Below are 864,469 nucleotides of genomic sequence, written 5' to 3'. Positions count from 1 at the left end.
ATTCAGATCAGGATTTCTTTTTTTTTTTTTTAATTTATTTATTTATTTTTGGCTGTGTTGGGTCTTCGTTTCTGTGCGAGGGCTTTCTCTGGTTGTGGCAAGCGGGGGCCACTCTTCATCGCGGTGCGTGGGCCTCTCACTATCGCGGCCTCTCTTGTTGCGGAGCACAGGCTCCAGATGCGCAGGCTCAGTAGTTGTGGCTCACGGGCTTAGTTGCTCCGCGGCATGTGGGATCTTCCCAGACCAGGGCTCGAACCCGTGTTCCCTGCATTGGCAGACGGATTCTTAACCACTGCGCCACGAGGGAAGCCCCAGGTCAGGGTTTCTTAACTTCAGCCTTGTTGACATGGTGGGTGGGATAATTCTTTGTTGGCAGCACCCATCCTGTGAATGTAGGATGTGCAGCAGTATCCTTGGCATCTATCCACTATACCAGTTACACACCCTCAACCTCACTTATGGAAAAAAAAAAAAGTGTTTCTAGACATGGTCAGTGTCACCTGGGTAGGGGACAGGGGAATCACCACTGTTTGAGAACCATTGCTTTAGATGAATTACTCATTTAATCCTCAGAACAAACACATGACATAGGAATTATCATTACATCTTTTTTACAGATGAAGAAAAGGAGGCACCAAGGTTTATAGCTGCAGTCAAACAAACAAACAGCTAATATCAGGAGAGCTGGGATTCAAACCTAGGCAGTCCAACATTAGAATTTTTCTTCACATTATTTGTCAGTTGTACCCAAAATGGTTGGGCTCAAGGGTTAGTTGAATTCAAGGGTTTATTGAATTCATTTAAATATATGATTCATTTAAAAAATACAGTCTCCTAATGTCTTCTGATGTTTCATTTGCAGAAACCCACTTAGGTATTCAGTGCCAGGGAAAGGTTCACAATACCTAAGCTTACACTTAAGTCATCATTCCTGGATTTTAGATACACTTAAAAAAAGGCTTGGTGGGTAAAAAAATGTAGAGATATGACTTTTAAAAGTCAGCATTAGTATCTTCTAAAGTGAAATTAATAGCACATAGACAATTTCAACACCCCCTCCTTTAAATGCATTATAGAGCTGAGCTATGAGCAGACTCGGTCCCACCCCAGTACAGACACACTTCACATGTAAGACCACGACTGCCTTGTGAAACCAAAATAGCAAGTCAGGTTTTGGCTTAAATCTCTCTAAACTGGAGCACATGCAGTGCTTATATGAGAACTTTGAATATGTGGTGTTTCAGTCAATTTTTCTATATTTCAAAGGTTTTGGGGTTTTTTTTCCCCTCCAAAGCAGAGAGTAGGTAAAAGAGGGGAATGAAATATGGACAAAAAGGGAATGCGGAAAGGGAAAGTTTGTGAGAAAAAGGAAACGGGAACTGAATGTTTTACTTGAAAGCAATTTTCCCCCTTTAGAACATTTTTAAAATTTATAATTTTAAATATTAAAATTTATAATTCTTGAAAATTAAATTTTAAATATCATCTGTAACTTGAGTTGGCAAAGTAATTAGATATATCCTGCCAGAAACTCTACTTCTAGTAAACAAATAAACAAATCTACAGAATGTCCCTTTTTTCCCTAGACTCACAAAAATTTTACAATTGGTTATCTTAATATGTTGAAGCATACAATTTTCAAACCTACTGTGTAAGTTTTTGTTTCTTTCTAACTTGGCTAGAACATAAGGATCAGGTGGGATGGAAATTGAAATGTTCTTGCAAATTTAGGAGAAATGGTTCATCAAAGATGAAAATTCCAAACAGCATGCTAAAGCTAATAGAACTTAGTGCCTATGGATTCAGCGCCAGCCATAATTGAGTTTTATTTGCCCTTTTAAGGACTTCGGCAAAGCTTTATTCCCTTAGCATAGTACATACAAGGTGCATTTTTCAGCAGTCTGACTTCAATTATGGATCTTTTGGAAGGCTAATGATGTCTGTATTGTTAATACTGCCAACATTGTGTCAGTACATAGAAGAACCTGTGATATTAAACATGCTGATGTAAAAATATATGTTATTTCTGTTCAGCTGTGTGCAAACAATCTGGCTGAAGTGTTAGAATTATAGGGAAATCCTCTCCAGAGATAAAAGTAGAATGGAATTCTGTTGAAAGCCAGTAAAACGCTCTCTTCTTTTAAGTGGTTTCTTGGAGTGTCGAAGCCAAAATTTTAGAAGTTAATTACATGAGGTCTGTCACTCAAGACTTTTGGTTAAAGTTATAAATCCTTACTATAATATTCTTATTTTGCGGGGTGGGGAGGGCATCATTAGATATCATTTAGACAATCATTTAGAAATTTTAAAAATCTATACAAATTGAGTTTTGAATAAAATAATGATGATGTTTAAATTTTAAAGAGAGTGGCAATAACAGTTCTTCAAGCAGCAAGATATAAGGATCTGAGGCTCAATATTTTCCATCACCTAATTACTGCAACAAAGCTAAGATCATATTCTTAATGTTTATCCTTCACAGTAAACTTCATTGATTGGTTATGAGTGTTGGCCATTGTGATGGGTTCCAGATGTTTAAATACAGTGACAGCTCATTGATAAAATGAATTATAGTGACCAAAGTAACAAATGAAAAGCACATTCTTCTAAAAAGTAAAAGGAATAATAAATGTGATATTTAGTCACATATTTAAGATATCATCCTTCCAGATTAGTTTTTAAATATTTTTATTACTTAGTTCCAAATCTCTTGCCTAATATATCTCCTTTAGACAATAAATTCCCAGTGATATTATTTCCCATGTATAAAAATGTCTGGTATTTTCAGAGAATAAACCTTATTTGGCATGAAATTAAAATATATGCTATACATTAAAATTTTCTTTCATTTGCTGGTAATGACCAAAAGCAACAAAGTATTTGGTGCAGAATAGAAATGATCTTATCATAACAAAAAAACGGTGAGGAGGAAAGGTTTTATTATAAAGGAAACCCAAGAAATAGCATATTTTAAAAATCTTCTGCTACCTTAGAATAGTATGGTATGTTAATTTAGAGGTAGTCAAGAAAATTATGTGTCAATAAAAAGATAAATATTATGCCATAGACCGTCACTGCAATATAAATATTAGAATATATTCTTAGAGGCTATTATTTAATAGAATTTTTGTAAAGTTTTAGTAAATAGCTTCATTTATATTACAAAACAGAAATAATACTGGTTTTCATCTATATAAACTGTGATGGTGTTTTGTATATAACTTCCATATAATAATAAATATTAAATATTTATAAAACAATAAAATAAATATAAGTAGAGATTAGGAAAAGTAATCTTTCTCTAGAGGTCAAAATCTGTGGTGTTTGTGTTTATTGACCCTGTTTTGCTTATATTTCCAGTGGAAATGAGTTTGATGATGGTGGAAAAGTGAAGATTTGGCACCCATCTAAGATTAAAGACTCAAGTTTATCATTACATAGCAACATTTAAAATGAGTATTACCTTTCAAAGTAAATTTGTAATGACAGGAAGACTTTCTGGAAAAATCTTTTCATATAAGGGAAAAACAAAGATTATCTTGTTTAACTAAAAAATGATAATGGTGATAAGTAATCCAGGTTCTTGGGCAAGATGTCATCAAAATTTTGATAAAGTTAGAAACATTTTTGCAGGGAGGGGAGTTTTAGGGGGGAGAATGGCAGACGCACAAGAGATGATTATTAAAAACTTTGATAATCCTTAGTATTAAAGGTGATTCAATTATAGAAATAACTCCAAATATAGTAAGTCATTGAGCCACCTAACTGAGTACATTTTTGTCTTGTTTTATTTCATTTTTATGGGTGCTTTGACTAATTTTTGCATGATAAACTGTTGCTGAAGATAATTCTAAATGGCCCTGTGGAGTATTTTAAGTTATAATATAAATTGATTTTCTTCTTTGAATGATGCATCTCCTTTGTCTTAGTTTTCTGTTGCTGCATAGAAAATTGAACAAATTTAGTATTGTTAAACAATACCCATTTATTAGCTGTAGGTCAGAGGTATGGGCACAGCATGCCTGGGTTTTCTGCTGAGAATCTCACAAGGCTAAAATCAGAGTGTCATTTTGGCTGCAGTCTCATTCTAGAGGTTGGGATCCTCCCCTAAGCACACATAGTTTGGGCAGGATTCAGTTCCTTGCAGTTGTGGGACTGAGGTCTCTGTTTCTTTGCTGGCTGTCACCCAGAGGCCATTCTTAGTTTCTAGAAGCCACCCACATTCCTAGCCATGAGGTTCCCTCCATCTTCAAAACCAACAACAGAGTATTTCCCTCTCATTAAATCACTCTCACACTTTGAATCTCTTTTGCAAGAGCTCGGTCAAGCCCACTCAGGATAAATTCCCTATTTTAAGGTCCAATTATTTGGAAACTTAACTACATCTGCAAAATCCCTTTGTGATAGGAATTCTGCCTACCACATCTCTCCTAACTGAACTCTCCATTTCCTTCAAGCTCTAATCAGCTGCCAGATAGCTCACATTTTTTTTCTAAATCCAAATATAATTATGTTGATCAACACCATCACCAACGTCGTTCCACATGTAAATGCTTAAAATATTTTGCTGGGTTTCATTTGTTTATTCTTATGATAACACACTTAGCTATTGTTTCGTCAAATATTTTCTGCCTATCATATCTTCATATTTAGTCCTCAAGTTTCATTTACCTAATTTTAGTAACTTTTTAGACCTTTCTTACTTCCAGGGTCCCTCATGCTTTGGATGCTTATTTCTCCAAACATATTAGCTAGCTCTCCACTATACAAGTGTATTATAATTTTAGGTTCATTAAGATTCCAGCTTGGCCATCATACCCAAGAACCTTTCCTATCACCTTGCCACCATCCTTTGGTCTGGGACAGATGTCTCATCTCTGTGATCCCATAGGACTTGTGTGAATCTCCTAACATCATTCTGCACTTTAGTTGCCTGTTATTCTCTCCACCTCACTGGACTGAACTCTCTCGAGGAAGAACCTTACTGAACTTTCTCCCATATCTCAATTGTTGTATTCCTGGTGTCAGACATAGTGCCTGTGACCAAAATTCATCGAATTCATGAAATTTTAACACTTTCCAATTGTTTACATCATGTGTATAAAACACAAATAAATGGACTATTCTGTATTCTGGTTATTTCAATTGCCTTATGGATTAGATAAGATCACTTCCACAGAGCTAATTCAATAGTTGGCTAGATAAATGTTTATTATGTTTGTACAACTGGAAACAGGGTATTAATTGCACCTTTATTTTGTCCAGTTAGTAGAAGAGATAATGTTGGAACCTGGATCAAAAAGGACCCCATAAGTTCAACCAAAAGGACACCACAAATGCATAATTAATGAGGCAAAAAGATAAAGTTTTAATAAAGTTAAAAACTCAAATAGATGTTATCTTTGTTTTTAAAATATTGGATTTATCTTTGCTGCACTTTATATCCTAGGTTGTAGTTTTTTTTTCTTTTAATCCATTACTTTAAGAAAGTTTCCAGGGTGAGATAATTCCTTTAAGAATTGATTCTCCTAGGTCTGCCAGGCACACGAAAGCATTTGTATAGTTTCTTTTACCAACACTGATTAAATACTAACCTTTTTTTTTTCTTTTTAATGAATGGCAAATAAATAAGCTCTAATTTCTTCATATGTTATGCACTGATTGTACCATTTTATAGGCATTTTATCATGCATGTGTAGACATTGAGGAGTTAGCATTAGTTTTGCTAACAAAATAGCTATCCTACAATGCAGATAGTAGAATTATAGAAACAATTCTTAAGAAAAGTAATCTGTTGAGAGAAATGAAGTCCCCATCATCAAATACAACACACACACACAAACACACATACACACACATCACCTAAATTAAAAATATATGTATATTTTTAGGGCAAATTTTCCTGTTGATACTGAAGAGTGAGAACATGCCCCTTTCTGCTGAATTATTTCAAGTATAAGCAATTGTATTTGTTTTTTGGGGGGAAATACTTTAAGTATTAGCATGTATAAATTTAGTAATAAGAAGTAACTCATCCGGTGTTTACACAACACTTCAGCAAGCTATAGTAACAGAATCATATAAACCCATTGCACAAGTGTGGAAAAACTGTTTACACCTGGCTTCTCTCTGAATGTGTTATCAAGTCTTTCATTAAATGAAAAAAGTCAACACTGTACTTTTTCATTCAGAAGCATGCTTTAAATAGCCATTCCTTTCTACATTCCACTTTTAAGCAATTGACAGTTTACATTAGTTATCAAAAGCTTGTGTTCTTAGGAAAATTCTAAGTAAAATAAACATTTATAGGTGACTTTCACACATCTGAAAATATTTATTTGAGAATTGATCATGCCTTTTAAAAGTGGTGAATCTGACAAAAAAATTCTTTTCTCTTCTGTATCTCATTTTTACTTATAAGTATTAAAGTTCTCCCAAAGATTATCTTAATTGTCATACTTGCTTTAAAAATAACTTCTTTGAATTATACTTTTTATAATTTTCTTTCTTCAAATAGTAATAACTTTGCCCTTGAGTCTTACACTATTACAACGAGGACAAGATTTTTCTTCCAGGATATCTTCACATGTAATTATCAGTTATTCCTTGCCTTGATTTGTTAAATTGCATTCAAATAAAGTCTATTTTAAAACTCAAATTTTAAAAATTCCATGTGAGAAACTTTAGAAATGTGAAATTTATATTGATCTTCTTCTGACCCAACAAAAAGTGAAATGCTAATGCTAGTTCTTAGTCTTGACCATTTACTAGAAATACCTGGGCAGCAGGGTTGCAGGAGACTCCTTATATTCTGGCTTCACCTCAGGACAATTGCATCACACTGAAGTGTGGGAACTTGGCACCAATATTTTTAAGAATTTCTAGAAGTTTCCATTGTGCAAGCAGGATGGGGAACCACTACTCTAATCTGGTGGTTCTCACTTTTTTGCACAGTAGAATTATCTATGGAGCTTTCAAAACTTCTTTTAAAAAATCCAAACCATACTCCATACCAATCAAATCAGGTAGAGTGGACATGAGGATCAGCAGTTTTTAAGTGTTCCAGATAATTCCAATGTGTAGCCAAGTTTGAGAACTAGTGCTTTGGATTGAAAATCAGTTTAGATATATTGGTCTTTTGTATTATGTGTTTTATGAGATAGGGAGGTGGTGGGAAAGATGGCAGGAAGGGAAAGAATGATCACTGCAATTTTAAGAAATGCTCTTTTGTAGATTCTGTCCATTTCAGAGCAATTTAATTAAAACTTAACTTGTACTGAAGCTGAAACACATGTAACAGAGACTTTTGCATGAAAACAAAATAAAAGTGTTTAATGAAGATCTGAAAAGTTTAGGAGAGGAGCATGTAAACCACTATGTAAATCATCCTTTATATTTTTCACAGATGAAATACATAATAAAGGGGACAGACATATGCTAAATAAAGCAACAGTTCTAGAACTTTAATTTTCTTTCCTTATACATTGTGCCCTTTGTTGAAAAACTAAGTGATAGATGGTTTATTTTTTTATATTCTTAGGTTGTATGAGATGTACCATTTTCAAAAACTGTTCTGACATTTTAGTCTGAATTGAGCTTGGATTCTTCCAAGTTCTATTACCATATAGATTAAGTTTCAATCCAAGTTTTAAACTTTCAGTTATGCTTTTTCAATAAGCATTCCAAAGAAAAGTTACAGTCAGGTCAATTTCTTAAAATGTGCTAGAAAAAAAAGCCAAAATAATCATGAACTTTCCCCCATAATCATTATGTTTGTTCCTACATATGTCCAAATAATATTTTATGTAGTTCATAGTCAACTGTAGACATGCCCAATAGTTTCTTTGTGCAATTCCTTCTGTAGCAAGTAAACTGCCAATTCAATACAATTTAAAAGATATATAAATTCTAAAATATGGAACAAATTAAATTTTGAATAAGATTTCTTATTCCTTGGTGAGAAGGGCTGTGAAAAATATATATTGAAATTTGGAACAAAAGTAAGAGTTTTACTAAATAGCTCCTTCATGTTCTTAAACTCCTGTTTCTACATGTGTCATCAAAATCACCATCTAGCCCTCAAGGGGTGTTATATTTTATTGAAGTGAAGATACTCTCTGCAAGGCTCCTACACCACACACACACACTCACACAAACACACAAACACATACACACACTCCCCACATAAAGTTTTCCTAACAATCATTTCTCTACTGGCTTTTTGAAATTATGGGAGTAATTATATTTCTACTCCCTGATTTTGACCATATTTCAATGATCAAACGTTGTAGAAACAGGGTTGAAACACATCCATGTTTTAATCAACATCATTCTCCCTGCTGGAGCTATCATTTGCATCAAGGTCAAACGTATGAACTCAGATTGAAAATCATTCAAAAAGCTAGAATAACTGTGGCAAGGCATTTAACCAAGATTCTACATGATCAGCCAAAAACAACTTGTGTCCTTCACTCTTTTTGGTGATTTTACTCACACACTCCTGGGTTTAAATTGGATTAGTTTTTTGGAGATAAGAGTCTGTACCAGATGACTTCCTAAAGCCCTGTTGCGCACATGACTCAATGAATTGGGAGGAGTCCTCTATGTTAGAAAACCTATGCTTTCATGTCAATGGAAACTCTTGCTATGACCTTAAACCTTCTGTTTGATCTGCTGTGGAGCCCTAGCTGAATCCCTGTCTCAGCCATGAGGCGTACTGAATAAAAATTATTGAAATGCCATGCTTGTGGAACAGTGTGTAGATCTTTGAGCTACTGGATGAACCAACCTTAAATTTAATGTCTCTGCTTCCTGATCTTTGAAAAAAAAATAACTATCAGAGATGAAACTATTTATATTGCCCTTGAATATATACTTTAGGAATTAGCCTGACTCAATCCAGTCATTTTGGAAATGTTTTTATCAGTAGATAGACCATGAGTTTTGACATTAGCCAGGCATAAGTACGAGCTTCATCACTCACCGGCTCTCTGACAATGGGTAAATCATGTAATTTCTTAAAGCTTTAGTTTCTTCATTACAAAATGGAAATAATAAAACTACCTAGGAGTTTGTGAGATACAGTTAAATAGGACAAAGTTTGTAATTACCTAACGTAGTAAATTGCACACATTAGGCACCAAATTAATATCAGCTTTCCTGCTTTATAAGTGTAAAGAAAGAGAAGTCTGGATCTGAGAGTAGGCTGATTTGAAGTGATAAAATAAACAATATCAGAGAGGTAAAAATAAAAACTATATGAAACTAATATATTTTTCAACTGTTCTATGTAATTGCATTCCCTTTCCTTCTTTGACCCACTTTCTACTTGTTTGTCTCACTCCTCTGGAAGATTGTATGCACTTCTCTTCAGCCTAACCATCCCATAGGCACAGATGCATACTCTGGCTTTCATGCCTAAAAATATTTTAAAACAAATATATGCAGTTTAGATCAAAATATATACATAATTGTTTATAGATATTTTGAGAAATATATTTTCTCAAATATCTATAAGAATATCTCTGAACAATGTACCTTTACACTCAGTAGCAATGGCAAAAAAGTGATAAATCAAGAAAATTAGGAACCACCCTCACATTCCTGACTTATCAAAAAGCACATACACTCATGCTTCTGATGTGCTGACATAAACACATCATCACAATGTTTCAAAGACGAAGGTGTGTGGTATGGCAGTCTTAGTGGAAAACTTAAATGATTATCAGTGCACTTATTAAGAAACCCTATTAGGGACATTTCAATATAGCTACTATTTTACTTATTATTTTTGAAAGATTTATTTACTTATTTGGCTGCTCTGGGTCTTAGTTGCAGCACATGAGATCTTTGCTGCAGCATGAATGACATAGTTCCCTGACCAGGGATGGAACACAGGCCCCCTGCATTGGGAGCACGGAGTCTTAAACATTGGACCATCAAGGAAGTCCCTATTTTACTTACTGATAAATAAAAACTAATATTCATTTTTTTCTTGGAAAAATTTGACTCAAGAATATTGTTAGATTTATCTAGTTTTTATTATAGACATTGGTGTGCACCATTCACCTTTTTGGAAATTTTTGCTCAGAATAAGGTGAAAATAGCTGCATTAAAAGAAAGTTTGTTGACACCTTCAAGATGGCGGAGGAGTAAGACGTGGAGATCACCTTCCCCCACACAAATACATCAGAAATATATCTACATGTGGAACAACTCCTACAGAACACCTACTGAATGCTGGCAGAAGACCTCAGACCTCCCAAAAGGCAAGAAACTCTCCACGTACCTGGGTAGGGCAAAAGAAAAAAGAAAAAACAGAGACAAAAGAATAGGGACAGGACCTGCACCTCTGGGAGGGAGCTGTGAAGGAGGAAAAGTTTCCACACACTAGGAAGCCCCTTCACTGGTGGAGACGGGGTGGCAGGGGGGAAGCATCGGAGCCACGGAGGAGAGCGCAGCCACAGGGGTGTGGAGGGCAAAGCAGAGAGATTCCCACACGGAGGATCAGGGCCGAGCAGCACTCACCAGCCCGAGAGGCTTGTCTGCTCACCCGCCGGGGCGGGCGGGGGCTGGGAGCTGAGGCTCGGGCTTCTGTCGGATCGCAGGGAGAGGACTGGGGTTGGCTGGGTGAACACAGCCTGAAGGGGGCTAGTGCGCCACAGCTAGCCAGGAGGGAGTCTGGGAAAAATTCTGGAACTGCCTAGGAGGCAAGAGACCATTGTTTTGGGGTGCATGAGAAGAGGGGATTCAGAGCATCGCCTAAACGAGCTCCAGAGATGGGTGCAAGCCGCGGCTATCACTGGAGACCCCGGAGACGGGCATGAAACCCTAGCACTGCTGCTGCAGCCACCAAGAAGCCTGTGTGCGAGCACAGGTCACTATCCACACCTCCCTTCCCGGGAGCCTGTGCAGCCCGCCACTGCCAGGGTCCTGTGATCCAGGGACCAGTTCCCTGGGAGAACACACGGCGCACCTCAAGCTGGTGCAACGTCATGCTGGCCTCTGCTGCTGCAGGCTCACCCCGCATTCCATACCCCTCACTCCCTCATGGCCTGAGTGAGCCAGAGTCCCCTAATCAGCTGCTACTTTAACCCTGTCCTGTCTGAGAGAAGAACAGACGCCATTAGGGGACCTACATGCAGAGGCGGTGCCAAATCCAAAGCTGAAATGCAGGAGCTTTGCGAACAAAGAAGAGAAAGGGAAATTTCTCCCAGCAGCCTCAGGAGCAGCTGATTAAATCTCCACGATCAACTTGATGTACCCTGCATCTGTGGAATACCTGAACAGACAACGAATCAACCCAAAATTGAGGTGGGTGGTGGAGTTTGGGAGCAATTGTTGACTTGGGGTTGGCTTTCTGAATCTAACTTGTTTCTGGTCTTATGTTTATCTTAGTTTAGTATTTAGAGTTTATTATCATTGGTAGATTTGTTTATTGATTTCGTTTCTCTCTTCCTTCTACATATATATATATATATATATATATATATATATATATATATTCCCCCCATTTTCTCTTTTTGTGAGTGTGTACGTGTTTGATTCTTTGTGTGATTTTGTCTGCATAGCTTTGCTTTTACCATTTTACCATTTGTCCTAGGGTTCTGTTTGTCCTTTTTTTTTTTTTTTTTCAGTATAGTTTTTAGCACTTGTTATTATTGGTGGATTTGTTTTTTGGTTTCATTGCTCTCTTCTTTCTTTCATTTTTTAAATTACTTTTTAATATTTAATTTTTATTTTAATTATTTTATTTTATTTTTTCTGTCTTTCTTTTTTTCTCCCTTTTGTTCTGAGCCATATGGCTGACAGGGTCTTCATGCTCCGGCCAGGTTTCAGGCCTGTGCTTCTGAGTTGGGAGAGCCGAGTTCAGGACATTGGTTGACCAGAGACCTCCCAGCTCCACGTAATATCAAAAGGCAAAAGCTCTCCCAGACATCTCCATCACAAAGCTAAGACCCAGCTCCACTCATCGACCAGCAAGCTACAGTGCTGGACACCCTATGCCAAACAACTAGCAAGACAGGAACACAACCCCATCCATTAGCTGAGAGGATGCCTAAAATCATAACAACGTCACAGACACCCCAAAACACACCACCAGATGTGATCCTGCCCACCAGAAAGACAAGATCCAGCCTCACCCACCAGAAAACAGACAACAGTACCCTCCACCAGGAAGCCTACACAACCCACTGAACCAACCTTAGCCACTGGGGACAGACACCAAAAGCAACGGGAACTATGAACCTGCAGCCTGCAAAAAGGAGACCCAAAACACAGCAAGATAAGCAAAATGAGAAGACAGAGAAACACACAGCAGATGAAGGAGCAAAGTAAAAACACACCAGACCAAACAAATGAAGAAGAAATAGGCAATGTACCTGAAGAAGAATTCAGAATAATGGTAGTAAAGATGATCCAAAATCTTGGAAATATAATGCAGAAAATACAAGAAACGTTTAACAAGGACCTAGAAAAACTAAAGAACAAACAAACAATAATGAACTACACAATAACTGAAATTAAAAATTCTCTAGAAGGAATCAATAACAGAATAACTGAGGCAGAAGAACGGATAAGTGACCTGGAAGATAAAATTGTGGAAATAACTATTGCAGAGAAGAATAAAGAAAAAAATAATGAAAAGAATTGAGGACAGTCTTAGAGACTTCTGGACCAATATTAAACACACGAACATTCTAATTATAGGGGTCCAAGAAAAAGAAGAGAAAAAAGAAAGGGACTCGGAAAATATTTGAAGAGATTATAGTTGAAAACTCCTCTAATATGGGTAAAGAAATAATCAAGTCCAGGAAGCGCAGAGTCCCATACAGGATAAATCCAAGGAGAAACACGACAAGACACATAGTAATCAAGCTATCAAAAATTAAATACAAAGAGAAAATATTAAAAGCAGCAAGGGAAAACCAACAAATAACATACAAGGGAATCCACATAAGGTTAACAGCTGATCTTTCAGCAGAAAATCTGCAAGCCAGAAGACAGTGGCAGGACATATTTAAAGTGATAAAAGGGGAAAACCTACAACCAAGATTACTCTACCCAGCAAGGATCTCTTTCAGATTTGACGGAGAAATTAAAACCTTTACAGACAAGCAAAGCTAAGAGAATTCAGCACCACCAAACCAGCTTTACAACAAATGCTAAAGGAATTCTCTAGGCAGGAAACACAAGAGAAGGAAAAGACCTACAATAACAAAACCAAAACAATTAAGAAAATGGTAATTGGAACATGCATGCTGATAATGACATTAAAAGTAAATGGATTAAATGCTCCAATCAAAAGACACAGACTGGCTGAAAGGATACAAAAACAAGATACATATATATGCTGCCTACAAGAGAAAACTTCAGACCAAGGACACATACAGATTGAAAGTGAGGGGATGGAAAAATATATTCCATGCCAATGGATATTAAAAGAAAGCTGGAGTAGCAATTCTCATATCAGACAAAATAGACGTTAAAATAAAGAGTATTACAAGAGACAAAGAAGGACACTACATAATGATCAAGGGGTCAATCCAAGAAGAAGATATAACAACATATAACAAGATATATAATGTTTAAATAATTTATAAATATTTATGCAGTCAACATAGGAACACCTCAATACATAAGGCAAATGCTAACAGCCATAAAAGGGGAAATTGACAGTACACAATCATAGTAGGGGATTTTAACATCCCACTTTAACCAATGGACAGATCATCCAAAATGAAAATAAATAATGAAACACAAGCTTTAATGATACATTAAACAAGATGGACTTAATTGATATTTATAGGACATTCCATCCAAAAACAACAGAATACACATTCTTCTCAAGTGTTCATGGAACATTCTCCAGGATAGATCATATCTTGGGCTACAAATCAAGCCTTGCTAAATATAAGAAAATTGAAATTGTATCAAGTATTTTTTCAACACCAATTTTTGATAAACACCCTCCAGGAAGTAGGCATAGAGGGAACTTAACTCAACATAATACAGGCCACATATGACGAACGTACAGCCAACATTGTTCTCAATGGTGAAAAACTGAAACCACTTCCTCTAAGATCAGGAACAAGACAAGGCTGTCCTCTCTCACCACTATTATTCAACATAGTTTTGGAAGTTTTAGCCACAACAATCAGAGAAGAAAAAGAAATAAAAGGAATCCAAATCAGAAAAGAAGAAGTAAAGCTGTCACTGTCTGCAGATGACATGATACTATGCATAGAGAATCCTACCAGAAAACCACTAGAGCTAATCATTGAAATTGGTAATGTAGCAGGATACAAAATTAATGCACAGAAATCACTTGCATTCCTATACACTAGTGATGAAAAATCTGAAAGACAAATGAAGGAAACACTCCCATTTACCACTGCAACCAAGAGAATAAAATTCCTAGGAATAAACCTACCTAAGGAGACAAAAGATCTGCATGCAGAAAACTATAACACATGGATGAAAGAGATTAAAGATGATACAAACAGATAGAGAGATATACCATGTTCTTGGATAGGAAGAATCAACATTGTGAAAATGAGTTTACTACCCAAAGCAATCTACAGATTCAATGCAATCGCTATCAAACTACCAATGGCATTATTCACAGAACTAGAACAAAAAATTTCACAATTTGTATGGAAACACAAAAGACCCCAAATAGCTAAAAGAATCATGAGAAAGAAAAACGGAGCTAGAAGAATCAGGCTCCTGGACTTCAGACTATACTACAAAGCTACAGTAATCAAGACAGTATGGTACTGGCACAAAAACAGAAATATACATCAATGGAACAGGATAGAAAGCCCAGAGATAAACCCACGCACATATGGTCACCTTATCTTTGATAAAGGAGGCAAGAATATACAATGGAGAAAAGACAGCCTCTTCAATAAGTGGTGTTGGGAAAACTGGACAGCTACATGTAAACAAATGAAATTAGAACACTCCCTAACACCATACACAAATATAAACTCAAAATGGATTAAAGACCTAAATCTAAGGCCATATACTATAAAATTCTTAGAGGGAAACATACGTAGAACACTCTATGACATAAATCACAGCAAGATCCTTTTTGACCCACCTCCTAGAGGAATGGAAATAAAAACAAAAATAAACAAATGGGACTTAATGAAACTTAAAAGCTTTTACACAGCAAAGGAAAACATAAACAAGGTGAAAAGGCAACCCTCAGAATGGGAAAAAATATTTTCAAATGAAGCAACTGACAAAGGATTAATCTCCAAAATTTACAAGCATCTTCTGCAGCTCAATATCAGAAAAATAAACAACCCAATCCAAAAATGGGAGGAAAACTTAAATAGAAATTTCTCCAGAAAAGATATACAGATTGCCAAAAAACACATGAAACGATCCTCAACATCATTAATCATTAGGGAAATGCAAATCAAAACTACAATGAGGTATCACCTCACTCCAGCTGGAATGGCCATCATCAAAAAGTCTACAAACAATAATTGCTGGAAAGGGTGTGGAGAAAAGGCAACCCTCTTGCACTGTTGGTGGGAATGTAAATTGATACAGCCACTATGGAGAACAGTATGGAAGTTCCTTAAAAAACTAAAATAGAACTACCATAAGCAAGCAATCCCACTACCAGGCATATACCCTGAGAAAACCGTAATTCAAAAAGAGTCATGTACCACAATGTCCATTGTAGCTCTTTTTACAATAGCAAGGACATGGAAGCAACATAAATGCCCATCAACAGATGAATGGATAAAGTAGATGTGGCACATATATACAATGGAATATTACTCAGCCATAAAAAAACAGAATTGACTTATTTGTAGTGAGGTGGATGGTCCTAGAATCTGTCATACAGAGTGAAGTAAGTCAGAATGAGAAAAACAAATACCGTATGCTAACGCATATATATGGAATCTAAAAAAAAAAAAAAAAAAAGAGTAGTTTTGAAGAACCTAGGGGCAGGACAGCAATAAAGATGCAGATGTAGAGAGTGGACTTGAGGACACAGGGAGGGGGAAGGTTAAGCTGGGACGAAGTGAGAGAGTGGCATGGACATATATACACTGCCAAATGTAAAATAGCTAGTGGGAAGCAGCCCCATAGTACAGGGAGATCAGCTTGGTGCTTTGTGACCACCTAGAGGGGTGATATAGGGAGGAGATATGGGGTATATGTATATGTATAGCTGATTCAGTTTTTTATAAAGCAGAAACTCACACACCATTGTAAAACAATTATACTCTAATAAACATGTTAAAAAATAATAATAATAACCTAAAAGCTTTTGTATGGCAAAGGAAAAATATTCAATCGAATTAAAGGACAACCTCAAAGAATTAGAGAAAATATTTGCAAACCAAAAACAAAAAATAAGAAAGTTTGTTGAAATAGAAGATTTGGGTATCTATTTTTCCCATCTCATATTTATAATGTTCCCTGTATAAAGACTTCTGACCACTCTTCATCCCTAGCCTTTGAGGACTTCAGTTAGAACTATGTATGTAACTGTTCAGCTCTATTACCTGTATAAATAGTTTTGTGACACCACAAAACTATTCTATGTACCAATTATAACTGTAATGCTTTTTGGTCTCAATCCTTAGATTTCTGCTCTTTTCTTTCACTTTAATTTTATTTTGAAAAGTATTGAATATCAGCTTTCAAATGGTCATATTAAAATGCTTCATTCTAATCATGGGAAAAACATCAGATGAATCCCAGCTGAGGGACATCCTATGAAATACCGGACCAGTACTCCTAAAATGATGAAGTTCGTTAAAGAAAAGAAATTCTGAGAAATTGTCACAGTCAAGGTAACATGGCTACTTAATATAATGCAGTATCCTGGATGGGAATCTGGAACAGAAAAAAGAAGATTAGATTAAAAATGGAATAAAGGTATGGATTTTAGTTGATAATAATGTATCAACATCATTTGATTGTAACAAATACACTATACTAGTATAATATGTTAGTAATAGGGGAAACTAGATGTGGGGTATATGGGGAGTTTATGTACCACCTTTCCAATTCTTCTATGAATCTAAAACTATTCTAAAATAAAAATTTAATTTAATGCTGCCTTTTTGCAATTCATATGGGTATTTGGTGTCAATTTGAAATCTTAAAATACTGTTCAAATTCAAAGCAACAAGTGGTTATTCATCATTCAGCATGGAAAATTTCCTTGCCCTTGAAATTTACTATCTTGTGCAGATAATATGTATATGAAAGAAATATTTAAAAGAACAACCCAAGGGCAATGTACAATTAAGGGATAAAATGAGGAAATAAGACCAAAAAAATCTTAGCATTGAGAGGTAATTGTGCTAAAAAGTGTGCATTCTCAGAAAGTACTTTAGGGAGGTAGAGCAGCACTGTCCAATAGAACTTTCTGTGATGATGGAAATAATTCTGTGTGTAGCCACAATAATAATATGTAGCCACAAAACATAGGTGGCCGCCAAGCACTTAAAACATGGCTAGTGTGATTGAAGAACTAAATGTTTTATTTTGCTCAATTTAAATTAGTTAATGCAGGTTAGCATATCAACTGAACACAAAAGTCTTCAGTGCAAAGATACATTATAGTTAAGTGAAAGACACTACAGTTGTAGAACAGTAAGTAGATCTTTGAGTTACTGGATCAACCAATGCTAAACCCTGGCTCACATCTGTGCTTCTGATTTGAGCCAACTCATTTTCTATGTAACCCAGATTTAACTGGCATTTCTACTATATGTAGCCAAAAGTACCGAAACTTATCCATGAGGATTAAATGAGAAAGTAATATGTGAAGTACCAGTCGTTACCTAGTAGATCCTAGATGCTCAGCAAATGACACTCCTTCCCTTGCTCTCCTCTTTAATCAAACCACCTTCCTTGTATCCCTTGCGTTTGTGCTTCCATGATTTTGCTCCCAGCATGTTCCCTTCTCATCCACGTCACCTATTTGAATCCTTCTCACCTTTTCAGTCCCAGCTCAACTGGAGTCTTTTACAAAGCTAATCAGCTCATGAGGAAGTCTCATCTTAGCCTCTACATCACTTGCACCCAATATGCCTCATCTGAGTCAATTCCTGTCCTGTATTCCCTGCCAACAAAGTCCTTTCGAGCAGAAGCTAGAGGGTCAGTTGGAGTCCCTGGATGTTCTGAATTGGAGTTGAAGATGAATTTCTTTTTACTTTCTCTTCTTGGACTTGGAAGGAGGGACTCCTAGGGCATCTGCTGGTTATGAGAGAATGAGACTTCCCTGTAGATGAAAAAAGATGAAGGAAGGAGTGACAAAAGCAGCGGTGAGAGCATGCAAGACCCAGGTTCTAAAAACTGCAGATTTTTCCCCTACTTATTCAATAAGCCCTCTTTTATCTTAAATTATTTAACATTAGATTTCTGTCCAGCTACTCAACTTGTGTGTTTCTCTTCATGCCAAAATATTTAGAAAATGTGTTTATTTTTAGTTTCTCTACTTCCTTATCTTACCTTCCTTTTTATCTTTTACCCACTGAAATCAGGTTTTTATCTCACCATACTTCTGAAGTCACTTATATAAAATTTAGGTATAATGTCTATCTTCAAAATCCAATGTTAAATTCTCAGTCCTTCTCTTAACCTCTTAGCAATATTTGAAACATGTTTTTCACTTGGCTTTCAGGATATTATACACATCTGTCTTCCTTCTTACACACTTGCTTCTCCTTTCCAGCTCTTTGCACACTCTTTTTTTCCTTTCCAACTTCAAGTGTTGAAGTGCTTCAGAGTTTGGTCCTTGCCATCTTCTCTTCTGTATCTTCATTCATGACCTAATGACTTAGTTCAGTACAACCCCAACTAAGCGCAGATGACTCCCAAATTTATGTCTCAGTTCACATCTGTAGTCCTTCTTCTGACCCCTAGACTCACATCAGCCTACTGGATAGCTCCACCTTGATGCCAAATAATCTCTCATATTTAACACGTTCAACACCAACCCTTTGTATCTCTGCCTCCAAACCTACCAATTAAATGGCACAACTGTACCACCATTCACCAGCTGTTCAAGTAAAAACCTGGATATCATCTTAGACTTTTATTTTTCCACCACTCTCACATCTAATATATCATCAAGCCCCACTAGTACTATCTTCAAGAATATACCCTACGTGGCGCAGTGGTTGAGAATCTGCCTGCCAATGCAGGGGACACGGGTTCGAGCCCTGGCCTGGGAAGATCCCACATGCTGTGGAGCAACTAGGCCCGTGAGCCACAATTACTGAGCCTGCGCGTCTGGAGCCTGTGCTCCGCAACAAGAGAGGCTGCGATAGTGAGAGGCCCGCGCACCGCAATGAAGAGTGGCCCCCGCTTGCCGCAACTAGAGAAAGCCCTCACACAGAAACGAAGACCCAACACAGCCAAAAATAAATAAATAAATAAATTAAAAAAAAAAAAAAAGAATATACCCTACAGCTGGCCTTCCCATCCCCTCTATCACCAACACTTTTCAAGCCTCCAACCTTCATTTCTTAGCCAATTACTACAGTGTAGTCTCCTGGCAAATTTTCCTACTATCCTCAGACTCCAGCACCCTTAATTCTTCACACAGCAGACACTGGTAGAAGAATCTCTTCAGAGAATATGTATTATCATTCCCTTGTTCAAAACCCTTCAGTTAATTCTTATCAAACTTAGATTTAAATGTTCTAGTTTTTCCTACTCTTTCTAAAATCAGATTCTATATTCTTCTCTGACACAGTCCTGCCACTGGAGTCTGTCTCATTGTTCCCTCGGGGATGTTAATCTGCTTTTTCTCTGCTTGGAACATTTTCCAGCAGACTATCACACAGTTTCCTCTTTCACATCATTCAGGCATTTGCTCCAAAATCTCCTCCACAGAGAAGCCTCCCCTGACCATTGTATCTAAAATACAGCACCTACATTCCTCATTATCTCTTCCTCTAAGCTGTTTTATTTCCCTCCATAGTTCCAGTGATTACCGGAAATTATAGTGCATATTTGCTCATGTATGAATTTATTACAATCTCCTCTAAGAGAATGAAAGCTGCATAAGGATATGAAACTTATGTGGCTCATGACTTTTCCTCATTTCTAAGGACAGTGCCGAACACCTAGTAGATGATGATGATGATAAATATTTGCTGAATAAATGGTTAAATTCTGATGTTAAGCAGACTTAAGAATAAAAAAGTGTTAGTTTGTGATCCATCAAATGACGACTGGAGGTTTCCTTCATGCAAACAAATTTGTCTGGTGATTTTACAACATTGGTGGTTTAGATGGTTGACTCAATTCTTAAAGGCTGGGGTCAAGGTTATTACATATTGGCATAGCTATCGTCTCATTCATGGTCTGGTTCTCAGTAGGTGCTCAGTGAATTTTGATAATTGAGAGAAAGCAAGCAAAAGCTCAAATTAATTGACTGAACTTAGGCTTAAACAACTGACTAGATATAATTCTACATTTTATGTTGCTATTGTTAGTGTCTGGAGAAATGGTAGCCCAGAAGAGAAGAGCATGCATGACGGGTAAGAGTCTTTGATGCTAAGGGTAGAATGGAAGTTAGTGGGATGTGACAGAAAGGGAGAGAAACCTTCTTTTCCCCATCTGAGTCTAAGCCAAATGAGAGAGTAATGAAGATGCGCAAATGGAACTCTAAAGTTATTTTTATTAAGCCAGTTTGCTTACATGAATCGCAACGAGTTTTCAAATAGTCAAACTCAGAATTACCTAGTCTTTCCACTCACACTCAGAGTAAATAAATACAGAATCTCAAATTGCAGCTCTACCCTGCCAGAACTTAGGCAAAGAAGCATATCATATGCTCCCTGCAGGCAACTGACTCTATAACCAGTTTTTGCCAAAAGATTTCCCAGTTGGAATTCAGTTCTCTTCTTCAAAGGAAAAGTGAGTGAAGGAATGGATAAAGGCTATGGGTTTTATGCTAATGAATGTCTCTCCATATGGAAATACAATGAAAGGGGTACAAAGGTTTCCCTAAGGATAAGCCCCAAATAATGGAAGACAGAATGATATTCTGGCCTATAGAATTTAGAGATAAAAATAGAGGTTCACGTGATTTTCCTGTAGTGAACCGACTAGGATACAGAAATGTTTTACTATCAGTGGGAGGAAAGGAAATCAGAGATCCCCTCTGGAATTGTTGATGACTCTGTGATCTGAACACTGTCTTTTGAAAAATTCTATGTACCAATTATTGATGTCACAATACTATAGTGGTAACGCCACAAAACAAACAACCACAAAACTTCAGGGGTAATCAACAATAATTGTTCATTGTGCACATATCTGTAATTAAGTGGGGGTCAGCTAAGGGGCTCTGCTAACCTTGGCTGTGCTTGCTCAGATACCTGGAGCTCAGCTGACTGTTTGGCTGACGTAGCCTGGCTTCGGCTGGGGTGACCAGGGAAACTTCGCATTTGTCATGTGCCACTTAAGTCTAGTAGGCTGACCCAGACTATCTTCTGGCAAAGGCAAAGACTTAAGAAAGAGTGTACTGGAACATGTAAGACCTCCTAATGTCTAGGTTCAAAACAGGAACACCTTCACTTCTGAATCATTCCATGGACAGAAGCAAGACACATGGCCAAATTCAGAATAAAGAGGTGGGGAAACATATCCTTTCCCTTTTTCAAAGGGACTGCATGGTCACAAGGCAAAGGGCACAGACATAGGAGGAGGTGGTGTGGGGGGGGAGTATTGGGGCCATGAATACAGTCTACCACAATGTAGGTTTGAAGCAGTGACTGGATTTCTAAAATCTAAATAATTCCAGAAGAAAGATACACAAATAGCTAGACTACAGCTGACTTTTCCTTACCCCTAACATTTATAACATATCCAGTATACTCTCATCATTATCTCCTGGATAATTACTGATGTATGAGCAGAGCATCAGATATATTGTTTAGGAACAACTTCTTTTAATTATAAAGAATTTGTCACCATATGGCCATTCACTATAAGATGTTGAAAATACCTCTTAGAACAACGGGAACTCAACATTCCTGATGATGTCTAATGGAGAGGTCATCATACTCAGGGTCAGCTTATTTAGAAGAGTATAAACCAAACCCAGTGAGTTAGGAAACTACCTACAGGTCCAAAAGAAGGGGTTGCCATTGAAACACAGGCTGTACAGGAGTGAGACACATTGTATGGTCTGTTTGGCAGTCCCATCAGAAGTTCAGTGGCTCAGCTGCAGGAAAGATAAGTCGTGTCCAAAGGGTTCAGATTCACATATGTGAAGCCAGGGAACCAGAATATCTATGCCAAAGAGAAACTGAAGAATCTTCAACAGCAAGCATTGGTATCTCCGGTACCCCCAGACCTCAGCTCACATGTTATTAATCCCTTCACCTTCCAGGTGACCTGTTTCCTAAAAAGTCTCAACACAAACTTTTTAGTTAGATTTTACTTAGAGATACAGAAAAAGGGGTGCTGGACAAGAATATTAACATAAGAAGCTTCAGTTTATATGCTAAAATTAAAAATGCACTCATTATAGATGAGACAAGAGTACAGAAAAGAATGTGAAGAGTTAATAAAAGGAGACCTGGGGAGGGGGCGGGGGGGAGAGAGAAAAGGAAGGAAGGAAGGAGTATGGATTAAAAAGAACGAAGAACAAATAATAGGTAGAAGAGTCATATTAAACTAGGGCATGAATTCCTTTCTTTACAAATATAAAAAGTAGGGTCATACATCAGCCTTCTTATTGCTTGAATTTTTCTTATTCACCATGGTAGAGAGGAAAAGTGATGGCAAAAGTTTTAGGGAAGTGGGTATCAGGGGAACTTAAGCCACCATTTCGTCTGAGACTGATTCTGAACTTGAGTGTGCATTTTACAAAACCAATACACTATATATATATATATCCATTGGGTCAATATGTTTAATTCCAGTGAATGTGTTTTATATCAATGAGTGTGTAGAGCTAGTGTATAATGAAAATGTGTTGTGCTCATGAGTATATATTTTGGATATGCATTGCAGTAAGGTTTACGGCATCAATGGGTTAAATTACAACTTGCTTACTTTGTTTAAATGAAATCCAGCTAAAACTATCAAAAGTCAGGGCCAAGCTACTTGAATAGATAAGTGATAGACAAAAACTGCAGCTTTTCCATTGTATCAGCAATATTTACTCTGAAAACCTATTTAAATAATTTAACCGTTGCTTATGTTGTAAGTAGAAAAAAGCTAGATTTATAATATTTTTTAGACCAGAGAATGCAATTGAAATTCTTTAATGATATCTGTCTAGGCTGCCCCATCCAATTCACTTTCATCTTAGAAAAAAATTACTTGGGTCAAAAGTCATTGGTTTAAGTCCCAAGGTATATTATGACACACAGAATGATAAACTCAAAAGCCATTATCAAGTTTCTGATAAAGGCTTTTGTGACAGAAATTCTAATTTGGTAGTCAGAGTTATTAATGAATATTGTGGAGATTTAGGACCTCGCTGCTACACTTGGACTGCTGATTCAGTAGAAATATGTTACAACCCAGTTCCTCTGGTAAGTTGCCCGCATTCTTTCTCTGTAGCGTTACTTTGGCTTAGTTCTACCTAGAGAAATTATTCTTAAATGTAGCTCCCCAAGAACGTCAATGTACTTTCTCTTTCATGTATTTTCTTGGAAACGCAGCCTGTTGAAAGAAACAAGTGCCAACTTTTAACTTAAACTTATTTCACATAAAATCTATAAAGCATCCATCACTTTGAAGATTGTTACGGGTTTTATATTTCACTTTAGTAAACCATGTCCTTCCAGTAAGTTTGATACTATTTGCAAATTAATCCTAGACCTATAAAATACAAGTAGACGTTGACAGGACCTTAAACAGAATCAATTTTCTCTTTAATAGATGTGTAGATCAATTGTGATGATAGATGTATCCTGACATTTTTTAAACAGAATTTATATTACCATTCGGGCAATTCTTGAGAATTCATATGCAAATTTTCCACTTCATAGATTTTGTAAACTAAATGTTTCATACCAGGTTGATTTGGATGAGCATACAGGGAAGCAGAGCTTTTCAAGTAGTGGAATGTATGTTTAAGTGAAAAACAATTGCGCATGTAAAGCTGTGATGGATTGTCCAAGGAAGTATCAATATCTCATCTTTGCAATATTCCCCAGCCAACATAACTGTATGGTTCTGTGGAAAATGAGACATATATTGGTTTTATCACATTTATTTATTCCACAGGCGATACTGAGTAATTGACATGTGTCAGATATTGTGCTAATCACTAAACTTAAGGTGATATGTCTTTTTACTCCCAATGTCCTTCACGGAGCCCTATCATGGAGGATGTTTAAAGTGTTTCTTGTTAATATCGTCTCCTCTTCTGAGAAGTTTAGTTGCTCTATGCTTTATATCACAATATTATTATGGAAAATTGAATTTTTGGAAAAAAATCTGCTGAAAATCATATGATACGTTATAAAGCCAAATAGAAATTTTCTCAGGACTTGAGGCCATTGTGGAATGTTAGTGCCACTGTATTTCTTCATTAAAACAAATTATTGAGAAGTGGCTGAATTGCCATAACTTGAGTTTCTTCTCTCTATGATTGCCTGAACTGATATTTTAAATATGAACCATTTTTTTGTGTGCAGGACTGCATCTATTTGGCTAGTCCTATGGTGAGATTTGATAAGTGCTAGCAAATCTATCCTGTTCCCAAATACTTTCATCACAGCACTCAAAATGACTATCATGAAAAGTTCTGTCTTTGAGGTTAAAACCTTCACTCCAAAATTTGTTTTGAGATGTAAGTACCCTAAAAAAGAAGTTTATTTATCTTTTATTTGTCCTTAATACAATTATAACTTGTCAAATAAATATAGAATAGAACATAACAAGCAAGCCTTTTTGAATAATCAGTTTATTGAAGAAAAATTTGCATAAAATTATTTCACTCACTTTACTAAATAGTTTGATGAGGTTTTTAAAATGCATAACTGTGTAATAATCACTTATAGAACTTTTCCCTGAACTGTGTCTTTGTATGTGATTCTTTGCGTGGGAGCCATTTCCCTGGCTTCTCTTTATTTCTTTTTATCACTGGTTTTCAGTAAATTGATTATAATGTGTCATGGTGTGGTTTCGCTTGTATTTATTCAGCTTCAGTGTTTTTTTCGAATGTGACAATTTTTCAAATTTGAAATATTTTTATTATTCTTTCTTCAGATATCCCTCCCCCCTCAGACTCCAACTTCCTTGGTATAAGACAGCTTGATATTATCTCACAGCTCCCTGATAAACCAATCCCTGTTTTCATTCTTTTCTTGCTTTGTTCTTTATTCTGCATATTTTCTATTTGTATGCCTTCAAGTCCACTATGTTTTCTTCTGCAATTTCTCATCTGAAATTAATTGCATCTAATGTATTTTTCATTCAGATATTATATTTTTAATCTTTAGAAGTTCTAAAGATTTCACTTTTATATCTTCCTTTTCTTATGTTTTCTTAACATCTTTAAATCTGTTTTTAAGGTTTATATTAGATGCTTAAGGCATTTCTGTCTGATCACACCATCATTTCTGTCAGATCTGGCTCTGCTTCTATTGATTTCTTTTCTACTGGCACTGAGGCATATAGTCCTGTTCTTTTACATGCTGGTTATTTTTTATTAGATGCAAGAAATTGTGAATTGTGAGGTTTTGAGTGGTGATTCTTTTCTTTAAATTGTTTTGAACTATTTTCTGGCCTAGAATAAATTTGATACTTTCAAGGTATGATTTTCAACTTTTTTATTGAAGTTTAAAAACAGCCTTTACGCTTCCGAAGACTCTACCCAGTGCTGCACGTATCATGAAGTTTATTACCCCTGGCTGGTGGGAACACACATTCTTCCAAGCCATAGCTCCAGAGAATTTCCAGCTTACTACTTTCAGTTGGTGTTTTCCTTGGCTTCGTGAAATTTTACTTCATGCTTTATAAATTTCTATTCAATCAAAGACTCAAGAAGACACTTTTGCAGACCTCCAAAACTCTGTGTGTATATGTGTGGGACCCCTTCTTTTTGGATATTCTGCCCTACAGATTTTAGCCAATTTCCTCTCTCAGCTCTAATCTCAGTCATCAATGCAGCTAGATGCTAAACCCTGCCTGAATTCCCCCTGGATGCACTGTAATCTCCTAATTGCCCTCCTCCCCTGCAGTGTAAGTTGGGGAAATGTTAGGGTTCACCTCATTTACTTTCTAACCTCAGAGATCAGAGTTGTGCACTACCTCTTGTTCAGTGTGTGAAATTGTTTGTCTTTTGTCCAATTTTATAAATGTATTTGGCAGAAAGGTAATTCCCATAGGAGTTAATCTTTCATGGATAGCAGTGGAATTTCAGGTGAGTCTTGATGAAAGTGAAGGAAAAACTTCTCAATGAAGGAACTTGATCCTAAGGGATTAAACTGAGTAGAGAATTGAAGCAGAGAATCCTGGGAAACCATAGTATAACAATAAAAGGCACTTATGGATGAAAGAAACAGAGAAAAATTTTACTAACTGCCCAGTTTTTCTTATAAGAATATTCTATTTTAGTTATGTCCATCTCCACGGAAAATCCTATGAAGCATTCAGTAAAGCTCCATAAGAAATCATTACCCCAAATTCCTCTTTCCAATTTCTGAACTTCTGCAGGGCAGGGAGTCTAGGTTTGATCTTAAGAAAACCTAAGATTGGGTTCTAGTCTTTTCTTCCACTCCTTTCCTGCTGCTTTTTCTTGAGCTATGTTTTTCACCCAGTTTGCTATATCATCTCTTTGTTGTCTTGTCTCTAGTTACTTGCAGTCAAGATGTACAACTGTCTGCCAAGGTATATTACTACTAAGCTTCCTATTACCACACTTAAACCTATTTATTCTCTAAGAATACACTATCTTTATATTATACTTTTGCAAATGGCCCTTCTACACATATTTGAAAAAGCAAAATAGATATTATTTTTATAGCTTCAAATACCACCCATATATTGAGAATTCCCAAAGCAATATGTGTATCCAAGATTTCTCTCCTAAATTTCAATCCCATATATCCAACAATTTTCTGGACACTTCCACTTAGACAAATTTAATATGTGCTCAAGTGAATTCATCACCTTTCTTTGCCAGATGTACTGTTGAAGGCAACTGCTTTTGTGGATCAAGACTAGAAAATAAGGACAGGAAAGGCAGGAGATTGATGGATCTCATTACAAACATTTTAATATTTTTTTAAAAACTATATGTTGATTACTTTTATAGAACTTTTTAAAAGTTAGAAATAAAAAATGAAAAAGGAAATCTTACCTCCTGTCTTGAAAAGCAAGCACATGTCAAGTGAAATTAGCATCCTGACCCTAAGAGGAAAGAGGAAGTACTCTGTAAAGTGTTGAACCCCAAACACAAGACAGCACAGAGGGAGGGGATATTTTCTCCTGCACTTCATGTCTGCTCTTTCTCCTTCCATAATAGTGTAGCATCAAATAAATCTCCTGGTTGTTTTTCTGTTTAAATGATAAACTAAGTTTCACAGTGAGGAGACAAATCTTACTATTTTTTACATAGTCTATTTAGTAATAAACTTGGACAAAAAAGAAAATGTTCTAGATTCTTCAGTAATAAATCATACAGCATGATTCCTAATGAATGATGGGCAATGATGGAAACATTTCCTAATGTATGATGAGGTTGATTGTTTTCTCTCCTTTGGCTTATATAATTAAATTTAAAACATCCCTGCAAGGTGAAGGGAATTATACTTTTAATTTTTTAATCTAATGTTTAGCATATTCAATTAAGGCTGTCAACATAGCAGAGCTGATTTGGTACCTGATATTTGGAGACCTGTGATTACAGGCCTCAAAGAAAAATTATGCTCTGGTTTAAGAGGAAGATTTGTATTAGAGACGCAAGGGAAAGGTTGAAGATTAAGCTGAGGAACTTAACTGTTCACTCTCAATTTACCTGCTTCCAAAGACCCAAATTAAGCAACTAAGTATATTTTAAACCACATGTGGTAATTGATTCTGTTTAGTTTAAATGGAACAACATTTCCACTATCTGATTTATGACTTCACTTCGAGATATTTCTGGTGTTATATTGCTTCAAATAGTCTAAGGAGAATGGATAGTTCATCCTGAACCATTTTCTCCCTGTAATTCTAAGTTATAGCAAATGGTACATCTTAGTGGTCAGACCTTATGACTTGATTTAGTGATACTGTGCCTTCTCCTTTAACTAGTTTTTCACAAGCTCACATACTTGTGGTCACTCTACTTCTGCCCCTGAGACTTGACTTCCACATAGTGAATACTTCTGAACTAGTTATATTTTCTTAAAGTTTATTCTTACCAATACATATTCTTTTATCTTTATTCCTCTGAAGCCAATACAAGCAAATCAGTGTAAATGGAACCAAACATTTGCCATCTTCTTTTAAAAGGGCCTGGCCTATTATGACAAAGGTTTTATGCTGATCTTTGTAGTTTCCATTGGTACATTCCTGTTTTTACAGTGGATTATAGTGAAAACCAACCATATGTTTGATATTTATCTATTACATTTGAGAGTCAAGACCAGTTCTTTTATTTTATTTCAGCCTACAAATAAATGACAGTAGAAATTCATTTTCAGGATTCTAAAGATTAGAAGAAGCCAAATACTGGATTTTTAAAAAAATATCTTTAACAAATTATCATCTATTTAAAAAATCACCATGGCATTGTAATAATTGAAGAATTAATTATAAAAATACAGAACTGAAATGTTTGCTATAGGGAGCTGGAAGGGTAGATGAGGAACAAGGTGGGTGTAGAGAGGGGAAGGAGCAAGGCTTGCTTTTATGACATTGTGATTTGTGAACCCTATGATGCAGTACCTATTTTAAATAAACTGAAAGCCTTGTGGTGGTGGCTTTATCCATGGTCAAAAGGGCTAAAAAGGCATAGTATAAGTGTTCACTCAGTGGCCCAATCTGTGTGACTCAGGCAGGGTGTTGTCTATTTTAATGATGATTGAGAGTGTTGTACAAATTGCACAGATTTCATGAAACAAAGATAATTTACTACAGAACAGGAGATTCCCCAGATGCACAGGCTGAGGAAATATTTGAAAAGGAAAGACATAACAAGAGGAAGAAGATGACTCTGACGGATGTTTTCAAAAGAGCTGTCACATCACAGCTCTCCTTTGGTTTCTGCAGATGCTGTTAGAACTAATCCTGATGATGAGTGATTTTACTTCACATTATCTGCAGATCAACAAGGATTCTCTGGTAAATAAAGTTTCTTTCTTTCTCTTTCTTTCTTTCTTTCTTTCTTTCTTTCTTTCTTTCTTTCTTTTTGCATTTTCATTGAGCACAATGCCTTTTGCCATTTTTGAGGGAAAAGAAGTAATACTGCAAATTCAGCTCTACAGTAAAGGACTTTCAATGCAATTATTTTTTGCTTTTGGTTTATTAAATATTTAGGATTTATTTTTGCTCCATTTTTAGTTAAAGCCTGATATTTTAAGATATGTAAAATGATAGACATTTAATATATTCTTCAATTGACTTTCATGATATATTTTTAGATAATAAAAATTTGTTTGGAACAATAATATTCATAAACTTTTAGACTACTTATCATATACCTATATTATGTAAATATATTAAATGCCACAATATCTTCTCTCTTCTTTATTTTTGTGCCATCAGAATTTAAGCCATCAAACCATAGAAATATTAAACTAGAGCAGCAATATTAATCCTAAACACTCAGATAAAGTATTGGTTTAATGCAACGTAACACCCTGCCAAAATATATTAAATTCTAATTTAGATTTATACAGAACATTAGAGAACATCAAGTTGGAAATCACTCATTTTTCAAATAAGGAAATTTAGTTTGACAAAAATCTAGTAACTTTCTCAATATCACAGAACTAATCAGTAGACTGAGCAGCAGAATGAGATAAATTTAATATTATTTATATAAATTACTTAAATATTTTGGAACCAATATTTTTAACATGGTAGACTAGACATAAGTACAATACCTTAGATTGTCCTTACCCTTCATTCACGTTTAAATCATGTCATTTGGTGCCAGACTGGAGTAATGAACTCTACATTTGTTGAAGTGTTTGCCATTATTTCTGGCAATGAATTGGAAGGAGGACATGAGTGGGCAAGGCCAAACTCTACTTCAGAAATTTTCAAATTATAATGAACAATTTTTCATTCTTTCTCAGAATGTACACAGCATTCATGCGAATTTGTGGACTAACCAGATTCTTTACAAAGAAGGTTTTCAAAATATGTAACTAGAGGTAAGATTGCCAAATAATTCTAAATGGGGGCATTAACAGTATTCTTTTAGCTCTAAAAAATCTTTGTGCTTCAGTTTTAATTTTTCCTCATGTTAATTAGATGAGATTTTAGAAACAACCCTACTATGTTCTATTTCTCATTTAATTGACACCTCAGATCTTTATTCATGCTTTCATGAGGCAAAGAATGGCCATTACAGCTATTACAATGACACCTCACTGCTGGGGTCCATGCCACAGGGCCATTAGACATAAATCAGTTTATGAGTCATAATATGCTTGTGGTAATTAAACTCCTCTTCAACTGTGTCCCATATGTACCTTGTTCTGCGTCAGGAAAAACTTATCAAGAAAAACTTCCACAAAGCAAATGTCATCCACATTAGAAGGCTAATCTGACTGGAACATACACATTTTTATCCTGAGGAAATAGCTTTCCACAATATGGATGATTGTCATGATAAAATTCCCATTATTATGGGCCACACCCTCGCACTAATGAGTGTACTACTGGATTTAGAAATATTAATAAATTGATAGATTTAATGTCTCCAAAAAATATATTCCTACATAGAACTTTACTGTCAAAGTATGTGTTTGAGTACATAATCCAAGTATAAGTAAACTTATTGTGAGTTTCTCTCAGAATCAGAACTTTCTAATTAATACATTGAACTTATCCCAATGCAGCTAAGAAATAAAAAAAAAATTCCCAATCAAAAATCTAAAATATATATCTCCACTATGTTTGAAGAAAGTGAACAGTGATATAATTTGATAGTCTTAGGCAGAGACAATTTTTTATTGGAATATACAATTTGGGGAATTTTATAAAAATAATTCTTTTTAAAAAACAGATTGCTCAAAAAAAAAAAAAAACAAAACAAACAGATTGCTCAGTTATAACATTGTTCGTTTAAAAAAAAATTACACACACACACATATACATGCATTCACTTTCAAATAGTTCCACATACCTCCACACAATGAAACTTGTTTTGATATAAAATTATTAAGGATCTAGCTTCTAAAGAGACTTAGAATTTTTAAATTGCAAAAGTCTGAATCTTGTAGGGTAAATCAGGCTTGGCAGACGGGTGGAAAGAGAAGAACAACACACAAAGCCAAAAGAAATGCCTGGAATGTAATTGACATTTGGACTTTGTGCAAACACGTAGGGTGATGCCTGCAGAGGAGGCTACAGAAGGAGAGAGTATAATAACAAATCAAATTTTGCTGTTTTAAATTAAAAAAGCAATTTTATAACAATGTGAAATCATCGTGAATTTAGTTTACAGTTTGGTCAAGAAAGTTCACTGTTAAGTGTTCTCAGATACTTCTCTTGCCCTTATCACCTTAAGTAGTCCTTCGCCCAGAATGGGTTGTGTTTATAAGTCATGAGATGCTTCTTCCATGACTTTAGTGGCCTCTAAACTCATGTGAAATTTATATGTTTAAGTCCTGTCCAAAATGAATCACATCTGTTTTTTTTAGAAACTGTGGCCAATTTAAAGTATTCAATACAAAATGAGAACTAAAAATGCTTTAGCTGGCTTACTGATGCAGAAGAGAAAGATATGAAAGGATATACAATTTGACATTATGGACATTATCCCATTATTTCTGCAGTTTTAATGTAGGAAAAAAGTACTAAAACTGAAATTTGAATACATGTCACCAAGTGGCAGAGCTGTTTCAATCATAACTGAAGTGGAGAAAAACATTTTTTCTCTCTTATAACAAAAATAAAATTCTTCATTCTAACAAGCAAAGTTTTCAGAGACCTGATATTATGGAAGCTGTCCTTAATTGTAAGAAAGCTTATTATACAAATAAGATTGTAATAAATCAGGCAAAGTCAAACAGCCTTGAAAAGCTAAGATATTTACCTGAGTATTTTCCTTTTTTCTCTTCTGTTTATTCCATATAATTCTTTGGAACATTTTTGTTACTTCCTGATTCTTTCTTGTTCATAGCATTTCATTGCACAGGAATTGAAGACTGAAGAAATATTGGATAGGATAGTCTGTGTTAAGAAATATACCCCAACATATATAAAGGATAAGAAACAATAGACATTTATTTCTTATACGTTTAGTAGTTGAAGTAAGGGACTACTTTTCAGCTGGCAGCTCTCCTCTTGCGATAGTTCAAGGAGCCACACTCTTTTCATCTTATGACTCTGCCAATCCAGAGGCAGCCCAAACAAAACCTGTTGTAATGACAAGGAGGAAGAGAATGACTGTGCTTGGAAATCAGAAAAAAATTCTAAGTGGAGGTCTTGGGTTGTGATTTGAGGAGTGGATGCTATTTCAACAGAAAGGGACACAAGGAAATGGCACCCCAGAAATCACTGTGAACCAAGGAAAAAAAAAAAGCATGTTCTGGAAAAGATGAATGTCCTGGGTTGACAGTAATACAGGGTTCATGAAGGAGAATAAAATGAGGGTCAAGTCTAGAAAAAGTTGTAAATGTCAAATCATGGATGACCTTGATGTTCTGCCAAGCTTTTGGTACTTACACACACACACACACACACACACTACTGGGAGAAAAATAACTTGATGGTAGCGTGAGGAAAAGAGAGGTGGGAGAGAAACCAGTTAGATCACTACTGTGAAATCCAGGAACTTATTAAGTTCCTGAATAAGGTATTGGCTAAGGCATTGGCTACAGAAAGGGAAATGGGTGGATTTATTTGAGAAAAAAATTGAGATTTAGAAATACCAGGTCATAATAGCCAAATTGTTTTCGGGAATAAATGAAGAGAGAGGAAATTGAGGAAGTGGCTTCTGGTTGATTAACCTGAGGGTAGTGGCGCTGCATAAACCATGGTGGAAAACAAAGGCCGTGGGGCTGACTGAGGGAAAGAAGACGATAGGTGCAGTTTGAGATATTTTAGGTTTGCTGTATGAGCAAGACACGTCTTTTACACTCAGAGAAGCAGATGAGGGTGTAAGTCTGAAACTTAAGAGGGAGCCAGGGTTTGAGACATAGGTCTCCTGGGGACTATTTGGGAAGTGTGAGTAAAATCAGTTAGGAAAGAACTGTCAAATAGGACATCAATCAATTTTAAATCACCTAGGGAAGCAGTTCCACTGAGCAATCATGACCTTCTCATACCAGCTGTAATTTTTTTTATTTAACTCAGTAAGAGATGAGAAAAAAGAAACATCAACAGGCTTGTTAGAGTGAGGTTTTTAAAATATGCCCTGCTATAATTTCGGGGACAAGATTAAAGTAGGGTCTTATTTTATTTTTTATGTATTCATTTTTCTTTTTAAATAATGAAAAGTGGATCACTGTCAATAGTTTCACTTAAATATTGAAGAACAATTTGGAGCCTTCATGAATAAATGCTAATGAATCATAATAGGGTCACATGTCCATTACTGAAACTATCACAGGCAAGGGGAATAAGATTACCCCTTGGACCATCATTCTCTTCCTGGGGGAAGAGCGGAATTCACCTCATCAAGATACCTAGCTGTGTGTGTGTTGGGGGTGGGATAGTATTTACCTAAAAAAATCAGGGTGCTCTTGGGGAAAAAAAAGAAGAGTGGATATTGGGAAGGCAAATGTAGTGTTAATTATATCATGATTATCTGGTTAAGTGAATGAATAACAACAATAACAAGTTTGCATATCAACCCTTATTATTGAATATTCTAAAATGTATTAGTTCTTACTCAAGTGAATAGACTTTATAGAAGATTTTTGTTCCCAGGGTTATCATTTTGGATTGGCAAGAATCATCATTACAAAAAAATACACATATAAAAAGTGTAGAGAATTGACCAGGTATATATTGGATTTTAATGAATTTTTACGATGTATTTTAATATTTTAATGAATTTTTATGATGTATTTATAATATTTTAAGAATATAAGTCCACAAGGGAGGAATGTAGTTTGTTGTGTTCACTGGTGAATGTCCAGTGTCTAAAACAATACCCGACACACAGTAGGCTCTCAATAAATATCTGTGGGATGAATAAATGGGGAAAATATTTATATCACCTTAGTTGTATTTTTTATCTTTCTCTGAAAAAAGAAAATTCTCTCCAAATATTTTATATTTGATTATTTGGTATTTAATTGGCTCTGATTTTGCTATTCCCTTTTGCAATGTTCTTTCTAAATTTAACTATATGTGACCTTCTCATTTGCCCTTCAACTTCATCCAAAGTTCTGGGTTTAGTCATATAGGCTGTTTTCTCTTCTTGGCTTTCAAATATCCTGGTACAGTTTGTTTTGAATGGGTAGAACCATATTCTTTTTGATAGCCAACTTCCTTGAACTACACTTCCTAAGAGAAGCCCAAGGATTCATTGTACTAGTTTTCAAGTTTGATACAATTAGCTCCTAAAGTTAATCTTCTTAATCTTGCTGACATTTCCATTCCCTTCCCTTAGGGAAAGGAATTCAATTTCATCTACTTGTGATTGTTTCCTCAAGGTTCCCTTATACTATTAGAAGCCCATCTAATTTTTTTCCCTGTGAGTAAGTATCAGATCTGATGTCTGCCTTGGGAAATGTTACCTTTGTCACCGAAGACCATGCTATGAGATCTCATTGCTTCCGAACTTCTCGGTCATCAATGTTCTCATTTTAATGTGTGCCTGTCAACACTTATCTTTATTTAAAATTTCTTTAAGTTGACTAAAAACCTTATTAATCTGCTGTTTCTTAGTTTACTGATTTACATGATTTATATTAGATTTAGAATATAGTTATTTTGTGTGTTCTTACCATATTAACTTTAATCCAATTATTCATCCCAAATAATCCCATTACTATATTTTTATTCTGGATTTATGAAGGCATTAATTTCACAAATAATAATGTAATTCTCTCTCTTTCCTAAGCCCGTCCTCCAGTTCCAAGTACTATCCTACTAGTTGTCAGGTATTTTAATAGTATCTCAACTCCAAATACTCTTGATTAATTCTATCATTCAAAAGTTACATCAGAGCATTTTGCATAATTGTATGATTATTTCCTCACAATGGAATGCGATAATATTATAAAGAGATATTTTAAATGTTGTGTGATAGTCATTGAAGCACATAAATGTCACTGTTCACAGTGAACATTACCTAAAAAGAAATACACCAAAGACAGTGAACAAATAATGATACAAAATCTTCAATTTATTTGTATTAGAAAGAAAAAAATAAGTGATAAAAGATTTGGTGCAAGCCTAGGGAGGAGTTAAATGAATGGCTACATCTGTTTAATGGATTAAACAAGAAGCTATTAGATGACTAAACAAGATAAGAAAATAATCATTTTATAAAAACTTAAAAGCACCTCAAATGATTTTTCATTAATTCTTTATATTTTTTCAGCTAGTATATTTTGAGTGTTATTATGTGTGAGTTCAGAGAACACAGAGATAAATAACATGTAGTCCTTGCCAAGAAGGAGATGACAGTCTTGGAATGAGAGAGAGTTATATTAAAAGGCTTTGTTTTCTCTCTTTTATTGCACATCTATGATAAAAATCATAATGAGTACAATGAGAATGCAAAGAAAGTTTGGTAGAGGAGTCAGTTATCCTTAGGAATATGAGGAAATGATTCAGGGGTAAGAATATCTATTTTTACGTATAAGTCACCTCGAGTAAGATAGTGCTGACTGCACAAAGGCCAGGGTACTCCATTGCTGTATAGCACATCTCAAGCTTAGAGTGTGAGAGTAGAGGGTTAGAGAGATAACCACAGGCTACACTGTGAATATTTCCATTGGAATTTGAGTCTCTGAAGCACAGAAACCTTTGGTTCTTTATATAGGGATACCCATGCAAATCACTAGGGCATAGGATTGGAGGATGATTAGCATATTATTGGGTCTTCAGACTATGAGAGGGTGAAAGATAGATTTAAGGTGAGACGTTTGGGGTTAGAAAGCCACTGGGTTGATACCTCTGCCAACTTGAAGGGACAGAGATTATAGCATGGATTTAGCATGTGGGAAACAGTCAAATGATAATTTCCTTTGGGGATCATTTCTCTGTGTATCATGCTCATCAAGATACTTCCCCATCTACTCCAGTATGTCCTAAATGTTCTATTGGGTGTCTTCAAGTTAACTTCAATGAAATGTTCTATTTGTTTTTAACAGTGCATATTAAATTCCTCAAAGAAGAATTATGATAACTCTTATTTGCTCTGGTAATTTTTTAAAAAGTATGTGTTTGACTTTTATGGAAGGTCACAAGGAGAAACCATCTTATGATATCCATATTCACACGAACACACTTTAGTATTTCCCAAATTAAAAATGAATTATAGGTGCCCCTAGACTCCATATTTTGTCTATTTTAGTTATATTCCCATCTCGCTCTAACCCTGTTCAAAGCAAACCTTCTCAAAAGCGTTATCAATGCTTGCTATCTCTCCTTTCTCAGCAACTATTCACTCTTCAATCTATACCAATCTGGCTTCATCCCCAAGCATGACCCTTAAGATGTCATTTAACCTACTTTTGCCAAGGTCGCTTACAATCTTCAGGATGCCTACTCCAAGGAACATGTCTATGTCCTCATCTCACTAGACTCCCCCAGCAGGATTTGACGAGGTTTGCCATCCCTTTCTTCCTGAAACACTTTTTCTTCTTGGCTTTATTGACATCACACTGGTCGTAACACCCATCCTAATCAATAGGGTAGTAGATTTATATTCTTCTTTTTCCCACGGTTCTAATTTTCTTTTTCCACTTCCGTTTATACCTAAGCCTTGTTTGTGAAGTATCTTAAATCCTTGTGGGAAAATGAATGTATATAATTAAAATAAAAATTAAATATGTAAGTAATAATATTGGCTATCTTATAGTTAAAGGATGCCATAAAGGAATTAGAAGAACTCATAGCCATGGACATAGTCAAGTAAAAGTTGCATGTCTAAGTATGTTATCTAAAAAGATATGAACTGTCAACACTGTCAAATAAAGGACATTTGTGTTTATGTACACACTACTTAAAGATGCACATAATTCTTACAAAATAAGAAACTAGAGCTATGAGGGCAACAATAAAAATAAAGCTCGAGAAAGCCTAAGAGACTATATAGTGTTGAATTCTCGCTCAAGTAAAATGAGTCAATTTTCTTAGGGAAAGGCCCTCATTAACCTTGAGATCCAGTAGCATCTGCTGTAAAACATTCCTAACCAGAAGACATAGAACAGCTTATCACTATGGGCCTGTGATGTAATCACAGAAACACTGGATGTGAGCCAGAGCAGGTGGATTAAAAATTATGGTGTTGCACCATAGCTGTCCAGGGGATGATTAGGTTAGACCTCCACAGGCAAAGGAAACACAGCACTTACAGAGTTATTCGAATACATATCTTGCTTTTGAATACATTTCACAGGGAGATTATAATATAAAACAAATAGCAAATGATTGAGAATTGGCAAATGGAAAATTCTACATAAAAATATATCTAAGTAAACGTGAATTCTACTGATTTTCTAAAAGAGTAGAACTGCAATGCTGAAAGCTTTTATTGTGGCATTTTATTCTTTCTGAGAAGATTACAGTTGCTGGAGTCAATGGTGAGATCCAGATCATAGTGGTGGGACATCAGAGGCATTTGAGACCCTTATTATGGTGGTTATTTTAAAATAATGTTCATAAATTGTGAAATGCCAAATAAATCAAATACACACAAAAATGGAATTTGGTTATTACAGTGGATAGCCTATATGGCAAAATATTTTGCAGCCACTTAAGTATATTTTAGGAGAATTTTTAATGCTTTAGGAAATTGTTTATAATATTAAGTGAACAAAATAGGTAATAAAAGATATTTACAGGTCTTAATCATTTGTGTATACACACAAAATAACTTGAAAATATATACTAACATATCAACAGTGGTTATTTGTGGGTAGTAGGATTATGGGTTATCTTCATTTTCTCTTTTGTTCTTTACCATATTTTCTAAATGTTTTACAAAGAGCATGTAGCATTTTAGTAACAAAAAAGTCAAAGCAAAAAAATAAAATGAAAAAATTCTTATTAGAATTTCTTCTATTTCTCACTGTCTGAAGTCTCTCCAGGTTTAGTAACCTATGGATTCACTGTAAAATCTTTTTCTCAACCAAATATTCAATGTATGCCTGAAAGGCCTATTACAAATTTGACTGTCTTTGACTTGGTGATATAGCCTCAGCTCAACCCTCTCCATTTCTCATTGATGACCCTACAAAGCAACACTGTGTGCTTGGAGACCATCAGAAGTTTCAGTGCAGACTGAGCATATTCACTTACTTAATTGAATTATTTCTTCTTGATATAACCAGTAGAAACAGAAGAGCCAGGAATAAGAAAAGAGAGAGTGCTGAGAAAAATTAAGCAATCATTCCGCACATTTCATATGGAAAAAAAAGAAGAATGATTTGTTTCCTGAGAAAGGAGCAGCGTCCTGTACTGGAAGACTGTAAAGGAAACTTTGTGATTACAGATACTACGTAATCACTCAACAAGATCCGGAACCTGTTGTCACCTGTCATATGTCCAAAGCATATGCTATCCTCTCTGTTTCCATTTCTGCTTCTTTTTTCAAAAGGGTCTCACATAATAAAGAACTGAGCATCGAGAACATACACAGTTTACCTCAACAGTTTATATTTAAGGTGTGAAAAATAGTAGAAAACCAAGCAGGTAGCCATGGTTAAGAGAGTGAGAACAACTTGTTTGGGAAGCAGACAACTTACATCACAGTTGAAAGCAACAAAATGCCAGTTGTAACCTGCTGACAAAATAACAATGGCAGAAAAGAAAAAGCAAAACAAAACAAAAAAAGAATCTGGCTGTGTTAGTTAGAAATAGAGTAGCTTTTCTTGAGCAGAATTTATATTGATGGTGAACTTAAGGAAAAGAGTTAGTATACGTGCCAGACTGAAAATATAACTCAAAATATTATCTTCAATAATTGATAAATAAAAAATAGTCCTTATTTCACAATTGAACTTTTTCTTCTGCCACATTGTACTAGTTTTACAGAAAGTTAATCATCAGTAAATTGCCATTGCATATGATAGAAATTTTGAAAAGTTTCAAGAATCAGTACTTTATCTTGATAGTATTATCATATTCTCAAACTTTACTTCCTTACAGAAACCTTAAAAACTATGTACCTTTGACAAGGATTCCCCTTCCAGTCAGTTATTAATTCATTTATTCAACAAATATTTTTGTATACTTACAAGGTAATGGATATCATAATTGGCTCTGAAGACAAAGATGAAAAAATGGAAGTTTTTGTTGTGAACCCCAGTGTGGAAGAGGAGATCATGAAGTAAAAGATAATATTATGTTACCATATGCAAATACAAGGGTCAGAAAGAGGCGGTGGATTGTAGTGGCTAAGCACGTTGATTCAGAAGCCATCCTCCTGTGGTCAGGCCCTTTTTTTTATCACCCACTTCCAATTTGGGTACCTCTGGACTTAAACCACCTTTTGGTTTCCTCACCTATAAAATAGGAATAAAAATAATGCATCTGCCTATTATAATCTAAATGAGGCTTAAATTAATAAATATGATTCACGTATATGTAAACCAAGATATGTAAAGAACAGTGTCTGATATGGATTAAGCATTATGTGTATATTAGTTAATGCTATAAAACAAAACAAAACAAACCAAAAAAGAACAAAGTAGTAGTGGATGAAGAAAGGAGAGAATGCTTTTGGGAAGAATTTGTCAGGAAAAGATTAACATAGGAAGACTCTAAAGATGATTAGGGGAAGGAGCTTCAAGATGGCGGAAGAGAAAGATGCGAAGATCACCTTCTTCTCCACAAATACATCAGAAATACATCTAAATGTGGAACAACTCCTACAGAACACCTACTGAATGCCAGCAGAAGACCTCAGACCTCCCAAAAGGCAAGGAACTCCCCATGTACCTGGGTAGGGCAAAAGAAAAAAGAAAAAACAGAGACAAAAGAATAGGGACAGGACCTGCACCACTGGGAGGGAGCTGTGAAGGAGGAAATGTTTCCACACACTAGGAAGGCCCTTTGTGGGCAAAGACTGCGGGTGGTGGGGGGTGCTTCGGAGCCACGGAGGAGAACACAGCCACAGGGGTGCAGAGGGCAAAGCGGAGAGATTTCTGCACAGTGGATTGGTGCTGACCAGCACTCACCAGCCTGAGAGGCTTGTCTGCTCACCTGCCGGGGTGGGCAGGGGCTGGGAGCTGAGGCTCGGGCCTCGGAGGCCAGATACCAGGGAGAGGACTGGGGTTGGCTGCGTGAACACAGCCTGAAGGCCCTAGTGCGCCACAGCTATCCGGGAGGGAGTCTGGGAAAAAGTCTGGAACTGCCTAGGAGGCAAGAGACTATTGTTTCGGGGTGCACGAGGAGAGGGGATTCAGAGCACCGCCTAAACGAGTTCCAGAGACGGGCGCAAGCCGCGGCTATCAGTGCGGAACCCAGAGACTGGCATGAGATGCTAAGGCTGCCCGCCACTGCCATGGTCCTGTGATCCAGGGACAAGTTCCCCGGAAGAACACACGGTGCGACTCAGGCTGGTGCAATGTCATGCTGGCCTCTGCTGCTGCAGGTTTGCCCCGCATTCCATACCCCTTGCTCCCCCACGGCCTGAGTGAGCCAGAGACCCCTAATCACCTGCTACTTTAACCCTGTCCTGTCTGAGCGAAGAACAGACGCCATCAGGTGACCTACATGCAGAGGCGGGGCCAAATCCAAAGGTGACCCCCAGGAGCTGTGGGAACAAGGAAGAGAAAGGGAAATTTCTCCCAGCAGCCTCAAGAGCAGCCGATTAAATCTCCACAATCAACTTGATGTACCCTGCATCTGTGGAAAACCTGAATACACAACAAATCATCTCAAATTGAGGAGGTAGACTTTGGGAGCAAGACATATATATATTCTTTCCCTTTTTCTCTTTGTGTGAGTGTGTATGTGTATGCTTCTGTGTGTGATTTTCTCTGTATAGCTTTGCTTTTACCATTTGTCCTAGGGTTCTGTCCATCCGTTTTTTTTTTATTATTATTACTTTTTAAAAATCTTTTCTTAGTAATTATTTTTTATTTTAATAACTTTATTTATTCTATTTTACTTTACTTTATTTTATTTTATCTTCTTTCTTCTTTCTTTCTTTCTTTCTTTCTTTCTTTCTTTCTTTCTTTCTTTCTTTCTTTTTTTTCTCCCTTTTATTCTGAGCCATGCGGATGAAAGGCTCTTAGAGCTCCAGCCAAGCGTCATGGCTGTGCCTCTGAGGTGGGAGAGCCAAGTTCAGGACACTGGTTCACAAGAGACCTCCGAGCTCCATGTAATATCAACCGGTGAAAATCTCCCAGAGATCTCCATCTCAATGCCAAGACCCAGCTTCACTCAATGACCAGTAAGCTACAGTGCTAAACACCTTATGCCAAACAACTACCAAGACAGGAACACAATCCCATCCATTAGCAGAGAGGCTGCCTAAAATCATAAGGCCACAGACACCCCAAAACACACCACCAGACGTGGACCTGCCCACCAGAAAGACAAGATCCAGCCTCATCCACCAGAACACAGGTACTAGTCCCCTCCACCAGGAAGCCTACACAATCCACTGAACCAACCTTAGACACTGGGGACAGACACCAAAAACAACAGGAACTATGAACCTGCAGCCTGTGAAAAAGAGACCCCAAACGCAGTAAGTTAAGCAAAATGAGAAGACAGAGAAAGACACAGCAGATGAAGGAGCAAGGTAAAAACCCAGCAGACCAAACAAATGAAGAGGAAATAGGCAGTCTACCTGAAAAAGAATTCAGAATAATGATAGTAAAGATGATCCAAAATCTTGGAAACAGAATAGAGAAAATACAAGAAACGTTTAACAAGGGCGTAGAAGAACTAAAGAGCAAACAGTGATGAACAACACAATAAATGAAATTAAAAATTCTCTAGAAGGGAACAACAGCAGAATAACTGAGGTAGAAGAACGGATAAGTGACCTGGAAGATAAAATAGTGGAAATAACTACTGCAGAGCAGAATAAAGAAAAAGAATAAAAAGAACTGAGGACAGTCTCAGAGACATCTGAGGCAACATTAAACGCACCAACATTCGAACTATAGGGGTCCCTGGAAGAAATGGACACATTCTTAGAAAAGCACAACCTTCTGAGACTGAACCAGGAAGAAATAGAAAATATGAACACACCAATCACAAGCACTGAAATTGAGACTGTGATTAAAAACCTTCCAACAAACAAAAGCCCAGGACCAGATGGCTTCACAGGGGAATTCTATCAAACATTTAGAGAAGAGCTAACACCTATCCTTCTCAAACTCTTCCAAAATATAGCAGAGGTAGGAACACTCTCAAACTCATTCTACGAGGCCACCATCACCTTGCTACCAAAACCAGACAAAGATGTCACAAAGAAAGAAAACTACAGGCCAATATCACTGATGAACATAGATGCAAAAATCCTCAACAAAATACTAGCAAACAGAATCCAACAGCACATTAAAAGGATCATACACCATGATCAAGTGGGGTTTATTCCAGGAATGGAAGGATTCTTGAATATACACAAATCAATCAATGTGATACACCATATTAACAAATTGAAGGAGAAAAACCATATGATCATCTCAATAGATGCAGAGAAAGCTTTCGACAAAATTCAACCCATCTATGATAAAAACCCTCCCAAAAGTAGGCATAGAGGGAAGTTTCCTCAGTATAATAAAGGCCATATATGACAAACCCACAGCCAATAGCATCCTCAATGGTGAAAAACTGAAACCATTTCCACTAAGATCATGAACAAGGCAAGGTTGCCAACTCTCACCACTATTATTCAACATAGTTTTGGAAGTTTTAGCCACAGCAATCAGAGAAGAAAAAGAAATAAAAGGAATCCAAATTGGAAAGGAAGAAGTAAAGCTGTCACTGTTTGCAGATGACATGACACTATATAGAGAGAATCCTAAAGATGCTACCAGAAAACTACTAGAGCTAATCAATGAATTTGGTAAAGTAGCAGGATACAAAATTAATGCACAGAAATCTCTTGCATTCCTATACACTAATGATGAAAAATCTGAAAGTGAAAATAAGAAAACACTCCCATTTACCATTGCAACACAAAGAATAAAATATCTAGGAATAAACCTACCTAAGGAGACAAAAGACCTGTATGCAGAAAATTATAAGACACTGATGAAATAAATTAAAGATGATACAAATAGATGGAGAGATATACCATGTTCTTGGATTGGAAGAATCAACATTGTGAAAATGACTCTACTACCACAAGCAATCTACAGATTCAATGCAATCCCTATCAAACTACCACTGGCATTTTTCACAGAACTAGAACAAAAAATTTCACAATTTGTATGGAAACACAAAAGACCCCGAATACCCAAAGCAAACTTGAGAAAGAAAAACGGAGCTGGAGGAATCAGCCTCCCTGACTTCAGACTATACTGCAAAGCTACAGTAATCAAGACAGTATGGTACTGGCACAAAAACAGAAATATACATCAATGGAACAGGATAGAAAGCCCAGAGATAAACCCACGCACATATGGTCACCTTATCTTTGATAAAGGATGCAAGAATATACAGTGGAGAAAAGACAACCTCTTCAATAAGTAGTGCTGAGAAAACTGGACAGCTACATGTAAAAGTATGAAATTAGAACACTCCCTAACACCATACACAAAATAAACTCAAAATGGATTAAAGACCTAAATGTAAGTTCAGACACTATCAAATTCTTAGAGGAAAACATAGGTAGAACACTCTATGACATAAATCACAGCAAGATCCTTTCTGACCCACCTCCAGAGAAATGGAAATAAAAACAAAAATAAACAAATGGGACCTAATGAAACTTAAAAGCTTTTGCACAGCAAAGGAAACCATAAACAAGACGAAAAGACAACCCTCAGAATGGGAGAAAATATTTGCAAATGAAGCAACTGACAAAGGATTAATCTCCAAAATTTACAAGCAGCTCATGCAGTTCAATATCAAAAAATCAAACAACCCAATCCAAAACTGGGCAGAAGACCTAAATAGACATTTCTCCAAAGAAGATATACAGATTGCCAAGAAACACATGAAACGATCCTCAACATCATTAATCATTAGAGAAATGCAAATCAAAACTACAATGAGATATTATCTCACACCGGTCAGAATGGCCATCATCAAAAAATCTACAAACAATAAATGTAGAGAGGGTGTGGAGAAAAGGGAATGCTCTTGCACTGTTGGTGGGAATGTAAATTGATACAGCCACTTTGGAGAACAGTATGGAGTTCCTTAAAAAACTAAAAGTAGAACTACCATATGACCCAGCAATCCCACTACTGGGCATATACCCTGAGAAAACCATAATTCAAAAAGAGTCATGTACCAAAATGTTCATTGCAGCTCTATTTACAATAGCCAGGACATGGAAGCAACCTAAGTGTGCATCAACAGATGAATGGAGAAAGAAGATGTGGCACATATATACAATGGAATATTACTCAGCCATAAAAAGAAATGAAACTGAGTTATTTGTAGTGAGGTGGATGGACCTAGAGTCTGTCGTACAGAGTGAAGTAAGTCAGAAAGAGAAAAACAAATACCATATGCTAACACATATATATGGAATCTAAAAAATAAAAAAAGAAAGAAAGAAAATGGTCAGAAGAACCTAGGGGCAAGACGGGAATAAAGATGCAGACCTACTAGAGAATGGACTTGAGGATACGGGTAGGGGGAAGGGTAAGCTGGGACAAAGTGAGAGAGTGGCATGGACATATATACACTACCAAACATAAAATAGATATCTAGTGGGAAGCTGCCGCATAGCACAGGGAGATCAGCTTGGTGCTTTGTGACCACCTAGAGGGGTGGGATCAGGAGGGTGGGAAGGAGGGAGACGCAAGAGGGAAGAGAATTGGGAACATATGTATATGTATAACTGACTCATTTTGTTATAAAGCAGAAACTAACACACCATTGTAAAGCAATTATACTCCAATAAAGATGTTAAAAAATAAAAAATAAAGATGATTGGGAATGTTTAAGAATGAGAATCTGATCTAAAATTATTATATGTCATAGAAGTCATTTTTAAGCAACAACAAGAAAAAATACTAAATGCATACAAATTTTAAAGAAGTTTTAGTGGGTGGGGTGGATGTTTGTGTGGAGATCAAGCTTTTTTTACAGTATAATAAATGATAAATGCTAGAGAGCATGTGAAGAAAAGGGAACACTCTTACACTGTTGATAGGAATGTAAATTGGTGCAACCACTATGGAAAACAATATGGATGTTCCTCAAAAAACTAAAAATAAAGTTGCCATATGATCCAGCAATCCCACTCCTGGGCATATATCCATACAAAACTATAATACAAAAAGATACATGCACCCCCTGTGTTCATCGCAACACTATTTACAATAGCCAAGACATGGAAACAACCTAAATGTCCATCGACAGACGAATGGATAAAAAAGATGTGGTATATATATATATATATATATATATATATATATATATATATATATAAATATATATATATATATATATATATATACACACACCATGGGATATTACTTAGCCATTGAAAAGAATGAAATAATGCCATTTGCAGCAACATGGATGGACCTAGAGATTGTCATACTAAGCGAAGTAAGTCAGAAAGTGAAAGACAAATACCATATGATATCAATTATATGTGGAATCTAAAATATGACACAAATGAACATATCTACAAAACAAAAACAGACTCACAAATAGAGATAACAGACTTGTGGTTGCCAAGGAGGAGGTGAGGGAGGGAAGGATTGGGAATCTGGGATTAGCAGATGCAAACTATTATATATAAGATGGATAAACAACAAGGTCCTGCTGTATAGCACAGGGAACTATATTCAGTATCCTGTGATAAACCATAATGGAAAAGAATATGAGAAAGAATATATATGTATAACTGAGTCACTTTGCTGTACAGCAGAAATTAAACACAACATCGTAATTCAACTGTACTTCAATAAAATTAAAAATAAATTATTCTAGGCCATAAAAGTCAGTTTTAAGTAACAATGAGAAAAAAATACTAAAATGCATAAAAACTTTAAATTAGTTTTGGTGGGTGGGGTGGATATTTGAGTGAATATCAATTATTTTTTACAGCATACACAGCAGTGTATATTACAGCCGACTCTCATACTGGGAAAATCTAAGGCACAGGTTAATTAATTTTCACTACCCCTATCTTTATAATGAATTTCTACCCCGCCTCCAAACTTCAACTTTCTTAATTAATTTAATCAAATATTTTCAATGTTTCAGACACTTGACCAGTATCTAAGTAAATATACTCACTTTGCTTCTAAGTATGTCTGTGACTACTAATGAGTCCTCAAAAGAGTAGCCTACTGTTAGTAAATTGATAAGAATTGGCCCCAAAACGTCAAATGAAGATTATTACATTGAAAGTCCTTTGAGGGCTACTATTGTGTGTTTTTCATCTTAATAGTCCACTCCACAAACACAATGTGCTAGGTACTGTATTATGTGCATGTTAAGACAATAGTTGCTGGGTGAAACTGGAGCCAGACGTGGAATAGGTGTTAGAAAGAATAGTATAGGTTATAGTGTACTGCTCTTTGGAGTTATGTTGATAAGTTCCTTATATGTGTTTTACTACTGTTATCTTTGTTCAATTATTTCCAGTTATTTCATTGATTGTGGGATGGGGCATAGAAAACTAAAAGAGAATAGACCTTAATTTCGACCAACAGCTGGTGGTTACACATGTAATTAATGGGGAAGACTGTTTACTGGTATTTATTTTAGAACAGATCCCATCCCTGCCAAAGAAAATGGCAGTGCTGAAACTTCACATTTTCAAACAGCCAGTTCAATTGGCTCCCATGAACTTGTGGCGGTAATAAATTTACTTAATTTTTTATACTGCATATGTAAGAGTTGGAATTTATACAGGGAACAGAGTTTTATTTTCATTTGATAATAGTCCTCTGGTTTCGATACAGATTAAATGAAATCCATGGCATATACTCTGGGCTATGAAATTATATGTCTTTATATATATATTTAACATGTTTTTCCATACTGTTGAGGCATTTCAGTAGCCTAATAGATACCACAAGCTAGTCTAATGAACTCCGTGGGTGACTTCATGCCATAGTCTATGAAACTCTGACATTTTCATAATTAACCAAAGTCTGGGATCCAGTTCTAAGTTGGTCTTTTGCCCAAGCATGCAATTTGTGAATGTGATTAAGAAGCTGAATTTTATTTTTGAGCACTTGGCTTCAGTTCCTAGAAGCCATGCTACTGAAATCATTTTGTTTCTAAGCATTTCCTTGTGGAGGGTATAATTTCCATAAAACAGTATGTTTTTAGAGATATTTCAGTACAATAGTCTATATAATATGATTCTCTCTGTACAACATTCCCTTGCCTTTGCAGGGCTGGTTCTTCTTCATCTTCCAGATTTCAGCTTAAATATCACTTCCTAAGAGTCCTTTCCTGAGGGATCTATGTAGCTTCCACCAGAACATTATCTACCTCAAATTTTTTTAAACCATTGTAACATACCTACCATCTATGATGTCTATCATTAACATATTTTAAAGGCCCCAAATATATGGAAACTGTCAACTCCTATTATTGTTTTTCCTGTGTAATTCAGATAATTGTTTATTAACATTTTGAAGTTGTTTCTTTTTCCTGACTTTGTGGAAAATTATAAAAGAGTAATGAAAACAAAGCAAATTTGTTCCGATATTCTTGCCTGAATATATAAGGTCAAAGAACTTAAACAGCTAGCCATTTATTTACACTTAGTTATATATTGAAGTTTATAAGAAGATTTTCAACATAATAAATCTTCTTCAAAGTCCCTGATAGTATTTTTTTAAGTACTACTCTCTTCCCTAATGACTCGTCCCTTGAGACTCCTTAAATTGATTATTGATACCATCTTCTACCACTTCTGAGCATGGTGTGGAATTCTTTCTGTCTCAATCCACCACTCTGTAAGTCACCATACATATCTGTATATATTTATGTGTACATAAACATCTATCATATCTGTGATACCTGTGATAAGTACTTATTTATACCTATTTATTTGTAATTATCTATCTATCATATATTTGTCTACCTATGTGTCCATTTTCCTTTACATTTAAAATAGATAACCAACAAGGACCTACTGTATAGCACAAGGTATATTCTGCTCAATATTCTGTAATAATCTACATGGAAAATAATCTGAAAAAAGAATGGATATATGTATATGTATAACTGAATCACTTTGCTGTATACCTGAAACTAACACAACATTGTTAATCAACTATGTTCCAATATAAAATAAAAATTTTAAATAAAATAAAATAAAATTCTAATCAGTTCCTTCCTTTCCATCTTTACCATCTTTGCCACTTCTTGGATTCAGGTCAATTTTTTGGTCCAAGATACTGAATTCAACCTCTTGTGTTGCCCCCTCCATTTCATTCTACCATTACAGAGGGATTTTTTTCTAAAAGTGTATCTCTTCTGCCTAAATTCCCTCTATGGCTCCTGAATGTCTTTAAGATAAAAACTAACATCTTAGGACCATGTATACACAATTCTTCATGATGTTGCCTTTGCTACTTTTCAGTTTTATCTTTTCCTTCTCCCCACTCTGAGCTTAAATATAAAAATGTAGAACTGCTTGTAATACCTGAAAGTACTCTTCTTTTCTGTGTCTCTGGAATATTTGTGCATTTGTTGTGCACTTTCTCTCTGAAATAATCTCAGTGCTTTACTTATCCCAGTTAACTACTGTGTGACCTTCAAAATTTGGCTGAGCTATAGTTTCATCTAAAATGAGTTTTCAGTCCTCTCATTTCAGGTAACTGCTTCCTATTTCCATAGTGTTGTGACTATCTCTGTCAGTATTTATTACTGTATATTTATTGCTTTTTTTTCTGCCTCTTACACAAGGCTATGAGCTTAAGAGAAGGATTATGTTTTTATATAAATCTCTGGTATATAGCATAGTGTGTAGCCTAAAATTTATGCTCAACATTGTATATGAATGAAGAAAATAGTTATGGAACCAAGAACATTGGCTTCTATTTGAAAAAAAATTCTGCAACTGGGAAAAGGAGATATAAAAGTGATTAATACATAAAATTTTGCCTCAGGTTCTACTTACTGTGTTTCAGGAAATGATCTAAGTGTTTTTCATTGTGGCTGCATTTGGGCAGTGCAATTATCCCAAGAGATGAATACTATTATTACCCATTTTCATATCAGGACATTGAGACACAGAGGAGTTTATTTACCTAAGGTCATACATTTTCTTAGCCTGGGTTCCTCTGAAAGCACAGTCTGAGGCAAAGAGTTATGTGCTAAAATTTTATTAGATAATGCAAAACCAGGAACACAGGAATTAGGAAAAAGGGACTGAGACTGGGAAAGAGAGAATCAATATAAGAATATAAGGTAGCATTACTGAGTTGATTGGCTGGGTTTCTCAGGACATCTTCTGAGAGGCTTTATATTGAATGCATCTCAGGACTGTCTATGCATTGAAGAAGAGGAAGGGGGAGAATTATTCACGGGTTCATGTGTCCCATCGGTCAAATGTTTTTCCCACATTTATTTCTGGATGGGGCAAGCACAGGATCCCCTGGCACTGTAGGTCTTTTCATAAACAGGAATGCACCAGAGGAGGGCACTGCAGGGGAGAGACTCTAAGTAGAGTTGATTTGCTTCCCTCTGAAGCCATTTGAAGCCCACGTGTAGACTGTTACAGCAACAATGGTTAGGATGGAGTGGCAGCCAAAGGCCCTGTAGAAGGTATGGCTGGAAGGATCTGCAAAGGTATGTAAGAAAAATCTGATATGTCTCTATGGTAAATGGTGAAACCCTAATTCAAGTACTGGCAGTCTGAATCTAGATCCTATTGTCAGTGTTACCCTTCAGCCTGGGCAACAGTGGCCCTTGCCCAGTGCTTTGGCAGGACGTATGTCACAGAGACACACACAAAATAAAATTATTAAAGAAAATGTGGATGCCTCTGTTTCTGAAACAGCACTACCACAATCCAAAACACCTGCTCTCTTGACTGTATACTGCTTAGGCTGCAGGAAAATGCTTCTGCACATTTTTTGCTCTGTATCCTATATCCAAACCCATTATTGTCAGTGACTGGGCTGCTGACATAGAAGACAGACACTGACTCAAAGTACGGGAAGGATGTGATCAGCTGAAACACGTAGGTGAAGGGAAAAGACAAAAAATTGCCAAATGCTTCTCTCAGATAGCATGATTGCAACAAATTCTTACCTAAAAAAATATCATTTTTCAGTGTTCCAATTTGTAGTATGGGGGTTTTCAAGAAGGAGCATGATATTTGCAATAGTTGTATGTGATACGTAAAGTTATTCTCTATGTGGCCATCTGGATTGCTACTGAATGTTAGAATAATGAATGGTTTTATTTTTATAAAATAATTTAGTAGGACTCAATTCATTTTTGTAATCAAAGTATATTTGACTTACAATATTACATTAGTTTAAGGTGTATGACATAGTAATTCAATATTTTTATAAATTATACTCCAAAGTTACTAAAAATATAGACTGTATAAAAGTTTAAAAATTCAGTTGTATATAAAATCTAGATTTTAAATTATATTTGTCCAGTATAATTTGTTTTGCCTATAACTTTAGTAGATAATACTGAATGTTTTAGAGGAAAATATAACTTTCTGAGGCCTGTATGAAGGACAATTTAATTAATTTAATTTAATTTTTACATTTGTTTCAATGTATATTTCTTGATGAAAATAACTCAAGTATTATGAACTCTGAATATAATTAAATGTAATTATTTTAGTTCTTTACATCATTAGATGTCATTAGAACACAAATCATGTAAAAATCTTGGTAATAATAGCATAATTCATGATTTTTCTGAAAGGCACAAATAAATTTATGGGATACAATTATAATAAATTATGAATTATATATGTTTACTTTATACTTACCCAGATATCCTTAGTCAATCAACAGACCCAATCATACAAAAACCAAATATAACTTTCAAATATTTAGATATAGTGTATGTGTGCCCTTATTTGCACTCATGCCCCAGACTTCACAAATAGTAGGGGTGGTTTTGCCCATGTTTATAATAAATGCCTATACTCTGCTCTACCATACTTCTCTCCACTCCACTCAGGTAAAGTACATTACTCCACTCTACTCCTTCACTACACAGCCTCTGTATTGTTTCAGGGATTGGGCCAATTGAGCAATTCATTCCAGTTAAACAGTGGTTACTAAATTGACAAACCGAAGACATCATTTTAGCCCTGTTAAACTATTGGTAGTGTGTTTAACTAGATAATGTTTAACCATCCATATGCAAATATGAAAACAATTATAGATGACAAGGACTAAATATTCCAACTCATAGTACAGTACACCATAAAGCTTTTAGCTATTGAGAAAAGTCTTATTCAAATAACAGCCATCTCCTAGACTCCACACAGAATTTTATTTGTCTTCTTAATTCCTCCTGCTAGAGAAACCCTGCTTTTCCTCTTGCCTAACTGAGTGAATAACTCAGGTAAATTGCCTGATGCTATAAATTTCATAGAGCATTTGCTTATTATCTTATTTCTGTATAAGACAAAATGCTTTGTGGACTTGTAGAAATTTTATTGGGTAGTGCTAAAAACATTCTTAAAAGATTGTAGTTTTACTGCTTTTTACATATTCTCTTTTGAATGGATTTCCAATAAGGGGCTTCTGAGGAGACAGAGGTAATAAAATATTATACCATTTTTACCTCAAATGCTACCCCATCTCTGCTTTTCCCTGTTGAAGTCATAGGCTCTGGGCAGTACTTTTCAAAGCCACACTGTTGATTTGTTACTTAGCTGTTGTTTTTATGTCTGTTTCCTCCATAATTATAATTTTGGCATGTTGTGTTCAATAAAAATTGGAAGATTATAAAATATTTCATTCTTCATCTCCCTGTAAAGTCCAAAGGAGAAGATATAGCTGCTATACAACTAACTTGAGACAGCACTCTTACAGTTATAAGCCCATCTTAAACCACAAAGTAACTTAAATGTGTTTTTGTTTTTCTCAACAACTATATTTTCATCTCTTGAATGTCTCATAGAAATCTCCCATGACGTAAATGTAGATGTTTTGTATTTCAATATGGTAAAGATCTTTTTGTTTTTCATCTTTTATATGTAAAAATAAAACAAAACCTCCCCATTTCATCTTGGTTCTTGCAAAACAATTGATTATTCAAAAACTCTATCTTCACTTACAGGTTATCAATTTCTTGTAACATGTTCTAAGTTAAATTCAGAAATATAGATTACAGGTTTTAATATAGTCTCTGAGGTTTTCTACCAGAAATTTAGTATAGTTAGCTCCATTTCCATGAGATAGCAAAGCCACTCATAGGTCACAGTACTTTAAGAGTAATCCAAATATTCAATCTCAAGTATTCATACAAATGAGACAAAGTATTGGCATCATAATTAAATATTTATAAAAAATCTGCTCTGCTTTTTGTGGGGCACAGATGTATTCTCAGTGTTAAATGCTGACATGGGAGGGAATCAGTTGTCTAGGCATGACAGATTTCTCAATGCCAAGCAGCTCCATGGTCCCAGAAGATGTTCTTATGAACTTGACCTGAGTCAAATGACATAAGCAGGACAGCTGGGAGGACAAAGCACACTGGTGAAGGCAGGGAATCCCTCACCCTTCTGGCCGAGTTAGTTCTATAACTTGTATTTGCTACTACAATTATTTGAAATTGATTACGAAGTCATGACATCCAGACAACATATTTCTTACAAAATCATGTTTGGTGCCAGAGACCTAGACAAATTTCCTGTTTCGAGACATATTAAAGCTCATAATCATGATGATTTGTGACACTCATTTCCCTCCCCAAGCTACAAATAATCAGGATATTTGGCCTAGAATAAGAACTTTTCAAAGTAAATTAAATAATTTCTTTGGAAAATTTTAGAGCAGTGAAAGTTGTGTGTGTGTGTGTGTGTGTGTGTGTATTGTTGTTGCTGAGGCTGCTTCTCTATATATCTCATTTATTTTTAGGTTATAAAACAGCTTAACCTCTAAGATTAATATTTACCTAAAATAGCTATTATTGGAATTATCTAAAGTAACCTCTTTATCCATGGGGAAAATACTGCTTACAAACAGGTTGTAGTTATATGTCTTAGAAATGGATTTTTCTTCACAGAACACATTTTATTTTGAGAGCTGAACTTCTCCTACTAAGGTCAGACAGCTTTTAATATCAAGTGATGGAATTAAATGGATGTGAAATATTTGGAATGCAAGTTGATATTTTAAAAATTGCAAATGAAAATATTGTAGAAGATACAGCTAAAATCAGAATGTTTTACTGAACTCAGAAGTAAAGGGTAGGCAATGTAGAGTGTGAAAACTTGAAACAATATGTTTCTAGGGCTAAAGAGCAGTTTTATTTAAAGGAGTTTGTGGAATATGGCAATTTACTCAACTGTGGTAGATTATTCCTGTTGTGGTTTTTAATGTATGAGAAATGTAAACTGTTTCATAATCCAGACTACATGGAACATCCCAGAATCTCTATCCATTCCATCAAACATCATGAGTACTTGCTACACTGAAAACATCCACCAAATAACCGCTTCTCTCCCTCTGAGACTTGCATACAGTAAATCCTTCTGCTTTTAGGGCCTTTTCCTCATTCTTTTTTCAGTCTAGAAAACTCCTTCTCATCCAGCAACAGCCAACTCCAAAATCACCATTATCTGAAGCCTGCCTTGACTTATCTAGGGAAAGTAAATTCATACTTCCATTAATCAACTATTTACAATTATTTACTTACAGATATGAGTTTAATTATTGGAAACCCCAAACCTCAATGTCAAACCATGTATTCCATAACTGCAGAGAGTTTGTGTTCTTTTCTATATCCTCAAAACTTTCACACTATATTTCTATGTAATAGGTAATTGAACCACATTTGTTGACTCATTGCTGTGCCTCTATACACATTCTGTCTCTCCATCATGTATTTCTTGGTCTGTGTCTCCCACTCTCCTCTCTCCTTCTCTAGATTTCCATCCACACCTTCATCCATGCTACCACAGGATGTGACTTTTAGTTCACCAACTCATATTAAGATATTCACTTGAAAGACTTTTTTGAAAATCAGTTACAAAATTCTGTTATCTAGTTTACTTTTTGAGGTTGCAAATGAGACAGTTAAAAAAGACAAGTGATAAACTTATTCTTTAAGATGATATCATCTAAACCACACCGAGATAAATATTTTGCAATATTTATTCTAGGGGGCAGAAGGTGCATCAATCTAAAGGTGCCATGGAGCTGCTGAACTTCCACTCTCTTCCTCTAAAATATCCAGAATGCCATCAATTGATGCCTGAGACCCTCAGACCCCCCCAAAGACAACTGAGAGTACACATGTCAATTTGTACATTAAATTTCTGTAAAACTAGACTTCCTTCTTTTTAATTTTAATATAAAATAAATATAAAGGAAAGTTTTATTTTATTTGTTATATCACATTGAAGACTGTTAGTTGAAAAAATTTCTCTTTTAATATCTATATTATGCTCTACAAAGAATTGTATAGGGCTTGTGTTGAAAACACCCTATACTAAAATATGGAAGAGCATTCAGAGCAAACACAAATTTTCCCAGTGATTTTTTTTTTTTTTTACTCTCTTGTGGTTACTATTTTTTAAACAGCTTTATTTGAGATATTCATCTACCATACAACTCATCAAAGTGTACAATTTGATGGTTTTTAGTATATTCGCAGTTGTTCGACCATCATCATAATCAATTTCAGAACATTATCTTCATTCCACAAATATCCTGTACCTACTAACATCCACTCCCCATTTTCCCTCAACTCCTCCTCTCCCCTGTCCCAGCCCTAGGCAACCACTAATCTATAGTCTCTTTCTAGTTGCCTGTTCTGGATATTCCATATAAATGGAATCATAAACCATGTGGTCTTTAGTGAGCTTCTTTCAGTTAACATGTTTTCAAGGTTCATCCATATTGTAACACGTATCTGTACTCCATTTCTTTTTATAGCCTAAGAGTATTCCATTGTATGGATATATCCCATGTTATTTTTGCATCAGTTGATAGACATTTGGGTCCCTTAAACTTTTTAGCAATTATAAATAATGTTTTTATGAACATTCATGTACAGGTATTTGTATGGACATATGTTTTCATTTCTTTTGGGTATATACCTGAGTGGAATTACTGGGTTATATGGTAACTATGTTTAACCTTTGGAGGAACTGTCAAACTACCATTTTTTTTTTTACATTTTTTTCCCACCAGCAATCTATAAAAGTTTCTTCAGATCCTCACCAACAATTGTTATTATTTTCTTTTTGATTATAGTCATCCTCGTGAGTGTGAAGTGATAGCTCATCTTGTTTTGATTTGTGTTTTCTTGATGGCTAATGATGTTGAGTATCGTTTCATTTGCTAATTGCCCATTAGTGTATCTTCTTTAGAAAAATCTCTATTTAGACACTTCGCTCACTTTTAATTTTGGTTATCTTTTTATTATTGAGTTGTAAGCATTCTTTGTGTATCATAGTTGAGTACCTTAACATATATATGATTTGCAAAATTTCTCCTATTCTATGGATTGTCATCTTTCTTCTTTGATAATGTCCTTCAAAGCACAAAAGTTTTTACTTTTGATGATATCCAATTTATCAATATTTTTCTTTTGATGCTTGTGCTTTTGGTATCATATTTAAGAAACCATTTTCTAATCCAAAGTCAAAAATTTCTATGCCTAGGTTTTCTTCTAAGAGTTTTACAGTGTTAGTTTTGATAGTTAGGTCTTTGATACATTTTGAATTAATTTTTTATATATGGGGTGAGTTCTATTTGTTTTAAAATGTGCAGAATGATAAAAAAAAAATGTATTTGGTCTTTGTTCCTGGTTTCTGACACATAGCTCCTAAAATTCTTGAAATCTCCTGAGTGACAGGAGTGTCTTTTGTATGCTAATAATATCACTGATGACTAGGGCTCCTGGATATCTTCAGGATTGGGCTGGTCTCCAGAAAGACCAAAGCATGATTAGAGACTTGGAACTTTCAGCCTCACTTCACAACTTTCAGGAAAGGGAAGGGGTTAGAGATTGAGTTCAATCACTAATGATTGATGATTTATTCAATCATGCCTACATTATGAAACCTCACGGGGTTCAGAGAATTTGGGGGTTGGTGACACATTGATGTGCTTTGGAATGTCATGTGCCTTCAGAGAACATGGAAGTTCCATGCACCCACCTTACTCACCTGTACGTTGCCTAATGCATCTCTTCCATTTAGCTATTTCTGAGTTGCATCCTTTATAACATACCAGTGAACATAAGTAAAGTGTTTTCCTGAGTTATGTGAGTTGTTCTAGCAAATTACCAAACTTAAGGATGGGGCTTAAGTTTATTTATTTATTTACTTATTTATTTATTTATTGCTGGTTGGTGAGACGTACAAGTGGGCCCTGGAATTTGTGTCTGGTGTCTGAAGTGGGGGCAGTCTTGTAGGCTTAAGCCCTTAAGTAGTGGGGACTGTGCTAATTCCAGATAGTGAGTGTCAGAATTAAATTGAATTGTTGGCTACTCAGCTATGTTGGCAAATCAAAGATTCACAGAATTGCAATGCTGTTTTGACTGTTATTAGAAACCTTCCTCCCTTCTCTCTCTTTCTCACTAACATAAACTAAGTACCATGGTAGAAACAGTAATGCTTAACAAAATCCATTTGCTCTCCTATGCTTCCTAGCCCCAATGCAATTAAGGGTTAATGGATCATTGAGCAGCTCAGGCAGTGAAAATCTCACCTACGATTCTCCAGTCTCTCTTTCCTGCTGCTGAGACTTCAGAAGATATTTTTGAGATGTCATACTGGCCATCAGGTCAGTCCCTGAGTTATTATGTGGCATAGAGGCCTCTGCTGATCTATGTTAGATATATAGCATGAACAATGAATACACTTCTATTGTGTTAAACCATAGTTTTTGTTTTGTTTGTTTTGGCTACCACAGAATATCATAGCCTATCCTAACATAGGTCCTTCTATTAATAATTTTCCATTAGCTCTTCAACTCTTAAGAGGTAGAATAATTTTCATGGAGTAATTTGGTGAAACTGCTTGCCTCTGCTTATTTAACAGAATGACCTTAAGAGTATAATTTTTAGATTACAAAATGTCTTACATGAGTTAGCATAATTTTTCTTCATAGTATTCCTGAGTTAAGCGGAGTTGTATTAATAGTCACACTTTAAAGATAAGGATACCAGGGTTTAAAATGGTTAAGGAAATTAATCACTTAACATTGCATGCCTAGCCAGCAGCAGATTTGTCTTTTTCCTTCTGGTCAGTACACTTTCTGCAATCCTGAGCTTTCAAGACTTCTAGGGCCTTTCTTTCTATTGTTTACTCATAATTGTCTATGTTTCTGGATAAAATGAATATTTCATGCTGTTTGACAATTTAGCATATTTCAAATAAATAATACATTCAATAACAATATCAGTCCAACAGATAATGATTAGATTTTTCCTCAAGCTTTTTTTCAAAGGTTATGTATACATAAAACATTAAAGAATCAAGTGTGATCACGGGCCATAGCTTGGCTACCATCATTCAAGGTAGCTTTATAGAAATTTTATTTTTTGTAATTTTATTTCTTGTAGTGTTCTTATCTGGCTTTGGTATCAGGGTAATGATGGCCTTGTAAAATGAGTTTGGAAGTGTTCCCTCCTCTTTGGTTTTTTGGAAGAATTTGAGGATTGGGTTAATTCTTCTTTAAATATTTCAAAGAATTCACCACTGAAGCGATCTGTTCCTGGGCTTTTTGTTGTTGTTGTTAGGAGGTGTTTGATTACTCATTCAATCTCCTTATTATTGGTCTGTTCGGATTTTCTACTTCTTCATGATTCAGTCTTGGTAGGTTGTATGTTTTTAGAAATTAATCCATCCTTTTCTTATCCAATTTGTTGGCATATAATTGTTCATAATAGTCTCATATAGTCCTTTGTATTTCTGTGATCTTCAGTTGTAAGATCTCCTTTTTCATTTCTAATTTTATTTATTTGCGTTTTCTCTCTTTTCTTCTTAGTCTCTTTTGACAAAGGTTTGTCAATTTTACTGATCTTTTCAAAAAACCAACTCTTAGTTTCATTGATTTTTTTCTATTGTTTTCTAGTCTCTATTTCATTTATTTTTGCTCTAACATTCATTATTTTCTTCCTTCTTCTCACTTGGGGCTTTATTTGTTTTTTTCCAGTTTCTTGAGGTGTAATCTTAGGTTGTTTATTTGAGATCTTTCTTTTTTCTTAATGTGGGTATTTATCACTATAAAATTCCTTCTTAGAACTGCTTTTGCTGCATCCCACAAGTTTTGGTGGGATCCTGTGTTTCCAAGAAATAAAAGGCATTCAAATTGTAAAGGGAGAAATAAAATTGTCTCTGTTTGCAGATGACATAATCTTATATATAGAAAACTCTAAAGACTGCACCCCAAAGCTGATAAAACTAATAAACAAATTCAGTAAATTTACAGGATACAAAATCAACATGCAAAAAACAGTTGTGTTTCCACACACACAAACAACGAACTATCTGGAAAACAAATGAAGAAGACAATCCCATCTACAATGAGGAAGTGATGATCAAGGGGTACAAAGTTTCAGTCATGCAAGATAAATATGTCCTGGAGACATACTAAATAGCCTAGTGCCTATAGCTAACAGTACTGTGTTGTATACTTAAAATTTGCTAAGAGAGTAGGTCTTATGTTGTGTTCTTATCACACACACACACACACACACAAAATAATAATAATAAAGGAGGTGGGAGGAAACTTTGGGAGATGATGGGTATGTTTATGGCCTTGATAGTGGTGATGGCTTCGCAGGTGTATACTTATCTCCAAATCCACCAAGTTGTAAACCTTAAATATGTACAGCTTTTTACATGTTGATCATACCTCAATAAAGTGGTTTAAAAAATAAATTATGCAGTTTAATAATTCTAGTAAATATTACATTACACTTAAACTTTGCTACAGCAAAGCTCATTGGGTATGGCGCCTTATCATCTCCAGGCAAAACTGTGACATAAATTATCAAGACTGTGTTCTTTTATAAAGATTGCATGACAGCAACATTGAGATGAATTTATGGAAAAAAGTTTTGTATGGTAACGCCTTACTATAGCACTACTGCGTAAGACATGGGTTTTTCTTACCCATCCATTGACCCAAATGGTGAAGAAAACAAAATGTAATTAGTTTGAGGCATTCCTTTCTAGAAGGTTGAGTATTCATGGTGTGGTTGTAAAATTTTGTGTCATCATACAATATCTGAAGGACTGAACTCCTTATAAAATATTAAATATTGATAATATTAAATCTAATTTGTAAAGTCTTTTTCTTCCTTTCCAAAGATACATATGCACAATAGTTTATATACTTCACTGTTCTGAGATTTATTCAATACTGAGGTGCCACGTGATGGCAATCAGTGCTCCTCTGGCAAAGGGATTTCCAGGCAAGGAGGTGAATGGGTTTGACAATTCTCTTACTTAATGGACTAAGAAAATGCAATCACAAGCCTAACACTTGAAAACATAAGTGTGATGTATTGTGTCCAAAAACTATGTACAGTGAGATGTTAATAGTTTGGGACTCAGTGAATTAAATAATGCATCTCTACTGAACTGCTTCTCAGAATGTTTAATGTGCTAATGTGTGTTTTGAATTTATCCAAAGAAGATGAAATGTCTTTAATGCCAAAAATGTCTTTAATGTTGTTTAGCAATAAAAACTTATCTTTGTGGAATTTATTTTGAAGGAATGTGATTTGAGGAATATAAGTATATTTAATATAACTCTGAGCTAGGAGTAAGAATGCTTTAGATCCTTATTAGCTCTGAAGCCTGGGCAAGCTATTTGATTTCTGGACTTCAGTTAATAATACTCCTGCCTGTGTCATGAGGAGGGCTAAGGAGACCACAAGATCCAGGGAGTTAGGACTGTCCATAGCCATCATTATATGCCTATCACCAAACAGTACAATAAATATTTATTGAACATTTCAATAAAACAGCATATTTATATGCATAATACACATACATAACTGGATAATTATCAAGCACTTGACAAATATAAAATATTATTTCATAATATTAGAATGACTCATCTTAACCAAACATAATTTCTAAAGTTTTATGTCTGCCATTGTAATTTTGGGTGACTCAGGATTTTTTTTCCTATTGTGTAGAGTCATATAATTAGCCATGTATAATGAATATTATTAGTATCAAACATTGCCTCAGTAATAATCTTGGAAGGAGAACAGTAGTAGTATGTAAAAAAAATGAAGGAAATGAATGATAGGAGGAGAATTATATTATAGAATGCTATTAGCATTGATCCTGTTTAGTTTTTACATAATTTCTGTTTGGCTCAAGAATAATTACTACAGAAAATGAGATGAAACATTTCTGTGGCATAACATGTTACTGACAGTGACATAACTATTTTAAGTTACTAAAAATGAATTGAGATGGTGACAGTAACAAAGCTTAGAGTAAAAAGAGTGTCAGGCCTGGGATTTTTTCTCATATGGCTTTTCATTAGAATAACTCTTCATGCTTTTATCACTTCCTTCACTGCTACTCTGTCCTCTTCTACTAGTGACTTATGAATTTATTTGCACTGTTAGATATCTCACACAATATTTATTTTAATAATCTTGACTTGAAATCTTGTTTCAATTTTTTAAAAAAGAAAAATTTATGAAAAAAATGACCTCTAAGGCCCTACATTTTGAACAAAGCATTTGAACCAGTTAGAAGATTTTCGTAGATTCATCACTTCAACCTCAGTAGAACTGCCAGCCAGGTAGTGTATATGATGTTCCCAAGAAATTTTTTATTTTAACCAAATCATTGACTGTATCTATTACCAATTCAGAAGCAGGTTTGTGAGGGCAGCATGTATTTATTCCAGATATAAATCCCTGAAGAAATCGGCCATATGTGCATTATACCCACAGGGATGTAATTGACTGATAATTTGTACAGAAAGAAACAAAAAAAGTGTTTTTGAAAGTGAGAACACAAATTAACACCTGATTTCAAAGATACACTTACATTTCTTTACTTCACATAAATTATAATTCATGAGAACGGAAACTGAATATTCCAGAGAAGAGGAAAAATAATATCACATTGTTTTTTTCTGGTCCAAAGCCGAAGTAGACTTGTGCAGCTGTGGAAAAAAAAAAAAAAGGCGTTCAAAGACTCTCAACAGGCATGCTTCAATAAGATATCCTACTGTTCCAGAAAATGTCTCAACAGAAAGGTCAATTTTTAAGAAATCATTCAAAGGAATAAACCAAACTTAAAAGAAATTTGTCTGGGATCCTAGGTAACCTTCCTTCACCCCTTCTGAGTTGATTCTGTTTCATGTCAGAGACACACCAGACAAGTGGATGTGAAAGGAAAGGGCGATTCGAGCCTTATTGGCTGATCCATGACAGCCATTCTTAGTAATGTTTCCTCCATTGTCAACACTTCAAATAGAAACTATAATATGGATATTGCCAGTGAGAGATTTGGAAAATGTACCACAGCAATAATTTACCCCCTCTCACCGACCACTCTTCCCCCGCCCCCCCCCCCACCGAAAGTACATCAGAGCTTATCAAGAGACTGTAAGAGAATTTTTAGGCAAATTAAGAGTCCCCTCCCTGCCTCAAGAAGGAGGGGGTATGGGGATATATGTATACGTATAGCTGATTCACTTTGTTATACAGCAGAAACTAACACAACATTGTAAAGCAATTATACTACAACAAAGATGTTAAAAAACAAAAAGAGTCTCCTCCCTGCCTCATTGTTACCTTATTCAGTGGCATCCTGGCATTTCACAACAAAGCCTTTGATGATAAGTTTTGATGGATAAGTTTTGATGATGAATTTTGATGGAGCATTCCAACTCCAGAAAGTATGTTAGGGAATTTTAAACAGAAGCTATTTACTCTTAAGTTTTCAGTAGATTCAGGATTTTCTTTGAATATTCTACCGTCGACAGGTGCCACAGGTAACAAACTAGAATTGTGTGTTGGTTTTAAAATGTTAAGAGAAAAGGAAAGACAATTTTTCTCCATATAGCAATAGTGTGCCTCAAAAGAAAATGCATAATTTCGACTCTTAAGTCACTGCTATTTCTGCCACATCATGCTTCCCAGTACCACCGTGATGATTTTTCTCTACACTATTATAAATACTGGAAATTTGCCATATTCTTTGCTCTTTTGGTTCATTGAACTATGAGCTTTAAATGCACTATTTAATATACAGTGATAAAAATTTCCCACATTGTTTCAGGACTACAGCTCTTGGAGTATGCAGATATATACATATCTGGAATATACATATCTACATACCTATATTCCAGATATTTCTACTCCCACCCCCATTCCTTTCTACTGTCATTCAAGAAAGAAAGCCCACTCTGCAAAGGCTAAATTGAGGTGCCATATTGTACCTGGGCAACTCTAACCAATTTCTAGTCACTCCCACTGACTCTATTCTCTTTTTCAATCTCAGACAAATACCACTCCCAGACAAATATTTTGAAAACATAACTTTCATTGCTTAATCCCTTGATGAAGAAACTGCCGTGGCCTCTCATTTCCCACCATATCATGTTCACATCCATCAGCCTGACTGCAGCTCTCTGCATAAATAATGGAGCCACAACATATGGCCCACTCTTCTAGAACAAATAGATTTTTTTGGGGGAAAAAAAAAAAGTTTTCCCTGCTTTCTCCTTTTGTTGGTTATATTTATTCCCAGTCCTGTGATTTTGCTATTGCTGTCACTCCCCAACCTGGATGTTTTTTGTTGCTGTTGTTCTTGAATTGTTTAAATAAAACTATTATTAATGACTCACCTTTTCCATGAAGACTTCTCTGGATATTCCTGGAAACAGGACAGAGCATCCCTCTCTCTAATGTTACAGTTTCACTCAGAGTGAGTCATGCAGAGTCGGTCACTTCATTATGGGCTAAGGTTGCCATGACTGTTAGTTTTCTCTTTCTGTATTTATGGTACCTCTTCATGGGACCATAGCTAATAATTATCTTGGTTTTTTGGTGACTACTACTGGCTATATACTTAGGAGGACCTCCATATGTATTTTATTTTAGCAAAGATGTGACTTATTTGAGAAGAAAAGTAGGGAGAAATTAATCTCTCTCTCTCTCCCTCTCAATCTCCTTCTGTTTCTTAATGAACTACACAAATTTTGGGTCAGGCAGACAAGAGCTCCCCATGTAATTTCAAACTAATTACTAACTAGTTACTAAAACCCTCTATGTCTCAGTTTCCTCTGATAGATAACAAGAAGAGCATCTGACTTATGCTTTACGTAAGGAGTAAATAATATAATCATATATGTAAGGCCATTAGCACTATTCCTGGCATATAGTAGGTACTTAATAGATGGTGTTTTTTTTTTCTAATTTAGGAGAGAGAGTCTAATGATTAAAGGAATAAGCCTTAAGAAACACAAATCAGGCTTTAAATTCTAGCTCTATCATTTATTAATCTGCTAAGGTCTCTTAACCTCTGTGTTTCTTATTTTTCTCCTTTCCAACATTTGGATAGTACTTTCTGTAAAACATTGAGGTGATTGCATAGGTAATAAAGATGTGAACGATATGTCAGCAAGCATGATGTGTGTGCATTGTGATCACTGAATAAAGTTTAACGGGACAGTGGGAGAAAATATAACCTCCTCGTGTCCCTGGAGGGAACACTCAGACAGCTTTCTCTGCCTTTCCTCTCATTATTAGGTAAAAGGAGATCCGACTATTACTTTCAGTTGAAACACAGGCTCAATTCAGTCACCAGAATGTTTAGTCTGATAGAGCAGTGAAAATTCCAAACCTGATTTAACATGCAACTTAACCCCTCAACCAGCTGGCACCTGTTACAGGCTGGGACTTACAGTGGTGCAAGGGCTCTGGTGCTTCTCCCTTCCAGCTCATCATCTCTCCCAGTCCTAGCTTCATTTTGGGATCAAAGATGGAGAGAGGGAGAAGAAGTAATACCTGGGTGGCTTTGTGCTTTCTGTTCATCAGATAGTTAAAGCTGGCAGCTCTTAGAGAAAAGTCACATAAATGATTACAGCCGACTCTTGTCCTTATGGTTGCTTTAGGGGGCTTTTTGAATGTTTTCTTTAGTCAGTCTTTCTCATGGTTCTCTTAGTCCCAGCAGATGCATTTTTACTCTAGGCCCTTGACTCCTGTTTCAGCTACTACTCACCAGCTGAACATCCTTCCCCTGGGGTCTTCTCATGCCTCCAGAAGCCCCAAGACAGACCTTGGAAGACCTAAGATAATTCTACACCAAGGCTCTCTTCCAGATGGCCCACAGCCAACTCTCATGCATCATCCCTTGTTCTAGCAAACTAGATCATGTCCCTTTGATTGCCTATTTAGCCTCTCAGCTTGTAGATTTCCAAGTATGTGTTGTATCTAAGCCATAGTCCATTGTAACTTTCTTAGGCACGAATAAGATATCAGTCCTTTGTGTCCCCCTTAAGTCCTTGTCTTCCCAACCACAAAAAGGAGGGGGGACTCACAGCAAGGGAATTGCTCTCTCTGAAGAGATACCTGCACACATCTTTTCTCTCAAACTCTTTTTTAGACCCTTGATCTGGATGAAGGTTCCAAGACAGATGGAACAGGTTCTTATGGCCACTTCCAACATCATGTTTTATATGGAGTGGGCAGGCTGCCTCACGCTCACTTTGGTGTCCTAACATCTATGCTGCTATCTGTCTTGTTGTACCTCAGTCAAAACTGAGAAGGAAGGAAAACCGAGGAGGAATCCTGTTATTAGTAACAAAGCATAGAGCGGTGCCTGGCACCAGGAGTGGCTGTATAATCTGCTGAGCCAGTACAAAATGAATCTTCAGGTCTTCTTGCTCACAAATTATTAAGTTTCAAGATCACACTAGTAGGGCATTAAGCTGCCCATCTAAGTGTCTGGCCCTGTGTGACAGCACAAGGTACCTGCCCATGAAGTTGGCCCTAGAAAACAGATGGTAGAAATAGTCACTGTCGTTAGTCCTTTGGCTCCAATCCCACATAATCCCACTTTGCTCAGATGTGCCCGCACGGTCCTAGCAGCACTGAAATCTTACTGATAATCCATTACCAAAGACCTCACTGCGGCACATTTGTGCATGGTTCAGAGCTGATTTCATGCTGAAACAAAAGCCAGTCAATTTAGATCAGGACCAAAAGTAACCAGAATTAACTGGTTACTTCCCGGATAAGGAAATAGGGGCTCATTAATATCCTTTGTTATTTATTTTTTCTGATTCCATGCAGTTGAAGAAAGCAAAGATGTGTGAAATGCTTATAAAGAACTACCACCTAGACTAGTAGCCTCTTTGTTTTAGCTTTGAAAAAATAATAGCAGAGCAATGAGACAAAAACAGAGTCCTATAATCAGGAATACTGAGGATGAAAGGACAACGTGCTATCCATCAACGTACCTAATGCGTGTCATTATTTCCATTAAAGTATTTTGTGTTGGGAGAAAATAAGACATTTCTTGGAAGGGGGCAGTTTGCCTTTCTGATTCAATGGCACAGAACTGAGCATCCCCGAGGTAAGGTTCAGCAGGAGCTCACACAGTCAGCACCGAAATGCAGACACTGCAGATACCATCCATCTCTCTGACACATGCAGGGACTCATTGTGTGGCTGCCAGACACGGTGGCTGAGATGAGAATGTTACAGAATACAGAAAAGGAAACCGTGTTGTTGAGCTCATTATTGCTCTTATCTGTGAATAGCTCCATAAAGCAGCTCTGAGGAGCGTTATTCCAAGATGAAGAAATAGAGATTCAGTCTGTGGCCATCGTAACCCAGGCAGGCAGTCAAGGAGTTAAGTGAATGATGCCCGGGGAAGGTAGAAACTCTAGGTGTTTGCAGTGAGGAGGGGATTGCATCTTTTTAGAGCAATAGTTTTGATGCAGACACTGAGTCAGATCAGCCACCTCTGGAGATTGATGATATTCCAGCCTCTCCCATTCCTTGAATTCCAAACCAAAATAACAAAGAGTGCCCGATAGGAAAGACATCACTGTCATCATTGGAAAAGGCAATTACAATGGTAGCGTGTGTGTGTGTGTGACTGTGTGTGTGTGTGTACATGTGTGTGTCTATAGTGGGGGGTGGAGTACAGAGTGAGAAACTCCAGTTGCAGTTCATGTCTGGGGCTCCTTCACTGATTGGAAGAGAAAACAGCAAGGAGAAAAATGTAACAGTCATCTGGAAAAGGCAGACAAGGACAAAGCGCTTTGCAGAAACAAAGCAAAACAAACATAGAAAAAAAGGGACAGTGTAGGGTCATTTGGGGTTCTATGACAAGGAAATGGTTTAAGCCAGTCTCAGAAGAGGAGCATCGGGGACTGGGTCCTAACTGCACCTTATCACAGCTCACTGCCATTTACAAGGATTGTAAGGTTTCCTGCTGTGCTTTGGGATACATGATTTGATCGATGACTTCTAAATCTGCATGATATTGATTCTTGATAAAGGGATAGCGTACTGTGTAAGGATCCCTACCTCCTCCTGCCCACCCCTCCACCTTTTATTTTAAGCAAGACTTGTTTCAGGAAAGAGGGCAGTTAGTACAAAAATCTATCAGAAGGCGTCTCAACCTGTCCTCCAGTCTCCAGCCAGGAACTCCCTGGAATGAGGCCATGCAACTCTTCTTACTTGTTAGGCCATGGCCTATTTTTCCAGGCTGTTGTATAAGACAAATCCATTGCCTCATTTCTCATAGCCTCTATACAAAGGAAAAAAGCAGACAGATCTTCCCAAACTCAGACAGAATATTGTGCACAGCCAAGTGGGCTGAAAAAAGCACGCTGCCAAATTGGCTAGCACAGCTCCATGCCCTGCTCTCTTTCCAGAGTTTCAGCAACAACAACAAAGATGCTGGACACCCCTCCTCCCCATACATGAAAGAGAGAGCTCAGATGCTTCTGTTTGGATAGAATCAGGACTCTGAAAAGCAAGCAAGAGATGTTGCCGTCAAGCCTCAATGCTCTTCAGAAGTATCGGAGCGAGGTCTGGTAACCAATGTTTCTTAAAAATCAAATCTGAAGCAGAAAAACTTCAGGTCAGAGAGATGAACGCTGAAATGACCTAAATCATCGCCACATACAGGACAAGGCATTTACACACACAGAAGGGTCCTGGGTCAAGTTCAGCCTCTAAAGGATTGTCAACATTCCTAACAGGCATGCTACGATCATTATAATCCTAATAAAGAGTTAATAATAACCCTGCTTTATGAGTTGACTTAGTTTCAGGCACCATGACAAGCTCTTTGCATAGTTTATTTTATCTCATTTGCACCACAACCCTGAAATGAATCCAACTTTACAGATGAGAATGCTGAAGCTCAGAGACATCTCGTTCATATACTTGCTCCAGCTAACAGCGGCAGTCAGTACTGTGTCAGGACAGGCTGATGTGAAGGTTTCCTACTGTGAAACCACTTCCCATATACTTCAGCCGCTCTTAAAATGAACAATGATGGGCTTTTCATTCTCAATGGCTTCATCAGTACTTATGGTGTGTAGAGTAATAAACTTCCATGACAGATGATATTTTTACCCTTAGAGAATTAAAAATCCCAAAAAGGATCTTCTTTACATGAACTTAGTTTTGAGGGAAAAATATCTTTGAGATTATCAACAACTAAGGAAGAATTGGAACAACTGGAACAGATCTTTCCTTGCCTATCCAAGTGATGGATCTCTCTTTCTCTGTCTCTGTCTCTCTGTCTCTGTCACTGTCTCTCTGTCTTTGTCTCTGTCTCTCTCTCTCTTTCTCATTCATTCATTTGATCACAGAACTCCTTATGCCCATGCTATACATCGTGAAGGCCAACTCCCATCTGCCCTCTTTTCTCATAGCCCAGTAATGAGGCAATCAGACTGTAGGTACCACATTCCCAGTGTCTGCAGGGCCTCTGGTGGTGGCCAGAAGATTGGAAACTCTACAGCTTCAAAACACTCCATCAAGCCATTCAGCTGGTGGCATTTCACATAATGCTACATGATTAAAGACCATGAAGGTTAAACATTCTAACCAGACACATATGTCTAGCAATGGTCTTTTGAAAACCTTCATTCTAAGGAACCATCTGGACATTCCAGGTGATCTCCATGCCTACTGATGGGGGTCCACTCTATCATACATAATAGTGTGTGTAATCCAGCAGAGAGTGTATTTGATGGCCTCTTTTGTTTTAGCTTCTTTAAGAAGAGAGCCAAAGACTGACTTCACTTTCATCAAAAGAATATTGTTACACATAAATAAGAATGCCCTGGCTCTTAAAGAGTGTTAGAATTTAGAACTTGTTCCTGAGCTGTGTAAGGATTCAGTTTCTAATTGTGACTCTGAAGACGAAGAGAGAGGATTCTGAGAATGGATACTGAAAGTGCAAAGGGATAAGTTTCAGCTGGACCCAAGGAATACCCTCTAACTTCAAGAGCAGTTCAGGATTTGATTAGATTCCTTGGCTCTCAGAGAGCAAGGTATTCATAAAAGCTGAGAGTCAGATGAGATCTTAGTAGTTGTCTCTCCAGTACACTATTTATACAAAGGAAGAAAAGGTCAGAAGCCTGGGAGCTTGAAGAATGAACCTCACTCAGACTCTTGGACTTCAGATTCACAGGACAGACCATTTTCCTCAAAAATAAACTGGATATGTTCAAACAGAGACTGGATTAAAATCTGTTTGGAAGGTTGCAGTGATTCAATGTTTAGATAGGCAAAAATGGGTCAAGGATTATTTTCAATTCTAATAGTCTATGATATTGTAGCGATTGTACCTGGGATAAATGGTATAATCCTGGTAGGTGATAATATACTAGATAACCTTCTTAAGACTCCTCCCAATTCTAAGAGTATACACAGTCAGAAACAACATCCATGATTACAAAAAAAAAATTAGGATACATTCAACAAAAATTATTCAACATATATATATATACATATATATGTATACATTGCATATATGTAATTTTACCCAGATCATTTTAATAAAATATCTAAAGAAGCATTGTGCTAATACGGTGCTCCCCCATCTCTCTTTCAGGAAGTGATTTCTTAACACATATTTTTTACTATGTAGTATAAAGTCTTCCAAAGAATGTTGAATTTGATTGGAAACTGATTTGTGAGACACAAAATGGAATTTATAAAATGTCTCTGAAATGTAATGCTTTGTGGTGGACCACAGCATTCATCAATTTAATATTTGCAGTTTGGAATCTTCAAAACAAACTCTAGAGGCTGCTGCCATTTTGTGATGTGCATTTTGCTAAGTAATGAACATAAAGCTCAGCATGCAGAAAAGAGTCACTTAAGCAGATAAATGAGATTGCTCAACTAACACTTTTGCTATGATTAAATTGAATTCAGCCAAGAATTTTCAAACTTCTATTCTTTGACATTATCAGCTAAGCAGTATTTCTCATTAAGTGTCTGAAATGTCACTTAAACATTTCTGTCATGCTTTGTTCCATTTTATGTGGACAATTTTATGCTGTATTAACAGTCATGAATTTGAGGTTTCTTGAACAAATACAAACAGTCCTTGTGGAAGTCCAGGGCCTTATATTAATTTTGTAAAAGAAGAAGAAAGAATTTAGAATCAAAGAATATAATCTTGTCAGAGTTTAGGTGTTTTATATAAACATACATATCACATTTTTCATTCTCCTTTCCTTGAAAAGTTATTTATATGACTCTGTTTGTACGTAAATTTGAAAGGATGACAAAATCTTGCCAGTACTTCTAATGTTTACTAGAGTCCAATATCCTGACACTAGAATGCTGACTAAACTTAATATGTAATGTTAATTTCTACTTAAATATCTTTTTTTCCCACTATGCTATGTCTTTGAGATTTTACCGATTTTTTTCATAAACTGAGCACAAACTTATGTTCTATATATTTTTAAAAATCTTGATTTTGCTAGCTCAGGTCAGATTTAATTATACTTAAATGAGGAGCTACCCTAACCCTGGCTAGACGCATGGTATCAAGCATAGGGAGAAGGACCAGCGTCATAGACTTGGAGCCTGAAATGTCTGATCTCAACTGTTTTACACCCCACTCCTAGTTCTTTTTCTGAAATGCTATTGGTTGTCAATATCACCAACATCTCCATTTATATTCTTACTTGTCTCTTTACCTTAACTCCCTTCCCTGCTTCCATTTCATCATGCAATGCCCAGAGAAAGTGTGGCTACATCGTTCAAAAACAAACTCATATCACTGCCCTCTCCATTCCCTCCAGCTGAGAAATAGAACCTAGACCCAAATGTATTTGATATTTTGGAACCTATCCAAAACACAATGTAAGCTCCAGAATGTCTGTTGTCACTGAAAAAGTTTACTCTGTAAGTGATAAATACAGAAGCTATGGCCATTCATTCTATAGTTTTACAATTTTAAGGAGGAAAAAGTCATCATTATTTAGTGGCTGTAATGACACAATTAGTGCAAGACAGCAACATGTTTTTATGCATTTGACTCTGCTTGTATCTTCTATTATGACTTTCTGTTGGTATATTAAAGTGAGAAGTAAGGATGAAATCATTTGGAGTTTTTTTTTTTTTTTCCCTTATGTCTAGTATCAGATGACATTATATCTGATTAGAGCTGGACCCTGGTTGTTATTTAACTAATGATCCAAAGGATGTTGATAGCATAGAAATGTCCCCCTTTGGTTTCTTTGTTTTTAAAGTAAAAGGGTGATTTAAAATAAAACTTTAAGGTTTTGATATTTCAAATAATTACTATGTAAAATAGGACTCAAAATGGTTAATTTAATTGAAATGTCTAAGCCTAACACTACTAGACCTTTCAAAAGTGGATGGCTTAAGCAAATACACAGATAATGGTTTAATTATATGTATTCTCTCCCTCGACATTGGTTCCCCTAGGTAAACAATGGCTCAAAAGCCATCAGCCAAACAGAAAGTGAACTAGTTTAGAAAGTGCTGAATGCTTCTATTATGCATTATTTTAGCTGGGGTAATGAATATTGTATGATCCCTTAATGTCGAGGTAGTTCTGTACTATTTTGGTGTCTATTATTCTTAGAGAATCCTTAAGTAATGCAATGGAGCTAAGCTTAAATGCTATTTTGCTGTTTAGGTCATTATTTTTCCTTTTTTGTCAGCACCTTGGATTATATGAAACCCTGCAGAGGCACTTTAAAGATACAATAGAAGCAATGCTAACTTTAAAGTGAATCTTTCCTGGGAAGAACACAAAGCATTTTCAGTCATGATTTCTAATTACAGTATAGATGACTCAAAAATTGCCAAACATTTGATTCCTCAAAAAGGCACCACAAATAAGTATCATTTTATAGATGAGGAAATTTAGGAATCATAAGGTTAGATGACTTGCCTAGAACTAAATAAATATATATAACAAAATATATATTTATTATATATATACATACACTTATATACCTATATATAGCTAAATATATATATAAAACTAAATATATACTACAACTAAATATATATACACATAACTAAATATATATATATATATATATATATATATATATATATATATACACATAACTAAAATATATACATGTATAAAAGGAAAGAGAACCAAAGAGTAATTGTCTATTTTGTTCTAGGAATTGAGGTATGTAGGTAAATGTTTCATAAATGATACCTCATTGACCCTCCTCCTATTGATATCTTTTTCCAAGCACTAAACCCTTACAAAATTTCAAGCCACTTTTACCAAATCGGTTCTACCATAAAGACCATTTCCCATCCCTACCTCAGAGTCAGCCATCTTCCCTACTAACCAGAAAAAGCATGGAAGCTGCAATCACATTTACTTCTCTCCATGAGTCATTTGGGAGCCTAAAACCTTTCTGAGGCCCCTGAGCTAGTAAGAATTCCACTTACATAGCCTCTTTTTTCCCTATCTCTGCTCTTGGCTCTTTCCTGATGTCTCCTTTTGTCACTGCCACATCTATTAACAGCTGCTTAAATGATACCCTCTTCAGTTTATTATTTATTTAACCCCCTTAACATCTCCCTGTAACAGCCACATTAATTCAGGAGTTTCATCTTTGAGGACAGTGGACTAGTTAGTGTCTACATAGCCACCTTCTTCCTACAACAGCTAATTCATCATCTTGCTACATATGGTTGGAACTTTTCCCCCCTGATTATTGTATGTGGGTACCAGTGGTGATCATTCTTTCCTGACTTGATTTTCTATGTTTTCTGGAACTCGTTTGCTTGTTTACTTTTCCCAATATCCATCCTTACTTACACAGATGCAGATAAAATTATATCTATATTTCAGAGACAGATATGAATACAATTTTATGAAAACTCCTTTATAGTTCAACACCCCCAATTATTTTGAAATTAATAGAATATGTACACATCTTACTATAGTCATTTTTCCCTTATATTACAAAACTGTTTTATGTGTTTAATGTTAACCAGAGCACTATTTGAATTTAACTATCAAATCAAAGTTTTTAAACATTTATTTCCTTTTGACCAAAATCAAACTTTTGATATTTAACTTGTCACCGTTAGCTCTCTACTATGTTTGGAAATCTAGTTTAGACTGATCTCTTTTTCTGTTTTCAGAAGATAATTGTTTAAAGAAAAATTGTCCCTTTCAGGGGAGTGGTGTGCAACAGATCACCATCCTGATGCTAAATTGGTAGGTGAGTAATTCTAGAAGCAGTGTGCTTTATTTGATGACAGTTTTTAAAGTCATAGACTGCTGTTTCTCTATGTCATTTGCTTTCTTTTTCTTAATGAGATTTAAAACTTCATTCTCATCTTCTTTTTGATCTCAGTGATTTTTCTCTCTCTATCCCCCATGTTATATATTGTCACTCTAAGCCATGTGTTTAAATGACAGTATTCCCCAAAGATAGAGAAACTTTAATTTTTTTGTTGTAAAATTAGATTTTATTTAAATAAACTATAAAGGAACTTTTATGGTTCATTAGTCATCCTCTTCTCCTTTCTCTGTTTCTTATTCCATTCTAGCTTTGGGGAAAAGTGGTATGCTAATAAGGATTATAATTAGACAAGAATACATGGGTAGAGTATGCTATTACCAAATGATGTTTACACATTATTTCTTTTTGACTGGTAGCTAAAGCAGCATAGAGTGATTCCTAGTAAAGGACCAGATGAATCTGCTAGTTATCTTTATTTTAGTAGAAACAAGCTCCCTGAAAAAACACTTTCATCCACTTCCCATCACAAAATAGCACAGTGAATATAAAGAAACTTACTGCTGTAAATCAAGTCCTGTATTTCTTTTACATTTTGCTTTTCCCATTGTAGTTGTTGTTGTTACTATTGTTTTATCACAGCAAGTTTCAGTACTAAATTTTAATCCTTTAGAGGAGCTTCAATATTATGCACACAGATATTTAATACCTCTGCTTTGAATAATCTTATAACTAGAGCTGACATGCAACAAGTTTAATAAGAAGAATAATCAAGAAGAAACATAACAGACAATTGGAAACATCCCCCCTGAAGATCACTTACAACAATGTTTTATACATTCTATAAAAAGTTTACAATATTGCTTACAATTTCAAGTACCAATAGAGAGAAGATCCGGGTACAATTGAGCTATAACTTATTCAAATTACAGTGTCATAGTTCCATTACATTTTTTAGCCCTTTCATATCACTCCAAATAATCCTCACACCTTTAACAAGGTCTCAGATTTTTTTTTTTCAAATAAAGTAAATCCAGGAAATTCAGAAAGTTCCAGTTAGCTTAGTTTGATTACAAATATCTGTCGTTGGCATGCACTAGGGTACTGCTTACCTATGTCCCGATTTAGCACACTGTGGTAGCTATAAATTGCTCCACTAAGCAATCAGATAAAACTCGATCATCTTGAAACATTTTTCAAGTTTTGCTTTTAAATTTTAGTGTAAGTTAGCCAACCATATCTTTTTAAATAACTTGACAATTTAAGCTTAGCAGAAGCTCTGTTTGGGGAAATGTTACCATCTAAGGAAACTCCCATTCTGATGTTAGCCATTAAATTTTTACTAAGGTGTTGTCAGTTCCAGTTCAGTAAAATAACTTCAAGTTTATATAACTTAAACTCAGAGTTAGTAATATAAGACATGTTGCTCAGAATTTGTTTTATTGCTGTAATATAATATTCACAGTCACCCTGAGAAATGTGTTCTTTGATCCCCACTAAAGAGGTATGAGGCTTAGAGAAGTTAAGTAACAGGCCCCAAGGCAATGCCAGCTGCTATGGGGTTTACCCAGGATTTGATTTCAGGCTATTCTGACTCCAAAGACATTAGTCCAGGTTAAATGCAATTGATGTCTCTGCTTTCCTCTACTCATTTCTGTTTTTGAGAGAACTGGTCAACCATGCAAAACTTCTCCTATGTACTGTCAACTACAGAGATTTCTCTCTTCTATATATATATATCAAGGGCAGAGATTATTCTTAGGCTTTTTTTGTTTTTTTTTCTTGCTCCCACAGTTTCAAAGCCTAGGCTTTGCACAGTGGGAATGAGGTTTGTTTTGCTACTTGACCAAAATACCTTAAGCAACTAATACTAATTTTTCTTAAGCAGACACAGAGGGGGTTAAATGCTATCTAGGAATTGTAAATGAATTTCAATAGAACAACATTCCCAGGCTTACCTACATTTACTCTCTATTGTTTTTGTTGTTTTTAGCAAAAACAGCTGAATTAGAATTAAACTAGGTATGCTTTTTTTCTTTATCCTAGTTCATGAATGTGCCCCTCACTTGTGAAAGGAGATAAAATATTACCAGAAACCTACAAGAAGAAGGAAGTCAGCTGCCTGCCTATTGAAAATGGGATGTAACTGACTCATTTGGAAGCTTACTAGGAGGTTTCTTTTGTTTTTTTTTTTGGATTTTTTTAATCACATAAATTAGGTGGGTGACTATTTTTGCTATAGGTGCTGTCCTGGTGCTTTCCAGATATTTTGTTAGAAGGCAAGCAGGGATCTACAATTATGGGGTGACCCATATCTGTCTTTTATGAGGGACATTTGGAGAGAAAACCTGCTAGCACTTGCTGTTGGTTGGGAATCACCACAGACCTTTCAGTGTGGTTTCTAACTGTGGGATACCTCAACAGGATACCAGCTATTTGGTTCCTGGAAAATGTACTATAAGTTTAATGTTTTCATTCTGCAATATATATATATATGAAATTTATTATTTGGGAACCACAAGAAAGAATTGCATTTTATAACTGTCCAGATACATAAAATTGAAACAAAAACTTTACCCCAAAAAACTGAAACTCTTTCTTAGCCAATGAATTCTTTCAGCAGTTTTCTTTAGAGGGAACAGGATAATGTTTAACCCATAATCATGCTTTGAAATTTGCCAACTGCCCTGTCCCTTTGATCACTACAAAGAAAAATGTGTTCTTGTCTGGTTGAAAGAGAACCAGATACCCTCTACTTTGGTTAGAGATGCTATGCTTGGTCACCAGATTCATAAGTGAAGTTGTTTAAAATGTAAAGAAATGATGAAAAAAAAAAGCTGTTGGAAATTCAGGAACTCGTACCTGAAGTAGACATAAAAAGAGTACCTTTTCATAGCACATTTTTTTATGGGTACTGTAAGACAAGGGTTAACAATATACTTGTGAGTCAGAGAAATTAGTTTGTCCTTAGAAATATTAAATGTTAGATTCTTTCATGCCACTGAAGAAGAAATTGACCACAGCAGTTCAGGGGATAACTTTGGTGATTATGAGGAAAAAAAATTAAACTTTCAAGGAAAAATTAAGAAGGAAAGTTCTATATATGCTTATGTTTTCAGAGATTCTGAAATGATCAATCTGTTTGGATGAGCATCAGAGAATTTTTAAGGGCACCAGAGCATCTTGTCAGCAAAGTGAAATACAAAGACTTAGATATTGTGAAGAATCTCTTTGATTTGATATCTCACTTCCTGGATAAAACTCCATGAAGAATGTTTGACTTGACTAGTTTTTCAACCTCTAACACTTTGGTGTCCTCCAAGTAGAACTCAGCTCTTCATGGGAAAAATGTTTAAAAAATTCAAGTTTTAAAATAATTCATTTTTCCTCACAAATTTTAAAAATACTTATTCATATAATGAAATTAGTTAAACTTTGGACATTGGAGCAAATAGAAGCCAGTATAAGGGCCTAAAATAGCATAAAGCAGTCTAGAAGTAAACTGTTAGATGTCTAATATCTCTCTAGTTTTTATTTCTTTTTCTCGATCTTTCTCTGAACCTCATCTGGATGGATATTTTTAGATATTTTTACTAGTTGTTCACTCAGATGTGTATTCAAAATACAGTTGATCCTTGAACAACACAAGTTTAGACTGCGTGGGTCCACCTATATGAGGGTTTTTTCAATAGATGCGAACTACAGTACTACATGATGCCCACATGTAGTTCCATGGATATGAAACCATGGCTATGAGGGCCAACTGTAAATTTATACATGAATTTTTTACTTCAGGGAGGGTCCGTGCCCATAACCCTTGCATTGTTCAAGGGTAAGCTGTACAAATATATTGAATTTGGAAACAAAGAGAAAAACCTGTAGCATTATTGGCAAAAATGTAGTTATAACTAAACTAGCTATCAACATACTCCAGAATAAAAGTTTGGGAGAGGCCTTTTTTTTAGAGGGGGAAAAAATGGCAGAGCTAAATTATTATATGCTTGTATTATATTAGTGGGTTCTACTAAAAATTTTAGTAAATTTTAGGTGAATTATGACCTACTCTTTTTATACAAGGATTAGAAGTTTCAGCACAGTTCTGAGAAAAGTGGATTTCTTGTTAGGCTCCTGTTAGCTACTGTTACTCAACAAATAACCCTGAAACTTTGCAGCTTAAAACAACAATCATTTTATAACACCTCATAATTTGTGAGTCAAGGATTTAGTCAGAGCTCAGCTGGATGATTCTTCAGATACATATGGTAGTGACGAAGGTTACCCAGTGCTATTCATCTGGCAGATGGGCTTGTCTGCAGGGTACAAGACAGCTTCATACGCATGTCTGGTGCTATAGATTGAATCTTTATGTCCTCTCAAAATTCACATGTTGAAATCCTAAACCCAGTATAATGGCCTTTGGAAGTGAGGCATTTGGGAAATGATTAGGTTATGAGGATGGATTCCTCATAAATGGGAATTGTGCTCTTATAAAAGAGACCTCAGAGAGCCCCTTCTGCCATGTGGGGACACAGTGAGAAGATGGTCATCTATAAACCAGGAAGTGGACCCTCACCAGAGACCAAAGTTGCTGGTGATTGGACTTGGACTTCCAGCTTCCAGAACTGTGAGAAATAAACTTCTGTTGTTTCTAAGCCACCCAGTCTATGGTATTTTGTTATAGTAGCTCTACTGGTCTAAGACATCTGGCATCTTGATTGAGATGAGTGGAATGCTGCATTCAGCTGGAACTCCACCACCTGTTATGACCTCTCCAAAATGGTAGTTTCAGGGGAATCAGATTTCTTCCATGGTAGCTCAAAGTTTGCAAAGAGAGTGTTCTGAGAGAAAAAAGTAGGAACCTTCCAGTTTCTTAAGACTTAGGCCCCCTAACTGGCACAACAGCATTTCTGTCATATCTGTCAAAGATTCAAGTGGAGAGGACATAGGTACCACTTTTTAGTGGGAGGCATTTCAAAAATTCGTAGCCATCTTAATTTTGCCATGCTGTGGTTACTAAAATCAAGTAAATATGCCTTTTCAAAATCTACATATTCTTAGCAATCTGATATGGAATCCCAAATAGTGACATATATTATTGAACATATACTTTTTATTTTTCATTTTTAAATGTTCCTAATTCTATAATAACTAAATACAGTGACTAGATCTTGTCTGGATCCTGAGTTGAGAAAATCAACTGTAAAAAGAAATTTAGACAAAAGAGGAAATTTGAATATTAACTGGGTATTGGATATGGACTGAGTCTAAATAGTTTCTTTAGATGTGATAATGTCACTGGGATTGTGGAAGAAAATGTCCTTATTGTTATTTTAAAGAAATATACTAAATTATTTAGCAATTACATGAAATTCTTTTGAGGATTTGTAAAAATATGTCATTAACAAAGGTGCACAGATAGATGAAATTAATATGGCAAAATATTGATGATTGTTGATGCTGCTAATGAGTATATGAAGGCTCATTGTACTCTATTCTTGTGTATGTTTATAAATTTTCTAACAATAAAAAGTAAAAAGAATTGTTTTGTTATTTTAATAAGAGTATGTTTTACTCTTATTAAATAAGCATAATTAGCACTGATTCATTGCTTAATGGAAAAATGTTTTAAAAGCCACAGCACAATTTTGAAGATAAAGTTCTTGTTGAGTAATTCTTAATTTATTATGCATGTTTTGTCTTAGTGTATAGTTCTGGATTTTGTCTACTAACAGACACCCCTGAGTCTGTTCTCAGCAGCTTATTTGTATTAGTTTTTATCATTAACATAAAATAATTTTCTTCATAGATATTCATGTCTTCCAAGTATTTATTCTTTTAAAAATTGTATTAGAGTTGATGTACAAGGTTGTGTTAGTTTCAGGTGTACAGCAAAGTGATTCAGTTATACATATACATATATTCATTCTTTTTCAGATTCTTTTCTCATATAGGTTATCAAAGAATATTGAGTAGAGTTCCCTGTGCTATACAGTAGGTCCTTGTTGGTTATCTATCTTATATATAGTACTATGTGTATGTTAACCCCAAGCTCCTGATTTATCCCTCCCTTACAACGTTTCCCCTTTGGTAACCATAAGTTTGTTTTCAATATCTGTAAGTCTGTTTCTGTTTTGTAAATAAGTTCATTTGTGTCATTTTAAAATTAGATTCCATATATGAGTGATATATGATATTTGTCTCTCTCTGACTTACTTCACTTAGTATGATAATCTCTAGGTCCATCCATGTTGCTGGAAATGACATTATTTCATTGTTTTTAATGCTGAGTAGTATTCCATTGTATATATGTACCACATTTTCTTTATTCATTCCTCTGTCAATGGACATTTAGGTTGTTTCCATGTCTTGGCTATTGTAAGTAGTGCTGCAATGAACTTTGGGGTGCATGTATCTTTTTGAATTATGATTTTCTCTGGATATATGGCCAGGAGTGGGATTACTGAATCAAATGGTAGTCCTATTTCTATATTTTTTAAGGAACCTCCATACTGTTCTCCATAGTGGTTGTACCAATTTATGTTCCAACTGAGAGTAGAAGGGTTCCCTTTTCTCCACCTTCTCTCCAGCATTTATTGTTTGTAGATTTTTTGATGATGGCCATTCTGACTGGTGTGAGGTGATACCTCATTGTAGTTTTGATTTGCATTTCTCTGATAATTAGGGATGTTGAGCATCTTTTCATATGCTTTTTGGCCATTTGTATACCTTCTTTGGAGAAATATCTAGATCTTCTGCCCATTTTTTGATTGATTGTTTTTTTGATATAGAGCTGCATGAGCTATTTGTATATTTTGGAGATTAATCCCTTGTCAGTCACTTCATTTGCAAATATTTTCTCCCATTCTGTGGGTTGTCCTTTTATTTTGTTTATGGTTTCCTTTGTTGTGAAGAAGTTTTTAAGTTTAATTAGGTCCCATTTGTTTATTTTTGTTTTTATTTTCATTACTCTAGGAGGTGGATCAAAGAAGATATTTCTGCGACTTGTGTTAAAGAATGTTCTGCCTATGTTTTCCTCTAACAATTTTATAGTGTCTCGCCTTACATTTAGGTCTTTGATCCATTTTGAGTTTATTTTTGTATATGGTGTTAGGGAAAGTTCTAATTTCATTCTTTTACATGTAGCTATCCAGTTTTCCCAGCACCACTTATTGAAGAAACTGCCTTTTCTCTATTGTATATACCTGCCTCCTTTGTCATAGATTAATTGCCCATATGTGTGTGGGTTTATTTCTGGGCTTTCTATCCTGTTCCACTGATCTATATTTCTGTCCTTGCACCAGTATCATACTGTTTTGATTACTGTAGATTTGTAGTATACACAACTATTTTTTGAATACCTACTCTGGGCCAGGCATGTGCTAGGATCTAGAAATGGAATTTTGAATAGTAACAATAATAAAACAGACCTAATCACTACCTTTAAAAAGTTTATAATATAGTGGAAAAGGCCAATATTTAAGGGAAAAAACCCAACAATAAAATTGCATTATCAGAAACTATGATGCATGTTTTATAGAAAAGATTATATTACTTTAAGAGTAAATAACAGGGGACATGGCCTTACATAGGTGGTTACTAAGACTTGACAAGGAAGTGATTATTAATTTAAATCTCAAAAAAAGAATAGCAGTCAACTGAAAAAGGAGTTGGTATATTCCATACAAGGGGAAGAATGTGTGCAAGAACATTGGGACCAGAGGAAGCCTGGTATATCTACAAAGTAAACTGAAATAAAGAATATTCACCTAGAGTGTTGAGAGACTGGGGAAGAGGAAGCAAAAAGCATAGGCAGATTGGAGGTGTATGGAGCCTTGTAATGCTCCCTCCCTCCATCCCTCCCTTCCTTCTTCCCATCCTTCCTTCTAAAAACCATGAGAAGCTTTGAGAAACCATGGAGAATGATGGATGGAGAATGAAATGATCATGGTTTCAGTTTTAAAAGAACCTTCTCAAAGTGTAGAGAGCAGATTTTAGGGTGAAGTGAAGTAAGAGTAGATTCAAGGAGGTTAGAGTAGACATGGAGACAGTTTAAGAAGAAAAATCAACAAAATTTGGTGATAGATTAAATATGGAGAATAAATGAAAGGAACTGAAATTTCAGTGCTTGCTGTCCACCAATATCTATTATCTCCTGCTTAATAATACTCATTTTAACTGAAAAAGACTTAAGTGTACCAGGCACAATTCTGAATACTTTATAAATATTTTTCTGCGAAGTAGATGAGATTATGTACATTTTCCATATGAGGAATCTGGTACAGAGAGAAACAAAATTCCTTGCCAAAGAGCACACAGTTTGGTCAGTGGTAGACCAGGGATTTGAAGCCAGGCTGTCTGTCATTAAGAGTCTGTAATCTTCATCCTAAACCATGTTAACCCATTTGGATTTTAGCTAGGCTCATGGTCAATCATTTCTCAGCTGACAACTCTCTTACAGTTTGATGTGTTCTTGTGATTAAGCTCTGGTCAGTGGCATGTGAGCAAGAGCTATACATGCTACTGTTTGATCACACGTTTTACTCCCCTGCCTTTCCTCTTTTCCCACTGAGAGATGGTCAGCATTTGAAAAATTGTTTTGAACCCAAAAATGGAAGTCATATACTGATGATAGCAAGGCTTCCCCAACAACTTATTTATTCATACCACTTATTTAGAAACCATGTAAAAGAGAAATGTGCTTCTATGTTAGTTAACCTATGATAAATTACATATTCTTTGTTGGAGCAAATTAACCTGTCCCCCTACTTACTATAAAGACTGCCGTAGATAACGCCTCACTTTCTGAAGTGTAGAAATGGAGACACAAATAGGCTATACACTAAGAGAGGAAACACAGAAGAGAGGGTTTGGAAGAGGAAACGATCATATTATAGTTATGTAAGTTACAAACGTGTTAAATTTGAGATAACTTTAAAGCATTCAAGTAGAAACGTTGAGTAGGTAGCTGTAGGTATGGATCTGGAGCTTAAAAAAGAGCTGAAGATAAACTATTTCATTGATACAATTCTGAAACCAGCTGGGCATTGAATGAAAAAAAAAAATATATATATATATATATATATTTTTGTAATGGCTCATAATAACTTCAAGGGCTAAAAGATAGGCTTTTTTCCTCTCATTTTATTAATTTCTGAATTTATCTGTATAAAATTAAAATGTATGAAATACATTTTAAAATTATGAATGTTTAGAATAAATGATGCATTCAGTCATATTTATGAAGAAACACTTGTCCATAGCCTCTGAAAAGTTAGCTTAGTAACCTTGTGTCAGAAAAATTACCAGGTTTAGGGAGGTTAGGTTATTGGTAATTGTAGCAGTTGTCTACTGCTTCATAACAAATTATCCCCAAAACTAGCAGCTTAAAACAACAAACATTTGTTATCTCATACTTTCTGGGGTCAAGAGTCTGGGCATAATTTAGCTGGGTGCCTCTAGGTCAAGGTCTCTCATGAGGCTGCTGTCAAGCTGTATGTCAGAGCTACATCTCAGAATTCAACTGGGGCTCAAACATCTGTTTCTAAGGTCTCTCAAGTGGTTATAGGAGAGCTTCAACACTTTGCAGCCTGTTGAATTGAGGGCTTCATTTCTTCAGCATTCCACACGAGCCTCTCCAAAGGGCTGCCAACAACATGGTAGCTTGTTTCCCCCAGCTCAAGTAATATGAGAGAGCAGAGAGAGAATATTACAGGTGGAAGATACAGTCTTTTAAAACCTGATCTTGAAAGTGCCATCCTATCACTTCTAAAATAGACAGATTCATAAAAGCAGAGAGTAGAATGGTGGTTACCAGGGGGTGGGAGGAGAGGGAAATGAGAAGACATTGATCAGTGAATACAAAGTTTCATTTATGGAAGATGAATAAGCTCTGGAGATTTAATGTACAACAACGTGACTATAGTTAAAAATACCATATTATATATTTGAAATTTGTTGACAGTAGATCTTAAGCATTCTCACCACCCAAAAGGTAACTATGTGAAATGATAGATATATTAATTAGCTTGATTGTGGCAATTATTTCACAATACATACATATATCAAAACATCAAGTTGTATACCATAAATGTATACAATTTTCATTTCTCAGTTATACTTTAATAAAGATCAAAAAAGAGATAAGAATTTTAAAAAGTGAATCAGTAAACCCAGCCTACTCAAGGGGAAGGGTTATACAAATCTATGAATACTAGGAGGCAGGGATTATTGGGGGCCAATTTAGAGGCTGTCTGCCACAGTAATCAAGATATAGAAAACAAACTTTTGGTTACCAAAGGGGATAGGAAAGGATGGAGGGACAAATTAGGGGTATGTGATTAACAGATACAAAGTAATATATATAAATAGATAAGAAACACAGGGAATTATACCCATTATCTTGTAATAACCTATAATGGAATGTAATCTGCAAAAGACTGAATCACTATGTTGTATACCTGAAACTAACATAATATTGTAAATCAGCTACACTTCAATAAAAAAAAAAAAATTGGGAGTTTGGGATTGACATATACACACTACTCTGTTTAAAACAGATAACCAACAGGAATCTACTGTATAGCATAGGGAACTCTCCTCAGTATTCTATAACAACCTAAATGGGAAAAGAATATGAAAAAGAATAGATACATGTATATGTACAACTGAATCACTTTGCTGTATACCTGAAATTAACACAACATTGCTAATCAACTATACTCCAATATAAAATAAAATTTTTTTAAAAAGAGTCCCTAAAAATACTAATATACAATTTATGAGAATATATAAAGAATATTATATTCTTTATATTATATTTAGAATATAGTTTCTAATATAACATGTGGGTTATTTACTCCTTAATTGGAAACTTATATTACTTTGGGAGTTCAGCTAAATATATATGTATGCATACACTCCCCATATGACAAAATGGGGTATGAGAAAATACTATATTTTTTCTTACATGGAAATAAGTCAAATAATGCCTTTGTATTTGACACTGTAAATATTCTAGGAATAATAAATATTAATAATATCATATTTAAGAATTGATGTCTTAGCTTTCACCAACAAAACACTTTTATTCTTAAGAAATGGGAATTGAAATATTTTTTAAAAATATGCATCAGTGAAGAATGTAAAATGCTTCTACATCTCATATTTGTTATAATAAAATTCAAAAGGGGGTTGCGATGATAAACCTCTACAAAGCTTCTTGAAAAATTCATTGCAGATATGATCCCATTTGTTAAGTATTAAGATAAAAAAGCAATTAAATTAAGATAATTAACACAAAATACAGTGTTCATGCTCGGTAGGGTTACTTTACACTGTATTATAATTGAAAACTGACATCTTCTTACCCAGCATACTAACCAAGGGCTTTTATTTCATCTTGAGAAGATAACATATCGGTATAAATCCAGGGATTAGAAAACTCTTTGCAATTACACAAATTGCTTTTCTAATATCATGTCAATTTAAATGTTACATAAAGATAGAGCAAGAAAACTAAAAAGTCAAAATAAATAATCATTCAACTGCTAGGGAAAGTCCATATAAAGGGCATTGTATTACTCTATCAAGAAAATATCAAAGATTTTCAATACTTTATTGATCAGCTCATTTCCATAGTGTGAAACCTTGTAAACTATTGAAATAGGTGAAAAGGAACAGCTACAATTGAAAGTTGCAAATAAATATTGTTTTAATTCTTGGGTCAAGATACAAATATAAAACATTTGCTGTACCATTGTTTTGAATGTGGATCAGCACATCAAATTAAATTTATACAGTGAGGTAAAATGCACTTCTCACAGATGCAAAGAAGTTATTCCTATAAGTCAGCACGACTGCTGTCTAAATTTGTAGTCTATCAATGGTCATATTTAAAATTATTGCTGTACAATTTAAACAAAAATCAATTAAGAAATATTTGAGAAGATAAAGTATTGACTGGTTAGGTAGAGGTAATTGACTAGCCAAAAGATTCTTGGGTCAGTAGAGAATTTCTCATATTTTGTGTAAGATGAGAATCAGTTTGATATATAATATCCACTAGTCACTCATCTATTAGATTCCAACAAACATTGGTTAAGCACTTAGTATGTAACAGATATTGTAATAAGCACTCTGGCATACAGTGATAAAAAAAGATAAATAAAAGATAATATTAGAAGTGATCCAAGAAACACACTACAGATAATGTCAGGAATCTAACCTCAAGTGCTGTATAATACAATATGAAGGTTATTTATTTCCCAGTTTGAAACTTATATGACTTTCTGGAGCTAAGAAACTGCTAAGAGAATTTCCCTACATGAGTCAGGACACAAGTTCTCTTTCTCCTCCTAGAAATCTTGCAACAACTCCAATGATAATAAAAACCTCTCTAACTGCATTTTCAAGGAAATTAGGAAGCAGAATTGAAAAGTATGTACTGAGGAGAAGGTATATAGAAGAAATTGCAGGGAATAATATGTGAGTTATAGACTTGGTCAGTGGCAGCATATTTCAGAAAGCACAGCAAAAGTATCTTTCCTGAAGGTGAGTGGCTCATTGTGAATTGTGAAACTGTATCCCTTCTTTGCAGTAATCATGAAGGGAGCAAGTATGAACAGTACTGATGGCAAACCTGCTCTCCACCTTGACCTGAATGGTTTGGATGAAAGGAGAAGAGAGAGGGCTAAAAAAAAAAAAATTCCAGAAGAGAAGTTTTAGCAAAAAGTAGTCTGGAGAGATAATTGTCAGCAGAGGAGAGATCATTTGGATTCTGAAAATTTTAAGACTACTCTGAAATATCTAACCCTACAGAAAATTCCTGAAAATAGCTTGTCCAGGAAAACTCCAACACATTCAGTGGTGAGTAACACAAAAGGAGCTAGAACAGCATCTATACAAAGATAATATACAAAATGAAGAATAAAACATAAAGGTTTACACCACAGAGTAAACTCATTGCCATGGTGCCTAAGAAAAATGTGAACAAATATTATATTTCAAACAAATGAAAAATGTGAACAAATATTATATATTATATGAATTGAAAAAAAAAAAAAAAACACCTCATGAAACAAGAGTCTCTATAACATTATAACATTAGACCAGAAACAGATAATGAACTCAGGTAAGACATGTCAAGAAACTATGTGGACTGAAACATGAACTGTCTTATCTTAGAAAAGAAGTAGAAAAAAATAATTGCAGAAATAAAAGAAAACATGAAGGCTGCAAAGAAGAATGGTTACTAAAAAACACTACTAAGTAAGATAGACAATAGAAAACAGGAAAATGAAAGACAAAGACTTTAAAATAAAGTATTAGCTATTTAGATTTGATGGAAGTGTCCTCACTATATGCATAATTGGAGTCCCTGATGAAGAAAGCAAAACAAAACAAAAACAGAAAAATATATTTAGAGGTATAATTTTAAAAAATTCATGAAAGATCACAAAAGGACAAACACCATATGATTTCACTTATGTGATGTGTCTAAGGTAGTCAAATTCATAGAGACAGAAAGTAGGATGGTGTATGGTGGTTGCCGGACGTTGTGGAGAGGAGGGAATGGGGAGTTTTTGTTTAATGGGTACAGAATTTCATTTTAAGAGGATAAAAATATTCTGGAGATGAAGAGTGGTGATGATTGCACAACAATGTGAATGTACTTAATGCTACTGAACTGTACGCTTAAAAATGGTTAAAGTGGTTTATGTTACATATAATTTACTACAGTGAAAAAAATCATGAAAGAGGAATTATCTTTTCATAACAAAGGGGAACATCTTGTGTTGTAAAAAACTGACCTAGAACAGGCCAAGACATGGTCCATTAAAAACTTAGGAAACTAAAGATAAAGAGACAGGCAACAGCCTCACAATACTTATAAAGGGAAAAACAGATCAAACTAGTCTCAAATTTCTCCATAGAACCTGCCAATACCAGAAGTCAGTGGAGCAATATCTAAAAGATACTTAAGGAGAGAAAGCATAAATCATGGATTTTATATTCAGACAGCCATACTAAAGTATAAAAGTTACAGATAATTGTTTAAATGTGCAAGAGACATGGAATTTTATTCCCAAGAGACCTTTTTAAGAAAACTACTAGAGGAAGAGACTTCAGCTAATTAAGGAAAGATTAGTGAAAACATGACAAGAGAACTGGAATGAAGCATTGAATGTATTTAACTGCAAAGCAAATGTGAAGATTAGGGTTAAGTCAACAGGCAAAGGTATATTCCTTGTCAATAAAAAAATTATAAAAGAAAAAGTAGGAAAGAGATGACAGGGAAAAGACTGGAAGAAGAATTTCCTGATTGTCTCTTCTAAGATATTTAGGAACCAAAGAATATCATTTACAGATGACAAATAAAATACAAATATGTAAAACATAATACTTGTAATACTATATATATTTTTTTTTTTTCACCCATTACCAAAATAATACAAAAAAAAAAAAAATCAGTGGTTAAGACAATAACCTTTAATTCTCTGAAGTTCTCCAGAATCTGCTGCTTGGCCGGGGCAACTCTGCTTCAAGAAGCGTGTCTGTGGGTCCAAGTCTTCTCCACATGGTTATCATTTTGGGGACAGTGGACTAGGTAGCCAGGCATGATTTTATGATTATGGCAAAGGCTTAAGAAGCACACAGACCTCTTGAGTCTTAACACTGAAAAACGTCCTCCCAAAATAGGTGAAGGTGAAGGGAGTCAAAAGGAACAAACTTCCATTTATAAAATAACTAAGTTATGGTGATATAATGTACAGCATGGTGACTACAGTTAATAGTACTGTATTGCATATTGGAAGATTGCTAAGAGAATAAATCTTAAAAATTCTCATCACGAGAAAAAAATTTTTGTAAACTATGTATGGTGATACATGTTAACTAGACTTATTGTAGCAATCATTTCACAATATATGCGAATATTGAATCATTATGTTGTACATTTGAAGCTAATATACCTCAATTTTTTTAAAAAGGTAAAATAATTTTTAAAAAGCCCTCACTTTTCTGAGCTCATCTCTTTACGGTAGTACCTTAGATGTAGCTAAAAGCAACCAAACTATGCTTCTGACATTATGCCTGGAAATACCTTGCCCAACCTTGCATTCTACCTGAGTTCACAGATCCTTGGGTACGTTTAAATTTTTTCAACTTATAGTAAGTGACTGTTTTACCAAATGTTTTGTCACCGTGTAACTTAGTATGTTAGGCTGAAAATGCCCTCTCAAAGATGTTCACATCCTAATCCCAGGACCTGTGACTATTTTACCTTGTATAACAAAAGGGTCTTTGCACATGTAATTAAATTAGGGATCTTGAGATGAGAAGATTATCCTGGGTCATCTAGGTGTGACCAAAACAATCTCAAGGGTCTGCATAAAATAAAGGCAGGAGGATCAGAGTCAGAGAAGGTGGTATGATGACAGAAGTAGCAGAGAGAGATTTGAAGATACTATTCTGTTGGCTTTGAAAATGGAGAAAGGAGTCCTGGTGCCAGGAATGAAGACAGACTCCAGAAACTGGAAAAGGCAAGGAAAGAGATTTTCCCAAAGAACTGCTCTTAGGAACCAACCCTACCAAAATCTTGACTTTACACTAGTGAGACTGATTTTGGACTCCAGAACTGTAAGATAATAAATTTGGGTTAAGTCATTAAATGTGTGGTAATTTGTTATAGCAGCAATAGGAAATCAATATACATAGGTTATCAATTTCCCAAATTTGTAAAATTATTTTCTCAATTTTCCAACCTCTTGTAATAAATATGACACAAACATTCACTGAAGAATAGAGAAAATTAAACGGGTGCCCAGCAAGTTTTGCTGATTGTCTCATCTAAAATACCTGAAAGCTAAATATACTATTTAAATTTGGCAAGTCAAGTGATATAAGTTTATGCATATTTAACAGTACAAAGGTAAGGAGTAAGAAAAATAATCAAATGTTGGAAGAGAGAGAGAGTGGAGGGAAGCGAGAGAAAAATGTACCAATTTTCTTATTATAGGAAACTAATAAACACTGTTTAAATCAATAAAAAAGGGTGTTAACGTTATAATTATAGCAATGGGAAAAAAATATTCTTAAACATTAAATGCATGTGCACACACACACACACACACACACACACACACACACTATACATAAACCAAAATCAAAGAGATCCATAGTGAAAATGTACAAATAACACTGGGGAAAAAAACCCCAAAAAACATAACAAGATAATGTGAAAATAAAAAAATAAGAGTACACTAAGCAAATGCAAATCAAAAGAAGCAGAGGCATAATTTCATTATCAACTAAGGTAGAACTCATGGTGAAAACAAAAAGTGGTACAAGAGGGGGAACTTTACAATTATATAAGGTACAGTTCACATGAAGATATAATAGTTATGAATATCCATGTACCAAATAACATAACATCATTATTCAGAAAGCAGAAATTATAGAATATTCAAGCAGAAGTATACTAAACACACTAGCAGGTAGACACACAGTCACTCAATTTAACTCAATCCAGCAAATATTTATTGAGCTCCCATTAAGCACTCGGAATTTAGCAGCTAAAGAAATAGACAAAGACTCCTTCCTCTGTGTATCTTTTATCCTACCATGGAGAGATGAACAATATGTGAAAAAAAGTAAAATACACAATTTGGTAGAACATGATCAATTCTATGGAGAAATTAGAGTACTGGGGACATGGGTTTCAATTTGAGTAGAGTGGGCAAGAAAAACCTCAATGAGATGGTGATTTTGAACAATGTTTTGAAGGAGCAATATTTTGTTTGGATAAGAGAATGTGGAGAGAAGGGTTGATGGGAAGTAGGTAAAAGAGGCAAGGAGCGAAAAGTGTACTTTTCACTCTACATCTTCTATAAATTTTGAACAATGTGGCTATAATACCTTTTCAAAAACATTAAAAATTTAAAATATACTATTTAGAGAACTAGGACAATTTGGGGAAACAAACTGAACATGAGACAGAATATTGGGTTTTGGTTCAGGTTCAGTTACTAACTTGCTTGTGACTGTGGATGAGCCACTTAATCCCCTGGGCTTAGTTTCTGGATCTGCAAAACTGGTGGGCCTGGATTAGACGATCTTCAAATTCCTTCCCCCTTTAATATTCTGTGGGTCTGTGATTTAATACAGTGTTCACCAAACTGTGGCTTAGGAAAATAGTTTTGGAGTCTAGCCATTATTCATCCTTTTTATCAGTACCCAGTTCTCTGCTTCCCTGCAACAGACAAATAATGAATAATTGTTTTTCCAATTCTAAAATTATATAATTCAAATTGCATGAAGAATAAATATTAGAAAATTCATGAAACAGCACCTTTTCAAAAGGATTCAAAACTAAATGACAACAGAAAAAAATCCCTAAAAATATAATACCAGACTATCCTTTTAGGCCTCATCATCATCATTATAAAATCACAAATATATTTTAATATATATTTGATATAACTCTACAAAAATTACCTTTTTATTCTTTTGTAGATTGCCATAGCCTTTGGGTAAGCCCCAGGAAATTTTCTGTTCATCATGAGATTAAGCTCAATTAGATCTGTGGGTGAAATATGCCTTTCTCTATGTAATTTGGCAATTCATAATGTTATATGATTTATGTTAGTCTTATAGTTATGTACCTAAATTCTGACTCCTGTCTCTGAATTTTATGGAATTAATTTCTTAGAGCAAGATCTTACTTGCTTGGTAACTTCCACAGCATATTTTACAGAACTCTGTACAAATATGTGCTCAAATATGGTTCTATCTTGGCAGATTCATGATATAAGGAAAGATATGAAGTGGAAGGTCATGACTAGACATTTTAGAGGATGACTTCTAAATTCTCCTACCTTGATGTAAATGAGCACATGATAAAATGAGGCCAAGTATGCAAAGTCTCTCCTGTCCACTAGGTCAACACCTTTTCCCAAAGAGAATAAATGTTCCAAGTATGAGACCTTACCATTCACACAATGAAAATATTTGCATGTTCACAAAATAAAATAATGGTATTTTTTTGCTCTCTGATCCAAGGGGGATTTGATACCCAGATATTTCCCTTAACAGCAAGGGAAGGATGACTACAGTTTTTATAAATAGACTGTCTCAAAATGCAGATTAAATGAAGTTCCTTGAAAGCAAGACTGCAACATTCACTACAATCTCCATATATCCTCTGGAAACATGAAATATGTCTGGTGTGCCATTTTGGTAGAGTATCTTACTACATTTCTTTTTTTCATTAATCTAAATGTACTCTTTGGTTTCTATGGAGACTTTTTGAAACTGTCTTTCTCGTCTAAGAATTAATAAAACCATTTCAAATCTTGCACTGCACTTGGAATCAGCATCTCTTAAATAAATGGTCCCCCATATCTGATTACAAGTTTATACACTATCTTTTGTCCCCATACATGAAAATATATGTTTTGAGGATTTTTTTTCATCAGTACCACCTAATAAAACTGTATAACTCCCTAAAATCAGACTGACAGCAGTGAACATTTTTTAGCCGGAGACGGATCATGTTATAAAAATGTTTCAGTCAGACCAATAAAACTGCATCTTACTTGTTTGTAGGTCCAAAACAGCTGTTGCAGCATGTGTGCCAACAGAAGTTTGGGAGGCTCTACTCAGAAGAATTCTGTCCTAATTATCCTCAATTATCATGGCTATCACCTGGCTTGAGTTTCTTACTGTTACTCCTTAACTAATTTTCCATTATAGATGTGTGTTTACACGTAGCACATCACTGATAATGTAGAATGTATCTAAATATTCTCTTTATATTTGTCTTCTCTATTCTTTTTTATTGTGTTAAATTACCATACTATTGCTGTGTAAAAACCTATTATGGCTATATCCAAACTAGAATAATGTTGTATAATGTTAGTACAAACAATTTTTTAAAAATATGATACTGCAATAATGATTTCACAAAATATTCATTTTTCTCAGAAATTTATATAAGATTTTCGCTAAAACTAAATGAAAGAAGTGCCTCAATTTGTTTATTTTCTTTTTCTTGCTCCCAGCATACAGACATTTCAGAAAATTGAACCAGTAATATCTTTATTTGAATAAGTAGCTTTGTAGGGAAAATGCTTTAAAAATTGTAATTTGGATTAGTTGTTCTCAGGAAATTGAAATCCCAGTTAGAAAACTATTGTTTTTTCAGAAATAGCTGAAACTAAAATGTTATTTTGCAGTGATACTAAAACTGGGCAAGAATTGATATAAGAAACAAAATCAGTCATTTTCCAAAGTAGACAAAAAGCAAACAAGAAAAATTTAACTAAGTTTAAAAATATTAAATATTATGTTAGATCCATAAATGAATCATGACATTAGTACAAGATGGACACAAGCTGAAAAACATATTGTGGTAGATACACCCCTAAAATGCTTCCTTATTTTCCACCTCAATAGAAAATTGCCATAGTTTTGTTGCTCAAATGATATTTATGTGGGAAATCTTTATGATATATATTTCCAGGCATTTTTTAATCTAAACCTCAATACCCTGTTGTTTCCAGAGGTGATATATATAACCTTTGGGATATTGGTACATTAATAGCTTTGTTTTTTTTTTTTTTAATTGGGGTATAGTTGTTTTACAATGTTGTGTTAGTTCCTACTGTACAGCGAAGTGGAGTTCCCTGTGCTATACAGCAGGTTCTCATTAGTTACCTGTTTTATGCATATTAGTTAGTGTGTATATGTCAATCCCAATCTCCCAATTCATCCCACTCCCCCCCTTTCCCCCCTTTGTGTCCATATGTTTGTTCTCTATGTCTGTGTCTCTATTTCTGCCTTGCAAACAGGTACAGATGAACATTAATAGTTTTTATCACTTAAAACCACTCAGTACTTCCTGGGATCTTAGATCCAAAAATTGATGAGCTATCTTAGCTAAATCATAGCTGATCACCATCCACTGGTTTTGTTTCACAGGACACATGAATTAGCAAAAGACTTCAGGGGACTTTGTCTAAAAGAGAACATAGTTTGTCTGGAACATCTTCGTGCCAATCATCGAGTTCACCTGAAACCCGTAGGGCAGAAGGGAATACGTTCTTGAACGTTCCTTGCCTCTCAAGTTGCAGAGGTGGTCTGTTGTTGACTGAGGGCTTCTAAGTAGCCAGATCAGAACAGTTTCTGAGACCTACAGGAACTTCTTCCAGCCTACTTATTCCCAATTCAACTGCTAAGTGCAAGAGTCTGGATTATGTGCAGTGGAAATATGTAGACAAAAAGCTACAGATCCTGCCCTGAAGGACCTAATAGTCTAAGAGCAAAGTTAATAATTCTATACAAATATCTGGATAAATGGTGAAAACTAAACTCACCCAATTTAGAGCCATCCTCATTCTACTTGGACTAAACCCTGGGCTTCTCTCTCACATCTCTTGTTTTAGTAATGGTACCTCCCAAGGCAGATACGTGGCAACCTTCCTAACTCTTTCTTCCATCTTTCCCTCTCTATCCCTGATACCCATGTTTTAGGTTGAAAAATAGCTTCATTCCCCTCCCCCAAATAACTATCTGACCAGTTCCCCTCATCCCATAGCTTTCTTCAAAATGCACATCTGATCATATTCCTTCTCAGCAACCTACAAGCTGAGCTCCAAACTCTTGTGTGTAAAAGATAAGGTTTTGGCCATCTCACTCCTCACTGCCTCTCTTGTCTTACTTCTTACCAGTTTCCTCTGTGCAACTGAAGTTTCAGTCATTTGGAATTGTTTAGTTGTCCTCAAATAAGTTACTGGACATGTGCCTTTGCACATGTTCATCTGTCTGGAATGTCCTATGCCACCCCATTGTATACCTGATGTGATTTGCTGTGAACTCTCCTTCATCCTTTATTCTCAGTCCAAGCAGTTTTCCTCCTGTAATATACTTCCTAGTGCCCTAAATAATAATATAGACATTTATTCATATAATAGCATCTGTTGTTCTCTACGTCCAGAGTCTTTTCAACATGATGTTATATTTTTTCTCATGTTTGCCTCACCACTAGATTGTGAACATCTTGAGTGTAGAGAGAGCATGAGTTTTTTTCATTTTCATATCCCAGCTCTTACTGCAATACTGGACACACAGTAAATTCTCAACAAACATTGAATTGAAAATACAATTATAAAGTAATAACTCAGGGACTTCCCTGGTGGCGCAGTGGTTAAGAATCCGCCTGCCAATGCAGGGGACATGGGTTCGATCCCTGGTCCAGGAAGATCCCACATGCCACGGAGCAACTAAGCCCGTGAGCCACAACTACTGAGCCTGTGCTCTAGGGCCTGCGAGCCACAACTACTGAAGCCTGCATGCCTAGAGCCCGTGCTCTGCAACAAGAGAAGCCCACGCAATGGGAATCCTGCGCACCGCAAAGAAGAGTAGCCCCCGCTTGCTGCAACTAGAGAAAGCCTGTGTGCAGCAACGAAGACCCAATGCAGCCAAAAATAAATAAAAACAAATAAATAATAAAAATTTTAAAAAAGTAATAACCTAAAACTGCATGCAAAAAATGCTATAATAGTTACATCTAAGTTGAGAGAGTACATCAAGCTGAGAAAATCAGGAAAGGCTTCCTGGTATGTTATATTTGAGTCAAACAAAAGAATGAATAGAATTTATAGACATGGAAATGGAAGGGTGAAAATGCTTAGCTTGGGGAATTGCATGATCAATAAGCAGAAAATGGAAAAATATTTCCTGTCAACAAGGAAATGGACTCTACAGAGAATGGGTGCAGGATAAAGAACTATAATAAATAAGGTGGAAAAGTCTGCTTGGAGAATAGATGGTTACAGATTATGAATATCTGGCTAAAAAGTATTAGTTCATGTTTTTTCTCTAGGAAATAAAATATGGATGTATTGAAGGAGTGCTGTCTTACGCACAAAAAACAAACACATATATTCTGTCAGGAAAAGGAATGATAACTTACGTAGGAAAGTTAGCTTAGGAAAAATATTACAGAAGTTCACATACAGCATTTTTCTCAAGAAAATATGGATGTATTTCAGGATAAATAGATGATACTGCTATAGCCATAGCCATAGACACAGATACAAATATAGAAGGATATAGATATAGATCCTGACATCGACATTGACCTAGATATTCCAGCAAATTTAAGACATGAAATAGTAGGGTTTGACATGGTGTAGAACTTGGATAATTGCAATTCAAAGTATATAAGATTCTAGGAGAGACAATCTACATAATTCAGTATCTGTTGGCAGAAATGGTAGTGGGGGAAAGGGAGGAGAGAGGGCAGAGAGAAATGAATCAAAGAACCCACTGATTTGGCATCTTTTATCTATTAAATTATGCTATTAATTTGCTTTATTTGCATAAAGCCAGACAAGTTTACTGAAGGTAGGGCCCTTCATTATCTTTTTTGAAACCCTACCACTCACCCTAGGGTGTGGTCAATTTGGGGTACTCAACAAAATCAAATTGATCTGACCACAGCTGAATAGTTAATGCAACCTCCTGTCTACAGCTGCTGTCATCTATGGCATTTGACTGTTTTTTTGAAATTTGGATTCCCTGGGCCATGGCAAGGGCATATCTATATTAGATTTACCTGTCAGTGGTATATCCTACAAATTCTGGTCACATATCAAATCCATATACTGTTTTCCGAAGACCTGTTCTTATATAGTTCAATGACCCCTGTTGTTTAATCTTACTACAAATGGAAAAAAAACCTGCCAGCTTGAGGAAGCACTGTTTTATTGTAACAGTAAATACACTGTTTTTTGCTAAACTTAGTGAGATATACCATGTTTGCCAACAAATTACTCTTAGGAAAAATAGTAACAATTGTGTATCCATCTAAAGCTCAAAAAAATACTGTATTTATCTTTCAATAGTGAAATGTAAATTTAGAAAACCAAGGGAATTAAGACACTTAATCTTTTATGTGCTCTTTATTAAGTTTTCTTTGTGAAAAGCAAGCTGTGTTGTGTAAAGTATCACCTCGAGAAAAAAGGAATTCCAAAAATATGTGTGGCTACCACTTTTAAAACTTCTATTAGCTATTTTTATTTATAAGCTTGTTCCCTTTTCTTTATAAATGGTTTTTATTATAATTTAGACACCAATAAATTACCTCCTGATATATACCAATCTTGAATACTGCCTGTTGTCTAGAATAGCTATTACAAAGCTTTCTAAAAATCCTTATAACTTCTAGAGAGATATGGGGACTGTCTTTTAAAGCTGATGATTTTGGCTTTTCTTCCTTTCTTTCCTTGGCAAATTCTAAAGTAGTTGAAGTACATTTGGCCAATAATGATCTAGTTTGAATTTTTTTTAGTCAATTAATTTATTTTTATTTTTGGCTGCATTGGTTCTTCATTGCTGCGTGTGGGCTTTCTCTAGTTGTGGCAAGCGGGGGCTACTCTTCGTTGCAGTGCACAGGCTTCTCATTGAGGTGGCTTCTCTTGTTGCAGTGCAGGGGATCTAGGTGAGCCGGCTTCAGCAGTTGTTGTGTGCAGGCTCAGTAGTTGTGGTGCACGGGCTTAGTTGCTCCGCGGCATGTGGGATCTTCCTGGACCAGGGATTGAACCCGTGTCCCCTGCACTGGCAGGCGGATTCTTCCCAGGCCACCAGGGAAGTCCCTAAAATTTTTTAAATATCATAGTTTTTAGGGAATTGTCTTTCAGCTATGTGGGGCATTGAAAAGAAACTTGTGAACTACTGTTCACAGTGTCTATATGTGACAGGATCTATTGTTTCTACAGTTAATTCAGTCAAAGAAACCATTTGATCTGAATGTTTGACCAAATGAGCAGCTGTTTGACTGAGCTGACAGCCATCATGGCTGCTCTGGTCGTGCATGTCCACCCAGGCTTTGTCTGTAAGCTGGCAGTCTCTGCACAGAGAATACACAGCATATGCCAGGTGGCCATTTGTCTGAGGCAGAGGGAAGGGAGAACAAAGCAAAAAAAGCTTCTTGGACAGAGATGCTTTAAGCCACCCGACTGCCAGTAATATATTAAAGAGAGAAGAAAATGCAATGATGCCTGACTATACTCAACAGTAAACAACTCCAAGCCTGAGATTCAGATCACAAATCTTCCTCTGCTGCTGACAAGCTCAGCCTGAGCATGGCTGCAGGAGACAAAGAAACCTGCTCCAAGAAGAAAACAGGAAAGAAGATCCTCACACTGATTTTAATCTACCCCAGATGCATGTTTTAGAAGCCTCTTATATTATATCCACTGTATTTTTTTTTTTTTTTAAACAACAACATTTATTTCTCACAGTTCTGGAGGCTGGAAGTCTGAGATCAGGGTGGAGGTCCCTTCAGTTCCTGGTGAGGGCTCTCTTCCTGGCTTGCAGACAGCCACCTTCTCGCTGTGTCCTCATGTGGCCTTTGCTCAGTGTGTGCCTCTCCATTGTACTCTTATATCACAAACCTGTTCTGTTGAAGGTGAGGATGGGGGGAAAAAAGTTCTAGAATGGCAAAAATAAGAACTTCCTGTTTATCTCTTTCCTCTTTATCTCTACCCTCTATTTGGCATTTGCCTTACTTCTCACCACCATCTTCCCCACAAACTTCGGAATACAGGGGGCAGATGCTAAATGCCATCTCAGAAGTGTTTCAAAATATTATTTTGGAAAGGAAGTAGGATGGAATGGGTTCCCTACAAAGTGGAATGAATAATTTATCATATAAATACAGTATTGCCCTTATTCCCTGCATTATGCTTTAGGATAAATAAAATGTTTTCTCTTCTGCATCATTTTCCCTTCGCTCATTTATTGAGCAACGGCTATGGGCTAGACAGTGTGCCAGAAGCCTGACCTTCAGTATTTCTAGTCTTCTCAACAGTGCCACTAAGCCCCACTGTGTTCACCTTACAGATAAAAACACTGACATTCAGAGCAGTTGGTTAACTTGCTCAGGCTCACTCAGCTAATTAGTGTGAGAGAGATTTAGAAACCAAGGTTATATGACTTCAAAACTGTTCAAATCAGCTTCATTCACAAATAAGTCAGTTTGCAAGGGTCTCTCAGGTGCCCTATACTTCTACAAGTTGTATCATTTAATCAACACCAAATGAGTGCTCTAACGGAATATTGTTCTATTTCTGACATTAGAACGATAAAACTCTCAGCTCTAGCGACCCAAGGTCACACTTTCAGGTGACCCAAGGCCGGATCAAATTCAAACATGGGTCAAACTCAATGTATATTTCACTCCTAGCCAGAAAGTTCTGTTGACCTGAACTCAAGTGAGTTTAAAGAGCTAGTTCCACTCTTCTTGAAGGTATTATGCCATTTTGAAATTAACAAAATGGATGCAAATTTGAATGGATGTTATCATCGTAGGACTTTGTGGTTTTGAATATTTTGTGCGCTCTGCCAGGAAAGTATTTATCTCTATCATATCTGACAAATTCCTTCACAGTTTAGTTCTGATGTATGTTTTTTTGAACACACTCTTTAATTCAGAAAGGCAGAACTAGTTGCTCCCTTGCTGGTGCTCCAACAAACACTGTATCAAACCTGTATTAGAGTATTTTGCTGTGTTGTACTGAATTGTTTGTCTCTGTGTAGGGCTCCTCCAGGCAACCTGTGATCTCTCAGAAAAGACGTTTTTTTATCATGTTGACCTTTGAGCTTCCAGTACTCAGGTTAGTGTGCTACCGCAGCAGATATTTAAAACATTGGCTATGAGAGTATATAATTAAACAATATAAGAATGAAAAACCATCAGAAAAATATAGGTGTAGATGTGTTTAAAAGGCAGCATGGAAAAAGAAGAAATGCCATTTATATTGAAGGGACAGAATTATATTACCCTGTATCTGGCTTTTAAGGCGATTTGGCTGAGTTAAAAATCCTATTTTCTGTAGAAAAGCCTTACCTGAGCTGCCAATGTCATCTAAGATTATTAAAAGAAGGATTTTAAAGATCTAATTTACTTTTTGTCATGCACTGCTTGCTATTTGCATTCCACTCTGGTTGAACATTGAAACGAGACAAGCCTTTATCACCTTTGTGTCTGGTCACGTCTGCTTCCCAGTCTCCCTTGCTAGCCCAGTGCCGCAGTACCAGGCTGTAAACATAGCAGCAAAATGGTTCAGGAAAAGAAAAAGAAAAAAAAAAAAGCTGCTTTGGTTCACAATTGGATGAAGATATATTTAATGAAAACATTTCTATCAGTAGTAGGCTTTTTATAAACTCTTTTCCTTATAATTAAATTTTCTAAAATGCAGACATTTGGCCTTAAGTATCTCATGGATGTAATATTGGCACCAGATCAGTACAGCTTGCTTGCCAAGCTTAAAAGGGAAAATATAATGGGAAAATACTGTAATTTTATAGTTCTTGTAAAAATGAGGAAATCACAGCCTGCACAAAAACCCCAAGTAGTATGTCCCTAAATCTGCCCACAGAGAGACCGAGATATATGTTTTCTTCTTTGAGGATGACCCTAGAAACCTACTTGGGGTTTATTTTAGTTTACCCTAACATAACTATAGATCCATCTCAGCAAACAGATGTGCAGAACATGAACTTTATGTTCATTGGCTCAGGAAATGTAGCTGAGAATTTAAACTGATTTCCATTTTTATTATGTAGTATGACTCTTGCTTCTTTGTTCTCCCATAACAAACTTCAATCCCCCTGAAAATACCCTAACTGATAGCTTCTAACAGGGTTAGATTGTGTGAGCTGAATGTAGACTTGTTTATGGCTGCCTTATCCACACATGCACCTGACATATTTTCTCTCAGTGGATCAACAAATTGGATTTTTCAAGAGCAGGAGAAAGGTACAAGCTCCTTCTAATAAAATAAATATGATACCACTTGTGTATAGAAAAATCTTTTGAACCAAATTAAAAGTACATTTTTGAGGCATTAAGCATAGGAAATTCAGCATTTACAGCCTTGCTAAAGAATAAACTGCACCAAGCTCCCCAGTGATGGTAAAGAAACCTATATCTGAGCATGTGCCCTGGCTCTTCTTTCTTTTCCCATAGAACCCATTTACCTCCCCCCTCAGACCTCTCTGTGCTTGTGATGGTTAATTTTATGTGTCCACTTGACAGAGTGAAGGGATGCCTAGGTAGCTGGTTACATTATTTCTAGGTGTGTCTCTGAGGGTATTTTAGGAAGAGATTAGCATCTGAATCAGTAGACTGAGTAAAGCAGATAGATGGCCCTCCCCAATGCAGGTGGACATTATCCACTCCACTGAGAGCCCAAAGAAAACAAAAAGGTGGAGGAAGGGTGATTTCACTCCTCTGCTTGAGCTGAGACATGTGTCTCCTCCTGTCCTGAGACACTGGCACTCCTGGGTTTTGGGGCTTTCAGACTTAGACTGGGACATATACCATCAGGCCTTCCAGCTCCTTCCAATTTCAGGCCTGTTTAGACTCCAGCGGAATTATACCACCAGCTTTCCTGGGTCTCCAGCTTGCAGATGGCAGACTATGAGACTTCTGGGCCTCCATAACCATGTCAGCCAATCTCTATAATAACTCTCTTTATATAGCTATATATTTTATTGGTCCTGTTTGACTGGAGACCCCTAATACAGCGCTTCTATAGGTGATTGCTATGACTGCCATGTCCTTGCAGCTCTCCTCGGCTGCAAGGACATGGCAGCCTCTCTGTGTCCTTGGCTTTCCTGCAGGCATACCTTTAGTTAGGTTTGGCCAATAAGAGCATCAGAGGAGAAGAGGGTGGGAAGAAAGAAAATCTGTATATACTTTTTTTTTCCCTTCCTGCTTTGGTGCCACAAGTGTGGCTGTGGCTGTTTCCCTCTACAACTAATGTTTTCATCAGAGAATCTCCCTCTATGGTCCTCACTCCAGTGGTCCGCCATAATTCTGTGTCCTTCTTGTATTCATTGGTCCTTGGAGTGACTAAGCTTCCCTAATATTACTAGAATTTGGGTGCCTCACCAACACGTGTTTGCTCTCCTATCCCTGCTCACAACTTTATATATTGTACTTTTATTAAAAACTCTTCTGTGTCTGGACAGCAACATGTAAATCAATGAAGTTAGAACACTCCCTCACATCATACACAAAAATAAACTCAAAATGGCATAAAGACTTGAATATAAGACATGAAACCATAAAATTCCTAGAAGAGAACAGAAGCAAAAGATTCTCTGACATAAATCGTAGTGATATTTTCTTAGATCAGTCTCTCAAGGCAAAAGAAATAAAAGCAAAAGTAAACAAATGGAACCTAATCAAACTTATAAGCTTTTGCACAGCAAAGGAAACCATAAACAAAATGAAAAAACAACCTACGGACTGGGAGAAAATACTCACGAACGATGCGACTGACAAGGGATTAATTTCCAAAACATACAAACAGCTCATGCAACTCAATATCAAAAAAAACACAAACAACCTAATCAAAAAATGGGCAGAAGACCTAAATAGACATTTCTCCAAAGAAGACATGCATATGGCCAACAGGCACATGAAAAGATTCTCAACATCACTAATTATCAGAGAAATGCAAATCAAAACTACAATGAGGTATCACCTCATACCAGTCAGAATGGCCATCATCAAAAAGTCTACAAGTAACAAATGCTGGAGAGGGTGTGGAGAAAACAGAACCCTCCTAGACTGTTGGTGGGAATGTAAATTGGTACAGCCACTATGGAGAACAGTATAGCAGTTCCTTAAAAAACTGAACATATAGTTACCATATGATCCAGCAATCCCACTCCTGGGCATATATCCAAAGAAAACTCTAATTTGAAAAGATATATGCACCCCAAAGTTCATTGCAACACTATTTACAACAGTCAAGACATGGAAGCAACCTGAATGTCCATCAACAGATGAATGGATAAAGAAGATGTGGTATATATATATACAATGGAATTATTGCTCAACCATAAAAAAATTATTGTCATTCGCAGCAACATGTATGGACTTAGAGATTATCATACTAAGTGAAGTAAGTCAGACAGAAAAAGACAAATATCATATGATATCACTTACATGTGGAATATAAAAAAATAATACAAATGAACTTATTTACAAAACAGAAACAGACTCACAGACATAGAAAACAAATTTATGGTTACCAAAATGGAAAGGGAGGGGGCGATAAATTAAGAGTATGGGATTAACATATACACACCACTATATATAAAATAGATAAACAACAGTGATTTACTGTATAGCAGAGGGAACTACATTAAATATCTTGTAATAACCTATAATGGAAAAGAATCTGAAAAATCTAAAAAAATCATATATATATATATATCTGAATCACTTTGCTGTATACCTGAAACTAACAAAATATTGTAAATCAACTATATGTCAATTTTAAAAAAATTAAAAAAAACTTTTCATGTGAACTGTCTAAGACAAATCCAATGTCTTGGTAGGATCCTAAATAATAAAGACAGCAACATTTTTTAAGTTAGTGGTCATTTGAATGAAATAACCCACTGGATAGCCATGGAGTGATTAATGGGCTTCCAGTAGGAGGGTCTTTGTGAGCAAGGTTTTCCAACTGCCTTCACCCTTAACATCCAGCAAAGACTGAGAGAACATGAAGTGACTGAAGTCTGCATCCTCTAAGGAAAGAAAAGAGCTGTCAAAAACTTCCCAGGTTCTTTAAGGAAACTGGTAGATTGAGTAGAAATTATTTCAAATCGGTGGATGCATAAGGGGCTGATTTGTGAATCTCCTGGCTGGGACACAGCATCAACTCAAGGAGGAAGAGGATAGAGAAGACCCAACAGAACCTAACCCTCTGTAACTCAAAATGGCAACGACAAACTGGACTGCAGAGCATCTTAGCAAAAGAGAAAGTAAATTTTCCAAGGACATCTTTGTGCCCAGAAAATAAGGAAGTGCTCAAAACTGATCTGAACATATCAGAGTAATAAAGGACTTAGAGAAGCTCCCACTGGCCAAACCTGGTCATTTTGAGCACAAAATACGTAATGATAATTAACTCATTGAATACAATATTGAAATAATAAAGGGGTCAGAGGTGGGGAAGGAAGGAAATAAAGAAGGAAAGAAGGAAGACAACTCTTCCTTATACTAGAATACCAATTAATAAACATATAATAATGAAGTTAATAATCGATCTTTAATAATTATGGATGCTGAAATAGTGTGTGAAAATGGATTAAAAAAAGAGGACATTTCAGAGGCTCAAAGAAACTCACCATAAGTTACTTCTTGATTGCTAAGGGGAAAAAAAAGCAATTTCACCTTGGAGAAACCTAGCAAATACTACCTTAGTCAAAGGATCAAAGTTAGCATCTTCAGTATAGGAGAAAACACCATCACGTGCCTCCTGATATGATGTGTTAAGAAGAACTTAACATCATTTTTGTGATATTCTTGCCAAGGCTGAATGAATGATTCCTCTATTAACTCAGTGATCTTCATGTAAAGAAATCATCCTCGCTTTTATGTTGCTCATCTCACAGGAATGTCAATCTCATGTTTTAGAAAATACATACCTGCTGAAATGTTATGAGATGAAGCAGTGAGAGAGGACTCTTCAAAGACTGGTGGAATTCCAAGAGGCTGTGCCTGAGGGCACAGCCACAATACTTAAGACTTCCAGAAGAGTGTAACTAGAAGAGGGGGCTTGAGATATGACAATTAAGAAAGAGAACAGAAGTAGAAGGCAGGGTGGACTGACAGAAGACCAGAGTTCTACTCAAATCTTTTTTCTACTTGCTTTCACTATTAATGTTTGAGATCTTCGGCTTAGATATAATATTTGATTTCATTTAAAATCTATGGCAAGTCCACTAAGCATTTTTTTCCTATTTTTCTTCTTTTAACCCCTCTGTCAGGCACATTCCAGGACTCCATTTATTCTATCAGATATTCAACCTATCCACATTTTTAACTTACTCTTGATTTCTTTATTATTATTTGAACGGTAATGTCTCATTCAATTCTAGATCCTAGATTTTGGTGAAATTCCTTATTACATCAGTATTGATATTGTCAAGAGGCTTCTGCATTATTTTCTCACTGCAAATGTTTGAACATGTTGTATATTATTCCTTTAGTTTGAATGTCTATTTTTGAGTATGGACACCAACTTGGCTACTACAGATTCTGGAATTCTTTAGCTTAATCCCACACAAACCAGAAATACGTTTTAAATAAAACTAGAGGGAGTAGGATCATTCAGACGTCTTTTTTTAAAATAATGAAATCATATAAGACATTGCTTTATTTCCACCTTTGGACTTAGAATAAGAGGTACAGTCATATATTAGAGGGCTTTCTTAAAAATACTGAAACATTTATAAAAATATAATGGTACATACAGTTTTTGAATTACTACTTGATGCTTATGCTTAAAGTGAGGTTATGAGATGTTTTTTAAACATGATTCTTTGATGTAAAATAGATATATTTAAGTAAGTTAAATATATTTACATAAATACAAGCATACCCTTGTTTAGTAAAGACTACAATCAAGGAAGATTTCAAATCAAAAAATTTGGAAATACAGTAACAGAAGCAGACATCATGAGCTTGTTAATTGTATTCTAATATAGAGGTTATTCAGGATTCCTTTATTTTTATTATTCTTTTTTTTGAAACTGAGAAACACTGAAGGACTCAGGGACTTCTCCATGGTGGCATTTGTATGCCCTCATCCCTGCAGATGTCCTTGCCCACTCCCTTTCGCACACAATGTTAATCCCTAACTCTTCCTCCCCAAGAAAAATTCTTGCCTTTTCTGAGAACCATTCTTGACTAACTTTCCTCTGAAGTTAGCTGAACTTCACCTGATCCTCTCTTGGTAAACCTTATAAAGCCTTCCATCCTCCTTCTCAAGCTAGATTTTTCCTTGAAATCCTCCTCATGCCCAGCATTTTTAAAATTTGCCTGTACTAATGAATGGTATTCTGGTTACTTTTCTTCCACTAGATATATTATGTGTGTCTGTATATTGGTATATGCACGTGTGTGTATTTATAATAAAAGAGTTTGTCACAATGCTTTAAAGTGAATGAAGTGTTTAACCTTAATTTTCTATTTAATCATTACAAGGAAGGATAATCTCTCCGTGTCACAGAAAGGAATGTGGGTTCAGGCAGGATAAGGTGGGAATGTGGCAAAGGAGAGAAGGACGTTCTGCAAGTAATGGGAAGATGGCCATCGAAGTCCCTAAGATAGGGACTTTGGGAGTAGGACAAGGTTTAGATAAAATGTGAGTTCAATTTGGACATCATGCATCTGGAGTCACTCCTCTGAGATATCTAAATGCAGAGGTTAATAGTTTGATGTATGGTCTGAGGCTCAATAGTCAGATCCCAAAGATCGGAAATCATCAAAAAGATGGAAATTGAAAATCTTGGCCTAGGGTAATCTTACTATGCAGATTAGTTTTAAAAAATGAATCAGTGCTTCCCTGGTGGCGCAGTGGTTAAGAATCCGCCTGCCAATGCAGGGGACACCGGTTGGAGCCCTGGTCCGGGAAGATCCCACATGCCAGGGAGCAACTAAGCCCGTGAGCCACAACTACTGAACCTGCACTCTAGAGCCCATGAGCCACAACTACTGAGCCCGTGTGCCACAACTTCTGAAGCCCGCATGCCTAGAGCCCATTCTCCACAACAAGAAAATCCACCTCAATGGGAAGCCTGCGTACCGCAACGAAGAGTAGTCCCCACTCGCCGCAACTAGAGAAAGCCCGCGTGCAGCAACGAAGATCCAATGCAGCCAAAAATAAACAAACATAAACATAGCCCAAGAAATTTTAGATCATGTAACACTCCACAGATATATATAAGATTTCAAACCTGGTATCAGTGTTCTACTAAATCCTCTTGCAATGGACACAGTAAAGGGGCAACAATAAAAAGCTTGGAATCATGCTTATATGAGCACGTCTACAACATGATTAATCATCATAATTAACTTTCCTACAAGTTATAAAGATTCTCTGAGTTGTTACATTTCCTCAATAAAGTTATGATATTTAACTTCAGAATTTGTGAAATGGCAATAAGTATACTTGTTTAAGTTATGGACTCAGAACCACTAAAATTACATATGATTATATCAATTATTTTTCCTTTCCTGTTCCAGTATCTCAGCCCACTTCAAAAATTTGGCTGAGGATTGAATTTGCTAATCATCCCTTAAGAGACTAAGCTTCCGTTTTGGGGAAGTCCGAATCCCTGACAAATAATCTAATTAACTGATTAATCAATTTCATAATTCCACCAATTCCCAAGCCAGGATTTAGATGGCCCATTTGAAAAGAGGTCTTCTTAATATTGGAATTGTTCTACTGACACCTCTATCCACTTACTATATCCTTTATTTAACCCTGCAATTCCCCAGTTGCTTACTGTTGAGATATTGGGTCTTTTGTTTTATTTCCATTTTCCATCAGATAGATTGAGGTAACTTTTCTCAGACTCTATGGCGAATTTTGTTCTCGTCCAGCAAGTCAACATAAAAAGACAGCAAATATTCCCTATAAATAACTAGTCATACTATTTGCAGAGTATACCTCAACCAGCAGTTAGTAATCACGATCTCCCTCAGATGCCTAAGGCTAAAGGTTATATCCTGATAGAGGACAGTTTCCATATAGGAGACCTACCAAAGAATAAGATTCCTCCTCCAGAATGCAACAAAATGAATTTTTATAAGAACTTTTCTTTTAGGCTATAGCATTATTTCAACATCTCATTGATTTTTTTCTTTAATGTTCATTAATTTCAACAAATCACTCATTTGCAAGATTTTAAACTCCTTTCTTTTCAGATTGTAAAGGCAAAACAGTTTCACAGAATTGTGTGCTTTTTCTACAGAATCCTTTTACCGCATTTCATTTTGCAAAGCCTCATGAAGTCTGTGTGCTAATTTTGCCAATGGTTTCCATCCAGACCCAATCAGACAAGGTCACTCAGATAATGGTCAAGGTATTTCTCTAACCCTTATTACAGTAGAGTTTCTAGCTCTTTGTTAATATGTATATGTACTTTCTCCAAAATTCTGCTTGCTTAACAGGTTCGTGTTTATTCTGTATGGCCAACCTAAGGGAGTAGAAAAGCCAGAATTATATTTCAGACTTTCCCAACTGTCAGTTTTGTACTCAAACAAACTAGTCATTGCTGTCCCTCAGAAGGAAAGCTGCGTCTCACATATAAAGAGCCTTCCTCTTGGAAGATTCTGTATCTTAAAAGGTTGTTTTGAAATGTTGATGTACCATATAAGTAAAAAAATCCTCCAGGCAGATTAAATGCATATATAAATTTATAATAGCCCACTAACTCCAGTTGGCAGAGTTATAGCTGTAGGATAAGTGGCAAAACACTTTCCAAAGAAGTTTGGAGACTCTTTTGTCTTTCTGCCAAGTCCTCCCCACTGAATCTCGCGCCCTGACTAATGCATATGCTTGTTTGTGTAAGGTTCCAGGAAATGGTCTTTATTGAGGCTGGTAGGTGAGAAGAATTTCAGCTGCAGCCTATTTGAAGTCTTGACTTGGACGGCTTTTGGCTTCTGCTATATTTTTAATGGCTGTCCTGTTGTATCTACATCAACAGTAGCTCAATGGGAGTCCTGCAACTTTTAATTCATATTCAGTAAGCTCAAATATGAAATATGTTTTACAAATTTACAATGTTCATCATGAAACAATACATACATATTGTTTAAAAATAAGAAATCAAGGAATAAAATTCCCACTTAATCAGTTGCTTTTAATCTTTGCTAGTAATTACTCTAAATAATATCCTTACATCTAAACTTTTTAAAACTGATCCATCAATATTAGAAAATATCTATTTGCTCTCTACTATGTAAATGAAAAATTAGAGTTCCAGAATTCCTTCTAACTCTTCCTACTGACCCTCCCACTTCTATCAAGCAATTTCTTTCCTTCTACATTATCAGTGTTACTATGTGTCGTTCATGGATGCTAAATATTCCACTACATAAATAAACCATAACGTATTTATTTATTTTCCTGCTTATGGATAATTGGGTTGTTTCCTGTTTGGGGCTACTATGAATAAAGTTAGAAAATATTACCGTACCTGCTTTGTGTTGCCATAAGCATTTATTTCTATTGTATATGTCACTTGGCAGAATTGGTTATGTGTATACTTAGCTCTGGTAAATACTACCAAACAATTTTCTGACAAAGTGATTACCAGTTGGAATATTAGTTATTAATTAATTCTTAATTAAGTCAATAATATTCTTAATTAATATTGAGAGTTCTATTTGATTCATATCCTCACTAACACAATATTTTCAATCTTTTAAAATTTTAGTCATTCTGTTTGAGATAATGTTATTTCATTGTCACTAAAATTTGCATTTAGCTGATGACTAATGATTCTGACTACTTTTTCATATGCTTACTTGTCATTTGGATATCCTCTCTTATCCTCTCCTGTTTAAGTAACTGTTCAAGTATTTTGTTCATTAAAAATTGTTTTTCTCAATGATTTGTTGGCATTCTTTATATGTCTTGCGTATGAGTCCTTTGATTTTGTGTGTGTGTGTGTGTGTGTGTGTGTGTGTGTGTGTGTATATATATATATATATATAAAATAAATTATTTTCTCCTATTTGTTAGTTTGACTTTTGACACTATTAATATTATATTTTAATGAAAAGAATTAACTAATTTAAAGGAAGTCCAACTTATTAATCTTTTCTCTTATTGCTAATAATTTTGTCCAATTTAAGAAATCCTTCTACCACAACATCATAAAGGTGGTCTCCTATGATTTCTTCTAGAAGTGCTTTTATTTGGCTTTTCACATTTATGTATAAAATCTACTGCAAATTCAACTTTGTGAATGGTATGAGGGAGGGTACAGCGTAATTATTTTGTTCAAATAGATATCCAGTTGATTCAGTTCTTTATCAAAACAGCTATCTTGTCCACACTGAATTGCTTTGTCATCTTTGTGATAAATCAAGTGACCATATGTGTGGGTCAGTTTCTGGATACCCTATTTTGGTCTATTGATTGTTTATTTTTATATCAACACCACACTGTTTTAATCATTGCAACTTTATAATAAGACTTGACCTCTGTTAGTATAATTCAGCCAGTTTGTTCTCTTTTACAGATTGCTTTGCTATTCTAGGTCCTCTGCATTTCCATACATTTTAGAATTAGTAGGCCAATCACCCCCCCCATTTAAAAAAAATAGAAAATATCCCTCTGTTATTTTGTTTGAGATAATATTGAATATATAGATCAATATCAGAAGAACTTACATCTTAATATTGAGTCCTCCAATGCAAGAACATGTTCTATCTCCCCATTTATTGGATTAAATACTTTTTCTCAGCACTGTTTGGCTGTTTACAATGTAGAAAACGTGGATATATTTCATAGGAATTATTTATGAATATCTGGGGGTTTATTTGGGCAATAGTAAATGGTATTTATTCATTTCTTCTTAATATTTGCTGCTAATTTATAGAAAGGTAATTACTTTTTGTATATTGATTCTATGTCCAGTGAATTACTAAATTGACATTCTTTCTTTCCATACATACCTTTAAATACATACTTGAATTTCCGTGTAATATCTATAAAAATTTTATATTTTTTCATATAAAACTACGCTTCAAAGGAACAAATACACTCTCACCCTCTTCCCATAAAGGGGAGACAGAAAATACCATCAACCATTGATTTCCAATCTGAGCAACAGTCAGAATATCTACCTCTGGGAAATGTTGTCTACTCCTCACAGTCCAGCTGGAACATCCTGTAATCTAAACACTAAATTGTGAAGTAAACCACCATCAAAAATCTTAATAACATACAATAAAGGAAAAGGAAGAGAGAGAAAAGCGATTGATTAATATTTACAAATGTGTACATATAAGTGATATACACAACCGTATATTACACGTACATATACAGCAAGCAAGAAAGATAACATGCAAAGCTGCTAGAGTTCTCTTTATCATAACTGGTCATGAAATCTTAGTTGATATATGTAATTTCTTTATTTCACTATCAATTCCATGTACCCTTTGTCCTCACCTCACTCTTCACTTGGTTACCTGAAGGACCTTAAATCATTTGTTCCTCAACAGACCCACAGACATAGAAAACAAACTTATGGCGAACAAAGAGGGGAGGGTGGGATAAATTAGGAGGTCAGAATGAACATATACACACTACTATTGGAAATAAAATAGATAACCAGCAAGGGCCTACTGTATAGCATAGGGAACTATACTCAATATTTCGTGATAATCTGTACGGGAAAAGATTCTGAAAAAGAATATATATAATATATATGTATACAACTGAATAACTGTGTTAGACATCTGAAACTAACATGACATTGTTAATCAACTATACTTCAAAAAAAATAATAAAAAAATAAAAGCAACAACTAAAAAAATGCATATTATAAACCCTAGAAGACCAGTAAAAAATAAGAGATATAACAAGAAGCCTATAGTAGAGATAAAATAGAATCATTATAAAAACTAAGCTGATCCAAAAGAAAGTAGGAAAAAAGAACAAAGAACAGATGAGACAAATAGAATATAAGATAGTAGATTTAAATCCAATCAATAATTACATTACTATAGATGGGCTAAAGAAATGAACATTCATAGTGGGGAAAGCTGAGGTGTGAGAGGCTGGGGATGCAGAAGGTATAGGGGAACTAACACTCTGTAATTTCCACTCAGTTTTGCTGTGCACCTGAAACTGGTCTCAAAGATAAGTTGATCAAAAAAAAATTCACCCCTCAAAAAAAGAAAGAAAGAAAGAAAGATCTAGCAATGGGCTCACACTTATAAAATTCTCTGCCCTTTCCATATATCCTATCACTGCAAAATCACCTGGCTTGACACACATGGCATGGGCCCTAAAGGTCCCGTTCCAGTGGTAATCATAAGACATGATTCCGGAGGATGCAGGATATAGTTTGAATCAGCCATCAGTATATGGCTCTACTTCTCCAAGAGCCAGAAACATGGACCTAGGAATGAAATGGGAGAAGGGGAAGTGACCACTTTCACTGTTTGCTATATTTTTTGATACCTCTTCTTACAGCTTTGAGCTCTTCTGAAAATGCTTCCAACAAGGGACTAGGTTGGAAGCTGAGACTGTCCCCTGACCATTTTAAACTCCAGATGTCACCAAACCAGTAGATCAAGTACTGGCTGGGAATGACTGACTTTGTTTACCAAGGAGGGATTGATTTTTTTGTTATCTAATTAGGGTAAGAAAGACCTTGGTGAGAAGCTGAGGTTTCCTTGGTGTGCCTCTTAGTACTCCCATATATAAAGGTAAAATTAATGAAAAATTACAAAAACTCCCAAATCAGGACCATTGTGATTTAAGACATTAATTCTAATAATTTTTGCAGATTCTTTTGGATTTTCTAAGTACATAGTCATGCTTTCTTCAAATAATGACAGTTTAAAGCTTTCTTTCCAATCTCTATCTCCTTATTTTCTTGCCTTATTGCATTTGGTAGGCCTTCCAGTACAATGCTGCATAAAATTTAAAATGGTGATAATTGCTTTCCACCTTTAGAGAAAAGGTAACAATACTCGCTATTAAGTAATATGTTCACTGTAAGTTCTTTTTTGGAGATATTTTATTAGATTAATGAAATTCCATTCCACTTCTAATTTGCTCAGGAGTTTTTGTCATGAATGGATATTGAATTTTATTGAATGTTTTTTCTACATGTATTTAGATGATCATATTGTTTTTCTCCTTTATGGTGTTAGTGTGGTGAATTATACTGATTGTTTTTTTTTTTAATATTAAAAATCAACTTTGCAATCCTCTGATAAACCACACTATGTTATTATTTACCAGATAGATAGATAGATAGATTCAGTTTGCTAATATTTTGCCTAGGACCTTTTGCAAAATTTTACATAGGAGATTTTACTTGTACTGACAATTTTCTTTTATTGTAATGTCCTAATCAAGGTTTGCTATTAAAGATATGCTGGCTCCATGTAATTTTTGAAGCATTCTTCATGGAACATGGAGATTTAACAGCACAGTCTCTGATGGCCTGGGTTCTAATTTCAGCTCCTTTATTTACTGGCTGTGTAAAAAAAAATTATTGACTATATTAATTTAATTGACTGTATTAAAATTTACCTTCATATGTTACATAAACATAATAATAGTACTTACTTTATAGGGTAGTTGTGAGAATTAAATGGAATGATCTATGTATTGTATTCAATACAGCACCTGGCACAGTAAGCCCTCAAATGTTAGCTTTTATATAGATGATAAATAGGCAGTAGATAGGTAGACAGATGAGAGGTAACACACACACACATACACACACACATACAGTTGACTGTGTCAGTTGGACTGTAAGAATACGTTTAATCTGTAATTTCGATTACCAAATCTGAACTTTGGTATCATGACCTATTTTTATTATCTGCCAACACAATATTTAAAACCTTTTCTTAAGTTTAGTGGAAAAAAGAACTCTCACTTTAAATGTAACTTACACTGTGCATGTTTAAGATGGCTACTAACTCTGCTTTGATCTGTCCATTGTTTTAGCCAAGGTTCTTCAGAGAAAGAACCAATAGGATGTGTGTGTGTGTGTGTGTGTATAAATATATTTATTATAAGGAACTGACTCCTGCAATTATGGATTCTGGCCAGTCCAAAATCTACTGGGGGCACAGCAGGTAGAAGTCAAGGAAAGGTGATGTCTCAGTTCAAGTCCAAAGCCTCTTGCTGCAGAATTTTCTCTTACCTGGGGGGAGGAAGGTCTTTTTGTTCTATTTAAGCCCTCAACGGATGGATGAGGCTCACCCACATTATAGAGGACAATTTACTTTATTCAAAGTCCACCAATTTAAATGTTAAACTCATCCAAAAATGTAGAAATACCTAGAATAATGTTTGACCAAATATCTGGGCACCCCATGGCCCAGCCAGTTTGACACCTAAAATTAACCATCACATCTATCAGCATAAAACCATGCAATTCTGATTTCAGAAAGAATCTGGTTCTGGATTCTAGTTTCTGATTTCCAGGCTATAAAATATATTTAAGGGTTTTGAATATTTATTTCTTATTTTAATGGGATTTAGAAACATAGGGGAGTTAGATATGTATACTGAGTATACCATCCTGAATTGGAAGCTTCTATTTTATAATCTTGGTTAGGGAAGAAAATGGTTTAGAAGTATAGCATCTGAATTATTATTATAATTTGAGGGTGACTGATAGACTCCAGGGGACAGAGTAATTGTGTCTTTTTATTTAGGTAACGGAAGTGAGATTTTAATTATATTAAAGCAGTTGCACATATAGCTAGAGGTTCGGCTACATTCTTCATGTTGGAAATACAAGTTCCCCTGCCCATAAGATTCTCTTCTGTGGATGATGGTGACTGAGCTAGATGAGAACGGTGACGATCATTTTTGATCATAGAAAGGCCAACTGAGGTCCTGCTCAGGGTGAGAGGGAAGTGTTCTTTATTCCTTGTGGCCCAGAATTGACTGCCACAAACTAAAACTCAAATGTGTCAGAGTTTTAGTGTTTCTTTTTCTTGAATAATTCTATCTCTTTTAGCAATCTGTGATCTAACATGGACATTCATCTGCAAATATATCAGACTTACATGAATCAAATGTCAGTTCCAGTCATCTCTGGGATCTGACCATCCCAAGTAAGATAGAAATTCAGGACTGCCTAAAGTCTTATCTTCACAGCTTCCAATATTGATAAGAGAATAAAACACAGATAATAATATTAAGTTAAATTTTGTTTCAACTTATGTGAAAAGTGGGAGGCAATAAACATATATATGCATATCAGTGATCGTCCCTTGGGATAAAATATTGGGAATCTACAATGGGAGAAAGGTTTATCTTTCATTAAATACCCTTTTACACATTTGATTTAAATTTTGCCATGTACATATATTTTTTAATTAAAAGTTCCAATTAAACAAGTCATCTTCTTATAGAGTTAATATGTTTAAAAAATAAATTGAGATGGTTATTCCTTCTGTGAATATAGCTGTGGCCAGATGAGATAAGCCCCTAAACTTTCTACCCAGAGAAGCAAGAAATAGCAAAAGGAACATATATGAGTAGGCAATACAAGATCCTGATTGTTGATACCATTTGTTTCCAACCAGTAACTTTTTCTTAAGTATCAAGTAGACATGTAGGTAAGTTTCATGACTCTTGAATAAAATTGAAATCATAGAGGTTTTAATTCCTGGAAAGGATTTCAGAATACATATGCTTCTTTTATACAATTGAGTTCTTGTGGTTTAAAAGGAAAAGTACCTACTGCAAGGTCTACTTCACATCTCAAGTAGCTAATTTATTCATCTGGGTGGATCTGGCTTAAGTTATTGAGAAATCATCAAAACTTAGTACTTGGGGCTTCCAAGTAAGCAGAACTTTGCAATTGAATTCACGTCTAAACTTTAGTAGCTTTGCTTTACTGAAGACAATTAAGTTGTTTATATTTCAGTATCGTTTTATACGTATTTATTTTTTCTATCTAGCCTACTGGAATAAATGACTCTCAAGATAACCAATGAAATTTCAAAGCTAGAACATTTGTCTTGCTGTAGGAATTTCACTTAACAAAAATTGTCCCTAAAATTTTATTGAAATCCTTCCAGGACCAATAGAAAGAGATGCCTCTTTTTGCCTATGCTTCCAGGATTCCGGTGTAAAACCGCTGCCATTTGCACTGTACGCTAATGACAAGCTGGATGTTTGCATGAAAGCCAATATGTTCTTACACTGTTTTTTGAGACAAGTAATAATCAGTCTGTCATCAATGTCATGCTGCAATCAAGCTCTGACAAGGTTTGCAAATAACTTGAAAGGAATTGCTCATCCCTGAACACTGCAGATCAAAACCAGACCTGAACAAAAACTAAAAGTCTTCTGTGTGTCAGCTGCAGTCTCCGGGAACGTGCCGTGCATAAGCAGTAGCAGCAGCAGAGGAAACAACGAATCCACCACCCCACCTTCCGTGTCAAATTTTTTATTGACAAGAACTTTTCTCAGCTACCGATCCTGGGAACGCACTATTCAAAACCATGATGTAGCCACTTGAAATGCCCAGCCCAACTGGAAGTACTAGTTATCTTATTCCTGAAAATTAATGGAAACGCAAATAACACATCCATCCTAGGGGTGGTGTGTATTCTTAACTCATGGGCTGGAGCAGGTAGGATGGCTGATCAAACTTGGCACTGCCATCAGTGAGAAGACTGTGTGCACATGGGACTGAGGCACTAATTGCTTTCTTTTCCTCTCCTCCCCTCCTCAATCCTTCCCACCCGAGAAAGGGGTGAGATGTGTGTTATTTATTCACTGCTGTCCTGACACTTGTTAATCTATAAGCTTTCACAGTCATAAGAAACAAGTTCAACTTATATAACTGAGAATACATACATAAGTTAAACTTATACAACTTTGGATGAAAGAACCTTTGATGGAAAAAAGGGGTTGTTTTTTTTAGAAGTATCAGCTGGTCACAGGTCTGCTCAGAGCTTCAAAACTTGTTTGTACTTCTTGTTTGTATAAATAGCTGGACAACCACATGACATATGGATGTACGCATTCATGAATTATGCCGAAAATATGAGTAGGGATTTGAGATGTGAATTAACTGTTGATTTTATTTTAGCATAAGAGAAGAATTTGGTTCAGTTATCTTGTTCTTTACAAGGAACCTTAAAAATAAGGTGCTACTGAGGGAGCATAAGACATTCAAAGTTAAGCGAAGATGGTAATGAAAGGAAAAAAAGCAAATGCATCATAAGTAAAAAAGTCCACATCCCAAAAAGAAAGGATATATAAAACATATTTAAGATTCTATTTTATGGGATTATAATCATTTGACACTATAGGCTATATAGTCCTCAAAAGAATTGTCTAATAAAGTTTTCATTTAATAATTATATGCTGAGCACCACAACAATGGCTCAGTACCATGTTAGATATTATGAGAGATAAGCATGATGTATATGAATGAATCCCTATATTTTCAAGGAGTTTACAATCTTGTTAGGGAGAAGACACTAATGTACACCACTGTGTAGCCATGAATCTTTGAAAGTGCATAATATAAGCACTGAAATATGAGACAAGAACCACTCTTGAACTATGCTGAGGACTTGTAACAAATATCCATAGGCAATTTCTCTAAGTCATTGGTATATCCCGAACTTTTACAGTCTTCTGAGCTTACTTGTTACCATTTGACTATAATCCAAGCCCCGCCCTCATGAACACAGGAAGTCCAGGCCATTTCAGCTGTTTCTGAGGTCCCCGCAACGTGGACTGCACTTATATACCTAGGCTCTCACCTGTCACCTCTCAATTTTGACTGCTCAGCTGGGATTCTTCAGCTATTGCTTCTGTCCATCCCGTTATTGGATCTCTTTGTTGAGCTCGTTTTGTCTGTTCAATTTCACCCAAAGACTTGGATGTATGCTCATGGATACATACTTTGGCTTCCCTACAACAGTTTACCTGGGATTGTGTTGGTTTAACAAATTGAACAGAAGTCTTAAGGATTGCATCAAGGATTTACAATGCAGAAAAATAAACTTAAATTGCTATAAAGTAACTCGTCTCCTGGAGGTATTACCTATGCCTGCTCTTTTTTGCCCAAGTCATATTGCAAGACCCTTCTATCTTCCCCTGGAATCAGAGACCCTTCTCTCCCAACTACCTAGATCTCCAGCATCCTTCCTCTGGTTTCCTCACTGCAAATCCCAAAATCAGTTAACATGACAATACCTCAGTGGTGTGGCCTGTGCTAAATAAAGCCAGATTTTTATACAATTGGTAAGGTCTTTTAAACCCTCTCATCTCAAACATGTCTTATAGAGTAAGCTTTGGGTCTTGTTAAGATTAGTAACTCTCATGCACTGCAGAGGAAAACAAAGACTTATTTCTAGGCTTCTAGTAATTTAATATGATTGGCAAGACTAGATAGACCCTGAAACTACCTGTTCTTTACACTAGTCATTAATATTCAAATGAGGAAAAAACCTAGACACTATTTGCTGAATTCTGCTTAAAAATGCAGTACTGTTTATCCATTTTTTGGTATCAGTCACTCAAATACACTACAAATCCACCTTACATTTCAACAATTGCTATGTATCTGTAATTGCTGAAAGAATTCACACAGCACAGGGTATGGTACTTCCTGTGGAAAGAAAGAGTTTTAAATCATTATCCATGTTATGATTGGAACCCCATATTTTAATACATAGTTAATTTTTAAAATAATAACATTCCTGAAAACTCTACATTCTTATGCAATGACAAAGTTCAGTGTAGCAAAGTTTGTGTACCATTTAACAGAAAAGTTTTGCAGCTCCCAATATGTAACATTGGGGTCTGTAAATAAATATATTTATTCTTTCTCTGTTTCCTAGACTCACCTTTGTTTCCCTTTCCATGATAGCATTGAAAAGTTAAGTTAACCTAGAATTCTCACTAGAGAACTCTCTCCCTGATGGAAAACTAAACCCTGATTGTAATTAGATATTTTGGAGAATCCATAGGGAGGTCCTAAAGTATTACTTATGAGTCTCTTTAATTTAAGTGTTGTGCTTTTCAATTCCATTTCAAATAGCTCAGCAAACTTTCAAAAAATAGTAAAGAATACCAATTGTTTTAGGACACTCAGAGGTAATTGGGCACAGAATCAAGTACAGAGTTCTGTGGCAACATCCTTGAGATGTCCTGGTGGACTCACATTACTTCACTAACTCCCTTGTTCAACCAATATTTACTAAATGTCTGCTAAAGAAGGTGTTGTGCTGGGAGCTAATGAGTCAGTGATGAACAAGAAAGCCAAATACTGACCTTCAAGGAGCCTATAAAATAATCGAAGAGACAAATGATGACCAAGGACACAAATACATGAATAAAATAATGACACACTGTATTGAATGCAAGGAAGGAGATAAAAACAACGTATGATAAAGTGAAAAGAAATTCAAATGTTCTTAAACATATGGAAAAAGTCTAAACTCAAAAAATAAGAAAATAAATATAAACGAAAACTACAGTGACAGCGTTTTTTTACCTTCCTTATTGACAAAGATTGAAAAGTTCGATAGCACATTCTATAAGTAAGAATGAAAAACAAAAGGGTATTTTGATCATTACTGTAAATCAATTCATGTTGTATGAAAAATAATCTGGCAATATCTGTCAATATAAAAACACATAACTTTTGAGCCTTATTTCAGAAATAGCAATACGGCCTATACATATTTTCTCATTTATGCCAAATTGTGTCATGTACAAAGCTATTTATTGTAATGTGTTTTTAGTAAGCAAGATTGGAAAATATCTAAACATCTATCAACGAAATACCAGTTTAATAAATTATACTACATATATATATATATATATTAGAATGCAATGTAGCCATAAAACAGAATGAGAACACAGTTTTTTGTTTGTTTGCAGATATGGGCCAACTATAAAAGTGTTAAATAAAAATAATTAAGAGTTACAGTTTGCACACTATGCTAAAAAGAATGTGTATGTTTTTGTTTGTATATGCCTAAAATAGCTCTGAAAGAGGAGAGGGAGAGTTTTTTCAATGTACATATTTCCTTTTGTACCTTTAAAATTTTGAATTATTTGAATATATTATGTTTTAAAATATTTAAATATTGTTATAAAAATTCCTAGTAGTGTCTACTGTGGGATTCAGATTATTAGCTCTATAAAATATAGGGTCCAAGAGCAAAGTTCATGAAAAATGTATTATGTCAAACTTAATCTCCCAATTCATCCCTTAGGTTTGACATAAATGCACTACTACGTGTAAAATGGATAGCTAGTGGGAACCTGCTGTATAGCACAGGGAGCTCAGCTTGGTGCTCTGTGATGACCTAGATGGGTGGGATGTGGTGGGAGGGAGGTCCAAGAGGGAGGGGATATAGGTATACATATAGCTGATTCACTTCACTGTACAGCAGAAACTAACACAACATTGTTAAGCAATTATACTCCAACTTAAAAAAACTATTATGTCAGATCAACTAAAATAATACACAGTAGAATCTATTAGATTTAAGGTGCTGTGATCTTGGGATATAAAATTGAAATATAAACCTTCAAGAGAATACACCTCAATGGAGGAACTGGATATTTCTGTAAAAGGTAAATGGTGATAAATGTGATTAGTAGGAGTACAAAGACTTTTCACTATACTTTTCAAAATTCTTCCAGAGTTACCATGAAGTATTGGGCTTAAATAATTACTAAAAGTTTCTAGTGTATTATTTATAAAATACTGTTTATTTAACTAAACGCCTAAGGTATTGTGGGGCATACCCTTCAAATATTATTGGCATACATGTGGTGAAAACTATTCATTCAAATCGAAAAGGAATCCTAAAAAAAACCTGCATTAAGCGCTTATTTAATTATATCTATTGTTAAGATTATACAAAAACTTCTTCCAGTCAGAAATCTGTTTCCCACAGGAATTACACAGAATACACTCCAAATAACATGGTTAGTGGATAAATTAACTATTTTTAAATAACTCGATCTGTTCTATTTCTTTTCTACTATTGACCATTTCATTTTCTACTCATAATTTTACTAAATGGTTTTGAAAGTACAATGATGCAACTTATATGTGTAATCTAAAATAGGACACAAATGAACTTATCTACAAAACAGACACAGACTCACAGACATAGAGAATTTACTAGTGGTTGCCAAGGGGGAGGGGGATGGTGGAGGGGATGGGGTGGGAGTTTGGGGTTAGCAGATGCAAACTAACATATAGAATGGATAAACAGCAAGGTCTTATTGAATAGCACAGGGAACTATATTCAATATCCTGTGATTAAACCATAATGGAAAATAATATGAAAAAGAATGTATATATATATAGGTATAACTGAATCACCTTGCTGTACAACAAAAATTAATACAACACTGTAAATCAGCTATATTTCAATAAAAAATTAAAAAATTAGAGTACAATGATACATACAAACCACATTTTTGTTATTATTTTTTAAACATGTGCGAGCTTGGGATTACTTAAAGATCTATAGTATCCCCTAAAGCAAGATGAAAAAAAGTAAAACCAGACATGAGTATTCAAAACAGAACTACAAGATTAGAAATCTGAATGTCATGAAAAGTGATACAATAGCAATAATATGTAATCAAATTAATCACTTATATTTCCCCTTCTCCTGAGGAGTGGATCCAGAATTTGCGTATCTTCAAGTGTATAAAATCAGGGAGTGGATTTTTAAGAATAAAAGTAATATATGTACAAATGTAAATTGAGATACAAAGCCTTGAAAGGAGGCCTTGCAAGTGAGAAACGCTGAAGCTTCAGCTTCTTTTGCTTCATAGAAATCCCCTCTGCTTTTCTTAGCAAATAGAATTTTCCTTAAACTTTATTGTCTGGTTTAATCTGAATATTTATATGGGGGAGGAGATGTAAATAACAATAAAGTCATAGGTAATTGAAAAAAGTTTTGCTTCCTGCTGTCTAGATTACACTTCCATTTTTTTAGGTTTTCTTCATTTGACAAAGAAAGTAAAATCAAATCTGCTATATCAGATTCAGACCAGACCAGAAATTTCCACTCACAGAACATAGCATCTTGCAATCCAATTTACATACTGTTCTTTTAGCCCACGTGTGGAAATTCAACAATGATTTTTTTCACTCCTCACAAGTGGTTTGTGGTAACAGTTCTGACAGTTAATTCTCCCACCATCAAGCATTTATTAGTATGAGAGCACATAGCTCTTTTCTAAGAGTGCCCCTCCTTTCAGTCTTGACTGCAAAGATATGCTGAATTTCCCCTGATAGTAAGAAAAAAACAGATATTTCTAAGCTTTCTCTCTTTCTCTATGCTGGGTCCAGGAGTGGGAACCAGATTCAACTAATTCTGGTAACCACGTTATCTAACTCTCATAACAGGGAAAATGATGGTGGAAGAGAGGAGGCAGAAGTTCTGAGAAGCATCCCCTGGTTATTGTTGCTAGGGCAACTGCTACTTGGCATCCTCCAGATAGTCATCGTCTGTCACACTTGGGGTATAATTCACAGGCATGCAACACATCTAAGTGAATTGGGGGGAAAAGGGTGAGGGAGGGGATGAGGATTCAAGAAAATAAATAATGAATTTTAAATAGGCACATAAACAAATATGCATGCCTAATATTTAGAAAGAAGAGAAAGGGTGGGCATAACAGGAACACAGTTTTGAAAATATGAGTGTCACTGCTAAATATTAATGGTTTTCTTATTACACAAATTAGTTGGCCTCTACTCCTTCACAATAATTGTCTACCCATCTGCCTCCTTTTATAAAAATCTTTCTTGCTCCAAATACTAGTCTTCTGTAGTATGACTTCAAACTGAATATATGCAAAGATTTATATATCATTTTCCTTTTTACAATCATCAAGAGAGCAAAGAACAAAATAGTTTTTTATTGTTTACCAGAGTGTCTGACTCAGAAGCTGGCCTGGCTTTGTTATAGGAGAAGATACAGTGTTTATTACCTAAATAATCATTAACAAAAACAGACATGGGCCCTGAAATATGCTTGCTAAAGCTAATTTGTGCATTTGTTTTTCTTGTGTCTTCATTTCTTACAGCCAGGTTATCTGCTTAATCTTTCTAATCACTGTTCCTTTTCTTAACATTAGAGGAAAGTTATTTTATACATTGTGGAAAGAAAGAGCTACACTGCTCCAGTTTATATAGCAGAAAAGAAAGCCTTAAAAATATCTGTCATCAAAGTCACATAAAGCCCCAGCAGTTTCAACCTCCTCTTAGCTTTTGCTGGTGTCAGCATCATAAAAATGTGAAAGGAACTCATATCAATGTACCACATGTACAAAATGAGTTTAATAGCAAATGCATTTTTGGAAGCAAGTGGGAAGAAGGAGAAAGAATTTTAACCAAATTGTGATTAATAAATTTTTTTTAAAGCGTAGTGGATTAAAAAGTAAGGGATAAAAATCAGAAAAAGCAACTGTTGGTAATGGCATCACCAAAAGCTTTTCTTTTCCCTTTAGAGAGAATTGTTAAAGTCCTCCTATGAAAGTCAAATATATACTTTCATATAACCAAAATAATAAAACTAGAAACCAAAGCAAATAAAGAAAAAATAATTTAATTACTAGGCTTAACACTGCATGTTGGTTCAAACAAAACCAGCCAGGCTTCAGTATTATTTTACATGTTTATTTTTAATGGAATCACCCAAATTTTGTGAACCAATACACTCACTGCATGGAACTCCAGGGAAAGGATAATCACCTAATGGTAGCCATAATAAAAAAAAAAACGATAGTTTACTTTTGCTAAGCATTTAGTGATTCAATATTTTATAGGTTATACTCTATATGAGGTTATTATAAAATATTGACTATATTCATTGTGCTGTACATTACATCCTTGAATCTTATTTATTTTATACTTAGTAGTTTGTACCTTTTAATGCCCTTCACCTATTTTGCTCCTCCCCCAACCCTCTCCTCACTGGTAATTACTAGTTTGTTCTCTGTATCTGTGAGTCTACTGTTTTTTTATATTCATTCATTTGTTTTATTTTGTAGATTCCACATATAATGAAAACATGCAGTATTTGTCTTTGTCTGTCTGACTTATTCCACTAAGCATAATAGCGTCCAGGTCCATCCATGTTGTTGCAAATGGCAAAATTTCATTCTTTTTTATAGCTGAGTAATATTCCTTTGAACATATATATACCACAAATTCTTAATGCATTCATCTGTTGATGGACACTTAAGTTGCTTCCATATCTTGGCTATTGTAAATAATGCTGCTATGAACATTGGGGTGCATGTATCTTTTTAAGTTAACGTTTTCTTTTTCTTTGAACATATACCCAGGAGTAGAGTTGCTGGATCATATATTAGTTCTATTTTTAATTTTTTGAGGAACCTCCAAACTGTCTTCTGTAGTGGCTGTATCAATTTACACTCCCCAAACTGTATACTAGGGTTCCCTTTTCACCACATCCTCACCAACACTTATTCCTTGTTTTTTTGATGACAGCCATTCTGAGAGGTGTGAGTTGATATCTCATTGTGGTTTTGAATTGCATTTCCCTGATTATTAGTGATGTTGAGTATCTTCTCATGTACTAAACATTCATTATCTGCCAGACACTATCATGTAAACTTGATAGGGTTAACTCATTTAACGCTCACATACAGTTATGAGGAAGTCACAATTAAATTATTCTTATAGTACATATTATGGAATTAAAGCTCAGAGAAGCTCTATGACAGGCTCAAGTTTGCATAACAAGGAAATGGCAGTACCAAGACAGAACCTTTGTTTTTTACATCAGTGTTACATACTATAGGGATCTGATTGGATGCCCAATCTCCACGTGGGCCTGTGATCTCTTTTCACCTGGAGTAGTGTTTCTGTGATTTTAAGATGCAGCTTCCCTAAGTAACCACCCACCTGTTTATGGTGGATGCTTCTGATTGTCCTTTTTTCTGGATCGCTGGTTCCCACCCCAGATCTCTTTTTACACTTACATTTGCACAGAAACAATATTGCAGGTGGAAGCAACTGAGGGTCTCACCTATGTATCCTCAGCCTTTCCCTTCCCCCGGGATTCCCTACTGGCAACATGTTGCTTAGGTAGGTATCTAATCCTTGGTAATATCTTCTACTACTTCCCACCGTGTTGCTTTGATTTAAACACCTTGGATATTTGACCACTTGAATTTGCATTTCTTATACTTTGTACTTAGGGAGTTGATTTCTAGAAAGACACTACCTCCCTCCCCAAAACACACACACACATACAAGCGAACACTCTACCTCTTGATAATTCTTATGCTTATTTCTCCATCATGCAGAATAGAATTGTCCAGTATAACATGACCTGTACCCTGCTATTAAAGATAAACCTCTCATGAGAATAAATTCTGAGAGAGCAATGAGTCTTGCTAATTTCTACATCTGCATCCCAGATAAATACCTAGTGCTATTCCTTATGCATAGAGAATTTAAATAAGTGATTGTAATTTAAATGGGATCATATGCCAAGAAACTAGCTTTTTAATTTACATTAATGAGTATACTAATCAGTATAGGCTGGGCTGTGCACTAACAAGCACACCCAAACCTCAGTGGCTTTTCCTAATAAAAGTTTATTTTCTACTCACCTTGTTCATGCCTTGTCGGTTAGCGTGGGGACTGTGCTCATCATAATTATTCATGTTCCAGGGAGAGAAAAAGAGAGAGACAGAGAAAGAGACTGGATGGATCCAAACTATAATTTCACTCATAAAATCCCCCAATAATGAATACAAGTTTTACTTCCTTTAAAAAGGGTGTTATCAAGATGCAGTACGTTCAGATTTTACTGAAAATCACTTAGTGGAAGATCAGATTCCTATCTAGTGCCACAATTCACACATGGTGTAGGGAGTCAATGGTTCCAAGATTATCTTCCCAAAGAATGAGCAGATTACAAGAGTCACAAAGGATAGGAGACAGCTCTTTCTTCACCCAATTATTACTTGCTTTAGAAAGTAATGAGAAGACACTGGGACTTCCCTGGTGGTCCAGTGGTTAGGACTTCGCCTTCCAGTGTAGGGTGTGCAGGTTTGATCCCTGGTTTTGGAGCTAGGGTCCCACATGCCTTGTGACCAAAAAGCCAAAACATACCACAGAAGCAATATTGTAACAAATCCAATAAAGACTTTAAAAATAGTCCACATCAAAAAAAATCTTTAAAAAAAAAGTAATGAGAAAATACTGCAGATATTCTAGAAAGAAGAAAAAAATGTAAGATCAGCCTATGGTTATTTTCATATAGTCAGTCCTGGCTATTTGACTTTCCCGCAGCATGAGATTTATCTTTCCTTGGAGCTTCACTTCTGCTCTATAGATTATTTCTGAAATGTGGACCAGGAAATTCAAGTACTCTAGCAATGGTTTCCCAACTTCAGAGATTCTTCCAAAAGCATTCCTCTGTCCTGTATCCTGCATTACAGTGTACATCTATATTGTGTTTACTCCTGGACATTCAGACATAATTGAGCATTTGGGGGAATATAAATGGGACAAAACTGCATCTATTTGCATGGAGAGTGAGAATACTCCTAGGAAAGAGTTATTCTTGAAGTACCGTGGATCCTGGAACTACAACTTTGACCTAGTTATGAGACCTTAGTTATCGGAAGAGAATAGAAATTCTGAGCACAGTGCGATGGCTCTTGTAAAACTCTGATGTTGGCCCACACCCTTGCACGCACATCCCTATGTTTGCGAGAGAAGCCTAAAAGTGTACTAAAAGGGTAGATCTGCTGAACTCTGTCACACACCAGTGCCCAAGAAACACTGTTTGAACCTCACAAAAAGGAGAGAGTTTTTTCTAAAATCTCCCATAATTCCCACACAGTGTTTGGATCCCACTGGCCTCAAGGGACCACTAAAAGAGACCCTCTCTGCCCAGCAGAGCAATGAAAGAGGCCACCACATTCTGAAGTGGAAAACAAGTCACGCCAGTGCCTGCTACATCAAAAAGAAGGATAGTGGCTGCTTTGCTGGCAGAGGAGAGGCAGCCATCAGAAAGAAGATTCTGGATCTGCTGGTTCATAGCAATGAAGGTGCCCACCACACTCAGGGAGCAGCAAGTACACTCTCCATGACTGGTGGGATCGGAGCAGTCATCAGAGGATAAACTGCTCTGCCTAAAATAGGGGCAAGGAGAAGTGGCAGAGCATTCTAGATCTGAGGACCTCCAGTCTTGGACAGTGGTCATAGCAGCAAGGAATGGCTATGCCACATAGAGCAGTTTTGGGCATTTTTCCAGTTAGTTCCCCACATGTGTGCTTACTTCACAACATTTGACAGATCTTCTGAGACTAACATATACGAGCCCAGAGTCTTTGCAGGAAGGCAAAGTATATGCATTATTAGTAGATGAAGGTAATCATCTTTCTTATTAATTGAAACATGTATATGACCTCATGTATACTCAGCAGTTGGTGAGGCTGAGAAAGTTCAAATTTCTTAGTGTCACTGTTTTCAAACATACAGGTAATTTTGTATTAAATTATGCTACATATTTGTTAATGGCAATTCCAGGAGCAATTTGATTTCCCCATAAATTGTTTGCAAAGCATACCAGAGGATGGAAAACTTCTATAAAGATTATCATTTGAAAAACTGATCCAAAACATACTATGTAAATTGTTCTTAGCTTAAGTCACTAGAAGCAATCCTTCCCTACCTAAATGTTTTGTGCCTTCCATGATCTCTCTTTCAATTATTTTTTGCCCTAATAATTTATTTTCTGAAATGTTGACAATGCTTTAAAAGTATAATTACTCTAATTTTCTGCAAAGAACATGACAGATCAAAAGTTGTTCTTGAGTTTTCTTTGTTCTTTTTTTTCCTATGTGTGTCTTTTTTTTTTTTTAATTTTATTTATTTATTCATTTATTTATGGCTGTGTTGGGTCTTCGTTTCTGTGCCAGGGCTTTCTCTAGTTGCGGCGAGCAGGGGCCACTCTTCATCGCGGTGCACGGGCCTCTCACTGTCGTGGCCTCTCTTGTTACGGAGCACAGGCTCCAGATGCGCAGGCTCAGTAATTGTGGCTCACGGGCTTAGTTGCTCCACGGCATGTGGGATCTTCCCAGACCAGGGCCCGAACCCCCGTCCCCTACATTGGCAGGCAGACTCTCAACCACTGCGCCACCAGGGAAGCCCCCTTATGTGTGTCTTTGTGTGTGTGTGTGTGTGTATATGTTCATGTGCTTGCTTGCATCGAACACTTCTAGTAACATCTCTTAAAGAAAGCCACAATTCCAAATAAGGGGGTGTGAAAAGAATTTCTGAATTCTTTGTGAAGTAGAGTTTGAAAATAAGCCCTCTCTACAGTGTAAATTACATCCTGAGGATTTGTACATACCGGGAGCTCAATAAACAGTTGTTGAGCAATGGAATCACATTTTTATAAATTTAATTAGGGATTAAATTGAAAGCTCAACTGATCTGTTATCCAAGATGGTGCAAAAATTGTTTCTGTGGTTCCCCAACTTGACAAATTCAGTCTCTAGAACCAAGAAAAAGGATGGGTCCCACTATACCCTTAAGGCCTTGATTCCAATTGTATATCTTTATCTGGAGAATTCCTACTTATATTGAGTTGAAAACTTGCCTCCCTGAAACATCACCCATTACGCCCAGTGATTTTCTATGAAGTATCACAGAGAAAATCTACTACTTAACCTATATAAGATAACCTCAAATATTTTAAAGCAGTCATTATTTGCCCTCTCAGGGACTGCTTTTCAGTTTAATATCTCCAATTTCAACCACTATTTCTATACCCTTCACCACCTAGGCCATTCTTCCCTCTATTTCATCCAATGGGTCATAACCTTGTTAAATTTTAATCCTTAGAATTAAATGCAAAGCTTCTGATAAGAACTAATCAGTATTCATGATTCACTCTTTCAATAAATATTTTATGAGCACCTATTATAAGCCAGCTATTACAGTAAGGACTAGTGGTTAAACAAGACTGCTAGCCTTTACCAGTCTTAGGAGTCTTGGAGTCAAAGATCGTGTTGGGATTGTGGCAGAGATAACCATATTAATACCAAATTACAACTGTGGTAAGCTCACAATCAGAATCGGGATGAAATGTCTTTTTCTGGACATTATATTACAGAAATCTAAAATGACATTGGTGTTTTTAACATCCACATAGAAATTGTAATTAAACTAGCGGTCATTCACGTTTTTGTATAATTTTCTAATAAGGTCAGCCATAAAAATACACACATCTGGTGTTGAATTTCTGAGTGTGTGAAAGAAGCAAAACCAGAAAAGGAAAAGCCTAAGGGAAAACATGATAAAACATCTCTAGATTTCTGATAAATTGTAATTTGTAAAAAGAAACATATGCTTAAACAGAAAACAAAAATAAAACCTCAGAAAACATATACTTCAAAGCAAAGAATTTTGTTTTCCCTTGAGACAACACAGCTCAGTAGACAGAGAACTGAAATTAGAAAACTGGATATCAATCTATATAGTTTAGGCTAAAATCACTTACACTCCTTGCGGCTTAATATCCTTATCAGAAATATGGAGCTTAAAATTTCCCTTCTTTCCTGATTATCATCAGGAGTGCTAATTCATTTGATAATGTTTGAGAATAAGATGAGATAATGTATGAAAGTGTTCTTAAAATAATGAGCCACAATGCAAAGGTAACTATTTGTTTTTACAGAGGAAGGGGAGAAATTGCGATTACAGCCAATACAGAATAGCAGGTGTTGACTTATTCTCTTACCATAAACAGCAATAAAATGGTGTTGTCATGCACAGATAATGCAGAGCTGTGATCCTTAAAAAGAGGAACACATGCCAGGTAAACTTCATATTTACCTCAGCTTCTCATCTGGGGACAATTTCCAAACTGAACCAGAGAGAACAGAGACAAATATAGAGCAACAGTATTGCTGAGCAGAGAAACAGAGATCAGAAGAATTTGGGGCTGCTAAGGTAGCGGAAATTTATGAGAAAGAGTCTGAGGAGGAGAGACATAGGTAGAGAAGGACATCCAGAAATCTACATGGGGTCTCTCTTGATTCTTTTATGAAGTACTAAGTTGCATTTGCACAGGGTGTGACATCATGGGGTCTGAAAGAGATATAAATAGAAGCTGAATAAAAATTCTAGAGGTTTCTCAGTTCTGAGAGTACTGGAGTTCTAACCAGTCAGAGTAGATAATCATCACTAAAAAGCCATTGACTTTCAGACTTCAGAAAGACCAAGTTTCAGGAGTAAGACTGTTCTAGACATGACTAATCCTTGACAGGATCAAGCTGATCTGTTAGTAAGTCAATCATGCCATAAAAAAATGTAATATTGTTTAAAAGAGACTACATAATTTGGATTTAAGCAATCTAACATCCACAGTGTCCAATATACAAATAAAAATACTAGACATGTTAATAAACAGAAAAATAAAGAATAGGCAATCAGTAGACACAAGATGAAACAGAAAACAAAAATCACAGATAGGGCACTGATGAAGAATATATCAGTGAATTAAAGACAGGCCATAAAAACTGTGCGAACTGAAGCAAAAACTAAAAAAAATGTAAACACAAAAGACCTCACTGATGCGTAGGTCAATATGGAGCACAGGTAAATATATGTAAAAATGTTTTAAAAAATTAGCCCAGGTATCCAACAAACATAAAAAAAAAAAAAAAAACACAATTTGGGTAAACACAAAGGAAAGCACACTTAGGCATATTATTGTGAAATGGCTAAAGCTCAAAGATAAATAGAAAAGCCTTAAATGGAGCCAAATAAAAGACACATTATATACAGGAAAAATATAACAAGAGAAATCATGACTTGTATAGGAAACTGTACATTTCAGAAGACAATTGAACATTTTTAAATGCCGAAAGTTGTTTTAAAAAATATGTCACTCTAGAATTCAATACATTGTACAAAAAATTCCTTCAAAAAAAAAAAAAAGAAAAAAAGAAACATTTTTGCTAAACAAATGCTGAGAGAAGTTTTCACCAGTAGATTTAAAATTCAATATTGAGGACTTCCCTGGTGGCGCAGTGGTTGAGAATCCTCCTGCAAATGCAGGGGACACGGGTTTGAGCCCTGGTCCGGGAAGACCCCACATGCCGCAGAGCAACTAAGCCTGTGCACCACAACTACTGAACCTGCGCTCTAGAGCCCATGAACCACAACTACGGAGCCTGCGTGCTGCAACTACTGAAGCCCATGCGCCTAGAGCCCGTGCTCTGCAGCAAGAGAAGCCATGGCAATGAGAAGCCCAAGCACCGCAACAAAGAGTAGCCCCCGCTCTCCACAGCTAGAGAAAGCCCGCGTGCAGCAATGAAGACCCAACACAGCAAAAAATAAATAAATTAAATAAATAAATTAAAAAAAAAAAAAATCAACGTTGAAGAAAATTCTTTTGAAGGAACAGGTACCATATAAAAACTCAGTTTGAAGGAATGAAGAGAAGGAATGATTAATATGTGGTTAAACATGAAATATGTTTTTATAGTTTTTCTTAACTTTTAAAAGACAATTGACTGTTTAAAATAAATATTAATAACAATGTATTTTGAGGTTTATAACCTCAAAATACGTAAATGGTATGAAACAATAGCACAAAAATAGAAGTATAAGGAGAAATATATTGTCATCCGATTCTTACATTAAGAGGTGATAGAATACTACTTTGAGGCAGATAGTAAGTTAAAGATGTATCTGTCCTTGAAAATAAAAATAAATGATGGAGGTGTATTTAAATATGTAACATAGGAGATAAAGTGAATTTCTAAAGGTCCATTTTAGAATAATCTAACAGAGGACAGTTTATTTAATGAGCCAGGAACCTCCTGATACCAAACAATAGGGAAAAAAGAAATAAAGAACAAATGGCACCATAGAAGACAAATAACAAGATGAAAACTTAAACCCAGTCACAGTCATAATTATATTAAATGCAAATAGACTAGACACTCCAATTAACAGGTAGATAATATCCAACTTGCCAGAAACACAAACAATGCTCAGCTCCCAATACAGCACCACTCCAGGAGACCATCCACTTAGTGTCAGTTTGACAACTTTAGACCTCTTTCACCCTGAATGATTCATCTTGACTGGAATTGCCATATTCGGTATACCTTTGCCTTTTCTGCTTCACAGAACCTCAGCCAGCACCAATATGTACGTGCTTACAGAGTATTATCTACAAGCATAATCACTGCGTGAAACCAAGGGACTTATGTTATAGCAAGAGGTATGGCTATGGGTATACAACAATGGGATCTACTGGTTCTGATGCATACAATACTTCCCAGAAGTTGCCAGAATGACCTTGCAATAGAATGGCTTAATGAAGTTGCCGATGAGGCACCAGCTCAGATATGTTACTATGTGTGAATGAGTACCACCCTCAAGGATGCAATATATATGCTTAATTCATGACCAATGTATGGGGCTGTATCTTCAATTAATAGATATCATGGGTCCAAAAAGCAAGATGTGAAAGTGAAAGTGTTTACCTGTTTACCATCACTTTTCTTAATCCATTCTCCTGGTCCTTGCAACACTGAACTCTGCAAAGGTCTTTGGAGATCCTGTTTATCCAAATGGTTAACTCCTCCAATTGTGCCAACAACAGTCTCAATAGATTTTATTCTCTGGCTACTGCCTGGGCACTCTGAACTCATGCCAAGAAACCAGCAGAAACACAGAAGAGTGCCTGACCTGAAGGGGTTAGTCCCTGGTTATCACCAGGATAGAGAGCTGCTGTTACACAATGGAGAATAAGTTTGGCACTCAGATGACATACTTGAACATTTTTGGTGCCTCCTTTGCACAATTTTATCAGTTAATGAATAAATGTAGCAGCCACATCCAAACAATGGCATGGTGACAGGCTTTCGGTACCCTCATATAAGAGGTTCTTTATTATGCTACCAAGTAAACCTCTTAAAAGATTTGAGTTGTTAGCCAAAGATGAGAGGAATCTTGAATGGCTAGTGGAGGATGGAGATGATGAATATCAGTTGTGGCCAAAAGACTCATTTCAGTGATAGAGGCTATAGTTCATCCCACTAAACTTTCTTTTACACATTTCCTCTGGGAAATGAGGCCCACCAGAGTCCTGACGGATCTGTTCTCAGGAGTTTTATGAATTAAGTGGATCCAAGTGGAACAAAGGATGAAATATAGTAAATGCAGTCCTGTGCAACCCAGCACCTCAGCCCTTTAATACTAAAGGAATTATTCTCCTAGCTGCTGGAAATGTTGTTGGCAGATAGCTCTCAGATGTGAGCTCTTCAGCAAATTGCTCTCAACTAAAGAGAACCACCTCATCTAAGGCTATACCTCCTCCTCCTGTGACCTAAAACCAACAACTGATTGAAACGGGGTCATAAAAGTCCAGTCACTTTGCTCTACTTCAGAACTTTTAAGGTCTGTCCTAGATTTTGATATGTATTCCCATCAGATCAGTTGAAGCCTTTGTTGTGACTGCATTTTTAGACCAACTTCTAACTAATCCCACTTTCATGGCTTTCACCATAGGTTTATCCCAAGAGAACATGCTGCAATAAACTTCCTGCAAGTTAATCTGTCTCAGAGTCTGACCTGTGACACCTATAAACAGAAAACTGTAAAAACTTTGCTGAAAATAAATTAAAGAATATTTAAATAAATGTAAAGGTACATTAATAATTTACAAGGCTTAATATTGCTAAGGTGTCAAATATTCCAAGGTGTCCTTTGAATTCAATATAATCCCATTAAAATTTTTGTAATATTTTTGGTAGAATTTCACAAGGTGATTCTAAATTGTGTATGTAAATAAAAAGTATTTAGATGATCTAAAACAATCTTGGTAAAGATAGATTTAGAGGATTTACATTTCCTGACTTCAAGACTTAGAATAAAGTACATTAATCAAAACAATTTATATTGGTATAAGTATGAACAAATAGATTTGATGAAACTAAAGAGAGAGTTGACAAACAGACCCAATTTGTACACTCAATCAATTAATTTTCAACAAAAACACTAAATGCAATTTAATGGAGAATGAAAAGCTTCCCACCAAATGATGCTAAAACAGACATTCATATGAAAAAAGTGAACACCACTATCTTATTTCATACAAAAGAATTAATTTGAGATGGATCATAGATTTAAAAGTACACACCAAAATCATAAAGCTTGTAGAAGAAATTATTGAAGAATTTCCCAAAACACTTTGTTTCTTAGGTAGGAAACAAAATGCATTAACCACAAAAAGAACAAAAAGATAAATTGGATTCCATCAATATTAAATATATATATATTAAAACAGTTGCTCATATAAAACACTTTAAAAAGTGAAAAGCCTTGGGGGAAATATTTAGAACACTTGTGTCTGGCCAAGGAATTCTATCCAGTATATACAAAAACCTCTTACAATTTAATAACAATAAAGAGCCAAAATTTTAAAAATGAGCATAACACTTGAATAAACACCTCACAAAGGAACCTAAGGAAGATACACAAAAGGCAAATAAGCATGTAAAAAGGTGCTCTGCATCATTAGTGATCAAGAAAATGCAAAGTCAAACCATAATGAGATATCACTTCACACAAATTAGAAAGGTTGCAATTAAAATATTTGACAGCCTAAAATATTGGCTCTTGGAGCAACCAAAATTCCCATACACTGCTGGTGGAAAACTATTTGGCTATTTCTTACAACGTTAAACATATACTTGTCCTTTCATTTAGCAATTCAATTCCTTGGTATTTACCCAAGTAAATGAAAACATGTCAAACAAAATATTCCTAGAAGAATGTTCATAGAAAGTGTATTCATAATAGCTCAGAGCTAGAAACAATATAGATGTTCAACAGTAAAATGGATAAACAAATAGTAGTGTATTCACACAATGGAATACTACTCAGTAATAAAAAGAATGAACTACTGATACACTCAAGAACTTGGACGATTCCAAAAAATATCCCACTTACATGAATTTCTAGAACAGACAAAACTAATGCATCATGATAGAAATAAGAAAATAACCACCTCTGAGGGATTAATTGGCTAAGAAGGGCAAGGAAAAAAAATCCTGAGGTGATGGAAATGTTCTATCTTGATAGGGGTGTGGGTAACACAGGTGTATTTTTCATATACTCTACACTCAAGATTAGTGTATCCCACTATATAAAAACTATACCTCAAAAAATTTAAAAATAGGAAGTAAAATTATATGTCAAGAAAGTACTAAGGGGCAACACATTGCAACATTTCTGGGAAGGTCAAGACCAAATTATAAATTGGTCGTTTTTAGTGACCACATAATTCAATTTTATCTTCTCTTCCTCCTTGTAAAATGTCCTTCTTTTTCTCATCAGTCAGCAGATAAATATTTGGTGAGCATCCATTATAGATGAGGCACTGTAATCTCAGGTTTCCTGTACCTGATACGTCATGGCAGAAAGCTAACCAGTTAATTAAGTTACAAGTTGTTTGAAAGTAATATGTTTCCTTTTCTTTACCATTTGCAAGAAGATTGGAAAAATTAATAGGGAAGAAAAAAATCAACAGTTGGTAATTTTTCAGTCAGTGATAAAATGGTTGGGAAGATATTTTTTTGGTTGGAATATTCCTAGCCCTGGTGAAAGGACTGAAGTCTTATATTCTTCATGTTGAATCCTTTCCAGCTCTCAAAGAGTTTGATGGAAATGCAAAAACAAAACAGATTCATTTCACAGTAGTTTTACTTCACTGTGTCATGTAGAGCATGCTTCCCGGCAGTTGAAGTGTCATTGGAAAAGCTTGATAAATATGCAGATTTTGAGCCCTAATCTTGGAGATTCTATTTTAGCAAGACTCTGCAGTCAAGTTCTTAAAATAGTATTACAGAGAGTTAGATTTTAGAAATAAATATACAAAGGCTCTTTGAAGAAAAGAGAAAGTTTTATATGAGAAATTGCTATAGACTGTTTGTGCCACCCCCAAACTTCATATATTGAAAATTAACCCCCAACCTGATGACACTTGGAGGTGGAGACTTTGGGAGGTGATAGATCATGAGGGTGGACCCCTCATAAATGAGAATTTGTATCCTTATAAAAGAGACCCCAGGGAGATCCCTTGCCCCTTTCTACCATGTGAAAACACAGATGGGCATCTATGAACCAGGAAGTGGGCCCTCATCAGAAAATGAATCTGCCAGCACCTTGACCTCGGACTTCCCAGCCTCCAGAACTATGGGAAATAAATTTCTGTTGTTTATAAGCCACCCTGTCTATGGTATTTTGTTACAGAAGCCCAAATAGACTAAGACAAAGATCATCATAGGCAAAAAAGTATAGCTGTATGAATGATTTCTCTCTTCCAAGGATTTACACCTCTCTCTTGGTTCTTTTGTGTTACTTCAGTCTCCATGGACACATGGTTGTCTCCTTACTGCAAAACCCAGACGTGGACAAAAGTTCCTTTCCCATCTTGCTCCTTGCTTAACAAAGAAAAGCTAAAAATTTGAAAATAACTTTACTAAGAACTAAGGAGCAAGTAAAGGAAAATAAAGAAAATACAAAGTTAGAAAAGGCTTAGCCTAATAAGACACAGATTTCCGATCCAAACATAGCTGAATCGAAGCCACAAGTTAATTGAAGCCACGGTCCAATTTACCAACATTCAGGCCACGGTTTTACTTCCTACAACACATTCTACTGATTAGAGATTTGCTTAGGTTTGAAATAAAAACAAAACAAGAGCACTCCTTTTAAACTTACAAATGACTCCTCAGGGAGGTCGAACCTATCGTAAATTTTAATCAGATAATCTTGTGTTGTTTTGCTTTTTTTCCTAATACAAAGCTGAGATAATTGGAGAGGAGCAGGGTTAAGTAGTCAATTTTGGAGCAAGAAACACAGCAGGGTAACAGGTCAGAGTGTGATCTTTTAGCAACTCCTTGTATGCCCATGCTAGAGACCCAAAGTGTTCTTTACAAAGGAACTTATCCTTCTTTTTTCAATCAGAGTCTCTCTTTGAGTCCTCCACCTTGAAAGATGCTTCCTCTAATCTCCTGGATTTTTAATTCTCTTTGCATGGCCCCCTTCTGACCAGTAACCCAGTTGGCCAGTCTGTGACTTGGCTGTAAGTTACTCCCCTGGAAGGTTCCTCTCATTTGATTGGCTTTAATCTCTACATTCTGGCCTCTCCCCTGATCTTGGCCTAGACTCTAAAAGCACTGTACCACAGCCTAGTGTGTGCCCAGGGATCCTCCTTGTCTGGAAGTTGACTCAGATGCATGAGGGCATAAACTATAGAACTCTGGATGAGGAGAAGCGCTCTCAGGGCACTCAGTATGTGAGTAAGGATCGTGTGTGGGGATTCTAAGTTGAAAAGGAGCAAAGGAAGTGAAGGAGGAGACTGATAGAATTTTGTTTGACCCTGTGAATTACATTAGCTTGCAACACGTATCAAATCATTTTGCTTTGTCTAATGACGTGAATGCCAGAGGTTCTGACCCCAGGGATATTTAAAGTAATACTTAAAGATAATTAAAAGATTCTCTCTGCTTTTCCTCTGTCACCTTGAACAGACCTTCTTTTTCTCATTCTCAAGATACAATCCTCGGCTTTTTGCTCTTTCCTCTCTCTGCTCTATATAAATCATTCTTCCATTTACACATTTTCAAATTCTGTCTCTATGCTTCTGATTTCTCACTGCGTAATGTATATTCATGTAATGAATGTAATGTATTCCTTCTACACTCTATTTTCCTTAAAAATAAATGTTACTTGACCTGTGGCTTCCAATAGCTACTTTCCTCCTGCTGATAGAATTATTTGCTGACAAATTTATTTGAAAGTCTAGAATTATTTGCTGATGAAATTATTTAAAGGACTTTACATCCAAAGCACATGTTTTCTTTTCCCCGGTTTCTTACATACTGCTATCTGGTTTCTGTTCCTGCTCTATTTCCATCTACAATCTCTCTTAGACCTCTTTGCTACATTAAAAACTATGAAGGCTGCTTCATTAAAAACCATGACAAAATTTTGGTAAACTTCCCTCCTTCCTAAGTTGCTGAGACCAAGTGGAGCAGGGGTATACATTGAAGAAAAATAGTACTAGCAAGACTAAGTATAAATTGGAAAGCTGCTCCACTCCCAATTAAAATTAACACACCTTTATTGAGGCTCTACTCTCTCCAAGACACTTTATTTAAATGCTAGAGAAATAAAGGTGGAAGAAAAAGGATGGGTTGTTGAGTTCTTGGGTGATTGATGAGTTATTGAAAAGAATTCAAGAAATTATAATGTGAGTTTTTTCTGAGTGAACGTGAGTTCTAAAACTCCACTTGCAAAGGCCTAATAGACGTTTCATACACTAACATGCGTGTTGAAATGCATGTTGAGCAAGTCCATTCTTACAGTACATGTACCTGCTCTTTTCTACCAATGAAGAGAGATTACATGTGTGACTTACGGCAATAACAAACAAGGTATGAACATCCTAGGAGATACTTGATAGATTTCTCTTTGCGTTTATAACAAAGTACAGGTATTATTTTAGAGAGTCAAGTTGACACTTTCTGACATTTCCAAATAGTCATTGAATTACATTATTGATTAAAATATCAATAATTACTGGCTTTTTATTAATTAAACTGTGTATGTTTTGTTTTATAAAATCCAATTATAAAATTGAACAAAAGTGTTAAAAATTATTATTGAAAGAGAAAAGATATAATGTAAAAAATTACTAAATAAACGTAACTGCTGCTCAAAAAACAAACAAAAACAAAAACAAAGAAAATATAAAGCTTCGAGCAAGTTAGTTTAAAACAATTAAGCCTCAACACTATTGTCACTTTGGGCCAGACCATTCTTTCCTGTGAGAGGCCGCCCATATTGCAGGGTATTTAACAGCACATCTGGCGTCTACCTACTAAATGCTGGTAGCACCCCTCTTCTTTCTGGAGTGATAACCAGAACTGTCTCTAGATATTGCCAAATGTCCCCTGGAGGGAGCACAAACTTGTCCCCAATTTTGTACCACTGGTGTAGATGGGATCACATAAGATGGAGAAGTCCAAATCCTGTTTTTAACATATAAAAACAAAAACTAACATTCAGAATACATAATTTTTATCTTATGATAGTTTTCTATTTTTAAATTTTAGAAATACATTTTCCAATTTTAGGTTTTTAGAAAATGTTTACAATGAGGACACTTGTCACTAAGCAAACTACTTCAATAGTTATTAACACCTCTTTGTACATTTACTGCTTTAAACCACGTAGTTTTTCCACATTATGTGGTCCTTCGACATACTGAGGTAAATTTTAAATAATCTTAATTAATCATATAGGACTTTATGAATCTGAACTGTGGGCTGTACCATTATCTATATATTTTAAAATAGCATAATTTCTGCTTCTGTTTATGCTTTAAATTCATTACAATATTTTTCATTTATATCAATTTCAATAGTGGTATTATGATAACCTCAAGAAATTAAAATTTTCAGTTACTTGTAAAGGTACCACATTCTCACAAAAATAAATCTGGATATAAAAATAAAATAGTGAAATAATTATCCTACCTCTGACAAATGGGGGAGAAGTAGTTATTCATTAATATTGCTTTTGTAATAATAGTGGTAATGATATACATTATATTTTTAATTTCATTTTCTGGTCATCACCATGCTAGCTCTAAGTCAGGCTCTTACCCCATCCTTAAAGAAACAGCAGGAGTGATGGTTCTCAGATTTTTCTGCCTCAACTTTTTACAATTAGTAATAATAGCTCAAAATGGCTAGGATTTTCACTGGGATGAGGGGGGGTGGATTAAACACATGCTCTGCCAGGAAGGGGTTCTCAAATTCTCACCTGTGGTTGCACATGAGTACCTCTTTGATACTGAATACTGATATCTAGATCTCATCCCTGGGGAATTTAATTTAATTTGTCTGGGGAGGGGCCTGGCCGTAAGTGTTATTTACTGAACTCTCTGAATGAGTCTAATATATAGCCAGGATTGAGAAACATTATTGGAAGAGAATAGAGCTCAACTATGAAAAAACTATGTGTAGTTTAAAAAAGTCCTTTGGTTAATTTTCATGGACCTTCTTTTTTTTTTTTTTGATTAATAGCTCTTTATTAAACTATATTTATAACATGCCATTTAGAAACTAGCACAATGCAAGAGTACATTCAGCCATTTCTATAAGATGTATTATTAGTAGGAGGTGACCTCATATTGTCTTCTGACAAAGTCCACGGTGGAAGGATGAGATGCACTGTAGGATATAACTGGCGTAGCGCTGCTTCTTTCTTTTTTAAAATTAATTTTTATTGGAGTATAGTTGGTTTACAATGTTGTGTTAGTTTCTCCTGTACAGCAAAGTGAATCAGCTACACATATACATATATCCCCTCTTTTTTGGATTTCCTTCCCATTTAGATCACCACAGAGTTTCATGGACCTTCTTTAAGGGAACATCCCAAGAATGAATTGTCCATGAACCAAAGATGTCTCCTCTCCTCTCCTCTCCTCTCCTCTCTCTCCTTCTCTCTCTTTCTCCCACTCCCACCCCAAAGATGGAACCCCAATTAAAAAGGTATTTCCTAATGCAGCATTGGAAAGATTCGCATGGAATAGGATGCTTTCTTTAACATTAGGATTTAATCTGGGAAGATGAGGCCCGGGGTCATTACCAAAAAGAAATTTCTCAAAAGAGTGGGGACAAACACAAAAGCCTCTGTCCCTGAGGATGGATTTGGGGAACTTCTCTGGCCCATAGATCTATCCAAGACACTGAACAGTTCCTGCCTTTGTGAGCTATGTATTCTAGAGACCAAAAGTCACTCTGAGAGCCTGACTGTACAAGCTGCCATGTCAGCTCCCAATCCTATTCTATGTATGCTCCAAACTACAAAACACCTTCCTTGTAGGGTTGTGTGGCTGCAATAAATTTGGTTAATATTTCTACATCTCTTTTCTCATCTGTAAAGTGAAGTAAATAGACTAGATAATTACCGAAATCGATTCCTGCTCCAATAATTTACATTCTTTCTTTGCAAGATTTTTTGCAAAGTGATTAATTATTGTTATGAGCTTTGAAATCCCAATGACACATATTAAGTTAAATTAAAAGGTCTTGGGTATTTCTCTGCCTTCAAAGTTAATCATGGACCCTCATATTCTCCTCCTCCTCTTCTTCCAGTTCTGTTTTGCTTTGGCATTTCCTTTTCTGAGATAGTTAAGGCAGGGCAATAGACTACTATACTACCTTTCTATAGAGGGAAATTAATGGGCTTAGTGTGAAACACAGAAGATAGGGAGTAACAACTGAAGTAACAAAAAAGAGAGGAGGAAGTGAGATCATAGACACCAAATGCACATAATTCTTAAAGATGGGAACTTGCACTAATGAGGTGTCAGCAAGGTCAAGTAGATAAGTACTAAACTTAGAGGTTTCTGGTTACATGGGCATTTGAGTTTGTAAATGGATTACACACTCTCCTCCAGCCCCCGACCTCAGAAAGCTGCCACACTCTCTCCTGCTGCTTTGACAACTCCCCTTAGCCCTTCTCCTCCTGCAGAGAGTCATGAGTAATAACCCCAAGGCCCTGCAAAGATTCTCCTCACCCTCACTCTGGGCAGGTGCCATCATTCAAAATATACCCAAATTCCGTGGAGAAGAAGACATTATCATAGCATTGCAATCGATCTCCTCACTGCTAAAGAAGTTAAATCCACGTGACCTATACTCATGTACAGATTAGCTCAGATGGAAAAATGAAGACTAGTGACAGTGAATCATGCTGTAAATACAGGAGTTCATAAATAAATAAAATCCCTCTGGGCAGAAAGCTCAGAGTTGAAATTAAAATGATAAAATGAAAAAAAAGAAAAATATAAAAACATAAAACTTTTGGAGAACTGGTATAACAATTTTTTCCAATACCTGTAAATATATTTTTGCCCTGGATGGACCACCTGAGGGAGGTTGCACCAGTAGCTGAGCGACAGATACAACCTGAATTGGGGGACTTAGATAATTCTGTTTTGGTCAACTCCTTGAAAAAATAAAATAAGCTAATTGTAAAAAAGTTTCAAAAATTAATGACTAAAAAAAAAAAAGTCCCTTATTTTAGCCCCCCAATCCTAGTCTCTAATAGTAACCACTGTTACAAACTGTGACACTGTGTGTGCCAAAGTCACACACACACACGTGTGCAGTTGTCCCTTGAACAACATAGACTTAAACTGCATGGGTCCACTTACACGCGGATTTTTTTCAGTGGTAAATACTACAGTACTATACAATTACTGTGCAGAAGGTTGACGCCCCAACTCCCCCCATTGTTCAAGGGTCAAATGTATACACATGTGTATGTATATATACACACGCATATATTTCAAATATGCTTATATTTCACATATAGCTACTAATATAAATGTGTATTTACATCTTTACATTCACATATGCTTTTGATGTAAATGCAATCATATTTTCTACCTTGATGAACATTTCTCCTTTTTTTAATTCAATATAGTCCCACTTCCTTGGGTTAGATCCTGGCTCCGTCACTTAGTACCTGTGTAACTTTAAGATATGTTCAAATTCTCTGTGCCTCAGTTTTTCCACCAAGAAACAGATGTAATAGTGGTACCTACTTCTTAAAGTTGTTATGAGGATTAAATGAAGGACCATATAACAGGATCTTAGGATAGTGTTTACACATCAAAGTGCTGTAAGAGTGTTAGCTATTCTTTTGATAATCATCATCAACATCATCATAATCATCTTCATCATTACACATATGGATGGTGTGGTACTCTGCCCAGATCCCCTCTTCTGATGACTCACGACCATGCCCCTTACTGGTAGTTACCCTTGGCCACACAGAACAGTTATGAACAAAGTTATACTCACATTCCGGGGTATAATCCACAGCTAATGACTGGCTGATATGAGGACACAAATGCTCAGCCTCTTAGCCTTAATTGGACAATTCTAAAGGGCCATCCCAGATTCAGAGCTCTCTGTAAGCTTATGTGACAACTTCTCCCTTTGCTCAATCCTGTTTTCCTCACTCACTTTATGCTTATAGATGTAAGTCCTGAGATCACTCACAAACTAATGTGCTGCATACAATTTCCTATCTCAGAATTTGAAGTGTAGATCAACTGCTTCTTTGAGGACTGCAATTCATCCTGCTAACCCTTCTTCTGTAAGTTTGTCTAGGAAACTTGATGAGTCATAATCTTGAAGAAGCACTTCCCAAATGGAGTGAACTCAACCATAAAGTGTAAGGAGATCTGAGTAGTGCAAAGAGAGGACTGCAGTGTATAGTATGGGAAATGGCCCAGAACCCTCATCAGGGCCATAGAACTCACTCTTGGAAGCTCAGAATATCAGCTGTTGACAGTTTTAGCTCAACTCCAAACTAAGAATTACCCTCAGTCACAAAGAATTCCCTTGCTCAGTGTTCCGTCTCAAGGTAGACCATGACCAATGACTGTATGGTGTGGGAATACAATCCCCCTTCTCCACTTTACCACATTCTGTAGAACTCTGAAGGACCACCCAAGGTCAGGGTTTTTGGTAATATCAATTACAGCCTTAGTTATACTTACATTGCAGGTCAGATTCTCCTGTACCTAATCCTGCATTTCTCACTCCTTCACTCCCCAGTAAATATTCTGGACATGTCTCTCCATCTCAGAATATGTTTCCAGGGAACCTAAACTAAGATATCATATCATGAGTATCTTTCTATGCCAGTAGATAAATATCTGTCTCATTAAAATGCCTGCACAATTTTCCATTGTATTTATAATTTATAGTGGCATAATTTACTTAACCAGTGAGTTAGGTCAGTCTTTTTTTTTTTTTTATAAGCTAACCTGCTGATACCCAAAGTTGATAATAATACAAAGACTTGCAGGCCAATTTTATTTTAAAATATTAATACAAAATTCAGAAATCAACATTGGCAGAAATAATCTACACACAGTAAAGTCATGGATTAAGTTCTGATGTCATCTAATAAAGCAAAAATAAAAGATAATAAAAATTACTCTTTAAAAGTCTCTATATTGCTTTTAAAGTACAGTGTACATGGATTCGTGCCTATAACTTTGTGCAGTAATATGTGTTTATAAATGTTTAATGTATACAGCGTTTCCTCCAACATTGGAATAATTTACTGCTTCTTTGGGTGAACAACAGATAAAGTCATTGGCTTGGTATAAGAAATATGTCATATGATAAATACTTTAAACATTAGAGTCACATGCAGCATGTTGAGAGGTTGTCATTCGAGAGAAGTACAGGGGAATTGGAACCTACTGAAGGAAGAGAAAATTAATGTTTCTTATCCCATGTTTATTCTTGACCATGCTCTTATGTATAATGGTAAGATGAATCACTTGCAATGTCTAAAACAATATTTTATCTTTACTCTCTTTTTTTGCTTTAACTCTTAGGATTTGTCTGTCTCTTTTCAACAACTTCTCTCTATACATATAGTTGAATTTATGTAAGTTCAATGCAATCGTGAAATACCCTTATTGCACTTCATAAGAATACACCTTCACTGCCTAGTGTAAATTATTCTAGGAATGCAAGGGTAGGTCAATATTTTAAAATTTATTAATATATTGAATATGGTGAATATATCTATTGACCATGATATTACATCATAGATTATTAAAAGGTAGTTTAAAATATATGACATAAAGCCACATAACAAAATCAAAGTTCCATTCCTGACCTTAAAAATTGATAATAAAATTGCCAACAGATGTGATGGATTTATGAGTAATATTTATTTATTTATTTATTTATTTATTTTCACATCTTTATTGGGAGTATAATTGCTTTACAATGGTGTATTAGTTTCTGCTTTATAACAAAGTGAATCAGCCATACATATAAATATATCCCTGTATCTCCTCCCTCTTGCGTCTACCTCCCACCCTCCCTATCCCACCCCTCTAGTTGGTCACAAAGCACCGAGCTGATCTCCCTGTGCTATGTGGCTGCTTCCCACGAGTTATTTTACATTTGGTACTGTATATATGTCCATGCCACTCTCTCACTTCGTCCCAGCTTACCCTTCCCCTTCCCCATGTCCTCGAGTCCATTCTCTACTTCTGCATATTTATTCCTGTCCTGCCCCTAGGTTTTTCAAACCTTTTTTTTTTTTTTTACATTCCATATATATATGTGTTAGCATATGATATTTGTTTTTCTCTTTCTGCCTTACTTCACTCTGTATGACAGACTCTAGGTCCATCCACCTCACTACAAACAACTCAGTTTCGTTTCTTTTTATGGCTGAGTAATATTCCATTGTATATATGTGCCACATCTTCTTTATACATTCACCTGTTGATGGACACTTAGGTTGCTTCCATGTCCTGGCTACTGTAAATAGAGCTGCAATGACCATTGTGGTACATGACTCTTTTTGAATTATGGTTTTCTCAGGGTATATGCCCAGTAGTGGGATTGCTGGGTCGTATGGTAGTTCTATTTGTAGTTTTTTAAGGAACCTCCATACTGTTCTCCATAGTGGCTGTATCAATTTACATTCCCACCAACAGTGCAAGAGGGTTCCCTTTTCTCCACACTCTCTCGAGCATTTATTGTTTGTAGATTTTTTGATGATAGCCATTCTGACTGGTGTGAGGTGATGCCTCATTGTAGTTTTGATTTGCATTTCTCTAATGATTAGTGATGTTGAGCATCCTTTCATATGTTTATTGGCAGTCTGTATATCTTCTCTGGAGAAATGTCTATTTAGGTCTTCTGCCCATTTTTGGATTCGGTTGTTTGTTTCTTTGATATTGAGCTGGATGAGCTATTGTAAATTTTGGAGATTAATCCTTTGTCAGTTGCTTCATTTGCAAATATTTTCTCTGATTCTGAGGGTTGTCTTTTCGTCTGGTTTATGGTTTCCTTTGCTGTGCAAAAGCTTTTAAGTTTCATTAGGTCCCATTTGTTTATTTTTGTTTTTATTTCCATTTCATTAGGAGGTGGGTCAAAAAGGACCTTGCTGTGATTTATGTCATAGAGTGTTCTGCCTATCTTTTCCTCTAAGAGTGATAATGTCTGGCCTTATACGTAGGTCTTCAATCCATTTTCAGTTTATTTTTGTGTATGGTGTTAGGGAGTGTCCTAATTTCATTCTTTTACATGTAGCTGTCCAGTTTTCCCAGCACCACTTATTGAAGAGGTTGACTTTTCTCCATTGTATATTCTTGCCTCCTTTATCAAAAATAAGGTGACCATATGTGCGTGGTTTTATCTCTGGGCTTCCTATCTTGTTCCATTGACCTATATTTCTGTTTTTGTGCCAGTACCATACTGTCTTGATTACTGTAGCTTTGTAGTATAGTCCGAAGTCCAGGAGCCTGATTCCTCCAGATCCATTTTTCTTTCCCAAGATTTCTTTGGCTATTTGGGGTCTTTTGTGTTTCCATACAAATTTTTTGTTCTAGTTCTGTGAAAAATGTCATTGGTAGTTTGATAGGGATTGCATTGAATCTGTAGATTGCTTTGGGTAGTAGAGTCATTTTCACCATGTTGATTCTTCCTATCCAAGAACATGGTATATCTCTCCATTTGTTTGTATCATCTTTAATTTCTTTCATCAGTGTCTTATAGTTTTCTGCATACACTTTTTTTGTCTCCTTAGGTATTTTTATTCCTAGGTATTTTATTCTTTTTGTTGCAGTGGTAAACGGGAGTGTTTCCTTAATTTCTCTTTCAGGTTTTTCATCATTAGTGTATAGGAATGCAAGAGATTTCTGTGCACTAATTTCGTATCCTGCTACTTTACCAAATTCATTGATTAGCTCTAGTAGTTTTCTGGTAGCATCTTTAGGATTCTCTATGTATAATATCATGTCATCTGCAAACAGTGACAGTTTTCTTCTTCTTTTTGGATTTGGATTCTTTTCACTTCTTTTTCTTCTGTGATTGCTGTGGCTGAAACTTCCATAACTATGCTGAATAATAATGGTGAGAGTGGACAACCTTGTCTTGTTCCTGATCTTAGAGGAAAGGATTTCAGTTTTCCACCATTGAGAACGATGTTGGCTATGGGCTTGTCATATATGGTGTTTATTATGTTAAGTTTCTTCTATACCTACTTTCTGGAGGGATTTTATCAATAATGGGTATCGAATTCTGTCAAAACCTTTTTCTGCATCTATTGAGATGATCATATGGTTTTTCCCCTTCAGTTTTTTTAATATGGTTTATCACATTGATTGATTTGCGTGTATTGAAGGATCCTTGCATTCCTGGGAATAACCCCACTTGATCATGGTGTATAATCCTTTTAATGTGCTGTTGGACTCTGTTTGCTAGTATTTTGTTGAGGATTTTTTTATCTATGCTCATAGATGGCCTGTAGTTTTCTTTCTTTCTGACATCTTTGTCTGGTTCTGGTATCAGGGTGATGGTGGCCTCATAGATTGAGTTTGGGAGTCTTCCTCCCTCTGCTCTGTTTTGGAGGAGTCTGAGAAGGATAGGTGTTAGCTCTTCTCTAAATGTTTGATAGAATTTGCCAGTGAAGCCATCTAGTCCTGAGCTTTTGTTTGTTGGAATGTTTTTAATCACAGTCTCAATTTTAGTGCTTGTGCTTTGTCTGTTTATATTTTCTATTTCTTCCTGGTTCAGTCTCGGAAGGCTGTGCTATTCTAAGAATTTGTCCATTTCTTCCAGGTTGTCCATTTTATTGGCATATAGTTGCTTGTAGTAATCTCTCATGATTCTTTGTATTTCTGCAGTGTCAGTTGTTATTTCTCGTTTTTCATTTCTAATTCTATTGATTTGTGTCTTCTCTCTTATTTTCCTGATGAGTCTGGCTAATGGTTTATCAATTTTCTTTATCTTCTCAAAGAACCAGCTTTTAATTTTCTTCATCTTTGCTACTGTTTCCTTCATCTGTTTTTCTTTTATTTCTGATCAGATCTTTATGATTTCTTTCCCTCTGCTAAATTTTGGGTTTTTTTGTTGTTCTTTCTCTAATTGCTTTAGGTGTAAGGTTAGGTTGTTTCTTTGAGATGTTTCTTGTTTCTTGAGGTAGGATTGTATTGCTATAAACTTCCCTCTTAGAACTGCTTTTGCTGCATCCCATAGGTTTTGGGTCATCTTTTTTTCATTGTCATTTGTTTCTAGGTATTTTCTGATTTCCTCTTTGATTTCTTCAGTGATCTCTTGGTTATTAAGTAGTGTATTGTTCAGCCTCCATGTGTTTGTATGTTTTACACATTTTTTCCTGTAATTGATATCTAGTCTCATAGCATAGTGGTCAGAAAAGACACTTTTCAATTTTCCTAAATTTACCAAGGCTTGATTTGTGACCCAAGATATGCTCTATCCTGGAGAATGTTCCATGAGCACTTGAGAAGAAAGTGTATTCTGTTATTTTTGGATGGAATGTCCTATAAATATCAAGTAAGTCCATCTTGTTTAATGTATCATTTAAAGCTTGTGTTTCCTTACTTATTTTCATTTTGGATGATCTGTCTATTGGTGAAAGTGGAGTGTTAAAGTCCCCAACTATGATTGTTTTTCTGTTGATTTCCCCTTTTATGGCTGTTAGTATTTGCCTTATGTATTTAGGTATTCCTATGTTGGGTGCATAAATATTTACAACTGTTATATCTTCTTCTTGGATTTATCCCTTGATCATTATTTAGTGTCCTTCTTTGTCCCTTGTAATAGTTTTTATTTTAAAGTCTATTTTTTCTGATATGAGAATTGCTACTCCAGCTTTCTTTTGATTTCCACTTGCATGGAATATCTTTTTCCATCCCCTCACTTTCAGTCTGTATGTGTCCCTAAGTCTGAAGTGGGTCTCTTGTAGACAGCATATGTACGGGTCTGTTTTTATATCCATTCAGCCAGTCTGTGTCTTTTGGTTGGAGCATTTAATCCATTTACATTTAAGGTACATATCAATCTGTATGTTCCTATTCCCATTTTCTTAATTTTTTTTGGTTTATTATTGTAGGTCTTTTCCTTGTCTCATGTTTCCTGCCTAGAGAAGTTCCTTTAGCATTTGTTGTAAAGCTGGTGTGGTGGTGCTGAATTCTCTTAGCTTTTGCTTGTTTGTAAAGCTTTTAATTTCTCTGTTGAATCTGAATGAGATCCTTGCTGGGTAGAGTAATCTTGGTTGTAGGTTTTCCCTTTCATCACTTTAAATATGTCCTGCCACTGCCTTCTGGCTTGCAGAGCTTCTGCTGAAAGATCATCTGTTAACCTGATGGGGATTCCCTTGTATGTTATTTGTTGTTTTTCCCTTGCTGCTTTTAATATTTTTTTCTTTGTATTTAATTTTTGATAGCTTGATTAATATGTGTCTTGGTGTGTTTCTCCTTGGATTTATCCTGTATGGGACTCTCTGAGCTTCCTGGACTTGACTGAGTATTTCCTTTCCCATATTTGGGAACTTCTCAACTATAATCTCTTCAAATATTTTCTCAGTCCATTTCTTTTTCTCTTCTTCTTCTGGGACCCCTATAATTCGAATGTTGGTGTATTTAATGTTGTCCCAGAGGTCTCTAAGACTATCCTCAATTCTTTTCATTCGTTTTTCTTTATTTTGCTCTGCAATAGTTATTTCCACTCTTTTATCTTCCAAGTCACTTATCCGCTCTTCTCCCTCAGTTATTCTGTTATTGATTCCTTCTGGAGAATTGTTAATTTCATTTATTGTGTTGTTCATTGTTGTTTGTTTGCTCTTTAGTTCTTCTAGGTCCTTGTTAAATGTTTCTTGTATTTTCTCCATTCTATTTCCAAGATTTTGGATCATCTTTACTATCATTACTCTGAATTCTTTTTTAGGTAGACTGCCTATTTCCTCTTCATTTGTTTGGTCTGGTGGGTTTTTACCTTGCTCCTTCTTCTGCTGTGTGTTTCTCTGTCTTCTCATTTTGCTTAACATACTGTGTTTGGGATCTCATTTTCACAGGCTGCAAGGTCATAGTTCCCAGTGTTTTTGGTGTCTGCTCTCAGTGGGTAATGTTGGTTCAGTGGGTTGTGTAGGCTTCCTGGTGGAGAGCACTGGTGCCTGTGTTCTGGTGGATGAGGGTGGATCTTGTCTTTCTGGTAGGTAGGACCACGTCTGGTTCTGTGTTTTGCAGTGTCTGTGACCTTATGATTTTAGGCAGCCTCTCTGCTAATGGGTGGGTTTTTGTTCCTGTCTTGCTAGTTGTTTGGCATAGGGTGTCCAACAGCGTAGCTTGCTCATCATTGAGTGGAGCTGGGTCTTAGCATTGAGATGGAGATCTCTGGGAGAGCCTTCACTGTTTGATATTATGTGCAGCCGTGAGGTCTCTTGTGGACCAATGACCTGAACTCGGCTCTCCCACCTCAGAGGCAGAGGTCTGACACCTGGCCAGAGCACCAAGACCCTGTCAGCCACACGGTTCAGAGGAAAAGGGATAAAAAAAGAAAGAAAGAAAGAGAGCAACCAAACTAAAAAACAAATCCACCAATGATAACCAGTGCTAAAAACTATTAAAAAAAAAAAAAGGACAGACAGAACCCTATGACAAATGGTAAAAGCAAAGCTACAGACAAAATCACACAAAGAAGCATACACATACACATTCACAAAAGGAGAAAAAGGAAAAAAATAACAATATCTATATATAAAAAAAGGAAGAGAGAACCAAATCAGTAAACAAATCTACCAATGATAACAAACTCTAAATAGTAAACTAAGATAAACATAAAACCAAAAACGAATTAGATGCAGAAAGCAAACTGAAATCTACAGTTGCTTTCAAAGTCCACTGCCTCAATTTTGGGATGATTCGTTGTCTATTCAGTTATTCCACAGATGCAGGGTACATCAAGTTGATTGTGGAGATTTAATCTGCTGCTCCTGAGGCTGCTGGGAGAGATTTCCCTTTCTCTTCTTTGTCTGCACAGCTCCTGGGGTTCAGCTTTGGATTTGGCCCCACCTCTGTGCATAGGTCACCTGAGGGTATCTGCTCCCTCCCAGAGAGGACAGTGTTAAAATAGCAGCTGATTACATGGCTCTGGCTCACTCAGGCCGGGGTGGGGGGAGGCAGCAGGGGGGAGGTGTACAGAATGTGGGGTGAGCCTGCGGTGGCAGAGGCCAGCATGATGTTACAGCAGCCTGCGGCACACTGTATGTTCTCCCTGGGAAGTTGTCCCTGGATCACAGGACCCTGGCAGTGGCGGGCTGCACAGGCTCCTGGAATGGGAGGTGTGGATAGTGACCTGTGCTTGCACACAGGCTTCTTGGTGGCTGCAGCAGCAGCCGTAGCTTCTCATGCCCATCTCTGGTGTCCGCGCTGATAGCCGCGGCTTGCGCCCATCCCTGGAGTTCGTTTAGGCAGTGCTCTGAATCCCCTCTCCTTGTGCACCCCAAAACAATGGTCTCTTGCCTCTTAGGCAGTTCCAGACTTTTTCCCGGACTCCCTCCCAGCTACCTGTGGTGCACTAGCCTTCTTCAGGCTGTGTTCACGCAGCCAACCTCAGTCCTCTCCCTGGGTTCTGACCTCCGAAGCCTGAGCCTCAGCTTGCAGCCCCCGCCCGCCCAGGCGGGTGAGCAGACAAGCTTCTCAGGCTGATGAGTGCTGGTCAGCACCGATCCTCTGTGCGGGAATCTCTCCGCTTTGCCCTCAGCACCCCTGTTGCTGCGCTCTCCTCCATGGCTCCAAAGCTTCCCCCCCACCACCCCCCATCTCCACCAGTGAAGGGGCTTCGTAGTGTGTGGAAACTTTTCCTCCTTCACAGCTCCCTCCCAGAGGTGCAGGTCCCACCCCTATTCTTTTGTCTCTGTTTTTTCTTTTTTCTTTTGCCCTACCCAGGTACATGGGGAATTTCTTGCCTTTTGGGAAGTCTGAGGTCTTCTGCTAGCATTCAGTAGGTGTTCTGAAGGAGTTTTTCCACATGTATATGTATTTCTGATGTATTTGTGGGGAGGAAAGTGACCTCTGCGTCTTACTCCTCCACCATTTTGAAGGTCTCTAGTTAGGTCGTTCTTAAGGCAATTTAGAGTACACCCCACGATGATAACAAGTATAGATCTTAATAGCAAATAGTGAGCCAAAAATGTAGTCTCTCTGTTAAACATTTAAGATGACTTACTGTCATTTACAACACTTATGGTTTATTTAGTATTTACTGATTTTAAAAACAGGCTTGCTTTATTTTTTTGCTTACAGGATTACATGGGAAAATCCCTGATCCTATATGGTAATGTATTTCTTTGACACTACTTTATCACATTGATGGTAAGTGTATGTGAGTGAATGAATATGAACACAGCAGAACTTGTGGTCTGAAGAAAGTGTAAAGCTATTTGAAAGAACTGAGTTAAGGTAGTAAAGAGAAATGCAGGTTGCTATGTATCAAGGATTTTTATTTGTAGCTTTTATTTAAAATCTGTTCTTTAGTTATTTTCCCACTCCTGAAAGGTCAGTGATGCTGTGTTTTAATTAAAGGCATTAGGGAGACACCATCTATCTTTGGAAGTCTTTATTGCTGCTCAAAACTTTCTTTATCCACAGACAAATTTGTTCGTATTCCCTTTCCTTCCACATCTAAGGTTGAAGTGCATTTTTAAAAAGAGCAAGAAACACAAGAGGAAATACCTGTAGTTGCTGCAAACTGTATTTTCCATTCAGTCACATGCAAGTGCAATGCTGCAACTGTCCCATATTAAGTATTTATGTCTTTAGTAGGTAACACTAATCTGGAGTTTTCAGGCCTAATTCATAAAAGTTGGTAGATACTAGACAAAATGTAAAATGATAGACTTTATGCCACTATAGGTTTTTATGACTATGAAGTTCGTTCATTCCTAGCAAAGAAATCAGGTAGAGCATGTTTGGGATGTCCTTTTGCTCTGCTCCTCATTCTTGATGGCCCATCCTCACATTAATTCTGAACAGATATTTGTCTTAACTATGCCTTGATTTCCTGGAGACATTCTTCCTGTTTCTCCAGTTCAGAAACCACATATATGATTGTCTCTTCAACATCTCCATTTAGATAGCTCAATATAGCAAAATTTTTGCAAATTATATATCTGATTAAAGATTAATATCCAGAATATAGAAAGAACTTCTAAAATTCAACAACAACAAAAATCAAATAACCCAATTCAAAATGGGCAAAAGACATGAATAGACATCTCTTCAAACAAGTTACACAAATGGCCAATAACACATACAAAGATGTTCAACATCACTAATTATTAGAGAAATCCAAGTCAAAACTACAATGAAATACCAGATCACACCCATCTGAATAGCCACTATCAAAAAAACAGAAAGTAAAAAGTGCTGGCAATGATGTGGAGAAACTGGAACACTTGTGCACTGTTAATAGGAATGTAAAATGGTACAGCCACTGTAGAAAAGAATATGGTGATTCCTCAAAAAAATAAAAATAAAACTGCCATATGATCCAGCAATTCCACCTTTGCTATATACCCAAAAGAATTTAAAGCAGAGTCTCAAAGAGAGAGTTGCATACCCATGTTCACAGCAGCGTTATTCACAAGCTAAAATGTGGAAGCAACTCCAAGTATCCATCACTGGTTGAATAAAGAAGGAAAATGCACTATATACACACAATGGAATATTATTCAGCTTTAAAAAGAAACAAAATTCTGACACACGCTACAACGTGGGTGAATCTGGAAGACATTATGCTAGGTGAAATAAGCCAGTCACAAAAAGACAAATACTGTATGATTTCACTTACATGAGGTACTTAGTCAAAATCATAAAGACAGAAAGTAGAATGGTGGTTGCCTGAAGATCTGGGAAGGGAAGAATGGGGAGTTATTGTTTAATAGGTACAGAGTCTCCGTTTCACAAGATAAGAAGAGTTATAGAGATGGATGGTGGTGATTATTGTACGTTATGAATGTATTTCAATACTATTGAACTGTATGCTTAAAAATGGTTAAGGTGTTAAATTTTATGTTCTGTGTATTTTACCAGAATAAAAAAATTGAAAAAATATCAAATACAAGTAAAAATATAGCAATATTTGATATTCATGATTTACCATTTTCTCTGCCCTCAATCTGGTCTTCTGTATTTCTCTGATCTCTGAATGATGTCACCATGTACCCACTTACAAAGAGAAATCCAATATTCATCCTTGAAATTTCCCTTTTTTTCACCTTTCATATGTAATCCACTACAATGTTTTAAATTATACATTCTTGTTTCTTTGGAACACCTGCCATCTCTCCCTACTGTTGCAGTTTATGTGAAATCATCAAAATATTAGTGTGCTGTAACTCAGTGCGGTATTAATGAATTGTTACATCATAAAATTAAGCATGAGCACTTTTCAGCTCCTCAGGTAACACCTTTCAGAATAATTTGGAGCAATGAATCATTTTTGGATGGAAACAAGCCATATTATAAAAACAAAATAACCATTTGATATGACATATGATTCCCACTGAAATTGTTTTAGTTATGGCTTAAAAGATAGTTGAAGAAAAAGGCAATAAACAATGAAGACTGAGCTTTGATCATATCTTTAAAAAATTATCTTTCTATACATCTTTATACAGATATAAAACTTTTTTTATAGAGGTGAATGCTACCTCCAGTATTTTCCAGGAATGATAGGCTACAAAATAAATACCTCATGAAAGGGGTTTGGTCAAAGATGCACATGGAATCACAGACACAGTTACCTCTAAAGGACCCCAAAATGGAAAGTGAAAGTGTGAGTGGTATATGTGGCTGCAATTTTGGTGTATGTAATATTAACCACAGTAAAGGTTGGAAAAAATATTTGTCTCTGACCCTGTCAAAATTCACTTTTTAGAGGCTTTCCATTTTCATATTTTAAATTTTGAATGACTGACTCCTTTACTGCTGTTAATGTATGTGATGCTTTTGTAAGTATCTTATTTATTCTATAGACTTCTAACTGCCCACGTGACACACGTTTTTAGATTTAAGATGTTGACTTTTTTTTCTTTTTTAATTTGAGAAAAGAAAAACAAGAGCTGGATTTAATCCCTGCTTCAACATTTTTTGGATGTACAACCTTGGTAATGTAGCTAATGAATGCACTTCTCTGAGCCTTGGTTTCCAACAATATAGCTGGAACAATGGGACTACTAATACCTACCTCAAACTGGTTATTGTGAGTGTGAAAATATAAAAGTCACTTCACACTCCTTACCACTTAGGCAATCAATAAATAGTAGCTCTTAATAGCATTAATATTGAGCTTTCAATCACAATTTGCTTACAATCACAGGAAAAATTATCCTGTTTAATTTTGCAAAGCCAATTAAATATATAGAAACAAAATGAAATACAGGCTGAGGTAATTTATTATTATTATTATCATTATTATTATTATCAAAATTATCATAATTTATTATTATCATCATCATTATAATAATAATAATAATTATTATTATTATTATTATCATTATTATCTATAGAAGACAGTAGTTTCTAAGGTCATGATAAGGTTTAGTTGTCAAAGAAAAGTGGTTGGGACATAAATTATCTATTGTGATGAAGTGGTGAGAACTCAAATGCAACAGTTTATGGAAGATAACTAATAAATTAAATTTGAATCTGACATGTTGAAATTGAACAGGTCCATGGAGACAACATCAACCAACCTTCTCCTTTTCCAGTCTGTAAGGGCTAAGTCTGCAAAAGTTTGCTGATTTCCGACAGCAACATAGCAGTTAACAAAAGGGAAAGTAGAAACTACATTTTTTAAACTCCCAGCCCAATGCTCCTTCTAATACTGCGCCATGCAAATGAAGAGAAAGTTAATTCCCAAGTTATTTGCTTATCTTACATAAGAGTACATTGGATAGAAGATGTCTAGATTATTTCGGAAATATCATCATGGAGACATAAATGGTTGGTTATGCTTACAAACGTCTTGGAGAAACTTAAGTGGTTAAATTTCTGGGATAAAACTTATCATTTAATTGCATGTCCTTACTGAGTTAGGTATCTGGAAGGAAACATAAGCCTCATCCAGCACACTGTTTCAGTGAGCATAGTGACTCCATAACTTAAATTCAGTTTTTTGTGCTTAGTGTGAAAAGCTAACTGACCATGAACCTTGCCCTCTAAGAGCACATGGTCTAATGAGGAGGAAATCCATAAATAGATCAATGCAATTCAACAAGGAAGGTGCTGAGATGTGGGTATGCAGAAGATGTTACAAAAGTATACGGCAGCAATATTTACCTGTGGTCAAATGATCACTTATAACCTAGACTTTCAGGTCAAGAAATTAACTTTTAAAAATAACCAGATGCTTATTCAGATAATAATAAAACTACCATCACCTTAAATTGTTTCTATCAGCAAAAAAGGCCGTTGGGAAGTAGTACTCTGTTATCAAAGAAACAAAAATGTGTTGATATCATTACCATAACCTTTCATTATTCTATATTCCTTGGAGAAAACAGAGTAAGAATCTGTTTCCTAAACTTCCAGGTAATATGATTTATATTCCTACCTTCAGAAAACACACAACTTCAATCAAAAAGGTTATTTTCCACACTTTCCCTCTTTGAAAATATGAAAAGAAATTCCAAGCAAGTACAAAAAAAGGAAGTCAGGCAGCTGTCTGGGCTATTACTGAATAATTATGATGCACATCACTATCATTTCCCTTTAATGTTAATTTAAAATATGCTAGGCACCGTAAAGCACACTGGTAAATACAACATTTTAAAGAAACTTTGGACTGAAATGCATAATACTTTATTTGCAAGAAACAAAAGGAAAGAAAGCAGATGCCACAGCATAATTTCCTCTTGTTCTGAGGGGAGTAGCAATCAATTATTCTGAAGTAGAAAAAGTGGTGAATGGAATGGATGTTCTGGAGCCATACTGAATCAGTTATATCTCATGAAATCACTGCAATAACAAATTTAATTATTTTTCCCCAAAGCCAACATTCTAGCCTTCTTGTAGGTTTCATGCTCTTTATGAATCTCTACTTTTATTACAAAGAAATAACTGTTAATGACACTACATAATAGCTAATAATATTGCTACATCCCCTTACTGTATTTCAGGTCAATGAAATGTAACAAAATATTAACATTCATTCATATCAAAAGAGATTTTATATGAGCATTTTTAAAACTTCTGTTTTTTTATACTTTCTCTTAATTGAAGCTTTCAGAATCCATCAAAACATTAGAGAACCTACAGCAAAATCAACATGTGAGGGTCTAAACTCTTGAGTCTAAATATTTTTACAAGGAAATTCATTTTATTTTATACTCTTAATACTCACCATGTACATTCTTATAAAAAGTCTTGGTGAAGGAATTGAATATAAAGAAAAAAAAACTGATTAAGGAGGATTTCCACCAGAAAAAATCCAGGAGATGTTTTCATAGATACAGACATTGCTAACCCTGTATTATCAGGATGAAGGGAAGATTGGACAAAAAGGAACGCACCTTAAATTCAAAGGGGAGGAAAAAAACAGGAGGGTAGAAGACAGCACATAGGCCAATTTGCAAATTGAGTTCTGTTTTGAAATTAAGATTTGAATAAAGAGGAAAATAATACTTTTTCTCAGAGAATTCATTCATTAATTCAACAATGTTTGTGAAGCACCAACAGGTGCTACACACTGTTATAATTTATGTAAGTACAGGAAAGAATAAAAACAAAATCCTTGTTTTATGGACTTTATATTACAGTGGATGGAAAGAAACAATAAACAAAACAATCCAATATATCAGGGAAGAAAAATAAAGCAAAGTCTAAGAACAGAGTGTGACCAGGAGTTATGTAAATGTTACTTTTCATAGTGTGAACTGAGAAGGCCTCTCTAAGCAGATACTTAAATGAATGGAGGGAGTGGAGCTCATTGATTTATGGAGCAAATGGAGATTAAGAGCTTCCCTTATGGGAACCAAAATAATATAGAAGTATGTATATAATAATTTTCAAATTAGAATACAAATAAGGGACAAGTAAGAGGAAATTTCAGTATTTGATAAGAAATGGAAATACTCATATATATTTGTATATGGGAAATACCCATATACCTGTACTTATACAGAGATTTAAAAATTAGGTCATGGATAACAATTAGATTGTGGATAAAGCAAATTTTTATAGAAGTAATAGTAGAATTAATATACACATAGATACATAAAAGCAATATAAAATTAAATAAAAATTGTATTTCCTGATATAAGTGGATATATGTATATAAGTTTATATATATAAATAAAAATAAGGGATATGTATTAGATATAAATGGATATAAAGGGTACATTTTCATGCTTTCAGAACCAATGATTATCTTCCTAATAGGGATATGAAGATTAATTCTTGAAGGGTGTGTGTGCTGATCTGTTTTTAGACCAATTTTCTCCTATCCTCTCGACAAAATTTAAAATATATGTTATGCTTTCATCTTGAAAAAAACATGCAGTGTGAGGCTGAGAGACAGAGAAGCATGTTCTCAGCAGCTGTGCAATGCTAGCATGTTGTGAATATTCAACAAATATTAAGTGACATTGAAATATGAATTGACGGATAATGAATCACTTTAGGGAATTATCCTGCCAAAATGTTTTGGAAGATCCATGAAACATTTGACAAATCCAAAGAATCCCAAGATTTGCTTTTGCTGAGATTTATTTGTTTATTTGGGGGGATGGGGAGACAGGTTCTGAATTTTCATCTGACTCATTAGGTCCTTCTGTTAGAGTGCAATTCATGTTCAAATCATATTACTTTAACTTTTGTTAAGCAATTGATTTCTTAGTGGTTATGTAATTGGAAAAACAGAACATCCAGAAAAAAACTGCCTCTTTTTATTAAGTACAGAAATAAAATTAATTAAGCAGAAACTTAATTATAGTAATGGGATTGACCCTGAAGTGGAGAATGAGTACCAGGATGGGACACAAATATTGCATTTACAGAGTTTATAAATAACAACATTATCTTATTTAGCATTTACTTAAATAAGGGGGGAAAATGCACAACGTATAATATATTTTGCTTCTATTTTCTTCTGATTACATTCAAATTAACTGTTAGGATCTTTGCTTAAGACCTATATGGTGATTTTAACATAATACTTTGAAAATGATCTCATTTTAAATGCTAAGAAATTTTAACTCATTTCTTAGCCTCTTAACATCCCCTGACACATTTGTTCTGTGCTTACCCATCACTACCATTATATAAACGTTTTCACAATGCCTGTAATGTAGAAAGTGTATGGATTAGTCAGGATTTTTAAAGTTGCAAATTATGAAAGCCAGCTGAAGAAAAAAGAAGGAACTTCTCATTAGAATACAGGGATCACTAATAGCAGTTAAAGAAAATAATGCAGCCAGATACCAGGTAGGACTATTAGAAGATAATTGGCAACTGGGATGATTTTCTCACCGCTTCTTGATTCTACTTCTCTCCGTGCATTTACTTTACCTCTCTGTTTTTGGGCATACTGCTATTCTTTTCCTATTCAATTCACATGATGGCAGAAAAAGAACTGAGACACAATATATGGTAGAATTCAAGCCATATTGGAGAGATGGACTCTCTTGATCCTAAGTCCTAATTCTCAAGGAAGTGACTTGGACCCAGACCAGGTGGGGTCTCCAATTATTTCTCAATTAACTCTGGGCAGGGATTCTAGGTGCCATCGTATAAATATGGCTGTTAAGTGCCACTAGTATGGAATGAGGAGGTCTGAAGTAGGTGGGAGTAATTAAGTGGTTCATTTTAAGTTGAGAGACACCCAAAGGAGTCTGTTATGTTATACAAGTGATATTTTATTTAAAAGTCTCCTTCTCTAGTACTTTACTCTTGATATCTACCATAATTTTTAAGACAACATCTTTTCACCATTCAAAATCCAGTACCCAACCCACCTCTTAAGTCCTCAAGTTAATGGAGAAATGATTATCCAATAAAGCAATCCTCTTAGAAAAAAAATACCTATACGCTGGAAAAATTATAGTCATAACTACCTGAGAGTTCTGAAGACTGAAGTACCATAGGGAGATTTCGGAGCAGAGCCAAAACTTGGGGAAAGCCATCAGACAGATTGAGTTCCTCATTTATTTTGCAGTTCTGTCCTGAGGCAGCCTCAGTCACAGTGGCGGTATTGTAGGGATGATTCGAACACTGATAGAGAGCCCACTGGCTTACTGGCTGAGGAAATAGGGCAAGAAATACAGAGCAACCAGAGTTACCAGAGAGTGAAATGGGAATCAGAAAGGAGAGAGCCAAAGAAAGAGTATTTCAATTTCTATGTGTAAACTCAGCCTAAGTCTCTGGCTGAGCACTGAACCACATACTGAACTGAAAAAATGGAAAGCTACACGTAGCTATGGTTTAGGAAACTGATCTGAGATCTAAGCAGCCACCCACCACAGGCATGCCTGTTTGCACTTTGAGTCTAACCAAGTTAATTGCTGCTAAAACAAAAGCATCAACACTTTTTGGAGCAATCTAACAGAATCCAGATTCTCCACAGCCTAATATTCAGAATGTCCAGGATACAGTCCAATATTATTCACATATAACTAGCCAAGAAAATGTGATCCAGTCTCAAGGGAAAAAAACTACAAACAGACGCCAACCCTGAGGTTAACAGATGTTGGAATTGTTAAACAAGTACTTCAAAGAAGCAGTTATAATTATGGCCAGTGACATAAAGAAAATGAGACTTGCAATGAATGAAAACATAAGGTATCTTTGCATATACTGAGAATCGGAAACTTTAGAACTGAAAATTTCAATATTTAAAATAAAAAATCCACTGGATAGGCTTAAAAGAAATAGAGATAAAAGGGTCAGTAACTTTGAAAACATATTAATAGAATGCATCTAATCTGAAGAAAGCTATCCCCTACTACATACTTATTAATTTAAAGGAAAAAAAAGAGTAAATTTATAGTGCAGAAAATGGGAGACACCACTTTTACCAAGTGATAGAGTTAATATCACCAGTAAAGAGACAGAGTGATAACTTCCACCTCTTGATATGATACACTGAGAAGAATACAGCATCACATCTAAGGTTTTCTTTCTGAAAAAGAATAATCTGAATTTAATCACAAGGAAACATCAGGACAAACCAAAAATGGGAGGTGCTCTACAAAATAACTGGCCAATGCTCTTCAAATGTGTCAAGGACGTGAACAACAAAGAAAGACTGAGACGCTTCCAGAATAAGAGAGACTTAGGATACAGGACAACTAACAACTGCAATGTGTGACCCTGGATTGATCGAGGTCCAGAAAGAGAACATTAATAGAGCAATTGATAAAATTTGAATAAGGTCTGTAAATTAGTTAAATAGTATTGTACCAACATTAATATTGTGATTTTGCTAATTGTATCTGGCTATGTTTGTATTGTTAAGAAATCTCTTTTCTCCAAATTTATAATTTCAATCCAATCCCAACCAAAATCCCAGAGTGTGTTTGCAGAAGTTGACAAGCTTATTCTAAAATTTTTATGGATATGCAAATAAACAAGAATAGCTAAAGCAATATTTAAAAAGAAGGAAAACAATTTGAGAATTTCAATGTTCTGATTTCATGACTTACTATAAATATACAGTAATCAAGAGAATGTAGTATTGCAGAAAAAAATAGACAGATAGATAAATGGAAGAGAAAGAGTCCAAAACTAGATCCAAACATAACTGGCCAAATGATTTTCCAAAAAAAAAAGTACAAAGGCTTCTCAATGAGGGAATAAAATGCCTTTTCCAGAATAACATTGCAATGACTGGATATTTATTTGGGGACGTGAACACTGATCTTTACCAACACTATATTCAACACAATCCAAAAGGATTTCTATAACTAAGTATCAAAACTAAAAAACTCCTAAAAGAAATAAGGGAAAAGTCCTTGTGTCCGTGAGATAGGTAAATATATCTTCAATAGGATGTAAAATGCTCGATTCATTTTTAAAAAGGGATAAATCAAACTTGATCAAAATGAAAACATGAAACTCCAAAATGGGCCTCAAGTATATGTTTACGTAACCAGGGAACTACCCCACCCCAGACTTTCTTAGTAATTCTTTCCATCCTGGAGACCTATTTTTCCAAAAACCCAACTTGGTAAATGCTGCCAAAGCATTTTTTGCTTGTTCCTGACAAGAAGTAATTTTTTTAACTAGCTTTATCTGTACATTATGGTGCTTTACATTAACTTCCTTCTAAGTGTAATGTTTAGAAAGGATTCTTCCTACTCGATACACATAACATGGTCACTAAGGTTAAACCATATGGGAGTCATTTGGACTGAACATGCAGAGACGGGAGGGAGACAGAGAAGGATAGATGTTCTATAGGATTTTTTGTTTGTTTGTTTGTTTGACCACTTAGCATAACCCATGTGCCTGTTTTGTGGTACAGATGAAAGTTCAATAGTGAGGACTAGAAAAAATTTTCAGAAAAGGAGAGAAGGTTGTTCTCCTCACTGAAAAACCTAGGAATACAGCAATCAATGATTTCAGGACAGTCTGTTAGGAGAGTAAAAACCTGAATTAGGTCTTTACACAGTTACCATGTACTCTTAAAGGAAAATTTCTAGCAAACGGCAGCGTGTTGACCAGAATCCTCATTACACCCCTGACACTCTAAAGGTATCTCTCAATTATTCGGCAACTCACAAAGCCTTGTAATTCTTGTGGCTATGTATGTAATTTTGACTCTCTTTATGTTGACATCAGAACATAGGAGTTTCTGTTTTTAAATAAACATAATTTGAATGTCACAGAATCCTGCTGACTATTTCTTATAAGGTTTCCCCTACCCCTTGCTTAAAAGCTTTACACTGTTTTCCTAAGAGCAAACCTATTCCAACGTTAAAAGTTTCCAATTAGATATGAAACTCCAAACCCATGAATTTTGAGAGGGTTCTTAACTTGCCAAAACAATTTCTCGTAGACTTGATACTTGGATTACACACTCCCACTGCATATTTAAAAGCCTTTACTATAAAGGTTTCCTATAACAAAAGGGAGATGAAAAGATACAGTAATTATTCACGGAACATATTCAAGCCATCATTGCTGATGAAATATGATATCTATGACATTCCTCCACTGTAAATGAGGCAGTGATTCTGAGGAGTGCTGTTAGCTGCAGAAAATCCATTCTTATCTTTATTAACACGTAAAACAATAGCTTTCATCTCAGAGTACTCTGCCGCTCCGTCTAAAACAAAACATACTAAATTTAAACTCTTTGGGAATAAAATTTAAATCACAAGTCGGTTTCAGCTTTGCAGACTTTTAACTCAAGTGGAAATTTTGGGTGCCTTTCTCCTAATGATATGGCCAAGGCAATATCTTTCCCACCTGGTAAAGAAAAGTCAATATTCTAGCAGCCAGATGCCCTTCAGTAGGTGGACCTGGACAGGGGAACTGGGCTAGAGGAAAGGCTGATTTCTAAGTGAGGGCTGACCTCGTCAGTCTGGAAACTATGCTAGCAGTTTCTTGTGAGGACTCTGAGGCATTGCTTGCTGTGTTGTAAGCAGTCACATCAGCTCTGAACTGGACACAGAGCACTGAAATTAGAGTGAAGCACGCACAATACCTCAATGCAGTTTGCAGCCTGCAGAGTGAGTGCTACCCTTGCGTTCATTCTGATAAGCCATCCTTGAGATGGCATGTAAATATATTCTGATAACCACAGAAATGCTGGTAAATGGACAAACACTTGATCAGAGGAGTTTCACCGCTCACTGTGTGATGCTGTCCAGAGAATCTGTCTTTGCCACTGGCACTCCTTTAGAAAAGGAGTCAAGCGGCATTGAATCTATCGGTTTAATAGGGCTCTAAGCTGCCAGTGCAATTATTAAGGCTTTCGAAAGTGGCATGGGCAGCTTCAGTGCCCAGGATCTTCCCTCCAATTTTATTACAATGAAGCTAATGTAAAAAAGTTGTGGGGTTAGATGACAAGTTGACACACATGCCATTTCTTGTGTACCATCTCGACCTGATGCTAATGTGATTTTTCTTGCAAGCTATGGTGCTGTTAGTCTTGACCTCAACAAACTTAGAAAGGCTGCATCCATTCTAGCCACTTGCTGAAAGCACACAGAACTGCTGAAGATAAAATTTCCAGGAATATATTAAAAACAAAACTGCTAATTCAGCCAAATTTCCTGCACACTTGGAAAGCCTATAAAACAGCAGGCCAATGGTAATACACAGAGAGAGAAGATAGTACAACTAAGTAAAATCTGTTGTTTAAAAGTCAAGGTTTTGAAAATTAAGGCAATGTTTACATGATCGCCAACTATCTTTTAGTGGCCACAGTGAGTTTTTCAACTTACCTTGGAGTTATTTTAACATTGAAAATTGAGATCGCAATTTGCTGAATATATCAGTTTTATTTTTTTTTCTAAGCGGAAGAAATAATGTTGTAAATAAGGTTAGGATTTCTGAGAAACCACCATGTGTTCCAGTTTTAGAAAAAAAGCCATTCCAAATATTCCCCCAAACTATTACTGATATCAACAAGTAATGTGTGGATTGTTCAATACCTTTACGTCTTGTTTTAGGCACTGAGTTTATATAAACCATTTCTACCTACTCCTTGCTCATTTCGAAATATCCTCATGGCTCAAAAATATCTTGCTCAATTATCCGCATACAGTATGAGGAATCCAGCTCTTAGCTTTTCATCCCAATCACGTTTACGACTGTAGGTTGTAGTTTCTTAATAAACTCACTGTGTTTTATTCACCTGATACTGTTCTTGGCAAATAGTGGTCACAGAAAAAAGTGTTTATTTAGCAGAACCAGAAACTACATTCTTCACACAATTTATTTTGGTATTCAGTCTGAAAAAATCATTTAAAATGTAAAATATATTCAATTATTCCACGGATAAGAAAATACCAGTTTAACACCTGTTGTTACTAGCACAGCGCATTTAACCACTTTCATTTCTATCTTGTACCTTTCTTGAATGTTCTTGAATGTTGTACCTTTCACTTCTATCTTGTACTTTTCTTGAATGTTTTGTGTATGTATATGAATTGCTCAACTAGTTTGAAATAAGTAACTCCATCAAATATATTTTTTTTTCCTATAAACCCATACCAGAACTAGACACTAATTCTGTTGAGTTGACCTAAAATCAAATTAAGGAATTTGGGGTATCCTTCATGACAGATAGCCTTTGCCATTTAAGTAAGCATCAACAAAATACGTTGGTCACTTGACTTGATACTCCATTTTTTTAAAGAAGAATTATTGTAATGAGATACTGAGCCTGAACCAAAGGAAAATTACCTATTAACTAGCCATTCTTTGTGAGTTAAGGGTTTAACATCTTCACTTGCCTAAATAGTACTTCTATGTGATTAAGAAGTTTTCAAAAACTGTACTCAAGAAACATGGGAAGAAAATGCTGGAAATAAAGAGAAGTATCTTTCTGTGAATTGATTAACAAACAACATAGATTAAGAAAAGGGATTATTGGTGAATTCAAATTCTGAAGAATATTAACAGCAATGTATCAATGTTCTTTATGTTTAAGGAGTTGATGTAAATGAGGATATTTTAGAAAGTAAGAACCTAGATTTGTAAAATTTGGCTTTTCTGCAAAAAATAAGTAAAATTGTCCGAATCATGAATGGATTTACTATTCTAGATATCAGATTGTTTGTTGAACTGACAACATTCCATCCAGGAATATTGAAATAACCAACAATACCACATAGAATTAGTATTCCGCTGGGAGCCCACAGATCTGTTTTATAATCCTGGTCCCTGTCACTAACTAGTTGTTGAGTTTGCATAGTCATTAATCCCTGGCCCATAATCTCTTTTGCTGTTACTGAGTTATCAGATCAAGTGATCTATCAGTTCTTTTCTATCTTTAAAATTCTCTGATCTTTCAGAAGACTTCAATTCTGCTCCGTAACTAAGGGTTCCCTTTAAGTATGGTTAAAGGTTATGTTTAGGATTGTGTTTTTCTTTCTTTATAACTATTATATTAGCTGATTTAGCAAAGATGTTTGTGGATAATTTTGTCTAAAAGTAGATAATGGAAAAAAAAGATATGAGAAATAGATTTGTTTTGGGATCACCCATGTTTATGAATAAGAGTACATGGGTTACGTATGTGCATTTTGTGTGTTCTTTTGTTTGTTTTCTTTGTTTCCTGCCTTTTGGCTCTTTAGCATTTCTTACTTTCAGAAACTTTAAAACGCCCCCCAAACCACATTTATATGAAAAGATTTTTGGAGCATTATTGCTAACCTTGATTTGAAGCTGCAGTTTACAAAATCTTCACAGAGCCTATTTTAATGAGGTTTCCAGCTTTAATAAAAAGAGTGTGGTTGCTTAACTGAAATGACCTGCCAAAACTTTCTTAGGTTCATCCATGGTTACACTGAATATTAAAAATATTGAATAGATTGAAGCAAGAGGATAAGCTTTCATCTAAAAGGCAGAGCGGTTGCTCCAAGCCTTTATATTAAGAAGAAGCCCTCTCAGGGCTTATGTACAAACAACTCGTAATTCTTATTAAGTAACCTTATTTACTACAGGTATAATTTGTGGTAGTTAACATTTTGCAAAATTGAATTTGCTTTGGTTTTGATTAAAAGCATTTCAGACTCCGTGAATAAAAGAGTTCCAGTAAAAATGATGAAGATTTTGCAACTTGCTAAAAGAAACTAGCTTTTTCTCTTAAATTCTTAAAAAATATGAAAGCATATTTATTTCCAGATGGAAGATAATTAACACAAAAAAATTACTTTATCCATAAATATGTTTCCTTCTTAAATTTCAATAAGTTCACCAAAATATATAAATTCCCTTGGAACAAATCAAACTGGTACTGCAGAAAAATTAAGTATTGAACCAGCTATTTTTCTTCCTAAATCCTGGGAAAGATGGGTATTATAAGTTGAGAAATATGTCTTTGTTATTCTCATTTCTTTGTGCAAGATGTTTGTTAGAATGAGAATCAGGCTGTCTATTGACAAAATTATGTGACAATTTGCATAGTTATGTTGCATATATGTGAGACTAGTTATGAATGATTAGATTGTCATTCAAATTTAGAATGTCTTTATTTTAGAGAAGCCAGTGACTATGAAATGAATGGAATTGTTTGTGGCAGTGAAAATATTTTCAAATTGCAGAACTAGACTGCCAATATCAAAAGGACTTAGGCTGAGTAACATTATTTACCTCTATCCATTAATGATAGGAGCTAAATAAAATAATCTGCATAAACACAACAGTATAAGTCACCACTAAGTATGGTGTAACTTAAATTATTTCTGTTCAAGGGCATTTAAAGTGTCAATTAATTGCCTCCATTTCAAATGCACACCTTTTCCCCAATTATCAAATTAAAATTTGAGCTGAATCGGTGAGCACAATGATAGTTTAATTATATTAATCCACATGAAATAAACAGTGAGGGAGTGTTTGTGCAGATGGGCACCTGAGTCTGTCACCTCCAGGCAAAGCCAATGACAAGTATCATTCTCTTGGTAAATAAAATTGCTTTATTTTACTGTCACTGCAGCATCCCTACTTTTTAAGATAGGACAATAGGTTGAGATAGAGATTTAAGGGAATTACAGAAGGAGAAATTGCAGACGCAGATGTATTTTTTTTTTTTTCCTAAGGGCACCAGGTGTTTTAAATGCCACCAGAAGGGTGCTCCAGGCAATTCCGTGCTGTCCAAGATAGCTTGGCATAGATTATCTGAAAGCTTTTGTGTCTTTTCAGCTTTTGATTAAAGGCCAGTGTCAGGACTCCTCTGGGCTTTTGCTTGGTACAGTAAAGCCGAGGGATTTTTTTTAAGCTGCTGCCAAAAAGATGCCAGTTAGGATAATTACATTTCAATTTAAATTGGTAATTTTATGAAAATTTAAACTAGAATATGTGTCGCCCAAATCTCCTCACTTTCATTCCTCCCAAACATGCACACACACACCCCTCTTGTTTTGGGGGAGACAATGACAGCAGCCCACCAGAACCTTCCCATGACCCAGAGCTATGTGCCAGGAATTAAACAGTTGAGAGAAAATTGAACAGAGCCTGTTTTCTCGGTCCAAATTTATTTTCTAGCTTGGATTTATCACTAGTGTACATTGGAACCATCCCAGGGCATCCTAGCTTCCAGTATCTTTTTCCCGTGGACGCCAGCAAAAGAAGCTTTAGACCATAACCGTCGTATTTAAGACATTGTTTTCCATTCACAGTCAAGCTTTGTATTTGTGAACAGGATGTAGAAAAGGAATCAAACCTACTTAGAGTCTCTCACCCTCTTGGTGAAAGGAGTGGGGACACAAGTGGCTAGATGAACCCTGAATTTTCTGTCTGCCACTTTCTTTTTCCAGGACACATACGCCAGCTTGGCGGCACCAGCAAAGTGGAAGTAATGTTCCTTTGTTTAGAATGCAGTGTGTACGAACATTTACATAATAAAATACACACATAAATAACAGATGGTGAAGAGCACTCATATCGCCACATGTTGTAAGCACGATACCGTTCCTTGATGATCTCATTTCTCTTATTTCTGCCTACAGATGTCTACCAGCTATTTAACCTCAGGGGTTATTCAGATGGTGAAAAGTTTGAAGACAGGCACAAATCTGTCTGTAGAATTTGCCTCTTCCATCAGGTGTAAATTCCCTTTCTTCCGGGTAGAGTTATCAAGCCACAAAAATGTTTCTTTGATCTAAAGGGCTGAATAATAAACTCCTTTCTCCTGACACTTGTTGGGCAGATACTGTCTACCAAAGAGAACAATAAATACTGTCAATATGCTGACTTTGAAAGAGGTCTTTTCCCGCTAACCTTTTGTTCTGAGCTGAAAGTGGCTTATTAATAATCTTGGTTATTAAAAGAATAGCCTGCTTTTATAAATGTGGAGAAGGGCCTTCCGAAATGAGTGGAAGTGTCCCAGATGCTGTTTGCTCACATGTCCAATCTGTAATTAGAGTTAAGCCTTGAATGTGTGGTAATAGATACGTTGTATAGAATTAACTTCCACTTCCCTCCCTAATTTACACTTCGATAACACTTTTCCTCCCAAAAGCACAAATTACATTCCTTTTAATTAACTCCCAATGTCCTTTATTAAAGTACATTGAGAATGTGCGTTATTAACCTATTAATATATGAACACACATTATGCAAAAGCATATAATCATTAATTAAATATTGCAACACATAAGGAGACAGCATTATCATGCCCATTTTACAGAAATGGATGCATGTTAAATTATTTGGGCAGTGATTTATCCAGAAAAAGAACCCACGTTGATCTGTCTAGGATTTATGTCCTTCCAAGAGGACATATTTTTTACTAAATTCTTTTATTGCTTCTTAAAGTGAATTACAATCTTTTAAGCAACAATTGTAAAAAAAAAAAAAAAAAAAAAAAAAAAAGTGATGCACTTAAACCAATTAGGACTTTTGATAGAGCTTTTCCTTTTTTAAAAAAAATTCGAAGAATGTCATAACTTTACACAACTTTACGTGTTTTTTGGCTTAATTGGTCTCTCATTTTATTTCCAGGATTCAAAGAAGATAAAAATGACCGGGACTAAGAGATTGATATTTTTCCACTTAGAAGTTATTCATTCACAGAAAGAGAGGGAGAAAAAAGCCTCTTTAAAAAATCTGTAATGGGGACTTCCCTGGTGGCGCAGTGGATAAGAATCCGCCTGCCAATGCAGAGAACACGGGTTCGATCCCTGGTTGGGGAAGATCCCACATGCCGCGGAGCAGCTAAGCCTGTGTGCCACAACTACTGAGCCTGCGCTCTAGAGCCTGCGAGCCACAAGTGCTGGAGCCCGTGCTCTGCAACAAGAGAAGCCACCTTCAATGAGAAGCCCATGCACAACGAAGAGCAGCCCCAGCTCACCACAACTAGAGAAAGCCCGTGCGCAGCAACGAATACCCAACGCAGCCAAAAATAAATAAATAAACTTATTTTTTTTTAAATAAATAAAAATCTCTAATGAAGAATTCAGATGATGTTGTTCAAGAAAAGGGCATATCTTACTATGTTACCTTTAGGGAAATCTCATGTTTTAACTAGTGCATATATCTCACATTTTATATGGGGGGTGTATAATAAGAATTTAATGTTGGCACTAGTATAAGGCAACAAATATGGATATTAAAAATAATTTGCCTAATATTAATATCTTAAGAAAAGGACAATGGACACTGATCAAAATGGCTGCAAACAATCTTATCTTTCAGTGAATATCTAGAAAATAATATTCAGAAATAGGTTTGGTGACTGGCTGGAATGTGGATGAAAATAATTTAAAGATCAGAATGCTTTTTGGAAAAGGAAAATAAACAAACAAGAGCGTTCATTTAGCCATATTCCTGAGGGCTGATTAAGGGTACTTGATGACAATTGAACATAGGCATATTCCAGAATTAGCAGATGATCCATTCACAACCAGAAGGAAAAGTAGGGGTTACAGAATAAGGAAAAGGACGGGAGAGTAAAGAGAGCAGAAAAGAACAGATTGTTGGATTGTTGGACAAGGTGATAAAAGGGCCTTCTCCTTTACAAGGAACTTCAGGCAAAGGAAGAAAAATGAAAGCGCAATAAAAAGCTTGTAAGAGCAAAAAAAGAAAAAACGTTGATAATCTGACAGAATTTACCATCAAGCACTACATTTGAGAAGCGTTATAATTCCCAAGAATACACCATGCACTTATGCAATCGCAGATGTTATGGGGAAAAAATAAATCTGTGTTTCTGAGGATAGGTATCAGGTAAATGATTTCACCTGTTTTATTTTAGTCACCTCATGGTGGCTTTTCCTGTGTGTTAAGTAGCAGAAGACTCTTCCCTAACCCGGCTCTTCCTCCATCTTCTGCACTCCCCTCGTTTTGTATATTTCCACATGCTTCTGTCACCAATGCCTCAGTGTACCATCCTTCTTTCATCTTGTATAGCCAACAACTGGGATAAAACAGTCATGGTAGACTGTTGCTTTTGGTGTATACCTAAGGCAAACCATCACCAGCCATTGATCGATACAAGAGATGAAAGAAACCATGGGCTGGGACGCTGATGTGCCAAATGCTAGATAAAATGTCAGCTCTCAGTTTCTGCATCCTTCTTCTATGGCACCTTCTGAAAAAATAAGCAAGGAGAGCTAGACTACTAAGGGATGTATATGAAACTCAGCAGGAATTACATACATTCCAAACCACACACTGGGGTCCTCCATTAAATTTGGAGTTGTTCCAAGTTACAAATGAAGCCAATCATCTTTTCCCTCTCCTCAGAGTTTATAGGGGTGCCTAGAAGGAACAGAAATTTGCCCATTAGTCTCTTCTCAAACATTTGACTGCAAGTACCCTTTACCCCAGTCTGCAGTTTCTCTTTTACCACCCTCTTTTCTCATCGTCTAGTCCATCCTCTCGACCTCAGTCTCAAAGAAAGGAGGTTCCATAACTAACATGTGCTGGTTGAGAGGCCAAGCACTGTGCTAATTGCTTGCATGTGTGTTAATTTATTTACTCCTTTCAACCATGTCCTGGAACAGGCCTCCTTATTCCCGATTAGAAGGAAATTGTAATAATCTGTAAAAGCTTGAGTTCAAGCACAGGCCTGGGAACGATCATATTACCTCCACCTTCCTGCTGCAGACTACCCTTCCTACACCAGTGCTTCTAGCATGGTCACTCCCTATGAGAAATCCTCAGTAACTCTTCCGTTTCCTTAAGATTGTTGTATGTAGGCATCCTCCTGGAATGCTTTGAACTCCTGGATACCCACACCCATCGCACTCCAAACTTTCACACAACTGAATATCTGGGTCATGATCTGCTGCCTCTCTAACTCTTTCCCAGGCTCTCCTCTTCACTTTAATCTTCCCTGCTTCTTCTGGATTCCAAAAGCATTTATTATAAACATTTTCTGTACTTCGAAAATTAGTCTATTCTTACTGCCTTGCCTTTGCCACAAATACTAGCAGTAAATCCCATTCTGCGATATATCCTCACGCAGAGACTTTAACTCCAGCAGTGTTATCAGCACCGTAGAGTTCCTTTGCTTCTAAGCATGCACCTTGTGCTGTATATTTCAGATTTGCTCCCTCCAGATCAATTCTCTACACTATCCCAGCTTTATCTACCCTTTTCTGTACCTAAGATGAACTCTACAGATCACATTCTTCTGCCTTTCTTCCTCTGTACTTCCATTTGGTTCAGCTATGGAAGACAAGGGAGGGGAAAGGAGAGAGAATCAAGAGTATTTATTCTCCTGACTCCCTCCCTGCTTGACTGAGGGTTAGCAGAGGCTGGGTTCCTCTAATCAAAAGATATTGTTTGGTAGAGGTACCTCTCCCAGAGTTACTGCTCTCATAGGCTTTCAGTAACTGCTTCCTATCCTCAGCCCTTTAGTCTCAGGAGTGATGATAAAGGCTTTCCAATATTGCTAACAGTTAGATCCTTCACTGGATCTCATCAGTTACTCTAGATGCTCCTTCTCCATACCATGCTAAAAAAATCTGTCCATAAACTCATTTCTATCACCCCATTTCTACTGTACTATCTGCTTCCTTCTGGAACATTGATTGATACTTGCGCCTTTTCTTTAACATACTCAGTTTTCTGTCTCACAGGCCTAATTCAATAACTGAGCATTTATGGAACTAATTAGTAATATAATAAAAATTTAAAAATATAAGTATAACTGTAATAAAAAAAAAATCACCTAACCTAAGCCACAAGACCTATACCTATCACTCCCTCATTTCCTCCTCCTGAGACTCTACTAAGAATCCTTCAGTGTTGTGTTCTCTCTTGTTTTAGTCAAATAAATTGTTCTGCTTATGGCAAAAAAAAAGCAAGAATAATCTTAAAGCTTGAAGATGTAAGCTGAAATTTTAAGTTTATATTTTATATTCATTTAAATAACCAAGCATTACATTTTTTCTGCAAAAACTTCTATTAAAAATGCCACACACATACCTAAAAGAATGTGAAAGCAATAAAGCATTTCATAATTGCTATAAAGTGGCTGAAGTATTTTCCACATTAGTAGCTTTAAAACTGGGCACGGGGAGGAAGGGGAGGGTGGGATGAATTGCGAGATTAGGTTTGACATAAATACACTACTATGTATAAAATAGATAGCTAGTGGGAACCTGCTATATAGCACAGGGAGCTCAACTCAGTGCTCTGTGATGACCTAGATGGATGGGATGGTGGGAGAGGGAAGCCCAGGAGGGAGGGGATATATGTAAACACATAGCTGATTCACTTCACAGATTAATCTGTGATGCCATCAGTATTCAGTCTATGAAAAAGTTTTCAAGGGCTGAAAGTATGTCTTCAAGAAAATAACCACACAGTGTATTTAGTTCCAACTGTTTACAACTAAAGTATGCAGAGATTTGTTTAGAAACCTGATTCTCTTTAGACATTCTCCCTTTAAAGTTTAAGAGCAATCATATAGTTATTAAGAGGATATTCATGATGACGGGAGAGAATCACTCATCTCTCTTGAGGAGGAATATTTTGTGTTTGATTCTTCTGAACAAAAGGGGAGAATGTAGGTGAGATATTTTCGAGAAAGCTAAATTGCAGATGTCAAACATGATTCTACTCCTTTTTTTGTTTAACATGAATGTATTTTGGGATTTGGAATTTTTCACATTTTATTTATTTATTTATTTATTTATTCATTTATTTATTCTGCTTTGCAGAAGCTTTCAAGTTTGATGTAGTCCAGTTTGTCTATATTTTGCTTTTGTTGCTTGTGCTTTTGATGACATGTCCAAGAAATTATTGCCAAGAGCAATGCCATGAATTTTTCCCCTTTCTTCTAGCAATTTTACAATTTCAATTATACCTCTTTCAACCATTTCACCTTACTTGTCCCAGGTACTAATAAGTTCATAGTACCTGGTCACTATTCACAGTATGCTGTAATGGAATGATGTGTTTTTTTCTGCCTAGAAGTATGGAAATATAAAGGTGGAAGTACAGTGGGTGATCAACTACTCAGGTAGCAACAAGAATTCGATTATTTTTTGCCAAGATGGATCTCCTGATATTCTTAAATTTTCAATATATGCTACTACCTATTCACTTCCCCATCAGGTTCCCTAGCTCTTATTGCCTTAATTTATTGCTATGGTTAAGTACTTAAAAGGATGAACTGCTTTATATAGCCTGAATATCTAACAGCTGCCAAAATGAATAAGGCAGCACTGCAATAGATCCATAAAAGTTCCAGTGTCTGGAGAGTAGGTGTCCACAGTAGAATTTCAAAGTAGATAGAATCTGTCTCTTACCCTCTCTTCTGTTCCTTTCTCATTGTCTCCCAACCCCATTTCCAAGAAATCTGTATGTGAAATATAAGAAAGTAAACAATCTCACTTGAAAAGAAAATACATTGATGAGAAAATATGGCAAAGCCATATTTTGGGAGGAGGAGAGGTAGATCACCATGGGACTAGAGAGATTGCATTCTAAGTTAGTCTTTACTATTTGTTTTCAAATATGCTTTGTCCTTTTGATAAACTTTGGTAGGAAAATGGAGTCTACTAGGACTAGAGTCATACAAATCTTTCTGGTCTCCTTTTTATCTCTAAACACAGTGAGGTCACAGGAGCCTAAGGGCTTACTGTTACTGCTGTGAGTCCAATGTAGACTTGCCATATATACCATTAGACCAGTGATGGTGAGCAAATTCTCTTCCTCTTCAGCTTGGCTCAGAGCTCCTAGCCAAGTAACAAAGACAAGACCTAAACTGAAGATATCTGGAACCAGCAGACTGGTAAATCAAGATACTGGTCAGGCCAGAACATACTGCAAGTAAAAGGAAAGGCAGATCCCTAATATGACTTTCCTAGAAAATAAAATTATTCTCCATATTATTAGCATACGATATTTTCCTCTTTCTTGCTCCTTGCCTGTGCAATATGCTGAGGCCCCTAAGCTCTTCTACTTAATATTTTCTCACTCATTGATGTTTGCATTATCACTTACAATGTGTTCTGTTTTCTGTGCAGCATCTACAACATTATTGATCTGTCAACTTTGAAAACACAATAACACAACTTTTTTTCCATAGATTCACATAAGGCTAACTAAGCTCTCCAAAGTATGAGAAGGTTATAAACTGAAAATATAGTATATCAACATCTATTATTAGAGGAAGCAACATGTAATATTTAAGAGCCCATATTCTGGAATCATGTTGCCTCTGTTTGAATCCTGGCACTACTACTTAGTAGGTTTGTGACTTAGAGCAAACTACTTAACCTTTGTGTGCATCAGTTTCATAATCTATAAAATGAAAGTAATGTTAATACTTGTCTCAGTGTGTCATTTTAAGTATTAAATTGGTTAAAACAGGGCCTGATAATTGTAAGCAGAGGGGGAAAAAATGATATAGAAGACCTTGGACCAACCCACAACACTAACATTATGATTGGCTTCTTCAGAATAAAGACGGAAGCCTTAGCCTAATTTTGTCTGATGGCACCCCCAACTTCTAACTTTAGGGAAAATGTCTTGAATATGTTTGTGCTACCTGAGAATACCTGCCAGTGCAACCCTAGATCAGGGAACATAGGAAGAGTGAAGTTGGGGAGCTCACAGCCATGAAGTATATTCTGGCATCTTTCCTGATTTCCTATACCCATTATCAAGATCCTTATAAAATATTTATAAATATTTACAATGCATTTTTAAAATATACTTTAAATTAACATCCTATACATGACATATTTATAAGTATATATTTAAGAATTTATATATAAAATATTTATGTACTTAAAGGCATTTGACCCCTGAACAATTGGGGTTGACATTTCCTGGTGTGGCATGCTTACTCCTGAGAGAATCAAGGAACAGCAGACCCAAGTTAAGAACTCATTATACAAGTTGAGGTAGTACTTCTCATTTTCCTCCCTCTTCTCCTCCAGCCCCACCAAGTTATAAAAAAGAATTGGGGCCATTGTACACTCTTCTTATTCTAATACTGCCTGATCTTGAGAAGGGATCAATTGCAAAGGATCATGTGAATTAAGTTTGGAATAGTGAGGTGAGCTCATAGAATCTGTCTTGGGAAGGATTCAATTTCATAGTCCCTGTTGATTTGCTTAGGAGATATGAAACATGGGAACCTATGAATGGCTAGAAAATACAGAGTAGCAGATCCAAATTGGGAGAAATAATTTTTCCCAAGGAATAATGTCTTAAAAACTGAGAAGCTGGAGATCATTTGTAAAGATTGAAAGTAAGCTCCATAGCCTCAACAAGGACATTTAAGAGCAATACATAGAATACTTTGGGTGTATCAGCTCAGAGAATAATTTAGTTTCATTGTGTATTTCTGGAAGAGACTATAGACAAAAGTTTTAATATTATGAGATTTGTAGATTAGCCTGCATCACAGAAGACAAAGTAAATGAGGTGGGGCGGGGGGGGAGGGGAGAGAGAGATCTATGTTGGATAAAATTAAAATGCATGGGATAACATTCAAATTTAAATTGGGGTATAAGCTGGAGGTATTACATTTGTGTACACGTGTGTGTGTGTAGCTTGATTTCTTTTACATTGAGCATAATTGCCTTTTTAATAATAATTCTTTTTAAAATGTCTAATAAAACGTAAGAACATTTTCCAAACCAAGTGGGAATAACAGAAAAAGTAAAATATAAGGAAAATGTATGAGTCCTAGAGTTCACTCGATTTCACTGTGTTCTTAGCAAGCACTCAAATATCAACAATAATGGCCAGGGCTCAGTTTCACTGACCCTTGCAAGGATAGTATCAAGATTATTACCTGGTATAAATTGAGAAGACCACTTGATCTATCAAAACAATGTCCTACCTAAATTACTTGCAGATTATTCTGGAGCAACCAGCTGGAAAGTGCCCTGAAATAAATATAATTTAGACTCATTTACACTGGAACTTAATGCCAAACCAAGATAGCATGTTAGCAAAATGCAATCACTTTTCTAAAATATGAGGAAATATATTGAAGCTTGAATATTGTGAAAGGTGCTTTGTGGAGGTATGGCTACATATCCCTCCAAACCATATAAAATAGCAAACCAAATGTCTGATCAAAATATAGGACTTTTGGAAGACATACAGACGGACAATAGGCACATGAAAAGATGCTCAACATTACTAATTATTAGAGAAATGCAAATCAAAACTGCAATGAGGTACCACCTCATACCAGTCAGAATGGCCATCATTAAAGTCTACAAATAAAAAATGGAAAGGATGTGGAGGAAAGGGAACCCTCCTACACTGTTCGTGGGAATGTAAGTTGATGCAGTCACTGTGGAAAACAGTGTGGAGGTTCCTCAGAAAACTAAAAATAGAATTACCATATGATCCAGCAATCCCACTCCTGGGCATATATCTGGACAAAACCATAATTCAAAAAGATACATGCACCCCAACGTTCATTGCAGCACTGTTTACAATAGCCAAGACGTGGAAGCAACCTAAATGTACAGTGACAGATGAATGGTTAAGGAAGATGTGGTACATATATACAATGGAATACTACTCAGCCATAAAAAAGAATGAATAATGTCATTTGCAGCAACATGGATGCAACTAGGGCTTATCATACTAAGTAAAGTAAGTGAGAAAGAGAAAGACAAATACCAATGATAGCACTTATATGTGGAGTCTAAAATATGACACAAATGAACCTATCTATGAAACAGAACCATGGACATAGAGAACAGACTGGTGGTGGCCCAGGGGGAGGGGGTTGGGGGAGGGATGGGGTGGGAGGTTGGGGTTAGCTGATGTAGGCTTTTACATATAGAATGGATAAGCAGCAAGGTCTTACTGTATGGCACAGAGAACTATATTGAATATCTTATGATAAACCACAATGGAAAAGAATATAAAAAAAGAATGTGTACATATATGTGTGTGTGAGTGTGTGTGTGTGTATAAGTGAATCACTTTGCTGTATAGCAGTAATTAACACAACACTGTAAATCAACTATACTTAAATTAAAAAATAAAAGTCAAGCTGGGTCTCAGATTTTGATATGGCACACCTCAAAGCCATGAAGGAATGAAGCACTCTCTTCTAAGGGCTGAAAGAAAGAGTCCCAAGAACACTGTATCCAGCCAAGTTATCACTCAGTCATAAAGCAAAGCAACAGACATTTTCAAAGACCAAAAAGCTCAGAAAATACAGCACCTTTAAGTTCCTTGTAGAAAAATCTACTTGATCATGAACCCAGCCCACCAAGAAATGAATGAAAATTAAGAAACAAAACTAAATAAAATAAACCTCAGGATTAGATAAGCCATGGTAAATATATATATATATTTTGAAGTTCCATCACACCAAGAGACAACCTCTACTCCTTTGGTCTGCATAGTTCCTTTCTCCTTGTACAGAGCTACATAAATTGCTAGTGTAACCCTGACATTACTTCTCAAAACCCTATTCCAAGTTTGAATTCCCTTGTTGTGTCCTTTGTGTTACATTAATAATAGGCCTAACAGAGAAAGGAAAGAAAAGGAAAGGAAAGGAAAGGAAAGGAAAGGAAAGGAAAGGAAAGGAAAGGAAAGGAAAGGAAAGGAAAGGAAAAGACAGGGGAAAAAGAAAAAAGAAAAGAAAAGGAAAGATATTTCAGCTACTATCATTGAGAGGTAAAAATTACACACTGGGATTTCTAGGTAAAATAATGATTTGCTTGGAATTCAGAAACAGAAAAACATGAACTCTAGATTATATCTGGTCACTACTAGCTGTGTAACCTCTTTGATTGTCATTTTCTTTTGGAGGGTGATACACTTTATGGAGATTTTGTGTGACTTAAGTAAGTAAAATTTGAATAATGTGTCCTTCTTATAGTAGGCACTCAATGAGCACTAGTTCTCTTGCCTAGAACCAATTAGAAGACACCGGCTGGATGCATGCTATTCATGTCCACTACTTTAGACCATAATGAAAGGAAATGTATAATGTCTAGCTGGGAAACCATATAAATTTTAAACAGAAAACAGATTTAGGCAGTTTGATAAAGATCTTATATTTAAAAATGAATAGACTGCTAGTGCACATATATTAAATTATGCCATTAAAACTTAAAATTCTCTCTTATTTTCTAATTATATTTACATCTGGCATTATAAATTTTCATTATATGTACTGTGAAATTGGGAGTTTTCATTTAAGTATCGACATTTATTTCCTATGTAACATAAAAGTGAACATATTACAGGAGAGGAGGAAAACGTTTCTAGTTTTCTAAAAGAAACATGACAGTCTAAAAAATATATATGATCAGGGCCACCCTGAGAACATGTAAAAGCAGCGAGATTACTGCAGGGTTCATTCTTTAGGAATCCTTTGCTAGTAGTGCTTGGCAGTGACTCAGACAATGCAAGTGAAGAGGGAAGAGTACACGGCTTCATCAAACGATGCAAGAAAAATGAAGACGCTCATATACATCCAGATATGCCACAGTCCCCCACTCCCATACCACCAAAACTGCTAAAGTGAAAGAGTAGAAACTTCCATTTCTTCCTTGGCCATACGTGTGGTTTGTTTTTGTTATTTTGCTTTGTCATATATTTTTTAAGTATCTCTTTATATTCAAATATGTAAAGATAAATTTTAATATGTTGAGCTTCCAAACACAATCATTCTTGGCACTAAGCTATAAGGCTTGGAAAAAAAAAAAAAGAAGAACTTTACTTTGTAGCCAATTACTCAGGTATGCCCAGAAACAGAGGGCATGGTCAGCACCTGTCTACATGCACATCATACCTCTGAGAATTATCTTGTTATTGGAAGTGATAATATAAAGATAAAAACCAAATTAAGAGATTATTACTTTCATTTATCCACAATTCCCAGATATTTTAATTTCTGTAACAAAATAAAATTTATGACATAAATTGATTATTATTTAGATTGCTAAGGAGTAATTTTTTAGGATGAAAATAATAAGTTACAGCTGAAACTTTATATTCTTCTTTCCTGTTTGTGTTGTATACCAAATACTCACTTGCTCAACAGGGTAACTCAATAGGAAAGATCTAAGAAATGGTTTATATCCATATAACATAGTATCACAAGTACTAAGTTGTGGAATGGGGTGTAGTAAAAAGTGGATATCTGCTAAATCTATGATGATCGAACACTATCTAATGTTGACATTAGCTACCTGAGTCATTTGAAGTCTTCTCACAGTGAGTAAAATTGTTATCTCTCCAGTAAAGCACGAAAATACTTCTTCAAAAATAAACAGAGAAGTTATGTAGAACATTAAAAAAACAAAACAAAAAACTCTCAGGAAAGCACCAATAAGAAACAATTGAGAACTAATCAGTGACTGAGTACAAGCAGGAAACAAACTGAATGAAGAAATCATGTTATGTCAACCTGAAAAACAAAATAGTCAGTTATTTTACCAGCAAAATGAGTTTATTCAGGAATAGCAGAGGAATTGCAATTTGAAAAATGTAAACTATGGTGAACCATAGGCAAGTCCAAAGAGACAAAGGGAAGGTCAGCTTTTACTAAGGATTAGGAGAAAATTGGGGAGGGTTGTTTGAATACAATTTATTGGAGAAAAACGAGTTCAAAGTTGTGGTGGTTTCTTATTGGCTGCAAGAGGTGGTGAGTGCTTTGTTGCTAGGCTAGGGAAGGATCCTCCTTCCTTTTCTTAAAAACAGGAGATGAAATTCTTATGTGAAAAATGCGCCCCCCGCCCCGACTTGTACCAGAAGAAAAGCAACATCCTTATCACCATAGATAAGAAGTTGAGAGTGAAAGAATTTTATACAAAGAATGCTACACAAACAGACCTTGCTAAAATAATTCTTATCTTCCTTCTTCCTGCTGGTTATGCAGGCTGTAACAAGTGATATATATGTGAGAGATGCCCTTTCAGGGCTTCCTGACTCCATTTTAAATGAGGTTCCCTTTATTTATTTTCACAGTTATTATAATAGAAATTTCCAAATTGTGTAAGAAATATTGGAAAAATGAAAAGCCCCATGAGTGAGTCATATAGATTCAGTGAGCCACTAAGCCACTCTGTGATTCTTTCCTCATCTATAAAGGAAGATACAGATACCTACTCTTTTGCTATGTGACAGTTCTGTGATGTTCAAAGGAGATAATGTGTAAAAGTACTTGATAAATTATGATATTGTTTTCAAAGTTTTTCTGCACCTTCACCTCTTTCTCTGTTAAATACAAAGTAGGGCAACGAAATTCTCCAGTCTTTTCCTTCACTTACCTTCTTCATATTTGATTTTGAAAAATTCTACATTTTGGAAAAATTCTACATTCAGAAGCCAGTGCTTTCTGCTCACCTACTCTGTGGCAAGAATTTTTCTGCTGCTTACATGAGGCATTTAGTTTCAGATATCCTATAGGTCTTTAGGGAGGTTGTAGAACTCAACTTTTTATGGCTCTAAGCCTGGGACTATTCCCAAATGTCAACTTCAGTTTGAAAAGCATTTTAGACAGGTGAGCTACAAGCATAATTTGATATTATTTGGCACTGTGGGATAAATTGCAATTAGATCCTATAAGACTCTACCCACTGCTATATGTGCCAGTGAGGGGCACCAGATATTCATATCAGATACACCTAACCTGGAGTAACCATAAGTAAAGGAAATGGAATGAAAAGCTCAAAATTGCTGAGGACATTCTTTAGAGCAGACCCTAAGAGAAGTCCTAAAGCTAGGTACTTACTTATTATAGCCATTTTATGATGCAGGCATTCCATCCCCATATTACTAAAGATGAAACCAAGACTAGGAAAGGTAAAATAATTTACCTAAAGTTTGTAAAGATGGTGAACAGGAAAAGGGGATTTGAACTTTTGTGTAAATGTGTCAAGTAAATGTATCCAGTTTAAAAAATGTAAATGTATATAACTGAATTTTATAAATTACATAATATTTCCTATTAAAAATGGAGATTTGGAGATAATTCAACAGATAGAAGATTTTTAAAATAAATTATAAAAGTTATACTTAGGAAAAAAAGTAATGAAAATCATATATGACAAAGTTGTGATAGCCAATTAGAGACATTCAATTGAATAAAATGTTATAAAGAAAATTCCTACTGTAAATACTAGAAATTGTGGTGATTATCTGTAAGATCCAGGAAGGAAAAAGTTTTAAATCAAGACATTTTACCTGGGTTCCATAGACTTTGTCACACTTGTAATGGCACTAAAATTTTATACAAAAGTTTGTGTTTAGATATCTTTTGTTCTGAAGAGAGTTTGTAGCTTTAGTCTCAAAATGTTCATCATCCAAATAGGGGCAATACTTACTTTTGCAAAAGGAAAAAAAATAAAACTACTTTTAGCAAAACACTTAGCAGCCCCTCTTTCCTTTTCTAGTCTCCTCTTAAATATTTTAAAGTAGGCAGTCAAGCCATAGAGAAAATGGGAAGTTTATGCTTTTTAATGAAACAATTAAGTATGTTACCCATTTAAAATTAAGCCTGGTTTTCTCCCATGGGGTAGAAAGTTTACTTAACAACAGAACCGAGTGGAAACTCATTCATTTAACAATGTAAAAAGTCTGTCTAGATGGTTTCAAATACGAGCCTAATATGAAAATTCAGTAATAATTAAATCTAAGGAGTAAAAAATATCTGGCTTTTCAGTCTGTCACATAAGGAGCTTGGAACTTGGCACTCCATTTAATAAAAAGTAAAAATCTGAACAAACTGAAAAATCAACAACTCTTCTTAGATCCTCTAGAGATGTGAGGTCACAGGGCAAACTGCTGTGCCCAAAAGAGAGACAGACGGCAGATCTAGAGACTCACAACTTACTGGAATAGAAACCCACCAGTAGAAACCTCCACAGAAACTAGTACCGGGGCAGAAAAACCTGAACTGTGACTGAATTGCTGGAGGCTCAGTGTGGGCACGTCTGAAAGTTCAAAACTCCAGGGTGGATCAGTCTTAGGGAAGCATCACATTTTGTGAGTTTTACCTTCAGTGGATCTATCTGGTTTTCCCATTAAATATCATAGACAAGTCCCCTCATATTTCAGGCAGGAGGAGGGAAAAAGTAACCATTTTGAAATAAGCCAGAGCATTCTGTTCTTTTCAACAAAGCCTGTTCTCAAGAGAAGGTATTTTACCAGAGCTAAACCTATTGGAGTTTTATCACTGCCTAACCGACCTGGAAGAAAGCCAATAACCAACTACAGATCCTTCTAGACACCCTGTTCCATCTAAAGGATGGGAGATAGAGGATGGAGGGAACTGAGAAGCACTCATGAAGTTCACATCCCAGAGACTCATGCTCACCAAAAGATTGAGACCTACTCATAGTAAGTACTATAATACTATAGAATGATTCCCCTCCCTCGTGCCTTATCACCATGTCACTAAAGGCCTTTTTACCAGAGCTCCTTTTACTCAGTACATCATGTCCAGCTTTCAACAAAAAATTACAAGGCATACAAAAAGGCAAAAATCACAATTTGAATTTTAAATAATTATAATTAATATGCTAAGGGCTCTAACAGAAAAAGTAGACAACATGCCAGAACAGATGGTTAATGTATTTTTGATTCTAAGATAGAATCAAACATAAATGTTATATATCAAAACCATTATAACAGAAGTGAAGAATGACTTTGAAAGTTCTCATTGGTAGACTAGACACTGCTCAAGAAAGAACCTCTGATCTTGAGAATATGTCAACAGAAATTTTCAAAACTGAAAACAAAAAAGAAAAAGATTTTTTAAAAAAAGGTCTTTTTTGCAAGAACTATGGGACAACTCCAAAAGGTATGACACATGGGTGTAGCAATACCAGAAGGAGAAGAAGGAAGGAAGGAAGGGAGGAAGGGAGGAAGGAAATGAAGGAAGGAAGGAATAGAAGAAAACTTCCTTGATTTGATAAAGAATATCTAAAAAAACTTCTAGCTCACATCATACTTAAAGGTGAGAAACTAAATGCTTTCCCACTAAGATCAGAAATAAGGCAAGAATGTCACATTTCACCACTCCTTTTCAACATTGAACTGGAAGTCCTATGTAATGCAATAAGACAAGAAAAGGAAATCAAAGGTGTACAGATTTGGAAGAAATATCACTGTCTTTGTTTGCAAATGATATTATTGTGTATGTAGAAAATTCAGACAAATCAATAACAAAAAACTTCTGGAACTAAGAAGTGATTATAGCAAGGTTGTAGGATGCAGGTTTAATATACAAAAATCACTCACTTTCCTATATACCATCAATGAACAAGTGGAATTTGAAATTAAAAACACTACCATTTACATTAACATCCCCCCAAATGAAATACTTAGGTTTAAATCTAACAAAATATGTACAAGATATACATGAGGAAAACTGCAAAATTCTAATGAAATAAATTCAATAAGCACTAAATAAATGGAGAGATATTCATGGTCATGGAAAGGAAGATTCAATATTGTCAAGATGTCATTTTTTCCCAAGTTGACCTTTAGATTCAGCATGATCCCAACCAAAATCTCAGCAAGTTGCTTTGTGGGTATCAACAAACTGATCTAAAATTTATAAAGGGAGGCAGATGACCCAGAATAGCCAACACAATAAAGAAGAAGAATAACAATCAGAGGACTGGCACTACCTAACTTCAAAACCTACTGTAAAGCTCAGATAATCAAGACAGTGCTGTCTTGGTGAAAGAATAGAGATATTGATCAATAGAACAGAACAGAAACTCACATAAATATAGTAAACTTATCTTTGATAAATGAGCAAAGTTAATACAGTAGACCAAAGACAGTCCTTTTCACAAATGGTGCTGGAACAACTAAACATTCATATGCAAAAAGTGAATCTAGACACAGACCTTACAAACTTTACAAAAGTTGACTCAAAGTGGATCAAAGACCTAAATGTAAAATGTAAAACTGTAAAACTCTGGGTTTCAGGATGACTCTTTAGATACAACACCAAAGACATGAGTCATGAAAGAAATAATTGATAAGCTGGACTTCATTAAAATTAAAAACTTCTGCCCTGCAAAAGACACTGTCAAGAGAATGAGAAGACAAGCCTCAGAATGGAAGAAAATATTTGTAAAAGACATATCCGATAAAGGACTGTTAATCTAAAATATACAAAGAACTCTTAAGCTCAACGAAAAGAAAATGATTTAAAAGTGGGCAAAGGACCTGAAGAGACACCTCACCAAAGAAGATATACAGATGGCAAAATAAGCATATGAGAGGATGTTCAACATCATATGCTATTAGGAAATCATAAATTAAAATAAAAATGATTAAAAAAAACAATGATATACCACTATTAGAATGACCAAAATCCAGAACATTGACAACACCAGATGTCCTTCAGTAGGTAAATAAATAAATTGTGGTAGATCCAGACAATGAAATATCATTCAGTGCTAAAAAAAACATGAAAGAACCTTAAACTCACATTATTAATTGAAAGAAGCCAATCTGAAAAGGCTACATACACTATGATTCCAATGATAAGGCATTCTGGAAAAGGCAAAGCTATGGAGAGAGTAAAAAGTTCAGTGGTTTCCAGGGTTAGAGGGAAGGAGAGATGAATAGGAAGAGCACAGAGGATTTTTAGGGCAGCGACACTATTCTACAGGATGCTGCAATGAGGGATACATTTGTCAAAACCCGTAAAATATACAACACCAGAAGTAAACCCTAATGTAAACTAGAGACTTGTGGCTGATAATAGTGTGTCATTGTAGGTTAATCAATTGTCACAAATGAACCTCTTTGGTGTGGGGTGTAGATCGGGATAAGGGGTATGCAGTTGTGAGAACAGAAGGTTTTAGGAATTCTCTGTATTTTCTACTCAGTTCTGCTGTGAATCTAAAACTGCTCTAAAAAATAAAGTCTATTTAAAAAAAAAATGTACAAAGTGACTCTGCTAAGTAAGGTAAAATGTAAGTCTAGGGACAACATTACGAAGAGGCACTGAAGTGGATCCTGAGCAGCAGGGCTATGCTTGGAACACTGGGGGAAAACGGGGAAGAGACTAAACTTGATGTGCAGCAAACACAGAGGCGATTCTCTTCAAAACGAAAGAATCTGACAAGACCATCAGACTCTGTAAATAACTGTAATAGTTGTAAACCAAAAGATGTGTTTTCATAGTCTTGGTGTAGAAAAAACAGATCAATCAATCTTTTACACTACGATTATAAAATCCCAGCAAATTCATAAATGGTGGAATGACTATAAGGGAAATCAATGAAACTATGACCATACATAGACCTAAATGTGTATGAACAGCCCTGTTATTGTACTTTGATTCATCCTCTATAATTGTTTCTCAGTTGTTTCTCTGTTCCTCTGACATCTGTGGCTTTGATGTCCTGTCTATTCTTAATGAAAGTTTGCATAAGATTTCACAGTAGAAAGCTATCTTGAAAATAAGGAAGGGGTTTGTCATCAAATAATCCCATGTAAAAATATTGTTTAACCTTATCATATATTTGTAAAAAATGACTTGTTTTTTCAAATAATTTCCAATATTGTAACAGCAGAAAGCTAAGTTTTCAAATATCAAAGTAGTCTCACTATGTTACTCTCTCAGTAAGAAGAGAGGATGACAATATTTATAAGGTGATATACACCTTTATTGTCTATAATGAGAACTCTGAAGATATGTAAAAATTAAACTGGCAATAAAAGGCAGAAATTTAGTTTAAGTCAAGAAAAGGGGAAACTGTAAGTAGGCTTTGTAAAGTTGTAATGAGCCATATATAAATATAACTGAAAATAATCTTTAGAAAGACTCAGGATAAATTTCATAGCCATAAGTATACCAGTGCATTTTAAAAATCACAACTATATTGATGTCCCATTGAACTAATTCCATTTTCTTATTCTCGCTTCAAAGTTTGCTACAACTTTTGCATTTTCTTCCTATTAATGACTTTGCCATCTCCTTTTCTGGGTTGTCCACTTTCATTTATCTTTTTCTATGTTATTCCTCCCACAAAACATGACTCAAAATTTAACAGCTCAATGAATAATTTTCTTCTCATTGTCTTCTGACATTAACCACTCTTTTACTTTGCATTTCACTCTGCAATTTACTCTTTTTACAGATGTTTGTCAATAAGTTGCTCTGTGTGTGTGCATACATTCACAAGCATGTTTTTACATCATTGTTGCCAGATAACTTATCAGAGGACTGTTTCTACCCTATCACTCACACCACCTATAACAGGGCTACAATACAAAGGAAAAACTCAACAAATGTTGCTGAACCATTGACTGTTGTAACATTATTTTAATTACTAGGAAAAAAAATAATTAGCACTTGTAGATCACATTAAGTCTTAACAAAAGCTTTCAGATACACCAGCTCGTATGTCTATTATTTTATAATATATAGTTTGCTCTAGTTTATCCATTGACAAAGTGTATAATAACAATGATTTGTACTCACCTTTGAAGCGTGTGGGGTTTTCTGCATTTATGTATGAAGATATCCTGAGAATTTATAACATTTCAAACTGAGAATTCATCATTTGGAAGGTTGCTCAACAACCCCATTGTTCTCTGCTTTAAATGTATCTACTATGTATACTATCTACGCCCATTCTATTTTCTAGTTCGAGTCAGTCTTTTCTTCCATCCTTGGGTGACTATAATGAAAGATTTCAGTGTTTAAAAGCCTAAACTGGAGGTGTATTGTAAATCTTCGCATCCCTTCTCTTTTACTTCTACTAGGCTTCAGATAGTAAGCAAGCAGAAGAGTCAAGAGAGAAGGTAAGAAAATCAACACATTTGCCTAGATCACAAAAGTGGTTATCAAAATACAAGATGGATGGTAGACTTACCTAATGGCAAGAGCTGACATTTGATGAAGAAACATGAACAGATTAGGTACAGTTGGAGAAAATATTTTCTAAAATTAGCCTAAAGGTATTCTATGATTACTAATAAGTGTCACAGAATCCGGGTCTAAAAGTAATATAATGGAAACTCTTTTTAATGGCGTCCTGTTCAATGGGATAGAAAATTCATACAAAGCACTTATTTGACCCAAATTAAGAACAACTATAATTTTTTAGACTTTTCTTTAAAAAAAATTACCAAGGGAGATAAAAGGAGTAACGTTTACATACAGTTTAACATATTACCTTAATAAATGTTTTGTTGATGCACAAAGGTAGATTCAGAGGCTAGTTTATAATGTTGATTTAGAGTTGAACTTATCATAAGAAAGTAAATGAGATGTTGTGTCATACTATATCTTTTAATCCCACTCCCCCTCAGCTGGTAAAGACTGGGTTTGGAAGAGGAAGGGAGAGCTGAGGGGAAAGTTGGGTCTCAGAAGAAGAAAGGCTGAAGTTTTTGAAAGAATAGTAATGTCTAATATTCACATATTTCTTAAAATTATATTTTGTTATTAGTTTGAATAGTTAATACATTCACATGTTTCAAAATTCAAAAGATATTGCTATCTTTTTATTTGCTTTTTTATACAAATAATAGAACACTATATTTACATTGAACATGATTATTATTTAATAGCAAATATTGGAGTTCATATATCAGTATAACAAAATTTTTCTTATTCTTTTAAATGGCTTTTTGAATATGTGTAATATATTGACTCCATCCTCTAAGAATGGACTTCTCATTGTTTTAAGTCTTTTGACCCTTGCAAAAAAAGTTATTCACTGAATAGCTGAGTACATATATAATTTTGTCTATAGGCAAATTTAAGTATAGCATAAAGTCCTAGAAGTGGAATTGCTGGGTCAAAATTACATATTTTTAACTTTGGCAGATATTGACAAGTTATCCTTCTAAGAAATTATACGAATTTAAACCTTCACAAATAATACACGAAAGTGCTTTTTTACACATCTTTATCAACATAATGGATAATTAAGACTAAGGGTCTTTTTGCCAAACTTCTAGATGCAAGTAGTACAATAGAATAGTTCTAATTTGTAATTATCATATAAGTGTTACTGAGAAATTTTTCATGCTTTCTAAATCATTTGCAGTTTCTTTTCTGCTCATATTTTTTGCTTATATTTTTTTCTTGGTTGTTGGAATTTTCCTTGATTTGCAAGAGTATATCAATGAGTTCAAAATTGTTGTTTTCAATTTGTAATTTGCCTTTTGATTTTCCTTTAGGTGGTTATTGCTAAGTAGAACTTTTTATAGGAACTGAAATTTATTTGTTTATTTATTTATTTATTTGAGAACCATCCACATTCTGACATTTTTAAGGATCGTTTTTTTCCCATTTTTTCTTAGAATTTTTATTAGTTCCCTTAACAAATTTAAATATTTAACGTTTTGGAGTTTATTTGGTACAAGATATAAGGGCTAGCACCAACTTAATTTTTTTCAAGATTGTTACTTTTACCCAACACCAATTTTTGATAATCTCATCTTTACTAATTAGAAGTGATAGCTGGTTATATATTAAATTCCCAAATGTCTGTAGGCTTATTTTTAAACTTTACATTCCTTTTCATTGGTATATATCTATTTCAACATCATTACTTCAATTTAAATTATTGTAGCTTTTATATTAAGTTAAAAGTGTATGACAGGAGTGTTCATACTGCATTGGTCTTCTTTCTCTCAATTTTCCAATTTCTTTTTCTCTTCTGTTTTGCCATATAAACTTTACAATTAAATTTTTGAATTTCTAATATTTTTATTGGGATTTCTTTAGATTTATAGATTAATTTAGGGGCACTTACTCCTTTTTATGATGCTGAGGCTTCCTTTACAAGAACATGGTCCATAATTTCATTGATCAAGACATATTTTACATCCCAGAGTTTTCCTTATATACATCTTAGAAATTTCTTGTTATTCCTAGGTATTTTATTTTATTTAGTGGTTAATTTTAGTATGAAATTTTCTTCTGTTATAGATTCTAACTAGTATATTGTTTCTATAAATGATTACTATTGATCTCTCTGTATTAATTTTATATCAGATACATTTCTGAATTCTTTCACTCTATGCTTGTTCAGTTGTTTCTTCAAAATCGTCCAACTATAAAATATAAAGTCAAAAAAATATATAATTTTACATTCCTCTCAAAAATGTTATATTTATATTATTTTCATGGCTTCTATCTGAATTGACTACTACTGCTGAGGTATGGGTGCCTTTTCAAAGGAAAAACAAAATTTTAAAGAAACCCAAGTAAACAAACAAAAAAACACAAAGTCATTAAAAATATAATTGATAAATTCCAATCCCTAAAAAAAAGTTCAGAATAGCAAAATCAACCATAAAGAAAGTCACAAGACAAATTTAAACATAAGAAAAAAAATTTGAACTAATTATCATGTTCTTATAAATCAAGAAAAATGCTTAAAAGTTATAAGGATATAGTTCACAGAAAAGAAAATTATTCTAAACATGAAGAAATGCTCAATATCACTTTTCACATGACAATTACAAATTAAAACTACCTATGATTTTTAACCTAACATTTGGCAAAGTTCAAAAGTTTTAATAAGGATGTAGAAAAACAAGTGTTTTCACATATTGCTAATAAAGTAATAGCCATAACATTGATTTTTCTTCTCTCATTTGTATGGAAGTAATTCCAGATTTTAGGTTGAGATAGATAATATTTTACCACTTTATAATATTCATCTATTACATTTTATTAAGAGTTTCCATCTAAAATGGATATTAAATTGTATCAAATACCTTGTCAGCACACTTGCTGATTATCTGCTATTCATTACTCCATTACCATTACAGTAATGAAGATATCATATATCAAAGACTACAGAATAGAGCTAAAGCAGTGCTCTGAAGAAAAGTTCTAACAGTAAATAATTACATTAATAAATTAGGTAGTAGAACAACTGAAGATAGTGCATAGACTATCCCTTATGTTCAGGCTTGATACTGAATAAAAAATATAAAGAATACCATTATCTTCAATAACCTCAAAGGACATTTTTCCTACAGTTGATATTATGCACCTGTTACTTAGAGTCGCTAAACAAAATTAGTAATTTTTTTATACTCCAAAACTGCCTGGAATTCCTTCCTTTGAGTTTATAAGTTCTTTAGAGTAGATTCCCGATAAATATGATAGAAATAGTATATTAACATGAAATCATTATAATACATCATCTACTGATTCAAGGTTCAAAACTTATCAAGTTGATTTCCTACTTGTTCAGACCCATGAAATTGGAAAACTCATTTTCCTCTGGCTCATCTCAATGAAGTGGCCCTTTGACTTTCCAGACTTAGACCATTTGCCAGCCCCACACTATTCATATAACTGCGTTTTTAGCACAGCCATCTGCCACTACAATCACTCCTGTTCTTTTGCAGCCCAAAGTCCAGGTAGCAAAACCCTTTTGACACAGAAGTTTCTAAGTAAAAAGTAGCTGGTGAAGAGGGTATAGCTTCTCTGGATACATTGATGTTGACATAACATAACCTTATAATATAATATATCCATGTGAAGTGTAATAATCTGGGTTTTACTGTCCCTAAAGGTTTAGCACTCTTATATTCAGATATTTATTATCTTTGTTGGTTTTGGGTTTTTCATTTATTTGTTTTCACCACATAGAATTCCCTCATGCCTCTGGTGTGGAAGGGAAAGTATGAGAATATCAGTCAGCACTTTCTGTTATATAATAATCACCCTGATGATTTATAGCACAGCTTACTAAAGAAGAGAAAAAGCATTCATAGTAGCAGGTTATGAGTAATAAAGACCTAAATTTAGAGTAGACCTAATATTATTGTCTTGCTATGAATGATACTGTTTATGTGCAACATAACTGATCAAAGCTACACCTATTCCTGAATAATTCCTAATTGATGTTCCAAATGATTGAATAGTTGGCTCACTCTCTATTAACAAGATGCTATCGAGCAACCTGTTTTTAGATAAATCTTTTCATCTGTTTAGTTTATGAATGATGCAACAAGTTCAAATGGTAGAAATAGTATATTAACATAAAAATCATTATAATATATCATCTACTGATTTGTTAAGAAGTCTAAGACTCCTCAAACTGAAAGAAAGTAATTTCTTGTGGTTTACCTTGCTTTTAGGTCTGCTTTTGTCTGGATTTAAGCCATCCATCACCATGTCTGGTTTAAAAGTGGAGGCTTTTAAAGGATCTAATGATAAATGACTAATATTGATATTTAGAATAAAACTAGGAATGTAACTTCATTTACCTAGTTCATTTTATATTTGCACAGTGTATGTCATTCAAGTAAAACCTAATTATAACTTCTGTTCTAATTTCCAAAGCCTTTTCTAGCATGAGATATAACCTGTTGATTTATCCAAACCAGGTGATCAAACACATTGAATAGACCAGAATTCCCTTCAGGTGCAGTGCACCCTGTTTTCATACTGATTTCAAAGATCTGTTGTAGATCCTTAACTTGAGAGAGTGGCCAAGATAGCAGAGTAGAATAAACAAACTCACTTGCCCTCATGAGCACACCAAATCACAACAACCTACAGAACAACCATTGTTGAAAAAGACTGAAACCTACCAGCTAAAGGCATAAAGACAGAACCACAATGAGACTGGTAGGAGGGATGGACTCACGATATTATCAAATACCATGACCCCCCTGGTAGGTGAACCACAAACTGGAGAATAACTATATTACAGAAGTTCTCTCACATGAGTGAGAGTTCTGACCCCACATCAGGACCCCCAGCTCGGAGGGTCTGGCACCAGGAAGAGGAGCCTCCAGAGCAATTGGCTTTGAAGACCAATAGGGCTTGATTTCAGGAGTTCCACAGGATTGGGGAAAATAGAGATTTCACTCTTAAAAGGCACACACAAAATCTCATGTGCACGAGAACCAAGGGCAAAGTGGTAATTCGATAGAAGCCTGGGCCAGACCTACCTGGTGGTCTTAGAGGGCCTCCTGGGGAGGCAGAAGGTGACTGTAGCCCACCCTGGGGACATAGATACTGGTGGTGGATATATCCAGGAGCATTCATCTGCATGAGCTCTCCTGGAGGCTGATATTTTGGTGCCAAGACCTGGCTCCACCTAACAGCCTGTAGGCTTCAGTGCTGGGATGCCTCAGCCCTAACAACAAACTGGGTGGGGACACAGCCCCACCCATCAGCAGACAGGCTGCCTAAAGTTTTCCTGAGCCCACAGCCACCTCTAGACACACCCCTAGACTCAGCCCTGCCCACCACAGGATCAAGACCTAGCTCCACCCATGAGGGGGCAGGCACTGGCCCCTCCCACCAGGAAGCGTGCACAAACCTCTAGACCAGCCTCACCCATTAGGGGACAGGCACCAGAAGCAAGAAAACCACAGTCCTGCAACCTGCAGACTGAGTCTGCAAACACAAGCCAGACACTAACCTGAAGCCAACTGGCCACTGGACGTTGGGACACAAGAGGGAAATGCAGTGCTAGGATGCATAGGACGTCTCCTACAGAGGGCCACTTCTCCAAGGCTGAGAAGCATAACCAACCTGCCACATACATAAAAATACAAATAGCAATTTAGACAAAATGAGGTGACAGAGGAATATGTTTCAGACAAAGGAACAAGATAAACCCCCAGAAGAATAAAGTGACATGGAGATAGACAATTTACCCAAGAAAGAGTTCAGAGTAATGATCGTAAAGATGATCAAAGAACTCGGGAGGAGAATGAATGCACAGAGGGAGAAATCAGAAGTTTTTAACAAAGAATTAGAAAATATAATAATAACAACCAAACGGAATTAAAGACTACAATAACTGAAATGAAAAATACACTAGAAGGAAGCAATACTAGACTAAATGAGGCAGAAGAATGGATCAGAGAGGTGGAAGACAGAGTAGTGAAAATCATTGCTACTGAACAGAAAAAAAGAATGAAAAGAAATGAAGACAGAGAAGGAAAAGAAATAAAAGGAATCGAAATTGGAAAAGTAAAACTGTCACTGTCCTCAGATGACATGATACTATACATAGAAAATCTTAAAGACACTACCAGAAAACTACTAGAGCTCATCAATAAATCTGGTAAAGTTGCAGGCTACAAAATTAATACACAGAAATTTGTTGCACTTCTATACACTAACAGTGAAAGATCAGAAGGAGAAATTAAAGAAACAATCCCATTTACCATCACAACAAAAAGAATAAAATACCTAGGAATAAACCTACCTAAGGAGACAAAAGACCTGTACTCCAAAAACTATAAGACACTGATGAAAGAAATTGAAGATGACACAAACAGATGGAAAGATATACCATGTTCTTGGATTGGAAGAAGCAATATTGTCAAAATGACTATACTACCCAAGGCAATCTACTAATTCAATGCAATCCCTATCAAATTACCAATGACATTTTTCACAGAACTAGAACAAAAAATCTTAAAATTTGTATGGAGACACAAAAGACCCTGAATAGCCAAAGCAATCTTGAGAAAGAAAAATGGAGCTGAAGGAATCAGGTTCCCTGACTTCAGACTATACTACAAAGCTACAGTCATCAAAACAGTATGGTACTGCACAAAAACAGACATATAGATCAATGGGAAAAGATAGAAAGGCCAGAAATAAACCCACACACCTCTAGTCAATTAATCTAAGACAAAGGAGGCAAGAATATACAATGAAGAAAAGACAGTCTCTTCGATAAGTGCTGCTGGGAAAACTGGATAGCTACATGTAAAAAATGAAATTAGAACAATCTCTAACACCATATACAAAAAAAAAACTCAAAATGAATTAAAGACCTAAATGTAACACTGTATACTATAAAACTCCTAGAGGAAAACATAGGCAGAACACTCTTTGCCATAAAGTGCAGCAATACTTTTTTGCATCCATTTCCTAGAGTAATGGAAATAAAAACAAAATAAACAAATGGGACCTAATTAAACTTAAAAGTTTTTGCACAGCAAAGGAAACCATAAACAAAATGAAAAGACAACATATGGAGTGGGAGAAAATATTCGTAAACAATGTGACTGACAGGGGATTAATTTCCAAAATATACAAACAGCTCATACAACTAAATATCAAAAAAAAAGAAACAACACAATCAAAAAATGGGCAGAAGACCTAAAAAGACATTTCTCCAAAGAAGACATACAGATGGTCAACAAGCACATGAAAAAATGCTCAACATCACTAATTATTAGAGAAATGCAAATCAAAACTACAATGAGGTATCACCTCACACCAGTCAGAATGGCCATCATTAAATAGTCTACAAATAATAAATGCTGGAGAGGATGTCAAGAAAAAGGAATGCTCCTACACCACTGGTGGGAATGTAAATTGGTATAGCCACTATGGAGAACAGTATGGAGGTTCCTTAAAAAACTAAATATAGAGTTACCATATGATCCAGCGATCCCACTCCTGGGCACATATCTAGAGAAAACTATAATTTGAAAACATACATACATCCCAATGTTCATTGCAGCACTATTTAAAATAGCCAAGACACAGAAGAAACCTATACATCCATTGACAGATGAATGGATAAAGAAGATATGGTATATATATACAATGGAATATTACTCAGCCATAAAATAGAATGAAATAATGCCATTTCCAGTAACATGGATGGACCTAGAGATTATCATACTAAGTGAAGTAAATCAGACAAAGACAAATATCATATGATATCACTTACATGTGGAATCTAAAAAAATCATATAAATGAACTTATTTACAAAACAGAGAGAGACTCACAGACATAGAAAACAAACTTATGGTTACCAAAGGGGATAGAGGTGATAGGGGTGGGGAGATAAATTAGGAGTTTAGGATTGACATAACACACTACTGTGTATAAAATAGGTCAACAAGAACCTACTGTATAGCACAGGGAACTATACTCTATATCTTGTAATAACCTAGAATGCAAAAGAATCTGAAAAAGAATATATATATATGTGTGTACATATATACATATATGTATACTTATATGTATATAAATGAATCACTTTACTGTACACTTGAAATTAACACAGTATTGTCAATTAATTATACTTCAATTTAAAAAAAGGTCTGTAGCTATGTTCACAAAGATCTAGTATTTGAGGACACTAATCATGGTGTCTATGATTAAGAACTGCAGAATTACAAACCAACTCCCTAAATACGCAGAACCCTGAAAATATAATAACTCCTTTATATGAATTTTTCAATACCTACTTATTAGATTTATATAATATTATTTGATCCATGATATTTCTATATTGTAATAAAAATCACAAATAATGTTCTATATGAACTCAAATGATTAAATAGTAATTTCCTAATTAAAGTGGTGGAATTTAGGAAAGGTTCTCATGGCTTTAGAGGGTGATCCTTTAAGAAGAGAATCTAAATCGCAGAATATGACAAAAACACAGCTAGCTTTCATACCATCTCTGTGTTTCCTAAGACTCAATAGTGAAGAAAAGTAAGGAATTGATATATCTCAAGAATAGAGTTAAGGGCCACAATAATATTTCACCACCCCAGGCAGGGGAATGCAGACTCTGTTAGAGGACACTGGTAGATGTTGTCTCCAAAGCCATAGCTTCAGACAGTTCAATCATTTTATGCACAGACGTAGATGAGACAGAACTTCATTTCCCAATGGGGATTTAGCTCCTTAGAATGAGGGTATAGAAATAAGTACCCAAGTAAAAATAACACCCAATCTTAAAATAAGATTTTTGTCTTTATTTCAAGTATAAAATAAGCAAAACTGTACTTTTTAGTGTCAACATCAATATAGATAACTTGATTTGAGGAATCTTCCTCACTGGCTGTTAGATTTTCAGATTCAGGGGGGAATAAAAACCCTCACTGAGCAGATACGGCACTTAACAATATTGGGGGATGAATTATGGCAGAAGAATTGCCAATGGAGCAAAGCATGAAGAACAGAAAAATGATACGCTCCTCAAACATTATTCTTCCATTTGACTTATCCTTTTAGCTTGCCTTTTGCTACAGTTTGCTGCAAAATTCAAATCTATATCTTAAATCCATAATTGTTTTTATGAGAAACAAGTATATCAAGATCTCTTAAAATAAAATTATAAAATTCTCACCCTTTTATATAGTGCGTCAACTCATGTTTAGTTGCCTTTTATCCTATAGATGATCATGTTGTATACAGAGGGTCATGTTTATTGTGACTGTCCCAAACTAGCTGTCATGTTATCCTGGAATGTCCCATAAATATATTTGTAATGAGTACAGTTTTTCATTCTCGCATGCTTAATTGTACACACCAAATAACTTCTAGTATTTGTCCTAATCTGACCTGGAAATATATAACATCTTGATCCATGTTCTCATTGAGCATTTATTTATACTAGTGGCATGTCAAGGACACAAAAGTTCCTTCTCATAGAAACAAAAACCACATCCAGATGGTCAAAGTCTCTTCCAGGAGAGTATGGTTGACAAAAACACAGACCAATGCACGCCCCCGCCCCAAAAACAGTCCATTCTTTGTCAAAAGAAGTCCTCTAGCAGAGAATCAAAAGAGGTCTGTGGAATCAACACAACCTACCTGATGTGTCTTTTCCCTCTTCCTGGTGTTTAGCCAGCTTTTTGACTGTTGGAAGTACCAGGTCTCTTGTTTCCAAAGAGCCGCCTGTGTTGGCCTGTCTTTCAGACTCTCATGTTGCAAAATCTGAAATTCTGTTGCAATAAACACCAGATTTCAAAGGAAAAGCAATGGAAATTGTGCAAAGATTAAACTTCATTTTTATAGCAACAGTTAGTAGTAGCATGATTATGTGTCTAAACAATGCCTGCTATTCCAATATAATATTAGATTGAGAAAGACCGGCAGTTTATTTGTGTAGAAGCAAGCACTGATTTTGAGGGTGCATTTAGAAAAACATATTTAGGTTTAGGGGAAACAGAAGGTTGCCTTTTGTATAAACACAATAATTGTATACTTTGAATCCCTCCTGAAGGAACCATATGCAAACAGATAACTTTAGATATTGCGTTATTCTACACTAATCCTCAGCCAAATGTAGTTAAAAAGTGATTGGGCATAATGAGGGCAACCTTGACACAAACATGAGCAATATGCTTCACAAGATAAAAATTTTTTAAAATCTAAGTCAAATGAGAGCACAGTATTTCAGGAATACTTTTTTTCTAGTGATGCTTATTTAGCATGAAATTAGGAATGGTGATCTCCAATAACACTACTGATGAATTTGCTTTTCTTGGTCTTCTTTCAAGAGCATCTTCATTAACATTATTGTATCTGTCATTTTCAAGGTGCAAGACACAATGTTTAAAGAAGACATAGGAGTTAAAATATCAAAGAGTCAGAGAAATGCTCGTAAACTGCTGATGAAACTAATAAGAATATGCCCAGGGTACTAAGGAAACTAACACTTTGGTTAGGGTAGAAAGCCCTTAGGGTAGAAAGTCCTTTCAGCTCTTTAATTTTCTTCTAGGCCTCTTTTCATTCTTTCCGGCTTTATAGAGCCAGGGCTGCTACAATCCAATTGCTATGGAAGTAAAAGCTCTCAGATTGATATCTTCATCACAGAATGGCAGGCCATAACGAGTAATCACTTCAGCCAACCTATTTTACAGATGAGGAAGTTGAAGCTTTGAGAGTTTAAGTGATTTGCCCCAAAGGGATGGTTAGCTGTGTCAAAATGGGGAACAAAATCCAGATCTCCTAATTATCAGGTAAGAGCACCCTTTCTAGCATACTACAGTTAAAACCTCCTGAGTGAAGATTTCTTAAAAGGTCTACAATTAGATTGGAGTTGGCAAAACGTAAATTAATTCTATACAAATGGTGCAAATAAATTGGAGACCTGGCTGTGTCGAGGTTGAATAGTACATATGGTGGTTGACAGGATGTTTTCATAGTAAATGTTTATCCTGGGTGGCTGGCTGACATTGACATTCAGCAAAGGTGAATTTATCATGGAACACGATTCCTGTAAAAATGATCTTGAGCCATCTTATAATAGTTGCTCTAGAACCAACCGATTCTCAAACAGTGGTCAGTACAGATGCCATGGGTTAGATATATTTTCCCTCAGAATTCACTCTCCCAATTTTTCTTTCTACACTACCTGACACAAATTAACTATCAATGACCTTTGAGAATGATATTGTTACTTTCATTTTTTCTAGTTTGCTAATCTTCAAGCAACTATCAAAACTTTTTGATATCTTTATTTTTGCTAGACTGTCATCCCAGGGATTGTCCATTGGACTTTCATGCCTTCCCTTTCCCCAGTATAAGAGCAGATGCATGGAAGTGAGTATAATCGTACTGAGGTGTTGGGATGAGCATGGGGACCATCCACAGGACACATGCAGGACACTCTGTGAAAACAGGCCAAACTGTCAATCAACTGTAACAACTCATGGCAGGATGGAGTTTCTATTACTAGTTTTTAAAAATAATAATAAAAGATGCTTTTGGTATCTTTCCCTCTAGAATTTTTAGATAGTTATAAGGTATAAACTATTAAGACTTACTTGGGGAAAAAGAAATGCAGATATTCATAGATTGTGGTAGATCATAACGTACTGAGTTAAAACTGGGACCGAAAAATGCAGAATTCTGGACTATAAACATTTAACCTTGAATTTTCCATCAGAGTGAGTTTAAAATGGTTTATTTATACATAATTTATAAATACAAATTGCATGACGTTTATTAATTTAATTATTAATTTAAAATAAAAAAGAATGTATATTGCTATTCTGTTCATGAAATGAATCCCTGTTAAAAACCGGTCACAAAATATGAATTGGTATTCCAATTAGAGCAAACCAAATCCAATGATCAAACTATTTCACTATTTCAGAGTCAGTGGCCACTCTGAGATGAGGCCCTCCTGGTGGAACCATGGTAAATGATTGCTTTTACAACCCATAGCCCCCATTACCCATTACTCAGATAATGTCATATTTTGTAGTAGGGACTTAGGTTTGCATTGTCAGTCAGGAAGGTTTATAAAGTCACACATAGCTACCAATTAAAATTGGCTACCATCCTGGGATATTCCAAGACAGGGGCTGACATTCTAGCCTGTTGCAGTATAATGTAACTATTATGGTTCTGAAATATTCATCAACTGATTATTTCCCTGATAGAATAATAAATCAATAAGTACAATAATATTACTTATTGATCAGGGCAGAAATAATATGCATTAGTTTTACTTTAAGAAAGGTGCAAATTGTTCTCTTGAATATGTTCATCCAAATAAAGACCCTTTTTTTCAGTTGCTTGCCATGCTTTCCTTGGTTAATCTCATCACACAATTGCCATTAATGACAGAAGGTAAAAGGGGGTGTTCTAGGGATCACCGAGACTCCTCTGTTGCACGATGTTCTTCTGGGAGCCTACAGAGATTATGCAACCTGGAGATTATGAAGACAAGGATGGGTAAATCAGATCTGGCCTTGACCCTGACTTTAATACAAAAAGCTACATATACATTTTCATCTCTGAGCCTTGTTTCCCCACCACTAAACAGGAGATTATAATAGTACCTGCCACATTAGGCTGTTCTAAGTATACCATGGAATAATACATGTAACACAACTGGCAGAGGACCTAGTTCATAGTAAGACTTCAGTGAATGTTAGGTTTTATTTTTTTTTTTAATTAATTAATTAATTAATTAATTGTATTTTGATTATTACAAAAGTGGCCCACGTCTGATCTTCCCCATTTTAAGTCAGAATACTTTTTTATTATTGAGCTGACATGCTTGAGTCTTTCATCAGAGAAGGACAGTTTTCACAGCAAGATGCGAAAACAGCGATTCTGCAAATAACTTTGTGAATTTTAAGTCACGAAAAGGGAATACATTTCAAAAACACTCTTGTGATATTGAAGTGAAATAAGCACCAGACTGGTAGTTAGGGATTTGGAGTCCTAGTCCTGACCCTTTCGCTAAATTTCTGAGTGACTTTGTACAAGTCACTTTGGGACCTTAGTTTCCTAAATTTACTTAACAGTAAATGGATTATATGGTCATTGCCAGCTCTCACATTGTGTGGTTGGGTTGCAAAGGACTATGAAGTTGGAAAACTCTTCTAGCACTTAGTACATTGAGAACTTTGCCAATTTTGGTATATGTGTCTTAGAGAGGGTGCCATGGAAGCAGTTCCTATAATGGGAATTCCTGTGCAAGTGATTTCTCATGGGAATGTTCCCAGGAAAAATGTGCTCATTAGGTAAGAGAGGAGGGCTTATATATCCCGACAATAGTCACCTGGATACCTAAGGTTGGGAGCAAGGTGGCTCCAATCCTATATCTAAGCAGCAGTTCCTGCAGCAGCCAGTAAGAAAAATTCTTGGAGATCCAGAAGTGGCACCAATAGCTTCTAGTATATTACATTTTGATGTACTGCATATTTAAAGCACTTGAACTTATGAAATAGCTTTCTATAAATCAGCCTCTCCAATATAGGGCATCACTGCACATAACTCTGAGTTCCTTCACTTCATCTTTACTGGACAAATGCTATGAACATTCTAAAATTGTCTGCTTGATCTTTGCTAACTTATGATTACCAAGTTCACCTTCCCCTCTATTTTCCCAGGGTCATAAGCCCTTACTCCTCCTACTGATCACAAGGCAATTTGAGGGAATGCTCTTAGAATGTACTCTTTCCTTTTTTTTTAATAGATCTTTATTGGAGTATAATTGCTTCACAATACTGTGTTAGTTTGTGTTATACACCAAAGTGAATCAGCCATATGCATACATATGTCCCCATATCCCCTCCCTCTTGAGCCTCCCTCCCATCCTCCCTATCCCACCCCTCTAGGTCATCGCAAAGCACCGAGCCGATCTTCCTGTACTATGCTGCTGCTTCCCACTAGCTAACTATTTTACATTCGGTAGTGTATGTATGTCAATGCTACTCTCACTTCGCCCCAGCTTCTGCCTCCCACACTGTGTCCTCAAGTCCATTCTCTACGTCTACATCTTTATTCCTACCCTGCAACTAGGTTCATCGTACCTTTTTTTTTTTTAGATTCCATATATATGCGTTAGCATATGGTATTTGTTTTTCTTTCTGACTTAGTTCACTCTGTATGACAGACTCTAGGTCCATCCGCCTCACTACAAATAACTGAATTTCTTTTCTTTCTATGGCTGAGTAATATTCCATTGTATATATGTGCCACATCTTCTTTATCCATTCATCTATCATTGGACATTTAGGTTGGTTCCATGTTCTGGCTATTGTAAATAGTGCTGAAATGAACATTGTGGTACGTGACTCTTTTTGAATTTGGTTTTCTCAGGGTATATGCCCAGTAGTGGGATTGCTGGGTCGTATGGTAGTTCTATTTTTAGTTTTTCAAGGAACCTCCATACTCTTCTCCATAGTGGCTGTATCAATTTACATTCCCACCAACAGTGCAGGAGGATTTCCTTTTCACCACACTCTTTCCAGCATTTATTGTTTCTAGATTTTTTTGGTAATGGCCATTCTGACCAGCGCGAGGTGATACCTCATTGTAGTTTTCATTCGCATTTCTCTACTAATTAGTGATGTTGAGCATCTTTTCATGTGCCTCTTGGCCACCTGTATGTCTTCCTTGGTGAAATGTCTATTTAGGTCTTCCGCCCATTGTTTAATTTGATTGTTTGTTTTTTTGATATTGAAGAGGGAAGCACTCAGCAGTCAGCTGTCCACACCCTGTAATACAAGAGTACATCCTGGATGTAGGGTAGGGTGTGGACAGCCAACAGCTGAGCGCTTCCCTCTTTTCTTCCTGAAAATGCAATTTAAATTCTGCGACACTGTTTCTTTTTCCTCAGCAAGAGTCAACTTCATCAGAAGTATACTAAGAAGTACCTTTCAGAAGAAAATGGGAAACCCAGAGAGCAAGTGCAAGTTTTTCCCTTAAAATAAGAAAAGAAGTCAAGACATAGATGTCCATCTTTGAAATTAAAAAAAAAAAAAAGCTTTTTTGATTCTAAGATTACTATTTATTTTACTGTAACACATTATCTAGTAAGAGGTCATGTGGTGTTACAGTAGCCACTAACTTCTAAGGTTGCTTGTCTAACCACCATGGCCCAGTATAAACTCTGGGAGAATATGACTCACTTTCTTTTTAGGCTTCTAGAATAGTATTTCCCTGGTTTTTACTTCCTTTGAGATAAATCACATTATTTTTTGACACTCTTGCATTGTTTCCATTAGAATGCCTCCCTCTCAGCACTGATTTATTTCTATCATTGAAGCAAGAAAGAGTAGATCACATAAGTTAAGAAGATTTTGTATGTAAAATGAGTAACAGATAGATTTTCTAACAAGAAGGGAAAATTAATCTCAAACTTACATCAGCTTTTAGATATAATATACCCTGGGAAAACCATAATTCAAAAGGACACATGTACCCCAATGTTCATTGCAGCACTATTTACAATAGCCAGGACTTGGAAACAACCTAAATGTCCAATGATAGATGAATGGATAAAGAAGATGTGGTACATATATACAATGGAATATTACTCGGGCATAAAAAGGAATGAAATTGGGCCATTTGTAACATGTGGATGGACCTAAAGTCTGTCATACAGAGTGAAGTAAGCCAGAAAGAGAAAAACAAATATTGTATATTAACGCATATATGTGGAGTCTAGAAAAATGGTACAGATGAATGTATTTGTAGGGCAGGAATAGAGACGTAGACATAGAGAACAGACATGTGGACACAGAGGGGAGGGGGAGGGTGGGATGAATTGGGAGATTAGGTTTGACATAAATACACTACCATGTGTAAAATAGATAGCTAGTGGGAACCTGCTGTATAGCACAGGGAGCTCAGCTCGGTGCTCTGTGATGACCTAGATGCAGGGGTGGAAGGTGGGGAGGGAGGCCAAGAGGGAAGGAATATAGGTATACATATAGCTAATTCACTTCATTGTACAGCAGAAAGTAACTCAACATTGTAAAGCAATTTTACTCCAATAAAAAGAAAAAGATCTAATATACCCTATCAATGAAATTAACATGAAAATTTTAAAGAATTTAAATTCTATCTAAGTGTGTATGATTTAGTTCTGATTTGTTTTAGGGGATAGACTTTAATATGTATTCTTCGACTTATGCAGGTTTTTCTTTTTTGGGGGAAGGGGACATTAATTTACATAAAGGATGTAACCATTATTCAGTTTTGGAGTGTTTTTAAAACTACTCTAAAAGCTTTAGAATATTAGCAATGAATTTCATTTCACAATCTATGAACAAATGTGAATTTCACAGTTACTTTGATGTTTAGGGTTTGTTTTCTGGCTAGGACATTAGTGATAAGTTGAATGTTTGCCATATATGGTTAATTCTTTCTTGACTATGTTATGTTTTTATTATGTCCTCTTATATTAAAACAATGCCACTTTGCAATAGCAGAAAGTACTAATACCACAATATGAATTGTGACAATGATCCTGTGTTAATACTCTATTTTCAGGCACCTGTAAAGCAGTCACGCACATTTGTCCAATATTGAAATGTAGCATAAATCACAATCCAAAAGCAAGTTTTATTTTCATAACCTTCAGTCTCTAAATGAGACAGGAAAAAAAAAAAAGAGGTATTTTTCCCCAGCAGAGCACACTCCAGAAACAAATATGCTACATCTGTTTTAGCTGGCATGGACCAGGCCCTGTAGGATAATGCATTACTTTAGATTTCAAAACTGACAAGTCTCCAGAGTAGTAGGTCTCTGTGCTGTAAAGCAGCAGACATCCATGTGTAGAGATTTTATTTTCCAGTGACATTTTATTTAGGATTTTTCACTGGATGAATTGAGCTTGCGAGTTTATGAACTCTACTGAAGCAATTATCTCCCCAACTCAGAGGGAGCTGTTGGAATTCCTCACGTCATTACCATGTGGCCAGCAGGTTCCCTCATCACAGACAATCACAGAGGGCATTTTTGTGGTTTATTCGGAAGGCATTTTCATGCTAAATCTTATTTTTCAATACTTTGTAACTTCTTCAAAAGCTTTTGTTAGCTTTAATGTGGAATTTAGAGCAATTTATCCATTTTTTGAGAGATTGATGCAAAAGAAAAACTGTTCCGAGGGTATTTGGTGATGGGATAATATGAAATTAGGCCACGATAAAATAGTCAAAGCCCAACATTTTAAACTGAAGAACCATGTGAAAGAATTGAATTCAGATATTTAGATGCTGAAGAATACACTGGGAATATCTTACATTCACAAAGGATTTTCTTCCTAACCTCCTTTCCCTACCTCATCCATTCCCCAAACGCAAACATGCACACATTCTTTTGAAGTATGGGGAGGTGAAATCATAGCAGGCATGACTCTCAGTCTATGCCTGTGGGCATGATTTTAAACAGAAAGCTTGAGGGGGTTTATTTCTGTTAAAAAGCACAGACAGAACCATGTTTTAAAAAATATGCAGCCCAAGAACTCAATAAAAGCAGAGTCAATACATGTATATATACATGTAAAACATATACAAGAGCTTACTAATATAAATATATATTTATGCTACTGGCAGAGATGGGCAATTAAACAATGTGCAATTGGGTGTGTAAAACTGAGGTCCAGTCAACAGATGTGAGTGTATTTGAGGGTAAAACTGCCAACTTGCACTATAACGCAGTATGCTTATATTCAGAAAATACACTGTAAATGAAAGAAACAGAAGAAAAATCTTCTTTCTTTGCTCTATTTCAAAAGGAGGTTGCTTTTTGGTATGTTTTTATTACAGGAGAAAAAGCAATAATGATCTAATTGCCAGAAAACATGCATACAACATGAGACTTGGGAATCTGAGTTCTTGAAAGCCATATCCAGAGCTTTTCTCTAATACCTTTATTTTCAGAGTGTTTTTCCCCAAGGGAACGAAATATTTCTACAGCCTTTATCTCATTAATCCTCACATGATCATTGTTAGGGAGTCAGGCAGGCTAGGACTTCTGTAGATTCCACTACTGAAATAGACAGACAATGGTTGCCAGAGTGACTTGATTGAAATTATAGAACAAGTCGGGAGCACAGCTGGTGAAAGAATCTGGGTCTGCTGTTTGCCAGAGCTTTCTTTTACCCAACAGAACATATTGCCTAAAGCTGAGAATCCCACAGTGTCCTCGATTACGTATTTTCAAATTATAGTTCACTTTAGAGATTCCTATTAAAAATCGGATATGACAGCAGGCCTGGAAATCATTTAGGAAACCCCAGGTTTCAAGCAAGTGGGAGATTTAAGAAGCAGAGCTGGAGGGATGGAAATCTAAAACATAGGTGGGGATGGAATGTCTAAACACTGTCTACTGGCTCTTTTAACGTAGAGGGCATCATGCTAGGTGCTATGCTGGGTAATCAAAAAGATGCAGAAGGTATTCCCTAGACATTCATTCATTCATTTACTTTTACAAGTGGCTTCTTGTTAAAGCTTCATTTCTACTTTTAACTTATGGAGAAGACAAATTAAGAATAGGAAGACATATAGCTATTTTAGAAGCCCATGGGAAGCTTGAAATGAACTACCTCATAAAAGGAAGGGCTTCTCTCCTGGGAAAGACTCATGAGGCTCTCTCTTGTCTTACTAGGATTTTTTTTAAGATATAGTCTAGCAGGGATAGACTTTTCCCTCATGAATTATTGATACTCTAAAGCAGTTTTAATTGTTTTTCCTTTCAGCACTATATAGAAAAACCCAATAATGATTCTCACTGCAATATTAGCATATATTTTAAGCATGCCATAATACCAAGGGAAAGCATCTAATTTTCCTGAAACAATATGCTTCTTTAACTTCAAGAAATATGATTTAAATTAGTAATAAAGATGAGAAGTAATCTAACTTAGGTTATAAAATTGCTTTCTGTGCTGAAATATTTTGTAGGAAAATAAGAAATGGATACATTTATGTAAGATTTAATTTAATCATTGTATAGCATGATTAAACATTGCAATATGGAATTTGTAGATACAAGGTAAATTTCACTACAATATGAAGGTCTTTTTTTGGTCACAAATATAAAAAGTTTAAGGAAAAAAAACTTAGAATATATAAACACGTGAAACACTTAAATGCAATATATATTAAAGTAATACCGTTTTCCTAGTAAGCAGAGTGCTTAAAAATATTTTAAGTAAATGTTCTCTAATACAGCAGTTGTCAAACTTTTGACCTTAAGACCCCTTTAATTTATTAAAAATTACTGAGGATGCCAAGTACATTTATGTAGATTATACCTATTATTATTTACTCTATTAGAAATTAAAACTGAGAAACTTTGGAAATGCTTAATTTACTAAAATATAAATAATAAACAGATTGCATGTTAACATAAACAATACATTTTTATGAAAAAGTGTGCTATTTTCCAAAAATATATATGTAATTGAGAAGAATGGCATTGTTTCACATTTTTATAAATATTTTTATTGACTGGCTTAATTGGCTATATTTGCATATCTGCTTTTGCCTTCAATCTGTTCTGAAGTCATAGACAGTGCAGCTTCTGGAAAACTACTGTAAGCTAGTGAGGGAATGAGAGTAAGCAAGGCAAATATTAATAACATGTGGGTATTACTGTGTAAAGACTCTGGCCTTATGGATCCCTGCAAAGGTCCCATGGACTCCCAGATCACACTTACAGAACAGTTGAAGAAAAGAGCCCCAGATTGGGATGTTGTAGACCTCGTTTCTATTTTTGATGTTATATTGGCCAGATTTTTCACTTTGAGTTGAACATTTCCATCTGCAAAATGAGATTACCAGACTATCTCTGAGGTCACGTCTACGTTCTCATTGTCCTCAAAAACTGTCTTCATTATCATGTTAATCCATACCCACAAATAAATTTTTGTATATGACATTATAATTAGGAGTAAGGTTAAAAAAAAGAAGTTTATAAGTAAATATTGATACATTGCATTATTTCTATGTGGGTGCTTATTTGGACTCTGGTGTAGATACAGCTTGTTTTATTGGAGAAATGAAGACAAATGATTAATCTCTGCTCCCTTCAACCACTGAGGTAGTCATCAGGAAGTGGAAGACTCTCACTCCCACTATACGTGTGTCCTGGATATGAGCAGCGCTGTCTCTGGAATTAAACATGTTTGTGCACAAATCCCAGCTCTTCTAACTTTTTGTTGTGTGATATTGGTCAAGTAATGTAAACTCTCTAATCTTCATGTTTTTCAACTGTTAAAAGGTAATAATAGCTGGTAGGAATGCAAAGTGGCATGGCCACTTTGGAAGACAGTTTGGTACTGTCTTACAAAACCAAGCATACTCTTACCATATGATCCAGCAGTCACGCTCCTTGGTAGTTGAAATCATGCCCACACAAAAACCTACACACAGATGTAGAGCATCTTTACTCATATTGCCAAAACTTGGAAGCAACCAAGATGTCCTTCAGTAGGTGAATGGATAAACAAACTGTGATGCATCTGGACAATGGAATACTATTTGGTACTAAAAAGAAATGAGCTATCAAGCCATGAAAAGACATGGAGACATTGTAAATGCATATTACTAAGTGAAAGAAGTAAAAGGCTACAAAATGCATGATTCCAAATATGTGACACTCTGGAAAAGGCAATACTATAGAAACAGTAAAAAGAGCAGAGGTTTCTGGGGGTTGGGAGCAGTGAGGGATGAATGGGTGAAGCACAGAGTATTTAGGGGGCAGTGAAAATAGTCTGTGTGGTACCATAATGATGGAGATACATGTCATTATAAATTTATCTAAACTCATAGAATGAACAATCCCAAGAGTGAACAATAATGTAAACTGGACTTTGGGTGGTTATGATGTGTAAATGTAGGCTCATCAATAGCAACAAATGTACCACTCTTGCGGGGGATGTGGATAATGGGGGAGGTTATGCAGATATGGAGGCAGGAGGTATATGGAAGATCTCTACCTTCCCCCAAAGTTTGCTCTGAACCTAAAACTGCTCTTAAAAATAGTCTTAATAAAATTTTCTTAAAACTTTAAAAAAGCTAATAATAATAGTCAACCATCTTACATGATTTTTATAAGAATTGCATGAGATAGTCCACATAAAGCACTTAGCATAGCATAGTACCTAGCAAAAATCAAGCACTCAAAAACTCTAATGTCATTTTCACAGACATTTCCTCCTACATCTCCTTTGTTGCAAATGTTTGGTGTATTATTATTATTACTATTATTATTCTTTTCTATTTTAACTCTTCAGAGAATCTTTTTTTAAGCATGGTTGTGCTCAATGCAGTAAACTTTTACCACAAAGCAAAGAAAAAAAAACACAGAAACATCTATATTCACAGTGCCAAGGAATAACCACTCAATATTTCTATGTGTACTTCTAGTCTTTTTTTATATTATGTTTATATTTATTTTCAAATAATATTTTATTCTACATAAAGAATGTACAGTCTATTTCTCCCTCTTATTAATATGTTGTCAACAATTTTCCATGCCAAAAAATTCTACTACAATGAGATTTTTACACTCAATTGAAATATCATAAAGATGTTCATAATTTACTCAATTATTTTCCAGCTTAGGTAAATCATTCCTGGTCTTCTACTATTGTGATAAATGCATCATTATTGACTAATCCTAGTACATATTTCTCACCTCCTGTAGAATTCCTTTGAGTATGTTAGTGTCTTAAATAAAAATATAAAAGCATCCAAATACTTGGCCTTCTGTGAGTTTATGTCAAATGATTTCTCAGGCTTCGGTTTTAAGCCTCATTGTGGTCTCTCCCTAAACTCTCTCTCTCTCTGAGTCATATCATCTATTCCATTAGCTTTATTGTCTCCCAAATTTATATATCCAGCCCTGAAATTTCTTCTGAGATCCAGACTCATATATCCATTTCCCTACCTGATGTCTCTGTTTCGATGTATCACAAGCTCTTAAAATGTAATATATCCAAAACTGACTCTTCATTTTCCTCTTCCCTTAAATCTTTTCCTCCTTCATTTTCCTTCCCATTAATATCAGCAAAACTTTCTTCTAAGTTGCTAACATCAGGAACATGGAAATGATTTGTGGTTCCTACCTTTCTCTCCCTTCCGGTAATCAATCCTTCTTAAGTTGTCTAACACAATCACTCTTCATTGCTTGTGACTCAGAAAAGCCTCTGTCAGTTTTACAGAAGAAAGGGACTTAGCTTCGTACAATCCAAGGTCTGCAATTCTACTTCCTTTTACTAATGTCATTTTTTTTTTTAATTTTATTTATTTATGGCTGTGTTGGGTCTTCGTTTCTGTGTGAGGGCTTTCTCCAGTTGCGGCAAGCGGGGGCCACTCCTCATCGCAGTGCGCGGGCCTCTCACTATCGCTGCCTCTCTTGTTGCGGAGCACAGGCTCCAGACGCGCAGGCTCAGTAATCGTGGCTCACGGGCCCATTTGCTCAGCGGCATGTGGGATCTTCCCAGACCAGGGCTCGAACTCGTGTCCCCTGCATTGGCAGGCAGATTCTCAACCACTGCGCCACCAGGGAAGCCCCACTAATGTCATTTTCATTTGGAAATATCCTTAAAAGTTTATAGATCATAAGACTCTCATTTTCATGAACTATAGGGATACCTAATAAAACAGGTAGATCTATTGTCAAAAGGATGGAAAGATGGGCAAATAAAGAAATAGAAGCAGATTTGGCATGGCTTAGAGAACAAAGGGCCTTGCTTTGACGTCAACATTTATTTGAAGGAGCCTGAAAAGTATATTGATAAAGAAGGTAAATGGAATGATAATGATCTTCTGGTTTGGATGGAGCTTCATGACCTTCTGTTAATTATACTGTTCAAGAAATCTTTAAAAGTCTATAATTTTCTTTTATATGGAAAAAATGGTAGAAATATTCTTTAATGATAAACTCCATACCCCACACTTTCTTAGCTTATACACTCCAATCCAATCTAAATAAATATTCAAGGTTCAACACTAGGAAAAATGGCATATTCCGGAGGCATGAGGCAACACAAAAGTTCTCTAGCCTGACCAAAATTTGATAAGATCCTTTCATTGTATGCATGTTAAATATTTCCTGAGAAAGCAAATTGGTATAGTTTTGCCTTCCTCAGGAAGGGATTAATAAACTATATTATGATTTCTTAAGTTTAAAGGAGATAAGTAAAAAAACTGAATTTTTGTGCTTTAAATGTGTTGTCCCATAAAGAAAAAGAATCTTTCGCTGCATGTTCAGGAAAAGTCAAACTGTGATGCTAAAGGTTGATTTCTAGACATGAAAAAATACTTTTAAATGACCATTAAGCTATTAACAGTCATTAAATGAACTAGTGAAAGCTTCTTTGTTCATATTTGACAAATAAATCTGGAAGAACTATAAGCATTCTCATTTGTGTACTATCCCTTTTAATCAAGATAACTCTTTCAATGAATTACATTGGCTTATTGACTTTTTCTTAAATGAACTATGCATCTTCTATCTTACTGCAGTGAGGAATACAGTATATCAGTTAGCTTTTAATGGATCACAAAACACCTCAAAATTTAGTGGCTTCAAACAATAATACTTTTACTATTTTATATGAGATAATGGATTAGGTGAGCAGTTTCTCTTGTCTGGCTATCTCAGCTGAAGCTGGATGCTCTAGGATGGCCTCAGGCAGTTGGCTCAATGTCACCTGTGGTGATGGAGACGACTTGATTATCATCATCCAACAGGCTAGGACTGTTGATGTGGTCGTAGTTGCAGAGTTCCAAGTGCAGAAAATGGGAACAAGTTCCAGTACGCAAGTCCTTTAGAGTCTGTGCTTGTATCATATTTGATAGTATGTCATTGGCCAAAGCCAGTCACGTGACCAAGCCCAGATTCAAGAAACAGACTTACCTCTTGATGGGAGGAGCTGTAAAATCAGAATGCAAAGAGATATGCTAAACAGATGGAAAATTTGTAGCAATTTTTGCAATCTATCACAGACTACCTTCTGGCCACAAATTATTCTTACTGTGTGTAACATATGCCCACCCTTCCCAGATGCCAAAAGTCTGATTCAGTTATGCCATTTATGGCATCTGGCTTGAAGTTCAAGTTCTCATGATCTGCTTCTTGTCTAAATGTAGATGTGGCTCACTGGGTGCAGCTGCTCTTCATCCAGACAACTGTGAACTAAAAACGTAAGTTATCTGCTGCCAATTAACCTAATCGGGTGAGAAGGGAGCAAGAGAACTGCAATAGTTGCTTCTAATCAAAAAGGAAAGGAATGGGAGGCACAGAGAAGTCCTTGGTCTGAACCAATTCTATAATCCATCCAGGCACATGTTAAAAGGTTCCCCAACTCTGGGTCTGGGGATGTTCCTTGATTACAGTCCATTTCTGCTCCCTGAGAGTAATTTGTTTGTCCACAATCCTCTGAGTCTCTTGGCTCCACCTCTACGGTTTTCATCTCTTCGGGTAAGAAATGTCTGTGATTCTCATTCTGATTTCTATCCACAGAATGTTAGAAGCCCAAAAATCTAACTTCTTTTTGAACTATTGCAATCCCCTTTCATCCAAGCAGGCAGTTCTTTTGTTAGTATATTGGTCTTTAAAACTTCATGGATTGCCTATGAATCTGATGCACATCTACTCCATGTGAGTCCTAAAATTCTCCTCTCCTAAAGTTTGCAACCACATTTTTTCAAGGCAGGGCTCTCTCTACTTTGGATGTGGCAAGCTGCTGTAGAAAAAAAATGTCCTTAAGTTTATTAGGAGCCTATTTGTCTTGCTGAGCGCTCTTATGTTTAACTTAGAACTTTTAGAGGTATTATTATAAAGGGTCTTCTGTCCAAGTTCCTGTAAATGAAAGTTTTGCAAAATGTTCTACTGTGTCATAACATGGTTACCATTTTTTTCAGTCTCTACTAACAGTTGCCTCATTGTTTTCCAACCTCCATCTACAGCCTGAATCCAAAGCCAATATTATATATATGCAAATTGTTATGGAAACAAAACCTAAAGTGGGCAACACTCTCTTTCAGATACCAGTTTTTACATCATTAGCTTTTGCTGTGTTAAAAATTTGCTTTAAACAATAAACATTTATAATTTTTTATGATTCTGTGGTTTGCCTGCTGGTTCTTCTTCTCTGGTCTAGCAGTCTGGTGCTAGAAATTTTTAGATAGCCTAGTTCACATATCTGGCAGTAGGTATGATATCACTTTGAGGAGGGGGGATGATTTTGGCATGAGTCTCTCATCATCCAGCACATTAACATGGACTTATTCAGTCATGGCAAAATACCTAAGAGTCGCAAGAGAAGTTCTCAGTGTGCAGTGTTTCTCTGGCTTCATTTTATGTTACCTTTGATAATATCCATTTTTGCCCAAAGCAAGTCACATAACCAAGTCCACATTCAAGAGGTGGAAAAATGAATTCCACCTCTTGATGGATAGAGCTGCAAAGTCACATTACAAAGAGCAAGATGCATAAAGGGGTAGAATAATCTCTGGCCATTTTTGCATTCTGTCACAGCAAGCATGTTACTTGGTTACAATTTTTTATGGCAAGTCTCATTGTTTAAAATTTGCTAAATTTCCTATGCTAGGTTTATAGGGAAGATCAATTATTACTATTTCCATAAATTATCTAAGGTTATGAGGATATAAACATATGTGTTAAACTAAATTGAATTATAAAAATTGAAGACCTCTTGTGAACTGGAGACAGTGTCTCAAATCATGTGAACACCTACCCTATCTTGATAAAGTTGTAAAAGGTTATCTCCCTGACAAGCATTTGATATTTTCATTGTGTTGCTCTGCCAGACCAATTTAAAAATAATTTCCAAGATTCTTAATTTTAGTAAAATAAATTTGTACAAACTGAAATAAAACACTTTTCTCATTGTAACTGGTTCTGACCACTCAAAATTCAAGAAAGATACTTCACACACAAACTTGTTATAGATTGTAACCCTATAAGTAAAGACTAATAATTATATAGAATAATAATGCATATTGGTAGTTTTTGTCTGAAAAACTGTCTAGAACAATGTTCAATAGCATTCAAATGCTTTTACTGAGCTTCTTTACTTTTCATGGTATAATGTAGTTACTTGCATAACTACAACCTACTTCCCGCCAGTATAGAATCAAATAAACAAAATATGTAAGAAAGAATACACTTAGAAACAAATCTTGTTAATTAGTTATAGCAAGCCCACAATTAAATTAAAAGGATAGTGTGGAAATAACACACACAAAATTCTTTTGAAAAACTCATCTGTACCTATTCTATGACTTATGAGGTCCTACCCTTATATATAGTAAATAATATCACTTCCTGGAAAATCAGGAACATTAGCAAACTTGAGGAACTCAACAAAGGAGAACTTCCCTACAGTTAAATGTACTGCAGGTGAAAGCCAACAGAGGCAAATGGAATGGTTCTTGGTTCCGCTTTTTGGAATTCATAAACCAACAGGAGTAATAAAATTATTTCTAGCAAATAAATATGATTTTTTTTAAATGTCACCATGGGTTTTACAAAGCTAACAGATGGAAGTAAATTCCCTCACCTCAAAATTGCATGGCTCTAGCTAGGTTGAACATTACAACAAGGATGTCTTTAAATATTTATCAATCCTCGAGTCTTGTTACACTTATCAAAATAAGGCAGTTCTATAGAGCAGTAAATAAAATTAATACTATTGAATCCAAAAATTGTAAAGCAGACATTTTTGGTCAAATATGTGCCTCTTAGGAGAAGAATTCTGACCACAGTGAGACCCTGGTCTCACCCCCTTTCTACCAAAATTTCTCAAAAAGAATTTCAATCATTTTGAAGATATGGTTCATGATTTAGAGGTAGGCTTTGAAAAGCTGGAGCTTTCTCTCATCAGCCTATTCTGCAAAGGTAACAGAGTAGCGGAGTCATTCTTAAATCCCTGTTTCCAGAGACAGGCTTCCAACAAGAGAAGATGTTGTTAACGCTAAAATCCAGGAACTGCTAGTTTTGTTTTTTTAATAAAATTGACCCCAAAGTCATCCAATCAGAATTTTTGATGGTCAAATAATAATTTGAACTATACGTTCAGCTTCTATGAGTATTCTGTAAGCCTGGTTGAAAGCTAGATTCCCTTGCATGACTTGGTTACAAAAGCCTTTACTAGGCAATCAGAATTAACTAGGAGGATTTCTTATTTTCAATATTTAAAAATGATTTATTTTAGTAAAATATTAGTCTCTCATTGTAGTTGGATGTGTCTGTATACATAAATATAGATATGGGTACAATTTCTGGTTATATGAAAATCAACCCAGTCTGACATCTCCGCCGTTTCTTCCATGATGACTCCCACTTTGCCAGTCTTTTTGCAGGAAGAATAATGGCCCCCCGAAGATGTCCATATCTTAATCCCCAGAACCTGTGAATATGTTAGGTTATCTGACAAAGGGGAATTCAGGTTGTAGGTGGAATTAAGGTTGCTAATCCGCTGACCTTGAGATGAGGAGATTTTCCTGCATTGTTTGAGTGGGCTCAACGTAATCAAAAGTGGGAGGAAGAAGAGTCAGAGAGAGATTTGAAGATGCTATGCTGTGGACTTCGAAGGTGGAGGAAGCAGCCGTAAGGCAAGGAATGCAGGTGTCCTCTAGAGACTGGAAAAGGCAAGGAAATAGGTACCCCAAAGAGACTCCAGAAAGGATCACAGCTCTGCTGATATCTTAATTTCAGCCCATTGAGAGCCATTTCAGACTTCTGACCTCAAGAACTGTTAAGATAATAAATGTGTATTGTTTTAAGAACTAAATTTGTGGTAATTTGTTACAGCAGTTATAGAAAGCTAATACACTCCCATATTTACAATAGTCATAAGAATAAAAGCCAAATTCCTTCCCATATCCTAAAAAGTATTGCATAAACAAGCCTCTCCTTCCTCTCTTGCCTCATCTTCCCACTCTTCTCTTGGGTTACTCTGCTCAGGAAACACTGACATTCTTTCACTGCTTTAACCTTGCCAACTTCTTCTACCCAAGTCCGTTGCACTTGCCACACCTTTGTCTATAGCATTCATTTCTTTGCTCTTTGTCAGACTGGCTCTTTCTCATTCTTCAAGTTGACTTTAAGTCACATTCTTCAAATGGTCTTTAAAATAAATATCTTAGGAGATTGTGTGTGTGTGTGTGTGTGTGTGTATTATTGATTCTGTTTTTCTGGGGAACCCTGATTTATGCAGGAGGGGAAAGACACTCTTCCACCTCTTGAAGGAAGGAACACCAAATGTCTACAAGGAAGGAAGAAAACGATAGTAGCCATCTTTGGAGATTTTTTAAAATAAATGCCATCTGTGTAAAATGGTTTGCACTTTTCTTTGACAAGCCACAGCACCCAGTGCTCTTCTGTTATGTCTTTAATTACATGCACCTATACTTTGATTACTTGTCTATCTTTTCCACTGGGTTTTTAGTACTTTAAAGGTAGGGATTGTATCTCATGAGTCATTATGTTCCTACCACCTTACTTCAATACCTTAATAATACTTGTGGGATGAATGAATGGCTGAATGAAAAATGTACACTATATTCATGAATATTTTATTGAATTTTTATAAACTTTATTAATTCCCTCTTAATTCCTACTTATTTACCCAATACTCACCCTGACAAATACATGACACTATTTCTCAGGGACAGCATGTCCACCTTCAAGATCACCAAATAATCCGGAACAATATGGAACCAATAATATACAATTATTGCTGTGCAGTGTCTGTCCCTCATTTGAACAAAGGAAGATAACCCAGTTATAATTAACAATATCCCATAGAACATTTGATGAGATAAATTTTAAATTATAAAATTGTTTTAATACTCAGAAATTTAAAGAGTCACAATCTGCTTACAATTTAAAAATCTGCTTATGAAAGAATAACATATTCCTTCATACTGATTTTGTGCTGAATGTGATTCTTTTATATTTGGAAATATTTAAATATTCCAGAGCTCATAACTCCTGCGGTGTAAGGAAAACCTGGGTATGTTCTTCTTATAAAGATTGTCACTAGGTTAAAATTCCTCACTCCAATTTCACTCTCTTCCCTCATCACTGTTTATGAACTCTGCATTTCTAACAAAGAAATGACAATTTCAGAGCTTAGGAAGGGCCTAAACTTTGCTTTATCAAGGACAATACTGGCAAATTTCCAAAAACCTGGAGGCCATGGCTCATCTGCAAATCATGTACATATATTTGCATGAATTTTATTTTGATTAGTAGCCTCAACCCATGATGGTACTTAGGATGAATGAAGCATTTTACATATATGAATAAATGAAGACGATTTAGTAGTCTTACTGCTCATGGCTGTTTTCCCTGTTCCTCTAACTCTGACTCTCCTCATCCATCCCCTTCTTGTTATTTCTTCTCTTTAAATCTAGAGTGGGTGTTGCTTTTCTTTTTTTAACATATTGATTCTATATAAATGGTGAGAACAAAGAAGCCCTGCTTTTGTGTTTTATTGACTCATTCAGCAGATCTACTATGACCAAAATCATTGTGACTTTGTGATTTTTGCAAAGTTCTTCATCTTAACTGGCATAAATTGGCATCTCTTTTGGGCTGAGTCATTGAAGTATACAAACCTTGATAATTGTGCAATTTTCTTTTGAAGAGCTTGTCCCTAAAGACTCCATAAACTAAAATATAAATTTAGGGAAAAATATATTAAAAGTAGTATATGAAAGTGTTAAAAGTAGAGGAAAAGGTGAATTGCTACTCCATTAATAGCTTTTTATTTCCCGTAAACTTTAAAATCCCCCTGAATGTAATTGTGGGTGTGTGAGTGTGTGCTCATGCATGCATGCCTGTCCATGTTTGATGTGAGGTAGAATAAGTTGGTAGAGGACAATAGAGGGTTCTTAGTTGGTCGGGATAAAGAATGCTGATGATGGCATAAGATGGCTACTATCAGAAAAATGAGGGGAAGAAGACCTTGGCTTAGCCAAGTCATAGAAAATTCTAGACAGCAAAGGAGGTAATAAAGTGGTGGTGACTAATTTATAGATCAACCATGTAGGTCTCTAAACTTTATCCAAAAATCCATATTCATTTATTGCAGTAGATGAGTAATAAAGAAAATGATTTCTCTCTATATATATTCCATGTATTTCTTGCCTAGAGAATGGAAGGCAATCAATTCTAGATTTGGGGAAATATTATTTTTTCTTCCTTACCTTGATGCTTCATTCTGTATTCTTTTCTCTTTCCTGTTCTTTTTTCTCTTATTTTATTCTCCTATGATCCAACACATTCAAGTGCTTTCTAGTGTTTCAGTGTAGCCAGGTTTCCTACAATAATATATTCCTTTTTTTTATTAGTTATTATTGAGTAGGGCCTAGTTCTCATTTACTTATGAGAAATAATATTTATGTATTCCTCTTATGTTTGGAGCAATAGAAAACATAGGATATTTCTTCAGAATATGATTAATGTCTTCTATTTATAGCTTATAAGGATGGAAATATGGTTCTAACTATTTAAGATTAAAATCTACAATAGTACAGAGAATTAAATTAATGTTACAAAGTAATAGAAATATTATTAGAAATAATGCCTAAGGAATTCAGCTTAAAGTAAAGTTGGGAGTTGAATCCCTTAGGGTTTGATCAGAGAAGTAGAACCACATGGAATAAGAAATTTATTATAAGGATTAGATTTTATACAACTATGGGAGCTGGTGAGAAGGTCCATGGAAAGGCTTGTCACCTGTGTCGGATGCTGTGTGTAAGTCACTGCTGGTTATCAGGGTCAACAGTTAGGAAGGAAAGCTGCACTGGACAGATTGGGGGTCAACTGGAGCCCATTCAGATAAACTGGAACCCATGAATTTAAACCGGAACTCACACCTAATTTTCTTCTAACCTGACACAGGTGACCCACAGGAAAACTGGTACACTTTGCCACAGAGCCGTTAATATACTTGCTCCCAAACTTGGAAATGCTGATGTGGAAGATCCAGTAGAATCTGGAGGGCTCCTCGGCCTGGCTGCTATGTTATCAACAAGATGAACTAGCAAGTTCACAGCAACATGAAAAAGCTGAAGCGGATCTGGTGCCCTACATTGACTTTCAGAAAGTAGAGCCTGCTGACTCACTTTCACCTTCCAAATCCCATGCAAATTTCTCTTGTGGGACACCCTGACCTAGGACCATAGCAGAAGGACATTTAGAGAAATGCAGTTTCAACTTAACCTAAGTTGACACAATCAACAAGCACCACAATCAACCTCTTGATCAGTTCTCATATATAGGTACCTCTTTGAACCACTTTCAACGTTTAAAGACAATACTTAAATCATGCTTCTAGCAAATGTGATGCAATCTCCCTTGTACAATTAATCACATGACAACCTCTCCCAAGAAGAAGACACAAGTACCTTTATCCATCTTTAGATGATGTTCCTTCTTTGAGTTGAGCCCCTCTTGCCTTTTGGTCATCCTATAACTTAAATATTGAGTTTGGGAAGACGATTCTTCATAAGTCTCAAATGTTTGTGCATGTCTTCAAAGGCCTTAACAGCTAATTTCTTTGGACTGTGTTTTCAAGGATGTTTGGAAGATACAGATATCCATATTCTAGGATAGTAAAGGTAGAAGTATCGCTCTTCCCAGAGGCAGATTGCATTCTAGAGTAAGAAAGATAATGTTTCTCTGCAGAGGGGAATATGATCAGGCTGACCAACAGCTCCTTTTATAAGATCCAGGATTCCTAATATCAGTGTTCCATTCCCATATGTGTGTAATGCAATGAGCAAGCAACACTTATCTCTCATCACATCACCCTGTAGAAATTGGGGCTTGAAGAGCTGGCACAAGGCTGTTATTCTGGCTAGTGTTACTACTGTGAGTGAAAAAAACTGTCTTTTGTCTCTAATCCAAGCATCTTGTGTTTTCTGCCAGGAATTATGAAACCAGCTAGACTATTAGCATGCAAGGAGGGTAAAATCTTAGACCCTGAAGAGTTTCTGATGACACTGAGATATCAAGCTGCAATTTTAAAATATTTATGTTACATAATAGGAAAATAAGAGAGAAGGGAAAATGGTCAATATACACAGGAAATATCAATATGAAAATAATGAATTAATACTCATAATTATTACAATCCTCATTTCTACACTGGACTCATACTTGTAGCTGATATGTATGACTTACTTCTTCCTTTGGCAGTTCTGTATCCCCTTTGCCCTCAGAAAGCACGTCAGTGGTTGTGTTCCCTTGTCTGTTAGGGTGTGTCAAACTTTCATTCTTTAATGATTGGATCTTTAGTCATTGTGCCTGGTTTGGTTGTAATTTTCTGTTGACTTTAATCATAGGACATGAAATTGTAAGAGGACCCTCAGAAGATCTCCTGCGTTTCAGACATAGTCTTCTTTATCTCCGTTGTATAATAGCAACTCAATTTTCCTTTGATAATTATGATCAGTCACTCACCAAGAGAGTCAATCCCTTTTGGCCTATTGATTCGATATCATGAGGAGGTCAAAATGGCCAATTTGCATGTCAGCTTCCAGTTTAATGGAACCATTTCTATGTCCCCATGGAAGCATTCCTTCCCTGGGAACAAAACTAACAGAACCCACAGTTGTGAGTACAAGAAGCAAATATATTCACTATTGGATCACTAGGCATAATAATAAAAGGAGCTACTCACATTTACAACCCTTGATTCCTGGAACCATCAATCCTGCCTTTTGGGGGGGAAAGGCATCATAGAAGAAGCACACAACACATCCTGGAAAACATTAGCCCAGCCCTCACAGGGTGCTGTCACCCAGCTGGTGCCATAACTGAATCATCAAAAGTCCATTTAAGTATTTTACCAGTTAACATGGTAAAGTTAATTAATTCTAAGAGCGTTAGCCTTTTGTCACATTTTACTTGCTGTAAAATGAAAGTCTGCTTCAGTGTAAACAAAGAACTGCTCCTTCCCTGATGGAAGAGTACCTATATTAACAACTTAATCCCAGGTGGTTGGCTGATCGTCTGGAACTGGTGCCATACTGGAGACTCAGTTTTGTCCTCTGCTGCTGGAAGATTAGGCACTCAGAATGGCTGTTGCCGTATTGATCTTGGTAAATGAGAGTCCAAGTTGCTAAGCCCATGCATAACCAGCATCCCTACCGCCATGTTTACTCTCTTCACATCCATTGGGAACCCACATAGGGAAAGAGATGGACTGGCATTCACAGAATAGGTCATCCTACCCACTGGGTCTCCTTGGTGAGTATGCCTGCCCATGGGACACAAATATCTTCATAGTGCATTTCCATTCCCATATGTTTTCCTCAGACATCTTTGTCAACACTTTTCCAATCATGTTCCTTTGAAGTCTCTGAGAATCTCTCCTTCTAGGCAAAAATGACAGCAATTGTCCTACTTGAAGTTCTACCTCCAACGGGTTTTCTTGTACCGCTATTCTTCAAGACCAGGAATAGTGGTACAAGGTTTTCTTGTACCACTATTCTTACTCTCCTTTGCCAGTTTAATGTAATTTACATACTATTTTTCTGGCTACTGGTTAGTTCAATCATCATGAATTTTCATGTAATTACTATTTGGATTTGCTTTCTGTGAATTATGTACTCATGTGCTCTACCCAGGGTTTTATTGATAACACACCTTGTTCTTGTCAATTTTTAAAATATTTTGGATATTATAGACATAATACTTTGTCACCTGTTTACAAATGTCTTTTCTTCCTACCTATGTTTTCTCTAATTACTTTTTCCTAATAGAATTTTATCAGAATTTTACATCTTAATGGAAATGGTTTTGCCTATTTTTTTTCTTATATAGCTTCTGGCTTTTCAGCTAAGAATTTCTCTTCCCTGACTGTATATGTATGATCCTATATTCTTTGGAAATATTTTAACTGTTTAATTTTATTTACATAAGGTTTTAAAATCTAGAATTATTTTGTGTTTATAGTATAGGAAAGGTCCATTTTTATATGATCTTCCACAGGGTATGGAGTGTTGCAGGATTATTTATTAAATAGTTTGTCTTCTTTCAACTATATTGAATTACTACTATAATTATTTAAGAATATGGTATTAAATTTTTGTTGATAGTGGAGACAATTACTAGATTCTTTATTCTGTTGTGATCTATTCATTTATTCCTATATTAATTCCTACTATTTTTATTACAGTGTCATAAGTGTATGATCTGATATCTGGAAAGGCAAGTTTCCCTTTGTTGATCTTCCTTATGATACTTTTCTTGATTAAAGTGTTTAGTCTTCCATATAATCTTTAAGATTATTTTACTCAGTTAAAGTAAATCTATTATAGAGTATTTGTCTTTCTCTGTCTGACTTATTTCATTAAGCATAATACCCACTAAGTCCATCCACATTGTTGCAAATGGCAGAATTTCATTCTTTTTTTGGCTGAGTAATATTTCATTGTGTATATATACCACATCTTCTTTACCCATTCATCTGTTGTTGGACACTAAGGTTGCTTCTATATCTTGGCAATAATAAATAATGCTGCTATGAACATTGAGTACATGTATCTTTTCAAATCAGTGTATTACTTGATTATAAATACTTAATTATAAAGACCATGTTTTGTATTTGTAATATGAAGAGCACCAAGCACAGAATCCTGTGATTACTGACTAATCATAAAGTATTTAATACATTTGGCTAGAGATTTAGGAATATTAGAAGTATGTTTAGATAGGGACAGAGAAAATAATGTTTTATTAGTGATATTATACTAAAGTATATGCTCCTTATATGCTTCTATTTTGTTCACAGCAATATTCCTAGTGTCCAGGGCAGTGATTGGCCCATAGTAAAGACTAAATACATGTCTGTTGAATAAATGATGATGTTGGAGTTCTGAAAAATTTGAGGCATGAATTGGATAATCACACCATGAATAATTAAATCTTTTTGGGGGGGCCAGGGGGGGACTACAAATCCCTGCCCTATCCCTTTTCAATACCAGGTACCAATGTCAGGGAATTGTACAAAAAGATAGAAATCGTAGTTGCTTCCCTCTTCAAGTTTACTACCTTTTCAGATAGACACATACATGTACATACATGCACCCAAAAGCATACATGTGCAGTTACATAACAGCATGTGAGTTATTGAACATGAACATAAAACCTGCACACTGCCACATGAATGAAGAGTGCCCAGAAGTGACTCCAGTCCTGTCTGTGGCACATTGTCTGCTCTGCTTGCTGCTTCTCAGCTGTGTGTCTGCATTCAGGTGTCATATGCACCCAAAGGGCCAAATATACACAGTCAGCAGAACACGCTGGGATGGAGACATATTGTGTCTCCTCATGCACCCAAATTTATTAGAATCCCAGATTGAAGATAACATAAAGATGCAGCAAACATCCCTCCCAGAAAATCAAAACCAGAACAAAATAAAGGACCATGTTGTTAATCCATAGGATGTTTATGAAAGATAGATATGTATTTACTAAAACTCTAAGCCTTTTGGTTAATTTATATACAGTTATTTTTCACTTATTCTTCAAGTCGAACTCATTTCAAAGCAATAGAAAATAAAAAGAGAAAAAAATGTTTCATCCTTTCTTATCTTCTTTCTATATATCGTGCTGCCCATTTAATTCCTGTTTTAAATTCTTTTGTGATGGTCATGAGCAGTGAGGAGTACTTCTCCCTAATATAATGTTCTGTACACTGTGTCCTGCCTATAACATAGACTGTTTCATAATAGTGATCTATTATGATATAAATAATTGTCTGAAATTTCAGTACACAAAGCCTGAATCTGTGAAAGTACAATTAAATTGCCTGGGGACATAGCAAACTTAAATGAGACCTGGTTTGAACCTAAACATCTATTTGAAATTTGGCCAGCAAACAACCAACATTGAATGGAATAGAGGGATGTACAAAAAACACAATCAGCCTGCACTGTCACAGAAAGCTCCTGAGATGGTTCTGAGTTCTCCAGTAAGTGGATATCTACTGTGTAATCTGCCCAATTCTACAGCTTTCCCTCAAAACAGCTTTTTAGATCAAACTGACACAAGGATAACACAAGGATAAATGTCATTTATGTGGGATATTGGTTTATTTATAAATGAAAATAGTAAACATTTAATGACTTTAAGCTGAAGTAAAATGTGTGTTGAAGTAATCATATTTTAGTGTTTCTATTCTATCTAGAATCCATAGGCGTGCAGAAAACATCATCTCAAGTTTTGAAAAATAGCACTTTGATGCATACAGCTTTAAATAGCACGAGGGCATATGTTTCAGTACAGCCAACCTCTGCTTACACAGTGGATATAATTACCAAATCCTGCTTTTAGAATGCTGACTACTGCTAGTATCCCCTCAGGACTTGTAAAGAAATGAGAAACCAGAAGCAAGAAGAAGGCAGAATCTAGAAGAAGTTAGTAATTATCTAGGCTTCATTTTAGAGGTGACCCTAAGAAGTTGAGAGAGTTGCCCTATGTCACACAGGTCATGAGAGGCAAAGGAGGAACAAGACTGGGAATCCCAGGAGAGTGGGTTTTCCAACAGGAATCAGTTTCCTAGAATTAAGGGACCATCAGATTTGGAATAGGCCCTCTTGGTGGCAGTCTTTGGGAGTTAGGCAGTTTGCCAATGCCAGACTAATGACAAAAGTGAGTAGATTTTCAAGAGTAGCTTCTCTTTCTTACTTTCTTTTAATGACCTTTATTTTTTTTTAATAAATATTGTGTCCAATATGACTACAAGTTATCCAAAGGGAAGATCTTCCAGTTCTCTGGGTGAGAAATAATGTCAGGTGCACATACACCCATACTAGCTAGGTTAATATACATTTGGCAACTGATAGATTTTTTTTTAACATCTTTATTGGAGTATAATGCTTTACAATGGTGTGTTAGGTTCTGCTTTATAACAAAGTGAATCAGCTTTACATATACATATATCCCCATATATCCTCCCTCTTGCGTCTCCCTCCCACCCTCCCTATCCCACCCCTCTAGGTGGTCACTAAACACCGAGCTGATCTCCCTGTGCTATGCAGCTGCTTCCCACTAGCTATCTAGTTTACATTTGGTAGTGTATATATGTCAATGCTACTCTCTCACTTCATCCCACCTTCCCCCTTCGCCACCCCATTTCCTCAAATCCATTCTCTATGTCTGCATCTTGATTCCTGTCCTGCCCTAGTTTCACTAGAACCTTTTTTTTTTTAGATTCCATATACATGTGTTAGCTTACGGTATTTATTTTTCTCCTTCTGATTCATTTCACTCTGTATGACAGACTCTAGGTCCATCCACCTCACTACAAATAACTCAATTTCGTTTCTTTTTATGGCTAATATTCCAGTGTATATATGTGCCACATCTTCTTTATACATTCATCTGTCCATGGACACTTAGGTTGCTGCCATGTCCTGGCTATTGTATAGAGCTGAAATGAACATTGCGGTACATGACTCTTTTTGAATTATGGCTTTCTCAGGGTATATGCCAGTAGTGGGATTGATGGGTCGTATGGTAGTTCTATTTTTAGTTTTTAAGGCACCTCCGTACTGTCCTCCATAGTGGCTGTATCAATTGATATTCCCACCAACAGTGCAAGAGGGTTCCCTATTCTCCACACCCTCTCCAGCATTCATTGTTTGTAGAGTTTTTGATGATGGACATTCTGACTGGTGTGAGATGATATCTCATTGTAGTTTTGATTTGCATTTCTCTAATGATTAATGATGTTGAGCATTCTTTCATGTGTTTGTTGGCAATCTGTATATCTTCTTTGGAGAAATGTCTATTTAGGTCTTCTGCCCATTTTTGGCTTGGGTTGTTTGGTTTTTTGATTTTGAGCTGCATGAGCTGCTTGTAAACTTTGGAGATTAATCTTTTGTCAGTTGCTTCATTTCCTAATATTTTCTCCCATTCTGAGGGTTGTCTTTTTGTCTTTTTTATGGTTTCCTTTGCTGTGCAAAAGATTTTAAGTTTCATTAGGTCCCATTTGTTTATTTTTGTTTTTATTTCCATTTCTATAGGAGGTGGTCAAAAAGGATCTTCCTGTGATTTATGTCATAGATGGCAGCTGATAGATTTCTAAGGAAATAAGAAAGCATAGAGAAATTCTCCTGCAATCTAATCCAAACTGTTTCTTTTGCATTGCCGACATTCTGCTCTGTCAAGCTCTCTTATCATAAATGTCTTCACCAAGCAAAAGTGACTAACTAGAAACTTGTGTTGTCTTCTTTAGCTTCTCTTTCCCTTCCTCTATCATTTGGCCTGAAAATATAGTCTAAAAACCATTGAAAATGGTTTCAATCCTTTGTCTTATAAATTATCCTGCATTGCATAACCATTTATAAAGTTCCTGTGTAAGTTTTTCTCAAAACTATATGTTTAAAATGGAGGTGTTGGGTTAAAAGTTAAAATCACTTTAACTATGGTCAAAACATCTATAAAAGGTTCATCTATTTATATTTCTACCAACAATACATGAGAGTACTTGTCAATCCACCAGACATACACATACCCACATTAGCACAGTATATTTTCTCTCATCATGAGTGTTTGACCTATTTTCCTTTATTTAATGACATTGGATTCTTTTTCACATCCTTTGTTCATTTTTTCTAAATGTCTATCATAAAGAACTAGTTAAATTTATTACTGTGTAGCCATTTAATAAGGCAGTCATTACTAAAAGTCGGGCAATTCTACATGACCTAATATGGGAAAACCTCCAATATATGTTGTTAAATTTTTAAAAATATGTCAAATAGTGTGATAACATTCTAACATTAATTTTCTCAGAAAATTACATTCTTGGATGTGCAGAGAACATCTCTGGAATGATATATAGAAAACTGGAAAGCAAGGCTGCCACTGAGAAGTATAATGGACTAAGAGACAGGGCAAGGAGGACAACTTTCTTTTACATAATATGTCACTTGGTAACTTCTGATTTATTTTCATTTTTACCATATGTATGTGTTAGCAATTTAAATAAAAATAGTAAGATCTTAAAACTGAAAAAAATAACATCAAGTGGAAATAGTAAGGAGTAAGGGAGGGTGAAATCAAAGAGCTGTCAGTGAGTCATTCCCTAAACAGTCAGTGGAGGCTGAAAACACACTTGTTGGCTGTAACTGTCAATGAGCAGCCAGAGGGTGACATGATCAGGACCTCCTGTGTTGGCATCCACCCCCTTGGGTGACTGGTAATTCCATTTTCTCCTAGTAGATCTTCCCTCTCCCTTGCAGGTACTCTGAGGCACATAAGTAGTACAAAGAGTTTTTAGAAGGCCCGGTTAGTAGTGAGTCTTCCTCAGGGAGGCAAAGCACAACACAAGAACAAAAACAAAACCTAACTCATGGGCAATAATTTTTACCATCATGAGTTCCTAGGGATCATGTAACACTCTGGAATATATTCTTCCATAAGATGAACATCATAAATATAATATGAGTTATTTACTTATGTACTTTTAGCACAACAGAAATAGTAAGAATTACAAAGTATTTCCAACATGAATGGAAAAGGAAATCATGTGTAATCCCACCTTACAGATAAATCAAATGTTAGTATTTTGGCTTTTCATACATATAAATACATACATTACATACTTTGCATGCTCCATATGCTTTTTAAATTTTTGCATGAATATATATTTTAATTTTTATATGTTTCATGCAGCTATTTTTACATACTCAGGATAATGCTTTTTAAAAACATTTTTACAAATAGTTACACACAGTTATCTCAGGGAATGCTTTCAGAGGAAGTGAAATATATGTTGAGGTCAGAAGTATTTAGGATTATTCTATTCTCTTTAAGTGTGATTATTGAGTTTTCTTACTTTGGACAGGATTTGACAGGCTTTAATATTAGGTTATGCTAGCTTTGTAAAAGCCATTTGAAACCTCTCCATTGTGTGTGTGTGTGTGTGTGTGTATGTTTAAAACAATTTAGAAAGCACTGCAATGAAAGTTTGAATATAATATTCTCCAACACTGTCTAGGCCCAGAAACTTCTAGGAAGGTAGATTTTTGACATAAAGTTTATTGTTATATTTAGTTATCTATTCCTTTTTGGCTTCATGTTAATAATACATATTTATTCATAACCTATCCAATTCAAGGAAATTGTCAAGTGTATATTTTTAATCTCTTCAGTTTTCATACACCCTCTTCATTTTCAAATATTTGAGGAGTAGGGTAGTGAATTGCTTTTGCTCTTTTATACCTGATTGCAAATGTACGTTTAACTGACTTTTTTTTTAGAACCAACTTTTGAACTTCTTCACTTACAATTAAAAATTTACTTAGATTTATAATTATATTCCTTGTTGTTTTCTGATTCTATTGTTATCTTTATTACTCACTTCCTCCTAAGTATTAACTCTCTAAATTTAAAATTTATATGCTTATTTATTTTCTTCTTTTATTTTTAAATAATGAAGACTTTTAGAGATAGATTGAATTATTCATCCATATTGAACTTTATTTCATAAAGCAAGGATATATTATACAAATCTCTAAAGCCTTTAAAATATTTGCAATTTAAAAATTATGCTTGCAGCCACATAAAATGTACTAGCCATATCGATTTTAGAAAAATCTCTAAAGTTCTATAAACATAGCAAGTATAAATCATAGCACTAATATAATAAATTTGATGTAAGATGAATATAACAGTAAAACATAATAAGGTAATAAATTATCAAAGGTGTACCTTCTAAGACTTTAGAAGAACATTTGGAGATAAATTTTACTGTAGCGAGGAGACATTCAAGATGGTGGAGGAGTAAGACATGGAGATACATCAGAAATACATCTACATGTGGAACAACTCCTACAGAACACCTACTGAACTCTGGCAGAAGACCTCAGACTTCCCAAAAGGGAAGAAATTCCCCACATACCTGGGTAGGGCAAAAGAAAAAGAAAAAACGGAGACAAAAGAATAGGGATAGGACCTGTGCCACAGGGAGGGAACTGTGAAGAAGGAAAAGTTCCACACACTAGGAAGCCCCTTCACTGGCGGAGACAGGGGGTGGTGGGAGGGAAGATTCAGAGCCAAGGAGGAGAGTGCAGCAATAGGGGTGCAGAGGGCAAGGCAGAGAGATTCCTGCACAGAGGATTGGTGCCAACCAATGCTCACTAGCCTGAGAGGCTTGTCTGCTCACCCGCCTGGGCGAGTGGAGCTGGGAGCTGAGGCTCGGGCTTTGGAGGTCAGATCCCAGGGACAAGACTGGTGTTGGCTGTGTGAACACAGCCTGAAGGGGGCTAGTGCATCACAGCTAGTGGGAAGGGAGTCCAGGAGAAAGTTGGGAACTACCTAAGAGGCAAGAGACCATTGTTTCGGGGTGTGCGAGGAGAGGGGATTCAGAGCACCACCTAAATGAGCTCCAGAGATGGGTACAAGCTGTGGCTATCAGCGCAGACACCAGAAACGGGCACGAAACCCTAAAACTACTGCTGCAGCCACCAAAAAGCCTGTGTGCAAGCACAGGTCACTATCCACACCTCTCCTCATGGGAGCCTGTGCAGCCCGCCACTGCCAGGGTCCCGTGATCCGGGGACAGCTTCCCCAGGAGAATACATGGCAAGCCTCAGGCTGGTGCAACGTCACTCCGGCCTCTGCCGCCACAAGCTCGCCCTGCATTCCGTACCCTTTTATCTCCCAGGCCTGAGGGAGCCAGAGCCCTGTAATCAGCTGCTCCTTTAACCTCCTCCTGTCTGAGCAAAGAACAGATGCCCTCAGGCGACCTACACACAGAGGCAGGGCCAAATACAAAGCTGAAGCCCAGGAGCTGTGCGAACAAAGAAGAGAAAGGGAAATCTCTCCCAGCAGCCTCAGGAGCAGTGGATTAAATCTCCACAATCAACTTGATGTACCCTGCATCTGTGGAACACCTGAACAGACAACAAATCATCCCAAATTCCACCCACACACAGAGGCGGTGGACTTTGGGAGCAACTGTAGCCTTGGCGTTTGCTTTCTGCATCTAATTTGTTTCTGGTTTTATGTTTATCTTAGTTTAGTATTTAGAGTTTATTATCATTGGTAGATTTGTTTATTGATTTGGTTGCTTTCTTCCTTTTTTTTTATAGTTATATGTATTTTTTTCCTTTTTCTCTTTTTGTGAGTGTGTTTGTGTATGCTTCTTTGTGTGATTTTGTCAGTATAGCTTTGCTTTTACCATTTTTCCTAGGGTTATGTATATCCATGTTTCTTTCTTTATTTATTTATTTTTTAGTGTTGTTCTTAGCACTTGTTATCATTGGTGGATTTGTTTTTTGGTTTGGTTGCTCTCTCCTTTCTCTTTTTTTCTTTTTTTATTACTTTTAATTTTTTATTTTTAGTAACTTTTTATTTTAATAACATTTTTATTTTATCTTTTTTCTTTTTTTCTCCCTTTTCTTCTGAGCTGTGTGGCAGACAGGGTTTTGGTGCTCCAGCCGAGTGTCAGGCCCATGCCTTTGAGGTGGGACTGTAAGGCCCATGCCTTTGAGGCGAGTTCAGGACACTGGTCTAGCAGAGACCTTCCGGTTGCACATACTATCAAATGGCAAAAGCTCTAGCAGAGATCTGCAGCTCAGTGCTAAGACACAGCTCCACTCAATGACTAGCAAGCTACAGTGCTGGACACCCTATGCTAAACAACTAACAAGCCAGGAACATAATCCCAACCATTGGCAGAGAGGCTGCCTAAAATCATAAAAAGGTCACAGACATGCCAAAACACACAACCGGATGTGGTCTTGCCCACCAGAAAGACAAGATCCAGCCTCATCCACAGAACACAGGCACTAGTCCCATCCACCAGGAAGCCTACACAAACCACTGAACCAACCTTAGCAACTGGGGGCAGACACCAAAAACAACAGGATCTACGAACATGCAGCCTGCCAAAAGGAGACACCAAACACAGTAAGATAAGCAAAATGAGAAGACAGAAAAACAGAGAGCAGATGAAGAAGCAAGGTAAAAACCCACCAGACCAAACAAATGAAGAGGAAATAGGCAGTCTACCTGAAAAGAATTCAGAATAGTGATAGTAAAGATGATCCAAAATCTTGGAATTAGAATGGAAAAGATAAAAGAAACGTTTAACAAGGACCTAGAAGAACTAAAGAGCAAACAAACAGTGATGAACAACACAATAAATGAAATTAAAAACTCTCTAGAAGGGGTCAATAGCAGAATAACTGAGGCAGAAGAACAGAGAAGTGACCTGGAAGATAAAATAGTGGAAATAACAACCTCAGAGCAGAATCAAGAAAAAAGAATGAAAAGATTTGAGGACAGTCTCAGAGACTTCTGGGAAAACAATAAATGCAACAACATCCAAATTAAAGAGGTCCCAGAAGAAGAAGACAAAATAAAGGGACTGAAAAAATATTTGAAGTGATTATAGTTGAAAACTTCCCAAATATGGGAAAGGAAATAGTCAATCAAGTCCAGGAAGAACAGAGAGTCCCATACAGGATAAATCCAAGGAGAAACACTCCAAGACACATATTAATCAAACTATCAAAAATTAAATACAAAGAAAACATATTAAAAGCAGCAACAGAAAAACAACAAATAACATACAAGGGAATCCCCATCAGGTTACCAGCTGATCTTTCAGCAGAAAATCTGCAAGCCAGAAGGGAGTGGCAGGACATATTTAAAGTGATGAAAGGGAAAAAACTACAACCAAGATTACTCTACCCAGCAAGGATCTCACTCAGATTTGACAGAGAAATTAAAACTTTACAGACAAGCAAAAGCTAAGGGAATTCAGCACCACCAAACCAGCTTTACAACAAATGCTAAAGGAACTTCTCTAGGCAGGAAACACAAGAGAAGGAAAAGACCTACAATGACAAACCCAAAACAAATAAGAAAATGGTAATAGGAACATACATATCGAAAATTACCTTAAATGTAAATGGATTAAATGCACCAACCGAAAGAAATAGACTGGCTGAATGAATACAGAAACAAGACCTGTATATATGCTGTCTATAAGAGACCCACTTCAGACTTATGGACAAATACAGACTGAAAGTGAGGGGATGGAAAAAATTCCATGCAAATGGAAATCGAAAGAAAGCTGGAGTAGCAATTCTCATATCAGACAAAATAGACTTTAAAATAAAGACTATTATTAGAGACAAAGAAGGAAACTACATAATGATCAAAGGATCTATCTAAGAAAAAGATATAATAATTGTAAATATTTATGCACCCAACATAGGAGCACCTCAATACATAGGCAAATGTTAACAGCCACAAAAGGGGAAAACGAGAGTAATATAATCATAGTAGGGGACCTTAACACCCCACTTTCACCAATGGACAGAGCATCCAAAATGAAAATAAATAAGGAAACACAAGCTTTAAATGATACATTAAACAAGATGGACTTAATTGATATTTATAGGACATTCCATCCAAAATCAACAGAATACGCTTTCTTCTCAAGTGCACATGGAACAGTCTCGAGGACCGATCACATCTTGGGTCACAAATCAAGCCTTGGTAACTTTAAGAAAATTGAAATTGCATCAAGTATCTTTTCTGACAAAAACGCTATGGGACTAGATATCAGTTACAGGAAAAAACCTGTAAAAAATACAAACACATGGAGGCTAAACAATACACTACTAAATAACCAAGAGATAACTGAAGAAATCAAAGAGGAAATAAAAAAATACTTAGAAACAAATAACAATAAAAACATGATGACCCAAAACCTATGGATGCAACAAAAGCAGTTCTAAGAGGGAATTTTATAGCAATACAATCCTGCCTCAAGAAACAAGAAACACCTCAAATAAACAACTTAACCTAACACCTACAGCAATTAGAGAAAGAAGAAAAAAATAACCCCAAAATTAGCAGAAGGAAAGACATCAAAAAGATCAGATCAGAAATAAATGAAGGAAACAATAGCAAAGATCAATAAATCTAAAAACTGGTTCTTTGAGAAGATAAACAAAATTGATTAACCATTAGCCAGACTCATCAAGAAAAAAAGAGAAAACATTTAAATCAATAGAATTAGAAATGAAAAAGAAGCAACAACTGACACTGCAGAAATACAAAGGTTAATGAGAGATTACTACAAGCAATTATATGCCAATAAAATGGACAATATGGAAGAAATGGCCAAATTCTTAGAAATGCACAACCTTCCGAGACTGAACCAGGAAGAAATAGAAAATATAAACACACCAATCACCAGCACTGAAATTCAGACTGTGATTAAAAATCTTCCAACAAACAAAAGCCCAGGACCAGATGGCTTCACAGGTAAATTCTATCAAACATTTACAGAAGAGTTAACACCTATCCTTCTCACACTCTTCCAAAATATAGCACAGTGAGGAATACTCCCAAACTCATTCTACAAGGCCACCATTACCCTGATACCAAAACCAGACAAAGATGTCACAAAGAAAGAAAACTACAGGGCAATATCTCTGATGAACACAGATGTAAAAATCCTCAGCAAACTACTAGCAAACAAAATCCAACAGCACATTAAAATGATCCTGCTCCATGATCAAGTGGGTTTTATCCCAGGAATGCAAAGATTCTTCAATATACGCAAAACAATCAATGTGATACACCATAATAACAAATTGAAGGAGAAAAACCATATGATCATCTGAATAGATGCAGAAAAAGCTTTCAACAAAATTCAAAACCCGTTTATGATAAACTCCCTCCAGAAAGTAGGCACAGAGAAAACTTACCTCAACATATAAAAGGCCATATATGACAAACCCACAGGCAACATCGTTCTCAATGGTGAAAACCTGAAACCATTTCCACTAAGATCAGGAACAAGAAAAGGTTGTCCACTCTCGCCACTATTATTCAACACAGTTTTGGAAGTTTTAGCTACAGCAATCAGAGAAGACAAAGAAATAAAAGGAATATAAGTCAGAAAAGAAGAAGTAAAGCTGTCACTGCAGATGACATGATAGTATACACAGAGAATCCTAAAGATGCTACCAGAAAACTACTAGAGCTAATCAATGAATTTGGTAAAGTAGCAGGATACAAAATTAATGCACAGAAATCTCTTGCATTCCTATACACTAATGATGAAAAATCTGAAAGTGAAATTAAGGAAACACTCCTATTTACCATTGCAACAAAAAGAATAAAATACCTAGAGATAAACCTACCTAAGGAGACAAAAGACCTGTATGCAGAAAAGAATAAGACACTGATGAAAGAAATTAAAGATAATACAAAGAGTTGGAGAGATACACCATGTTCTTGGATTGGAAGAATCAACATTGTGAAAATGACTATACTATCCAAAGCAATCTACAGATTCAACACAATCCCTATCAAACTACCAATGGCATTTTTCACAGAACTAGAACAAAAAATTTCACAATATGTATGGAAACACAAAAGACCCCAAATAGCCAAAGCAATATTGAGAAAGAAAAACGGAGCTGGAGGAATCAGGCTCCCTGACTTCAGACTATACTGTAAAGCTACAGTAATAAAGATAGTAATATAGAAAACAGAAATATAAAAACAGAAATATAGATCAGTGGGACAACACAGAAAGCACAGAGATAAACCCATGCACATATGGTCACTTTACCTTTTGATAAAGGAGGCAAGAATATACAGTGGAGAAAAGAGAGCCTCTTCAATAAGTGGTGCTGGGAAAACTGGACAGCTACATATAAAAGAATGAAATTAGAACACTCCCTAACAGCATACACAAAAATAAACTCAAAATGTATTAAAGACCTAAACGTAAGTCCAGACACTATAAAACTTTTGTAGGAAAACATAGGCAGAACATTCTATGACATAAATCATAGCAAGATCCTTTTTGACCCACCTCCTACGGTAATGGAAATAAAAACAAAAATAAACAAATGGGACCTAATGAAACTTCAAAGCTTTTGCACAGCAAAGGAAACCATAAAAAAGACAACCCTCAGATTTGGAGAAAATATTTGCATATGAAGAAACCGACAAAGGATTAATCTCCAAAATTTACAAGCACCTCATGCAGCTCAATATCAAAATACCAAACAATCCTAGCCAAAAATGGGCAGAAGACCTAAATAGACATTTCTCCAAAGATATACAGATTGCCAACAAACACGTGAAAGGATGCTCAACATCACTAATCATTAGAGAAATGCAAATCAAAACTACAATGAGGTATCACCTCACACCAGTCAGAATGGCCATCATCAAAAAATCTACAAACAATAAATGCTGGAGAGGGTGTGGAGCAACAGGAACCCTCTTGCACTGTTGGTAGGAATGTAAATTGATAGAGTCACAATGGAGAACAGTATGGAGGTTCCTTAAAAAACTAAAGATAGGACTACCATACGACCCAGCAATCCCACTACTGGGCATATACCCTGAGAAACCCATAATTCAAAAAGAGTCAAGTACCACAATGTTCATTGCAGATCAATTTACAATAGCCAGGACATGGAAGCGACCTAAGTGTCTATTGACAGATGAATGGATAAAGAAGATATGGCACATATATACAATGGAATATTACTCAGCCATAAAAGGAAACGAAATTGAGTTATTTGTAGTGAGGTGGATAGACCTAGAGACTGTCGTACAGAGTGAAGTCAGTCAGAAAGAGGAAAACAAATACCGTATGCTAACACATATATATGGAATCTAAAAAAAAAAAAAAAAAAAAAAAAATTGTTCTGAAGAACCTAGGGGCTGGACAGGAATAAAGATGTAGGTGTAGAGAATGTACTCGAGGACACAGGGAGGGGGAAGGGTAAGCTGGGACAAAGTGAGAGAGTGGCATGGACTTATATACACTACCAAATGTAAAATACATAGCTAGTGGGAAGCGGCCGCATAGCACAGGCAGATCAGCTCAGTGCTTTGTGACCACCTAGAGGGGTGGGATAAGGAGTGTGGTAGGGAGATGCAAGAGAGAGGAGATATGGGGATATACGTATATGTATAGCTGATTTACTTTGTTATACAGCAGAAACTAACACAACCTTGTAGAGAAATTATACTCCAATAAAGATGTTAAGAAAAGAAATTTTACTGTTGCAAAGTCCTTTACTATATCCCTTAATAATGGATTTAAGCTTAAAGTTGAGATAATTTCTTTAACAAAAAATACCTCCAGTGAATCTGAACATTAAAATACCTCACAAAGGAACCTTTTAAAGTAATATTTTAGAGAGAATTCTCAATATAATCTATTTCCATTTCTTCATTATTTTACTTTTATCTCCCCGCCTCCACCCAACACACTTCATAATGCCCAATATAAGTATAGCTTGGAAAATAACACAAAGGTGACATGGGAACTGTGATTGATGGGATACATCACAAAAGCTCTCCTTTGTTGAAATATAGCTATGAAAGTATTAATAAAACTACTGGCTGTCAACTGCCGAGTCATCATATAAACTGGTGCCAAGAGCAGCAGTATGAAATGTTGTTTATTTGTTGGAAGGTATTCAACATAATCCACTCCAATCTTTAATGAGCAAACAGATAAAGGTGGCAAGAACTTAACTACAGGATTTTATTAGGTAATATCAAATAATCATATTAACGAAATGGGTCATTATAAGAAATAATTTGTACTGTTGCTATTTATGTACAATTTGTATCTACTTTCTTAATGTAGGTTCTTCATGGATTGGGGTCAATTTGTAAACAACTGAGTTCCTTCTCTGTAAGCAGCCATTTTCAAAACATATTTTGAAGGAGTAGTTTTCTGAGTTTGAAATGGATGGTAAGCAAAATTTAACAAAATGAAAGAACTTCTGATTAAAACATAAAGTTTTAAAGAAAGAATTTATCTTTTCTACTTCAGATTCTTACCTTTTCCTTCTTTTAAACAAGCAAAATTTGCTGGTTGACAGCAAAAATTTGAAGAAATAACCTATTTATCGTCTAAGAATCACTGTTTTATCTTATAATATTCCTGGAATTAGGAAATGTGTGCTCCTAATTACACCTAATATGAGATAGGTGAAATATAAATATTACACCTAATATGAGATAGGTGAAATATAAATATTACACCTAATATGAGATAGGTGAAATATAAATATTAATAGTCTTTTCTTAGCTTTTTCTGTTACTAACCCTCAGGAATTAAAAGGAATTTATTTGAAGGATGTATACATTAATTCTTATGACCTGGGCACTATTACAAAAATGCATATAATAGACAAGCAATCATTAAATGTCAAAGCAGTTTTTTTGGCATTTTTATTCAGTAGAATTTTTAAAACATAAATCTTTAAATGTGAAAGAAGAATGTTATTTAAATCAGGAGGGAGTGTCACTTTTTGGAAATGCCCTTGTCAAACAACCACTCTAAAATAGTACAACATGTAATTCTGAAATGCCATAGATTAATAAAAGACACTCAAATCCTGCAATTCAATTCAGTTTTTACCTCTGGCCATGACCTCCTTTTCCATGGTCTTTGGTTTTGTTTCTTAATTCACATATGTGCATATTGACAAATTTTCTTATGTAGTAGAAATAACAAAGAGGAGATGGAAATGAACAGTAAAATAAGACAATGGGGAAAACTTCTTCATTCACACAGTTATCCATTTACACTTAGTTTATACACAACCCAGTTGAATTATAAATTTTTTTACTAATTTCAGAAAAGTATGGGAGAGGGAAGAGTAAGCTGGATGAAGTGAGAGAGTGACATGGACATATATACACTACCAAATGTAAAATAGATAGCTGGTGGGAAGCAGCCGCATAGCACAGGGAGATCAGCTCGGTGCTTTGTGACCACCTAGAGGGGTGGGATAGGGAGGGTGGGAGGGAGAAGCAAGAGGGAGGAGATATGGGGATATATGTATATGTATAGCTGATTCACTCTGTTATAAAGCAGAAACTAACACACCATTGTAAAGCAATTAGACCCCAATAAAGGTGTTAAAAAAACAAAAGCTGCAACACTCTGCTCCTATGGCTGGTTAAAAGGCCTGAGTTAGTAAACATTGTTGTTTACTTCACAACCTATCCTATGGTCCCCTTACACTCTGCCAGCACCTCAGCTCAGACCACTCTTGACACCTACTGTCACAGATTGGGCACCTTTGGAAACAGATTCCAAGATTTGTGTGCAGGAAATTTATTTGGACATGTTCGAGATCAGAAGCTATGAAGTGAAGAAGCAGAACCAGGCAGAGGGAGAATTTGAAGAGTGATAGAGTCACAACAAAGACCTTAGTTGATTCTATGGCTTTGCAAGTGGGATGGTTCTTCAGAGATATTCTGTATTGAGGCATGGGGGTAGGCCTTACTACCTCTGCATGACTAATTACTGGATTGGGCTGTTCCCAGGTAGAGGGCTTGACTTTAGGTGGGTAGACTTTCTTCAGCTAAGAGCAAGCCTTAGATAGACAAGAACTCAACTGGAAACAGTTGGTTGCCAAGACTCCCAAAAGCAGGAGAAATGAGCACCTCAGTCCCAGAGGAAATAATCTGGAGAGTGCACCATGACATCTACTATAACCACTGTCTTTCAGGGCTTCCTTGAGAGCTTCTGTCCACTTCTAGCTGGTACTGGTATAATAATCAGATTTACCTAAACCACATTCATCCTTTTTCCTTCTCCATGGTGGTAAAACAGTGAAACATGTACTATGTTAAACTAAGTCATCCCTTTGAGCTGTTTACTGTGTCTCCCAGAGCAGCCTGGCTTGGGCTCAATCTACTATATGCCATCTCCATATTATAAAGTAATGCTGCTGTGCATATCCAGGTTTATGATTGGGTCAGTCAGATAACATACAGTTTATCCTGGACTGTTTGATTCCCATGAGCACAGGATTTTACAAATTCAAGCATTCATTTCCCACCAGAGCCCAATAGCCTTAGAAGCTTTTCAAATGGAAATAGCTGATGGAAGAATAGGGAGCACATTGCATCACTCATAAACTAGATGCCTGAGCTGTGATTTCTCTTATTTGAGTTTGGAAGTTTCACACAACATTGTGTCTGTCACAAATACTTTAAAAAAATCACTGGATGTGTTAGGTTATTAGACCCAAGTGGTAAGGTGGCTTGAACAAAAACCAGCCTTGTTGCAGAGCTCTTTATTATTCAAGATCCAAGTCAATATTAGCACCTTTCCAGGTCTGGATAAGTAAATGGACTGAAGAAGGGTGACCAAGTGTAGTGCATATTGCCTCCAAAATTCAAAGAAGCCAACCAAACCATGTGTCCCTTTTATTGTGTTGGGTGGAATAACTTGTCTCATATTTTAGAAGAGTTATCTAACCATGAACCCCTAACCATGATGTGGCATACCACTGAACTTTTTCAGCATTTATCTCCCACTCTCTGGCACACATAAATCTTACTAGGATACTTACGGTGCTTGTTAATTCCTGTTCGCCATTTTCAATTAGCATAATTTTTCAAGGCAAAGAATAAAGATGATTTTTAGGCCATACCTCAGCTCACTCCCCAGAACTATTGAGCCTGAATCTGCATTTTTAATAGAATTCCCAGGTACATTAAAAATTGAGAGGCACTGTCCCAGACTATATTATGTAGAAGAGCAGATTTGACTCTGCATTGAGGTAAAACAGGATAAGTACACTTTTGTCCCTATTATGTAAGTATCACCATTCTATACATAAAAATTCTATTTCTTTTCCACAATGGTCCGTATTTTAGTGTGAGATACTTAGCAAGATTGAGTATTTAATTGATGTTTACAATGAAACCCTGTTAATCTTCAGTCTTACATCCCCTATGAATTCTTGAGATGAAGGATTCCTTCAAAACTGCCAACAGGGCTTCTGGATCTTCACAGGTATTCATAATTGTTTATTGCTCATATTTTTGCTTTTCCTATATTTTTGTTTTTTCCGTCTCTAAGGATAAACCAAATCCAGAGAATCTAACAGTCTCATAATCGCTTGCGTTGCCGTAATTACTAGGTGCCACAGTTCCTTGATCTTCCTCCATCTGTGCTTCATCTAATGATTTGATTTGATCAATTATAATGCGACTCTTTGCTATGAATTACCCATGTCCATTGCCTTTAGCAAGGAGTTGTTATTCCCGTGTTCTTTGCATAGATGAGTGATTCATTCTAGAATTCTGTTTTGAGAATCTGCTTCCTGGAGCTGTTACCTGAACCAATTACTGTATTAGTCAAGACCAAATACGGTAAAGCTAATAACCAATATGGTTCTAGTAAGGCACACTCTAACTAGGATATTTTGAAAAAGACTGAACAAACCGAAGTCACAAGGGGACACTGCAATACCCCAGGCCTAGTAACAATGGGACTATTAACACCTCTGGGCAAATAAAAGGTGGATGGGTAGAGTTCTTATCAGAATCCAGAAGTGAAGAGTGTTATAGGCAAGATCACCTTAAAAGAATTAGTAACTTTCAGTTAAGGGTCATAGTGAGTCATAGGCAGACGGTGGAATAAGTATACTGACTCCTCAGTCATTCCTCCCTCTTATCTAATTTAGGGTTTCCCATTGGCCAAACACAATAAGAAACTAGTGGACAAAAGGACCCATTGATTTGGTACACTTAAGTCAGTCACTTGGGGCAAAGAACTGGATGCAAGGAGTGGAAAATACACTTATAGAGGCAAACATAGCTATCTAGCACATCACGATTCAATATCAAGGAAACAATGAAAAATATAAGTGCCAAGAGTAGGAGAGAATTAAGTTCTCAGCAGACTATTTCCTGCCAGAAGTCAAATTACTACAGGAAGTGAAATTATAATCAGAAATTTGCTTGGTGAAAAGAGAAAAAAAGAGCAAGGATGTTAATTAGATTAATGGTTATTAACACTAATCTGATATACTCATCTTCACTATCGTGACATTCTTCATTCATTTTTTTTAACAACCAGATTTTCAATTTCTATTTACCAGGAACTCCTTAGTCACATATATGTACAGCCTTTCCATGGAGCCAGCTATCTACATTATAGCTTACTTTGTCAATCATCCCAAGACATTTCACAGATTTTATTCCTAGGTAATATCTTTTGGGTTCAGGATTTAATTGCTGTTATTTTCAGGTCTTAATTAAAATTAAAAGAGGAAGAATTCAAAGCACTAGATCAGCTCTTTAGGAAGCTTATCCAAATGGAAGTAAATATTTTAATATTATTATTATTAGATGGTACCATAAAAAAATCAGCATCATGAACATGCACATAATAGTTCAACATTAGATGGGTGGATAGATACATCAATATAAAGAGATTGAGCCTGATTACTTCCAAATGAGAAGGAACTTCTGAAAGACTGAGATTGACTACTGTAAGCAAGAAATTGATTATACAAAGGAAGAGGAAAGACCAAGTGAGGACACAGCAAAAAGGTGGCCATTTCCAAACCAAGAAGAAAGATCTCAGGAGAAACCAAGCCTGTTTAGGTCTTGATCTTGGACTTCTAGCCTCCATAACTGTTAGAGAATAAATCTTTGTTGTTTAAGCTACCCAGTCTATGGTATTTTGTTACAACAGACTTATAACTGAGAAGTGGGGTGCTACTGCAGAAAATATCTAAAAAAGTAGAAGTGACTTTGGAATGGAGTAATGGGTCAAGACTGGAAGAGTTTTGAGGTGCATGTTAGAAAAAGCCAAGACAGTTTGAAGAGATTGTTGGTAGAAATACAGAAGATGCTTCTGGTGAAGCCTCAAGTGGAAATGAGGAACATGTTGTTGGACACTGATGAAAGGGTGATCCTTGTTACAAAGAACTTGCATAAATTGTGCTCTAGTATTTTGTGGAAGGTAATAATCTGTGAGCAATGAAATTGGATATTTAGCTGAGGACATTTCTAAGGAAAATGTTGAAGGTGCTTTATTTCTCCTTACTGCTTACAATAAAATGCAAAAGGAGATGAATTACAGAAAAAATTGTTAAACAAAAAGGAAGCAGAACTTGAAAACTTGGAAAATTCTCAGTCTATCCATAATGCAAAAAAATGAGAAAGTGTGTTCAGGAGAGAACACCAAGGATGTGGCTGTGCAATCATCTGATAAAGAGATTGTGGGGAAAAAGAATATGGAGGTTCCTTAAAAAACTAAAATTAGAGTTACCATATGATCCAACAACACCACTCCTGGGCATATATCTGGAGAAAACCATAATTTGAAAAGAAACATATACCCCTATGTTCATTGCAGCAATATTTACAATAGCCAAGACATGGAAGCAACATAAGTGTCCATCAACAGATGAATGGATAAAGAAGATGTGGTGTATATATACAACAGAATATTACTCAGCCATAAAAAAGAATAAAATGATGACATTTGCAGCAACATGGATGAACAGAGATTATCATACTGAGTGAAGTAAATCATACAAAGAAAGACAAATATCATATGATATCAATTATATGTGGAATCTAAAAAATGACACAAATGAACTTATTTACAAAGCAGAAATAGAGGCACAGACATAGAAAACAAAGTTATGGTTACCAAAGCAGGGGGTAAATTAGGAGTTTGGGATTAAAATTAAGAACTATATACAAAATACTTAACCAAGAACCTACTGTATAGCACAGCAAACCATACTCAATATCTTGTAATAATCTATAATGGAAAAGAAACTAAAAAAGAATATATATATATATATATATATATACACACACACACACATACACAACTGAATCACATTGTTGTACACCTGAAACTAACAAAACATTGTAAATCAACTATATTTCAATGAAAATTAAAAATCAAAGAGATTGTGGGTGTGGCTCATATGTTTGAGTCTTATGTGACTCTATCTGCCTGGATTCAATAGGCCATCTCAGCAGAAGAAAGTAATAGAGATGGGGTTATTCCAGTGGAAACACTGTCAACATGGACTAAAGGGGACAGAGAGGGAATGAAACAAAGGAAGTCTGTCAGACTTCTGGGATTCTAAAGAATAGGACAATAAGGCTATCTGGCTGGGAACATGCATTATCCTCAAGAAAATGGAAGAATGACCATGAAAGTGACACAGAGATCATCAGCAGGGTTGCCACTGCCACCACAGGTGCAAAGGGCACAGGTCCACAAGACGATGCTGTCTCTTCCATGGTTTCAGTGGGGCAGGACTGTCACCCAGGGCTGAGGGGGCAACACTGCCATCCCAATGGGCCCAGAAGATGAGGCTACCACATAGTAAGCCTGGAGGACAGCACATTGAGGCAGAGAGGATTATCTTGAGCCTTAAAATCTAAAGCAATTTCCCTAGCTAGGTTTTGGACTTGCTTGGGACTAGATTCTCCTTTTTAGTTTCTCCCTTTTAAAATGGGAATGTCTATCCTCTGCCTGTCATACTATTATATTTTGTGAGCTCATAACTTGCCTGGTTTCACAGGTTTATAGCTGGAGAAGAATTTTACCTCAGGATGAATCACCCATACTTGATTCAGTCACAGCTTAGAAATCGATCTTAGGAACCTCCAGTTTTTTATAATGGGCTGCAAGAAAGCCTGCTCAACCTTTGCCCTGGAGAAATGCATTATCCTTATTATACTTGACAACAAAGAAACCTGTCATCTGCTCTAGAGAAAAGACTCTTTCTCTATCTTACAAGGCTGTTTGCTATACAAACCTCTTGGAAAAGAAAGTCATGAGAAAAATGTGAATACCTCTGATTCCAAGACGTTCAAAAATGAGAGACCCATGGAAAATTTTCTCTCGACAATAATTATTCAATATTTATAATTGAGAGCACTCAGGTACTTACTGAGCATAAGTAAATAAAGAAGCACATAGACCTAGAAGTTAAATTGCTTGTAAAATTATGTAATCTTTGATGTAAACAGATTGGGACCCTTATCCTACATAAGAAAATTAGTTTAGTTTTAGGCATGGGGAATATGAAGTGCCTATAGGACATATAATAAAACTGTCTAGTGGGAAATTGGAAACTGATCCAGCTGTTGAAGAAAGATTAAAAACTGGTTACACCAACATTGGAATCATTCTTATAAGAAAGTCAACTGAAGCTTTCTTTTCCCCTTTAACAAGGTCTTCTAGCCCAGGGGTCAGGAAACTAGACCTTTGGGTCAAGTCCTTCCCACTACCTGTTTTTTGTATAAACATAAATAAAGTTTCATTGAAACACAGCCACACCAAATTATTTATGTATATCATCTATGGCTGTTTTCACATCACACCACAATGGTAGAATTTGGTAGTGTATAACCTACAAAGGCAAAAATATTCACTATCTGGCTCTTTAGAGAAAAATTTTGCTGAGCCCTGTTCTACACTCTTGAATTTATGCTGTCATGTTTGACTCTTTAGATCCTTTCCTGACAATTTTTCCTCATCAAAGCCATTTGTGAAAGTACACAAAAATCAGTCTTATTTTACAGTCTTATGTCTTGAAACCATACCTACTTTTTCTGTGAAGCTTTGAAGTTTGCCTTCCCATATTTGTGTTTACCCAAGTAATTAGAATCCAGTCAAAGAATGAGTTAAGTGCTATATTTGTGGTACAAAATGCAATGATAGATCCAAGAAAGAAAAAAAAAATTAATTCACATGGAAAGGATCTGGAATGTTCTCTCAAAAAAATATGCTTTGAGGACGGCCTTAAAGGATAGTTGGAACACTGACTATCAAAACTTCAGAGTTGGTGAAGGAATTATGTGAGCAAAGAAAAGGAGATTGTAGGAAACAAAGTGGATACTTAGAATAGCAGGGAACCAATCTGCAAGGTTAGGTCAAGGCAAGAGGATATGAACATACTTTTTCATATTGTTTTGTGATTCTAACTCTGTAACTGCTGAAATGTCTGGGACATATTATGTGTGCATTATGCAGAACAAGAAGGAAAAGGCAGATTTAGCAAAAAGAAGTCCAAGATAACCTGCTGTGACAAGCAAAACAAATGAGAAGCTTGTTTGACAAAAATAGATTCTACAGCCCAGTGCCTGGTCCTGATGTTGACAGAGGCAGAGGAGATGTGCATAATATGGAGCATTTATCAAGGTGATGTCAAAGGATGGTGGGAACTCAATCTAGGATTATGACTTACAAAGGGCAAAGAAAGACTTTTGAATGCAGAGGTCATTGCAAAAAAGAAAATCTACCATTAAAAATTTTTATCAAGTGGACTTTCTTAAATATGTCAAAACTTGAAAAGCTACCATAAAAAGAGGATGTTTGGGAGAATATATTAAAAATGTTAAAGGAATTTGAGGTAAAAATATCTTCCAGTTGCATCAGACTATGACAAGTAATGATTTCATTAACTCTACAGTTTACTGGTATAATCTAGTCACATGATTTTTTTTTAAGTACTTTTTTAAAAAATTAATTAATTAATTAATTAATTTTTGGCTGTGTTGGGTCTTCGCTTCTGTGCGAGGGCTATCTCTAGTTGTGGCAAGTGGGGGCCACTCTTCATCGCGGTGCGCGGGCCTCTCACTATCGCGGCCTCTCTAGTTGCGGAGCACAGGCTCCAGACGCGCAGGCTCAGTAGTTGTGGCTCACGGGCCCAGTCGCTCTGCGGCATGTGGGATCTTCCCAGACCAGGGCTCGAACCTGTGTCCCCTGCATTGGCAGGCGGATTCTCAACCACTGCGCCACCAGGGAAGCCCCTAGTCACATGATTTTTATCAGCATTGCAAGTTATGCATTAATATTTAATTCCCTTACTTTATATTTGTGTAGTTACCTTATACCATTTCCATATGTGGTGGCTATGAATCTCAATCCATAAACTTGAGTGCTCAAGCAATAGTACCTTATTTTCTGTAACTCAATTTTATTTCTAATTCCAAGTCCCTTTCCCTCAGTCACTCAGCTTTTCTCCCATCCCCAAGGCCATTCCATGGTTCCAGTATCTTGATTCAGTACCAAGGCACTGTGGGAGGGGACACCTTCTATTCACCAATCATCTCTCTTCACTGATGTCTCTTATTCCTGACCACATGGTTGCTTCAAGACCATCAACCCTCTCCAGCTTCCATATCTTGATTGGGAGCCAGTTACTTTGAAAGGCTGCCTTTGTTTCTTACTAGAATCACCATGTAGCCAGTTCTCTTTAGAATTCGTGTTTCTCCCTCTAGAGAAGCATTTCTTGAGAAGCAGAAGATACTCTCTACTGTTTTGGGATTCATAGTCCTCTTTTCGTCACTTCATTAATGCCAAGCTAATTTCTTTTATGAGTCTGGGATAGAAATGACTCTTCAGAATGTTCTACCTAGCTCCTTCCCTTTTCCTTTCCTGTGGGAAATCAGTTGCTCAATGGCATGAGTCAGAAGCTTTTGAGCTGGAGAGGAATTTCGTCAGCATAATGGGCATATTTTACAAAGCTGACACCAAGGAGACAGCCCATAGGATTGCAGGATTCGTTAAAGACAAGAGAATTGAACAAATAAATAAATGTATTCAGAATAATAGGAGCTAGGATAATCAGAGTTATCCTTCTTGGACAAAAAAAGGTACAAATATAAAAAAGAAGAAAGCCTAGAGTAAATTTAAGGCATCAGTGTGAACTTAATGGTTTTTACTTATAAATAAACATAGATATGTGTACATGTGAGTTTGTGTACCCAGACATATATTTTTTTAACTGCCCTCCAAGAAGTCTTAAAAGCAATGGCATATATGTGGAATCTAAAAAAAGGGTACAAATGAACTTATCTACAAAACAGAAATAGAGTCACAGATGTAGAAAACAAACTTATGGTTACCAGGGGTTAAGCAGGGGAGAGGGATAAACTGGGAGACTGAGATTGATATATGCACACCACTATATATAAAATAGATAATTAATAAGGACCTACTGTATAGCACAGGGAACTCTACTCAATACTCTGTAATGGCCTATATGGGAAAAGAACCTAAAAAAGAGTGGATATATGTACATGTATAACTGATTCACTTTGCTGTACACCTGAAACTAACACAATATTGTAAACAACTATACTCCAATAAAAAAAAAAAACAATGGTACCCTGGAAGTAATGAATACACACCTGGTTCCCAAGTTGTGGTTTCTAAATCCATTCTCCAATTTAAAAATAAAAAAAAACAACATAGTTTCTTGGGAAAATGGCTGATTCCAGGGTTTGGGCTAGGAAAATATAAGATTAACCTAGAACATTCTGTCATGACAGAAAGTAAGAGAGCTTATTCAAAGGTTGATAGGGACATTTCAAAAGAACAGAGAAGTTGACCTGAAGGTGCCCTACTGACTAAATAAATACAAATAATAATTTGTTATAGAAATGGATGAGAAATCCCTGCCTCACAGTAGAATGCCAACTTACAACAAATAAAGAAGGAATAGTGGAATTGGAAAAATCACCATTTGGCAATCATCATAATAATAACTGATTCAGGAAAGATTCATCAATGGATGTTAAAATTAGTAGATCAAGGTTTGATTAGGAACAGGATATTTACATTTACATGGTCTCAAGGTATCTTCCCACACAATATTTTTATTTACTTGTTAATCAACAAGTTACAAGAAAATTATTAATTAACCTCAGAAGGGAGAAATTTGGCAGATACCATTTTAAACAAGTGGTAAAAGTTAACATCACCAATTGGGGGACAAATTGTTTGCCCCCTAATGGGATGGACTGAGAAGAACACTGCATTACTTCTGTGATATTCCTGCCAAAACATGAACAACTGGAAACAAATTATATGGAAACATCATAAACATCTATATCTTAAAGAAAAAAAAAAGTCAAGGCCATGAAAAATAAAGTTGAAAGAACCTAGAACACACGGCCTCTAAATGCAATGTGTGATTCTGGATTGGTTTATGGACCAGAAAAGAAATGAGGAAAAGGAAAAAAAAAAAAGTTTTATTCTCTAAATGGCTTATCTAGAAAACTGATAAAATTTGAATGTCTGGGGATTGGACTATAGTATTGTATTCGTACTAGAGTTATAAAGGAGAATACCATTGCTTTTAGAAAGCATATTGAAAAATTTGGGAGTTTTGGGCATTGTACCTGCAACTTACAAGTGTCTCACGCCAAAAAGAGAGAGAGAAAATAAAATGTTGTAAAATGCTAAAAATTGTGGAATAAGTTGAAGGTTTGTAATAGTGTTCTCCAGAGAAATAGAGCCAATAGGATATATAAAAGGAGATTTATTATGGTAATTGGTTCACATGATTATGGAGACTGAGATATGCCATGATATACCATCTGCAAGCTGGAGAACCAGGAAAGCCAGTGGTAGAATTCAGTCCAAGTCTGAAGGCCCTAGAATCAGGGTAGCTGATGATGTAACTTCCAGTCTAAGTACAAAGGCCCAAGACTCAAGAGCTCAGATGTTGAAGCACAAGAATAAATGGATGTCCCAGCTCAAGGAGAGAGGGTGAGAGAGAATTCACCCTTCCTCCACCTTTTTGTTTTAGTTGGGCCCTCAATGGCTTGGATGATACCCACCACTTTGGTGAGTGTGGATTTCTTCACTCAGTCTACTGACTCAAATGCTAAAGTCTTCCAGAAACACCTTTATAGACATATCCAGAAATAATGTTTTACCAGCTATCTCAGTATCCCTTGGCCCAGTCAAGCTGACACATAAGGTTAACCATCACAATGTTGTACTGGAGTTCTTTGTGATGTTCTTAAGATACTTCTGAAAATTTTAAATTATTTCAAAATTAAAAGTTAATCCAAAATGAAGCTCTTTTTATATCTTGAAACCCAATCTCTCTTTTACCGCCTCACTGCTCTTCTTAATTTTTTCATAGGGGCTAACAAGTTTGTAAAACAAATGCCAGAAAACCTTGTAGAAAACTGTTACTTTCTAGCCTTCCACATAGCTCTTTTTGAAGTAAGGAAGGAAAATGAAAAATTCAGACACAAACCTCTCACATGATGCATGTTGTCACACAAGAATTATTTCCATTGTCTTAGCCATTATATAAAACAAGTATATAAATCTGTAAAACCTATAAAAACATCAATTACTTGGTTATAATTTTCTGCACTACATAAGTTGTTCCAATTACTCTTAGGAAGTAGAGGTGTAATGAAAACGTAATTTGAAAAAATGCTGAATAAACAAGTATTAAAGTCAGTACAGTTGTCCCATGGTATCTGCAGGGGATTGGTTCCAGGACCCCCCCCATGGATACCAAAATTCATGGATGCTCAAGTCACTTACATAAAATGGCATAATATTTGCATATAACTTACACACATCCTCCAACATACTTTAAATCATCTCTAGATTACTTATAATAGTTAATACAATGTAAACATTATGTAAATAGTTGTTAATACAATCTAAATGCTATGTAAATAGTTGCAACAAATTCAAGCTTTGCCTTTTGGAACTTTTTGGAATCTTTTTTCCAAATATTTTCCATTCACAGTTGGTTGAATTCAAGGATGCAGGACCCCATGAATACAAAGGGTCAAATGTATTTAATTAAATATGAAGCCAAAGCCACATAATAACAACATAGGACAAGCTTCAGGGTAAAAAAAATCAGAAATTGTATTTAAATCAGTTATTATGACAAGTTTATCATTAAAATTTTACTAGTCAGAGTTCTAAATTTTAACATGACCACGCAAGAACAATTATTTTTCAGCGTACTAAACAGCTAGGTTGCTCCTGTGGGCACACTAATGTGCATTATGAAACCAAACATATACCCACTTTCAACTGAGGTCACTGAAGAAACAAGACAGTTTTTGGCTCATCCTGTTACTATATATGTTACTGCTGCTGATGAAGTCACCCCAAGTTATTCAGCATTGTGTCCTCTCTATAGAAAATACTCATCTTCTCTTTCATTTCTGGACTAAAAGATTTGTTTGATGGTGGTGATGCAATTTCATTGAAGCAACCCCACAAATTAAAGCTTTGTGCAATATTGAAGATGCCTTCTGATTATTTTAAGAAGTAGATTTAAAATAATAACCCTCAAAGATAAGCAATTCTGGATCCCAATGTAAAGAACTTCAAAATTTGATTCCTTCACATAAGCAATAAAAACACTGGATGAACTGTCAAAATCAACCTTTTCAGAAATCTAGAAATTAGCCAAAGGTTTCCAATAATCCAAAGGCCATTTAACAAGAAAAAAGCTGAATCTTGGTAAGAACAGTGGTGAGCTTTATGGCACTTTGACTTGCCCTTTTCCCATTCTCTTTTCCCCAGTTCCATGATAACCTTGGAAATCAGCAAGCCACTCAAACAGGGTAGCTGTGAAAAACAGCAGAAAAACAGTCAAATGGGGGAAGGGTGCAGAATGGGTTTGGAGTCTTCTCCAAAACTGCATCACTAGAGAACCTTTCGGTGTTTGACCTGTCAGGTAGCTAGCTCCCTGAAAAGTCCCATTCATAGGGCTTCTCTTCATTTGACTTGACTAAGAGAACCCTCAGTATAAACAGTACTTTCTCTAGGGCATTTACTAAAAAAAAAAAAAAAAAAAAGTTGGGTAATTATTTGGGCAATTACTTAACATCATAACTGCCTGAAGCAGCAAAACTAGTTGGGGCAAACAAAAAGAAGACCAAAAACCATGAAAGAAAAATCCAGGCAATTATGCAATTAAAAGTAATAAAACATCCAGATTGGAAGGAAAGAAGTAAAATTATCTCTGTTCACTGATGATATAATCTTGTGTGAAGAAAATCCTAAGGATTCTATAGACACATGAGCACATACATACATACACACACAAATGCTAGTAGAACTAATAAATGAGTTCAGCAAAGTCACAGGATCAATATACAAAAACCAGTTGCATTTCTATACATTAACAATGAACAATCCAGACATGAAATTTTTTAAAAATTCCATTTACGATAGCAACAAAAAGAACAGAATACTTAGAAATAACTTTAACAAAAAAAGTGTAAAAATTGTACACTGAAAACACAAAACACTGTTGAAATAAAGAAGATCTAAATAAATAGGAAAATATCATTTTCATAAATTGGAAGACTTGACAGCTTTAAAATGACAATATTCCTAAATTGATCTACAGATTCAACACAATCCCTATCAAAATCCCAACTACAAAAACTGACAAGCTAATCTTCAAATTCATATGGAAATGTAAGGGACCTAGAATAGGCAAAACAATCTTGAAAAAATCAAAGTTGGAGCACTCATTTTTCCTAGTTTGAAACTTACTACAAAGTTACAATAAGCAAAACAGCGTAGTATTGACATGAAAAGATAGACATATACATACACATATCTATATGTAATAGGAGTAGAATTGAGAGTAAAGAAAAAATCCCATTTTGTTAGATTTGACAATTTACTGTCAACTGATTTTTAAAATGGGTGCTGCAACAATTTAATGAGGAAAGAATATTTTCAATTATGAATGCTGGGATAACTAGATAGCCACATGTGAAAGAATAATGTTGGATCTTTATCTCATACCATACACAAACATTAACTCAAAGTGGATTATAGAAATAAATGTAAGACTATAAAAGTCTTAGAAGAAAACATAGAAGTAAATCTTTGTTATCTTGTATTAAGCAAAGGTTTCTTAAGTATGACATCAGAAGTACAAGCAACATCATATGGTATTTGTCTTTCTCTTTCTGGCCTATTTCACTCAGCATAATGCCCTTAAGGTCTATCCATTTTGTTGCAAGCAGCAGTATTTCATTATTTTTTATGGTTGAATAATACTCCTTTATATATATATATATATTTATTTATTTATTTATTTATTTATTTATTCATTCCAATAGTGGCTGCACCAATTTATATTCCCACCAGTAGTGCACAGGGGTTCCCTTTTCTTCACATCCTCACCAACACTTCTTATCTCTTGTCTTTTAATAACAGCCATTGTAACAGGTGTGAGGTGATATCTCATTGTAACAGGTGTGAGGTGATAGTGGTCCAGCTTCATTCTTTTGCATGTGTCTGTCCAGCTTTCCCAATACCATTTATTAAAGAGACTTTTTCTTATTGTACATTCTTGATTCCTTTGTCATAAACGAATTGACCATATATGTATGGGTCTATTTCTGGGCTTTCTATATCTGTTCCATTGATTTATGTGTCTGTTTTTATGACAATACTATACTGTTTTGACTACTTTGCAGTAGTTTGAAATCAGGTAGTATGATGCCTCCACTTCTGTTTTTCTTTTTGTTCTCAAGATTGTTTTGGCTATTTGGAGTCTTTTGTGGTTTCATACTAATTTTAGGATTGTTTGCTCTAATTCTATGAAAAATGCCATGGGAATTTTGATAAGGATTGTGTTGATTCTGTAGATTGCTTTGGGTAGTAAAGACATTTTAACAATATTAATTCTTCCAATCCATCAGCATGGACTATTTTGTCATTTATTTGTGAATTCTTCAATTTCTTTCATCAATGTCTTATAGTTTTCCATGTTCAGGGCTTTCACCTCCTCAGTTAAAATTAATCCTAGGTATTTTATTTTTTGATGCAATTGTAAAAGGAGTTGTTTTCTTAATTTCTCTTTCTGATAGTTTGTTATCAGTGTATAGAAATGCAACATATTTCCATATATTAATTCTGTATCCTGTAACTTTACTGAATTCATTAATTAGTTCCAACAGCTTTTTGGTGGAGTCTTTAGAGTTTTCTATATATAATATGTTGTCATCCGCAAATAATGACAGTTTTACTTCTTCCTTTCCAAGTTGGATGCCTTTTATTTCTTATTGTTGTCTAATTGCTCTGGCTAAAACTTCCAATACTACCTTGAATAAAAGTGGTAAGAGTAGGAATCCTTCCCTTGTTCCTGATCTTAGAGGAAAGTTTCCAGATTTTCACCATTGAGTATAATGTTAGCTGTGGGCTTGTCATATATGGCCTTTATTATATTAAGTTAGGTTTCCTCTATACCCATTTTTGCTGAGGGTTTTTTTTTAATCATAAATGGAAGTTGAATTTTGTCAAATGTTTTTTTCTGCATCTATTGAGATAATCAAACGATTTTTATTTTTCATTTTGTTAATATGGTGTATCACATTAAGAGATTTGTAAATATTGAACCATCCTTGCATCCCTAGAATAAATCCTCCTTAAACATGGTGTATGATCCTTTTAATGTCATGTTGAATTTGGTTTGCTAATATTTTGTTGAGGATTTTTGCATCTTTGTTTATCGGTGATGCTGGCCTGTAATTTTCTTTTCTTGTGGTGTGCTATCTGATTTGGTAATGCTGACCTCATAAAATGAATTTGGAAGTGTTCCCTCTTCTTCTAATTTTTGGAATTATTAATTATTAATTCTTCTTTGAATGTTTGGTAGAATTCACCTGTGAAGCCACCTGGTCCTGGAATTTTGTTTGGGGAGTTTTTGATGATGGATTCAATCTCCTTACTTGTAATCAGTCTGTTCAGATTTTCTCTTTCTTCATGATACAGTCTTGGAAGGTTGTATGTTTCTAGAAATGTATCCATTTCTTCTACGTTGTCCAATTTGTTTGTGTATGATTGTAATATGTACAGGGAATCTAAAAAATTATTGAAAAAGTACTAGAATATTTCCTGTATGTCATGTAGCTCATCTTTGGCTTACAGCCAGTGATCTTGTTATATTATGTTGTTATAATTACTCTGTGAACATATAACTGAATGAATGAATATAAAAATCTCCATGCTTGTTACATTGTCAGTGGCAAATTCATGACACTTTCTATAAAGTTTTTCCATTCTGGAAATATATTTACAACATCACTCAGTGTAATATAAGCTATGTAAGACTCAGAAATCCCTAAGCAAAGAATAAGGTAGAAGCATGGAATCAGTCATTATTTCATTCTGCTGTTGAATTTCTTTTTAAAAAAAAAAGCAAGTTCCTTCTCTATGTCCCATATAAAAGGTATAAACATAGAGAAGAAACTTCCTTTAAAAAAAAAAATTCAACAGCAGAAAGAAATAATGACTAATTCCATGCTTCTACCTTATTCACTAATGATTTTGTGCAAAGCAGAATATAATTTTGGAAGACCTTCTCTCTTATGTTTTCTTGTGGAACTTTGTAGCTAATATCCACAGTATAGGTGAATCTCATAAATTCTATATGTCCACCACTGAAAATGCTGAGGATTTTATAAGCAATAATTTTGACAAACCCTTGTTTAAATGTTTAACCTCCATACATTCAAGTCTAGAAAGAATTATATTCTTAAATCATTTGCTTAGAATCTATTGTTTTGAGGTTTAATTAGTAAGAACTAAATATGTTTTGCTTGGACATTCTGCTTACAATTCATTTTCACAAGATGTAAAAAGTTAACAAGTAAGACTTTTTCTTAAAAGACAATTGATATCCTAACAGCAAGTAAATAGTTAAAAATCAAAAATATTTTTGAAAGTAGCTTAATGATATAGATGCTATTTTCTTTAATTACTTGAAGTCCTTAATCACTCCCCAATATAAAATTTTCTTATCATCAATAATTAGTGAAGGTGCTCTCACTCCCTCTTGCGAGAACACCAGAATCACAACTAGCTGCTGGATAATCATCGACAGGAAGACACGGGACTTCACCAAGGAGGATACCCCACATCAAAGGACAGAGGAGAAGCCACAGTGAGACAGTAGGAGGGGCGCAATCAGAGTAAAATCAAATCCCATAACTGCTGGGTGGGTGACTCACAGACTGGCGAACACTTATACCACAGAAGTCCACCCACTGGAGTGAAGGTTCTGAGCCCCACATCAGCCTTCCCAACCTGGGGGTCCGGCAATGGGAGGAGGAATTCCTAGAGAATCAGATTTTGAAGCCTAGTGGGAATTGATTGCAGGACTTCGACAGGACTGGGGGAAACAGAGACCCCACTCTTGGAGGGCACACACAAAGTACTGTGCACATCAGGACCCAGGGGAAGGAGAATTGACCCAGGGGGAGACTGAACCAGACCTACCTGCTGGTCTTCGGGGGTCTCCTGCAGAGGCAGGGGGTGGCTCTGTTTCACCGTAGGGACAAGGACACTGGCAGCAGAGGTTCTGGGAAGTGCTCCTTGGCGTGAGCCATCCCAGAGTCTGCCATTAACCCCACCAAAGAGCCCAGGTAGGCTCCAGTGTTGGGTTGCCTCAGGCCAAACAACCAACAGGGAGGGAACCCAGCCTCACCCATCAACAGTCAAGTGGATTAAAGTTTTACAGAGCTCTGACCAACACAGCAACAGTCAGCTCTACCCACCACCAGAGCCTCCCATCAAGCCTCTTAGATAGCCTCAACCACCAGAGGGCAGACAGCAGAAGCAAGAAAAACTACAATCCTGCAGCCTGTGGAACAAAAACCACAGTTACAGAAAGATAGACAAGATGAAAAGGCAGAGGGCTATGTACCAGATGAAGGAACAAGAAAAAAACCCAGAAAAACAACTAAATGAAGTGGAGATAGGCAACCTTCCAGAAAAAGAATTCAGAATAATGGTAGTGAAGATGATCCAGGACCTCGGAATAAGAATGGAGGCAAAGATTGAGAAGATGCAAGAAATGATTAACAAAGACCTAGAAGAATTAAAGAACAAACAAACAGAGATGACCAATACAATGACTGAAATGAAAACTACACTAGAAGGAATCAATAGCAGAATAACTGAGGCAGAAGAACGGATAAGTGACCTGGAAGACAGAATGGTGGAATTCACTGCTGTGGAACAGACTAAAGAAAAAAGAATGAAAAGAAATGAAGACAGGCTAAGAGACCTCTGGGACAACATTAAACGCAACAACATTCGCATTATAGGGGTCCCAGAAGGAGAAGAGAGAGAGAAAGGACCAGAGAAAATATTTGAAGAGATTATAGTCGAAAACTTCCCTAACATGGAAAAGGAAATAGCCACCCAAGTCCAGGAAGCGCAGAGAGTCCCATACAGGATAAACCCAAGGAGAAACACGCCGAGACACATAGTAATCAAAGTGGCAAAAATTAAAGACAAAGAAAACTTATTGAAAGCAGCAAGGGAAAAATGACAAATAACATACAAGGGAACCCCCATAAGGTTAACAGCTGATTTCTCAGCAGAAACTCTACAAGCCAGAAGGGAGTGGCATGATATACTTAAAGTGATGAAAGGGAAGCACCTACAACCAAGATTACTCTACCCGGCAAGGATCTCATTTAGATTTGATGGAGAAATCAAAAGCTTTACAGACAAGCAAAAGCTAAGAGAATTCAGCACCACCAAACCAGCTCTACAACAAATGCTAAAGGAACTTCTCTAAGTGGGAAACACAAGAGAAGAAAACGACCTACAAAAACAAACCCAAAACAATTAAGAAAATGGTCATAGGAACACACATATTGATAATTACCTTAAACATGAATGGATTAAATGCTCCAACCAAAAGACACAGGCTTGCTGAATGGATACAAAAACAAGACCCCTATATATGCTGTCTACAAGAGACCCACTTCAGACCTAAAGACACATACAGACTGAAAGTGAGGGGATGGAAAAAGATATTCCATGCAAATGGAAATCAAAAGAAAGCTGGAGGAGCTATACTCATATCAGATAAAATAGACTTTAAAATAAAGAATGCTACAAGAGACAAGGAAGGACACTACATAATGATCAAGGGATCAACCCAAGAAGAAGATATAACAATTATAAATATATATGCACCCAACATAGGAGCACCTCAATACATAAGGCAACTGCTAACAGCTATAAAAGAGGAAATTGACAGTAACACAATAATAGTGGGGGACTTTAACACCTCACTTACACCAATGGACAGATCATCCAAAATGAAAATAAATAAGGAAACAGAAGCTTTAAATAACACAATAGACCAGATAGATTTAATTGATATTTATAGGACATTCCATCCAAAAACAGCAGATTACACGTTCTTCTCCAGTGCACACGGAACATTCTCCAGGATAGATCACATCTTGGGTCACAAATCAAGCCTCAGTAAATTTAAGAAAATTGAAATCATATCAAGCATCTTTTCTGACCACAACGCTATGAGATTAGAAATGAATTACAGGGAAAAAAACGTAAAAAGGACAAACACATGGAGGCTAAACAATACGTTACTAAATAACCAAGAGGTCACTGAAGAAATCAAAGAGGAAATCAAAAAATACCTAGAGACAAATGACAATGAAAACACGACGACCCAAAACCTATGGGATGCAGCAAAAGCAGTTCTAAGAGGGAAGTTTATAGCTATACAAGCCTAACTAAAGAAACAAGAAAAATCTCAAGTAAACAATCTAACCTTACACCTAAAGAAACTAGAGTAAGAAGAACAAACAAAACCCAAAGTTAGCAGAAGGAAAGAAATCATAAAGATCAGAGCAGAAATAAATGAAATAGAAACAAAGAAAACAATAGCAAAGATCAATAAAGCTAAAAGCTGGTTCTTTGAGAAGATAAACAAAATTGATAAGCCATTAGCCAGACTCATCAAGAAAAAGAGGGAGAGGACTCAAATCAATAAAATCAGAAATGAAAAAGGAGAAGTTACAACAGACACCGCAGAAATACAAAGCATCCTAAGAGATTACTACAAGCAACTTTATGCCAATAAAATGGACAACCTGGAAGAAATGGACAAATTCTTAGAAAGGTATAACCTTCCAAGATTGAACCAGGAAGAAATAGAATATATGAACAGACCAATCACAAGTAATGAAATTGAAACTGTGATTAAAAATCTTCCCACAAACAAAAGTCCAGGACCAGATGGCTTCACAGGTGAAATCTATCAAACATTTAGAGAAGAGCTAACACCCATTCTTCTCAAACTCTTCCAAAAAATTGCAGAGGAAGGAACACTCCCAAACTGATTCTATGAGGCCACCATCACCCTGATACCAAAACCAGACAAAGACACTACAAAAAAAGAAAATTACAGACCAATATCACTGATGAATATAGATGCAAAAATCCTCAACAAAATACTAGCAAACAGAATCCAACAACACATTAAAAGGATCATACACCACGATCAAGTGGGATTTATCCCAGGGATGCAAGGATTCTTCAATATACGCAAATCAATCAATGTGATACACCATATTATCAAATTGAAGGAGAAAAACCATATGATCATCTCAATAGATGCAGAAAAAGCTTTTGACAAAATTCAACACCCATTTATGATAAAAACTCTCCAGAAAGTGGGCTTAGAGGGAACCTACCTCAACATAATAAAGGCCATATATGACAAACCCACAGCAAACATCATTCTCAACAGTGAAAAACTGAAAGCATTTCCTCTAAGATCAGGAATGAGACAAGGATATCCAGTCTCACCACTATTATTCAACGTAGTTCTGGAAGTCCTAGCGACGGCAATCAGAGAAGAAAAAGAAATAAAAGGAATACAAATTGGAAAAGAAGAAGTAAAACTTTCACTGTTTGTGGATGACATGATACTACACATAGAGAATCCTAAAACTGCCACCAGAAAACTGCTAGAGCTTATTAATGAATATGGTAAAGTTGCAGGATACAAAATTAATGCACAGAAATCTCTTGCATTCCTATACACTAATGATGAAAAATCTGAAAGAGAAATTATGGAAACACTCCCATTTACCATTGCAACAAAAAGAATAAAATACCTAGGAATAAACCTACCTAGGGAGACAAAAGACCTGTATGCAGAAAACTACAAGACACTGATGAAAGAAATTAAAGATGATACCAGCAGATGGAGAGATATACCATGTTCTTGGAATGGAAGAATCAACATTGTGAAAATGACTATACTACCCAAAGCAATCTACAGATTCAATGCAATCCTTATCAAATTGCCAATGGCATTTTTTACGGAGCTAGAACAAATCTTCTTAAAATTTGTATGGAGACACAAAAGACCCCGAATAGCCAAAGCAGTCTTGAGGGAGAAAAACGGAGCTGGAGGAATCAGACTCCCTGACTTCAGACTATACTACAAAGCTACAGTAATCAAGACAATATGGTACTGGCACAAAAACAGAAACATAGATCAATGGAACAAGATAGAAAGCCCAGAGATTAACCCACGCACCTATGGTCAACTAATCTATGACAAAGGAGGCAAAGATATACAATGGAGAAAAGACAGTCTCTTCAATAAGCAGTGCTGGGAAAACTGGACAGCTATATGTAAAAGAATGAAATTAGAATACTCCCTAACACCATACACAAAAATAAACTCAAAATGGATTAGAGACCTAAATGTAAGACTGGACACTATAAAACTCTAAGAGGAAAACATAGGAAGAACACTCTTTGACATAAATCACAGCAAGATCTTTTTTGATCCACCTCCTAGAGTAATGGAAATAAAAACAAAAATAAACAAATGGGACCTAATGAAACTTCAAAGCTTTTGCACAGCAAAGGAAACCATAAACAAGATGAAAAGACAACCCTCAGAATGGGAGAAAATATTTGCAAATGAATCAACGGACAAAGGATTAATCTCCAAAATATATAAACAGCTCATTCAGCTCAATATTAAAGAAACAAACACCTCAATCAAAAATTGGCAGAAGACCTAAATAGACATTTCTCCAAAGAAGACATACAGACGGCCACGAAGCACATGAAAAGAGGCTCAACATCACTAATTATTAGAGAAATGCAAATCAAAACTACAGTGAGGTATCACCTCACACCAGTTAGAATGAGCATCATCAGAAAATCTACAAAGAACAAATGCTGGAGAGGGTGTGGAGAAAAGGGAACCCTCTTGCACTGTTGGTGGGAATATAAATTGATACAACCACTATGGAGAACAATATGGATGTTCCTTAAAAAACTAGAAATAGAATTACCATATGACCCAGCAATCCCACTACTGGGCATATACCCAGAGAAAACCATAATTCAAAAAGACATATGCACCTGAATGTTCATTGAAGCACTATTTACAATAGCCAGGTCATGGAAGCAACCTAAATGCCCATCAACAGACGAATGGATAAAGAAGTTGTGGTACATATATACAATGGAATATTACCCAGCCATAAAAAGGAACGAAATTGAGTCATTTGTTGAGACGTGGATGGATCTAGAGACTGTCATACAGAGTGAAGTAAGTCAGAAAGAGAAAAACAAATATCGTATATTAACGCATGTATGTGGAACCTAGAAAAATGGTACAGATGAGCCGGTTTGCAGGGCAGAAATTGAGACACAGATGTAGAGAACAGACATATGGACACCAAGGGGGGAAAACTGCAGTGGGGTGGGGATGGTGGTGTGCTGAATTGGGCGATTGGGATTGACATGTATACACTGATGTGTATAAAATTGATGCCTAATAAGAACCTGCAGTATAAAAAAACAAAGCAACTAAAAAAAAAATAAAATAAAAAAATAATTAGTTAAGTGTTTTAACTATGAAATTACATCTATACATTTCAACTGATTAATGGATTTTCAACATAAAAAATATTTCAGGTGATTTTCCACTCCAAATTGCATATAGAATGTTCTATTCATCTGTAATGCATATTCAGATCCCCAAAATAAATTCAAATGATAGACTTGTTTGCATTCCTGAAATTGATTGAATGTGATGATAACCTTTGTGAGCAAATAATTACTGATAATATATTAATTGGAGACAAAAAATATTAGGTATTTACTATTTAGTATCACACATGCTGAATCTGAACCTCAGGCTGATGAGGTATCTGTTGCAAATCACCAAAACTAAGGTTGAACTTCGTCCCATACAAAGAAGACACATACAAAGCCAAAGTAAAACATGTCACCCGATATTCTTTGAAAACTTGCCAGGCATTAGCTAGGCCACCTGGACGTTCCAAAGAAGGTGTGAACTTTACAGTTTGCCTGAAACAAATATGCATACACAGAGAGAGGTATTCTTAATGTTCTTTACTTGAGTTAGCCTACATTGTTAAAACTTATTTTCTTGTAAAGTCAAAAACAATTGTGAATAACACCTGCCTTCTCTCACAAATCTGTTTTCAAGAGGTAACAAGCTATTTAAATTGCAACAAAGACTCTTCAGTCTAATCTCTTTCACTTTTTTATTAAGTGAATTTTTTATTGAATTTTATTCCATTATTAAAATTGACTGGTTTACATCAATTGAGCTGTTGAAATAGTCACCTGTGTAAGGCAACTCGGATTCGGTTCTCTGTGTGTATTCACATTAAACACATGAAGAAATTCAGAATTATTAGTTGCTAGGTTTCCAGAAAGAAGGTGGAAAATGTGAATCTATGTGACTTAAATGGTTTTAATATATTTTGCAGAAGATACTTACTCTATGTCTTTTGTTTACCTTAAAACTTTGGAACCTAAATACCCAGTCTTGACAACACTCTCTTTTCCTAACCTTACCCACTTTATGTAACTCTGCAAAATGCAGCATTGTCATTGACATCCAGGCAAGTTCTAAGCCTTGATGCATTCAGCAGTCTGGGGGGGCGGGTGGCGGGGAGCAGGTTTCAAAGAACTCCATTCTCATTGGTTTCATCATAAACATATTTTATTTCCAACTCTGTCAATACTTAAGGCAAGGAGAGAGAAATTCTTCTAGTAAACCACATTTAAAACTATTTCAACCACAAAAGTGAACACACAGGGAATAGATCTATTTAAGTGCTTTGTCAATACCAGCTTTAGTAATACCACTGGGCTTTATAAAATTTTTAGGACTTAGTTTTGTTGTTGCTGTTTTTGTTTTGTTTCTTTACAGAAGATTTGGAGCTAAGTTTAAGTTATTGTTATCGGTCTGAAGGTGGAGATATTTTAAGTCTGAGTTATCATTTGACAAGGGTTTGAGTTATAACTTGCCCCCCATTCAAGAGTGTCCTTTCAGATTTTCCTGTTCTCCCTTTCGACTCCTCCACAGCATATACCCATTGTGTCTTACTGCATACCAAAACTCTTCCTGAGCTGCCATAATCATATTTCCTTTGGCATGGAACAACCCTGAAAAGGATATGGGATGAATAAAAAAACATTCATGAGTTTTTACAAAGTAAACCCAGGGGTTTGTTTAAAAAACAAACACTAAGTGTTGTTTCAGGAAAGTCTTGCCATTTCAGTAGAATTTGTAAAGGAAAAACATTTTCAACATCACTATCACATATTGGGTACTGGGTTTATAGAGTCCTATCCAAACATAACCTTTCTTATTTTCTCTTTTTAAAGAAAAAGATATATCTTCCGTACATACACAAATATATGTATATACACAAAAAAATGAGTGTGTATTTAAAATAATATTCCCTTAACAAAAAGAAGCATGAAACATAAACACTCAGTAAGTATATATGGATTAAATCAGAGTTTAGCAAAATAGTTCCCAGGCATTTCAAGGCTCTAAAAAAAAGTCTTCTTAACCTTATGGAAAACAAGGTTAGCTTCGCACTGGCCAGTTGAGTCTCATAGCAAAGCACAGTGAAATAAGTAACATGGAAAAGTGGTGGGGAAATGGGTGTAGCTATGATTTACAGGAACTATAAATTCATTTATTAGAAAATAAAATCTTACAGTGCAGAACCAACTAAAAGATTCATTGATCAGTTACAATGCTTAGAATGGTCAGGCTGTGGAGTTTAGCAATTTTCTTCACACAAAAGGATTCTTCCAAAATTTGTGTCCTAACTATCTCTTAGCAAATCTGCATGACAGTACTCAAGTTACCTTCTCTTCCAAAACAACATGCTGGATGATTCTGAGCTTCCTCCTCTCTTACCCTCTCCTACCCAGAATATTCATCTTTGCATTTCTCAATGGATAATATAGTTTTTTTAATTTAACTCTGCTTTTTCTACCACACTGCTATCATTTTGAAAGAGTGGGTATGTCTTCTCCATTTTTGTATTTTCAGTGCATAAACTGTAGTAGTCTCTCAAACAGTGTTGGTTGACTGAATGCATGAGTGGCAACATGGGAGAAAGACAAAGCATAAGGAACTACGAAGTAAAGTGGCTATTTTACATATGAAAATACTCAAGTTTAACAAGATTAAATACTATGCTCTGGTCTTCACCACTGTAAGTGATGGAGTTTGTTTAAATGCACCAATTCTTGGTTCCAAAGATCACTGTTCTCTTCCTGAACCCTGCTGTCTCCCAGGGGTAGAGTCAACCTTAAGAAGTAGATTAGAGAATTCAAAACCTCATAACGTTCTACCGAGACTGCCAAGAAACAGCTTTACATCCTTAACCCTCCATGCTGCTGGTTCTCATTTATCCCCATGTCATCAAACACTACCTTTCTAAATATTTTTCACCTTTTGATGTAAGATAATTTTGTTGACTTGAGCCTGGATTCCCTCCTCTTTTGAAAGTTCATCAGAAGTCCATTCTTCTACTAGCTTTGAAACGACTTCTGGTGCAGAGTTGACTAATCATAGCCCTCATTTCATGGTACATTATCAACACCTGCAACGCAAAGCCACACCGGCTTTACTTATCATTCATTATGTTCTCATAACCCATACTCTTCCCTCTCCTCCCACAGGCAGTCTATTGGGTTTAACATAATTTTGTTCATAGATGTTCTCCCAAAATGCATGTTTTGGTACACACGTATTTTTTAATCTATATAAATTATGGTTTTTTTATATATCTTATTCTTTTTTATTTTTTATGAACTCATTTTAAAAATACATCTTTGTTGGGCTTCCCTGGTGGTGCAGTGGTTAATAATCTGCCTGCCAATGCAGGGGACACGGGTTCGAGCCCTGGTCTGGGAAGATCCCACATGCCTCAGAGCAACTAAGCCCACATGCCACAACTACTGAGCCTGTGCTCTAGAGCCAGAGCTCCACAATGAGAGAAGCCACAGCAATGAGAAGCCCGTGGGCACTGCAACGAAGAGTAGCCCCTGCTTGCCCTAAGACCCAATGCAGCCAAAAATAAATAAATAAAATAAATAAGTGTATAAAAAAAATAGGTCTTTGTTGATACATATACATTTAATACATTATTCCATAGCGTGCATCAAATTTTCTATCAAAACCACCCAGAGGGCTTCCCTGGTGGCGCAGTGGTTGAGAGTCTGCCTGCCAATGCAGGAGACACGGGTTCGAGCCCTGGTCCGGGAGGATCCCACATGCCGCGGAGCAACTAGGCCCGTGAGCCACAACTACTGAGCCTGCGCGTCTGGAGCTTGTGCTCCGCAACAAGAGAGGCCGCGACAGTGAGAGGCCCACGCACCGCGATGAAGAGTGGCCCCCGCTCGCCGCAACTAGAGAAAGCCCATGCACAGAAGCGAAGACCCAACACAGCCAAAAAATAAATAAACAAATAAATTAAAAAAAAAAAAAAAAAAAACCACCCAGAAACACGCACCCCTACCATTCTCATCTATCCTATTTGTCAAAGCATATCAAAACCAAATAAATGGGACGGAAAATCAATTTAGTGTCACCTAATTTTTCACCGATGGAGATTAAAGTAAGTTATATATAATATGTTATGTTAATGAAGCACTTTGAGTGTGCTTACACTACACATTCTTAGAACATTCACATGTTCATATTTAGATGATTTGTAGGAATATTGTGTGGTGTGCAACATATAGTATGAGGTGGAGGCATTATTAAAAATCTAGGGTATTAAATAATATGAACTAGAGATGAATTATGAAGAGGTTACAAGGACTAAAAGTATTTTTTAAATCACTGGTGAATAGTAACATTTACTTTAGAGACAAGGAACTATCATCATATAAACAAGTTTTATAGATTCTTTTTTATAATCTCCTTAATTTCATCTTCCTTTTAAAAAGTAAGTTTATGGAGCACTATGATACAGACATTTTCATTCAATTTTGATAACCAGCAAGTTTGAAGTTATTATACTGATTTACTGATCAGGAAACTAATATATTGAGTAATATGCAAAAAGTTGTAGAGCAAAGGCAAGGCAGGAATTGATTCAAACCTAGTGTTGAATAAGCACAGACTTTAATCAGAACTATTTGACTCAAATCTCAACTATGCAACTTACCAATTCTCTGACATTTGGCAAGTTACCTACACTCTCTGTGCCTTAGTTCCTCATCTGTAGAATGAAGTTTTTGTTGTCTACCTAAGAGTTGCTGTGGATATTAGAAATATCTGTAGTGTGAAGCACAGTCTCTGGCACATAATTGGCACTCATGTATTTATTTATTTATTTATTTATTCTTACTAAGCTCACACATTTAATGGAAGAAAAATTGCATTAGAATACATGTTCTGGGGGCATAAATTAAGAACTTTTCCCAGGCAACTAGTTACTTAGTAAAGTAATCAACATAGAATACCCTTAAAATATATTTCCAAAGCATCTGATGTCTAATCAAATACATTTTGTGCCTTTACTTGCCTTGGTCTATCTTCTCAATCCGTACTGTGCAGAGTAATCTTCCTCAACTACTGATCTTCCTTCTGGCTTTTTGCCTTGATCATGTTAATCTTTTTCTCACGAAAGTGCCACACTAAAAACCCTTTACAGATAAGTCAGACAGAGAAAGACAAATATCATATGATATCACTTATATGTGGAATCTAAAAAAATAATACAAATGAACTTATTTACGAAATTGAAATAGACTCACAGACATAGAAAATGAAGTTGTGGTTACCAAAGGGGAAAGGGGAAGGGAGGGATAAATTTGGAATTGGGGAACAACAGATACACACTACTATATATAAAATAGGTAAACAACAAGGACCTACTCTATAGCACAGTCAACTATATTCAATATCTTGAAAAACCTATAATGGAAAAGAATCTGAAAAAGAAAAAAAAATTATATATATATAACTGAATCACTCTGCTGTATACTTGAAACATTGTAAATCAACTATATTTCAATTAAAAAAACAAAACAATGCAAAACAAAAAACTTTACAACCTGAACTCCACCTGCTTTCTAAATCATCTGCTTCTATTGCCTGGGCTCCAGCTTGGGAAAGGTCTGGTGTTTTATCTTGCCTTCACTTTTACTTATTAATTCACTTGCCCCTACATGGCAATATCCCTGCCTCTTCATTTCAATTTCCATCCATTCTTCAAGGCCACAAAAGCCTTTGTCTTCCCTTACCTTTATGTGTGTGGGACAGAGCTCCTTTGAACCTTCAAACTCTGGACAAAGTTTTTTCCTCATCTCATATGGCACTTATATAAAACTTCAAATTGCAGATATTTGGATTTTTAACTCATTCTCCCTAGTTAATTAAAGCTTCATGAAAACAGGAAATGTCTCACTCATTTCTTGTCAGCTATTCCACCTAGTATGCAAGACCTTATACACAGTTGGTGCTTATTTAATATTAGTTGAACATAATTAAATTAAAAGCTTGAAGGTTTTCATCCCTGGTCTTCTGGAACTGTGTTTCTGAAACTTCAACCTTCCAGGTAACTTTTTTGAAAGCGAAATTAACTTTCAAGAAGATGATAAAAGGGACTCCCCTGGTGGTCCAGTGGTTAAGACTCCTCACTTCCATTGCAGGGGGCATGGGTTCTATCCCTGCTTGGGGATCTAAGATCCTGCATGCCACATGGTGCAGTCAATAAATAAATAAATAAATGTACTATTGAAAAGATAACGTAGCAACACTTAAAAAAAAAAAAAAAAGACGATGATAAAAAACAAATTATAAATAAAAGAGTTAAACTTTCAGGAAACAGTGACAGCCTTTGTTTTCTTCACCAGCCAAGACAGACTCAACCATGCAATTAAAAGCAAATGAAGTGAGCTGGGTTCCTTGGTGAAACAACATTGCATAATATCTCACAGTGGCTCTAAGTCACAACAGTGCAGTGGGTTAAAGCATTTTCCACTTGGAATCCAGGGCAACTTAAAAGGATTATTGATTTTTTCCTCTACTTATAAATGAGACTCACATATTAGGAGTGAGAGCTGCAGACACAACTTAATGGCCTTTCTCGTTGGCTTCTTTTTCCTAACATAAACAGAATCACTTTCAGTGGTTAAGAGGATATTAAGCAGTAAATCTTGTAATTGTGTGTATGTGACTGTCTGTACCTTGAGAGCAAAAATTAGCAGCCACGTTTTTAATTCTAAAAAGATCAGTTCTGTTCACTTAGCATTAGAAATCTCAACATCGAATTGTGTGCTTTCTCTTCCTAGCCTGGTGTTGAAAATTCCTATGTTTGTTCATGCCTCAGCACTAATACACAGGTTCAGCTTGAAACAATCACTTTATTGAAGACATAAGAGCTTGCTTGACCTTGTTTTAGACATGAAGTTTAAAATAAACTTACTGATTCCTACCATGTTATCTTAAGGAGAAAGATTCTAAAATATGAAACAGTGGGGGAGCCCATATTAAAGTTGCCCCAAACTAAAGCTATGAGGTTGTTAGTCATTAAAATCAGATTTTCTTTCGTAACTGTTGGATTTTGCCTTCATGATTTAATTAGGGACTTTCTGAAAACAAGTTGAGGCTTGATGGGTTTCCTATTTTTTTGGTGCTAGTTCCTTTCTCAGAGTGTTAAATTATTTGCTCTAGCTTTTCACTCTTTGGGAGTGACCTCTTTCAATTATTTCTTTCTTTGTTTCAGAAAGGTTTTTTATTTCTTCTTTCTTGGCTGTTCACTGAGGTCTATTATCCCCTATAACTCTAGAATAGTCCCACACTTCTCTCCTTTGTGGTCATCCACACCTACAAGCCATCAGGGCCATTTTTATGATTTGAAAGGTACTGAGCAGATACTCTATCTAAACATACAACCTTCTCCAACACACACACACACCACACAAACACACACACACACACAGTTGTTATATCTGAAGTTCTCCCACTGAAAATCTGTTCAGTTTAGTTCAGTTTGTTCAGCAACAAATACGTTGCACAGATTTTGTGAGAATCATTCTATTAGATACCAGAGTTACAAAGATAATATTCTGAGATTTATCCAGCACTGTGTGCCAAGCACAGAGCTAAGTGGTATGTGTATATATATTTATACTCTTTTCATCCTTACAACATCTCTCTGAGGTAAGTATTATAACCCACATTTTTCATATGAAGAAAGTGAGGTTCAGAGACTTAAGTAATTTAGCTGAGGTCACAGAGACTCCAAAATTAGCAGGTTTTTTTTTTTTTTTTTATTCCAAAGGGTGGGGTCTACCTGAAATTATTTCTATGAGTAAGAGAGTTGCTGTCTCAGTGGTTGATGGTCAGGGAGAAAATGGAAATAACTCTTGATTGTTTGAAAAGAGCCCTCAATTTTGGCAAGGATACTATTTTTATAGATAAGAGCTTCAGAGAATTTTTTAACTTTGCAAGCTTACAAACATGACATGTCAGTTATCAATTTGTAATTCTCAGCTTCAAATCCACCCTTCACAGCCAGCTATTCAGTAATAGAGATAGACCCTGTGTATTAGTTTGCTAGGGCTGCCATAACAAAGTACCACAGACTGGGTGGCTTACAAAACAGAAATTTATTTTCTCATGATTCTGGAGGCTAGAAATCTGAGATCAAGATGTCGGCAGGGTTGGTTTCATTCTGAGGCGTTTCTCCTTGGCTTGTAGATAGTTGTCTTCTCCTTTGTCTTCCCATGGTCTGCTCTTTGTGCATGTCTATATCTTAATCGCCTCTTCTCATAAGGGCACAAGAAATATTGGATTAGGGCCATCCTAATGACCTCATTTAACCTTAATTATCTCTTTAAAAACTGCATCTTCAAATACAGTCAATTCTAAGGTACCTAGGGTTACAACTTCAACATATGAATTTGGAGGGACATGATTCTACTCTTAACACCCTGTAAATATTTCTCCTTTTCAGCCTGCATGGTATTAAGCATTGACAGTAGAAGCTGCTGAAGGCACACTGGAGAAGGGGAGGTGTCTCTCTCTCTCCCTGGTTCTGGCGTGCTCCTCTAGCTAGGCTTCTCAACATGGGCAGCACAGCACCTGTGACACCAGTCCCTGCAGCAGGGGTGGTTTCTGTAGCACGTGGTTCCAGCAGCATCCACCAAGCAGCAGCACATGGCAACTCTCCATGGACAGCTCCTCCCAGCTTCCTCTTTGGGGGCTTTTTAGTGAAGAGTCACCAGCATGACACCTACCATGAAGAGCGTCTCCAGGCACCCTCTTGGGTGGCTGTACAACAGAACACGCTGCTAGTCTGGTACTTCCCCATAAAATGCTGCACAGAGCGCTCTGAGATGTAGCGCCTCTCCAGGGCACTTTCTGCCAGCATCCTGGAGAGTGGTTTCCCAGCAAAAGCTGCCAACATGGCACCTCCCTGTGGCTGGCTTCCTCTGAACCCACCCAGGACTCTCTTGGATGATCTTGTAGCCTCAGCAAACATCTCTGCCATCCAGTGAGCTATGGCTGCACGCTCTCTGATAGTCTGGATCTCAGTCCTGGAGAAGAAGGCGTCTCCCAGATTTTTTTCCTTCCTTAAGTATCCTTTTTTATTCCTAGGGGTACTGGTTGTTTCCTTTACCTGCAAGTCCTCTATTCTCTAGAGTATTTTACTCCTCACTAGTCAATCTCCTGTTTCTCCAATCCTCTGTAATAATTCTTTATAATAATTTTTTTTTCTCAAATTACTTTGCTGTTTCTGTCTCCTGGTTATACCTTAACTGATACAACTGGTAAGTGGCAAACCCAGTACTCAGATAATCCTGTAAGAAAGAAAACTGCATAGGTGCTCTAAAGGTGGGAAAAGAAACTGTAAAACTACATTCTTTCCAGAGGATGATGTCATATATCTAGAACACCCAACAGAATCTCCAGAAAAGCTACTAGAACTAACAAGAACATTCAACAGGCTGGCTATCTCATGCAAATCAATAGCATTCTTTATGCCTGCAATAGACATAGAAAATGTAAGAGAAAACAATAACAATCTATTCTTACAGTAAAAAAATTGTAAAGAACCTAAGAATTATTTAGTCAAAGAATGAATAAGATCATTACAAAAAATTTAAATAAAATAAATTAAAATAAATTATATGACATCAATAAAGAGATATATGTATGTTTATAAATGAGATTAATAAACATAAAAAGTCAATCCTCTACAAATTAAATTCAATAAAATTCCATTCAGAAACTCAGAAGAATTTTAGGGGAATTTGAAACTTATATTTAATTTATAAAACAATGATTGTTAAAGTGTTAAATCATCTGTGAAAAACAAAAGCAAAGAGTAAGGACCGATTTTAACATATATTGATAAAACTGAAATCCAAAATAATTAAAATAATGTGGTATTACAGAACAGATAAGTAGGCCACTGAAATTGAATGCAGAGGTCAAAAATAAAACTATGTATATATAGGAACTTGATATGTTAAAAGTAAACAACAGAGCAAGGGGAATAGAATACACTTTTATGTAAATGACTTTGGGAGAGCTGGCACATTCTAAGAAAAAAATAAAACTGAACGCATGTCTTATGTACAAAGAAAATTCAAAATTATTGAACTACACATAAAAGGTAAATTTATAGAATCAGTAGAAGAAAATGTAGTAGAACATTTTTGTGACCTATGTCTGAAGAAAGACTTCAAGAAGCACAAATGGTAAAGAAAACATGATTTGACTGTATTAAAATTTAAATTATCTATTCAAAAAAGGGCACTATAAATCAAGTTAAACACATAGATTATAGACCAAGGAAAATATTTGCAATATCTAATGGGTTCATAGCTGAAAGATACCAAGAGCTCCTGAAAAACAAATAAAAATAATAGAAAATCCAATAGAAATTATAGACAAGGGATGTAAAGGCAATTCATAAAAGAAAATGCCCAAGCATATTACAGGATGCTCAAAATCATGAATAATCAGAAAAATGAATATTAAAATAACACTGACATACCACTTCACATCTATCAAAATGGCAACAATTAGAAACCTACATAATACCAAGTATTGTCAAGGTTGTGAGGAGATGGGAACTTTCATGCACTGCTGGTGGGAATGTAAAATGATTTAATTATTGTCAAAAGCAATCTGGAAGTATTTTTAAATTAATTATGCATTTGACCTATGATACGATGATCCCATTCTTAGGTAACTACATAAGAAAAAGTCTATACGAGGACATATACAAAGATTATCATCCAGACACTGCATTAATAGGAAATTAGAGATAAATTAGTTGTTTATTACTAAGGAAACCATTAATTAAATTGTGGCAGATGCATACTAGAGAATACCATGCAGCATGTAGAAACAACAAATTCAGCAACATGGAGGGATCTTACAATTATAGACTTGAATGAATATAGTAAAAACAGAATGAAGTTATAGCACAGTGCCATTTATGAACATTTATAAACAACTAAGACAAATTTTAGGATAGAAGTCCTGTGAGACTATATATGAAACTTGTGAGAATAAATGCCTTCAAAACACAATAATCAAAACAATACGCTGCTGGCATAAAGACAGACAAATAGACCAATGGAATAGAACAGAGAGCCCAGAAATAAACACTTGGGTATGTAGTCAAATGATCTTCGACAAGGATGCCAAGACCACTCAATAGGGAAAAGCCAGTCAACAAATGGTGTCGGGAAAACTGGAAACATGCAAAAGAATGAAGCTGGACCATTATCTTACACCACATACAAAAATTAACTCAAGATGGAATAAAGACCTAAATGTAAGATCCAAAACTCTAATACTCCTAACAGAAAAATATAGGAGAAAAAATTCATAATATTGGATTTGGCAATGATTTCTTGGATAGGACACCAAAATACAGGTAACAAAAGCAAAAATCGACAAATGGGACTATATCCAACTTAAAAACTTGTATATCAAAGTACACTACCAATAGAGTGAAAAGACAATCTACAGAATGGGAGAATATATTTGGAAATCATATATCTGATAAGGAATTAATATCCAGAATATAAAAGAAGTCCTACAACTCAACAACAAAAAATCAAATAACCCAATTTAAAAATGGGCAAAGGACATTTCTCCAAAGATGATATACAAATGGCCAATAAGCAAATGAAAAGATGCCCAAAACCACAATGATATATCACCTCACACCCATTAGGATGGTTACTGTTAAAATATAAACATTTTTTAAAAGTGTTGGTGAAGACATGAGAAGTTGGAACACTTGTGCACTATTGACGGGATTGTAAAATCATGCAACTGCTGTGGAAAACAATATGGAAATTCCACAAAAAATTAAAAACAGAACTACGATATGATCTAGCAATCCCACTTCTGGGTATATATCCTAAAGAATTAAAAGCAGGTACCAAAGAGGTATTTGCACACCCATGTTCACAGAGGCACTATTCACAATAGCCAAGTGGAGGAAGTGACCCAAATGTTCATCAGTGGATGAATGGATAAACAAAATGTGGTATATACATACAATGGGATATTATTCAACCTTTAAAAGGAAGGAAATTCTGTCACGTGCTGCAACAAGGATGAACCTTGAAGATATTATGCTAAATGAAATAAGCCAGTCAGAAAAGACAAAAACTGTATATGTGAGATAAATAAAAGTAACCAAATTCACAGAAACAGAAGGTAGAATGGTGGTTATCAGGGGAGAGGGGGAAAGGGAAGTTGTTATTTAATGGATACCAAGCTTCAGATTTGCAAGATGAAAAAGTCTTGGAGATCTGTTTCACAACAATGTGAATATACTTAATACTACTGAACTGTACACTTTAAAAATGGCTAAGATGGTAAATTTCAAATAAATTTCTGTATTTACCACAATATCAAAAAAAAAGAATGCCTGAGGGCAGAGGGGAATGGAGATGAAGAACATAAATGACAGAAACACAATAAAAAGAAAGAAATGGGTAATAAAACAAAAAGCAGTTCCTTGCACAAATTAATAATGTTAAATGGCTATAAACTTTTAAGTGTGATTAATTTAACCATCTCTGAAAGTGTAATAAAATTTAATGGAATAAGATAAAGTAAAACAAAACAAAATAAAATAAAGGGCTATAGGAGTAAATGAGATCACCCAAGGAGGATTTATAACTAGAGGGAAGACGGCTGATCACAATGAGAAACATAGTAGAAAAGAAATAGCAAGCGAAGGGACTGAAGAGAAATGAACAAAAGAGTAGAAGGAAAATTGCAGATGTATGATGTTGACTCCTAAAGAACAGGGGTCAGCAAAACTACAGCCTATGAGCCAAATCTGACCCTTCTTCCACTCTCTGCCTCTGAACTCTCACCCCACCTGTTTTTATACAACCTCTGAGTTAAGAATGATTTCGCGCTACAACAGAAAAGTTCGAACATAGACTGTATGGAAGGCAAAATTTGAAATATTTATTATCTGGCTTTTTACCAAAAAAAAAAAACAACTTTGATGACCCCGGCAGAAGCAGAATGATTTTAAGTGGAATTGGCAAACTATGTCAAATGTTATTGTGAGATGGAATAAAATGAGGACAAAAATACAACTACTGGTTTTCTTGGATTCTGTGTGTACTGAATGTGAGTTTTGCATCACTAAATTACAGATATGTAAAAATCTAACCCTTTCTCCCAAATTTGAATTTTACCAACTCTTGAGCTACCATTCTCAAAATTCAAGATATAATCAATCACATTTCCATTGTGTTTTCCACAGATTCTTTTTTTTTTTTTAAACATCTTTATTGAAGTATAATTGCCTTACAATGGTGTGTTAGCTTCTGCTTTATAACAAAGTTAATCAGTTATACATATACAATATGTTCCCATATCTCTTCCCTCTTGCATCTCCCTCCCTCCCACCCTCCCCATCCCACCCCTCTAGGTGGTCACAAAGCACCGAGCTGATCTCCCTGTGCTATGCGGCTGCTTCCCACTAGCTATCTATTTTACATTTGGTAGTGTATATATGTCCATGACACTCTCTCACCCTGTCACATCTCACCCCACCCCCTCCCCATATCCTCAAGTCCATTCTCTAGTAGGTCTGTGTCTTTATTCCCATCTTGCCACTAGGTTCTTCATGGCCTTTTTTTTTTTCCTTAGATTCCGTATATATGTGTTAGAATACTGTATTTGTTTTTCTCTTTCTGACTTACTTCACTCTGTATGACAGACTCTAACTCCATCCACCTCATTACAAATACCTCCATTTCATTTCTTTTTATGGCTGAGTAATATTCCATTGTATATATGTGCCACATCTTCTTTATCCATTCATCTGTCGATGGACATTTAGGTTGCTTCCATGTCCTGGCTATTGTAAATAGAGCTGCAATGAACATTGTGGTACATGACTCTTTTTGAACTATGGTTTTCTCAGGGTATATGCCCAGTAGTGGGATTGCTGGATCGTATGGTAGTTCTATTTGTAGTTTTTTAAGGAACCTCCATACTGTTCTCCATAGTGGCTGTATCAATTTACATTCCCACCAACAGTGCAAGAGAGTTCCCTTTCCTCCACACCCTCTCCAGCATTTATTGTTTCTAGATTTTTTGATGATGGCCATTCTGACCGGTGTGAGATGATATCTCATTGTAGTTTTGATTTGCATTTCTCTAATGATTAATGATGTTGAGCATTCTTTCATGTGTCTGTAGGCCATCTGTATATCTTCTTTGGAGAAATGTCTATTTAGGTCTTCTGCCCATTTTTGGATTGGGTTGTTCGTTTTTTTGTTATTGAGCTGCATGAGCTGCTTGTAAATCTTGGAGATTAATCCTTTGTCAGTTGCTTCATTTGCAAATATTTTCTCCCATTCTGATGGTTGTCTTGGTCTTGTTTATGGTTTCCTTTGCTGTGCAAAAGCTTTTAAGTTTCATTAGGTCCCATTTGTTTATTTGTGTTCTTATTTCCATTTCTCTGGGAGCTGGGTCAAAAAGAATCTTGCTGTGATGTATGTCATAGAGTGTTCTGCCTATGTTTTCCTCTAAGAGTTTGATAGTGTCTGGCCTTACACTTAGGTCTTTAATCCATTTTGAGTTTATTTTTGTGCATGGTGTCAGGGAGTGTTCTAATTTCATACTTTTACATGTACCTGTCCAATTTTCCCAGCACCACTTATTGAAGAGGCTGTCTTTTCTCCACTGTATATGCTTGCCTCCTTTATCAAAGATAAGGTGACCATATGTGTGTGGGTTTATCTCTGGGCTTTCTATCCTGTTCCATTGATCTATATTTCTGTTTTTGTGCCAGTACCAAACTGTCTTGATTACTGAAGCTTTGTAGTATAGTCTGAAGTCAGGGAGCCTGATTCCCCCAGCTCCATTTTTCGTTCTCAAGATTGCTTTGGCTATTCGGGGTCTTTTGTGTTTCCATACAAATTGTGAAATTTTTTGTTCTAGTTCTGTGAAAAATGCCAGTGGTAGTTTGATAGGGATTGCATTGAATCTGTAGATTGCTTTGGGTAGTAGAGTCATTTTCACAATGTTGATTCTTCCAATCCAGGAACATGGTATATCTCTCCATCTATTTGTATCATCTTTAATTTCTTTCATCAGTGTCTTATAATTTTCTGCATACAGGTCTTTTGTCTCCTTAGGTAGGTTTATTCCTAGATATCTTATTCTTTTTGTTGCAATGGTAAACGGGAGTGTTTCCTTAATTTCACTTTCAGATTTTTCGTCATTAGTGTATAGAAATGCAAGCGATTTCTGTGCATTAATTTTGTATCCTGCTACTTTATCAAATTCATTGATTAGCTCTAGGAGTTTTCTGGTAGCCTCTTTAGGATTCTCTATGTATAGTATCATGTCATCTGCAAATAGTGACAGCTTTACTTCTTCTTTTCCGATTTGGATTCCTTTTATTTCTTTGTCTTCTCTGATTGCTGTGGCTAACACTTCCAAAACTATGTTGAATAATAGTGGTGAGAGTGGGCAACCTTGTCTTGTTCCTGATCTTAGTGGAAATGGTTTCAGTTTTTCACCATTGAGGACAATGTTGGCTGTGGGTTTGTCATATATGGCCTTTATTATGTTGAGGAAAGTTCCCTCTATGCCTACTTTCTGCAGGGCTTTTATCATAAATGGGTGTTGAATTTTGTCGAAAGCTTTCTCTGCATCTATTGAGATGATCATATGGTTTTTCTCCTTCAATTTGATAATATGGTGTATCACATTGATTGATTTGCGTATATTGAAGAATCCTTGCATTCCTGGGATAAACCCCACTTGATCATGGTGTATGATCCTTTTAATGTGCTGTTGGATTCTGTTTGCGAGTATTTTGTTGAGGATTTTTGCATCTATGTTCATCAGTGATATTGGCCTGTAGTTTTCTTTCTTTGTGACATCTTTGTCTGGTTTTGGTATCAGGGTGATGGTGGCCTCGTAGAATGAGTTTGGGAGTGTTCCTCCCTCTGCAATATTTTGGAAGAGTTTGAGAAGGATAGGTGTTAGCTCTTCTCTAAATGTTTGATAGAATTCACCTGTGAAGCCATCTGGTCCTGGGCTTTTGTTTGTTGGAAGGTTTTTAATCACAGTTTCAATTTCAGTGCTTGTGATTGGTCTGTTCATATTTTCTATTTCTTCCTGGTTCAGTCTCGGCAGTTTGTGCATTTCTAAGAATCTGTCCATTTCTTCCAGGTTGTCCATTTTATTGGCATAGAGTTGCTTGTAGTAATCTCTCATGATCTTTTGTACTTCTGCAGTGTCAGTGGTTACTTCTCCTTTTTCATTTCTAATTCTATTGATCTGAGTCTTCTCCCTTTTTCTCTTGATGAGTCTGGCTAATGGTTTATCAATTTTGTTTATCTTCTCAAAGAACCAGCTTTTATTTTCATTGATTTTTGCTATTGTTTCCTTCATTTCTTTTTCATTTATTTCTGACCTGATCTTTATAATTTCTTTCCTTCTGCTGGCTTTGGGGTTTTTTTGTTCTTCTTTCTCTAATTGCTTTAGGTGCAAGGTTAGGTTGTTTATTCGAGATGTTTCCTGTTTCTTGAGGTAGGCTTGTATTGCTATAAACTTCCCTCTTAGCACTGCTTTTGCTGCGTCCCATAGGTTTTGGGTCGTCGTATCTCCATTGTCATTTATTTCTAGGTATTTTTTGATTTCCCCTTTGATTTCTTCAGTAATCACTTCATTATTAAGTAATGTATTGTGTAGCCTCCATGTGTTTGTATTTTTTACAGATCTTTTCCTGTAATTGATATCTAGTCTCATAGCGTTGTGGTCGGAAAAGATACTTGATACGATTTCAATTTTCTTAAATTTACCAAGGTTTGATTTGTGACCCAAGATATGATCTATCCTGGAGAATGTTCCATGAGCACTTGAGAAAAATGTGTATTCTGTTGTTTTGGGGTGGAATGTCCTATAAATATCAATTAAGTCCATCTTGTTTAATGTATCATTTAAAGCTTGTGTTTCCTTATTTATTTTCATTTTGGATGATCTGTCCATTGGTGAAAGTGGGGTGTTAAAGTCCCCTACTATGATTGTGTTGCTGTCGATTTCCCCTTTTATGGCTGTTAGTATTTGCCTTATGTATTGAGGTGCTCCTATGTTGGGTGCATAAATATTTACAATTGTTATACCTTCCTCTTGGATCGATCCCTTGATCATTATATAGTGTCCTTCTTTGTCTCTTGTAATAGTCTTTATTTTAAAGTCTATTTTGTCTGATATGAGAATTGCTACTCCAGCTTTCTTTTGATTTCCATTTGCATGGAATATCTTTTTCCATCCCCTCACTTTCAGTCTGTATGTGTCTCTAGGTCTGAAGTGGGTCTCTTGTAGACAGCATATATATGGGTCTTGTTTTTGTATCCATTCAGCCAGCCTGTGTCTTTTGGTGGGAGCATTTAATCCATTTACATTCAAGGTAATTATCGATATGTATGTTCCTATTCCCATTTTCTTAAATGTTTTGGGTTTGTTATTGTAGGTGTTTTCCTTCTCTTGTGTTTCTTGCCTAGAGAAGTTCCTTTAGCATTTGTTGTAAAGCTGGTTTGGTGGTGCTGAACTCTCTCAGCTTTTGCTTGTCTGTAAAGGTTTTAATTTCTCCATCACATCTGAATGAGATCCTTGCTGGGTAGAGTAATCTTGGTTGTAGGTTTTTCTCCTTCATCACTTTAAGTATATCCTGCCACTCCCTTCTGGCTTGCAGAGTTTCTGCTGAAAGATCAGATGTTAACCTTATGGGGATTCCCTTGTGTGTTATTTCTTGTTTTTCCCTTGCTGCCTTTAATATGTTTTCCTTATATTTAATTTTTGACAGTTTGATTAATATGTGTCTTGGCGTGTTTCTCCTTGGGTTTATCCTGTATGGGACTCTCTGTGCTTCCTGGACTTGATTAACTATTTCCTTTCCCATATTAGGGAAGTTTTCAACTATAATCTCTTCAAATATTTTCTCAGTCCCTTTCTTTTTCTCTTCTTCTTCTGGGACCCCTATAATTCGAATGTTGGTGCGTTTAATGTTGTCCCCGAGGTCTCTGAGACTGTCCTCAGTTCTTTTCATTCTTTTTTCTTTATCCTGCTCTGCAGTAGTTATTTCCACCATTTTATCTTCCAGGTCACTTATCCTTTCTTCTGCCTCAGTTATTCTGCTATTGATCCCATCTAGAGTATTTTTAATTTCATTTATTGTGTTTCATCGTTGCTTGGTTCCTCTTTAGTTCTTCTACGTCCTTGTTAAATGTTTCTTGCATTTTGTCTATTCTATTTCCAAGATTTTGGATCATCCTTACTATCATTATTCTGAATTCTTTTTCAGGTAGACTACCTATTTCCTCTTCATTTGTTAGGTCTGGTGTGTTTTGACCCTGCTCCTTCATCTGCTGTGTGTTTTTCTGTCGTCTCATTTTGCTTATCTTACTGTGTTTGGGGTCTCCTTTTCACAGGCTGCAGGTTCGTAGTTCCCATTGTTTTTGGTATCTGTCCCCAGTGGCTAAGGTTGGTTCAGTGGGTTGTGTAGGCTTCCTGGTGGAGGGGACTATTGCTTGTGTTCTGCCTATTGTTCTGTGTTCTGTTCTGAATCTTGTCTTTCTGGTGGGCACATCCACGTCTGGTGGTGTGTTTTGGGGTGTCTGTGGCCTTATGATTTTAGGCAGCCTCCCTGCTAATGGATGGGGCTGTGTTCCTGTCTTGCTAGTTGTTTGGCATAGGGTGTCCAGCACTGTAGCTTGCTGGTCGTTGAGTGAAGCTGGGTCTTGATGTTGAGATGGAGATGTCTGAGAGATTTTTGCCATTTGGTATTACGTGGAGCTGGGAGGTCTCTTGTGGACCAGTGTCCTGAAGTTGGCTCTCCCACCTCAGAGGCACAGCCCTGATGCCTGGCTGGAGCACCAAGAGCCTTTCATCCACACAGCTCAGAATATAAGGGAGAAAAAAATAGAAAGAAAAAAAGAGGACAAAATAAAATAAAATAAAGCTATTATAATAAAAAATAAAAAAAATTATTAAGAGTAAATGTATTCAGAAAAAAAATTTTTTTAATTTTTAAAAATAGATTTATTAATTTTTTATAGTAAAAAATACGAAAAAAATTTTTAAGAAAAAAATCTATTAAGAAAAAATTTTAATTTTTTAAAATAAAAAATATGAAAAAACTTATTAAAAAATTTTTTAATTTCTAAAAATAGAAAATATGGAAAAAATTATTAAGAAAACATATATTAGGGAAAAAAAATTTTTTTAAGTAAAAAAAAAAAAATGGACGGACCTAACCCTAGGACTGATGGTGAAAGCAAAGCTATACAGACAAAATCTCACCCAGAAGCATACACATATACACTCACAAAAAAAGGAAAAGGGGAAATTAATATATCCTGTTCCTAAAGTCCACCTTTTGAATTTGGGATGATTCGTTGTCTATTCAGGTATTCAACAGATGCAGGCACATCAAGTTGTTTGTGGAGCTTTAATCCGCTGCTTCTGAGGCTGCTGGGAGAGATTTCCCTTTCTCTTCTTTGTTCGTACAGCTCCCCGTGTTCAGCTTTGGATTTGGACCCGCCTCTGCATGTACGTCGCCTGAGGGCGTCCGTTCCCCACCCAGACAGAACGGGGTTAAAGGAGCAGCTGCTTCGGGGGCTCTGGCTCACTCAGGCCGGGGGAGGGAGCGGTACGGAGGAGGCAGGGCGAGCCTGCGGTGTCAGAGGCGTCGTGACGTTGCAGCAGCCTGAGGCGCGCTGTGTGTTCTCCCTGGGAAGTTGTCCCCGGATCACGGGAGCCTGGCAGTGGCGAGCTGCACGGGCTCCCGGGAGGGGCAGTGTGGAGAGTGACCTGTGCTCGCACACAGGCTTCTTGGTGGCGGCAGCAGCAGCCTTAGCGTTTCCTACCAGTCTCTGGGGTCCGCGCTGTTAGCCGCGGCCCACGCCCGCCTCTGGAGCTCGTCTAGGCGGCGCTCTGAATCCCCTCTCCTTGCGCGCCGCGAAACAAAAAGGCAAGAAAAAGTCTCTTGCCTCTTCGGCGGCTGCAGACCTCCTCTCCGGCTCCCTCCGGGCTCGCCGCGGCACGCCAACCCCTTCAGGCTGTGTTCACCCAGCCAACCCCAGTCCTCTCCCTGCGATCCGACCGAAGCCCGAGCCTCCGCTCCCAGCCCCGCCCGCCCCGGTGGGTGAGCAGACAAGCCTCTCGGGCTGGTGAGTGCTGCTCGGCACTGAGCCTCTGTGCGGGAATCTCTCCGTTTTTCCCTCTGCGCCCCTGTTGCTGTGGGATCCGCGCTGATAGCCGCGGCTCGCACCCATCTCTGGATTTCGTTTAGGCAGCGCTCTGAATCCCCTCTCCTTGCGCACCACGAAACAAAGAGGCAAGAAAAAGTCTCTTGTCTCTTTGGCAGCTGCAGACTTTTTCCCGGACTCCCTCCCGGCTAGCACCAAAGCCCGAGCCTCAGCTCCCAGCCCCCGCCCGCCCCGGCGGGTGAGCAGACAAGCCTCTCGGGCTGGTGAGTGCTGGTTGGCGCCGAGCCTCTGTGCGGGAGTCTCTCTGCTTTGCCCTCCGCACCCCTGTGGCTGCGCTCTCCTCCGCGGCTCCGAAGCTTCCCCCCTCTGCCACCCGCAGTCTCTGCCCGCAAAGGGGCTTCCTAGTGCCTGGAAACCTTTCCTCCTTCACGGCTCCCTCCCACTGGCGCAGGTCCCGTCCCTATTCTTTTGTCTCTGTTATTTGTTTTCTCTTTTACCCTACCCAAGTACGTGGGGATTTTCTTGCCTTTTGGGAGGTCTGACGTCTTCTGTCAGCGTTCAGTGGGTGTTCTGTAGGAGCAGTTCCACGTGTAGATGTATGTCTACTGTATCTGTGGGAAGGAAGGTGATCTCCACGTCTTACTCTTCTGCCATCTTGCCCCTACCCCCACAGATTCTTTTGAGTAAATACTTAATCCATTTTAGAGTCCAGATTAAACCCCCCTAGGAGTGATCTAAGTTCCAGGCAGTTTACTTATCATTCCAGAACTGAGGAGAAAGACTGCCTGGTCCACAACAAGTCTCTGTTCTCCACTGACCTCTACCAAGATGCACATTCTTTATAGATCTTTGATGGTTAGCTTTCACCTTTAGTACATTATCTATCCTTTAATCACCATGTTTGATACTAGACACACTCTGTCCTCATCACACCAATTATGATGCCAGTTCAAGTCTTCCAGGTCACTCACAGTCCCTTTTTCACCCCTCCCACTTGGGCATTAGGAAACCTTAGTATGTTCCATCATGTACCATACTGAGTAAGCAGAAATCTGTGATCGCTCACCCATCTACTGACATTCTGCTATTCAAAAAGTTTCTCTGAGGACTTGAATTTACACCAGGCTACACCAAGGAAGCAGATAACTAGTCCTTTCTAATTTTGTTCTACCAAAACTTATCAAAAATGTAGAGGAAGTAAGTATCTGGGCTTGAGACTTGCTTAGAGATATTTTCCAAGGTCTGACTCTCGTCCTTTCCTCTGACAATTCTGAAGCTTCCCTCAGTTTTAACACCTCTTCCAGTGGAAGAAAAACTAATCCTTACCAATTTTTAATTTGTTTTAAATTCTATTTAGTATGGCAAAATAAGGAATGGAAGAGGTGACATTAGAGCGTATTCCACAAATATTTAAAAATTAATAAAAGAATATTTCTTTTAAAAAAAGAATATTACTTTAAAAATGTAATGCCCATAAACTCAACAACTTGGATGAAATGACAAGTTCCTTAAAAGGCACAAAATGCTAAAACTCTCCCAAGAAGAAATAGATAACTTTGATAGCCCTGTATATTAAATAAAGTGAATTTTTAGTTAATACTTTTCTCCAAAGAAAAACCCAGTTCCAGATGTCTTCACTGTTGAATTCTATTCTGCATTTAAAAAGGAAATAACACAAATTCTCACAAACTCTTCTAGAAAACTGAAGAGGATGAAATACTTCTGAGCTTATCCTGTAAGGTCAAGATTACTCTGATACCAAACTAGAAAAAGATAGTACACAATTTTAAAAATCAACAGAATATATCCTTCATAAACATAGATACAAATATTCTAAACAAAATTTTAGCAAATGGAATCCAACATAAGCATTTGGTAAATTATAACATTCATTTCTGACTAAAACTATCCATAATAGAGATGGAAGGGCACTTCCTCAAACTGATAAAAGGTATCTATGAAAAACCTACAGTTAATATCATACTTAATGGTAAAGTCAGATTAGGAACATAATGTGAATTGTGTTGATGTCAGGTTAAAAACTAAGACTTTATCCATAGACCAGAGAGATGATAAATTGATTTCCTCTCTAATACCAACTCTGAAAAACTACATTGACAAGGATTCTGAGACCACATTCAGCCTTCATAAGAGAGTCTTGATAATAGAGCGATGTGAGGTGGTATGTATTTACATGTTATTTTTGCTACAAGCAATGGGAAGTCATTGACTGTTAGTGAGTATGGGAGTTGCATCAATAGAGAATAATAGAATCTAAACCTTGAAGGGACATACACATTTAAATTTGTGTTTTAGAAGAGTGTACTGATGAGAGAATGTAGAATAACTCAAAAAAGAGACCAAATACGAAGCTATGAATTATAATATATGCCATAATGAGGTGCCTTCCTAAGAATTTAGAAAGAGGTATATAAGATTGCTTATGCCTATGAGCATCAGAGAAGATGCCAAACCATACTAAAGAACCAGATGGTCCTTAGACTAAGACTTTATAGGAACTCAGTAGAAGATTTTGTCATAGTTCAAGAAATAATTATAATCAAAAGGGGGTAACAATTATTATAATTTTGGAAAGTGGAATGCCAACAAAGAAGGAAGTGTCAATCTATCCATAGTACTCTTCAAGGGAAAGGAGGTTCTGGACCATGAAAGGTATTGCCTGATACTAGTGACCACTATGACTCTAAAGGTGATATGAATCCATTAGACTTTCACAGCTCCGTAACACTAGCCATTCAAATCATCTGACCAGCTCATCTTCTCTGATTCTATTCCTACCACCAACTTGCTAATTATCTTTTGGTTTGCATGTGATTAACCTTTAGAGAGAGTATACTGGCTAGTGAACTCTGATCTCTGGTCTGTTTGATTTTTATTGTAACTTTTAAAACTAGCATTAAGTTCTATATATTCATTTATTATAACTTTAGCCAGTTAAGACCCAGAGCCCTCTAATTTCCACCTGTATTAACTCTCATATTTCTAAAACTACAGAGCTGAGACCCTTAACCTGAACTGCAATGGGTACATGAAGATATTAACACTATAGAAATATATAGCTCTGTCTTACTGCTTACCTTCAAATTGTAACAGAGCATAACACATACTTGTTACATTGTAATATAAAGAAGTTAAAGGCAGAAGATATACCTAAGCAGAGTGAATACCTTAACACTAATTCTGTTGCCATATGCCCCAAACACAGATAAAACTGAGTTACATAGCACTATAAGACTAATGCAGCTATTATGTTTAGAAACAAAAACTCTATCATATACATTTGTATTTTAGAATTTAAATTGACAATTATAGAAGATAAGAAAACATTGTCTAGAAATCTGATGACCTAATGAAATATATTTCACTTCTTTGCCACTCCTGGTATTGAAAAATGACATTTTCAAAAAGATAACTGTCTCACTTTAATATAATTGTCCATTTTGCATTAATTTTTAAATAATTTTGACAGGCAAATATTAACATATTCCCTTACAAAAATATCAAACATTTAAATTATTGTCTCCTTTAATAATTCATATTCTAAAAAAAAATTATTTTTGCAATTCTACCCTACATTGGCTCTTTTATTTCCTGACTCCCATGATATACTTCTTTGAGTATTAATGCCTTCCACATATTAGCCTCGGTTCATTTTTTCTGAAATTAAAAAATATATATGAATAATATCAGGCATGTTTTCGGCATTTGTACATTTTGAAGCTTACAAATATAGTTCAGGATAAGAAACTGCCAGAGACTCCGGGGAAAACAGATAACAAACACTGAATTGTTTGCCATAGGTCATACTGACATCACATACATTCACTAAGAGAGAGATAACAACATCCTGCCAAATCATTCTAGGAAAAAAGGATAAAAGCTTAATAAAACAATTAGTGGAATATTTTTTCACCTATTTAAAGGCTGATTATGAAATAACTACTTATTATCCCCAGAGTTGTTAGTATAATACTTGGAGAAAGAAGTATGAACATTTGTTTAGACAGTGGTTATAACCAGACCAGGGTCGTATTTTATGTGACTTATGAGGTAATCTTGAAATAGTACAAAGACAGTAAATTGATACCTGTTACACTTTTGTATGAAAATATATATTATCCTCAGGAAATTTGGAGATACAATTTTAAAATCACAATTTAAAGAAATCTATGTAGCTTCCCTTTCTTCTCTTTAACAGTAAATCTACATATATGAGCTAATTTATAAGAGTTCCAAGAAATAAGAAAAAGATGAAAACTATACTAAGAAAAAACCTGTGTCATATCTGATTTTGAGGAAAAAAATTCCTCTCAAAGACCTAGTTTAGTAGCGGTAGACAGTACTATTATTTTAGAATTTGCCTGATGAGCTGGAGGAGTTGCAGAGGGGTGTCTACATCATGGGACCAATAAAACTCATGTTCTCAGATTCAATCAGCAATTAGCCCTCGTAGTGTGGAGTACAAGTTTAGGGAAAACAAAAATACATATGCAGAAGTTCCGTCATACCATGCTAAAGTAAAATTTAATAAAAAATAATGGTGTTACATGGCTGGAATTTTCTCCACTTAATTTCCAGACTTATTATTCAAATGCTTAACTGACAGTTTGAAACCAGACAGCTAAAAACTCCATCTAGACGTGTCATGAACTGCAAACCCATCATGCTGAAAATTAGATTCACTACATATTCATTTAAAAATTATTTTGAGAAGCTATTCTGTTCAAGGCAATCTGTCTTTTTCCTCTCCCCATTCTACTCCCTCTTTCAGAACACCAAAATCTCAGGGCAGTGGACTGAAGGCTAAGTATTTCTGTTACACCAAAGTTAGCTACTTTATCAAACACTTTTACATCTTCTTTATAAATATGGACATTATTCAGTAAATAATTGCACAAAATAACCTGCTAACTTGGCCTGGTGTCTTCAGTTCTCTCTACGCCTTCTTGTTTCAGAAGTTTACTGCATTGGTATTGGTAAAATATCCACGGGTCTCTATTTATATAATTGCTACAGTGGCTCTCCATTAGTGCGAGGGTTTTAGTTGACGATAATAGAATCAAAAGACTATAACTATCAAACACAGGAAGAGTAGACTTTTGTTTCAATCATAATAATTTTTTGGGTGATTGAGAAAATCACTGCTTTAGTGAGGGCATTTTAAAACTTTGGTTTATAACCAAAGACAGTAGGAGAATAAAAGATAAGATAATTGATGAATTCAGAGCATAAATTCTAAGTAAGGTTGTTTTGTCCCTTTTTAACTAGCACAACCCACCTGTTATAATTTCCTATCTCTGAACAAGCACATACACACACACACACACACACACACACACACACACACACACACAGAAAATTACATGAATCACTTTTTTTTTATACTGGAACCTGAAAAGGTTTTGCTCTATTTAAGGTCTATGATACTTTACACAATTACATAATAAGCCCTTTTTCTAGCTTAGTTTTCTTCCACTTTACTTCAGGATAAATTGTAACAGTAACTATTTACAATATTCTGACCAAGATTTTAGAAAAAGAAAAAGAAGAAAATATTAGATCTATGACTTCGTCTACTCAGGCTGCTGTAACAAAATACTATAGACTGGGGGGCTTAATCAACAGACATTTCTTTCTCACAGTTTGAGAGTCTGGGAAGTCTAAGATCAGATACCAGCAGATTCAGTTTCTGGTGAGGACCCTCGTCCTGAGTTGTGGGTTATCACCTTCTTCTTTAATTATTTTTTAATTTTTATTGGAGTATAGTTGCTTTACAATGTTGTGTTAGTTTCTACTGTACAGCAAAGTGAATCAGCTATACATATACATATATCCCCTCTTTTTTGGATTTCCTTCCCATTTAGGTCACCACAGAGCACTGAGTACAGTTCCCCATGCTACACAGCAGGTTCTCATTAGTTATCTATTTTATACATAGTAGTGTATACATGTCAATCCCAATTTCCCACTTCATCCCACCCACCCCCCCACCCCCGGTATCCATACGTTTGTTCTCTACGTCTGTGTCTCTATTTCTGCTTTGCAAATGAGACCATCTATACCATTTTTTTTAGATTCCACATATATGCGTTAATGTACGACATTTGTTTTTCTATCTCTGACTTACTTCACTCTGTATGACAGTCTCTAGGTCCATCCACGTCTCTACAAATGACCCAGTTTCATTCCTATCACCTTCTTCTTGTGTCCCTACATGGTGGTGACAGCTCTGATATCTCTTCCTCCTTTATACATGTGCTAATCCCATCATGAGGGCTTCAATAAATGAATTTCGGGAGACACAATTTAGTCCATATCAGTCTGTTTATAGTATTCATTTGATCATCCTCAAAATCACTTCAATGTTATTGAATGATAAGGAAAAAACTGTCATATTTAACAAGGCCAAATTTATTACAACCTATTTTTCCCCTTTATAAATCATTTTTCAGTAGAAGAAGAAATTTATAATACTTGTAAATCCATCAACACAGATCAAAATATTGGCAAAAATAATACCCTGAAAATATTTGTTATATTTACTTATAGTTAGTATGCTTTCTTTTGAAAATATTAAAAAATTAATTTTGTATATTATAAGATTGTTTTTATCCATTTCTAATGATAGTGCTTCTAACTTGTAACTACTTCTATAAGACATGGTGCCACTAGTGAAAGACAAATGCATCAAATATTATATGATTTAGGTAAGCTAGGCTGAAGTAGTAAATGGATGCCAAATTTTAGCAGCTTAAGACAATTGGAGGTTGTTTCTCAGTCATAGGTGTGTGCTCCTGGCTGATGGAGACTCTTCTTCATGCTACAATTTAGGGACTCAGACTCTTTTCACACTGTGATTCTGCTATGCCCTCAGGGCTTCAATATCATTACCTGGCTTTAGGATTCACAAGAAAAATACTCTTACTTCTTAAAAGTTTTACCTGGAACGTGAACACATAATTTCTACTCACAAGGTCATACCCAGATTCAAAGGAGATAGAGAAATACAGTTCCAGACTAGGAACAGCCATCATTCTACATCCTGAAAGGGTGAATACATTTTGCTGAACAGTAAGCTGCCTTTTCCACCATTATGCTCTATAAGCATAGAAGCATTCATTCAAGAAATATAATTTTTGGACAAGAAAGAAAGAAATTATTAAAAGTCATAAAAGCTTCTGGAAAATATATATTTGATATCTACATGTGGCATAGTTGTTTTATTTTGATAGTTCTTAAAATTGTTTCAAATTACTGCTTTGTTGACTAAGGACATAAATTTATTCATTTTAGTGTTTGGCCAAACAGAAATATTGCAGAAACATGTGTAATGATGCAACAATATGACCCTGATTCATTCAGTTCCCTAATCATGATTTCTAAAACATACCTACAGATGGAAAATATAAATGCACATCTGTTTCCTGACTCTTTTTATTTGTATATCAAAAGTCAATAGGTATCTAGGATCCTGACTGTGTAAACACTGACATTAAAAGCTAGGATGGAATACCAATGAATTTCTCACAAGTTTATTTACTAGTTTCAATATCTATGTTTCTAGCTGCAACCACTCACTCAAACTCCAAATGAATTTCCAGTTGATTCAATTCTCTAACAGTGTAATGTACTGTTTACTCAAATTTAATAAGTCTAACACTAAATGTATCTTCTTCCCCTTAAACTTGAAACTTGCTTGTCTTCAAATATCTTGGTAAGTGAGGCAATAATGAATTATTGGCACTCATGTAAGAGGTGTCAGATCCTTGTCAATATGTCCTCAAGGAAAGCATTTTAGGAAAACAGAACCACACAGTGACAAAAAAAAAAAACAAAGAAAAGAAAAGAAAAGCAATGCAGCTACCAATACTGATCAAGATAGTTCTTCAGGCAGGCATGATTATTAAACAAAGAAGGATCACTAAACATTTAAACAGATTCAGCAGCAAGGAAGAGATGAAAGAATAACAAATCAAACTGATTCTATATAAAAGAAGCAATAACTCAAGAAGAGAAAATAGTTTCATGTAAAATCCAATGATTATCCTCAAATAGATCAAGAGACTGTTGAATTCATAAAAAGAAACTGCTTGAGGCATAAAAGAATAAGAAAACAAAGAGTTCATAGAAATTAAAAATACAAGTTCCATTCAATCACCAAATTTTCTGAGTCTAAAGGACCATGCTAGTAGAGTTTCGAGATAAAATACAAGACACTCAGCTAGATTTGAGTTTCAGATGAGCAATGAGCAGGGTTTTTTTAGTGTGAGTATATCCCAAATATTGCATGGGATATCCTTATACAAAAGGTAATTTGTTGTTCTTCTAGAGTTTGAGTTTGACTGGGTGTCCTGTATTTTTACTTGTTAAATCTGACAGTCTTATGTGCTAGAAACTTCAGGAGTGAGGGGTGGATATCATATGCAAAGAGCAACACAAAGAAACTGTAAAGAACATTTGGATTTTTTTGATGTTAAAAATATAATTTCCAGATTAAAAATTAAATTGCTGAGTATAAGAATGACATAGCTCAAGACTTAAGTCTAAAAGACAGGGTCAGGGAATTTTCTTATAAGTTGGATCAAAAAAGATAGAAATGAAAACCATGAGGAAAAATTACAGGATATGGAGATTAGATTTAAAAAGGTAGAGGTAGCAACAAGGAAGATGGAGAGAAAGAGGTTTTTTTTAAAGTACTGTGTTTTCAGAGTTCAAGTCTCCCCACAACTAAGGCACCTGCCAGATGCTAGTGGGGGACCCTGAAGCCCCCGAGAGAAGGGAAGAACCCCCAAGCAAACTGGTAGGACGTGGGGGGGAGACTGATGAGGGAGGAGAAGTGGAGGCCGGACAGGACCAGCACCCCTGAGGGGTGGCTGAGAGGGGGTAGAGTTTCCCATGCCTGGAGGGACCCTCAGGGGCTCCGATCACGGGGGAGTGGGTCAAACGTTTCCCTTACCCAATCAGCCGGGGAAGGCTGCCCAAATCTCTGCCAGATCCTAAACCCTCAGAGGTCCCCTCCGGGCTGCGTTGGTCCTGGCGGCATAGGAGGGAGGCTGGGAGAGAACAGGAGAGGCGGCCCTCCAGGACCAGAGGAGCGGGAAAGGAGCAGAGGGTGTTTGCCTCACCCACTTGGGCACTGGAGGCCTGCTGGGCTCCCAGGTGGGCTCCCCCACCCTCTGAGACCAGAGGTGGGAGGCACACCTGGGGCCCATCTGTTCTGTTAAGCCTAAGACTCACCCCCACACCCCCCAAACCCCCCCACACACCCCCTCCCCACCTTTTCGAGCCCTGTGGGTCCTAAGCATAGGCCCTGCCCACCGAACATGCCTCACCCCTGCTTAGGCCCTGCCCTCCAGAGCCAAGGTTTTTCCACGTTTTTTTTTCTCCTACTCTTTTTTACTACTGTAGTTCTGTTTTTTGTTGTTTCATCTATATTTTTATATTATACTTTTTCTAACATAGCTGTTAGTTTCCTAGCCTAATTTTATTTTTTATTTTGTTATTGTTCTCCTTTTTTTTTTTTTTTGGTACCCCACGTAGCTTACAGGATCTTGGCTCATGAACCAGGGGTCAGGCCAAAGTTCCTGTGGTGAGAGCTCTGAGTCCGAACCACAGGACTAACAGAGAACCTCAGACCCCAGGGAATATTCATCAGAGTGAGGTCTTCCAGAGGTCCTCACCTAAGCACCAAGACCCAGCTCTACCCAACAGCCTACAAACTGTAGTGTTGGAAGCCTCAGGCCAAACAACCAGTAAGACAGGAACACAATCCCACTCACTAAAAAAAGGAAAAAAAAAAAAGAGACAGCAAAAAAAATAGGTCACAGATGAAGGAGTAAGGTAAAAACCTATAAGACCAAATAAATGAAGAGGAAAGAGGCAATCTACCTGAAAAAGAATTCAGAGTAATGACAGTAAAGATGATCCAGAATCTCAGAAATAGAATGGAGGCACAGATTGAGAAAATACAAGAAATGTTTAACAAAGATCTAGAAGAACTAAAGAACAAATAAACAGAGATGAACAACACAAAAACTGAAAAGAAAAATACACTAGAAGAAATCAATAACAGAATAACTGAGGAAAAAGACTGAATAAGTGAGCTGGAAGACAAAATGGTGGAAATAACTGCCGAGGAGCAGATTAAAGAAAAAAGAATGAAAAGAATTTAAGACAATCTCAGAGGCCTCTGGGACAACATTAAATGCACCAAAATTCGAATTATAGGGGTTCCAGAAGAAGAAGAGAAAAAGAAAGGGTCTGAGAAAATATTTGAAAAGATTATAGTGGAAAACTTCCCTAACATGGGAAAGGAAATAGTTACCAAAGTCCAGGAGGCACAGAGACTCCCATATAGGATAAACCCTAGGAGAAACACACCAAGACACATATTAATCAAACTAACAAAAATTAAATTCAAAGAAAAAATATTAAAAGCAACAAGGGAAAATCAACAAAAAACATACAAGGGAATCCCCATAATGTTATCAGCTGATTTTTCAGCAGAAACTCTGCAAGCCAGAAGGGTGTGACACGATATATTTAAAGTGATGGAAGAGAAAAACCTACAACCAAGATTACTCTACCCAGCAAGGATCTCATTCAGATTCAACAGACAAATCAAAAGCTTTGCAGACAAGCAAAAGCTAAGAGAATTCAGAACCACCAAACCAGCTTTACAACAAATTTTAAGGAAACTTCTCTAGGTGGGAAACACAAGAGAAGAAAAAGACTCACAAAAACAAACCCAAAACAATTAAGAAAATGGTACTAGGAACATACATATCGATGATAACCTTGAATGTAAGTGGATTAAATGTCCCAACCAAAAGACACAGATTGGCTGAATGGATACAAAATCAAGACCCATATATATGCTGTCTACAAGAGACCCACTTCAGACCTAGGAACACATACAGACTGAAAGTGAGGGAATGGAAAAAGATATTCCATGCAAATGGAAATCAAAAGAAAGCTGGAGTAGCAAAACTCGTATCAGATAAAATAGACTTTAAAGACTGTGAAAAGAGATAAGGAGGAACACTACATAATGATCAAGGGGTCAACCTAAGGAGAAGATATAACAATTATAAATGTTTATGCACCCAACATAGGAGCACCTCAATACATAAGGAAAATGCTAAAAACCACGAAAGGGGAAATCGACAGTAATACAAAGTAGTTGGGGATTTAACACCTCACTTACACCAATGGACAGATCATCCAAACAGAAAATAATAAGGAAACACAAGCTTTAAATGACACAATAGACCAGACAGATTTAATTGATATTTAAAGAACATTCCACCCAAAAGTGGCAGAATACACTTTCTTTTCAAGTGCACATGGACCACTCTCCAGGATAGATCACATCTTGGGCCACAAATCAAGCCTCAGAAAATTTAAGAAAATTGAAATTGTATCAAGCATTTTTTCTGACCACAATGCTATGAGATTGGAAATCAATTACAGGAAAAAAACTGTAAAAACCACAAATACATGGAGGCTAAACAGTGACATACTAAATAATCAAGGGATCTCTGAAGAAATCAAAGAAGAAATAAAAAACTACATGACATGAAAACACAATGACCCAAAACCTATGGGACACAGCAAAGGAATTTCTAAGAGGGAAGTTTATAGCAATTCAATCTCACCTCAAGAAACAAGAAAAATCTCAAATAAAAAATCTAACCTTACACCTAAAGCAACTAGAGAAAGAAGAATAAAGAAAACCCAAAGTCAGTAGAAGGAAAGAAATCATAATGATCAGACCAGAAATAAATGAAATAGAAATGAAGAAAACAATAGCAAAGATCAATAAAACTAAAAGCTGGTTCTTTGAGAAGATAAACAAAATTCATAAACTCTTAGCCAGACTCATAAAGAAAAGAAGTGAGAGGACCCAAAACAATAACATTAGAAATGAAAAAGGAGAAATCACAACTGACACCACAGAAATACAAAGGATTTTAAGAGACTACTACAAACAACTATATGCCAATAAAATGGACAACCATGAAGAAATGGACAAATTCTTGGAAAGGTACAATTTTCCAAGACTGAACCAGGAAGAATTAGAAACTATAAACAGACCTATAACAAGCAATGAAATTGAAACTGTAATTAAAAATCTTCCAACAAACTAAAGTCCAGGACCAGATTACTTCACAGTAGAATTCTATCAAACATTTAGAGAAGAGCTAACACTGATCCTTCTCAAACTCATCCAACAAACTGCAGAGGGAGGAACACTCCCAAATTCATTCCATGAAGCCACCATCACCCTGATACCAAAACCAAAACAGATATCACAAAAAAATAAAATTATAAACCAGTATCACTGATGAACATAGATGCAAAAATCCTAAAAAATACTAGCAAACAGAACCCAACAACACATTAAAAGGATCATACACCATGATCAAGTGGGATTTATCCCAGGGATGCAAGGATTCTTCAATATACGCAAATCAATCAATGTGATACACCATATTAACAAATTAAGGAATAAAAACCATATGATCATCTCAATAGAATGCAGAAAAGCTTTTGACAAAATTCATCACCCATTTATGATAAGAACTCCAGAAAATGGGCATAGAGGGAACCTACCTCAAGATAATAAACGCCATTATGACAAACCCACAACAAACATCATACTCAATGGTGAAAAACTGAAAGCATTTCCACTAATATCAGGAACAAGACAAGGATGTCCACTCTTGCCACTCTGATTCCACATAGTTTTAGAAGTCCTAGCCATGGCAATCAGAGAAGAAAAAGAAATAAAAGGAATACAAATTGGAAAAGAAGTAAAACTCTCATTGTTTGCAGATGACATGATACTATACATAGAAAATCCTAAAGATGCTACCAGAAAACTACAAGAACTGATCAGTGAATTTGGTAAGGTTGCAGGATACAAAATTAATGCACAGAAATCTCTGGCATTCCTATACACTAACAACAAAAAATCAGAAAGAGAAATTAAGGAAACACTCCCATTTACGATTGAAACAAAAAGAAAAAAATACCTAGGAATAAGCCTACCTAAGGAGGTGAAAGACTTGTACTCAGAAAACTATAAAACACTGATGAAAGAATCAAAGATGACATAAACAGATGCAGAAATATACCATGTTCTTGGATTGGAAGAATCAATATTGTGAAAATGATTATACTACCCAAAGCAATCTACAGAGTCAATGCAATCCCTATCAAACTACCAATGTCATTCTTCACAGATTTAGAACAAAAAATTTTACAATTTGTATGGAAACACAAAAGACCCCGAATAGCCAAAGCATTCTTGAGAAAGAAAAACGGAGCTGGAGGAATCAGGTTTCCTGACTTCAAACTATACTACAAAGCTACAGTAATCAAGACAGTATGGTACTTGCACAGAAACAGAAATATAGATCAATGGTACAAGATAGAAAGCCCAGAGAAAAACTCATGCACATATGGTCACCTAATTTACCACAAAGGTGGCAAGAACATACAATGGAGGAAAGAGAGCCTCATCAATAAGTGGTGCTGTGAAAACTGGACAGCTACATGTAAAAGAATGAAATTAGAACACTCCCTAAGACCATACACAAAAATAAAATCAACATGGATTAAAGACCTAAATGTAAGACCAAACACTTTAAAACTCTTAGAGGAAAACATAGGAAAAACACTCTTTGACATAAACAACAGCAAGATCTTTTTTGACCCACCTCCTAGAGTAATGGAAATAAAAACAAAAATAAACAAATGGGACCTAATTAAACTACAAAGTTTTTGCACAGCAAAGGAAACCATAAACAAGATGAAAAGACAACCCTCAGAATGGGAGAAAATATTTGCAAACAAAGCAACTGGCAAAGGATTAATCTCCAAAATTTATAAGTAGCTCAATATCAACAAAACAAACAACCAAATCCAAAAATGGGCAGAAGACCTAAATAGACATTTCACCAAAGAAGACATACAGATGGCCAAGAGGCACATGAAAAGATGCTCAACATCACTAATTATTAGAGAAATGCAAATCAAAACTACAAAGAGTTATCACCTCACACGGGTCAGAATGGCCATTATCAAAATATCTGGAAACAACAAATGCTGGAAAGGGGTTGGTGAAAAAGGAACCCTCCTGCACTGTTGGTGGGAATGTAAATTGATACAACCACTATGGAGAACAGTATGGAGGTTCCTTACAAAACTAAAAATAGAGTTACCATATGACCCAGCAGTCCCACTACTGGGCATATACCCTGAGAAAACCAAATTCAAAAAGAGTCACGTACCACAATGTTCATTTCAGCACTATTTACAATAGCCAAGACATGGGACCAACCTAAATGTCCATCAACAGATGGACACATATATACAGTGGAATATTACTTTAGCCATATAAAGAAACAAAATTGAGTTATTTGTAGTGAGGTGGATGGACCTAGAGTCTGTCGTACAGAGTGAGGTAAGTCAGAAAGAGAAAAACAAATACCATATGCTAACACATATATATGGAATCCAAAAAAAAAAAAAAAAAAGGTACTGATGAACTTAGTGGCAGGGCAGGAATAAAGATGTAGACATAGAGAATGGACTTGAGAACACGGGGGTCGGGAGGGGGAAGCTGAGGCGAAGTGAGAGTAGCATCAACATATATACACTGCTGAATGTAAAATAGTTAGCTAGTGGTAAGCAGCAGCATAACACAGGGAGATCAGCTCAGTGCTTTGCGATGACCTAGAGACGTGGGATAGGGAGGGTGGGAGGGAGGCTCAAGAGGGAGGGGATGTGGGGATATATGCATGCATACGGCAGATTCACTTTGTTTTACAACAGAAACTAACACAGTATTGTGAAACAATTATACCCCAATAAAGGTCTATTAAAAATAAATAAAGTACTGTTTTCATTTTACGTAGTGAAAGGTTAGTCAAAACTTTCTAAATTTGAAAATCCTTAAGTAAATTATAAATATATTTTAATGTGCTACAAGAAACCAGTGGATGAATTTATAATGATAATATATCTATCAAGGTGGAAGAGAAAAAATGCTAAAATAATTCTCTTTCAAATGGGAAGAATATAATGTCTCAAGATAAAGGTATTTATTATTTAGTCCTGTAGTGAAATATTTAGTCTGGTTTCCTCCAAAGCAGGGCTTCAGACTAAGGCTTTAATAAATGTAGTTTATTCGGGAAGTGATTCCAAGAATGAGCAAAACAGTGAGTGAAACAGAGAAGAAAGAAAAGCAAATATATGAGCAGGTTATTGAGTTGGCTACCATCACAGGTGATTAAAACTCAATTCTAATGCGTTTCTGAGGAACATTAGAAAAATTATTTTACATTAATCTCCCAGGAAATGAAACAGGAAAACATTTATCCATCCACTCCCAGGCCCACTGAAAGCCAACATGTGTTCTATCTAATGTCAACACAATCAAGAATCTCATCAAAAGCAAAAGACCTCAGGCAAGTGAATGTGTACAAACTGTTCTTTCTATGTGAAAACAAGTTGAATTTAATCCTCCACTGATTGGCATTATAAAGATTACATTCACCAAATTAATAGCTATAATATGAAGTACTAGAGGTTGTGTTTATATTTTTTACTGAAGATACCATATCCAATAAAGGAACTGAGAGTACCATTTGTTTAATGCTCTGTTATTGCAACCTAATCTGTCATGATCAGTTTGTGTTTGCAGGGGCCATAGAGGCAAATTAAATGGAGATATGATGTTGCCAACTCCTCTCTCCACAATCCTTTCAATCACAGTAGCACTAATCTATGCAGTTCCTCTGGGGATGTATTGTTGCTTCTGATTTTCTGTTTTTGTTGGGAAACAGGAAACAGATTAAGGGGTATCCACTTGACCCTTCCTACAATGATGGCACTTATTTCACAGGTCAGGAAATAAATTTTAGAGTTCTGCCAGTCATAAAATATATACTCAGTGGCCATGGAAATATCCTCGGAGTAGATACATGGACCACTGAACTCATCAAGAAAGTAACTTGAGCCAGAGTACCATTTATATCCTGGACTCCATCAGCTCTCACTTTATCCAGAGGACCATAATGACATTGTGGGTCCTCTGGTATCAGTGTTATCTCAGATTTTTATCCAAGCAATCCTCATAGAGTCTAGGTATTACCCTTTCCCCAGAATAGTTTACTTGGTAAATAACTATAGCCACCTGGGGAAAAATTAGAATTTCTCTCAGAAATTAATGTGTTGATGTTGCAAAGACTTTTCTCAGTGGAATATGGCCCCTTTTCAATCAATGGATGCTGGGTGTGTGAATTGACTTACATCAGGAAACTGGGTGAGGCACTGTGATTTTTCCATTGCAGTGTCTAACTTCAGACTTCTGCTCACCAGACATTTTGTTCTGTTTTTGTTGTTGTTAATATAAGTCAGATAGTACTATATTTAACTGATGGTCTATTATGCGCTATGAGACACCGTAATCTTTTAGTTTTACCCAGAAATCGTTCTGAGACAAAATATACTGATTGTTTTTCTCTAGCATGCAGACTCTTTTTCTAGCACAGAAAATTTAGGGAAATCTGAGCATTCAGTATTCTCAATTCTGCTGCACATTTTAGTAATTGTATCTAATTTATCTCTGCAAACTATGTGTTTCAAGCTGGATTCCACCATTCTTGAACCCCATTATTCTTGATTCTAGGGAGCCCAGTCTCATAGCATCATCTTCTACTCCTAATCTCAACCTCCAGATGTTAACTACAACTAATTCTCCAAGAAGCTAGTATCGTTCTCACTAGTACATTTCTTATTGTCTAAGCAAACAGAACATCCTCTGGGACCTCCTGGGAAACAGCCAGTAGATAGGTTCTCTGGTCTCACATAATGAAACCATTCAAACATTCCCATTTTCCTGAGCTTTCTGGCCCCTTGCTTATTACTATGTCAAAGCTGTCCCAGTATTTCCATTTTATCATTGAAGATCATTGTTATGTCCAATGTATAAGAAGCCATTCTGAGGTACATTTAAGCAGATTAAACTTGACCCCCAGAACAATAAGTTTTTCCCTACCCAGGCTTATAACTTAGGATGAATTCTAACATCCTCAAGATCCCACACGTTTTCCTCTGGTTCCTGATGGCACATGTTAGCCAAATCTTAAGATTTCTTTAGTTTGTGAGCTCTTTTCTCCCATAGCAAGAACTTTATTTTCTAGCTAAGGCACTTATCATGATGGGGACCGGAGGAAATGGGGAGTGGCAAGGGCAGAAGTTGCAGACTTTACAAAATATCAGGTTTTGAGATGTTGGTCTTTCTTGAGGTTTTTACAGGTTCTCCAAGCAAGAGTAGCTATTTTTTTCCCCTCTAGTATGCAGATTCTTTGCTAGTACAGAGAACTAAGGGCAACCTGGCTGTTCAACAGTGCCAAGTTTGCCAGTCCTAATGTCTTCTTCCTATGATTCTAGCTCACCGTCCCTTCTTATCAAGGCCTTGTCTCTGACACCAGGGAACCATTAAGGCTATGCATTCTTTATTGCTCTGTTACACTTACAATTAGATGCTGGGCCTAATTTTTCAGAAAAATGTTCCCTGCAAATACAGGTGAAAATGTCCTTAGAAGCTGCCATATAGCAACTCTGGTTTTGACAGTATGCCTAGAGTTGATCATTAACTAAAATGCACTAGTCATTTTCTTTTTTCAGTGCATCCAAAGTAGTTTACAGTAACCAGACAGCTCCACAATCCTGAAAATGTCCCTTGTCCCTTTCCATTCAAGTGCAATAGTTTCTGCATAACCCAACACTTTCTCTTCTCCCTACACTTTCATTTAAATCCATCCCAGGTGTGTGACTGTGATGGTTAAGTTTATGTGTCAACCTGACTAGGTAATGATGCCCAGATATGTAGCCAAACATTATTTTAGATGTTTCTGGGAGGATGTTTTTGGATGAGATTAACATTTAAATTTGTGGGCCTTGAGTAAAGCCAGTTGCCCTCCATAATGTGGTTGGACCTCATCAAATCAGAGCAAAGACTGACCTCCCTCAAGCAAAAAAGAAATTCTGCCAGCAGTCTTTGGACTTAACCGCACATTGAATCTTCCTAGCCTGCCAAACTTCGGGCATAAATTGTAGCATCAGTTCTTCCTGGGTCTCCAGTCTGCCAGCCCACCTTACATATTTTGGAATCGCCAGTCTCAATTATGTGAGCAAGACTGAAGAATACGAAGTCCCGGGTCCCAGTCCCCACCCCCAACAGAAACTATATATGAATGAGAGTGAGAGAGAGAATTTGTGAGAATTATGGAACCCAGGGGAAATGTTACAACACACCAGTGGAGCAAAAATAAATGAGAAAAACTGCATCAAAATGTGTAAGAAGAGTACTTTATCCATATCACTTATCCCTCAATCTACCACAGCACAGTGCTGAAAAGGAGGCCCTGGGACCACAGTTTCTGCTATAGGTGAAAGAGAGACCAAGGTAGACATCCAACTTCCTCAGCATTTGACACTGCCTTAGTGGCTCACTTATATACAAGTTCATGTGGAACACTAGGGGAATTGTCATGGCTAGCTTGCCTGAGGGGAGCTAGGAACAAATAAAAGGATGAGAACTTTCAGCTGCCAGCAAGTGTGAATCTTGGCATCAGCCCGTTGACCTCCACCAGTGGCTTTGCCAGCCCTGCCAAACTGCAGTCCCTCCAAGTCCTTGCCAGCTTTACCCAACCATGGAGCCTCCCCTGGCTCTGAAGATGACACCAGGTCAAGAACTCCCAGAGCCACCCCACCCAGTGATGGAGGCTATCAGTAGCCTCTGTCCCACAAGGGAGCCCTGCCAGCAGCCTTGCAACTAAGTGGACCCCTTACTAGGCATACCCAACCACAGAGTCCCATGGAGCCCTTTCAGGAACCTCAGGATCACATAGCCCTGCCTACTGGCTCTGCCCAACCAGGGAGCACCATCAGGAACCTGGCCTCACCACAGAGCCTTGCCAGCAGCTTCGTCTGACAAAGGAATCCCATCAGTACAGTAGCCTTGCCCAACCTTGGAATCCCACCAACATAACTGCAGACCCCTGTCTACTGGTTTTGCCCAACTGGCAAGGCTCCATCAGTAGACTCACCTAACTATGGATCCCTGCCAGTGGCTTGTCTGACTGTGGAGCCTCACTAGCCAGCCCCACCTGACTATGGAGACCTAGCTGCAGGCTCTGACCAACTGGGGAACACTGACAGTGGGTTCCATCTGACCATGAACCCTAGTAACAAGTCCCTCACAACCTTAGAATCTGATCAGCAGGCCCCATTCACTGACCATAGCCCCCAGTAATAGGTTCCACCCAATTATGGAGACTGCCAGCTAACTCATTCAGAATCCTAGGCCAGGTGATAAGTGAATGCCTTCTGCTGCCAAAGCCAGCCTGTAAAGTCCAATGCAAGGACACCAATGCAAGGATACAAGGGTCAGGAAGAAGCAGAGAAACATGACATCACCAAAGGAAACTAATAAAGTTCCAGTAACTGACCCTAAAGAAATGGAGATCCATAAACTACTTGATATCAAAATAATCATTTTAAGGAAGTCCAGTGGACTACAAGAAAACATAAATAAACAATTAGAAATCAGGAAAACAATACATGAACAAAATGAGAAGTTCAACAAATAAATAGACCATAGAAAAGACTGAACAGAAATCTTAGAACTGAAGAATACAATGACTAAACTGAAAATGTCAATATAGAACTTCAGCAGCAGACTCTATCAAGTAGAAGAAATAATTAGTGAATTCAAAGATGTCATTTGAAATTATCCAGTCAGGGAAGCAAAAAGAAAGAAAAACAAAAAAGAGTAAAGATAGCCTATGAGACTAATGAGACACCTTCAAGAGAAACAATACACATATTATGGGAGACCCAAAAGGAGAAGAGAGGGAAAGAGAGGGCAGAAAGATTATTCAAAGCAATAATGGCTAAAAACTTCCCAAATCTGCAGAGGGAAATGTACATCCAGACTTATGAAACCCCAAAGTTTCTAAATAGGTTGAACCTGAAGAAGTCTATACAAAAACCACATTGTAATTAAGTTATCAGAACTCAAAGAACCTAGGGGCAGGACAGGAATAAAGATGCAGATGTAGAGAATGGACTTGAAGACATGGGGAGGGGGATGGGTAAGCTGAGACAAAGTGAGAGAGTGCCAGTGACATGTATACTCTACCAAATGTAAAATAGATAGCTACTGGGAAGCAGCAGCATAGAACAGGGAGATCAGCTCAGTGCTTTGTGACCACCTAGAGGGGTGGGATAGGGAGGGTGGGTGGGAGATGCAAGAGGGAGGAGATATGGGGATATATGTATACGTATAGCTGATTCACTTTGTTATACAGCAGCAACGAACACAACAATGTAAAGCAATTATATCTCAATAAAGATGTTAAAAAAAAAAGTCAAAGATAAAGAGAAAATCCTAAAAACAGCAAGAGAAAAGTGATTTATTAAATTCAAGGGAACCCCATGAGACCATTAGCAGATTTTTCAGGAGAAATTTTGCAGACGAGGCAAGAGTGGGTTGATACATTCAAAGTACTGATTTGAAGGGGAAAAAAAAACCCTGCCAACCAAGAATACTGTACCCAGCAAAACTGTCCTTCAGAATTAGAGAAGAGATAAAGATCTTCCCAGATAAACAAAACCCGAGGGAGTTCATAACCACTAGACGTGCCTTACAAGAAGTGGATTTGCAAGCCTCCATAATTGTGAGACCAATTCCTCAACATAAATCTCTCTATGCATACCCACATCCTATTTGTTGTTTCTCTGAAGAATCCTGACTAAAATAGGTGAGACTCAGTATTTTTATGCTACAACAGGACTGGAGATATCTTCATTTTCTTAAGATCAGGGACAGGATTACTATTCCTTTTTTAACAGCAAATGATCCTGTTCTAAATTCCCATACAGAGTGTGTGCTATTATTCCTAGAACTAGTTGTCTTAGCATGGGTTCACCACAAATCACAGCCTGGGGCAGAGTTGTGTGTGCATGTAATTTATTTGTTAAGTAAGCTCAGGAAGTAGGAGTTAGGCATAGGGGTTGTGAAGGAGGAGAGTAGGAAAAGCTAATACAAGGATGAACAATGAATTTGGCTACCCCTTCAGGCAACTAGTGTCCTTTCCTGCCAGATCATCTAACAATTTTTATGAAATGAGTCAGTTAGGTATTGACTCCCAGCTACTGTTGGCTCATATGGGTCCTATGGGCTTGGAGTCCCCACACATCTGTGTTCCACACATGAGTGCTGAGTAGGTTCTCTGTAGCATCAGTAAGCCTTGGCACAGGGAACAAGTTAGCACAGGGCCAAGATGAGATGCTCTCAGGTTACATCTGCATGAGGCTAGTGGAAACCTGAACAGAACTGATTGTCAGAGCAGAGGCTGGAAAATGTGGGGGATGAGATGTTTTGAAGTGTTATACAAGAGGAGTCTCTACACAGATTGTAAGCTTCCAGAGACCTAAAAGAGAATCAACTAAAAATGTCTGAAAATGGGAAGTTAGACTGAGAGGTATGATAGGAATAAGAAGGAAGATATTTAATTTTCATTTTATTTCCTTTTGAATAATATGATTATTTTTCATCCCAGGAATATGTTACTTTTTAAGTTAAATAGTAATAACAAACTGGCAAATAAAATATGATTCACTTTGTATCATTCTTTCAAAGTTTCTCACTTACTTTGGATATAAAAATCTAAGCTCTGCATTCAGAATCTGAATTGATGTTTCTCTCCAACCTCATTGTTTTCCCATCCCTTCTTCACACCTTACACACTTCACATGTAATACTTGGCATTTTTCAACTGTGCCATGCTATCTCTTATTTTCATACTTTACACATGTGATTTAACCTCAGTAGAATGTCTTTGTCGTCATTACATTTAGATGATGATAATAGTAATAATAATAGTAACAACAATAATAATAATAAAATTAAGGATATGGTTTATTTTTAACATGCCAGGCCAGGCACATTTTTTAAATGTAATTCCTGCATGTTTTTCCAGTTACATTCCAGATAAAGTTTCTTCAGAGCCTTCTCATTTCCAAACTAACCTAGATTTGATAACTTCTTCTGAGACCCCATAAAATCCTTTGCATACCTCTCTCAGAAAAACATATTTATTCCACTTTTTGTAATTAGTTCTTCTCTATTTCTCTCACTAGTTTGTGAATGCTGATATCCTTTAGAATAGAGATGTGTGATCTTGATTTGTCTAGTACATAGCACAATGTTAACACTGAAAGCTGCATACTTTAGCAATGTCAGTTTATAACTGTAATTATAGTTTATAGCCACCTTGATACTAAATTACTTTTCAGGGTACTTAGAGTTTAAATTATTTTCTTTTCCTCCTTATGTCTGTATAGATGGGTCCTTTAATTCAAGAACTATGTAATTACAGTTTCCTTAATACTTACATAAACTTATTTTAACCAATATTTTTATTCCACTTATTTATACATTGTTTGTAGAAGTCTTCTTTGTAATTTCTCTTATGTTGACTTTCAGAATTCTCTTCCCTGACATTCCTCATTATGTTTGATAACAATATATTAGAACTTTGATTATTTCTGCATAATACTTAAAATGCATTCACTTTAGAATCTTATTTTATAAGTATGTTAAGTATTGACTCAAAGAACAGCATTGAAATTTCAACAAAGATTGCACTATCCCAGTGGGAATAAATCTCTACTTTACAACCTAGAGCTATCTGAGTCAAAGTAATTTTCTATATATATCCCTTTATAAGTAATTACATTATTTTTATACTGTTCTACAAATATTAGAGAAAACACTTGAACTCTGATGCCTTAACATTACTTTAGGCATGAAACAAAAGAAAATGGAATCATATTGGCAGCTATATTTAAACCCCATTCAAAGAAGTTTGGATCATGTCTCAAACTGTGTCTGAAAGTAGATATTTATAAATTGCTTTGAATTATATAACACCTTTCTTCTCCCAAGGAGCTTATTCTGATAGTATTTATACTGTGGCATTTCAAATAATTGATTTGTTTCAGTGTGCATGTCCAGAGGCCCCAAGGACATTGCCATGTTTTTCACAGACCTAATAAGTAAAATTAACTTGAGGCAAAAACCAATGAAGGTAAGCTAATGCAATCTAGAGGGGGGAATGAAGACTCAGTATGTTGTATGTCATTCATCTCATGAACTAGTTTTCTGTGTGCTACAAAAATATTGAAGATATATAAGTTATTGAATTTTCTATTTCCATCCCTGGCCTTGTGCTGACTCAGTAACTGACAGTGGGCAAGAAGTCACTTCACTTTTTGCAGCTGCAGTACATTTACTTAGTAGAAAATATGTTCTTGGTCAGTTGTGCTTTAACAGCATTACCTGCCAGACATGACAGTGACTGATGAGATCATATTATGAATAAATTTAACTTCCTTAGATGGTGAGAATTAGCAAATCATAACTCATATCTTCCTTAGTGGAGAAAAGAGACCTCCTGCCACAGCTCCACTGCAGGCAGGCCCACCCTAATGCTACTTGACCAATGAAAATTCCTTAGATTCTCTAATAAACCTTTGTCTCAAGAGAATCTTACAATATTGCCTGAGTCGAGGCACCAATGATCAAAGATCTTATCTGACATAAAAGATTTTGGAAGAGAAAGTGATGTTAAAACTTCTAGTTTTCAGTAAGTACATTTAATAAGACATTAACACTGTTCCTAGAATTTACAGCTTAGCTATTTTCTATTATCTGCCTGAATGTAACTCTAAAATATGGCTGAATTTAGCAAAATTAGGATTGTATGAAACACTGTGACCTAAAAAAAAAGACAAGCACGTTTTTAAGTCACCATTTATGTTGTTTCAGCCTGAATTTAGAGTTTATTTTTACCCTCAACAAAGTATTTGTTTTGTTTAATTTTAAGTAGATGTGAAAAGTTCATACATTTCCTAGGAGTATATGTCTCAGCATTATTGTATGCCCAAGCTGTCAATGTCAGAATTAGAAAAGAAATGAGCAAAGGAGTATGATGTGCATATGCACATTTATTTTATACCAACTTAATGGTGACTCAATCCCACTTGAAATGGAATGCAACTGAAATATTAACATAAAACGCTATCTTCTATTCTTGGTAAAATCTTAGCATGAATAAAAAACAACAGAATTAAATAAAAGGGTTTTTTTTTTAACACAGTCTATTTTCTAAAGACTATTACAAGACACAAAGAAGGACATTACATAATAGTCAAGAGATCAATCCAATAAGAAGATATAACAGTTGTAAATATTTATGCACCCAACATAGGAGCACTTCAATACATAAGGCAAAAGCTAACAGCCATAAAAGGGGAAATCGACAGTAACACAATCATAGTAGGGGACTTTAACACCCCGCTTTCACAAATGGACAGATCATCCAAAATAAAAATAAATAAGGAAACACAAGCTTTAAATGATACATTAAACAAGATGGACTTACTTGATATTTATAGGACATTCCACGCAAAAACAACAGAATACAATTTCTTCTCAAGTGCTCACAGAACATTCTCCAGAACAGATCATATCTTGGGTCACAAATCAAGGCTTGGTAAATTTAAGAAATTTGAAATTGCATCAAGTATCTTTTCCGACCACAACACTATGAGACCAGATATCAATTACAGGGAAAAAAAACCTGTAAAAAATACAAACATATGGAGGCTAAACAATACACTACTAAATAACCAAGAGATCACTGAAGAAATCAATGAAGAAAGCAAAAAATACCTGGAAACAAATGACACTGAAAACACGACTACCCAAAACCTATGAGATGCAGCAAAAGCAGTGCGAAAAGGAAAGGTTATAGCAATACAATCCTACCTCAAGAAACAAGAAACATCTCAAATAAACAACCTAACCTTACACCTAAAGCATTTAGAGAAAGAAGAACAAAAAACCCCCAAAGTTAGCAGAAGGAAAGAAATCATAAAGATCAGCTCAAAAATAAATGAAAAAGAAATGAAGGAAATGATAGCAAAGATCAATAAAACTAAGAGCTGGTTCTTTGAGAAGATAAACAAAATTGATAAACCATTAGCCAGACTCATCAAGAAAAAAAGAGAGAAGATTCAAATCAACAGATTTAGAAATGAAAAAGGAGAAGTAACCACTGATCCTGCAGAAACACAAAGGATCATGAGAGACTACCACAGCAACTATATGCCAATAAAATGGACAACGTGGAAGAAATGGGCACATTCTTAGAAAAGCACAACCTTCCGAGACTGAACCAGGAAGAAATAGAAAAAATAAACAGACCAATCAGAAGAACTGAAATCGAAACTGTGACTAAAACTCTTCCAACAAACAAAAGCCCAGGACCAGACGGCTTCACAGGCGAATTCTATCAAACATTTAGAAAAGAGCCAACACCTATCCTTCTCAAACTCTTCCAAAATATAACAGAGAGAGGAACACTCCAAAACTCATTCTATGAGGCCACCATCACCCTGATACCAAAACCAGACAAAGATACTACAAAAAAAGAAAATTACAGACCAATATCACTGATGAATATAGATGAAAAAATCCCCAACAAAATACTAGCAAACAGGATCCAACAAAACATTAAAAGGATCATAAACCATGATCAAGTGGGATTTATCCCAGGGATGCAAGGATTCTTTCAATATATGCAAATCAGACAATGTGATACACCATATTAACAAATTGAAGAAGAAAAACCATATGATCATCTCAATAGATGCAGAAAAAGATTTTGACAAAATTCAACACCCATTTATGATAAAAACCCTCCAGAAAGTAGGCATAAAGAGAACTTACCTCAACATCGTAAAAGCCATATATGACAAACCCACAGCCAACATCATTCCCAATGGTGAAAAACTGAAACCATTTCCACTAAGATCAGGAACAAGACAAGGTTGCCCACTCTCAACACTATTATTCAACATAGTTTTGGAAGTTTTAGCCACAGCAATCAGAGAAGAAAAAGAAAGAAAAGAAATTTATATTGGAAAAGAAGTGAAATTGTCACTGTTTGCAGATGACATGATACTATACATAGATAATCCTAAAGATGTAACCAGAAAACTACTAGAGCTAATCAATGAATTTGGTAAAGTAGCAGGATACAAAATTAATGCACAGAAATCATTTACATTCCTATATACTAATGATGAAAAATCTGAAAGACAAATTAAGGAAACACTGCCATTTATCACTGCAACAAAAAGAATAAAATACCTAGGAATAAACCTACCTAAGGAGGTGAAAGACTTGTACTCAGAAAACTATAAAACACTGATGAAAGAAATCAAAGATGACATAAACAGATGGAGAAATATACCATGTTCTTGGATTGGAAGAATCAATATTGTGAAAATGATTATACTACCCAAAGCAATCTACAGAGTCAATGCAATCCCTATCAAACTACCAATGTCATCCTTCACAGATTTAGAACAAAAAATTTTACAATTTGTATGGAAACACAAAAGACCCCGAATAGCCAAAGCAATCTTGAGAAAGAAAAACGGAGCTGGAGGAATAAGGCTCCCCAACTTCAAACTATACTACAAAGCTACAGTAATCAAGACAGTATGGTACTTGCACAGAAACAGAAATATAGATCAATGGTACAAGATAGAAAGCCCAGAGAAAAACTCATGCACATATGGTCACCTAATTTACCACAAAGGTGGCAAGAACATACAATGGAGGAAAGAGAGCCTCATCAATAAGTGGTGCTGTGAAAACTGGACAGCTACATGTAAAAGAATGAAATTAGAACACTCCCTAAGACCATACACAAAAATAAAATCAACATGGATTAAAGACCTAAATGTAAGACCAAACACTTTAAAACTCTTAGAGGAAAACATAGGAAAAACACTCTTTGACATAAACAACAGCAAGATCTTTTTTTGTCCCACCTCCTAGAGTAATGGAAATAAAAACAAAAATAAACAAATGGGACCTAATTAAACTACAAAGCTTTTGCACAGCAAAGGAAACCATAAACAAGATGAAAAGACAACCCTCAGAATGGGAGAAAATATTTGCAAACAAAGCAACTGGCAAAGGATTAATCTCCAAAATTTATAAGTAGCTCAATATCAACAAAACAAACAACCAAATCCAAAAATGGGCAGAAGGCCTAAATAGACATTTCTCCAAAGAAGATATACAGATTGCCAGCACACACATGAAAGGATGCTCAACATCACTAATCATTAGAGAAATACAAATCAAAACTACAATGAGGTATCACCTCACACCAGTCAGAATGGCCATCATCAAAAAATCTACAAACAATAAATGCTGGAGAGGTGTAGTGAAAAGGGAACCCTCTTGCACTGTTGGTGGGAATGTAAACTTGTACAGCCACTATGGAGAACAGTATGGAGGTTCCTTAAAAAACTAAAAATAGAACTACCATATGACCCAGCAATCCCACCACTGAGCATATACCCTGAGAAAACCATAATTCAAAATGAATCATGTATCATAGTGTTCATTACAGCTCTATTTACAACAGCCAGGACATGGAAGCAACCTAAGTAGCCATCGACAGAAGAATGGATAAAGGAGATGTGGCACATATATACAATGGAATATTACTCAGCCATAAAAAGAAACAAAATTGAGTTATTTGCAGTGAGGTGGATGGACCTAGAGTCTGTCATACAGAGTGAAGTAAGTCAGAAAGAGAAAAACAAATACTGTATGCTAACACATATATATGGAATCTAAAAAAAAAAAGAAATGGTTCTGAAGAACCTGGGGGCAAGACAGGAATAAAGATGCAGACATAGAGAATGGACTTGTAGACACAGGGAGGGGCAATGGTAAGCTGGGATGAAGTGAAAGAGTGTCATGGACATATATACACTACCAAATGTAAAATAGATAGCTAGTGGGAAGCAGCCGCATAACCCAGGGAGATCAGCTCAGTGCTTTGTGTCCAGATAGAGTGGTGGGATAGGGAAGGTGGGAGGGAGACTCAAGAGGGAGGAGATATGGGGATATACGTATATGTATAGCTGATTCACTTTGTTATACAGCAGAAACTAACACACCATTGGAAAGCAATTATACTCCAATAAAGATGTTAAAAAATAAAAAAATAAAAATCAAATAAATGTACTTTAAAGGGAACAAATAAATTACTATGGATAAGAAGCAGAGACTACATTCAAGGAAAGCATAATTATTCAAATATTTTTTTTTAAAGATTTTGTTGGTCTAAATAACAATCATGTTTTAATTAACATTTCATAAAATTTGTAGCTGTACTTAAAGAAATATATATATAGTCTATTTTCTATTAAAAGCTTTTTTTTTTAACATAGTCCATTTTTTTTTCCCATTAATTAACAGTTCTGTGGGACTTTGCCCTGGGCCAGTAGCTAGGCTCTGATCTCACATGTCTAACAAATATCTGCAAGTGGAGGCAATAGATCTAATGTTACCCACCAGTTCGGTTCAGTCCTAACCTCCACTTCTAATTGCTCTGATGTCCTCAGGATCCCATGTGCCAAAATGAGCTTGTTTCACCACCCCATGTGCCTGAATCAGTTTCCAGAAATAGTTTCTGCACTGAGGCTTTTTGCAAACACATAGGTTTGAAAGGAACTGTGTGTATTAGATTCACTTCTGCAAAGTTACTGTGTCCGGTTATGAAGATAAAGATTCTGTAAGATTCTTCAGCTTGTTCTGTTAACTGTTTTCTTTTCTTTAACAACCTTGGTATTAGTCTTCTACCTTAATAGATATATGTTAATGATTATGGATTTTACGGGGGTACAGTTCTCCTACCTGTGTGTGTTTCTCCTGTGATGTTCAACTGCACAGGTGTAGACACCAAGTATGTCACAAGTTGGATTTAACCTAGGCTGTCTCCTACAATGGGTAGAATAGAAAAAAAGACTTTAAATGTACTGAAGGTATATACAACAGCATTAAAAATAATTGGTCACTTGATGCTTTCTAAATTTGAACCACCTGAAGCAGACTTCTCATTATGTCTAGGGTAAGAATAGCATTTAAAAAGTGATCTGTTTTTACTTCTGCCTCTAGGAATAAGTAAGTAACAGGCCTAAGATTTACCATACTGTCTTAAGCAACTAGAAAAGCCCAGCAAGATATTTTTTAAAAACCAGTGGTTTTCAGATATTGGACAATACGCAGTACAGAACAATGATCCTTGGAGGGAACGGAAACAAAGCAAGGTAAGCCCTATGACTGCCCCACCCTGCTGTCTAGGGAAGTTTCCACAATAGAGTACAGGGAAAGGGAACTGAAAGAGAATCTGCAGGTATTCCTGAGTTGAAAGACAAGTTCAGATTCCAGAAAGGTCAAGATGCCACAAATTTGTAGGGCAGAGAGACAGCTACACAAGAGCAAACCTCAGAAATCTACATCATGGGGCACTGGGTAGAGTCCTTAGAAAGGTATTGTTTTAAGCCACACCTAGAAAAGATCAACTTGTTTCCAAGTAACTTACTGCTTCCCTGAATAAAGTCCAAAAAATATTAAAAGAAATGCAAATACTGTAGCACACCACATATAAAATTCACAATGTGACATCAAGTCAGGAAAATACCAGGAGTGCGAAGAAGCAAAAGAAGAATCTCTCAGTACAAACACATGCAGAAATAACACACATGAAAGAATTAGTAGACAAGAATGTTAAAACAGTCACTACAAATATGCTCTATATGTCTAGGAAAGCGGATGAAAGTGGACATGATAAGGAGAGACATGGAAAATTTTTTTTAATTGTAAAAACCAAAGTCAAATTTCTAGAGATTAAAAAAACAGCAAAATACACATTCTTTTGGAATATTTACCAAAATGGAAAATATTTGGGGCCATAAAACAAGTCTCGGTGAATATAAAAGTTTTCAAAACATTAGAATATGTTGTCTGACCACAGTTAAATTAAACTAGAAATCAATAACAGAAAGTATATGGAAAGTCCACAAATATTTTTTAAACAAAACAACATGCTTGTAAATAATTGATGGGTCAAAGAAGAAATCACAAAGGAAATTAGAAAATATATTAAATAAAAATGAAAGCACATTATATCAAAATTTGTGGGAAGCAGTTCATAGAGGGATAATTATTGCTTTAAATGCTTATATAAGAAAAAACAGAAAAGGCTGAAATCAACATACTAAACTTTCACAATAAGACATTAGAAAAAGAAGAGTGAATAATATTCAAAGTAAGCAAAATTTTAAAAAGAGCATAAATCAATAAGTAAATAAAGTATATATAGATATATATATACAGAGAGAGAGAGAGAAAGGCTGAGAGAGACAGAGAGAGAAACACAGAGAGAAAATCAATAAAAACAAAAGCAGGTTATTTGAGAAGATCAATAAAACTGATAAACTTCTAGCCAAAAAAGAGGAAAGAAGATACCTATTGCCAATATAAATGAAAGAAGGTAACTCACTACAGATGCTACAGACATTAAAAGAATATTATGAAAAATTGCATTGCAATTGTTTCAACAACTTAGATGAAATGAACAAACTTCTTAAAACAATAAAACTACTAAAGTTCATTAAAGAAGAAATAGACAACCTGAATAGCCCTATATCTACTTTTAAAATTGAATTTGTACTTAACAACTTTCCCAAAAATTAAATTCTAGGCATATATAAGACTTCACTGGTGAATTCTACCAAACATTTAAGAAAAAACAACACCAATTAATATTTCTGCTCATTCTGAGACCAGTGTAACTCTGATACCAAAACCAGACAAAGAGATAAAGAGATAAAGAGATGAAAGAAAGAAAGAAAGAAAGAAAGAAAGAAAGAAAGAAAGAAAGAAAGAAAGAAAGAAAGAAAGAGAAAGAAAGAAAGAAAGAAAGAAAGAAAGAAAGAAAGAAAGAAAGAAAGAAAGGGAAAGAAAGAAAGAAAAAGAAAGAAAAAGAAAGAAAGGAAGGAAGAAGAAAGGAAGACAGAAAGGAAGGAAGGAAGGGAGGAAGGAAGGGAGGAAGGGAGGGAGGGAGGGAGGAAGGAAGGGAGGAAGGAAAGAAACTACATACCAACGACCCTCATGAACATAGATGAAAAATTCTTAAAACCTAATTTTAGAAAACGGACTTCAACTGTATATAAAAAGGACTATACCTCATGGCTAAGTGGGGTTTATCTTAGAAATGAAAGTTTTATTTAGATTTTGAAAGTCAAACAATACAATTCATCATAATACTCAAGACTCAATAGAAACATCATATGGTTCTCAGTAAATGCAGGAAAATGACAAAATTCAATATCCATTTATAATTTTAAAACTCAGTAAACTAGGAATAGAATTTGCCGTAAATTGAATAATTGTCTTCTAATCACTGGAACGTGTGAATATTATCTTATGTGATGAGGACTTTGCAGATATGATGTTTAAATGAGATTATCTTGGATTATCTGGTGGGTCATAAATGCGATCACAAATGTCAATGTAAGAGTAAAGCAGTGTGAAGATTTGGCTACAGAAGAGAGAAGGTTTTGTGATGACCTCGGAGATCTGAAGATGCTATATGACAGGCTTTGGAAATGGAGGAAACAGCTGTGAGCCAAAGAATGCAAGGATTGCAGCTCCAGAAGCTGGAAAACACAAGAACATGGATTCTCCCCTAGAGCCTCAGGACACTGAGGAGACATACCCTGGTTTTGGCCCAGTGTAACTGATTTCAAACTTCTGACCTCCATAACTAGAAGAGAATAAATTTGTGTTGTGTAAGCCACCATGTTTGTGACAATTTGTTACAGCAGCTTAAGAAACTAATAGAGAAAGGAACTTCCTACACTTGATAAAAAACATCTAAGAAAAATCAACAGCTAACATATTTAATGATGAAAGGCTGAATCCTTTTCCATTAAGATTGCAAACAAGGCAAGAATGCCCACTCTTACCACTTCTATGCAACATTTTATTATAGTCAGTTAAATAAGGAAAGAAAAAAGAAGTAAAAAGTATAGTGATAGAAAAAGAAGTGACACTATTTACAGAAACAGGTGGGTTTAAGTAGAAAATCCTAAAGAATCTTTAAAAAGCTATTATAACTAATGTGTAATGTTTGCAAAAATCACATGACCCAATCTCAATATTAAAAATTTTAAATATATAGCAAAGAAAAACCTAGAAAATAAAATGGAAAATAAATACCATTTACAAGAGCAACAAAAATATTAAATTCTTAGGAATAAATTTGACAAATGTAGACTATTTGTATGCTAAATTCTACAAAATATTTACAGAATTAAACAAAACAAATAAATGGAGAGATATAGCATGCTCAAAAATCAGAAGATCCAACGTTGTTAAAATACGAATTCTTCAGAGATTGATCTATTGATCAGAATTTGGCAAACTTTTTCTGTAAAGAGCCAAATAGAAAATACTTAAGGCTTTGCAGGCCAAATAATGATGTCTGTTGCATATTCTTTGTTTTTTTTGTTTTGTTTTGTTTGTTACAATCCTTTAAAAATGTGAAAAAAAAATTCTTAGCTTGAGGGCAGTAGAAAAACAGACTATAAACTGGATTTGATACATGGGCTATAGTTTGCAAACTCTCGCAATGAATCCTAATGAAAATCCCAACAGGCTGTCATATGGGAATTTATATGGAAATACAAGAGTCCTAATGTAGCTAAAGTTTGAAAAAGAAGAACAAGGTTGAAAAACGTATACTACCTGATTTGGACACTTATTTTCAATCTCCAATAATCAAGTTAGTGTGGTAGTAATAGTGTGGTTAGTAGTATAAAGCTAGATATACAGATCATTGGAACTGTAAAGGAACTCCTCAAAAAGATGTATGTATACATGGTCAACTGATTTTGATAAGGATGCCAAAGCAATTCCACAGAGAATTGATCATCGTTCTACAAATAGTGCTGAACAATTTGGATTATTCTTTTGGGATAAGAAAGAAAAAAACATCAGTTCTTATCTCAGGAAAAAAAATTAGGAGTAAATCTTGGGCTAGGCAAAGATTCCTAAATAGAGCACAAAAGTCATGAACAATAAAAAAATCAATAAAACATTAGATTTCATCAGAACATAAAACATTTGTTCTTTGTTAAGACACTATTAAGAGAATGGAAAGACAAGCCACTAACAAGAAAAATATACTTGCAAAACATATATCTGACAAAGAACTTCCATCTAGAACAAGAATTATCGAAACAAGGCCCATGGGCTAAGTTTGACCTGCCATCTGTTTTTGTAAATAAAATTTTATTGATACATGGTCGTGCTTATCCATTTGTGTCTTATATGTGACTGTTTTCATGATACAAGGCCAGGTTTAATAGTTGCAACAAAAATAATATGGCCCATAATGCCTAAAATAGTCACTCTCTGGCCCTTTAAAAACAAGTTTGCCAATCCTTGATCTCGAATACATAAAGAACTTGTGTGTCATAATAATAAGACAATCTAATTTTCAAAAATGAGCAAATGATTTGAACAGACACTTCACGAATGCAGATGTATAGATGGCCAATAAACATGAAAAGCTGCTCAACATCGTTAGTTACTAGAGAAATGCAGATTAAAACCACAGTGAGATACCACTCACTATATGACCATGAGAACAGCTAAAATTAAAGACTGTTCATACCAGCCAAGCAAGTGGGGAGGGAGCAGACGGAATCCTCAAGCATTGCTGGTAGGAATGGAAGATGGTGTCATCACTTTTGATAATTTGATAATTTCTTAAATAGGTAAACATGCACCTGCTATATAACTCAGTCATTCTCCTCTTGGGAATGAAATAATACGTCTATACAAAGACATGTTCCTGCATGCTCATAACAGTTTTCTCTGTTAGATCCCCAAACTGAAAGTGATACAATATCTATCAGCAGCTGAATGGATAGACACATTGTGATACATACATTGAATGGAATACTAGTCAGTAATAAAAAGAGTACATGCAACTCAATTATGAAACAAAAAAACAATTTTCAAAAATGAGCAAATGGATGTATCTCATAATATTTATGCTGAGTGAAAGAAGCTGGATAATAAAAAAGTACATATCATATTGAATGATATTTTATATAAAATTCTAGAAAATGGAAAATAATATAAAAAGACAGAAAGTGGATTAGTGGATACACGGGAGGGGGAGGGTGAATAAGGGGAAGATTACAAAGCAGGATAAAGAACTTTTGAGTTGTTTTTTTTTTTTTAATTTGTATTGGGGTATAGCTGATTTACAATTTTGTGTTAGCTTCAGGTGTACAGCAAAGTGTATTAGTTATACATATACATATATCCACTCTTTTTTAGATTCTTTTCCCAAGTAGGCCATTACAAAGTACTGAGTATAGTTCCCTGTGCTATACAGCAGGTCCTTATTAGTTATCCATTTTATAATAGTAGTGTGTATATGTCAATCCCAATCTTCCAATTTATCCCCCCCTGCCCTTACCCCCTGGTAACCATAAGTTTGTTTTCTACATCTGTAACTCTATTTCCGTTTTGTACATAAATTCATTTGTATGCTTTTCTTTAGATCCCACATATAAGTGACACCATATGATATTTATCTTTCTCTGTCTGACTTACTTCACTCAGTATGACAATCTGTAGGTCCATCCATGTTGCTGCAAATGACATTAATTAGTTCTTTTTTATGGCTGAGTAATATTCCATTGTATATATATATATATATATATACACCACATGTTCTTTATCCATTCCTCTGTTGATAGACACTTAGGTTGCTTCCATGTCCTGGCTATTGTAAATAGTGCTGCAATGAACATCGGGGTGCATGTATTTTTTGAAATATGGTTTTCTCCAGATATATGCCCAGGAGTGGGATTGCAGGATCATATGTAGCTCTATTTTTATTTTTTTAAGGAACCTCCATTCTGTTCACCATAGTGGCTGTATCAGTTTACATTCCCACCAACAGTGCAAGAGGGTTCCCTTTTCTCCACACCCTCTCCAGCATGTATTGTTTGTAGATTTTTTGATGATGGCCATGCTGACCTGTGTGAGGTGATACTTCACTGTAGTTTTGATTTACATTTCTCTACTAATTAGTGATGTTGAGCATCTTTTCATGTGCTGTTTAGCTATCTGTATGTCTTCTTTGGAGAAATGTCTATTTAGATCTTCTGCCCATTTTTTGATTGGGTTGTTTGTTTTTTTGGTATTTAGCTTCATGAGTTCTTTTTGATGAAAATGTTTGTTATCTTGACTGTTGTAATGGTTTCATGGTTGTACACATATGTCAAAACTCATCAAATTTTACACTTTAAAATGATACTTTGTTGTACATCAATTTCATCTCAAAGCTATATAAAAAGGGAAACTTTACTTGAATAATATTTCCATAGCCACAATTTCTCCAACATAGATATCATTCCAGGAGTGTTATTTGTAAGCGAAAAATAATTCTAGTGACATTCTGTCTAGCTACTAATATTGTCTGAGAAGCAGCAGCCTTGGCATTGGCTGACAGGTTGTCGGAAACACTGAATCCTTTCACTAGCTCAGCCACCACCCCAGAGACTTTGATCAGAATATAAATTTTGGAAGGGTTTCCAGGTGACTTACATGCACATTAAAGTCTGAGAAACACTGTTCAAGAGACAACAGCTTTGGCTCAAATGAGAAGTAAAAATCAGTACAAATACCTCTTATTAGAGATGCTATTTAAAAGGTTCATTTACCATGCCCTGGATTACTAGATAATTCTAAAATACTCTTTGAGTCTGATTCCACAGTCCCATGTCATTGCCTATTTTTTTTTTACCGGGACTGCCACCACTTTTCACAAATGGATTTTCCTGTAATATCCCCCTCTCATTGTAATCTTTCCATACTTAAGCATAAATGCTCATATTCTCATAGGGAGCACTAAGTTTTTTTAATTGCTTTAAAATCATATTGGGATCTCTTGCCTCCATTCTTATCCAGGATTTCTGTGCATTGTGGTAAAATGGGACAAAGGGTGGTTTCAGAGAGTTAGCATCTGAGTCAAAATCTCTAAAATTAACTCCAGAAATTATTGACAGAAATAAATGAAGAGAAAAAACTCAACCCTGTAAACAACTATCCACTTAATTTAAAAAAAAAAAAAAAAAACTTTTAGTAAAATGAGTAAAACTCCAAGAAATGAGATAGAAATAAAGATTTGAAAAGAAACATAATAGAAAGCAAGTGCATTAAGAAAAGACCACACACCAGGGAAAATAATACCTTACTTTATACAACTTTTTATAAATTTTACTGTTCTTTCACATTCATTATTTCATTTAATCTTTTCTAAAAATGTGTGGATAAGAAGTCAAATGTTATTATCTCCATTTTTCAGAAAGTTATGTCATTTGCCCAGCCTCACTCAGCTGGGGATTCAAATCCAGTTGTTTCAACTTCAAGCCTGGTACTCCCTCTACCATCCCACATCGCATGTATGAAATGTTCTCGCATGATCTCTTGCAAGCTTCACATACAAGCAGTTCAATTAAAGACAGAAACAAATGTCCCGAGGCATTTGCTATCATGATAAGCTGAAATCTGAAAGAGTTTGATGTTAAAATCAAAATTGCCTTTAAGTTACAGAAGCATATAAACGCATCTTTATCTCAAAAACATTTATTGTCTTTTTACCTAAAATGAAATAGCAAACAAGATAAATTTCATTTGGTTAAAAAAATATAACTTCTGGGTAGGAAGATTTTTTTTTTAATCTGGAGAGATTTTTTCCATTAAGTAGTTAATTCTAGTGAATTCCAGATGTCGTCTTTTAACAGGCACTGTTCTCAGACTTATTTCTACTAACTAAAGAAATCTCCCCTCTTCAGGTAAATTTACTGTATTTCTACGACCTTTTGTCCTGGAGTCAACCATCTTTTGTATCTTTTTTTTCTTTTTTTTTTTTTAAATGATGGTTCTCTATCTTATTAAAGGGCTTGACAGAAATAGATAAAAACGACACCTGGAAAAGAACATTTCTACTCCTGGGCGTCATCGAATTTCAAATTTAAACTTGGGGAAGTATCTGAAAAAAGCCCAAACAAGTACAGATCAAGCACAAAGAGAAATGTCCCCCTCCTCCTCCTTCTTTTTTAGTTGGTGGGGAGGAGATTATCTTGTTTTGTTCTGTTTTGTTTTCCATTTGGTCAGCTGGCACACTGCACAGTAAGTTGAGTTTTTTTTTCCCCTTTCTCATTGCAGTTGCTTTTAGATGTGTCCTAAATTAGCTCTTCTTTAAGTTGCAGGGAGTTGGCCTCCATTCCCCAAACCGAACAATAGTTCCCCTCGGGTGAGAGTGCCAGCTACATATATTATCGGTCCTGTTCCCAGCAGGAACATTTCAGTGCCTGCTTAGAAAAATTAGTCACATGGATTTTAGATTGGAGGGGGGATGGCTAGCTTCAGATATCGTATTTAATTTGTGAGAAAATTGAACTGTTTCTTTCTTTTCATGTCTCCCAGTCACCATTTTTGACTTTCATAGATGCTTCACCTTTCTTCATGAGAGTCAAGAATGAGCCCATCTTTGGAATGCTCCAAAAATTAAGGGCACATTTAGTCTGTTAATTCTTCTTAGTTGGCCCAATTCCACTTTAGCTAATTATATTCTGTTCCAAAAAAAAGAAAGAAAAGAAAAGAAAAAATCTCTTCACATTTGGAGATGAAAAACATTGTTTTTCAACCTTCTCTTCTGAGCTAAAGCTCACCCCTCAAAAGCCCAGCATGGATCCATCTGAAGTTGCCCAAGTACAAATGCCTAGAGTGTGGGAGAATCCAAAAGAAGACGCCATTCCCAGAGGATAAAGTGGCCATCTTTGTACCCACCCCAAAATCAGTATACAAAGAAAAATACATGATTATCTGGCTACAGAAGTTGGCACTTTGCTTTATGAGGCACACTTCTTTACCAATGGATAGCGATGTCATACTTGAGGATCCACACTAAATACCATCCAAGAGAAGCAGGAATTCTCTGGAAAAAGAATGTCTGTTTCTTTTTTTTAAATGAAAAGCATTGCAAAGTAATCCAGATAGTCTAAGTCCTGTAGTTTCTAACCTCTTCTTTGATGCACTGTACGTTGCAAGCTCCAAATGTGTCTAGCATGCTTAAGATACTCATTGAAATATATACCTCATACCATGATGTTTCTTTTTTGCCACAATGTTTATAACAAGGGCTCTTAACTTTTATTTCAATTGCATGAAATAATGTGACATTTGCCCTTGTTATTTTAGCTTTATTTCAGAAGTTTCTAAAACATTTGTCTCTGCAAGATTTCCTTGATGTTAAGGCACAGGAAAGTGCTTTAGGCTCTGCTGACTCAACATTTACACATTTTTCTTCTGATGAAATATTTGTTTGCTTTAAAACCAAATGATGTAACGTAACTAAAACAATATAGAATTATACTAATTATGGTGTGACAGATTTAGATGGAATCATACTTTGTCTGCTCTTGTAGTATATATAGTCATTATCTATCAAGTATTCACATGTAGATTGAAAATTTTCACACCAACTATCAAAACTCCAAACCAACTACTTAAAACAAAAAAAAAAAAAAGTAAATTTCAAAAGGCTTACAGGTTTAGTTTGGATAGCATCAGCAGGAAGTGATCTGTGAAAAAATTCATTTTGCCAGTCTTTGTGACTAGAGAGAGTTCCTATGATTAAGCATTTTTAAAGGGTACAGCTTAACTTTAAAATTCATAGGCTAAGGACTTCCCTGGTGGCACAGTGGAAAAGAATCTGCCTGCCAGTGCAGGGGACACGGGTTTGATCCTTGGTCCAGGAAGACCCCACATGCCGTGGAGCAACTAAGCCAGTGCACCACAACTACTGAGCCTGTGCTCTAGAGCCCATGAGCCGCAACTACTGAAACCCACGTACCTAGAGCCTGTGCTCTGCAACAAGAGAAGCCACTGCAATGAGAGCCCGCACACCACAACAAAGACCCAACACAGCCAAAAATAAATACAATTAAAAAAAAAATTCATAGGCTAAAAATAGTTTCATGGGAGGTTTGTGGTTGGTGTCACACTTTTATATGTTCTATTACAAGTTTTGTATAGATGTAAAATTGCATTCATATCTGTCTCATAAATAGCTTTAAGAGAAAGAGATGAACCATAATAGAAGTAGATGTTTCCCCCCAGATATCAGTGATGATAAGGTCTTAGGGAATATAGTTTTAGGTGAGGAGGAAGAGGGGAGACACTGGGAAATCTTTCAATATTCAGTTAACATTAAACTTTCTTATACAAGAAAAAGAAAAAGAAAGACAAGTTACAAAAAAAATCTTAAGCTCAATGAGAGGGCATAAAAGCAGTAGATGAAGAGTTAAAGATGATCAATTTATGAAAAAAAATTACTAATTATATGTGAATCATATAAACTGCTCCTAGAAGATGGCAGCTAAAGAACAGAGGTTTTTTTTGTTTATTTTTTGTTTATTTTTTAAGTTGTTTTGCTTGTGTACCAATATTAAGTCCTTGACTTCAGCAGTTCTAGAATCTATACCTCAGGAAAAAAAATGAACTAAGTTAGGTGTGTTCATAGAAAGGAATTCACAATGAATAAATGATGAGCTTATTTCTATTTAAGGATGAAAATTTTAGATACCTTTATTGGAAAATGTGAGTACCTTTGAAAAATACAGCTAAAATATTTTAAAAATACTTAAAGAATATGGACAGAGTAAAAGCCAAGTCTTAAAATATTGAACTTAGATGTCGCTCTGATATTTGAAGGAAGTAGAGTTAATAAAAGAAGGAGAATTAATAAAAGGAAGAAACATTTTTCTAAGTATGTAGTAAATTTGTGATATTCCTGACTCCAAGAAATAGAAAATATTCTATGCTCTGGATGGGTATGAATTATTACATTAAATACACAATGCAAGCAATAGAGTTTAGTAAAATAGGTTTGTGAAATTCAGTTGTAGTCCTAAGCCTTTTATATCTGTATTATAAAGATCAGTTACCATGCTCAGCTAAAATACCTTAGTTTTATTCTCAAAGAAAAAATTATTTAAAAAAATAAGATTTACAAAACTACAATGAGGTGTCACCTCACACCAGTCAGAATGGCCATCATCAAAAAATCTACAAACAATAAATGCTAGAGAGGGTGTGGAGGAAAGGGAACCCTCTTGCACTGTTGGTAGGAATGTAAAGTGATACAGCTACTATGGAGAACAGTATGGAGGCTCCTTAAAAAACTAAAAATACAACCACCATACAACCCAGCAATCCCACTACTGGGCATATACCCTGAGAAAACCATAATTCAGAAAGAGTCAAGTACCACAATGTTCATTGCAGCTTTATTTATAATAGCCAGGACATGGAAACAACCTAAGTGTCCATCGACAGATGAATGGATAAAGAAGATATGGCACATATATACAATGGAATATTACTCAGCCATATAAAGAAACGAAGTTGAGTTATTTGTAGTGAGGTGGATGGACCTAGAGTCTGTCATACAGAGTGAAGTCAGAAAGAGTAAAACAAATACCATATGGTAACACATATACATGGAATCTAAAAAAAAAAAAAAATGTTTCTGAAAAACCTAGGGGCAGGACAGGAATAAAGATGTAGACGTAGAGAATGGACTTGAGGACACAGGGAGGGGGAAGGTTAAGCTGGGACAAAGTGAGAGAGTGGCATGGCCATATATACACTACCAAATGTAAAATAGATAGCTAGTGGGAAGCAGCCACATAGCACAGGAAAATCAGCTCAGTGCTTTGTGATCACCTAGAGGGGTGGGTTAGGGAGGGTGGGAGGGAGACACAAGAGGGAGGGGATATGGGGATATATGTATACATATACCTGATTCACTTTGTTATACAGCAGAAAATAACACAACATTGTAAAGCAATTATAATCCAATAAAGATGTCAAAAAAAAAAAAAAGATTTAACCTAGTTAGGTTTTTTGCTGTTTTTTGTTTGTTTTTTGTGGTTTTTTTGTGTTTTTTTTTTTGAGGATTCTAGTGCCCTTTTCTATGCGACAAAGTTCTGATGATAATGGGAGAGCTGAAGAACCATAGGTGTTGGAATATAAAGAAATTGAACATACCGAAAAACAGAAATTCCAGAATGCTATATAGACTCCACTGAGTTTTTTATCTCTCTTTTACCACTAGTCCTTAGGGTACTTTTTGAACTTGGAAGAATCCCATATACTTCACAGATATACTTTCTTTTATAATCTTAGCTACTAATCAAATTATAAAAAGTCAAAACTCTCTCAGTAGCCCCCTACATTTTTTAAGTTTCTAAGAATATATAAAATGATAGTCAGACTTCTGTTCCTAATATAAAGTGCCAATCTCCCTCTGAGGGACCAGAGTCTATATAAATTGGTTCTTAATATTTTCTGTTACTTTCTCTCTGAATCTCACTGTATATGACAAAATGAATGTCTAGTAAGACTAAATTTACAGAGGATCCTTGGTGATTTTCTTAGCTATTTTGACCAAGAAATAGATTTTTTTTTTTCCTCTCACGATACTAGAAATTTTGACACAAAAGAACCCTGATTTTTTGGGGTCAAGAAAAAAAAAAAAACTTCAACATGTATTGTAATAACTGTGAAAGAAGTTGCAGGTTATTTGGTGGTTTTCTTAGCTACATGTGACTCATAAAAATGATGTAATTTTGACAGAAGCAACAACTCAAAGGGTACAAAAGAGAATTTATAATGCCAGTGACCTCTGCTGCTAGATGAGTCTACAAATTTAGGAATTAAAATGCCAAAATTCTTTAATAGTATTATAGTCACCCTATTCTTAATTTCACTTACTCGCTTAATTTTAACTGTATCACTTACATGATTTAACACAACAACAAATGGAAATTTAACAGTGCCATTTGGGACATACTAAACTATCTTTCATGAGTGATGCAATTATTCTGAAATCTAACTGTACAGTAAATGATATACTTGCATGAATATTGGCTTGAGTATTTTGGCTTCAATTTTAACTTTTGTAATAGCTATGGCAAAATTTTCCTATCAAAAAATCTTAAAATTGAGAATGTCTTCATAAATGTTCAAAAAGTCAGTATCTGGACACTTCCTGGAAGCAAATGCACCTTCCTCATCTATATGTAGCGGAGTTTGAATATAACAAAATTGTTTAGCTTTTTCTTGATAAAAGATGTGGGTATAATTATTCTAGTTAGGGCTCTATCACTCTACCTGCTTGGCATATAGCATCCTGGGCCAATCCTCCAATATTTGGAGAATCTATGATGGAACATTTATAAAGCAACCCCTGATATCCACATGGGTTGATGTGATTCAATTGTTTCTGGCTTATAACACTCAAGAGAGATTGTAATGAGAAGATGAGGGTAGAAAATCATGGAGAACTCATATATATATACAAGGATAGTGAATTGGCAGACCACAAAATTGGTATTTTAGGCAAAGTGATATCTTGGAAGAATGTATAGACAAGAGAGTAAAAGGTGTAGTCAAATGACAAGCTCAAGCAGAAAAAAGATTAAGAAGAAAAAAATGAACAAAAAAATGTAAATAAGAGGAAGATGCTGGCACTGAGCATCCCAAGAATAGAGGTAGCCAAAACCTAAGTCAGAGCAGTCAGAAGTACACTAGAAAAATGTGAGAAAGCTGAATTAAACGATGATATAAATTAATTCAGGAAGTAGTCACTAATAATTTTCATTACATGTAATTGGTGACATCTTCTGCTCTACATTCCATGGAATAACTCTTTGAAGGAGAAAAGAGAAAGGGAAAACTAACATTTCCTGATGTAATATTATGAGCCTGACAAAGTGCCATATGGACAACATGCAGTCTTGTCCAATCCTCATGGTCATAAAGGGTGAGGATGCTTTGGAGGGTCTGGTGAGGTGGGAGATACACTGTACGCAGATTCATAAGAATGTCAATTCCCCATTAGAAGCAAGAAGTGACCTGGATGCTTCTAATATGATGAGTCAGAATGTCCACTTCATTCCTGGAGTAGAATTAGGGAGAGGAAGGGTATAATCTGATGAACGTTACCTTTAGAAATAAAAGCTGAGAACAGAAGTCTAATACAGACTTCAAGATGGCAGAAAAGAAAATAAGTTGGGATTTCTAGAAGAGGCACAAAAGCTATTAAAAAGTAACATCCCTTAATCTTTCTAATGTTCCCATGGCCTGTTTGATTTGTGATTTTTCATCTACTTTTACAAAATTATTGGCTTTAAAGCAAAAAAGTCCTTATCCTTTCAGTCATAAAATAGATTATTAGTTGGAGAAGCTATGTCTGATTCAGTATTGGTTGGGTAAAGACATTTCCGAAAGCAACGCAACAATACCACCAATCGAAACTTTAGGTTTTGTTTGCTACAATGAGAAAGAAAGGGAAGGAAGGAGGGAGGGAGGGACAGAGAAAAAGGGAAAGAGAGGCAGAAGAAAGAAAGAAGGAAGGAAGGAAGGAAGGAAGGAAGGAAGGAAGGAAGGAAGGCAGGGAGGGGAGGAAAATAGGGCCTAGGACCAGAACCAAAAAGAATGGACCTGGGGTTTAAGACTTTGCCCAAGGTCTGAACAGAACATTCCCTGAACTTGATAACCCATGAAGCAGACATCACATCACGTATCTTTTGAGGAAATCTAAGATCACAGAAATTTTGTGATCTGCCCAAGCTCACACATCTAGCAAATGCTGGAGCTGGAATTTAAGCCCAGCTGTGATGGAGCCTCTAATCATGCTCCATCACAATGACTAGCAGATGAAAATTTTAAGCCAATAATAAGGAAATGGAGCCATAAAAAATAAAGAACAATAGTACTATAAAGCAAAAAGTTACTTAACATATATTAATACAATCGCTGTAATTGAAAAAGAAAAGTATTACAGAATTTAATGAAATATTACAGCATAAATATTTATTAGTCTAACGAAGTATAATTTGTATAAGAACAAAAGTTTGTTTTAAGTGAAACATCTTAATTTAACATGAGAAAGAATGATAAGCATAAAATAAATTAGAAATTCTTTTGAGTAACAAGTTGAGAAGAACTACATTTTATTGTCACTTAGTGGGATCTGTGTTATACCCCTTTTTTTGTTGTATTTGAGCCCTACTCGACATATTCACTGCAGTTTGGGAAATACAAAAGTACAATGAACTAGGGTTCTGATCCTTAGCTTTTATAAGATCTATAATAAATCACTGCAAGGAATGTCTGGACCTAAGTTTTCTAACTTACAACAATTAGGCACTTGGCCTAGACTAGTGGTTATCATATTTTATTTTATTATAGAACTCCTTTTTCCAAATAAGTCCTTCAGTTAATTTCAAATAAGTAATGCTGATAAAATTGCAGCATGACAAATACCAGAAAACAAAGGTTTGGTTTTTTTTCTTTCTTTCCTTGAGCTCCTAGATTTATGTTCTAGAGGAGGCCAAGCCTTAAAACATGTGGGAAAATGATACTAAAATGAAATATATCACAGCATTTCACATATTATATTCCAAAAGTCCTAGTTCTTGGAAGCAGTGTTTTTAAAAGAATTCTCTGGCTAATAATATTGTTGAACGATGAACACTTCGTCTCCCTTTTGGAGAGTTACAATATCTATGCCATGTTAAGAAACCAGTGAAATTCTGCAGGAAACAAACTTGCTTAAATTTGTTTATTCACCTGTAACACAAGTGACCTCAAGTCACTTTTTTTTTCTTCACCTGAAGTGAATGTCTCAAAAACCATGCTTTTTAATATCGATTACAAGCTCATGAACACCAAGAACCTTAGTTTAAACATCTTGACCTACTTACAGATTCTGAAATGGCACCTTACTGTATAATAGCAAGTCAATGGATATTATATCCATGAATTCAAAGTTGAATTCCATAAGCACAGAGTTAACTGGGCACAGACCATATTTAAAGTATCTTTTAAAAGGGAATACAAAGGAAATTCAAAGCTCATCATGGAAACTAAATCTGAGATAATGTAGATAAACATCTAAAATGGGGAAAATACCTTGAAAATACCTCTCTCTCTCATTTTCTCCCTGGCTTCAAGCTAAGACTTTGTCCTATTTATTCCACTTCTCTCCATTTCTCATCATTTCCCTTAGCCAAAGTCAGGGGAAAATCTGAAGAAAGAGGAAATGCTAGAATCTCAGTATCTGCCCCTCACCTCTATCCTGCTCCTCCCCTAGGCCTGGCCATTCCCATCTAGGATACCCTGCTCTTGAGTATCAGCTCTTATCCCAGCTTCCATAACAAGAGCTTCTCTTCGTTCCAAAGCTAGTGCCTTTGGTGGAGCTCCAGTGTGACCCAAGTATGCTTTTCCACTGATATGTGGATTGATATTCTTTAAGCCCTTTCTGTACAGAGATTATCTTCCACTAACCATATGCACCTCTAAAATCACTAAGTGAAAGGAGAAAAGTGACATAGGAAAAACTGTTATTGTCTCATTTCTACAATGGCAAATAAACAATGAGAGGGAGAGTTTTCGTTACTTTTAGAAATGGACAATAAAGAAAAAACTGACACTATTTCCTCTAATATTGAACCATGTTGAACAAAAACTTTACTTGTAAGCCATAGACGGTGCTGTGAAGTAGGCAAACCAAAGATGGGGGAGAGGGGGAGCAGAATGTAAGGACAGGATCCAGTAACAAAAAGTGAGTTTTATCCCCAACACTTCAGCTGTTTAAATCCCTGAACTGGCCCTGGTGGTACCCACCACCATTAGTTTGGTAAGCTGTCCCCGTCCTCTTGTTAAGAGGTAGGAGTGTTGGGGAGACTTCTGTTATTCCATTGCATTGCTGCCAACCCAACCTGAAAATACGTGGTTTTTCAGAGAAACATTTCAGTATGCGGTGTTAAGTTTCATAGCATTCTTGAGATAGTATTCTACTTTTGATATACAATGTGATAGGTGAGCTGGCCTTGGGACTCTAACGCCAGCTGTAATATGATTCCCACCCTTTTGGAACACAACCTGTTCATGAAATAGAGATTGCATTTATTTTCAGGAAAGAAAAGTACTGAGGTTTCTCTAATTCAGAATAGTTTAAATATAGGAAATGTTCCAGAGGACAGCAATCAAAATGATGAGTGAGTTAGATTGTTTTATTCATGTGTAAATATAAATGAAGCATAAATTACCAAAGAGAAATTTGCTGAGGAAAAAATAATAATAATTTGGGAAAATTATGTGATGGTCTATAGAATGTGAAAGGCACAGACTTCAAAGCAAGAGAAATAACTCAGTATGATTCAAGGGTTAGTAGTACCAATAATAGAATGTCCACAGAGTAAAGCAGAAGCTGCCTCCCCTATTGAAAAAGTAGCAAGTCTGAATGTGGTTTAGAAATCTAAACCTGGTAAAGACTTAGGAATAGACTCCAACAGTATGTAATACTCATGTTAAAAGGAGATAAAACCACCTAACTAGGAAGCCAATAACTGTTCCTCTGCATTTTCTAGACATATCATTTGACTCATTGGGGTCATATTCTTTCATAGATACTGTACTCAACCAATTTGTTACCAACTTTTCCCACCACTGGAAAAGGCTGTTGAAAACATTAATGTTTGGTGGCAAGCTGCTTGTGCTTTCCTCTGGGCATCTAAAAAATCAGTAGATGCATGACAAAAATTAAAGATCATAATTAACTTATTTCTAATGACAAACAAATTAACAATCTCACATATCCTTAACAGTCTTCAATGCTGTCAGGTAGAAATATAATGTGAGCAATACATGTAGTAATTTTAAATTTCCAAGTAGCTACATTAAAAAAAAAAAGGTAAAAGAAATAGGTAAAATCCATTTTACTTAACCCAATGTATCCAAAAAATTACAATTTTATCTTGTGACACTAGCCACATTTCAATGCTCAGTAAGCACATGTAGCCAGAATACCATATTGTACAGCTGAGGAGCCAGAGGAAAAGTAGAGGAATAATGCAATGAAGAAAAATTTGTGTGTGGGTCAATGAAGGAACATTCATTTTGACTCAAGGTAATGAACATAATAATTGTATTGAGCACTCTACAGGTAACTTCACTGAGAAGGGGAAGGAGGATCACAGGCACAATGTGTGTGGGGTGGAGTGAGAATATCACCAAAATAAAAATGAACCCCCTTATGTGATTTTGAGATACGTTAATTTTAGAATAAAATAACCTTCTTTATATTCCCTCTAAGTGATCAATTTAAAATATATCAAAACATAATTTAAAAAATCTTTACAATTGGCAACTGTAATGATGTTAGGGTGCTGTGACAAGAAAAGTGTTATAATGAAAATTATAAATAAAATGGTCAAGGATAACACTTAAATTAAGCACTTAAAAACATTTCTAGGACAGTTAAAGATGTAAATTTAGAATACCACTTGCAGGTGTTCATACAGAAATATACACACAATTTATTTTTTTATTCAATAAAAATTCTTTTAGCATTTACTCTATACTAGAAGCTTTCCTAGGCCCTGGTGATGCAGCAGAAACAAAAATAGGTAATATCTATGCTCATTAGGAGCAGATATTCTGGGGTAGATACACAAATACATTTGCCGACCAAAGCTTTGTTAAACTGTTTTTAAAGAACTTCCTTTTTCCATCACAAACTAATATGACCTAGAGTTTGCTACCTTAAGGGAACATACTCAATCTGATTGTCAGACTCAAGAAGTATGGAACCTGTTTTATCTATCATGTACTTCAGTACATACCAGAGTGCCTTATTATTATTTAATGATGGTATTAAATTGAATCAAGCTGAAATAAATAAAATTTAAATAAAATAAATCAAATTTAAATAAATCAAATTTAATTGGATGTAATAAAACAGATGTTATTGCATTGCTAAAAATCCTAACTCAAAAACCGGGAATATCTCCATTAAAAATTAATACCATTTTTGGATTGGGTTGTTTGTTTTTTTGATATTGAGCTGCATGAGCTGCTTGTAAATTTTGGAGATTAATCCTTTGTCAGTTGCTTCATTTGCAAATATTTTCTCCCATTCTGAGGGTTGTCTTTTCGTCTTGTTTATGGTTTCCTTTGCTGTGCAAAAGCTTTTAAGTTTCATTAGGTCTCGTTTGTTTATTTTTGTTTTTATTTCCATTTCTCTAGGAGGTGGGTCAAAAAGGATCTTGCTGTGATTTATGTCATAGAGTGTTCTGCCTATCTTTTCCTCTAAGAGTTTTATAGCGTCTGGCCTTACATTTAGGTCTTTAATAATCCATTTTGAGTTTATTTTTGTGTATGGTGTTAGGGAGTGTTCTAATTTCATTCTTTTACATGTAGCTGTCCAGTTTTCCCAGCACCACTTATGGAAGAGGCTGTTTTTTCTCCATTGTATATTCTTGCCTACTTTATCAAAAATAAGGTGACCACATGTGCATGGGTTTATCTCTGGACTTTCTATCCTGTTCCATAGATCTATATTTCTGTTTTTGTTCCAGTACCATACTGTCTTGATTACTGTAGCTTTGTAGTATAGTCTGAAGTCAGGGAGCCTGATTCCTCCAGCTCCGTTTTTCTTTCTCAAGATTGCTTTGGCTATTCGGGGTCTTTTGTTTTTCCATACAAATTGTGAAATCCAAAAATGAGCAGAAGACCTAAATAGACATTTCTCCAAAGAAGATATACAGATTGCCAACAAACACATGAAAGGATGCTCAACATCATTAATCATTAGAGAAATGCAAATCAAAACTACAATGAGATATCATCTCACACTCGTCAGAATGGCCATCATCAAAAAATCTACAAACAATAAATGCTCGAGAGGGTGTGGAGAAAAGGGAACCCTCTTGCATTGTTGGTGGGAATGTAAATTGATACAGCCACTATGGATAACAGTATGGAGGTTCTTTAAAAAACTAAAAGTAGAACTACCATACGACCCAGCAATCCCACTACTGGGCATATACCCTGAGAAAACCATAATTCAAAAAGAGTCATGTACCACAATGTTCATTGCAGCTCTGTTTACAATAGCCAGGACATGGAAGCAACCTAAATGTCCATCAACAGATGAATGGATAAAGAAGATGTGGCACATGTATACAATGGAATATTACTCAGCCATAAAAAGAAATGAAATTGAGTTATTTGTAGTGAGGTGGATGGAGTTAGAGTCTGTCATACAGAGTGAAGTAAGTCAGAAAGAGAAAAACAAATACTGTATGCTAACACATATATATGGAATCTAAAAAAAAAAAATTGGTCATGAAGAACCTAGGGGCAAGATGGGAATAAAGACACAGACCTACTAGGGAATGGACTTGAGGATACAGGGAGGGGGAAGGGTAAGCTGGGACAAAGTGAGAGAGTGTCATGGACATATATACACTACCAAACATAAAATAGATAGCTAGTGGGAAGCAGCCGCATAGCACAGAGAGATCAGCTCGGTGTTTTGTGACCACCTAGAGGGGTGGGATAGGGATGGTGGGAGGGAGGGAGACTCAAGAGGGAAGAGATATGGGGACATATGTATATGTATAACTGATTCACTTTGTTATAAAGCAGAAACTAACACACCATTGTAAAGCAATTATACTCCAATAAAGATGTAAAAAAAAAAAAAAATTAATACCAAAACCAGATAAAGACATTACAAAAAGGAAAACTATAGACCAATATCTCTCATGAACAGAGATGCAAAAACCCTCAATACTATATTAGCAAACCAAATTCAGCAATATATAAAGAGAATTACATATCATGATTAAATGGGATTTATTCCAGTTATATAACTGGTATATCAACAAGTGATAATCAATTAATGCAATCAATCATATAAACAGGTTAAAGAAGAAAACTGATAAAAAAAAAAAGTATTTGACACATCCTAATGTCCATCTACGATAAAAAAAAAAAAAACAAAAAACCTTTCAGCAAACTAGGGATGAAAGGGAAGGAACATCCTCAGCTTGGTAAGTAGCATCTATAAAAAAAACCTACAGTTAACATCATACTCAATGGTGAGAAACTAGATGCTTTCTCACTAAGACTGGAAACAAGGCAAGGATGTCCTCTCTCATAACTCTTATTCAACATTGTACTAAAAGTTCTAGCAAACATAATAAGACAAAAAATGGAACTAAAATATATACAGTCGCTGAAGTAAGAAATATAAATTATCTTTTTTAGAGATGACATGATTGTCTATGTGGAAAATCCCAAAGAATCAACAGAAGTCTCCTGCAATAAACAAGTGATTATAGCAAAAATCCAGGGTAGAAGGTTAATATACAAAAGTCGATTGCTTTTCTATATACCAACAATGAAAAATTGAAATTTGAAATTTAAAACACAATACTATTTACATTAGCACCAAAAATAATAAAATACTCAGATATATATCTTACAAAATATGTAAAGGATCTATATGAGGAAAACTGTAAAACTCTGATCAAAGAAATTAAGGAATATCTAAATAAATAGATATTTCATGTTCATGGATAGGAAGACTCAAAATTGTTAAGACATTAATTCTTCCCAACTTGATCTATAGTTTCAAGGCAATCCAGATCAAAATCCCTGAAAGTTATTCTGTGGATATCAATAAATTCATTCCAAAATTTATATGGGGAGATATAAGACCCAAAATTGCCAGTGCTATTTAAAGATGAAGAACAAGTTAGAGGACTGACACTGCCTGACTTCAAGACTTAAAGTTATCAAGACAGCATAGATTTGGCAAAAGAATAGATACTTAGATCAATGAAACAGAAATGGAAAAAAAGATAGTCTTTTGAACAAATGGTACTGGACTAATTGGACATTCATATGCAAAATAATGAATCTAGATAAAGGACTTACACCTTTCACAAAAATTCACTCCAAGTAGATCTTGACCTAAATGTAAAATGAAAAACTATAAAATTTCTAGAAGATAACACAGGAAAAATATAAGTGACCTTGGTTTGATGATGAATTTTTAGATACAACATTAAAAGCAAGATTGTTATAGAAAAAAATTAATAAGTTGGCCTTATTAAAATTGAAAACTTTTGCTCTGCAAAAGACATTGTTAAGAAAATTTAAAAATCAGCTGCATGCAGTGAGAAAATACTTGCAAAACACATATCTGATAAAGGACTTGTATCTAAAATATTCAGAGAGGTCTTAAAACTCAACAATAAAAAACAAACAACCCAATAAAAAATGGTAAAAGAATCTGAATATATACTTCATCAAAGAAGATATACAGATGGCAAATAAGCATATGAGAGGTGCTTATTTTTCACTAGGGAGTTGTAAGTTAAAACAACGAGGGTCCTATTAGAATGACTGAAATTTTTTAAAAGTTGACAACAAATGCTGACAATGAAATACAGCAACCAGAACTCTTGTTTATTGCTGGTACGAATGCAAGATGGTACAGCCATTCTGCAAGACACTTTAGTACCTTCTCACAAAGCTAAACATAGTGTTACCATATCATTCAGCCATCATGCTTCTAAGTGTTTACCCAATTGACTAGAAAACTTATGTACACAAAATATCTGCCCTTAAATGTTTATAACTATTTTATTTATAATTACCCAAAATTGAAAGCAACCAAGATGTTCTTCAATAAATGAGTAGGTAAACTGTAGTACATCCAAGCAATGGAATACCACTTAAGGATAAAAAGAAATGATCTACCATACTACAAAAAGACATGGAGGAACCTGAAATGCATATTGCAAGTGAAAGAAGCTAGACTGGAAAATGCTATACAGTATATGATTCCAATTATATCACATTCTGGAAAAGACAAAACTAGAGTGACATAAAAGATCACTAGTTGCCAGGGCTCAGGATGATGGTCGGAGAAACAAATAGGTGAAGTACAGGGTTCATATTAAAACATTTTTTAAATTAATAAAACCCCATTCTTATGGGGCTCAAAATGACGCAGGAGCCAACTAAAAGAGCTCCCAAAGGCCAGAGCTGGAAAAATTGAGGCAATAAAATAAATAAATTAGTATTGGATTATAACTCAAAGGATAAAATAAATATCCATGAGTCCACCTGATATAAATAAATGAATAAATAAATAAACAAGTTCCCATGCAGAAGAATTCCACATAAATTACGTAGATACTCCACCCTAATGGAGGGGAACTTAACTTCCCATCCCTAAGTATAGGCTGCATATAGTGACTTTCTTCCAAAGAGTACAGTATGGAAATAAGGGGGAAAGAGTAACAGTGGAGAAACCTGACAAACATTACTTCTGCCTGGTGACCCAGGTCAATATCAATGGTCATAAATCATGTAGATTTTATGCGCCCTTGATATGATGTAATAAAAATGACATGCTTTACCTCTGTGAACTTCCTTCCTAAAACCCATAACCCCAGTGTAATCATGAGAAAAACATCCAATTCCAATAGAGGGTCATCCTACAATATATCTAATCAATACTCCCCAAAACTGTCAAGGTCATCAAAAACAAGGAAAGTCTGAGAAATTACCAAAGGCAAGAGGAGACTAAGGAGACATGACCCTAGAACAGAAAAGGGATAATAAGTAAAAGCTAAGGAAATCTGAATAAATCATGGACTTCAGTTAATAATAATATATCAATGTTGGTCCATTAATTGTAACAAATAGATGATGCTAATGTAAGATATTAACAATAGGGGAAACCGTGTGTGGGGTTGGGGGGTGGGAGGAGGATTACGGGAACTGCCTGTACTATCTGCTCAATCTTTCTGTAAACCTAACAGTTTTCAAAAAATAGTCTATTAATTAAGATGTTAATATTCTGACTAACGCATTGATGCAAACTTTAATATAAGTAAGATCTTATTTTTGGAACCAACATAACTACTAACCGGACCATGGACCTTAGCGAGGCCCACTAAAATGCAGTGCCAAGAAGATCCATTCTGAAGGAATTTGGCATCTTTACTAATTTATTATGAAAACTACAATACTATAATTCTCTATGAAACCAATTCTAATCAGAATATAAACTACTCAAGTCTCCTCCATAGTCTTGCAACCAGCACTACCTTAGCCCTTCCTTCCCATTCACAGCTAATCTTGGAAGATTTCTCTGTATTCACTGTCTCTATCTCCTTATTTTCCACTCATTCTTTAATCCACAGTCATCTGGCTTCTGCCCCAATTGCTCTCTCAAGGTCAATAATGGTTTACCCAAACTAGTAGGCACCCACCCATTATCTCATTTTATTTTTTGGAGGTATCTGACACATTATCCATTTCTTTCCTTTTAAAATATTTTCTTCCTTTGTGTTCATCACATTTTCCTTTCCTGGTTTTCTTCCTACCTCTCTTGAATTTTCTTGGGGTGTGTGTGTCTGTGTCTTTGTGTGTCTGTGTCTGTGTCTCTGTGTGTCTGTGTTTTATTCCTATTCTGTCCTTAAATGTTATTCTCCTTTAAGTTCAGTTAAGCTAATTTTTTTCACCCTACAATTACTTTCTTTGTGTGTTTACCTTTACTTTGAAGGTTTTAGTAACTACTATAGGTTGATATATACCAAATATCAATTTCCTGTCCAGGGCTCTCCTGAGTTGGGGAAAACATTATCCTACTTATACTGGTATTTCCACTTTGCAGTTCCACTCACAAATCAAAGTTAAGAAGTTCTAGACTAATCTATCATCTCCTTTTACCCCAAACTCTTTATCCTCCTTATAGTCTCTATCTCAGTATACAGTATCACCATTATCTAATCAAGACAATATTGTAGTCATTAAAATCAACTTTATCCTCACTTCCAATATTAAATCATTCTTCAATTTTTCTCAACATACCTCCTAAAAATTTCTCAAATTCATCAACATCTATCCATCCTGAGAACCACCGTCCTAGTTCAAGCCTTCATCATTGTTTACCTCAGGTCCTACAATAGCCTCACACCAGTCTCCATATCTCCAGGCTTTTTCCCTCCAATCCATTCCCCACTCTATCTCATCATTCCCTATTTCAAGACACTTTAATGATTGTCTTTTGCTGTTGGTTTGAGGCCCAAATGATTTAATTTTGTTAAAGGGTCCTTCATAATCAGGACCCTGCTTAAGGCGCATCTCCTTTTCTACTTCTTTCCCTACTCCCCTACTTCCACCACACACCTATGCCAACTGCCTCCAGTTCCTCAAACACCTATGCTGCTCACTCTGCCTTCATCGTTACTCTACATAACTCTCATTTTCACTAACCTTAACTTTAGTCTTAGGCCTAAATAGTTCTTCTTTCAAGAATCCTTCTCTGAATACTCAAATCCCTGATAGTAGCCTCTCCTATATATTGCCACAGAACCTTTTACTTTTGCTCTCAAAACCCTTGAGACACACACAGACACACACACTATTTCAAATTTCCTGATAACTTATCTCTACTGCTAATTAAACTCCAAGCTCTAGGAAGGTAATGAGAATGTCTGTATTATTGATTACTCTCTCCCCAAGAATATCTAGGACAATGGCTGACACTGAGAAAATATTTGATGGATGGATTTATGGATGGATGGTTGAAATAACTCAGAAACAACTTGAAATGTGGAAAATCTATTTAAACGTTGATATAAAAAAAAAAAAAAAAACCTCTCTGGACTGGATTACGGCTTGCCTAGTGCTTTTGATTCTAATACATTTTTTCAGAAATAGCCTTGGTTTCTGTGTGTATGAAAAATTCACAAAGAATACCCACTGTATCCCAGGTTTAAAGTGAGGATTTTCCTATTATTGCTTTAGGTTGCAATAGTCACATTAATCACCTAATACCATGTTTGAACTATACATGAATGGACAAGACCAAAATTCCAAGACATCAAAGGACTCAAGTTTGATAATAACAGCTTGGAAGCAATCAGAGAATGGTGAAGGAAAGAACTGTCAGCAACTGAAGGATAACAGTGGGAATTAACCAGTACATATCATGGGGCTATGACTGCAAATTCAATATGGGCTGTATAAATAGCTATAGAAGCCAGAATGAACCCCTGGCTCAGGTAGCCTTTAGACTTGACAACTGGACAGTCCAGGAAGACTTCAAAGCTTCAAGGAATAGACCTAGAGTAGATTAGGAAAGTTTGAGTATTAGTAACAGCAAATATATATAGAATAATAGGGGCAATATCAAAGATGTTCTATCATGCTTATGCGCAGAAGAGGATTGAGAAACAAAATATGGGGTGAAAAACTTGGGGAGTCAAAGATCCATAAGGTATCTTCTCCAAATCAGCTTTTTTCATTCAAAAGCAACAATAGTTAAATCATTTCAAAATGCTTTATTTTTACTTTTTTTCTCTTGGTTATACTTAAAAGTAAATAAAAATCCTACATAAAAACTACTACTAAATGTTTTACTTTTAAAATGTATAATCATACTGTCTTATGTTACAAAGAAATAGGCACCAAAATGACATTAATGATAAAGTCAATGTTAACACAATTAAAAGTAATAGAGTTTCTTTTGACTTCTAAAGTCTATTATATTACTCATTATTGGGCTTTTTGTAAATGAAGACTATCAAAGAGGAAATGGTTGTTGATATTTTATTAGTTTTGAAATTCTACCACTACATTTTCCTTCACTGATGTTATTTCCACTTAGATTATTCACAAAATAGTTGGGTTAGGAAACAACTGTATTTTATGTTTATCCTAAATGTTTTAGACACTCTAGGTCTAAAGATCCAAATCACCAGGTTGCTGCAAATCCTCCGCTTGATCTTTTCTGTATAGATTTGACCTATCACATGTTCAATATCATTGAAAACCTCTTGAGTCCAGGAGTATGACACTGCTTTTCTTTTTTATCTCCCATGTGTGGCATAGTAATAAGCAAAGGAAATTCTCATAATAAGTGCCCAAAAAGTGCTTGTTTGGTAAATGAGTGAACCAGAAGGAAGAGAAATAAGTCCCTTAATCCTTGTCTCACCTTGTGCCAGGTATTATGCCTACATAAAAAGAATGGATTAGAACATACTTGACCACCTATCTTTACCTATAATATCAAGCCACTGAAATGCTAATTTCTGAAAGGTGTGAGATAACTTGGTACATCTTTTTTTTTTTTAATTCTTTTCTTGATTTACTTCTAGGAGTTTGACATTTTCTCATTATCTTTCTTTTCCTTCAGCCATTTGTGCATATACTTGCTTTTAAACCATAAAGTTGTTACAAACTTTATGGTTTAAAGTTCTCTTTGATGAAGAAGGCTGTACTCAACAGATTAATGATATTAAATTATTTAATAATGCCTTATCTTTAAATAAATTATAAGAAATGCAGTTCATTTGTTTATTTTTAGTCCTCAGACTCTGTACAGGTTGTTAATACATAGGAAGGAATCAGAGCAAACTCATTTCTGCCTCAGGAACTACAGTTGGGCTCTTCTCCCAGTGCTGAATATTTATTTGAATTTCCAAGCAGAGTCAAGTGCCAATTACATTAAAACAATCTAGACATCTTTAAAATCTAAAGGCCCATTCACTAGGTAAGTTGGACTCCAAAATTCATGGAAATAGTGATTTCATAGAAGTCTGTAGTAGCTTGTTCCCTCACTTAGGGTGCTCAGTGAACTAAACAACCAGATACAAAATTTTACAGGAAAAATTATATTAGGTAGTCATAGGTGGAAACATCTAACTTCTCAGCTGGTTTCTCCTAAATAAAGACAATTAAGTATCATGAAACAAAATCTATAATTAGGTTTATGTCCACCAAAGACTAATTTTAGAAAACAGGACTACTTGTTCATTTAAATTTATAAAAAATGACAATTTGCTTTAGTGTTTTAAGTTTACTCCTTTAACTCTTAAATTCCATCAGATCTTATCCTTTGAATTTGAGTCTTGGGCATTTTTCTACAATTTGTTTAACTGAATATTCTCTGAGGGTAGATTGTGTGTGTGTGTGTGTGTATGCTTGTTTGATTTTGTTTTTACTCAATCCAGATACACTTCATCTAACTTCCTCTCCATATTTCCATTTGTTTTGTAAAAATAACTTAAAGCATGTGTATAAAGTTGAATGGAGCTCATTGTGGGAATACATAAGATTTTGGCGAGAAACTTCCCTTGGTTTTTATGAAATATTACATCTTTTTAAAAATTTGTAGACAAGTTTTTGAAGCTACTTATTCTTGGTTTATGGATATACTACCCAATTTTCTAAAATAGATTTATCTAGTTAATTATGCTCTGTTTATATCAGTTGTGACATTCACTGTCACTTCATAACATAATTTTTTAAATTTCAGCACATAAGAGGTCCCACATTAGGTACATTTATTCAAATCTGGGTACTGTGACAAGTTTTTATGATCTTGCTACAGCCCATACAAAAAACCTTGAGTCCTACACTAGTTTTCCTTAAGGTTTCACATGGTGGTGGCTGCTGCTCCTCATTTACATGTGAATGTTCAAAACTGTAACTTTTCCTTATGGCAAACTTGATCAAAAATTTTAAAACCATTATTTTAAAGGTTATATTTTCTCAACAACTTTTAAAAATGAATGCCTTGGGTAAACTTTACCACTGATTCATAACATTTATTCTTAACACATTTTACTTCATGTTTTACATGAGCTTCAGCTCAGGCCTGAAGTCAGTCTCACAAGACTGAAATCAAATGCTGGCAGGGCTGTGCTCTGTTCTGGAGCCTCCAGGGAAGAATCTGTTTCCTATTCACTCAAGGGGTTAAGTGGCTGGCAGAATTCAATTCCTTTGCAGTGTGGATATAAGATCTCTGGTTTTTTGATGCTTACCCTCTGAGGACCGTTATCAGCTTTTAGAGGCTGCCCGCATTCCCTGGGTTTTGGTCCCCTTCCTCTATCTTTAAAAGCCACAGCAGTGAGTCCTCATACTTCAAGTCTCCTCTACCTCCTCTTCCATCATTGCATCACTCTAACTGACTCTTCTGCCTCACTTTTCTGACTTTCAGGACCTATATGATTATATTTGGCTCACATAGATAATCTGGGATAATCTCTATTTTAAGTTCCATAGCCATAATTTCATCTGCCAAGTCCCTTTGCCATGTATCATAACATATACAAGCATAAGACTAAGAGAGGGCAAAGATCATGAGAGTTCAAATTTTGTCTCTCTCAATGACATACATTCAAAACTACTTACAGAAGCATTGTGTGCAATAGTAAAAAAATTAATGAAAACAACCAAAATGCACACCAAAGGGAACTGATTAAATTTATGGAAACTCATACAATGGAATATTGTTCAGTTGTAAATAAAAAGTGAGGAAGAGCTTTATTTTACCATATGGAAAGTTCTCCAAGATTTTTGTTGTTGTTGAATTATAGTTGATGTACAATATTATATGTTACAGGTGTACAATAAAGTGATTCACAATTTTTAAAGGTTATACTCCATTTATAGTTATTATAAAATATTAGCTATATTCCCTGTGTTGTACAATATATCCTTCTTTGTAGCTTATTTTATACATAATAGTTTGTACCCTTAGTCCCCTGTCCCTATTTTGCTCCTCCCTATTCCCTCTCCTCACTGGTAACCACTAGTTTGTTCTCTATATCGTGAGTCTCTTTTTTTGTTATACTTACTGGTTTGTTATTATTAAGTGAAAAAAAAAGGAGTAGAAGTGTAATATTATATATTATGTTATGGGATATTTTTTTCTGTGAAAGAAAACAAAGGAAATAAAGATCATAGTTTTGTTTTTTAAAAAAGTTATTTCAAGTGAAATAAAAAATATATAAAGGGTTTGTAACTTTCATAGATTATGATTTAACTTCAGCAAAATTTTGAAAAGATGGTTAAACAAATTTCAGTACGAATCTTTTTTTTTTTCATAGTTAAAGGGCTTAAGTAAGAGAGGAAAACTGGGCTAAAATTAAAGTTAGACATGAAATTGCCTACAAAGAGAGCTGTATATCTTTTGCAGGTTCTAAACAAGTATCTCACTTTCTCTTTCAGTTCCTTATGCATGCTATACATGAGTGGTTTGCTACTGTCTAAGGATGTGGTAATAACTAAGAAAACTGCAGAATATTACTTTAAATTAGATTATCATGTTATTCTTTGGATCAAACCAATATTTTTGAGGAAAGTATATTATAAAGTTGAATTATAGTTTCAAGCCTCAAATGCAAAATGATAAATTCAAATTCCAGCAAGTGGCATTTTTTGACACCTCCAAAATATAGGAGGAATTTTCTACAATCTCTCTCTAAATAAGACTAAGTTTACTTTTGTTCTATTTATGTATGAAAGTATGTATTATGTATGTATGTATTTTTGGTAACAAATCACGTTTCTTTGTTTCTCTCTTATTGTCTTTTTGTCTGTCTCATCAATATTTCAGGCTCAAAATATCCAAAGTCAGAAAAATATTTCCCTTTTCTACCCTGCCCCAGGCCCCAAGTTTATCTCTTTTTCTGATGTCTCTATTTCTGTTAATACATCAGTCTTAGTTTACTAGGGTTGCCATAACAAAATATCACAAACTGGATGGCTTACACAATAGAAATTCATTTTCTCACAGTTCTGGAAGCTGGACAACTAGGATCAAAATGCTGGCAGTGTTGCTTCCCTATGAGGCCTCTCTCCTTGGCTTGCAGACGGCCGCCCTCTTGCTGCCTTTTCACGTGGTTGTCCCTCTGTGCTCATGTACCCCTGGTCTCTCTCTCTCTCTGTGTCCTAATTTCCTCTTCTTATATGACACCAATTGGATTGGATTAGGGTCCACCCTAATGGCCTCAGTTTAACTTAATTACCTTTATAAAGGCCCTATCTCCAAATACAGTCACATTCTGAGATATTGGGGTCTAGGACCTTGACATATGAATTTTAGAAGAACAAAATCGAGCCCATAACTACCCCAAAATGCTAATCATCCAAAACTCAAATTCTTTCTGACTCCTTTCTCTCTCTTCCTCTTTCCATTCAAATATGATTTGTATAAATCCTTCTGTAACATTTTTTCCTACTCTCCATATCCACTCTGATGGAAATTTCTTATCTAGACTAGTACTATAGGATGCTAACAAACTCTCCAATACTCTCTTACACATTTACTGCTAGATCTGTCTTTCAAAAACTTAGCAGTAATAATGCTACATCAACTCAACATCCTATGGTGACACCTAAATTATTGCCTAATAATAACTTAGACTGCTTTTTAAAGATGACCTTAGACTGCCTTTTAAGGCCTTTTCTGATCTCTTTCCAAAGAAGTCTCCAGTATTATATCCCTTGACTCTCTGCAGAATCTTTAGTCCTTAGAACAATGTATTTTATATTGTGGGTTAAAAAACTATTGGTGAATCATAAAACTAATTTCAACCAGCATTTGAGAAACCAAAGAATAGAATGAAATGAAATGGAATGAAATGGAATGGAATAGATCAGAATAATACTAAAAAGAATACCTAAACATTCATACATGTTATAAAGTTTTAGTTCAGACTCTTATTTTTCTTTCCCATCAAGCTATTCTTTGAGACTTTCCTGAACTTTTTATTCTATGCCTTTCTTTGAATATTTTCAAGAAGATACTATTACTTCATAGGTAATTAGATTGTACAACATATTAATATAAATTACACTGATCTTCCCAAGCAATAATTGTATTTCATGCACACAAGTACCTGCTTTCTGAAATCTTTCCTCTGACTACTGACTGGAAGGTGGGTTCAGAACCTACAAGTGTGCCACATGACAACTGTGTACAGCAGCATGACAGCAGTAAAAGCATTAAGAACACCATATTTCTCAGCATTATTAGATTTCAAAGCCTCTTAAGCGCCCATCACTGGGCAATTTTTAATTTAACACTGAATGAACCTGAGCTATTAGTCATGTACAACTGTTGCTGCAGGTACTTAAAGAGATTTGTGTTGGTTAATCATCAACAGAGCCAAAGTGCTACAAACCAAGGACAAAATGAAGGCCTAGGAATGAAAGCCTCTCTGAATAATGGGAACAGAAGTGAAGTCTGAGTGTTACAGCAAATAGTGGGATCGGAGGCCCTTCTTTAGCAGGATAAGGTAAGAACATAACAAAATCTCAGGTCCAGAGAAAGGAGAGTCATGGAGAACAGGAAGTTATTTCTGGGATGTTTTATTTTTGAAAGGAAAGAAAATTAAAGCAATGCCATATAATTAAAACTAATTTTAAATGATTGTATCTATCCAGTGATGTTGCAAACTAGCCTGTGATTGTTCCAGAAATAAAGTAGATGGAGCTGAGTCATCTCTCCCCTGGCAGTCCTTGCTCTGTCTATATATATATATTTTAACATCTTTATTGGAGTATAATTGCTTTACAATGGTGTGTTAGTTTCTGCTGTATAACAAAGTGAATCAGCTATACATATACATATATCCCCATATCTCCTTTTGAGTGACACTAAAAGAGATTAGCAAGGCAGAGAGAAGTTTGTCTCACACAAATCAAAACATGGGCATATGTTCAAAGACTAATTTTTTTCTTTTTAAAAATACATAGAAACATTGGATGAGGAATTAAATCTAGTTCAAGTCACCCACAGATTGTCATTTGGACTTTGATGGAATTGAAAGGGTTAGCCAGGCAAGATTTGTGCTGGAAAGAAATTACAGAAAAAATATATATGTATTATATTGTGTTCATTATTGTCAACACAATCAAAAGACTCATGCTTAGACATTTAATATTTTTCTCTATTTTAAACATGTCTCTAAGATCTTGCTTTCAATTTCTACTTTGGATCAGTGGTTCTCAAATGCATTAGAATCACCTAGAGAGCTTGTCAAAAATGCATGCTTCAAGGCCATACTCAAGAAAATTCTGAATAAAAGGTCTAAGATGGGACCCTGGAATCTACTTTTTTAAACCTGTTCCCTTGCCCTACATGGATGTTCCTTTCACCAACAAAGAATTTTATATCAAAGGTGGTATATGGACCATATTTTCAGAAATATCACAGTAGATGCTGCTTAATTCCATCCCTTATGTACCTTTCTTAGCTACACAACCAACTTAAGATATTTACCAGACATGGGTATACTCCACCCTGACCAGGAAGAATATCTGCTACCTAAAGTGTGTGACCTAAAAGGCATCAAAATTTCCACTATGGCTAAGAATAATTCTCTCCCTAGCCAGTCAATTCTCTTATTATTTAGTCTGGTTATTCCCTAATAAGAATTATTAGAGGGCTATGCCAAAATATTGCATATTATCTTCAGAAGGTCACAATTTATCTGCCTGTATCGATTTGGAGCTGTCTTCTAATAGTTATGCGATAGTGATTCCTTACTGTATCATTAGTAACTTTTCAAACTATTTGCATCAGAATCACCAGGAAGAATAGTAAAAACTGAAGGGTTTTGGTACCTATTAAGACTTACTCAATCAAAAACTCCTGGTCATGACTTAAATATATTTACTTAGGAATTTTTAACAAACCCCTAGACTTTCTTGTGCACCACTACCAATCACTCTCTATGGAAGATTCAGAAGATAAATAAATTGCAATTTCTATTGAGCTATTCTTTCTACAACTTTGGAGCTAAGTTTCATTCCACTTCCCATTAAGAAAATGGGAAGTGGAATGAAAGGGAATGGGGGAGTGAGGGAAAACAAGTTAAATCTAAGGGAGATTCTGAAAGACAAGCCTAAATGTGAGGAGATTACTAGCAGAAATAGTCTCCTAAATTCACAGCTTTGCTATCACACCCAACTGGGATTTTAGTCCTGCTTTCTTGAGGTGAAGGAAGGTATCAGTTTCCGGGAGAACTTTTGCCTCCCATCATATGTCAACACTGGTAATAAAATCTGCACTGTAGCTGCGGTCACTTGGGATGATATAGAAAGGACAGAGACAAGTCTGTCCTGTAGAATTTGAAAGATTTGATTCACTTGACCTTGAATATATACCATGATTGTCATGAATTTAAGCAAAAAAATAATCTTAAGCAGAATCTAAAGAAATTAACAAAGCGCAGTACAATTTTTGAGAGAGGCAATGAAGGCTGATATTTATGGGCAGCATTGGATGGTATGGCCCCACCCATAAGTGATGACATGCTCCACAGTAAAATAAGTGCTGTGAGGTTATTGCTTCGATACAAACAGGTTCCAAAGAGCCATGACACTGTGAGTAATAACAACATTGCTGACCTTTCCTCATGGTGGGAGAAATAAACTTAGCCAAGAATGATGTACTGACAATAAAGAAACTAAAGAAATGGTTCCTAGACCAGAACATAAAGAGGTGGTGCTTGGACCCTATAATAAATCTTCACATGTACATGTACAATAAACAAATAAATAAGTACCTCTTCCCAACCCTATTATTTCAAGTCATCATTGATAATCGCTATTCTTCATATAGGACCATGAGTTTTGTAACATATTTGTAATCAAATTGATTATATTGACAGGTGCCTATAAAAATATTTACCTGAGGAACCCCAAGCCCTAGTGGTGGCCTTGATTCCCAATTCCTTCCAAGTACATGTCTGTCCCTCTGTCTCTGTCTTTCTCTCTGCCTTCTGCTACCTGTCTCTCCACTCTACTCCAAGTTACATCTTGTAATCAGCACTGAGGCTGGAGTGGAGGACTCCATCTATGGTCTTATCTAGTGACTTTACCAAACCTTGATATGCATTTGTGGTGCACAATACATGGAACTCAAGAAATCATGTCCTGATTTTTTTAAAAAATAACCATTGTTGTGAGGTGGATGGAGTTAGAGTCTGTCATACAGAGTGAAGTAAGTCAGAAAGAGAAAAACAAATACAGTATGCTAACACATATATATGGAATCTAAGGAAAAAAAAAAAAAAAAGCTCATGAAGAACCTAGGGGCAAGACGGGAATAAAGACACAGACCTACTAGAGAATGGACTTGAGGATATGGGGAGGGGGAGGGGTAAGATGTGACAGGGTGAGAGAGTGACATGGACATATATACACTACCAAATGTGAAATAGATAGCTAGTGGGAAGCAGCCGCATAGCACAGGGAGATCAGCTCGGTGCTTTGTGACCACCTAGAGGGGTGGGATAGGGAGGGTGGGAGGGAGGGAGATGCAAGAGGGAAGAGATATGGGAACATATGTATATGTATAACTGATTCACTTTGTTATAAAGCAGAAACTAACACACCATTGTAAAGCAATTATACTCCACTAAAGATGTTAAAAAAAAAAAAAAAAAAAAACCATTGTTGAAGTTTGGAAACTTACCACAAGGCAGCAGGATATACATATCTTCCTGATGAAGTTATTCTTCTCTTTCTGATAAAACTAATCAATTAATAAGTTTGCTGCCTGGATATTCAAAAGTTGGAACCAGGTGGTTGGAATAGAGTGGGCTGAGAGACTATTTTGACATTATTTCAAGTTATTCTTTCATTGGAAAAGTATTGAGGTTGCTTGGAATTGCACATATGCTGGTGATGACTTCTGATTGTAAGATGCTAAAGGCTTCTAAATATTGAAAGTTGAGAGGGATTTAAAGCCATCATAATTTAGCTTTGGAAATAGACTTTGTGGAGAGGAAATTAATCATAATTAACACTGAGATAGCATAGAGAAAGACATCATCAATTTATGCCCTAGTGTATTTCTTGAAATCTTGCTTACGATGGTATTTTCTTCTAAGATAGATAGATAAATAGATTGATAAATAATTTGAGGTTAATAAGTACTCTATTATAGTTTTAATAAATATTTCTATGCATTTTTGTCAAAAATACCTGTTAGGTTGGATAGTTATTTTTACTTCATCACAATATCCTGCACTTGAGGAATAAAGAACTGCTAAGGTTATTGATTTAGTGAGAGCCATTAATTTGGCAAAGTGCTTTGGAGAAATCAATTAGTGAAGGTCGGACCTTTAGATCCAAACTGTTCTTATCAACATATAAATAAAGAAAAAGCTCCCTTCTGAGTCCCATGCTTTCTCAGACATACGCCCAGCCTAATTCCACCACCTAAATTTTGCTCTGGCATCCTCTCTTGTCTCCTGTCTTCGCAATCCTTACCTTTCTGTTCCCATTAAATTCTAATATCTGCCTCTGGTAATAGTAAAAACAAAGGGTGCTCAGCAGAGACCTAGATAGCCAATTAGTCAAGGTCAGGGGTCCCAAAGAAAGCCACTTTATGTTTCTCCTTAGAAGAATAAGGCTGCTGAAAAAGAAAAAAAAAAAAGTAGATTTTACAAAATGGGAAATGGAAAACATATTGCATGTATTTAAAATGAATGATTTGAATATAAAGAAAATCCCTTTCTCCCTCAGTTCACTCTTCCTCCACCATGAAGGCATGAAACTTTAGAAGGAGTCAAGAGGGCTGTAAGACATGAGAAAATTTCCAACTATTCCAAATCATTATCCATATGTGGATTTTAAAAACCATTACTCCTATGAGATTGCTTTTCATTTATAAGGCTCCATGGGGCATTCTTTGGTCTTATATCCTGTATTCCTCCTTTGTCTGGATGTTATAAAGCAGTACAGAAACTCCATAGTTCATTCTGATGAATACCTTTGTTTACTTGGGAATATGATCTTCATCTCAGAAGGACTAGATGTAACATTTGATACAAAGGTCACCACTGCTATACTGCTTACAAATTACGATTTTTAATAGCCTTTCTGCCTTACACTTTACCCCCACCACTCATATATGCCTAGCATGAAAAGATCTGTTCTTCTGACAGGTTGAATATAAAACACTAGAGTTTTTGTTTAAATGAAAATCATTTTCAACGAGGCCTCTCAGTTCAATTAATAAGTATGGAAACTTGATGGAAGCTGTAACTTGTTACTGCTATTATGTTGCTCATCTGGAAATATGGTATTGTCAAATATATTTTCAATTTATCATACCCTATGGTAAAATATTTTAGACTAAAATTTCCTGTCCATCAGAGAGTATGGCCAGTTTTCAAATATGTACTGAGAATAATGTAAGTCAGCAAGATGTGATGGCCACATAGAAGAAAACTATGATCCCTGCTCTGTCCTGTCTAGTAGAACTCTATGAGATGTTATGCTCTCACAAAATAATAATAATAATAATAAATAAATAATTATTTTTAAAATTGTATCTAGACTGGCCCCTAGTTTTACACATTCAAAGGTCTGTAGAAGCCAAGTTGACCAGGAGACTAGAGAGCATGTTCTCCATCCCACTGAGTATCCACTATTGACTCCAGCCAATATTTGCCATGTAGCAATGTGGCCCTTGACTTGCCAATTCTTCTGGGTTTTCCAAAATGTAACATCATATTTCATATGTGAAATCTATCAATTTAGAAATGTTGGCCAGTAACTCAACTAAAAAAAGAAAACATTCTATGAACTAAACCACAAGCATGTGCAGGCCAGATGTGGCTGGCAAGCCATCAGTCTACAAGCCCTAGTCTAGATAAGTGATTTTAATTTTGCTTATTACCAGCAGCACTCAATTATTTGTGGTTTCTGCATTTAACATTCATCCCTCTATCTGTCTGCCTCCCTCTTCCATTTAATTACTGGATGTGATGGGCTCTTCATCATTTTGATTCCCAGAAGATGCCTCCAAACCTATGGAAATGCACTTCCCCAAGCTCATGATCATGATGAAAAGACAAGAAATAAGCCCTGATATAAATCCGTATATACAGAAGGATACAACTTTGTGATGACGAAAAAACATAAATAGACACGTGATTGAAAGAAAACATACTAAAATGTCTCCAGTGTATACCTCTGGGTAGTGAGAGGATGGGTAAATTTTGTTAAATGAATTTCTGTGTTTTGGACAATAAATGTATATTATGTATATAACAATTGAAAGAGTTTTCAGAGCATACTGCTCCTAGAAGTTAAGGAGTGGGGATGTATAGGAAGAAGGAAATTAGGGGAAATCATATTTTTTCCAAAAAAGATTGACTGTGGTCATGCCTTTTCGAATACAATTTATCTCACTCATTTTTTAGAGTTATAAATGTTGTAAGAATAAAAACTAATATTTACCAACAAACAGATGACCAGTTCAGCTTTTTTAAAAGAGGCCAACCCACCTTGGTCACCAAACCTGTCCCATTCAGGTACCATAAAAGGAAGAGATTGCTCTGAGAGTCTGCACAGCACATCCCACACGGATCCATCTTTCATGCTTGTACCATCTGAGTTTTTAAGGCCCCACATATTGCCATGCTTACCTCAAGGACCCGGTTTACTTTTACATGCACAGTTCACTTTGCAAGTGGAGAAAAATATGATTTGTCTGAGAATTCTCAAAAGACAGCATCCATAGAGTGGGCAGACCTATCTTGTGGAAACATGCCTGCATTGGTCATCAGAGTGCCTTCATTCCTTTAAGCTTCATCACATTCTTGCTACAGTCAAATGCCCACATTTTTGCAAAAGAATGTTATCATAGTGTGGCCGACAAGGGATTAATTTCCAAAATATACAAACAGCTCATACAGCTCAATATCAAAAAAATAAACAACCCAATCAAAAAGTGGGCAGAAGACCTAAATAAACATTTCTCCAAAGGAGACATACAGATGGCCAAGAGGCACATGAAAAGATGCTCAACATCGCTAATTACAATATTAGAGAAACGCAAATCAAAACTCCAATGAGATACCATCTCACACCTGTCAGAATGGCTATCATCAAAAGGTCTGCAACTAATAAACTCTGGAAAGGGTGTGAAAAAAGGGAACCCTCCTACACTGTTAGTGAGAATGTAAATTGGTACAGCCACTATGGAAGACAGAATGGAGATTCCTTAAAAAACTAAAGATAGAGCTACATATGATCCAGCAATCCCATTCCTGGACCTATATACATAAAAGATACATGCACCCCAATATTCATAGCAGCACCATTCACAATAGCCAAGACATGGAAGCAACCTAAATGTCCATCAACAGATGAATGGATAAAGAAGATGTGCCATGTGTGTATGTATATATATATATATATATATATATATATATATATATATACACACACACACACACACACACACACAATGGAATATTACTCAGCCATAAACAACAATGAAATAATGCCATTTGCAGCAACATAGATGGACATAGAGATTATCATACTAAGTGAAGTAAGTCAGACAGAGAAAGACAAATATCATATGACATCACTCATATGTGGAATCTGAAAAAGTGATACAAATGAACTTATTTACAAAACAGAAATAGACTCACAGACATAAAAGACAAACTTATCATTACCAAAGGGGGGTAGGGGAGGGGAGGGATAAATTAGGAGTTTGGTATTAACATATATACACTACTATATATAAAATAGATAAACAGTAAGGGCCTACTCTATAGCAAAGGGAACTATATTCAATATCTTGTAATAACCTATTATAGAAAAGAATTTTTTAAAGTATATATATATAGATATATATTGATATATATAATATATACATAGGTATATATGTATGTATAACTGAATCACTTTGCTGTACACCTGAAACTAACACAACACTATAAATCAACTACACTTCAATTAAAAATAAAATTTTTTAAAAGAATGTTATCATAAGCATTTGAAAATATTTTTTAAATAAATTAAGGCACACAGAGACTTATGCAGATAATTAGGCACATAAATTATAGTGCATTTTCAAGTTTACTGTTGTATTATAAATTTGTTTCTTATTAAAATTTACCCCTTATTTTTTTTTATTGGAGTGTAACTGCTTTACAATGTTGTGTTAGTTTCTGCTTTACAACTAAGTGAATCAGCTATATATATATATACATATATCCCCTCCCTCTTGACCTCCCTCCCTCCCTGCATCCCACCCATCTAGGTCATCACAGAGCACCAAGCTGAGCTCCCTGTGCTACACTGCAGGTTCCCACTAGCTATCTATTTTACTACATGGTAGTGTATTTATGTCAAACCTAATCTCCCAATTCATCCCACCTTCCCCTGCCCCCTCTCCCTCTGTGTCCACATATCCGTTCTCTACATCTATGTCTCTATTCCTGGAAGTAGGTTCATCTGTACCATTTTGCTAGATTCCACATACATGCGTTAATATACGATATTTGTTTTTCTGTTTCTGGCTTACTTCACTCTGTATGACAGACTCTAGGTCCATCCACGTCTCTACAAATTAACCAGTTTCATTCCTTTTTATGGCTAAGTAAAATTCCATTGTATATATGTAGCACACCTTCTTTATCCATTCATCTGTCTATGGACACTTAGGTTGTTTCCATGTCCTGGCTATTGTAAATAGTGCAGCAATGAACATTGGGGTACATGCGCCTTTTTGTTTTGTTTTGTTTTGTTTTTTAGCATCTTTATTGAAGTATAATTGCCTTACAATGGTGTGTTAGCTTCTGCTTTATAACAAAGTGAATCAGTTATACATATACAATATGTTCCCATTTCTCTTCCCTCTTGCATCTCCCTCCCTCCCACCCTCCCTATCCCACCCCTCTAGGTGGTCACAAAGCACCGAGCTGATCTCCCTGTGCTATGCGGCTGCTTCCCACTAGCTATCTATTTTACATTTGGTAGTGTATATATGTCCATGACACTCTCTTACCCTGTCACATCTCACCCCACCCCCTCCCCATATCCTCAAGTCCATTCTCTAGTAGGTCTGTGTCTTTATTCCCGTCTTGCCACTAGGTTCTTCATGGCCTTTTTTTTTTTTTCCTTAGATTCCGTATATATGTGTTAGCATACTGTATTTGTTTTTCTCTTTCTGACTTACTTCGCTCTGTATGACAGACTCTAACTCCATCCACCTCATTACAAATACCTCCATTTCATTTCTTTTTATGGCTGAGTAATATTCCATTGTATATATGTGCCACATCTTCTTTATCCATTCATCTGTCGATGGACATTTAGGTTGCTTCCATGTCCTGGCTATTGTAAATAGAGCTGCAATGAACATTTTGGTACATGGCTCTTTTTGAATTATGGTGTTCTCAGGGTATATGCCCAGTAGTGGGATTGCTGGGTCGTATGGTAGTTCTATTTGTAGTTTTTTAAGGAACCTCCATACTGTTCTCCATAGTGGCTGTATCAATTTACATTCCCACCAACAGTGCAGGAGTGTTCCCTTTCCTCCACACCCTCTCCAGCATTTATTGTTTCTAGATTTTTTGATGATGGCCATTCTGACCGGTGTGAGATGATATCTCATTGTAGTTTTGATTTGCATTTCTCTAATGATTAATGATGTTGAGCATTCTTTCATGTGTCTGTAGGCCATCTGTATATCTTCTTTGGAGAAATGTCTATTTAAGGGTCTTCTGCCCATTTTTGGATTGGGTTGTTCGTTTTTTTGTTATTGAGCTGCATGAGCTGCTTGTAAATCTTGGAGATTAATCCTTTGTCAGTTGCTTCATTTGCAAATATTTTCTCCCATTCTGAGGGTTGTCTTTTGGTCTTGTTTATGGTTTCCTTTGCTGTGCAAAAGCTTTTAAGTTTCATTAGGTCCCATTTGTTTATTTGTGTTCTTATTTCCATTTCTCTGGGAGCTGGGTCAAAAAGAATCTTGCTGTGATGTATGTCATAGAGTGTTCTGCCTATGTTTTCCTCTAAGAGTTTGATAGTGTCTGCCCTTACACTTAGGTCTTTAATCCATTTTGAGTTTATTTTTGTGCATGGTGTCAGGGAGTGTTCTGATTTCATACTTTTACATGTATCTGTCCAATTTTCCCAGCACCACTTATTGAAGAGGCTGTCTTTTCTCCACTGTATATGCTTGCCTCCTTTATCAAAGATAAGGTGACCATATGTGTGTGGGTTTATCTCTGGGCTTTCTATCCTGTTCCATTGATCTATATTTCTGTTTTTGTGCCAGTACCAAACTGTCTTGATTACTGTAGCTTTGTAATATAGTCTGAAGTCAGGGAGCCTGATTCCCCCAGCTCCATTTTTCGTTCTCAAGATTGCTTTGGCTATTCGGGGTCTTTTGTGTTTCCATACAAATTGTGAAATTTTTTGTTCTAGTTCTGTGAAAAATGCCAGTGGTAGTTTGATAGGGATTGCATTGAATCTGTAGATTGCTTTGGGTAGTAGAGTCATTTTCACAATGTTGATTCTTCCAATCCAGGAACATGGTATATCTCTCCATCTATTTGTATCATCTTTAATTTCTTTCATCAGTGTCTTATAATTTTCTGCATACAGGTCTTTTGTCTCCTTAGGTAGGTTTATTCCTAGATATTTTATTCTTTTTGTTGCAATGGTAAACGGGAGTGTTTTCTTAATTTCACTTTCAGATTTTTCGTCATTAGTGTATAGAAATGCAAGAGATTTCTGTGCATTAATTTTTTATCCTGAGACTTTACCAAATTCATTGATTAGCTCTAGGAGTTTTCTGGTAGCATCTTTAGGATTCTCTATGTATAGTATCATATCATCTGCAAATAGTGACAGCTTTACTTCTTCTTTTCCGATTTGGATTCCTTTTATTTCTTTGTCTTCTCTGATTGCTGTGGCTAACACTTCCAAAACTATGTTGAATAATAGTGGTGAGAGTGGGCAACCTTGTCTTGTTCCTGATCTTAGTGGAAATGGTGTCAGTTTTTCACCATTGAGGACAATGTTGGCTGTGGGTTTGTCATATATGGCCTTTATTATGTTGAGGAAAGTTCCCTCTATGCCTACTTTCTGCAGGGCTTTTATCATAAATGGGCGTTGAATTTTGTCGAAAGCTTTCTCTGCATCTATTGAGATGATCATATGGTTTTTCTCCTTCAATTTGTTAATATGGTGTATCACATTGATTGATTTGCGTATATTGAAGAATCCTTGCATTCCTGGGATAAACCCCACTTGATCATGGTGTATGATCCTTTTAATGTGCTGTTGGATTCTGTTTGCTAGTATTTTGTTGAGGATTTTTGCATCTATGTTCATCAGTGATATTGGCCTGTAGTTTTCTTTCTTTGTGACATCTTTGTCTGGTTTTGGTATCAGAGTGATGGTGGCCTCGTAGAATGAGTTTGGGAGTGTTCCTCCCTCTGCTATATTTTGGAAGAGTTTGAGAAGGATAGGTGTTAGCTCGTCTCTAAATGTTTGATAGAATTCACCTGTGAAGCCATCTGGTCCTGGGCTTTTGTTTGTTGGAAGGTTTTTAATCACAGTTTCAATTTCAGTGCTTGTGATTGGTCTGTTCATATTTTCTATTTCTTCCTGGTTCAGTCTCGGCAGTTTGTGCATTTCTAAGAATCTGTCCATTTCTTCCAGGTTGTCCATTTTATTGGCGTAGAGTTGCTTGTAGTAATCTCTCATGATCTTTTGTATTTCTGCAGTGTCAGTGGTTACTTCTCCTTTTTCATTTCTAATTCTATTGATTTGAGTCTTCTCCCTTTTTCTCTTGATGAGTCTGGCTAATGGTTTATCAATTTTGTTTATCTTCTCAAAGAACCAGCTTTTAGTTTCATTGATTTTTGCTATTGTTTCCTTCATTTCTTTTTCATTTATTTCTGACCTGATCTTTATAATTTCTTTCCTTCTGCTAGCTTTGGGGTTTTTTTGTTTTTCTTTCTCTAATTGCTTTAGGTGCAAGGTTAGGTTGTTTATTCGAGATGTTTCCTGTTTCTTGAGGTAGGCTTGTATTGCTATAAACTTCCCTCTTAGCACTGCTTTTGCTGCGTCCCATAGGTTTTGGGTCATCGTATCTCCATTGTCATTTGTTTCTAGGTATTTTTTGATTTCCCCTTTGATTTCTTCAGTGATCACTTCGTTATTAAGTAGTGTATTGTGTAGCCTCCATGTGTTTGTATTTTTTACAGATCTTTTCCTGTAATTGATATCTAGTCTCATAGTGTTGTGGTCGGAAAAGATACTTGATACGATTTCAATTTTCTTAAATTTACCAAGGCTTGATTTGTGACCCAAGATATGATCTATCCTGGAGAATGTTCCATGAGCACTTGAGAAAAATGTGTATTCTGTTGTTTTTGGGTGGAATGTCCTATAAATATCAATTAAGTCCATCTTGTTTAATGTATCATTTAAAGCTTGTGTTTCCTTATTTATTTTCATTTTGGATGATCTGTCCATTGGTGAAAGTGGGGTGTTAAAGTCCCCTACTATGATTGTGTTGCTGTCGATTTCCCCTTTTATGGCTGTTAGTACTTGCCTTATGTATTGAGGTGCTCCTATGTTGGGTGCATAAATATTTACAATTGTTATACCTTCCTCTTGGATTGATCCCATGATCATTATATAGTGTCCTTCTTTGTCTCTTGTAATAGTCTTTATTTTAAAGTCTATTTTGTCTGATATGAGAATTGCTACTCCAGCTTTCTTTTGATTTCCATTTGCATGGAATATCTTTTTCCATCCCCTCACTTTCAGTCTGTATGTGTCTCTAGGTCTGAGGTGGGTCTCTTGTAGACAGCATATATATGGGTCTTGTTTTTGTATCCATTCAGCCAGCCTGTGTCTTTTGGTGGGAGCATTTAATCCATTTACATTCAAGGTAATTATCGATATGTATGTTCCTATTCCCATTTTCTTAAATGTTTTGGGTTTGTTATTGTAGGTGTTTTCCTTCTCTTGTGTTTCTTGCCTAGAGAAGTTCCTTTAGCATTTGTTGTAAAGCTGGTTTGGTGGTGCTGAACTCTCTCAGCTTTTGCTTGTCTGTAAAGGTTTTAATTTCTCCATCACATCTGAATGAGATCCTTGCTGGGTAGAGTAATCTTGGTTGTAGGTTTTTCTCCTTCATCACTTTAAGTATATCCTGCCACTCCCTTCTGGCTTGCAGAGTTTCTGCTGAAAGATCAGATGTTAACCTTATGGGGATTCCCTTGTGTGTTATTTGTTGTTTTTCCCTTGCTGCCTTTAATATGTTTTCCTTATATTTAATTTTTGACAGTTTGATTAATATGTGTCTTGGCGTGTTTCTCCTTGGGTTTATCCTGTATGGGACTCTCTGTGCTTCCTGGACTTGATTAACTATTTCCTTTCCCATATTAGGGAAGTTTTCAACTACAATCTCTTCAAATATTTTCTCAGTCCCTTTCTTTTTCTCTTCTTCTTCTGGGACCCCTATAATTCGAATGTTGGTGCGTTTAATGTTGTCCCCGATGTCTCTGAGACTGTCCTCAGTTCTTTTCATTCTTTTTTCTTTATCCTGCTCTGCAGTAGTTATTTCCACCATTTTATCTTCCAGGTCACTTATCCTTTCTTCTGCCTCAGTTATTCTGCTATTGATCCCATCTAGAGTATTTTTAATTTCATTTATTGTGTTTTTCATCATTGCTTGGTTCCTCTTTAGTTCTTCTACATCCTTGTTAAATGTTTCTTGCATTTTGTCTATTCTATTTCCAAGATTTTGGATCATCCCTACTATCATTATTCTGAATTCTTTTTCAGGTAGATTACCTATTTCCTCTTCATTTGTTAAGTCTAGTGTGTTTTGACCCTGCTCCTTCATCTGCTGTGTGTTTTTCTGTCGTCTCATTTTGCTTATCTTACTATGTTTGGGGTCTCCTTATCACAGGTTGCAGGTTTGTAGTTCCCGTTGTTTTTGGTATCTGTCCCCAGTGGCTAAGGTTGGTTCAGTGGGTTGTGTAGGCTTCCTGGTGGAGGGAACTAGTGCCTGAGCTCTGGTGGATGAGGCTGGATCTTGTCTTTCTGGTGGGCACGTCCACGTCTGGTGGTGTATTTTGGGGTGTCTGTGGCCTTATTATGATTTTAGGCAGCCTCTCTGCTAATGGATGGGGCTGTGTTCCTGTCTTGCTAGTTGTTTGGCATAGGGTGTTCAGCGCTGTAGCTTGCTGGTCATTGAGTGATGCTGGGTCTTGATGTTGAGATGGAGATCTCTGAGAGATTTTTGCCGTTTGGTATTACATGGAGCTGGGACGTCTCTTGTGGACCAGTGTCCTGAAGTTGGCTCTCCCACCTCCGAGGTACGGCCCTGATGCCTGACTGAAGCACCAAGAGCCTTTCGTCCACACGGCTCAGAGTAAAAGGGAGAAAAAATAGAAAGAAAGAAAGAAAGAGGCTATAATATAGTGAAGTAAAATAAAGCTATTATAAAGCAAAGCTATACAGACAAAATCTCCCCCAGAAGCATATACATATACACTCACAAAAAAAAAGGAAAAGGGGAAAAATTAATCTATCCTGCTCCCAAAGTCCACCTCCTGAATTTGGGATGATTCGTTGTCTATTCAGGTATTCAACAGATGCAGGCACATCAAGTTGTTTGTGGAGTTTTAATCCGCTGCTTCTGAGGCTGCTGGGAGAGATTTCCCCTCCTCGTCTCTGTTCGCACAGCTCCTGGGGATCAGCTTTGGATTTGGACCCGCCTCTGCGTGTAGGTCGCCTGAGGGCGTCTGTTCCCCGCCCAGACAGGACGGGGTTAAAGGAGCAGCTGCTTCGGGGGTTCTGGCTCACCCAGGCCGCGGGGAGGGAGGGGTACAGAGGAGGCGGGGCGAGCCTGCGGCGTCAGAGGCCGGCGTGACATTGCACCAGCCTGAGGTGCGCCGTGAGCTCTCCCGGGGAAGTTGTCCCTGGATCACGGGACTCTGGCAGTGGCGGGCTGCACGGGCTCCCGGGAGGGGCGGTGTGGAGAGTGACCTGTGCTCGCACACAGGCTTTTTGGAGGCGGCAGCAGCAGCCCCAGCGTCTCACACCCGTCTCTGGGGTCCGCGCTGATAGCCGCGGCTCGCGCCAGTCTCTGGAGTTCGTTTAGGCGGCGCTCTGAATCCCCTCTCCTTGCGCGCCGCGAAACAAAGAGGCAAGAAAAAGTCTCTTGCCTCTTCAGCAGCTGCAGACTTTTTCCCGGTCTCCCTCCCAGCCAGCTGTGGTGCGCTAACCCCTTCAGGCTGTGTTCACGCCGCCAACCCCAGTCCTCTCCCTGCGATCCGACCGAAGCCCGAGCCTCCGCTCCCAGCCCCGCCCGCCCCGGCGGGGGAGCAGACAAGCCTCTCCGGCTGGTGAGCGCTGCTCGGCGCCGATCCTCTGTGCGGGAGTCTCTCTGTTTTTTCCTCTGCGCCCCTGTTGCTGTGGGATCCGCGCTGTTAGCCGCGGCTCGCGCCCGTCTCTGAAGTTCATTTAGGCGGCGCTCTGAATCCCCTCTCCTTGCGCACCAGGAAACAGGGAAGAAAAAGTCTCTTGCCTCTTCGGCAGCTGCAGACTTTTTCCCGGACTCCCTCCCAGCTAGCTGTGGTGCACTAACCCCTTCAGGCTGTGCTCACGCCGCCAACCCCAGTCCTCTCCCTGCGATCCGACCGAAGCCCGAGCCTCAGCTCCCAGCCCCGCCCGCCCCGGCGGCTGAGCAGACAAGCCTCTCGGGCTGGTGAGTGCTGGTCAGCGCCGAGCCTCCGTGCAGGAAGTGAGGGAATCTCTCCGCTTTGCCCTCCACACCCCTGTGGCTGAGCTCTCCTCCGTGGCTCCAAAGCTTCCCCCCTCTGCCACCCGCAGTCTCTGCCCGTGAAGGGGCTTCCTAGTGCGTGGAAATCTTTCCTCCTTCACAGCTCCCTCCCACTGGTGCAGGTGCCGTCCCTATTATTTTGTCTCTGTTATTTCTTTTTTCTTTTGCCCTACCCAAGTACGGGGGGAGTTTCTTGCCTTTTGGGAGGTCTGACGTTTTCTGCCAGCGTTCAGTGGGTGTTCTGTAGGAGCAGTTCCACGTGTAGATGTATTTCTACTGTATCTGTGGGAAGGAAGGTGATCTCCGCGTCTTACTCTTCCGCCATCTTCTCTCCTCTCCGCTCCATGTGCCTTTTTGAATTATGGTTTTCTCAGGGTATATGCCCAGTAGTGGGATTGCTGGGTCACATGGTAGTTCTATTTTTAGGTTTCTAAGGAACCTCCATACTGTTCTCCATAGTGGTTGTATCAATTTACATTCCCACCAACAGTGCAAGAGGGTTCCCTTTTCTCCACACCCTCTCCAGCATATGTTGTTTGTAGATTTTTTAATGATGGCCATTCTGACCAGTGGGAGGTGATACCTCATTGTAGTTTTGATTTGCATTTCTCTAATAATTAGTGATGTTGAGTGTCTTTTCATGTGCCTCTTGGCCATCTGTATGTCTTCTTTGGTGAAATGTCTATTTAGGTCTACCACCCATTTTTTGATTGGGTTGTTTGTTTTTATATATTTTTTTTTAATATATATTTTTTTAATTAATTTATTTATTTATTTTTGCCTGTGTTGGTTCTTCGTTTCTGTGCGAGGGCCTTCTCCAGTTGTGGTGAGCGGGGGCCACTCTTCATCGCGGTGCGTGGGCCTCTCACTGTAGCGGCCTCTCTTTGCGGAGCACGGCTCCGGACGCGCAGGCTCAGTAGTTGTGGCGCACGGGCTTAGTTGCTCCGCGGCATGTGGGATCTTCCCAGACCAGGGCTCGAACCCGTGTCCCCTGCATTGGCAGGCAGACTCTCAACCACTGCGCCACCAGGGAAGCCCGGGTTGTTTGTTTTTTTGATATTGAGTGGCACGAGCTGTCTGTATATTTTGGAAATTAATCCTTTGTCCATTGCTTCGATTGCAAATATTTTCTCCCGTTCTGAGAGTTGTCTTTTCACCTTGTTTATGACTTCCTTTTCTTTCAAGATAACCCCTTCTATCTTCCTTTCCCATAACCTATTCTCGTCTATCTTTTCTCTTTCTCCTTTTCCTTTTCTTTCTCCATTTTTCTCCCTGAAAGCTTCCAAAGGTAGCTGGGTGTAAGAAGAAACCCACATTTATTTATTGAAATACACCTCATCATTCATAATCAACAAGAGATAAGGACAAACTAAAATACATATATATTCATATACACACACACCTCTTAATATTTAATGCATCACTTAAGAGTGGATTTGACTACAAGTAACAAAACACTTGAGAATAACTTAAATAGAACTTATTTTTCTCAAGGAACAAGAAGTCCAAAGGTAGGCATTTTCTAGCATTAAGTTTAGCTTTTCTGAGATGCCACCAGGGACCCAAGCTCTTTCCATTCTTCTCCTCCACCACTTTAACAGTGTTCACTTTCATCTGTTTTCTTGTCACCTCATGGTTACAAGCTCTAGCTTGTAAGCAGACGTCACATCAAGAAAATATGAACAACAGTATCAGCTGCTTCACCCTTTCATCAAGAAAGATACACAGGGAGCTCTACTCAATACACTGTAATGACCTATACGGGAAAAGAATATAAAAAAGAGTGGATATATGTATATATATAACTGGTTCACTTTGCTGTACACCTGAAACTAACACAACATTGTAAATCAACTATACTCCAATAAAAAAAAATTTTTTTTTTAACAATAAAGAAAGAAAGAAAAAGTTTTTCCAGAAACCCTTGCAGACATTCACTTCAATCTCATTGGTTAGATTATAACCTTTCAAACTATTAGAATTGTGTCACATGGTCAAACCTAGCTGCAAAGAAAGTTAGGAAAGGGAATATATACCTAGAGATACTGCTAAATCACACAAAATTCATGTTTTGTTAACAACAAGAAGAAGATGATAGATATCAAATAAGCAAATAATAGTTTTTGCCACAGTGACTTATTTAAAGGGTAGCAAAAGCATTCCCTGATGTCATATACATTAACTCAACTAGGCTAACAGAGGACCCAGTAAGACCCTTAGAAACCTATTTGAAGAATAAATTTAAATAATCTCTAATTAGCATAATGGCTGTGCTTAGTGGAGTGGTACTTTTGAATTGCTTTGGTGCTTTTGAAGAAAATTCTCTTAGTACATAAAATTTTTTCTTTCCAAAATTTTTGTCCCATTGAAACAGGATTTGCTTTGGAAAGGTAAACCTGAGCCCTGGCTACTCATATTTTACCAATTCAAAGCCATTAGAATGTGAATGTTCTATTATTACTACACTGCTTTAAAACAAAGCATGATACTTAATTTAGAGTGCTAAATTCAGGGACTTCCCTGGTGGTGCAGTGGTTAAGAATCCGCCTATCAATGCAGGGGACAAGGGTTTGAGCTCTGGTCCGGGAAGATCCCACATGCTGTGGAGCAACTAAGCCCATGCACCACAACTACTGAGCCTGATCTCTAGAGCTGGCGAGCCACAACTACTGAGCCCACATGCCACAACTACTGAAGCCCACGGACCTAGAGCCTGTGCTCCGCAACGAGAGAAGCCACCGCAATGAGAAGCCTGCGCACCGCAACAGAGTAGCCCCCACTTGCTGCAACTAGAGAAAGGCCTGCGTGAAACAACAGAGACCCAACGCAGCCAAAAATTAATTAATTAATTAACTAATTAAATTTAGAGTGTTGAATTCAGAGACTGAAGTAGAATTTTAAATAATATACAAATAGTACTGAAAAGACCATTGAAATGACAAATAATTTTATTTCAAATCCTTTATACAGGTATACCTTGTTTATTTTGCTTCACTGTATTGTGCTTCACAGATGTTGCATTTTTTACAAATTGAAAGTTTGTGGCAACCCTCCATCAAGCAAGCCTATCGGACCATTTTTCCAACCTATTTGTTCTCTTCATGTCTCTGTCATATTTTAACAATTCTCACAATATTTCACAATTTTTCATTATTGTTATATTTGTTATGGTGATCTGTGACCAGTGATCCTTTATGTTACCATGGTAGTTGTTTTGATGCACCCCAAACCTCGCCCATAAGAGAGTGTACTTACAGGGAGATCAGCTTGGTGCTTTGTGACCACCTAGAGGGGTGGGATGGGGAGGGTGGGAGGGAGGGAGACGCAAGAGGGAAGAGATATGGGAACATATGTATATGTATAACTGATTCACTTTGTTATAAAGCAGAAACTAACACACCATTGTAAAGCAATTATACTTCAATAAAGATGTTAAAAAAAAAAAAAGAGAGTGTACTTAATCAATAAATGTTGTTTGTGTTCTGACTGCCCACTGACTGGCCATTCCCCCATCTCTCTTGCACTCCTCAGGCCTCCTTATTCCCTGAGACATGACAATATTACAATTAGGGCAATTAATAAGCCTACAGTGGCCTCTAAGGGTTCAAGTGAAAGGAAAAGTCGCGCATCTCTCACTTTCAATCAAAAGCTGGAACTGATTAAGCTTAGTGAGAAAGGCATGTCCAAAACCAACATGGGCTGAAAGTGAGGCCTCTTGTGCCAAACAGTTAGCCAAGTTGTGAATGCAAAGAAAAAGCTCTTAAAGGAAATTAACAGTGCTGCTCCAGTGAACACATGGATGATAAGAAAGAGAAATAACCTTATTGCTGATATGGAGAAAGTTTCAGTGGTCTGGATAGAAGATAAAACCAGCCACAATATTCCCTTCAGCCAAAGCCTAATCCAGAGAAAGGCCTTAACTAACTCTCTTTGATTCTTTGAAGGCTGAGAGAGGAGAGGAAGCCGCAGAAGAAAAGTTTGAAACTAGCAGAGTTTGGTTCATGTGGTTTAAGGAAAGAAGCCATCTTTATAACATAAAAAATGCAAGGTGAAGCAGCAAGTGCTGATGTACAAGCCATAGAAGTTATCCAGAAGATCTAGCTCAGATAATTAATGAAGGTCACTACACTAAACAACACATTTTCAATGTAGATGAAACAGCCTTATATTGGAAGAAGATGCCATCTAGGACTTTCATAGCTAGAGAGGAGAAGTCAATGCCTGGCTTCAAAGCGTCAAAGGACAGGCTGACTCTCTTGTTAGGGGATAATGCAGCTGGTGACTTTAAGTTGAAGCCAATGCTCATTTACAATTCTGACAATCCCAAGGCTGTTAAGAATTGTGCCAAATCTACTCTGCCTCTGCTCTATTAATGGAACAACAAAGCCTGGATGGCAGCACATCTGTTTACAGCATGGTTTACTGAATATTTTAAGCTATTAAGACCCACTGCTCAGAAAAAGATTCCTTTCAAAATATGACTGCTCATTAACAACACACCTGGTCACTCAAGAGCTCTGATGGAGATTTACAATGAGATTAATGTTGTTTTCCTGCCTGCTAACACAACATCCATTCTGCAGCCATGCATCAAGGAGTCATTTTGACTTTCATTTCTTATTGTTTAAGAAATGCATTTTGTAAGGCTATAGCTGCCTATAGTGATAGTGATTCCACAGTGGATCTAAGCAAAGTAAATTGAAAACCTTCTGACAAGGATTCATCATTCTGGATGTCATTACGTGTATTTGTGATTCATGGGAAGAGGTCAAAATACCAACATCTACAGGCATTTGGAAGAAATTTATTCCAACTCTCATGAATGACTTTAGAGGGGTTCAAGACTTCAGTGGAGGAAGTAACTGCAGATGTGGTGGAAATAGCAAGAGAACTAGAATGAGAAGTGAAGCCTGAAGATGGAACTGAATTGCTACAATCTCATGATTAAACTTCAATGGATAAGGAGTTGATTTTTATAGATGAGCAGAGAAAGTAGTTTCTTGAGATGGAACCTACTCCTGATGAAGATTGTGTGAAGATTGTTGAAATGACAACAAAGGAGTTAGATGACATAAACTTAGTTGATAAAGCAGAAACAGGGTTTGAGAGGATGACTCTAATTTTGAAAGAAGTCCTACTGTGGGTAAAATGCTATCAAACAGCATTGCGTGCTATAGAGAAATTTTTCCTGAAGGGATCAATGTGGCAAATTTCACTGTTGTCTTATTTTAAGAAATCGCCACAGCCACCTCAACTTTCAGCAAACACCACCCTGATCAGTCAGCAGCCCTCAACATCGAGGCAAGACCCTCCACCAGCAAAAAGATGGCAACTCACCAAAGGCTCAGATAATTGTTAGCATTTTTTAGCAATATAGTTTTTTGTTTTTTGTTTTTCTGATTCCTGGGACCCTATTTGGACTCAGTGGGAATCACTGAGGGCCCAGGAATCTGCTTCTTTTTTTTTTTTTGGCCACGCCACACAGCTTGGGGGATCTTAGTTCCCAGACCAGGGATTGAATTCATGCCCCCTGCAGTGGAAGCGTGGAGTCCTAACCACTGGACCACCAGGGAATTCCCAGCAATATAATATTTTTATTTAAGGTATGTACATTGTGTTTTTAGACATAATGCTACTGCAAGCTTAATAGACTACAGGAGAGTGTAAACATAACTTTTATATGCACTAAGAAACCTAACAATTTGTGTGACTTGCTTTATTGTGATATTCACTTTATTGCAGTGATCTGGAATCAAACCCACAAGATATCATGCCTGTGTTTTACAGTGTTCTAACAACATAATTTTGACTAAATGGAAGTAATCAAAACCTGTGATGTTGAAAATAGTATTTATAGGCCATAAACAAGCTATAGTAGAGTCTCACATTTCCAGAAAAATAATAATGGTGACTTCAACTAAGCCAAATTTCCTAATCTCTAAGATGGTAAATACATTCTAGGAAAAATCTGCATAACTTATAGGCTCCCACTGTTGTTTTCTTTTCTAAATCTTCTGGAATGTACAGATGTTAAGAACCCAAAAGCATCTGAATCACTTTTTCTTTTTTCCAATTATGCCATGCTTCTCAGTTGTTCTCTTTCTCCTTTCAGGTTTTCTCTGCGCTCTGCAGATTTCCTTCACCCACAACCACCACCACCTCCCATCCTTCCTTTTTTCTCCTCATCTTATCACCCCCACCAGCTGTCTTCCTTTGACACTTCCTGAGGTTTGCTCCAGATCTCTCAGAAAGTCAGATCAGAATCAAGGGGAAAATATCTGGTTCCATAACCCTGAGGGTGGGTGCTGTCTGAGTGCACATTATAATTTGGAGCTGGGCTGGTGTGTGAGTGACAACCTAACACACCATCTTAAGAGCTTCATGATTTCAGTTTAGTTTGTTTTAGAAGGGATTTTCAGCTCTTTGACACTTTTTCTTACTCTCCTTTTGTCTTTTTTTTTCCCCTTTTCAATTTAGTTATTGTTTATAGATATTTGGTATCAAATGATTTAAATTAAACTTGTTTATGGTGACAGAAGATTTTCAATTTTAGAAATTGGAAAGCCCTCTGGGTAAATGCCAGCCCCTTCTGTCCTCCCTGCCACCACACAAATCTATTCATCCAGCACAAAGCTGCAATAATAGATTCTGATATGGACTACAAAGAAGTGAGGGATTTTTCCAAATAAAACTCCCTTTTATTATTTGTTCGGCCTCCTTATTTAGCCCAAGTATGCGTCATTAAATTAATCTTTAAAGTGCCTCTTTAAGTGACTAACAATTCTCATTTCAACTGTTATGGCATAAAATTTAAATGCAATTATACACAAAGAAATTGCTTTCTTCCTTTGTACCTGATAATGACAAGGTCATAATCTGCCCTAAATCTATATTCTTTGCTTAGCCATTTGTGATACAGTTTATTGTAGGTATTAAGTGCTATTTAATGAAATAGCTTATAATATTAAGAAAGTGTTCTGTTCTCTAGAGGCAAAATGGTAGCAATTCAGACGTTTACGCAAAAGCTTTTGAAAAATAAGGGTTTCAACTTGGTTTTGGTATGTGAATTAGTTGTGTAGCCATCTGAATACTTCGCTGTTACACATCACTCTCCACATTGCTGGATTATCAAAACAGAGCCTCAAAGCACAGCTTTGTCTTTCTGAGAGAAGGTCTTAATTATGAGTACTACATATTTGGGATTTAGTTTATTCCCATATTTATTCCCTTATGTAACACATGGAATCTGCTTGTTTTGCTTAAGTTAGGAAGAAAAGGTCACAGAGAAGTAGGTTGTCATAACCAAGTCAGCCTGGGCTGAAGAACAGTAATCACTAAGTAAATGGCAATTCCTAAAACATACCAAATAATTAACGGGAAAATGTAAGGCAGCGTCGAATGGTTTGAAAATTAGAATTTATGTGTTTTGAATTTTTCCCCCTGGAACTGGAAATGACCTTGGAGATAATCTAATGGAGAGCCTTCACTTTGCACTGACTGAAATCCAGAGGGCAAAATGAGTCCACTGCGATTCCAAGCCAGTTCATTGCCTGAATCCAGACTCCAGCAAGGTTCGTTTCCCCCCCGCCCCACCGTGACCTCCCCCTGAAGGTGTGGCCTGAGATAATGTCTTAACATTCTTCAGTAGATACTACTTGGACTTGATGATACATTCAATATGGTTTTAAAACTTGGCCCTTTTGTGTCATAGGTGGGAAAGTGAACAGCGGGAACATGAAAATTGTCTTAGGGTAGCTTTTAATTGAAGGAATAGTAATATTAATGTGAATAAATATTCAATGCCAAGATGTTTCTGAAAATGTGTGTAATAAGTGTTCAAAACAAGTAAGAATACTCAAATTAATATTAATGTCTATGTTGGTTTATGACCTGCCAAATGTGAATTCTTTCCTCAAATACTCATGTGAATTGGCTATTATTATTTGACAGGACACATTTAACCTGCAGCAAAATTCAACATTTTACTACCCGTAGCATTATTTGAAAGCTAATCAATATCTTTGCTAAAGCTCCAGGCACTAGAAGCTAATCATTTGCAACACTGCTGGATAGAAAGTATAAAATCACATTTACATGTTTCTGACTCCCTTTAAAATGGTAGTTGGGTTATAATTATCAGGTAAGATTTGCTATTGAATCATGAGGTTTTGGATTAGCTGCTAGGACATGGGAGTTTCAGCAAACATTGATTATGCTTCTGATAATATTTTCCACATTTAATGAGATGGTCAATGTCAGGTTAGGTAAAAGAGTGCCTGAGAACTCTATTTTGGCTCAGAAAGGCAGAAAAAGGTGAAAAATGTAACAATAGAAACCATTCAAGGGACTAAGATCTGGCTTTTGGCTCAACTTAATGAATGAGAACTTGAAGAGGAAACTCATATACTAACAAAAAGATTCGAAATTATTCTGGTATCAGCAGACTTTCAGACCAAGAAAAGAAAGTTTATATGTAATTACTTTGAAAGAGTATGCATTTGCTTTGAGATAGATATTCACCTTCATTCACACACTTTGGACCTGAAATTCACAGGTGCAGGAAACTAGGATAACATTTTATCTTTTCCAAGATGCTTATTCAGTAACTTATATAGAATAGTTGACTGTAAATGCTTGTAAGAAATTGGATCATTTCCCTGATTATGTGTTTTAAAACTTGACTCTTACAAATAGCAAGAAATTATGATCACATTTCACAGAGATGACAAAGACAGGAAGCCAACATGCTAGCATGAAAGATTAATTCTTTAATCATGTTCTTCTATTGCCTGTACACATGAAAGAATGCTCAACATCATTAATCATTAGAGAAATGCAAATCTACAATGAGATATCATCTCACAATGGTCAGAATGGCCATCATCAAAAAATCTACAAACAATAAATGCTGGAGAGGGTGTGGAGAAAAGGGAACCCTCTTGCACTGTTGGTGGGAATGTAAATTGATACAGCCACTATGGAGAACAGTATTGAGGTTCCTTAAAAAACTCAAAATAGAACTACCATATGACCCAGCAATCCCACTACTGGGCATATACCCTGAGAAAACCATAATTCAAAAAGAGTCATGTACCACAATGTTCATTGCAGCTCTATTTACAATAGCCAGGACATGGAAGCAACCTAAGTGCCCATCAACAGATGAATGGATAAAGAAGAGTTGGCACATATATACAATGGAATATTACTCAGCCATAAAAAGGAACGAAACTGAGTTATTTGTAGTGAGGTGGATGGACCTAGAGACTGTCATACAGAGTGAAGTAAGTCAGAAAGAGAAAGACAAATACCGTATGCTAACACATATATATGGAATCTAAAAAAAAAAAAAAAAATTGGTCATGAAGAACCTAAGGGCAAGATGGGAATAAAGACACAGACCTACTAGAGTATGGACTTGAGGATACGGGGAGGGGGAAGGGTAAGCTGGGACAAAGTGAGAGAGTGGCATGGACATATATACACTACCAAATGTAAAATAGTTAGTGGGAAGCAGCCGCATAGCTCGGTGCTTTGTGACCACCTAGAGGGGTGGGATAGGGAGGGTGGGAGGGAGGGAGAGGCAAGAGAGAAGAGATATGGGGACATATGTATATGTATAGCTGATTCACTTTGTTATAAAGCAGAAACTAACACACCATTGTAAAGCAATTATACTCCAATAAAGAGGTTAAAAAATTAAATCAATAAAATAAAAATGTTGATACTCATGTTGCATCTATCATATATCATCCAGACTCATCAATAATTCACCTCTTTAAACTATTAATAATAATCTGAAGCATTTCTTAACATAATGTTGACTTACATCTTAACCCTAATTCCCAATTCAACACTTTAATATAAAACCGAGCACCGGAATAAACAGCATTAGCTTTTCCTTGCTCAAATACCAAGGTTGGCTTTAAGATAAGTCAGTTAACCATTGTAACATATGATAATGTGCCTTATAAATATGCCTTTTTAAGTGATTAATGAAATACTTATAATTGTAAATTAGATTGAGGCAGATGGATAGATAAACGAGTCTATATGAAATGTACTTCCTATTGCATTAAATTCGGCGTTATTTGGGGCTTGGATAATAATAAGTTTTCAGGTAATTTGGAGTGATTTTCTTCCTGAGCACTGATCACACTCTCAATCAGCTTTAGTGACTGAAATGAGCATTGTTCTCTACCCCTACCCTCAACACATTAACTCAAAATTGATTTTTTTACCATTTTTCTAGAATGCTGCAGTCAGCAGGTGATCACTTCAGGAGGAAAACCAATATTTTCATTCCAGTTCTTTGTATTTTTCCAGGCTCCTAACAATGATGGCTGTGATCATATGTGGCCCACAAATTCACTATGGATGTTAGCTGGATTTCATCAGTGCTCCTCCCTCTCGTACCTCTTTTCTTAATAATCCCCTTGAGGCTTCAGCCCTCATCCATTTATTCAGCAAAATTGTAATAAGTGCTGGCTACACAAAACCAGGACATGATGTTTTAGAGGAAAGATGGTCCACCTGGGAAGCAGATAAACATATGATTTAGTTGGATGAAATGTAAAGAGTATTGAATTGGTGGTTTGAACAAAAGGAGTAGAGATTACTTGAGTGGGAAAGAGGAGAAGTCATTTGAATTCGTTTTAAAAATTGAACAAAATTTTGTCAGATTTCTCAGATTGACACAGCATTTCAGGCAAAAGGAAAAGTTTCAGCAAATAACATGGATTTTCATTCCCCTTTCTTAAAATTTAATGTAAGTCAAATTATTATATCACTATGTCTTTTCTGACATTGAGAAGTGCCAATTAAAAAATCACTCATAGGGCTTCCCTGGTGGAGCAGTGGTTAAGAACCTGCCTGCCAACGCAGGGTACACAGGTTTGAGCCCTGGTCCGGGAAGATCCCACATGCCGCGGAGCAACTAAGTGCGTGTGCCACAACTACTAAACCTGCATTCTAGAGCCCGCGAGCCACAACTACTGAAGCCCGCGTGCCTAGAGCCCATGCTCCGCAACAAGAGAAGCCACCACCACAATGAGAAGCCCGCGCACTGCAGCAAAGAGTAGCCCCCACTCACTGCAACTAGAGAAAGCCCGCCCGCAGCAACAAAAACCCAATGCAGCCAAAAATAAATAAATAAAATAAATAAATTTATTTTTAAAAAGCCGCTCATAGACAAGATACTTAGAATTTAAAAAGAATGAAAGTCAGGAAAATAAAAGGGAGATAGAGTAGAAAAAAAATGTTCCTCCTAAAGCAAATCAAGTAGATTAAAAAAAGCACTTTGGCTTTGAAATTGTATGCCTCAATCTGCCAGTGAGAGTAACTTCTCAAATTCATTCTTAAGGAAGAGTTGAATCCAGCTCAGAGTGTGTGGCTATATATTTCTGTGTCTATTGTGAAATTTTTGTAACTCTGGGATTTTTCATAAATAGATCTTGCCCTTCTTGAGATGTGCCTACTATGTATATTTAAGACCATAAAATATTTGGGGAAAGTATATAAAGTGGGAAGGAAGGATGATAACGAGTTATATCTAACTGACAGAGTTTTCTCTGGAATAAATTCAAAACTCAGTTCCAAATGCTAATGGGAAAGATAGTTCTTGAATAAAGACTTGGGTTTGAGTGTGGGCCTTTCCATGTTCTTGTTTCAAGTCCTTGAACAAAGTACTAATTATATTCATTTTTAAAAAAAGGAATGGATAAACAACAAGGTCCTACTATATAGCACAGGGAACTATATTCAATATCCTGTGATAAACCATAATGGAAAAAATATGAAAAAGAATATATGTATGTATGTATAACTGAATCAGTTTGCTGTACAGCAGAAATTAACATAACATTGTAAAATCAAATATATTTCAATAAAATAAATTTTTTAAAAAAGGAAATAATTATACCTGTCATGCCCAACTCACTTGGTTGGTCAATCAGTCAAAGTATTTATTATGCACAACTTAATGCACATGCTAACTGAGCCTTGTTTTCTAATGGATAAGTGTGTTGCCTGTACACAGTCTGATAAAAGAAATGTCTAGTACTCCACAAGTGGCAATAGCCCTCAAATATTCACCAACAACGAGCCTGATAATCCAGTGCACCCTACCCTATCATGCTTTGTACTGTCTTTTGTAACTATCAATCCCTTGATCCGAACTTTGTCAGCGGTACCTCTGCCTTCAAAGACCAAATAGACATATTTCACCATTTCTGCCCTTGCTGTCCATCTCGTCCTCTGGCCAAGCACCCAACACCAAGGAAGGGATTATCATTCCATATTACTCTACACCACATCCTAGTTGGGAAAAATAGGGACTGTGCTGTTGTGGAAACATAAAATGATTGTATACCTGGTATTGCGGGTCTTAAAATGATCATGCCCAGGTGCTCATTTTCTAATGGGTAACATATGAGGAAGTGATCATAATTTATTGACATGATTGTTTTAAAAGTATGTACTTAGGGAGAAAAGAGAATAAACTAATTATAGATGAAGAGTATCTGAGAAGGAGGATAGGCTTTGGTATTCAAGGACAAGGAAGATAAAGTGTCAAAGCACCAGGGAGAAGAAGAAAATTGGTGTGTCTGGGCAGCTGCATGCATTCTTCTGATAAGGACCACATAGGTAATTCCTACAATATTTTTCTCCAAGCAATTATTAATAATTTAGAAAAAATAAGATGGGTTAGGATATGAGTTAGAGGACTAAAATTGCTATGAATAATTATAGTAGCAGCTGAAAAAACTGGAAGAGATTGTTGACAAGATGAAAGATGGCCAAATGACTTTCTTTCAGAACCCTACTGAGATCGAAAATCTAAAGAGTGTTCACAGTTTTGTGATTTTTTTCCAACACTACTTGTCAATAATAGAATCAAAGACTATGACAAGAGACAGGTACAATTAAGTCAAAGGACAGATTTAATAAAGGATAATGATAGAAATGAGTAAAAATATGGGAACTTAGGACAGAGAGCAGTTTCTTTTCTCAAATTAGGTGACTATACATGCAGCTTATAAACTCTAAAGCCTTATGCAGATGGGAGGTATTGTTTTTATTATTAACTGAAATATTGTATATACGTTCCCTTAAACCTCTTGGAAAATGATCATTGATAACAACAAGACAAGGAAAAACATACATAAGACATGTGCTTTCATTTCAATTCACCAAAAAACTGATTATCTAAAATTAGACCTGAAACTTACCCTGAAGAAGCTTCCTGTCAATTATGGGAGAAAAATATGTAATTAGAAATTTGAAAATAATATACTAACAGCTACATTAAAAATGGAGAGAGGCACTTAGCCCTACCTTCCTAGAGGATATGATACTGAGGAAATTTGGAAATATAAATAGAATTTAGTCAGAAAGCTAAAAGGACATTTCAGGCAGAGGGAACTGCATAGAAAGGTCTGAAGCCTAGAAAGAGCATTTAGCTAAATTACCAAATTGAAGAAAACAATAGTTTGCACTAGAATATTTGTATTATCTGTAAAATTGTGAAGCACCTATAAGAAGAAATACCTCGGATTACTGTTCAGGAAATCTTCGCATCCCCACCCCTTCCCACTATGGACTTAATATAGTTATCTCACTGTCCCATTGATTTTAGAATTAGCCATACAATTAACTTTGACCTATGGGATGTTAGAAGAAATGATGCAAGCAAAGACTTGAAATGTGCTTGTCTGACAGCTACATGCTCTCTTGCACAGGTGCCCTTGCAGTGAGAAGATCGTGCCCTAACTTTCCCACTGATCCAAGGAGAACGAGAGACATGTGAAGGAGTGTCATCCATCCAACCCACTGTCTTGAGTTTGGAATCAAGTCCAGTCTGGACCAGCCTAGATCATTTCATCCCAAGCTGGCTGGTAGGCATATGAGTGAATTTAAATGATTCTTGTTTTAAACTTCCTAAGGTTACAGTGGATGTTATGTAGCAAGGGCTGCCTATGCATTGTTAAACATGGCTGTCTCTGTGTTGAAATGCTTTTTAATTTCTTATTTTTGCTTCACATTCTTTAAAAATTTGATGTTTACTATTTTAATGAAGATGATTTTAAAAAGTAAATCATATATGAAAAATATATCATTTATGATGTCAGACTCTCTCAAAGATATATCATTATGACGTGAGTTATAATGTCTGGTATCTTTCTGCTTAAACAATTGTCAGTGATTAACTTAATCTTGCAGGCTGTGTTAGGTTGCAGTACTGTCATTCTCAATTGTATGTGAGGGTCCACATGTAGTAAAGTAAAATTCTTTCACGATCCTAATATATTTCTTCTGAAGAACTGCTCTGGTTACTCCCTCAGGAAAAGACACAGCCCAGATAGGAAATAGAAACAACAAGTTTCTCTTCTCTAATATGGGAAAGAAAATAGTCAATCAAGCCCAGGAAGTGCAGAGACTCCCATACAGGATAAATCCAAGGAGAAACACGCCAAGACACATATTAATCAAACTATCAAAAATTAAATACAAAGAAAAAATACTAAAACTAGCAAGAGAAAAACAACAAATAACATAAAAGGGAATCCCCACCAGGTTAACAGCTGATCTTTCAGCAGAAACTCTGCAAGTCAGAAGACAGTGGCAGGACACATTTAAAGTGATAAAAGGGAAAAACCTACAATCAAGATTGCTCTACCCAGCAAGGATCTCATTCAGATTTGACGGAGAAACTAAAACCTTTACAGACAAGCAAAAGCTAACAGAATTCAGCACCACCAAACCAGCTTTACAACAAATGTTAAAGGAACTTCTCTAGGCAGGAAACACAAGGGAAGAAAAAGACCTACAATAACAAACCCAAAACAATTAAGAAAATGGTAATAGGAACATACATATTAATAATTACCTTAAAAGTAAATGTCCAACCAAAAGACATAGACTGGTTGAATGGATACAAAAACAAGATCCATATATATGCAGTCTACAAGAGACCCACTTCAGACCTAGGGACACATACAGACTGAAAGTGAGGGGATGGAAAAAGATATTCCATGCAAATGGAAATCAAAAGAAAGCTGAAGCAGCAATTCTCATATCAGACAAAATAGACTTTAAAGTAAACATTATTACAAGAGACAAAGAAGGACACTACATAATGATCAAGGGAGCAATCAAAGAAGAAGATATAAAAATTGTAAGTATTTATGCACCCAATATAGGAGCACCTCAATACATAAGGCAAATGCAAACAGCCATAAAAGGGGAAATCGACAGTCACACAGTCATAGTTGGGGACTTTAACACCCTACTTTCACCAAAGGACAGATCATCCAAAATGAAAATAAATAAGGAAACACAAGCTTTAAATGATACATTAAACAAGATGGACTTCATGGATATTTATAGGACATTCCATCTGAAAACAACAGAATACACATTCTTCTTAAGTGCTCATGGAACATTCTCCAGGATAGATCATATCTTGGGTCACAAATCAAGCCTTGGTAAATTTAAGAAAATTGAAATCGTATCAAGTATCTTTTCAGACCACAATGCTATGAGACTAGATATCAATTATGGGAAAAAAAACCTGTAAAAAATACAAACACATGGAGACTAAACAATACACTACTAAATAACCAAGAGATAACTGAAGAAATCAAACAGGAAATCAAAAAGTACCTAGAGGGCTTCCCTGGTGGCGCAGTGGTTGAGAGTCTACCTGCCAATGCAGGGGACACGGGTTCAAGCACTGGTCTGGGAAGATCCCACATGCCGCGGAGCAACTAGGCCCATGAGCCACAACTGCTGAGCCTGCGCGACTGGAGCCTGTGCTCTGCAACAAGAGAGGCCGTGATAGTGAGAGGCCCACGCACCGCGATGAGGAGTGGCCCCCGCTTGCCACAACTGGAGAAAGCCCTCGCACAGAAACGAAGACCCAACACAGCGAAAAAATAAATAAATAAATAAATTTAAAAAGTGTTAAAAAAAAAAAAGAATAAGGAAGTGGTCTCTCCCTCTCTTTGCGAAAGCCTTCCTACCACGCACCATCATCCTACTAAAAGCCCCCTTATCCCTCCCTGTACTGTTCTATAAAAGGGAGTCTCCCTGGTAGCACTTTCTCAGGAATCAGAAAAAGTCTCTTTTTTAAAAAAAAAAGAAGGACCTAGAAACAAATGGCAATGAAAACACAATGAACCAAAACCTATGGGATGCACCAAAAGCAGTTCTAAGAGGGAAGTATATAGCAATGCAATCCTACCTCAAGAAAGAAGAAACATCTCAAATAAACAACCTAACCTTACACCTAAAGCAATTAGAGAAAGAAGAACAAAAAAACCCCAAAGTTAGCAGAAGGAAAGAAATCATAAAGATCAGTTCAGAAATAAATGAAAAAGAAATGAAGGAAATGATAGCAAAGATCAAAAAAACTAAAAGCTGGTTTTGTGAGAAGATAAACAAAATTGATAAACCATTAGCCAGACTCATCAAGAAAAAAAGAGAGAAGACTCAAATCAACAGATTTAGAAATGAAAAGAGAGAAGTAACAATGGACCCTGCAGAAATACAAAGGATCATGAGAGATTACTACAAGCAACTATATGCCAATAAAATGGACAACCTGGAAGAAATGGACAAATTCTTAGAAATGCATAACCTTCCAAGAATAAACCATGAAGAAATTGAAAATATAAACAGACAAAGCACAAGCACTAAAATTGAGACTGTGATTTAAACTATTCCAACAAACAAAAGCCCAGGACTAAATGGCTTCACTGGCAAATTCTATTAAACATTTAGAGAAGAGCTAACACCTTTCATTCTCAGACTCTTTCAAAACATAGAAGAGGCAGGAACACTCCCAAACTCATTCTATGAGGCCACCATCACTCTGATACCAAAACCAGACAAAGATGTCAAAAAGAAAGAAAACTACAGGCCAATATCACTGATGAACATAGATGCAAAAATCCTCAACAAAATACTAGCAAACAGAATCCAACAGCACATTAAAAGGATCATACACCATGATCAAGTGGGTTTTATCACAGGAATGCAAGGATTCTTCAATATACGAAAACCAATCAATGTGATAAACCATATTAGCAAATTGAAGGAGAAAAACCATATGATCCTCTCAATAGATGCAGAAAAAGCTTTTGACAAAATTCAACACCCAATTATAATAAAAATCCTCCAGAAAGTAGGCATAGAGGGAACTTACCTCAACATAATAAAGGCCATATATGACAAACCCATGGCAACATTGTTCTCAATGGTGAAAAACTGAAACCATTTCCACTAAGATCAGGAACAAGACAAGGTTGTCCATTCTCACCATTATTATTCAACATAGTTTTGGAAGTTTTAGCCACAGCAATCAGAGAAGACAAAGAAATAAAAGGAATCCAAATCAGAAAAGAAGAAGTAAAGCTGTCATTTCAGATGACATGATACTCTACATAGAGAATCCTAAAGATGCTACCAGAAAACAACTTGAGCTAATCAATGAATTTGGTAAAGTAGCAGGATACAAAATTAATGCACTTAATTTAATTAAAGTTAATTAAAGTTTATTAAATTAAGTTAATTAAAGTTTATTAATTAAGTGAATTAAATTTTAATTTAATTAAAATTAATTGCTTAATTAAAGCAATTAATTTGCTTTCATTCCTATACACAAATGATGAAAAGTCTGAAAGAGAAATTAAGGAGACACTCCCATTTAACATTGCAACCAAAACAGTAAAATACCTAGGAATAAACCTACTTAAGAAGACCAAAGACCTGTATGCAGAAAACTATAAGACACTGATGAAAGAAATTAAAGGTGATACAAACAGATGGAGAGATATACCATGTTCTTGGTTTGGAAGAATCAACATTGTGAAAATGACTCTACTACCCAAAGCAATCTACAGATTCAATGCAACCCCTATCAAACTACCAATGGCATTTTTCACAAAACTAGAATTAAAATTTTCACAATCTGTATGGAAACACAAAAGACCCCGAATAGCCAAAGCAATCTTGAGGAAGAAAAATGGAGCCAGAGGGATCAGGCTCCCTGACTTCAGACTATCCTAAAAAGCTACAGTAATCAAGACAGTATGGTTTTGGCACAAAAAGAGAAATATAGATCAATGGAACAGGATAGAAACCCCAGAGATAAACCCATGCACATATAGTCACCTTATCTTTTGATAAAGGAGGCAAGAATATACAATGGAGAAAAGACAGCCTCTTCAATAACTGATGCTGGGAAAACTGGACAGCTACATGTAAAAGAAAGAAATTAGAACACTCCCTAACACCCTACACAAAAATAAACTCAAAATGGATTAAAGACCTAAATGTAAGGCCAGACACTATAAAATTCTTAGAGGAAAACATAGGCAGAACATTCTATGACATAAATCACAGCAAGATCCTTTTTGACCCACCTCCTAGGGTAATGGAAATAAAAACAAAAATAAAATAATGGCACTTAATGAAACTTAAAAGCTTTTACACAGCAAAGGAAACCATAAACAAGACGAAAAGACAACCTTCAGAATGGGAGCTAATATTTTCAAATGAAGCAACGGACAAAGGATTAATCTCCAAATTTACAAGCAGCTCATGCTGCTCAATATCAAAAAAACAAACAACCCAAGCCAAAACTGAGCAGAAGACCTAAATAGACATTTCTCCAAAGAAGATGTACAGATCATCAACAAGCACAGGAAAGGATGCCCAACATCACTAATCATAGAGAAAAGCAAATCACAACTGCAATGAGGTATCACCTCACATTGGTCAGAATGGCCATCATCAAAAAATCTACAAACAATAAATGCTGGAGAGGGTGTGCAGAAAAGGGAACCCTCTTGCACTGTTGGTGGGAATGTAAATTGATACAGCCACTATGGAGAACAGTATGGAGGTTCCTTAAAAAACTAAAATAGAACTACCATATGACCCAGCAATCCCACTACTGGGCATATACCCTGAGAAAACCATAATTCAAAAAGAGTCATGTACCACAATGTTCATTGCAGCTCTATTTACAGTAGCCAGGACATGGAAGCAACCTAAGTGTCCATCGAGAGATGAATGGATAAAGAATATGTGGCATATATGTACCATGGAATATTAGCCATAAAAAGAAACGAAACTGAGTTATTTGTAGTGAGGTGGATGGACCTAGAGTCTGTCATACAGAGTGAAGTAAGTCAGAAAGAGAAAAACAAACAGTGTATGCTAACACATGTATATGGAATCTTAAAAAAATGGAAAAAAAATTGGTTCTGAAGAACCTAGGGGCAGGACAGGAATAAAGACGCAGATGTAGAGAATGGACCTGAGGACACAGGGAGGGGGAAGGGTAAGCTGGGACGAAGTGAGAGAGTGGCATGGACATATATACACTACCAAATGTAAAATAGATATCTAGTGGGAAGCAACCACATAGCACAGGGAGATCAGCTAGGTGCTTTGTGACCACCTAGAGGGGTGGGATAGGAAAGGTGAGAGGTATACGCAAGAGGGAGGAGATATGGGGATATATGTATATGTATGGTTGATTCACTTTGTTATAAAGCAGAAACTAACACACCATTGTAGAGCAATTATACTCCAATAAAGATGTTAAAAAGAAAAAACAAGTTTCAGATACAGGGAGATTTGATTTAATAAAACTAGACAGTTCTCTTGAAGTGCACAGGACAATGCCTGGTGCACAGTAATAGATGACCAAGAAGTATTTGATTCATGTTCACAGTCACTCCTAGCATTCCCATTTAGCCAGTTTCAGAAAAGCTTACCTGAGGATTTTCAAGTTCATGCTCATTGGCATTTTAGTGGTGGCCCAGGTTAATCATGCTGTCTCTTCAGTGATGCAGTTAAGAGAACAAAAGTCAGGAAGGTTTTACCCTTTTGGATTTTCATGGAATTTTCAGTGTCTGTTTTGACATTTGAGCCCCTGATGTGCTGTGATCTGTCATTTACGAGCGCTGCAGTGAATAAGTGAGAGCCATTAAACAACTGCACAATTTGGGGGACTTTTCACAGCCCAGTTGTTGGACTCTGCAGGGAATCAGTGAGGATTCAGCACAAGAAAAGAAACAGGTATTTTAATTTGAGTAATATTAACACTCACAAACTGTCATATTGTGGAAATTTTAGCAGTGTGTAAGCTCCGAAACAAAGGAAGGACAAGCCAAACAACCAGAGCTTGGAATTTCCAGGGTGTCTTCCATGGCTGGCAGCGGACGCAGTAGGTGAGCATCCAGTGTGGATTCAGGAGGAACAAGAGCAGGACTGAAGGAGACATCTAGGGGAATCCCCAGTAAGTCCCTGGGCTCTCTGAAGCACATTTATACATTTATCCTATTAAAAGACATTTCTACGAAGAGGCTGCTGTGTTCTGGTCCTGGGCTGTCAGCCAGCAATGTTTCTTTATTGAGGAAAGGACATTAGAGAGACACAGGAAGATATAATAAATCTATGGCACAGTCCTTGACTTCAGGGACACTTGATGAAACTATTTATACACACAGGAACCTTCACTAAAACAATAACTGAAGTACACGTGGGGCGATAACATGTAAGTGAATTTAATACAGCTTAATACAGCTCAAAATTCATTTCTGAATCCTACAGTAATAAAGTTATCAAGAATATCAAGCCAGGCTAACCATGAATAACTCCTTGTAAGAAATTAATTTTGAGATGAGTTTTGACAGAGGTTAAGGATAAAGATTGGTGTGCAAAATGGGAAAACGCATAGATAAGAAAAGCATATTCAGTATTAACTGCATGTCTAAAAGTGCTTAGACAAAATTATAGGGCACAGAGGAAAAAAAGCCTAAAGGACATAAAGTCAACCTGTGCAACCTCACAATTTGTTGATATAATTTCAAGTCTTGTAGTGGCCATTGTGGGTGCAAATCTGGTAATATCTCTGCCAAATGTCACCTCTACACCACCACTCCTGGAATCTAAGACCCATGCACAGTTTCACATGTAGAACTGATTGGGAACAGAATTGAAGATCTCCAGATTATATGGCAGAAGTGGGACGTGGTGGGTGTCAAAATGAAGTAGCTGGAGCTCTCAGACTATTGAGACACCAACTTAACAACACTCCTGTTCCTTAATTATAGTTCACCAGTGACATCATTGAGAAAGGCAAGCTCGTATCTACTGACTAGGATACGGATGAACTGAAAATGCTAAATAACTATCCCTTTAATCCCCCCCTAAAAATCCCTCCTCTCAGGTCCCCACCATGAAAATCAGCCTCAGCCACATGCATGGTAACCGAGGAAGTGAAGCGGGTCTAGAGTAGACAAATGAAATGAGTGTAAAGCTTGTTCCTGAGCTTATTCAGAAGACGTGCTAAAAACCTGTGAATAGATAGAATTTTGGTAAATCATTTCCGTATTTCCAGTTTTATTTTCATTAAAATATCTGTGATTTTTTTTTTATATCTTTTTATTTTTCAACTGGCCTCCAGCATTTTGGTCTCTGCCTCTTAGCCACGTAGTCAGAAAAAAAATCATTTGAATTTTTTTGAACCTGGAGAGAAATCACTAAAAGAATACCTCCACGATGCTGACTCACTTATATACGCATCAAAGCGTGAGTTTTCTAAAAGTTAGACATACCTTTCTTCACTTTTTTTTTTTTTAATTAGTAATTTTATCTTCTTTATGGTTGGGCTTCTCTAATATTAGCATTAGTTTATATTTATTAAAAGCAGATGCTTATATTCTTCAACATTCCTCAGTCAAACAACACATGAAGCAGCAAAGTTGATAAGCATGTTTTTGGATAAGAAAATACTAGCAGAGCCAAAACAATCTTGGAAAACTGAACTAACTTTTTTACAGCCTCATGACTTTTGAAAATTCTATCAATCATTGGAAAAAAGCACCAACTTCTAACATTTTAGAGTAATATATATTCATATGCAAAAAAGGATTTCCAGACAATTGCTTCAGGAAATCCAAATAGTGAGGTTAGAAAGACAGCAGTGTGGGGGAATGAGGGGGAGTCATTATTCAAGAAATTTTGCAACAGTGGATACTGCTTAAAACATGACCACAGAGTAACTGTAGCAAGAAGTCCAGTAGGAAAGGAGACAGAAAGGGAACATGGAAGAATGGAAGAAAGTCAAGAAGAATGAGTGAAGAAGTGAAATAATGAGACAGTAACAATAAGAGTGTCAGATTAAGGTTCTTTTGGAGAGTGGTTTTCCCAGCCAGATGCTCATCACCCGCCAGGATGGTCTCCCTGCAGGTACCTCTGCCGCCAGCTCCCTTGCACGTTGCTGCTGCATTAGATTTCATGCCTCCTGCTCTGATGATGCTACTCTCCTGCTTTATGGTTTAGAGAGCTCTTGCATTATTGATTACTGGGCAGAATTCGTACTCCTCATCTGGCAATCACATGATCCCATATACTCTACAAGCCCTTATTTCTTTCTTCAGTGTCATATAAAATTCTCTGCTTGTCAAGGCAGCCTTTTTGTATCTCTCCTTTTTTTTCCTCTTTCCCTTTGCCCTGGATTTTTGTACTCATTCCATGCTCTACACCTTTGATTCTACCATTTTCCCTCTGAAGAAATATTCTGTTTTCCACAAATGGAAATCTTGTTCTAATTTCAAAGAAATATGGAAAATAACAGTCAAATTTTCTCTCTGCTTCTGGATTCATATTCCTGAGAAAAAGAAAATGATCACCCCAGCTCATTGTGTATACACCCATGGGAGAGAATGATGGCCAGGCTAGGGTCACGTGTCTATTTCAGATCCCATCTGCACTGGCTTGGAGGCAAGGGAGGGTGGTGTGCATTGGCCTATGTATGTGTGTTGACAGAGTGTCCTGTCTCTACATGGGCTGCTATTGAGTGGAAACTCTAACTGTGGGGCTCTCACTTAGACTGAATCTTGCCCATAACTCAAAACCTTTGCTTTTGAAATTTCTGTACTTTGGCACAGGGTGTCAGCCCACTATATGTTGCACGTTTTTAGTCAATAGAGAAGCTCTTTTCTTCCTAATCAGTTTGCCACATCTAGGTAATGATTAACAAACAAATTTAGTTTTTTCTAAGAAGTATCGTATTCAGAATCATATTGAATTTCCATAATTAAAGAAGACATACATATTGTTTCTAGAGATAATAAATTTTGGCTGGATATAAAACAGCCGTCAACCTTAATCTTGAAAAATTCTGATTTGGAGCCAGCAGCCTTATAGTATTGTGCCTGGTTTAATCTGGCCAAGCAATGGGACAGATATATAACCTCTCACTTGATTTTTTCTTATTTTTCTGTGAAGCTCAAGTGCCTTCCAGTGAAAACTGAGCATTACAAAATGATCAATATATATTATTTCCAAAAAATGTACTTGTAAGCATCGTGTGCATCTTTCCTTCAAGAAAAATATTTTCACCTTTCTTTACGATTTTTCTAAAGGCTGGAGTGCTTGTCTGCTTTCATAATAAATAGGAGGTGTTTGTCTGAACTTAATTGTCAAAGCAAGCCTTCCCCACAAACACTTTGAAATACCCAATACTGATACATTAGTTTATGCTTTGCAACGTCTTCACTTTCTTACCAAGCAAGTTATTATCTCAGTAGAATTATGGAAGTTCTACTTAAACTTTCTGTTTTACATTGCTCTTAATGTTTGAATCAATAATATGTTAATTGTCCCCTCTTTTCAAAGCCTACTTTCCTTCATATTTAGTAAATTTATATCAAAGCCAACTTTTACGTTTTAAAGTTAGTTTTTAATGTAATCTTGATAAGCCACACCCTATTTTTAGAGGAAATACCTTTTTCTCTAAGAGTGGTGGGCTATATCTGCAGACTCAGTGGGTCCTGGGGAATCTGAGGATTGAAGATTTCCAAGTGCATCAAACACTTGTCCTCATTTGTGTCCCATTCTTTGCCAATCAGGGCCTTAGTCTTGTCATGGCAAATCTAACTAGTCAAGGTACTTAAGTTTCTCTAGAGCTATGCTAGCCTTACATCCTGAGCTTAGTTCTCCAGCCTTTTCTGCCTTAAGCTGCTGGCAATAAGAATCTCTTCATGTGTTTCCAAGTCAGCCGTTTGTTTTGCACATTTAGCTTTTTATTGATGGTTAACCTTCTTCAGTCTTTCATTTTCTCTTTCCAAAAGCATCAATTGCCCCCAGGAAGCATTATTCAATACCACTGCTCTTATAATCACTGTTTCCCACATGTATCTCAAATGCTTAATACATTGCACCCACCATTGCATTTTCCTTCACCTAGCCTCCCATTTTCCTTCAAAATAACCTCCCATTTTGCCCACGGTAAAAGCTTTATCATTGCTACCTGATGCCTGGAGCTGTTCGTATTCCACCTCATTACTCACTGACCAGTGGGTGATCCAGCTCCAAAATCCCATTTTAGTATCTGTTTTTTCAGACTATTGTCAAACTGTCACAAGTTTGGATCTACATGAAGTATACTCAGATGAAAATTAACAAATTGGAAGTCCATTAAGGAATGCTCTTGGGATCAGTAACAGTGGGAGAAGGGAACAAAAGCAAATTTGGGAGGAGGAAAAATTTGGTCTGTGATGTAGTCACAACAAGCCCTTAGCCAAATTCACATGGAGCTCTGAAGCTGGCATGACTCTTCCGAGTTGTACCAAATTGAAAAGAAGAAGCAAGGCTTTTCTATGCCTTCATTGACCAGTTATCAGATGCAGGTTCCTAGCTCTCTCTTCCCCCGCCCCCCCCACACACACACCCTCACACCAGAAAGGGAATATAATCTTGAAAAAGGCAGCTATCTTCAGCTAAGGACAATTCCCAAAGAGGGCAGACAGCTGAGGGTGTCAGATCTCAATCTTTGGAACAATTGGTAATAAATCCTTTATTCGTAAATTAGGGATCTGGATGATGCAGACTAGCATGATTACTGAAGAATTAAGTATTAATTAGGGACATATCAATAGGGCACGGACCCAGTTGAAAGATATCTCACTGGATAATTTTAGACTAATGTAAATATCAAAATAAATGATAATAGGTTTTAAGGTCTTCAATAAAAAAGAATCCAGGAGTCCATAACTATAGTAAAAGGGTGAGTAAGTAGAAGTTCTTCTTTGTAGAATAATGCCAGTTAATTAATGTAGAATGGCAGAATTAAAAGACTTAGATCATTTTCAAATATCAAAGTAATGGTTTAGTTATCAATAGGTACTAAAACTATTGGCTGATAAATTGTTGAAGATCAGGCTACTAATATAATTTCAAAGTATCAGCATATAGTATGTACATTAATTATCAAGTAGGAAAAGCACCTTTACAACAGCGAGATCTTGTAGATAACCATCTTAAGCAAGTGATCAACTCTAGGATCACCAATAAGAGGAAAAAAAACCAGATATCATTATCCTTTTGATTTGGTGCAGTGGGAAGTACAAAACATTATTTAGGTAATATTCTTTTTTTAAAATTTTTTTAGCTTTATTAAGGTGTAATTGACAAATGAAAGTTGTATATATCTAAGATACACAACTTGATGTATGATTTTTGTATACAATGTGAAATGATCACCACAATCAAGCTAATTAGCATATTATCTAGGTATTACTATTCTTGACAAAATGTTCAACTTGAATCTAATCATAAAGAAGCAATTAGGCAAACCCAGATTGTGAGAGAGTTTACAAGCCCACTAACCTGGGTTCTTCAAAAATATCATAATCATAAAAAACAAAAAGTGTAAAGTGACTGTCTTAAACTAAAGGAATTTAAAGAAATATGACAAACAAATATACTATAAGAACATTAATCAGATACTGAGTTGAAAATTAAAAAAGAACATTTGGGGCTCAATGGGGTAAATATGAGTATGGATTGTGTATTAGCTATTGCTATATTAATATTAAATTTCTTGAGTGTGATCATGTCAGAGTTACCTGCTGTAATACTTAAGGGTCAAGTGTCTTGATATCACCATTGCAGTTTTGAAAGTTATTTTTTTAAAAGGACGTGGAGAGAGAGATATGGCAAAATATTAAAGGTTGGTGAATCAAGGTAAAGGTTATATGGGTATTTGTAATATTATACTGTAAATTTTTGTTTCAATTTTTTCAAAATAATATAGGAGAAAATTCTAAAATTTAAGCCGTCTTGATCCAATTTTCACAAATCCCTTATTAATAAGGTCTATGTCCCTGAAATTTAATTGCTTTGAATTCTGCTTACAACCTTCTCATACCAATCTTTTCTTTCTAGCATTAAAAACGAAGTGATTTTTAAGAGAAAATACATACAATAACCACACTTATTTTAACTACATTTCCATGATTCCTATCCAAGTCATTTCACGCTGATAAATTCCTACAACTGCCAAAATGTAATCTCAACCCTAGTAATTTTCCCTAATGTTTCCTTTTGACATCTTTTCAGGTTTCAAGAGACTACTTCTGTTGACTGAGGTAAAAGAGGAGCCTCTAACTACTTTAGCAATAAATTAACAAAAAATAAATAACTTACTTTTTTAAAAGCTTTGCTTCAACTTCCCCTTTCTGAACCATATTTTCTCCTTTCTCATTATCTCATTCCATCAGGATCACATATCAAACCTGGTTTTGAAGAGAAAGAAAAGAAAAGGAAAGTTCTACATTAACCATCTTCCAAAAGAATTAGGGGAAAATGGAAGTTGAGAATACAGACATGGCTCCAAGTGTACCTATTAGGACCTAAAGAAACTCTTTAATTCCTCATTTTTTTAAAAAGCAGTGACCCTCTGTGCTATCACTTTTTAAGGAGCTATGCTGCAACAATTTAAGGAATATGGCTCTCATTTTCTACATTTACAGGCTTCAATGGAATTCTTACTGGTAAAATATGTCAAAATTATATACACATATTGATAAAGTTTAAACTGTCTAGATATGTATATGGTCTTTGAAACATTCTCTTTTAATTTCAGATTTTCAAATATTTCAGAAGTGAATATTTTCCTCCTCTAGTGCATTTTCTGAAATAATAACGTTTCAGCAGAACTCAAGTAAATTTTAACAAGTATGTATTCCTCTAAGATGTTTTTTTCTTTGCTATTTAAGACCCTCTCCCATCCCACAAATGCCCTAGTAGCTATAGACTCATATATTAAATATACACATATATATAACTATAAACCCTCCTAATGTATTTATATAAAGGCACTCCAACACAATGGGTAAAACAGGTGAGCTACTTTTAATTTTATCATGGGAAATATGTGAAGTTAATGTGAAAGAAGATCAAGCAATCCTAACTCTGTTTTTTATTGGAAAAACACTCTAGATGTTTTGTGAGAAGAGAAAAATCTCTATAGGATAGAATTGTAACAGAACTTTTATGTAAAGCAGTTTTATTTGAAATATATTGTCCCAGACAGCAGTGAAGAGAACAGTTTTAATCCAAAATGCTTCCAGGCTGAGTCCCTTCTGGCCAATTATTTGATTTCAGTAATGCTCTGGTTGCCTCTGCCTAGCACTAGCTATTAAATATAGTGCTGTGCCTTTTAGAAAACTTTTACTTTACATGAGAGCCAAAAGGTAACTCTGTACAAAATCGAACTAGGAGTTAAAATATGATTTTGAAATGGAAAAACATTAGCTCAAATTCTGACAAATGAAAATCTTTTTGAAAAAATTAAGTAACAGAAAATGCTAGTCAGTGTCTATCAACCATCAATCCCATTTAGACAAAGACTGGGCAAAGCTCACAACTACCCAGAGGTTTTCAAATGTTTTTCCTTGATTTAATTCAAGTTTGGGGGGAAATGCCAACATTTTCTAATAACATTAGGATTAAATTCAACAAATATTTATTGGAAAGTCCTGGAATAGTCACTGTATAAAGACGGCTAAGAAAAGACAGTCCCTGCCCTGGGGCAATCTAGTGGATAAAATTAGGCAAGTCTTATAATACAAGAAGGAATAAGAGAGGAGCTTCAAGATGGCGGAAGAGTGAGACACGGAGATCACCTTCCTCCCCACAAATACATCAGAAATACATCTACATGTGGAACCACTCCTATAGAACACCTACTGAATGCTGGCAGAAGACCTCAGACCTCCCAAAAGGCAAGAAACTCCCCACGTACCTGGGTAGGGCAAAAGAAAAAAGAAAAAACAGAGACAAAAGAACACAGATGGGGCCTGCACCAGTGGGAGGGAGCTGTGAAGAAGGAAAGGTTTCCACGCACTAGGAGCCCCTTCGCGGGTGGAGACTGCTGATGGTGGAGCCACGGAGGAGAGCACAGAAACAGGGGTGCGGAGGGCCAAGCAGAGAGATTCCCACACGGAGGCTCGGCGCCGAGCAGCACTCACCAGCCCGAGAGGCTTCTCTGCTCACCTGCCGGGGCGGGCGGGGCTGGGAGCTGAGGCTCGGGCTTCCGTTGGATCCCAGGGAGAGGACTGGGGTTGGCGGCGTGAACACAGCCTGAAGGGGGCTAGTGCGCCACAGCTGGCCGGGAGGGAGTCCGGGAAAAGGTCTGGAGCTGCCGAAGAGGCAAGAGACTTTTTCTTGCCTCTTTATTTTCTGGTGCATGAGGAGAGGGGATTCAGAGTGCCGCTTAAAGGAGCTCCAGAGACGGACGCGAGCCGCGGCGATCAGCACAGACACCAGAGACGGGCATGGGACGCTAAGGCTGCTGCTGCCGCCTCCAAAAAGCCTGTGTGTGAGCACAGGTCACTCTCCACACCGCCCCTCCCGGGAGCCTGTGCAGCCCGCCACTGCCAGGGTCCCGTGATCCAGGGACAACTTCCCCGGGAGAACTCACGGCGCACCTCAGGCTGGTGCAACGTCACGTCGGCCTCTGCCATGCAGGCTCGCCCCACCTCCTCCGTACGCCTCCCTCCCCGCGGCCTGGGTGAGCCAGAGCCCCCGAAGCAGCTGCTCCTTTAACCCCGTCCTGTCTGAGTGAAGAACAGACGCCCTCAGGCGACCTACACGCAGAGGTGGGGCCAAATCAAAGCTGAAATGCAGAAGCTGTGCGAACAAAGAAGAGAAAGGGAAATCACTCCCAGCAGCCTCAGGAGCAGCAGATTAAATCTCCACAATCAACTTGATGTACCTGCATCTGTGGAATACCTGAATAGACAAAGAATCATCCCAAATTGAGGAGGTGGACTTTGGGAACAACGATATATATATTTTTTCCCCTTTTTCTCTTTTTGTGAGTGTGTATGTCTATGCTTCTGTGTGTGATTTTGTCTGTATAGCTTTGCTTTTACCATTTGTCCTAGGGTTCTGTCTGTCCTTTTTTTTTTTTTTTTTACTTTTTAAAATTTTTTTCTTAATAATTATTTTTTATTTTAATTATTTTATTTTATCTTCTTTCCTTCTTTCTTTCTACTTTTTGTCCCTTTTATTCTGAGCTGTGTGGATGAAAGGCTCTTGGTGCTCCAGCCAGGCATCAGGGCTGTGCCTCTGAGGTGGGAGAGCCAAGTTCAGGACACTGATCCACAAGAGATCTCCCAGCTCCACGTAATATCAAACGGCAAAAATCTCCCAGAGATCTCCATCTCAACACCAAGACCCAGCTTCACTCAATGACCAGCAAGCTACAATGCAGGACAACCTATGCCAAACAACTAGCAAGACAGGAACACAACCCCATCCATTAGCAGAGAGGCTGCCTAAAATCATAATAAGGCCACAGACACCCCAAAACACACCACCAGACGTGGACCTGCCCAACAGAAAGACAAGATCCAGCCTCATTCACCAGAACACAGGCACTAGTCCCCTCCACCAGGAAGCCTACACAACCCACTGAACCAACCTTAGCCACTGGGGACAGACACCAAAAACAACGGGAACTACAAACCTGCAACCTGCGAAAACGAGACCCCAAACACGGTAAGTTAAGCAAAATGAGAAGACAGAAAAACACACAGCAGATGAAGGAGCAAGGCAAAAACCCACCAGACCTAACAAATGAAGAGGAAATAGGCAGTCTACCTGAAAAAGATTTCAGAGTAATGATAGTAAAAGTGATCCAAAATCTTCGAAATAGAATAGAGAAAATACAAGAAATGTTTAACAAGGACCTAGAAGAACTAAAGAGCAAATAAACAATGATGAACAACACAATAAATGAAACTAAAAATTCTCTAGATCAATAGCGGAATAACTGAGGCAGAAGAACGGATAAGTGACCTGGAAGATAAAATAGTGTAAATAACTACTACAGAGCAGAATAAAGAAAAAAGAATGAAAAGAACTGAGGACAACCTCAGAGAACTCTGGGACAACATAAACACACCAACATTGGAATTATAGGGGTCCAAGAAGAAGAAGAGAAAAAGAAAGGGACTGAGAAACTATTTGAAGAGAGTATAGTTGAAAACGTCCCTAATATGGGAAAGGAAATAGTTAATCAAGTCCAGGAAGCACAGAGAGTCCCATACAGGATAAATCCAAGGAGAAACACGCCAAGACACATATTAATCAAACTATCAAAAATTAAATACAAAGAAAAAATATTAAAAGCAGCAAGGGAAAAACAACAAGTAACACAGAAGGTAATCCCCATAAGGTTAACAGCTGATCTATCAGCAGAAGCTCTGCAAGCCAGAAGACAGTGGCAGGACATATTTAAAGTGATGAAAGAGAAAAACCTACAGCCACGATTACTCTACCCAGTAAGGATCTCATTCAGATTTGACGGAGAAATTAAAAGCTTTACAGACAAGCAAAAGCTAAGGGAATTCAGCACCACCAACCCAGCTTTAAAACAAATGCTAAAGGAACTTCTCTAGGCAGGAAACACAAGAAAAGGAAAAGACCTACAATAATAAACCCAAAACAATTAAGAAAATGGTAATAGGAACATACATATCGATAGTTACCTTAAATGTAAATGGATTAAATGCTCCCACCAAAAGACATAGACTGGTTGAATGGATACAAAAACAAGACCCATATATATGCTGTCTACAAGAGACCCACTTCAGACCTAGGCACACATACAGAATGAAAGTGGGGGGATGGAAAAAGATATTCCATGCAAATGGAAATGAAAAGAAAGCTGGAGTAGCAATTCTCATATCAGACAAAATAGACTCTAAAACAAAGACTATTAAGAGACAAAGAAGGACACTACATAATGATCAAGGGATCAATCCAAGAAGAAGATATAACAATTGTAAATATTTACGCACCCAACATAGGAGCACCTCAATACATAAGGCAAATACTAACATCCATAATAGGGGAAATCAACAGTAACACAATCATAGTAGGGGACGTTAATGCCCCACTTTCACCAATTGACAGATCATCCAAAATGAAAATAAAAAAGGAAACAAAAGCTTTAAATGATACATTAAACAAGATGGACTTAGTTGATATTTATAGGACGTTACATCCAAAAAGAGAAGAATACACATTCTTCTCAAGTGCTCATGGAACATTCTTCCAGATAGATGATATCTTGGGTCACAAATCAAGCCTTGGTAAACTTAAGAAAATTGAAATCGTATCAAGTATCTTTTCTAACCACAGTGCTATGAGACTAGATATCAATTACAGGAAAAAATCTGTAAGAAATACAAACACATGCAGGTTAAACAACACACTGCTTAATAACCAAGAGATCACTGAAGAAATCAAAGAGAAAATCAAAATATACCTAGAAACAAATGACAATGAAAACACAATGACCCAAAACCTATGGGATGCAGCAAAAGCACTTCTAAGAGGGAAGATTATAGTTATACAAGCCTACATTAAGAAACAAGAAACATCTCAAATAAACAAACTTTACACCTAAAGCAATTAGAGAAAGAAGAACAAAAAAACCCCAAAGTTAGCAGAAGGAAAGAAATCATAAAGATCAGATCAGAAATAAATGAAAAAGAAATGAAGGAAACAATAGCAAAGGTCAATAAAACTAAAAGCTGGTTCTTTGAGAAGATAAACAAAATTGATAAACCATTAGCCAGACTTGTCAAGAAAAAAAGGGAGAAGACTCAAATCAACAGATTTAGAAATGAAAACGGAGAAGTAACAACTGACACTGCAGAAATACAAAGGATCATGAGAGATTACTACAAGCAACTATATGCCAATAAAATGGACAACCTGGAAGAAATGTACAAATTCTTAGAAATGTACAACCTTCTGAGACTGAACCAGGAAGAAATATAAAATATGAACAGACTGATCACAAGCACTGAAATTGAAACTGTGATTAAAAGTCTTCCAACAAACAAAAGCCCAGGACCAGATGGCTTCACAGGTGAATTCTATCAAACATTTAGAGAAGAGCTAACACCTATCCTTCTCAAACTCTTCCAAAATATAGCAGAGGGAGGAACACTCCCAAACTCATTCTACGAGGCCACCATCACTCTGATACCAAAACCAGACAAAGATGTCACAAAGAAAGAAAACTACAGGCCAATATCACTGATGAACACAGATGCAAAAATCCTCAACAAAATACTAGCAAACAGAATCCAACAGCACATTAAAAGGATCATACATTATGATCAAGTGGGGTTTATCCCAGGAATGCAAGGATTCTTCAATATATGCAAATCAATCAACATGATACACCATACTAACAAATTGAAGGAGAAAAACCATATGACCATCTCAATAGATGCAGAGAAAGCTTTTGACAAAATTCAACACCGATTTATGATAAAAACCCTCCAGAAAGTAGGCATAGAGGGAACTTTCCTCAACATAATAAAGCACACACATATGGTCGCCTTATCTTTGGTAAAGGAGGCAAGAATATACAGTGGAGAAAAGACAGCCTCTTCAATAAGTGGTGCTGGGAAAACTGGACAGCTACATGTAGAAGAATGAAATTAGAACACTCCCTAACACCATACACAAAAATAAACTCAAAATGGATTAAAGACCTAAATGTAAGGCCAGACACCATCAAACTCTTAGAGGAAAACATAGGCAGAACACTCTATGACATAAATCACAGCAAAATCCTTTTTGACCCACCTCCTAGAGAAATGGAAATAAAAACAAAAATAAACAAATGGGACCTAATGAAACTTAAAAGCTTTTGCACAGCACAGGAAACCATAAACAAGACGAAAAGACAAGCCTCAGAATGGGAGATAATATTTGCAAATGAAGCAACTGACTAAGGATTAATCTCCAAACATACAAGCAACTCATGCAGCTCAATATCAAAACAACAAACAACCATAAAAAGGAACGAAACTGAGTTATTTGTAGTGAGGTGGATGGACCTAGAGTCTGTCATACAGAGTGAAGTAAGTCAGAAAGAGGAAAACAAATACCACATGCTAACAGATATATATGGAATCTAAAAGAAAGAAAAAGAAAATGGTTAGAAGAACCTAGGGGCAAGACAGGAATAAAGATGCAGACCTACTAGAGAATGGACTTGATGATACGGGGAGGGGGAAGGGTTAGCTGGGACAAAGTGAGAGAGTGGCATGGACATATATACACTACCAAACGTAAAACAGCTAGTGGGAAGCAGCCGCATAGCACAGGGAGATCAGCTTGGTGCTTTGTGACCACCTAGAGGGGTGAGATAGGGAGGGTGTGAGGGAGGGAGATGCAAGAGGGAAGAGATATGGGGTCACATGTATATGTATAACTGATTCACTTTGTTATAAAGCAGAAACTGACACACCATTGTAAAGCAATTATACTTTAAATAGATGTTAAAAAAAGGAATAAGATGACTGTATTAGTTATCTCTTCCAACACTTAGTAGTTTAAACAACAATCAGTTGATTAGCTCACAATTCTGATAGACAGTTGCTGGTCTGGGCCAGGTTTGGTTAATCTGGCCTGAGTTTGACCATATATCTGTGGCATTTGCAAGGTCAGCTAGGACTGCGTATTCCCAGATTGCCTCTTCCACATGTTTTGCCATTTGGCAAAAAATAATAGTAATTCTTACCAAAACTAGGGTGGTTGAGGAGAAAGTGGGGCGGATGTGATAGACACTTTAAAAATAAAAAGAATATGTCTTTTGGATTTAAACTTTACACTATTATCAACTACTGTTAAATTCATTTTTAAATGAGATATTTCAGCACATTTTATCCCATCTTGGTCATTGCACTGTTGCCTCAAACAGCTTTTGTGTGTGTGTGGGCGGGGTGGGGGGGGAAGGGGAGGAATTATGCAAGACATATAAGTTCAGATTAATAGAACCCTTTACCCTTTCAACACATCATAATTTCTATTTCTTCAAATAGCACAGTTTCAAAACATCCAAATATGGTTTCCCTCTTTTTTCTTCTCCATTTTCCGTATGTAATTAGTTGTCTCCAGCATCCTCACCCCATTTCTATTCCCACTGTTTTCACTGTATTGCAGACCCTACTTGTTTCTTGCTTAGACTACTGTACTATGTCCCCTCATAGTCTCATCACACCCAGGTTTACTCTTCACAATCCTGCTGTTGCCTCCAAATTAGTCTTCTTAACTCCTCCTGCACACAGGTTTCTATAGCTCCCCATTTTCACCTGAATTTCTCAGCCTAGCATTAAAAGTTTTCTACACTTAGCCCCATTTATATTTCTAAACTGTTGTTTCTCATTGTTCTATGGCATCAACACTATACATCAGTCAAAATGGAAGACTCAACATTCTTTCAAACTCCAAGATACATTTGGTCTTTCCTCCCACGTGGAATATCTTCCCTGATCTCAAAAATCCCAAATATCCTTCCACATCCAGTTCATAATCTAGCTCCTATTTGAAGCCTTTCCCAATCATCCTAGTTGGAAATTCTCTTTCTCGGAATTACATTAGCAGTTTGTTTCACCATCATGATATTCATTTTTGTTATAGCTATTTAAATACATATTTTATTTTCCTTAAGAGGTTCTAGTTCCTTGAATAAAGTGACATGCCTTATCCAACCTTATCTTCCCCGTAATGTTTTAATACTGCACACGAACATGATTCTGCCAATTAAAGAGCTACCAGTCTAGGGTGAGAGGTGGGCATGTAAACAAATGTCAAAATAACAAGTTAATTTTAGTAATATAAATATACTAGGTACAACTACACAAAGAGTAATCAATTCCACTTTAATAGAACAGAAAGAGTTTCACAGAGGAGAGGTTAATGAGGCAGGTTTTGAGGAATAAGCAGAAGTTTTCTAACTAGTCCAGGGGAAAACCATTCCAAGTAGAATAACTAAACCATTCAAAGACATAGAGGCATGGAATAGCTACATACGCTTAGAGACTCTACTATATAATGATCATTCATGGGAGTGGTGAAAGATCAGATACACAATTTAATTTTATTGGATTTCATGAACCAAAAAACTGTTTTCTTAAATTGGAGTCATCCTTTATATTGCCACATAAGGACACTGAAAACAACAACAATAAAAACAATGAGCAACTACTCTTCTATTTCTTAGAATACTAAAATTACATTCTGAGATTATATCATTTTAAAAGATTGTCCTTTATGCTGAATTTAGTTTTCAGAATAGCGCTCACCTTAATATCCCACATTTCCTCATGCAATTTGTCCACAATATTTGGAAACCATTATTTTAAGTGATAAAAAATGGGGTAGATATTTAAAATTTTTAAGCACAGAAATAAATCTTTATTACATTTAGACAGGAATTCTCAGAGACCAATATGGAGAATATTTTGGTAAGGAGTAAGACAACCCATGTTGAAAAGGTCTTAATGACAAGTGGCAGATGAAGAGGCCGTATAATGTGGTGCTGAGTAGTAACAACCTCACAGAGGCATCCAAACTATGGATGTTAAAATGGCCAGACCTACTGGCTGTCCGTGGAAAGTGAGGACAATGGATGTTCCTGGCTTTAGCATGTAAAAATGAAGGAAAAGAGACAGATGTGTAAAGTGAAAACAATAATGAGTTTGGTTTCAGACACCTTCTGGTTATCTATTATTTCACAACAAATTACTTCAAAACATAGTGACTTAAAACAATAACATTTATTATCTCATGGTGTCTGTGGGTCAGGAACTCAGCAGTTCTTCCCAAGGTGATGCTGGGTCAGAGTCTCTCATTAGGTTGCAATCAAGATGTTGACCAGAGCTACAGGCATCTGAAGGATAGTCCGGAACTGAAAATCTCCTTCCAAACTCACCCATGGAGGTGAGTGGCAGGAGGCCCCAGTTCCTCACCTCCTGGTCCCTCCATCAGTGATTGAGTGTCCTAACAACAGGACAGCTAGCTTGCCCCAAAGCTAGTGATACAAGAGAGAGAACAAGAAGGAAGTGGTTATGTCTGTATGGCCTAGTCTCAGAAGTCACCATGTTCTGTTCATTGGAAGCGAGTTACTAAGTCCAGCCCATATTCCAAGTGTGGGTAATTAAGCCTCAACTCTTGAAGGGAGGAATATCAAAAAATGTGTGAACATGATTTAAAACTATCACAAACATGTTGAGTTTGAGTTTCCTGAGGGATACACAAATGGAGTGATCCAATAGCTAGTATACAATGCAGAATCAAGATCTAGAGTGAGAAGACACATTTGGGGATCGTCAGCTCTCTGTGGAACTAGGAGCTGTGGATGGGGAAAAGAGCAGACAAGATTGAGATTATTCTGTGTGAAGCCTGAAAGAGAAGAGGGCCAAAGGTGGACATATGGGGAAGATCTACATTAATGGCAAAAGCAGGGAAAGAGCCAGCCAGTGGAGCTGAGAAGAAAAAACAAAGAGAATATTTTTCATTTCCTATCATAAAATCCAAGAGAAAAAAAATTTATATTCAGAAAATATTGTGTGCCTCAACATTGGGCAACGATAGTAAATGTTAAAGAAATATCAAGTGAAATAAGGATTTAGGGTTATCCCTGAATTTTTTCTTCAAGTAAGATAAACTTTACTGAATGTCTCATAAGGAGGCAGCAAAGTAGAAATTACGTTTTCCAACACACATAAAAACTTTCTAAAATTCCTCCTCATTCACTTCTCTCCCTAAAGTCCTACATCTCATGCTTACACCTCTTCTTTTCTTTCTCTCTCTCTCACAAAATTAAAAATGAAAACCTCCTTCAAACTCTTCTTCTTCTAAGATATTTTATTCTTACTGGATCTCCATGCATTTTCTTCTTTCTTCCAGTTTTATTATGGTATAATTTCTATAAAAAACTGTACATAATTAATCTACACAATTTGGTGAGTATATATATATATATATACACATACACACTCCTGTTACCATCACTATAATCAAGTTAATAAACATCTATCACCTCCGATATCTTTCTTGTGTCTCCTTGTTTGTTTGTTTGTATTTGTGGTAAGAACATTTAACATGAGACCTACCCTCTTAACAAATTTTTAAGTGCATAATTATCTTATTGCTAATTGTAGGCATGATGTTGTAGAGCAGATCTCTGAAACTTACCTTGTATAACTGTCAATACAGAGTTTATTGTGGGGGGGGGAGGGATAAATTGGGAATTTTGGATTAACAGATACACGCTGCTATATATAAAATAGATATACAACAAGGACCTACTGTATAACACAGGGAACTATATTCAATATCTTGTAATGATCTACAATGGAAAAGAACCTGAAAGGATGCAAAAGAATATATATATATAACTGAATCACTTTGCTCTACACCTGAAACATAAATCAACTATACTTCAATTGAAAAAATACAGAGTTTATTAGTGACCATTTTTCAGTTTCAAAGCTCTGGAGGAGACTGGAGACAGGCTGCAGATATGTGCACAGTGAATGGAGAATGAGGAAGTGATACTGTTGTTCTTGCAAGAAGTTTAGCTGAGAAGCAAAGGAGAGAGATGGATCTATGTACAAAAGTTTTGTTGCCCTTCATGTTTGTTTTATTCTTAACTTTTGATTACAAAGTTTTCAATCATGCAATAAGTAGAGACTAATATAATGAACCTCACATACCCATCACCTAATTTCTTGTCTCCTTTGTAACTGCATTTCCTATAAACTGTAGGCACATCAAGAGACTTGAGAACACATGTGTTTTTCTAATATAGAGTTTTGAGCATAATCACATGAAGTGAAGGCCAATAAAAATTGAGGCTAAAAACTCAGAAAGGAAAATAGATCATGAATATCAGGTCAGTTTTCATGTAATTCTTTTACATTTTTCCTGATGTTATTCTCATGTTCTGTAAGTGATGAGATGCTACTCGGAAGAGGAATAAGCATGGGATTTTGAGTCAGAAGACCTATATGAAGATCCTGGCTACAATATTTATCAGCCATATGACTTTGGCAAAATTGTTTAACATCACCAATTTGAGATTTCTTATTTATAAAATGCTGGTGTCAGTAAAAGGAGAGTGCAGTGTGATAATATTTATGCCAAATAAAGAGTTCTTTGAAGAAATAAATTAAATAATGTAAACAGAAATATTTGAAAAACGTAAAGAACTGTATGGAGCCTACTTACTATTCACATGCATCAAGCAAAACTGGGGTTCAGGATAAGTATGCTCTGTAATATTGTTCAGCTAGCAGTAAGTGAAAGAGTCTGAATGTTGCTCATCCCATCCCAAATTCAGGGCTCTTTCTACTTTACTATGTTGTCTTTCTTGCTTACAGTTGATACTCAACAAATAATTGTTAAATTAAAGCAAAAGATAAGCATGCCTGAAGGAGTAAGAACAAAGATCCACATACCAGGGTTGTTTCATGGTCTAGAAACTTCAGGATTCTCAACACCAAACCCTAAAAAAGTTTTAATATCTCTGTTGGTTAAGGCAACCCTAGCTACTGGAATAAACAAAAGCAAAATGTTAGTGACTTAACACACTAGGTGTTTAATGATAGGAGAGTATCTTCCATGTGATAACTGACAATTTCCTATAGGCTCACATTCTCCTGGCAAAATCTAGTTGCTTGGCTATGGGTGAAGGGAAGTGAGTAAAGTATAATGTAAAGCTTGGCTGAGCAGCAGCTTTACATCAGTAACTCAGGAGGAAGGATCAGACCAAGATTACATGTTAAAACTCAGCAGCTCTGGTTTTCCAAAAACATTGTCACCAGCATCCTTGTCATCAGCATCTTCATTAGAGCACTGGTCCATGATGGAATGGCCAAGTGAGCTGGCATCACTTCACCTCTCACTCTCCATGCTCCAGTCACCCTAAATGTCATTCATTTTCACTCATACATCAGTACTGTCTTCCACAGCAGATCCATTCCATATACTAATTCCTCTGCCTGGATTTAACTGACCTCTTTTTCTCCTGGACCACCAGATCTTCTTCATTCATCAAACATTCCTAATACATCCTGAACTTGTCATGTCATAAATGCCATTATACTTCTTTTTCTTTTGAACAAATTATAGCCTTCTGTAGAAGTTTCAAAAACAGTTCACAGAGTTTCCATATATTCCTCACTTAGTACCCCTAATGTTAACATTTTTAAACATTCTTTAAAGTTCCAAGAAGGGCAATAATTTTCAGGAGAGCCTGTCTGCCTCATTCACTGCTGTATCCCTAATGCCTAGCAAAGTGCCTCACCCACAGCAGATGCTCATCAAATAGTTTTTGATGAATGTATGGTGACTTTACCCCAGCTCCTCCTCATTACTTCTTCTGTATTTTTTTGTATTTGAAAATGACCCTGGGCTACTTGCAAAGGAGAGGAGCTATTTATCCTTTTAATTTTCAAAACTTATAAATACGAAACTATATTTAAGTTTCTGCAACTTGAGTGCAACTGCTGTGTTCCTCAAACACAAACTGTTTTGCATTTCCATTATTTGCAAGCTGCCCCTGAAGCAGGTAAATTAGCGTGTTATTTGTGAAAGATTCCTTAGCCCTTGATTTATGCCATCACTGCTTCTGTGCAGCATGCTATTCTTTATTTCTATGTGTCAGAATCCATTTCCTCGTGGTACATTCCTTAACACTCATCTTTCTCATCTTGAATTTCAAGTCTAAAATTTTTGTAAAAGTTGATCTTATTCGACTAGTTTCATTAACTTTGAGATTCCTGGTCTACAGAAGTTTAGATACAACAAATTAAAAAGAAATGGAGAGTACCAGAAGGTACACTATAGCAGTAAGAAGTAACATCTAATAATGATGACCTGTAACAAGGGGAGAGATAAAAAATGAGGAGCCCATTTAAGGCACTAAGCTTAGGAGCCTGGTCATTTAAATAAGATCAAGAGACCTGCCAGAAGAGAATATCTGAATTCGAGCATAAAAATAACTTAGGATCATATCAATAACTGTAAGTTATCAGTTATCAAGAAGAAATTAAATAATGCCCAATGTACTTCAACATAAAATGTAGGGAGTGCTATTCATTTCAAAAATATTTTGTTTTAAAATGATTAAAATGAGGACTCCCCTGGTGGCACAGTGTTTAAGAATCCGCCTGCCAATACAGGGCACACGGGTTCGATCCCTGGTCTGGGAAGATCCACATGCCGTGGAGCAACTAAGCCCATGCACCACAACTACTGAGACTGTGCTCTAGAGCCCACAAGCCACAACTACTGAAGCCCACGCACCTAGAGCCCATGCTCCACAACAAGAGAAGCCGCCACAATGAGAAGCCCACGCACCTCAGTGAAAAGTAGCCCCCACTTGCTGCAACTAGAGAAAGCCACGCGCAGCACCAAAGACCCAATGCAGCCAAAAGTAAAAAATAGGTAAATAAATAAAAATAAATTTTAAAAATAAAATGATTAAAATGAGACTCACTTAAAAACTTAAAGATAGTTTCAATTATCTTACAAACTAGCTACAATTCATTTTTAACTAATGAGGGATCAAGAATTGTTACTGTGCTTTTAACCTTCTCTTAAATTGGCATTAAAAACATTTATTCCATTTCCTTTTGTGAGATATATGTTATTTCAAGCATTCTTTAGAAACCGTTTTTAAACTTTATGAAAAGTATTTTCACTAGAAAAATCTAACCTTAAAATTAAAATATCAAAGGAATGAATTGGAGAAATATGTTTCATTACCAACTAGAATCAAAATTGTTCTCAAGGGAGGTCCTAAAAATGACCCAAGGAAGGTGTTAGGTGCTAATACAGGTAGAGAATGGGATTCCATTATTTATCCTCCTTTATAATTTTTTGTGATTTCCATGATAGTGAGTGATTCCCTTTCTAAACCTCAATAGCAATGCAAGGACCATTTCATCATTAGGTTTCTGAGATTTATATAGGATGAATTTGGATCTTAGATTTTATACATGAGAAATTGGAAGGCATTAAACAATTAGGCAGCCTGTCCAAAGGCACAGAGCAGTTTATTTGCAAAGAATGGGACTCTAACTCACAATCTCTGCATTTGCCATTCCAAGACATATGGTTTTATTTTTTTTTTCTATAATCTGATTTCCATAAACAGACCTATGAGAGAGAGACTGGTTACAGAATTGCAGAATCCATGATCTTTAAGTTCAACATCATAATCTGTCACCCTAAGTAGATGCCTCCTTATGTGGACACACTTTATGGCCACCCAAAATCCCATCTGAACCATAACTTCACAGATTTAAAGAATAAAATCTGAAATAAGGAAGACTTCCTAAATTCAGGGGAGTTTTTTTGTTCCTCTTGAATGTTAGGAGACATAACTGATGCTGCTGACACTAGATAGTATTTCTTAGGGTATAGTTCTTATATTTATGATGTTTCTTACATGGTAAATTCATTCCCTTTAACCATGAAACTGATTTCCTCCCAGGCTGACCTCCTTCAAATTACTTTTTCTGCATTTCCTCAGAGCCTCTGAACCCAATTAAGTGAAAGAAATTTCCATCTGTTCAGTTCCTGTACCTTACTAGATGGTGCACCTTTGTATCCTTTTCTTGGTTTTGAGAGAGTGACTACTTTCCATACAGAAACAGTTTCAGAGCACTTGATGGTTGTGAATGGAACACACAAAATACGCAGTCTCTGTTCTCCCTCTTACTATGAGATGAAGTGTTCAAATATTCTCCTCTCTCTTTTCCTGACATTTGGTGGATGAATAGAGGTAATGTCAGCTTTACATTGAACTTACTCCTTTTTCTCTTCTCCTACTCACAGGAAAGCCCCAGGAATTAAGGAAGAAGAATGATTTTACCACCTGGAAGAAATAAAATCCCAGAAGATTCAGACTTACGGAATCAGGAGCTAATATGTATATATTATAAAAAATATTTAGCAAGTAAAAAGGGTGAACATGTACCCAATAAGATAGGAAAGGAGGCAATGATCAGCTAGATAGAAGGCTTATCCTGCAAAATTCATAGTTGCTACCGAATAAGATAATGATACCCATGGACCAGAGGAAATATTTAATGTCTACAATTTCTTAGACACTTCGAATGACATTAGATTTGTAGAGCTGTCTTTCTCAATTGCCCTACCAAAAAACCCGTGCTTTCCTTAATTTCTCAGACTGTTCCTTCTTTGGCATTATTAATACATAATGATAAACTCCACAACAAATTAAGGGACAATCATGTCTTATTATACTATGTTCTAAAACTTACACAGCAGCTCCAGAACTTATACATAGGAAGGATTGGGGTGGAAAAGATGATTGCAGGGCAGAAAATTAGGGAGTTTCTTTTGAAGCTGCTTGTATATAACTAGATCATTGTATTTACATAAATTTCATAGAAATTTAACATAGCTTTGAGGAGAAAGACAGCACTCCCTTCACCAAAGTCACCACTGGTGCTGCCACAGCTTTATAAAAACTTTCTGCAACAAGCCTCTTAGATAGCTGCATCAACCAGAGGGCAGACAGCAGAAGCAAGAAGAACTACAATCCTGCAGCCTGTGGAACAAAAACCACATTCACAGAAAGATAGATAAGATGAAAAGGCAGAGGGCTATGTACCAGATGAAGATAAAAGATAAAACCCCAGAAAAACAACTAAATGAAGTGGAGATAGGCAACCTTCCAGAAAAAAATTTCAGAATAATGATAGTGAAGATGATCCAGGACCTCGGAAAAAGAATGGATGCAAAGATGAAGAAGATGCAAGACATGTTTAACAAAGACCAAGAAGAATTAAAGAACAAACAAACAGAGATGAACAATACAATAACTGAAATGACAACTACACTAGAAGGAATCAATAGCAGAATAACTGAAGCAAAAGAACGGATAAGTGACCTGGAAGACAGAATGGTGGAATTCATTGCTGCAGAACAGAATAAAGAAAAAAGAATGAAAAGAAATGAAGACAGCCTAAGAGACCTCTGGGACAACATTAAATGCAACAACATTCACATTATAGGGGTCCCAGAAGGAGAAGACAGAGAGAAAGGACCAGAGAAAATATTTGAAGAGATTATAGATGAAAACTTCCCTAACATGGGAAAGGAAATAGCCACTCAAGCCCAGGAAGTGCAGAGAGTCCCAAACAGGATAAACCCAAGGAGAAACATGCCGAAACACATAATAATCAAATTGGCAAATATTAAAGACAAAGAAAAATTATTGAAAGCAGCAAGGGAAAAATGACAAATAACATACAAGGGAACTCCCATAAGGTAAACAGCTGATTTCTCACCAGAATCTCTACAAGCCAGAAGGGAGTGGCATGATATATTTAAAGTGATGAAAGAGAAGAAACTACAACCAAGATTACTCTACCCGGCAAGGATCTCATTTAGATTTGATGGAGAAATCAAAAGCTTTACAGACAAGCAAAAGCTAAGAGAATTCAGCACCACCAAACCAGCTCTACAACAAATGTTAAAGGAACTTCTCTAAGTGGGAAACACAATGGAAGAAAAGGACCTACAAAAAGAAACCCAAAACAATTAAGAAAATGGTCATAGGAACATACATATCGATAATTACCTTAAACGTGAATGGATTAAATGCTCCAGCCAAAAGATATAGGCTTGCTGAATGGATACAAAAACAAGACCCATATATATGCTGTCTACAAGAGACCCACTTCAGACCTAGGGACACATACAGAATGAAATTGAGGGGATGGAAAAAGATATTCCATGCAAATGGAAATCAAAAGAAAGCTGGAGTAGCAAGACTCATATCAGATAAAATAGACTTTAAAACAAAGAATGTTACAAGAGACAAGGAAGGACACTACATAATGATCAAGGGATCAATCCAAGAAGAAGATATAACAATTATATATATATATGCACCCAACATTGGAGCACCTCAATACATAAGACAACTGCTAACAGCTATAAAAGAGAAAATCGACAGTAACACAATAATAGTGGGGGACTTTAACACGTCACTTACACCAATGGACAGATCATCCAAAATGAAAATAAATAAGGAAACAGAAGCTTTAAATGACACAATAGGCCAGATAGATTTAATTGATATTTATAGGACATTCCATCCAAAAACAGCAGATTACACTTTCTTCTCAACTGCGCACGGAACATTCGCCAGGATAGATTACTCCTTGGGTCACAAATCAGGCCTCAGTTAATTTAAGAAAACTGAAATCATATCAAGCATCATTTCTGACCACAATGCTATGAGATAAGAAATGAATTACAGGGAAAAAAAGTAAAACACACAAACACGTGGAGGCTAAACAATACATCACTAAATAACCAAGAGATCACTGAAGAAATCAAAGGGGAAATCAAAAAATACCTAGAGACAAATGACAATGAAAACACTATGATCCAAAACCTATGGGATGCAGCAAAAGCAGTTCTAAGAGGGAATTTATAGCTATATAAGCCTACCTCAAAAAATAAGAAAAATCTCAAATAAACAATCTAACCTTACACCTAAAGGGCCTAGAGAAAGAAGAACAAACAAAATCCAAAGTTAGCAGAAGGAAAGAAATCATAAAGATCAGGGCAGAAATAAATGAAATAGAAACAAAGAAAACAATAGCAAAGATCAATAAAACTAAAAGCTGGTTCTTAGAGAAGATAAACAAAATTGATAAACTATTAGCCAGACTCATCAAGAAAAAGAGGGAGAGGACTCAAATCAATAAAATTAGAAATGAAAAAGGAGAAGTTACAGCAGACACTGCAGAAATACAAAGCATCCTAAGAGACTACTACAAGCAACTCTATGCCAATAAAATGGGCAACCAGGAAGAAATGGAAAAATTCTTAGAAAGGTATAACCTTCCAAGACTGAACCAGGAAGAAATAGAAAATATGAACAGACCAAACACAAGTAATGAAATTGAAACTGTGATTAAAAATCTTCCAACAAACAAAAGTCCAAGACCAGATGGCTTCACGGATGTAATCTATCAAACATTTAGAGAAGAGCTAACAACAATCCTTCTCAAACTCTTCCAAAAAATTACAGAGGAAGGACCACTCCCAAACTCATTCTATGAGGCCACCATCACCCTGATACGAAAACCAGACAAAGATACTACAAAAAAAGAAAATTACAGACCAATATCCCTGATGAATATAGATGAAAAAATCCTCAACAAAATACTAGCAAACAGGATCCAACAAAACATTAAAAGGATCATAAACCATGATCAAGTGGGATTTATCCCAGGGATGCAAGGATTCTTCAATATACTCAGATCAGTCAATGTGATACACCATATATAAAAAATTGAAGAAGAAAAACCATATGATCTCAATAATTGCAGAAAAAGCTTTTGACAAAATTCAACACCCACTGATGGTAAAAACTCTCCAGAAAGTGGGCATAGAGGGAACCTACCTCAACATAATAAAGGCAATATATGACAAATCTACAGCAAACATCATTCTCAATGGTGAAAAACTGAAAGCATTTCCTCTAAGATCAGGAACAAGACAAGGATGTCCACTCTCACCACTATTATTCAACATAGTTTTGGAAGTCCTAGCCACGGCAATCAGAGAAGAAAAAGAAATAAAAGGAACGCAAATTGGAAAAGAAGAAGTAAAAGTGTCACTGTTTGCAGATGACATGATACTATACATAGAGAATCCTAAAGATGCCACCAGAAAACTACCAGAGCTAATCAATGAATTTGGTAAAGTTGCAGGATACAAAATTAATGCACAGAAATCTCTTGCATTCCTATACACTAATGATGAAAAAGCTGAAAGAGAAATTAAGGAAACACTCCCATTTTTCATTGCCACAAAAAGAATAAAATACATAGGAATAAACCTACCTAGGGAGACAAAAGACCTGTATGCAGAACACTATAAAGACACTGATGAAAGAAATTAAAGATGATAGAAACAGATGGAGAGATATACCATGTTCTTGGATAGGAAGAATTAACATTGTGAAAATGACTATACTACCCAAAGCAATCTACATATTCAGTGCAATCCCTATCAAACTACCAATGGCATTTTTTACAGGACTAGAACAAAAAAATCTTAAAATTTGTGTGGAGCCACAAAAGACCCCGAATAGCCAAAGCAGTCTTGAGGGAAAAAAAACGGAGCAGGAGGAATCAGTCTCCCTGATTTCAGACAATACTACAAAGCTACAGTAATCAAGACAATATGGTACTGGCACATAAACAGAAACATAGATCAGTGGAACAAGATAGAAAGCCCAGAGATAAACCCATGCACCTATGGTCACCTAATCTATGACAAAGGAGGCAAAGATATACAATGGACAAAAGACTGTCTCTTCAATAAGTGGTGCTGGGAAAACTGGACAGCTACATGTAAAAGAATGAAATTAGAACACTCCCTAACACCATACACAAAAATAAACTCAAAATGGATTAGAGACCTAAATGTAAGACCAGACACTATAAAACTCTCAGAGGAAAACACAGGAAGAACACTCTTTGACATAAATCACAGGAAGATCTTTTTTGATCCACCTCCTAGAGTAATGGAAATAAAAACAAAAATCAACAAAGGTGACCTAATGAAACTTCAAAGCTTTTGCACAGCAAAGGAAACCATAAACAAGACGAAAAGACAACCCTCAGAATGGGGGAAGATATTTGCAAACAAATCAATGGACAAAGGATTAATCTCCAAAATATATAAACAGCTCATGCAGCTCAATATTAAAAAAACAAACAACCCAATCCAAAAATGGGCAGAAGACCTAAAGAGACATTTCTCCAAAGAAGACATACAGATGGCCAAGAAGAAGCACATAAAAAGCTGCTCAACATCACTAATTATTAGAGAAATGCAAATCAGAACTACAATGAAGTACCACCTCACACAAGTTAGAATGGGCGTCATCTGAAAATCTACAAACAACAAATGCTGGAGAGGGTGTGGAGAAAAGGGAACCCTCTTGCACTGTTGGTGGCAATGTAAATTGATACAGCCACTATGGAGAACAGTATGGAGGTTCCTTAAAAAACTAAAAATAAAATTACCATATGATCCAGCAATCCCACTACTGGGCATACCCCCTGAGAAAACCATAATTCAAAAAGATACATGCACCCCAATGTTCATGGCAGCACTATTTACAATAGCCAGGTCATGGAAGCAACCTAAATGCCCATCGACAGACAAATGGATAAAGAAGATATGGTACATATATACAATGGAATATTACTCAGCCATAAAAAGGAACAAAATTGAGTCATTTGTTGAGACGGGATGGATCTAGAGACTGTCACACAGAGTGAAGTAAGTCAGAAAGAGAAAAACAAATATCGTATATTAACGCATATATGTGGAACCTAGAAAAATGGTACAGATGAACCGGTTTGCAGGGCAGAAATTGAGACACAGATGTAGAGAACGAACGTATGGACACCAAGGGGGGAAAGCGGCAGGGGGTGGGGGTGGTGGTGTGATGAATTGGGCAATTGGGATTGACATGTGTACACTGATGTGTATAAATTGATGACTAATAAGAACCTGCTGTATAAAAAAAAAACTAAATAAAATTCCAAATTTCAAAAAAAAAAAAAACTTTCTGCAAAATGAAATATAAGGAGGTGGCAGGAGGAATTTATTTGCCAGGCTCTAAACTTTTAATTCTACTTTTCTCTAGGTCAGAACCCAACAAGGTGAATTTCTAAAACATTTGCTTAGACTAGGGTCTACATCTTAAACCAAACCAATTTCCTTCCATCTACTTCATTCTTTGTGAGGTGTGTGCATGTGTGTATACTTCTTTTATTTATTCGCTCCAGATTTCTTTGCCTCTTGACTCTGGTTGTTTGCTTTAACTTCATCACCCCAACTATGACGTTTGATATATGTTTGCAGTTTCCAAATTCTGGCTTTCCTGTACACACCAAATGGTTTTATTTAACAAGCCATTATACAGGTTTTATTATTAGAACAGTGTCAGCCACTATTCTAAGCATATCACACATACTATCTCATTTAATCATTATAACTACCCAGAAGCTAGATAAAACTGCTGTTCCCATTCTCAAGATGTTTACCATCCCGACAAAATATTACCAACCAGTGAAACTCACCAGGGTAATTTACCAGGGGATAGTCACATATGCATGGAGTCTCCACATGACTGACTTGAGCTATTCAGTCTCCAACCCCTCCAGAGTTGAAACGGATACATCCTGGCTCAGGGCCCAAGGCAAACAAAAGCAAACATCCACCATAAATCAGCATTAGCAAGAACAAATTGGTGTGGTCCAAAGCCCGAGGCATACAAAGACACTCTTCTCAGACCATATATTCCAAGGGCTAAGAGGTTATTTCACAGAATCTAATTGGGAACCAGGCCTTTCTCTGGCATGTGGAGGGTTTGAACACCCTAAACCTACTGAGTTAACCTTATTCCATAGATAGCTTCTGGGAGAACTCAATTTTATATTTCCTCTTGACTTTCAGATTTTATATTTGCCCTTTGTCATGTGGCTTTTTAATTTCTCTTGCTAAAGGAGGGGGCACATTTTACTGACTCGTAACTTTGGGTTTCAACATGTGGCTTGCTTTCGCCAATTGAATGAGGTGATTGTGTCAGGATATCTGTTTTCTACTTACTCTCTCTGGCTTCTGTCATTGCCATGAGAAGAAAACCCCTGGTTATCCCACTGGTCCAAGTGGAGGAGAGACATGTGAGCAGAGCACACTCTAAGTCAAAATATGGACGTGTGAACAAGCCCAAATGACATTAGCAGTACAGCCCAGACAACCCATAGGAGAAAGAAATGCTTATTGCTGTTTGTTACTATGCTTTTGTGGGGTGTTTTGTCTTTGTTTTTGTTTTTGTTTTTGTTGTTGTTGTTGTCTTACTATGACAAGAGCAAAGCAATACAACTCTGCTTGGTTAAAGCTAAATAGAAATCAGAAATTGTACTGAGCATGTTGTATCTCCACCTTCATTCTGCTGAATAGCTGAGGCTGCAGCTGAACTGCTGAATAAATGAAGTACTTTAGAATAAAAGAAAGGGAGCCACACTCAGAATATTTATAGCAAAGTATATTTTCTGAAAATGCAATTAAGGAGCTAGAAAATTTCAGAAAACTGTCATTCTGAAAAGAGGGAAAGTAAACATGTTGGCTGAGAATCACATATCCAAAGTCAAGAGGAAAGAACTAGGAAAGATGGAGATGAAATAGATGAGGTAAAATCAAAATAGATGATGTATGCAATATGCAAAAGATTTTCTGAAAAAGCTCCAAAAAAAATTATCTTCTCTCACTGGAAATTGTAAGAGCATAGCTGATGCTGCAGACAATAAAAGCCTGTGAATTTTTATTCTGGTGAATACAAATTTTATTCTGTGAAATACAAAATATGAAAATATAAAACAAAGAGATGAAAATATAAATGAGAAAATGATGGAATTAGAAAGCATAGAATGAAGGACCAACATATAAATAATAGGTGATATTTAAAGACTCAAAAATAATTATGAATAAAATTTATTAAATTTGACAAGTAGACATGACCAAGGAGAGAGGGGTACAGGGCCTGGTAGAGCAAACAGCATGTGCACATTCACAGAGGCAAGAAACAGCATAGCATGTTCAAGAACTGGTAGTTGAACTCTCATTGGATTTAAATACAGAACAGTTGTGTTAATATATCCATAATTTCCTTATAAATAAACCATATGTTAAAGCCACACCAAAAAAAAATACTTCTAGAGGTAAAGAGCAATCTGCAGAGCTCATTTGCCTGGAAACATTTTTTAACTACAAAAGTAAAAAAAAAAGTCCAATGTGTTAGGGGTTTATTATGAGCTTTCTGAGTATAAATAGCATGCACAAGGCATAGAGAAAGGGAAAAGGACCTGTTTATGAGATCATGGGTGAAACAGAAAACTGAAATTGGCAAACATCAACCAAAAATCAAAGAGAATTTTTTAAGGGTCCTGAAGGCCAGACTGAAGATGTTGAACAGATTGGCAAATTAAAGCTACTACAGATTATTTATCAGATATGTGACATGATTGAAATAATATATGAGGCAGAATTTTTTAGTAGATAAATGTAGAATAAATCAACAAGGCAAAACCTTGAGAGAGAAATATGACTTCAAGACTGGGAGGAGATCAGTTTCTATATGACAATATTATTTTACAGTACATGGTAGAGACCTCTGAGAAAAAATAATCAGTACTTAGTAAAGGATTAAACCACTAAGAGAAGAGAACAAATAAGGTAATAAGGATCAAAGATTTGGGGGAAAGTTGTGCTAATTCACTGAATTTGTAGGTATCAGAACATTTACAATTATTCCTATGCTTACATTCTATGGAGTATTTTGCCCTACTAAAATAATAACTATCTCTTTGCATGTATATATGGTTAAAAATGCTTAACGTATAGTGTCTTTCAAAAGATGCTCAGGACATTATCCTTTCAGGGCTACAGTACCACTTATTCTAAGACACAGCTTGATCACATGGCCTATTACAAGAGAGCTGAAGAGAATAAAAGAAACAATCTAGGGACTTCCCTGGTGGCACAGTGGTTAAGAATCCACCTGCCAATACTGGGGACACAGGTTCAATCCCTAGTCCTGGGAATATCCCACATGCCATGGAGCAACTAAGCCTGTGCACCATGACTACTGAGCCTGCACTCTAGAGCCCGTGAGCCACAGCTACTGAGCCCATGCACCACAACTACTGAAGCCTGAATGCCCTAGAGCCCACGTGCTGCAACTACTGAGCCCGCCTGCTGCAACTACTGAAGCCCATGAGCTTAGAGCTCATGCTCCACAACAAGAGAAGCCACCGCAATGAGAAACCCGTGCACCAAAAGGAAGAGTAGCCCCCACTCGTGGCAACTAGAGAAAGCCCACACACAGCAACGAAGACCCAATGCAGCCAAAAATAAATAAAAATTTTAAAAAAAGAGAGAATCTAGAAACCAAATTAAAACATGTAGAGAACTTTAAGTTCTAAGTGTAGAATTGTCTTAAAATATTCTATTATACCAAAATTATTGTTATAAAAATAGCAATGTTAAAAGAACAAACTTTGTTTTTTCAGGGAAGAATTACTCTTTAATTGGGCCTTTCTTTACACTTATCAACACCAATTATTTATAAATGTATTTTCAAAAACATTTTAAAACGTGTGCACAGTTTCAAAATTCAACCAGCATGTACTGTACTGTTATTAAATAAAAACTCCATTTCACCTCCGCTACCCAAGTCCCACACGTCATTGGAAACCCCTTTAAACATTTTGTTTTTAATTCTTCTGATGTTACCACCATAATTCTAAACGATATGCTTAGATCTCAGTTTCTTAATTTACCAGCAGTAGAAATCAAGTCATTTCCATCCTCTTTGATAGACAAGGAATTCAGCTCGCATCTCCACTTGTCTCTCTCTCTCCCCTGAGTTTTGCTACTTATATTAGTGTGTGTGGTTTTTCTATTAGTTGCCTTTATACTTTTAAGTGATGTATACAAAATCCTGTATTTTCGTTCCGTCTTCTTTACATAGTATCTCTTGTATCATCCCAAAGTAAAAAGAGGAAAGTAGCACCCCTACACACACCCTTCCCTCCTGCTTTCAACTTGACTTCTGCCAGCTGGAGCGTTACCTTTACAATGTCTTTTATGACATGAACATTCTATTCTATAACTAAAATTAGGTTTTATGTTTTGATTATAAAAATTGAGACTAGTAAACATCTAATTATAATTATGTAAATGTGATCATTCAACTATTTGTCACTGCAGAAATAGTGTGATTAGGTCCACTGAAAATGAAATATAATGATTTGTCACTGATTCTCTCAAAGGAGAAAGTCCCAAGTGTTAAAGTCAAATGACCTCTCATATTCCTCAAGTGATCAGGCCACAGTTTTGCTCATCTTGTATTTGAATCAAAACTTTCTTCTCTAATTTTTCAATTGTTTTCTTGGCATTTCTAATTTCTTGGGGTTCTTTTTACTTGTTGAGAAGAAAAAAACCTAAGTCTTCTTCCCCACTGAGCTAAGAACTCCCAGCTTCTTAATTGTCTTGCCTGTTAAATCTTCCTCTTTCTATTCTTGGAGGAATGCCGTTTAGGGTCTTTTGATCTGGTGTTTTAATCTGAGCTGTGTTTTTCGGGCTGCTGCAGACGTGTCATCCTTTCCATTTCACACCTAGAATTCCACCACTGTTTCCTGGACCATGAGCTGCTTCTCTCTCTCCTGTACTCTAGATAGAGTACATCCTCAAATACTGTAAAATTTTTAAAAAGAAACGTTGCTTGGTAGATAAGGATTCTGGAATCATTCTGAATCAACATGGATGGAAAAGTGTTTATTTTACATTCATATTTATTATTTTTAATATTTATTTATTTATTTATCTGCCCTGGGTCTTAGTTGTGGCATACAGGCTCTTAGTTGGAGCATGCAGGATCTAGTTCCCTGACCAGGGATCAGACCTGGGCTCCCTGCATTGGGAGAGCAGAGTCTTAACCACTGGACCACAAAGGAAGTCCCTTTCCCTTCATATTTAATTGGTAAGTTTGGCAGGATATTAAATTCTAGATTTAAGATTTTTTTTACACTTCAGAAATTTAAAGACCATTATTTCTGTCCTCCAGTGTTTTGATAAGAAGTCTTATGCCTATAATACTCTTATTCTTTTATTAGTAACACCTCCCTCTCTCTCTCTTTCTCTTGATGCTTCTAGAACAACAATGTACAATAGAAATATAATGTAAGCCATATATGTAATTTAAAATTTTTCTAGCAGCCATTTAAAAGTAAAGAGGAACAGGTGAAATTAATTTTATAGCATATTTTCACTTAATCCAATATATCCAAAATAGAATTTCAACATGTAGTAAATATTTTACATGTTATTATTTATCAATTTTTTTAACATCTTTTTTTTGAGTATAATTGTTTTACGACGGTGTGTGAGTTTCTGCTTTATAACAAAGTAAATCAGCTATATATATACATATATCCCCTTATCTCCTCCCTCTGGTGTCTCCCTCCCACCCTTCCTAACCAACTCCTCTAAGTGGTCACAAAGCACCGAGCTGATCTCCCTGTGCTATGTGGCTGCTTCCCACGAACTATCTATTTTACATTTGGTAGTGTATATATATATATCTATGCCACTCTCTCACTTCATCCCAGGTTACCCTTCCCCCTCCCTGTGTCCTCAAGTCCATTCTCTATGTCTGCATCTTTATTCCTGTCCTGCCCCTAGGTTCATCAGAAGCTTTTTTTTTTTTTTTAGATTCCATATATATGTGTTAGCATATGATATTTGTTTTTCTCTTTCTGACTTACTTCACTCTGTATGACAGACTCTAGGTCCATCCACCTCACTACATATAACTCAATTTTGTTTCTTTTTATGGCTGAGTAATATTCCATTGTATATATGTGCCATATCTTCTTTATCCATTCATCTGTTGATGGACACTTAGGTTGCATCCATGTCCTGGCTATTGTAAATACAGCTGCAATGAACATCGTGGTACATGACACTTTTTGAATTATGCTTTTCTCAGGGTATATGCCAAAGAGTGGGATTGCTGGGTTGTATGGTAGGTTTTTTTTTAGTTTTTTAAGGAACCTCCATACTGTTTTCCATAGTGGCTGTATCACTTTACATTCCCATCAACAGGGCAAGAGGGTTCACTTTTCTCCACATCCTCTCTAGCATTTACTGTTTGAAGATTTTTTAATGATGGCCATTCTGCCTAGTGTGAGGTGATACCTCATTGCACTTTTGATTTGCATTTCTCTAATGATTAGTGATGTTGAGTATCCTTTCATGTGTTTGTTGGCAATCTGTATATCTTCTTTGGAGAAATCTCTATTTAGGTCTTCTGCCCATTTTTGATTTGGGTTGTTTGTTTTTTTGATATTGAGCTGCATGAGCTGCTTGTAAATTTTGGAGATTAATCCTTTGTCAGCTGCTTCATTTGAAAATCTTTTCTCCCATTCTGAGGGTTGTCTTTTCATCTTGTTTATGGTTTCCTTTGCTGTACAAAAGCTTTTAAGTTTCATTAGGTCCCATTTGTTTATTTTTGTTTTTATTTCCATTACCGTAGGAGGTGGGTCAAAAAAGATCTGGCAGTGATTTATGTCATAGAGTGTTCTGCCTATGTTTTCCTATAAGAGTTTTATAGTGTCTGGCCTTATACTTAGGTCTTTAATCCATTAATCCATTTGGAGCTTATTTTCGTGTATGATGTTAGGGAGTGTTCTAATTTCATTCTTTTACATGTAGCTGCCCATTTTCCCAGCACCACTTATTGAAGAGGCTGTGTTTTCTCCATTGTATATTCTTGACTCCTTTATCAAAAATAAGGTGACCATATGTGCGTGGGTTTATCTCTGGGGTTTCTATCCTGTTCCATTGATCTATATTTCTGTTTTTGTGCCAGTACCATACTGTCTTGATTACTGTAGCTTTGTAGTATAATCTGAAGTCCGGGAGCCTGATTCCTCCAGCTCCGTTTTTCTTTCTCAAGATTGCTTTGGCTATTCGGGGTCTTCTGTGCTTCCATACAAACTGAAATTTTTTGTTCTAGTTCTGTGGAAAATGCCATTGGTAGTTTCATAGGGATTGCATTGAATCTGTAGATTGCTTTGGGTAGTATAGTCATTTTCACTATGTTGATTCTTCCTATCCAAGAACATGGTATATATCTCCATCTGTTTCCATCATCTTTAATTTCTTTCATCAGTGTCTTATAGTTTTCTGCATACAGGTCTTTTGTCTCCTTAGGTAGGTTTATTCCTAGGTATTTTATTCTTTTTGTTGCAATGGTAAATGGGAGTGTTTCCTTAAATTGTCTTTCAGATTTTTCATCATTAGTGTATAGGAATGTAAGAGATTTCTGTGCATTAATTTTGTATCCTGCTACTTTACCAAATTCACTGATTAGCTCTAGTAGTTTTCCGGTAGTATCTTTAGGATTCTCTATGTATACTGTCATGTCATCTGCAAACAATGATACATTTACTTATTCTTTTCGATTTGTATTCCTTTTATTTCTTTTTCTTCTCTGATTGCTATGGCTAAAACTTCCAAAACTATGTTGAATAATAGTGGTGAGAGTGGACAACCTTGTCTTGTTCCTGATCTTAGTGGAAATGGCTTCAGTTCTTCACAATTGAGAATGATGTTGGCTGTGGGTTTGTCATATATGGCCATATTATGTTGAGGTAAGTTTCTTCTATGCCTACTTTCAGGAGGCTTTTTATCATAAATGGGTGTTGAATTTTGTCAAAAGCTTTTTCTGCATCTATTGAGATGATCATATGATTTTTCTCCTTCAGTTTGTTAATATGGTGTATCACATTGATTGATTTGCGTACATTGAAGAATCCTTGCATTCCTGGGATAAGCCCGACTTGATCATGGTGTATGATTCTCTTAATGTGATGTTGGTTCTGTTTGCTAGCATTTTGTTGAGGATTTTTCCATCTATGTTCATCAGAGCTATTGGCCTGTAGCTTTTGTTCTTTGTGATGTCTTTGTCTTGTTTTGGTATCAGGGTGATGGTGGCCTCGTAGAATGAGTTTGGGAGTGTTCCTCCCTCTGCTATATTTTAGAAGAGTTTGAGGATAGGTCTTAACTTTTCTCTAAATGTTTGATAGAATTCGCCTGTGAAGCCATCTGGTCCTGGGCTTTTGTTTGTTGGAAGATTTTTAATCACAGTTTTTATTTCAGTGCTTGTGATTGGTCTGTTTATATTTTCTATTTCTTCCTGGTTCAGTCTCGGAAGGTTGTATTTTTCTAAGAATTTGTCCATTTCTTCCAGGTTGTCCATTTTATTGGCATATAGTTGCTTGTAGTAATTTCCTGTGATTCTTTGTATTTCTGCATTGTCAGTTGTTACTTCTCCTTTTTCGTTTCTAATTCTATTGATTTCAGTGTTTTCCCTTTTTTTTTTTTTTTTTTTTGATGAGTCTGGTTAATGGTTTATCAATTTTGTTTATCTTCTCACAAAACCAGCTTTTAGTTCTATTGATCTTTGCTATCATTTCCTTCATTTCTTTTTCATTTATTTCTGAGCTGATCTTTATGATTTCTTTCCTTCTGCTAACTTTGGGGTTTTTTGTTCTTCTTTCTCTAATTGCTTTAGGTGTAAGGTTAGATTGTTTATTTGAGATGTTTCTTGTTTCTTGAGGTAGGATTTTATTTCTATAAACGTCCCTCTTTGAACTGCTTTTGCTGCATCCTATAGGTTTTGGGTCATCATGTTTTCATTGCCATTAGTTTCTAGGTATTTTTTTTATTTCCCCTTTGATTTCTTCAGTGATCTCTTGGTTATTCAATAGGGTATTGTTTAGCCTCCATGTGTTTGTATATTTTACAGATTTTTTTCCTGTAATTAATATCTTGTCTCATAGCATTGTGGTCAGAAAAGATACTTGATATGATTTCAATTTTCTTAAATTTACCAAGGCTTGATTTGTGACCCAAGATATGATCTATCCTGAAGAATTTCCATGAGCACTTGAGAAGAAAGTGTAATCTATTGTTTTTGGATGGAATGTCCTATAAATTTCAGTGAAGTCCATCTTGTTTATCATTTAAAGCTTGTGCTTCCTTATTTATTTTCATTTTGGATGATCTGTCCATTGGTGAAAGTGGGGTGTTAAAGTCCCCTACTATGACTGTGTTATTGTTGATTTCCCCTTATATGGCTGTTAGCATTTGCCTTATGTATTGAGGTTCTCCTATGTTGGGTGCATAAATATTTACAATTGTTAAATCTTCTTCTTAGATTTAACAATTGTAACAATTGATTTAACAATTTAACAATTGATCACTTATAATGATCCCTTGATCATTAGATAGTGTCCTTCCTTGTCTCTTGTAATAGTCTTTATTTTAAAGTCTATTTTGTCTGATATGGGAATTGCTTCTCCAGCTTTCTTTTGATTTTCATTTGCATGGAATATCTTTATCCATCCCCTCCCTTTCAGTCTGTATGTGTCCCTAGGTCTGAAGTGGTTCTCTTGTAGGCATCATATATACGGGTCTCGTTTTTGTATCCATTCAGCCAGTTTATGTCTTTTGGTGGGAGTATTTAATCCATTTACATTTAAGGTAGTTATCGATATGTATGCTCCAATCACCATTTTCTTACTTGTTTTGGGTTTATTATTGTAGGTCTTCTCCTTCTCTTGTGTTTCCTGCGTTAGAGAAATTCTATTAGCATTTGCTGTAAAGCTGGTTTGGTGGTCCTGAATTCTCTTAGCTTTTGCTTGTCTGTAAAGTTTTTAATTTCTCCTTTGAATCTGAATGAGATCCTTGCTAGTCAGAGTAATCTTGGTTGGATGTTTTTCCCTTCCATCACTTTAAATTGTCCTGCCACACCCTTCTAGCTTGCAGAGTTTCTGCTGAAAGATCAGCTGTTAACCTGATGGGGATTCCCTTGTATGTTATTTGTTGTTTTTCCCTTGCTGCTTTTAATATTTTTTCTTTGTATTTAATTTTTGATAGTTTGATTAATATGTGTCTTGGCGTGTTTCTCCTTGGATTTATCGTCTATGGGACTCTCTGTGCTTCCTGGACTTGATTGACTATTGCCTTTCCCATATTAAGGAAGTTTTCAACTATAATCTCTTCAAATATTTTCTCAATCCCTTTCGTTTTCTCTTCTTCTTCTGGGACCCCTATAATTCTAGTGTTTCTGTGTTTAATGTTGTCCCAGAAGTCTCTAAGACTGTCCTCAATTCTTTTCAATCTTTTTTCTTTATTCTGCTCTGCAGTAGTTATTTCCACTGTTTTATCTTCAAGGTCACTTATCTGTTCTTCTCCCTCAGTTATTCTGCTATTGATTCCTTCTAGAGAATTTTAAATTTCATTTATTGTGTTGCTCATCATTGTTTGTTTGCTCTTTAGTTCTTCTAGGTTCTTGTTAAACGTTTCTTGTATTTTCTCCATTCTGTTTCCAAGATTTTAGATCATCCTTACTATCATTACTCTGAATTATTTTTCAGGTAGACTGCCTATTTCCTGTTCATTTGTTTGGTCTGGTGGGTTTTTGCCTTGCTCCTTCATCTGCTGTGTGTTTCCCTGTCTTCTCATTTTGCTTAACTTACCGTGTTTGGGGTCTCCTTTTTGCAGGCTGCAGATTTGTCGTTCCCATTGTTTTTTGTGTCTGCCCGCAGTGGGTAAGGTTGGTTCAGTGGGTTGTGTCAGCTTCCTAGTGGAAGGGACTGGTGTCTGTGTTCTGGTGGATGAGGCTGGATCTTGTCTTTCTGCTGGGAAGGACCAGTCTGGTGGTGTGTTTTGGGTTGTCTGTTACCTTATTTAGGCAGGGTTTCTGCTAATGTGTGGTGTTGTGTTCCTGTCTTCCTAGTTGTTTGGCATAGGGTGTCCAGCATTGTAGCTTGGTAGTCACTGAGTGAAGCTGGATGTTAGTGTTGAGATGGAGATCTCTCGGAGAGCTTTCACTGTTTGATATTACAGGGAGCCAGGTGGTCTCTGGCGGACCAGTATCCTGAACTCAGCTTTCCTACCTCAGAGGCACAGGCCTGACACCTGGCCGGAGCACCAAGACACTGTCAGCAACACGGCTCCAAAGAAAAGGGAGAAAAATAAAAATCAAGAAAAAATAAAATAAAATAAAGTTATTAAAATGGAAAATTATTATAAATAAATAAAAATTAAGAAGTAATATAAAAAGAAAAAAAAAGAAAGAATGAAAGAAGAGAGCAACCAGACCCAAAAACATATCCACCAATGATAGCAAGTGCTAAAAACTATACTAAAAAAAAAAAAAAACGGACAGACACAACCCTAGGACAAATGGTAAATGCAAAGCTATACAGACAAAATCACACAAAGAAGCATGCACATACACCCTCACAAAAAGAGAAAAAGAAAAAAGATATATATATCTATATATAAAATAAAAGAGGAGAGCAACAAAATCAGTAAACAAATCTACCATTGATAATAAACTCTAAATACTAAACTAAGATAAACATAAAACCAGAGACAAATTAGATGCAGAAAGCAAACCCCAAGTCTACAGTTGCTCCCAAAGTCCACCGCCTCAATTTTGGGATGATTCATTGTCTATTCAGGCATTCCACGGATGGAGGGTACATCAAGTTGATTGTGGAGATTTAATCTGCTGCTCCTTAGGCTGCTGAGAGAAATTTCCCTTGTTGCTCTTTGTCCCCACACCGCCTGGGGTTCAGCTTTGGATTTGACCCAGCCTCTGCATGTAGGTCGCCTGAGGGCGTCTGTTATTTGCTCAGACAGGACAGGGTTAAAGTAGCAGCTGATTAGGGGGCTCTGGCTCACTCATGCTGGGGGGAGGGAGGGGTACGTAATGTGGGGTGAGCCAGTGGTGGCAGAGTCTGTAATGACGTTGCAACAGCCTGAGACACACCGTGTGTTCTCCCCCGGGAAGTTGTCCCTGGATTACAGGACCCTGGCAGTGGCACACTGAACAGGCTCCTGGAAGGGGAGGTGTGGATAGTGACTTGTGCTTGCACACAGGCTTCTTTGTGGCTGCAGCAGCAGCCTTAGCATTTCATGCCCATCTCTTGTGTCCGTGCTGATAGCCGTGGCTGACACCCATCTCTGGAGCTAGTTTAGGCAGCGCTCTGAATCCCCTCTCCTCGCACACCCCGAAACAATGGTCTCTTGCCTCTTAGGCAGTTCCAAACTTTTTCCTGGACTCCCTCCTGGCTAGCTGTGGCTCACTAGCCCCCTTCAGGCTGTGTTCACGCAGCCAACCCCAGTCCTCTCCCTGGGATCTGACCTCCGAAACCCGAGCCTCAGCTCCCAGCCCACATCTGCCCCGGCGGGTGAGCAGACAAGCCTCTCAGGCTGGTGAGCACTGATCAGCACCAATTCTCTGTGTGGGACTCTCTCCACCTTGCCCTCTGCACCCCTGTTGCTGCGCTCTCCTCTGTGGCTCCGAAGCTCCCCCCCTCCACCCCCGTCTGTGTCAGTGAAGGGGCTTCCTAGTGTGTGGAAACCTTTCCTCCTTCACAGCTCCCTCCCAGAGGTTCAGGTCCCATCCCTATTCTTTTGTCTCTGTTTATTTCTTTTTGCTATTGCCCTACCCAGGTACGTGGAGAGTTTCTTGCCTTTTGGGAAGTCTGAGGTCTTCTGCCAGTGTTCAGTAGGTGTTCTGTAGGAGTTGTTCCACATGTAGATGTATTTCTGATGTGTTTATGGGGAGGAAGGTGATCTCCACGTCTTATTCCTCCGCCATCTTGAAGGTCTCCCCAAACATATTTAAATACTAGCATCCTTGGTTTAAAAATTGTATAAAAAAAAAAAACAGTAAAGAAAAAAAGTATTGGTAAATATTTGAATCACTGTGTTGTATACTAGGAACAAGCAAACAAACAACCTCATAGAAAAAGAGATCACATTTGTGGTTACCAGAGGTGTGGGTGGAGGAGGGGAAATTGGATGAAGACAGTTAAAAGGTACAAATTTCCAGTTATAAGATAAATATGTACTAGGGATGTCATGTACGACATGATAAATAAATGAACACTGCTGAATGTTACATATAAAAGTTGTTAAGAGAGGAAACCGTAAGGGTTCTCACAAGGAAAAATTTTTTTTTCTATCCCTTTAAATCTGTATCTATATGAGATTATGGATGTTCACTAAACTTATTGTGGTCATCATTTCACAATATATGTAAGTCAAATTATTATGCTGTACACCTTAAACATATGCAATGCTGCATGTCAATTATATTTCAATAAAGCTGGAAAAAATATATATTAAAAAAATTAAAAGATAAAAAAAAATTTTTTAAGTACTGTTGTTTCATTTACTTATTTTTCCCTTACAGAAGATAATGCACAAAAGAGAAAGAAAGTCAAGGTTAAAGGCATCAAATGGAAATTTTTCAGTACCAGGAAAGGTTATGAGCATGAATCAGTTTAAGGTATTTTTGCATTGAGTGATATTCTCTCTGTACTACAATATGAAGATTTTCACCCAATGTATACAACAGTTAAATGAAACATTGAAGCACATAAATGTAATACCTACTATTTCAAATGTCATCTATGGACATCTGGGTTCCAATCCTAAATCTGCCACTAACAAATTTGATGATTTTAGATACATAACAACCTCTCTAGGACCCAGTTCCTACCCCTCTATTATGAAAGAGTTGAATTGACATCTTCCATAGGTCTATTTTAAAATAGACTCATTACATAAGTAATTTCTTCTCCTGAGTGAATCCAAGTTTGCCAAAGGACTTATCTATAGAACAAAGAAAAAGAATAAACCCTCAGCTTCCTCTGAATTTTAGTCAAATCACTTGTGTTAACGTGCAGGAAAGTCAAAGATAAGAGAAGGTTGGAAGATGTTCACTGAATATTGAGACAATATATTAGTACATAGGAAGGTGTAAAAATCCCTGTTATTATCAGCACAGGAAAAAAATTAATAACTAGGGAAAAAATTTCTCTTCAAAAAACAGCTAACAGTTATGTGTCAATTATATCTCGATTAAAGTGAGAGAGTGGTAGTGTATATATGGACATATATACACTACCAAATGTAAAATAGATAGCTAGTGGGAAGCAACCACATAGCACAGGGAGATCAGCTAGGTGTTTTGTGACCACCTAGAGGAGTGGGATAGGGAGTGTGGGAGGGAGGGAGACGCAAGAGGGAAGAGTTATGGGGATATATGTATATGTATAACTGATTCACTTTGTTATAAAGCAGAAACTAACACACCATTGTAAAGCAATTATACTCCAATAAAAATGTTAAAAAAATAAAAATAAAAATAAAATAAAATGCTAAAAAAAATTAAATAAATAAATAAAATTAAGAGCAAAAACAAAACAAACAAAAGCAACAAACATATCTTTGTTTTAGATGTCCTTGAATTGAAAACTGATCAAAATAAGAGGCTTTCCCCCAAAATTTATTTGCTTTGGAAAATGTAAAGAAAATTAGTGTCATCTTTTAACTAAGCATCCATTTATTAGTAATGTCTGTCACCAAGTGTTTATTTAGCATGTACCTTGTATTTATTTCTACTAAGCGTTGTGGGAGCTATAAAAAAGTTTAGGCAAAGTCTGTATTCAGAAACCAACATTTTTTATCCTTTTTTTTATTGAGATATAATTGACATATAACATTATATTAATTTCAGATGTACAACATAATGATTTGATATTTGTATACATTGTGAAATGATCACCACAATAAGTCTAGTTAATATCCATCACCATAGTTACCAAAAACGTTTTTCTTGTGGTAAGAACTTTTAAGATCTACTCTCTTAGCAACTTTCAAATATGCAATACAGTATTGCTAACTATAGTCACCATTTGTACATTACATCCTTATGACTTGTTTATTTTATAACTAGAAATTTGTACCTTTTGACCCCCTTCACCCATTTCACTCACCCATTACCCCCTACCTCTGGAAACCATTAGTCTAGGAACCAAGATTTTGTTTGAGGAGGTGAGAATAATAAAAATCTTAAAAATTATCTAAGTATAAGGAGATAACATTAAATCTAAAATTTAGAGTAGGGACTCAGACTCTTTTAAGAAATTTAGAGAAGAGAGAGACTAATTTAGCCAGGAGTAACCGGGGAAAGTTTAATGAATTAAGAAAACAAGTTTAGAAACGGGGTAGAACCATAGTAGGTAGAAAGAAAAATATCTTCCAAACACGTATTAGAAAAGAAAGAAACATGAGCAAGGACTTAGAGGCAAGATGAAGGTAGTGTGATGAGGACAAGAAGCAAACATAAAATTTCAGATTTCCACCAGAAGCAAATGTTTTTCCTTCTTCTTTAGCTGTTATTTTGGTGCCAAAGTAATCTCGGAGAGTATTCATGTCAATAGAAAGTAAGAACATATGCCCAAAAATCAGTGCATTCATTATTATTATTATTATTATTATTATTATTATTATTTATTGTCTATACTCAGCACCACCCCTAAACCTAGAGGAAACTGGGAAGTCAGGTATTTTCTCCAGGCAAGGGCATCTTGCCATGGAACTCTCAATGCCCAGGACTTTGTATTTATTTAGGCAAAATCTTCACTTGAATCCAAATGAGCTTTTGAACGTTTGGCAGAAAACATGAACCTAGGGCTGAAGTTTCTGTTAGCTCATGCCACCAAAAGTGGCTACAACGCAGTGCCTGGTCCTGTGGTGAGGAGAGACTTAGATGTTCTATCTGAAGGACCTTCGAAGAGAGATGGTACAGAAAGCAGAATGAAAGTCTCCTTAGAAAATCAATGAAGGATTGTAATTAACCCTATATCAGGCAGAAGTGACAGGGAGGGGCTGCTGGGCAGTATACGGCAGGAGAACAGGGAACCATGGCTATGGGAGAGTTTGACTTGGACTTTCTTCTTTAGCAGAGATAATTATCTCTTTAAGTGCTATGATCAATAATGAAATAAAGATACTCAAAATCTAGTTTGGCTATATAAAAATTAGATTAACAACACCTATTAATGATTGTTGTCTTACCATCTTCATTAATTCCTATGTGCACAATAATCATCATGCACATTATAAATATATATCATACTAATGGGATTGTATGCTACATTTAGTAAAAACATTAATTTCTATTTAACATTTTTTATTGTTGCATGGACCTATCTAATGTTGCATACTTTCTTGTTTATCACTTTAAGAAATTAAAGAATACTCAGAAGCTAGGTCTGGACATGCTCCTGATCTAGCCCCATGGCAGGAAAAACCACCTTGGACCTATAGGGATTAAGAGAATGTGTCCCATAACTGACCTTCCCCACAATAATACAAATAAACAAATAAGCCTTTTGAGCAAATTATGAAATGAATCAGAATTCCAGAATCTCCCTGCCTGTCACTTGAGGAAATAAACAAAAAAACAGTAAAATGTAGTAAAATTTACACTGTTTATACTATTTATACTGAACCTCAAAAAGAGGTCACCAAGGGAAAAGTCAGTAGATCTGACATGGTAGGCTCCGCTGTTAATCCCACTATGCCTTCAACACTAAAGGTGTTTGGATGGGCAAATGAGGACCAGTTGAGCCCAGCTGGCTATACCAGGGGCTCTTTGCCTTAAACTCCCCAAACACCTTAAAATTACCTGGAAGAGAACAAACTATGGCCCAGCTATCACCCCCAACCCCTCCTGCTCCCCAACAACCAGATATATCTTTCTAGTGAATGTGGTGGATGGTTCAAAGAAAACATGGAGGAAAGTGTGATAAAATATATTTGCAGAGTATGAGTATGAAGCAAGAAAGACAATGAAGCATTAGAAGCAAAATAAATGGATAAGAGAGATAATGCCTATTTAATAAACTTTTTTCAAGAAAATAAAACTAAGTTGGCAACTCATCAGTATAATCTTGATACTTCAACTAAATACGGAATAGGACATAATACAAAGTTTAATCCAAATCCACAAAATTTTATATACAGAGATATAGATATATGCAAAGAGATATAATGACACTCATGAAGGAATTTTTCCAATAACGCAAGGATGATTTGATCCCATATATGTAATGTAATTGGCCACAAGAAAAAAATAAAGGAGAAAAATGCACAATCTTCTGAATAAATGCAAAAAAAATTATTAAATAACATTCAATGCCTATTTATGATCATGAGAAAAAGAGAAAAACTTTTAGAAAACTGAAACCAGACAACAACCCTGCTTTGACAAAGATTTTCTAAACTACAGTAAATGTTATATTAAATGGAGAAACTTCAGGCAATTCCCTTTACAGTCTGCAATTAGACAAGGATGTTCAGTACTAACTAGTTAAGGCAATACTCTAAGAAAAAATTTTAGTTAAGGCAATAATATAAGAAAAAAGATTTTAAGGATTGGAAAGGAAAAGGTAAAAATATTTTTAGATGTAGTTGGTAAATAACTCTTACATGAAACAACCAAGAGAATCCTCAAACCATTAGAACTATTAAGAGTATTCATCCAGTTTGTTAAATATAAGTGCAATATTAAAAAAAAAATTCATCAACAGCAGTGGTTCTCAAAAGGGGGAGATCTTGCCTGCCAGCAGACATTTGCCAATGCATGGATACATTTTGTTGAGAAGAAGATGCTACTGGCATCTAGTGAGTAGAGGCCAGAGATGATGGTAAACAGCCTATGATGCACAGGACAGCCTCCCATGCAGCCCCGAACGTCACTAGTGAGGCTGCTGAGAAACCCTACCCTTTTTGAGTAGTTGGTAAATTCTTGCAAAAAATGCAGTAAAAAGCAGATGGAAAAACACACTGAAGTTTGGCATTTAGGGGCATTAGTTTCTTAGTCCAGTGAAAACTGTAGCCATCTTCAATATATCGAGTTCAACCTCTTTGAAGATAAACAAAGTTTTTCATCTTGAAGGATAAAATTATATGTCTACACTCATTAGAAAATCAGTTTTTAAAATAATATTAATGATATTTTAACATCATTCTTTAAAGTGTGCATATCTATAGCTGCATACTAAATAAAGACTAAATAATCAGAAAGTTTTGAATGTCGTTTTTCCTCTGTTCTTCCCTAACATGGCATTCTACTAATTTTGGTACATGTTTTATATCAAAACTCCCTAACTCTAATCTCTCAGAAACTCATTAATCTGCATTCATAGCCTTTCTGGGAAGCTGTACGTTGAATCAATTCTTATTTGATAAGGGTCTCTAATGCTTTCAGTGATGGGAGATGTACAGAGCAGCAAACTGATTTAGACCCATCAGCATTTTCTGAAGTCATGTCAGATGCTGATAAAGTGAAATTCCTCGTACAATACAGGAATGTAATTCTCAATTCTTTATCCACTTGGAAGGTTAATAAAATAGAAGGCCCTCAAAATGTTATCTAAATACTCCAAGAGAGATAACTTATTAAAACATAGTATTTCTTCATAATCTGGATACTTTTGTATAAGGATAATATAAGCTGTTTTCTCAATGACTCGACGGAGCTACAGAAGTCACTGTTAGGCTCAGTTTTTAAATGTCTATCCACCACAATGAAGGCAAATAACTGTGATTAAGTGCCATTTTTTGCAGCAAATGCCCTACCTTTGAGCTACACCCTAATTCATTGTATTTATATAGCTTTTTTTTTTTACAATTTACATAATCCTTTACATCAGCCATCTTATTTTATCCTTACAACACTGTGAAGCAGGAGAGAATAGGGATGTTGCTGTTATCAATGGGAAATGGAACTCAGTAACCTTATGTGCAGACATCTAGAGAGGAAAAAAATTGGAATCAGGACCTGGGCCCTTACACCTGAAACTAACACAACATAGTAAATCAACTACACTCCAATAAAATTTTTTAAAAATAATAAAAAAAAATTCTTTAAGTTAAAAACAAAGGACTTTGGTCAGGCTTAAAGGACTTTCTTTATGGTTATTTAATAAAGTAGTTACTCAGCGCTAATGAACTGTTCTTCATATGAAAAGTTGATGTTGTTTCTCAGCCATTAAAATAAGATGCTTACTATTTCATTTCTCCAAAATTGGAGGGGTTTGGTACCAACTCCCATTGCTCTTCTTATCTGAAGGCTCCGTCCAATCTGTCAGGACGCACTGAGGAGCTCGATGTGGGCAGGAGGCACTTGGTGGCTAGCAGCCTGCAGGATTCTTGAGTGTAATGCTCTCTTATTCTTCTCTGTGTCCCAAGTGCCTAATATAATGCCTACTACATACAGAAATATATGCATACATACACCCACACACCCCTACACACACACACACACACACTTATTTATTTATATATACTTTTTAACATCTTTATTGAAGTATAATTGCTTAAAATGTGTTAGTTTCTGCTTTATAACAAAGCGAATCAGCTATACATATACATATATCCCCATATCCCCTCTCTCTCGCATCTCCCTCCCACCCTCGCTATCTCACCCCTCTAGGTGGACACAAAGCACCGAGCTGATCTCACTGTGCTATATGATTCCTTCCCACTAACTATCGATTTTACATTTGGTAGTGTATGTACGTCCATGCCACTCCCCCACTTCCTCCCAGCTAACCCTTCCCCCTCCCCGTGTTCTCAAGTCCATTCTCTACGTCTGCATCTTTATTCCTGCCCTGCCCCTAGGTTCATCAGAACCTTTTTTTCTCTTTAGATTCCATATATATGTGTTAGCATATGGTATTTGTCTTTCTCTTTCTGACTTACTTCACTCTGTATGACAGACCCTAGGTCCATCCACCTCACTACAAATAACTCAATTTCGTTTCTTTTTAATGCTGAGTAATATTCCATTGTATATATGTGCAACATCTTCTTTATCCATTCATCTGTCAATGGACACATAGGTTGCTTCCATGTCCTGGCTATTGTAAATAGAGCTGCAATGAATATTGTGGTACATGACACTTTTTGAATTATGGTTTTCTCAGGGTATATGCCCAGTAGTGGGATTGCTGGGTTGTATGGTAGTTCTATTTTTAGTTTTTTAAGGAACCTCCAAAGTGGCTGTATCACTTTACATTCCCACCAACAGTGCAAGAGGGTTCCCTTTTCTCCACACCCTCTCCAGCATTTATTGTTTGTAGATTTTTTAATGATGGCCATTCTGACTGGTGTGAGGTGATACCTCACTGTAGTTTTGATTTGCATTTCTCTAATGAGTAGTGATGTTGAGCATCCTTTCTTGTGTTTGTTGGCAATCTGTATATCTTCTTTGGAGAAATGTCTATTTAGGTCTTCTGCCCATTTTTGGATTGGGTTATTTGTTTTTTTAATATTGAGCTCCATGAGCTGCTTGTAAATTTTGGAGATTAATCCTTTATCAGTTGCTTCATTTGCAAATATTTTCTCCCATTCTGAGGGTTGTCTTTTCATCTTTTTTATGTTTTCCTTTGCTGTGCAAAAGCTTTGAAGTTTCATTAGGTCCCATTTGTTTATTTTTGTTTTTATTTCCATTTCTCCAGGAGGTGGGTCAAAAGGATCTGGCAGTGATTTATGTCATAGACTGTTCTGCCTATGTTTTCCTCTAAGAGTTTTATAGTGTCTGGCCTTATATTTGGGTCTTTAATCTATTTTTAGTTTATTTTTGTGTAGTGTGTTAGGGAGTGTTCTAATTTCATTCTTTTACATGTAGCTGTCCAGTTTTCCCAGCACCACTTATTGAAGAGGCTGTCTTTTCTCCATTGTATATTCTTGCCTCCTCTATCAAAAATAAAGTGACCAGGAGAATGGTTCAAGATGGCAGAGTAGAAGGACGTGCTCTCACTCACTCCTGTGAGAACACTGGAAGCACAGTTGTTTTTAATTTAAAGAATTTTTTTAAATTATTTTTTAAAAAATTTATTTAAGTGTAGTTGATTTACTATGTTGTGTTAGTTTCAGGTGTAAGGGCCCAGGTCCTGATTCCAATTTTGTTCCTTTCTAGATGTCTGCACATAAGGTTACTGAGTTCCATTTCCCATTGATAACAGCAACATCCCTATTCTCTCCTGCTTCACAGTGTTGTAAGGATAAAACCGGAAGTCGGAAAAAGAATGGAGACAAAGATGGAGAAGATGTAAGAAATGTTTAACAAACGCCTAGAAGAATTAAAGAACAAACAAAGAGAGATGAATAATACAATAACTGAAATGAAAAATACACTAGAAGGAATCAATAGCAGAGTAACTGAGGAAGAAGAACGGATAAGTGACCTGGAAGACAGAATGGTGGAATTCACTTCTGTGGAACAGAATAAAGAAAAAAGAATGAAAAGAAATGAAGACAGCCTAAGAGACCTCTGGGACAACATTAAACGCAAAAAAATTCACATTATAGGGGTCCCAGAAGGAGACGAGAGAGAGAAAGGACCCGAGAAAATATTTGAAGAGATTATACTTGAAAACTTCCCTAACGTGGGAAAGGAAATAGCCACCCAAGTCCAGGAAGCGCAGAGAGTCCCATGCAGAATAAACCAAAGGAGAAACACGCCAAGACACATAATAATCAAATTGGCAAAAATTAAAGACAGAAAAAAATTATTGAAAGCAGCAAGGGAAAAATGACAAATAATATAAAAGGGAACTCCCATAAGGTTAACAGTTGATTTCTCAGCAGAAACTCCACAAGCCAGAAGGGAGTAGCATGATATACTTAAAGTGGTGAAAGGGAAGAACCTACAACCAAGATTACTCTACCCAGCAAGGATCTTATTCAGATTTGACTGAGAAATCAAAAGCTTTACAGACAAGCAAAAGCTAAGAGAATTCAGCACCACCAAACCAGCTCTACAACAAATGCTGAAGGAACTTCTCTAAGTGGGAAACACAAGAGAAGAAAAGGACCAACAAAAACAAATGCAAAACAATTAAGAAAATGGTCATAGGAACATACATATTGATAATTACCTTAAACGTGAATGGATTAAATGCTCCAACCAAAACACACAGGCTTGCTGAATGGATACAAAAACAAGACCCATATATATGCTGTCTACAACAGACCCACTTCAGACTGAGGGACACAAACAGACTGAAAGGGAGGGGATACAAAAAGATATTCCATGCAAAGGGAAATCAAAAGAAAGCTGGAGTAGTAATACTCATACCAGATAAAATAGACTTTAAAGTAAAGAATGTTACAAGACACAAGGAAGGACACTACATGATGATCAAGGGATCAATCCAAGAAGAAGATATAAGAATTATAAATATATATGCACCCAACGTAGGAGCACCTCAATACATAAGGCAACTGATAACAGCTATAAAAGAGGAAATCGACAGTAACACAATAATACTGGGGGACTTCAACACCTCACTTACACCAATGGACAGATCTTCCAAACAGAAAATTAATAAGGAAACACAAGCTTTAAATGACACAATAGACCAGATAGATTTAATTGATATTTATAGGACATTCCATTCAAAACCAGCAGATTACACTTTCTTCTCAAGTGCGCACGGAACATTCTCCAGGATACATCACATCTTGGGTCACAAATCAAGCCTCAGTAAATTTAAGAAAATTGAAATCATATCAAGCGTCTTTTCTGAGCACAACGCTATGAGATTAGAAATGAATTACTGGGGGAAAAAAAGTAAAACACACAAACACATGGAGGCTAAACAATACGTTACTAAATAACCAAGAGATCACTGAAGAAATCAAAGAGGAAATCAAAAGATACACAGAGACAAATGTCAATGAAAACACTATGATCCAAAACCTATGGGATGCAGCAAAAGCAGTTCTAAGGGGAAAGTTTATAGCTATACAAGCCTACCTAAAGAAACAAGAAAAACCTCAAGTAAACAATCTAACCTTACACCTAAAGGAACTAGAGAAAGAAGAACAAACAAAATCCAAAGTTAGCAGAAGGGAAGAAATCATAAAGACCAGAGCAGAAATAAATGAAAAAGAAACAAAGCAAACAATAGCAAAGATCAATAAAACTGAAAGTTGGTTCCTTGAGAAGATAAACAAAATTGATAAACCATTAGCCAGACTCATCAAGAAAAAGAGGGAGAGGACTTAAATCAATAAATTTAGAAATGAAAAAGGAGAAGTTACAACAGACACCACAGAAATACAAAGCATCCTAAGAGACTACTACAAGCAACTCTATGCCAATAAAATGGACAACCTGGAAGAAATGGGCAAATTCTTATAAAGGTATAACCTTCCAAGACTGAACCAGGAAGAAATAGAAAACATGAACAGACCAATCACAAGTAATGAAATTGAAACTGGGATTAAAAAGCTTCCAACAAACAAAAGTCCAGGACCAGATGGCTTCATAGGTGAATTCTATCAAACATTTAGAGAAGAGCTAACAGCCATCCTTCTCAAACTCTTCCAAAAAATTACAGAGGAAGGAAAACTCCCGAACTCATTCTATGAGGCCACCATCACCTCGATACCAAAACCAGACAAAGACACTACAAAAAAAGAAAATTACAGACCAATATCACTGATGAATATAGATGCAAAAATCCTCAACAAAATAGTAGCAAACAGAATCCAACAACACATTAAAAGGATCATACACCATGAGCAAGTGGGATTTATCCCAGGGTTGCAAGGATTCTTCAAGATATTCAAATCAATCAATGTGATACACCATATTAACAAACTGAAGATGAAAAACCATATGATCAACTCAATAGATGCAGAAAAAGCTTTTGACAAATTTCAACACTCATTTATGATAAAAACTCTCCAGAAAGTGGGCACAGAGAGAACCTACCTCAACATAATAAAGGCTATATACGACAAACCCCCAGCAAACATCATTCTCAATGATGAAAACCTGAAAACATTTCCTCTAAGATCAGGAAAAAGACAAGGATGTCCACTCTCACCACTATTATTCAACATAGTTTTGGAAGTCCTAGCCATGGCAATCAGAGAATAGAAAGAAATAAAAGGAATACAATTTGGAAAAGAAGTAAAACTGTCACTGTTGGCATATGACATGATACTATACATAGAGAATTACTAGAGCTAATCAATGAATTTGGTAAAGTCGCAGGATACAAAATTAATGCACAGAAATCGTTTACATTCCTATATACTAATGATGAAAAATCTGAAAGACAAATTAAGGAAACACTCACATTTACGATTGCAACAAAAAGAATAAAATACCTACCTACCTAGGTAGGAATTTACCTAGGAATAAACCTACCTAGGGAGACAAAAGACCTGTATGCAGAAAACTATAAGTCACTGATGAAAGAAATTAAAGATGATACCAATAGATGAAGAGATATACCATGTTCTTGGATTGGAAGAATAAATATTGTGAAAATGACTATACTACTCAAAGCAATCTACAGATTCAATGCAATCCCTATCAAATTACCAAGGGCATTTTTTATAGAACTAGAACAAAAAGTCTTAAAATTTGTATGGAGACACAAAAGACCCCAAATAGCCAAACCGGTCTTGAGGGAAAAAATCGGTGCTGGAGGAATCAGACTCCCTGACTTCAAACTATACTACAAAGCTACAGTTATCAAGACAATATGGTACTGGCACAAAAACAGAAATATAGATCAATGGAACAAGATAGAAAGCCCAGAGATAAACCCACGCACCTATGGTCAACTAATCTATGACAAAGGAGGCAAGGATATACAATGGAGAAAAGATAGTCTCTTCAATAAGTGGTGCTGGGAAAACTGGACAGCTACATGTAAATGAATGAAATTAGAACACTCCCTAACACCATACACAAAAATAAACTCAAAATGGATTAGAGACCTAAATGTAGGACTGGACACTATAAAACTCTCAGAGGAAAACATAGGAAGAACACTCTTTGACATAAATCACAGCCAGATCTTTTTTGATCCACCTCCTGGAGAAATGGAAATAAAAACAAAAATAAACAAATGGGACCTAATGAAACTTCAAAGCTTTTGCACAGCAAAGGAAACCATAAACAAGATGAAAAGAGAACCCTCAGAATGGGAGAAAATATTTGCAAATGAATCGTCGGATAAAGCATTGACCTCCAAAATATATAAACAACTCGTGTAGCTCAATATTAAAAAACAAACAACCCAATCCAAAAATGGGCAGAAGACCTAAATAGACATTTCTCCAAAGAAGACATACAGATGTCCAAGAAGCACATAAAAAGCTACTCAACCTCACTAATGATTAGAGAAATGCAAATCAAAACTACAATGAGGTATCACCTCACACCAGTTAGAATGGGCATCATCAGAAAATCTACAAACAACAAATGCTGGATAGGGTGTGGAGAAAAGGGAACCCTCTTGCACTGTTTGTGGCAATGTAAATTGATACAGCCAGTATGGAGAACAGTATGCAGGTTCCTTAAAAAACTAAAAATAGAACTACCATATGATCCAGCAATCCCACTACTGGGCATATACCCAGAGAAAACCATAATTTAAAAATACACATGCACCCCGATGTTCATTGAAGCACTATTTACAATAGCCAGATCATGGAAGCAACCTAAATGCCCATCGCCAGATGAATGGATAAAGAAGATGTGGTACATATATACAATGGAATATTACTCAGCCATAAAAAGGAATGAAATTGGGTCATTTGTAGAGACGCGGATTGATCTAGAGACTGTCATACTGAGTGAAGTCAGTCAGAAAGAGAAAAACAAGTATCATATATTAACGCATATATGTGGAACTTAGAAAAATGGTACAGATGAACCGGTTTGCAGGGCAAAAATTGAGACACATATGTAGAGAACAAACATATGGACATCAAGGGGAGAAAGTAGCAAGGGGTGGGGGTTGTGGTATGATGTATTGGGAGATTGGGTTTGACATGTATACACTGATGTGTATTAAATGGATGACTAATAAGAACCTGCTGTATAAAAAAATAAATAAAATTAAATTCAAAAAAGAAAAAAATATGGTGACCATAGGTGCATGGGTTTATCTCTGGGCTTTCTATCCTGTTCCATTGATCTATATTTCTGTATTTGTGCCAGTATCATACTGTCTTGATTACTGTAGCTTTATAGTATAGTCTGAAGTCAGGGGTCCTGATTCCTCCAGCTCCGTTTTTCTTTCTCAATATTGCTTTGGCTTTTCAGGATCTTTTGTGTTTCCATACAAATTGCCACACACTTATTTAAATTAAATTCTGAATTCCAATGGACTGCTCCTCTGCTATGACACTGACCCTACAAACCTGCACAAATCTACACACCATATGGACCCACCACTTGTGCCTAGAGCTCATGAAATTTTCTTATTTGGTGATGCAGGACCCCAAACACTCTGCTTTTTCCCATATCCCCATCTTTGTGCCTTGATGTTAGTATTCCTTCCCCCTTTGCCCTCCTGCAGAACTAAGTTCTCCTCTCCTCTGCCTTCAAGACACAGACCAAATGTCACTTTCCTGTAAAGCTTCTCCAACTCCATGACAGGCCAGTTCACAGGAATAAATCCTGCTTTGAACCACCATCACACCTTTCTCTGCCTTCAATTATTGCAGAGTGAGACAAGATCTGTGATGTAAGTGGCTGGTATTAGGAGGGATTATAACACTAAAAGTGCTTGAGAAAAAAGAACAAATCTACTCTGGTTTGACATTATTTGAATAAGCTATTTCAGTGAAGCATCCTTACCCTGTGTTCAATCAGAAAATTTTTGTGCCCAGGGATTCCTTTGTTTAAGAGGTAAAATTAAGAGGTTAAATCTAGCATGGAAGGTGAGAAAAATGTTCCAATGCTATAGAACCATTTTTCAGTATCTTGTAATTTCCATACATAATGTAACCATAAGCCAAACATGGAATAACTGTGGCGGGGAAGACCAATTAGCAAATGTAATGCTTCAAATTCTATATAAAATGCACATTATAATCTTCAAACAATTATTTGGGTCAACTAATGTCTTATCATCAATATTATCAATATTATTAAAAGTAATAGTTTATTTTTATTTATCAAGAACAATTCCACCTGGACTAGATTCAATCATTTTGGATTAAGTTTTTCGTTTTGTTTTCATGAATAAAGCCATGGTATAACTAAAATCAGTTTCCAAAAAAAGCAATTTTATTTTGTGAAGACATTGGATTATTTTTATTAATCATAATGTATAATTAAGGCTTTGGTTCTGATCAGATTTTAGCACTTATAAATATTCAAGAACTCTAACTTATAGCGTGAAGTCAAGGTTTATAAATATAGAATAGTATCTCTTGGCCTCCAACTTCAAATGGTGAAAACACTTACTGAATTAGCTTTGGGAATACAAGCATTAAAAGAAATGAAATTGCTAATAGTCCTCTTCTCTGGACATTTTTCTAATTTTCTGAACACAGAAATCTCTGTATATTAAATTCATGTGAAACAAAACAGTCTATTATTTCTTAACCATGGGCTGGACCTCCCTCCCTGAATGATTTCTTTAAATAATAAATCAAACTGATCAAATGAGAAAATACATATGAAATCACTTGAAAATTAAAAAGTGCTGTAAGTATGTAAGATATTATTATTATTCAACCACACTAAATTAAACCATCTGGAGATTAACAATCTGCCATCTAGCTTTTTCTTTTCATAGTTCCAAGAAGACCACTGACTTACATTGCCTATGTTAGAATCTCTACATAGTCAACTCTAGGAAGAAAAGCAAACAAATCTAAAATATTTTTTTCTCCCCGAGTATTAGAGGCAAATCCTTATGGATACTTCCAAAGAGATACTCAACTCACCTTAAAAAACATTATTATAGCAAGTAATGTGTGCTCCATTTCTTTTTCGGTCCTTGACTGCTCTTTTCTTTTTTTTTTAATTTCACTTTTTCACCTTATACAATGTATATTGGAAATATGTTTCCCATTGTTCTTATTTTCTAGAAACCATGTATACTGACTTGGGTCTCTGGTTTTGCTTATTGAATTTTCTCATGTGGCATGGAAATTTAGCTTCCCCTTTTCTAACAATATAAAAGAACAGCAAGTATCCAAGAAGAAAGCTTGGTCTCTCCCATTATACAGGTTCAACATAAACTTGAATAGGCCAGGCCAGGCGAAGGCAGGCCAACAAATATTCTATCTCTATAAAGGCAGGTCAGGATGCCCGCAGGCTCAGAGAGATGAGACACTCAGGAACAGAGGATGATGATCCAGTTTTCTTGTGGTCTATGAAATTGGAGTTACTACAATATTTGTCTAGGAGGAAAACGCATTTTTATTTTCATCTTTCACTTTATTTAAGCATGTCTATTCCTGCCATGAACTGAATAGTTAGGTCCTGCAGATACAGTAAATATCACAGAAGTCTGAAGCTCTTACTGATGAACTCTTTTCTCTATGACGTAGGAGAAAGAAAGAAAACTGGGTTCATATTTGGCACAGTGAAAGCTGTTCTAGTTTGCCTTCCGAGCTGAACAGGACAATGACCTTTTACAGTCTCTTACACATGGGAGTGTTAAAAATGCTTTCACGAGCAAGGCTTCACTCACCTTTCTTGGGAAGCTTCCCACAATTACATCATTCTCAATTTTAAAGTATCTCATTTTCACTTTCCTGATGTTTAGTCAAAATGTTTTTCTTTCTAGACTTAGTCTTGTTAATTATAGTTTTATTCCTTTGTACCATGTTAAATAATTCTCTTTACCACTTGAATCTTTTAAAAATGAGTAGGTGGTTATTATGTTCCTCTCCTTGTCCTTTTGCTAGGCAATGTATATTTTATACCCTTTATTTTCCCTCATAAGATGAATTCTATTTTTTAAGTATTTCAATTGCTCTTCTCTGATTCCTTGTTCTCCAAGAGTGTTTCCAAATCTGAAGTGATTAGATGTCCGAATATTCGTTAACCCTGTATCGTCATTATTCTGAACTCAACATTTCTTAACCCATTGAATCCTCACAAGGGCTCTGTGAGGCCAAGCCTAGTATTTTAGCAATTCGACTGATGGGCTCAGAAAGGTTAAGTAATTTGTTATCACTTAACAAATTTATTCACCTAATGGTAACAGAACTAGGATTGGAGTTTAGGCCTTCTGGTTCTAGAGCCTTTGTCTTAACCACTATACCATACCATGTCTCAGTAACATCTGGCCTTTTAGATTAAATTTAAACTATTATTTCCTTTATTCACAATATGAACATATTTACGGAAAACCAAGTTAAATCAGAGTTGTAAGAGAGTGTATTTAAATGACTTTTTCTTATGCTGTAATAACACAACTCAGTATACATTCTATCTTCTCTTACTATTTAATCCCAACTCAAAATGAAGGAAACAGCCTGCCATTTTCCCATTGTCATTTTATGGGTTCTTTGAGATATTTTGACTCCAAAAACTGCCTTTTACAATACAAATATTCCCAGGGAGCATTATGTCTTAGTTATTATCAGTTAATAATGTATGTGTGTTTGTGTATGTGTATATACACAAACATAAAACATTATATATATATTCTTCTTATGGTAATATATATTTTTTATTACCATAAAAAGAATAAGGGAAAGTTCAGTGACAACACAAACTGAACATTTACATATATGTTGCTTTTCTGAAAGGGGACACTTCTACTTTCTGATTTTCTATGATTAACATTTATCAGTATGTCATCAAAAGATATTTATTTTTTAAACAGATTACTCTGAATTGTAGAGTATGTACTGGGTTATACAGTATCTGTATATTAAATTATATATATACATATGTGTATATATAATATATTCACTCATTCATTCACCAAATCTCTATGGGGTACTTACGCTATTGTAGGCATTGAAAGAGATGTGACATATTTAGGAGACAGAGAGGTGTCAAATATTTATTTGTGCATTCCACCCTGGAGCATAGAAATGGAGATGAAACAAGAATTGAAAACATATGCCATTAATAAAACCACTATAGGTAGAACATTTTCCCTAATAGAGATGGCAAATTATGCTTTTCATCTTTAAACCTGAGTAAACATATGTATTTACAATAATTAGACCAGTGAAAAGAGCAACCTACAGCCATAATAAATTGTGTACTGAAAAAGTTAACCATGAAAATGTCTTAGGTAACATGACTAATGAATAAAATGACTAGCCCAGTCCCTTATTTATAGCTAGTATCAATAAGTATTTGTAGAAGGAGAAACAATGTACATAATACAACTCCTCTTGTGCAAAATTTTGTTGCTTCTTTGAATTGTATAATGGATCTGACCCTATCATCCATGATCCCACCTTCACTGAGTATCAGGGGAAAATTACATCATCATCGTAATAGTAATAATTAATAATGTAACTTATTATCTTACTCCCTTCCATTATAAAACATTCTCTTTCAGATAAACCCAGCCTCTAAATTCTAGGCTTTCAGGAATTTCTCCAGCCTTACTCTACAAACACCAAATAAAAACAAAACAAATAAATAGTGTATCCAGATAGAGGAGGACCCCCTTGACATTCACTGTCCCCTGAACTTTTACTGTCGTCTGACACTGAGTGGCTGCTCTGGTCAGGGCCCTGGATAGCTGGCCCTCCCTATCTGTAGTTGTAGCTGGTGGAACCCCTGGTCTCCTATCACCTAAATCTTAACTACAGGTGACCTCATACCTAATGTCTAATGTTGGGTCTCGATGAATTCAGCTGACGGCTCTATCTAAGCAGCACATGCAGTGGCATCTGGGTGTCTAGCTGGGTACACTGTGTAACCTCTTAGAGAAGGTGACCCTAAAACCACTCTCTCCTTCTGCCATCTTGTTTCTCTTACCTGAGTCCCATTAACACGTATCAACAGAATTGAATCTGAAAATCTACCAACACAAACACTGAAAACAAAGCAGACGGAATGGCCCAATGCCGTCTTTAAAAGACTAAAAACCACTCAGTTGTCCCTGTTACCTTCCTAATTTATGATTCCCTGTTCCAGTTTCCTAGTGTCTGCTAATAGTTTGAACATTTTGGAATCAGTTCACTTTACTTTTGGTCTTTGTTATGTTTGCTTAATATCTATTATCTTTATGTAAGGCCCATTCAAGTCCTTAACCAAACTTAATAAAGAGAACAACATTTTTTCTTTTCTTCATGAAGTGCAGGATGAATGGCTGCACTAAAATCAGCTTTATTTTCTCCCTACTCAGATTTATGTATAAATTAAAAAGAAGAGAAGAGAAACATACTGAGACAGAGCTATCTCTATAACCACTACAGACTTGCCCTTTCCCTCATCCCCAATTTCAAAAAAAGATAACACAAAGCTTCATGCTGGCATGTTCCACAGTCAGGAAGAGCATGAGCTCAACTGTGTATGCAAAAACTTAGTTGTTTTTCTTTGATTCATCCGATAGCATCACACTGGGTCAGTTTCTTGTTTATGCTATCTTTATTGTTTCTGGTCTTAGAACAATAAACAGCCCTAAGTGGTTTCAATTACAGCAGCAAAACTGTGCAAATGAACTTTGGCTTTGTTTCAGGCTGAATAGAGGGTTTTTATGGTTTTATAAATGGTGATGTTTAGGAATCTTGCCAACGCTGTTCTATAAACAGAGAAGAGTCACATTTGCCAGCTCTAGGCCTTTAATCACCCGAATATTCTTCCCCTGATAAGAATAAAATATTTTTAACCTTGTTCCATGGAGATGAATAGGAATGATCAAATTATCTGTGGATTCAACAATTTTGCATAAACAAGGTATTGGGATGTTTTTTGCTGGTCATATATCCATAAGCTGACACCTGATTTTTTTGTATGTCTTCTTTAATTGCAGGAAAATATTAGTTAGTTGTCATTCATTTTTAATGAATGTAACACACAGTTGTATCAGAAAGGATAAATTAAAGGATAAATTTCTGGTAACAAATAGTGACTCCCCCCGCCCTTCCCAACCTCAGTGGCTTCACAGAATAAAAGTTTATATATAAGATGCATAGTCAGTCAGGGAGAAATCCTACCTCACGTTTTCACAATCACCTGGGCAGAGGGAATTCTGGAGATTCTTGCACCAGCAGTTAAATGCTCTAGAACTAGTAACACAGGCCCTGCATCCACAAGGGGTCCAGGAAAGTCAATCTCCCATTTGCCTTAGAGCAGTGACATAGTAAAGCACTGATTCATTTACAGAACCTGAAGTTTCAATCTCACAGAATGTTCTGGAAAAAAGTCATCTGTTAGTGAATGTATTAGCTAGGACTGCCATAACAAAATTCCACAGACTAGGTGATTTAAACAACAGAAATTTATTTCCCACAGTTTTGAAGGCTGGGAGTCCAGTATCAAGCTATCTTTCTCCTGAAGCCTCTCTCCTTGGCTTGTAAGTGGCTGCCTTCTTATTGTCCCCACAAGCCCTCTTCTCTGTGCACATGCATCCCTAGTGTCTCCTTCTCTTCTTATAAGGATACATGTCACATTGGATTAGGGCTCCACACAATTGACCTCATTTTCACTTATTCACCTTTTCGAAGGCCCAGTCTCCAAATACAGTCACACAGATTAGGGCTCACCAATCTGACCTCATTTAATTTTAATTACCTCTTTAAAGTTTTTATCTCCAAATGCAGTTACATTCTGAGATACTGGGGGTTGGGACTTCAACGTATCAATTTCTGGGGGAGGGGGAGACATAACTTAGTCCATAACGGTGAGCATCACAGTCTGGTCAGTAGGTCTTAGCAATTCAGATTCACAAAATGAAAATTATATGCAAGTGAAAGTAAGATGGATCCATGTTGTAAAGCCTACTTGTTGCATTTGAAGTCTCACTTCCAAACTCCCAATCTATCCCTTAATAATAAAGTAAGGTTTACTAACTGAAAAAAAAAAAATCTAAAAAAAAAGTCTCAAGTATGAGAAAATTTTCTGAATACAGAAAAATATTTTTGATTCAATTTTATTTTGGAATTTTAAAGAAATCTTTGAATAGGGAACTTAGAACATTGCCTATATTTTTCCAAGTAGCTTTTTCAAGTTTTGCAGAATATGCAAAGTCTTAATTATCATTAAATTTAAAAGAGACACAGGCTTGCTGAATGGATACAAAAGCAAGACCCATATATATGCTGTCTACAACAGACCCACTTCAGACCTAGGGACACATACAGACTGAAAGTGAGGGGATGGAAAAAGATATTACATGCAAATGGAAGTCAAAAGAAAGCTGGAGTAGCAATACTCATATCACATAAAATAGACTTTAAAATAAAGAATGTTACGAGAGACAAGGAAGGACACTACATAATGATCAAGGGATCATCCAAGAAGAAAATATAACAATTATAAATGTATATGCACCCAATGTAGGAGCACCTCAATACATAAGGCAACTGTTATCAGCTTTAAAAGAGGAAATGGACAGTAACATAATAATAGTGGGGGACTTTAACACCTCACTTACACCAATGGACAGATCTTCCAAACAGAAAATTAATAAGGAAACACAAGCTTTAAATGACACAATGGACCAGATAGATTTAATTGATATTTATAGGACATTCCATCCAAAAAGAGCAGATTACAATTTCTTCTCAAGTGTGCATGGAATATTCTCCAGGATAGATCACATCTTGGGTCACAAATCAAGCCTCAGTAAATTTAAGAAAATTGAAATCATATCAAGCATCTTTTCTGACCACAACACTATGAGATTAGAAATTAATTACAGGGAAATAAACGTAAAAAACACAAATACATGGAGGCTAAAAAATACGTTACTAAATAACCAAGAGAACACTGAAAAAATCAAAGAGGAAATCAAAAAATACCTAGAGACAAATGACAATGAAAACACGATGATCCAAAACCTACGGGATGCAGCAAAAGCAGTTGTAAGTGGCAAGTTTATAGCTATACAACCCTACTTCGAGAAACAAGAAAAATCTCAAATAAACAATCTAACCTTACACCTAAAGGAACTAGAGAAAGAAGAACAAACAAAACCCAAAGTTAGCAGAAGGAAACAAATCATAAAGATCAGAGCAGAAGCAAATGAAATAGAAACAAAGAAAACAATAGCAAAGATCAATAAAACTAAAAGCTGGTTCTTTGAGAAGATAAACAAAATTGATAAACCATTCACCAGACTTATCAAGAAAAAGGGGGAGAGGACTCAAATCAATAAAATTAGAAATGAAAAAGGAGAAGTTACAACAGACACCACAGAAATACAAAGCATCCTAAGAGACTACTACAAGCAACTCTATGCCAATAAAATGGACAACCGGGAAGAAATGGAAAAATTCTTAGAAAGGTATAACCTTCCAAGACTAAACCAGGAAGATATAGAAAATATGAACAGACCAATCGCAAGTAATGAAATTGAAACTGTGATTAAAAAGCTTCCAACAAACAAAAGTCCAGGACCAGATGGCTTCATAGGTGAATTCTATCAAACATTTAGAGAAGAGCTAACACCCATCCTTCTCAAACTCTTCCAAAAAATTGCAGAGGAAGGAAAACTCCCGAACTCAATCTATGAGGCCACCATCACCTCAATACCAAAACCAGACAAAGACACTACAAAAAAAGAAAATTACAGACCAATATCACTGATAAATATAGATGAAAAAATCCTCAAGAAAATACTAGCAAACAGAATCCAACAACACATTGAAAGGATCATACACCAGGATCAAGTGGGATTTATCCCAGGGATCCAAGGATTCTTCAATATATGCAAATCAATCAATGTGATACACCATATTAACAAATTGAAGTAGAAAAACCATATGATCATCTCAATAGATGCAGACAAAGCTGTTGACAAAATTCAACACCCATTTATGATAAAAACTCTCCAGAAACTGGGCATAGAGGGAACTGACTTCAACATAATAAAGGCCATATATGACAAACCCACAGTAAACATCATTCTCAATGGCAAAAACTTGAAAGCATTTCCTCTAAGATCAGGAACAAGACAAGGATGTCCACTCTCACCACTATTATTCAACAGAGTTTTGGAAGTCCTAGCCACAGCAATCAGAGAAGAAAAAGAAATAAAAGCAATACAAATTGGAAAAGAAGTAAAACTGTCACTTTTGGCAGATGACATGATACTATACATATAGAATCCTAAAGATGCCACCAGAAAACTACTAAGCTAATCAATGAATTTGGTAAAGTTGCAGGATACAAAATTAATGCACAGAAATCTCCTGCATTCCTATACACTAATGATGAAAAATCTGAAAGAGAAATTAAAGAAACACTCCTATTTACCACTGCAACAAAAAGAATAAAATACCTAGGAATAAACCTACCTAGGGAGACAAAAGACCTGTATGCAGAAAACGATAAGACACTGATGAAAGAAATTAAAGATGATACCAACTGATGGAGAGAAATGCCATGTTCTTGGATTGGAAGAATCAATATTGTGAAAATGACTATACTACCCAAAGCAATCTACAGATTCAATGCAATCCCTATCAAATTACCAAAGGCATTTTTTACAGAACTAGAACAAAAAAATCTTAAAATTTGTATGGAGACACAAAAGACCCCGAATAGCCAATGCAGTCTTGAGGGGAAAAAAAAGAAGCTGGAGGAATCAGACTCCCTGACTTCAGGCTATAGTACAAAGCTACAGTAATCAAGACAATATGATACTGGCACATAAACAGAAATATAGATCAATGGAACAAGATAGAAAGCCCAGAGATAAACCCAAGCACCTATGGTCACCTAATCTATGACAAAGGAGGCAAGGATATACAATGGAGAAAAGACAGTCTCTTCAATAAGTGGTGCTGGGAAAACTGGACAGCTACATGTAAAAGAATGAAATTAGAACACTTCCTAACACCATACACAAAAATAAACTCAAAATGGATTAGAGAACTAAATGTAAGACCAGGCACTATAAGACTCTTAGAGGAAAACATAGGAAGAACACTCTTTGACATAAATCACAGCAAGATATTTTTTGATCCACCTCTTAGAGTAATGGAAATAAAAACAAAAATAAACAAATGGGACCTAATGAAACTTAGAAGCTTTTGCACAGCAAAGGAAACCATAAACAAGATGAAAAGACAACCCTCAGAATGGGAGAAAATATTTGCAAATGAATCATCGGACAAAGGATTAATCTCCAAATTATATAAACAGCTCATGCAGCTCAATATTAAAAAAACAAACAACCCAATCCAAAAATGGGCAGAAGACCTAAACAGACATTTCTCCAAAGAAGACATACAGATGGTCAAGAAGCACATGAAAAGCTGCTCAACAACACTAATGATTAGAGAACTGCAAATCAAAACTACAATGAGGTATCACCTCACACCAGTTAGAATGGGTATCATCAGAAAATCTACAAACAACAAATGCTGGAGAGGGTGTGGAGAAAAGAATCTTCTTGCACTGTTGGTGAGAATGTAAATTGATACAGCCACTATGGAGAATAGTATGGAGGTTCCTTAAAGAACTAAAAATAGAATTACCATATGACCCTGCAATCCCACTACTGGACATATACCCAGAGAAAACCATAATTCAAAAAGACACATGCACCCCAATGTTCACTGCAGCACTATTTACAGTAGCCAGGTCATGGAAGCAAACCTAAGTGCCCATTGACAGACAAATGGATAAAGAAGATGTGGTACATATATTCAGTGGAATATTACTCAGCCATATAAAGGAACGAAATTGGGTCATTTGTAGAGATGTGGATGCGTGTAGAGACTATCATACAGAGTGAAGTAAGTCAGAAAGAGAAAAACAAATATCGTATATTAATGCATATATGTGGAACCTAGAAACTGGTACAGATGAACCGGTTTGCAGAGCAGAAATTGAGACACAGATGTAGACAACATACATATGGTCACCAAGGTGGGAAATCGGTGGGGGGTGGGGGTTGTGGTGGGATGAATTGGGAGATTGGGATTGACATGTATACACTGATGTGTATAAAATGGATGACTAATAAGAAAAAGTAAATAAATAAACATTTTTTAAAAAAGTAATATGCATTATGAAAAATTAAAAAAATAAAAGAGAGGAAAATTCTGAGTAAAAACTATCTGATACTAAGAATTAGAATTTACTACTCATCAGACTGAAGGAATTATATTAATAAAATTAGTTGCCTTTAGAGGTTTGTGGCTTATTCTTTATCTGACTTTTCATTAAGCATTATGCTTCAGCAGAATTTTAAAAAGCTATTTTTACATTAATGTGAAAAGCATTTTCAAAATGTGGTTCTGTGGACTGAACCTATGTTGCACTTTTAATTCTCAGCACAACTATTTATAAATTTTTGTGTATCCTTGTTCTATTCAGTTAACCTCGCTGAGTTTCTATTTCATTACATGCATAAAAGAAGACTGACTTTTCGCCTTTAACAGAGTATAATATTTGAAAGTGGGTTGTAATAGGCAATCATATAAAATGTAATGAAAGCCCACTTCAGAAGATAAAGATCCCTAAGATATAAAAATTGAGTTTTACGAGGAATTGGCGGGGATGGTGAACCATCAACAAAAAAAGGTTGTTAATTTTTGTAAGATTCGTTTATACCCTTTCCTACTGTAGATGTATAAACAAATTCAATAATTCAATTCAGATTTCTTTTGGTGGATCTTTTATTAAACCATAGAACTATATTTCAACTAATATAAATCATAGAGGTCACCTAATACAAGGGGTAGTGCTCATCACGTTAAAATTAATCAATTTAAAATACACAGTATGTGTGTCAAAACTGCATTATTTTATTTTTTTAAAAAAACTGCACAGATGTTTCAGCAAAGAAAGCAATATTGCCAATAGCAGTCCAGAAGTAATGTTAAATGATATTGAAGAACTAGGAAATGGGGGGTGGGGAGAGGTAGCATAGTACAATGCAAGGCTAAAGGACAGTTTACAAGTTGTGCAAATGCTGCAAATACAGGGCTTGTGCAATGATTTAAATGTTATTGGCGTCATTACCTTTTAAAATGATTACATCATTGATATTAACGAATAATATATAAAACATAGTATTCCATTTGGTAGCCGCATAGCACAGAGAGGTCAGCTTGGTGCTTTGTGTCCACCTAGAGGGGTGGGATAGGGAGGGTGGGAGGGAGACGCAAGAGGGAGGAGATATGGGGATATATGTATAGGTGATTCACTTTGTTATGACTCTAACACACCATTGTAAAGCAATAATACTCCAATAAAGATGTTAAAAACAAATTAATAAATAAATAATTTTTCTAAATTAGAATGATAAAAAAAAACCCCATAGTGTTCCAATTCTTTACACTTTTAAGAGCATTCTTAGTTTTTTCTTCTAAGAATCTTTTCTCTATATGAAAATATTGGGTGACAATTGCTTACCTTGAACAACTCCAATGACATTCATTTCCAACCTACTTCTACTCTTTACAAGAAACATTTATTCCTTGTAGCTGAATATCACTCTGAATTTTTTAATTCCTGAAGTCCAGAACTCAGAATTTCTCTTATCCTGCCATCAGGTTCATCCTAATGAACGTATTGTCCTTTGTCCTCACAGGCTCCATTTCCTCCACTCCCTGGATCCTCCTAGTCAATTTGTCTTTCTGCACTGTTTTGTCTCCTAGGCAGCCCTGAAACCCACAGATTGTCCCTTTAACCAGTTTCCCACCAGCATCTTAAAAGCCCACACAGCACCTATCCACTTGATTCAGTCCCTAGTATTCAGTATATTTCACAACTTATTTTCCCGCTTTGACTTACAGGATGCCAAAACAGTGCCAAAATATGACTCATTCCACCTCAAATTCTTGCACTCAAAACACCTCCAAATAATTAAAAACTTGTCATTTATCTTTATCGAAATAAAAAATTAGTTTATTCATAGGAATTCCTTTTCTTGAGAAAAATACAAAAAGGATACAAATAAGAACAAAAATGACTAAAATCCGACAATCCAAACAGAAATATAATTAACATTTTGATAAACACATTTCTTATCTCTCTCACTCTCCAACTTTAAAAAAAAAATTTAGAGCCAATCAAATTTAAAAATATTTTCCTTTAAGTATTTTTTGGGGGGGAGGGGCTGTGACATTTATTTCTCCCTTATTCTATAGGCATGTGAAAATGTAAATGGTGCGGGTTTTTTTTCCTTTTTCTTTTTTCTTTTTTTAACAACTTTATTGGAGTATAATTGCTTTACAATGGTGTGCCAATTTCTGCTTTATAACAAAGTGAATCAGCCATACATATACATAAATCCCCATATCTCCTCCCTCTTGCGTCTCCCTGCCACCCTCCCTATCCCACCCCTCTAGGTGGTCACAAAGCACTGAGCTGATCTCCCTGTGCTATGGGGCTGCTTCCCACTAGCTATCTATTTTACGTTTGGTAGTATATATAAGTCCATGCCACTCTCTCACGTCGTCCCAGTTTACCCTTCCCCCTCCCCATGTCCTCAAGTCCATTCTCTACATCTACATCTTTATTCCTGTCCTGCCTCTAGGTTCTTCAGAACCTTTTTTTTTTAGATTCCATATATATGTGTTAGCATAAGGTATTTATTTTTCTCCTTCTGATTCATTTCACTCTGTATGACAGACTCTAGGTCCAAGTACCTCACTACAAATAACTCAGTTTTGTTTCTTTCTATGGCTGAGTAATATTCCATTGTATCTATGTGCCACATCTTCTTTATCCATTCATCTGTCGTTGTACACTTCGGTTGATTACATGTCCTGGCTATTGCAAATAGAGCTGCAATGAACGTTGTGGTACATGACTCTTTCTGAATTATGGTTTTCTCAGGGTATATGCCCAGTGGTGGGATTGCTGCGTCGTATGGTAGTTCTATTTTTAGTTTTTAAAGGAACCCCAGACTGTTCTCCATAGTGGCTGTATCAATTTACATTCCCACCAACAGTGCAAGAGGGTTCCCTTTTCTCCACACCCCCTCCAGCATTTATTGTTTGTAGATGTTTTGATGATGGTCATTCTGACCGGATTGAGGTGATACCTTATGGCAGTTTTGATTTGCATTTCTCTAATGATTAGTGATGTTGTGCATGCTTTCATGTGTTTGTTGGTAATCTGTATATCATCTTTGGAGAAATGTCTACTTAGGTCTTCTGCAAATTTTTGGATTGGGTCTTTTTGGTTTTTTGATATTGAGCTGCATGATCTGCTTGTAAATTTTGGAGATTAACGCTTTGTCATTTGCTTCATGTGCAAATACTTTCTCCCATTCTGAGGGTTGTCTTTTCCTCTTATGTTTGACTTTGCTGTGCAAAAGCTTTTAAGTTTCATTAGGTCCCACTTGTTTATTTTTGTTTTTATTTCCATTTCTCTAGGAGGTGGGTCAAAAGGATCTTGCTGTGATTTATGTCATAGAGTGTTCTGCCTATGTTTTACTCTAAGAGTTTATAGTGTCTGGCCTTACATTTAGGTCTGTAATCCATTTTGAGTTTATTTTTGTGTATGGTGTTAGGGAGTGTTCTAATTTCATTATTTTACATAGAGCTGTCCAGTTTTCCCAGCACCACTTATTGAAGAGGCTGTCTTTTCTCCATTGTATATTCTTCCCTCCTTTCCAAAAATAAGGTGACCATATGTGCATGGGTTTATCTCTGGGCTTTCTATCCTGTTCCATTGATCCATATTTCTGTATTTGTGCCAGTACTATACTGCCTTGATTACTGTAGCTTCGTAGTATAGTCTGAAGTCCAGGAGCCTGATTCCTACAGCTCTGTTTTTCTTTCTCAAGATTGGTTTGGCTATTCAGGGTCTTTTGTGATTCCATACACATTGTGAAATTTTTTGTTCTAGTTCTGTGAAAAATGCCATTGGTAGTTTGATAGGGATTGCACTGAATATGTAGATTGCTTTGGGTAATATAGTCATTTTCACAATGTTGATTCCTCCTATCCAAGACCATGGTATATCTCTCCATCTGTTTCCATCATCTTTAATTTCTTTCATCAGTGTCTTATAGTGTTCTGCATACAGGTCTTTTGTCTCCTTAGGTACGTTATTTTTAGGTATTTTATTCTTTTTTATTTGCAGTGGTAAATGGGAGTGTTTCCTTAATTTCTTTCAGATTTTTCATAGGAATGCAAGAGATTTCTGTGCATTAATTTTGTATCCTGCTACTCTACCAAATTCATTGATTACCTCTAGTAGTTTTCTGGTAGCATATTTAGGATTCTCTATGAAGAGTATCATGTCATCTGCAAACAGTGACAGCTTTACTTCTTCTTTTCCAATTTGGATTCTTTTATTTTTCTTTCTTCTCTGATTGCTGTGGTTAAACTTCCAAAACAATGTTGAATAATAGTGTTGAGAGTGGACAACCTTGTCTTCTTCCTGATCTTAGAGGAAATGGTTTCAATTTTTCACCATTGACAACGATGTTGGTTGTAGGTTTGTCATATATGGCCTTTATTATCTTGAGGTAAGTTCCCTCTATGCCTACTTTCAGGAGGCTTTTTATCATAAATGGATGTTGAATTTTGTCGAAAGCTTTTTCTGCATCGATTGAGATGATCATATGGTTTTTCTCCTTCAATTTGTTAGTATGGTGTATCACGTTGATTGATTTGCATATATTGAACAATCCTTGCATTCCTGGGATAAACCCCACTTGGTCATGGTGTATGATCCTTTTAATGTGCTGTTGGATTGTGTTTGTCAGTATTTTGTTGAGGATTTTTGCGTCTATGTTCATCAGTGATATTGGCCTGTAGTTTTCTTTCTTTGTGACATCTTTGCTGGTTTTGGTATCAGGCTGATTGCCGCCTCGTAGAATGAGTTTGGGAGTGTTCCACCCTCTGCTATATTTTAGAAGAGTTTGAGAAGGATAGGTGTTAGCTCTTCTCTAAATGTTTGATAGAATTCGCCTGTGAAGCCATCTGGTCCTGGGCTTTTGTTTGTTGGAAGATTTTTAATCACAGTTTCAATTTCAGTGCTTGTGATTGGCCTGTTTATATTTTCTATTTCTTCCTGGTTCAGTCTTGGAAGGTTGTGCGTTTCTAAGAATTTGTCCATTGCTTCCAGGTTGCCATTTTATTGGCATATAGTTGCTTGTAGTAATTTCTCATGATCCTTTGTATTTCTGCAGGGTCAGTTGTTACTTCTCCTTTCTCATTTCTAATTCTACTGATTTGAGTCTTCTCCCTTTTCTTCTTGATGAGTCTGGCTAATGGTTTATCAATTTTGTTTATCTTCTCACAAAACCAGCTTTTAGTTTTATTTATTTTTGCTATCATTTCCTTCATTTCTTTTTCACTTATTTCTGATCTGATCTTTATGATTTCTTTCCTTTTGCTAACTTTGGGGTTATTTGGTTCTTCTTTCTCTAATTGCTTTAGGTGTAAGGTTAGGTTGTTTATTTGTGATGTTTCTTGTTTCTTGAGGTAGGATTTTATTCCCATAAACTTCCCTCTTAGAAATGCTTTTGCTGCATCCCATAGGTTTTTGTCGTCGTTTTTTCACTGTCATTTGTTTCTAGGTATTTTTTGATATCCTCTTTGGTTTCTTCAGTGGTCTCTTGGTTATTAAGTAGTGTATTGTTTAGCCTCCATATGTTTGTATTTTTTAAAGATTTCTTCCTTTAATTGATATCTAATCTCATAGCATTGTGGTCAGAAAAGATACTTGATATGATTTCAATTTTCTTAATTTTTAGCTAGACTTGATATGTGACCCAAGATATGATTTATCTTGGAGAATGTTCCATGAGCACTTGAGAGGAGAGTGTATTCCTTTGTTTTTAGAAGGAATGTCCTATAAATATCAATTAAGTCCATCTTCTTTAATGTATCATTTAAAGCTTGTGTTTCCTTATTTATTTTCATTTTGGATGATCTGCCCATTGGTGAAAGTGGGGTGTTAAAGTCCCCAACTATCATTGTGTTACTGTCAATTTCCCTTTTTATGGCTGTTCACATTTGCCTTATGTATTGAGGTGCTCCTATGTTGGGTGCATAAATATTTACAATTGTTAAATCTTCTTCTTGGATTGATCCCATCATCATTATTTAGTGTCCTTCTTTGTCTCTTGTAATAGTCTTTATTTTAAAGTCTATTTTGTCTGATATGAGAATTTCTACTCCAGCTCTCTTGATTTCCATTTGTATGGAATATCTTTTTCCATCCCCTCACTTTAAGTCTGTATTTGTCCCTAGGTCTGAAGTGTGTCTCTTGTAGACAGCATATATACAGGTCTTGTTTTTGTATCCATTCAGCCAGCCTATGTCTTTTGGGGGGCACATATAATCCATTTACATTTAAGGTAATTATCAATATGTATGTTCCTCTTACCATTTTCTTAATTGTTTTGGGTTTGTTATTGTAGGTCTTTTCCTTCTCTTGTGTTTCCTGCCTATAGAAGTTCCTTTAGCATTTGTTGTAGAGCTGGTTTGGTGGTGCTGAATCCTCTTAGCTTTTGCTTGTCTGTAAGGTTTCTAATTTCTCGGTCAAATCTGAATGAGATCATTTCTGGGGAGAGTAATCTTAGTTGTCGGTTTTTCCCTTTCATCACTTTAAATATGTCCTGCCACACCCTTCTAGCTTGCAGAGTTTCTGCTGAAAGATCAGTTGTTAACCTTATGGGGATTCCCGTGTACGTTATTTGTTGCTTTTCCCTTGCTGCTTTTAATATATTTTTCTTTGTATTTAATTTTTGATAGTTTGATTAATATGTGTCTTGGCGTGTTTCTCCTTGGATTTATCCTGTATGGGACTCTCTGTGCTTCCAGGACTTGATTAACTATTTCCTTTCCCATATTAGGGACATTTCAACTATAATCTCTTCAAATATTTTCTTAGTCCCTTTCTTTTTCTCTTCTTCATCTGGGACCCCTATAATTCGAATGTTGGTGTGTATAATGTTGTCCCAGAGGTCTCTAACACTGTCCTCAATTCTTTTCATTCTTTTTTCTTTATTCTACTCTGCAGTAGTTATTTCCATTATTTTATCATCCAGGTCACTTATCCGTTCTTCTACCTCAGTTATTCTGCTATTGATCCCTTCCAGAGAATTTTTAATTTCATTTTATTGTGCTGTTCATCATTGTCCGTTTGCTCTTTAGTTCTTCTAGGTCCTTATTAAATGTTTCTTGTATTTTCTCCATTCCATTTCCAAGATTTTGGATCATCTTTACTATCATGACTATGAATTCTTTTGCAGGTAGACTGCCTCTTTCCTCTTCATTTGTTTGGTCTGGTGGGTTTTTACCTTGCTCCTTCATCTGCTGTGTGTTTCTCTGTCTTCTCATTTTCTTTAACTTGCTGTTTGGTGTCTCCTTTTCACAGGCTGAAGATTCCTAGTTCCCATTGTTTTTGGTGTCTGCCCCCAGTGGGTAAGGTTGGTTCAGTGGGTTGTGTAGGCTTCCTGATGGAGGGGAGTCGTGTCTGTGTTCTGGTGGATGAGACTGAATCTTATCTTTCAGGTGGGCAGGACCGCATCCGGTAGTGTGTTTTGGGTTGTCTGTGACCTTATTGTGATTTTAGTCAGCCTCTCTGCTAATGGGTGGGGTTCTCTTCTTGTCTTGCTAATTGTTTGGCATAGGGTGTCCAGCACTGTAGCTTGCTGGTCATTGAGTGGAGCTGGGTCGTAGAATTGAGATGGAGATCTCTGGGAGAGCTTTTGCTGTTTGATATTACATGGAGCTGGGAGGTGTCTGGTGGACTAATGTTCTGAACTTGGCTCTCCCACCTCAGAGGCACAGGCCTGACACCCTGCCAGAGCCCTAAGACCCTGTCAGCAACACAGCTCGGAAGAAAAGGGAGAAAAAAAGAAAATAAAAAGAAATAAAGTTGTTAAATTAAAAAATAGAAAAAATGATTAAAAATAAAAAATTTAATAGTATTTTAAAAAAAGAAAAAATAAAGAAAGAAAGAAGAGAGCTACCAAACCAAAAAACAAATCCACCAATGTTAACAAGTGCTAAAAACTACATTAAAAGAATTAAAAAAAAAAAAAAGGACAGACAGAACCCTAGGACAAATGGTAAAAGCAAAGCTATACAGACAAAATCACACCAAGAAATATACACTAAACACAAACGGAGAAAAAGGAACTATATATATATATATATATATATATATATATATATATATATATATATTTTAATGATAAGGAGAAAAACCAAATCAATAAACAAAACTACCAATTACAACAAACTCTAAATACTAAACTAAGATAAACATAAAACCAGAAACCAGTCAGTTGCATGCAGCAAACCCCAAGTCTACAGTTCTTCCCAAAGTCCACGGCCTCAGTTTTGGGATGATTCATTGTCTATTCAGGTATTCCACAGATGCAGGGTACATCAAGTTGATTGTGGAGATTTAATCCGCTGCTCCTGAGGCTGCTGGGTGAGATTTCCGTTTCTCTTCTTCGTTCGCACAGCTCCTGGGGTTCAGCTTTGGATTTGGACCCGCCTCTGCCTGTAGGTCACCTGAGTGCGTCTGTTCCCGCCCACACACAGGGTTAAGGTAGCAGCCAGTTAGGGGGCTCTGGCTCACTCAGGCTGGGGGGAGGGAGTGGTATGGTATGGAATGTGGGGTGATCCAGAGGCGGCAGAGGCCATCATGACGTTGTAATAGCCTGAGGCACACCATGTGTTCTCCCAGGGAATTTGTCCCTGGATCACAGGATCCTAGCAGTGGCACGCTGCACAGGCTCCCGGAAGGGGAGATTTGGATAGTGACTTGTGCTTGCACACAGGCTTCTTTGTGTCTGCAGCAGCAGCCTTAGCATTTCATGCCCATCTCTGGTGTCCACGCTGATAGCCGTGGCTGATGCCCATCTCTGGAGCTCATTTAGGCAGCGCTCTGAATCCCCTCTCCTCGTGCACCCTGAAACAATGGTCTCTTGCCTCTTCGGCAGTTCCAGACTTTTTCCCGGACTCCCTCCCAGCTAGCTGTGGCACACTAGCCCCCTTCAGGGTGTGTTCACATGGCCAACCCCAGTCCTCTCCCTGGGATCTGACCTCCGATGCTGGCGCCTCAGCTCCCAGCTCCCACCCACCATGGCGGGTGAGCAGACAAGCCTCTCGGGCTGGTGAACGCTGGTCAGCACCGATCCTCTGTGCGGGAATCTCCACACTTTGCCCTCCGCACCCCTGTGGCTGCACTCTCCTCCATGGCTCCAAAGCTCCCCCCTCCACCACCTGCATTCTCCGCCCGCGAAGGGCCTTCCTAGTGTGTGGAAACTTTTCCTCCTTCACAGCTCCCTCCCACTGATGCAGGTCCCATCCTTATTCTTTTGTCTCTGTTTTTCCTTTTTTCTATTGCCCTACCCAGGTACGTGAGGAGTTTCTTGCCTTTTGGGAAGTCTGAGGTCTTCTGCCAGCATTCAGTAGGTGTTCTGTAGGAGTTGTTCCACATGTAGATGTATTTATGGGGAGGAAGGTGATCTCCACGTCTTACTCCTATGCCGTCTTGAAGGTCTCCTCAGTGGTGTGGTTCTTCAAGAATGGACAGTCAAATCTGTGCTGTGTCTAACCCTTGTACAAGTGAAATAGACATTCTTTCCTTCCCACACCTGAGACTAGGACTTTACTCACTTCAGTTCTTCCTTTAAGTTTTGCATTTGTTTTCATGCTTATAAAGAATCACCTACCTTGAGTTATCAAAATATTCACCATTTTTATTTCCTTCACTTTCATAATTTTGCTTTTACACTTAAGTCTCAGAGTCATTTGCAATTTTTTGGTATGAAGTATAAGGCAAAGTTTGGACCTTATTATTTGTACAAGGTTAGCCTGATTTTTAACAATTGTAAAACGTTAACAATCTAATGTTTGTTCCAATATTATATATTGAAAAATCTATCTCTCCTTCTTATGATCCTTAATATCTTCCTCATCATATGGTAATTTGTTATATTTACTCATATCTATGTCTAGACTATGTATTTTGATCCATTGATCAGTCAGGCTGGTCATGTTATAAACCCATATTGCTGTATTTACTGCAACCTTGTTATATGTTTTAATATTCGATCAAACACATTTTTCCTCATCATTCTCCTTTGAAAACCACTTTTTAAATTTTTATTATTTATTATTTAATTTTATTATTTTAATCTTAATTAAAATTAGTTTTAGTTTATTAGTTCCCTTTTGGACTTGCAGCCATGGTTTTTCAGTTTTCCTCTTCCTTCACGTCCTTTACTATTCAACAACTTTCTTCACTCTCAGCAAATTCAATCACCTCATCATATGAAGAAGGTGAAAGCTGTTCATCCTGAAACTCTTCACCTTCCCAGGCTCCCTCTCAAGGTGTCTCTAAACCCTTACCTTGTCACTTTCTCCTCTTCCGTAACAAAGAAGAGTATCTCCTTCTTTCTATATCTAACTTCCCTGCAGCACCCTTGGTTTTATTTCTTCCATCTCTTGAGAAAATCTTGCCCACCTGACATCTCCTTGCAGCGTATTTTTTAATTTTGAATTTTACCTTTCGGCCCATAAACAAGCTAAAATTCCCCTACCTTTGCCCTTTTTGGCATCTCCTATCTGATGGCTTTCCTGACCCTGAGTTCTCTTCCTTCTCTGATATCTCTTTAGTGCCCTTCTCTGATTCCATCTACTGTACTTCCCACATACCTATATTGTTGGTGCTCTTACTTCTAATTTTACACTTATTCCCTCTGTGGTCTCAACTATTTCCACAATTCAAACTATGACATCTCTGCAATATCCCAAAGTGAAACTCAGTATCACAGAATCACAGATTATTAAACCTATAAGTAATCTCATCCACAAACCATTTCAAAACAATAGCTTTACAAATGAGCAGAAAAAGAAAGGATTTATCCAAGTTTGGAGCATACTCAGAAATAAAATTTAGTTTTTTGACTCTAAACCTCACTTGTCTCCTACTCTTCAGGCACACGTGTTTAAACCCCGCCTGTAAAATCTCTTCCTATGATTCTCCTTGGCTCTGCAAATGCATCAAACTCCTTTGCCTGTAGACCCAAGTCCAAAACTTCTAAACACAACATTTAATGTCCTCTGAACACACTACTCTCTGCCTTTCCATGCTATCTCCTCCTGTTAAGCCCTTTTATATATACTACATTCCAAACAATCCCACCTATTCCTAATCTGGAATATCTTTTCTTAATCTGTTCCTAAATTAAGACCTGTTTTATTTTACTCCTATCATTTAGTTCACATTATTTCTCTCACCTGAAACATCCTTTTCTCTCACTACTTCTTCCATCTTCACCTAATAAATCCCTACCCATTATCTAAAGTTCATACACAAGTAACAACTATATTATGGGTCCAGTCTGATGACCTTCCCATTCTGTCATCCAGAATGTATTATTTTCCTATATTAAGCTCCAATATCACATTATATCTCTCACATGGCACCCATATTTTGACCAGTATTGCAGTTATTTGTGTATTGTTTTATTTCATTAGTAGATCATAAACTCCATGAGGTCAAATATTCCTCTTTGTATCATACACATGCTCTTGGTCATAGTTTACAATCAAATATGTTAACAGACTAAAATGAATTCCTTACTTTCATCATCAACTGTGATCTGCAGTTTTTTAAAGGATTTAGTTGATCTTATTTCATGTAATAAGATTTTATTTCATGAAGTTGATCTTATTTCATGTAATTCCATTAGATTAGGTTAATAAAAGGAGAATCTTCAGACACTTCTATAGATACTGGACCTATACTAAGACCAAAATTCTTCTGTTAATATCATAACACTAGGATTTATTAAGTAGCATAATCCATCCATTGAGGGGAAATATTTTAGTTAACAAAACTATTAAGAAGAGAGGTATATCCACTTTCTATTGCTGTTGCAACATCATACCACAAATTTAGTGGCTTAAAACAACACAAATTTATTATCATACTTCTAAAGGTCAAAAATCCAATATCAGTTTCACTGGTTAAAATCAAGGTATCAGCAAGACAATTTCCCTCTGGAGGCTCTAGGGGAAAATCTGCTTCCTTGTCCTCTACAGCTTCTAGAGGCAACCTACATTCTTTGGCTCATAGTGCCTTCCTTCATTTTCAAAATCAGCAGTGTAGTGTTTTCCCTATTCTCCAACCTCTGCTTCCAACCTCTTCTTCTCTCTTTCACTCTGATACTGCTGCCTCCCTCTTAAAAGAACCTTTCTGATGACATTGGGCCCACCCAGATAATCCAGGATAATTTCCCCATGTCAAGATTCTTAACTTGAACACATTTATGAAGACCCTTTTACCATGTAAAGTAACATATTTACAGGTACCAGGGATTAGGGCATGGACAACTTTGGGGGGACAATTATTCAGCCTACTGTAAGAAGTTAATGCAAAGAATATTAAAATCTAAAGTCTTGAGAAAACAAAACGTCTAATCACAAGTCTTAGAACCACCTTTCTAGAGCATCATGTTCCCTAGGTGATAGAGGAACTCTGAACAGGATGGGAAAACCTAAATATGACTCAGTGGCAAGAGTCACAAAAAGAAAAAAAAATGGGGGGTGGGGAATGGGAGTGGTGTTTCTACGCAAGCTACATCTACCACCTCCCACTGATTCTGTTCTCTTCTTTGACCAATAAGTAAGCCAGGATGAGACGCACTGGACATGGTCAACAAAATGGATAGTGCTAAGCAGAGAAAAAAACAGAACACATGGACATCATGTAAAGTGTTTGAGGACATGACATGGGCAACCCAAAGTGGGGAAATTCTATCACTGATATGGCCTGAATGTTTGTGACCCCCAAAATTCACCTTGAGGGTTGAAATCCTGACCCCCATATTGATGGTGTTAGGAAGTGGGGCCTTTGGGGGGTGATTAGCCTACAAGGGCAGAGCCACAAGCATAAGATTAGTGCCTTTATAAAAGAAAGCAGAGAAAGATCTATTGCCTCTTCCACCAAGAAAGGAAATAGTGAAAAGTGGCCATTTATGAACAAGGAAGCAGGCTGTCACCAGACACCGAATCTGCTAGCACTATGATCTAGAACTCCTAACCTTCAGAACTGTGACAAATAGATGTCTGCTGTTTATAAGCCACCCAGTCTACGGTATTTTGTTATACCAGCCCAAACAGGCTAAAACAATCACCAAGCAATAACAATAATAGTGATAGTAATAGTAATAATAACTACCTTAGGTAGTTAATTATTATTACATAGGTCCCTTGGCCATTTGCGAATAACATTCAAGATGCCCCTGAGCAGAGAATTCTGGTGGAGCCGAGATGTGTGGGAGTTCAACAAGACTCAGAGTCCAAGATAAGCATGTTACCTTTATGACTAAGTGGGAATGTCAACAGCCTTGAGAGGTCATGCTACCCATTCAAACCAGCACTTGTTGAAATGCAGAAAGAAGGCAATAGAATTCTCAGAAACAGAAATGGCAAAGGAACGCCATCATATCCCTTCTTACTCATGTTACCTCCCTGTGTTAACTGACCACTTATGCTGAAAATGATCACATAGAAGGAAAGATAGGACAATCCGTAGTACATTTTCCTTTCAATCCTTTCTTATTTATCAGTAAGCTGAGGGTAGAGGATATTAGTAAAATGTGTGCACATCAAAAAGTGATATAGAAAGAGTTGAACCAGTTTTCAGTAGCATTTCCACTGTTCTGGTAGGAATAAAATAAATATACATATATGAGCTACAAAATATGAACTGTGTGATTTTGGTGGTTCTGTGTTAGAGTTAAATGCCCTAAAATTTGCATTAAAACTGGTATTGCACAAGGTAAAGACGAACAGTAAAATTCATGCTAATGATTTAAATTTTTTATTTTTCTTGACTTATAATGGCATTAAATAGCAAATAAAATTCATCATGATAAGTCAGAGAGAAACCATGAATGGAAGGAAAAAAACTTTATACGTTAGTACCTTTAGCAAGATTTTTTCCTGCTTTTTGAACAAGGGGTGTCTCATTTTCATTTTGCACTGGACCCCACAAATTGTGTATGGTCCTTCACACCTGGTAGCTGATTGGTTTGAGCATAAGATAATTGATTTAGGATTGGGCTGCATGAAGATCAAACCCTTGAAGGAATTCAATCACATTTTTGCTGTCCTCTCCTGAACACAGCTTAGTTCTAAACCTTCACTGCTTCCTGCATCACGCAAGTCTCAAATTTTTCTTTGTTCTGCCTTAAAGCTCTAGGTAATCTGTCTCCTTCATACATAAAAAATTATATTCTCTCTTCCTATGTTACCTTGACTCTGTAACCTTTGGTTCCACATCACTAAGCCACAGATTATCCTCTCCCATATCAAAATAAGAGGCTGGCATGTGTGGCATGCTGAACCCCATGTGCAAGTGTCTGAATAAATCTGTTGTGGCCTTAATTACAGGTAAGACCATGTTAAACTTAACTCCAACAGATGTTCTCTATGAAAATGTGATACCTCCATCATTTTAATGGAAATGTTAAAATTCAAACATTTCCATGGTAGAAATTGTAAACTCCTGAAAACTGACCACAATTTACAAGCTTGCAGTGTTTTAGTGGAGTTGTTTTTACAAGTGTTAATGGTGGGAGGGACAATATATGGATTTACTTCTGAGAGCAATGTTGTGTTGCTTTATGCTTCAAATTCATGGTTAAAACCGGCTTCTCCTGGAGCCCAGATCTCCGGAGTTGCATCAGGGGCCAACAAAGAGAACTGGATCAAGGATGCCAGGTGAACAGAACTCCAAACCGTGTCCTACACCACCTTTCCCCCAGGCATAGCAGCTCCTTGTGATAAACTAGACTCCCGTATAAGCTTTTGTTTGAAGAAACCATTCTGCAACTTAAAGGAAAACACGGCAAATAACGAAACTCTGCCCATCGCTTCACAGAATGACCTGATCTTTATAAGGCAAAAGAATCAAAGATAAAGTGAACATGAAGAATTTTCTAAATAAAACAAGTTTCTTCTTTTAGCAACTATTTTTTATAAGCTCACTACTGAGAGACTAATTGAAATTACACATTTTATACTCCTTTCTTCTTAAATGGAGACTCTTAACTTATCTTAAAAATCAGAGTCATTGGAATGAAGTATAACATATTGATGTTCCAGGAAACATTGTACATTACAGGCCATCTGTCCCTTACACTAAAGGGACCCACAAAAGCATAATCTGTAATATTGACTTAGGGTCTATATTTTGCCTTTTTCCTGTCAATTTAGTAGAATAACATCATACCTACATTTGACTTACTGTAAATTTACTACATATTTAGTTTACTAATTTAAAACTACATTAGATTGATTTGGCATTTAAGAGCAAGAAATAATTTGCAAAGTCTCTGCAATTCCAATTCAAACATTCCACTTAATTACTCTGTGCCCCAGGTATTAGATGTAGTCATTCATTATATGGAATGAATGTGTAAATTAACTTTTAGAGGTCCCTAACTATTGACAAAGCGGTTGAAATTGAAAGTAATTGTTCCTTTTAACACACACCATTTTTAAGGCAGGTGATGGTCTCTTTTACTATAACCTTGCAGAGCTGTCAGCCATCAGTCACAGACATTTGTCTTCAAGGACATAGATCCACTTAGGGCTTCTGACACAGTATATGCAAGATAAAGCTCCTGCTTTCCAACTGCTGATACACCAAAGAGAGGCTTTCTCATCAGCTAGGTATTATAATCCAACTGAATACCAATAAAGCAAAACTATTTTTACATTACCTTTTTCTTCTACTCTTTGGAAAAATAGTCTAGATTGTGAAAATCTAGGACCCAGAATGGCCTAATATTCCTTCCCATATCAAAGGGTGCTGACAGTCTAAACTCTGATGTGGAGGTATTCCAATAGCATGCTTTGAGACATTTTGATTAGTGTTATCCAAATCAGTGCCAAGTGAGAAAAAAAATCACCGATCCATTAACAACATTTTTAAAATATCATAAACTTGGTGTCAAATTTAAGCTGTGCAAACACTGGATGCTCCACATAGCATTATTTATCATACCTTTGTGGTCATAAATTAAAATTTGCATTTCCATATTTTTTTACATCAAAGATCTCCAAGTTCTCACCACTTCTCACATTTTATACTCTTTTATATTGCAAAAGAAACATGTTCTTTTAAGATTTCAGCAAATAACAGTAAATGAAAAGTAGAAAATAAAGTTTACCTACCACACAGAGATATCTTATCTCTATAAATGTTCAACGTGGGTTTCTTACTGGTGTTTTCCCAATACATAGTTATATAAATAATTTTTTCTTAAAAATAAATAAGCTAAAACACTTAAAAATGGTTAAAATGGTAAATATTTTTTGACATCTTTACTGGAATATAATTGCTTTACAATGGTGTGTTAGTTTCTGCTGTAGAACAAAGTGAATCAGCTATACTTATACATACATCCCCATATCCCCTCTCTCTTGCGTCTCCCTCCCACCCTCCCTATTCCACCCCTCTAGGTGGTCACAAAGCACCAAGCTGATCTCCTTGTGCTATGCGGCTGCTTCCCACTACCTATCTATTTTATATTTGGTAGTGTATCTACGTCAGTGCTACTCTCTCACTTCATCCCAGCTTATCCTTCCCCCTCCCTGTGTCCTCAAGTCCATTCTCTATGTCTGAGTCTTTATTCCTGTCTTGCCCCTAGGTTCTTCATAACCATAAAAGGGTAAATTTTATGTTATGTATTTTTTACTACAATTAAAACTTTCTAAAAATGAATAAGCCCTTTGGTATATACTCTCTATATAAACTTTTATCACAATATTGTGAACATTTTTGATATTGTTAAGTGTTCTTCCATAATATACTTTTAATGGATAAATACATTGTATCATAATAATGTATTATAATATATCAGCAAATACCCTATCGATGGGAGTTTCTATTGCATAGGTTGTGATGATCCCCCTCGTAGCTCCATATTTTCAAACATCCTGTTGCTTAGGTTAAATTCCTAGATAGAAAATTAGTAGATCAAAAACTAAGAAAAAATATAAAGCTTTGACACTTTTGCAAAAGTTCCTGGGTAGATTATATTATTTTTCCCAGTTAATTTCCTCCCTTCCGCTAAGAGGATTATTCATCCATTGCCATGTGATTTATAATGCCTTCTGTGGAAGGAGTATTTATTCATGTCCCATTGCCACTGAGCATGGATAAATGCCTTGCTTTGGCCAAGTGCATATAGGAAGGTGTGACCTATACCACATCAGAGTAGAAACTTCAAAGGACATTGCGTTTTTCCTGCAGCTCTTTTACTCCTCTTTCTCTGACATTAGAACTGTATGTTCCAGATGAGGGCTTGTCCCATCAGCTTGGAATAAAATGATCCATGCAACCGAACCATGTAGATAGCAGCTACCAGCCTCCTGTGGTGACATCAGTAGCCATAGCTACAACCATAGCCAACAAGAATAGAACAAAGCCCACCACACACACACACACAAAAAGATGTAACATCAGCAAAAAATACCCCTTGGTCTTGATAAGCTACTGAGATTGGGGCATTGCTTGTGACTAATATACTGTTGCAAATGCTGATTGTAATAGATTACACAAATGGCTGCATTTCTTCACATTTACCAAGTATCCACACTGTTGTGCCACTCAGGATGAACCCCCAAATTTGATTTTGGTATCAAGGTTAATGACGCCATACACATACACCAAGAGGGTATGAAAATGTGTATCACTTAAATAATGAGACTTTTAGGGAAAAGCATAGCACCTCTCCAACACTGACTCAAGTATGGCTTGAGAGAGTAGGAAGAGGACCTGGCTGCTTGGAGTTTTATGATGGTGAAGAGGTGGTGCTCAGGTCAAGGTTCCTGCATGGGCAGGAGCTTAGCGGTTTGAATTCCCCACTGGCTCCAAAGGAGGGTGCACCCAGGCTTTCTTATCAGATTGCCCAGATATGGGGCAGAAGGGGAAGAGGGAGGAGAAAAGATGAAAAGCTGCCAGCAGTCTAACATTAAAAAATGAGTCACTTTTATGACACACACTTTTGCAATGTGATTATGTAGCTCCTCTCATTAAAAATTGAAATCTTTTTTTCCACCCCTTGAATCTGAGTTGAGCTTGTGACTTTTTAAAAAAATTTTATTGGAGTATAGTTGATTTACAGTGTTGTGTTAGTTTCAGGTGTACAGCAAAGTGAATCAGTTATACATATCCATGTATCCACTCTTTTTTAGATTCTTTCCCATATAGGCCATTACAGATTATTGAGTATAGTTCCCTGTGCTATACAGTAGGTCCTTATTAGTTATCTATTTTATATGTGGTAGTGTGTATATGTCAGTCCCAATCTTCCAATTTACCCCTCCCCCCCCTTACCCCCTGGAAACCATAAGTTTGTTTTCTACACCTGTAAGTTTATTTCTGTTTGGTAGAATCACTGTTGTGGGAATGTAAAATGGTACAGCCACTACAGAGAACAGTATGGAGGTGCCATAAAAAACTAAAACTAGAGTTGAGCTTGTGACTTGTTTGGCCAATACAGTTTGGTAGAAGGGACCATAAATTCCAAGCCTAGGTCTCAAGAGGCCTTGTATGCTACTTCTCAGTCTCTTAGAATCCTGATACTGCATGTGAAGAAGCCTGTTCCATCCAGCTGAGTACAAACAGGATCCCATTTATCCCAGGCAAAGCCATCCTAGAAAAGCCTGTAGCTAGCTGATCTCAGACCCTTGAGAGAGCCCAGCCAAGAGGAATAAAGCTACCTACCTAACTAGAGCTGACCACAGATAAATAACTAAGACTAACCCAAACTAGCAGAACTTCCCAGCTGACTTGTAGACTTGTGAAGAATAATAAATGTTTATTATTTTAAGCCATTGAATTTTGGGGTAGTTTTTTATATAGCAATAGCTAAATGATATACCATTTAATATAAATAGCTACACAAATGTTTTTATCAATTTCCACTCACACCAGTAGTACGGTGGGATATTTATAGCTCTATATCCTTGCCAATTCTGGGTAATATCATTTTCTAGGCTATTTGTCATTTTTCATTTTTAGTTTTTCTCTTTTATTACTAACGTAAAGTGATCTCTGATAAGGCAGGTACAGAATACTGGAATGGATTTTCTTTGTTCAGAGACATTATCACCTGAGTGACCTTAGTTAGGCAAGGTTAAGACACAGAGATATAAATTTTATTTGATTTTGTAAGTCTGCTTTAGGCTTTAATACAAAGTTTGGGCTCATACCACCACCCCAATCCCCCTGACACACATATCCCAATAGGAGTTATGGGGCAATTTCCATAGGAGCAGAGAGACATAGAGGAGGAAAGGTACTGAGAACAAAAACTTGGCTTTCCAAGATTCAAAATAAGGAAAAGCTGTTAAAGTGGACAAGAATTGCTCTATCCAACATCAGGTACTGAGAAAGGAAACAGAAGAGGAAAATCCCACATTAGAATTTAAGAAAGGGGAAAGGGAGCTTTGGCTAGGAATCCAGGCTCAATGCAAGGCACTACAAATTGATTATAATAGGAAAGGAGCTGGTCTGGCCTAACTTGTAATGGAGGTCTCCAAGTCCAGGTACCCAGGCAGGATATCTTATTCAAGATCAGAAGCTGAAACTCTGAATTAGAACAGAAATACATATTCTTAAGCAGCTCAAGTGAAGGGCATGATAAACTTAGAATGATGAACTTAGCAGTGAACTTAGCTGTATCCATCACAATGAGCAGAATCAGTCTTCAACAGCAGCTTCAAATGGCAGCCGAAGAAGGAACTGTGTCAGTGGGCAGGGCAGATTACCAATTCCTCCCCACCTGGACCTTAAAAGCAGGATTTATGCCTTTGGGATCAATTAAACCCTCACAGTTCTTGGAAGAGCTGGAGTGAAGAAGCCTCAAGAAAAAAATAATTGACACCAATAAGGGCAGGTTAGGGGTCCCAAGTAGTTAACTAGAAAGAAAGAAAGGAATGGTAGATACTTTATTTTATTTATTTTTTATTAATTTTTATTGGAGTATAGTTGCTTTACAATGTTTTGTTAGTTTCTGCTGTACAGCAAAGTGAATCTGTTATACTATACATATATCCACTCTTTTTTAGATTTCCTTCTCATTTAGGTCACCACAGACCACTGAGTAGAGTTCCCTGTGCCATACAATAGATTCTCATTAGTTACCTATTTTATATATAGTAGTGTATATATGTCAATCCCAATCTCCCAATTAGTCCCACTCCTCCCGTGACTCTATTTCTGCTTTGCAAATAAGTTCACCTGTACCATTTTTCTAGATTCCACATATAAGCGATATTATATGATATTTGTTTTCCTCTTTCTTAGTTCACTCTGTATGACAATCTCTAGGTCCATCCACGTCTCTGCAAATGGCACTATTTTGTTCCTTTATATGACTGAGTAATATTCCATTGTATATATGCACCACATATTCTTTATCCATTCCTCTGTCTATGGACATTTAGGTTGTCTAGTTTTCCATGTCCTGGCTATTGTAAATATTGCTGCAATGAACATCGGGGTGAACGCATCCTTTTGAATTATGTATTTGAATTTGGTTTTCTCCAGACATATGCCTAGGAGTGGGATTCCTGGGACATATGGTAGCTATATTTTTAGTTTTCTAAGGAACCTCCATGCTGTTATCCACAGTGGCTGTACCAATTTACATTCCCACCAACAGTGTAGGAGGTTCTCTTTTCTCCACACCCTCTCCAGCATTTATTGTTTGTATATGTTTTGATGATGGCCGTTCTGACCAGCGTGAGGTGATACCTCATTGTAGTTTTGATTTGAATTTCTCTAATAATTAGTGATGTTGAGCATCTTTTCATGTGTTTGTTGGCCATCTGTATGTCTTCTTTGGTGAAATGTCTACTTAGGTCTACCACCCATTTTTTGATTGGGTTGCTTGTTTATTTGATATTGAGCTGCATGAGCTCTTTGTACATTTTGGAGATTAATCCCTTGTCAGTTGCTTCATTTGCAAATATTTTTTTCCCATTCTGATGGTTGTCTTTTCATTCCCTTTATGATTTCCTTTGCTGTGCAAAAGCTTTTAAATTTAATTAGGTGCCATTTGTTTTTCGTTGTTTTTATTTTCATCACTCTAGGAGGTGGGTCAAAAAGATCTTGCTGCGATTTATGTCAAAGAGAGTTCTGCCTATATTTTCCTCTAAGAGTTTTACAGTACCTGGCCTTCCATTTAGGTCTTTAATCCATTTTGTGTTTATTTTTGTGTATGGTGTTGGGGAGTGTTCTAATTTCATTCTTTTACATGTAGCCGTCCAGTTTTCCCAGCACCACTTATTGAAGAGACTGTCTTTTCTCCATTGTATATTCTTGCCTCCTGTGTCATAGATTAGGTGGCCATAGGTTGGTGGGTTTATCTCTGGGCTTTCTATCTTGTTCCATTGATCTATATTTCTGTTTTTGTGCCAGTACCATACTGTTTTGATTACTGCAGCTTTGTAGTATAGTCTGAAGTCAGGGAGCTTACTTCCTCCAGCTCTGTTCTTCTTTCTCAAGATTGCTTTCACCACTTGGGGTCTTTTGTGTTTCCATTAAAAAATGTAAATTTTTCTGTTCTAATTCTGTGAAAAATGCCCTTGGTAATTTGATAGGGATTTCATTTAATCTGTAGATTGCTTTGGGTAGTATAGTCATTTTCACAATATTGATTCTTCCAATCCAAGAACATGGTATATCTCTCCATCTGTTTGTGTCATCTTTGATTTCTTTCATCTTATATCTTATAGCTTTCTGAGTACAGGTCTTTTGCCTCCTTAGGTAGGTTTATTACTAGGTATTTTATTCCTTTTGATGTGATGGTAAGTGGGATTGTTTCCTTAATCTCTCTTTCTGATATTTTGTTGTTAGTGTATAGGAATGCAAGGGATTTCTGTGGAATAATTTTGTATCTTACAACTTTACCAGATTCACTGATGAGCTCTAGTAGTTTTCTGGTAGCATCTTTAGGATTTTCTATGTATAGTACCATGTCATATGCAAACAGTGACAGTTTTACTTCTTCTTTTCTGATTTGGATTCCTTTTATTTATTTTTCTTCTCTGATTGCCATGGCTAGGACTTCCAAAACTATGTTGAATAAAAGTGGCAAGAGTGGACATCCTTGTCTTGTTCCTGATCTTAGAGGAAATGCTTTCAGCTTTTCATCATTGTGTATGATGTTAGCTGTAGGTTTGTCATATATGGCCTTTATTATGTTGAGGTAGGTTCCCTCTAGGCCCACTTTCTGGAGAGTTCTCATCATAAATGGGTGTTGAATTTTGTCAAAAGCTTTTTCTGCATCTATTGAGATGATCATATGGTTTTTCTCCTTCAATTTGTTAATATGGTGTATCACATTGATTGATTTGCATATATTGAAGAATCCTTGCATCCCTGGTATAAATTCCACTGGATCAGTGTGTATGATCCTTTTACTGTGTTGTTGAATTCGGTTTGCTAGTATTTTGTTGAGGAGTTTTGTGTCTATGTTCATCGGTGACATTGGCCTGTAATTTTTTGTCCGTGTGTTATCTTGGTCTGGTTTTGGTATCAGGGTGATGGTGGTCTCATAGAATGAGCTTGGGAGTATTTCTTTCTCTGCAATTTTTTAGAAGAGTTTCAGAAGGGTAGGTGTTAACTCTTCTCTAAATGTTTGATAGAATTCACCTGTGAAGCCACTGGCCCTGGACTTTTGTTTGTTGGAAGATTTTTAATCACAGTTTCAATTTCAGTGCTTGTGATTGGTCTGTTCATATTTTTTACTTCTTCCTGGTTCAGTCTTGGAGGGTTGTGTCTTTCTAAGAATTTGTTCATTTCTTCTAGGTTGTCCATTTTATTGGCATATATTTGCTTGTAGTAATCTTTTATGATCCTTTGTATTCCTGTGGTGTGTGTTGTAACTTCTCCTTTTTCATTTCTAATTTTATTGATTTGAATCCTCTCCCTTTTTTTCTTGATGAGTCTGACTAAAGGTTTATCAATTTTGTTTATCTTCTCAAAGAACCAGCTTTTCATTTCATTGATCTTTGCTATTGTTTTCTTCATCTGTAATTCATTTATTTCTGCTCTGATCTTTATGACTTCTTTCCTTCTACTAACTTTGGGTTTTGTTTTTTCTTCTTTCTCTAGTTGCTTTTGGTGTAAGGATAGGTTTTTTATTAATGGTAGGTACTTTAAAATGGAGAATCAGTTCATAACAGTTAGAGTAGAGATTATGATCACGTTTTCAGAATTCGCCATTGATAATTCAGCTTTATTGTTTATCCTTATTCATTGTCTATTTTTTATTAGCATACCTCTTTCTTAATTGTTGTGATAGTTCTTCCACATGTACTGCAACTCTTTTCCTGTTTACTTTCTACTTTTTAACTCTTATTTTCCTTCTCTATAAAATTTAATCTATCATTTTCTCTCACCATTTGGGAGAGGGTATCTCCTACTTATTCTTTAATTTGTGGATTTTCACATTTTTCACACACACACACACACACAAAAAGAACAAAACCAAGTTCAGGCAGCAAGCTAAAATTCCATAAATTTTAACTCCCAAAGACATTATTTGACCCTAATGTTGCTAATTAATATTAAGAGACCCAGAAAATGCTCAGCTGGCATGGTTCAAAACTAATGCCTTGATTTGTTTATCTGGTTTCCCAAGGCCCTGAAATTGTGCTAGTTAAGTTCTTAAGGGCATTCCTTTTCCCATTTGGGGTTTTTTTTTTTTTCCTGTCATAGTAAAAATAATAAAAATGAGCATATTAACTTGACTTGTCAGTTACTGGGTCAAGAAAAGCATAACACTCAGAACAAGAGACCTTTTGGCTAGAATCATATGAATTTCTTTTTTTCTATATTTTAAAATATAAAAAATTATTATTTTCATTATTAGAATTTACCTTATTAAGCTGGTTCCCAATGTCTAGTTATAGGTCAAATCTATAAGTTATTTGAAATGACCACAGGTTAAAATCCATGAAAGGATAGAAAATTACACAAAAATGGAATCATTTATATATGCATATTATGCCCTGTTCCTTGGGAAGCCTAGGTTTGAAACAGCTCTTTTCTATTTATTTTCCAGAAAAGAATATGAGAAAGTAAATGAAATAATTAGAGCAAATGTTGAAAAAACATGATGATAAGATGTTCTTTGTTCTGTATTTACCTGTCATTTCCTCCAAGATTCTGAGGCTCAATACAATGTCAGGACTGTACACATGAAAGCACCTTGAAAGACTGGAATTTATCTTGGTCTTTAGGGATTGGAGGACAGACAGTAGATACTGGCAGAAATGTTTGGCCAATTTAACCTACTTTTGTTTTGATGATCTTGAAAATAAAATTAAATTAAAATTAAATTAAATAAAAAATAAAATAAAAGAGGATCTTAGAACCTCAAATAATTGTAGCTGCCTAAAACTGGATTAACTGAGATTTGGAGAAAAAAGAAGGTAAGTTCAAATAACATTTTGATGATGACTACTTTGCCCGTACCCTCCAATTACTCTACCCTTCAGGGAGATGACTTGAAAATAATAGGCACTCAACAAACACTTGTGACCTGGTTAAAGGGGACAGTTCCAAAATCATTAGGTCAGCCTGTTTTTCATGGATTTCTTCTCTTTCTCCATAATCCAACTCCTCTCACAAGTGTAGTTTAAACACCCAGCACAGAACTCTCAGCTCTGATGAATTTTCATCAAAATTGAGAAAAATAGACAAATGAGAACAAATTTATTTTGCCACCACAAAAATCCATCACTTTTCCTGCCATCTATAATAAATATCTTGCTCTCTCGTAGCAACTGATGAGGTCTCCCTTTTGTATCGAAATGTATCCTCAACACTTGTGCTTGCTCCTACCTACACAGACTTCAGCCTTCTTCACCCACATGATCAACTTTTCCCTGTCTCTGAGAACATTCTCAGTGGCATTCCAATATGCCTTACTACAGTCCATCTTTCTTGACCCATGCCTCCTTCAGCTACAGCATCATTTCTCTCTTCTCTTCACATATAAGAGTTGGTAACTCATGACCTCTATTTTCTCAAACCATTCCAGTTGGAATTTTCCCCACCATTTTAGTTAATCTTGCCAAAGTCACCGATGACCACCATCTTACAAAATCTAAGCCACTACCTTTCAGTAATATGTGACATGGGTGATCACTCATCTCTACTCATTTTTAACAAATATATATTGATCTAAATACTGGGGATGCAGAAGTAAAAAAAAAAAAAAATAGACAAATACCCCTGCCCTTATGGAGTTTGCACTCTAATAGGGAACCAAAAATAAGCAATATAAAAATAAGTAAAATATGTGCTAAACTAGATAGTGATGAGAGTTAAGAAGAAATATAAACTAAAAAAGAGAGAAATAAGGAGTATTGGAAGGGGGCTTCAAATTTTAGATAAGAAGATCAGAAAAGGTCTCTCTGAAAGGTGACATTAAAGCAAGGCCTGAAGGAAGAATTTGTCTTATGTAGGGAAAGATAGTTGAAGGCAGAGGGAAAAAATTTTTAAGGCAAGTGTAAAGGCCCTGAAGTATAAATGCGACTGGTATGTTTAAGCAAAAGCAAGAATGCCATTACAAAAATGGTGGAGCTGAGGAGGAGGCACAGTGGGTGAACTATGATGAGGATGAGTTGTGTGTGAAGATGCAGTTAGCTGATGGGATCTTTGAGACCTTGATCAGAGATACTATTGATGTTCTGAATCAGATCAGTGTAAAACAGGGGAGAATGCTACTTGTGTGGCATCTTGCAAATAAATCAAATACTGAGGGCTAAAAAAAAAAAAAAAAAAAAAAAAAAATGGTGGAGCAAGATGGATAGAGGATGTAAGAGATGAGGTCAGTAAAGAAACTGATGGCCAGACCACAGTAAGTACTTGTTGCTTTTTATTCTAAGTGAGATGAGAAGCTACTGGAAGACTTTAAGCAGTAGAGAGACTGGATCTGATCTGTGTTTAACAGAATGACTCCAGCTGCTTTGTTGTGAATAAGTTATAAAAGGGTGAATACAAGAGCAGGGAGACAATGAGGCTACTAGTATAATAACCTAGGAAAGAAATGATGGTGGCATGGAAGCACTGTAGTGTGGAAGTGGGAAGAAGCAGTTGGAGTCCAGCTACATTTTTAGAGGTAGAACTGACAGAATTTACCGAAGGACTGGATTATGGGGCATGAGAGAAAGTGAGAATTAAAGATGACTCCCAAGATTACTGACATGGGAGACAAAGATGATTTACTAAAGTGAAAAGAAATGCAAAAGAGAAGGTTTGGTGGGGAATTATCTGGATCTCCATTTTAGACAGTTAAGTTTAAGATACCTGTTAATTATCCAAGTGGAAATATAGATATGAGCCTGGAATTTGGGAAAGAGATTTGGGCTGAATACAAGTTTGGGAAGATATGGAGGAATGAGCAATGGAGACTGAACAGCCATCAAGGTGGGAGGTGAACAGGTGGGTGTGGTCACCTGAAATCAAAGTGAGGAAAGTGTTTCAGTGGGAAACATTCATCAGCACATCAGATGCTACAGGTACATCAAGACAAATGAGTGAGTACTGAACATGAATTCAACAACATGAACCGGTAGACTGGAGACTTGTGAAAGCCTAACTGGCAAGAAGTCAAAGGAGACTATTAGGTAGGAATTGGACACAGAAAGTGCAAACAAATATTTCAAGCAGTTTTACTGTAAAAAGAGAGAAAAATGGGATAGTACTAGGATGGGGAAGTGGAACTCAAGAGAAATAATAGCTTGTTGTATGCTGATGGGATAGATTAAATAGTCAGGGAGAAACTGCTCTCAAAGAAGTAAGGGTGAGAGTATGAGGGACTAAAGAAATATCTTTGACTGAGGAAAAGGAGATGGTAGAGAGTGGATGGGCTGGCCTTAGCAAGCAGCACAGACATGCGTTTAACAGGAGAGATGATAGAGTATGCGGGCATCGTGACAGGGAGTGGATGGACTTGTGAAAGTCCTCTTTAGATTGCTTTATTTTCTCAGTAAAATTGGTAGCAAGTTCATCAACTGGGATCAAAGCTGGAGAAAAAAGTGTTGGAGGTTAAAGGAGAGAAGAGAAGATATAAAACAGATACTCAGCAGATGTGGAAAGTGACTTGATGAGAAAATATACAATTACTAGCCAACTTGGCCAGGTAGTAAGAGTCCACTTCAGGAGTAATCATGACTTAAAGTGATACCAGTACATCTTGTAGAAGTTCTAGGTACCTTGCATCATATCCCCTTGGCCTGCTTCTAATTCAGCTGCAGTTGTGGTAAACAATTAATACACATCCTCACAGATTTCCACCTCAGGCCCCTACTGAGTCACTCAGATATTCTTCAAGAGGTCTTTCACTGATCCATGGTAATTTGCTGTGCCCTAGCATAAGGTATCCAAGAAGGATGAAAAGGTTAACATCACCAGTTATGGGCTATATTGCATCTGCTCAGAAATTCATATGTTGAAGTCCTAACTTCCAGTATTGCAGAATGTGACTGTATTTGGAAAAAGGGCCTTTAGAGAGGTAATTAAGCTAAAATGAGGTCATTAGGATAGCCTCTAATCCAGTAAGACTGGTGTTCTTACAAAATGAGGAAATTTAACTACCAAGCTTTTAAAGAAAAGTTAACACCTATCCTCAAACAATTCCTAAAAATTAAAGAAGAAGGTACGCTTAAGGTATACTTCCAAACTCATTCTACAAGGCCAGCATCACCCTGATAACAAAACCAGACAAAGAGACCACAAAAAAATAAAATTTCAGGCTAATATCGCTGACAATCATAAATGCAAAAATCATCAACAAAATATAAGCAAATCTAATTCAGCAAAACATTAAAAGGATCAGACACCATGATCAAATAGAATTTATCCCAGGGATGCAAGGATGGTTCAATATCTACAAATCAATCAATATGATACACCACATTAACAAATCGAAGAATGAAAATCATCTGATCATTCAATAGATGCAGAATAAGCTTTTGACAAAATTCAACATCCATTTACAATAAAAACTCTCCACAGAGTGTGTATACAGGGAACACACATATATGACAAACCTATAGCCAACATCATATTCAATAGTAAAAAACTGAAAGCATTTCCTCTAAGATCAGGAATAAGACAAGGATGCCCACTCTCACCACTTTTACTCAATATAGTATTGGAAGTCCTAGCCACAGCAATCAGAAAAGAAAAAGAAATAAAAGGAATCCAAATTGGGAAGAAGTAAACTGTCATTGTTTGCAGATGACAGATACTATATTTGGAAAATCCTAAAGATGCCACCAAAAAACTATTAGAACTCATCAATGAATTCAGTAAAGTTGCAGGATAAAAAATTAATATATAGAAATTTGTTGTGCTTTTACTCACTAACAATGAACTATCAGAAAGAGAAACTAAGAAAATAATCCCATTTACCATTGCATCAAAAAAATAAAATAAAATACCTAGAAATAAATCTAACCAAGGAGGTAAAAGACCTACACTCAGAAAACTACAAGACATTGATGAAAACAATTGAAGATGACACAACTAAATGGAAAGATACACTGTACTCATGGATTGGAAAAATAAATATTGTTAAAATGACCATACCATTCAAGGCAATCTACAGATTCAATACAATTCTTATCAAAATAGCAATGGCATTTTTCACAGAAGTAGAACAAGTAATTCTAAAATTTCTATGGAAACACAAAAGACCCCAAATAGCCAAAACAATATTGAGAAAGAAGAACAAAACTGGAGGCTCCCTGATTTCAAACTATACTACAAAGCTACTGTAATCAAAACAGTATGGTACTGGCTCAAAAACAGACACACAGATCAATGCAACAGAAGACAGAGCCCAGAAATAAACCCATGCTTATGTGGTCAGCTAATCTAAAACAAAAGAGGTGATAATATGCAGTGGGGGAAAAGAGGAGCTCTTCAATAAATAGTGTTGGGAAAACTGGACAGCTACATGCAAAAGAATCAAACTGGACTACTTTCTCTCACCATATACAAAAATAAACTCAAAATCAATTAAAGACTTAAATGTAAGACCTGAAACCATAAAACTCCTAAAAGAAAAAACAGGCAATATGTTTTTTGACATTGGTCTTAGCAATATTTTTTTGGATATGTTTCCTCAGGCCAGAGCAACAAAAGCAAAAATAAACAAATGGGACTATATCAAACTAAAAAGCTTTTGCACAGCAAAAGAAACAACAAAACAAAAGGGCCGTGTGCTGAATCAGAGAAGATATTTGCAAATGATATATATTAAGAAGGGTTAATATCCAAAATATACAAAGAACTCATACAACTCAACATCAAAAAAAACCAACAACAACAACAATAACTCGATTGAAAATGGGCAGAAGGCCTGAATAGACATTTTTCCAAAGAGGACATACAGATGGCTAATAGACACATGAGAAGATGCTCAATGTCACTAATCATCATGGAAACACAAATCAAAACCACAGTAAGATACCACTTCACACCTGTCAAGAATGGCTATTATCAAAAAAACAACAAATAACAAGTGTTAGTGAGGATATGGCATAAAGGGAACCCCTGTGCACTGTTGGTGGGAATGCAAATTGATACAGCCACTATGTAAACCAGTATGGATGTTCCTCAAAAAATTTTAAAAAGAGCTACCATACAATCCAGAAATTCAACTCAAGGTATTTTTTTCTAAGAAAAAAAACCCCACTAACTCAAAAAGACATATGCATCCCTATGTTCATTGTAGTGTTATGTACAATAGCCAAGATACAGAAGCAACGTAAGTGTCCATTGATGGATGAATGGATAAAGAACACACACACACACACACACACACACACACACACAGGAATATTAGTCACAAAAAAAAGAATGAAATCTTGCCATTTGCAACAACATGGATGAAACTAGAGGGTATTGTGCTAAGTGAAATATATCAGGCAGAGAAAGACAAATACCATATGATTTCATACAATCTCTGAAGCTTCCTTGCCAGAAAACCAACTCTGAATTGAATCAAGCCTCTAGATATAAGCACAAATTTTCAAGAATTTATAAGAGATAGAAGAACTTATTACCAATAAATTCACCAATAAGGGTACTATTAACATTAACATTATCTAGAATGTGGCAAACACGAAAAGACAAAGCGATCCAATGTCTTCAAAAAATAAACTCTAAGAGGAAAAGAAAGAGATGAGAGAGAGAAAAATCAAACCTAAAGGTTAAAAGATTTAAGGTACACAGCAATGCACCTCCACAAATACAACAGGCGGATCTTGTCTGAATACTGATTCAAACACAAAAATTAAAAAATTAAAAGACAATTGGGTAAATTTACACATTGAATGGATATTTGATATTCAGCATATAATTAATATTTTAGGTGTGATAATTATATTTTGGTTGCACTTCTAAATAGTCTTTATCTTTTATAGATATATACTGAAATAAATATAAAGTAAAAAATATTATACCTGGTGATTGTTTCAAAATAATCAATAGAGAGAGGTGGAAGGGATGACCACAGATGAAAATATTTGACCATGAGTGAAGAACTTTGAAGATGGGTAATAAGGATTATTCTACTCCTCTCTCTACTTTTGTTTAGGTTTAAATTTTTCGATAATAAAAAGATTTTTAACTCTATTAAAATTTACTATCATGATAACTAAAAAAGACAGTGAAAACATGGTTACAGAGATGGCAGCAAAGCACTGACTTAAAGAACTAATAGTATTTTTGTTGACATTATACTAATAGAAAAACAATACATTCTGAGGAATAGAATAATAAAGTGCTCTTGCCAAAACTTTATTTGAATTTCTTTTAGGGATAGCTTTTTATTTTAAAAAAAAATTGTTAGGACAAACAATTATAATGACTTTTCATTAGTAAAAAATATATAAAATAAAACTATTTTCAGATTCAGCATACAGGTAAAATTGAATTCATAACTTTCTGAAAGCATGTTAGAGTACTTTCCTCTCTCTTTTCTCACTTCATACCACATGATTTCATGCTATTTTTAAAGATACACAATTTGCCAAGTGGAAAATGTTTTGATTTGCTGTAAAAGACAAAGAGCTTTTTTTTTTCCAGGAGTGTTTTACGCATTAACCTGTTTTGCTTTCTGAGTCTTAATCACATGTGCATTTGTTCATATCTTTTGACTTACTTTGCCCTGATGAAGGAAAAACCATGCTTGTGGGGAACTTCAGTGATTGAAGTCCTCCAAAGATGCGGCTCCTATAATCAGCCCATGCTCAATGCCAGTTATTTCCAGAACAGTCCTCCATCATCAGGGCTCTTGACAAGCTTCTGCAAAGCAGACAATTGGCTTGTCTCAATAGCAGCTGCCGATTGTCATCCTCTCAGTTTGAAACTCAAGGTCCTGCTTTGGTGTGGAGGCAGAGCTTTGCTTGGCAGGTGAAAGATTGCTAGGTGGAGACAGCAGTGTCAAATGGAATATGTCAGAAACCTGTGAGAACAAGGTCACCCTGACCCTCAGTGAAGACCACAAAAAACCACCAGAGACACTGTTCTTCAGATGTGGACTTCAAACCAAAAGGAAAGTGGGCCACAATTACCAAAACTTTTCTCAACCTTCAGGTTAGAACCTGGAAAATAGAATCAAAGGTCCTCTTCATTTTCTCCTCACCATCCTCCTTACCCAAGCATTGGTTTGCAATGCAGTCAGAAGGCAACAGTAGAATAGAGTAACACTGATGAACTTAAATGAGGATGCTTTGCAGTCACGGAAGACCAGTGCTGTACACAGTTTACCAAAGATTGTAAATATTCTTTCTGCATAATCCACATCACAATCATATAAATTAGCTATGACTAACGAACCACATTTCATGGGTGACAAAATGAGACATGCCATCTCAGGGACCTGCCCATGAGTAGACCGCACATTGAATAAAGAGGAACATGCTTTCTCAGGCTGGGCTCCTTCAGTCCTTATGCCATGCACTCTTATGGCAGCTGTTCAATGTGGTGAGGACCAATCCATCTGCCTTACTGCAATTCTCTCACCCTCCTCTCCCCTAATGCTACCTAAACCCCCAAAATGTAGAACTTCAAACTATTCTCTAACCACTAACTGCCCTGGTTGAAGCCTCAGTGGAGAAACCTCCACCTCTCAAGGGCAGCCCAGGACCACGCAGTGATTCGGGGCATCCCGAGGTTCACTCTTGTGGTTGGATGGCAAGAACTCTCTATGGGGTAGGAATGTACTACCTACCCCACGAACCAGCACACCGGAAAACTATAGTTTTTACATTTTCCCAATAAAATCCAGACAATAAATTTGGTTCCTTTTATATTTTTAATACTGGAAATGTGTTTGTGATTAAAACAAAATAATGTCTGTCAGAAGGAAATAGAATATACATAGGATTCAAGAGTTTCAGGATCCCTTGTCAAAAAAAACCTGCATAACTTTAACATAATAATTTGGCACTATCTAGGTGTCAAAAAACCCGTAAAATGTAACATGGGTTTTAGTTTATAAGGATGATATCTGAAGACACGTAAGCCAGTATTTATAACCAGATGACTAGGCAGTTCAAAAAGTCATGGGCACCAATACTGCTAAAAGGAGATCAAGGAAAGATGCACATTTTCTTTCAATGGGAGTAGTTCCCAGGTTTGCATAGGAACACAGCCTTGTGGGACTTTGTAGGAGGCCCATAACTGTCCCTAAAAATAGGGACCATTCAAATGTTCTTCCCTCAAGTGTTAAGAGTAATCGTTTACATAATGAATAGTTTGTAAAGATAACACAAAGGAACTTCGTGAAAATGTGGTTAGAATATTAGATTGGATAGTTAGGCCTACTATAAGAAGTTTAAAATGTTATTTAGAAGAGAGAAAGAGGCTACTTGTTATCCCCGATTCACCTGCTCTTTCTCATATTCATGCTTTCACTTGAGGATGGTACTCATCAAATTTGGACTTAAGGAAACACTGACAACCTTTCAAGATTCTGCTGAAATTCAGCTTCTTCCCAGATCATTCTATCAAAACACTCTCCCTTTAATAAAATTCTCATACCTAAGAACTGAACCAGCACTTACTGTATATTCTAATCATCACTGGATAATAAATAGGGCTCATTGAAAGAGATGACAGACATATTTTATGCATCCTGAAAAAAAATCAATGTTATTGCTATTCCTATAATAAGTACTGAAGAAAGAATCTAAATTATTTGATCTGTGTTATAAAGGAAAACACATATATGGTAAATAAATATTCTGGGTGATGATATAGAAAATAATAAAGATTATTGAGAAAGATTAGAACACTCTTGAGGATTAAAGCAGTTCTAAATGCATACTAGTAATTAATTTTTCTAGTTATCAAATGCACTTGAAACCGTGCTTGAGGTAGACTGTGAATTAGGAATTTTATTCTGGAGAAACTTCTACCTTTGCAAGGGCAAGCAAGTTAGAATGTCAGCTAGAACACGACCTTGAGTTTTTAGTAATGTAAGATTCTCCGATTCAGTTTCACACTGTAACATTTGTTCTATAGTATAGTGTCATCATTCCACTGAAGAAATTTTGCCAATTGGTACATTTAAATTTACATTCTCACAGGTGAATTCTATCAAACATTTAGAGAAGAGCTAACACCTTTCCTTCTCAAACTCTTCCAAAATATAGCAGAGGGAGGAACACTCCCAAACTCATTCTACGAGCCCACAATCACCCTGATACTAAAACCAGACAAAGATGTCACAAAGAAAGAAAACTACAGGCCAATATCACTGATGAACATAGATGCAAAAATCCTCAACAAAATACTAGCAAACAGAATCCAACAGGACATTAAAAGGATCGTACACCATGATCAATTGGGGTTTACCCCAGGAATGCAAGGATTCTTCAATATACGCAAATCACACAATGTGATAAACCATATTAACAAACTGAAGGAGAAAAACCATATGATCCTCTCAATAGATGCAGAAAAAGCTTTTGACAAAACTCAACACCAATTTCTGATAAAAACCCTCCAGAAGGTAGGCATAGAGAGAACTTACCTCAATATAATAAAGGCCATATATGACAAACCCAGAGCCAACATCATTCTTAATGGTGAAAAACTGAAACCATTTCCACTAAGATCAGGAACAAGACAAGGTTGCCCACTCTCACCACTATTATTCAACATAGTTTTGGAAGTGTTAGCCACAGCAATCAGAGAAGAAAAAGAAATAAAAGGAATCCAAGTCAGAAAACAAGAAGTAAAACTGTCACTGTTCGCAGATGACATGATACTATACATAGAGGATCCTAAACATGCTACCAGAAAACTACTAGAGCTAATCAGTGAATTTGGTAAAGTAGCAGGATACAAAATTAATGCACAGAAATCTCTTGCATTCCTATACACTAATGATGAAAAATCTGAAAGAGAAATTAAGGAAACACTCCCATTTACCATTGCAACAAAAAACAATAAAATAACTAGGAATAAACCTACCTAAGGAGACAAAAGACCTGTATGCAGAAAATTATAAGACACTGATGAAAGAAATTAAAGATGATACAAATAGATGGGGACATATACCATGTTCTTGGATTGGAAGAATCAGCACTGTGAAAATGACTATACTACCCAAAGCAATCTACAGATTCAATGCAATCCCTATCAAGCTACCAATGGTATTTTGCACAGAACTACAACAAAAAATTTCACAATTTGTATGGAAACACAAAAGACCCCTAATAGCCAAAGCAATCTTGAGAAAGAAAAACAGAGCTGGAGGAATCAGGCTCCCAGACTTCAGACTATACTACAAAGCTACAGTAATCAAGACAGTATGGTACTGGCACAAAAACTAAAATATAGATCAATGGAACAGGATAGAAAGCTCAGATAAACCCACACACATATGGTCACTTTATCTTTGATAAAGAAGGCAAGAATATACAACGGAGAGAACACAGATTCTTCAATAAATGGTGCTAGGAAAACTGGACAGGTACATGTAAAATAATTAAATTAGAACAATCCCTAACACCATACACAAAAATAAACTCAAAATGGAATAAAGGCCACACACTATAAAACTTCTAGAGGAAAACATATGCAGAACACTCTATGACCTAAATCACAGCAAGATCCTTTTTGACCCACCTCCTAGAATAATGGAAATAAAAACAAAAATAAACAAATGGGACCTAATGAAACTTAAAAGCTTTTGCACAGCAAAGGAAACCATAAACAAGACGAAAAGACAACCGTCAGAATGGGAGAAAATATTTGCAAACGAAGAAACGGACAAAGGGTTAATCTCCAAAATATACAGGCAGCTCATGCAGCTCAATATCAAAAAAACAAACAACCCAACTCCAAAATAGGCAGAAGACCTAAATAGACATTTCTCCAAAGAAGATATACAGATTGCCAACAAACACATGAAAGGATGCTCAACATCACTAATCATTAGAGAAATGCAAATCAAAACTACAATGAGGTATCACCTCACACCAGTCAGAATGGCGATCAACAAAAAATCTACAGACAATAAATGCTGGAGAAGGTGTGGAGAAAAGGGAACCCTCTTGCACTGTTGACAGGAATGTAAATTGATACAGTCACTATGGAGAACAATATGGAAGTTCCTTAAAAAACTAAAAATAGAACTACCATACGACCCAGCAATCACACTACTGGGCATATACCCTGAGAAAACCATAATTCAAAAAGAGTCATGTACCACAATGTTCACTGAAGCTCTATTTACAATAGCCAGGACATGGAAGCAACCTAAGTGTCCATCGACAGATGAATGGATAAAGAAGATGGGGCACATATATACAATGGAATATTACTCAGCCATAAAAAGAAACGAAATTGAGTTATTTGTAGAGAAGTGGATGGACCTAGAGTCTGTCATACAGAGTGAAGTAAGTCAGAAAGAGAAAAACAAATACCGTATGCTAAGACATAAATATGGAATCTAAAAAAAAAAAAAAATGGTCGTGAAGAACCTAGGGGCAAGACAAGAATAAAGACGCAGACCTACTAGAGAATGGACTTGAGGATACAGGGAGGGGGAAGGGTAAGCTGGGACAAAGTGAGAGAGTGGCATGTACATATATACACTACCAAACGTAAAACAGATAGCTAGTGGGAAGCAGCCACATATCACAGGGAGATCAGCTCGGTGCTTTGTGACTACCTAGAGGGGTGGGATAGGGAGGGTGGGAGGGAGATGCAAGAGGGAGGAGATATGGGGATATATGGTTATGTATAGCTGATTCACTTTGTTATACAGCAGAAACTAACTTACCATTGTAAAGCAACTATACTCCAATAAAGATGTTTAAAAAAATAAAAAATAAAATAAAATACAGGGGAAAAAATAAAAATAAATTTATGTCCTAATGTTATAAAATGCAAAAAGATTATTGAGCAGAACTGCATGAAGTTTTCATCCCAAGAGCGTTTTAAGAACTAGATAAGCAAATAGGTATAACCAGAGTCTAAGAGAATTCAAAGGAGCAGGAGTATGAGTTTCCTTCCAACTCCTTGATCCTCAATTTAACCCACTTGTGTTACAAAGAGTAGTGTCTATGTTAAGAATTTTTTCATGATTATAATTAACATTATGAAAAACTCATTTACATAAATTGGCAAATAAATTACATAGTCATCAAAGGTCCACCAAACAAAAACTTGCTTAAAGAAAGGCAAACTCAGAACCCTGGAGACTTAAACTTAGTATGTTGTACCCAAATTTGCTGAATGACCTTTAAGCCATTTATCTCCTCTTTATCAATTCTTTCAAGTGAAAAAGTGAGATAATAATTCCTAGCTACCTCACAGAATTGGTGTAAACATCAAATAAAAGAATGAATATTCATGTTCTTCATAAAGCATAAAATGCTTACCTAACATAAATCATTGTTTTTATCGTGTGAGCAGAATGAGAAAGGAAAGTTTGAGGTCTCCAGCTAATTGTCTTTAAAATCTGAAACACATGTTGTAGTAATTATCCTTTTGTGTATCGCTCTCTCTCTTTTTAAGAATTCTTGAGTGATGGATGATACAGATCTGAAAATCATTATGCTGGAATATTTCCAGCCCTCCCAGCCACAAAAATGTGTCTGTGTATTGCTGCAACTCCCTAATGGTATTAATAGAAGCAGAGGTTCTAAAATATTGTTATGAACTTTTTAAAAGTTCCGTTATTTCTAATTGGTTCATGGATGTTTAAGAAAAATAGTGACTTTAGTTTGAAGCAACTCAGAATGACAAAATGAGACTTTACTCAAACCCCCTATGTAATTTCAAGTCAATTCTAGAGTCATCTGATAAGTTATGTCAAGTATTTCAATAGGCAATAAAAAAATTAAAACAGGACATTACATGGGAATTCTCCTTATCATTCTAGACACAGTATTTTGGGAGAAAACTGTTTAACAACTAAACTGTCAGTAGTGAAACTACACCAGCTTATAAATAAATCAGAGATATTTTTTGCCAGTGGGCTCCAAAGTGGGGTACACACACGCCAGAAGATATACAAGAGAAGCTATAGAGGTTTTGGAGAACATACTAGAACTTCCAATATTTATTCAAAAGTCAGTGATCAAGTTCTATTAATATTTTATATTTAAACTTACAAAGTACATGTTACTAACATAAATAAATATACCTGTATTTATGTTGCTGGGTGCAAGTTTGTTCAAATAGTTCTTATTGATGGAGACGCAAATCAAAACTTTTGTAGACGAACAGATTTAGACAATAAGGAAAATTTTACATTAGGTTACATTCTCTCTAGAAGATACTCTAGCAGCTTCTTAGGATAACAGGAGTCTACAAAGAAAAGTCTTTTAACAAAAATCATATTAAATAACAATGTTAAGAGTAGAAAATGACCCATGGATCTAATTCAGCATTACTTAAAATGGGTAAAGGTAACTATGAGGAAAATAAGAAAGAAAACAGAAGAATGAGAGAAAGAGGAAGGAAGGAAGGAAGGAAGGAGGGGAGAGAGGGAGAGAGGAAGGGAGGGAGGGGAGACAGAGAGGATTTAGGGAGGGAGAGAGGAGGAAGGGGAAAAGGATGAAAATTTTCTGGAAGAGGAAGCGGAAATAATGTAGGAGTAAAGGCTAGTGATTTACTATTAAACCATGACAGAAAAGAAAACATTTTAGCAGCTGATATACTGTTTTGAAACTTCCCTGACTTCAGAAAACCATCTTCTATGGTTTCCTCAACTAGAGACAGTCCAGAAAATTCAGGTGCAAACCGGTGTGAAAGCAAGTTTTCTCTAGCGTGAAAATGAAGTGACTAGAGCTGATATCCACATATTTTCTGCCATGTTGTTCTGTCTCTAGTTCTGTACAGTCTCTGGTCTGAAGAAGGAGGCAACAAGCCACTGAGAGTCCTCCTTCTTCCTGGAAACTATGAGTTGTACAACCGGATACAAATCATAGTTTAAGACCATTAAACCAAGAACCAGAGAACTTGGACTCTAGAACTATTCCTGTCAGAGTATAACCTTAACAATGCATTAACTTCAAAAGGTGGGGTTGTGTCTCTTCTGTAGAACCCTAATATTGTCCTCACTGATTTCTAAGCTCGTAGCTCTAATTGATCCTATATTATTTCATCACATTAATTTGAAATGTGACTGTTGAGGAAAACTTGTACAGCATGTAAGTCTCTGTGATTTATTATATTATTTCCTCTATGAACTACCATATGTACCAAATGTGAATATGAAATTCATTCATACATTCATTTAGAAAGTATTTATTGATCCCCTAAGATTTGTCAGGTACTGTGCTAAATTCTTCACCTACGACAGTGATTAGAAATATATTTTTCCTGTACTCACAGAGCTTAGGGGCTGCTGGAAAGCAATTATACAAGTAATATGCTAAGGATTATGATGCGGATTCAGGGTGTGTAGAACCACATAGCAGAATATTTAATCCTGATTTAAAGGGTTAAAAATTTCCTGGAAGAAGCAACTAATAAATCACCCTGAAATATGAATAAGAATTGGCCCAAGAAGGGTGATGAGCAGCACAAGATAAAAAGAAATCATTGGCGCCATACAGAGCAAGAAGAGACACATTTAGAAATCAAAAGTCAGGGCTGTCATGTTTGCATCTCTGGGGAGAACCTCTGAAATCATAGCCCACTTGGCATCCCTTGAGCTGTGCAGTCTACAGTATACATGGTGTAAGACACACCTCTTCCAGACTTAGTTCATTATGGTTGGGTGAGAAGTGTGAATGTGGACATGGAGAGGTAAAAAGGGTCAAATATAAAAGGACATTATAATCGAAGTGTTGGAGTTTGGGTCGAAGTATTTTAAGCAGAGAACGAAAACATAATCATACCACCATTTTGCAGTGACTCTCCCTGTATCTTGTGTCTGAGGCTCTTCCAGATTCCAAGCTACCATGCCAGCCCATGTGCACCTAATAAAAGCCTGGCTGGGTTTTCCTTTCCCCAACAAAGCTTCTCTGCCTATGTCAAGCATGTTCCTCCGACTGCCTGGGTACCCACATGCAGTAAATATGCTCAGGGGTGAAAGTAGCTTCATTATCTGCTAGGATCAGCCTCTCTGTACTTTATCGCGTTTTGACATTTTTACTTCCACAGCTCTTTGATAGCTTTAAGGAAAAAATTGAGTCTTTAGTTTAGACAATGTTGTTTCATTGTTACAGCAAGAGCAATGGTCTTTCCCGATCCATTCTGAGGTACTACAAACTAACTGAGAGTGGAACTCACTACTTCTATTTTTTTCTGTTTGGAGAAGTTCCCTATACGGCATTCTTCACTTAGGAAAGCTCCAAACAATGCCAGATTATTACAGCCCTGATTATCTAACAAACATGCCATCCTAAATTACACATTTACATACATTTATAAATACATTATGTGGGCAAACAGTGTAGTCGACATTTTTCCCTTCAGGGATCATCAACAAGTTACAGTAAAGTAAGTGCTTTCCACGTGTGAATGACAATGGTCAATCTGTTTACTCCTTTGACATTATGAAGATCATGATAATGGCTAAAACCTGTGTAATGGATACCCGATGGGCTCACATTCTCATAACCCATCCTTTTACTTAGGCATTGCTACACAATCAGCTGCAAGCATTTGTAACCTAACAGCTGATGCTTCGGCTGTCTTCTATAGCTCTCATTTGCATCCCTGGGGCTTCTCTGCCACCACCTCATCGGACTCTTTTAAGAACTGGCAGAGATTTTTTAAGGAACCTCCATACTGTTCTCCATAGTGGCTGTATCAATTTACGTTCCCACCAACAGTGCAAGAGGGTTCCCTCTTCTCCACACCCTCTCCAGCATTTATTGTTTGTAGATTTTTTGATGATGGCCATTCTGACCGGTGTGAGATGATATCTCATTGTAGTTTTGATTTGCGTTTCTCTAATGATTAATGATGTTGAGCATTGTTTCATGTGTTTGTTGGCGATCTGTATATCTTCTTTGGAAAAATGTCTATTTAGGTCTTCTGCCCAGTTTTGGATTGGGTTGTTTGTTTTTTTGATATTGAGCAGCATGAGCTGCTTGTAAATTTTGGAGATTAATCCTTTGTGAGTTGCTTCATTTGCAAATATTTTCTCCCATTCTGACAGTTGTCTTTTCGTCTTATTTATGGTTTCCTTTGTTGTGCAAAAGCTTTTAAGTTTCATTAGGTCTCATTTGTTTATTTTTATTTTTATTTCCATTTCTCTAGGAGGTGGGTCAAAAAGGATCTTGCTGTGATTTATGTCATAGAGCGTTCTGCCTATGTTTTCCTCTAAGAGTTTGATAGTGTCTGGCCTTCCATTTAGGTCTTTAATCCATTTTGAGTTTATTTTTGTGTATGGTGTTAGGGAGTGTTCTAATTTCATTCTTTTATATGTAGCTGTCCAGTATTCCCAGCACCACTTATTGAAGAGGCTGTCTTTTCTCCACTGTATATTCTTATCTCCTTTATGAAAGATAAGGTGACCATATGTGCGTGGGTTTATCTCTGGGCTTTCTATCCTGTTCCATTGATCTATATTTCTGTTTTTGTACCAGTACCATACTATCTTGATTATTGTAGCTTTGCAGTATAGTCTGAAGTCAGGAAGCCCGATTCCTCCAGCTCCATTTTTCTTTCTCAAGATTGCTTTGGCTATTCAGGGTCTTTTGTGTTTCCATACAAATTGTGAAGTTTTTTGTTCTAGTTCTGTGAAAAATACTAGTGGTAGTTTGATAGGGATTGCATTGACTCTGTAGATTGCTCTGGGTGGTATGAAGTTTCCTTAAAAAACTCAAAATAGAACTACCATATGACCCAGCAATCCCACTACTGGGCATATACCCTGAGAAAACCATAATTCAAAAAGAGTCATGTACCAAAATGTTCATTGCAACTCTATTTACAATAGCCAGGACATGGAAGCAACCTAAGTGTCCATCATCGGATGAATGGATAAAGAAGATGTGGCACATATATACAATGGAATATTACTCAGCCATAAAAAGAAATGAAATGGAGGTATTTGTAATGAGGTGGATGGAGTTAGAGTCTGTCATACAGAGTGAAGTAAGTCAGAAAGAGAAAAACAAATACAATATGCTAACACATATATATGGAATCTAAAAAAAAAAAAAAGTCATGAAGAACCTAGGGGCAAGACAAGAATAAAGACGCAGACCTACTAGAGAATGGACTTGAGGATACAGGGAGGGGGAAGGGTAAGCTGGGACAAAGTGAGAGAGTGGCATGGACATATACACACTACCAAATGTAAAATAGATAGCTATTTACGGAAGCAATAGGAAGCAGCCACATATCACAGGGAGATCAGCTCGGTGCTTTGTGACCACCTAGAGGGGTGGGATAGGGAGGGTGGGAGGGAGGAAGACGCAAGAGGGAAGAGATATGGGGACATATGTATATGTATAACTGATTCACTTTGTTATAAAGCAGAAACTAACACACCATTGTAAAGCAATTATACTCCAATAAAGATGTTAAAAAAAAAAAAGAACTGGCAGAGACACTCTGACTCATGCACAAAGCTGAGGTGTGGGGAAGCTAATGCCACAGGGCAATCCTTGACCAACTAGGAAAGAAGGGAAGCAGTGGATAAACACTCCCTTCTGTCATGTCTCGCTGACCAGGTCTGAGGCAAAGCTCCTCAAGGGTCTCTAGGAGGATTGCACTCCTGTCACCCATGGAGGTGATTAGCTCAATGAAATACCCTTGGACGGGCTTTCTCTCTTCCCCTGTTTCACTCTTCCCGGGGCCCTAGGACTGTTTCTTGGGATCAGTTCTCAGAATAAACTGCCTGTATGTAAGCTCTCATATGAAGCTCTGCTTTGTGGGGCATCAATGTTAAAACAGCCTGGGAGGGTTGACCAACAATTATAGATGGAAGAAAATAGAGATGGAGACAGTTCATGATTTCAGAGATGTGAAAAGACTAAAACCATCACCACCGTGTCAGGCAACAACATATCGTTACAGAAAAATATCTCTAACAACCTATTTAGTGCATTCATTTCCTACAATGCCACATCCCATGCTGACAGTATCTAAATGAATAGTTTTAAAATTTTAAAATGCCAAATGTTTTTAGAAAAGTTGGGACATACTTTGAAATATTTCCATCTTAAATGTTAACACTTTAACACACATACAAAATGATCAACTGCATAAAATAGTGCTATTCAAAAATATTGTAGAACTCAAAAAATTCACAGAGCACCACAGGTTGTTACATCTGATAAGACACAAATAAGACACAAATGTAGTGTAATGTGTAATGAAGATGTACCTTCACGTATGTGTGTGTGTGTGTGTGTGTGTGTGTGTGTGTGTGTCCCAGGCAAAAGAGCCTTCTTACTCCAATCTACCCTAAACCATCTGCAAGCCCGGAATGGAGGAATGGAGACTGTATGATGAGGGTGAATGTGGTCACTCAAATGGCAGCTGGGAGGCTGGGCAGCCATGGTGACACCGAGGAGTAGCTGATTTCCATCAACCTCTCACTCCCACTATTCTCCTCAAATAAAGCTACTACTACTGTTATCTGTGTTATTATTCATATTCTACTGCTATTACTAATAATAATCTTTTATATGGACAATTGATATTTTATTAGTAAATTTTTAACAAAAACCTTTTTGGAAAACATTTCCATTTTTTTATCTCTAACCTAAAATATAAATAAAAATTTAAGCAAATGCAGCTCTAAGACAAGTCCTCCAGGTATCTCTTCTTTCCTGACAGGTCGTATCTGATTGTTGCTCCCGTAGAGAAGTACCAGGATCAACAAGCAGAGCAGCAACCTCAGTGAGACATGATGGTGGAGTGAAACAAAGCAATTCAATAAGAATGGAGTTAAAGCTAAAGATGTGAAAGATATTTAGGGAACTTGGTGATTGATTAGATGTGAGGGATGACATATAATCTAGCACATACTACAAGACATTAGTTTTATATTCCCTTCCAATCCATTTCTAAGAATAGCTGCTAGTGAACTGCTTTGTGTAGATGACAAGGAGTCTTAATTAGGGTGAAAAAAAACTTGGGTGATCAAGAGAGAGGAAGGACCTGGGAAAAGCACAGAAATGACAATCATTCAATCTGTGTAGAAGATTAAAGACAGAAAAGGCATTTGTAATCAGATAAAGTCTGACTAAGAGAAGTACAGTCAACTCATATCTAACTGGAATAAATACAGCTTCTCTTGGACCAAACCCTCATTAAATGCTGGATTTCACTCATTTTTCATGTAACTCACTGGTTCTCAATGAGGGATGAATCCGCCCAGGGGCATTTGGCACTGTCTGGAAATGTTTTGGGCTGTACTGGAGGGTACTACACAGTGGCCAGGGGGTTGCCAAACATCCTATAATGCACAGGACATCCCTCTACAACAAAGTATTATCCAGCACAAAATATCAATAGTGTCAAGGTTGAAAAACCCTGGAACCCACTGACATCAGAAATATGAAATCCAACATATAGTCACTTGTTATGCTGTGGAAGTCACTAAGAAAAGTAAGTCACAGGCCCTGCCATGAAGAAGAAAATACTTAAATTCATTAATTTTCAATATAAAAGCAGGTATTAAGATAATAGCTCAGATAATAACAGTAAACATGCCATAAATCACTATGTCTATGATTGCTAAATAAATGGTACCAATATAAGTGCTCTGGGCAGTTGGGAGATTTTTCTAGATTGGAGAGCAAAAATCAGCCTAGAAAAGACTACAGTTATCTTGTGAACAAGGCAAAACCTGAGGTATCCTGAGAAGAGAGAAGTTAGGATTTAGCTCCAAAGAACCAGAGGTCATGTGACAGATGCAACAGCACACACCTGAGCCTGATTTTGGGAAAGTTCAAAAGTTGTCCAGAGAATGAAGGATATACTCCATTGCTTAACCGTAGAGCCAATTAGGCTGGTAAGTAGTTTAAGGCCAGATTGTAGAGAGTCCTATTTTGTTTAACTAGAGGTGGAGTTTGGAGCAGTAGACTAACGAAATGAAATCTGTATTTTAGGAAACGGAATTACGTGACAGTTAGTGGAATTGACTATCAGAAGCACTGTGAGCGAAGAGAGAACTCAAGATGGAGACAGTGTTCGTGGTATGATGTAATAGATTCTAGCACCAAAATGGTGGCTCTGAGAAAGAAGAAAGGAGGGAGAAGAAAGGCAACTTGAGGAGTGAGGAATGGACAGGACTATTCAGAATTTATAAGAGCAAAGAAGAGTACATAAATGAAAGCAATTTGTTTTATTAAAAAGATTATTAAAAATTGACCTAAGCCAATCTGATCTTTCATCCACTGTGATTCTTTTTGTAAATAATGGTAGATTCTGGTAATTATAAGTAACGGTGCTTTATATCATGATGATGATGATGACAACAACAACGACGATAATAATTATATCATCTATCTCTTAGGCACTGCAGAGAATTCTCTTGGCCTCACCCTGGGCAGTGCCAGTCCTGCATAAACTCTGTCCAACTTCTTGTAGGTGCCTCCTGATAGTGCCTTGTCCCAGGTCTGTACTGTATGTCTCCTCCCTCCTTACCCAGGGCTTTGCTGAGTGGAATCCCATGGTAATCTACTCGATGCCCATATTTGTACAATCTGAAAGTACATGGGAGTTAATACTCCGTGGGGGCACACATTAACCAATCAAGGATGGAAGTCAGTAGATATATACTCTCTATCCCCTCCCCTGTCTACAGGGGATCCCAGGGCATAGTTTCTACTGCTTCCCAGGTGGTCCTATTAGATCAAGAAACCAATCACCTGCACCTATGAAGTGGCCAACTTAATGAGGCATCCTTACATTGCCTTTTTCTTCCTTTTGCTTCCTTCCACCTGTCACTCTCACCTGGATCTCTGTGGTCACATATTCCAATTAAGCACTTGCCTTTAACTCTTGTTTCAGGTCTGCTTTATGAAGAACCCAGGTAAAGGCAATGCTGATGATGGCAATAATAACTAATATTGTTGATATGGCTAAGTGTCAGTCACTATTACAAGCACTTTCACCCTTGTTACAATCCTATATGGTTGGTATTATTATTCCCGATTTTACAGATGAAGAAACTAAGGCTAAGAGAGGTTCCTGCTTTTCTTCTTTGATAAGTTCTTTGACAGTGACTTGTTGATGAGCCTACAGATACTTAATTCTTTTTCCCTTTCCAAACAAAACAAGAGAAAAAGAGGGGGAAAATAGATGGCTACATTAAATGGATATTTCTAGTTCATTTTGGTAACAGAAGTAACACTGATTCACTGAATACATTACAAAGTAGACTTTGAAATTACCCATTATTCATTATCATCTCATTAATTCTAGTGGTGAAATTATTTATGACTATCCTTCTTTTAAGAAGGTATCATCAATATAAGATTGATTTCTAAAATTTTAGAAATAATGACAATTATGGGGACAGAATAGTAAACACCTTGTTGAGTCACATCTTTCAGGTATACGTTAGCTGTTTCTGGCAGTCTTCGGTATTTTAGGGATATCTCAATGATGAATCTCCAAATTATAATATGAAAAATGAAGTAAATAAATATGCATGGTAGTGTAGGTATGGCGCCCGCGAGGGAACCGAGAGGTGGCGGGAACCCGGGTCGGGGTCTCGCTCTGTGCTGACCGCGACCCAGGGCCGAGTGGGCTATGGGGGATCCTGGCTCCCTGGTCACGGAAGGCCGCGCTGGTGACCAGAGCTGGTGCTTGCGGCGGGTGGGGATGAAAGCCGAGTGGCTGCTGCTGGAGGGTGGAAACAGGACACGGGTTCGGGCCCTGGTCTGGGAAGATCCCACATGCCGCGGAGCAACTGGGCCCGTGAGCCACAACTGCTGAGCCTGCGCGTCTGGAGCCTGTGCTCCGCAACAAGAGAGGCCACAATAGTGAGAGGCCCGCGCCCCGTGATGAAGAGTGGCCCCCGCTCGCCGCAACTAGAGAAAGCCCTCGCACAGAAACGAAGACCCAACACAGCCAAAAATAAATAAATAAATTTAAAAATAAATAAATAAATAAATATGCATGAAACACTGTTTACATTTCTCCCTGAGGTACTTAATTTTGTGCTTGTGCCACAAACAGCACACCCAGACTTGTGCCATAATCTTCATCAAAAAAAAAAAAAAAAAAAAATCCCCTTTCTGGGGAATTCCCTGGTGGTCCAGTGGTTAGGACTCAGAGCTTTCACTGCTGTGGCCGGATTCAGTCCCTGGTCAGGGAACTAAGATCCTGCAAGCCACGTGGCATGGCCAAAAACAAAAAACAAACAAACAAACAAACAAACAAAAACCCTTTCCATAATTGGTGCTTCCTACTGATTTAGCAAATTCTGGGCACCAAAATCCAGGTTCTAATAACAGGTAGGGTCCTCCTAGATATTTATAATGTAACAATACTCAGAGGCATTCTTCAAATCAAGATTAATCAAGATAAAACAATTTGTTAAGAATCACTGGATATTTGTTCTGGAATAAAAATGATATAGTTTATGAACTAGTAAGTATAAACATTATTATAAGCACAGTGGATGTAACATATTCTGTAAGTTGTTTATTTTTTACTCAGGCTCACTTCAAGGAATGGGTGAAACACTGACCAAGAATAGTCAAGTATGATGCTGCTATCCTGCTCCTGTTCAGATCTGTTTTCTTCATCTAATACTCTTCCTTGGTGTGCCACACCTCCTGCATGCTCTGTGATCTCCATTGCAATGATCACTTTCTGGTGTCAGAACTTCTCATTCAAGTGGCATAACATTTTGAGTTTCTCTAGTTATGAATGCTTAGAGTTTACATTTAAGTTTATAGTTTTCATCAACTGACTGATGCTAAACTTTTAAGATTTCTTATCCTTGAAAAGTGTTCTGTAAAATGTCACACCATTACGAAGAAAGGACACCTTTTCCCTGCACACGTTCTCATTTGTACCACTTCTTTGAGCCTCTGGAAGCCAGCATCTTTCTGACTGCTTAATTTGCAAGTTGCATACTCTGCACCATGCTTCAGACTGAGTTTTGGAATGAAGTAGATAGAACTGAGTTTGGAAGTACAGTTGCAAATAATGGAATTTGAAGATAATTGGGAATAGTTGGTAGACTTGAGTATGTGAGTGTTTTTAAATACTGATGACACAAACAATAGAAACAAAGTTTAAAAATAAACATCAATATTTACAATATTTATAAAAGACAAATGGAAAGTAAAGATCTCTTGCAAAATAATAAGAGATTGATGAAAACTACAGTAGAAAAATAAAGTTAAAGCACATTAAAAGGAAATTTACAAAAGAAATATAAATGATCAATACACCTTATTAAGGCTTATAATAAAATTTTAAAAAAATACTAATTTGGGGGACTTCCCTGGTGGCACAGTGGTTAAGAACCCACCTGCGAATGCAGGGGACATGGGTTTGATCCCTGGTCCAGGAAGATCCCACATGCCGCGGAGCAACTAATCCCGTGCACCACAACTACTAATCCTGTGCTCTAGAGCCCGCTAGCCACAACTACTGAGCCCGTGTGCCACAACTACTGAGCCCACATGCCTAGAGCTCTGTAACAAGAGAAGCCACCGCAATAAGAAGCCCGTGCACCACAACGAAAAGTAGCCCCCACTTGCCGCAACTAGAGAAAGCCCGCACGCAGCAAAGAAGACCCAACGCAGCCAAAAATTTTAAAAAGAGTACTAATTTTTAAAAATGAGATGCCAAGCCTATAAAATTGTCCAATGTTTGAAATAATCTCCATCATTTGTGAGGCTATTAAGAAATAGAGACTCTCATATACTACTGTTGGCAGTATACATTGGAACATCCTTTTTCAGGAGCATTTTTGCATTACAAATATTTCAAAAGCACACCTTGCGACTTAGAAATTCAATTTGTTAAACATTTCCTAAGGAAATAATTACTTAATTACATGAAGGTGTAGCCATGTTGATGTCCTTTACAATTCTACTTATAGTTGCAAAAACAACAGAATCACCTAAATAATGGTACTTTATGCAACAAAATATTGTATAGCCACTATAATAAATATATAGATATAGTGCTATGAAAAAATCAATATATACTGTAAAATTTTAAATGTAGTCTACAAGCAATGTTATAATCTTATTTTAGAATGAAAGATATATGCATATATTTTTTAAAAATACAAAAGTATATGTGAATCTGAAAAAGAATATATGTGTGTGTGTGTGTGTGTATATAAACTGAATCACTTTGCTGTACACCTGAAACTAACAGAACATTGTAAATCAATTATACCTCAAGGAAAAAAAGTTTATGTGACAAAATACCAAAATGTTATCGGGACTTGTGCCTAGATAACGAGATTTTGGTTGAATTTTTTTGTTTATCTCTTTTTTCAAATTTTCTACAGTAATAGTGGATAACTTGTGAAATATATTAATATAGAAATATAACTGAAGTATTGAAAGAAATTCCTGTAGGAGAAAAACTTTTTGTATGCCAATCGAATTATTCGGAGAGGTAAATATTAATTCTTTTGAATAACTCCTACTCTACTACAGCTTACAAATAATAACCTCTTGACGCTTTTAAAATATGTATGTGATTTCAATAGAGGTAGATACTTTCTAACATAAATACTGTACTTGGAAGACTTCCAGTTTAAAACAGCATGCAGTTAACAGACCTTGATGCAACATTTCTAAATTTCCCACAAAAATATTTGCAAATACCCTGAAAAATGCAAGAACATATAATGCTACAAATATTTGGTCTGCAAGAAGGTACTTACTTATTTACGTACTTAGGGAACTAGATTGAAGGATGAAATTAGTAGCCCTCTATGCCGTATCTGCCTGAAAATATGCCTTTTGTTCCCCTAAAGGTCAGCCAAGTGCCAGGGAAGGCAGCACAGAGAAACGGCTAAGAGTAAGGACTTTGGAGTGAGGCAGTGCTTGCAAGGTTAGACCAAATGCATTCGAAGTTGACATCCTGGGTTTACGGCAACTTGCTGGAAATACAATTTTAACAGAAGGATAAAGAGGGGAGAAAAGAAAATTCATCAGACCTTGAATATTTTCTACGTACAGAAACAAAGGACAGTCGTTGTCTTGCTAATCAAAAGTTAAAAACCAAATATATATCTATAAGGATTAGAGAAAAGGGCACAGATATGAGTAGCCTTAGGAATTTAAAATTGGTGGAACAATGTAGATAATTATGAGGTGGCTTCCTTTTTGGCAGTTAATTTGGATACATTAATCATAATCAACTCTCTTTAATCAGAAATTGGGATTTCCTGAGGACTTCTCATTAATTGCAAACCAGAGCGGTAGGCAAATTATTCTTCACTGTAGATCAGAGTACTCCTTTGTGGGTTATGTTCATATCCCACAGAATTAAGTTCAAATAGAATTTTTACTGAATTTTGCTATCATATTACTACATATCTCCCATTAATTCATTATTGCTAATAGAAAACATATGTGTCCCTGAACCGGCATCCCATGAAATGACAGCTAATGAGTGAAAGTGAGCTTTAGCAGGTACAGCTGGGGGCATGTAGGTGAGTGGTTGAAGGGCTAATGTTTTATTCAGCACAGAAGCAGTTACGCCAGCTCCATAGTCTCCTCTATTTTGTGCTGTCTTCTAATGACATTAAAACAGATTCTATTTCTTTATGAGATTTAATGTTTAGCTTTTCTAATTTTACTTTTATAATGAAATTGAAGTAGGCTGTGTGCAGTCGTTTGGATAGAACTACAAGTGCCAACAGCTATATTCTTTCAGTTAAAGAGCAGTCCTTTTTGTTTAACTTTAGTAAGTGGTCTGATAGCTTTATGTGAAAATTTTCTACCTCTTTTGTTGGAAATTGACCAAAAGTCTTGAAACTGCAAGTGAAACTGCTTATCGTAAATGGAGAACTCTCAGAAAGAAATGTTTAATCGTAATGCAATTATTTGAGTTAACGTTTGTGTTTGATGATATATATATTATATATAGGTAATTACCCACCCTTTTGATATTTACATTTAGTAATTCATGTTCTTCACTGTGTAAGGCAGTTTCACCAGGGCAGTGGCTTCCAGAATTACTCTTCACTTTCATCTTGAACTTCTTGAAAACTCTGTGTAAGAGGTAGCCTTGTTCCGGCAGAAGCAGCAGCGTAGGACTCAGTGACCAAAATATTTTGCAGGTTTTGAAGCTGCCAAAAGCACACAATTTTGCCCAAGTCCTTTAACTCTCCAAGCCTCTTGTTTCTTCAATCATAACATTAACAAATGGTAATTATTAATTATGTTACTACTGTTATTAAAATAACAGTGGCTAACATTTATTTGGTACTTGCCATATGTCACAGAGCACTCTGTAAGACTTCAGTTAATCACCACAAGGACTCCATGTACAGTAAGAGTTATTTTCCCATTTTACTGATGAGGGCCCTGAGGTACAGAGAGGGTTAGAAACTTGCTCAAGTTCTCATAGCTAGTAGAGGGCAGGACCAGAAAATTAATTAAGGTCTAAATAGTAATAAAAGATATTGAAAGGCCCCTTCAATTCTAAAATTCAGATTAAAATAGGGATCACCTGCTGAATTATAGCTCTGCATAAAGGTAAGACTGGTTTAAAAAAGAAAATCGTATGAAAATTATACTTATGGAACAAACACATTATCCATAGTTCTAAAAAGTATCCTTACTGTAATAACTTTATAATGATAGCTAATATAGTTTATTTATAAACCTTTTTTTTTTAAAGTTACTATTTGAAAGGAGGATGACCTGTAATTTTTATATAAAGTACCAGGCAGTGTAATATTACTTCCTGTTAATTTTCAATTGACCATTTTGCTCTTTTAAGTCATGTCTACTATTACCATCTGTGCCACTTCTGGCTGCGCAATTGGAATCTTTGAAAGGTAATTTCATTATTTGCAAAGGCAGAAACAATGAAACTGTGTTCATATTACTTTTAGTAGGGCATATACTCTAAAATGTTTAGTCAGAGTAACAAAAATCACATCAATTCTAGTTACTATCAGCCTAGAAATCTCTTAAAATTAGACTCACTGAAAGCCAATTCGAGGGTTTGAGTCTCTTGGTAAATCAGGATTGTCTCACTAACTAAAATTCCAGTAATAATGGAATGCTTTTATATTGATAGTTTTCTTCACACCATGTTGGAGCTTACCCCCATGCCTTTGCTCACGCTAAATTTTGACTTGTAATATTTTCTTCTCCTTGGTAAACTCTTACATCTCCTTCTTTTATTCTTTAAGACTGAGCTTTGTTTCACCTTCTTCTAAAACATCTTCCTCATGCCCCGCTAAAACTGACACATACCCAGAAAAAATGGTGCTCTTTTATGGAGCTCACTATTGCTGTATGTACTGCATTACAGTACAATTGTCTGTTTATATATATTTCTTCCCTACAAGATAGTGTATTACTTGTTTCAAGCAGACTTTGTATGTAGAAAAAGAACCATAAATTCTCAAAGGCACACAATAATAACCATGTTTCTCACAGATCTGTGAGTCACCTGGTAGTTGGTTGATCTAAACTGGCTCAACTGGCCAGTTCTGCTTCAAGCTATGGGTCCAGCTGGGCTTGGCTTCTTGCTCAGGTCTGTATGTATACTACTCCTGAGGCCCAGTTTCTACTCGTGGTGATGGAGAAAAAAATAAATCAAGCCCCACTGCACAAGCACATTTTGTGCTACTGCTTTCATCACACCAGCTAACATTCTTTTAGCAAAAGTAAGTCACATGGACAAACCCAAACTCAGAGGGGCAGAGAAATATACTCTACCCCTATGACCCCATGACAAGGCTATGAATGCACAGAATCAATTCAAGGGAGTGAAAATTTGTATCCAATAGGTAAAATACCATGGAATAAATACCCTTTCTAATTCATCTTTATTTGTATATCCAATGCCTGGAATTGTACTTAACCATAGAGAGTACAGAAGACATGTTTGAAGAAGAAACGTCTCTGATATAGCAGTCCCCACACTCATCCATTTTATGAAGCATACTCCAAATCACATAAAACTGCCAAAGATTTGAAACAGAAGATGATGATCTGTTCACTTTAATTTACTGAGACATGAGACTTTCAATAGCTCCCAAACAGAAATACAAAGACTTTCCTACTGTAAACTGCTAGGTTATAATTTTGACAAAGGAGCAGGTAGCAGTAACCTTAGCAATGTAACTCATTCATTTGTGTTTGTGGTGTATTGTTTCCCAAGTGGCAACAACAACCCCTCCTTTCTCATGTGCCTCTTTGCAATGCGACTATGCCACTCCTCCCATCAAGGAATGGAGTCTATTTCTATTCCCCTTGAATCCATGACTTGTTTGACCAATAGAATATGGTGGAAGTGACCCTGCGCAGTTATGAGCCTATGTCTTCAAAGGTCTTGGAACTTCTGCTTTCGTTCCTTCAGAATTCTCTCTTCATGTAAAGAAACTCAGGCAAGGCAACTAAAAATGCAAGACTATGGGAAAAGAGGCAAGACACTTGGTGGAGAAGGCCTGCTGACATTTAGCACCAAGGTCCCAGAAATGTGAGTAAGGCCATCTTGAATCCTTCAGCCCCAGGTGAACCACCCAAGCCAAGACCAGATGAGACAGAGACAAGCCATCCCCACTGAGCTCTGCCTGAATTTCTGATCCACAGAATCATGAGTAATAAAATAGTTATTGTTTTAAGTTACCAAGTTTTAAGGTTTATAGCACAGCAATAGATATCTAAGAGTTTTTAAGACCATCTTGAAAGAAGAGGAAATTGATGCTGCAAAGTCTGAAATAAACCAACTGGAATCATTTTACAAATAACTGTTACAAAATTGCTTCATCTGAAGAAAAGTACATTTTTTATTAACATATAAAGAAAATAAGCACAGAAATGTTCAGACAAAAAGAAAGCAGACCTCCCACTATTTCTTGTCTAAACTTGAATGTATGGATATAAATATTATTCAGTTTAACTTTGTTAGAAAAATCAGCAAGCTGTCAGAGCATTTTAAACATTAAAAATGTGATACAAATGATATACTTGAGTATATTACAATTTTAAATGTTTCTGCCTTTATCTAAATAATCTTTGTACCATTAAAAAATCTCCAGTTTCTATAAACTTAAAAATTAAACACTTAACCTCGTGTAAAAATAGTAATCCATAAGTAAGAAATTAGAAAGACTCAATTCCTAGCAAATATTCAACGGGCTACTTTGGAAAAGGTCCACTGATAATATAAACTTAAAATAAACTGATCTTCTGAAAGGTGTGATTCAAATCAAGAAGAGGTAACATTTTTTAGGAATACTTTTTTCCATCTGAGTGAGATGAAAATGCATTCATGTGGATGCCAAACTTCTTTAAAGCTTGTGTAATGAATGTAAAAGTAAACACATTTCAAGTTTGAATTCAATTCTAACTGAATATATTACAGGGCAAGTATGTCACATCCAATACTGAGGGAAACATGAGGCTTCTTAGGAAGTGTAAACATTTCTACTTTAGCAAGTCTAATCTGATTTATCATCATCAGTAAGTACCAAAAAAAAAAAAAAGGAATAGTTTGGAAAGATTCCAAAGATCATTAAAAGTGACAAAAAATGCTATTAATTTTGCACCTTGACTATAGAATTAGAAACAGGAGATCATGTTAGTTAAGGTTACACTCGTTTTGCATTATATTTCCTAATACTATAGTTATTAGCTCCTGGCAACCTGTTAAAGAGACTCTCTCTCAATTGTGATCCTTCTTTCTGAGGAAAAATGACACTGTTCATGATGACTCTGGAAGGACTGGTGGGGGCATGGAGGGAAGAGGCATAACCAAGAGTCATTCCATGCTCACTACTCTTATAAGAATGATCCTGTGATAGTCCCCTCCATCTGTTTTTTGCAGTGCACGTTGTATCTTAGCTTTTCCCTTTGAGCACTATAAACAGTTCAAAGTTTTGCTCAGAAAGATCCACTCATCTTTGGATATTATGCATAAGCTACCCTATCTGCTACTTATTTCCCATCAACCACAGTTACAGCATGTTATTTGAATGGTGCATCACTGCATCCTTAAACCATTGTTTCAGGTCGCCATTGCTTTCCTTCAGCTTACAAGAAGTTTGTGGCTATTTGTGCCTGATCCTTTATCAGGTCCATTTCAGTCAAGAACGACATGAGTTTTGCCATGATAAGCTTCCATTCAAGACCCTGTCCTGTTGCTGAATTAATTAATAAGACTGGATAAGCTTGAATATGTTGCTTAACCTCACTAAGCCTTATGTCTCTTATCATCTATGAAGGTTATCATTTTTGCTTTGTCTGTTTCTCCCCACTTCTGGACACATGGTGGATCCTGCTTCCATCCCCTTTTATACTGGGTGTGGCCAGGTGACTGGCTTTGGCCAATGAAATGTAAGTAGAAGTGGCATGCGGTACTTTGGGGCAGAAATTTTAAGTGTCAGTGTGCAAGGTGCCATGTTTCCTTTCTAACTTGGCAATTATGAAAGCATATATTGAAATGGAGCCTCTATCTGCCTGTATCTCTAAGTAATTAGAATGAGCAGAGCTCCCAGTCAACAAGGATAGACAAGCACCATCTATTATTTTAAGCCACTGAGATTTGAGGGTTGTTTGCCGTGCAGCATAATCTAGCCTTCAGCATCTTGCTCAATCTGAATACAGCTTTCACAAAGTTTATTAGGAAACATTTTCACAAAAGCCTCTCCTGATCTAATGTATTTATGAGAGACGATGTCTCAAATGTTCAACACACCTCTCCCATGTACAGTGCAGCAAAGAAGGCAGCACATAAAAAGACCACACTCATCAGAGCAGAGAGAAAGAGGGTGTCTTGTGAGCAAGGAGAAGAAATTCACTTTGGGAGGAGCTTCAAGATGGCGGAAGAGTAAGACGTGGAGATCACCTTCCTCCCCACAAATACAACAGAAATACATCTACATGTGGAACAACTCCTACAGAACACCTACTGAATGCTGGCAGAAGACCTCAGACCTCCCAAAAGGCAAGAAACTCCCCACATACCTGGCAGGGCAAAAGAAAAAAGAAAAAACAGAGACAAAAGAATAGGGACGGGACCTGCACCAGTGGGAGGGAGCTGTGAAGGAGGAAAGGTTTCCACACACTAGGAAGCCCCTTCGCGGGTGAGACTGCGGGTGGCAGAGGGGGGAAGCTTCGGAGCCACGGAGGAGAGCGCAGCCACAGGGGTGCGGAGGGCAAAGCGGAGAGATTCCCGCACAGAGGCTCGGCGCCGAGCAGCACTCACCAGCCCGAGAGGCTTGTCTGCTCACCCGCCGGGGCGGGCGGGGCTGGGAGCTGAGGCTCGGGCTTCGGTCGGATTGCAGGGAGAGGACTGGGGTTGGCTGCATGAACACAGCCTGAAGGGGGCTAGTGCGCCACAGCTGGCCGGGAGGGAGTCCGGGAAAAAGTCTGGAGCTGCCGAGTAGGCAAGAGACTTTTTCTTGCCCCTTTGTTTCCTGGTGCGCGAGAAGAGGGGATTAAGAGCGCCGCTTAAAGGAGCTCCAGAGACGGGCGCGAGCCGCGGCTATCAGCACGGACCCCAGAGACAGGCATGAGATGCTAAGGCTGCTGCTGCAGCACCAAGAAGCCTGTGTGCAAGCACAGGTCACTCTCCACACCTCCCCTCCCGGGAGCCTGTGCAGCCCGCCACTGCCAGGGTCCCGTGATCCAGGGACAACTTCCCCGGGAGAACACACAGCACGCCTCAGGCTGCTGCAACGTCACGCGGGCCTCTGCCGCTGCAGGCTCGTCCCACATTCTGTACCCCTCCTTCCCCAGGCCTGAGTGAGCCAGAGCCCCCCGAATCAGCTGCTCCTTTAACCCCGTCCTGTCTGAGCCAAGAACAGATGCCCTCAGGCGACCTACACGCAGAGGCGGGGCCAAATCCAAAGCTGAACCCCAGGAGCTGTGCGAACAAAGAAGAGAAAGGGAAATCTCTCCCAGCAGCCTCAGGAGCAGCGGATTAAATCTCCACAATCAACCTGATGTACTCTGCATCTGTGGAATACCTGAATAGACAACGAATCATCCCAAAATGAGGAGGTTGACTTTGGGAGCAACGATATATTTTTTTTTTCCCTTTTTCTCTTTTTGTGAGTGTGCATGTGTATGTATATGCTTCTGTCTGTGATTTTGTCTGTATAGCTTTACTTTTACATTTGTCCTAGGGTTCTGTCTGTCCTTTTTTTTTTTTTTTTTAACTTTAAAACATTTTTTCTAAAAAAAAATTTTTTTCTTTCTTAGTATAATTATTTTTTATCTTTTATTTTCTTAACTTTTATTTTATTTTACTTTATTTTATTTTATTTTATTTTATCTTTTTCTTTCTTTCCTTCTTTCTTTTTCTCCCTTTTATTCTGAGCCGTAGGGATGACAGGCTCTTGGTGCTCCAGCCAGGCGCCAAGGCTGTGCCTCTGAGGTGGGAGAGCCAAGTTCAGGACACTGGTCCATAAGAGATCTCCCAGCTCCATGTAATATCAAACAGTGAAAATATCCCAGAGATCTCCATCTCAACACCAAGACCCAGTTCCACTCAACGACCAGCAAGCTACAGTGTGGGACACCCCATGGCAAACAACTAGCAGACAGGAACACAACCCCATCCATTAGCAGAGAGGCTGCCTAAAATAATATAAAGGTCAAAGACACCACAAAACACACCATCAGAAATGGACCTGCCCAACAGAAAGACAAGATGCAGCCTTATCCACCAGAACACAGGCACTAGTCCCCTCCACCAGGAAGCCTACACAACCCACTGAACCAACCTTAGCCACTGGGGACACACACCAAAAACAATGGGAACTAAAAACCTGCAGTCTGCGAAAAGGAGACCCCAAACACAGTAAGTTAAGCAAAATGAGAAGACAGAGAAACACAGAGCAGATGAAGGAGCAAGGCAAAAACCCACCAGACCTAACAAATGAATAGGAAAGAGGCAGTCTACCTGAAAAAGAATTCAGAATAATGATAGTAAAGATTATCCAAAATCTTGGAAATAGAATGGAGAATATACAAGAAACGTTTAACAAGGACCTAGAAGAACTAAAGAGCAAACAAACAGCGATGAATAACACAATAAATGAAATTAAAAATTCTCTAGAAGGGATCAATAGCAGAATAACTTAGGCAGAAGAACAGATAAGTGACCTGGAAGATAAAATAGTGGAAATAACTACTGCAGAGCAGAATAAAGAAAAAAGAATGAGAAGAATTGAGGACAGTCTCAGAGACACAGTAACACAATCATAGTAGAGGACTTTAAAATCCCACTTTCACCAATGGACAGACCATCCAAAATGAAAATAAATAAGGAAACACAAGCTTTAAATGATATATTAAACAAGATGGACTTGACTGATATTTATAGGAGATTCCATCCAAAAACAACAGAATACACATTCTTCTCAAGTACTCATGGAACATTCTCCAGGATAGATCATATCCTGGGTCACAAATCAAGCCTTGGTAAATTTAAGAAAATTGAAATTGTATCAAGTATCTTTTCCAACCACAATGCTATGAGACTAAATATCAATTACAGGAAACCATCTGTAAAAAATACAAACACATGAAGGCTAAACAACACACTACTTAATAACCAAGAGATCCCTGAAGAAACCAAAGAGGAAATCAAAAAATACCTAGAAACAAATGACAATGAAAACACGACAACCCAAAACCAATGGGATGCAGCAAAAGCAGTTTTAAGAGGGAAGTTTATAGCAATACAATCCTACAATAAGAAATAAGAAACATCTCAAATAAACAACCTAACCTTACACCTAAAGCAATTAGAGAAAGAAGAACAAAAAAACCCCAAAGTTAGCAGAAGGAAAGAAACCATAAAGATCAGATCAGAAATAAATGAAAAACAAATGAAGCAAATGACAGCAAAGAGCAATAAAACTAAAAGCTGGTTCTTTGTGAAGATAAACAAAATTGATAAACCATTAGCCAGACTTATCAAGAAAAAAAGGGAGAAGACTCAAATCAATAGAATTAGAAATGAAAAAGGAGAAGTAACAACTGACACTGCAGAAATACAAAGGATCATGAGAGATTACTACAAGCAATGATATGCCAATAAATTGGACAACCTGGAAGAAATGGACAAATTCTTAGAAATGTACAACCTTCTGAGACTGAACCAGAAAGAAATAGAAAATACGAACAGACCAATCACAAGCACTGAAATTGAAACTGTGATTAAAAATCTTCCAACAAACAAAAGCCCAGGACCAGATGGCTTCACAGGCGAATTCTATCAAACATTTAGAGAAGAGCTAACACCTATCCTTCTCAAACTCTTCCAAAATATAGCAGAGGGAGGAACACTCCCAAACTCATTCTACGAGGCCACCATCACCCTAATACCAAAACCAGATAAAGATGTCACAAAGAAAGAAAACTACAGGCCCATATCACTGATGAACATAGATGCAAAAATACTCAACAAAATACTAGCAAACAGAATCCAACAGGACATTAAAAGGATCATGCATTATGATCAAGTGGGGTTTATCCCAGGAATGCAAGGATTCTTCAATATATGCAAATCAATCAATGTGATAAACCACATTAACAAACTGAAGGAGAAAAACCATATGATCATCTCAATAGATGCAGAGAAAGCTTTCAACAAAATTCAACACCCATTTATGATAAAAACCCTCCAGAAAGTAGGCATAGAGGGAACTTTCCTCAACCTAATACAGGCCATATATTACAAACCCACAGCCACCATCATCCTCAATGGTGAAAAACTGAAACCATTTCCACTAAGATCAGGAACAAGACAAGGTTGCCCACCCTCACCACTATTATTCAATATAGTTTTGGAAGTTTTAGCCACAGCAATCAGAGAAGAAAAAGAAATAAAAGGAATCCAAATCGGAAAAGAAGAAATAAAGCTGTCACTGTTTGCAGATGACATGATACTATATATAGAGAATCCTAAACATGCTACCCGAAAACTACTAGAGCTAATCAAAGAATTTGGTAAAGTAGCAGAATACAAAATTAATGCACGGAAATCTTTTGCATTCGTATACACTAATTATGAAAAATCTGAAAGTGAAATTAAGAAAACACTCCCATTTACCATTGCAACAAAAAGAATAAAATATCTAGGAATAAACCTACCTAAGGAGATAAAATACCTGTATGCAGAAAATTATAAGACACTGATGAAAAAAATTAAAGATGATACAAATAGATGGAGAGATATACCATGTTTTTGGATTGGAAGAATCAACATTGTGAAAATGACTCTACTACCCAAAGCAATCTACAGATTCAATGCAATCCCTATCAGACCACCACTGGCATTTTTTACAGAACTAGAACAAAAATTTCACAATTTGTATGGAAACACAAAAGACCCCTAATAGCCAAAGCAATCTTGAGAAAGAAAGATGGAGCTGGAGGAATTGGGCTTCCTGACTTCAGACTATACTACAAAGCTACAGTAATCAAGACAATATGGTACTGGCACAAAAACAGAAATATAGATCATTGGAACAGGTTAGAAAGCCCAGAGATAACCCACGCACATATGGCCACCTTATCTTTGATAAAGGAGGCAAGAATATAAAGTGGAGAAAAGACAGCCTCTTCAATAAGTGGTGAGGGGAAAACTGGACAGCTACATGTAAAAGAATGAAATTAGAACACTCCCTAATACCATACACAAAAATAAACTCAAAATGGATTGAAGACCTAAATGTAAGGCCAGACACTATAAAACTCTTAGAAGAAAACATAGGCAGAACACTCTTTGACATAAATCACAGAAAGATTCTTTTTGACCCACCTCCTAGAGAAACGGAAATAAAAACAAAAATAAACAAATGGGACCTAATGAAACTTAAAAGCTTTTGCACAGCAAAGGAAACCATAAACAAGACAAAAAGACAACACTCAGTATGGGAGAAAATATTTGCAAATGAAGCAACTGACAAAGAATTAAACTCCAAAATTTGCAAGCAGTTCATGCTGCTCAATATCAAAAAAGCAAACAACCCAATCCAAAAATGGGCAGAAGACCTAAATAGACATTTCTCCAAAGAAGACATACAGATTGCCAACAAACACATGAAAGAATGCTCAACATCATTAATCATTAGAGAAATGCAAATCAAAACTACAGTGAGGGCTTCCCCAGTGGGGCAGTGGTTGAGAATCTGCCTGCCAATGCAGGGGACATGGGTTCGAGCCTTGGTCTGGGAAGATCCCACATGCTGCAGAGCAACTAGGCCTGTGAGCCACAATTACTGAGCCTGCGCATCTGGAGCCTGTGCTCTGCAACAAGAGAGGCCGCGATAATGAGAGGCCCGTGCACCGCGATGAAGAGTGGCCCCCGCTTGCCGCAACTAGAGAAAGCCCTTGCACAGAAACGAAGACCCAACACAGCCATAAAAAAAAAAAAAAAAAAAAAAAAAAACTACAATGAAATATCATCTCACACCGGTCAGAATGGCCATCATCAAAAAATCTACAAACAATAAATGCTGGAGAGGGTGTGGAGAAAAGGGAACACTCTTGCACTGTTGGTGGGAATGTAAATTGATACAGCCACTATGGAGAACAGTATGGAGGTTCCTTAAAAAACTAAAAATAGAACTACCATACGACCCAGAAATCCCACTACTGGGCATATACCCTGAGAAAACCATAATTCAAAAAGAGTCATGTACCAAAATGTTCATTGCAGCTCTATTTACAATAGCCAGGACATGGAAGCAACCTAAATGTCCATCAACAGATGAATGGATAAAGAAGATGGGGCACATATGTACAATGGAATACTACTCAGCCATAAAAAGAAATGAAATTGAGTTATTTGTAGTGAGGTGGATGGACCTAGAGTCAGTCATACAGAGTGAAGTAAGTCAGAAATAGAAAAACAAATACCGTATGCTAACACATATATATGGAATCTAAAAAAAAAAAAAAAAAAAAGGTTATAAAGGTTATGAAGAACTGGGGGGCAAGATGGGAATAAAGACGCAGACCTACTAGAGAATGGACTTGAGGATACGAGAGGGGGAAGGGTAAGCTGGGACAAAGTGAGAGAGTGGTATGGACATATATACACTACCAAATGTAAAATAGATAGCTAGTGGGAAGCAGCCACATAGCACAGGGAGATCAGCTAGGTGCTTTGTGACCACCTAGAGGGGTGGGATTGGGAGGGTGGGAGGTAGGGAGATGCATAAGGGAAGAAATATGGGGACATATGCATATGTATAACTTATTCACTTTGTCATAAAGCAGAAACTAACACACCATTGTAAAGCAATTATACTCCAATAAAGATGTTAAAAATTAGAAAAAAAAATTCACTTTGATCAATGTAAAATAGCAAGAATTCTAGCAACCTTAGAGGAGAAAGCAATCATCTCTAACAATTCACAAAACTGATAAAGGCTGTAATCTGAGTAAGTCCGTTAGTATAGGCTGAGAATTGGAGCCCAGGTATCCAAATGTGATATCACCGTACAGATGGTTGTAGCACAAGACCACTGTGGAAGGCAGAAGTGAATCAAGAGAATAAAAAGAACAGGTTTTCAAACAAGATCAACATCAAATTTTAGAAAATGATTTTCACATTTCTTAATAAAATAAATTAGAAATTTTATGAGAACCCTAAGGTATATTAATTGTAGTTGTTGTTTACAATCAGACTTCATTCTATCACATAATGTAGGATCTCTTTTACCATCTTTAAACAATCACCAATTAAAGAAACCCTGTAGTTACTATAAATGCTATCAGATACCTACTTTGAATGGGATATATATATATATATATATATATATATATATATATATATACTTTCCAATGATTAAATCAAGGTTATTGTGCCCAGAGTAAACGAATCAGAAAAACAGCATCAGGTACACTGAACTGCTCTACCCATTTTCAGCTGTGTAGTACATTCAACCCGTTTCTGTCTGTATGGTATCCATGGGTTCCACATCCTCGAATTCAACAAACTGTGGACCAAAAATATTCAAAAAATAAATTTCCAGAAAGTTCCAAAAATCAAAATTTGCATTTGCCACACAAAGGCAACTATTTACATAGCTTTTACATTGTATTAGGTATTATAAGTAACCTAGATGTGATTTAAAGAATACAGGAGGATGTGGGTAGGTTATATGAAAATACTACACTTAAGCATCCATGGATTTTGGTATCCACAGGGGTCCTACAACCAATCCTCAGAGAGCACCAAGGGATGACTGTATATTTAACAAAGTAGACAGTCTCTAAAGCACCTATCAAATTTAAAGTAGAATGAAATCTAGATCTCGCTAATCAACTATTCCTGAAGCTAAATATATTAGGAGTCTTACCTCAGAGATAGATATATATAAATATATATTTATTTACCTGTTTATGATTGTTTTAGTTTGGTCTATTGTCTAATATCTATTGGTTACTATGTTCTGTCTGCTAGCCTCAAAGAATACACTCACTTGAAATGCTAGTCTTGTAATTTTAAAAAGCAGTGGTATATTATGACACAAAATGCTTTCAGTCAACTCCGCTTAAGAAATAAATTTGGAATTCTGTTATGTGGGATTTTTAAAATCAAGGACTACCAGTACTTGTCTAGAAGGTGGTCATTATTCCTTTTTATTCATAATAATTGCTATCCCTTACTGAGTGTGTTACTATGTCCATGTTCAAATGGCTAGAAAACAACAAGGCTGAAATTTAAAGACTTTTTAACAACAAAAACTGTATTCTTTATACCACACTCTCTATTTAATTAAGCTCAGGTAGTTAAAAGATTGTCTTGCAATCTTATAAAAGATTATTTCTCATATTCCTTCCCTTATGCTTAGACAGTTCTAACTGTTGCAGTAGATTGAGTTTTTCTGCCCTTGGTTTTATGGTTTTTTACTCATAACCTTTCATTCTTGGTTTAGTCAACAATAATTTTTTAAATAGGCTTTTAGGCCAGACACTTATCTAACCTTGGGAGACTCAAAGGTGGTTACTGGTCTCAATGATTTTAGAATCTGGTGAAAAAATAAATAAAAACACTATCTAGTGAAGAAAAAATACAGGCTTCCTTCAATATTTTCTGAGTGTGTGTGATTGTTAGAGGCATCTACTTTTGTTTTCAAAAAACCATGAGACCAGTGGAGTCTCCGAAAGTTGGGGGATCAGGTGGGGAAATTCACCAATATTGGTTGAATTTCCAGGAATATAGGAATCTCATAAACCATGAAGAAGTTATGGTAGAGAGAGTATAAATAGAAGGTAGGATGTGAAGTTCCACTTATAGGTGAAACTCTATGCATTTTGACTCCTAATACAGAACTGAATATAAACACATTTTCTATTTCTAAAGTGGAGAGCATTGGGAGTTTTTAAATGTGGCTTTCCATGGCTAAAAAGAAAATTGTCTTTAAAGAATTATGCAAGAGAAAAATAATAACTTTCAAACAGGATTAATATGAGTTATGCCTGTGAGGGTAGTGACTAATAAATTTTACACCTCAATGAAACATGTAATCTCCCATTTTTATATGGGTGTCTAGTATATGACTTTCAGGGTCCTCAGAACACATTTTCAATATTCTCTGAGGTCTTTGGAGGTTTTTTTTAAGCTGATGGAATAAAGTGGAGACAGAGAAAATAAGCACATGGAGTTCAAGGGTTACAGAATGAAGCATGCTCTTTCTTTCTTTTTTTTTTTTTTTTGAAATCCAAGAAGGTTTTCTTTCTTTCTTTATTTATTTTAGATGATTTGTTTTACTTATTTTCTAATTTTTCTATAGTAATCACATATTAGTTGCATATTAAACAATTATTTTTAAAAAGAAGAAGAAAGAAAGTATTCTTTGCATTCACAACTTGGCTAACTGGTGCAAGAGGCCTCGCTTTCAACCTATCTTGGATTTTGACAAGCATGCTCTTTCAAGTGTCTATATAGTGATAAATGGGACTAGATGACAATGAAATCTCATAAGCACCTTTGTCCCTGTTTAAACCATATTTATAATAGGACTAGTTTTAAGCTTCATGTTTATAGGAGATATTGAAAATTGTGATCAGTATAGAAAAAAACAATCAGGAAGGGGAGAAGTCCAAGGACTCTGTCCATTGTGGAAGAGCTGATGAATTGAATATCATTCGTATTTAGATAAACCAAATGAAGGCTTGCCAGGTAGAAGGGGCAGGAAAACTTTATCTGTTTTTTCCAGGAGATTAGTCTGATTCAACATGTAGAAGATACAAGGAGACAAGGATCTAAATAAGAATGTGAAAACAAAGCTGTTTAACAATGAGAAAAACTCCCTATTAGGCAGTGAACTTCCCCTCACTTAGTGTATTTTATAAAGTGGCCAACAAAGTGGCCTTTCACTTAGGGTATCTTAAAAAGTGGTGCATACCTCACTAATTTTATAAAACATTTTTGTTACATCCAGACAAGGGACTATGCTATGCTAGCATTACATGGATTGTGTCATTTGGTACTAATTGACACTTTGACATCAAAACTGTTATTATATCTATATAGAAATCTGTTGCATTTCTGTATACTAACAAGAAACTATCAGAAAGAGAAACTAAGGAAATAATCCCATTGACCATCATATCAAAAAGAATTAAAATACCTAGGAATAACCTATCTAAGGAGGCCAAATACCTCTACTCTGAAAACTGTAAGACACTGTTGAAAGAAATTAAAGATGACACAAACAGATGGAAAGATACACTGTGTTCTTGGATTGGAGGAATTCATAGTGTTAAAATGACCATACTAACCAAGGCAATCTACAGATTCAATGCAATCCCTATCAAATTACCAGTGGCATTTTTCACAGAACTAGAAGAAATGATTTTTAAACTTGTATGGAAACAGAAAAGGCCCCAAAGAGCAAAACAATCTTGAGAAAGGACAGAACTGGAGGAATCATGTTCCCTGACTTCAGACTATACCACAAAGCTACAGTAATAAAAACAGTATGCCACTGGCTCAAAAAGAGATGCACAGATCAATGGAAGAGGAGAGCCCAGAAATAAACTCAAGCACTTATGGTCAATTAATCTATGACAAAAGAAATAAGAATATACAATGGAGAAAAGGCAGTCTCTTCAACACGTGGTTCTGGGAAAATTGGACAACTACATGTAAAAGAACGAAATTAGAACATTCTTTAACACCATATACAAAAATAAACTCAAAATGGATCAATGCAGACTAGGAACCAAGATGGCAGAGTAGAAGGACGTGCTCTCACTCCCTCTTGTGAGAACACCAGAATCACAACTAGCTGCTGGGCAATCATTGACAGGAAGACACTGGAACTCACAAAAAGAGATACCCCACATCCAAAGCCAAAGGAGAAGCCACAATGAGATGGTAGGAAGGGCGCAATCACAGTAAAATCAAATCCCATAACTGCTGGGTGGGTGACTCACAGACTGGAGAACACTTATACCACAGAAGTCCACCCACTGGAGTGAAGGTTCTGAGCCCGTCAGGCTTCCCAACATGGGGGTCCGGCAACGGGAGAAGGAATTCCTAGAGAATCAGACTTTGAAAGCTAGTGGGATTTGATTGCAGGACTTCGACAGGACTGGTGGAAACAGAGACTCCACTCTTGGAGGGCACACACAAAGTAGTGTGTGCATCGGGACCCAGGGGAAGGAGCAGTGACCCAAAGGGAGACTTAACCAGACCTACCTGCTAGTGTTGGAGGGTCTCCTGCTGAGACAGGGGGTGGCTGTGGCTCACCGTGGGGACAAGGACACTGGGAGCAGAAGTTCTGGGAGGTACTCTTTGGTGTGAGCCCTCCCAGAGTCTGTCATTAGCCCCACCAAAGAGCCCAGGTAGGCTCTAGTGTTGGGTTGCCTCAGGCCAAACAACCAACAGGGAGGGAACCCAGCCCCACCCATCAGCAGTCAAGTGCATTAAACTTTTACTAAGCTCCGCCCACCAGAGCAACAGTCAGCTCTACCCACCACCAGTCCCTCCCATCAGGAAACTTACACAAGCCTCTTAGATAGCCTCATCCACCAGAGGGCAGACAGAAGAAGCAAGAAGAACTACAATCCTGCAGCCTGTGGAACAAAAACCACCTTCACAGAAAGACAGACAACATGAAAAGACAGAAGGCTATTTACCAGATGAAGAAACAAGATAAAACCCAATAAAAAAACTAAATGAAGTGCAGATAGGCAACCTTACAGAAAAAGAATTCAGAATAATGATAGTGAAGATGATCAAGGACCTTGGAAAAAGAATGGAGGCAAAGATCGAGAAGATGCAAGACATGTTTAATACAGACCTAGAAGAATTAAAGAACAAACAAACAGAGATGACCAATACAATAACTGAAATGAAAACTACACTAGAAGGAATCAATAGCAGAATAACTGAGGCAAAAGAACGGATAAGTGACCTGGAAGACAGAATGGTGTAATTCACTGCTGGGGAACAGAATAAGTAAAAAAGAATGAAAAGAAATAAAGACAGCCTAAGAGACCTCTGGGACAACATTAAACGCAACAACATTTGCATTATAGGGGTCCCAGAAGGAGAACAGAGAGAGAAAGGTCAGAGAAAATATTTGAAGAGATTATAGTCAAAAACTGCCCTAACATGGGAAAGGAAATAGCCACCCAAGTCCAGGAAGTGCAGCGAGTCCCATACAGGATAAACCCAAGGAGAAACATGTCGAGACACATAGTAATCAAATTGGCAAAAATTAAAGACAAAGAAAAATTATTGAAAGCAGCAAGGGAAAAATGACAAGTAACATACAAGGAAACTCCCATAACGTTAACAGCTGATTTCTCAGCAGAAACGCTACAAGCCAGAAGGGAGGGGCATGATATACTTAAAGTGATGAAAGGGAAGAACCTACAAGCAAGATTACTCTACCCAGCAAGGATCTCATTCAGATTCGATGGAGAAATCAAAAGCTTTACAGACAAGTGAAAGCTAAGAGAATTCAGCACCACCAAACCAGCTCTACAACAAATGCTAAAGGAACTTCTCTAAGTGGGAAACACAAGAGAAGAAAAGAACCTACAAAAACAAACCCAAACCAATTCAGGAAATGTTCATAGGAACATACATATCGATAATTACCTTAAACGTGAATGGATTAAATGCTCCAACCAAAAGACACAGGCTTGCTGAATGGATACAAAAACAAGACCCATATATATGCTGTCTACAACAGACCCACTTCAGACCTAGGGACATATACAACTGAAAGTGAGGGGATGGAGAAAGATATGACATGCAAATGGAAATCAAAAGAAAGCTGGAGTAGCAATACTCATATCACATAAAATAGACTTTAAAATAAAGAATGTTACAAGAGACAAGGAAGGACACTACGTAATGATCAAGGGATCATCCAAGAAGAAGATATAACAATTATAAATATATATGCACCCAACATTGGAGCACCTCAATACAAAAGGCAACTGCTAACAACTATAAAAGAGGAAATCGACAGTAACACAATAATAGTGGGGGACTTTAACACCTCACTTACACCAATGGACAGATCATCCAAACAGAAAATTAATAAGGAAACACAAGCTTTAAATGACACCATAGACCAGATAGATTTAATTGATATTTATAGGACATTCCATCCAAAAACAGATTACACTTTCTTCTCAAGTGCACACGTAACATTCTCCAGGATACATCCCATCTTGGGTCACAAATCAAGCCTCAGTAAATTTAAGAAAATTGAAATCATATCAAGCATCTTTTCTGACCACAACGCTATGAGATTAGAAATCAATTACATGGAAAAAAACGTAAAAAACACAAACACATGGAGGCTAAACAGCACGTTACTAAATAACCAAGAGATCACTGAAGAAATCAAAGAGGAAATCAAAAAATACCTAGAGACAAATGACAATGAAAACACGATGATCCAAAACCTATGGGATGCAGCAAAAGCAGTTCTAAGAGGGAAGTTTATAGCTATACAAAGAAAAATCTCAAATGAACAGTCTAACGTTATACCTAAAGGAACTAGAGAAAGAAGAACAAACAAAACCCAAAGTTAGCAGAAGGAAAGAAATCATAAAGATCAGAGCAGAAATAAATGAAATAGAAACAAGGAAACAATAGCAAAGATCAATAAAACTAAAGGCTCGTTTTTGAAAAGGTAAACAAAATAGATAAACCAGTAGCCAGACTCATCAAGAAAAAGAGGGAGAGGACTCAACTTAATAATATTACAAATAAAAAAGGAGAAGTTACCACACACACTGCAGAAATACAAAGCATCCTAAGAGACTACTACAAGCAACTCTATGCCAATAAAATGGACAACCGGGAAGAAATGGACAAATTCTTAGAAAGGTATAACCTTCCAAGACTAAACCAGGAAGAAATAGAAAATATTAACAGACCAATCACAAGTAATGAAATTGAAACTGTGATTAAAAATCGTCCAACAAACAAAAGTCCAGGACCAGATGGCTTCACAGGTGAATTCTATCAAACATTTAGAGAAGAGCTAACACCCATCCTTCTCAAACTCTTCCAAAAAATTGCAGAGGAAGGAAAACTCCCAAACTCAATCTATGAGGCCACCATCACCCTGATACCAAAACCAGACAATGATACTACAAAAAAAGAAAATTACACACCAGTATCACTGATGAATATAGATGTAAAAATCCTCAACAAAATACTAGTAAACAGAATCCAACAACACATTAAAAGGATCATACACCATGATCAAGTGGGATTTATCTCAGGGATGCAAGGATTCTTCAATATACAAAAATCAATCAATGTGATACACCATATTAACAAATTGAAAAATAAAAAACATATGATCATCTCAATAGATGCAGAGAAGTTTTTGACAAAATTCAACACCCATTTATGATAAAAACTCTCCAGAAAATGGGCATAGAGGGAACCTACTTCAACATAATAAAGGTCATATACTACAAACTCACAGCAAACATCATTCTCAATGGCGAAAAACTGAAAGCATTTCCTCTAAGATCAGGAACAAGCCAAGGATGTCCACTCTCACCACTATTATTCAACATAGTTTAGGAAGTCCTAGCCATGGTAATCAGAGAAGAAAAAGAAATAAAAGGAATACAAATTGGAAAAGAATAAGTAAAACTGTCACTGCTTGCAGATGACATGATACTATACATAGACAATCCTAAAGATGCCACCAGAAATCTACTAGAGCTAATCAATGAATCTGGTAAAGTTGCAGGATACAAAATTAATGCACAGAAGTCTCTTGCATTCCTATACACTAATGATGAAAAATCTGAAAGACAATTTAAGGAAACACTCCCATTTACCACTGCAACAAAAAGAATAAAATACCTAGGAATAAACCTACCTAGGGAGACAAAAGGCCTGTATGCAGAAAAGTATAAGACACTGATGAAAAAATTAAAGATGATACCAACATATGGAGAGATATACCATGTTCTTGGATTGGAGGAATCAATATTGTGAAAATGACTATACTACCTAAAGCAATCTACAGATTCAATGCAATTCCGATCAAATTACCAAGGGCATTTTTTACAGAACTAGAACAAAAAATCTTAAAATTTGTATGGAGACACAAAAGACCCCGAATAGCAAAAACAGTCTTGTGGGAAAAACAACTGAGCTCAAGGAATCAGACCTCCTGACTTCAGACTATACTACAAAGCTACAGTAATCAAGACAATATGGTACTGGCACAAAAACAGAAATATAGATCAATGGAACAAGATAGAAAGCCCAGAGATAAACCCACGCACCTATGGTCAACTAATCTAAGACAAACGAGGCAAGGATATGCAATGGAGAAAAGACAGTCTCTTCAATAAGTGGTGCTGGGAAAACTGGACAGCTACATGTAAAAGAATGAAATTAGAACACTCCCTAACACTGTACACAAAAATAAACTCAAAATGGATTTGAGACCTAAATTTAAGACTGGACACTATAAAACTCTTAGAAGAAAACATAGGCAGAACACTCTTTGACATAAATCACACCAAGATATTTTTTGAACCACCTTTTAGAGTAATAGAAATAAAAACAAAAATAAACACATGCGACCTAATGAAACTTCAAAGTTTTTGCACAGCAAAGGAAACCATAAACAAGACGAAAAGACAACCCTCAGAATGGGAGAAAATATGCAAACGAATCATCGGACAAAGGATTAATCTGAAAGATATATAAACAGCTCATGCATCTCAATATTAAAGAAACAAACAACGCAATCTAAAAACGGGCAGAAGACCTAAATAGACATTTCTCCAAAGAAGACATACAGATGGCCAAGAAGCACATGAAAACCTGCTCAACATCAGTAATTATTAGAGAAATGCAAATCAGAACTACAATGAGGTATCACCTCACACCACTTCGAATGGGCATCATCAGAAAATCTACAAACAACAAATGCTGGAGAGGGTGTGGAGAAAAGGGAACCCTCTTGCACTGTTGGTGGCAATGTAAATTGATACAGCCACTATGGAGAACAGTATGGAGGTTCCTTAAAAAACTAAAAATAGAATTACTATATGACCCAGCAATCCCACTACTGGGCATATATCCAGAGAAAACCATAATTCAAAAAGACACCTGCACCCCAATGTTCATCTCAGCACTACTTACAATATCCAGGTCATCGAAGCAACCTAAATGCCCATCGACAGATGAATGGATAAAGAAGTTGTGGTACGTATATACAATGGAATATTACTCAGCCATAAAAAGGAACGAAATTGGGTCATTTGTAGAGACGTGGATGCATCTAGAGACTGTCATACAGAGTGAAGTAAGTCAGAAAGAGAAAACCAAATATCGTATATTAACACATATATGTGGAACCTAGAAAAATGGTACAGATGAACCGGTTTGCAGGGCAGAAATTGAGACACAGATGTAGAGAACAAACGTATGGATACCAAGGGGGGAAGCAGCAGGGGTTAGGGGTGGTGGTGTGATGAATTGGGAGATTCGGATTGACATGCATACACTGATGTGTATAAAATGGATGACTAATAAGAAACTGCTGTATAAAAAAATAAATAAAATAGAATTTTAAAAAAAGAAAATAGTTTCAGATTTTTGTGATGACATATGGCCCTGTAATTCTGGATTCTGTAATAAAGCAGTTTGACTTCTGTCCTATTCATTTGGATAATGCTCTACCATCTAGGAGACTAAAGTGTGTCTTAAAAGTAGAACAGGCTTCAGCTTGTGTATATGTTAGACTTTGGGAAAAAATATATATTATAAAAATATTTTAATAAATAAATAAGTGACAGCTGAGTTCCCCCAAAATAAATGCCCTAAGTTATCAGCTAAGAGGCAAAGAAGCTGGGAAATACAGCTTATTCTATATTTAGAATATTCTTATTCTAAGCCCACATTAATAACCATTTTATTATGCATAGCCATTTCTTTTTTTTTTAATTGGGGTAGAGTTGCTTTACAATGCTGTGTCAGTTTCTGCTGTACAACGAAGCAAATCAGCTATATGTATACATATATCCCCTCCCTCATGGATCTCCGTCCCAACCCCCCATCCCACCCCTCTAGGTTACCACAGAGCACCAAGCTGAGCTCTGTGTGCTGTACAGCAGGTTCCCACTAGCTATCTGTTTTAATTTAGTGCAGGGAGATTTTGTAAGTTTATACCTTATTATTATAGAACAATTTCGTATGAGGAAGAACAGACCCCAGTGACTTTAATGTGAAATCAGAAAAAAAGAGTTAACTCTCCAAACACTCAGCATGAGGATCATGACTCCAGTATGTGTAAGCAAGTAGTTCTCAGCTTAAAATATATGTATAGATATTCCCTTCAGTATGTAAGATTGTCCATTATTGGCCCGGTTTCTCTGTCAGTGCCTTAATTACCCGAGCCCCACTTTTCAATACTCTGCATGTTACCAGCCTTAGCAAACAAAATCCCCATCATCAAACACTTCTACATTCTGCCTCATAAAGGTATCTCCAAGAATCCAAAAGGACTGATCGTGTTCCATAATCAAGTCAATCAACAAGTCAAGAAGTAGAAACTGAGTTATCTAATCAGTGTTTCCCAGATGTTAAATTTGTAAGGCACGGATTTCTACAATTCTACAAAACAGAAAACACAGGTAGGAAAAATAGTGATGAATAGGGCAGGACATTCAAATATTCACAGGCCTTTGCCAGATATTTATTACATACTTATTACACTCAGTATACTGAGGAATCACAGGTGTTTCAGTTCTTAGAATAAAGCAAACCTAGAAACATTAATTTTCAGAGCTTGAAGAGATCTTAGAAATCATTTAAATCAACCTCCTTATTTTATGGGGTAGAATACTGCAGAGTAAGAAGAAAACAGATATGATTACTTCACACAGTGAGCTGCAGATATGGAACTTGAAGGCAGGTTTCTTGATTCATGGACCAGTCGTCCCTTGGCAGATTTAGGTTCACCTCTTCAGAGCAACTGCAAATTGTTTGAAAAAGTTGTCCCATCTTTTTTAACAAGACAAAGTGTGCAACCTATAGGTAAAGTCCATATAAAGATGTTTAAATTACTCCCCTAAGTTTCTCAAAGACAACCCCGGCACCATGAAATCTATTTTCTAGTTAGTCTCAGATTATCCCTTTTGTTTAATACTATGCAGGTAGGTTAACTGTCTCAAAGACTTGACTTATTAGAAGACAGTAAGTGTCACTTAGTAATGTCCTTTACCTAGAAACCAAGAATTCAACCATATAGATGACTCAAGAGAATAGTTTCTTCACCACTATTCCCTCCTACTATTTTCTTCTGCTTCTCTTTGATGTTTTAAATGCCTTTAAATTTCCCTCTTGCCTTATTTCCATCTCTCTGCTCAAACATCCAAATATATAGCAGAAAGGGTAGGACCAAGACAGAGGGTTGAAGACTGAATATTTTGTTCCCTTTGCTCACCACGAAGAATCTCCCTATTCTCAGCATGCAAAATATATAAACAAGCTTCCCTCACTGCCTGCTCTATTAGTTCCATCCTCATTTATTTTAGGCTCTCAGTACATTGTAGAGAGATACAGTCCTCTCACAATTTTTCATGAAATAAAAATCTGGTAATGGTGGTGGGAAGGATTGACATTCTGATCATCTATTATAACAGTAGTATTTTGGGTTTTTTTAAAATTTTAAACAAACTGCAGTTTGGAAAAGCAATGTATTTTGTTTATCATGTCAAGTTCTTATGAACGTATTTGAGTTGGATTTCATCCAAAATCTATAACTCACCATGTAATAATTTTGCTGTCATGTGGCTGCAAATTTTAACACTTATTTTGCCAAAAAAAATAGGTATGAATATGAAAGAGGCCCCATCTGAGATTTATTGCTTAGTACCCCACTAGTTCCCCAGTCTTTCATTGTCAAAGCTCAACCATCCATTATTTACCAAGCAGATTTTGTTGCCCTTTGTTTATGCACGGATTCACTTAAAAATCACCTTCTGAAAGGTGCATAAGTTAATTTATTTATTTTAATTGTTGTTAATTGGTTTTTTAATCCTTTAATATTAAATGCCATAAACTGTCCTGGATAAAAGATTTTCATAGCAAAAATAAACGTAGACAATTTTACAGTTCCCTTAAAATGGCCATAGTTGTAGATATTAACAGTGAAAATTTTTATTGTTATTTCAATTTTAAATTAAAGAAAACTCCTTCCCTTCACATTTTGCTTCAAAATTCTTTGTTTCAGGTATATAAAGGTCATTAGTGAAAATGGGTACTTTTTTAAACCTAAGAACTATTAAATTTTAAATAACTCCAAAATTCAGCATTTTCTGGGTTAAATTAGTACACTACTTCAGTATCTGCAATTCAAATAAGTCCTCTGAGAAATTGGCCTCCATAACCAGTGACGTGCTGCTGAACTGAACAGATATCCAAAATATCCTAACAGATTTCTTTCTTTCATTGTAGAATTGTTTCCATCTGGTGCTTAGATATTAAACCTGGAATATGTAAAGTCTCTCCCCTCTCACCCTGTTTGACTCCCAAATGCTGACAAATAATTTGCATTGTCAATGAATTGAGGATTAAAATTTTGAATTTAACTGCTTAGTTGTAGGATGCACAATTTAAAATGATATAAAGTAGTGGATTTTTCTCATGATTTTGAGAATTAGAGACTTGAAACATTTGTTGTTTGTAAATATTCTGATTCAAACCTGTTTAGCTTGAAAAGAATAAAACTTTTCTTAATTTTTCCCAAGTTCAGGGTATTGAAACATGAATTTATGAACAGTCTTAGAGGTCGGCTTTTGTGAGTATGTATATATTTATAACTGAATGTGAGCATCTAAAAAGACATGTATGTGTATAATTAGGTAGATAAGCAGATAGATATTTAGATGTATACGTGTAGAAGTTTCTAAGATCCTAGGTCATTGACAATGATTTCTTCATAGGAAGTTTAAAGATCCTTCACGGGAATAGAAAATGTCTGACTTTTAAGACTGGCAACATTTTTCATAGCATCTTAATTGGAAAGCAGACAATTACTTCTAAGAAACATAATTGCTTCCAGAAATGTTTAAACCACTAGGGGAATGTTTATATGAAGTGAGCAATAGTGGAAAGGAGTGAATAAACCAATTCTATGCACATTGCAGTGTACAAGTCTGGGAGCACACACATGGAGATTTATAAGGGAGCCATGTGCAGGACACAATCATTACGTTCAATCTTTCTTCTTGTCATGAGTGTTGAAACTTCTACCCACCTCTCTAAGCCTAGCAGTGGATCTCACACACCTTCCAGAGCAAATAGTCATCCAGCAATCTTGTTCAAATCTTCACATATCATGCCTGTCCTCCTCTCACCAGTCTTTTCTTTTTGATGTCTCATCATACTTTCTTCACATTGTCTCTTATTTAATTGCTTCTTTTGATCTCTTTCTCTTAAATTTGCTCTACCTTGATCTTCTGGAATATTCTTTGATGCTCTGAAGTAAAACTATGCATTTTTCCATTTCATGTCCATTTCATGGCTTGTGAAAAATAACTGTAAGGGCTTCCCTGGTGGTGCAGTGGTTAAGAATCCGCCTGCGGGGCTTCCCTGGTGGCGCAGTGGTTAGGAATCCGCCTGCCAATGCAGGGGACATGGGTTCGTGCCCCGGTCCGGGAAGATCCCACATGCCGCGGAGCGGCTAGGCCCGTGAGCCACAACTACTGAGCCTGCGCATCTGGAGCCTGTGCTCCGCAACGGGAGAGGCCGCGACAGTGAGAGGCCCGCGCACCGCAATGAAGAGTGGCCCCCACTCGCCGCAACTGGAGAAAGCCCTTGCACAGAAACTAAGACCCAACACATCCAAAAATAAGTAAATAAATAAATTTTAAAAAAAGAATCCGCCTGCGAATGCAGGGGACACGGGTTCAAGCCCTGGTCCAGGAAGATCCCACATGCCGCAGAACAACTAAGCCCGTGCACCACAACTACTGAGCCCACGTGCCGCCACTACTGAAGCCTGTACGCCTACAGCCCGTGCTCTGCAACAAGTGAAGCCACCGCAATGAGAAGCCCACGCACCACAACGAACAGTAGGCCCCGCTCGCCGCAACTAGAGAAAGCCCGCATGCAGCAACAAAGACCCAACGCAGCTAAAAATAAAATAAATAAAATAAATAAATTTTTAAAAATAATAACTGTGAGTTTCTACATAGCACATGAGACTCCTTACCATCTCTGTTCAGTATACTCACATTTAACTTTTAAAAAAAGAGTTTGAGTGACTCACAGGAAAGGAATTGACACAACTTTCAGGAGGACAGTTAAGAATGTTTTGCTGATAAGCATATAATCACTTAGCTGATCCTAATAAACATCTGTGGGAATCTTTCAAAGCATGTTAGTTCAGCTAGATCTCAGCAGGACCCATCATCTTGACCCCAAAATCTCCAAACAAAAAGATTCATTAAAATCAGTGAGAATTTTCCATAAAGCTTCAAGATGTCACGGAATGAATTTTTATAGTTGCCTGCCATGCAAAATATTATAGTATAAATTTGGAGCTAATATTGGAACTAGACTAATCTTCTAGCACAGGCATTCTCAAAATATTGTATATGCCTTAAACTAAAATCTGAGAAAGACCCAAAACACCCATTGCGGTTGGCAACATGTGACTATTACAGAAAATCACAATGTGTTCTGGCTAAAAGCAGCAAAAGCAAAATATCTGGGCTAGGAGGTGACTGATGTGATTGCTTTGTGTTTTTTCATCCATTCAGAACACAGAAAGAAAGGAAAGTTTAATTTCATCTGATGAAGACCTGCATTTTCTTCTGCCTCCTTTTCCCTTCCTCTCTCCCGTCTGCCCTCCACTCCACACAATCCCCGTGAAGTTCCTGCATTTGTATCATAGCAGCACAAACTCAGAGAAAAGGTGGGGTCTGATATTTCAGGTGGTCTTAGCGAAGCTTGAGTCTTTGGCTAACCTCTCCTTAGATTGGTAAGCAACCAAGAATGTCCAATATTAGTGAGAGTCACCTTGAAAAGCTGTACATGCATGTCAGGTTGCATGTCAATATATTTGCTCTGATTATAACGCCAAAACTGAACAACAGGGTCTCGTCAGCCAAAGCAACATTTCTCCCAAACTAAAACATATCCTTTCATAAGTTATGGTTCTTATTTGGTTTCAGTGTTTGTTTACTTCAGTTTATTGCTTGACATCTCCCACTAGTTGAGCCAGGAAACTCATGGCAGTGCCTTAAAAAAAAAATAAATCCATCCCCACATTTATTTTTCAATTTGTTCTGATTCTTTACTCTCTTACACTCACAAAGTTTCATGGGATAAGTGCTCAAAAAAAGAGAGTATTTGCTCTCTGTAACTAAGTATAGTTTTAGAAACCATACATAAAATCTCCCTTGCAGCTTCTCCTTTTTATTATAAAATTATATTAGATTCAGATTTGTTTTGAAGGGTCAGTTTTATTTTTTTAATTAAAGGGAGACATAAAATATCCTTTTTCCTAAATCAGACTCACAAAGAATGAAGGAGTTATTTCTCCCAATAATGACTTAACAAATGAGATTTAAGTTCCCTGAATTAGGGTGAAGATTAGGGGAAAACATCATTTGCACAGTAAGCATACAGTATCGTGGAATTTGGAAGAACCTATCTTTTTGGTACTTGGCAACACACAGTAAAAATATCCACAAGGAAAAAAAATGCCAACATCATTTCAACGAAAATGGCCAAACTGCTGCCAGATGACAAAATAGCAAATTCATCTAGGCTCATTGATGCATGTCTGGACTTTCCAAATGAAACTTTACATCAAAGGAAAGTTTGAGCACTTTCCTATAAGATCAATCAAAACTAAACTACAGTTGATACAGGTTTTAGGAGTTACAAATTTCCACTATTCTAATCTCTCTATCTCTTAGAAGCAATCTTATTTTGTTTGATTGCAGTTGAGTCAGAAACAAGAAAAGGAATATTTTAAATGGAGAATTTGTAACACATTACTGGTTTCCTTTCTTAAGCGGCTTTCCCTACAAAGACTGCCAAAACTTTGTAAACTTGATTGAACTGGTACTGGAAAATGTAAACAACACTGCAAAATAATGATGGGAACATTTGATCCAGGTTAGCACAAATGGATAAGCTTTGTTTTTGAATGAAAAATTCCATGGAAACTGATGCACAGAGAAGGGAGCATTTCAAGCTCACACTAGAAAGGTCATTGGCAGAAACCAACTACATAGTATTTAGTGTATCTGTCCTGGAACAAAATAGGGCTAAATTGATTGAGCAGGGTTTTGAGCTTACAAAGAATAAATCCAGGTATTACAGATTAATGTTTAAAGAACTATAAGCTATTTATTTTCAACATTCTCCTTATATTCATTGAGTTCTTGAATAGAACAACTCCATAAGCCCAACCATCTTCAAAGTGATAATGCACAGGAAAGCCCCAAATAATCAATCTTTAAATGTGCTTCCATTTCAGGAGAATGTGAGAATTAGGTTTCTCCAGAAAGTGAGAAACCTAATTTCAATGATGATGACTTTTCCTTACTTTCAATTGAGAAAGGGGCAAAGAGCTAACCTTTTATTTGAAGTTTTACAAGTCTATTTTTTGAGAATATCTTTTTATCCTGAGAATATTTGGTATAATGCTAACAGTTAATATTTACTAACATTGACTCTGTCCTAAGATGGCAGATTGAGCACATGCATCTAACTGCAATATTTTCTGAAACCCTACTAAAAATACAATCAAGTATTTTTAAAAAACACTTCATTGAGGTATGATTGACATACAAAAAGCTGCACATATTTAATGTATATAACTTCATGAGTTTGAAGATGAGCATACACCCATGAAATCATCACCATAATCAATCTCATAAACATACCAATTATCTCAGAAAGTTTCCTCCCACCCTATTTATTTATTCATTATTTATTTATTTGTGTTTGTGTGTGTATGTGTGTGTGGTAAGATGACTTAATATCAGAGAAATACAAATCAAAACCAGAATGAGTTATCACCTTACACTCATTAGAATGGCTATTTTCAAAATAAAAGATAACAAGTATTGGTGAGGTTGTGAAGAAAAGGGAACACTTGTACACTGTTGATGGGATTCTAAATTGGTACAGCCTCTATGGAAACCAACATTGAATTTCCTCCGAAAAATTAAAAATAGGACTACTATATGATCCATCAATTTCACTTCTGTGCATATATCCAATGGAAACATAAGCACTATCTCCAAGAGCTATCTGCACTCCCATGTTCATTGCAGCATTATTCACAGTAGCCAAGATATGGAAGCAACCCAAGTATCCATCAATATATGAATGGATAAAGAAAATGTGATATATTTATACAATGGAGTATAATTCTGCATTAAAGCAGAAGGAAATCCTGCGATTTGTGACAACATGGATGAACCTTGAGGACATTATGTTAAGTGAAATAAGCCAGACAGAAGAAGACAAATACTGCATGATCTCACCTATATGTAGAATCTAAAATAGTCAAACTGATAGAAGCAGAGAGTAGAATGCAGTTACGAGGGACTGGGGTTGTAGGGAAATGGGGAGATGTTGGTCAAGGGTACAAACTTTCAGTTATAAGATGAATAATTTCTGGAGACCTAGTGTATAGCATGGAGACTATAGTTAGTAATAGTAATTTAAAATTTGCTGGGAGTTCATACCAAAAAAAATTTTTAGGGTTACTATACAAGGTGATGGATTAATTAATTTCCTTGATTATGGTAATCATTTCACAGTGTATTTGTATATCAAAAACATCACAGTGTATACCTTAACTATATGTATACAATTTGTATGGGTCAATAATACCTCAGTAAAGTTGAAAAATTACCAGGCATGCAAAAAGCAGGAAAATATGATTCAACGAGACAACAGATCATTCAATATAATGAATCTGACCCAAATCAAACTTCTAGAGATTAAAAAAATACATTGTCCAAGGTGAAAAATTCTCTGAATGAGATTAATGGTGATTAGAAATTGAAGAAGAAAAAAATAGTGAACATAAAGATATAATCATAGAAACCATCAAAATGAAACATGGAGAGAAAAAGGAAATGAAGCCCTCCCAAGTCATGAACATAGCACCAGTGAGCTGTGAGACTTCAGGGAACCCAAGATATGTGTACTTACAGACTCTCGTGGAGAGGAGAAAGAAAAACCTCCAAAACTTTCTAAATTTGATGAGAACTATAAACCTCCAGTCCAAAAAGTTCAATAAACCCTAGCACAGGAAACATGAAAAACACTACACCAGGGCACATCATAATAAAATTACTCAAAACCAGTGATAAAGAGAAAGTCTTAAAAGCAGCCTAAGAAAAAAAGACATGCAATATACAGATTAAAAAAACATAAAAATGACAGTAGATTTCCTGTTGGAAACAATGCAAGAGGGAAGGCACTGGAGCAATATGTCCAAAGTACTGAGGGGGAAATAAAACCATCTACCTAGAACACTATACCCAGAGGAAAAGTCTTTGAAAAATAAAGTCAAAATAAAGATTTTTTTCAGACATACAAAGGCCGTAAGAATTCAGTCACAAAAAATTAAATTGAAAAATTCTCCAATATTTGAAAACTAAAAGACATGCTTTTAAATAATCCATGGGTCTAAAAAAAGAAGTCAAAAGACAAATTAGAATGTTTTTTGAACAGAATGAAAATAAAGATACAATTGTTAATTGGTTAAATTGTTCCCCCCACCTCAAAAAAAATTATGTTCAAGTTCTAAACCTCAAGTACCTCAGAATGTGAACTTATTTGAAAATAGGGTCATTACAGGTATAATTAGTTAAGATGAGGTAATACTGGATAAGGTGGGCCCTTAATGCAATATGACTGGTATCCTTACAAGAAGAGAAGAGACACACAGGAAGAACATCACATGATGACAGAGGCAGAGATTGGAGTGATGCACCTGCAAGCGAAGGTATAGTAAGGATTAAGGCCATCACCAGAGGCTAGGAGGGGGCAAGGAAGGATTCTACCCAGAGTCTCAGAGGGAGCATGGCCCTGCTGACACCTTGATTTGAAACTTCTAGCCTCCAGAACTATGAGAGAATAAATTTCTGTTGCTTAGAGCTACCCACTTTATGGTGCTTTTTTATGGCAGCCCCAGGAAATTAATACAACATATCAAAATGTGTGGGATGCCATGAAAATAGTACTTAGGAAGAAATTTAAAGCACTTAATACTTATACTAGAAAATAAGAATAATCTCAATTTGATGACAGCAACTTCCAAAGGAGAAAGGAGAAAGAAATAAAATAAATATCACAGCAGAAATCAATTATCTAGAAATTAGAAAATTTTTTAAATCAATGAAACCAAAAACTGGTTCTTTGAGAATATCAATAAAATTGACATACTTCTCACCAGACTGATGAAAAAAGATAAAAGAAAAGATGACAGTTGCCAATATTAGGAGTGAGAGAGGTAGCATCACTGTAGATTCTATGAATATCTAAAAGATGATAAGAGAACACTGTGAAACATATTTGTGTCAATAAATTCAGAGATTTATATGAAATGGAAAAATTCCTTGAAAGATACAGTTATGAACACCCACTCAAGAAGAAACAGAAATATTATCTACTAAAACGTATAATTGTAGTTAACTTTCCCACAAAAAAAATTCCAGGCACAAATAGTTTTACAGATCATTTCTTCCAGACATTTAATGAAAAAAATTAATTCTATACATATGCTCCTAAAACATTAAAAAGAAATTAATAATCCCCCAATAATTCTATAATACCAGAATTACTCTGACATCAAAGCCAAAGACATTATAAGAAAATAAAACTAACCAGTATCCCTCACTAACCTAGATTTCTTTTAATTCCTAATGAAATTTTAAAAAAAAAAATATGTCAGTATATACAGAGTATAATACACTGTGATCAAGTAGGGTTCATCCAAGAAATTCAAGGTTAGTTTAACATTTGAAAATCAATCAATCAATGTAATTCACCATATTAACAAACTAAGAAAGACAAAGCATATGTTCATTTCAATACATGGAAAAAAGATCATTTGAATTAATCCAACTTCTATTCCTAATAAAAACTTGCAGAAAACAAATAATAGAAAGTAACTTTCTCAACTCAATAAGGAGCATCTATGAAAAATCCACAACTAACATCATACTTAATGGTGGCAAACTGAATGCTATCCCTCTAAAACTAGAAACAAGACAAGGATGTCCACTCTCACCTATTCTAATCAATATTGTACTAGGGCTTCTATGCATGACAATTAGGCAAGAAAAAGAAACAAACCCCTTCCAGATTGGAAAGGAGGAAGAAAAACTATCCTTATTCATAGACAATGTGGTCATCTGTTTAGAAAATCCTTTGGAATACATACATGAAGACTTCTAGAACAAATAAGTGAATTTAGAAAATTATTAGGATACGAGCTTAATATAAAATACCAATTGTATTTCTAAAGACTATCAACAAAAAATCTCCTTTGGAGAAGGATGCAAGATAATAAATATATAATGAATGTGATAATCAGAAAAATTATTATTTTGCAACCCCAATATAATAATTTAATCAGGTGAGGATCAGCAATTGATGCTAAAACATGGTTTACAGTCTTATGTATCAATACATTTCATATATGTCACACTTTATTAAAGCTACTAACCTTCTTCATCTAATAATTTTATGTTTGATGATATTTATCACCATTTCCTTTGCATAAACTCAACCTGGTGAGCTTCTCTTGTAATGAGCAGCAGTTCTGATAAAGGTATGGTGAACTATAAAGTCATGGCAGCATTCTTCAGGGAAGACTTTCTTTGATACCAATGAATAATCCTAGTAATAGTACACAGGTTATTTACAAGTCCTCCTCTAGTCTGTAAAATAACCTAGATCTCTATTTCAAGTCATTCTCACAAACAACAGAGATGCATATTCACGAGTCAATTTTTAAAAAGATGCTTGTTTACTAGGTTTTCTAAGCATTTTGTGGTAACGACAAGGATAAGTATAAAATGTACTTCAATTTCTATACATTTTATGAGATGAGATTGAAGCAAAGAGAGTTGGTTATGTTTATTTTCCTTTCTCCTTGCAATCTGTGACAGCTCGTTTCTCTTTGCTAAAGAAGCAAAAAAAAAAATTAAAAAAAATAAAACAGAAAAAAATCTCAAATGTTACTGACATGTTTTCAGCAGTAAAGTACGCAAGTTGAACATTTCACCTCTGGCAATTTCAGTATTATTTTATTTCAATTAGCTAGGGAACAACTGCTTTATATAGCTGCAGGTGTAAAAAGGAGTAAAATCCCTCCAGTGATTAAAGCTGCTGCAAGTATTCTAGTAGGAATTTTGAATATACATCTTTTGCTTCTCCTGTCTTCTGTCTTCCTTTAAAGCATCAAAATACCAGGGGAAATTAAGTCAATTATGAAGTGTTCTGTTGTACTTAGAATATTGCCTTTGTTTAAAACAAAATTTAAGCTTTACACTACTAGAAAGTTGTACTTGTTCTTATGAAAAGGCTGAAACTATCTGAGAAGCAAAACCAAAAAACAAAGATCATATTAAATATTTCTGAATCTGAAAGTGGTGTGATGATAATTCTTAAGGAAATAAGATAGACTTGAATGATTTTTTAAAGAAAACTATGAAAACAAAAAAAATTTATATTTCTCTTTCCTTTATTTTTCTTAGTTTCACTACGAATATATTTCTCAGTTCCTGCTTCCTATGTCTACCTAAGGCAGCTGAAAATTTCTTCCCACTTATATCTAGGGAAATGTTGATTTATTCAGTGGTGTACTACTCCATTTCCACCCCAAATGGTCTAACACCAATTGGGTGCGCTGCAATCCAATTCTGACACGAAGTTAGCATCAAACTCCACATTTAAAAGCTCAGTCTTCCACAAGACTGCTCGCAATTTAGAGACCAATTGCAAGTCTCAGAGGGTCTCCCAGGCCACCTGCACTTCTGACCAACTGGCTACGAATCCAGGAGGTCCCATGACCCACTTTAGGTTCAATAATTCACTAGAACAACTCACAGAACTCTGAAAACTGCTATACTTAGGAATATAGTTTTATTATAAAGGTACCTCCTGGTCCATTTATGTGTTCATCAACCAGAAAACTCCACAGGGCTCAGTGTCTAGAGTTTTTATTGGGTTTCTTTACATAGGTATGATTGATAAAATATTGACCACATGATTGAACCCAATCTCCAGCCCTTCTTTCCTCCCCCTGAGGACAGGCTGGCCCTAAGTCACAACCTCCTAATCATATGGTTGGTCTTTCTGGTGACCAGCCCCTATCTAGAAGCTATTCAGGGGCCTCCGGTGAATCAATCACCTAGTTAGCATAATAAAGATTCCTGTCGCTCAGGAGATTCCAATGGGTTTAGAGCTCCATGCCAGGAACACAGGACAAAAAACAGGCAAATTATTTATTATGCCACGTATGCCTAGCTGACCCTGGTGCCGTTGAGCAGCCATGCAAGCTACTTCCACATTGCCTGTTGTCTAGGGTTCAATACTGGGAACTCTCCTATATCCCACCTATTCTGGGTTATCCCACCTATTCTGGGTTTGATGCTCACTGCATTTACTCAACTCCTTCCTGTTATTCACTAAATAGGCTGAATATTCTGTCATCATGCCCTAACCTCCACCTCTCCGCCCTTGGCCCATATCTTTGATTCTACCAGATTACACTTCATCTCTCCTATCCACAAATTTTCTTCCATTTAATCAATTAAATAATGTGCTTGGATTAACATATTAATGCCTGGAGAGAACAAACTGCCTACAAGTAAATACCTTAGTGGAACTAAGACTTTACAGACATAGAGGACAGACTTGTGGTTGCCAAGGGTGAAGGGCATGGGGGAAGGAGGGACTGGGGGTTTGGGATTAGCAGATGCAAACTATTACATATATTTTTAACTGAATCTCTTTGCCGTACACAGAAACTAACACAGCACTGTAAATCAACTGTACTTCAATAATATAAATTTTTAAAAAAGAACTAAGACTGTCTATATGAACATGACTACTATTGCAGGAAATGCTTGCCCAATAAGACAAAGTTACAGGAATACTAAAAATCCATTTATCCAAATAATCAACTCTTCAACTAGCCCCCTTTCAAAACAATAGGTTGCTCATCAGAGTAAATAGCTCCTCCTGTGGACAATACATAACACAAAAGGGCAAATTACTTGCTTATCAAATAACTGTTTAATTATCAAAACTTAATTCAACACCCTCACCTTTCTGTGATCACTAATTCTAAACTACTAGAGGATCCTTCAATCCCAATTAGCTCCCTGTTATTGAAAGACTCCCTAAAACCAGACCCTAAATTCTTATAAATATCCACCCTTGATCTCTCCTTTTCTAAGATACTAAAATTCTGTCAAGAAGGTGGTTTCCCTTACTGGAGAATAATAAACTTCATTTTATTTAATCAACATATTATTTCAGTGGTCCTTTTAGGAAGTTGGCCACCAACAGTAGCCACTGAAACTTTTTAAGATTCATATAAGGGTAGCCCTCCATTTAACGAGTTTGACCTAGTCTCACAGAAATGATTCTGATATGGGATGGTGATGACCATCTGGCTACTGCTATTTCTGGGAGTAATAAACTTTGACTCTGACCCAGGAGTCTTGCATCTTCTGACAGCATCCACAAAACTGTGGCAGGCTAACAACTTGCAAGCAGGGTAAAATCTTAGAATCTGCACATTTCTTGACAACCTGTTATATTAGAAAATAGAAATAAAGGATTTCTAGATAATAACATGTAAATGATAATACTCTTAGGTGGCTCTTTTATGTGAAAGAACAAAATGGAAAATGTAATTGACAAAAACCCATTAAGCTTCCTTCTAGTGAAGTTGGATATTTGATTTTAAGCAGTCCACAGAACGTCAAAGAAAGAGTTGGTGGCATAAATCAGATGTTTTAAATGAATTTAAACCATTTGCAAGTGGAGATATAATACAAAAATGAACACAAATGATTTTGTTTTTCTAGAAAATATCTACCCCAATTAAAATAATATTGTTTATTTATTGTCTAGGTAGAAATGCCAGAAGTTTTCTTTTGACTTAATTATTTTAATTCTTAGGAAAGGTACTGGTAAGAAATTTTACCATTCAAGAATATGAGTTGGTTGAGGGCAATAACCCTTCTTATCATATTTGTGTACCTTACAATATACAACAGTGTCCTGAATGTAATACATTTCCAATAAAGAAAAAAGGATGGGAGAAAAAGAAAACAAAACATGAGAAACTGAAGGCGAGATGGTGAAAAATGGAGAAGCATAAAAATAAAGGTAAGCTTATGAATAAATGAGAGACGAAAGAAGAGGAGGTGAAAGAGAAAAAAAACATAAACAAGGGAAGGGTCATGAAGGAGAAGAAAGAGACAAAATAAAAGAATTCTTTTTGAATCTGTTGAATACAACAGTAACATGGCAAGGAATTCTCAAGACTTAGTCAAGTTTTGGCAGAAGCTATAGAGATTACAGAACTTCTGTTTAAAAAGTTAATAAAGTGAGTCAAGTCACACAAAGGGCATAAAGTAGCATTCTTTCATTTTTCTCGTCTGAGGATGATTGCCTAAGGCATTGTTTTCCATGGGCTCCCGAACCATAGCCAAGAGGTGCTGGAGCCAATTCACAGGTCACTGCAGGATCCATAGCTGAGGCGAGATCTATGTGCCTCATACCCAATGCACGGGTGAGCGAGACTCCTCCCAAGTCCTTTGGCACGTGATCCTGATCTCACAGCTCCCACAAAGGCACTTTTCTACATGGATACATTGTTTTTGTTGGGGGAGTGGGAGGAACGTGACAAAGAACATATTCAGCAGCTATATTGGAAATGTCACCCTCGAGAACACACTATTTATTTTTTTATGTTTATTGAAATATAGTTGATTCATAATATTGTGTTTCAGGTGTACAGCAAAGTGATTTAGTTGGTTTTTTTTAGATTACTTTCAATTTTAGGTTATTACAAGATATTGAATATAGTTCCCTGTACTATAGAGTAAATCCTTGTTGCTTATCTATCTTATGTATAGTAGTTTGTGTCTATTAATCCCAAACTCCTAATTTATCCCTCCCTCTCCTTCCCCCTTTGGTAACCATAAGTTTGTTTTCTATGTCTGTGAGTCTGTTTCTGTTTTGTAAATAGATTCATTTGTATTACTTTTTAGATTCCACCTATAAGTGATATCATAATATTTGTCTTTCTCTGTCTGGCTTCACTAAGTATAATATTCTCTGGGTCCATCCGTGTTGCTGCAAATGGCAGAATTTCATTCTTTTTTTATGGCTGAGTAGCATTTCATTGTATATATATTCATATATACCACATCTTAAGCCAGTGGGAACTTGGGTTGCTTCCAAGTCTTAGCTATTGTAAATAGCACTGCTATGCATATTGGGGTGCATGTATCTTTTTCAATTAGATTTCATCTTTTCTGGATATATGCCCAGGAGTGGGAACGCTAGATCATATGGTAGTTCTATTTTTAGCTTTTTAAGGAAACTCCATACTGTTTTCCATAGTGGCTGCACCAATTTACGTTCCCACCAACAAAGAACACATCATTTCTAATGTGATGGTATATCTATATTGGATATTTGTTCAGTTTTTTGTTGTTGTTGTTTGTTTTTTTCTTTGTTTTTTGGCCATGTTGTGTGGTTTGCAGGATCTTAGTTCCCTGACTAAGGACTGAACACAAGCCATGGCAGTGAAAGCACTGAGTCCTAACCACTGGACTACCAGGTAATTCCCTGTTAAATGTTTGTCGAGTGAATAAATTTAAGGTATAATTCTGGTAAATTATACTTCATATTTTTAAGACTTCAGAATTCAAGGCTTCAATAATATGGCTTTCTTTTTGCCCTTAACCTGGTTTGACTGAATTTTTTATATACTTCAAGTGCTTAAAGTCTTACCATCTATAACTTAAAGGAAACGCTTTCCTGTGGAATCTCAGCTTTTTCATTTAACCAAATTTTTTTTTAAACATCTTTATTGAAGTATAATTGCCTTACAATGGTGTGTTAGCTTCTGCTTTATAACAAAGTGAATCAGTTATACATATACAATATGTTCCCATTTCTCTTCCCTCTTGCATCTCCCTCCCTCCCACCCTCCCCATCCCACCCCTCTAGGTGGTCACAAAGCACCAAGCTGATCTCCCTGTGCTATGCGGCTGCTTCCCACTAGCTATCTATTTTACATTTGGTAGTGTATATATGTCCATGACACTCTCTTACCGTGTCACATCTCACCCCACCCCCTCCCCATATCCTCAAGTCCATTCTCTGGTAGGTCTGTGTCTTTATTCCCGTCTTGCCACTATAACCAAATTATTTTTATGCATAGAATATAGTTTTGTTCCTCTGAAGTGTATCTTTATCACTATAGGGATTATTTTTTTCCTTTACTGGTTATCTGATTGGGAAATATGGGCATTATCTTTTCTCTTGAAGTGGTAGATTGAGCCTAAACTTAGAATAAAAAAATAAAACAAACAATCTATCTGGGAATAAGTAGAAAAGAGAATCTACAAACTAACACATCTCCTTCCCTTTTTCTGTGAATGATGTAACTGAGCAGAAATCAAGACAGAACAAGCAGAGTGATTTAATGGATCAAAGTAATTCTCTTGTTTTGTTTAGAATCCAACAAACCATTCATTTTCAATACAGCTATAAATTCTCAATGTGTGCAAAATTAATTGTATACAGGAAGAGATTCGGAAATAAAGGCCCCAACCTCTACAAAGTTCAGCTTGGCTAAGGTTGTACTAGATTTTAACTGTTAAAAACCTCACAAAACTTCATCTAGTTTTATATATGACACACAAATTTTCCACTGTTGAAATTTGCCTCGCAAAATTCTTGCAACTTGAAACTACAGATGAATAGCATGATCAGGGTATAGGATATGTTCACTGTTTTAATGTTGCAGGGGAAGTCTGGGGCTAAGTCAGAATGAGTCTGAATACTGCTTCAGACTGGGGTGGGAGGGGGGAGGAGGTGTAAGATAAGGCCCCAAAGAAACAAGCTCATTGCAGCAAGGCCAGAGCTGGTAGATGACCAGCTGACAGTAAAGCAAACATTCAGAAGCCCATCAGGGTATTGAAGGCATGAGAGTATCTCACTCCTTTTCCCTTTCATACACTATTAATGCATCCATTCACATGTACGGGACCCAGAAGCGGGGAATCCAGGAGTACACGGAGACAGACATTGACAATGATTAGAAATCAGATGAGCTGCAGTCATTGCCAGATATCATTCCATGTTAAGCAGGACCAGCCAGCATCCTATAAGGAAAGGTGGGAAGGACTGGCCTGGGGCAGAGACCCAAAAGATCTAAACAAGTTCCCACCCAATAGATCCAACAGCGATTTACATAGGGCCCTCACTGCAGAAGAGGCAGGGAAGTTACTGAATTGTCTACAATGGTATGTTTATATTAGAGATTCTTTTAAAAGGCCAAGGCTCACTTACGTCAAGAGAGTCTTCCATTCTCACAGATAAGGTTGTGTGCTGCCCAGATCTGACTCAGCACCCTCTCATCTGCCAGCTCCTGGGAGTGTTGATTGCCGAGGGCTTGCAGATGAGTCCCTCTTCAGGAATTGCCCTTGGCCAAAGAAAGCCACTAGCACTATATCATGCTCGCCACATCAGGGGTAGACTGCAACCAATGAGTGATGCAGTGATATAAAGACCCAGTCCCTTTGACTCAATTAGCAATTCTCTGAAGGATCACAGTTCCAGGTCTCCCCATAGGAGAGCTGAGATCCCTTTGCAACTGCACCCCAGTTCAACTTCTCCCCCTAATCCTGCTTCCCTCCCACTTCTACAGTGTTTTTGAAAGCACTTCTGTGAGCTATCAAGTCACTCTTTGAGGAGGTTTACTATAGCATATCCATGTATTTTTCCCTTCCTTCCTAGCTTCCCTCCTACCTTCCTTTCTTGCTTCTAATTCGACAAATCCACAAGGATTTGAGGCAGCTGCAATTTGTCATATAGGAAAATATCAGTAGTTAGCCTTATCTTTCTTCCTTCCTTACAATGTTCAATTTAATTAGCTATAGTTTTATTCTGAAGCAAAAAAAAGAACATAAATTCTATTTAGTTTTGACCATTCAAAAATATTTTATCTGTAATTGATATGCTCTATGGCAGTTGGACTCAGAATTTTAGCTTCAAAAGTTTCTGTTAGCTCAAGAGTGTCAGTCTAATTTCTAAGGAAAATTTGAATTTTCTATTAGAATGTAACTTCTCCTCCATTTTATATTGAGATAAACTGAAGCCTCTAAAGATTTCAAATTCAGAAAACTTTCTAAACTGGATTGTAAAGAAGAAAAACTGAATCATTTCAACAAATCAATTATTATTTACAAATAGTATATTTATAGAAGAGATGGATGCATAGATGATATATATATTCATGAGGGAAAAAATGGTTGATTAAGAAGATAAAAGCAACTAAGCAAATTCATACTCCCAGATGAAAGATGAATTCTTCATAAAAATAATATGATATAGTCACTCGTGGTTTAAAAAACAAATAGATGCTAGTAGTGTAAAGGAAGGTTTATAAACGAACCAAGCACAGTTAAAATTATTCTGACACCTTTGACCATAACCCTTTTTATTGTAAAAAAAAAAATGTAATTGAACACAACTTTGAACTAGAAATTTCATAGCTTGCCATTCATCTTCCAAAATAAATTAGTTAATGGCTGTTTATATGGGGATATGACAGAAGAAATAAATCTATTATCAATGCAGTTATAATTCATGTTTATTAAAAAGACTGTACAGAAGGAGGAGGAACCAAGATGGCGGAGTAGAAGGACGTGCTCTCACTCCCTCTTGCGAGAACACCAGTCACAACTAGCTGCTGGACAATCATCGACAGGAAGACACTGGAACGCACCAAAAAAGACATCCCACATCCAAAGACAAAAGAGAAGCCACAATGAGATGGTAAGAGGGGCGCAATCACAGTAAAATCAAATCCCATAACTGCTGGGTGGGTGACTCACAGACTGGAGAACACTTATACCACAGAAGTCTACCCACTGGCGTGAAGGTTCTGAGCCCCACATCAGGCTTCCCAACCTGGGGGGTCCAGCAACGGGAGGAGGAATTCCTAGAGAATCAGACTTTGAAGCCTAGTGAGAATTGATTGCAGGACTTCGACAGGACTGGAGGAAACAGAGACTCCACTCTTGGAGGGCACACACAAATTAGTGTGTGCGTCAGGACCCAGGGGAATGAGCAGTGACCCCAGGGGAGACTGAACCAGACCAACCTGCTAGTGTTGGAGGGTCTTCTGCAGAGGCCGGGGTGGGGGGTGCTGTGGCTCACCGTGGGGACAAGGACACTGGCAGCAGAAGTTCTGGGAAGTACTCCTTGGCATGATCCATCCCAGAGTCTGTCATTAGCCCCACCAAAGAGCCCAGGTAGGCTCCAGTGTTGGGTTGCCTCAGGCCAAACAACCAACAAGGAGGGAACCAAGCACCACCCATCAACAGTCAAGCGGATTAAAGTTTTACTGAGCTCTGCCCACCAGAGCAACAGTCAGCTCTACCCACCGCAGTCCCTCCCAACAAGCCTCTTAGATAGCTTCATCCACCAGAGGGCAGACAGCTGAAGCAAGAAGAACTACAATCCTGCAGGCTGTGGAAAAAAAACCATATTCACAAAAAGATAGACAAGATGAAAAGGCAGAGGGCTGTGTACCAGATGAAGGAATAAGATAAAACCCCAGAAAAACAACTAAATGAAGTGGAGATAGGCCACCTTCCAGAAAAAGAATTCACAATAATGATAGTGAAGATGATCCAGGACCTCGGAAAAAGAATGGAGGCAAAGATCAAGAAGATGCAAGAAATGTTTAATAAAGACCTAGAAGAATTGAAGAACAAACAAACAGAGATGAACAATACAATAACTGAAATGAAAACTACACTAGAAGGAATCAATAGCAGAATAACTGAGGCAGAAGAATGGATAAGTGACCTGGAAGACAGAATGGTGGAATTCACTGCTGCGGAACAGACTAAAGAAAAAAGAATGAAAAGAAATGAAGACAGCCTAAGACACCTCTGGGACAACATTAAACGCAACAACATTCACATTACAGGGGTCCCAGAAGGAGAAGAGAGAGAGAAAGGACCAGAGAAAATATTTGAAGAGATTATAGTCGAAAACTCCCCTAACATGGGAAAGGAAATAGCCACCCAAGTCCAGGAAGCGCAGTGAGTCCCATACAGGATAAACCCAAGGAGAAACACACCGAGACACATAGTAATCAAATTGGAAAGAATTAAAGACACAGAAAAATTATTGGAAGCAGCAAGGGAAAAACAACAAATAACATATAAGGGAACTCCCATAAGGTTAACAGCTGATTTCTCAGCAGAAACTCTACAAGCCAGAAGGGAGTGGCATGATATACTTAAAGTGATGAAAGGGAAGAACCTACAAGCAAGATTACTCTACCCAGCAAGGATCTCATTCAGATTCGATGGAGAAATCAAAAGCTTTACAGACAAGTGAAAGCTAAGAGAATTCAGCACCACCAAACCAGCTCTACAACAAATGCTAAAGGAACTCCTCTAAGTGGGAAACACAAGAGAAGAAAAGGACCTACAAAAAGAAACCCAAAACAATTAAGAAAATGGTCATAGGAACATACATATCGATAATTACCTTAAACATGAATGGATTAAATGCTCCAACTAAAAGACACAGGCTTGCTTAATGGATACAAAAACAAGACCCATCTATATGCTGTCTACAAGAGACCCACTTCAGACCTAAGGACACATACAGACTGAAAGTGAGGGGATGGAAAAAGATATTCCATGCAAATGGAAATCAAAAGAAAGCTGGAGGAGCTATACTCATATCAGATAAAATAGACTTTAAAATAAAGAATGTTACAAGAGACAAGGAAGGACACTACATAATGATCAAGGGATCAATCCAAGAAGAAGATATAACAATTATAAATATATATGCACCCAACATAGGAGCACTTCAATACATAAGGCAACTGCTAACAGCTATAAAAGAGGAAATCGACAGAAACACAATAATAGTGGGGGACTTTAACACCTCACTTACACCAATGGACAGATCATCCAAAATGAATATAAATAAGGAAACAGAAGCTTTAAATGACATAGTAGGCCAGATAGATTTAATTGATATTTATAGGAAATTCCATGCAAAACCAGCAGATTACACTTTCTTCTCAAGTGCGCACGGAACATTCTCCAGGATACATCATATCTTGGGCCACAAATCAAGCCTCAGTAAATTTAAGAAAATTGAAATCATATCAAGCACCTTTTCTGACCACAACGCTATGAGATTAGAAATGAATTACAGGGGAAAAAAAGCATAAAAAACACAAACACATGGAGGCTAAACAATATGTTACTAAATAACCAAGATATCACTGAAGAAATCAAAGAGGAAATCAAAAAATACCTAGAGACAAATGATAGTGAAAACACAGTGATCCAAAACCTATGGGATGCAGCAAAAGCAGTTCTAAGAGGGAAGTTTATAGCTATACAAGCCTACCTCAAGAAACATGAAAAATCTCAAGTAAACAATCTAACCTTACACCTAAAGGAACTAGAGAAAGAAGAACAAACAAAACCCAAAGTTAGCGGAAGGAAAGAAATCATAAAGATCAGAGCAGAAATAAATGAAATAGAAACAAAGAAAACAATAGCAAAGATCAATAAAACTAAAAGCTGGTTCTTGGAGAAGATTAACAGAATTGATAAACCATTAGCCAGACTCATCAAGAAAAAGAGGGAGAGGACTCAAATCACTAAATTTAGAAATGAAAAAGGAGAAGTTACAAGAGACACCGCAGAAATACAAAGCATCCTAAGAGACTACTACAAGCAACTCTATGCCAATAAAATGGATAACCTGGAAGAAATGGACAAATTCTTAGAAAGGTATAACCTTCCAAGACTGAACCAGGAAGAAACAGAAAATATGAACTGACCAATCACACATAATGAAATTGAAACTGTGATTAAAAATCTCCCAACAAACAAAAGTCCAGGACCAGATGGCTTCACAGGTGAATTCTATCAAACATTTAGAGAAGAGCTAACACCCGTCCTTCTCAAACTCTTCCAAAAAATTGCAGAGGAAGGAACACTCCCAAACTCATTCTTTCAGGCCACCATCACCCTGATACCAAAACCAGACAAAGACACTACAAAAAAAGAAAATTACAGACCAATATCACTGATGGATATAGATGCAAAAATCCTCAACAAAATACTAGCAAACAGAATCCAACAACACATTAAAAGGATCACACACCATGATTAAGTGGGATTTATCCCAGAGATGCAAGGATTCTTCAGTATACGCAAATCAATCAATGTGATACACCATATTAACAAATTGAAGAATAAAAACCATATGATCACTTCAATAGATGCAGAAAAAGCTTTTGACAAAATTCGACACCTATTTAAGATAAAAACTCTCCAGAAAGTGGGCATAGAGGGAACCTACCTCAACATAATAAAGGCCATATATGACAAACCCACAGCAAACATCATTCTCAATGGCGAAAACCTGAAAGCATTTCCTCTAAGATCAGGAATGAGACAAGGATGTCCACTCTCACCACTATCATTCAACATAGTTTTGGAAGTCCTAGCCACGGCAATCAGAGAAGAAAAAGTAATAAAAGGAATACAAATTGGAAAAGAAGAAGTAAAACTGTCACTGTTTGCAGACATGATACTGTATATAGAGAATCCTAAAAATGCCACCAGAAAACTACTAGAGCTAATCAATGAATTTGGTAAAGTTGCAGGATACAAAATTAATGTACAGAAATCTCTTGCATTCCTATACACTAATGATGAAAAATCAGAAAGAGAAATTATGGAAACACTCCCATTTACCACTGCAAAAAAATAAAATAAAATACTTAGGAATAAACCTACCTGGGGAGACAAAAGACCGGTGTGCAGAAAACTATAAGACACTGATGAAAGAAATTAAAGATGATACCAACAGATGGAGAGATAAACCATGTTCTTGGATTGGAAGAATCAATATTGTGAAAATGACAATACTACCCAAAGCAATCTACAGATTCAGTGCAATCCCTATCAAATTACCAATGGCATTTTTTTATGGAACTAAAACAAATCATCTTAAAATTTGTATGGAGACACAAAAGACCCCAAATAGCCAAAGCAGTCTTCAGGGAAAAAAACGGAGCTGGAGGAATCAGACTCCCTGACTTCAGACTATACTACAAAGCTACAGTAATCAAGACAATATGGTACTGGCACAAAAACAGAAACATAGATCAATGGAACAAGATAGAAAGCCCAGAGATAAACTCATGCATCTATGGTCAACTAATCTATTACAAAGGAGGCAAGGATATACAATGGAGAAAAGACAGTCTCTTCAATAAGTGGTGCTGGGAAAACTGGACAGCTACATGTAAAAGAATGAAATTAGAACACTCCATAACACCATACACAAAAATAAACTCAAAATGGATTTGAGATCTGAATGTAAGACCGGGCACTATAAAACTCTTAGAGGAAAACATGGGAAGAACACTCTTTGACATGAATTGCAGCAAGATCTTTTTTGATCCACCTCCTAGAGTAATGGAAATAAAGACAGAAATAAACAAATGGGACCTAATGAAACTTAAAAGCTTTTGCACAGCAAAGGAAACCATAAACAAGACGAAAAGACAACCCTCAGAATGGGAGAAAATATTTGCAAATGAATTAACGGACAAAGGATTAATCTCCAAAATATATAAACAGCTCATTCAGCTCAATATTAAAGAAACAAACAGCCCAATCCAAAAATGGGCACAAGTCCTAAATAGACATTTCTCCAAAGAATACATACAGATGGCCAAGAAGCACATGCAAAACTGCTCAATATTACTAATTATTAGAGAAATGCTGATCAAAACTACAATGAGGGGCTTCCCTGGTGGCGCAGTGGTTGAGAATCTGCCTGCCAATGCAGGGGACACGGGTTCGAGCCCTGGTCTGGGAAGATCCCACATGCCACGGAGCAACTGGGCCCGTGAGCCACAATTACTGAGCCTGCGCGTCTGGAGCCTGTGCTCCGCAACAAGAGAGGCCGCGATGGTGAGAGGCCCGCGCACCGCGATGAAGAGTGGTCCCCACTTGCCGCAACTAGAGAAAGCCCTCGCACAGAAACGAAGACTCAACACAGTCATAAATAAATAAATAAAAGAACGTGAATTTCTAAAAAAAAAAAAAAAGTTTTAAAAAAAATAAATAAATAAAATAAAAAAATAAAAAAAATAAAAAAACTACAATGAGGTATCACCTCACACCAGTTCGAATGGGCATCATCAGAAAATCTACAAACAACAAATGCTGGAGAGGGTGTGGAGAAAAGGGAACCCTCTTGCAGTGTTGGTGGCAATGTAAATTGATACAGCCACTATGGAGAACAGTATGGAGGTTCCTTAAAAAACTAAAAATAGAATTACCATATGATCCAGCAATCCCACTACTGGGCATATACCCAGAGAAAACTATAAATCAGAAAGACACATACACCTCAATGTTCATTGCAGCACTATTTATAATAGCCAGGTCATGGAAGCAACCTAAATGCCCATCGACAGATGAATGGATAAAGAAGTTGTGGTACATATATACAATGGAATATTACTCAGCCATAAAACGGAAGGAAATTGAGTCATATGTTGAGACGTGGATGGATCTAGAGACTGTCATACAGAGTGAAGTAAGTCAGAAAGAGAAAAACAAATATTGTATATTAACGCATGTATGTGGAACCTAGGAAAATGGTACAGATGAACCAGTTTGCAGGGCAGAAGTTGAGACAACAAACGTATGGACACCAAGGGGGGAGAACCACAGTGGGGTGGGGATGGTGGTGTGCTGAATTGGGCGATTGGGATTGACATGTATACACTAATGTGTATAAAATTGATGACTAATAAGGACCTGCAGTATAAAAAAACAAACAAACAAAAAAAACAACTAACACTAAACTTTCTTTGGGTTATTTGTGTGGAAATATGTTAATATAAATGTTTCAGACATTACATGAAATTTCTTAAAAATCTTATATGTTCTGGTATAATGTTATAAGTCATAATTCTAGTTATTACTTTAAAATGTATATCTCAGAAATAACTAAGTTTTCTTGTCAATTGCATTATTATGAGCTTTCATCAAATCTTTAACTGTGGTCATTTTTAAGTCTTTTGTCATTTACAGACAGTTCTGGGTGTACTCTGATGCTTTTGCAAAAATGTTCCTATAAAAGGGTTTCATATTCAAGGAATTCATGGAAAAGACTCTGACAAGTACAGGTTTCTGGTAACTGAGTATACTGCTGAACTGAATGAATAAGCATTTTAAGAACTCTAATGGAAAACTGATGAATTCATAAAAGTGCTAACAAAATATCAAGATAAAAATAATTACATGGGACTGAGTGAACTGATGAGGATGATTATAATTTTTGTGACTTTCTGTTTGAATAAAAAGAAAAACAAATCCCACAAGGACTCAGAGGTAAAAAATATACAAATCAATTTTCACTGCAAAGTAAAGGAGCTGTTACAGTGGAGTATTACTGGACTGAATGTCAATATTATGACATAGTATGAGTGTGTTTCATGTTTGGTAATTGCAATCATTGTTGCTTTTGTTGTGGTCATCCATTTACAATGCTTGGTGTCAATTTATTTATCTCTTGTAAAAATAAAATACAGTGTGTGTGAAAAAAAAAAGAAAAAAAGTTCCTTGTATTCCTAAAGCAATTCACTTTATAAAAGAATTCCTTAAAATAAAATAGCAACTGATTTACTTTTAAAAAAACAAAAAACAAAAACAAAAAATAAAAAATAAAAAAATAAAAAGACTGTACAGACAAAACAATGTGTAGGATTGAGTAACTGCCTGATACGCTACATCAATGTAGGTCAAGGTACTAGGTCCTTCAGATTTCACATAAGCCACATGCCACTCAGTAAAGACAGTTTTACCTAAATTACCTCAATAATCAATTTTTCAATGATTAAACTATGTCAATTCAACATAGTGCCAAAATAACAATTTTGTTCAATTAGTAGTTAAAAAAAAGTTGTCAACTAGGTGTATTTGGAGATATGATCAATCATTTTCACTGCTTTTGCTAACATTTCTGACCCTTTTTGATCAGTCCAAGTATTTTTTGTCGAGTTATCAATAGTTGAACCAAACACGTGGTAGAAGTACTACTTTGCTCTGAAGATAATCAGCAAAATATCTAACCAATTATGGAGACAAATGCAAGTCTATGTGTGCAAGAATGCATCCTGAATATACCAAAATAGTGCACATATTTGCTTTTTTAAAACTTCTTTTATTAGAAAGAAAATTTAATGTGGTTTATAGCACACACTTGAAGTTAAGAGGCATGGTTCTATTTTTAAGCACAACAGAGTAATAAGAGATTTAGGCTCGTGTTAAATCCCTGCTGGGTGGCTTATTTGCTATATGTTACTAAACAAGCTGTTAAACTGTTGGAAAATCTATTATATCCTCTGTACAACGGAAAAATTAACAACCTTGAAGAGTTGTGAAAATGTGGGAGAATATATAGAAAAGGACTAGGATGATACAGGCGCACAGGATGCGCTCTCCACGTTGACTTCCTCCCCTCCCCTGGCCCCAGTCCTGGTACTAGTGTACTAGGAGGTTTTAAGTAAGTCCCTCTTTAGATCTGTTTTACTCTCTATAAAAATACAGAGCTGAACTAGTGCAACAATGCACAACTCCAGCGTCATGACGCAATGTTGTGTCATGAGAGCTGGGCAATGCGTCACAAGTTGTTCAACCTATTAATAGTTAAATTATCAAGATTTACAGATAATTTTCTTCTAAAAATGTACAGCTGTTCCAAGGTTATCGCGTTATAACATCAAAATCAGTCACTGGCACTTACACTTGCTTTTAAGGTGGAGTAAATAGAGTTTCAAAGAACAAAGATGGAATTGCTCACAATGCACAGGCTACTTTATCTCCTATAAAGCCTTTATGTGCCCTTAATACTTTGGTGATTATGAGTTATTACGATCATAAATTATACTATTTTTAACTGAAATTTTCTTAGTGATTTTCATCTGTGCATACGCTTTTAAAAGGAAAAAGATAAAGCTAGTTGGGATAAGAAAAATAAGTCTGTAGTTCTATATGCTTTACTTCCCTGCAAAACAATGGCATTTCTCAAATCAGAGTATACGAGAGTGTTCTGTAGTACAAACATGGTCATCTTTGACATTTGTTCCAGTGGAGAAAATATTGGGAATCATGGGATTACATCGTCTGTGAAAATCTCTTCAGCTGCAAACCTTTGTGATTGTATATTGTCCCAACGTTTTTGCAAGTAAGCACCCATTGGCAAAGAAACACTTTCAGAAACTCTTGGGAAAACTTTGTAATAATAGTAAACATTACAAAGTACTATGTAATCTGTGTGTATTATAGGAGAAATTAAACACAATTAAATTATTTTTCAATTCAATTCAAATGACAAAACCCACTTTAGAAAAGGACATGTCTAAAACACGTCTGAGGCACAATTGGTGGTTCATAAACAAAGGAAAGGATCACCGAGGCATGACTTAGTTTTGCAGTACCTCTGATTAGCTACCCAATCACAACCCTTTAATATCTTATATTTCTTCTAATATGGAAAGTATTGTACTCCTGGTAAAATAAGGCAATATTTTACTTCCATGTTCAACCTACTTGAAATGTCAACTCAAAAATATAATAGTATATACCTTGGGAGCAAACTGTAAGTATTTTATTTTTTGGAATATACATTGTATTAGTTCCCTAGGGTTGGCTTAAAACAACAGAAACGTATTCTCTCGCAATTTTGGAAGCCAGAAGTCAGAAATCGAGGGGTCAGCTGGTTGGTTCCTTCTAGAGACTCTGAGGGAGAATGTGTTTCATGCCCCTCACCCAGCTTCTGGTGGCTGTGGGAGTCCTTGCCGTTCCTTGGCTTGTATACACATTACTCCAATCTTTGCTCCATCTTCACATGATCTTCCCCTCTGTGTGTTCTCGTCTGTGGCTCCGTGTGTCTCAAATTTTCCTCTCCTTTCTCTTATTAGGGCACTTGTCATTTGATTCAGGGCTCACTCTAAATCCAGAAGACCTTATTTCTAAATAAGGTCATACTCAGATATACCAAAGACATATCTTGGACATATCTTTTCGAAGGACACAATTCAACCACTACAGTCTGTCCTATGGCCCCCCAAAATTCATGTCAGTCCCACATGCAAAATACATTAGCCCCAACCCAGCATGCCCCCAATTCTCACCCACTACAGCATCAACTCTAAATCTAAAATCTCATCTAAATATCACCAGCTCAAAAAAGTCCCAAGTCTCATCTTCCAGATCATCTAAATTAGATATGGGTGAGACTCTCTATATGATCCATCCTACAACAAAATTCCTCTCCATCTGTGGATCTGTAAGACTAGAAAACAATTTATCTGCTTCCAAAATACAACAGAGGGGCATACATAAGATAGATATTCTCATTCCGAAAGGGAGAAAGCGAAAAATATAAAGGGAAAATTGGTTCACAAGCTAGTTTGAAACCAAACAGGGAAAATTTCATCGGGTTTCAAGGCCTAAGAAAATCCTCTGTAGCTCAAAACTCTGCCCTCTGGACGCACAGATGCTCCACTGGCCGCTGCATCCGGGTCTATGGAGGTTCTGTCAGTCCCTGTCTCTGCATTTGCAGCACTGCCCTTGGAGTCACCCTTCCTTTCTCTTGAAGAGTGGCCTGTGTTTGCAGTCAACTAGCTGTCAGCCTGTTTCCTGTTTGTAAAATTCTGGGAATACAACATTCTTCCACTTTGTCCAATCTCAGTCCAAGCTAGTAGCGTCTCTGCTGGTATAAAATTCTAAAAACCTTGTCAGTCTCCTGTGTAACTCATAGGGATCCACACAATTAGACAAGAGGGTTTTCAGCATAACCTTCCTGGATAACCCCATCTCTATTCCTAGCTTCTGCTAAAAAGGTTAAACCATAGCAATAGGCATTGCGCTAGACACTTGCTTCATAATAATCCAGAAGGCAAGAATTGTTGTTTCATTCTACGTATGAGGAAACTCAAGGCTCAGCTATGTTAAGTTAATTGCTGCTTATAAAAGTCAAGATCCAAATATGTTCTACTTGGAATCTGCTTGATTTCACAGTCCATTCATTCTCTACTGCTCCCAACAGCCTCTCCTAGGAATGCTCACAATGTTTATGGGAATGGGTATCCAGTGTACACAGAAAGAAACCTCTTCCTGATACCCAGCTCGACACACCACCAAACTGACTTTATCATGATCTAGTTGGCTTTTTAAAAAATAAATAAATAACTTCATAGAAAGTACACACACACACACACACACACACACAGCCCACCACATCATAAGGAAGGCTTTATACACTAAAAAGTGAGCTTTAGTCCCAACCTAGACATATGTTTCACTCCCCATGGATAACTACCACCAACATTTCCTAGGTATCTTTTCAGAAATTCCCCAGGCCCATAAATTCTTCTACATCTTTTTAAAGACAAAAATGAGAACCATTCTTGACACTTTGTTCTGTACATTGTTTTTTTTTCTCTTTTCCTCTCTCTTTTTTCCTAACAAACAGAATATTTTTCCTCAGTACATAAAGATCTACTCACTCATTTTAATGAGTAGTTTCACTTAGTTTATTTCATGTCTGTGCATCAATACATTTAACCAGTTCTCTATCAACTGGCTTTTAGGTTTTTTCACTTTTTAATATTTAAACAAAACTGGCTGCACCTTTTCCACACATGTAAGTTTTGGTTTCTTTTGCTATAATTCTTCTCCAGCCTGGCTACTCACACATGGGTCGTACACAGACCATGGTGTTTGCTGTCTACCACTCCTACGCAGATCAGCTACCTCTTCACATAAGAAAAAGTCTCTGGGGAAAGTCTTGCTTGCTTTTCTCAACAGAGCTTTAAGAACAACGTGAGTAAGCAAGTGTCTTGTTTAGATGTTTCTCTTATTGAAAACAGACTCTTTACACATTAACTTCCAACCCCGACAGCTATACAGTGCTGTAACAAACAGCATGGAAAAGAGACGAGAAGTGCTTACCAAAGTTAAAAGAAAACAATCACCTTTCATTTGACTTCTTAAAATTACAGTTAGCTCCATTTGGAAGCCCCTACCAGCCTGAAGATTCATACATTATTTTCTTAGTGATTTCCTAACCCTTATGCACTTTCTCAGTTATCAGGGAGAAACCTAATTTCATTTTATGGAATGGATATTCAACAATACTCAACAATATCTCTTTTTTATTTGTTTTTTGGAACACTAATTATCTAATAGGATACCACCTGAACTTGCCTTCTAGTAACACCGGGGCACAATTTATTATTGTTTGTAACACTATTGTGTAATCTTTGCAACTACCTTTCATGAGGCTTTACTTATAACAGATGGGGGCCAAGTCGTTTCAAAAGTAATGATTCAATTAAACTTCTTCAATAAAAAGGTACCTAAGTGGTAGAATGAACTGGTAAAGTGCTCAATAAGTGTTTGCTAACAGCAGAACAAGAAGAAAGAAAGAATTAAAGTGGACTACGGTTTGGGCCAGGATTGCCCAAGTATCCCTGGATGACCATAACTTTACAATTTTCAACAACTGCACTGTTACAGGGCAGATCAGCACCTTATAAATCACTGTTCCACAGAACATTGTTCATGGAATGTTAATAGTTATAACAACAAAAATAAGAGGGGGGAAAGGGGCATTTACTGTGTAAATCTGCATTTTGAACCTCCAAAAAGGTACACAGGATGCATCTCTTCGCTTTTTTCCCCTTAGCCCACTAGTTAGCATTTCCTGGTATTCCAGGAAGAAAACAGTATTTAAGCGTAACTATGAATAGCTATGGAACAACAATTCTTTAAAAAAAAAAAAAAAAGAATTCCTTGGAATAACATAACCTAGAATGAACTATCCCCAGCATTATGAGAAATACTTTTCTAATAATTTTACCAACCTTGATTGACATATACACACTACCATATATAAAATAGATAACTAATAAGGACCTACTGTACAGCACAGGGAACTCTACTCAATACTCTCATGGCCTATACGGGAAAAGAATCTAAAAAGAGTGGATATGTGTATATGTATAACTGGTTCACTTTGCTGTACTGCAGAAACTAACACGACACTGTAAACCAACTATACTCCAATAAAAATTTTTTTTAAAAATTTTACCAACCTTAATGGATGTAACAAATGTTTCTAAACATATAAATCTCTTTTTTAAAAAATCACTATTTGACCTGCTGATTTTCAAAATCTGTTTCCTGCCTACCAAACTACTCCTTCCTACATTCTCAAGTCCATACATTTAGTTTTTGAGATTTAAGCAAGAGATTAGCTCTCCTGTTAAGCATTGACTCCTCAACTGTCACCCACCCCCTCGTCTAAGTTCCCAAGCACTCTGGAAACCCACCACTTCAATGCATTAATCACATGTTTCCATAATTAGGCATTTATTCTTCTGCTTGTTTTACTGGATCCAAAGAACCTGAGAGTCAGTGATAAATTCTCAGTACCAGTGTTAGTGTAAGTATTAGTATTTAGAGGCACAGCATTCTAAATAGGTACCTGGAACTCTCCAGCATTCAATAATTGTTAAATGAGTAAATGAGCAAAAGCATCAATAGAGCCTCCATGTTATTAATGTTTTGTCAATGATTTAAAACAGGGACTAAATCAGGCCTCTACCAATTTTTAAATTGATTTTTGCCAGAGCAACATCTTTAAGTTAAATTTTAATACCTTTAGGCAGAGCATGCACTCCTCTTTCCAAAGTACCAACATCACTCTGTTTTCTCATATCTGGCAGCTTCACACATGACTCTTCCCTGACTGACCCTCAGAGTAATTGAGTTTGCTACTCCTGGACTACATGTTACATGAGAAATGATAGTCATGTTTACAGGTGTAAAATAAGTTGTACGTACAGATTGAAACAAGATGTCTTTTAATAGAAATAAAAGAAGATTTGTACACTTAGGTGGGTAAAGAAATGAGAAAAATAGATTAGAAATAATATAACATACTAGATTTTTTAAGGAAGTTCTATAATATGATAGCTACATAGTAGCCATTAGAGTGATAATCAGCCCCACATCCTTAATATCCATCTAGACCAAAATCAGAGGCTGACATTGAAAATGTGGAGAGGGTTCCCAGGATGGCCGCCAGGATGATGACAGTTAGAGGAAAAAGCCTGAAGGTGGAGCTTATCCCCAGGGAAGGGTAGAGAATCACATCACCTGGCTGTTTCTAAAGATGGAATAGGATGAGAAGAAGCAGTGTTACCATTCATTTCAGTCAGCTGGCCAGAGCTCTGGAAACAGGAGAGGAGGAAAACTTTAAAAGGAAAACAAATTTTGTTTTTTTTAAAAAAAAAGAGTTATAAATAGACAAATTCCACTAAAGTAAGAGCAAAGAAAAGGGAAGTTTCAGACATTCTGAGAATACGTGTCTTCTCTGATTAAATAAGCAATCAGGTTCTTTGAGCAAGAATAACCACTGCCAAGAGAGCAGTTCCAATAGTCATCAGCCCAATTTAGAGAATATGTTCAACTAAGGTGTGAGCATTAGAATTCTCCAGGGAAACAGTACCTATAGGATGTAGAGAGATGCACATAAGAGGAGACTTATTGTAGGAACTGACTCGCATGGTTATGGAAGCCTAGAAGTCCTACCATCTGCCATCTGCAAGCTGGAAAAACAAGAACGTCAGTGGTAAAATTCAGTCCAAGGCCAAAAGCCTTGGAAGGGGGTAGGGGGTGGGGATGCTGGTGTGAGTCCCAGAGTCAGAAGGCCTGAGAACCAGAAGCTCCAGTGCCGGAGGGCAGAAGAAGGTGGGCATCCCAGCTTAAGAAGAGAAAGAAAGAGAATTCACCCTTCTTCCACCTTTCTACCCTCAGCTGGTTGCATCCGCACGTTGGTGAGGGCAGATCTTTACTCAGTCTGCTGATTCATATGCTAATTTCTTCCAGAAACACACTCACACACATTCAGAAATAATATTTACTAGTTATTTGGGCATTCCTTAGCCAGTCAAGTTGACACAAAATTAACCATCACACTGTGTAAACACATTCTGACTTCAGGTTTGTTTCCCTAGTACCAAAATAGATCCAAACAACATTAATAAATAAGTACTTATTGAATATTTCCTCTGTGCTAGGTTCCACTATTGGTGCTGAGAAAAAGAATGACGAAGGCAAGCTATAGTCCCTTGTTTTCTTTCATCTTTCAGCCTTTTCTTTCTTAAAACATACAATTTACATGTACAACAACTGTTCCATCAGCAACATGTCTCTTTACGCTCAATGACTTCTGTGAGCATTCCCCTACTCTTCAAGGGTACATATCAGAATCTTTGAGAAATCATAGTATTTGATGTATTTTGAAAACTCTCCACTTTGAGGTATTGACACATGCCCCCAACCAACGACATGCTATTCCTCAGTTGAAGATAGTAGGTTTAGTGGCGCTTGGGAACTGGAAAATAGAGAAAGTAGTGGACAGTAACATAACAACTTTAGACTACATTTATTCATTCTAAAGTCATAGCATAATTCAAAATTGTGCCCTACAAAGTCACCCATAAAAATCCCTAAATTTGCTGTAAAATACAGTGTACAGTTGACCCTTGAACACCACAGGGGTTAGGGGTGCCAAACCTCCACAGGTCGAAAATCCACATATAACTTAGAGCCCAACCTCCATCCTCACGGTTCCTCTATATCCATAGTTCCGCATCCACAGATTCAACCAAGCACGGATCGCATAGTACTGTAGTATTTACTACTGAAAAAATCCACATATAAGTGGACCTGCGCAGTTCAAATCTGTGTTGTTCAAGGGTCAACTGTACATGGTTTTATATATACAACTTTATTCTGTAATGTGTATATAAATGTGCTATATATTCAATCATGTAAAACATCTATTTCCTTAGAAAGATCATATTCAGAAATTATAGCACGTCTTACAACTTGAAAAGCTTTAGCAAAGTTATAATATCAACTTGTTAGCTCTTCCTGTTTCTTATAATCATTTTCATCTTATGGAGACAATTTTTATCTCTTTCTATAACTCTTCTAATCAATGTTTCTGAATTGTTCTTGGTACAATATTCCTACGCCACTCTTAGGAAGCCATCCTCATCCACCTGCTCAACAGCATAAACTACATTACTCTCCTTTGCCAAAGATGGAAGAGAGAAAATCCTCAATATAATTCACAGCTCTTTCTTTAGGTATGTACAGCCTGTTTGAGATTTGAGGACATCCACAGCCTGAGGTGTACACTTTTGCCCCACATTTTAATTTATTCCTCTCATTGGCAAATACTGTACATGTGATTGAATTTGTATAAGTTAAATGTCCATCTGATGTGACTTCACTACTGTTACAAGGCGAATTAATGGTGTCTACAGCAAAGGCATGTAGAATATGCTACAGATGCACTGAGGAAAAAGCCACTAACTCTCTTAGAGGAAACACTGGGAAAAGCATCACCAAGGAGATAATATCTAGAGTCTTGAAGAATGTATGGAAAACTAACAATGAAAGATGGTGGTGGTAGATTGAGCATTCTGGCAAAAATATAAATGAATAAAAAAGACAAAAGAATCTAATATGTTCAAGAAATTATGAAAAGTCCAAATCATTGAAGAAAAAGACATTGGTGAGCATATAAAGAGAGAACTTTTAGCCAAAGGAAAAATAAAAACAAAAACAAAAAAAGTACCAGTAGAACCAATAAGATTATGGTAAGTTCCGTATGCCTTGGAAAGGCATATGGCCTTTATCCTATTATTAAAGGGTAACTAACAAGAGGATTTAAGCAAAGAGTAACATGATAGTCTTTTGCTTGCTCTTTTTTAAACGTAACTCAAATAGAGATAAGGAATATGGATTAGGGACAGAAAAGAAGAAATATGTACATCCATTAGGAGGATTTTGCTTAAGCCCAAGCACGAATTTTAAAAAGGTGACAGAGTCAACATATGGACTTGGCCAACATGGCCAGCTCTACCCTATGCCAGCTCTACCCTATGCCTGAACGTGACTGCCAGAGACATGCAGGACGAGGGCAAGAAGAGGCTGCCCTGGATTCTGGCCAAGAGCTTCATGGCCGCCTGTCCTGTCAGCATGTTCATGTCCAAAGAGAAAGCCCCTAGCCCTCACAGCCTGAAGCTCAGGTTCAAGGTCAATGGTGAGGGTGAGATTCAGGTTGGAGTGTGAGACATTGTCCATGATTCTTTTCTATCCCCTACATCATCAACTCCGTTTCTAAAAATGAAGGAGAAGAAGATATTATCCTTCTCCTAGTAGAAGGAGATATTATCTTGACCAGGATGCCAAAGAGAATAGGACACATTAAAGAAAACTATGAGATACAAGTTGGCATACATGGGGTCATCAGTATGAGATTTAATGTAGAAATGTCAGAATATCAAGTCTACACAAAGCACCCTAACTTCCTAACAAGTTTCTGGAGAGAAGGGAGCAAGAGAGAGCAAGCAAAAGTTATCTAATATAACAGTCCTTTAATACAGAACAAATTTTTTTTAATGATTTGATTGGCTTGCTATGCCTCATCTTAAGGAAGATGGACCCTTCAAGGAAAATGTGATCTAGAAGAGCTGGGCCAGAAATGGAAACAAAAAACAGTGTCTTCTAGGAAACAACCAGAATAAAGTATTTATTTATCAAACCAAATGTTCAGAAAACTTACTTTCCTTTCCTAAAACTGGACTGGATAAGACTTCTCAGTGGGTCATTCTGGGATCAGTAATTTAAGACTGAGTATATGCAAATGAAGCTGAAAAGCATGTTTCAAATTTCCTTGATCAGGATAATCATCTGTAGGTATTTGTAAAACTAAAAATTTCCAAATTACTGGCCCATAAGAGGCCCACTCTGTTAATTAGCAGGATTAACTAATCTCCAGACTCCCAGTGATTCTTATCATGGAATTCTGGGAAAACGTTACTCCACATAATCAGTTAATTTAAAATTTTATTTAATAAGTAAACAATTAATGAAGACCTCCAGTCATTTACTTAGGGTATGTACCCTGGCCCATAGATTCTGGGTTTGAAAGATAATTTTGAAATTATTGTTTCCTATGAAAAACTGGTGGTCCAGTGGTTAGAGGACTCAGCACTTTCAATGCCCTGGGCCTGGGTTCAATACTTGGTCAGGGAACTAGGATCTCACAGGCCGTGTGGTGCGGTCAAAAAAAAAAAAAAAGAAATTACTGTTTGCTAAACAAATATGCTGTCTTTTGGGGGAAAATATGAGATCTCACAGACCACAAAGTTATATTTCTGTTTCCCAGTTTGCGACTATTCAAATTGAACTTCACCATGTACATAGTAATTCAATCTGGGGTAGAATGTGAGAAGCCTGTAGGACATCCTTGCGAAGATGGCTCACTATGTCTAAAGACAGATTTGAAAGTCATTGGTGTAGAGATCATGTCGAAGTTATGAAAGTGGATTAAGCAGCAAAAGCAGAAAGTGGACAGTTACATAAGAGAAGGCAGAACCATAGGTAACACCCATATTTTAAAAATAGAGAGGGAGAAATTACTTGAAGAAACAAAGAAAGAATAAATGGAGAGATTGGAAGGTAATCCAGAGACCAGGGTTGCAGAAAAACTAGGAGAGGAGGAAATACTTCTAAAGAGAAAAACAATCAACACTGCCAAATTCTTCAGAAGTAAGAAAGACAGAATAAGGGCAGAAAAGAGGGTGCTAGGGTGTGCTCCCTAAAGGCAGAAAAAAGAAAGAAAGAGAGAGAGAGAGAGAAAGAAAGAAAGAAAGAAAGAAAGAAAGAAGAGGAGGCAGGGAGGAAAGAAAAGAAAGAGAAAAGAAAAGAAAAATCCTAAGTCTGCAAGTCTTGTGCTGTCAATGATTAGAGACCTTGCCTAATAGTAGCTAATGAAGATGTGTCTAAGCATCTGATGGAAGAAATTTTCACATATTGAGGTATGGGAATGTCATTCTGGCTTACACATAATTTGGCTTGAATTTCATGCTAACTAGAACAGCCTGTTTTGTTGCCTATCAAATATGCATTGTACACCCACTTCAACCATTTTTTTAAAATGCACTTAAAAAATCAAAATGGAGTAACTGTGGTTCAGGTATTCAAAATGAAGGAGAGTGGCCATTGTGAATGTGGTTTCAGACACATTCCTGCATTACTGAGAACTTGGATTTTCTAACTGTATCAGACTCAAGGACACCAGCAGCCATTATCAAAACAATATCTGCTAGCAGCTGCAACCTTATGGTCTCAAGGTCTCCCCTTGTAACTATGCAACCATTTTGGACCCCACCAAACCTTGCTTAACAAATACCCCTCTTAACAGAGCCAATCTAATTCTTGACAAACAACTTATGTAATTTTGTGGTATTTGCCTTTATAAGCCATTTTGTAGTCCAGCAGAACACAATTCATGTGCCTCTTGAATCTGTCCTAAGTTTGGCTCAAATAAAACTCTTTTCTATTCCTATTATAGATTGTTTATTGATTATTTCTGTTGACACACCATAGGAACTTAAAATAGAGATTATTTCTTCTATGTTATGCATATTTGAATAACATCAAATATATTCGTGAGCTATTAAAAAGTATGGGACAAAAAAATAAAATAAAATAAAATAAAAAGTATGGGACAGCTATATAGTAAATTAACATTAGCATTTTATAAACAGAAATATCTCTACCTGGTTTTAAATACGTGACTCTTTGGTGTTCATTTCTTCACTCTAATCAAAAAGTTACAAATAGGACAATTCCCATTTGTGTTACAGTTAATTGTACACTTGTCCATGCTTTCTACAAGCTATTTGCACTCAATAAATGAGGCAGGAATAAAAGACAAAAGAAACTTATGAGAAAAAAATTGAATACTTTGGTACCAAGATTTTTATATCAAATAATTACTTGTTTGCAACATTGAAATTTCTCAGTCAGCAAAGCTTCATCAGAAATTTCAGAATTTGATGGCTGATGTGGCTCAGTGACCAAAAGAAATTGTGATTAAGTAATATAAATGACTAAAGTCTGTGACAGAAGATTGCACCTAAATATACCACAAAATGAGTTAGCAATATTAATCACACAATAAATGGAAATATTTGGTTTCATATTTGACACACTGGCTCATGATCTAATTTTTCTTTGAACTTAAAGAGTCAAAAGTGTTTGTCCAGAGAGATATTATGTTTGCAGGGATAGTCTAATGGGGATGCAATGTATCTGTCTCTGTAAATACACTATATTATGTACAATTATTATACTGAGTGGGGTGCCTGGTGTGGAAGACTTCTCTTTTCTGGGTGATGCTCCCACCATAAATTTTGTACATATGTTGAATATTTAGTCTCCACTGAGATATTTTCATCAGTTACTGAGAGAAATGTATCTATGATTGCCCACCTGCTCAGCAAGAACTATGCCAGCCTTCAAATGTTGTAAGGCAGAAGGCCTTCAGGTCATGAAAGTGTGAATTTGTAGAAATATAACTTGCCCTGTGATTTGAAGAGAATACTATTAATTGTTAGGGAATTTCACCCTTAACATCCAGGTTGGGGAAGGGGGTGAAGACACAAAGTCTGGGACTTAAATCTCCAGATGTTGCTTCCAGGAGTTTCTTCTTGAGAACAAGGGCTGAAAGTGTTGTTCTGTGCACTCTGATGTCTTACATATAAATGTTTTACATAGAAGCTGATCATTCTATGCCTGGGATCTAATGGTGTGAACCAGGGGCATGCCACCCACACGCACCCTTCTGAACCAAGGCACTCACACCCCAGCTTCTGGGAATAGAGGCTGCTGATAGCTCGGAGCTGAGTTTCTCTCCTGGAATCTGAAAGCCACCTAACCCTAGGTTATGCCCCTCCCCTAAGGACAGTCCACATTCAACCACTGGTTACCTGAGGGGGTAAGGACAGTCCCCATGCCTTAATTAAGGACAATTCTAAAGAGCCATATATGCTCCAGAGCCTCTTTATTGCAACTGTGAGACAGTTTCAATCTCTTCCTCTGCTTAATCCTACTTCTTTCAAAGCCTTCAAATCCAATTCCTGAGAGCATTCACCAAAAAAATTTGCACATGCAAATCTCCATCTCAAAGCCCGTTTCCAGGAACACTCACCTAAAGCAGTAGAAGTCAGGAGTGATCTAAAGTGGAATTTTGGAGCTGAATCATCTACTGAAGGCTAGCAGTGAGGACCCCATCACTGATGATGGGTGGAGTGTTAATAGCCCCTGGCGTACTATAGCAATGCAATTTTTAACACTTTCACCTGGAGTGAACCGGATAGGTAGGGAAAGCACTGACTGCAGGCAACATCTCAAGCATCTGAGGGATCTGGGGGAAGCAGTAATTATAGGGACTCTGGAAGGAATGGCTGTTGCTGAGGGCTATCAATTCATTGGAGAAAAACAATGAAAAGCTGGAGGTAATTAATCACCAATTTAAGGTAAAGTGTGAAAGCCAGAGAGATTCCTTGGCAGAACATAAAGAATCTCTGCCCTACTGTAACTAAAAGGCAAAGAAAGCTGAGGTTCGTTCCCAGAACTGAATTATAAAGTTAACCTTCCAGAGAAGGTTAAATTCTAAATCAGGCAATTCTGCAGTGTCAAGACCAGCACCTGGATTACTAAACCTGAAATGGGAATGTCTAGGTCTTTATGCTCAAAAATCTCAAGTATACATATTCTCTTGGCCTTTCTGGCCCCATCAGAAGTGGTCTATTCCTCTTTGTAAAACACCAGCCCCTTATTGAAGACAATGCAGAAACTCCTGCCTTTCAATACAACATATGTTCCTCTCAAGATCTACCCCAGTCTCTTGTATGGGCCTCCAGTAACTAAAGAAGAGGTCAAGAATCCATGAGGAATCACCATGCACTACGAAGGCAATATGATACAGTAATGTTTCGACCAGTCCTTCACAGAAACCTATGACCATTCACTCAGGTAATCATACACTAAAGAAAGAGAATACCCAGAAATTTCAAGGTCACATTTGTTATTCAAGAACTCAAAGTTATCCAGTTATCCATGTCAAAGTGGGAACACATGGTAATAAATAGTTTCACTAGGTCCAGTTTACAAAGCAGGCACGGGACATGGAACAACCCAGTAATCATGTCCTCTATCCTTCTGTTTTATTGGAATAAACATACTTGATAGTTATCAGACTCCATCCCCTACCCCCAGGTTGCTGGCTTGGCCTTTGGAGACAAGTGCCGTCAGTGGGAAAGACCAATTAGATGCCTCTGTTCAGATTTGACATTAAGTAGTTAGGCTGCTGCATGGCCTGAGAAGAACTTGATCAGGATCACCCACTAGATAAGCCACTTAGACTAGCAAAAGTGTTAACCCAGGGTGAAGAGAATCTAGGATGGGTAGAAGAGGAATAGGGCCCTCAAGACCAGCTGCCGCACTGGGGTTGTTTTTCATTACATATTTAAATGATAATACTTTGGAAGTACTACATTAAAGAAAATATATCATTAAGTTTTTTTAAATGTAGCCACTTGAAAATTTAAAATAACGTTTGTGGCTTATATTTGTGGCTTATATTTCTATTGGACAGGTTTGCTTTATAATATCTGCATGCAACAAAAATTTCACCTAAAACCTCTAACCAACAGGAAGCTATCAGTTGCTAAATGCATGTGATTTGGCCAGTTGAGTAAGAGCTATTTGGGTGACTATGGTCTGCAGTGGGGGAAGTTCATAACACAGTCTAATGAGAAACTGTAAAGGGCAAACAGGAGAGACCTTCAAGATGGCGGAGGAGTAAGATGTGGACATCACCTTCCTCCCCACAAATACATCAGAAATACAACTACATGTGAAACAACTCCTACAGAATACGTAATGAACGCTGGCAAAAGAACACAGACTTCCCAAAAGCCATGTGACTGACAGGGTCTTGGTGCTCCAGCCGGGTGTCAGGCCTGTGCCTCTGAGGTCGGAGAGCCGAGTTCAGGACATTGGTACACCAGAGACCCCCCAGCTCCACACAATATCAAACAGCGAAAGCTCTCCCAGAGATCTCCATCTCAATGCTAAGACCCAGCTGAACTCAATGACCAGCAAGCTACAGTGCTAGACACCCCATGCCAAACAACTAGCAAGACAGGAACAGAACCCCATCCATTAGCAGAGAGGCTGCCTAAAATAATAATAAGGTCACAGACACACCAAAACACACCACCAGACATGGTCCTGCCCACCAGAAAGATAAGATCCAGCCTCATCCACCAGAACACAGGCACGAGTCCCCTCCACCAGGAAGCCTACACAACCCATTGAAGCAACCTTAGCCACTGGGTGCAGACACCAAAAACAACAAGAGCTATGAATGTGCAGCCTGTGAAAAGGAGAACCCAAACATAGTAAGTTAAGCTAAATGAGAAGACAGAGAAACACACAGCAGATGAAGGAGCAAGGTAAAAACCCACCAAACCAGACAAATGAAGAGTAAATACGCAGTCTACCTGCAAAAGAATTCATAGTAATGATAGTAAAGATGATCCAAAATCTTGGAAATAGAATGGAGAAAACAAAAGAAACTTTTAACAAGGACTTAGAAGAACTAAAGAACAAAGAAACAATGATGAACAACAGAATAAATGAAATTTAAAATTCTCTAAAAGGAATTAATAGCAGAATAACTGAGACAGAAGATAGGATAAGTGACCTGGAAGATAAAATAGTGGAAATAACTACTGCAGAGCAGAATAAAGAAAAAAGAATGAAAAGAATTGAGGACAGTCTCAGAGACCTCTACGACAACATTAAATGCACCAACATTCGAATTATAGGGGTCCCAGAGGAAGAAGAGAAAAAGAAATGGACTGAGAAAACACTTGAAGAGATTATAGTTGAAAATTTCCTTAATATGGGAAAGGAAATAGTCAATCAAGTCCAGTAAGCACAGAGAGTCCCATATAGGATAAATCCAAGGAGAAACATGTCAAGACACATATTAATCAAACTATCAGAAATTAAACACAAAGAAAAAATATTAAAAGCAGCAAGGGAAAAACAACAAATAACATACAAGGGAATCCCCATAAGGTTAACAGCTGATCTTTCAGCAAAAACTCTGCAAGCCAGAAGGGAGTGGCAAGACATATGTAAAATGATGAAAGGGAAAACCTACAACCAAGATTACTCTAACCAGCAAGGATCTCATTCAGATTTGACGGAGAAATTAAAACCTTGACAGACAAGCAAAAGCTAAGAGAATTCAGCACCACCAAACCAGCTTTACAACAAATGCTAAAGGACCTTCTCTAGGCAGAAAACACAAGAGAAGGAAAAGATCTAAAATAACAAACCCAAAACAATTAAGAAATTGGTAATAGGAACATACATATCGATAATTACCTTACATGTAAATAGATTAAATCTTCCACCAAAAGACATAGACTGGATGAATGGATACAAAAACAAGACCCATATATATGCTGTCTACAAGGGTCCCACTCCAGACCTAGGGACACATACAGACTGAAAATGAGGGGTTGGAAAAAGATATTCCATCCAAAAGGAAATCAAAAGAAAGCTGGAGTAGCAATTTTCATATCAGACAAAATAGACTCTAAAGTAAAGACTATTACAAGAGACAAAGAAGAACACTACATAATGATCAAGGGATCCATCCAAGAAGAAGATATAACAATTGTAAATACTTATGCATGCAACATAGGAACACCTTAATACATAAGGCAAATGCTAACAGCCATAAAAGGGGAAATCGACAGTAACACAATCAGAGTAAGGGACTTTAGCACCTCACTTTCACCAATGGACAGGTCATCCAAAATGAAAATAAATAAGGAAACACAAGCTTTAAATGATACATTAAACAAGATGGACTTCATTGATATTTGTAGGACGTTCCATCCAAAAACAACAGAATACACTTTCTTCTCAAGTGTTCATGGAACATTCTCCAGGATAGATCATATCTTGGGTCACAAATCATGCCTTGCTAAATTTAGGAAAATTGAAATAGTATTAAGTATTGTTTCCGACCACAACACTATGAGACTAGATATCATTTACAGGAAAAAATCTGTAAAAAATACAAACACATGGAGGCTAAACAATACACTACTTAATAACCAAGAGATCACTGAAGAAATCAAAGAGGAAATCAAAAAAAACCTAGAAACAAATGACAATGAAAACACGATGACCCAAAACCTATGGGATGCAGCAAAAGCAGTTCTAAGAGGGAAGATTATGGCAATACAATCCTACCTCAAAAAACATCTCAAATAAACAACCTAACCTTACACCGAAAGCAATTAGAGAAAGAAGAACAAAAAACCCCAAACTCCTCAACGAAATGCTAGCAAACAGCATCCAACAGTCCATTAAAAGGACCATATACCATGATCAAGTGAGGTTTATCTCAGATGCAAGGATTCTTCAATATATGCAAATCAATCAATGTCATAAACCATATTAACAAACTGAAGGAGAAAAACCATACGATCATCTCAATAGATGCAGAAAAAGCTGTGGACAAAATTCAACACCCATTTATGGTAAAAACCCTGCAGAAAGTAGGCATAGAGGGAACTTTCCTCAACATAATAAAGGCAATATATGACAAACCCACAGCCAATATCATTCTCATTGGTGAAAAACTGAAACCATTTCCACTAGGATCAGGAACAAGACAAGACTCTCCACCCTCACCATTATTATTCAACGTAGTTTTGGAAGTTTCAGCCACAGCAATCAGAGAAGAAAAAGAAATGAAAGGAATCCAAATCAGAAAAGAACAAGTAAAGCTGTCACTGTTTGCAGATGACATGATACTATACATAGAGAATCATAAAGATGCTACCAGAAAACTGCTAGAGCTAATCAATGAATTTGGTAAAGTTGCAGGATACACAATTAATGCACAGAAATCTCTTGCATTCCTATACACCAATGATGAAAAATCTGAAAGAGAAATTAAGGAAACACTCACATTTACCATTGCAACAAAAAGAATAAAATACCTAGGAATAAACCTACCTAGGGAGACAAAAGACCTGTATGCACAAAACTATAAGACACTGATGAAAGAAATTAAATATGATACCAATAGATGGAGAGATATACCATGTTCTTTGATTGGAAGAATGAACAATGTGAAAATGACTATACTACCCAAAGCAATCTATAGATTTAATGCAATCCCTATCAAACTACCAATGGCATTTTTCACAGAAGTAGAACAAAAAAGTTCACAATTTGTATGGAAACACAAAAGACCCCGAATAGCCAAAGCAATCTTGAGAAAGAAAAACGGAGCTGGAAGAATCATGTGCCCTGACTTCAGAATATATTACAAAGCTACAGTAATCAAGACAGTATGGTACTGGCACAAAATCAGAAATATAGATCAATGGAACAGGATAGAAAGCCCAAAGATAAACCCACGCACATATGGTCACCTTATCTTTGATAAAGGAGTCAAGAATATACAATGGAGAAAAGGCAGCCTCTTCAATAAGTGGTGTTAGGAAAACTGGACAGCTACATGTAAAAGAGTGAAATTAGAACACTCTCTAACAGCATACACAAAAATAAACTCAAAATGGATTAAAGACCTAAATGTAAGGCCAGACACTATCAAACTCTTAGAGGAAAACATAGGCAGAACACTCTATGACATAAATCACAGCAAGATCCTTTTGGACCCACCTCCTAGAGAAATGGAAATAAAAACAAAAATAAACAAATGAGACCTAATGAAACTTAAAAGCTTTTGCACAGCCAAGGAAACCACAAATAGGATGAAAAGACAACCCTCAGAATGGGAGAAAATATTTGCAAATGAAGCAACTGACAAAGGATTCATCTCCAAAATTTATAAGCAGCTCATGCAACTCAATATCAAAAAAATAAAAAACCCAATCCAAAAATGGGCAGAAGACCTAAACAGACATTTCTCCAAAGAAGATATACAGATTGCCAACAAACACGTGAAAGAATGCTCAACATCACTAATCATTGGAGAAATGCAAATCAAAACTGCAATGAGGTATCACCTCACACCAGTCAGAATGGCCATCATCAAAAAACCTACAAACAATAAATGCTGGAGAGGGTGTGGAGAAAAGGGAACACTCTTGCACTGTTGGTGGGAATGTAAATTGATACAGCCACTATGGAGAACAGTATGGAGGTTTCTTAAAAAACTAAAAATGGAACTACCTTACGACCCAGCAACCCCACTACTGGGCATATACCCTGAGAAAACCATAATTCAAAAAGAGTCATGTACCACAATGTTCATTGCAGCTCTATTTACAATAGCCAGGACATGGAAGCAACCTAAGTGTCCATCGACAGATGAATGGATAAAGAAGATGTGGCACATATATATACAATGGAATATTACTCAGCCATAAAAAGAAACGAAATTGAGTTATTTGTAGTGAGTTGGATGGACCTAGAGTCTGTCATACAGAGTGAGGTAAGTCAGAAAGAGAGAAACAATACTGTATGCTAACACATATAAATGAAATCTAAAAATAAAATAATGTTTCTGAAGAACCTAGGGGCAAGACAGGAATAAAGATGCAGATGTAGAGAATGGACTTGAGCACACGGGGAGGGATAAGGGTAAGCTGGGATGAAGAGAGAGAGTTGCATGGACATATATACACTACCAAATGTAAAGTAGATGGCTAGTGGGAAGCAGCCGCATAGCACAGCGAGATCAGTTCTGTGCTTTGTGTCCACCTAGAGGGGTGGGATAGCGAAGGTGGGAGGGAGAGGCAAGAGAGGGGGGATATGGGGATATATTTATATGTATAGCTGATTCACTTTGTTATAAAGCAGAAACTAACACACCACTATAAAGCAATTATACTCCAATAAAGATGTTAAAAAATAAAAGGCAAACTTCCTTCCACCTGACTCCTTTCTCCCTCTCTACAGGGATAACATAAACACCACCCAAGAAGCAAGATAGGATGCTGCAGAGATCTGAATATTTCATAATTTAAAAACATCACTGGAATCTTCCCTAAATGTTTTGTCTGAACTCAAAATCTGTATCCATATCATTACATCAAACAAATACCTCTGCAGCAGTTTGACCTGTCTAGATTGTAGAAGGTCCTACAGATCTGCATGTATGGAGAAAATGCATCTTAAAAATGAAAGTTCTAAATAAATATAGTCATTGCATTTTAGAAACAAAGTTTTAAATAAGCGGTAACCGTAATACTCAGTCATCCACCATAAAATTATCTGCTGTAATCTCCACTTCTGGACATGAATAGCTAAATAGCAATATATAAACAAATAATAGCAAAGTACCTTTTTTGGCTAACTACCACCCTGCCACTTCTGAACTGAAGCCAATTATAGTGACATCACTCTAGCTTCATGTCCTTTACTGACCTTCCTACTTATGTTGCCAAAATATATTAAATTTCTCCTCTACAATTTGTCTTTTCCCTTTTTCTTTGTTTCTTTAAATAATAACTTGACATACTCGACCTCAACCTACAATTTTGGCTGATAGTATCACTGAGCAATTCACTTACATAAATGGCCTTGCATAATCATCTGCTGTGTCACAGAAAAATTCATGCAAAAAACAAACAATGAATTTTTATGATATGGAATGGAAGAAAATTCTTTTAAATACTCTAAAAACTATACCGCCATTAGGCAGTTAAGATGAAATGTTCTATCAAGTTGTAGGCATCTAGCTTCCATGGTACTATAATTATAAAAATATATACTTAGTAAACCCACCTGCACATGTTTACTTTAGAATTCTTTAAGTAAAAGTCACTCTGACCACTAAATTGAAGTTGAAAGTGGTATCCCATTAGCTGAGGTCTTCAAACATGATTGAAGTCTTGAATATGTTTGAAAACCTACAAACACTAAGAAGGAAAACTAAAATAACTATTTATTTGAAAGAAAATTAACATCTTTGGAATGTTAAAACAGAAAGTTATTTTTCTGGAAAAAATACGGCTCATTTAAGAATATTTACTGATAAGATGATATGTTATAAAATGTATGCTAGTCTATATTATGATATTGACTCATTATCTGTGAATTCGCACATGCTAATTAAATAAAGGTCACTGCAGTTGTTCAGCATGAGGTTTCTAATTTGATTAAAGAAAAAAAATTCTTCACCTGCACAGATGTTTAAAAGACTGTGAATAACCCTGCCTTTTCTTTATTGTACCCTCGGTATTTAGCACAGTGCCTGGCATGTATTTTGTATTAATACATGTGCTCTGAATAATTTAATAGTGTCAACTTGAAAGACTACTAACAGATCATAGTCATTAAGAGCAGGGACTATACTGTCCAATTACCTGGGTTCAAGTCCTGCCCTTTACTGAGAGTGTGACTTTTGACAAGTTGTTTTATCTCTCTTCTATCTGCTCATCTGAAAAATGGGTATAGTAATAGCTCTGGCCTCATAAGAAAGTCATGAGGAATAATGAGTTAGTACATGTGAAACTTTTAGAACAGTATATGCAGCATGGTCAAGAGCACAATCAACTATATATTTTATTAAATAGAAGCACTTCTTTGTACTTTAGAATGTACAAGTTCTTTTTACATATAACTTTCAAACTCTTACAAAATCTTGTGACCTACGTAAGACTCCCTATTATTAGCCTGGTTTACAGTTGAAGTGAAGGCCCAAGGTCACACTATCAGCAAGAAGCAAAGCCAAAACTTGAATCCAAATTCTCTGAATATGAATTCTAAATCTTTTCCATTATACACAGTTAAAAGGGATTCTTTGGATTTTTTTCCCTGATAATATCTGAAATGTGAGTATAGATGTTAAATAATCTTGGTAGAACTGTTGAGATTCATTACTCTCAGTAACCAAGTTGTAGTAGAAAAATTAACATAATGAAAGATCAGTTTCTTTTTTTTAAAAAATTAATTAATTTATTTATTTATTTATTCATTGGCTGCATTGTGTCTTTGTTGCTGCGCATGGGCTTTTTCTCTAGTTGCAGCGAGCGGGGGCTACTCTTTGCTGTGGTGCTCGCACTTCTCATTGCGGTGGCTTCTCTTCTTGCAGAGCATGGGCTCTAGAGCACAGGCTCAGTAGTTGTGGCACACGGGCTTAGTTGCTCCGCGGCATGTGGTATCTTCCCGGACCAGGGCTCAAACCCGTGTCCCCTGCACTGGCAGGCGGATTCTTAACCACTGTGCCACCAGGGAAGTCCAAGATTAGTTTCTTTTTTCAGTGATTTGCTCTTGTGATCATGGGTGATGCTTTTTTTTTTTTTTAACAACTTTATTGGAGTATAATTGCTTTACAATGTTGTGTTAGTTTCTGCTGTATAACAAAGTGAATCAGCTATATGTATACATATATCCCCATATCTCCTCCCTCTTGCATCTCCCTCCCACTCTCCCTATCCCACCCCCTAGGTGGTCACGAAGAACCGAGCTGATCTCCCCATGTGATGCAGCTGCTTCCCACTAGCAATCTATTTTACATTTGGGAGTGTATATATGTCAATACTACTCTCTCACTTCATCCCAGTTTACCCTTCTCCCTCCCCATGTCCTCAAGTCCATTCTCTACATCTGTGTCTTTATTCCTGTCATGGGTAATTCTTAAGCACCAGCCTTACTGAGCACTATAACATAGGTTGACAGGTTCTGCCTGCCCTCAAAGTTCAAAATCTAAAAGAAGAGGTAGAGGAGAGGTGGCCAAATGGCAGAGTAGGAAGACCCTGAAGTCACCTCCTCCCACTGACACACCAAAATTGTAACTACTTACAGAGCAACTATCTATGAGAACAACCTGAAGATGAGCAGAAAATTTTTTCCACAACTAAACACATGAAGAAGGAAACACCACAAGACAGGTAGGAAAGGCAAAGACTCAGTATAGTCTGGATCCACCACCTACCTGGGTTGGTGACCCACAAATGGGAAGACTATCACAAGTGTAGACGTTCTCCCCAGAGAGTGAGGGGTTCAAGCCCCACATCAGGCTCTGCAGCCCAAGGGTCCTAAACTGGGAAGACGAACTCCCAGAACATCTGGCTTTGAAAACCAGCAGGGCTTATGTTCAGGAGGGCCAGAGGACTATAAGAAACTGACTTCTCTCTTGCAGGACATGCACAAAATCTCACATCCTCCAAGTCCCAGCACAGAGGAAGTAGTTTGAATAAAGCCTGGGTCAGACCCACTTGCTGATCTTCGAAAGCCTCCAGTAGATGCAGGAAATCACTGGGACTTCCCCTGAGGATGAAGATGCTGGCAGCAGATATTTTTGAAAGCTTTTTTTACCACAATAATACCACACTGGCAAGGGCCTTTTGGGAATCCTCCCTCTAGCATATTAGTGCTGGGGACACAGCCTGCCCACCAGTAGGCCAGCACCAACCCTGAGCCCACCAAGGCCAAGCAGACATCCATGCAGGGACCCTGCCACAAGTACTCCCAGCTACACAGAAAGCCACACATGGACACAGCCCCACCTACCAGTGTGCCAGCACCAGGCCTGAGCCCCCTGGGCCACACAGCCAACCACACAGGATGCCCACCCCACCCTCTAGAGGACCACAGTCACCACACAAGGCATGGCCTCACAGCCAACCAAGACACACACATACAGAAAGTGAGAAAAGGAAAAACGATTTCCATGCAAATGGAAATGTAAAGAAAGCTGAGGTAGCATACTTTTATCAAACAAAATAGACTTCAAAACAAATACTGTAACAAGAGCTAAAGAAGGATATTACATAATGACAGACAGATCAACAAGAAGATATAGTATTTATAAATACATATGTACCCAACATAGGAGCACCTAAATACATAAAGCAAATAATGACAAACATAAAGGAAGAGATTGACAGTAATACAATAATAATAGGGAAGTTTAACACCCACTTTACATCAATGGACAGATCATCCAGAAAGAAAATCAGTAAGCAAACCTTGACCTTAAATGACACACTGGATCAGTAGAGTTAATAGATACATAAAGAACATATCATCCAAAAATAGCAGAATACACATTCTTTTCAAATGCACATGGAACATTCTCCAGGATAGATCACAGGCTGGACCACAAAACAAGTCTCAATACATTTAAGAAGACTGAAATCATATCAAGCATCTTTTCAGCTGCAATGGTATAAGACTAGAAATCAGCTACAAGAAAAAAACTGCAAAAACACAAGCACATTGAATCTAAACAACATACTACTAAAAAACCCATAGGTCACTGAAGAAACCAAAGAGGAAATCAAAAAAATACCTGGAGACAAAAATGGAAACACAACAATCCAAACTCTATGGGAGGCAGCAAAAGCAGTTCCAAGAGGGAAGTTTAGCGTGATATAAACCTACCTCAAGAAGCAAGCAAACAAAAAATCTCCACTAATTTGACCTTAAGCCTAGAGGAACTAGAAAAAGAACCAAAAGAAAAAAAAAAAAAAAAAGTTAGTAGAAGGAAAAAATAATATGGATCAGAGTGGAACTAAATGAAATAAATACTAAAAAGACAAGAGAATAGCTCAATAAAGCTAAGAGCCAGTTCTCTGAAAAGATAAACAAAATTGACAGATCTTTAGCCAGGCTCATTAAAGAAAAGAAGAGAAAGGGCCCAAATAAAATTAGAAATGAAAAAGAAGTTACAATCAACACCACAAAAATACAAACAATCATAAGAGAGTACTGTGAACAATAATACACCAATAAAATGAACAACCTAGAAGAAATGGATAAATTCCTAGAAATGTACGATCTCTCAAGACTGAATCAGGAAGAAACAGAAAATATGAACAGACTGATTACCAGTAATAAAATTGAATCAGTAATCAAAAAACTCCCAACAGGGCTTCCCTGGTGGCGCAGTGGTTGAGAATCTGCCTGCTAATGCAAGGGACACGGGTTCGAGCCCTGGTCTGGGAAGATCCCACATGCCACGGAGCAGCTGGGCCCGTGAGCCACAACTACTGAGCCTGCGCGTCTGGAGCCTGTGCCCCGCAACGGGAGGGGCCGCGATAGTGAAAGGCCCGCGCACCGCGATGAAGAGTGGTCCCCGCTTGCCGCAACTAGAGAAAGCCCTCGCACGAACCGAAGACCCAACAAAGCCAAAAATAAATAATAAATAAATAAATAAAGTAGCTATAAAAAAAAAAAAAAAATGGCAATCCTTTAAAAAAAAAAAAAAAAAAAAAAACTCCCAACAAACAAAAGCCCAGGACCAGATGTCTTCACAGGTGAATTCTACAAAATGTTTAAAGAAGAATTAACATCTATTATTCTCAAACTATTCCACAAAATTGAAGAAGGAACACTTCTAAACTCATTCTCCTCAAAGACATCACCCTGATACCAAAACCAGACAAAGATATAACACACACACACAAAAAAAATTACAAGCTAATATCACCGATAAACATCAATGCAAAAATCCTCAGCGAAATATTAGGAAATTGAATTCAACACTACATTAAAAGAATCATACCCCATGATCAAGTGGGATTTATCCCAGGAATGCACAGATGATTTAATATCCACAAAACAATCAATGTGATACACTACTTTAACAAATTGAAGAATAAAAATCATATGATCATCTCAACAGATGCAGAATAGGTTTTTGACAAAATTCAACATAGATTTATGATAAAAACTCTCAACATAGTACGTATAGAGGGAATATACCTCAACATAATAAAGGTCATATATGGCAAACCCATAGCCAACATCATAATTAACAGTGAAAAGCTGAAAGCATTTCCTCTAAGATGAGAAACAAGATAAGGATGCCTACTCTCTCCACTTTTATTCAACATGATACTGGAAGTCCTAGACACAGAAACCAGAAAAAAAAAAAGAAAAGAAATAAAAGAAAGCCAAATTGAAGAGGAAGAAGTAAAATTGCCACTGTTTTCAGGTGACATGATACCATATGTAGAAAATCCTAAAGACACTACTAAAAAACTATTAGAACTAATAAATGAATTCAGTGAAGTTGCAGGATACAAGATTAATATATAGAAATCTGCTGCATTTCTATACACTAACTAGGAACTATCAGAAAGAGAAATTAAGAAAATAATCCCTTTTACAATTATATCCAAAAGGATAAAATACCTAGGAACAAATCTAACCAAAGAGGTAAAAGACTTGTACTCAGAAAACTACAGGATATTGATTAAAGAAATTGAAGGTGACACAAACAAATGGAAAGATACACCATGCTCATAAATTGAAAGAATTAAAATTGTTAAAATGACCATGCTACCCAAGATAATCTACAGATTCAATGCACTCCCTATCAAAATGCCAAAGGTATTTTTCATAAAACTAGAACAAGTAATTCTAAAATTTGTAGGGAAACACAAAAGATCCCAAATAGCCAAAGCAATCTTGAGAAAGAAGAACAAAACTGGAGGCATCAAGTTCCCTGATTTCAAATGATACTGCAAAGTTACAGTAATCAAAACATTATGGTACTGACAAAAGGATAGACACATTGATCAATGGAATAGAATAGAGAGCCCAGAAATAAACCCACACTTATATGGTCAATTAATCTTCAACAAAAGAGGCAATAATAAAAACTGGGGGAAAAGCCACCTTTTCAATAAATGGTATAGAAAAAACTAGACAGCTATGCGCAAAAAACTCAAACTGGGCTACTTTCTCATACCATGTACAAAAATACATACAAAATGGATTAAAGACCTAAATATAATACCTGAAACCATAAAATACCTAGAAGAGAACATAGGCAGTACACTCTCTGGCATCAGTCTTAGCAATACTTTTTTGGATCTGTCGCCTCAGGAAAGGGAAACAAAAGCAAAAATAAACAAACAGTACTACATCACACTAAAAAAACTGTTGCACAGCAAAGGAAAATATCAACAAAATGAAAAGGCAGCCTACTGAATGGGAGAAGATATTGGCAAGCAATATATCTGATAAGGGGTAAATTTCCAAAATATACAAAGAACTCATACAACTCAACATCAAACAAACAACCCGACTGAAAAACAGAGGATTCACACCAGTCAGAATGTTCATCATCAAAAAATCTACAAACAGTAAATGCTGGAGAGGGTGTGGAGAAAAGGGAACCCTCTTGCACTGTTGGTGGGAATGTAAATTCATACAGTCACTATGGAGAACAGTATGGAGGTTCCTTAAAAAACTAAAAATAGAATTACCATACGACCCAGCAATCCCACTACTGGGCATATACCCTGAGAAAACCATAATTCAAAGAGTCATGTACCAAAATGTTCATTGCAGCTCTATTTATAATAGCCAGGACATGGAAGCAACCTAAGTGTCCATCAACAGATGAATGGATAAAGAAGATGTGGCACATATATACAATGGAATATTACTCAGCCATAAAAAGAAATGAAAATGAGTTGTTTGTAGTGAGGTGGATGGACCTACAGTCTGTCATACAGAGGGAAGTAAGTCAGAAAGAGAAAAACAAATACCGTATGCTAACACATATATATGGAATCTAAAAAAAAAAAAAAGGTCTGAAGAACCTAGGGGCAGGACAGGAATAAAGACACAGATGTAGAGAATGGACTTGAGGACATGGGGAGGGGGAAGGGTAAGCTGGGACGAAGTGAGAGAGTAACATTGACATATATACACTACCAAATGTAAAATAGATAGCTAGTGGGAAGCAGCCGCATAGCACAGGGAGATCAGCTCAGTGCTTTGAGACCACCTAGAGAGGTGGGATAAGGAGGGTGGGAGGGAGACACAAGAGGGAGGGGATATGGGGATATACATATGCATATAGCTGATTCACTTTGTCATACAGCAGAAACTAACACAACATTATAAAGCAATTTATACTCCAATAAAGATGTTAAAAATGAAAGAAAGAGAAGAAAAAGAAAAACAGAGTATCTAAATAGACATTTTTCCAAAGAAGACGTACAGGTGGCCAACAGACACATGAAAAGATGTTCATCATTAACCATCAGGGAAATGCAAATCAAAACCACAATGAGACATCAGCTTACACCTGTCAGATTGACTGCCATCAAATAAAACAAGAAATAACAAGTGTTGGTGAGGACATTGAGAAAAGGGAACCCTCATGCACTATTAGTGGGAATGCAAATTGGTATAGCCACTATGGAAAACAGTATGGATATTCCTCAAAAAATTTTAAAAAGAACTACCATACAATCCAGCAATTCCACTTCTGGGCATTTTTCCAAGAAAAAAAACCACTAATTCAAAATTATATATGCACCCTTATATTCATTGCAGCATTATTTACAATAGCCAAGATATGGAAGCAACCTAAGTGTCCATCAATGGATGAATGGATAAGAAATAAATGCACAATGGAATATTACTCAGCCATAAAAAATGAAATCTTGCCATTTGCGACCGCATGGATAGACCTAGAGGGTATTATGCTACATGAAATAAGTCAGACAGAGAAAGACAAATACCATATGATCTCACTTACATGTGGAGTCTAAAAAACAAAACAAATAGAATGCAAACAGACTCATAGATACAGAGATCAAACAAGTATTTGCCATAAGGGAGGGAAGTGGCACCAGGGGGCAAAATAGGTAAAGGGGATTGAGAGGTACAAACCTCTAGTTATAAAATAAATAAGCTGTGGAGATATAATATACAGCATAAAGAATATGGTTCCTAATATTGTAATAATTTTGTAGGAGGACAGATGGTTACTAGACTTATAGTGTCATCATTTCATAATGTATGCAATGTCAAATCACTATGTAGTAAACCTGAAACTAACATAATACTGTACATCAACTATATTTCAATAAGAAAATAAATAAATAATAGATCGCTAGATAAATAGCTAGATAGATAAACAGGTAGTTTAAAGAAGAAAGAGAATATATACACATGCATATATAACATGGAGAGTTGCTGCAGAGACATGTCAAACAAAAGAGCATAGAGAAAAATGCTGCAACATTGTGGCGTACAATAAATTGCCAGGACTTGAGACACCTGGGGCTCATTCTTAAAAAAGGAACTTATCTTGAACTAATATTTGTAAGATCATATTTTCATCTCATATAAAACTGAAGTGTGGACAATGTCCACTTTACATTATTATTATATACTCTCATAAACCAATAGAGGAGTACAAATTAGTAAAATCTTTTTTGGGAACAACTTGCAACAACTGAAAAACCACAATCACATTGACTCAGTAATTTCACTGGATCCACTTATTTTCATTACTACTAGCACTGATCGAAGCCACCATCATGTCTTGCCTGGACTTCCACAATGGGCTTCTTCCCATCCCGCTGCTTCCACTCCAGCTCCAATACAACCCTTGCTTCATACAGCGACTGGAGAAATCATCCTAAAGTACAAAGCAACTTGCCCCTCTATGCTCCTTAAAATTCCCCAATGGCTGCTCACCATCCTTGGAAGGAAATCCAAATTCCTTCCATGGCTTATAAAGCCCTAGGGATTTGCCTATGTTTCTGATCTCAATCATACCACTTTCTCACACACCAGACTTTGACCCTTGTGGCCTTCCTTCTGTTCCTGTCTTAGGGTTTTGCATACACTCTTCCATCTGCCTCAAATACTCCTTCTCTGTTCACCCATTCAGATTTCAACTTAAATGTCACCTATTCAAATAGACTGGACCTGACAACCCAATTGAAAGTGACTGCCTAACCAATCTCCAGCACATTACTGTTATTTTAATTCTCTGTACAGCACTATCATGACATGGTGCCTTCTCGCTTACTTATTCAATCTTTTTTGCATGCACATATTTTTGAACATATATATGCATGTCGGTACACATTTAGTATTTATTTTTTCCCTCCCTCCACCCACTGCACACAATTTAAGTTTCTAAGAATAGGGACCTTGCTTGTTCTGTTCATCAGTGTATCTCCAGCTCCAATAACAACGGCTAGCACATAATGGGCATTTAACCAATGAATATTTAATTCAAGTAGTATAACCAATGAGCATTTTGCATGTATTAATACTATGGTTCCAAGCACACACAGAGTAAATTTCCCATTTGCCTTACTCATTCCTTAAGTTCCTACTATCTGCTAGTTAAGGAATGGAGAATAAAATGTGAGTGAGATGAATATCAGATGATCTAGAAGAATATTTGAGTTCACATCCAAGAACATAAAAGGTAAAAAAGGTAAGGAAAAGACATTTAATAAAAAAGAAAATATAAATGTTATATAGGATCAATCATGGACGTCCAACATCCACCTAATAGGATGACAGAAAACAGAGAAGACAAAAATGGAAGAAAAATGTCAAAGAAACACAGAAAAGCAATTCTCAAAGCTGAAAAAGATAAGAGCCTCCAGACTAAAAGGGGCTTACTACATGCTAAGTGGGCAGAATTAAAGAAAAGCAAACAAACAAACAAAAAAGCCCATATACTACATATCTTCATTAAGATTCAGAATACCAAGCATAAATAGAAAATCCCAAACTTAACTTCTTCCACACTTCTGAAAACTGCTTGAAGATCCACTCTGTGAGGGTGTTTCTGGATGAGATTAGCATTTGAATCAGTGAACTCAGTAAGTAGATTGCCCTCCCTAATGTGGGTGGACATCACCCAATCCATTGAGGGCCTGAATAGAAAAAAAGCAAGGAAAAGAAGGACTTGTTCCTTTCCTGCCTTCCTACTTGAGCTGGCATATTGGTCTTCTCCTGCCTTGAACTGGGATTTGTAACATCAGCTACCCTGGGTCTCAGGCTTTCAGACTCTAAGTGAAATTACACCACCAGCAGCTTTCCTGGATCTCCAGCTTGAAGATGGCAGATCATCGGACTTCTTTGCCTCCATAATCACATGATCCAATTCCTCATAATAAATCTCCTTTTTTTATTTCTACATATATTCTGTTTCTCTGAACCCTGACCAATACAAAAAACTAGAAGGAATATGATTAGAAACCGAGAGGTAAAGAACTGGACCTTAGCTAGAAAGAAGGACAGTTCATCCTTTGTAGAGGAGGACTGAAGAGAGGATGAATGCCAATGTATACATGTATGGGTAAATGCATAGATTTGGTGATGAAAAGCTGAGAAAATTCATCTAGTGGTTTCTATATACCATGTCAAGAAATGTAAAAAACTTGCATCCAGAAGTTTTAGGAGAGTAGAAAATTTTTGAAATTGTTTCTGCACCGAGTGGGAGAGAGTTGGCCAGTAAAATGTAGCAGGCTTGCTGAACAGTGTTTAGAGTTCAAGTAAGGAACTAATGAATTTATGTTAGAAGCAATCTGCTGGGCTAATGATTTTCTCTCATAGTGGTCATTTGCTCATGCACATGCTTAGTTAGAGAAAGCAAATATTTGGGTTGGTTCAGGGTTGGTGTTTTGCCAGAAGGATGTGGTAACAGACAAGAGCAAGGCAATTTTGCAGTTTTTAGTGAGGTATTAAAATTGTCATATATATGTTATTTGTGAAAAATAATATAACATTCTATTTTTCTCTAACTGAACTTGATTTCACTCTAGATCTCCATTTAACCCAGAGGCAGAAAAAATTATTTTGAAAAATTATTGATACATAGAATCTAAGCTGGATAGGAAGAAAAGTAGAGACTGGAGAGGCGTAATGATTAGGAAGATGACACAGGACAGACTGGGCTTAAGTAATTCCCACCTATGGATGATTAGAATTGGCTCCAAAACTGGATCATGCTAGACCTGAAGGTTTGGAACTCTCTTATTCCACATGATCAATACTGGGGAAAGCACGGGCTGAGAGTAAGTTACTGCAGCTGCAAAAGCTGACCAGAATATTAAGAAGCTCATGCCTTGGCAATTGTAATACCCAAGGGCTTTCCCATCCATTTTTTTTCCATCCCAGTTTTGTTATATGATTTGTATTTAGATGGAGGATAAAGATACTTGATTGTTGTACTAGCTTTGTTGGCTGCTTTAAAGCTAATGTCATTTTCAATTCTTGTTTTGAAATAAAGTGAAATTACTTCCGACTGCATAAGCAAGGTGCTATTTAGTAATCTAAATCCCTCTCCTATGCTTAAAATGAGTCTCTGTCCCTAGCAATAGTTATACAACTGTCTACCCTTTGCATTTTAAGTGAATCGTAGCCACAAGAGCTTACTCAGCTGAGTTGTTTCTTAATCCTATCAACTCAAGTCATAATCATCCTTTTCCACCCACATACACTTAGCTTTCAAGTCTAAAATCCAAAGAAACATTTAAATTATTAAAGTCAATCTTGTGAGACAGGATTTGTCACACTGAGGGCAAGTAATTTAAAGAAATTCCCATGTAAATTTGAACTTACATTGGCTAGCCAAGGCTCCTTCCCAAATCAAACCAGTAAAATAATACTTGTTATGTTTTGATGCTTTGTTTTAATGACCAATTTTGAGCATTATTTTTATGTCTTAGTATTTTTATTGTTCCTATAATATGGAGTTCGTAATAATAAAACAATTAGTTAAACAAATATCTATTGAGTATCTGCTATGCTTAAGACACTACGCTTCGTGCCCCAGGCTTAAAAAGTAGGAAGTCACAATTTTTGCTATACAGGTTCTAAATCCCCTGATGCAGGAAAATCAAGTGCACAAGTAGATCTTACAGTAGCACTTGAACTAAGAAGGGGAAGCAGTATTAAGCTGTGAACTAAAGCAGTGATAGGCAGAATTTTAAATGGTAAGGAAGAAGGAGATAACTGATTAGGCAGAGATGAAGGACTCCACATTTTTCAGGCTGAGTCAGAGAGAAAAGTATTATATTTGGCAGAGCTTGGAAACTTAGGAATAATGAGTTGTTTTGTGGAGGAAAGTGATAAATCTGGTATGAGAAATTTTTAGTGTAAGGAAACCACAGAACATGCAAATAATGATGTCTAGCAGACAGTTGGAAATGTGTAGCTAGAGCTTTGTAGCAAAGTCAGGGAGAAGAGCTGTCAAACTGGGAGTCATTTTCAAGAAGCAATAAAAAGCTGTTACAATCTTGGATGGTAAGAATTGGATAAAAACAAACTGTGTCTGTTGGTGGGGTGGTGGGGGGAAAAGAAAGAAATTTGTAGTATTGTGGGAAGAATAAAAAGACACAGCAAAAGGAGACAGCAAAGGGAAAAACATAAAATTAGTATTCAGAGATAGCCAAAGAGCCAAGATAACATCAAAGAAATCAGAAGAGAAAAAATTCTCGTTATGAATATAATGTGATCAATCCTGTCAAATGCCACAGAGATTTTGGAAATAAATCATTTCCAAAATCACTCAGTATTGTTCATCTTGGGAATACAGAGCATGTTACTCCTAATAAGAGCTACCAGCATTAATTAACTTTCAAACTAATAATTATAATTTAATTGTCTTTTCTAGCTTGAGACAGGAACATACCCATAAGAATGATGTACCTGAGCTTGTCTGCGTTGAGTCTCTCCTTTACTAAGCAAGCATTTGCAGACATTCCCAGAAGTGATGCCTCCTTTTGCCATGGGAATTACACAGGCTTTTGTAACCACTATTTCCAAATAGATGTCACTGGTCTCGGAGCAGGAAGGCTCCTTCTCTCAACTCAGTGTCCACTAGAACTCTGCCCTGTTCTTCATCTTCAGCCACTAAATGCCCCATAACAGCTGGAGAAAGAGTTGCGGGCCAGTGCTAATGTTCCGAGGAGCATTTGCACTGAACATTCAAATCACTGGAAAAGAAAATTAAAATTCATAGGAATGAGTTTCTAAAGATCACAGCATTTGGTTGAGGAGATATTTAGGGAGAAGTACCCTTTAAAATAACCTCATGTAGGCAACCTCTAAACTTATCCTAAAACTGGCATTGTAAGTGAACAAGTTTGATTAAGATTATTCTGTGAATTTTTTAAAGCCATATGATGATGCTGTTATTTCAGTCCCAGAATCACCTTTCCTAAGAGGGCATCAAAGATTTGGAAAATGAAGGAGTAGCCTCTCCTGGTCTTGTCCTTTTGCATTTGAAAAAGCTTTTCAATTGAGATTGGCAAGGAAATTTCTGTTGCCAGTTTTTTCTAGTATCCACTTTCACTGATCGTAGCAGTCAAAGAGAAATCTTACTACCATGGACACAGCTGGCTGACTTATTTGCCTTTATATATGCATTATATTTTCTTCTTTGGAAGTGCTTGACCATCTTTTCCCTTCTCAAATGCTGTTTTCTTTTTTCTAGAATATGAAGATAGATGTTATTTAAATTGAGCTTTTCAAACATAATATTTTAAAATGCTAGTTAAATAACTAGGGCCTGGAAGAGAAGCCAAGTCAGCCAGGGATATGAGAAGCCTCTTGGGGGAGGTGGGGAGTGGCTGGAGGAGGCCTCAAAAGATGGCCATTTAATAATAGAGAAAAGACAGGTATATCAGTATTTTTTAAACAACTGGTATGGTCATATGAGTTCCTACTAGCTGAATTTCCACCCACAGCAAACTTTTCCTTTAAAAATTATTTCTTGGGGACTTCCCTGGTCGCACAGTGGTTAAGAATCCGCCTGCCAACGCAGGGGACACGGGTTTGAGCCCTGGTCCGGGAAGATCCCACGTGCCGCGGAGCAACTCGGCCCGTGAGCCACAACTACTGAAGCCTGCGTGCCCTAGAGCCCGTGCTCCGCAACAAGAAGCCACCACAATGAGAAGGCCGCACACCTCAACGTAGAGTAGCCCCCACTGGCCACAACTAGAGAAAGCCCGCGTGCAGCAACGAAGAACCCAATGCAGCCAAAAATAAATTTTAAAATAAACAAATTAAATAAAATAATTTTTTAAAAAATGATTTCTCTTATATCCCAATTCTTATCTGTTAAAACATAAGGGAAGCTTTCCATATGCTCTTCTCTACTTGCCAGGTTAAACCTAATAAAGGTGACGTGTCCATAATCCATGAGTCAGCTCTGGCCTGTTAGAAAAAGAAGACTGAAGCAAGCATGTGCTGTTATTTTCCATTACTGATTACTTTGCCATCCCTAAAACTTGTCCCTCCCTCACTGTTCACCTTGAAAATGTACCCACTCAAAAAAAGTCAGCCAGAAAATTTGTTCTCAGAAACTCTTGAGTTAAATAACTCAGAAATTTCTTGTGAACATAAGTTGAAGGTACAGAGGTACAGAGTTGGTATGGAAAGGAAGAACAGTTTATTTTTAATTATGCACAAACATACATTCTAGATATTATAATTTCAAATAGCATGTCATTTTTTTTAACCACGTTCACCACTTTTTCATTTAGTCACTATAGTCCATAACTATAGTGCATATAACAAATCTTATGTAAAGCATTACAGTACTCGTGCTCTGAGAAATCAAATATAAGAATAAATACATGGTGAAGGGTAGAGAGGCATGGTATCTAATGGGTTAAGATACTTCCTTTGTGCTTTGAAAGTTAATCAGGAAAGATTAATTGAAATAAAGGGTTTGGAGACCACCTTTTAGCTTTACACAACCAGTCCTTCAAGTAGACTATGCAAGAGAACATATATTTTTCTGCAGATAAGTCAGTTCAGACAAAGTCAATATATGTGTGACCACTCCTCAGCTGGGTACAGAGTTGCTGAGAAGTTGTCGTCACTTGAAAATACAAAATTTTAATACATTCCCACCCAAATTGCTTCTCTTCACTTGCTGTCTGCAAGCTCAACTTAGTGTTTTTTAAACCCAAATATAATTAGTGGCTTTTTATTAATAATATTTAGACTTACATTTTATTTTTTTTTTCAAGGAAAGCACCCCCCCCCTTGATTTATAAAATCACAAAATATAAGGCTGGAAGTAAGTCTTTTATTCATACAACAAGTATGTTTGCAGGCTCAGCTTTTTATTCCACGCTTTCATTTCACAGATGAGAAAATTAAAACCCAGAGATTTAAAATGTCTTAACCAAGTTCACCAGTCGGAACAAATTTGTTTAAAAGACAGAAGTAGGATGAGTCTATAAAAACTAATTCAGTTTAAATCCAGTTGTTAATATAGTTGGTTTCCTTCTGAGCCTTTCAGGAAATATTAATGTAGAAAAAAAATTCTATTACAGTCAGGCAGTGTGTATCTTGATGCAAAAAAAAAGATCTTTTAAAAAGATCACCCCAAGAATAACTGCACTTAGACAGATGTTTTAGATCCCTGTAATTAAAAGTAGGGCCCTTAGATCAGCAGCACCTGGGGGCATGTTAGAAATGCAGGATCTGAGGCCCCATCCCATAGTATTTATGCATTTTAACAATATCCCCAGGTGATGAGTACACGCATTAAACTTTGAAAAGCGTCATTTTAAATAATCTTGGAAATGACTTCTAGTCTTAAAAATGTATGAGTTAAAATGTGTGTGTTTAAATGATATCAAGAGTATCTTATTATTCAAAGTAATTCTGGTGTGAATATTTTCGTAAAGTGAAGACTCCCTTCTAACACAAAATATCTCCAATTTATCTTAGGTATCAATAGGAAATTTTTGTATATGGACTTCATACTGCATAAGATGAAGTCAGTCTAAGATTCACAGAAGTAGAAGTATGAAGAAATAAAATGCTTTCAAAAGAAAATATCAAACAAGCAACACATAAGTTGCTCTTATTTGAAATGCAGTGGTTCTACAGTTCATTAGTTCAAAGTTGATTTATATAGAATTTATTTTAATTTAATCAGAAGTTGGATGAACTTACTTTTTCACTACTTAACAGACAAGAAGCTAAGTTAATTCCAAAGAAAAAAATTTTTTCTTCATAAAGAAAAAAATTTTTTCTTCCTAAAGAAAAACATTATTTTAAAAATTTACAAGTCTCTATTTTCATGCAAGTAATTGCTATATAAGCAAGGGCATATATGGTTATGTTTGTACATAACTCGACTAATTACAAATGATTCTTAGCTGGTAATTAAAGTAACTTTAAAAAGGCAAAATTTGGTTTACTTGGTTTGCCTGCCTGCACACATAAAAATAATAAAACTGTTTTTAAAGACCGTAGACTATTCATGAATTTAGACAAATCCAAATTAGACTCGGTTACTAAATTTTAATCAATTTCCCTCTTAATATCTGAATCTTTTCTTCCCCTAAGATCCTTTGACAGTGCTTAAGGACAATGTTATCTTTTCTATTTTATGAACTTCTAAATATCTAAACTAAATAGATAGTATGACATATCTATCAAAACTAATCAATCTCCTGCATGTAAATAAGACCAATGTCTTAACCTATAGGTTCAACATTTTGTTTTGTAAAGCAAAAATCTTTATAGGTTTAAACATACAATTTTATTACATTTAGGTACATGTTGTCTTATAAGTGCCTTTCAACAATGATCCCATTTTTAGCAGCTGTTTGCTGTCTGCTTTGGTGACTATTTTGAGAACTTTGCATAAAATAAAAAAGTTGCACTTAAAATAAAAACTAGTTGTAATAGTAAGATGCAGATCTTTTTTGAGCGTAACAACAAAAGGGTTGTATTACGTGCCTGAAACTGCCACAGCTATTTATTTTTACTACACTCCTTTAAAAAAAACATTAATTTAGAAAATGCATGTATACCCTAGCAAATATAATTTTTCCTGACTTTTTAGGCTGTCTCTGAACTTTAAGCTTTTCAAACAGTATGACATACAACTTAGTGGTACATACAGCACATGCTCTTATTGCATTTAAGTCTAAACTTTTATATTTCTTTCATGTGTTTAAAAATCTTTCACTAAATGGAGAATCCTAAGCTCATTAACAACAAACATCTGCTGACCATTTCCTTCTGTCTGTGACATAGCTAATAGAGTATATAGTATCATTCATTTAGTGGTGTTATGTAACATCATCTTTCTAAATTCCTAAAAGAAAGTTATGTCCAGAATTACATACTAAAAAGTGTTAAAGAATATATTACTTGCTTCTGTGAATATGTTGTTTATAATAATCTAAATGAAAATGAGAGCAAAATATTTTCTGACCTTCTCTGAAGTGGTAAGCAATGTTGAGGGGGTGGGTTAATAAGGAAGAGAGTTGAAAGTAAACAGCGCTTATACGTAGTTGTCTCCTAGGACACTATTTTATGAAGATCCTACGGAAAAGAAGTTTTCTTCTGACTGCTTGTGCTGTGTAAATATTACCTCAGATAAATGCCGTATTTTGACTAAATAAGTCTGCATAAACATAAGACTGTTTTATGTTGGTTTCCTTAGTTTTCTGCATTAATTCAAAATTCAAGCCATGAATAAAACACTCTTTAAAATAGTATTCATGACTTCATACAGTGAGGATGATATTTTCCTTTATAAACGCCACGCAAAGTCTGTGGTAAATTTTTAAATAGAAAAATTGTGAAAATCCCAACATAACCACAGATTGCCCTCCATCGCCTGGCCAATAAATTTTAACTTTAGGTTTTTACTATCTGACAGAAATCCTTTACAGTCTTGAGGAAAAAAAAAGTAGCCTTTTGTTTCTTATACATTTGTCTGTGTGACTTTCTCTTTTTCAGTTGAGAATGCATTGAGGATAAACATTATAATTCATATCTGCATAGAAAAAGTTTGAAGAGTATATTTTCTTCAGAAATAATACTAAGAAAACCTAAAAGAGAATTTTACCGTTCAGGAAGAAAAGAAGCAAATGAAGATAATTTTTTTAATGTACATGTAGTTATCCAAAACATACTGGAGCCTAATCTTCTATAAAAAAAGAAATAACAATAATGAATAAAAAATAATATCTACTTTAAATTAATGTTGAATGTTATAGTCATAAATGAGAATTTGTTTATTAAACCTAGAAGGCTAAAGCTCAACATGCTTTATATTAGAATATAAGTGTTTCGATTACCAAAATTAGCAGCTGCTATAAAGCTGTAAGAATTCATTTAAATTAGCTACAAAAATATTGCATATAACTTCATATTAAAGTATTAGAAACAGTAAATATTCATCCTTGGAACTTTTTTAAGAAGTGGAAAACCCTGTTGTTGTCATATATTACATAACTGACAAAAAAATATCAGTGGAAAATTTTCTGCCTAAAAAAAGATAAGGGGAACAGATAGCTAATATTATAACTGTTATCTATTCTGAGTATATACAGGCAGTAGCTCCTTTGACTAACTGAGTAACATACTGGAATACACTCATCTAAGAAAGACCAGCCCCTCTGTTGTATGTAACATGAAATGTTAGTTTCTTCTTTATTAGGTGAAGTGAATTATCACATTTGCATTTCACGATATCATTGCTCCTCACACAGCAGGCTTCTAGATCTTTGACGTTCTACATACTCAGTACTATCTCTCCTTTTTTCTTACTTTTGCAGTTATTTTGGATAAAGATTTTGAGAGGAAGAGATATTTCGTGTACATGCAATATTTCCTATCCATGTTTGAGAGACTGAATCTATGGTTTTCCAGTTCCCAATAAGATAGCTAGAAAAATTAATACAAAGTAATGTGTTAACAAATTAATGCTAGGAAACTCCTTCTTACTGCTGTGTCCTAGATAAAACATCTCATTTCCAGACAGTGAGGACAGGACACACAAGAAAGCAAAATACTGTGTTCAGTAGTGAAAGAGAAAAGATTTTTCACACGGCAGGTATTTCCCCATTGACCAATTAAAATGAGAAACCCCATCTTCCCTTCTTTAACTGGAGGATGGTCACAACAAAGGATTTTTGAGCAGAAGATAAAATAGAAGCAAACTGATGAGCATCTTCAAGGCTTCTCAGGGACATTAAACGACCCCTAACAAAGACCAAACAGAAGAAACACAGGGATATGCTTCATGGTTTTTGGACTATGTAGATATCTTAGGGAGGAACTAGCAATTTTGTCCTTTGAGACCACAGTGAAAAACCATATATTCAACCATGTCGAACCCACTTCAGGAAAGAAAAAAAAAAGTATACAAAATGCATACCTCATTAAAGCTGTCATTTCCTTTCTTTTATATATCTCACATGACCCCACTGTTAAAAATTAATTATAGAAGTAATATTTACAGCTAAAAATGAATATTGATTATATTTTGACTCATGGTTCTGATGTTGTCAGAGCTCCTTTTCTCTCAGTCTCACCCTTTAACTTGCTATTGAGTTGTGCAGTTTATTTGGCTTTTTAAATGCAATTTATTTTTTCTTTATTTGCACATTATTAAAAAAAAAAAAGAATATTAAAGACTACCAAAACATAGAGAGAGATATTCTGAGATAGAATGCTTTCTCTGGCTCCAATGATTAAAATGTTAAGAAAGTGGGCAAGCATCACTTTCAAGACTATGAGGCAATAAACATGAAGGAAAGAAGACGTTTAAAAAAAATAAAAACAGAGTGCTGTTAGCTGTCAATGTCACATACTGAATTCTCATTACCACTACTAAAGGTTATTCACTGCAAGTGTATTATAGCCCATACCTTAAATAAACACATTACTCCTGAATCAGCCAAAGGACAACTGGAAGCAACTCTGTGGATACCTATTCTCTTAAAAAATCAGCTAATAGTGAACATGGTCTATTTAGAAAGTATGTTCTCAAAAATCATCCACAGTCTTTGCTTGTTAAAATGTGAGGGTCTATTGACAACATGGATGATTTAGATTAAGCCAGCAACCATGAATATGTTCCAGTGTGCCCAATGTCTAAAACTGTAATTTAGGTATCATTTAGCAGCTTCATTAAATAATTTTCTATACAGGTAATCATGTATTCTGTTTCTTTTCCAATGCGGTAACCTTGAACTCACAGAATTGGAACTAATGAAATCTGGGGAAGGGAAATCTAAATTATAAACCATTCTTTTACTGATTCCGTGACTTACCCTTGGCAAAATTAAGCCCATCCTCCCACCATAGGCCACAAAAAAATTATTTATAATTTGTAGGTATTAGTGACTTAATATAGCACATATTCTCCTTGGGTGTCTGTATTTTAAAAGAAAAGTTAAAGACAAAAAGCTTAATGCAGAGTAATAAACTGTTAATAAAATTATTTTAGAACACAGTGAAAGGAAATTGTTTCTCCTAAGAAACTAAGCAACTGGCATAATTTCTCTTTATGGATGATAAAAAATAATTTGCTTTGATGTAAGCTTTTATGTATAGAATGGATAAACAACAAGGTCCTACTGTATAGCACAGGGAACTATATTCAATATCCTATGATAAACCATAATGGAAAAGAATATTTTTTTAAAAAAGGAATGTATATATGTATAACTGAATCACTTTGCTGTATAGCAGTGATTAACACAACATTGTAAATCAACTGCACTTCAATAAAAAAAACTTTTTAATAATAATAATAATTTGCTTTGAGTATCAAGAAAGAACAGCTAAATGTGCAAACCACCTTTATCAATTTTTTTCAGGTCCTATCCTGTATTTTTCCCATTCCTGACCTCCTATTATAATTTGTATTTTCTCTGGTCCTGAATGTTTATAAGTTGCCCCACTCCTTGAGGATTAAAGCTGCGTGCATAATACCAGCATCACTTGTCTCTTCCAAGATTTGGTCCCCACCATCACCACCACCCAATCCCACCAGCCCACAGTCTGGCAGTTTTCTCTTTTCAGCTTTCCTCTTTCCGTGCTTAAGCTTCCCTATGTAAAACATAGGTTCTCCTTCTACGTGAAGAAAAATTAACTCAGAGTGACTCTTATAAAATTGTGAAATAAGATCAATCTATGGTCTTTCCCTCTGTCCTCCCTAGATTCCTGGTGTCAGGCTTCCAGGACCCCCTTATAGCCCCCTGCTTCCCCTTAGCTCCACTGCCTGCATTCAACAAACTTCTGCATTCCTGCCCCAAAATTTGTTTAGATTGCTCCTGTCAATAATAAAATAGCTTTGTAGCAAAGCTTGAAGTGACTTTACCTAGTTTGTTTTCTTAGTGTGAACTTGATACTGAACCAAGCCAAATTTCTCTTCAAATGCAAATGGGTAGTGTTTTCTAATTTACACAGGGCTTACACCTTATCCCATTTACTCAAGGAAAAATAATAATAATAATAATAATAACAAAATTTACTGTAAGACATACACAAGTTTCTCAAAAAACATTTTGTATAGAATTCACAGTAGTTGTATTTATTTTAAATATTTCTAGGAAAGCATTCTAAAGGAATATTCTAGTCTCTCTTCTTATTAAATAGGAATGGGGTGGGTTTTCTTTAACTTTTTTTCATACTAAATAAGAGCATTAATTGGTCTAAATATCCCTTGTGCAGTTTCCACATTTCTAATTAAATTTCAAACAGGCCCAGCTTCTTAGAAAACACACGTATTAATGCCCTAAATCTAAACTAAAACAGATGAAATGCTGCATCTTAATGAAAGTCAAACATTATTGACAAGCCTTCCTAAATTTCAAGTCAGTCCACCCTCAGGTAACACAGTGGTTTCCATTCTGCGGAAGTTGCTGGTGTTCTAAATATTGAAAATTTTCATTTAGCCCTTTGTATCATTTTAACAAGTAAGTAGTATGCTTAGACACCTTTCTGCATGATCCTAATTTTCTCTCATTAGCTTTTAGCTCTGTGGTATTCAAAATTCATTCCTCTTTGTTTTTAGAAAGTATTTTTAAACGACTTGAAGTTAATATCAGGCATAAACGGTTCTAGTTTTATATTTGTGTTACGTTGAAGAATAATTTCTCTAAAGTTCTATGTAGGGAAACATACTACTCCTTTCTACCTCTAGCTATATTCAAAATGGGTTTAATGAATCTTATTCCCTTATTTAAAGTTTTAGGAAATAGTAATTAATCACCATTATTTAGCAAGCAATAATTATGGAAACAATTGTTTCAACAAATCAACTCAAAGGATCTCACAAATGAAAGGGTTTTCTGGGTTAACACTATAAAAACTTTACAGTCCTGAAGTGCTTCCTGATTATTCTACTATTAATTATTTAAACAACAAATCTCAGCAAAAGTACAGATGACGTTTTACATTTGTCCAAATCATTAACTTAATAACCAGATAAGAAGGCAGTAGAATGACAAAACATGTCATTTTCCTCAACACTGAAATGAATTCTTTCAGAAACTCATTTGTATACATGAAAATGCACTTACTTGATTATGCACTCTACCATTATTTTGAAAATTCACCAAAACAATAGGAGTCTTATCACAGCAAAAAGATTTTTTAAATATTGTGAAATTTGGTCTGGGTATAGAAGACAATATTATATGATGATATAAACTATGGAACTGTAATCATAGTTTCTATCTATGAAGAAATTTTATTTTGGTGGAAAGCTTGCAGTTTGGCCCACCAAAAAATGTTATTTTTAGAGCAACCTATAACTAAGCAGTTACTTATCAACTGATTCCCAGCTATTTAACAGAATATGAAGTAATTTTTGCCCACACAAATAAACCATGCCAATAATTAAAGATTAATTGCTATAGTATTTGAGATTTTTCTTTAAGACTAATTTAAGTTTAGAGCTGACATTTTAAATTATTATTAAAATAGTCATTGATCACAATGATCAGCCAATATTCAAAATTATGAAACCAAATGACATAAGTAGACAAGCTGCAGAAGCTGACAATAACATTGGTTTGGAGGCAAGTGCAAATTATCTTTTTAACTGAAATCACTGTAATATAAAGAAAAGAAAAAAACTCCAAAGCATATTCCAAATAGAAATTATATGACCAAAAGAAGTTCTTTGCATATATAAAAGTGCTTCCAAACTAAGGTGTATATGTAGAATTGTTACCCGTAGAACTTATATTTGGCTTATGGGAGAAGTTGGCATATTCTCCTGACAAACATTTCAAAGTCTACCATTAAACTACCAACTATGTAAAAGACTTCTAACAAAATAACTAAATTTTCAGTTGGTAACTTTAAGACTTGGAAAAAATTAAATTCAGTACTGCAAATAAAAAGAATTAATTTTTCTTCCTACCCACAAAAAAATTTTCATTATGCTTCTGAATCTGTGCCACTTCCTGCCTGAAATACTTATTCAGAACTGCTCTTTTGTGTTAACTGTTTTTCAAATTTCACTAGATGATCTCAAAAACCAATAGGGATTTAAATCATCATGAATAATGATAGAGTCAGATTGATGTGCAATTAAAGCAAAGATAACTTACATTTGTAACACCAGTTATAAATAATAGGACATTAAAGAATTTTATTAGAAGAAAAATTGCCTGAAAACTGAAATTAACCTTCTAGAATTTCTCAGACAAAACAAATTATTCTACAAAACCACAGCCAATATCCAAGTCGGTTTATAAAAATCACCCATTCAAAATGTTATTTGTCCCTCTCTTTTAAAATTTTTAAATGGTCTCTTGTCCTCTTTTGTGTTTTAGCTGAATTTGTGTGCAGTACATTGTTGTTTCAGCTCAAAAACCTCCTGTGTGGCAGAGGGCTTGGCAGCCCAGAGAAAGGCAGTGAACATTGTTGAATTCAGTGCAGTGCATTTGGTAACACAAGGAGAGCATGAATAATATTTGGGGATCTAGCACACCTTAGTGGAAACAGTTATAACTACAACTGCTTTGAAGACATTTAAATTTTAAATTCCATTGTTTTAGTGAAATTCCGTTTTATCTAAATAGATGAACCTTGTTCAGGTTTTTTTTTTTCCTTAAGTTGATGTGTTTCTTTCCCAAACTCCCCACGGATAAAAAGATAAATTTGATCATGAATTTCTAAAAGTAGAAATCAAGATTTCTTTTCAGAATATCCATAAATATCTGTACAACTCCCATAAAGCTATCAAATTAGGGGCAATGCCATTTTCTTTACCATTGTGATCCAGTGAAAAGTGTCAGATTTTTCTTGTTAAATGATTGCTGTGCATTTGATCTGCAAAAGCTTGTCAGGTCAGCTCCTGGGTTACTTCAAAGACTTGATTTCAAATAAGTTGAACAGGTTCTACCATTAAAGTCTGACCACCTTTACTTCATACTACTAAAATGTCATCAAGGAAAAAGAGAAGACATCATAAATATCCATTCTACTACCTAGACAATTTCAAGAGCTTTAGAGCTGAGACAGGTAAAACATTCAAAAATAAGTATAAAACATTCATTTCAAAACATGAAAAAATTAGCCCTGGTCATGTACACTTCCATGTATACATATATTTACAGAAATTAGAATATAATATTTATAGAGCCCTAGGTAAAACACACTTGTGTATTATCTAGGCATCTCAACCACATGACTGAAAACTAAGAAGGAGGCAAATAATATTTATCAATAATTAAATATTTCAGAGAAGGGGACTTCCAAAATGGCAGAATTAGAAGCTCAGCAAATGCTCTCCCCAAAAAGCAATGATAAAGCTAAAATACAGTCAAAAAACAACTATTTCAAGACGCTAGAATTACCAAAGGCATAAAACAAATTGAGATGCATTTATTCAAAAAAAGCTTCCAGAAAGAACAGTAGGTGTCTATCATTTTGGTCTGGAGCTATTCCCTTTCCCTTTGTCCTCCAGCTTTGTTGGCATGGTAGAGGGCAGGCAAACTGAAAAACAGCAACTTCGCTCTTGGGGCGTGCTCACTTGGTTTGGAGTAGACCACTGAACTCCATGCCTGTGGGCATTGTCCAAAATAGTAGCAATCTCTGTTGCAAACAAACAGAAGGTCAATGACAAAGCTAGCTTGAGGGTGTAGCCCTGGTCAAAGCAAGCAATAAAATGGCAGACTGGCAAAAAACTTAACACTAAGATTGGGGAATGAGAAAACCTTAGTCTCGTAGTCTCATTCAAGTGGGACTTGATAAGTTCTCACAAGTCTCTGGAAATTTGGAAGGCTGCACAGGCTGCACATGGGCAAGAGAGACCAGAAAGGGCCCTACCTATCCACTCATCCCTGGCTGAACATGAGGCCTGTGCGTGCACAGGAGAGATGTGAGGGGGCCTGGTAGAAAACAAAAGCTGGGACAGACATAAAGTGTCTGAATTTTTAGTATGCTCCCAAACACACAGTCAGATCAGTAGGAAGAGAGGAAGAGTCTTACTGGGTCAAGGTGTTTGAGAACAATTTCTGAACAATCATTGGCTGACCACTAAGCTATACTGTTACAGGGGTGATCCCTAGGAGGCCAATTAAATATTGAAGCAAGAATGTTTTAAAAACTGAGCATATCGGTGCCTTGTGTCCACCTGGAGGGCTGGGATAGGGAGGGTTGGAAGGGAGACGCAAGAGGGAGGAGATATGGGGATATATGTATTGGTATAGCTGATTCACTTTGTTATACAGCAGAAACTAACACACCATTGTAAAGCAATTACACTCCAATAAAGATGTTAAAAAAAAGAAAAACTGAGCATAAATATCAGAGGACACATATTGGGAAAGAGAACAGACTCCACGTATTTCGTCCAGGCAAGTTACAGAACAACACACACACATACACATGTGCACACAGCAGCAACAACAACAATCTATGTGGTGGGGGGGAGGGGCGGGGGGCAGGGGTGGGAAATGAGGATCCAGATTTGCTACCATATATTATCAAATATGTCTAGTTATCAAAAAAAAAATCAAGACAGGTCAAGAAACAGGAAAAGATGGCCCATGGCATTCAGCAGAAAACATCTCTGAGGGTGCTGAGATGTTAGTCCAACTTAACAAAGAATCCTAAGCAGTCTTCATAAATAGGTTTAAAGAACAAAAGAAAGTCGTGCTTAAAGAATTACAAGAAAAGATGATGACAATGAATTATCAGAGTCTCATAAAAATTGAAATTTTAGTCTCTCTAAAAATTGAAATTATAAAAAATAACCAAACAGAAATTGTAAAGTTGAAAAGTACAATGACTGAAATGACTATTTCACCAAAGTGATTCAACAGTAGATTTGAGATGGCAGCAAAAATAATCAGTAGGTTTGAAAATAGATCAATAGAAATGATCTAATGTGAAGAACTGGTGGGAAAAAATAAAGAAGATGAATAAAGGTGATCAAGTAGGATAAATACAGATTGATCCATACTTAGACACATTACAGTCAAACTGCTGAATGCCAAAGAGAAAGAGGAAATTTTGAAATCAGCAAGAGAAATTTAAGTAATCATGTACAAAGGAAAAACAAAATTTACAGCTGACTTCTCCTAAGAAGCAGAAAAAGCCAAAAGTCAGTGGGATACCATATTTAAAGTACTGAAAGAAAAAAACTAACAAACATGGATTCTGTATCCAGAAAAACAATCCTTCTTTAAAAAGTTAAATATAAGCTTAACATACAACCCAGCAATTTCACTTCTAGGAAATCACCCAAGAAAAAGGAAATGTGTCCATTCAAAGACATATGTGAATGTTCATAGCACCATTATTCATAGTAGCCCCAAACTAGAAACAATCTAAATGTCCATTAACTGGTAAATGTATACACAAAATGGAATACTATTCAGCAATAAAAGGAACAAACTAGTGTTATATGCTATAACAAGAATACACCTCAAAAGCATCATGCTGGGCCTCCCTGGTGGCGCAGTGGTTGAGAATCTGCCTGCCAATGCAGGGGACACGGGTTCGAGCCCTGGTCTGGGAAGATCCCACAAGCCGCAGAGCAGCTGGGCCCACATGCTGCGGAGCAGCTGGGCCCGTGAGCCACAATTACTGAGCCTGCGCGTCTGGAGCCTGTGCTCCGCAGCAAGAGAGGCCGCGATAGAGAGAGGCCCGCGCACCGCGATGAAGAGTGGCCCCCGCTTGCCACAACTAGAGAAAGCCCTCGCACAGAAACGAAGACCCAACACAGCCATAAATTAATTAATTTATTAATTAATTAATTTAAAAAAAAAAGCATCATGCTAAGTGAAAGAAGCCAGAGACAAAAGACTAGAAGATACTGTATGACCCCATTTATTTAAATTGCTCAGAAAAGGCAAACCTATAGGACAGTGGTACCTGGGGTTGGGAATGAGACTGGAGCTTGTCTCCAAAAGAGCACAAGTACTCTTTGAGGCCACGGAAATGCCATAAACCTGGAGTGTAACAATTGTGAGGAATCTATAAATTTACTAAAGATTATTAATATTTACACTTATGATGAGTGAATTTTACTTCAAATTAAACTTCAATATAATCAATAAAAATTAAACACTGAAAATTCATATGCTAAATATCATAAATTTTACTCAAAGGAGAGCATCCTTATATAAAAAATGACTTTGACCTTTTAACCCAGAGTTCTAAGAAATCTTCAAACCAACCATTTCTTGATTAAGAAAAAGATGATTGCTACTATATCTGGGAACCCAGAGAACAAGAGCGGCAATTGATAGACAGAAGAGAGAATAGGGGAGTCTGCATATGATCTTCAAAAAGTGCAATAGTTTGTGGCCATTTTGTTTAGACAGAAACAATACTATCTTCTTTGAATTGTCCTTGGTGCATCCCTGCCCTTAAGAACAGAACAATAATTGGATTTCATAACAAATAAACCTGAAAATCTAACTCAATATTTTTTTTTCCTTCCAGTTTTACTGAGATATAATTGACATACAGCACTGTGTAAGTTTAAGGTGTACAGCATAATGATTTGACATCAGGAAATGCATCAGGAAATAATTACAATAAATTTAGCAAACGTCCATCATCTCATATAGATACAAAATAAAAGAAAAAGAAAAAATACATATTTTTTCCTTGTGATGAGCACTCTTAGGATTTACTCTCAATTACTTTTGTCTATAACACAAAGCTGTGTTAATTATATTATCATGTTGAATATTACATCCCTAGTACTTATTTATCTTATAACTGGAAGTTTGTACCTTTTGATCACCTCCATCCAATTACCCTACCCCCTGCCCCCACCTCTGGTAACCACAAATCTGATCTCTTTTTCTATGAGTTTGTTTGTTTGGTTGGTTAGTTTTGAAGTATAACTGACCTACAACACTATGTTAGTTCCTGGCACACAACATAGTGATTTGCTATTTCTACACATTATAAAATGATCACAGGTATGAAATATACAGTATGGGAAATACAGTGAATAGTAATATAATATCTTTGTATGGTGACAGATGGTAACTAGACTTATTATGGATCATTTTGTAATGCATAAAAATATCTAACTTAATACTTCAATTAAATAATTAATATACATGTATGTGACAGCCTTCTCACTTTTAAATTATTTTTTAAAGTAGACAGACAGGAGGATAAACAGGCAGAGGCGAGGAGCCTTGTCTTGGGTTTGGATCCAAAATTAAATGTCACCACCACTGCCTTCAATATTTCACACTGAAACTTTCTGATTTGCTCTCCCTCAGGAGGCATACATTCTCAAACAATCCCATTAATGGTATCCAGAGGCTTTTACAACTATAATGTGCAATTTTAAAAGGGTCAGAGATATTTCATTCTTTTATAAGATGAAAGAAAGAAGAACGTTAAAGAAAAGTTAGGAAAGAGACCTGGTAAATCAGAGAGAGATTCTCAGGCAGATTAATTTCAGAAGAAAGCTTATGGAAGTTGTAGATACAATAATTAATTTCCTTATAATGATCCATGATGACATATCCTCTAGAAAACCTTCTCAGACTCCAGGAATATGCATACTTCAGTTTAAAGATTACTGTATTTGAAGACTCTAGATATGAAGACTGGTGTCATTTTACTGAATATATATTTAGTTCAAATTGAGATTTGTTTTTTCCATTCTCACCCTAGATATGATGAGCTAAATGGTAGCAAATATTAAATTCATATTTTAAAATGTATAACTGTTACAAAAAGGATTACTTGAGAACTGCTGTGTAATACATTATAAGGCTAGTAACTACCCAATTTTGTTTATATCTATGACAATTTCTCAGCCTTGGCACTATGGAAATTTTAGCCAGAAAAGTCTTTGTTGTGAGGCACTGGCTTGTGCATTGTAGAAGGTGCGGTAGCATCCCTGATCTCTACCCACTAGATGCCACTAGCGACCTCCTCCCATTCTACCCCACCTTGCCCTGCCCAGATTGGACAACCAAAATATTCCCAGACATTGCCAAATGCCCCTGACAGGCAAAACCACCTCCAGATGAGACCCACTCAACTAGATTACCTTGCATAGTCCTTTCTGGGAGCACACGGAAGGTTGTTTTTTTTGTTTTTGTTTATTATAATCTAATTTTGTCTCTTTTTTTCTTCTAAATGTTTAACCCTATCTTCTCTGGAACCTCTGTAATAACGTGAATATTCTGTATTTCCATAGTGAAAGTTCTCTTTATTTCTGCGATTTGAACGAAAGTCCCAACTCCCCTAAGATCATACTTCTACAAGCCTCTTAAACTGAGCTTGCTTATTCAGTATTGGGAGATGGGACAAGCAGGCTCTTCACTTTTTCCTCCTGTTTTCACACCATTCTTTCTCTACCTCTTTTGTTTATAATAAAACAAAAACACTACTGCCTTGTGGTTCATGCCATTTGGCCATCACGTTGGTTACAGCCTGCCATTTGTCTATGCCACCAATTCCCCATGCCCTTTATCGTCATCTATGACCTCATGTTTTCTTACCTTACAGCACATGAATCCCAAGCTCTCTTTTGAGGCTGAGTTGTATCATCCATCCAATCTATCTTTCCCAATAAAGCCAAAATGATTCATGTAAAAATGTAGGTCTCTCCAGTCTTCTGCCTTAAATGCATCAACAACACTTCAATGACCTTAAGATAATATCCAATCCCTTCATGTGGTGTACAAATCCCTTCATAGTCTGGTCCACTCTTATGTCTTCAGCCTGGATACTATTATCACACACACACACACACACACACACACACCACACACCACACACACACCACACACATTGCTCAGCTCCAGGCATGCTGAAGTTCTTTCAGTTCCCTAAACATACTATGTTCTTTCTTGCGTCTAGACTATTACCTGCAATGTTCCTCTCAGTTGAATACTTCTTCCTCCCTCTTCATCATCTAGCTATTCCTATTCATCCTTTGAACTCACTTTCCTAGTTCCCTCCAGCCAACCCACCATCCCAAATCATGTGTCCCTCATAAGTACTTCCATATCCTCTAATATTTCTTCACAAACAAGTAAGGACTTATTTACTTCTCTCTACCACCATTAAAAGGTAAACTCTAAGAAAGGTGGGACTCTGTTTACCACTAAATTCCCAGGGCTTATAGAGAATCTATTGCATGCATTTGTTGAATGAATGAAAGGATGTTACTGTACTATTTATCATCTGAATAACTTATGGCAAGCTCATACTTCATTTAGATCAATTTGGAAGCCATCTGGCTAAATATTATATATTTCTTTCCCTATCTATTCTATCTATTCTTTCATTCCCTTCTTACTATGGAAAATTCTGAGAGCACTTTATATTTGTGAAAACTCTCTGGGCCATTTCTATCCTTTTCATCCTGGAGTTTCTGATTATTACAGCATAGTAGACATACAAAGAAACAATCTTACATTCACTTAGCTACCCACACATTTTATCATGGAGTCAAAGCCAACTTGGGGAAAATGTTGTCTAATCAAAACTTCAAAACCTGCCATGGGGAAGAAAAGGACAGAATCTGATACCTTTGAACTTGATTTTTGATAACTGAGTACCTGGTCTGTATTCCAGGCTGAAATATGTTTAGATATACTCTTGTGTGACCTAAAACATGGTGGAGTTTTTCCCTTGTCCTCAATTCTTAAAATGAAGTTAGATGTATCACTGTCTGTAACTCACTGTAGTCTTCCTGTCTAACAACTACTTGTCTATTTCATTTGAGACTAATTACTAGAAGGGATTAAAAGGGAGCATCTTTAACTAATTCTCCAAGTCTTCAAAATTGTAAAAGATATCCATGATAGACATAATTTCTAAGATTGTTTGTAGAGATTCTTTTTAAAGGCTACATTGTTTATTATGGATATCACTGTACAGTCTAATTATTCCTGATGGGTTGCCTATTGTATAATTGCCTTCTTCAAATTAAAAGAAAACAGGGAGTTCCCTGGTGGTTTAGTGGTTAGGACTTGGCCCTTTCACTGCTGTGGCCCAGGTTCAATCCCTGGTCAGGGAACTGAGATTCTGCAAGCAAAGACACGGCCAAAAAAAAAAAAAAATTAAAAGAAAATAGCAAGTAGATCACTAGATCAAAACTGTCTTATTTGCTTGGAACAATGTTTCACAGTAAGCTCTAACTAGGAGGAGAAAGAAAATTATTCTGAGTTTATAACTTTTTAAAAATGTGTTACTATAATCAGTTATAGCAGCTCTATGTAGCGTAATATTTTATTTGTTCCTTTCACTGAATGATAGACACATTTGCCCTTTTGTCCTCTTTTTCTTCCAATAGAAAAAGTAAACTTTTTATCGCCGGAGACAGGAAAAGCAGCAAAGTCCCCAACACCTGCAATTTGTTGAAAGAAGTACTATTCTGCTCCATCAAACTCTGTTCTCATAGGTCATACAATTAAGACAGGTGTATTGATATTTACATCCTCCTCATTAAGTTAATCAGCTTCCAACTGTAAAAAAGAAGATACCCCAAACTGTCCACCTATATAATGAAAAACACTTCAAATAGCTACACTTTTTAAATCTACACCTTACCCTATTTGCATACCATTTTTTGAGCATCAATATTTCTTTTGATTTTCAAGACTTTGGTCCCATATACTTAATGACAAATCTAATTTTCTACAGCCAATATACATTACTACATCACACCTGCTAGACAGAAAAGAGGTGAGAGGGCTTCCCTGGTGGTGCAGTGGTTGAGAAACCGCCTGTCAGTGCAGGGGACACGGGTTCGATCCCTGGTCCGGGAAGATCCCACATGCCATGGAGCAACTAAACCCATGCGCCACAACTGCTGAGCCCGTGCTCTAGAGCCCGCGAGCCACAACTACTGAGTCCACATGCCACAACCACTGAAGCCCGCGTGCCTAGAGCCCGTGCTCCGCAACAAGAGAAGCCACTGCAATGAGTAGCCCCCACTCGCCACAACCAGAGAAAAACCCGCGCGCAGCAACGAAGATCCAATGCAGCCAGAAACAATAAATAAATAAAATAAAATCATAAAATAAATAAATTTATTTTAAAAAAAAAGAAAAGAAAAGAAGTGAGAGCCAGAAATACTCGTCCTGATGATCGTGGTATTTTGGGCCTAAACTTATATATAAAGGTAAATTGGATCACAGTCGATTCTTTCAAAGTCAAATAGATATGGGTCCATCCATTCATTGAACAAATAACTTAGTGAAAGCCAACTATGTGCCAAGCACTGGTGTGAATTTGACCATTGGTATTTTATTCTGTTGTCAACAAAAGATAATACAACATCATCCACAATCCGCAAGCTATCTATAACTCTTCTCCAAATACCTTTTTTCATACTTTACTGAGCTATTTTGGACCCTTCATGCCAGTAAATCCATGAGTCAGGAAGCATTCTTATCCCTAACCATTCTGATCCCAACTTGCATGCTGACTGCTCCCACGATGGCTCTTTTCCTACCTCGTTGTGACCTCTAGTTTATTTCAAAGTCCACTTTCTTCAATCCATCATCTCTTCTCTGTCTTCACTTCCTTCCTTATCTACCTGGTATTCTATGTCTTTTTTTCCAGCAAATCTTTGGCTAATACTCAAAATTCCTCTGCTTTACTGACTTCTTATGATATACTACGGCAGTCAGGGTTCAATCAGACAAACAGAACCACTAGGAGAAGTATAGAATCTGGGCTGAATTATAGGCATTTGACTTTATGTGACTGTGGGAGTTGTTTTAATAGTTCACATGACTGTTGCTTCTGCTTCTGCTCCTGAGCCTAGTCCAGAAACAGAAGAAGTTGAAGTTGGAGATCCAGCAGGAGCTCCAGAACCTGTGTGCCTGACTGCTGGCCATGCCAACAAAATCAGTCAATCAACTACCATGTATGTGAGTTGGAGCAGCTCCTGGAGCCACCACATTGCCCATCTAGGCATAAAAAGAATATAACTCCTGCTTTTCTTTGACCTTCCAAATCTACCATAAAATGTCTCTTGTGGCCCAGACCTATGCAGGGAAGAAAATATAGGTCCAGCTTACCTAATGCCATGCAAATTCACCACACTTTATTCTTTGCCAACCTGGCATCAGTATACACCTCTTTTAACAATACTGAACTTCCAAAATTATGCCTCCACCTCAACTATCCCTCATACAACCAAAATACATTATTATTCTCCGTAAAAGAGAATACAAAGTTTTTCATGCATCTTTAAGTGGTGTTCCTTCCCCTTCTTTCTGAGATTAATTCCTTTTTGATAGTCTGTAACTTAAAAACTAAGATATCAAGTTAAATGCTATTAAAACAGCTTATGTTAATGTCAGGGAAATGGTAGAAGGGAAGAAAAGAGGCTTATTATATACACATGACATATCTGTATCAAAATTGAGAAAAAATTATCTCTATTATAATCCTTGTATCTAAAGGTGTTCATGTGGTCAAACTCAGTAGTTACAACTGCCTTCTTCTACTATTTGCTTCATGTCCCTTTGCCTTCAGCAAGCTCCTCAGTTGGTCATGGTTCCTTGCCTGGGAAGAGTGACTCAACCCTTCATCCCTAAGGGATCTGGATCATTGGTATTCTGTCTGTTTTGGATTGTAGTTTCACAGTGACTTCAATCAGAGGATATAAGAGTAGTAAGTAGCACCTCAGGGGATGTCCTGCATTCCAGAAATAGTCCTCCTTACCCCCATTAGATCAAAGCAATCTACTTTCCTCTTATAGTCAGGATCAATCAGCTCAGCCAGTTGAGTTAAACCCTTCTTTGCTTATTGATTTACTGGCTAAAGAGTCCACAGTGGTCAAGAGGGAGACTCAACTTCCAGTTTAATGGAACCATGGCTGTATTATCTGATGAAGGCACTCCTCCTTTGGGAACTAAAGCTTCTAGAACATTAGATCCTAAAATTGCAGGAAAGAGAAACACAAAATATTGCTAGTGGAACTCTATGGTTAATACTGGTTATGGTTAATAGAGGATCCACTCCCATTCCTACACTTTGATTCCCAGAACTGCAAATACTGGCTATGGGAGAAGCAGTACTGTATATTAGTTACTGACTTTGAATACACACAGTATCCTAGAGAAAATTATCATAGACCTGCAGGTATTACCACCTATCAGGCACCATGTAACAGAGCTTTAAAAAGCCACTCCACTATTCTATCAGGTCTGCTGCTTCAAGATAAGGGGAATGTGGTAAGAACAGTGAGTTACCAGAGCACAAGCCCATCACAGAACTTCATTTGCTGTAAAATTTGTCCTGTGGTCAGAATCAATCAATAAGTTCATAATGGACCAGTCCCTCCGATCAGGAAACTTGCACAGCCTCTTAGATAGCCTAACCTACCAGAGGGCAGACAGCAGAAGCAAGAAGAACTACAATCCTGCAGCCTGTGGAACAAAAACCACATTCACAGAAAGATAGACAAGATGAAAAGGCAGAGGGCTATGTACCAGATGAAGGAACAAGATAGAAACCCAGAAAAACAACTAAATGAAGTGGAAATAGGCAACCTTCCAAAAAAAAAATTCAGAATAATGATAGTGAAGATGATTCAGGACCTCGAAAAAGAATGGAGGCAAAGATCGAAAAGATGCAAGAAATGTTTAACAAAGACCTAGAAGAATTAAAGAACAAACAAACAGAGATGAACAATATAATAACTGAAATGAAAACTACATTAGAAGGAATCAATAGCAGAATAACTGAGGCAAAAGAAAGGATAAGTGACCTGGAAGACAGAATGGTGGAATTCACTGCGGCGGAACAGAATAAAAAAAAAAGAATGAAAAGAAATGAAGACAGCCTAAGAGACCTCTGGGACAACATTAAACGCAACAACATTCGCATTATAGGGGTCCCAGAAGGAGGAGAGAGAGAGAAAGGATGCGAGAAAATATTTGAAGAGATTATAGTCAAAAACTGCCCTAACATGGGAAAGGAAATAGCCACCCAAGTCCAGGAAGCACAGAGAGTCCCACACAGGATAAACTCAAGGAGAAACACGCCAAGACACATAGTAATCAAATTGGCAAAAATTAAAGACAAAGAAAAATTATTGAGAGCAGCAAGGAAAATAGGACAAATATCAGACAAGGGAACTCCCATAAGGTTAACAGCTGATTTCTCAGCAGAAACTCTACAAGCCAGAAGGGAGTGGCATGATATACTTAAAGTGATGAAAGGCAAGAACCTACAACCAAGATTACTCTACCCAGCAAGGATCTCATTCAGATTCGATGGAGAAATCAAAAGCTTTACAGAAAGCAAAAGCTAACAGAATTCAGCACCACCAAACCAGCTCTACAACAAATGGTAAAGGAACTTCTCTAAGTGGGAAACACAAGAGAAGAAAAGGACCTACAAAAACAAACCCAAAACAATTAAGAAAATGGTCATAGGAACATACATATGGATAATTACCTTAAACGTGAATGGATTAAAGGCTCCAACCAAAAGACACAGGCTCGCTGAATGGATACAAAAACAAGACCCATCTATATGCTGTCTACAAGAGATCCACTTCAGACCTAGGGACACATACAGAATGAAATTGAGGGGATGGAAAAAGATATTCCATACAAATGGAAATCAAAAGAAAGCTGGAGTAGCAAGACTCATATCAGATAAAATAGACTTTAAAATAAACATTGTTACAAGAGACAAGGAAGGACACTACATAATGATCAAGGGATCAATCCAAGAAGAAGATATAACAATTATATATATATATGCACCCAACATAGGAGCACCTCAATACATAAGGCAACTGCTAACAGCTATAAAAGAGGAAATCGACAGTAACACAATAATAGTGGTGGACTTTAACACCTCACTTACACCAATGCACAGATCATCCAAAAAGAAAATTAATAAGGAAACACAAGCTTCAAATGACACAATAGACCAGATAGATTTAATTGATATTTATAGGAAATTCCATCCAAAAACAGCAGATTACATTTTCTTCTCAAGTGCACACAGAACATTCTCCAGGATTATTCACATCTGGGTTCAGAAAGCAAGCCTCAGTAAATTTAAGAAAATTGAAATCATATCAAGCATCTTTTCTGAACACAACGCTATGAGATTAGAAATCAATTTCAGGGAGAAAATGTAAAAACCACAAACACATGGAGGCTAAACAATACGTTACTAAATAACCAAGAGATCACTGAAGAAATCAAAGAGGAAATCAAAAAATACCTAGAGACAAATGACAATGAAAACACGATGATCCAAAACATATGGGATGCAGCAAAGGCAGTTCTAAGAGGGAAGTTTATAGCAATACAATCCTACCTCAAGAAACAACAAACATCTCAAATAAACAATCTAACTTTAAAGCTAAAAGAACTAGAGAGAGAAGAACAAAGAAAAACCAAAGTTAGTAGAAGGAAAGAAATCATAAAGATCAGAGAAGAAATAAATGAAATAAAAACAAAGAAAACAATAGCAAAGATGAATAAAACTAAAAGCTGGTTTTTGAGATGATAAATAAAGTTGATAAACCATTAGCCAGACTCATCAAGAAAAAGAGGGAGAGGACTCAAATCATTAGAATTAGAAAAGAAAAAGGAGAAATTACAACAGACACTGAAGAAATACAAAGCATCCTAAGAGACTACTACAAGCAACTCTACGCCAATAAAATAGACAACCTGGAAGAAATGGACAAATTCTTAGAAAGGTATAACCTTCCAAGACTGAACCAGGAAGAAATAGAAAACATGAACAGACCAATCACAAGTAATGAAATTGAAACTGTGATTAAAAATCTTCCAACAAACAAAAGTCCAGGACCAGATGGCTTCACAGGTGAATTCTATCAAACATTTAGAGAAGAGCTAACACCCATCTTTCTCAAACTCTTCCAAAATACTGCAGAGGAAGGAAAACTCTCAAACTCAGTCTATGAGGCCACGATCACCCTGATACCAAAACCAGACAAAGATACTACAAAAAAAGAAAATTACACACCAGTATCACTGACGAATATAGATGCAAAAATCCTCAACAAAATACTAGTAAACAGAATCCAACAGCACGTTAAAAGGATGATACACCATGATCAAGTGGGATTTATCCCAGAGATGCAAGGATTCTTCAATATACTCAAATCAATCAATGTGATACACCATATTAACAAACTGAAGAATAAAAAACATATGATTATCTCAATAGATGCAGAAAAAGCTTTTGACAAAATTCAACACCTATTTATGATAAAAACTCTCCAGAAACTGGGCATAGAGGGAACCTACCTCAACATAATAAAGGCCATATACGACAAACCCACAGTAAACATCATTCTCAATGGTGAAAAACTGAAAGCATTTCCTCGAAGATCAGGAACAAGACAAGGATGTCCACTCTCACCACTATTATTCAACATAGTTTTGGAAGTCCTAGCCATGGCAATCAGAGAAGAAAAAGAAATAAAAGGAACACAAATTGGAAAAGAAGAAGTAAAACTGTCACTGTTTGCAGATGACATGATACTATACATAGAGAATCCTAAAGATGCCACCAGAAAACTACCAGAGCTAATCAATGAATTTGGTAAAGTTGCAGGATACAAAATTAATGCACAGAAATCTTTTGCATTTCTATACACTGATGATGAAAAATCTGAAAGAGAAATTAAGGAAACACTCACATTTACCATTGCAACAAAAAGAATAAAATACCTAGGAATAAACCTACCTAGGGAGACAAAAGACCTGTATGCAGAAAACTATAGGACACTGATGAAAGAAATTAATGATACCAACAGATGGAGAGATATACCATGTTCTTGGATTGGAAGAATCAATAGTGTGAAAATGACTCTACTACCCAAAGCAATCTACAGATTCAATGCAATCTCTATCAAATTACCAATGGCATTTTTTACGAAACTAGAACAAAAAATCTTAAAATTTGTATGGCGACACAAAAGACCCTGAATAGCCAAAGCAGTCCTGAGGGGAAAAAAACGGAGCTGGAGGAATCAGAATCCCTGACTTCAGACTATACTACAAAGCTACAGTAATCAAGACAGTATGGTACTGGCACAAAAACAGAAATACAGATCAATGGAACAGGATAGAAAGCCCACAGATAAACCCACGCACCTATGGTCAACTAATCTATGACAAATGAGGCAAGGATATACAATGGAGAAAAGACAGTCTATTCAATAAGTGGTGCTGGGAAAACTGGACAGCTACATTTAAAAGAATGAAATTAGAACACTCCCTAACACCATACACAAAAATAAACTCAAAGTGGATTAGAGAACTAAATGTAAGACTGGACACTATAAAACTCTTAGAGGAAAACATAGGGAGAACACACTTTGACATAAATCACAGCAAGATCTTTTTTGATCCACCTCCTAGAGTAATGGAAATTAAAACAGAAATAAACAAATGGGACCTAATGAAACTTAAAAGTCTTTGCACAGCAAAGGAAACCATAAACAAGATGAAAAGACAACCCTCAGAATGGGAGAAAATATTTGCAAATGAATCAATGGACAAAGGATTAATCTCCAAAATATATAATGAGCTCATTCAGCTCAATATTAAAAAAACATACAACCCAATCCAAAAATGGGCAAAAGACCTAAATAGACACTCTCCAAAGAAGACAGATGAATAGATAAAGAAGATGTGACACCTGTATACAATGGAATATTACTCAGCCATAAAAAGAAATGAAATTGAGTTATTTGTAGTGAGGTGCATGGACCTAGAGTCTGTCATACAGAGTGAAGTAAGTCAGAAAAAGAAAAACAAATACCATATGCTGACACATATATATGAAATCTAAAAAAAAATGTATGAAGAACTTAGGGGCAGGACAGAAATAAAGACGCAGACACAGAGAATAAAGACGCAGATGTAGAGAATGGACTTGAGGACACAGGGAGGAGGAAGGGTAAGCTGGGACGAAGTGAGAGAGTGTCATGGACATATATACACTACCAAATGTAAAATAGATAGCTAGTGGGAAGCAGCCGCAGAGCACAGGGAGATCAGCTTGGTGCTTTGTGACCACCTAGAGGGGTGGGATAGGGAGGGTGGGAGGGAGACGCAAGAGGGAGGGGATATGGGGATATATGTATGAATATAGCTGATTCACTTTGTTATAAAGCAGCAACTAACAGACCATTGTAAGGAAATTATACTCCAATAAAGATGTTAAAAAAAAAAAATTGTCTTCCTTAGTTAGCTGGTCATGGGAAAATTCCCATTCGATCATCAATTCAGATTGAGAGGAGATCATCATCAATTCAGGCAATGGAGGTGGAGTTTGAGGCATGGCCATCTGAGCCACTTGCATATGCAACTTACTTATGCCTTCAGTACCTGCTTAAACCCAGTCTCAGCATACACAAATTCTGTTTGATGATGGAGTGTTACTATGCTCACTAACTTGAATCTTTTCTCCTTTTGAGAAACAACTTGCTCATAGGCCATCAAGTTACCATGGAACCTGAGCTTCCCATCATAAATTTGGTCACACACCCATAAACACCCCAGTTTATGATGGGAAGACCAGGTTCCATGGTAACTTGGTGGCCATAATCAAAATGTTTCTCAAAATGAGAACAGCTATCTACAGAGGATAATATACCTTTGTTTCAAAATCCTAAAGGTCACTGTGCTATGATTTACCTATAGGATCCTGCCAAAGGCCCCATAGAGCAACCCTATCCACCACTCAAACTTCAAGCACCATCACATATCCTATATTTGCCCAAGTGGAAGAACAACTTGCAGAGAAGTCTGAATTTATTATAGGGCCTTCTCTAACTCTTTCAATACTGAAAGCTTTTCAAGTCACCTGGTAAGTGGGTCAGAACAGCGCTGAATGAAGAGCATGTTACCTCTAAAGGCCAAAGAGGCTTACTAGGCATCATACCTCTTTCTTCACGGTAGAAGAGGCAAAATGCAGAACCTTATCCTTAAGCCTGGAAAAGATATCTGGAAGTATCCCAGACACTGGACCCCTAAGAAATTTCACAGTGCTGGCAGATCACTGAATTTTGTGGGATTTATCTCCCACCCTCAGGCATGTATGTGCCTTAACAAGGTGTCTAGATTCATTACTACTCCTTATCATCTAGTCCAATCAGCATGTTCTCATCAATGAAATGATTCAATGTGATGCCCTATGGAATGGAGAGGTGATCAAGGTCCCTGAAGACTAGAATACGATGTAAGCCAGGGGAGCTGAAATAGCCCTGAAAAAACAGTGAAGTTGTAGTGCTACCCTGTCAGCTGAAAGCACATTCTGTCTTATGGTCTTTAATAACAGGTATAAAGAAATAATCATTTGCCATGTTTAATAGCTACATACCAGGTTCCGGGATATGGGATGATTTGTTTCAACAATAAAGCATATCTGGAACAGCAGCTGCAATTGAAATCACCACCAGATTACATTTGCAATAATCACTATCATTCTCCAAGATCCATCTGTCTACTGCACAGGCCAAACAGGTAAGTTGAATGAGGATACGGTAGGAACCACCACCCCTGCATCTTTCAAGTCTTTGATGAGGGCATTAGTCTTTGCAGTTTCTTTAGGAATACGGTATTACTTTTTGGTTTACTATTTTGATAGGTGGAAACAACTTAGGTGACCTAAATTGGGCTTTCCTACCACAGATCAGGGAACCAATATGGGAATTCTGCCAGTTTCTGAGTATGTCCATGCCAGTCACACATTCTGGAACTGAGGAATAACCACAAGGTGGGTTTAGAGACCCACAAGGCCTAGTGTTCAGTTGACACAAGTCAAAACTCCATTGATCACCTGACCTTATTAAGCCCCAACTCTGATAGGTGAACTCTAACAAGCATTTAGGATCTCTATGAATTCATATCAGTTTAAAGTCAGTGTCCAGGGCTTCCCTGGTGGCGCAGAGGTTGAGAATCTGCCTGCCAATGCAGGGGACACAGGTTCGAGCCCTGGTCTGGGAAGATCCCACATGCCGCGGAGCAACTGGGCCCGTGAGCCACAGTTACTGAGCCTGCGCGTCTGGAGCCTGTGCTCCGCAACAAGAGAGGCCACGATAGTGAGAGGCCCGCGCACCGCGATGAAGAGTGGCCCCCGCTTGCCGCAACTAGAGAAAGCCCTCGCACAGAAACGAAGACCCAACACAGCCATAAATAAATAAATAAATAAATTTTTTTAAAAAGGTAAAAAAATTAAGTCAGTGTCCAGAAATCCCTAAAAATCTGATTATTTACTCTTCCCCAGTGCACAAGCATCCTGGGAAGAGGCCACGGGCCTCTCTCTTGACATTTAGGAGGAATATTTATATTATATATTTTTTGCTGTGTAGCAGGGTCCTTTCTCAATGAGGCCCAGCCTCCCCCCATTCATGCAAGGGACCCTGGGTCTATGAACCTGTATAAGTCTGGCAATTGATTGCAGGATTATTCTTCTCTTCTCAATTACTAAGCTCTGTAGACTCCCCAATATTATCCCTAGGGTGCCTTGTCTGCTCACTCTGCCCTCTCACCATAATAAAATTCATCTACACTGTGGCTTCAATTACTGCTCATAATCAAATGCTCTACATTTCTATCTACAATTCAGACCACTCCTCTGAGCTGCAGCTGCCTATATAAGCACCTACCAAAAATATGCCTCAGATTCAATAAGTTTGACTCCAAATGTATCTCCATTCCAGTGCTCCACATTACAGCCAAAGACACCACCGTCTATCCATCTGAGAGAATCCCAGTCCTAAAAGCCATCTCCAACACCTACCCCCACCTCACTCAATCCATCACTGATTCTCATGGATTTTTATCTCCCAAGTATTTCTCAAACCCACTAATTCTCTCCATTTCTACCACCACCAGTCTAGTCAAACTCTCTACTACTGCAATAAATTCCTATTTGTTCTCCTCCCATCCATTGTTGGTTTTCTCTCATTTTTCTCCACACTGCAGTCAGAGTTTATGAGATTACAAACTCCTCAAGGGCAATGTGTTTCCATATAATTCATGTACCTAGCACAGTATCTTACCCAATTATTAAGCAGGTATTTACTGCTTCTGCTGCTATGTCTACAGCTAATGATTTTTATGGTGAAGAAATTTTAAATGGACACAACAATACCTTATCCAAAGAATCTTGAAGAAATAAAAAACAATAGTTTGATTCTGAAAGATACAACAACATCCACTTTAAGCTTCTTCCTGCAAAAAGCCTTCATCTACACCCCTCATAATATCAGTGAGCTCCACAAACATGCCTTTGTCTGTGAGCCCTTATCTGATCCTAAAGTTTATAAAGGATGAGTTGGTTTAGATATCAAAAGAGAGTTAAATGCCTAAGGAGATCTGAGGTATTGTACTGATTAAGAAATCTCTATTATTAACTTACAGATATTTTATTGCTATTTTTATCATATTTCTTCTTAGCAATCAATATTGATCTATATTCCTGGCATCTGAAATATGCTTATCAACTTATTGAGTTAAATCAGTTTCTGGCCAAAATTTTGTCATATAACCTTGTCTAACCAGAGATGAGCCCAGGAAACATAGTCTAATTGTGTGTCCAGAGGAAAATAAAAGAAATGGGGAAAACATAGCATTCTCACTAGTACAGTCTTAACAGAGAATTTTGTTCTACTGTTTTTCTGATAGACTTTAAATCAATCCTCTATTTTATTTTTTCAGTTATCATCATTTTACCTTTTTACAAACATTTCCACTTATGTTGTAGATGCCCATGGTTTTCACTGCAGCCATATCCCCCTTTTAAGGAGCCTGACCAAAGCCACTTCATTACCAGTCTGGTCCCTGATAAGTGGTCAGTAGGCTACCTACATGTGCTCAGTATCTGGCAACAGAAGTTACAACAATGGGGTATCAGTTTCCTAGGATTCTATAACAAAGAACTACAAACCAGAAGGCTTAAAATGATAGAAATTTATTATCTCATAATTCTAGAGGCTTGAAGTCTGAAATCAAGGGAGAATTCCCCCTTGCCTATTCCTAGCTTCTGGTGGTTGCTGGCAATTCTTGATGTTCCTTGTCTTACAACTAAATCACTTCCATCTCTGCTCCGTCATCACATGGTGTTCTCCCCTTATGTATCAGTGTCTTTTGTCTTCTTGTAAGGACCAGAATCATACTGGATTAAGGACCCAACGTACCACAGTGTGCCCTCATTTTAACTAATCACATCTGCAACAGCCCTATTTCCAAATAAGGTCACCTTCTGAGGTACTGGTAGTTAGGACTTCAACTTATCTTTTTGGAGGACATAATTCACCCCAGAACAAATGGGTAAACACCTGACAAACCAGACTGTCTCAGCACGGCTTTCCCAAAAAGCAGAGTCTGTGATAGGACTTGTGAGTAGGTTGACTTCGATATCAGAAGGGAGCTAGCATTGGGGAGAAGTGATTCCAGTGAGTAGGAGTGAGGGGGTGAGAAGAGTGAGATGAAAGGAGGAAGAGCCAATAGCAGGGCATGTTATTGAGACTGACGCTGAGGACACAAGGGGCTCAATTCTGCTTTCTCTTCCAGAAAAGTCTCAGAACACCTCGTAGAATTACATGCTAGAAGGAGAGAAAGCAGATGCACTTACGCAGCCACTCTCACTCCTCACTGTTTGAGGGAGTATGAATTCACAGGGATGTTGACTTCCTCGCCCTTACACGCCAACGTACATGGACAAAGTGAGCTCCCAGGGGCATAACTAGCATCCAAGGATCTTTACAGGGCAGAAAGCAAAGATGCATGACTGTCAACCTGAAGTCAGTGAAAACCTGCCCAGAATGTTCCAGTCCAGCCACAGCTAAATCAGAGTTGTGACTGAGTGGACATAAACCAAGCCACTAGATTCTCTCTCCTGGGGACATGGAATTGGGATTCAGAATCTATAATCAGTTGATTGGTGGCACTTGAACAAGCAGAAACTGTAAGCACCTACAAGAGCCATATTAGAAAAACAATTTTGCCCTGAAGAAGCAATGCAGACACACAGCAATATGAATATGAATAAAGCAGACATCTAGAAGACTCAAAGAACAGAGAGCATGCTTTCCCTGATGAATGAGAGCTGGGCAAGGGGTCTGCTTGGCTACCTGACTGCTCTCCAGGGTTTCCACAAAACCCACTGATCCGCCTCCACTGGTGTCCGCAGGACAACTCTCTGTCCTCCCAATAAGTGCCTTTTTTTGGTTTGTAGCCCAGATGTCATATGAAGCCTCCCTGCCACTCAAGATCTGGATAAACTTGGATCCATCTCTATATATGTGGAGATCTAAACACCTATTCCAAAATTACTATGAATATTCAGATTACTATGAATATCATTCATCCTTTGAATAAATTACAAATGAATAAATAAAGCACTATGAATTATAAGGAAAGAGCTAGAGTGTGCATCTGCTGCCCATCTGATTGTAGCTGGGGAAACGCACGCCCATTACTGCCAGATTTTTACAAGATGGGCAAGATATCTGGATCTTTATTAAAATCTCCCCAATTTTGAATGATGTCATATAATTTAAATGTTTTAAGGCATTCTATAAACTAATCACGTTTGTGTACCAGAGCTGGCTTTGTGGGTCTAGTTTCAACCTCTGTCATATTCCTGGAGCCACCTCCTCTGCCTCCAGGCTCCTGCGATTTCTTCAGAATCCTCTGACCCAACCACGTTGTCCCTCATGTGAAATATGCCCCTTTCATTGATTTCCCCAACACAAAACGATCTCAATAAGAATTTCTCACTAAAGAATAAATATTGTATGACTCCGCTTAAATGAGGTACCTATGTAATCAAAATCATACAGACAGAAAGGAGAATGATGGTTGCCAGGAGCAGGGGGAGGGGGGAATAAGAATTTAGTGTTAAATGAGTACAGACTTTCACTTTGGGATGATGAAGAAATTCTGGAGATGAATCATGACGATGGTTGCACAACACTGTGAATGCACTTTATGTCATTGTACACTTTACAAGGGTTAAAATGATATATTTTGTGTTATGTAGATTTTACTATAATTTTTTTAACTAAATTTTTTTAATTTTGTGAGTATAGGGGACTTTACTGAAGGTTCTGGGAGGTTTCGAGGAGGATTCACGTTATGCTAATGTAGTCTTCTACTTTCTTCTCTCTTCCTCTTCCTAGTTCTGTCCCTCTCACCTTCTCTTCCCATTGCCCTGAGCACACCAAGTTTCACCTCCTCTATTAGAAAGCTCATTGTTTTTCTAAATAAAGACACTTCTATGTAAAAACAATTCTGGTGATTGCTACTAGAAAAATAAAAGTCTCCTTCTTATTAAACATTAAGTCAGACTGACTGAATTTCTCATTTTTCAGGACAAAAATTATCTCTGACTAAAGCACTAGTACTTATTTACGTATTTTCTAGAAAGAGTGAGATATCTTTCTTAAGACAATCTTTAATCTATACCTGTGTGATATGATCCCAAGAAAGCTGTAGCATAGCGAATGGGTCATATTACACATTAATATTTCCATATTTCTGAAGTATGTAACAGCAGAAATAGAAAAGATGAGGCGTTGGAAGGTATTAAAACAGAATTTTCATCTTCTGGATTCTAAATTAGCAACGTATTAGAAATCCATGCCTGGATATCTGAAAACAGCAGAAAGGAGAGCTGCCGCCTCTCTAATTTAATACCAAACCCCCAGGAGTAGTTTACTGTCAGAGTTTTATCATGTATTATGGAGACAAGTATTGGCAGGCTTCCACAAGATCCATATAAGCTTTTATCTCTTCCCTAGATCAGGTCACGTGACAGACAGCTGGATCCTTACACAGGCTTTTACCATCCTTTTAGTAATACACTTGGTGATTTAGTTGAGTCCCATAAATCTAGTCCAGAGTTACAACCCCACCGGGGTTTATCCTGTTGGTCCTCAACCGTCCACCACACGTGTGCATTAACATTTCATGAAAACGCCACTTACAGGTCTCTTAAAAGCTTTCTCATTTATAGACTAGAGTCTTCAAAGACCTTTTCTTTCTCGATAACTGAAAATAGTTGTTAGACCTTAATAATAATTCAAAAACAGAAGATGACCAACTTCTATTCTGCACTAAAATTCCACAGTGTTACTCAGGCAGAAACAATGTATTGATATCAAAGTTATTAATAGGTGGCCCTGACTTATTCTTAGTTCTTATCTAGTCCTATAGAATCACAAAACATCAGTAATAATGGTATTTGAAGATTAGTTAAAAATTAGTTAATCCAGTGGTTACAAATTGCTCAGCCATAGAAGAAATCTGGTTTGCAGAGATGTGCAGTTTAGCACACACCATCTTTTTAAACCTTTAGAATTATTTACTGCATTTTAAAATGTGGAGATTGCCCATCAGTATTTGAAGATCTGGCTACACTAGGCTGGTGTCCCCATGTGGTAATGATGGCCTGGAGCCTGGAAGCTCCCGAGGTCTGTGGACAGGACATGTGTTCGCCACTTCACCACAGTCCTTAACAAACCAGGCTGCCTCTCACCACATGCTTTATTCATCTAAGTATCCTGCCTGGACTTTGTAAACATTTGAAATGTTGACCTGTGCCATTTTAGAAATTAGAAAATATGAGATTAAGAGTGCTGAAATGACTCCTTTAAGAGTGGATAGACAGAAAGTGACAAAGGTACCTGCTGTCAAATCTTGTGTCTACACAAGTTTCTTGTGGTTCCTAGAACTTACTCTTCATGAAATGCTACAGTGTTCTAGGGGATACAGTTTGAGGAACTTTGTGCATTCACTCCAGTATTAATTCTTTTAAATTTTTTAAGTTTTTTAATATGTTGTTATCTCTATTGCTAACACAGCTTCAGTTTAAACAAGAGGGGACTTCCCTGGTGGCGCAGTGGTTAAGAATCCGCCTGCCAACGCAGGGGGCACGGGTTCGAGCCCTGGTCCTGGAAGATCCCACATGCCTCAGAGCAACTAAGCGTGTGTGCCACAACTACTGAGCCCCCGTGCCACAACTACTGAAGCCCGCATGCCTAGAGCCCGTGCTTGGCAACGAGAAGCCACCATAATGAGAAGCCCACGCACCGTGACAAAAAGTAGCCCCCGTTCGTCGCAACTAGAGAAAGCCTGCGTGCAGCAATGAAGACCCAACGCAGCCAAAAATAATAAAATAAAATAAAAATTTTTTAAATGTTGTGTTCATATTAAGATCCAGACTGGGCTTCCCTGGTGGCGCAGTGGTTGAGAATCTGCCTGCCGATGCAGCGGACACGGGTTCGAGCCCTGGTCTGGGAAGATCCCACATGCCTCGGAGCGACTGGGCCCGTGAGCCACAACTACTGAGCCTGCGCGTCTGGAGCCTGTGCTCCGCAACAGGAGAGGCCGCGATAGTGAGAGGCCCGCGCACCGCGATGAAGAGTGGCCCCTGCTGGCCGCAACTGGAGAAGGCCCTCGCACAAGAAACGAAGACCCAACACAGGCATAAATAAATAAATAAATAAATAATTTTAAAAAACAGTTTAAAAAAAAAAAAAAAAGATCCAGACTAACAAGAGCCACATTTTATTTGTATAATATTTTTTAAATTAAAATAAACAAAGTGAAGTACTAGATGAATGTAAATAGTATGCACGATCACCAGAAGAAGCCAAAAGGAACTTCAGCTCGAAGCAATTAATCAAAAGAGTTTTCTAAACAAACACAATTTCCTCTCTGAGATGAATTATAGTAAGATCTATTAATATAATTCTTTCACCCCTGCAAAAAATATTTTTGCTAGTTCATATCTCTTTTAAAGATTTTTCCCACCTCATTAAATTAATACATGCATTATTCCATCTTCTTCCACCCACAAGCCCATTTCCAAGAAGCAGCTATTCTACCCCTATATCATTTTTGCTTGATTTTTTTCTGCCATATCTTTTTTTTTTTTTTAATTTTTATTTATTTTATTTTATTTATTTATTTATGGCTGTGTTGGGTCTTTGTTGCTGTGCGAGGGCTTTCTCTAGTTGCGGCAAGCGGGGGCCACTCTTCATCGCGGTGCGCGGGCCTCTCACTATCGCGGCCTCTCTTCTTGCAGAGCACAGGCTCCAGACGCGCAGGCTCAGTAATTGTGGCTCACGGGCCTAGTTGCTCCGCGGCATGTGGGATCTTCCCAGACCAGGGCTCGAACCCGTGTGCCCTGCATTGGCAGGCAGATTCTCAACCACTGCGCCACCAGGGAAGCCCTCTGCCATATCTTTTAATAATATGCTTCTCATTCTATTTCCTCATTTATAAATTTTACATATAACCTAATTTATTATAAGTGAGGAATGAGCTGGCTCACCACCAACCCCCTGCCAACCAGTTGTTATATTTCTATTTTGAGTTCCTCATAGAGTTACTTTGTATCCTTAGTAAAATACTAACATCTCTACTCTTTATTTCTACAGCTGTGGACAGTATATTGTATAGCAGTAAACCAAATGCATACTTTGGCCAAATACCAATGCAAACCCATATGTGCCATATCCATAATTTTTCTTCCCACTTTTTAAGAAGATATTAATGACCATAGTTTTCATCTCAGCATCACTCTGTTCTTTTCTCCTGCAATTTCTATCATCTGTGTAATAACTTTTGCAATGTCAAGCTCAATAGTAGATACATATGATTAATTCTTCGATGCTTTATCTGTAAGTTGGTGTAAAGGATGAAAGTCAATAAGAGTATTAAGAACTAAATGTACTTCTCTGCTGATCCAAGCTGTGTAGATTGATTATTGTGATATGTTTTTCACAGTTTTTGTCTTCAGTTTTCTAATTGTAGTGATTTTTTCCTTGCCTTTATGCCAGCACCAGTTGATATAAAATAATAGGTGTTCTATTGAATCCGCCTTTCTCCTGCTGCCTCAGTGTAGACTGGCTGAATTCCAGGCCTGCTGCATAACTGTAGTTCAGCGGTTTCCCTTCACTGTTCTTCTAGAGACAAGTTGGCTCCACTATTTCAAGGATGCCAAGATTTTTTCTGTCTTAATTTTCTTCCTCTCTTGGATATAATCCAACCTCAAATAACCTCCCTTTCAAGGGTGCAGGAAAAATTTTATGACTCTTAAGACATTATTCATTAGAAGTTTAAAGCTCTTTCTTCACTGTCTTCCAACATTCAACATTGTTGATGGAAAATATGATCCCAGATTTGTCATGTTTCTGTAGGTCACATTTTTTTTCTCAAGAAAAATTTGAGAGTCTTCTCTTTACCCTTTGTAATTTGAATTTTCACAGTGATGTGTCTAGGGATGAGTCTTCATTCATTGTACTGAGAACTCAGTGCTGTCTTTAGTTATTTCTAGCACTAAGAAATTACCTTGTACTTTTTATTTGACAATGTTCTCCATTCCATTCTCTTTGTCCTTTTTTTCTGGAATTCCAGGTCTCGGATTTTTTTTTCTGTCTCTTATATTATGCATCTTTTTTAGCTTTGTTCCACTTTCTGTTTAATTTCTTACCTTTATCTCCCAGAGTTTCTATTAAATTTTTTCTAGCAGTATTTTGGTACCCTCAGGGTCAGTGCCTTGGACAATTCCCTTGGCAGTGATATCACGGAGGATACCAAGGACATTGGCATGGTGAGGGCAACAGACACCAACCTAGCGTGAGAGAGAAGAGGGAGTGGGAGTGGAAAAATGAAAGAATCCCACAGACCTCTGAAGTAACCATGCAAAGTATGTGAATAAGGAAGGAAATCAAATTTAATGGGCATTTATTAAATTATCTGCCCAGCACTGTTATCCTGGATTTCTTCATTAACATTCCTGCCCCCTTACACACACACACACACACACACACACACACACACACACACATACACACACACACCCCCCAACATGACTATGGCTACAGTAAGCTACCATGTCCTGGAGCTCGGCTTCATCACTGTTGTCCTCACCTCATTGGTTCAAGGTGGATATCTGAGCCAAAATTAGTTCATCAATCCCTTCTTCAAGGCCTTTTTTTAGCAAACTTTTTATTTTAGAATAGTTGTAGATTTACAGAAAAGTTATGAAGATAGTATATCCCTACACCCTCTTTCCCCTATTTTAACATCCTACATTAGTATGGTACATTTTTTGCAATTAATGAACCCTTATGGTACATTATATTAATATTTTCCTTATATTTTATGACCTTGACAGTTTTAAAGTCACATATTATGTAAAATGTCCCTCAGTTGAAATTTATCTGATATTTTTCTAATGATTAGACTGGAGTTACTGGTTTTGAGGAGAAAGACTACAGAGGTAAATTGTCATTCTCATTACAAAATATCAAGAGTCCTTACTATCAACATGACTTACCACTGTTGTTAATCTTTTTTAAAATTATTTATCTATTTATTTATTTTTGGTTGCTTTGGGTCTTCGTTGATCCACCGGGCTTTTCTCTAGTTGCAGCAAGCGGGGGCTACTCTTTGTTGTGGTGCGCGGGCTTCTCATTGCGGTGGCTTCTCTTGTCACGGAGCACGGGCTCTAGGCACGCGGGCTTCAGTAGTTGTGGCATGTGGGTTCAGTAGTTGTGGCTCACGGGCTCTACAGTGCAGGCTCAGTAGTTGTGGCACACAGGCTTAGTTGCTCCCCAGCGTGTGGGATCTTCCTGGACCAGGGATTGAACCCATGTCCCCAGCATTGGCAGGCGGATTCTTAACCACTGCCCCACCAGGGAAGTCCCACTGTTGTTAATCTTAATCACCTGGTTGAGGTAGTATTTTTCTGTTTTCCCCACTGTAAAGTTACTCTTTTTCTCCCTTTTCATATTGTAGTATTTGGGAGGAAGTCACTATATGAAACGCATACTTAAGAAGTAGAAAGTTATTTTCCATCTACTTAAGGACACAGTATCTACATCAATTATTTGGAATTTTTCTGCACAGGAGATTTGTCTTTTTTCCTTATTTATTTAATCACTATATTAGCATGAGTTCATAGATATTTATTTTATACTTTGAGTTTTAATTCAATACCACTTTTTTGGTTGCTCGAATTTTTCTAGTTTTGGCCATTGGCAGCTCTTGGCCCAGGGATTTTTGACCTGATTATAAGAGACTTTCTGGCTGGCTGAGCATATTTTATGTAAAACTTGAAAGTTGTTGGAAGCCAAACTTTTTCTGTCAGATTAGAAAAGTGATGAAATCAAGTATGCAAAGAGAAAGGAAAGAATTAAGCAAATGTAGCTTAAAAAGCCAAAAAAGAACTCAAAGCATATAGCTTTTTGCCCTCACTTCTTTTGTTAGACCTACATCCTGAGACCCTGGTTTCCCAGCCTGAGATTTTGAGTGCCTCCAGTTTCCACAAACAAAATCATCTTTTTTTTTTTTTTTTAAATTTGATCTATTTCTTTGAAGAGTTAAAACAACTGCAGGAAGGTACTGCATTATTCAGGTAAGGGCACAGGTGATGAAATTTTGAGAAATAGGTATTAATGTGATCCCTTTGATAACTAAAGACCCAGAGTTCAGTTGCACTTCCCTCAGTTCCTATCCCATTCTGCCATCCACAGTCTGTCCTGGAGGCCTCTGATGATGATGACTGCTATAGACACGCTTAGCTCTGCCCACCCTCGGAATCAATAAGGTCCAGACCAGGTGGTACATCGGGAGTCCTTTGCTTCTAAATTGAATTTAGAGCCCCTGGAGTCTAAATAAGCCCTTGCCAGAAGCTTCCAAGCTAACATGGAAAACCAGCACTGAGCAAAGGACTCAAAGCATGGGTCCCTCTCTCCTGGATATCTCAGGAAAACTGATGCTGATGGAATTGGTCTGATGTAATCCGAGACTGCATCTCCACTTAGGTCTCCATCTCCTGGTCTGCCAACACCTCTTCTGCTGCTCTGGTCAGTTTTACTGGAAATATTCCTACTACCTCCACTTTATCTCCTCCCACTCCACCCAACTTCTTCTTTTCTGTAAGATATTTGGTCCCATTTTCTTCAATCCTTAGTGGAAAGTCCCAAAATATCACATTGGTCCTCGGTGTTCGCATATTATACTCTACATTATAATGACAGTATAAGATTTGAAAAGAAATTTCATTCTATTTCAACAAAATTTTAAGGTAGTTTTTTTTTTAAGAGTAATCTCTGTTATTTATTTATTTAGTTAGTTAGTTTTTTCATTTATTTATTTATTTATTTATTTTTGGCTGTGTTGGGTCTTCGTTTCTGTGCGAGGGCTTTCTCTAGTTGCGGCAAGCGGGGGCCACTCTTCATCACGGTGCGCGGGCCTCTCACTATCGCGGCCTCTCTTGTTGCGGAGCACAGGCTCCAGACGCGCAGGCTCAGTAATTGTGGCTCACGGGCCCAGTTGCTCCGCGGCATGTGGGATCTTCCCGGACCAGGGCTCGATCCCGTGTCCCCTGCATCAGCAGGCAGATTCTCAACCACTGCACCACCAGGGAAGCCCCTAAGGTAGATATTATTCCTATCTCACAAACTAGGAAACGGTCATTCAGAGAGATTTGTTGACTTGTCTGACACAATATATAGTGAAGCTGGCGTTCAACCAAGGTCTTTGGATTCCAAGAATAGTGCTCCTTCCACAATACCACACTGCATGCATTAACATGTTACTGTGTTAAACTGAAATCTTATACTTTGGTTGAAGGGAAGATGTAGTGACCTTATGTGATAGCCTTCTTAGCACAGCCAAGAAAACCATCAGATCTGCAGGTATTACCAACACAGCATCCATCCAGACCATCATTTTACAGAAATGTTGAGAGCAAATTCTTCCTTTCACAAATATTTTGTAGTAGGTATGAGAAAGTTAAAGGAGCAATCTGGCTTATTATTTTTAATAACGTAATAACAACTGAAAACATGATTCCAACTTTATCTTCTTTAGATAAACTATAATTCAAAACACTGTTAGGTATTTTAGGAGTTGGACTGGATTTTGTTTTTCATTGGAAGTTAAAAGCCAGCTCCATCTAAAAGTTATATTAGGGGCTTTAGTACAAACTTGTCTGGACTGGGAGATTTACTAAAGGCCATTTATTTAATAGTTATGCATATCTCAAATAACGTTGCTGAATTAGCGTTCCATTGCTGTTCCAACAATTTCAGTGGTTTAAAACAACACAAATGTATTATCTTACAGTTCTGGAGATCAGGAATCTGACCTGGGTCTCAACAACTTAAAATCAGATGCTGTGTTCCTTTCTGGAGTCTCTAGGGGAGGATCCATTTCCAAGGTCATTCAGGTTTTTAGCAGAATTCAGCTCCCTGTAGTTGTAGGACTGACATCCTCATGTCCTTTCTAGCTGTCTGCTGAGAGCCCTTTCCTGCATTCCTTTGCTCTCAGTCCCCTTCCTCCATCTTCAAAACCACCAGTGGTGGGTGGAGTCCTTCCCAGTCTTCAAATCTCTCCTCCTTCTGTCTTGTCTCTCTGACCCAGCCTGGAAATGTTCTCCACTTTTATATATGCATTAGATTAGACTGAGTCTCCACAGGTGATGCAGGACAATCTCCTCATTTCAAAGTCTATTCCTTTCATCGCATCAGCAAAGATTCTTTGGCCATGTAAGGTAACATATTCACAGGTTCCAGGCATTAAGGCATGAGCCTGTTTGGGGGCCATTACTCTGCCTACCACAGCTGTACTATCACTGTAACTTTCAACCACATAGACTTTTAAACTCCTCACATTTGCTGTATTAAAATAAACAAAAATGTTTTAAACTTTTTTCTTCATTCTGAAGTTTTTCTTAATTCCCCCCCCCCAAAAAATGTATGCTGTGTACATAAAATTTAAGAAGTGAATTTATACAAGAATTTCATTCATATTAAACTTTCTAAAACATTTTCATGAACAACACATTTGATAAGTTCTGTTTGCCTTCTTTTCATTTCTTCATACAACCCTCCACTGACTTAATTTGATTTCAGAGGGATTTAGGGCTGCTTTCTCTCTTCCTGAATGTTGAAATTATGCTATCACAGCAGCAGACTTCCTAAGGAATAAGAATCACTTGTGCTCTTCTCTATATGAGGAAATTAAAATTGTAAATTTTACAATACCAGAGATTATTCCATCTTTGAACAATGACTAGTTAGCTTACAGTAATGTTACCTCACTCCTACTCAACCTTAATAAAATATATAAAATACTGCTTAACTAACAATAATTGATTTTTCCAGTAATCAGTTACCCAGAAAATGCATTATATAACTCTCTACTTCTCCTTTTCTTTGTCAATACTTAGCAACTTAGCAACTTAGCTCCTATATTAGAAACGTGGGAAGAAATTAAAGGTACAATTGAAAATCAGTTGGTATTACTGTAATTCTTTAGTAGCTCTGGTAAAGGGTGGATATTATGTGGCAATTCTAATATGTGGGTTAAATGAAACATCTATTTCTTTTCTTGCTTTGTCTTCAACTATCTTCCCCACAATCTTATGCACAAATAGCTTCAAATATCATGTCAATGCAGGTGACTCTAAAATCTGTATTGCCAGGCAGTCGAATGGCCCATTCTCCCCTTCCTAAAAGCTGTATTTGAACACTCCTTATTAACTCAAACTCAAAACAGCAGAAACGTTAGTCATCCATTTTACTCTCATTATAATTACTGTACTTAGAGAGTTGAAGAGGGAGAGAACAAAGAAGGCTGGACAAGAAACTCTTTGGTAGAATGTCTGAGAAATTCACAGAGATGAGGAATTTGCTCACATAGTATCGGAAAGTGAACCAGTTCCCCACAGCAGTGCTGACTTCTACACACAACTCAAGGAGAAAGAGAACTGAGATGAGGTCACTGGTAAATTAGCAAATGGCTCTTCTATAGGTAGCGACAATTCATCCTCCTGGAATAATATATGAGGACTATTTGGGGAAAGATGGAAAGAATGGGGTGAAAAACAGGGAATGCAGCCAGAGTGATGGACTGATGTTCTCAAGATATAAATCTGATCATGTCTCCACCCTCCATCTCTTGAGATAGGGCTAGTTCACAATGCAGGCTACTGCCCTTGGAGTCTTCCACGTCCTGGGCAAATGCTCAATATTCTTAGCTTTATAGAAACATGGAACAACGCCTTTTTTCTTGATAATGTTTGATGAGTTCCTTGTACACCAGCAAGCTCTTTAGGCCTGCAGCAGTGGAGATAGTGCCAGAGAGGCCAGGCGTTAGCCAATGGCATGGACACTGCCACACTAGAGTGCAGCACGCAGAGCTGGTCTGCCTGTGAGCTCTCTAGGGAGGAAGACACACACAGCCAGCTTCATGGCTTCTGCTCCCCCTGGTGCTGGCATCAGATCCAGGCAGGGGAAAGGAGATACGGATAAGTAGTAAGCTAGCCACCACATGCAAAGATCTTAAAGTTCAGAGAACCTAGGGAATCAACTATTCTAGCAATGCATTGCACAATGTCTCCTTAATCATCCTGGAATTTCTCATTCCACTCTATCTGCTTGTATTTACCTATTGCTATCTAGTAAATTATCCCCAAATTTAATGGCTTAAAACAACAAGTATTTATTATCCCAGTTTCTGTGGGTCAGAACTTAGTTATGTGATTCTGGCACAGAGTCTCTCATGAGGTTGCAATCAAGATGTCAGCCAGAACTACAGTTGTCTGAAGGCTTGGCTGGAGCTGGTTCACTTCCAAGCTCACTCATCACTCATACAGCTATTGGCCAGAAGCTTCAATTCTTTGCCATATGATACTTTCCACGGAGCATAGAGTAAGTGAGCTGAGAGAAAGAGCAACCACAAAAAATAAAAATAAAATATATTATGTGACTCTCACAACCTCTGGGAAGGCCGAAGCATCAATCTTGGGAATTCCACAGGCAAAAACAGCACCCAAACCAGTAGGACTGCCCCACTGGTGATCTCTCAGACGGCATTATTGGATACAAATACTGCAGTTCAAACCACTGATACTAAACACTAAAAACCAGAATCTCCACCACAGATTTCCCTAAAAGCCACATGCCGCCATTTCCCTTACCAGGAAAGAGTGGATTCTGTATGGCACACAATCCTCAAGGTGAACTCTTCCATGTCAAAATGTGAAGCACCTCATTGGTGAAGCCAGTGCCTATGCCCCAAGTGCAAAAGGAAACTGGGAAAATTCATTTCTGATTTCTATCTGGGGGAATATTACCCCCCAAAATAATATTGAAAATTTCCCAAACTAAAATAGGGTAATCTAATGATGCTGACAAAAACAAAGCCTAAAAGGGTGTACTCCACTTAGTTTCCCAAAATCAACAAATAGCCTCTTCTATACTTAAACTTGCAAACAACAACAACAAACCTAATTCTTAACATAATACCACTACCTTTCCTATAATTGAAAATGAAGGTATCTCCTTAACAAGGAATAAATTTTATAATTTCACCATATAAATATATACCATACGTATATATTTATATATATGTGTGTGTGTGTGTGTGTATATATATATATATATATATATCAGCACAGCCTATATAAAATAGTAGAATATATGTTGGAATAATGAAATAACTAACTGAGAGAGCAAGGATAGAAACAGAAATAGATAACACAGTTCTACAGCTGGTCATAAAGCTATGGTTGACAAGGTAAGACTTACTTCTTCCACAGCATCTTCCATGCTCCTTTGTTCTAAGCCAGCATCTGGTGAAATAACCCAAACTTTATTCCTACTGGGTTGCAGTCCTTGGTGCCTGAGTGTACGGGATTACTGCCGTCTAACATGCATCTTTACCACTTGACGTGATAGGGAGCAAAGTGACCTCCTGGGTTCAAGACACTTGTCTCACCCACTCCCAATATAGCAGCAGCCCTGGTACCCTTTTTTTTCTTTTTTTAACATCTTTATTGAAGTATAATTCCTTTACAATGGTGTGTTACGTTCTGCTTTATAACAAAGTGAATCAACTATACATATGAATATATCCCCATATCTCTTCCCTCTTGCGTCTCCCTCCAGCCCTCCCTATCCCACCACTCCAGGTGGTCACAACGCACCGACCTGATCTCCCTGTGCTAGGCAGCTGCTTCCCACTAGCTATCTGTTTTATATTTGGTAGTGTATATATGTTCATGCCTCTCTCTCACTTCGTCCCACCCTACACTTCCCCCTCCCCGTGTCCTCAAGTCCATTCTCTAGGTCTGCGACTTTATTCCTGTCCTGCCTCTAGGTTCTTCAGAATCTTCTTTTTTTTTTTTTTTTTTTAGATTCCATATATATGTGTTAGCATACGGTATTTCTTTTTCTCTTTCTGACTTACTTCACTCTTTATGACAGACTCTAGGTCCATCCATCTCACTACAAATAACTCAATTTCATTTCTTTTTTATGGCTGAGTAATATTCCACTGTATCTATGTGCCACATCTTCTCTATCCATTCATCTGTCAATGGACACTTAGGTTGTTTCCATATGCTGGCTATTGTAAATAGAGCTGCAATAAATATTGTGGTACATGACTCTTTTTGAATTATGGTTTTCTCAGGGTATATGCCCAGTAGTGGGATTGCTGGGTCGTATGGTAATTCTATTTTTAGTTTTTTAAGGAACCTCCATACTGTTCTCCATACTGGCTGTATCAATTTACATTCCCACCAACAGTGCAAAAGGGTTCCCTTTTCTCCACACCCTCTCCAGCATTTATTGTTTGTAGATTTTTTGATGATGGCCATTCTGACAGGTGTGAGGTGATACTTCATTGTAGTTTTGATTTGCATTTCTCGAATGATTAGTGATGTTGAGCATTCTTTCACGTGTTTGTTGGCAATCTGTATAACTTCTTTGCAGAAATGTCTATTTAGGTCTTCTGCCCATTTTTGGATTGGGTTGTTTGTTTATTTGATATTGAGCTGCATAAGCTGATTGTAAATTTTGGAGGTAAATCCTTTGTCAGTTGCTTCATTTGCAAATATTTTCTCCCATTCTGAGAGTTGTCTTTTCATCTTGTTTATGGTTTCCTTTGCTGTGCAAAAGCTTTTAAGTTTCATTTCTTTATTTTTGCTTTTATTTCCATTTCTCTAGGAGGTGGGTCCAAAAGGATCTTGCTGTGATTTATGTCATAGAGTGTTCTGCCTATGTTTTCCTCTAAGAGTTTGATAGTGTCTAGCCTTACATTTAGGTCTTTAATCCATTTTGAGTTTATTTTTGTGTATGGTGTTAGGGAGTGTTCTAATTTCATTCTTTTACATATAGCTGTCCAGTTTTCCCAGCACCACTTATTGAAGAGGCTGTCTTTTCTCCATTGTATATTCTTGCCTCTTTTATCAAAAATAAGGTGACCATATGTACGTGGGTTTATCTCTGGGCTTTCTATCCTGTTCCATTGACCTATATTTCTGTTTTTGTGCCAGTACCGTAACTGTCTTGATTACTGTAGCTTTGTAGTATAGTCTGAAGTCAGGGAGCCTGATTCCTCCAGCTCCATTTTTCTTTCTCAAGATTGCTTTGGCTATTCGGGGTCTTCTCTGTTTCCATACAAATCGTGAAATTTTTGTTCTGGTTGTGTGAAAAATGGCATTGGTAGTTTCATAGGGATTGCATTGAATCTGTAGATTGCTTTGGGTAGTAGAGTCATTTTCACAATGTTGATTCTTCCAATCCAACAACATGGTATATCTCTCCATCTGTTTCTGTCATCTTTAATTTCTTTCATCAGTGTCTTATAGTGTTCTGCATACAGGTCTTTTGTCTCCTTAGGTAGGTTTATTCCTAGGTATTTTATGCTTTTTGTTGCAATGGTAAATGGGACTGTTTCCTAAATTTCTCTTTCAGATTTTTCATCATTAGTGTATAGGAATGCAAGAGATTTCTGTGTATTAATTTTGTATCCTGCAACTTTACCAAATTCATTGGTTACCTCTCGTAGTTTTGTGGTAGCATCTTTAGGATTCTTTATGTATAGTATCATGTAATCTGCAAACAGTGACATCTTTACTTCTTCTTTTCCGACTTGGATTCCTTTTATTTCTTTTTCTTCTCTGATTGCTGTGGCTAAAACTTCCAAAACTATGTTGAATAATAGTGGTGAGAGTGGGCAACCTTGTCTTCTTCCTGATCTTAGTGGAAATGGTTTCAGTTTTTCACCATTGAGAATGATGTTGGCTGTGGGTTTGTCATATATGGCCTTTATTATGTTGAGGAAAGTTCCCTCCATGCCTACTTTCTGGAGGGTTTTTATCACAAATCGGTGTTGAATTTTGTCAAAAGCTTTTTCTGCATCTATTGAGATGATCATATGGTTTTTATTCTTCAGTTTGTTAATATGGTGTATCACATTGATTGGTTTGCGCATATTGAAGAATCCTTGCATTTCTGGGATAAACCCCACTTGATCATGGTGTATGATCCTTTTAATGTGCTGTTGGATTCTGTTTGCTAATATTTTGTTGAGGATTTTTGCATCTATGTTCATCAGTGATATTGGCCTGTAGTTTTCTTTCTTTGTGACATCTTTGTCTGGTTTTGGTATCAGGGTGATGGTGGCCTCGTAGAATGAGTTTGGGAGTGTTCCTCCCTCTGCTATATTTTGGAAGAGTTTGAGGAGGATAGGTGTTAGCTCTTCTCTAATTGTTTGATAGAATTCGCCTGTGAAGCCATCTGATCCTGGGCTTTTGTTTGTTGGAAGATTTTTAATCACAGTTTCAATTTCAGTGCTTGTGATTGGTCTGTTTATATTTTCTATTTCTTCCTGGTTCAGTCTCAGAAGGTTGTGCTTTTCTAAGAATGTCTCCATTTCTTCCAGGTTGTCCATTTTATTGGCATAAAGTTGCTTGCAGTAATCTCTCATGATCCTTTGTATTTCTGCAGTGTCAGTTGTTACTTCTCCTTTTCCATTTCTAATTCTATTGCTTTGAATCTTCTCCCTATTTTCTTGATGAGTCTGGCTAATGGTTTATCAATTTTGTTTATCTTCTCAAAGAACCAGTTTTTAATTTTATTGATCTTTGCTATTGTTTCCTTCATTTCTTTTTCATCTATTTCTGATCTGGTCTTTATGATTTCTTTCCTTCTGCTAACTTTCGGGTTATTTTGTTCTTCTTTCTCTAATTGCTTTAGGTGTAAGGTTAGGTTGTTTATTTGAGATGATTCTTGTTTCTTAAGGTAGGATTATATTGCTATAAACTTCCCTCTTAGAACTGCTTTTGCTGCATTCCATAGGTTTTGGGTCGTCGTTTTTTCATTGTCATTTGTTTCTAGGTATTTTTTGATATCCTCTTTGATTTCTTCAGTGATCTCTTGGTTATTAAGTAGTGTATTGTTTAGCCTCCATATCTTTGTATTTTTTACAGTTTTTTTTCCTTTAATTGATATCTAGTCTCATAGCAGTGTGGTTGGAAAAGATACTTGATATGATTTCAATTTTCTTAATTTTAGCTAGACTTGATATGTGACCCAAGCAAGATATGATCTATCTTGGAGAATGTTCCATGAGCACTTGAGAGGAGAGTGTATTCCATTGTTTTTGGAAGGAATGTCCTATCAATATCAACTAAGTCCATCTTCTTTAATGTATCATTTAAAGCTTGTGTTTCCTTATTTATTTTCATTTTGGATGATTTGTCCAATGGTGAAAGTGGGGTGTTAAAGTCCCCAACTATCACTGTGCTACTGTTGAGTTCCCTTTTTATGGCTGTTCACATTTGCCTTATGTATTGAGGTGCTCCTATTTTGGGTGCATAAATATTTACAATTGTTAAATCTTCTTCTTGGACTGATCCCTTGCTCATTATTTAGTGTCCTTCTTTGTCTCTTGTAATAGTCTTTATTTTAAAGTCTATTTTGTCTGATATGAGAATTTCTACTCCAGCTCTCTTTTGATTTCCATTTGTATGGAATATCTTTTTCCATCCCCTCACTTTAAGTCTGTATTTGTCCCTAGGTCTGAAGTGTGTCTCTTGTAGACAGCATATATACGGGTCTTGTTTTTGTATTCATTCAGCCAGTCTGTGTCTTTTGGTTGGAGCATTTAATCCATTTACATTTATGGTAATTATCGATATGTATGCTCCTATTACCATTTTCTTAATTGTTTTGGGTTTGTTACTGTAGGTCTTCTCCTTCTCTTGTGTTTCATGCCTAGAGATGGTCCTTTAGCATTTCTTGTAAAGCTGGTTTGGTGCTGCTGAACTCTCTTAGCTTTTGCTTGTCTGTAAAGTTTTTAATTTCTCTGTCAAATCTGAATGAGATCCTTTCTGGGTAGAGTAATCTTGGTTGTAGGTTTTCCCTTTCATCACTTTAAGTATGTCCTGCCACTCCCTTCTGGCTTGCAGAGTTTCTGCTGAAAGGTCAGCTGTTAACCTTATGGGGATTCCCTTATATGTTATATGTTGTTTTTACCTTGCTGCTTTTAATATTTTTTCTTTGTATTTAATTTTTGATAGTTTGATTAATATGTGTCTTGGTGTGTTTCTCCTTGGATTTATCCTGTATGGGACTCTGTGCTTCCTGAACTTGATTAACTATTTCCTTTCCCATATTAGAGAAGCTTTCAAGTATAATCTCTTCAAATATTTTCTCAGTCCCTTTCTTTTTCTCTTCTTCTTCTGGGACCCCTATAATTCAAATGTTGGTGCATTTAATGTTGTCCCAGAGGTCTCTGAGACTGTCCTCAATTCTTTTCATTCTTCTTTCTTTATTCTGCTCTGCAGTAGTTATTTCCACTATTTTATCTTCCAGGTCACTTACCCATTCTTCTGCCTCAGTTATTCTGCTATTGATTCCTTCTAGAGAATTTTTAATTTCATTTATTGTGTTGTTCATCATTGTTTGTTTACTCTTTAGTTCTTCTAGGTCCTTGTTAAACGTTTCTTGTATATTCTCCATTCTATTTCCAAGATTTTGGATCATTTTTACTATCATTACTCTGAATTCTTTTTCAGGTAGACTGCCTACTTCATCTTCATTTGTTTGGTCTGGTGGGTTTTTACATTGCTCCTTAATCTGCTGTGTGTTTCTCTGTCTTCTCATTTTGCTTAACTTACTGTGTTTGGGGTCTCCTTTTCACAGGCTGCAGGTTCGTAGTTCCTTTTGTTTTTGGTGTCTGCCCCCAGTAGTTAAGGTTCATTCAGTGGGTTGTGTAGGCTTCCTGGTGGAGGGGACTAGTGCCTGTGTTCTGGTGGATGAGGCTGGATCTCGTCTTTCTGGTGCGCAGGTCCACATCTGGTGGTGTGTTTTGGTGTGTCTGTGACCTTATTATTATTTTAGGTACCCTCTCTGCTAATGGGTGGTGTTCTGTCTTGCTAGTTGTTTGGCATAGGGTGTCCAGCACTGTAGCTTGCTGGTTGTTGAGAGGAGCTAGGTCTTAGCATTGAGGTGGAGATCTCTGGGAGAGTTTTCACTGTTTGATATTACATGGAGCTGGGAAGTCTCTGGTGTACCAATGTCCTGAACTCGGCTCTCCCACATCAGAGGCTCAGGCCTGACACCTGGCCAGAGCACCAAGACCTTGTCAGCCACACAGCTCAGAAGAAAAGGGAGAAAGAAAGAAGGAAGGAAGGAAAGAAAGAAAGAAAGAAAGAAAGAAAGAAAGAAAGAAAGAAAGAAAGAAAAGGAAAGAAAGGTTATTAAAATAAAAAATAAAAAATAACTGTTAAAAAAATTAAAATGTAATAAAAAAAGAAAGAGAGAGCAATGAAACCAATAAATAGAACCACCAATGATAACAAGCTCTAAAAACTATATTTTAAAAAAAACGGACAGACAGAACCCTAGGACAAATGGTAAAAGCAAACCTATACAGACAAAATCACACTCAGAAGCATACTCATACACACTCACAAAAAGAGAAAAAGGAAAAAAAAAAAAAAAAAAATATATATATATATATATATATATACATGTATATCGTCACTCCCAAAGTCCAGCGCCTCAATTTGGGATGATTCGTTGTCTATTCAGGTATTCCACAGATGCAGGCACATCAAGTTGATTGTGGAGATTTAACCCACTGCTCCTGAGGCTGCTGGGAGAGATTTCCCTTTCTCTTCTTTGTTCCCACAGCTCCTGGGGTTCAGCTTTGGATTTGGCCCCGCCTCTGCATGTAGGTCGCCTGAGGGCGTCTGTTCTTCGCTCACACAGGACGGGGTTAAAGGAGCAGCTGATTCGGGGGCTCTGGCTCACTCAGGTCAGGGGGAGGGAGGGGTACAGGTGCGGGGCGAGCCTGCGGCGGCAGAGGCAACATGACGTTGCAGCAGCCTGAGGCGCGCCGTGCATTCTCCCGGGGAAGTTGTCCCTGGATCACGGGACCCTGGCAGTGGCGGGCTGCACTGGCTCCCAGGAGGGGCGGCGCGGAGAGTGACCTGTGCTCGCACACAGGCTTCTTGGTGGCGGCAGCAGCAGCCTTAGCGTCTCATGCCCGTCTCTGGGGTCTGCGCTGATAGCCGCAGCTCGCGCCCATCTCTGAAGCTCGTTTAGGCGGTGTTCTGAATCCCCTCTCCTCATGCACCCCAAAACAATGGTCTCTTGCCTCTTTGGCAGCTCCAGACTTTTTCCCGGACTCCTTCCCGGCTAACCGTGGTGCACTAACCCCTTCAGGCTGTGTTCACGCCGCCAACCCCAGTCCTCTCCCTGGGATCCGACCGAAGCCCGAGCCTCAGCTCCCAGCCCTGCCCGCCCCGGCGGGTGAGCAGACAAGCCTCTCGGGCTGGTGAGTGCTGGTCGGCACCGATCCTCTGTGCGGGAATCTCTCCGCTTTGCCCTCCGCACCCCTGTTGCTGTGCTCTCCTCCATGGCTCCGAAGCTCCCCCCTCTGCCACTCGCAGTCTCCGCCCGCGAAGGAGCTTACTAGTGTGTGGAAACCTTTCCTCCTTCACAGCTCCCTCCCACTGGTGCAGGTCCCGTCCCTATTCTTTTGTCTCTGTTTTTCCTTTTTTCTTTTGCCCTACCCAGGTACGTGGGGAGTTTCTTGCCTTTTGGGGGGTCTGAGGTCTTCTGCCAGCGTTCAGTAGGTGTCCTGTAGAAGCTGTTCCACATGTAGATGTATTTCTGATGTATTTGTGGGGAGGAAAGTGATCTCCACGTCTTAGTCTTCTGTCATCTTGAAGGTCTCCCCCCTGGTCCCTTTTAATAACTAATTCTTCACTCTCAGACAGCACTGCAACCCTGTATATTTGCCTATTTATTCAGTGGCATGAGCAGCCAAAACGGGCAGGTGCTGCTCTCAACTTTCAATTCAATGATACTATTGTTATGCCCTCTGGTGAAATATTCTTATTCGGGTGGGAAAACCTCAATTTCAAATCCGTAGAAACATATTTGGGTCTCTAGGTGTCTCTAGGAAGTCTTTCTTATTTTGGTTACTTAAACTTTCAGACAAATTAAGCCAGAATTATTGTGGGAATGGCAGCAAACTATTGTTACCAAAACATTGATGTAAGGGTATGAGATACCAATCTTATTTGCACTCTTCATTCTCAGATCCATGTATTCTGACTTTAGGACAAATATATATATAGAAAGAGAGAGAGACAGAGACAGAGAGACAGAGAAAGACAGAGACAGAGATGTAATTAAGGTTATTAATCAGCTAGCTGACCTTAAAATATGGAGATTTTCCTGGATTATTCAGGCCCAATGTAATTACATGAGCCCTTACAGCAGAAGAGGAAGACAGAAGAGTCAAAAGAAGAGATGTGACAGAGACATGCACAGAGAGATCTGAAGCATGAGAAGGACTCGAAGGGCCATTGTTGACTTCGAAGGAGGCCATAATCCAGGGAATGTGGGCAGCCTCTTGCATGATGCCAGCTGACAATCAGCAAGGAAATGGGGACCTCAATCCTACAGCAGGATGGAACTAAATTCTGCCAACAACCTGAACAGGCCTGGAAATGGATTCTCTCCTAAAGCCTCCAGAAAGGAACATGTCCCTGCCAACATCCACTCTCACCCTCAGTGGTCATTTTTTTTTTAATTTTTATTTTCTAGTGGAGTATAGTTGATTAACAATGATGCATTAGTTTCAGGTGTACAACAAAGTGATTCAGTTATACCCATACAAGTATCCATTCTTTTTCAAATTCTTTTCCCATTTAGGTTATTACAGAATATTGAGCCGAGTTCCCTGTGCTATACAGTAGGTCCTTGTTGGTTATCTATTTTAAATATAGTAGTGTGTACATGTCAATCCTGCCAACATTTTGATTTTAGCCTTGGAAGACTCTAACAGAGCACAAGCTGAACCATGCTGTTCCTGGACTTCTGACCCAAAGAAACCCTGAGATAACAAGCAGGTGTTGTTATAAGCCACTAGATTTACGGTAATTTGTTACGGCAGCAACAGAAAGCTAACACAATAAGGCATTTGGTAAGTCTCCAGAGTATTGGCACAGAGACAGCGTCATCAGAGAAGGCAAGTGGAAATACAGAATAAATCATCTAGTCTACCAAGAATAAATTACTTCTCCTCTATGATTCTCTGTGTCCAATGTAATCAGCTAAGTGGCTGGCCGGTGTCCTAGGCGTATGATAACATACAGCAGTTCAGAGTTGGTTGATGCCGGTAGCAAATTGGACACTCAACCATGACAGCTGCCATGTCAGCTATGGTATGAGAAAGTCTATTTCATTGTAGCCATGCATAATCTGTGACCCTTGGTTATAGTCACAATCTACCTTGTATATGAGCCCATTAAGCAAGTACTGGGGTAACTAGAAAAAAATAGAATAACAATTCCTCTTGTCTACTCAATCACTGAGTTCCTCTTCTGCGGTGGGACACCTCACATAAACATACACATGGGGCATAAATCTTCCCATAATCCAAAAGATAGATCTACCTACCAGTTCCTTAAGTGTCCTAGTCACCAATCCTCTAGTGTTATTCCATATAATTCTCAGAAAATATTCTGGATGTAGAGTCATTTTGTCAAGCTATCTCTGCTCCAAGCAAATTGGAGCAGAGAGAGCTTGGAATCTCTTGTCCAGTCTTGGAAATGTCCTTGTCCAAGTTTTGTACACTGGGAGGATTTCTCTTCCCCACTCTCCTTAGGGTTACCGCTAAGTCTGTAACTGAGCCAAAATCCAGTTCTGGCAGGTGCATAGCCATCAGTAAATAGGCTCATTCTTTTTCTTCCTTATCAACTCATCTAAGGAAAGTTCCTCTGTGATCAGAGTTGAGGGGCAATGTGACTATGCAGCATATTGGAAGTACAAACCACCTGTTTATTCAATTTAATTTGGTCTTTTGGAACTGAAATACACCCTTTCAACTTGATGTTAAAGGGCTGCTGAACCACCGAAGTGTATGGCTTAGGCTCAGATATCACCCAGTCCTTGTTGGGCAATGCAGGTCCTAGGAACACCTAGGGTGCCATGGCCAGGAATTTAATCTCTATTAGAAGCAAGGAGAAAACCAAGAGCTTCTTTTCAAAAAACCAGTTATCTGTCAAAGACAGCATTACAATTCCCCTAAAAGTGCCAGCCATAGACTTCATTCATACAGATCTACCACGGATATTTGGATCCCCTGGGTCTTAAAAGACACAGCAGATCTGCTGACCCAGGTAAACAGCCCTCTCTTGCTCTGGAGCCCATTCCAAGCTGGCAGGCAGCCTTTCAGGCTACTTGGTTAAAGGTTTGGGGTAGGTATATATGTCCCTTCTAAAATCTAGAGAAGACCACCAAGCATTGTGTTGTTTTTTTAGCAGTAAGGGAAGCAAATCTCACAAATATTGAAAAACAAACAGAACCGGATGTTTTGCTCATATCTGTGCTCTGTCCAGCAAAGATTTCCATTTCACAAATCTGAGGAAAAAAATTAAATTTTTTAAAGTACAGTATCTAAAACTTTGATCTAGTGTCAATCTCTGGAAGGGAGAAATAAGTAAAAACATATTTTAATGCAATAAAGTAGAGCTTAGTAATACTTATTCAGGGAGTTATTTTATCTTATTATCTAGGTTTATTAATCTTTAATCTCATGGACTATTGAAAAATAGAGATTAAAAGTTTTAAATTTTTTCATTTCAGTTTTAACTTAAAAATACATCAATCCAGTTACAAAAAATCATAAATGTGTTTGGAACATTTGTTTTAAGTGTATTTAGAACAACTAGGTATGTGAATCTATTTCTTTGACTGCAAATTTTGTATCTAAATACAGATCAAATATTTGCAATGAAAATTTGGTGTCCAAATAGGTGGGTTCTAAGTATAAAACACTAGATTTTAAAGACATAGTATAAAAATGTAAAATATTTTTAATGAATTACATGTTGAAATAATATTTTAGATATATTGAGGTAAATATTTTTTTTAATTTTTTAAAAGAAAAATACAGAGATTAGTAAGGCACATACATGAAGATGACTCAAACTCATAAAGCACTTCATATTTTTCCAGTACCTACCACAGTGTCTGGCTCTTTTTATAATCTCAATAAATGTTTCTTTGAATGACTGATGGGATCCTCATTAATGTGGTAGAGCAGAAATCGTGTGAACATTGGAGCCTAAAAACATCTAGATCCAAATCTCATCTCTAATATTTATTAGCTCTGAGACTTGGGGGAAATTAGGATAAAAGACCCCTCCAAAGATGCCCACCTTCTTGTCGCTGGGACCTGGAAATGTCACTTTATATAATAAAAGGGACTTCTGTAGATGCGATTATATTAAGGATCTTGAGGTGAAGAGATTATCTTGGGTTATCCAGGTGGGCCCATTGTAATTACAAGGTCCTAATAAGAGGAAGGCAGAAAGGTCAGAGTTAAACACAGAGCTGTAATGATAGAAGCAGACATTTGAGGAATGTGGCCCTGCTGAAACCTTGATTGTAGGATTTTTGACCCCCAGAACTGTAAAAGAATACATTTGTGTTGTTTTAAACCATTAAATTATGGTAATTAGCACAAACGAAAACTAATTCAGGCACTCTGAGCCTTAGTTTCCTTCTGGGGAAAACTGAAAGATATTTATACTGGGAGGATTAAACGTAATTTTAAAGCACTGGGCACATAGTATGTACTCAATAAGTGGCAGCTGTTATGACACTCACTGTATTGTCAGAGGTGCAGCTTAGCATTGATTAAAAGCCTGGGCTCAGGAGTCAGACAGACAGGTGTTCCTTTCCAGGCTCCACCACTGATCGATTCTAGGTTTCCTCACTTGTAAAACAAAGTTAAGGGTAGGCTCATACCATAACACTGTTGTGAGGATTAATTAAAACATGTCATATGAAATACTGAGCCCCATGCCTGACACAAGGTTAGCGCATCATAAATGACAGCTACAATTACTAGTGCTGCTCCTACGACTACTGTTTGTTTTCACAATTTCACCACTGATGCACCCAAAACTATCTCTGTAATTTAAAAAGATGTCCTGTAATTTCCTGCTACCATACAACTATATCTTGCCATAGTCACTCACTCTGAACTTCAAAGACCAAAGTTAGCCTGGGGCTCAAATGGTAGCTCCATCCTGAGCTCACCTAGATTTAACCTTAACCGTTAATTCCTCCCATTTCATTCCAAGAAGAAAAAAATCTCTTTATTAAAATAACCAAACCAGGCTTCAGTAAACATTAACAAATACTAAAACCAATAATGCTTTTAGCTTTAGTAAACCAAACCCTTAAGATACAATTACATTTTTCTTTCTTGTCCTAAGCATGTCTTTACCAGCTTATTCTCAGCTGATCTTTATATATCAGTACAAGCATTTCTGCCTGGCCTTTGTATAATTTAAAATATATATTCTATTGCTCTCATTTTGAAAGATCATGAAAAGTGCCTTTAAAAGCCCCTGTTTCAATACCCCGTTATACTCATAGTAGTTATAAATTATAGTTATAAACTAAAGATAAAATATAATAAAAATATAAATCAAAATGTTCAACATGCATAGCCGTGACTTATTACTACTTTTAAAACACTAGTTTTAAAATGAGAAATTGAAACAAATAAAGGGAATTACTTATTTTCATGAAGTTTTTTTCTGATAATATGTTCATCACCATCATTGTTACCATGAAAAATAAGAAAAAGGAAAAGAACATTCCACTTACGCGGAAACAATTCACTTTCTATTTTATTTTTTTGGCCGCTCCATGCAGCTTGCAGATCTTAGTTCCCTGACCAGGGATTGAATCCACGCCCTCAGCAGTGAAAGTGCTGAGTCCTCACCACTGGACCACCAGGGAATTGTCATTCATTTTCTGTTTTTGTTTTTTTTTTTTTTTTTAAGTTTTTTTTTTTTTTAACAAATGGCTAAGGGTTCCAAGCGGGGAGAGACCACATCAGGTTGAGTGAGGGAGTATTTATTACTATTATTATTATTTTTTAATTAATTTATTTATTTATTTTTGGCTGTGTTGGGTCTTCGTTTCTGTGTGAGGGCTTTCTCTAGTTGTGGCAAGCGGGGGCCACTCTTCATCGCGGTGCGCGGGCCTCTCACTATCGTGGCCTCTCTTGCTGTGGAGCACAGGCTCCAGACGAGCAGGCTCAGTAATTGTGGCTCACGGGCCCAGCCGCTCCGCGGCATGTGGGATCTTCCCAGACCAGGGCTCGAACCCGTGTTCCCGGAATTGGCAGGCAGATTCTCAACCACTGCGCCACCAGGAAAGCCCCATTTTCTGTTTTAGATGGAAGGTTAATGTGTGTGTATTCACAATATTTATATTTGTACTCGTTCACATCACATGAGTTTATCAACATAGGAAATGTATTTTTTCAATGAACTAAATTTGAATTAGTGTATATATACTTTGTCAACCAAATGAGGACATTTCTGAGAGTAAAAGGGGGCACTTTTAGTAATTATATCAGGAAATATATGTAAACTGGGACTGTCCTTTAAAGGGTTGCTTGGCTCTCTGGGTTTCAGGCTATATTAGAACAGGAACCAGAAGCTTTTAGATACTCACCAGCATTCTTCCCATCCCCACGATTACCTTCTTTCATGCTCTGTTTCTGGCATAATTTCAAGCACATTTATTATTCAACATACTTTGCTTTAAAATCTATTACATGCTAAGTAATTTAGGGATTAATAAGAATTCATAATTTTTCATCTTGCAGAACTGAAACTGTACCCATCAAACAAGAACTCCTCATTTTCCCCTTCTCCCAGCCCCTGGCAACCATCATTCTATTTCCTGTTCCTATGAGCTTGACAAGTCTGATATTGAAAGAACACAATGCCTGTCTTTTCCGCTTATTTCCAAATGTCTAATGATTGCTCTGATAAGCAGAGCAGTATTCCATTTTCCCCTACACACTATTCTCTGATGTGAAGAAAGGGGCAGGAGAGAGATTGTGGAGCTGACGGAAGAGGGTGGAATCATTGGAAACAGTGCCGACTATGTGCAATGTTCTAAATACACTTAATTTTATTGTCCTAACAACACTTCGAAGTAGATGCTATGTTTAGCCTCATTTTTCACAAGAAAATAGAGGCACAACGAGGTTAAGTAACTTGCTCAAGACCACAAGGCTAGTAAGTAGACTAGCTCCACTAGCGCTACTCCGAACCAGCACCGAGGGGTGGCCTCATCCACATCTTGTGGCCCAACAAGGATCTGTTTCCATCAGGTAGGTGGACACCGTGGAAGTGGCCTGGGATTAAACCACTTCACCAGTGCTCAGCAGCAGGCTGCCTATAAAGCATATGTTCATACGTTTAGGAGAAGAAACCAATGAAGAGAGAAAGACTGAAGAACTAGAGGGGACAATAATTGATAGAGCAGCGTCTAGAGGTGAGGCTTCCATAGCCCAGATGAAAGGATTGCCTTTTACCAGGAAAAAGAACAAGAGGTAAGGATGCAAGTAACTTTTTGGACACACGTTGGAAACTGAGGTGGTTCACACCTAGTGAAGCAGGAAGCAAAACCTGTGCTGAGAGGTGAAAAGTGGGGAGTGGCCTGGAGTGTTGACAATCTGGAGTTGCCACTTAGAGGAAGTTAAACAGGTTTAGCAGCTTCAGAGGCAGGACTGGCCATAGCCTGTGGCTACAGAGGTGAGGGCCCAGTGCAAAACGAAAAGAAGGGTTCCTTGTCCAAAGAAGGTTAAGAATTTCAAGATAACAAAAGTACAGCATTGAAACAAGCACAAGACCCTTCTGAGTATGGGGCCCTGTGAGACTGCAGAGGTCACACACGCTAATCAAAAGTCACAGGAGAGATAAGTCTACAAATCTATGCTGGCCTCCGCCTGAATCTACACAGCCCAGATTTCTGATTCACTCCACTACATCCAACCAAAATCTCTTTCCATGAGGAAGAAGAGAGACCAGGGATGAGTAAATTCCCTCTGATCGCGGACAGTTTTCCAATCTTCTGATTTTGTAGCTGAGTGAAACAATTACTCCCCTCCTTTTGTGATGGAGGGTGTTGATTTTTATTTGTGAGCAAGTCTTGCTTATTATCCCAGAGTCTTTTTTAGATTGCTCCTTAGTAATAACATCAGATAAATTATCAGCTTAAAAAGTGACAGTATTTCTTAAAACAGAGACCACATTTTTTAACCATATGAAACTATTTCATTTCAAGAGATTAGAGAATGTCATCACAGGGCAACATGAAAAAAAACAAATATGTTTCTGTGAAGGAACTCTGAAACCATTCAATTTCCTATATCCATATAGAGGTTAAATGAGTTCTGAGTCATGTCGTATAAACATTACATAGCAGGTTTCAAATTATATTTAATTTCAGAAAATTGACATTTTATCAGTGTATTTCCTCCCCACATAAATCTCACTTTCTTACCAAAAAAAAAAAATTAGTGTTTTTCCATATAGAAATTTTTCTCAGTCATTAGCTGGAAATATTTATGTTAGAGCTAATGAGATAATCAAATCCTTGTTTAAATACTTGAGCAACCTGACTGTGTATATAACTCTTCATTATTTTTTGTTGCCGTGAACTCTCAAAATACTGAGCATACCTGCTGGCTAGGTTTTCAGAAACATCTGTATTATCAGACAAGCTGAAACTATTTTAACTATGTTTGTAGAGATGTTGTGGCAGCCAGAATGCACATGAAGAAACCTTTTTCAAAACAAATAAAATTGCAGAGATAAAAAGAAGCAGCTAGTATCTTCCAGACCTCCCTCCTGTCTTAAGAAAATTTGGTAGTATAAACATATAATTTTCAAAAATTTTTAGGAACGTAAACTACAACAGTTTGGTTGTACATGTACCTCAATTCTCTTTTTTTTTTTTTCCTACCACTGTAGAAAATTCCATGGAGTTAGGCTTAAGGCAAACTTTGAGTCTGATAATTATTGTCTCTACCTTGAGCAGTCTGTCAAAATCTCTGAAACATCTTCATCTGTGCAATGGAAGTTCCCATTTCCGAGATGATTACAGAGCGTGCTTAGAAAGTGCAAAGCATATGGAAAGAGGAGTTATGCACATCACCCTGTGTTCTAACCCTAACTTCATTATAACAGAGGGAGTGAACTTGGACAGATGACCTCCCAGAGCCACAGTCCTTCAGCAATAGTAAGTATACAATAATAACAACAACAACACCCACAGGGCTTAGATGAGGATCAAATGAGTTTATAATTTAAAACATGTTGCTCGGGACTTCCCTGGTGGCGCAGTGGTTAAGAATCCGCCTGCCAATGCAGGAGACACAGGTTCGAGCCCTGGTCCGGGAAGATCCCACATGCCGCGGAGCAACTAAGCCCGTGCGCCACAACTACTGAGCCTGCGCTCTAGAGCCCGCGAGCCACAACTACTGAGCCCACGTGCCACAACTACTGAAGCCCGCGCGCCTAGAGCCTGTGCTCTGCAACAAGAGAAGCCACCACAACAAAGAGTAGCCCCCGCTTGCTGCAACTAAAGAAAGCCCGCACGCAGCAACAAAGACCCAACGTAGCCAAAAATAAATAAATTAATTAAAAAAAAAAAAAAAGTGTTGTTCAACTGTAAGTAGATAGGTAGATAGACCGATAGATAGACTGATAGATAGATAGATGATAGATAGATAGATAGATAGAGAGATGGGAGATAGAGAGGAATAAGATGCTGCGGACCACAGTTTGTACTCTCAGAAATTACCAGTGCAAGAGCAGAAACAATATGGATTCACAAATAACTGTAGCACATGGGAAGACTACAACTGCCAAAAAAGTAGTATATGGGAGCACCTCTCTTTGTTCCTGATTTATTCTCAGCCAGTTCAGGCATCCTGGTCTCACTAACTTGTGTTTTTGAAAAAGAAATATTAGCAATCAGCATTGTTAGGTACAGCAGGACCACCTACACAATTTGAGGGGCCCAGGGCAAAATAAAATGCAGGTCTCCGTGTTAAAATTATTAGGAATTCCAAATGCTCAGTTTAAAAGCTGAGCATTAAACCAAAGGCAGAGGCAGTTCTAAAGGCAAAGCCCTGTGCAATAACTCGAATCACAAGCCCACAGAGCCAAGCCTGGGTACAAGCAAGATGCTGATTCTGGCTAATTTCAGCACAATCATTGAATTTCCAAAAAGGCTGCATAGACGGCTGAGAGCTGCACAGAAAGAACCATCATGAGAAACTACAGCCCTGTATTTATGTATTAAAGCTATCTCAGCCGCTGCCTTGACTACTTTGTGTTGCTGCCACCGTAGCCTGGGGAATTTAATTCTATTGCAACCACTATCGAGGCTAAGAGAAAATTCTCCATAGTCCCTGGGTTTCTATGGGTCAGTAGCTCCTGATTCAGTGTCTGGGGTAGAAACATCCGATTGACAGAGCCTAAGCCACGTGCCTGCATGTAACTGGCATTTTCCCCAGAGAGCAGCAAGTGGGCTATGCCACCCTACAGGCCACATAAAGTAGGGAATTCCCCAAACATGAGACAGAGGGGATATGTACTAGGCAGCCAATAAAGATGACAAAAGTCCATTAGAGATATAAAATAATTTCCTCTGGCAGATAAAGTTATGAAGTTTGGTGCACTGGTTTATTTCACACTGAAACTCACAAGTTTATCTTGTAACGGCCGCCCTGATATACCGGATGTGTATACTATATAAAATATATACATAGATGCTCTCTTCTTTACAGCTTCTTTCCATTAGAAACAACCTTAGAAGTCCCCAGTTTGTTCTCAATATTTTCTCAAAAATAAGATTGATCTTAAGCCAGTCCCTTCTTCTGACCAAAATCATCATTCATGAGTTGCAGCGATAATGCATTGTTTTTTGCTGCCCATTCATCCACTTCAGGATTAGGATCTTTCACCCCAGTCACTTGATTCTGGTGGAGCTGCCCATCACCCTCCCATACCCCTATATTCATTTTGACGCCAAAGAGACCCAGGCCAAGCCAATTATAAAAACTCCTTTTCCTAGCCACAGGGGCCCAATACTTTAATGTGCACACCAATCAACTAGAGATCTTTTTAATATGAAGATTCTGATTCAGTAGATGTGGGATCGCCTGAGAGTTTGCATTTCTAACAAGTTCTCAGACAGTCCTCTGCTCCTGACCTATGGGCAACAACACAAGCTAGGACCTTACTCTCTCCTGGGGGTCTAGGGTTATACAGTCTAATCAAACCAGTGCCAGTTTGTTAACACAGAGAAAGCCAAGGGATGAGCGAGCAGAGGTGGGAAGAAAGGGAATGATCACTTTGTCTTCGCTTTGACCTACTTGTACCTGGTGCCAGTTCCTCCTCACAACAGTCACACAGGCCAATAAATCGACTTCCTGTTTACATAAGGCTGAGTCGGATTTCTTCACCTGCAATCAAAAGTATACATAGAGGGACTTCCCTGGTGGCTCAGTGGTTAAGAATCCGCCTGCCAATGCAGGGGACACGGGTTCGGTCCCTGGTATGGGAAGATCCCACATGCCGCAGAGCAACTAAGCCCGTGCACCACAACTACTGAGCCTGCACTCTAGAGCCTGCGAGCCACAACTACTGAGCCCGCGAGCCACAACTCCTGAAGCCCGCATGCCTAGAGCCTGTGCTCCACAACAAGAGAAGCCACCGCAATGAGAAGCCCGTGCACCGCAACCAAGAGTAGCCCCTGCTCGCCGCAACTAGAGAAAAGCCTGCACGCAGCAACAAAGACCCAACGCAGCCAAAAATAAATAAATTAAATAAATAAATTTATTTTTTGAAAAAGTATACATAGAAAATAAACTTTCTTTAGATATAATCTAACAGTGTCCAAGTTGCCCTGTACAAAGCTATTCCTCACTTGCTGCATTCGCAACCTACTTACTTTAAGGAATTTTGAATTCTGACTCCAGATTATAAGAAATAAGTAGGAACAAATAGATAATTGCCAAACTAGTTGTTGAATGTTTAAAATTCACTTAGTTTTCTATTAGAGTAGTCATTATCTAAGTAAAGGCAATACAAAATCTTTTAAGGCTTTTCTTTGATCAATTAAGTAAAAAAACTTGTATTCTTCAGAGATGTTTATTCCCACTTTACCAGCTTTCTGTAAGCGTTTCTCCACTGATTTTCTAGAGATGAATATACCTCTGGAAGCAGGAAAAGGGGTGCAATACAGGTCCAGTCTGTTGTGGGGTACAGTCATTTGCAGAGCTAAACTAGTAAATGACATGCTGTTGGGTCCTACAATTCCACCAAGCTCATGCATGTCTATCACCTACACCTGTCCACAAAAGTGTACACTAATTGTTTTTAATTCACGTTAAAGATCAGTTGAGATCATTTTGCATTTTTAAAATTAGGTTTTTTGTTAACTGCATTGTGGGTTAAATCAGTCTTCCTCTGTTTACATGGCATAAATTATTAATCACCCTTGAAGAATAGATGGGTGGCAATTCTGAAAACAAGGTTAAATAAATACTTGGAGACGTCTTCCCAGTGAAAAATGACTCATTGTTCTGAGAGGTGATAATGTCACAGTTCTCAGAGACAAAATAGATTTTCCCATTATAAGTACAAACAGTAGAGTAATTAGCAAATTCACAAAGCACGGTTGTTATCCTTTTATTAGAGCAACATATTCTTAGTTCAAGCAACAGTTGTTTTTTTTTTTAATAGATTTATTTGTTTTATTTATTTATTTTTGGCTGTGTTGGGTCTTCGTTGCTGTGTGTGGGCTTTCTCTAGTTGCGGCGAGCGGGGGCTACTCTTCATTGCGGTGGGCGGACTTCTCACTGCAGTGGCTTCTCTTGCTGCAGAGCACGGGCTCTAGGCGCTCGGGCTTCAGCAGTTGTGGCTCGCGGGCTCTAGAGCGCAGGCTCAGCAGTTGTGGCGCACAGGATTAGCTGCTCCGTGGCATGTGGGATCTTCCCAGACCAGGGCTCGAACCCGTGTCCCCTGCATTGGCAGGAGGATTCTTAACCATTGCGCCACCAGGGAAGTCCAAGCAACAGTTTATTAAAATCTACATTTTGTGAAAGGCCAAGATAAATCAATTCAGCAAAACAGCTTTAGTGGGTCGGCTCTAACTCACAGTCTGTATATGCTTCTTCATCCTGGAGACCTTGCCTGTTCCCTTGGACCCAGGTGAGGTTTTTTACGTGGACTCTCAAAGCACCCACTTACCCCATCACCCACAGAACCGTCCCACACTTGTTCACTTTTCTGAATCTCTCCCTGCCTCTTCCCAAACCCCTCTACACAGTTAAGTGTTTAGCACAAAGTTAATGTTTTAAATATTTGCTTACAACGCAGACAAGAAAGTTGGAAGTTGCTACATTACAACCAATTTAATTCATTTAATGTGAGGAGCACCTTACGCTTGTAGGTTGCTAATAGTAATGATGCAGTCTGCCTTGTGAAAATTTTATCCTTCATTGAGTTTATTCTTTTTTTAAATGTAAAAACATGAATAGTTTTTTTTTTCCTATATAAAATAAAGCTACCCAATGCTGCTGAATTTGGCTAAAAAAATTCATGAGTGTTGTGCTTGCATTCAAAAAACTTCAACTCCAAAGTCATAACCAAGGATTTAACAGTATCAATGACGTTAAAAAACAGGTTGAGTATCTTTTAAACACTGTCCCAAAGTATAGGAAGGAACTTGTGTTACAATTCTTTTCTGCCACTAAACTATATCAACAACTACCACTAGGGGGAGCTTCATCTCTTCTTATTTCCAGTGAACAGGCTGCTGCATTGAAGGTACATATGGCAATATCCACTTTTCACTGTATGTATAGTTAATTTATTCTCAAATTCTGTATTAGGCGCTATGTATCTGATATCTATAAGCCAACAATTTCATTTATGTTTATTGAAGACGATCCAATTTACTCTCAAATGATCACTTTCCTAGGTGGAAGTTAATTCTACATGTAATTATTTTTCCATTTTCATGGCTCCATTGACGTATGTTCATAACAAAAGGTAATAAACTTTTCCATTCCAAAAACAGATAAAAATTATGTATCTTCCTAAATAAATTAAAGGAAACAAATGTTATAAACTGTCGTTAACTTAACGATGAGCTTTCCAAACTTTGACAGTGCACAGCACACTCAGCGTTGCAGTAACTTCATCGTCGTGTCCCAGACAAAACGAAAAGCCCAAAGCTGGTTTACTGAGTACTTAGGTTTAACAACTTAAGAATTATTTAGGGGGCTTCCCTGGGGGCGCAGTGGTTGAGAATCTGCCTGCTAATGCAGGGGACACGGTTCGAGCCCTGGTCTGGGAAGATCCCACATGCCGCGGAGCACCTAGGCCCGTGAGCCACAACTACTGAGCCTGCGCGTCTGGAGCCTGTGCTCCGCAACAAGAGAGGCTGTGATAGTGAGAGGCCCGCACACCGCGATGAAGAGTGGCCCCCACTCGCCACAACTAGAGAAAGCCCTCGCACAGAAACGAAAACCCAACACAGCAATCAATCAATAAATAAATCTTTAAAAAAAAAAAAAAAAGAATTATTTAGGTTCCAAGAACTTATTAGCTGTTCGAAAAAAATAAACAGAAAGAAAAAAAATATTTTATTTCATGATTTCACAATTATTCTACTAGTCATCTATTGCTGCCTAACAAATTACCCTCAAATTTTAGTGGCTTAAACAGCACTTATTTATTATCTCATCATTTCTGTGGGCCAGGAATCCCGGAGGGGCTTAGCCAGGTGACTGTGGTCCAGAACCCCTCCTGAGGTTACCGTCAGGATGTCAGCTGGGGCTGCAGCCACCTGGAGGCTTGACAGGGGCTGGAGGATCCACTTCCAAGATGGCTCACTCACATGGCGATTGGCAGGAGGCCTGAGTTCCCTGCTGGCTGCTGGAAAACAGGCTCAGTGCCTCACCACGTGGGCACCTAAGAGAGCTGCTGGAGTGTCTTCACAACACGGCAGCTGACATCCCCAAAAGTGAGTGACCTCAGAGAACAAGCAAGGAGGAGGGTGCAATGCCTTTTATGACATGGACTTGGAAATCACTTACCATCACTTCTGCCATAGTCTATATTTTAGAAGCTAGTTACTAAGTCCAGCCCATACTCAAGAGGAGAGGAATTAGTCTCCATCTCTTAAAAGAAAGGTTATCAAATAATTTTGGACACATTTTTAAACCACTACATTTACCAGTGATGTACATGCATCTGTTAGGCACTGTAATGGTTAACTTTATGTGTCAACTGGGCTAAGAGATGCCCAGAGAGCTGGTAAAATATTATTTCTGGGTGTGTCAGGAGGAGATAAGCATTTGAATCAGTAGACTGAGTAAAGAAGTTACCTTCTTCAATTTGGGTATCATCCAATCCATTGAGAGACTGAATAAAACTAAAAGGTGGAGGAAGGGCAAATTTTGCTCTCTGCCTAGGCTAGAACATCTATCTTCTCCTGCCCTCAAACATCAGTGCTCCTAGTTCTTGGACCTTCGGACTCAAACTGAAACTTACACCATTGACTCCCTGGTTCCCAGGCCTTCAGGGCTGAACTAGAACTACACCACTGGCTTTCCTGGGCCTCCCTCTTAAAGACAGGCAAACCATGGGACTTCTCAGCCTTCATAGTCATGTGAGCCAACCCCTCACAATAAACCTATTTCTATATATCAAAAGACATATACAGACGTATGTCCTATTAGCTCTGTTTCTTTGGAGAACCCTCATACACGCACTGTACACTCGAACTTCAGAATCAGATTAGAAAGCATCAGCCTCATTTCCTGTTCCACTCGGTTATCATGTGCTATCTTCTTTTTACCACAGCAACTACTGAACACTCATCCTCGTAAAGATACGTCTTCTATAAAAGCAGTGTAGCATAATCTAAAGCTGAAAGTAAGCTACCTTGAGCTAGTAAGTCACATGGTGGCCAACAGATGTTGCTGTGTTTCCATCAGACTTTTAAAATATCTCACCTATGAGTTCAGGGCAGCCCCCTGGACAGCCTTGGTGCACCATTTGGGAACCACAGACTTAATGACCTTTTTCTCAGAGATGAAAATTAAGGTTAAACATATGTTTGTAAAAGCTTTCTAGATATGTCAACAGTTTCTCTATTATTCGTACTCCAGAGAAATTATGAAAGAAAAATAAGGAGGCTATTTCCATTCAGGGTATTGAAATAGAAGCTTACTGTAAATGCCTCATGGAATGTAAAAATATTCTAAGGACAGAATATTTCTTCTCCGTCCATTTTAGCCAAACATCAGCTGCATATGAAGAAAAAGAAATCCAAGAATGAAAAGACAAACTTAAAAAAAGTTCAGTTTGAAAAAAAATCAATATCTAAGAAATAATTCCTTCAGTTTTATTTAAAAAAAAAGAAAAACTTTTTATTCTCCTTTCCTAATATATAATGGCATTTCAGTATTGACCTGACATCTATGCCAAAAGATGACACAGTACATCCATTTCCTCACTCATAGGAAGTTAGTCTTCAATTTAAAACAACAACAAAAAAATGCTCAAGTAATAAAAGGTCTTCCTGTGAATTGCAGCAGATAGAAAAACAAAAGCAAATAAAAATTTGTTTTTGCTTCTTCCTGAAACCCCTCTAAACTAACAAAAATTATTTTTTTAAGGGCATAATCCCACAAAAACAGAGGGAGCAGGGGAGGTAATGATAGCAGACGATTCTTGGCCACAAGATACCGGAAGATGGAAAGCTAATAACCTAGTGGTAAATGACTTAAGTTTCAGCTTTGTCTGCTCTGCTAAGTACCTGAAGAACAAAAGCGCCAACTAGAAGACGCTGAATCACGCCACAGGAACCCAGCACACTTCCCACAATAGAGAAATCAGGGGTTTCTGAAGGCGTTGGGTCTGCAAGTAGGGCTGAATACAGGAGAATTTGTTAAAAGTCTGAATAAAAAACTAACAGCCATTTTAGTTCCCTCCCTCTGTCCAGGCAGGCACGTGACCACATATCACAGAAGACAGTAGGTTCCCTACTGATAACAGAGATGTTCAATGTGCCTACCTTCTGAAATGAGATCTCTAGTCCTCTTCCCACACTGGGCCCTGAGAAAGCTGACTTATGCTACGTCATGCAAGATAGTGGAGAAGTCCTCTGGGGAAACTGTCTGGCCCTATAAGTAGGGACAGCCAGGAGTCCCCAGACCAGACAACCAGCTCCTGCCTGATGGCTCCACGATGAAACCTGACACTTGATGAGCTTTGCATGAACGTAGAGCTTCCAACCAACATTTTAGTGTCCCCACTCCTTAATTTATTTTGAAATAACTTACATTAAAATTTCCAAATTAGATCAAAGACCTCCTGCATTTTTTAATGCAGATTTCCCAGACGTTAACATTTTACTGAATATTCATGATTGTCAACTCTCTTTCTCTCTTCACACACCCCCCCCCACCCTGCCACATGTGTTTGTGTTTATGTGTCTGTGTGTGTTTGTGTGTGTGTGTGTATGTGTGTGTGTGTCTCCGTGTGTGTGTGTGTGTCTGTGTGTATATGTGTATGTCCATGTATGTGTGTGCATGTCTGTGTGTATGTCTGTGTATGTGTTTGTGTGTGTGTCTGTGTATGTGTGTATGTGTTTGTGTATATGTGTGTGTTTGTGTATGTCTTTGTGTGTGTGTGTCTGTGTGTGAGTGTCTGTGTGTGTAGGGGAGCATAACATACCCATTATCATCAGTCATATTTTGAACCTTTTAAAAGGAAGCTTCACACATGATGTCCCATCACCCTTAAATAATCTAGTGTATATTTCCCCAAAACAAGGACACTCACACACTCAAATTTTGCCAACTCTCTAAAACTGCTTCTTTTCCCTTTCTCACCCAGGGGTGTCCCAAGGAATATGTGTTGGATTTAGTTCTTATGTCTCTTCAGATCCTTTCAACCTAAAACGTTATTTCTCAGTCTTTGCTGTGCTTACCAGTTTTTAGAGTACAGGCATCACATTCTATAGGCTTATGCTCACAGTGTGTCTCAGGACCAGGTCATATATCTTTGACAGGAATACCATGGAAACCATGGTGTGCTTTTGTCAGTGAATCTCATCAGGGTTTTCAAACTTAGCAAAGAAAAAACAAAAACGAAAGCAAGTACTAAGTCTGAGAAATTTCTAAACAGTACAAGAAAGACAATGAAGCCAGAGTTTACTATTGTAAAGAACTGGGAAGAGTCAGCCACTTTACCCTACTTGCAACCAACAAATTAGCCTGCCAGTTTCATGGACACCAGCAAAAGACACGAGACTCCTTTGTCAGAGGCAAAGGATTTTATTACTCACATAACAGCAAGCAGCATGAGTTTCATGGTCACTGTGGCCGCCTTGCCCTTCAAGTCTCATGGGGGTGACAAAGAGTGGCCTAGGTGGGGGCTGCACATGCAGTGGGTTTCAATCACAGCTGAGAAACTCTGAGTTTGGGGAACCCCAGTCTTTTATAATAGACTGAAAGCAAACATACATGACCTTTGCCCCAGAGAAAGACATTATCATACTGAACAGTAAACAAACCTGTCCTCCACCCTGGAGGGAAACACTAGCGCTGTCTTCCAAGGCTGTTCACTACACGTACATCCTTGAAATGAAATGATCATCTCAAACACTAGCTGCCAGTGCCTCTGTTCATAAGATGTGCAGAAATGCAAAAGACCCACGGAGAAAGATCCAGAGTCAACCGCTATGTGACTCACTTCTCAAAACGGTTACACAGTCATAATGAAGGGAACATTGGGTATTGACTTAACCCAAAATCGTGACTTAAATATATCGGGAATGGGGAGGAATGGAACTGTGTGTTGAGGAAGGCAGAATGACATAAAAGATAGTAAATCCTAATATTCTGTAGTGGAAATAATTAGATAACATCTAAAATGGAAAATCAAGAAAGAGAAGGAAAAGTGTGTTATTTTTTTATAAAGGAGAAATAACCAATATGTGGAATATGATATTGCCTCCCAGGTATAGTCTTCATGGGATGGGGAAGTTGGAGCAAGTAACTGGTTTTTTTTTTCATCATAATAAGCTAATTGACATTTTAAACTATGTACATGATTATTTTCATAAAAATTAAAATATAATTTAAAAAGAAAGAGAGAGATTCTGGGGCACAAGAGTTTTATTATAACTATTAGATTATGGCTTGAGGAAATTTAATCTGCCTTAAATATCTCTAAGGATGTAATAGGACATAATAGGTCATGAAGTTGGCCCCCTTATCTTAACCAGATATTCACTGAAGGTCTATAGGACAACCCCCCAGGCCTGGTAGGGATAACTGGATTTCCACTCTAGCACTCTTTGGGCTCAGTGATTGTGTGCCCTCTTCAAAGGACACAGGGAGAGAGAAAATGACCTCATTGCTGGTATGGTGTCTGTAATCATCTCTACCAGCTGCTCTGGGCTGTATTCACAACAAAGGAAACTTGACTTCTGCAGCCCTTCAGGCTGTTAACGTTCAGGAGCCCATTCATCTGTGCTCAGCCATGTGAATGAGGGCAGGGGTGGACAAGAATAAAGAAGGAAGCTAAGATGCTGGAATTTTATAAAGAGTCAAGTGTTATGCTATCTCACTTAATTTTTTCTTCCACCTATAGGTCATTGTACTGAAAAAAAAAAAAAATCTAAAATTACAGAAGTGTATAAAGTAGAAAGTGGAAGCTCCCAGGCCCATGAATAGGAAGGAAGGAATCAAGAAAGAGGAAGACAGAGAATGCAGGGCTGACAGGACTCCACCAGATGACATAAATAGAGATCCCAGAATGACAGCTGTGCCCTGGCACAGATGACAACCAGTTCTAACTCCAGTTGGTCAAAAGCCCCTACAAGAAATTTCTTCAGGTACAGTGTAATGTCTGGAATACCTCAGATAATTAGCAAAGACGTGTTGAGTGGTTTCCAAACTGGGGCATGCGGACGGTGAGAGTGAACATCATTTATTACACTGGGATGATGGTCACAGTGGTATGAACAAAAGAATACTCAAGGAGAAAAAGGTAATCATGATCTACTACACGGCAAACCTGCGAATATTCCTTATAGTAATGTGAACACTGAATACTAACCCAAACAAAATGGCAACATAGTTGTGTGGAAAGATGAGTTCATGGAAAAGGTACACAGGTGTGGTGGGAATTGGGAGAAGAAAAAGAACTAAATCCTTATCCCAAACAGTGAGAAACTGACAGATAACACATAAAAGCTGAAAAATCAAGAGGTTTCTCCAAATAAGCATGTTATTTAGAGACACAAAGGTAAATACAAAATTCAGAAGTTAAAATGCGTGAATATAGGTTCTTCCTCTTGGGAGAAAAAGATGGGCAAGGAAGAAATAGAGGATTGCTGCTTTTCAAAATTATTTGACTCTTTACACTTCATACATTTATATCTTTGATATAAATAAAAAGTTAAAAGAAGAGAGAGAGAACAAGAAAAGAAAGATGGAAGAGAAGAACGAAGGGCAAGAGGGAGAGAGTAACATAACTACTTTTCACCTGGTAGAACTAAAAATATTAATAGAAACGTCAAGTCCAAACTACATTCAACTGGATTTTCCAAGGTATATTTATTTTGTTTTGGTGGGTTGCAGGCAAAGGGGTGGGCAAATGCTATACAAGCAATGATACTCAATATTCACAGGCATAAAAAAATTAGGGCAAACTGAGATGGTGCTGCAGCATGCCTTGGAAATATATATTCAGAAATGAGTTATTCAGCAGCATTTGTTTTCAAAGCCATGAACAGTGGGGATTTTGGGGTTTTGTTTTGTTTTGTTTTGTTTTAATGTTCTGAGCTGAGTTTTCAGCTACCAGTAGACGTTATTGAGCAATCTGGAAAAGGAAATTGTGAAAATAAAGGGGAAAAAAAATCCATCTACCCACACCTTGTCCTTCTTTGCTATGTTCTTGCAGTTGCTAGTACTTCAGCCTAACAGATATTGCCTTTTACGAAGACACCCACTGCTTGATTGCAATTTGATTTTCAGAAATCTTAACCAACATGTTCTGATTAGCACTAAAGAAAATGTGGTGTAGATGATGCCTTCTCATCACTGACTCACCCTTTTCAAGAGTTTAGGAGAAGACTATTTTTTAATTTCCACCAATGGTATATTTTGTGCAAAGCCCTGTATGAAGGTTATTATCATACGCTGCTTCCTGGTAGATGTACATCCTTGGGGTCCCAAAACCCTCTGTTACAGGTCCACATTTTCTCACCTTCTCTGAGAGCATTTACTTATAAAGCCATGAAAAATTGATAGGTACAAAGAACCTCGGTTAGCACCAATTCTTAATAAGGATGTCCATAGCACTATTTTTTATAGGACTACTTTATAAAACATTTACTAATGCAACTCAAATCCTTGAACTCAAAAATAGAAAAACAACCTAACTTAATGTCAACAATTACTGCAGACAGACAGTGGGCTGTTCAGAGAGCCAGCCCCTGTTCCTGCTAGCACAGTGGAACTAGCATGGTAGGACAGGAAAAGAAGACACATCCTGGACTGAATTCTTACTCCATGAGTACCTAGCTATGTAATTTTTGAGATATTCAACCACTCTGAATGTCAGTGTCTTTATCTGTAAAATAAAGAAGGTAAGGCCTTCTCTACATATGCCCTACCGCAGTAAAGGAGGACACTCAACATATACTAGAGCTCCCTTTCCTCTAATTTCTTGGGGCACGGGAAAGAGTGTGCTGCGTCCTGCCTCCTTTTCCTTTTACAGGATCAGGTTGCACACTCCCTCCCCTTGTTTGGGATACAAGAAGAAAGTGAAGAAATTAGCCTATGAAAGACCACTTTTCAATTCACATTTGATTTGAAAAATCAGATCAACCCCTGGGATCTGCTCTTTCACTTTTGAGTCTGGACTTTGTTAATCATTGGCGGAGAATTTTTTCTAGTGACATTAATGGTATTGTCAAATCAAAGGCTAGCTAGGGGCAAGTGGATTGTTTTCCTGGGGAAGGGTCTCTTAACGGAGACTGCATGATAATAACTCATTGGTGTCCCTTTTCAGGAAAGCTGGCAGAAAAGGCAGTGAAGAAAAACCATAAACCATATAAGAGACACGGAATGGGGAGAATAAACTTTTTCTCATAAAGTAGCTGAAGATTATAATCAGGAATTCCTCATTTTTCTCCTTGGGTATTAGCTATAGTGTGATCTTGCACTTGTGTCGAATAGAATAAAGAAAAACCTAGGACCTGAAAAAATGTTAGAGCTCCTTAGAAGATATAACCCCAACTTACAGCCATGGAAACTGTTCACAGAAGTCAAGAGCCTTGTTCAACATAGTACAGTTTTTTTAAGTGGATTCCACTTCTATCCATGCACTTTCCTCTTTAGCTTATGTATGCAAGTGTATATGAAAACTGTATTTTTGTGTGCTGTAGATTTATGTCACTGTACTGTTCTGCTTTTTAGGAACTAGCTAATATGCTTTACAATTATTTTAAGGAACTCTCACAAAAGTCATACTTTCTATTTAGGTGAGACAGTTTAAGGGGTGAGTGTAATCGGAGAGGCTGGGTGCTTTGAGAATCCAAATAGAAAGTAAGAAAATTGTCTGACACCTTGTTGTTAACTCTAGAAACAAAAAATGAGACTGCTGCTTCCCTGCTTTGTATTGTTCTTAGGTTCTTCTCTGAATGCAGAAGTGTCAGAGAGGCTTTGCTAAAACCCAGAAAGCTGCTATGCAACCTACATGTGAAATTCTTTCTCCATACCTTGAATCCTGGGGATCTATAATCCCGCTATTTAAGAAACAAACATGCTGTGTCCAGAGGAAGGAAAATATAACAGCAGACACCTGAATCCATCGTCAATCTAGTTTTCCAGCTTGTCATGTCTCCTTGAATACTTGTGAGGAAACCTCACAAATGGAACTGATTTACCATAAAATGTGCCTATTTTCCATTAAATCTTGCCAGTCTCTTCACTGTGGCACTGAAGTTACCAATGTTCATCTGTTGACCCTGCAGGGCCACCTCTTGGTCTTGTTATTTGAGAAAATGAACCGTGCATAAGAGAGGCCTTGGAGGAAGATTCACATCAGTTATTCTGCACAGTGCTTAAGCTAGAGATGTTAGCAGTTCCTTGAAGAGAGCAGCTTTAGTCAGACCCTTGGGGGAAATAGTGGGAAGTGGAACTTAGCCTGTCACATGCTTGATAGAAACATGTCAGTTGAGGCAAGCATAGGGCAGGACATAAGAAGTCTGTTTCTAGAGGCTTAGTGGAATGGGTGAAGGAGTTAGAGACCTGTAAGTCCCAATTAAAATTCCAGAGCTGCTAAATATCCATTGCATGACCTTGATGAAGTCACTTAACCTTCAAAATTCTCTTAATTTATATATAGAATGGACATAATATGAGTAACTCAAGGAGTTACTACAGGAACTAAATAAAAAACATATATATATATGTGTATATATATATATGTGTATATATATATGTGTATATATATGTGTGTGCATATATATATATATGTATATGTACATATATATATATATATATGATGCTCCTCCCTGATGTGATCAACAGTGTGTACACAATAAATGCCAGCAATTTAATATTATGACGCTGATGGTTATTCTAATCCAAGCACTGCCCTTTGCCAGCTGTATGCCCTTGGGTGAGGAATTCTGAGCTTCATTTTCTTCCATTGGAAAATAAGGAGAATAATACTTACTTTGCAGAATTATTCTGAGGACCAGAAATGGTATGAGGAAAATATCCAGCCACAGTATCTAGCCTAGCACAGGTAGATTCTTGATAATTTGTCGTTCTCATTGTTTTCACTACCATCTATTATTTATATAGCAATCTGCTTAAGCTGTTTAAACATGAAAGAAGTCATGTTTCATATAAAGTTAACTTTTCTTGATATCATAAATTCATACACCAGTTCTTCTGATAAATATTTACTTAAGAGACAGACAAAATTTCTGTTTCCTTTTTTTTTTTTATAAATTTATTTTATTTTTGGCTGCATTGGGTCTTTGTTGCTGCATGCAGGCTTTTCTCTGGTTACGGCAAACAGGGGCTACTCTTCGTTGTGGTGTGCAGGTTTCTCATTGCAGTGGCTTCTCTTGTTGGGAGCACGGGCTCTAGGCGTGCGGGCTTCAGTAGCTGTGGCACACGGGCTCAGTAGTTGTGGCTCCAGGGCTCTAGAATGCAGGCTCAGTAGTTGTGGCTCACGGGCTCTAGAGCACAGGCTCAGTAGTTGTGGTGCACGGGCTTAGTTGCTCCGCAGCATGTGGGATCTTCCCGGACCAGGGCTCAAACCCATGTCTCCTGCATTGGCAGGTGGATTCTTAACCACTGTGCCACCAGGGAAGCCCCCAAAATTTCTCTGTTTCCTAAATCCCTGTTCAAGCTCCCTTAGGCATAACCACCAAAAAGCTGTGGTTGACAAACCAGTGTCCTCTACTGTGAGTTGGACTTATCAGAGCCACTGTGAAAGGGACACACGAAAACTTCCCCAGCTTATGGAGACATGCACCATCAGCAATTTGGTCAAGACAGGAAACACAACCAGGATTAAAGTGCCCAGGGAACATTTCTTTTTCTTTCTTTTTTTTTTTTTTTTTACAGACAGATGTCAGAGGAGCTAGTTAGAGTAGCAACTATTAAATTTATTTATTTATTTATTTATTTATGGCTGTGTTGGGTCTTTGTTTCTGTGCGAGGGCATTCTCTAGTTGCGGCAAGTGGGGGCCACTCTTCATCGCGGTGCGCGGGCCTCTCACTATCGCGGCCTCTCTTGTTGCGGAGCACAGGCTCCAGATGCGCAGGCTCAGTAATTGTGGCTCACGGGCCTAGTTGCTCCGCGGCATGTGGGATCTTCCCAGACCAGGGCTTGAACCCGTGTCCCCTGCATTGGCAGGCAGACTCTCAACCACTGCGCCACCAGGGAAGCCCAGCCCAGGGAAATTTTATGGTCTTTGGCCTTGACCTCCAGAGTGTCTTATTGTCAAATACTGGTTTATCAGTCAAAGAAGAATCAGCTTTATTGAAGTAGCATTCTGCAGGACGTGTTAGCCATCTAGCCTCACGCTCCTGGACACCAGAATCTTGATTCAGTGGTCAGTTGGATCCACATGGTTACAATGCATCTTTTAAATCATGCTAAAATGCATTATTTTTAGTTGAGGGGAAAAAAAGAAGAGGATAGTTGAGAATACAGAGCTCAAAATATGGAAGAACAACACATCAGGTTGTTTTGAAGTTCTACGCTCTGCTTTTTTTTGGCTCTGCAGGGCCTGTCCCCCACCCCACCCCCCTTTCACCCTACCAATTCAACTCCCCTTGACATCTGTTGCTTAAGGATCCCTCCACCAGAGCTGAAGTTGCCCTTCTGGAGATCTCGCCAATGCTCTGGGATCCTAAAAGCCCTACTCTTGAACTTGGCCAATTTTTTCTCAACCAACCATATGTTTCAAAATAAGATTTGTCAATTAGTTGATAAAGTTGAACCTCCCCCTTGGGGAAGTTAGGTCTCTTCACCAAGAAACTTAATTGTTCTATATGTCAGGTTAGTTGTCTCAGCCTGGGTTTTCCCCCCAAAAAGTAGAGCCTGTGTGATAGTGAAAGTAATTTGCAGGCAATAATCCTAAGGCACAAGAGTAAGGACTTGGCAGAGTGCAACTGGCAAGAGAAAGATCAACCACAGTGTATTATCAACTGGTTGTCACCGTGGGCAAGGGGACCTTGCTCCTACTGAGAAGTCGTGTGGAATGTGAGTCAGAGTTGTTCCCCTGAGGGATGAAAGAGCAGATGACTGCCCTGTCTCCCATCCTCCACTGGTCAAAGGTTGAGATGTTTGTTTGTTTGTTTGTTTTAATTTATTTATTTTATTTATTTATTTTTGGCTGCATTGGGTCTTCGTTGCTGCTCACAGGCTCCCTCTAGTTGCAGCGAGTGGGGGCCACTCTTTGCTGCCGTGCGCAGGCTTCTCATTGCAGTGGCTTCTCTTGTTGCGGAGCACGGGCTCTAGGCATGCGGGCTTCAGTAGTTGTGGCACGTGGGCTCAGTAGTTGTGGCTCACGGGCTCCAGAGCGCAGGCTCAGCTGTGGCGCACGGGCTTAGTTGCTCGGCAGCATGTGGGATCTTCCTGGAGCAGGGCTCGAACCCGTGTCCGCTGCATTGGCAGGCAGATTCTTAACCACTGTGCCACCAGGGAAGCCCCAAGGTTAGGATGTTAGCACTGCCTCCCCTTTGGGTTTGTCCACGCAGCAGAATGGCTGGACAGCTTCCCACAGGCATCTCCCCAGGGCTGTGGCAGGGAAGCCAGACAGAAAGTAACAGTTTCACAGCACGCAGCTAAGACAAAGTGCAATCCGGTTTCACCTGCCACTGCTGGTACCCATAGCAACGGCTGGAGTAAAAAGATTTACTCTAAGATAATGTAAAACAGGGAACAGAGGTGACCTTGTTGCTCTTGTGACAGCAGGGGCATGATTCACATTAATAATACTCCTCAATATTTTATTGAAGAGTATTTTATCTCACAAACTAAACAAAACCTCATTACTTCCATTCCAAAGCCTGAATCCTGTTTTGGTGGGACACATAGTTCTTTCAACAGTTAATGTATATTCCTAAAGCTTCCCATGGAGTCATCTCACAAACTGATTTTGAATTATATAATTTAAAAGTGAATTTTTAAAAACATTCATTGAACAGTTATGCTAGATCTTTCAAAGACAGGCACAATACAAAAAGAACAAAACATGGTATCTTCCCCTAAGGAGTTTGTAAATTACTCAGGCGAGACAGGACAAGACAGATAATTTAAAAGGTTGAATGATAACTAATAAGAACCTGCTGTATAAAAAAAAAACCAAATAAAATAAAATTCAAATCAAAAAAAGGCTGAATGAAGTTAATGGAGAAGGAGCAATATTGAACACATGCTGAATTTGTGGCAAATAATCAGCAGATAGTAATCAGTGCTACAGAATCCTACCCAGACATACAGAAACATGTTAGGCTGATCTGACAAGCAAGGAAATAAACATGGATACAAACACACAGAAATGAAGGACAAAATAAAATTAATTTGTCTTTAATTTATCTCTGCTCCAAAGAAGAAAAGAGCTAAGTCCAGAGGCCAAAAATAAAAACTTCCCCTGGAACCTAGGGCTAAGATTTTAATACCCATGAGATAATAGAGGGTGTGGCTTCAGGGGGGTTAGAGGAGCTGGAGTTGAGCCCCCAAATAATAGTCAGAACGACAAAGAGCTTCTTAGCCTATGAAAAGTGGATCTAGAAAAATTATCCAACTAATTGAAGCAACAGGAAAAATCTTGCCATCTAAATACAAATTTAAACCACTTGTATAGTGCAAAATTTACAGACAAGAAATTAATATTATAACTTGTCCAGAGCAGTGAAATAGCTAGCGCTCATTTAGAAGAGCCCTATCAGATCAAAACTGATCTTTTACATTCATAACCTAGGAATCACAGAGGTCCTCAGCAAAATTTTTCACTGCAAACAGGTCACTGTAAAAAATTATAATATGCATGAGGAAATGAACCAGCATCATGAGAATTAGCAAATGCCGCAAGCAGAAAAATTGGTCGCTTTGAAAACTGTTAAGTGGTAAAGCAATTTGAAAGAGACTCTAAATTATGTTTGTATCACTCAACTTTTGCTATATGACAGAGCTCCCCAAAATTTAATGGCTTAAAACAACCACTTCAGTTTTTTTGAGAGATATGACCTTTTTTACTCAATCTATTTAATGTGAAAAAAAACAAAACAGTTCACCATTTTTCCCACCCTCCACCTCTGGCAACCACCAATCTGTTCTCTGTATTTATGAGCTTAGTTTATGTATGTATGTATGTATTTATTTGATTCCACATATAAGAGAGATCATACGGTATTTGACTTTCTCGGTCTGACTTATTTCACTTAACATAATACACTCGAGGTTCATTCCTGTTGTCTCAAATGGCAAGATTATATTTTTTTTATGGCTGAATAATATTCCATTGTTGTGTATGTGTGTGTGTGTGTAAATATATATATTACATTTTACTTATCCATTCATCCATTAATGGACACTTAGGTTATTTACATATCTTGGCTATTATAAATAATTTTGTAATAAACATGACAGTGCATATATCTTTCTGAATTAGTGTTTTTATTTTTTCAGATAAATACCCAAAAGTGGAACTGCTGGATTATATGGTAGTTCTATTTTTTAATTTTTGAGGAATCTCCATACTGTTTTCCATAGTAGTTGCACCAAATTACATTCCTACCAACAGTGCACAAGGGTCCCCTTCTCTCCACACCCTTGCCAACACTTGTTTTTTCTAGTCTTTTTGACAATGCCACTCTAACAGGTGTGAGGTCATATTTCATTGTAATTCTGATTTGCATTTCTCTGATAATTAATGATGTACAGCATCTTTTCATGTACCTGTTGGCCATCTGTACATCTTCTTTGGAAAAATGTCTATTCAGATCTTCTGCCCATTTATTAATCAGATTGTTTGTTTATTTTTACTATTGAATTGTATGCATTCTTTATGTGTTCTATATATTAGTCCCTTATCAGAAAAAAATGATTTGCAAATATCTTCTCCCATTCAGTAGGATTTGTTGATGGTCTCTTTTGCTGTGCAGAGCTTTTTAGTTTGAGGTAGTCCCACTTGGTTTTTTGTTTTTGTTTGCTTGTTTGCTTGCTTTTGTTGCTTTTACTTATGATGTCAGATTCCAAAAAATTATCGCCAAGACCTATGTCAAGGAGCTTACCACCTATGTTTTTTTCCAGGACTTTTATGGTTCCAGGTCTTACATTCAAGTCTTTAATCTATTTGGGGTTAATTTTGGTGTATGGTGTAAGATAGTGGTCCAGTTTTATTCTTTTGCATGTGGCTGCCCAATTTTCCCAACACCATTTATTGAGGAGACTATCTTTTCCCCAATGCGTATTCTTGGCTCCTTTGTTGTACTAATTGACCATATACGTGTGGGTTTATTTCTGGGCTCTCTATTCTGTTCCATTGATCTATGTGTTTGTTTTTAGGCCAATACCATACTGTCGTAATATAGTAATATAGCTTTGTAATACAGTTTGAAATCAGGGAGCATGATGCCCCGAGTTTTGTTCTTCTTTCTCAAGATTGTTTTGGCTATTCAGGGTCTTTTATGGTTGCATACAAATTTTAGGATTATTTATTCTATTTCTGGTGAAAATGTCATTGGAATTTTTTTTTTTTTGGCTGCACCATGCAGCTTGCAGGATCTTAGTTCTCTGACCAGGGATCGAACCCAGGCCCCCTGCAGTGGAAGCACTGAGTCTCAAAAAGTGGACTGCTAGGGAATTCCCTGTACCATTGGAATTTTGATAGGGATTACATTGAATCTGTAGATTGCTTTGGGTAGTATGGACATTTTTTTTTTTTTTAATATTTATTTATTTGGCTGTGCTGGGTCTTCACTGTGGCAGGCAGGATCTTTTAGTTGTAGCATGCGGGATCTAGTTCCCTGACCAGGGATCAAACCTGAGCCCCCTGCACTGGGAGTGTGGAATCTTAACCACTGGACCACCAGGGAAGTCCCTAGTATGGACATATTAACAATATTAATTCTTCCAGTCCATGAGCACAGAATAGCTTTCCATCTATTTGTGTCTTCTTCAATTCCTTTCATTAACATCTTGTAGTTTTCAATATACAGTGGCCTTTCACCTCCTTGGTTAAATTTATTCCTAGTTATTGTATTCTTTTTGATACAATTGTAAATGTTATTGTGTTCTTTATTTCTGATAGTTCATCATTAATGTATAGAAATGCAACAGATTTCTGTATATTGATTTTGTATCCTGCACTTTGACTGAATCCATTTATTAGTTCTAATAGTTTTTTTTGGTGGAATCTTTAGGGTTTTCTAAATGTAATACCATGTTATCTGCAAATAGTTACAGTTTTACTTCTTCTTTTTCAATGTGGATGGCTTTTATTTCCTTTTCTTGCCTAATTGCTTTGGTAGGACTTCCAATACGATGTTGAATAAAAGTGGTGAGAGCGGGTAAACTTGTCTTGTTCCTAAACTTAGAGGAAAAGCTTTCCTCTTTTCACCATTGAGGATGATGTTAGCTATGGGTTTGTCATACATGGCCTTTACCATGTTAAGTTACATTCCTTCTATACATGCTCTGTTGAGAGTATTTTTTATATAAATGGATATTAAATTTTGTTAAATGTTTTTTCCACATGTATTGAGATGATTATGTGCTTTTTATCCTTCATTTTATCAGTGTGGTCTATCACATTGACTGATTTATGAATGTTGAACCATTTGTGAATGTTGTATTCCTGGAATGTTCCCTGGTCAGGGAACTAAGATCCCACATGCCACGGGGCAACTAAGCCCACGTGCCACAACTGCTGAGCTCGTGCGCCTCAACTAGAGCCTGCATGCCACAAACTACAGAGCCCACACGCTCTGGAACCTGCGCACCACAACTACAGAGCCCACGCACCCTAGAGCCTGTGTGCCACAACTAGAGAAGAGAAAACCCACACGCCACAACTACAGAGAAGCCCGCGCACCACAACGAAGCACCTGCGCGCTGCAACGAAAGATCCCACATGCATCAACGCAGATCCTGCATGCTGCAACTAAGACCAAATGCAGCCAAAAATAAAATTAAATAAATAATAAACAAATATTTTTTTTAAAAAAGTATGCAAACATACACAGTCCTGTGGGACTGCAGGTATATGCCCCACTAGCCACCAGAGCCAGGAAATCTGGAGGTGTCCCCTGGAGGTGTAGCAGTTGCAAAAATCAGGGCTCCAGATGAGTGTATAAGCTCTCTTCTGGATGATACTAGCGAACTGGAAGAAGGCAGAGGACAGCGCCAAGATGGCATCCACAGTCTACATTCCTTGAGAGCAGTGTCATAGGCCATTAGTGTGTGCCAAACCTGAAGCCTGCCCCCTAGGCTGAAACTCCAGGACAAGAAAAAACGCCTTCTTTGCAGAAAGACTATGTGCCTCGGTCCATTGTCTGTGCAGTGCCCTGGGGGTAGTAGTCTGCCAAGAATCATTTCTCCAATGCCACAGCCTCAATTTTGTGGTCAACAATTGGAGTGGTTCTTCTAGGCTGGGCTGAGCTGGACTGATCTCAGGTGGGCTCATTCATGTGTCCATAATCATCTTATGAATTGACTGGATCTGGCTGCTTTGTTGTGGTGTTGTCTAAGATGGATGGGATTCCTGTCTCCCCTTTCCATATGGTCTCCCATCTACAGCATGCTAGTGAGAGCTTGTTTCCATGATAATTTAAGGGTTCCAAGAAGGTAAGCAGAATTGTGGAAAACCTCTTTCACCTTCTGCCACAGTCTATTGTCCAAAGCAAGTCACAAGGTCGGTCCAGATTCAAGGGTTGGAGATATAGGCTCCATGTCTTGATGGAAGGGGAAGAATCTGTGATCATTTTTGCAATGTGCCATAAGGTAAAAAAAATTTTAAATAAAAGAAGAAATAGAAACAAAAAGAGTTCAGTATGCAGAACCAACTGGCAAATTTGAAAAACAGAATCTTCCTCAAGTGTCAGAGTAGAAGACAAGGGATCCAAATACCTCATTCATCATTAGGTTCTTCCCTAAATTCACAGCCTCTATTTTCAGGATCATCCTCCAATTTCAGCCAAATCACTGCATCTCCCATGGATACTTTTGTTTTTGAGATTTTTTTGTCTAGAATTGATTTCCCTCCCTTTCTACCAAACTGATCAATATTTCCTTTCAAAATTCTATTTATTCCAAATATCTCTTCTTCCATGAAAAGTAATAACAATGGTAATAATATTTAATACTGGTAATAATATTTATGATTCCTTAGCATATGCCAGCCACTGTTCTAAGTATCCCTCTTATTCCTACAACATCTCCCCAAATACCATTAAAGAGGAAAACCCAGGTCTCTCTGACTCAAAATTAATGCTCTTAATCTTCGCATTAACTACTCTCTAAAGTATTATTTCTTAGTGTCCCTAAACAGGTGTGATTTCTCTCAGTTTTGGCTTTGTATTTATCTTTAAAGCAGATTGACAGTAGCAAGTATTGGTGAAGAGGTAGAGTGATGGCAATACTCAGGCACTGCTGGTGGAGCTGTAAACTTGTACAACCACTTTGGAAGACAGTTCGCTATTCTCTCTAAGGTAAAGGTACACAAGCCCTATGACTAGAAATTCAAATACTAGGATGTACCAAATGAATTTATGCCACATACACCAAGAAACAGATCCAAGAATGTCCACAGCATTAAAGCAACAAAGACCCAATGCAACTAAAAGTAAATAATAATTTTTAAAAAAACCATAAGGAGGATGTTACCATAATAATTAGTAGAGTAGTTTCCTTCATGTGGGAGAGAAGAAGTAATAATTAAGAGGAAGCATTTGGGGACCTTCTAGGTTCCAGAAATGTCTTATTTCATAGCCTTACTGGTGGTTTCATGAGCATTCACTAAACGATAATCCATTACACTGTACAGTTTTATTTTCTGCACATCCCTAAATGCATGTTATAATTCACAATAAAAACATTTAAAGAAAAAATAACAAAGGGATTTCATTAACTCCTATGACATGAAGGTCATAGGTAAGTAGTTTACCACTTACCTATGGCAGGTGTGTGTAAAGGAGAGAGGAAATGAAGAAGGGGAGGATAAGTAGAGATTCAGACCACAGGATCATTCTAAGAAGCTTTGGCCAGGCCAACAGGGAGTCCTCAAGCCAAAGTCGCCCTATAGAGGAATCCTGCTTCTTGCAGGAATTGACCTGCCTTAGGGTCCCTGGCATGCTGTCATGGGTGGAGGGCAGCTTGTGGAAAGTGTGGCCTTTGGAGAAATACAATGATGGATTCAGAGGCCAGCAGCAGGGGCTATCCACAAATTACATACTCCACAGCAGGAGATCTGAGCAGCACATTTCCAAGGCTGTTGCATCTACTAAAGGGATGTAAATTGTGAAAACTCCAACATAGCAATGCAAATAAATGACATAAAACAATTTGAATTGCAAAATTACTAACTTAATGTTATAATAATAAATGTTATATTAATAAATTTTTATGATCATTCTACTCAGGAAATCCTTGAATATTCATGAAATGGTATGGAACACTATTTTTCTACTTTGAAGACTAGGGAAACAAGACTTCATACCCACTCATATCTACCTGAGAGTAACAACTAATAAACCAGGCGATTTCAATTCTTAAAGCCCCAAGAAGCCTGTTGAGCACTTCTATTAAAAGCATTTGGGGGACCTCCCTGGTGGTGCAGTGGTTAAGAATCTACCTGCCAATGCAGGGGACACAGGTTTGAGTCCTGGCCCAGGAAGATCCCACATGCCACAGAGCAACCAAGCCTGTGCACCACAACTACTGAGCCTGCACTCTAGAGCCCGCGAGCCACAACTACTGAAGCCCGCATGCTTAGAGCCCGTGCTCCGCAACAAGAGAAGCCACCGCAGTGAGAAGCCCACGTACCGCAACAAAGAGTAGCCCCCGCTCTCCACAACTAGAGAAAGCCCGCGTGCAGCAACGAAGACCCAATGCAGCCATAAATAAATAAATAAATAAATAAATAAATAAATAAATAAATAAATAAATAAATAAATAAAAAGAAGCAATGGGATAATAATAATAATTAAAAAAAGCATTTGGCTTTGTCTTTCAGCACTCATAACCAAGGTGATAGAGAAAATTCTAGCAAGCGGGAATGTGTAATTCTTTATAGGCGTCCTGGCCTAGAGTCTGAACAGTCTAGAGAAATGTAACTTTTAATTAAATGCATTTCACTTGAATTTGCCAGACTGTAACAGAAAGTAAACAAGCTATCAAGCCAATCCCATGTGATTTAATGTTGATAATAGAGTGTGAAGAAAATACCAGTTCTACCAATGCTTCCAGGGGTCCCCAGCCCCTTTGCTAGAAGCAGAGGGGGAAAAGAGCAGGCACTCATGTTTACCATTTAGAAGGTTTCTCTGAAATATTATATCCTCTCCTTGTGTTTTTCATACCATGATTCTGCTATTTGGAATTCACATTTAAGAGCAGATTAGGAACTGTCAACACATAAAGGAAATCAGTACTGGAGGAAATTGAGAAAACTGGGTGTGTGTTTGTTGGTGGCCTGGTACCTTACTATTTATATTCACAGAAACTCACTAATCCTTGGATTATCCCATGGTTTAATGGAGACAATGTTCTTACCTCGACATTGAACTCCCCCAAGGTCTGATGAAATAAAAAGAAGAAAATTAGTTGGAAATCAGTTTGGAGGTACTTTATCATATTTCTACGTAAATATGCTGCTGCTTACTTACTGTGATGGCTCTAAATTTCTTAAGGTTGTTTTCAGAGACAATGGAGATGCCATCATTTTTAAATGTAGTTACATGTGCTATAAATAAAATGGCAGTATTCCCCTTTTCAAGTAAATGAAGTGAAAAACTGAACCACTGAATTTGTAACCAAGTGAAACAAATCAGGATTCTTGTCCCATTAGGGAGAGAATGAGTTCATCTGCAGGTATTTTATTACACGGGAACATCTTTTTCATAACTGTGCGTATGGGAAGAAGGATGTTCACAGATGTTGGAAATCCAAAAGGGCAGCTGGGGATTGGGTGAAGCGCCTCACCCCGCACTATGGAACATGAAGGAAACTGGTCCTTCCCTCCCTACCATCATCTTCATGTCTGCCCTGGCAGCCACGGCACGAGCGACTCAGTCAGGTTCAGGCCATCTACAGCTTTTGTGCAAGACTTTGAATTTTGAATAAGTACCACAAAGAAAACAGGACAGTTAGAACCCACTCACAGTTACAGAAATAGTGACAGTTTCTGTAGCAAAGCCACAGCTTCTTAGCCAGACTTCTGTTGTGCTGCCTTCCTTTCTGACTCTCTAAAGTTGCCCTGCTTCTTGGCCTTTTGTCAAACGTTTCCCTGTCTCTCAATGATTCCTGGAACTTTCAACATACTTCTAACAAGATTTCTTTTTGCTTATGATGACTACAATAGCTGTTTTGCAATAAAAGGCAACCGAACCAATGACACCAACCAGAAATTCTAATCTCAGTGGCGATCAGGGAGCTAAGCAGGAGCATGAGGTAAGAATTTAGTCACAGAGAGTTAAGGGAAAACAATCAGTGAGCAGACACGTTGCTTGGGGCTCTCCTGGGGCAGCTGATTACGAACGCTTCAACAGCTAATCCCCTTGCCATCAGCTGGTGAGGATGGGGGCCCCTGTGGAACCCCTGCTCTGGTAAAGTGCATCTCAGAAAATGGCTACTTTGCAATCTGCCAGGACCAAGCCAGCATGTGCCAGTCCCCATGAGAACAGACCAGAGAAAGCAGGCACTGAGGGGATGGGAACACAGGGAATGCACGTGGATCTAATCATTGGTTAAAACTCCAGAGCTGGCAAAACTTGATAAGGTCAAGAATATCCATGGAAGAGTCTTTCTCCACTAAGTGTTGGGGGCAGGGGAGGGGGGCAGCACCTCTTCCTCTGAAACAGAAGCAGAACTTGGAAAGATGGAGAAAGAGGCTGCAAAGTTGGCGATAGGACTATGTGAGATAAATTATATTGGTGGCTTCTATTTTCTATGTGAAGCAGGCAGCCAGGACATGTTAAGAATGAGGGAGTGAGAAAATGGACAGAGGTTTAAAGAGTAGGTAAATATTTTGAATGGTCAACATCAGGGAAAAGTATGGGGAAAAAAAAACCACTAAATGGTACTTAGGTCCGGATGAATTGAAAATAACAAACTTAAATGGATTCAGTCTAAGTACTTTTTCTCCAGCAACACCTTGCCCAGAAGTACTGGCTGTAAAAATAACGATCAGATCACTCAAAAGCTAAGAACTATTAAAAATTAGTAGAAGGCCAAAGGGGAGAGAGAAGGAGAGAAGTAGGGTGCTGATAAGAGGGTAATAAATAGGGACGTGGAAACACAGGTTCTGGGCCAGTTCATGAAGGAAAGTGAAACTAAGAAGGAACTAACAAATGGGAAACCAGGAAAGAAGCCAGAGCTGAAAGGGTATGATGAGGTGGAAAACAGGATTAGTTGAAAGGAAGGAAGTGGGACAGGTGGGAGAAGTTACAGGGGTAGAACTTCATGGGTCAAAAAACTGAATAGCAAATAAGATAATGTGACTTCAGAAATGAGTGCTGGAGCAGAATGGAGGTAAAGGTCATCAGAGTAGGGATCCACGATCCGTGATGTAAGGATGCTGGACACTACACAGGAGGATATTAAAGTTACCCAGGACGATGGCGGGATTTCAGTAGAGAAGACACATCCGTCAGGTGTCAATTTCCTAAGTAAGTATAGCATAATGACCTAAGAGTCAGGGGATGAGTGGGGAAGAAAGCAGCAGAGCTGACATGCATGGTTCTAAGAGGAGGAATGACATAACACAATAAAGTAGAAAAGGAATGCAAAAAAAATTTTTAAACATTTTGGTTTAAAAAAATGTTTTAGTTATCATAACTGGAAGGCCAGAGGTGAAATGGGCTTCAGGGGTGGTTGTTTCCAAGGCTCAGCCATGACATCAAGACTTTGGTTCTTTCTGTCTTTATTCTCAGCCCAGAGCTTTAACCTGACTTAACTTTGAAGACTTAAGATGATTTCCAGTACATTCCTAGCTATGTGCTCCCTGCTCACAATCAGCCAGAGATAAAGAGACTGATTTCTCATCCAGCACTTTCAAAAGGAGGAGAGAACTTTCTGAAACACCTCCTGGAAACATCTTCTTGCATCTCATTGACTAGAATGGGGTTACATACCACTTGTAAACCAGTCACTAGCAAGAAAACAGCACTTCTTTTAGACAAGACATGCCCAATTCTTGGGCTGAGGTCAACTCTCCTTATGGCATTTTTGTTTCTCAATAAAATAGGAGGGACTTCCCTGGTGGCAGAGTGGTTGAGAATTTGCCTGCCAATGCAGGGGACACAGGTTCGATCCCTGGTCCAGGAAGATCCCACATGCTGGGGAGCAACTAAGCCCGTGAGCCACAATTACTGAGCCTGCGCTCTAGAGCCCATACGCCACAATTACTGAAGCCCGCGCACCTAGAGCCTGTGCTCCACAACAAGAGAAGCCACTGCAATGAGAAGCCCACGCACCACAATGAAAAGTAGCCCCCTCTCGCCGCAACTAGAGAAAGCCCACATGAAGCAACGAAGACCCAATGCAGCCAAAAATTTTAAAATTAATTAATTAATTAAAAATTAATTAATTAAATGAGTGATTTTTTAAAAAATAAATAAAATAGGAGCAGCTGTTGGGGAGTCTACCATGACCTCCCTTACTCACATGCATCTGTGACATTTCCTCAGCATCTTCCCTTAAATTAGTAGGTCCAGAATGGGTAGTAAACAATGACTTCAATTTTCTGAATAAACAAAGTTTTGGCTTGCTATTAAAGAATCAGGTTTGCATTGGTGCCACTTGACACACTATTCAATTCATAATATTCACAAGGGGGACTTCCCTGGCAGTCCAGTGATTAGGACTCCGCACTTCCACTGCAGGGGGCTCAGGCTCGAACCCTGGTCGGGCATGCCACGTGGCACAGCCAAAAAAAAAAAGGAATGGCATAATGTTCACATGGGACCAGAATCCTCACAACTGCAAATGAAGATAAGCGCTGCAAGCACATTTCTTTCTACCTTATAAAACTGCAGCAACCCTGTGGTCTTTTGCTGAGGCTCCAGGACAGTCTTCATGCTCTTTCTGCTAAGACCACAGAGATTTTCCTCCAGCTACACATCCTAAAGGTCATATTGCTCCAGAGTTAGGGCTCTAAGTCCTACCTGCTGAAGCTGGAGACCATGAATGGTACTTGGGCTGGTAAGTCTGGAAGTCCTGACGGACTTCTATAGCAGCACAGAGGCAATGTGGGCATACAGACAGGTGGGCAGGCTGACCAATGCCAATCAATAGAAATTCAAGATTTAACACTACCCTATTTAAAAACATTCAATGGCTCCCACACACAAAACAATGTCCCAACTCCTTAGAACTACATAAAGGACTATTTACATGCAGGCACAACCAATGGTACCAGCTTCATTGCCCAGTTTACATTCCAACTACATTCTTGACATCCTTGAACACTCTTTGTTTTATCTCTATGCTTTTGGAGATTCTTCTACTAAGAATTCCTTCCCCTACTTTGAGAGTTAATTGTCCATCATATGTTATTGGTACAACTCACTATGTTAACACACTTAGCCAAACTCCACAACAATGGCCAAAGAGTTGATGCTTTAAACGTTCAGCATTTTCTGATTTTCTTATCTCAGTATTTTAAAAATTGTAAGTAGTTTAGTACATCTTTGTGAATAAATCACTGGATTGCTCATTTTCAGTAAGGAATCTCATGTCATGGAGCCATGACTTTAGATAGATGGAAATGATTGACACAGAGACAAGATGCTAAAGGAAGTGAAGTGAGGCAAACCAGTAGGGCAGGATAGAAGTGTCAAAACTCATTGTCCAGTGTACATATTTAAAATGTGTGGGCAGTTTTCCTGGAAGCCAAACCCACTGCATGGCTTGTTTTGAAAATAACAGCATAAACTTCTTAAGCAATTGTTTTATGGTGTGTAACACATGTATAAAACTGCTGCATTAGGACATCTGGTCACTGTGTTTACTTTGCTAATGAAACAGAAATGATTTTTTCTTTATAAGATGAGGAAATCTTAAATGCTGTTCCCAGGCTAAGAGAGCACTGAGCCAGTCACGCCCACAACATTCTTCTTCTGAGAGCACACAACTCCCATCTGACTGACGCTGTTCTTATCCGGCCTTGTTCTTTCCAAATGACATCATCCCTTTCACTATTAAGAAATGACGTGTATACAAAGCTACAGTAATCAAGACAGTATGGTACTGGCACAAAAACAGAAATATAGATCAATGGAACAGGATAGAAAGCCCAAAGATAAACCCACGCACCTATGGTCAACTAATCTATGACAAAGGAGGCAAGGATATACAATGGAGAAAAGACAGCCTCTTCAATAAGTGGTGCTGGGAAAACTGGACAGCTACATATAAAAGAATGAAATTAGAACACTCCCTAACAGCATACACAAAAATAAACTCAAAATGGATTAAAGACGTAAATGTAAGGCCAGACACTATCAACCTCTTAGAGGAAAACATAGGCAGAACACTCTATGACATAAATCACAGCAAGGTCCTTTTTGACCCACCTCCTAGAGAAATGGAAATAAAAACAAAAATAAACAAATGGGACCTAATGAAACTTAAAAGCTTTTGCACAGCAAAGGAAACCATAAAGAAGATGAAAAGACAACCCTCAGAATGGGAGAAAATATTTGCAAATGAAGCAACTGACAAAGGATTAATCTCCAAAATATACAAGCAGCTCATGCAGCTCAATATCAAAAAAAAACAAACAACCCAATCCAAAAATGGGCAGAAGACCTAAATAGACATTTCTCCAAAGAAGATATACAGATTGCCAACAAACACACGAAAGGATGCTCAACATCACTAATCATTAGAGAAAAGCAAATCAAAACTACAATGAGGTATCACCTCACAACGGTCAGAATGGCCATCATCAAAAAATCTACAAACAATAAATGCTGGAGAGGGTGTGGAGAAAAGGGAACGCTCTTACACTGTTGGTGGGAATGTAAATTGATACAGCCACTATGGAGAACAGTATGGAGGTTCCTTAAAAAACTAAAAATAGAACTACCATACGACCCAGCAATCCCACTACTGGGCATATACCCTGAGAAAACCATAATTCAAAAAGAGTCATGTACCACAATGTTCATTGCAGCTCTATTTACAATAGCCAGGACATGGAAGCTACCTATGTGTCCATCGACAGATGAATGGATAAAGAAGATGTGGCACATATATACAATGGAATATTACTCAGCCATAAAAACAAACTAAATTGAGTTATTTGTAGTGAGGTGGATGGACCTAGAGACTGCCATACAGAATGAAGTAAGTCAGAAGAGAAAAATAAATAGCGTATGCTAACACATATATATATATAATCTAAAAAAAAAAAAAATGTTTCTGAAGAACCTAGGGGCAGGACAGGAATAAAGACGCAGACGCAGAGAATGGACTTGAGGACACGGGGAAGGAGAAGGGTAAGCTGGGACGAAGTGAGAGAGTGGCATGGAGTTATATATACTGCTAAATGTAAAATAGATAGCTAGTGGGAAGCAGCCGCGTAGCACAGGGAGATCAGCTCGGTGCTTTGTGACCATCTAGAGGGGTGGGATAGGGAGGGTGGGCGGGAGGAGAGATGGGGATATATGTATATGTATAGCTGATTTACTTTGTTATAAAGCAGAAACTAACACACCATTGCAAAGCAATTATACTCTAATAAAGATGTTAAAAAAAAAAAAAAGAAATGACGTGTACTTTAGCTTTACCTCTTGAAGTAAGGTTCACTGTTGTATTTAAAGATCATGTGACAAATAAATGCAAAATGTAAAGCTGTCTCCCTATTCCATTCCAAATCCCAGCTTTAGGGACTTCCCTCGAGGTCCGGTGGTTGAGACTCCATGCTCGCAATGCAGGGGGCCCGGGTTTAATCCCTGGTCAGGGAACTAGATCCCACACGCGTGCTGCAACTAAGAGTTGGCATGCCACAACTAAGGAGCCCACCTGCCACAACTAAGACCCAGCGCAGCCAAATAATAATAAATAAATAAATAAATAATAAAAACAACAGCAATAAATTCCAGCATTAAATAACAGGCCAGAGAGAAAAAGGAAGAACAAACAGTTACTGAGTCCATATTATGTACCAAGCAAGGCTTCTAGATTGTAACTTCCCCAGAGTTGAGATTGTATCTTAGTCATCTCTATAGTGCTAATACCTAGCACAGTCCCCTGGCACCTATGCAGTTGCTCAATAAACGTTTATTTACTGAAACAATCTAAATCCATTCTAGATGTTGTCCCATTTAATCCTCAAAACCACCCTCTGAATTTGGAAGTATTTTCTTCATTTAATAAAGAGATTAAGTAATTGGTCCAAGGTCACACTGAAAGGCCTGATTACAAACCAAGAATGTAAGACATCTTAGAAGTCATGTAGAAAAATGCAACTTTTAATAGATGAAACAAAACATTCAGTGAATTTGAGTGACTGTCTCCACAGACCACTTAAATTAAACCAAATGACACATCACTATAAACATGAAAATCAAGACAAACACATGAACCTAAGCTTAAAATATTCTAAACAATGAGTTTGCCCATTCATATTCTAATGTATAGGATGCAATTTGACAATGTGAGTATTCCTGCAATGCGGCCAGAACAAAAATGACTAAGCAATGGACTCTGCTCATGAAGGTGCAACAGAAACAGAAATAGTGTAATAAAACAGACCTTATGCTTTTACAGAGTTATGAGACAGGCATTGTGAGGACAGCAATGACAGAACAAATAACTCCACACTAAAGAGGAAGGAGACTAAGGATATTGTTAAAGAAACATTGCAGGAGCAAAGAAGAGTCCCAGAAGATCCTGGCATGGAAAGAAAATCATGAGGAACTCCATAGCGTGGCTGCTTAGGCTACGTAGGAGGAAATGGTAGGATATAATATTGGGAATGCAGGTTGCTATCAGATGTGAAGAGCTCTGCCCACGTCCATTTGCTCAAGGGATAAGGATGATTCTCTGAAATGTTTTACGCCAAGTACCCAGAGGAAGACTCACGTGTGTTGGTTGACTCATGGCATCAGTATTTATCTGTTACCAGATAACTTCCTTTAACTTACCGGGGCTCTTTTTCAACCTCCTGGTTTCCTTCTCTGTCTTTGATCATTCTGGAAGAAAAAATGAGTCCAGTCATTGAATCTTGATCCAAATTCACAACTGATTATCTCATAACTCGCAATTTCAGTAGTATAAAAGCATTATATTCCCCTAGTACTGCAACAAGGTAAGAGTTTCCTCTTCTGAATGAAACTACCTTCTTTCCATGGTAGAGAGAAAGAGTTGGTATACAAGAACTTGATTTAAAAGAACACAGATGGAACAGTTTACATAAAGCATATGGGTCAACAAGATGGGTGGATAGGTTAGAACACTAAAGCATAATTAAAACAGCTTAGGCAATTGTTTTTAAACGGAGTTTTGAGAAATCATATGAAATTTCACATTAACGATATTCATGTGCCTTTAAGAGTATTGCTCTAATCAGTAATTATTTTTGAATAAGTAATATAAATTATAGTGTTGCCTAATATTTGAGAGGCTCTTGTGCCAAATACTCCCACCACATAGCTTTCCTATGAGCATGGAAATCCCACAAGCCTGTGTGTACCTAACAATGGCATGTGTACATGACATCATGATTTCACTTACCAAGGGATAAGATGAGCCACATCAGAATCTGCTTCATCTCATGGAAGCCAAACAACCTGTCAATTTCAAAATTATGGATTCAGTTTATTTCACTGAGGGTTCATAGGCTAAAAATGCATCTTCTATTCTATTTTATTGAAGCAAGGAAAGACTAATGTCTTCTGCTCAGTGTACCTCCAAACCTGCTTTTTCATCTTGAGGAACTTGTGTTACTGCAAAACAGCAGAACAATTCTTCCTGCTACAACTTTTTCTTGAGTCATGGCTATGCTTCTAGGATTCCATTTCCTGATGTTGTTCACTTCCTCTCTCAGGCAGGCCCTCCTAAGTTTCACTCATTTCACTTGCTTCATAAGTTGATGCAGGTAGACTCTGCTTTCCTTTCCCTCTGCTTTCTGAGCCATATATTTAGTTTCCTAATACACTCCTCTAGATTTGGCCTTATGGAGTGTCTGCTAGTGAGAAATATAGATTTAACAACTTCTGGGTTTACCAAAAGCATCCATCATCTAAGCAAATCGTGTCCATCCTTATTTCCCTTAGTTGGATAATTGTACCTAAAATTCATCCTCTCATCTGCCTAACATTTATCACAGACCTGATTTCTATTTAATATTGCCTTGGCTAGCTCCCCTTTAGTGTGCATCATCCCACCTTTCCTGGGAGTCTGAAGATTTTCTGAGCATATCTCTAATGACATGAACTTTACAAACTTCCTTACTCACCATAAATGTGTCATTTTGAAACTCACCTAACAGGGTGTGATGCATTCTGTGCAAATTTCCAAGTCTTCCCCTCTCTCAAATCTGTCCACATTACCTAAGCCATCCTCATAGATAGCTTTTTCTGCCTTTTAGGGCTGGTTATTATTATTTACCATCCAGACCCTCCAGAAGGCACATCTCAGTAATTCCTCTCCTTGTTCTGTCTGGTGACATCAGTGCAATATGTTCTCTATAATCTTGCCTCTCTTCTACTACTAGAAATCTTTGGTCATGTTCCTTTTTATTTGTCCCACCTTTAAGAGTAGTTGGGCTGTCTTAAACAGAGACAGAAATTTATTGGAAGGATATCGGGTTTTCCATGTCCTCAGGAAGACTAGAGAACTATGTTCAGAATGGGCAAATAAAAAGGGAAGCTACACCACCAAAACCACGGCGAAAATCGTATCACAGAACAAGTCCAGCAAAAACATGGCCACGTATCAGGGATTCAGATACCAAACAGATTTTTTAAAAATGTCCACTGCATCTTGATTGTGGTCCTCTGCCTTACAGAATACCTAGTTGACCACATGTCTATATGCAGTACTATAATTGGGCTCCTTACATGGAATATGTCTTTTTTATCTTCCTTCACCTAGCACTGCAGTTCCCAAACTATGCCCTGAGATAACCCAGGAGACCCAACTCAGGAGACCCAACCGGGTATTTTAGACGAGATTGGGCTCATCCAGGGTGGTATGGCCATAGACAGATGCAGGTGTGGCTAACAGGGTATTTTAAACTTTCAAGGACGACACAGTAGCACCTGTCAGACACTACTACTATCTTGAGGTGATTCACATTTTCATTAGATCATGCTACATTCCTTTCAAAGACATTTCTTTATTTGCAAAGCTGGGCTTTCCATGGTTGCTGCAATAAAAAGCAAGTACCACTTGAAAATCAATGGGTAACAGGAAATGAGAGTGGCAGTGTCCAGACATTCCAAGGTTAGTGAAGTTGGACTGTGCCCAAGAGGTACAAACATCCTGTTAGTAATTGTGTCTATTCAAGAATGAAATTTAACATTACTTTTTCTTTATGTATATATATTTGCTTTATAAATGGCTGCTTGGTTGTTAAAACATAAATACTTATTAAGGTGTTTAAACCTAATAACTTAATAAATGGAACTGTTAGGTATTTCTTTTGGCCAAGGGGTGTTGTGGGAAAAAATTATTGAGACACTAATGGTACTGTGAACTAAAACAGTTTAGGAAACTCTGAACTAGTGCAATGTCTACTGGTTAAAAAAATAATTGCTTTATTCTTCACAATCTCACAACTGTTCATGAAAAGCCAGAACTGTCCTCTTCCAAGAAGAATAACAAGAGTAAAGTCGAGGATTAATAGAAAGACCATAGCCTCTCACTCATATGATAGGTGTCAACTGAATGATTTCCATAAGCAAACACAGCTGGGAGAGACCGAGGAGATGAAGGCACAGAGGAGTACACCAGCAAATGCTGAAAACCCCCGAGACATGGACAGATTCAGAAAACTTCCCAGTCTTCTAGAAAAAGGATTCATGTGCCCACTACCTGGCAGGATTGTACAGTATCAGTACTGGCACGTATATATGGTAGAGAGAGCTTGAAAAATTACTCTGACAGGTGGAGAAAATACGAGCATGATGGAGAAAACTTCCAAGTTTGGAGAGAAGAAACAGCTATCAAGAATATTAGGACTGGGGGCTTCCCTGGTGGCGCAGTGGTTGAGAGTCTGCCTGCCAATGCAGGGGACACGGGTTCGAGCCCCGGTCTGGGAAGCTCCCACATGCCGCGGAGCAACTGGGCCCGTGAGCCACAATTACTGAGCCTGCGCGTCTGGAGCCTGTGCTCTGCAACAAGAGAGGACGCGATAGTGAGAGGCCCGCGCACCGCGATGAAGAGTGGCCCCCGCTTGCCGCAACTAGAGAAAGCCCTCGCACAGAAACGAAGACCCAACACAGCCATAAATAAATAAAAATTCAAAAAAAAAAAAAATTCAAAAAAAAAAAAAAAAAAGAATATTAGGACTTCCCTGGTGGTCAGTGGTAAAGAATCCACCTTACAATGCAGGGGACATGGGTTCAATCCCTCGTCAGGGAACTGGGATTCCACATGCCACGGGGCCACTAGGTCCGCACGCCACAACTACTGAGCTCGTGCACCTCAACTAGACAGCCCACGTGCCGCAAACTACAGAGCCCACATTCTCTGGAGCCTGTGTGCCACAACTAGAGAGAAGCCCATGTGCCTCAACGAAAGATTCCGCATGCCTCAACGAAGATCCCAAGTGCCACAGCTAAGACCCAAAGCAGCCAAATATAAAATTAAATTAAATTAAATTTTAAAAAGAATATTAGCCTCTAAATGCAAATCAAATCTACAATGAAGTACCACCTCACACCAGTCAGAATGGCCATCATTAAAAAGTCTACAAATAACAAATGCTGGAGATGGTGTGGAGAAAAGGGAACCCTCCTACACTGTTGGTAAGAATGGTGCAGCCACTATGGAGAACAGTGTGGGGGTTCCTCAGAAAACTAAAAATAGAACTACCATGTGACCCAGCAATCCCACTCCTGGGCATATACCTGGACAAAACTATAATTAAAAAAGATACATGTACCCCTATGTTCATAGCAGCACTATTCACAATAGCCAGAACATGGAATCAACCTAAATGTCCATCGACAGATGAATGGATAAAGAAGATGTGGTACATATATACAATGGAATACTACTCAGCCATAAAAAAGAATGAAGTAATGCCATTTGCAGCAACATGGATGCAACTAGAGATTATCATATTAAGTGAAGTCAGAAAGAGAAAGACAAATACAATATGATATCACTTACATGTGAATCTAAAACAGCACAAATGAACCTATCTACAAAACAGAACAGACTCACAGACCTAGAGAACAGACTTGTCATGGCCAAGGGGGAGGGGAGTGGGGGAGGGAAGGACTGGAGTTTGGGATTAGCAGATGTAAACTATTATATATAAGATGGATAAGCAACAAGGTCCTACTATATAGCACAGGGAACTATATTCAATATCCTGTGATAAACCATAATAGAAAAGAATATTAAAAAAAGAATGTCTATATGTGTATAACTGACTCACTTTGCTGTACAGCAGAGATTGGCACAACATTGTAAGTCAACTATACTTCAATAAAAAAATAAATAAATAAAATAAAATAAAAGAATATTAGCTTCCAAAATGACCCCCAAATGATCCCTGCCTCTTGATATTTATACTCTCTTGTAGTCCCCTCCCCTGTAGTGTGGGCTGGACCTACTGGCTCATTCTAATGAATAGAATACAGCAGTGGATGCAACTTTTAATATTAGTTTACAAAAAGACTACTTCTGTCTTGCTCAGTCTCTTATTCTCTCAGTTGCTCTGATGGAAGCCAGCTGCCATGAGCCAATCACTCATAACATGAGCTATTCTATGGAAGGTCCATGTGGCAAGGAACAGAGAGAGCTCCAGCCAACAGCCAGTGAAAAATGGAGGACCTCAGTTCAACAACCCATGAGCAACTAAACATTGCCAAAAATCACATGAGTGACATTGGGAGTGGATCCTTCCCCAGTCAAACCTTCAGATAAGACTACAGCCCTACCAGACATCTTGACTGCAGCCTTATGAAGGATCATAAGGCAGAGATACATAGGTAATCTGCACCTGGATTCCTGTCCAGCAAATACTGTGAGACAATAAATGTTTGTTGGTTATTGGAGGAGACCAAGATGGCAGAGCAGGAGGACATGGAGCTCACATCCCCCCATGAACACATCAAAAATATATCTACATGTGGAGTAATTCTCACTGAAACCAAACTGGAGACTGACCGAAAGACTCCTGTACAACCAAGGCTGTAAAGAAAGATCCACACGGAGTCAGGTAGGAAGGAAGAAAAGAGATCAGGTCGGGAACTGCACCCTTAGGAGAGGACACAGATGAGGAAGGGGATTACATGGGTTTAAAGACCTTCCCTGGGGAGCGAGCAGTTCAAACCACATATTGGGCACCCCAGCCCTGGGGTCCAACACCAGGAAGACAAGTTCTCTTGGCTGGTTTGAAAACCAGTGGTAATAACAGGAGGGCTGTTAGAAACCTAGATTCCACTCATGAAGAGTGCACACACACTTGCTTACCCACCGGAAGCAAAGCAGAGGAAGCAGATTGAAACTGCCCAGGACTCTGGCCATTTTCCCACAACCACCCCAGCACATGCCCCAGCCCACGCCAAGCACCCACTCCCAGGCCCTCTTACTCTGGCACCGCTCCCCAGTAGACTGAAGGCTGCCATTGCCAAGGAGATTGTGCAGCTGATGGGGGCAGAACCTGCTCAGACCCAGCACAGCATCTGAACAAGGCAGGGATGGCCATTGCTGGTGCTTGCAGAAGCAGCAGATCAGGAGCAGTCTGGAGCTCTGACTCGTGTGCCAGGACCACCCCAGCATGCACCCTGGCCCATGCTGAGTGCCCACTCTGGCCCCTGTTGCTCTAGTGCTGCTCCCCTCTGAGGCAAATGTACCAATGCTTACAAGAGGGAGAGCTCACACTTAGAGGGAATGGGACTAGCTCATACTTGACCCTCAGGGCTTCTGCTCCAGCACCTTGGGACCTGACCCCACCCCTGATATGATGGTGTCAGCCACTGAGCACAGGAGAAGTCCCGGCTCACACCTGGTTCTGGCCCTAGCCCCTCCATCTCCAGTCCCACTTCCCATCAAGGTGCTAGCTACTAGCACACTCTGGGGGAAGACATGACATGCTCATTTCAGATCTAGCTCTCCTACCAAAGCCACTGAGCACACATAGACTGTATAGAGATGCTCCCACACAAGGATACCCCTTCAACACTGGGATAGGTAACTGTTTTGCCTAATTTCCTTGAGACAGAAAGTTAAGAAAAATGAGGAAACAGAGGAATTTGTTTCAAATGAAGGGACGACAACAACAACAACAAAAACCTGAAAAAACAACTAATGAAACAGAGATAAATAATTTACCAGATAAAGAGTCCAAAGCATTAGTAATAAGACAGCAAACTGAACTTGGTAAAAGAATAGATGAACACAGTGAGAATTTTAACAAGGAACTAGAAAATATAAAAAAGAACCAGTTAGAGCTGAAGAATACAATAACTGAAATGAATTACACAATAGAAGGAATTAACACCAGACTAGGTGATACAGAAGAACACATAAGCACTCTGGAAGATAGAATAATGAAAATCACCCAATCAGAACAGCAAAAAGAAAAACAAATTTTAAAAATGAGAAAAGTTTTTTAAAAAATGAGAAAAGTTTAAGGAACCTCTAGGACAATATCAAGTATACTAAAGTTCATGTTATAGGGGTCCCAAAATGAGAAGAGAGAGAGAAAGGGATCAAAATATATTCAATAAAATTATGGCTGAAAACTCCCCCAAAAGGGGAAATAGATATCCAGGTATAGAAAGCAGAGAAAGTCCCAACAAGATTAACCCAAAGAGACCTACACAAGACATATCATAATTAAAATGGCAAAAGTTAAAGAGAGAATTCTAAAGGCAGCAAGGAAAAAACAAAAAGTCATATACAAGGGAACCCCCATAAGGCTAACAGCTGATTTTTCTGCAGAAAATTCACAAGCAAGGAGAGAGTGTCATGATATATTTAAAGTGCTGGAAGGGAAAAACCTACAACCTGGAATAATTTACCCAATAAGATTATCATTTAGAATTGAAAGAGAGTTAAAGCACTTCTCAGACAAGCAAAAATTGAAAGAGTTCATCAATACTAAACCAAACCTAAAAATAAATGTTAAAGGGTCTTTTCTAAGTGGAAAAGAAAAGGCTATAACAAGAAGTAAGAATTTATAGGAAAGGACAAATATATAGTAAAGACTGTGGATCAACCATTTAAATAATCTACTACAAAGATTAAAAGATAAAAATCGTAAAATCAACTATAACAATAATAAACAGTTAAGGCATAGACATGAAGATGTAAAATATAAGATCAAAAACATGAAATGTGAGAGAGGAGAGAAAAAATGTAGATCTTTTAGAATGTGATTGAACTTAAATGACTACCAGTTTAAAACAAGTAGATATAGTTATAGGTCAACATATATGAACCCCATGGTAACCGCAAATCAAAAACCTACAACGGGGCTTCCCTGGTGGCGCAGTGGTTGAGAATCTGCCTGCCAATGCAGGGGACATGGGTTCGAGCCCTGGTCTGGGAGGATCCCACATGCCGCGGAGCAAATGGGCCCGTGAGCCACAGCTACTGAGCCTGCGCGTCTGGGCCTGTGCTCCGCAGCGGGAGAGGCCGCGATAGTGAGAGGCACGGCGCGCGCGCCGCGATGAAGAGTGGCCCCCGCTTGCCACAGCTGGAGAAGGCCCTCGCACAGAAACGAAGACCCAACACAGCCATAAATAAATAAATAAATAAATTTAAGAAAAATATAAAATAAAATAAACATTAAAAAAAAAAAAAAAAAAAAAAAAAAACCTACAACGGACACACAAAAACTAAAGAGTAAGGAACACAAGCATATCACTAAAGAAAATAATCAAACCACAAGGGAAGAAACTAAAAGAAGGAGAAAAGAACAGAGAAGAACTACAAAAACAACCGGAAAACAAGTAACAAAATGGCAAGAAGTACATATCTATCAATAATCACTCTAAATGTCAATGAATGAAATGCTCCAATCAAAAGACATAGGGTAGCTGATTGGATAAAAAACAAGACCCATTGATACGATGTTTACAAGGGATTCACTTCAGAACTAAAGAAACACAGAATGAAGTAAGGAGATAGAAAAAGATATTTCATGCAAATGGAAACATTGAGAAAGCTGATGTAGCAATACTTATATTAGGAAAAATAGACTTTAAAACAAAGTTTACCACAAAAGATAAAGAAGGGCATTAGAGAATGATAAAGAGATTAATACAAGAAGAGGATATTACACTCACTAATATATATGCAACCTAACAGGAGCACTTAAATATATAAAGCAAATACTAACAGACATGGAGGGAGAAATTGACAATAACACAATATTAGTAAGGGGCTTTAACACCCCACTTACATCAACGGACAGGTCATCCAGACAGAAAATCAATAAGGCAATAATGGTCTTAAAGACATAATAGACCAGTTGGACTTAATGAATATCTACAGGACATTCCATCCAAATCAGCAGAATACACATTCTTTTTTTAAGTGCACATGGAATGTTCTCCAGGATAGATCACATTCTAAGCCACAAAACAAGTCAACAAACTTAAGAGTTTAGAAATTATACCAAGCAATTTTTCCAACCACAAGGTATGAATCTAAAAATCAATTACAGGGGCTTCCCTGGTGGCGCAGTGGTTAAGAATCTGCCTGCCAATGCAGGAGACACGGGTTCGAGCCCTGGTCTGGGAAGATCCCACATGCCACAGAGCAACTAAGCCCGTGCACCACACTACTGAGCCTGTGCTCTAGAGCCTTTGAGCCACAGCTAATGAAGCCCGCGAGCCTAGAGCCCGTGCTCCGCAACAAGAGAAGCCACCTCAATAAGAGAAGCCACTGCAATGAGAAGCCCGTGCACCACAACAAAGAGTGGTCCCTGATCGCTGCAACGAGAGGCAGTCCGCACACAGCAACAAAGACCCAACGCAGCCAAAAATAAATAAATAAATAAATTTATTTTTTTAAAAAATAAATAAATAAAATAAAATAAAATAAAAATCAATTACAGGATGAAAAATGGGGAGACATTGAGACTAAACAACATGCTACTTAAAGGCCAATGGGTCAATGAAGAAATCAAAGAGGAAATCAGAAAATACCTCAAGACAAATGAAAATTAAAACACAACTCTCTAAAATCTATGGGATTCTTGGGACTTCCCTGGTGGTCCAGTGGTTAAGACTTCGCCTTCCAATGCAGGGGGTGTGGGTTTGATGCCTGGCTGGAGAGCTAAGATCCCACATGCCTCGCAGCCAAAAAACCAAAACATAAAACAGAAGCAATATTGTAACAAATTCAATGAAGACTTAAAAAAAAAAAAAGGTCCACATCTAAAAAAAAAAATCTATGGGATTCAGCCAAAGCAGTTCTAAGAGAGAAGCTGATATGGATACAGGCCCACCACAAGAAATTTAAAAAGTCTCAAATAAACAACCTAACCTACCATCTAAAGGAATTAGAAAAGAAGAACAAACAAATCCCAAAGTCAGCAGAGGGAAGGAAAAATAATAAAGATCAGAGAATAAAGACCAAAAAAATAATAATAGAAAAGATCAATGAAACCAAGATCTGGGTTTTTTGGAACAGATAAACAAAACTGATAAGTCTTTAGCCAGGCTCACCAAGAGAAAATGGGTGAAGACCCAAATAAACAAAATAAGTAATGAAAGAGGAGAAATTACAACTGATATTACAGAGATATAAAAAAATCATAAGAGAATACAATGAATAGTTATATGCCAACAAATAGGACAACCTAGAAGAAATGGATGCATTTCTAGAAACACACAATCTTCCAAGACTGAATCATGAAGAAATAGATAATCTGAACAGACTGATTCTAAGTAATAAAACTGAATTAGTAGGGACTTCCCTGGCAGTCCAGTGGTTAAGACTCCGTGCTTCCAATGCAGGGGGCGTGGGTTCGATCTCTGGTTGGGGAACTAAGATCCCACATGCTGTGCAGCATGGCCAAAAATAAAACTGAATTAGTAATCAAAAAACTCCCAGCAAACCAAAGTCCAGGACTGGACAGCTTCACAGGGGCATTCTACCAAACATATAAAGAAGAGCTAATGCCTATCCTTCTCAAACTATTCCAAAAAATTGAAGAGGAGGGAACACTCCCAAATTCATTCTTTGAGGTCATATTACCCTGATACCAAAACCAGACAAACAAATACACTACTAAAAAGAAAATCACAGGCCAATATCTCTGATGAATATAGATGCAAAAATAATCAACAAAATATTAGCAGACCGAATTCAACAATATATGAAAAGAATCATACTCCTTGATCAAGTGGGATCTATTCTAGGGATGCAATATCTGCAAATCAATCAACAGGATACACCATATTAACAAAAGGATGGATAAAAATCACATGATCATCTCAATAGATGCAGAAAAAGCATTTGACAAAATTCAACATCCATTTATGACATAAACTCTCATCAGAGTTGGTATAGAGGGAACATATCTCAACATAATAAAGGCCATATATGACAAACCTACAGCTAACATCATACTCAATGGTGAAAAGCTGAAAGCTTTTCCTCTAAAACCAAGAGCAAGACAAGGATACCCACTCTTGACACTTCCATTTAACATAGTATTGAAAGTTCTAGCCGTAGCAACCAGACAAGAAAAAGAAATAAAAGCATCCAAATAGGAAGGGAAGAAGTAAAACTGTCCCTATTTGCAGATGACATGATACTATATATAGGAAACCCTAAACTCCCCACCAAAAAACTATTAGAATAAGTGAATTCAGTAAAGTTGCAGGATATAAGATTAATATACAATTAATATTTATTATTTTTAGCTTAAATTTTGGAGTAATTCTTATGCAGCAATAGATAAGTAACACAGAGACTAAAAGAAATATGACAACTAAATGCAATGGTTGACCCTAAATTGGATATTAGAGGCAAGGGAAGATGCTCTAAAGAACATTATTGAACAACTGGCAGAATTTGAATATTGAAAGTATATTAAGTCATAGTACTAAACTTCCTGAATATTATCATTGGACTGTGGTTACGTGAAGGAATGTCCTTATTAAGAAATACACATTGGGGCTTCCCTGGTGGCGCAGTGGTTGAGAATCTGCCTGCCAATGCAGGGCACACGGGTTCGAGCCCTGGTCTGGGAGGATGGATCCCACATGCCGCGGAACAACTAGGCCCATGAGCCACAATTTACTGAGCCTGCGTGTCTGGAGCCTGTGCTCCGCAACAAGAGAGGCCGCGATGGTGAGAGGCCCGCGCACCGCGATGAAGAGTGGCCCCCACTTGCCGCAACTGAAGAAAGCCCTCACACAGAAACGAAGACCCAACACAGCCATAAATAAATAAATAAATAAACCCAAGAAAAAGTTTAAAAAAAAAAAGTTAACTTAATTAAATAAATTAATTAAAAAAAAAAAAAAAAGAAATACACATTGAAGTATTTAGAAATAAAAGGACATGATATCTGTAACTCTTATATGGTTCAGGGGAAAATTAATAATAATATATATTATAAATAGAGGCAGTGATAAGTAAATGTGGCAAACAGTTAATCTGTGAATCTGGATAAAAGATATTTAAGAATCTTTTGTAATTTTCTTGCAAGTCATCTGTAACTTTGAAAGTATTTTTTTTAAAGGTATTTTCCTAAAATGGTTAAAAGGAGCAATTGGTCATATGTAGTTTAGCCTAAAATGTGTTGTTTCAGTATTTCAAAATGTAATAAGACTTTTATTTTCCTTAGTAAGAAACAAGAGGGTTTTTTGTCATTTAATAATGATAACCTTTCCCCCTTTGGGTGCTTTTAAAACCATATATTAGCATAAATATATTGAGTAGAGTGTATTTTCAGGAAGGAATTAGATTTGGATAATTTAGATTAAAATGCTACTTATAATCTTCCATATTTAAGTCCTATACTTATTCTGAACTAGAATGATTTGGACCAAGTAAGGAGACTTGAGAACAAATTGAAGGGTTAATACCCAACTCTAAAGCCTATCTGGTACAAAATGTCAAAATCTGACTTTGGTACCTTCCTGACATCTGTCATCAACTTCACGATGATCTGAATTGTCACCATACTCTTCCTTTTTCCTATGATTATCCAGCGATATTTTCTGGTTAGAAAATTTCTTATTACTTGAATTTTTTACATTTTAATTCTTCACATTTTAAAGCAAGCTTCATGGAAACAATGTAGTCGTTGTCTCTCACACCAGTCTCCATTCCTTTTTTCTCCTTTGTCATTCCACTTTCTTACTTTTACCTTCTTTGACCCCTGCTTTCTTTTCCCCTCATATCCTTCTCTACCTTTTTTACACCTTTCTTCCTGGTTCTCCATACTAGCCTCACCTTAATCTCAGCTTTCATCATCTCATGCTTAGATCACTATAATCATCTCAAAACTGGTCTTCTACCTCTAGGCTCTCCCAACCACCCTATACGTTACAGAAGCATTTATTTTTAGAAATCCAGAACCTATACACGTCTATACTATATCTAGTTTAAACGTCCCAGGATGGTACTCAAGGTCTTCCAGGACTGGCACCAAATAACTCATAGCAGCATCTTAGCTCCCACAATTTCCCAGCACAAAATCTCCTCCCCAGCCATCTAGGTTTTTTTGCTGTCATTTCCTTATCTCTAAGAGACCAAACCAGGTTTTTTCCTCCTTGAGTAACCTGAGGGAGCCTTGTTTCTCTCCCCTTTTACAGTCACCTATCACTGACATATTTAGGACAAAGGCCAAGAGGTTTAGTTCTACCCAGGAGCAGACACCTAAGATGCCCTGGGCCAAATCGCTTTGGCCCATTTGACATTGGTGCCAGTAGTGTGAACAGTTGCATGAATATTGCAATGCTCCAGCTCCAGGGGGTGCTGCGGAGTCCTTTGGTGTATCCTTCAACACCACGGAAACTTACACAGTCTGAGCAGGGCTACAGACTGGAAGTACAGGGGAGTTAATAAATGATGAGGGATGGAAGTCAGTGGATAAATGCCCCAGCCTCCTCAACCTTCACTGAAACAATTCTGAGGCACATTCTGTGTGGTTCTAGAGATGATCCCCAGAGTAAATGGGCCTCAGTTTTCCACAGTGATTTCCATCTGGGTAGCATACCCTTTATTGGCTTTTTTTCCTTGCCCTACTCTGCCCACTCCCTCACTCTGTTTCCTGGGATCAATATCATCATCTTAGGTAAATGCACTTGAACTAGCTACATCCAAGTCCTTGCTTAGGCTCTGCTTTTGCAGGAACCCAAGACACAAAACAATATTCATTATTCTTCTATTCCTTTATTAATAAAACCCCATGTTTTAGCTGCACCCATGGCCACTTAGTTATAGGTTACGTTTCTCCACCATCTTTGCAACTAAATACATCTATATGACTCGTTAGCAATGGGCTATAAGACAACTTATATGCCAAGCCTTGACATTAAAAGAAATACAGGTGTGTTTTTCTTTCTCCTTTCCCTGTTCCTGATGGCTGAGATGCAGATACGATGGGAAGAGGTGGAACAGCCATTATGGACTCAGAGACAGAAACTGTCTTTTAAGGACAGACTGATCTGCCCATCCCACTCTGTGTTACTTCACTGTGAGCTGATACAGGAGAGAAAAATAAACTTCTCTCTTCTTAAGTCATGGTATTATAGAGATCTCTGTTAAAGTAGCTTAGACAGTATCCTTATGAAGTTTAAGACTTTGGACAAAGTCACACAGCTTTTAAATAGGGATTCCACAACTCAAGCTCTTGGTAAGCCACTCATTTGTTGTGGCTATGTGACATCCCTCCTATGTGTCTATGTGTTGGGACAGTAAAAAGATTGAGAAATATTGCATTACCTATGACACTTTCCAGAAGAGAAGATTTACCTCCCTTTTTCCCATGCAAAAGGGGAAGAGTGGTTCTGAGTCCCATCAAGAATACAAATAAGGCAGGTTCTCTTACATCGACCACCTAAGAGTTGCTCTGGAAGAAGCAACAACCTCGCCTCCTCCTCTCTGCCATCTTCTCGGCAGCCACAAAACAGCAACTATGCGCCAGTGCATTTCCATTGATGCTGGTCAGGGTGGTATCCAGATCGGCAATGCCGGCTGGGAGCTCTACTGCCTGGAACATGGCATCCAGCCCAATGGCCTGATGCCAAGTGACAAGACCATTGGGGGAGGAGATGACTCCTTCAACACCTTCTTCAGTGAGACAACTGCTGGCAAGCATGTGCTCAGGGCCGTGTTTGTGGACCTGGAACCCACGGTCATTGATGAAGTTCTCACTGGCACCTACCCCCAGCTCCTCCACCCTGAGCAGCTCATCAGAGACAAGAAAGGTGCTGCCAATTACTATGCCCGACATCACTACACCATTGGCAAGGAGGTCACTGACTGCATCTTGGACCGAATTTGGAAACTGGCTGACCAATGCACAGGTCTTCAGGGCTTCTTGGTTTTCCACAGCTTTGGTGGGGGAACTGGTTCTAGGTTCACCTCCCTGCTGATGGAAGATCCCTCTGTTGATTATGGCAAGAAGTCCAAGTTGGAGTTCTTCATTTACCCAGCCCCCCAGGTTTCCGTAGCTGTAGTTGAGCCCTACAACTCCAACCTCACCACCCACACCACCCTGGCATACTCTAATTGTGCCTTCATGGTAGACAATGAGGACATCTATGACATCTGTCTTAGAAAGCTTGATATTGAGCACCCAACATACACTAACCTGAATAGGTTGATAGGTCAAGTTGTGTCTTCCATCACTGCTTCCCTGAGGTTTGATGGAGCCCTGAATGTTGATCTGACAGAATTTCAGACCAATCTGGTGCCCTATCCCCACATCCACTTCCCTCTGGCTACATACGCCCCTATCACCTCTGCTGGTAGCAGAGATCTCTAACGCTTGCTTTGAGCCAGCCAACCAGGTTGTGAAATGCAACCTTCACCATGGTAAATACATGGCTTGCTGCCTGTTGTACCGTGGCAACATGGTTCCCAAAGATTTCAATGCTACCACTGCCACCATCAAGACCAAGCGCACCATCCAGTTTGTGGACTGGTACCCCACTGGCTTCAAAGTTGACATTAATTACCAGCCTCCTACTGTGATACCCGGTGGAGACCTGGCCAAAGTACAGTGGGCTGCGTGCATGCTGAGCAACACACAGCCATCGCTGAGGCCTGGGCTCGCCTGGACCACAAGTTTGACCTGACGTATGCCAAGTGTGCCTTTCACTGGTATGTGGGTGAGGACATAGAGGAAGGAGAGCTTTCCGAGGCCTGTGAGGACATGGCTGCCCTTGAGAAGGATCATGTGGAGGTTGATGTGAATTCTGTTGAAGGAGAGGGAGAAGAAGGAGAAAAATACTAAAGTGAAAATGTCACAAAGGTGCTGCTTTTACAGGGAAGTTTATTCTGTTTTAAACATTGAAAAGTTGTGGTCTGATCAATTAATTTGTATGTACTCATATACAATTACTGACCGATGCTTTAAAAACCGACACTTTGTTACAGACTCAAGCTATCCGTTTCTCTGATGGGTTTGAATAAAGTATTTCCTATCTTAAATGAAAAAAAAAAAATACAAACAAAAATGAAGAAGCCGTGAAGCTATGGAGAAAACTTAAATCTATTGTCTTTTTTATAATACCAAAGGAAAAATATTTAATCATAACTTGGGCTGAATTGTGCCCCCCAAAATTTGTATATTGAAGTCCTAACCCCCAGTGTCTCACAATGTGACTATATTTGGAAATACGGTACTTAAAGGAATGCTTAAGTTAAAATGAGGCCATTAAGGAGGGCCCTAATCCAATCTGACTAATGCCTTTATGAGAAGAGGAAATTTGGACACACACAGACACCAAGGAGGTTCACACAGAGAAAGACCATAATTAGAGGCAGCAAAAGGGCAGCCATCTGCAAGCCAAGGAGAGGGCCTGAGAGGAAACCAGTCACCTTGATCCAAGACACCTTGATCTTGGACTTCCAACCTCCAGAACTATGAGAAATAAATGTCTGCTATTTAAGCCACTTAGTCTGTGGTACTTTGTTACGGCAGTCATAGTAAATTAATACAATCACTTATCTTCCAAATCAAGGAAGAACCTAGCATCTAATCTATTTCTATTGGATTAAACTAAGTAAATGAATAAATGAATGGTGACGTTGCCATACTGCCAAGAAACATCAAGAACATTTTTCTCTGTAACAAGCCATTCATTAAATACATACATTTTAATTGACTTGACTGAGGGAGAAGAGTAGTGGCATGACCTAGCTTAGATATTTGTAGCGTTCAGAAAGGACACAAGAGTCTCTGTGAACTATTCTAACTTTGCTAAATATAAAATGACATGGTCTAGATGCATCTGTAGGCAAGTCAAGAAATCTGAAATGATGAAGCAGCAGAATTCTGAACCACAGGCTGAGCAGCTGCCTGAATTTCCAGAAGTGAAGAGTTTCTTAAATGAACCATTAAAATTTTATCAAAAGCAGGCCGTAAGATGTCAGAGGAAAAAGAGTTTTCACAACTTTAAAATGCATATATTTCATGTTTGATTTCTAATGAACCAGTTATGTCCACGGCTATTGGAAGCTTCCTATCTTCTGAAATAACATAGCTTAAACACAAAATATCAAAAACTGAATTTTTCCTGGAAATTACCCTCTGGTATATATTCAGTTTTGGGTGTTGGTGCCATCATCCTCATAGTCACTCGAACCCGAATTTCATTTTTGTGTAGACCTAAGAACAAAACCTTCTCTTCCATCTTTAAAATAGTATCCTGAGATTCTGAGATAACATTTTAAAACTGTCACAATTTGCAACTACTTATCTCTGTGAATCAAAATTATCTTGCCACTGTACAACAAACAAAACTCAGACATAAAAGAACTGCAATGCTGAGGCTAACATAAGACATAACTGTCATCCATAATCTCTATATCAATTTTTTATTCAAACAAATGTCAGTATTTTCATTGTTTTAATTTATAAAATAATGCATACTAATTAAATTTCCTTTTAATTTAATTTTATATTGGCGTGCCACACAAGATTTAATTTGGAAAAAAATTCTGCTGCTAAAATTACGTGAAACAAATTATTATCTGTAGAATAAAAAGCAAGGTCCTCGACAAGAGACACAGTAGCATGACCCCACTTAATCTCTTCAGCCCTATCTGTTGCTACTCAGTCACATGTAGATCCCTGAAAACCCATCCTGCTTCTCATCTATCTCCCTTCTGTCATCTTCTGTCTACAATATTCTTGCTTTTTCACTTCATGTAAGGTTTATCCCTTAAGACTCACTTCATACCTCTCTAAAAAGTCTACCCTGGACCACCAAGGCCCAGTTAGAAGGACCTCTTTCATATGTCCCTTATAATAACATATGTTTTTTGGGGGGTGGGGGGGTTGTTTGTTGTTTATCTTCAACAGGTAAATTTATTTTTAAGGAAAGAATGTGACAAAAGTTTAGTTTTCAGAAAAAGCGTTCATGAGTCTCTTCTAAAATATCTTCTCTATTTTAATTAAAAAGCTTTAAATTAATAGTTCATCATGAAGTTCTTTCAGTTTGTTTGGTTTTGAAAGTTCTTTTAAAAACTTAGGACAGGGCTTCCCTGGTGGCGCAGTGGTTGAGAATCCACCTGCCAATGCAGGGGACACAGGTTCGAGCCTTGGTCCAGGAAGATCCCACATGCCGCGGAGCAACTAAGCCCATGTGCCACAACTACTGAGCCTGCGCTCTAGAACCCGCGAGGCACAACTACTGAGCCTGCGTGCTACAACTACTGAAGCCCACGCACCTATAGCCTGTGCTCCACAACAAGAGAAGCCACCGCAATGAGAAGCCCATGCACCACAACGAAGAGTAGCCCTCACTCGCCACAACTAGAGAAAGCCCACGTGCAGCGACAGAGACCCAATGCAGCCAAAAATAAAATAAAATTAATTAATTAATTTTTTAAAAGGCCTTCAGAGTGAGAAAAATGATTATTTAAAAAATAATAATAATAAAAAATAAAATAAATGAATTCAAGTATGTAATTTCAAAAACTTATATACACAGAATATTTCGAAGGTGTGGGAAGATCAACAGTCCTTGAAGAGCACATACAGGAAGATACAACACAAGAAACACATATTTCATCTCCTGTTGAGTCTCCTTCCCAGAAGACCAAAAGTGAGTAGCTAATTGTAAAACCCCTGAAATGATACTAGACTAATAACATATGTTTTTAATTTTTATATTTATTTTTCTACCTTGCTCACTAAACTCTGAGCTTCGGGAGGAGGGACTGTGCTAGAGGGATTAGCACATGGTAGACATTCATAAATATTTGATAGAAAATGAAGGAAGGTGTGGGATACAAGGTTAATATACAAAAATCAATTTCCTACAAACCAAGAAGGAACAAGTGGAAGTTGAAATTAAAAACATAGTATCATTTAAATTAGCACCCCAAAAATGAAATACTTAAGCACAAATCTAACAAAATATGTACAAGACTATTTGAGGAAAACTACAAAACTCTGATAAAATCAAAGAACTAAATAAATGAAGAGATATTCTATGTTCATGAATAGGAAGATTCAATATTGTTAAGATGTCAGTTCTTCTTAACTTGATCTATAGATTCAATGCAATTCCAATCAAAATCCCAGCAAATTATTTCATGGATATCAACAAACTGAATCTAAAGTTTACATAGAGAGACAAAAGACCCAGAATATGCAAAACAATATTAAAGGAGAACAGAGTTGGGGGACTGACACTACTCAACTTCAAGACTTACTATAATGCTACAGTAAACAAATCTAGTGTGTATTGGCGAAAGGATACCCAAATAAATCAGTGGAACAGAATAGAGAGCCCAGAAATAGACCCCCGTAAATACAGTCAACTGATTTTTGACAAATGAGCAAAGGAAATACAATGAAGCAAAAATAGTCTCTTCAACAAATGGTGCTAGACCAGGTAGCTGAAGCACACTGAGAAGAGTAGGAACATTCCGGGTCCAGAAGAGTATCTGTGTAGATATTTCAACTCATGGTATGATTTAAATGTTTATCCCCTCAATAGACCAATAATATTTGCATTTAATAGACATCTATTGTTCTCTTCTTTGTTTTTTGTGTTTTTTTTAATAAATTTATTGATTTTATTTATTTATTTTTGGCTGTGTTGGGTCTTTGTTGGGCGGGCTTTCTCTAGTTGAGGCGAGCGGGGGCTACTCTTCATTGCAGTGTGCTGGTCTCTCATTGTAGTGACTTCTCTTGTTGTAGAGCACATGCTCTGGGCATGTGGGCTTCAGTAGTTGTGGCACACGGGCTCAGTAGTTGTGGCTCACGGGCTTAGTTGCTCCGCGGCATGTGGGATCTTCCCGGACCAGGGCTCGAACCCGTGTCCCCTGCATTAACAGGCGGATTCTTAACCACTGGGCCACCAGGAAGTCCATACTGTTCTCTTCTTTGACTGACCAACTTTAAACTTTTTCTCATTATCCAACATGATTTTGTTACCTTTATTATTGATTTATTTTAGACCTTATGTATTCTGCATTCTAATATTAGGTTATAGCTTTTCCAAACATTTCTCCTAGTCATCCACATGTTAATGTTTATTTTGGTATCTTTAAAATTATGAAAACTTTAAATTTTGGAAAAAAAGAAAAACAAATGGTGCTAGAACAACTGGACATCAGCATATGAAAAAAGGAATCTAGACACAGACAGTACACTCTTTACAAAAATTAACACAAAATGGATAACAGACCTAAATTTAAAACACGAAACTATAAAACTCCTGGACTATAACGTAGAAAACCTAAATGACCTTGAGTAGGGTAATGACTTTTTAGATATAGCACCAAAGACACAATCCATGAAATAAATAATTGATTATTATTAACTGCATTAAAATTAAAAACTTCTGCTGTTCAGCAAGAAAACAGTATCAAAAGAATTAGAAGACAAATCACAGACTGGGAGAAAACATTTGCAACAGACATATTTGATAAATGACTGTTATCCAAAATATACAAAGAATTCTTGAAATTCAACAATAAGAAAACAACAACCCAATTTAAAAACAGGTCAAAGACCTTAACAAATACTTCACCAAAGAAAATATATAGATGGCAAATAAGCATGTGAGAAGTTGCTCCACATCATGTCTTCACGAAAATGCAAATTAAAACAGAAATGAGATAGCACCACACACCTATTACAATGGCCCAGATCCAGAGCAGTAACAACAACAAATGCTGGCAAGGATGTGGAGCAACAGGAACTCTTATTCACTGCTGGTGGGAATGCAAAACGGTACAGCCACTTTTGGAGGGCAGTTTGGCCGTCTCTCATAAACCTAAACATACTCTTATCATATGATCCCGCAATCACAGTCTTTGGTATCTATCTAAAAAAGTTGGAAACTTATATCCATGCAAAAACCTGCACACAAATGTTTGTTGTAAACCTAAAACTGCTTGAAAAAAATATTGTCTTTTAAAAAAGGAAGGAAGGGGGCTTCCCTGGTGGCACAGTGGTTAAGAATCTGCCTGCCAATGCAGGGGACATGGGTTCAAGCCCTGGTCCAGGAAGATCCCACATGCCGCAGAGCAACTAAGCCCATGCACCACAACTACTGAGCCTGTGGCACTCTAGAGCCCAAGAGCCACAACTACTGAGCCCACGTGCCACAACTACTGAAGCCCACGTGCCTAGAGCCCGTGTTCCGCAACAAGAGAGGCCACCAGAGTGAGAGAGAAGCCTGCGTACTGCAATGAAGAGTAGCCCCCGCTCGCCAGAACTAGAGAAAGCCCACGCACAGCAAAGAAGACCAAATGCAGCCAAAAATAAATAAAATAAAATAAAATAAATAAATTTATTTTTTAAAAAAGGAAGGAAGGAAGGGAGGAAGGGAAGAAGGGAGGAAAGGAGGAAAGAAGGGAGGGATAGCGGGAGGGATGGCGGGAGGGAGGGAGGAAGGGTGATGGTAGGGAGGGAAGAAGGAAGAAGACAAATGCACAGTAAGTAAGCGGCTCATAAATGAGGTAAGTGTTGCTGCCATGGTATGATTTGAAGCAATATTGGCAAGCTCTTTCCTTAAAATTATCTCTAATATCTGGCTTTCAGCTAACTGGAAATTCCCACTACTAGAGATTCATTTTTTTGGGTTAAGAATTAAGGACTCTGAAAGTAACCAACAACTTAACCTTAAATACTCCTCTGCAGCTAAAATATGACAGCATGTTCCCAAGGCTTCAGACTTGCTTAACTGAGAGGAGAGAAGGCCTGGGAAAGAAAGCACAGAAAAACAGAGAATGAGCCCCATTCCGTGCCAGTTTCCCAGGATGGGTGGGAGGGAGGGGATGGAATGGTACAAATTCACGCATGGCAATTCAGTGCCCAGTTATGACATGTTTAAACACTGCCGTTTTTGTGGTTTTTTTCCAGCAACTCTGTGAGATGAGAGGGAGGCACACATTTCTTCATCTGGAGAAACTGAGCTCCTCAAAGATTAGATAGAGGCAAAGCTCGCAAGACCTGGCCGACTTTTCAATAGTCTTCTCTCTCCCAGACCAATTCCCTCCAAGCAAGGGAGAGAGACTGTGTTGCCACGCTAATGATAATGTGCTGATTCTGTTCGTTTGACTAAGGCTACACCAGATTAGCAGACCATAATTACAGCTAAAATCCATGTCTCTGATACAGCTGAGGGAATGTCTGTTTCACTAAACTGAATCAAGGAAGGTTGAGACAGGCAGCCCTCCTGCTCTGAAAGTGATAGTGCTATTTCAGTGTCCCAGCGGATACTTCACCTGAACAGCAGGATTTCCTACGGCTTGGGTTTCAGATGGTTTACTTTGATTTCTTGCGGCGATAAAGAAGTTTGCTCATATTTAAAAGATGTTTTTAGTGGCCACAGCATTGTAAAACCTTTAGTACATTTTTTGTGTATGGGTGGGAAGAGTTCTGCCTTTTTATTGTTACACAACTTTACTCCGGACTTCTTTCAGTGAATTGTTTTCCTCACAATTCTCTCCCCTTTCATCTTCTTTGATGCTTTGTGGAAATAACGAAGTCTGTTGTTCTTGGCCCTTGCTTCATCAGTCGATGCTGGGTTTTATTTTTAATTCCTTGAGACTTTTAGAAATGGAAATCAATCAGGTCACTCTGTCACTGGTGATTTTCTAGAGTGAATCCGGGAATGTCGTCACATTTTGCCAGAATCTTTTAGACAGTTTCTGCTCTTTTCTCTTTCTGGTCCTTTCTCTATTCATTCTTGTCAGTTTTTAAATCATACAGCAAATTGCAGGGGCTTCCCTGGTGGCGCAGTGGTTAAGAATCCGCCTGCCAATGCAGGGGACACGGGTTCGAGCCCTGGTCTGGGAGGATCCCACGTGCCGTGGAGCAACTAAGCCCGTGTGCCACAACTACTGAGCCTGCACTCTAGAGCAAACGAGCCACAACTACTGAGCCCACGTGCCACAACTACTGAAGCCCATGCGCCTAGAGCCCGTGCTCCGCAACAAGAGAAGCCACCACTCACCACAACCAGAGAAAAGCCCGCGCGCAGCAACAAGGACCCAACACAGCCAAAAATAAATTAATTAATTAAATAAAATGATAAAAAATAAATAAATTTTTTTAAAAGTAAATTGCAGGCTAAATTTGACTAAAATTTCAAGAAATAAATCAAGGTGAGATAAGTAAGCTGAGGGCGAAGTTGGGAGTAAGGAGAAAGGGGAATGTTTCATTTTTCCCCCAAACCATCCCAGACTTTCCCTAAATAGAATCCATGGTTTGTGGGCTCTCTAATGAGTAGTGGCCAAGAGGAAGCCTCATGTCTGAGGCATGCTATTACCATTTTTTTTTTCATTGCTTCTCCTTAATTGGGGGCTTAAAAGGGAGGCTGCCCACAGTTTCTGACAAACAGCATTAGCCTCAACAGAATGAAATGCCTGATCCTGGAGCTCTTTCGTAAAGACTTGACTGCTTTTGTTGAGGGGCTGCATGAAGTCTGACATTTTCTACCTTTGCGGCATGCAAGAAGAATACCTCAACTGAGGATCAGTCGTGGAGATTTATGAAATCTCTATTCCTGAAGGCTTCGTTTTCTACAATTGATTTTAGTATTCCACAACAAGGCAGAGGGATAGACTAGATCAGTTTTCACTGAGTTTTGCAGTTTGATACCCACAAAGAGAAATATATTTTACTGATACCAAACACACACACACATGTACATGAATACACGTGAACACACAGGACAAAAGTTTCATAAAGCAATATTTATCCCTAGTACTTACAAGTCCTTCTACTTTCCATCCCATTTTATTTCATTTTTGAAACACAAATCTCCACCCACTGAGTTGATTTCCCACACTAAGGAGGTGCAACCCACAGTTTGCAAAACACTCAACAGGACGCCCTTTTATTTTTTTCTAACCCTGTAATTCAATATAGAGAGATTTTGAATGGAGGACAATCCTGACGAGTTCGAGGCATGGAATAAAGGAGTCCGATCAGCTCTGGGTTTGTTGTATTTTTAAATCTCTCCGTGTGTTCATTCTCTTCACCCCAGAGAGGATTCCATTATCTTTGCTCAAAGAGCAGACACTGCTCTGGCTCTTTCCCCTGCTTCTCTTTGATCCCAGCCCTTCCCCCAAGCCTCCCTTCTATGCTGGTGGAGGCTCTTCAGACTCCAGGGGTTTGCTGGGCCAGGAGCCTGCTGCGTGTTCACTGTGTTGTTTGGCTGTTCCCTACCCCCAACCTGTGCCATTCCCCTGCTGAGCTTTCATTCCCGCTCTGCCAGGTTAATGGGATGGTTGTTCTTCTTTTATTGTTTTCCGATTTCATACAGGGTTTGTCAGTTTGCTCCTGGGACCATTTTTAATTGGCTGCTGAGATGACAAAAGTCAGTGGAGATTGTACTTTGGGAATAAGTGTTTCTTCATCTGCCAGGAATCAATCTGGGAAGAACTTATCCACTCACAAGAGGCGATTTAAAAATAAGATTTTTTTTCTGACAGATAAAAGACAATTCAACGTATCTTAAGCCACATTTTTAAAAATGCATATATCATCAACATCAAATTAATTACACAGCATTTTAGGTTCAAATTTTCATTTTGGTCAGAAAGATAAATTGACTCATTATATTATTTATTTTACCCATAATATTCAACAACACCGGCTGTTGCACCCGTTAGGTACAAAGGTATGTAAAACACATTCCATGACTTCAAGGCTTCTAGACCTTCAGAAGGGAGATAAGAAATGCAGGTAAATACCCTTCTATAAAATAAGATTTTAATAAGTGACTTGGACACAGGACAGTACAAAACCCGATCATAGTATTGCTCCCTTTACAGAATTCATAAGAGTGAATTTTCAAGATATGAGTTTACAGGGAGTTCCCTGGTGGTCTAATGGTTAGGATTTGCCGCTTTCACTGCCGTGGGCCTGTGTTCAATCCTTGGTCAGGGAACTGAAATCCTGTAAGCCGAGTGGCGTGGCCAAAAAAAAAAAAAAAAAGATATGAGCTTACCAAATTTGTCTATTTTTATTTAATGCAAAATTGAATGAATGAATGAATGCATACTAGGTGGCTACTCTGTGCCATGTGCTGTCAGGGTGATGGAATGGACTTCCTATTGATCTCTGATTTCTTCATGTTCTTCTCGAATGAACTGGCTGCCCAAGAACTGGACTCATAAGGAAAGAGAGACCCGCACTAGGGCAGATAGAGACTGAGAAACACAAGAACCATGTAAATAAGGCCATCAGGACTCATGTCTTTCCTTCCCCTCTGACTGTCTGGAGCATTGTTAGCCGATAGAAATACAAAGTGACCCATATATGGCATTATAAATTTTATAGTAGCCACATTTTAAAAAGTCAAAAGAAACAGTAAAATTTATTTTAATATATTTTATTTAACCCAAAATATCTAGATTAACATGATAACATGCAATCAATGTTAAAAATATTAAGATATTTTACATTTTTTTGGACTATTGTCTCCACACAGTTTTGAGCAGCCAGATCTCTAGAGCTCAAAAACCTCAAGTCACTAGTGGCTACTGTACTGGGAGAACACGGGTCTAGATCAAATAGCAGAACTGGAGAAAAGCCCAGGTAGTTAATGAGCTTCTCTAACATTTAGAGGAAAGGACTCTTACTTCATGGAAAGGAGAAGGCTGAAAATTATTTCTCTCTGCATATTAATGGAGAAATGGGAGTTGTCAACTAAAGATCCACCCTTGATTCTCCTTCCAGCCTTTCAGACCTGGGGTGATGAGACAGAACTGGTGTGGGGTCTCCCCTACTTCCCCAGTGCCCCAGGACAAGCATCTGCTCCAAGGAAAACAAAGATGACCCCTCCAGACTTCACAGCAGTGTCATGCCTTGCAGCTGATAAATGCTTTCATATAATATCTCATTTAATCATTTTAACCACATTGTGCAGGAGTCAGTGGAAGTATTGTTATCGTCATTTTATAAATGAATGAACTGGAGCTCAGGAAGATTAAATGATTTGCCCAAAGTAGCACAGTTACTATCCAAGTTTAATCTAGTATGTGTCCCACTAAATCAGAACTGCCTGGTGAAAGGAAGCGAAGAAAATATTTACTGAAGTATAGAATGTTTTCTCCTTTGGCAACACCCCAAGTCTCCCCTCTTCCCCTGCAAAAACAAAACAAAACAAAACAAAAAAACCAACACTGATGATCACTTTACAAAAGTAATAATTAAATAACCTCTTGGCCAATTGAGCTTTTAACTGGGTTTTGTTTTTGGTTTTGTTTTTTAAGTTGGATATTGTTGTCTTGTTTAGCAATTTAGAATATCTCACCATTGAGAGCAAGCTAATAATACATTACAATACATACAACGCAAGAAGGCAAAGTTTTTGCATTGGCCCTAAAATGTGTTGTGATCCTTTCTGTCTGGGAAAACAAACAGAAGTGAATCAGCAGCGTGTTTGTCATATGAGATGCTGGCCAAGTCCCAGCCCCTAGGACGCTGGCTTACCTACCAACAATACCTCCCTTTCAGGCAATGCCCGTTGTTTTATGGGGTCACAGTCCTCTGGGAGTGAACTGCTCTAGTCAGCAGGATCTAGACTTACTAGTGCCACGTAGGGAATTAGAGTACTGTCAACTTTTCATGCACCCTTCTTCTGACACTGTGAAAAAGACTGGGACAGACTTGAAAGACAGAGAGCTCACTCCTTGAGAACCCGAATTCTGTCCTTTGGGAAAAGGTCCCTAGAATAAAGGACATTCAATATGTTTATCACTCTCAATTTTAAAAACGTAATGGGCTCAAGAGCCATATTTGCCTTGATCTGTTTACCCAACTGTGTTCCTATTTTTATTCCTTTCATTTCACTCCGGAGCCCATTTTCATTCCTGGTTAGGCCACCAATTGTACCCATTCAAATTTTTTCTTCCTCTTTCATTTTATGCCTATTTTCTTAGTTCTTGGCTACTCCTTCTCTCAGTTAACTTTCGACAAATCATAATGAAATAAGCTTAGCTAGCTGTAGACAGCAAGCATCATTATGGAAACTGGGATGGCCTAGGAGCATCTTAAAAGTCATCTGGAGAGCCCTCAGAAAGTAGACAAAATGTCTCTCAGTTGGAAGCAAGCTAATGTGTCCAGCTCATCTCATTCACAGAAAATCTTCTGGAGTTTCCTTACAGCTACCACAGGGATGCCAATTAAGGTGACTTGCTGATTTAAGTGCTAAGTAGTGAATCCTTTGCCCTGCTTATATGCCACGTACTGTGATTTCCTTAAGGGTAGGCAAATGCTGGAAACACAAAACAAAGACACTATGGCCCACTAAACCACTCCCATTGTCTAGCTTATCACTCAGTTCTATCCTTTCCTTCCCTGCTAGGAAATGGGGAGTACAGAAAGTATAATATAAAACTTGCAGAAAAATATTGAAATATCCAGACACTTTTGTAGTAACCAGCATTTTTCTTAGTGACAGTAAAAGGCATAAATAAAGGTATGTATCATGCTCCATTCCTGCCTCCCCAATAAGTCTCTAGAAAACCTACTCTGAACCTAGTAACCAGTCAATATGGCAAATTTCATGATCTGCTGGGCCAACTCAAGTACTTTATTAGCTACCTTTCTGTCGGCTTTTTTAAAATAAATTTTTAGCCCAATCATTTACTAACAAATCAGGAAAGTAGGTGAGATTCATTAGCAATTCAGGGTTAATGTCACTAAAAACAGTCTGACTCAAAGGAACACAGATTGGAGCAAACACACCTTTATTCCTTCATCATCTGCACAAGTTTGCACACACATAAGAACAAACACTTATGGCAAGTTACATTCTCTTATAGTGTAAATTCTACTGCACATACACTTAAAGTACTTCAAAGGACCCAGATGCTGCTAAAGTATTTCTCTGCTAAGATTCTGTCCTCTCTCTGTATCCTACATTTAAGATTTGAGTGACTTCTCTGTGTCTAGGTTACCCCATAATTTTTTTGTTGGTGAAAAGACGTGTTAACATTTAAAACATCAAATTACATGGCTGGAAAACTGGCTTAGCTGACCCAAGTGCCTTGCCTTTCTCAATTCCCATGTTCCCAACAGCATTTATTCTGTCTTTTCAACAGGTACATTGAATGGCATCTTAAATAGTATCTCACTTGGGTTTAAACTCAAGCGTATCTGCAAACACTGGTTTGGTTTGTAAAATACATTGAAAAGTTGCAAGAGAAATGGTCTGATTGTCCGTAGTCTGTGTACCGGATTGGTTTCAGGTCTTCTGTCTAAAAGTGTATAGGTATACATTCTCAGGAGCTCTCATCCAGCGCTTCTTTTTCTGCTCTACTGGCTCTTCTAACAGCCCGCCCGCCCCCGCCCCTGCACACAAAGTTTTTGGTTCAGGAGAATCGCCTAGGGTGACTGTGTTGGAACAGATGCCAAAATAGTAATGTTCTTACCTGTAAACACCATTGGGGCTGGTGAGAAGACACTGGCCCACCCTCCTTCCAGCTGTTTCATGCCAAAAGAATACAAGGAAAGATGTAGCTCCCTGACAGGGAGGGAGAGAAGCTGTTGCTTCACTTTAAATGAATAGGGTTTAAAGTTACACACTTGAGTGAAGGAAGAATATCAGACCAATATTGTTCAGGGAATAGGAAAATAGAAGAGATCTGATGGGGGCATAAGTCTTTCTTTATCATTATCATCATAGAAGTTAATCATGTTTATTTCATTACAAGAGAGAAAACATAGAGAAGCATAGAAATCATTAAATCATTAAGGTAGATTAACAATTTTACCTCCTAAATGTCTAAACATGTAGATTTTGTTGTATAAATTTTCTTTTTCACCTAGCAATAGATCATAGAAAATCTCACCATGTCAGTAAATAAATATTTACTACACCATTGTTGATGGGTGCATAGTATTCTTTTCTGCGCTTGCACCGTAAGTCATTTAACAAATACCCTATGTTGACTGTTTGAATTCTTTGGAACTTTTATAATTATAAACAATTCTACAATGAATATCCTTTTGCATACTTTTTTGTGCAGGTATCTAATTTAGTGTAAATTCTCAGAATTGTGATTGATGGGTCAAAGATAATGCTTTATTTATTTGATTTTCAAATAAAATTATAAATTACCTTATAGAAGAATAGTGGCAATTCATATCCTAACATCAATATATAATCTCTTTTTCTCACAATTTTTATCATTTGAAGATCATTTTCATATAGATGAGAAATAGGTGTTTTCAATCTGATAGGTGATCATTTATATCTGTGTTACTCTGGATGTGCTTTACTTTGGTTATTAGTAAAGCTGTATAAATTCTTATGCTTATTGACCATTTGTATCTTGTAGTTTTTTAATTGCCTTTGCCTTTTTAGTTTTTGATTTGTTTCTTCCTAACTAAATTCTTATTGCATAGGTTATTAGAATTTGTCAAAAACATTGCAAACATTTTTCCAAGATATCCTAGATTTCAGATGTCCCCTAATTTTATTTTTTTTTAATTTTATTTTTTGTTTATAAATTTATTTATTTTTGGCTTCATTGGGTCTTCGTTGCTGTGTGAGGGCTTCCTCTAGTTGCAGCAAGCGGGGGCTACTCTTAGTTGCGGTGCAGGGGCTTCTCATCGCCGTGGCTTCTCTTGTTGCAGAGCACAGGCTCTAGGCACATGGGCTTCAGTAGTTGTGGCACGCGGGGGGCCAGTAGTTGTGGCTCATGGGCTCTAGAGAGCAGGCTCTGTAGTTGTGGCACACGGGCTTAGTTGTTCCACGGCATGTGGGATCTTCCTGGACCAGGGCTCGGACCCTTGTCCCTTGCATTGGCAGGCAGATTCTTAACCACTGCATCACCAGGGAACTCCCTGTCCCCTAATTTTAGAAGTTGGTGGGGGACCAGGGGGATAGCGCCGTATCCACATACCTGCCTTTATGTTTGTCCCATGCCTCTGACTACCAGGATACATGAATTCAGCATGTCTCTGATGCTCTTAAAAAATCTTCTCATGCAAAATCCTTAGTGAACAGGAAAACATAACTGGAGTTTCCATAAGAAAGGTGAAGAACAGGTTTTGCAAAACACACCCTACATAAAAATCCCTAGTAGACAAGTCTGTTCTTATTATTAGCTTGATGTGGGGCTGAAATAGGGAGTGGCTTACAAACAATGCAGTTTTTCTCCTCCACTTGCTTCCTCAAACACGTCTTGATGTTCAGCCAAACAAAAGGCCCTCCAGTTACCAAAACTTGCCCTCCTTAGAAAACAGTTAAACAGTCATCTTAACCAATTTTGAACATGCCCTTGATATAATGCCCAACTCCAGCAGTTAATCAGACTATTTCTTCTGATCTTTTTCTGTTGTCTCTCAAGTGTTAACTTTTCTTACCTAGTTTCTGCTCATTTCTTGTCAATTTTTTCTCTAGGTGTCTTTTCTTCTTTGGTTGCTACAGCAATTGGTAACTTTCTTCCACTATATTATCTAACCAATCTTTTTTATATATAGGAAAACTATTGATTTGGATATTTTTGTGTGTGTATGAAATCAACCACCTTACTGATTTACCTCATTGTATCTAATAATAATTTTTACTTCTCTGATTTTAATATATTATCATCTGCCAATGATGATAATTCTGTCTCCTTCTTTCAAATATTCACACCTCTTCTTAATTTCTCATGTCTAATTACATTGGTCAGTACTTCTCAACTAGGAGAATTGGTAATGATGATGGGGTTCTTTGTCTTTCATTACAAAAACTCCTAAATCTTTCATTAAAATGATGCTGGCTTTGGTATATTGTGTATACACACACACACACACACACATATAAAATTTTAATGCCAAAGAAATTTACATCTTTTCCTATTACACTGATGATTTGGGTTTCTTATTGGGATTTTTCTTTTCTTTTGCTTTTTTTTTTTTTTTTAATTAGGAAAGAATATTGGATTTGTCAAGATGTTTTAGATACCAGTCCAGGATCTGTCAAAGGCCTTTTAGATACCAGTCCATTGATCCAACTAAATTTGAATTATCATCTTTTTTAAACACTTAATTATGGTTAGATATGTTTATAGACTGTTAATTTTATTGCACTGATCTATAAGTCATTTCTAATACTAATACAAGTTTATTTATAGAGCATTTTGACTATTGATACTTCTATTTCTCCAATTCTTAAGATTTTCTTGGCTAATATGGGTCAATATCCTAATTGTTATCTATATTACTATCATTTAAGTAGTTGAAATTAATAAAATAGAAATAATACAAAATAATTTGGGGGGCTTCCCTGGTGGCACAGTGGTTGAGAATCTGCCTGCCAATGCAGGGGACACGGGTTCGAGCCCTGGTCTGGGAAGATCCTACATGCTGCCGAGCAATTAGGCCCGTGGCCACAACTACTGAGCCTGCACGTCTGGAGCCTGTGCTCCGCAACTAGAGAGGCCGCGATAGTGAGAGGCCCGTGCACCACGATGAAGAGTGGCCCCCGCTTGCCACAACTAGAGAAAGCCCTTGCACAGAAACGAAGACCCAACACAGCCAAAAATAAATTAATTAATTAATTAATTTTTTTAAAAAAAGAAAGATCCCGCATGCCACACGGTGTGGCCAAAAAAAAATAAAATAAAAAAATAATTTGGGGTATTTTTATTTAAAAATTAAAAATAAATCAAGGAGCACAAATCTAGGGGAGGCAGAAATCAATATGAGCTTAATGAGTGATGATGGAAAGTTTCATAGATGATTTACTTTTTCCAAGTAAAGAAGAGGCTAGGAGACAGGGGAGATAAATTACAGAATGATGGCAAAGTCATTCTGATTAAGGGTTGGTTTTTCTTTTTTAATTGGAATATACTTGATTTACAATGTTGTGTTAGTTTCAGGTGTACCTACTTAAGGGTTATTTGGTTTAGGCTGAAATATGTATGTGTAGGAAAGCACCCTGATTCTACTTACAAGAAGAATTTCGGTGAAGAAAAACAATTTATTATTTAGCCGAATAGTTACTAGAACAGGAAGTAAGGAATTGTAATTTAAGCTAAGGAAATAAACTCTGGTGCAATAATGATATTAGGTCAAAGAGGAATGAATGAAAAGTATAAAAGTCTAACAAAGTGAATACAAGTTTAACCAAACCAGGAATCTGCTATAAGCATGTTTTGAATTATTTTCTTATAGAGTTTATTATTCAGTTTATTTAAATAGAATAATGTACATTTCTGAAAACATCTCATTAATGCTGTAGTGGTGGGGAAAGGTTAAGTGATTGCATTAAGCTCTAGGGAAATGAGGAGAGATAATTACATGGATAAAGTTCAAATATGGTCTTCACAGTATGCTCCCCAATAAGTTCTCTATCCTTATCATGCCAAACTGCCGGCAGTACATTGAACTCCTTGCACTTCTCAGAGGACATCACATCTTCCCTGTTACCCCGCTCTCCAATGTCCACCTCCTTTTCCTCTAGATACCTGTACTCACAGTTTCAGGCACAGAATTGTAGGGAAGTCTCCCCTGTGCCCTAGTGTGGGACAGGTGCCCTTTCTCTCGGCTCCACTGCAGCTCATGCATACCTCTGTGAATCCCTGGTTTTCTTCTTCTTTCTGGACTATCTCCCTCAGTAAAGACACCATGGAAGGCATCTTAATTGTACATTTAGCGTATAGGGGACATTAAAAAAAATTATGGAAATGGAAATTAACGTGTTTTTTTTTTTTTTGGCCACGCCACAGGGCTTGTGAGATCTTAGTTCCCCAAGACCAGGGATCAAACCTGGGCCCTCAGCAATGAAAGTGAGGAGTCCTAAACCACTGGACCACCAGGGAATTGCCAGAAATTAACCTTTTCAAGAAAACCTTAAGAGATTTGGGACACAAACTCCTCTCTCTACTGTACTTATTTTTCTCAAATCAGTATGGTTAAAATGTCACATAATGACTTCATAGCTCACATCTGTAACTATTAATTAATCAAATAAAGAAAGCCCTCCTCCTTTACCATCTATAAAGATTAGGTAAGAGAAGGAGTCCAAGTCAGTAAGCATAAGAATAAGGGAAGCATAAAGTTGGAAAGGCCCACGAAATCAGTCATCCAGTGGCTTCTAATGTTGGTTTGACCATTTACTATAATACCAATGCCCAGGTCTTACCTCAAGGGTAATCTGATTTAGCTTATCTGGTATAGCCAAGTAGCAGTATTTTTTTTTTAAATAAATTTATTTATTTATTTTCGGCTGCGTTGGGTCTTCATTGCTGAGCGCGGGCTTTTCTCTAGTTGCAGCGAGCGGGGGCTACTCTTCGTCGTGTTGCGCAGGCTTCTCATTGCCGTGGCGGAGCATGGGCTCTAGGCACGTGGCCTTCAGTAGTTGTGGCACACGGGCTTAGTTGCTCCGCGGCATGTGCGATCTTCCCGGACCAGGGCTCGAAACTGTGTCCCCTGCATTGGCAGATGGATTCTTAACCACTGTGCCACCAGGGAAGTCCTAAGTAGCAGTATTTTTTAAAGTTCCCCAGATGCTTCTAATATGCACCCAGAGTTGAGAACAACTGATATAATCCTATTCCTTCATGTTGCTGATGATGCAAACATGGGATGTGAAGTCACCTGGGTGGGTGGGCAGGGGACACACTGAGAATCACCAAGGTTTCTCAACATACCATGTAGTTCTCTTTTTGTTACATCATACTCAATTAAGAACAAATTATTTCTGTAAAGATGAGGAGATAAATCCTGTAAAGTCTAATGAAACAGTGGGATTCATTATAGAACGAATGATGAGGAAGTCAACAGATTTAGAAGAAACTGCTTACTTAAGATGACCACTCTGGGTAAGATCAGCTGGCCTGAAAGTAAAGCAACCACAAGCTGTGTATGGTGGCACCTCAAAATAGGCATAGTGAGAAGTAATGGGAAGAAGAAATAAAAAAGATTTCTATTGCCAGGTAAAGGAGGAACCTGTGCAGGAAGTAGCTTGGCTGAATGAAGAGAGCTAGTGAAAATTTGAGATTTGTTTCTAAATCAGACAAAGCTGGACTATTTAGCAACTTTATTTACTTGTAATTTCTTCCCTGTATAAATCTTACACTGGTCATGAGCATGTATTGAAGGCACCCTTCAAGCCTTATCCCTGAGAAAGAAAAAAGAGAACTCCCTGGTTCACAGGAACTGAGAATGGAAATTACACTGGAGCAAGAGGCCAAATTTTTCTCAAATTTACCTTGCATATTTAGAATATTTAAAAAATTAAATTGGGGATGACAATGAGAAAGGTCAGCTAATATTTATTGGCAGCGGAGCAAGAGACAAAGGAAATTTTGTTGCTGCCTTGTTTTCCTAGCAACAGGTCTAGTCTCTTCGCCCTCCCTCCAACTCTATTTTCAGATGGACTTTAGGTTCCACGACTTAGAGAAATATAGTCTTATCCGGGATAAAAACTCCTTGCCTTAAAAATAAAAATAAAACAAACAAACAAAAACTGCTTGCCTTATTATTTGATTTCTATTTTCACATAGCAATCATTTTATACTACTTCTCAACGTTTAACATACAGATTAATCCTTCAATACATAGTCCTCTACCTCACTTTATGACCCTCATCATATAGCAACTAACATAATTTTGTGACATACTTTCAGAATAGATTTCTTAGCTTCCTGTTTTTATACACACACATACACATAAATTTCCGTTTTTCATTTCAAGTTGAATTTTGTGCCTAAGGATACATGGTAAAACCTCCTATCCACCATCTAGTCTCTTTTCTATCAGTTTGTTTTTTAAAAAATTCAAATGGTTCTAATTTCAAAATAAATCTGACTCAGGTTTAGTCAGGAAAACTCACCCCCAAAACCCATTCCTTCACATTTTCCTCTTAATCCAAAATTCTTACATTTTTTCCTAACAGAATCCATGTATGATTCTTGGATATTTTACCACACATCCTCCCACAAATCTCCCTCTTCTACCCTCCCCGAAAGGTATACTGGTATCTAACTAGTTGCAAATTTTCTTTTGTTTCCCTTCCTAGGCACTTGATACTTGTGGGACCCTGAGCAATTACTAAACTTCTCTCAGCCAATTTTACAGCTTTAAAATAAGTAGATCAGGGACTTACCTGGTGGTGCAGTGGTTAAGAATCCTCCTGCCAATGCAAGGGTCACGGGTTCAAGCCCTGGTCCGGGAAGATCCCATGTGCTCAGCCCGTGCACCACAACACAACTACTGAGCCTGCACTCTAGAGCCTATGAGCCACAACTACTGAGCCCATGCGCCACAACTACTGCAGCCTGTGCATCTAGAGCCCGTGCTCTGCAACTAGAGAAGCCACGGCAATGGGAAGCCTGCACACCACAACGAAGAGTAGCCCCTGCTCGCCGCAACTAGAGAAAGCCTACACAGAGCAACGAAGACCCAACGCAGCCAAAAATAAATAAATAAATAAATTTTTAAAAATAAATAAAATAAAATAAAAAGTGGATCCATCTCTGCCTGGTATAATTACTATGAAGATTAGGGATAAAGAGTCCCGACATATCTGAAGCATTCAACAAGCATTAACTATTATTTTTACTATGTTCTCTGTATTCAGTCTCTTGCAGGAAGAGGTTCAGAGTGAGGACATAATGAAAAATTAATACACAGAGGGTTGATAAGAGTAGTCAGAAAATAGGTGTTCATTCCAGAACTTTCTTCCTAGTAAAGCAGGGTCCTCAGACACCTTCTCTGAACCTTGATTCCACTGCATTTTTAGTTTGTGAAGAGGTGGCTTAAATGAATTCATTTGAACTATTAAACTTAATGCCATTTGAGATAATTCATAACTCTAGAGAGAGCTCTTGCAAAGCATGAACTAACATAGCAAGCACATCCTCAAATTTCAGAGGTGGTGAGTCTTGTTTGGGGGAAAGTAGTCAATCTCTCCTGCCTGGGTGGAAACACCACACACAAGGAAAATTACAGCTTTGTAATTTCACAATAAAGGAAGGTCAACTCCTAAGAGGGTCTTGAAGTCCATTACTCCAAATCTTCATTTAATTTCAAAAACATTTGGGAGCCCCTGAAGGCTTTTGAGAAGGGCAGTAACATGATCAGACTACTGCTAGAAGATGAGCCTTGTTGCTTAGAAGAGAACAGATGAAAAAGGTAAATGAGGGAATTCCCTGGTGGTCCAGTGGTTAGGATTCAGCACTTTCACTGACAAGGACCCAGGTTCAACCCCTGGTTGGGGAACAAAGATCCCACAAGCTTCACCACAGCCAAAAACAAGAAAAAAAAAGAAGGTAAATGATAAAATTTTGGTTGCTTGAAGTACTGCTAAAGGTATTCACTGTTAGCTATTATATATTTCAAATTGTTGTAGAAAGAATAGCTTCTAACATGAGATGAAAAACCAAGCATTTCATAGATAAGTCAACTACAGAAATAAAGGGTTTGTGGAGACATAACACCCAGCTGAGTGCATGCCAATTATTTGTCCACACAAACACATAATCTCCTAAATGCTCAATTTTTTAGAGGTAAACTATTTAAAGACCATTTTATTTTGAGCATTTCAAACCCTGACCTGGCATTTAGGACTGTGTCATTGATTTCTTAAGTGACCTTTGGCAAACCATGTAACTTTTTTTTATTCTAAATCTTCGGGGGTTATTTCAAAACAAGCTTTGAAATCACTGGCATACACAGTCTATCTTTAATCTTCAGGATTCTCGCTGTGCTCTAAAAAGGTTTCTCTTGTTTCATTCTGATTCATGGCACAATTAAATGTTGTCTCAGATCCTTGGAGGAGTTGGGGTGGGGGGTTGTAGAATTTAGTGCTTCAGATAGTTGCATGAGCATCTTTTTTTTTAATCTGTATATAATTGTATTTTTTTCTTTTTCTTTATTGAAGTATAGTTGACTTACAACGTTGTGTTAGTTTCAGGTGTACAGCAAAGTGACTCTGTTTTATATGTGTGTGTGTGTGTGTATATATATATATATATATATATATATATATATATATATATATAGTCTTTCTCAGATTCTTTTCCCTTATAGGTTATTACAAAATACTGAGTATAGTTCCCTGTGCCAAACAGTAGGTCCTTTTTGGTTATCTATTTCATATATAGTAATATGTATATGTTAATCCCAAACATCAATTTTGAAAAGAATTTGTATCTGTTGTATATAAAAATATAAATTGCATTAAACATTTCCCTGCCTTCTTTTTTTTTTATTTTATTTTTTTTAATCAGTCATCAGTTTTATACACATCACTGTATACATGACAATCCCAATCGCCCAATTCAGCACACCACCATCCCCACCCCACCACAGTTTTCCCCCCTTGGTGTCCATACGTTTGTTCTCTACATCTGTGTCTCAATCCCTGCTTTCTTAAGCAGAGTGTGCTGAATATGACTTAATGTTTTATTGATGACTCAGCCCCGTGATAAACATCTCTTATTATCACGGTGAGCTGTGACTCAGTGATGTGTGACACAACCACCAAGTAACTGAGTGTAATGAAAGTCTACTTACCTGTGCAAATTTCAGAAAAAATAAGCAGTAAGAGATTGTTTGCTTTCTAACTACTCATTTCACCCCTGAATGCTGACTTTAGGCAGGATATCGGCAAAGTAGAGCATTCTAGAGCAGTTAGGATGGTAAATGGTCTTGAAATAAGGTCCAGTCAGGGAAATGACTGAAAGAATTAGAGAGGCTTCACTTACAAAGAGAAAACTTAGAGAAGATAAATATTGAAACGTCAGTAGTGTTGTCTCGTGAAAATGCCTTAGATATAAATTGTAAATACCAAAAGCAGAAAACCAGGACCAACAGGTAAAAATTATTTTTGGGAAGTGGATTTTGACTCAGTATAAGAGGAACTCATCTTTGCAATTCACTTTGGTTCACAATTTATATGCAAGATCCGATTTAGCTTCACAGGTAATAGAAAGATAAGCAAACCAAAGTACAGGCCTCCCAAAAAGAGATATTAACCTACTGCAGCTGGAATGTGGCATGTGTGGGGCAGAAAGCAAGGGAGTTGGAAAAGTAGATGGAACCAGACCATGGCGGGCTTGGAAATCTAAGTTGAGGATATTACATTGTTTTAAACAGGCAATTGGGAGTGATAAAGCATTTTTAAATTCTTTTCAACTCAAATTTTAATTAGAAAAATAATTTTTTAAAGTAAATCAAGTTTATTATTTAAAAAACAGAGATATCAAAATATATTATGTACAAGGTGAAAGGTCACCCCCAAACCCAATTCCCAGACGTATCCATGAACAATTTAGCTTGTATCTTTACTTAACCTTTTTGTGGCTCAGGTTCCTCATCTATAATAACAGATAATAATAGTGCTTACCTAACAGAGGTGTTATGAGAATTAAATAACAATTGCTAAATCCATGAAGGCAGGGATTTTGTCTTGTTCAAGGCTTCTAAACCTCTGCACTGTTGACATTTTAGGTTGAATAATTCTTTGCTCTGGGGAGCTGTCTTGTGCATTGTAGGATATGTAACAGCATCCCTTGGCTTCTATTCACTAGTAGCAACTCCCATATATGCAAACTCTTGTGATAACAAAAAATGTTTCCAGACATGGCTAAGTGTCTCCTGGGGGGCAAAATCACCCCAGGTTGAGAATCACTGATCTCATTTACTGTTGAATGCCTATCATTTAGCACAGCATGTAATAAATATTTGTTGAATTGAATGAAAAGAATTAATACACGTAAAGCTCCTTGAACATAGGAAGCACGCACATAGAAAGCCCTCAGTGTTAGCAGTGTTAGCTTTTTTAATTATACTAGTTTCCTGTAGGACTATACCATATATAACTATTTCCACATAAATGGAATCATATGTACTTCACTGTAACTTACAATTTTTCACTAACAATATATCTTAGACATCTTTTTATGTCATTACACATAGATGTAGCTCTATCTCAATCATCTTCTGTGGAATCATAGTATTCTAGTGTGTGGAGTATGTCCCATCATATCGATTCATTTATCCAATTCACTATTGATGTATATTTAGGTTAATTATTGCTATTATAAACAATGCTACAAAGAACATTTTCCATCAAGAATTTTTAACAAAGTAATGACACAATCAGAGCTACACAATGTATTACATTCTAATTTCAAAGATTCTGTATTTAGGGGTCTCCAAAGAAACAGAACCAATAGGAGATAGATAGACAGATGAAAGATAGATAGATAGATAGATAGATAGATAGATAGATAGATAGATAGATAGATAGATGATAGACAGATAGGCATAAAACGATTTATTTTAACAACTGGCTCACGTGATTATGGAGACAGGCAAGTCCAAAATCTGCAGGGTGGGCCAGCAGGCTAGAGACGCGGAGAGGAGCCAATGTTGTAGTTCACTTCTAAAAGCCATCTCCTATGGATGGAAATTCCTTGGCAGTCCAGTGGTTAGGACTCTGCACTTCCACTGCAGGGGCCATGGGTCAAATCCCTAGTCGGGGAACTAAGATTCCGCATGAAATGCATTGTGGTCAAAAGAAAAAAAAATGGTTTAAAAGCCATCTCCTGTGGAATTCCCTCTGTCTCAGGGGAGCTCAGCCTTTTCTTCTAATCAGGCCTTCAACTGATTAGATGAGGCCCACACCCAAAATATGGAAGGCAATCTGCTTCACTCAAAGTCCACCAATTTAAATGTTAATTCATCCAACAGAGACATCCAGAATGATGTTTGATGACACATCTGGGCACCACAGCCCAGCCAAGCTGACACATAAAATTAATCATTACCATATTCCTGGTCAACTATAGAGAATCTCACCAGTAGTGACACATTAACAGAGGCTGTCTAACCACCTGAGAGGAAAACTGTAAAGATGAACCATGCGCTGACTGGGAGGCTGGCCTGGATGACTTCTGTGTTCTTTGGGGTTCTGAGTCTGGACTGTAGTGATGATGCCCCCTGGGGAGAGTGATGCCTGCCTTTCCCCCCCCCCCCACCCCCCGTCATCATGGCAGTAGACTAGTGTATTCTTGTGGTTTATGTGCCAACTGCTTAGAATTCTTCTGTCTTCTCGGGGCTGTCAGGCAGTCAACTGTCACTTCTTGATGTTATCGCTGTATCTGCCTCAAGCAGCTAATAATGGATGTGAAAGTCCTTTGTATAATTGTTAATGCCAAGGAAATGTGCAGCAATGCACTGCTCTAGTCTCCTGTGGGCTACATAAACCCAGATAACTACGCTTATTGTATAATTATGTCTAAAATTTAAGTAAATAAACAATGAGTGAGGGCCTAAGTGGTTTTTTATGACTGACTTAATGCATGAATCTTGTAACATCTATTTATATGCAGTGAGACTTGGGGGATTATCCTAGTTTCCCATCTGGGTTTTAGATATGTGAGATGAGTAGGTGAGGTAGTTTTACATCGATGCCATGTTGTCCTAAATTACCCATCATTTCTGCCTAAACTGTCTGTGGAACAAGGCACCAATTAAACAGATAAATACGTTAAATAAGCACACAAATAATAATTCTCCAGTCTCAATAAGTACTCCTCTACTCATAAATTGAAAAATTAATAGTCTCTGCTTCGCTGCTTAGTATGAAGTTCCTTTACGTTCAAATTAGGTTCATGTTGATGAAATAAGGTTAGAAATTCAGAGAAGGGAAGAAATCTACTATTTAAAAATGTACCACTGTTTATGTTTAGCTACTACTTTTTAGCACCTAGGTATTAAAATATATAATGATTAGGAGTTAAGGGTATTCCATAATGTCATCATTCTTTTACTTCAAGAGGCCCATCATTAACCTTTCCATTAATTCTGTATCTTTTAGATCTTCCTAAATCAACACCTACTCTAAATTACTACTCAAATTAAACCCTAATTTTACATCTGCAGTCTCTCTCTTCTAGTCTGAAAAGCCTATCAGCTCTTCTGTCTAGTCCTCATTTCTACTTCACCCCAGAATCTGGCTCGAAGCCTGGACTTTCACGAATCCAGTTGCTGGCAAGCAAATCCTCTACCAAACATCTCTCTCACATGTCTGTGTATTAAAAATAGCTCTTATGACCCACTAATGCTTCTTACTCACACGAAAGTGCAGCTCCAGACCCCAGGGATGGCAGAGTGGAAGAGGGCAGTGTGTGAAGAAGGGGAGCACCAATATTCAGAAGTAATTTTCTAAACTTTCATATTGATGTTGAACTTGTCCCTGGTATTTCCATCAGGAAACATATTTGCAAGTGATTTTATGTGGACATTTTTTTTTAACTCACTTTCCTGGGGAGGCACATTTTCTTAAGTGTCTGGGATGGCTAATTTGACACTGCCATGTTTATCTATGGGTCACACTGTTTAGACTAACATTATACCTTTGAATTCAGTCATTCCTTCATTCAGGAATCACTACTGAACACTTTCTATGATGGGCAGGGCTGCCATGTTCCCCAACTCCAGAAAGCACTATTTTCATTATATTCCCTGGAGTTGAGCTCTATAGGGCATTCCTTGCAGTTGCATATTTACCAAAGAGAATTTTTAAAGTATGAATGACACAGTCACATAGCCTGGGCCCTCTGGGAATGATCAATAAACATTTTTCAACATAAGTAGATTATTGTGCATTGTGTTATTCATACATTCCTGCTGGTTATTCATTAATGAATAGCCCAGGCTTATGTTTTTCTTGGCCTCCATCTGGTGGCTCTCTCTCTATCCCTGACATGAAAGTACACTTAGTAATCAATGTAAGCACAAAACAGACAGACATTCGAAACCAACTATGAACTAGGCAATAAAAACACTAGTTTCATTAAAAGTTTCTGTCTTGGACTTCCCTGGTGGCACACTTAAGAATCCGCCTGCCAATGCAGGGGACACGGGTTCGAGCCCTGGTCCAGGAAGATTCCACATGCCACGGAGCAACTAAGCCCGTGTGCCACAACTACTGAGCCTGCGCTCTAGAGCCCGCAAGCCACAACTACTGAGCCCGCGTGCCACAACTACTGAAGCCCACACGCTAGAGCCCGTGCTCCGCAACAAGAGAAGCCACCGCAATGAGAAGCCCACACACCGCAGCGAAGAGTAGCCCCTGCTCACCACAACTAGAGAAAGCCGGCGCCAGCAAAAAAGACCCAATGCAGCCAAACATAAATAAATTTAAAAAAAAAAAAGTTTCTGTCTTGTAAAATGTTGATAACATTTATTAACCCATGGAATAAAGTCCAGCCCTTCTTCCCAAACAGCTGACAACATGACCTTCATAAACAACAGAAAGCCAAGTATGATTTTCATGACCATTCCTTCTATTTATTTTAATCAAGCTATAAAAAAATTACTTTTCTTTTTTTTATTAAAGTACAGTTGATTTACAATATTGCTTCTCTTTAATACAACCAATGCAGAAAGTTCATAAAATCTAGTAGCAAGAGGTTTACTTATTACCATTTGTAAAAGTGTTCTTTCAGTCAGAGAAGTTTTTTTCCTAGTGTAACTGACCTTTGTCATAATTCTTTTTCACCCCTGTCAAACATTTCTAAGACTTGACATAACTGCTTATGTTAGTTTGATCAAAAACATCTTGTGATTCGGGTAGAAATAATTCTTTAAACAGAGGAATTTATATGACGCTGCCTTTTACCATTCATTAAGCACCTTTTTATGTTGGGCCTACTTGTAATGTGTATTAATGTCAGCTGATAAGAGGAAATGGCGTTCAGCATTTTCACTAGCTTCTAGTAAGAAATCTCTCTTTCAAATAACCTTCACTCAATACTCACCTGTACTGAGTGCTGGAAGGAGGTGAGTACAAAGGTGAACCACATGTGATCTGTGCTCTCTACACGCATGCAATCTGGTGCCTGAGACACTCGTTTCCTCAAAAGGCAAACTCACAAGGGCTATAACCATGGATTAAACGTAGAGCTTTGAGAATATGAGAAGATTAATTCTAACTGGGGGATTTGCAAGTGTGTATAGTGACCACGTGGGAATGTCAGAGGAACAGGAAAATGAGATTAAGGAGTGAAGAGAGACTTGAGAAATTTAAGAATGGAAGTCTGGTTGAGGAATTCAGACTTAACCCATATAAATCCTGGGTCTTGAAAGCCAGCTTGCTCAGCTCTGTGTTTCCTTAGCACCACCTTATGCATTCTCCTGTTTCACACAAGGAGAACGTATTATTTAAGGTCTACCAAACTCTCCCCCACCCTCCCTTCTGCTACTGACCCCCTTGACCTTTCTGCTCCTGTAAGAGGCTCCACTTCCACCAAATACTTTCACTCTTACCTCCCTGTGTGACCTGAACTCTGTCACCTCTGTGGTTTCCCTCAAACTCTACCATCGGTCTGGAATCCTTCCTTCCCCGTTCCTCTCCAACTATCCAATTTATACACTCAGCATTTATTTAAATTACGTGTGTCTGTTCCTTTTTTTTTTAACTGAGGGCCTAAGTATATATTAAGCAGTGTATGAGCTACAGGTTATACCAGATCAGGTCAGTACTCATCAGGGAGTTTACGCCCTATCTAAATCCTATCCATCCTTTGAGAGAACGTCTCCAGACCAGCCTGGCCTGTGAAATTCTATGGTATGTTCAGCAATGTCAGTACCAATTACATAAATGATCTAAACCATTTCCTACAGATCTCCTTTTAAAAAAAATGTTGTGGGACTTCCCTGGTGGCACAGTGGTTAAGAATCTGCCTGCCAATGCGGGGGACATGGGTTTGATTCCCTGGTTCGGGAAGATCCCACATGCCCCGGAGCAACGAAGCCCTGGCGCCACAACTACTGAAGCCCACGAGCCACAACAAGAGAAGTCACTGCAATGAGAAGCCCGCGCACCGCAACGAAGAGAAAAAGTCCGCGTGCAGCGACGACGACCCAACGCAGCCAAAAATAAATAATTAATTACTTTTTTTAAAAAAATGTTGTTTGAAATATTTATTATTGTTTACTTTTTCATCAGTTAAATAACGTTAAGCTCCTTCACAGTAGGGATCCCATTTCATCTATCTTTGCTTCTCTAACAGCACAAATTTTAAAGTTTTCTGTATTATAGTTGCTATCGGTGCTCAACAAATAATTGATCTTTACAAAAGAAGTTAATGAACATTATAATATTAGTATATTTATATTACATGTTAATATATATGTATCTAATACATACATTAGCATAATGGACCAGTGTTAAGATGCACTGCATGTATCTGCACATTTTTAAATTTCATGAACCAATACTTTCTTAAAAAAAGTCATGCATATATGTGCATGTGTGTATATATATGATGAAAGTTTATTTTCCTAATTAAGATTTCTTCAAAAATCCATTGTTACATACATAAATCATACCACCATGAAGTTGTTGTGCAAAAAATCTGTTAATTTATTATCAGATTTTTATGAAGCTGAAAAAAATCCATTTTTCATAAAAGTAGAAACATTACCTTAAAGAGTAGGATTTTAAACTGAATAAACTAATGTGAAAAATCATTACAGCATCCTAATTATTTTGTCATTTAAATCATTTAAGCAAGCTACAGAAATCTGGAGGAGAGAAAGTAAAAGTTAGAAAGACAAGGTCATAGTATTGTTGGTTGAGTGAGCGTTTCAGTTAATTCTTTTTTTTTTTTTTTTTTTTTCTGCAGAGAGGGCTCAATAGCTACAGTTGGACTCAAAGAAGTTAAGTAATTTACCCAAGTAAGGTCCCTAAAACCCAGTATTCAAACCCAGGTGTCTGTGACACCAAGGTCCTTGCTCTCTCTACTGTGTTTCCTGGTACTACTCTCAGCAGGGAAGTATAGAGAAACTTCAAGGAGGTGGTGGCATTTTGAGTTTGGCCTCCAGGAAATGATAGGTTTCTGTGTGCAGAGATTGAGGGTAAAATATTCCAGGGTAAGGAACGAAGTGTATTAAGGCATGAATGCAGGGAGTGAAGTGAATGCTATGGTGAGCATCCCAGATCCCCTCTAGGATTGAGGCATTCATTCCCCCAGCAGCTGGCAGGTGGGTGGGTGATGGCTCTCTAGGATTTGCTCTCAAAAAGAACCACCTTTCCATGGGCAACCCACACACATAACTACTCAGTGTTGGATGGAGGGTGGGAATATGAAGCCTAACCCCCTTGCCTCAAGATGGGGCCATTCTGAAGGGTCCATCTTCTGCCTAATCCTACTTCCTTCACTTCCCAATAACTTTCTTCATGCACATCTCCATCTCAGAGTCTATTTCCCAGGGAAGTGGACCTAAGACAGTTGGAAATATATCAATCAATCAATCAATCAACTGACAGGATGGCATGCAACAATGATAAAAGAGAGAGAAAAATTCTGTTTGGAGAAAACCTTGAATTCCATGCTAAGGAATTCGGACTTTATCCTGTGGAACAATGGTTTCCATACTTACATAAATGTCTACTTTTCTGTTTTGTAATATAGAGCATATATTAGTACAGTAGTACATACACACACACATACACAGGTACTTTTATGTGCTCTAATTTTTTTTTTTTGACTAATAGATGTGTGCAATCAAAAATTGAGACCACATTGGGAAAGTCAATTAGGTCTTTATTTATTTATTTATTTTTTAGAAGAAAGGTTTGCTCGGGACGTAAATTAGAATAGTGGGTCTCAACCTTCAACCCAGGAGAATCAACTGGGAACTATCAAAACAATATTAATGACCAGGCCTCACCCTGTGGTGCTCCAAGGACAATGATGCCTCAAGGACAAAGGATGACCCCGCCTGAAAAAGTTTCAGCATTACACCCGCTACCAGACTCTTAATCGCCCTCCCCACCACGTTGCTATGGTTACGAAATTCCTGAGCCCACCTGGGTGACGCCCACCTGGGCAACGGGACCTGTCCCAAATAAGGAAAGGCATATGCCCTGTCCCACTCCCACCCTATGGAAGGAAGGTATATGTGCCTCGACCAATCAGTAAACGAAATTTTCACCTCAGACCATTCCTTTGTTTTCTGGCTATAAAAACTGATCAATAGCACATGTTCGGACTCCCCCAGACTACTAGGAAGTCAGCCCTCTGTTCTGGCAGTGACGCTTCCCTCTAATAAATTCTATCTTCTTTACATTCTGCCTTGTGTCTGGAAATTCCTTTCCAACCCGCGTTCGGACCACGACACAGCCCAAACCAATTATATTAACTCTCTGGGGTGGGAAAACAGCACCATATTTTTCTTTTACCTTGATGTTTCTAATGTGCTGGGGTTAAAGAACCACTGAATTAGAGTTACAATCAAGCTTGATTTGAATTAATTAATTTGAACTATTAAAGATCCTGAAAAGTAACCATCTAGTTACAGAGGAATAGAAACCTAAATATTTAAGAAGTGCTTTTACCTTAAGTATAGGGTCTGCATGGGAAATAAATACGGTTATTCTCTCTACATTTTGTTTTTACTTCCTTGTAAAGCCTAGCAGTCATGTGGCCCCCCTCCAGAAACAAATGCGTAACTCACCCATTAAGAGACCTTTTACATAAGCCACTTTCTTATCTGCTAGAATCTGAGTGAGCTCTCTCAGCCTCTCAGCTTGTTTTCCCGTGAGTTTACACAATAATAAAACACACACAATGACCCTCTTACTCTTCTTTTACCAGCCATTATTTAATACTGATTAGCTTTGAAATGCAAATTGCCATATCAAATAGCAAGCTACTTGCAGTCACCTGGGCTAAGGCTGTATTCCAGTGAAAGTCAAAACGATTTTATGCAAAGACAACATACAAAGTCCATCCAAAGGCCCCTAGGAGATGACCAATTTTTTCAGGATTATATTCAGGATATGAAATTCTTTGAACTAACAGATTATCTTTTCTCCTAAATTCAGTGAACCTTTGCTGACCATTAGCTGAACTTTCAAAGCAATCAATGCTTTCAGCATTTTGTTTACATCAAAGTATTACTAATACTTGTATGAGAGGGAATTTCTATAGGGGAATCTCATCTAGCCTATTACCTTAGGACATTAGGATTTGTCTTAACTAGAGAGTAATAACTTCTTTTTTTTTTTTTTGCCCTGTAGCACGGCTTGAGGGATTTCAGTTCCCTGAATCCTAACCACTAGACCACCAGGGAACTCCCAGAGAGTAACAACTTTAGCACTGCAAAATATCTTCGAGATATTACCTAATTCACCCTCTTCGGTTTACAGATAAGCACCGAGGTCTAGAGGGCCTTTACTAGGTCAGTATTAGGAAACAGGGTTGGTTGCTGAATGGTAAATTCCTGGTGGGGTAGAAACTAAGCTGACATTCGCAGGCGGGTGTCAAACCAGCTGAAGTCCCTAGCCCGAAATTCAAGGTTTGCAAGGAAGAGACAGAGGCTGAGTAAAACTTAAAAACAGGATATCAAGACTAGGACTGATTTCTCAAAAGCAGCAGGAGGGAATGGGGCTGCCCCTAGAGCCACCGAGCTCTGGTCAAACTAGGCATTCCTCTGTGAGGTCGATGTGGAGAAGCCCGATTACCCAGTGGGATAGTTGAGAAATGACACAGACCTGGGGCAAAAGTGCAATGCCTGCCACAAGCTATGGAAGCACCATCCTGTTTTCCTTCTCCTTAAAATATCTCCTCTTACAGATATCTGCCTGGTGGTTGCCAAGGGCTGGAGGGAAGGGAGAATGGGGAGTTCCTACAATATTTAATGGCTACGGAGTTTCATTTGGGGATGTGGACAAAAGAATGTTGCCTGTCATTCCAGTACAACAAGTGTTTCTGCCCCGACTGTGCACCCTCAGGGGAATTCAGGCTGGAGAAAAATAGGATACTGGCCCTAGATAGTTAAGATGCATGGCAAAGAAATAATTTCAATGAGCCCAGACTCTTGCATCTCCCAATACATAGAAAAGCACTAAAATTATTAACTTGAGATGTCTGGTTTTTGTGATTAGCAGTAGTCTTTTGATGTTCAAATACATGTTTTGTTTGTTTGTTTTTAGTAAAAACTCCTAAATATTCTGGCTCCTCCCTTACCTCTTTGGAACAGTTCTTCAGAGCTGAGAGGCTATTTCCTGAGCTATAGCCCTCAGTAAGATCCCCTAATAAAACACAACTCTCCACTTTTTTTTTTTCTTTTGGCCGTGCTGCGTGGCATGCAGGACCTTACCCCGACCAGGGATCAGGCCTGAGCCCCCTGCACTGGGAGCGTGGAATCCTAACAACTGAACCACCAGGGAAGTCCCTAACTCTCGGCTTTTAAGTTGCGTGTTTTTTTTCAGCCGACAGGGAAGATGAAAAAGTTCTAGAGATGGATGGTGGTGATGGTTGCCTGACAATGTAAATGTACTTACTGCCACTGAACTGTACACTTAAATACGGTTAAAATACCAAATTTTATGTTACATATATTTTACCACACAAAAAATCTGCCGTTAGTTCTTAATTCACCTTTTTAATAAATTTCCCATTCTCACTTTTTTTAAAAAACTCCAAAAAATTCAAGAAGTCTGCTTGAGAAAATCATTACCAGACTGAAAATCACTTGATAGATAGTGAAATCTCTGAGAAAATTTAATTTTTTTTTAAATTTTGTCAGAAGCAGTTGGTAAACAAAAAACACAAAGAACTGTAAATTTTAGAGAAACTAAAGTTTTCTCACAACCACTAATAAAAATGTTAGTTCCCAATACTACTTTCCCCAAATAAAAAAGATCTTTCAAAATAATAACATATAGCGCTGTCTCTTTGTAAGCATTTAAAACATGCAAAAGAAATAGGAAGGGGAGCCTTTTGGAATTGCCATTTTACAATCAAGAAAACTGAGGATTAGAGAGGGTAAGTATCTTGCCCATAGTCATACAGTCTGGAAGAACAAGGTCTAGCCTGGAATCTAAAGCAGACTCCAAATCCTCATTGTTAATTTGTTCTTCATATGCAAATGTATTTCTTGTTTCAGGTTATGTAATCATTGTAAATAATGGGGTAGGGATGAGAGTAAGGCAATGGCATTGAATAATGCCCCAAATAACCAAAGTAAATTCCTTCTAAGTAATGGGAGTTCTCATAAGGCACTCCACCTGGAACTTCCCTCTAAAAGCAGGCCATCAATAAAAAATAGCAGTGGAAGCAAAAAGAAAGCCATTTTGCAGAGGGAAAAAGGAGGGTCATACCACGTACACAGAGCTGACTGTAGCAAGCAGAAATATCTGGAACAATTAGCATGATGTGGATGAAAAGTCTGAGTGTTTCCAACTGAATTTTGAATGGTTGTAGACTGAGAATTCTATACAGTTTCTGTATTTAGCCCCATAGCGGGAAGTTCCCAGCCCAGCATGAATCTGTGTGGTACAGCCTAGGATAAAGACTGGAACGAGAGAGTTTCGAAAGAATTAGCAGGTGAATCAGAGCCAGGACAATCAAGAGAACAAGTACAGAGAGATGTTTATCTTACTTTCAGTTACAAGTTTTTCCAACACCATACTGAGAAGGTGTTGACAGTCAACACCTTTGGGGTCATATATGGTCTAGATATCTTGGTTCTCACATGTATCAGGAACAATATATTTGTACATGTATTTACATTTAGGTAAGCCAGGCCTAGGGAAAAACTATGGGCAAAGGCAGCCACAAATTTGCATTTCCCCATATCTACTCTTTATGTATCATTTGAGAACTCCAGTTTTCTCCTATTCCTCCAGAATTGTTCTAGAGGGCACTAAAGACTACTTTCATGATCAACTTGGTCTAGTTCTTAGAACCAGTTTTTTCCCTCTCCTACTTCAACTCACCGTAGTTACTAGATATGACTCTGGTCACTTCCAATCTGCTGAGTAGCGTCTGTGATGCCAATGTTTGCTGAAGTTGCTGCCACTGCTGTTGAACTTGCAGAGGTATGCTGTTCTGGCCCCAGTGTCTGCTCGAGAAGGCAACATCTCCTTTCTTTAATCTATGAAGTCAGATGGCCTAAGTTCAGATTCCAACTTTGCCATTTACTAGGTATATAAATACTGACAGGACTTCCCTGGTGGCACAGTGGTTGAGAATCCGCCTGCCAAAGCAGGGGACACGGGTTCGAGCCCTGGTCCGGGAAGATCCCACATGCTGCGGAGCAACTAAGCCCGTGCGTCACAACTACTGAGCCTGCGCTCTAGACCCCGCGAGCCACAACTACTGAGCCCACATGCTACAACTACTGAAGCCTGCACGTCTAGAGCCTGTGCTCCACAACAAAGAGAAGCCACTGCAATGAGAAGCCTGCACTCGGCAACGAAGAGTAGCCCCCGCTCGCCACAACTAGAGAAAGCCCCTGTGCAACAGCGAAGACCCAACGCAACCAAAAATAAATAAATAAAAATTAGAAAAAAAAATACTGACAAACATTTGTATATTTATCAAATAGGAATTTAAATAGCCCTTACCCGATAGAGTTGTGGTAATGATGACATAATGCATGTAAAACATTTCGTTAACATTTATTGAGTGCTTTTCTCTTTTTTTGAATTGCAATATCATTTAATACTATTTTCAACTGCTTTAATGACAGTATCAATTCTGACAGTTTGAGTACAGTATACAGAAATCAGATTGTGGGTAGCATGGTGCAGTTGAAAGAAAAGAAGCCTTGGAATCTAAACCCAAATGATCAAGATGAGGTCACCAGTAAGGGAACAAATGGGCATGATGTGATTGAGTGCTTATTTTAAACTGTCGTAATCTGTTTGTGCTGCTGTAACCGAATACCATAGACTGGGTGGCTTATAAACAACACAGATTTATTTCTTGCAGTTCTTGAGGCCGGGAAGTCCAAAATCAAAATGCTCACAGATGTGGTGTCTGTTGAGAGCCTGCTTCCTGCATTGTGGAGAAACATCTTCTCATTGTGTCCTTACATGGTGGAAGGTACAGGCAACTCCCTGAGGTCCATTTTATAAGGGCATTACCTTACCATCATATTGGTGGTTAGGATTGCAACATAGGAATGTTGAGAAGCATTCAGTCTGAAGCATTCAGTCTGTAGCATGAGCTAAGCAATGTACTGATATTGTCATTATTGGTAAGAAGGGGAATATGCCACTCTCGTGGCATATTGCATATTCCACGCAATAAATAGCTCTGCCCGTGTTTAACTTAGTCTTTATATACAGCCCCTCACTTGAGGACCTAGACTGGCCTAGAACAACATGAATGGCAGACACCGCTATACTCAGAAACAGCTGTTTGCACAGGCCCGAATATGACTCACTCCTGGGGTGAACCAAGTATCCAGGAGACTTAATAAACTGTACCTAGTTCATTAATTACATAATTCCAGTACAATAATAATGTGTTTCTTTTTAAAGTACCAATTAAATATTATCATAAAAAAGAAAAAAACCACAATTTTCAAGGGCTTTCAGGCATTCTTAAGGAAGACCCCAAATATGATAAACTCCTATAAAATTTGAGTTGCCCAGGCTCAAAAAACACAGGTAAAGTGAAATATTTCTTACAGAAAGGTGCCTGGTGGGTCATATTTATCCAACATGAGGAATTTTATGAATTCCTCCTGGGAATTTGTCCTATAGACATACTTTCATATGTATAATAGGTATATGCAGCTAATTGCAGATGCTAATTGCAGCAGTGTTTATATATGCATGAAAGGAAATAAATATTTACCTGCAGAGAACAAGCTAACTAAATCATGGTTTTTTTTTTTTTAATTGAATTAAATCTCTATGTTCTGATATGGAAAGATTTCCAATATAAATAAGTTTAAAAAGTAGGTACAAAAAAATGTCTCTAGTATGTGTCCATTTACGTGTATGTGCGAGCATTTTAACAGACATATACATGTTTGGGTTTATATACATAAAACAATTCTGGAAATATATTTTAGAAATTACTGATGGGGGCATCAGTGGCAATAGTTGTTTCAGATGTTCTGACTGAATACCTTGCCAACTTTGATTTCCATAAAACTGTGAATGGACATAAAACAGACAAGGGACAAATCAATTACATCTGTAAGATTTAGGAATCAAAATGATACCCCATACTACTTCCTCCTGATGGTTTGCTTATTTTAAACAATATTTAACATGGCAAAATTCCAATGAAAGATTATGGATAATCTCTAGAAGTTTGTTAGGGAGAAAAAGTGCTATACATTATGGTAATTTCCTTTTAGTAAACCTGAACTTAGGTTGTCTTCTCCGGATTCTTACTGACATTCCAGAACTGGTAGGACCATATAGTTATTTAAGTATTATCCATTCCTTCTTCATGTTCACAAGACCTGAGAAAAAAATCACTTGTTTTTAGTGACCTGAGAGAATTGAATGTTGCAATGAGTTATTTAATACTATTTCTATATTCTCTCACTTTTGTTAGGGCCACATATTATAAAGAAGAAAATGTCTTACAATTAAACTATAAAACAGCTTAATGAAAACATAAAATGCATAAATCAAGAACCTCAGGTAAAATGGTCAAATAACAATGATATTTTGAAAAGAAGAAATATTGCAGTCCAAAAGGAAAAAAAAAAAAATGAGAACCAAAAAAATATTAAGATACAACTAATGAATTGATAATAAATGTCAAGGGGTGAGATAACCACAAGTAAAAACTACCTTACTGGGCTTCCCTGGTGGCACAGTGGTTAAGAATCTGCCTGCCAATGCAGGGGATACAGGTTCGAGCCCTGGTCCGGGAAGATCCCACATGCTGCCGAGCAACTAAGCCCGTGTGCCACAACTACTGAGCCTGCGCTCTAGAGCCTACAAGCCACAACTACTGAGCCCACGTGCCACAACTGCTGAAGCCCGCGTGCCTAGAACCCGTGCTCCGCGACAAGAGAAGCCACCGCAGTGAGAAGCCCGCACACCGCAACAAAGAGTAGTCCCCACTCGCCGCAACTAGAGAAAGCCTGTGCGCAGCAACGAAGACCCAATGCAGCCAAAAATAAATAAATAAATAATAAATTAAAGTATAGAATCTTTAAAAAAAAAAAAAAAACTACCTTACTAAAAGAGATCATCACAGTGAAAGCAGAATGAAAAAGCCAAGGATAGAAGCAATTAGAGAGGGGCTAATAGATATGGAAGATAAAGGTAATCTAAGTATAACTGATGTTCTTGAAGAAGAGAACTTAAAAATGTAAGAAAAACATTTAAAAAAAATTTTTTTAAAGATCTCTGTTCAAGTCTCTCTCTTTTGTTGCTGCTCTTGTTGTTGTTGTTGTTGTTGCGTTTGGCCACACCGCGTGGCTTGCGGGATCTCAGTTCCCCAACCAGGGACTGAACCCGGACCACAGCAGTGAAAGCCTGGAATCCTAACCACTAGGCCACCAGGGAACTCCCCCTTGCAAGAAAAATTTTATTCAAGGATATAATTCAAGAAATATCCCTGAAATGGCCAAAAACTGAATATGCAGAACAAAATATCACCTCCAAAGAAAATTTGATATAGAACATTCAACTCATAGACAAACTGATGGGCTTCAAAAACAAGTTTTTTTCAGGCATCTAGGTTTTATAGGTAAACTACTAGCCAGGGAGAGAATTTAGGTTGCCTTCTGACTTGTCCATGATAATACTCAATGCCGGAAGGAAAACAGCAGTAGTAGCGAGCCTCCAAGAAGACCTTCGATGATCCCTGCCTCCTGGTATTCACACTTCTGTGTAGTCCACTCCTTCGTTTTAATAGGGTTGGTCAGTGTGCCCAACAGAATCCTGCAGATGTGGTGACATGTCACTTCCAAGGTTAGGTTATAAAAGGCACTTCGGCTTCTGCCCTGGTGGCACTCTCACTCTCTCTTGGATGACTCATTCTGGGGTAAGCCAGCTGCTACGCAAAGGCCACGGCGATGAAGAACCATCTAGAAAGGAAGAGTCTCCTGACAACAATCACCTGAGAGCCATCTTGGAAGTAGATCTTCTAGGCCCAGCTAACGCTTGAGATGCCCGCAGCCATAGCCCACAGCTTGAATGAATCCTCATGAGAGATCCTGAGCCCGAACCACACAGCTAAGCCTCCCCCAGGTTCCTGATCCTCAGAAATTGCGTATGATAACAAAGTTTCGTTGTAAATGGCTAAATGGCTAAAATTTCACGTAATTTGTTGCACAGCAGTAGATAATTTGTTTTAATTATTGTTTTATCCTCAAAAAGGGAAATGGAATATGACCCAAGGATAATATACAGGGTAACCTAAGAATAATCTACTCTGACAAGATGTTATTCAAGAATAAAAGTAATCAGTAGATATTTTCATAAAAGAAAAACATGAGGCAATGCAAGATCCATTAAAGGAACTACTTGTTAAGAAAAAATCAGCCAGTTAAGAGATTAAAGCAAAGAATTCAGAAAGAGAACTCGTGGTGAAAAAACTGACAGTGAGTATTAACTCTGTGAAAATGGAGGAATGACACTTACTATGGAAATTTTGCTACAGACTGGAAAATAAATGTTAGAAATCATACAACGTATAAACTATAATAATAACAGCAACAATAATAATAGTGTAGATAACAAACAACATTGGGAGGAATTGCAGGAGTGGTAAGGTCCTTGATCTTTCTTAGCGGTATGAAAATAAAGGAAACCTCATTTGCAATGAAGTTGGGAAGCCCTGAAGGAGGAGCTCTCATGCATATGACTCACCCCAGCTTGCAGACCCCAGCAACAGCAAGCTGCCCCCCACCTGCAGCCAATGAAGAACCACCACAGCCCTCCCCAGTTTCTTCCTTTCCTCTCTAAAAGCAAGCCCCACTTTTCTGTTCTCCAGACTTGCCTATGATTTGCCGCAGTTTGCTTGTTCTGACATGAAATTCCTCTGCTCTTCCTGAATAAATTCATTTTTCTGGCTCCTTTTTTTTTTTTAAGGTCAATAGCAGGATATTAATTACTATCAGCTAAGATGTAAAGATTTTATTAAAAAATAAACAGGACTCCAATCTCCTTGTATTTTTCATAGATTCCCTGCTAATAGGAACTTCTTAGAAAATATTCTCTCTTTTAGTGAAGAACAACATTTTTAACCAACATCTTAGAAAGAGACCCCATTGAAGTAAAGAGGTATTTATTTGGGGTTTGTTAGGACTGCAGCCCAGGAGACACAAATTCAAGAAGCACTTGAATTGTTTTCGGCCTGAGTACAAAATGGAGGAGACTAATAAAGGCAAAAGCCCCAAGGTTATAGTTAGTTACATGAGTTGTTTATCAAGAATTATAATTGAAGCTGGCAAGAAGTAAGGATGCTTGTTAAGTAAGGGTTGGTTGGGGTCTGGAATGGTTGCATAGTTACGAGGGGAGACCTTGAAACCATAAGGCTGCAGCTGGCAGGTGTTCTGAATACGCCTGGCGGTGTCCTTGGGTCTGGTACAGTTCAAAGAAAGTTCAAGTTTTCAGGGGTGCAGAGATGTGACCTAGAACAGATCCTCAATGGCTGCCCAAGTCCATTTTTGTATGCCTGAACTGTGATTACTGCATTATAATTTCAATTTGTCAACCATGTCCTGATTTTGAATTTCAAAAATTCCTTTAGTTTCACTTTTCTTATGTTGTATATTTGAATTAAATTGTATTTAGAAATAGGGTTATATTACCTCACTTGTAGAGAAGTTTATCTTTCACTCTTCCTCCTTATTGTAACTGAAAAATGTTTTAAGTAAGGTTTACTACTGCGTTATTTCTTAAAGACAGAATTTGATTATTTTTTTCACTTTCATTATTGGACTTCTGCATTACATAAAATCTTGGTAACATGTATATGTTGATTTTATAATAATAACTGAGTAATTTTTAACAATAAGATAAAGTACTAGAAGCACATACAATGTGTTTAGTGATTTATTCTAGATGATGGGAACATTTATGGTTGTGATTTTCTTCTTTGTGCTTTTCTATATTTCAAAATGTGTATGAATAAAAAATGATTTTTTAAAAAGCAACAAGTAACCAAAAGATTTTTCATAGTATGCATGTAATTATTGAAATATTTTCTGTTACATACATTTTATTGCTTTATTGACTATAAAAGCAACACATGGTTATTCTTTTCTTTTTGGCTGCATTGGGTCCTCGCTGCTACGCACAGGCTCTCTCTAGTTGCGGCGAGCGGGGGCCCTCCCTGTTGCAGTGAGGGGGCTTCTCACTGCGGTGGCTTCTCTTGCTGCAGAGCGCAGGCTCCAGGCACACAGGGTTCAGTACTTGTGGCGCACGGGCCCAGCTGCTCCACGGCATGTGGGAATCCTCCCGGACCAAGGCTCGAACCCGTGTCCCCCACATTGGCAGGCAGATTCTCAACCACTGCACCACCAGGGAAGTACCGGTTATTCTTTAAAAAATGTGAACAGTGTAAAATGTCAACATATAAAATATATTTTAAAATGTAAAGAAAAGATGTAAACAATCATGGCAGTCTATATTCCATTACACAGTGGTAGGCCCTATAAGTAAGCATTTTCTTCTGGTTTCTTATTGTGTATATAATCCACTGGGATGAATGTCCTCCTGGAGAAGGATAGTGACAATCTGTTCACTGCTATATCTCCTGTGCCCAGAACACTGCCTGCACATATGTGGTACTCAATTAATAATTCCTACTTCAAGTTACCATATAATCCAGCAATTCCATTCCTGGGCATATATCCAGAGAAAACTCTAATTCGAAAAGATACATGCACCCCAATGTTCATAGCAGCACTATTTACAATAGCCAAGACATGGAAGCAACCTAAATGTCCATCAAGAGATGAATGGGTAAAGAAGATGTGGTATACTAATCATTAGAGAAATGCAAATCAAAACTACAATGAGGTATCACCTCACACCTGTCAGAATGGCCATCATCAAAAAATCTACAAACAGGGGCTTCCCTGGTGGCGCAGTGGTTGAGAATCTGCCTGCCAATGCAGGGGACACGGGTTTGAGCCCTGGTCTGGGAAGATCCCACATGCCGCAGAGCAACTAGGCCCGTGAGCCACAATTACTGAGCCTGCGCATCTGGAGCCTGTGCTCCGCAACAAGAGAGGCTGCGATAGTGAGAGGTCTGCGCACCGCGATGAAGAGTGGTCCCCGCTTGCCGCAACTAGAGAAAGCCCTCGCACAGAAACGAAGACCCAACACAGCCATAAATAAATACATAAATAAATAAAAATTTAAAAAAAATCTACAAACAACAAATGCTGGAGAGGGTGTGGAGAAAAGGGAACCCTCTTGCACTGTTGGTGGGAATGTAAATTGATACAGCCACTATGGAGAACAGTATGGAGGTTCCTTAAAAAATTAAAAATAGAACTACCATATGACCCAGCAATCCCACTGCTGGGCATATATGCTGAGAAAACCATAATTCAAAAGAGTCATGTACCACAATGTTCATTGCAGCTCTATTTACAATAGCCAGGACATGGAAGCAACCTAAATGTCCATCAACAGATGAATGGATAAAGATGTGTATACAATGGAATATTACTCAGCCATAAAAAGAAACGAAATTGAGTTATTTGTAGTGAGGTGGATGGACCTAGAGTCTGTCATACAGAGTGAATAAGTCAGAAAGAGAAAAACAAATACCGTACGCTAACACATATATATGGAATAAAGAAGCAGACGTAGAGATGGACTTGAGGACACAGGGAGGGGGAAGGGTAAGCTGCGACGAAGTGAGAGAGTGGCATGGACTTATATATACTACCAAATGTAAAATAGATAGCTAGTGGGAAGCAGCCGCATAGCACAGGGAGATCAGTTCGGTGCTTTGTGACCACCTAGAGGGGTGGGATAGGGAAGGTGGGAGGGAGACCCAAGAGGGAGGAGACATGGGGATATATGTATACGTATAGCTGATTCACTTTGTTTTTTTTTGTTGTTGTTGTATATAAACATTCATAGCAACTTTATTTGTAGTAGCCAAAAACTTGAAATAACCCAGATGTTCTTGAACAGGTGAATGGTTAAATAAACAGTATTTTTATCATAATTATTAAAAGTATTATTATTACCAAAAACCACCTGAAAGTCTCACCACCCAAAGTCAATTCCTGCTACCACTCTGGTGAACATCCCATCAACATCCTACAAGCACACACATTCTACACACAAACAAGTATGTGTGCACCTCCAGCAATTGTCTATCCTCCCCACCCCTTGCAATGATTCTCAAAGGGAAGCTGAGGCTCCCAGAGGAACATATCACAGTTTCCTGGGGTGAGGGGTTGAGGAAAGCTGCATGGTTTGAAAACCTCCCCAAGTGATTCACCTTCACCCCACTACCTAGAGACTCCCTGGACACTTTACACAAACGGGGTCATAGCACAAGCTCTTTTGTAAACTTTTCAAATTCTACGTTAAATTCTACGCTAATATACCTAATGGCTGCACAGTATACATTTTTTATTGTGGTGGTGGTGGTGGTGACAGAATTTTAAAACTAATTCCATGTTGGTGTTCTTTAGATTTTTTTCCATTGAAAATATAAAATTTTTTCAGTGAATGTCTTTGTATATATAATTAGCACCTATATTAAATTCCTATTATAGAACTTCTGAATCAGTGGGTTTTAACATTAAAAATTGTTTAAACATAATGACAAAATACTTTCTAGGAAGATTGTACAGATTCACATACCCATCAATGCTTATTGTTGATAGTTTAGCCTTACGAGTGTCCCCCACACCCTTGACGTATTGCCTCCAGGCCCCTGACCTCAGGTAAAGATGCTAATGCTGCTCTTTTTTTGTTTTTTTTTTCATTGTTGTAACCATTTCTTTTTTTTTTTTCACACACATACACTGTATTTTATTTTTACAAGAGATAAATAGACTGACACCAAGCATTGTACACGGATGACCACAACAAAAGCAACAATGATTGCAATTACCAAACATGAAACACACTCATACTATGTCATAATATTGACATTCAGTCCAGTAATCCTCCACTGTAACAGCTCCTTTACTTTGCAGTGATTCACTTTGTTATAAAGCAGAAAGTAACACACCACTGTAAAGCAATTATACTCCAATAAAGATGTTAAAACATAAAAACATGTGGTATACATACACAATGGAATGCTACTCAGCCATGAAAAAGAATGAAACAATGCCATTTGCAGCAACATGGATAGACCTAGAGATTATCACATTAAGTGAAGTAAGTCAGGGAAAAACAAATATGATATATTACTTTTATGTGGAATCTAAAATATGATACAAATGAACTTATTTAGAAAACAGAAATAGACTCACAGGGACTTCCCTGGTGGCACAGTGGTTAAGAATCCGCCTGCCAATGCAGTGGACATGGGTTCGAGCCCTGGTCCGGGAAGATCCTACATGCCACAGAGCAACTAAGCCTGTGCGCCACAACTGCTGAGCCTGTGCTCTAGAGCCCGTGAGCCACAACTACTGAGGCCACATGCCACAACTACCAAAGCCTGAGCGCCTAGAGCCCATCCTCCGCAACAAGAGAAGCCACCACAATGAGAAGTCCACGCACCGTAAAGAAGAGTAGGCCCTGCTCGCCGCAACTAGAGAAAGCCTGCATGCAGCAACGAAGGCCCAACGCAGCCAAAAATTAATTAATTAATTAATTAATTTTAAAAAAGAAATCGACTCACAGACATAGAAAACAAATTTATAGTTACCAAAGGGGGGGAATAAATTAGGAGTTTGGGATTAGCTGATACAAACTACTATATATAAAATAGATAAACAACAAGGTCCTACTGTATAGCACAGGGAACTATATTCAATATCTTGCAATAAGCTATAAAGAAAAAGAATATGAAAAAGAATATATATGTATAAATGAATCACTTTGCTGTATACCAGAAACTAACACAACATTGTAAATGAACTGTACTTCAATTAAAAAAATTAAGTACTTCCTACTTTAATTAACAAATAGTTTTAAATTGAGATAATGTAATATTTATGGGTTTGCATTTCTCTTTATCCATCTATTTCATATATGTAATAAACTATTCCCCATGTGATTAAACATTTTATTAAAACATTTTATGTCTGCTCATCGTCCATTATATGGAGTTCATTTATTTCACTATTTCCCTCTTGTTACACAGTTAAGTTTTTCCTAAAATCTCATTTTTATAGAAGTTCAAGAAACAGCCTTGTACATAAATTTGTCTGCATATCTATCGAGGATTATCCCTCAGAACAGAGTCTAGGGAGCTTCCCTGGTGGCGCAGTGGTTAAGAATCCGCCTGCCAATGCAGGGCACACGGGTTCGAGCCCTGGTCTGGGAAGATCCCACATCCCACATGCCACGGAGCAACTAAGCCCGTGCGCCACAACTACTGAGCCTGTGCCCTAGAGCCCGCGCGCCACAACTACTGAAGCCCTAGTGCCTAGAGCCCCGTGCTCCGCAACAACAGAAGCCACCGCAATGAGAAGCCCGCGCACCACAACGAAGCGCAGCCCCCCCTCGCGGCAACCAGAGAAAGCCCACGCGTAGCAACGAAGACCCAACTCAGCCAAAAATAAATAAAATAACATAAGTAAATTTAAGAAAAAGAAAAAAAGAATAGAGTCTAAAATGTAGAATTACTAGATCAATGAGCATAAATATTTCTTAGGTACCATGATTTAGTAGTTTATGACGCAGTTACAACTAACATTTGAGAGCTTACTCTGTATCAGACACTTTACCAAGAACTTCAGTCATATTGTCTCTTTGAGCTATTACAGTGATGCTACAATGTTAATACTGTTGCTATTCTCATTTTGCAGATAAGAAAAGCTAGGCTGAGAGAATAACTTTCCTGAAGTCACACAATTAGTAAGTGGTGGAGGCAGGACTGGAAACAAAGCAAGACAACCCCAGGACCTAACTCCATCCTCAAAAGTGAAAGTTTGCTTGGGTTTGTATCTCACGTGCACCATTTACTAGCTGTGGGATCTATGCAAATTACTTAATCTCTTTGGCTTTGGTTTTCTATAAAATGGAGTTCATATTAGTACCTTCCATTGTGAGAATTAAATGAGAACATGTACATAAAACTCTTACTGTGCTGATAGATAAGAAGAGCTCAACATAAGTTAGCTACCCAATTGCTATCTTGTTATTTATAAAGTTCTGAATATACCCTGCACATTTTCTATCAAAGCCTCACACATTACATTCCCACCAGGAATGTTGTCGACAGATTTATGTTACTGCAGATTATACTGGGTTCCAAGAGTGCCAAGAAAAATAATACACTAAAGAGATGACCTATGTATATAACAGAACTTACTTCCTTTTGCTTGCACATCATATATGCATCCTAAAGGTGTTATTTGAATTTCCAACACTAAGCTTCCTTTCTGTTCTTTGCCATAGTATTCATTTTGGAAAGAGGAATGTAAATAAGTGGAGAATTGGCAGAGTAATTTTAGTAAATCAAACTCTTAAAATTAATTTGATATGAAACCTCTGGTTAATGAGGGCAAAACTGAGCTTGTTTGAAATTACTGATAATTCATCATTATCCTATGGTTTTTTTTTTTCTATGCATACAAGAAGGTAGAGTAAGAGAAGGAGAAATAATGGTACTCCTAAGACTTTGCTTAATGTTTGAACCAAATAGAGACATATTTAATTTATACATTACTACTTATTTCATCCAATTTTTTCATCCTTATTGCAGCCAAACCAAGCATTTTGATATTATACTCAACATACTCTCATAATTTGTAGACAATTGACAATAATGATCTCAAGAATTTAAAAAATGTAATTATATTCAAAGTATTCAAAATTTGATGATGAAAGTACAAAGTGTAGAAAATTGGATAAGTACTTTCATCAAAATATGGAAATCAAAGGTAAAAAATCAAATAATAAAAATTTCTATATTTTTCAAAAATATTCAAAGATGTATTGAAATGAAACTACAATTCTAACACAAATTAGAATTTAACAATATCACGATTTTAAATCAAAATGATTTTTAAGTGCTGAATTTTTATTTACCTTTTGGAAATTTCATTGCATTGTATTAATTTTTTAAACTAAGCGTAATTCTAGCATTCACTGTCCATTGAGTTGCCAACGTAAAGAATCATTATCCCACTTCAATATGTACATGTAAGAGTAACATGAACTCTTTAACCTCATTTGCCACTGTTCCAAATACCATGTGAGCACCAAATTGAGAGGTACTCACAACTGGGAACATGAACAGAAGCAAGAAACTGGAAGCTCCCCAGTAACTGGAAAAAGACACATCCATTAAGCCCGGATCTACTGCATTTGTGCTATCTGAAGGGAAGGACTTGACAATTTGTCCTTTCTCTTACCTGGCATTCCTGCTCTGCTAATCCTCCTCGGACTGTAAGGCAGCGTGTTTTTCTGACGCCGGCAGCAGCAGACCTCAAGCCTTCACATTTGGTCACGGGTAGTCTTTAGTTTCAAGGAAAGGAGGCAGGAGAAGCATTTCCCTGGGGCCTGAATGATAGCCACCGGAGTGAATCTGAGGGTCACGGGCCTCTTGGACCCGCGTGCCCAGGATAAAGGTGCTGTCTCAGGCAGTTCAGGCTGCTACAAGAGCATAACTTACACTGGGCGGCTTTAACAACAAACATTTATTTCTCCCAGTTCTAGAGGCTACAAATCCAAGCTAAGGGTGCCGGCACAGTCAGCTTCTCCGTGAGGGGCCTCCTCCTGGTTACATCCTCACCATGTCTTCCTTGGTGCGCGCACAGATAGAACTCCCCTTTCTCCTCTTCTTTTTCTAAGGGCATTAATCCCCTTGCCATTTCACCTGCCTTCACTAATCAAGGTCATTTTGAGACTTGCACGTCCTCCGAGAGGCAGATAGCCTAAACAGTATGATGCTTGCCAGAGTTATTCTCCAGGAACTTGAAGTCAGCTGTGTCTAGATAGAACTGAGCTGGTTAAGACTGGATAGGACCACCGACCTTCCAACTGGGCAAGCGCGAGTGTCCGTTCGGTGACCTTTTGACGTCAGAGGACCAGAACTCCACCCTCAGAGGGTGCTAAGCGCCTCCAATTCACAATGTGCACAGGCCTGTAGCTTAGTACGCCTGCGCAGAATAATGATTATTCCAATCACCTTTTCCAATCACCTTTCCCCATGCCCGCCCCGTGCTCCCCACGCCTCAGACAGCTCTGCTTCATTACTCTTTACCCCATAAATACCCCGAGCACCTTGCCTTGGAAGAGGTGGATCTGAGACTTGTTCTCCTGTCTCATTTGGTTACCTTGAGAATACATCCTCTCTTGGCTTCAAACCGTGGCATCCCACTGTTTTGGCTTGCTGCACGTCAAAAATGAACGCAGTTCAGTAACACCATCATGAGGGCAGAACCCTCAGGACCTCCCAAAGACCTGATGCCAAATATCATCACATTGGGGGTTAGGGTTTCAGCATATGAATTTGGGAGGGACACATGTTCAGTCTATAGCAGATACCCATGTGTTCTTTAAACATTTTTTTTGTGGATGTTTTTGTGATTATGTGTGGCCCTCTACAGTGTGGGACCCAGGGCATCAGTATCTCTTGCCCAGTCCTAAGAGCCTAACTACTGCAAGGGAGTGAGTATGGCTTCCATCTTCAGAGTTTCTGTCCAGAACACCCAAGTTGAGGTTCTTACAGTTAGAGCTGCTGGAACAGAGCCCTTTTAAAATTCTCAGTAGGTCCTCGAGGGCAGGCCTTCCTTCAAAGGCCAGAATCCCACGTGGGAGTCCAGAGCGTTCAGCTCTTCATTTCACAACAATAGCAACTCAAGGAGAAGGAGGCCCCAGAAGAGCTGGCTCAGGACAGACAGCAGGGCTAGCTCTTCCAAGGCCCTACTTCTCCTTTTGGTTTAAGGTCAGAGCCAGCTCCTTGTTCCCACACCTTACTTCAGAGGCCCTGCTGCATAACTTGCACCTGGGCCTTGGTCAGGACCATCCTAGTCCAAATCCGTGAATCTACCTGAAATCAAACCTGAGGGAGAAAACTTGGGGAGCAAGGATTGAAGTATTTATCTCTCCCTTCCCAGAAGACCCCTGGGCTCCTGATGCCAATGGTTTCCCTCAACTTCTCAGCTCAGCAGCTGGCTTTAAACTAAGTCCTTCTTTTACCTTTCTTCTGGGCATCACTCATGTCCTCCTAGTATACAAAAGGCATAATGATCTACTCAGAGGTGATCTTCCATCTCTACTGGTACAAGGAGGGAGTGGTAACATTTTTGCATAAGAAAAGAGGGAAAATATTTATATAATCCCTTCTAGGGCATAAATTTGGCAGATAATCCCATTTGGCAAGTCAATAAAAGTTAATATTTATATGCTTGTTAATTCGGTGAAACCCTTCAGACAATCATGGTAATTTGATACATTTGGTAATTCGATATATTTTATCTAGTTAGTGTTCTAGGAGAATATATTATCTCCATTGTTTGTCAAGACTAGTACCTTGGTTGTTTATTAGTGGTTATTGTTGATTAATCCTGATGTTGTATGAATGCTTGTCAAGATTGTGGATTTCACCAGAGAGAGGCAGTCATAACATGTTAGTCTTTAAAGATGAGTATGAAATTTCTTAACACTTTTAGACAAAGATAAAATGAATCAGTTTTTTTCTTTTATGCGCAACTAGCACATAAAAGGAAATTTTTACTGCCTAGGATGTGGACTTTATAGAACACTTTAAAATTATTTTTATTACCTATAATATTTTTTCTGATTACAAAATTAATTAATGCTCTCTACTGAAAATGTGGAGGATATAGAAAAGCACAAAGAAAAAAATAAAAATCATCCACATTTCTAAATTCAGATTTAAACCTCTTCACATTTTGATGTAAGATCTACCAGTATTTTTTCAGCACATATACATATCATTTATTTTAAAAACTGGGTTCTGAGCATACATTCAGTTTTACAGTTTGATGTCTTCACGTAACCTACTGCAAATTTTTTTTCATGTTATACAATATTCTTTTGTGATTTTTTTTTATAAATTTATTTATTTTATTTATTTATTTTTTGGCTGTGTTGGGTCTTCATTGCTGCGCCTGGGCTTTCTCTAATTGAGGTGAGCGGGGGCTGCTCTTCTTTGCGGTGCATGGGCTTCTCATTGCAGTGGCTTCTCTTGTTGCAGAGCACGGGCTCTAGGTGCGCGGGCTTCAGTAGTTGTGGCACGTGGGCTCAGTAGTTGCGGCTTGCGGGCTCTAAAGCGCAGGCTCAGTAGTTGTGGCGCACAGGCTTAGTTGCTCCACGCCATGTGGGATCTTCCCGGACCAGGGCTCGAACCCATGTGCCCTGCATTGGCAGGCGGATTCTTAATCACTGAGCCACCAGGGAAGCCCTCTTTTGTGATTTTTTTAATGGCTGAAGATTATATCATATAGCTCTACTATTTAACCAACTCCTATTTTTAGACATTTAAAATTGTTTCTTGTGTTTTACTATTATTAACTCCAAGCAGTTAATAGTGGAAGTAGTGTTAGAGTAGAAGTAGTAGAATAGTAGAAGTTAATAATTCGACTTCAATTCTAGAAGTAGAATTCTTGAGTAGAAGTATCTATACATGTTCTGGTTCACAATACCTACTGCAAATTGCACACAGCCATCACCCTCACCTTACACCCCACATTTACAGGAAAGCCCATTTATGCCCTTATGAGAAATGCATACAAAAGCCTGTTCCCAGCACCCTCCATTGTGGGATGTTATATGATTTTCAGTATTGCCAATTTCTTTAGTTACTAAAGAGGATTATTTTTTTTTTTTTCATATATTTAATTGCTTCTTGTGTATACTTTACCATTTTTATCTGGGGTATTCACATTTCTTAATAATTTTTTTCTTACTTTGAAAAAATAAATATTAAAGTAATTATCCTTGTCATATATTTGCAAACATTTTCCCAGTTTGTCATTTTCACCTGTAATTTTGTCTGACATTTTTTTTTACATACAGATGTTTTAAATGATTTGTGTTGTCAACTTTATCAATCATTTCCCTTATGTTTTCTTCCTTTGGTTTTATGTAATTACACAGAAGTTTTCACTCAGTGAAAATTTATCCAGCACACTTATGATTTGTGCACTTTTCCATATTTATGTTATATTTCAATAAAATTTACCAAAACTAGTAAAGATCTTTTCTAGCCTATGTATGTATGTGTATATACACACAAACACAGATATATATATTCTTCTGGTTATTTTATTACTTTGTTTTTTAAATTCTTTAATCCATTTGGGTATATTGTTGTAAAGTGAACTAACTAAATGTATTTTTCCAAATTGTCAACTAATTTTAGCAAAATAATTCTTCTTTGAATAGGAATAAATTAATACCTCTTTTCCCCCTGAATCTCAGCATCCACATTTGCAAAATGAGCAAGATGGACTGATCTCTTAGCTTTTCTCTGTGTCTAAAGTTTTCTGATGTAGTAACATAGATGTTAGAGAATAACCTATGGTGATTTAAAACCATAAGTGGAGGAAACACTGAAACTAAATATACTTCATCTAACAAGTTCAAACAGACTTGAATAACCAACCTAACAGCAATTGTGTTCATATCAGCAAAGTCCATGATATTAAATAAAGATGAAGATGAAGGTAGAAAAACTGATTTTTCCAGACTTGCAAGGGAGGTGGTCCAGGGAAGAAATTACCAGAAGAAGCCAATTTAGCCACACAGCAGCTGAGCAGTTCTTTATTTGGTGGATGAGTTGGCAACATGACAGCACCTTCTCCTACCTTTGGTAATGGGATTTTCATTCAGTACTACGGTTCCTGCACATCGATATATCCCTCCATCAGCTCCTGACGCTGATTTTGGAAGCACTGCAGATTCTGACCTAGTTAGGTATAGACTCTGGAAATTGTATTACCGTTACTATGTTCATAGAGGTCAATTATTATTTGCCCCTGAGCTCCTCCAGAAATTGATGCATTCATTGAATAAATTCTGGAGTCGAAGTTATAAATCCCAGAAACTGGACCTAATGGGATTTAGCATAGAAGTAAACGGGAGGTAATTCTACTCATTATCACTAAATCACTGCTTTTTCCAGTGCTTCTCAAGGTCTCCTAGTTGAGGGAGCATACATTGCCATCACCTAGCCTAGCTTCTGCTATCACTGTCATGACCACCTACTGCCTCCTAGAGTAGTAAGGAGGGACCCTACAAATTCATGAAGGCACCTATGCTCCCATATAACTAGAGAATCATTTCCCACCATGATAACCTGAAGTACTCTTAACTCTTTGGCCCCTAGAACATGGAGCTTCATGAAATCAGTATACTTCCTCTTTGACCCAATACCCAGGTGCTCCAGGAATTCTAGATACCAATATTTATTAAAGGCTCATGTGGGACTTCCCTGGTGGTCCAGTGGGTAAGACTCTGAGCTCCCAAGGCAGGGGGCCTGGGTTTGATCCCTGGTCGGGGAACTAGATCCTGCACACATGCCACAACTAAGAAGTCCACAGGCCGCAACAAAGATCCTGCGTGCTGCAACTAAGACCTGGTGCAGCCAAAATAAATAAAAATAATTTTAAAAAGTAAATAAAGGCTCATGCAGCCCTTAATATTATTGACAAAACAACCCATATTTATTGCTAGGGGTAGGGGTCAGTAATAATTCCAGTTTGCATTTACTACTCAGGACAGACTGCCGTTATAAACTAACACTGGTTTTCTGTTAGTTCCTTTAATCTCAGGCATCCTTTGTCAAAACTCTAGCATCCCTGGGTCTGTACTTCTGCCCAGGTCTCATTTTGAATAAAAGAAGTCAAGAGTGAAAAAATGAAAAATGCCTTCCACATCAATACTGAACATTCAGACATAATCACACCATTTTGACCATATTACACTCGAGGGATCTTATAATGAATTGCATTTTCTACCAAATCAAGGCCTGGTAATCTACTCCAGGAGCACAGAAAACTTGTCTGTCCTGCTCCCTAATTTATCCCTAATGTATATAATAGTATCTATCACATAGTTATTGAGGAAAAAGAAAAGAGTATTTTAAAGTGATTTATTTATTTTTTGAATAGGTAATGTATGCACATAGTTTGAAATTCAAAAGATACTATATGATATACAGTGGAAAGTTTTCCTCCCATGGTCTCCCAGACAGCCAACTACCCTCCTCAGAAGCAATAACTAACATCAGTGTTTTTCTATATCTTTACAGAAATAATAATCATATGCATACACACACTCATATACATTCACACAAGTAGTGGTATATGATAGACATAGTTTTGTATCTTGCTTTCTTCAATTAACAAAATATTCTTGATAATTATTATTGCACAGAGAGAGATATGTTATTTCATAAAAAGCTGCCTCAATGAAAGATATTTCGGTTTTCTCATCTAGTCAATATGCAAAGTTAGTTAAAACTGGTTTTGCATCCCAGTAAGAAAAAATTTTGTAAACTAAAAATATGATTAAAAAAAGATTGCATTTCCAAGAAGAAGACAGTAAGAATCCAGAAATTAAATGTCTTCCTGGATTGGAGTATACCCTATAATTCAAAATTCTTCCAGAATGCATTAGTTTTCAGATGGATTCAAGCAGAATCTTTTCAAAGATCCAAGAGTATGTAGGGAGAGGTCTCTCTGCCTCTAGATTTATGAGTGCTAAAAGCCACATGTAGAAAGGGCCTACCTAAAATAAAGCCAAACTGAGAAAAAACAGAGCCAAAGGAACTAGCTAAATCATGATGTGTTCATTTGAGCTTCTGGATTCAGCCATGCCTGAAGCAGGTCAGGACTGGGGTAAGGCAAATGAGGCACTCATATCAGGAGCAAAACTTAAGACGATGCAAACAAAACTCAGTAATCGAAAAAACCAGTATTTAAAATAATATTTTTAAAAATCAAATTGAAAAATCAAAATTAATATTAAAAAATTCGTGATGGAAAAAAATATTGACTTTTTCAATAAAAAACAGGATCCTACTCTGCACTCACATCACCTACCTCATTTCCTCCCTCTAATCCCAGATCTGAGACAACCTGGTTATGTGAGCAGGTAAATTTCTGTAAGTTCTTTTTTTTCACCCAAGTTAATTTTAGTTTTGTCATTTCCAACCACAAGAATCCCGTCTAATACAGCACTTCACAATGTTATTGCAAGCATTACATGATTTGATGCACATGTAGAGCTTAGCAAATATTTGGTACACATATATATAAATGTCAGTTGTTAGGGTTGTTGTTATTCCCTGAAGTGTCACCTCTCCTCCCCCACCATCCTGAAATACTCCAAACTCCTACACAAATTTACTACAGATATTTTCAAAATTGTAGAATCAGCCCTGTCTACATGGGACCTGGGGGACACTCCCAGGTGCTGTGCTTTGAATCCACCACAGTGTGGGTTCCAAAGTCAAGCTGCCCATGAGCTGCTCCCAGCCAGTGGCCCCGTGTGGTAGGGAAATAAAGGTAGGCTCATTCCTCACCTGGTGACTTTGGCTTGAGGACTCTCCACTGGCTTTGCCAAAACTTTTTGAACTGTAGTCCAAGACTCTTCCTACCCAACCTTCCTTCCTTCCTTCCCTCTCTCCTTCACCCGGGTCAGATCAGTGTAGTGGTCTGAGGCCTCTCTCCGCCTCCTCTGTTCCATTTCTCTCCATTTTCCCTCACAGGTATTTTCCCCAAGAAATTCAGTGCGCTTCTAACCGTGTCTGGACATCTGCTTCTTGGAGGACCCGAACTAACACAGGTCATAATCTCATCATCTGTCTTTTCTTTCCTTCTTTCTTTCCTTCTTTCTTTCCTTCATTCCTTCTTTCTTTCTTTCTCTTTCTTTCTTTCTTTCTTTTTCCCTTCCCTCCTTCCTTCCTTCCTTCCTTCCTTCCTTCCCTCCTTCCTTCCTTCCTTTCCTGTGCCCCTCAGCTTGTGGTATCTTAGTAACCCGACCAGGAATTCAACCCAGGCCCTCGACAGTGAGAGCACAGAGTCCTAACCAACAGACTGCCAGGGAATTCCCCATAATCTGTCTTTTCTTTCCTGTGTGCACATTTCTTCCTAAATGACTCAGGCGAAAACAAAATTATCAGACTTGTTAAACACACACACACACATATACACACAATCAGAATCAAAGGCCGAAACTTCTTGGCCATCAGGTCAGCCTTAGAGAACTTGGTGGTGTTACTTAGAGGAAGTCAGGCTCTGATTAAAACAGATTCTCAGGAACCTTGAGCACTGGCAGATTATCAGGAAGCTGAATCATGGGCAACTGTACCTCCACCTCCTTCTTCTTTTGGCCGTAATTCATTTACTTAAATTAGTTAAGAAATAGAAATAATTGCAGTGTATTCTAGCTTAATTTTCTAAAACACCTATATTCCTGGCAGCCCAAACCAGAGTTCCCATTCCCCACCACTCATCCCCAGTTACTAAGGCACCACATGGAAATCATGTAGGTCAAACACGTTGCCACCATTTACTCTCCTTTGGGTCAGCAGATCTTCTTGGAAAACAAAAACACAGAATTCTTATGCCTTCAAGAGTTGTTTTACGATGTCTACACTAACCAGCTTCTATTTAAGAGAAAGTCTCTATCTCGGCAATGAACCAGACTGTTGCAGGTCTAGCCCCCCCAAAGTGTATCAGAACCCAGGAACTGCGTGCTATGTCCCCACCAATGGGTGACCAGGCACTCCGTAAGACATAAGCCAGTGACAAGCGATATTCAGTGACCCCTGATCCACCACTATGAGAGAAAGTATGCACATCACAACGTGCCAGGTCTATGCCATGTCCAAAATCTCACCAGTATGGATGGACCTAGAGTCTGTCATACAGAGTGAAGTAAGTCAGAAAGAGAAAAACAAATACCGTATGCTAACACCTATATATAGAATCTAAAAAAAAAAAAAAGGTTCTGATGAAGCTAGGGGCAGGACAGGAATAAAGACACAGATGTAGAGAATGGACTTGAGGACACGGGGAGGGGGAAGGGTAAGCTGGGACAAAGTAAGAGAGTGGCATGGACATATAAACACTATCAAATGTAAAATAGATAGCTAGTGTGAAGCAGCCACATAGCACAGGGAGATCAGCTCAGTGCTTTGTGACCACCTAGAGGGGTGGGATAGGGAGGGTGGGAGGGAGACGCAAGAGGGAGGGGATATGGGGATGTATGTATTAGTATAGCTGATTCACTTTGTTATACAGCAGAAACTAACACACCATTGTATAGCAATTATACTCCAATAAAGATGTTAAAAAAAAATAAATTAAAAGAAAAAAAAATCTTACCAATAAATCTGAAAGCCATCTTCTTAACCTGGAGCCAGCAGAGAGGGCTATATTTAGTGATGGTTTTGTGATGTTGCCTTTGTTTCAAAGTCATGATGACATCATGGCAACAGTGGACCCTGTTTCAATAATGGTTCATTTTCCTAGGAACTGGGAATCTCCCTCCTATGGCTCTCAGCACTATTAACACTACCATGTTTGAAACTGATAACAGTTACTGTTTCTGGAAAAATTAGAGATGACTGGCAGTCAGGGCATAAGTCATGATTTTTGTTTTTATATCCTTTTATAGTTACTGAAGTTGGTGCTATATTATTGCATTATCCACTCAACAAACAAACTATAAAATAAAATAGCTTATTGTGCTGTTCTTATAGGAATTTTAGATGGTCTCACTAAAATCAAACCAAGACTCAAAATTCACCCACTGCGGAAGATACTCGTCCTAGTCTGTTTGGTCTGCACTCACAGACTGAGTGGCTTAAACAACAAATATTTATATCTCACACAGTTCTGGAGACTGGGAAGTCCAAGATCAAGGTGCCAGCAAATTCAGTGTCTGGCAAGGACCAATTTCCTAGTTGAATGACGACCTTCCTCCCACTGTGTCCTCACATAGTGCACGGGGTGAAGTAGATCTCTGTGGTCTCTTTTACGAGGGCACTAATTCTATTCATGAGGGCTTAACCCTCATGACCCAATCATCTCCCAAAGGCTCCCCCTTCAAATACCATCACATTAGGGGTAGGGGTTTCAACAGATGACTTTGAGGGACTTCCCTGGTGGTCCAGTGGTTAAGACTGCATGCTTCCACTGCAGGGACATGGGTTCAGTCCCTGGTTGGGAACTAAGATCCTGCATGCCGCACAGCACAGCCAAAGGAAAACAAACAAACAAACAAATGATTTTGGGGGCAACACAAACATCCAGTCTATAGCAATACTACTCTTCAATCACTAGGTATCTCTCTGACACAACACTTTTACAACATCTTAGTTATGCCTCCTGTTACAGGAACACCTGGGCCTCCCCCCCTTCATGTCTCTGAATCCCCCTAATAATGTACTCCATTCCTCCATCTAGAACATGGTGTTTCAATATAACTATGGAGTCTATTATTCAGATCTCACAGTGCGTTCTCCCACAAGGTTTTCCAAGATGGATAATTCCCTAGCTGGCCCCAGTCACTCTGTATTCACCTTTCAGCAAGCTGAGACAAGGTAAAAATTTTCTATAGGTCAGCATAGATCCCCAAAGACCGAGATTCTTTGGCACCTCAAGTGGAACTTTACAATCCCAATAAATTGAACGCAAAAGCATGTATATATATGTGCACTTATTTTTTTCTAGTGAAAGGATCTATGACTTTTAATCAAATTCTCCAAGTGATTGATAACTGCCAAAACAACTTAAGAGCCATGTAACACATGCTGTAGGTGCCTGGCCTATATCCATCCTACATTTACTGTTCCCATATTTCCAATGGGTAAGAACCAATGACTGGGGCTTCCCTGGTGGTGTGGTGGTTAAGAATCTGCCTCCTAGTGCAGGGGACACGGGTTTGAGCCCTGGTCTGGGAAGATCCCACATGCCACGGAGCAACTAAGCCCATGCACCACAACTACTGAAGCCGGTGCGCCTAGAGCCGGTGCTCTGCAACAAGAGAAGCCACCGCAGTGAGAAGCCCTCGCACCGCAACGAAGAGTAGCCCCCCCTCGCCACCACTAGAGAAAGCCCGCGCAGCAACGAACACCCACCACAGCCAAAAATACGATAAATAAAAAATTTTTTAAAAAAAGAAGAAGAACCAATGACTGACTGCTTAAGAGCTTCTCCAGTTATGGAGTGTGCTAGGTCCTGAAAGGACAGATGGGAAATGCTAAGGAGTTAATGTCTCCAGGAATAGCCTTGAGCCATTGACAGATGAGAGCTGGTAAATAAACACCCCACCTCCTCATCCATCATATGGAACAATGCCAAGAAAGACCTACTCTACATAATTTTCCAGGATGTCCCGTTGGGATTAACCCATTAATCACGGAGCCAATCTGCTCATCAACATACCTTCTACCGGCTTTCTTCCATGGTCGTCTCACTTCCCCATTTCCCTACTGTGTGTCCTGGGATCACCTTCTAAATAAAAACCTGTACTCAAATCTGTACTTCAGGCTCATCCCAAGTCAAACCACTACCCTTTTGGTTCCCATATAGATAATCCATTCTGGCTGTCATTTGGGTCATCTGTACTCCAACCAACCAGTACTAAAATCAGAATGCCTGTTAATGGGCCTAGTTCTATATCCATCTTTGGAAACCTACCTGCTTTTTGCTAATCCCTCCCGTAGTGGTTACATTAGACCCTACTTTGTATTCAACCTCACCATGCTCCATACCACACAAGGTAACGTATGGGAAAATGCATTACTCTTCCTAAAATTTTAGGCTCCTATGCCCTGAACCACTACTTAAAATTTCTCAGCAGCCCTTTGGGGCCTGAGGAAAAAAATACAAGGAGTGAAAAGGGAGCTGACCTAGGATATCAGGACGCTAAGTGTTTATTTTCTCATTCTGTTGAAGATTACAACCTACTTTGGTTTATTTGTTTTTTGACTTGAATTTAGACTCTTCCTTCTTGCTGCCATTACTTGGCTCTCATGCTTCTTAAGAAATTAATTGGAGTCTTAGTAGCATTCTAAGAAGTTGGCCCCTGGAATCCACAGGCATGTCTTTTGGCAGATGGTTTTTTGCAGTTCTGCAGACCAAACCTGATTATCCACTTTGAGTTGTCATCCGAGTTTCTATTTGAGTTGCCAATGTTTGTCCATTTGATTCTTCTCCTGCCCATTAAGCAATTTTAGTGCATGAAAGAGCATCTGCAGAAAAAGAATGTCAGGAAACCAACAGCCATTTGTTGAGATCCATATGGGAAATGCTGGGACATTCACCAGAAGTCCATTTATTTTCCTAATCAAGCAAGTAGGAAACATATAATAATGGAGAAAAGAACTCAAAAAAGATATGACCTAGCACATCTACAGGGCAGTTTGGAAAATTCCTCTCATGTTAACAGAGTCCAACATATGCACCGAATGCATTTCTACTTGGTCAAGCAGAGTGTACTTAATCTCTATCAAAATAGCACAAAAACTAAAATGCTATAAATTGGAACTACCTAAATACTTTTAAAATAAGTACATATTAAATATGTTTAAATGTCCTTTCCTCAGTTTTGTTAAATTTCTACAAAGGGTCAACTGCCACCCCCATCCCTACCCAGCATCTCCTGCCAAATCGGAAGTTTGTCTGACTCTCTGACAAAAGAAAAATTAATCTTCTTTCACTGATTCTCCCTATATTCCTTCCTTGCTTAGTAACAGCAGCATGAGGGAAATAATAGAAAACAAATAAACAAACAAACAGAAAACTAAAATTAGCCAGTTTATTTTTATATACTATAAGGTTTACATAAAAGTGAAATCACAATGCTCAGCAGTGACAAGAAAGCTTTTTTTAATGATAAGAGGGACTTCTTAAATCTTTCAAGTGCTTTTGAATCAAGGATGCTTAACTTACTTTTAAACCTATAAAAGTAGGGACAGGTAAGATCACCTTTACAGCATGCCCATCTTCACAATAGTAAAGTTCCTCCCAGGACAAGTTTCCTAGTCCTTTAGAGCTTGAGTTGTAAATTGGGATAATTTGTTCTCACTACCAGCAATCCGAAATTAGAAATAACCAATATACCTATGAATGGCTGTCTTAGCCAGGGAGTCACCGGGTTGTCCAAAGAACAGCCTTTCCCTGCCCATTCTCACTGCCCCTGGGACTCCTCCACATCACCTTTCTTCTCTTCTTCACTATTGATTAGCAGAATCCCTGGCTGTTAAAGGTTCTGTTCCCCAACTCCAATGAGTGTGTATGCTATCAAGAAATTATCTGATACCATTTGGGTGTCCTACAATTCAACTCAATTCTGACACTATCTACCTGGATAGTGCATCAGATTCCACAGGTTGAGAGGTTAGTCCTTCAAGGACTGCCCCCCCCACACACACACAAAAACACACCCATACCTTCAGAGGCCAGTTGGAAGCTCTTATTATCACCTGTGCTTCTGACGAACTGGCTATAGATTGGAGGTTCCAACCACCTCCACCGTGGGTTCAAATTAATTTCCTAGAGCAGACTTCAGTTGCCAGTCATAAACCCACGTTGTTACCTGTACTTCTGACCAACTGACTATAAAGCAGACGTTCCCATAACATCCTCCTTAGGTTTGATTAGTTTGCTAGAGTGGCTCACAGAACTTAGGAATCCCACTAGATTATCAGTTTACTACGAAGGATATTAAAGGATACGAATCAATAGCCAGATGAAGAGATACGTAGGGCGAGGTCCTAAACAAAGGAGCGTCCATCCTAGTAGAGTTTGGGGCCTGGCACAGTGGCGCATGAAAGGGTCTGTTTCACCAACGAGGAAGCTCTTCAAAGCCCCTCCTTTCGGATTTTTATGGAGGCTTTATCACATAGGCAATGATTACATCATTGGCCATTGCTGACTGATTCAACTTCCAGCCCCTCTCCCCTCCCCAGAAATCAGGGGATGGGACTGAAAGTTCCAACCCTCTATTCATGGTTAGTTCCCCTGGCAACCAGTACCCATCTTTAGGGGATTTCCATAAATCACATCATTAACATAAGCCCAGTGATGGTAGAAAGGAGCCTGTTATAAAAATCAAGACACTCATTTCACATTTATGCCTCTGAAGCATTTTCAGGAACTGAGAACAAGAGAATAAATATTATAGTAAAAGGTGCTCCCATTGCTCTTATTGCTTAGGAAAATTCCAAGAGTTTTGGGAGCTGTGAGCCAGGTACTGTGGACAAAGACCAAATCTGTATGAGAAATATATTTTGGTCATCCGAATGACCAAATATATATCACAATATCACAGCTATTATCTTCCCAAACTCATCAACAAGGTCACCAAAGCTGCCTGGGATCTGTGGTCCCAGGCCTTCTATTCTTTTTTTTTTTTTTAAGATTTAAAAATATATATATTTATTTATTTATTTGGTTGCACTGGGTCTTAGTCGCAGCAGGCGGGCTCAGTTGTGGCACGTGGGCTCCTTAGTTGTGGCATGCAAACTCTTAGTTGCGTCATGCATATGGGATCTAGTTCCCTGACCAGGGATCGAAGCCGGGCCCCCTGCTTTGGGAGTATAGAGTCTTATCCACTGCACCACCAGGAAAGTCCCTAGGCTTTCTATTCTTGCTAACCCACCACTCCTGCTATTCCCCCAACTTTAACCAGGGTCTTTCACTCTAACTTCCACAGCATCCGCACCAGCATCTATCCGTGCTAGATCACTTATTCCTACCTGAACGATCTGCCAATTCTCCCTCTCAACTTCTTTAAATGCAAATATAGTCCCTTCTCCCTAAAACTACAAACAATACTGGTTCCACACCATAATATACCTGATTTGCCCTTAAACATTTTATGCTCCATTGTTCCTGGCGAACAGAATAAGTTTTGGCAAAGAAGTCTCACTCCCAGTTTTATGTCTGAGTGAGAGAAGTTGCTTTACTGGGGTCCTGCGTTGGCCTTGTAAATGCAAGTCCCCATAGAAACATTCTCATGAAGGACATTTCATCTGCTCTATCAGGAACATAATAGTCTAAATGGATGTTTGTGGGCTTTCAGAAATTAGCATGGCTGCTATGAGATTTACAACCACTATAAAAAACAAACTAATTCCTCAAAGGAGTGTAATCTAGGTTCCAAAATCTGGATTACCAGCCAGGTCGTCTTTCTTTCTGGCACCTCTACTTGGATGTCTCCCAGGCGCCAAAAACCTAACATTTACACTCCACTGAACCTGCTTGTCTTCTATTCCTTGTTTAGTTAATAGCACCTTACCCACTGATTGCTCAGACCTAGAAACCTGAGATGGCTGTGCTTGTTTCCTGTTCCTCACAGGCTCACATCCTGCTGGTCCTTTCTCTGAAATGTCTCCCAAACCTCGCTCACCACCACAACTTGAGTTCAGACCCCACCAGCTTTTACTGTGACTACGACAATAGTTTCAATGATCTCCTTCCTTTGTTTCTTTCTACTCTCTTCAGATCCATCCTTGGCACTGCCTCTTCCCAAAACACAGGATTATGACAAGCCCTGTTTAAAACAAAAAGCGGTAACAACAACAAAAGCAACAACAATAACAACACACACACACACCTGACTTCACAAGATTCTTTTTTTTTTTTTTTTTTAGGTATATAATTTTTTAAATTGAAGTATAATTGACCTACAACACTATGTTAGTTCCAGGTGCACAGTGTAGTGATTTGATATTTCCATACATTACAAAATGATCACCATGAAGAGAGATTATTGCCCACTCTGTGTTACACTCAAGTGGTCAGTACATCTACGGCTTTCGCTGGCAGCAGCTCTGCACGCTCAGATATGAGCCCTTCAGTAAGGCCAGGGAACAGACAGCTCAAATGCATCTAGTCTCTCAGGCTTGCTCTATCTGAGCCCCTCCTGACCCATCAAATGAATGTGAGATGATGACTGGAGGCCACAGAGACAAAGGGAAATACAGAGGGAAGTCCTCTTCTTGGGTTCAAGTGGGGACTCCAGCTACAGAAATAATCTCCTAACTTTCTTGTCTAATCTCAGATTTCCAAAGACCAGAGATAAATTTTGTGTTAAGTTGTGGTAGCTCCTCTTAATCACAGTTTTTATGGTTCTCCCCCTTTCACCATTTTCCTGATTTGTCTCTTGTCATCTTGCTAGAATTTTAATGGTTTTACTATGAATTAAGTTGTTAAAACAGTCTATATATTTTCCTATTCGGATATGTTAGAATAACGACTTAGAATGCCAACCATTTTCTTCCTGTTCAAACTCTGAGAGAACACTTTTCCTAAAATCTAAATTAGTTCAGTCGACAAGTATGTTTTGAGCCCATATTTAGCACCAAGCACTAAACTTGATGCTGGGGCAACAACAGTAAGGAAAACAAGGCATGTTCCCTGCCCTCCTGGAGCCTACAGAAGGGAGAGTGGAATAGGCACTAACCAATCACATAACGTATTCAAGTATAAAACTGCAAGTGCTCTGAAGGGAAGGTGCCTGGTACTTTGAGAAACTATAAAGCTGAAATTTGATTTAATCCAGAGGTCTCCTAGGGAGGGACACTTGATCTGAAACAGGAAGGATGACTAGGAGATACCCCCTTGAGAAGGTCAAGCATTCCAGGCAGAGAGAACAGTTTCTGCAAAGTGGCTGTAGCCACAGGGGGATAGGGAGTATGAGATGAGCTTGGAAAGGTAGGTAAGAGTTAATCCCATTCATAGTTAAGACGTAGCATCTCTGTCATAAACACAATGGAAGCCCTTGAAGAGCTAACTTTATTGGGAGGGAATATGTGCTAATATGTGTCATTATGGTCTAATCAAAGAGAGGGAAACTTATTCTGAATTCCATCTGTGACTCCTGGAATGCCCTGTTATCACTTTAATGGCTCCATGACTCAAGTTTCCTTGCCCATAACCAGTTTACTTCAGTGTGTGTTGTCTCAAGTGTTGTAGAGATATTTTAAGGAACAATGAGTCATAACTGCTGAGTTCTTTGAACTCCTTGGATGAAAGATGTTATACAGCTTATTAATATAAAGCATTGTTATTACCTATCAGACAGAAGGCTGTCTCCAGCCAAAAAGAAACCAGCAAAATATAAAGTATATGAGGCTCCATCTACTTCTGTAATACTTAAATTTATAATCTAGGTATAAACTAAATGGGCTTAATGCTGGGTAGTCTCAGCATCTTTGATCTAAAATGCCCAGAGCACTCTGCAAATATGAAGTCACCTATTCTCAGAACACCAGCCACTATAATTCTTTCTTCCTGAGAACTATGATAGAGTTCACAAAGTTTACATTTCTTTCTAAAGGTCGCCACCAAAGTTAGGGTAACATTTTCCAAAGAGGAATAAGCTCCTGGTTTATTCTGCCAGTCCTGTTGATTGTTTGTTTGCTTGGTTTTCACTCAAACAAGCAGACAAAAACACCTCAAAGCCAAAATATAAACTATAGAACATGGAGATGAAGGAAGAGCTTTAAAAAAAACCAAACGAGCAATAAGCTTTCTCCCCTAGGTAAATATCTTATCTCTTTCTTATCTTTAGTATAGGGCAATTTAATACTTTATGTATTGTTTTGGCCTAAAGAGGAAAAGTAGAGAAAAGCAACTGCAGGTGAAGAAACCATAAGGTTAGGGACTTTTGGCAAAAGAAGTGAAATAGAGACAGAGATGAGAAGAAAGTTTGTAAGCTGACTCCTTTTAATTCCTTTCAAAGAAAACCTTTAATATTATTGGTATCTTCATAACAACTTATATTAGGGGTGGAGAGAGGGAGGGAGAGAGAAGCAATGCCCAGTGCCAACTCATCCAGGGCCTGTGAAAATGTTTTTAGTTCTTTTATTTATTTATTTTAAATTTATTTATTTTACTGATTTATTTTTGGCTGTGTTGGGTCTTCATTGCTGTGCACGGGCTTCCTCTAGTTGTGGCGAGCAGGGGCTACTCTTCATTGTGGTGTGCGGGCTTCTCATTGTGGTGGCTTCTCTTGTTGCAGAGCATGGGCCCTAGGTGCGTGGGCTTCAGTAGTTGCGGCATAGGGGCTCAGTAGTTGTGCCACAGGGGCTTAGTTGCTCTGTGGCATGTGGCATCTTCCCGGACCAGGGATCAAACCCGTGTCCCCTTCATTGGCAGGTGGATTCTTAAGCACTGAGCCACCAGGGAAGTCCTCCTTTAGCTCTTCTAAATTAGAAGAAATAATGATATGATCTAGCCTGGATTAAATTTGTCTTTATATCAACACAGCCATAAAAGACAATTTTAAATATTTTTTTTATTGGTAGAAGAGGTTCACAAAAGCAAAAATACCCAGGGCCTGTGAAAGTTAGAACGTGGCCTTAGAAATGCCCTAACTTAGATATTTTGAAGAAAAGTTGCTGAGGAAATCCTTAACAAGGATTTATTTTTCTACCCAGACACCAGAGTATCTCACAAAAGCAACTAAATATAATGTTTTTCAAATGATTCAACAAACTGAATAGAACCAGCTAAGTGAAAAACTCTGGAGGGCGATCAACAAAGGAAGATGTGGTTTGATTTCTCTATACAGCTAATCTACAGAGCATGGGATTGTTATTTTATCTAAAAGGGCTACTGAAGTGATCAGAGTGATGAGCCTCATTGAGAATTTATAACTACAAGCCCTTCCTCATGCTGGTTTCTGATCCAAACTTACATTAACTGTGTTATCTGATAAACTTAATGCCAAAAATTATTTTTTACATTTCCCTGGATTGGTAATGCCCCTAATATCCTGGAAGAAGCTAATACAAATCCTCTCTCAAGGAAAGCACTTAAATCCCTCAAATGATTCACACAGATAAAGTTCCACAAATAACAAGCCTATGGTAGAAATAATCAAAAAACATGAAAAAAGAAGCCTAACATAAGCAAGAGTCTGCATAAACAACAAAGACATAAAATGAGACACACAGATTTCAAATAATGTAATTATTGTACACCTAATCTATATTAAATGTGTTCAATATGCTTAGAGAAATATAAGAGATATTTGGAAGTATGAGTAGGGAACAAACAAATATGAAAAAAGATTAAATATCTATAAATGAAAAATGTAGTTGAAATTAAAACCCGTTCGGAGAACTGAATAGAAGATTCAACACAACTGAAGAGCAGAGTTATTAACTGGAAGATAAAACTGAAAAAATTACCTGGTATTCAGTTCAGAATATCAAACACATGAAAAATATGAGAATGAGATATGAAGGTTAGAATGAAGAGGTGTAAAATACATCTAATGGGTATCTCAGAGTATGATAAAAGAAAGTGGGAAAAGCAATATTCAACAAGATTTTGAATACTGAGATTTTTCCAGAATTGGGGGATGACAGTAATTCTCTCAGGTTCAGGAAATTGTTGGCTGGATAAATAAACAGCAACTCCAAACTAGACACAATTGTAATGAAATTGAATGACAAATCAAAGAGCTCTTAAAAACAGCCAGATTAACTACAAGGATCATTAGATTGACTTCATTAGAGCATCAAAGGAAGACAGAATACAGTGGAATAGTATTTTGAAAGCATTGACAGAACAGACCAGTAAGCCCCAAATTCTATATCAAGAACTCTACCTTTTAAGAATGAAGGCAGGGCTTCCCTGGTGGCGCAGTGGTTGAGAATCTGCCTGCCAATGCGGGGGACACGGGTTCGAGCCCTGGTCTGGGAAGATCCCACATGCCGCGGAGCAACTAGGCCCGTGAGCCACAATTACTGAGCCTGCGTGTCTGGAGCCTGTGCTCCGCAACAAGAGAGGCCGCGATGGTGGGAGGCCCGCGCACCGCGATGAAGAGTGGCCCCCACTTGCCACAACTAGGGAAAGCCCTCGCACGGAGGCGAAGACCCAACACAGCCATAAATAAAATAAATAAATAAGCCCTCCTTCCTCCTTGATAGTCTATAATTTGCCTATGAAGTATGAGTGAGGGTAATCTTCATCATTCCTTTTAAAAAAAAAAAAAAAAAAAAAAGAATGAAGGCAAAATAAAGACAGATATTTTTAGACAAACAGAAACAAAGTTTACCTTAAAGAGATCCTCAGTAAAGGAATTTGTAAAGGACATACCTCTGGAAGAGGGAAAAGAAGTGTTTTGAGATACAAGAAGAAATGGTGAAGAAAGTGTAGACTGGTGATGAAAGGAAAACACAATCTAAAAGTTGTGAATGAAGTTTTATTTGGGGACCTTATGAGGATATAGCCTGGGGAGCAGTCTCTCAGATAGTTACGGGGAACTGCTTTAAAGAGGTAAGGGAGGAGCCAGGATATATATAGGAGTTTTTTGCTGAAAAAACAACACACACATGTAGTCAAACATCAAAATATTACTGCTGGGCTTCTCTGGTGGCGCAGTGGTTGCGAGTCTGCCTGCCAATGCAGGGGACACGGGTTCGAGCCCTGGTCTGGGAAGATTCCACGTGCCGCGGAGCAGCTGGACCTGAGAGCCACAATTACTGAGCCTGTGCGTCTGGAGCCTGTGCTCCGCAACAAGAGAGGCCGCGATAGTGAGAGGCCCGCGCACCGCGATGAAGAGTGGTCCCCGCTTGCCGCAACTGGTGAAAGCCCTCGCACAGAAACGAAGACCCAACACAACCATAAATAAATAAACAAATCCTTAAAAAAAAAAAAAGTAAAAGTCTATTAATTAAAAAAAAAAATTACTGCTAATCACAAAAAACCAGATATCTCAAGTCAGTGATTTTAGTGCTTTTCTATACGTGGGAAGATGCAAGAGTCTGGGCTCACTGAAATCATTCCTTAGACATGCATCTTAACTATCTAGGCCTAGTATCCAAAGCACAGAATGCTTCCTGTTTTTCTCCATCCTGAATTCTCCTCAGGGTGCACTATTGGGTGGGGGAGGGCAGTTGCAGTGGTTGATGGCTTGATCCTTGTAGAACTGGAATGGCAGGCAACATTCTTTGTTTATTGGAGTGGCGGGCAACATTCCCTTTCCATAAGACAAATCTAATTAGACACTGGCTACATAAAAAAAAAAAAAAAGACAATGTATAATTATAAGGTAGACAGAATAAAAACAATGGATTACAATAAATTAGGAGAGGGATTTGATAGGGGTTAAACCAGTCTAAGATCCTTGTATTATTCAGGGGAAGAGTAAAGATGTCAATTCTCTTCAGACTTTAAAAATTTCAATATTCATGGAAACATTTCACCCCAAGTGAGGGCAGATTTTTGAATAAATATGGAGAATTAAACACATGCATCTGCCTCTACTCCTCCCAAAGAAAACCTCACTAAAATCACAGTAAATAGACTTTAAAAGGCCTCCAGGTATAAGGACAAAGAAGACAGAAGATGAAGTACAAATTTTTGGAAGCTGAAAAGCAGATGGATGAAAGTTTACTGACTGAATGCACTCAAGAAAGTTGAATTCTAGTCCAGCAATGGTCCAAATGAAGCTTCAAATAGTTTCAAAACCGAGCAGGACCCCATGGGGCCCTCCAGGGTACAAATCCTTTCTGTGTCCCCATTTCTTGTTTGTAGGAAATAGGTTTCAATCAGCCTCTTTGACCTTTCCTGAAGTCCAAAGGGCAGGTTCAAACAGTTGCTAATCAGAAAAGTGAGGGAATGCAGAAACAAAGGAAGAGCAATCAAGAAACAATAGCACAGCAATAAAGCAGGGTCCTGGTTCCTCCTCAAGGAATATACACAACAATATCTTTGAGTTCTTCTGCTGGAACTAAGGCCCCCCACCCAGGTGGAGGATGGTAACTCCAGGCTGAGCACAAGAGTCCTGGAAAAGCAACCTGTCACCTCACCACTAACCAATCAGAAGAAAGTCTGCACACAGTGGAAGATAACAAAGACTCTAAAATCCTCCCCAAATGATTAAATGCAATTAACTCCCCCTTTTTCCCTTTAAAACTTTTCATGGTCGAGCAGAGTCTTTGGAGCTGGTTCTTGAATAACTTCACCTGGGGGTCCGTCCACCTTCTCCCCAGGTTGCTGGCCTCCTGAATAAAGCAACCTTTCCTTTCCAACCAACACTTGTCTTGGAGTGCTTGGTCCCTAAGAAAGGGCAATTTATTTAATGGTTGTGTGCTATTTGTTACCTTGGTTTGAGGATACCAAACAATCCATAATTTGTACATTCCAGAATTAATGAGATTATCTCATTACAGATTCCAGGAGACATAATTTCCAAGCTGACAACAACAAAGACTATTTAAGGTGTCATTAAGAAGTTTCAGACTACTGCATAATTTCAGCTACTGTTTATACGAAATAATGTACTCATAAGCCAAAGTCTAAAGATGACTTCAATTCAAATAACTTTTTTCCCCAGTTTTAATGCAATTTCTAAAAGAAAAATAGTTCACTAAATAAGATAAACTGCTCCTTTCAAAGTTACTCAAATCTTAGAGATGATACATTTGAAAAATCTGTGTTCAGTAATCTAAAGAAGTAGAAAACATTAATTTTGTGAAATTTACCTTTACTTGCTAAAAAGCTATATTAAGATGTAATGATTTGTGAGTTATTGTACAGATATTTACATACACTTTATTAATATATGAATTAAATATATTCAGTTCAACAAATACTAGAGAACCTACTATGGGCTGTGCTCCCAAGAGTAAAAACGATGAATAATGTGCCTTTTGGCCTTCTAGGAATATTCAGAGTAAGAGAAGTGATTGATAGGTATGAAAATGCCTACCACAGAAGGAGGCAAAAGGTAAGGAGTGTAAAACAAAGTACCAGAAGGAAAAGGATTAAGATGAAAATCCTTTTGGGTAATTGCTAAAGATTTCCTCTAGATGACCCCTGAGATGACCCCTGAGGGTCGGTTTGCTTTCTACTGAAGGAGACACTCAAGGTAGCAACTTGATAACAAAATGTGTGCTGCTTGGAAGTGATTAATACTAGAAAAGTCCTCATAAACAGTCTGCAATAGATATGAACTTTAATAGTTAATCTCTTCTAATCTCATAAAATATAACGTGGTGCGTAAAATTTCAAGTTCCAAATATTTTATACCTTCAATTATATCCAGTAGAATTCCTGTTTCCTCAACTAATAGGAAGTCCCTAGCAGTTACTCTGGACTCTCCTTAGATCAGCCAGGATCCCACTGGAGACAAGTTAAATCAGGATCGCTGGAGTAGGGGTTCAGGTATTTGTATTTTACAAAAGTTCTCCAGATAATTTTAATGTGCAGCCAGGGTTGCAAATGACCTGCCTAAATTGTAGCTGGGCAATTTTGGTCTTCCCGATAACTGGTTTACTTTCTTTGCTAGTTCAATAAATAACAAGAATTTTCCAATATTATTTTTTATTAGCTTCCACTTTACTGACCACTTACTATGTGCCAGGCATGGTTCCAAGCATACTTTTGTGCATTGTCTCTAATTTTCATAGCTACCCTTGGAGTAGGTGCTGTTTCTAAGTTACTTGCCCAGTTACTACCCCATTCCGGAGCCCAAGAATTTACCCACTGCACAATACTGCTTCTCTCCTCACTAATTGACTCCTCATAAGGAACTGTTGTGAACACCAAAGTCTCTCAGCAGATGTAAATAAACGTTATCTGGAAAGACCAACGAAGAACAAGTAATGGAGGGCACCAGGAGGCAGAAGCGACATCGCAGGGCTGACCGGGAGATTCTGCGAGATTCAAGATCTCTAATCCCCCGGTCTCCCAACTACCACCCGCCCCCGCCCCAAGCCTTTAATCGTCCCTACTGAGCCCCGCTTTTCAACCTCACTGGTCCTTGTTGGCCAATGTCAGAGCTGGAATAACGTTTAAATACAGGGGAAGAAGCCCAATCCGGGTATTTCCCAAATTAGCTTAGTCATTACTGGAGATGGGGAAAAGCCTTCTCTAGCCTTCTTCTACACCAGTCTGAAAGGACTCTACGAGATGGGAGCAAATGCCAGGGCTGCCCACTTGGCTTCCTCTAGGGCCTTAGGTGGAAGACCCGCCCCAGCAGCAAACATCCAGAGATAGGAGGCGTGGCTGGAGGCTCCCACCCCTACTACCCCGAGGGGAAGGTGGGGTAAGTGCAGGCGGGGCTGACTGCTTTAGTTGCCTTTCAGGGTCCGGGGGCAGGTGGGCGAGTTTTGTCCCGTGCCTTGCCTTTAAGCCAGGGTGCGATAGCAGTTTCAGTCGTCTGGGGAGAGGGGCTGGCCCGACCCACGTGCACAAACCCAATTTAACTGAAGGCATTGAGGGGGGGGGATCCGAGTTCAGGCTTGGGGAGAGTAGCTGCCGGCGCACGTCAACGCCCGAGCTCCGCTGGCAGGAGTTCCTTACTCGCGTGGGTCCCAGGGCAGCCCGCCGTGGGCTCCCGGTTGCCATAGCAACCCCACGCGCCTGGCAGGGACGGCGCGCGCCGCGGGGCTTCACTACTACCGGAAGTGACGTGTTTCACCTGCCGAGCGAGGGCGGGGTGGGACCGGGCTGCGAGGTGCCGCCGCAGCCAGCCGGTCGGGAACGCGCGGGGAGCCGGGTGACTGAGACCCCGGGTGAGAGCCGCCTACCTGCAGTCGTCGCCCACAGCTGGGCCGCCACCATGGCGCTTCTGCGCTTCGTGCTCCTGTGCGGATTCGCGGGTGAGTGGGGGGCAGATCGGTCCCTCGGGTCTTTATTGCCTGGCCAACCCTGGGGCGCTCGCTGCCTGCGGCCACCCGGGAACAATGAGGCTTGGGGGAGGGGGCGGGCGCGACTCGGGGGCGCTGCGGCAGTGGTGGCGGTGCGCGCGGAATTGCACCGGGGTGATTTTGCCGGACCGGGCGCGCGAGCCCCGAAGGTGGGGCCAATGGGAGGGGAGCCCTGCGGGGCCGTGGGGTACCGGGGGGGGCGTTGGAGTGGGGGACCGAACCCCGGGATGTGGGGCGGCGGTGAAGAGGGCTCCCCGGGCGCGGGTGGGTGGGCGCGGCGTGCCGGCTGCGCCTGGCGTCTCTCCCAGACTATTCTTTGCCGCGGGTGCGGGCTTTGCTTTATTTGCTCTTGCCCTTTCCCTTGTTAGCCGCGGTGTCGTTTCCATCGGGGTTACCCGGTTTCAAAAGCCTTGGGCGGCGAGTTTTCAGGTGTGGAGCAGTCCAAGCCAGGAGACCGAATTACAAACGCCATGATTAAATGGACACTGAGCTTTTCAGTGCCTCAGATCGTCCAAGCTACCTCTAGGAAAGAGGCGCTGAGCGAACTGTGGGCTGAGCATTCTTGGTCTCACGGAAGAGGCGAGCCCAGGCACGAGCTGTTAACTAGACGGTAACTCGACGAAGTGGACCGTGGAAAATCAGTAGATTCCTGCAAAAATGCAGTATTGATTTCTGCAGTCGCGGGGCAAAGTGCAAAGGAGAAATTAGTAACCTTGGTTTTGAGTTTATAATGTTTTGATTCATTTTGATGATAAGCTGACTTGTACAGGGAATTTCGAAAGGATTCGCCAAGTAATAATACATGTTCGACTGCGCCTTTCTCGGGAGGGGGAAAAGGGCATTTAAAACTGAGTGGACCAAAAAAAAAAAAAAAAAACTGAGTGGACATGAGGCATAATCGTTCGATATCTTTAAAAAACGAATTTGTTGCCATGTCCGTGCTTTAACCAACTGATATTGTTTTGTCAAAGTAAGCATTTTAGAACCAAAGGATTCATTAAACCAACCACAACAACAAAAAAATCCATCAGTGGGACCCTAGGAGGCACACTTTGTGTAGCCTCCGGAAGGATAATTTTTTTAAGCGCTCTAAAGCTGGATCGAGTGGCCCTTTCTGTTGGGATGGCTCTCTGCTTCCTGTTGAAATGTTAATTCCATTGTTGGATGCCCCAGCTGTAAGCATTACTCATGGGATCAACATTCTATTGACAAGTCTAATCTTCGATATGAGTCTATAGCGTTACCTCCACCTTTTTTAATACATATCATTTAGACATGGGTGAAATTTCCAAAGTAAAGCTTCCGGAAAAGCTAAGAGTCAGTAACCATTTTACATGATACGTTACGCCTTGTTTTGGTCAAGGACTAAACTGAAGTAGAAGTTGAGAACATTGTGATCTCTGTGGGAAAAAATGTTTTAGCCTACATCCAGAGCAGAGAAGTGGAAGAACATAAACCATATAGAGGATTCCCCCGCCCCCCCCCCCAGGGATATCAGGATAATTGTCTGGATTTCATTTTTTTCTGGATGCCTCACTTTGGTAGGCACAATCTCAACCTAGGATATTTTGATACATATAGAGTCATTCTGCTCATATACTGTACACTATGGTACAGTGAACATCTCTTTAAAGGACTGTTGTCTTCAACTAAACTATTTTACTTCAATTTTCCAGCTTAGGAAGCAACTCAAAAACTGTAATTGATGTATGGCTTTGGGTATTTCTTCAGATACTTCTTGACATCTTAGAAATTTATTGCCATGAACTCAGTTTGAGTGGTAACAGGATTGGATTGTACAATTGGCAAAACAAGGTGGAGGCTTACATATTAAAAATTGCAGTGCTATTAGTAGATCTTCCTCTAGAGCTGTCTCTATGTGGGTTGTAGAGTTTTGTGTTGTACTCTGGTTGCTGATGGAACACTTTTTGATGCGTTTTTATCGCCTACCTAGTAGCAAGTCGTACCACTAGTAATAGTAGTGTCAGTAGTGGTAGAGCAGTAGCAGTTAGTAGTAAAAATAAAGCCTTGATTACACAGTTATTTTTTTTAAATAAATTTATTTATTTATTGGCTGTGTTGGGTCCTTGTTGCTGCGCGTGGGCTTTCTCTAGTTGTGGCGAGCAGGGGCTACTCTTTGTTGTGGTGGCTTCTCTTGTTGTGGAGCACGGGCTCTAGGCGTGCGGGCTCAGTTGTTGTGGCACATGGGCTCTAGAGTGCAGGCTCAGTAGTTGTGGCGCACGGCCTTAGTTGCTCCGCGGCATATGGGATCTTCCCGGACCAAGGCTCGAACCTGTGTCCCCTGCATTGGCAGGTGGATTCTTAACCACTGCGCCAACAGGGAAGTCCCTGATTCTTCAGTTATTAAATGCCAGGCACTGTTCTGAGGGCTTTACATACACTTATTTAATGTACCTTGTAGCCCTAGAGGATATATATGTATTATAATGATCCCTACTGTACAAGTGGAGAAACTGAGGCATGAAGTGGTTGTATAACTTTACTTGCCAAGGTCACAAATTTCCTTCTGAATCCCTGCTCTTATCACTATGCTGCCACTTTCCTCTGTGATTACCTCTAATCAACATCTTAAATTTGTATCACTGGTTATCTGTCATTTATTAAGAACCTGCTGTTGGTTTGACCGTGTGCCAAGTACTGAAGGCTTTTATTATTAGCCTTTTAATTTCTTGATCTTAGTTGAATATTTTCAGGCCCTCTGCGAACATGAGGATCCAGGGCTTAGACTGGTGTTGTAAGCTTAAATGGCCCATGACCCAGCAGCATCATTGTCACCTAGGGATGACAGTGTCAAACCACTTGTTAGCCGTGCAGTGGCGGCAGGACCCTGTTCTCTGTGCTTCAGTTGCTGCTTGGGTCAAGAATGGGAATCCCACTATAGCAGTTGATATAGTGGGAAATGTTTATTGTTTTGCTTTACCTGGAGTTTTTTCCTTTACTTGAAAAAAATGAAGATTGTTAGATGTGAACTTTATCCCCTCCATATGCCTCTCTCTTAATTACATTCCTGTCATTATACCACCGCCAGGGCAAAAGTTGCCTCTTCTCCAAGGCAAGCCACCCAACATTGGCTCCTTACCCTATCTGTTGTGGGGTTTCCATAAAATTACCCAATATACCTCATTGCACTAGGTCAGAGGGCAGGGGCATTGCCTGTGCTTCTGTTCATTGTTGCAGTCCCGGTGTTAGCTTGTGGCACCTGGCAGACAGCAAGTGTTCAGCAAATGTTGCACGGCTGAACGTTTTCAGCCTCTTTGCCAATAGGCCTATGTATATGATATGGCTCTCTTCAGTTATAGCTCTCTTTCCCTTCTCATCCAATAAAGATGGTCCTCCACTAGTGATCATTCCACTAGCCTTACTTCATTCCATTGTGAGAAGTTAAGCCTCTGCTTTATCTCTGACCTCATTATTCTGTCTCACCCACCTGCTTCAGTTGCCAGAGGTACCAATAACCACGTGCCAAATCCATTTATTTCTTGAGAGCTCCTTGACACCTATTTTGGTTCTTTCCTACTCTGTTAACTTGCCCTTCACTACCTTCTTCAATAGGTCCCTTAAATGCCAGCCTCCCCCATGATTTGACCCATAGCCCTCTTCTCAGTCTCCATCTTAAACCTGGGTGACTTCATCTATCCATCACTGTACACTCAGAATTGTTGCTAGTGACTTAAAAATGTTGCCAACTCACCTCTCCTTTGAATTCTGGGCCACTATTTCCATCTGCCTAACATTCGGCATCCCACCTGAATGCACTTGAGTACCTCAGGCTCTGCAGGTCCTCAACTGAACTTCCCATTAATTAACTGATTAAATGATCCAGTCATTCAAATATCTATGGCCTACTGTATACTATGGCTGTGCTAGATGCCCCTACAATAGTACAGGCGTTTGCAAGGTGCAAAAGGTTTGGTGGAACGTTCCCAGCAGATGGAGATCTGAAAGGGTATGATGTGCCTTGGGTTCAGTGCGTATAAGGCATCTAACTAACACTTCTCTTTTTGATGTGCACCTGAGTCATTATAAGGACGTGTGGGGTGGAGCTTGAGAGTTTACATCTTAACAGGTTCCACATGACATCACTGCTGAGTACACTTTGAGTGGACAGAGACCCAGAGACTGTGCCGAGAGCTTAGGAGATGATCCCCCAGGAGTGGCACTGAGAAGCTTGTGGAGGTGTTAAAGAAGTGAGGTTATACACTGAGGTTTATTCTCTTGAATGGTGTAGAACTCTGCAGCAGTTCTGGAGGCAGGTAGGACCAATAGATCTAACGCATTAATCCATCTGGGATGACCTGGACACAAGCAGTCCCTGTTGAAATACAGCAGAGTGGTGCTGGGCTTCCTCTTTCATCTGAAAATTGTTCTGAGGGAGATGCAGAGGAACCCGGTATCTGGTTGATTGAATGAGTGGCAAGAAAAAGTTGGAGGGAGCCAGTAAGATTTCTGGCTTGAGTGAATGATCATGTCACTAATCTATAGGGAATAAAGAAAGGAGAAGCAAGTTTTAGGGAGATGACAGTGAGCTTTGGACAAGTTGTATCTGTGGTGCCTGAGGGGAATGGAGGTGAAAGATACCCAGTAGGAAGACTTAAGCAAAGGACTGGATCTCAGGAGAGAGGCAAAGATTGGCGATACAGAACTGAGAATCACTGCTGATAGGTGGCATCTGTGTCTGGTTAACCAGGAAAAGCAGGAAGGACTAGAAAAGAAGGTGAAATGTGATGCTGGGGAACATCAACATCTAGTAAGTAGGCAGGAGGTGAGGAACCCGGGGACAGTAAGGAGTGATGGAGAGTGCAGGAGAACTAGAGGATGAGGTGTCCCAGAAACTGATGAAGAAATGAGCCCAGTGGGCCTTACATTAGGAGATTATTGAGAACATTTGGGAAGTGATCGAATCCAGAGGGAGGACAGTACCTGTACTGAGAGTAAAGCTAGATTTTAAGAGATTGAAGAGAGGGCATCAGGTAAGTAGAGAATGAGAGATTACTTTGCACTTGCAGTTGGTTTAGTGCATGTTGCACATATGGCCTTCATTCCAGGGGACAGTAGCAGACTCCATGGGAGAAGGTAGAAGCCAGACGATAAGAACTCTTAACTTGTGTGTGTGTGTGTTTATTGAAGTTTAGTTGATTAACAATGTTTCAGGTGTACAGCAAAGTGATTCAGTGTGTGTGTGTGTGTATATATATATACACACACACACTTTTTCTGATTCTTTTCCATTATAGGTTATTACAAGGTACTGAATATAGTTCCCTGTGCTATACAGTAGGTCTTCATTGTTTATCTAGAACTCTTAACTTCCAACCACCCAGACATAGAACCTTGTTCACATGATCATTCTTCTTTAAAACAGTGTATTCCTCTTTACACGCATTCCGGGACTCTGAACCCCTTGGCTTCCCAGGGGGTGTCACTGTCTCATCCCATCTCTTATGTAGGGATACCATCAACTTTAAAAATGCTTAAATATCCCTCCTGACATGCCTTCAACCCTTATATCCCTCTTTCAGTACTGCCTGTCTCTCCTTTTCTCCACCGGATTTCTTGAAGGAGTTGCCTGCCTTTGTTGACTCCATTATTTTCCTTCATATCCATTAATTCTTCTGCCCTTTGCAATCTGATTTTCACCCCCCTCAACTCCTGTGAAACTGCAGTGGCCGCTGTGGCTGCATCCAGTGGACATGTCACACCTTCAACCTCTTAAACCTCTTAGCGAGAATGGCTCTATTGACTAATCTCTTTCTTCCTTGAGCTGTTTCTCATTCTCCTTTGTGGGCCCACTTTCCTCCCTCTACTTAAATGTCAGTTTCTGGCTTCAGTTACCATTTATGTCCTTACAGCCTCCAGTCTGCTTCCTGTCTCACTCTCCCAAAGCTTTGCCCATAATGTCAAACCACTCACTTGACAGCTATGCTTAGACTTCCCACAGGTACCACCAGTTGAACCTGTCTCCAAACCACTGTTCTCTCTCACATTAAATGGCATTTTCAGCCACCAAAATGCCCAGGCAAAAATCTGGGTACCTTACTTGACTTTTCGTATTCTCTCCCCAGCTTACACCCAGTTTCTAAGTCACTTGTGTCCCTCCAGCCACTCCTGGAGGGATACAGCGTACCTCAGTGTAAACCACCATCTCTTAAGATGGTTGAAGTAGCTTCATAATTGGTTTTTCATTGAGTGAGGGAATAAATGGGGAAAGATGTACTAGGCAGGAGTTTCTGTTTGTTGGCTTGAGAAAAGACCTGGAAGGGAAAGAGTATTTGAAGATCAAGGATAGGTATATCGTTGAAGAGTTGAGCAGGGCTGGCTCGGCGTCCTGCACAGGCCAGCTTTGTGTGTGTCAGCCCTGCCATGCGTTCAGTATTGGAGTGAACTTATGTTACCACTCCAGTCTCATTTTAATCCCCTGCTTGCAGCCTGTTCTCCCGTCTCCCTTCGTTTCCGCCTTTCCTCTCTCATACTCAAATCATTATCAGGTGTAACTAAGTAAAGGCAAGAATTGAGACTGGGAGCTTTTGATTTGCTTCATTTGGTGGCCAGCAAGTAATGAATGTGAACGTTAAAATAATTTAAAAATTATTAAAGTAATTATTAAGGTAACCTGGAAAATAATTAAAAATTATCTAACTGAAATGAGCTTATGGCTTTATCTTACTGTCATCTACGTAGCATTTTTATTTCTATTTTTATTTATTTACGTATTTCGGCTGTGCCAGTCTAAGTTACGGCATGTGGGATCTTTAGTTGCGGCGCGCATGCGGGATCTAGTTCCCCGGCCAGGGATGGAACCCAGGCCCCCTGCGTTGGGAGCTCAGAGCCTTAGCCACTGGACCATCAGGGAAGTGCCTCCCTTGCATTTTTTAAAGAAAACAAATCTAATGTTCTAGAATAATTGTTAGATTGGTTTTGGAATTAGATTGGTTTCTGTTAAGAATATGATGCTAAGGGGAAGTAAAGAGCAGTAGCCTTTTTTAGCCCTGGCTCCTTTATTTTCTACATAATTTCTTCAGTGGGGCTGAAATTACAAATGGTGGCGTGTGAGGGGGATGGGAGAACTTCACCTTGGCCCAGTGAAGTGGTCTGTACAGGAAGCTGGTAGTTTATGGTTTGGTGATCTCTTGGGGCTCATTTATTGATATTCTTTGTAATTTGTTCACTTTGTTGAATCCATTACTGTCTCCACGTAAAAGAAAATGGGAAGGAAGTTGAAAATGTTTCTGTATTCAGTGGCAAAATGGTGACTTAAAGGAACATTTACCTCTTTTGTGCTTTCCCACTGGTCTTTTCTGTAGGCTTTCCCTCCCCTGATTGACTCACCCTTTCTGGTTTCTAATAATGAGTTAGCCAATTAAAGTTTAAGCCTTAAAGGCCTTAGCTTGACTCAGCAGTATTTGCAGTTTATTTTAATTGGCAGGGTGCTGGTAGAAGAAAAGGTTATTGCCTGCCCTGTTGACAAAGGGAAGGTAGGATAAGGGAAGGAGATAGTAACAGTCTATTTTTAGGGTAGGTGTGAGATCAATGGCATGGTTCAGTTTGTCCTCTGATAGTTGGTGAGAAAAGGATTAATAGTCACATTAACCAATGTTTATACATACTGAGACAGTGCAAATTTCTTTACAGACTATTAAATCACTTTCATTCTTTCAAAGATATTTTACAGGTTGGAATGGGAATGACTTTGTTTCATTTACTTCCAAGAAATAAAACTTTAGATTTCAAGAAGAAGCAACATAACTAATCATGATTACTTTTTCACTTCCCTATCGTGTAACTGTATGTTCTGTGTATTTATTTATCTATCTATCTATTTATTTATTTATGGCTGCCTTGGGTCTTTGTTGCTGCACGCAGGCTTTCTCTAGTTGCTGCGGTGGCTTCCCTTGTTGCGGAGCACGGGCTCTAGGCACACGGGCTTCAGTAGTTGTGGCTCACGGGCTCTAGGCACGCGGGCTTCAGTAGTTGTGGCACGCGGGCTTAGTTGCTCCAAGGCATGTGGGATCTTCCCGTACCAGGGATCGAACCCATGTCCCCTGCATTGGCAGGCGGATTCTTAACCACTGCGCCACCAGGGGAGTCCCTGTGTGAGTTTTATAGATTTCTCCAAAGGAAGTATGGTTTGGCTGCACAGATAAAAATGCTGTCAAGGAATCTCAAGGAATATGCAGATACGGTGAAATGAAACGTGTTGAGCCACATCTTTGCTGAATTGTTAGAGTGACTCTAGTTGACCCTCCTCAGTCTCTCAGATGCCCCAGTGAAGAGTGCTTTGAACTCTTGAATACCAGACTATTCCCATGGGGGTTTTCTTTAATGGACCAGACAAAAACTTCAAGTGTTTTGTGCCCTGGATAGTTCTACAGTAAGAATTGAGAAGACTCTTTAACCTACTTGGTTGTACACTGTGAAATCTGATACTTTTAGAATGAGCTGGTAACTCTGGGCTAGAAAAGTGATCTTACTGTGTTTTTAAAGATAGTTTCACATGCATCTAATTTGAATCCACTCTCCTGACAGACTATGGGTAGGAAGGACACATTTTTTTTTTTAAAATAAGGAATCAAGTTGTAAAGCCAAGGCCTTAAGTTCAGTAAATTATGGCATTGGTCCGGGACAGTGCTGTCCTAGTAGAAACATATGTCATTTAAAATGTTCTGGTAGTCACATTTAAAAGTGAAAAGGAAAAGGTGAAATCAATTTGTATATATTTTGTTTAACCCAATATATACAAAATATTAATTCCATATGTGGTCAAATTGAACATCAGTAAGATTAATTTTTTTTTTTTTTTTTTATACTAAGCCTTCAAAATCTGGTATTTTACCTACAGCACATCTCAGTTTGCACTGGCCACATTTCACGTGCTCAGTAGCTGTGTGCGGCTAGCAGATACCCTTTTGGTCAGCACAGGTCTAGAACTTGGAGCTTTAGTTCCAGAACATTCCACCATATTTAGTTTCAGAACATTCCACTAACTAAAATAGCATGGGTGTGGTGTGCCATCAAAACAGCTTTGTCAAATGGAAAGTGCCTTTGGAACTGCTCTCATGAGATTTTATCTAAAATAATTATTTGTGTCACAGTATTCCCGTTGACAACAAGTTAAATAAAGTCTCGTGTTATTTAGTTTCTTGTAATCATCAGAGCATTTGTTGCACACAAAATTATATCAGCTGTCCTTTTTTGGTAGTTATATTTTAGGTATAAGGTAGAAAAAACAAATATATGGACAAAAATAATATTTTTGGCTTGCCTATGGGGGGAATAAATGCATTTATGGAGAGATTGAAAGTAAGGATAGAGTGGTCCCTGGTGATGGTTGCTAGGAGATTTGAATTCATTTTGGGATATTAGAAAGGAAATCATGCCAAGATTGAGGCAATCTTAACAACAGTTAGACATGCTTACAACAGGGTTTTTTTTTTTAATTTTTTATTGTAACTAACCTTTTCTTTATTAACTTCAGTATTTTCCATAAGTAGATAACATTTGCTTGCTTTGCTATTATGTCTCTTTGCTTTTTTTTTTCATGTGATCTCATCTTTATAAGACACTTCACCTGAGTTTCTTTGCTTTTTTTTTGTTGTTTTTTTGGCCAGGTACTCACTTTTCCTGTTTCATGTTAATTAAAGGAAGAAAAGAGAGCCTGAGGTTTTTTTTGAACAAGGAGGCAAAGGCAGATTTCTTAAAATGAAGCAATACATGTTATTTTATGAAGGTGATGAAAATATTCACTATGGCAACAGATCTGCTTTACCCATAGTGCAAAATACCCTATTTGCATTTGTTTTGCCAGAGACTTCTGAAATTAGCATCTCTGTATTAGAGAACATGGGGAAAATAATATACTACATAGATTGAAAAGAGGCTGAGACTTAATTTTTTTTTTAAGGTTTAAAAAAACAAAACTTTTATTTAGAAAGGCTGAAATGATTGCATGCTAATTTGAACAGATAGGTTGTATAAGAAAATTCCATTTTTGATACCCTCCAAGAGTTGGATTCCATTATGTGTGCTTTGCTCTTTCTTTAGACCTCTTAACTTCAGACTGGAGTTGAACAGAAATGTGGCTTACTCCTTCCCCCTCAATTCACTGAGAACTAATTTTATTTATTTATTTATGAAAGGGTTTTCTTTTTTTTTAAATTAGTTATCTGTTTTATACATATCAGTGTATACATGTCAATCCCAACCTCCCAATTCATCCCCCACCCCGCTTCCCCCCCTTGGTGTCCATACGTTTGTTCTCTACATCTGTGTCTCTATTTCTGCCTTGCAAACTGGTTCATCTGTACCATTTTTCTAGATTCCACGTTAACGGAATATAGAAATTCCATGCTGACTTACTTCACTCTGTATGACAGACTCTAGGACCATCCACATCTCTACAGACGACCCAATTTCGTTCCTTTTTATGGCTGAGTAATATTCCATTGTATATATTTACCACATCTTTATCCATTCGTCTGTCAATGGGCATTTAGGTTGCTTCCATGACCTGGCTATTGTAAATAGTGCTGCAATGAACATTGGGGTGCATGTGTCTTTTTGAATTATGGTTTTCTCAGGGTATATGCCCAGTAGTGGGATTGCTGGGTCATATGGTAATTCTATTTTTAGTTTTTTAAAGCACCTGCATACTGTTCTCCATAGTGGCTGTATCAATTTACATTCACACCTACAGTGTGAGAGGGTTCCCTTTTCTCCACACCTTCTCCAGCATTTGTTGTTTGTAGATTTTCTGATGATGGCCATTCTAACCAGTGTGAGTTGATACCTCATTGTAGTTTTGATTTGCATTTCTCTAATAATGAGTGATGTTGAGCAGCTTTTCATGTGCCTCTTGGCCATCTGTATGTATTCTTTGGCCCATTTTTTGACTGGGTTGTTTGTTTTTTAATTTTTTAAAAAATAAATTTATTTAATTTATTTAGGCTGTGGTGGGTCTTCATTCTGCACGCAGGCTTTCTCTAGTTGCAGTGAGCGGGGGCTACTCTTCGTTGCGGTGCATGGGCTACTCATTGTGGTGGCTTCTCATTGCAGAGCACAGGCTCTAAGTGCGCGGGCTTCAGTAGTTGTGGGACGCGGGCTCAGTAGATGGGGCTCATGGGCTCTAGAGCACAGGCTCAGTAGTTGTGGCACACGGGCTTAGTTGCTCCGCGGCATGTGGGATCTTCCCAGACCAGGGCTCGAACCCATGTCCCCTGCATTGGCAGGCGGATTCTTAACCACTGCACCATCAGGGAAGCCCTGTGCAAAGGTCCCATTTGTTTATTTTTGTTTTTATTTCCATTACTCTAGGAGGTGGGTCAAAAAAGATCTTGCTGTGATTTATGTCAGAGTGTTCTTCCTATGTTTTCCTCTAAGAGTTTGATAGTGTCTGGCCTTCCATTTAGGTCTTTAATCCATTTTGAGTTTATTTTTGTGTATGGTGTTAGGGAGTGTTCTAATTTCATTCTTTTACATGTAGCTGTCCAGTTTTCCCAGCACCACTTTTTGAAGAGATTGTCTTTTCTCCATTGTATATCCTTGCCTCCTTTGTCATAGATTAGTTGACCATAGGTGCGTGGGTTTATCTGTGGGCTTTCTATCCTGTTCCATTGATCTATGTTTCTGTTTCTTGTGCCAGTAGCATATTGTCTTGATTACTGTAGCTTTGTAGTATAGTCTGAAGTCAGGGAGTCTGATTCCTCTAGCTCCTTTTTTTTCCCTCAAGACTGCTTTGGCTATTCGGGGTCTTTTGTGTCTCCATACAAATTTTAAGATTTTTTGTTCTAGTTCTCTAAAAAATGCCATTGGAAGTTTGATAGGGATTGCATTGAATCTGTAGATTGCTTTGAGTAGTATAGTCATCTTCCAATCCAACAACATGGTATATCTCCATCTGTTTCTGTCATCTTTGATTTCTTTCATCAGTGTCTTATAGTTTTCTGAGTATAGGTCTTTTACCTCCTTAGGTAGGTTTATTCCTAGGTATTTTATTCTTTTTGTTGCAATGGTGAATGAGATTGCTTCCTTAATTTCTCTTTCTGATCTTTCATTGTTAGTGTATAAGAATGCAAGAGATTTCTGTGCATTAATTTTGTATCCTGAAACTTTACCAAATGCATTGATTAGCTTTAGTAGTTTTCTGATGGCATCTTTAGGATTCTGTACGTATAGTATCATGTCATTTGCGAACAGTGACAGTTTTACTTCTTTTCTAATTCGTATTCCTTTTATTTCTTTTTCTTCTCTGACTGCCGTGGCTAGGACTTCCAAAACTATGTTAACTAATAGTGATGAGAGTGGACATCCTTGTCTTGTTCCTCATGTTAGAGGAAATGCTTTCAGTTTTTCACCATTGAGAACGATGGGTTCTCTCTTGCTGTGGGTTTGTCATATATGGCCTTTATTATGTTGAGTTAGGTTCCCTCTATGCCCACTTTCTGGAGAGTTTTTATCATAAATGGGTGTTAAATTTTGTCAGAAGCTTTTTCTGCATCTATTGAGAGAATCATACGGTTTTTCTTCTTCAGTTTGTTAATATGGTGTAGCACATTGATTGATTTGTGTATTTTGAAGAGTCCTTGCATTCCTGGGATAAATCCCACTTGATCATGGTGCATGAACCTTTTAATGTGCTGTTGGATTCTGTTTGCTAGTATTTTGTTGAGGAATTTTGCATCTATATTCATCAATGATATTGGTCTGTAATTTTCTTTTTTTGTAGTATCTTTGTCTGGTTTTGGTATCAGGGTGATGGTGGCCTCATAGAATGAGTTCGGGAGTGTTCCTTTCTCTGCAATGTTTGGAAGAGTTTGAGAAGGACGGGTGTTAGCTCCTCTCTAAATGTTTGCTAGAATTCGCCTGTGAAGCCATGTGGTCCTGGACTTTTGTTTGTTGGAAGATTTTAAATCATAGTTTCAATTTCATTACTTGTGATTGGTCTGTTCATATTTTCTATTTTTCCTGGTTCAGTCTTGGATGGTTATACCTTTCTAAGAATTTGTCCATTTCTTCCAGGTTGTCCATTTTATTGGCATAGAGTTGCTTGTAGTAGTCTCTTAGGATGCTTTGTATTTCTGCAGTGCCCATTGTAACTTTTCCTTTTTCATTTCTAATTTTATTGATTTGAGTCCTTTCCCTCTTTTTCTTGATGAGTCTAGCTAAAGGTTTATCAATTTTGTTTATATTCTCAAAGAACCAGCTTTTAGTTTTATTGATCTTTGCTATTGTTTTCTTTGTTTCTCTTTCATTTATTTCTGCTCTGATCATTATGATTTCTTTCCTTCTACTAACTTTGGGTTTTGTTTGTTCTTCTTTCTCTAGTTCCTTTAGGTGTAAGGTTAGATTATTTATTTGAGAGTTTTCTTGTTTCTTGAGGTAGGATTGTATTGCTATAAACTTCCGTCTTGGAACTGCTTTTGCTGCATCCCATAGGTTTGGGATCGTCCTGTTTTCATTGTCATTTGTCTCTAGGTATTTTTTGATTTCCTCTTTGATTTCTTCAGTGATCTCTTGGTTATTTAGTAGTGTATTGTTTAGCCTCCACGTGTTTGTGTTTTTTACGTTTTTTTCCCTGTAAATGATTTCTAATCTCATAGTGTTGTAGTCAGAAAAGATGCTTGATATTTCAGTTTTCTTAAATTTACCAAGGCTTGATTTGTGACCCAAGATGTGATCTAGCCTCGAGAATGTTCTGTGTGCACTTGAGAAGAAAGTGTAATCTGCTCTTTTTGGATGGAATGTCCTATAAATATCAATTACATCTATCTGGTCTATTCTGTCATTTAAAGCATGTGTTTCCTTATTAATTTTCTGTCAATGATCTGTCCATTGGTGTAAGTGAGGTGTTAAGATCCACCACTGTTATTTTGTTACTGTCAATTTCCTCTTTCATAGCTGTTAGCATTTGTCTTATGTATTGAGGTGCTCCTATGTTGGGTGCATATATATTTATGATAGTTATGTCTTCTTGGCTTGATCCCTTGATCATTATGTAGTGTCCTTCCTTGTCTCTTGTAACATTCTTTATTTTAAAGTCTATTTTGTCTGATACGAGAATTGCTACTCTAGCTTTCTTTTGATTTCCATTTGCATGGAATATCTTTTTCCATCCCCTGACTTTCAGTCTGTATGTGTCCCTAGGTCTGAAGTGGGTCTCTTGTAGACAGCATATATATGGGTCTTGTTTTTGTATCCATTCAGCAAGCCTGTGTCTTTTGGTTGGAGCATTTAATCTATTCACATTTAAGGTAATTATTGATATGTATGTTCCTATTACCATTTTATTAATTTTGGGGGGTTTGTTTTTGTATGTCCTTTTCTTCTCTTGTGTTTCCCACTTAGAGAAGTTCCTTTAACATTTGTTGTAGAGCTGGTTTGGTGGTGCTGAATTCTCTTCGTTTTTACTTGTCTATAAAGCTTTTGATTTCTCCTCAAATCTGAATGAGATCCTTGCCGGGTAGAGTAACCTTGGTTGTAGGTTCTTCCATTTCATCACTTTAAATATATCATGCCACTCCCTTCTGGCTGTAGAGTTTCTTCTGGGAAATCAGCTGTTAACCTTATGGGAGTTCCCTTTTATGTTGTCAGTTTTTCCTTGCTGCTTTCAATAATTTTTCTTTGTGTTTAATTTTTGTCAGTTTGATTACTATGTGTCTTGGCGTGTTTCTCCTTGCATTTACCCTGCCTGGGACTCTCTGTGCTTTCTGGACTTGGGTGGCTATTTCCTTTCCCATGTTAGGGAAGTTTTCGACTATAATCTCTTCAGATGTTTTCTCAGGTCCTTTCTCTCTCTCTTTTCCTTCTGGGACACCTGTAATGCGAATGTTGCGTTTAATTTTGTCCCAGAGGTCTCTTAGGCTGTCTTCATTTCTTTTCATTCTTTTTTCTTTATTCTGTTCTGCGGCAGTGATATCCACGGTTCTGTCTTCCAAGTCACTTATCCGTTCTTCTGCCTCAGTTATTCTCCTATTGATTCCTTCTAGTGTATTTTTCATTTCGGTTATTGTATTGTTCATCTCTATTTGTTTGTTCTTTAATTCTTCTAGGTCTTATTTAAACATTTTTTGCATCTTCTCAGTCTTTGCCTCCATTCTTTTTCCCTGGTCCTGGATCATCTTCATTATCATTATTCTGAATTCTTTTTCTGGAAGGTTGCCTATCTCCACTTCATTTAGTTGTTTTTCTGGTGTTTTATCTTGTTCCTTCATCTGGTACATAGTCCTCTGTCCTTTCATTTTGTCTGTTTTTCTGTGATTGTGGTTTTCGTTCCACAGGCTGCAGGATTGTAGTTCTTTTTGCTTCTGCTCTCTGTCCTGTGGTCGAGACTTAATTTTAATCAGAAATGAAATTTGAGTGCTTTCCTGAGATGAGTATGTCTGTGTGTTCGTGAGGGGTGGGGGGAACGGGTGGGCCACAATCCAATTCATCAAATACTTAGAGAAAAGCTATCTGTATGTTCACATTCTTAACTCCTCCCCGCTTTGGTTTTACATCATAATTTACACTTTCCCTGGTCCTGATTTATAAGTTATATGTTAAGTTTCTCATACAGAATCTCAATCCCTGTGGGAGAAGTTTGGGGGGTAAATAAATAATCTGTACATGTGGGTGAGACATTGTAATAGGTGCTTCAGGAGATACGAGGAAGATGCCATTCCAGTACTATTGGCATGCTTCAATCTGGAGGAGGGAGACTGACACTTATTCTTGAGTAAAATAAAACAAATAAGTAAGTAAATAAGGCAGAGCAGGGTACTAATTTGAACAGATGTGTTATGTGATGTAAAACCATATGGTTTTCTGATTATTCTCTTGGGGACCCACTGGCTTCTCCAGATCATTTTCCCCCTTCACCTTGTGTACCAACCCTTCAGCCCACTGCTTATGCCAAACTTCTGGTTGTTTCCCCACACTGACCATGAAATGCCCTGCCTCATACTCACCCCCCAACCCCCATCATAGCATTATCTTGGTATTTTAGGATTCTTGTCCTACAGTTCACTTTTCAAACATCTTTACACCACATTTCCTTGATCCCTCAAACACAGTGATTTTCTGTGCATTTCACTTAGGCAGTCCTCTCCTTACACTTGGTTCTTCCTTTGAAATCTTGAACTCTATTGTCACTATTTCCCAGCTTTGTCAAATTTTCATCACACCTTGCTGTCAGTGAGATCTCCAGGCCCTTACCCACTTCCACCCTGCTTCTAGTCTTCCAGTTACTTTAAAACCAGAATTTCTTCACAAATCCTGCATCCCATAGTCAGATTTCAGCTCCCATCCCTGGTGTGGATCAATCCTACGGGCCAGTTTCTTTGCTTCTGCTCATGGACTGGGGTGCACAGCTGGAGAAAAAGTGCACATGCATAGCTGCATACATTAGGGAGACTGTTCTTATTTTCCCATTTGGCTAGACTTTTTTTTTCAATTACATTTATAAAACATCAGAACGTTTTATATACACATACTATATACACACACACACACACATATATTTACACATACACACATATATATATATTTATTTACTGTTTGGCTGCACAGCGCAGCTTCCAGGGTCTTAGTTCCCTGACCAGGGATTGAACCCAGATCCCGGAGTGGGAGCGCCGAGTCCTAACCACTGGACCACCAGGAAATTCCCAGAACATTATATATATATATATATTTTTCTTTTTATTTATTTATTTTTGGCTGTGTTGAGTCTTCGTTGCTGTGCACGGGCTTTCTCTAGTTGTGGTGAGCAGGGGCTACTCTTCATTGCGGTGCGCAGGCTTCTCATGGCGGTGGCTTCTCTTGTCGTGGAGCATGGGATCTAGGCGCGCAGGCTCCAGCAGTTGTGGCTTGCGGGCTCTAGAGCACAGGCTCAGTAGTTGTGGCACACGGGCTTAGTTGCTCCGCGGCATGTGGGATCTTCCCGGACCAGGGCTCGAACCCGTGTCCCCTGCATTGGCAGGCGGATTCTCAACCACTGCACCACCTGGGAAGCCCAGAACATTATATTTTTAACAAAGACAAAATAAAAATAACTTTTCTGCCTCTAACTCCTTCAGTTCTTTTTAAATTCATTTTTAAATAGACCTTCTATTTGAAGTATGACATTCATACATAGAATAGCATGCAGTTTAGAGCATTATTTACCAGTTTACAGGTGAGAACATTATCACAAAGCAGACCCATCTATACAGTTATCACTCAGATCAAGATTTATTACATAACCCGCAACTCAGAAGTCCCCTCATGCCCCCTGCAGTCACTTCCTTCACTGTCTTCTGATTTCTAACAGTGTAGATTAGTGTTGACACTTTATATAAATGTTATACAGTATAACTTTTTCTCCCTAAGCTTCCTATCATGCTTGTACAATTATTCCTATTGTGTAGCTCTAGTTTATTCATTTGCTTTGCTATATGGTATTGCATTGTGTGACTGTACCACGGTTGATTTACCCATTCTACTGTTTTTGTAGCCATTCAGCAAGCCTGTGTCTTTTGGTTGGAGCATTTAATCCATTCACGTTTAAGGTAACTATTGATATGTATGTTCCTATGACCATTTTCTTAATTGTTTTGGGTTTGTTTTTGTAGGTCCTTTTCTTCTCTTGTGTTTCCCACTTAGAGAAGTTCCTTTAGCATTTGTTGTAGAGCTGGTTTGGTAGTGCTGAATTCTCTTAGCTTTTGCTTGTCTGTAAAGCTTTTGATTTCTCCATCAAATCTAAATGAGATCCTTGCCGGGTAGAGTAATCTTGGTTGTAGGTTCTTCCCTTTCATCACTTTAAGTATATCATGCCACTCCCTTCTGGCTTGTAGAGTTTCTGCTGAGAAATCAGCTGTTAACCTTATGGGAGTTCCCTTGTATGTTATTTGTCGTTTTTCCCTTGCTGCTTTCAATAATTTTTCTTTGTCTTTAATTTTTGCCACTTTGATTACTATGTGTCTCGGCGTGTTTCTCCTTGGGTTTATCCTGTATGGGACTCTCTGCGCTTCCTGGACTTGGGTGGCTATTTCCTTTCCCATGTTAGGGAAGTTTTCGACTATAATCTCTACAAATATTTTCTCTGGTCCTTTCTCTCTCTCTTCTCCTTCTGGGACCCCTATAATGCGAATGTTGTTGCGTTTAATGTTGTCCCAGAGGTCTCTTAGGCTGTCTTCATTTCTTTTCATTCTTTTTTCTTTAGTCTGTTCCGCAGCAGTGAATTCCACCATTCTGTCTTCCAGGTCACTTATCCATTCTTCTGCCTCAGTTATTCTGCTATTGATTCCTTCTAGTGTAGTTTTCATTTCAGTTATTGTATTGGTCATCTCTGTTTGTTCTTTAATTCTTCTAGGTCTTTGTTAATCATTTCTTGCATCTTCTTAATCTTCGCCTCCATTCTTATTCCGAGGTCCTGGATCATCTTCACTATCATTATTCTGAATTCTTTTTCTGGAAGGTTGCCTATCTCCACTTCATTTAGTTGTTTTTCTGGGTTTTTTCTTGTTCCTTCATCTGGTATATAGCCCTCTGCCTTTTCATCTTGTCTATCTTTCTGTAAATGTGGTTTTTGTTCCACAGGCTGCAGGATTGTAGTTTTTCTTGCTTCTGCTGTCTGCCCTCTGGTGGTTGAGGCTATCTAATAGGCTTGATGGGAGGCTCTGGTGGTGGGTAGAGCTGACTGTTGCTGTGGCGGTCAGAGCTCTGTAAAACTTTAATCCACTTGACTGTTAATGGGTGGGGCTGGGTTCCCTCCCTGTTGGTTGTTTTGCCTGAGGCAACCCAACACTGGAGCCTACCTGGGCTCTTTGGTGGGGCTAATAGCAGACTCTGGGAGGGCTCATGCCAAGGAGTACTTCCCAGAACCTCCGCTGCCAGTGTCCTTGTCCCCACGGTGAAACAGAGCCACCCCCCGCCTCTGCAGGAGACCCTCCAACACTAGCGGGTAAGTCTGGTTCAGTCTCCCCCAGGGTCACTGCTCCTTCCCCAAGGTCCTGATGTGCACACTATTCCGTGTGCGCCCTCCAAGAGTGGGGTCTCTGTTTCCCCCAGTCCTGTCAAAGTCCTGCAATCAATTCCCACTAGGCTTCAAAGTCTGATTCTCTATGAATTCCTCCTCCCGTTGCCGGATCCCCAGATTGGGAAGCCTGACATGGGGCTCAGAACCTTCACTCCAGTGGGTGGACTTCTGTGGTGTAAGTGTTCGCCAGTCTGTGAGTCACCCACCCAGCAGTTATGGGATTTGATTTTACTCTGATCGCGCCCCTCCTACCGTCTCACTGTGGCTTCTTCTCTGTCCTTGGACATGGGGTATCCTCCTTGGTGAGTTCCAGTGTCTTCCTGTCAATGATTGTCCAGCAACCAGTTGTGATTCTGGTGCTCTCGCAAGAGGGAGTGAGAGCACGTCCTTCTACTCTGCCATCTTGGTTAATCTTCTCCAACCCATTCTACTGTTGATGGACATTTTTTCCCTCCAGTTTTCTGCTGTTGTGAAAAATGCGGCTGTGACATCCTCAGGCATTTGTTTTAGTGCACACGTACATACAGTTCTCTAACTATGACTGGCTTTCTGGGGTCTTATAGATTATACATCTGTGTAGCTTTAGTTGATGCTGCCAAACATTTTCAAAAGTTAACTGTAGGACTTCCCTGGTGGCGCAGTGGCTAAGAATACGCCTGCCAGTGCAGGGGACATGGGTTTGAGCCCTGGTCCGGGAAGATCCCACATGCCACAGAGCAACTAAGCCCGTGTGCCACAACTACTGTGCCCACACGCCTAGAGCGCGTGCTCCCCAGCAAGAGAAGCCGCCGCAACGAGAAGCCCACGCGCCACAACGAAGAGTAGCCCCCACTTGCCACAACTAGAGAAAGCCCACACGCAGCAACGAAGACCCAGCGCAGCCAAAAAAATAAACAAACAAAATAAACACACACACACACATAAAGTTAATTGTACCAGTTGACACTCCCATCAATAGAGATGAGAGTTGCTCCACATCCTCATCATAGCCTTTTTTCATTTTGTCTGCTCTGGTGGGTGTGTAGTGCCACATCATTGTAGTTTTCTTTTTAAAACATTTTTATTATGGAAAATTTCAAATAAATATGAAACTAGAAAAAAAAATGGGATAAACCATATATCTTTGCTCAGCTTCATCAGCTATCAGCTCGTCTCCGTTGGACTCGTGGTACCATTCTGCAGTCCTTTGATTCTAATCCCATTCCTCTTCACATAGTTCAGACTTGAACCAGTCTCCAAAAACCCGTCTACCCACATTTTTTTCTGCCTCTTTTATTCTAAGTAAATGCTCTGTGCCTCCTTTGTTACAGAGGAAATGTCCTTCCCTCAAATCTTATTTAAAGTTGTCTTATCCCCTGTTTTCTAGGTCTCGTTGTCTCCTGGGGTCTTGATCCTTCACTCTCTGAATGTTCTGTTCTATGTATTTTAACCTCCCATTCTATTTGCTCTTTCCTTTTGAGTTATAAACATGCTCTACATTTCTTATTTTGAAACAGCCTTTCCTTGACCACACAGCACACTGCTATCTCCTACTCTTGGGAGCCATGTTCCTCAAAAGAGCAGTCATTTTCTGTCCCTGCTCACATATTTCCACCTCTGTAGTTAGAAATATCCCATTGCACCCTCCCCCAACCCCGAGCCTTCAGTAAATCAGATTTGGCCTAGGTCACCAGTGAGGTTCTGATTGCGAAACGTAGTAGATACATGTCAGTGTCCTTTATTTACATCACAGATTTTGAGTTCTTCCTATATGGAAGGCTCTGCTTAGTGTGACGGATAAAAGATTAAGACACTTTCCCAACGCTACATGAATTTATTTCTAGTAGGAATGACAGGCTTGGAAGATGACAGTCAATTGTCATACTGGATACTCTCTAATTTATTTATTTATGTTTGGGTGAAGTAGAAAAGAACAGCTTTATTGCTTTGCCAGGCAAAGGGGGCCACAGCGGACTAATGTCCTCAAAACTATGTATCCCCACCTGGAGGAGGTAATGAGGAGTTTTATAGTAACGGTTCAAAGAGGAGGGCATGGTCAGCTCATGGACATTCTTCTGATTGGTTGGTAGTGAGGTAATTGGGAGTCAGCATCATCGACCCGGTTCCAACTGGTCTGTTTGTGTGCAGCACACAGTTAACTTCTATGTGGTAGGGGTTTCAGTATCTGGTCTCAGGACTTAATGAACCTCAGGTTCTTGATGTCTCATCGCAGAAAGAATTCAGTGAGAGACAAAGTGATAGGATAGGTAAGAAGTGGATTTATTGAGAGAGAAACACACTCCGCAGACAGAGTGTGGGCCATCTCAGAAGACCAGAGGGTCCTGGATACTGCTTATTGAAAGGATGATACCAAGTTGTGCTGGAACTGTTCTAAGAGCTTTACGTGCATTATTTTATTTAATTCCTATAAAGAAGTAAGCATTGTTACTGCTAATTCCCATTTTACAGAAAAAAACGCTAAGACTTTATTTGGCTGTGTTGGGTCTTTGTTGCTGCCCGTGGGCTTTCTCTAGTTGTGGCGAGTGGGGGCTACTCTTCGTTGCGGTGCGTGGGCTTCTCATTGCCGTGGCTTCTCATTGTGGAGCACAGGCTTCAGTAGCTGTGGCTCGCAGGCTCTTAAGAGCGCAGGCTCAGTAGTTGTGGCACACGGGCTTAGTTGCTCCGCGGCATGTGGGATCCTCCCGGACCAGGGCTCGAACCCGTGTCTCCCGCATTGGCAGGCGGATTCTCAACCACTGCGCCACCAGGGAAGCCCCAACGTTAATACTTTAAAAGGCTAGAAACTTGCCCTGGCTAAGCATTTGGTAGGCTCAGTTTGAATTTGAATGGAGATCTGACTTCAGAGCCGATGCTATTTGTGGGCAGAACTGCTTGCATAATTCAGTCTGCTCATATGTCAGAAATGTCTGCACTTGCTGTGAGGTGAACTCAGAGAACTGTCGCTACTGCCTTTGAGTTGTGCAAGGAGGGGAGGGGATGGATGTTGGGGGAAGGCTTCTTGTTGGTTGCTTGATTGATGGTCATATGTAGGACATATTTAGATCTGAAACAGATAATTTACTAACACCGTTTATTTATGTTTGAGCCCTAGAGAAACAACATGTCCAAAGTGATAGAGCTTTTTTGTGACAAACTTGACAACAGATCCTGGTCTGGTATTTATTTCTCTGTTTAAAAAAAGGGTCCACCCAAACTCCTGAACCATGTGCTACCTAAAATGCTGTCTTCTTGGAAATCTAGTATAGGAGAGGAATAGTGTAAATCCTGAACCCTCCTTCCATCAAGGTGATTGGAATGGGGTCTAATAACTTACTGTTTTACTTTGTAGTGATTTTTAAAAGGATATGTCTTATGTCCGGGGCTGTTGACTGGTGGACTTCTACTTGCAGGACGAGTGTGGCTTGGGAGCCAATCTGCCTAGATTTGTATCTTGCTCCCATAGTAGCGTAGATACCTCTCAGTGTCTCTGTTTCTTCACTGTAAAATCGGGATGATCTTAGTACCTCTCTCAGAGTTGTTATGAGGCTTGAAAGAGTTAATATGTGTAAAATATTTTGAGAAGTGCCTGGCACATAATAGGTATTCAGTCATTGTTAGTTACTATTTATGGTTAAGATGATGGTTTCCTCATTTCCGTCTCAGTTTATTTCCTGGGCACTTGCTTTTTGATTTCTCACTTGGGGTGGGGAGCTGAGAATTGATATTTTAAAAACAGCATAGAAAAAAACAGCATTAAGTAAGTATACTTAATGTCATTTCTCATTGTTATTATCTGACTGTAAGTATTATTTTCTTAGCTCTAAGTACATATTAACATCCTGTATTGAGTAACACATGGGAATTAAACAAAAACTCCTAGACAGCAAAGAGCGTAATTTCTATCTACCTTCTGGTGTTTTCTTCTCTTCCCCAGCAATATTTAAAGGCCTAGTTGGGGTAGTTAACCAGTGTTAACATACTTAAAGTGTTTTTCTTTTTCCTTTCTAGAAAGAAACACTATTTAGGTGAATTTTAAACATTGCTAATCCCAAAAGAACTCCCTGGTGAGAAGGAAATTGGCAGATTGGTGTTAGGGTCAAGGAAATGGTCTAAATAGCATGGCAGTTGCATTTTTGCAACATTTAAAACAGGGTTTAAAGTATCCCAGTGACTTGCTTGCTAACCCAGACATCTGATGTGTAGTATTTGTTGTCAAACATACACAACAAAATTATACTTGTCATGATCAATCCCTTAAACATACCACTTCCTGATTTTTCCAGTTTATTTTTTAACATTGTTCTCATGAATTATTATTGAATGTTACTGTGTTTTTATGTAAGGTTCCTGAATTCTATATTCTGAATTAAGCAGGACAATTGAACGTCTTCTCTATTTAAAATAGTAACCTCTATGACATACTTTGACATTTCTCACAAAAGTCAATATCAGATACGTTCTTTGTAACAATTGACATGAAGGTCATCATAACATACCCCTTTTCAAGAAACCGAAGAAATATGCAAGACTTCTGGAATGTGAAGTTAAATTATTCTTATTTTTATTCCTAGTTTTTCTTTTTTGTTAATATCTTTGGAATGACTCCAGATTTTCTTTCTTTTTTTTTTTTTTAATTTTTGGCTGTGTTGGTGCTACTCTTCATTGCGGTTCATGAGCTTCTCATTGTGGTGGCTTCTGTTGTTGCGGAGCATGGGCTCTAGGCACGCGGGCTTCAGTAATTGCGGCATGCGGGCCCTAGAGCATGCGGGCTTCAGTAGTTGCGGTGTATGGGCTCAGTAGCTGTGGCGCACAGGCTTAGCTGCTCTGTGGCGTGTGGGATCTTCCCGGAGGGATCGAACCCATGTCCCCTGCATTGGCAGGCGGATTCTTAACCACTGCGCCACCAGGGGAGTCCAACTCCAGATATTCTGAGAAACCACACATTGGTGTGTAACATTTTTCTCATTTTGCTTCATGTTGTTCTAGAGATAGATAGACAAGCAACTTTTCTTCATCCCTAGTTGTGATTTTAGAATATTCATGAATAAAAGTTTTTCTTAATGTCATATTTCTTTCATGTTAATATAACTATACTTAGGGACTTCCCTGGTGGTCCAGTGGCTAAGACTCCACGCTCCCAATGCATGGAACCCGGGTTCGGATCCGTGGTCAGGGAACTAGATCCCATGTGCTGCAACTAAGAGTTTGCAGTTTGCATGCTGCAACTAAGACCTGGTGCAGCCAAATAAATAAATAGATACATAAATAGGAAAAATATTTTAAAAAATGAGTGACTGATGAGGTAGGCTGCTTTAAAAAATATATATAACTAAACATAAAGTTGCATACACATTAATTTCTTACCACATTTGCTAACATTTCTTGTAACGTGAATATTAAAGTAATAAGCATCCGTCTTTGCTCCTGTTAGCATACGACCAGGCTTGTTCAGCTCCCTCTGAGCTCCATATATCTCCAGTGACTTCACTGTTCCTTTCCTTTACTTCCCTGGATGCACAGTCTTCCCGTGGCTCTCCTTCCCATACTTTTCCCGAAAGGTTTCCTGGTCCTCTCTCCCATCACCACTCCTCTTTCAAATAGTTCCTTCACCTTCCCTCTGCTCTGAGCTCCCGCCGTCCACTGGAACTGAGCAGTTTCGTCCAAGGCAGGTCTGGGGTCTTGTTGAATTAAGGCTTGGAACATGCCCTCCAGAGATGAAACCCTGACACCCTGTTAAGCAAGTGAAAGTATGTCCTTAAGGGTAGGGACATGTAAACAACTACCTTCAGTAGAGGTGCAGGTTGTGTAATTGAGAGGAGGAAGCAATTAACACTGCCTGTGGGGATCTGGGAAAACTTCGGAGGAGGCCACAGGTGAGAGGTACTTTGAATGGCTGCAGGTGCTTTCAGTGGGAGAAAGTGGGCCTTTCAGATGAGGGAAACGTGCACAAACACAGGTGCTCTGCAAGTGTGCGCTTAACTCATCTTCTCCCCTTTGGTGCTTCCTCTGATTTCTTTGATTTCCTTCTGTGATTGGTTCCAGACCAGGACACTTTCACTGTTGTGGTTCCACCTTTAATAGAGAAAAGTCTTAACGTATTTTCACCTACTTTTAGCCACATTACACCTTGTTAATTTTTCTCCACTATTTTGAAATGAAACATCTTTCATTTCTGGTAGATCCTCAGTTTCCCTTCTCTTACACAAAGGTACTACTTGTGCCTGTGAGTTTTTCCTTTTCCTTTTTTTTTTTTTTAAGCTAAGCACCAGAAATTTTGCTAGGCAATCAATGATAATCAAGAAGCTTTGGCTTCTAAATCAAATGCGAAATATTCCACTGAGGGTATAGGGTAGGAAGGACACACAGTGAACAAGCAACCTCAGTAAAACAGGGTAAGTACTTGTGATGGAGGCCTTATCAGCTGACTGAGGAGTCCATTGGATTCAGTCCGTATTTGGGCACAAAGAAAGAATGCTTTCTGGGGAAGTGCCTGACCCGAGACCAAAGTAGTAGAAGTGATTCCGAAAGGTGGGATGGAGCAAGGAAGGTAGTGTTGTAAAGCGTGTGGGTGCTCAGTGCTGCGGCACGCGGGGAGAGCGGGTGCTGAGCAGCCAGAGGTGGGGAGACGCCTGCTCACGAGGGGCCTTGAGGAGGATAAAGGTGTCTGAACCAGGGAGGGGCTGCCAGGGGTGTTCAGACATGGCAGTGGTATAATTTCAGAAACAGCTGTTCAGAGCACACGGGTGAAGCGTGGAGGTGGTCAGAACGAGGGAGAGTGGGTGCCGGGAAGACAGCAGGCTCAGCCTGTGGGAGAGATGGTAGTGGCCTGGACATAGAGAACAGTGGTTGCATTTGGGAGATTTTAATTTGACGCCAGTTCTGCTGTGTGTGGGGGCCCCAAGGAATTCTTTGACACCAGCTGGGTGTTCTGACATCATCCACCCGGAGGTAGCGTCAGACCCACAGGTTCATAAGGGCTCGGTTCTTCGAGCCTGCCACCCCGCCCACCCACACACTTCAGATGCCAGTTCTAATCCTCTAATCACATGATCGCCTCCCCAGGCAACCAGCCCATCCTTAGGTTCCTTTGGAGTTCTTTAAAAGTCCCCATTATCATAACAAAAGACACCTTGATCGCTCCTAGGAGCTCTGTGCCAGGCCCTGGGACACAGACCAAATATATATGTATTATAAATCAGAACATCAGAGTTGCATTAAGGAGGTACCCCTTCTTATCGAATTAGGGCTCCGCCCTTCGACCGAATGTAACATAATCACCTCCTTAAAGGCCCTGTCTCCAACACAGTCACCTGGGGGGTTTGTTAAGGCTTCCCCAAGAACTATGATGGGACACGATTCAGTCGCTAGCACAGCCCCCCCAGAGTATTATTATACTTGTATACTTATTATTAAACGTGTATGTTAAAGGTCATATTCTTTTTGAAAGATCTAATTTGATTAGATAACTATCTTTGCTGTCAGGTAAATGGGATTAAACCTGGTGGTGGCAGTGTTTAGTCGAACTACCATTAATGTAAGTGGGAGTCGATTTTACTACCTGAAAGCCATATTTTAGTCAGGTACTTTGGCTGGAGCGGGCTCGTTCTGGCCTAGTGTGTTTGCTCTAGTTCTTTGTCTCAGGTAGGAGAGCTTGGATTTCTTACCCTAATTCTCCTGCCTGTTATTAGGTGTCTAAGTCGTTTTTGGATGCTGCCTTTTGTTGGACATTGGGGTCGTTTTCAGATACATGCTTGCACGTATTAGGTCTTGTGAGTTCAGCCTCAATTCCTCAAAGTGGGTTTGCACATTTGCATTTCACAGGCCTCCTGTAGTATTGGTCCAGTAAGTTGGACTCGCCCTCCATGGGTGCTGCAATATTTCCAACACTTTTGCTTACCTTGGCTCTTTCTGTTTCCATTCTCTTATACAAAGGTACTTGGGCCTGTGAGTTTGCTTTGCCTGTGCTGTCCCCAGCATATTGTGACCTGCTTACCTCTGGCATCCAGAATTGCTTGAATGCCATTTGATTCTGTTGTAACGAAGCATTTCATTGATTGCTTAGATCTCTAGACGGCTTATGTAGGAGCCCCTCTCTCCACCCAGGTGAAAACACCTCGCCCGTCACTGCTTGAAAGATCCCTGTGCATATGCCATCTTTGGTCAGACTCCACATTTAGTGTCTTGCTTGTATAGATAAATATGTGGCAAACATGTTTCAGATCATTCCTTTTGTCTCATTTCCTCAGTGATAGAATAGCAGAAAACCTTCCTTCGTTCAACAAGTTTTGTTGAAAGCTAAATGGTGATTTTTTTAACCTAAGATTTTTAATATAGTTAAATTTATGTGTTTTTCTTCATAGCTTTTGTGTTCTCTGTTTTGTGTTCTCTAGTTTTCTTTAAGACTTTCCTCAGTCAAAACCTTATCGAAAATTCTCACACATTTACTTCATTTCTTTTTTTAATCAACTGTAATGTTTCATGAGCACGTTCCAACTTCCTATGATTTTAAGATTGACAGAAGGAAAAGATAGCTGAAGACCATCCAGGTTAACGTGTAGCTTAAACTTGAAAAGAAATGAAAGCAATAAGGCAGGTTATCAGTTGCAAACGTTGCCTGCCTTCTAGAGGAGTACTGCCTGCCATGCTCTCCAGTTCTGCTCCTTTCTGACGGTGGAAACAGATCGAAGGCCTTGGCAGAAGATGACAACATCAAAGCTGAAAAATACTCTGATGAATTCATGTCATTTTGATGCTCAGATAGAAGTCAGACTGGGCAGAAGAGAGGTTCCACAGACTCAAGTGATTTGGAATTTGGAGATTAGAAAAAGCAAGCAGAAAACCGGGAGATGTTATTTCAGTCACTGCCAAAAAGGGACATGATTCAGTCTGTTTATTTACATAATCCAGTGCTGAGCACTTATTAACAGGACCCTCCAAGTACTTGTGGTTGATCATGTGCTGCGTATTTCATCACATTCTGAATATGTTTGAATAAAATTATAAAAAGATGTGTTATTTGACTTAGTTTTGAGACCATGTTTGAACTTACAAGTAGTCTGCAAGTTAAACTATCACTCAATTTGCTGCATAAATAGAATTGGGCAGTGTTAAGAATATCCAGAGACACTGCCTGAGACCAAGTGTCTGCCTTTTGTCTTCTACAATTTGTGACTGATGCATACATCAGTGCTTGAAAAACTATGCCTTCGTGCAGAGAGGCCCCTTCAGTGTTGCTAGGAAACCCAATAACTGTTTTCTACCATCTTGAGATTTTAATTCATTTCTAGTGCAACACAATGAAGAGCAGTTGAATGTTTTAAACATTTTTGGAAAAAGAAATGCTGAAAGCCATTTAAAAGTCTGTTTAAAATTTCCTTTAGCAGTATACATATTAAGGAAATCTCATTATAAAGCTCACCTTTCTTAAAATCTCAGTTGTGAAAAATAACTAACAGTTTGATATCTATCCAGATCATTTTTATACACATGTAACTGTTTTCTAAGATACTCTTTAAAAGAAAAGTAATTTTTAATGTATCAAAGAAGAAAGAATGGATGATACTATCACGAAAACGAAGTTACATTTAATTCTAATGACTGTAGTATAAGTACTGAGAGCATGAATTAGGAGAATTTAAACTGTTACTCATTTGATATCTAACTGATGCCTCTAAACTTTTCATTTGATTTTTTTATAAAATAAAAGCTCTAGAAGCACAGAGTAACCAGGAAGTTTTAATTGTTTTTTTTATAGCAAATTTTCATTCTTACTTATATATTTTTGCCTCCATATTTTTGGGCTGTGTCTTGATTTGTTTGAAATGGAATTCTCATCCTGGACTGTACTTAGATTGTTCTTATCTTACATTATACATATGGTATTCATACCCAGACAAATGCAGACAATTGTAGGAGCTATAGACAGGAGATCTTCAAGTAGCAGGACCTTCTGGCAGATTAATGCTATTTTTCAACATTTCTAAAATTCATCAAACTTATAATCCAGTCACCAGTTATTTTCTACTAATGTGCAAGGAACGCAACAGAGGATAAAGGTATCCACAATTTCTGCTGACCCTGATGGAGCTAATGGTGAATCAGGGCATGCATTTTAAAAATTCACTTAAAATTACAAGGTAGTATGGGAAGATAAGCTCATCGATATCTAGAAGATGGGACAAAAACCATGGAGCCTGAGTTTATAAAAGGAAAAAAAAAAAAAGAAAGACGATAGTATACGCTGAGTGCCAAACGGGTTATAACGGATAGCAGAAAGTAAAGTACTGTGAGCGTTACTAGGAAGACGGAAGGAAAAATCATTGTAGGCTGGAGAGGTAGCAGAGTGCCTGAGTGAATGAGGTAGGAATGGAACTGAGTTTATTAGAAATGATAGAAAGTATTTATTCAGAGGATTGAATATCAATCAGGAGAAATAGTTGCGATTATACAGATACCTGTCAAATCATACCATCTAAAATAGAAATGTGCACATGAAATGGAGATTGGAGTAGTATGGACTTCTGGGGGGATGGTAAATGGTCCATTTGGGCTGAATCAGTGGTTTTGGATGGCATATCAATCTTTGCCGTTTAACAGACCAACCCAAACTTTAGAGGCTTTAAAAGAACAATCGTGTATTAGCTCATGATCCTGTCTAGGGTCACTCCTGGAGCTGCAGGCAGCTGGTGTGGACTGGGCTGGTGTTTTAGGGCAGCTGCAGGTTGGGTGCTTATAGCTGTTGGTGTCTGACACCTCAGTTCTCTCTATGTGCAGCAGCAACGCCTCTTGAAGCCTAGCCTTGGGACTGGCTCAGCAGTACTCAGGCTACTTTCTATTGGCCAAAACAAGGCCACCTCTGATTTAGGGGAGGGCCTGCAGAAAGTCTGTGTCCAATTTTAATTTGCTGTTTGATGAGTGCACTTAAATGTGATAAAAGCCTAGGATGGTGCCTGAATATAAATGGTCTTGAATGTAACCTGACTTTTCTTTCATTCTCAATCTATTGGCTACAACCTTACTAACATTTCATTACAACTGATAGTCCGCGTGTATTAAGCCTCTTCTAAGAGCTAATGGAAAGGTTCATGTGTGGATAATAATATAATTCTTCATTTTGGTTTGTTCTGTTGGAATGTGTCATTGGAAAACCAGCAACAAAATCATCATTATGGAGAATTAGGACTTGGATTTACTTTTAATTTTGCTCTGTGTTTATTTTTCTGGTGTGAGCAGGGGGAGAGAGGAAAGCCCCATGTATCATAATCTTTGTGCTTGGGGCCTCTTCCAGGTCATCATCCAGCCCTGGAAGTCAGGGTTGGGTGATGTAGAGGCCCACGTTGTAGAGCTGCTGAATGGAAATCAGTGTATTCATTTGAAACTTCAGATCTGCAGACGTTACACATTTGACTTTACCCATAAGAAAATGTTGGGTTATCACAAGAAAAACATACAGTGACAGACTAGTGTGATTCAAACTTTTATAGTGTAAATAGTAAAAAAAGAAAAAAAAAGTTTTGTGATAGTTCATTTACAGACTAAATTTGCATTTTATATTAAGTTGTTGGTTGCTCAAACTGTAATCTTTATTGTAAGACATAAGTAGTGAACAGATCTATTTTTATGTGTGAATTAAACTTGGTATTTTTTCCCTTATTGGTAAGAAATAGCATCATTTTGCTCATAGTTAATTTCCATCTTTTATGCATGTAAAAGATACTGATTTTGTTACAGTTAAGTCGTTAGTCACAAGGAGGAGACTTTTTTTTCAATTCTTATGGGGTTGCAGTGGGTTTTAGCCATCTCTCTCACAAACTCAGTTGGAAGAAACTATGTTGGAATTTTTGTTTGGGGCTCCGGACATCTATTTTTGCTTTTATAGAGTTTTCAAATATTGCCATCCAGCATTAGTGTGATCTAAGTGGAAGTTTCATAGAATACAAATTTGAGAATAGATTATGGAATTTTATGATGTCTTTTAAAAAATGATATAATAAATATGTCTGTTTTTCAGAAGGGAAGTAAGAAGGGACAAACAGTAAGAAATGTCTTAAAGATAATATTGAGGTCAATTACTTGGTACATTTAAAAATATATAACTTGACAGTTTCTTCTCTTTTTGAATTGTCATCAAAATTTATTGCTTAGAAATATTTTTAAGCATTCAATAAAAGTTACAGAATCAAATTTAATAAAAATTTGGAATTACAGAAGCCTTGGCAGAAAACGTGTCAAAATTCATCAGCATGTGCCCCAGTGATGGGAGTTCCAAGTGTGTCCCTGGCACCATGGAAGTGTGAATTAATGTGGCCTTGAATTAGTATGACGTAATTGACCTTTCAGAGACTCTAGCCAGGTTCAGTTTTAAACATCTGCTTGGATAATAGAAATCCTTTACTAGGTTCTTATAATTCATATGAGAATGCTGGTATTCCATATAATGTTGGGAACTTCCCAGTGTTCTGAAAGGAAATTGTATTGAATAAGATGGATATTAATATTTGTCATTCTATTTCTACAGAAGCACAAACTTAAAAACTGGGGACCGCCGAGTGGGAATTTCATTACTCTGGTCCCAAATAAAATCCTGTTTCACCCACATCCCGTGCTCCCTCTGAACCGCTGAGGTGTGCTGAGTGTGCTGCCAGCCTGAGAGCAGATGCTCAGTCGATATACATGTTTCATATTCTAGATTTCGCCAGAAGTTTGAGTATCACTACTCCTGAACAGATGATTGAAAAGGCCAAAGGGGAAACTGCCTATTTGCCGTGCAAATTTACCCTCGGTCCAGAAGACCAGGGACCTCTGGACATCGAGTGGCTGCTATCACCAGCTGATAATCAGAAGGTGGATCAAGTGGTATGTGCTGCTTACTCGGCAGATGCCGGGAGCTGGTCTTCGGTGTCTGTCACTGTGCTGATAACGTGTGGGGGGACCTGGGGAGCTGCGAAGAAAGGCATAGCTTATGGTGTAGGTGAGGCAGGCAGATGCTGTGGAAATTGAGGACACGTATGTAATGGAGTGAAGTGGATAATAAGTGACCTCCAATTTCAAGGGGAAGAAAAGTCCACCAGACTTCTTAAAGAAGGCTGCAAGGAAGAAGAGGAACTTGTGAACGTTCTGAAAATCTGGACTTAAGTGTATGTGAGCCAGGGAGCAGGGGAGACGTATGTGGAGCAGGTATGACAGTGCAGCAGGAATGTGCATAATGTGTTAGGGGATGCGTGGTAAACTAGGCTTTGAGAAAGGTTAGGTAGAATTGAATTTTTACATTTCACACAAGGATTCCATTACCAGTGTAAGGGTCAAGTCTAACAGTGTAATGAAGGTACGTATTATTACAGTCTGCTTTCCATATTTTTGCAAGTTAAATATCCTATACATTGAATTCCTTAAAAAACAAAACAGCAGTCGGCCCTTCGTATCTGTGGGTTCCCCATCTGTGGATTCAACCATTCATGGATTGAAAATATTCGAGAAAAAAAATTCCAGAAAGTTCCAGAAAGCAAAACTTGAATTTCCCACATGCCAGCAACAATTTACATAGCATTTACATTGTATTAGGTATTGTAGGTAATCTAGAGATGAGTTAAAGTATATGGGAGGGTGCATATACTTTAAATCATCTCATAAGTGTGCTATCTTGTATGAGGGGCCTGAGCATCTGTGGATTTTGGCATCTGAGGAGGGGAGGGGGAAAGGGAGGAGGTCCTGGACCACCCCCACCATGGGTACGGAGGGATGGCTGTATTATTATTTTTTTTATTTTAATTTTTTTTTATAATTAAGATCTAGTTTCTTTTTTTTTTTAATGTATTCAGTTTTATTTATTTATTTTTGGCTGCATTGGGTCTTAGTTGCTGCACACGGGCTTTCTCTAGTTGCAGCGAGCAGGGGTTACTCTTCGTTGTGGCGCTCGGGCTTCTCCTTGCAGTGGCTTCTCTTGTTGTGGAGCACGGGCTCTAGGCACGCAGGCTTCAGTAGTTGTGGCTCGCAGGCTCTAGAGCACAGGTTCAGTAGCTGTGGAGCACAGGCTTAGTTGCTCCGCGGCATGTGGGATCTTCCCGGACCAGGGCTCGAACCCGTGTCCCCTGCCTTGGCAGGCAGATTCTTAACCACTGCGCCACCAGGGAAGCCCCGGGATGACTGTATTATTATAGAATTTTTTCTAATTACAAATTAATAAGAGCCTAATGTAGAAAGCTTGAAAAGCCAAAAGTAGCACAAAGGAGAAAAATTGCCCAATAACCTTGTTACTTAACCAGGTTCCTTTGCCTGACTTGCAGCAAGACAGATGCTGAAAGACAAGAGCTGAGATGCCAAGGTTTGCAGCTGAGAAAGAGTTATTCACAAGGCAGCCAAGGGAGGAGACAGAACAAATCTCAGACCTGCCTCCCTGAAGGCAAGGGCTTGACATATATATGAAATAAAGATGCAGGGTGGTCTTAGGCATGGGGAAGGGTGTTTGGAGGTAGGGAAAGGTGAGGTCATCAGTGTTCTGTGCAGGTATATCTTAGTTACATGCTTTTTCTTGAGATCCATGTTCAGAAATGGAGGCACTTAGCATGATTGAGGGTGGAGTTTTCAGCCCTCTGACGTCAAAAGGTCATTCAGTGGACACCTGCCCAAACTCAGTTTTAGGGTCGGTGGTCCCAACCAACCTTAGCCGGCTTGAACTGGACAGAAGCCAACTCCCAGTCCCTAGAAAACAACTTAAGCCCCCCCAATCACTATGTGACCCATACATCAGCATTATCTATAAAGGTGGTTAAGGAGTTAAAAAATAATTAAGGCGAGCTGGGTCAGTGAAGGTAGGGTACAAATGGAGGGGTTTTGAACAAGCTGTGCTCTTATGTGCTGTTCTCTAAGACAAGCTCAAGAATTCCTGTTAGTCACCAGTTTCTGTTAACCCTTTGGGGCACGATTTCAACCTCATCTCCAAATACACATATCACGCTTTGCCTTTTAATGGTACCAGAATATTCCACTAATTTAGAGTGCTTCATATTAGCTTCGCCTGATATATTTAATTTAAAAAAATCAGTGTTAATAAATTATATTAAACCAGGGAGAGAAAAAGAAGTTCAAATATTTGGAGGAATATTATAATATATATAATATATTTGGAAGAGAAATTTTTACTTATGGTCCATATTAAAGAAGGGGTTATCCAGCCGTTTAATGGCTGAATCAGTGCAGTTAGGTAATTAACTATTTTTGGCAAATACAAGCAGTCTGTCCATGATGTATTTGTGAAGAAAAAAATTAAGGTGCTTTCCCAAGTTGTAAATGTCTAGGGCCACCCCCTCCAACGATCTATCTCTGCCCTGATTCTGGTACTAGAACTTCCTTCTCTCCCCCTAAGCAAAATAAATTGAGCCTGACTCATCCTGTGTACTCAGCCCAGATACCCTGTCCCCTCCCATCTCGCTCTTCATCCCCTCTCTCTTTCCATGGCAGTGCCAGCACCCTGAGCGCAGGCTTCTACCTGAGGTCCTACAAACCCCGGACTCCCTTGCCAGTGCAGTGCCCATCCCCCTTTAGAGTCCAGGACTCTGGTTCCATGGTTAAGATGCCTGAATGGAGAGCACAGGTCATAAATGCTTCTGGCTTAAGACTCATGGGTGAAGCCCTGTGACCAGGTACGTCTCGAGACCAAGAAGTCCAGCGTGCCCTGTAGCCTTGCGTTTCTATTCATGTAAGGAGAACCCAAGGACTTCTGTGCTGAGTGGGAGGCCCAGCCTTGCTGCCTACAGGACTTGTGAGACAAGTGTGAAACTAGGGACTGGGTTGAAGTGTCCATTTCTGGATTAGAAGCCTAGCCTCTAACCTAAAACACAGTAAAGGAAAGACCAAAAGAAAGAAGGGCTAGGGAGAGATTGATGCAGAAGAGGATGCTTACATAGAATTTCAGCTACATTATAATGCTCGCTAAATCCTTATTTTAATATTCTTAAGCTAGCAGGCAGTGCGGTGGGGGACTGGGCTGGAGAAATTTCCATCCTCATTGCCTGTGTGATCTCTTTAGTCAGCAAACAGTTACCATGAACTGTGCACTTACTGTGTGCTGGGCAGTGTTTTATATACTTTAATTATATATACTTATTTAAGCCTTAAAACAGCATCCCGGAATGAGGATGATTATACATGTGAGGAGGAGGGAAATGAGGCCCAGGGATTTGAAGGAACATGCCCAGGGTCACGCAGCTGGCAATAGACACAGCTGGGGGTCTGAACCCCGGTCTCTCTGACCTTGCCCCACCCGCCACCCCCCAGCCCGCACTTGATTATCCTCTGCACTAACGTGTACTACCTCCTCTGTTCCTCATGTGTAAAATAGGAACAAGTACACCTGCCTCAGGATTGTGGTACGAATTCTCTGAAATACTGTATGCATTAGCATTTCGTAAGCCTGTAAGTCGTAAAGAAATGTTTATAAAGTCAGTCAGTATACAGTGCCAGGCCAAATGGATCTGGTTTGCATCTCAGCTGTGTGGCTTTGGGAGAGCAGGTCTGTGACAGCCGCTGCTTTCCTCAGGTTAAAGGTTAAATGTGGATAGAGCCTCCATCGCTGCTGGGTTGTAAAGAGGAATCAAAATTGCCTGGTAAATGTTACTTCCCCATTTCTTAACTACTGTTTATAAGACTGTTTTCATGGGAAAACATTAAGTGAGTTTACAAAAATGACTGACAGTGGAGACACATTTTATTTGTCAGGCCCTCCTTGAAAGACTGCTGAAGTGTGTGTGTAGCAAAATGAGGGACTGACCTTTGTGGCTCAGGAGAGTCCACAGTGTAATATAGAGGAAGAGACACTGTCTCATTTGAGGAATTCTCCACGTTGCTGTTGTCAAGCGGGTGTGGGGAGAAGATGGAGCAAAGTGATGGCTTGTTTTACGCAGTAAGTCAGCTGTGGACCCTTCGACTGCTTCTTTTATTAGCGAACCGGTATTGAGTGTGTCTGCAATGCAGACACTTTATACAAGCAAAAGATCTTTAGTGAATTGGGGGTGGGGTCTGCATGGTAGGGGAGGTGATAATAGAAGAACCCAAGTCTGTGCCCTGGAGAAATTCCTACAGATGGCACTGATTCTGATCTTATTGTTCATAATAAACATCTCATAAAAAATTATTTGCAGGATGTAGACTGTAGTTGTCTTTTCTGATTATTATTTGACTTCGGTACCACTGCTCTTTGGCCCTTGGGTCTCAGATGGCCAGAGTGAAGGATTTTACTAGCGAATGAAAAATTATAAAGTGTGTTCAATTAATTTTAGTGATAGTTAGAGATGACTGTTATAAGTTCTCTTCCAAGTCAAGTTTAGCAGAATTTATTTTCCCTCTAAATCTAGCCTTTAGTTATTTCCATCAAAGTCCCTAACAGTGGTTCAGAAAACTTAGTGGAATTAGGAAAGGTCTTTGCTCTTAGTCACAGATTAATTGGAAGGTCCTGTTAACCTGGCTGGGCACACACATCTTAACAGGTTTATTTTATTATTTTATCCATTAGAGTCTGGAACCTTCGAGTGCCTCCAACTTAGTATATTAAGACAAAAAATGTTGTCTTTTTTTGTTTTTAAGTTCCACGGGTAAATTATCATAAGCCCTTTTTGGGGAGTAGTGGTGGTTTGTACCTGATTTTATACAGTTGATTGGCATACTGCATCCTCTGAGGCAGCTGAAAATAGAGTGTATCAGAATTCACAAATCCATGCTCTTGCGGTCACTCACCGAATGGCTGTCTGATAGAGGGCTACATTACTTAATCATGTGGCGGTCTTGGTTTCCCCATTTACAATGACAGTGTGTGACCATACTTAAGGATCATATTGTGGTTTCTTTCCTTTTTCTTAACCTGTGATTTGAATAACTGTAGATTCCTCATGATACTGTGTTCTTATTCTTTTTTTTTTGCATCCTACAGTACCATGGTGTATCCAGAGCTCCTTTAATGAGACAGAGAGTTTGCTTGCTTGTTTGTTTTTTCCTTGTCTTATCTTGGCTTTCTTTTAGATTATTTTATATTCTGGAGACAAAATTTATGATGACTACTATCAAGATCTCAAGGGACGAGTACATTTTACAAGTACTGATCTCAAATCTGGTGATGCATCAATAAATGTAACAAATTTACAGTTGTCAGATATTGGCACATACCAGTGCAAAGTGAAAAAAGCTCCCGGTGTTGGGAATAAGAAGATTCAGCTGACAGTTCTTGGTAAGTTATTTGTAATAATGTTGCTTATTAACAGGGTGAGTGGTCACGGTATTATAGTGGCAGCATTTATGTGAGACAAAGCTTAGGTTTTTTAGAGTAATAATTTTAAATACTTGACATAATTCTAATGATGTCCTCTAATAGCATAAAACATAAAGCTACCTTTTTTTTTTTTTGGATAGGAAAAATAAGCGACCAACTTCTTTGTGAAGTTCATGAAAGCATTTGAAAGTAAACGAAGGAGTTCTGTGATATGGGAGAAGAACCCAAAAGCAGGAGTTAGGGGATCCAGGCTTTTCCCATTGTTCTCAGGTTTGCCCTGAGAATTAAATAGAACCTCTTCATTTCCTGGGCCTCAGCCTACATTTTCGAAACATAAAAATAATTATCGTTAAATCTCTTTGCAGTCTTATTCAGCTCAAAATTGTGACGTGTGCCTTAAGCTTTTTCGAACTGCATTTCCCAAAGAATAAATGAGGTTCCTATGATGAATAATTGGAGCATTTAGAACGGAGAAGACGGAACATGGTAGCTGGAATATTGCATTGGCGTAAGGCCTTTAGACCTTAGATAGTCCTTTAACCTCCGTGAGCATCACTGTTTTTCATCCTTAAAGTGAGGAGATTAGACGGGTGGCCACTAAGATGCAGCTCTCCAGGGTAGTTAAGAAGGAGATATGTATAAACTGCTCTATAAACAGTCAAAGCCGCAGAGTTTGTTATCCTTCTCTAGATTCTGTGGTCATGCACAAGCACTCTTTACCGCTGCAAATTGAGAAACTCTGAAAGGTACTGTTCATAAATATACTTCTAAAATCTTATCGTGGTGGGCTTGACCCAAAATTACAATGGCTGCCATGTAGAAAATCTCAACTGTCTAGCACTGTTCAGTGACAGTAAATTCCCCTGCGACCTAAGGTGTCAGGTTTGGGAGACACTTGGGCACCCACTTTATGTGGGAAATGCTGGTTGCTGGAATCACCTGCCATACCCCTGGAAATAACTAATCTGGACAACTCCCCACCACATCAACTTCTACCTTTTGTTCCTTTTGTTTTGGAAACTGAGCAGAGAGGTTAAGCACGTTGGGTTCCAGACTCATCCTGAGTAGCATTCTTTTCTAAAGAATGAATATCAGAGCAGGTAGAGATTAGGAATAAGAATGCGGATTTCTTTGCACCCCAATGGCAACTCCAGGGGTTGTCTTGGTTGGTAAGGCAGTCTTCTGGCAACATCACTGAGGGGGGCACACAAGGGGGTCCTGGTAAAGGGCACTCCATGCTAAATGGAACTCATTCAGAATATGTCTGTGGTATGAAAGCAAGTGAACCTGAACAAGGAACCAGAAAAAGGAATATGGTAACATTGGAAATTCTAACCTTTTGTGTCTACATTCAGCGAACATGGAGTTGCCTTTCTTTTTTTATAAATATGAAGGCAGGTAAAGTTTAATAATTTGTCTGAACTCTTAGCCCAGGCATACCTGGAATTATAACCCTGTGTATATCTTCTTTAAGCACTGCTCTCCAGGAAGCACTGAGTTAGGATATATATGAAAATTTTACTAGTTCATGCTGTACCAAGCAGACTATACATATTTATCAGAATTATTTATTGTGAAATCCCTGTCTGATGGGGACAGGTACACTGGGAGGAATGCGATTGGCACATGTTCCCAGAAGAGGTGTGCACAGGCGCTGTGTGAATGTGTGTGAGAGGGAGAGAGAGAGAGATCCCTTAGGAACAGGCTCTGGCCGGGCACACTGAGGCAGCAGCCGTGACTGTCGGGCAGGAGGGATGGCCTTTTACATTAAACCTCACACCCCTGATATCTTATTCCTCAGCCTAGATCTGTGGGAAGCATTGACACAGTAACTCCTTTTGTTAGCTCACCGTGGCCAAGCAAACCCTGAAGTCAAATCAGGGAGGGAGAGAGGGATTAAAATGAGGGGTAGGGGAGAGTGGGGGCAGTGGCTGCTGAAGGGAAGTGGAGATGACTAATCCTCTGACCTGGAGGCTGTCTCAGAGCCAGAGGAGAATTTCTTTATCTCTTCCGTGTTTCCAGGTGAGTCATGACCACTGTGGGAGAAAACATTAGAAGTTTCTCTTGAAAGTGAGAGCTGGACAGAAGCCTAATTTGCTCGCTTTTTTCTGAAAATTCTGCTTAGACAGTCTGGAGGAAAGATTAAATAAAGTGCCCTCTAGGGACCAGACTGAATGGCAGTCCAGTGGACCTCTTGCTTGGTTCACTGTCAGAGGCTCTGCCTGATACTTTGGTTCGTTTGTGGGAAACCTGAAGATGCCACCATGGTGTTCACAGAGTAATGAAAGCTCGTTCGGTGAGCCACGGGCGCTGTGTGGACCGTTAGCTGCCTCGGTGTGAGGGGTGGTATGTTGCTATCCCTCGTTCCATGGCTGGGGCCCACCCTGCTCTTTCAGATACACCAGACGTATATGTGGATGCAACTCAGGAAAGAAACTGGACAGGGGTGATGATAACAAAGGGAATTGACAGAGGGTTAATATGGTGGCCACACATTACCATCACCTTCCCTGAGAACTCTGAAAAAGCCTATTATTGAGACCTTTTGGTATAAATAGACTGGGTTGTTCTGCAGAGGAGAGCATGCACAGTTAACTTTCCTTCATGTGTGTATATGGTACGCTCAGACTGCACCCACGTCACAAGAACACGTGACAACAGCATGTGTGGGGACTCAGTCGACACTGGGATTTTTTTTCAACTTTTTATTCTGAAATAATTTTAGTTTTACAGAAAAGTTGCAAAAATACCAGAAAGTTCCTGAGAGTATACCCGTAACCTAATTTTTCCTAATGTTAACATTTTATAAAATCATAATACAACTACCAAAAGCAAGAGATTAATGTTGGGACAATAATATTAACTAAACTACAGGCCTAATTTGAATTTCACAGCTTCCTGTTAATGCCTTTTTGTGCTGGGGTCAAATCTAAGATCCCTGCTGCGTTGACATCTGTAGTCTCCAGTTAATGTCAGGGGGCACATGATGTCCTGTCTTATTGTTAACCATGATCACTTGGTTTCAGTTTTACCTGATAGGTTTCTCCGCTATAAAATTACTACTTTTCCTTCTGGGATTAAAAAATAATCCCATGTTGGTGGGAATGTAAATTGATATAACCACTATGGAGAACAGTATGGAGGTTCCTTAAAAAACTAAAAATAGAACCACCATATGACCCAGCAATCCCACTACTGGGCATATACCCTGAGAAAACCATAATTCAAAAAGAGTCATGTACCACAAGGTTCATTGCAGCTCTATTTACAATAGCCAGGACATGGAAGCAACCTAAGTGTCCATCAGCAGATGAATGGATAAAGAAGATGTGGCACGTATATACAGTGGAATATTACTCAGCCATAAAAAGAAATGAAATTGAGTTATTTGTATGAGGTGGATGGACCTAGAGTCTGTCATAAAGAGTGAAGTAAGTCAGAAAGAGAAAAACAAATACCGTATGCTAACACATATATATGGAATCTAAAAAAAAGAAATGGTTCTGATGAACCTAAGGACGAACCTAGGGACAGGACAGGAATAAAGACACAGACATAGAGAATGGACTTGAGGACATGGGGAGGGGGAAGGGTAAGCTGGGATGAAGTGAGAGAGTAACATGGGCATATATACACTACCAGATGTAAAATAGCTAGTGGAAGCAGCCGCACAGCACAGGGAGATCAGCTCGGTGCTTTGTGACCACCTAGAGGTTTGGGATAGGGAGGGTGGGAGGGAGACGCAAGAGGGAGGGGATATGAGGATATACGTATACATACAGCTGATTCACTTTGTTATACCGCAGAAACTAACACAACATTGTAAAGCAATTATACTCCAATAAAGATGTTAAAAAAAAAAATCCCAGTGGGGGAGCCGCTTTAAGACTATGCAAATATCTTGTTTCTCCTCAAACTTTTGCCCATTGATTTTTAGCATCTATGCATGGATTTTGCCAGGAGTCAAGGTATTTTGAACTAAGCAAAAATATTCCTGGATGGATGACATGATGATCCAAGCATATTCTGTCCCAAATAGAGATTTAGAGTGTTTCCTATAGACTGAGGCAGTCAGCCGCTAGCATGGAGGGATGATGATATAATACACAGACGGAGCACAGCATTGCTAAATCGGTGGGACACTGACCGAATACAAGTTGACGGCCACGTACCCTTAACTGAGAAGGACTTTTTATTAGCTATGCTAGTGATCATGGTGGCAGATGTTCTGAGGACAATAGCTAGATATCCTGGAGCCCCAGACCAAAGAAACATTAGTGGGTAAGACTTTATTTTTGTTCCTTCTGCGGTTTCCTCTTTCTTTCAATTCAGCTAAGTGCCGTGGATTAGGAGTTCATCTTCCCGGCTTTATAATGGTGGGGCTGGCATGTAAAAGACTTGCGCTTTCTCCACCCAATGGAAAGCAGGCAGCCGCTCCTAAGCACCGCTCAGAACCAGTGCTGGTAAAAATCTCGTTCTGCTGTGCATAGAGTATGTTGAAATCTCAAACTCAGTGGGACCCTGATTTCCTGAGCAGCCACTTTAAACAACTGCCTGTTATTGGATATGTTTGGGGAGGGGACATTTTTCAGTAGAAAAGAAGAGGTGTTAGGGTTAGAACGCTGTATTACCAATAGAAGTTTGATGTCCAAAGCATTGCTTCAGTATCTCACTTACTGCTAGTTTGTGTAATAAAGGATTTATTGGTAGTTTGAAGAAATGGAGAACAAGGCTCATTTTGTTGAAGACTCAGAGGATGAAATAATGCGCAAAACTGATTCAAAAGTCCAGTTGATGTAATGTCCAGGGCAACTGGTCAATCTGAAAAAGAAAGAGATTTGCTTAGGAAAGTCAACAGCGCAGTTAAATGCATCTGTTGATCCTTACTAAAAAGTGTAAGTAGTAACCAAGGGGAGAAATCCAATTAAATTTAAGAATTACCAGGAAATGTGTGAAGTGAGATCATGATTGACAACCTTAGGTAAAGATGCCCCACTGCGTATGACAGACCCTGTCAGCCAGATTTGGAAAACAGTTTGACACTTTCTTATAGAGTTAAACATTTACTTACCTGATATGAAAAAGGAAAACATACCAGTATTTACAAGCAGTGTTGTTCAAACTGTTCACGTAGTGCCAAACTGTAAAACCCATTCACACTTATTCTTAGTAGTGAAAGAATAAAAGCCCACCCAAGACTTGAAAGAATGAAAATCAGAAAAACAGAAGAAAAGCAGTCCTGCCATTTATCAGACTGGGAGGAGAGATGCAAATAGAGCCAGGTACAGGGTTTATGGGGAATGTTGCTCTCCCAAGGTCGTGGAACGCTGGTAAACTATAGCCTACTGCTGTCTCCTCATTGTTGCCCCCAGACCCACTTTGCACTACTCAGCCTTTACTGGGGGTACTCAGGTTGCTAAATGGCCCTCGTCTCCAGTTTAATCCCCGCTTCTCCTAATCCTGCCTCAGAAATGGCATCAGATTCAGAACTTATCTCTGCCTCTAGAAGACTCTTCTCAGAGCCTTCAGAATCCCTCTCTCCCCTGTCACAACTCCTCATAGCGCCTCCTCGCCGGTCAATCTGGTTTCCACAGACTTCACACCTGCTCCTGGTCAGTTTAGCTCATTAGGCTTTAACAGTAGCCCCAAGACAGGAAACAGTGTGCATCAATACCTGAATGAACAAGCAATGGGATACAACTCGGTAGTAAGAAAGAACGGACTACTGATATATATACAACAACACAGATCAATTGGATCAGTCTTAAAAGCCTTACGATGAATAAAAGAAGCAAAAGTGAATACTGTATTTTTCCATTTATAGGACTCACAAAGAAGCAGAACTAATCTATAGCAATAGAAATCTGATCAGCTGCTGTCTGGGACCAGGATTGTGCAGTGAGATCAACTGCAGTCAGCTTGCGGGAAATTGCTTGGGAGAGGATTGGAGTGGTGCTTTGTGTTGAAAGTGATCAGCTCACATGATTAAAATGTGTTAATTTTATTGTATGTGTATTATGCCTTAGTGCAGTTCAACAAGGGAGTATGAACTTCCAGGGTGTTAACCTAGTGTTGAGGTGGGTTCCACATAATGGAGTTAACAGCTGCTCTAAGTGGTTACCCGGAGAGACCTGGAATATAACCTCAGATCTGCCTTTTTATAACACTGCTCTCTAGGTGGTTTTGGATTGCTGTAAATGTGGGAAATAATTGGTCCTTGCTGTACTAAGTGAATTGTCCCTCTTATCAGCATAATTTATCGTCAGCCCCCTGATTGTTGGGTTAACAGCACACAGAGAGGGATGTGACAGTGCACATAGTCCCAGAGGGCTACATGTCAAGCTCCAAGTAGAAGAACAGGTTAGGAATGGCGGGTGGGGGGAAGAAGCTTCCTTGAGTCTGTCGTAGCCCAGCCCGCATCACCCTTGCTTTTTTCACATGTGCCCCATGGGATGGAGGGGCACAGAGCCACACCTGAGATGCTGCCTGGCCTTGTGCAGCGGCTGCTTGCCTGAGATCGTTCTTGCCTGTTTTGTGCTGGATCAAGCTGAGTAAACTGGCGTTGGCAACCTATTGCAGTCTTTCAGTCTTGTCCGCTCTGAACCCAGGACCCCCTGCTATTGAGTTAGTGGTTGTGCGACATGCTGTGTGTTTAAGTAATCATTAGAAACACACATTCCGTTCTGTTGTATAAAGTTATAACTTATTTTCTTTTCTCAGTTAAGCCTTCAGGTACAAGATGTTACATTGATGGATCAGAAGAAATTGGAAGTGACTTTAAACTAAAATGTGAACCAAGAGAAGGTTCACTCCCATTACGATATGAATGGCAAAAATTGTCCAACTCACAGAAACTGCCCACCTCATGGTTACCAGGTACTGCTGATTACGCACTTTGAATCGTGTGCCATTGATTTGGACTTAAGTCTAGTAGGGTTTGTGCATGTAAGTGTATATTTTTTAATCCCCAGATACCTTCCCTTTTCTAGACAGAGCAATCAGGATTCTATGGGAATTAGTCAGTGTTTTATAATGACAACTTGGTGTCATATAGTATAAGTGAAGAGATATTTTTATAATGATCACCATTTAGGATATTATAATTGGTTTCTTTGTTGTATATTTTTTAATTGATGGTAGTATTGATGGAAACTGTTCATTATCATAAATTAGTGGTTAAGTTACAACAAGAGCTGGATCTTGAGTGTTTTACCTGGATTCATGTTGAAGATATGGTTATTTAACCATGGCATGTCTGTGAAAACAGCAAAACAACAGCTGTGACTAACCAAAAAGATTCAAATTGGTTAACTCTGATTACTCATCTGTATGTTATAATTAACCTGTTATTCAAACTGGTTACCGTGCTCCACCCTCCTCCCTCCCACCCTGCCCCGATCTTAAGCAGGATCTCTCTCCACCTCTGTTTTTCAAACTAAGAGGCTGAACAATACGACCGCCTCTAACTTTCTTTTATGTTTCTTCTGTCTCGGGGGATGAAATACATTTTGTAAATCTTACTGCTGCACCTAAGAACCTTTGTGGCACAGAATGTTTTTTTATAATCAATGTGGCTCTGCTTCAGCAGAGATTCTCTGTGCCTGGCTGAAGAGGGTCATGATTACCTTGGCTTTGACGTAAATGAACTAGAGGCACAGTCGTTCGCATCCCGGAGACATGCACATGTCTTGCCAAGTTTGTTCTGTATGTAGCTTCAGTTTGTCTCACTTTTACCTGGATTGTCAACCAAGTAGAGTTTGCCTTTACTAAAAACTCAGCAAAAATGGGTTTTGCTCCCTTACCCCCTTTCTTTTCATAGAAATGACTTCACCTGTTATATCTGTAAAAAATGCCACTACCGAATACTCTGGGACATACAGCTGTACAGTCAAAAACAGAGTGGGCTCTGATCAATGCCTGCTGCGCCTGGATGTTGTTCCTCGTAAGTTATCTTCTTTCTGCTGTGATAGTGTTATCTTTATACAGCCTCCTTTGGTTCCATCAGTGAGTGTGGGTATTAAGGGCAAGGGGGTGCTAACTTTGAGCAAAGCCCTCTGTGGCTTGGTTGCTAGCTTTTCTAGCATGGAAAGAAAAAAGTACTACATTTTATTAATAAAAACCTTCTTCATCATTGTAGTGACATTAAAGAGGCAAGAGTTGTCAAATTGACTCTTGTACCATATTTAGCCAGTGTAAGTGAGGACAAGCTTTTTAGAACATTCTTATATGCCAACCAAGATAGCTGTGAATATTAAAATCTTTTAGAGTGGTTTTATTGTTTTTATCCTTGAAATAGCTTACACAGTTCAGAAGAAAGTTCTTTTAGTGGATTTTCCCCTAGACCAGAAAAAGCTAACTAATTTGTCTCTTAACGTTAGTATGTGCGATGAAATCAATGTCATTGTGTATCCTTACCTTCAATATGACTAGATGGAAGTTTTTTTGTTTGTTTGTTTTGCTTTTTTTAATATTAATTATTTTCTTATTAACATTTTATTCTAGCTTCAAATAGAGCTGGGACAATTGCAGGAGCCATTGTAGGAATTTTGCTGGCGCTAGTGCTCATTGGTCTTATCGTCTTCTGCTGCCGTAAAAAGCGCAGAGAAGAAAAGTACGAAAAGGAAGTTCATCATGATATCAGGTAATTAAGTGACACAGGAGTTGACTGATGTATACGCAATTTATTATGTCACTAAAGCATTAATTCTCTTAACCATCTGAAGCATTTGCCCCTATGAGAATTGGATGAAAGAGCTATAGCTCTTCCCCTCAACACATTTGACAGCTTTTACTTATTTCAAGTGTGTGGAGCCAACCAACCTACATTGTGCCCTCCTCCCCCGTTTTGGGCTCTACTTTAAGAACCATTGCAAAATGCTTTTCTCAAGACTGTCTACCTTCTCCCAATAAAGTACAGGCATGAAACAGCAAAGGAAACCATAAACAAGATGAAAAGACAGCCCTCAGTATGGGAGAAAATATTTGCAAATGAAGCAACTGACAAAGGATTAATCTCCAAAATATACAAACAGCTCATGCAGCTCAATATCAAAAAAACAAACAACCCAATCCAGAAATAGGCGGAAGACCTAAATAGACATTTCTCCAAAGAAGGCATACAGATTGCCAACAAACACATGAAAAGATGCTCAACATCACTAATCATTAGAGAAATGCAAATCAAAACTACAATGAGGTATCACCTCACACCGGTCAGAATGGCCATCATCAAAAAAATCTATAAACAATAAATGCTGGAGAGGGTGTGGAGAAAAGGGAACCCTCTTGCACTGTTGGGTGAAATGTAAATTGACGCAGCCACTATGGAGAACAGGTTGGAGGTTCCTTAAAAAACTAAAAATAGAACTACCATACAGCCCAGCAATCCCACTAGTGGGCATATACCCTGAGAAAACCATAATTCAAAAAGAGTCATGTACCACAATGTTCATTGCAGCTCTATTTACAATAGCCAGGACATGGAAGCAGTATAAGTGTCCATCAACAGATGAATGGATAAAGGAGATGTGGCACATATATACAATGGAATATTACTCAGCCATAAAAAGAAACGAAACTGAGTTATTTGTAGTGAGGTGGATGGACCTAGAGTCTGTCATACAGAGTGAAGTAAGTCAGAAAGAGAAAAACAAATACCGTATGCTAATACATATATGTGGAACCAAAAACAAACAAACAAAAAAACGGTTCTGATGAACCTAGTGGCAGGGCAGGAATAAAGACGCAGACGTAGAGAATGGACTTGAGGATACAGGGAGGGGGAAGGGTAAGCTGAGAGGAAGTGAGAGAGTAACATGGACATATATACACTACCAAATATAAGGTAGCTAGTAGGAAGCAGCTACATAGCACAGGGAGATCAGCTGAATGCTTTGTGACCACCTAGAGGGGTGGAATAGGGAGGGTGGGAGGGATGCTCAAGAGGTGGGGGATATGGGGATATATGTATGCATATAACTGATTCCCTTTGTTGTACAGTAGAAACTAACATAACGTTGTAAAGCAATTATACACCAATAAAAATGTGAAAGAAAAAAAAAGTACAGGCATAAAGTTTTCAAAAAATGGAGATGTTAAGGTTTTGGGTTTTTTTTTTAAAGATCTGATTGTATCAAGTGACATAGGTAGTTAATAGAACTATGGGTAATGTGATTTTATTTTATTTTTTAAATATTCTAAACCAGTAGATCTTAACTAGAAGTGCACATTGGATTATAGAACTTGTAAAAATAATAACATATGACCAAAGTAACACCCAGAAAATTGACATTTGGTGGGTCTGGGCACTTTTATTTTTTAAATGCACAGAAGTAACTCAGATATATATTCTATGTCAGTGCTTAGTGTGAAAATTCTTATGCCTAATTCTCAGTTTTTGCAAACTTCAATCTGCTAAGTTTTCAGCTAAAGTCTTAAGATGAGTAACTTTCATAATAAAAAGGATATTTTGTCTTGTTCTGTTTTTGGTAGAAATATCTGTAGGTGTTAGTGCTTTATTGACTGTAGAGTGTTATGTGACTGTAACCAGGTTATCTTGATTAGTGATACTGGAATATGAAAATATTTGAAGTTTGTTCTTTGTAATACAGCATTATAGAATCGCACATTTTTGTAAAAAACACATTTCATTGTGTGTGAAGATAGAAACTGTAAATGATAAATTTGGGACAGATACACAGTTCATGACATTATGCCTTATTGTGCTTGTTTTTTGTGTGTCACACACAATTTTATGTACTTAATGCTTAAATAGAGGCTCTTCCCTACCCATGATTCATAGCTTACATATTGTAGGTTTTTAGAAATTTGTTCTTTGAACGTGTATTGGGATCTTTATTTCTAGGGAAGACGTGCCTCCTCCAAAGAGCCGTACGTCCACTGCCAGAAGCTACCTCGGCAGCAATCACTCATCCCTGGGATCCATGTCCCCTTCCAACATGGAAGGCTATTCCAAGACTCAGTATAACCAAGTACCAAGCGAAGACTTTGAGCGCGATCCTCAGAGTCCGACTCTCCCAACTGCTAAGGTAGCTGCCCCTAATCTCAGTAGGATGGGAGCGGTGCCCGTGATGATTCCAGCACAGAGCAAGGACGGGTCCATAGTATAGAGCCTCTGTACCCTTCATCTGTGCTCTCCGCTTGAGATGTGAACACCTGTTTTAATTTTTGCTACCAGCCTCAAAATATATATATATATTTAAAAAGTTAACCAAAAACTGTAAGAATAATACTTCAAAAAGTTTTGTTTGGTTATATTGAAATAGTAAAGGCATTAAAGTTCTAAGGACAAATTCACCATCTAAATAATATTTCCTTTAAGAGCTTGACTTTATAGGTTTCTGACTATCAATACTTAAGTCAGCTGTGGCACTTTGAATATGAAATCATAGGTGAAGAAATAAATTGGTGAACTTACACGCATACCAAGTTGATACTTGAATCATCTGAAAGTGGTACTTTATAATTTCTGTTATTTTTATATTGCTTTTTTCAATTAATTTATGACCCAGTAGTGTCCCCGCAACCCCCTGCCAAAATTGGTAAAGAAAGATTCATGGCAAAAATACTTACGTAGATTTATGTTTGTTCTTGTTTTTGCTTCTTCGAAAACTCTGAATGTGTTTGAAGAGTCTCTAATAACTAGAAAACACTACTAGAAGTCACTAGTTCTGAGTAATTCATAAACCTTGTATATGAAATGACTAAAGTATTTAATTGCTAGATTGCTGTGGGCAGCAGGGACATAGTAAGCTCTTCTGTATGCTAAATAAAGGAGCATTTATCTGATTCATTTAGAACATTTGTTGTCAGCTACATATAGCGATGACACTAATGGTGCAGTCGTAAGGATGAATTTTGTTGATTAATGTTCCAATGCCCTGAGGCCTGTGGTGGTCTTCAGAGCAGTGACCTGCTATCAGGGAAGTGTAGTATTTTGCAATTCCCAAGTAAATGCTGGTCCTCCACTTTAGGTGATATTTTTCTAATAAGAAAAATTTACAACTCATTTATTATTTGACAATTACAGATTGTAATTCCGTAATTATTGGTTCTAAATTTAAAATTTTTTTTCCTGATTCAGTGTTTTGTTTTTGTTTTTGTAATGGTATTGTACATTATATGTTCTAGAAATGTAATCTTAAATTACCCTCTTGAATGCAGTTCCTGGAGGATATTTTCTTCATAGACTTAGAATGATGAAATACACTTTAAACTAGTAAGTGTCCTCTATCAATTCTGTGTTTCAGACTTGGGAGGATGTACAGTTGCTATTGTATGGCCAGCATGTCTTGTGTAGTTGCAGAAAATCAAGTTGAGCTTTGAAAAGTTTGTCTTAGTTTTGTGGAAGTGACTTAATCTTTAAAAAAAAAAGAAAAAGAAAAAAAGAAGAGAGAAATGAAAGGAAAAGGAATAAAAGGAATACTCCTACCTGCCAAATGTGTTAAGTACTGTTTTAGTAGATGAAAGTGAATTTATTGTACTTTCTTAAGATTGTGAGGGAGTGTGGATTGAGTAGAATGAGCCACCAGTTTCTTTATAGTAGTACGGTCTGCAGTAAATTATTTCACTAGCTCTGAAACCTTTTCCCTAGATTTTAGTAGGGAGTTGGTTTCTGTTCATCTCTTTGGGTGCTGTGGTGGTAAATGCTACATTATAAATTAATGTTGGCATGAGTTTATGATTAGGCAGAGGATTGTATACACTTTTTAATGGTAAATTGAACCTGAATGTGTAATGGATTCGTGTATAGTTTTACATATTTGGAAGCATTTTAAAAATAGGTTTTTAACATTACATAATATTGCTTTTATTCTTGTGTTAACGTTTTCATCTGTGCCTTTTGGGTAATTTAGTTTTTATTATGAATTTCTGGTGCCTATGAGCTAGCTATCGCCTGAAAGGTGCTTAGAGGTGAAGGTACTGTTCCTAAAAATGCATCACTGTGATACCTTTCTATCCTCATACTTTCAGTCTTGCCTCTTTTCTGATCTTTTTGGATGCAAGTTAACTGATTGTGTTACTCATAAAGTTTTTAAAATTTCAACATCCCCTACACTCTTTTGACTGTGTTTCTGATTTTATAATAATAACTATTTTTGAATACCAGGCCTCTGGTCTGTTTCATATGAATAAAATTTATAAGATATTATAAAAATAAATAGCAGAGCACAGACATTACTAATAAAAATTTTGGTCCTCTCTAGTCCCAGTTTTCATATAATGAAAATTAGGCTATCAATCTGAGTAGAAATTACTACAAAAGGTGGACATATGTAAGGCTTTCCTTCCCTTAGACTTCATAGTTCGTCTAGAATTTGGTTATAAGTAAATCAGAATGTCTTCCAGAAACGCTTCCTTCCAGTTCAGGGCCATTACCACCTACAGCCTGAGAAACAAGCTTGGAAAAAAAACTACTGTTGTGACCTGAAGAGACCTACTGGATGTGGTTGAGTTTAGAGGACAGAACTCAGTTTTAGGTTTATGTCTCCAGCTACTCATTGTAAATTTCAGTGAATCCAAAAGTCAAATAGTACTGATAACTTCCTAAATAATTCTCAGTGGTAGTTTCTGGTGAACTAGAGATCAAGTATTTGTTCTAGAATTACTACTGGTAATCATCAAGCAAGTCAACAAAAAATTGTTATTCAAGCATTTCCACTAGAAGCCAAACATCAGTCAAGGATGGCACTGAACCTTCAAAGCAAAACTCTTCCATTCTACTTTATACCTAAGAGACTTGACACCATCTTTCTGAGTTATGCAGGATAACTTCAAAAGAAATATCATAGAGGATGTAATTCTGTGCTTTGAATATGTAGATTACAGGTTTCTTTTTCTTATGGCAACCTTACTAATATTTCCCTGTTAGAAGGCCAAAAACAAAAAACCTTATAGATAAACGGGCCAAATAACTTTCTTTAAATTTGGGCTATCTGCCGGGAAGTTGTTACAATGGAAACACAGACTGTGTCTTAGGGGGAGGTTAATTCAAGAAACACAAATAGATTATTGGTATGAATTAATACCTGGTTTTTATTAAAAAGATAATTTTTAGGATTGAGTTCTGGAAATTTGGAGCAAGTGAAGGGGCAAATAAACATTTTGATTAAATATGAAAAGAACTCATTGCATGAAGTTGGATGTCAAATTCTGTAATGTACGGCTTCTTAACTATTCTCTGTCTTTCTGTGTGCGTGCAGCATGTAAATCTGAAGTTATATGAATGTTTAAAGTTTTTTTTCTAATCTTGTTTCATCTCCACATAGGGCTTTCAGATGCCTTATTCCAGTGTGAACAGAAAAAGTCCGTATTTTTTGTGGTTACTGCTTTGATGTGTCGTGTAAGGAGTAGTTTGTAGAAAATGTTGGCATAATTTTAACTTTTTAGTGGCTTGTGACATTATATATTATATATATGTATATATATCTTTATAATATTCCTGTGTTTAGTAGTATAAATGTTCTGGGCAAGTTTTAATATTTCAAATGCCTTTGGCTATTCTTGCAGTAAAGACAACGTGTTCTGTAGTTAGATTTTTTTTACTCATTTGACACTGAAATGGTCTATAACTGAGCACAAATTCTACCTAATAGAAGCAGGAAAGGATAATAAATAAATTGGTGAATTGTGGTTCTGTTTATCTTATGGATGGTAACACCAGCAAATATTTGCTGCATTTGGCTTCTCACTGTTCATTAAAATCCAGTTTTACAAAATACCCTATTTTGTAATTTCAGAGTGTGGTGTGAATATCAGTTGGATTTGGTTTTGACCCTGAACACTAAAAGCTCCAAAGAACTCTGTTTTCTACTAACTTAATGGCACAAGTGTTAAGAGAACCACAATTCACTGATTCACTGATTTTCATCCCTAACTGAATTTCTGTGACAAATACACTTATACTACTGAGAAGTAATATTTTGACACTTCACATATGCAAGTAGAGAATTGATAGTGTCAGTTTCAGAAATGATTTTTTGTATTTCAAGTTTCTGGCTTAAATATCCAATGGTGCAGATTTTGAAATTTGTAAGAACAAAATTTGGTTTAAAAAAAAAGCCAAAAACTTGCTCTGGTTTTGTGACCTTGTGTACCTTTAAAAAAAAATAAAATCAAGAAAGCAGTTTTCTGCCTCATGGTGTGGCTTCATTGTGCCTTTTATTAAAAAATGTCTACTTTATAAAGCTTCATTATACTGTTCCTCTCTGCTTTCCTGAGCCAGGGTTTCCTTTTGCCCTCTCCTTTGCATCTTTTATTAAACAAAGTAAAGATCAGAACAATAACATCAATGAAAACATATCAAACATATTTATAGAAATTTCTCCAGTCCTGTGCATCTATATGACAGTAAATAACATAATGTATTTGGGGTTGAAACCTCCAAAGTTCTGTTACTGTGTCACAATTTACAGTGTAAATTCAAGAGTTTTTCAGATGAATTAAAAATGCATGTACATGGGGCTTCCCTGGTGGCGCAGTGGTTGAGAATCTGCCTGCCAATGCAGGGGACATGGGTTCGAGCCCTGGTCTGGGAAGATCCCACATGTCGCGGAGCAACTAGGCCCGTGAGCCACAACTACTGAGCCTGCGCGTCTGGAGCCTGTGCTCCGCAACAAGAGAGGCTGCGATAGTGAGAGGCCTGCGCACCGCGATGAAGAGTGGCTCCCGCTTGCCGCAACTAGAGAAAGCCCTCGCCCAGAAACGAAGACCCAACACAGCCATAAATAAATAAATAAAATTTTTAAAAATGCGCATACATATCTGTATTAAATACACACACATCTAGTTATACTTTAAAGCTATTTTCATTGACTGTTGATTTCAGAAAAAAAACAGGATGGGGTTAGCAGTGCTTTTTTTTTTTTTTTTTTTTTTAATGTGGACCATTTTTTTTTAAGTCTTTATTGAATTTGTTACAATATTGCTTCTGTTTTTATGTTTTGGTTTTTTGACCACAAGGCATGTGGGATTTTAGTTCCCCAACCAGGGATCGAACCCACACCCCCTGCATTGGAAGGCAGAGTTTTAACCACTGGACCACCAGGGAAATCCCAGCAGTGCATTTGTAAGAAGGTATTTTGAGAAATATTTTGTTTATACTACAGTTTCTCAACCTTGGCACTTTTAACACTTTGGGATGGATGGTTCTCGGTTGTGGGAGACCATGCTGTGCATTGCAGGATGTTTAGTAGCATCACTGGCCTTTACCTACGAGGTGCCAGTAGCTCTTGCCCTCCTTCCCCCAGATGTGACAAACAAAAATGTCTCCAGTGTTGCCAAATAGCCGCTGGGGTGGGGGGCAAAACTGCCCCTAGTTGAGAACCAGTGGTTTATACTAATGTGAAGTTTTCTACTCGGAGGTTAAAGGACGAGCATAGGCTTTGGAGTCAGACATATCTGAATACCACTTATTACTAGATGCTTTACTTAGCTTCGGTTTCCTGGTGCTTAAAATGGGGATAAAAATACCTACATCACAGGGGATGTTGGAAGATTTTAAAGAGATAGAATTGATATAATGAAAATTCTTTGCATTTGTCCCTGTTTGCTGGGATGCTGATAGTGGTACACAGATTTTCAAAGAATCAAGATTACAATAAAATATGCTAACAAACTACTAAGTATAATTTAATGCCTTTAATTTAGATCATATTTTAATCATGAAGTTCTAAAGGCCAGATCATATTTCTGGTTAATTAAGTACCAAATGGCAAAACTGTTGAAATTGAGTCAAAATTGAATATAAAACAATCTATTGTTAAATATTGATAAAAAATGGTTTTAAGTCTATGTCATAAACAAATGTAGTTTCTAAATGCAGTAAAGGCAGCTGAAAAGATCAGGAAGCCAGTGCTAGGAATTCAGCTCAGTATTTCTTGCTGATATTTCTGCAGTATAAATCAAATGGGATTTGTTGTTTTGTTACTTAAATGATGTTTCTAAATTTTATAACTATTTATAGGGGAAAAAATTGTCCTAAGGTAACTGCAGAAAAAGTAGAATTTCTGAAGTTAATGAAGAACTGAGAAATAAATTTCAGTCTAGTTAATCAAGGGCTTGATCAGTATGCTTCTCGTTTCACTGCTGAGCTAGGAAATTCTAACTAATGGAGAATGAGAGAGGTGGGAGGAGATACAGGAAATTACAGAGGGAAAACCTGATGTCAGCCCTCAACAAAGTGCTAGAAGCCGTCGTGATCTTGTCTTTCCAAAAGTCATTCGTTGTCCACAGTCCTAGTGGATTAGTTGTTTTAAAATGTAAATCTGATATTAAAAACCAGATCATCTTAACCTGACACAGAAGGTCTCTGATGACCATTCTATTTCTCTGTGGTTTATTTTTTATACACTCTAGGTGCATCTTTGTGATAGCCATGCTCCATAGCTAAGGGGCCGTGGTCTCATACCTTTGTGAACGTGCAATTTCCTCAGCCAGAGAGGAACCCATCCTTGTTTACCTGCCCAGTGCCCTGCAAGTGTCAGTCCAAACTCTGTCTCCTTGGAATCATTTTTCCTATTCTCACCCCTGCCCCTCACTCAAGTTAAATTAGGGGTGCATCTGGGCCCTCTACATTGCCAGTATGGGTCTTTATGGTACAAAACCCTTTTTGCATTCTAATTATTTAACATTCTTAATAGACCTCCTTGATGAGTTTGAAGCTGGTTCATTCACCTTTATCCCCAGTTCCTAACTCTGACTTGCATATTGCTCAGTAAATGCTGAATGAATTTTTAGAAGGGAAGTTATGGGCATCAGGAGCAAGTGTGCATTTATCAAGTGTGCGTTATGTGTTCTGCAAGACAACGGACCTGGTTTCTTCCAAGAAGGCAGTATCAAGAGAAAAAGGGTGAGTGTGTACGGGTGGTAAGGGAAAATTCTGCACAGGGCTTAAAAAGTTAACTTGCACAAATAAAGACTGGGTGACCTGACTCAATAGGACCCAACACAGAAACAAACCTAATTATTATACAAACCTAGAGAAGTGGAGAAGCATTGGAGAAATAAGCTTCTAAAATCCCCCTCAGAGATTCTGAGTAGTTTTGGGGTAAGATCAGTGACTGTTTCTCCCAGGTTATTTCAATAATCATCCAAACTTGGGAACCTCTGAATTGTTTAGGAAACCCTGTGTAGATGACTGGTGTCCATGCTAAGTCACTAGTAGGTAGAATGTTTTTTCTTGGACCTCACAAACTTTCAGAAATATTTGAGTACACCTTTAGTGAGGCCAAAAAACTTACATGCTTAGATATCATTGCCTAATTTGAATATAGTAATATTTCAGAATTTTTAGGGAGACTATCTATTTTTAGATAGATAAAACACTATATCTTGGAAGATTTTAATTTTTTAAAAATGACATAATATTAGTTGTTTTCAAGTCTTTTAAAATGATTAGTCTCCTGAAGAGACTAGTCATTTATAATTAATTCTGTGTATAATTGTATTAGTTTGCTAGGGCTACCATAACAAAGTACCACAAATTGGGTGGTTTAAAAAACAGAAATTTACTGTCTCACGGTTCTGGAGGCTGAAGGTCTGAGATCAAGGTGATGGTAGGGTTGGCTCCTTTTTTTTTTTTTTTTTTTAATTGAAGTGTAGTTAGTTGATTTACAATATTTCAGGTGTACAACATAGTGATTCAATATTTTTATAGATTATACTCCATTTAAAGTTGTTATAAAATAATGGCTATATTTCACTGTGCTGTGCAATATATACTCGTAGCTTATTTTGTACATAGTATTTGGTACCTCTCAATCCCATACCCCTATCTTCCCGCTGTCCCTCTCTCCACTGGTAACCACAAGTTTGCTTTCTATATTTGTGAGTCTGTTTTTGTTTTGCATATACATTCATTTGTATTATTTTTTGATTCCACATATAAGTGATATCATACAGTGTCTGTCTTTCACTTACCTCACCAAGCATAATATTAAAATAAACAAATGGGACCTATTTAGAAGGGAAGTTACGGGCATCAGGAGCAAGTGTGCCTATGTTTTCGTTTAGGAATTTAATGGTTCTGGTCTTATATTTAGGTCTCTAATCCATTTTTAGTTTTGTATATGGTGTGAGAAAATGTTCTAATTTCCTTCTTTTACATGTAGCTGTCCAGTTTTTCCAGCACCACTTATGGAAGAGACTGTCTTTTCTCCATTGTATATTCTTGCCTCCTTTGTCACAGAATAATTGACCATAGGTGTGTGGGTTTGATCCTGGGCTTTCTATCCTGTTCATTGATCTATGTATCTGTTTTTATGCCAGTGCCATACTGTTTTGCTTACTGTAGCTTTGTAGTATAGTCTGAAATCAGTGAGCATGATTCCTGCAGCTTTGTTCTTTTCCCTCAAGGTTGCTTTGGCTATTGGGGATCTTCTGTGGTTCCATATAAATTTTCAGGTTATTTGTTCTAGTTCTGTAAAAAAAATATCATGGGTATTTTGATAGGTATTGCATTGAACTGGTAGATTGCCTTGGGTAGTATGGACATTTTAACAATATTAATTTTTCCAATCCATGAACATGGAATTTCTTTTCATTTAATTGTATTGTTTTCAATTTCCTTCATCATTGTCTTACAGTTTTCAGAGTATAGGTCTTTCATCTCCTTGGTTAAGTTTATTTCCAGGTATCTTATTCTTTTTGATGCAGTTGTATATGGAATTGTTTTCTTGACCTCTCTTTGTGATAGTTCATTGTTAGTGTATAAAAGAACAACAGATTTCTGATATTAATCTTGTATCCTGCAACTTTAGGGAATTTATTTATTCTAGTAGTTTTTATGGTGGAGGGGGTTGGTTCCTTCTGAGCGTTGTGAGGGAAGTTCTCTCTCCTTGGCTTGTAGATGGCTGTCTTCTCTCTGTGTCACTTCATGTCACCTCTCTGTGTGTGTCTATCTCTGTGTCCTAATTTTCCCTTTTTATAAGGACACCAGTCATATTGGACGAGGACCCACCCTAATGACCTCATTTTAACTAATTGTATCTTCAACAACCCTATTTCCAAATAAGGTCACATTCTCAGGTACTGGGGATTAGAACTGCAGCATAGGAATTTGGGGACACACAATTCAATCCATAACAGAAATGATGACTGGAAATTGTGAAGCAGGACTAATAAATAAAATAGAGAAAGTTGGTACGGAATACATTCCCAAAGAGTTTTTTTTGCTTAGTTGTTAGTGGTACAATAAAAATAGCAGCACCTGAGTAACTATGCCAATATAGTTATTTCATGGTTCTCAGTCTCCCCCATCCTTACCCTCAGGAGTATACTATTTTTATTTCAAATATGCAGTGACCATAATACACTATTAACCTCACATCTGCTTGTCAAGTGAAAAAGTAGTTGATGAAATGATTATGGATTGTCTTCTTATGAATCTTGCTGACAAGACAAAACTATTTTTCCAGGTAAACAGTTTTTAAAGTTCTTATTTCAAGTTGTTTATAGAATATTTGTGAAATGAATGGGTTTTTTTAATGTTTCAAATATTAACCTCTATACTTCTTCTCTGTAACAGTAAAATGAGGATAATAGCATCTATCTCATGGAATGGTTCTGGGAATGATAAATTAATACATGTCAAGCACTTAGGCTGGCACTTGTCAGTGCTCTGTAAGCACTGGTTGCTGTCATCATCATCATTGTTATTGTGTTATAATAGTAATATTTGCCTCATATCTTATAGGATTAGGGGACTATATCCCGGTTTTCCCAAGACAGTTCTGTCTTATGCCTGTTATCTCACTGTAATTACAACAGCAATAGACCTCTTGCTCTAGAAAGTGTCTCAGATTGGACAGTAAGATCTGTGGTTACCCTTCCTTTGGGGTTTATAGAGTCATAGTGATCTAGTACTTGGCATGAAGAAAGTAAAATATTTCACCCAAATGACATCACTACCAAAAACCTTTCTGTTTTGTTTCTCTTCTAGTATATTTAAGTATACATATTATTTTTAAAGTGAATGTCCTCTGTTAGTTTCTTTTATCAACTTGTTGTTGAATCATACTTGTATGTGTATCTTAGCTATTGTTAGAAGTATTTATATATATCCATTTTAATAGCTGCAAGATGTTTTATTAAGTTGATGTTCCGTAATTAATTTTTTTCTTATTTGTGGACCTAGAGGCTTCCAATTTTCTGTTATATGGTAATATTGCTTCCTAGAGTTTTTTCCCATTCTTTTGAGGTATTTCAGAGCACAGGTATTAAAGCAGTGGGTTGTTAGGGCAGATTAAGTTGTGGGATTTAAGTGAAAGCACTATGAAGTTGTTTCTTACACACAGATCATTTCACAAGCTACTTTTTGTGGATGCAGTGATCTCTAAACTACAATTTGAGGAAACTGGTAAAGAGAAAAAGTGAAGTTCTGGGCTTTTTAAGCCAAAGGCATGTGTATTAATACATTAAATCTACAAAAGAGGGTGAGATCACTCAGGAAAGAGTGGTTAGAATGAGAAGAGGACCTCAGTCAGCCCCCTGGGGCACAAAAGACTGAAAAAGAAACCATTCTGGGAATGAAGTCACTCATGATGACAGACCAGTTCTGGTGGAACAGTTGTGCCAATCCTTAGTTCCATGGATTGAAGCGCGGATGAGAGCTAAGGAAGATCTAGAAACATAGCATGCAAAACATGCCTCGCTGAGATTAAATCCTACAGAGTCCAAATTATATAAAAGATGAAACGGCTATTGTTTGTCTCGCCATAAGATCCCCACCAGCTCTTGAGACGTCTGATTCACAAGACGCAATTTGAAAACTATACTAGACTATTCTTTCAATATTCTTGGCCATGAAGGGAAGGAGGAAGCCAGAGGAACTAGCAACTAGAGTAGGGCAAAGGTTAGCTTGTTTGTGAGGATGGGAGAGACTTGAGGCTGTGGAGAAGGGGCCTGGAAAGAGGAAGGAGCCAAAACAGAATGTGGGCAGGATTAACTTGAAGAGGGCAAGGAGATCATCTTCCCCAGAGGTTGAGGGGGAAAGTCAGTGAGGTTGGGGGCAGATTTAATAGGTTTGTGGTTGTGTGGACGGGATATAATTAGATGATCTCACCTTCCTCCAGGAAGTAGAGGTGAGATCATACTCTAGGAGCATGGGGCGAAGGTAGCTAGGTAGTAAGAGGACTGAGGGAAGAGGTGAAACTAGGAAATTTTGGGTGAAGCGTGGGAGAGAGAAAAGGCTAACACACACACAAAAGGAACCCTGAATGGTCCTGAGAGGGCAGATGAAGTTTGGATCATGACTGTTATGCCTGGCCTGTTTAGCATCTGGTACTATAGCTGACTCAAATTAAGTATTCAGTGAAAGCATGCTTGTATGAATTTATGATTCGTTTCAGTTCTGCTGCTTTTATTAAAAGAAACATCATTTCCTATTCATTTACTACTGCTTGGAGAGGACTTGGAAGCATCTAACCTCAGGAAGACATGAAGAGGTGATGGACCACTTTAGAAAGAAATGACCTACCTGACAATAGGAGCAAGTAGATGACCATTTCTCTACAGTTATCTTTTTTCTAGACAAGAGTTGATTAAAACTCTCCAATTCGAAGTTAATTTGCTTAAAACTTTAGGTTCACTCCCTTGCTTGAAAGCTCTCCTGGACCTCTAACTTAAAGTCTAAACTCTAGCCTAGCTTTTGACTTTCATGGCTAGCCCTCCACTACAACACTGACTCTGTGCTTACACTGGCATATATATACGTGTATATATATATATATATATATTTTTTAATAAGGTTTTATACACACTTGTTTTTTTAATTTAGCAAATCCTCAGATCATTCTGTATATATGTATTATCTATCATTTATATATCTACCTATCTAAAACAACCTTATTTGTTTTCAAAACTGTATAATATTACATCAACTTGCTACACTGTAACTTATTTAGCCAGTCTCCAATTGGCCATTTAAGTTGATCCCATCTTTTTGATATAATGAATAAAATTATAAGTAGTATAATGAATAAAATTATAAGTAGTATATTTGTATATACATCATTTTTCCTATGTGTAAATATATCCTTAAATTTCTAGAAGGGGAGGTACTGAGTAAAGAGTATTTTGACAGCTATTATTACAATATCTTTTTTTTTTTAATTTTTATTTATTTATTTATTTATTTTTGGCAGTGTTGGGTCTTCGTTTCTGTGCGAGGGCTTTCTCTAGTTGCGGCAAGCGGGGGCCACTCTTCATCGTGGTGCACGGGCCTCTCGTTATCACGGCCTCTCTTGTTGCGGAGCACAGGCTCCAGACGCGCAGGCTCAGTAATTGTGGCTCACGGGCCTAGTTGCTCCGCGGCATGTGGGATCTTCCCAGACCAGGGCTCGAACCCGTGTCCCCTGCATCGGCAGGCAGACTCAACCACTGTGCCACCAGGGAAGCCCTTATCTGACTTTATCTTTCCTGATCTCTGAGAAGAAAATTTTGTTATGGTTTAAAAGTCTATTTCTGTTTGTTCAGTTGAGCATCTTTTCCTATGTTTAAAAACCATTTGTGTTTTTTAGAACTATGTTCATATGGTTTGCCCATTTTTCTTTTATATTACAATTCTGCTAATTTGGAGGAGCTCTTAAATGTTAATAAAATTAGCCCTTTGTGATATGAAATACACCCCCCCCCCTTTTTTTTTTCTTTTGCCAGGTTATCCTTTTTCTTTGACTCTGTTTATGGTCTTACCCTTTTCTGACCATGTAATCCTAATCCTTTCTAAGATGTTCTCCTAACTTCTCCCTTCTTGAGATTGTAACCTCAGAGGAAGCTGAGGGTCACCTGTCTTCATGTATCTGTCTCCTCTCCCTAAGCAGATGCCAGACTTCTCAAAGGTGGAACATGTTTACATCTAAATGATCAACACATAATAGATTCTCAGTATAATTTGTTGATGATAATAATTGCAGCAGTTTTGGCTATGTTCGTATCAAGTTATTGCCACAAGTGTTCCCATCACGGTGTATTTCTTCGTCATTTATCTTTGGTTTCTTTCTTCAAGTTTCTGGAGTTTTTGCCCAGAGCAGTTTTATGGAATCAGCACAAACTATTAATGGAGAAAATGAGTTATCTTGCACTTGAAAAAGATGTGTTGGTCACATGTTAGGTGAGCTGTCACACACTGTTCCAAGTTGAATGTTGGCTACTGGCACTGTGCTCTTTTCATGTTGCTGAGTAGGACATTTTTCCTCATGGAGTCCCAGAACTGTCAAAAGTGAGAACATTTCTAGAGAACAGTAGAATGACCTTGCAATTCTGAGAGGAGACAGTGTGATAGCGAAGATACAGTAGTTCCCCCCCTTGTTCCTGGGGGGGTACAATCCGAGATCCCCCAGTGGATGCCTGAATCTGCAGGTTGTACCAAACCCTAGGTATACTGTGTTTTTCCTACACATACATACCTATGATAAAGTTTCATTTATAAATTAAGCACAGTAAGAGATTAATAACAATAATAATAAAATAGAACAATTATAAAAATATGCTATAATAAAATTTATGTGAATGTGGTCTCTCTCAAAATATCTTATTGTACAAACTTAATACATTTTCCATTTAACTAAGTACTTAACCACACACTGGCTATAACTTTTTCAGTTTGAAGTGTGACAGCAAAACCAGCACAAATTTTTTTCCTTCACCATTTCCCGGATAGAAGATTTATTCTTACTGTAGATCTTAGCAACCTCGGCATTTTTTTTTTCTTTCCCTATTAAGTAAAGAACTCTCACCTTTTCATTGAAAGGAAACACTTTACGGCTTCATTTGGGCATATTAGGATTACCAGCATCACTACCCTGGCACTGTAAGGCCGTTATTAAGTAAAATAAGGGTTACCTGGACACGAATGTCCATCTGATGACTGAGAGGGCCACTAAGTAACTAACGGGTTGGGTACACTGGACAAAAGGATGCTTCACATCTCAGGCGGGACGGAACAGGATGGTGCAATATTTCACCACACTGAACAGTGTGCCGTTTAAAACTTATGAATTGTTTATTCATAGCAATAATATTAAATGGAAAATTGTTTGGACCTTGGTTGGCTGCAAGTAAATGAAACCGTAGAAAGTGAAACCATGCACAAGGGAGGAACTACTGTGCCAATGATTTGCAACCTTTTGGAAAATTACGGTACTCCAATGTTCAGCCTCCACCAGGCTTTGCAACCTTTTGGAAAATTACGGTACTCCAATGTTCAGCCTCCACCAGGCTTTTGATCTCCTGACAAGGGGAAGACATTTTATATGTTCACAAAAACAAGAGAACACAAAGTAAAATAATTACATGAAACGAAACGTAATCTCTGCCTTGCCAGCTAAAAGATAACAACCTTACGTCCAGGACAAGGTAAAGATGCACTGTATATAGTAGCCAAGAGAACTTTATAAACACATGTTTATGTAGGTTTGATTTTTGTATGTGTGTAATTTTGTAGCATTTTTGTTTTTGTAATATTATGGGCAAAAGATTTGTAGTATAGTTAAGTGAAGAAAATTTACATAGCAGTTCAAATTTGATAAAAACCAAACAAAACCCCCAAAATATCCATGGGCTATGTTATCTAGTTCAATATCATTTTATGAAAATATCAAGATTCAGAAAGGTTTTGATTTCCCGAGGCCAGTAGTTAGGAATGAAATCTAGGTGTCCTGATTCCTGGTCTAGTGTTTCTCTAGGAACCTTGAGTCCTTGGCAGTCCTGCCCTGAGAGAACTATATGAAAGGAAAGAAGAAGGGAAGAGGTAGGAGGTGTGGCTCTCTCTCACCTCTGATCCCCCTTCCCGGCAACACCAGCCCAGGACAAGGCCCATGAAAGGAGAGGAGACTGGCCTAAGCACGCCCTCTGCCCCCCCCAAACGGGGTCCCCACTCGGGGCACACCGACTCTTCTTGACAATACCCGTGGAGGCCCTGGTGGGCTGTATGATTGACGAGAGTCTGCTTTGTTTGGTACCAAGCCTGTTTATGCTTGTTGTATTGCTGATGACATAATTAAAGTAAATCGTATATATCAACTGTACTAGGTATAGTGAAGACATGATAATCAGAGGGAATGATTCTGCTGGCACATTGCTTCAAAAATATGTTGCTTTCACTTGACTGCAAAGAAACCTAACTTTAAATTAGTATCAATATATTATGGATGTAGGTTATGGAGAAAAGAAAACAGCTCCTAGAAATAGACCAATATTCTAAGAAAAATTCTTAACTCTACATCAAAAATTTGGTGCCTGAATGTATACTGACACATTTTAAACATTTAAAATATTTAAGGGATGTATCATTTTTAATGGTTTCCCACTTAAGCTTTTTTGATTGGCACTCCTAATTGTGCTAGGGAGAGGGATTTTACAGTAAATCTGCATGCCAAATCCCTATATCAGATCTTGCATCTTAGCTTTTTGTGTATTCCTTTCCAGATTTTACAGTGACTGTCAAGCATCACAAATGATCTTCTCAAAATTATTTACTCAAGGATCTCATTAACTATCAATATCAGATTTTAAATATAGTCTGTTTTAACATTGACAATATTAGGAAACATGAAATAGTCAGATTTCACTTTAACTCAGATAAAAACTGAAGTTTACATTCTCATGTTCCAGTCACCTTAGACAAAGTTTAAAAATTTTAAATACAAAGTTTTTTTTTTCCGTTGAATTTAGTGTAAGTCAATCTATTTTTCTGTTGAAATTTCACAGCTTTACTTATTAATTTGACTCTAAGAAATTTATCATCTATAGATTTTCTGTATGTAAATTAAATTGGCAGTTCTAAAATCAATTTGCCCATTTATTTCTGGACTTCAAAGGAATACCCCCCTCCCCCAACCCACTCCCAACAAAGGAGTTATATATTTAGATATATGACTGAAAAAACATTTCCAAAAGAGATCTGTAGCTTAATAGCTAAGGATAAAGATTGGTAAAATCAATTAAGGCAATATATATGAATACTATGAAACTATTAAAAATCATGTTTTAGGAAAAAATCAGTGACATAAGAAGATGTTCCACATTTCCAAATTGTGAGACCATAAAATGATTATATTTCATAACACAACAAAACAGGAGTCTAAAAAAGAGGGAGCTAAAGTAAAAGCTCCCTCTTTTAAACATTCCCCCATCCACTAAAATTTTAACAGTGGTTATCTTTGCTGGAAGGATTATAGGTAATTTTAATGATCTCTTCGTACTTTTAGGTAATTTTATTCTCCCAAATGAACTATACATTTTTTTTTAACAAAAATAATTCTAATAAATAAAAGTTGTATATAATAACTATGGCATACTTAATTAACATTCTCCATTGGCAATGGCAATTTCTGTATGTAGATGCATAGGAAAAGCAGTGATTTAAACTATAACCACTAATACTTTTCATGGAGAAGGGAGATTATTTACAACCTTTAGCTTGGAAGTTGGAAAAAGAACATCTGATGCCCTCTTGTGGCCAATAATTTTTATAAAGTGATTTATTCTTTTTCATTGAAATCCAGTCTAAGCTAAGAGAATAATACCAAAATATCTATTCTATTGCTTTCTAAAAAATATTGCTTACACACTATTATTAACAGTTTAAGGATAACTATTAGAAACAGTTTAGTGTACCTTTTCAACCCCCTATCTTGCTCTTAAAAGCATGTGTCCTGGAGTCATACTGCTTGGGTTTGAAGCCCTGCTAGTTTAGGTCACCTGGGACAACTTAACTTGAGTACTCTGAGACTCAGTTTCCTTGTGTGTAAGGTGAGGATAATACTAGAACACACATAAGTTTATCATCAAATGGAAAGCACTTAAGTACCTGTCAAATGGAATTTCATTTTGCTGGATGAAATGCTTTATAAACATGTATGCATGTCTTCCCCGGTGGTGCAGTGGTTAAGAATCCACCTGCCAATGCAGGGGACACGGGTTCAGGCCCTGGTCCAGGAAGATCCCACATGCCGCGGAGCAACTAAGCACCAACTAAGCCGTGCACCACGACTACTGAGCCTGCTCTCTAGAGCCGGTGAGCCACAACTACTGAAGCCCGTGAACCTAGAGCCCGTGCTCCGCAACAAGAGAAGCCACCACAATGAGAAAAGCCCGCACACCGCAATGAAGAGTAGCCCCCGCTCGCCGCAACTAGAGAAAGCCCACGCACGCACGCAGCAACGAAGACCCAACACAGCCATAAATAAATAAATAAATAAATAAAATCTATTTTAAAAAAACAAGTATGCATATATATGAACTATAATGGTTAACATTATCCTGTGATAACCTACCTAGATTCTACTGCCCTCAGTTTTTGTACCTATTTTCATCCTTCATACATCTTATGTAAACATAATAAAATTTATTGAGCATTTGATATTTGCCATGTATTGGAGTGTTTTATATTAATCATCTTATTTCATTCCATGATAAACCTATCAAGTTCTGTTACTATCCTCACTTTCTGCACCATTTTTACCCCTCACACAATATGGTGGACATCTTTCCACAACAGATATAGATCATTCTTTTATTAGCCTCATGCTCTTACATAGTATAAATGAATTATAATCTTTTATTATATAAAAAAAGGCTGCACCCATTGTACATTAATTTTGATACATTTGTGAAAGTATTTCCATAGGCTATCTTCTATATATATAGCATTTGAATTACTGGGTAAGAGAATGTGTATCATTAAAAATTTTTTTTGACATTGTTAAATTGGCTTCCACAAAGAATGCAAGCCACAGTCTTTTCAATGTCAATTTGTTAGGTGAAAAATGGTATTTCATGGTTTCAACTTATACTTCCTTTGTCATTAGTGTGCCATTAGCACCTCTTTTAATTTTTTAGCCATTTGTATTTCTTTATATTTATTTGGCTCTGCTAAATAATTTAATTATATGTAGAAGCTCTTTGTATATTAAGAATACTAAGTCATTTTCTTTTAAACATTCTGTAGGAAATTTCTCCCTCTTTGGAGTTTTTTTTAAACTTTTCTGAAGATTTAAATTTATTTGTTTATTTATTTATTTATGGCTGCGTTGGGTCTTCATTGCTGCGTGCAGCCTTTCTCTAGTTGCGGTGAGCAGGGGCTACTCTTCGTTGCAGTACACAGGCTTCTCATTGCAGTGGCTTCTCTTGTTGTGGAGCATGGGCTCTAGGCACACAGGCTTCAGTAGTTGCGGCATGCAGGCTCAGTAGTTGTGACTCACGGGCTCTAGAGCTCAGGTTCAGTAGTTGTGGTGCACAGGCTTAGTTGCTCTGCGGCATGTGTGATCTTCCCAGACCAGGGCTCAAACCTGTGTCCCCTGCTTTGGCAGGTGGATTCTTAACCACTGTGCCACCAGGGAAGTCCCAGAGTTTGTCTTTTTAAGTGTATTTATGTCTTTTAATATGCAATTAAAATTTTTTTTCAATTCCAAAGTGCCAACTTTTCTGTTTTCATGGGGAAAATTTTCCTAAGCTAAAAGTTTATGAATATCTCCTTCCATATTTCCTCTCAGTACTTTTATAGTTTCATATTTTACATTTTATCTTTATCGAATTTATTTTTTATGGTTTGAAGTAGGAATTTAACTTTAAAAATTGCATAGCCAAATATAGTTCACAATTAATTTTTTTATTAGTGAATTACCTTCAATTTGAAAAGCCACATTCACCATACAGTAAACTTCTGTATCTAAATGTTTCTGGTTCTGCACTTGTCTTGTTTCATTGGTATATTCACTCCTATGTTACAGTGGGTTGGCCAAAAAGTGCCTTCGGTTTTTAAGTAAAAATAAAAGACATTTTTCATTTTCACTAAGAACTTTATTGAACGTAGTCACCCTTTTGTTCCACTACCTTCTGCCATTTTTCAGGCGACTGCATAATTCCATCCTCCCAAAACTTTTTATCTTTTTGAGCAAAGAACTGTTCCAGGTGCCTTTTACAGTCTTCCAGGGAATTGAAATTTTTTTCTATTAAGAGAATTTTGTAAAGACCTAAATAAATGGAAATCTGAAGGTTCAGTGTCTGGTGGATACGGTGGATGAATCAGAACTTCCCAGCCAAGCTGTAACAGTTTTTGCCTGGTCATCAAATAAACATGCAATCTTGCGTTATCCTGATGGAAGATTATGCGTTTTCTGTTGACTAATTCTGTACGCTTTCCGTCAAGTGCCGCTTTCAGTTGGTGTAATTGGGAGCAGTACTTGTTGGAGTTAATTGTTCGGTTTTCCGAAAGGAGCTCATAATAGAGGACTTCCTTCCAATCCCACCATATACACAACATCACCTTATTTGCATGAAGACCGACCAGCCTTTGGTGTGGTTGGTGGTGGTTCATTTCACTTGCCCCATGATGTCTTCTGTTCCACATTTATTGCACAGTATCCACTTTCCATCACCCGTCACAATTTGTTTTAAAAATGGGACATTTTCGTTACATTTAAGTAAAGAATCACATGCGGAAATATGGTCAAGAAGGTTTTTTTCATTTAACTTATGTGGACCCAAACATCAAAGTGATTAACATAACCAAGCTGGTGCAAATGATTTTCAACGCTTGATTTAGATATTTTGAGTATGTTGGCTATCTCCTGCCTGGTATAACGTTGATTTTTCTCAATTAATGTCTCGATTGCTATCAACTTCAACTGGTCAACCTGACTGTGGATCATTGTCCAGTGAGAAATCTCCAGCACGAAACTTCACTTTTGACAGTTTCAGTCAGTCACAGCACCTTCTCCATATGCTGCACAAATCTTCTTTTGTATTTCAGTTGTGTTTTTACCTTTCTTGAAATAATAAAGCATAATAGGCCAAAAATGTTGTTTTTCTTCCATCTTCAATATCAAAATGGCTATACAAAAATTCACCAATTTTGATGTCTTTTTTTAAATGCATGCTGATATGACAGCTGTCACATATAATCTAACAAAATTGTTTCAAAAGAAATTAAAAACAACTAAGTGCTACTAGAGCCATCTTACGGAAAAAAACGAACGAACCTTTTGGCCAACCCAATACTTTAGCGTATATATTGATAAATTACTTAAAAGGAAGAACACTCCCATGTCCATTGTTCTTTTAAAAACAAAAATTCCTGGTTATTGAGAATTATTCTTCTATGTAAACTTAAAATCAGGCTTTCAAGTCCCACTAAAATTTCAGTGGGATTTTAATTATGATTTATATTGACTTTACATATTAATTTGAAAAGTAAACTTTTTTTATAGTATTATATCAATTTAAATATGGTATATTCTTCTAGTCAGTTATTTTTGACTTTAGTCAAATTCTTATAAATTTTTCTCCTCTGTGGGACACACTCCTTTCTGTTGTTGTAAAAGTTTATTTCCAGGTATTTAATACCCTTTCTTAGTAACAGGGATTTTTCTCCCACAAAGTACTATTTAAAATTTTTCTCATGAAATTAATATATACATTGGGAACATTGGAGAAGTATGTAATACAACCACTTTATTACAAGCATTTATTTTGGAATATTTCCTTCTAGACCCAGTATGATCAGCAAATAAAATTTTGTGAGCACACTGCAATGGTTTAACTCAGAAATGTACCAGATCGTCCATATATGCAATTTGGTTATCAGTGATGTATAGTATTTGTATTTGCTAAAAATAAATCCACTGAACTTGTCTTAAATTGAGTGCTCTTTAAGAAATATTTGTCCTTTCACTTCTCCAGTTACAAAGTCATAATAGTATAAATATCTGAAATGTGCAATGTAGGAAAATGGAGGTTCTCTGTATCTGCCCCTCCCCTGCCTCTGAGAACCCTAAGTACTTTTAACAATTTGGTGTTTATTTTTCCAGACAATATTGGCACCATCCTAGATGTAACATTTCTTTCCCCACTTGCAGTATTTTCCCAACTTGCAACATTTTATCCCATGTCATTAGAAATTGATGTACTTTTGTGTGTGTGGTTACATGGCATTTTCCACAGTATTTTCTTGAACAGATGTTCAAATTTAACTGTTCATCTATTGGATTTTTATTTTTGCTGTTTACAAACATTTTGCAATGAACACTTTTACATAGGTAGCAGCCCCTTGTTTTTGAGTATTTTTGTAGATACATTCCTAGAAGTATATTTGCTTGGTCAAAGGATATGCATATTTACATTTTTAACTGCCCTTCAAAAAGGTTATATTACTCTTTCAAGCCTGTACTAACACTATGCGTGTGACTGCTTCCCCACACACTCTCACCAACATTGGGTATTTTTAATCTTATGACTATCAAGATAAATCTGCTTTGCTAGTGAAGTTCACTTAACAGTCATGACACTAAAATTATGTATAGAAGTTAGCCATTAAACCTCTAGCCTGGCTAGAAATACCATCTTTAATGCAGGGATCTTGTGTTTCCCATAGAGCTTTACAGTGTTACTGCTTCATAACTGGGATACAGACTCCAGAGAATACATGAGAACATCATATACCATGTCAAATCAACAAATGTTTGATACTAAGAAAAAAAGTTAAGTCCTGTGATAAACTTGGGCCATACTAATACCACTAACTCTTCTTTCCCTTGACCAATCATTGGTAGTTTGCTTTGTCATCTCAATCCTCAATCGATTGGGCTGTAGAAATATTGTAATTTGATTTAGAGTTCAAGTGAATAAAATGGCTGTCAAGTTATTAGTCAGCCTTTTCAAAATATCTGAATAGTTTGTAAAAAGGAACTTTGTCAAGGCTTTATTAGTTATTAATCAAGATACTTTAATGTCTTGTATTCGCACTCAATCTAATTTTTGCATCTGTTCCTTTTTTTCCAAATCTTGGCTTGATACCGAACCTTTCCTCAAGTTTTAAGAGTTGGTAGACTTTATAGGTAATGAACCAAGGCATTACGGAGCATGGGCTTTACAAAGCCCAGCTTGGCTTTAAGTCAGGGCTTCATTACTTAGCTCTCTGTGATCTTGGGCATTTTTAGCTTCTCTGAGAGCCCTTATCTTACCTGGGATAATAATGGTACCCATATCAGGGGGTTATTATGATTAAATAAGTTGATGGCATATAGTAATAAAAATTTTTAAAACTTACTGTTTACTATTATCTGTAAAATGGATAGAATGGTTACTCTAGCAAGGTAAATGCACATAAGTGTTTTAAAGTTTTCTTCCTCTTCCAAATCACCAAATAAGAAATCACTTTAACAGTGATAGCTGAGTAGAAGCCAATATAAATGCTTTATCATCTTAGTTTGAAATCATTGAAGTTTGCCAGAAAGTTAAACACTCTGAGATAAATATTACACTAAAAACCCAGAAATAAGCACTTTGGTATTGATGTAATATAACTTACCAAAAGAATTTATATTTTTCTTTTATTTTTGATATTTCCATGTCCAAGTTTAACCTCTAAATTTAGAGCTTTGCAGCTATGGCTACAAATATAAAATAAAATGGAGAATTAAAACAAATTATCATCAGTCACAAACCACTCCTTCTTCAAACAGCCTCATAACACTGTCAAGCTGAAATTATGCAGCAACATTTTGTCTTCATTAGAGCAGTCCTGGAGTCTGACTGAGGGAGACAGACTTAGAGATGTTACAACTCCTAGAGTCCTAATTACTAGTTAAAAAGTTTGACACACTTTGAACTGCATACTTACTAGACTTGAGTTTAAGATGCAGCTTCTGAAAGAAAGATGGTTTTATTTCATTAGGAATGGATTGGAAAAGCTATATTGATGAGAGATTTCTTTTGCTTTAAATAAATTTTGGAACAAGGTGTGAGGTGGATAGTCAATAAAGGGCAGAATCTTCTACAGGTAACATATCTAATATGCAGTCAACTTCAAAATTAGCATTTTCCCTAAGACACTCTGCCATTTAGTTGTCAACACTAATGAATAAGAGATTTAGGAGATTTTTATAGTAATCTGATGTGGAAAGAAAGGTGTAGCTGGCTAGGTACATACCGAAAATATTTCCCTCAACAGTATAGCTATTATGCTTCTGGTTTTCCCAACAGCCTTATAACTATATGACATGTGCAAACTAACAGAACAAATGCTACCTGCTAACTCCATGATAAAAATACTTGAAACTTGCCACTTTTACGATTGCCTAGAAATCTGCCATTATCACCCAAACTCTCTAGGATCTACAAGGGAACAGTAACAATTAAAATTTTTTTTCCAACTTAAATAAAACTAATCTCCCTTGTGATGCCAGTTACCCCTAGGAAAATATGCTCAAGTTTGAATAAGCATTCACTATAAATCTCAGGAAAAAAAAGTAGATATGATGGTTTAGAAATATATTAAAAGTTGCATATGGCTTATCAAAGAGTACAATAACATTAAAACCACAGGCCTCTAAAGTTTAAAAGTTTTCTGTTGAAGTTGCAGACATTTTGAATTCCACATACTTCAAACCTTTGAGAGCTATGTATCCTTACGATTTGTGCACTTTTCTGGTAGTCTGTACGTCAACAGAATTTATCAGCAAACACAACAGAAATATCTGGAACAGCCAAGGACATCCAATGATTTATTAACAAGTTATGATTTTTCTGATAAGTCAAATAATTTAAGACTAGAAATCTAAAGATGTAGGTAATGAGAAAACATAATGATCTTTTAGTTTTTAAAAATTTACCTTTGGGAAAAAACCTAAATTCTTATATCTTTTTTCTCTTTTAGTTCAAGTACACTTATGAGACTGATGGCATTACAGTGGTATAAATATGGACTACTGAAGAATCTGAAGTACTGTACTATTTGGCTTTATTTTAGACATCTAATAAAGACTTTTAACATGTTGAAAAAAAAAGCACAAGGCACAGAGATTAGCGTAGCTATAAGAACATTTCTGCTTTATGCCATGGCACTAGGCGTATAAGTCAGATGTCATATCAAAATTTGTACAGGCCAAATTCTTGGTTAGGAAAATCCTACGTATAGTGACTCTAATGGTTGAAAGATATTTCATTATATTTATATTTTCAATTATCTACTACTAACAAACTTTAGATGTTTTATATGAATCTTTTGATACTATAGCCTTTGGGAAAGGTATGGTTAATAAAAAGTTAATTTTTTAAAGAAAAGTTAAAATTGTTACATTGTTTTTTTTTCTTTGCTAAATATTTAATTAAACACATGGAAGTGAGATACCCCCTTTGCTCTTTCTCCCTTTTTTTTTTAATTTTTATTTTTTAAACGTTTCTTTAATTAATTAATTTATTTATATTTATTTTTGGCTGTGTTGGGTCTTCGTTTCTGTGCGAGGGCTTTCTCCAGTTGCGGCGAGCGGGGGCCACTCTTCATCGCGGTGCGCGGGCCTCTCACTGTCGCGGCCTCTCTTGTTGCAGAGCACAGGCTCCAGACGTGCAGGCTCAGTAGTTGTGGCTCACGGGCTTAGTTGCTCCGCGGCATGTGGGATCTTCCCAGACCAGGGCTCGAACCCGTGTCCCCTGCATTGGCAGGCAGATTCTTAACCACTGCGCCACCAGGGAAGCCCTCTTTCTCCCTTTTTATGCACAGAACAGAAGCACACATTGTCATGCCTCAAACTACTTTTTATTTGCAACTACATGATTTCACGCAATTCTTCTAAACAACGACATAAAATAGATTTCCTTGTGTATAAATAACTTACATACTCTCCATAAAGTAAATGCTCAAAGGTGCTAGAACAGATCGTCCACTCCTACAGTGTTCTCATATCCAACAGAGTTGATGCACAATATATAAATACTCAAGTCCAATATTAAAAACTCAGGCACTTGACTAACTTTAATAAAGTTTCTCAAACTATATCAATATATCTAAAGTGCATATATATTTTTTAAGAAAGATTATTCTCAATAACTTCTCTATAAAAATAAGTTTGATGGTTTAGCCCATCTAACTTTACTACTTTGAGTATGAACTTTTAATATGCAGTCAGGCTTATTCTACCTTCTCTCAACATGACACCAAAAGAATCAAAGCAGCTAGTGAGGTGCTAACATGTGAGGATTAATCCAGTGATTCCGGTCACAATGCATTCCAGGAGGAGGTACCCATGTTACTGGAATTGGGCGATATGGTTTATTCTTCCTTCCCTGATTTGGATAACCAAATGGAACAGGAGGAGGGTAGTGACTTTGATGACCATTCCCTCGGTACATTCCTGGTTTTTTTCTGGGTAAAGGGTGCCACATTGGAAGAGGCGGGAATATCAGCTCTGAAATCTGTAAAGAAGAGAAAACAGTAAGTTAATAAAAAGAAAAAATTAGTCATGTGTTATATAAAAAGTAGGTGACCTTCCAGATTACTCATTAAAGAAAAACAAAATCACTCACCCACAACCCTAAGAGTAGGTCTAAGGCACATTCCTACAATCAAGTCTAAATATGTTAAAAACCTCAAATATAACAGGTGATCAATCAGCATTTTTTTACTAAATGAGTGAAAATGAATAACCTCAAACACAGCACTCTAAAGCAACCGGATATTTTCTGGCTATTTCAACCAAAGAAGATGAAAACACGGAATGAATAGAAGCTTGTAAGGACACATCATGTTTTAGACCACTGGTTTCCACAGCTGGCTAAAGAGTCACCTAAGAAGCTTTTAAACACAAAATGTTCATGCCCCAGCCCTGGTCTACTGAACAATATTAACAAAACTTTAGGAAGAAAGGCCAAGTATTTTGATGACACTGCCGGTGATTCTAATGTAGCCAGTTTAGCATTTTGGAAAACAGTCTTAGATTATCCCATAAGTCAAGTGGGACATCAAGTTCACATCATTCAAAATGTTATCAGCAGTTTCAGACCTCTCTGCTCAGAATGCCACACCCTGTGACTATGAGTTTCAGAGTTCTCTGATTTCTAATCTGCTCTTCCTAGCATAGGCGTTTAAAAATTTATATTCTGTATAACAGCACTGCATTCATGATAGAAAATTCAAAAGGTACAAAATTGTACACAGTGGAAAAAAGTCTCTCTTCTTTATGTGATTACCAGTTACCCTCTCAGAGGCAACTGACAGTAATCAATTGTTTGATTATCTTTAGAGATATTCTATGAATATACTTGTGTATACAGCTATATACACATTTATAAAAACTCACAAAATTCTGTATTCTGCTTTTTGCACTTGATAAATACATCTCAGAGACATTCATCTAAGCACATAACAACTTTTTTTGTCATTTTACAGCTAGACAGTAATGCAATGACTATGCCATAACTAAATTAACTGGTGTCTTGTTGATAGTACATTTAGGCTGCTTTCAGTCTTTTAATATCAAAAAAACAATGCACAAAAGCAAACAAAACAATGCAACAGTGAATAACCTTAGCACAGTTAATTCTTGGTTATCTACAATAATGGGGAAATAAAGAATTTAGAGTTCAAACTAATAATTGACCTATACTACAAACCAGTAGCAAAATGGAATGTTTTCATTTCTTTCTACATTGGGGTGTTGATAAGCTTTTAAAACTTGTCAGAAAGCAGACACAATCCCACAGGCAACCACTGTTCTGATTTTTATCACCAGACTGAGTTTTCCCTGTTTGTGAACTTCATATAAATGGAATCATGTGGCATGTATTCTTTTGTATCTGGCAATTTTTTTTTTTTTGGGCCACACCGCCTGGCTTGTGGGATCTTAGTTCCCCAATCAGGGATCAAACCCGCACCCTCCGCAGTGGAATAGGGGAGTCCTAATCACTGGACTGCCAGGGAATTCCCTGGCAAAATTCTTTTGCTCAATCAGATGTTTTTTAGGTCCTTCCGTATTGTGTCTATTATTAGGTTTTTCTGTTTTATTGCTATTATCCTACTGGGTGAATGAATACACAATTTCCTCCCATTCACTTGTTAATGGGTATTTGGGTGGTTTTCCTTTTTTTTTTTTTTTTTTAAACAATCATGAAAAAAGCTGTTATAAACATTCTGATATGAGGCTTTGTAGATATTTGTTTTTTTCATTTCTCTTGTTAAATACTTAGGAGTGGAACTGTTGGGTTATAGGGCAGATGCATATTTAACTTTGTAAACGCCAGTTTTCCAAAGTGGTTATACCATTTTACACTCCTATCAACAGTTTATGAATCCAGCTGCTTCACATCCTTGCCAACATTTGGTATTGTCAGATGTTTTAATTTTAGCCATTCTGGAAGTAGTGTTTCACTGTGGTTTAAATTTGAATTTTCCTGATGACAAATAAGGTTGAGCACCTTTTTCATTTGCTTACTGGTCATTTATATAACTTCTTTTGTACAGCGTTTATTCTCATCTTTTGCCCACTGTTTTTAATTGGATCATGTGTGATTATTATTAGTGATTTATAGGAGTGACTTTTAAAGTATATTCTGGAAACAAGTCCTTTGACAAATATATGTATTGAGAATATTTTGTCCCAGTCTATGCTTTTGCCCATTCGTTTTCTTAATGGTTTCTTTTTATTTATTTATTTTTATTTATTATTTGGTTGCGTTGCGTCTTTGTTGCTGCGCGTGGGCTTTCTCTAGTTGCAGCGAGCAGGGGCTACTCTTTGTTGCGGTGCGCGGGCTTCTCATTGCGGTGGCTTCTCTTGTTGCAGAGCACAGGATCTAGGCACAAGGGCTTCAGTAGCTGTGGCTTGCGGGCTCTAGAGCGAAGGCTCAGTAGTTGTGGCACATGGACTTAGTGGCTCCACAGCATGTGGGATCTTCCCAGACCAAGGATTGAACCCGTGTCCCCTGCATTGGCAGGTGGATTCTTAACCACCGCGCCACCAGGGAAGTCCCTCAAATTAGTTTTCTAATGTATGGTATCAGGTAGCAGTTAGGTTCACTTTTTTTTTTTTTAATATATAGATTATCCAATTGTTCCAGTACTAGTTCTTGTAGACTTTCCCTACTGAATTGCTTCGGCACTTTTATTTAAAAAAAAACAAAAACAAAATTGTACATACATGGGTCTACTTCTGGACTCTCTGTTACAATAATATATTTATATATCTTTAAATCATTATCACACTATCTTGATAAACATAATGACTTAATATTAGTGTGAGATCTATGACTTGATTCTCCTTTCTTTAAATTTTATCTAGAAAAAGCATTTTGGGATTTTGATTGATAGCAAGTTGAAACTATAGATCAATTTGGGGAGAAATAAATAACATAATCTTCATTCTTAATTAGTAGAGACTTATCTCTGGAGGTTCCTTTCAGAAAACACAGACCCCCCCTCAGAGAACAAAGACCCCAAGCTCAGAATTATTTTGCCCATACTTTGATAACCTCTTTTTTAAGGCTCTTGGTAATGCCAGGTTCAAGATGGAAAAATGGATAGGTTAAAAAACATTAAAGTGGACCATCTGCACCAGCTTTCTACACAATGATTTTAAGAGCTATGCTTCTCATTCATGAAATGTTTTGTGATTACAACGTTAAGGAGAAATGTTTTATTTTAAAAGCACATAAAGGACAGTTCAATTTCTATGCCTTTCTGTTATAATTTTATCCTAATAGTCTTTCAACATATAGGAAAACAAATACAATTTAATTTTAAAAGAAAATCTAAAAATTAAAGGTCAATTTACTTGAAAAAATTAGCAGCAATCAGTTCAATTTGGAATTTACATTCTTACTTTGCTCCGTAACAAATAAAATTCTTGAGGTAAAATTAGCGCACATCTGAATGAATTCCAGGCAATTTAACAATGGTAATCTGTAGTATGTAATACATCATACAGAGGAAAAAAATGTCCAAAATATTTATGGCAATGGTCTTAAAAATGATCCCTGAATTACAAATATTATGTTTACTTATGTATATAGGGAATCTCTTGGGAAGAATACAAAATAACTGGTAATGAAAACCTCCATACAAGGGCACAAGACTGGTCATTGTGGGAAGAGGAGGACGTGTCACTATTATACTATTTTTTAAAAATTAATTAATTAATTAATTAATTTATGGCTGTGTTGGGTCTTTGTTGCTGTGTGGGCTTTCTCTAGTTGCGGTGAGTGAGGGCTACTCTCATTGTGGTGCACGGGCTTGTCATTGTGGTGGCTTCTCTTGCTGCGGAGCATGGGCTCTAGGTGCGCAGGCTTCAGTAGTTGTGGCACGTGGGCTCAGTAGCTGTGGCTTGTGGGCTCTAGAGTGCAGGCTCAGTAGTTGTGGCACATGGGCTTAGCTGCTCCACGGCACGTGGGATCTTCCTGGACCAGGGCTCAACCCCGTGTCCTCTGCATTGGCAGGTGGATTCTTAACCACTGCGCTACCAGGGAAGCCCCTATACTCTTTCATACTGTTTCAAGTTTTTGTTTTGGTTTGTATTTTTTTTAAAGCAGGTGTGTATGTTATAATAGACACATACACATATACCGCTAAGAATGTGATAATCTTCAGAACTAATCTTCCTTTCAAGCCTAGGAAGGATAATTCAACAATTAAAAAAAAAATTAAGAACTCAAAAATTAAGTTATACTGAAAGGATGTTCATTATATAAATGTATCCTGGATTTAAAGGTTCACTTTCTCATACTCATGATACACTGATTTCTTACTCATCAAGGTCTAAATTCTCATTTTAGCCCAAATCAAACCCTACCAGAAACCTGGTATGTTTAATTATGTCTAATTAAGGCCAAATTAATAAAAATAGGTATATTTAAAAATATACTCAAAATTAGAAAAACTACACGTACAGAATAAGGCTCAACTCAAAGGACTTCTTTAAATTTTTGTATTAGTAGCTATATGACTCTTTAAATGTTAAAGCAAAGAAAGATTGTTTTGGCTTGAGTGAAAAACTAAAGAATAATTTAGTGAGGTTTCTCTTTAATCATAGAAAGGGAAAGAACATGAAAGTTAGGTACAAATTGGAAGTGTTAAAGGCTGCAAAAAAATGAGTGGCTATTTTTGAATGCAATAAGGATTTTTAAAACATTAGGAATGTTTTAGCACCATGATTTTTTCTATTGTTTTTACAATGTATTCATCCCACTTATTTAGTAAAGCAGACCTTTGATAAAATGACTCAGGATGCCTATTTCATCTCAGAGGAAGTAGCTTCCCCTTAGCGTGGGAAGGCAAGAACCGTGATCCAGAATTTCAGCTCAGAAACTTTGGGCAATATAAGCAGGACTACCTAGAATGCCCTTGCAATCCTTGCTCATGACCTTCAATATGGAGCCACTTCATGGTTACCTGGTACACGGGGCTGGGGGTCGCAGCCACTGAATTGGGTTTCACTTCTACTTCCTTACTTGTTTCTTCATCTGAAGAAGAGGACCCTGAATGATAATCAGAGGTAACCTTATCAAGGGCCCTGGTCACTTTCTTGGAAATCTCATCCTTGTTCTCTTCCTCATTTTCAAAGCTGGCAACAATGAATGCATTGTTTTTCTCTCCATACCTAAGAATAAAAAAACCAAAAAACTTACACACCTTGAAGTCACATCAACAAAGCAAGAAATGTCCATAAAAACAATTGAACAGGTCTGGACATGCCATCAGTCCCAGGCAAAGAAGGAACCCTCCCAGAACTTGATTCTACATCTATAGTATCCTAACGAAGCTTCATGCCAACAGGCAGGCCACAATTTTCTACTTCTAGTCTATTAAAGTACAAATACAAAGTGACCTCATTCTCTTTTCCAATTTTCTTTTCTACTGACTCCTGACAAAAATAGTTGTTTACGATATCAAAGAGAAACTCACTGTTTTGATTACATTTTTGTATGTACCATTGAAACTGGCCATACAGAACTTTCTAACAAATTTTTAACTGACCCTTATAACGTAGATCCTAGTAATTCAAGTCAAAAATCAACCAGACATCTCCTGTGGGATTTACTTTTACCACGATTAAATAAAAAAGAGGCCTGTGTTTCTTATATCCACACTGACAAAAATGAGAACTGAGGCAACTGTTAAGTTAAAGGGAAAAAAAAAAAAACTACTGTTGAGGAAAATAAAAGGATTTTGCTTGAATTATACTGCTGATTTCATAGAGATTCCTATGATAAATGCTTACCCCTCATCTTAATTTTTTTAAATTAAGCAAACGTTATCCTTCCAAAACATTTTTAAAGCTTTGATCTAAGAAAAATAATTGTCAGAACATGTAACTTTGGCTGTTGGGTACTAGAAAAAAGGAAAATAAATTCTGCAATGAGGAAAAATAGCACAACACACAGTAAAACTAGGAGTTTTCATTGAGAGGACAGAGGAGAAACCCACAAATCCATTCACATAGATTGCACAACATAAACACTATGAAACAATTTCTAGGAAGTGTTAGGACAAAGGAAATGAATTGTTAAGCAGTCTTACACAGCATGTAATTAAAGTTAAACAAAGTGATTCTAAGCTTAAAAAATATAAAAACATCAACAGAAAATAGGGTTAATTGACTATGATGTCAGTTAATTTCATTCATGATAATTCTTGTCTCAAATTATTTCTGAATCAGGATGATATCTACAATTAAGTAAAAGGCCTAACTGCAACAAAGCCTTTGAAAGTTTAAATGGCAATCAAGTAGTCTCACAGGTGAGTTCTATTTCTTTCAACTGTGCTATCTTCCGACCTCATAGGCTAGATGGGGCCATAAATGCAATCTAAATATGGTACATAATTTCCTTTTCTATTCTTTTTCAGTCTCTCTCATAAAAGGAGTTACTGCAGGATGGTGGAAAGAGCACTAGACATGTTTCTGGTTCTGTTCTGTCATTAACTAGCTCTGTTACCAGGTGCAAGTTATTTAATCTCTCCCGGCCTTAGTTTCCTATCTGCAGAATGAGGAAGCTGAAGATAGCTGGATAGTGGTTAGTCTTCAGCTGGTGATTCTTCTTAGCAGAAGATGCCTGAACAGTGGGAAGGGTTCTTCACAACACAGAATTCATGAAGTATAATTTCAAGATTACTTAGCCTTGGGTTGTAGCAGTGGAAATCTACCCCTTGGTCCTTTCCAGGTTTAAAGATGCAACAAATTTCAATACAATCAAAGGTTAATTCATATATTAATGCCAGCAGTATTAATAATGGGCTTAGGCCTACCTTCAGTATTGCCCATTAATGGAGTAGTCAAAATTCAAGCAAAACAGAAAGGCAAGAAATTTGAGAAAAATCCCTGCCTCTGTAGAAACAGAAACCTAATCCAAGGGCAGACATCTAATGATTGAAGGATCAGCTTTATTAACTCAGGTTTCTTCGACACTCAAGCTCAGTTAGGTTCTACAATTTTCCCGTGGTAGTATTTTGCTATGAGGGCTCTCTTCAGGGTAAGTGAAGCTGCTTACTATATTACTGTAACATTAGAATGTGCAGTTAATTCCTCAGAATTCATAATGGACAACTTTTAAATTTTCCAATTTTCAATGACACACTGCTAAAACATTCAGGCCTACTGAGTTAATTTGAAACAAATCAATAGTATCTATTGCTCTTTATCAGGAAAAGAAAGGATTATCGAAATTACAAACAAACAAAAAATGAAGTGTAGAATATTGAGTAGATAATAAAGCTGCCAGCTATTTGCAGGCCTTCTCCTTATAGGATCTGTTGTCTATTCAGTATCTTCTCAAATATTTCACTCAGTGAAATATTTCTAACTATATAACACTTTGCACTCTTCCAATATTTATCCTGATGGAATAACTCTATGAAGAATGTTCTCTTTGAGTGCATTTCAATTTTTTTTCATAACCTTAGTCTTTAGTATACCAATGAGTTATTATTTTTAATGACTCAAATATTTATTCAATTATATAACTGCTATATCAGCTTTAATTTTCAGAATATTTCCAGTTTTGGTCCAAAGGCACTAATATCTCAGTCTCCTCTATTAATTTATAGCAATCACCTCTACCCAGTCACTAACAGGTCTTTCTTTCTGGGATTTCTATCATCACTGAATGAGCACTCATATTCTGAAGATATCAATAATTTCTATTAACTGTGAAAAACCTCACATCATAGCCAATTTGGGGCAAAATTTTGATCATATATAAAAGAATTAGAAGGCTACTGAATGCAAAGATTTTCTTACGTTAACAAGATTAAAGCACAGTAATTTTTTATTATCTGGCATCATCAAGAAATGAAGTATCCACTTAAGTAGAATGTCCATGTAACTAAAGCTTTTATCTTCAGGTGCCAAGATGTAGTTTAAGCATTTCAAATAAATATGTCCAAAATGTTTATATAATTAGCCAACTTCTTAAACATCCTTGGATATGGAAACTTTTCCCTAATGATTTAAGATCATTGTATTAAGTATTCATTATTTGATGGTGTGATAATACATTTGGGTCAACTCTTTTGCTTTTTTGTTCCTGCCTCTATGTCAGACTATTACTTTTGTTTGTAGCTTTATGACAACAGTATCCTGGGGGATCGGTTCCAGGACCATCCCTGCCTCCCCCCAATGCCAAAATCTGTGGATGCCCAAGTACCTTAAATAAAATGGCATGGTATTTGCATACAACCTATGCACACCCTCCCATACACTTTAAATCATCTCTAGATTACTTATCATATCTAATACAATGTAACTGTTATATAAATAGTTGCATGGTATGGCACATTCAAGTTTTGCTTTTTGTAACTTTTTTTCCCCCCCTCAAATATTTTTGAACTAAAGTTGGTTGAATGCATGGATGTGGAACCCTCAGATACAGAAGGCCAACCGTACTAGGAACAATCCCCTTTCAAATGCCACGTAATTTTTTATGGGCTGAAAAACTACACAACTAACTTAAAAGAACTGTGTGTTAAGTAAGAGTAAATCATGATCACAGTGTGGGCCTCATAAAAAGTAAACATTTCAATATAATAACTTTGTGATAGCTATTTCTTGTATAATGAGGTCTTCTGCAGGGATTCAGTGGACCAAGTCTACAAAACAAAGTCTGATCCTGGCCTATGGTAAGTGCTTAATTAGTCCCAGACTGTAAAAATGTTTGACCTTCTTAGACCAAAAATTGAGGTATCTTGCTCTTCCTTTTTCTGAGAAATAAGTATTGGAGAATCTACTACCTACACCCGGTTTCCCAAAGCAATAAGCTTATATAAGCCACCAGCTTATATCAAGCAGCTCCAGGGTGGTCCAGAAAATTGTTGCAGGATTACCACTCATTTTTTCCAACATGTCTTCACCACCACTTTCATTGCTGGAGATCAGGTCATAGGCTATGACCACCTTTGGAACATATTAGGGTTGCATCAAAAAGCACCTCTACTATAATCAATGGGTGAATTGTACCTCTAAACCAAAGAGAAAACCCTAAAGGAACAGCTGTAGGAAATCACTCACAGGGGTTCCATGCATCTATTCATCCTGTTCCTCCTGCCTGGAAATGTCCTTCCAACCTTGTCATCTAGTCAACTGCAACTCATCCTTCCCCACTCAGCTCAAGTATCACCTACTCTACAGTCAGCCCTCCATATCCATGGGTTCTGCATCCATGCATTCAACCAACCACAGACCAAAAACATTTGGGGAAAAAAAATCCAGAAAGTTCCTAAAAGCAAAACTTGAATTTTTTTCAATTCAAGCAACTATTTACATGGCATTTACATTGCACTTACAACTATTTACACAGCATTTACATTGCATTAGGTATTATAAGAAATCTAGAAATGATTTAAAGTATATGGGAGGTTATGCATAGGTTATATGCAAATACTACACTATTTTATATAAGGGACTTGAGCATCCGAGGATATTGCCTCTGCCTGTGTGTGTGTGTGCATGTGGCCGGGGCAGGGGCATGTTCTGGAACTAATCCCTCACCAATACCAAGGGCTGACTATAGTCTTTCCTGAGGCAGTAACTTTCTCCTTTGTGCCACCAACTACTGCATTTTGTACATACTTCTATTATAGCACAAATCACACTCTGTTGTAATCTGCTTATTCTTTCTTCTCCCTTATTACACTCTGAACTACCTGAAAGAAGAATGTCACTTTCATTTTTTAAAAACCCCACAACTAAGAATGTCTGGTCCAAAATGAGTAATTTTATTTAATTTAATTTATTTATTTATCTATTTATTTATGGCTGTTGGGTCTTTGTTGCTGCGCATGGACTTTCTCTAGTTGCAGGGAGCAGGGGCTGCTCTTCGTTGTGGTCTGCGGGCTTCTCTTGTTGCAGAGCATGGGCTCTAGGCACGCGGGCTTCAATAGTTGCAGCACTTGGGCTCAGTAGTTGTGGCTCGCGGGCTCTAGAGTGCAGGCTCAGTAGTTGTGGCGCACGGGCTTGGTTGCTCCGCGGCATGTGGGATCTTCCTGGACCAGGGCTCAAACCCGTGTCCCCTGCCTTGGCAGGCCGATTCTTAACCACTGCGCCACCAGGGAAGCCCACAATGAGTATTTTTAGAATGAATGAAGTTCAATTAGATTTCATACCTAACACTCACCTTTTACAATTCTGCTCATTTAGGAGACAAGAAATAATTTCCATTATGAAAATAAAACCATGAAAATATCACTCAGCCACTTAAAAACCAAAAAGGGGGAGGGAGGCAAGAGTAGAAACAAACAAACAGAAATCAACCAAAAGTTAATATCCAGTATTATTTGGGATTAGTGTCTTTCCTAATTTGAAGAGGGGAAAGACAAGGGCACCACCAATGAAAGAAGATATAATTGACCTATAGGGAGTCTAGGTGTCTAAATTCTACAATAGAGTTCTTGGTAAAGCTCTAAAAAAAACCCCTGCTCTATCAGTTTTTGAGTTTCCTTAGCTGTAAAACAGGAATGTAACCAGTCTTTCACTATCACCTCCAAGAAGAATAGTTTACAAAATTCACAGCTGAGAAAGCCAAACAACCAGCTCCTGGCTATAAAAATACATGCGTAGGCAGTACCTGAGAGAATTTCAAAAAATCAGTTCCAGCATGGTAATCAGTTCAGCCGCCAAACTCAAGAACTCACCGACAGCACACCTCACATGGGTCCACCCATAGAGTGAGTTCCTTTGGCAAGCCCAGGTCACTGTACAAAATGCAGCTGTTCTCACAGGCTTTCAGGACATCAGGATCAACTCTCTGAAACTTATTGACACGAATGCATCTACAACAAAGTGGAGTAATGTTAATAGCTTTAAATAAATATAAATCAGAAACTTTGTTATATCTATTGGTATTTACCAACATGAATTTAAAAAAGTAAAATGAACCCTGGCAAAGAACCCAGGAATATCTATCCTAAATAGATAATAAATCTGAACTACAGGCAAAGAGGCAGCAGCATCATCAAGACTACCCAGCCTGGTGGAAAGAAGAGTCTGTGTGAGCACAGGGAAATCACTAGAACTGGCTCTACTTCATTTCACACAGAAACTACTCAATCTCACACATACATTAAATGAGCAAGCAGTACAAAAGTTGCATGAAATTACTTAGAGCTTTGAATGTAAAAGTTTTAATAGGCCAAATTCCTATATAACAAAATCTCCAACTCACAAAAGACCTCAACCAATGGTTCAAATAATATTTGGAAATTCTTGTGACAAATTTTGATCTGTTGTTACCTTGCTTAAGAAGGGTATCCTTTGCCTTACCTATAATTGTTCTCTAAATACCGAATCAGTCAAGGACACAGAACCATTCATACCATGTACTTAAGATTAAAATATAATCCAGGGACTTCCCTGGTGGTTCAGTGGTTAAGAATCCGTCTTCCAATGCAGGGGACGCGGGTTTGATCCCTGGTCGGGCAACTAAGCCCCACACCGCAACTACTGAGCCCGCGCACTCTGGAGCCCGCATGCCACTATGAGAGAGAAGCCCACGCACCGCAACAGAAGATCCCGCATGCCACAATGAAGATCCTGCATGCCACAACTAAGACCCAATGCAGCCAAATAAATTAATTAAAAAAAAATAATAATCCAAAAGTGTTATTGGCTTATTTCACTTAACCTGTTACTCGAGTTTTCTTTTTTTTTTAAGTTATCGAAAAAGAGAAAAAAATTCTAAACCACTAAAGACTGTTCCTTTTTTTTTTGGTCGCGCCACATGGCTTGCAGGGATCTTAGTTCCCCAACCAGGGATCTAACCCATGCCCACAGCAGTGAAAGCACAGAGTCCTAACCACTGGACTGCCAGGGAATTCCCATCTGTTCCATTTTTTCTAACCTAAGAAATACCATTCACAGCTACTAACAGAATGCTCAAAGATGGCTCTCAGTATGAATGCAAAAATACCTGTTAAAATAAGTATTCTGCTTACATAGAGAAACGTTAGCTACAATGAAAGTATTTACTGCCTACAACTAAGAAATCAATAATAGAACCCAGGTTTTAGTACAAGTCCTGAGTACTAGTATTATTGGGTGAATTTAGATTAAATCATTTTACTTCTTCTTCAGACTCCAAAAATATGGAAAATATAAGTTAATTGACAAATACTGATTATATTACTAAATACAATACTGTAACATCAACAGAATAAGGTACTATTTAAATTTTTTTAAAGTTTAATTATTAGTTAATTTCAATTTTCATAAAAAACAGTGGAAAAAGTTCTCATTAGGTAACAGCTAATACATATTTCTAAATAATAATAATAATAATAATAATAATAATAATAATAATAACTCTTTTTGAAGGTTTATCATGCAATGGAGAGTTTTCTAAATGCTCTGCATGTACAGGCATACCTCAGACACTGCAGGTTTGGTTCCAGACCACAGCAATAAAGCGAGTATCTCAATAAAGGTAGTCACACAAATTGTTGGTTTCCCAGTATATATAAAAGTTGTATTACAGTACACTGTAGTCTATTAAGTGTGCAATAGCATTATGTCTTAAAAAAAATGTACATAGCTTAATTAAAAACTACTTTATTGCTAAAAAATGGTAACCACCTGAGCCTTCAGCAAGTCTTTGTAACAGTAACACCAAAGATCACTGATCACAGATCACCAAAACAAATATAATAATGAAAAAGTTTGAAATACTGTAAGAATTACCAAAATGTGACACAGAGACACAAAGTGAGCAAATGCTGTTGGAAAACTGGCACTGACAGCCTTGCTCAATGCAGTTGCACAAACCTTCAGTTTATAAAAAACGCAATGTCTGTGATGCGCAATAAAGCAAAGCACAATAAAATAAGGTATGCCTATGTTAACTTTTTAAATTTTCACAATGATGCTGTGAGTTAGATACTATTTTCTCCACTATAAAAAAGAAAGGAGGCAGAGAGAGTTTGAGTAACTTGCCCAAAATTACACAGCAAAAAGTAATGAATCCAGAGTTCAGATCCAGACCAGATGCCAACGTTCACTTTATTAAACAACCCTATTATGCCTGTACTTATCGTAACATCACCGTTAACAATTTAGCAAATTCAGAGTAAAAAAAAAATATTTTAAACCACGTAAGATACTCTTTATTCCTTTCTAGAAGATGGTCCTATGTTACAGATTCTAATGTTGTGTAGGTTGACTCAAAAGTCCCACGTGCATCAGGATCAAAAGCAATTAAGGGTAAGGTAGATCTTAGATGTATGTGTTTGTTTTTTTTTAATCTACAATGAGGGAGATGTAGACTCTAAGCTTAAAAAAATATATGTAAATATAGATGCTTAAATAGAGACTCGCTTCAACAAAATTTGCATACCTTACATATTTTTATGCTATTTTTTTCACTCTAGATACTGTGACTATTTACCCGTTAACCACTCTTCAAAAACAAGATTTTAAGAGCTGCATAAAAATAGCTCATTGTTTACTTAATGTTGACAGTGTAGTGCTTTCCAATTTTTTTGCAATTATAAAGTGTAAGAAATATCCATATGCATACATATTTGTCTGCATTTCTGATTATGCTTCTAGAATAGATTTTAGGAGATTTACTTTTCAAAGACTGTGAATATTTTTATAGATCTTGATAATGTTACCAAATTGCTCTTATTTGTATAAGAGAAACATACCCCCCTGCAGAGAAACATACTAATTTATAAAAACTTTAGAAGAAAAAGAACTTTACGGATTGAAGAGTCTACTAATTCTGGTTAATCCTATAGTCTATTCATTTTTATAAAAGAAACAACCCACAATTAACACTAATAGTTTTCTACTTCAAAGACGGCTTCAAAATGACTCAATAATGATACTTCTGATTATATGCCAATTTAATCCTGTGGCTAACTTTTTTCCTCAAGTTTTTAGAATTAATGGAAATAAAATTATACACTGTCTGACCTTTAAGCATTTACTTGATAGTGTCTCCTTTTTCAGTAATAGTACGGTGGCTTGGCACTTCCAAAAGCCTTAGTCCAATGTCAATTACATCAGTGTAAAAAGCTTGAACAGCTCTAATTCACAAAAGCTGTTCACTCTATCAGAAATGAAGATGTGCAGAAAAAAATTAAGAGAATCAAATGAGGATAAAAAACAGTAACTTGAGTGCTTTATATAGAACATCCACATTTCTACTTTCACTCACCACATTTTCCAATATACTAGGAAACCTCTTTGGATAGAAATGAAGAGGAAAATGTATCAATTACTTTGATTCTTTTCTTTTCAACAGATCATATGCTCACCTGGCTTTTAGCAAATGAGAATTAAACAAATCATATTTTCACCTCCCCTGCACACTCCGTGAACAGTCTTACACTTTCAAGAGCTCAGCGACTGAAAGGAAGTTCTTTTTACTGTGAAGGGCTGATTTGTGGAGGAATCTTTGGGGGCAGCAATATGCATAAATAAAAGAATTTCTGTATTCATGATAGTCACAACTGTTCCACTTTTATTTTTTTGGTCACATCCACAAATGGGGCACGGTTTGACAGCTGAAGTTTAGCAGAATATTCTCAACTCAGGTTCCCAAGTAGTCACAAAAATACTAAAGAGTGAGCATGCCAGGACATGTTTTACAGGAGGCTGCTCTTCTTTAAACTGTAAATGTAACTTATAAACCACAGTACAAAAGATAGCTGCGAGTGAGAATTGCCTTCACTCTCAGAGACAAGGCTGTGGTAGGACTGTGGTATACAGAAAGCTCATAAGAATTTAGGGTCAGTGAGACCTGAATTCAAATCCCAGAGCTAATATTTACCAGTTGTGAATCATAGGTAAGTTACCTTCATCCATAAAATGGTTACACTGGCTTCTACCACAACGAATTATGCACAGTACAAATGAAATTATTCCTGTGTCAAGAACATGTTAGGTGTCTAATAATCTTAGTTCTCATTTGCCAAAAAACTTTTAACACATAACATGCAATTTACTTTTAGATACAAGGAACTCATTTCCCTCAACCCTTACCATGCCCCCTTTTAAGTGATAGTTTTAGGGGTTCTCTACAATTGGGAAAGCCCTCAACTACCTGTGATACTTAAAGAAAAACACTCAGGAACCACACTATGACCACAAGACAAGACTAACTCCCATGAGCCTATACTACTGGCCCCCCAAGTCCAGGCAGTGGGACTCCAACAACAAATACTTGTATTTTAAAGTGAATAAGGAAAAAATAAAACTGAGACGCTCCTGAGTTGGGTATTTTGCAGATAAACTGTGAAAGGCATGGCCTGGACACACCCATCATTCCTGGCATTCATTTGAGGAGCTGATCAGCCTCTTCATTTAGTCCAATCTAACTGTCCAAGCTATTCCTTTACCTGTAGGCCTGTCCTTTTGATGGTTTTTCTGGATACCAGTGATTTTTATATTTTTCTTGAAGTATTAGAGTCAATTTCTCAGCAAACCTCTCGACTGCTTCTTTTTTCAACTTATCATGTTTTCGAACTAGCCTTGTGAAAAAGAAGACTACGGCAGCAATTTCGTTCTTCATCTTTCCCTGCAAAGATAAAATAGTTTTTCTCAAAAAACCAAAACATCACAACTTGAAGATAAAGCTCTGCAAAATATCCCTCCTTTACAGCAGCACCCCTTCCTCCTTCCAATTTTATCCTGTGTTTCACTGGCTCATATCTGGAGTAGGGAACAGTCACTAATTTATGCCATAAAGACCTTATTATAAAATACTGTTTAAGAGTCTTATCGCCTAGCTTTGTAAAGGCGTTCAGTAAAGAGAGCACACCAAATTGCTCCTGTTAGCTAAAATAAAATCAGAGATATCACTCAAAGAGAAGCATTACAATGATACCACTATATAGTTTTTACTAAATGTGTCAATATTTAGCTACAATAATTCAAGTTTAAAGTTCTATGAAATAACTTGTATTTTAAAACATAAAAAAGTCCACTTTAAAATCCAGTATTGTAGAGCCACTACAGAAGACAGTTTGGCAGTTCCTAAAAAGGTCAGATATATGGCTACCATATGACCCAGCAATTCTACTCCTAGCTCTATACCCAAGAGAAATGAAACCATATGTTCACACAAAAACTTGTACACAAATGTCCACAGAACCATTATTCATAATAACTAAAAAGTAGAAATAAACTAAATGTTGATCAACTGATAAATGGACAAATAAAGTGTGGTATATTATTCGGCAACAAAAAGAAATGACATACTGATATGTGCTACAACATGTATGAAACTTGAATACATTATGCTAAGGGAAAGAAGCCAAAAGACCAAATACTGTATCACACCAATTATATGAAATGTCCAGAATAAGCAAATCTATATAAACAGAAAGTAGATTAGTGGCCTAGGGGTAGGAGGATGGGGGGAAAGGAGTGATGTGAGTGAGTAAGTATAAGATTTCCTTTTGAGGTGATGAAAATGTCCTAAAATTGACTATGGTGATGGTTGTACAACTCTGTGAATGTACTAAAACCAAAGACCTGTACATTTTAAATGTGTGAATCATATAGTATGTGAATTATATTTCAATAAAGCTGTTATACACAAAGAAAAAAAATCCATTCTCGAGCTTCTGTAAGCATTCTTTCAAGAACAGAGATATATTTACCTAAAAAATATGACCAAAAAACCCAGCTCTATCAAAACGTATTTAAGAGAGTGGAAATTCAGGGTCATTCACAGAAAATCTAAAAGAAATAATCAGAGATTCAGCTGCATATTGGAACTGCCTCAAGAAGGACTCTTTTTAAATGACAGATCTGATTTATCACTGATTAATCCATAAAGGCAAAAACCTTGTACTGGGATTGTTTCGATGTATGTTCTGTCTTCGCTTGATGAGCTCATTCATTTGGCTGCTGTAAGTAACTTGGAGTTATTCAGATGCTGCGTTTACTAAGCAACATCACCTTTGCAGAGCCAATTATTAAAGACATACAGCCCCTGTTAGGTTTAGTGCAAAAACTGACCAACCCAGCCTATAGTTTGTGTTCTTTCACATTTAAAAAATAAAGCTGATCCTGTTAGCTTCCTTTTTCTTTTCTCAAACTTGCTCTTAAAGTCCGTCTTCATAAGATTCCTTTCCTCCTTGTGCAAATTCAAACAAGGGACCCCAGTGTGAAATAAATTCTATATGTTATTTGAGAGGTGTGCTGGCAGCCATGGCCACCCTGATGCTGGACGGGAAGACACCCAAACCTTCCTCCCGGAACCCTGAATGCCAAGTCTACCTTCTATGGGCAGCTGCACACAACCCCAGCCCTCCACAACTGCTGTGCAGCCTCCTCCTGAAAAAAAGGCAGCCATTTCCACTTATAAAGCTATATTTATACTCCACCACGTTATGATGGAAAAGAAAACCCACTGCAATTTAATACATGGTTTGGGATGAAACTTGCTGATGGAACTCCATTAGCCTCCACCCCACCAAAGAAAACAAGAAAGGTACTCAATCCCTAACTAGCTCATTCTCCTCATTCATTAAATTGGCCAACTATGTTCCACGTATCTGAGTTTTGTGTTCCTTTTGTTTTTTCTTCTCTGTTTCATATCAAAAAATAAAAGGAAGAAAGGAAGGAAAAGGACCACTTAGTGGTTGCTTTGGGTTGTAACACAAGACGAGTCATACGGAATTACTTTTGGTTTTTTTTTTTCAGTTTGAGGGAATGATGCCTGGAAGAGCTGAGAATTTAACCCACCTCCACCGGTCAGTATCCTAGGAGTACCAAAAGGGTACCCCCTAGAGGGGAGAGTTACGAGGTCAGGGAGAGAGAAACCAGAAGCTAGCGGGGCCAAGAAGCCCCTAGGCGTCTCGAGTAAGTCGCCGCAATCCCTCCACCCACACTCGGAGCGAAAAGCTCCCATTTTAAACATCGCACGGTGACGTCATCCAGGGACGTCGTCACCGAGGCGGCTGCTCCTCAAGTTCTACTTTGTTCCACAGGCTCCTCTGCTCACGGCGGCGGGCAGAGAACCCAAAGGAAAAAACCCAGTCCTGCCTTCCAGGAGTTTATAACTTTGTACTCTTCCCTCTCTTGTAACGAAAAGCTTCATCGCGGCCGTTTCTAGAAACAAGTTATTTCTCCCGACAGACGTTCCCAAGGTTGAGGAAGGGGGGGTGGTGGCGGGGGGAGGTCCCGGCCGCGGGGGGTGACGAGCCCTCGACCAGCCTCCGCGGCGACACAAAGCGGGCTCTGGACCCCGAGCGACAGGATCCCCACGGGGCCGGGAGTTGGGCTTTGTCAGCCATCCAAGCCTGCTGCTCGGCACTCGCGCTTGGGTTTGAAGAGCGCCGGGTGAGTAGGCACCAAACGTCTCCACCCACTCCTGGAAGAACGGCCTGCCCGCGCGTCCAACTTCTGCAATCGCGGGTCTTCCTGAGTTAAGGGGGCAGCGCCCCGAGCCCCCTTCCCTTCCCCCCGCGAACAGCCTCGCAGGCTCCGCAGCCCCCGGGCAGGCTCCAGCCTCCGGCAGCCCTGGGTTCGAGAACCGGGCTCCCCTCAGGCGCGACCCCCCTCCCGCCCCCCCCAGACAGCGAGCCGGATCCCCGGCTCCAGGAAACCCACGGACGCGGAGGGGGAGGGGGCGTGGGAAGGCGCAGGGCTGTCGCCCACCGCGAGCAGAAGGTAACGCGCGGTGAAAACGTGGCAGGAGCCTCGAGGCGGCGACTCCTCCGTCGCGATGCCGCTGAGGGTCCCGCGGAAACCCTCACGGGCCGCCCCCCTCCGTCCCCAGCCCTTCCTTCGCGCCGGGCCAGAGCCGATGCAAGCAGGTTCGACCCCGCACTCCTCCTGGTTCCCCCGCGCGCTGCCCGCCCGCGAGCCTTCGACGTGGCCGCAAAGGCGCCCGGACCACCCTCCTCCCGAAGCCCTCAGCCCCGCCATGTCCGCCTCCTCCCGGCCCGGTCTCCTCACCGCCGCCGCCTCCGCTCTGGGGCCACAGATTCCCTCCTGGCCGGGAACCGAGGGCGCCGCCTCAGCGGGCCGGCGCTCGGCGGCAATGAGCGCGGCGAGCCTCGTCTGGCGCGTGCGGCTCCCGCGTCGTCGGGCGGCCGAGCGCGCGCTGAGAGGGCGGGCTGGCGGGCGCGCGAGCGAGCGAGCGCGGCTCTGAAGCGGCGCGCGGGGGGCTCGCGGCCCGGAAGAGGGGAGGGGCGATGACCCGGGAAAGGGATGGCGCCGCGCGGGACCGGCTCGCGCTCCTGGGGGGGAGGAGCCGGAGGCGGGGCTTCGTCGACGTCCCGCCCCCAAGGCTCCGGCCTCGCTGTGCGAGCCGCGAAGCGCCTTCAGTCCTGCGACGCGCCCGCGAACCCTCGGGTCAGACGGCGAGGGCCGCAGCACCGCGGGCTTCCCTCCTCGGGAAGGAACGGCGCTGAGAGCCGAGCGGACCCTCGCCAGCCCGCCCTACCTGCTGCAGCGTCTTCGGGGGTCGCGTGGGCCACTTCCACTCGGCTGCCTGGGCCTCTGCTTCCCCCTCTCGTTGCTCCTTGTCGCTCTGCGCCCTGACACCCTCCGGCCCGGGAGGGCGAATACTAGACCCTGCTCTGTAGAGGTCCAGTTCTCTAGACCTGGGGCTTCGGGGGCGGGTTGGGGGGCGTGGGGGTCTACACAGATCAGACGGAAGGCGGACTTTGCTTTTGTGGACTGATGCTCTTCCTTGCTGTGATAGTTACGGGCACGTCAGCTGTGCAGCCGCCTTGTGATATTTCAGTTTGTTTCGATGTCCTAGTTGGGCCCCTTCCTGGCCGGGCAGGTGGCTCCCTCAGAGCAGGGACTGCCTCCTGTTGACCCTTGTGTCCCAGCTTGGCACTGAGTACAGTGTCTTGCACAAAGGAGGGGCTCCAGGGATGTTGGCTGAATGAAACCTTCAGAGTCCAAGCTTTCTATTTCCCAGCCACTTCTAGTCAAGGACTTCCAGATACAAAGCTTAACCTTTGAACAAATACAAATGTGGAAAAGGTACGTTAACTTTATGAAAAAAAAGAGGAACATCTTTCCAACCTTTTGTATTGAACTGGCGCCATGGTATTAGTTTTGTGAAAGCACTTTAATACATTAAACAGGCCAGAAAAAGACAAGATATTTCTACTTTTTTTTAATTAAAAGAGAGCCAGCTTTCGCTGTTTCTAGCCAAAACATATTGTAAATTACTCAAGAAATGAGTGTTCAAGTTATACGTTGACCATATATTTCACTGCCTGCTACGCCTGGGAGCATGTTTTCAGCCCAGTTCTATGAATATTTTAAGTTTGTGTTACTGATGGTGAGTATAGCCTATTCGCAATTCAAAACGTTAATGCTTTTAGCAGTAAAAAATATGCAGTTCCCAAACCAGTACAATAAACTTTATTTGTATTAAAAAAAAAAAAAAAGTATAGTGTTCTACCTAGAGCTACTCACTGGTCAATTTAAGGAGGATACTTCTATTCACACCCTAGTCTATTCTAGGAGATAGGAAGGTGTTTTCATTCTAATCTCATAACAATCTGATTGAGGTTATTTTACTGATGAAGGCTTTTCTCTCTACGATTTCATAAAATAGCTAGGCAGTGACAAACACTACTCAGAATTTGTCCAGAAATTTCTAAAGCCCAAGATTAGTATTTTCTTTGATGTTTATAAATCTGTGACCCGCATGGCCCAGTCTTAGAGCAGTACTCTACTCAAAACACACAGGCAAGTACCTGAAACGTAATTTCAAAATACAAAAAATTCTCATAGCCTAGACACTGCGAAGCAGATAAATAACAATGTATCTTAAACACTTAACTTCTCTTTTCTCTCTAATCCACTGTTCTCACACAAGGTAGCTGCTTGTGTGCCTCTGTCTTTCAAAACGCCCTACTCTTCTCCAGTCCTGGCTGCTGTGCTTTAGATCTTTCCCCCCAGCTCTCTTTCCTCCTAATTCAGAACCACACAAGCCCAAAAGAATTGGTCTCAAGTCAGGACCCTCCTCTTTAGGAGGCTGGAAGAGGGGAGCAGAGCTGATACAAACAGTTACCCATTAATATGGATTTTTCCTTTCACAGTTTCTTTCTTTTCTCAGTTAACTCTAAATGTTCACTAAGATCGTGTGTTAATAGATGTAGTTTGCTTTTAGCACAAGCTGTTTCTTTGGAAAATGAGCCACCTAAATAGGGCAGGGCCTCTATAATCACATACATCCTGTGGTTGTATCACAACGTCACAGAGACCACGACTCAACAATCACCAAAATCTATGAATAGCTTCCAAAATCAGGACTTATTTTTTCACTAAATAACAGTGTAGGGCTTCCCTGGTGGCGCAGTGGTTGAGAATCTGCCTGCCAATGCAGGGGACACGGGTTCGAGCCCTGGTCTGGGAGGATCCCACATGCCGCGGAGCGACTAAGCCCGTGAGCCACAACTACTGAGCCTGCGTGTCTGGAGCCTGTGCTCCGCAACGGGAGAGGCCGCGATAGTGAGAGGCCCGCGCACCGCGATGAAGAGTGGCCCCCGCTCGCCACAACCAGAGAAAGCCCTCGCACAGAAATGAAGACCCAACACAGCCAAATAAATAAATAAATAAAATAAATTAAAAAAAAAAAAAAAAAAAAAAAGATTTAAAAAATAACAGTGTAACTCTTTCAAATCTGTTATTCCTTTTGAGCTCAGAGAAGTTCAGCATTGAAAACAGAACAGTGTCAGGCAATACCTTCTCAATCCACGTTTCAAGTTTGAGTCTGAATACAAAACCATCCACTTTTATAGTGGATAGAGAGAGTTCTGTTATGTAACATCAGGGGAAAGTGTGCAGCCTTTGGGGGCCTTTGGAGGTCTACCAAGTGGGATTTAAGACTTTTTAATTCTAAAAACACTTCAATATATTTCTTCAAAAATTTCCAGGACCTAACCACTTGGATAAATTAAAACAAACTAAATCTATAATACTTTCTTTGCTTCGACTTCTTCAATATCCACAAACTGGCAGTGGTTTAAAAAAACATAAGCATAAAGAAAATTTGTAATCTTCATTATTTTCTCCATTACATCATGCAATAAGACTGACTTCCAAGAGTCGCAACATAAACTCTCTTGATGAATGAGGCAATGGAAACTGGGCAAACCAACCTCTTATTTTGAGTTGCATTAACTCTTAAAACCCTCTTCCCTGCCCCCGCCCCCAACTATAGCCCATCTGTTTTGGAAGAAAATGTTTTGATTAAACTTCTCAGTTTCTTTATTGGAAATTGGTTAGGATTTGTCAATTCATATGAACTAGCTTCGGCAAATGTATACGTTATAGCGCTTAGGTAGGCTGCACACTCTGGACTCAAATAGAGCTTCATACTGGAAACCTCTGGTGTAAGATTTCCATGCTTGCCAGAAGAGGTGCCATTGTTGTTGGGTCCCTTTGACAATACTCTCTTGTTCTTCATACCAACAGAGAAACAGACTTCCATTAATAAGTAGTATATAAACTCCTACCCTTATTCAGTATAACAAAAGTAAGAATATAGATATATTCATTTAGCAAAACATTCAGAAATATTGTAAAAGAACTGCTTAGAAACACAACTGTGTTAGCGTTCTCCGGATACATATATGGATACAGAGATTTATTTTAAGGAATTGGCTCATGCAATTGTGGAAGCTGGCAAGTCTGAAATTTGTAGGGCAGGCGGCAGGCTGGAAACTTACACAAGAGTTAAAGTTGTAGTCTTGAGTCCAGAATCCATAGGGGTGATTTTTATGTTAAGGTGTTGAGGAAGGAATGGTATTCCTTCTACTCTGGAAAACCTCGTTTTTTGCTCTGAAGGCCTTCAACTTGTTGAATCCCACCTACATTATTGAGGGTAATCTCCTTTACACTCCATTGATTGTAAATGTTAATCACGTCTACAAAATACCAATCACAGCATCATCTAGACTAGTGTTTGACCAAACAACTGGGCACCATAGTCTAACCAAGTTGACACATAAGATTAACCATCACAATGACCTTCATTCAATAGTATTTCCTCAAAGGCATGTGATAAGTAGGTTTAAAAAGATAAATCCCTTAGTGAACACTGTAAAGCATGCTTTCAATAAGAAAACAAGTCCCCTTGTTTTTATTTTTCTTTGCTCTTTTCAGTCAGTTGTGTGGTGATGGGGCTGGTTAAGGACGGGGGGGAGGGAAGATTGGATGTTGGTCTTCAGGTGGCTTCTTCTGCTTAATGATATCAAATATTTGTGCTAGAGTATTGGGGACAGTGTGTCCATTAGGGAGGATCAAAAGATGAACAAATAAGTTTCTCACAATCTAGTGGAAGTTAGAGACGTGAACAATCTAACATATTACAAGTTGTATTATATTGATAAATTAAGTGCCACAGAAAGGTATAAAGGCAATAGCAATCAATGTAGGCATAAAAAAGGTTTTGGATGTGATTGGGCTCCCAGCTAAAAGGAAGTTTCACAGACTTGGAGGGCAGCATTGCAAACCTTCCTTAATAATTTTTCAGTACAGGAAGGTGGAGGGGGAGAGGCCATAAGCATAAGGAAATTGCTCCCAAGGCAGTCAGTCCCTTGATGCGGCAACATCAGTTGCACCACAGAGATGGCTAGAGTTAATCAAATTCACACAGCAAGTCCTGACATTTGATGGCTTAATTAGGGCGATTATGGGTAAGCTTTAAAAAATCTGCTTTGTCAGCAGATGATCCAATAGATGTTACCATAAAGAGCATATTCCCACCCCACACCCAGCCCAGGAGAGGCTCAAAACATGGAACTAAAGTTAGTACATTAATATTTTGTGATGTAGTTGGAGAAAATATTTTGTAATTGTGTTTATAGGAGTATTTTAGGTACTTTAGATAATTGCAGCAGGTCAGGAATTTTTCTATCTTGTAGGAAGATTTCAGCAACTCTTTGTGATACAAAAAGTTTTATATATATATATATATATATATATATATATATATATGACATATATGTATATATACAGATATATATTTAGATGTATATTTGTAATACATATAGATAGATATTTATGTAACATACATGTATAAATAAAACCTTTATCTCTGAGAGAGAGAATAAGACAGAGAATGAAAGAGTCATGATACAGAGAGAAAGATTTATGACAGAGTTGGGTTTTTTTTTTAAGTGTTTTTATACTAGCCTAAAGTGCTCACGAATACTTTTTTTTTTCCCCCAGGAGGAAAGTTGGTGAGAGTAATAAGCTAGCTATGACCCATATCATGAGCAACCACTGACACACAATGCGGACAGTATGTGTAGAAGAAAACAAAGAGTAGAACAAAGTTGCTCGGTTAGTTATTTTCTGTTTTGTTTTGTTTTGTTTTGTTTTGTTTTTTAAAAGTGATATTCATTTTAATTTTATTTATTTATTTATTTATGGCTGTGTTGGGTCTTCATTTCTGTGCGAGGGCTTTCTCTAGTTGTGGCGAGCGGGGGCCACTCTTCATCGCGGTGCGCGGGCCTCTCACTATCGCGGCCTCTCTTGTTGCGGAGCACAGGCTCCAGATGCGCAGGCTCAGCAATTGTGGCTCACGGGCCTAGTCGCTCCGCGGCATGTGGGATCTTCCCAGACCAGGGCTCGAACCCGTGTCCCTTGCATTGGCAGGCAGATTCTCAACCACTGCGCCACCCGGGAAGCCCTTGTTTTTGTTTTTAATTGCAGACATGTAAATACTGAATTCTCATAGCGTTGAGGTATCAAAATGAATTGAAAAATAATACTCCTTGCCAGATGTTTAGCATAAATGTTATATAGAAACATATATAATTCTAGGATGTTAAAATGTCTCAGAGCAACAGAGTAATATAATTTACTAGTCCTTTGATATGATTGTGCAGCTTATGCTGATTTCACTGGACTATTTCAGCTCTATGATCTGTGTTTAATTTGGAAGACCTAACTCAAATTAAGTGATGACTCTTTATTTTGGATTTTCTGTAATGGTACAGATTTTATTCAATTTTATTATTATTGTTATTATTATTATTTATTTATTTATCTTTTTATTTTTGGCTGCGTTGGGTCTTCGTTGCTGCACACAGGCTTTCTCTAGTTGCCGTGAGTGGGGGCTGGTGGCTTCTCTTGTTGCAGAGCACGGGCTCTAGGTGCGTGGGCTTCAGTAGTTGTGGCACATGGGCTCAGTAGTTGTGGCTTGCGGGCTTTAGAGCGCAGGCTCAGTAGTTGTGGCTCACAGGCTTGGCTGCTCCACGGCATGTGGGATCCTCCCAGACCAGGGCTTGAACCCATGTCCCCTGCATTGTCAGGCAGATCCTTAACCACTGCACCACCAGAGAAGTCCCCAATTTTATTATTTTTAAGGCAGGTAATTCATTAAATACATAACTAAATATTTTAAAAATATTTTGGTTTGTGGGATTATTCGTTTATTTGTGTTTACAAATCAGAGAAAAAAAATACGATCTAGGAGAGATTTTCAAAAAGGGGTAAGCCAGGAGGTACCATTCGTCTCTCTTTACACTCTTTCCATGGTACTTGAACTCATCATCTTAAGGCTTTGAACACCGTTGATGTGAGAGGAGTCCCTAATTAATAGTTCCAGTTCCAGACAATCCTCTGAACTCTAGACTTGTGTATCTAACAGCTTAATAAACATCTCCACTTGGAGTCTGATTGGCATTTCGTACATAATAAGTCCCAAGATGAACCCTTCTCTGCCCCTGGTCCCCAATCTCCCTCTAGACCTGCTCCTCCTGCATTGTTTGTTATCTCAGTACCACTCTTCTACCCTTGGCTCAAGATGGTTTGGGGATCAACAATGACTCCTCTCTCCCAAGCATGCCATAGGCCATCTACGAGCAAATCCTCTTGACTCATCCTTTGATTTTCTACTCTTTTTGACCCACTCAAATGGCACTTTTATATAGTTCAGCCTAATGTACCCAGAACCTGACATCCTCTCTCTCTTACAATTTCCCCAAGTTTATACAGTTGCGTGAACTATTGCAACATCCATCTAACTGGATTCTTCTACAGGGTAGTTCAAAGTGATCTTTTTACAACGTAAGTTTGATTATGTTATGCCTGCCCCAATCCCCCACTGACTCCCCATTTCACCCACAGTAAAAGATAAAGGCCTTACAATGGTCTGCAAGACCCCATAGGAGCTGCCCCCTTGTTCACCTTCTTCCAATCCACCCTTTCATCGCCTATTACACTCCCCCCTCATTTCAATCCATTGTCATGGTCTATTAGTATTCTATTGCTGCCATAACAAAAGGCCACGAATTGCCACAAATTTAGCAGCTAAAGCAATACAGATTTATTATTTCATAATTCTGCTGGTCAGAAGTTCAGTTGGTTCAGCTGGGTTTTCTGGTTGTTGGCACAATCTCATGCTTTATGTTTATAGGACTGAGGTCCCTGTTTCCTTGCTGGCTGACAGCTAAGGGCTGCTGTTAGCTCCCAAAGGCCTCTGTCTGGTCCTTGCTCAGGGGACCGCACATCTCAGAGCCAGCAACAGTGTGTGGTATTATTCTCAAACTTGGAATTTCTCTGATTTCCTTTTCTGCCAAATCTCTCTTGCTGCCAGAGAAAGTTCTCTGCCTTAAGGGCTCATGTGATTAGATGGGACCCACCTGGATAATCCAGGATAATCTATTTTAAGGTCTGGAACTTTAATTCCATCTGCAAATTTCCTTTGCCTTAATATAATATAGCAAATTCACAGGTTCTGGGAGTTAATCACATGACATCTTTGGGGGACTGTCATTCTGCCTATCAGAGGGCCTCTTGGCCAAGCATGCTTCCATCTCAGGGCTCATATACTTGCTGTCCTGCTACCTGGAATATTCTTCCCCTGATAACTGAACAACTCATTCCATTTGTTCAGGTCTCTGAACTAAAGATCTGTTATCACCATATCCTATCAGGCTCTCTAAACAGCCTTTAAAAGAAATCCCTCCTTACTTTTTTCCCTCTAACCTGCTCTTTTTTTTTTTTTCCTTTTTCTCACCAGTACCTGACACAGAATATAATCGTTTACTCATCTATTATCTGTGTCCCTCTATCAAGTCTCTTGAGATGAGGGACTTTGATTTATTCACCATTGGCTTCCCACTACCAACTGCAGTTCCTGGCACATGGTGAAATGTTCAATAAATATTTGTTGAATTAATGAAAATCACCAAAAAAGCACCAGAGGCTTCACTCCATTAATCATGTCTGAAAAAAATTAGTCAACTAACTCTGAATTGACCTAATAGAACAACTTAAAAAAAAATCTTATTCATAAGAATATCTTTCGTTTGTCAAATGCCTTGCTGAAATCATTAGTTGTAACTTCTATAGTATCTCCCCATCTATCATAAAAGAAAACAAGGAGTTTGACGTTCATGTCCTTGGCATACCTAAACTAGCTCAAAGTTTTCATCTCTTCCATCTCTAAGAGCTGACAAGCTTTTTAATAATCTGTTTTAAAATCGTGAAAGAGCTCAAGTCTGTAATTTTCAGAACCCACTTTCTTCCTTCTCTCAAAATTAGGATATATCTCATTTGCAACTTCTTTACACTTCTCTTATTTTAAATATTTCCTCAAAGATGATTGACAATACACTCTCAATCTATAAGTGACTCTACGATCCGAGGTATGAATCCCCTCAAAGTTACCATTCCTTCTTTTTCTTTAACCCCCACCATCCCACTCCACCCCTCTGTGAGGTTTGTTTTGTTTTTTCTTATTTAAGTTTGCTTGGGGCAAAGTAGGAACACAAAATGAAATTTTGAAGATTTTGCTGTCTGTCTCCATCTGCAGCTGAGCAGGGATCTGAACACTTTCTCTGGACTTAGCTAAACAGCTGCTTGAGAATTATCAGCTCACCCTGACAGCCTTTCCTTCACCATTGTTGAGGGTTTCAGCTGATGTCTTATTTATTTATTTATTTAGCTGATCCGTCAGGCAGCACCTTGTGCAGTCTCTTTGGTTTCCTATGCATTTTCTCCTTTTCTTTCCTCTTGGATAATGTTATTGATAACATGGGCAGAATATTTTAGAGTTTCCCCTTCCTCCTGAGCCATTTTCTAGTTTTGATCTGTGTCAGTGCAAGTATACTTATCCTTCTGAATTAAAACAGACTTTCAAAACAATTGCTTTGAGCCCAGGTGCAAGCAAGAGGATGTGCTATATACAATGGAAAACAACTTTGAGTTGTTTTCTCAAAGTGTGCTCCCTGGACCACCTGAATCAGAATCATGGGATGGGGGGGATGTTTATTACAATGTAGATTATCAATTACTGAATCAGAATTGGAAAGAGGTGGATGGGAGGCTTGGGAATCAGCATTTTAACAAGTTTCTCAGGTTATACTCTTCAAAGTTTGAGAACTTTATCTGTCAAGGATATGCAGAAGTGTAAGTTCTTGCTATTAAGGAGCTAATACTATATTTAAGATAAGGTGTAAAAATAATATATGTCAAATGAATGGCATAGACAGTAAGTACACGGGAGTCTGCAAGTCAAGCTGTTAGGGATGGGGTAGGGGTGTTCAGGTTGGCTTCATGGAGCAGGCGTTCATTGCTCATAAGTGATACTCAAGAACTTTGTTCTGTGTTCAAAAAATGGCACAGCTGTCCTGAAAGGTGAAGAAACCATAACTTTTTTTTTTTAATTGTGAAAAAACGTAGGATCCTCTTGTCTTATCTCATTTTCATGCAGATAAGGAAACTGAGTTCCAGAGAAGTTATTTGACAATTGCCCCATGTCACACAACATGGTCGTAGTGGAAAAGACTAGAACCAAAGTTTTCTAATTCCAGAATTTGGAGTGGATAAGAGTAAGGGGGAAGGCATGCTAAGAACTGGAGTAAATTTAGTTCAGTGTGTCAAAGAGGAAGGGCAGAGGATTTGATTGAAAGTTTAATGACAGACAAGCCTGAAAAGGTAGGTTGGAATCAGATTGTGAGCAACTTTGAATACCAGAATAAAGGATGTAGATAGTGGAGACCTGCTGAAAATCTTAGGATAAGATAAAAGCAGTTTATTAAGAAACTGCTATTGAGAAAGATGAGAGGGATGAAAGGCCAGGGAGACACGTGAGAAGGAGCCAGATTCATGGTCCATGATGAGAAAATTCAGACCCAGTTTGATAAAAAATGGATGTGACAAAATTTAAAGAATGGATCAATAAAATATGGAAACTATTTGAATTTAGGTCTACTTCAGTAGTTTCCTTCTTTTTTTTAGTTGATTAACTTTTTAGTTGCGTTTTTTAAAAAGCAAGGAATTCACATTTTCTCATTCCAATGTAGGGCCCAACTTTTCCTTTTTTAAAAAATAAATAAACAAATAAATAATCAAATCTAAGTCTTACACTCAGGAGATAATAAAAACACTGTATTAAAATACCAATTCAGGGATTTCCCTGGTGGCGTGTTGGTTAAGAATCCTCCTGCCAATGCAGAGGACATGGGTTCGAGCCCTGGTCCGGGAAGATCCCACATGCTGCGGAGCAACTAAGCCCGTGTGCCACAACTAGAGCCCACGAGCCACAACTACTGAAGCCTGTGCGCCTACAGCCCGTGCTCCGCAACAAGAGAAGCCACCGCAATGGGAAGCCCGCGCACCGCAACGAAGAGTAGCCCCCACTCGCTGCAAATAGAGGAAGCCCACACGCAGCAACGAAGACGCAACACAGCCAAAATTAAGTAAATAAACTAATTAATTTTTTTAAAAAAGAGAGAGAGAGCAGATTGCTCCATCTCCTATTAAAAAAAAAAAGAAGTTTAAAAAAAAATGAAATACCAATTCATTCAGCAAACCTTTAAAAGAAACATCTCTTTGTTAGGCACTGTACCAGTTCTGGGTTCTTTAGAAATACATAAAATATGGTCTCTATATTAGTCAGAATCCTCCAGAGGAACAGAACCAATAGGGTGTGTGTGTGTGTGCATAAAGATTTATTATAAGGAATTGGCTCATGTGACCATGGAGGCTGAGAAATCCCAAGATCTTCAGGGTGAGTCAGCAAGCTAGAGACCCAAGTGTATTTCTAGTCCAGTGGTTAGCAGGCTTGAGACCCAGTAAGAGCCAATGTTTCAGTTTGAGTCTAAAGGCAGGAAAAAGCCGATGTCCCAGTTTGAAGGCAGGAATTCTGACTTGAGGGTCAGCATTTTTGTTCTATTCTGGCCTTCAGCTGATTGAATGAAGTGCACCCACATCATGGAAGACAATCTGTTTTGCCCAGTCTACTGATTTAAATGTTAATCTCATTCAAAAACACTCACACAGAAACACTCAGAATAATGTTTGACCAAATAATTGGTCACCAGGTGGCCCAGTCAAGTTGACACATAAAATTAACCACCACGGTAGCTGTCTTCAAGGAGGTTATACTTTATTAGGAGAAGACAAACAAGTAAAATAATAACACATCATTTTAATGCTCCAATATAGGTGTTTTAAAAGTATTTTTAAAGGGAGAATGATGAATTTTGCCTATAGAGAAAAGGGAAATCAATGATGTATGTTACAAGACAAATAGGAAAACACCTGGATGGACCATTTTGTTTATGGATATCAGGTTCTCTGAGTACAGCCATATTACCCCAGGATACTCCAAATTGCCCTGGGTGGGAAATAAATGTACATTTGAGGTTTGGATCTAGGCAAGAGATTAAGAGCTAGATTCTAGGAAGAAATCAAGGCAACCCAAAAATATGTTGGGCTAGTTCTTAAATGGAGAAGAAACACCAATGAAAATTTCTAAGATTCAGGATTAACGAGAAGTTCTAAGAACAGAAATATGTTATTTTTTATTTTTAAATTAGAAAGTTGTATGAAATTTAAACACGTACAAAAGAGAATAGCACAACAAAGCCCCCATATCCATAAAGATTTGATGGTTATCAAGTTTGCCCCATACTCACTTAATCTGTTTTCTCTCTTTGCTGAATATTTGAAAACAAATCTCAGAAATGCTGTCATTTCACTTCCATATACTTCAAGATGCATCTCTAAAAATATGTTTTTTTTAATAAAACTTAGTAACTTTTAAAAATAACAATGCGATTTTCAAACCTAACAAAATTAATAATAATTCTTGGATATCATTTTGATACTGTCAAATATCCAGTTCATATTAAAATGTTCTTGGTTGTCTCAAACATTGCATTTGAATAATTTGACTCTTGAATTGTTTTAATCTAGAGAAGACCTTCTTCCTTCTCTTTTTCTTTGTTTCTCATGCTATTGTCTTATCGAAGAAAGTGGGTTGTCATTTAAAATATCCCACATGCTGAGTTTGTTCTATTTATTTATAATTTATTTTCCATATTGCTCTGCAGTATAATCCTCTATCTTTTGCTCTGTACCATCAGTAAATTCTGCTCCCCACTCAGCTTTGAGTCAGCTTCTTATGGGAGCAGAAGAATTGGAGAGATGCTTTCCAAAAGAGGGTGGTGGGTTATGGAAAAGGGAATGCCTGTGTAGAAAGTGAAATGGCATAGATCAAGAAGACAAAGGAAGCAGTAATGGAAAGTGAGAGAGAGACGATGCAGAGAAACATAAAGCCTCACCCCAGCTCCCCTACACCTACCAAAGAAAGTGAATCAAATTTGAAAAAGTGGAGACATCAAGTGTAGATGTTAAGATAATTGTAGAAAGATCAGTACTAAGAGGGTGATGGAAATCTGAATAGTAAAAATGTATTAAGCCCACTAAATAGATTACTGTTAAATTGGCATTGTGGGTTCTTTGACTGAAATATAAAGCTGACAATTTTTTTCTTAGGAAAAGGATAGATTATGACACACTGTAGAAGCATGTATTATAGAATTCAGTGGTAAATGGTTTAGTATAGTTTTACAGTTTGTTGCTTTTATAGTCTTAGACTATAAAATAAAACAGTTGGACTGAAAATGTCTTGCTCTTAGCCAATTTCATCACCCTGCTGCTTTCCACGCTCTTTTGCTTTTTGTTGGCCAGCACACTACTTCATTTTAAGCCAAGTATTTGAAAGTGTCAAATAAGAGTTCTGCTGCAGCCAGGCAGCAGCTGACTTTATTTTTACTCAAGTGTGAGATAGCGCTCACAGATGTCAACTTGTATTCGTTTTTAATGAAATAATTTTTGTGGCTAAAACACTGCCACAATTACTTTAGAAACTTAGTGTACAGTAATCAATGTAGACTCCAGCAATACCTCAAATGTATCAAATATCTATTTTCATAGAGACCTGGTGAGATCAATAGGACAGTATTAATGATTTTAGTTTTTTTAAAAAATTCACTCTTGATATCGTTTTCATTTTATACATTTCTTTACAGATTGTCATTTTATACATTTCTCCATATTACTACCATCTAAGACAGAGTGAAGCTAAAGACATTTGTTTGTGCTGCCTAACACCCCGAACTGCGGTAAACTAGACACCACTTGATTGAGGTGACAATAAAGGGAAGATGAGGTTTATTTCACACTATTCTAAAAAGTCTGAATTTGGAAAACTTTCAACAGGAAGTAGCAAACATGTTTGAGGATTTGGGTATAAATAACATTTATTTCCAGTTTCAGTACCACATAGTAAGAGATTCAGAGTGGACCATTTGAAGTTGACAAAATTCACATATCTCTTCAAGAGTGAAGGGTTGTACAATCTGCAGGTTAAAATTGGGGCCTGAGGGACTTCCCTGCCAGTCCAGTGGTTAAGGCTCTGCCTTCCAACGTGGGGTGGTGCGGGTTCCATCCCTGGTCAGGGGAGCTCTGATCCCACATGCCTCGCAGCCAAAAAACCAAAACATAAAACAGAGGCAATATTGTAACAAATTCAGTAAAGACTTTAAAAATGGTCCACTTCAAAAAAATCTTTAAAAAAATAAACAAAATTGGGACCTGAGTTTAAAAGTCTGTGACATACAAAGTTTAAGGGCTTAGAGGGAAATCTAAGACAATACACTGTGAGTTAACAGCTTTAGGAAAGATCAAGGATGGGAAGAATTATACAAAGAACAGATAAGGAAAGCAAGCAGAATAGCAGAGTTGCATATTGGTGTGGAGGCTCAGCTAAAAGGAGATTAGGACAAACCGGTCAAGGTTTCCAAAGGGCGATATTTAGGAGACACAAGCCAACTTGGCAATTCAGTTGGTCATTAGAGATTTTACTTCTACTTAAAACTAAAAGGAAGAGGGGCTTCCCTGGTGGCGCAGTGGTTAAGAATCTGCCTGACAATGCAGGGACACAGGTTCGAACCCTGGTCTGGGAAGATCCTACATGCCGTGAAGCAACTAAGCCCATGCGCCACAACTACTGATCCTGTGCTCTAGAGCCCGCGAGCCACAACTACTGAGACCGCGTGCCACAACTACTGAAGCCCGAGCACCTAGAGCCCATGCTCCGCAACAAGAGAAGCCACCACAATGAGAAGCCCGCGCACCGCAACAAAGAGTAAACCCGGCTCACCACAACTAGAGAAAGCCCGCACACAGCAACAAAGACCCAACACAGCCAAAAATAAATAAATAAAATAAATAAATTTATAAAAAAAGGAAGAGACTTGGGTCAAAGCCTGTGTCTGTAGGTATGAAGGGTTTGAAGCAGGGAGTTTAGATTCTGGCTAGAGCTACGATTAAGATGGTCGCAAGGTTTAAGTCTAATTCTTTAAACCTGTGCTAAGGTAATTGTATACCATGAGACCACATCTGGAATTTTCTTTAATTATATGAAGCTAATATCTCAAAATAGCCTCAAACACACTAGTAAAGATTAGCAGGTCTTTTGAACCGAAGGTTTGTTCTGGAATAAAGTGAACAGAAGAGGAAAGAAAATTGCAAAAGGTCATGAACTCAGGGGTATGATCTTCAGAGGAGAGATTTCATTTCTTTTAAACTCTATATAATAGTGGAGCTCTATATGGGAGGATCTGCCATCTGGGACCTGCCTAGGGCAGAATAAGGTAGGGGTACCTCATTCTACCACAGCGAAAAGAAAAAGTGCTTTTTAAGACTTTGCAAAATTTCGTTCATGTTGCATATCTTTTTAAAATTCTGGCTTTATACACTAAAAAGAGATAGCCTAAATAGGGCTCTTTTTGAATTAAGAGCCTGATAAGTGCAATAGCTCTTCCAGTTAAGTCAGGAATCAGACTTACAAAAATATCAGAGGGAGCTCTTCAGATGTAGCTAGAGAAAGGTCGGTTGGTGAACTTGAACTAGTTATTTTTATTTAGAATCTTGAACCTTTTTTAGTTTACTCATGTATCCTCCAATACTCTAGCTTTCTCTAGAAATCAGTAGAGAGAAATAACGGTGCTATTTCAGGCATGTAATGTGTCAAAGACTACATATTGGAGGACTGCAGAAAGAAGAAAAAATAGAAGTAATCATCGACGGAAACATGCTAAATGCCTTCTTTACTCTTCCTGGATGGCGAAAGGGAAAACCATTTCATAGCCTCTCATTCCTTGAACACAACCACAGTATTGTGGTCCCAGAGTAATATTCTACAATAAAAATATGTAAATTACAAGGAGTTGGAGTCTACAGAGAAGAAATGAATGGAAATTATCTCAAAAACACAGAAAAGCCTAAATAGAATTTTTAGCATAGATCTGGAAAGAGCTCTTAGAAATTATTTCCTTCAGTAGCCTACTTTTTTATTTTTATTTTTTTTTTAGTAGCCTACTTTTTAAAAAAAAATTTATTTTATATTGGAGTACAGTTGATTAACAATGTTGTGTTAGTTTCAGGTGTACAGCAAAGTGATTCAGTTATACATATACATGTATCTATTCTTTTTCAAATTCTTTTCCCATTTAGGTTATTACAGAGTATTGAGCAGAGTTCCTTGTGCTTTACAGTAGGTCCTTGTTGGTTATCTACTTTATTTTATTTTATTATTTTATTTTTTGGCTGTGCCGGGTCTTAGTTGTGACCCGCAGAATCTTCATTGTGGCATGTAGGATCTTTAGTTGTGGCATGCAGGCTCTTAGTTTTGTCATGCGGGATCTAGTTCCCTGACCAGGGATCAAACCTGGACCCCCTGTATTGGGAACACAGAGTCTAAACCACTGGGCCCCAGGGAAGTCTCTGGTTATCTATTTTAAATGTAGCAGTGTGTACATGTCAATCCCAAACTCCCAGTCTATCCCTCCCCCACACCCCCAACTCTTCCCCCTGGTAACCATAAATTTGTTTTCTAAGTCTGTGAGTCTGTTTCTGTTTTGTAAATAAGTTTGTTTGCATCATTTTTTTTTTTTAGATTCTGCATATAAGCAATATCATATGATATCTGTCTTTCTCTGTCTGATTTACTTCACTCAGTATGATAATCTCCAAGCCCATCCATGTTGCTACACATGGCATTATTTCATTCTTTCTAATGGAGTAGGCTGCTTTTGAAAATATCAAGGCTCAGACCCAGATGGGTAAAGTGACCTGCCCAAGTGCTGATAAGTGATAGGCCCAGTACTAAAGTTTTAGGTCAGCAGATTCCCAGTTCAGTGCAGTTTCTGGAGCTTCTAAAAATTGATGTTATTACTTTTTGCTGAATTAAAGCATAATTAATAAGCATCAAATATTTGTAAAATATCTTCTGTGTAATAGGGTATGTTTCTTTTACTTATTAGCAAATTTACCACTATATTAACTTACTTTTTCTCCCTGTCCATCATATACTTCACTTGCCACACTCTCACTCCTTCCCTCTTCCTTCTCACCTGGTCTGAAGGACGGAGTCTCTCAGGCATTTCTCAAGCTTGTGACAACTACTAATTTACTTTTAAAATGTTGTAAATTTAAAACAGTTTTTATCTGCAAAATTTACTTTAATAAGATTGGTTTTTCTTAAAGATGTTTCTAGCCTTTTATCCAATAATTATACTCCTAGAAATGACTTCCTAGAAAAATACTTTTAAAAACCCAAAATGTCCTGTAACTTTGTTCTTTTTTCCCCAAGTTGTTTTGGCTATTCTGAACCTTTTACATTTTCATATATATATATATATATATTTTTTTTTTTTTTTAAAGTTATACAATTTTTATTTATTTATTTATTTATGGCTGTGTTGGGTCTTCGTTTCTGCGCGAGGGCTTTCTCTAGTTGTGGCAAGCGGGAGCCACTCTTCATCGCGGTGCGCGGGCCTCTCACTATCGCGGCCTCTCTTGTTGCGGAGCACAAGCTCCAGACGCGCAGGCTCAGTAATTGTGGCTCACGGGCCCAGTTGCTCCGCGGCATGTGGGATCTTCCCAGACCAGGGCTCGAACCCGTGTCCCCTGCACTGGCAGGCAGACTCCCAACCACTGCGCCACCAGGGAAGCCCCAGAGTCCTATCTTTAACATGGTGCCTAGAATTAGGAGATGCCCCTGAATGAAAGCTCTGTTCTAAAGTCCACAGAGAACACACAGGTCAATGAGAAATGCCTTGGCTCTTACGTACTGATAGATTCCTATAGTGTAACAAGGGAAACTTTGATACCCAGTTATATTAATCTAAGATAGCAGGGGTGAGTGCTAAAGAGGGTATCAGCAACATTGAGCTCTGCTGGAGTGACTTAAGCAAGAAAGTGGGTTATTTTCTTCATGTCAACAAGAAGCACCAAGGGCAGAAGTCTGCTCTTCTATTCCAATAAGACTTCAGGGACACTAGCTCCTTCTAACTTCCAGCTCTTCTTAGTGTGAGACCAGTGCTGGCTATGTAATTTGTGGGGCCCAGTGCAAAATGAAAATGGGGGGGGGGGCTTGTTCAAACATTAAGAATTTCGAGAACATTAAACCACAACTCAGGGCCCTGTGCAACTACATGGGTTGCATGCCCATGAAGCTGGACCTTTACTGTTGCAAGATGGTTCCAGGTTTTGTATTCAAGTTCTGGGCAATAAGATGGGAAACATGGAGGCAAAAGATACCTGTTAACTGAGACTGTCCCTTGTTTTTCGGAAATACAATAGCTTTCCTGGAGGCCCTAACAATAAATGTCCACTTATATTTCATTAGCTAGAAATGAATCACATGTCAACCCTTAGCTGCAAGGTATCTAGGGAAATAAGTTCTTGTGGCTGGTTATTTTGCTGCTCCAAAGAAAATTGTGGTTCTGATTCTAAAAAGGAAGGGGAGAGATACTGCAATTAGCAGACATGATATTAATACTAACACTTACTTTTTCATTTTTCTAATGCTGTGCAACCAACCACCCCCAAATCTAGTGACTTAAAACAATGACAACATTTAATTTGTTTACAAGTCTGCATTTTGGTAGGGTTTGGCAGGGACAGGTTCTCTCTGCTTTACTCTGCATCACCTGGAGGGGCTCAAAGCTGAAGGCTAGAATCATCTGAAGGCTCACTTACGCAAGGGTCTAGAGGTTGGCTCCGGCTGTTACCTGGTATCTCTACTGGGCAGTGGCTGTAACACCTTCTTGTGGCTCTTCCATGAGCTGCTTGGCTTCCTCACTGCATGGTGGGTGGGTTTCAGTGACAAAGCTCTATTGTCTTTTATGCCTTAGCCTGGGCAGTCACATGGTATCACTACTGCTTTAGTCATAGGCCCACCTCAATCAGGGGAAGGGGACCTAGACTCCACCTCTTGACAGTAGAGTGCCAACATCATATTGTAAGAAGAGCATGTGGGATGGGATATATTGGTGCTGGCACCTTTGGAAGATATAATTTTCCAGTAAGTGCTTACCTGCCCCTGTGCTAATATGTGAACATGGTTGTTTCATTTCTACGAACATCAGTATCCATTTTTTTCTTTCTTTTCTTTTCTTTCTTTCTCTCTTTCTTCCTTCCTTCCTTCCTTCCTTTCCTCCCTCCCTCTCTCTTTCTTTCTCTCTCTCTCTTTCCCTCTTTCTTTCTTTTTTTTCCTTTCTCCCTCCCTCCCTCTCTTTTTCCTTCCTTTTTTTCCCCAGAGCATTCTTATAAAAACAAAATTTGGACAATGTTGTTTGTCCACTTAAAATGTTTCAATTCTTCCCGGTAAAACTCAAATGTAATAAAATCTTTTTACCGTCGTTTATGAACCGGGTTTCTCTCTCCAATTTCATCTCAGTTTCTTCTCACCTTCACTTGCTAGGCTTCTGCTACAGGACATGTCAGTTCTGCAAACATACCCGTTTCTTTCATTCTTCTAGCCCTTTGCACATGTGTTTGCTCCACCTGGGGCACTCTTCCTTCAGCACTTTGAATGGATCAGCCCTGCTCATTTTCCACCTTCTTAGGGGGCTTTTAAATAGTAATTAGCTGAGACGTTAAATAGTCATTAGCTAAGACAGGGGGTTCGAGCCGATAGAATGAGACTACACCGAGCTCAGTTCAGAAGCAAAGGAAAGCATTCTCAGATCAAAGATTGGAAAGTGCGCTCCAGCTCTAGAGCACATGCTCTACCTAACAGGCCGTGGGCGGGGCTGCTTTATAAGGATCTCCTCACTGGGGAGAGGAAGAGGCGGGGTTCTCGCAGGGCCACTGCGGCTGCGCGGCTCAGGCTCCAGGTCGCAGCGCCAGGCCTGGCGTCTCTGCGCACCGGGCGCTGCCGCCGTCTTCCATCAGCGTGTTGTGTGCAGCTTCTGCACACGGTCCCAAGCTGAGTTGTCGGCACAGACGTTTCATACCAGGAACTCTGGTCTGAAGGACCTGGTGGGAGGCCTCTGCACGCAGCACCCTACGAGCAAGTGAGACTAGACTAAGCACCAAGGAAGAAAAAGGTTAGACTTTATTTTATTACCCAGATTCTAATTTTATTTCCTGGGAATTGTTAATGGGCTTTGCTGTTGACATTTATATATCCACATTTATTTTTACTCATTTATTTTTATTTCCCCCTCTGAATGAAGCTTCATAGCTGCAGAAACCTTATCAGTTTTGTCACTGCTGTGTATCTGTGTTTAGTCCTGTGCCTGGTATTTCATCATAACCTAATGAGCTGGGTACTATTATCGTTCTCACTTCACTGATAGGAACTGAAGTCCAAGGCCCATAGGTGGTAAATGACACAGCCAGGCCTAGAACCCAGGGGCAGACTCCAGAAGCAATGCTCTGATTCACCATGCTCTAAATGATTTGGTAAAAGAGAGAAAGCATGCATTAATTTGGCCTGCCATAGGTGATAGAATAGGGGTTTCTTGGTGGTGAGGCCATTTGAGCAGGGCCTTGAGTGCTGGGGAGAGCTTTGTTGAATGGTGATGGGAAAAAGGGCATTGCAGGTGGTGGGAACAGTGCGAATAGAAGCAGAATTGGGAAAGCACTGGAACATTCTGGGAATAGTGAGTAATTGTAGAATAGGGTGTAGGGGAGTTAAAACTGGAAAGGTGGGTTGCATCATTCTGTAGGGGCTTAAGAAGACATCAACGTTGTTTCATTTTGTTTTGTTAAGAGTAGGCTGTATCTGTATTTTAGGAAGAGACAGCTGCACAGGATAAGTATAAGAGTCAGCTGTTGGTTTTGAACAAATCATATAAATACTTAGAATCCCATTTTACTTATTTATAAAATGGAGATATAACACCATGCTCATAGTTTTTTTTGGGTTTTTTTGTTTTGTTTTTCTTGTGAGCGTTAAATAAGATAATCCTTGTGGATTTATTCTGTAAACCTTATACTACACACAAAGGTTAGTTAGGATTTTCATCATAAGTTCCGTGATTGAAGAGAGTGTAGAAATGTGCAGGTGACCAGAGCAGCTGGGCAATAGCAGAGATCCAAGTAAAAAGTGACCAGAGTCTATAAGAGGGCAAGATAATTAGATAATATTGTCCAACAAGGGCAAGTT

General features: G+C 37.3%; 3 protein-coding genes and 1 pseudogene across 14 annotated transcripts; 2 read left to right on the top strand and 2 right to left on the bottom strand.

Annotated features, from left to right (window-relative positions):
* Positions 1-17,494: 17,494 nt before the first annotated feature.
* On the bottom strand, positions 17,495-718,852 carry LOC309628702 (uncharacterized protein). 6 transcript variants are annotated; one of them, XM_082391990.1, is made up of 6 exons: positions 704,084-718,852; positions 665,129-665,176; positions 308,354-308,437; positions 289,805-289,845; positions 196,530-196,660; positions 17,495-18,265 (listed from the first exon to the last, which is right to left on the bottom strand). In XM_082391990.1, the coding sequence occupies exons 1-6, from the start codon at positions 704,179-704,181 to the stop codon at positions 18,245-18,247; spliced, it is 423 nt and encodes a 140-aa protein (XP_082248116.1). In that variant the 5' UTR covers positions 704,182-718,852; the 3' UTR covers positions 17,495-18,244. The 6 variants fall into 6 exon arrangements, 3 of the variants coding, with proteins under 3 accessions (XP_082248116.1, XP_082248115.1, XP_082248117.1); XM_082391989.1 differs by lacking the exon at positions 17,495-18,265 and adding an exon at positions 60,498-61,730; XR_014244637.1 differs by lacking the exons at positions 17,495-18,265; positions 289,805-289,845; positions 704,084-718,852 and adding exons at positions 382,404-382,492; positions 665,718-668,155 and having other exon boundaries at positions 193,457-196,660.
* LOC309628680 (tubulin alpha-1A chain pseudogene) lies at positions 676,663-684,375 on the top strand (annotated as a pseudogene). The gene has a single exon. The product of its transcript is annotated as a tubulin alpha-1A chain pseudogene (transcript).
* A 32,181-nt stretch (positions 718,853-751,033) lies between the features above and the next one.
* CXADR (CXADR cell adhesion molecule) lies at positions 751,034-803,656 on the top strand. Of its 5 annotated transcripts, none has more exons than XM_082391957.1 (8): positions 751,034-751,220; positions 782,942-783,108; positions 788,263-788,467; positions 795,230-795,385; positions 796,329-796,451; positions 797,012-797,150; positions 799,374-799,557; positions 803,269-803,656. In XM_082391957.1, the coding sequence occupies exons 1-8, from the start codon at positions 751,181-751,183 to the stop codon at positions 803,278-803,280; spliced, it is 1,026 nt and encodes a 341-aa protein (XP_082248083.1). In that variant the 5' UTR covers positions 751,034-751,180; the 3' UTR covers positions 803,281-803,656. The 5 variants fall into 5 exon arrangements, with proteins under 5 accessions (XP_082248083.1, XP_082248086.1, XP_082248082.1 ...); XM_082391958.1 differs by adding an exon at positions 768,759-768,805 and having other exon boundaries at positions 751,036-751,220; positions 799,374-803,656; XM_082391960.1 differs by lacking the exon at positions 799,374-799,557.
* A 20,382-nt stretch (positions 803,657-824,038) lies between these two features.
* Positions 824,039-843,893, bottom strand: BTG3 (BTG anti-proliferation factor 3). Of its 2 annotated transcripts, XM_082391979.1 has the most exons (5): positions 843,688-843,886; positions 840,117-840,295; positions 835,413-835,550; positions 829,680-829,887; positions 824,039-824,716 (listed from the first exon to the last, which is right to left on the bottom strand). In XM_082391979.1, exons 2-5 carry the CDS (start codon positions 840,287-840,289, stop codon positions 824,477-824,479), a joined length of 759 nt encoding a protein of 252 aa, XP_082248105.1. In that variant the 5' UTR covers positions 840,290-840,295; positions 843,688-843,886; the 3' UTR covers positions 824,039-824,476. The 2 variants fall into 2 exon arrangements, with proteins under 2 accessions (XP_082248105.1, XP_082248106.1); XM_082391980.1 differs by lacking the exon at positions 835,413-835,550 and having other exon boundaries at positions 843,688-843,893.
* Positions 843,894-864,469: the final 20,576 nt, after the last annotated feature.

Source organism: Balaenoptera borealis, assembly GCF_965194805.1.
Source record: "Balaenoptera borealis genome assembly, chromosome: 5".
Classification (NCBI taxonomy): Eukaryota; Metazoa; Chordata; class Mammalia; order Artiodactyla; family Balaenopteridae; genus Balaenoptera; species Balaenoptera borealis.
This window is presented reverse-complemented; position numbering and strand designations above follow the sequence as displayed.

Excerpts from the sequence above, each read along its gene's own strand:
- LOC309628702 (XM_082391989.1), bottom strand. The coding sequence starts at position 704,181 with ATGGCTTTTAGAAGTGAACTACAACATTGGCTCCTCTCCGCGTCTCTA. Across the intron at positions 665,177-704,083 it reads TTGCCTGTCTCCATAATCAC|AATGATCAAAGACAGAGAAG; the intron begins GTGAGCCAGTTG and ends TTTTTCTTCCAG. Across the intron at positions 308,438-665,128 it reads GAGGTTGAAAAAGAGCCCCG|GAGACAGCCTAGGTTAAATC; the intron begins GTAAGTTAAAGG and ends TACCCATTGTAG.
- CXADR (XM_082391956.1), top strand. The coding sequence starts at position 751,181 with ATGGCGCTTCTGCGCTTCGTGCTCCTGTGCGGATTCGCGG. Across the intron at positions 751,221-782,941 it reads GCTCCTGTGCGGATTCGCGG|ATTTCGCCAGAAGTTTGAGT; the intron begins GTGAGTGGGGGG and ends TTCATATTCTAG. Across the intron at positions 795,386-796,328 it reads GCCCACCTCATGGTTACCAG|AAATGACTTCACCTGTTATA; the intron begins GTACTGCTGATT and ends TTCTTTTCATAG.
- BTG3 (XM_082391979.1), bottom strand. The coding sequence starts at position 840,289 with ATGAAGAACGAAATTGCTGCCGTAGTCTTCTTTTTCACAAGGCTAGTT. Across the intron at positions 829,888-835,412 it reads CCATGTGAGGTGTGCTGTCG|GTATGGAGAGAAAAACAATG; the intron begins GTGAGTTCTTGA and ends TTTTATTCTTAG. Across the intron at positions 824,717-829,679 it reads CCCCCAGCCCCGTGTACCAG|ATTTCAGAGCTGATATTCCC; the intron begins GTAACCATGAAG and ends TCTTCTTTACAG.